At 43.0% G+C, this 967,440-nt stretch overlaps 19 protein-coding genes and 15 long non-coding RNA genes across 77 annotated transcripts; 19 read left to right on the top strand and 15 right to left on the bottom strand.

Moving 5' to 3' along the window:
* Positions 1 to 26,009: 26,009 nt before the first annotated feature.
* Positions 26,010 to 32,445, bottom strand: LOC308477565. The gene is made up of 4 exons (XR_013986637.1): positions 32,029 to 32,445; positions 28,127 to 28,220; positions 26,804 to 27,131; positions 26,010 to 26,127 (listed from the first exon to the last, which is right to left on the bottom strand). It is a non-coding gene; the product is annotated as an uncharacterized lncRNA (long non-coding RNA).
* Positions 32,446 to 33,398: 953 nt separating this feature from the next.
* Positions 33,399 to 36,435, bottom strand: LOC308477551 (uncharacterized protein). The gene is made up of 3 exons (XM_081006280.1): positions 35,670 to 36,435; positions 34,751 to 34,911; positions 33,399 to 34,203 (listed from the first exon to the last, which is right to left on the bottom strand). The coding sequence occupies exons 1-3, from the start codon at positions 35,689 to 35,691 to the stop codon at positions 33,640 to 33,642; spliced, it is 747 nt and encodes a 248-aa protein (XP_080862406.1). The 5' UTR covers positions 35,692 to 36,435; the 3' UTR covers positions 33,399 to 33,639.
* On the top strand, positions 34,199 to 34,578 carry LOC308477568. The gene is made up of 2 exons (XR_013986640.1): positions 34,199 to 34,273; positions 34,314 to 34,578. It is a non-coding gene; the product is annotated as an uncharacterized lncRNA (long non-coding RNA).
* A 3,674-nt stretch (positions 36,436 to 40,109) lies between the features above and the next one.
* Positions 40,110 to 46,227, top strand: LOC308477550 (uncharacterized protein). Of its 2 annotated transcripts, XM_081006278.1 has the most exons (4): positions 40,110 to 40,929; positions 40,983 to 43,693; positions 44,286 to 44,449; positions 45,559 to 46,227. In XM_081006278.1, the coding sequence occupies exons 2-4, from the start codon at positions 43,672 to 43,674 to the stop codon at positions 46,120 to 46,122; spliced, it is 750 nt and encodes a 249-aa protein (XP_080862404.1). In that variant the 5' UTR covers positions 40,110 to 40,929; positions 40,983 to 43,671; the 3' UTR covers positions 46,123 to 46,227. The 2 variants fall into 2 exon arrangements, with proteins under 2 accessions (XP_080862404.1, XP_080862405.1); XM_081006279.1 differs by having other exon boundaries at positions 40,110 to 43,693; positions 44,289 to 44,449.
* An 84-nt stretch (positions 46,228 to 46,311) lies between these two features.
* Positions 46,312 to 48,134, bottom strand: LOC308477563. Its single transcript, XR_013986635.1, has 3 exons — positions 47,948 to 48,134; positions 47,771 to 47,865; positions 46,312 to 46,857 (listed from the first exon to the last, which is right to left on the bottom strand). It is a non-coding gene; the product is annotated as an uncharacterized lncRNA (long non-coding RNA).
* Positions 48,135 to 54,484: 6,350 nt separating this feature from the next.
* BMS1 (BMS1 ribosome biogenesis factor) lies at positions 54,485 to 78,621 on the top strand. 2 transcript variants are annotated; one of them, XM_081004860.1, is made up of 23 exons: positions 54,485 to 54,611; positions 56,059 to 56,271; positions 56,863 to 57,053; positions 57,736 to 57,815; positions 58,286 to 58,474; positions 59,360 to 59,502; positions 59,624 to 59,745; positions 60,443 to 60,639; positions 60,854 to 60,990; positions 61,589 to 62,334; positions 63,152 to 63,253; positions 64,450 to 64,604; positions 65,503 to 65,584; positions 66,175 to 66,251; positions 66,917 to 67,102; positions 67,540 to 67,728; positions 68,700 to 68,880; positions 69,957 to 70,015; positions 70,590 to 70,712; positions 73,945 to 74,092; positions 74,952 to 75,127; positions 76,325 to 76,486; positions 77,950 to 78,621. In XM_081004860.1, exons 2-23 carry the CDS (start codon positions 56,096 to 56,098, stop codon positions 78,178 to 78,180), a joined length of 3,852 nt encoding a protein of 1,283 aa, XP_080860986.1. In that variant the 5' UTR covers positions 54,485 to 54,611; positions 56,059 to 56,095; the 3' UTR covers positions 78,181 to 78,621. The 2 variants fall into 2 exon arrangements, with proteins under 2 accessions (XP_080860986.1, XP_080860985.1); XM_081004859.1 differs by having other exon boundaries at positions 54,601 to 54,737.
* Positions 57,260 to 63,145, bottom strand: LOC308476942. Its single transcript, XR_013986244.1, has 2 exons — positions 62,637 to 63,145; positions 57,260 to 57,481 (listed from the first exon to the last, which is right to left on the bottom strand). It is a non-coding gene; the product is annotated as an uncharacterized lncRNA (long non-coding RNA).
* On the bottom strand, positions 76,746 to 77,943 carry LOC308476995. The gene is made up of 2 exons (XR_013986325.1): positions 77,255 to 77,943; positions 76,746 to 77,211 (listed from the first exon to the last, which is right to left on the bottom strand). It is a non-coding gene; the product is annotated as an uncharacterized lncRNA (long non-coding RNA).
* Positions 78,622 to 80,445: 1,824 nt separating the features above from the next.
* Positions 80,446 to 251,487, top strand: LOC308476882 (heparan-alpha-glucosaminide N-acetyltransferase-like). Of its 2 annotated transcripts, XM_081004994.1 has the most exons (18): positions 80,446 to 80,656; positions 81,319 to 81,413; positions 83,020 to 83,156; positions 87,519 to 87,637; positions 125,213 to 125,282; positions 126,222 to 126,276; positions 143,595 to 143,677; positions 181,730 to 181,806; positions 184,518 to 184,548; positions 187,590 to 187,750; positions 194,344 to 194,456; positions 198,283 to 198,407; positions 204,268 to 204,394; positions 208,094 to 208,180; positions 230,157 to 230,234; positions 244,661 to 244,731; positions 248,082 to 248,194; positions 250,541 to 251,487. In XM_081004994.1, exons 1-18 carry the CDS (start codon positions 80,587 to 80,589, stop codon positions 250,720 to 250,722), a joined length of 1,794 nt encoding a protein of 597 aa, XP_080861120.1. In that variant the 5' UTR covers positions 80,446 to 80,586; the 3' UTR covers positions 250,723 to 251,487. The 2 variants fall into 2 exon arrangements, with proteins under 2 accessions (XP_080861120.1, XP_080861121.1); XM_081004995.1 differs by lacking the exon at positions 83,020 to 83,156 and having other exon boundaries at positions 80,453 to 80,656.
* On the bottom strand, positions 129,709 to 164,505 carry LOC308476988. 2 transcript variants are annotated; one of them, XR_013986316.1, is made up of 5 exons: positions 164,439 to 164,505; positions 163,843 to 163,889; positions 147,109 to 147,435; positions 141,598 to 141,706; positions 129,709 to 130,032 (listed from the first exon to the last, which is right to left on the bottom strand). It is a non-coding gene; the product is annotated as an uncharacterized lncRNA (long non-coding RNA). The 2 variants fall into 2 exon arrangements; XR_013986317.1 differs by lacking the exons at positions 129,709 to 130,032; positions 141,598 to 141,706 and having other exon boundaries at positions 146,995 to 147,435.
* Positions 225,547 to 243,023, bottom strand: LOC308476937. Of its 2 annotated transcripts, XR_013986235.1 has the most exons (4): positions 242,598 to 243,023; positions 241,759 to 241,874; positions 240,864 to 240,980; positions 225,547 to 226,383 (listed from the first exon to the last, which is right to left on the bottom strand). It is a non-coding gene; the product is annotated as an uncharacterized lncRNA (long non-coding RNA). The 2 variants fall into 2 exon arrangements; XR_013986236.1 differs by lacking the exon at positions 225,547 to 226,383 and having other exon boundaries at positions 240,845 to 240,980.
* Positions 251,488 to 253,754: 2,267 nt separating the features above from the next.
* LOC308476977 lies at positions 253,755 to 262,168 on the top strand. Its single transcript, XR_013986304.1, has 3 exons — positions 253,755 to 254,329; positions 257,558 to 257,690; positions 262,126 to 262,168. It is a non-coding gene; the product is annotated as an uncharacterized lncRNA (long non-coding RNA).
* Positions 262,169 to 262,432: 264 nt separating this feature from the next.
* On the top strand, positions 262,433 to 378,225 carry RET (ret proto-oncogene). Of its 6 annotated transcripts, none has more exons than XM_081004869.1 (24): positions 262,433 to 262,447; positions 264,644 to 264,883; positions 278,861 to 279,124; positions 280,612 to 281,240; positions 283,662 to 284,192; positions 332,670 to 332,921; positions 334,185 to 334,475; positions 336,123 to 336,364; positions 338,130 to 338,331; positions 340,595 to 340,794; positions 346,260 to 346,518; positions 346,838 to 346,963; positions 347,890 to 348,000; positions 350,958 to 351,077; positions 352,178 to 352,431; positions 357,797 to 357,944; positions 360,428 to 360,535; positions 363,376 to 363,590; positions 363,679 to 363,801; positions 364,229 to 364,299; positions 368,092 to 368,229; positions 370,060 to 370,159; positions 374,060 to 374,207; positions 376,057 to 378,225. In XM_081004869.1, exons 5-24 carry the CDS (start codon positions 284,123 to 284,125, stop codon positions 376,212 to 376,214), a joined length of 3,336 nt encoding a protein of 1,111 aa, XP_080860995.1. In that variant the 5' UTR covers positions 262,433 to 262,447; positions 264,644 to 264,883; positions 278,861 to 279,124; positions 280,612 to 281,240; positions 283,662 to 284,122; the 3' UTR covers positions 376,215 to 378,225. The 6 variants fall into 6 exon arrangements, with proteins under 6 accessions (XP_080860995.1, XP_080860994.1, XP_080860996.1 ...); XM_081004868.1 differs by lacking the exon at positions 262,433 to 262,447 and adding an exon at positions 263,580 to 263,816; XM_081004870.1 differs by lacking the exon at positions 262,433 to 262,447 and adding an exon at positions 263,669 to 263,816 and having other exon boundaries at positions 280,714 to 281,240.
* Positions 274,735 to 309,863, bottom strand: LOC308476944. 5 transcript variants are annotated; one of them, XR_013986247.1, is made up of 4 exons: positions 309,723 to 309,863; positions 292,458 to 292,590; positions 291,349 to 291,464; positions 289,267 to 289,404 (listed from the first exon to the last, which is right to left on the bottom strand). It is a non-coding gene; the product is annotated as an uncharacterized lncRNA (long non-coding RNA). The 5 variants fall into 5 exon arrangements; XR_013986246.1 differs by lacking the exons at positions 289,267 to 289,404; positions 291,349 to 291,464 and adding an exon at positions 274,735 to 275,182; XR_013986248.1 differs by lacking the exon at positions 291,349 to 291,464 and having other exon boundaries at positions 289,267 to 289,422.
* On the bottom strand, positions 365,164 to 389,370 carry LOC308476931. The gene is made up of 4 exons (XR_013986222.1): positions 389,230 to 389,370; positions 388,492 to 388,603; positions 366,196 to 366,272; positions 365,164 to 365,402 (listed from the first exon to the last, which is right to left on the bottom strand). It is a non-coding gene; the product is annotated as an uncharacterized lncRNA (long non-coding RNA).
* A 65-nt stretch (positions 389,371 to 389,435) lies between these two features.
* On the top strand, positions 389,436 to 422,307 carry CSGALNACT2 (chondroitin sulfate N-acetylgalactosaminyltransferase 2). 3 transcript variants are annotated; one of them, XM_081005008.1, is made up of 8 exons: positions 389,436 to 389,561; positions 401,988 to 403,225; positions 412,300 to 412,516; positions 413,239 to 413,340; positions 414,612 to 414,790; positions 415,957 to 416,051; positions 418,368 to 418,449; positions 420,757 to 422,307. In XM_081005008.1, the coding sequence occupies exons 2-8, from the start codon at positions 402,568 to 402,570 to the stop codon at positions 421,047 to 421,049; spliced, it is 1,626 nt and encodes a 541-aa protein (XP_080861134.1). In that variant the 5' UTR covers positions 389,436 to 389,561; positions 401,988 to 402,567; the 3' UTR covers positions 421,050 to 422,307. The 3 variants fall into 3 exon arrangements, with proteins under 3 accessions (XP_080861134.1, XP_080861133.1, XP_080861135.1); XM_081005007.1 differs by lacking the exon at positions 389,436 to 389,561 and adding an exon at positions 389,808 to 390,095; XM_081005009.1 differs by lacking the exon at positions 389,436 to 389,561 and adding an exon at positions 389,808 to 390,099.
* Positions 398,939 to 427,791, bottom strand: LOC308476946. 4 transcript variants are annotated; one of them, XR_013986252.1, is made up of 5 exons: positions 427,697 to 427,791; positions 415,641 to 415,778; positions 402,937 to 403,078; positions 399,396 to 399,517; positions 398,939 to 399,311 (listed from the first exon to the last, which is right to left on the bottom strand). It is a non-coding gene; the product is annotated as an uncharacterized lncRNA (long non-coding RNA). The 4 variants fall into 4 exon arrangements; XR_013986253.1 differs by lacking the exon at positions 415,641 to 415,778 and having other exon boundaries at positions 398,942 to 399,311; positions 399,390 to 399,517; positions 427,697 to 427,788; XR_013986255.1 differs by lacking the exon at positions 427,697 to 427,791 and having other exon boundaries at positions 398,943 to 399,311; positions 415,641 to 415,948.
* A 1,571-nt stretch (positions 427,792 to 429,362) lies between these two features.
* RASGEF1A (RasGEF domain family member 1A) lies at positions 429,363 to 650,118 on the bottom strand. Of its 6 annotated transcripts, none has more exons than XM_081005025.1 (13): positions 649,950 to 650,118; positions 469,264 to 469,443; positions 456,399 to 456,527; positions 451,089 to 451,226; positions 446,125 to 446,346; positions 444,763 to 444,837; positions 442,678 to 442,770; positions 439,771 to 439,873; positions 438,401 to 438,480; positions 436,615 to 436,806; positions 435,545 to 435,668; positions 434,823 to 434,895; positions 429,363 to 433,744 (listed from the first exon to the last, which is right to left on the bottom strand). In XM_081005025.1, the coding sequence occupies exons 2-13, from the start codon at positions 469,435 to 469,437 to the stop codon at positions 433,720 to 433,722; spliced, it is 1,428 nt and encodes a 475-aa protein (XP_080861151.1). In that variant the 5' UTR covers positions 469,438 to 469,443; positions 649,950 to 650,118; the 3' UTR covers positions 429,363 to 433,719. The 6 variants fall into 6 exon arrangements, with proteins under 6 accessions (XP_080861151.1, XP_080861147.1, XP_080861150.1 ...); XM_081005021.1 differs by lacking the exon at positions 649,950 to 650,118 and adding an exon at positions 523,271 to 523,379; XM_081005024.1 differs by lacking the exon at positions 649,950 to 650,118 and adding an exon at positions 517,232 to 517,368.
* On the bottom strand, positions 457,783 to 460,000 carry LOC308477010. Its single transcript, XR_013986340.1, has 2 exons — positions 459,584 to 460,000; positions 457,783 to 459,545 (listed from the first exon to the last, which is right to left on the bottom strand). It is a non-coding gene; the product is annotated as an uncharacterized lncRNA (long non-coding RNA).
* On the top strand, positions 470,306 to 682,511 carry LOC308476921 (uncharacterized protein). 10 transcript variants are annotated; one of them, XR_013986177.1, is made up of 8 exons: positions 470,306 to 470,721; positions 523,291 to 523,397; positions 561,889 to 561,973; positions 597,515 to 597,594; positions 612,835 to 612,877; positions 663,506 to 663,592; positions 679,969 to 680,077; positions 682,420 to 682,511. XR_013986177.1 is itself a non-coding variant. In XM_081005115.1 (7 exons), the coding sequence occupies exons 2-7, from the start codon at positions 533,238 to 533,240 to the stop codon at positions 682,439 to 682,441; spliced, it is 372 nt and encodes a 123-aa protein (XP_080861241.1). In that variant the 5' UTR covers positions 526,913 to 527,434; positions 533,178 to 533,237; the 3' UTR covers positions 682,442 to 682,511. The 10 variants fall into 10 exon arrangements, 2 of the variants coding, with proteins under 2 accessions (XP_080861241.1, XP_080861242.1); XR_013986178.1 differs by lacking the exons at positions 470,306 to 470,721; positions 597,515 to 597,594 and adding an exon at positions 666,686 to 667,130 and having other exon boundaries at positions 523,308 to 523,397; XM_081005115.1 differs by lacking the exons at positions 470,306 to 470,721; positions 523,291 to 523,397; positions 597,515 to 597,594 and adding exons at positions 526,913 to 527,434; positions 533,178 to 533,263.
* Positions 682,512 to 767,632: 85,121 nt separating this feature from the next.
* On the top strand, positions 767,633 to 772,600 carry LOC308477377 (phospholipase A2 inhibitor alpha-like protein). Its single transcript, XM_081005885.1, has 4 exons — positions 767,633 to 767,776; positions 769,958 to 770,057; positions 770,804 to 770,887; positions 772,045 to 772,600. The coding sequence occupies exons 2-4, from the start codon at positions 769,970 to 769,972 to the stop codon at positions 772,383 to 772,385; spliced, it is 513 nt and encodes a 170-aa protein (XP_080862011.1). The 5' UTR covers positions 767,633 to 767,776; positions 769,958 to 769,969; the 3' UTR covers positions 772,386 to 772,600.
* An 8,640-nt stretch (positions 772,601 to 781,240) lies between these two features.
* Positions 781,241 to 797,149, top strand: LOC308477687 (uncharacterized protein). 2 transcript variants are annotated; one of them, XM_081006471.1, is made up of 8 exons: positions 781,241 to 781,507; positions 784,290 to 784,501; positions 786,427 to 786,543; positions 787,049 to 787,156; positions 788,887 to 789,003; positions 789,853 to 789,969; positions 795,073 to 795,156; positions 796,124 to 797,149. In XM_081006471.1, exons 2-8 carry the CDS (start codon positions 784,306 to 784,308, stop codon positions 796,498 to 796,500), a joined length of 1,116 nt encoding a protein of 371 aa, XP_080862597.1. In that variant the 5' UTR covers positions 781,241 to 781,507; positions 784,290 to 784,305; the 3' UTR covers positions 796,501 to 797,149. The 2 variants fall into 2 exon arrangements, with proteins under 2 accessions (XP_080862597.1, XP_080862596.1); XM_081006470.1 differs by having other exon boundaries at positions 781,452 to 781,511.
* A 7,745-nt stretch (positions 797,150 to 804,894) lies between these two features.
* Positions 804,895 to 819,381, top strand: LOC308476917 (pulmonary surfactant-associated protein D-like). Its single transcript, XM_081005110.1, has 5 exons — positions 804,895 to 805,011; positions 807,198 to 807,356; positions 813,333 to 813,440; positions 815,893 to 815,976; positions 817,661 to 819,381. Exons 2-5 carry the CDS (start codon positions 807,200 to 807,202, stop codon positions 818,035 to 818,037), a joined length of 726 nt encoding a protein of 241 aa, XP_080861236.1. The 5' UTR covers positions 804,895 to 805,011; positions 807,198 to 807,199; the 3' UTR covers positions 818,038 to 819,381.
* Positions 819,382 to 819,616: 235 nt separating this feature from the next.
* On the top strand, positions 819,617 to 828,452 carry LOC308476913 (pulmonary surfactant-associated protein D-like). Of its 2 annotated transcripts, XM_081005096.1 has the most exons (5): positions 819,617 to 819,774; positions 825,526 to 825,743; positions 826,645 to 826,734; positions 827,724 to 827,807; positions 828,022 to 828,452. In XM_081005096.1, exons 2-5 carry the CDS (start codon positions 825,542 to 825,544, stop codon positions 828,399 to 828,401), a joined length of 756 nt encoding a protein of 251 aa, XP_080861222.1. In that variant the 5' UTR covers positions 819,617 to 819,774; positions 825,526 to 825,541; the 3' UTR covers positions 828,402 to 828,452. The 2 variants fall into 2 exon arrangements, with proteins under 2 accessions (XP_080861222.1, XP_080861223.1); XM_081005097.1 differs by lacking the exon at positions 826,645 to 826,734.
* A 5,079-nt stretch (positions 828,453 to 833,531) lies between these two features.
* On the top strand, positions 833,532 to 841,664 carry LOC308478006 (pulmonary surfactant-associated protein D-like). 2 transcript variants are annotated; one of them, XM_081007240.1, is made up of 5 exons: positions 833,532 to 833,755; positions 836,012 to 836,142; positions 837,645 to 837,761; positions 839,844 to 839,927; positions 840,477 to 841,664. In XM_081007240.1, exons 1-5 carry the CDS (start codon positions 833,730 to 833,732, stop codon positions 840,848 to 840,850), a joined length of 732 nt encoding a protein of 243 aa, XP_080863366.1. In that variant the 5' UTR covers positions 833,532 to 833,729; the 3' UTR covers positions 840,851 to 841,664. The 2 variants fall into 2 exon arrangements, with proteins under 2 accessions (XP_080863366.1, XP_080863365.1); XM_081007239.1 differs by having other exon boundaries at positions 833,534 to 833,755; positions 835,961 to 836,142.
* Positions 841,665 to 851,845: 10,181 nt separating this feature from the next.
* On the top strand, positions 851,846 to 857,657 carry LOC308476912 (mannose-binding protein-like). Of its 2 annotated transcripts, none has more exons than XM_081005095.1 (5): positions 851,846 to 851,960; positions 852,900 to 853,074; positions 854,421 to 854,528; positions 856,258 to 856,341; positions 857,256 to 857,657. In XM_081005095.1, the coding sequence occupies exons 2-5, from the start codon at positions 852,909 to 852,911 to the stop codon at positions 857,627 to 857,629; spliced, it is 732 nt and encodes a 243-aa protein (XP_080861221.1). In that variant the 5' UTR covers positions 851,846 to 851,960; positions 852,900 to 852,908; the 3' UTR covers positions 857,630 to 857,657. The 2 variants fall into 2 exon arrangements, with proteins under 2 accessions (XP_080861221.1, XP_080861220.1); XM_081005094.1 differs by having other exon boundaries at positions 851,870 to 851,960; positions 852,887 to 853,074.
* Positions 857,658 to 867,806: 10,149 nt separating this feature from the next.
* LOC308477625 (uncharacterized protein) lies at positions 867,807 to 891,738 on the top strand. Its single transcript, XM_081006353.1, has 11 exons — positions 867,807 to 867,927; positions 868,248 to 868,438; positions 870,825 to 870,935; positions 874,259 to 874,336; positions 876,113 to 876,488; positions 878,103 to 878,107; positions 881,265 to 881,297; positions 882,874 to 882,975; positions 883,665 to 883,748; positions 889,521 to 889,598; positions 890,143 to 891,738. The coding sequence occupies exons 2-11, from the start codon at positions 868,258 to 868,260 to the stop codon at positions 890,517 to 890,519; spliced, it is 1,425 nt and encodes a 474-aa protein (XP_080862479.1). The 5' UTR covers positions 867,807 to 867,927; positions 868,248 to 868,257; the 3' UTR covers positions 890,520 to 891,738.
* Positions 891,739 to 894,531: 2,793 nt separating this feature from the next.
* LOC308477374 lies at positions 894,532 to 906,656 on the top strand. The gene is made up of 2 exons (XR_013986519.1): positions 894,532 to 894,776; positions 904,362 to 906,656. It is a non-coding gene; the product is annotated as an uncharacterized lncRNA (long non-coding RNA).
* A 351-nt stretch (positions 906,657 to 907,007) lies between these two features.
* MAT1A (methionine adenosyltransferase 1A) lies at positions 907,008 to 932,985 on the bottom strand. Its single transcript, XM_081005879.1, has 9 exons — positions 932,614 to 932,985; positions 922,576 to 922,653; positions 921,187 to 921,309; positions 916,922 to 917,034; positions 915,905 to 916,048; positions 915,216 to 915,434; positions 914,088 to 914,270; positions 912,624 to 912,757; positions 907,008 to 910,678 (listed from the first exon to the last, which is right to left on the bottom strand). The coding sequence occupies exons 1-9, from the start codon at positions 932,711 to 932,713 to the stop codon at positions 910,576 to 910,578; spliced, it is 1,197 nt and encodes a 398-aa protein (XP_080862005.1). The 5' UTR covers positions 932,714 to 932,985; the 3' UTR covers positions 907,008 to 910,575.
* LOC308477376 lies at positions 917,041 to 920,174 on the top strand. Its single transcript, XR_013986520.1, has 2 exons — positions 917,041 to 918,093; positions 918,220 to 920,174. It is a non-coding gene; the product is annotated as an uncharacterized lncRNA (long non-coding RNA).
* A 3,680-nt stretch (positions 932,986 to 936,665) lies between the features above and the next one.
* Positions 936,666 to 938,222, bottom strand: LOC308476994. Its single transcript, XR_013986324.1, has 2 exons — positions 938,121 to 938,222; positions 936,666 to 936,826 (listed from the first exon to the last, which is right to left on the bottom strand). It is a non-coding gene; the product is annotated as an uncharacterized lncRNA (long non-coding RNA).
* A 6,168-nt stretch (positions 938,223 to 944,390) lies between these two features.
* DYDC1 (DPY30 domain containing 1) lies at positions 944,391 to 949,868 on the bottom strand. Of its 2 annotated transcripts, none has more exons than XM_081005112.1 (6): positions 949,710 to 949,868; positions 949,022 to 949,213; positions 948,019 to 948,141; positions 946,709 to 946,804; positions 945,901 to 946,017; positions 944,391 to 944,611 (listed from the first exon to the last, which is right to left on the bottom strand). In XM_081005112.1, exons 2-6 carry the CDS (start codon positions 949,166 to 949,168, stop codon positions 944,558 to 944,560), a joined length of 537 nt encoding a protein of 178 aa, XP_080861238.1. In that variant the 5' UTR covers positions 949,169 to 949,213; positions 949,710 to 949,868; the 3' UTR covers positions 944,391 to 944,557. The 2 variants fall into 2 exon arrangements, with proteins under 2 accessions (XP_080861238.1, XP_080861239.1); XM_081005113.1 differs by having other exon boundaries at positions 949,695 to 949,854.
* On the top strand, positions 945,188 to 959,551 carry LOC308476914 (uncharacterized protein). Of its 5 annotated transcripts, XM_081005100.1 has the most exons (6): positions 951,835 to 952,406; positions 954,717 to 954,915; positions 955,665 to 955,828; positions 955,942 to 956,064; positions 956,259 to 956,366; positions 958,904 to 959,551. In XM_081005100.1, the coding sequence occupies exons 3-6, from the start codon at positions 955,676 to 955,678 to the stop codon at positions 959,264 to 959,266; spliced, it is 747 nt and encodes a 248-aa protein (XP_080861226.1). In that variant the 5' UTR covers positions 951,835 to 952,406; positions 954,717 to 954,915; positions 955,665 to 955,675; the 3' UTR covers positions 959,267 to 959,551. The 5 variants fall into 5 exon arrangements, with proteins under 5 accessions (XP_080861227.1, XP_080861226.1, XP_080861228.1 ...); XM_081005101.1 differs by lacking the exons at positions 951,835 to 952,406; positions 954,717 to 954,915 and adding an exon at positions 945,188 to 945,235; XM_081005102.1 differs by lacking the exon at positions 954,717 to 954,915 and having other exon boundaries at positions 951,835 to 952,347.
* Positions 959,552 to 960,863: 1,312 nt separating this feature from the next.
* Positions 960,864 to 965,814, top strand: EXOSC3 (exosome component 3). Of its 2 annotated transcripts, XR_013986169.1 has the most exons (5): positions 960,864 to 961,156; positions 962,354 to 962,503; positions 963,268 to 963,419; positions 964,139 to 964,672; positions 964,739 to 965,814. XR_013986169.1 is itself a non-coding variant. In XM_081005085.1 (4 exons), exons 1-4 carry the CDS (start codon positions 960,899 to 960,901, stop codon positions 964,338 to 964,340), a joined length of 762 nt encoding a protein of 253 aa, XP_080861211.1. In that variant the 5' UTR covers positions 960,864 to 960,898; the 3' UTR covers positions 964,341 to 965,814. The 2 variants fall into 2 exon arrangements, 1 of the variants encoding a protein (XP_080861211.1); XM_081005085.1 differs by having other exon boundaries at positions 964,139 to 965,814.
* The last annotated feature ends 1,626 nt before the right edge of the window (positions 965,815 to 967,440 follow it).

Raw genomic sequence — 967,440 nt, 5'->3', positions numbered from 1 at the left:
AAGGGAAACAAGCAAGCATAGTTGAGGTATCAAATACATAGCTGCGTTTCAACCTATTACTACTTCGTTTATACATTATGTCCCTTTCTCCTCCAAGATTCAAAGATCACAATGTTTCACCGCATAAATTATAATTTGACAAATTTCAAAGCAGAATGTACCACAAAGTAACTTCCTAATATGAACAGTAGCAATGCCAATTTGATATTAGCGCTTTGCTGATGATTGTTTTAATGAACATTTAAATTTCATGGCTACTGAAACACACGGACCAGGAGGTCAGGTTTCTGTTCGGAAATACGTGTTGGAGTGTTGAATTAACACTGGGAGGACGCCTAATAGGGCAGTTTCAATAAGGCTGACCTTCTATTAGGGATTTTGGGTAGGAAACCGAGAGCAACCTAACCCCCAACCTTTGAGCTGCGACAGACTTGCATTGCAGGGCTCTTGTGTCAGTCCCTCAAACCCACGGAGAAGGGATTGCATTGGGATTGCATTCCGTTTCAGATACGAAGTGTGTGCAACCTTGTAAAGGGGGGAGACGTGTTCTTTGGTTGGACCGCAAGTGTGATTTATGTACGATGCAGGTGTGGGACTCGCCACTTTATTCAGTTGTGGCGTAGTTACTTGCACTGACTTGGCAGTTTAAGGTTGGAACCACTGCTTAAAACCAAGGGCTAAGGACGAAATCACAGCCTAAAGTAGGTCAGTCATTTGGTTATTACTGGCAGCCGAAGAGTCAACGGCCAAAGGGGTGGCCAGGGAGGGAGGGAGGGGATTGACTCAGTTTAGCAAAACAACTGAAAGAAAAGGTGACTCCCTCTTATTTAGCAGTCTCTGCTGCGGAATGATGCCCTCTCTTCACCACCACTCAACTCTTTCCCTCTTTCAGAGAGATGGATGTGGGGAAATAAATCCCGCACCTTCCACTCACAGAGACATCACTTTGATGTTTTTGTATGTGTCAGGTGAAGACATTTAGATTTAGTTTCAGCTTTGTATCTTGTTCTTATTGCAGGTTTTATCCTCCAACCCTAGCTTTTTGATCTCAATTGGGAGTTGTTTTAACCTTGCCTTTTATCTATTGTATTACATTTACCTATCTCTCTAAAGCTGTTCTAGCATGTAGATTCTGTCATTTTGCCTATGTTATACACAGAGTAGCTTGGAATCAGGGGCAGATCTCCTACGAAACCAATGAATTTTAAGATTCTGGGCCAAATCCCAGAACATAAGTAAATGAAATGGTAGGGATTGAGAGGGACGTATTTCTGACTATATGGATCTGTCTTGATTTATAATAATTAAAAATCATGATCAACCAAAGATAAAAGAGAACCAAAAACATCTTTTGCAACTCATATGGATGGCATCACAGAGAGTACAAAACACCCAAGCTTCAATAAAGAATTAAACCATGTGGGTGATCCAAAAGGTCTTCACTAGATTATTTAGACAAGATAAAGAAGGCACCAGGAAAGACACTGTTCCAAAGCTGGGGTGCTACTGCCAATAAAGCTCTCTCTCCCTGATCGACACCCACTTCATCTCATTTCCGTTTCAAATATTAACATTATTATATTACTCAAATAAGTCCAATTTGACTGTGGGCAATGTGTTATGCCTGCAGATATCAGAAAAACTGGAGTTGTGTCTTGACATTTCCTTCAAAAGCTCAATGTATATTTTAAAAGAGCAAGCTTCAAATAACCATCTAAGCTCTTTAAATACCCATAACGCTTCAATGCATTAAGACTGCCTAAAGATTCTTTTCACCATAAGTTATTTTACCAGAAATCATACTTCAATGTGGGTGCTCTTTGGAACGATCTGTAATTAATTAATTAATTAATTAATATGTGTGAGTGTGTCAATCTGCAGGTTGTTAGACAGCAACTTTGTGGTTTCTGAAGCCTATTGTGAGTAGGTTGTTTTTCAGAAAGTGTAGCCTTGTTGAAGAAAAGTATAGTGGAAATTTGATTAAACAAAAGAGTGCTGGAACAGAGACATAGCAGACACAGCATTCTTTGAAGGGCTTTATAGTCTAGCTGCAGTTTTCAAACAAATGCCCACCAAAAGTCAGCATTTGGACAGCAGACTAGGCAGGCATTCAGGTCACCTAAATACGGTGAGAAGTATTATATTTCTATTTAAATTACAGTAATTGTTTTTAAGTTGCCTTTGGCCATTTGTTTATTTCATTAAATGTATACACCACTTGATTGTAAAACAAAAAACTGCAACGTGGTTTACCAACAGATAAAATAATAAAATTGTGGAGGGGGGAATCAACCATACTTCTAAACATACAGATGAATATTACCTACATTAGCACAGACCCATTGAATGATATCTGTGTCCTCGTTTTCGACAGGGCTGTGGTGGTCACCATTTACTCTTCCTCCAATGAGTTCTGGGAGGCACCTACTGGGCTATCACTCTAGAAACCCTTTCTCTCACCTAAGGGAATCTAACAGGAGCTGGTAGATGGTTTACTCCCAGGAATGTGCAGAGTGCTCACCCCTCATCATCTGGCAACCGCCCAGGGAATGCTAGTGCTCAGGGCTTTCCTTATGGAGGAGGGAGAAAAACACCAGCCGAATTCCCAGGGGCAGGTTAAGAAAAGGAGGCAAAGATGAAAAAGGGGGCACAGGCTTCAGGGTGAAATCCTTCCTGGGTTGCATTTGCCTGAGCTGACGTCCCAGCCACCTTGGCCAGACTTACTCCTGGAGGAGGGTCAGCAGGGCCGGCCCAAGACATTTGGTCCCCTGAGACGAGTCCCAAAACTGCCCCCCCCCAGGGAAGAATGGAGATTGTTGGGGGATCAAATGGCGAAGAAAGGCGGGAAGAGACCAGTGGCGCCTCCTCTTTGCCCCGAAGCTGCTGTAGAGGCAGATTTGGAGTGGGGTAGAAGTGGAAGTGAGGAAGATCCAGCTCCCAAGCAGAGGCGGATTTAGGGCAGCCCAGCCGGTCCCCCCGCCCCCCCCCCCCGCTGAGCCTGGAGGGGCCACAGGGGAGCAGAAGGATGGAGGAATGAAAGGAGCAGAAGGGAAGGCGAGAGGGGGCAGCCTTCCTCAGAGGCCAGACATGCTAATGCGCTTATCTCGCCTCCTGGGTGGGTCACCCCTGCGGGGTGGGGTGGGGGGCCATTGTGTTAAGAGGGAGCGAAGAGGAGGGGGGGCGGGGGGGAAAGTGGGGAGACCAGGGAGGAGGAGGAGGAGGGCGGCCAAGGCGACGCCGCAGGGGAAGCCGTGGCCAAAGGGCGCGAAGGCAGGACAGGCGGGGGCATGCGCGGGGGCGGTTTGGGCGGGAAATGGCGCGCGGCGTCAACCTGGATTCTATGAGGCGAAGCGAGAGGGAGTGGGGGATGGGCAGCCGTTGGGACCAGAAAGAGGAGCGGGAAGGACACCCCCGCCCCCCCCCCGTTGCCCCAGGAAAACGTTCGTTAAAGCGCTGATGCTGCGGGAACGTAATAAGGGAAGACAATGTCGAGAGGGAAGCCCTTCAGAGTTATCTCGTAGCCGCTCCGCAGGCGCCACCACAGGGCGCGGCTATCTTCCCTCAGGCATATACAGTGGTACCTCTAGTTCACAGGCAACCCTCCCATAAAGCTTCTTTGAAGGCAGTAGACCACAAACCTTGGGGTGGGGGGAATTAACCTGGGGGGGGGGGGGGAAGACCTGACCTTTTATCTCTAGAACCACATGTACCTCACAACTGACTTTTTTCTATGGAAATATTAAGCCCATGTTTATATGCTTGCACACAGGAAAGTGAATGTTTCAGTAAATGGAAAATTAAATCAAGACTCCAGACAAGCTAGTAAAGGAACAAACTTTATTCAAAATATCAAAGTAATACAATAAAAGGCATTAAAAGAGGGAGCTTGTAAAATATGTACAGGATAGCAAGGAAGGAGTTGGGATGCTAATCTGGAACCTGACTTAAAGAGAAAAACTGAGAGTCCGAACCACTTCCATCAACATTCTGCATTTGTCCAGGATTTGTAGCTGAATAATTCCCCGTTGCAGACCAGGGAGTATAACTGCTTGATGCCATGAAGAAGTTCCCAGCTGATGGTGGAGGCTGCCTCACCATCTCCTCGCCGTAATATGGAACTGGGCAGTTGCTCGCCTGGGAAGTCTCACAAAGTCCAGTTCCACAAAAAGCAGCTTGCTGGTAATAAGCAGCGTCAAATTCCAGGGAGCTCTGCTGTTGCGGGGCACACTCTCCTGGTTGCGTGTTGTTGAGAGGTGGCTGCCACAACCCTGCTCCTCTATTGCTTTCAGCATAATGCAAGTTGTGTGGCTGGAAATATTGTTGCGTGTGAATATTTTGCAGGTTTCCTGGACTGCTTCTTGGGCTGCTGTCCAGGCTGCTTCTTGGACGGGTTCTCTCACTGTGGCTATAAGGAGCTGCAGCATGGTTCCCGATCCTTATCCTGGAACCAATCCTCTTTGGTGTTCTGGCCCTTCTGTTTTGAAACCAGATCTGAACAGAAGAAAGGAGAGAACCAAATGCCCATTATTTCCAAACAGGTAGGTCATAATTTCACTTTCAGGTACAACAACCAAGCAAAGATTAGCGTATGACAGTGGGAGAACCTACATTAATTTGTCTTGTGTTGTGCGAAAGGCATATAGGCATTATGTTCTGTGAATATAGAAGACATTGTTACCATAAATATGTCTTTTGGATCCAACAGAGAGAATTACATTTAATAAATTATGCTTATTCCTCTGGGGTTTCTCTTTAGTACTCTGCAGCATTTTTCTACTCTCTTCAGCTCCGCATTCAAATATCCCATGTTCATAATATCCAATTACTGTTAATCATAAAGATTCTAAGTTGGAATGACTAAATACTGCTATTTGGCTGTATTTTGTTCCGCAGTATCAGAAAAAAAACCTTTAAAAGCTGCACAAGTGTACAGTTCCACAAGACTTTCTTTATTGAAGTATAACCTGTGGATGTGAGCTTCATCTGTAAGAAATTGTCAAGCATTTGTTAATGCCAAGTGGATGCCTGCATACAAGACTTAACATCTCTGTGTGCATTTGTGCTGGAAGGCAATTGTTTTAAAAATTCCATAAATATAGTAATAGTAATTTTAAATACCTCACTCAGAAGACCTACCCATTTGTTCTGCCCTGTTTGGGGTCAGAATCTCAGAAAACTCAGAATCTGCATTAAATGAATGTGTGCTGTGCATAAATTTACTGGGAAGGAAATAGAAGCCTTAATCAAGAACCAGGATTTCTGAACAAGTATGGGCACAATTTCTTCCTAAATTTGAAAAGGAGGGAGCACAAAAAGCCTTTACATCCACGATACACCCCCCCCCCCAAAAAAAAGCTGAGAGGCACCCGAGAGAACTAAGGCCTTCGACTACGCAAGGATTATTCTGAGCGTTTCAAATTCTTCCAGTATGTGCGGTTTAGGGAAGTCTTGGGAGCCCCCACCATCCCGATTCTTACGTGCACACGATCTTCTTCGACTCCGATGCACCTCGCCAGCGCCTCCCTGGTCTCGTATCCGGGGTACTGGTTCTCTTCAAACTCCTTCTTTAAAAGCTCGATTTGGGCAGGGGTGAAAACGGTCCTTTTTCTCCTATCTCCTCCGACTTTGGGGTAGCTTCCTCCTGGGAAAAGACAAAGAGGCAAATCTGAAGGAAGCGCTGGGCAAGCTTAAACTGAAGCGACGCTTGCCGATGTTCCTCCCGACATGGAAAGCTCAGGGCTTAATAATCATTTTTTTAAAAGTTTCTCTTACCTTCCTTGTTGGTTGCCATCATGAAAAAAAAACTCCCTCTGGTTCGTTCACTCTGCAGGGGATTCGGTCTGGGCATTTATCTCCGTTGGGCGACCCCACCCTTACTTCTCAACCAATACGAGGGAGTCACCCCACCCTTACTTCTCTACCAATACGAGGTTTCCCGGTTGAGGAATGCCCTCCCAGTCAGCTGCCCCGTCTTCATCATTTTTGCGTTTTACCCTTGCTTCTCAACCAATAGAAACAGTTACATTCCCTTTCAAAAAATCAGTTGCTTTGCCAAACTGGCTCAAACCCCTCCTTCCGTCGACACCCCTTTGGCAATTGACTCTTCATCTGAACGGAAGAGGAGAGAGAGAGAGAGGGAGAGAGGGAGGGGGAGAGAGAGAGAGAGAGAGAGGGAGGCAGAGAGGGAGAGGGGGAGAGGGGGGGGGAGAGATCTTTCGGGCGCCTACTACACCTTTTCTTTGCCAAGCCACACCCGCATTGCACAAAAATGACACTTGCGAGGTCCAACCAAAGAACCCCCCCCACACACACACACTTTAGCACACACTTCGTATCTTAAACGGGTACTCTCCTTTTTAAAAAGGTTTTGTTGTTGTTCTAAAAAGAACCAAGTATAAATTTTTTCATATCGACAAAGAAGCTTGGAATAAATTAATTCCAATACCCCTCATTTCAGCATCTGCCGTCTAAATAAATTAGTACATCGCCTTGGATGGAGGCTCTGGCAACTGCCAGCAATCGTATCAAATGCGAATAGTACGGTATGCATAAGAGCGGCGGCAACCGAAGAAAGAAATCTAAGCTATGTAAGCAAGCTATATTTTATTAACATATGATTAAATTTGCATTCATTTTTCACTAGTTTTGAAGACTTAGGAAACAGCTTAAGTTCTTTTAAAAACGGTGCATTGGATATTCAAGGTCACCCGCCATCTTAGAAGAGGAGTTCCTTGCACCAAGAATGCCTTTTCCAAACTGGTACCTGCAAGTTAGGATTCGTATGTTAATCTTTTATAAACCCAAATAAATAAATAAGACGACAGTGCCGTTGTAGTTGGTTTAATTTGCTTTAATTCAATCTGGACGGCCAGCCCATTTAAAGAGGTTCCCCGGTTGCGGAATGCTCTCTCTAGTGAGCTGCTCCGTCTTCATCATTATTGCGTTTCATTAGGAATTTGAAAATATTCCTGTTTGTTCAGACATTTGGTGGCTGCAGAATAATGTTCCTGACAACCCCGAGATCAGCGGGCAGAAGAATAGTTGAAAAAACAAACCAACAAACCTCCTATAATTACTTTTAGGATTCTTCCTAACTGAAATTGTTTTTAGGTGTTTGCAATTGTTATTTTTTAAATGTTCGAAATGTTTTAGAATGTTTTTGCTTTGTTTTTGTTTTTAAAGTGTGTACTGTTTCTGTTTGCCGATGTGAGCTCCGAAAGGCGTATAAATTCAGTAAATAAAAACCATAAGAACATATAATTGGGTTTATTTGTAGGAGGACGAGGAAAGGAAAACAAGCAAGCATAGTTGAGGTATCAAATACATAGCTGCGTTTCAACCTACTACTAGTTCGTTTATACATTATGTCCCTTTCTCCTCCAGGATTCAAAGATCACAATGTTTCACCGCATAAATTATAATTTGACAAATTTCAAAGCAGAATGTACCACAAAGTAGCTTCCTAATATGAACAGTAGCAATGCCAATTTGATATTAGCGCTTTGCTGATGGTTGTTTTAATGAACATTTAAACTTCATGGCTACTGAAACACACGGACCAGGAGGTCAGGTTTCTGTTCGGAAATACGTGTTGAAGTGTTGAATTAACACTGGGAGGACGCCTAAGGGGGCAGTTTCAATAAGGCTGACCTTTGCTGTAACTCGAGGGGTGTTTCTATTAGGGATTTTGGGTAGGAAACCGAGAGCAACCTAACCCCCAACCTTTGAGCTGCGACAGAATTGCATTGCAGGGCTCTTGTGTCAGTCCCTCAAACCCACGGAGAAGGGATTGCATTGGGATTGCATTCCGTTTCAGATACGAAGGGTGTGCAACCTTGTAAAGGGGGGGCGTGTTCTTTGGTTGGACCGCAAGTGTGATTTATGTACGATGCAGGTGTGGGACACGCCACTTTATTCAGTTGTGGCGTAGTTACTTGCACTGACTTGGCAGTTTAAGGTTGGAACCACTGCTTAAAACCAAGGGCTAAGGACGAAATCACAGACTAAAGTAGGTCAAAGTCAATTGGTTATTACTGGCGGCCGAAGAGTCAACGGCCAAAGGGGTGGCCAGGGAGGGAGGGAGGGGATTGACTCAGTTTAGCAAAACAACTGAAAGAAAAGGTGACTCCCTCTTATTTAGCAGTCTCTGCTGCGGAATGATGCCCTCTCTTCACCACCACTCAACTCTTTCCCTCTTTCAGAGAGATGGATGTGGGGAAATAAATCCCGCACCTTCCACTCACAGAGACATCACTTTGATGTTTTTGTATGTGTCAGCTGAAGACATTTAGATTTAGTTTCAGCTTTGTATCTTGTTCTTATTGCAGGTTTTATCCTCCAACCCTAGCTTTTTGATCTCAATTGGGAGTTGTTTTAACCTTGCCTTTTATGTATTGTATTACATTTATCTATCTCTCTAAAGCTGTTCTAGCATGTAGATTCTGTCATTTTGCCTATGTTATACACAGAGTAGCTTGGAATCAGGGGCAGATCTCCTACGAAACCAATGAATTTTAAGATTCTGGGCGCCAAATCCCAGAACATAAGTAAATGAAATGGTAGGGATTGAGAGGGACGTATTTCTGACTATATGGATCTGTCTTGATTTATAATAATTAAAAATCATGATCAACCAAAGATAAAAGAGAACTAAAAACATCTTTTGCAACTTATATCGATGGCATCACAGAGAGTATAAAACACCCAAGCTTCAATAAAGAATTAAACCATGTGGGTGAACCAAAAGGTCTTCACTAGATGATTTAGAGAAGATAAAGAAGGCACCAGGAAAGACTCACTGTTCCATAGCTGGGGTGCTACTGCCAATAAAGCTCTCTCTCCCTGGTCGACACCCACTTCATCTCATTTCCGTTTCAAATATTAAAATTATTATATTACTCAAATAAGTCCAGTTTGACTGTGGGCAATGTGTTATGCCTGCAGATATCAGAAAAACTGGAGTTGTGTCTTGACATTTCCTTCAAAAGCTCAATGTATATTTTAAAAGAGCAAGCTTCAAATAACCATCTAAGCTCTTTAAATACCCATAACGCTTCCATGCATTAAGATTGCCTAAAGATTCTTTTCACCATAAGTTATTTCACCACAACTTATTTCACCATAAGTTGCGTGGCAAGTCACCTCCCCCAATGAAATGAAGACACGGACACAATGATATAAGGTTAATGGGCGTAAATGGCCACAACTTTATTGATTACGAAAATTGAAGGTATTGGCCTTAGGCATTGGCTCCTATCGACTACCCGGCATGGTGACCGGGAAGGGTTGAACAAGAACCGCGGGAGTCCTGTTGAAGTACGCCAACTAGGATCCCACGGGTGTCACCGCTCGGGGGCGTGCCGGGGGCCCAACCTCGCAAGGCTTCGGACAAGGCCACGCCCCCCGGAGTCCTCTACCGGACTACCCATTCACATTGGGGGAAGGTGATGGCGCTTCCTTCCCCCCCTCCATTTGTCTAACAATTGCCCCATGCCAATGCCTAACCGCCACACGAGCAAAGCTCGCCGCCAATACCTTCAAACCCGTAACCAATCCCTAATACCTGCACTGATGTCCCCCAACCACATGTCATTACCTGCATCTGATAGATGCACGCCATCCCATCTGTAGAGGGCCTCATTGTTGAACTGGATGCCAGGGTGACCTATGACACACCCACCCAGATCCGCCACTCTACGCTCCACAGCCCGCTCCAAGACCTTTCTAGCCTTATTGATTCCCGCGGGGCTCACACAATCCCTCCAAATCCTCCTCTCAAGCAGCGAGGACCACAAGATGGTAATATTTGGGTAAACCGCCTTTCAATGTGCCAAATCATCGAAAATGTTCCATCTCAAATCGATGGCCTTGCGGTATGCCAAGTCATTTTCCCCTAATTGAATTAACAAAGCGTCGGGGGGCCCCTCGGCGGCAGCCCTCTTAAACACCGCCGGTTCAAATTCGCTCCAGCGCATCCCTCTACGCGCAATCCAAGTCAGCTCAACATTTGAAGGCAGGCTCAAATTTTGCCCCAGTCCGGAACTCACAGCACGGTTCTTGGCCCAGTAGACTATACTGTGGCCCACCAACCAGATGCGCACTTTCTTGGCTTCTGCAGGGAAAATAAACGGAAAAAGCAAGGTCAGGACTACCATGGCAAGTTATAGATTCTTTCTCACATAAGTTTTGTATGCATTCGATTTCCACCTCCCCAAGTCCTTGATCCTCTCCGTGGAGAGCCCTAAGTGCACCGCGGTGGTGGCAGCCCCGATACGGAAGGAGTGGGCTGAAAATTCCTCAGGTGGGAAACCACAAGCTGCAAGTGCAGCCCGCAGCACACGCGTGAACTGGTGTCTAGACAAGCATGACCCATCTGCATGTACAAGAAATGGGGCAGGGCCACTGGGTCTCAAATACAGAAAGCGCCGTGTGTCTCTTACGGGACAGGGGCCACTACCCTGCACGGCAGATAGTCGTAGAAGAGCGCCCTTACCGAGCTGGTCTGTCTTAGAACTCCGCACCTGAACGATCAGCTCGGACTCGGACAGGGACAGATCACTTAATAGTAAGCCTCTCTGAGAATGGGCCAACCCGCGCTCACAGACTAGCTCCCCGATGCGCAGGGCACCAAAGAATGCAATGGAATATGCGGCAGAGAACAGGCGCGCCACATACTTTGACCAGCATATAGAGCGTAACTTCTTGTGAATCTGGGTCAAAGCGTCAAAGGTTATAGGCCTCCTCCTGTCTAAGCTGGGAGGGTGCTGCTGACGCCATCCCTCAAGAGTCTTACGGACGATAAAAGCTGAACATGGGTCAGTGGCAAGAAAGGCCTTACAAAAGTATGAAATTCCTGCGGATTGAATATTGAGAGTTTTAGGGGCCCTTCCCAACTCCCTTAGGTGAGCCAAATAGTGGAGAACCTCCCTCGTTGAGGGAATGGAATAAGGCCCCGTGCAGGGCCTGTTGCTGCGGAATTTTAAGAAGTCGGCCCAGGCCTTCTTGTATGATCTCATTGTGGAAGGGGCCACGGCACCGATTAAACCTTTCATCACTTCTTGCTCCCAATGCTCCAGAGATGCTCCGGGAAAGGCATCGATGATTGCTCGGCATCCGGCGCTAACAAGCGGAAGCGCTCCATCTGAAAGCGAGACAAAGCATCCGCGATGTCATTGTTAATGCCGGGTACAAATTTAGCAGAAAAGTATATGTTGTGCTCTAGACAGAAAAGGACAAAAGACCGTAGGAGGTTTCCCACCCTGGATGAACGCGCCGACTGCTTAGAGAGAACCGCTACGACTGCTTGATTATCTGTATTGAAGCACACCCTATGATTGCGGAACTGATCTACCCAAAGATGTACTGCTACCACGATAGGGAAGAATTCCAAGAATGTGAGATCCCGGGTAATGGACTGGCCCAGCCATTCTGGGGGCCACCTTTTGGCGCACCACTGACCCCGGAAATACACCCCAAAGCCCAGCGAACCGGCGGCATCTGACTGTACTTGAAAGTCGGCCGCTAGGGACATGGAATCTTGCCATAGTGATATGCCGTTGTAATTGTCGAGGAATTGCAACCACATGTCCATATCAGCCTTCACTTCCTTGGAAAGCTGGACTCTATGTTGGGGAGCCCTGAGTCCCGCGGCCAATCTAGCTAGACGGCTGCAGAAGGGGCGCCCTGGCGCCACTACCCTACAAGCGAAGTTTAGGTGACCCAACAAGGACTGGATTTGTCTCAGAGTGATTTTCTTTAGGGGCAGAAGCTGCTGAATCAGTGCTTTAAGAGCGGACAGCTTCTCGGCGCGCAGCCGAGAAGTCTGTGCTACTGTATCCAATTCGATGCCTAAATAAACCAAAGAAGTGGTTGGACCCTCTGTTTTCTCAGCTGCCAGGGGAACCCCAAGTTCCTCTGACAGGGCTGTGAAGGCACCCAGGAGGGCGGAGCAGCCCTGCAGACTGTCTGACACCAGGATAAAAACATCGAGGTAATGGGACACGCCCACCGACCTTGATCTGAAGCGGAGGGCCCATTCAAGAAAGGTGCTAAATGACTCGAATGCCGCGCAGGCTACCGAGCAGCCCATAGGCATCGCTTTGTCGACGAAATACTCCCCTTGAAATTTAAAGCCCAACCAGCGGAAGTCCGCTGGGTGCACTGGGAGGAGTCGAAACGCTGACTCGATATCGCATTTGGCTAGCAGCGCACCCCTTCCGAATTGCCGAATCATCTTAACTGCTTGGTCGAAAGAGGCATACTTGACTGTGCAGAATTCCTGGGGAATAGCATCGTTGACAGAGCACCCTTTTGGGTAAGATAGGTTATGGATCATCCGAAACTCACCCGGGGTCTTTTTTGGAACGATGCCCAGTGGGGACAAGTGAAGCCCTTCAAATGGAGGTGAAGGGAAGGGGCCAGCCACCCTCCCAGCTTTAATTTCTTTTTCTATCTTTTTCCTGGCTATATCAGGCCTTTCCCTAACCGACTTTTGATTTTCCGGCTCCCTGGAGGTAGGGGGAACTGCCACGGGGATTCTGAAGCCCTTGGAGAAACCCTCCCAGAGGTATTCCGCAGCTTTTCGGTCTGGATATAAGTCTAGTAGGGTTTTCAGGGGCTGTAGGCGGATAGGGGTATAGGCCAACGGAAGCTTGTGGTTACTGGCGATTACTGGAACCTTGATTAGCGGGACCGGGGGCACCTCTAGCGTTGTTGTGGAAGTACCCCCTGCCCCCACGAAAGGGCTGCTGTTTACTCTTAAAACACGCGGTGGCGGGGTGGTTACCCCAACACCGTTCGCATTCGTGAGAATACTTACAATAGGGGCGGGAACAGACACCCCGATTGAACTCCCAGCACTGGCGGCACCTTTTTGTGTCAGTCTTACCATTTTTGGCCGTGTCCTGACTTTTCTTTTCTATGTAGGGATTGACGTCCACGCCCCAATAATTAGGATCGGTCAGGTCCCAACGGGTGGACGGCAGGAGAGATGCGTTCCTGCGGAAATTCTCATCATACGTTAAGGCTGCGTTTTCTCCGGCGAGAGAGTACGCAGTTCTGACGTGTGTCAGATAGGCAACTAAATCCATCGATCTCCGTGGATAAGCGGCGCAAACCACTCCCATGAAGACTTGATACCCGTCTAACCAATTCTCGAAGGTGCGCTCCGCCCTAGGCGTTCTGTACCTCCTTTTACCGTGGGAGCGCCTCTTTTCGCCCTTTCCCGTTAGCTTGGCCGGGGGAAGAAGAGTGAAGATGTCGACATAGTCCCCGTTGAGGATCTTATTCCTCTTCCTTTGCGACAGATGGTTCCCCACTATGAAATCGGTTGGCTGGTTGGTGGATGCTTTAGCGTCCTCAACCAACGCCCCGTCTTTCCAGTCCAATACCCCTTTGAAAGCTTTTCGGTGGGAGTTGGCCCTCCTTTCGTGTGCCCAAAGGGGAATCCCGTGATTGCTCTCACCTAAAACCCAGTACCCATCCATCTGATCCTCAGAATCTGACCCCGATGAAGACGTACCTGATTCGTCCTCTGTTTCCGATTGCTTGCTCCGTTTCCTCTTGGCCGACGTATGTTTCTTCTTAGCTTTCCTCTTACCCCCTTGTGCCTCACCTGTTGGCGAGCCACCGCTGGCCACCGGCGGGGCACTTGGAGGATCCGGCTGCTCCCCCTCTGAGCCGGAACATGCGCTGTCCTCTGTTGAGCTGTGCTGCGACTGCTGCTCCTGAAAAACACTAGGGATGCCTGCGGCCTGTGAGAGGGTGTTGCCTCTAGCGGCCTTAGTAGGCGCCTTCCCTTTACTGGGACCCTTTGCTGGTGCCTTCCCCTTTCCTAAGCCAAGGCTTACCTTTTTAGAGATAACCATCTGGGCACGCGTATTGGGGCGGGTTGTTACCGAAGGCCCAGGAAGTGCGTTACCCACAGCGTTCGCCTCAGGCCCTTGTTGCCCCTGGTTACTTGGGGGAGTATCAGGGATCATATCTTGAGATGGCTCGGGAGCAGGGAGTGCCGGTGCACTTCCAGACTTGCATTTTTTGTGAAAGGTTTCGAAAGCCATAAAGAATTGGGCAAAAGCCTGAGGGTCACATGGCATGGCCGGTAACTGTGCGCCTCCAGTATTATTGGATGCGGGCTGGGTGCCAGAAGTGGATGGCTGTTGGTCGCCGCCCGAAGCCATTTCTGAAAACAAGGCACAGCCCAGAGACTAGAAGAGAGATCAGTATGGGCTACTCTGCCTGTGTAAATTTTTTTTTTTGGTATTTATTTATTTATTTATTTATTTATTATTTTTATTATTATTATTATTTTATTTATTTATTTATTTATTTATTATTAATTATTTATTTTATTAAGATTTTTTTTTTAATTATCTATCTAATTTCTTTATTTAGTAGTAATAGTTCTTTTACAATGCTTGTAGAAAATAAGGGATCCAAATTATAGAGCTGCAATATGACTCCTGCCATTAGATGGCAGTGTTCGCCGGGAGTTTGCCTAGAATGCCCTACAGGAAAAATTTATTTTAAATTCCCGCAGGTCGACTATTGAATACTGCCAATTACACCTGTTGTCAAATAAAAAAGGGGGGGCGAGGTTACACCTAAATAAAAAATAATCGAATTTAAAAGCTCGCAAGGGGTGTAGTACTACACCTCCCTCCACTAGATGGCGGTGTAAGCCAGGAGTTTACTCAAAACCAACGCAGTTAACTGCTCAGAATTAGGTAGGAGCAGTAAGCAAACATGCAATAACAGATGAAACAAAGGCTGAATATTATAAAATTTTCTGCAAAATCACAACAGCAAAAGGCCAGTATTTAAGACTTCCAAGTTTGCTTGCCAGGCCCTTTCCCTTTAAGGCAATGGCCGCTCCCTGCTTCAGCACGTGGCCTCCCCAAATGGCAGCCGGAAGGTGGCCCAAAGGAAGCCTTCACGCGTACAGCACTTCAAATAAGCCCACACAAGTACCGGACTTCAGACCCCCCAAAACAAAAACAAAAACGGAAAAATAGAACAATGCAAGCACACTTAAAATGGCACGCTCGGGACCCTTAAACATGATGCCCTCAACAAATATGGCGACCACCACGTGGTTACACCAAGATGGCGCCGGCTTACCCTTTTGTATAAGCCCAAAATAAAAATGGCCGCTGCTGCCTCAATCCCCGAGTCAAAAGGGGATAGAAAAAACGGCCGAGGGGCAACCGAACCTTGAAACACACAACAAACAACAAACCAACCAACAAACAAAGCAGACGAAACTAAAAAGCCCCCCGGCAGGCCGCAGTATGGCAAAGGGCTAGCGCCGTCGGTAGATACGCAGCACGCGACACCGCACCCCCAAGCCCCTATTTATTACGTTACCGCTGCCGCCCGTTGAACGTGGAGGTCGCCCCGTATAAGATGCAGTGTAGCCTGATCTGCGTGTTTACTCCCCCTCTTCGCTCAGCCGCGCTGCCGGTCTGTCGTGCTGTCTCCGATGCAAAGAGAGCGCCGCGAGGGAGCCGTCCGCTGGTGGAATAAACCTAGGAGAAAAAGTCCCTCGACCCTGGGCTCCCAGTGATTTGAGCTCGGAAAGGCTTTCCGCTTGAGCGGAGCGCAGGCTCCTTGCGAAGCACCGTGGGGAAAACTGGGGATTCCCCTTCCAGTGATTTCAGCTCCTGCTAAAGATAAGAGGCCACTTCCTCAAAATTCGAGCCTTTGCCTTCACTAAGCTCCCCGCAGCAGGCTACAAACTCCGGCGCGCAACGCGGAAACGAAGAAAAAAAAATCAGATCAGCTGGCTGGCGGACGAAAACCGCTCAACAGCTGGGGCAAGGGGAAAAGAGGGCGGTCCCCGGGCGTGCCTGGCCCTAAATAGCCCGGGCCACGCCTCCCCCGCCCGCCGATTGGCGGGCTGGGTGGCAGACACGCCCGGGGATTCCCCCAAGTCTCGCGGGGGCAAGGGAAGCCCCCGCGGAAGTGGGAGGAGGATCCTGCCCGCAACACCCTCTCCGCTGCAGGGGCGGAAAGGGCTCTCTTTAAATACCCATAACGCTTCCATGCATTAAGATTGCCTAAAGATTCTTTTCACCATAAGTTATTTTACCGGAAATCATACTTCAATGTGGGTGCTCTTTGGAATGATCTGTAATTAATTAATTAATTAATTAATATGTGTGAGTGTGTCAATCTGCAGGTTGTTAGACAGTAACTTTGTGGTTTCTGAAGCCCATTGTGAGTAGGTTGTTTTTCAGAAAGTGTAGCCTTGTTGAAGAAAAGTATCGTGGAAATTTGATTAAACAAAAGAGTGCTGGAACAGAGACATAGCAGACACCCCATTCTTTGAAGGGCTTTATGGTCTAGCTGCAGTTTTCAAACAAATGCCACTAACAGTCAGCATTTGGACAGCAGACTAAGCAGGCATTCAGGTCACCTAAATACGGTGAGAAGTATTATATTTCTATTAAAATTACAGTAATTGTTTTTAAGTTGCCTTTGGCCATTTGTTTATTTCATTAAATGTATACCCCACTTGATAGTAAACCACTTTGCAGTTTTTTGTTTTACTAACAGATAAAATAATAAAATTGAGGGGGGTGGGAATCAACCATACTTCAAAACATACAGATTAATATAACCTTCATTAGCACATACCCATTGAATGATACCTGTGTCCTCGTTTTCGACAGGGCTGTGGTGGTCACCATTTACTCTTCCTCCAATGAGTTCTGGGAGGCACCTACTAGGCTATCACTCTAGAAACCCTTTCTCTCACCTAAGGGAATCTAACAGGAGCTGGTAGATGGTTTACTCCCAGGCATGTGCAGAGTGCTCACCCCTCATCATCTGGCAACCGCCCAGGGAATGCTAGTGCTCAGGGCTTTCCTTATGGAGGAGGGAGAAAAACACCAGCCGAATTCCCAGGGGCAGGTTCAGAAAAGGAGGCAAAGATGAAAAGGGGGCACAGGCTTCAGGGTGAAATCCTCCCTGGGTTGCATTTGCCTGAGCTGACATCCCAGCCACCTTGGCCAGACTTACTCCTGCAGGGGGGTCATTTGGTCCCCTGAGACGAGTCCCAAAACTGCCCCCCCCCCAGGGAAGAATGGAGATTGTTGGGGGATCAAGATCAAATGGCGAAGAAAGGTGGGAAGAGACCGGTGGCGCCTCCTCTTTGCCCCGAAGCTGCTGTAGAGGCAGATTTGGAGTGGGGAAGAAGTGGAAGTGAGGAAGATCCAGCTCCCAAGCAGAGGCGGATTTAGGGCAGCCCAGCCGGTCCCCCCCCCCCCCGCGCTGAGCCTGGAGGGGCCACAGGGGAGCAGAAGGATGGAGGAATGAAAGGAGCAGCATGGAAGGCGAGAGGGGGCAGCCTTCCTCAGAGGCCAGACATGCTAATGCGCTTATCTCGCCTCACGGGTGGGTCACCCCTGCGGGGTGGGGTGGGGGTCATTGTGTTAAGAGGGAGCGAAGAGGAGACCGAGGGGGGGGAAAGCGGGGAGACCAGGGAGGAGGAGGAGGAGGGCGGCCAAGGCGACGCCGCAGGGGAAGCCGTGGCCAAAAGGCGCGAAGGCAGGACAGGCGGGGGCGCATGCGCGGGAGCGGTTTGGGCGGGAAACGGCGCGCGGTGCCAACCTTGAATCTCTGAGGCGAAGCGAGAGGGAGTGGGGGATGGGCGGCCGTTGGGACCAGAAAGAGGAGCGGGAAGGACACCCCCCCCCCGTTGCCCCAGCAAGACGTTCGTTATAGCGCTGGTGCTGAGGGAATGTAATAAGGGAAGACAGTGTCGAGAGGGAAGCCCTTCAGAGTTATCTCGTAGCCGCTCCCCAGGCGCCACCACAGGGCGCGGCTATCTTCCCTCAGGCATATACAGTGGTACCTCTAGTTCACAGGCAACCCTCCCATAAAGCTTCTTTGAAGGCAGTAGACCACAAACCTTGGGGTGGGGGGAATTAACCTGGGGGGGGGGAAGACCTGACCTTTTATCTCTAGAACCACATGTACCTCACAACTGACTTTTTTCTATGGAAAATTAAGCCCATGTTTATATGCTTGCGCACAGGAAAGTGAATGTTTCAGTAAATGGAAAATTAAATCAAGACTCCAGACAAGCTAGTAAAGGAACAAACTTTATTGAAAATATCAAAGTAATACAATAAAAGGCATTAAAAGAGGGAGCTTGTAAAATATGTACAGGATAGCAAGGAAGGAGTTGGGATGCTAATCTGGAACCTGACTTAAAGAGAAAAACTGAGAGTCCGAAGCACTTCCATCAACATTCTGCATTTGTCCAGGATTTGTAGCAGACCAGGGAGTATAAGTGCTTGATGCCATGAAGAAGTTCCCAGCTGATGGTGGAGACTGCTTCACCATCTCCTCACCGTAATATGGAACTGGGAAGTTGCTCGCCTGGGAAGTCTCACAAAGTCCAGTTCCACAAAAAGCAGCTTGCTGGTAATAAGCAGGGTTCAATTCCAGGGAGCTCTGCTGTTGCGGGGCACACTCTCCTGGTTGCGTGCTGTTGAGAGGTGGCTGCCACAACCCTGCTCCTCTATTGCTTTCAGCATAATGCAAGTTCTGTGGCTGGTAATCTTGTTCCATGTGAATATTTTGGCTGTTTCCTGGACTGCTTCTTGAGCTGCTGTCCAGGCTGCTTCTTGGACGGGTTCTCTCACTGTGGCTATAAGGAGCTGCAGCATGGTTCCCGATCCTTATCCTGGAACCTATCCTCTTTGGTGTTCTGGCCCTTCTGTTTTGAAACCAGATCTGAACAGAAGAAAGGAGAGAACCAAATGCCCATTATTTCCAAACAGGTAGGTCATACTTTCACTTTCAGGTACAACAACCAAGCAAAGATTAGCGTATGACAGTGGGAGAACCTACATTAATTTGTCTTGTGTTGTGTGAAAGGCATATATGCATTATGTTCTGTGAATATAGAAGACATTGTTACCATGAATATGTCTTTTTGATCCAACAGAGAGAATTACATTTAATAAATTATGCTTATTCCTCTGGGGTTTCTCTTTAGTACTCTGCAGCATTTTTCTACTCTCTTCAGCTCCGCATTCAAATATCCCATGTTCATAATATCCAGTTACTGTTAATCATAAAGATTCTAAGTTGGAATGACTAAATACTGCTATTTGGCTGTATTTTGTTCTGCAGTATCAGAAAAAACCACCTTTAAAAGCTGCACAAGTGTACAGTCCCACAAGACTTGCTTTATTGAAGTATAACCTGTGGATGTGAGCTTCATCTGTAAGAAATTGTCAAGCATTTGTTAATGCCAAGTAGATGCCTGCATACAAGACTTAACATCTCTGTGTGCATTTGTGCTGGAAGGCAATTGTTTTAAAAATTCCATAAATATAGTAATAGTAATTTTAAATACCTCACTCAGAAGACCTACCCATTTGTTCTGCCCTGTTTGGGGTCAGAATCTCAGAAAACTCAGAATCTGCATTAAATGAATGTGTGCTGTGCAAAAATTTACTGGGAAGGAAATAGAAGCCTTAATCAGGAACCAGGATATCTGAACAAGTATGGGCACAATTTCTTCCTAAATTTGAAAAGGAGGGAGCACAACCCACCCACCCTTTACAAAAAGCCTTTACATCCACGATACACCCCCCCCCCCAAAAAAAGCTGAGAGGCACCCGAGAGAACTAAGACCTGCGACTACGCAAGGATTATTCTGAGCGTTTCAAATTGTTCCAGTATGTGCGGTTTAGCGAAGTCTTGGGAGCCCCCACCATCCCGATTCTTACGTGCACACGATCTTCTTCGACTCCGATGCACCTCGCCAGCGCCTCCCTGGTCTCGTATCCGGGGTACTGGTTCTTTTCAAAGGACTTTTTTAGGAGCTCGACGTGAGATGGGCTAAAAACGGTCCTTTTTCTCCTATCTCCTCCGACTTTGGGGTAGCTTCCTCCTGGGAAAAGACAAAGAGGCAAATCTGAAGGAAGCGCTGGGCAAGCTTAAACTGAAGCGACGCTTGCCGATGTTCCTCCCGACATGGAAAGCTCAGGGCTTAATAATCATTTTTTTAAAAGTTTCTCTTACCTTCCTTGTTGGTTGCCATCATGAAAAGGAAACTCCCTCTGGTTCGTTCACTCTGCAGGGGATTCGGTCTGGGCATTTATCTCCGTTGGGCGACCCCACCCTTACTTCTCAACCAATACGAGGGAGTCACCCCACCCTTACTTCTCTACCAATACGAGGTTTCCCGGTTGAGGAATGCCCTCCCAGTCAGCTGCCCCGTCTTCATCATTTTTGCGTTTCACCCTTGCTTCTCAACCAATAGAAACAGTTACATTCTCTTTCAAAAAATCAGTTGCTTTGCCAAACTGGCTCAAACCCCTCCCTCCGTCGACACCCCTTTGGCAATTGACTCTTCATCTGAACGGAAGAGGAGAGAGAGAGAGAGGGAGAGGGAGAGAGAGAGAGATCTTTCGGGCGCCTACTACACCTTTTCTTTGCCAAGCCACACCCGCATTGCACAAAAATGACACTTGCGAGGTCCAACCAAAGAACCCCCCCCACACACACACACTTTAGCACACACTTCGTATCTTAAAAGGGTACTCTCCTTTTTAAAAAGGTTTTTTTGTTGTTCTAAAAAGAACCAAGTATAAATTTTTTCATATCGACAAAGAAGCTTGGAACAAATTAATTCCAATACCCCTCATTTCAGCATCTGCCGTCTAAATAAATTAGTACATCGCCTTGGATGGAGGCTCTGGCAACTGCCAGCAATCGTATCAAATGCGAATAGTACGGTATGCATAAGAGCGGCGGCAACCGAAGAAAGAAATCTAAGCTATGTAAGCAAGCTATATTTTATTAACATATGATTAAATTTGCATTCATTTTTCACTAGTTTTGAAGACTTAGGAAACAGCTTAAGTTCTTTTAAAAACGGTGCATTGGATATTCAAGGTCACCCGCCATCTTAGAAGAGGAGTTCCTTGCACCAAGAATGCCTTTTCCAAACTGGTACCTGCAAGTTAGGATTCGTATGTTAATCTTTTATAAACCCAAATAAATAAATAAGACGACAGTGCCGTTGTAGTTGGTTTAATTTGCTTTAATTCAATCTGGACGGCCAGCCCATTTAAAGAGGTTCCCCGGTTGCGGAATGCTCTCTCTAGTGAGCTGCCCGTCTTCATCATTATTGTGTTTCATTAGGAATTTGAAAATATTCCCGTTTGTTCAGGCATTTGGTGGCTGCAGAATAATGTTCCTGACAACCCCGAGATCAGCGGGCAGAAGAATAGTTGAAAAAACAAACCAACAAACCTCCTATAATTACTTTTAGGATTCTTCCTAACTGAAATTGTTTTTAGGTGTTTGCAATTGTTATTTTTTAAATGTTCGAAATGTTTTAGAATGTTTTTGCTTTGTTTTTGTTTTTAAAGTGTGTACTGTTTCTGTTTGCCTATGTGAGCTCCGAAAGGCGTATAAATTCAGTAAATAAAAACCATAAGAACATATAATTGGGTTTATTTGCAGGAGGACGAGGAAAGGAAAACAAGCAAGCATAGTTGAGGTATCAAATACATAGCTGCGTTTCAACCTACTACTAGTTCGTTTATACATTATGTCCCTTTCTCCTCCAGGATTCAAAGATCACAATGTTTCACCGCATAAATTATAATTTGACAAATTTCAAAGCAGAATGTACCACAAAGTAGCTTCCTAATATGAACAGTAGCAATGCCAATTTGATATTAGCGCTTTGCTGATGGTTGTTTTAATGAACATTTAAACTTCATGGCTACTGAAACACACGGACCAGGAGGTCAGGTTTCTGTTCGGAAATACGTGTTGAAGTGTTGAATTAACACTGGGAGGACGCCTAAGGGGGCAGTTTCAATAAGGCTGACCTTTGCTGTAACTCGAGGGGTGTTTCTATTAGGGATTTTGGGTAGGAAACCGAGAGCAACCTAACCCCCAACCTTTGAGCTGCGACAGACTTGCATTGCAGGGCTCTTGTGTCAGTCCCTCAAACCCACGGATAAGGGATTGCATTGGGATTGCATTCCGTTTCAGATACGAAGTGTGTGCAACCTTGTAAAGGGGGGGCGTGTTCTTTGGTTGGACCGCAAGTGTGATTTATGTACGATGCAGGTGTGGGACACGCCACTTTATTCAGTTGTGGCGTAGTTACTTGCACTGACTTGGCAGTTTAAGGTTGGAACCACTGCTTAAAACCAAGGGCTAAGGACGAAATCACAGACTAAAGTAGGTCAAAGTCAATTGGTTATTACTGGCGGCCGAAGAGTCAACGGCCAAAGGGGTGCCCAGGGAGGGATGGAGGGGATTGACTCAGTTTAGCAAAACAACTGAAAGAAAAGGTGACTCCCTCTTATTTAGCAGTCTCTGCTGCGGAATGATGCCTTCTCTTCACCACCACTCAACTCTTTCCCTCTTTCAGAGAGATGGATGTGGGGAAATAAATCCCGCACCTTCCACTCACAGAGACATCACTTTGATGTTTTTGTATGTGTCAGCTGAAGACATTTAGATTTAGTTTCAGCTTTGTATCTTGTTCTTATTGCAGGTTTTATCCTCCAACCTTAGCTTTTTGATCTCAATTGGGAGTTGTTTTAACCTTGCCTTTTATGTATTGTATTACATTTATCTATCTCTCTAAAGCTGTTCTAGCATGTAGATTCTGTCATTTTGCCTTTGTTATACACAGAGTAGCTTGGAATCAGGGGCAGATCTCCTACGAAACCAATGAATTTTAAGATTCTGGGCCAAATCCCAGAACATAAGTAAATGAAATGGTAGGGATTGAGAGGGACGTATTTCTGACTATATGGATCTGTCTTGATTTATAATAATTAAAAATCATGATCAACCAAAGATAAAAGAGAACTAAAAACATCTTTTGCAACTTATATCGATGGCATCACAGAGAGTATAAAACACCCAAGCTTCAATAAAGAATTAAACCATGTGGGTGAACCAAAAGGTCTTCACTAGATTATTTAGACAAGATAAAGAAGGCACCAGGAAAGACACTGTTCCATGGCTGGGGTGCTACTGCCAATAAAGCTCTCTCTCCCTGATCGACACCCACTTCATCTCATTTCCGTTTCAAATATTAAAATTATTATATTACTCAAATAAGTCCAATTTGACTGTGGGCAATGTGTTATGCCTGCAGATATCAGAAAAACTGGAGTTGTGTCTTGACATTTCCTTCAAAAGCTCAATGTATATTTTAAAAGAGCAAGCTTCAAATAACCATCTAAGCTCTTTAAATACCCATAACGCTTCCATGCATTAAGATTGCCTAAAGATTCTTTTCACCATAAGTTATTTTACCGGAAATCATACTTCAATGTGGGTGCTCTTTGGAACGATCTGTAATTAATTAATTAATTAATTAATATGTGTGAGTGTGTCAATCTGCAGGTTGTTAGACAGCAACTTTGTGGTTTCTGAAGCCCATTGTGAGTAGGTTGTTTTTCAGAAAGTGTAGCCTTGTTGAAGAAAAGTATCGTGGAAATTTGATTAAACAAAAGAGTGCTGGAACAGAGACATAGCAGACACAGCATTCTTTGAAGGGCTTTATAGTCTAGCTGCAGTTTTCAAACAAATGCCCACCAAAAGTCAGCATTTGGACAGCAGACTAGGCAGGCATTCAGGTCACCTAAATACGGTGAGAAGTATTATATTTCTATTTAAATTACAGTAATTGTTTTTAAGTTGCCTTTGGCCATTTGTTTATTTCATTAAATGTATACACCACTTGATTGTAAAACAAAAAACTGCAACGTGGTTTACTAACAGATAAAATAATAAAATTGAGGGGGCTGGGAATCAACCATACTTCAAAACATACAGATGAATATTACCTTAAATTAGCACAGACCCATTGAATGATATCTGTGTCCTCGTTTTCGACAGGGCTGTGGTGGTCACCATTTACTCTTCCTCCAATGAGTTCTGGGAGGCACCTACTAGGCTATCACTCTAGAAACCCTTTCTCTCACCTAAGGGAATCTAACAGGAGCTGGTAGATGGTTTACTCCGAGGCATGTGCAGAGTGCTCACCCCTCATCATCTGGCAACCGCCCAGGGAATGCTAGTGCTCAGGGCTTTCCTTATGGAGGAGGGAGAAAAACACCAGCCGAATTCCCAGGGGCAGGTTCAGAAAAGGAGGCAAAGATGAAAAAGGGGGCATTTGCCTGAGCTGACGTCCCAGCCACCTTGGCCAGACTTACTCCTGCAGGGGGGTCATTTGGTCCCCTGAGACGAGTCCCAAAACTGTCCCCCCCCCCCCCAGGGAAGAATGGAGATTGTTGGGGGATCAAGATCAAATGGCGAAGAAAGGCGGGAAGAGACCAGTGGCGCCTCCTCTTTGCCCCGAGGCTGCTGTAGGGGCAGATTTGGAGTGGGGTAGAAGTGGAAGTGAGGAAGATCCAGCTCCCAAGCAGAGACGGATTTAGGGCAGCCCAGCCGGTCCCCCCGCCCCCCCCCGCGCTGAGCCTGGAGGGGCCAGAGGGGAGCAGAAGGATGAGGTAATGACAGGAGCAGAATGGGAGGCGAGAGGGGGCAGCCTTCCTCAGAGGCCAGACATGCTAATGCGCTTATCTCGCCTCACGGGTGGGTCCCCCCTGCGGGGTGGGGTGAGGGGGCCATTGTGTTAAGAGGGAGCGAAGAGGAGACCGAGGGGGGGGAGCGGGGAGACCAGGGAGGAGGAGGAGGAGGGCGGCCGGGGTGACGCCGCAGGGGAAGCCGTGGCCAAAAGGCGCGAAGGCAGGACAGGCGGGGGCGCATGCGCGGGAGCGGTTTGGGCGGGAAACGGCGCGCGTCGTCAACCTGGATTCTATGAGGCGAAGCGAGAGGGAGTGGGGGATGGGCAGCCGTTGGGACCAGAAAGAGGAGCGGGAAGGACACCCCCGCCCCCCCCCTTGCCCCGGCAAGACGTTCGTTATAGCGCTGGTGCTGCGGGAACGTAATAAGGGAAGACAGTGTCGAGAGGGAAGCCCTTCAGAGTTATCTCGTAGCCGCTCCCCAGGCGCCACCACAGGGCGCGGCTATCTTCCCTCAGGCATATACAGTGGTACCTCTAGTTCACAGGCAACCCTCCCATAAAGCTTCTTTAAAGGCAGTAGACCACAAACCTTGGGGTGGGGGGAATTAACCTGGGGGGGGGAAGACCTGACCTTTTATCTCTAGAACCACATGTACCTCACAACTGACTTTTTTCTATGGAAAATTAAGCCCATGTTTATATGCTTGCACACAGGAAAGTGAATGTTTCAGTAAATGGAAAATTAAATCAAGACTCCAGACAAGCTAGTAAAGGAACAAACTTTATTCAAAATATCAAAGTAATACAATAAAAGGCATTAAAAGAGGGAGCTTGTAAAATATGTACAGGATAGCAAGGAAGGAGTTGGGATGCTAATCTGGAACCTGACTTAAAGAGAAAAACTGAGAGTCCGAAGCACTTCCATCAACATTCTGCATTTGTCCAGGATTTGTAGCTGAATAATTCCCCGTTGCAGACCAGGGAGTATAACTGCTTGATGCCATGAAGAAGTTCCCAGCTGATGGTGGAGGCTGCCTCACCATCTCCTCACCGTAATATGGAACTGGGCAGTTGCTCGCCTGGGAAGTCTCATAAAGCCCAGTTCCACAAAAAGCAGCTTGCTGGTAATAAGCAGGGTTCAATTCCAGGGAGCTCTGCTGTTGCGGGGCACACTCTCCTGGTTGCGTGTTGTTGAGAGGTGGCTGCCACAACCCTGCTCCTCTATAGCTTTCAGCATAATGCAAGTTCTGTGGCTGGTAATATTGTTCCATGTGAATATTTTGCAGGTTTCCTGGACTGCTTCTTGGGCTGCTGTCCAGGCTGCTTCTTGGACGGGTTCCTTCACTGTGGCTATAAGGAGCTGCAGCATGGTTCCCGATCCTTATCCTGGAACCAATCCTCTTTGGTGTTCTGGCCCTTCTGTTTTGAAACCAGATCTGAACAGAAGAAAGGAGAGAACCAAATGCCCATTATTTCCAAACAGGTAGGTCATAATTTCACTTTCAGGTACAACAACCAAGCAAAGATTAGTATATGACAGTGGGAGAACCTACGTTAACTTGTTTTGTGTTGTGCGAAAGGCATATAGGCATTATGTTCTGTGAATATAGAAGACATTGTTACCATGAATATGTCTTTTTGATCCAACAGAGAGAATTACATTTAATAAATTATGCTTATTCCTCTCGGGTTTCTCTTTAGTTCTCTGCAGCATTTTTCTACTCTCTTCAGCTCCGCATTCAAATATCCCATGTTCATAATCTCCAGTTACTGTTAATCATAAAGATTCTAAGTTGGAATGACTAAATACTGCTATTTGGCTGTATTTTGTTCTGCAGTATCAGAAAAAACCACCTTTAAAAGCTGCACAAGTGTACAGTTCCACAAGACTTTCTTTATTGAAGTATAACCTGTGGATGTGAGCTTCATCTGTAAGAAATTGTCAAGCATTTGTTAATGCCAAGTGGATGCCTGCATACAAGACTTAACATCTCTGTGTGCATTTGTGCTGGAAGGCAATTGTTTTAAAAATTCCATAAATATAGTAATAGTAATTTTAAATACCTCACTCAGAAGACCTACCCATTTGTTCTGCCCTGTTTGGGGTCAGAATCTCAGAAAACTCAGAATCTGCATTAAATGAATGTGTGCTGTGCAAAAATTTACTGGGAAGGAAATAGAAGCCTTAATCAAGAAGCATGATTTCTGAACAAGTATGGGCACAATTTCTTCCTAAATTTGAAAAGGAGGGAGCACAACCCACCCACCCTTTACAAAAAGCCTTTACATCCACGATACACCCCCCCCCCAAAAAAGCTGAGAGGCACCCGGGAGAACTAAGGCCTTCGACTACACAAGGATTATTCTGAGCGTTTCAAATTGTTCCAGTATGTGCGGTTTAGCGAAGTCTTGGGAGCCCCCACCATCCCGATTCTTACGTGCACACGATCTTCTTCGACTCCGATGCACCTCGCCAGCGCCTCCCTGGTCTCGTATCCGGGGTACTGGTTCTTTTCAAAGGACTTTTTTAGGAGCTCGACGTGAGATGGGCTAAAAACGGTCCTTTTTCTCCTATCTCCTCCGACTTTGGGGTGGCTTCCTCCTGGGAAAAGACACAGAGGCAAATCTGAAGGAAGCGCTGGGCAAGCTTAAACTGAAGCGACGCTTGCCGATGTTCCTCCCGACATGGAAAGCTCAGGGCTTAATAATCATTTTTTTAAAATAAAAAAATTCCTTCCTGTAGCACCTTCTCTTACCTTCCTTGTTGGTTGCCATCATGAAAAGGAAACTCCCTCTGGTTCGTTCACTCTGCAGGGGATTCGGTCTGGGCATTTATCTCCGTTGGGCGACCCCACCCTTACTTCTCAACCAATACGAGGGAGTCACCCCACCCTTACTTCTCTACCAATACGAGGTTTCCCGGTTGAGGAATGCCCTCCCAGTCAGCTGCCCCGTCTTCATCATTTTTGCGTTTCACCCTTGCTTCTCAACCAATAGAAACAGTTACATTCTCTTTCAAAAAATCAGTTGCTTTGCCAAACTGGCTCAAACCCCTCCCTCCGTCGACACCCCTTTGGCAATTGACTCTTCATCTGAATGGAAGAAGAGAGAGAGAGAGAGAGAGAGAGAGAGAGAGAGAGATCTTTCGGGCGCCTACTACACCTTTTCTTTGCCAAGCCACACCCGCATTGTACAAAAATAACACTTGCGAGGTCCAACCAAAGAACACCCCCCACACACACACTTTAGCACACACTTCGTATCTTAAACGGGTACTCTCCTTTTTAAAAAGGTTTTTTTGTTGTTCTAAAAAGAACCAAGTATAATTTTTTTCATATCGACAAAGAAGCTTGGAACAAATTAATTCCAATACCCCTCATTTCAGCATCTGCCGTCTAAATAAATTAGTACATCGCCTTGGATGGAGGCTCTGGCAACTGCCAGCAATCGTATCAAATGCGAATAGTACGGTATGCATAAGAGCGGCGGCAACCGAAGAAAGAAATCTAAGCTATGTAAGCAATCTATATTTTATTAACATATGATTAAATTTGCATTCATTTTCCACTAGTTTTGAAGACTTAGGAAACAGCTTACGTTCTTTTAAAAACGGTGCATTGGATATTCAAGGTCACCCGCCATCTTAGAAGAGGAGTTCCTTGCACCAAGAATGCCTTTTCCAAACTGGTACCTGCAAGTTAGGATTCGTATGTTAATCTTTTATATACCCAAATAAATAAATAAGACGACAGTGCCGTTGTAGTTGGTTTAATTTGCTTTAATTCAATCTGGACGGCCAGCCCATTTAAAGAGGTTCCCCGGTTGCGGAATGCTCTCTCTAGTGAGCTGCTCCGTCTTCATCATTATTGTGTTTCATTAGGAATTTGAAAATATTCCTGTTTGTTCAGGCATTTGGTGGCTGCAGAATAATGTTCCTGACAACCCCGAGATCAGCGGGCAGAAGAATAGTTGAAAAAACAAACCAACAAACCTCCTATAATTACTTTTAGGATTCTTCCTAACTGAAATTGTTTTTAGGTGTTTGCAATTGTTATTTTTTAAATGTTCGAAATGTTTTAGAATGTTTTTGCTTTGTTTTTGTTTTTAAATTGTGTACTGTTTCTGTTTGCCGATGTGGGCTCCGAAGGGCGGCGTATAAATTCAGTAAATAAAAACCATAAGAACATATAATTGGGTTTATTTGTAGGAGGACGAGGAAAGGAAAACAAGCAAGCATAGTTGAGGTATCAAATACATAGCTGCGTTTCAACCTACTACTAGTTCGTTTATACATTATGTCCCTTTCTCCTCCAGGATTCAAAGATCACAATGTTTCACCGCATAAATTATAATTTGACAAATTTCAAAGCAGAATGTACCACAAAGTAGCTTCCTAATATGAACAGTAGCAATGCCAATTTGATATTAGCGCTTTGCTGATGGTTGTTTTAATGAACATTTAAACTTCATGGCTACTGAAACACACGGAGCAGGAGGTCAGGTTTCTGTTCAGAAATACGTGTTGAAGTGTTGAATTAACACTGGGAGGACGCCTAAGGGGGCAGTTTCAATAAGGCTGACCTTTGCTGTAACTCGAGGGGTGTTTCTATTAGGGATTTTGGGTAGGAAACCGAGAGCAACCTAACCCCCAACCTTTGAGCTGCGACAGACTTGCATTGCAGGGCTCTTGTGTCAGTCCCTCAAACCCACGGATAAGGGATTGCATTGGGATTGCATTCCGTTTCAGATACGAAGTGTGTGCAACCTTGTAAAGGGGGGGCGTGTTCTTTGGTTGGACCGCAAGTGTGATTTATGTACGATGCAGGTGTGGGACACGCCACTTTATTCAGTTGTGGCGTAGTTACTTGCACTGACTTGGCAGTTTAAGGTTGGAACCACTGCTTAAAACCAAGGGCTAAGGACGAAATCACAGACTAAAGTAGGTCAAAGTCAATTGGTTATTACTGGCGGCCGAAGAGTCAACGGCCAAAGGGGTGCCCAGGGAGGGATGGAGGGGATTGACTCAGTTTAGCAAAACAACTGAAAGAAAAGGTGACTCCCTCTTATTTAGCAGTCTCTGCTGCGGAATGATGCCTTCTCTTCACCACCACTCAACTCTTTCCCTCTTTCAGAGAGATGGATGTGGGGAAATAAATCCCGCACCTTCCACTCACAGAGACATCACTTTGATGTTTTTGTATGTGTCAGCTGAAGACATTTAGATTTAGTTTCAGCTTTGTATCTTGTTCTTATTGCAGGTTTTATCCTCCAACCTTAGCTTTTTGATCTCAATTGGGAGTTGTTTTAATCTTGCCTTTTATGTATTGTATTACATTTATCTATCTCTCTAAAGCTGTTCTAGCATGTAGATTCTGTCAGTTTGCCTATGTTATACACAGAGTAGCTTGGAATCAGGGGCAGATCTCCTAATGAATTTTAAGATTCTGGGCGCCAAATCCCAGAACATAAGTAAATGAAATGGTAGGGATTGAGAGGGACGTATTTCTGACTATATGGATCTGTCTTGATTTATAATAATTAAAAATCATGATCAACCAAAGATAAAAGAGAACCAAAAACATCTTTTGCAACTTATATGGATGGCATCACAGAGAGTATAAAACACCCAAGCTTCAATAAAGAATTAAACCATGTGGGTGAACCAAAAGGTCTTCACTAGATGATTTAGAGAAGATAAAGAAGGCACCAGGACAGACTCACTGTTCCATAGCTGGGGTGCTACTGCCAATAAAGCTCTCTCTCCCTGATCGACACCCACTTCATCTCATTTCCGTTTCAAATATTAAAATTATTATATTACTCAAATAAGTCCAATTTGACTGTGGGCAATGTGTTATGCCTGCAGATAATAATAATAATAATAAATTTTATTTATATCCCGCCCTCCCCAGCCGAAGCCGGGCTCAGGGTGGCTAACAACAATAAAACAGTACAAAAGTACAGCATAAACAACAGTCTAAAATCATTCGTTATAAAATTAATTAATTCAAGCCACTGGCAACCATTGGGCCAGAGCTCCGCGAAGATTGCCGAGGGAGGGAGTCAGGCTGTGCCCTGGCCAAAGGCCTGGTGGAACAGCTCTGTCTTGCAGGCCCTGCGGAAAGATGTCAAGTCCCGCAGGGCCCTGGTCTCTTGTGACAGAGTGTTCCACCAGATCGGAGCCACAGCCGAAAAAGCCCTGGCTCTAGTTGAGGCCAGCCTAACTTCTCTGGGGCCTGGGACCTTCAAGATGTTTTTATTCGAAGACCATAAGTTTCTCTGTGGGGCATACCAGGAGAGGCGGTCCCGTAGGTACGAGGGTCCTAGGCCGTATAGGGCTTTAAAGGTTAAAACCAGCACCTTAAACCTGATCCTGTACTCCACCGGGAGCCAGTGCAGCTGGTATAGCACCGGGTGAATGTGATCTCGCAGCGAAGACCTCGTAAGGAGTCTCGCTGCAGCATTCTGCACCCGCTGGAGTTTCTGGGTCAGTCTCAGGGGCAGCCCCACGTAGAGCGAGTTACAATAATCCAGTCTGGAGGTGACCGTCGCATGGATCACAGTGGCTAGGTCAGGGCGAGAGAGGTAAGGAGCCAACTGCTTAGCTTGGCGGAGATGGAAAAATGCCGCCTTTGTTATAGCTGCAATCTGCGCCTCCATGGAAAGGGAGGTGTCGAAGATTACACCCAAACTCTTAACGGACGGTGCTGGCACTAATTGCGCCCCCGCAAGAGATGGGAGTTGCCCCCCCAATCCCATATCGCCCCGTCCCAGCCACAGGACCTCCCAGCCACAGGCCACAGGATATCAGAAAAACTGGAGTTGTGTCTTGACATTTCCTTCAAAAGCTCAATGTATATTTTAAAAGAGCAAGCTTCAAATAACCATCTAAGCTCTTTAAATACCCATAACGCTTCCATGCATTAAGATTGCCTAAAGATTCTTTTCACCATAAGTTATTTTACCGGAAATCATACTTCAATGTGGGTGCTCTTTGGAATGATCTGTAATTAATTAATTAATTAATTAATATGTGTGAGTGTGTCAATCTGCAGGTTGTTAGACAGTAACTTTGTGGTTTCTGAAGCCCATTGTGAGTAGGTTGTTTTTCAGAAAGTGTAGCCTTGTTGAAGAAAAGTATAGTGGAAATTTGATTAAACAAAAGAGTGCTGGAACAGAGACATAGCAGACACACCATTCTTTGAAGGGCTTTATGGTCTAGCTGCAGTTTTCAAACAAATGCCACTAACAGTCAGCATTTGGACAGCAGACTAAGCAGGCATTCAGGTCACCTAAATACGGTGAGAAGTATTATAGTTCTATTAAAATTACAGTAATTGTTTTTAAGTTGCCTTTGGCCATTTGTTTATTTCATTAAATGTATACCCCACTTGATAGTAAACCACTTTGCAGTTTTTTGTTTTACTAACAGATAAAATAATAAAATTGTGGAGGGGGGATCAACCATACTTCAAAACATACAGATTAATATTACCTACATTAGCACAGACCCATTGAATGATATCTGTGTCCTCGTTTTCGACAGGGCTGTGGTGGTCACCATTTAGTCTTCCTCCAATGAGTTCTGGGAGGCACCTACTAGGCTATCACTCTAGAAACCCTTTCTCTCACCTAAGGGAATCTAACAGGAGCTGGTAGATGGTTTACTCCCAGGCATGTGCAGAGTGCTCACCCCTCATCATCTGGCAACCGCCCAGGGAATGCTAGTGTGAGGGCCCTCAGGGCTTTCCTTATGGAGGAGGGAGAGAAACACCAGCCGAATTCCCAGGGGCAGGTTCAGAAAAGGAGGCAAAGATGAAAAGGGGGCACAGGCTTCAGGGTGAAATCCTCCCTGGGTTGCATTTGCCTGAGCTGACGTCCCAGCCACCTTGGCCAGACTTACTCCTGGAGGAGGGTCAGCAGGGCCGGCCCAAGACATTTGGTCCCCTGAGACGAGTCCCAAAACTATCCCCCCCAGGGAAGAATGGAGATTGTTGGGGGATCAAATGGCGAAGAAAGGCGGGAAGAGACCAGTGGCGCCTCCTCTTCGCTCCGAGGCTGCTGTAGAGGCAGATTTGGAGTGGGGTAGAAGTGGAAGTGAGGAAGATCCAGCTCCCAAGCAGAGGCGGATTTAGGGCAGCCCAGCCGGTCCCCCCCCCCCCGCGCTGAGCCTGGAGGGGCCCCAGGGGAGCAGAAGGATGAAGGAATGAAAGGAGCAGAAGGGAAGGCGAGAGGGGGCAGCCTTCCTCAGAGGCCAGACATGCTAATGCGCTTATCTCGCCTCCTGGGTGGGTCACCCCTGCGGGGTGGGGTGAGGGGGCCATTGTGTTAAGAGGGAGCGAAGAGGAGACCGAGGGGACGGGGGGGGGGGGAAGCGGGGAGACCAGGGAGGAGGAGGAGGAGGGCGGCCGGGGTGACGCCGCAGGGGAAGCCGTGGCCAAAAGGCGCGAAGGCAGGACAGGCGGGGGCGCATGCGCGGGAGCGGTTTGGGCGGGAAACGGCGCGCGTCGTCAACCTGGATTCTATGAGGCGAAGCGAGAGGGAGTGGGGGATGGGCAGCCGTTGGGACCAGAAAGAGGAGCGGGAAGGACACCCCCGCCCCCCCCCTTGCCCCGGCAAGACGTTCGTTAAAGCGCTGATGCTGCGGGAACGTAATAAGGGAAGACAATGTCGAGAGGGAAGCCCTTCAGAGTTATCTCGTAGCCGCTCCCCAGGCGCCACCACAGGGCGCGGCTATCTTCCCTCAGGCATATACAGTGGTACCTCTAGTTCACAGGCAACCCTCCCATAAAGCTTCTTTGAAGGCAGTAGACCACAAACCTTGGGGTGGGGGGAATTAACCTGGGGGGGGGGGAGGGAAGACCTGACCTTTTATCTCTAGAACCACATGTACCTCACAACTGACTTTTTTCTATGGAAATATTAAGCCCATGTTTATATGCTTGAACACAGGAAAGTGAATGTTTCAGTAAATGGAAAAATAAATCAAGACTCCAGACAAGCTTGTAAAGGAACAAACTTTATTGAAAATATCATAGTCATACAATAAAAGGCATTAAAAGAGGGAGCTTGTAAAATATGTACAGGATAGCAAGGAAGGAGTTGGGATGCTAATCTGGAACCTGACTTAAAGAGAAAAACTGAGAGTCCGAAGCACTTCCATCAACATTCTGCATTTGTCCAGGATTTGTAGCTGAATAATTCCCCGTTGCAGACCAGGGAGTATAACTGCTTGATGCCATGAAGAAGTTATCAGATGATGGTGGAGGCTGCCTCACAATCTCCGCACCGTAATATGGAACTGGGCAGTTGCTCGCCTGGGAAGTCTCATAAAGCCCAGTTCCACAAAAAGCAGCTTGCTGGTAATAAGCAGGGTTCAATTCCAGGGAGCTCTGCTGTTGCGGGGCACACTCTCCTGGTTGCGTGTTGTTGAGAGGTGGCTGCCACAACCCTGCTCCTCTATAGCTTTCAGCATAATGCAAGTTCTGTGGCTGGTAATATTGTTCCATGTGAATATTTTGCAGGTTTCCTGGACTGCTTCTTGGGCTGCTGTCCAGGCTGCTTCTTGGACGGGTTCTCTCACTGTGGCTATAAGGAGCTGCAGCATGGTTCCCGATCCTTATCCTGGAACCAATCCTCTTTGGTGTTCTGGCCCTTCTGTTTTGAAACCAGATCTGAACAGAAGAAAGGAGAGAACCAAATGCCCATTATTTCCAAACAGGTAGGTCATAATTTCAGTTTCAGGTATAACAACTAAGCAAAGATTAGTGTATGACAGTGGGAGAACCTACGTTAACTTGTTTTGTGTTGTGCGAAAGGCATATAGGCATTATGTTCTGTGAATATAGAAGACATTGTTACCATGAATATGTCTTTTTGATCCAACAGAGAGAATTACATTTAATAAATTATGCTTATTCCTCTGGGGTTTCTCTTTAGTTCTCTGCAGCATTTTTCTCCTCTCTTCAGCTCCACATTCATATATCCCATGTACATAATCTCCAGTTACTGTTAATTATAAAGCTTTTACATCCACGATACACCCTCCCCCCCAAAAAAACCCAAGAAAGAGGAAGTTGCTCTTGAACAAGGCGCCTTTCGCGATAAGCTGAGAGGCGCACGGGTGAACCAACTACGCAAGGATTATTCTGAGCGTTTCAAATTCTTCCAGTATGTGCGGTTTAGGGAAGTCTTGGGAGCCCCCACCATCCCGATTCTTACGTGCACACGATCTTCTTCCATTCCGATGCACCTCGCCAGCGCCTCCCTGGTCTCGTATCCGGGGTACTGGTTCTTTTCAAACTCCTTCTTTAAAAGCTCGATTTGGGCAGGGGTGAAAACGGTCCTTTTTCTCCTATCTCCTCCGGTTTTGGGGTAGCTTCCTCCTGGGAAAAGACAAAGAGGCAAATCTGAAGGAAGCGCTCGGCTTAAACAGAAGCGACGCTTGCCGATGTTCCTCCCGACATGGAAAGCTCAGGACTGCATCGCCTGCACTTTCCCCCAGAATCGGGCGCTGCCTGAGGTTACACTGCGTAAAACGACCCTCAGCTTCAGTGGCAATTCTTTCAACCGCCCCGCTGACCACCCACGCGGCAGAGCGCAGAAGAGCAAAGCCTTCGCTTTTTACAGGACATTGATTTCCACGCACTTTGTGGCCTTTAAATAAACCTCCGGTTGCTCGGAACAACGCTTGAATGTAAACAAACCATAGAATTTTAGGTAATACGTTTACGCTCTTATTTCTATGCTTGCCATCGTTTTCCGCAGCTGATCCTAACCACGTTTATTAGGAAATTTAATCCCGTTTATGTGAAAGGGATTTAACAATCATAAAGTGTGTGTGTAAATGCTTCATGCAGTAAAATGCACTAAATGCTTCATGCTTACAACTAAAGATGTGCAAACCTATCTTGCGAAATGTTTCCAACCGAAGACATTTGAGCCCCTGTGTAATCCCTCCCCGGCTACCACAAATGGGTCTTTGAAAGCCTTCTCTACACCCTGATCCTGACCCAGAAACAAAAACACCCTTCATTTATAAAAACCGTTGAATTTATAACCCTTAATTTATATCATTCATTTGAGCAATTTTTTAAAGACAAGTGAACTAAAAATCGTTTTAACAATCCTCTATTCTTACCTTGGCTGTTGGTAGTTTTCATCTTGCAAAAGCGCTGCCTCGCTCTCTTCCAATAAAGCTGCTTTTCGCTTCCAAAATTGCCCTTGCTCCTCAAGGCCCGCTCCAGGTTTCGGGAGTTCGGCGCCTTTATAGCCCCTCCTGGCTGCCAATTGGCCGGCGCGTTTTCCTTGGAGAGAAGCGCTCCAATGGGGAGGCGGCTTTTGGGAAGGAGCGAGATTCAAGTTCACTTTTCAAGCGCTGCTTGACCAATCTAGATGGGCTGGAGCGCACCCTTCCCTTAGCATCACCCCTTAGCAAAACTGGAAAATAGCCCCATAGGCGGGGAGAATTACCTCGCACAGTTGAAGAGAAGGGAATTGAGAGGATGGGTTGGGGAGCGAGAGAGCCAGACACAACTGTGGTTTTTTAAAAAAATATATTATAATGAGGCTTTCATTATACAGACAGAGATGCGCCAAGACTTAGGCATGATGAAAGGCTTTGCCCAAGAAGCCTAGATGCAGCAAGTACACTCTGAAACCCCCTGCCTTTTGAGACGAAGCAGGCGCCTTCACTGCACCCTTTTCGGCGCCTGCTATAAACTTTGTTTCCTTTCCTTTACCTGCAAAAAGTTGCTATGCCTTTTAATCGGTGGTTTTTGCTTAACTGTAATTGCATTTTGCGTGTTTTTCACTTTGACTTTTATCGATCATGTTCATGCTTTCGTAAGCCGCTTAGAGGTTTTCGTTAAGGTTAGGCGGTGCAAAAACTTGAAGGGAAGAATGTGAGTAACACGAAGCAAACTCCTCTTGCCAAGAAGTCAGTAGGGATTTCAAGCCCAAGCGGTTGATGTCAGATTCTCGGAGTATTCACAGTCTCAAGGCACTATCGCTTGTAACTGCAACGGGGTTGCATTCTGGGTGAAAGCGAGCTTTCCGTTTCCTAGGCTTGCTTCAGAGGTTGCTGGTGCTTCCTTTCTTTTTCACTTCAACTATTTCTCTTTCTGTCTTTCTATCCCCACAACTTTCACGTGGCATATTCCTCTGCCTTTCAGGGACTTGCGGCATCCAAATAGCCTGCCGCTCCACCCTACACCCGAGGCAAGATAGTTGCCTCCGATCCTCAAAGGAACTGAAAACGTTCTGAAACCTTCCAGCTCATACAATGAATGTTCCCAGTCCCTGGCAGTTTGTTAATCAATAATGGTTCTCTGATGGTACATTCTTTGTTATTTCTGCATAAGATAATTAACACAAGGGACCCTCCCTAAGTGTACCTATAAACCCTAATCATAGGTATGCTGACGCAGAATCGGCAAGGAAACTTTTTTTCGAGTAAGAACTACATTTTTTGTGGTGAGCTATGGGAAATTCAATATATTTTTCAAAATGTTTTTTTTTTAAAAAAAGGATTTGCAGAGTTTTTTTTATGTGTAGATTCCACCCAGGGCAGGCGATAACGCTGCAGTCTTTCCTCATCCACATCAGATGACACACCACCTAGTACCTTTCCTTTCACAAAGATTTAGCAGTCTCTCCTGCGTAATGATGCCCTCTGCTCTCCACCACGCAACTCTTTCCCTCATTCAGAGAGATGGATGTGGGGAAATAAATCCCGCACCTTCCACTCCCAGAGAGGCTTGCCTGGCATCACTTTGATGGTTTTGTATGTGTCAGGTGAAGACATTTAGTTCTAGTTGCAGCTAGTTGTCCTTATTGCAGGTTTTATCCTCCAACCTTAGCTTTTTTTTATCTCAATTGGGAGTTGTTTTAATCTTGCCTTTTATCTATTGTATTACATTTATCTCTCTCTCCAGAGCTGTTCTAGCATCTAGATTATGGCATTTTGCCTATGTTATACAGAGAGCAGCTTTGAATCAGGGGCAGATCTCCTGCGAAACGAATGAATCTTAAGATTCTGGGCACCTAATCTCAGAGGGATTTAGTCCACATGCGTAAACATTTTTATTCACAGCAGTGTCTTTGACACGTGAGACAACCCAGAACAGAAATTCTAATCAAAATCTGATTTTTTAAATGTGGTGATTTGTTGAAGAAGACAACAGTGGTTACCCAGAACTCATTGCTAGTTGTGAAGGGGCCCCCAGAACAGCTCAAGCTACAGGGTCCCTAAAATGTAGGTCTGTCACTGCTTGGGACTGATGTTGGGATAACTGTAACAGATGTTGGGAGAACTGATGTGCATTGCCATTCAAATGGTGTGTATGTGCCGTACCATGTGACAAATTATGTGGGATGGGGCTTTCCTGGGACCCCCCCTATTTTATTCAAGCTGGCACCCCAGATAATGGGTGTCCTCCCCTTGCCTGGCCTCACTTTAATGTTTTTGTATGTGTCAAGTGAAGACATTTAGATTTAGTTTCAGCTTTGGATCTTGTTCTTATTGCAGGTTTTATCCTCCAGTCTTAGCTTTTTTTTATCTCAATTGGGAGTTGTTTTAATCTTGCCTTTTATCTATTGTATTACATTTACCTATCTCTCTAGAGCTGTTCTAGCATCTAGATTCTGGCATTTTGCCTATGTTATACAGAGAGCAGCTTGGAATCAGGGGCAGATCTCCTTGGAAACCAATGAATTTTAAGATTCTGGGCGCCAAATCCCAGAGGGGCCCCAGACCTGAATTTAGTTCACAAGCATAAACATTTTTATTCACACCACTGACTTTGACACATGTGACAACCCAGAACAGAAATTCTTTTTTAAAAATGTGGTAATCTGTCAGGGAACAACCCTATTGAAGAAGACAACAGTTGTTACCCAGAACTCATTGCTTAGTTGTGAAGGGGCCCTTAGAACAGCTCAAGTTCAGGACCCCCAAAATGTAGGTCTGTCACTGCTTGGGACTGATGTTGGGAGAACTGTAATAGTCATCTGCTGTTGGGTTTGAAAACAGCAAACGAGGGGAGGGGAGTAGAGATTCAGAACTATTTGTGGCACTGGGGAAGAGGTGTAAATACCATGCTATTTTACCCATCAGAACTAATATTTGCCCAGTAAGGGGGTTGGAAGTCACAGGCACCATGCAGCAAGAGATTTGCTTCCCTCACTTTAACTAGAACCTAGGATCCAGCAATAAAAAGCTTGGTACAAAAGCCATACACTTAGAATACAAGAATTATGAGCCCAGGAACTTGTTTTGAGAATCAGAATTAATGGGAGCTCACAGGCTTTCCACACGTAAATCTGTTCCTCGTTAACTCAAGTATTCTTCATCTCAGCAGTATAATGTAGAGGGGGAGGAGATTATTTTGCGGTTAATGTATTTATAAACACGGGGAGGTGAGGTCAGCAATCCTTTGTGATCTACTGCAAAACACCCAGCGTTCTTCCCACCACTGCCATGCAAAGGAAACAGCAATTTAGAAAGCAATTAGGACTGGGGAGGGGGAAAGGGAAAGGGATTAATTGCTCCCCCCATCACACCCTATGCATACAAGCAGGTGATGCGTTATCACAGATCTCCAGTTCAGATAATTCAGAAAAGGGCAAGCAGAGTGATCAAGTGGATGAAACAATGAGGAAAGCTTTGAGCATTTTGGTTTAGAGAAAAGTTGGATAAGAGGTGGCATGACAGAAATTTATAAAATTCTCCATTACATGGAGAAAGGGGATAGAGAAAAATCTCCCTCACTAAACTACACTTTTAAAAGCTACAATCCTAAAATCATTGAACTTTTCCCCCTTGCAGTTTGCGTTTGCTGTTTTCTTACATTTTTAATGGATGCTTATTGTTTTGATATATTGATGTAAACCACTTTGTGAGGTTCGTTTCAAAAGCAGTACATGAGTAAATGAAATGGTAGGGATTGAGAGGGACGTATTTCTGAATAAATGGATCTGTCTTGATTTATAATAATTACAAAACATGATCAACCAAAAATAAAAGAGAGAGAAAAAACTTCCAAGCAGAGGCGGATTTAGGGCAGCGCAGCCGGTCCCCCGCCCCCCCCCCGCGCTGAGCCTGGAGGGGCCACAGGGGAGCACAAGGATGAAGGAATGAAAGGAGCAGAAGGGAAGGCGAGAGGGGGCAGCCTTCCTCGGAGGCCAGACATGCTAATGCGCTTATCTCGCCTCACGGGTGGGTCCCCCCTGCGGGGTGGGGTGGGGTGGGGGGGTCTGTGTGAAGAGGGAGCGAAGAGGAGACCGAGGGGGGGGGAGCGGGGAGACCAGGGAGGAGGAGGAGGAGGAGGGCGGCCGGTGTGACGCCGCAGGGGAAGGCGTGGCCAAAGGGCGCGAAGGCAGGACAGGCGGGGGCGCATGCGCGGGGGTGATTTGGGCGGGAAACGGCGCGCGGCGCCAACCTGGATTCTACGCGGCGAAGCGAGAGGGAGTGGGGGATGGGCGGCCGTTGGAACCAGAAAGAGGAGCGGGAAGGACACCCCCGCCCCCCCCGTTGCCCCGGCAAGACGTTCGTTAAAGCGCTGATGCTGCGGGAACGTAATAAGGGAAGACAATGTCGAGAGGGAAGCCCTTCAGAGTTATCTCGTAGCCGTTCCCAGGCGTCAGCATAGGGCGCGGCGGCGCCATCTTCCCTCAGGCATGTATATATTTGGCGGCGTATCTGCGTGTTGGCCTGAGGCAGGCAGGCTTCAAATCCCTGCATACACACACAAAATAACACCACAATCCCTGCACACACACACAAAGTGTGTACTGCCGATCTGGCCTCCGAGTACAAATTCCGTAAATAAAAACCATGAGAACATAGCAACACGGAACACTGAATTGGGTTTATTTGTAGGAGGACGAGGAAAGGAAAACCAGCAAACAAAGTTTAGGTATAAAATACATAGCTGCGTTTCAACCTATTACTACGTAGTTGGTTTATACATTATGCCCCTTTCTCCTCCAAGGTTCAAAGATCACAATGTTTCACCACGTAAATTGTAACTTGGCAACTTTCCAAGCACAATGTACCACAAAGTAACTTCCTAATATGAACAGCAGCAATGTCAATGTGAGATTAGCCCTGTGCTGGTGGTTGTTTTAATGAACAGTTAAACTGCATGGCTACTGAAACACATGGAGCAGGAGGTCAAGTTTCTGCTCGGAAATACGTGTTGAATTAACAGCGCAAACAGTGTTTTGACACGTCAAAGGCTACCAAATTTATTGTGGCATATGGTATCGTGAAAGACGGTCTACTGTATCCGATAAAGTTTCCCAGTTGCTGAGGAAGAGGGCAGTGAGCAGGGGAGATGTGTGTCTCTGATGTTTTTGGGGTGCCAGTGGAAGTCCTCAAGAGCACCATTGCACCCCCAGTCCCCGTTTTGGTAACCCTCTTGGGAAGACCAAATCTTTGTCCCATTTTGAGATACGAAACGAATACTGAGGATGACGTGACTTGGATATCAGCTTGATTGTGAGCTTTTTATTTATTTATTGTGGGAGCCTCACAGGACTGTAAAGTGAGATAGAAGTACGATTCTCAAAAATGGAATATTAATGTCCCTAGCCAAGGCCAAATTGTCTGGAAATTTTTACTATCAAGTATAAATGGTCTGGAATCCACTTCACATACCATCATAAACAGACATACTTGGATTCCAAGGCTGATGAATCAAAAATAAAAGGCTACTTCACAGCTAATACATGCCGCAATCCCTAGATTTTAATGTTACAGGCGCTTCAGGTTATAGACTCCGCTAATGCGAATAAAGTTTTATCTATCTATCAGTCTTGTGAACTGTCCTGAGATACTGTGATGAAGGGTGGAATCTAAATCAAGCAAGCAAGCAAGCAAGCAAGCAAGCAAACAAACAGAAAGTTATATAGCAGACAAATAAGTCTTATACTTTTAACTATAAAAATCACACAACAGTAACCCATGTGGTACAGTTTGCAGCTTTTCACCAGCACAAAATACACAATATTGGGAATGCTGTTAACAGAGCAACCTTAACCATGCCTACTCAGAAGTAGGTCCTAAGTCCCAAGTAAGTTAGGCTAGCACAGCATCCTAAATCTCCTTTCCAAAATAAGAGAATTTTGAAGCAAATTAGTTTGGACACATTTCTATATTCTGGAACGAATAAGACACCCCTTATATTCTAGGTAGATGTTCCACCGCTATGATGAAGAATATATTGACATAGATTGCAACGTATTGTATCCCAAAGGATACAAGTAAATGTTTTCCGGGAAATTCTGCTAGTCCCTACTGTAAGTACCTTACAGGAATACATATTTAAATCAGTTGCCTTCTGCAGAAATATATCGAGCTTCTAAGCGATGATGATGGCAGAAATTAGAGACATTTCATCGTGTCTCTCCCACCCCCATTGTGAGCCCTCTTTTGTTCAGGGATAATCTTTCCTGAGACAGTACTGATATGTTTGCTGAGGTTTCCACATCTTTCTGTAACGCCCCCAACCTTCACGGAAGCTTTTTTTCAGTAGTAAAAAATGTAGTTCTTACTCGAAAAAAAGTTTCATTGCCGATTCTGAGTCAGCATACCTATGAATAGAGTTTATAGGTACACTTAGGGAGGGTCCCTTGTGTTAATTATCTTATGCAAAAATAACAAAGAATGTACCAACAGGGAACCATTCTTGATTAACAAACTGCCAGGGACTGGGAACATGCATTGTATGAGCTGGAAGGTTTCAGAACGTTTTCAGTTCCTCTGAGGATCGGAGGCAACTATCTTGCCTCGGGTGTAGGGTGGAGCGGCAGGCTATTTGGATGCCGCAAGTCCCTGAAAGGCAGAGTAATATGGCCACGTGAAAGTTGTGGGGATAGAAAGACAGAAAGAGAAATAGTGGAAGTGAAAAACAAAGGAAGCACCAGCAACGTTTGAAGCAAGCCCAGGAAACGGAAAGCCCGTTAGGAATACAAGTGAACAGCACAAGCAACGCTGACACCAAACCCTACATAAATTAAGCATAATAGAAACATCGCCACCCACGCCCACCCCCACGCATATCCCCACCCTCCACCCCTTTTTTTCTCCCCCTAATGTCTCAACAAATGAAACGGATTTGTAAAAATGTTACATGTAAAAAATACGAGAGACATTACACATACTTCTGTAAAACAAGAAAATCTTTAATAAAAGAAGAAGAAGGAAGAAAGAGAATGCAACCCCCTTGCAGTTACAAGCGATAGTGCCTTGAGACTGTGTAGATTCAGGATTTGGTTGCGACGTCTGTCCGGGGCTGAATACTCTGAGCATCTAACATCAACCGCTTGGGCTTGAAAGACCTACTGACTTCTTGGCAAGAGGAGTTTGCCTTCCCTTTATTTGCAGTGGTGTTACTCACATTCTTCCCTTCAAGTTTTTGCACCGCCTAACCTTAACGAAAACCTCTAAGCGGCTTACGAAAGCATGAACATGATCGATAAAAGTCAAAGTGAAAAACATGCAAAATGCAATTACAGTTAAGCTAAAACCACCGATTAAAAGACAATGCAACTTTTTGCAGGCAAAGTAAAGGAAACAAAGTTTATAGCAGGCGCCGAGAAGGGTGCAGTGAAGGCGCCTGCTTCGTCTCAAAAGGCAGGGGGTTTCAGAGTGTACTTGCTGCATCTAGGCTTCTTGGGCAAAGCCTTTCAACATGCCTAAGTCTTGGCGCATCTCTTTCTGTAAAATGAAAGCCTCATAATAATATTTTTAAAAAATAAACCACAGTTCTGTCTGGCTCTCTCGCTGCCCAACCCGTCTTCTCAATTCCCTTCTCTTCAACTGTGCGAGGTAATTCTCCCCGCCTATGGGGCTATTTTCCAGTTTTGCTAAGGGGTGATGCTAAGGGAAGGGTGCGCTCCAGCCCATCTAGATTGGTCAAGCAGCGCTTGAAAAGTGAACTTGAAACTCGCTCCTCCCCAAAAGCCGCCTCCCCATTGGAGCGCTTCTCTCCAAGGAAAACGCGCCGGCCAATTGGCAGCCAGGAGGGGCTATAAAGGCGCCGAACTCCAGAAACCTGGAGCGGGCCTTGAGGAGCAAGGGCAATTTTGGAAGCGAAAAGCAGCTTTATTGGAAGAGAGCGAGGCAGCGCTTTTGCAAGATGAAAACTACCAACAGCCAAGGTAAGAATAGAGGATTGTTAAAACGATTTTTAGTTCACTTGTCTTTAAAAAATTGCTCAAATGAATGATATAAATTAAGGGTTATAAATTCAACGGTTTTTATAAATGGAGGGTGTTTTTGTTTCTGGGTCAGGATCAGGGTGTAGAGAAGGCTTTCAAAGACCCATTTGTGGTAGCCGGGGAGGGATTACACAGGGGCTCAAATGTCTTCGGTTGGAAACATTTCGCAAGATTGGTTTGCACATCTTTACTTATAAGCATGAAGCATTTAGTGCATTTTACTGCATGAAGCATTTACACACACACTTTCTGATTGTTAAATCCCTTTCACATAAACGGGATTAAATTTCTCAATAATCGTGGTTAGGATCGGCTACGGAAAACGATGGCAGGCATAGAAATAAGAACGTAAACTTCTTACTTAAAATTCTTTGGTTTGTTTTCATGCAAGCCTTGTTCAGAGCAACCGGAGGTTTATTTAAAATTAGTGTCCATTGTTAAGGCAAAACCAATTCAGGGAGGAAGATCTGCAAGCGTCTCTTCAGTTTATGCCGAGCGCTTCCTTCAGATTTGCCTCTTTGTCTTTTCCCAGGAGGAAGCTACCCCAAAGTCGGAGGAGAAAGGCGAAAAAGGACTGTTTTCAGCCCATCTCACGTCGAGCTCCTAAAAAAGTCCTTTGCAGAGAACCAGTACCCCGGATACGAGACCAGGGAGGCGCTGGCGAGGTGCATCGGAGTCGAAGAAGATCGTGTGCACGTAAGAATCGGGATGGTGGGGGCTCCCAAGACTTCCCTAAACCGCACATACTGGAAGAATTTGAAACGCTCAGAATAATCCTTGCGTAGTCGCAGGCCTTAGTTCAGCCTGGTGCCTCTCAGTTTATCGCGAAAGGCGCCTTGTTCAAGAGCTAACTTCCTCTTTCTTGGTTCTTTTTGGGGGGGGGGCGTATCGTGGGTTCTGGGTTTAAATCATTTTTTAAAAATCTTCAGAGACCCAGTTTAGAAATCTAATTTCTGCAATGGATGGGCTTAGTGCTAAAAGTACATTAAATCTGGTTTTAAAGGCTGCCTTTGCAGCCTGATCCAGTTAACACTAACTCCCAAGGTAATGTGCAGAGGACTGCAGCCATAAGCAGCTTGCACTAGGGAGACTAAAACGAGTTAAGCTACATTGCTTTTTCTGGCAAAAGTTGAGCAAGTACTTAGTTCTCTCCTACAGAGAAATTGGCATTTACAAATATATATATATATATATATATATATATATATATATATATATACCCTTCCCTGCCTAGTCCATTACCCCCAGGACACTTGGGAGGCTGAGGCAGAAGACCCCAAACTGGGCAGGTCTTCTGAGTGAGCCATTTAAAATTAGTGTTACTAAGTTTATTGAATTTTTAAAACAATTGCCAGGCATAAAGTGTTGCCTTCCAGCACAAATGCACACAAAGATGTTAAGTCTTGTATGCAGGCATCCACTTGGCATTAACAAACGCTTGACAATTTATTACAGTTGAAGCTCACATCCACAGGTTATACTTCAATAAAGCAAGTCTTGTGGGACTGTACACTTGTGCAGCTTTTAAAGGTGGCTTTTTCTGATACTGCAGAACAAAATACAGCCAAATAGCAGTATTTAGTCATTCCAACTTAGAAGCTTTATATTTAACAGTAACTGGAGATTATGTACATGGGATATATGAATGTGGAGCTGAAGATAGTAGAAAAATGCTGCAGAGAACTAAAGAGAAACCCCAGAGGAATAAGCATAATTTATTAAATGTAATTCTCTCTGTTGGATCAAAAATACATATTCATGGTAACAATGTCTTCTATACTGGTTCTCTCCTTTCTTCTATTCAGGTCTGGTTTCAAAACAGAAGGGCCAGAACACCAAAGAGGATTGATTCCAGGATAAGGATCGGGAACCATGCTGCAGCTCCTTATAGCCGGAGTGAAAGAACCTGTCCAAGAAGCAGCCTGGACAGCAGCCCAAGAAGCAGTCCAGGAAACAGCCAAAATATTCATATAGAACAATTTTATCAGCCACACAACTTGCATTATGCTGAAAGCAATAGAGGAGCAGGGTTGTGGCAGCCACCTCTCAACAGCACGCAACCAGGAGAGTGTGCCCCGCAACAGCAGAGCTCCCAGGAATTGAACCCTGCTTATTACCAGCAAGCTGCTTTTTGTGGAACTGGGCTTTATGAGACTTCCCAGGCGAGCAACTGCCCAGTTCCATATTACGGTGCGGAGATGGTGAGGCAGCCTCCACCATCAGCTGGGAACTTCTTCATGGCATCAAGCAGTTATACTCCCTGGTCTGCAACGGGGAATTATTCAGCTACAAATCCTGGACAAATGCAGAATGTTGATGGAAGTGCTTCGGACTCTCAGTTTTTCTCATTAAGTCAGGTTCCAGATTAGCATCCCAACTCCTTCCTTGCTATCCTGTACATATTTTCCAAGCTCCCTCTTTTAATGCCTTTTAATGTATGACTTGGATGTTTTGAATAAAGTTTGTTCTTTTAATAGCTTGTCTGGAGTCTTCTTTTAACTTTCCATTTACTGAAACATTCACTTTCCTGTGTGCAAGATTAATTTTCCCATAGAAAAAAGTCAGTTGTGCGGTACATGTGGTTCTAGAGATAAAAGGTCAGGTCTACTAATGGCTGAATATTCCTGAGACACATTTTAATGTACCAATGGCTTTCTGTCCCTTTCCTTTCCTTTTTAAGTCTCTGTATCTGAGGCTAGAGTAGGTGGCAATAAATGTGGTGGGAAGTTGCTGTATTTTCTTTGTATGCAAAAGTATATTTGTAGATCCTGCTATAAGCAGATTTAGTAACACTTTTCTGTGTTAATAAGTTTGGTTTCCATTAATGAGTTCCATTTTTTAAAACGCAGAAGTTTGAGATGGGGATATAAGGTTTAATTGATTTTTCTACCATCAGTGTGTTAAGGTGCTCTCCAAAGCTTTAAAGACATCTAAGTTTAACTTGTATGTGCCTTAGCCTGCAACATGGGCATTTATATCTATTAAAAACTTTGTGGGGGGATATTTTGAACACTTTCTTTCATTTTCTTGCCCTTATTCCCCCCCCCCCCCAGGTTTGTGCTCTACTGCCTTCAATGAAGCTTTATAGGAGGGTTGCCTGTGAACTAGATTGTGTCCAATACAGTTTGCCTTCTGTGCCGTTCAGCCTTGATTCAGCCAGGTTTAGTCATAATAAAATAAGTCAGTTAGTTTTAGATTCTAAATTGGACCCTCTTAGGACAACTAATTTAGAAGTAGTCCCACTGAACTTACTAATACACAACCAAATCAACAACAGCTGCAACATGCTCCCCACCCGCAGCCCAGCAAAAACCCTGAAACAATTGAGCCTAAGAGTATAAATCTAGCAAAGCCTAAGACATCTCCAAATGGTTTTTTCAGGGTTTTTCACAAATAATGCTATATTATTGGCATATCATTATGATCTAAATGGTGCTGCTAATGGGTAAGTGGAAAGTGCGAACAGCAGTGGGGATAGAGGACATCTCTGCTGAGTACCTCTACATAATCTGCATGAGTCTGAATTTACTCCATTCACTGAGATATAGGCTTTAGGCTTGGAATATATTACAAATCCACATCATAAAACCTCACCTGCCCAGTCCACTATATTTCTCAACACTGCACTATGCAATTTAATGGGGCTGGGCGCTAGATTTGGCAGATCAAACTGAATCTAGTGGATTTGTCCTACCCTGCCCTGCCCCTTTAGTCCTACCCTGATATAGGACCAGATCTGGGTTGGGTGTGACCTAGGTTGGGATAGGGCTGATCTGGGTCCACATCTCTCTCTCTCTCTCTCTCTCTCTCTCTCTCTCTCTCTCTCTCTGTGTATGTGTGTAAGCATAGCCCTGGAATTACTCAAGATGTGATTATGGCTGCCAACCTAGATGGCTTTCTCAAGAGATTAGGCAAATTCATGAATGCTAAGACTATCAGTGGCTACTAATCGTTATGGATATATGCTATCAGAGGCATATCAATTGATGGGAAAGAACAAGGCAAAAGGGTACTCACCTGACCTGTGTCCTGCTTTTGGTATTGCATAGTGATATGGTTGGCTACAGTGTAGAGCAGAATGCTTGGAAAACCTGGCATTCTCCTAAACAGACCTCAAATTCAGAAAGGTGGTCACATATGCACAAATTAGATGTGATACAAGAGATCTATGAATAAAATAGCTAACAAACCAACCATATCCTTGCCTTCAGAAGATGCACTCAGTCTATACTGATTCTGTATGTCCCTCATCCCTAAAAAAAAGCAAAAAAAAGCTGCTTTCTCTCTTGGAGATAAAGAGTACTCTATCCATTGTAAATAAGCCCAATTAAAAGCAAAAGTAGGCATGCTGGCCCATTAGAAAACAACAACAACAACAACAACAACAACAACAACAACAACAACAACTCCACAATCCACAGTAGGGTAATGTGTTTATTGAAACCAACAGGAATGCCAAACAAGTATGGCAAGCTCTCCAGAACTCTTCACCAGACAAGGTGTTTCACAAAGCGGGGGTGAGGGAGATCAGAGTTTCTTTCTTAGTTAAGCACAATAAGATGTTGTAATCATGACCTGCAAGATAAAGACCACAGGCTGAGATGCCATTCATTTGAGGCAGTATAATCTAGCACAAAAGTTAGTACCCATTTCACAATGGCTTTTTCAGATCACCATTTCAATCCGTAAGCAATCATTGTAAAATTGGTGCAGGGCGAATCTTTTCAATTCTGCAAAACCAACAGAAGAGTCTTGTAGCACCTGAAAGATTAAAAAAATTATTATGACACACACAATATAATTCACTTCATTGGATGCATAAAGTATTATCCTGAGTTGCAGGGACACAATTGGTGGGGAGCTTGTAAAAAGAGATCAGAGGGAAACTAAATGCTGAATTATACAGTTGAGGACAATGACCTTTTAAACTGCAATGATGCACCAAAAACAGTAGTTGATAACACAGACATCCTTGCACTGGTAAGTCAGTTTTTAGCACATCCAGTGTGGTTTTAAAAAACGTAAACCCAGCACCTATTGTATTGATTCCATCTGCAAATAATAGCACTGGTGCATTGTAATACAATGGTCTCATGGTTTGAGGCCACTTCATTCAATAATGAACACCTTAAGGTCAGTGACAGAGCATCCTGAGAAGCTGAAATGTTCCCTCATTGGCTTTTCTATACTGTCATTTCAGATTTGTGCTCATTCATTCTTTTGCATAGACCAGCTAGAAGGTCATTCTTGGCAACTGATGGCATATATTACTTTGGAAGATGAGCAGGTGAATTAGCCCCTCAGGTTCTATTGACATTCTTAGCTCCTGTAATAATTATGTTAAACTAGATATGGGAATAGAGTTGGTATCTGGCTCTGCCACAGCGTCTGGTCCCTCTTGTCCACGTATCTGCTATATGGCCTGTTACTCATGAAGAGGTATTTTTAGGGTAATGGGCTGTCTGAAATAAAGTACAGCCTGCCACCCAAGGCCTGTGATAGGAAAGTGTCACCAATGCATCTCAGATAGAAGAGAGGCTTTCAGTTCTGTAGTCACTCTTGTTTTATAACAGATTGAACTAAGTAGGTAATTGACCTGATGTGATCAATCCTCTCCTCTGAACAGGTTAACCAAAACTGGATGATTACCAAAGTCTCAGAGCTGTTTGGAGAGTATCTGAAAAGGATAAAATACAACTGAATAAAATAGGCATTCACAGCCACAACTGCAAGGAAAGCTTATTTTTTTATTTCATTTTTTAAATTAAGACTACGATCCTAAACATGCTATGGAGTAAGTCCCATTTAATTCAGTGGATTTTATTTTTGTGGCACACGTATTTAGTCTATGAGAAGCTGACAGTACACAGTTTTTTTTAAAAACCATATAGTGAGAAAATCCCCTTATAGAATATGGGAGAAAATATAAAGAAATACTAGAACCTAAGACCCCCTGGTGGACCTCACCGACAGAAGCCATGGCAGTAAAAAAGAAAAATATGAAAGGAGACTGGCCAATGTATAGAATATTAGAAGAAAACAATAACAAATTGACGCTGAAGAAGTTTGAAGAAATTAGGTTGTGCCTGACGGATTAGTTACAATATTTTCAATTAAATGAAAGATTAAGTATAGATTAAAAAAAGGATTTAAAAATAAGACATCAGATTTGGAAAAAGAACTAATCCAATCCAAAGGAAAATATATTTCAAAATGTACAATCTATATCTTGAGTGCCTGGCATGCTTTGGTCCATGGGGTCCATGGGGTCACGAAGAGTCGGACACGACTACACGACTAAACAACAACAACAACATATCTTGAGTGGGAGGTAAAAGAAAAGGTAAAAGAAAGGGGTGATGGTGCGTTGGGCCCAAGAACCTGGATATAATATTCACATGAACCAATGGGAGAAATTATGGAAGGTGGACATGAAGTTTACAGCGTGCTATAATCTTAGAGAGAACATCATGAAAATGATGTACAGATGGCACCTTACCCCGACCAAATTGTATTAAAATAGAACAGAAGTGTGCTGGAGATGCAAAAAGGGTAAAAGTTCATATATGCATATGTGGTGGGAATGTAAGAGCATAAGAGAGTTTTGGGACATCATATATACAGTAATGAATTAAAAAAGATACTAAAATTCCCATTTACAAAGAGACCAGACCAGAAGCCTTCTTTTTAGGAATAATGTCAACAGAAATTTTAAAAAATAGCAGACCACTCTTCATGTACGCAACAACAGCAGCCAGGATCCTGGTGGCGAAGAATTGGAAAAGTGAAAAGACCCCTCACAAAAACTGAATGGCAGGTTAAAATGATAGAATACTTACAATTGGCAAGGATGACAGGGAGAGTTAGAGGATACCCGATGCAGAAGATCAATAAGGAATGGATAGTATTTAAAGAATATTTAAAAAACTATTGTGATAACAAAAACCTCCTGGCAGATCTTGAGTGACTCTTGTAATATAAAGGTGTAAACAATAGAACTTCTTTGATAAGATTTTGGAAAAGAGAACAACAATAAGGCACTGTGTGATAAATAACAAAATGAGAAATATTACAATGAGAATAATCGGAATTATATTTTAATTACTTTAATTTTTTATCTTTACCTTTTTCTTTATTTTCCTTTTTCCTCTTTCTTTGAAAAGTAGTTGTAGATTGTAAGGATGTAGTGTGTGGTGTAAATCTTGTATTGTTGTGTGCTGTTATGTAAGTTAATGTTGATTGTTTAATAGTTAATAATAATCATAATCATAAGGATTACAATGTAAATTTTAATGATAGGGTTGTCACCTGTTCATGATTTTTATGGGTTGCTCATATTTTGAGACCACAAGGAAATAATATTACAGAGTTCGTTGTTTGTTTGGTTTATTATTCTTGTTGCGTCCCAACAGTCTTCAATTAGTGTGTCTTCATAGTTTTCCAAACTATGCATTTAATGGAGGAAATGGTTTCTGATGGTAGGGTCTTTTTAAACTACCCATTTGTTGTTTGTAGAAAAACAATAGGATTCTAGCATTGTAGGGGCTTGGAAGAGATGACTCTCATGGTACCTTCCAATTTCTACGATTCTATAATACCGGCATTATTTTGGCAGACCTACTTTGAAAAGAAAATTGCTGTGAAGAATATCATGGTGTTATGACCATTAATCAATGATTACCTTTGTTTCTTATTTAAAACAGCTATGACTCAGGAAGTCCATGGTTCAATTCTAACATCTGCTAAAAGCTCACTAATGTCAGAATCCTATGCACACACTGCTCTCAGAGTAAACCCCATAAGACACAGGCTATGTAGACATTAGTGGATTAAAACACATTGAGGTCATGCTCCCCTGCTGTGTTTCACATCATTTTAGCACATTGCTGTACATACCAGATAAAGGGTTTAGGTCTGATGTCTTCATCTGATGTGAATTACCTGTTTGGTTTCCCCTTGCCTGCAACTCTTATCCACAAAGCTGTCATCTGCTCAAGTGCAACAACTGCCTCAAATGCACACACCTCAGCTTAACTGAAAAGTGAATGTGGATTATGTTTTTGACATGGTGGGAAACTGGTTTCAGGGCAAATGTATCAAACAGCAGCATTTCTCAATAAACTTTGAAATAGATATGGATTGTGGGAAGTGTCATGCGTACACGCTTTGGAGCCACAGTAAATGGTAATGTGTACACAGCCAAAGATAAGTCTGGGATGTAAGCTGTAGGTGGCCTTGAGCAAGACCCCCTGCCCCCCGACCTTTGCAGCTGAGATAATGCTGATCTATCTTACAGGGTTGTTTAAGGATTACAGAAAGGTATTTTTGCTCAAATGCATTAAATCAGAATCTTCATAATCATAACCTGGTCGTAATCAGCCTCCTGATGTGAATCCTTGGTGTGCCCACAACTTGTCAAGGTTAAAAAGTGATAACTTTACATTTTGGAAAAGCTTGTACATCAGATTTTAAAACAAAAACCAACTTCTTATAATTGCAACAGTAGATGTTGGCCTTCTCCCAAGCTGGTGCCCTTCAGATGGACTACAACAGGTTTGCTGGCTGCGGCTGATATGAGCTTCAGTCCAAAACATCTGGAGGGCACCAGCTTGGGAAAGCCTGAGACGAGTAGTGACTGCCAACAGAAAGTTGTGGTGTTCCTGTTCAGGGCTCCAGTGAGCCTTAATTAGGAACCACATAGTGGTCTTTGGAGTGCACAGGAGTACAGGGTGGCAGGGTGCACTTTTACCCTCCACTCTTTGAAATAACTATTATTATTTATTGCATTTATATTCCCACAAGTGTCAGTTCCTAGTTTTTAAGGCTTCACTGCCCTGCGGCTCCAGTCAATGCACTTTGCCATAGTTGAAGGACGCTGTTGCAGGATCCCCTATGAGCAGAGAGCTTGCTCATGGGGATGTGGTGTGTCTGAGGGTTTATCCCTCTACAATGCCGGCTCACCCATGAGGTAAGGTGACAGGATTCACCGCCCTATTCCTGATGTAAATCTTCCCGGGGGGGGGGGGGGAGGTGCCATTTTGGGGTCTGCCTCAGGTGCCAAGATGTCTTGGGCTGACCCCGCCTCACTCCTTGCTGGTTTGCCCAATCTATTCAAGGACTCCAGCAGCCTTATTCAATTATTTAAAACTCCCAGCGAGAAGATCGATTGGGTATTCCATTACCTTTTTATTACGGGACAGCCCTCCCAGACACCTCTGAAAAATTGGCCTGTTTTGCCAAAGAGCAGCAACTTTGAGGAGAAATGACTGTGGAGACGGCAAGTTACATTCTCCAGGGAAGCAAACTCTCCGTCTGACCGAACGTTTGGTTTCAATGATTATTTTATCCTTGTAATGTATTTTATTCCGCCTTGATTTTCTCTACTGCGTTTTATGGCTTTGGGCTGAAAAAAATAATAAGTGATGAATAACAAAAACAACAATATAGTCTTGTCCCTGTTCTGACAGGGGAAAGTGGTGCTGGAAGGGGTGTCACCCTTGGGGCCGGATTTAGGTTTGATGAGGCCCTAAGCTACTGAAGGTAATGGGGCCCTTTATATGTCCAGCTGTCCTTTGTCAATAACAAACTGTTGCTCTTTTTGTGTTGAATATATGCTATATGGTAATTTATGGACCTAATAAGAATCTAAAGTCATTTGAACATAACAAAAGATGCAGAATGTAGGCACCCTATATATTGCTGCTGTTGTTGTTTAGTCATTTAGTCGTGTCTGACTCTTCGTGACCCCATGGACCAAAGCACGCCAGGCACTCCTGTCTTCCACTGCCTCCCGCATATTGGTCAAACTCATGCTGGTAGCTTCGAGAACACTTTCCAACCATCTCGTCCTCTGTCGTCCCCTTCTCCTTGTGCCCTCAATCTTTCCCAACATCAGGGTCTTTTCCAGGGAGTCTTCTCTTCTCATGAGGTGGCCAAAGTATTGAAGCCTCAGCTTCACGATCTGTCCTTTCAGTGAGCACTCAGGGTTGATTTCCTTAAGAATGGATAGGTTTGATCTTCTTGCAGTCCATGGGACTCTCAAGAGTCTCCTCCAGCACCATAATTCAAAAGCATCAATTCTTCGGCGATCAGCCTTCTTTATGGTCCAGCTCTCACTTCCGTACATCACTACTGGGAAAACCATGGCTTTAATTATACGGACCTTTGTTGGCAAGGTGATGTCTCTGCTTTTTAAGATGCTGTCTAGGTTTTCCTATACATATATATATATATATAGGACTATATATATAGGACTATATATATATATATATATATATGTAGGACCCTATATATAGAAATGAGCAAACCAGTGATATTTTAGGGAGCAGGCTAGCAGGCGGGGCCCATTACTTACACAACACAAAACACTGTTGCTGTATGTAAGTTTATTTTTATTTTATTTGTTTTTTATCTTATATTTTGGAAATGTACAACCAGTTTTTTCCCCTTTAATTTTTTTGGGGGGCCCGCAAGAGAGTGGAGCCCTAAGCTATAGCTTGTTTAGCTTAAACGTAAATCCGGCACTGAGTCTCCCTATAGCTGCGTCTGAAATGCTTTCTATTGCTCAGGGAAGGGAAGGGCTGAGGCTGCTTTGGACTCATAACACCCCAAAATCCCCTGTGCAAAACACTCCTCGGGGTAACCTGGGCGCCAACCGCCGATCCCGGCTGCTATGGTTTCCGCCCACCTCCCTCCGGTGCCTCCGGCATTGCCTTCCTTTCCTCTCTCCCCCAGCTCCCGGTCCCCCCGGAACAAATGGTCGCGCGCCGTTGTTTCCGGGAGGAGCCAGGAGAAGTGAGCAGCGGCAACCACACGCTTCTTCCGTCTGGGCTGCCCATGAGGAGGAAGGAGTCGTCTGGTAAGCCGAGCTCGGTGGTTTCTGTCCCGGGAGTTATTGCTGTTGTCCGAGAAATCCTGACCCTCCCCCCGCGGTAGAAGCGATTTCTCCGAACCACAAGCCGTAAGAAAAGCGCTTCTAGGAATGGTAGGAGAAATACTAAGGCAGAGTATTTAAAAACGCGGATCATATCCGGGATGGCGAGCAAAGCGCTCATCCACGTGTAAGGCTAAGAAAATCAATGCTGCTCCCGAACGAAGCACCTCTTCCAAGGCTTGCGAGTTTCTGGCCTCTCGCTTCCCCGCACGGTTCATTAATAAAGTGCTGCCCCTATTTTGTCTTCCGGGAAGAGGTGCTGAATCGATGCTGGCTAGAAATCGGACCTGCGTGGTGCTACTCGGTTTGCCATTCTTCAGGTTTCATCTCCGCCTTCCAGCTGGCAAAAGAATAGCTGTTAGTGGGGAACGTTGCTTGAGCACCTAGGGTTCTGTTTACCTGCGATTATTTATTATGCTATTTAATACACACAATCCCTGGTTTACATGAGATGCTTTAACCAAGATACAAGTACTATTCCAATATTTTTTTTTAAAAAAAATTAAAAACAAAACATTGCAGTAAAACTTGATAATCTTGGGGACCCTTGCATAAAAAGGTACGGTTTCCAGAGGTGTCTTAAGTCCTGTTTTCTACTCCCTAATTGCATTTGGGAAGGTGTTCCAGAGGGAGGCTGCCCTCACCCAGAAGGCTTCCTAGATATTATAAAGTGGTAGTCCACTGATTGTAGTACAGTGGTACCTTGGGTTACAGACGCTTCAGGTTACAGACTCCGCCAACCCAGAAATAGTACCTTGGGTTAAGAACTTTGCTTCAAGATGAGAACAGAAATCGCGCGGCAGCGGCAGGCCCCATTAGCTAAAGTGGTACCTCAGGTTAAGAACAGTTTCAGGTTAACAATGGACCTCCAGAACAAATTAAGTTCTTAAACCAAGGTACCACTGTACAGCTAGCAATGCTGCCTCCTGAAGAACTTAATGATTGGTTGGAAGCACAGAAGGGGAGGCAATATAAGGGGAAGCAGACTACTTGTTTCAAGTTATTTAGGGTTTTATATGGCAATAACAAGACCTTGAACATGGGTTTGGAGCTAACCTCCCCTGATGAGTGCAGTGGGATTTAATTCCAAGTAAACATGGGTGGTGGTGTTCAGACTACACTTTGTGTGGAAGCTAGTATTTTACTAGCTAAAGTGAGCAAACATTCTCCTCCACTTTTGTTCCACCCAAGTGGATATACAAAGGGAAAACAGTCAGTTGCCACCTACTGAAAGTTGGGAATTAGGTCATTTTATTTTATCATCTTTGTTTTAGACAGTTGTTGAAGCACCTTCACTTCTCATCCAGTGAATGATGCATATTATACATAGTACATTTGTTTGTTTATCTTAACGTTACATTGGTAAAAACAGGTATTTTGCCCTGAGTGATAGAACACCAAGAAAAGCGATGGAGGAAAACGATAAGAAACATCACCGCAAGAGACACAGTGGGCCAAAGGCTGGCAAGAAAAGGAAGCGTCATTTGAAAGACTTAGGGCTTGAAGATGAGGAGGATGCCCGGAAAAGAAACCCAAAGGCCTTTGCGGTCCAATCTGCAGTCAAGATGGCCAGAACTTTCCACAGGTGTGGAACTGCTAGACTTCGTTAGCATACTGGTTTGCTCCTCCCTGTTAGAATGCTTTATTCTTACATTTAGCGTTTTCAGCTGCAGGTTGTGTTCTTCAGCTTAGAATTTGTAACTGTATAACACTCTGAGCTGTCTTCATATATATTCACATGATAGATCTCTCTCCATTTTGGTATGATGTATTTTTTCTTAATCTATATCCTGTTCTTTAGGGAAACCAGCTTTTTAGCCTCACAATAATCTTATGAGAACGATTACGCTGAGTAACTAGCTGATGACTGTCCACATCTAGGTCCACGAGTTGCAGCCAATCTTTTAGTTCTCATAGTGCTGTATAGGACTCCCAAATCATTTCCATGTAATTTTATGGGACTCAATGCAATCCTGATGTGAATGGATGTAATTAGATGGCATGAGATAATTTCCTTGGATTCTAGGCTGTTGTGGTACATGCAGGGTGGGGGGAGGAATTTGAGGATGGGTGAATCTTTGGTCTGAACAACTGGTGTTATTCTTGTTTTTCTGTGTGGCAGGGCACTTGTCCTGTCTACTTTGTAGCTTACAGTAAACATTATTATTAAAAACAGGACCCAGGATTTGAAGACAAAAAAACATCACATTCCAGTGGTCGACCGCACTCCATTAGATCCTCCTCCTGTGGTTGTGGTTGTGGTTGGCCCTCCGAAAGTTGGAAAGAGCACCTTGATAAAATGTCTTATTAAGAATTTCACCAGGCAGAAGTTAGTTGAAATCCGGGGTCCTGTAACAATTGTGTCAGGTAAGAACTGACCCACATTAACGAAAGCTTATGTACATGTGTGTGTTTGGTTTATGTTTAAAACAATCCTCAGTTCAGACCTACTAACAGTTGGATGTTTTTAAGTACTGTTGATTTTCATGGAAGAAAATGGAAGTGCTTACTGAGTTCTGCTGTTTTGAAATAATTGTGGCTTTAAAGTACATTACTTTGACTGGACCATGCCCTACATAAAAAAATCTATACTTAAAAGCTTGGGAGAATGGTACAGCTTTTATCTAGTGCCTGAAAGTTAGACTAGTTGAGTGTTCTTGGGGAGTGTCCACAAATGGGGTGCCACCGCAGAGAAGGCCCATTGGCCGTTTGCCTCCTGCTGCATTTTGGATGGGAAGAAGTACTTGGAGCCAGGGCATCCAATGATCATGAATAGACAGGTGGTCCATATTTGTCTGAAAAGCAAGAACATAATTAGAGGAGTGAAGTATGCTGTACATAATCATATGTGCTATAAGAAAATTTGAATAAACTAAAATCAGCCAAAATCACTTTAATTTCCCTGCTGGCCTATCTGATTTTGACAGGAAACCAATTATCACAGGGTAGTGTGATCTGATGTTCTCAATCAATGAGCTGAAAAGTATTGTCACACTTTTAATGGTAGTACTAAAATCTGTCATGTTTTGCTCTTCACCTTTGTTTACAGGTAAAAAGCGTAGGCTTACCATAATTGAATGTGGATGTGATATTAATACAATGATTGATCTAGCTAAAGTTGCCGATCTGGTGAGTTGTATCAGTATATGATGAGCTTTTCTTGCTATAAAACAACATATGCTAATTATAAACTTGGGAAAACATCATACACTAATTACAAGATGGATACAAGTCAAGCTGTATATTTCTCTAGAGCTGAGCTCTATAAGTAGTAGTTATATACTGCAATTCTATGTGTGTGCTTAGAAAAAAGACCTATTCAGTGAATAAATTGGACTGATATACTGGATTAAGCATATTTTCTTTGAAAGAAGGAAAATGTTGTTTACTATGCAACATGCACTTTATTTGATTCAGGTGACCCATTGTTGATAGTTGGATCATTATACAAATTCTTTTCTTTATTAAATTCTCAATATATGCTAGTAATGTTCTGAAAAAAGTAAATTGAGAATTTAATTTATACTGAGCATTAACTTTTTCCAGCTCATTGTTGATCTGCATGTTTCCCCCCTGACAGTTTTCTTTCTGTTTCTCAGGTTTTAATGCTCATTGATGCCAGCTTCGGATTTGAAATGGAAACATTTGAATTTTTAAACATTTGCCAGGTACATGGCTTCCCCAAAATTATGGGTGTTCTTACGCACTTGGATACCTTCAAGAATAACAAACAGCTCAAGAAGACTAAAAAGAGATTGAAGCACAGATTCTGGACAGAGGTTTATCAGGTATGATATTGCATCAGTGGCTCACCCTGTGAGTTGAATGTAAAACATTTAGAGTTGTAGGCAGTGAAGCTAGAAGGCTGCATTGTACCTCTTCAGTGTGTTTCTGTTACAATTTCCTTTGGATCCTTCCTGAAAATTTGTCCTTTATATAGTTCCATATCCATTCATGGTTAAAGTCACAAATTTGGATTTGGATTTTAATCTGGAAGATAATTATCTACAGTTTTGTGTAATGAACTTTCCACAGTTCAAATGAGTTTTCAAACCCAGTACAGATTTTGGTACTTGTATGACTTTGCTGTAGGTGCACTCTTTGTATAGCATTTTAGTTTAACCGATAATCTTGATGCAGGACTGCAGTGCACTGAAAAACATGGCAAGATAACGTTTGCTGCAGTTTGTATAAATTGTGCTTTCCAGAGAGTGCAGGCCAAGTGTACGGATCACAGGTGGGGAAACACACAATGTGATATCCAGAAACATTAGGGGGAAGGAGATTGTAATTCAACTTGGGGATGCAGTCCTGGTGGCAACCCTGCTGGTTATAATGGCCATAGGTTAACATAACATGCTTGATATGCAGTTGGGCTTCTCTTTCTCCTCCTGGGGGGACTTCAGAGCTGCATTTTTTTGCTTTAGTTAGCCATTGTTCATTTGGTCATCTGGCATGACAAACTGTGGCCAATACATAGCTCTCCCGGAAATTCTCAGGAAGCTGAATTCCCCCATCAATATACTTGAGGTGCTTTTTCTTCTTATTGTGCAAAACTGCATCATGTACACAACTGTGTTTATTTTCAGAGGAAATCACGCTTATGCTAGAGAAACAGTGTAGTGTCTTGCTTCAGTTGTTCAGTGAATTATTCTCTTAATTTGTCAATTTAGGGTGCCAAATTGTTCTATCTCTCTGGGATGGTACATGGAGAATATCAAAAACAGGAAATCCACAACCTGGGGCGCTTTATTTCCGTAATGAAATTCCGTCCCCTTACGTGGCAGACGTCTCATCCTTACGTACTAGCAGACAGGTAATTCCATACCACACACCTCTCATTTCCCCTGTTTCCCTCCCAGCACTCTGCAGTGTTGTTAGATGACTTTTTATTTATTTATGTGAAAGTACTGTGGATCTTTCCTTATATTCTGTAGGATGGAAGACTTGACAAACCCTGAAGATATCAGAGTTAATCCTAAGTGTGACAGGAAGGTTTCACTTTATGGTTACTTAAGAGGAACGCACTTGAAAAACAAAAGTCAAATACATATGCCAGGTTGGATACCACCACTTATTTCTTATTTTTTATTTCTTGCAGCACTGTGTCTTGTTAACAAAGGACAGCCTTGTATTAAGAAAAATACAATTTGCACATACATTGTTCCAATGAAGTGTACATGGAGCCCTTTTTAAAAGACTATGTTCCTGCAAACAGCTATCTTCCAATCAGCAATATTTTAGGGTTTAAACATTGCCCCCATATTGCAGATTGGAAGGCTGAGGCTGTAATCCTATACACACTTTGCTGGGAATACCTGTTGAACCGGAAGTCAGGTGTTTAGTTTTGCCAGTCCATTGCTGTGAAACTCTTCTCCAGAAGAGATTTGGCAGGCACCCTTGCTTTTGAATTTTAGGTGTTTCTTGAGACTTTTTTTATGCTTACAGGCCTATGCAGTTGTTTAATTTTTTTACTGAGTAGCGTGTTACTTTAATTAATATTCTATATTGCTTTTAAAGTTGTATTGTAACCTGCTATTTAAGTAAATATAGAAAATACAGAAAAGTAAAAAACAAATATGGGAGATATATAATTAAAACTTGGGGTTTGTTCATATAGGCATTTTGCCAGCTGGGCTCATTTTGCCAGTCTCTCTTCATGAGATTCCTGTACCTTAACAAGAAATAAAAAAATGTGGTAGGAGGTCATTTCGCTGCATGCGTGGCTAATTTTTTCTGTGCTTCTTCTCATCCAGGCGTTGGGGATTTCACAGTGAGTGATGTCAGTTTCCTGCCAGATCCCTGTGCGCTCCCTGAACACCAGAAGAAGCGTTCCTTAAATGAGAAGGAGAAGCTTATTTATGCACCACTGTCAGGTGTTGGGGGCTTAGTTTATGATAAAGATGCAGTTTATATCGACCTTGGAGGAAGTCACACACATAAAGAAGAAGAGGTGAGGGTTAATTCTTTAGCAGTTGGTAATGTAGTGTTAATTCTTGTACAGTACTGAAGCCAGTTGTATGTACCCCTGACAGACTTCTCTCCCCAGCCTGCTTATTGAGACGTAATCTCTTGGCATAAGTACCACTATGGTCTCAGCTAATTTACGCAAACAGCAAAATAAGTATATTTAGAAAATAGTTGCTAACAGAATTTTGGTTTGTCAGGAGGAAACAAGACCAAACCATGAACTAGTCCAGAGCCTCATCTCTACGCACTCCACTATTGATGCCAAAATGGCGTCAAGCAAAGTGTCTCTCTTCATGGATTCCCAACCGCTAGAGACTGACATTGACAACCAAGGGTAAGTTGATAACCCTTGATTACCAAGGGGGCAGTTGAGAGAATATTTTACTTTTTAATGTTTGCAGTTTTAGTCAGCCTAGCAAGCAGATTTTGATGTGTCCCAAAAAGTTTTTGGGGGGAGGCGGAGACCATTTATGGCTCCGGAATCAATATCAAAATCCTTTGCATGGGGTCCCCATGCTTAAGAACTACAGCACAAGGGTATTGACAGCCCTTTGTTTTGGAAGTCTCCCCCTATTTCTCCTTTCCACCCCAATGTTGGAGGTGGAGAAATGTCATTTGGGGAGTTTTCAAAGAGCAGCATTCGGAGGAAGAAAGGGTTTCCCTTCCTTGTGCAAGCCACATTTTTACTGCCCACCAGCTGATGGGTGATTGGGGCTCCAGCAGAGAAACAATCAGGAACTTACGTTAAGCTCCCAATTGTTCCTTTGAACAATCTTTACCTGTGCCACCCCCGACAGAGCGGGTGAGTGTGGCTTTCCAAAAACAGCCTCACAAACCAAATTTGACCTATGGCCTGGAAGATCCCCAAATATTCTCTGCAGTATCTTTGTTTTCGAATGGTTCGTGATACTTCATTTTTGCTTCTTTTGAAGTCTGTTTGAGATGCCTAAAGAAGAGAAGGAAACTGACCCACATACTGGGAGGGTACGTCGGAAGGCACTATTTGAAGACGAGGAAAAAGAAGATGGTGGAAGTGATGAAGAGGAAGATGAAGAAATGTCTGAGAGTGGTAGTGATGGTGATGATGAGGATGGGCAACAAAGTGATGAAGATTTCCCAGATCCGGAGCTGGCCCTGAGATCTTCCAAGCGTTTTAAAAAAGAACCCAAACAAGGAACCCTAACAGAACTTCCAGCATTTGCTGATAGCGATGACAATCTTGAGATAAGTTCAGGTGAGGAAGAAGAAATGGGCCTTGATGTGGACGGGGAAGATGGAGAAGGAGATGGACAAGAAAGCGAGGAGGAGAGAGTTGCTGATTCTGAATCTACAGCCGGAAACACAGATTTATTGAATAGGTCTGCATGTGGTGAAATGGACAAAGAGGAGAGAAATAGTAGAAATCTGCGTAAAAAGGTGGCTGCCGCTACAGATTCTGGAAATGGGACAGCAGAAGAAGCATCAGCATCTGAGATGGAAGAATCATCTGCGGAGGACAAAGGAGAATCAATGGAAGATTCTGATACGGAAGAATCAGACGGGGAAGATTCCCAGCCACAGTGTGCTGGAGTTAAAACACAGGAATCAAAGTTTGACAAAAGCGAGGATGATGTTGAAGGTCTGTTGAAAGAGGAAGAGGAGTATAAAGAAGCCTCTGACTTTTCTCTAGATACAGTTGGTATGTACACACCGCTCTCTTGGCATGTTTGGCATGACATTCATTTGAGATTGCCCACCTTCTATGGTGTTGTTCATTTGCTAGTAAAAGGAGCTGTGCTACTTAGTAAAAGGAGCTGTGCTACTTAGGAATTATGAGGTCTGCCAATCATTTCTGTAGCATAAATGTAGTTCAGTTTAATTGCTCTTTTGTATTTTTGTTTTCATATTACCTTGCTGTTTTCTAGTGGAGGAGGATAAAACTGTAGGTCTGTGTGCCCGAGAATAAGTCCCACTGAGCTGAGTAGATATGTATAAGATTACCTTGTGAACCATGGGTTGGATCCAGACCAAGTTACTTGCCCTTAGGTCCCACTGAAATCAATTTGAAAAGTTAGTCATGACTTAATTTAGGCTGCAATCCTAATCCCATTTACTTGGGAGCAAGTCCCATTGAATTAAGTAGGTCTTACTTCTGTGTAGACATGGTTGGGTTTGTGCTATTAGTCTCAATGATCACAATGTGTAGTCTCAATGATCACAATGTGAACTGTGGACAACTAATTTGCATACCTACTTAGTCTTAAGTCCTATTGAATTCAACAAGGCTCACTCCCTGCTAGTGTAGTTAGGACTGAAGTCTCAGTTTGGATCCAGCCCCATGCATATGAGAGGGAATTAAGAAAAAGTGAACTCACATAGGAACTGGAGAAAGTAAATAATCTTTTGGAGATTAATGACAGCAGGGACCATTTATATTAGTGGTAGAATGGACAGTTGCGAATCTGAGCAAGCATTGAATCTGCTCAGTTAAAGAAACCATGTTGTTTCCCCCCCAGGTGCGCTTAAGTGGAAAGAAGGCATTACTCAAAAGGCAGCTGAAGCATTTCTGAGGCAACAACAATCGGCTCCCAATCTTCGCAAACTTATTTATGGAACGGGTATAATAAATACAGTGCATTCCCTTATACAATTTAAGAAAAGGGACTAACAGAATGGGTGGTGGAAGGAGAGGGAAAAAAAACATGTTAATCATTTGTGGTACATTGGCTGCATGAAAGAAGAAAAGGTCCAACTCTTTCCCATCTTATGAAAGCTGCTCTGGTTGGTTCCATAATATTTATTTGCAACTAGGCAACCAAGTGTGGTCCCTGATAGGCTTTTGGGTTTTAATCTGTGTCCTTCAACACAGTTGACCAGCTTCCTAGCAGTTGGCTCAGCCCAAAATCAGATTGTTGGAATCAACTTTCAAGTTCTAAAAGGGTTATTGGCTATTTTGTGGCATATCGACCACGCTGATGATTAAGGGCAAGTTACTTCTTCAGCAAACAATAACACAGATTGAAATTATGAAGTACTTGGCAAGCTATACTTTTGTTATTAAGTTGATCCACCTAAGTTGATCTACCTCACTGGAATATCTTCTGTCTTTTCCAACTTAGGTGGATCAACTTAATAACAAAAGCAAGAAGAGCAACTAAGATGACATTATTAAGTGTTGATTATGATATAATATCGCTATGTTTAGAGGAGAAGAGACTTGGAATTCAAAGAATAAGAGTCAAGATCTTTGTCATACATTTTGTAATAGAGGATACAGTGGTACCTCGGGTTACATACACTTCAGGTTACAGACTCCGCTAACCCAGAAATAGTACCTTGGATTAAGAACTTTCTTCAGGATGAGAACAGAAATTGTGCTCTGGCGGTGCGGCAGCAGCAGGAGGCCCCATTAGCTAAAGTGGTGCTTCAGGTTAAGAACGGACCTCCGGAACGAATTAAGTACTTAACCTGAGGTACCACTGTCTTTATTTTTCACTGCACAAAAACAAAATGCCTTTCTCTCAAGCTCTCTGGCATATGCAGAGGACTGGAAGAGCAATGGGGCTGTTTCTCAGTTGTGCAGACATTTTCACTATGCATCCTAAACCACTGGACAAGTGAGTGGGTGGAGGGAGGGCATGTATGTCAGTGAGCATTTTTCTCACCAGAAGACAAGACCCATTCAGTCCTGGGGAATGGATTTGCGGGTGCTTGCTCCTTAAGCTTGCACTCTAGTAATGAAATATTACAAGATGCAACATTCCCAGGGCTTCCTTTCAAAGTATAACTGTGAAGCACTTCTGTTTTCATTCAGTGGCTGAGGATGAGGGGGAGGAAGATGAAGAAAACAATGAGCTTGGAGGGTTGTTCCGCATCAGCCGTCCCAACGAAGAATCGAAGCGAAAAGCCGATGCCCTTGACTGCTCCAAATTCCCTGTGGAAACCCCACAAGATTGGGACTTAGACGAGGTGCTTACTGTAGATTCTGTATTCTTACTGTAGATTCAGTGCTTACTGTATTCTTAGAGAGGTACGCTGGAGGGATGGTCGGTTGGTGTGCACTTCACACAGTCCGAGCTGTTCAAGAAATTTAATAGAGGGAGAATTAAGAGAAGCAGCTTCTAGGTGGTAGATGCACTGGGAGGACTTATTTGCTAGATTTATATCCCAGATACTGTATTCATAATAAGACAGTGCATATGGTATATGCTCACTTGCTGGTATCAGTGGAGGTTGGGAGGAGTAGAAGTGGTGATGATGGTAGAAACATAATTTATCACTCCCACAGATTTGAGGATCTTTGAGAATTGTGGATTAGACTTGCAAAAAGAGAGGAGCTGGTGTTTGGAAAGGAAAAGAAGCAACAAGCAGTAGGGTGGAGATCAGTAGGGAACTAAACTGGCAATGTTTGGGAAGGGTGGTTAAGGAAGGAGTGGCAGTATTTGAAATGTGCAGGCATTTTGTTTTGTTTTGTTTATGTTTGTCTATGCTGGTCATATGGAAGGGTAATTTTTAGGGCAGGTAGTCTTTTCTGTGTGGAAGGGTGCATAGACTAAGAAAGCCACTTTGAGGCACAATATTTTAGATTATTTGATGCCTCACTTACATGTTGAGTATCCAGTTTTGCTGTACCTGATAGCCCTTCATTCTTGAAAACACAGTGGCCAGATCTTACTTTCATGGCTTCCTTGACAAATGTGTGCGTTGACCGTGTTCAGAAAAAACAATAGATTAGAAATATTAACGAATGTTTTTGTATGGGCGGCTCAGATTGTTGCAACTGGTAAAATAATTGCCGCTGCAGTGGGTCAGTTCTAGAATTAGCATGTGTTTGCAGCAGAAAACAAGTTTGCTACTCTGCCTGCAGGTTATGGACAGTATCAGAGACTGTTTTGTGACTGGAAACTGGGAAGCTGATAAAGATGCTGCAAAACTGTTGAAGGAGGATGGTAAGTTGGAGCCTTTTCGTATGGTTCTCTTAATAGTTGGAAGGAAAAGTCTGAGCAGCTATGGGTGGACCTGCTTCAGGGCCAGCTTTAGTGGGTAAGGGCTGATGAAAATATGGGTTTCAGCAGGGAGGGCAGTTCTGCATGTGGAGACAATGCTGAAAACTGTAAGGAGGGTTTGGGAGGGACACTTTTGTGTGTGTAGAAAAACAGTATCTGGGAGATTGTTTGGGAGACCTGTGGGCAGGAATGGGCTCTGGAAATGGCTGATTTCCTTTATTGGAAGATCTGAGTGCCAGTACACTCATCTCCTTGTTTTAGTGGAAGACTTTGTATAGCCACTGAATGTATGCACACAGAAGACAGAGCACAAAAAAGTCCACACCTCCCACCTGTTAGTTTTTCATGTATTATGAAAATATCACAAATGAAGGGACCATGGGGGCTTGGTGGGGTTGTGTGTGTGTTTGAATGAAAACACATTCAGATGCATGCAGAAAATTTATCAACGATGAACAAGCTGAAAGATTTACTGTATAGGAGAAACTAAGGCAGAAAATATTAATGATTTTGCTGATGTTTACTTTTTATAGAAGAATTATATGGCGATTTTGAAGATCTTGAAACAGGAATTGTACACAAAGGCAAAGCAGCTGATCAAGGAGAGGAAGTAGGTTTGAGAGAATTAACTGTGATTCATTTGTTGAACAGGTGTTCAAAGCTAGGAAGTTACAGATTCTCTTGTCAAGAGAGACCCAAATTCTTCAGCAAATACATGATGCAGATCATGGGAATTTGAAAATATTCAGCATATTTTTTCTCAGTGTTAGCAGATATGTATTTGTTCTTTGTTTGCAGTTTATGAGTGTCATTGCATCTCTTCTGTGTGGGACTCATAATTACCTTTGAACTGTTCAAAGCCCACAACTTTTCCCCTACAACTTTTCCCTTACTTTGTAGGATATCAGCAGCCATTTACTATGTAGTTCATCTTCAGCTCTTTTCAGAACTGCTTAAATTCTCACATAAGACACTTGTCAGGTGGATTACAGTGGCAATTTTTTTAAGGTTTCACAGACACTATAAACCCAATAATGTTTATCTGTTAATGATGCACAGATTGAGTTTGAACATTTTTTTGCCGTTTTGACTCCTTGTTACTGATGATCACTAGTTAATTACTTGAATGGGCAAGTCATAAATTTTGATCTTCCTTAGGCCTTAGGTCTAAGTTGAAAACAAAAAGCTGCAGTATTAAAATGACTTGTAATTTTGTTCCTGAGGACAAAACAAACACACAAAATAAAGCCCTCTTCCCCCCGCCTTCCCCATTAGGCATCAAGCGAAGAAGAGAAAGAGAATAATAATGGGAAACAGGACAAATCTGGTGAAGAGGAAGAGGAAAAGAAGAAGCGCATGGATAAGAAATGCAAGCTGAAGAGGATGTTTGATGCTGTGTATGACGAAGGAGATGCCACCTACTTTGATGACCTAAAAGGGGAGATGCAGAAACAGGCACAGGTATAAATTTCATACCTGATAGGGAACTTTTGTAGCTTAGTGGCTAGAACTGCAAGACTGAATTAGACCGGGCTTCCTTCTGAGTAGACATGGTTAAAAGGTTGAAATATGGTTCGGGATATCTCTGGTTTGAATTTCCCCCTTTTCCCACAATTCTAGGTAACCCCTGCATGTCAGCTTCAATCCTTACTTATCATAAGAATAATAACACAATATATGTGAAATGGTTTGAACTCTCTAACAAGCGCTCTCCAGCTGTAAGGCACTAAGTATTATACAGTTTAATGGCAATGTTGAAAAGAATGTGTACATTTTCCTTCTAGTTCATTAACCTGTACCAGGAGGCTCATAATGCAAATGTTCATTATTGTCATTATTGGTTTACAAGTATTTTTTCTGTCAGTTTAACGGATCTCCGAACTGCTTCTGTTGCACAGCTTAACCGGACTGAATTTGAAGATCAAGACGATGAGACCAGAGTTCAGTATGAGGGATTCCGGCCTGGAATGTATGTACGGATAGAACTGGAGAATGTCCCATGTGAACTGGTGCTGCATTTTGACCCACACTATCCAATTATTCTGGGTGGCCTGGGAAACACCGAAGGAAATGTGGGCTATGTGCAGGTACGCAGTCGCAACACTATGTTCTCCTTTATGGTGCAGAATTCTTTTGTGTCTCAGTTCATCACCTCCTGTGTGACCACATTTTCCCACTCCCATACTTCTGGGTTAGGGTTGCAGCACTTGCTTATCCCACTTTTCAGATAATTATTGTCCTGCAATGCAGCTTTCCTCAGGGAGAGAGGGATGCCATGGTATCAGGCTTATCAACTAAAAAGGCAATATTTGCAAAGGAAAGTGGGTGGAGGGAAGGTAGAGGAGGGAGATTCACCCATCTGGTCAGAACAAAGCATTTATCCCCATTTGGGGCTGGGCTGATCTTTTCTTACTTGCTTATTCAGTGCCAGAGCAATTGAACTGAGTGTGGAAGAAGCTCCATAAAGAGATTCTTTGAGCAATGCTGCTCTTCTTATCTCCATGGAATCATATCCAGCCGTTTCTTCACATGAATGGCATTCCAATTTGCTGCTACATAAAAATCCTTCTTTTTTTGCCATCCTAAATGACTTTCAGTGTGCCTCCAGATTCCTTGCCTGCATCTCCTTTCTGCAGACCCTTGTCAAAGCTGGTTCTAGAACATAATTGTACTGCCAAGGCTGCCAGCCCTTGTGTGGAATGTCTCTTCTGCTCACAGAAGGGCTATCTTACACCTCATGATAAAGATATTCATGAGAGATTATACTCAGCTCACAGCTAGTTCTTAGGCAAGACTTCGCAGAACTTTCATTCCATTCGATGGTTCTTTGTATCAGTCTCTTTGAGGATGAAAGTTGCAAAATATTCTATGTGTTTCCTTGATCCCTGTTATCATTTTCTGTTTCCAACTTCTCAAAACATCAGGCACCAAACCACTCACTGCATTTTATATAGTGCAAGATGGCCTCAGTACTAAGACAGGATAAGGGACTGCTGAAATAATTACTGGCATAAATGTAGGAGTTTGCTTTTGATGAAACATCCTTGGTTTTCCTCAGATGCGCTTGAAGAAGCATCGTTGGTATAAGAAAATACTTAAGACTCGCGATCCTCTCATTTTCTCATTGGGCTGGAGGAGGTTTCAGACGATCCCTATGTACTACATCGAAGACCATAATGGCCGTCACAGGCTGCTCAAGTATACTCCACAGCATATGCACTGTGGCACAACTTTTTGGGGTAAGAGCAAACTCCCTAAAGCAAACTCTGCAACTTCCCAGCCTCAGGAACAGCACTGGTAAAGCCACCTAATGATGATGAGGAATTGTTTGAAGCTTTATGTAAGAGCAGTGGTGGAATTAGAGGGGAAAATGCAAAACCTGCACCTCTGCCTCGTTTATCAAATTTACAGGGCTAGAAGGAGATTGACTGAGCCACAGTCAAGAAAAAGGGTTTACTATTTCAAGGCATGGATTATGTCTTGTTTACCTAGCCAGGGTGTAGGATAAGAAATCATCCCTGGTTCACACAATGGTAAGCCAAGATAAGGGAAACTTGATAAAAACTGAGATAAGTAGATACTGGCAGCCATGCAGGGGGAGGAAGGGGGAGCGTGTGAGTCAAGCTTTGAGCCAAAAACAAATTTAGTTCATAATAATAAGGCTAAGCCATGGCTTAGCATGGTTTTTTCCTGTCCTGGATCCCTATGTATTGTTGGGTTGTAATTCACATAATCTGCAGCCAGCATGGCCAATGATCTGGGCTGATGGGAGCCAGGATTCCAACATTATATGCAAACCCAAAGTTGAGGAAGGCTGGTTTAGTGCTACATGTGAACCTGGCCACTGTGTTAAGAGCCAGGTCCAAGAAAGCTTCATATTTCTTTACCTTAAATCATGCTCCCTTGATTATTACTTGTGCCAGGGGGTTGATATACAGTGGACGCTCGGGTCGCGAACGTGATCTGTGCGGGATGCACGTTCGCAACCCGTGTCTGCGCACGTGCAGGTTGCAATTCAGCGCTTCTGTGCATGTGCAAAGTGCGATTTAGCGCTTCTGCGCATGCACAACCGCCGAAACCCAAAGTAACCCGTTCTGGTACTTCCGGATTTTGGCGGTCTGCAACCTGAAAAAACACAGCTGTAACCCAAGGTATGACTGTATTAAGAACATTACCTCAGTTTTGAAAGGAAGCATTTTGTATTTGCTTTTAACTCCCTAGTTCGCCCTGGGTTTTACTTCTCTCACTACGTTTTTAAGAGAAGATATGCACATTGAACCATACACTGAAGGTTTGGGTCAATCTTGTTTGTTAGGTCCTATCACGCCACAAGGAGCAGGATGTCTGGCAATCCAGTCAGTGAGCGGAGCAACAGTAAGTATTTACCATGGACGGTTTATAGTTGGCCTAGGGTGCATTGCAGGGGGTTGGACTAGATGACCCTCGGGATCCTGTCCAATTCTATGATTCTGTTGGTGGATTTATTTGTGAAGTGTGCAGGACGGCCATATGGATAGATAAGTAATGTAGGAAATAAGATACAGTACTCGGCTTCTGCTTGCTAGGGCAAGTTCCTTGGTGAAATGTTTCCATTAGTCAAGAGAGGGGGAGGAAGGGAGGAGTTTCTCCTGTTGCATTGCTGAGTTTTGGACCAAGCAGAAGCAATGTGTGAGTCTCATTGTATCTGTATGTTGTGTGAAGCCAAGGGCGATGTGAGAGGCCCTCTTCTCCCCCAGCTTCTCTGGTATGCATACACATACAGTAAGCCAAACCAAAATTTATAGACCCAAGAGCAGAATAAATGAGAAATGGAGATAAGCACCCTGAAACCTGCACTTTCCAATGCGTGTGCACGCCCCACCCTGTCTGCCCGCATGTGTGTTCGTACATGGGCGCGCGTGGATAGCTTATAACAAATACAAGCAAGTTTCTGTGCTTTATATTTCAGCCTGATTTTCGGATAGCTGCCACTGGAGTTGTGCTTGACTTAGATAAGTCCATAAGAGTTGTGAAGAAATTAAAGTTAACCGGTTTCCCATTCAAAATTTTCAAGAATACAGCATTTATCAAGGTATGTGTTTGAGCAGTAGGAATGTTGAGGACCCTCTTGGGGGTCAGCAGAGTAGTAGTTACGCCGCCTTCAGAATTTTGGGTCCCACCACCACCAAAAAGCTGCATTTTCTGTGGCAGCCCTTGAGTTGTGGAATTCCCTACCTATAGAAGTGCATCTGGCACGACCAATATGCAGCTTTTGGCAAATGCAGAAGGTGTCAACCTTTGCTTGTTGACACCTGAGATGCGTGTTCTCAGAACTTGCCCTATTCCTGCAGCTTTAATTTGTTGTAGCTGTTTTTAAATATTTAATTATAACCCACCCTGGGAGTTGCTAGTGAAGGGTGGAGAGTACATTTAATTACTGCTGTTGTTATTATTTCCAGAGGCAGCATACCTCTTAATGCCTGTTCAGGGAAGTTTTTAATATTTAACGCTGTATTGTTTTTAAAACTTGATTGGGAGCCGCCCAGAGTGGCTGGGGAAACTCAGCCAGATGGGCGGGGTATAAATAATAAATTATTCTTATTATTACCTAGGCTGCCAGCAATGGTGATGAACTATGGCCCTGTTTCAGCTGCCCCTAAAACATCTGGCTGGCTTCTGTTGTGCACAGGGTGTTATGGATCCTTGGCCTGATCCAGCAAAGCTGTAACTACCAAAAATGGTAGCCAGGATCCTGAATCTTTGTCCCTAACCTTTCCCTACAGCCCTCAACTCCGTTGAAAGAATAGCAAAAGCTTCATGTGCCGGGTGACACCCAATGATCTTGAATGCGTAATGGATATTTTAAACGCCCAATGCATGTTTCCAAAAGCCTTACACAATTTTCCTATTAAGGCAACATCTCCTGTGTTGCCTCCTTGTGCCTCCGATAAGGACCTTATTGAAATGTGTTGGTCATTATAAAATGTGTTTTCCAGGACCATTTTGAAGTTGCTCCCCCACCCCCCACCTTTTTAAAACTTCTTTGTGTTTTAAACTCCTTTGGGAAGGAGCTTTTTTTATCAGTCATGCTCCATTTTGAACTTCAGACCCTATCTTGGAAGTCAGATGGGTGATTCCTGGGTGCTATGACTCACTCAGTGGCTCCATTCTTTGCTGTTATCTCTCTTAGGAGACAGTTTGGAACAGGCACCTCCCACAAAGACAGTATCTTTCCTTTTTGAAATTCAAAGTCTTCACCTAGCTCCCTTTTGTGATGCAAGCGTCTCTTTTCAGTATGTTTTTTGAAGACAGACAAGAAGTCTAGTATGGTTGTTTTGCAGTGCAGGTAGTCCTTCCACATCAAGTAATTCCATTTTTTTTACACCACATCTTCCAATTTTCTTAGTATTTTGATATGGAATGACCCTCCCGTGTGAGCTTCAAAATCAGTTAGGGCCAATAAACTGGGTTTGAACTCTGATGAAATGGAGCCTCCGTAGGTAAGTGGCTCCTGCAGAGTGTTAGAAACTCAGATATATAATCTAATCACCAAATGGCTTCTTAAACCTAGACTATGGTTGCCACAATGGAATGTCTAGGTGCCATCCCCCACCCTCCCCGATGGGATTTTATTAATATTATTACCCATTGCATTACTATATCATTTTATATTTTAAAGACGAAATCTCAAAGCGGTTTACAACACATTCAAACAAACCGGAATAAAACTAATTCAGGTTTCAAGGGAAATATTTCAGATCCTCCTCTAAGTGATATTTTGTGTCCCCCCCCCCCCCCCAGTTGCCAACCTGGTGTCCAGAGATCTCCATGTGATTGCAATTGGACCTGCACCAGTTGCAAAACACACCTGGCGCCTGGTTAATTTTGAGCACTGCTCCTGCGCCAAGAGGATAGGCCAGCAGCCTGTTCTGGACAGGGTTGCATGTCCTCCAAAGGAGTAGATCAGGCATCCCCAACCTGCGGCCCTCCAGATGTTTTGGCCTACAACTCCCATGATCCCCAGCTAACAGGACCAGTGATCAGGGATGATGGGAATTGTAGTCCAAAACATCTGGAGGGCCGAAGGTTGGGGATGCCTGGAGTAGATCCATAGTGTGGGGGTACTCCTGCATACATATTTGTCGTTAGAGGCACAAATGACATATGTGGCTAGGAATTTCTTTGGGACATAGGAAGCTGCCTTATAACACGTCCATTGGCCCATATTGTTCAGTATGGTCCACAGTGATTGGCAGCAGCTTTCCGGAGTTTTAGACATGGACTTTCTCCCAGCCCTACCTGGAGATGTTGGGGATTGAACCCAGGAACTCCTGCTGGCAAAGCACTTCCCCTGCAGGCTTTTACAACCTTTGTCTGGTGTGCCAGCTATGACCATATCTGGACTGGGATAACTTGGGCACTGTAGCCCATGCCTTTGTAACATCAAGGCTGGATTACTGCAGTGCACTCTCCGTAGGGCTGCTCCTCATGCCGAAGCTCCAGCTGGCACAGAACGCAGCAGATGATGGGGGCAACATACTGTACCTCTGTTTAACCATCTGCATTGGCTGCCCACTTGCTCCCCATATCAGGTCCAAGGCTCTTGCATCAGTATAGAAAGCCCTGAACACCTTGGGTGCAGGATCTCTTAAGGCCTGCATGAGCCCTTTTATCTCTGCTCAGTCACTGGGTGAGCGCTGTAAGTTGTGGCTTGTCTTACAGAGGCCTTGCTGTGTTGAGCTCACTGCTTGTCCTATGTGGAGTGGAGCACAGTCCCAGCAGAGATCTGGCAGGCATCCTCACTTTTGATTTTCAAGCGTCTCTTTCAAGCAGGCCTTTGCAGCTGTTGAATTTTTGTGATAAGCCAGTCACTAATGATTGTATGGTTCTAAATCAAAGCTTTGCAAACTTTTCGTGTTAGTGACACACTTTAGACGTGCATCATTTCATGACACGGTAATTCAGTCTTACTATTAAACCAGAGGTTAAACTAACCCCTTTCCAGCCCCAGAAGGAGCATGGGAAGTATTCACACTGCAGCTGACACACTAACATGTCACAACACACAGTTTGGAAAGTTCTGTTCTGAATGGTGCTTCACGTTTTAATGTTGCACACTGCCCCAATATGATATGGTGGTATAAAAATAATTCTGTTAATAAATCAGTAAAGCATACAGGGCAGTCATCTGGCTGTCCTCCTCTGTTCCCCAAGGCCTCACAGAAGCCTACACAGCTTTGGTATAGAAGGGTGCTTTTGGTGATATTGCAATATCAAGCTCAGTATGAAGTTTTTCATTCCTACTTTGTTTCACATCAACATAGGGGATGTTTAACTCCGTACTGGAAGTGGCCAAGTTTGAAGGCGCAGCCATTCGTACTGTGAGCGGCATCCGAGGTCAGATTAAAAAAGCCCTGCGGACACCCGAGGGTGCCTTCCGAGCCACCTTTGAAGATAAGTTGCTAATGAGCGGTAAGTGGCACCTTCCAGTTGCTTTACAGGATGATTCTTTCAGGAGCCTTTCCTTTCAGGAATTGCCAAATGTGAGGGTGCACTCCTGTCATATCTGTGGAATGAATTGCACAGTCATTTCTGAGAGGGCAGGTTTCTCAAACTCTGCTATGCCTCCTTTAATGTAAAAAAGCTCTGCCCTCTAGTGGTGATCAGTGAAGTTGTCACACCAGGCTGGTGTTTCTGATCATAGTTTCAGTGCCCCTATAAAAAAGTCTTGGTAGCAAGGGGTCAGTTTCAGAAATGCTACATGTGTTCCCTAACTGCAATAGTTGCAACAATATCGTTCTGATTTTTACATTTATAGTAAGAGGCAAACTCAATAAAGTTATGTTTCTGCTTTGTGCTCTGGATTGCTGTCGTCTTCATGACCGTCTCAGATATTCCTGTGGTGGCAGTTGGTGTGTTCAGCTTCTGTACAGGGCTACAGTTTTGTATTTTACTGTGTGACAGCAGAACCGGGGTCTTACACATAACAGCAGAGTGAGGTGGTAGAATGGGCTATGCCACCTTCTGCTGGGAAAACCTCTGTGTCCGTAGAAAACTAGTGGTACAGGGCAAAGGTTGAGCCAGAACCTGATGCGCTGGTTTTGTATTGTGTTCTACTTTCACATAAGGGAGATTCAGAAATGACATTCTCCTGCCACTCTTCTCATCTCAGGGCTCCGTTGCCTCACTCTGCTTGCAGGTCTAGGAGGGGAACCCCTTGAGATGCAAAGCTGTCATCCAGATATATGGGCATGGGGGTTCACCTGCAACTCTGCAAAGCTTGCCTGCTTAAAACAGTTTTAAAAGCTTAACCAGTTTCTTCCCTTTCTAGATATTGTTTTCTTGCGGACTTGGTATCCTGTTTCCACCCCAGCCTTCTATAACCCAGTGACTTCCTTGCTAAAGGCTGTGGGTGAAAAAGACTCCTGGGCAGGAATGAAGACAACAGGCCAGCTAAGGCATGAGAAGGGCATCAGACTAAAACAAAATAAAGATTCTCTTTACAAGGTAGGGGGTGTATGTTGTTTCGTGTCAAAATATGCATAGATTTTATCTTGAATTGCCTTTGATCAGCAACACTCAATAGCAGCACTATTAGTGAAATAGTGGAGGCTCTGAAAACATACCGAATGTGCAGTGGCACAGGAAATTAAGCATAGTCCTGACCTTGAAAGCTTCCCCAGTCCACCTTCTTTTTTCCACCTCTGTCATCTTCTCACTCTTTCATTGAAAGACTAAATAGGACAACTCTGCTTTCTCATCTCAGAGTGGGGAGGAAAAGCCCTATTGTGTGCCTCTTTCCTTAGTAGTATAACTTACTCCAGATTCATGAGTTTGGTGCTATGTTTGCAGAGTCGGTGATTCTCATAGAATCAGCGTTGAAAGGGACCCTGAGGGTCATTAGTCCAGCCCCTGCAATGCCGGAATATGCAGCTGTCCCTTATGGGGATCGAACCTGCAACCTTGGCATTCTCAGCACCATGCTCTAACCAGCTGAGTTATCCACCTGGTGATCTTGTGCCTGAGATTCAGGATAACCCTGGGGGAGGACCTTCTGTGATTTCACAGGCCTATGTAAAGCGGGGTTGGGCGACATGTGCCCCTTATTCCAGATGAGGTTGAACTACAGCTCCCACCAGCCCCAGCCATTAGCCCTGCTGGCTGGGTCGGATGAGAGCTGGAGTCCCAACATGTTGAAGTGGAAGGCACAATCTCCCCACTTCCGATTAGTAAAGTATTCCAGCTTTCAATTTATAAAATTGCCTTCAGCCCCCTTGCTAGATATGCGGCAGTACATAGAACAGGATTCTGTCTGTCTGCAACAGTTGTGACATCATTTGATCTGTAAAATGATGATGAAGTCTGTTAACGAGACCCTGTTTTTGAATTACGTTTATGCTAAGGGAGCCACAGCAAGGCAGTTCCCTCCTGCATTGCTCAGATAACATAAATAGAGCTCACCCAGTGACTCTTGCTCTTGTCAGTATAAGCTAGATGTCATCACAGGGAAAAATGACAACATGAACTCCTACATGGCGAAGGATTCAGATATTACATTTCGGTTGGGAAGGAGCTGTGAACATAAGCCAAGAGATTTTATTTGCCTATTTTCCTCATACTTATTATAATGCAGAATGTAATGGGCAAGTTAGAAAGCAAAATGAATGTTGCTGTTCAATTTACATTCACTCTTTTTTATTTTAGCCTATAGTGCGAGAAAAGAAACATTTCAATAAGCTGCATATTCCAAAAGCGCTTCAGAAGGCTTTGCCATTTAAAAGCAAACCTAAGCTTCAGGAAGGAAAAGGAAAAGTCACAAAGGACAAGTGGAGACCAGCTGTTATCAGGGAGCCTCATGAAAAGAAGGTAAGTTGTTTCAGGTTTTGTAATAATCCTTTATTGGGTGCAAGAACCACTTAAAAATAGCAAGTTCTTTCTGACTGCTGACCAATATTGGTGTTTTTAGTCCTCATTATTTTTGCTGTAATTTACAAGGGTTACAAGTTATTCACAACCTGTAACACAGATTTCTCTTAAACGTCAATGATTCCTTCCCATAAAAATCAACAGATTTGTCAGGAATTTCCCTGAGATGTGGATTGCATCGTAAACTTGGACTAGGACAGTGTTTCTCAAACTTGGGTTCGCAGCTGTTGTTGGACTAGAACTCCCATCACGCCTGACCACTGATCCTGCTAGCTTGGGATGATAGGAGTTGTAGTACAACAACCGCTGGAGACCTAAGTTTGAGAAATACTGGACTAGGATCTGGAAGACCAGATTTCAACCCCACACTCAGTCATGCAGCTGAATGACTTTGTCCTGTCCCTCATCCTAACCTACCTCAGGATAAAATGGAGCAGGTGGAATGGCCATGTAAGTTGTCTTTTAAGAAAAATCCATCCATCCAAAATTTCTCAGGCAAATGGGCAGCTGTGGTTGTCTTGCATCCATTTCTATGGCCAAGGGAGTAAAGGGACTTCCAATTTGTTGTAGTCCTCCAACGTAAGGCAACTTGACTTGTAGCTTTCAGGATAGTTAACAAATAAAAATGTACCAACTGGTATATGACTGCCATGAATCTTAAAGGCCTGCTTTATGTAGCACAGTATGACTGCAATGAATCTTAAAGGCCTGCTTTATGTAGCACAGTGGTTCTCAAACTTTTTTTCTCTGGGCCACACTTCCAGAATAAAAATTTGCGGCTCGCACCACACCAATTTTTGTTATTGATAGGAAATACACTGAGAAACAAAATGAAACAATTCCTTGATTTATAACATAGAACACAGCTACTTTCTAAGCTGATCATGGGACATTCACAAAGTACAAAACAATGCAGCTACAGCTACATGAGAACATGAATCATTCCCACAATATAATATTGGCTGTCCTGGAATCTTCCCACCGAACTTGCCATCCTCTCCTGCCACGCCCTTTGAGAACCACTGGTGTAGTGTGTTTGATCCAAGAAACAGTGGATACAGTTATCAAGATACAAATTGTGTTAATTATCCTAGAGGGAGATGGGTGTGATAAATGGAACACAACCAACAGATCTGCTTGATATAAGAATCTGTTTGATAGGAGAGGGGGAAGTTCCTGCTTATGTCATTGCTAAGATTTTGATCTTCCTTCCAGAAGTGCATGTGCTGATTTGCATGGCTGCAGCTCAGTGCTAATGAGTAGCGTTTTAGTGTTGGATCTCCCTTTCTAACAGCAATTAAATCCTGGGAAATCAGCCCTGTAATTTGCCAGTTCTTGCTCCCATTTGTCAGCCCTGAAGTTCAATATGTACATAACACATGTTGTTCATTGTTTTTGTTAAGATTGCAGCACTTCTGTCTGCTTTGGGTACGGTACACAGTTACAAGCTGAAGAAAGCCAAGGTGAAACATCGGCAGCAGCTTAAAGAACGTCTCAAAGGGAGGCAGAAAGAGGAGGAAGAGAAAATAAAGAGGCAGAAAGAAGCAAAGAAGAAGCTCTTTCGCATTATTGGACAAAGGGAGAAAAAGCGGCAGAAATCAAGCCTGAGAGGATCTGCTGAAAGGGATAAGTGAGTTTTCAGCAGCCACCTGAAGGAAGCGAGAAGACATTTTACCCTGGAGTGCCCAGTTAAGAGCAAGACCCAAATATACTGTTAATAAGATTCTGGACTCCAATGAACTTGCCTTGGAGGAGAAAAAACAATGACAATGTCATTTGAAAACATCAGCATCAGATGTAAATTATGGTTTATGGTGTTTACCCCGCAGTATGCTTCAGGAAGAAGTGAAAGTGTCACACACTTTGTGGTCTCTGATCATTCATTGAAGTATTTTACATGTGATTATTTGGATGGGATTCATGTTTGCTGTTAGTAAAAAATGTTTTACTAACAATGTTTACAAACATTTACAGCAATTGTTGTTTGCTGTTAGTAAAAAAATGGATCATGCAGTTGTACATGGTTTTAATACTAATGTTTGAATGAGATAAAAAAATGGGCAGCCCAAGTTGAATCTGTTCATGAGTTATTTCTTACACATTGAAATATTGTGCATTTCTCTAGGAAAAGCCATGCTTCCTAAGAAACGTGAAAGCAAATCTTTCTGCCAAGTAGCTGAACTTAGATCCAGCAAAATTTGTAGTGCACCTTCTGACTACATTTCATCTGTGGAGAGTAGACTGCTCCTTATTTATGCAATTAATTGATCATTGCCAAAACAGAATAATTGATAACTGATGGGGCATCATTTGACCTGCTTGAATCTTGACAAATTGTACACTGATCTCATTTCTGAGGGTGAAACTATGTGTTGTGTTTTATTTATAAAATTGTTATCCTTTCTTTCTGAGGCTTGTACCTTACTCAAGGCAGCTTACATACATAAAAATCACATTCACAAATACAACTTATCAAATACAAAAAATATCAACACAGGACTGCCACCAAAAATGCTGGCTCAGTGTCAAGGGTTGTATTTAAAGGTAAAGGTACCCCTGACTTTTAGGTCCGGTCGCGGACGACTCTGGGGTTGCAGTGCTCATCTCGCTCTATAGGCTGAGGGAGCCAGCATTTTGTCTGCAGACAGCCTCCGGGTCATGTTGCCGCTTCTGGCAAACCAGAGCATCGCATGCAAATGCTGTTTACCTTCCCGCCAGAACGGTACCTATTTATCTACTTGCACTTGACGTGCTTTTGAACTGCTAGGTGGGCAGGAGCAGGGACCGAACAACAGGAGCTCACCCCGTCGCGGGGATTCAAACCACCGACCTTCTGATTGGCAAGCCCTAGGCTATGTGGTTTAGACCACAGCGGCACCCAAGCCCTGTTTGGAAGAGACCCTTTAAAATTAATGAATTTAAGTTAGTCATGGTCATTAATTCAATGAGTCTATTCGTGAGTTACCCACTGCCTTGCAGGACATCATCGGGAGGAAAAAAAGGCTACACAAATCTGAATGGAGTTCCTAAGGTAGTTTGATGATGCTTTGTATACCTCCTTCCGGCAACTGCAGCCAAGTTGTTGCCAAACGTATTGCTCTGTTTTCCTTTGGGCCACATTAGTGAGGCTGAGAGGCAGCCAGGACCTCCATACATGCTGCCCAGGCTTGTGCCCTGGAGAATTCACTTAGGTGCTGCTAACGCAGCAAAAACAATGCAGGAGGCAGTAGTTAGAGCATGGGTAGGCAAACTAAGGCCCGGGGGCCGGAGCCGGCCCAATCATCTTCTAAATCCTGCCCACAGACGGTCTGGGAAGCAGCATGTTTTTACTCGATTAGAATGTGTCCTTTTATTTAAAATTCATCTCTGGGTTATTTGTGGGGCAAAGGAATTCGTTCATTCCACACACCCCCCTCCAAAAAATAGTCCGGCCTCCCACAAGGTCTGAGGGACAGTGGACCGGCCCCCTGCTGAAAAAGTTTGCTGACCCCTGAGTTACCAGTCTCTGCAGCCACAGGCAGGCACTGTGATTCTCCAGTGGTTTGACTTCACTTCCAGAGGCGAACTCTGGTCTCTTGAGATAGACGGATGCTAACAGCAACTATTCTGAACGGACAACCGTTGAACCAGGTTTTCTCCCCACCACATATGTAGTACAGCTACCTTAGTTTCTTGATGTCACACTGATAGTTTCTTGATGTCACTATGATGTTTCCCTATCAATGGCAGCCATTTGAGGGTGAGTTGTGTGTACAGTATGTTACAGAAGTGGCAGAGTTTGTGGTGACCTGTTAGGCATAGTATGTCCTACTTCTCTTAACAATATAATAAATAAATAAATAAATATGGGAGCAGACTCCATATGTGTAATTTGCATTTGCTGAGTTACCAGCTGAGACCTAGACTTCAAATTCCTTTGTTTATCTCATATACACATATGAAAGTAATTAAGCAATTAAGGACCTCTGATCCTTGTGACCTCTGATCCTTATGCAATGAAGCGCATACAGGTTCGCTGGTAAACAGGTTTGCTTAAGAAAATGACGACAAATGCAAAGACTGTCTTTTTGCTTTTCTTAGGAATGAGCTTTGTGCAAAACAGCAATTCAGGTAAGAGAACATGGAAGCCTAGTGTTTTTCAAATAGGTAGCTTACTTTTTTTTTGGCTGTTTGGTTTTATGGATTGTAATTGGTTCTGTTTACAATGGGCAAACACATTACAATCCAAACATTCCTGCCTGTGTTGCAAATATATGTTAAAATGTATTAAAATCATAACAGCAGGATTGCTAGATAATTCACCTGCTGTTCAGTTCTGTATGTCAGGGAGTTTTGCATGGAGTCTCTTAGCAAGTTTTTTTTTTAAAAAATGAATCAGTTAAGGCAGGGAATTGCCCCTCATTATTAATGGAGCATTTATTTCAACAATATTTGGGACATTCAATGTACATCTCTCTCCCAGCCCCCATGTACATGTTTAGCTCTTTAACAATATAAAGCATAAGCTGGTGAGGGGAGGGCTTACATATAGAGAAATTTGAACCTGCACTTCGGCAGAGATGATGCCAAATTTTGTACACAACACTAAATGTGTGTGCAAATGTCCAAGAGCTTAGGAGATGCTACATAATAGCGCATTGTCAAATGCAAAGCTCTTTTTGTATTTTTCTGCTAGTTGACAGCAGCAATACTGTGGCAGAAAGCAATATTTTGCTGGTGGTTTCTAGCATGGCATGTGTTGCTCAGAAAACATTTTCCTTGTGTGCAATTAGATAATGAACTGAAGCTTGACCAGGCCCTGCTCTCTGTCAACAATTACCTTCCTGAACGAATTGCTGCTTTCTATGTCTCTGAAGCCTGCTACAAAGTAAGTAAAAAAAGGGCATCGCTGAGAAAATAAGGGCTGTGCTATCTGTAATAATGTGTGGGGAATCAGCTGAGTTTAGAGGGGTGAGGGTTTGTGGTATTGCAGAATTTGTTATCTGCTTGATCACAGAGCATCTAGTGTTTCTGTGAAGCACTACAAATAACCACAGGCTTGCAGCCCACAGATCAGGCTAGTTATTTCAAATCAATATGGGATTTCTCAACTCCTCACCAGATAGTATAAGAACATAATAAAGACCTTCCTGGATTCAGTTAATAGCTCATTAGCATACCATTTTTCACTCTTTTGTTAAGCAAAACACATGCAAGGTGATAAGCTAACATTTAGTCATTTAGCCAATGTCTCAGGAGGGTGGGAAAAGTGAGAAAGGGGCAGGACTTGTTCATTCCAAAGCCTCTCCCTTCCTTACAAGAAATAATATTTTTTATTTAAAAAAACAACAGATTCCCAGTAGGCAGTTAGTTGTTCTAGCTCCAGAATTTACCCCAAAAGTCAGCACACTTCTGCTACGCATTAAGGACAAACGGATATATTTTCCTCCCTCCTCTTTCCACTTCTAATGTGGGTTAACTGAACCTGGCAATCTTTTTGTCTGCCTCCTGTACCAGCAATAGCTTGAAGCCATCCATTCAGCAGTTTGAATAGACTACTAGAAACTGGATTTGCATGCGTTGACCTTTACACAGTCTGAATCTGAGATGAGGCCAGTATCAGGCTTATACTAAAGTCATGCAAGATTTATCATGATGGAAAATCTCATATCATTTTAAAGTTATGCCAATGATCTACAGAGATAAACCATAGCATAAGATCAGATTCACACATGTCTGCTCGCAAATTGCCTTGAAACTTGAATAAACATATATAAAAGGCAATTCATAAATTAATAAAAATGATAGTAGCAGGGCTTATTTTTCAGCTGTGAACTTTCTGGAACTCACTTCTGGCACAGCTCAGGTGGACTCCATTGCCATTATAAGAGAACAAGGGAGTTCCAGCACCCTTTTTTCAATAGAAAAATGGAGGAGAGAGAGGAAATTAGTCTACTGGAAGGAGGAGGATATTAGGGTTAAAAAGGTTAAAAGGTTAAACAGCCACAAAAATCTCCCTGTTTTAGGCAGGAAGACCTCAGGAGAGAGGAAGGAGACCACATTTTTCTTTTTCTCACCCAGAACTGGTTGCAATTAAGTTATCCAGTTTAGGCCTGGCTGACATCCCTGAAATAAAGCCCTTCCGTTTATATTCTCTCTCTCTCTCTCTCTCTCTCTCTCTCTCTCTCTCTCTCTCTCTCTCTTTCTGTTTCAGGAATGTTGGGAAAGACAAATGTCTCTATCTTATTGTGCCAAGCTAGCTGGAGCCCTGAACACCTGTTAGGTCTGTTAAGGCCTGTGGATACATTGCAACAGTTGGCCTCCTTGTTTTGATAATAAAATAGAGTTCCTCAGATCCACTCTATTCTAGATAGTTTGCTGGCATTCAGATTAATATCCCATCAGCACAGCCTGCTTCCCCTCAGCTAGATTACTATCCCCATCGGGGTCTTAAATCATAAAAGACGTGTCTGTTTATTCCCATGTTTCTTTAGTGTCTGCCTCAGCCTCTCCTCACGGTTTCACCGGCTTCCATGGGAGCTCCTTCAAACACAAGCGTGGCGGTTAGTTCCCGCTTTGCTCTCACAGTCACAATGTTTGCAGAAGCAGATGCAGTTGCCCCTGTTTGCAGGTAAATCGTGCACAGATGCATTTCAGGGGGGCGGTTCGGAGAGAAAATGGTGGGAACTAAAGGCCGCTTCACACACTCAGGGGAGTTATGAGGCGAAACCTTTCCTGTACTGTATAATTTCAGTGTTACTCAAAATGATACTTCATGGCAAAAACCTTACACCCAGAATGATATAATATCGGGGAGAAGTTGTTTATGGGCTTCTGTGAGTCTCCCTGAGAGGATTAGTGTACTTTTCCTTGTATATGACTAGGTGTTTTTTTACTTAAAAATTATGTGAAAAACTGGGGGTTGTCTTATTCATGGATAGTGAATGGTGGGGATTTCTTAAATTGGAGTCCCTAAAAATAGGGGGCATCTTATACATGGAAAAATACAGTATACTCTCTGCTGCTGAGTATACAGAGAAGGGAGTTTTATTTGTTCCTAAGGCAGGCCAGAGGTCTGGGAGAACTTTTGAAATTTGCTTATCCAAAGTCTGGAAATCAAATTCTACTGGGGGTACAACTTGGAAACAGATTGGGTGTTTAGTGGCCATATCTCCAAACCAGAGGTGATTGGACACTCCCTTCAGATTCTTGTAGTTTCTCTCAGTTTTTTTGTCTGTGACTTAGAGATAAGCAGTTGGTTGCATGAACTGGGCCTTTTTGCATTGCAAAAGTCTCTCACATCCTCCCAATCCCCCTTGGCCTATTGTTCCCCATTCTAGGATAATGTGGCATCCAGCCAGATGAGGTGAGAAAAGGCTCACCTATTTGTCTTTATGGCAACAGGAGGTGAACAGTACTTAACTGGCCAGATAAGGCTACAGTCATACCTCGGGATAAATATGCTTCAGGTTGAACGCATTCGGGTTGCGCTCCGCGGCGACCCGGAAGTAATGGAGCGCGTTACTTCTGGGTTTCACTGCTCGTGAAGCATAGACGGTCAAAATGACGTCACGTGCATGCACAGAAGCGGCAAAACGTGACCCGTGCATGCACAGAACAGTCTTACGCTCTGTTCGGGATACGAATGGGGCTCCGAAACGGATCCCGTTCGCATCCCGAGGTACCACCGTATTACCCTACAAATAAACTGGCTGATTGATTCAGGGGGCATCTTCTGCTAGATTCTAAATTCAACTGGATGCAGAATCACAGGCCTGGAAGGAACTCATCCAGACGGACCCCCCCCCCCAAAAAACCCCCACCAAAATCTTTAACAGTACTTTACCTTCATTTTCCGCTTCACACACAGGGGAATCATGAGGCGAAAACTTTCCTGTACTGTATAATTTCAATGTTACTCAAAATGATAATTCATGGCAAAAACCTTACACCCAGAATGATAGCATATTGGGGAGAGGTTGTTTATGGGCTTCTGTGAGTCTTCCTGAGAGGATTACTGTACTTTCCCCTGTATATGACTAGGTTTTTTTTTACTTAAAAATTATGTGAAAAACGGGGGGTTGTCTTATACATGGATAGTGAATGGTGGGGATTTCTTAAATTGGAGTCCCTAAAAATAGGGAGCATCTTATACACGGAAAAATACAGTATACTCTCTGCTGCTGAGTATACAGAGAAGGGTGTTTTATTTGTTCCTAAGGCAGGCCAGAGGTCTGGGAGAACTTTTGAAATTTGCTTATCCAAAGTCTGGAAATCAAATTCTACTGGGGGTACAACTTGGAAACAGATTGGGTGTTTAGTGGCCATATCTCCAAACCAGAGGTGATTGGACACTCCCTTCAGATTCTTGTAGTTTCTCTCAGTTTTTTTGTCTGTGACTTAGAGATAAGCAGTTGGTTGCATGAACTGGGCCTTTTTGCATTGCAATAGTCTCTCACATCCTCCCAATCCCCCTTGGCCTATTGTTCCCCATTCTAGGATAATGTGGCATCCAGCCAGATGAGGTGAGAAAAGGCTCACCCATTTGTCTTTATGGCAGCAGGACTTAACTGGCCAGATAAGGCTATTACCCTACAAATAAACTGGCTGATTGGTTTAGGGGGCATCATCTGCTAGATGCTAAATTCCACTGGATGCAGAATCACAGGCCTGGAAGGAACTTATCCAGACAGACCCCCAACAAAAAGAAATCTTTAACAGTACATTACCTTTATTTTCCTACTTGCAACCTCTAACCCTGCCTTAACACTTATACAACTAACACCACTCCTGACATGCTAGTGTTTTAATTAATATATCAGAGAGAGAGAGAGAGAGAGAGAGAGAGAGATATCAGAAATCTGCTTATACACAATATAGACAAACAGAAATACAAAGGCTAAAACATTTGCAAGGCTCAGTGCCAAAGTTCCAAAACAAGTGTGTTGATGTCTTGGAGTTCACTCTCTGCTCAAGAGAGTGAATTTGGGCTTCATGGTTCAAAACCTTGCTCAAGAAGGTAATTTTGAAATGGTCTGTAGAAGCATTAGCTTTTTCTTTCCAGGGATCACGTGAATTTAAGAGCAACATATCATCTCCAAAATCAATGGTAAAATCCTTTCCTCAGCCCAGGGAACAATTTTAAAGCAAAAGTCCTGTCAGAACTGATCGCATTACCATATACTGTATTTTCCCGTGTATAAGACTATGTCCCCCCCCCCCCCCAATATATATTTTTTAAAGTTGAAAATTGAGGGTTGTCTTATACACGGAATGTTGCAATTAATTATTTCTTAATTTGGGGCTCAAAAAAATACATTTGAGGCCGTCTTATACATGGGGGTGTCTTATACATGGAAAAATACTTTTCATAGTAATCAGTCGGGCCAAATTTAGATTGAGAAATGAAAGACAACTAGGGTAGAGTGTCTGCAGTATAATACTTTTGCAATAACAAATAATAAATTGGTTAGCCTTTTAAAAGTGCTACAAGACTAACATAGCTATCTCTCTGGAAGATTTTGCAGCATCAAGGACTTGGTACTCCTTAGAGCTAAGCAAAATCTGTGAACAGGGATTGAGAGGATTTAGTTGCAGCCTCCTTCCCCAACACCTCCTTTCACTGGGCCTACTGTAAATGGAACCAACTTTGGCTACAATCTGAAGAATAAATTCTGGGGCTAAAGCCATAGGATTTGGGGTTCAGTCTGGTTGCCCCTTTCTGCTTGAATATGGCAGAGTCCCAATAACTATCATGGTCTTCTATAATCAGTACTATAGTCAGCAGTATCAGGGGGTCAGTCCAGTGTCAAAGGATGGAATGAAAAATTGAAGCTGACCCTAGTGTGAAAAATGAAGATTGATATTGGTATCGTGACCTCTGGCATTGCATAATAGGACTTTTATCCCTCCACCTTCTTCCTTCCCCCCCCCCCCTTGCTTGAATGAACTGGGATGATTTACTGATGGTGTCTTAAAATGGGACAGTAGTACCAAGGGAGAAGCTGAATCTCCCTCACCCTCATCTGAAAACCACTGCCCTCCCCGCACCCTTTGGCTGTTCTTTGGTTGAACTTCAGTGCTGTGAGGGTAGTGGCTGGCAGATGGTTCCTAATATAAAATGTGCTGCCTGACATCAGCTCCAAATTTGCGTCGCTGTCAGATTTTTTATGTTCCCTCAAGTTTGTCCTTTCATGTACTTGACTTCCCCCTTGATAAGCAAGAAAATGCATTTCCTGTCCTTTCTGCTATTCTCATATTTTAGTGAATTATATTAATTTTGATCCATTTGTCTTTGGCTTTCTTCTCTCTTTGCTGCACACCATTCTATTTTCACTAATCTGTAAGGTAGATTTGAATCTTCTCTCTCTTTATACATGCATTTAATTATTTTTTTAAGCCAACAGAAATGTACTTGGGGTACATCTGATGGAGTTCTTTGATGCTTGAAGTTAAGCCTGCAAAAATAGTTTAAGATAAGAAAATATACATTTGTGTGTCCTGTTTCCACAGTATTGTGTTTCTGGTTTTTCAGGAGAAATATGTAAGAAGTAAAAGAGCCAGCAGATGTATCACTGAAATGTCATTGGTTTCAAAATATTTTAAATTGTATATATGTATATGTTTTAAGGCTACAATTTGTCCCTTTGTGAATACAATTTCAATAAGGTGTGTTACAGTGGGCCCTCATCAAATTGTATTTCCCAGATATTATCTGGGATATCAACTGTTGAGGCCTACACCTCACAAAGGATATTGTAAAGCTGGAAAAGGTGCAGAAGGGGGCAACCAAAAAAAAGGTGCTGGAGCAACTCTCCTTTATGGAAATGCTTCAAGATTTGGGCCTTTTTAGTTTAGGAAAAAGGCTATCCATCCATGGCCTCTAGCCATCATGGCTATGTTCAACCTCCACCATTAAAAGCAGTGTATGCCTCTGAATAACAGTTGCTCCCCATTTATTCTTTCTGATTTGTTCTTATGCACTTTCGTTCAGTTGGAGAGCTTTATATGGAGAACAAGGCCGGTACTTGCTAACTGTCAAGCCCATCAAGAATACAACTGAAGTCTCTTGTACGTTAAGTGTGGAGAAAGACCCTGAGAATGGTTACATCCGTAAGTATCCAAAACATTGTTAAATCACTTTACATAGGGAAGGGACTGATGTGTTACAAATATGTTTACCGATAAGAGTTTAAATTGAAGTGTATTTCAGTGAAAAGTTCATCTGGGCCTACTGAGCTTCCAAGAGCTTGTTTCAAGTTGTTTTATTCATGTCCTGTAATAAATTCATGTCCAGTGTTTCATTGTGAGTCTAAGGCAGCTAACAATTTCAAATGAATTATCAAAGGCAGTTATTTTTGGTTAGATGTCTGTTCCATTATCTTGGCATGCTGACTTTGGGTTGCATTAGAATTTATAGAGTGTTTTGTTGGTGCTTAATGGCAGATTGTGAGCCAAACCCTCTGCACTGCAGGTTGATCAGCTGTAGCTGAGATCACTTTTAGGGACATCAAACACAACAACCTAACAGTACAGGGCATGAGTCCACACCTCTCTTGTGCTTTGCTGATTGTCAGCCAAGCATGGCTCAGAGCAGGTGAGGCACCATTGCCTTTGCTACAGTTGGCCCTTGTTAGCATCTCTTGGGTACTGCCCATCAAACTAGATTTACTGAAGAGGAACATAATGTCAGTGCTGGATGTTGCCCTGACTTTGCCACCCCTTGTTCGTTCTTCATCTGGCACTCTCTCTCCTCATCGGAGAGTTCTTGTAATGCAAGGCAAGATACACTAAAGTACCACAAGGCAATCCGTTTCCAGAATTTTGTCACTGACAGATGCAGTTGTCATTTTCCCGCTGCAGGACAATCTTTCTTTCCAAACCCATAATTTTGGAAGTGATTGCAGAAAGTTACCAATGTTCCTATCATTCACAGGATTAGAAATGTAAGAACTAAAACCAGGTGATTCCACCCCCATTGAGGAAGTAAGATAATGTATCTTTCCTAAGAGATTGGGGAGTAACAAACCAGTCTGGAGAATGCTTCAGTATGTGTCCAGGTAGTGACTCATCACTGCTTGAAAAACCTCTCTAAATTCTGTTAAGCCAAAATGTGGTGATTTGTGATTGGAAGCAGCATACGGGAAAATTTGCAAAACCATTTAAACATACTAATGCAAAGTTCAGCGTAGTTGATTTGATTGCATAAAAAGAAAACTTAAGTCCTTAATTTAAGGGCAAGGTTATACATGGAGAAATGTTTCATGGTGCCATTCTGATGGCCTAAAGTCAAGAGTTATTGGTGGCGAAATAACCACAGGGATGGTGGATTGAATGGATGAACCACAGGAATGGAGGAGCAACTAATAAGGATGCTGTTTCTTAAAATATGTAATCCCTTATGCTTTTAATTAGGGTCACAACATAGACTGCAATCCTAACCCCCCCTTACCTGGAAATAAGTCCCAGTGAAGTCAGTAGAATTTCCTCCTCTTTAAATAATATATTTTATTGATTTTCAAGAAACATGGAAAAGTACAAACAGGAAAAATAAAAGGAACATGCAGAGAATAATACCCCCAAAGTAGTTCCCCTGCCCCACTTTCCTAGAACAACATGGATTATAAAAAGACCAGGAGTTGCCAAAATATTTTTACTGTTCACAAAATAAAATTGACCAGATATTAGAATTTACTGGTGAGTAGACACAGTTTAGGATTGCAGCCCAAATCCTTACTATAGTTACTCAAGTATAATGTGCCATCAAATCTAATGTACACCTTATTTTTTGCAATGTGCTTTGGCCAAAAAAGGTGAGCATTAAATTTGAGTAAATGCGGTATATGATGATTTAAAAATGGGGCTGTACTACTATACTGTACAACTGTATTGCACGTTACAAGAAATGCAATAACAATATCCAATCCTTTCACAGATCTGCAATTCAAGGGATATCTTAGTGGGCAGGGGGACAGATAAACCATGGCAGATTAAACTGGCTTTAAACTTTAGGTATGCAGTGGAAATATGGTTGTGTTAATGCATGATACTAAATTGCCAATTTGCACCTGTGAAAACTGAGAACAGGAACTAATTAAAGGCCAATTGAGGGGCAATTTATCCATATTGTTATGGCCATTTTAAATAGAAGGAGGCGGCTTCTAATTAAAGGCCCAATGCCCCTGGGCTGGGTGGCAATAGTGATTTAAGTGAGGGGAAATCACTACACGAGGTCTGAAAAAAGGAGTATGGAATAGGGTTAGGGTCAGTGCTTTTTTCCTTGAGAAATAGGTTCCGGTTAGTACTCACTGTGAAGTTGTTACAGTAAGTGCCACACTTTTTAACAACAACAAAAAAGAGATGCCGGTAGTATGTACCTTGGGTACCCCCTGGAAAAAAGCACTGGTTACAATTGCTTAGCAATGACAATGTCTGAATTTACTGTAAAACTGTCCTGCTTTTTTCGCTTTTCTCTTCATTTTCCTGAACTGTCAGTCAGTATTATTTGCCCACTGAGCATGTTAAATTCTCATTCCGCTGCTGCTGTTGTTTTGTTCTTCCCTCTCCCCATTTGTTTTGTGCTACTCGGATTCTCCCAAGCCTACTGTGCACGGATAGTATTGCTTTGCTATATAAGGTCCAGTACCCTTTGAGAATTTAGTTCACTGTTAACTGAATTTTATATTTTTTTATATCATGTGTCAGGAACCTTTGGCCCTCCAGATGTTGCCATCAGCCCCAGTAATCATGGGAGTTGTTGTTTAGCAACATCTGGAGGGCCAAAGGTTCCCCATACATGATTTATATTATTTAGATCAGTGTTTCCCAAACTTAGGTCTCCAGCTGTTTTTGGACTGACTACAACTCCCATCATCCCTAGCTAGCTGGACCAGTGGTCAGGGATGATGAGAACTGTAGTCCAAAAAGAGCTGGAGACCCACGTTTGGGAAACCCTGATTTAGACAGTCACAAGGACATCCCCCACTTATTTTAATTCAGTAAGTAAATATAGGGTTTTGTGCCTATTCATCAGTTAACTCCCCTGGACATATTACAAAAAATTAAACAGCAATGTGTTGTTTTAAACATTTGGGTACAGATAAGGTGACTTCCTGAAAAATGTATGGGTACAATAACTTCCTTTCTTCCTTTATAAAGAACATTCCCATTGATAGCTATTAAAAAAATGAACTTCCTCAAATTCTTTCAAGTTTACTTCTTGCTACCTATGCCGCCCAGTAGAGGGAGCCACACACCTCCAAAAAACAACATGCAGCTCTGGGAAAAGTATCTGTCCTCAGCTGTTGTCCTTTGGGAGCCCCTCACTGCTAAAAGCAGAACTGGGGGAGTTACAATGGCATTCTTCCTAGCATGCTGGTACAATTTGCGTGAAGAATAGAAGAGAGAATGAATTATGATGTAAAAGAGTAATAATTTATATAACGCTTCAGAATGTTTAAGAGCAGGGGTTTCAGGCTTGTCAGATTTGCTAGAACCTAAAGATCTACCTACTTCAGGTGCAAAAAACTTACAGGTAGAATTAATGAAGTACCCTTGAGCATATTCTGAGTCTAGGATTCCAACCCCCCTGCCTGGAGCAGTACTGAACATACCGTATTTCCTCCTGTATAAGAGGCCCCCTATTTTGGGGGACTCAAAAAAAAACACAAATGGGGCCAATGGCCGAGAGTTGTTGAGCTTTTTTGGGGGAGGATTTCCAAAAGTTGTTGAGTGAAAACACCTCGTCTTATGCATGGAAAAGTACGGTTGTTTATTAGTCCTTTCACATGTAACTCCATTGCTGGTTGGCTTTCTTGATTTCAACAGCCTTGTTTAGGTCAAAAGAAAGCTGTTTTGTATTGTTTAAACAACTGGGCTTCAGAAACCCTTGCTGATTTCCTGCAGATCACCAGAGATCTTTCAGTGGATCCCAATCAACCTAGAACTAACTGAGCTCCCCCACCCCACCCATTCTATTTTTATTCCATCTTTCCTCCTCGGAGTTCAAGGTGATTCTGTGAGATAGTCATCAGTTGCTGGACTGATAAAATAGGTATCTTACAAAGGAGGAAAGCTGGTTTATATTTGATATCAAATTTTGCATTGTGATTGGTTCAAGGCAACGGCAGATGTATTGTCTCCTTTGTGGAGATAAACTTATCACAGAGACATGAAAAACATTTCCATTCTGGCAGCTGTAACAGGCAGGAGGTCTCGGGCCATTTTCTTTGTGAACAAGATTATGTGTCATAAAGCTGTCAGGAGCCGGTTCTAATTTGACAGTTTGTTGGCTCTGGAGACTGCAAGACGATGCACATTGGAGATGGGGATATCTTACAGATGCCACAATATCTTTGCGGATGGCACTGATAAAAGGCGGGTGAATTTTATGGGCAAGTGAAATTGTCCTTGCAAAGAAATAAAGCCGTTTTCTGTGCTTTGACAGTAGTATGTCACCTGACACACTGTGGGGCAACAAAGCTGCCTCAGGGTTTAGAGCAGTTTTAATTTCATGTTGGAATCAAGCTATAGATTGTCGGTTCATCGATTCTTTCTGAAAATTAGGGTTGTAAATTTAATCAGTAGATTATAACATGCAGTCCAGCATTTCAGATGGTTTCTCTCTTGTGTAACACCCATGTTCTCTCACCAAGAAATGTGGCTTGAACCCTCTTCTCTGCCTGTTCTGCAATGGTCAGTCCTGAGCTGGTTTCTGAGAGCCAAACTAGCCATGACAAGGGAGATTTGTCACTCAGAAGCAGCTACACCTCCAGTTTCTAGTTTGGATTGAGGTTACAGCACCGGTTGATGGATTCTAATTCCTCCCCCACCCCCTGCCCAATATTTTCCTAACTGTAAATCTCCTTCTCTCAGAACTGGTACTAGCTACTGGGGCAAAAGATGTGAGGAGAGGACAGAGAAAGGATTCCATATCGTAGCAGTCTTTTTACCTCCATGGTAAATAGCAACTTTGGGGAGGAATTGCGGAAATGGTGGAAGTGAAAGGTTTAACAGTGCCACAACCTCAGTCCAAATCTCTCTCTCTCTCTCTCTCTCTCTCTCTCTCTCTCTCTCTCTGTGTGTGTGTGTAGATACTTCCTGTTGAAGAAGTCATAAGATCTGCACAAGATCTATGTTGTGTGTTGTTCAGCCCTGTGGGCTTAATATACTGTCCATAGCGCCAAGGAAATTTTAATTTCACAATTTGATGCAATTTGATTTATTTCTGACTCTATCCCATGGGCTCAAAGTAGCTTATAGCAGTTTTCTTTCCTAAATGTAAATTGTTCTGTGCAAAAGGGCCTCACAATCTAAGTAAATCAAGTTGTTGGGGGATAAAAAAGGCCAATTTTTAAAAAAGAACATTGTCAGCTTAAAATCACATGCTGTAATTTGGCAGCATTTCATATACTGATATGCAGTTATGAGAAAATAGAATAGAAAAAGCAAATAGTACACATTTCTTGTTAATGTGCATGTCTATTGTCAAGATACATAACCCCTTCAGATTTTAAATTACAGACTCTTGGACTGAAATCTGAAGAATGTCAAGTGTAAAAACTCTCACTAGTGCCTTTTCTTTTACTGTATTTTTCGCCCTATAGGATGCACTTTTTCCCCTCCAAAAATGAAGGGGAAATCTGTGTGCGTCCTATGGGGCGAATACAGGCTTTCGCTGAAGATTGGAGAGCGATAGGGGTCGGTGTGCACCGACCCCTCTCGCTCTCCAGGCTTCAGGAAGCTATCAGCAAGCCTGGGGAGCCCGCGGGAGTTCCCGCAGGGCTCCCTAGGCTACGGATAGCAGCCTGCCGCCCGGCGTGCGGGGTGCCCTGAAGCAGAGCGCCCCTCGCGGCGGGCAGACATCGGCCAGCCCCACAAGCTCAGGGGACAGCGGGGAGGCGCAGCGCCGCCATCCCGCTGTTCCCCGACCTGGTTTTTGGGGGGAAATAAAGAAAAAAAACTAGGTGCGTCCTATGGGACGAAAAATACGGTAATTAAAAAAACCAGCTTCTGTCATAAAGGCCATAGAAAGACAAAATTTTGTGTGGAGTACTTTACTATGGATAGGTACTTAAAAATCATGGATAATCACTGGGGAACCAGGAATATATTGTATTAGTTAACTAAAGCTTTAGTTGACTGACTGGCGAGTGCACATTTTAATCAACAGGGTTAAACGTTAGCAGCATGTTCGTTTTGAAGTTATTTTGGTTCTGGTCTGTTACTGTAATAGGGAGTGATAAAAGTATTAAAGATGGTGGTGTAATGGTGAATGGCAGCTTTTGTTTATTACATTGTGTTGGGCATTTTGCCAATGCAAGAACCAATTTAATGAATCCATGTATTGGTTAAAATCCATTAAATCGGTGATCAATGACATATTTGAAATTCAATTTAAGATTTATTTAGATGATTATTCATAGTATCATGCTTCACTCTGTTCTGGCTGAGTTGCCTCCTTCCTTTTTTTTTTTTTGTAATTTCAGATGAATACAGAATAGGAGGGCTAGTCAGAGCAGCCTTTTCCTGCAGAGGGCAGACTGACCATATGAGTCTCCAGGCGGTTGCTAACCAAGAAAAGGCAACATGTACATGCACTCTCTTTCAATTTGGCTCAGAACCGCTTGGGCTAGGCTTCAGGTAAAATAGAGCTGGGGAACCTGTGGCCCTCCAGAGGTGGAAGGACTATACCTCAGACTACACCTGACCATTAGCTGGGCTTCCTGGGCTGATGGGAGATGGAATTCAAAAACATCTGGAGGGCCACTGGTTCCCCACCCCTGATGTGTACAGTATAAACAGAGAAGAGCTGAGAAGTAGGCCCTTGGCTGGTCTTGCAGTCCTGGCAGGTGCCCAGCCTGCCACCCTCTGGAACTGGTCCTGATGTTAGGAGCCAACATGTCCAGGTTTTAACTGAAGGTGGAGCTGCTTGCCTGCTTGTGGGTGTAAACAGTTCTCCCAATATTAAAACCACATAACTCTTAGGCTGAGAGAAATGAGTGCAGGGACAAGGTGTTTGCTGTTTTATTCAGGGTAGCTGCCAGTGGTTGGAATCAGCCTACTCTTGTTCTGCATCCTAAATGATTACATACCCTCCAACATTTCTCTGACGACGATGACGACGACAACAACAATAATTATAATGTAATTATTTATACCCTGTCCATCTTACTGGGTTGCCCCAGCCACTCTGGGCAGCTGCCAACATATATAAAAACATAATGAAACATTAAACATTAGAAGACTTCCCTGTACAGGGCTGCCTTCAGATGCCCTGTAAAGGTTGTATAGTTACTTATCTCCTTGACTTGGGGGGTCCCATAACTCCTTACCCCCCAACATTTCTCTGATGAAAATAGGGACATTCTAAGGAGAAGCAGGACATTCTGGGATCAAATCAGAAACTTGGACAGCTTCTGTAAATATGGGACTGTCCCTGGAAAATAGGGACATTTGGAGGGTTTGCGATTAACTCCAATGTTATTTGTGCAGTGATCAGGCCAATCTGTTCCTCAAGTCAGGAGACTGCCAGGATTATAGCCACTGTTCTCTTTCCCTGCAACAATACAGACAGACACTGTGCTCTGAGCTGCACAGAAGTATTAAAGGCACCTAGCTAAGAAAGCAGGAGACATCTTTTCTCTCCATGTAAATCCTTTTAAACTATGAATTCTGATGCCGTAGAAGAGACCTCTTTGACCCAGTGCCCTACTTATCACATTTACTGGTTAGCTGAGCCCTCCTCCCTTTATAAGAACACTTTAACCCTTATCCATGTAGGTTAACTTAGGCGTCTGCAAGGGGGAGGGGGAGGGGATGTCCATTTATTTAATTATACTTGGCCCATGTGAGGCAACTGGGGTAAGGCGAGTTCATGGCCCTGCTTTGCAGAGGAGTTCATTTTGTTCTCACAACAAGTTTATACTATTAAGCTGGCACATCCGGTCAATATCTAATTTAGCGCAGCAGGCAAAGCTCGCTGACAAGCCTGATGACAAATGTGGTCCTTGCAGGCAAGTAGCAAAAAGAGACAAAAGGCAACAGGGCTGCCAAAGGATTAACTGCTTAAAACCCCATTTGTTTTTTTCTTGAATATTTGTTCAGCTGGTTGACTTGAAAGATAAGGCAACTTTAAGGTCATACTGCAATAAAAAATGTCTAGTAACCACCTGTTACCAACAGTGTGGCATATGTAATGCCATCTCGGACAGAGTAAAATTCAGAGAGAAAATAATAAAGGGAGCATCTGAAACTAAGCAAAAGGTACGTACCAGCCATTGATTTCACTGCTTAACTGACTCTCCATAAGAATCAAAGAACAACAAGCTGGGGATTCCCCACCCACCCAAATTTAATGTTGAAGGTACCAGTTGCAGCATTTTGAGCAATTGCATAAGGTCTTTCATCTGCAAAGCCAGGTTCACACTGCACACCAGGAAATCAAAAATTGGCTTGGCAAGTGAGTCCTATCCTTTTCCTTAAGTGTCAGCCAGCTTAGGCACATAACAGTTCTAGTACATTTATCTTGCTCTCTGCTCTTCCTTTGCCTTACAAAAATATGATAAATATTTTTAAAAACAGTTGCAGAACTGCTCCAGAACTTACGTGTTTGTGTTTGTGTGTGTTGGACAGATAGAAAAACCTTGTCCTGTACTTGTGAGGGGAGTGAATGAGAAGTGCTGAACAATATCTTTCTAGAATTCACACTAGGCTCTGGAACCAAGTTGTGGCTCAAGTTAAGCCTTGTACCACTCCCTATCCCCATGTGTATCCATATGTGTTTGTCTTTGGGATACAGTATTCTCTTTTCACTACCATGCCAACCCTGGGCACCCTCAGTGTATTTTCATTTGCTATAGCTCATGCCCCTTTTCAGTAGCTACCATTGCTTTATGTCTGCTATTTAAAAGGGAGCAATAATGCAGGTGCTGATACATGAATGTGCCATGTCATTCATGCTATTGGCAGGGGGTTGGACTAGATGACCCTTGGGGTGCCTCCCAGCTCTACAATTCTGTGATTCTGTGCTGGATTAGAGCAACAGTAGCCTGTGACCAGGTGCTTCTGAAAAATTGCAGGAAGGGCCTGTGGGTGATGCTTTTCCCCTGTGGTTTTTATCCCTACCACCTGTTGTTTAGAAATACAGTGGATCTCTCTATGGAAATCCTATTCTCAGCTTTCATGATTAATGAATAAATGCATGCTTAATCCTCCAGCAAAAATATACGAATAGCCTCTCTTGCCGAGTCCAAACGTGGCTTTCTTTTTTCATTGGCAGCCTAGCTAGATGAGTGCCAGATCATAAGCAGCACATGAAGGTCATAAGCAGGACATGACCCAGAGAACAGAGGCCAGTCTCTGGCAACTGTTTAGGAAGGTCTCCAGCTTTGACAGTGCACTTGGGGGGGGTGTCTCTCCTCTGTTAGTGGGCTTATCAAGTGGTGATGGTGGGCACAAATGCTCTGAGCAATGATAGGCAGCCTGGTCTAGCCACCATCTAATTTCCCCACAGTGCTCCAGAATGAACTACATTGTGCTAAGTTGGAAACAATAATCTGTAACAGCAGACTTTAGGGTAAGGTTAAACAGGATAGGCTGCCTTCCCTCCACACCAGACAAAGGCCATTTGCATCTTTTACAATAAGTGTGTAATGTAACATATTTTTCAGCTTAGGGCTTTATATTTTGGAATGAGGGTGAAGGTTAGGGATGACCTTCATTACAGTCCTTCCAAGTGTCCCTATTTTCCAGGGACAGTCCCTGGAATGTCCCACTTTTCCTTAGGACGTCCCTATTTTCAATGGAGAAATGTTGGAGGTTATGGAGTTATCCAACCCCTGAGTCATCTGAAGGCAGTCCTGTATAGGGAAGTTTTTAAATGTTTAACCTTTTATTATGTTTTTATATACAGTGGTACCTCGGGTTACATACACTTCAGGTTACATACGCTTCAGGTTACAGACTCCGCTAACCCAGAAATAGTACCTCGGGTTAAGAACTTTGCTTCAGGATGAGAACAGAAATCACGTGGCGGCGGCGCAGCAGCAGCAGGAGGCCCTGTTAGCTAAAGTGGTGCTTCAGGTTAAGAACAGTTTCAGGTCAAGAATGGACCTCCGGAATGAACTAAGTACTTAACCAGAGGTATCACTGTATGTCGGAAGCTGCCCAGAATAGCCGTTGGGGGCTGATTGGGGGCAACCCAATCAGATGGGCAGGATATAAATAATTAAATTATAATTATGGAACAGGACCTTCCTACTTTAATTGGAGAAATGTTGGAGGGTATTTCATTATCATGTTCTTGTTATGTGGTTTTGAGGCTGAGTGTAGGACTAGAGCAATCAAAGCGTTTTGGGGGAAATTATTCTGAACATGTAACGTGTAACTTTTAAGCATAGGGACGCGAGTGGTGCTGTGGGTTAAAGCACAGAGCCTAGGACTTGCTGATCAGAAGGTTGGCGGTTCGAATCCCCACGACAGGGTGAGCTCCCGTTGCTTGGTCCCTGCTCCTACCAACCTAGCAGTTCGAAAGCGCGTCAAAGTGCAAGTAGATAAATAGGTACCGCTCCAGCGGGAAGGTAAACGGCGTTTTCATGTGCTGCTCTGGTTCGCCAGAAGCGGCTTAATCATGCTGGCCACATGACCCGGAAGCTGTACGCCGGCTCCCTCGGCCAATAATGCAAGATGAGCGCCGCAACCCCAGAGTCGGCCATGACTGGACCTTTACCTTTTAAGCATATTCTTTCCTTCACAGAATTCTAGGTGCTGTAGTTGACCTCTCACAGAGATACAACTCCCAGCAGCCCTTAAGAAACTCCAGTATCCAGAATTCCTTGGGGTGTCTATGTATGGAAATGTGTTTCCAATATGCTTTAAAGGTATTGTGTGTGCAGCCTGTGTCTACAATTTTTGGATGGGCTTGCTTTCGATCAAATTTGAAAACACTTCATTTTAACAGAATCATTTAAAGCAAACAAAAATGGCATCGTCAGTGCTACTACTGGCATAATGGCAAAAAGAAGAAGCTCGATTGCTATCTGCTAGTGGGAAAATCTGAAGCTCAAACCATACAGGAAGAAGTTGCAGGCAAGTAGCACACAGCTTAAATGTTTGCTTATTTTCCAGCACCTCCAAGCTCCAAAGTGGGGAAATCAAGGCATGGAATAAACCTGTTCATAAGCTGGTTGCACCATAGTAACTGGTTTTGAAATATTCCTCATAAAAAATGGCCCATTGTTTGGTTATTCAAGTGTCAAGAACATACGAATGGAAACATAGGGCTGTCAATGACTCATTTTTGAAGAGCCGAGTGTGGGGGGGTTGTATTTTGTATGTAAAGAGTGGATGACTCAGGGCTGCTAATCAATGATATTTTGCTATAAGCAGAATTGTAATTGACCAGCCACACTTGGGCCAGGTGGGGCACAGCAGTTTTTAAGCATGTGCCTCTTGCTATGTTCTGTCCACACAATGCATGTGATGTAACCATGTGGGCAGTGTTGTCTTCACCCTTTCCCTGTTTCTGTGTTTCCACACACAGCAACATTTTGAAGAAAGTGGAGTGAGGGCAGCTCAAACCCCAATAGTTAAGGGGTTGGAAAGGGATGTCCCAGTCACGTCAGGCCTTCTTCAGCGCAAAACAAGAAGGAGCAACCATGTAGAAGTGCTTTCCTCCTTTCCCTGAGAGCTTTGCTGGGGAGTTCAAGGTGGGGTACGTAATTCTCCCCCCTCAATGTTATCCTCACAACAACCCTGTGAGGTAGGTTAGACTGAGAGACTGTGAGTGGCCCAAGATGAGTTTCATGGATAAGGCCCTACACACCCACCCACCCACACCCACACCCACACATTCCTTGGTGGCACGTCTCCTTCCTCATTCTCCCATTCTGGCAACAGGACTTAGGTGGGCAATCCTAACGGAGAACTTACAGCTATCTCCAGCTATGGTGCTTCCTGCCAGCCTCTTTGACCTCCTTGATTTGCCTGTCCCACTTGGTTGATGACAGAAATGAGCTGGCAGTAAATCACAACTTCACAAGTTGAGGTTATCTCTTTATTAGCAAAAACAGGATCTGCACAGGCCTAATGAGCACAGCAACTCATCTCCGACTGGTCTGGCCCCCATGAAGCAGTTGCTGAGACTGAAGGTCCTTGCCTCCCCACAGCTGCCTAAGTCCCCTCCTCTCCTAAGCATACTGAGACTGTGCCTGCATGAAGCTAACTTCTCCTCCACCCTCTTCGTGCCTCTCCTGGCTCTGGGAGACCTGTGAGGAGCGGAGTTTGTTGCAGCAGAAGGGGGAGACACCCATGCCTCTTCACCAGCCAGACATCTCTGCCTCTTGGTCTCCCTCCTCTCCTGCGTCTGATTCTGGACTTCTCTCTGCTACAGACACTGCCTGCTAACTAAGCCCTGTTGCCTCTTCAGCTTCCGACACCTCCCCACTCCCAGGCCTTCCCTCTGCTTCTTCTGACCACTCATCATCAACCCACCACCACTCCCCGGGCTCTGAGTCTTCTTCCCTTGGCGGTTCCCCCCACCATTCCTTTTTTTATTTCAGATGGTTGCGGGAACGGAATGGCGGAAAGAGACTCATTCTCCCCACCTCCTTTCCAGGATGGTAAATGGGGTCTCGGAGTGGTGTGGTAGGGGCCTCAAAGAGCACATTGGCCAAGGTCCCGTAAAGCCTGGTTCCAACTCCACCACATCTTGAGGATGCTATGTGTGTCCCTGCTCTGTCCTCCCTGGTGATGTTGTGAACACTTAAACGCCTCAACTATGCCAGTCAAGGAAATTGATAGCGGCCATGGGAGCCCACTAGCGGCCAACCTTGGGCTCTGCACCTAGGGACAAGCCTGTGGGGCAGGGCTAATAGTGTTAGATCTGCAGCTCAGGGTCTCTCTCTCTCTCTCTCTCTCTCTCTCTCTCTCTCTCTCTGTGTGCGTGCGTGTATACAGCAATAAACATTGGTGATTAATGCTTTTGGCAACACTTCACCCGCTCCCTGGCCAAGATGTCAAGACTTCTCAAAACTGATCCTGGGAGCTTCCTATTTTTTATTTTTTAATTAATAATTAGTTGCACTATGGTGCAACTGCAAAAAAATGAAATAAAAAATGTGTGGGAACAAAAGTCTCGCAGACATGCAGGCCTGCACGCATACCACTCTGAGGTAAACTTCATGTTGCAGACTAAGGAGAGATCTGCTCAGAAACTCAGGATCTTGCCACAAAACATCTGAAGAGAGGACTCCCCCCCTTTCCTTTCCCTTGGGGTGAGGTAGTAAGCAAAGCATGGAGACCTCTTTTACGCCTCTTTTACGCCTCAGGCTTCTCAGCTTAGCTAATGAATACTGCCTGATTGATGAGCTGTATCTCTATGTTTCTTCTTATTCATTACAAGCATGAGGAATCAGGGAGAAGGAGGCTTAGTTCTCCTCCACAGCCTTCCTCAGAACACAGATATCACCCAGACCCACCCACACAGAGATATGACCTTTGTGTGTGTGGAGGGGAACTGCCCACTGTGCAGACCGCCCAATCTGCCGTCTGGTGTAGGATGGGGAGGAAACAGATAAACCTTTCCTCCCTGCACACCGGTTTGATTAAAAAAAAGTTATAGCAGATATGAGTGTTTGGCTTTTTGTTTGTTTGGGAGGGGGTTGCCTTGTTCGGAGTAGGGGTGGGGCCTGGGGGAGAGTACTTCTGAGCATCCTGCATTTTTCTTGTGTGAAATGGATATTTCATGCTGCCTGCAATGCTTTTTCTCAGATTTCTGAATATGCACTCAGCCGCCAGAACTTTGGAGACCACTGCTTTAATGGGGGCACAGTTTGTTGGTGAGGGCCTGTTCTTGTAGTTCTCCTTGTGCCTCAATCAGATTGCTTCCCCTCAGAGAATCTTGGGCACTGGAGTTTACCCCCCACAGAGCTACAATTCCCAGCGCAATGTGGATGTGACCTATGGATTATGCCAGTGGCTTTCAGCCAGTGTACCGTGGCACTCTGGGGTGCCTTAAAGGATGGTCAGTGGTGCTACAGGCAACACTGGCCTCCATCCCTTTCTCCCTCCCTCCCTCCTCCCTCCCTCTGATGCCCTCTGTTGTCTCTGCCTCCCAAAGGCTTGCACAGCTGTTTGCTGCAGCAGCCACTGGTGAAAGATGCCTCTAGAGCTGGTTAGGGGGTGCTGGTTGTGAGGAGCTGAGGCATCCTTGGAGTAAGCAAGCAAGCGGGCAAGGGAGCCCATCCAGCTAGTTCACTAGCCCTTGCTGTTGGGAATGGACAGTCCCAGGTTCCGGTGGGACAGTGTGAGGAGGCACCTCTCTTTGGGGCAGTGGGGGCAGCTCAGAGACCAGGGGTGGCAGCAGTAGCTGCCCAGAGGACTCCCAAGGAGAGGGGAGAGGAGAAGAGGCTGAGGGAACACCCCACAAGGGAGGGTGTTTGGAAAAGGGTGAGAGGCTGCTAGCTTTGCAGTCAAGGGATGACATAACTGGGCTCCTGAGCCCCACAGGGGTGTCACAGAAAGAATGTAGTTGGTCAAGGAAGCTGTGGACTAAAAAAGATTGAAAACATCTGGACTATGCATTTATTCCAATGGGAAGTACTAAGCAGCTCCAAGCAAATACATGCAATTAATAATGATAATAGTAATAATGACATAGCTGTATCTCCTCTAATTAAAGAGCTAATTGAAGTGTGAGGATTGAAGAGGTCTAGTTCCAGCCTTCCAGGAAGTATTGAATTAATTGAAAGCCGGTGCTGGAGCTGTTTTAGATCAAGAGAAAGGACCGGAAATGCAGGGCAATAATTAAGAAAGGAGGGGCAACCCCAAACTGTCACCCACCCAGTGACAACTCTCACTGTTCCCCAATCACACATTTTCCTATTCACACTATTGTTCTACTCTACCTCTCTCCCCCCTCAGTAGATTTTTCTGTGGTATGAAAGAAGACAGATGCAACTGTTTAGTGATTTTCAAACTTTGTGCCAAAGGAGAGGCAGAAGTGTGTATTTTAAACCCAAGCATAATGTTGGATGCATCCGTCAGTATGCCTGCCGCACTGGGGAGACCCCATGCAGTATGGATTCCCACCCTCAATGGCACTTTCCTGAGGATTTACTAAATTCCTGGGGTTTACTAATACAACTGATCAGGGGGTGTCAACTTGAATAAAATATTGGGGGGGGGGGCAGGCAAGCCCCTCCTCGCATAATCAATCACATGACAAGGTGCACCCACACCATTTGAATGGCAATGCCCATCAACTTGGGGGGCACCCCTTCAAATATTTTATTGGGGAGCCTGAATGGACCTTGGCCCCTAGGAATTGGCTCCTGTGCAACTGATGGTGATGAAGGAAATCCCAGAAGTATTGACATAGACCAGCAGGCACAGATGGTCCTGTGAAAATATCTAAGTTGTGTTTTGTTGCAGGAACAAAATGCAGTCCGTGCTGAACATTTTCTATTTGGAGTACACCTTGCTATTTTCATGGCTTTCAAACGGCAACTGTGAACAAATGGTTTCATGCTTGGCCTTAATGCTTTGTTCTGCTGGCAAATAATTTTTTTTAAAGCCTTTTGAAAGCCTTTGGTCTCATTTGCCTCCTATATGAGCTAACTTTTAAAGAATGGGCACAAATGCATTTAAGGCTGTTTTGATGCTGTCCTAAAATACAATATTTACTATCCGTGTGGTTAAGGGAAGTTATACTTACTGAATATGTATGATGTGTAACTTTTTGGAACTTGTATGTCTGCTGTAACAGTATGAGTTGCAGTTTTATGGGCTTTATCATCTTTTTAATTTTCTTAAATTTGTAATAAAACATGTAAACATAACAGAGGCACCACAGGATCAACAGTTAATAAACATACAAGCTGTCAAAAGGAATAAAAGGTGATTCTCATTCATGACTGGGTGAATGTAAGATAACATCTCTGGTGTGAAGTGTAGGTATTATTTTTTTTTTTTAATGCAAGAATATCCTTAAAAAACAAAAACAAAAAACCAACAACTTGTGTACACATTTAAGGGTGTATTTATAGGGAGCAGTTTCTCTGGGCCCTTTGCTATCTTCTTTTATCATGTAATCTCAGTAAGCAAACTCAAAGCAGACAAATCCCTGCACTTAAGCCCACAGATTCCGGTCATTTGTGGCAAGATTTGCAGCAGGGTATTAAAGATTTCTTCATAAGCTGTGAAGAATCAGATCATCCAAGTTCACTGTGTTCTCTCCACTCCGTTATTAATCCCCTTTTCCCATTACGTGCGTGTCTGTTTACTTTTGCAGAGGCGCTTTATGTATTCTGAAGGACAGCTTCCTATATCCTACGTAAAACACACCACTGTCTTTCCTGTGACCTTTTCTAAAGGCGTTTGTAAAGCAGGGTCCATTCCCTTAAGAGCAGAGCAAAATCTGCATGCTCTGTGATGCGGTGAAAATAAATGGCTCTGTTTAATAGAAAGTACCGCTTGGAGCTGTTAATTTAGCATTTGGCAGAGTTGCACAAAATGATCCTATGCTGCAATATATATTCAGTCTGGGGGGGGAGGGGGAATAAAGAATACTTCATATGGTGATGCCTATATTGGAAAAATAAGGGTGAATGCATGTGCTGTCATTAAACTGCTGCAAAAGAATATTTGCCTGTGACATCGCTGGTGGCAAGAAGCACAACTCCTCTCTTGCATGTGTCTTCCTACAGATGGGGCTTGTCAATCTAGAAAGGTAGCCCATCTAAAAGAAGGAAAATTCTGGTCCTAAACCTCTGCTGCCTTGCGGGATATCTTCAGGGGAAGAAAAGGCTAAGGAGTAAACCCTACACAAATCTGGAGTGGGGTGCCTAAGGTGGTTGGATGGGGCCTTGTATGCCTCCTGGCAACTCCTGCAGCCAAGCTGGTGCCAAATGTATTGCTCTGCTTTCCTTTGGACCACATTAGAGAAAGCAGAGAGGGGGTCTTGTTGTCTGGGCAGCCCAGGACCTCCATACATGCTGCCCAGGTTTGCATCCTGAGGAGATCACTTCAGTGCTGCTAATGCATCCGTTTGGCTTCAGCAACGTTGTAATGTATATTCATTTTGAATAGCTGCATGGTCCTCATAAAGTTGTGAATCTTGATTACTTTTCCATTTTCAACAAGGGGATTGAGGGCCAAAGTTCATACTGTTCATGAGCTGGTGAGTAGAGTGGCCATATGCCCTGCTTTGCAAAGGTGAAGTTGCCTATCAACAGTTAGTACCTGGACAACAAACTGATCAGGCACACCAGCCACCCAGTCACAGTCTTTAATGCTGTACATTAGAAACAGGAATCATGTAAATTCAGCCCATCTTCATTTTAACTCCAGAGGGAGCCATGCCAGTAAACTTTTCTACGTAACTTTGTATGCAAGTTGGCACTCAGGAGGCCGTTTGAGTGCTCACTTTTTATGCTAATGACAGATTTAGCTCTGAAAATCCATTCCATGTTCATTGCTAGTTTATAGCCAAGAACAAACTATATCAATCTCTCAAATGGTATATGAGACTCTCTTAAAAGCGTTCTTTTTCTGGTGCCAAGGACATGAGGTAAAGGACACTCACAACTTCACAAACATGTGCATCATTGCTTATTTGTTGCTTAGGATCAATGCATCTTCCATCAAGATGCACTCAAACTGCCATATACTGTTGCTGGGTAGATGTCTTTTTTTCTCAGTTAGTGGGCCTATCTGGAATGTGATGATGTGACTGCCCCATGTATCCAGACCCTCCAAGTGTCCCTATTTTCCAGGGACAGTCCTGGATTTACAGAAGCCATCCTGGTTTCTGATTTGATCCCAGAGTGTCCCACTTTTCCTAAGGATGTCCCTATTTTCATCGGAGAAATGTTGGAGGGCATGAAGTTATAACTAACAATACAATCTTTAGAAGACATTCGATGGTAGTCTTGTATAGGGAAGGTTTTTTTAAAATGTTTAATGATTTATTATGTTTCTATATATGTTGGAAGCCAAGCCAGTCAGATGGGCAGGGTATAAATAATAAAATTATGATGATGATGAAATAGGACGTCCATAGTTTCATCGGAGAAATGTTGAAGGGTATGTGTATCTGCCTGCATACAAAAATAAGAGGGGGAAAAGGTCCCTCTACCTGGGAGGGAGCATCTAAGATTCTACCAAAAATTTTGTTACTCTTTACTTTTGGATAAGAGTGTTGAAGTACTCTTGACCTGTTTCTTGTCTGACTAAGCAGAAAGTGGTATAGAAACATATGCAGGAGTGCCTTTGGATCTGAGGGCTGCTGGAGGTCACCGGAGAAGCATAGAAGTTTAGGTCTCTGGGCCAGCAGTTCCTTATCTCTTAATACTCCCTATAGTATTAGTCGATGATGTTATCATATTAGGCAGGGCTGTGAGGTTGACTGATTGTAGTTTGCCTAGCTTGTTCATGGCTGAAGCAAGATTGGAACCTGGGAATTCCTGCTTATAGCTCAAACTCTTAGATGCTGTATTACACCAGTCAAAACTTCTTGTTTTTTAATCACATTTCTTTGAGAACCACATGTCTGCAATTACCTATTTGAAATGCATGTACCAGGCAGCCATTTTTTTAAAAAAACTTTTTTTCTCCTTGCCCCACATAAACTACTATATGGAAGGAAACACAAGGCATAACATGCTGTATAAGAAGATAAAACATAAAGCAATCCTTCTGTTCAATTTCATGCAGTCTTCTCTGTGAGGCAGTGCTTTCAGGCTACATTAATTCTGAACACAATTGAATGGTATCACCTCTGTGCTGTTCCGTTGGAGGGACGTTCTGTGAAAAATAGGAAAGTGTTTCGTTTATAGACTTGGGAGGACAAGGGGATTTTTTTAAAATAAAGAAATAAAGTTAATAATAGCTCATCTTTCATTTCAACAATATGAGTGAACTAATGGGCAGTGGGTAAAATAATGGCGTTTCTTCATAGCTATTCATTGACTTTTGTATGTTGTAGGATCATATATGCCAATATGACATGGGCAATTACACAAACTTGTTATCTCTCTGGGCACATCTGCTTTGGTTTAATAGTAATTTCTTCTCTTATGCAAAACCTGTGGAACTGTAGTGTGTTGTAGTGAACAGAGTATTGGACTTAAACCAGGAAGACCTGAGTTTAAAACCACCTCTATCATCATGACTCCTTAAAGAGCACTGGATTAGCATAGATCAGTTACCAACTCTCAGCCTAACCCATCTTGTAGGGCTATTTTAAATATAAAATAGGGAGGGAGAACACCACCATATACAGCAACTTGAGAACAAGTTGTGTTTAGAAAGTGCATTTTTGAGGGAGGCTTAGGGTATCTCAGCACCCTTAGCAAGCTGCATTTTCCAGGAGCCATTTGAAGGGTACTAGGTTGGGGAAGGCTGTCACAGATAATACAGCCAATAAACTAGCCACCTTTCCATTAGATAATGAGTTCCCAGAAGCTTGGATAGATCGGTGTTAGTCCCAAACCTTGTTGAGTATTTTGCAACTGAATATTTTGAAAGTGTAAATATTGAATAACTCTTAAAAAATATATGATTTGGTGTGCCGGCCAGTACTCACCTCTGTTGTTCAACAATTGCATATATTTAGTTTAGCTGCCCATAACTCACCAATTTTGTTGGTACAAGAGAGTGCAATCATTTGCACACCCCTACAACTCATTAGATTGTAGTGAAATCTCGTATACATGGAGTTGATTGTGCTTTGGGGTATTTTATCTGAGATGTGCAATTCAGTTCAGACATGGAAGCCAGCGCTTAATATTGTCGTCCTCAAGTGGCAAGCATGTAGGCATGGACTAGCCCCCAGTTTGAAGAGGAGGTAGTCCCATTTGGACTTCCTTCATCGCCATTTTCCTTTCATACTGAATGTGGTGACCCTGTTGCTGCTTTGTAAAATATCCAGCACTGAAAGTACTTGGAGTGTAGTCAAATTTTATTTCTTTTGAAGAAAGCTCATCAAGATTAAATAATGCATGGCACATAAAATTTACTTGGCTTGTTTAAGGCAGTGCACGTTAATTAAGCTAACAGGAGTCAAGAGCAGCCAGAATACATGGCAAACCAGTCAATGATTTCTAAAAATAAATATAGCATTATTACACATCCTCTAATGTAATAACGCTATAATATGTAGGTGACGTTTCCAGTGTGTGGAGTGATTTGCACCCCAGAACTCATTGATCCAACATTGTAAGACAGAGCCTGTCATGCCTTTGAACTGTGTCGGGGAGAAAGGTGGGTGCTGAATAACACCCCCAATCTGTGCGGTGTGAGATCCCAGGAGTTCCAGGCGCTTACAGTGTCTGTGTTTCCTTTTGGCAATGAGGCACAGTGGAGGCCATGGTGTTTTCATGATATCTGATTTATTTATGCATATATACAACCTGAGCCTAAGATGGAGGGGTTCAAAGCATTAGCACCCCAAAATGGTCTTGTTTCTCCCATAGCTTGAGCCTTGGATTCAAACGGAAACCAACCAGTACTCTGCCTTTCTGGCTTTCTAGCTTGCTGCTTTGTTTCTCCATCATACCACATTCCCGTTCCCACTGCCCAATCTATGGTTACCTAGAATTGCAACCTTTTGCTCTAGTTTGGTGATCAACACACTGATGGGCAAAACTATCTGTGGACACCTGGTGTGTTTTAAAGGGGCCAGATCCAGCACGTGGACCACCAGTTTTTCACCCTTGATTTACTTCGTTTTAGGTTTCTACTAGAAAACTACTTGTCAGCTTTTATGTGGGTAATGTTCTGGCCTCATCAACACACTCTAGCCAGCTAAACTCACATCTAATCCACACTTCCATTTTATTAATGGCTTGAAATCAATTTTAACAGCAAATAATTTACAAATGCAGATGACCAGGCTGCAACTCAGTGTGGCAGAGAAGGCCAGAGGCGATCAGTTTTAACCAGGCCTAAACTGGATTAGATAAACCTACACAAGAGCAACCAATTGAAGATACTAGATACTAAGGATTGATCAGATGCTGATGGGGTTGCAGAAGGAAAATCGAAAACAGTTCTAAACACACACACTAGGGGGCAACATAACAAACAACACAATACCAATTTGGGGGCAGAACACATTATAAGAGTTTATTTTGAGAGCCATGATGGTGTAGCAACTAGAGTCTGGGGAAGTTCACGTTTAAATCCTCACATACCTTACTTACTGAGTGAGCTTGGACCACTCCCTGTCTCTACCTCACAGGGTTGTTGTAAGGGATAAAGGAAATGAGGGGGGAACATTGCATACACTATCCCTTCCTGAGCTCCTTGGAGAAAGGGTGAGATAAAATGAATGTAGTAATAATGGTATTGATTCTGATATGCTTGTTAATGCCCCCCCCCATTTGCATGACTAAAGGCTACTTCACATATGATGTAGGTGTGTGTTTTATAAATAGATCTACATGCACCAGGGAGCCTCTCTGATGTGTGCATGGTTCCCCCCCCCCCCAACTAGCTTACACAGCTTTCAAATAATGCATTTTTCTCTGCTGTTGGGCTGCAATTCTAAATGACCATAGACTAAGCAGGGGAAGTACATGCACTCAATTGGGTCACGTTTTGGAATTTTTCACTGCACGCTGTTGCCCAACAGAAAGGGCAAGGTGCTTTCCTATATGAAACTGGATAACTGAGCAGTAAAAAACAATCTCAAAGCAATAGGAGAATCTGTGCACAAAGATTAGCTGGGCATAGGCAGGCTATGTACTGTGGGCAAGCCTGAGATTTTTTGCTCTGTCTGTGTGGATTTAAGATTCTGCCAATATACTGAAAGTCAGACACTGGATAAAGCAGTAATTAAAATACTGTGTTAGGATATCAAGAGCAGGAGTCTGTTTTTGTAATCAATAAAAGGTGTCAGACAGCCAAATAGCTGGAAGTTACAATTCCCCAAACTCATGTGCACTGCTATTACACTGCAGCTTCATTGTTAATCAATTGCCTAACATCTGCGAAATGTCTCTTTGGTAAGATGTGGAAAGCTCATCCCCTCCTCTCCATGACCCTAACTAAATTCTGGGATAACAATAAATGCTGTTAATTTCATAGACACATTGGAAAGAGGCAACTGAAAACTGTTTCTCATACCTAATAGAAACTGGGGCTAACCAAATGACTGTATGTGGAAGGTTTCCTTTTTATTTTTTTTCTGCAATGAAGCAGAACCATCCATTTGATTACTGGAAATGACCCAACACCTTCCCCCCTCCCAGAGTGGGCAGGGGGAGGGCAGTGGCTATTTCTTCTAGAGTTTTAAAATGAATTGCCAAATGAAAGCACACTTTGTTCCTCAGAACATTGTGGTAGGCAGAATGTTCATTCACATTGGCTTAAAATACTCCTCCAGGTTGCTGAAAGATTGGGAAGGATGGCTGCTTCTTTGTTATATAGTGTTTCATCAAGTGTTTCACACACATTGACCATGTTTAGACATAACACTGAACCACAGCTTGGTCCTGCATGAATGAGCCAAACCTCTTTCTGGGCTCTTCTTCCCCTCTCTTTATTCTGCACTGCTTGAAGGATGATTTCAGAATTGCTTAGTTTTAAGTCAGCCATGCCTTCTTGAGTCATCTGAATTGAGATTTGTAGTTACCACTAACTATGGTGAGGTTCAAAACAAACTAGTTTAATAAACTGCAGTTTGCAACTGGCTTCTTTCGAAATGGACTACGGTCAGTGCTAAACCACAGTACCGAGTTCAGATGAAACAGGAAGCCATGGATAGCTAAAAATAAGAGGAAAAGCTTTCAAAATCCTCCTGGCTGTACAGGAAGGGAGAGTGTATGTGAGCTGGGGAGGAGGCTAGGCAAATTCATGTAGTGTTTAGTGCTGTGTCCAAACTTGGCCACTGTCTCCGTGGTCCTTACTGGGAATCACTTTAAACACTGATTTTTCAGTTCTTAGTGTTCAGCTTTACAGGGCCAATCATTATCTCTGCAATGGAAGCCAATATTATCATTAAGACATGCTGAAAGGGCAGCACCGAAAACCAGAAAAGGGGTCAGAAATCCAACAGGTGCAGGAGACGAACTTAGTATATTGAGTGCTTTAATCTCTATCCCAACAGGGGACTGTTACTACCATGTTGCAGATGGTGGGCAGAAACTGTGAAAAGTGGTTTGCATAAGGCCATCTGAAACAATTGCTTGGATCCAGTGTCCCCTGTGTGAGACAGTGAGGATTTTCTGATACTGCCAATGTCCCTCTTCTGCTTCTGTCCCCATGTCCTTGTGCATCCATTGTAACTTCCTCTTACCCTTGGAGGAACTTATGCAGAACACTCTGTGATTCTTTGGATCCAAGCCAATCATTATTTGGAAAGAAAGGGGGATTTTAGATGATAATGTCCATGTGCAGAATTGTGGTGATCAGAGTTGAATTCTGGGCGAATTCCCAGCCCTATATTGATGTTGTTTTCTCAGCAAAGTGGAGCAAAGCAAAACAAAACAAAGAAAAAAGGAGAATTTGACAGTTAGGCCAGCTTGAGTTGGAAGGCAGAGGTCTGTTTCAAACTGGGGCAATGGCTGTACTTATGTGAGATGTTATTTCAGTGCCATTTCTTTTCCTATCAGCGGTAGAGCAGTGCTCTTATAGTAGTTACATATTTCCCATTACAACCGATGTCTGCTGACTTGCCTTCTGGTGAGAGAAGTCAAACTGCGCAGGTATTAGGAGGCAAAGGTCAGCTGAAAATATGGTCCAACTGAGGATCAGGTATTCTCAGGCAAATCTGCCACCTTTTCTCCTGCCATGCAGTGCTGCTGGCCACTGGAGTTCTTTGGTTCTGGGCACAAGCTGCGGATACTTGGCGATGCTGAGTGCCACCCTTGGTCTCATTCAGGTACACTCAAGAGCTGGGGTTCACTGCAGCTTCCTAACCAGAGTACAATCAGTGTCAAGCCTCAGTTTGTTGCCACGTTATGTGTGAACACGGCTGATTCCAAAGGGCAGCAAGATGGGCTGTTGCCATGGCTCCTAGACCACTGAAGGGCCCACTTCCCCCAAAGTAGCGCCATTTGTACTTTGACCAGAAAAAAAGGCTTCCTGTAATTATCCATACTGAAAAGAACTAGCAGTAAACAGTGTTGCACTTGATCCCAATGCAAGTCCAACACTTTGGACTGACCTGGCTTGAGATTCCTGCTTAGCAATGAAGCACACCTGGGTGCAACCTTATTATGCAACCTACCCTATTTCAGGTGGTTCCTGTGATGATAAAATGGAGGAAACCACAATGATGGTATCTGAACTTCTTAAAGGACAAGCTGGGATATTAATGAGAAAAAAGAATGGAAAAGCAGAAAGCAGTGGCAGCAAAAGGTGAATGCTTTAGTTACAAATTTCTGTACTAGCAGACTGAACAATTTGGGGAAGGTGGTGAAGAGAGGTGTGATGTGGCAGCTGCTGCCTGCATTCTTGGTGACACAGATTAATTAGATTTCTTCCAATCTGGGAACAACTGGTTTGAACAGAACCAGTAAATGAATAACAAGTTGCTTATAGAATTACAGAATTGTAGAGTGGGAGAGGAAACAATTGGGTCATCTAGTCCAACCCCCTGCAATGCAGGATTTTTTTGCCCAATGTAGGGCTTGAACCCACAACCCTGAGATTTAAGAGTCTCATGCTCTACTTACAGAGCTATCCTGGAGTCTAATTTGTCTTAATAATAACTTGCTAGTTTGCAAATGCCAACTGTTCCTGACTAATTTGTAAAATTTGAGGTGTATTCTACCATAATCACTTTCTGTGCCAGGGTGTGACCCACAGTTTGTATGTTATGACAAGCAGGTGGAAGCAGCGGCCGATGGCTAGCAGGGTGTGATCCTGCTTCCCCATGTGGTTTGTCTATGCGGTTTGGTGAACTTGTGCATAACTTCTCTCAGTGTGGCTGAAGCTCTTTGCAATTCCTTGTTGAAACAGGGCTTACCTTACTTATAACAAACTGGAGTTAGGATTATGGAACCATTTAGCAGGTGACCAGGACTATAACATTTAACCCACTAATGTCACCTTTGGCATTAAATAGCAAGCTCCTTTTGCTTAGGATGTATATTGCTAGAACTGGTGGAATATGCAATTCCATCTGCTTTTATGGAAACAAACTGGGGGAAATGGTCCAGCTGTGTTCAGAAAAGGAAACACAATCAGCAGTGACATCCTTCAAAATCTGATGCACTTATGGTAAAAATGCTTATTTGCAGGAATTTGAAAGCAATTGCTTTGTTTGTTGGAAATGGTTTTAAGAGAATGAAACCTAATTTTACAATTTTTGTATTATATGTGTCCAGCAATTTTTAACACATTAGAGCAGTGGCAGCTATATTTGATATGAACATGAGCTTGCAAAACCTTAATTCTGTTTCTTTTTGAACCATTGGGGGGCGGGGGCGGGTGTGGTGGTTATTCAAGGTCAGCAGCACCTAGAGGCAAAAGTGAGTCTGTCCAAGGCAATATTTATGAATGGGCTTTCATCTGCCTCTAATTGAAATTAGCATTGAGTCATTCTCCCCCCCCTGCCAGTAACTTTCCAAGGAGACAAATTTAACTTGTCAGAGGAATAAAAGGTCTGAACTCAAGCTCTCCAAAAGAGTACAAAATGTGGCCAAGCTCGTAAATCACACAGCTAAATTGTAATGTGTATGCTAATTGGTCTCAAGTTCCATTTTTAACCTTTCCTTTAGCATCATAAGGACAAGAAGGATATTTTAGCATGCAGCAGACAAGAGACAGAGAGAGAGCTTAAAGCAGACTGAGGAAATGGACATTCTGAAGGGCTGCATGACTCTGCCCAGATCTTCTTCATGCTGGACCAAGTAGCTTAGATGGCTAAACTGAAACCTCTTGTTTCAGAGACAGCATAACTCCTGAGTATCAGTGTTGGGAACAAGCAGCAGAAGAGAGTCATCACCTTCATGCTTTGCTTGTGAGCTTCCCAGAGGGATCTAGCAGGCAACTGCTGGAATCAGTATGCTAGGCTAGTTGAACCCTTGGTCTGATCCAGCAGGCCAATGCTTGATTTCTTTTTAATGTTTTTTTTTTTAAATTTCAAGTATTAATTTCAAGTAAGGACTTCAGAGCTTAGGAGCTGTACAGAAACGAAAGATAAATAACAGCTGATGATTGTAGCAATGAGGCCATTCTTATGATCTCCAAAGAAGCGTAGAATCTAGTCAGGTATGAATTAGAGATGAGATAATTCTCTTTTTTTGGCCATATCTCAGAATTAATTATTCAAATGTTGAATGGAATAATTTAAACTTTTAAATTCAAATTCTAAAGTAAAAATTTACCTCAGGATTTGCAGCACAAGGATTTGCTCACCCTCTTGGTGGGGCGTCATTGTGTGTTTTTTAAAAAAATAATATTTATTAAAGGTTTAAAGATTACAGAAGGAAAAAAAGAAAGAAAAAATAAACAATGGAAATCAATACTATGCATAAAAAAAGAAAAAACAAAAGACACAATACATCAAAACAAAAGCAAAAGCAAAAACAATTAAAAACACATCCAATATTTCCATATCTTTGTCTTTCATTAACTTGTTTCATCAACCTCCTCACACCTCCCTTTTTTGTGTTCTAGTTATTAATTGTTTCAGCAAATCCTTTCCATCTTTCACTATTTTCTATCATATAATTATCATAATTTATTTTAACCTTATCTTACCATTAATACCCTGAAACTTATTTGTACTTAACTCCTTATAACACTTCTACTAAAGCCGTGTATTTTCATTCCAACATTTTTCTAACACTCATTAATTTTACAATGTTTCTATAAATAAATTTTTAAAACTTTTTTCCAATCTTCTTCCACCGTCTCTTCTCCCTGGTCTCGGATTCTGCCAGTCCTTTCTATCAATCCATATGGTCCATCAACCTGGTGATCTTCTGTCTGAGGCTCTTAACTCTTTTCCATGTCCCTTCTGCAGATCTTCTTCATATTTATACATACACTTTACTTTATCTTCTGCTGATCTTATTCTTAATTTCCTTCCTTTGACATTGAGGAGTAGATCTAACAATGTCTTTATTCCTTCTCGACTGGTCAGCCCATTCTCCATAATCAAAACTAGAGTCCAAAAGATATTTCAGGACGTGTTTCAATTGGCTTTCTCTAAATTCAAACATAGAAGGCAACAGCTTATATTCATCAAATTGTCTCTGTAAGACTGAGGCTCTCTCCACTTGTATTACTTGAGATTCTAGAATAACTTTTTCCCTCGTCTTCTCCACAATTTGCCATGTTGAAGTAGATTCCTGGATCGGTTCGTGAGTAGTTTCTGTATAGATATTCACTTCTTGTCCCAAATCAGTCATTTTTTGTCCCAAATTATCAATTTTAATAGCCATCACATCCATCTTCTCATGAAGCTGTTCCAATAAAGCACTTGTCTTGCAAAATGCAATCACTAAGGCTTCTTCTGTCGACATTCTTGTCCAAGGTCAATCTCTGATTCTCACGGTCTTTTATCTCTGCAGCTGGAATGCAACAGTTTCAAAAGCTCCCTCTAGAGGAAACAATTTCTATTTGTATCTGTCCTTTTAAATGCAGATCCAGCAGCAAAGTTAGTTTCAATCTTTCAGTTACTTTTGCTCCTTTTTAAGTGCAAAAGGAAGCAATGGAAACAATATATTTCTCTTATTTAACTATCTGTCAACATACGTTTTATTCACAGTCAATTGGACTTTCCCAAAACGTCAAACTTACTGACAGCCCGTTCCCAGGTTCAAAACGGTGGTGATTTGTCTTTCTTCACTCTCTCTCCTGCAGGCTTTGGCAATCTAAAATTTCCCCCCTCTTCTCCTGCTTCCAAGGGGGGTTTAATAATTTTAACTGATGGAAATTTAGTCCTTTACAAAAGGCTCTCCAAGACTTTAGCTTGCAGCGTCTTTGCTCTATCTATTTACAAAAGAGGAAGGCGGACTTCCTGTTTGAAACCTTCTCATTTCGGTGCCGAATTAAGATGTTTAAAGGTCCAATTTTCCGTTCTACTCACGGGTAGTTGTTTAAAGTCCAATTGTCCACAGGAAGAAAGTCAACGCTCTCTGGCAACGGCAATGTGGCTTCACTCCGTGAAAGAAGCAGTCGATTCAAAGCACCGCGCCACTCACCCCACGTCGCTCCAGACCCCCGAAACCGGGTTTCCCCGCGAGTGGGGGGGGCACAAAAGGTGCCAGCCGAATCCCACGTCCACAGGCTTCTCCCGCCTGTGGTTTCTGGTGGGTCTCCGCCTTCGCCGTGGCGGCCAGACCCTGATTTCCACGGAGCGGGTTCCTCCCGATCAGAAGAATTCCGCCATTGCCGGAGGCGCTAACCCGGAAGTCCGGTGGGGCGTCATTGTGGGACAGTGAGGGCTCTCCTAAGGCCCTGACAAGGGAATCACAGCATTGGTGTCCTGTCTGGATAGGTGGTGTAGGTGTAAACCTGTGCCACCTTTCAGGAGCTGGATACTAGCCTGCACCTGGGATTGGTAAATGGGGGTTTAGGCTTAGACATGGGCTGGGCCAGGGCGGAGCCAACGGAGCAGGAAGGCTTCCCTTGGGTCCACACCCTGGCCATTTAAACAGTCCGCACCTGGGGCCCTACCTGCTTTTCCTTCATCTGGAAAAGTGCTTTGATTTTGTTGGTGCCTTCTCTTGGTTGTTTTGATGGGAAGAGACCAAATATTGAATGCTCTCCACTTTCAAATGATACAAAATACCTTTGCAAGTGAACAATCAAATGCTATTCAATATCAACTAGGGGGTAATGTTGAGCATCCTAATAGTCAAATATTCAAATAATTTCCAATATGTATTTGGCAGCAAAATCTGAGGAGGACTTTTGGGGGGGAAATTAATTTCAGTTCCAGAATTCATTCATTCTTTTTTGTGCACATGCATATTTCATTTTTTAAAAAATAACTAGTCGTGATGCATCTCTCTACCCTCTCAGAAAAGCGTGTGACAAATGAGACTCAAGCACATATTATTGATTCTGAATTTCTGCCCTGTCTCCCTTAATGGGCATAGCACAAGGATAGAATATCTGCTTTGTGTGCAGAATATTCCATATTCAGATTCTGGCATCTCCAGGTGTTGCTGGGAGAGGCCTTAGTTTATAATCCTGGAAAGTCACTGCCAGTCAGGGCAGACAATACTGAGCCGGATCGACCAATGGGCTGATTCAGTATAAGCCAGTGTTCATGTTAGTCTCTGTTGCAGAACACTAGCTTCCAACTGCCAAAAAAGCATCTGTGTGGTGCAAACTTGCACTACTGGAATGTGGCCAATACTGAATGCAGTCCATGAAGTAGGATAAAAGTAGTACACATTCCCATTATATTAACAATAGCAAAATGTATTGTGACACCTTAAATGCTAACAAAATTATTTTGGCATAAAGGGTTCATGGACTAAAGTCTACTTCATCATCAGCATTACACTAAGTTATATTCACGCCTTTCAAAATTAGTTCCAGCTGCGTTGCATCAGAAAGCCAGGCTGTTTGTTCAACAAGCAAACCTACCCACTCGACCATTGCCAAATTGCCATCTTGCTTTCTGTTTCAGCACGCCATAACACCAGATTCAAGAGCTTTCTTGGTGGGCCAATCTGTTACTGATTGTGCTAACCTGCGGAAGTATTCCCCAGAGTTACATTGGTTTCCTGTTTTGAGAAATTGCTTCTGCATGACTTCAGAGGCCAGCTTGGTATCTGGGAGCTCTACCAGCAATTCCATCAGCAGTGATACATAACAGCCCACATTTCACTGGCTTCATCCCCATTCTAGCCATTGACTTGTTCGCCTTATTATTGCCTGAGAAGCAAAGACATGGTTAATTGTTTCATATGGACCATGAATTCTAGCGTCTTAAATGAACCGTGACTGTGAGTGAGGCTACGGCTCTTCCAGAACCGATGAACAATTGCTCTCATGCGGTGAGGAACTGACTATTTTTAACAGGCTGTCATCCAAAAACTATGTATTCAAAATGTGGCTTGGAAACTGGCTGGTTTCAAGGGATTACTGCAGACTACTGAGTTCAGGATTCCTGCTTAAGCTGGGGCAAACTGGGAGGTTAGCATCACACTGGACTTTTTTCTTATCAAGCAAAATCATTTCAAGATGTTTAGCTGTAGAAAACGTATTACCCCCCCCCCCAAAAAAAACTAACCAAAAGATTGCAGACTCTTTTAACTGCAGGGTTGTTTTGTGCCCAGATGTATTTTAGGCAACAAAGAGTTGCTTACTAAGAAAGAGGACCTTAGTCAATGCCACACAACCTTAGTCATGCCTCACAGTCACACCTACTGAAATCAGTGTACCTAGTGCAGGTGGCGCTGTAGTCTAAACCTCTGAGCCTCTTGGGCTTGCAGATCATAAGGTCAGCAGTTCGAATCTGTGTAACAGGGTGAGATCCTGTTGCCTTGTCCCAGCTCCTGCCAATCTTGCATTTTGAAAGCATACCAGCACGAGTAGATAAATAGGTACCGCTGCAGTGGGAAGGTAAATGGCATTTTCGTGTGCTCTGGTTTCCTTCACAGTGTCCCGTTGCGCCAGTGGTTTAGTCATGCTGGCCACATGACCTTGAAAGCTGTCTGCAGAAAAACGTTGGCTCCCTCGGCCTGAAAGCGGAGATGAGCACCTTACTCCATAGTCGACTGGACTTAACCGTCCAGTGGTCCTTTACCTTTACTTTTACCTTTACCTGAGTATATTATTTCAAGTATTTATAGACAGCTTTTTTATCAGAAAAGATCACAAAGCAGTCTGAGTCTGGCTTCGGCTGGGGAGGGCGGGATATAAATAAAATTTTATTATTATTATTATTAACCCTAAGGACAGCATGGATTGAACCTGGGGACTTTCTTCATGGACATCATGTGTTCTGTATTGCCCTTCCCTTTCCCCAGCCCAGCCATGTTCGACTGTGGCCAATGTGTTCTTTGTAAAACAGAACTTTGTCTGGAACCATCTAGAAAGTACAATACACATGATATGAACTATAGGCAAGTTTTCAGAAATTAAAGTTTTATGAGCTTCAGAAAATATCATAAATATCATCTGTTAAGCAATCCACTAATCTGAATTCATGCAAGAAATCATGGTTTGCTGGAGTGTTGGTCTGGGGAACCATGGTACACTTTCACTTACCCGTGTGAGCAGTGAAAGGAAGGAGAAATCTACCTTCTTGTGTCAGGTTAGAACCTTGCCTCATTCTCCCTTGCCCCTCTTGTAGTCTTGGCCGAATGACTTAACTCTCTTCCCTCTTTTTCACTGTTTATTGAATGATGTGGAAGCAGCTGGCAATAATGAGCTTTACCACTTGGAGGTGCTACTTTACAAATATATTGAACAAAAGGGCACCAACAGTAATGTCTTGTTTCTAGTGAAACTGCTAATTTCAGACTGTGTTATTTTACCTTCTTACCTTCCTCACTGTCACTTTTCTCCTTGTTGTTATTTCTCTTGCGGTTCAAATTGTGACGAACTTTAATGTTCAAAGGTTATGATTCTCAGCATGCTTGCAGGACAGTAAATTGCAATGAAATCAGGGGGACTTGTGTCCAAGTAATATTTTATTTATGCATTGTGTTGGGCTGCACAATAAAAATTTTTTTATTTATGCATTGTGTTGTGCTGCACAGCTACCTTGCCTTTGGAGTACACTAATTAAAACTTTCCAGAAAATTAAGAGGTAGCATTTCTCATCTTGACGCTGTGGACCAGAAGTGATGAGCAGCTATCCATCCTTTCTTGCTAGATGTGAATGGACCATAGCTGAATGGTAGACCTCATGCTTTGTGTGTGGAAGGTCATTGCTTCAATTCCTGGCTTCTCCTGGCAGGGCTGTAAAGGCGCTCTAGCTGAAACCATGAAGTGCTGCTGCCAGTCAGTGTAGGCACTATTGAGCTAGGTAAATTAATGGTTGGACTTGATATAAGGCAGCTTCTGTGTTTCTGCGCATGCATGTGTGAGCGCGTGCACCCACCCACCTCTTTTGTCATGTAGTTTTGACTTCTTAATCAATGTTCTGCTTTCAGAGGTTTTTGGTGTACATTTACTCTTTTTTTTTGCATTTTACTGACTGGAATTAATTTGTATGGTCTGTGATCTCAGTTATTTGAGATAAAATGAATGAGAATTCCGTGAGGAGAATGATTGTAACTGTGGGTGTCAAGTAACATGGGGATTTGGCATTTTTTCACAATCTGCTGTAGCTATTGATGGTGCTTCTTGGTCAGCAGATAAAGAGCAGTTGATGAACTTTTTAAAAAGCCTACAGCTCTCTATCACAGCAACTCCCCCCCCAACCCCCCCCCACGCCCTAGTACAGAAACTTCCATATTTCATTGGTGAATTTTGAAAACCATTATTTGGGCCTGGAGACCATGCTCTCTCTCTCTCTCTTTTTTAAAGTGATGAATTCAATCTGTTTTCTCTGAGCATTCAAATACCGTATTTTTCGCTCCATTGGACGCACCGGACCATAGGACGCACCGGATCATAGGAGGGGGAGAACAGGGAAAAATTTTTTTTTCTTGTTCTCTCCCTCTAAAACAAGGTGCGTTCAAGGTACCTATTTTTTTGGGGGGGGGAAATAAAGAAAAAAAAATTCCCTCCCCAGGCACGGGGCAGGCGCGGGGGGAGCCCGAGCTTCCCCCGACCCCAGCCTCCAGAACAGCCTGCTATCCGCAAGCCTAGGGAACCGAGCCGGTCTCCCCAGGCTTGTGGAGAGGTGCGCGAAGCCCGGGCGTGCTCTTCAGTGCGCACCAGGCTTCGGAATGCAGGCAGCTCTGCGCTACTCTCCGGAGCCCCGCGCGGCTTCGCGCCGGGATCGGGAGGGTGGCGCGGAGCTGCAGGAAGCCCTGGAGCGCAGGCAGCTCCGCGCCACCCTCCGGAGCCCCGCGCGGGGGTCCGGAGGGTGGCGCGGAGCTGCAAGAAGCCCTGGAGCCAGGCAGCTCCGCGCCACCCTCCGTAGCCCTGCGCGGCTTCGCGCGGGGGTCTGGAGGGTGGCGCGGAGCTGCAAGAAGCCCTGGAGCGCAGACAGCTCCGCGCCACCCTCCGGAGCCCGGTGCGGCTTCGCGCCGGGATCGGGAGGGTGGCGCGGAGCTGCAGGAAGCCCTGGAGCACAGGCAGCTCCGCGCCACCCTCCGTAGCCCCGCGCGGCTTCGCACGGGGGTCTGGAGGGTGGCGCGGAGCTGCAAGAAGCCCTGGAGCCAGGCAGCTCTGCGCCACCCTCCGTAGCCCCGCGCGGCTTCGCGCGGGGGTCTGGAGGGTGGCGCAGAGCTGCAAGAAGCCCTGGAGCCAGGCAGCTCCGCGCCACCCTCCGTAGCCCCGTGCGAAGCCGCGCGGGGCTACGGAGGGTGGCGCGGAGCTGCAAGAAGCCCTGGAGCGCAGACAGCTCCGCGCCACCCTCCGGAGCCCGGTGCGGCTTCGCGCCGGGATCGGGAGGGTGGCGCGGAGCTGCAGGAAGCCCTGGAGCGCAGGCAGCTCCGCGCCACCCTCCATAGCCCCGCGCGGCTTCGCACGGGGGTCTGGAGGGTGGCGCGGAGCTGCAAGAAGCCCTGGAGCGCAGGCAGCTCTGCGCCACCCTCCGGAGCCCCGCGCGGCTTCGCGCCGGGATCCGGAGGGTGGCGTGGAGCTGCAGGAAGCCCGGGAAAGCCTGCATTCGCTCCATAGGACGCACACACATTTCCCCTTCATTTTTGGAGGGAAAAAAGTGCGTCCTATAGAGCGAAAAATACGGTATATTGTTATGTGAAGCAGACTTTTTGATGCTGGCTTGGACCAACTGCCAGAAAGAAGACGCTTGGCTTCTAGAAGTCACCGTTGCTGGGGTGACAATATCAACAGAAGGAGGGGATCACTGGGGAGGAGAGGGCTGCCAGGGAAAAGAGGCAAAGCCTGGTGGGCTTCTCCAACCCTGGCTAGGAAGTCACAGCTAGTGCAACTCTCTTAGAATAAATGTAATGTGCTTTGAAGGAGCTCAACCAGCCAACAGCCTTGCTCCCACATTTTGCACCAACTGTAGCCTCTAAACCTATCCCTCAAGAGCAGCTGTACACAGAGTGCATCACAACAGTCTAGTTGTGAGGTAACCAGTACAGGAGTCAAAGCAGCTAGGCTACCCCTGTCTAGCCTTAGCATCACTGGGCACCTGCCAGGGCAAACATCCCTGCAGGGGACCTACTGACATTCTCTGGAGACTTTTGGTCCTGTTCTCATCCTCTTGGCTATTGCTGCCTGTGTTTGCCTGCTGTCTCTGAGCATGCAAGGAAAGACAAAAGTAAGTTCCAGCAGCACCTTCTACCTGCCTTGGGTCTGGGCTTGGAGCAACCAGCCCAGGCATTCTTAACTGGTTGGTTTACATGGTGGAAAGAAAAGGATGGTGGAAAGAGTTTGTAGCCCTTCCTTCCAAGGTGAGGGGGAGTGGCCTAAGCATGGACTTAACACCTCCATGTATTATCATATTTTTCCGTGTATAAGATGCCCCCATGTATAAGACGCCCACTACTTTTGGGGACCCCAAATTTAGAAAATGAACATATGCACTATCCATGTATAAGACGCCCCCAGATTTTTAACTTTATTTTAAAGTAAAAAAAACCCTAGTCTTATACATGGAAAAGTACAGTAATTAGAGTTAAACGTTGGTTATATGAGGCTGATTTATATGTGTTATATTGCCACGCCTGCCCATAAATACATATTAACACACTTGTGTCAGGCAGCCAGAAAGACAGAGGGCTTAAATAGAGGAAACAAAAGAATCGAAGGTACCTCAATCAATGCTCTGATTTTTTTTTTAAATGGGATATTTTAAGGGGCTATGGGGAAGGTGACCCATGTTACTAATTAATACTGAGAGACAGTTCTTGGGCATTGGTTTGATGTCATTACAATGCATAGTGCAGCCAGATATAGTTATTGAAGTGTTATAATTCCCCTGTCTGAGAAATACGTATGAAAATTCACTCTAGCTGTTGGATGGATGAATATTTAAGAAACTAAATCCATGGAAAATAATTCTGGGATGAGGCGTCTTAGCCTTAGACACACTGGCTAACGAAGTATTCGATTTGTATTATTAGCTCTGCTGGAAATAGTCCAGTAGCATTTTATTTGATTGGGCTTGTATCTTCCATTGTACGCTTGATGAATAGATATTGCTTGCTGGCAGGATTATAAATCCAGTCAGATTTGTCATCAGCTTGCAGTTACAGGAAATAAGTAACATATGGTTTTATAAGGCAGTGGGGGAAAATAGAACCTTCCAGTTAAAAATGAGCGAAGTCTGTGGCATCCACAAACTGAGGCTGAATTTGTCATGTAGTCAAAATGCTCCTTGACTCCATCACTTGAGACTCCGGGGGTGAGATGGGGAGAGTGCCTCTCCATAGAACAACCCCTCTGCACTAGAAAACTAGAAATCAGAGAGGACAAGTATAGCCTGTTCTGACAAGTTTATTCCTTTTCTGCATGCTGGGATTTTGTTTCTCAGTAGAGTATTCAATTATTTATTCAACTATTTTTTAATTAAATTTTTATATAGCTCTTCATTCAAGGCTCACAGGGCAGTTTACAATATCTGACACACACACACACCCCAATTCGCAGTCTAGTGGTACAGTCCAATTTTACAATGTAATCTGGTAGTCTAAATTTGGTTTCAGTCCCACTTCTGTTTTTAGGTTTGTGGTGTGGGAGCTGCTAAAACATGGTACTGTGAACTGAGTGGAACGTTCCACAGATCCAGTTAATTTGTTCAAAAGTACAGTAGTGATCTTTGAGCGGGCCAAAAGCTTCCCCTCTCCAGTTAATTCTAGTTATATACTGATATATTTTTTTAATTATAATTGTTCACATCAATTTCCTCTTTGCTGCCATACTGAGCACCCATTCATTTTATTCCTCTTCAAGTGACCAGAGATTATCACATAGCAAATTTAGGTACTGGATGACATAATTAGGGGCAAATGAAGCTCATTTAAAATGAGAACAATGCTTCCCAGGAAGGCCACTGGTGGGGGGGGGGGCAGCATTCCTCAGGATAGAAACTATTTGTGTGAGGGGGCTCCTTGCTTAGTAAACGCCACCTTGATTTACCCATGGTGGGCTTTAAATGAGCTTTTGCACCTTAAGTGAAAACCAAGATGATCACAGTGCCAAGCTAGAGACTGTGCTTTTGTGGGAAATATAGGTGCTTTGACCCTATAGGTGAGAAAGTGGAGCCCCAAGTGAAACAAACAAACAAATCAAAACAATTCATCTTGTGCAACTTTGCTCCAGGGCACAAAGATCTCTGTGGATCTGTCCTAATTGTTTCCAGTCATACGCTGCAGGTACCCCAATTTCTCCTTCCAATTACAGTGGTACCTTGGGTTACAGACGCTTCAGGTTACAGACTCCGCTAACCCAGAAATAGTACCTCGGGTTAAGAACTTTGCTTCAGGATGAGAATAGAAATCGCGCAGCAGCGGCGCAGGGGCAGCAGGAGGCCCCATTAGCTAAAGTGGTGCTTCAGGTTAAGAACAGTTTCAGGTTAAGAACGGACCTCCGGAACGAATTAAGTACTTAACCTGAGGTACCACTGTATAGCTCCTTCAAGGACACAGAGTGCCATTCAAGGGCAGTCGTGCACTTGGGTGATGTAATGGACTTGCAGGAGGCCTAAACAAAATAAAAAATTCCTTCCAGTAGCACCTTAGAGACCAACTAAGTTTGTTATTGGTATGAGCTTTCGTGTGCATGAACACTTCTTCAGATACCGTGTGCATGCAGGAGGTCTGTGTGACCCCTGGACTTACTGGTCTTAAATCCCCCCCCCCCAATGTTATTACCCTCTAGCAGTCCTCAGAAAATAGGGACATTCTATTCTGCATCAATATCAATGCTAGTTAGTAGTATTTATTGATTTGGGGTTTTCTTTCCCCACTCAGAGCTTTCCTAAACGCAATACATAAATTCCAAGATTTCTGTGCTTTTAAGTACCCCAGTTTTGTGTGTTTCCTCTAATAACTTTTGTACACTTGACCAGGAGGAAATGCTCAAGCAGTAATACTGGCGTAGAAAAGAATGTCCCTGTTTTTGGAGGAATATTGGAGGTATTACGTTCACTTACCTCAGAAGGTAGTAAGCTAGCCCTGCTGTGTTTGGGGGACTCCTCCTGCTCATTCTTCAGATATACATCTGCCCCAAAGTCTTGTCCTGGCGGCACCATATTTCTGACACTTGCAAGTGTGAGGAGACAATTGGGTGCAATTGGGTGACACAGTTTGAAGACCCAAGGGCAGGTGTGGAGGCTAGAAAGTGGACCACATATATGACATATGAACGGATTTGTCAGAAACATTTGCAATAATTCCACTGTATTCCAGTGTCAAGAAAAGTAGTCTGCATTATTTTCTTTATTAAAAGAATCCATGACTGATCACCCCATCACAATGCTTTCTTATCTGCAGCTGGAGGTAGTCATTTTTCTTAATGGGGTGCTTTTTTTGGGGGGGGCAGAATGAAATTGTGAAATTATAGATAAAATATTTAGCGTGGTGTTTGCTAATTGTATGTAGTGAAAGGATGTGGGGTGGAGTGGCGGGGAGAAAGAGAATCTTCTAACTCAACCACAAGTAGCTAAATTGCTATTTTTCTCTTCAGCTTTGTTGGTTGCTTTTGCCTGCATGATTGCCGTGGCCTTCCTGTATTTTCTTGGACTTTATGTCTCCAAGTAAGTCTGTGTAAGTGACATGTGGATCTATATGTTTTTGTGCTATGTTTTAAATCTGCAAGTTATCATTGAATTATTTATTTCTGCATTTATTTATTTTAAAGTATAGACACATAAAGAATTAGAATAAACAGTTTTAGTCCATTTTTATGGGTGTGGGCCTTTAACTGGGTGACAGGAGTGGCCATTTTCCATGTATGTGGCTGGTGAAAACACATTTATGGAGGTATATTGCCAGTCACAAAGTTCAGCTTTGCCCCATTGACCTGGTTCTTGAATATATTTTTAAAGATATCTACAAGGAGCTGCATCCATCCAGGACCACCAATTGTTGCTCATGGCAAGTATGCCCATGCCTAGAATTGGATTTTGGCCTATATCTGTGTGAGATCGTCATACAGGCATCAAATGGCCAATTTCTAACACTTTTAATCTATTGTGTGATTACTCTTGATATTTTTGATTCAGTAAAACTAGATGCACATATGCACCACCAGTGTTGGCAGTTTTCTCTGCAGCCACTGTTGTGGCCGTTTCAGTGCAAAATGTGGCTTGCTTCTTTAACAGAACAAGAAGCCACAGTGCAATGTCAAAGAAACCTCAGGCAACATGCGTGGTTCTTACCGATGTGTGCGGAGTGCTTTGTTGGATCATGGCATTGGACTTCCTGTTCTTTATTTCCTACAAATTTGAATAAACAAATTATTGTGAGCTTCTTCATTGTACATAGGGAATTCAAGAACCCACACCATCTTTTGAAAGTTAGTGGGTAACCTTCTGCACCTTAAATTCCTTCGGTGTTTTTAAGGAGTTTTGTAAATCTATTAAGTTACAGGAGACAAACTCCTCTTTAAACTGTTACTTATATTCAGGTTTTCTAATTCTAGGTAACATTCAAGTCCTAGATTTATAGTCAGGTTACTTTTTGAATTCTTGCAGACTTCACTGTACCCGGGTACACTGCCATTGCCTTCAACACAAACCTACTTCCATTGTAAGTATATGTACCGCTTCACATTCTTTAAACATTTATGGGGGTATTCAACTAAGTTTTACTTACAGTAGATCCATTGAAATGACTAACTCTTGACTAAATTCGGCCAATTAATTTAAATAGGTCTACTCTGACTAAAACTTAATTGAACCACCCTTAATTGTGAAATATGCATGTCTTGTACAGTGGTACCTCGGTTTAAGAACAGGCTTGTTTACGAACTATTCAGTTTACGAACTCCCCAAAACTGGAAGTAGTGTCCTGGTTTGTGAACTCTACCTTGGTGTAAGAACAGAAGCTGAATGGTGGAAGGGCACTGGCGGCGGGAGGCCTCATTAGGGAAAGCAAGCGCATAAATTTCTGCAAATACCTCCTTTGCACATCGAGGTCCCCAAGACACCCCCCCCAAAGAAAAACACAATTGACACTTAATTTTTGTTTAAGGTTTTTGGCATAATTTTGGCCACAACTTTATTCAAATTACAGCAATGTGAGTGGTTGCTTAGGCATTGGTAGCACTAACTGACCCCGCACGGGGACAACTCTGACATTCGCACCCCCCACAAAGTCAGCAAGGGTAAGTCACCTGGGGAGAGAGACGGGACTGGGAACCATGCCTCACCTCTCCCCAGAATGCTCCCAGGGGCTTGCATGGCCCTAGCCCCTTGCCAGGGGGTTTCGGACAAAAGCATGGGGAGCCCCTGGGTTCCTTTAACGGAAAACCCTTGAAGCAGCAGCAGCAGCAGCATTTTGGAGGGGCAGGCACAGCTGAATCCATACCCCTCCACCAACCAATTCCAAGACCAATGCCTAACCGCAAACCTTACAAGTTGTGACGATTTGCTACGCAGTAGGCAAAAACCAAGTGGCACACACTAATCAGCCAAATGGACAAAATTCCTACCGGGCCCCTGCCCCAAAGCAGACGACCCCATGACAGGCATAGCAAGGTCATGCAAACAGCCTAAAATTAGGGAAGGGAGGGCGGGTGATCCGAAGCAAGCAGCGAAAAGAGGAAGTTCTTTGCTGCGAGCATTGTATTTAACAAATAGGGCTGTCAATCAGCAAATGGCAACATCTAGATTTCCCCAGTAACAGCCCGCCCCTGCTTAAAGGATGGCCAAACCATTTGCCTAGTAACAGTGAGGTGTCTTGTCAGCCCCACCCGCAACCTGTGCTCTCCATGAGGGAGAACACACTTTCCCAACCTGGTCATGTTTTAAAGAGCAATCCCTGCTGGAGTGGTGGATTTAGTAATTAAGAGTGCTTATTCTTGAGTTTTGAGTGATAGGCATAAAAGCACCCTCCTTTTTATTAAACAGAGTGCCTTGACCTGCGTGATGTACTATATTTCAGCTTTCTATTTGTAGTGGAAGGATCTTTTACCATTTTGATGCCCTCCCCCCGGGGAGAAAGTGAGTTGTGTCCAAGCACTTGCGAACACAGCTTGAACTTTTCCACACTAATATGTTCCTGGTTGCCACTGCAAAACCACCTCTCACAATGTGGTGATGCTTCCAGGGTTTAAAGGGGGAATTTCTTCACTCCTCTGATCCTAGTATATGCGTTGGTGTTCTTTTTGCAGTGTAGTTTGCCCCTAAGTATGCTGCTTAGAGGAAAGTTCCTTCCTTCTGGCCTTTTTAGGCTGCTTCCAGACCACCTGATTATTGAGCATTCATCATGATTTGTGTCTACCAAGTTTGAAGGCATGCTAGATGACACCAGCTCTTTACTCAGCATTCATTCTGATCTCTTTGCAAGTTCAAACAGCATTACATCAACCAGTGTTGTTTTTACGCTTTGCATTTCCACATCACTTTCCTTATCTCAAAATGTCTGATTTTGGGGAGAAGGAGGTTTGTTGCGCAAGAGCTCTGCATCAAATTTAATTGCGCAACTTGAATTTTCCAGCATGTGATTGAATTTGCCCATCTGTGATACCACCCCAAAACAGCGATAGCCTTGGAAGCACCCTTAGAAGACTGTCTGTTCTTCTCTGATAGCAACCCTACTAAGCAGATAAAATGCTGTGGGGCTCTTGTTTGTGTCCCTGTCTTGCTCAATAGTGCTTGCTGTCAGAGAAGATGCTGGGTGATGTACTTTTCTTTGCTTAATGTGGCAGCTAACTTGACAGTAATGAGAGAATGCCACTGCTGGAGACAGATTTGAACTGCTGTCAAGAGCAGTCAGAGTAGATGGAGGTGTTTAAAAATATACGTGGCAGGTTTGTAGAAGAACCTCAGGGTGTATTCTTCTACAGTAGGTAGTTTTAAGCAGGTTTTTTGCTAGCCTCTGCTTGAGATATTCAGGCTACGAATGGGCACTGTGTTTTGTTAGTGGGCTGTGACCATATGAGGAACAAGTTCTGGAATGTGTGTGTCAAAACTCAAGATCCCTGTAGTCAGGAGCTGGGGCCAGAGCTTCAGCTAGGGCTGGAGCTGACACCTTCATTGTTGACCAGGCAAAGTCAAGAGGCCAGGCAACTAGTACAAATACCCAGAGGCCTCATTCTATTCACCCACCACAGTGGCTGATATAATGCTCCTTTCCTCTGGGCTTACAGTAACGCTATTCCCCACTTTTGCCAAGGCATCTCTCCCAGAAGTTGTTAGCCCTCATACAATGCCCTTTTAGAGTTTGAAAAAAACTTGTACAAACTGAATGAGACTTCCTGATTTAATACTGATTGCTTGTCCACTGGCATTAGCAGTAAATTTGTTTGCAGGAAATAGGCAAATGTTTGTACCCTAGAGCAACTTGTAATCTATCATATATACTCAGAAAATACTGAGTATGAGACCAGCAGGGATAAGAATGTTCTGCTGGTTTCCTTTTTAGGTGGTACAGCTTGTGTGTAGTTCATAAAGTATTTCTCATCCTTCTAAAAGAAAAATGGATCGCAATTATGAGTTGGTTCGGAATGGGCCTCAGTTGGCTAGGTGGATATAATGATATAAAACGGAAATAAAGTAGGTGATGCCATATATCAAGCAAGGAAAAATTGAGTTTGGAGAGATGCAATCTGGCCTCTAGCTCAGGCTTTTAATCTTGAAGGGCATTTTTTAACATGATGTGATTGCTAATAATACTTCACAGCAGGTTTTAGGAAATTAACATTTTTAAAGAGAAAAAGAAGCACGCACACACCAATGACTGGAACATACGATTCCAGAATCTAAAATTCCCAGATGTCTAGATTTTGGCTTGATGTTAGACTTTTAAGGACAACCTATTAATTAATTTAAAACAAATGCTGTGCCCAAATATTTTTAAAACAAATATAAAAATGAATTAAGGATACATCCCGCACAATGATCTGCAGATGTTTGCTTTTCACTTATTTTTGCTTTTAAGTTGCTTTAAACTTTTTATGATTTCATTGTTTGGTTTTACGTTTTTATATTGCTGTAAACTGATGTGATATATTTTTTATGATACAGTAGTATATAAATATTTTTATAAAAATAGTAAAATTAAAATTAAATTAAAACAGCTAAAATATTACCAGTGTTAAAATTCAGCCTCTTCAAAGTTAATGCTGTGTCCACCCTACTCCAGGCAGAAGTAGCTGGAACATACCTAGCAAAGAAATGTCTAGCTGTTCCTTAGATACTCCAATTTGTTGAACAGATTGTTGCTCAGCTACTAGCTGTGGTGGTAGTCTTCTGAATGCCACTTGCTGGAAACTGCAGAAGATGAGAGTGCTCTTGTACTTGCGCTTTGCTTGCAGGTTTTCCACAGGCATCTGGTTGGACACTGTAAGAACAAGATGCTGGACTTAACGGACCATTGGCTTGATTCGGCAGGTTCTTCGTATGTACTTATAACATATAAGAAAAAGAATCAGTCTTGGCATCTGTTCACCTGCTGTTTGTTTGAGGGGACCCTCCAGACTGGTGCATTCTGTAACACGTTCTTGACACATGTGTGTGTATGTGTGTGTGTGAGAGAGAGAGAGAGAGAGACATACACACGTGTTTGTTTGTGTTGGCATCTATCTGTCTTGGGAGACAATGGAAGAGTGCACCTGCACATTTTTGCTAGATTTATTCTGCCTTAATTTGTTCTGTAATACTTCCCCAATGCTACTACATTATTGTTATTTTAAATCTGCCCTTCACCCTAAGGTCCTGGGGCAGCTTGGAATAAACCGCTCTTTCCAACAATATGCACTAAATGGAAAGGAAGCACTGTGAGTGATTTATTTAACTACTCTACACTAGCATGTTGAATGTAAAAACTTGCCTTTAGTGGAGAAAGGGAAGTCCCTTGCCTTGGCACCTACTACAGGCACAACAGCTGGAGAATACTTTTAAACATGTTTGCACACCCCTTCACCTGGAGCTCCTGGCAAGAAGAGCTACCCAGCTGTTCTTCACTTACCATGCACTGGCTCATATTCTTCCCCAATCTGGTGGTGGCTGCTTCCCCCCACCCCCCCACAACCCATCAAATTTATCCTCACCAACAACTTGCCACAAGCTGTCAGGAAGAGGAAAGTCTTGCTCTCCCATTTGCTTAGGTCGGAGTTGTTCAAGCTTTTTGGGTCCACAGCTTCCATGACCAACTACATTCTTTCTGTGGCACCCCTGTGGGGCTCAAGAGTCCAGTTATGCCACCCCTTGCCTGCAGAGCTGGCAGCCTCTCACCCCTTTTCAAACACCTTCCCTTGAGTGTTCCCTCAGCCTCCTCTCCTCTCCCCTCTCCTTGGGAGTCCTTGAGCAGCCGCAGCTGCCACCCCTGGTCTCTGAGCTGCCCCCCTCCCCTAAAGAGAGTTGCCTCCTCATACTGCCCCACAAGGGCCTGGGAGGCACCCCCTGGCCAGCCCCAGAGGAACCATTCACCAGAGGAGCTTGTAGTTAGGGCTGCTGCAACAAAACTCTGCAAGCCTTTGGGAGGCAGAGACATAAGAGGGCGACGGAGGGAGGGAAAGAGGGACACAGGCCAGTGTTGCCTGTGGCACCCCTGACCATCATTCAAGGCACCCCAGGTGCCACGGCACACTGGTTGAAAACCACTGGCTTAGGGGAAGGCCTCCATCACCAGAAGTATGAGGTATATTTGGAGAGCAGACTGCCTGTTGTGGATTTAATTGAGCTGTACTGGCAGTGACTGAAAGAACTCTTGCAGTTGCACTGTACAGAATAATAGAAGGATGAGCATGCTTGGAAGTATTCTTCAGCTGCTTCAGCGGCCATTGGTGGAAAATTGCCTGCTGCCTTCTTTCAGAAGCGAATACAGGCACATGGTGGCTTTGTTACATTGCACCCTTTAAGATAATTGCATGTGAATTGGCTCATAGAAAGGGGAGGAGGTAGATTTTTAGGAATGGCGGGCCCAAGCATTGCATCCAGAAAGACATCTGCTTCTGAGATGTAGAGAATGGAAAACAACTCTGCACTGTGTTCTCTGCTTCCTGAGCTAAGACCAGGAGGAATCCCTATGAATAAGATGTATATTGGGGCCCAAACACAGGATTTGATCTCTTGGAGATTGTTCAAAAAAGCCAAACCAAACCTGAGAACTGATTGATGTCACCACATGGTTTACCTGTTGATTCCCTGGAAAATCTTAACCATGATCAAATCCTAGAAAATGTCCTCTTAGAAATGTTGTCCCAAACAGTGTGGGAATACTACATTTAAGAGTGTGTGCAGTTCCCATTCAAGCCACCTAAACTTTCCTTCATCTGCATTTAGAAGCTTCTCTGTGATAAGGAAACAAATAATCACATGGCAAGGTGGTTCTTGGACTACGTCACAGCAGATGAGGAAATCACATGACAGACTTCTCTCCCATATAAATAACTCTTTGTGTGGAAAGCTGAATGTGAGGAGAAGGGTTCCAGCTTTTTTCTTTCTTTCTGAATGCATAAAATTTCTCCAGGACATACTAGCTTTCAACAGGGTTTTTGTAAGCAGTGGTATTCAATGATGTGATTCCCTGCATGTACAGTTAAAACGGTAAAGGGACCCCTGACCATTAGGTCCAGTCGTGGCCGACTCTGGGGTTGCGGCGCTCATCTCGCTTTTATTGGCTGAGGGAGCCGGCGTACAGCTTCCGGGTCATGACTAAGCTGCTTCTGGCGAACCAGAGCAGTGCACGGAAACACCCTTTACCTTCCCTCCAGAGCGGTACCTATTTATCTACTTGCACTTTGACATGCTTTCAAACTGCTAGGTTGGCAGGAGCAGGGACTGAACAATGGGAGCTCACCCCGTTGCGGGGATTTGAACTGCCGACCTTCTGATCGGCAAGTCCTAGGCTCTGTGGTTTAACCCACAGCGCCACCCGCGTCCCCCCATGTACCTTTAGAGGTGGTTTAATCCTGGAACATCTTTTTAAACACATGATGCTGCTGGTTTTATATATCAGAACACAGGTATGAGCCAAAAGTTGAGGTCAATATACTTTCCAGACAAGAGAGTAAAAATGTGCCGTAGCTTCCAGTTATTGCTTACAAATACAAAAGCCTAGATGAGGCAGCAATTTACTTAAGGAACCATTTCCATTATCAGTGAATCATCTCTCTTTATTAGATGAGAAAGGCAGGAATGCCAAGTCTTTGGGCACAAAATCATAAGTCAAAATGTCTCACAGGAACCTGTACTTTTCCATGGTTATTGCTCGGCTGTCTATATTACCTCTACCCCTTGCCCCTTATTTGTGTGTGTGTGTGTGTTTAGAATTTGATCTGACCCATCTCAAAGGGCTAGAATGGGTAACAGCAGTAGAAAGAAGACAAAAGATCCACCTAGGCTTCTAAGCATTCTAATTTGGGGAGATGCCTTCCCAGTGTTTTGCACAGCCAGTATGGAAATAGTAGATATAGATTAGTACCCAACCTTTTTACTTTGTGAACAGAAGGAGCTTCCATTCAAAGAATGAGAGAACACTTCTTCCATTTACAGAACAAAAACACTGGATTCTACGCACAGTGTTGGACTTGGATGGAGGCATCTGGATTTCAAATAACTCATATTTTACCCCACAGTGGTCTCCTTAAAACAGCATACCCTCCCAACATTTCTCCGATGGAAACAGGGATGTCCTGTTCCATAATAATAATAATTTTATTATTTCTATCCCGCCTATCTGATTGGTGTGCCCCAGCCACTCTGGGTGGCTTTCAACATATGTAAAAGCACAATAAAACATCAAACATTTAAAACTTCCCTATACAGGGCTGCTTTCAAATGGTTTATAATGGTTGCATAGTTACTTATCTCCTTGGCTCAAGGGTCCATACCCTCCAACATTTATCTGATGAAAATAGGGACGTCCTAAGGAAAAGTAGGCCATTCTGGGATCAAATCAGAAATGGGGATGGCTTCTGTATATATGGGACTGTCCGTGGAATATAGGGACACTTGGAAGGTTTGAACCAGGGTTGAGGAACCTCAGGCCCAGGGTCCAAATGCAGGCCTCTTTATCTGATGCACAGAACTCTGTCCAGGCCACACCTCCACTCCTTAAGCCACACCCCTCACTGGCTCTGCTTCACACCTGAAATTTTTTGCCTGACTAGAATGTGCCCACAAGCTTTGAGAATGCCTCTTGCTTGCCTTGATGGAGGACAGAGAGGGGTGTAGAAACTAGCTGGCATGTGGCTCAGAAGAGAATGTAGCCATCAGTCTGAAAATGCATCCCCACCACTGCCTTAGAGGAAGGGTGGGATGCCTGTTGGCATCTTTCTGTCTTGGGAGGCAAGGGAGGAGTGTGCCTTTGGGGGTGAAGTCAAACTGTTGGATGGTTACAGTGCCTGCTGTGGCTGTAGAGACTGATACGGGAGAGAGCTGTTTTGCTGCAGGTGAGACAGATGAAGGTGTCCAGTTGTGCTGGTGCAGCTGCACCATGGTGTTTCCTCTCTCTGTGTTCCTCCTAGTGGTCATTCCTCCTCTGGTCACTGCTATGGATGCGCAACCTGTCTCCAGGCACTGTGATTATCTTCAAGGGATTCCTACACGGTGGGGTTGGCATTCCCAGACTTCATGTCACGCCTGCAGACATCTTTGTATTGCAGAGTTGGTCTGCCGATGGGCCTGGTGCCTGAAGCCAGCTCCCCGCAGAGCACATCCTTGGGGATCCTGACATCTTCCATTCTGTGTTCATGTGAGAGGGATTGTTAAGTTCCTTGGGAGGGAAGCACTGACATAGCAAAATGCTACAGTTCTTTTGGAAATCTTGCTTAGCATATGCTCTTTAGTGTTCCGTGACTGTATTACTGCTATTGAAGTGGGAGCCCCACCGATGAGACAATACCTGGCTTGGCTCCATAATATTTTATGTTTTGTTTAGATACTGTACTTTCAACTTGTTATGTTTGGAATATCAGAAGCGTTTGGCATTGCTTCTTTGGAGTCTAGGAATCTCCCAAATGCATTTGCAATCCCTTCTCAAAATAGGACAGCACTGACTCCAATTTAATTTTCTGGGAAATGCTGAGTTGATTATTGATTTGCTTGACATCCTTGGCTTGGAAGAGGCTCCTAACATCTCCAGTGTGATCTCCAAGTCAGTGTCTGTTAAAAGTCTGCTCTGCACTGCCACTTTCATTTCAGTTTGTTTTTCACTATTCTAGCACAAATATTTTCATTTCCTCCAGCATTAGACCCTGCATGCTGGCACTGCAGGCTCACCCATCCCCAAATCACACCCATACACCTGCAATATATTTATGCAGTTCCCTAGAAAAGAGGGACACTTTGAAAGTGGATGGTCAATTAGTCCAGTTTAGCTTCTGATAAAATTATTTAGCAGAAACAAATCAATAAGGTGTCCAGGAAGAGAAGACAGAACAGGATTTTTCCAGTATTGAAAGTGTGATAAAACTATTGTGTGTGGCATAAGCACTCATATTTTCTTTTGTCCCACTGTAGTCTCTGGTCAAAAAGGTTTTGCAGGTTTTTGAAGCAAAATAAAAGTTTTTAAAACCTGTTTAAACAGGTGCAATACTGGGACAGAAAGAAAATAGTGTGCATCTTAGAGGCAGCAAGGATTCTGTCCTGATACTTTCAACTTTGGGAGCGGAAAGTATAATAATTTTTCTGTTCATACAATAAATGCAGGTTAAAAAAAGAAAAGAATCTGACACTGAAGGAACAAGGGTGGGGCTATGGCCACGAAGGCCAACAGCTTGAGACATCTATCCAAACTGGCTAACATGTACATGCATAATATCTGGCAAAAATCTAGGTTCATACAAACTTTGTAGGTGTCATCTGCACAACTAGAAACCATGCCTAGTCAAAGACAGCTTTGGATTTAGGGTGGTGTGGGCAGTTCCCTTGTATAGGGCACTGAGCTGAGGGGTGCAAAATAATAATAATAATAATAATAATAATAATAATAATAATAATAAAATAAATGATACCACCTTATTTGGGAACCTATTGAAAAGAGCCATTAAAAAGCAACTGTACCAACATGAATTATTGTGAAAATAATAAATACTTGGGGGTGCCAAATGTTGGCTCCCTTCAGGGCACAATGTTACCAAAGTCAAAGGTTCCCTGAATGTGCAATCAAAGCCTTTGTGTGTAAAGTCCTACAGACACTGGGTGAGATCCATTGTTAGTCATATTTAGAGTAGTATGAAATAAATGTGTCTAAGTAACTTCTGTTTATTGTTTTCAGTGGGTCTAATCTAAGAATGAGTTAGTTTGATGGTGAACAAATATGCATACACACATATAGGATGAATGTCTGAATTACGCTTTTGCTGCTCTCTTCATGTGAATAGCAGTAGCAGGGAAAAGTGTCAGCTCAAATATACCTTAAGGTGTAACTGAAGTATTGACTTAATTTAAAAATGCTGATGTTTTAGGGCTGCAACATGCAACAGTGCAATTTACCCATCACTCCTAGGCAAGTGGATTGTAGCCATAACTGATTAGTTTATCAGAAGTTTTTAAAATCAATGTAAAAAGACATCACAGTTAATTAGGCAGCAATTTCCTTTAAATAATTTTTTGATGCAAGTAATTATGAAAATTGCAGTTGGCAACACCATGTTACAAAGGGCATTGCCCATTTTCCTTCAGGAAGGAGGGGAATAACTCTTCTTTTTGATATTTTATTAAAAGTTGATAAAATGAACACATAAAAATGTTTTGTTGTAAACCGCTCTGATATTTTCATAAATAGTGATAAATATTTTTTAATAAATAAATGAGACTGAGAAGTTATGTTTATCTCACAACAACCCTGTATACAACCTGCAAGAGAGGTCTGTTAAACAAGATAAAGCAACTGGAGGAAGATAAATAAAATACTGTAAGCGACTGACAAACACTATAGTTCTTCCATTTGTAAAGTCTCGCAAGAAACAGGATTCCCCATACAGAGCACCAACAAAACAACCTTCTAAACCTGCTGTGACATTTGTCTGGATATGAAAACAATTCCGTAACCAATAGACTACCCCTTTGTTTTTTCTAACTCTAGTCTAAACAATCAATGCACAGTAAAAATTAGCATTCAGGCTTCTTTCGGCTCAAGACTTTCTGTGATAAATGATGATTCTCTTTCTTGGCCTCTCAACTGTGGTGCAAAGTAGTTAGCATAATGACTAATTTCCTGAACAATAAAAGGACCTCTGTCTTTAAGAACAATGTTTTAGAGTTTGTAACACTATTTTATTTAGTAGTACTTTTCAAGAAGATTTAGAAATGAAATTAATCCCGCAGGGACGTCTCTTTTTTTGCATATGTTGCTTGGTAAAGTATCAACTTCACTGAGGATATATAATGAATTTTTGTCCAACTGTGGATCCTTATGATCCTTATCTAGCCAAAATGACACCATTCACATGGAAGAGGCAGGCTTGGAGAAATCTCACCGTTTGCTGAAGTACAAAAAAAAAAAACTTTAGAGAAAAAAAGCCTAAGGGGAAACCCTCAAAAACAAACCAGTGCAAACTGAGCATTCTTAGTGAGCATGGAATACTAACTTACTGGCTGACATCTGGAAGACAAAAAATAGAAACCAGAAAAATGAAGAGGGAGAGTGGAATGTCATATTCTGGAATGCACACAGCTGGCTGGAACCCTGAGTAGAAGCACTCCATATGGCAACATTTTCTTGCAGGTCCTGCTTGCAATGAGAGAGGTGCAGACCCAGAGTTTTATATTCCAAGCAAAGCTAGTTATGTTGTTTTAATTTCTGAGTCCTCCTACCTCTCTAATCAAGCATCCATTTTCCAAGTGGGGCAGAACATCCTGGGCTGAAATATGGCTGGGTTGTCTAATGTACGCTAGATCAGGCCATTGGGTCATCAAGAAGACCAAATCCGTTCCTCTTTCCAAAGCTCCTTCCCAGCTGGCAGCAAAGCTGGGTGAGTGAACTCCTCCCCTCTCACGAACTGGTTGAGAGGTGAATGTCACGGTCTGGTTTACGAAGTCCTGGCGGAGGACATTGCGACCGGGGGCAAGATGGTGGGGTGGGAGCAGGAACAGGAGTCTGGAAGCCAGAAGTCCGGAAGCCAAGGGTCCGAGGCTCAGGAAACGAGGAGTCGAGGAATCAAGGGTTTGAGGATCAGGAAACAAGGAGTCAAGAAGCCAAGGGTCCGAGGATCAGGAAGCAAGGAGTCAAGAATCCAAGCGCAGCAAGGCAGGAAGCGTGTTGCTGTGGCAAAGAGCCAAAGGGAAATGCTGGCCTTATATCCCTTCCCGGCTCTTGCCACCAGGTGCTGTGAGTTACCAATCGACCTCACCTGTGCAGCTGCGTCTTGCCTCTTCAGAACAAACTTCGGAAAGCCCCAGTCCTGCGAAGCCCTTCTGGTCACAGGGCCTGGCTCCTGCACGTACTCCTGATAGTGAGGCATTCTGCAGATCTTTGCCCAGTGGTCCCTCTCTGTCCCTAGAAGCAGGGAAGAAATAAAGCAGCTGGGCCAGTGGAGTGCTGTGCTGCTTCACTGCCACCATAGCCTCCCTTACCTGGGTTGCTTCCTCGGCAGTGTCCGGGTGGAGCACTTTTAGGAGTGCCGCCTCTTCTGTTTCCACTGCCTGAGGCAGCTGCTTCACTCCATGTCAAAGTGGGCTGGCTCAGTGGAGAAGACATTTCTATGTGTTCCATGCACACCAAACAGAAACAGATGTCCTAGTCTGCAAACAAGCAGCCCAATCCCATACAGATCTGTTCACACAAAGATTTCTAACAATGAGGCCCAAGCACTTGCTTCTTTCTGCCAGCCAGAAAATAAAGATATCATGTATTCAGCTTTCAGTATCTCTACTTCTACTTTAACTACAGATGGTAACCAGTCTAACCAAAGAAGTAGAGTAGAGTTTGTTCTGTGGAATAATTAATGGCCTGGCAACTTACATAGTGCTGCATCGTGGGTTTGTGACCTTCTGGTGAAGATTTGCTGACCTTGCTTGCTGTCTGAAGAGTTGGATTAACTAAAAATAGATGAGACTAAATGAAGTTCTCTCTTAAGAACACGTCTTCCAACAAAAGACATAAAACCATTTTGAAGTGACCCCAGTGTAAGGCACTGGAAAGGTCAGGTGCCCATTAATATCCACAGTTGTGACAGACCCATTATAGTTTGCAGTAACAGAAGAGCAAATTCTCGATGTCCAAAGGTGAAAAATGACTTTGAGAGGCCAGTTTTAGCAGAACTTTTGGAATTCACAAGTTGGGGTTTTTAAAAAAAATGTTATCCAATCTCCTCCTCCTCCTCCTCCTCCTCCTCCTCCTCCTCCTCCTCCTCTTCTTCTTCTTCTTCTTCTTCTTCTTCTTCTTCTTCTTCTTCTTCTTCGCTTAATGAATGCATTCACTCATTTAATGCTGCCATTCAATATATATAGTCTTCTTACAGTAGCTTGCAACATATAAAAACAAAAGACATATAAAAATACAACAGTGCACCAATAATAATTGCAGTGGTGAAACATTCTACACTAATCCAATTCTACCAGCCTCATAAAAAAGAACAGAAAAGAACCCTTGGTAAGCCAGTCATGAATACAAATATTTTTCAGGGTTCAAATGTATTTCTTCACTCTAGGTCATCACATCATAGAATAAAATGGGGTGGGGGATAAATACCAGAGCCGTAAGTCATCACACCATAAAATGAGGGGATGGATCTAACACAACAAATGAGATGAAAAAGTTAAATAGAATCAAAAATTAAAATGTTTTTAGAGCCCATTTAAATGAGAACAAAGAGGCGGCTGATTGTATCTCTCAGGAGAGGGAGTTTCACATTCATGGGACCACCCACATAGAGCCACTATCTTTCATGCCCAGTAGCATAAACCTTCTCTGTGGCAGGCAAAGGAGTAGAATCTCTGCCATGGATCTTAAATCTCTTGCAGGTTTGTTTGGGCACAGGCCATTAAGTATGGAATTATCCATACTGTACCTAAGAAGCAAATTCTTTTTCTTTCTACACCAAGTTTTGGAAAGAGCAGAGGAAAGGTAAATGAAGTTAAGCCCAGAGTTTTCCTTGCTCATAATCTCCCTCACTTCAATATTAAATCTGTGCAGAGCTTGAATGAACTATTAAAGGATTTAGACATCATCATCTGTTTCTCCCTTAGCCAACCTGTCCCCCCTGCTTTCCCAGGGATATATCCTGCCATACGGAAATGTATCTTTCAGCTGTGTGTCCTCTCCCCTTACTAATTACTAATCCATGCTAATTTGTTACATGTTGGGGGAGGCATGGAGAAGCTCTGTTCTTGAACCCCTGCCCCACATTCCAGCACATCAGTTTGTCACTGAGCTAGGTAGACCAATGGTATGACTTGGTATCGGGCAACTTTCTATACTCCTAAACATTGTTGTGTGTGGCATTTATATCTATTTCTCCAATTGTTTTCTCAGGCCAAACAAACCTGAAAAACCTGTGTGATCAGAGGCACTAGTTAAGGAAGAAATTAGGGTCATTTTTGTTAAGGGCATGGTGGCACCAATGCATTCCCTTCAGTTCATAAAAACCTAACCTGTTTATAACCTACATAGAACATCTGTAGGTATGTATTGAGAACGGGATGTCACATTAGCACCCAAAGCTGTTGCTGCTGATCTAGCTTGTCCAGTTTAGTTAATCCTAGAAGCAACTTGTTGGAAAATGGGTTGCCATAATTTTTGGAGAAACTGCAGCAATTATTTTACAGCAAGCTAGCAGTCTCTGTGCATATGCTGGGTTACATTAGCGCTTGCTGCTGATAGCCTAGAGCTCTAAAGCACCATTCTTTGCCAAGGAGGCGGCGGCTATCTCCAATCTGGCATCTGAAAATGACAAAGCGATCTATCAAACAGAATTAGGCAGGCAGATCCTTCCTGTTCTGTTTAGCGTTGTAATTCAATATGGCCAAGCCAGAGGCCTAACCAGGAGAGAATCGTCCCTTCAAATCTAATGAAACACGGCTCGCCTTTTGCATCCCACAAGCATTAGCATGTAAGCTTCCTCTATTTTTAAATGGAGATGGGCATACTGTACATGTCAAGCAGAATTTATCAAGGTATTTTGGAGACAATCTACATTGGGCAATAGTTCAGTGGTAAAAACACACTCTGAAATACCAGTTGTTGACTTCTGGATCCTTTGAAAAGAGTGTTTGATGTATGTTTGCACACTTAGGTTTTGATGCATTATTTCCTGTTCTGAGAAATATGAGCAGTGCCACACTGACATCCAGGTCTTAAAGTGGGCAAAAACGTGATTGTAAAAGAGTGGCACACAAATCTCTATCCGTGAGAAGCTGTGCATAAGGCAAGGTTCCAGAAACCATTTTAAAATTAATGGTGTTTTTTTTTAATCATCTGTTTGAAAGGAATGTGTTGCTACGATGCTTCCCAACATAATGCATTCCCAACATAGTGCATCCCAGAAATGTAGAATTCAGTATACCATCAAACTCAGCTTTCTATTAAAATAAGTTAGGAAAAAGCCAATGACTAGACCATATGGCTGCAAAGATTGGATGGAAAATGCAGAGACAACCTCATGATACCTCAGAAGTGTGGATATATAAGGTGGGGAAAATCCTGCTTGGAACTCCACCCTCTGGGCAATACAAAAGAGCCATATTCACAATTCACAGAGAAACAGATTGGAATGATGTAAATTGTAAAACACCCAGAGAAACCACATTTGGGTTCTTGCTTTGGGCCATAAATGGTATTCTGGAAAAAAAGTACCTGAAATGGCAACTTGTGAGCTAGACAAACCAACCAAATTTCTGAGTAGTAATAATAACTGCTAACAAACTGCTTCAATTGTCCATTTAACAGTAATGGAGTAAGGCACCAGAGAGACATAAAACTTCAGTTTGTACCTTCAAAATCCCCGAGGCTGAATCTCACCTCTTTTACACAGAATCTGCCTCTACTAGAATGAGTGCCAGATGAGGAGTGTGACCTTGGGAAGTCATAGGGGCTAGCTCGATAAAGATTTTGACCGAGTGTGCGGCAGCTGTGGGAAAAAAAGAGAATTACATGTTAGGGATCATTAGGCAGTGCCGAAAATAAAACTGCCAATATCATAACACCATTATATAAATCTATGGTGCAACCACAGTTTCAGTCCTTTGTACAGTTAGTGAAATGAGAAGTTTCCCCACCACTCACAACACAATGCCAGAACCTGGGGCATCCAATGAATGAAGCTGAGTGTTATATGATTTGGATAAGGACAAACCACAGAAACTACGTCTTCGCACAACACATAATTAAAGTATGGAATTTGCTCCCACAAGATGAGTGATTGCTACCGACTGGGATGACTTTAAAAAAAGGTTAAATGAGTTCATAGAGGTTAAGGCTTCCAAGATCTGATGGCTCTGTTTTACTTCCACGGTGAGAGGCTGTATGGCACTGGATACCATTAGCAGGGAATACCAAGTGGAGTGACTACTATTGTACTTGGGTCCTGCCTGCTTCTGAGCTTCCCCTAGGCATCTGGTTTGCCACTGTGAGAATCGGGTGATGAACCTTTGGTCCGCAGCAACAAGACTCTTCTTATGTTCTAATGTGTGAATTGGAGTGCTTTGCCTGGCTTGCAAATTGATGTTACAGCCCATACCAGTCACGTGTCACTGGTGAATTTAGTTAGTTTGACTGGCTCAGAAGGAGGCATTCTGGGCTGTTTACACAGAAAATGGTTTTTGTCCTGCAATGCATATTGAAATATGGTATCTGTGGAGGTTTTGTGGCTTACTTCATCGTGCCCATTGGGTCCAATGCGACATTAATTTGGCTGGCTCTGCTGGCTCAGAACATGACATTCCATTTTTTGGAGTAGCGCTTGATGCTTGGAATGAGTATTGGGGCATGGTTTCTGTGGATGAACCGTGGCTCGTTGCATCAATCCAAAATGCTTTTAATGCTTGGAATGGATATTTGACCATGATTTTTGTGGAAGTTTTCTTCAGGATTCCTTTCTAGACTTGTGTGACTGATGAATTTGGTTAACTCAGTTAGCACAGAAGTTGGCATTTTAGGCCATTTTATGGTGGGGAATACCATTTATGGCCCAGAACTGGTATTGGAATGTGGCTTCTGTGGACATTTTGTGGTTTACTCATTCTGACGAATTTGGCTAACTTTGCTAGCTTGGAAGTCTCCATTCTAGGCCTTTCAGTTGTGTTCTGGATGGGTTCTGGCAATGAAGAAGTTAATAAGTGTGTGTGTGTGTGTGTGTGTGTGTGTGTGTGTATGTTCTTAAGTGTCTCTAACACATTGCAGTTTTTGACAGCAGTTTTATGTGTAAGGGGGTCATTCTGGCCCATTCTGCACCAGCTTTGGCACATCCTCCAAATTCTTAATGTGGCAAAATTATTATAATGACCAGCTTGAATGGGAACTGTCTTTTCTAACAGTTCTAAAAGAGGCCAACATATGATGCCCCCCTGCAGCCCTTGTGCTGTTTTCCCAAAACTGCTTAAGCAAAGCACTGGGCTTTGGGAAGGAGGCACGAAGCTCTGACAGGGTCCTAGAGCACTCCACGCCTTCTTCTCAAAGCTGGGAAAGTGCTATCTAGACTTTGGGAAGGAAGTGGGAAGCCTCTAGGAACCTGTCAGAGTCCTCATGCCTCCTTCTCAAAGCCCAACACTTTGTCTACCTGGCTTTTGGAAAGGCATTTGGAGGACTGTGGCGGAGGTCAAATATTCCTGGGGGTTGCCAAAAAAGGCCTTGAGGGACTCATGTTGGACCACTTTGCTCTAAGTAATTAGCAAAACTCTAATCTTACATCAATGCTGACTTCCAGCTTTTTCAGTCTTTGCCATGCTCTGACCCTCCTTGAATGGAGAACTTGACTGTCAACAAAGGTACATCACTCTTTTCTCCACTTTCCCTTTTAGGAACTTAATTCTGCAGAGAGCCCAAGACCGGTGGAGGAGAAACCCAAACGCCGAAGACTCCTTTCCCTGGACACATTTAGAGGGTAAAGTCCTGCACCATGTTGATTTGCCATAGTCTTTAAAATTAATTTTTACAATACAGTGGTACCTCAGGTTACAAACACCTTGGGTTACAAACACTTCGGGTTACAGACTCCACTAACCCAGAAGTAGTACCTCAGGTTAAGAACTTTGCCCCAGGATGAGAACAGAAATCGCGTGGCAGCAGTGGGAGGCCCCATTAGCTAAAGTGGTTCCTCAGGTTGAGAACAGTTTCAGGTTAAGAACGGAGCTCCGGAATGAATTAACTTTGTAACCAGAGGTACCACTGTAGATGAATTTATACAGTTTATCATTTAAACTTGGAGCAGTGTTTATATCGTGCCTTCTTACTGAGGAATGGGGGGTGCAATGGGTTATGCAGCATTCTTAAGCCCCACCTTTTCTGATGGCTGCAAATGCTACTGAGATGTTCATTTTGGGATTTAAGCAGAAACTGCTCACACACCTTCAGACTCATTCACTTAATCATATGGTCTAGAAACTTGGTTTTAAAAAACAAAAACAAAAGAGTTGTTGGCTGGTTTTGAATTCTAGACCCATTCCCCACTCCTGTACTTTCCTTTTAATAGAGAAGAAGACGCATTCTCTTTAGTAGAGAAGGGCGTTTACTCAGCCCTTGGCTAAAGGCTGTGGTGTTTTTCATACAGCAAGTTGTTTTGTTTGTGTTCATGTAACTAAATGAGGAAAACAGTTTTCAGAGCAATACCCTAGATACTACTATAATATAAATAGTAAGAGAGCAGTAATGTTAATGCCATTTTGAGAAAAATGGTGGATTACTCGGATTCATAAAGACATGAGAGATAAGCAGTTGACCAGATCTTTTCCATGTGCTTCTGCAACTTCATTTTCTTATTACTGTAGTTGTTACAATCCCACTGGGAGTAAAAGGTTAACATTGTTAGTGCAGTGGATTTTCCCCGACCCTACTGCCTGATGAGCTAGTAAGTCTCTCTCTCTCTCTCCTTTATTAAAAGATTTTTCTTAGGTAGCAAAGGTACATATGATTCTGTTTTCAAATCACAGAGTCCTTCATACAGGTCAGTTACATTCAGAGCGAGACATTACTGTTATAGGCAATATGTAAACAACAATAGGAAATGGAGCCAAGCCAAGAATCAAACCATTGGCATTTTAGATACAGTGATATTTTCCATTGTGTCTATTCTACACTGCCATTTTTAAAGGACAGAGTTAATGTCTAGTAGCTGGCAGAGGGAGCTTGTGAGTACATTAACTACTTAGCTAGTTATGCTATTAAGAAGGTGCAGAATTCATTAGAGGTACATTGGGTACAGGCAACACCCCCATTTACATGGAGGGATTATATTCTGAGGCATTGTGTGTGTCAGTGAAATCACGTATATTTGAAACACCATTGGAAAAGCCCTTTTGTGATATTTTTGTGACGTTTTCAGGTTACTTCCAGGTTTGGCACAATGCATGCTTGTGTGATCAAGCATATATTGAACGAGCCAGTTCCCAGGATTCCTTTGGGGAAGCCATGACTGTTGAAGCGTGGTAAAAGAGTGCTTTAAATATATGGTAGGGTGAGACTGGTGTTTGTCTAAGGCAATCAAAGAAGTTCATAGCGAGGCAAGATTTGAACCAAGGACTTCAGGCTCACAGTCCACTCTCTTCAACGCCATGCTACCCTACCTCAGTACTAGCAGTGATGGGGACACGGGTGAGGTTGTGATCTACACCACTGAGCCTCTTGGGTTTGGTGACTGGAAGGTTGGCCATTTGAATCTGTGCACATGAGGAGGGGGGAGCTCCCATTGCTCTGTCCCAGCTCTTGCCAACCTAGCAGTTCGAAAGCACACCATGCAAGTAGATAAATAGATACTGCTGCGGCGGGAAGGTAAACAGCATTTCCGTGTGCTCTGGCTTCCGTCACGGTGTTCTGTTGCACCAGAAACAGTTTAGTTATGCTGGATGCTGACCCGGAAAGATGTCTGCGGAAAAACGTTGGCTCCCTCGGCCTGAAGCGAGGTGAGCGCCGCACCCCATAGTCGTCTTTGACTGGACTTAATCGTCCAGGGGTCATTGACCTTTTACCTTTACTAGCAGTGATGTGACATGCTTGTTTTGCTTCTGTTTAGTCTGCATGCATGCAAGCAAATGTACAGTTTCTCCTAGGTGGTTTCCTACTAAGTAGCTGCTAACTGGGATCCTATATAATGAAAAGGCACTGAGGTCATGAACTGGTTAGGAGGCAATTTGGTTCCCTTCCCGCATGCCTGCCAGGTCACCAAAGATATCAGCCTGCTCTGGCTGAGTAGCTACTACAATGAGCTGCTTGTGGATTCTGAAGGAAAAGCCAGCCAATATAGCCCAGTCTGGCTGCCTGAGCGACACTTAATTGCATTTCATGGCATCTGATGCGGCATGCTCTTCCAGGGAGGAGATGGTGCAAAGCTAATGCTGTCACCACCATGTATTGTAATTAAGGTGAGAGATAATGTTATGCCATTTGGAAAACAAGATTTAAGCAAACATGTACTCAGGAAAGAAATGAGGCTTTAGGACATATTTTTCCCAAAGGGATAGCAAAAGGGTCTTATTAATTTATGGCATTTATATCCTGCCCTTTAGCCAAAAAGGCTCTCAGAGCAGCTTACAAAAAATCTGTGCTAAGATGGTCCTTGCCCTCCAGCTCGCAATCTAGACATGGCACACAAGGTAAAAGGAATGGAAGGGAGAAAGGAAAAGCAAGCTACCGTATTTTTCATCCCATAGGACGCTCCGCCCCATAGGATGCACCTAATTTTTTGGGGGGGGGGGAATAAAGGAATTTTTTTCCTTTATTTCCCCCCCAAAACCAGGTCGGGGAACAGCGGGGTGGCGGCGCTGCGCCTCCCTGCTGTCCCCCAAGCTTGTGGGGCTGGCCGATGTCTGCCCGAAACGCGGGGCGCTCTGCTTCAGCACGCCCCGCGCTCCGTGCAGCAGGCTGCTATCCGCAGCGTGGGGAGCCCTGCGGGAATTCCCGCAGGGCTCCCCACGCTGTGGATGTCTGCCCGGCGCGAGGGGTGCCGGGTGGCAGGCTGCTATCCGCAGCCTAGGGAGCCCTGCGGGAACTCCCGCAGGCTCCCCAGGCTTGCTGATAGCTTCTTAAGCCTGGAGAGCGAGAGGGGTTGGTGCGCACCGACCCCTCTCGCTCTCCAAGCTTCAGCGAAATCCTGTATTCGCCCCATAGGACGCACACAGATTTCCCCTTCATTTTTGGAGGGGAAAAAGTGTGTCCTATAGGGCGAAAAATACGGTAAGTTTTTTTTTTTTAAAAGTTACAGTTCTTATAATGCAGTTATACAGATAGTTTATGCAGATTCTGTCTCTACAAGAGCAACAACTCTCTGTCAATGTCAGCGGTGGTTCTGGCTGCCTTGCCATTGATAAAAAGGAGTCTCACCCCAGAAGCAGTCTTTCTCCCAGATCAGCTGCAAAAATGGAGCTGGTGATAATGTCTGCATTATTCCATCAGACGATAGAACTACGTTGATGGCAGTTAGACGCCTTCCAGGTGGGGTATGGATGGAATTAACCTTCTTCCTTGCCCATGTCCATGGCAGTTCTTAAAAAGGCATAACAGTATGTAAAGCAAAGGTGCTCATATTCTTCTTCAGGCAAAGTGAAGCAACTTCCTCTGGTGGTGGATTTTGGGTAAGGGCAGCCGAGTAGAAGACAAATAGATCTTGCCATGTTGTGTGAGTCACCAAGGTCTCTTGCTCAGGCACCACTGAAATGAACAAAAACATAGCAGTTACATATCAATGAGCCTTGAGCTAGAAGAACTTCTGGAGAACTTAAGAGCCCTGTGAATGGATCAGACTGTTGAGATTCCTGCATTGCAGGGGCCCTTCCAACTCTACAATTCTATGATTTGGTGATTCCTCTCTAGTTTAGCATCCTGTTACCCAAAGTGGCCGGCCAACTGCCTTTTGAAAGATTACAAGCAGGGTAAGAAGGCATTAGACTCCTTCTGCTATTGCTCCCCCAGCAGCTGGTATTCAGAGGCATGGTACCTCTGATTGTGTAGGTCATATACTGCCATTGTGACCATGAGTGATCAATAGCTTTATCCTTCATGTGAATATGTCTAATCCCCTTTTAAAACCATCCAAGTTGGCAGCCATCATCACTTCCCGGGGTAGGATATTCCAGTCTAAAGCTACAGAATGTATGAAGAGTTCACATTGCCTGTTCTGAAGCCCCTGCCATTTTGTCATTTTAGATGAGCAAGGGGAAATATTTATCTCTACCCATTTTCTTCACAAAGCATAGTTTTATCAACCTCTTTGTCTTGTCCTTCCTTTCCAGTAGATTCTGCTCCATTTCAGTTAGCATTAGGGAGGTCATTTGAATTTTCCCTTCTGGTATCAAAATATCTTGAGCAGGCCCTGATTTAAAATGATGCAAAAACTGAATCTTCTATAAACGTTTGCTGCATAACTCCCCCCCCCCCTTTGGTATATCAGGCTGCCAAATACTCAACTAGTATATTTGGAATCCAAATATGCAAAAATGCCTTTGGTCAAATCTGAAGCCTATAGGGCATTTCATATAATAATATCCAGGTCTAGCTCCCATTTGGATTTTAATATTACAAGTGGCAGACTTGACCTGATCCCAACCCATAAAATAGAGCAGTATCACCAAAACCTCATGTAAACACAACCAAAAAAAGTAGGCACAATACATACTTTTCTATAATAACCCAAATCCAAAAATATTTGGGGCTTCTCAGCCTTTCTTCAGGGAAATATTTGATGCTCAATGTAGCTGCATTTGAATAGCCTTATAGGTACAACGAGTCAATGTTGAATCAATTCTTCTGTTGCTTGGTTACAAGGCAGATGATTAATCAACTAAAATTATTTAATTAGTGGGCAAATTTATCAGTCATACAAGACTATGGATTGTACTAGCCTGGTTCTTCTTCTAAAACACTTACAAACATATATTTAAAATGCTTTAAATGTGATCCATAAAGATCTTCTTAGGGCAACTGATCTAGTTGAGCACATTGATCAACTAGAGTCTCCCACTCCACTCTATGCATTATGTTGATGAGACAGATGTATAGCTGGCAATCTACAGATATTCCCACTTGCTTAATGAAAATCTGTTTTCTACACTGTCATTGTCTAGGACCGAATATATCTATCATTCTCAACAGGTTCCGGCTTCGTGCTGTACAATGCAGTGATGTGGAACTCTCATGATTGCTAATGCTAAACATGAGTGATGTGTTAATATTCCTTGCTTCACCAAATAATTAGATCTTTCATTTTCTCCCCGAGGCCTTCTTTCCCTCTGGAACCTCTCTCTACTTCTCAACAAATCATTTCCCCTCCCTTTATCTGTTGCCCTTTTTATGGTTCCAAGATTTGTGTAACTGCCATCAGTTCTTTGGCTTGCTTTGCTAAAATGCCAGTAAGTGGCATGCTGCACACTCTGTGATGCTGGCTTCCTTACTGAGCTGCAAACACTGTCCAGTAGAAATGTGAGCTTTCCCCTGATCTTCCCACTTTGCCTTTTGTGTGTGTCTGGGATAATAAAGTTCAGACTAAACCAAGCCACTGGACCTCTGCAAGAGTGAAGGTTCCTACCTTAGAAATGTTGCAGCATCCGAAACCATCTCAGATGGCTTAGGGTGGGGAACTATCTAAGGACCTAATGGAGACCTAAAGGATAGGTTGTGATATTTGGGCCTGGCACTGATGCTTTAGTTCCTAACAGTGACCGTGGATGCTAAGAATATAAATTGCTGTAGGATCATCAGACATTAGAAATGAACATAGCAGCATTGAAAGGCAGGCATGGAAGGTGGGCAGAATTTCTGCATCTCAGCTCCCTCAAATGTTGCCACAAACTCCTCAGTCTGTCCTCCATTTTGAATCATGGAGTTGGAAGGGATCTGAGGATCATCTAGTCCAACACCCTGCAATGCAGAACCATGCAGCTGTCCCTTACTGGGATTGAACCTGCAACCTTGGCATTATGAGCACCACGTTGTCATAAACTGGCAGGACAATGGGGAGGAGGAAGAGGATCCTGGCGACGGGTGTACCTTGTGGTTCAGGACAGACACTCTAACCAACTGAGCTTTCCAGCTCAGTCCAGATGCTGTAGAAGCTCAGGGATGGGGGAACCTTGGGCCTGGGGGCCAAACAGTGTCTAGCCCTGGGGACATTCCTGAGCCACACTGGAATGTGTCCTTGAGCTCTGACAATGCCCCATAGATGGAGGTTAGGGAGGGGGTTGTGAACATCTGCAGAAATCAGCCACTGTGCAGAGGTAAAATTTGCATTTATTACTATGTCTGCTTTTGCCTCTGACCCTGGTCATCTTTGGCATGTGACCCCTAGAAGACTGCCCAGCAAGGAATGCAGCTTTTGGGCAGAAAAAGGGTCCCTAGCCCTGAGCTAGATGGTAAATGTCAAACAGTGTTTCCTCAGAGTGGTCAAAGCAGTCTTGATGGGCTGACTCCTGCTGGTGCGGCTTCCGTGGGAGAAAGAGGCTCAGGTGTCTTTGCAAAGAGAACTGTACATTGAGACACACTGCACCCCCACCCCAGTCCCTGCACTAAACAAGCCTTCCCTTTCCGTGTGCATTGGCTGCTGTTTTGCTAGTGCTGTGCTTATTTATCTCATAAAATGCATACACCGCTTAATTGTAGGGAAAAAGCTCAAAGCAGTATAATCAGCCTTCTCACTGACTTAGGGAGTTGGCAGCCTGTATGCTGACTAGGCAGTTTTAGCCATATGTGTGCCATCTGTGTAACAAATTCAGGCTGAAAAGGGTAACCTGTGCAACTCCTTGCCACTCAGCTCTGATTTAGAGGCTGACTTCCAATGTACTTACAGTTGGGGGTGATTTCATCAACATGAACCCCAGTGGTGAAACAAAAAAACCAAAACCCTGCAGTGCACTGCGTCTATTCAGCCATAGCAAATGGTGCTGCTGGAAAGAGGCAGGTAGTGATAAACTGACTTCCAGCACTGGGCTTGAATGACCCTAAGGACTAGATTGCACCGATGTTATTTAAGCTTCCCAGTATATGAATCTTGGGTTGTTGACATGTCATGTGACATACGTGTCATAATTCATTACTACTTTGACTTTTTCAGCATAGGATGGACTTACAAACATGCGGCTGAAATAGTTGTATTAATCTTTCTTTGTGGGTCAGATGTCATCTGTTTGTGGCGGGTAATGAATCATGAATCAAGGTGCATGACTTGATGTAATGCCTTTTCATATAGCAAAAAGCAGCACTGCGTGTGTGCGCAGCCAGCATGGCATTCTCCTGTGTGCTAGTGTCCTGGCTGTCCTGAATTTTAATACATTCCTCCTCCTGCATCATATAGATGAGGTTAGAGTCCATTGATCTTCTCCTCATTTAATTAACATCTTGATTTTTCCTACAGGTTCAGGATATGCTTTGATCTCTTTTGATCTTGATCTGCATCTAAATAATTGAGGCTTTGGTAGAAATCTTTTATAAATGAGCTAATCATTGTACATTAAAACCTATTAGAGTCAATCTATTTTATTCCCATTGGGGGAGACCAAGTGCAGGAGGAGGTATGGAAATGTACTCAGCTGTGTCAAAAGAAGCAGCTATAGAGGTCTGAGACCAAGCAGCACTCTTCTGCTACTTTCCTGTAATTCCATTAAAAACCCCTGTTATGCAGTGAGGTGAGAATGTTCAGCTGCTAAAATTGGAGGCTAACAGCCATTCTACCTTTAATTCACTTTTTGAATGGGACCTATTAAAATTAGGAAAATACATATAAATATACATAAACAGCTTTATATATGTCAGCAATATTGGCATTGATTTGAGGAATCAGATACTCTATTTTTCAGTTCCAAGAAAATCAAGAGTGGTTTGCAATTAACAAAAAATTAACTCAAACTGCAAAATGCTAAAACGCTACTAAAACATCTCTGGGCTCTTACTCAGGGTTCATATTTCCTTTGGCACGAGATCACAGCGGAGATTGTGGTGTCTATATGATATATGGTTTATTTACACATATATGCAACCTGAGCCAGTGATGAAGGGGTTCACAGCATTAACTTCCCCAAAGGCTCTTGTTTCTCCCATGGTCATGGCCTTGGATTCAAATAGAAATCGAGCATTGCTCTGTCTCTCTGACTCTCAGCTTTGCTGCTGGCTTCTAGCTCACATCATTCAACTCTCAGCTCTGCCTTTGTCTTTCTAACTGCCCACAAATTGAAGGAGGGGACCTCACACATTTTCTACCTTGCACAGAGCCCCTTTCCTTTGTTCTCTTGATGGCTATTCCAGGAATTTGAATCCTTGATTAAATTTTAACACTTGCTGGATTAGAAAGGTCTCAGCATACAGCCTACTCTCCCCCAAACTCATGGGGGGGGGGTTTAACCATATCCCCCTCCCTAACATGGTTGTGACAAAAATTCCCCTCTCGGAAGCTGATGGTGGAAGCCTCCATGGACACTGATGGAGCTTGGCCATCAGGTTAAGTCTTCTGAGCGTTCCATGCATTCCCATTGAATTGAACAGGGAGGGAAGCAGACTGAACTCCACCCCTTTGCTGCTGCAAATTGGGACAGTTTAATCCAGCAGCAAATGTTGGGGAACTGGAAGTGTTAGCACAGCCGAAAGTAACAAGAGATCTGGCAGAAAAGAAGACTTGAGGTTCATTGCAGCTTGAGCATTAAGACTCCAGTCTAAGGATGTAGTAAGGGAACTTGAGAAGTGGCGAGGTAGAAAGGACCAATCAGGAGACTTTACAGTCGCCACGGTTGCTCTTTTGTGCTAGTCTGAGGATTGTTGCTAACCAATGTAACAACTGAGGTTTCAGAAACAATGGGTGCAAGACCTCTTCACAAACTACGTACATGCCAAAAAACTAGGTTTATAACCAGCTGTTTAGCTGACAGGGAAGGGAGCTGTAGCTAATTCTAACTTATTTATTGAGCATTTGTTCTGATGTTTGTGGGGTGGTTGTACAACAACGAGCATTCATCCCGATTTGCTTGTGGGGTGTTCTTCCTGTTTGTCATTTGTTCAGTACATTTCCTTGTCACTTTCCAAACTGCAAAAAATCTGTTTTTTTGTTTTAATAAAGTAGATTTGTTGTGCTAGTGCAACTGAGGGCTTTAATCCACTTTAAATGCACAAACCTAAAGTTTTGATAAACAATTGAGTCACACCGCAAAATCTTGAGAGAGTGTAGCCACTTGATACATGTTTGCGTTTGACTCATTCAAAGTAGGCACACTTTTCCAAAATCCTAAGTTCAGATATAAAAACTCACAAATGTGTGAACTGACGATGGAACTAAGGCTAGAACCTCATTCTGGTATAGGCAGTTATCACCTAGTTTTGTCTAGAAGGCAGCTGCTTTGGTTCATGTTCAAAGGCTCCCACTGGGACTGGATAGTGGATATCAATGACAGCTGGCTTGGTTGATATAAGACTTGTTTAACTGAGGGGTAGAATGGGGAGGGGAGGCTTAAAATGATCAATTTTTATGACTAGCGTGCAAGTTGAGTATTGTGCTTATGTCACTGTGTGAAATACACCCGTGTGTTGGCTGAGATGTACTCCTGCTGTGAAACAATAAGGTCTTGACCTTTTAAAGCAATTAACCACCGCATATGTGTTTAAACTTTTAACTCCAGTGGGATTCCTCAGTTGTTGAGAGTTAAGTATGTGCTCGGATCAAAGGCTGGCTTTTTTCAAGTCTTAACGCCGTAATACTAGCTAGTGATTTTTGGTGCCTGCCTTCAAGCACTTTGCTATGTGAAGGTTAGATCCTTTCAAAGGGTTTCAGGTTGAGCATCAAAATATTTAACTGGGAAAGGAAAATGGAAACCCAAAGGGGGGAAGAGTGAATTGATTTCCTTGCACCTCAACAGGTTATAGTATCCTTGAGCTGGAGGAAGACACAGCTGGTTGGCTGGCTGGCTGGAACATTCCTGTTAGGCTGAAAAAGATCCCCCCCCCCCCATGCTCTACGGGTCACATTCCTTTGTGAGGAGTCTTCTGGGGTGTGGTCAGACTTATACCACTCTCCATCCCCCATTCAGATGAGGAAGGGTATTATCACAGGTCAAGAAGACATTCCAGCCAGGTAAAATTGGTAGACAAAAGCATACAGCTGGGTCAGTGAGGGGTATAGCCTGTACAGAGTCTTGACAACCAGATGCAGAGGTCTGGAGGGCTGCATTTGACCCAAAGGAGGACTGACATTCCCTGCTTCTGTGTTAGGGGGTGAGGATATACAGCAACATTTCTTGCAGGCTCCACTTGTACATATGTTATCATTAGTCACATAGCCTTTCTGAATGTCTTAAGAAAGAAAGATGCTTCAGGACCGTAACTTCCATATATAAGAAGCCTACCAATGGGAGCACTTCAGATATGACATCTACTACATTCAACGTATACACAACATTGGAGGTTTCCTACCCTCCTTTTTATTGCTTTTAAACCTGTGGTTGCACAGGAAGGAAATCATTCACTCTTAGCCCATATGTATTTTAACTTATTGGCAACTGCTAATATTTTATAACTGCCACCACCAAATTTATCCAGGTCAGCTTGGATGTCCAACATAAACTCAAGCTGTAGGGAAGAACGGCTTTAAGGTCTGAGATCCATCTGTCTGTTCCAGCCATAATTTCTGAATCCCTCTTCTCTAATCTGGGCATTAAGTTCTTTCAAAGAAGCGCGTAACCAAACAATCGAAGCAGGATATTTCATAAATCCTGGGCCCAGACTGATAAAACTGTGACACAAAGAGGAAACAGGCAAAAGACAGCTCAAGACAGCAAAATACAAGATTACTTAGGTGGATTGCCCTTCTTCATTATGTGGCTAGGATAGAATTACTAAGCAGGGCCTCAAAACGTCCAGGTTCCATCCTTTGCCTTAAGCCATTTCCAAATGGATTTGGCTGAATGTTCCCTGGAACAGCTCCAGCACAGCATGTTTCTTTTAAGAAGGTATTAGGAGAGTAAATGCCAAGAGAGAGTTCCCCTTCCCCACCTGATTATGAGCCCACCTCCTTCTTAATACTTAAAATGCTTCACAATTGCACAAAGGTTATCCACCCACCCTGTTGATGTAATCTAGCCATTATTTTACAAGTGAGAGGAGAGGCTGCTAGAGAAATGTTTTTGGATAGCCAGGCTGTAAAGCTTAAACCAGGTCTGGTGGAAACTACAACCTTCAAATTGTTACTGGACTACAGCTGTCTTCATCCCCAACCATTGACTTTGCTGACTGGGGCTGATGGGAGTTGAAGTCCAGAAACATTGAGGGGGGGTGCGTTTCACAGGTTTCCCACCCTGGTTTCAACTGATCTCACATTATCACCTCTGGGCAAATCTGGCCTGGAAGAAAAACCTAGGTAAACCTCATGTACTACAGCTGGATAATGTCTGATGCATAACATGCTGATTGAGAGCTGAACCAGAGAGTCAACGAAAGGATAGAATGTCACCCTGACATCTCTGTGGGGGACACGGAACAGGTGTTTCAGAAATTCTCTAGAGCAGTCCCGGTTGCCCAAATTGAAAGTAGATGGAAAGGGGTGGGGTTGGGGATACAGGCTTCTGTAGTCTACATAACAGACGAAGGAATCTATCCAATAACTAGAACAGACACGAGTTGCTGACTCTTCCCCACCATCTCCACCCTGGAGCTTTGCCCTTTTCATAATGGAAGCTATTATGACAAGCTGGGCAAACAATGGAAATTGTGGCGAATATAGGTCAGGTGCATCATAGCCCTATGGACTCTTCCTGCATCTGAGAAGAAACTTCTCGGAACATTGTTGATTGTCTCTTTCTAAACAAAGCAGATATTACGAAGGGACTATAGGTCTGTAGAGCTCTCTCTCATCCAAAGGGAACAAACTCTGTAGCATCTGCTTTGGAACTTCTTGCCATTTGGAATTGGGGAGTGAATAGCATTACATTATTCAGCTATACATGCCCCTGAAGATTTTTTTTAAAAAAATCAAAATGCATTAGGCAAGTGATAAAAAAAAAAGGCAAAGGACCCCTAACAGTTAAGTCCAATTGCAAACGACTTTGGGGTTGCGGCACTCATCTCGCTTTACAGGCCGAGGGAGCCAGTGTTTGTCCACTCTGCAGACAGTTTTTCCGGGTCACGTGGCCAGCATGACTAAGCCGCTTCTGGTGCAATGGAACACTGAAACCAGAGCAGCGCACAGAAATGCCGTTTACCTTCCCGCCAGAGTGGTACCTATTTATCTGCTTGAACTTTTAGGTGTGCTTTCAAACTGCTAGATTGGCAGGAACTGGGACCAAGCAACGGGAGCTCACCCCATTGTGGGGATTCGAACCGCCAACCTTCTGATCGGCAAGCCCAAGAGGCTCAGTGGTTTAGACCACAGCACCACCTGCGTCCCTAGGCAAGTCTTAGGTATTAATAAGTCACTATTTTAAGCATTGCCTCTCCTTTCCCCCCTGATTTCACTCCCAGGCTCCCATTCCCTTTGTTCCCTTGACTGTCTTTGTTCTTGCTGAGTGCTTGTATCCTGTTCCAGCCTCTTCTGGCCACAGTCCTCAGTAGCTTAGGCCAGGGATGGAGAACATGTGGCTGTCCAGTTGTTGCTGTTGGACTCATACTCCCACCAGCTCCATCAGGACCAGTGTTTAGGGATCTGTGGTTTGGCAACATCTAGAGAGCCACAGGTTCACCATGCCTGGGTTAGACCCTGGCCTGTGTTGGTTTTTGCCTCCAGATTTCCTCCCCTTGCTTTGTGACTCTTTTCTCTCCTGCTCCAGCATTCTGCCCCACTTCCTCTTCCAGATCTGCTGGCATTGATACTTTCAACACTGTGTGCACCACTGTCTGTCCATAGCCCAGCAGAGAGGAAAAATAGAGTGTGGGGTTCCTTTATAAAATGGGTATTGGAGGCATCATTGTTGGTGCATATGAGAACTCACATTGTTAATACCTTCCATGCCCCCCAACCTGGCACTGAGCGTTACGTGCTATTCGGGTCATTTGGCCTCTGCTCTAATTTATTACCTATTCATTGCTCTGCAGAGATTACAGGGTACTATGTGAAAGACTTTGACTTATTGTATTTGCAAAAGCCATATGCATTAGTGGGAAATGTGTGCCAAATATGTTCCATGTAAGACTTTGAAATAAATTCAAGCAACCTTCAGCTCCTGCACAATAGTTTGTGAAGTTGCCGAATGAAAAACTTGCGGTTCCCAGCAAAAACACGGGTATGCAGCCATCTTTCCTAGTTTAAACAACCAATAATGCTTCCCTAAGAGTGAAAGAGAACCTGACGCTTTATAGCGTTATGGTCCTGGAAGAAAAAGAATGAGTCTCGCAGGAGCCACAAAAAACAAGCTGTCATCTGTACAGTGAGGCTTTGAAGTATGTAGGGCTATTTGTTTTGCATTTACTGCTCCTCGTTGTCCATGTTCATTCTTCTCTGTGAGCTTCAGCTGCTAAGTGAAGAAAGCAGTCTGTACAAGTGAAAGCTAAAGAGCAGTAGCCAAAGTGCACCTTGTGAATGTGAAATCCAACAAGAAAGGATTGGCTTCTTAATTGTATTATCTTTAAAAACATGACTCGGAGACCGCAATGCATATCCCACCTTGACATTGACCTTCATTCCTCCGTCACTACAGCACTAAGCTGCCTGATGGGATTTTGTCCTGCTCTGCCACTTGTACCTGGAACTTCCTTCCAGAATACCTGTGCAGTTCACCCTTTCTCTTCCTCTTGAAACAAAGTTGAGTATCCATCTGATCAAACTTAATTTCCGGTTTATTTTTGCCTTTCTGTTTCCTCTTTCTCTGTGATTTGATATGCTTCCCTCTCCTCTCACAGTTTAGATTGTAAGCTGCTCAGGGCAGGGGCCTGTCCTCTGTTGTTGTTACTCAGTAAGTTCTATGAATACTGATGCCACTGCACAAATAGAAATAGTATCACAGAATGGTGCTGGATTATCTTTTCCTGTTTATAAACTCCGCCCTTTCCCTATTTATTAACTTGAGTTTTAGCAAAGCTTGTAGCATGCCTGATGGCTTACAGACTGCAGTCGGCGAGCTGCCAAGTGCTTTGGGCACAACCCAGTAATTTTCTTAAGGGTATGCAGAATTTGTGTATTAGTCCTATTAAGAGTTTCAGACCAGTTGCCTTTGACAAGGGCAAACAAGGAGGTTTTCATGTTAGCAGGTTTTACAGCCACCGAGAACTGAAACGCGGAATCAGCAGGTGTCAGATTTGTGGCTGAAGTGACTCACTTCGGGTGGTATGATCCGACAACATATAAAGTAGATGAACTGCGTTGTCATGCCCAGTGGTGCTGCCCACACCACCAAGGGGATTGTGCTGGGTGGCAATGCCCCACACAATTTTGCTAGTCCGTGCATTTGATTACAGTCATACCTCGGGTTACAGCCGCTTCAGGTTGCGTCTTTTCAGGTTGCGGACCGCCGAAACCCAAAAGTACCGGAACGGGTTACTTCCGGGTTTTGGCGGTCACGCATGCGCAGAAGTGCTAAATCGCGCTTTGCGCATGCGCAGAAGCACCGAATCGCAACCCACGTGTGCGCAGACGCGGGTTGCGAACGCTGTGGGTTGCGAACGCGCATCCCGCACAGATCATGTTCGCAACCCGAGCGTCCACTGTATTTATCTCAAGCATTTATTTATTTAATTAATTTACAACATTTATATGCCACCCAATAACGTAAGTCCTTTGGACAGCTTCTAATAAAAATTAAGACAAATATGTATAAAAAGTGATAATTAATACATAACTGCAGTATAAAATCTGACATCAGAAAACCAGCAATAGAAACCAAAACAATGAAGCTCATAGCAGCACTCAGATATCATAGATCTTAAAATGCAAGGAATACCTCAAAGATCTGAAACTCATTAAAATATTGTAAAGCAGGGCTTTCCCCCCAGTTGGCACTCACTCGAACTTTGTTCTGGCAACTCTCAGGTGTGTGCCATTCCTATTATAAGAGAACAAGGCAGGTGTTCATGGTGAGTTCTGGCACCTCTTTTTCTAGAAAAAACCCCACTGTAAGATCAAAAGATTGGGTGCCAGGTGGGCCTCCTTGGAGAGGGCATTCCAGAGTTAGGGTGCCACCACCTTCCAGAAGGCACCTACTGGACCTCACTAGTATTCCCAACTTGTGCTCGAGGTGGTTTGTGGTATGTTTCAAAGTACAATAAAAAAGAGTTACAGGGAGTATCAAAAGAGTTTATAAGCCTCCCCCACTCCCCCACAATCCTTACTTGCGTGTCGAGACCCTGCAGCCACCCCCTCGTTGGAATAATAATAATAATAATAATTTATTATTTATACCCCGCCCATCTGGCTGGGTTTCCCCAGCCACTCTGGGCGGCTTCCAACTGAATATTAAAAACAATACAGCATTAGACATTTAAAACTTCCCTAAAGAGGGCTGTCTTCTAAAAGTAAAATAGTTGTTTATTGCCTTGACATAACTCACACAAGGACACAGATATTAGGTTTATGTTATTGGGCAAATTTTGGCCACAACGTTATTGAAATTACAGAATGTGAGCGGTATTGGCTTAGGCATTGATTGGACCTGACTATATCTGACTCCTGCCCATTGTGCAGGAAGTCCAGTAAGGGTAAGCCACTGGTAGGGTGAGCCCTGTCGATGCGAACCAACTCAAGCTCCCCCTGGTGTTCCCGTCGAGGTCGTGTCAAGGCCCTAGCCCCCAGCTGGGCTTCAGACTAGATCAACACCCCCGGATTCCTTTAACAGAATACCCTTAAGCATGGAGGGGGAGGTGATGGCCACACCTCCCCTCCCCCCCCACAAGGTCAAACAATGCCTAACTGCAACCCTAACAAAGTTGTGATGATTGCTACGAGGTAGGCGAAAACCAAATGGCCAGTGCCAATTTGCCAAGTGGAAAAATTCCTACCAGGCCCCTCTGACAACCAAGGCGACCAACCGAAGTCCATAGCAAGGCCATTGCCTAACCTGCAAAATAGGGAAGGTGATTGAGGAAGCGAGCCAAAGAGGAAGTCCTCTGGCTCTCTCCTCAGTTTAAACAGCCCCGGCCACGCCCCCCCAGCCAGCGGATTGGCTGGCCGGGCTCTGATGTGGCCGGGATCCCCCAGGCAATGGGGGACAAAGTCCCCCGCCCCCGGTGGGGAGTGGGTGGCCACGATCCACCGCAACTCCTCCCCACTGGGAAGTGGAGCGGATTTGTATCAACTGCCACTCTGCTGCTGAATCCATGGGCCACAGTAGGTCTCGGAGGGAATGACCCCAGCTTTAAAATGGCTGCAGGAGCAGCCAGAGATATTACAAGAGTGGCATATTGTGAAGCCATAGGGAAGTCATCACTGCACAGCTAGGGTAATTTGAGATACCTGATTTGAGAATGGAGGAAATATGAGGACGACCTAGGACAACTGGGAGGCTGTATATCCCCTGCTGTCCACAAATGACAACAAGGCAAGTGGGAGACCAACCAGGCCTCATCCATCAGCCAAGAAGGAGTTCAGCTCCAACTGCTAGTTCCCTTGAAAAAGCAGGAGCAAAGGCGGGGGGGGGGGGGAGACTCTGGCCCCACCCACATGCCAATGGAATAAGAGCCTCCAACTGTCCTTCAAGCAAGAATGTAGCAAGGGAAGATCAGCCTCACTGCAGTGGAATATAAACACCCACTTGTAGCGGACCACTTTGTTTTGACCTTGAAGAACTGATCTCCCTCCTCTGCCTCTTTCCTTCCACTCCCCTTCCCTTCTGCCACTTGCCTTTTTACTTTGTAAGCCTGATGGCAGGTTACCTCTTTTTTTTTTTTATGTGAGCCACTTTGGGAGGGAACAATTGCCTTAAAGTAGGGTGAAAATACAGTTAGTAAATAAACAATGATAATTAGGGTGTGTTGAAGAAGGCTGCAGCACAGGAGACATGAGCAGAAAAGGTTTGCTACGACTCTACACCCCGTTTCATCAGTCTCGGTTTAATCTGTACAATGTTGTTGTTGTTTAGTCGTTTAGTCGTGTCCGACTCTTCATGACCCCATGGACCAGAGCACACCAGGCACTCCTGTCTTCCACTGCCTCCCGCAGTTTGGTCAAACTCATGTTTGTAGTTTCGAGACCAGTGTCCAACCATCTTGTCCTCTGTCGTCCCCTTCTCCTTGTGCCCTCAATCTTTCCCAACATCAGGGTCTTTTCCAGGGAGTCTTCTCTTCTCAGTGCCAGTGTGGTGTAGTGGTTAAGAGCGGTAGTCTCGTAATCTGGGGAACCGGGTTTGAGTCTCCGCTCCTCCACATGCAGCTGTTGGGTGACCTTGGGCCAGTCACACTTCTTTGAAGTCTCTCAGCCCCACTTACCTCACAGAGTGTTTGTTGTGGGGGAGGAAGGGAAAGGAGAATGTTAGCCGCTTTGAGACTCCTTAAAGGGAGTGAAAGGCAGGATATCAAATCCAAACTCTTCTTCTTCTTCTTCATGAGGTGGCCAAAGTATTGGAGCCTCAGCTTCACAATCTGTCCTTCCAGTGAGCACTCAGGGCTGATTTCCTTAAGAATGGATAGGTTTGATCTTCTTGCAGTCCATGGGACTCTCAAGAGTCTCCTCCAGCACCATAATTCAAAAGCATCAATTCTTTGGCAATCAGCCTTCTTTATGGTCCAGCTCTCACTTCCATACATCACTACTGGGAAAACCATGGCTTTTACTATACGGACCTTTGTTGGCAAGGTGATGTCTCTGCTTTTTAAAATGTTGTCTAGGTTTGCCATCGCCTTTCTCCCAAGGAGCAGGCGTCTTTTAATTTCGTGACTGCTGTCACCATCTGCAGTGATCATGGAGCCCAAGAAAGTAAAATCTCTCACTGCCTCCATTTCTTCCCCTTCTATTTGCCAGGAGGTGATGGGACCAGTGGCCATTATCTTCGTTTTTTTGATGTTGAGCTTCAGACCATATTTTGCGCTCTCCTCTTTCACCCTCATTAAAAGGTTCTTTAATTCCTCCTCACTTTCTGCCATCAAGGTTGTGTCATCTGCATATCTGAGATTGTTGATATTTCTTCCAGTGATCTTAATTCCGGCTTGGGATTCATCCAGCCCAGCCTTTCGCATGATGAATTCTGCATATAAGTTAAATAAGCAGGGATACAATATACAGCCTTGCCGTACTCCTTTCCCAATTTTAAACCAATCAGTTGTTCCATATCCAGTTCTAACTGTAGCTTCTTGTCCCACATAGAGATTTCTCAGAGACAGATGAGGTGATCAGGTACTCCCATTTCTTTAAGAACTTGCCATAGTTTGCTGTGGTCGACACACTCAAAGGCTTTTGCATAGTCAATGAAGCAGAAGTAGATGTCTTTCTGGAACTCTCTAGCTTTCTCCGTAATCCAGTGCATGTTTGCAATTCGGTCTCTGGTTCCTCTGCCTCTTCTAAATCCAGCTTGCACTTCTGGGAGTTTTCGGTCCACATACTGCTTAAGCCTGCCTTGTAGAATTTTAAGCATAACCTTGCTAGCGTGTGAAATGAGTGCAATTGTGCGGTAGTTTGAGCATTCTTTGGCACTGCCCTTCTTTGGGATTGGGATGTAGACTAATCTTCTCCTCTGGCCACTGCTGAGTTTTCCAAATTTGCTGGCATATTGAGTGTGGCACCTTAACAGCATCATCGTTTAAAATTTTAAATAGTTCAGCTGGAATATCATCACTTCCACTGGCCTTGTTATTAGCAGTGCTTTCTAAGGCCCATTTGACTTCACTCTCCAGGATGTCTGGCTCAAGGTCAGCAACCACACTACCTGGGGTATACGAGACATCCATTTCTTTCTGGTATAGTTCCTCTGTGTATTCTTGCCACCTCTTCTAGATGTCTTCTGCTTCTGTTAGGTCCTTTCCACTATATAATCTGTACAATAGTCTATTCTTATTTTATTTGAGTTTGTATTTCACCCTTTCCTAGAGGATAGGTTATATAACACATTACCTAAGATGAAGAAAGAAGCAAAAAACATGAGGCCCATTTCAGTGGTGAGAACATTCAGGCAGATGCTCCAGTGTTTCCACAAAACTTCACATGTTCAGAAGGCTTCCCTGTCTTCTTTTATGAACCACTGAATGTTTTCCACGTGCAGTGGTTTGCAGCAAATCCCTTGTTTGTGTGGCTTCTTTCTCCAGTCATAGAAGAGAATGTGAGTATTTCTAATTGTACTTTATCAGACCAAGCTAAGACATATAAAATTTTAGAAATTACCTAGAGGTTATTGAAAAATGTTTCTCTGAACCTTGGAATTCTGTTGTGGTGAAAGCCTTTGCGGAACAATGTACATTATATATTTTTCTCTCCCTCTGCTGGACCACTGCATCCAATACACCAGTGAATTTTAATCTTCCTTGGATGAACGAATCCCCAGGTGTCTTGATAATAATTACGACATGTTGTACCATCTGTTGAGATCAAAACTCGCTTAACTCTCCTCATCCTTCTTTAGGACTGTTTAGATTTCTCTGCGATTTGTGTATTGTTTTCTTCTTCTTTTTTGAGAGCTGCTGATGGAAACGTGCTTGACAGATCTCTTACTGTTATCTAGTCTGATGTCTGTGATCTTTGCAAAAGAGAGGGGGAGAGTTTCTGTCTAGGAAATGAATCTTGGGATTAATGCAGCCCCATTGCAGAGGATAAGTTTTCTGGAATTCAGCTACAGGATCTCCATTGTATGGGTAGACAAGATGGATGCGGAGATAGAACAACACATTGTTTTTAAATGGCTGAGGAGAAGTAGCTGGAGACAGGAAAAATGTGATGCCTGTCAGGCTTGTAAGAAGCAAAAGCTTGGGTGTATTAAATGGAATATTATTCTTCAGTGATTGCTTTTTCAAGAACAAATCTTAGGTAATAGGTAGATGTGGTCTGAGTTAAAGGATGTAGGCACTGTCGGAGAAGTCATAGAAAGCAAGGTTCTGCCTCAGCTCATTACATCTCCTCGCTGTCTGCTGATTAAATGAAAGCACGTTTTAGATACAGTAACTTTGGCCTGGGTATTTGTGGCATTGTTGTGCATGTAATGGTTTTAATAAATTTCATTTGCCGAACCAAACAGAGGCACTCACCAGCAGACTGAATGATGGCTGGAGTGTGTTAACTCTTCAGGAATCAACTCTCTGAAACAAGGAAGAGAGAGAGACAGAGTTGTATTAGGATGTGCAGAGTAGAAGTGGTTCCCTCTGCCCTCATATTTGCACAGAATTATGATATGCGCAGTGTGCACTGGGTAACTGAGTAGTAATATTGGCACTGTTAATATGTTAATAAAAAAAAATCTCCAAATTGCATTGATTTAAACATTTTCTTGCCCATTCCCTAGCCACTTAAAGGCATTTTGAACAAAAAGATCTTACATGAAGTAATGGGGGGAAGTGGGTGTGCAGAAAGAGAAAAGAGGTTAGCTCCACCCATTTGAGCTCTGGCCCTGCCCACTTTTGCCTCCGCCTCCACCGGCATGCAGTCCCTGATAGATTACCTCACCCATGCTCTAGGCCAGTCTTATATATTGTGGTGGGACAATGGGGAGGAGTTGATGCTTTAGGTATGCTGGACTCAAGCCATTTAGTGTTTTATAGATAATCATGAGCATCTTAAATTTTGTCCAGAAAACAATAGGGAGCCAAGAGCCAATAACTGCCCAATCTCTATTTTCCATATTCACATGCCATAATTCAATGCTTTCAGTCTTCCAGGACATAATATGGGGAGGGTCTGGACCTTGCACTAGTTTCCAGTAGTCAAGAAAAAGCAGACCAGTTGGTTTCAAAGTGTCAGTGAAACAGTGTGTCCCAGAAGGCCTTGTGACATCATAGAGACTGATGGGTGACACTTCTCAGATGCATGCAAGTGTGTCTGGTCCAAGGGTTAATCCCCATCATCCTTTATGACAGGGATGGGGAACCTGAGGCCCTCCAGATTACAACTCCCATCATCCTGACTATTTGCAATGCTGGCTGGAGTTGATGGGCATTTGAGTCCAGCATCTGGTGAACCATAGGTTCTCCAATCCTACTTCATGACTTGGCAAGGGATTCTGGAAATTAGTTTTTGGTGCTATAGCCATACAAAGAAGCAGAATATTTTGGCCTGGTTCCACCTGCCTGTTGTCTTCCAAAGGAAATGAGGGACAATGGGATGAGGCGCCCACTGGATCAAATAACTTTCTGAACTGGTAGAGTTGTTTTATTAAAATGGGATCCTTAGAGTTTGCACAGCGAGAAGTTTTGATTTTCCTAAAAGGATCAAGTGCTCACTTTAGAGGAGCGGTTGTAATTTTGCAGGAGTTAAATATTTGACCCATAAATTGTTAGCACTGGGTCACAGTTAGTGAACTCCCTTTCAAGAGTTAATTTTATTTCACAGCTCTGGGGAAAAGTACATTTATCTCAGGTTGGTTGGCCTGCTCTGTATCACTGCTTTGTTGCATTTTGCCCTTTGAGGTGAGAACCAAAGTACTTTTCGAATGCTGTGCTGTAATTTTGAATCATATCCCCCCTTGGAATAATTGCAGCATTTATAGCTAAAACCCAAGAGATGTGCTGGAAGGAAATGAACATTTTTCTGTAGAAGAAACTGCTTAAAAGAAATCAGTAGACTATTTGCTCACATTCATAACTTGTTGCCTTTGTTCCTCCTCATTATCAAACTTTACACTGTCAGTCCTTGGGGCCACACTTATGCATCAGGCTAATGGATAGTGCTGCATAAAATCATGAATACCAGTAGTCCAAAATAGTATTTCTGCAGCTCATTCTTTCCATTATTGCAGAAGGATTAACTGATATTACTTCATTTATTTATTCACTTTCTATACCACCCTTCACTCGAAGATCACAGGGCAGTTTACAATACAGGTAATGACCGATTTACATGCATTAGTTCTGTGTGTGACTGCACACACATGCATAACAGTGATCTGGAAGTGGCCAGAAAAGGGGGCAGACTGGGAGTGGGAGCATGGCAGGGGCATAATTTAACCGCTGTGCAAATCAGGGGTTGCCTGTATTAAAAACATAAAAATACGTAACATAGAATCAAACAAAAATAATAAGCTACATACACACTGTATTTTATTTTATTTTATTTTATTTATTTATTTAAAATCATTTGGTGCCAGTCTAAAAGACTCAATTTACCTTAGTGCTATGTCTGTATTGGTATTACCGTAGGTTTGTGCTTGTGTTGGGTGCTATTGAGCCTGATCTGAAAACAGTATTGAGGGATGCTCTAGGAACAGCTTCTTCCTTAGCCTCCTTACTGCGCTACAACAGTAGCCTGCTATGAATTACCATTTCCTCTCTCTCCATGTACAGAAGTGAATGAATGTCCTGTTTTGTTCCATGCTTCCCATTATTCTAATTATTATAAATACTTCCTCTTTCTTGCAGCAGCAGCAGCAGCAGCAGCAGCAGCAGCAATCAGGCATCACTTTTTGCAACTAGTTTCTATCCATTTTCTTTATCTGCGGTCCTTGTTCCTTCCATCCCATCTGCTTTCCCTTGACCATCTGTCAAGGCTGAACATATGATCCTGCCTTGCACTGGGTCAGAATGTTGGCCTACCTAGCTCTCCAAGGGGAGCTCTCCAAGGTCTCAAGCATAGGTCTTTCCAGGCCTGCTATCCAAAGTTCTTTTACCGGAGGTGATGGGGATTGAAACTAAAACCTTATGCATGCGAAGAATATGCTCTGTTACAGAGCTGCAGACCTTTCCCAAGATTCTCTCTTGACACCGTTTTAAAGTGAATCCATATGCCATTTTGGATAGGAATTAAGCTCGCTCTTACATGGATTGCACAAACTGCAGTTCTAAATGAAGCAAAACCAACATCCATAATCAGTATCATACATGAATATAACAAGGGGGAAAGCTGTAATAAGCCAGGAAGAGAGGAGGGAGGAAAGCCTAGAAGATTTCTATATCAAATTACTGTGAATTTTCATGCCAGGATGTGAACTGAGTGCATTCAAAGTGGAGGGGATGTTCAGCTGACCTTTTCAGCTGTTTTGAAATGGACTTCGCCAGTGACAGGGAAGTACTGGAAAAATTAGCTGTGGCAAAGAGGCACACTTTGCCTGTGGGTAGGGTTAATAGGCCAGCAAAGCCAGCCTACTGCCTGTCAGAGTAGATTACACATCAAACTGTGGCTCATGGGTTCTATTTACTTCTTTTAAACCATCATTTATAGCATGCATTTTCTTTGCAGTACAACTCAAGAGTGTGATGGTGCTGTTGGCTGTGGTATTTTTTGACATGGGTTTGGTTGTTGCAAGCTAGAGAAAGTTTGAAAAAGTTTTGTTAGGGTCAGGAGAAAAGAGACAATCACAGGAAAGCAAACAAGATCAACTGTAGTAGATCTGTGACTACTACCCAAACTGTGATATGCACACAAACTTTAATTTGGTGATCTAATCTGGGAGTGAAGTGTCAAAGACTCAAGACCATAACTGAATATAGCCTACTCCTTCCTAAATCAGAACCTGAGACTTTTAGAAATCTCTTCTCCCCTGGAAATCTGTTGCTGCTCAGATCTGTGATGGCTAAGACAGGCCAGCAAAATGTGGAATTCACCAAGCTAAATGTAACTCACTATTCACATATAATGTCCCACCAGGAGATGCATGAATCTGCCTGTGACTGAAAAAAAATAAATGATTTTGTTGTGTGCCTAAACACTGATGCAAAAGTAATGGTGGGGTGCATATGCAAACATGCCATCAACCTGGCAATATTCAGGTTGCTCTATCTGCACTTCCAGCTTTTCATTCCAACCCTCCAGTTTAAAGGCTTTGGCCCTGTATACCTGAAGGAGCATCTCCACCCCCATCATTCAGCCCGGACACTGAGGTCCAGCTCAGAGGGCCTTCTGGCAGTCCCTCATTGCAATAAGTGAGGTTATAGGGAACCAGGCAGTGGGCCTTCACGCCTGCCCTGTGGCCCTCCTGTCAGATGTCAAGGAAAGAAAAAACTATCTGAGGAGGTTTTTAATGTTTGATCTTTTACTGTGGTTTTATAATTTGTTGGAAGCCACCCAGAGTGGCTGGAGCAATTCAGTCAGATGGGTGGCACATAACTAACTAACTAACTAACTAACTAATGTCTCTAGTTATCTCCCTCCGCAACAGCTTCAGTCTTGAACTCTGTCTTCCTTTAATACGCTTTCCCCCGGTGGAGTACACCATCGAACGTGCTTCTGCTCCTGAATGCTCCTGTATTCAAGTCCTGCTTGCAGGATTCCCAAAGGCATCCATTTGGCCAATTTTTAAGAACAGGGTGCTGGACTAGATGGCACATTGGCCTGATCCAACAGGCACTTCTTAGATATGTAATATGTAGGGGGCTGCTCTAACCACTTACCCTTTTCAGTTTACCAAGGTTAGCTTCAGGTAGAGGTGTGCCTGGGCAACTCAATTTTCCTTTTGTAAAGTTCTGGTCCTGGTAGATGAAAAAAGCTATAAAGAAAATTTTTTTTGAGGCAGGCATGTATTAGATTAGTCAGAGGATTGGGTTTGATGGTTGTGTGTGTGCTTCCAGTGTAACATCTGAAGCAAGAACTCATACATCTTTGACAAAATCAGAGGATGCTCACCACTTTTCACCCCCAGATAATGAAACATGTAAACATCAGTGGGTGCATCTCTCCCTGTGAAATTGCCCCATTTGGGGGGGGGGGGAATGAAACAAAATCCCTGCATGTCAAAAATACTACCACATCACAGGGAGAGAGAGGTTTACTGTAGCATTTTCCCCAATTTGCCAGTGTACTTCATCATGGAGCTTTTTATGCGGGAGGAGCAAAATATGGGGGAGCAAAATATCAACTCCTCTGCTTTCTGCATCTTTAAGTTGTACAGTCTAGGATTCTGCTATCACAGTCTACCACCTCATTCTGAATAATGTATAGATTTGGATCTAAATGTTGATTGGGTAAAGTGTCTCCATAAAAGCCATTTGTGTGTTGTCATAGCACAATTGAGAGCATTTGCCCAAACACTAACATAAATGGTCTGGTGTTATAACTGGCACCTCATTGTGGTTAAACTTTAGTTCTTGAGAGCGGTTAAATATTTGGAGTGATATAACTAGGCCTATTAATTTAATGATGCCCTGTGGTACGCCTTGTACAATCATCATTTATAGCAATCAGGAAATGGGTCACTGTGCAATTAGTGACATATATACAGAGACGAGCAATTCTATAAATGAAGCAGAAGTAGTAATTTCCTATCCCGAATGGCTAGGCCTTTTGTCTGACAATTTTCTGTGCAACTGCTTTGCAGCTTATTGATATAGGAATCACTCATTGTTAATGAGAGGAAAACATGTAATTTATATTGAATCCCTGAAGTATATAATCATTAATATCTCCCATTTCTATATTATAGCTTTAGTAGCAGAGCTAAGGCTGCTGCCCGATTATACTTTTGTGGATCACTCATGTTTCGGGAGCTTGGTCTAAAATAAATACAAAGTGTATTTTGAGCAGACGTGGGCATTACAGGCTAGATATAGACACAAGTGGGAGTCCACAGGATCTGGATGGATGTCTGAGGGTGGCACACTCAGGAAGGAGCTGCAGGACCCTGGACAGCTCCAAACAGATAATTTGCTTGGTCTAGAGCTCAACTGAGGCCTTTTATTTCTATCAGTCCAAGCTATCCCACAGAAACTTCATCCTTTTCCTGGAGAGTCTTGAAGGTGTAATCCTCTGGCACATCTCAGCCAGTCCTGACCAGGCTGGGTTCCTCCTCCTCTGTGTCAGAGTCGTGACAGCTGCTCAGGGTCAAGAGCATATATATTCAATTGACGCAAACTTGTGCATCTGCACAAGCAATCAACCCAGTCAGTTTCCCCCCAATATTTGTGTTTGAGGGAAGAAAGAGGGTTTTGGAGGTCATACAAAAGCAGCCACAAACATTGTATTACATATACAGACCATTTTATGGGCAACTGGGCATTTGGGATGTGTTCATTAGCTGAAGGCTGTGTGAATCCTGAAAGGTGCCCTGTAGCGTGGGATGGAGTTGCTGTTGTCTGGTTTAATTTTATTTTTTTGCTGGTCATTTTGGCTTTTCCCTGGCAGGAGCAAGCAGCAGTTCTCCTGGCAAGCAACATTCTGTACTGTACTTTTGTCTGCTGATCATTGTCAAAGGCTTCACTGCTGCAAGTGTAGCACAATATAGATGCCTAAGATTATGGTGCTGCTCCCCTAAAAGCTTCAGTTTTCTTTCCCTCAGTCCCTGTGATCTCTCAGGTTATCCCTTTGATTATTCCTTCTATGCACCAAGTCTTTCCGGTGCACAGATTCTTAAAAGTCATGTCCACACTGCTTATTACTGGAGATAAGCCCTTATTATGGTCCAGTTGATCTTGGTACAAAAACTATACATTATAAAATGTCATTTAAGAGAGAACCCCCCCAAATTCTATTTAAGATAACCAAATTCTATTTATAGTTGGTTATCATTTGGTATTCCTATCACATGCCTTCCAAGCAATCGCTGTTCCTAGGTCTTACGTAATTGTGCTCTAGAAACACTGTGTGCCAATCAAAAGGTTAATAATTCTGCAAGGAGAGAACAAGGACCAATCAAGGAAAGGCTCCAGACGTAGACTATTTTAAGTAATTGTGCTGCAACAGAGATGTAATGAGATGGTGATTATAGAGCTGATCATTCGTAATGGTCTGAAGCTGAAGATTTGGCTGGTTGTTTCAGATCAATATGTGAACTCCAGCCTTCCTCATCACTGCAGCTTCTAGCTGTGTGTGAGAACCTCTACTCTCCAACCATTCTCTCTGCCAGTTTTCCTCCCCCTATCAGAGTCTAACTTCTGGCATTTTCTCCTTTCTGTCATTCATCTGCGCCACTTTTTCTTCCAACCCTCCTTTTCTAGGTTCCATTGCGTTCTTCAGACCTCCCTTTTCACAGACTTCTTCCTTCTCTTTTCCTAGTGTAACAAAAGTTTCTTGGCCTATGTTTTACTTGATAAGAAGTCAATGAGATATAACTTTGTATTCCAAAGAGTTAATTATTAAAAATGCTTTTAAGACTTACTCATTGGAGTTAAACACAAATCAAAAGCTCCCAGTCTATTCGGATGAATAGTTCAGGCACTTTTGGTTTGTGTTTTTGGTTTTGTGAGTTTGATGGTTGAACAAGAGTGGATAATTTATTATGTAATTTATTATTTCTTAATCACAACATGATCAGCAGATATGGCTGCAACTTAGATTGTGATGAAGCCTATTTGCAACAAAAGACACCTATGTGAATGAGTTAAAGGACAGTATGAAATAAGGACAGGTTATTATTTTGAAGGGATCACGCTCTAGCTGAATTTATTTCATCTTCAATGACAGCCAGTATTTCAGCGTGGAATTTCTATATACAGTCAAAAGTGTCTGGCCTGGTGTTAATTGTTCTGTCTGAATTAATATGGCCATGTTATTTATTGGAACAGAGCAATCAGACCCAGCTGCTGACTGTAGCATGGGGGGCCCATTTCAATTAACAGGCCTATCCTCCCAAAGGAGCAATTGCATGAAATGAGCAGCAGGCATACAATGAAAACAGAGGGGGTGGGTGCCTGCCTTTTGGAGAACAAAGATAGTGTTTTGTGCAGGATAGAAGATAATCAAAAACATCCTTTGCTGCACCAGCTTACCTTTTGTCAAACTGGGGATAAATTTCAATTTGAAAACCAAGTATATTTACTAGCTTCATGGCAAATCTGAAATGCTGATGGGACAAAAGTCATCTTCTTTGTCTGAGGTCTGAAATAACTGGCTGGATAACTAACTAAATTGTGAGCATGCTCAAAAGTTATGCTCAAAAATGAATATTATTTTTTTTTGCATAACTTTCACTGCCTTATGCCCTGTGTTTTCTTCTTTAAGGGTCTACCCCTGCCCTTTACTCTGCTGTTTTGTAAATCTGTGTATATTACATATGCCAGGTTTTGCTGGTTCGGTCACATTGGCATATGCCACTGTACTAGTGCTATACTGGGAGGTATGGCTGGCTGACATATTTAGCACCTGAGGTTGTGCCATTGGACTGATTTAACAGTGCTTGTGTAAGATGAAGTTCAATTTTAGAACACCCCATTTGTCTTGGGGAAATGTCTACAGTCCATTAGAAGTGCTCTTGATTCAAAGAAGTAGGCATTATTCACTCCACTATGCCTTTTGTTGTTACTTTGACTCATTGATGATATAAAATTCCCCAGGGAGCTATTAATCCTTCTGCTACTGAAATGTTAGTAAATTTTGGTACATAGGGCATCACCTTCCTGCCTTTTATAGCACTGATAGTTTGTTGTGTCTCATCTCATAGCAGCATATTGCTTTTCTCATTAGGAGCTTCGATGTGGCCAATTTCATTGGCTTTTTCATTTGTGCTTCTTTAAAATCATGTTCTCTGGTGAATTATGAGCCAGTAAAACACCAGCTCTTTGATCAGAGCACATGTGTCTGGGTGGTTGTTCAAGAATACTGCAATATTATATATTCCAAGCAATACAAGCACACTAGGTGTCAAGATGTAATTCAAGTTGTGCCTAATCAAAAGCACTGTACAACTTCATCTCTTGTCAGTTTTGTTTTTATTGGGTTAAATAAACGGGGGTTAAAATACTCAACACAGTACAGGAATAACTAAGGAAACAGGAATAACTAAGCAAAATGGAAGACAGAATGCATTATGAACTTTTTAATGGTTTCAAATATGATGGCCCTGTCTTTCTTAATAGATAGCATTATTTGTTAAGTACTCAAAGAGCTTCACAGACACGATCCCTACAACTACGATGTAATTAAGACTGGTACAATTATCACTACATTAGGGGTTATTTTGTGTTTGCAGGTGTGAGAGAGAGACTGACAGAGAGAGACAGAGACAGAGAGAATGGCTTGCCTAAAGCCATTTAAACTACAAACTTATACTTGCTTTATTGGGGGTATGTCTTATTGAATTAAATGGGACTTACTTCTGAGTACCCATTTATTTATTTCATACAGTGGAAACTTCTACATTCTGAGAACCAACAAGAATTTAAAACTGCAGAAATAAAATAGACTGATTTGGAAGGGCGTGGGAGCAAATAACAGTCTTCAACCAAAAAAACACCCATGTTGGGCCTGCAGAGAACTGGTACCACAGTGCTTTCCCAGAGAAACATATGGCACCATCAACAGATCTTCATCCACAGAACTCAGTGACCAGGAAGGGATGCAGGGGGAGAGATGACTTCTCAGATATTATCCATATCCATTTGATTGCACTGTTGGTGAGTTTGTTGCTAAGATTTGCCATTGTTGCCACTTGCCCAGGTGAAGAGAAACCTTTGCTCTCTTTGGACACTAATATATTGTGTTTCGCATGCCTGATGTTTGGTAGTAATACACTTCCAGTAAAGGGTTGAGGGACACTGTTCTCCTGTGGCTACTGTGAGCTTGGGGAGGCAGCAACAGCAACAATAGTCTGAGGAAGAGGACTGTATTTCCTTACTGTTCCCTCAGTGCTTCCAGCAGTCTCCTGCAGCAAGCAGTTCAGAAGCCAGAAGCTGCTGATTCCATCTGCTCAATGAGACTTGCAAGCCTTTCAAAAGAGTGTAAATGAAGCTGTAATGGAAATTTTAGAATTAAGAGGTTTAAAATGTTATGATAGTTTAGACAATGTCATGGAATTGAGACAACTTCTTGGGGGGAAGAGGAAACAGGGATGATCCAGCTCACCCTATGTGCATAGCTAATATACAATTTAAAAATAATCTCTTCCATAAGTTTAAAAAGACATGAGCAGATTCGATCCATTATAAAATGAGGCAATTGTATATTGAGTTGAATGTCGATAGAATCTAAAATGCAAGTGATTCAGTCAAGCAAATAATCAGGATCAGAAGTAGCATTATATTTAATAGATAAACACACTACTTTTGTGAACAGATTGTATAGTATTCCCCTAATTATATCCCTTTTTAAATTTCAGATATCCAAATGGCTTGCAAATACTGTTGATGTTTTGCTCTGAGACTCAGAAAAGCTTTGTAGTTCCTCTTAATTCCCCACCCCCTTGCTTGTAATATGTACGGTAACTTATGAACTGGACATACTTTGACACTTTCACTTACATTAAATATTCCGGTGATTATCGTTTGCAGTTAGCTGAGGCATGAAAGCTTTTCTTTAGTGGATGTTTTCTTTATATTTTAATTCAATCCTCTTCTCAGTTCGTCATGTTGTAAAATATCATCAACACAGTAATAGCCCTACACTCAGAGCCATCCCATGATATCTCTATCCCTGATACAGATAAAATGTGTGACTTCCTGCTCTTCTGTGAAAGGAATCGGGAATGGGAATCAACTTTGATTTCCTGTCCTTGGTCCCTCTTCTGTCTTCTTCCAGTCAGATGGGCTGGAGACAGAACAGGGGTCAATCCACAACGGTTATCTGAGGTACAGCAATCACTGGCTGAACCACTTTGGGTACCTTTGTTGTCAGAAGTTACACTGATGGAGCAAAGGAGGCGAGAACAGCAAGCATTATCGTTTTCTGCCTTCAACTTGCTAATTGGTGAAAATGAAATCCAACTGATCCTTTCTGAAAATGGTCTGAAATATTTGTCATATGGAAGCATAAGCTCTTGCATACTTTCACAGAAAACATATCAGTAGTTCTGAAACAATTTCAAGCTGAGATTCCAAGTTGAAACTGGGACTTGGTAGCAATTAAAATCCTCTTTGTCGGAGGCTACCTTGAAAATGTATTAATTGGCACATGGCATTAACTGACACCTTGACATTAGAATAAAGTGAATAATTAGGGGACAACTGAATTGCTTATGACCTTATTGTGAAATTACCCAATTGTTTTCTCTCCTCATTGGAGAACTCATAGTTCACTGTACATTGAACCATATCAGTATTTAATTTAATCTTTCCCTTTTCTATCAGAAGTGACCTGCAACAATTAAGCTACTGTGTGCATCTCTGAGGAGGGGACTGATTTAAATATTGTAAATTTGGCCATCTCTGTTTACTTTCTCTGCTGCTACCAGAATGGAAAGGAAGGTGGCAAAAAACCAGCAAGAATTTGGTATAATACCGTTATTTGGGATGTACCGCTTTTCGAAAATGACTTAACCTCTGCCTCTGTTGCTAGGACAACTAATGGATATAATTGGAAAAATCTATGTTAAAGAGACACAGGGTGTGAATGAGTAGAGGAGCTGAAGAATTTCTGAAGTGTTATGGTATAATGATGAAATTAATGGACTGAAATGCTATATGACCAAATTGTATTCCCTCATCACTTCATATTTTAACTCCCAAACTTGCATTCCCCCCTCAAATTGTTGATCCTGTATCTCAAGCTTATAAATACTCCATGAAAAGTTCCTATAAAAACACAGGTTCATTTAACACACCAATGCAATGCTTAATAACCTGCAATATAATCTGAAAATTGCAACACATTCTCCTGGGATTAAAAATAATGTCTCTAATGGCATTTTCACATGGATTCATATTGACCCACAAAAGAGTTAAGAATTAGATCATACCATATAACTCTATCGAATTTTTAGACAGGGTCCACGACAAGCATGCCTTCTTTGACTCTCTGTTCATTATGTTTCAAGATATTTAACTGACCTGAAATCAATGAAGCTGTGTTGGATTTCTTGAAAAGATATAATGGTAAAAAGAGAAAGAAGATCTCAAAAAAAGGTTTTTGGTCTGTTCAGAGATCTAAGGATCCAGTCCCAGTCATGCCAAAATCTGAAATGTTGACTACTCTTAAATAACACTTAAGGAAAAGTGTTTCTTTCTACCCATTTTCACCCCAGCATTAGACTAGCTGTGTTTGTCACTTGGCAGCAGTACCAGGACATGTTTGTGTGTTTCATTTGGGGATCCTAGGATTACTGACCAAACACTTGTATATTTGTGGAGAAATATTTGTACCTGAGTCCAGTGTGACGTGTGAACAGTTCTATTAATGATGACCAGGGCTATCTTTTTGATGGAAGCCTTATTTTGCAATGCTTATTTATGAGTGCTGGCGCTGGCTAGTAGCTTTGAAGTTTTGCTGCAGACTTTTCCCTCACTATATATTGCTGCTTCCTTCAGGATTCAGATAAGGAAAATATCAGTGTCTCTTCTTTCTGTTACCTAGCCTGAGAAATACTTGTATCCGAATGGTTAATAAATCACTTCTTGTACCTGAGCATTAGCGTGGAAAGATAAGTGGTACAAATATTCTTATGTTTTCTGGGCTAGCAAAGACACGCTCCCTAGAAATACAGCTGATAGCAGTGGATCATATGAGATAGCAGGCTAGCACAAAAATAGTCCTTTATAATAAGAATAATAAAAAGCATGTAATGGCTTAGAAAATGAGACAAAAGTGCTAATTTGTTTGCAGAGCAAGCTGAAGCAAAACCCACAAGAGAGAGAGAGGAAACAATGTGAAAAATTAGAATGTAGGAAAAGTAATATTACAAAGTGTGTCAAAGCACCCACAGATACGGTCAGTACAAATGAATAAAAGAGGAAATGAATGGTTTTCTATGTTTGCCATTGGTAGGCAATATGTTTGGTGTGTTGGGTTGTTGCTAGTATGGTTTCATGCTTTAAATCATGTAAGAATCATATCATAAAGCCATTAAAAAAATATATGGTGGCATTGCTCTTGGAGCACTGTGTACAGTTCTGGTTGCTGCCCTTCCAAAGGGTATTAGAGAGCTGAAAATAGTTAAGAAAATGGTTAAGAAATGCTTAAGAAAATGATCATGGGGCTGGAGCAACTCCCTTATAAGGAAAGGCTACATTTTAGTTTAGGGGGAATTGAACGAGAGGGAGATGATGATGATGATGATACTGGCTGGGTTTCCCCAGCCATTCTGGGCGGCTTCCAACAAAATATTAAAATACAATAATTCATCAAATATTAAAAGCTTCCCTAAACAGAGAAGTATAAAATAAAGCACAATGTAGAGACAGTAGTTGGGACGCGGGTGGCGCTGTGGGTAAAAGCCTCAGCGCCTAGGACTTGCCGATCGAAAGGTCGACGGTTCGAATCCCCACGGCAGGGTGCGCTCCCGTCGCTCGGTCCCAGCGCCTGCCAACCTAGCAGTTCGAAAGCACCCCCGGGTGCAAGTAGATAAATAGGGACCGCTTACTAGCGGGAAGGTAAACGACGTTCCATGTGCTGCGCTGGCTCGCCAGATGCAGCTTGTCACGCTGGCCACGTGACCTGGAAGTGTCTGCGGACAGCGCTGGCTCCCGGCCTCTAGAGTGAGATGAGCGCACAACCCTAGAGTCTGTCAAGACTGGCCCGTATGGGCAGGGGTACCTTTACCTTTACCTAGAGACAGTAGTTGGGGAGAGATTTTTTTCTCCCTCTCTCATAATGCTAGCACTTGGGATCATCCACTGAAGCTGAATGGTGTTGGATTCAGGACAGACAGAAGTTCTTTTTCACCCAGTGGACAGTGATGGCTGCTAACTTGGACAGCTTTAGAGGGGAGCCAGACAGCTTCATGGCAGATCAGGCTGCCAGTGGTTTCTAGTCATGATGGCTATGTAATGCTTCTATTATCAGAGGCAATGTGCTTCTGAATACCAATTGCTACAGATCATGAGCTAGAAAGGAATACTGCACACGTGTCCAGTTTGAAGGATTCGCCTAGGTGCGTCTTTGATGCAGCTGGGCTCTTCTTAACGGTTGTGCACTTTGCTATTGGAGTAAACGGACAGTAGCCACGTACCAGGCCACTGTGGTAAATGAGATGAGCAGTAGCAGGCCCATGGCCTGTCAAAAGGCTAAAAACAGAATAGCTTTATTATGAGGAAGTGGGTCCTAACCCACTTCCTCATAATAAAGGTAGGATATACAGTGGTACCTTGGGTTACATACACTTCAGGTTACATACGCTTCAGGTTACAGATTCCACTAACCCAGAAATAGTACCTCGGGTTAAGAACTTTGCTTCAGGATAAGAACAGAAATCGTGCTTCAGTGGCGCGGAGGCAGTGGGAGGCCCCATTAGCTAAAGTGGTGCTTCAGGTTAAGAACAGTTTCAGGTTAAGAACGGACCTCCAGAACGAATTAAGTACTTAACCCACTGTAACAGAGGAAAGAGGATAAATGTAGGAGGCAAGCAGATGAATGGGTAACAATGGTTCTTAACTGGCCCCACACCCGTGGACTACTGTAAGTGATGATGGACCACTTAATAAATTAATTTTCTTCACTGCCAGCATCATTATCAAAAACCAGGGCTATGTTATGAGTATCATGGTCCCTAGGCTACTAAGGCTACTAAGGCAGGTTCCTTTAACTGATTCATTTTTAGGGAATAGATAGTAGATTGCAAAAGCACTGTGTTATTCTGTTAGATAACCCCAGCCCAGTCAAAACAGACTTGATCTTCATTGTCAGAAGAAATAAATCAGGTGCAAATCCCTACTGTTCTGTGGACCACAGTTTGAGGAACATTGTACCCGAGAATCTGCGGAAGTGAAATATACCACTTAAAATGGTAAGTGCCTAAAGACAGGGACCTGTCTTTAGTTTTCGTTGCTCAGTAAAGCACCATATATACACTGAAGGTACAATATAAATAATACTAAATGCTTCTGCAACAACTTGAATGAATGCTCATCTTAATTTCTTCTTGCTGGTATCCTTGACATTTTCAGTTTTCAAAAAAAGATGCACCAAATTTAATTTATATTAATCTGTCCAATGAAGATTTCATGGGAAAGTTTAAACAAGCTTGAGTCAGTGGTGCATTCTGCTATCTGCATCATAGCAACTGCTGATGCTATTTCATTGAGCTAAAGCACACCTGTTGCTCCAGGACTTTTCTTACTGGGTTAAATGACAGCCATCCCTTACTGCCACAACTTACAAGCCACCCCCTACGCAAAGGGTAGGTAAAATACCACAAAGAACCCAATACTGCCTGCAAAGCACCCAAAGAAAGGGCCTATCATTAAGTAATTCAGACTCAGAATAGTCTGGAAAATGAACACCATGTTATAAGAAGCAGCTGGTTACGAGAAGACCAGGTTTTGGCTTAATTCCAGTTCTCAGTATTTGTTGCTTAAGGGTTTCAAGGTTAAATGGGACCAGACAATCAGGAAAACGGTTCCTGAATTTTAATTGGATGGCTACTTCACTCCATAGTTGGCCTGCCATCCAAAAGGAAAAAAGAAATGAATAAAATGAACCTAGTAAGAGATGTACACATGAGATCTACAAGATCTCTGTATAACTGAAAGATATATGTATTACCATATGTCTTACTGTATATGTATGCACCACTGAATACAAAATGAATGTATTACTAAAAAATAAATATCTAGTATGACCACCACTTTCCTTTATTTTGCCTCCCACTAGGTTTTAGTAAAGACTTTGAATAATATTTTAATAAGATTTATAGACCCATTGCAAATGGGACAGGACAAACTGTTAGGAAGTGTTGGACAAATTTAAACTTTACAAGAAGTCTTGCAGGGTTACCTTCTTTTAATAATATGAAGCAGCAATGTTTTCACATGAAATCTTACCAATGGGAAAACAGTTTTGTGTAGATGTCCAAATCCATTGCTAGGTATTAAGCGTTTCCTCTTCTCTTTAAATACAGCTACATCTGTATTGAAAATTTAAGAGGATGGCTGAAGTTGACGATTTTAGCTGTTATTGTACTTCATTTTATTAAAGGAGGTTTTATTATTATAGTATACTTCTGATAGTGCAAGCTGCCCTGAGGGCTTTGTTGAGCAATGTGGCAGAGTTCTTTTTAACAACAAACACAAATATTCATAAAGGCATGTGTTGATGCAGATATTAAAAAAAAAACCATATATGATTAATAAACTGCCATATTGGTCTCCTTTGTTAGGCAAAAATAAGAATAAAATTCCAAATGTATCTAACACTAAACACTGATTTGCTGGATATTTCTGTAAAAACATGGTCTGGCATATTTTCAAATAACTAAAAAAGCAATTTAAGAGGTGCTCTGTTTTGCAAAATGTTGCATATTAGGCAGAAAAATAACAGTATAGAAATGGATAGAATAGTCTAGCCTTCAGAAGTCAGCTGTGGTGGCTGCATGAGGCATCTCTCATAGCTTTTCTAGCAAGTGCAAGAATTAATTAATGCCATCTATCCTTCTGCTTCTGACCTCAGGTTGTCATATTCCGTTTTCCCACTCATTGATCTGTAATATAACCTTCCATTTCCTGCAAGAGCTGTTAAGTAAAAGAAAATGCATAATGGTTGTGCTCCTGAACCACCATAACACCTGCACAGTGCTGGGGGGGGGCACATGGGAAGACTGGAAAGAGCATCAGCAACTTGCACAGTTGAAATGATGCACTGTCATATTTTCGGTTACAATTTCAAATTGAGAAAAATGTGGAATATTTAATAAGCAGCTGTTTGAATAGTATTTTTCCCATTGTTCAAAACCAACACCAAAAAGAGTGTCCCTCTCTACCTTCTTCTTCTTCTTCTTCTTCTTCTTCTTCTTCTTCTTCTTCTTCATAAAATGCTCTCTCTATTAGCACCTAAGTGCATTGTCATCCCAAGGGCAAGCATGAAAAGTATTCATTAAACTGAAACTAATTAATCTCCTCTGTCTCCTTTTTTAAAAAAAAATGATGCCAAAAGCAATATATTTTTGTATGGTTAGGCTAAAACAGCAGCTGCTGATGGCTCCCTACAAAACAAAATGAGCCAAATTATCAATTTCCGTAACTCTCCTTATCTAGGACCAGAGGAAGCTGCTGCTCATTATGACCTGAATGTTTTGTTTATACGAATATTTTGTTACAACAGCCCTTGGTTGCTGTATGATCTGTGTCTTTTTGAAGGTTCAAGAACCTGAAGCTGGCCATGCAACCTCGTGCAGCACCTTCATGAGAGTAATAATGGACGTGCAATTTCACAAACTTGAATGAAGCATAGGTGTCTCTCTAGAAAGCCTGGAAGGCACAAGCAGATTCGGCCCCGGAAGTTGGTCAACAAGACCCAAACATATGGCTCCTAACCGCTACATGGTAGTTTTCTGGAAGAGGGAGCTACCGGCCTCATTATGCACCTCCACTGCGGATGGCCAAAGGGTGATACTACAATTCAGCAGGGATCTGGGGTCAATTGCATTCCACCTGGTCTGATAAAGCTACTGATTCTGCCCTGACATTTTAGTCTCAGCAACTTGTGGTTAAGGTGTGGACAGAAGTATTTTTAAGAGCTGCTCCAGGTGTCCTGTTTGTTGAGTATTCTTCCTGATTTGCTTGGTTTAAATAGAATTTTAAGGTGGACAAATGGTCCATTGCTTAGTTGCAGTTGGGTAGTGAGGTATACACATATTTCTAAGGCAATCTACATATGCAGTGGGTTTATTTATATCCCAGCGAACCTCAGGCAACATACATGTGGTTCCTAGGCACTCACCCATCCAAGCACTGACCAGACCTACAGTACAGACCTGCTTAGATTCAGTAAGGTGGTAACCTCCTGCCAAATGGCAAAATCTTTTCCAGGCTATACCATTTCAGACTGCATTTTTAGGGCTGGACATATGAATGTGCTTCCAACAGAGATATAGGTGGGAGAAGCAACCCTTTCTGCACATAGAAAAATAGCATGCTAAGATTCCTTTGTCTTGCTGTGGTAAAAATATATATAGATTACCTGTTGTTGTTTTCTTTTAATGCATGCTAAGAGTCTTTCTTTAATGTAATGTAAGCTTATGTTCAAATTATTTAACACAAACTTACCCATTTGCAGAGAAGAATGTTATCATTCTAAGTTGTTTAGTCAATCTGATTTTTAGTCTGATTTCCAACCTTTAGGTATGACAGTGTCACTGCCCAAAACCAGCAATTTTTCACCTGGTTTCCTGACCCATTAACTCTTTTCCCCTTTCAGATTTTCTCTCACCATCATGGTTTTTCTGAACTGTGGAGGCGGAGGCTACTGGTTCTTTGAGCACGCTGCGTGGAATGGTAGGGGACAACTTCCCATTGCATTTGCTGCATCCCTAAGCACTTTATACAAATCAGCAAACTCATTATTGATCTCCAAAAGAAACAGGAATTAATATGGCCTACCATATCCTCTGTAGGTAAAGAGTATTTAACAATGAACTCTGCTTAAACTTCATAAAAGCCTCTTCAGCAAATCAGCAGGAAAAAATATTGATCTTAAAATAAGCATGTGAATGCTAATTGTATTTTGCCTTTCCACTGGAGGACCATTACTTTATTTAGCTGGAGTTCATCCTTTAATTTTATTGTCTCAGTGCATTGTCTATGAGGCCATTTTCTTTAGGTTTAAGCAAGGTCTGTAACAGCTCCGTTTTGCTGACCCTTCCTTTTTTGCAAGGAGTATATTGACTTCTGAGAGCTAGAGAAGCTTTTAAGATCATGTTACAGTCGCCCCAATCTGAGTTACATATTGTGTAACAATGGTTTCCTGTTATTGGGCTCTCGGTTAAATGGATTAGCATGATGCCAAGTACAATAATTGCCTCGCTCTGTATTTTAGCTCAGAAATCAATTGGCGGTACTTCTGAACTGCCATCTTCATAACACAGGCTTTAATTACATGCACAGTTTAATCTGGGAAAACCACACGTCTTTTCCAGTCCTGCTTCAGTCACGAGAGTATTGGTTTGGTAGATCTCCTCTTACAACTTGTCAACACTCAACAAATGTTTCTTGAAATATTCCTCTGTCCCTGCCAATTGGCACTGGCCCACTGACTCTGTGAAACAAAGTTAGATATATCTTCATCACTTTTGTGTTGTGAAGTTACTGAACAGGGAAAAGAGCATACTAGAAATGAAGGGTCATTCATTTCATATTATGTTGTCCTCACTTACTAATGTGTATGTGGACTGTTATACAGTGGTACCTCGAGTTACATACGCTTCAGGTTACATACGCTTCAAGTTACAGACTCCGCTAACCCAGAAATATTACCTTGGGTTAAGAACTTTGCTTCAGGATGAGAATAGAAATTGTGCAGCAGCGGCGCAGGGGCAGCAGGAGGCCCCATTAGCTAAAGTGGTGCTTCAGGTTAAGAACAGTTTCAGGTTAAGAACGGACCTCCAGAACAAATTAAGTTCTTAACCCGAGGTACCACTGTATACACTTGCATGGCCGTTCACATGTTACATAAAGTCTGACCAGCTGGAGCTTCCAAGCCAGGCACAATCTACCAGTCATTCATAGTGGCTTGCCAGGTCCTTGACAACTCTTCTGTTTTTGAGGTCCAGGCAGCAAAATTAGAGTTATAAGGCTCTGGATTGCTTGCCATACATTGCTAGTGGGCTGTGTTTGACTTGGTGTGCCATAACCTGGGCAGGGTCTGTGTTTTAAGACATGAGACCCATCTGCACTATACATTTAAAGCAGGATTATATCACTTTGAACAATCACAAGATTCCCCCAAAGACTCTTGGGTTGTTAAGCCTACTGACAGTTGTTAGGAGAACTGCACTTCCCTAAATCCGGTGCTGTTGTGAGGCATTGACCTTCACGGAAATGTTTCATTGCACATTATTTTGAAAAATGATTAGGCAAATTAAAGATATGAGGAGCAAAGGAGGAAGTTACTATGTGCGGGTACAGAACCTGAAGACATACACTTAAAAATAAGCAACCTGTTTTATTAGCTCTGCCTGGTAAATAGTACCTCCTTCTATAGCGGCAATATATCTCTCAATATCACATTCTGCGAACAATAAGAGGGTGGGAATCACATTTGACCTCTGACTGTGAGGTTCTGACTCACATCTACTAGTGGAATGGTCTCCCTTACCAGGTTGTGGACTCTCCTTCCTTGGAGGTTTTTAAGTAGAGGTTGGATGACTATCTGTCATGGATGCTTTAGTTGAGATTTCTGCATTGCAGGGGGGTGGACAAGATGGCCCTTGGGTCCCTCCCAACTCTACAATTCTATTAGAAACAAAATGTTGAGTCAAAAGTACTAAATACGTAAAATAACAGAGTAGATGAACTCTGGTCAGTGAAAGCCCAAAACTTTTTGCTACCTGAATTGGAGACCTTTAAAAACAACAACCAATTTCTGTACCATTTAATCTTATGTCTCTATCTGTCCACCCCCTCATGATGCCTCTTGAAACAGGTCTTCATCATGGCAGATGGCAGGGCTAGCCATGACTGGGGTGTGACCCAGCAAGAAAATTATGCTGCTTTTATCTGGGCATTGATCTTGGTTTTCAGTGCTTTGCCATATCTGAATCTGGGTTATACGAGCCAACTCAGCAACACTCTGCTGTGAAAAATCCCCTTGCCCTTTGAAGTAAGAAAATTCAAATTCGGAACTCAGAACAAATGAAAGAAGTAAAGAAAACTTACACAAATATGCTTACTCTGCATAAAAGGTGTGGCATATTTGCCTTATTCAGAAACCAAAAATAATTTGTGTAAGAGTCAGAATATTTTTCCAAGGGTTATTGTGGTAGCAGGAGGCAATCATAATGACTGGAGGATGTGTAAACTTACAAATGCTGTAGTATTTGCAAACAATTCTAGTATGCTTCCAAATGTATTCATAGGGCCATGAGGAGTAGCAAGATACTGTGTCAGACATCAGATCCATTTTGTTGTTCTTATCTACCACATGAATTGGTAAACTGTATTGTTAAACAATCAGCATTTTAAAATCATTGTTGTGTTTTCATCCATAGGACTGACAGTTGCCGATCTGGTCATGCCCTGGTAAGCTATCAAAAACTGCTCAGCAATATCATTTATTTCTGCTCTGAAAAATTCTTTGAACTTGTTCACACATGCATGGATATCACTTGGTTATTTTAACCTTAATGCCTTGTAGTTAAATATATGAATGGATTTAAATGACTAGCAGGTTATGTGAAAAGGCCAGCTTTCTTACCTTCCTGGTCACCTTATGGGATTTCGCTTTGCTATTTGCTTTAGTCTCACACTTAGGACTTTGCCAAACTGAACAGTAAGCCCATAATTTACCCAGTATGATCCAGGGATCGTGCCTAAAGCCAAAACCACGTACAATCAAAGCCCATTGGGTTCAGTGACAGGTGGGATTGCCAGTCATTTTTCCTGGAACCCTGCCCTCTTTCAACTTCTTAAAATAATAATATTGCCACACAAAAATAAAACTGAATGCATACAACTTAAATGTGCATAAATTACAGACTTACTGTATTGGCAAAACTATAATTTGACACTTATAATCTGCATAGGCCTGACAAGTGATGGAACAGAATCCCTTAACTTCCTCATAGCAGCCATTTTCTTGATCAATAACCCACTCAGACTAGTAGCCTTTTTCTAACATGAAAGTTCCTTTTCAAACTATTTTTTTCCTGTTCAAATCAGCCTTCAAACTTAACGCTGAATAGAATGACGGTATCTTGGTCATGTTTCTTAGGTTAAAGGTCAATGTAACCTTACATAATTTTGCTTTCTATTACAGCCAATGATATATGATGGGCAAATTCTTAATACTTCTGAATTCTGTGATTAATAATAACATATAACGTTAGTCTTTGTTCCAAGATGGGTGCATATAGAGCTTTCTCGGCAACACAGATGCAATTAAAAATTCCAAGCGATGCATTCTGTTCCAAGTCAGAGTCTCTGTGTCCTAAATCCTAGTAACGACATTCGAGATATTTGAGCTTCCTCTGTGCCATATTTTCCCCATCTGTATCAGTTTGTCAAGGCAAAAGCTATCTAAACAGTCATTCTCTCCAACATCTATATATGACTGTCAAAATACCCTAACTCAGCAAGCATCCTATCAGCAGCATATCCCCTTCCCCATTTTGGTCCAGTCACCAGGGGGGTATTCATTTTTGCTTCAGCAATAAAAAAAACAACCAAACCCCAAGAAATGTAATGGAGTTTATTTAGACCCCCTTGCTTTAAGTAAGCAAGTTTTAAATCTATCGTGTGCATTCCTGTAATGTAAGGTTGATGTTAATGGGTTGTAAAGTGGGTAATAATTTTCTTACTGGCCCCTTCAATCAGATTAGATCATGTTATTGACCATGCTGTTCGTTTTATAACCACAATCATATTGTGGAGGAAGATCTTTGGCAAGTTGCACATTTATAAGTGCCCATTAAGGCAAAGAATGACAGATTTGCACATTTGGCATTTTTTAAAAAAATGTCCTTTCCCTGAAGACTGTTTTCCTCTCCACATCCTGAATTAGCATCTTTACATCCGTCTCAGGTTTTCATGCTGTTCAAGCAATAGCTGATTGTTCAGAACACTTATTTTATAAGGCAAAGTTGTTAGTCACATTTTAAAAATATATATCCTCTTTGAGCCATTTTGCTTATGTTCATCTTCTTGCTCTTTATTTCCCCTTTCAGTTGAACTGTGTCTTTACTTTTGTTTAGATAATGCTGCCGTATTTGTTAAAATGTTCTCTTAAAATAGCCCCCCTGCACCCCAAATTATATACAATCCTATTCCCTCTCTGACTTCCCTTTTTCATTATATTGAAAATAGTTACCAATTACTTCATTAATTATTTCCATTTCATGTTCACTTCAAAGTAATGGTGTATTTAATTTAACAGTGTATTTAATTATGCTTTCAACCATGTTTCAATCTCTATATTGAGGTTTTAGTTTAAACTCAAATAAATTCTCCAATAATTTGTCTAATCAACTTTTAAAGCTATGTAAGCCGGTAGTTATCTCCACATCTTGTAGTACTGAATTCTACCAGCTGGTTTATTAGGAATTTTGTGCCTATTAAACTGCCAACTATTTAAAAAAGAACTTTTAGTTGATTAATCTGTGTTTTGACTGAATTAATTGATTAGATGTAAATCAATTTATAGATTATTTACAACATTTCCTCTGTCCTCTGGGCAGTTTACAAAACTCAGTAATAAAAAAAAATGCAAGCAAAATAAATTTAAAAGCAATGAAAAACAATAGTACGTAACCAACAATGTAAAAATAGACACAAAGCTAGCATAAATCAATATGGCAAAGTTACCATTCATTAGAACTAAATGCAACCTTTGTTCTTTGTAGGTGCAAACTTGTATTGGTTTTATAACTATTTTACAATAAAACTATTACCATGCACCAAAACCTGTCCCTTTATTCTGGACACATCAGCTGCTCTCATCTATTCACTCCACAGCTCTCAAAAACAGACTTCTCTTTATACATGATTGGTTTGGACCTAGTCTTTTGCCATCATTTCTGATTTGGCCCTTTGCCATTCCTGATATTAAAAGTAAATTTAAAAGAATGACTCTCCAACTGATGAATGTTGGGTTATTGGTTGCTGAAATGGATATACCCAAAAAAGACTAGTTGGAACAGTTCTTTCACTGAATCATTTGCCCTAATACTGACTTTCTCTTGCATAAAGAGCAGGAGGCTGCTAGCATGTTACTATAGCTCCCAAGCTCTAGGAGACAATCTAAGGGCATTTCCACAAGGGCCATTTCCTCTACCACAGCCCTCTTACCCAACAAGGCAAGCTGCTTTTAAATCTGAGTTGTAGTTTGTCTCATCTACTAGGAAAGGTGATTTCTTTTCTAGAAAATAATTTTATTTACTTCTGGAACACCCATTTTGGAAGTGTGAGATGAAAATATATCCCCAAACAAATGCCCATTCATCCTTACCTTCCTTGTCAATGGAGATTTTACTTAGGTGAATGGAGTCCAATAGATTTGAATCGAAAGGAAAATCAATGAATGTATGGTTGGACTTGGGTTTTTGACAAATCCTTGATGTTTATAGGTTTGTTTTCATCATTGGCACATCAGTAGCACTGGCTTTCCATGCGATGATGAAAAGAGGAGTGAGCCGTATCCAGCTCTTGCGTAAATTGACCTGGAGGACTGTGATCTTACTCTTGATGGGACTCTGCTTCCTTAACTATGGACCAAGAGATGGTCCATGTAAGTATAATTGCCTTTCGGTCATTAGTGTTTTTATCATACAATCACGTACAATATCCACACTTATCTTTCCTCCGTGCTTTCCAGGCATGGCCTGTGCTTTAAATCTCTATGGCCAAGTGCCCCCTGCTCCCCCCTTTTTTGCTGTGGGGCATTGCTGGCCCTGCCCCCAGTGTCTCTGTGCAGTTCTGGGATACTCTGTCCAGTTCTGGTTGCTGCAATTTAAGAAGGATATTGACAAGCTGCAACATGTGCAGAGAGCGACCAAGATGAGTAGAGTCTGGAAACCAAACCTTATAAGGAATGGTTGAGGGAACTGGGTATGTTTAGCCTGGAAAAGAGGAGACTGAGAGGAGATATCCATCTTCAAATATCTGAAGGACTGATACATGGAGGATGGTACATGCTTGATTTCTGCTGCTCCAGAGGGTGGGACCCGAACCAATGGCTTCAAGTTACAAGAAAGAAGATTCCAACTAAACACCAGGAAGACCTTTCTGACAGTAGGTGATGTTTTACAGTGGAACGGACTCCCTCAGGAAGTTTTGGAGACTCTGTTTCATTGGAGGTTTTTAAGCAGAGGTTGGATGGTCATGGATGATTTAGTTGAGATTCCTGCATTCCGGGGTGTGTGTGGACTAAATGACCTCTACAATCCTATGATGCCTGCTCCCTCCCCAATCTTCTTGTGTTTAGAGAGAAGGTCTCTGGGGCCTCGTGAGCACATATGACTGAGTTCCTGATAGCAAGGGGACTTGTAACATGTGTGCAACCCACTTCAGATCGTCCTGCTCAGAAGGGGAAAGTGAAGAGCCTCCATGTGGCCTTTTGAATTCATGAATAGGACTATTATTTTCCCCAATGGTACATTATTATCTCCATCTGCAGACAGAAGATCTAGGCTTTAAAAATAACGAATGGTTAAAACAATTTATTGAGTGGGGGACCCTACTATGCTTTCTAAAAAGAAGTCCCTGGTGATTTATTTTTATTTTTTTGGTCTTTTGAGCAATAGTTGCTATAGTTTTATTTGCTTGTTTTGCTAAATACACAACAGTCTGCAACAGCAAATTACAACTTTGCATTCACCAGCAGAACATATCTAGTTATTGCCTATTAAAGTCCCAGCAGCTGGTGCTGGGCATGTCAACTGTTAACACTTTTCTGCTTTCAGCAAAAATGGCTTGCTAATTTAGTTTGGCAAAACAGAGAGGTACTTTTAGTGACAATAATCTGATCTGGAGACTTTTAGAAACAACAATTACCAGACCGGAGGTGTCTCATTTCTGCTGCCCCCAATGGCAAATCCTGTAAGCACTGGAAGTATTTGGGAAAGGCAGCAACAGTCATGGTGGCATAACACCCTGTGTGGATCATTTATTTATCAGAATGCTTTCTCCTCCCTCTCTCCCTCTCTCTCTCTTTTGGCTGTTACATGCAGCATCCATTTTCCAGCAGAAACCAAAGACAGCTCTTTTTATGCAGCCCAAGGGAAGAGAGAGAAATGAGAAGGAACTAAGAACTTGGCACTTAGATTAGATATGTTTGTGACTTTTTTATTTTTATTTTTTTTGCAAATCTCTGCACTTCAGTACTGCAGGATAGCCAGTTCCAAGTGCTGAGTACTTATGGAGCCATTGTGGTGTCGGCTTTCAAATCCCAATCTCCACCCCCGAAATGCATTATGTTCTTGACAGTTGCCCTTTTAAATCCACAGTGCAGTGCAGTTGGGGTTGCACATATTTCTTCCTAACCACGAGTTTCTGCTTTCTTTAAAGGAAGAGCTTAATAATGGAAGCCTTAATAAAGTTCTGTATCTGCAGGATTCTGAAGCTGGAACCAGGATAGATGTATGGTTTCCTCTGTAGAGGACGGCACTGTGGGTGGGTGGTATTCAGATAGGTTTCTTCAGAGTGTTGGCATCCATCTGTCTTGGGAGGAGTGCGCCTCTGTGCTATAGCAGGGCAGGATGTAAGAGACAATGGCTGTCTTAAAACCCCCAATCCAACTCAAAAGATTCAATTAAATATATTTTCCTTCAGCTTCTAGCATAGATATTTCCTCCATAGCAATGCTAACACTCCTCCTCCTGCATCATCATCATCATCATCATCATCATCATCATCATCCTTGCATTCCTTTTACAGGATTTACAGAGCAATCTCAGGCCTGTTTGCTTAGAAGTACTACTGTGTTTAGAGGACTAGGTTTCCCAAAGGTGTGCAGAAGACTATAAAGAAAGTCACTCCCATTGCTCTAAAAAGCACCCTACATCAATAAGATTATCAACAGCTGACAGTCCTAAACCTAAAAGAAGCTTTAGTCTAGTGAATAAGATTAGGAAAGGGACGTGAATAATTTCTGGCAGAACAAACAATGTTGAACATCACCTTAAGTAGAGTATAAATGGACTGCATTTTTGAAATGTAAAAGTATTTGGGTATACTAGTAGGTCCCAGTGTTAAAAAGAATTCAGCTAACAATGAATTCAGTGTTTGAGAAAGATACTTGGGCCTGGGAAAGTTTTGTATGCTTGCAGTTTTAGCACAGGACACTAATGGGTTTGAGACAGCATTTAAAAGGGTGTTTGGATGAATACCTTGCCTTATGATTTGTGTTGCCAAGGAAACAGGGTGTGGAATTGCCTCCATCAGACCCTAGGCCTTATTCCATCTGAATAGGGCCTAGGGTTTGATGTATCCACATCTCAGTTCCTTACCTGTAAAATTCATGTCATAGTGACTTACTTCAAAGGGATAATGGATTGTATAGCATATCCTCCAAGTGCCCCTATTGTTCAGTCACAGTCCCGGAATCATGAAAACTGTCTTGGCTTCTGATTTGATCCTGAAATGTCCCTATTTCCCCTGCCACTGCTGCTACTGCTGAGGTCGAGGAGGAGGATGAGCTGGCCCTTGTCCCAAGAAACGGTGGTGATGGCAGTGGTGTCTGCTAGGGCGTATCCCATTGCCTCTCCGTGGCTACCACTAACTAGCCTTCTCCCTTGGGCAGTTTGCAGCAATTGCTGGGGAGCAGGCAGGGAGAAAAGGCTGCTGCGACCGAGGCCCAACTCCACATGATACGTTGGCTCTGAGGTGCAGGCAGAGGGCAGGGCTGCCCCAGGTGGGAAGAAAGAGGAAATGGAGCAGAGTGCAAGGAGCCTTTATTTATTTCTTTTTTTAAAAAAAGCTTTGTGCGTCTGTGTCTAATCTTGCCCCTTCTTCTGACAGAAAATGCTCTGTGGGGGACAATGACCAAAAAATTGGGGGGCAGGGGGCGGGCGGTTGATGAAGGCCAGTTGGAGGGGAGTAAGAAATGTCCCTATTTTCATCTGAGGAATGTTGGAGGGTATGCAATAGTACTTAAAAGAATTTGAAAGCAGCGAAAACATTAGTAAAGAAAAACATTTAACAGTTAAGAATTTGCAGGATAAGTTTTATTATATGTTCCAGATATTGCTATTTATGCTAGACAACAAGGCAGCTACCCCTGCAGTAGCATAATTTGGGGAGAGGCCTTCACCTGAGCCAAATTCAGAATTTTAAGCGTGAGCAACAGGAAAATAATCTTAAGTGTAGGAAGTTTCTCTTTTGGAAAGCTTTGCGTCTGAGCCCTACAGGTCTAGAATTATGAATTTTAAGCCTCCAGATTATATTTTATTATCTTCCTGATCCACTACCTCCCTTTTTCATTGGCTTTTGTGCTCAGATGTGTTTTGCACCAAGACTCCAAAAGAAATCTTGGAAATAATTGAACCAATTCATATGGCTGATTGTGTCTCATATTCAAATATGGAATGAAGAGAGGAAATGTAATAAAAGATTATATTTAATACCAGTACCTTAGTCTATGCCTGGCTGATTGGCATGATGCCAATTTTATCATACCTGACTCATTCAGGGTTCTGAAAATACAATAATTTAATAAATAACTAAATGTGATTGAAAATGAGCTAGATGATATATTGCGAATTTGTGACTTGAGTTTTCAGTATCTGCCAGCTGGCTTTGTAGTTTCCCAAGAGTAATGTGAAGGGTTTCTACCATGTATCATATGATCAAAAAACCTAATACTAACCCAATCACACCCCAGTACAATCTAACATTTTTTCGTAATGTGATGGAAAACGGGTAATATTATACCACACTTTTCCATTTATCTGAATCAGAATGGACTTTCTCAGCAACGTTTCAATTCTAGTATTTTTTTACACTCATCCCATTAGTCAAAGGGTTTTTGGTTGCCCACCCCCGTTCATGCCAACATTTGTGTGTTTGAAAGGCAAGGATTATATATTTAGCAACACAGCGATTTCTAATATATATATATATGCAATTTCAGTCCTCTCTGAAATGATTCCACACAAATACCTGTGAGAGCATAAAAGTTAGAAAAAGAATGGTATGTCTGCAACCTAGCTGGCATTGCATGAACATAAGAACACGAGAAAAACTTGCTGGATCAGGCCGATGGCCCATCTGGTCCAGCATCCTGTTCTCACAGTGGCCAACTAGAAGCCTGTGAGAAACCAGCAAGCAGGGTGGGAGCACAAGAGCCCTCTCTCCTTCTGTGGTTTCCAGCAACTGGTATTCAGAACTGTTGCTACCTCCAGCTGTGGCAGCAGAGCATAGACACTGTGGCTAGCGTTCATCAATAGTCGTATCATAGCTAGTAGCCTTTGAAGGAGGGACATCTTCATATCAAAAGGTCAAAATTATAAATCTCCTCATTCCAGCACTAGCAAGCCAAGCTACACCCAGGACAAAATGTCAGGACTGTGGGGACTCTCTTATCTTTTCACAATTGAGTAAGGCTTAGCTGCAGGGCTAGGAGGAGCTGCTAGCAATATTTCGCTAAATTTACAGAATGCCAAGATTTGCTAGTATCTTATAGTGAGCTAGCCTATTGGTCTGTCAGTCCCAATATGGTCTATCCTGAGTGGCAGTATCTCTCCAGAGTTTCAGGCTCAGAGATTTTTTTCCAGCCCCATTGGGGGCAGCCAATGTAAAGCCCTCCAGAAGTTGTTAGACTATAGTTCCCATCATCCCCAGCCAGCCCCATCATCCCGGCTAGTGTTAAGTGATGATGGGTGCAGCAGTCCAGCAACATATGGAAGTCACCACATTGGCAACCCCTGATGTAAATAATCAGATAAGTCTCCAGTGCTTACTCACCACAAGGAAAATGGACTGTAAAATACTGCCCCCTACTCAAAAATATCCTACAGCTTGAAATGGAGAGCATAAAACAAAATGATTGCCTTAGACAAATGACATTCCCATAAAATTTGACTTTAGTTCATTGTCCTTTTATTCAGAATGGCCAAGTTCCGCCTCCATGAGAGCAAATGAGAAAGCCAAGCACTCTTCAGCAGCCTCCTCTTCTGTCTTTGTCCCCTTTGTGCTTGCACAACAAAAGAGCAGTACATTAAGAAATAATGGCAGTAATGGACTGATGGGAATACTTCCCCTTTAAGTGGACAGCACAAGCTGGATGGAGCCCAGAGCTTTAAAAGTATGAAACCTGCTGATTAATCCTCAGATTCACTATTGTAAATGTAAGCACTTTAAGTTGCTGGGTGGCTTTGTGGAAAGGACAGTATTTTAGAATAGAGAACAGACAGCTTGATTGGGAGAAAGTTGAGACATATCTGAAATTGTCAAAATGTCTGGGCACCTCTAAGGAGACTAGCTAACTTTCATCTCTCGGTAGTGGTGGGCTGACAGGGAGGCAAAGACATTGATGCGCACAGGGCGCAATGAAGGTTGCATAGAGGAACTTTCTCCAACTGTTCTGTAGTTCATTGAGCGCATTGTCAGAGTGAGGCTGTTGATGTGGACAGCTATACCCAATTCCAGACCTGAAAGCATTTGGTTTTTTGCAATCCAGGGATTCTGCTGTTCTTGGCTGGAGGTGACACTGGGGAGTTGAGTTGAAGCCTGATGTGCAATAGGCTCAAAGTGCTACTTCAAAGAGTTGGCCTATCAAAGGCAAAAGGTCAGCTCCTAGGATCTATGGTGAATCTAGAATAGCCTTCACCATCCTAGTGCCCTCCGGAAATTTTAAAATGCCACTCCCACTAGCCTCAGTCAACACGATAGCTCAGTTGGTGGAGCATGAGACTCTTAATATCAAGGTTGTGGGTTCAAGCTCACGTTGGGCAAAAGATTCCTGCATTGCAGGGGGTTGGACTAGATGACCCTCGCTGTCCTGTCCAAACCCACAATTCTTTGATTCTATGACTGTGCTGGGACTGATGCGAGTTGTAGTCCAAAACATCTGGAGGGCACCAGGATGGCACATACTGATCTAGAAGTCTCATACTGCCAGTCAACTGCAAAGGCTATTCTTGCACCCATGTATTCCTTACTATGCCTGAAGAGGCTTCTGGGACCTGAATGCACACAATCACTGGACTCCAAGCCTTAGCCCATAAGTTTCTTGGTATTGGAACCAAATCCTTGATGCATCTGATTACTCAGTACTTTTTGGCCAAATATAAAAATATGTAACATGCATGATTGCAGATCATGTACTGGAATTTTCTCTCTCAAATTGGGTCTTATATGTAACATTCAGCTTTGTACCTACAGTGTCATGGAGCTGGGCAAGGATTCCAGGTGTTCTGCAGCGTCTTGGATTTACTTACTTCATTTTGGCTTTGATGGAGACCTTCTTTTGCTTAAAAGACCTTGGCAGATATCAGGTGAGATGCAATGGGACTGATCTTGGAAAAACATACCCTTGCTCACTTTTGAGTACCCAGCAATGTGTGTGGCATCCAGCTAGCCTCATATTATTGATGTCTTATATTTCACCAGTTTCCAGGACTGCTGACTTTCTTACCTATAATCTCACTCTCTGGCACCACTAAATTTCAGTCAGAAATAATCTTGATTGTTCCTTTACCTTGGCTACACTGTAACCAATGCCCTTGCTTACTCTCCTCTTGGTAGTGAGGTATATTATGCTCAAAGGTTTCACAAACTGAATCTCCAGACAAGTTTTACAAGTTAGATAACTAGGTATTATTTACTATATGACTGTACTGAATATCTTTTCCCCCGTTGTTAATAATGAAGAACTCACATGCAATTTTATTTGATCTTCCTTATACAAGCAAAGAGATAAAGCTGCTGAGGTCAACATTTACAGATGATAAAGGCAACCCACCCTTTACATAACTTAGATATTCCTTTATGCAGCTTGATTTTGTTAAATACCATGATCATAATAGCGGAAATTGTTATTATTATTATTATTATTTGGCTTGTTCTCTTGTATATGTCACCCACCCACCCTGCTGAAGCTGTTTTCCGTAGGAAAAACACAGCGAGATTTTATTACATGCACCTTCTATCAAGGTTTTCTTGTGTACATGCTTGGGCTTCACAGGTTGAAGACAGAAGTAACATGCTGAGACAAGTGAGGCCACTTTGAAAGCACCCTCACTATGTTCAGTAGAAACAGACATTTTCTTTCCCGGGATGAGCTCTGCATATTTTCAATGCAGTTCAGTGTGAAGAATTACTAGAAGAAAATGGAAGGAATGTATTGGCTAGCACCTTCTCCATTACCAACTCACACAGCCCAATCCAATAACTGTTTATGCAAATTCTGTTCAATAAAGGTGAATAATGAACATATGACATACATTCGATTATATATATATATATATATATATATATATATATATATATATAATGGCTAGCTTGCCCAGAGACTGAGGGGAGGAGTAAACCAGTGTTTAACTTTCTGGTATTGTGCTTATGTGTATGTAAGGCAAATCAGAAATCTGGAATTGCACTGGGGATGCAGGGCCATTTGTGATGAGTGTTTTATTTCTGTCTTCACCCTCTGAAAAAAGGGGATGCTTCCATTGGCTTCCAGTCTGAGAAGATCAAGACATAAATTAGAGGGAATGTTACAAATAATACTTCTTCATTGGCAAGCAAGTGAACTGAGTGACCTCATTCCTCCCTCCCTCCTTCCATTTCCTTTTATCTCTGACTTGGACGATCCTGTTTTAAATTTGGTTTAAATGCGTATTTATAGACCAGACTCTAGTGTCTTCTCCTAGTGATAATGATCAGCTAATAATGATAAATACTTTGCTGATGAGCTAAGTATGTAATTACACAACAGGCTGCAGTCACTCAATAGAGCTTTTACAAGCTGCTGGATAACTGTCTTTTAATAACTGCCTACATATATGTTTGCATTAGAGATGGCAATGGGTGTCGTGGCACAGGCCCCAAATTAAAATGATGTGTTCATTAATGTGGGGCAGATTTTATCCTTCCTGTTTTAGTTGTTGCTTCTTGGATCAGACGCTTGCACGAGAACCCTCAGGAGCCACCTTTGAAAACCTGGCACCAAAGGCACGCATTTAAAGATGGCTGTTCTCCTGCACATTCATGTTTGAAAAGATGCCTTCCAGTCCCATTTCATGCACAGACCAGACATCTCTCAGCATTTAGCAGGGGAAAGGGCTCCTTGGAAGTCAGCATCAAGGGAACACTTCAGTAGTCCTAGCAGCTCTCCTGCGTGCGCGCGCGCGCGCACACACACACACACACACACACGCATGTGTAGCTAAACCCTTTCCCAATTTATGTTTGCATATCTGTGTCAGGAATGAATTTGGGTGACCACATCAAGCATAAATCCTCAGCTAATAAAGATCCAGTGACAAAGGATGGCATAAAAAAATGAACTGAACCACTAGTTGGCTGGAGAACTGTATTGCAGAAAATCCCCCATCTGTACCCACCATCCTTAGGGCTATATTGTCAGGAGCTGGATCAGGAGAAGGGTCGCTATAAAACACCTGGAGTCAGTAAAGTCAACTCTTTATTCAAAGAAACCAAAACAGTGCAGGCCTAGTTATCCCAGCAACTCTTCCCTTTTTTAAAAAAAATAATAATATTTATTATTTTTCCAAAAACTTAAACACTAAAAAGAAGAAAAACAATACAATGCAACACATCAAATTAACAAAACAAGACAAAGACAATAAGATAAATCAAACAATTTCATTATCCCATCTTTCATTCACTTATTTCCACGACCTCCTCACACCTCCCTTTTTGTATTCCACTTCTGTTAATTATTTCAGCAATTCCTTTCCATCTTCCTCTGTTTTCTATCCTATAATTATCTTAACTCATTCTAACCTTATTTTTTCCTTTAATGCTCTATTAACCTATCTGTACTTAATTCCTTATAATATTTCTACTAAAGCCATATAACTTCATTCCAACTTTTTTCTAGCATTCATTAATTTTACAATATTTCTGTAGATAGTCTTTAAACTTTTTCCAATCTTCTTCCACCGACTCTTCTCCCTGGTCTCGGATTCTGCCAGTCATTTCCGCCAGTTCCATGTAGTCCATCAGCTTCATCTGCCATTCTTCCCAGGTGGGCAAATCTTGTGTCTTCCAATACTTCGCGATGAGTATCCTTGCTGCTGTTGTTGCATACATAAAAAAAGTTCTATCCTTCTTTAACACCAATTGGCCGACCATGCCCACCCAGCAACTCTTCCCAATCAGTCTTTCTTGTCTCTGTGAGGCAGTTGTGAGGACTGAAGGTCCCCAACTTCCCACCACTCTCTAAGACTCCTCCCCTGGTTGCTTCCCTATCAGCCTAAGGCACCTTTGTATTGTGTCTCATTGCTTTGCCCTCTTCATTCCTCTCTGTGTTCTGGGAGACCAGCGGGCAAGGGAGCTGGTCACAGCAGGAGAGGGAGACTCTGGCTTCTTCAGCAGCCTGCCTCCACTCTGCTTCTTGACCCACCTCTGCTTCTGCTTCTGAGCTGCTCTCTACCACAGCCTCTTCCTGCTCACTCAACCCTGTTGCCTCTTCATCTTCCAACACCTCCTCCTCCCAGTCTACTCCCTCTTCTCCCTCTGACCACTCACCATCATGCCCCCCATCACTCCCCTGGCTCTGAGCCTTCATCCTCTGGGAGTTCCTCTGGGGGTTCTCCTGCTGGTGCTTCCCACCACTCGTCTGCATCCAGCCAGTCCATGACACATATTGAGAGCATAGTAGATTGCATTGTCTATTGTCTGCACAACAAACTTTCCCCTGGTTAGCACATGGGAGATGAGATGAATAAAGTTCTCTCTTTTTTTTGAAGGCATATTGCACACAGACTGAACACATGCAAAATCACTGACCTAGTAGCTGGGCAACCGCTTGATAAATATGACCTTATGGCTTTTTATGAGCACTCAGCATGCTCACTCACCCTCCCTCCATAGGTATGCCTAGGATTTGATTTGATGGATTGTCTTCAGGGTGTTTTGCATGTGAATCAAGTGACGGAGACAGGAAGTGGCTAACATTCTAATTGCTGCTTTCACTTTCATGTAGTTAAGAGAGCAATTTCCTATTGATGTATATGAAGGTGAGGGAAGAAAACTTTTGGGGGTTAAAGAGTGGTTCTGACACACATTCTTCTGGAAGTGGCCATATTTATTTTCTTGACCGTATCTCTGATCTTGTGAATTTCCTTCTCTTTGAAGTTTGGTAACTGGTGGGCTCCACTAAGGGATATCGTTCTCTACTGGCCAGAGTGGGTAATCATGGTGATCCTGGAGACCCTTTGGCTGTGCCTCACATTCCTGCTACCTGTCCCTGGATGCCCCAGGTAAGCAAGTCTGAATGCACAGTAGAGTAGAATTTTCTAAAAGTGTATTTGTAAAGGTCTTATTCACTATCATGAAAGGTCATTTCCTAAACAACCTATTGTATGAAGGGTACATAACTTCAAAAAGAGGCCAATGGTTTTACCCATTTCCCAAGTGATAGGATATTCTCTGTGTACTCCCCCCCCCGCCCCCCCCGCAAACAGGATCTTTTTATTTGCAGTGAGAGAGAAAGCACTGGAGGCTCATAGCATCTTTGTAACATCTGTTAATTTGCAAGCACACAATTATAGCTTATTGAAAACAAGCAGATTCAGAGAACGGGCAGCAAGTGCCAATCCTGAATCCCAAAGTGTGACATTTGCATCCTACTTCTGCCAGTGCCAGCCAAAAAACTCCCATCTTTCTGTCTGTCTCAGTTTAAATGGCAACTGCTGTATTTTCTGCCACACACAAACACCACTTGTCAGGTAGATTTTCCGTTAAGGAAATATATTCCAGTTATTATCTTCAACTGAGAAAATATCAGGTGGTTAGCAAGCCCTGACCACTGGTCAGATGACAGAAGGGGGCCAATGGAGTTGCAACTGGTGCTCAAAAGCTTTTAATTCTGAGTGGGCTGCTCAGATTCAGTGCAAACTGCTCCCTGAGTGTCCGCCCTCTGACTATCCATGTTCCTCTTTCCAAGCCCATTTGGTTTCCAGTTTGATTGTTCGGTCAATATCTACTTGAGTTCAGACAGCCAGACCTGGTAGAAACATACCTTTGCATTAGACTTGCTTCCATTTACAATCCATGTTGGAAATAATTGGACCCTAAAGAACCCTCCACTCCCATTCTAAGTGACACCTGCCAGGCAGTCATTTTTAATGCCCTTGTGTATTATTCCCCAGTACACTGAGCCCTTTCCCCAAGTCCAGTTAAAAAACATTTGAGAGCTCTTCTGTCCCAGATTCAAGTCAGAATCTCACCTCTCCCTGTCCTTAGGGTTGTGCTGTCAGTTCTCATTTCTTTGGACAGAAAATTGAAGGGCAGTGTCGGTGGTGTTAAATTTCAAATCCCAATTTTGGAAATGAGTGAATTTAGCCCCCTTAAAACCCTATTCTTTGGGAATTGTAGAAGAGGGAACAGGGCTGGCTTGCTGTGACTGATACATACCTAGTAATATACGCTGTCGGGTGTTTTTGGCTGTGTTTCTCAAGCTCTTTCATGTACCCCAGGACATGCATCCTTCAAAAAGGCACTGGCAAGGCAAGGCTGTCATATGCTATGTGTCCTGCTGTTTTATCATTTAAAATAATGATCTAGCCATCAGCAGACACAGCTTGAGGTGCATGCAAGGGATTGCAGAAGAGCTGTGTGAAATAGATGTATCAGTTTGTGTTTTAGTATGGGATCATTTGCATGTCTTAGTGAATAAGGCAAAGCTATATTGCTACCTCTTAACAATTCCCCCTCCTGTTACTTAAAACGAAGCACAATAATTTTTTCCCCTTGCAGATAAATGCTGCTGTTATCTTAAAACAACAGAAGTGAAAAAGAAGCCAATCTTCTCTTTCGTGGCATGTGAAGAGAGAGAAAAAAACTGTGTAGGAAGAGTTATTTATGGGGAACAATAACGTCCCCCTACCCCATTACTGGTACTATGACAGTAACCTAGATTTTGCACTGGAATCTTACAAGTCTTGCACTAAGGGGAGGTTGAAGGAACTTTGGGTTGTTTCCCTATTTCTTAGTACCACACAAGTCAATGGAATGATAAAGTTGGCTAGATTATGCTAGAAATAATATTAGGTCTCACAAATTTTGCTGTTTTTCTTTTTGGGGGGGGGGGAGGGAAATTATCTAATAGTTCAGAGGCAATGATTTTTTTTAAAAAAAGGTCTACCAGAGCACTTGCAATTATGTGGCTTTGAACCTGCCTGTTTACATAATACAGTGAAATGGTAAAAAAGTGGAATGACAATTAAAAATACATGCAAAACTGCTCCAGGCATAGAGGTGGGGGGGGGGGGGAGGAAGAGGAGAAAGGAAATGAAGAACATGTTATACTAATCATACCAAGGCATACACATGTCTGCAACAATCCCACTTTTTGCATCTGGCATTGAGCTTTCTAAGATGCAACTTGAAACTGATAATTGTGAAAGACCAAAGTCTGCCCCAAGAGGGAAGGAAAGCAATGGTGTGTGCTTTAGGAATCTTACATGGGGGTGGCGGGGGGGGGGCAGCTCCCATATGCCATAGGAACAACTGTAATGAAAAGGTTCTTTCTAATATGCCGATGATACCCAGCTCTACCTCTCTTTTAAATCAGAACCAGTGAAGGCGGTGAAGGTCCTGCGTGAGTGTCTGGAGGCGGTTGGAGGATGGATGGCGGCTAACAGATTGAGGTTGAATCCTGACAAGACAGAAGTACTGTTTTTGGGGGGCAGGAGACGGGCAGGTGTGGAGGATTCCCTGGTCCTGAATGGGGTAACTGTGCCCCTGAAGGATCAGGTACGCAGCCTGGGAGTCATTTTGGACTCACAGCTGTCCATGGAGGCACAGGTCAAATCTGTGTCCAGGGCAGCTGTTTACCAGCTCCATCTGGTACGTAGGCTGAGACCCTATCTGCCTGCGGACTGTCTCGCCAGAGTGGTGCATGCTCTGGTTATCTCCTGCTTGGACTACTGCAATGCACTCTATGTGGGGCTACCTTTGAAGGTGACTCGGAAACTACAACTAATCCAGAATGCGGCAGCTAGACTAGTGACTGGGGGCGGCCGCCGAGACCATATAACACCGGTCTTGAAAGACCTACATTGGCTCCCAGTACGTTTCCGAGCACAATTCAAAGTGTTGGTGCTGACCTTTAAAGCCCTAAACGGCCTCGGTCCAGTATACCTGAAGGAGCGTCTCCACCCCCATCGTTCTGCCCGGACACTGAGGTCTAGCGCCGAGGGCCTTCTGGCGGTTCCCTCATTGCAAGAAGCAAAGCTACAGGGAACCAGGCAGAGGGCCTTCTCGGTAGTTGCGCCCGCCCTGTGGAACGCCCTTCCAGCAGATGTCAAAGCGATAAACAACTACCTGACATTCAGAAGACATCTTAAGGCAGCCCTGTTCAGGGAAGTTTTTAACGTGTGATTTTACTGTATTTTTGGTTTTATGGAAGCCGCCCAGAGTGGCTGGGGAGGCCCAGCCAGATGGGCGGGGTATAAATAATAAATTATTATTATTATTATTATAATACACAGCAAAGGGTCCTGGAGAAATCAATGGCTGGTTGACCAATCCTCTCCATTTGCACTTTCCTCTATTTCCATATTTGGAAACCCTGAGTTAACCACTGCAAACTGGACGATGCTGTAGATTTCAAAATGTTGCCAGATCAACACAGCTCTTTGCCTCCCCATTTGCAAGGAGGCAGGATCACATCCTCACATCGACTGAACTCCCTGCCTGCATATTATGAAAAGTTCCACCCAACTTAACTCATATTTCATCTTTCTCTACTCAACCCCTTCATCTAGTTACCCCATTAGAAAATGAAGTATTTTGAAGCACATTAGATTCTTCGAAACTTTTCTTCTTCTACTGGGTAAACTTTGTAGAGTTTCTCTACTGCTTGCACCTGCATGTTAGCAAAGATTTTTAATATGAGATACAGAGAAAGTCAATAGTTATTTGTTTATACATTTCATTGTACACGCCATACTTCTGCTGCAGAATTGATTTAAAGGTGATTGGTTGTCTATTAATGGTAGAGAGAATTTTTGCAAAATTGCTTGCAACAGGAAGTTAGCGTTCGGGTTCTTCTGATGCACCCGAAGTGCAATAAAAGGGACTTGTGACACCTTGATTTTAGTTGATTGGGAGGAAATGATATGCCACAGAAATACAATAGATAGAAAGAAGTGTTCTTGAAAGTGTAAAAAGATGGATGCAGCTTGTTCCTCCATCTCAGATTGCTCATGACAGAGTGTGATTCTTTAATCTCTTTCACTCCGTGGAAGCTAATATGCGGCCATAAATCACACACATCTTCTCGAGGAATAAAATACTCTTTTTCTCAATGAACATTGGACCACGACCCTGAACTATTTAAGAACAAATGCATGCTTTCATGCACAGAGGTGGAAGCCAGGTTTAACATGGCCACGTTGGCTGTGACCCATTCTTCATTTAAGGCTATGATTCTGACCCATTCTTCATTTTGCATCATTTGTTGAAATGGTGTTCCTGCCGCCTTTTAAAAAGTTAAATTAGGAGAAGCCTAGCTGAATGAATTTTCAATACCCAGAACTCCTATGTTTTCCACTCTAAGCACTGACAATCTGGTACCAATTTCATGCACATATGTGCAGTTGTATTAGTGGAATCAGCTTAGCATAAAGTGAGTGATGGAATATGCATTCTATACGCTCTTAGAAGCTGTGCAGAAACTGCAGCTGGGGAGATGTGTGAAAAACTAGCTCCATGTTTTCAGATTAAGTTTTCTATAGCGCCAGTCATGGGCAAATGGAATTAAGTTGATTTGTTAAGTTTGTAGGATTCTAGGGAGGGTATTCATTCTCACAAGTGTTGGTGAACCACATTAGCGGTTTTTTGGAGCGAGCCTTGAGGAGAGTGGCTCATCCTCCTGACGACTTTATGAAATGCACCTGCAGTTTAGACACAACATGCTGAATATGCAAACATACGAACTACAATTTTTGCTAAGTCTACTGTGTGCCTCAGAAGGCAAGGTCCTGCATTTTCCAAGTAATGCTGGAGACAGATTTGAGTAACTGCTGGTTTGCAGTTTGCTAAGGGTGAGTAACCATTGCCTCTTTGCTCTAGTATTCCTTACTGCAACCCAAGATCGTTCTGCTGCAGGCAGGGTCTAATTTAGTTAAGTGAGCATAAAATCTCCCATTTTCCATTTTAAGAGTGTTAGAAGCAGCAGACTAGGCTTCCCCATTGCCCAGCAACACATTTTTCTTAACTATTTCTTGCATAAGAACCAGCTAGAAGATGGGTTCACATTAGGGTTGCCATATGTCCTCTGCTTCCAGGACACGTCCTCTTTATCATGGGCAGAGTCGTCATCACGATCATAGTTAAAAGTAGAAGTTGGCAAATGTCTCCTCTTTTTTGCTCTTCAAAATATGGCAAACCCAGAGATGAACACAAATGTCTGCTCACTACTATGTGGATTTTAGTTTGTCTTTAAAAATGCTATTATACCTCTATTGCCACCCACAGCTATATTGTGCAGTTGCAGCCCTGCCAACAGGTAAACAATACCTGTTTTCTGCTTGGAAAGCAATATTTGAAATTTGAGGGTTACATTCTGAGTGTATATACTTTCAGAGAGTAAAAGCTAAAATTTTGTTTTGTGGAAAAATGCAGCTTTGTTGGGGATGAATCCACACAGTAAATATTGACACCATAGAACCGGTTTTATATTCTAATCATGATACCATCCTCCAGTGTTTTCAGAGACGGAAAAAGCAAAGGCACATCAAACATTTGAATTAGTAGAGATGTGTTTTGTAGATATTTTGCGGCAGATGGTACATCTCAATTAGGGAAGCATGTTTTCAGATTGCCGTATTCTAATGCATTTTAAAAATTATATCTCATTCTGGGGGAAGATCAGAGAGGCAACAAAAACCGTGATTGCCAGAATTAACAGAGCTTTTTGGCTTTCAGAGATCAAAAGGATCATTACACTTAATGGTGCATGTGTAGTAAATGCTATTCAGGAGTTGAAAATAAGCTCACTAATTCGTTTTCAAATTCTTGTCATATCAGACTGGTCTTGTGACGAAAAATAAAATCAGTTCCGGTGCTTGGAAAACTGACAGCTGCAATTAATATTGTGTGTTCTCTCTGCAGAGGTTACCTGGGCCCTGGGGGGATAGAAGATGATGGAAAATACCCCAACTGTACTGGCGGTGCAGCGGGGTACATTGATAAGTTGGTGCTGGGAGAGGACCACATATATTGCTACCCTACATGTAAGGTAATTGATTATCTGCAGGGCTGGCTTGGTGAAGTGTTTGTAAGTGCTGGGCTTATCTGGCCTTTGGCTTTTATATGATAACATCACTTAGCCATTCCCTTCCTTCTCCTGTCAGACATTAGCCAGGTGCAGCCAAACAAAAGGAACACTTATTGTGGCACCGTTATCATACTGATTTTTTCCCCTCACCCCCAGAGGATGGAAGAAATCTAGTGTGAAAGCAGTGTTAAGGTTTGACAGCCAGGAGTTTCAGAGTCAAGTTCACAAGCAATCTCAGCTCTTTGGGATTTATCTTTGCATATAATAGTATAAGAAACACCACAATTTAGCTGGACAAATGCTCTCCGTCTGTCCTTTCTCTAATCCAGATGTTTCAGGAAGTGTTAATACCTCTGTGTATTAAGAACATTTGACAGAGCATTAATTCCTGGTCTCTAGAAACTGATCTCCTTTTAAATACAGTGGTACCTCAGGTTAAGAACTTAATTCGTTCTGGAGATCCGTTCTTAACCTGATAGTACAACTTTAGCTAATGGGGCCTCCTGCTGCCATTGCGCTGCCACCGCACGGTTTCTGTTCTCATCCTGAAGCAAAGTTCTTAACCCAAGGTACTATTTCTGGGTTAGTGGAGTCTGTAACCTGAAGCGTCTGTAACCCGAGGTACCACTGTATAATTTTCAAGTTGCTGGGTATATAGATCAGGCGTTTCTAATTTCTGTATCCTTGAAGGGCCACTGTAATCTTCAGAGAGTCACCCAGTGTCTAAAAGTGTATTTTGTTGCACGAAGCAACTTACCATACTTAACAGCAGTTCTGTGCTCCATAGTAAGAAGCTGGCATCATCTAGCACCTTCCAGTGTTCAGCATTTTATATACATTTGCACGTGGCATACAAAATCCAAAAGGGAGCTGGGACATTGAAAAGTGGAGCACCTGCCTTGCAAACATTTATCTTTTTCTGAAAAGTGAAGTTGTGCGTGAGCTTTTTGCTTTCCCCCCTTCAGTAATAGAACACCTGCTTTGCATGCAGAAGGTCCTCGATTGAATCCCCGGCATCTCCAGGTGGTGGTGAGAATGCCCTCTGTCTGAACCCTGGATTGCTGCTGCCATTCGATTTAAGTAATGGTGTGCTAGATGGACCCATAGCCTAACTCAGTATAAGACAGTTTCCTATGTCTTGCTTAGAATTTAGGAGGACTGTTAGAGGCCTGTTAAAATCCTCTTGATGGCTGTATGTGGCTTAGCAGGCTACCAGCTGGCCGTTTTTGAATAGACAGAAGAAGAAGAAAGCAAACTAGCTTGTCAAACACAGTGGTGTTTAGATCTTCTGTCATTGGGTGCCTTGTCTACAAACAGAACTACTGGCACTGGCAAGAAAATGCTTTCTATCTGATACTTTGGAGGCCCTAGACAGCAACTAGTTTTCTTAAGAGGGTCAGGGGGCAGGCTAATGAGTTACCAGTTTTCCCATAAAGTGGCTGCAATAAGCCCATCCCTTCATCTGCCGTTCTGATGAGGCAGTTGGCTTCTGGAATGCTGAAGGAACACTGTTGCTGTGGTGATGCTAGGAACAGGAGTGGCAGACCAACAGAAGTAAAGACAGTTGTGGGAAGAAACCAGGCAGTGAAAGGAGGCTGAGTGGCAGTGTGGGACTAAGAGCCTAACCCGAGACAATGCTATGCTGGCAAGTCTCACAAACTACATTGGCTGCTCTCTCCATGTTCCTTTTTAACCTCTGGATTGGCAAGTTAGAGAGGCTAGGTTCACCTCAAGGACAGCTAAGCAACAGTTCTTACTGTCAGAAAATTGTAGATTTTTTAGTTCTGTATACATTTTTTCTCAATTGCTCGGTGGAATGATTTAGATGGCTATGCACTAAAAGGCAGTGCTAAAAGGCAGTGAAGTACAGTAAAATTCTAGGTATACAGTGGTACCTCGGGTTACATACACTTCAGGTTACATACGCTTCAGGTTACAGACTCCGCTAACCCAGAAATAGTGCTTCAGGTTAAGAACTTTGCTTCAGGATGAGAACAGAAATCGTGCTCTGGCGGCGCGGCAGCAGCAGGAGGCCCTATTAGCTAAAGTGGTGCTTCAGGTTAAGAACAGTTTCAGGTTAAGAACGGACCTCCAGAACGAATTAAGTACTTAACCCGAGGTACCACTGTATAAGGATCAGGGAGCAATAGGAAGCTCTGGGAAGTGTGTTGGTCTTGAATCTCTGAGCGGCCTGACTTTTCACAACCCTTTATCAGAACAGTGGCTCATCTAGCTCCGAATATTTATTAATCCTGGCTAGCAGTGGATCCCCAAATTGTCCCCCCTCCCCTGTCTGATATCCTTTAACTGCCAGTGCCACAGAATTGGCCAAGGACCCAATATGAGGCAAGGATGTGCTCCTGGTGAAAATCAATCAGTATTTTAGTGCAAAATTTTTCTCTCTCTTTGCAATTTTGCCCAATATGCAGATTTTTGCAAAGCAATTTCCCCTAATATAGTGCATTCCCCCCTGTTATTTTCACTAATACATGTATCTTATGCACACTTTTCTGGCGTACATGTGTTTTTATACATGTTACTTGTGTATGTGTGCAGTGATTTGAGATCAGTAAAGCTGGAAAGACTTGAGAGGGGACCTCTTTTTCCTCATTCCCTGCTTTTAGTTGACACTTCTCCCTGCCAAAAAACCCCCATAACTGGTATTGTCAAAACTTCTGCAAAAGTAGATACACAATCTTAGTTTGAAATCTTACTGAATTCTGAATATTCATGGCATCTCTACGAGCTGGTGGTCTGTAGTGTCCAGCAATGGCATAAGGCAAATTTTGCTGTGTCCAAGAAAGTTGGCATAGTAGAGTGTTCCCTCATTATGGATGGATGGATGCTGCAGAATGTCAGCTTCCCATATAGCTGCTGTAAACTTCCCAAGAGTTTAAAAACACCTTGTGAATAAAGCTGACTGGTAACCAGCTCATGTCTCAAAACTGTAACTAGACTGCCATTTCTATGGGCAACTTGTTGAGGCTTCTGTGATTATTCTTATTCTTATTATTCACATAATTTCTATACCATTTTATATTTTATGTTCTCAACTACAGTGCTATCAGTGTTACAGATTTATATGACGCCTGCCTATTCCTAATGTTATTGTTTTTGTTATTGCTTCAAAATAAATTGGGGGAGGGGGGATGAAATGAAGCAAAAAGTGATATAACATTTGTATTTGTATAATCGCTTCAGAGAAAAGATTTGGATCAGCAGCGAACATTGGGGTCCCAAATTTCAGGGGTGCACTGTGCCACACCATTTTAAATCCTGGTTGTGGTGTCCCTTGCAGCCCCCCATAAGGGTCAAGGCCCAGTGCAACCAAACTGGTTGCGCTTCCCTAAATCTGCCTCTGTTTGGATGTCTTTGGTATAGAAATGATAATTTATTTTAAAAAGGGAGTTAAATTTTTCTGGCACAGGATAAATGAACAAATGAGCCGGCTGCCTCTGAACTTCTTGCATTAATGACTGTGTTTGATGCAATGAATAAATATACATATTTAAGGAAGTGAGACAATTTGGATGTATGCCACATTGTCTTATGTGGCCAACATTTATTTTGTGACCTGTAATATCATAAATTGAGAGGCTGCCTGCTGTTTTAGATCTTGGGAGTTTTGAGTAACCAAAGCAATGTTTTCTTTCCTGTTAGGAGCTGTACAAAACCACTCAACCTTTTGATCCTGAAGGCATTTTGGGTACAATCAACTCCATTCTGATGGCTTTCTTTGGACTTCAGGTAATTTGGTGTGTTAAAAGTGCTGTGGTCAATGCACTGTACACACAAGGTTCTTTTGGATTCACATGACCAGATTTTCCTCATCTCACACAGTAGCAGCCATGGGCAGTTGGGTTGTGAGAAGGTGCACACTGTAGAATGGATTACTCCCTTAGCTTTGTTGGTGTGTGTGATGGGCAAGGGACAGTAATAGGACCAGTTTGCAGAGCTATTTGAAGCCACCAGATGGTTATGGAATAATGGAGGAAGGGCAGGTACATGGAACAACATTGTTCATCAGAGACAAACTGCACATGATGGATGTGCAGTCATGTGGATGTGACCCCTAGGTTTTTACCCATAGCCACAGTAAAAAGCAGCAGTCTGTTCCAGATGTTCATGCTGAGAAGAAGGGGCTGCTTATCCCGTTACCTGTGGGTGTTTGATCTCATTAAAATTATCCTGTCTTGAACTGTCCGTCCCCCCCACTGGATGGATACTCATCTCTTCCCCGCATGGAGCAAAAGGTAATTCAGATGGGGAAAAGTGCCACCATCCTCCTAGCCCTCCCCATGCATGTACTTCCCACAGCTGCTTCGGGTATTTTAAAAAAAACCTTTGGGAAAAAACATTTACTTGGCTGATCATCATGTGTAGCTTGACGCTTGAAAAGCATATCCCCCAGTGAAGTGATGATGGTACACTCTGTTCCCGCTATTGCATTCCCTGGGAATGAAATCTGTCTTAATGTTGTGTCAGAACCAGACCACAGAGGCCAAAGGGATTTATCTATTAGTCTGATGTAGGAAAATGATTCTGAAAGGGGAACCATGAATTGTCATCCTCAGGCACATCAGTAGAACTTTATGTGGGGGACAGTTATGAAATAATAATAATAATAGTAGTAGTAGTAGTAGTAGTAATAGTAATAGTAATAGTAATAGTAATACCCTACCCATCTAGCTGGGTTGCTCTCGGTGGCTTCCAACACACATAAAAACGTCAAACATTAAAAACTTTCTGATACAGATACCTTCAGATGTATTCAGATGTGTTCTGAAAGTTTTGTAGTTCTTTATCTCCTTGACTTCTGATAGGATGGCAACACCTTTGCTCTATAGGAGTGGTGTTTTTTAATGGACCCTAAATATGTTTCTTTGTTTTTCTGTCCCATCTTTCCTCAAACAAAGAGAGAGCAGCTCCCATGGAATTTCCTAGTAGACCCCCATCTGTATACTACTAGCCAGATTCAGACTTGCGGTGTTGAACTTCAACAATGGAATACCGCATGGTATTCTTTGGGTCCAGAAATGTTGATGTTGAAAGAAAGAGCTGTAGGCAGGAATCTGCAGTTATTTAGTATCCTGCTTTTGAGTCTTTCCTGCATAATCCTTGTGGATTTTTTCACTGTAGGGCAACATTTTCCATATGGCAAAAGCAATCAAGCAATTGTAAAGACCGACAAATTGATGGTGGCATAAGCTTTCCTGGACCAGAGTCCATTTCATCAGATGCCACAATCAATTTGTTCATCTCTAAGGTGCTGCAAGACTCTTGGTTGCTTTTGTTGCGATGGACTAACACAACTAGTCCCTCTAGAAATATTTTATATGTAGAGTTCTCTGTGTAAGAAACAAAGTTGTATCAGAAACAGCTTGTGTGGACCTTTTCACTTTGTGACCCTCCTGTTCCTTAATATTGCCTGTGAAGTGACTTTATGAGAAAAAAGAGGCCCAGCCATTTTGTGCATAAGCCCACAATGGATCAATAACAGAGAGGTTTTTTTTGTTTTATTTTTTTTTTAAAAAGGAGAGCAAGAAATCTTGTTTCCTTTTTAGCATTTTTAAAAAAGATATTAATTTGTTTAACAGATGCTGCACATCATGAGAACATGAAGTAAACCGAGTAAAAAGCACGGCCTCTTTTATATGAAATGTTTAAGAAAATTGGGTGTTTCGTAAATACATGGAAAAGCTGCTTTTTAAAGGCGTCTTTTATGGCTCCCTTGGTCCGAGGATAGTTACCCGTAGAATTTTGAAACCCAAAGCTCATTACAACTTTATGGGACTCTTGTTTCCTAATTTTATGAGCACAGTTAATTCTCAGGCTTGTATGAGGTGTCAGGTCTGTCAGCTGGGAGAAGCAGAGGGAGGATTACCAAACAAGTTTGAGAGACTCGTTCCCCCACAATGTTCCTCACTGGCTCTCAGGACCCTTTCAGCAGAGTCCTCCTTCAGGACAGCTGCTGCCTGACATCATGGTGCAGGCTAGAATTCCCTGCAGATGTTTGCTGTGTAATTTGCTGAGAGTGGTTTTTGAAACCAGCCGGGTATTGAGACTTCGGTCTTAACCAATTATTGCTGTTAAAGGAAGAGCTTTTCAAAGCTGATCAGCTTCCATGAGTCAAGTGAGGGAAAGGTACATATGAGATCTGCAGGAATGAAAAATAGTGACATACACAATGTGGGACCATTTGTCTGTTTTTGGCTCTTCATAATTTCTACTCTGACTGGCAGTGGCTCTTCAGAGTTTGAAGCAGAGTCATTCTGTGGAGTCATTCTGATCCTGCTATGCTTTTGTACAATAGGTTGTGTGCCTGTAGCTCACAGATCATTGTTATGGTGCTGATCAGCTATTCAGGGTTGTAAGTCACTGTGGCTTGACCAGGGCAAGATAAAATGACTAACAAATTTAATAAATAATAATAAAATAATAATTCAGGGAAGGAGTGGGCAGAGTGACAGTAACCAAGCCTCCACTTCCAAACAGCTAATTGGATCTCTCCCCAATTTTCTGGTTAGAGTTGGTTCAGAAAAGAAACCTTACATGTAACTGGTTGCACGCTTCTCCTTATCTGCCTACTTCTGTACAACACACGCCCTATAAATGTCTCTACGTCTGCATGACTGATACAGTGCACATGCTTATTTAGTGCTCCTGAGGAATATTTTTTATCTAATAACGGTGAGACTTTTCCCATTTGGTGGTTGTACTGATTTCTCCTTCTTTCTGAAGGTAATTAGGCCCTTTTTATTCTGCCTGCACTCAGTTCTCTGACTGTTATGGCTGAACTGTTAAGAATGTGCTCTTGATATTTGCAAATCTTGTAGTGCAGCAAATTTCTGCAATCCCTATTCAGTGATAAAGATGGTGAGATGTGTTGAAAACTCTCTAATGGATAGCACTCACTCAGCCAATGCTTGTGGGGTGGCTCAGTGGGACATTTCCCTTATTTAGCCTTTTAAGTTATCTGGGCAGTATTCCATAGTAACGCTTATATTTTTTGTGCTTTGGCTGGGCCTCTATAAAGCATTGTAAAGTGTTAATGGTGAAAACATGTGCATTAAACATCCCAGTTTAGGTGTTTTATTTTTGTTCTCCTACACGTCATGCCTTCTTTCCAATGTTTTAGCTCCTGCTGGAATCAGTAAGGTAAAATAAGCTTCACTTTGACTGCTTAAATCCTCTTATTCCTAAAGAAACAGCTGCACAGTTGGTGATCCTGTCCTGACCTACTGTGGCAGCAAACCTCACTGTTAATGACAGAGACCACCTCCTGGTGATAATCATTACTAGTGCAGCACAGTTATTTGCTCTCTATTCCAGCAGAAGACTGTGGGCAGGCACAGATGTAACATTAGGGCTCTCTTAACAGCTTCCCTGCTGCATTAGAGGGGCGAGATGTGTGCTTTGAATGTTGGTGTTAGTATTCCGTTCCTCTAGCCCCCACCCCAACACTATTCATGTATTGGCGATGCTGTTCTATGGTATCTCCATTGCTACTTGCAGGGTCACCTGCCTCAGCCTCACCTGCCTCAGATGTAATGGAGATATAGAGTTGGGTACCATCTCCATTACATCTGAGGCAGGTGAGGCTGTGCAAGCCCTGGGCCAGAGTCTGGGTGCCATGGTGGGCTGGATGAGGGTGAGTAAATTGAGCTTGAATCCTGGAAAGATGGAGGCCCTGTGGTGGTGGTTCCTATGTCTGGGAAATAGGCTAATTGCTTGCTCTGGATGGGTTGCACTCCCTCTGAAGGAGCAGGTCTTTTGCTTGGGGATGCTCCTTGATCCATCTTTGACAACCAGGGGCCCAAGCGGCCTCTATGAATAGGAGTATAGGTAAAGGTAAAGGTACTCCTGACCATGAGGTCCAGTCGCGGACGACTCTGGGGTTGCACGCTCAACTCGCTCTATAGGCCGAGGGAGCTGGCGTTTGTCCGCAGACAGCTTCCGGGTCATGTGGCCAGCATGACTAAGCCACTTCTGGCGAACCAGAGCAGCGCACGGAAATGCCGTTTACCTTACTGCCGGAGCAGTACCTATTTATCTATTTGCGCTTTTATGTGCTTTCGAACTGCTAGGTGAGCAGGAGCTGGGACTGAACAACAGGAGCTCACCCCATCATGGGGATTTGAACCATGACCTTCCAATCGGCAAGCCCTAGGCTCTGTGGTTTACACCACAGCGCCACCCGTGTGCACCTTCTTTAAAAACCTCACTGGCTGATAGGGAAGTACTTACGGCTTCAGCAGCATTGTGATCATGCAAGTCAACTTTCAGTTCACTACAGCACGCTAGTATTAATTTGATACCTTGTTGTTTCCAGAGAGATGAAATCTCATTTTTTTAAGATTGAGGTTGAATCCTGACAAGACAGAAGTACTGTTTCTGGGGGACAGGAGGCGGGCAGGTGTGGGGGATTCCCTGGTCCTGAATGGGGTAACCGTGCCCCTGAAGGACCAGGTGCGCAGCCTGGGAGTCATTTTGGACTCACAGCTGTCCATGGAGGCACAGGTTAAATCCGTGTCCAGGGCAGCTGTGTACCAGCTCCATCTGGTACGTAGGTTGAGACCCTATCTGCCCGCGGACTGCCTCGCCAGAGTGGTGCATGCTCTGGTTATCTCCCGCTTGGACTACTGCAATGCGCTCTATGTGGGGCTACCTTTGAAGGTGACCCGGAAACTACAACTAATCCAGAATGCAGCAGCCAGACTGGTGACTGGGAACAGCCGCCGAGACCATATAACACCGGTCTTGAAAGACCTACATTGGCTCCCAGTACGTTTCCGAGCACAATTCAAAGTGTTGGTGCTGACCTTTAAAGCCCTAAACGGCCTCGGTCCAGTATACCTGAAGGAGCGTCTCCACCTCCATCGTTCTACCCGGACACTGAGGTCCAGCACCGAGGGCCTTCTGGCGGTTCCCTCACTGCGAGAAGCCAAGTTACAGGGAACCAGGCAGAGGGCCTTCTCGGTAGTGGCGCCCTCCCTGTGGAACGCCCTCCCACCAGATGTCAAAGAGAACAACAACTACCAGACTTTTAGAAGACATCTGAAGGCAGCCCTGTTTAGGGAAGCTTTTAATGTTTGATGTATCATAGTATTTTAATATTCTTTTGGAAGCCGCCCAGAGTGGCTGGGGAAACCCAGCCAGATGGGCGGGGTATAAATAATAAATTATTATTATTATTATTATTATTATAGCTAAATCTGCAGCCTTCAAATCCATTTCTTTTCCAGAGAAGCTGTCCTGATGTCAGTAGGAAATATTCTGGAATAATGAATTGAAGTTGGATGAATTTGTTCCTCTAGGAAATATTTTTTTTTAAATGTATACCCCCATCAGCTGCAGTCAAGTGGCATTTGTTCTGCCAATATTATTTAGATGGTGGTATAATTTTTTGACAACTAAGCAGGCAGAAACTTTCACTCACACTCCCCAAGCATAAAAATTGGGGTTGTTATTAATGCATATGGAAAATTAGTTTTGGAAAGGAGAATTTTCCCACACTTCTGAATAGCTGTTGAGTGAAAACTGCTGATTAACAGAACACAGCCTCATTGCCACTTCAGCTTTGCCAATTGCCATGACTGTAATATTGTCTTCCCACCAACAGTAAAATAAAATTCCCATCAGCTACAGCCAGGGCAATGTTTGGTCCCATATGCTGTGCTCTTCAATAAGCAGAAATCCGCCTTCATAGAAACAGTAAGGCAGTCCAAATCCAGGCCTGGACTTATTTAACATGCACTCAGGACAAAATAGTCAATCTAATCAGTTTTGCCTCTGATACCCAAACTAGTTGAATGATGATTTTCAGTTCTACAAATCCTTAAATATGACTATTTAAGTCATAAATTGTGGGTAAGGCTTTTACTAGTGAGAAACACACTGGGCTGGACAGTGGCGGAGTAAGCTGCATGGGCACCCGGAGTGGCAGCCATGCAGTGCACCCGGGGGAGGGGCGATCCATCGCACAGGGGGTGGGGCAACCCTCCCCTGCAGCGGCGTTTGTGCGATCCTCCGCTTGCAGTGGGATCCTCCACTCGCAGATGCAGCGGTGGCGGGATCCTCCACTCGTGGCGGCGGGATCCTCCGCTCGTGGTGGCGGCGGCAGGATCCTCCACTTGCAGCTGCAGCGGTGGTGGTGGTGGTAGGATCTTCTGCATGCGGTTGTGGCAGTGCGATGGTGGCAGCTAGCACTGCCATGCCCCAGGGTAGCAGGCGAGCCTCCCGCGGGGTGCCTTTTTGTCACCCCCCTCAGAGTTGGCACCCAGGGCAGTCCGCCCCACCGCCCCCTTCCTCCACCAGTGGGGCTGGATGCAGAGGTGCTCATGTGCAACTCTACTTGTACAGTGGGATTTTCCAGACTCCTGACTTCCCTACATACCCTTTCAAAACCCCGAAAAGCTGCTCCTGAGAGTTGATGCACCTTCTGGGGGAAGCTGTAGAGGGATGGGGGATTCAGCAGAGCTATCTTGCACAAGCAGAAATTTCTTTGGATCCAGTCATTTGTGGATCCAAGTCATGGGTTATCCAAGACATCTCAGAGCCTATATTGCCTTTCCTTTTTGTTACAGGAATGATTCACACAAAGCTGATATACTGGGAAAACAAAATGTGAAGGATAGTTCTATCAATAGCTATAAGGAATGTTAGCTAAACTGAGCCTTCGTTTTTCACCTCAGTTTACTAATACATACCAGGTGCTGGGGACAAGCCACAGGTGATAGTCATCGCCTTTATGCCTTGCTTGCAAACTTCAAGGGGCTTCTGGCTGCTTTCAGAGTGACCAGGGAGTCCCAATCTGCTGTGGTGTGTGTTTCTCTTGACTTTGATCAGAATGTTGGATTGGAATATAAGATGTGTGGAACGTGAGGATTAATAAATAGTTAGAGAAGGGTGATGGGAGAAGGAAGTGCAAATGAAGGAATGGATAGAATGTGTAGTTTAACGAAGGGGTTGGAGGTTTGGTTTGGTTTGGTTTGGGGCTCATCCACAGTTGGCCTCATCTCAGCCCACCACTGATATGTGTCCCTTGACAGATTACTGCAGAGGCAATGTGGTCTTTGACATTAAAAAGTTTGCCAACCCCCAGACTGGATGGACATTGGTCTCATCCACCAAAAAAAGCTCATCTTTTCTTAAGTGACTCTATATGCAGAGGTAAAATGAGGGTAATGTGAAGCAGTGTGTGGTTCAGATCTTAACTGTTTTGAAAAAAATATAATATTCCTCAGCAGTGGGTTTAATTCACGATACATGATTTAATGTTTATAACATTTTGTTATAATTGGAAATCAGAAAAGTAATAACTACAGGACCCACCCTTAAGGCATAAGGGAGAATTTTATTGTGAGTGGACTGAAACAACTATGAGGCAATAGGTTTTCAGCTTTGTTTCTTTAAAAAACAGTATTTATGTTTATTTCATGTGTTATAATCTTTAAAACACATGCATAGTAAACAAAGATTATTATTATTATTATTGGTTTTATTTTTATTTATTTTTTTTTTTTAAAGTTTATTGAAAGGCAGTGCCTGACAACATCAGTCCTTTTTTCTTTTCTTTTGCAGAACAATAAAACAAATACACTTCCTAAATTGAGATAAAGCCTTGATGAATTGGGAAGTGGAGATGATAAGCTATGCTTCTTGTAGTCTCTTTAATTGTATTCATTCGAAGTTCTCATTGGCAGGAAATTACATCAACCACTAACTCCTTTTACAGAAGGACTATATCTGATAAAACAGGAGAAGGGGGAAAAAATCTGGCAGGCACCTTTGAAAGTAACTTTACTCCTCTTTCAAAAGCCTTTCAAATGCACTCTGATGGAAAGATAGGCATGTAATTTTATGAAAGAACATTCAGACAGCTGTGAGCCTGAATGCTCACGTGCTTGTCCTCAGAAAATCAGAGGACTTAGTCATGTCCTAAGAATATTCTTTACAATGAGGAAGGAATATTGGTAAAGCCTTCCTTGGAAATTGCTTTAGAATTCATTGCCTTTATGAACATAATTACCACGTGTTCTTGTTCTTACTCAAATTTCTGGTAGGCAAGTTATTGAGTGACCTGACTTGTTCCAATGGGGTGCAGCCCATGAGGCATGCTAGGCAAGGGGACCAACCTGGAATGAAAAGGTGCCCAGTAGTAGCACATGGTAGCAATGAATAGCTGGTATTCGTAAACAAGGTAGCAGGTTGCAAAGAAGTAAGTGATCACAGTGGTCAGGATTAACAGCACCTGGGACAGAGCCAAGATAGTGGCGATATTGCTCCTATAAGGGGCTAAGTTCACCTGAGCTGTTATATCCTGGCACAGGCTTCGTGACGGCCCAGGCCTTGCTGGGAATGGAAAGGAACTCATAGCGCTTATGCTCTGGCAAAGAGCATTACATGTATTTATTTGTTTTTATCTTCTTCTAACTCGGCACAATTGCACATGTAGAGCAAAGCAAAAGTTAACATTGTGCACATTCTTCATAACGTTTATGGTATTTAAGTACAGCATTCATCAGTTGCACTTTTTGCCCCTTGGGGAACTTCAGATGCATCTTTTGGCAGTTCAGGTGGTTGTTTACAGGGATCTCAAGGAGTTCTGAATCAGAAAGCAGTGTTGCCTACCTGAGTAGATCTTCATGAGTCTTCCCCTTCCTGGGGATTCACATGACAGAATGCTCCTCCACAAACAATTTTCGTGTAGACAGAAAATTAGCATGCCAGCGAGAAGGCTAGGCTTCAGTTCTATACCCTGACATCCTAGTTTTCTGTCTACAGGAAATTGTGTGTGTGTGTGTGTGTGTGTGTGTGAGAGAGAGAGAGAGAGAGAGAGAGAGAGAGCGCCCACAGTGGCTGTTTGAAGCAGGCACGGGTTTCCCCGCACAGTGAAAACTAAGCCATTTTCTGTATGGCTCCCAAGGATCAATTTCTGCTTCAGGGGCAATTAAGGAAAGTCATTTCCAAATTAGTAGGTTTATATGCCGAGGGAGGGGTGTCTGGCGGCCCCCCAAATATGGATAGTGTCAGACTGCAATTCAGGATTTAAAAAATGCAGAAAGAGGAATGTGTTGTCCCAAGATAGAATATTTGGGAGCAGTACTTGGACAGTGAAGATATTCTTCCTCTGCCTACCAGTTTGCTTGGACCACTTTACTTCCACCATGAGAATACTAATTTTAAAAATTAATGTTTGAAAAAATGTGAGGAACATGATGTAGAGCTTGGTTGGAAGGAATTATTTCCCATTCCATGTTGGTTGGGCTTATTTATGTATTTAATTGTATAAATGACATGAAATATTGATTCTGCATTTATGTGTTCAAAGCATTCTGCTTTTTCCATCAGAAATTGTGTTTTCTGCTCCCCCGTTTTTAACCTCTCGGATGTTTACACTGAGTTATGTCTCAGTTGAATATTTATGACCCATATTTTACATTTGTTTCTAATTTTCCTCCATCTGGATTTATCCTAACAATGACAGGTATAAAAATCCACGATGCAATATAAGCTATTTACTTAATAATAACAAACCATGCAAATTCAATTGGGATTTCTTGAGGTTCTCCACTTGTATTTTAAGGCGCCCTAGGAGATTATTGTGTTGGTCTTTAAAAAAAATAATTAAGGCATTTTATGAGTTTGGACAACAATTTATATATAACAGGCATGTCCAACAGGTCGATCATGATCCACCGGTCGATTGGGTTGGTGTCTTAGGTCGATTAGCTTTGTGTTCCAACTTTGGGCAATCCCCCCCCCCCAATAGATCACAGCTGGTCTTTTTATACTGTGAGTAAATCGCAGCCTCTTGGGAGTTGGACGTGCCTGATACATAACAATTGTGTAATGCTACTCAGAAGAGCTAGAATCAGAATTGTTGAATTCCAGCATTGTGAGTTCTGAATAACTTTAGACTGCAGAGGAGGACTTATGTGACTGAATGCATGTAATGGAGAAGCTAGCCTTTCACCACGGTGTGCTTATTTTCTATGTACAGGATTTTTTTTGTATGAAGGATCACAAAATCAAGTGAGCCCAATCACCTGCAGTCTGCAGTGGTGCCACTCAGACACAGGTTTGTTAATTTCGGTTCTTTTAGTTTCTTATTTTCCCAATCTTTAATTCAGCTCTCCCAATTTGCAGCAATTCACTTTTAAAAAAAGCAACTCGTGAAATTTTGTCTGGATTTCTCCTAATGAATTTTTATGTGCACTTTTGACCAAAGTACATATTTCTGCAAGCAGTTTTCCAAATATAAATACATTTTAATGTTGTTTTCACAACTATCTTCCTTTTCAATGCACACTTTCCACTAATATATGCATTTTTGTACGCATTGGTTGGGTGGAGAACTGTATCACAGAATTCGGATGTGGATTTTTTAATAAAGGTTGTGTTTTGGTTTGCATATTGTTGCAGAAAGTTCAAATTTGATAGATTTGACTTTAAATGCATATTGAATTTCTTGTATAGCCTTACCCTGAATATCAACCTTTGTAGTTTTGCGGTGCGTACCTAGCAGCCCAGTTAGAAAAACTGCCATATTATTATTCTCCTTTCTCCCGGTCAACAAAATTATGGGCAAGAATTGGGCAGCATCCTCCAAACCAGGGCACCACAAAGTTGGAAGCCATCCTTGCCAGTACTTATTGCCCTGTAGGTTTTCTTCTGTAGCAGCCATCCATTTATTAGACTGAGAAGCAGAAGTGATGACATGTCACTAGGGTGACTCAAGCAGAAGAAAGAAATATTGGAACTCTTACAAAGGCATCTGTTCTCATGAGTTTGATTTCAGATTTGACAGAGAGATGAATTCTGACAAAGCCACAAATGGGAATGATTACTTAGAAGTGGAAGTTAGATACTGAATCTCAAAGGGTTACTTTCCCATAAATCTGTGCTCTCTTGCTGAAGTTTTTAGTGGTAAAGGGTGACAAGAAGTGAATATGCTTAGGACTTAGCAAACTTAATTCAGGAGTCAGACACATTTTATGATACATTCCCACATGGCTTTAGTTACTTTTCTTTCGTTCAGGCAAGAATGCATCGATGTTCTCATTTTCACCCATATTTGCAGATGCCACTTTAGTTTTAAGAATATGTTAGTATGCATTGGAAACATTATTTATTTAGAAAAATGTGTCATATGTTTACAATGCTAAACAAGTGTAGCCGTGACAGACAATCAATTACAATACAAAGTAGAAAACAAGGAAATCGTATTTATTTAGAAAGATAGAAGAGAAGGAGCCAGAAAGGGGCAAAATAATAAGAAAGAAAAGAGGAAAAAAGAGGGAGAGGGAAAATTGTGTGTGTGTGTGTGTGTGTGTGTGTGTACATTCTCTGCATCATGTTTGGTTTGGAGTGGGATGTAATTGGAAATAATGTTTATATAGCGGAACCTCGTTTTTTGAGTGTCTCAGAAGCCGAATGATTCAGAATCCAAATGCCAAAAACCCGGAAGTGAATGCTTCCATTTTTGAACACGCCTCGGAAGTTGAACGGCTTCCAAGGTGCATTTCTCTATTTTCCCCATTGAAATTGCTGACCGCCCATTGCGTCTTGGTTTGATGAACATTTTGGAAGTCGAACGGTCTTCCAGAGCGGATTATGTTTGACAACTGAGATTCCACTGTATTATTAATTCCAATAATCATGTTAGGGTTGTAGCCAACAAAATAACCTGGTTATAGAATGGAAATTCCCCCCATATCTCTTCACATGCCCCACCCGCATCTGCTCTGGAGATTTCAGGGAACCTCTAGAACAGACTTGGGCAGCCCAGAGGAAAGGAGAGGTGGGGGAACTTCCATAGCAGAAGCCCTTGACAAAAAGGATGACTTCACTGAATACAACCTTTGATATCTCTCCACAATCAAATCAAATAAAACATACAACTGTACATTGTCTTGAAATCTTCAGTTCCAATGGTTTATAAATAACCTCTGCCATTCTATGAACCTATAGTAAAATGATAAATGATAAAATAGTACTATTTTACTAAGATGCATAGTAAAAGTATTTAAAGAGATTGTTAACCTCCTTTGGCTCTCCACCAGGTGCTTATGGTTTAAAATAGCTGATTGAGGACTATCATTTTAATTATGCAACATTACACTGTTCCTAGTCATTTCTTGAACCATATTGGTAGTGGCGCCTGCCCTGTGGAATGCCCTCCCATCAGATGTCAAGGCAATAAGCAACTATCTTACTTTTAAAAGACATTTGAAGGCAGCCCTGTTTATGCTGTATTGTGTTTTTAATATTCGGTTGGGAGCCGCTCAGAGTGGCTGGAGAAAGCCAACCAGATGGGCAGGGTATAAATAAAATTATTATTATTATTATTATTATTATTATTATTATTATTATTTTCTTGTATAGCTTCACTTCAGTCTGGCTTGTACAGGAGAACTTCCCAGTGAATATTAGTTAGTACTGATGAGGGTGTTGTTTGGATTTTCTAATTCAAGCATAAAGGCACTATTTAGTAAGCAAAGCCATCAGATCAGCAATGGTTCACCTTCAGCTGCCCAGCTTTTGTGGCCACTGAGTCACTTCTGGGCAACCTATGGGACATTATGGGGTCAGTTCACACATGCATGTTCATCACTTGTGACTTAGCATGGAGTGGACTTTTCAGTCGAACATGCGAACTCCATGTCTCCATGGGAAAATATTGTGTTTTGAATTGACTCTGAGTAATATGAAAACTCTAGTGACAAACATATATGTAAGAACTGCACCTTAGAACTGCAAGACTGCAATCCCAAGCAAATGTAATATATGTAATTTTCACTGAACTAATAGGACCTCCTGTAGTTTGCAGGCCCCTGTGGATATGTTTAGATAAGTAGATGGGTTGTGCATCTTTCACTTAGTTTGTGAATTAAGTCAGGATTGTCTGAAACAAAATGTGTAGAGATAAATCCGTTTCTAAACTTGAGGACAAATAAGATGCTGTGGAGAACTGACAAACTTTCACTGTACTTTGTTTGGAAGCAGCACACCTCTAGAGCAGTAATTTAAGTCTTAGCATCTCTGTGATGTTGAGCTCTTGCTGCGCGCTTGTTTAGGCTTCCATCTTTTTCCTGTCACTGCAGGTGTTCCTTAGCTCTGTTAATACAGCTTTATGCATTAACAACATAAACAACACGGGCCAAATGCCCTCTGGTTAGAGACTGAGTATCATTTCCCCAATTTATAAGAAAGCGAATAGGAATGATCCACAAAACGATTCGCCAATTAGACATCTCCCCAAAGCTACAGTATATGCATGGCATCTCCTTCAAAAATGATCAGACACGTTACAAAGTAACAACGTTATTCTGAGGAGGACACAGAATCATTGATCAATGTTTTACAACCTTACGTTATGATCTCTTGGGGGTGGGGAGAGAAATGCAAAGGATGCGTGCACAAAACATAATCCACAGTATGGGAAAAATCATGGCTGGCACATGCACAGACCATGCATCAATGCCTTACACTCTACTGTAGGAGCAAGTATTGTGCTTATGTGTGCACAGGCTTACACGTGCAGCATTAATGCGCATGCCCAAATGATGGGTAGAATTCAACATTGCACTATTATAAATGTTCCACCTGTGCAAGCATACCAGCTTGCCAGACAGAATAACCCACCTTTCCCTTTGTGCAGTTCTGGGGGTTTTGACCCCCACCCACTTGTGCAATTTTCCTCCTCCATGTGTCCATACTTGGAAAAGGAGGTGGGGTAAAGTTGCATGGCATGGGCAGTTCCTAAGAACAGGCAAGTTATGCATGTGGACTCCATGTCAAATGTTCTGCTCTTTGTGTGCGGGTGTGGATGGAAGTGGAGGAAAGCGTGAACTGGATGCTGCCTCAGACTTTGAACTGGCCATTCAGTTGTTATTGTTTCCCAAAACTTCTGGGTCTTTCTTAATTGCTCTGCCCTGCAATTTTGCATGGCAGCCAAGTGCTAAATGGTACTCCCCCTGGGAACAAGTAATCACATTGCTGTGAAGTCCTTTTGGTGTCAGTACGAGCATCACCTACCAGGTGTTGCCTCAAATTTCTTAGAAGGGCAGGTGGCTAAAATATGTCTCTCAGCACCACTGTATTAAGAAGCCGATTAACAGTGACTCATGGCCGCTCCAGTTTCCTGTTGATGATTTCTTCACAGTCAACAAAACCTCGCCAAACAACCGAGACTGTGTTTTTAAAAGAAAAGGCTAACCTTTAGAAAGACCTGGAGTTGATACGTTCACTCGTGCTGCTGAAGCTGGGGAGAGCAAAGCACAAATCTTTTCTTTAAAAAGACTCTCAAAGCTGGTAGAAAAAATCCTTATACCTTTGTATTTTGCAGTGCAGCCTGTTTCACATAGTAATGATACAGATGGAATGAGACATCTTTTCAATGCACTCTCACCACATTGTTGTTGCTGGGGTTCTACCCTTGTGGGACAGCCCCAGCCAATCAGTTCTCTGTATGGTTATGGCCGCGGGTGATTTAACCGCGGCACAGCCAGCCAGCACCCTGCTTTAATTCCATGGTGTGTGTGTGACAGCAGAATGTGCGTCTGAGTTGACATTCTGTCCCTGGCGGTTGGTCTGTGAGAGCCCATTCACATGTGCAAAGATTCTTCCCTTGAAGCAGCCCATAGCATAGAGTTCTGCCATGCTTCAAGGATACATTCTTTCTTCCATGATCTCCTGTATGCACCGCTGTGGCTGCTGCCAGAGCTGCCCTTGTAAAAAGAACAGGGAAGAGGAAGGAAAGATTTGCATGGGACGGGGAGAACACCCTACAAGTTGAGCATAAACACAGAATGGGAGAAGAACCTTCTGGCATGAGAGCAGAAGGAGAGTCTTTAAACCTCTTTTGTTGACCACCAGCATTACGCTTTCCATTTTTAAGTCGCTTGGGAAGACGATAATCAGGCATAGCTCAGGTCTGTAAAGCTGCTTTCCAGCTGCTTGGAGGGGGTGGTGCAAGGCATCTGGGCATTGGCAATGCTAGCCAAGCCCTGGCTCCATGGCCCACCTAAACAGAGGGAATTATTTTCCTGGGCAGCTAGCAGAACCCCTCTTTGCTGGGCATGGGGCTGCCACATGCCCTGGCCTCCACAGGAGACACACAGTCCCTCTCTGCATCTCCATTCCTTTTCGGCCACCGTCAAACGAGGGCGATGGCCACTGGATTACTGATCCCACACTGAAGAGCTGCCCAACCCAGCTTCAGGTCCCCCACTAAGTGCCCCCCTCCAGAACCCACCGCTCTCAGCCGACTCTCAACTGCTTCCCCCCGAACATTCAAACTCCCTTTTCAAGCCTCTGCTAATCTTCTCCCTCCACCAGAATTCCACTCTCTCTCTTCCCCCCTCCATCCCTGCTTGACTTTCCCTTAGGAATTCTAATAGCATTACCTCAATTACCCTATAACACACAATATTTCTCATAGATTTGTTGGAGGACCCCACTAAACCCTAGAAATTAATAGGTGGTAGGAATTTGGGATTATTTGCCATTGAACTGAAAATGGAACTGGTTCTTTATTCTTCCTCATTTCTTGCTTTCTTCAGTTTCTGTTTCAGCATGTTTCTGTTTCAGCTAAGTTTTCCTTCTCCATGTAGCTGCCTATTGCTCTGCCCTTTCTTCTCCTTCTGACCTCCTTTTCCCATTGTGTAGGCAAGAAATGCTACAACACTGCTGCCGCTGCCACAGATGGCACTTGCACCACCATGTTGGGGATCAGGCAGTTGGAGTACATTACATCTATACTGTACCAGTTGCACTGGTTGCAGGTGTATTTCTGGCCCCAGTGATAATGATAAATCACCTGCACCCCCATCAAACCTGCCCAGCTGCCCACCAACAAACACAATTAGGCTGGTGGGCACACAGAAAAGGGCCTCTGTAGAAGTGGCCTGGCAGTGATAGAATGCCATTCTGCCTGAAGTTAGGTAAGCTCCGAGCCTCAGCATCCCTCAAGGGCAGGCGTCAGTGAAATAGTGGACCTTCTCTGGATGCTGAGGCTAGATCTAGTTATTCTCTCCAGGTTAAAGCAGGAGCCGGACCTGACAGGCAGTGGCTTGCTTAAGACTACTTACTGAGTTCATAGCTAGGGTGAGATTTAAACTCGGAATGATAAGCTGGGCTTGGGCCAAGGCTTTGTTCTGACCCCTTCCTTTTCGAAGAGTGTCTTGGCCTTCCTTTTTGAAGAATACAACCAAATGTTTCTCACAGAACTGAATTCTTTACAACCTGAATTTTCTGGAACTATATTTACAACCCCTGACATTTAATTCTGAGTTGGTTCTCCACAGAGTCCCCCTCTGCACTTGAAAAACAGTATTTTTAAAAATGGGAGCACAAAGAAGTTAGCCTTCGTGGCATGCGTTCAGTTATTAATCACTGTGACAGCCACATTTTCTTTCAGACTGAACGCTACTCGCAAATACCAAGGCATGATATTAGCTTGTGCGAAAGAAGACCAGATATTGAATAAAGGACTCTCTTTTTCTTATTTCTTAAAATATTGGATTGATGGGACCCTGGCAATCAATACTATTCTTTTTCTCATTAAAGGCTCTTGCAAGTATTTTGCTCCAGAGCCTCAAAGAGCACATTTCAGCATGAAGAAATCTGTCAGTTTCTAGTAATGGTACATTAACAAGTTAAGTAAAAATTATGGATGAAATGTTTAAGCCTGATTATGGAGTGCCATTGGTTTTAATGAGTTTTGATAGGAGGTTCAGAGACTCAAAACCACACAGGCCTCATCTTTTCCTTAGTTTAAGACAATGCAATCTCTGTCCTGCACCTTCTACTGCTCCCATAGCAATTCTGAATGTTGTCTATTCCAAGTGTTGTGAGCTCCTATTGGATAGTGCTTGTGACATCAAAGTCCAATGAGGATATTTCCCTTGTCACGCTGCAACGGCCTCTTTGTACATAGAACTCTGCCCCCTCTCCTCCTCTGCATCTCCCTTAAATCTGTTCTGATTCCTCAACCCTCCGGAGAAGATTTGGGGGTACACAGAGTGCACATGGTGGGGGGGGGGGAGGGAAGAGATGTCACAAGCAGGTGTCAGGAGCAGGTCAGCAATAACTCACACAGGATTAGAGAAGTTAACTCTTTAATCAAAGAAACAGGACAGCTCATAAAGCCAAGCCTAGTGAGTTCAACAATGCTTCCCGGTAGATCTTGCCCCTATGAGGCAGTTGTGAGGACTGAAAGTACCCACCTTTTCCTTAAGTTTCCTCCTCCCCCAGGTTCTTCCCAAGCAATCTGAAACTTTGTTGCCTTGCCTGTCTTTTCTCTGCCTTCTTCATACCTCTTCTGGAAGACCAGGAGGGAGGGAAGCTGGTTGCAGCAGGAGGGGGAGACCCCCTGGCTTCTTCAGCAGCCTGACTCATCTCTGCCTCTTGCCCCTTCCTCCTCTCCAGTCACTGATTCTGGACTGCTGTCTGTCACAGACTCTTCCTGCTCATTAAGCCCTGTTACCTCTTCAGCTTCCAACGCCTCTTCTTCCCAGTTTGCTCCCTCTTCTCCCTCTGACCACTCATAGTCATCCTGCCACCCATCCCTTGGCTCTGAACCTTCTTCTCTCGGGGGTTCCCCAGCTGGTACCTCATAGCAGTGCTCTGCATCCAGCCAGTCCATGACAGGAGAGTAGGACAATTCCGTTGCTCAAGCATAAATCCTTGTGCTGACAGGATGCGCTAGTTGGATACCATCTTAAGAGTCCAAGCTTCTGGCTGGAGAGCAGAAACTGAGTGTGAAGATGAACAAGAGTTCTACCCCAAAATCAACTTAATTCACCTTTAGTTTGTCCTGTAGTTATGGGAATGACTTTCGGGTGCTGTTCAGCATTTTTTGAACTAGTTCAGTGAACTTCATTCACTCCACTCAGCTTCACTCCACTGCTTCTTAGTGATGTGATTTTAAGCACTGCTGCTATCTGGAAAGAGATTGTTTTCATATGTTTATTATTATAAGATTCATAGTTGATTTTTGACCTGGTTTATAATGGTTTTATGTTATGAACTGCTTTGAAAAGCTGCTGTTTTGGCTCTGGAAGATGTTATAAAAATATCTGAATAAATAAATAATATTACACGCATTAAAATTGACATCCATACACAAACCAGCTCTAAATATAGGAGCATGCAAGTGTATTAAAAAAGTATCCTCAGTGTGTGTTTTAGTGGCACATTGATGAATTGAAATTTGCAAAATAAGACTCTACACTAAAAGAGGTCCCTATTACCTCCATTCATTTCTGGAATCTTGCAAGTGTTTTTCCTACCTTTGGAACATGGCAGCATTCTGCATGTCTGGCCTTACAGGGAGGTAAATATTCCATTCATCACTACTTTTGCAGGATCAGGACGTTCATACCATTAATTACTAGAAAGAAACAAGTTTCCTTCACAAATAATGGATATTGATGCCTACATTGGCTTAAGGTATTGTTGGTTCTAATGGTCCCAGTTGGAAACTTTTAGCAGGGCTGGCAAAGATTTCTGCTTATCCTCCTGAATGGCTCCCTACTCAAGATGCGTTATGGAAAAATGCCACAGACTCTTTCTGCCTGAGAATTTGATTTCACTTAAAACAAATAATCTTCCTCTGCAAACAGACTTCTCACCACACAACTTAGCCCTGAATCACAAAATCGCTCATAATCTTAGGTGATGACAGTGCAATTTTGACATATGGATGGAGACACTGCCTGATTCAGGAATAGGATCCTGGGAAGAGGTTATAGTGAGAAGAAGTTCAAGAGTTTTTAGATTCCTGCTGCATTTGCACTTTAGAATAAACATATGTCTGGACAAGGAGAGAGCCATAGGGACGTTGGAGGAATCTGTGAAAATGGACTATCAAGCAAATTTCCTTCCTCCACCTATTCAACACCTATTGGACTCTAGCCAGGAAAGCTGCTCTTCTTAGTTCTCTACAGTTAACTTTTTAAATGCATGCACACTTTATACATAGATAGATACATAAATTGTTTTGCAATGTGCATTATTTGCATAGTCGGGGGGGTATACAGCTTCTTCTTTATTTGTTGCTAAAGTGTTGTTTGTTGCCAAAGGCAACCTATGTGCTTCCTAACTTTGTCTTAAAATGCCCACCCTGGTGGTGTTGTTTGTCCCCCCGCAAAAAAAACTCCCTGACATTTGAATACCATCTCTTTCAGAGTTTGGAGCTCCCTCCCCAGGTCTCATGAGGAAGCGTTTAAAGGTCTAGGGAAGAGACAGCAGCCAGGGTAGAACTGGTGCAGTGCAGGCGTTATATGAATTGTGAATATTCCTGACTTAGCCTTAAGAAAAGCCCTGCTGGATCAGACTAAAGTTCCATAGTCCACCACACTTGTTTCCTAAACCAGGGAATCAGATGCCCACAGAATGCCACAAACAGGACATGAGTGCAATAGCCTCCCACTGTTGCGCCCCAGCAGCTGGTATGCCATCTTGGAACAAGCATGTAGCCATCATAACTTGTAGCCTGACTAATATGCAGTAGCCATGTTCAGCAGCTCTTCTGAAGAAGTTTGCAGGGAGCAGCGCCGGGCTGAGTTTATGTTTAGTAATGGCTACTGCCAGAGACGTAGGGACGTGGGTGGCGCTGTGGGTATCAGAGCCTAGGACTTGCCAATCAGAAGGCCGGCGGTTCGAATCCCCGTGATGGGGTGGCTTCCGTTGCTCGGTCCCTGCTCCTGCCAACCTAGCAGTTTGAAAACATGTCAAAGTGCAAGTAGATAAATAGGTACTGCTCTGGTGGGAAGGTAAACAGCGTTTCCGTGCACTGCTCTGGTTTGCCAGAAGCGGCTTAGTCATGCTGGCCACATGACCCAGAAGCTGTACGCCGGCTCCCTCGGCCAATAAAGTGAGATGAGCACCACAACCCCAGAGTCAGACACGACTGGACCTAATGGTCAGGGGTCCCTTTACCATTACCTTTTACTGCCAGAGACATGCTTTCCTTTTCATCAAGCCCACACCCAGTCGGTTTCTCTCCGTTCCTCATTCCCCCTTTCATTCCTCTGTCAGTTCTGCTTCCCTTCTCGATCCTGATCCTCCACTTTACCCATTCCAACTGTGCTGGTCCCGAGGGTTAACCGTGCGGCGAGGACTGAGTCCTGTTCCTGCGTGCACCGTGTCCTACTCTTCTACCAGTATGGTATGGAGCGGTATGGAGGCTGTCCATCAAAGCTGAAGCGGGGTCCAAGGCAGGGAGTCAGGTGAGGTCAGGAACTCTGGCAGAAGAGTAGGACACGGTGCAGGCAGGAACAGGCTACCAACAATGTTGCTCCCACAACCTGGGACTGGGGCTGGCTGGCTTTTATCTGCCCCGAGGCATAGGGCAGCCCCGGTCCACAGGTGACCTGCCTCTCCTGCCCTGGAGGCGAGCACTCCTTCTGCAGGAACTTAGTTCCCTCTGCCTCTCTGCCCTGAGCCTCTGCAGCTCAGGAGAGGCTGAAGTGTTACCGGACCCAGAGGCAACCTCAGCTTCCCCTGAGAGTGGAGCACCTGCAGGCAATGGGTCCGGAGTTCCATCACCTCCGGAGCCAGAGCAGACTCAGCTGGAGCCTGCACCTGAGGATCCAGCACAGGTGAGGACCCTTCAGTCTCAATCCCCAGCCCCGGCTCAGCTGGTTCTGGAGGCGGGAACTCCTGTGCAGGCTGGGATTCCTCAGGTTCAGCCTCTGAGTCTGAATCCCAGGCCATCACACCAACTCTGGGCTGAAAGCTGAAGTGGGTCAGCATTAGTGCTGTGCTGAAACTTGCCCTCCCAATTCCTTGTAAGTTTTATTCTGTGTTGTACAGAGTTTTGAGATTTTTTTCCTTTAAAATATAAAGCAATATAGAAATGTAAGAATAAGAATAAGAATAACGGGACTTCTGTGTATGGGACAGATCAGTCAGTACAGCATGAGACTCTTAATCTCAGGGTAGTGGGTTCAAGTCCCACGTTGGGTGAAAGGGGGTTGGACTTGTGGTCCCTTCCAACTCTACAATTCCTCGGGTCTATGATTCTTCTCTCTCACTCTCAGGGTGCTTTAGAATTTATTCATAATTCTGGTGGGTGCAAGTTTCAACTTAACTTCTCATTGTGAGGTGGCTGAGGCTGGTCTGTCTGGTTTTCATGTCATTAATGTCTCTCCAGTACACTGCATCCTGCCCCCCAACTCCCCACACCTTATTGCTTTGAAAAGGCCCCATAGGAAGAGTTAGATCATGATGCCTTTGCATGCCAGCCAGCACAGTGATTATTTATAGAATGAAATGAAGGCGCAATCACAAAGCATCTTGACCTACCTCAAAAGGAAGGCAAGCATAAGAAAAATCCTGCTCTCTGTCTTGAGGATTTCATTATGATTTTCTCTTCCTTCTGATAATTTATGAATGCTGTTTCTTCTCTCAGTAACTGATGGGGGGTGGTTGGGGGAAAATGTGGGAGCATCAGAGAGCCATGTCTCAGGCACAGAAAACTGACGGTCTGATCTAGAAGCCTTCCCTGCCTTTGTTCAAGTTACATTCCTCTCTGCCAGCTTCTGCCTGTGGCAAAATGTATGTGTTCAAGCTGCCCTTTGCCACCACTTTAGCGAGTTAGCTTGCCTCTTTGAGTACAAGGTGAAAAATAAACCATATTAGCTTACTGAAAATAATCACTGCTTCCCTGATTTTTTTGTTTGTATTTTCATTATGTTTTTCTGATTTGCAGGCGGGGAAGATTATCCTAATGTACCGTCAGCAACCACTGAGCATTTTAAAGAGATTTCTCATCTGGGCTGTTTTGCTGGTGAGTCGCTGAAGCCTGATGTTTTAAAGATAATAGCATTAGCGGTGCTGCCAGGCCCTTGTTATTTTTAATTACAGTAGTTGCTCACAAAATGCAGATAATCTAACAAGAGGGAAATGGTCCAGGGCCCCAAAGTATTGCAGCATGCCATCTTGTTATCTCCAACTGCTCTTCAAAACATCTACTTCTGCTATAAGGTATCTAAACTGGAAGTAATCTGGTATAACCCTTGTTCAGCTCTTCCCTCTTTCTTGGTGGGGTCGGGGCGGTCCATCCTGTTTTGCCACCCGAAGCAAAATGGGTAGGTGCCTCATACCTCATGCCTCACGCCAAAGCCTTGCTTACTGGGTTCACACAACTTCAACTTCTGGCAAGGTCTTGCAAGACGCTTGTTACATCTCTCCAGAAACCAGAAGCCCCAGGCGCTTCTCCTTGCTTCTCTGGCAGGGGCAGTGGTGTGCGAGCGGACAGGATTTTTTAAAAAATCCCCTCAAAATTCAAAGTTCAGTTCCCATTTCCCCCCACATCATTGGAGATTGAATAGTTACCATTAGCCTATTTATCATCATTCTGCTAGCTGGCTTTAATGGAATCAATATTAATTACTGAATATCAAGCGTAGTCCGAAAACAAGACACAGGGCTGTTAATGTCCCTGTAGCTTCCAGAGAGTGAAGAGGGGTTATTGACATGATGTTAGCCGTTTCTAGGACCACCCCTGTTCACCACCTTAAAAAATGATTTCAAGATTTAATGATTTCATAAATTCATGATTTCATGATTTCATTATTCCATGATTTAATTCACGATTTCATGAATTTATGATTTGGTTCATTATTTTTCACGAATTCATGATTCAATTCACAAATTCATGATTTCATGATTTAATTCACGAATTCATGATTTAATTCAGGATTTCATGAATTCATGATTTGATTCAGGATTTCATGATTTCAAGAAAAGATGCCTTGATTCAGCAAAGAGCCACATTCAGCAGAGGAACCCTGGAAACAAGTGGGTGGGTTGCCTGGATTCGCACCACCCTCTGTAGCTGTGCACATGGAACCCTGTCAGAAAACTGGTTTGTGTTTCCTTTTGGGAATAAGGCACAGTGGAGACTGTGGTGTCTTTATGATGTAGGGTTTATTTACATATCCAGGCAACCCCCAATGTGTGTGGGTGTTGTATTCTGGGTCAACACATGCGATTGCAAAGTTCACGGAAGACTGCTACACTACATTTTGCCCCTTTTCCGGCCATAGTCGGATTGCCATGATGTGCGCGTGTACGGTCGCATGTCAGTTGGATGCATGATGGAGGGGTTCACAGCATTAACGCCCCCAAAGGGTCTTCTCCCATAGTCACAGCCTTGGATTCAAACAGACCTCCAATATTGTTCTCTGACCCTCTCTCCAGCTTGCTGCTTTTTTCCTCACACACACTTTCAGCTCTGAACTCACTATCCATGGGTTGAGCGAGGGGGCCCTACCCATTTGCTGTCTGGCACAGAGCTCCCTCTCCTTTGCTTCCAAGGTGCCCCATCACCTTTCTTTTATTCTCTTAATGGCCCATTATTAATGTGATCTCTTAATGTGATCACCTGAACATAGGAAGCTAGCCTGGTTTGATTAGCTTTTAACACTTGCTGGGTTCAGAAATTATGTGTCTTGCACCCAGTTTAACCTACCAAGACTTCATTAAATTCTAACACTTACGGGATCCAGGAATTTAAAGGGGTCTGGCACTCCCAAACTCATAAGAATATTGTCCTTTTCCATATAACAGTTGTCAAGGCTGCCTCAAGTCTCAGCTCACAAAAGACCAACGCCTATCTCTTCTTATATACAAAAGTGTTTATTGCAGTTCATTGTTTGCTTCACATCCGAGGCGCGCAGCCCTACGTCTGCTAGGCTTAGACCGCTGAAGTCCCCTCTGAATCCGTCCCTCCCCTGCACCAGTTTAAGAGGCTTGCGCTGCTCCACCTCTTTCTCTCTTTCCTTTTCCGCAGGGTCTTTCTGCCCGCTGGGGTTTCGCCCCTCCTGGATTCCTCTGACGCGGAATCAGACTGCTCTTGCCCCCTCCTGCGGGCTTTGGGACCTGGCCCCTCCTCCGGGCTCCCTGTACTTCCGCGCGCCTCTACATTTGAACTTGGCGCGCGCGCCCAACCTCTAACATTCCTTTTAACAGCTACACTACTCCCTTCACTACTCCCCTCCCCTTCCGGGAGGGTGACTTGCTCCGACCTCCCTCCTTTCTCTGCTGCCGGAGCCGCTTCCCCTGATACACTGAAACCTCCACCCCCTTCGCTGCACTCTGGCGGGGAGGCTGGTCCTGACGCCCAGCTGCCACTTTGGGATCCCCCGCTGGCCCCCTGCTCCTGACACGTCCCCCCTGGGGCTCCCCTGGCCTTGACCACCGGCGCCCCCTTCTGGGAATCCTCTGATTCGCTGGAAAGACTCATGGAATCTCTTGAGTCATTGTCATCCTCTTCCTCGCTGTCCTGGGATTCATCCCCATCGCTCTCCATCTCCTGCCTACCCTGTGCCTCTGTCCCTGAACCCCTGACAACAGTTCTATAAGTTAATGTATTAAGTCACTTTATTGGGGAAAGGAAAACTCTGTTGTCTGAATTCAAAGGCCAGACTGAGGTATTCACCCAGGAAGGGTAGAGAACACACAGTACTCCTCCTGTTCCTTCCCTTTCTATTTTTGTTTTCGCCTGGCTTGGGGCCCATTGCAACATTTTATTGAAAAAAAAATTATATCAGTTCTCACCATATTTCATTAAAGCACTTAGCTAGAATGCTGAAAATCTCTCCTTCATGTCCTTTCCCTTCCATTCACCTTCTAACTTATGCACATAATTTTTGAGGCCTGCTTCAGGTCCAAAGGCATGGTTTGCCAAGACGCAGACAAGTTTCTATGTGCTCCTCTCAGGAGCTGTAGGCATGCCAAATGTTTAACATCATTGACCGTGAAACACAGGAAAGTCTTTGCGACAGCCAATACCTCTTGCAACAAGCTAGTGATCCACTTTTGATACTATGTTTTTAAGAATGAATGATGTTTTAGGAACTGTGTGCGTGTGTGTTTGCTTTCACTTAGATTTTTACCTAATCTAAACGGTCATAGTAAAGTCATCTGATGATATGCGTCCAAGTGTTAGGGGTTAAAGTTACTGATAATTCAAGAGCTGCCAATGGGCTACATCTCCCAAACAACCAGCAACTTCCCCAGTCTGTAGGTGTGAGGAATAGCAGATAATCAACTGGAACACAAGTGCAGATTAAGACATTTCATTATTTAGCAAGAAAAACTGACAAAACACTCAGAACTATATACTGTATATTTCATGTCTGTGGGTAGGACTCTTCAGTCAGAAGAGAAGACACCTTCCTGAACTGAAGGCATGTCTTTCACAGTTTCAAAACTGATTTAGACTCAGCCTCTATGATGCCAAGCTTTAAAACTTCATGACTGGATAATTCCTATTTATGAAGTTATGTAAGCCCTCCTTTCATGAATGCCTCCTGGAGTCTGATGCTCTGAAACTAGCTAGCATCTCCTGTTTTCATGCCTTACTGTGCCTGTTAACCCCCCTACCTCCATCTGGTAACTCAAAATAAAATTTTCCATGTCCTGTCCAAAAACCACAGCTTTGAATCATCCCCTTCGTGCACCAAATTTCCTGCTAGGCTTTGCATTTACTGGACAATTTCTCAATTCTTCCTGAACATCTGTGATAGTAAAACAATACCATAGATGTCAGCTCTTCATAATTTGGGTAATTTTCCGTTGTCAGCTTATTTCAGCTAAAACTCATTTGGAGTTCAGTCTTCTCCCTTGCATTTTAAAGCTGCAAACATTTATTTATTTATAAAAAATATTTATACACCACTTTTCATTGTAAAAAAAATCTGAGTGGTTTGTAACAATTATATGTAACATTATGCAAGACAACCCATATTGAAATGTTAAAATCAGAAATCAACTATTATGGGAAAACATATTCTTAATTGCCTGCATAAGTCTGGTGGGGTGGTGGTGGTTAGCAGGCAAGTTGAAACCAAAGATGTGCTGAATCTCTGTTGGCAGAGATCATATTGTGCCAATGACATTAATGGCTCTGATTCTTGTTGCTGTCAGATGAGCCTTGCCAACAATACTCCTGCAGTGATTGAGCTGGGATCAGGTGGTCCCAGTGGTATGCTGGAACTAAGTTGTTCAGGGCTTTGTAAATTAATACAGGCACTTTGAACCTGGCTCAGTAGTAGTTGGGCCACCAGTGCAGATGTTTGTAACAATGGAGTCACATGTTCTCAGCCAGAAGCCCCTTTACCACCACCACCAGTCTGACTGCTGCATTCTGCACCAGCTGGTGCTCCCAAACCAGGTTCAAGGGCAGACCCACACAGAGCACATTGCAGTAATCTAGCCTTGGATTACTATAATGAACACACAACTTAAATCTTTCCGTTAATAAAACCATTCACAAAATTGGTTCCCATGTCCAAGAAATGGGTCACCTGCCTACCCTGGATGGGGTTGCACCCTTTCTGAAGGAACAAATTTGCAGCATGGAGGTGCTTCTGAATCCATCTTTGTCACTGGAAGCCCAGGTAGCTTCTGTGACTAGAAGCACCTTTTACCAACTGCAATGGTTACAACAACCATGACCATTTGTTTGGCTGCTGTAGATCATGCATTGGTTAATTCAAGTTTGGATTACTGCAGTACAATGCACTCTATGTGGAACTTCACTCACACTTGTTCTGGAATCTGCAGTTGGTGCAGAATGCTGCAACATGATTTCCCAGAGACCTGCGCTATCAAATATGGACTTAAAGGACCTTGAATGCCTCCAACAGCTAGTCACCTTCTACTCACTGATGCAGAGAAGAACATTGCTTCATGCCCTCTGTATGAGCTGCCAAAGACATCTGGTTGACTGCTGTTGAAAACCGTGCGGCACTAATTGTGTTTCCATGCTCAGATGCAACAAGTTTATATCAAATGACTGCTTCAGCATGTTGCCATCTATAACACAGATTTGATTCCCTTCAGGCTTCCCTGGACTGATAGTTTTGTGACTTGACCTTAAATATCTCTGAAAATCCTAATAAGCCACATTCACCATGTAGTGAAGACTGAGATAGAACCACCAGCAATCGTCCTTCGATTACATCCTGCCCATTCAGCAAGCATTTCTCCATTTTCCAAAGCACAGTGATAAAGATCTTTGCCACTCCCCACTTTTTTGAATGGCAGATCTTGCAGTTCATCTGAAGAGGATGATGGTTCAAGTCTGTCAAGACTGATTATGCCAATCTCAAAGATCCCCAATCTTGACTCCGAGGTGGGAAGAGTACCTCCCTGGTCACTTACTTGAATGAGGACTTGGATGATTGATGCATCAAATTAAGAAAATCAATGGAATGTTCATTTACAAAAAATTAATCAGTTAGCATAGTTCTCAATGCAGTCTTGTTTGCCTCAACATAAAAGGCAAATGCCTGATTAATAGTGACAGCAAATGAGCTAACAAGTGTGCTGAAATGCACTTGGATCAGACATGCTGGAAAAGCTGATTAAGAAGTAAAACAGTTTCTCCTTCTATACCTTTTGGATTCTGGTTTTTTCCCCATTGTTCACCAAAAATATTTCAATTATTTGGAGTAGTGGGTTGAATATTTCACATGTGGTAGTTGTTGTGTGATTTGAATTGCTTATTACTGCTCCTGGGCTACCAGAACTTGACCTGGTGAATGGTCTGAAGGCTGATAGGCCGCCTTAAGCTAATCAGGCCTGGCTCTGTAAACTGCTTTGATGGGAGAAAACTTGGGAATCGGCTGTAATCTGCTCCAAGCTCCTCAGAGGAAGAGTGGACTATCAATTAAACAAATGTCATCCATTTAGTAGGTATATGGGTGGCGCTGTGGTCTAAACCACAAAGCCTAGGGCTTGCAGATCAGAAGGTTAGTGGTTCGAATCCCCGCGACGGGGTGAGCTCCCATTGCTCAGTCCCAGCTTCTGCCAACCTAGCAGTTTGAAAGCATGTCAAAGTGCAAGTAGATAAATAGGTACCACTCTGGCAGGAAGGTAAATGGCATTTCCGTGTGCTGCTCTGGTTCAACAGAAGTGGCTTAGTCATGCTGGCCACATGACCCAGAAGCTGTACGCCGGCTCCCTCGGCCAGTAAAGTGAAATGAGCGCCACAACCCCAGAGTTGTCCGCGACTGGACCTAACGGTCAGGGGTCCTTTTACCCTTATACATATATAAGAGAGGCTTGATGGATGTGGGAGGCTGAAACATATGTTTAAGGGTGCATGCCTGCTGCAAACTCCCTCTTCACACCATGTTACTACATAAAGTGTGTAGCTGCTGTTAAATTGCAGTGTAGATGCCCTTTAGATATTCTCCCAGCCATGTGGCAGCCATTTATTGATGAGCAGCTCTTGCACAGCAGGAGGAAAATTTAACTACCCTGACCGCATAGGTGCCAAGGCTGGCCCTACCATTAGGTAGATTAGAACAAGGTGGATGTCTTGGGGGGCAGGTGGTGCAGGCCAGGGGGCAGCATTGACATTTTGGAGGACAGAACTGTGTGTGCTGCATTGGCTGCCTGGTGCTTTATAGCTGTCCAATCGCCAATAGCGAAGTAAGCTTCAACTGCTAGTTCATTTGGCTTCTGAACATGGAATTGAGGGACATCTTGACATTTCACTTCACAGCAAAACCTCTTAGACCAGTCCTGTTGGGGACCATTAAAGGTAATTGAAATAGCAGATAAAATTATCTGCTACCATGAACTGTAGTGAATTTGCTTCTGTGATCATTTTGATGAGTTCAGTATATGGTTATATTAAATTACAAAACTGAGTCTAGCCATTGGGTCCATTTTGTCCAGTGTTGGCATCTGTGACTAGAACAGGTTCTTGTGGGTCACAGGCAATTGTCTTTTCAAACCATCTCACAAGAAAGCCTTTTAATTGGAAATGGTGGGCCAACTGGGTTATTTTTCTTTTAAAAACTATGTCTTAATCTGTGCAGAATGGGTGCTCCTTGCTTTCTGCCATTCTCTCTCTCTCTCTCTCTCTCTCTCTCTCTCTCTCTCTCTCTCTCTGGCTGTCAGCACAAAATGGTAGGGAATAGAAAGAGACCATTGTAGGTGACAAGTTGGAAATTATGTGTTTGCTCAGCCATGGTATAACAAGCCTGGAAGGCACAATTGACTGCAGCAAGCAGAAATATTTCCAAGCCATTGATCCAGGCTCCACACACCATGCAGGAAACCCAGACTGCAGCTTGTCAGAGGCAGTTAGCAGTGGCTTTTGTAAAGCTGCCTCCTTGAGGATCTGTTCTTGGACCTTGCTCAGCAGGGGGCCTTGATTTCTAAAGATGAGTACCAGTGTTTGGAAACAGGTTTGCTTCATCGGTTCATATGTTGTTTCACAGTTCCTCTAGTTACACGATTGGATCTTCCATGCAGTCCTTAATGGGGTCGATTTCTTATGAGTAGAAATGTAAGGCCTTTCTGTAATAATCCATTTACAACAGACAAGTTGTGTGGGAGAAAGAAGGAAAGCAGTTGCACACATAGATGTTATTCATCTTGAAGCAGCACCAGTTCCATAAGCAGCAGCAATATGTTCAAACTGCTTCTTGCCTGTTCGTCTCCAGATCTAAAACTTCCTTTTCACTAGCTAACATTTGAACTTGCTTTTTACCTTGTAGGTAGATATGGCCTGCATTCCAGCCATAACAAAGGGGCACAACACAGGTTGGGACACAATCCTAACTACTGCATCACATCAGCACAAGGGTTTCCACTTCTGTAATGGGCCTTTTCCTCCTCTCCCACACCCAAGCACACTCCCACACCCTTCCCAAATCTGCTCCAGGTGGTTGGGGGAACCCCTAGAACAGATTTAGAGCATGTGCCGTGAAAATCATTGCACTGGCAAAACGGGTTCCTTAGCTTTGCATTGGATTCCACCTACAGTCCTTGTTAGCCTTGATCTTTGCAACACTGGAAAGTGTTTTGGTTTGCAGAAAATACAGTATAATTAGGTTGAGCATTGGGTTACCAGCAGGCAGCATTTTACTCACCAGTAACCCTCTGTTTTGTTAGGTAGTCAGTATCAAGATCTAAAAAGTCATAAGTTTCTCCCTGACTCTGCTCCTCACCCGACAGGTTCCACACCTTCCCTCTGCCCATGAGCTGCTGTATCACAATAGACTCCATTTTCAGCTATGGCTCTACCTTTCCTGGCTTAAACTAAAACTCCTAAGGGGGGCATTATTCTTGAAATTGAAAGCTGGCCATCATAGCTGAACATGGCATTGCCTTGTTCATGAACTAAAATTTCATGTCAGTATTATTTCTTATGCCTGGTGAAGGGAATGATAGAAATTGAAGATGGGCCATGTCCATGCAAGATTTAACTCTTAATGGCCAACTCTGAAGCGCTCTTCTTATTTACATCTCCTCCTCTGTGTTCTTGCCCTTTGTTCTTGGGGGCAAGTGTTCTTGTCAATTGACAAGTGTTCTTGTCAATCTCAAAGGCTTGACAAAGGCAGCGCACATGACTCATGTCACCTTGAATTTGTCTTTGCATGTGCAGTATGTCCTAGTGTTCATACACAGCACAATCTAGCATGGCTTTTTTAACAGGTCTGATTCTTTCTGGGTGTCACTTACGTTAGCAGTGGTGCAGTTAGCCTTGCCAAACCTTTCAGCTTGGGCACCTATTTTGTGATATTCCTGTTACTCAGCATTTAGGAGACCAAAGTGAATGTTTAATTCCACTAGTAACACAGTTCCACAGAGGGAACTCCATTTAGCGAGGGGGATTTCATGTTTCATGTCACATGTCATTATCCTTTAGAGTCACCTATATTTCCACCCAACTCATTAGTGGTTCCACACATCGAATGGCTATTGTTATAAACATGCAGATCCCTTTGCTTAGCAAAACAGGATAGACTATTTGGTCAGTGTTGGAAACATGGCTGAAATTGCTCTTGAGGTTTTTTTTATTATAAAAAAGTAACCATAACCAATGCTCTTAAAATAGGCAGAGTTTCACAATTTAATCGTGCATGTTTCCAAATGCAGTTCTTGAAATTTTTGCTCCCCTTAACAAAATATGAAATGGTGCCTCTGGTTTTATAGAGCACCTAAGTGAAATTCAGCTTCATGTGCGCTGGGTAACACTTTATTTGCAAAGAGGTCAGAGCTAGTATTGTCTCTTCCTCACACAGCCAGTCAGATTGTGCCTTTGCAATGAATTATGGGTCCGCCATCAGCTATCTGATCTTGCCCTTGCAGACTAGATGGCACTAATGAACATTGCCATGACACAAAATCAAACCTAATTTCATTTTGTGAGGGACAGCTGTGACTTTTGCTGTAAATATGATCCTATTGTGGTTTGGTGTGTGCACGCTGCAGTGATGGATAGCTGCATGTAACGTTAAGAAATGTTGCCATCACTTGTCAGTACAAGCCTATGTGAAATAAGCCCATTTTTTAAAAGGCATTAAAAGAAGCTTGTCGTTTTTCTAAGGCTCAAGGCAGGAAGAAACATTTCCTTATGCTAGTGCTATATAACAATTGCAGACTTAAAGGATGAATGTAAGGCAAGGGTGGGGAGCCTCCATACCATAATTTCTCTTTGCCTCTCTATCCTGCCCTGAGGACTATCTCCAGGACTGCTCCTTCTCTCCTAGGTTGGCCAGTTGAACATTGCCCCCCCCCCCCCCCCGGAGAACATGCTTCATCAAAAAAGAGAGGACCAAAGAGACTTATCATTTGCATAAGATTTGCATATGCTAATTTACATATAGATGCGTATGTAGAAATAATACTGCAATTTAAACAGGAATATAGTAAATCTTGCCAGGATGGGGAACAAGACAGTGGGCAGGTGAGCTGCTTACAGTGCAGGCCAACTCCTCCTCTCCCTTCTTATCATTCTTTATTTTTAAACTACACTTGGACCGGACAACCCTTCAAACAGTGGACTCTCCTGTGTTCAGTAGTGCACATGGCCATTCACCTACAACTCCCATCGGCCCCAGTCATAATGGCCAATGGTCAGGGATGATGGAAATTGTAGTCCAAAACCTTGGAGGGGGCTACGTTGGCTGCACCTGTCTCAGGGAACCACACACACACACTCCATGCCCTTTGGCATTGGTGACACACAAAATATTTACCGGGGGTATTGGCAGGTTCTTTTTTTCTGACATTATCCTGTTATTCAGTTCCTGAATATGCCATAAGCTAAACAGAGGATCTCTCAAGGTCGGGCATGCATATGGAGGAGCTGTGATATAAGTGGGACCGCTGCAATGTAGTCTTCAAAGTACTGTGAGATAGTTCAATATATTGCCCTTTTTTTAAGACAGCCAATGTGCAGTACAAAATCGCACGTCCCAGCTAAGCCACTTTTGACCAGTGAATAACATTTGTGAAACTGGATAACATGTGCTTCAGTGCACATTAGCCAGTTTTGCATGTGTTATTTGTTGCACACATGATATTTCTTTATTTCTTGGACACAAGCAATGGTTGCTGCAATAAGCACTGATCAACACATCTTAATGTGGTTGTGTATTTACACCTTAAATTTTGTGCTTTTAACTGCAGCATGAGGGCTTTTATTATGCATGCTTTTTGGCTCTTTTCTGTTTTCCTCATTGTAAGCCTTTTCAAGGACTACATAGGTTGAAAAGCAGCTCTGCAATAAATAAATAAATAAATAAATAAATAAATAAAATCATGTTTCAGCATTTTTTAATGTACTTTTCTCTGCAGGAGGGATGGGAAGTGAAATTTGCCATTGCATATTTGTGCAGTTTCTGCAAGACCTTGTAAACTAGACCAGAGAGGGGTATAATCTGGGAATGCCAATTCCTCCCCACCCAAACTTCCTGAATTTCAAACATATTTCAGCATCCATTCATGTTTAGAGCCCATACCCAAATTTGCAACATGAGTACATTTCTAACTCATTCTGCGCACACACACACACACACACACACACACACACACACTGCTTTTCTTTTCATGCTAGTAACATGCCATTTCCTCACTCATCTTTCCACCTAAATTGCAGTGCTCTGTTTTGCTGATTTTAAAGCACAGAAACTGAACAAATATAGATTTTGGTGATCTTTATCTAAGTTTTAAATGAGTTTGAGGTGGGCTTGTGTACGTTTGAACACACCACAGTAATATATCTAATCCTGAGATTCTTCCCAACCTTTTATTACAAAAACAACCCACAAAAGATTTTCAAGGACAGTAGCTCAGTGGTAGCACACACGTGATATTTGAGTGCTAGTAAAATGCAATTTCCCTGCAAATAGGGCTGCCTCGCCACCTCCATTTACAGACCACTGTGCCTTCAACAGGAATCAGGCATTCAGAAAATAAGCAGAGGCAAAATCATATGTGAAATCTCCTCTCCCTTTTGCTTATTTTTAAAATTACCAATATTAACACAAACTTGCTACCTTTAATCAGGGTTTGGAAGCAAGCTTCTGGCTCTCATTGCAATGTCTGTTTTGAAGCTAGCAGTGGTTGTCTTTCACATTGGTGCTGGCACAGTTCATCACCAAGAGATTTTTCTCTGCAAAGAGAAAGGACAGGGGAGTTCACACATGCAAAAAGAAAAGAGGAGGAGGCAGTGTGTGAGCCTGCAGAGCACATTCAAATGCTTAACCCGTGGTCAAGGAATAACAATATTATATCTGCACCAAGCCTTTGTTTGGAAAGTCCATAAAAAGTAGTGGACCAACCCTAACTCCCAGCTGAGAGCAGTGGGACTGAACAGAGCATCAGAGCCATTGTCACGTCTGAAGTCTGGTCATTTATGCCAGCCAGAGTAGAAGAAAAAGTGGGTTAGGACTGCTCTGTAAAGGAACTAATTTTCATTTCTGATTATAACCATGCATGAAAGTAGACTATTTTGCCATTGGCTTTTTCAGCTGCTCATTATTGGCTGGTGGGGAAACTATCAAAAACAGTTGTGTATGATCATTTTCTAATTACATAGAAAATCTCTCTTTATTTCCATCTCCTCCTGCCTCCCACTGCCCTGATGTTTGATTTCAAAGCATCTCCATTATTGTGTTACAACATGAAACCTGAAGCATTCGTTAAACCACCTCAAAGCTGATTTAACCACAAATCCATTACACTTTAAGGCAGTTGATACAGCTTGTAAAAGTCCTGAATTTCCCACACACTACAGATTAAATGTTTGGAACTATTTCCATTAAGCTGTATTACCCATAATACTAATATGCAATAGGGAAACTGTTAGCTATTTGTGATAAAATATATGCCTTACCCAAGACTTGAAGATAAATCTTTACATGTCAGGTTGGCAACAGTTGAACAACAAGTATTATTCACACGAATACAATGTGCTTTTCTCTCTTGAGCCCAACAGAGGGTTTAGTCTTTGTTTGTTTTCAAAACTCCTTCATAACAGTGCATAAGTTATTAATCCATAGCTTGCTTAAATCTCACAAAAATCCTCCAGACAGGGTCTGCTTGAAGTCACCACATTTCCACACTCTCAGTCAAAGAATCAACTAACAGAACAACCAGCCAACTGCCAACTGCTAACTGCCACCTCCTTTCCCCAATACCATTTATTCTTTGTGAAACACATTTACAATGCAAATATAATACAAATACTAACAGAAACACCTGCTAGATGAGTCATTTATTGACAGCCAGGGTCAACAAAAGAAAATTTCATGTTTCAGCCTACTTACTGAGTCTGTGTCCATGCGTGCAGGATTAAAGCAGGAATGGGAACTTATGGTCATCCGGATATTGCTGGACTCAAATTATTATATTATATTATACTGGCTGGGACTGCTGTAGCATATGGAGGGTCCCAGGTTCCTGTAGTAAAGTATATGATTCAAAGAGACGCAGCTGTTAGGTCACAATGCTGCACATGGCTGATGGGTAAAGTTTGGTTAGTGGGTCTCATATTGTATAAGACTTCTCTGGTGGTATCACTGCAGTCTCAGCTTAAATGTTCAATTCCAATACAGGGGGTGGAGGGGAACTTGACCGGTATAGTATAAAATTCTGTACTTCTCTCTCTACTGCTTTTTTTTAATTTTTAAAAAAGAAAGGCGTAATGTCCCCCCCTTGGTATGAGGGACAGGGAGGCACCACAAAATGGGGACTTCCACATGTTAATTTCCCTCTCACTTCAAAGCAAAGCAAAGCAAAGCGAACCAAACCAAACCAAACCAGAGCAGCAAATCATTTCTTTTTCTCCCTGCACCCTGGATCTGACTCGCTGCTCCTACGGCCGCTTTGAATTATGACGCACTGTCACATTTATAGGGTGATTTCATCAATTGATTTATTTAATTAATTTAGCGTTTTTAACACCGCACAGAGGGTATGTGACAGAGTGTGGCATTAGCAATTTCCTTCAGCAATAGATTTATTTGAGTTTTGTCTGCCAGGATTTATTTGAAAAAATACCAAAGGCAGCTTTCTGGCCTTGCTGTTCATTGTGGTGCAAACACCAACAGCTTGGTGTCGAAAAAGAAGACAACCAGGCCAAATGTTCCCGAGGCTTAGAGACAGCAAAGCTACTGCAGTGGAGACTTAGCTTGCTTCCTTACCATCTTGTTCAGGATATAGGACTATAGGGAGCCTTTGGGATAAAGACGTCCAGGTCTCCATTTCTCATGAACAGGCCAGTAAAGGGCTTCATTTGAGCCATGGCTTAATTCTAGAATGTGTCTTCAATAATAAGGTCCAAGAAAGAGCAAGTAATGCTGGCTGGCAGCTCATTTAAGTAGCTTGCAGTAAGGGATTCATGTGAACCAGGCCTTGGAATCTATTTCTGGAGGCAGATTTGTCCCAGGGTCCAGCAGTTGCTGGCCACTATAGCAAAGTTTTATGCAAAGAACTTAGTGTAGGCATGATGTTGGAACACAACAGCCTCATCCAAGATGATGCTTAAAAATATTAAGATTGTCTTCTGTTGAGCTGTCATTTGTCAGTACCCTTGACCAATCTCTCCCACCAAACTGTACAAAATAATGTTACTATTGGGCTCAACCTCTCTGGCATCCTTGAGGTTCTTTGACTCAGGCTGATCCAATTTCTGGAAAGGGCTTTGTTTTAGGAAACCTCATACAATAAAATAAAAACAATCACACTTTCAAATCAAGGTCTTCTATTCAGTTCAGTGCATCTCTCTTTGCTCTGCAATGCATCTTTTGATAAGTTAATCAATGGAAACACTTAGAACTTGGCACACAATCTGTTCCTTCCTCTTCCTTTGCCTCCCTTCCCCTCTCTTTTCTGTTTTCCCTGAGTTAGATATGTTATCACTTGCTATTGACCTGTTCTCTTTTCCTTCTTATTAAGGGGATTATCTCTGCCATCCTAACCAAATGTACACAAAACGAAGGATTCATCCCCATCAATAAAAATCTCTGGTAAGTGCTTTCAAGTCTACCTTATAAGTTTGATTGATGCAAGTCACGGCAAAATTTGCTCATAGTTTGCATCATGCCAAGAATAAGATGAAAGATGTGAGATACCAGACACCACTCAGTTTGCCCTATTAAGATGCTTCTATTGTATTGCCCCTGCCTTCGTTGGGTTTACGTTATTCCCTGGTGTGATGTGGGCTGTATTACAAATGCTGATGCTCATCAGCTGATCTCCTGTCATTGAACAATGACTCACTGCTTAAAGATTGGCTCCATTGGAAAGCATTGCTTCAGCAGTTGATCTGTATTGGCTCATTCCCACATGCAAGACTTCATTTGCTGCTACAGGCAACAGCTGCTGAGCATGCATGTAAGAGCCACCCCTCTGAGTGGTCTAACCACCCATTGCAAATGCATGTAACAAAGGAGGGAAGGGTCATAGCATACAAAGGTCCCAAGCTGGACCCCTGGCATCAGTGCAGGAAGGGCTTCTATCTGCATCCATGGAAAGCTACTGTCTGTCCTTGCTCATGTCCAAAACAGAGGCATTTATGAGAAAGTAAAGGAACAAACTTTACTTAATGATGCAGACTCCATGGCTAGGAAAGAGCAGATTCTAGTCTGGGTCCTCTTGCAAGAGAGAGTAGTAGCAGCAATAAATCTTGTCTGACCCAAAGTTGTGGGTTTGAGCCCCGTATAGGGCAAAATATTCCTGAATTGCAGGGGGTGGACTAGATGACCCTGGTGGTCCCTTCCAGCCTCACTTGGTACAGTATAAAGGCATCTTTCTGTAAATCTGACAGCTGCTGTTCCTCTGGAGAAAAGCTGCTCCAAGGGGGTATTTAGAGCAACACCAGTGGTACATGGGAGTCTGTTTAACCTTTTCCTTATCTGCCACTTCTCCACTACAGAGCCCCCTCCCAAAGGGTGTCAGGCATTTGTTAACATGCAATTCTGCTATCAGCTACTGTTTTCATATTTACTGATAGCCATCTGGTTGTGGCATCCATTCAACTGGTAATAATACATGGTTAGAGCTGGTTCTCACTGGGGAAGGTGGGGCTAGGATCCATAGCTGTCAACTTTTCCCTTTTCTTGTGAGGAATCCTATTCGGAATAAAGGAATTTCCCATTAAAAAAGGGAAAAGACAGCTATGATAGGATCACAAATGTGCTATATATTCACACTATCCACCCTTACAATGTAGGCAGACTTTGCACTCATTACCAGGAAACACAGGCTGGCGGCAAGTACCATTCTGCTGCCAGCAATTCAGGAAGCTGGCCTAGACCTCAGATGGTAGAATCAGAGCATTCTCTTTTCTAGTGGGTTAGACTGAAAATTTATGGTACAGTGAGGATCCTCTCATGAAAATCCATATAATAATATTTATCTTAAAAACCAATTCTGTAGTGTGACTTGATACCGCAGCTCTCAAATGCCTTGGTTCCCCCCCCCTTCCTTTTAAATAAGCGCAAGGGAATTGTAGCAAAGACACAGTGCCCGTCTTTCATGTTTTCTAGAAAGCCTGAGAATATGCAGTGACTCCTAATGGAGAGTTAACTAGTTTTGAACACCTATAGGGGTTCAAATGAGTCTGGCCATTATCTCCAGCCCTTTTTATGGTGCTTATCAGAGAGGATGAAACACTTGGATGAAGCACTTGACGGTTTTAAAGGGAAAGTGAAAAATCAATAGCTACTTACAGCCCTTGCAGTATGCAAATGAACAGCCTAGCTGGCTGGGTCTAAGGAAGGGCATGGAAAAAAAAAATCACGTAGGACAATGGACTTCTGAGCCAAGAGGAAAAATATGCTGCCGTAAGTGAACCTATAGCTTTACTGAAGTGAAACTGCTACATCCGCTTGCTGTTTTTGTTTACTACAGTGGCAGCAAAATTAAGAGATTTAATGAAACTTGCACAGAAATTGACATGACATGACCTAACTATAAAAAAATTTTAATGTGATGAATGAGAGTTTTCAGTTTCTGAAGATATCCTGGGGTAGATAATGGCAAAGGACTGTTCTTGTTAAAGTGATGTAGCCTAGTGACTAACAAACATAGTCCATAATAAAAAAAATCCTTCCAGTAGCACCTTTAAGACCAACTAAGTTAGTTCTTGGCATGAGCTTTCGTGTGCAAGCACACTTCTTCAGATACACTGAAACAGAAGTTGCCAGATCCTTCTATATAGTGAGAAGGTGGGGAGGGGTATTACTCAGAAGGGTGGTGGGAATGGGAGATTGGCAGATAGCTGAGATGAGCCTGCTGACGACTCTTAACGACTGTAATAGGTCTTACAGGAAAAGGCAAGGGGTGAGAAGGTGAGAAATGGCTTAGTCATGTATAATGGGATAAGAATCCAATGTCTTTGTTCAATCTCCCATTCCCACCACCCTTCTGAGTAATACCCCTCCCCACCTTCTCACTATATAGAAGGATCTGGCAACTTCTGTTTCAGTGTATCTGAAGAAGTGTGCTTGCACACGAAAGCTCATACCAAGAACTAACTTAGTTGGTCTTAAAGGTGCTACTGGAAGGATTTTTTTTATTTTGACTATGGCAGACCAACACGGCTACCTATCTGTAACTGAAACATAGTCCATGTATGCTTAGTTGGGAGTAAGGCCCACTAAGAATCAGGCATGGCTAACCTGGTTGCATCTGTCTCAGGGAGTGATGATGGCCCTTCATGCATTCTTTGCATGTGTTGACGTATTCCAGCGCAGGAGCGTTACAAATTGTTTGGGGCAGATTCAACAAAATAGCTGCACTAGGGGGAGCCAGTGCTACAAGTCCCGCTAGTGCAACAGGGCTTTCACTCCACTGCTCACCCACTGTACACCTCTAAATCAGCTCAGGGAGATTGGGAGAGTCCCTAGAACAGCACATTGGGCTGGTGAGACCATTACATCTGGCAAGCAAAAATGCTTGCACTGATAGAAGAATTGTATTAACACAACATTGAATTCCACACTCAGTGTCCCTCAATATTTTGTGGTTAAAGCTACAAGACCAGTTAAGATAGACCTGCTAACAATGGTGTTATCTCTCACAGTTGCTCTTGGATTTCTCTCCCATTTATATGAGAGTGGGCTCATTAGCTCATGGCTAGAGAAAGGGAGCAATTTTATTTCATTAATTGACTAACTGAATGAATTTCTAGGCTGCCTTTCAACCAAAGTAGTCTATAACACAGATAAAATTAAGAGCAATTCAAATGGGACCATGATAATCCCTTTTCCTGTGTCTTCTCTTTTCCATAGCACTTGGCTAGGTGGGTTTCATACTCCAGTATAGCCCCACACAGTGAAGTTCTGCTTTTCTGGTTGTTTTTTGTGTTTGCTAGGTCTTTGTCCTTTGTCACCACCCTGAGCTGCTTCTCATTTGTCCTGCTGGGAATCATGTTCTATGTTATCGATGTGAAAAATTGGTGGGGAGGTCAACCTTTCATTTTTCCAGGTAAGTTATTGCAGCTGTGGCCTATTATAACATTTGATTGGGGCAGTAACACCAAGGTAAGTTTCTAACAGTAGCCCTGTGCAGACATTCAATCTACATTGAAAATGACATGGCGTAGGGGGTCAGGGTCACACCCACTGGTCCTGCCCCATCATTGTCCATAGTCTCCATGCATGGAAGAGTCTGTCCCTATAGCGACCTGTCCACATACACTGCTGACATGCAATCTGTGCTTTGTAAAAATGGAGGTTACAGATCTGCACATAAGGAGCTTATGAGTTTTGGCAAGTCCCAACTCTCTTGCATATACACAGGTCTGCACAGATCAAACATCAGCACAGGACTATTGAGGAACCTTTTTCAGTTAGAGTAGCCAAAAGGACAAAACCCTCCTCTGCTTTTGACAGCAAGTGAAATATTTTTCTTTTTTATTTCTCTTATTTTCCAGAGCCTTTCCTGGCTACTGATGTTGCTTTGGCTTTTGACCCAGCAGTGTAGTCTCTGTTTTGATTGTGGCTGTTGTGCATTTTAACGTTTTATTGAGAATCTATTTTATAGATTGTTTTTATGTGGTTGTGGGTTCGCTTTTCTTCTTAACTATTAGATTTTAATAGCTTGTTGAAAGTTGCTTTGCCTGCTTTTTGTAGAAGGGCAGAAAAATGACTAATGAAAGAATTAATACTAATGAAGCTTGGTGGTGGTACACATAGAGACCCCGCAAACCCTTGCCTGAGAATTGCACAGTGTCAATTCCAAAACACATGAAAAGGCTGCTCTGTGATTCATTTAAGTGCTTATTGACATTAACAAGTGATGCTACTTTGATAGTGCAGTGACTGTACCTGGTGGAAGCCAAGGATAAATCATTCTGTATTTTGCTCAGTCTTAAGACTTCCTCTGGAGCCACTTGGCAATCTCTACTTAATTATGTGTTTGTTCAGGAATACAGACTAGTAATTTATGAAGCTGTTATGCCAAATGGCTTATGTCTATCATAGGTCATAACTCAAGTCTCTAAGCAGCTAGACTTTTGCTCTCAGCAGTCCCTCTAATGCTGCTTAGCTATACATTGCTGATCTCATGCTGGACAATGCAAGTTAGATTCAGGTTCTCCCAGTCAATTTCTCACTGCACATACCCTCATTAGAGTGTAGGCTGCAGTTGCCCCCGACAGCTGTCCTTTGTAAAACAGTGTCCCTCTTTTATTTCCATCTTTCCTTTGGAGGCAATGTCATGCATGCTTTTGTAAAACGTTGTTAATGTGAATGGTCAGAGTTGCCACCTTTCAGGTTACAGCCCTCTGTCAAGTAGCGCCTCTAGAATCTAGATCCTAAGGACTTGTCAACACCGGAATTTAATGTTCGTCTCAGATTTCCGCAGTGCCCTGTGTGATGCCAAAGTTTGGTGCTCCCCCACCTCTCACACTCCATTCTAAATCACATTGCAGCACCCCCTGCAGTATCCCCTTTCTGCCTCTATAGGTGCACAACATCAGAATGCTGCAGAAGTGGGCTTAAGCCCTACTCTGTTAGGTGCAGCTTATCTGAAGTGTAGCCCATGTTAGTGTTCGTATCCACTGCTGCTTCATATAGTGTGAATGATGGTAGTCACAATGACTATGCTTCAATTTAAAACTTTAATAATAATAATAATAATAAATCTGCCCCTTTTGCAATTGTTATTGACTGTGGTTCTAATGGTTTTGTTTCTTGTAAGCTGTCTAAAGGGCCCAATAAGGTCAAAAGGCAGGTTTAGAAATTTTAAGACCCATAAAACAAAATATCACCTGACCTGGTGTGGAAGTGGAAGAATAAAGTGGCTCTGTCACATGATCATGTTGGAGGTGGCAAAATGAATCACCGCTAGCATCCTCACCCTTAAACTTTGGGTAAGGCGCAAAGGCCAATTACAATAATGATTCACACCCCACAAGGAAATGTATGGGCAAAATAACTAGCTATCCTTCAGAATTGCAGTGCAGTGATTTTTAATATACAGATTGTCACACAGAGGTTATGCAAGCTACTGTGGTGTAATGGTTAAGAGCGGTAGACTCGTAGTCTGGGGAACTGGGTTTGCGTCTCTGCTCCTCCACATGCAGCTGCTGGGTGACCTTGGGCCAGTCACACTTCTTTGAAGTCTCTCAGCCCCACTCACCTCACAGAGTGTTTGTTGTGGGGGAGGAAGGGAAAGGAGAATGTTAGCCGCTTTGAGACTCCTTCGGGTAGTGATAAAGCAGGATATCAAATCCAAACTCTTCTTCTTCTTCTTCTTCTTCTTCTTCTTCTTCTTCTTCTTCTTCATAATGGTATATCCTAAACTATGTTTCTTCCTATGAATTTACAGGGATGAATTCAATTCTCATCTACGTTGCAAGCTCCCTCCTGAGCACATACTTCCCTTTCAACTGGGAAATGAAGTTTCCGAACTCCCACGCCGAACCCTTGTTTCAGAATCTACTAGGCACTTCACTTTGGGTATTAGTTGCTTATCTCCTCTATAGGAAGAAGTTCTTTTTAAAAATATGACATCCTGGGATTCAGGAACGTAATTTCCTCCCTGCCCCCAGCTCTTGTAATATGATTATGATAACTGACAATCTCAAAACCTGAATCCTACACAGGATATGGTGGTGCTGCCGCTCCATGTCTCTTCTCCATCACTTCTTGCAACATGTGACATAAAAATGTGTGATGCAACAGCACCATCCCTGCATCACAATAATATGAGGCTGGAGTGGGGAGACTTCAGTCACAATGCCATTACATCTCACTTTGTTTAAACATTACAAAGCAAAGATGCAGAATATAGAGAGAGCAGAAGCTCTTTGTCTCATATAGCATCTGGCTCACTCCCAAATCAGTCCCAGGAATCCAGTCTCAGCACCAAGCAGCAAGACAGGTAAGGAAGTATTCTGCCAAAACAGTTTCTCATGGACACCCATTGGAATTGAAAATGAATCCATTCCAAAGATGGGGGATAGGGAACTTGTGGCCCTGTAGGTGTTAGATAAATTCAAACTCCTATCAGCCCCAGCCAACATGGCCAAAGGTTAAGGATGATAGGAGCTGCAGTTCATCAACATCCAGAATCCACATGTTCTCCACATGATGCAAAATGTTGTATTGGAGCTGGCCCCAAATATCAACAATGGTATGAACTTCTGCCATGAACCAAATACGTTGGTACTGAAGTTTAGCTGGTTTCACTGATTAATCCTTGTGTACTTGTTCCCTTTTATCAAATGTGTGTCTCGAAGGTACAAAATAAATAAACAAGCAGCTTAAACTGTTGATTCAAGATGTCGTTTCCCTCATTCACGGATGTACTTTAGAAGCCATATAGTTGCACATTTGCGTTCAGCAAATCTCAAGTCATGTGAAACTTGAGGACATACTTCCCTAGGAAACAGGGTTAATGTAAGGACAGCATGTTGTCACCTCACTCTTCTTAAAAGTGAGGACTCTTCCTTTATGTTGTTGTTACAGTATCAACCAGACCGCGGACGTCTGATATCTGCTACCTTTAGGGCGTGATGCTTTTGATAACTTTTTGTTAATACAGCTTGGGGCTGTAGTATCCCCCACAAGTGTTCTAGTGGTGTTACATTTACTAGTCTAGTGTATCTGGTACTCCAGGCAGAAATCTTTATTCTCCTTGCTACAATCCTATGTCAGCAGCCTACTCCTCTGACCAGAAAACAGAAGCTAATAAACTTTTTATTCATTGGTTACCCAAATCTATCACTGCCTAAAACTGAATCCCCTACCCAGGAAGCCACCATTTTTCTCCACCCATGACAAGAAATAAGTATTATTATTATTAATTAAATTTCTATACCACCCTTTCTCCAATGATCATAGGGCTGTTTACAATATAAAAACACAAAACTGCATACTATAATAACAAACCAAAACAATACCCCCCAACACACATAGAGTTTAAAAGCTCATAGGTTGTTTAATTAGCCAAAGGCCTGGAGAAAAGGAATGTTTTTGTCTGGCAACAAAAGATATGTAACAAAGGCACCAGATAAGCCCTTCTGGGCAGAGTATTCTACATGCGGGGAGCCACCGCAGAAAAGGCCCCGTTGTCATGTTGCCGCCCTCTGGTCCTCTCCCATCACTTGACGTGCTACAGTTCTTTCTATGGTTGAAGGCAGGGCCTTGTTTTTATTTTGCTCTTCAGTTAAGCATGGCTAGCATCACATCACTACATTGATCTCCAGCACTGGTGAGAACCTCATTGCGCTGTCCTTCAACCAGTGCTGAAACTGAAGGATCTTAAGTGCCTCGCATAGGTCAGGGTTATGGCACTCCATGGGATTAATTTAATTTTAAAATTTCCAACCATCTATATTTTATCTGAGCTAGGGAAAATAGTGAGTCACTTTGTTTCAGCATTGTGAGGCCTCCAGAATGTCACCACTACCTAAGACTACAGGGTACTGTTAATATATTTCAAAATAGGGAACTTTGTCTCAGCAGACTTGTTAAGTTATATCTTAATGTTGTCTTGGGGTGTGCATTAATAATAAAAGATAATTAAATGTTATTTTTAAAAAAGAAATTTATGTGCTTATACTAGTGTTTTTCAAGCTATCCAGGAATATTTTCATACGAACCTCTCTACTCAAAACCCCCTGGATATCACTGTATATTGTAGAGGATTGTTGGGGATGTTATGAAGCATATATCTGTCCTTGCCTGATGAGCCTCATCTAACATGAACAGAGAATAAGCTAGTGTGATCTGAGAGTGTATCTTATGCCAAACGTTGTTCATGGCTGCACATTGCAGGGGGAAAATCAGGAGTTACAAGTGAGTTGTATGTCTGCCATTACTGCCTTATAAGCTTCCAAGGAATACCAGGATTCCCTGAAACACTGTTGGAAGACCACTGGGTTAAACCTGTACAGAAGCACATTTTTGTGGAAGTTCTTAGCATGCTTGGCCCCATTACCACACACAAGGACTTGGAAGTACCCGATCCTGCTGTGGCCTTAACATTGTGAATGGGATCGTCCCCTAGCCCCTTATGCTGTTTACTGGAGGATGACTAGGAGAGTATCATCTACAGGAACGAAGGCTGCAGCAGAGTCTTTGGCCCTGGATGACTCTTACATGTACATTGGAATGAACACACAATGGAGGAGAACTCCCATGATTAATCTGCCCACTAGACTTCTTAAGCAGGATCCTAAAGAAGGAATTGTATGTCAAGTATTACTTTTTCAATTAATGGAAAACACTTCTTGTTGTTGATTTTCAAATAAGGGCTTTACCTTTTTATATTCAAAGTTTATACTGGGTTTCTTTTTTATTTGGAGTTCTCAGAGTAAAGGAATACTCAGAGTCCTAGCTCCAAATCCCAAGAGTCGGCGAGTAGCCAATTTCTGTTTGTATTCCAAAGTCATATGAAGAGTACTCTCTGGCAACCCAGCCTGGAAGAGGCTATAATGTGAATATGACAGCTAGGCAATATTTGGTTGGCGATATTAGAGAAGAAGTGTATAAGTGCCGCTGAAGAGGAAATCAGCCAGACTTGACTTTAGGTAAGTGGGATATCAACAATGTTTCCTAAACCCTCCTGTTGCTGCTGTATGGAAGTTTTTGTTTGTTTGTTTAAATTTACATACCACTTAATTGTGACAAAAACATCAAAGTGGTTTACAAAATTGGGATCCTAAATCATATTATTTCCATTTTTTAAAAACTCAGTAAGAGCAAAGGACAGAGAATGGAGAGCACAAATATTTCAAAAACAGCTATTGCGATAAAGATTCCCAGTATTTCTAACATATCTTTCCCCTCCTTTTTCCCTAAGATATCAAAACAGTCAAATAATCAAGGGAAACTTATTTTTTGAGGGAATCTTGTAAAATATTGATTGGGGAGAATTAATACTGAAAGGGAAAATTATTTCTGAGGATCTGGCTTAGAAAGGCATTATTTGTGGGGTAGGGGTATCAGAGGAGAATCTGGCAGGGAAATTAAACTGTGAAAAGAGAAGCTGTTTTCTGTATGTTTCGGTGATAATTGTGTTTGACCACTGCAGCAAAAGTACACCAAATTCATCTGAGTCCAAAAGCAGCGATCCAGATACTTCTGAAAACAAGCAGCGCAGGGCAGGAAGGTATGCCAGATACTACAAATGTATTTCAATTCTTAATGTGTTGGCTTGCTCTGCAAAATCCTAGCAATCTCTCTCTCAGGGGTGGGGAATCTGTGGGACACCAGAGGTTGCTGGATTCCAACTCCAGAATGGCCAGTGATTCGGAACTGGGATCTAAGAACATATCAGGGGTGTCACAGAGTTCCCACCACTGACGTAATATTTCTGTTTGAAAACAACAACTAATATTGTGATGCCCCTTGTATTCCCCACTTATGAAAGACCAGTAGTACACAATCCCCACTCTCTGTAACAGATTATGCCACCTTCACTTAGCCTTATCATTCAGCATGCAATTCAGATTTTAATCTGAATTGATATGCTCCCTTTTAATTGCAGGGAAGAAGCAATCAAGGGCTAAAAACTAAACATTGATCATTCATAGCATGAAACTGGCACTTATAGCATATTCTGCCTGATTTGCCATTAACTTGCTGCCGTGGTCCGCTTTTTCTGCAACTGTTGGCCTGTGAATGGCCATTGAGTTGTTCAGTTCCTGCACTTTGCTGGCCAGACAAGCCACTGATAAAAAGGGACGTTGTGGTTTTGAATTGCAGACAGACCAATCAATCAGGGGACAAAGGATGAAGGCAAGTTATTAAAATTCAAACTGCATCTCAGCTTCCTGTAGAATTTTAAAAATTATTATTACGGCTAACTTCATCAGCAGTCAGAATAGACATGAACTTGCCGGCAACTGACATTTAAAAACTTCTTTTTGTGATTTACTTCTTATTTTTCTATGTCATTATCTTTGCCTGAACAATGGGCCAATATGTGTGACAGGAGATTAAAAGTCCCATGTCCCTTCATACTTTGTTGAAATAAAGTTTAAAATAAATTAAAATTCATTAGATTTTTGCAAAGCATCAGAGCAGATTTTTGGCAACACAATGTTTTTAAATTGCACAACTTTGGGGAAATCTAATATAGACTGGTATAAAAAGTATGTGTGCTTGACCAATGATCAGGGGCAGATATATTATCTGGTTGCCACTAGCCTCCTAAAGTGGGAAATGGCTGTGCTGGATAAAAGACATTAAATGTGTTTTCTGGAGTCTGTTTCTCCATAGACCCACGGCTGAGGTCAATGCAGAGCAGAAATTTTCCATCCCCTGGAGCAGCTTGCCATGAACTTGATTATATGACCATATAAAGGTGTATCAGATGTATCTGTAGGTGTTGGATTAATATGCAAATACTGGAAGATTATGTTATACCTCTTTCGGTCCTATTTGCAGAGCTGGCTGCTTGCTCATTTTACAGTGTTTTTTTTAAAGTCGTTTTATTTTAACGGTTCACAGTTTAGAGGTGGGGAAACCATAAAGGCTATTCCACCTCCCTTTTACAAGCCGAGGCCAGAAAAACACAGCAGAATATTAGAAATACAAATGACAAAGGCAGGAATGAAATCATACGCCTGTGATGGCTTGGGATTCGGACTCAGAGGCTGAACCTGAGGAATCCCAGCCTGCACAGGAGTCCCCGCCTCCAGAACCAGCTGAGCTGGGGCTGGGGCCTGAGCCTGAAGGGTCCTCCCCTGTGTTGGATCCTCAGCTGCAGGCACCAGCTGAGTCTGCTCTAGCCCCAGAGGTGATGGAGGACCCGTTGCCTGCAGGTGCTCCACTCTCAGCCCCGTCAGGGGAAGAGGAGGTTGCCTCTGGGTCCGGTAACCCTCCAGCCTCTCCTGAGCTGCAGAGGCTCAGGGCAGAGAGGCAAAGGGAACTAAGTTCCTGCAGGAGGAGTGCTCGCCTCTGGGCCAGGAGAGGCGAGTCACCTGTGGACCGGGGCCACCCTACGCCTTGGGGCAGATAAAAGCCAATCAGCCCCAGTCCCAGGTTGCGGGAGCAACGTTGTTGCTAGCCTGTCCTTGCCTGCACCCTGTCCTGCTCTTCTGCCAGAGTTCCTGACCCCACCTGACTCCCTGCCTTGGACCCAGCTACAGCCTCCATACCGCACCATCGACCTTGGACTGGACTCGGACCTCGCCTCTTGGTTAGCCCCCGGGACCAGCACAAAGCCAGTCTTCCCATCACACTCTCAGGGTGCTCATGATTCTGGGTGGAGAGGCAGCAGACGGAGAGGCTTCTCTTAGGAAAGGCAGCTACTGACGGATCCAGATTTGGGGGCTGGACAAAGTGCCTGGTGACTTTACAGGGTGACAGGTGACAGTGGTAGTATGGGCATATGCAGTAGCGCTGAAAGGAAAGTTGGGTGACTAGCAAGCAAAAGAGGGAGCCAACATTTTCATCTCTCCTCATTGCTCTCAATGTAGTGTCACAGTGGATTAATGGTGGATTTAAGAGCGTTTTTCAGGCTCCATTCCAGGCAACACTTGGTTTCTCAGAAGCCAATGAAAAAGGTCAGCAATGGCAGGGTGAGACATTAGGGCATAGGTGCCAACTTCCTGGTGCCCTGGGTGCCCAAGCACCCACAAAATTCTTCATGAAGGGACTGGGCACCTGCAAATTTCAGTGTCATACACGCTGTAGGGCACCCACGGTCACAGGGCCAAGTTGACACTCCTGCATTAGTGTCCTCAGTCCTCATCTGACATGCTCAGTACTACACCACAGTGGTCTGTACAAGTTGCATATTCATAGGTTCCACATAGGTATATTTGGCTGAATGGACAAAGGCTGGGAATAGGGTCTGTCACCATGAACACAACTCTCTCCTCCATGTATCCTGCTCATCATCTAGACAAGGCTTGGATCTTAACTCAAGAGCCACATTTCCTCATGGTCAACCATGCCTGTGGTGGTTGGGGCCAGAGGTGAAAGGGGATGGCGCAACGGGTATGACTCCTATATTTGCATGGTAGGTTATATATTCCAGCCAAGCACAAGTTTCTGTAAGCCCAGTTACATTTTCCATACAGACAAGCAAGAGGCATCATCACTGTTCAGTAACACATTTCAGCCACACAGAAACACTCAGGGAAGGTTGTGGAACAGGGCTGGCATGGAAAGTGGGCAAGAGAGAAGGTACAGCCTAGGGAGAGTCCCAAGACCTGATGCTCCCCACCTGTATTCCCCTGTATTGGAACAGGAATAAACAAAGCACTTAGCTTCCTATAAACACAGCCTACTCTAAGCAGTCAAAATGGCGGTCTTGCCAAGTTTCAGTGGGGAGCTTCCAAACTGAATGCACAAATGCAAAGGTCTCACTCTTCCATGTTCTGCATAGGTGGGCTAGGAGAGAGATGCAAAGACGGGTTGAGGGCTGAGGCACAAAACTGGCAGCATCCCTTGGATTTGGCGAAGGAGAGGCTCCAGGTGGAAAGAGGACTGTGGCCAACTTTCCATGGATTTAATGGTTGGTGAGTTTCAATGGTCACTATTTTTGCTTAGTGCATATATTCCTTTATGATGATGCCCCATCTTGATTGATGCAGAACAAAAAGCATACTTTCAAATTCCTGCCTTCAGCAGCAGGAAGCTGATTATCTTCCAAAACTGTCATAACGAAAGGAAGGCAATGACTGCTAAACTGAGCAACTGCTTTTCACTGGACCCTTAGAAATCTTTGACATCCACCTCCTTATGCCATAATGAGTGTGTTAGTCTTTAAGGTACCAGAAGATTATTTTTCAGGAAAAAAAGACCAACAAAGTTGCCCTTATGGAATTTATTTGGAGATTATCAGGGAAAGAAACCAATAGGAGAGTTACAGTACTTAAAAGTTGCCTTGGGCACCTTTGAAATTAAGTTGCTAGCTTTTACCATATTTATTACATTAATATCCAGCCTTTCTTTCCATCATAGCACTCAAGGGAGCATACGCTGAGTTTCCCAGACCAGTCCCAGACCTGCTTAGCTTTAGCAATATGGTTTTTACCCCAGCCGATGAGAAAATATTTTACTGTTTCAATGACTGGTTGGTCATTGATTGACAAGAGAACAGTTTAAATAAAGATTTAAACTGCAGTTACAACTATACCAAGGCTGCAACCCTGTGTAAGCCCTGTTGAACTCAGATTTATTTTCTAAGTAATCATGAATAGCAGATGTGGGGAACCTTATTTTTCTTCCGGAGGGAAAGGTGGGTAGAGGGCAGCTTGCCTTCCGGAAGTGCTGTCCAACACTTCCATTCCACTTGGTCTCCTCAGGAAAGGCAGGATCATGTGCTGAACCCCTCAGGTTGCATTCTACTGTTGCATAGGATGCTGCTGCATGTATTTTTTTTTTTATTGTACTCCTAGCTAAACTGACCATGCCAACTTCAAATCTCACATGAAAGCATATGCCGTCTTGTGAAATCTTAAAAAGTATCTTTGCAGTCAAAACCAAGAGCAAATTCTCACTCCATTGTGTATATTCAGTTGAAACAGAGTATGTTTTCTGTTAATATATAGGAACCCTCAAACTATGCATCGTTTATTCTACCTAATGTGCTTCTTTCAAATTCAAATAACGCAGAAGCATTTGTTGGAAGCAGCCAAGTGTGCTTTCCTTGTCCTCGTATATAAAAGTGCAAATGTTAACCATGAATTTTAAAAAGGTCACTGCAGTTGGTCAATCAGTATAAATTGGATGTAGCTTGTGGGCAGAAATGAATCTAGTCAAGCACTTAGGTCTATGGTTTCCTTGTCTCTTCCATGAGCTCTTCTTAGGCTGTGCTGTTCATCTTCCTGCATAAAGGTCCAGTTCATAGGAATATGGGAAGCTACCTTATACTGAGTCATTGGTCCATTTAGCTCAGTATTGCCTTTCCAGATCTTCAGACAGGACTCTCTCCCAGCCTTCCTTCGAGATGCTGGGGACTGAACTGGAGACAAAGTAGATGCCCTGCCATTAAGCTATGGCCCTCCCCCAATAGATCCTATGGTGGAGCACCACTGGGACTTGTTAGGCGGCCCTTATTCCCCCCGCAGAGCTACAGTTCTCAGAGTGGTTTAACAATCACCCCTCATTCAGGGGAGCTCCGGGAACTGTAGCTCTGTGAGCAGAATCAGGCTATCCTAACAACTCTGCACAACTTGGTTGTGCAAATGAGCCACAAGGGGCAGGCTTGTAGACTTGCTCCCACAGGTGAGCATTTTGCTTTCATTCTACATTTCAGTAAATGTTGAACTCTCCTCTGTACTCAGCAATGCCAGGAGCAGACTGGTAAAACCACTGGGCTTGAACAGAGAGCTGGGGGGGGGGGGAGTATACTTCCAGCAGAATAATAACAGTACAAAATTGATGTTCCTTAGAGCAAAACTTATTCTTTCCATCCTGGATTCCCCTCCACTTTTCCCCCATGCCCATTTATCAATCATGGAACCTTTTTTTTATTTATTGTCAGTATAGATCTTGTCCTCTGTAAACTGTCTGTTTGTGTAATGGATGTATTGGTTCCTGCTTTGCTTCATTCAGATGGAGGGTAAGTTCAGATGCCATATGCCTCAGAGAGAAAGCAAGGCAGAACCAGAGAGGACAGAGGAGGGCTTTAGAGGACCTCTGGCTGCTCTTTTCAGTTTTATTGTTAGATCCATCCACGGGTGACAGTTGTATGTGGTGAGGGTGGATTTAAAAACAACACTACCCTAATTCTGTTTTAGCATGATGGAGAATGAAAAGAAAACATTAATGAAGTGCATGTGTGTTTTGCTACAACAGGCCAAGGCTACTGCTGTCACAAAATTGTACTGATGGTAATTGTACTGATGGCACAATTACATAAGATTTAAATCCTACTGAGATAGATTCATACCTCATAGTTCACACAGGAATTGGGGAACATTTTCTATTAATGTTGGCTGATCCAGTCCCTTTGGTTGGCCACGGTTGCAACTTCCACAGTCGCACTTGGTCATTTGATAATTGGTTTTCAAATAGCCCTTTAAATAAATATCAGAAACTCACTGGTAACTTAAGACCAGGCCTTCCCACTGATTCCCTGGAACCAACTGACCAGTTTGGATCTCTTCTTTCAATAACAGTCTGTCGTTGCCCTGACAACGCTTGGGCCCAGAACTCTGGCTTGCCACTCCAGGTGAAGCTGCTGATGCAGTGAAACAGAGTGTATTAATATGCTCACGATGTCAGTCATTTCCCCCAAATGACTGAACAATTTAGCCATTTTATTAAACCAGTGAGTGAAATAATGATTTTGTGAAGTGATTTAATTTCCGTCATTTCATCAAAAGTATTGGTTTCACAAGGTTACTTTCACGGGGAAGGGCAAAATCCATTCCTCAGTTGTGTGGCCGGCTGCACATGGGAGGGAGCCTTCCCCACACCCACTGTGCACAATGTCCCAAACACCCTTCAGCCCCACCCTCTTTCCCAATGCAAGATGTCGATCCCCATGCAGATCCCTGCTTGGGGATGTGTGATGCCCTACTCTTCTCACCCAAACTTCACCTGTTGAACATACAGTCCATGAAAGATGAACATTCATGCTGCTTACAATATAAAACTTGAATATAAAATTGTAAGACATGCACTGCAACATTTTTACATGCAAATTTGAAATATGTGAGTAGCCCTCCCCACCAGGGTTTGGGTTGTGGAGATGGCTAATATTTACATGTACCCTTGAACCTATCTAAACAATCTTGCAGCATTGCTAGTGCGGGCTGAGGATGCCTGTAACACAGGTTTTAGTCGTGCCAGGAAGTTTCCTTGACTTTTTAAGATAATGTCATGTTGACACACTGGATCAAATCCTTCCAAGGTGGTTTTATGCGATATGGTATGCTGACATTACCCATGCTCCCTTAACTGAGAGCAACTTGTGGGTGTGCAATAGGTTTCCGGCCACATAATCTTCTGAGCAAACATAATGCTCCATCTGCAGGTTAATCTGGGTTTTTTATATATATAAAAGCAGCACAAATGTCAGTGAATCTGAATAAATTACCTGTCGAAGGAAAGAGCCACCACTTCTCGGTTTTATTAATGTTCTTTTAGCACAGAGGCTTTGAACTTTAACAGATATATTGCAAAGCTCAAAGTCCTAACTGCAAACTTGTACAAAATGCAAAAAAGACATTAAAATAATTCCTAATTAAGAAAATCAACCTGCCCAGTTCATGTGTTTTACAAAAGGGAAGAAGAAGACGAAGACAAAGACGAAGACGAAGAAGAAGAAGAAGAAGAAGAAGAAGAAGAAGAAATTTTAATCCCCTAATGATCTTTATGTGGGTCTGGGGCCCTTGATGCCAGCCAGATGTCAAGCGTGGCTGTACATCGTCTGAGGCAGTGTAGGTGGATTCTTTAACCTTCTGGAAATGATCAAGGGAAAGCTGGTGTAACATAATGGCCAAGTTTGAGCCAGGCAGTCCTTGGGTAAAATCTCGGCTGACATGTCCTGTAGCAGACCTTGCCCTCCATTAAAGTGGTAGAATTTTATCCCCCCCTTTTTTTTTTGTGGAGAAATTTTCTACATCAGACCACTGGGTCCCACCAAAGGGGTCAGGATTCCACCCCACGTTTATTCAGTGGTCCTGATTCTGTGTTTTTAAATTTAGCACGTGGAGTTTTCCGCATCGCTCATCTCTCCATGCCAAGGAAATAGCAAACCCACTTTGCCCTCTTTAACTTCTGTTAGGTTTCTGTTAAAGGTGCAGAGCCAATAAAATGAAGGGAAAGTCAAAATGGGTTGCACTGCATTCCTGGTGTGGTGTTTCCTCTGAATATAATATAATATAATATAATATAATATAATATAATAGTGTGTAGATACAGCAATGCATCCTGATTTCTCAAGTCCTTATTTTGTACAATGTTTGAATAGTCTGGGAAATTGTCTTGATTACATTACAGTTCAGACGCTGGGGAGAAATGATGAATTCACTCTCCCTATACAGTGGTACCTCGGGTTAAGTACTTAATTCGTTCCGGAGGTCCGTTCTTAACCTGAAACTGTTCTTAACCTGAAGCACCACTTTAGCTAATGGGGCCTCCTGCTGCTGCTGCCGCGCCGCCGGAGCACGATTTCTGTTCTCATCCTGAAACAAAGTTCTTAACCTGAAGCACTATTTCTGGGTTAGCGGAGTCTGTAACCTGAAGCGTATGTAACCTGAGGTACCACTGTACATTCAGATCAACTTTGGAAGCCCCCATCTGGGAACCTTCACCATTTGAGGTGAGCAAGGGCAACACGAGAAGAGATTCTTATTAGGGGTGGTAACCCTCTTGCAGAATGTTCTCCCCAGGAAGATTTCCATACCTTTTAACCTTTCTATTAGACAAACCCCATTTAATTCTCCCAGGCCTTTTAATTAACTCTTTTTAATCCTTGATGGAATAAAATTTTAATTGAGGCTCTTTTTAATCTCTGTGTATTTTAAATCTTTTGTTAGTGTTAATACTGCTGATCTCTCTTTATTGATTGCATTGGAGGGGGTCGAGCTTTGTAAACCTGCTGGGATGTGTATGTGTTGGAGGCCAGATAAAAATCCACATATGTGTGTTGTAAAACAAGGGGTTTTTTTTGTCCGCTTGGGTATTTATGCCATCTACAACACTTTGTGCTGAGAACAGGAGGAAGCAGGAGCGTGTGGTTTGTTTTTCCACGCGCTACTAAGTTTGTACAATCACAAATGTGATTCCCCCGTTCAAAGGTAATTTCTCTTCTCCTTGTAAAAGCTGAGTGAAGGAGGCAAATTAAGACCTGCAAGGCAAGCTACAGTGCACCTAATGTTTTATTGTGACACAATTGTTTGTTTCTTTGCTTTTGAGTTGAAGATGTAGGGCATAGACTCTTTCCTGCCCCCACCAACTAGCTGAATCCATCAGTGGAGGTATTTTCCTATTCCTTCCAGCTGCCTGGCCTGCTCTATGCCTTTAACAGCTTTTTGATGGGAGGAAATCAGCAGGTGAAGCTCCACAGCTTGGAAATAAACATTAACACCTCCTGATGTCTGCCAAAGAGACAGCTACAGTGCTTTGTAGAAAGTTGGCAGCTGTAGCTGCCACTGACTTTTCCCAAATCTGATCAGATGCCATTAGTGAGGAACAGGAGGAGTAATAAAATCAAAGCAATGTGACCATTGCCTTTTACTTTAGTGAAACTCACAAGTAAGGCTGACTGGTTTACATATATCGAGGATTATTGGGTCTTTGACTGAAGATTCCACTCTGTATAGATTTGCAAAGATTTGACTGTACAGATTTGCATAGATTCTATTCTCAGGTGATAGAAGCAGTTGGTTTTTAAACAGACTGTAGGTTGAGAGAATTCACTGGTACTGGATAGCCTGGCTGTATGTGCTATGGGAGAAGTTTCTGGGAAGGAAAACAACATTTTTCTTTTCTTTTGACAAAAAGAGGAGCTATTTTTTCTTTTTCTTTTTGGTGTGTTTAGGTGGTGGATGGTGGAAGTACAGCCAGCAGGAAGCAGACTTCTGAAAATAACCTTGAAAAGTTGGGATAAGGGCTGCCTGTTCTCCTGGGCAAAAATGATGAATAATAGTTTCATATGAAAATTCCTCTTGATGGAGAATCGTTGGCAGGTAAATTGGTTTCAGTTGAGTAGGCTTCCCAAAATAATTCCCACAATGCATTGCATCATAGGATGCTATTTTTAAAAATTGTATTTCATGAAACATAGCACAAAGAAGAGTGGATATGGTTATATGTCCCATGTTTGCAAGGTCAAGGAAACCAATGGGCATCTTATGATAACTGCTACTCAAATGAAGTCCTGGTAGTTTTTCCCTCCATATGCTCCCAGCAGCACACCAAATATGCACAGGAACATGCCATATGCCAGCACAGTGCCAGGATCTGCCGGATCCCAAAGCCTAAGGTGGATGGGATCTTCTCAGAAGAGGAAGCAGTCCCAGTGCTTGCTCTAGCCCCCAGTCTCTCTAGCCCCCAGTCCCAGTGCTTGCTGGGATTATGATTTCGCATCCCTTAGCAGATATTTTGGAATAGTCATTGCAGAAGAACACATCACCCTTGGGCTCAGCTGGATCTGCTTTCTACAGCTGCATATGAAAGGTTCAAATAAAGCATAAACCCCAATATCTATAATCTCTTTCTCAACTTTCAGTGACTATCGGGTATTTCAGTAATGGGGACCAATGAGGCTCTGAGTCTACTACATTTCCATATGTGGAAAAATATGTTTGGCTCTGAGGTTGGGAAAGAGGAGAACAGAAGGGGCCTAAAACAGAGTGAAACATTCAAATTAGAAATGTTATCTCCATGCTGTCCTCTGAGAACAAACTAAAACCTCTCTTTTTGTATTGGTTTTAGTTACTATATCTGGAAATATGCCACTCCCTTTCATTATATTAAAACAGGCCTGATATAACCTTTCTCTTCTCCTCCCCAGCCCCTCTTTATATATGCTCAGACCCCACCCCCACCATCAGTTTTTGAGGAAGCCTTGCCTGAAAAGCTGACAACTCACAGAGAGACCTATTATAGCTTTAATTACTTGAAGTCAACGCACAGGAGAGGAAGATGTCGTCATTTTAAGACTTTGCATGTCTAAGTGCATTGCCAGGAAGAAGTAGAAGAAATGGAACGAAAAAGCTGCAATGATGATTTATACGTCTTGGCTTAAACTCAGGTAAAAAGACACAACCCAAACTCCATTGATATCCAGCATCTGTTCACGGGAATTCTTTTGTTTCGGATCCAAGTCTGACTTGTTGTATTATCATACTGACTGGTACAGTGCTACAGAAACACAGAAGGTAGATACAGTAGTGATGCTCACAGCACAGCAATTGTTTCCTTGCTGCAGGGTTGTATTGCTGCAGTCTAGGGAAAGAAATAAGAGACAGCTACACCATAGATAATATGTGCAGCTTGACTAAACAATTGGGATAATTACAGTACCAAAACAGTAACCTTCCGGTACTTTTTTTGTTGGCTTATTCATTTCTACCTGGGTCTACTCTGGTAGCCAAGTATCAATAGATGGAATGATATTAGGGCTTTCTCAATATTTTGCAATATTTATGCTTGCAAAATAGAACCTTTTTTTGAGAGCAGGGACCTATACATTTTATGAAACCAATAAGTACAGTGGTACCTCGGGTTACATACGTTTCAGGTTACATACGCTTCAGGTTACAGACTCCGCTAACCCAGAAATAGTATTTCAGGTTAAGAACTTTGCTTCAGGATAAGAACAGAAATCGGGCTCCGGCTGCGCAGCGGCAGCAGGAGGCCCCATTAGCTAAAGTGGTGCTTCAGGTTAAGAACAGTTTCAGGTTAAGAACAGACCTCCGGAACAAATTACTTAACCCGAATACTTAACCCGAGGTACCACTGTACAGTTAATAGATCTAGCATAAGGTTCAGTTGCCCCACTTAATTATTCTGACGTATCCCTGGCAATTTATTATCACCATTTGGGGGGGGGGGTGCTTTTCAAAAATGTTGTAGGTGTGAGTTTCAGGTCTTCAGTTTTTAGCCTTTTCCCCTGATCTAGCCAAGGATGGGGAACTCCCAGCTACTATCAGCCTTAGCTAGCATGGTTCGAGGTGATGGAAATTCTAGTCTAACAGCATCTGAAGGGCCAGAGGATCCCTAATCCTGGTGTAAGCTGAGAGCTCATATGCTGTAGCTCTTGAGGTTTTTTCTTAACTGTTGATGCCCTGTTGTAGGACTGTTATGTTTTGCTGGTTGGTCCTTGACTGAAATGCAGGCTCTTTGCTTATAAAGTAAGCCACAATGGACTATTGCAGAACAAAAACCAGGGCAGCTTTCAGCAAAATATAGGGGGTGGGGGTGGTGGATGACATTAAGGCAGTAGAATTGGGGAAATGTCCTTATTTTTGTCTGCGATATGCAGTAGTGTGTTAGCTTGGTATATATTGCACCAAAGCGTTTTATACAATATTTTATCCAAAGTAGTATGTACAATTCCCCAGTTTCAAATGATTTGATGGCTGTTCCACAGTAGTGGTACATTTATTTACAGGTGTCTATATCCCTAATATGGGACGTGGGTGGCGCTGTGGGTTAAACCACAGAGCCTAGGGCTTGCAGATCAGAAGGTCGACGATTCAAATCCTCGTGACGGGGTGAGCTCCTGTTGCTCAGTCCCTGCTCCTGCCAACCTAGCAGTTCGAAAGCACGTCAAAGTGCAAGTAGATAAATAGGTACCGCTCCGGCAGGAAGGTAAACAGTGTTTCTGTGCGCTGCTCTGGTTCGCCAGAAGCGGCTTAGTCATGCTAGCCACATGACCCGGAAGCTGTACGCCGGCTCCCTCGGCCAATAAAGTGAGATGAGCTTTACTTTATATCCCTAATAAGATGGCTTCTTGAGTGATTGGGTCTCATGTTTTTGCTGAGAGTTGCAGATGTGTACAGTATAAGTTAGGGAAATATTATCAGTGGACCCGTGTGCTGTTTCGCAGATGAGAATAGGGGGTGCAAACCATTCTGCTGGGGCATGAGTGAGAGAGCTTCAGCTGTGTTGCCATACCATCAATCAATGGTTTTAATTACTTACATGATTGAATAATAAAAATCCTCACTGCTGAATTGATTTCTTGGTCTGGCTAATGCCTGCTTTATGCTGAGGCAATTTTTCACTGCAGGGATTGCTTTCATATAAAGACTCAAAAAGGGAGGGAAAATGAGCAACGGGAACTCTGCACCAAACTGATGTGGAAATGGGGTAAGCCCAATACAGACAGTCCCTGACCAAACACAGAGTTTTAACTGCACAGAAGCATCAAAACTGGAAGATTTTCCACATGCTTGGCAGACAGCAAGTGAGTCTGAAAACACCCAGAACTTGCTGAGATGCCTCACAAAGCATGACTAGTGGTGTCATCACAATGAGCATGTGACAATGTTGGCAGATTTGGAGGAAGTCCATTTGTGCAGGGCACAGCTTTTATGTCTAGAGGGACATGGCTAATATATCTGCATGTACAGAGATCAGTTTATCTGCTATTGGCCAATTGACCCAGATGGGAGCCTGTCTTATTTACAAGTATTATTATTTATAAATATTATTGTGTGCCATACTCTCCAACATTCCTCAGATGAAAATAGGGTCATTTTATTCTGCACCAGTGCCCCCTGCCCTGCACCCATATATATATGCACACTGCTGAGGAAAATATGGGAAAAGAGCAGGGTTGGCTGAGCTGCCCCAACAACTGTTACCAAGAGGAGTATGTAACAATGCCATACAGGCAATTGTCTTGGTTATATGCTGAAGCCTTAGATGATATATGTTAACCTGTGAGGCTTGCTTCAGCCTGTTGGAATGTGAATAGATGCTAGGTGAGGGTATATTTATTAGACACTATCCTTCCTTCCTTCCTCTCGTTTGTGAGTTCAGCAGAGTGCCATCCCTTTGCAGCTTAAAAGGTAAGCTTAGATAGGCTAGTCTCAGCCTTTTAGTTTAAGTAATCAAAAAAGTTTTAAGGACGCGGGTGGCACTGTGGGTTAAACCACAGAGCCTAGGGCTTGCCGATCAGAAGGTCGGTGGTTCGAATCCCCGCGACGGGGTGACCTCCTGTTGCTTGGTCCCTGCTCCTGCCAACCTAGCAGTTCGAAAGCATGTCAAAGTGCAAGTAGATAAATAGGTACCGTTCCGGCAGGAAGGTAAACGGCGTTTCCGTGTGCTGCTCTGGTTTGCCAGAAGCGGCTTAGTCATGCTGGCCACATGACCCGGAAGCTGTACACCGGCTCCCTTGGCCAGTAAAGCGAGATGAGCATCGCAACCCCAGAGTTGGCCACGACCGGACCTAATGGTCAGGGGTCCCTTTGCCTTTACCTAATCAAAAAAGTTTTAAGGCAGGCTGAATTATCTTGGTATTTTCCCCTTTTTGCCCCCTTAAAACAATAATCACAGAGTCTTGTAAAAGATAAAAATAACATTTATTCACTCAGAAGACTTGTTGAAGAGTAACAGACACAGCAGCTTTGTTCAGGCAGGCTTAAAATGGTAATTCAGTTACAAAGACATACTTAAGTCTAGCTTAAAATGCAATCTGAGCATTTAGCTCAGACTCAGCAGATATTCTCACATTTCTGGCTTGGTGGAAAGTGACGAAAAAGAGGCAGAGGTTGTGCCCAGGGAAGTAGGAGAATATATAGATAATCATGGGATTATCTAGCACATGGGTAGGCAAACTAAGGCCCGGGGGGCCAGATCCGGCCCAATGGCCTTCTAAATCTGGCCCACGGACGGTCCAGGAATCAGCATGTTTTTACATGAGTAGGATGTGTCCTTTTATTTAAAATGCATCTCTGGGTTATTTGTGGGGCATAGGAATTCATTCATTTTTTCTTCTTCAAAATATAGTCCGGCCCCCCACAAGGTCTGAGGGACAGTGGACCAGCCCCCTGCTGAAAAAGTTTGCTGACCCCTTATCTAGCAAAACATGAATTGTTGGTTTGACTAAATATCTGACACTGCCTACCTTGGGCATCAGAAGAGGCACCTGCGCTGGATGTTTTCAAGGCGGCACTTCCGCATAAGCATAATAGTTTCTATGGTCTGCAGCTATTACTGGCGGAGGGCATCTGTGTTCCTGCGCAAGCCACGCCCCCTTAGGCTGCTCCTGCTGCCGCAATCACTGTAATTGGATGCGTTAAGCAGTACTGGCTGGGGGAGTGCAAGAGTACAGCGGCAGCAGCTGGCGCCCCTCCTCTCCCTACGGGTCCTCCTTCGCAGTCTGCCCGTCCCCACATCCTTTCACCACTTGTGGAATTCTGGACTGTGTATAATGTAGTGAGAAGCCGTGGTGCCTTAAGGGTTTTAGTGATGGTCCTAGCATGTTGGGGGCAGTTGGAGATTATGGTGTGTGTGTACACACATATAGGAATGTTATTGTCTAAATCCAACACAAAATTATGCTTACTTAAACCCATTTGTTTCAATGGGCTTTAATGAAGTGTAGGTCTGTTTTGGATTTGGGTCTGTTATCTTAAAGAAAAAAAGAACCACACAAATAAGGCCTTGCTAGTCATCTTCTTCTTTGCCTCTTAAGTCTAAGATATGACCTGGTTGCAGACAAGTATTCTCTCTTTGTTTTTAATCATCAGAGCACCATATATTTTAACAGGTGCCTTTTAGCATGGTTGTGGATTTTTTAAAGGCAGTCTAATCTTTTATTGATTAAGTTTTTGAAACATATGGTGAAGAATGTAAATCAGCTTCAAGAAATAATAGAACCCATTGCGTGTTAACTTACAGGTTAGTCCCCTATAAGTCCTCAGCCTGATATTTTTATACAAATTCCTATAGTATCAAAATTAAATTTTATTCCAGAAGATGTTATCTTTCCTTTATGAACTTTATGTTCATGGACATAAATAATATTAATGTTAGCTCTGTTCCTCATGGATTTTACCCATTAGTTAGACTGAATTCCTATTTCTGTAAAGGGGAAAAAACACACCCATTTCATGTACAGTCATACCTCGGGTTGAAGTAGCTTTGGGATAAGTATTTTCAGGTTGTGCGCTGCGGCGACCCGGAAGTAACGGAGCGCGTTACTTCAGGGTTTCGCCGCTTGTGCATGCGCAGACGGTCAAAATGACTTCACACACATGCGCGGAAGTGGCGAATTGCGGCACGCGCAGACGTGCGGATGCGGATGCTTTCGCTTCTGGATGCAAACGGGGCTCTGGAACGGATCCCATTCACATCCAGAGGTACCACTGTATATGCAATCATCACTTAATTTCTTCACACTTCATTGCTCTGTGCTTTGGTCACAATTCAACACCAAATTGGAGCTCTTTGGAACTGTTGGCGTGACGAAAGCTAACTGAACTGGATTGTGGCCCACATCACTGAGAGCTTAGGTCATGACTAATTTGTGGCCTAAATTCAGCTGACTTAGTCTGGTTCCTAACCTTCAGTGTGTGAACTACTGTAACTGAAAAGGACTAGATCTAAACTGCCGTCAGTGGATATGAGAGCCAGTGTGGTGTAATGGTTAGAGTACTGGAGTACTGGGAGACCTGGGTTTGAATCTCCACTCAGCCATGAAGCTCACTGGGTGACCTTGGGCCAGTCGCCATCACTTAGCCTAACCTACCTTACAGAATTGTTTTACAATATGTAACATCAATTTCATTTCTATAGATTATTGAATAGATATGTCATATTACTGTATTATCCATAGTTGCTAATAACCTTCTATATGCTGTATAAACTTGTTTCAGATATCAATATATTTATCCAAACAAAGTCTACTTCTACAGTGGTACCTTGGTTGTTGAATGGCTTGGCTCCCGAAAGCCGCAAACCCGGAAGTGTTCTGGTTTGTGAATGTTTTTTGGAAGCCAAATGTCCGACATGGCTTCCACCGCTTCCGGCTGAGTGCAGGAAGCCACGACTTGGTTTTTGAATGGTTCCAGGAGTCGAACGGATTCCTGGAACAGGTAAAGTTTGACAACCAAGGTACCACTGTATAGGCAATCTGTTCATATGTTTGCACTCAAAACACCTTCTAGTTTATACTAGGATTTAAAATATATTGCTTTGAACATCTACCCCACTAACTAGCCTGCTAAGACTCTCAAGGCAGCTTACAACAATAAAAATCATGCCTAAAATATCAGTCAAGACTATAAATACTAAGTCCAATAAAAACTAGGAAATCAATAAAATAAAATAGCAATAAAGGCCTTAAAACATTTACAGTAAAAATAATATATATAGTGGTCTGCTCAGTCATAGGCTTGGCAGAACAATGTAAGTTTACCAGCTTCTTAAAAGGTTCCTAGAGTTTGGGTTTAGCACAGTTACTTTAGTTGCACTTGCCTGTGTCTCTGGATGGCAGTTGTGTGGACACTGCCGATGCCGAACATGGGATGGGGCCAGAAACACACTTTGGCACACTTTCTCTGCGGCCAACCCCTTTTCTCCCCAACAATCACATCAGGAAGGGAGGGCTCATTTAGTGCTGCTGACATGAGTGGGGTGGATGGCAGAGAAGGCATAGTCAGAGCTCCATCCACACCTCCAGTGTTTGATTAGTTGTAGGGAACAGCAAATGAGCAAAGGCATCAAGTTCTTTGGTCTCAATTCCCCTTCCCCAGTTCTGGTCCTTGTGGATTCCCGCTCCTCAGGTTCCTTCCTAATTCCAAACTCTGATGTCCACAAACTTAAGTAGTTTTTGTTAAGGGTGCTGAGAGTTTTAAGGAGCAGGGCTGGCCGAAGACATTTTGGAACCTGAGGAGAACCACAAAATTTTGTGGCCCCCCCCCTTCCTGCCAAGAGCGAAGATCTACATCAGGAACAAGGAGGAAAAAGATCTACATTGCAACAAGGGTGGGAGGCAGGCGTGCCATTGGGGAGGGGCGAGGCCCCCCCAATCATTTTTTTCCTAATTCTGCAGCAGCCTGACATCATGTACACATGCTGAAGTTGCGCTGCCCCAGCCCCCTCAACTGGCGTGTTTGGTGGGAGGACAGCAGCAGTGCTTTCTATTCACCCAAAGGCCACTGTAGAGGCAGCATTAGCAGGCCTCCTGAGGAAACAGCCGATTCATACCATGGTATGTATTCCTTGGAGGCTGGATCTGCTGCCCCTGTGCATCCTGCCGCCCAAGGCAGTCGCCTCACCTTGCCTCATGTGGGTGGGCTGGCCCTGGTAATGAGACGCACATTCCCCTCACAGAGCTACAAATTGCAGAGCGGCTTAATGATCCCTCATTCTTCACAGAGAACCCTGAAAATAGTAGCTCTGTGAGGGGAATGGGAGCCTCTCAACAACTCTCAGCACTCTTAGCAAAATTCGGTTCACTGGATTCTTTGGGGGAAGCCATGATTCTTTAAAGCGGTATGATACTGCTTTAAATGTACAATGCAGATGGGACCTGCCTGTAAAGACTCAAGGGCAAAATCTAATCTGGTATGCCTTGCCCTTAATTCTGTAACCCTCTAGACAGGGGTGGAGAAAGGGGTGTGTGGTGGGGGTGGGTCGCCCCGGGTGTCACCACTGAGGGGGGTGACGAAATGCCGGGTGGCACTCACTGAGGGGCCTGCAGTGTGCCTGAGCCATGCGTCTCTCCTGGGAGTGATGCGGTGGCTTAGGCGCCCGCCGGCTCCATGCTGCCCCAAAGGGTCCACCCGCCACCCCCCTCACCTGTAGGGCAGCTTACTGGGAGGAGGCAGGCAGACTCCTCAGAGGCCCCACGGAGTGCCCTGCCCTGGTTCGCTCCACCCCCATGGGCAGCTGGCCCCACCCCTGGGCACAAGGCACGCGCACCACCCCAGGTGCCCAATTGGCTTGCTCTGCCGCTGCCTCTAGAGAAGCAGAAGATGGGATTTCTCTCTTGTGGTTGCAGAGTTCTTTGTTTTTAGCTGTCACAGTGTACTTAGCACTGCTTGGGTGAGGCATAACTTTACATGTAACATTACCTCATGGAATCCCTAAGTTTTTTTTTTAAAAAATGAGCTCATTACCTAAGTGGTTTAAAAAACAAAACAAAAAACAAAACACGTCACTTAAAGACATTTTAAGCCTCTACCCCACCGTTGGCACGTTTTTAGTCCTCATCCCGCCATTCTTTCCATAGAGCCAAATATATTTGTGAGTGGCTTTTCCACACCTTAACTTCTTCCCCCATACAGAAGTGCGGTGAGGAAACCTAGTCAGTTTGACCAGTACGGATGTCTCTCCTTTTTCACCTGACAGTATCAATTTCACTGAAGAGCACAGTGGTGTCAGTGCTAAAGAGAAGGAATGGTGAAGGAAATTTCATTTGTTTACTTATTCCATTTCTGTCACAATCTTTATCAATTCATAATCCCAGGGTGGGTTTAACATGAAATATAACGGTAATAAAATACCACAAACAATAAAGCTTAGCAACAAAAACAACGTTTTAAAACCTCTTGTTAAAAGAGCAGGGAAACTTGGCAGTGCGTGGGGGAACCCAAAAAAGATACTTGTGGGATTGTATTTGAATCTATAAGGGCTGGAGAAAAGGATGGTGACATTTAAAGTGGGAAAAGAGCACTGTAAATAGCAGTATGTAATGTGCATTGAGTTAAAGGGGAGGAAGATTCCTTAATGATAATTAAAGAGCATATGTGACTTGGTGTGGATGTTGGAGAAGTAACAAGCATGTATTTCAAATAGCTATTAGTAGTGAGTATGAAGCATATGAGCAGAGTGTGTCTATAAAATGGTAGTTTGTGGTGCATTTATGTAATCCAAGTGATGCTTAGGGTTTGTTTGTTTTAGATTATCAAAGGATGCACATTTGAATCCCCACAAGGATTCATCATATGGATGCTCTCTATATTCATCCCTAAATGAGCTAGTGGTGTTTTCTATTCACAGCTACCTCATGCAACTGTTTGGCGGTAGTAATGCTTCCTATGCAATTAGTCTTCATGAGTTCTGGTGTACACAGTGACAATCCCTCTTGCTAGATCAGGATGGATGCATGTTTCTTATGGTCATAAGCTGTGGGAGCCAAAATAGGATTGTTATTCCATAAACATCTAACTGTACAGGTTTCAGGTCAGGTTTATTAGTTCTGCATCAAAAACTTAGAGACAATACAATAACAATAAAGGGATTAACATTTTAATGAGCAACAGCAAATGCTCATAAATGTAAATTATTGGCATTGGATGAACCAATGAAAATTTATTTTGGCAAGGTATTTAAGACAAAACTGAGTACATTATAGCAACGTAAGGAAATTCCTCAGCATGTTGCACTGCAGTTATCACGCTGCACAGCAAAGTCTGTGATCAAAATTAGCAAGCACCCATTAACAGCTTCAGCGTTTAAAACACAGCCTCATACAAGGCAACTTGTGTAATTTTTAAAAACAAAAGTACAATGATTTGATTGATCTGCACTCACAGTGCAGAAATAAATGAGTCCTCAAGTCATTTAACGAACTAGTGTGAATTTTCAAATCCTTATTCATCCATGAAGCTCATAGGCAGACCTTGGGCCAGTCACTATCTTACAGCCCAGCTTACTTCACATTCTTTTTGTGAGAATGGGGAAGAAACCCATACAAGCTATCTGAGCTCCTTGGAGGAAGAGTGAGATACAAGTGTGATTAGTTATAGAAAGCAGCCTACAGAAAAATATCAGATTTCACTCCTGGTTGTTTTTTTTGGGGACGACGACACATTACATTGTTGTAGAATTAAGCAATGGGTTTTGTTCTTACAGATAAAATAAATGAGGGCTGCCATTTCACCATTTTGTGCTGATTTTAAAAATATTTCTTTACAATGCTTCAGTTCAAAGAGTATAACATTTTAAGGACAACCTGAGATGATACTCTTATGGTTCTGAACAATGTACACAAGTTAGAATTGGGAATCCCTATCACCTCATAAAGGGTACCTCCAGATGGCCTGTTTAATGACATTTCATACTGATTTGTTTGTGCAGAGACAAGGTGACAGCTATTTAATGAGCAATCACTTGATTTATATCTGGGGAGGCTAGACGACATCACAGCAAAGCAGGTTTTATTTTCCTTGAATTTCCTCATCACTTTCCTTCAAGCAAAAAGTCCCATCTTCTGGGAAAGTCATGCAATAAACCATAAATTCATAACCCAAATTTGCTGGCATATGATTGAATGCCACCCCAGAATAGCAACAGTCTGGAAGCACTTAAAGTTCTTCTGATTTACTGAGGGTGAAGAAGAGACTCCAAAGATTGTGATGAGATGACAAGGAGGGACTTTGGCTTTGCAATGTCAAAAGGATAGGCTGCTTTCAAGGAAATTGGATGGATTTTGAATGTTTCCTTGCAGTGAGTAGACACCAAAGGAATTGTGCAGGTGTTGTGGTGTAGGAGTGAGGGAGGAGGAGCAACTTGGCTGCATGGGGAATATGGTGGAGCTGGTAGCGCCAAGCCAGGTGGACAGAGACCCACAAAATATTTGCTGTCTCTCCTAAAGGGTGGAAAATAGCAGTTATTCATTTGCACATATGGAATCATTTCAGTGTATGCATACTTAAAACTGTCTGTTTACTGACAGCGAGAATTACTTTAAAATGCTCAGTTAGCCTGACTACTAAGGACATTTTGAATGAAAATAATTCTTCTCGCTAGAATGATTTCCCTTCTACTACAATACATTTCCTTTCATTGTCTTTTTTCCAAGTCTCTGCTGAAAAGATTGAACCCATCTGTTCTATTACTGTTGTCTCATCTTTCCTTAGCAAGATATTATTTATCACAAAACGAGTTACAGTGTGACAAAGAGTTTGTCAAAATTCAATGATGAATCCTAATCAATAGCGCAGCCTTCATATCTCAGAGTAGGGGGAGAAACTCTCCCCTGTGACAAACACTTCAATAATGAAACATTAAAAACTATCCCCTGTTTAGATTCCCTGAGTAATTCCACCGAGTTTTCTGCAATCACCTTTTTTTTTAAAAGCACACTTTTATTCTGTTTTCTTTCTTTCGTGGCTCTCAGGGCAGTGTAGATGGGGGCCCTTACTGGTCCCCCCATGCAAGTACTGTGACCAGATCCAAAACTGCTTGGCATCATGAAAGTTGCTTTGTTGTAGGACTTGCTTAAATTGTGGTCTTGAGGTATAAATTGTAGGGAAATAACTACATAACCATGAGCACAACCATGAACCCCAGATCTGCTAGGCATGAGGATTGGGTGGATATCCCCTTCATTGTTGATGTGATTTTTTTTGTGGCGGCGTAAATGCATGTTGTGGCAAGTTTCCCACCCATTACATCTATGGAAAGCTACAATGGCATAGATCTTGCGGTGTTTTTGCTGGTGGTAGCCAAGGTTTGGCTTGGGAATGGGGTGTTCTGGAAGCAGACGCAGCCTTGGATTTGCTGGATCCAAAGCCTCTTCATTCCCCCAATGGGCCCCCGTGCTGGGTTCATTACCAACTTTAGCCTGGGGCTAGCACAGATGCTCCCCCATTCCCTCTCTCTCAACAGTGAGAAAAAGTTGAAATACAGTGGTACCTTCAGGTTACAGATGCTTCAGGTTACAGACTCCGGTCACCCAGAAATAGTACCTCGGGTTAAGAACTTTGCTTCAGGATGAGAACAGAAATTGCAGCGGGAGGCCCCATTAGCTAAAGTGGTACCTCAGGTTAAGAACAGTTTCAGGTTAAGAACAGACCTCCAGAATGAATTAAGTTCTGAACCCAAGGTACCACTGTATGGGCAAGAAACACTCAAGCCATCCACTATAGTTGGTGTAAGACAGCAGAGCTTTGGGTCATCTGCCACTTCACCAGCCCACTTAGGTTTGCTTTGCACGTCATTTAAACTTCTTCTGGGGGCAATCCAAACTTGAAATAAACATTAGGCATGAGGCCTTATCAGGCTCAGTATAAACTCTGGCATGCTATTTTGCTAAATTGTATTTTCAGACAGCAAAATGTCTTGGGCTGGCCCTGATTATGGTAGTTTAAAAAGTTTTGGGATGAAAAATTCTAGGACCTTTGTCTAGAGCTTAAGACTTGTTGGCACCTGAGGCTAACCACAAAATGGCGCCCCCTCTCCAACCAGGGAAGAAGGGGTAAATGAATAGCTACATCAGGAACAAGTGGGGCGGGGATAAAGATATACACTGGGAACAAGAGTGGGAGGGGACTCATAGTGCCTCCTATTGGCCAAGAGGCCACTGTAGAGGTGGAACTGGAGGGGGGCAGGGAGAGGTCTGATCACCAAGGATTGCACTGCTGCTATTGGTGCATTCATTGGTGGCTAGATCTGCTGCCTCTGTAGAGCCTGTTGCCTGAAGTGGTCTCCTCACCTTGCCTCATGGGTGAACAACCCTGCCTCAGCCCAAATGTATTGGTCCCCATGCCTTTGAAAAGCCCTTTCATTCGTTTCATTCAATTGTTCTTTAGTTTTAGATGACACCCATATTGATTCATTTATGGGTTGATATTCTTAAAAAAAAAATATGATTCAAGAACAAGATCAATTAAGAGTAAAACATTTCTACGCAAACCATTGATTTGAGGCATATTTTGCCTGCGTGTTGTCTTTCCTACATTATTATCCTGATAGAGATTCATTAGTTTCTACCTTTCCTGCTCTGTTAATTTCCAGCTCTCAGACTGTCTCTACAGATTCCCAGCATGCAAAAATAAGCAAGCAAATCTTTCTTGAATGCAAAAAACTATTTTATATGAGCACTTTCAGCATTTGTAAGGATCCTGGGCTTCCTTACCCAAGGGCACAACTTAAACGAAAGCCTTCAAGGTTAATGGTGTGAGTGGCTTTCTTAAGTTCAGTGGGATTTACTCTCAGTATCTATGCACAGGACTGCAGCCTATGTCAACGTTGAAGTAAGTCTCATGAAAGAATATAGAAATGCAGCCTAGAGCATTTGGGCCCTACTGGCATAGTGTATCCAGAAAACATTAGAGGGCATAACCTGGGGAAGGCAGGGATGTTTCTCTGTGGTGGGGCCAGACTGGGGCCTCCAAGGAAGGCAGCTAAGCAGGACTGGGAATGTAGAGAAAGTTCCTTCATGCTGTTCTCATTGTTGATTGGGATATGAAGCCAACACAGCACAGGAAGTCTGTGGGCTTTGTGGGTTATGTCACCTGCCAAACTGCAAACCAATGGGCAAAATTAGCAGCCATTGTTTGCAATAACTTTTATCTTTGTAATTTGGTGGGTGTGATTTTTTTTCTTCTATATAACGTGATGGAAAGAAATAGAGAGAGCTCTGTTTTCTAGAAGTTAGGTGTGAGCAGAGGATGGTGAGCAACAGTGTTTTGTAGATAGTGGGAAGTTTTCCTACATTGTAGAGACAGCGTTGATTAGAAGAGGGAACCTTTCTCGGAAAGCATCAAATAGATAGCTGGAAAGCTGATTTCAAGACAGAGGTGCTGGCCTTCTACTTAACATGCTAGTTTTATTTATGAAGATAAGGTTTTTGAAAGCAGGAACATACAATCATGTGAGCTGCTACCCACATTTCTGAAGTTCTGAACTGTGGCATGGTAGGTTCTGAAATTCAGAGGTATAACCTCCATAAGGACTAGGACTATGCCTCAGCTCAATCATTAACTCACCACCCATATTGGCCTGTAACAGTAAACCAAGAAGCTTGGCTTAAAAAACTGCATGGTGCATGAACTCCTCACTTTGCTTCTCTTTTGGTGCAGGCAGGTAAAGCAGGAAGAGGATAGCTTAGCATTACATCTGAGCCTGGGGTTGTGGTTTGATTTGCCCTAATAAGCCAGGATGCATAAGCCAACAAGAATGGTTTTAGACCAGCAAGCAGTTCTGGCTTGGTTTACAAAGCCATTTTTCTTGGATTATGATTACATGTAAACATAGCCACTCAGTGGCCTTTTATGTGAGCCGCTATATTTGTTCTTCAGCCTGACCCTCCAACTGCTGATCTGTATTGCTAGTTGGTTGTTTTATTTATGAATGAAATAAAGTGAAGCATTTTGGGCACCCCACCCCAATACATTGTTATTCAATGTTATTTTTATTATTAATTAAATTTATATACCACCTTTCATCCGAGGATCACTGTAGTAGTATAAATGAAAAATATTGTGTCCTCCCTCAGAGTTGCTGAGTTCACTTTGGGTTGTTTTTTCTTTTCTTTTTTAAGGAGACTGCGGGAAGCCATTTGTGCAAAATGCGAATGCATGTAAATTCATCGCTCCATGCTGCAGTCACATTGGCTCAAATCCTTGTCACTCCATCATGGTTCCTGGAAGCAAGGCTGTCTCTTCCGGTTATGTGCACTGCACCTTCCACCAGTATAGCTTTATCCTGGATTCAAGAATGCTTCTGTGACCTACAGGGAGCTTCCAATTTCCTTCTGGTGCGCTCCCTCAACCAACCAGCTATCCATTCTCTCTGAGCAGATGAGGTATGCTCTACGTTGGGAAAGTCAATGGGCCTCTTAGTGCCCATCTCTGTGTAGAGCAGAGGTTTTGACCAGATGATGACCTGCAGGCTTTTTAGTACTTTGATTATGACCTATGTTTGACTAGGACTATGATTCAGCAGTGACCTCACTGCTCAATATAGATCATTTATATTTTATGCTTCCAAAGTTTAATGTTTTTGCTACTTAGGTAAGCACTGCAGGATGGACTAATATTTTCTATTGATGGAAATGATGCTTGTTGTTGCTTTTTAAAATAAAATTGAAGGAAGCTGAAACAGGCTTGATTGATTAGGGCTATTTATGAAAGGTATGGCGGGGAGACTTTGCCGCAGGTTAGCTACTTTGCACGGGGTTGTGGATGTGAAGGTAGGCAAATAAAGGTACATTTTCAGCATTACTTGGATGGGGAAATGCAGCAGAAATTGAAATTGCTGGGGAACAAGCCTGAAATCTTCTGAATGCAAAGCAGGCACTCGACCAGTGAGCTACAACCTTTCCCAAACTTCTGTGGTAAACAACAACTAGCCTCTCGGGATGGAGTTGTGGTTCAGGATGAGTTTTCAGTCCTATGTAGAGCCAGAAGAGAACTTGGTGGATCAATGCAGAGCCTAGCACAGTCTGTGGATGTAGGCCGGCGATCCAGAAATGGAGTCAGTAACAAACTTCATTATTTGTTAGGGCAGCTTTGAGGTTTATTGGCTTTTCAGACTGCTTAAGCTCGGTTTAACTGGTCAGACAAATACATCATGGGCACCTGTATAGTCCCCTACCATGCCTCAGTTGCTCAAGCAATGCAGGCATTACTACATGATGAAATTGGCTGAGAATTGACCAACCATGGTAGCCTTTGGATCTGATTAAATGGCACATAAACATGGTAGACTGAAGGCATAGAGGATGATATTAGCAGATACATGGCTGTGATCATTGCAGAAAATGTCTGCACTGCATTCAGATAGTCTGTGATTAGATTTTCTGTTATTCTCCATTTGGTTTTTTAATGTGTCGTGAAGGAAGTCCTCATTTTCTACTGATTTTGTGGTGGGTGGGTGTTTAAGTTGTTTATTTAAAGCATTTTCACCCTGCTCTTTTCCCAAAGAGCTTGCAAAAATCTGTAAAGAGACAGTTCTTGCCTTCAGACTTGCAATGTGAAACACACAACATACATGGGTGGGAAGGAGGAAAGTAGTGCTAAAGTAATCAAAAGGCTCATAAACCCTGATCAATCAATAGGTTCACTAGGTGTTCCTTGAATAAGCGAGTCACTCTAGTCTTTAGATATTTCAAGGAGGGCAAAATTGCCATGGGCTTGGTTGATGAAAACGGCGTAACAGAGAATTGGGGTTGGGGGCAGACTATATGTTGCATACAAAGGAAGCCACAATGGCTGTTCTAAAGAAAACATAAAATCAGCTTTATGAGAGGGTGATTTTGATCAGAAATCTACCCCATTTGCTTTCCCCCAGGTGGGATTCCAAACATGTGCTCACATGGGGAATTACAGAAGCAGCAAACTGCCTACAGCCATAAAGACACCTAGCACAACCTCCTTCATTTATTCCAAGCAGAGAGAAGACTTGGCCAACACAGCAAGTGAAGGAATCACTCTACAACACAGGAGCGATGGCAAAATGAAAGTGAAACCAAAAAGGAAACATTCCAAGGCATACACAGAGAAGGGAGTGATCACAACCCACAGTGTAACAAGGCACAGCAAATGCTCCATTTGTTTTTAAGCAATCAAAAACTCCTGGTAGCTTGGTTTTATTGGAAGAAGAGATAGCTGCTTGGTTATGAGAAAAGACTATTCTACATTTTGTAATCACTGACTCAGGCACAGCAGCATCACCTGATATTGCTCATCTGGCACATGGTGTACCCTATGTGCAATTCCAATGCAGCACTCGAGAACGGTTTCCAAGATAGCTCTGAAAATTGGATAGACTTGTGGTCCAAAAGCAAGAGGAGCTGCTGACAAATAGTGACAGTAAAGTTACTGATGTCATCATTAGGTTTGTTTTGCATCAGCAGTCAGGCCAGCCAGAAAAGTATTTTCCAAACTTGTGATAGTCAAAACATACTTCCTCACCACAAGGCAAGTATACTTTCTTCTTCTTCTTCTTCTTCCCCTTCATCAGTAGATTTCAGGGTGGTGCACAGCATAAAAATACAGTGTGAAAGAGTAAGAATTCCCCACGCTTTGTAAGTTTTGTATGAATCACTGTGCTTCTCATGACTCCAGATTGGAAGGAGACAAGTTCAGGGGAGGTGACTCTTGTAGACTCCCTTAAGGGAAAGAGCAGTTATGGCATATCTGAGGGTGGGGAATTATGGAATTGAACATGATGCAGACATATGGCTCAATTACCCACCTTCCAGGTTCTTGGAGTGGGGTAAGGGACCTCAGAGCATTAAATCCTGCAGAGATGCAGCTTTCAAGCTACTCTGGACCCAATAGTTCCTTATATTTATTTATCATGACAGAGACTTTGTGAATTCCTGGACTGGATACTTGCAGATATGAACATATTCTTACTGGTGTGTGCATTCATTTAGGGCTCCATAATACTGAGTGGTTTTAGTAGCTGCTCTTAGGGTTTCTCGGGAACATAAACATAACATTTGCAGAGTTTTTAAGTAATGCTTCCTGGGCAAGCAATGTATAATGTTATCTGAAACTTCCTGAAGCCAAAAAGCATTCCTATGGATTGATCTTCACCCAAGCGAGTAGAGCCATTTCCCTTGCTACCAACAGCTAAGCTGGGTTTGCTGCTGCATATGCACTCATCTCTGATGAGTGTGCCTGTATGATGTAGGTGTTTTCGAACACCGATTTTTAAATTTTTATTCTTAAGGCTTGTGAAAATCCCCAGTACACTTAACTTGAGAGTAAGCCCTGTCGACCTCTTGCAACATATTAAAAAAAAAAAAGGTACAGGTCTCAGTGTGGAAAGTTCATCCAACTTTTCTCCCCCGAAGAAGAAATTGTACACAGAGGGAACTACAGAGATGGTGTTGGCATTATGCAACAGAAGTGGCTGAGGCACTCAAGTGCTTCCATTCCGCAATACATGCAACGTTTGCTGGGGCTTTTAGCTGAGTATTGATGGCTTGCTGGGAAAGCTAATAGGTTGAGCAAAGTCCCCCCCCCCCCATCTGTGGTTCAAAAGTGGTGTTACACTAATAAGCAGCAGCTGCAGGCATACATTCTAGGCTACTTTGGGCATCTGCCAGGTAGCTTGCCTACCCTTAAGCATCCTCTCACCATCAGACAAAAATATCTGTTTCCCCAACAATTAATTATTCAGCATGTTTAATGTATCCAGGGCGGGGCAAGTTACAATTCTGAAATCGGTACCTTCGTATTAAGATGTAGTTACAGAGGACAGGCTGCTGTTGCTTTATCACCTCTCTTCCCCGCCCCCCTGCTCTGCTCCAGATCTTTTAGTAACTCCTTTCTGCATGTTTGTTTGGATGTCCTCCCTGTTCAACCCCATCCCTACTTTTTGCCTCGATTTTGCAGGCCCAATCTTCCGCACCCAGCTCTGGGCTTGCCCCAACCCCTCCGGCCATTTTTCAAGAGCCAAGCCTTCCACTCTGCTTCTGCTATCTTGCAACCAAGCCCGGGGAAGGGAGCAGATGACGACGTCCCCGGCCGCTGCGCCTGGAAGCTGTATGGATGCCGCCCCATCTCCAAACTGCTGGGTGCTTTCGTTTTTAAAACGTTGCGCAAATTATGCAAGGACCAGTTGCGTTTCCAAATGCTGGTCTTTTGCATTAGGCGCCCTCGCCCAAACTTCCTACACCTGGAGTTTGCAGCAGCAGCACCTGTAGCAAAGCGGTCCTGAGCTTCCCCTTGACTCTGCCCTCCTTTCTTGAGATTTGATCCCTCCCCCGTTTTTCTTTTTCGGCCCCCTTTCAGTGGGTCCCTTCCTGCCTCTGCAGCCAGGCGCCCTGCCCCCTGATCAGTTTCACACTCCTCCCCCCCCCCGCTGCAATTTGTTCGTTAACTTGGGGGGGGGGGAGAAAGAGAGCGGCTTGTCCATTTGCTGCCTGGACCGAGCCATCCGCGCAGCAGCTCCACCGCGAGGAGGGGGAACAGCCCTGCTCGCTCGCTCGCTCTGTGCCTGCCTGCCAGCAGCCTCATTAGGCGCACGGCAGCTCCGCCGCAAGGACCCAGGCAAGTTCCCAGCTGGCCCAGACCACCCCAGGCGGCAGCCAGCAGCACCACCGCCCCTCGCTCAGCACAAAAGCCGAGCTGCTCTTAGATCTTGCGGAGCAGAGCGACTGAACTCCTTCCATTCCCGGCTGGAGGGAGGCGTCGGAGCGGCATCTTTCCCCCTTCGCCTGGGAGGGGGCGCTGCAAAGTGCACTTGGAGAAGATCAATGCAGCCGTGCAGTTCCTGAGCGCGCCAGCCGCCTTGGAAGCAAACGGAGCAGATCTTAATTTCCACTTTTCCCCCCACCACGGTCTGAACCCGCTCCAATCTCTCTCTCCCCCCTCACCCTCTTCCAGATTCAATGAAGAAGCACCCCGTAGACTCCGATGGGCGGCTAAAGACCAACGGGAGTTGAGCCAGTGCTGCCCTAGGCAGGTGGGCTGAATCCGCCTCGTCCCTGCGCGCTTCTGGGTCTCTACCTCTCTTTCGATTTCTGGGGAGAGTAGAGACCTGGGAGGCGCCCCAAGCGCGGCTCTTCGTGACCCAGGCCGGCAGGAGCAGACGGGAACCCCCCCTTTCCAGTCGAGCACCTGCGGGTGGTGTTGGCGTTTGGCAGCCGCTAGTGAGCCGAGGGGGATCTGGAGACCCTTCGGAGGATGGGGCGACCTGACTGAGGAGCGGACTGTTGCATCCCCACCCAAGACCCAGGCGCCTGCTTTGGAGGGAACGCGGAGAACTATCTTATCTCGTGCACGTTTGAACTCCAGAGAGCCTTGCCAAGACTTCTTCCCTGCCGTCGAAGAAGTTAGGAGAGGCGATGGGATTATTGCGAGGGGGAAAGATGCCTTTAGCCCGTTGGGCGTTAAGTGTTGTCGTCCTATGCGAGGGTAAGTAGATCTGATGGGGAAACCCTCTTCGCACTGGTTTAGGGCACGATTCAGCCAAAGTTAACGCATTACAGTAATTGAATATACTCTCAGTGAGATGCGTTTCATTGTAAACGTGCAGCTGGCTCCTCGTTCCGTGGATTTCTGTGCAGAGTGTTGAGCACCTGCTTGGCTTTACTCTGCTGGGATCCGTGGGTGTTGCAGCCCCGTTTTACGCATGTTTACTCGTGTCTCAGGAAGCCAATCTAAGAAGCTCACTTGCTCGGGAGTAAGCCCCATTGAACTAAGTGCTGCTTCCGAAGAAACATAGGATTGAATTGTGCGTCCCAGGGAGTTCAGTGGGGCTTACTCCTGACTGAGTAGGCATAGGACTGCAGACTGTGTGTGTGTTTATTTGGAAATAAGGCCCTCTTTATTGGGGAAGGGGGCTTATGCCTTAGGAAATGTGTTTCGGATTGCAGTCTTAAAATGCTTAACTTTTACTCGGATCACCCTTCCTGGTGATGACAGACTGTGCTCCGAAACGACCCCACCCCTTAATATGCCTGTGATCTTTAGCTCTTGATTTGCTCTTTTATTTCTTTTTCTTTTTACAATCTCATCATTCTTGTGTATAAACCCTGATTTCAAACAAATCAAGATGCAAAAATGGGGAATGACTTTTTTAAAGTTTATGAAAGATCTTTTTAAAAAAATCTTTCTCTCTCCCCGCCATCATCAAATTAAATTGGCTTCAGGTTGATAAATGGAAGAGGCTACAAGATGAAAAGTTATTGGCTCGCCACACAGATGATGCTTCCCGCAGCTGTTTAGTTTCTAAGGCAAACAGAAAAAGCCATTATCTTCCTCCCCTCCATCTGGCCGTGTTTGCCAAAGCGTTTCTGATGTTTACGTGAATAAATCAAAGTTTGTGTGTTGTAAAGAAACTTGTTCGCACTCTCCCGGGGTGAGGGTCCCCTTTAAATCATTCAAAATAACAAAAGCCAAAACAAAGGAATACCTTTTTTCAGGTAAACATCAGTGGCTGATCTAGAGGAGGATCGTTTGCTGAATGCTGGGTCGTGATTAACAATTTTAAACCAGTTCACAGTGGTTTTAAATAGCCATCAGTTAAAAACAGTGGAAAAAGGAGGTTTTGGTTTGAGTCTTGGAAGCACTGATTGACTTACACAAGCCTTTTCTTCTTCTGCCTTACACATTTCTTAAGAATACCTGGGGCCCCTTACCCTATTTCAGATCTTCCTTAAGTCCATCATTCAATCTAAACTTCTGTGCCTCTTCAGTTGGTGTTTGTAGCTTGAAACCATAACATCAAGGTCAAAATTGATAGAATGCAAACATTTTAAAGCCCCTTTTTCTCTTTATACTCAAAAGTGTACTGAATGTTTTCAGAAATGTGTTTAATAGAGATTTTTGCTTAGGCTATGCCTCTTTGTATTATTGTCTAAATAATGCCAGCGGCGGCAAAATAGACAGGTCCCTGCCCATAGGAGCTTCCAATCTAAATATTGATGGTATGGGTAGAAATGGAAGGAGGGGAGAGGGAAGGACAGTATATTATCATTCTCCCAAAATCCTTTCCCCCCCCCCCAGCAGTACAGTGTTGTATTTTTTGAATACACATGTTCATGTTTTGGAAACTGATGTTTCACTGTAAAATGCAGCATCATATTTATCACAAATTAATTTGGAAGCTGCTTTTAGGTCTCCTCCTTTAAACTGAATATCGTTTAGTGCAAATGCTAATCCAGAAACTGAATATGTTTTTCCCTTTAACATTAATTTGCCACCTTCTTTACTTCTTTAATGTTTGTAACCTTTATGCTTTTATGTTCTTAGCATCTGCATACTGGATGAGGAATAGAAACGCATTTTCAAAAATAGTCCATCTTCTATAATTATCAAAGCTTCTTAGATGACAATACTGTGGAATTGACCTGAGATTAAGTCCCATTGAATTCAATGGAACTTGCTTCTTGGCAAATGTACGCAGAATTGGGTTATTGGCTGCAGAATCGGGTTATTGGTTTTAACAAATGGAAAACCGCTAGAAGGGTTGTTTCAGAAGTGAAGCTATGAATGCTTGTGAGTCTGGATTGTGCCACTTGTGAATTGGGGTGTGTGTGTATATGCCAGAACTTTTTTCTCTTTCCGAGCTTGTGTGTCTGAGAAGCAGAAATTTAGCAGCTACAGGTGTGCCCATTGCTGTATTTGTGTACTGGGTAATGCTGCCGCCATGTAACTTAACACCTGTCTAGCAGCATATGCCATGCTGAATGAAGATCTAGATAGAAAGGAAAAGAACGCAGATTTTCCTGTGTGGGGACTGGAATTGCAGGTGTAGGAGATCTGGCGAAAAATACTAATGGTCAATGGCGAAAACTGCAATAAGGGAACAATGCAAGGGAAAGTTCTCCTGTTTAATCAGTATCTAAATGTGCAGGACCTTGCAGCTCCCATTCATTTCAGTAGCTTAATTAACTACAAACCCCAACATATGGGAGGTGGCATTGCACAGGAGAACTCCCCACTACACTGGTTTGTATAGGACCAGAGGTTGTTCTAGAGAACTGCAAGATGCAGCACATTTATATTTGAATGCTTGCCAGTTCTGAACTTCCTTTTAGTGAGCATTTGCAAATGCTGCTCAGTTTCCTCCTTCCTTATTCACCGAAGCTGATTGATCCTTAAATACCAAATACAGGTTGTGGGTCCAACAGGAGGCATAGCTGAGTCTTTTTATCTAACTGTCTTTTCTCCTCCTTATCTTAGTTGAGCTTCATGTGAACTGAAGTCTGCTAATCATTTTATTTATCTCATTGACTAAATATTTATTCTATTCAAAAGCATCATGAACGAGTGTTAAGAGTCAATGTCAGGAGATAACATTCTAAAGTGGGGCCGAAGTCCAATTCCTGCTCTTGTCTCACATGCGAGACTCTTGCCTCCTTCCTCATGAGGCTTGAAAACAAACTTGCCACTGGAAGTACCCCCTTCCTCAGCAAAGTAACAAAGTTAGCTTCCTTAGGTGCACATTTTCCGCTTGTGGACCTCAGTAGATGACTAATGCCATTTTAAATTTTTGAGTCAACATAGCTGCAGATGCTTATTAGCACAACGTTAATTAGGAATGCAGGGTGTCTAGCGCAAAAGGTGCCTATTGTGCGGGAGAAATGAAGTCTGAAAGAGGTGTGACACCAGTTACTGAAATATCCACATAGGTAACAGGAAAGTATTGTAGACTTCTGGATGAATTTTGAAAGCTGCCCAGATTTATTGATCTTTGACCAATTAGGCAGGGCCATTTCCCTTGCTACCCAGTCGCCAAGCTTCATTTGCCTCTGTTCATGCCCCCAATCCCTGTCTCTGAGTGTGCCTGGGTGAGTTCAAACCACCGACCTGTCATATTTGGGTGAGCTTAGATGTACCTCTAAAAAGTAAAAAGTGCTTCTTCCTTAGAACATTACATGTGTACTGTACTTTAGGGCAGTGATTGCCAAACTCCCCTCCCCCCATGGACCGCTTGAGAATTGCTGAGGATCTGTATAGACCCCTTAATGGTGGTTTGTTTGTTTTTTGCCTTCTGTAGCAATTGTAATGTAATGTGCTGTGCTAGGGTGTGTGTCTTTGTTTCTTTTATTTATTATATTGTATTTTATTGTGTTGCGGTTTGGATTCAGCAAATAATAAAATACACGTATGAAAACTAATAGAAGCAGTAAAAATACGATTAAAATCAATGTGAATATTTAATGCACTGCGCCAACTGTTCCCAGCCACTGCTCCTGCTGTTCTTCACAGGCAGACAACAATGGACCACCTGAATGAGGCATGCAGGTGGGCCGCAAACCACAATTTGGAAACCCCTGCTTTACGGAGCATTTCCCCCATATATACCTCTCCAGTCAGCTGCTGAGAGAGCCAGCCCTCCTGTTACATAGAGTGAGGTGGCTGCCTTCAGACAGCTGATTTTGGGAATTGTGAATGGGCAACAAATGGACATTAAATGTATTGTGTTTTTTGTCATGCTTTGTGTCTTGGGTGCTAAAATAACCTGGCCAGCCTTGATACTTAATGCACCCCGATTTGATGGTGCACGCGGCAGGGGGTTTCATTTGCTGTTCTGCCTCAGACACCAGCATGTCTTGGGCTGGCCAGGTCCCCCCCCCCCCTCACATACTCTCTTCGACTGACGTTGGAACAATGAGGGCACAGGGCAATGGTTTCAGAGTTTGGCATGCCCTCCTTATGGAACTCATAAGTACAACAGATTTTTTGTGTGTGCCCTTTTTGTTGGGAAGTTAAAACATTTTTTATTTGAGAAGTACTTCAGAGATGACGGATTCTAAATGGGAATTTTGCTGCTGCAGGCTCTGGGCCACACAGGTTTTAAAATGTTTCGCTTTGATGGATGTTTTCATCATATGCAGAGAAGCATGTAACAAAAAGCAGTTCTGTTGTGTGTGGCTCAGCAGCCAACACACCCAAAGTCCTGTTGACTAGCTGTGCCCTGGGCAGGAGGTGGTGGTGCGGCTGCTGTTCCCATTTCTGTTTCTTTCCCAAAGGGCGATAAGTAGGCCAGTCCCAGGGCTGGCATAGCTTTGATGCCCATTTAGGAGCATGTGGTGGGGGCTTAGAATCCTTGGCATTCATGGACCTTGCCCTGACACCAACAAGGAATGTCCTGTTTTGGCCCACACTGTTGGCAGAGGACATAGGTGGTACCCTGACAGTGGGCCTTCCTCTCCACCGGTGGCAATGGCACTTATGCCACTTGGTAAGCCAGCCAAATGCCAACTGCAGGATTGCACACACGCGCCCCGCCCCCTCCACACACCATGCTTTATAAATAAAATTAATAGTTGACACGGAAAAATGATGGGGAACCTATACGCCTGATTTTTTTTATGTTGTTTTGTTGGGATGTTTTTATTTATTTAATTTATGGACCATCAGGTATTAGTCATGAGCTCATTATTATTTTTATAGAACAATGAAATCTTAGGCTGCTACCAGTAAGACAAAAAGCCTTTATCTCTAATCCATACTGAAGGTTAGAGAAAAGAAATATGGCTTGTGTTCGGATTGTAATGCATCTTTGGTTTATTCGTAGTTGCTAGCATTTCAGGACAGCTTTTCACTTGCCTGGACTGCACCACTATAGACTGCTCTCTGGGCTCCCATGTTTCACTGTTGCTCCTTCCAGAGATTCCTGCCCAGAGAAGGCAAGCTGTGGTGATACAGTGGTACCTCGGGTTACAGACGCTTCAGGTTACAGACTCTGCTAACCAGAAATAGTACCTCGGGTTAAGAACTTTGCTTCAGGATGAGAACAGAAATCGTGTGGCGGCGGCGCAGCAGCAGCAGTGGGAGGCCCCATTAGCTAAAGTGGTACCTCAGGTTAACAACAGTTTCAGGTTAAGAACGGACTTCCAGAATGAATTAAGTTCTGAACCCGAGGTACCACTGTACTTCTTGCTTGCCTTAACAGGATGGAGGGGTATGTGTTGATACTTCTGACTTTTGTGTTGCCTGAATGTAGCCTGTTTTGCAATGGCGGGAGTCACACCTGTTGTCTACTTTTGCCCTTGGCCCTACCTACCTCTGGGATGTGGCCTCTGCACCAGGAAGGTTTCCCATGAGGTTCCCCACCCCTGTAGAATAATTACTATGGGCAGATATTGTTCTACTGTGAATAAGGCTTTTCACCTATGGAGGTGGGAATCAAATGGGGTGGGGGACACAAATATGACTCTTACATTTGTACTTTGTACATTCCAGCACCACAAAAACTAGAGGTTCCTACACACATCATCATCATCCTCCATTCAGGCAACCAGGCGCAGTTCAAGGCATTTGAGGAGGTTGTCAAATAGTACCAGGAAGGGCTGTGGCCTCAGAAGGAGGCGTGGTCTGGGAAGAGTCCCAAGGGCCACAGTGGGAGTTACTGAGGGCCACATTGGGCCAAATTTAGCCCTAGGCTGGAGGTTCCCCACCCCTAATTTAAATTAACCAGTTGGTGGACCAGGAATCATTGGTGTTAAAGTCAACAGCCCACCATTGGGTCAAAACCAAGTTGGGGGGAAAAGCTACCAAAACTGCTTATTAATTGCCTTGTGCTAAATCCTGAGTGAATAATGGCCAATGTTAAATTCAGTTCTCTGAATTTTGCTGCAATTTGTTACTTTTTTTTAGAGATCCCCATCATGGTTTTTTTTTGCATTTTGGTGACTTTCTTTTAACACACATGTTTTATATGTAGTTTTGACTAACACACAGTTTTGCAAGCAGTTTCCACTAATACACATCTGTGTATTAACCTAACCAATATATTTATTTTGTGCACCCTTCCCCTCTTTTAGGCATTTTCCTAAATATTTGGTTGGTGAACAGCACAGCATATATGTGAATTTTGAAGAAAAGCTGTGTTTCAGCTTGTGTATTGTTTCAGGCTGCAGCAACTATAGAAAGGACTCAGGTTCAGACTAAGCTTTCCCATCATAGCTTTAGGTACAAACAAGGCCTATAGCCACTGAGTATTCTGGAGACATGTTTGATTTAGTAATAAAATTTTTCTGCAGTAGGGATTCATAATAACAGCTATTGATCGTATAAAACACACATTGTATAGGTCTTCCTTTGTTAAAGTTGGAAGACAGAAATAGCCATTGTGTGGAATGCTTTTAATTCTTTTTTTTTTTTAATTCTTTGCTTTGTGACGAAAACTAAACTATGTATAACTTCATAAACATGTCAGTGACATATAGTTAAACCTCTGCTGTACTGTAAAATATTGGTTCTTTACTTGCAACTGGAATTCTCCTTACACGGTCATTCCACAAGGCCATGTGTTGCCAGTGGTCACCAGCTATGCTTGCTTTCTGCTACAGAATGCTTTTAATTCATTATACTAGTATGGATTAATTTAGTAAGTATATCTTCTGTTCAATATTGGACTGTATTACTGATGCGGTCATACTGTTCCCCCGCTCCACCCCATTGGCTAAATATCCTAGAAGATTCTGGCAACTTATGGGTTGCATGCAAAGTTTCTCTTAATTTTAACAGGAAAGGAATTCCTCTGGATGAAGGGAATATTTTTTTGTAGTGCAACCTACTATTTATATCTGCTTAGATCTTGATGATCTTGGCTTACATGATCTGATCTGGTCCACATCTATATTCAGCAGTTTGGCATCCAGTGGTTTATTTGCAGACCATTTTGAAAAGTGCCAGGCTGTTTTTACACATGATGCTAAAAAGAAGCATCCCCTGTGAATATTAATGGAGGAGAAAGCCGTTTGTCTGTCAGGGTGACAACCTAGACAACGCATGTTTTCAAACCGCATTACAGAGTGCTGAATGCATGAGTGCCGTGTGTCCTTAGCTTCTTTTAGCTGAACAAATCCCTTTTTAAATGGTCTCTCTCAATGTCGTCTCTCCCCCCCCCCCCCATGCTGAAAGAAAGAAAGAAAGAGCCTAACATATATTATAATCTCCACTTCTGGGAAATGGTAATGAGAACAGACAGTAAAGTCAGTTCACTGGTAAAGTCAAGGGCCAGGTTAAAAGTGGATACAGGGTGGGGGTTTTTTTTGTTTGAGATGTCAGTCTGGTTTGGTAAGAGGAGGCTCATGGAAACGTGTGATTTCCTTTGGAGTTTAAGGTGGAGAACCCTCCAGTGCCCATCAGCCCTCACCAGCGTGACCAGTAGTTGGGGATGATTGGAATTTTAGTCCTGTGATATCTGGAAGGCCACAGGTTCCCCAGTCTTGGTGTAAGTCAATCGTTACTTCACTTTTCCTGCAAGCTGAGGATCAAACTGGCTGCAGTGACGGCATAACTTGATAGGGCTTGCAGTGAATTCTTAAAAACAGGGGCAGGACAGAGGGCAATTAAAAATGCAGCATGAATGGTAGTGAGAGTTGAATTCTTTGCTTGCCTGTGTTCTCTCTTCCCCAAATAGCCACATTTTCCCCTGGCAAAGGCTTCTTCTGTTCTTGGAGCTCCAGTTGGCAAAATGATGGCTGAGCAAAAGCCTACACGGTGGTAGGGACAAGGCTCTCATCCCTTCCCCACGGTGTGCTCTAAATCATCCCTTGTTTTTTATGGTTTTAGTTGGAGGCTTGATTCTAACATGCAGGTCTGGCATTGTCAGGTTTCTTTTGGCTGTGTGGCACACTTTTATTCCTCAGTTAAAATTGGAGGCACGCTTCATGACCTTTACTCCTTTAAACGGCTTAAATGTGTTGGAGTAAGAATTACCTGCCTTCGGATGAGTCCAACCCCAGTGTTTCTGCATGAGTCACTGTTCTTAGAAGGCCAGAACTTGGTCTTGTGCAGAGTTGCAGCAGGCAGCCTCTTCTGTGGGTAGCTGGGTGCCTTGAAGTCACATCATCTGTAAGTGATTAAAATCACTGTTTCAGTACACTTGCATTTCCCTTGTGGCAAACTGTTTTGGAATTTTCACTTGGGTTATGACCTGCACTTTAAAGGCAGAGAAAATAGACTTTGGACACACAGTTGACTTCCTTTAAATGGCATAGATAATGATGGGGATGTTTGTTTCAAGCACTTGTTTCTTGCTTCTCCAAGACTGGAGGCAACTTCTAACAAAGTTAAACAGTAAACCAATACCAGTCATAATATCACAAAATCTAAGATCACAGTCTCATAAACAATGTTCCGTTAAAGAAAAGCGATACTCTTTTCCAGCAACAACAATATGGCAGTAAAGATCTAGAAGCTTGTTCAAGAGCCATAGGCACTTTGGAAGAGGCCGGCTTAGCATCCTTTCTGCAATGCTTAAAAGCACAATAGAGTTCCGAACCATACAAGGTTGGTTGTTCCGTATCCTCAGAGCAATTTGCAGTGAAAACCCTGCTCCTCACCGCAGATGCAGTATCTTTAGCCAACAGGGACACAGGGCCCTTCTCCCAGGACAAAAACCACTTCTATGGGGAAAGGCATATGTGGATCCCTGGTTGTGACAGGGAAGAACCAACCCGCTGTAGGGCACAGAGTGCAGAAACCTGGACAGACCCAAAGAATATAAAAATATCAGATGTTGGATTCATGCTTAGGTTGTCATGCCTCGGGTGGGTCCCGCCACCTCACTTTTAAAAGGCCCTCTTCCCAGTTTAATGGGGGTGGTCTCATGATCTGATTGGGTTCAATTGTTTTAAACAATTTTTCAAGTTTTGTTGTGGTGGGAGAAAATAATGCTCTTGGGCTCTGTTTCCTCCTCAGAATTCCGGCCCCCAATCTTTTATCGCTTACCTATTTTGCTGTATCTCTTAATGAGTTTTGTTATGACCAAAGATCCATTGGATGGCAAGAAATATGAAGATTGAAAAGCCAACACTTTTATGTGAAATACTGAATTCAGTGGGACATGATCGATAGGGCAGACCACTTTATTAAATTAGGTTTGTCACATGGACTGATGGTTCATATTAATCTTGTATCTACATACTAGGTTATGGTAGGATAAGTGGAAACTAGTATTTGTATACCAAACCCTTAGAAGACCTAGTGGACACTGACCTAGCCTGTGGTTACTATTGTTGGGTACAGTTTCTGCTGCAATAAGGGCTGTAGGTTTTAACTGGATATATGATTTACTTTGTATGAGCCAAAAAACACCCTGAAATGTCACATTGTAGAAAGCAAAACTCTTCCAAGTCCATAATAGAATAAATTATGTAGATGCCCAATATTATATAAATTTTTCACTCAAGCACATTTATTTCTCAGCAAGTTGCTATTTGTTTTCATCCATAAACAAATACCACCTTCAAACTTCAATCAGTATCTAGTGATCTAGAATGTAGGAGTAAAGAGATCTGAACTCCAAAGGTTAATGCAGATAATCTGTCTCTTTGATGTTTGTATAAACTTAAATAAATAAGGTATGGACATATATCCAGTCATGAGAAATACTGAATTGTGGCTAAACAGCCTGCATGCTACCCAGCCTGTGTGTATGTAATTTTAAATACAGTGGTATCTCGGGTTAAGTACTTGATTCGTTCCGGAGGTCCGTTCTTAACCTGAAACTGTTCTTAACCTGAAGCACCACTTTAGCTAATGGGGCCTCCCGCTGCTGCCGCGACGCCGGAGCACGATTTCTGTTCTCATCCTGAAGCAAAGTTCTTAACCCGAGGTAATATTTCTGGGTTAGCGGAGTCTGTAACCTGAAGCATAGGTAACCCAAGGTACCACTATACCATATGCACTCCTAGAAGACTGGGTTCAGTTTGTGAATCCAAGAGTCTCAAATTCCAGACCATAGTTTTAAATACTGTTTAAAGATAACATGCCAAAATCAATAGTCATATACTGTACAGAGCTTGGGCATTAGTGTCAGGAAGAAGCAAACTATTTTGGCTGACTTGCCAATTTGAAGCTTGTCTACACATTAGTTGCCTTATACTTGTTTGCACATTAGTTCCCTAACTTCATCCATTCGAGTACCTTAGCACCCTACAGGAACATCGCTATTCTGGACTGTTGTTTGTTTGTTCCAGCAGTGAGCATAGGCAGCTAAAGAGAATATGTTGCAACAGGGCTCAACCAGCTAAGAGTCCCCATAAGTGCAGCCAGATACTATGCACACTGCAGCTTCTCTGCTCCTGGGTTGGTCTCCAGCTCTGCCAGGACTAGGCTCTCCAGCTGGAGAGCCTTCTTCTAGCCTTGTGCTTTTGGCAAGTTGAGATTCCCTGTCACTGCTGCCAGCCACTCACCCTAGCAGCCACCACAGCTTTTCTTTGCCAGAGAAAACAAGGCATTTGCTGTACGAGCTGCTTTGCCTTTTCCTCTCTCTCTCTCTCTGGCTTCATCTGTGATTTTCCCTACTGTTATCTCTTCCAGCTGCAGGCAAGAGCAGTCACTGCCAAAGCAAAATCTGAACACAGCCCATGCAGTGATTTCCTTGATGCTTCCAGCTAGGAAAACCTGGGGCTGCTTGGAGGAGGAGGAGATGCTGCTGAGAGTGCAGGTTGAGTCATGGGGTGGAAGCGTGGAATGTGGCTCCAGATGCCTGTACTGGCTGTTTGAATGCAAGGCTGGTAGAGTTTCCTGGATATGGTTCTGCATTAAGAGGTTAATAAGGGTACCTGCTCTGTCCATCTGGTATTCTATTTCTTTGAATAAAACCTGCACAAGTGCCTTTTGAAAAGCTGATTCATGTTATTGATTGGTTCAAAAATGGTATTTCCCTGTTAATGATCCACTGATGGGAATTTACTTTTAGAGATTCATAATGTATGTTCATGAAGGATGGCAATGATGCCCCAAGCTTCATTAATTTGAAACTGTTATTAATTCAGGCAGTTAGTAGTTGTGATTGCAACCGTATGATCTCCTAATGATATTATGGCATCTGTTGTGTACAAACATTACAGGATGCAGCTTAACAACAAAAAGCCCTTCCAAACAATGTGCTGGAGGTATTAATCACTTTTGATGCTGAAAGTTGCATCCATCTGCACTTTGGGTGCTCAAGCAGAAGCCATGGTAGAATCTAGAAAGGCTACTAGCTATTCCATTCTGTGATCAGAGACTGGGCTGGATTCAGTCTAAGCTAGTCATGCTTTAGTCTCATCAAAACCAACAGGACAAACTGAAGACTAATTTAAGAATAATCCTTGGGCACAGTGAAGAGAAAAACCAAGCAGAAGAACTGCCCAATCCAAGCTCAGGCTGGCAGGGAAGATTTCTTGTTGTCTTTCTGTCTCCCTCTCTCTCCCTCTGCCCCCCCCCCCGACATGTATTTTCCCTTTATATTTTCTCCCACTACTTGCAGTGGCACAACTATGCCAGCTCCAGAGCTGGTCTGCTCCCTTCCCCGCTTTCAGGCAGATGTGGGGGGGAATGGGAGGTTTCACTCCGTAGATGTTACTGCCATTGAAGTGCCAGCAGTGAAGTGGGCAAGGGCAGCAGGATTTTCTACCCCTGTAGAGGGGAGCCTTGAGAGGCTGGATACCTCTGCAGGCAGAGAGGAGATCTGCTGTGTCCTTAGGTCTCAAGGCATCCTTCCATTAACTCTTGTTTTGCGTCCTTAGTCTTGATCCAGCTCATTATTATCTCCTAGAAGTCTTAAAACTGTTACGGCATTTTTAATTTTTATTTTAAAAAAGCTTGTTATTCCAGGATGGAGGGGGAGGACAGGAGGAGGGGATGGGGGAAGAGAATGCATTTTATGCCTTCTGTTTGTCTTAAGAGGCCTGGCAAGTTTGAGGGTTGGTGTGGGAGGAGGTTAGGGAAATATCAGGAAATTGGTCTCCCCCTCTTGCCTCAGTCGTGCTTTCAGAACCCTGCAGAACTTTGGAGGAAGGGTTTAGTAGGAGTGCACGTTGGTATCCGTCCAGACTCTCTAAATCAGTGGTTCTCAGACTTTTTTTCTCTGGGCCACACTTTCATAATAAAAATCTCATGCCACTGCAGGTGTTTTTTATTGATAAGAAATACATTGGAAAACAAAAAGAAGCAACTCCTAGCAGTGCTTGATTTATAACATTGCACGCAATTACTTTATAATACGATCACGGGACATCCAGAAAGTATAAAATAGTGTAGCTACAGGACTCATTCCCAAAGTATAATTTTTAAAAAGCCCCTTGCATGTTTACCTTAACTATGTATGGAAACTCAATGGGAGGTGTGAGCTTGCTTTTGCTGGGTAATTTCATTTATATTAAGTTGGATCCGAGACAGACAAACTCATCTCATCAATTTCTCCCTAGCCTAGCCTAATACTACACTATACCATAACTGCGCTGATATGTTCAAATGTTTATTTGATTGCCCTTGAATCTTTCTGCCACACTTGCCATCTTCTCCTGCCACACCCTTTGAGTACCACTGCTCTAAATACTCCTGATCCGTGTCTTTCTCACCTTGTTCCTACAAAATATGTTTCTGGGTGTTTGCTTTATATTGCTCAAAGAATTTTCTCAACAACTGGACTTTTAAATGAAGTTTCAGAAGAGTCTGTATTTCAGAGACACCATTTTTTTTTTATAAAAAAAGGTCTGAAATGGCATGAATGACCCAGTAGAATTAGAGAAAGCTTTCAGAATAAATGACGCCTTACCACTAGCAGAAATGTTTTTTTATTAAAAAAAAACTTTGTTCAGTTAATCATGATACAAATACACTTATTCAGCCAAATTACCTTTCAGAATCTGTCTAACTAAATCAGTGGTTTCTCTGATTCTGCAAAGGAAGATGGGTACATTATCCCTAATGGTTAGCTAATGGCATATGCATTTAGAAAACTAATTAAACATTATATTTAGCAGATATTAAAAAGTTGCTTCTGTTACTCTAATGGGTTGTTTTTATTTTTTTATTTTCTTTTAAAAAACAACAACATTAAGGAGAAACTTACAAAGGAGATAATAGGAAAGTAGGTGGTTTGGTTTCCAGTCCATCAAAACAGATTTCATAGAATTGTAGAGTTGGAAGGGACTCTGAGCTCTCCCTGCTATGCAGGAATCTCAACTAAACCATCCATGACCATTGTCTATCCAATCTCTGCTTAAAAACTTCAAATGAAGGACAGTCCACCACTTTCAAGGCGGTCCTTTCCACTGTTGAATAGCTCTTACCATCAGAATGTTCTTTCTGATGTTTAGTCGGAATCTCCTTTCTTGTAACTTGAAGCCATTGGTTCTGGTCCTACCCACTGGAACAGGAAAAAACAAGTTTGCTCCAGCTTCCATGTGATATTTGAAGATGGCTATCCTATCTCTTCTCCGTTGCCTCTTATCCAGGCTAAATGTACCCAGTTCTCTCAACCATTCCTCATAAGGCTTAGTTTCCAGACTCTTGATCATCTTGGTCACCCTCTTTGTACACATTCCAGCTTGAAGATTCTTCTTCAAATTTGGTGTCCAGAACTGGACACAGTATTCCCAGTGTGGTCTGACTAAGGCAGAATGGAGCAGTACTATGACTTTCCTTGACCTGGAGACTATACCTCTGTTGATACAGCCTAGAATAGCATGATCTTTGTTTGCTGCTGCGTTACATTGTTGACTCATGTTAAGCTTGTGGTCTAGTAAGACCTCTAGATCCTTTTCACAGGTATTACTGGCAAACTTTTTGGGGGGGGCAGGTGGTTCTTCCTGCCTAAGTGTAGAACCATACATTTGTCCCTATTGAAATTTCATTTTCTTGGTTTTGGCCCAGTTCTTCAATCTGGGAAGGTGGTCCAACTGGCTGTTCCTATCGGGCATCTCCAAGGACACCGGGCATGGGAAGTGTGCACCTTTCATTTCCATAGTGTTGCAGCTAGAGCTAGATTGTGTGCAGGTCTTTGGGAGAGTTTGGGGACTGTTTCTGGCAATCTACATGTTTTGTGATCTACGTCTTTTGCATTCCGTACCTAAGCCAAATTTTGACCAGGCCAGGCAATGGGAAATAGTTGTGGGTCAGTGGTAGAGCACATACTAGCCATGCAGAGGATTCCGGGTTCAGCCCCTGGTATCTCCAGGTAGTCTTGGTAACATCTTAAGTTTTAAACCCTGAATAGCCACTACTAAATGTACCATTTGGAATAAGGCACTTTCTTCGGTTCTGTGCTTTTGTTGTTGCTGCTGCTGGCAATCTTCATTGCCCCATAACTTTCTACCATTGAAATAGCAATGTGATGGCTGTTATCAAATGTGCATATCTATCTATCTATCTATCTATCAATCATCTATCTATCTATCTATCTGCATATCTATCTATCTATCTATCTATCTGCATATCTATCTATCTATCTATCTATCTATCTATCTATCTATCTCATTTCCAAGCTAACTCAGTGATTTTTTAAAAAAAATAATTACTCCCATCATTTGGAACTTTGCCTTTTGTGCCTTCAGTGTAGCTCCCTAAAGCACATTTTTTCCAGCAAGCTTTAACTTTCTTAAGCAGGCCCTGCCCTGGGGGAGCGAGGAGTCTATTTCACAGTCTAATACATTTCGCCATTAAAGAGCTTCCTCTTTTAATTCCAGGATATTCCAGAAGGAAGCACTTAATTTGAACTGCATTGCAATGAGTAGAAAGCTAGCCTTCTGGCATCCAATGCTTCCTAATTATTTGCCCTGGGGAGAAGAGCGGATGGCAGCGGAAGTGGAAGCAGAGGCTCTGGAGAGAAAGGAAAGATGGGAATGCTCCAAATTAAATAAACCATACTGAGAAGGAATTGGAGGTACCACATTCTTCCTTCTGGAGACTCCCTAAAACCTTCATTTATTTTGACTTGCAGCTGAAAGGTTTCACTGTCACCTCTTCATTGTTCTGCAGTAGAACAACAAAAAGCTGTAACCATGTGGAACAAATATTGAGAAGCAAACTGTTTAAGCACATGGTACACTTTGTCGCATGCTTGGGTTTCCAATATTTCAGGTTTTTCTAAAGCGAGACACTTGATTCCTTCCCAACAAAGCCTGAGAAACCAGGAGAAGAGGGGATTGATTTTTTTTTTTTAATGATGGGAAAGACTGGGAGGGAAGTCTAGCCCTGCCTTACCTTACCTTCCTGCAATGCCTAAAACCTGAATAAAAGCATATCAACTAAAAGTTGGCAGTGATGGTAGGACAAGACTTGAATAGTTCCTGGAATGCCTTCTGCTCGGGGGATTATACATGAGGTTCAGCATATAGGCCTAAAGACATCTAGGCAGGAGGCTTCAGGGATGCACCTAAAATGCTCCTATTTGAAGCACTCTCATACCACTTGAACAGTCATGGCCTCTGCCATAAAATCACAGGAACTGTAGTTTATTAAGGGTGCAGAGAAATGTTAGGAGAGCCTGCACACAGTTACCAGCACCCTTAACAAACTAAGTTTCCCGGGGTTCTTTGGGGGAAGCTGTAACTGTTCAAGTGGCGTAAGAATGCTTTAAATGTATGGCGTTGAAGTGACCCGGTAAGAATATGGGAAGCTGCCTTACACTGAGATATTCCTTTGGTTCCTCCAGATCAGTATGATCTTTGTTGACTGGTGGTGGCTTTCCAGAATTCGGGACCAATCTAGGACCATTGAGCTATGGGCTGCCTCAAGCCCAACCTTGGATTAGTGCAAAAATGTGGGTTCTCAAAGGGGAGCTCCCAGCAACTTTGCTCCTTTTTTGCTGCTGTGCTGAGCAAAGCCAAGGTTTGGCTTAGGAGGTTATCTTAACCTGGACCCAGATGAACTGCTTTTCATTCCAGTTCATATATTCACTCCAGTTTTCCTAGTTCCTTATAGTTCTCCTCAACATTTCCATACACTGACTATCTGATACTTCTGAATGCCCACCTTTATGAATGCCCTGTGCTGTGAGTCATCTTTATATTCCCCGTGGCATCCACATTTGGATCGTATTTCAATTTTTCTGGAAATACAAATATAGTTCTATTACATTACCTGATACACCGGCAATTAATAAGCTAGTTGCCAGATATATTCGGAAAACAAGACGGGAATAGGCAGCAGGGACTAGGCGAGCAGAAAAGAGACCATAATCGTCCTTGAGTATTGCTAATCATGAGGTTCGTTTTGCATTATTACGGAATCCTAACTGTTGAGGAAACTCGCCCAGTGGCTTATTTGACAGGAAAAGTGGTGATGAAGTGACTGTTCCTCAGTGTTTGCCAGATACTGGAGTCAGGGGAAGAGGGAAAGCAAGAAAGAAATGAAAGGTGAGAAACTGGCAGTGTCTTTGGTTGAGTCTGGTGATGCTCTTTCAGATAGAAGCATTTTTGGAGTGAGTTCAGTTTGAACACTCATCACTACATGTTTAATGGTTCTGTGCTTAGTCATGCAAAAGGCCTCATGGTATATTTTTCATTAGCCACCTCTCCCAGATTTTTGGAAAGCTGTCATTGCATTTTGCAGTTATAAGCAGCAAAATCTGGTATCCTGAGCTGCCTTCCATCCTGTGCACTTTCAAGTTTAGCAGCTTAATGGAGACCATTCCAAGTTGGCTTGTCTGCTGGGAAACATTGTGTATTGTATAACTCCCATCATCCCCGACCCAGTGACTATGCTGACTAGCTCCCAACAACTAATATGTCATTCAGGGATTTGTGTTATTTTCGTGGGCTTTTTCTATGTGCTTCATTTAACCCCCCCCCCCCCGCAATAGATCAATCATATAAATAAATAAATCTGGAGGGCTACAGATTTTCCAACCTTGTTGTAGTAGATCCTGGATCACGTTCCAAGATTGAACAGTAAATTCTCATGGAGAGCTAGCTAGGCTTATTAGCAATATAATGCTCCCATACAGCTGCTCATTTGCACGGGAAAGGTCATCAGTGGTGGGCAAACTCTTTTCGGGAAATTTGCCGCCACCACTACCTCAGTAAGCTTCTAAGGAAACTCAGGATTCGCCAGAACACAGTTGGAAAGATATTGTGATGCTGTGTGGTTTTCAGAAGGCAACCCCCCTCTGCTGCCCAAGATTCAGTAAAACTACTGATTTGCTCCAATTATGTTTTGGTATACTGGCTTTCCACAAAGGGTGGTTTTAACACAACAAGAATGGACGCTTTTAGATCTCCTTCCATTTCATGCAAAGAGAACGGGGAAACACACAAGTCTAAGGCTCTTGCTGGCTTGTTTGTGTAACAACAACCCATAGTTTGTTGTTACATCTGAACCTGGCCCAGAAAATCCTGCCCCTTTTAAAAACGTATAAATTCTGCGGAACTTTGGGGAAGGTGCTTGAAAAGTGCAAAATCGCATGCCTTCACAACCAACATTTTAAACTTTGCATGGCTCAAAAGCTTTCCTCTGACTCTTGCTGTTGTTTGAGGAATAAAACTGTGTGCTCCTGTGTGGAGGGGGAAAGACTCGAAGCCTAATACATGATCAAACCCCAATTTTGTTTAAAATGCTCTGTTCCCTAGAGCATTGTGTACTTGCTTTACCCGGAGTGTGTGCTTTTTTACCAACCACTCTCCCGGAGGTTTCACATTATCCTGTTACTTAGTTAAGAGGGGCAACTTGCCTTGTGTGGCGACAGTTTGGGAAGAGGCATAAATAAGACACAGTTAATTGAAAGCAGATTCCCACTGTCTACCTCTAAAACCCACCCAGTCCATTAAAGCTCTCATGAATGAATCACTTTTGCGAAGAGAACTCTTTGCTCTTCTTCTGCCTCACTAAACTCTTACCTGGGGGAGGTAGAAGCTCTTGAATTTGGTGACATTGATTACTAGGGAATAAACAACACGTTAAAGTACAGTGTAGCGTTCAGAAGCCAGAAGGACACGGAGATTTAGCCCTTTGAACCTGCTTTGTTTCAATGAGTGGGTACGGTTGGTAATTGATACAGTGATAAGGAAAGGTCTTGACTGCATTACCTGGTGTCAGCTTCCGCTGCGCCCTGAAAGGAGACCACAGACTGTATTTCATTTGAAGTGTGCTCATGCAAGAACAATAGATCACAGATTTAAGATGGGGCCTGGCTACTAAAGCAAGAGAGCCAGGTGGAGCAGTGCGAGAGGTAAATAGCCTTTTGTTTGCCTTTTAAGAAATAATAATCGGGGCAGCTGCTGCTGGAAAAGGATTATTTATAGCAGTAGCAGGTTAGGCAAATCAAGGGCAAAACTTTGCACTGTTGTGTCTTTTAATTTCTGAGTTACGTCTTTGGGAGGGAATATTACAAATACCACATAAACTTACCTTAAGCATCAGCAAGTCATTTTAAGAAGGGGATTTTAAAAAAAAGCAGTAGCAGCATTTTGTCTGCAAGTTAAGCTGTTCCAGTTATCCATTGGTTTTGAGTTTGTGTGTGTGTGTGTGTGTGTGTTAAGATTGTGCAGTTCTCTTTCACTTGGTTCATTCTTAAGTCAGCCTGGGTAGCTCAGTTGGTTCGAGTGTGGTGCTGATAATGCCAAGGTGTCAGGTTTGATTCCTGTATGTATGGGATGGCTGCATGTTCCTGCATGGCAGAGGGTTGGACTAGATGATCCTCAGGATCCCTTCCAACTCCACAATTCTTTGTTTCTACGTTTACAACATTAGGCCCATGTGCCACATTTTGATTACAGTGGTGCCTCGCAAGACGAAATTAATCCGTTCCGTCTCTTCGTCTTGCGGTTTTTTCGTCTTGCGAAGCATGGCTATTAGCGGCTTAGTGGCTATTAGCGGCTTAGCGGCTATTAACGGCTTAGCGCTTAGTGGCTTAGCGGCTATTAACGGCTTAGCGGCTTTAAGAAAAAGGAAACAAACTCGCAAGAACTCGCAAGACGTTTCGTCTTGCGAAGCAAGCCCATAGGGAAATTCGTCTTGCAGAACGACTCAAAAAACGCAAAACCCTTTCGTCTAGCGAGTTTTTCGTCTTGCGAGGCATTCGTCTTGCGGGGCACCACTGTAGATAGGGAAGGACCATAGCTCAGTCGTAGGGCACCAGTTTTGCATGCAGAAGATTCCAGGTTCAATCCCTAGCTTTTTCTTCTTTGGCAATCACTCGTAGCCGAGTAAGATTGTCCTCTATGAACATGGTCTTAACAGTGAGTCCGTAAGTGACTGTGGAGGCAAAACTTTTGCATCATAGTAAAATCTATGATGCATGACTATAGCCTCACTAGACTCCTTGAAAGTTGTTCAGACTGGCTCAGTGTGAGTCCATGTACAGAAAACCCCCAGCAGGGGCAGATCTTGCTCAGCAATGGATTAATATGTCTCGTTAACAATAAGCTTGAAATAATAGTACTGAAAATTCAAACATGAATGAAAGAACATAGCATGGAGAGGAACAAGCTACCATACCTCTGAAATAATTGACCATCACGACAACTAGGTTAAAGGATGTGCTACAGTAGGCTTTCTTGATCAACATCAATAAAACATCTAAAAATAACTACACAGATATAGTCTAAGTTGATTAGCAGTAATTGCCCTGAGTCAGTGTAGTCACTGATGGGTGATGTCATGTGTAATATTCTCTTAAAGTGATTTTAGCAGACGTAGCCTTTTGAAGAGCTCTTATAGTCGGCATAAATATCTTCCTGGTTCCAAGCTGGATGCCAACAGTCAATGACATGTCTAAATATGACATAATACGGTATTAGATTATATTTTTGTGCTTTTCTTGTTATATGTTGCCAAAGAAAAATGACAGCATCTGTCTTTTTAATGCAAAAAGGGAGCCATTAAAATCTTTGAGAAGCAGAACATGGTAGCTGGGAAATCATGTAAGAACAATGAAGGTGAGCTTTCAAATATTTATCTAGGATCTGCAAACCTCTCGGTCACAACATAAGCATTTGACTTTTCTGCTAAGTCTGGAGATGATAACAGTGGAGAGGTTCTTATCCTATGCTCATAAATTGAGGCAGAACTTATGTACATGTATAGAGGAGGGGGCATAGTTGGCTTGCTCCCTAAAAAGGTCTGGGCCTGACTCAGTATGTGTTTGGTTAAAATGTAGTAATAATAATAATAGATGCATGATAGGACTCCCCCCAATATCTATATATCTATATCTATCTATATCTATCTATATCTATCTATATCTATCTATATCTATATCTATATCTATATCTATATCTATATCTATATCTATATCTATATCTATCTATCTATATATATATAACCTATTGCATTGCTATGAGGAACAAAAGGTACTCTTCAGACTGGACCAATAGTATTTTTCTCAGTCCTGGTCAATCCAGAACCCTCCTACTGCTTGCCAAATGCAGGAACTAATGTTGGGCACCTACCTGCATTCTATGCCTGAAAAAGATTCTGAGGCCAACATGATAGCTCAGTTGGTTAGAGCATGCTGCTGATAACCCCAAGGTTGCAGGTTTGGTCCCCGTATGGGACAGCTGCATATTCCTGCATTGCAGGGGCTTGGACAGATGATCCTCAGGATCTCTTCCAACTCTACAATTCAACCTTGTATGCTGGCCTGCCGCTTCCTTCAGTACATCACAGATACCACACTGGACTTGAGGTTGGGGAAGAGCTGCTAGCAGCTGTTGTCCCTCTTATTAATAGACAGAGGCCAGGGACCCCTACTTACTTGTGGTCATAGTGAGCATGGGGAACCATTCCCATCCTCAACACAATAGCAATGCCAGGATCATACAAGCTGCCCACATTAAGTGAAAAGTACAATTTTGTGTTTACAATCTCTTAGTTAAATAAGTATGTAATTTAACTCTGGCTCTAGTTTTTCAAATGTCTCTTCCAAGTCCCGATTCATTAGCTTTGCACTTCACCTCCCTTCTCCAGTTATCAGTCTTTCCCTCTACAAGGGCATTATGAACCAAAAGTTGCACATTTGATTTGGAGGCAGCATCCTCCAGCAAAAGCAACTTTTAAAGAAATAAAATGGAGTGGGAAATGAATGAATGAATGGAGGGATGTATGCATGAATGCCTGTTAGTTGGAAAGACCTTTTTTCTTTTTCTCTTCCGTTCCTTATCAGTTATCTTCCAGAAGGCAAAGAACCTCACCCCCTCCCAAAAAAAATCCCCTTAACTGTCAATACAATCAATTGGGATTTGTCCCCCCGTCAATAATTAACAAAAGCTTTAAATCAATTCAGCTTTGCGGTACTAGTTGTAATACTTAATGTTTAACAAGGAACTGTAATCCTCTTTCACAATTGAAGCATTTGGCTTTGTAGAATGTAAAAGTGATGACTGGATAAGTTAAATAATGGCCAGGATCCAACCTACTCTCTCCAGTGTTTTGAGTGGAAAGTGTTTCCGTTCAAGTGGAAGGGGCTTTATTTCCTGCTGGTGAGAGTCCATTGGGCATCACAGGATGTTGCTTCAGAAGCGTTGTGGGTGGGGGTGGCTTTGTGGGGCAGCAGAGGATGCTGTTGGAAGGGGGTGCTGAAAGGAGATCATCATTCATGGCACTTTAGACCCCACCCATAGCTTGCTTGCAGTTTCACAAGAAAACAGAGCAGGAGCCATATTTAGTTGACGTGCTATGTCTCAGTGTCAGGGTAATATGAGCCATGGCTCATTGGGGCTCAGCCCAAAGCCAGCATTCAGGGAGAAGGATCAGTCGTCTCATAAGAAGAGGATATTTCAGAGAATGGGCAGAGTGCCTTCTAGTACTGGTTGGCAACACTAAACTAAGCTGACAGAGAGAGGGCCACCCGTGGAATGGTTGTAACAATCATGGTGGATGCAGTGATGCAGGCAGGTCCCCTTTCTTCCTAGTGCCATTTGTCACTTCCGCTTACTGAGGAAGGGGGGGATAAGGCAGTGGAGAGTTTGGTGTGGACGTAATGCCAGGAGCTTTGGATTGGTTCTGCCACTGTGCATGCACCGAGCTCCCTGCTTCCTTCTGTGTCCCAAGTAAGGATGCAGGCAGGAGGGAGCTGGCTGAGGGCAGAATGAAGTTGTTGGGGCAGTGCCTCATTTGTCCCCATTGACTAGCTTCCCCTGGTACCTTCTCAGCACTGAGTAATCAAAACCAGCTGATAGGCATCCAGGAGGAGGAGAAAGGCTTTCAAGTTAGTAAATGTGTCTTATTGGTATGCTTGAATTCCTCCACCTCTTAAATTAGAAATGAAATCCTTCAGGGTAGTCACAAATAACTGGCAATTGCCAGATAGCCATTTAAAAGGTTACCATGTGCACATGTAACTTTGTGGGGGAGTCATTTCTCCCTACCATCCTGTTACTTCTCCATTTCTCCCAGATTATTGAGCCTTGGTAACAATGGTAGTTTTACTATGTGGTTAGAGGTTCCAGGCAGCCATCTATCCTGCCATGTGGATACAATTACCATATGCTAAGCTCTAAAGTGATGACTACTTGGCCTGCAAGGATTTATTTTTACAGTCCAAGGTAAAAAAAAATTTTTGATTTTTTTTTAGGAGAATGGCTTTGAGCAATTTTACTTTGGGGTTTTCTCCAATAATGAAGCCTCTGTGGAGAGAAGGAAGTCCAGCAACTTTCTTCTCTGTCTCTGAATATAGCTTCTTCATCTCTGGTGACACCATAATTAGAAACTGTACATCCTTCCTACATATCTGAAGCGTTTTTCTCCCCACTGTGTCAGCATTATATTTTAGTGTTGTGGTCAAGAGCTAAGGCCATAAAGGTATTTTTAAGCTAAAGTTCCTTTAAGCTAGTAAGTTCAGAATCTGTTTTGACTTGTGGCCTTCTTCTAAAAGTCAGTTTACCTTTTGGAACTCCATCTCCACTGAGCTTTTTTTAAAAATGAGTGATATCCCCTATCCATTGTCGGGCTCCAACTCCCCTGTGTTGAGACTTTCTTTTTACAATCAAGTGGTCTTTTAAGTTTTATGAGCTAAATAAATGAACTAGAAGAGAAGCCATGGGAAAATACTAAAATAATATTTAGTGATGGGGGATTGGAGATTGGAAATTGAATTTCATGGTTCTAAAACCCCCGAGCCTGTTTCAATCCAAGTCCATAATGACCTGAACTTTGTTCCTCCCCCTCCCCAGCCTCCCCATCTGTGAGCGTCCCTATTACCCACTTTTTCTAACTTAAACAAGCAAAATGGGTATCAGGCCGGATTTGAGGAGCTACAGTGGTACCTCGGGTTACAGATGCTTCAGGTTACATACGCTTCAGGTTACAGATGCCGCTAACCCAGAAATAGTACCTCAGGTTAAGAACTTTGCTTCAGAATGAGAACAGAAATCGTGCGGTGGTGGCGCAGTGGCAGCGGGAGGCCCCATTAGCTAAAGTGGTGCTTCAAGTTAAGAACAGTTTCAGGTTAAGAACGGACCTCCAGAACGAATTAAGTTCTTAACCCAAGGTACCACTGTATAAAGATCAGAATTGAGTTCTGGGTGCTGCCACAACTATAAGCAACAGCATCTACTGGACAGTGGGAAACATAGAAGCAGGGCTGGGCGCTATCTGGTTTTCAACACCATGATGTACACCAGCTAAATATAACAACATATCACCATATATTGGCAGCAGCGGAGGGCCTTGTTGGGCCTCCCTGCAGTGGCAAGGGGCCCACCATACCTCCCCTCAGTAGCGGAAGGCCTTGACAAGGCTCCCTGCAGCGGTGGAGGGCCTTAAAATGTAAGGAAGAAGTATATTTAATAAAAAATATAAAGTAAACTTCCATATAATATATTTAATGTATTTTCAACTAATTTAAGGGTAGTTTAAGTGATTTACTAGTCAAGTTGCATCTGTTTTCCCACTCAGAGGTCCCACTTAGAGGTTCAATCTAGGCATGCATAAGTCCCACTGAGTTCAACTAAACTTACTTTTACTTTCCAGGGAGTAAGTCTCGGATGATTTGCTTGCACTGCTTACCGACAAATCCCCTCCCCATCATTCTTACATAGTACCCAACCTCCCATTTCAGCTAAACATTCTCCTCTCCATTCAGTCCTCAACAGACACCCCCCTGCAAAAACCCCCATACCATCAATCTCTCCCTTTTAAAAATCTCTCCTCCTTATAAAGGAGGGAAGGAGGGCAAGCAAGCAAAGACTTAATCTCCTTTAAATAAATTTTAGAAACCTTCATTTTTAATATGGAGGAAAACTATTTAGGGGGAACCACCAGAAAACAAAAATAAAAACTCTTCCCACCCTTTTTTTCCGGGGGTGGGGGGTCAGTGTGAGGAAAGAAGTGTTTTCCATTTCTTTGTTTACATTCTCGGTTTATGTTGCCCCTGGATCTTTAATTGTCTAGCCATGGGGGCCCCTCCTGGATTGTTAGCAGGCTCTGCATAATTAGCTGAGTTAAAGATACAGGTGAAGCTGGAAGAGTTTGCTGGTTTGTGTGAGAGCTTATCCTTATTTCTTATTGGCTAGGAGGGAGAGAGCAAACAAAGCCTGCAAAGCATTAGTTTCCCAGCTTCCCTCTGGGAAGCTGTTAAGTCTCCACGTTTTATTCACCAGTATACAGTGGTACCTTGGTTCTCAAACTTAATCCATTCCAGAAATCCGTTCCAAAACCAAAGCGTTCCAAAACCAAGGTGTGCTTTCCCATAGAAAGTAATGAAAAACAGATTAATCTGTTCCAGACTTTTAAAAACAACCCCTAAAACAACAATTTAACATGAATTTTACTATCTAATGAGACCATTGATACATAAAATGAATGTACTGTACTATAAAATAAATAAGACAGTATTGTAGATGATTTAGAATTTTTTCCCCCTTACCTGCACTGATGATAGTCATTGTTTGGATGGGGGGCTTTTATCAATTTCTGCAGTCACACAATCAATCAGTAGCTGAACTGGGTTCCACACAGTCACAAAAACAAATTAACGGAAAAAGCCTCAGAAACACAAAATCAACCGCAAAAACAAAAGTGCCAAACTTAATCTGTTCTGGAAGTCTGTATGACTTCCGAAATGTTCAAAAACCAAGGCGCAGCTTCTGATTGGGGCAGGTGCCCCGGAAACAATAGCCGACAGCCGCATCAGACGTTTGGCTCCTGAAAAAGTTTGAAAACTGGAACACTTACCGGAACGTTTCCAGTCTTTGGGAACCAAGGCGTTTGAGAAGCAAGGTACCACTGTATTGCCTTGTTGAAACACTTAATACGATGTTGTTTTAGTACCTGGCATTCAACGATTTATCACACAGCCTTAGATCGGAGCCACATTTTCTTGGGACTGTGATGATCTGGATGTGCTGGCATGCGCTTGCTTCAGCATCCATTGACCTGGGGAAGCAGTGTATAATGCCTTGAGCATTTCCACCATCTGTTTCCATGGAATGTTTGTGCCACTGTCCATCTCTTTGTGATGTCAACTAATGTTGCAACAAGTATGTGTGGCAATTGCCTCAAGTCAGCCTTCCAGCTCATTGCCTTAGTAAGGTGAATTTGGATAAAAGAGGAAGGGCTGGCTTGGAGGTTAGTAGCAAAGAGATCTCTAGGCCCCATAATGCTCTAGCCTTCTGATAACATCGTCAGGAATGATAGGACTGGGCAGGAAATATGTGGAGAAAGCCTTGTCTCCCACTGTCCTGCCTTGTTTGCGGTTGGATTAGAGGGTGATTTAAATACAGTGGTACCCCGGGTTAAGAACTTAATTCGTTCTGGAGGTCCATTCTTAACCTGAAACTGTTTTTAACCTGAGGTACCACTTTAGCTATGGGGCCTCCCGTTGCCACCACGCCACTGGCCTGTGATTTCTGTTCTCATCCTGAGGTGAAGTTCTTAACCTGAGGTACTACTTCTGGGTTAGCGGAGTCTGTAACCTGAAGCGTCTGTAGCCCGAGGTACCACTGTATATGTGTCCCATGTCTGGGTCAGCGTTTGAAATTCTCCAGGCGCCAGGTGCATTTTACACCTGGCTATCGGCCACTTGAGACCAAGTGAAGATGCCCAGCTGCCAGGATGGTGCCCGACGTCTCCACCACCTGGAGGTGCATGCCTGGGGATCCTTGGATCATTCCTGATTGCATATGCTAGCATCACATCTTGTAGAATTCTATCTGTTATATTTTATCAGCACAATCAGAATGAATTTGAGGAACCAAAAAGTCGTATTGAAAAAATGCGACTTTTGAGCTGTCTGGCCCCTAAATGGCAACTAGGCATTCTGTTTGGGTGACTGCAACCCTGGTTTAAAGAGCCACTTGGTGCCTAGTTATATATCTGAGTTTCTAACACTGGTTTCGGTTGCCGTGTGGCAACCCCAGTTCCCTTTGGAGCCATGTGGGGGACCTTCTGAGTGTTTGTCCTTATCGTGATATTGCTGTAGAAGTGCTAAGCTTTAGATCAGCAGCTTGGAACAGTGATCAATATGATAGCCACTTCATTTGAATGCCTTCCTGACAGGAGATAGACTTTCTTAATTGTTATAAGTGCCAATACAGTTGAGAGTCTGTTGGTATTCATCCAACTTCCATGTGAGTGTTGGCTGTGTCCTAGACTAAGCTTGAGTCCCTACCCACTTTTCAAGGTCTTCAGGTTACCAGTAAATTATATCTATACACTTGGCAATTTCTTTGCAAAATCCTGCAACTAATTGAAATGCCCTATATCAAACAGCAGACCATCAAAATAATTGCAGAAAAAATGGGGGGAAGGCTTCAATTTAAGCTTTGAGGACAAAAGCCTTGATGCAGGGGAAATCAGACAAGGTCCCTCCCCCGCCCCTGCTTATATGGAAGCTTGCCAAAGGTTGCATTTATGTTCATTGAAACTTTAATTCCAAAAACCAGCACTTAAATGCTAATAGGAACTGGGTTTAGAAGCTCAACTGCCCTTCCCCCCCTCTCTCTCTCTGTCTCTCATACACACACACACACCACAAATGTAAGTTAATTCCCCACTCCCAAATCTTGAAAGTTGGCGTGTGTGTTTCTAGTTCGCTGACTTTTCTTTACAGCACAAGGGAGAGAGGAACCTTCCCCTTACTCCTTCCAGTATGTCAGTAGGCAAAGCAGCTACAAATAATTTGTGGGAAAGTACTGTTTGCGTGTCTTTTTTTTGTTGGCATTTCAAATAGGGCTAAGCTGAAATGGCTTATGTTTTAATTTGACTTCCTTTTCCAGTAATTCTTCAACACGCGCTGCTAAAACAATTCAACCATGTTTTGAATGGCATTAATGCTAGAGAACATTCAAGTCACTGTATACACCTTGGGGCTCCTTGGATCAACCGGATATCCAAGGTACAGTCATACCTTGGTTTGCGAACGTGATCCGTGTGGGAGGCACATTTGCAACCTGCAGCGCTGTGTCTGCGCATGCACGTGATGCAATTCGGCTCTTCTGTGCATGTGCATGATGCCATTTTGCCCAGACTTACAAGAAACATTAATAATATGAAATTTTCAAGAATCATAAACTTTCTAGAGTTGGAAGGGACCACGAGGGTCAACTAGTCCAGTCTGTAGCAGTGCAGGAATCTTTTGCCCAATATGGGGCTCGAACCCATGACCTTAAGAGTCTCATGCACTGCTAACTGAGCTATGTGTTTCAGTGAGGCACAAAAACAGTATTTCGGGTGGGCCCTTAGAGGGCAATTGGAATGCTTCTTCTTTTCTGTGCAAACTGTACTCTGTGAGCAGTCATCCTGTTGCTCAAGTGCCACTGCTGCTGAAACAAGAGCATTCAAGTTGCTCCCTAGAGAGCCTGCACTATGGATGTCACCCTTTTGGGTGTTTCTGCATCTGACTGTGTCACCTTATTTTAGACACTGAGAGAAGCAGCAGAAAAGTTGCTAATGGGGAAGGTACAAAACTGTTTTGGCAAAAAAGGGAGTTTTCTAGTGTCTTCTCTTTGGCAAGCAGTTATTTGGTACTTGAAGTACATATTGTGAGACAAAAGTAGAATGTTGCAAATATTTGGATGAGCCTTTACTGTAGATCAGGATGTGGGCTTGATGATCTTCACCTCTTCCTTTTCCCCCAAGGGGAGCAATCACTGTGATACAAGTAGCATATTTGTGTTACACTTTGGAAACCTTGGATAGTCCCTGTTTTGACCGTGGAAGACCCATTGTGACAAACATTGAGAACAGGGTGCTTTCCTGTACCAGTTAGATTTTGTTCTGTATAACAGCTGGAAAGGATAAGGAGTTTGTACATGCGACTGGGGCTAGGGGTGAGGGAGAGACTGAATTCAGTTTGCATTAAAAATTGAACCTACCTAATTTGCACTGCTCAGGACAGTGGGAGAACTAAAACACAGCTGTCCTTCAAAATGTGTACACCTTTGAATCTCGTTGTGATGCAGTTCTCAAACCAAACATTTACAAAAATGTATATATTAGTGGAAACATGCATTACATTAGAGAAAACCACATGCAAAAATGTGTTTATTAGGAGAAAGTCACACTAAAATGCTGATGAATTTTCATGTTACACACACACATTTATACACATGCAATGCAGATGAGGTGCCCACATATATGTGTGCTCAATATAACAAATGGAGAGGGTCACAAATCATACTTTCCCCATGCCCTCCAAGTATATATACATGCCAGACCTTAGGGTAGATTCAGATTAGGGATGTTTGAAGAATATGAACTTTGGGAATTCTATTGCGAAGTGACTTGATCCATGCTTCCTGGACTAATGTGCAGGTTGGAACTTAATTATTTGCCAGTGTTCCCAAATATTGGAACATTTTTAAATAAAAAAATGACACAGGGAACCTTGTCTTTGCATACTGTTTTTAAACTATTTTTGACTCAGAAGAATAATTTTTAAGTGCATTTTAAACCTATTTTGATACATTTCCTTTACTCAATAACAATTTCAGTTTAATGCAGAAATGGCATGGAACAGATTTATAGGTGTGCACATGCAAAAGCAACCAAAAATATACTGATTTGCTTAGCCCAAACACAGATAAGCAAGATTTCCCCCTAAGAAATGCAACTTGTCACATGAAACCCCAAGCTTGAAGCACTATCTTGAAACGCGTTCAGTAGCCCAGATTGCACATCACGACCTTGCGAGGCATATCTGTTTTACTGGTGGTTCAGAGGGCTCAGTTATTAGTTGGTATGGTTGCCAGAGTTCTTTGTGCTGCAGTGTGTCTTCACAGTTAGCTCAAAGGAAAGTACAAAATAATAAAAAAAGGAAGAGGTGAGAGAAATGGGCATGAAGGGACAGGACAGGTGCTAGTATTTTGTGGACATAACAAGGGCTGCTGAACACTGATTTACTAAGTTTCCCTCTACATGATTAGCAGATGGAATTGAATTTCCACTTTGTTTTCCACATATATTATCCATGCGGGAGAACTAAGGGACTCTGTTAAAGTTATCATATAGTAAACACTGTTTGTTGCTTCTCTTCAAAAAATGCTTCCTGGTTGGTCTGGGGGATCAGTTTGCCTTTTTTTTTTTTTTTACAGAAATACTTGAATTGTAACTATTTATTACTTTGTAAAAATCTCTATATAAAACAGCTTCTAGTATATAAAACAGAACACAATCAGAATAAAAACAGGATACTGTCGTTTGTTTCCTGTTCTTGCATTTGTGTCACACCTGCTCACAGTGCTACAGCATCAGGCGCTCACAGATCGTATATCATTAACTCATGTAAATGTTATTAACAAGACTTGAGTCAATACTGCTGCGCATTGTAGAAGCGATAACTCTGTCAGCTTAGGGCAGGTCCACACCTCATATTTAAGAGCACATCCAGTTGAACATTTAAAACTTCTGATTTCCCCCCGAAGAATCCTGGGAACTGTGGCTTGCGACGGGTACTGTGAATCATAGCTCTTTGAGTGGGAAACTGCAGTTCCCAAGATTCTTTGGAGAAGCCATGTGCTTTCAGTGTGCTTTAAATGTATGGTGTGGTTTTGCATTTAGTCCTCCACAGAAAGGGTTACTTTGTTTGTTTGTTTTTTGGTAGATCAGAATATTTTAAAGACTATTATAAAGGCATTGGTGATTCACATTAAGTTTCTTTATGCACTCAAGGGCAGTTCTAAATTCTGGAAGGATGCAGAATTCAGTGGTGGATTTCAGGGCCCACTGGGGATGGGACCTTCTGAAGTATGGGAGGCAGAGGCTCACAGTACATGGGAGAGCTTTATTTGCACTATGCAGTCCATAGCAGTCTCATTGGTCTCTGTAGAGGCCCTGGTGTTTGACCTAGTTGGCCTAGAGGTCTATGCCCTCTTCTCATGGTACTCACTCAGAAAGATAAACAGAACTATGAAGGGAATTTCATAGAATAGTAGAGTTGGAAGGGATCCTGAGGGTCATCTGTCCAACCCCCTGCAATGCAGGAGTAAGCAAGTGTCCCATATGGGGATCGAACCTGCAACCTTGGTGTTATCAGCACCCGCTCTAAACAACTGAGCTATCCAAGTACTGTACATCTTTAGGCCAACACCCTGAGGTAGCACAGTCCATTCCAGCCCCTCATCTTTTGAGAGATAACATACCAAAGGAGACAACCTTTTCTCTACATAGACCAGCGGTTCTCAACCTGTGGGTCCCCAGATGTTGTTGGACTACAACTCCCATCATCCCTGAGTTCTGGCCTTGCTAGCTAGGGGTGATGGGAGTTGTAGTTCAACAACATCTGGGGACCCACAGGTTGAGAAAGTCTGACATAGACTTTCCAATATGCTTTAGGGTTTAGGGTTCTTAATCATCTGGGAAACCTACTCCTCTCTAAATCAACCTGTGAGGGCTGCAAGGAGTAAAACCATCTCCAGGGTTGAGGCTGAATGCACAGCTCCGTTGAATCTGCGTTGCCCTTTCACACGAGTAACATGCAAAGAGGGCTCTTGTGCAACCCGGTGGCAACTGAGTATTCAGCAGGGTTGTTAGGTATCCCATTTGAAATGGAATTTGCTGGGTCTACAAATCATGCCAAGTGATTCATTTCCCCACAAATCCCCACAAGTTTTCAAACCTATCCATTCTTAAGGAAATCAGCCCTGAGTGCTCACTGGAAGGACAGATTGTGAAGCTGAGGCTCCAATACTTTGGCCACCTCCTGAGAAGAGAAGACTCCCTGGAAAAGACCCTGATGCTGGGAAAGATGGAGGGCACAAGGAGAAGGGGACGACAGAGGACAAGATGGTTGGATAGTGTTCTCGAAGCTACCAGCATGAGTTTGACCAAACTGCGGGAGGCAGTGGAAGACAGGAGTGCCTGGCGTGCTCTGGTCCATGGGGTCACGAAGAGTCAGACACAACTGAACGACTAAACAACAACAACATAATTCAAGTATAAATAAGTTACATAAAGACACCCCATCTTGATCCATAGACATTCAACTGAGATTTCAGCTTCCCTTTATGTGAGGCTCTGAGCTATGTCTGATTTGTTCCAAGTTGAGTTGTTGGAGGTCTAGTGATGTTCTTACCATGTGTCTGAAATCAAAGGTGGAAAATTGCAGTACTTTCCTCTTCGGGGATTACATTCCATCATCATTGCCATATCTTAGTAACACCGTCTGCTCTTAACATTACCGTACATTTCCGATGTAGAGTGTTTTTTTGCCAGAGCTGGAGCAGAGCGCATGTTTTCCCTTGTTTTGCTGGAAACTACAGCAGATCAAAGATGCTTCATGTAATGATCATCAGTCTGCGCGGAGTGTCTCTGTGTTACATATTAACCAGCTTTGATGCCTCTTTACATGAGGTCACAGCTTCCCAAATTAATTCTGTCACAGGAGAGGATTCATTAGATTCTTAATTGACTATTTCCTTACAAACAAGCAGGAAGGAACTTCTAGAAAACAAAGTAATTAAACAGTAAGCAATGCACATAAATCATATTTCTGAGCAAATTAATGGAAAAAAAATATAGAATTTGTTGCACTTTATACAAAGGGTGTTTTTGTTTGTTTGTTTGTTTGTTTGTTTGTTTTTTTGGCAAGTATACAAGTGATAACCCAGGGTCCTCAGCCAATGTTTTTGAAGTTCAAGCTTGGTTTTTTAAGACGGGCTGAGTATCAATCCTGGCTGCAACTTCATGGGCATGGGGAATTTGTGCCTTTTTCTACAGAGTTCTTTCCACCATGAATATGTTTGCAGTTGATAAATGTAAAGTTGGATGTCTCATACCAGTTTTAGACCTGTGGCACAAACTGATTGCATCAGTTTACTTTGTGGATTGAAAAATAGAATTGTGCCTTCACAACTCCATTGAATGTTTGAAAAGGGAATAGCAGTTCTTCATAATGAAAGCACTTTCACGTGAGAGGTGCATAGTTATGTTTATCGCTCAGTTCTTTAGCAGTTTTCAGCTGCCAGCAGAGGCTTTCACTGATTTTTTTTTTCATATATAAAAGAGTAACGACATGATACTGTTCCAACTACGTTTTGAAAATAAGGAAAAGATTGAAAAAAGTACCTCCTGTATTGCCAGTTTTGTGTGAGGCAGTGGGATAGTGCAAACACTTTTTATTCCGCGCTTAGAGCTGAGCTGAATTTCCATGAGTTTTGATTTTTGTGTTTGATGGGGAGGAGGAAGTGCTTTTGGTGAAGTGTTACAAAAATTGCGCAACGCTTAAAAGTGTTCCTACGCTTTGTCCAAGTGCTCAACATTAATCACAGCTCCAACAGCTCTCTTCAAACTCCCTGAAAGTCTGAGTTTCACCCAGAAAATATATTTAGTAGGGGCGTCTAACCTGTGGCCTTCCAGATGTTGTTGGACTCTATTACTCTATCAAGCCAACATGACTAATAGCCAGAGATGGGGGGGGAACTGCAGTCCAACAAAATCTGGAGAAGCCACAGGTTAACCGCTTCTGATATTTAGGAATTCTGCCTAAGATTTATCTCATTTGGGTCAGAGAAGTTCCCTGAGTTCAGTCAGTCAAGTTCATGGACTGCACAGTTCTCTTGTTTCTAAGCTCAGATGTTTCCTTGTGCTGTGTTCTGTCAGATAACTACACTCCAGAGACAGTTCCTTGGAACTTAAAAAAAAAAAAAGCTTTTGAAGGCTTTTGAATGCTGACCTCATGGACCTGGCTGCCTGAGACCCCTGGTGCCTTGTTTCACATGGGAGGTAGCTATAATGAAGATGATTCTGAAACCAGTATCACTCCTGGGAGGAGAGGCACAGCGCTGAGGTAATGTGGGAGACAAGGCCCTAAGTACTATCATTTGAGCGTAGCTTATGATATAGGGCACAAACCAGAGACATAGCTGTCAAGCGTCCCTTATTTGGCGGGACAGTCCCTTATCCCAGCGCCATGTCGGGCTGCTGTCCCTTATTGATGATGTCCCTTAAATACGCTACTGAAGGTAATGGGGCCCTTTCTATATCTAGCTGTTCTTTGTCAACAACAAATTGTTGCTTTTTTGTGTTGAATATATGCTATATGGTAATTTATGGACCTAATAGGTATCTAAAGCCATTTGCACACAACAAAATATGTATTTTATCAAAGTAATTGTTGATCCCTTATTTTGGCTGCTGATCCCTTATTTTCGAGGCTGCTGGTCCCTTATTTTCAAATCTGTAAGTTGACAGCTATGGCCAGAGACCATCTTCAGGTAGGAACCATCTTTGGTATATAGACCCGTTTTGTAAAAAATGGCCTAAAGGAGAGTTGGAAATTGAAATAGTTGGAGATCTGGACCACCATATTTGTTCCAGTGGCCTAAGCAGGCTGTATGATGGTGGGAACCTGCAGGCTACAGTGTATTTTGCTCTTTTAGCTCTATCACATCATCTTTAACTCAACTACAAATACCCCACCAACTTTGGATATGCTTTAAAAAAAAATACATAAAAGTTGATAATCAATAGTAGTAGCCTCTGTTCATATAGTGAGTAACTTTCTTGTTGAGTACCTGCAGCCCATCTGAACATATTTAGATTTTTGTTTAAAAAAGGGGTGCCCCATCTCCCTTTACAACAAATCCAATCTAGGTGTTTTTTTTTAGTAAAACTAACAAATGACAGCATATGTGGTGCCTCGCAAGACGAAATTAATTCGTTCCGCGAGTTTTTTTGTCTAGCGAATTTTTCGTCTTGCGAAGCACGAAATCCCATAGGAATGCATTGAAATTCAATTAATGCGTTCCTAAGGTCAAAAAAAGTTCAAACAAAGCCAAATTTGGTACAACAAGAGTTTATTAAGTGCTCTTTAAAGTCACACATACTGTAAAGAGCATTTCAAAAATTGAAGGAACAATAAATTAAGTTTCTAAACATGACAGAAAAACATTTAAAAATCAACAAAGTGTACAGTACATTTTCGAAGACTCTGGGGGACAACTCGAAGAAGGTTCCTCTTCCACTCTTTGCTTCTTGCTGAAGAACCTGTCCATGGTCTGCTGCTTCATCCGCCTTTTCAGCACCTCCCTGAAAGGCGACATGACCCTCGTATCAAAAGTGTTCGCAAGGTCATTTGCCACGTGCTTGTCAGGGTGGTGCCGCTGTGCAAAAGCCTGCACATCCTTCCACTTCAGGCAAATGTCCCTCAGTTCTTTGGAGGACAGCCGTTCCTCAGTTGCTTCCTCCTCTTCCAGCGAGGCCTGCTCCTGCGCAGCCTCTGCCTGCAGTTCGACCAGCTCCTGGGTGGTCAGCTCATGGTCGTGCTCCTCCACCAGCTCGCTGATGTCCTCCTCTGTGACCTCCAGGCCCATGGTCCTCCCCAAGGCAACAATGTCCTGCACCACTGTTGACTCTGGTGCATCAGAGTCACTTGGTGCCACACAGTCTGGCCACAGGCTGCGCCAAGCCCAATTCAAATTTCTCTGGCTGATCCCGTTCCAGGCCATGGTGATCATCTTCAAGCAGGTGATGATGTCGAAGTGGTTCTTTCAGAATTCCCGCAGGGTGATGGTGGTGCAATCAGTCACCTCGAAGCATCGCCTGAAAAGCTCCTTGGTGTAGAGTTTTTTGAAATTGGCGATGACCTCCTGATCCATCGGCTGGAGCAGTGGCGTGGTGTTAGGCGGCAGGAACATGATGCTGATGAAGCTGAACTCCAACAAGTCCTCCTCAAGGCCTTTAGGATGAGCAGGAGCATTGTCCATCAGAAGCAAAGCCTTCAGTGGCAGGTCGTTGTCCAGCAGGTACTGTTTGACAGCAGGGCCAAAAGCAAGATTGACCCAGTCCACAAATAGCAGACGTGTGACCCAAGCCTTACCGTTGGATCGCCACATGACACTCAGCTGCTCCTTGTCGACCTTGTGTTCTCCAAGTGGTACACCAGCAGGGGCTTGATCTTCAGGTCGCCGCTTGCGTTGGCACAGAAGAGCAGGGTCAGACGGTCCTTCATGGGCTTGTGGCCAGGCAACTTGGGATCCTCCTGTGTGATGAAAGTCCTTTTGGGCATCCTCTTCCAAAACAGCCCGGTCTCGTCGCAGTTGAAGACCTGCTGTGGAACATAGTCCTCCGTCTTCACAACCTCCAGGAACTCCGCTGCAAAGTCTTCAGCCGCAGAAACATCAGAACTGGCAGCCTCTCCATGCCTGACCACGCTGTGGATTCCAGATCTTGTCTTGAACCGGTCAAACCAGCCTCGGCTTGCCTTGAAGACTTCTGGCTTGCCTGAGGTTCCTGGCTGTTCCCGGACGAGGTCTGCGTGCAAGGCCTTGGCCTTCTCACAAATCACGGCCTCAGTCACTGTGTCCCCTGCACGCTGCTTCTCTTCTAACCAGATGAGCAGCAACTTCTCCACCTCCTCCAGAACAGCTGGGCGGTTCTTCACGATCCTGGTGACTCCCTTGGCTGCATCAGTCGCAAGGATCTTCTCCCTCATCTTCAGGATGGTCCCGATGGTCGATGGATTCCTCCCGTACTCCCTGGCAAGGTCTGTCACACGCATTCCACCGTCGTGCTTCTGGATGATCTCCTTCTTCATTTCCAGCGTAACCTTCTCCTTCTTCCCCTCGCTGGCCTCTGCAGCAGCAGTCTTCTTGGGTCCCATGGCAGCACAGCTCCTACCTGCGCAACCCCCCCCCCCAAAAAAAATCAGTGCTTCACATCCAAAAAATTCAAAAGCACCCAGCCACCCACCACACAGAAATTCAAACCCAGAACCAAGTCCTTGAATTCCAAACACCCCAACCCAAAATCCAAAACCCCCCAAAAAAGTTTTAAAAGTTTAACTTACCGAATGGCTGCAAAAGAAGTTTTGGAAAAGCTTCAAAAATCACCCAAGTCTTCAAAAACCTCAACTATTCCCCCAGCCACCCACCACACAGAAATTGCAAACCCCTCCCCAACTGTTCCCCCAGTCACCCACCACACAGAAATTCAAACCCAGAATTTTTTTTTTTAAAAAAACAGCAGAGTGACCCAATGGTCACAAAAAATCATAAAAATGCAGAAAAAACCACACAGGCTTCCAGATTCTTGCAAACCCCTCCTCAACTGTTCCCCCAGCCACCCACCACACAGAAATTCAAACCCAGAATTTTTTTTTAAAAAAAACAGCAGAGTGGCCCAATGGTCACAGAAAATCATAAAAATGCAGGAAAAAAAACAAGCTTCCAGATTCTTGCAAACCCCTCCCCAACACCAAGTCCTTGAATTCCAGACACCCCAACCAAAATCCAAAAACCCCAAAAAAAGTTTTAAAAGTTTAACTTACCAAATGGCTGCAAAAGAAGTTTTGGAAAAGCTTCAAAAATCACCAAAGTCTTCAAAAACCTCAAAAAAGGCTACCACACCGCGTGCTATGAGTTGCTCCTCGAAGTCAAGTCGCAAGTGCACCTCTTCAAGCAATGCACCCTGGGTATTAACGGTTTTACGAAAAAGGAAACAAACTTGCAAGACGTTTTCGTCTTGCAAAGCAAGCCCATAGGGAAATTCGTCTTGCGAAGCACCTCAAAAAACAAAAAACCCTTTCGTCTAGTGAGTTTTTCGTCTTGCGAGGCATTCGTCTTGCGGGGCACCACTGTAGCTTGCTGAGATAACTCCCTAACTGCCTTCAGATCTTGGGCTGGTACGACATACCTAACAGCCCCTTCTCAATTTCACCACTGACTTGCTCCTATTAGAACAACATGATCCCGTGCATCATATTTTTGCAGGGACCCCCTTGTTTGATTCCTATGGTCAGCTTATATTTCAAAGTGACCGTGTTGCACTTAGGAAAAGTGCAGTAGCAGCTAATTTGTATGACTTGATGTCTGTTGCTGCTGACTAAGAGAAAGGGACAGGAAGCAGCAGCTTTGGGGGATAAGTATAAGTAGCACTACACTCCAATCTGGCTACCAAGTGATTCAGCTTCATCCCATGGTTTAGCTCAACAGGTAATTCTCTGTGAATTACTGTTAATACAACTTTCACAGACAGTTAGCATTAATATTAAAGAACAAGAAGCAGATAATGCTTGAGAGTGTTTCCGTTTCCTTTTTCGCTAATTGCAGTGTCGTATATTATTTCGTCAGTTACGCACTTAAGAGAGATTCCCTAGCAAGGTATGTGAAGTCTCTGGGGAGATAGTATTGCTGTATTTATTCATGAAGATGCAAATAATCACTTCAGACCGGGGCTGAAATGGTAGAAAGAGAACCCCAACACAGTGCTTCTCAGATCCTCCTTCTTCTCCCCCCCCTTCCTCCTCTTGTTATCCAAAGTCTCACCAGATGTTCATGCATGGTTGTAATGCTTTCAAGGGACCTATACAGAAGCAGAGAAATTCATCCCAACCAGCCCTGTGCCCTTCCCTTGCCTTGCCCCATATATGAAGGTGAGGGTTACCAGTTACATGGAATTGTGACATCGTAATAATGCTGTCTATGTCATCAGTGAACTTGGAGAGAAGTGTATGAAGGTGATGGATCAGTTACTTCATATGTGATTATCATTTGTTGAATGCAGAGTCAACTGGAGACTTTTGTTTGCGTGAATGAGCCCATTAGAGACCAAGCAACACAGATAGAGGACTTCTCTACCCTATGAAAAAGAAAAGAAAAGGTAGCTGTGAATTATGGTAACAGGGAGTAGACAGTGACTTTTCTATTTCTGGGATGCCAAATTGTCATCTTCTGTGAGCACTTATTCTGCCTTTGGATGCCCTGTTCCAAAATGTCGGTGGAAAAGGGTGGTGGTGGGTTGTGCTCATGTTTGAGTGGGCTCAAAGACCAACCTGGCAGTCTGCCCAAATCTTTTTTCAATACTGGTCATCATCACTGGGGGGAGATTTAAACCAAGCCCTCCATTCTGAATCAAGTGCTCTATTCTTACTCTCTCCCCTTGAAGTAGCCTTGAACACAATATTATTAGAGTTGCACACAAGAAGAGCATTCACAGCCACCCACCATTTCGTGTGAGTATTTTCCCCCCTCCTGTTGGATTGGACCATCATTTTTACACCTAAAGTTCTCTCATGAAATTTGGTAACAGGACATGTGCACGTTGTATTCTGATGCCCATTTAAAGGTGACCAGTGGGGGCGGGTGAAATCTTGCTTTCCCACTGTGAATGGGGGGGGGGGGCATGATTAAGTACTTGTAAGGAATAAATCTACACAAATCCAGAGTGGAGTCCCTGCAATGGTTGGATGGCATCTTCTGCCCCTCCTTCCGGCAACTCCTGCAGCCAAGTATTGCTCTGCATTCCTTTGGACCACATCAACAAGGCCGGTGTGTGTGTGTGTGTGTGTGTGTGTGTGTGTGTGTTGTTGTTTGAGCAGCCCAGGAGCTCAATACACACTGCCCAGGCTTGTGCCCTGGGGGATGTCACTTCAGTGCTGCTAACACAGTGGTTTTGACTTCACCCCTGGAGGCATACTCCATTGTCTCTTGAGACAAATGGATGCCAACAGCTTGTAGTATGCTCATAAGAGGCTCCTTAGTTATATGTGTTGAATTATTTCAGTACTGGCAGAATATTGAATAGTAAAGTAAATATATATTCTGTATCTATGTGCAAAGCAGTGTTTTGGAAGATTGAACATCTCTTTGTAGACAAAAAACCCTCTGCTACTCATTTTCTGCATAAGCTCAAGGAAGCAGATAGGAAATCAATTTTGTGGGGGATTCCCTTCAGAGACCGCCAACAGCTCATGCCTGCCCACTTCCATGATTTTATGCTAGGATTGTGAAACATCAAGTAGTTAAATATTTTCAATTGAACAACTGTCAATCATCATTAATAACTGTAGCCATCTTAAGAACTCTCGCTTCCACCACCGCTCTGATTGATTACTGAAATATGATACTTAACCACAAATAGTGGGTTATTAATAGCAAGCATCATGTTTGTCTGGTAACCTCATTATCTTTTCTATGTGTTAAAAAGAGAGACAGCCCCGGCTTCACAATCAGAATAAATAAGGATATAATTAATAATACGACCTGTTATCAATAAGATGTGGTGCAATCCTAGGGATAAGAAATGGAACTTGTTATTCTGTGATAGAAATGCTGTTCTCTGAAAATACAGCAAATGTAGTTTAAATAAATGTCATAAAGAGGCCTTGTTTGCACAGCGTAAAGTATATAGTTAGGGGGAAATCTTTTGCCCTCCTAGTTTGTAACCAAGAATCTCCCCCCCCCACCTCCACCCCAGCAACTGAAACCACTGTAGTTAAGCCTGGTTTTGTGAGCTTGAAAAGTTTTTTGGTGGAAAAAAATTATCAAATGAAAACTGAAGAAAAAAATAAAAGACTAGAAATAACAGAAACAAATCGTAATCAATAAACATTCCTAAAATAAGTTGTCATTTCAGGCCAATATTCACTCAGTGTTCATTTAGACACAAATGATTGAAGAGATCCCTGATAGACTCAGCCAATGAAGGTTTTCTTTCAGCTTCATATTTAATTACCTTCCGTCTCTGTGTGTGTTTATTTATTTATAATATTTCATATTGACAAATGATGCAAATAAATTGTGTACATAAGTACGATAATTTAGTTTGCCCCGCGTAATTAATTTTTCAGAGCACTTGTACCCCGCTCTGCAGCCTGGAAAATTTCACGCACAGCTTACAAATCAATACAAATATCACAAGCCAGCCCTCAGGCTTGGTTTACTCTTGTTTTTTAAATGTTTGTTTTTGTAAGCTGATTTGAATCCATCTTTTTGCAGAGGGACACTCATGGTAAAGACCCATATCTAGATATAAAAAAGTGTGACCAAAAAAAAAAAAAAATTACCATCAGTTGCCCCACCCCCAATGCCCTTCCGCTTCAACCTTACTGACTGCTGTTAGGAGGAGGGTGGAGACTTCATGATGCCCTATTTCAATGAATGCTTATTTCACAGAAAAGAAGTGGGGCTTGATACGGGGTTGCAGTCAGTATACACAGCATAAGGTGCTGGTCAGGAAGTGATTTGGGGATGGAATTGACTTGCAATGTGCCGCAGCGGGGAAAGCAACAGCAGGCCAACGTATTAATTGCTTTTTAAAGCCATAAACCCCACCTTCCTTGTCTTTTGTTAAGACTCCCACTCCAAACAGAATTGTGCACCCAGGCATCTTATTGCTTCTTTGGAATTTAATTTATGGAGCAGGGTAATGATGATTGACGACTGGGGCAAGCAATTGAAGAGGAAATGATTTTGGAGCGGGATCTGGGTGGGCAATTAATCGGGGGTAACTTAATTGGATAGGTCCTTATTAATTTGGGGTTATCTGGGGTGGGGTGTGAATTAATTGAATACTGCAATTGATTTGTGCTGATCTGAATGGAAATTAATCGGCTTGCCTTCTGTGAAATTTAAATTGCGGCAATGGTTTCTAAATTTGCACCTGTACATGTAAAGTAGTGCATGTAAATCTATGTCGTGTTTTGCCCTCTTTTTTGACACCTTGTGAGGAAGAAGGTGGGGGAGAGACAAGGATGCCAAAGGGTGAATGTGGACAAATGCAGCTGCATGCATTTGTCACTTGGTTACAAGCCAGTGGCGGGTGGGGGCCAGAGTCAAAGTGAGTGAAACAATGAATTTACCCTTTTACAGTACGGTAGTCTTTTCACACACTCAAACCTCAAGCATTGTCGTCAGAGTGCAAGGACCCTCAAGGAAGGGTGTGAAGGAAGGGCAATGAGAGGCATGACCTGGGAAGAGGCCCCTTGCAAGAAAGGTAGATTTTGAGGAGAGATCCATGCCATAGGGGTAGCAAAAGAAAATGGGTAGAGCCATACAGTGATACCTCGGGTTACAGACGCTTCAGGTTACAGACTCTGCTAACCCAGAAATAGTACCTTGGGTTAAGAACTTTGCTCCAGGATGAGAACAGAAATTGTGTGGCAGTGGCATGGCGGCAGCAGGAGGCCCCATTAGCTAAAGTGGTACCTCAGGTTAAGAACAGTTTCAGGTTAAGAACAGACCTCCAGAATGAATTAAGAACATCTTATAGGGCTTTTATGAAAACCTACAAGATGGCGGTGAAGGCTGCTAAGAAGTCATACTTCTCGGCCTCCATTGCATCCGCTAGCTCTCGCCCAGCGCAATTATTTAGTATAATCAGGTCTTTAACGTCCCTTGAGGGACAGCCAAATTTAAATAACAATTTGACACACAGCTGTGAGGCATTTGCGAGCTTTTTTGCAGAGAAGGTCTTGTTGCTCCGCCATGACCTCCCTGCCAATTTGGATACAATAAAGGAACTGGAGGCCCCTCGACTGTCCTCGGGTCCAGTATTGGACCACTTCGACCGGATATCCCCAGCCGATGTGGACAGACTCCTCCGAGCTGGAAAGCCCACCACCTGTCCTCTCGACCCGTGCCCCTCTTGGCTGATTAGAGCGTGTCCAGACGAGGTGCGGGCCCTCCTGGGGGATATCATCAATTTGTCCCTTGGCACGGGGACATTCCCAGGGGAACTGAAGGAGGCAGTGGTGCGCCCGCTCTTAAAGAAAACATCATTAGATCCTTTAGATCTATCCAATTACCGCCCGGTTTCGAATCTTCCGTTCCTGGGTAAGGTGATTGAGAGAGCGGTTGCTGAACAGCTTGGTGGGTTTCTGGATGAAACATCGGCTCTGGATCCATTCCAGTCCGGCTTCCGCGCTGGTCATGGGACCGAGACGGCTCTGGTTGCCCTAACAGATGATCTTCGTAGACAGCTGGATCGAGGCGGGTCGGGGCTGCTGATTCTTCTAGATCTGTCAGCAGCTTTTGACATGGTCGATCACGAACTTCTGGACCACCGCCTTGCCGACGTGGGGATCCAGGGCACAGTCCTTCAATGGCTGCGCTCGTTTCTCTCTGGTCGGGGACAGAGGGTGGCGCTTGGGGGGGAATTGTCATCGCGCCACTCCTTGGTGTGTGGAGTACCTAAGGGTGCGATACTCTCCCCGATGCTTTTCAACATCTTTATGCGCCCCCTCGCCCAGCTTGTTCGGAGTTTTGGGCTGGGTTGCCATCAGTATGCCGATGACACCCAACTCTATCTGTTGATGGATGGCCATCCTGACTCGGCCCCAGATACACTGACCAGATGTTTGGAAGCTGTGGCTGGATGGTTACGTGGGAGCCGGTTGAAGCTAAATCCTTCGAAGACAGAGGTCCTGTGGCTGGGACGGGGCGATATGGGATTGGGGAGGCAACTCCCATCTCTTGCGGGGGCGCAATTACTGCCAGCACCGTCCGTTAAGAGTTTGGGTGTAATCTTCGACACCTCCCTTTCTATGGAGGCGCAGATTGCAGCTATAACAAAGGCGGCATTTTTCCATCTCCGCCAAGCTAAGCAGTTGGCTCCTTACCTCTCTCGCCCTGACCTAGCCACTGTGATCCACGCGACGGTCACCTCCAGACTGGATTATTGTAACTTGCTCTACGTGGGGCTGCCCTTGAGACTGACCCAGAAACTCCAGCGGGTGCAGAATGCCACGGCGAGACTCCTTACGAGGTCTTCGCTGCGAGATCACATTCACCCGGTGCTATACCAGCTGCACTGGCTCCCGGTGGAGTACAGGATCAGGTTTAAGGTGCGGGTTTTAACCTTTAAAGCCCTATACGGCCTAGGACCCTCGTACCTACGGGACCGCCTCTCCTGGTATGCCCCACAGAGAAACTTACGGTCTTCAAATAAAAACATCTTGAAGGTCCCAGGCCACAGAGAAGTTAGGCTGGTCTCAACTAGAGCCAGGGCTTTTTCGGCTGTGGCTCCGATCTGGTGGAACACTCTGTCACAAGAGACCAGGGCCCTGCGGGACTTGACATCTTTCCGCAGGGCCTGCAAGACAGAGCTGTTCCACCAGGCCTTTGGCCAGGGCACAGCCTGACTCCCTCCCTCGGCAATCTTCACGGAGCTCTGGCCCAATGGTTGCCAGTGGCTTGAATTAATTAATTTTATAATGAATGATTTTAGAGTGTTGTTTATGCTGTACTTTTGTACTGTTTTATTGTTGTTAGCCGCCCTGAGCCCGGCTTCGGCTGGGGAGGGCGGGATATAAATAAAAAATTTTATTATTATTATTATAACCACTGTACTTGTGATAAGTAAATTAGCATTTGACTATTGCTAGTTGGAAGGGACGCAGGTGGTGCTGTGGGTTAAACCACAGAGCCTACGACTTGCTGATCAGAAGGTCAGTGGTTTCAATCCCTGTGACGGGGTGAGTTCCCGTTGCTCGGTCCCTGTTCCTGCCAACCTAGCAGTTTGAAAGCACATCAAAGTGCAAGTAGATAAATAGGTACCGCTCTGGCAGGAAGGTAAACGGCATTTCCATGTGCTGCTCTGGTTCGCTAGAAGCGGCTTAGTCATGCTGGCCACATGACCCGGAAGCTGTACGCCAGCTCCCTCGGCCAATAAAGCGAGATGAGTGCCGCAACCCCAGAGTCGGCCACGACTGGACCTAATGGTCAGGGGTCCCTTTACCTTTACCTTTATTGCTAGTTGATTAAAGACATGAAAAAATGGGTGCCTTTTAAGTTTGATTCGTGAGAAAAACTCCACAGAGTAGTGAGGTGCAAAATAAAATGGCAGCAATAAATTATTGAAGAAAGGTGGAAAAGAACAAGGGCATTCTCTTAGGAGCTGTTAGTTTTCATTTTGCAACTTGTCGGACCCTTCAGCAAGAAATTATTAATAAATGTTCACCTCCTTTATTACTGTCCTAGATTATCAGTTTAATGTAAGATACATTAGAACAAATCACAAAGGCAGCCGTAAATTGTGCTACAGTGATTCATTGCTAGATCTGGCGGTGGTCTCCTGAATCATGACCATATTTCAAAGGAATTATGTAATGTTTCCAAATAGAAATGCGTACCTGCAATGCACAGCATTCTGTCGGGTCTTGGATTAAGCGAGTCCAACAATAAGAGATAGCTAAAAGTGCAGTCCTGTGTTTGTCTGTTCAGAAGGAAGTGGGTATACACTGTGCTTTGTATGTGGACAAGAGCTGAAGTAGTGGGCTCTAATTTAGGGAATGCTGTGGCTAAAGAAACTTTATCCTGGTTGTTTTTTAGCTGCTTTGGAAAGAGATGCCTATTAGGCAAAAAAGCTGCTGGCTTTTCAATGTACCGCCTCTCTTGGTACCATAGTTAACATTCTATGTATACTAAGGTAAAGGTAAAGGGACCACTGACCATTAGGTCCAGTCGTGGCCGACTCTGGGGTTGTGGCGCTCATCTCGCTTTATTGGCTGAGGGAGCCAGTGTACAGCTTCCGGGTCATGTGGCCAGCATGACTAAGCCGCTTCTGGCAAACCAGAGCAGCGCACGGAAATGCTGTTTACCTTCCCGCCAGAGCGGTACCTATTTACTTGCACTTTGACATGCTTTCAAACTGCTAGGTTGGCAGGAGCAGGGACCGAGCAACGGGCGCTCACCCCGTCACAGGGATTTGAACCGCCAACCTTCTGATTGGCAAGTCCTAGGTTCTGTGGTTTAACCCACAGCGCCACCCACGTCCCAATGTATACTAGGGGTAGGGAATTAATATTTTTAGCCAGAGAGCTTCATTCCTTTCCAGGGGACGGGTGCGGTGGGGGACACAGGCTAGGGCTGGGTGAGGCCAGAGATAAAAGTGAGCAGAACAACTAGCACAAATCTTAGCTTTGAACAGTAGCCTAGTTCTTAACACACTCTCGCACCCCTCTCTGTCCTCCACACAGGCAAGGAAGAGGCATTAGTTCAAGGATGCATTCCAGCCAGGCAAAAACACTCAAACAGGGTCAGTGGAGGTTGCGGACTTGAAAGAGGGCTTATGGATGGGGAGAGTTTAGAGGGTCAGATATAGAGGGGTCTGAGGTTCTGCATGCCTGACATATACTGCAATGTCATAGATGATGTCGCTATTTTCAGGGAGTCTGGGATGTTGAAATTAAGGATGCTCACTAGGAGCAACTCTTAGACTCAGGCATCTCTGGTCACCTTGCATCTAGATTTGTGTTCATTGAAGGGAAAGGGAATTTATGGGGGAAGACAAACAAATACCTCACGATGTTCATATTAGCCTATGGACCTAGGGAGAGAGGTTGCAAAAAACAAAACAAAAAACGAGTTCAATGAGAAAGCACTTAAGATTAGTTAAGAGGGTTCCGGTGCAAATTGTGTGATGTAAATGGTATGGTGTGATCCCAGTGTGGTGTATTGGTTAGAGTGTTGAACTAGGACCTTGGGAGATCAGGGTTGAAATCCCTGCTCAGTCATAAAGCCCACTGGGTGGCCTTGGGCCAGTCAGTCTCTCAGCCTAACTTGCCTCACATGATGGTTGCGAAAATAAAATGGAGAGGCAGGAGAACCATGTGTTGAGCTCCCCCCCAGGTAATGTGTGAGTGAAGAGCACTGATGAGCACAGCAAGTATGGGACTAACAAGAGTCTCTGATGTGGGGCCATAAAGACTTTGCCATGGGTGGGGTGAATCCCAGTACCTGCATTTCTTAGAAAATATGTTTGTGGAGAATATTGTTTTAGCAGTAGAACAAATCTTGCAGGATGCCTCTGCCTTGCTTTCCAAGCATAGGTTTAAATTGCAGTGTTGTTGGCTCAAGTTAGATTGCAGTGCCATTGTTCCTGATGTAACATATTGTTTTATTTCATATTTGTCAGTTTGTTTCCTTTATATGAAGCAGAGAAGCATCTGAGAGTTCAGGTATCAATGCTTTTGATGTCTACACTCCTGGTCCTGGATTCATTCAGACCAAACAAAATAACTGCATAAAGCAAGGCTCCTTTGTTGCATATTTTAACTCTCCATACCTGCCTTTATCAGTGCTCCTTCTTTAACAGTTGTAGACCTGTTCATATTTGTGAACAATGTGGAAAGGCAGCTGTCTGAGAGAAGGAAATATAGAACCACACTTCAGAGCTGCCTGCTGAGAATGAAACTGTAGGAAATGGGTTCTGATTAAGCTCTAATTAAATAAAGTGCTTAGTAGTACCAGGAAGGGAAATAAAAAATGGTACTGAGAGTGATCCGTTGCTTTCAGCATAGACTTGATTAAAAAAACATTTTGACCTTTTCTGTGCAGTTTTATTGCATATGATTTTGAAATTACTGTTAAATCAGTTTAGGTCTATAGTGTAGGTATGTCAAATAGGTCAGTGTTGATTTGATACAGTGTGGGTTCATGCATTAGCCACTGGAAATTGCTTGAAAATTAAGAAAGGTTTAATATAAGGGAGGTGTTTGGGATGGATAAATGACTCCAGAGGGCAAGTGGTCAGTTATGGGCAGCTGAGATTGATCAGCTAATTTGTTCCTCCCCCCCCCTTTCTGTTTTTAAAATGTTATCATTTAGATAGCATGTGCAATTCTGCCCCCATACATTTTTATTAAATTGTCCATTTTAACAATAAAGTACAGGAACTTCAATTAGCAAAGAGAGTGAACCAATATGACCACCAGTGCTTGCTTTCTTATGATATAGATAAACATACTTAACAAAAACATTTGTAGAGGATTAACACAATAAGGGATGTGGGTGGTGCTGTGGTCTAAACCACAGAGCCTAGGGCTTGCCGATCAGAAGGTCGGCGGTTAGAATCCCCGCCATGGGGTGAGCTCCCATTGTTCGGTCCCAGCTCCTGCCAACCTAGCAGTTTGAAAGCATGTCAAGTGCAAGTAGATAAATAGGTACCGCTCCGGCTGGAAGGTAAACGGAATTTCCGTGCACTGCTCTGGTTTTGCCAGAAGCGGCTTAGTCATGCTGGCCACATGACCCGGAAGCTGGCTGCGGACAAACGCCGGCTCCCTCGGCCTATAGAGCTCGATGAGCGCACAACCCCAGAGTCGTCTGCGGCTGGACCTAACGGTCAGGGGTACCTTTACCTTTACCTTTTACCTTTTTAACACAATTCACAAACATAAACATTGCATCAGCTCTAGAAGGGAATGCAATGAGTTGCTGGAGAGCCAAATTCTGTGTGCTACTTGGAATATGGAGGTAACATCCTCTACCTGAGGCTGCAACATGTCTTGGGTTGTCCCCATGCACTGCTGATATCTGACTATTGCACAGTTCAAGATAATAACATATTTAAAACCAGTTATGGTTATAAAATTAAAGAATAAGAACATATCACCACTTTTTAAGTATTAGGCCCATCTAGGCATATGAAGCTAATGTAAACGAAACTGCTCTTTTTTACAAAACCAGTTTGGCAGATCAGTTTCTACACTATTGCTTTCCTTTCGCATTTTATTGAGCAATGGATTGAACCACACGGCAGCTGGTACAGCTTTTTAATTTTTGTTAGGCTTTTAATACCCTGACCTTCAGGATGTTTCCAGAATAGCTCCCAGTGCAAAAATATGACACAACGATGCTGAAATTACGAAGCAAGTTGACCAGATGACATCCAAAATAAAAACAGAGATCGAAAAGACCTGAGAAAATTTTAAAAAGGGTTCACCTGGTGTCAGAAAAGGCAGAAAACCCAGTCACAGCTGAAGCTTCCTGGGGAGCGAGTTCCAAACCTGGAATGTGACTCCATAGAAGGCCCCTGTGTTCGGTCACCACCTGCCAGATGGGGGTGGGATCTGTAAAAACTTCTGAGGCAGATTTCAATATGGAGGCAGGTATTTGAGGGAAGAGGTAGTTAATCTAGCATGATCAACCAAAGAACCAGCTGGATAAATATATCTCTTGAAAGTTACAGAAGGGAAGTGTGTTGCCTTTGCAAAGTGCTTTTTTTTAAAAAAGGCCACCTAGTCATTGTACATATTGCATTCCTTCATTTCTGTATCTTTTCCAGTTGCCTTTGGCCTCTACTTTCCCCGGAGGGAGTATCATGAGAACGTCTACCTTGACCAACCCAGCGGAACCCCCCTGCTGCAGATCCATGCCTTGAAAGATTCGGAGGAGGAGAATACATATTTTTGGCTGTGCCCACAACTCCACATCCCACGAGCTGGAAGTAAAGACAATCTCTGGTTTCAAATCCAAGAGAAAACTGGACTTCTTTTCCTCAATAAGAGTCTAGATAGGGAGGACTTCGATATGCTGTGTAAGTCATGCAGATGAAGCAGATGTCCTCATTGCACTGTGTGTGTGTGTGTGTGTGTGTGTGTGTGTGTGTGTGTGGTATCATGTTTACCTTCATTTGCATCTGGTGGAATTTATCCAGATATTAATTGTTACCAAATCAGTAGAACTTTTCACTGAATGGAAGGTACTCTGGAATCTCTTCCTAAATATTGCACAGACACCAATAAGAAGATGGGTAACCATGTCAGTCAACTGCAAGAACAACAAACAGTCCTGGTGCTACCCCCGAGATCAAGAAATTAATCATCACATTATTCCCTCACCCAGTCAGCCCTTTGCCTATAGAAACATATCATACCACAAATACATTAGTTTTAAAGATTGGCACAAGAAGAGATGCATCAATAATAATGTGATTCTGTTTTGTTTACTTGTGGTTAATGTGTGGAGACAGAGAAGCAGGCCTCAAAGGATGCTCGCAAGTAGCAGTTTATTATATGAAGGTTGCCCAGAGTGTCTTGGCCATTTACCTTCTCATGTGTCCTTCTCTGCTACTTTGGTTCAAGCCACTCACTCAAAGGAGATAACACTTGGATGAATTGTTCTGATTGATTCTTGGAACATGTGACAGATGAGTGAAATAATAACTCTCTGCACTCTAAGGTTATTTTTAACTTACTTGTAAACCCAAAATCCTAGCTCTGAATGAACTGTACAGAAAGAGGAACAAGAACAAACCAGAGATTTAATTGTTTGTTGCAGTTAACAGAAAATTACAATTCTTTATTTAAGATTGGGGGTTTTTTCTACGTCGTTCTTAGGGCCAGTCTCAGAAAGCAGTATACATGGAAATGTTAAAACCCTAATAAAAGAGCAAAGACAGACTGCAAGGGGGGGGGGGAGTTCCATGAAAACCCTTTGAAAGGTCTTCCCTCCCATCAGGGCAAGGTGATTCAGTGGCACTTGGGGGAAGGAGAGGCCAAATAGCTCAAACAGTAGAGCATGAGACTCTTAGTCATGGGTTCATGGGTCATGGTTTCGAGTCCCACATTGGGCAAAAGAGTCCTGCACTGCAGGGGGTTGAACTAGATGGCCCTCAGGATCCCTTCCAACTCTACCATCCTGTGATTCTGTGATCTCAGCTGGAACACTTTAGAGCTACATGGTGGGCAGCTGTTTGGGGTGCTTTGTCTAGGTGGGTATAAAACCATAGATGATGGTGAACTGCTAAAATGAGGGCTCTTTGTAATCTTCCCTGTTTCTCTTGTCTCCTCCCTAATAGTTCCAGGAATTTCGGTATCAAAGCTGATCCTCCAAGTTTTCGTCTCACCCCAACCTTTCCAAGGGAAGGAGTGCCATGAATCTTATACCAAAGTATTGGTGAAGCTTTCTGTTATCAATTCCACCATGCCAGCTTGCAGTTATGGGATGCCAAGCCAGTTGTGTTTTTCCAATATGGACCTTTCTTTTCACATCAAGGAGAACAAACCACCAGGGGTATTCCATCAGCTCCAGTCATATCCTCTGCAAAACCAGTGCCAGAATGCAAGCATTTCCTATGAGGTGATAGCAGGTAAAGCAGCTGCTTGTCCAGTGGGCAGTGGGGACCCTGTTTGCCTTCGCAAATCCTTTTTCATTGGGTTTTCTGCACAGCTTTAGAACATACTTCCAAATATGGCTCCCATGAGCCTCTGGAGGAGCTATTGGAAGCTGGGCAAAAGTTTGCATTGGAAGGCACTTGCATAGGTAGAAGCCACTTATGAAAATACTTGGTCAAAACATTTGGAAACTTGGATTAGGTATAGAAGTTATACCATTTCCCCCCCCCCCTACATGTGCAATGGTTCAGCAAATTCCATAAATTTAAAAAACAAAAACCTTAAGCAACAGATTTCATGGCCTTCATTGTTTAATTAGGAATATTTCACTATTTTCAGAAAAGCATTAAGTAAACACTGTATCAATGATGGTTGAAATTCCATATTAAGAAGAATTATCGATGGGAATTCTGGCTAATACATTATAATGGTCATGAAAGAGAATTTTCACATCCCCACCATTGCGGTAAAAGTCTTGGAACATTTATGTGGCTGTGTATTTGCTGAAGTGTTTAAAGGGATTCTGGAAAGGGTTTCCAGTGATTCAGATTTTAAAAATCCAAGCCAAACCAATGCTAGTTTCCCCCTTCATCTTGATTATGATGTAACTTAAGTTTTGAGCTGCCTTAACCATCTGGGAAAGGCAGGTAAAGAAGTGTTTTAAATAGATAAATAGAATAATGAAGCTTTCCACATTTTCTTTCCTGTAAGGCTGGAGCAGGGGTGTCTCAAAGCAGTGACTCTAGCAACAGGACAAAGGCACTTCCTGCAGTACAGTAGTGTCTTGCCTTGGCTGCGAATTTTTGACCTGCTCTCTGCTGTCCTTCAGCACCACCACTAAGGAGGAAGGAACAGTCCTCTGCCTCAAAAACTACCTGAGCCTGCCTTGTAAATCTCCTTGGATCTTTCTCTTGCTCCCTGAAGTTTCATCTCCCTCATTTCACTCTGTTTCAAGATTTAACGTGCCTGCTTTGATACAGGGTGCAGGTAGTCCCCTCGCCCTTGCTTTTCCACAGAAAAATATTCAAAGTGGGCAAGAAGATCATAGCTAAAAACATTACGCCATCATTAAAGATATATAAGCATAAGGTTAAATATATATAATAGAACAATGAAGCATTAGAAACAACAACTATCCCTTAATTTAACAGAAAAAAAGCAACACCCTTTGAAAGTTTTGTCATGAGCCACAGTTCATCCATTAATAGTTCATTCGCTAGTGTGGCAAAGGCACACTAGACAGTAGGTGTGGTGATTCTTTATCACTCGGGGGTGAGTGGGTCTTGCCTAATGATATGAGGAGGAATGAAATGCTAGACAGAGCAAACCAGAGATACAATAAAGTTATAGAACAGGGGGAATCCTTTCAACCCCTAATTCCAGTCTTTTATATCCAGCAAGATTTCCAGAACTCTATAGAGAGTTCTAAGATTGAAGAATGGTGTAAATAACACATACATGCAAATTGACTGGATTTGAGTTGCAGTTTGGGTGTTGCTGATTGTGAATTGTCTACTTCTGGCATAGGATCCTTTACCCTCCCCCCCCCCCGCCAGGTTGTATCGCAAAGAGCTCCTGCTTTGTTAGTGATGGAATGAGATGGTATTCTTGCTGTGTTCTAGATAAAGGTGTGCCATTTCTTTACAACATGGACACGGCGAGTATCAGCGTGGCACAGCCTCTGGATCGAGAGGAGCGAGAGAAGTATGAGCTGATTGCCAAATGTACTGTGACAGAAGGTTCCCGGGAAACTTTTAAGGAGATGCCATTTCTTGTAGCTGTCTTTGATGAAGATGACATGCCCCCCTTCTTGCCTAATGACACAAACACGGCAGATGCAGTTGTGGAGTTCAGCAGGAAAAAGGTAACGTTCCATGATGGTGCAATGTGCTACTGTGACTTGTTGGTGATTTAAGAGTCCTTTGCAACCTTCCCACTTCCTCCCATGATTTTTGCATGTTTTGAAAGGCTCTATTGAGTACGTCCATGTGGAAATGTTGAGTTGGGGTCCATGTAAAGTTTTCCTGTAGTAGGACCTGGTAGGAAACATGGATCTTGCTTGTCCATCCCAAGAGTTGCATGGATAAATTTTTAGTGAAATGTTTCTTCTTGAGGGTGTTCATGGGAGCCCTTCCAGAAGCAACCCATGAATACAAAACATTCTCCCAGAATATGACGTTAATCATTAATTCCCTCCAGTAGCAAATTTTGGGTTGTCAAATACCAATGAGTCATAATGTAATGCTGTTTACACACTTAGACGACCTCCAAAACATGCAGAAGCATATAAGGTTGTAAACCAATAGAAAATAAATGTTCTAAAGGACCCTGTGAGTTTCCAGGACATACGGAACATTGAGGTCATTGAGATAAGAAAATAGTAGAGTAACTGATCTCATTGTCTGGAGAGGGAACTTCCAGGGTCACATTACATTGAATGCAAATTACAGGAGATCTTGTCCTCCCTGCTGCCTATTGTTTGGTGGTCGAGGAGGAAGATGTAGCCACCAATTACAGCTTTGTTAAAATCCCGGATTTCTCCATTGTTTCTGTTAGCAGCATCATTGTCTGCTCTGGGATTGTGGAAATATGTCTAAAGCAATTGGAAGTCGGGGCAGTGTGTGTGAATCTTCTCAATTAAATCTGTGTTTGGGGGAAGTTGAGCCATTGAATATTGAAGGCGTCAGCTGAAATATCAATGGCAAATGGAAGGAGACGGAGGGAACTATCCTGCTTAGGTCCCACTCAGTCTATAGTCAAGTGATTGTACATCATAAGTTTTAAGGACTCTCGTTCCTGCACTACATTTCCTCTCTCTACCCCAGCTGTATTGCGATAAAGCAGTCAGATGAAATTTGGGGTGTTCAGGATGCTATGGCAGTAGGTTTTCTTCAATAAATAACGCACTCAGGGTCAGAGCTAGTAGGTTGCCCCAATCCTACATAAATGAAGAAATTGAAATGGGGTGGGGTGAAATGGGGTGAAACCCTTTTATATAGGACAATGGGGAAGATTTTAGGAGTGTCCCCTCTCCTACCCCACCCCATTTCAATCTTAAACACTCCAGAGTGCTATTGTGTTGGAGCTCCCTTTAATACAATCTCATATTTTTGTTAAAGAGTTCTAACAGATTTATCTTGAGAAACGTAAGTTTAAAATTATAGGCGCGTTTCTTTCCTGGTCAACTTATTTCTTTGGCTGCTAGATGTTGCTAAGAGGGATTTACCGTTTTTGGATATTTGCTGCCACCAACAGGCCAGAACCATTTCCCCCCATTTTATCCGCCTCAGCTGGCTCTGGAGAGTTAAAATTGAAGTACCACCGTATACTCTGAATGCTGAATGAAAACCAGTATGCTAACTATTCACCAGCAAGCTTAATCATGTATGCAATGTTGGTTTGAGGAAGCATGTCTGAATCTAAAACCAGTAATCCAGATTCCTGCTAATTGAGATCAAGCAGACACCTTTACTGTACTCTTTTCTAATGGGATAATTATCATGACCCTGTAAATCTGTTGCATATTGAAGCACTTTATATTTTTCATCCTAGGATAATGCTTAAATGCCAAGCCAGAAATAATATATTGTGACTGCAAGCAATTTCCTCCCACCTATTCTCTTTTAAAGGGCACCGTCATTGCAGAATTAACTGTCTATGATGCAGACACCACCCCTATTTTCCCTATAGACAGTAGCAGGAAGAAGTACACTGGCACCATAAGTACATCTGATCCATGGGTCAAGGAGACATTTCAAGTGGAGCACAACTTCCATGAGATCTTGTTCAACCCAAATGGCAGCCAAGTGAGGGGAACACGACACGAGTACAGTAAGTTTATGTGGATTATTATTCCCAAAGGAGTAGTAGTATGCTTACAAAGAACTAGTTCCGCATTTTGCTGCCTTATCCAGCTTTTGAATCATAAGCTGGAGATGTGAGATAATAATAGTATCAGACTTCCGGGAAGGCAGGGAATGTCATGAGATAATAATGCATTGTGGTCCAGTGGCCAGTGCTAAAGAGATAATTGTGATGCTGTAGCAATAATCCTTTCAGCCAGTAGGGGCAGTATAGAATAGTCATAAATCAGGGTAGACAACCTAGTAACCTCCAGACATTCTGAACTAAGTCCCATCAGATTCAGCCAGAATGGCCAATGGCCAGGAATTATGGGAGTCATAGTCCAGAACATGTGGAGTGTTCCACATTATCCCTTTCACAGATAACAGACCTGACTAATCACCATTGGTGGAAGTATAATCTCCCATGCTTTGCAACAAACTAGGACCTGTTTGAGCACTGCACTGTAATTATTTATTTATGTTGAGATATACACCAGCAACAGACATGGCCCTCCCTTGTGGAATTGGGGCAACAGTTGGATTTTGCCATGGGAAAGTGTTTCAGTTTTCAGATGTTCAAAGAAACCAAGGTTGCCTTTTATTAACTAAATCCCTTACAATAAACTGCCTTTACTATGGAAGGCAAGAATATGCAAACGCAAGTTCATGGCCAACCATGGGAACTTGCCAGGTATGCTTGAAAATCCTAACCAACAATGAAATATCATTGTGCTCACAGTTCAACGGTTCAGGTTCAGCACCTTCAGTTCAGTTCATTTGTTGGCACAATTCCCAGTTGCGTTAGTGGACTAAAGATATAGATTTGTGTCCTAAAATAAAACCAGTTAACAATTTTAAAGTTCAAGATGGTTTGGACCATTTTCAAATTTTATGAGATGGAATTAACTGGCCTTTTCAATATTTATATGGTGACAAGAAACCAAGAGCTTTTAATTGCAACTGTTGTACAAATGCATATGGTCAGATTACCGTATTTTTTGCTCTATAAGACTCACTTTTTCCCTCCTAAAAAGTAAGGGGAAATGTGTGTGTGTCTTATGGAGTGAATGCAGGATGCACAGCTATCCCAGGAGCCAGAACAGCAAGAGGGATTGCTGCTTTCACTGCACAGTGATCCCTCTTGCTGTTCTGGCTTCTGAGATTCAGAATATTTTTTTTTCTTGTTTTCCTCCTCCAAAAACTAGGTGCGTCTTGTGGTCTGGTGCGTCTTATAGAGCGAAAAATACGGTATATTCCAATCTGTGCAATGAATAGTAATACTGTTTCCTTTATATGAAAGTATAATAACTGTTCTGGTTCAGACACAACAAGCCATGGTTTATCGGATAAAAAATGAGCCTTTCACCTGCATTCTCCTGCAGGTTGTTGTTATTTTAAAATACAATACAGAGGACCCTCCTGATATGAACTTCATTCGTTCAAGGGGTCTGTACGCACCCCAAAAAGTCTGCATCTAGAGGTGCCGCTTCTGCGCATGTGCATGGCCTGATAGAGCATTCTGCACATGTGTGTGCAGCGAAACCTGGAAGTATACACTTCTGGGTTTGCCACGTTCGCAACCCGAAAGTTACGTTACCTGAAGGTAACATAACCCGAGGGTCCGCTGTATTAAAAGCAGTTTAAACTTATTACAATCAAGAGAATGTGGTAGGTCCTAAAATATATATCTCAACTGTCCAAGGCCAGAGGAAAGAAGTATGTCTGATGAAAACTGCATAATGAAGGTGCCAGACACATCTCTGTGACAAGTATGATTGAAAGAAGGCTGAAGAGCCTATGTTGGGTCATGTAACTGTTCCAAATAAGATTGTTTCTTCTGTTTCTCTCTGATGCACATGCATAGTGGGGTTTTTTATTTGTCTTATAGAACAGAGCTCTGCACACCATTATGCCTGTGCCCAATTTTCGCCATGAGCTCTACATTGTAGAGTTTGAGACTCTTAATCTCAAAGTTGTGGGTTTGAGCCCCACTTTGGGCAAAAGATTCCTGCATTGCAGGGGGTTGGCCTAAACGATCCTTGTGGCCCCTTCCAATTCTATGACACTCTGATTCTACAATCTGCTCTTAGAGTGCCTTTTTCACTCCTGCATGCCAAACCAGCCGTTTTTGCCCTGCTTTCTGTGTCCACTGGATGTCTCTCTTGACCACCTTTCTCTTTCCTTGAGAGAATATCCCTGAAGTCTTTATGTATTGCGAACTTAATGAGTCCAGTCTTCTGTTTCTGCAGGACTGGTGCTAGGCAAGAGTATTTCAGTTACTGAAAGCAGCTCCCACCAGGTGGACGTTATTGTGAACGACACAGAATACCAGGGGCCTAACAAATCCCTGATGCTCCACTTCAATGTCACCATTCTTCCAATCAGCATCCAGTTTTCAAACGTGACATATCAGTTCACAGTGAACAGAAATGCTGCCAACTTTTCACAAGTAAGGATTGTGTGCTCTTTTGTTCCATTTGGAAATTCAATTTGGAATTTACAGTGCCGGAAAACGTTTATATAAATGAATATCCTTCAGAGGTTGATTATGTCCTTTGTTGTCTTTCCAACTTTTTTTAAAAAAAAAAAAAAATAGTACAATTTCTTGTGCCAAGGGCGGGCGTGTTTTGCTAAGGAGTGCTTCCTCTCAGGTTGGAAAGAGAGCACAGAGTCCCCTGCCATTTCTGGGGAGTTTCATTCTGGGGAGTTTCATTCCAGAAGGGAGATGTCTCAATGGCTACCCTGGTCCTCTTCTCATACAGCTTCTCAGCTCTGATGGTGCAAGGTGTAGAGTTTCTTCCTTGTTAAAGTCTGTCCACTGCTGCACTTCTAGACTTGTAGAAACCAGTCCCTCCGGTGACCAACCTCTAGGTTGAATATTGTAGTGTGTCAAACTTTGGGTGTGTGGGGTTGTTCTAGGGAGTCTTGAAAAGTGACATCATAGTAGGCAATTTCAGGGCCACTCAAAAGGTATGAAAATGTTCATATTAGGGATTTTGATCTTTTTTTTAAAAAAGTCCAGTTGTTTAGAAATCATCAAAAATTCAGTGCACCTCATGTGAGTCTTGCAGTGATGGCAGCTGGGTTAAGCACTAGGGAACCCTCCCTGCTGACTTCCACTGCTGGGCATATACCACCCATCAGCCTACCCTGTGCTAGATCATACTACTCCCTCATTTCCTACATATTTACCCCGTTATATGTTGTTCGTCTTTCAGTAGATCTAGAATACTAACTGAATGTACATTCTTTTTTTTTTAATGAATGGGCAAGATGAAGTGAAGGGCCCCTTTGTTTCATTCGTTTTTATTAAAGAAACGAATGCACGAGTTCCAAAATGATTCCAAGCATCGTATAAATAATCTGATAATCAAAACTATTTCAGCTTTCATCCCCACCCCCACCCCGCCCCTTATGAGTCAGAATAGGTCAGATGGAGGTTTCAGAGAGAGCAGGGTGTCAGGAGTCTGCCCGGTCTTCAGCTCAAACACATTGTAACCAAAGTGTCCAACACTCTGGTTGGTCTTTCCCCCCATAGAACCTTCCAATCATAGTGCTAAGGAGAGGGAATTGTGAAAGTCTATAAAAGAGAGAGAGAATGCTTGGGTTTTTGTTTTTGTTTTTGCCCCTGCAGATTTTCTCCTCCATTAATGAATATTTGCAGGTCTGTCTTTTGGTTGGTTTGTTCTTTGTCTTTCACAAAAACAGTTCCCACTCAGTCACCCCTTGCAGTTCCTTGAAACATTTTCAATCCACTTCGCACTGTATTACTCCTACCTCTCCCCACTCCCTTGTGTTTACTTACTTAAAGTATTTTCATCTCCCTCATCGCTTGACAAGGCTCCTAGAGTGGCGTATGTTAGATTGATAAAAACAGCAACATATGATTAAGGCAGTAAAAATAGGCTATTTAAAGAGGTGGCACTTACAACAATTTGCTGCTGCTTCCTCTCCTGCTCACAGGACAGTTGGTTTTTAATGGGCACCGGGAGAGGAAGAAGGGACCAGTCTCTCCCGATGAAGTGATTTGCAGTTTATATTTTAGAGAAATACATTAATTAAAAGTTACACAATCTCGGTAAATCGTACTCTAAGTAGATTAATGTTGGATAGCACCCACAGCCTGTGCAAGTGTATGAATTGGGGGAGACTGGGGGAGCAAGTGGCACCCACATAGTTGCAGAGCAATTTAAGCTTCATGGGTCCACAGTGGTTAATGGCTGCTGGTAATTTGTCAACGCAAAAACTGCTACATCCAAAATCCACTTGGCAGTGGCTGAAAGACACTGTGGCAAGCAGAAAACACCCACACCTGGCAGCGGACACAAAGACATAGAATTTCCACTGATGATACCAAATCCTGACGTACCACCCACCCAAAACACACACAACCACCAACACATGCACATAACAAGCACACCCCGGTGCAACACTGGAAACAAATGCATGTGCACACACTGGCACCCCTGAAATGCACAGCAATCACAGCCCCCACATGCTCCCCCACAAATCAAGAAACCATGACAACACAAAGAGAGCAATGCGAAGGAGAACTTTATTGGAGCCATGGAGCCATGGAAGCCCACACAGTCACAGCAGCATGCAGTAATGACAGGCAGACCAAATACCCCTTGCTCCCCTAGGGGACACCCCCTCTCAGGTGTGGCAGGTGGAGGTGAGCAGGCACATCATTAGAGGCGATGACACCACAGCTCACATCCTAACCATAGCTAGATTGATGGCCTTCAGCATTGGATAATGGAGCACCAGTCTCTCCCTGGTGGCCACCCAGGACCCTGGAGGTGGTTGCTGGTATGGCAACAGAGCATAATTCTCCCCCTGCAGCATGGGGGAAGAAGCAGAGCATGTCTGGAGTGGCTGAGCACGTATCATGCGTGCCGCCTATGGTTGATGCCAGGCGCCTCTGCAACCTGCGTGGTTGTGATCTGCAAAACAAAAGTCATACAAGAGTTAGCTTATAGACACAGGTGTCATGTTGGCTAGTGGCTTAGCAATCTTTTACTCCTGTTAGGCACCCACTGCAAAAAGTGTACCTAGTGTGGGGTTGATTTCCCCAGATTGGGCCCAGCCCATTACTTCCTATGTGACTTCAGCTGGCAGGGGTATTTATACTTGTCTGTTTTCCCCTCAACAGTGAAGGTCTCAGGTATGTTGTATCCTAACCTACCCAACACGGCAGACTTGGAGTTCTGATTGCACCTGGTGTGTTTTTGCTGCTCCTATGAGTGTCTTTAGTTGAATTTGCAAAGTTAGTTCTATTTACAGTTAGTTTAGATCACGGTTGGGCTTTGCCTTTTTATTGTCTATAAAATCGGTTCCCTTATTCTTTTCTGTCTAAAATTTCAGATAGGATCCTTTGGAGGAGAATTTCTGAAAGTTTAATGTTAATTGGATCGAGAAAACCCCCCCCAAAAAGTTGCAAAAGCAGCAAAACAGAAACTGGGTATCCTATTGAAGGCAATGGGAGATGAAAACTAAATAATATAAAAAATATATGAATGAAATAACTAAATAAATGAGGTTTTAAAAATAAGACTGAATGGATTAACCAAACTAAACATTCCTCTTCACCCCTATAATTAACTTTACAATGTTTCTCCCCCATTTGTGAACAGCATATAAAAATATACCGTATTTTTCGCTCTATAAGATGCACCAGACCACAAGACACACCTAGTTTTTGGAGGAGGAAAACAAGAAAAAAAATATTCTGAATCTCAGAAGCCAGAACAGCAAGAGGGATTGCTGCGCAGTGAAAGCAGCGATCCCTCTTGCTGTTCTGTCTTCTGGGATAGTTGCGCAGCCTGCATTCGCCCCATAAGACGCACACACATCTCCCCTTACTTTTTAGGAGGGAAAAAGTGAGTCTTATAGAGCAAAAAATACGGTACTTGGAATGCCTCCTCCTGAGTCTTGTAGATTGAATATACATTACAGATGCATTCCATATGTTTGTGCTTCAGGCTTGCTTCAGACTGGCTTTCATTTATCAGCATGTGGAGTTCAGGCATCGACTTATTTACTGTTTTGTCCTGTGGAAACTTTCTAATGCAGATTTTCAGGAAGAGAGGAAATAATCAAAATACTTGGGATCTTGAGCTTACCCTTCCATAAAAAGTGCCATTCAGTCTCTGTTTACAGACACAGGAAATCAGCACCCTCCCTTCTTCGTTCAATTTGAAGGGTGGTAATTGTAGGTAATAATTGTTACTGCCTTCTAAGGGGGGAAATAGCTAGCAAGCTTGCTCTCTCTGCTGTGCAGGTATCATCTCACCTAAGCCAAGTGCCCCATGCAAATGCCCAGTCATGTGCAGCCCCAGTTTGTTTGGTTCTTGCCCCAGGAGGGAAGGAGGCAAGCTTGTGCCTTCACCATATCAGGTTGGTACATAACCCGATGTGCATATGATTTGGGGCATAATATCTTCCCTCCTTCCTCTCAATTTGGATGTCAATTTAAGATCTGTAGCAAGGAATTTGATTCAAGCAGCTCACTCTCTAGAGGGTGGCACTCCACATTCTTGAAGTATTAAGCATAATCTGGAATGATTAGCTAGCACAGGGGGGAGTTCAGGATGAACTAAAGCAAAGGCGAAATGGCCTTTTGCCCCGAGGAGAATATGAGAGTATGAAGAAGCAATTAACCTTTGGGCTGATGCCATTTCTCCATTTTGACAGTCAAGTGAATGAATGAAGAAGCATGAACGTGGCCTGGCAGCAACCTGTCTCACATCAAAAATAGGATTTAACCCCCCCAATGGCTTCAAAAAGGAGGCGCTATCCACTTGTTCTCAGGCAAAATGATCACGTGTGATTTTTTAAGGAGGGAAAGTTGCTGTGAATCTCACAGTACACATACTTTCCATTTGGATTGCAGTTGAGGATAGAGAGACATACAAATGAAATGAGATGCTGTATCTTTTTAAATTTGTGTTTTCTTGTATGGTTGTAGAACAAAACATCTTGGGGCGCTAATTGAGCTCAGTTCATCAGATGTATGCATTGTTACCCTTGGGGTGTATGTGTGTATATGAAAAGAGAGAGATGGGATCTGTAAACTGTGTGCCCCAAAGGCCATTATAAATAGAGATACATAACCCATCTGTGCAAAGGTCAAATGTACATAATAGCATTTACCGTTAACTTTGCATTGAAATGTCACATGCCTTCTATACTGTGTGAAATCCATGGCTTTTGGGATCTGCTGTTTGCAGTGTTATCTTCTGCACTCCTCTCTGTGTGTGCATGTGTGTGACCTATCTACCAGGGAGATCACTCAGTGTGTCTTAGTCCGTGAAAGCTTATGCCACAATAAATCTGTTAGTGTTTGAGTTGTTGAATGTTGGCTACTGTCAGGTTGCCAATCACGAAAGTCCCTTTCAGTTGGCCCCACCTACTCGGTTGCAGTGTTTACATACATGAGAAAGAGCACACCACAAAGCAATTCCACCATGGTTTGATGAGTGTGAGAGGAGGAAAGCAATGCAGGGCCATAGAAAACCATGCTTTCAGCCCAGTCCTATGCAAGTCTGCTTGGAAGTAAGCCCTGCGGAATGCAAGGGATTTATTGACATACAAGTGTGGATAGTATGGCTTCAAATTTGGAAGCCCTGTGTAGATGCTTCTTCACATATTTAAATGTGGTTTCCCCAGCCACATGAGTAAGAAAATTACTGTTTCGCCTGCAAACAAGTATTCGTACCAATCCAGTTGTCATCAGATCCCACAGTGTGTGCAATTGTGTCCAGAGTTGCAGAGGATTAGCATCTCTGAATATATTGTTGCGTCTCTATGACATTAACTGTTGATAACATGCATGAGGCCACCATTAGTGCTGCTTCAGTATATTTGTTGTTGGTGGCATTTTTGATGATTTCCCTTTTTCTTTGAGCCCAGATAGGAAAAATCTGCATTGACAACTGCATGAGGTTTTATGGCGTCAACGTCACCTATAGCTTACAGACCCCCAATGTCAGCTGCTATGCTGTGGAGATTGCTCAGGGCCCTGAAGACCAGTATGGGACCCTCTACGTGAATGATTCTGGTGTGCTACAGAGACCTGACTGTAAAGAAATCCAGTACGCTGTACTAGCTAAAGAAGAGCAGAGCAGGAAGGAAGCGCTCACCCATGTTACCATTGTCCTTGATGGATCACGTAAGTTGTCTCTGGGCTTTGGTCTTGCCGGTGATATGAGCTCTGAATACGCAAAGCCTCCTATACTTGAATATGCAAAATATTTGGTTATTCAGGCCTTTTTATGCAGCAGCCCTTGCATGCATGTGAGATATAGGCCCCAGGGAGCCTGTAACACCCTCCCTTCTCTCACTCTGGACAGCAACACAGAACTGTGTTGTTGGATGAAATCCTTTGAATTCAAAGGAAAGAATGTGCTCTTTGCATTTTGTAAGCATTGGGTAGACTCTTACAGAATTTTCTGGTGGTGGTATAGCCCTTCTCCTCCTCTTCTTTGTAGCTATACATACCGATGATGGTTGCCCAGACTCATGTTCGATGAGCAAGACCCGATCAGAATGTGAAGAGTGTGGTGGCCTCGGAGCGCTAATGGGAAAATGCCAGTGGAGACAGGGAAGTGGTAAAGGTATGTCCAGACATTCAGCAATTGAATGGGAACCTAGAGTAGGGCAGATCTGAAGAGAGCATTGAAGAGCATGGGCAATTCTGTCACTGGGAACCTCAGTCAGATATCGAGGACATTCAGGGCATTCTTTGTAACCCTGAGTTGCAAACATATTAATATTAATTGATCATTTTATTCCTTGAGCAGCCTTTACTGCTGTGTGTGTGTGTGTGTGTGTGTGTGTGTATGTGTATTTTAGAGAGGTGATACTTAAAGATACTGGGAAATCAGATATTGTGATTGCAAACTATAAGAAGTCAAATACATTCTCCATTCCTCTCATCCTTCTCTTAGACAAACACTTTTGTATGAGATTTTGTGCAGGAAAGAAGAATAGCACTATGTCATCTATTACATAATCAGTAGAAATATGTCACTGATAAGATAGCTTTGTTTGGAGTGGCAGCATATGTATTTAAAGGTGAATTCCTTCAGACCAATATAGTAAATTGCCATGGAGACAACGTATATTAGGATCAGTTTGATTCAGTCTTGGAGGTGTACAGCAAGCAGCTGGAACAGTGGCTGTGATAAACCACACACACACACACACACACACACACACACACACACACACACAGAAGAATTACTATGTGCTTCTTCAGGGGGTGTTCCAAGGCCTGAAGGAACCAATTTGCCTTGTAAATGTTTGCTGCTAAAATTTAGCAAAGTCCTAATCAACTTATTTGAAGAGTTGTAGAAAGAGCTTTCAGATTCAGAAAGTCACCTGAACTGAAAAATAAATATAATTACAGTCTTCCCTTTGATGGTTTCATGCAGCATCACTTTAGGAAGAGTAAAGGGTAATTTTTCAGTAGCTCATCTTGCAGTGTAAAGATGCTGAGGCCACAACATGCTAAGTTCCTTCTTTTGTTTCTTGTTCTTAGGAATAACAACAAACTATTCCACCTGCACTCCAAGCATCAAGACCTGCCCGGATGCTATCTGTGACGCTGTTGAGAGCAGAGATAAAAAAATATGCCCTCAAGATTGCACAAGTATGGAATCGACACCTCTCAATTTTCTTTTCTCTTGAGTTTTGCTTTCCTACTTCTGGGTCAAGCTGTTGCTTTATCTTAAATGTGAACCAGGGCCAAAACGTTTACAACTGTCTTCAAGGTTGTGCAAGTTTCTTTTAAGGCAGATAACAGCTGTGTTACTTTTTGCATTCAGACTGATTTATGCAGGGTGCCTGTATAAATATTAGAATGTGCTTATTCTGTATTTTATTTTATTGTTTTTTGAAAATAGCCATGACCCAAAGAACTACTCTAGGAACATAACAAGAGATTTTCTATTTGGTTTTTCTCTGCTAGTTGTTTTATTTTGGTCCAACCACAGCCATTCTGCATTAGTGGCTATTTCTGAAGATGCCCAGAGTTTCAGGGTGGCTATCTCAAAAAAATGAACTGGAATTAAAAACACAACATAGATTCAAAATATTTTTTTAAAAGAAAGGTTATGTCTTGAAGGTACTGGTTTCTATTTTATTTAAATGTGATAATTCTCACATTAGGCTCTGATGTTGCAGCAGAACTGCACTATGAGTTCTAGTTCCATAGTTACTGGGTTGAGTGGTTATATTCAGTAATAGCATACATCCTGCCTGGATAGTTTAATGTTCAGTTAAAGGGTTATATAATGTAGTTATACTTAGCACTTTTGTTGAGTGCCTTGAGCCAGAGTGTCTCTGAGCACTCTGCAAAAGTTGTTAAGTATCTTTATTGCCATTTAAGATGAGGAAATATAATAGGAAAAAAGGCTAAACTGATTCTTCCAAGAAGTGAAAGGGGATATTATTTTCCTGGTTCTCCCATTATCCTCCTCCTGTGCGCTATACTGGGCTGAAGTCCAAATTTAATGTGTGTGTATTTCTTAGTTACCTATGTATTGTAGCTAAGTATGCTCAGGGTAGCATTCTTACGTTGCAGTCCTACATTTGACCCCCTTGGTTAAACTCAGTGGGATTTACTTTGAATAAGCAATGGCAATGGGCTGTAAGGGTTCCCAGCTATTCACCCATTCAGATACTGGCCTGGCATGTTGAGTCTCGGAAGACACAGGTGCACTCGTGTGTGACAGGTACACCTATCACATCATACATTATCTCTTGATACCCAGACCACAAATTAAAGGGGGGTTCATTGTTCTAGGGGCAGCTTGCCCTTGCACAGAACTGTGCAATAGTAGGAAGCAGACTCAGCACTGCGGTATTGTAAGCAAAATACTATGCTTCTCTTATATTCGGGAATGCCTGTGCACTTCTTAATGGATTCTCATCATCAGCTGGCACCGACTGGCTTGCCGAGCCTTGATGAAAAATCTTCTGTTTAAACATATGATTCCCCACATCCCTCTGCGGTAGGAACTTCCACTGGAAACTGCTGCAAGGTTCATTTTCTTATGAGGAGAGAGCACTGGAAACACAAGGCATTTTTGGGGGACATCTGTTTATTTACAAGTATACACACACTGAACATGGGGCAGCAGACAAGCACAGAGAGAAAATGCTCATCTATAAAATACAATCAGTTTTCCCCAAAGCAAACAGCATCCACTTGGACCACCCATCCAGTTTTTCCTGTCAGCTGCAAAACTCAGACCTTTGTCCCACTTACTGCTACATTCCAAAACCAGACTGTTTCTTCCTCGTCACGCATGCATGCATGCATTGGCAAAACATTGCTTTTTACCCCCACCCCCAGTAAGCAAGTATACCCTATATTTTCCCTTGGAAGCAACAATTCATCATTAGAGCACGTTAGAGGAATACATGCAGATGTTAGATGGGCAAAAGCTAATGGATAGTCCATTCTTTTCCTTGACACTCATACAACCCAATAATTTTCCCATTACACCTCCCAGTGGTCTTCCCAAACCCTTCCAGTTGTGTTTTACTACAACTTCCATTCCTGCCCTGACTGTTAGCTACCCTAGCTGGAGCTCATTGGAGTTGTATTCTGGAAGATGCCCGATTGAGGAAGACTGGCCGTTCTCCATTGCTTCCAAATCATCTCCTCCTTTCCATTCCTGTTTCTCTATCCTCCTTTGCTATGCTGTAGCATCAACCTGCCTTGTATTTTATTTGAATCTGTTCTTGAGCACCCAGCTGCGGCCACCACAATGGCACTTGGGGAATAAGTCCGTTCCACCTATTGCTGCAAGAGAAGTGATGCCCATTTCCAAGTGGTGTCCGTCTTTCCCGTTCCACCAGCTTGTGGGGAGGGGAGAAAGAAAGCTATGTTTTGCAAGCAAGAGCAGCAAAGCAGAGACGCTCCACTTGCAAATGCCAGCCTTGTCTCTCCCCTACCAGTCAATGAGAGAGAAATGAGCAGATCACCATGCCTGTGCTCAGTGCTTCGAAGTGTCCCTTGCAGTGTGGTTCCTGCTGCTGTGTTGTCACCAGGGTAGAATGCAGATTGCCACCCCCCTCACTTTGCCACCCAGGACACCAGCAGCGCTCCCCCCCCCACACCCTTAGTCCAGGTCTAGCAACATATTCTGTGCATAGATTGATGCATGCAGTTGCATGTGGATAAGCACCATTGATTTGCTAGGACTCAGTCATGGCATAGTGGGCAGGATTATAGCTTCTAAGACTATTTCCAGTAAAGTAAAGCTAGCAGTGGTGTAGCTGCTTTTGCATGTACAGCAAATCTATACACCATTGTGAATTCCATTTCACGTTTGTCTCTACTGTCATATTTTAAGGCAGGCTGTTTTGTGGCAGCAACTGATAATTATCATAATAGCTACACAAAACAAGGTCTCATGCGATTGCTTCTTAGAGCTAAGCCCCAAAGACAGATGCCACTTTTCGCACCCAGGTTTGTTTCTCCTGTTTTTACAAACGAAATTTCAAATGCTCAACAGAATAAACACGCAGAACATACTGATATGACATATTGAGCCCTGGCTGTGGAATGGTGCATGCTCACATTTGTGTTTAATTTAGGGACCAACATTGTTGGTGGCCACCAGAAAGGCCTGAATGGACTGGGAATCAAGGCAGGACATGGAGTTTGTCACTGCTTTCCAGGAACTAGCTGTTACTGCGAGAAAGATGATATCAGAGGTAAGTCTGAAGTTTATTTACTGACTTTACGCTTGTGCTATTGAATGCTCCAACACTTCCACCTTTGATAGATAAACAATTCTATGTGTGTGCTCTTCCTCTTTCTCTCTCACATGTACATGGGATGGAAGGGTGCATACAGGACACAACTGCAGATGGAAGCTGAAGGATAGTGTGTTTCTTCCTGCAAGGAAACATTCAGTACACGAGATTTTGATGTAGGAGCACATTGAAATGAGTGATCATCCTCATGCCTTCGCTAATGGAAATAAACTTCCACACATAACTGTCACCATCTCCTTACTGACTGCCCTCAGGTCACTGTGTGCTGGTTGTGGATTCTGAGTTCCACATGCCTATGACTTACAGCTGGGATATGTGCTCTCCACAACACCCAAAAGTATCTCCCTGACTATACTGTAAAGCAGCACACATTGCATGAGTTGGGGGCAATGGTGTTGTGAGCTTCCTTGCCCCAAAGCTTTGTCAATGGCAAGCACTCATAAGATGCTGGCTGCAACTCATTTGCTAATAAAATCAGCTTCCGGGGGATGGGAAATTCCCTGTGGCCATGTACACTGATTGCGCTATGGTAATAGTAGTAGTAATACAATATGGGGATAATTATTCTGATGTTTAGATTATCATTTTTAAATAGAGATGGAAATGAAGAAAGAGCAAGCACTTTTAATTTTCCAAGGACTCTCCCCCCCCCCCCCCATTTAATGGCTGACATTATCCTTTAATTAACTCTTGATCAAAAGGAAGATTGAAGAAAATTAAAGATTGAGTGAGATGGGACTAAAAAGAACTAAAGACAGAAGGAGTATCTCAAGCTAAACAGTTGGCTTGATTTGGCAACACTGATCAATGCAGCCTGCTGATTTTAGGGAGCAAGTACAGCAGCTTTTTAGCAACAGTGAAAGCTGCTTTAACATTTGAGAGTATGTTAGGTAGCTGATGTAGGTGTTCCTCTACTTCCCAAGTTGTTTTCTCCTAATACTTGCTTTCAATAGAGATGCTTTAAATGTGATTTTTAATTGGCATGGAAAGGAAAAAATTGTGGCAAGTGCCATGACCAAATTATTCTTTATCCACAGAGCCATTGTGTGATTACATGTGCAAAACTGTGATTGCAGGAGGAGTCCTGCTATCCTTCATTATTTCGGTACTCCTTTCTTCCTACTTCATCCATCGCTATCACAAGAATTCTCCAAAGCCACCTATTGCTTCTGCAGAGATGACCTTCCGCCGCCCTGCCCAGTCATACCCCATAAGCTACTCATCGACAAATGTCCGTCGACCGTCAATGGACTCTGAGAACCAGATGTCAGTAGACACATTTAAAATACCTGTAAGTTTTTCCAGTTTTCAGCTGCTTACCATTCAAGGCATATGGAGAACCAGCTTCTATTTACTACTGCTGATTTACCAAGTGTGAGGAAGAGTTCCTGGTTTACTCCCACCATTGTATTTATTTTTCAAATCCTTCTAACAGCTGCCGCCATGTATCTTTACTATGTCTGCTGTTTACTAGAGCCTTAAATCTACATAGTAGCAGTGGTACTTTCAGTATGGCATAAAACAAGCCAGGTTCACAATATAAGTAAATAAAAGTAACAAGTTGTTCTTTAAAGGGTAAAATAAGGCAAATATTATACCATACCCTCCAACATTTCTTCAAGGAAAATAGGGACATCCCATTCCATAATGATAATTTTACTGTTTATAATCCACACATCTTACTGGGTTGCCCCAGCCACTCCGAGCAGCTCCCAACATATATACCGTAAAAGCATTAATTTTTTTAAAAAAAACTTCCTGATACAGGATTGTCTTCAGTTAGCTCAGGGGTCAGATAACTCCATACCCTCCAACATTTCTCCAGTGAAAATGGGGACATCCTAAAGAAAAGTGGGACATTCCAGGATCAAATAAAAAACTGAGATGGCTTGTCTAAATCAGGGATGTTCTTAGAAAATAGGGACACTTGGAGGGTCTTCTATACTTAAACCAGTTACTGATTCTTGAAGATTTAGGTTTGCTCTAATAAAGGCTACTGTTACTTTAAATGGTAAGGTAAAGGTAAAGGGACCCCTGACCATTAGGTCCAGTTGTGACCGACTCTGGGGTCGCGGTGCTCATCTTGATTTATTGGTCGAGGGAGCCGGTTTACAGCTTCCGGGGCATGTGGCCAGCATGACTAAGCTGCTTCTGGCGAACCAGAGCAGTGCACGGAAACGCCGTTTACCTTCCCGCCGGAGCGGTACCTATTTATCTACTTGCACTTGACGTTCTTTCGAACTGCTAGGTTGGCAGGAGCAGGGACTGAGCAACGGGTGCTCACCCTGTTGTGGGGATTCGAACCGCCGACCTTCTGATTGGCAAGTCCTAGGCTCTGTGGTTTAACCCACAGGGCCACCCACGTCCCTTCACTATAAATGGTAGTCGCTTGTAAATATGGAAACTTGCACAGAAGTGAAGGAGAGGAGGAGGGTGGGAGAGGAAAAACTGGCAGCAGGGAGGGAGGGGGAGCAGAAATGAATGGAAGGAAGAGAGAGGAAAGGCCCCTCTTCAAGAGATCAGTTCAGACCTCTGGCAAGAGTAATCTTGTCCCTTGTCTGATAGTTGATAGCTGTCTTGGGCAGAGAGATATACAGAAGGGGGGCAGAAAGAGTTAAGGGGGGCCCCCACCCACAAGGGACACTGCCCCCACCTACAGCTGGCATGCAGCTACCAACAATTTATCCCTTAGTCAATGCAGGGGGTGGGAATCCTATGCATGATGCTACTTATTAATATAATTCGTTCAGTTTCCTTTCTTCGCGTATGGCCAATATTCATATGGAGTTTGAGATCTTGGAAAACAACTTGCTGCAAGTTTATCTGCCTGAAAATTAGACCCATATGAATAGAAAACGTTCCATTCAATTCTGTGGTTGTTCCACCTAATACAATAGCTTGTTTGTTAGTTGTACGTCCTTTGGTATGGAACCATAAATGACCGCTTGTTCTACTGGAATGAACAATTAGATTACAGTTAACTAGTCCCTCCAGAAGTCTGCAACTAATTATTTTAGCGTTTCCTAGCAACCTGGTTTGGCTGCTCCTCACTGCAGCTGTATCAGCCATACTAGTAAAATACTAAAACCCGTTTGCTTGCTTGAGAAAATTTCAGCTTTTAAAAAGTCAAATGAATAGCAGTCTTTTTAAAAATAAAAAGATAGCTTGCGGTCATCATGGCCACCTGCATTTAACCGGAGCTTTTGTTTTACTATGATTTGAGACTACATGTTTGCATACGAAGTTCTACTGACTAGGTCAGGAATGGCCAAACTTGGGTTTTCCCGGCCCTCTTGCTATCCTTCCTGTGTCATATTAGGAGTCTCACTTGCTATGCATTGCTGCTTCCTACTTGGCAGACAAGCCTTTCGTTTGCCATGGGGAAGAAGGGTGACTGCAGAGAGCCTTACAGCACACAGCCTGACACACACAAGCTGACATAGGGAAGAATCGCAGGGGCCGTGAGAGCCACATGCTGTACCCCCCCCCCCATTTTCTAAAAAGTGACCTCTTATCTCTCGGGGGGGGGGGTCACTTCCGACAACACTGACTTGGCTGAGCACCATGTAAGAGAACCACAGGCTGTTTTTGCACCAATAACAGGCCACCCCTGAGGCCTCTGTGTCATTGCAAAGGCCTCTGAGATGACTTGTGTGTTACTAGCTGGAGGATGAGGTAAGATTTGGCACGTGACATTCTCCAGCCTTGCTTGCACAATGCAGGCTCCCTTTCCAGCCAGGTTCTTGAACCTGGCTAGACTTTTGTAGGTGCAGCCAATATACTGGGGTAGGAGAGCTGAAAATACCGTATTGGCCCAAATATAAGCTGCACCTTTTTAATTGGAAGGGAAAAAAGAAAAAATACCTGAATAGAAGCCGCTCCATTCCTCGCTGCTCCTGGCTGCATACTGGGGGGGGGGGGGGAGCTGCGCTGCTTCGCTGGCAGCCTTTCCCCTTCCCCGCTGTCTCCCTTCCCAACCTCAGGGGAGAGGACGGGGGACTATGTGTGGGGCAGGCGCCGCTTTGCCGCGCTCCTGGCTGTATACCGTAAGGTCGTGAATATAAGCCGCACTTTATCTTTTCACGGTTGGAATTTGGGGGAAAAGTGAGGCATATATTCAGGCCAATACGGTAATAACAATATATTTCACATCTGGCAACCAAGGCACCCCTTTGGTTTCAGATAGTACATGGGTTGTCAAGTCTAAAAAGCCCGGGACACAGAATTTTAGAGGCCTCTAGCAGCCATGGTGGCTCATTCACCAGAAGTAATGCATTTAGCTTTAACTCTGGAAGTGTATACTCGATTCTGACCAAACTAAGCCTACTGATGTATATTTTGCTCTAGGAGGCTTAGTTCGGTCAGAATTGAGTATGCACTTTCAGTGTTAGTGCTAAATACATCACTTCTTGTAAATGAGCCACCATAGCCACTGGCATTTGCCCTGGGCCACTGGAATAGAATGAGGTAAATAAATAAATAAACGGTCACATAAAAATGAAGAGTAGCATTAATAGTGGAAATATTTTTCAGACCCATATGCTACCTTAATTTGCACCAAATAATTTTATGGAATCTAGTTTATGAAATGATCACAGACACAGAGTCACAGGTTACCAACCTTAAAAGTCCCGTTATAAGCTATGTGGCAAAAGCATCCAAATTAATAATGCTCACTTAATGCCTAAGCAAAACAGAATTCTGTTTAAATGGTAATCTGGTGCATATACATGAAAGGACAGAGGGTGAAGGCTCAGTTCCAGGAACATTAAGCTCAATGTGGTTGCTAGTGTCATAACCTTAAAAATCCTTCTCTGCACAACGGGGAATCAATGTTGGAGGCATTTTGGGGAGCTTTTGCCAGTGAAACACTGTCTTTTTGTGCATCTCATTTGTCTCCCTAGGCTATATTTAGATGTTAGGGGATGGTACTTTCATAGAGGCATGTATGCTGTTTGCTTTTGTTTCACTGTTGGTTTATACAGTCATCACTGTTCTGTGACTGTCAGGCTTGATAGGTTCCCGAAACAGAAAGGCAATTGTCTGAGATGAATGGTTGAATTCTAAAACAAGCCTCCCTTCCCCTTCGGTTTCCTCAAGCTTATAAAACGGGGAAATATTTTTACCCAAGAGCATTTACTTCTCATTTCTGGCAACACTGATGGCAGGAGTGCAGATAGTTTTCACCCTAATTGCCACCTATCATATGCATATACTGGCTTCATAGTTTTATAAAAGGCAACTGCACCTGGGAACTTCAGGGTTGGGAACTAGTCCAATAAATTTCCATGGATTCTGTGTGATCATGCCTCAGAACCTTCTTCAGTGCAGAAGGAGTGTGTCACTTCAGCCACTGTGTTTGGCAAGCAGGGGAAAAAAACCATTTGGGTTGGCCTGGTCTGGTATATATTATTGCTCTGCCAAAAGTTATCCTCTGTGGTTTTTTCAACCATTATCCATCAGTTAATAAGAAAAGAAAGTGAAGGTTGTCTCTAGGCCTGGGCAATATATCAATATGAGGAGTACGAGGAGCAGACTGTGTTGTCAGCTTCACTCAGTAGGCAGCACTGGTGAAACTGCCACCACTCCTGAGTCCCTCTGCTAGCAACTTTCTCCAGCGAGTTGTTAGCAGAGGGACTCAGGAGTGGTGATGGCTTCACCAGCGATATATCAGGGAGTGAAATCGCCATCCCACTCTGCCCTCATACTGCACAGAAGGACAAAAAGGCTGCATCTGCATCTTCTAACTGAGGAGTGTTCAGTTACCGCTCCCCTTAACTGAGTAGTTAAAGGCTTCCCCAGCCCAGCGCTGCCTCCCACAAAAGCGGGGAGAGCTCTGGGCATTGGGAGCCCCTCTGGGCATTTACTGGGGATTGGGAGCCCTCTTGTGCCCCAGCTAAGCGCACAAAGAAGCTGCCTTGTCCCAGACTGCTAGGGGCTGGGGTGAAACCACCTCAGCTCCCATGATGAGAGCTGTGGTGATCTCACCAGGTGCCTGGCAGGCTGATGGCAATGCAACTTGTTTTTTCAACAGCACGGTATATTGGCAGGCCACGAAATTTGGCTGGTGATATACCACGATGCTGAAAAGTTTATATCGCCCAGCCCCAGTGGACTCATTTTAAAGATATTGGGGGGCGGGCAGATTAAGGTGAAAGGAAGGGCTTCCTTTAAAACAAAATCAGTGAGTGTATTGCTCTCTGGCTCCTAGTAGCTCAGCATCCCCAGGTCCCTGTGCTTCAATTAAAGCCCAGGTATCTCCTCCCTTAGGGCTTTTTCAGATCAGGAAGCACAAACAGCCAAGGAAAGGGGAGAGTGCTGGAGAAATGTTTAATGGAAAGAAAAACACACATACAACGCTTGGCTAACTTGCAACAACCATAAGATAAGCTCAATCTTACACCCACTGTATTTTTTTTAAAATAATAATCTAAAATTACCTGCTAATGAGGCAGAAAAGCAGAAACTTCTTTTGCAAGGAAATATAACTATTGGCAGATTAAACAAGGTATTGGGGCCTTTCTTCCCCATTTGGCAGAGAGAGAAGGCAGATTGGAAACTGTATCGGATGACCTGCAGTGGAAAGGAGAGGGAAGTGCCCCCATCATATGCTGTTACTCTTCTGTCTCGTGAAATTTACTTTTCCTCTAACACAGGAAGATCCAAAGTGGGAATTTCCTCGGAAGAACCTGGTGCTTGGCAAAACACTTGGAGAAGGAGAATTCGGGAAAGTTGTCAAGGCAACTGCTTTCAGGCTTAAGGGAAAGGCTGGCTATACTACTGTTGCAGTCAAAATGCTAAAAGGTACTTTTTCTGCAAGTGCCTAGAAATATCTACAAATGATTTGGTAACATATGACAGAGGTCCAGCTTGGAAGCAAAAAGCTGCCGGATCCCACATACGTTCCAGCCGGATGTCCTAAAGCATTCTATTTATATTCTGACATTTTCCCCTGTGCTTCATTGATGAGGGCAGTCGCTTCCACGGGGCACAAGGGCAACTTGACTTAGCTTGGCCAATGTAGCTCACTTAAGTTGTCATCTCAACAGAGGCGTTTCAAGAGCATTCTAAAAATGCTGCGCTTTTCAGCTTTAGCTGAACTCTTTCCTACAGATACTTTAGAGCACAGTATAAAAATAGCACCTCATTGTCACACAAAAGATGCGAAAGAGCAACATGCTCACCAGATCTTTCTGTCTAACTATAGCTGCTCTATCGATATACAATGGCCAGATCTAGAGTATTTGGTTTGTCACAGCAGAGTGTGACAGACGCGAAGCAGTAGCTTGGGAGGAAGGCCAGCTTGCCCATGGGTATGCCCATTGTTCCTTTTGCTGTCCTTCACCTGCCTTCCTTTTCCTGCATGCAGAATGGTCGGGAAACTCTTAGCTTAGATATATCCAGAGTGAAGAGAGAAAGCATTTGGCCTGGTGCAATGCCACGTCCCCTTTCCCAAGCACATTGGCATTGGGCTGCAGTATATCAGGGGAAGCAGTGATGGGTGAACCAAGGGAGATGAAAGGCAGTATTACCCATCTCTGCAAAGTAGTAATAACAATTTCAAGTTATGAAATGGTAGGTCTATGAAAAAGCTGAAGATCATCTAGTTGAGATATCTGTACCAGGCAGAATGTTATAAACCTCAAACAGCAGTTAAGGCATTATTAGCCTCTTGTTGGCATCCATCTGTCTTGAGAGACAATGGGGTGTGCCTCCGAGGTGAAGTCAAACTGCTGGAGAATCACTGTGTCTGCTGTGGCTACAGAGATCAGTAACTCATAACTGTTGCCTTGTGTGCTGTGTTTGCTTTGTAAGCAACACCAAAGTGACCTCTCAGGGGCGCAAGCTTGGGCAGTGTGTATGGAGGTCCTGGGCTGCCCAGATGAGAGCCTTGTTGATGTGGTCCAAAGGAAAGCACAGCAATACATTGGGCACCAGCTTGGCTGCCGGAGTTGCTAGGAGATGGTGTACTGGACGCCATCCAACCATCTTAAGGACTCCAAATTTGGGTAGACTTTACTCCTTAGTCTTGTCGTCTCCCAAAGATGTCCTGCAAGGTAGAGGGACATTAACCTGTATCACCCAGTTAATATTGTGACCAAGCAGGAGCCAGCTATCATCATGCCTATAGTGCAAAGAGGAAGCTTAGTAAAGGTAAAGGTACCCCTGCCCATACGGGCCAGTCATGTCTGACTCTAGGGTTGCGTGCTCATCTCGCTCTAGAGGCCATGAGCCGGCGCCGTCCGAAGACACTTCCAGGTCACGTGGCCAGCTTGACGAAGCTGCAGCTGGCGAGCCAGCACCAGCGCAGCAGGCAGAAACGCCGTTTACCTTCCCGCTATAAAGCGGTCCCTATTTATCTACTTGCACTTAAGAGTGCTTTTGAACTGCTAGGTGGGCAGGAGCTGGGACCGAACGACGGGAGCTCACCCCACCGCGGGGATTCGAACCGCCGACCATACGATCAGCAAGTCCTAGGCACTGAGGTTTTACCCAAATTCTCAGCATCTGCTTCCAGGTTCCACTGAGTATGCAGTAACAGTGTCCGTTCGCCTGTCCCCCCCCCCAAGAACAAGGGGATATTAGCAACAGACCTGACTTTTTGGTGCTGAATCATCTGCAAAATATTACTAAAAGAGGAGCAGTTTCAGTTAGATTTCTTCTTTAATGTTCTCAAGTGGTCCTCACTGTTTCCCTTTAGCACCACATCGCAGCAACTTTTTCAGGCAAGATACTCAAAGCCATCAAAGAATACAGGAGCTTGGATAGGAGCAGTTTGGCCTGCATTTGTTCCCTACCTGCTACATCTTCCTTTGCAATAGAATGATTAGAAGGTTAGGGCTGAGACATGAGGGGTTGTTATAGCAACCCAACTGTTAAAGGTGGGTGTCGGTTAGAGAATCTAGTGGAGCAAGAGTTTTCAAGACAATCTAAGATTCTTTCATGAAAATAAACAAGCCTGATTCACTTCATGCCTCTCAGTACCCTCTTCTTTGGCTTGGAGGAGGCTAATTTTTTCCATGTGGGTAGAAATCAAGGAAGCACTTTCAGTCTCTCTATACATTATTCATTTAAGGCATTTTAAACCTGCTCTTCATCTGAAAAAGGCTCCCAGAGTGGTTTACATAAATAATTAAAACAAGGAACACCTTGCCCCTAATTTGTTTAAGATGGTTATTTGCAGCCAGTAAGTGCCAGAGATCCAGGTAGTATGTCAGTATTTCAATATTATGGGAATAGTGCTTGTAATTAATATATGGTATTTCTTCTATTGCTCTGTTCTGCAGAAAATGCTTCCCAAAGCGAGCTGAGAGATCTGCATTCAGAGTTCAATCTTTTGAAACAGGTCAACCATCCACATGTCATTAAACTCTATGGAGCTTGCAGCCAAGATGGTAAGTGAGATTCACACATTATACAAGTGGGGACCATTTTAGGCATGTCCAATTTAGCATGACTGCTGACGCATGGGTCCTTTTGGACCTGGAAGAATGGGGTGGGACAGGGGCAGGGTGGGCTTATGTGCATTCTGTCGATGTGCGCTGTCCAGAGCTGTCGATGTGCACTGTGACCTGGAGCGCAAGCAGCGTGGAAATGAGGGTTGCCTGTATATAAAATAAGAAAGAGACGGTATGTAATCCCCAGAGTGCCACAAGAGAAATACAAGCTTGGCACAGTCAATCAATCAGTTTTTCAGTCCTGTGCCCCAAAGTATCCATCAGCAGAGGAGGCTGCCTTTTATTTCTACTTTCACTGCTCTGGTCATTCCTACTTCCAAACATATTCCACTGGGGGCCTGTTTTTGGGCCCTACCTTCGCATTGGATGCGATTGCTTTTCTGGTGAAAAGATCAACAGAAATCTAGGCTAAGGAGGCGGCTTGCAGAATCACCGGGCTTTATTGGACAAAGGTGCTGCCGGCTTAGATATTGAAATACTCCCATTACATGTGTATTAGTCAGCTAAAATGGTAGTACCTGTGGCCACCTGCTTTGGACATGACAGGGACACTTTCACAGTGATAGGTACAATCCAGCAAAACAAGTAAGAAACACACCTACACCTTACTGATAACTTTATCGGATTTGGTCAATTACTGTATTGGCCCGAAAATAAGCCACACTCGAATATAAGCCGCACCTTTAAAATTGGAGGGGGCACGGGACAAAAGAAATACCTGAATATAAGCTGTTCCCTTCCTTGCTGCTCCTGGCTGCATGCTGGGTGGGTGGGTGGGTGGGAGGTGCACTGCATTGCTGGTGGCCTTTCCTGTTCCTCGCTCTCTCGCTTCCCAGCCTTGGGGGAGAGGACGGGGGGGGGGGGACTACACATGGGGTGGGTGCTGCTTTGCTGTGCTCCTGGCTGCATACCATAAGGTCACGAATATAAGCCACACTTAAACTTTTCATGGTTGGAATTTGGGGGAAAAGTGAGGCTTATATTCAGGTCAATACAGTAAGTGACAGATGCTTAGTTTAGAAATAATATTCCATAGGACGGTGCAATAAAACAGCCGGAGGGGGAATTAGTCTGGTAACTTAGGCATTCGTTTCAATAGATCTGATGGCAACTGTTGTTGCATAGCAACAGTCTCACATTTGAAGGGGAACTGTGCCTTAAGGGACTGGCATGTGATTTGTTATACTGCCATACTGAAGTTGGTTGATTTGTGCAGCCGTATATTCAGCAGCACCCCCAGTTTCTGAACTTGCTAATCAGCCACATTCATTATATGTTTCCATATGGCACAATTTATAAGAATTTCATTTGTGGCTGACAGCATGTGGGGAAGGTTTTTGTCGTCTCCAAAGCCCTGGGAGCAGGGTTCCATTGGAGTCCCTGGGGTCAGAGTTTTAGTGTCCTGCTTAGCATCTTGTCCCTCCTATGGCAAGCACAAGCAAGATATATTACACAAAGTCTATGCAGATGTATTTAATTCGAATAATGTATACAGGCTGCAGCATCCTGCTTTTGTGTATATAAAATTTGGATTCATTTGGCCTGGAATTTCAGGGTGTTGTTATTTTTAAATCGGCGAAGACACAAAGCCCTGCCTAACAAAGATAAATACAGAGCTAGGTTTTAAGGTTGGTGAATGAGTAAAATTGATACAAGCTTCACACGCTCTTGTTAGCCTGGTACAATAGGGGAGAATGCTAGGAATCCTGCTGTTTCTGGTTTGGATGCTTATATTCTCTACATTCTGTTAAAGCTGGGATAGGAGAGCTTTGAACCTCCAGGCCTCTGTGTTCAATATTGTAGCATGGGGGAAAGCATTCATGTGGGTGGCTATGATGAGGCAAAGCTTGCTAATGGACTGAAATGTCAGGATCCTTTCTGCAGGAATCTATACTTGAGAGCTTTAACAAACCACTGTAATTAGTGTGCAGGGAGCACGAGATACTGTGAGGATTACCACAGGCTGCAGAAAATAATGTTCATACCTTAAACTGAGTGCTTTTGATTGGTTTCTCTGCGCAGACCAATTTGCATAGAAATCTTCCTTAAACATTCCATAAAACCAAGGAAACATCACAATTTATCTGTCTGACTTTGGAAGAAGTGCAGCGTAACACCATTGATTGCTTTTCTTAGACAGGATACCCAAAGGCATGTTCCCAGAAATAAGCACTTTTCATTTCAATTGCCTGTCTCCATGGTGGGAGAACACTTCTGAACATAAGAGTTCACCTTATAGCACTGGGTTTTGTTGTGCTCTTTTTCATAGAGAAGTTTATATAATGTTCCTTTGGTGGGGTAGGAGAGCTGGAGGGTGGGGGAAAATCACATCTGGAAACCAGTGTGCCCCTTTGGTTTCAGATAGTACATGGGGTAGATGAGTCTAAAAAGCCCAGGACACAAATTTTCACAGCCCTCCAGCAGCTATGGTAGTACATTTACCAGAAGTATTGTATTTAGCATTAAGTGTATAGTTGATTCTGACCAAACTAAGCCCCGTAGGATTATGTGCAAATAAGCTTTATATTCTGATTTGCTTGATGTGCATAATTTAGGCTGTAGTGCTGCAAGGGAGTAAGACCCGTGGATCTTAGTGGGACTTAAGTCTGAGTAAGCATGCATAGGACTAGACTGTTAAAACAGGTAACAAAATTAAATGGGTTTTTGGGGGTGCAGGTGTTTGTTTGTTTTTAAGTACAAGGTGTATAAATCTTGCTGATATGCTGCTTTACTAATTATTGAGAACAATAATTTTTATGTATCTTTTTATGCCTCAGGGCCTTTGTACTTAATAGTCGAATATGCTAAATATGGCTCCTTGAGGAGTTTTCTGAGGGAAAGCCGAAAAGTTGGGCCCAGCTATATGGGGAGTGATGCCAACAGGAATTCCAGCTACCTGGACAATCCAGACGAGCGAGCCTTAACCATGGGTGACCTGATCTCGTTTGCATGGCAGATATCTCGCGGAATGCAGTACCTTGCTGAAATGAAGGTATGGCGTCCCTCATCTCACCCTCTCTTTGTGGCCTTCCAAGTAAGCATACATGACAGTTAAACGTCTTTCTTTCTTTTCCCCAAAGCTTGTACATCGTGATTTAGCAGCCAGAAATGTTTTAGTAGCCGAAGGGCGTAAGATGAAGATTTCTGACTTCGGTTTGTCAAGAGATGTTTATGAGGAGGACTCTTACGTCAAGAGGAGCAAGGTACAAACACGGTCACTGGCAGCCTGGGATTGATAAGTTGATAAGGAAACTATACACATTAGTAAGAGAACTTCTGGACACAGCACATTGAAACATGTCTAGCAGGACTCATCAGTGCACAAACTTTTGTGTGCCTTGAGATTGTAAAAAGGAACAGCTAATATGGGTTGTGTAAAACCTGTGTAAGTAGCCTTCTGTTTTTGATCTTGTGCAAGCTATTTACTTTCAACCCAAGGGTTTCCCTGGTGCATCCATGTTTTGCTGTAATCCATATGAATGAAATGCACATTTTCTGATAAAAGGCATATGAGACTACTTGACAACATGCATGTTAAATGTGACAAAAGTGAAATGAAAACAAATGTGACATGAGAAGCAGTGCTAAACAGAACTTGCAAGCAGTAATAGTTCTTTATTTTCCTGCCAGGGTCGGATACCTGTGAAGTGGATGGCAATTGAATCTCTCTTTGATCACATCTACACAACACAAAGTGATGTGTAAGTCTATGTATTTATGTTCCCTTTCATGCAACTTTGTCTTTGTACTCATGCTGTGCCAGAACACCTCGGGCTGAAGAGGCCATCTGCTCTATAGCCCTACTGTAGAAAACAGAGTAAGTTGTAGCAGGCTGGATAGTCAGCTTCTCAATCACAAGATACCCAGCATCTCCTGCAAGGAGGAGATTAAACCTTAGCTAGCAGTAACTCAAGGTTTGTTTAACAAGCTTTTACTGGCCAAGGCATTCATGAAGCCTCACTTTCAGCTAGCTTTCTGCAGTCCTTCAAACACATTTGCTGTAACACTGGACAATATAATGTCAAGGCTGAATTTCCCTAGAATCAGAACCCCTCTAACCCAGGGATGGGCAACCTTTTTTCTGTCAAGGGCAGCATTCATAGAATTGTAGAGTTGGAAGGGAGCACCAGGGTCATCTAGTCCAACCCCCTGCAATGCAGGAATCCTTTGCCTAATGTGGGCTCGAACCCATGACCCTGAGATTAAGAATCTCATTCTGTACTGACTGAGCTATCCCATGCTTGAGGGCAATCTGTCAAGGCTGCATGCCCACAGTAGGCAGGGATAGAGCCAAAAGTGGGCACAGCCACCCATTTTCTTTGTCCAGCACCCTGTTTTCTTTCCCCTTCCCCATCAAATGAGCTGCTAGCAGAGGGACAGGTCACTCTTGCCACAACACTGTAATGATGAAGGGGGGGGAGACCTTTAATCACTTGCTGCCACAGCGTCATCCTTAGTCTACATGATAGTTCCATCCTTGAACCTACAGTCCATTGTAGTGCATTGTCTCTGACCCCCAGCTCCCCAACGTGCTATTTTGCCCTGCAAAGAATTCCAGCTCATCAGAAGATTTCACCTCTATCTTTAATGTTTGTATAAAGTGGAGGATATGAGGACATACATAGCTCTTGGTGGGAGAAGCCTGAGCCACTCCACTTTCTCTCTTTTGTGCCGTTATGAAGCACAGAGGCTTTCTTGAATGCAAGCTGGTGAATTTACCCTTCAGAAATCACGGGGGTTTTGTCCGTTTTCCTTTTGCTGGCATTCCTGTTTTCTCTCTCCTTGCCTCAGTAATGTTCTGTATCTGTGAAATAAAATAGACTCCGTCTGAGAAATTGTGGTTTCTTCAGTATGAGGTCACATTCCCAGGATGTTAGGTGTCAGGACTTGTGTGCACAGATGGGGCCCTCGGAATGCAGTTTGAAGAATTGTGCTGGGTTCTGGGCATGAAGAATTCTTTTGTACTTAGCGAGCTTTTTGCTCATATTCCAGTGACCAGCAGAAGTAACCACAGAATGCTGGGGAAAAGCCAGCTTGAACCATACCGGGGGGGGGGGGGGACACACACATTCCACCAGCTAATGAGGGGACCTTACAAATACAATCTGGCTATTTAACATGTATTCTGCTGGTGACATTACTTTGTGCAAGTGTTCATTCAAGTCCATGTCTCTCAGCATGATTCATGCGAAGGAACGGTGTTTTGGCAATGTGCACTGATCAGTTATTTAGAACTATAGGTGGCCAACATTCATTTAGTGCTAAACATCCCTGCAAATCAGTCACCTGAATTTATCAATGTGTTTGTGACCCTTCTGTGGAACCTTCAACTACAGAAGCATGGAAGGGCAGCATCACCTCCATGTGAACTGGCAACTGTGGGAAACAATGCTGGTCTGATAATGGCAATACAGCTCTTGTGTCTCAGTTAACTGATTGAAGTGTGCTATTTAGCAGTGAACTGGTTTAAGGCAAACATAAAGCATGATAAAGCACAAGTTACACAGGGCTGGGGAACCTTTGGCCTTTGGGCCAGATTTGGCCCGCCAGGCCTTCCAGTTTGGTCCACCAGACCATTTCCCCAAACTCACACTTACCTGTCCTACACCTGATGTCCCATGTGAAGTCAGTTGCCGGGAAGGTAAAGATGTGGTTGGATCAGCTGTATGTGCACCTGAAACCAGAAGATAGCAAGAATGAGTCAATGCTACACATCAATCCTGCTTGGTCAATGTCTACCCCCTGCCCCTGGCTAACTTTATCTAGGTGGGTAGGCCATTATGATGTCAGATGATTGACAACTGGGTGATTCTGGGTGACAGCAGCATAAAATGGTGAGGGACATGGGGTGTGGCAGATCTTCAATGAAAAGCAACACAAAATGCAATAAATAAATTGAGCAGGAGCTTGGAATAGGTATAGGTTAGTATACTAACTAACTAACATGACCTATAAGGAACCCTCCAATGCTGTAACTAATTCTGTGGCAAACTGTTTTTACAGAAACAAGGGAGAACCTTAGAAATAAAATCCAAATTACTGTAAACCCTGTTTGGCATCATCATAGAGAGAATGATAAAACTGTGTGGAAGAGGCACAGATTCAAATAAAAGGCATATAAAGGGAACAGATGGACTTCAAAAACTTTGTGAAAGGTTATCTGACTTAATTAAACCAAACGTCAAGGAAGTTGCAGAAAGTTTCTTTCCATGCTAGTAATAATGGTCTGGTTAAGAAAAGAATGTAAAAAAAATCATCATATGACCAAATGAGGCAAGCAGTTCAGTTATGCAACCATTTTTGCAAACCAGTTCCTTACTGAAGTAATTTCTTAAAATTTATGAAGCAGAATGATTGCTGCTCCAAGAGAAAAAGGTTTCAGTTGCCAAAAATTTCAGGAGGAATCCCATCCTAGTGCGTTTAACACAGCTTGTGACTGCAAAGCTGAAAAGTGGTGAAAAAGTCCCAGCCACTTAGAACACATTCAATCTCATACAGCTCATTAGGAAAATGCACTGTTAATCACTTTGGTTACAGGGTAGTGCACATTACAAAAGAAGAAGAAAGTGAGAGAGTACAAGTTTGCCTAAATTTTGCATGTGATAATAGATACATACATCTATCTCTATGTATAGATGCACATTTATAAATAATGCCTATACCTTAAATAGAAATATAGTGGAACCTTGGTTGTCAAACACTTCAGAAGTCAAACATTTCAGCTTTCAAACGCCGACAACCTGGAAGCAAATGCTTCCGAGGCGCAATTCTCCATTTTCTCAATGGATTCTACAGACCGTCCATTGAGCCTTGGTTGTCAAACGTTTCTGAAGTCGAACGGTCTTCCGGAACGGATTACATTTGACAACTGAGGTTCCACTGTACAGTACATCTCACCATTGTGGGGAATACTGTGGCCAAGTGATCTGTGTGCCTGATCTGTTTGCTGCCCAGGTGCTGACTGTTGAGGGACAACTTCAGGGCGCCCACTCTCCTTTCTTATGGTTATCTTTTAATTAGACACAAGCAGGGCAGCCCTTTGAATAGAGGATTGGAGCCACTGATTTAAGGGGAATAGCCATGTCTCCCTTTCTCTGGATAGTGTTTTGTGACTAGGATTGTTGATCCTAGTTATTTGAGAACTAAAATAAAGCTTTTCCTTTTTTAAAGTTAAATGTGCAATTGCACCGTGCAGTTCAGAGAAGTTGCAATAGAACATTGGGTTGTATCCATCATTAGTCATATTTAGAGTAGACCCACTGAAATTAATGCAAATGAATAACTTGGATCTATTCTGAGTAAAACCTAGTTGTATACAACCCCATAGATTATGCAGTGTGAAACCGAATTCTAGAAAACGATCAGCTTCATCAGATATGTAGATTTAGTTTCACCAGTGCACAACTGATGTGCAGTATGGAGGCTGGAGTAAACTTCAGTGTAAGCCCATTACCCTAATGCTTCCAGTAAATATTCCTTTCTTTTCTTCTCAGATGGTCATTTGGAGTTCTGCTGTGGGAGATAGTCACTCTGGGAGGTAACCCCTATCCAGGTATTGCTCCTGAGAGACTGTTTAACCTCTTAAAAACGGGCTATAGAATGGAGAAGCCAGAAAACTGCAGTGAAGAAATGTAAGTAGCATCAAGCTGCCAGCATTGCTAATCAAAGAGATTCCATTAGTTGATTATACCAATAAAATATTATGATCAGCTGCTCTGATTTAGGTCTTTTCCAGACAGAAGGTCTTGAAGATGTAGCTTGATATGTGTTTAGAAAAACAAAGAGGAGGTGTCACACCTTGCCATCATAATGAATTGTGAAGCAATGAACTCAGACATAAAATTGACATATAAATAGACCAAAGATATGAGCTGGAGCTAGGTGAAAAATCTATTCACTGATGTATTTGGGGGAGGCAGGATAATGTACCCATCAGACAATTCAAAACAGAAGTTGAGCATACCCAAAAACTCTTGCCTCAGATCAACACACCCATAGCAGGATAGGCTGTTCATAGGCAACCGTCGTTTTTCCTTGGGGAAATTACAAGGGTGTAATTCTATGGTTAAGACATGGCTGAGTCGTTCAAATGGTACACCAGCCACATAGGAGCTGCTTGTGGAAAGGGCAGCACCCACACCACTATAGAGCATTTAAAGGACACCAATGACTGCTTTTAGGGCTGCAGTAAATTTGTTTCTTCATTCGCTTACACAGTGGCTTAGTTTTCGGCTCAGACAACTTGCAGGCTGAAAGGCATCTTACAAAGGATTTTTTTTTTTAAGCCACCACCAAAAACATTGGATCCAAAAGCAATTTAACTATAAATGGGTTGCTTGTTACAGTGTCTTATCTTCCTGGCTGTTCGAGACAGCCATCTCTCTGTGCAGACTCCTGCTTCTCCCTCAGTCCTGGGGAAAGGCAGTAGGCAGCTTTGCGTGGATTCTTCACTTTTTTAAAACAAAAAACAATGAAGATTGCACAATGATAAAATTGAATTCTGCGGTCTGTATAAATTAGATGTCCCAATAGCACCCAGCCTCTGCCTGCTTGCCACTTCCTTGTTGATCACTACGTGATCTGAGTAGAAGCAACTTGCTTATACAAGTTGGCCAAGGGTTTTGTGTAGAGGAGGAGGATAAGAAACCATTTTAATTTTTTTTGAGCCAGAGAGTCACATTCCCTTGTGTGGCTAACCTTCTGAGCGCTGGGCAACGTCACAGTAGTGGAAACTCACCTGAAATTCTTCCTCCCACACACATGTCTACACACATACAGTGGTGCCTCGCAAGACGAAATTAATCCGTTCCGCGAGTCTCTTCGTCTTGCGGTTTATTCGTCTTGTGAAGCACGGCTATTAGCGGCTTAGCAGCTATTAACGGCTTAGCGGCTTTAAGAAAAAGGAAACAAACTCGCAAGAACTCGCAAGACTGTTTCGTCTTGCGAAGCAAGCCCATAGGGAAATTCGTCTTGCGGAACGACTCAAAAAACGGAAAACTCTTTCGTCTAGCGAGTTTTTCGTCTTGCGGGGCACCACTGTACAGCAATTAGGTATTGGAGGGTTTTTCAAGCTTAATTGCTTAGCGAGGGTATGATCTTAATGGAGAGCACAGTGAGTAGGGAGTGAAGAGTTAATATTTCTCTCCATTGCTGTAGTCTCCATAAAGATACCGTCCCCCTGCAGGGCAGTTAAACTTTTTCAAAACACTTCCATTGTCACCAGTGGTAACTTTTTTTAAAAAAACCAACCTAACTCCTGGATTGAGGTCAGATAAGGAGGGGAGTCCGCACAGGTTGCATTCAGCCCATGGGGTGGAGGTTTCCCCTCCTTGGTGTAGACACTTTGATTACTCTGGCGCTGTTGCCACTGCTAAATGTTTGGGTCCATTTGTGCATGTGAAGCATCTCAACAAAGTATTTGTATTAATCAATATAACATTCTCTTATGTGTCTTCCTGAAGGTACAATCTGATGCTTCGCTGCTGGAAACAAGAACCAGATAAGAGGCCGACATTTGCTGAGATCAGCAAAGAATTAGAGAAAATGATGGTAAAGAGTAGGGTAAGTGCCTTTCAGGCTTTATCACTGTGCATGAAGGAAAGTTGGAAAGATTTTCCAGTGCAAGGATTTACATACCAGTAATTGGTAAGACATTGTCCATTTTTCACCATTCATCTTTGAAAAGAATGAGATCAAATAAGAGTGCAAATGGGGGATATTTGAAATTGGGAAGCCCTACCTAATGAGAGGAGGTTGATGGTTCAGAGGAAGGGATGCAATTGCATATCACAAAAAGCTTTTTCTGGTGGCTGATTACATTTTTTTATATACACCAACAAACTTTAATGTGCGAAAAGGCACTTATATTCACTTGGTAGTCAACTTTTATGTTCCTTTTGACCCTAGACACCACTCACTTACCTGTTTGCAGCAACATATGATTGCAACAAACAGGTGTTTTGAGAACACATGCTGCATTCACCAGAGACAAGATTACCTGTGCCCCCCTCTTAAATGGCCATTTATGTGCTCATAAGTGACTTGGGTCTGTTTCACAAATTATCATGGAAGGAAAATTCTACAACAGTTTTCTTTGTCTAGTTGTAAAAGATAAATAAATAAATAAATGAGTAGCTGAAGATCAAACTCCTGTAAAGAAGTAATTGGCTTATACCAGCATTCAGGTTTCAAGTCACTTGTTTTTCTAAGTGATGTACCCTCATCTGAACAAAGTGTTGGAAGTTTATGGGCTGCGTGAAGGTACCCTTCCCCCAGTTCCTCTGAAAGCTTTGGTGCCTTTAAAACTGTTTCTTCTGGCAGCTGCTGCTCACAGCCAGCTCCAGTTCTTTACAAGGCCCTGTGATCTCTGCCCCCGCCCCCCAATCAGAAGCTGATGTGGGTGGGCTTTGGCTCACTGGTACTCCTTGACAAACAGAGCTAACTGTGAGCAGCAGCTGCTGGAGAAGAGTTTTTCAAGCCACAGAAGCCCCATTAGAAGCTTGGAATTTGACCAAGGAAGAAGAGGAGCAGATTCCTGCCCAACCTCATTTCCTTCTAGTTGAAGGGGGGAAGTGGAAAACTGCATTTGCATGTGAGAAACCTGTGCTGAATTATACCAACCTCATTGACTGCCCCCTCAGATTAGATATATACTTTTATGAAATATATGTTAGTTATTGCTGATCACTGCCCAAAAGTTTTCCTTTAAGGCTCTAGGCATTTGGGGATGTATCATGCTGCAGCCCTAGCTTCACTTAGCTGAGGGAATTGGGCTGTCATTCATTCATGTAAAACCAAAATACCTGTTTCTCATTAAGTAGAGAACAACAGATCATTTAAGTGTAGATCGATGCAAAATGTCAAAATCCAGAGGTAGGTTAGCGCAGCAGAGAAAAAATAGGTTTTGTTGTTCGTATTTTGTTTTTTTTTTTACTGGAATCCCCAAAGTGGCTCACCAAATTAATCAAAAATACTGTTCTGTGAAAAACATTTTTTAAACAAAAGTCTGGATAAAACACAAACTTTCTTCTTAAAAGGGTAGTATAAGAGGCCAAGCACAGCCAGGCTCGGTTACTTGATTTCTATGAGTCCTTTTAAAGCCATTTCCAAAATGGCAATTTATTCAAAATGGCATTGAAAAACAGGTTTAGGAGGACACACCCCTCTTGCCAGCTTGGAGTAGCTTCATCTAGTCCATATGTGCTTTATCCAAGTATTCGCTAAATGAACCTTCCCCTCCCCAAATCCAAACTCTACAGGACTGGCAAAGTGTAAGTATCTCCCTACTCCTTGACCAGTAAACTAATCAAAACTCTGCACGATGGTAAGATGCTGGGCTTGAGAAAAATCGCTCAGGTAAGCTTGTGCTAAAAGGTACTAGCATTTACATGGAAAAATACATGGCCAGAGGAAAAGGTCCGGCAGGTTGCTGTGTATGATGGACAGAGGTACCCATAAAATAGACCCTGCTGACTTTCCAAACTGGAGTTTCAAGCTTTTTAAGATAAAGAAACTAGAATGTCAGGCTGACCAAACCTTAACTATCAGGACATCTGGTTCATCACGCTCTGCAGCAACAAATAGCTATTTGCATACTTGGTAAGTGTAGTTAATGTGCTCATTAACTGCCTCTCAGAACAGTTTATAGTTATAAATAAACACACACTACTCAAAGATGCAGTTTTCCAGGAAGGGCAATACTATGCCGTGAGTAGGGAGTTGGACCTAACAATGCACAGTCCAGATATTCATAAGGAATAAAGGGATTTTAAGAAATCCAAATGATTCAAAAAGCAAAGCTTCACAATGCAAGGAAGTCCATTCCAGAGTAATCAACTCACAAGTAATGTTTGTGGTTTTTTCAATGAAAGGGAAAAGGTGGACAAGGTGCTTGGATCGGTCAGGAAAACCACTTGTGCTGTGGACCCTTGGCCCTTGCTAGCAGGGAGGGGACAGCTGACTGGGCCAGGGAGATGATTAATGCCTTCTTGCAAGAGGGAGTGGTCCTTGCCCGCTTGAAGGGGGCACTGGTAAAACCACTTCTCACTGGCTGCCAATGCAAAGTGTTGATTTTACCTATAAAGCCTTAAACTGCTCAGGACCTCAATACTTCAAAGGCCACCTCTCCCCACATGAACTGACCCAGACCCTGCAGTTATCACCAGAGGCCCTTCTTTGCATGCCTCCACAAGAGGTCCAGAGGGTGGCAACATGAGAATGGGTCTTTTCTGCAGGGGTTCCCCATTTGTAGAATGCTCTCCCCAGGGATGCTTGCCTTGCTCCTTTGTTACGTATTGTTAGGTGCCAGGAAAAAGCATTCCTCTTCTCCCAGGCCTTTGCCTGATTCAACAAACTATAGCTTTGAAACTGGGGTGGGGGTATTGTTTTTGTTTGTTAGAATGTTATATATTTTGTGATTTTATATTGTATACCGCCCTGTGATCCTCAGATGAAAGGTAGTATACAAATTTTATAAATAAGAGGATGATGATGATGATGATGATAAAGTATTCCTCTCCCCAAATATGGTAGTCAGGTAGACCTTGTCTCATGAAGCCATCCAATGGAGCAGACCAAAAGTCTGATTTCAACAGTGGCTAACTGGATTCCTCCTGGAAGCTTATAAGCGTGTAACGAAGGCAACAATCTTCTTTTGTGGTCCTGTTCTAAATAATTACAGTGGTACCTCAGGTTAAGTACTTAATTCGTTCCAGAGGTCCGTACTTAACCTGAAACTGTTCTTAACCTGAAGCACCACTTTAGCTAATGGGGCCTCCTGCTGCTGCCGTGCCACCTGAGCACGATTTCTGTTCTCATCCTGAAGCAAAGTTCTTAACCTGAGGTAATATTTCTGGGTTAGCGGAGTCTGTAACCTGAAGCGTATGTAACCTGAGGTACCACTGTACTATTAGAACTTTACTCTATCACTACACCACCTCACCTAGCATTTTATGTCCAGCTGTGGCTGTTTCTGAAATTTCACAGAAAAGGGGGGCATTACCCTTTCTAGGGGTCTGGAATCTTCCTGATTCCAGCAGTCCCTTCCCCACGTACCAGATTCATCAAATAAATCCATTGCTTCTGAAATGGTTCCCGATTGCTCAGAGGAGCTTCTGTGCCATGCTGATAATCATACTGGGAACGCTTCTGCTATCCTGGAAGAGGCACAACATTCTCCAAGTCTGCCTGCCAGACTCACTATGTTAACTTGCTGGCAAAGGACATCGCTCATGGGGAGCCGTAATTGAGCATATGTCTAAAGAAGCATGTCTAGTGTTAATCCAAACAAATGTGTTGCCAAGGACACCATTCTTGCAGAAAGCAGGTTGGTGATGATCTCATCCATACTGATCCTTTAGTGTTCAGTTTAAATTGTGAGAAATGTGGATAGAAATGATAGCCAAAGAGCTGCACTCTCAACCAACCCTAATCCCTCCTCTCTCTTTTCTTAAATCTGTTTAGGACTACTTAGACCTTGCAGCTTCCACCCCATCCGACTCCTTGCTATATGATGATGGACTCTCAGAAGAGGAGACACCCCTCGTGGATTGTAATAATGCTCCCCTCCCTCGAACCCTCCCTTCCACATGGATTGAAAACAAACTCTATGGTAGAATTTCACATGCATTTACTAGATTCTAGCAACACACACACCCAAAGTGATTTTCTTCTGCACTGTCCTCACACTCTCTGTAATATCCTTTAGAGCGTTATTTGTCTGAATGAAATCAGTCAAAATTTGCTTGGCAAGTCTTTCTTTTCCTTTCATTTGTCACTGTCAAAACTCTGCATTAGGTTCTTTCTTTAGCCGGTTCTGCAGCTGTGTTTAATTTTTTAATTTTTTTTAAAAGAAAAAGGATGTGAAAACGTGCAACTTTACTAAATATATATTGTATAATAAAAGAAAAAAACTAATTCCTAGATCAGGGAAGTACTCTCAGGGGAAGTTTAAAAAAATGCTAGCAAATATTCAATTAAAACTATACTTTTCGGTATCCATGGAATTGAGAGCACTTCAAGTGCATCATTTAATATGGCATCTCTAATTTTAGGTAACTTTTTTTTTTACTACTTGAAGATTTTTATTCCCCCCTTCCCCTCACATTTCACTGTTAAGAGTCCATTGCATAATAGTTCTTGTTTTTATTCTGATGGATTCCTGAATTTCAACTGTTGCCTGTATATTTTAAGTTCCCAGTCAGCCATGGCTGCTTACTAAGTAGTGGAATTTAGGGTGGGGGCAGAGAAGGGAAGTCTAAAAGAGTCAGCTTACAATGCAGAGAAGTCAGAGTAGAGCAAGTACAGCTGTGTATTTCATTGGAAGCTGAATTGGTGAGGACCACATGAAAGCAACCTCTTCTGTTTTCACATGCTTTTGGTTTCTCATGAAAATGTCAACATCTAAGCCATGTTTTGAATGTTGTCGCAAGTGTCTTAAAAGGAATGTGCTTTAATATTGTGGTGGTGAGATGGACAGTAAAGATGGTTCTTGCCAAAACTCCTACATTTTTTTGTCTTGTAATTAAATGCTCTACATGCCATTTAATGCTTTCAAATTGCTATAATTCAAGCCATGTGGCTTTCCCCCTTTGCCCATTCTTTTATTTGTCAGCATTGAGGTACTGATTTGGAGCCTAATACTGAAGCCTCCGTTCTTCAATTCATAGTTAGACTCTTAAATTAATGGGCATGTTTTTAAGATGGCTTATGTACCAGGCTAATCTTTCCGAAGTCAATGAGTTATTTGAATGCCCCTTGAATAGTCTAGAGTAGACCATAGTTGTTATATTCAGGTTCCAAAAGAAATACTTGGAGATTTATTTGTGTCTTAGACTTCAAGGCATCCTTGCAAGGAGTAGTCCTGCCCCAGCCCCCAAACTAAACAGAAACAATTAGGTGATCCAGGAAGAAGAGTGAGAATCAAATCTGACATTCACTGGCCCCTTGGAAGCTGTTCCAGGGCCCATTAAAAATATATATGCTTATGTACATACATCCTATTGACTTCAATGGGATGAATGTTTTTAGGAGTGAAACATGCATGCTAAGTATTTAAATTTGTCAGAATGGAAGACTATGTAGGCTTACTACTGCTTTGAGCACTTTATTTACCACAGGAATACTCCATTGCAATAACCAATCTGCTGTATTCCCATGAAAATACAACATTGTGAGATCCAAAGACCTATCAGGAGCTTGTACTGGGGATATATATCAGGAGAGCACTTTATTTTTCATTGTTTTGGCCTTCACTGCAACCTGTGCTTCAGTGCCTTTCAAACACAGTTATCTGTTTGGTTTTTGTGTGTTTTCTTTTTTCTTTTCTTCTTTTTGTGGTGGTGGGGATATTTTGTAATTTGGCTTGCAATTGTTTAAGGGAGTTTTGCCAAGGGCCTTACTGTCTGCACATGAAGTTTTGGTTCTTCAGTGCAGAAAAAATTATCTGTTTTCATTTTTAGGCATGTCATACCCGAACTGGCCTGAGGAGAGCCCCGTTCCACTCACAAGATGCGATGGCCCTAAGTCTGTGTTTTCAAGATATGCAAATGATAGTGTATATGCTAACTGGATGGTTTCACCCTCAGCGGCAAAATTTATGGACAAGTTTGATAGTTAACAGTTTCTTGGTAAAAAAAAAAAAAAAAAGGTAATGGACTCAGGAGGGGAGCAAATGTCCAAAGAACAGCCTTCCCTTTGGCTCATTCTTTGCATAGTTACAACTGGTTGAAGCTACAGGAACATCTAGAATGGGAAATGTTCCTCTTACTTTTGGGTAGTACCTAAAGTGTCTTCTCTCTCGTGTGATGAATACTATAATTGACTCCCTGCCCCCTTTTAAAGTTGTATCAAACTGGGTCACATGATAGTTTCAATTCCTCCGTTGGTTTTTGCCATTCTCCAAGCAGTCCATTTTGGTAGCTGTGTTTTTACGCAGTAGGACCTTCCTACTTAACAATGTTCAGGGCAAAGACCCAGTTCTGGAATGGATATGAAGAGGGTGGGGGCAGGGGAGGACCACTGTTGTTTCACTATATAAACTGCTATCTCTATGGTCATTGCTAAGAAAAAGCAAACTGATCCAAGCATGAAGCACAAATTATATGATGGGAACAATTTTCTCTTTAAAAAAAATTCCTGAGTTTGCTGTAGCGTTACGTGTTACCATGTTGTTGGCAGTAACAAATCCTGAGTTAATGGGGTTTTGGGACCAAGACATTGAACGATTCTAGTCAGTGCTGAGATTCAACTTTTCAAGTCTTGGAACCCTATAGAAATATATTGTTCCATCTTAATGGGAAAAGAGGTTTTTGTTGAAAAATCAGGGTTAAACTATTCTTAACTTTAGCACAATGGAAAGTTTTTGATATCAGATATACTTTAATAGACTTGACCTACAGAGTGCCCACCTGACACAACTTTTTTCTTTACATCCATTTTACTGATGTCTCAAAATCTGCTCAGGATGTTTTGAAATGAGGTGAAGCCAGGGAACCTGGTTAGCAGTCATGCCCAGAGGGTTTTTGTCCTTTCGGCTCAAAACTCTCTTAATTTCTGCAACCCAATTGCACAACCATATGGGACAATGCAGACACAGCACTGGTTCCCTGTTAAGAATGGTTGATACACTGGGAGTCAGGCTTAGAATTGTGTGCAGCCTCCCTCCCCCTTAATTGCATTTACATGGTTTGGATCACCAATGTTCACCATGGTTAATGTTAAACAGGGTTCCCCATATCCCAGGATTCAAATCCCTCTTCAAACTTCTTTCAGACCATGGTAAAAATGTGAATCCTGGTTAGCCAGAGTTAACGTTGGTGGTGACAAACTGGTTGTGGTGAAGGAGAAACAGCCTGCAAAAGAAAGCACACCTTCCCAAGGCCAGTTCCTTGTTTTTAACAACAGGTAACAGGGACCTCCTCTTGCATTAACCCCTGGAGAACTTTTTATTTACACACTTATTTTCTTGTGAATCATGTGCAGACAAAACTTTTTATTCAATGTAGTCTTTACTCTTTTTTTCTTTTTTCTTTTTTCTGTCCATATGGCTAATATGTCTAAGGGTTTGGGTTTTTGTTTTTTTGAGAGTAAAGCTAATAATTGACGTGATGTTTTAACTTTAGTGTGGTGTTCTGGAAGATAATCTGACTCCTGCAGAGGTTAGATAAAATGATTGATACACACAGCATTATGTTACTGTATTTTGTTATGAAGTTACAATGTTAAGGAAGGGGAATGCTGGAATGTTAACTCAATGTGTTTATCCTTTTTGGATACTCTTGCATAATCAAAAAATTATACCAAAGTATTGCTTCTGTCTCTTGGGTTTCAGCTATGTAGTTCTGTGTGTCTCTTTTACATGTCCCATATTCCAGAAATCAATGAGTCAGATTGCCAAAAACTGTAACCACTCTTTTAATGCAAGAGGTCTGAACACCTCAACAGGATAACATTGTTTCAAAGTAAGCCTGTTCTCAGACAAAGGGACAGGCTAAAGTTATTGTTCTGTAAGCTAACTACTACGCTAGACACTGTGTTTACAATAAAAGATAACTGCCTACAGAGATGTGAAACAGCCCTGATTATACTGTAACAAGCAATCATCTCAAATAATAAAAATGTAAATGTCATAGGCTTGCTACTTCATTATTGTTGAGAGGAATTATTTGTAAGGACTCAAACCCACAGTGGGTACTGCTGGTGTGTGTCAACACCTAACCCAAGTCGAAGGACGGACGGACAGACAGCAAACCAATATATGAGCTTTATAAAAACCTTTTGGATCTAAGCTTGACAACACTTCTGACCAACAAAGAGAGCACTTCCTCCTGCTAAATACAGATCACCTTTGCTTTCCTCCTACTCTGCTTTTGCTGTATCCTGTTCTTGAATACCAAAGAGCTGGATCTGAACTGTACCATCTGTATCTGCCTTTCGTACTAGAATTAAGGAGAAATCATATACATGGGTGGTGCTGTGGTCTAAACCACTGAGCCTCTTGGGCTTGCTGATCGGAAGGTCGGCGGTTCAAATCCCTGCAACAGGGTGCGCTCCTGCTGCTCGGTCCCAGCTCCTGCCAACCTAGCAGTTCGAAAGCACGTCAAAGTGCAAGTAGATAAATAGGTACCGCTCCGGTGGGAAGGTAAACGGCATTTCCGTGCACTGCTCTGGTTTTGCCAGAAGAGGCTGTCATGCTGGCCACATGACCCGGAAAAACTGTCTGCGGACAAACATTGGCTCCCTCGGCCAGTAAAGCGAGATGAGCACCGCAACCCCAGAGTCGTTCGTGACTGGACTTAACTGTCAGGGGTCCTTTACCTTTTCCTTTTAATGCTCACCTTTTTTTGGCCAAATTACGTTGTGAAAATTAAGGTGCACATTAGATTTGAGTAAATACAGTATATTCCCTGGGAATAGTCACAACTATCTGATTTCCCGTGAGTTGAGTATTCCCAGGCATAGCAGCTTCCGAACGGAATACTTGATCCTCATTTTGCAACAATTACAGCATGTGGATAATACCCCGTTTTTCTATTCCAGTATTTTATGGTATGAATGGCTGTCCTATACTCTTGAAGTAAGCAAAGCACTGAATCTGATACATCTTATAGTCAGTAGTTAATCTTTTAGAGGACAGAAGATATTCCATATCATTTGCTATTCATTTTTTGGTCCTTATGCAGCCACTAACCACTCCATTTTGCTGCCCAAGACAAAGATGCACCCCCCTCCACTCCATGTACAGAAGCAAATTAGCATGGCAATTAAATCTTTCTTCATTACTGGTGATGGGACACCATCCTCCCCCATTGAAGGAGATGGGTATGTTTAGCCTGGAAAAGAGGAATGGGAGGAGATCTGATAGCCATCTTCAAATAACTAAAGGGCTGTCACATGGAAGATTGGAGCAAGCTTGTTTTCTCCTCCTCTGGAGGGTAGGACTCAAACAAATGGCTTCAAGTTACAAGAAAGGAGATTCTGGCTAAACATCAGGAAGAACTTTGTGACAGAGCTGTTCAACAGTGGAATGGTCTCCCTCAGGAGGTTGGATTGTCTTTCCTTGGAGGTTTTTAAGCAGAGGTTGGATGGTTGTCTGTCATGGATGATTTTGCTGAGATTCCTGCATAGAAGAGTGTTGGACAAGATGACCCTTGAGCTTTCTTCCAACTCTACAATTCTGTGAATTCTTTGCAGAAGAACCAACAAAGACAAACTCCATGAGGGTAGGTATATATTCCACATTACAAGCAGAGCTACCCTTGCTACCTCCATACAGTTCAAATGAATCAGAGCAACTGGAGTCATGTAGAAGAAGAAATAATGTGCAGCTACTTTGGCTTGCTTCAGCAATGGCCAAAAGTAGCAAACAGCATTTATAAGCAAAATACTACAGAAAATGCTCTTTTCTCAGACACCCCACCCCAAATAACCAAGGTCCTTTGCACTCCCATCTGAAGCAAATTTCAGCTCTGTTGGGGGAGTACCTTGACCAAGGATTGTATACAATGATGAGCTCATAATCTAATTGTGGGTGTTGTTGCAGATTCGCAAAGTTTGTATATGTGCTTCGCTAAAGCATGACTTGGTGACCTCATTTTGTCACAAATGCAACAGTTCTTTCAAGCGTACAAATCACTGTTGTGGAACCTTGCATTTCCTAGCACAACAGCTGAAGTAATGCTTAAAGACTGATGGTGTTATTTTAGTTACTTCCGCCTGACACTCAAAAATATGTTTATAATAATGGCACTCTTTCTGCACGTTCATTTTAAAATCAGGCACTCCACATATTCTATTTCATAGCCATGCATATTAGTTGTTTTTGTTAATATCTAGGGCCGAAAATAGATTTAACTGTAGGAATGGAAGAAGAGGACATAGATGTGGATTCAGAACAGGGAATGTATTAACCATTCACAGTAAAGCAGCTAAGGATTCTTTCTGAGCTGAGAATATTTCTGCAGACTCCTCTTAAACCTTTTCAAATGAGCCAGTTAAATTAAAAGATGGCATACTGCATTCATGGGCTGTAATCCAGAAATTAGGATGGTCAGTTCTGGAAACCAGAGCTATGCACATACGCTGTTCTGTATTTGACAATAGGAAAGCATAATTCACATTTATGATACTCTGTCATGGCTGTCACCTGGCCAGGTGACATGTGGGAAGGACCAAAGTATATATGAACCTTAAAAAAATCTAGAGAAAGCAATAGAAGACCATTGTGGGATTGGCTGAAACGCCAGGAAGGCAGAAAGGGTGTGGTCCCAGAAAAACAGCCATGCCGTGGAGGTAAAAGGGGGAAGCAGCAGAAAAAACGAGACTGTAGGCTAAAGAAATAGGCCGATGCTTTCAGTAGTTAGGCATGTGGAAGAAAAGCACTTAAACTGGGGTAAGTCATCAATTACCTACATCAGTGCTGCCCAAACTTCACAAATATGATCCCTTTTTAACACCAAAAAAATCCACGGACTTGCCCTATGCTAATTTTTGTAATTTTATACTCTGTTTACTATCATTATTTATTGAATTTATATACTGCCCTATACCCAGAGGTTTCAGGGTGGTTCACAGAACAAAATCAAAATATAAAACCACAACAAATATAATCAAAATAAAAATAAACCAATAACTGCCCCCCCAAACCCCCCACATTTTAAAAGGGCATAGGATGTCAGTCAAATCAACCACCTAAGGCGCCAGGTGAACTTCCCTGGGGAGAGCATTCCACAGATGAGCCACTGCAGAGAAGTCCCGTTCTCGTGTTGCCGCCCTCCAGACCTCTAGAGGAGTAGGCACACGAAGAAGCCCCTCAGAAGTTGATCTCAGGTAGGTTCATAGGGAAAGAGCGATCCTTGAAACATTGCGGTCCTGAGCCGTTTAAAGCTTTATAGGTAAAAATCAGCACTTTGAATTGGGCCCGGAAACTAATTGGTAGCCAGTGCAGTTGGACCAGGATCGGTGTAATATGCTCAAACCGTCTTGCTCCGGTGAGCAACCTGGCCGCTGAATTCTGTACTAGCTGAAGTTTCTGAACAGTCTTCAGAGGCAGCCCTACATATAGCACATTGTAGTCATCTAACCTTGAGGTTAGCAGAGCATAGACAACAGTAGTTAGGCTATCCCGAACTACTAGGTGCATAGCTTGGGCCACAAGCTGAAGCTGATGGAAGGAACTCTGGGCCACTTGAGGCCACCTGAGCCTCAAGTGACACCAAAGGATCCAGGAGTACCCCCAAGCTATGAACCTGCTGCTTCAGAGGAGGTTCCCATCAAGAGCAGGCAACCTCCCACCCATCCACACTAACAGTGTCTCAAGTCCTATCTGGATTGAGATTCAGTTTGTTGGGTCTCATCCAGTCCATTACCGAGGCAAGACACTGGTCCAGCACTTCCACTGCCTCACCTGAAGATGTAAAGGAGAAATAGAGCTGAATATCATCAGCATACTACTGACAACATACTCTGAACCTCTAGATAACCACACCCCCAGTGGTTTCATGTAGATGTTAAAAAATGTGGGGGTTAGGATTGATCCCTGTGGAACCCCACATTGAAGGTTCCACGGGGCTGAAAAGCATTCCCCAAGCAATACCCTTTGGGAACGACCATCCAAGTAGGACTGGAACCACCGCAAAGCGGTGCCACCCATGCTTAGTTCAGACAGTCGCTCCAGAAGGATACCATGGTCGATGGTATCAAAAGTCACTGAGAGGTTGAGAAGAATTAGCAGGAACATGTTTCCCTTGTGTGTGTCTCTCGACAGAGGTCATCATACAGAGCAATCAAAGCAGTTTCTGTGCCCAAACCGAGCCTAAACTGCAACTGAAATGGGCCAAGATAGTATTGTTTTCCTCTTTTAAAACCAACCAACAAAAAGAGAGTTTGGGCATTGAAGCTTCAGCCCTGAGAGTTTATTTGGGAGTGAGTTCTATTAAACTGGGCAATTGGGACAGATTAGGGATTCTGCTGGTTTACCGCCCATCTCGCTGTCAAGCAGTCTCCCTGCCTGAGCTGAAAGAGCTGGTCTCAGAGGCGGTGTTGAGGACTCCCAGACTGCTGGTTCTGGGAGACTTCAACTTCCATGCTGAGGCAGCTGGAAGTGGGGTGGCAGAAACAGGTCCTCCTTTCCTTCCACTCTGCAGTTTTAATCTGAAATCTTAAGAACAGTACTAGAGCACCGGAATGCAGAAACAACTCCCATCATTCTTAGCTAACAGGACCAGTGGTCAGGGATGATGGGAACTGTAGTCCAAAAACAGCTGGAGACACCCAAGTTTGTGAAACTCTGGTCTAGACTCTACAGCTTGAAAGGAAAACAAAATCCTAAACTCTGACTGTGTACGGGCATGTGTAAGAGAAAGATCGCTGAGATGGTGTACCTAACCATCAGCAATATAACTATAAATAAAAAAACAGGCAAGTTCCCCCCCCCCCCCCCACATGTGAGACTAGTCTCTTCAAAAGAGGATGAGGAAGTAAATTGAGCCCTTTGATGTAGCACTACCGAATACAAGGCAGGGAGACACCTCCCATTCCATAGAAATATTCCCAGAACATCGTGGAATTGAAATCCAATGATAAGATGAAAGCAGAATAATCAAAGGAGCATAAGAACACAAAATAGTGAAAGTATGGCAAATAAAGAGGTGAATGTGTCAGACAAGCCTCCCTAGTGAGAGAGTGGTGCAAACAGGGCTGCACCGCTGACAAATGACTTCTTTCCAAGGTACTACCAGCCTGAAAATGTTTTATTCATAATAATGGCTCCTTTAAGGGAAGTAGCACTACTGTATTATGTAATGGAAAAGCTAAAAACATCTTCCGTCAGTTGGATGGCACAACTGAACAGGCCTTCTTTCCAGTGACACTTGCCTCATCTTAGGTGGCAGTGGCACATATAGGAGTGCACTAAAAGCGATATGCATGCACAGGTAGGTTGATGTGGAGGAGGAAATCCCCCAGGTATCTTCATCCCAATTTAGACAGCATTAAGCATACACAGTGCAGCAGAATAGCTTTCTAGAGGAAGCATGTTGCAACAGATGACTTACAAACTAGCCCCGTCTGTCTGAGTGCTTATCTGCTCCCTTGTACTCAGCTTTCATATTTGTATATAAAACTTCACAACTGTCCACTACACCTTCATCACAAGGAAGCAGAGCTTGTAAAAAAGTGTCCATGGACATCCAGCTATTCAGGGAAATGGGGAGTGCAAAACAATGCCAAGCCTCATACTACAGGGAAAGGGTGGAGGGAACTAGCACCTCCACCTGGCTTATTTGATATGTGCAGGTGGTGGTGGTGGTGGGGCGCTTCTGATCCTGAAGGATGCAAGCCTTGTGCAGCCTATTTCATTATAATTCTACACGACTTACTAGTCTTCAACAATATTTGTATTTTTAAAAAAATTAAACATGCAGCATCAAATTCCAGATGGGGATTTATGACATAGCAACTCAGGAATTGTAAAGTGTATTGAAACAGATTTCATGAACATCTTCAAAATTATTACTTGCACATTTTGGCTTTGCTGATCATGACTAATTTACAACAATAAAAGCAGCATCACATGGGGATCATTGCTGGAGTTATTCTACCATTAAGGTCTGAACCATGGAATTTTGTAAAAGGCCCCTCTGGCAAATCAGGCTAATGACTTTCTGACAGCTCCCAAAAAGCTGAGCACAATCTATGCTGCCTCGGAAACACTTCTTTACTAAAAGCACTGCTTTTTTAGAGTTGAATCTTCTTCTCCTTCAGTTATTTTTCAGTTTACTACCAGGTATCTGTTCCTACCTCCACTTTGTATTTACAGTGGTACCTTGGGTTACAGACACTTCAGGTTACAGATGCTTCAGGTTACAGACTCCGTTAACCCAGAAATAGTACCTTGGGTTAAGAACTTTGCTTCAGGATGAGAACAGAAATCATGCAGCAGCGGCGCAGCGGCAGCAGCAGGAGGCCCCATTAGCTAAAGTGGTACCTCAGGTTAAAAACAGTTTCAGGTTATGAACGGACCTCTAGAATGAATTAAGTTCTTAACCTGAGGTACCACTGTACTGTTCTCCCATTTGTTATCTTTTAGGATGAAAAAAGCCTTTATTTTAGTAGTGTATCATCATCTCCTTTCTACTCTATCATAAAAACAAAAATGCCAACAGACTGAACTAGTGCACCTCTATTCTGAACACATACCTTTTTCATAGTTCCACTAACAATTCAAAGAGATGGAATCATTTCCATTTTTTAATTAATAAAACAGCTGATCTTAATTGGTAGGGCTCAATACTGGAAGCTGTTACATTTGTAAATAGGAGATCGAGGTGGGGTTCAATGAAGACAACATGGGTGTAAATCACAAAATGTGGCATTGTTCTTACATGGGAAACTTTGCATTTCCTTGGTGTAACAGCATGAGGCAGATCCCACTATCACAGAAACATTTAGCAGCAGCTGCTGTAGCATGATTAGAAATGTGCTTCATGGTATGTAAGTGGATATAAAGACAAGTGTTATATTGCCATCCTTTGATACTACAGACCACTTCTGTGAGGAAGAGAGGGTCTGTAGAGATCTGTGATAACAAGCGTCTCCAGAAACACTGCATTATCCTTCAGCCCTGTCTGGGGGTGAATAATCGCTACCATTCTACATTACAAAATGAAATAATATCACTGGTACCAAACTGCATGGGAAACAGTCCTACTAGAAAAGCTAACCAACAGATTGAAACAAACACAGGGACAAACAAGGATGCCCTCACCCTAGTATGGCTCCCCTTTATTACATATACAGCCCTACAAGACAACAACATAACCCCCACCCCAAGAGCATACAAATTGATATAGCTAATCTGACCCAACAAACATACACACTGGGCCCTTCACACACCAAAAAAAACCTCACTGCAATCAACTAAATGCAACTAATCATGCTCTGGGCGCTCCAACCTCTCCTATTGCCAACAAAAGCAAACAAACAGATAGAGAACCTATCCTCACAATGCTGATACAAAAAACTATGAAAATCTTTTAATAAAAGCAATAAAAATACAATGAATTAACAATAAGCAAACTTTAAAAAGGTACCATCTTGGGGAAAGATGTCTCACTCTGCCCCTAAGGCCAGGGTCCTAAACTCCCAAAGCAAAAAAATCTGGTGTACCTCCACTAATTCACTAACTGCCAAGCCCCCCCCCCGCCCCGCCCTGCCCCAAAGTGCCTGACAGAGAAAATACACAGACGGTGGTCACCCAGCAGCCCTGCAGTGCATAGTTTCAAGCCATGGCTCTGCTTAGCTTACAGGTGAGGGATGGGATAGAGAGCAGACACTTAAGAGCTCTGCTTCATCATTTAGGAGTTAAATGAGGTTCCATTCCAACCACTGACAAAACAATACCCGGGTTGTTGGTTTTTCTGGGGGCTCTCCCAGTTCCCTGCAATGCCCAGACTTACCCTCTACTTGCTGCCTGCTCTCCATTGTCAGCTGATGTTGGGTCCTGCAAGGATTGTTATGTGAGCTTTCATCCTGGTCAGACTACTAGGTTTTGGCTGGAAATAACAGCTGATTTTCATAACCATCCTATAAGCTTCAGCTGTGCTAGCACAAATCTACATAATTCACTGTGATGCACCACAGCTGCCCTAAGGAGCTTGGTTCTTTCTTTACTTGGGGCCTCCAACACTATTACTTTAAACAGGATCAAAAGGGGAAATGGGAGTCTTCCACAGTGCCAAAGTCTCAGCACTGCTGCCACCAATTGCCATCCATGCATCCATCCATCCATCCATCCATCCATAAATAAATAAATAAATAAATGTCCAGTAGCACATGAAAGCTTATACCCAGAACAAACTTAGTTGGTCTCTAAGGTGCTACTAGGGACGCGGGTGGCGCTGTGGGTAAAACCTCAGTGCCTAGGACTTGCCGATTGTATGGTCGGCGGTTCGAATCCCCGCAGCGGGGTGAGCTCCCGTCGTTCGGTCCCAGCTCCTGCCCACCTAGCAGTTCATAAGCACTCTTAAGTGCAAGTAGATAAACAGGGACCGCTTTATAGCGGGAAGGTAAACAGCGCTTCCGTGTGCTGCGCTGGTGCTGGCTCGCCAGCTGCAGCTTCGTCACGCTGGCCACGTGACCCGGAAGTGTCTTCGGACGGCGCCGGCTCATGGCCTCTAGAGCGAGATGAGCACGCAACCCTAGAGTCGGACACGACTGGCCCGTACGGGCAGGGGTACCTTTACCTTTAAGGTGCTACTGGACAATTATTTATTTTATTTATTTTGGCTGCGTCAGACCAACATGGCTACCTACCTGAATCTAGAACCAATTGCCTAGTTATTCACTTTATCTCAAGGCCAGTAGGATCCTGAATTCAGGAGTAACTTATACGAGAAGGAATCTAGTCGTCTGCTGTAGCAGTTCTTCCAAACTTCTATATACATACACACCACTTCAGCACTTACTAGTAACTTTCACCTTTAACAGTCAAGAAGCTTGTGGGTACTACGAGCGTTGCAAGTTATACAAGGCAGGATGTATATTTAGCAATTTAACTAAGAAGAAATTATAGGCTGTCACAAGGAAAGAATAATAAACTGTATAACACTAAAATTAAGCAACGTGTGTCAGAAGTCTTACTCTAGACTGGTGTTACATCAAGAGTGGTTTCTCAAAGCCGTTGGAGTAGTTTTCTCAGTCTCAAATGAACTTTACCTCCAGCAGCCCTAAAGACGTTGCAAAGGAGGCTGAATATGGAGGAATCAGCCACAGTCCTCTTAAATTCCCTTTTATAGGAAGCCTGCCTAGTAACCTGAGAACGACATCATAAACGCTTAACTGTAAGCTAATGGCAGTTGTTCACTAAAGTTCACTAAAGTCCAGTTAGAACAAATATGGCAACTTTTGTCTAAGACAAAAGAAACTTCTGGGTACTATGCGGAAAACAAATGGTCTTGTTCTGAAGACGTAATTAAGAATATTTCCACTGGAGTCTAGACAATGCAATTAGCCGTTCACTATCTTCCCTCAGTCAGTTCCTGTGACAGGAGACAGTCCTCCTGATATCAGATCCTAAACCATTTAAACCAAGAACCAGCACCATGAATTAGACCCCCAAATAAAATGGAACCCAGTGCAGCTAATAAAGTACATATAGGTATAAGAAGGTCAAATGACCATGTTCCCGTCACAGGTCTTTCTACCACGTTTTGTGCCATCAACGAAAGTTTGTGAACACCTTTGTTTTATTGATGTTGGTCTATATAAGCCATCTTTCAAGGATTAGCCCTCCCATAGTGGCTCACAATGTATTTTTTAAAATGATAGCATCTTATAACATAATTACAAAGCCTAAAACCACATTGTAACAGGCAGCCCCATGTAAAATGTATCATAGTACTCTAGGCCATGTGCCTAGCCAGGATTTATGTTGGGAGGGCAGGAGCTTTGTGGGGGGCAGGACCGAGCTATCTGCAACTCAATTGATCAGTTAGTTAAGTATCTTTATTTACTTGATGGGGGGGGGGGCATCTGCCTCACCTGCACCCCCCTGGCTTACGCCCATGGCATGAGCCTATGTCAGGCATAGGCAAACTTGGCCCTCCAGATGTTTTGGGACTACAATTCCCATCATTCCCGACCACTGGTCCTGTTAGATAGGGATCATAGGAGTTGTAGGCCAAAAACACCTGGAGGGTCAAGTTTGCCTATGCCTGGCCTATGTAACAATAGCAAGATCAGCTTCCTCCAAGCAAGACCACATATTGGCCTAGATATCACCTGCTTATCCAGGCAGAAGACAGGATCCATAAATATCCCCAGGCTACATACCTGCTTCTTTAGGGAGAGTAAAGCCCCACCCAAAAACAGGCGAAAGACAGCTTCCTAGGTCATACCTGGCTCCTGTCATCCATTATTCCATTTTGTCTGCCATAAGCTCCAGTTTGTTAGCCCATATCCAATCCTTTCATTGCTTTCAGATGCTGATTCAGAATTCCCACAGCTTCCCTGCAATCAGGTCAAAAGGAGATTCAGAGCTGGGCATTCTTAGCCAGTGGTTTTGTGCAGATACCGAATTAGACAAACCCCTGCAGAACGCCCAAAGCCAGTGGTCACAGGATTGGAAATGTATTGGAGAAAGACAAAGCAGAGAGGAAAAATGGGTAGTTTACTCCGCAACTAAAGAAGTTGCTTATTTGAAGAGATGGTATAGCATGGATGGTGGCCAAGTTAGAGGTGACATCCACATGGCTTCCCTCCAATATTCCTGGGAATCACAGGAGCCAACTCTTAACGGCCAAGGTCCATTTGGCCCCTGCAATAAAATATTTGAGGAAACTGGGCCCACCCAAAGTTGATTGACATTGCCATTCAAATAGTGTGTGTGTGCTGCATCACATGATTGATCATGTGGGTGGGGCTTACATGCCCCACCCCCAATATTTTGTTCAAGTTGGCACGCCTGTTGGGAACTGTAGTTTATTAAGGGTGCTTGGTAGTTCTGTGAGGGTGTAAGCAACACTTCCCAGGATGCTTTGGGGCAAGCCACATGTTGCGAACGCTACCAGAGTACGTATGAGCTGCGGTTCAGTTGCTCCCTTAATTACAAATCCTATCTCAGCCATTTAACTTACCAGATGGCCTCTGACAAGCCACCGTATTTTCTGAGCGTCAGTCACGCATCTCCAATATGGGCGTAACAATGCTGGCCTGCCTTGCAAGGCCCGTTGCGTGGATAAACGGCCGTTATGTGGAACGCTTCCAACACTCGGCGAAGTGCCGCTTGTCGCTATTGCCAAAGAGCAACAGCAGAAGCGAAGTACTTTTTGAAATGGGAGGCGTGAAGAGGCGGAGAAGGGACGGTGCTCCTCTCGAGGCGAGAGTCGCCGCTTCAGCCTGGGCTGGGACGGCGAAAGGGGCGCGCGCCGACGCCTCTCCGCGCAAAGGGACGCGCGCGAATTGTGAGGTAATTTTTGCGTTGTGAGGCGAAGCGCCTTTATGCAGGCGCGCGCGCGCAGGGAGTTGAAAACGCAGCTCCGGGAGGGTTTTGTCCGCGTCAGCCGCTGGGGTCCCCGTAGGGTGGCGTCGAGAGGAGACGAGACCCGTCGCGTGGGGAGGGGGTGGGGGTTAGGGCGCCCGCCCCTGTGGCCGCGGGAGGGCGCCTGGCCTCGCCCTCAGATGGCTCACCCCTCTGCCAGCAGGGCGGGTCGGGTAGCATGGACAGGAGGAAAGCGAAGAAGAAGTGGCAGCGGCGGCGGCGGCAGCAGCCACGCTCCCCTCCCGCCGGTGCCTATCGCTTTAAGGGGCTGCCGCGGCCGGGAGGAGAGTAGTGGCTGAGGCGCGCCGATGCCGCCTCCTCCGCCTCATTTCCTCGCTCGCTCACAGGAAGTGGGGCCGCTGCTGCGCGGCGCAGCCTGCAGTCCAACAGCAGCAGCAGCAGCAAGAGCTGCTAGTTGAGCCGAGGAAGCAGCAGCAGCAGCAGGAGGGGCTCCGTTTTGAGGTGAGTCTTGCGGGGCGCGCGGGCCACGTTCGCCGTTCTCCCCTTCCTCCCCCTCCTATCTCAGCCTCCCCGTGGCTTTGGCGCATCTGCCCCAAGCAGGTTCTCCCACTCCTTTCTTCGCTCCCGGTGCCACGATTGCCGCCCACCGACCCACCCCCACCCCCTCCATGACACCCAAATCTAGGCTCTCCAGAGCAGGTCTAGTCCAAAGTCCTTTGCTCACGTAACGAAAACATCTCGCCCACCTCGGCTCGTTGTTGTGCCCACGCGCCCACCCCCGGGAATGTATGTGTGTGCAGGATGGGTAACAACTCTTGGATACCTACCTACACACCTGCGTGTGTGTGTGTGTTTCTTTTTCTTAAATAAACCCTCCGCCTCGCCGTATCTTAACCCTTTCTTTCCTCCCGCCGCCCCATTACAGAAGAACCTTCTATCCTTCCTTCCTCAAAAATCCTCTCGGGGCTTCAGGACGCCAAGCCGAAGATCTCTGAATGCAAATCGGGTGACGCCTTGTACTCCTCATTCGTGCAGTCTGGTTACAGAGCGGTGGAAGGCAACATCCCTCCCCCCCACTCCACCTTTCCAGAGCTTACATATCTTGGGGAATAGCGTTTCTGTCATAGGAATTACTGGTTTGTCAGTATATACCATCAAAGCTGGTGGTTATTACGAATAAATTGATATAGGTTAGACTAAGTTGAAATGATAGAAGATAGCCTGGATGGCTCAGTTGGTTTAGAGCATGGTGCTCATATTGCCAAGGTTGCAGGTTCAATCCCTGTACAGGGCAGCTGCATGTTCCTGCATTGCAGGGGGTTGAACTAGATGACCCTCAGGGTCCCTTCCAATTTTATGATTCTTTGTGCAGGATTCTTTGGTTGTTACCTTTATTCCTATTAATCACAATTGTATTTTTTATCTGTGCCTTATCTTTCCCAGACACACTTTTCCTAGCCTGTTTTCTTCAAACAATTGCGTAAAATCACACTCCACTCTTGTAAGTTGTCCGATAGCTGCTTCAGTTGCAACCAGATTTTTTCCTCCGTGTGCAAAAGCATGCAGTGGAGGAATAGAAAGCCATCTGTTTCTGTCATAGTAGTTTCATAGGCAAAAGGATAGTTAAAATGTGTCGCAAGACGAGCAGTCCACATGCAATAACTCTGGGCCGTGTACCCTCTATATTTTCTCTCTGTTGCATTGTGCTGTATGTTCTCTTCCTTCCTTCCACCCGTAAATTTATAACTTAGTTCCCTCTATTTTGTGCCTGTTCTTTTCTTCACATATCTCTTCTCACTTAGATACAGAAAGAGAGAAAACTCATTATTTCTTCACATCCCTTACAGAGTAAGCTGTTTTGTAAGCAGTGGTTTATCCCATGCAGACTGGAAGGCTGTGGGTGGTAAATGGATGGTGTGCTACACAGTATTTAGCATGTGTTTCTCTCAAGATGGGGTGCTTTGTTAATGAAGAACTGAGGGCTTTTTTTTTTACTAGCGACAATCGATCACTCATATTTCCTGTCTTTTTAAAAATTGTATAGGACAGGGATTCAGAACTGATAGACCTTTACATGTTGCTGGACTTGAATTTTCATTAGCCCAGCCAGCATGGCCAATGGTCAGGGATGGGAGGCATAGTCCAGCAACATCTTCGAAGGGTTCCCCATTCCTGGTGCAGAGGAGCAAGTAGATAAATTACTCCGATCATTTTATTTTGTTGGATGTTCCTCTTTCAAGTTTGAGAGAAGAACCAGCTGAGGTGTTCCAAACTGTGTTACAGAACTGGTCATGGCTACAAAGCTGAACCATGAATCAGTAAGTCTCTGTTTTGTATTTTGCCTCTGCCATGAACTCTCTAGGTAGCCTCAAGCAAGTCACAGCCAGTTTCCTCTGGAATACAGAGATAGTACTGACCTAATTTTACAGGGTGGTTGCAAGTTTAACATTAAACATGTCGTACTGGGAAAGCACACAGTAAATTGGCAGGATGTTTCGGTATCATGGGAGGTGCGAAGTGCATGGATTGCTGTAGCCTCAAGCAAAGCCAACTTGCATTGTTGTGACACAGTGCAGAAATCATCTAGCACCAGTTGAATTAAACTATATTGGAGTTTGCAGTAGGAATGGTGAGGTGAAGTTACTCACTTGAGATTCAGCCCTTTGGTGCTTTCCCAGATAGATGAATTGGCTTGGGCTTCCCCAAACCCTTATGTAGCATAGCTACTTAAGAGTGCATTCAGATCTTGGTACATGTCATTGGAGTGGGGGCAAATCAGTTCTGGTGTCCCATTGCCCCTGTTTAAATGTAATGATCCCATAGTGACTGTTATGTCTGGATTACGATTGCTCCCCTGACCCATATCTCATCTTTTCTTGGTTCTAGGCAGAAAAAAGTTAAAGCATGTTGATTCATTCTTTTGTAATGTCTATCTCATCCGAGATGGAACTAAACTATAGGAAGTGGGAAGTTGTTATGAAACCAAGGGCATCTATTAGCCCTGCATGAGTCTTGCTGGTCTTATCTGGCACAAACTAAAAGAAAACACCTGATATGAATTGTGGTTCTTGGCTTTAGGCTGCATTCTTTTTCTTCTTCTTTTTTTAAAGTTTAAAATATGCAGAATCATCACGTAACACAGATTTCTGGTGCTTTAGAGTATTCATACCTAGATTCTACACCAGGGGTCCTCAAACTATGGTCCGCGGGCCAGATCCAGTCCACCAGAGTCCTGAACCTGGCCCACCCAGCAACTGCAGAACCCGCCTCGCCCCCCCCATTTTCCTTTTCCCACGGGGAGCTCTAAGCAAACGCTTGGCGCACACAAAAAGGGAAGCAGCAAAAAGTAGCAACAATTCCGTTCCCGGCATTCCGAAAGGGCCCCTCCCCCCCCAACGTTCCAAGGCTTACCTGCACCAGTCGAGGAAGGCTTGGAGGGGAGACCTGCGACACCGCAGGGCTGCTGGGGAAGCAGGATAGGGCTAGCCGAAGGTGCTCCTTTTAATATATGTTGGTGTGGCTGCTTGCTTGATCGCCTCTCCCTCACCGACGGTCACAGTTCCATTGCAAACACAGGAGGGCAATGTAACGGTGGGCGAAGCTCCCTTTCTCTCTGCCTCTCTTAGCTCCCCACCTTTCCCCCTCCCCAAGCCCAGGCCAAGAGACAAGCTCAACAAGTATAGGACCAATTTAATAATAATAAGGTGTTTTGGACAGTACTGCAAGTAATTGGGAGGTGGGCAAAACTCAGTGTTACTCTGCATAGACCCATTGAAATTAATAGACCCAAGTGACTCGTGTTCATTGTTTTCAGTAGATCTACTCTGAGTGATCTAGCAAACTGGCATTGACTACAACCCATAGCATAACATTTTAAGAGCCAGTGTGGTGTAGTGGTTAAGAGTGGTAGACTCGTAATCTGCGGAACCGGGTTCGCGTCTCCGCTCCTCCACATGCAGCTTCTGGGTGACCTTGGGCTAGTCACACTTCTCTGAAGTCTCTCAGCCCCACTCACTTCACAGAGTGTTTGTTGTGGGGGAGGAAGGGAAAGGAGAATGTTAGCTGCTTTGAGACTCCTAAGGGTAGTGATAAAGCGGGATATCAAATCTAATCTCTTCTCCTCTTCTTCTTAAATATTGTATTGTTTTTCCTGTTTTTGCACTACAGATAAAATACAGTGGTACCTCTGGTTGTGGATGGGATCTGTTTCGGAGCTCCGGTCGGATCTTGAGGTTTTTGCAACCGGAGGTGCTTGTTCTGCGCATGCGCGTGGTGCAGTAGAGCACTTCTGTGCGTGCGTGTGTGGTGAAACCCAGAAAATTACTTCTGGGTTTGCCGCATGTGTATCCCAAAGGATACATAACCACAGGTGCGCGTAAGTAGAGGTACCACTGTATGTGCAGTGTGCATAGGAATTTGTTCATATTTTTTTTCAAACTACAGTAGTAACTCAGGTTACATACGCTTCAGGTTACAGACTCGGCTAACCCAGAAATAGTACCATGGGTTAAGAACTTTGCTTCAGGATGAGAACAGAAATCACACAGCAGCGGTGCGGCAGCAGCAGGAGGCCCCATTACCTAAAGTGGTGCTTCAGGTTAAGAACAATTTCAAGTTAAGAACAGACCTTCAGAACGAATTAAGTTCTTAACCCGAGGTACCACTGTATAGTCTGGCACCCAGCAATGTCTGAGGAACAGTGAACTGGCCCCCTGTTTAAAAAGTTTGAGGACCCCAGTTCTACACCATATGAAGCACCATGTCACAACTTTCCTGTTTCTTTTAAAACATATTGGTGATCTCATTTGGTTAAGGAAAACATGTTCATGAAATCATCAGTACAACTGGCAGATGTCTACTCTTAGGGTGGGTTAAATATTTGTTCCCATCTGTCCTTGCTTTGGTTGGAGAAAAAATTACTGAAAAAAAGTTGCATAGAAAAATTGAAAGCTGGTCACTTGAAATCATGTGGGCGTGAAAACTGTTGCTTTGTAAAGAGAGCCAAAATCTTGGCTATCATTCTTTCTCGCATAAAGCCTCTGTTGCACTGATGGAACGGGAAGGAAAGTGCTTAGAGTGATCAGGTATTTGTGTTTGTCTTTTGATTATGCTTAAGGGACTGGATTGTGTGCTTCAAGCCTATGCATGTAAACTATCAGCACCTTTAAAGACCATAGAATCATAGAAATACAGAGCCGGAAGGGATCCCGAGGATCATCTAGTCCAACCCCCTGCAATGCAGGGATCTTGTTCTGGGTCGGCTTGAACCACCAACTTCTGGTTTACAGCCACACACAGTGATTCATTGTGTCACAGAGTTAAAGGGGAGCTCTGGTAACTAAGGTAATCAAATTTCTCGTTGGTTAGGTGTCCTCTTTTTTACACACACACACACACACAATTTTTAATTTCTTTCTTGAGACAGAATAATTTGCCCTGATTGCTGTCCAGCATTTGAAGTAGCCGGGCGCCAGTCACATTTTGCTTCGAGGAACTGAACCATGTTCAGCTATGGTTCACATCAATGCATGTGTGTCCCAAACCATGATTAACAACATCTTTCATGTAAGAGGAACGGAAATTTGTCATTCTGTGCCCCACTTCTGACCCCTCAACCTTGGTTAAAAGCTAAAGAAAGTTGTTCCTATGCCAGCTCCAAGTACGGTATTCATTTGCAAACAGTAGTCAGTAGTTACCTATGTTGCCCATAAATGTGAGAAAATTCAATTTACTGACATGGTGAATAAAATATACTATTTCTGGAGATATATGTGTGGGATTGCACATTGCTGCTTAAAAGAAACTGCATGTACTGTCTATTACTGTATGTTAATTTCACAAAGAATCTTCATGTAATTATGGCAAATATTTTAACTTAAAATATTATTAGTTTTTCTAATTGCTCTTGGGTAATCCAGTACTGACAGTAGAAACACTCCTACTTTTCTTAGTTTAGTTATCATGGATATATTCAAAGAAAAGCCAAGAAAGTTTGCTGCAACAAAGTTTAAGGCTGCTTTATGGCTGCGAATCTAAAAAGACAACTAGGAGAACTAAAGTTTTGTTTTCTAACGAAGTCCATAAATATGTCATATTGTAGGACTGTTGAAGTCTCTGCTGCAACACTCTGTGCAATGCTAGACACTTGCAATGTGAATGAGTTAGATACAATGTTGGAACTATTTGACTAGCTGAATGTTGAGTAATTCAACAGTTCTTGACTGTGGAAATTTTGTTGCATTGACGTGTCCTAATCTCAGTGTAGCTTTTAACTGCACTGCTGTAAAAGAACCTGGAAGTGCTGTTATTTTTTTTGCTACTTTAAAGTCTGCTGATCTTCTAATTGCATTTTGTATTTCTGTCCCGACCCTGAAGGAGTTAGGTGTTCTGGAGATGACTGCTGCAGGGTAATGTCGCAGCACAGATGTCAAATATCATGCTATTGTAGTATATAAAGTAATGACTTTATGTGCAGATAATGATGATGGTGAAGTATTCTTGTGTTTGGTGCTATTTTTAAGAAATTAATTTAATGTAACTGAGTGGTAGGAGTAGCCATTTGTGCAAGGGCTTAATGAGACAGCTGGTGCTCAATGTCTGCAGAAATGTCCTTCGCTCGTACATGTCTTGTTTTGGAAGCAATATGTACATAATACTGAAAAAGTCTTTACAGTCAGTTTATGTGTTGAAAAACTGAGGTCTACAGTCTGACCTCAAATCTTTCATAACTAAACCGATTTCCATCTTATCCACACAGGCTTGGGGCAACTGAGCCTTAACTCTATAAAAAATTATAATAGTGACACAGGTAGTGAAAAAAGTCTACCATCCCATCTGTGATAGGCATAAGGTTGAGAGAGGATTTTAAAACCTGCACTGTTGCAATTTGATTCTGCTCCTTGTCTCACAGGTTTCCCCCTCTTAATGAAGAAGTGAGGGTGACTACAATTGAAGAAGAGAAAAAATGTTCAGTTTCCTTGTAGTTGCAGCTTATTGCCCCACATGCTACTGCCCTGGATGAGAAGAGTGGCTTAGGGGAAGAAGAGTGTTTAAAAATGGTGGCTTCCTGAAAACTCTTTCCTCCCCTAGCTTATAGGCAGAATAGTCCTAAATTCGCGTGATGGGAAGATTGAAGTGACAGATTGTCCATCATTTCCAAAGGATGATGTTTTCCTTTTTTTGAACAGGTGGAATCTATGTCTTCAATATCCTTCAGCTGAAACCAAGCGGGTCCAAGGCTGGCCCCAGAACACCCCATTTCAGGTCCTCCCACCAGCAAACCCACCTGTGCTCACCAAGCTTTCAGTGGGCTTAGTGAGGGCCTCCCTCAGGTGTGTCTTGCTACCAAAACGCATCTCTGTGAGCAGAGGGGCACCTCTACCCTGTTCAATGCCCTCTAGATTATGCCTCATTTATTTGGCAAATATATAGGCAATAGGCATGAGCACTAGGCTCTCAGGCAGGCACACACCTAAATACAATGTGAACAAATGCAGTAAAAATACAGACTAAAACAATGGAATTGGAAAGCAGCAGGCCAAGAGCAGATGATAAAACTCAGCAGAAGGCTGAGAAACAGTGAAATCAGCTGGTTACCATACTGGAATGCCTGGACAAATAACGAAGTATTTCACTGATGTTGGAATCATATTTGGGAACACCCTTCTGATGACAGAGGGGCTTGTAACTGAGCATCTGACAATGACTAATGGTCACACAGGAACATGTGGTTGAAGTCAGCCCCTCTTGTACGTAACAACTTGTGCTTTGAATTGTGCCTGAAAATGGACCGGCAACAAATGTCACTGTTTAACTACGTGGGAGAAACTTTGTAAAGGGTAGTGCCAGTTCAAAATGCAGCTGTCTGGCTATCAACAGGAGCTTCTGTGAAGTCTTCAAAGGCAGCCCATGTAGTTGACCAGTCTAGTCAACTAGTCATCTAGAGGTTGCCATGCCATGGATAATGGTCAACAGGTTTTCTTTCTCTCAGGGGGTGGGGAGTCGCAGCTGATGCACTAATCCATGTGTAGGCAAACTAAGGCCTGGGGGCCGGATTCGGCTCAATCAACTTCAAAATCTGGCCTGCAGACGGTCTGGGAATCAGTGTGTTTTTGCATGAGTAGAATGTGTCCTTTTATTTAAAATGCATCTCTGGGTTATTTGTGGGGCATAGGAATTTGTTCTTTTTCTTTTCTTTTCCAAAATATAGTCCAGCCCCTCACAATGTCTGAGGGACAGTGGACCGGCCCCCTGCTGAAAAAGTTTGCTGACCGCTGCTAATCATAGCCAAATTCTGTTGGAATTGAAAAATAGTGTTTTATGGTCTTCAAATTTTTGCTTCAGATAATAAAATTTAGTGTTTCAAGTAGAGTTATATGGCACTATGGAGTGTGATACAGCCTGACTGCTTATACAATATCTGCTCCCATTGCAGACTGCGTGTGTACTGTCTTGCTATGGCATGAATAAGGTAGGGTTGGCCATTGTGAGCTTGGCATTGGTAACGTCAAGACTGGACTGCTGCAATGTGCTCTATGTGGGGCTTCCCTTGGGCTTTACCTAGAAGATCCAGCTGGTATAGAATGCAACAGCTAGTTTGTTGATCCTATCAACACCAAATAACAGCTTTGCTGGAAAGACTGCACTGGTTGTAGTGCCTCTCTGTTTGTGGAATGCTCTCCCCTGGGAGGTTCGCCTGGTGCCTGCATTATACACCTTTAGGCACCAGGCAAAAGTGTTCCTCCCTAACCAAGCCTTTGGCTGATTGACACCCAGTGCCCTTTCGCTGTGCTCCTCAGATGGGGTACTGCTGGGAGCAACTATATTCCCCCTAGGTGCACTTAGCCTGTCCTGGAAACTGGATTTTCAGTGTTGTAGCTCCAGCCTTCTGGTATTAATTACCAGCCAAAACTACAAAGGCGCCTAGCAAGATGATGCTTAGGTGTCTACTGAAGACGTTTTTGTTCAGGAAGGCTTTCACCGAGGTTTCTCTACTAACAAACTACTTTTCTATGAGTGGAGAGTGTATGTTGGCTTGTTCTTGGGGATAATTCAACATGTAGCTGCCAGCCCCCAAACACCTACATTCTGCGGTGATTCAGTTGATTGTAAAAATGGGCCCAGTGTTGGAGTAGGCAAGATGAAGCTTTTTTGAAACTTCTGATAGCTGAGGCATTATTTTTCTCATGTAAAAATCATTCTGTGATGGTACAAACTCCATGCTGTCTGGGGGCACCCACCCGCTGTGCTTCTGTGTGCATTCCTGACACCTCCTTGGGGTGGCTTATTTTCTGTATCAAGAGTGAATTATTTAGTTTCACTCAATGGCAGAGGCATAACAGAATTACAGGCTCCTAGCAATGGTTGATTAGAAGGGGACAAGGCTAGAGCAGTGGATGAAGCAGTGAAAGCAGCAAACAGCCATTTATGAAGCCAAACATTTTTTTGTGTTCAGCTGAGTCTTAAATTTATTTTTAAGTCTCATGTCATGACCACTATTAGTGGGTCTTGGCAAAGATGTTTACTGTTTACAAAGTTTACTGCAGATTCCTAGTTAATAAAGTGAGGGTTGCTGGAATAGTAGCAGAGATAAGGCATTTGAAAGTTGGTTCAGTCAGTTCAGTAGGGAAGGATGAAGTGATATAGCTTCATTTCAAATTAGGACAGACTCAGTTTAACCTGTGGCCTATTCATTATCTTCATAACCACACTTGCTACCTTTAAAAGAACAAAAATAATGAATTCTATGCTCTGTATCCATTGTTGGAAGCAGTATGATTCCGAATACCAACTCACCCTTACCAGATGACTTTGCAAAATATATGATGAATAAACCAGTGATCTCAAGCCCATAGTGGATTGGGGGAGGAAGTCTGAAAGCTTTTCTAGTAGGTCCCATGAAGATACATGAAGGCTAACATTTCCTGTAAGTAGAATAAGAATTTTGCTTGAAAAAATGTGTCACTTTCCAAATGGCAAAATCAAGGAAAAGTCTGGGAACATTTTTCTCTTGGAGGTAAAATTGCTGATGATCTTAAACTGAGTCAGATAACCACAGAACGATGAAGCCAAAGGACCATTTTGTAGCCTAAAAAAACACCCTTAAGATAGTTTTGGGAAATGAAGTTTGCATATGTATCAGAAGGATATATTCAATCGCACCATTATTATGATAGAAGTGTTTGGTTGTTTAACAGAAGCCATTATTAATTTTGTCTGGCTTACCTTTGCTTTAGAGTATGTGAGATTCTTTTGCAAGAAGTGGTTATCTTAGTCATAAGTAGTTGCCATTTTTTTGTCTTGCATTTTGTGGGAATTGTACTAATAAAATGCCCATAACAGGCCATCAGGGGATGCTGGTTTAAAACTGGGGACATCAAAGAGCTGAGTCTTGTACATAACTGGTGAGCTGTCTGGGTCTTTGTGTGCTTGGAGGTAGAGTAGGTCTCATAAGAAGAATCAGCCTCAACTGAGAGCCTGATAAAAGATCCTTTGGGTACTGGATCTGTCCCTTGAGCTGCTAGGTTTACAATGCATATTGGTTTACAGTGCTATTGCATCTGTGTAATCTGCCAAAGTATTCAGTTTGTTAGATGATGGCTGCCAGCCTTATTCTTTGAGGAAAGGGATACTTGCTTCTCAACTGTGAAGTGTGTTTGGAGGTTGAAGTGACTGGTTAAACAATGCTGTGTTCTTTCGCTGTTCTTATATGTCAATAAGCAGAACGCTGTTGTCAAAAGGATGTTCTCCCATGGTCAAGAAAGCAAACTTATGCTGCGATGGTTTCCCCAGAAACTCAATGGATTGTTTCTATGTTGCTATTGTTAGCCTAGTCTGTGCTTGAGGTTTAAATGGACTGAGCTTTCTTGTTCCTGTTCATTCTACTCAGATATGAATATTTTACAGCCTTCAGTTAACATGGCAATACATACAATTTCTGACTTACATGCCTTAATCAGATTTTGTTCTGGAACAGATTTTTTTTGTCATGAATACTTATGCCTTAGCAGCATTTTGAGTGGACTAGGAATGTTTTGAACAGAAAACGTTTTTTTTAAATATTTGAAAGTGGGTTTAAGGCCTGCTGCTGCATTCCCTTCTCCAAAATTTGGAATTTCTCTACACGACCCCTAAATCTGCTCTGTTTTCCTTCACCCCCCCCTTAAACTTGTTATAATAAATACTTTTTAAAGTCCTTGCACTAGCAGAACTGATTAGTTAGATACAGCCCATAGAGATTGGAAGCTGGGTGTTGTTTTTTTGTCTCATACTTATCTCCTAGTTTGGTACATAATGATGCGTTTTGTTTCTTGCATCTTGATTCACCACATCTGGACTCTAGTCAGTGACTTGAAGATACACCTGGTGTTAGTTGCTTCAGTATGCATGTAGATAGTAATTTATAATTTTATCTGACTCTTCCCTACGCCCAAAACACTATTCCTAGTGGAAAGGCCTTAATACTCTGACAGGTCTTCAGAGATAGGTGTTTGTCAATTGCGAAGGAGCTATTGTTAGTACATCTCTACAGTGCTTTTAGCACTTTGCATAGGGGTAGTTTTGTTAAGAGGTTCTGCTGAGACTGTTTTAGGATTGTGGGAGGGTTGGTCTTTACCTACCTGCAGTTATGTAAGTCATGCAAGTTGGAAGGCAACCCCCATAGTTTGTTGTTTTAGAACCATAAAGCCCCTCTCAAAATACAAGCGCACATTCTAATATTTTTGGAATTCTAAACCTCATATTTGGCCATCCATTTTTTTACCTGAAGAAACTACAGGTTTCCTGTGTACCCTTTTCAGAAGAAGGTAGATGTTCCTGCATGGTGACAGAAAATATACCGTATTTTTTGCACCATAACACTCACTTTTTTCCTCCTAAAAAGTAAGGGGAAATGTCTGTGCGTGTTATGGAGGGAATGCCTACGGGTGGCATGCCTACGGATTTTCCTCCTCTAAAAACTACGTGCGTGTTATGGTCGGGTGCGTGTTATGGAGCGAAAAATGCGGTAATTGGAAGTAAGAGTTAAATTCACTAACTTCTTAATACATTGCCATTTAAATAAAAAATTGGTTATGATGCATTCCAGAAATGACAAAAATAGCAGGGGAAAGAATTCTGACAACCACTTATGTAGCTGGAAAAAAAGCTGTTTTTTAGTAGTCTGTTGGATGAGTTTGTTTCAGACATTTCCACAAGAAGGAAATCACTGGTGTGTAACCCAGTAGAAAGAATTGAAGGTTTACAACCCGCCCCTGTCATGGGCCATCACAGAAAAATAAATTTTGTGATTCATCATGTCTACATTTTTAGGATATTAAAACTTGCCTTCATGTGTTTTCCAGATGTTTGCCTGTTTTGTAATTCTAACTGAGTGTACTTTTCATTTAATTCTAGGCCCTCCCTTAATTTTGCTGACTCAGATTACAGATTTCCAAGACGGAGGAAAGAGAAGCATAAGCACCAGAGGAAAATATCCTGCAGACTGCCCATGAAAACTACTATTGCGCAGATATTTATGGCTCTTATGGGGATGCGCAGATAGTGAGAAAAAATATTTTTAAAATGCCCCCACGGCTATAAATTGCAAGATTCTTTTGCTTTATATTTATCAGAATTCGATACGTTTTCAACTTGTCTTTGGAATACAGAAGCATAGCAAATTCATTACACCTCCAAAAACGTATGTTTAGACAAATTGCCCTGAAAGTAATGGGGGCTGTGTCTGACTGTTTAGACTGTAAATGCTTGCAATAATGGAAGTTGTAGCAATACTGGGATTTGCGATCTCTGCAGTATTGCTTGAGCAAGACAACAGTTGCAAGTTTCCCCCCTTATTTGCCTCACACAAATGGATGTATCAGTAGAAATAGTTTTGGTTCAGCTTACAAACAATTGCTCCTTTCAGAAAATGCTAGCAAGACATGACCAAAAACATCAGCTGTTTTAGTTGGAATACAACTTAAGTGCCGTAAGAATGCCTAGAAGAGGCATAATATTTCAAGCCAGAACTCGGTGGCTGTTGGTCGGTCTTGCCTTGCTGTTGAGTTTGTTGCTGTTTATGTACCTCCTTGAATGTGCTCCACAAACGGATGGCAATGGATCACTTCCTGGCATTGTAGGGGAGAATTTTGGCAAGGAACACTACCAAGCCCTCCTGCAGGAGCAAGAAGAACATTACCAAACCAGAGCTATGAGCCTCAAGCGCCAAATTGCTCAGTTAAAGCAGGAGCTTCAGGAAATGAGTGACAAGTTAAAATTGTTACAGGAGAAGAAAACCCCAAGAGTCAACAGCATGGGCTATCAAGGCACCAAAGAACAAGCACCCAATGATCTCCTGGAATACCTGCATTCTCAAATAGACAAAGCTGAAGTGAGCATGGGGGCCAAGCTGCCTAGTGAATATGGAGTCGTTCCTTTTGAAAGCTTTACTTCCATGAAGGTGTTCCAGCTGGAAATGGGGCTAACGCGACACCCAGAGGAGAAACCTGTCAGGAAAGATAAGCGAGATGAATTGGTGGAAGTAATTGAGGCTGGCCTCGAAGTAATCAATAATCCAGATGAAGAAGATGGTCAAGATGAAGATGACGGAATAGGGGAGAGACAGCTTTACAATGAAAACGATTTTATAGAAGGTACTTTATGCATTTTTGAATTCTAGTTCATAATATGGTAGTCTACACCAAATGGCAGAATTTCTGAGACAGAAGACCGGCTTTCCCCAACCAGGTAGTCTGTAGATTCTTTGGACTACAATTCCTTTCTGCATATGACCAGGGATGGCAGGAGTTGTAGTCTGAAACATCTGGAGGGTGTAGATGGTTGCAGTAGGTCATTAAATAACAGGTTTGGGGGATGGCACCATAAAAACCAGGGAGAATTGTCCAGCAGCTGGTGGGTTGCATCTTCTCTGGTGTGCAGGGCTGCCAGTTATTGCATATGTATATAATATATTGCTTACTCATTCAGTATTTTGGCATCTGATTTATAGGAGGCCACTTCATACCATGTCAGAGCATTGATCCATCTAGCTTAGCACTGTGTGCTCCAGAAGTGGGGGAACCTTTTTCAGCCAGGGGGAAACAATCCCTTCTTGGCAACCTAATGATCTGTAGGATGAAAGGGAAGACGTTCACACAAAAAAAGCCCATTCAGTGTCCTTGGCCACCTTGCAACGATGAGACAAACTCAAAACCCTGCCCATAGCAAACTTCTAAAGGAATTATCAAGTGCCCTGGGAATGAAGCAGGAAAAAAAAAGAAGTATTTTCTCAGAGGAAGAAAACCTTTGAGAAATTGGGAGGACAGGTTTCAGCATAGAACTAAAACCAGGTAAATATTGAAGTAATGTACAGGGGTTAAATATCCCCCTCACCCCCATAGACAGCAGCTCCATACTCCTGCCTTCTTCCCCAACCCCTGCCCACTTTCCACCAGTCCAGTAACAGATGGCATATTTTTTAAATCACAAGTTGGCAGTAGTACTTCAGTATGTCTCAGGCTGTGGTATAGTCCTGTAATGGGGTAATAAGTTACATGCAGTACTCAGCATTTTTAGAGTAGTCTGGTGGAACACATATTAGCGATCCCAGACTGGGTGTACTTGAAACTTCTCAGCTGAGTTTTCAAACCAGTACACCGTGTGCCCCAAAACGTAGAAAACTGCTGTGACCACCCTTGACTGGCGCACGAATATATTCACTTGTTTAGGAATCTTTGCAGTTCATTATTCTTAGGCTCTAAGAAACTTAACAATGATGGTTTCACTTCATTGCTAATTCTTCAAGCAGAAAAAAGGTTTTTCTTTTTCTTTTGGATGCTGTGTCATTGTTTCCAAAATGTGGTCAAAAATATGGCAATGATTTCTAAGACTTATTGAAAATGTTCATGTCTAAGATTGCCTTGAGACTGTCATTTTCAAGAAATTGCACCACAGTGGTAAGTACTGCTCTTTTTTTATGCACCTGCTTTGTCTCGTCTCTGTCATCATGTGTACTTGTGCAGTTTTGTGAATTGCTATCTCAATCTTCAGGTCTTGATAATTTGTTTGCTCCATGAAGGCGCCCATGTTGGCATATTGTTGAATTATACATAATGTATGTGAAGTGCTTTGAATACCCACAAAGCACTCTGTAAATACCAAGACTTTTACATATGCATTTCCCTTAGGAGCAATGCCTTCAGAACAAAGTGCGCATGTTCTCTTCATGGCCACGTCTCTTCATTGTTGGGTTATAGTTGCTGTTGAATCATTCTGCAACACTTAAAGGAAAATCACTCTGGGCAGTAAATCATTAGAGTAGGTTAGTAGCTGGCCTCAGTAATGCTGCATCGCCTCTTTTCGGTACGTTTCTTCTTTTTTTTAAGGCAGTTAGTCTGCAGTTTATAAGATGAGGAAATAGCATTGACTAAACTTTTTCTGGCAAGCCAACAGAAGACTTTTTTTGGTCAGAACTGAGCAACTATGGCAACCAATGACTAAATCTTCCCCTCTTAATATTTTGTTCCCTTTGGTGGTTTCAGTATCTTGTATTTCTGCTCACTTCTTAAAAATTGTTGCCTGGTTAGCTTGCATCAACAAATGAAGTAGTTTTCCAGACAAATTCAACTGCTTCACTCAATATTCTTGCCTTGTTACTTTTTTTAAAAAAATGAATTTTAAATAAGAGTTGTTCAGCACTGGAACAACTATAATTCTATGATTCTATACTTAAAAGCACTTTTAGGGGTTAATCACAAATATTTAACTCTTAAGAACTGTGCACATTACAAACACACATCACAACGGCAAGTAACAGTAACCTAAAGCATATATTTTTTTAAAATCGAAATTGGCATCTTTATCAGAATATTTAGGTTTTCAAATTTTCAGTAAGCAGGCAGTTGCAGTTGTTAAAATACCCATGCACAATTAAAATTATTATCACTTAACTGTGACTCTGTCTAATGATATGGAGAAACCGAATTCAGGTTAAACCATGAGATCTCAACAGAATTTGGGTTTGAAGTTCTTTGGGAGTTGTAACTGTAAATGCAGTGATGCCAGTATGTATAGCACGATAGCAGCAGGTAGGCTAACCTGTGTCCACTCAAACAACTCAACAAGAAAAACAAAACACCTCCGAGAATTTGGCTAGATGTACCCAGACTCCAGTCAAGAACTAATTGCTATGGATTTTCCCCATCACCACCAGCAGAATGCAATATTTCTGATTTTTAAACTTATAAGCAGGTTTTAGTTGCGTTGTCAAATAATTTGTTTCACTCAGCCACAGAATAGTTGTTTCTAATTTGGCCATTACAACTCCTGAAGTTCCCAGCCATTTCACAATAATGGCTTGTGGCATTCTTTAAGTCATACGATAAAGACAGAAAATTGCAGAGTTCACTCTATGCCCATCCAAAAATGCCTCATTTATTTTTTTAAAAAAGCAAAACAAAACACTGAAGAAATGAGAATAATCAGCAAGGGGAAGGAGGACAGAATCACAGAATCATAGAGTTGGAAGAGACCACAAGGGCCATCGAGTCCAACCCCCTGCCAAGCAGGAAACACCATCAGAGCACTCCTGACATATGGTTGTCAAGCCTCTGCTTAAAGACCTCCAAAGAAGGAGACTCCACCACACTCCTTGGCAGCAAATTCCACTGTCGAACAGCTCTTACTGTCAGGAAGTTCTTCCTAATGTTTAGGTGGAATCTTCTTTCTTGTAGTTTGGATCCATTGCTCCGTGTCCGCTTCTCTGGAGCAGCAGAAAACAACCTTTCTCCCTCCTCTATGTGACATCCTTTTATATATTTGAACATGGCTATCATATCACCCCTTAACCTCCTCTTCTCCAGGCTAAACATGCCCAGCTCCCTTAGCCGTTCCTCATAAGGCATCATTTCCAGGCCTTTGACCATTTTGGTTGCCCTCCTCTGGACACGTTCCAGTTTGTCAGTGTCCTTCTTGAACTGTGGTGCCCAGAACTGGACACAGTACTCCAGGTGAGGTCTGACCAGAGCAGAATACAGTGGCACTATTACTTCCCTTGATCTAGATGCTATACTCCTATTGATGCAGCCCAGAATTGCATTGGCTTTTTTAGCTGCCGTGTCACACTGTTGGCTCATGTCAAGTTTGTGGTCAACCAAGACTCCTAGATCCTTTTCACATGTACTGCTCTCAAGCCAGGTGTCCCCCATCTTGTATTTGTGCCTCTCATTTTTTTTGCCCAAGTGCAATACTTTACATTTCTCCCTGTTAAAATTCATCTTGTTTGTTTTGGCCCAGTTCTCTAATCTGTCAAGGTCGTTTTGAAGTGTGATCCTGTCCTCTGGGGTGTTAGCCACCCCCCCCCCAGTTTGGTGTCATCTGCAAATTTGATCAGGATGCCCTTGAGTCCATCATCCAAGTCGTTGATAAAGATGTTGAATAAGACCGGGCCCAAGACAGAACCCTGTGGCACCCCACTAGTCACTCTTCTAACAGGAATCATTTGAGCAGTGGAAAGGCCTCAGTAATTCCAGTAGTACAGACAGAATGTGCGGCAAAACATAGACTGCCACTTGAGCAGGCGAGCAAACATTGGGATGAGGTATTTGTGCTTTTCCCTGTTAGCTACCAAACCAGATAAAATGAGTGCAATGTATGATGGAAATAATCATAGATAGGGAAGCTGTTGGTTTTTCCAAAACTCATTTCCCTGTGTAGTTGTATCCTTCATGGAAAAATAGCCTAGGGATTAGTCAGTGAACCACTCTGTTGCAAAGAGTGTTGGGTGATGTTTTTGTTTTTTTCCAGAAATGTTTGCAATCTCTCTGGCAAATTTGTTTATAAACTCTTGGGTTTAAAATATTTTAAGAGTTCATTGCTCACTTGGACCCATTCAGTTTTAACAGCCATTTAGCATTGCCATTTCCCCTGATGAATACTCTTGATTACCAAGACTACCATATACTTGGTGTGGGTTCAAAAATGATATACAGTGGTGCCCCGCAAGACGAATGCCTCGCAAGACGAAAAACCCGCTAGACGAAAGGGTTTTCCGTTTTTCGATGCGCTTTGCAAGACGAATTTCCCTATGGGCTTGCTTCGCTAGACGAAAAAGTCTTGCGAGTCTTGCGATTTTTTCCACTCCCCCCCCCTTTTTCTAATCCGTTAAGCCGCTAATAGCCTTTTAGCCGCTAAGCCGCTAAGCCTTTAATAGCCGCTAAACCGCTAATAGCACTAATCCGCTAAGCCACTAATAGGGTTGCTTCGCAAGACAAAAAAACCACTAGACGAAGAGACTCGCGGAACGGATTATTTTCGTCTTGCAAGGCACCACTGTACCAGTTGATAAGTTTGCAGCTTGCCTGGTTGAAGCCGGAAACCATTACATCCAGAAAATGTATCAGTTTTATTTTATTTGCTGTTTCAGCCATTCTGTCATAACAAGTTTACTGTACAAGGAGTTTGATATAAATATTGCAGTTGTTAATCTTGAGAAATAAACATGGAAATAAATGGACTGCTGATAGTTTTCAATGCATACCAGTAGTCTTTTGCCTGCTTTTAAATTTCCAATGTGTTTTGAGCAGGGCCGCCTTTACCCGGGGGTGCAAGGGGTGTGGGGCAGTCGGGCGCTGAATTCTGGGGGGTGCCAGGCTCCCACCACTGAAGCCGCCTATATAATAATAATAATAATAATAATAATAATAATAATTTATTTATTATTTATACCCCGCCCATCTGGCTGAGTTTCCCCAGCAACCCTGGGCAGCTTCCAATCAAGTGTTAAAAACAATACAGCATTAAATATTAAAAACTTCCCTAAACAGGGCTGCCTTCAGATGTCTTTTAAAAAGAAGATAACTGCTTATTTCCTTCACATCTGAAGGGAGGGCGTTCCACAGGGTGGGCACCACTACCGAGAAGGCCTTCTGTCTGGTTCCCTGTAACCTCACTTCTCGCAATGAGGGAACCGCCAGAAGGCCCTCGGTGCTGGATCTCAGTGTCCGGGCTGAACGATGAGGGTGGAGACGCTCCTTCAGGTATATAGGACCTAAGTGTATTGTATTGAGCTGCTATGCGGCAGCAGGGTCAGCGACACCTTTGACACGACTGATCTCGCGCCGCCTGCCTGGCAGCAGCAGGCAGACAGACAGGCGTCGCGAGATCAGTCATGTCAAACTCGTATATGCGCGCTTGCAAGTGCCCTTCCAGCTCCTCTAGAAATAAGGGTGCTCCCACAATGAAAGGCTGCCCGAGATGGCTCTCCCACACATGCACACAATGCCTGCCCGTCTCATCTTTCAGACACCTTCCTACGACCTTAAGTACATGCACATTGATAGCATTGTACATATTCTACAGGAAACTGGATATACACATTTAAAATTTGTCCATTCAGATTATGTAGAAAAATTAATATTCCTTAAATGTCAGTGAATGAATTAGTATAGTATATTGCAGCAGAACCGAGCATACATTGTGGAGGTAAATTGTGGCCATTTTTAATTAGGCGATCTTGGCAATTGCACAAGTTATTTGTGTTTGGGGCGGGCTGATAAGTTTCTAAGAAACATTAGGAGCAGAAACAAAGTCTTCATACTGTTAGAATAGCTGATTTGAGTCTGTTAGTGAAAGGAACACATAACGGACTCTTAAGATGAACCCTGGTTCAGGTGATGTCAGCTAATCATGAGCTTTGCCAAACTGCAAGCTCAAACATAGGAGATGGGATGTAGTTTTGAATGATAGTTTGCAACATAGCAGTTTCTGGATTTTTCTTCACAAATGCCATTTCAGCATAAAAGCAAGAGATAGAAATCCAGAAGTTATTTTTTCAGAAACGTCTGTTAAGAGGTCTGAATGCAGCCTATTTTCAGACTCTTAAATTATTTTTGGTAGGGGCATGGTGACCTAGTCCTCAGTGGACTGAGTAGCTGAGCAGAGCTTTGACATCATTAGTCTTGACGGGATCTGTAGAAATCCACGTAGGACTGGTGATTAATTCTCTAGCAGCTATGCATGATAACTCTGTTTGCTCATAGAGAATTATAATCTTCTGACAATCTCTGCAAACTCTGGGTGTTTCTCCCCACCTTCAACCCTATGCTATGCATATTTACTTGACAGCTGTGCATTGGACTTTTGTGGGACTTAGTCCAGGGGATACTTGTATAGTATTGCAGCCTTCAGGTATCTTAACACTTTCAAACTACCAGTACAGAAAGACAGGTGTTGTCTTTATTCTTATTCCTTTTGCGTTTTTAATCATTAATGTTGTACAGTCATACCTTGGGTTAAATATGCTTCAGGTTGAGCGCTTTCGGGTTGCGCTCTGGGGTGACCCGGAAGTAACGGAATGCGTTACTTCCGGGTTTCACCGCTCGCACATGCGCAGACGGTCAAAATGACGTCACGCGCATGCGTGGATTGTGTTTGCTTCAGGATGCAAACGGGGATCCGGAATGGATCCCGTTCGTATCCAGAGGTACCACTGTATAGTGTTGGCTGCATTATTGTTATATGTTTGCTATTAACTAGAAATTGTGTGTGTGTGGAGGGGTGTTAAGTGGAATGTAAGTTGAGCAGTAGGCCTGGGCGATACATTGATACATTGCCTGGAAACCTGTTTAAAGTTAAGATTGCATGAGCGATTCCAGAATTTTGGAGCAGGAATCCCCGTGTTTGCATTTGCAGTGTCACACGGTGCCCTGGCTGAAGTGCTCCACTCAGAACAACGCTACCTGCCTGGCCTTGTTGCCAGGAAGCAGCAGGAGCTATGCACAGTGAGGCTGATCATCTGCATGGCTGGCAACTGCCTCCTACTTCCCCGCCTCCTTTCCAACATCATAATATATCGGGATATCACAAGTTTTAGCTGGCGATATATTTCAAAAGCAAATTTTCCTAGCCCTGTCAAACAGTTAATGTGCATGACAGCTAGTCATTGCGCACATTCACTTGGCTTCATGGGGAATGTGCATATAATGCTTCCATGAAGAAGGAATAGTGCACATTTCCTGGTCAATATGCATAATCTTCAACAGGCCTTGGAGAATGTGTGCATATTGACTGCTTGCGTGTTTCCCACAGGCATTTGGTTGGTCACTGTGAGAACAGGATGCTGGACTGAATGGGCCATTGACCTGACCTAGCATTATTCTTATTAGGTTTTTTTCCCCTTTCTTGCTTTTATTGTGTATTTTGTGTTTTTATCTTGTATTTTTAATTTGTGAACTGCGCTGAACTCTGTGGATGTAGGGTGGTATACAATAAATAAATAAAATAAAACAAAACCTTTTTTCTTCCAGTAGTTCTCTGGAAAATATTTGGCAAAACTGGCACCCTAGCTTCACCGCTGATAAATACGATATAGATTTTAGAGAGGCTGTTTTTGCACAGCTCTATGAAAAACTGTTCCCTTAAACTTACCCTTTTGATCCTTTCCAGTTAAGCAAATATTTAACTCAAAATTTTCACTTTGAGCAGCATTTATAAAAAATTCTGCAAATGACAATAGTGTTTGTTTTAATTAGATCTACCACAGTTCATTTTCTATCAAGGAAACTGATGGAGAGAAAATTATTTACCTCCTGCAATGGGCATTTTTTGAGTCCAGCTATGGAAATAGTTTGCTATTTGGTTTCTGTAATGCATATTTGCTCTTTGGAGACAATACAAGTTTATTGTCAGTGTTTGCCAAATTTGTCATCCTTTAGTGCAGGACTTCTAAATGCTCGCAGATTACATTAAGGATACGGGAACTATTTCGAGGAAAAAAATGATAATGCTTTCTAGTACTTGTTCCTTTGCACCTTCTGCTTCTCCCTCTCCCCCAAAAACCCTGGTTGAATTATGTACACTTAGCCTTTGATAAGCCTAAAGAAGTAGCATCTTTTTTCTTTTTCAAAGAGAAATTGGGAATGGTCGTTTCAATTGCTAAATCAAAGATTACCAATGGATACTTTTATAAAAACTGTATTTGGTAGTAATTATAATGAAAGCTTTCTTGAGAGCCTGATGTTGCCAAGAAGCAGGTTAGACTTAAATGAGTACAAATTTGTTCTATGAAAGTCAGCCAGCTGATTTTAAAGTATTGATCTTCTTGAAGAAGGATCAGTCGCAGCTTAACACTGTCAAGCCAAGTCATCTGCTGCTTAGTGTAGGACTTGACCTACTAAGCATCTTAATCTGTCAATAAAATTCTACAATAGATAATGAAGGCTGGAGTCTGATTTTCATTTTGAATATTGGTTACTGCAGTCTCTCTCTCTCTCTCTCTCTCTCTGCCCCCTCTCCCTGCAAGAGTGCAATTTACAACTTGGCTAGCATTTTGAGAATAGGAGACACACTTGGGTTGGTGCTTTTGTTGCAGAAATGGTTAAGGAACTGCATTGTAAAATCAGATCATTGTTCCATCTGCTGTGACTCGCAGCAGCTTGTCTAGCATTTGGCTAAGGTCTTTTCCTCATCTTGGTACTTGAAATACTTTAAGTGGAATTACGAGGGGTTGAATCTGGGTTTTATATATGAGAAGATTGTGCTCTGGAGTTCCTTTCACATTTTCAATCTTGACAGCTGAGTTTGTTTTTCTACATAATAATGTACCTGGCTGAGCACCATCCTGAATATTGACACTCTCCTCACAATGTATAGTAATTCCTGAAGCAGTGGAATTTGTCACCGAGTTTAAAGTCTGTGACTGAATCAGTTCCTCCTGTAAATTGTTCCTAAGGTTATTACCGTACTGAGAGAGACAAAGGGACACAATATGAACTGTTCTACAAGAAGGCAGATGATATGGAGTACAGGCATGTCACACTGTTTCGTCCATTTGGGCCCCTTATGAAAGTGAAGAGTGAAACTGTTGACATCTCCAGGTCAATAATAAACATTATTGTTCCCCTTGCTGGAAGGACGGAGGTTTTTGCACAGTTCATGCAAAACTTCAGGTAAGTGCCTCAGAAACTGGGCCCTATACCAATCCTATGTAGTCATTTTCTACAGTAGAAGGCAAATACAGTGAATCTTCCAATCAGCTATAACACTTAGTGGTATTGTAGAACACTGGTAGTTCCAATTTGGAGAAGCATCTTCTCAGTTTAAAATCTGAGATGCTTTTTTGCCTCTGAAATATAGGCTAGTGTGCAAAATGGGACCATAGATTGCTGGAGCATTTGGTACCTGATGTGCTATGGATTAAACACGAGGCACATCTCAAGAAGCACTAATGGGAAGAAGGCACAAAGGATGAGTGAACTGCACCCGTTTGTCATTCATTTATAATGGACATCACACCTATAAGCCTGGTATATTCCCGACAGTGCAGTGACTAATAATAATAATAATAATAATAATAATAATAATAAATTTATTATTTGTACCCCGCCCATCTGGCTGGGTTTCCCCAGCCACTCTGGGCGGCTTCCATAGAAACCAAAAATACACTAAAATATCACAGATTAAAAACTTCCCTGAACAGGGCTGCCTTAAGATCTCTTCTGAATGTGATTAGTGATTACTTAGTGATTAATTTGGTCAGATTGGTTTCTAGGATGCAATAGGTAAATGTATTTGTAAATAGAACAAATCCAGTATGCGATATTTGCTATTTTAAATTACAAAACCCCTTGTTAAGCTATTGCAATACCAAATACTTGTTTTGCTTCTCCAGGGAAGTGTGCATTAACCAGGACAAGCGGATTCACCTCACAGTTGTATATTTTGGACATGAGGGGCTTTCTGACGTCAAGAGCATCTTAGAATCAGTTGCTAGGTGAGTTGAAAAAGTTCAAACTTTTGATTAGGTAAAAAACAAAGCAGCAATTAGCTGTTTAAATTTGTCTTAATGAGGTGCTGGTATAATGCTTCCCCCAGATAAGGCACAGGGTTTTGATGACTGGCTGGGGTGAGTAGAAAACCTTCAGAGAAGCCCATGCAATGTTATCACTTTGCATTTCAGTGAGTGAGTTTCAAAGTTTTAATTTTTCTGAATTTATTTTTTAGCAAAATCAATATTCTACTGTTCCTTTACAAGAAAACACATTGCAACAAACCACAACAAACACAAATCAATGCAAAAACCTCACATAAGAATAAACAGCCTTTGTTTAAAAAAGCAGCAAGAAGAGGGGAAAAAAACCCCAAACTCGGCAGCAGCAGAAATAATAAAATCAGCCATTACCAAAAGCTTCCCAAAACAGCTGTTTCTTTATTTCATATAGCTGTATGCTCCTTAATACCAGAGCAGTCTCTAAGCAGTTTCTAAAAAGATGTCACTGCTGGTAGTGTTGAGGCCAGGTTGGCATTTCTGGGGGAAACAGTTCATAATGACTGTATCGGGGACATCTTTGTTCTCTATATTCGCTGAATTCATGTAACTATTAGATAGCTTTTTTGAACAAAAATCTGTGGTAGCTCTAAGATTTGCTGATGTGGCAATTTTTTCTAAAGCATAAAAATATCCTATGCCATTAGGAGATTTTAAATGACAAAATAGAGGATGCTGATAAGCACTCAGAGACTTCCATATGTGATTATGGTTCTGTGTTCAAAATACATCTACATTGGTAAACTGGGTTTTTTTGGTGAGGGAGCAGTAATTTACAGCAAACTTATTGCAGGCAAGGTGTTTCAAGTTTTTCTTGAAACTATTTAATTTAGTGGTAGAAGTGAAATCTTGCTACCATCTTGATCCTATATATTTCTGTTTCATATCTGGGAGAAACTCTTTTTACCTGGAGCAGAATATAGAAACTAAAGATAAAAATGTATTGACTTGCAAAGAAAGCATCAAGAGTTCTAGAGTTCAAGTGTCACTACAGATAACACTCTAATTTGTCACCTAGTTGCCCTTGCTTCTGACAGAATCCAACAGAAACATATCCCAATTGGCATCATCCATAAGTGCAAAACCTGTTCCATAAAAGAGATTGAGCCCAGGCTGTATATGAAACACAGTTTGCCAAGCTGAAGCTGACATGTCATGAACTAAACATTTTAACATCACTCTTTTCCTATATCCCCACCCCTCTCTTTTTTTCTTAGGGAGGCTAACTTTCATAATTACACCCTGGTTTCTTTGAATGAGGAATTCAATCGTGGTCGGGGACTAGATGTGGGTGCCAGAGCCTGGGAAAAAGGCGAGGTCTTGATGTTCTTCTGCGATGTTGATATTTATTTCACAGCCGAGTTCTTAAATAGCTGCCGCTTGAATGCTGAGCCAGGTATGTTCACACTAGGTTCCTAAAGTCAGCAGAGGCAGCCAAGGCTTCTGGAAAGTGGGAGGGTTGCAAGTCCCACCAGCTCTACTCAATACTGCTTCTCAGTGCTCTTCCCATAGAAGTCTTTGCTATCATCCATGATAGTTAAATGGAATGAAATGCCTCAGAGGCAGGATTCCTCCACATACCAGATCCTGGGGACAAATAGGAATATTGTCTCTATGCATCACATGCATAGTTCCCACTGGCCACCATGAAAAGCATAACACCGGGATAGGTGTGGGCAGATAATTTGTTAGGGACTGGAAACTTGAGTATAAAACAAAGATGGGAACTGAGCTTCAAACAGTGGAGTGGCATAGGCCACCTGGTAGAGCATTCAGCGCTGCATGCAGAAGACCCCCAAAGTCAACTCACAGCATCTTTCATTAGCACTGGAATGTCTCCTGTCCGAAACCAGAAAGCTGCTGCCACTCACATAAACAGTTATGAGCTAGATGGACCAATGTTCTCACTTGGATTAAGCAGTTTTCTATGTTCCTGTCACCTATCTTCTCTTGCCCAGCACCCCCACAGGCAGGGGACAACTCCACTGTACATTTTTAAACTGGCACAGGTACCTCTTCATTAGATCCTACATAATAAAACAATTAAATCTTTGTCTCCCCAAGATGTGACACTCTAATCACTATCCAACACCCTTGGCAAGAGCCACATCTGGAATTGGGCCAAAATTTACAGCAATGGCAAATACTATACCTTTTATTTTAGAGGGATGTTGAGGTTAGGAGTCATGTGTCTTTCACATACTGGTGCTTTACCCTTTTCGAAAGTTTTATTTATAGTTAGTTACCTTCATCAGAATGATCTCCTCCAGTCAGGAATAGTTTTGAACACTGTTGCTTTTAACTCCTCAGGTTATTTGATGCTCTCGTTCCAGACCCAAATATAATATTTGGCTTTGCATGCTTGGTTCCATTCCCCCTTTGTGCTGTGATTGAAGCATAACATGGGTTTTTTGAGCAAAAGTCTTAAGAGGCAGACCTTTTTCTTTTCTTTTGCTTGTTAGATGGATTACTGTTTAATAAAAAAATAGAGGAAACGTGCAGCTTCTTTTTTCTGCCCAAAGATGTCCCATAAGGAGTAACAAATCTCTCCTGTCTCTGTAGGGAAGAAAGTTTTCTATCCTGTGGTATTCAGCCTTTATAATCCTGCCATTGTCTATGCTAATCAAGATGTGCCACCCCCTGTGGAGCAGCAGTTGGTAAGTGACTGGAGTTTAAAGAAGCTTAAAAACCTTGTTCTCCATATTAACCAGTAGCAGCTTCAATGCAGTGTTTGATGGAAGAACTGTTTATCGTGGAAAGTAGGTCCTTTAAATTTAGCTCTGTTGAGCCTTCTCCATTAAGCAGAGAGGACAAGAGTCAGATCAAAAGGAAAAGAAATTTGAAATATTTAAAACACTGCATGGGATGATGAAAACTTATAAATTCAACACTCACTGAAACATAAAACAAATGTGTAAATGAGCACATTCATTTACATGCCAAGGAGCATGTAAATCATTAAATGCTAGGTAGGGAAAATTCAAATGTGAAATAAATAGAGCGAATAAAGATTTCAGAAATTTACTCAAGAACAATCAACTTAGAAGAATTTGGAAATAAAAATAATTAACCAAACAGATACTAGTAAGCCTTAAATTGCATACTCCTTAAATGTTCCATAGTCCAAAAAGCTTCCTAAATTCCCAACTATTCATCTGGTTAACCTAAAGATAAAAAATGGAGAAGGAAGATTATAGCTTTATCCACATATAGACTGGTGCTAATGCCAGTTATCCTCTCCATCATCACCATCATCTTCATCATAAAATTTTATTTGTATCCCACCCTCCCTGGCCAAAGCCGAGCTCATAGTGGCTAACAAGTAAAAATAGCACAGTGTACAAAAAATCACAGTCAATTAATTAAAATACATTCTAAAATCAATTCAGAATCAAATTAATGGCAACCATTGGGCTAGAGTTCTATGGGGATTACAGAAAGAGAGAGGGGGTCAGACTGTGCCTTGGCCAAAGGCCTGGTGGAACCGCTCTGTCTTGCAGGCCTTGCGGAAAGATGTCAAGTCCCACAGGGCCCTAGTCTCTTGTGGCAGAGTGTTCCACCAGATTGGGGCCACAGCCAAAAAAGCCCTGGCTCTGGTCGAGGCCAACCTAACCTCCCTGTGGCCCGGGATCTCCAAGATGTTTTTATTTGAAGACTGTAAGGTCCTCCGTGGGACATACCAGGAGAGGTGGTCCCGTAGGTACAAGGGTCCTAGGCCGTATAGCACTTTAAAGGTTAAAACCAGCACCTTAAACCTGATCCTGTACTCCAGAATTTACCCCATACTCTTCTGTAAAAATGGCAATAATTCAGCAGCATCTATGAATGATGCATACAAACATCTTGCAAAGCTTGCAGAGTTTTGTGTTCAGTTCTTTTAAAAAAAGTATCAGAGAGTCTGTCGTCAAAGGTGAACGATTCTACCACACCATTTGCGGAAAAATAAAATGGCATGTTCCTAACGATACATGGTGTTTGCTTCATTAAACAAGAAAACTGAGAAACATTAGATGAGGGAAACTGGAAATCTGTTACTGTGTAATGTGTAGCACACTGGCTGGAGTACGAGGTAGGCTAAGGTCCTCTTCATGCTGCGTGTAAAGCTGTAAAGTAGGGAGCCTCCACAGCAGAAGGCCAATGTGGTCAAGGAAGCCTGCTAAAGCTGGGGATCACACAGGAAGTTCATAGAAGGCCAGGGAGATAGAAGAAGAGGAATTACGGTGTGTGTTTCTTTACACAGGGTGATTTGATTACTTTGCACCTACTTCTGCCTGCCAAATGTGCCTATGGAAGTGCTGCCAGCAGCATCCCAGAAGCATAAAGCCTTCAAACTGAGCTTGTGGGGCTGAGCCAACCCAGGATCCATTCAATCCTGTGTTATTTCTGCTGCTGCATCAGGTGTGACCTGCAGCAGCTCCAGGCTGGCGTTGCAGTCGTTCTGCCACTGCTGCTTTATGAAGTCAGGCTGTGGGTGGGGTGAGTTAGGATTGCTTCCTTAGTCTCACTTCAACTTGAACTTGATGGGACAACAAACATGGAAATCCCAGCAAAAACACATTCAGGGCACATTACGACCGTATGTTCTTATAGAGAAGCGGGTAGTCTACATGCCATTTTTTGAAATAAACTTGTGTTGCCTGTTATGCCTAGTTTTGCCTTGATGCCGTTGTTTCCTTTTGGCACTGCAAATTTTTGTATGATTTCACTAACACATGCATTTTATGGACACTTTACCCCAGCGTATGCATTTTTGTACATGCTACTTGGCTAGACAACTGCAAAATTTGAAGGACAGCTGTGCTTTGGTTCTCAGATTGTTTTGGAAACTGCCAATTATGTACCTTTAAATGCAAATCGAATTGAAATTCTCCCCCATCCCTAGTGGGTGGTGAGTGAATTGTTTACTGGGATAATTAATTTCAGATCCTGTTTCTTCTTGAAATGCCTAAATATGCATACTTTTATAATTGTAGGTGCACAAAAAGGATTCTGGCTTTTGGAGGGATTTTGGTTTTGGGATGACTTGTCAGTATCGAACAGATTTCTTGGCTGTCGGTAAGATGCTTTGCTTTATGATTTTTGTCTTGGATTTTGTCAGATATCCTCTGTTTACTGATTGACATGGGAATGTTGCTTCTTGCTGGATATTCTGCACAAATACCCAGCTCAAGTGACTCTTGCTCTCACTAAGGAAGAGAAATGATTTATTCCAGGAAACTATTACTTTACATTATTTCTGTCCGGCCTTTCAGTCTAAAGACACCCAGGGCATACTTAATTAAATCATGGTTCTTGAACTTTGTAGAAAAAAAATGTGTGAGTTATTCACCCATGCGGTTTCTTACTTGACCATTTAAAAAGCTAGCACAAGCCTCACAGCTTAGTTTTGTCTGTATATGTTGGCACCACCTTGTGGTTTAACTGAGTTTTGATATTGTGTAATAGCTTTATGTTTTATTTTAGTTACTGTACAATATTAATGCTGCTTTTAAAAAATGCAGTAGCACTGCACCAATATTTTTTTTGGTCTTGTCTCTCTTCATATTTTTAATTAAGGCAAATTACTATTTACTTCCTGTTTGTCTGTGGGCAGCCCAAGCCTAAGTATGTGTGACTCTAGATTTTTTTTGTTCCTTGTCCATGAAAGATGAGTATGTCCATAGTGCCTTGGGTTAGGATATCTAAAGAAGAGGAACAATTCCTAGGGAAGGGATAACTGGAGGAGACAAATAAAGCCAATTCAGTGGAACAAGAGTTTTGGTAGGCAGATCAGAAACAATTCCAAAGAAAAAGAGAAAGGAATAACCACTTTTGCTATACAATTCATCAGTCTTGGTAATTTTGTGTGTTCCCACTGATTGTTGTTTGGCTTTGGGACCTTAACTAACTCTTGCTTATTTTTAAAGGAAACCTTTTATTACAAAATTTGACTATTGCTGACAAGGAATTGCTCTTTTGCCGTGTCCATATTACACATTTTTTTGCTTTTAAACAGCTCGTGTTTTTCTATAATCTGGACTTCTCAGTTTATTACTTGTATTTTGTTGTACACCTGTGCTAATTATTTTAGTATTTTTTTCTGCCAGAAAGGGTGCATTTTATGCTACTTCTGTTCTTTGTGAAGTATTGTGTTTAATACTGAATTTTATTCTTTTAATGCTTTTAATAAATAAAATAAATGATAAATTGCAATGACTAATATTTCTTTGCTTTATTGCTTGCTTTAACTGCAGTTGAGAGTAGAGGAGATTGTTGAATGGGAAAGTGTATGTATGAATGGCAGTGCTTTCTTGTAAAAAATGCACAAATGTGTCCATAGCTTCCCTTAATGAATCTGGTTTTTTTAAAAAAAGTTTTTTTTATTCAAAATTAAAACAAGACATATTATCCAAAAATATATCATCCTTGTTTTCCCCCCATTTTTCCTCCCTCCCCCCACTGCCCCACACAAAACCCACCCGTCCCCACCCCCCGACTTCCCTGAGTTCCAGTCTTTGGTTTCTCTGAGACTTCTGTTTTCAGCATGTTACAAAGTTGTATAGATCCTCAAACTGTTTAGCTGATTATTATCAATAAAAAGTTTGTGAATATTTATTCAAAACCTGCCAAGGAGTCCCTTAATGAATCTGGAAACTAATTCCTCCCTTTCAGGAATAAGATTTTATATGACATCAGGACCTAGCATGTGTGTAGCTACAGCTTTTTTGCAGAGCTTATAGGCAATTGTTTATATCAGGGATGGGGAATATGTGGACCTCAAGAGATTGTTGGACTCCATTCCTTTAATCCCTTACCATTGGCTGAGGTTGGTGGGAACTGGAGTTGAACAAACTTTGGAGGGTTATGGGTTCTCCATTTTTGGCTTTCACCTATCTTTCAGTTACAAGAGTTCTCGGACTTCATTTTTTGCCATCTTCATGTTTTAAAAATGGCGATTAACTGCTAAAGAATTAGCAGCAAGATGGCTGCACTCATTGTGCAGATTTTTCATGATTTCTGATGGCTCTAGGTTCTGGAAGCTGTTCACAACTGAGGACAACAGTTAAATAATTCCAACTAAAATATAAGATGTGATCATCTTTGTAAAACAGGTTCCCCGTCTCTGTTAGTGATTACATACATAAAATTTTGTTGACTCCTTGGTGATTAGAATCTGAAGCTCTTCTGACAAGGACTTGCCCTTTATTACCTAACTAGCAACTTGAGATCTCTACTTTCAATTATCTTTTAACCTTGTGAGTCCTGCTGGTTTATCTTGCTTGGAGATATAGGATCTTGAAAAGGAATGTATCTTCTCTACACCTCTGCTTGTGAAGTTATTTGATTACAGCATTTCTGATTTCTGTCTTTGATTTATTGCAGGGGGCTTTGACTTGGAAGTCAAAGGCTGGGGTGGAGAAGATGTCCACCTTTATCGAAAGTACTTGCATGGCGATCTCATTGTGGCCAGGACCCCAGTCCCTGGCCTCTTTCATCTCTGGCATGAGAAGCATTGTGCCGATGAACTGACTCCGGAGCAATATCGCATGTGCATCCAGTCTAAAGCCATGAATGAGGCCTCTCACTCTCACCTTGGGATGCTGGTGTTCAGAGAGGAGATTGAGACCCACCTGCGTAAGCAGGCGTACAGGACTAACAGTGAAGCAATAGGTTAAAATGATCCTCAGTGCAATCCTAAGACTCTCGAGCTGCTATGAACCAGCATCGTTCTGAAGCCTTAATTATAACTCAGCTAAAAAAAACAACGCAGTGCCTCTCTCTTGCTGAAGATGATTTCAAAGATCTTTCTCTGGCCAGCTGTTACCTACACATTGCACCAGATCAGGCACTTGAGCGAAAGGAAGCATTTCAGTTTGTTTTTAACATGTCTAACTGCATGGGGGGTTGTAGGCAAGGGAACAAGAACAGAGTATATTAACTTTTCTGCATCTAGATTTTTCTTTTAACATTCTCATTTTTCAGATTTGCATTATGTGGGAATAAGAGTCACAACTGAATGAAAAACTGCCTTCTCCACTGCCTATCATTATTCTGTGCTGCTTGCTTCACTGTAGTTTTTTTAGAAAGGGACACTATAAGTACGTATGCATTCCGTGGGAAGAATAAGGCCCTGAGGCAAGAGCCCGTGGAGAATTATATGCAAAAAACCCCACCATGGTATGTTGTGCAGCCAGAATCACTGAATTCGCCTTATTAACCATCAGGTACATAAATCAACTTGCAAAAATATGTATTTAAGGTATTTAAAAGAAAGGATGTTGAACAGTTTACAATAATATTGCATTGCTGTTCTTTATTGGATTGTAAATGAATTGAGCTTGTATGCTGTCTGCTTATCCTAGCTACTGGCCAAATAATTTTTTTTTTTGCATGTTTTGGGATGTAGAAAGAAATGCTGTCTTGAACATAAGCAGTTCATTTCACTGCCTCATTATTACACTTCTGATATCCTTTGTTCTTCAGGTGAGTGTTGAAGTCTCTGTCACTTGGGAGAGGGGATAGGAGAAAAGACGGCAATCGCTTGCTAACTTGGGGCTGTTTTATTTTACTTTTGGCACTGGGCACAATAATGTCTCCTGCTTAGGCCCCATTGAAACGAACAAGAGTTGCAGAAAAGCAGAGTTGTGCTTTTGTGCAGTCTCTTATCCGTTTCGAATGGGGTCTGCGACAGGAACACTGGGAGCATTGTGCCAATTGAATTTGTGGGCAATGAAAATAATACGGCTTTTAGCTCTGAAAGACTATGTACTGTTTGAAAATAGTTCTGGACACTGATCTTTTTTAAAAACATGTAATTTGCCTTTATAACATTGTGAAGAACAATGTAACTTGTCTGAAGTGGAGAGAATGTAATGCAAGTTGGCTTGCTGTTGTCTTCTCTTTATAATTAAATTGAATACTACTGTGTTTTAATATAGGACTGGTTTCTTGTTTTGAGGTCATGAAGAAATGTGGTACAGCCCTAAAATGCGTTGTGAATGCATATAGTGTAGTGTGGCCAGCAAAAAAGAAAGCAAATGTTGTGTACTTCCAAAGTTACAAGTTATGACTGTAGATTGAGGATGATGGCATATTTTCTGTGAGGAATCGGATGCATAGAAATCCAATTGCATGAGAAATCAGGGAAGCTGCAAAGAACAGCCACAACAGGGTTTGTTTGTTTTTAAAAACCAAAGTGGCATCTGATATAGGTGCTGTTTTTCCTGCCCATTTCAAATAAAGAAAAATAATGGATTGAAGATGGAGTTGGGAAGCCACCCTTCTTGGTTAACTATCTACACCTTGCTCCTGCTATAGCTGAACTGATTTCATTCTTCTGTACCTTCACAGGCTGATACCATATCTGTCTTTACGGACAAAGGTAAAGAGCTATATCAATGCTATGAGTTCCTGGTTTTGTTTTCCAGGAATGTCCCCACATTCCAACAACATTTCATCAGCGTAATAGCAGTACTCTTTCTTTGCTTTTAATTTCACATTTTGTAATGTTCAGTGTGTCATTCTGGTAGTGGAATAAGAAATCCTCAACCAAATGAACTTTCAGTCACACAAGTGCCAATCCGTAGAAGAATTTTCTCAACACCAGATTCTTTAATCGGTTAGAGAACTGCCTTGTGATTCAGTATCTGGGAAAATTGCCAGCAAGACAGAAGATGGAAGATGAACTGCTTTAAGGACATAAGAGACCAGCTGGATCAGACCAATAACATGTTTGCTCCAGAACAAATGACGTTAGTAAAATAATGGAGGAGGTGGCTTTTCAGCATAGGAACTGCACTGAGAATCTTGGGCAGTAAGCCCAAATTGAAAAATCTACAATAGGGGCAGGGGTCCCTGTAGCAGAAAGCATCCAGGCCCTGTTATTGTCTCTGTATGTCTCCCTTGCAGCTAATAGTTTGGGAGCCATGGGGGAGGGGGCTCTTGCACTGATGAATTGATGTGGGGCTAATGTATGCACCTAACTTTTTATTTAAGGAAAAAAGAAAAACATTGGGAGAGTCAACTGCAGAACTCCCACATAACTTGCTGTTTGATCCCTTTGACAAGGATCCATATTTAGGCTCATGTATGGGATTTGCGATAGCCTGGTGGGATTTGACTTTTGCTTGGCTGACCCCCCACCCTCATGCTGTGTCATAAACTGCTTTTGAAACTTCCCTTCCTTTGCTGTGCAGCATTTAGCAAGAATAAGAGACTAACAAGTGTAAAATATCCCAGGGCACCCAAACTGATTCCACAGTTAATCTGGATTTAACCAGTTGTCTACAGTCAGAATATTTGTCCCAGGCCACTTTGTAGGTCCTGTGAAGTTGGCCATATTCACAAGCTTATTATTCTGCTTGTGGGGTACCTGGTGTTCCCTTCACTATACCAAAGTAAGGGAAATTTAAATAATATATTGTAATTTTTTGAATAATATTTTATCCCACTTAGGTTTTTTTTGGGATTTCCTTCTGTCATCTGTTTTAAAACTATTATTTCTGTGGCAGAGTGAATTTTATTTACACATTTGTACACCACCCAGAATAGTTTTAATGAAGGGTGTCTAAGTAATAACTTCACAAATCTCATTATAGGGTTGAGGACATAGCAGCCTACATAATACATCAATTTGATCTTGACTGTTCAGCAGTTCTCAGAGTCCAGCACTGAATGTGTGGAGCAAACCTGATTATCTTGGGGAGTTTTTTGTGTCAGCTACCAAAGGCCCACAATCTGCTTCCATGGAAGTAAAATTGTAATGCTTGACCTTGTATTTGCTGTGCGTTTTTTTTGGTGTTGCTCATACCTGTCCTTTTGGTTTCACGCTGGACATGTTGTGAATTGTTAATCTCCTATGAGAGAGATTAGGATTCCTAAGTGAATTCAGTTTCCTTTAACAAATGCAACTCCAAGCAAACACTCTTTAAATAAAGCTTTTCCTAGGGAAGAACTCTTATCACCCAGGCTGTGTTTTATTGTGGGATTAATTACGGCTTTTATGAGAAGGCGTCTTGACCTGTCTCTGCTCACTGAGAAATAGAACAAGACCCTGTTTGTTCAGTGTTAATCAAAAGTATATTGCATGGTATGCAAGGATCAAACTGTCTTCTTTCTGTCACTGTTCATCAGCAAATAAATGCCCAATGTTTAAATTCCCCTTTCTTTTTGTCAAATTGTGAAGCATCAACACAGCCTGTCTGGTTTGTTCTGACGTTACCTAGTAAGACAATTGAAAGCATATATTCACATCTTTCTATAAGTGGGAAACAATGACTTCCCAGAGAAGACAGTATAGAGGAGTTGGTCAAAGCTGTAGTATCCTAAATGATGTCATTCTACAGATTTAGTTGCCAAGATTGAATCTTCTCCTTTTATTTTCACTCCACTTCTTAGGGCAAACTGTTCTGTGAATAAGTCCTCCTGGACCATGAATAACTGAGGGTGATTTTCCTGAAGTGAACTAGATTCCTATTCTGACTCCTAGACAAAAAAGCAGCTGTTCAGCGGAGCTGTCTAGAAACTAGCAAATTTACTGAAATACACAAGAGCGCAACTTGCAGTCATGGTCTAGTTATCAGAGTGCTCTCATAAGGAAGGAACCAACAGAGTTGCTTTCTTTTTCCCAGGGAAGAAACATTTAAAAGAAAATGAAAGTAGCAATTTGATTAGGTTACTGTAGTCTGTCCCAAAGAAGAGAGCTGTAGAGGGAAGTGAGAGGTGATATTATGACAAGTCAGAAAGAGGCTACATGTTGGCAGGGGGGAAGGGTGGGGGTTGCAGCCGTGGAAGCTGGCAGGAGATACAGTTGTACCATTCCTTTCTTAAGTTTTGTCTGAAACACAGGAAGGGGCAGCAAAGCTGCTTACCATCAGGTTAAATCGAAAGAGCAGGACACTTTCTGTAGCCTTGGAAAGACTTTATGAGGTCGATGCCAAGGTTGCCCAAACCCAGGAAGTAAGGAATCTTGTTTGGACTAAGCGGCAACAAAAATCCAACCTGAGTCCACCACCAACCAGACCTTGCAAAAATAATAAGCTGCCGCTACTCCCTGTTGTCCCCTAGCCTGGGTTAGGAGTTCCCCCAGACCTTACTGGATGCCCCTGCAGATAACTCATACTTCTAGAGCAGGGATTCCCAAATTTGGGTTTTCAGCTGTTGCTAGACTACAACTCCCATCATCCCTAGCTAGCAGGACCCAGTGCTCAGGGATGATGGGAATTGTTATCCCAAAACACCTGGAGTCCCAAGTTTGGGAAACCCTGTTCTAGAGAATGACCTAAGAATTGCATCAGAATTTCCCAACCAACTAGAAGCTCAGCTGACACTAACTTTCCAGGATTTCAGTCAGTGCATTCTCACAGATCCACAGTTGCTGTTAATCAAGCAGGCAGCCAAACTGACCTTGAACTCACAGCCATCACTAAAGAACACAGGTGCACTCAATCCATGATCTCATCCTTATTAGTAAGAGCTTCCTTTCTCACCAGAACTCAATTATCTGGTTACTCAGAAGCCTATAGAAACAAAAGTTTGGTGAAGCAGAAGAAAGGCTTTTCTTGACAGCAGAGACCACTAGATGTGGAAGTACAGAAAAAGAGCACTCAAAGCCAGGCTTCCAGAGTCAATCAGACTACGCTTATCCCAGAAATGCTGCCTCTTGAATCACCATTGCCTGAAACAGGTAGGCAACCTTTTCTCTGGTGAGAGCTGCATCCTTTGAGGGTAATCTGATGGGGGAACACCCCTTCTCCCTGCCTTTTGCCCTCTTTGCCACCCACAAAATTAGGCCATGGGTCACAGGCTACCTATCCTGACCTAAAAGTTCAGGGATTCAGAGGTATAATTCCCTGGGTTCATTCCCCAGAATGAACACTTGAAAAATTAGTGGGTGAATAAGGCTGCAGTCCTGGGACCACTTACCTGAGAGTAAGCCCAACTGAATTCAATAGGACTGACTTCTGAGTAGATACAGCTCAGTTTATGCTCCATGGGACCAAGCAGAAATGCTTTTGCAAAAGTTACTTTAAGTGTTCATATTATTGCATATGTAGGCAGGCGAACTACTACTACTTTTTTGTGGGCTAGTCTCTTTTGTAGATTAACTAATTAGTGATTTATTGGCATACTACATTTCTGCCCTGCAGGTGTGTTCACTGAAGAACTCTGATTCTGCGTTTGATGGAGTCACCTGCAAGGTTTGTGGCTAGTTTTCTTAGCTTGCTATGTGGTAGATCATTGCTCTGTCAGTTTTGCTCAGGTGCTAAACTGCCTCTAGCTGAATGCCTCAGTGTATAATAATAATATGTTAAAGTTTTACAGATAAATTACATCTGTCTCACATTTACTGTGCATGGTGACTTACCCCTAGGCAATACAAATAATAGCTAAATAATATAACCAAGTATTTCTGGGTCCTGAAGCAGTGCAGCATGATAGACTAGACTAATTGCAAGGTGCCTTCTAGCCCCTGAATTCTATATGTCTATGGCTCAGGTTTTATTTTCCTCCTGTGATAGGCGTAGCTTAAAATATTAAGACTCATTGACATACAACTTCTATATACCTTTATCAGTTTACTTTTTGTGTCCACCTGGTGGCATGTGAGATCTTCAGCTTTTTATGTAGGATTTTGTTCTACTGGATGCTTAAAACTTGTCTTGTGAAATTAAAATCCATTTTCTGGAGATGTAGATTCAGTCCAGTTTGTTCCCGCTACAATCAATGATGGGAGTTTTTGAGTACCATTTTATGAATGTAACAAGAAACTCTTTCACACATAATGTAACCTGGATTTGTCACCAATTGTACGCTCAGTAGGAAGCCACTCATATCTAATCCAGACTCTTGAATGAATACACCAGTAGGACACAGGTGTTCTCAAATACCTGTTCATTGCATTTGCACTATATTTTAGTTGCACACTTAAAAGCCAACAACTAAGGTTAAACACATTCCATATGAAGAGGTTCTGTGACTAAGCCAAAGTCTCTGGCATACTTTTGTGTCCTGAGCCTATGGCAAGCAGTCAATTCCTTACTGGAAATGACTGGATCCTTTCCCAAGTGACTGTTGGCTTCCCAAAATTCTAGTAGTAATAATAATAATAATAATAATTTATTATTTATACCCCGCCCATCTGGCTGGGCTTCCCCAGCCACTCTGGGGGCAAAGAAGGCTGGCACATGTGCTCTGACTTATTGCCTCACAATCTGCCTTGCATATAAAAGACGCCCTTCCCTTTGTGCTATACACAAACTATTCGCCCTCTTGTAAGGAAGAGGTTTCCCTTGTCATCGACTTGTCCTATAGCAGAACTCACCTGGCACTCGGTCACCTCCTGCTTCTTAGCTCCTGCTTGCAGGGGGTTGACTAGCTTAGATGATCCTTCTGGTCTTTTCCAACTGTATGATTCTATGACTCTTGACTGTGGAATCCTGGGGGGGTTGAATAGAAACAGTGTTGCTAGGCAACCAACTGCCGAAGACACAAGAGGGCAGGTGCCTTTCAACAGCAATCTTCTCCTCACAAAGTAAAGGGATACTTGTGGTTTCCCTTGTGAAGAGCCTAGGTAAGTCCGCTCACCTTCCTGGGTGGGTGATGCTGTGGCCAGGCCCCGAAATGTGCAAGTGATCTGACCAATGACAGACCAAATCACACAGCTATTGGCCAAGGCCAGCAACCCTTGTTTGAGTGTTCCCCTGGGAGCAGGCCCAACCAGCCAATGGGGACACTCCCAGGGACTGTTAAATTGCAATGTGCCCAGCAGTCATTCCTGGGCACGTTGGATTGTCTTCCTGAGTTGAGCTGCATCGTAAGGTGAATGAGGTGCCTAAATTTTAAAATGTCCATTTGGAGACTCTGTTGCCTTTGTGTTGCTGGGGGCAACAGGAGTTGCCCATTTGTGTGTAAGCGACATTTTGCGGCCCATTATAAACGCCCCTTCACACTTCACTTGGGCTCTTCTCTGTCAGAAATCCTGGCCTCCGCAGCCTTGTATTATCATCTTCTGGTGCTTTTTTATTTTGGTACGCTTTATACTGACGATTTTTAGAGTCTATTTTCTATTTATACCATCCCCTGCTTATTTCAACAATAATCAGTTTAGAAATAAGCCTAAATAAATAAATAGAGGGGCCCCAGCTTGTAAGGTAATTCTAAATCTTTAATTTTGTTGGCCTGCAGCCATAGATTTCTATGCTGGGTTATAACCAACTTTGTTTGACTATGTTGGAAGGAAAGTTTGCTTTCCTAATGCTTCTTGGGACCTATTTTTGATACCTAGTGTACAGTTACTATATAGGGGATTTGGATGGTGTAGGGCAGAGCTGGGGGACCTGTGTCACTCCAGATATTGTCGAACTGACAACTATAACCACCAGCCCTAATCAGATGGCCAGCAGTTAGGAATTATGGGAGTTGTAGTCCAACAATATCTGGAGGGTCACAGGTCCCCATCCAGGTTGTGTCCTGATTTTCATGTGGGGCAGTGGAGGGTATGGAAGTGGCTATTGGTAAAACATTAGCATTATATCATGACCCCATCACACCAGGACAGAAACTGAAATGTCTCCTTAGCTAGGATGTTTGTTGACATAGCAGGCTAAGAGTACTGTTTCGTTAGGCTAGCTTTAAAAATAAATAAATAAATAAAGGAGACACTTAAGTGCTTAAAGGCTGAATGGATGTTAGTAATCATTACAACAATCTTATAATGTTGGCCAGTATTATCTTTGTCAGAGGCTGGGAATGGGTGTGCGCTGAGGGTAAGAGGCTTGTCTCTTTCCCAGATTGATGTCTGAACTGGAAACTTCAGCTAACACGATGCTGTGATGCTATCAGTCCTCTTTTGGTTCAACCCTGTGGGTTTCCCCTAGGATCTCTTAATTCGCCTCATCCAGTTTGCTGCTTTACACATTGAAAAATGGCCTAGGAACCTCTGAATTCCTACTTTTTGGGAGCAGAAAAAGTGACAATGATCCATGCTGCCTGGTTGAAGCAATTCTGATTTTATTAATGCAAGCACATCTAGTCAAACACAGAATATCCTGCTTTATGGTACAGCTTTATATGTAGCAATTCAGCTCAGAATAACAAAAACACGGATGGCGAAGGAATGTATCAAACCAAAGGAAAAGAATATAATAATAATAATAATAATAATAATAGAAAGCCATATAGAAATGGCACTTTTTCAAGTATATATACTAGAACCAATTGACCACTGGAGTGCACATTCATGTAAAAGCTTTTTCTGTCTTCTTAAATATGTATACACAAAGTGTCCCAGAACTGCATTTCAAATATATATCTCTGAAATTTAAAGCATCCTTTTGTAAATTTCAAATACATTAACAAAGCTGATATACAATCCCTTTCATAGTTTTTGACAATGTTGCTAGCTAGGACATCTCCAAAAGTGCAAAAAACCCACTGTAATAATACAGTATAAATATTCTCTTACCTCTAGGGCTGAAGATCAATACTTCAGCATTGGGGGGTGGGGGGGATAGCAGCAGGTCACAAATAATCAAAGCCACTAATTCTGTTTCTGTCTTTGTGGGGCCATCATTCTGTTAATACATAATATTCTGCTTCCTCTTTTGACGTGTATAAGTATGTTCCATTGCTTCTATTTAGCTAATTTGTTTTGCCTTATTCGCTGAACAATTTTTGTGGTGGCAGTGAAATGCTTTGGCAAATCATATTTGTTTTTTCAATAAAACTGAGTTTTCTTCCCAGAGAAACATGTATTAACTTGAAAACAGGGGTAGGGTGGAATAGTAAGATCTTTTCACACATTTATGTTTTTAGGTGTTGCAAATATGGTATATTAATTGGCCCACTATGGGTTCTTAGTTTAATTGTTCTCGAGAAGGTAGTAGGTACATGATAATATATAATTATCACTTAATTAAAACAAGTATTTTTAATCCAGTGCTTGGTGTTTGTTTTTTGTCTAATTGAAAAATTAATTAGGAAAAAGCTGGATAGTAACAAGATTTTTAAGCAACTGAGAAATCTGAAGCCTAATGATTCTTATCAGTGAATTAGCCACATACTCAAGAACAATTAAAAATAAGTTAAATTAGGCTAGCTTAATTGGTTTTGGAATATGCTCCTAAACTTGGTCTGTAGGGATTTGTTCCAAATGGGGTGGTTTTGCTCTTACGGGCTGGTTCGCATATGGATGTTCGGCACTTGAAAAGTGAAACATCAAATCATGATTTTGCATGTAAGTGAGCACCTCAAATGTAATACTCTTCTATTGGAGTCAGTTCACACATTCAGCTGCCGCCTGAGTAATCAAGTGATGTGGCTTGTGTGTGAGGACAGCTTGAAGTCTTTCAAAGGAGCAGGGAAAAAAGTGTAGCTCTGAGAAATGAAAATATCAAAATAGCATGATAGGAGATTTATAATGAGTAGGAAACGTTTCCTCAAAGCAATATAATAAATTAAGGGAGGCATTGCAATGCTTATAAATTTGAAATTGTGCCTTGCACAGCTGTGATTGCACCAGAATGTGGTGGATTGTCTAGACAACCTCTTACAAGTTCCACTGTCACCAATAATTATACAACAAGCTCCATCATCCCAGGAGGAGTTAGGTATCAAAAGGTGACTTTGTGTTACATATATTGGGTTGTCTCCAGCATCAGTCTGAGTAGACCCACTGAAGTGGATGGAGCCAAATTAGTCATATCCATTGATTTCAGTGGGCCTACTCTGAGCATGACTGTATATATTATAAACAGTTATAACTACAAAAGTTACTTAATCGGGTAAATTGCTCTTACATGTTATCATAAGGTCAGGGGACATGAGCTAATATCGATAGTCAATTGGCCTACCAATAGGAGCAATGCATGGCAGCAGCAAACTGTTCTCAAATTCACTGCAGGATGTTTTAACCCAGGAATAACCAATGTGGTCCTCTAAAAGTTGCTCCCATTATCCCTGATCATTGGCTTTGTCAGCTGAGGCTGCTGGGAGGTGCAATATATCAACTTCCAGAGGACACCACACTGGCTACCAATGGCTTTAATATTTTACCTGATCTTTGAGCTCACCTTAACTTAGCAAAGCTTTTTTATAAAGTCCACCTTGAACCTTGTGTTGCAATACTCTGGTTGACCTCCTCCGACTAATTTAAGGATTTGTTCGTCAGAGGCTAGTTTGTAAAAGACAACACATCATTGGCAGTTAATCTTTTGCTGAGACTGTGACAACTGTACTCTCCCTCTCTTAAAATCCCTGATAAACAAACACACAAATGTAAACTAAAGACTTCTTGGGTCTAGTAAAGGAGGGGTAGGGGAGGAGGAAAGATGAAGGAGGATCTAGCAATTATCCTATTTTACCTTGTCAAACCTTGTAACAAAAATAAGTTCTGCTGCACCATTACTGTAGGTATACTCTAGTTCATGTGCCATATCTTCCAGTTTATTTACAAAGCTGTAGCTGGTTTTTTTAAAAATTATTAAAGACATCCATATTTTTATTTTGCTTGCTTCCAACCCGAGTTGCAGAAGAAGGTACGCTAAACATTTTCAGTACCTTGTAAGGCACTATTCTCTGATGTAAGAGGGGAGCAGCCATGCTGCTACAGTGGTTTTTAAGGCCAGACTAAAGGAGACAGTCTTTGTGCTGAACCGCAGAGGCTCCCACACTGTTTCCTTGCAGTCTATTTACACCAGGGGTGGGGGGAACCTTTTCGGCCTCGTGGGCCAGATCTTTCTCCGCCCTGCCCCCAACTCCATCGGCCAACTCTGACAGGTGGGCAGGACTACCGGCCTGTCTGCCAATCATACCAAACTTTACAAAACTGGCAGAATTAAATGGTGAAGCTGGACCTGATCTGGACCACTACAGGTGGGGGTGGATAGGCTTTTGTGTGCTCTCCAGAAAAAACAAAAGAATTGGCTTGGATCCTAAGAGAGGTTTACTTATGGAAGTTCATGGAAAGAAAGTTTCCCACCGTTCCCCCTGCTCCGCGGCAATCTTGGCCTCTTAAAAACAAAAGACACTTCTCTGGATGATTGGGAGCCTTCCTAAATTATTTGGGATGGGTTGCAGGGAGCTGTTGGGAGAGGATGAGACAGGAAATTTTTATTCCATGAACTTAAGTAAACTCCAAGTCCAATTTGGGAGGCTGCTGTAGCCCATCCCACATTGTTCAGGAGGGAGCCCTGATCCTTCAAAGAAGCAGGGGGAGGAGAAGGAACACTTGACTTCCATGAACTCCCTTACATTAGTGTATCTTACGATCCAAGGCACTGTATGTAGAAATCGAGCATATTGGGTAGAAAAATCTTCTCCAAGGTATGTTTCTTTTATTTGAACATTCACACATGCAAGCAACACCACCCCTCTGTCTATAGCAGTACACTCCAGGCAAAGCTTTACTGCTTGACTCTGTTGACTGTATAAATTGGCCCCAAGAGCACAATTTTCTAGTGCTCCACAAAGTAAATGAGGCCAGGAAAGCAGCATAAAGACAAAAACAAAAGGGGAAACCCAGAACATTGAGAAGAAATTCCAGAAGTGTAGCAGTGTAGAATCCATTGCAATAGAAGCAACAAAGAAACGTGTGGCACATTGGAAACTCATAGATCTGTTGCGGTGTGAGCTTTCATAGGCAAAGGCCTACTTCACTAGATGGAAAAGGGGGAGCAACAAGGTGTGGCTTGGAAGCTGCTTTTTGCCTTCTGTTTTCTGTGATGCAGCAGGAGAAGCAAGCTCTTCAAAAATATCAGATGCCCCAAATGAGGGTTATAGTTCAACCAAGGGGTCTGTGCTTATACCGTCCTTAGTCAATCTGCACCTGTTCTGGGAAATGCTCTTGTCCCTCTTTAGGTCTGTGGAAGCCTTGCTGATTTCAAACGCATCGGCCCCACATGACAACATTTATTTTCAGGAAGCGTTGGGTGGATCAAGGCATAGCGGAAACCAAACCTGCAAAATGTTGAGCCCGTCTGAAACTGTGCGTGTGTTAGGTGGAAGAAACCGAACATGAAAATAAAGATCTGGATGTCATCACAATAAGACACCACCATAGATACCACTCCCCACAATCCATTTCATCTCTGAGAACAGGGCCCGGCCCTTGATTTTTCTTCTTCTTTTTATAGTTAAAAAACAAAATCCTTCATTTTTTTAAGTGCCTTAAGGTTGATGTGAAATATTTAGCACATTTTTTCCTTCTGTAATTCATAAAAGGCATTGTATCTACAAAACAGACCCCAACCAGTGAGGCCTTCCTTTTTCAAATCACGTCTTCGAGGATTTAAAAACAATGTTTTTTTTTAGTGTGTGCTTTAGAATCCAGAGCAGAAGTCCAAAATCTCAGGCTCTGTTGAGCAGAGTTGTCCTAAAAATGAAGAGATAAAAATGAAAAGATAACGTCAGCAAATCGTCTTAAATGTTATCACCTTAAGTTACATTAAGCGAAACAGATGCAACTGCGAATATACTTGAGATCAGCTCAGATTACTGGCTGGTATAAGTTCCCAGCTATTAGTGTCTGGCTGCCCCATTAAGCTTGGCTTCAGATCTCCAACTGCCTAGCTGGATGATTAGGTTTCTAGTTTTCTCTGTTACCTGTGTACTTAGTTTACCCCAGTATTCTCAGTCATTTGATAATGACTTGCCAGTCCTCAACCATGTATTGAAAACTGACTACAGATCAGGTTTCTGGCCCTTGATATTGGAACTGGTGTTCCCTGGTTTGTTTGTTTTTTATATTAAAAAAATCTAGACTAATACTAGCTACTACACCTACACTGTATTTCTCAACCAAAAAGTGATTTTGGATCCAGCCTTTGTCCAGGAAGGCCTTGACTGCTGTGCATTTCAGAGCTGTTCTACTGTGTTGGATTTAAATTTGCAGCAAAATGAAGTGAAAATAAGATTGCAGAATGTTGATGGGCTGTAGTGCCTCAGGTAACAGGTGGGAAATATCACTTCTCAATACTATCCAAGTTAAATATTAAAAACCCACACAAAACATCCTGCAAAAAGGAAACTAGTAGACCAGGGAGAAGTCCTTTGCTGGTTGTGTTGGCTTTCTATTTTTCAACAAAGATGAGCATTGTACAATGTCATCCCCCCCTTCACATACCGTACAATCATGTCATGCATGGGGGGTTATGTTCCCCTGGGTGGTCTGGGTATTTGGCTCTCAGTGTAGTCCTTCAAAGCAGAAATAGACCAAGAAGTCTTGTGTGGCTTTGATTTTAATTTGAGCTAGAGAAGAATTAATGGCCTTCTAATTCTCGCCTCTCAATTGAGGCAAGCACCATGGAGTCCATGAGCATGGCAAACTTTGGCGGCACCTCTTCTTTACCTCATGTGTAGCTCCCATGCCAAATTTCTGAAGGCTCAAAAAGGCCTGTAGCGTAGGTTGCATTTCTCAGTATGAGAAAGAACCAAGGAACTGGTTTCATTACCTGAGTGTCTTCCAGCTGTCTTTCTCCATATGATTTTCTGGACCTTCACTTTCAAATGATGCAATAAACAAAGCTGAGGGTTGGGAAGGTGGGGCAGAGAAGGACGGGAAGTCAGTCAGAACATGTAACAGGATTTTAATCACATAGGAACAGAGGAAGTGGCCTTATATGTAGTAAGAACATTGCCCAACCTAGCTCAGTACTGCTTTGACTGGCAGTGTCTTTCCACAACTTGGGACAGGGAACATTCCCACCCCTGTCTGTTCCTTCCGCAACTCAAGCAGAGCTACAGCCCTTCTCCTTTTATAGCCATAATGATGTCAAACGATAGCATTTTAGGAGACATAAAAGATAGAATATATTTTCCCCCTCTTATCTCCGTGGTATTCTGTAAAGCATGGGTAGTTATAACTACACCTGCCGCCTTGGACCCTAAGCCTATAAAACATTGTGGTTGCATTACTGTCAGCAGCCTTGCAAGTATGTATCCTTTCAAACGGAGCCCTAACAGCCAAAGGAATCCTGTAATGGATTCTTAGAATACTGCCATGTGGTTTATGCTTGTCGGTTGCAGAGTTTATATCTCTTCCTCTTCCTCTTCAGCACCAACAACATCCATAGCTGTTGGCAAATTTGCCCGTTTTCACTTTCACCGTTGAGCCTCTTGCACATGTTGTTTGTGGAAACGAGCAAATTTTGCGTGAGCTGCCGAAGAATCTTACCTTCTTCACTATAAATAGGTGCTGTGAGCAGGTAGCTCTGGATTTTCTTGTCCTTCTCAAAAGGACACTCCACCTGCTTCCATGTGATAAAGTCGTGGATTTGCCTTGAAACTTCCCAGAACTTCTGTGTGAGATAAAATTATTCCAATCAGCATTTCATTATTGTTTATTTCATGCCACCTTCTGAACTTTGGTTAAGCCTGTAGTTCAACAGTTAGAGATGACAGTGTGCAGCCCCCCCCGCCCCCCCCCCAGGAAACAGGGCCATCAAAAGGCTTGTCAACTGTATGGGCTGCATCCAGTGCTGCGCAAAACACAACTTTCTCTTCCTTTGCCCATGCACCCTTCCTTCCCCAAAGTGCTCCAGAGTCCCCCAAACCCTCCAGAGCTGGTTTGAGGTATGTGCAGGAAGAGCCAAGGAGTTTGGTTGCACAAGCACTAGGACAGAACTGGATGCATCCCTATGGATTTGCAGTCACCTTCATTGGCACAGCTGCAATCGGCCTTTTTAGAGCTGCTGCAATCGTGCACATGGCAGCAGCCACCTCACTCCCTCCTCCCATGTAGAAGCACCGGATCATGCAACCAGCCCCTCTGTGCAATCCTGGCATCACCAGCTTTGTGGCCAAGCAGGGATTTGAACCCAAGCCTCCCAGGTCCTGTTCTGGCACTCTAACCACTAGGTAAAATAGTTTCATCCCCTGCCCATTATGCAGTCAGCACTTCCATCTTCTACAGATGGGGACATAGGAGACGGAGGTTCTGTGTTCAGTGTTGTGATAGCAAGTAACCCAAATTTTTGTTGTTGCCGAGATGCACTCACTTCAAATGCAATTCCCCCCCACCCTGCCCCTGATTGGTTAATTGCTCTTGCTTGAACGTGAGGCTGTGAGCAAGCTGTGACAAACCTATTCTGAAGGAAGAGAATGCAAACAGATCAGTATAAAAATGGCCAAGTGGCAAGCCTCACTGACTACATATGGCGTTCTGTTCTTTTGCATGGATGTTTTGTCTGCCTGCAGCACTCACTGTGCAACTGCTTCATTCACTGCCTGCAAAACAAGCTGTACCTTGAAGTTGATCTGTCCGTTGGGCAAGTGGTTGGTGTGTATTTTATGCAGAAAGTAGATATCTTTAATGAAGAGGTTGAAAACGGGGATGACTATTTTCTCCCTGCTGCTGTGTGCTGTCTGCGATCTCTGTGCTGCTCCTTGAAGGGCTGTTCGGTAATTGCAAAAGTTGCTGGATGGGTCCATGTGATGCTGTTTGGATCAAAAAGAGAATTTGTTAGAATTCCTCTGAGTACAAAGGCTTACAAAATTTGCTTTATAGTGATCAGGATGGGGGTAAGTGAGTTGTTCCTTCTCCTTCAGGATCGGTTCCCCCCCCCCTATAAAAGACTTTAAAAAAAGATTTAGACATATTCCTATTGCTTACAGCATCTGATAATTACAAACATCCTCCCCACAGAACCTTCTTGAGACTGGAGGAAGTGCTATTTCATTCCTTTAGACAGGTTGCATTCTGAGGAACCAAAGGAGTATGGAGAGTTCTGTATGAGATGGGTGCTTGCCTATACGCTGCATGGGCAGGTTTGGATTTGACCTGGGAGTTGTGATCCAGAGATTTTCAGGGTTGGTTCACACATCCATGTACATCACTTGATTACCTGACACCTGAAGACCTACAGCTGCACATATGAACTCTGCCCACTGGAAAGCCTTGTGCTGGAGTGATGGGAAAGATACTGCCTATGATTTGTTGGGTGCACACATATAAGTCATCAGGCATTACTAAATATTGCCTTTGGAGAGAAACATCATGTGTTCAATTTTTGTTCCCGCTTTGATATTTTATTGTTTGAAAGTGGGATCTGCTTCTTTCACCAACTGGTTTTTGTTGCAAGGGTCTACTTAGGGCCAGAGTGGCAGAATATTAGTGAAATTTCCAGTGATTCAGGACAAGCCCCCAACAATATCTTTCAAATATTCCAAACCATTTCGCCCTCCTTGCTTTCTCTCTTCCCAAGCTGTGCTTGTTTTCAAATTATTTAAAAATTAACGAGAGGTTTGTGGCAGGGATTACTCTGGTTAAATATTGATCATCACTCTCCACCAGATGGCAGACTTAAATTGGAGATGAATATACATCATGAAGGCAAAAGGAGAATCACTTGGGTTTAAACAGGGCTGATACCACAGGGACTGAGGTGGAGGAGGGGGTACTGGCCACAATTAGGGATATTTCAGGTCCTTTCTCTGAAAGTTCAGCTCCCGTTTTTAAGAAGGATCTTTTACTTATGGACTAAAGATGCACAGGCACTATTCTGCCCAATTGCTCAGTAAGATGAACCAATGTATTCCTTCTCTGCAGTGTTCCAGCCAGATGTGGGCAAAGCTGCAGATGTCTGATGAGCACTGGGGAACTTTTAAATATTATTTTCTATTGAAACTGAATTAAAGTTTGTGAAGAAATTCAATGGCTTTTGACAGATCATGCTATCTTTGTTGTTTCTCACTCAGCTTCTTATAGTGTACCTTTTGAGCTTCATTCATACTATCTGGCTATGGGCAGAGAACAATTACTAAACACAGTTTTAAATACTTTTTTAAAAGGAAGAAATACATGGCATGTTGTAGCTGTACATTTCTGGCAGTACATGGCAAAGCATGAACCATTTATGGTGCTATAATGTTAGGAAAATCCAAACCATTCATTTTGATAATACTATCATGCTTTAAAATCAATTGTTCTGGGCTGTTCTAATAATGCAATGATGCAGATTTTTGCTGTTGTGTTGTGAACTACTTGGGACACGTGGAAAAAGCAGTGTATAAATGATGATGATGTAATTACCTCTAACACATCAAATTTGGCTGTTTTGACTTTGGACCAAGTTTTCTTTAGCCGGGCAACAGGACTCAAGTTCATACCCGCTAAATAGAGAAAGAAAAAAACAAATGGAAAATTTTCAGCAAATCATTGAAAACATCCCTGCATGTCTGTCAGGATGCTTCCAGCAGTATTGTTGGTGCAATGTACTGCAAATCACTACTTCTGCAGGCAGTTGTGTCAAAGGAGTGTAGTGCAGATGTAACAAAGATCAGAAACAGGCCATGGGATCACATGCTCCTTCTCACTCGTTCCTCTCCTCTCCAGACTGCATCCCTCCTTAGCCACCCAGTCTATGGTTAAGCACTGCACTGGCACCAGCACTGACCTGGCATCCCACTTAACCAGGATTCTTAAGCCCCCTTCCCTGAAGAGGGAACATCTGTAAGTTGGGGTTGCAGCTCTCTTAACTGGGGCTGCCAGCCCATTTGCATGTTTAAAGTGTACTTCTGCAGTGGGTGGAAACCCCGATCTTCCAAAAGCCTAACTCACACAGGGAACCTCCATGAATACAGAAGGCTGCTGGCTGCAAAAGTGCACTTTAAAGCAAGGTGGGGCTGGAGCAGTCATGTGACACCTGCCAATGGGGCTGACAATGTGTCCCTACAGCCTTCATCTATGTGTGTTTCCTCTTCAAGTGACAATGCCAGTTTTGAGTCTAGGACAGGAATTCTTCTTAGCTTAATCCCAATTAAGACGGCTGTTGCGTACCTTAAGCATGTTTTAACGCAGGATGGAGGGAAATTTTGCTATTGAGAAAACAATTCTGTGTCTACTTTTGGTCACTTTTGTTACATCTGTGCCAAAGTTTTGAAGCTGGGAGAAGTTTGCATTTTCAGGATTTGGATAATCTCTGATTATCCCCCCCCAAAGTGTCCTTTAATGTAATCAGGACAATTTATACATTAGGCATACACCTCAAATATTCTAAGTGTGCACTAGATTACGTAGACAAGAAGAGGCACACTTGTCTTGTGCAAACATGCACTGACTCACTCGCACCAGGGAGCCAGGATTGGTTGTACCTCTCCGTCAAATATGCTTTGAACATCAAACTCTGATTTGCCATTCTGCAACGCACGAAAAGGTCTTGTGTGGCTCGTCTCTTTGGCAAGCGCAGACTACTTTTACCTGTCTTTCCCCTGTCTCTTCTTTTGATCTCCCACCGCTTACCAGTTAATTATTTGGAGACACTCACTTGGTAATATCTTTGATGCCCATTTGTCATCCAGAGTGCAGCACTCTCAGCGGGACGCTGCATCTACTCAAACACCCTCATTCTACTGACGCTGTCACACACACTGCCCACAGGTGCCTTGCGGAAGAGTACTCACAGATAATGGCCATCATGGAATTAAAGTTTCCAATGTTGAAGCACTCTCTTGCCACATCAATGAAAAATTCCACTATTCTTGTCCGCTGCTTTTTCTTCACAACCTGAAATTTTAAATGCAAACCTTGAATGGGAGAAGTGGGGTAGCATTTACTCAATGGAGTCATGGCAATCCCGCAAGCAAACAACATTTTTTTTTAAAAAAAAAGGCTTCGAGGAAGAGTATTTCAGTGGAAAAGGTGTTGATGCTTCTATCCTGATTTGAGTCACCTCCCCCCCTTTTTTAGAGTAAGCCTTTGTGATAGTGATCTAAGATCCCTGTTTTGTTTAAAGAGCCATTATCTTTGGAAGATCATGAAAACTTTGTATGTCCATGGATGCTGGAATCCTGTAGGAAGAAACTAGGCATTGGGGAAATTTTGTCAAGCAAAGAAAGAATGTTTTGGTGACTGGAATACCAAATACATTTAAAACATCCTGTCCTCAAATGTAGAAAATAGGAAATATTCCATCCAGGGGAGGTGTGCTTCGGTAGGGTGGAAGCAGGGGGTTTGCTTCACTATAGCACTGAGGATTTATAATCCAGCTTTTTTTAACGTTACTGTTGATAAGATATCCTGAGGTAAAGCACTAAGCTCACTTCAAATCTGCAGGGAAATGAGACTAATCAACAGCATTTGCAGAATTATTAAGGCAGAGCAAGAAAACGGTCTCAGACAAGGCAGCGAAAAATTGCCGGCCCCTCACCCCCGCTCACCTCATTATTGGCTGCTAGTCCTGATGCTACCACCTAGCAAAGTGAACATGTCTTCCACCCCATGCACCTTCTTCTCCTTCACTGCAAGGAAGGTCCAAGGTGTCCCCCCCCCCCCCCCGAGTGAAGCATTTTCCCAGGAGAATCCTGGTGCCACCACTGCAGTTTGCCACAGTGGGAAAAAATATCTTTACATTTTTCATTTAAAGTGGGAGACTTAGGCATGCACTTAAATCTCTCCCCCTGAAAACAAAGGGTTTTAAAATTCTTAGCTTTGTCCAAATGACTGCCCCATGTTTTTTAAAAAACACATTTGCTTCCCACATGACGTGTTGCTGAGTTGCATTTTTGCCTATGCTGTTTGTAATTAGCTTCTGAGAATTAATGGGTTTGGTACAATTATCAGTCACTGTTCACTAGCCTTGTTGATAGTGGATCAATGCTCGCTTTGTGCATTATTTTTTCAAGTTTTGTTTCCGAGGGCTAACAAATGTTTTTCTTGTAGGGAATCACATGTAGGGAGAGGCTATGCTAGAACCTTTCTCCCAGCATGCAAGATTTTACATGCAGAAAATTAACTGACATGGTGGAGCATCCAAAAATCTCATTGCCTATCTGCAATCTAAAGTGATATAATCCAGGAAGGATGCTACCACATGATTATGTCACATGACTCTAAGAATTTTGGAAAAATGCACTCCAAAATTTATCACTGTAAGTTTTTCACTACCATACTGATTTCGTACGTCTGGAAGATGATGTTTTGGGATACATTTCCATCTTCCGGTCAGACTCTGACATGTTACGAATCCTATGTGCGGTTGGTGTCCACCTGTTTGCATACAGAGAAGACACTTCTGTTGAGGTAAGCCTACATATTCTCTATATTGGGTTTTCACAAACTCTAAGAAAGTGATTCAGCTCTCAGTCACTAATGGTTGTTCTAAGTACCTCTAGATACTTTCATGTCACAGGCACACAATTCTCCCTTCCTTTTTATTATATGGAGTTTGAGAAAGAGGCACATGCTGTATGTTTTAGTTTGGCACTGTAAGCAGATCAAGCGAAGCTTGCATCTTGGAAGCCACAAAGACTATTGCATCTCCACACCTACACACTGTTCATTCTAAAGCGAAGAGGTACTGTTTGTTACAAGGCATGATGTAAAAGGTAAAAAGGTAAAGGTAAAGGACCCCTGGACGGTTAAGCTCAGTCAAAGGTGATTATGGGGTTGCGGCACTCATCTCACTTTCAGGCTGAGGAAGCCAGCGTTTTTCCACAGACAGCTTTCCGGGTCATGTGGCCAGCATGACTAAACCGCTTCTGGCGCAACGGAACACCGTGACAGAAGCCAGAGCGCACGGAAACACTGTTTACCTTCCCATCACAGCGGTACCTATTTATCTACTTGCACTGGCATGCTTTCAAACTGCTAGGTTGGCAGAAGCTGGGACAGAGCAATGGGAGCTCACTCTGTTGCAGGGATTCGAACTATCGACCTTCTGCAGGGCAAGCCCAAGAGGCTCAGTGGTTTAGACAACAGTGCCACCCGCGTCACAAGGCATGATGTGTGTTCATATGACCAAACCCATTCCTGTTCCCTCGCTGTGGTTCAGTTCATACATTTCCAGAGCAACATGGTTGCTGTTTCCCACAGCCCCCATCCCATAAAGTTCCAGAAATATATGACACACTGAATTGTGTTGGAGGCAAAAGTCACAGGGGACTTTGCAGTGCCACATCTGCTAGAACTCAAGGGGAAGTACAGTGATGAAGGAGCCTCCTGGGATATCACTACATCCTACAGTATTAGCGTCGCATGGGATGGAGCCAGGTGAAGCAGCAGTAATGCTGCTTGGGGAATGTATGAATTGGGCTTTTGCTACGCAGCGTGAGTCAAATCAGAACAGGATGAGAATGGGTGCAAAAAATACAAATGGAAGCTGACTTCAAGTGCCAGCAAATATTCTGTAAAGGATTGCATTTTTGCATGGGCGGGTGCATTCATATGCATCCTGAGCCAGAGGAGATGTTACTTGGTGGGAGGTGGCCAAGATACACAGAGTTTCAGCCAAGGCAGTTTGGAATGAGTTGGGCCAAAAACTGCGAGAGTGAAGGAAGAGTAGCTGGCACATTTCCCTTGTCAGTACTTGCCTTGCAAATCTCCGTCGCCACCAACATGCTGAGGCAATTAAACCAGTTGTCGTATGCCTCCAGAGTGTAAGTCTTAGTAACGTCGCCTCGGCACTGCAAAAGAAAGGTTGTAAATTATGCCTGTACAGAGCGCTTGCAAAAAAATGGTTGTTTCCAGTGACACCCATGCATCTCCACACAAGTGACTTCAGCTTGCATGCTTCAAAGACAGACACACTCTCCAGGCTGCGATTCAACGGCGACATGGGGCAAACAAACTCCCCCATCCCATGTGGTATCCATGTGGTGTTGGATATGTAATGAGGGTGCCAGGCGAGACTTCCTGGGGAGAACATTCCACAAGTGGGCAGCCACATTGTACAAATGTGTGAGATGCACAGTCTGGGCAATAACAACACCCCCTAAGGAAGGGGTGAGGCCATGAAGCATGGCCCTGTTGTTTCCTCCCTTGCACAATTATAATTGTGGAAGGGGAACACCCCAAATATGGCCAACTGTTTTGGCTATAAGTGCACCATTAAAAATAAGAATTTTGGTTCTCTTTTATATTCTGAATTTTTGGTCTGGACAGCTGTCTGGGAAACCACTTAGAGCATTCAGAGAGAAAGGGGTGTATATTTCTCGTGCTTTCCTCCTGGGGTGTTTGTGAAAATAGTAAGGATTTGCATATTGTCTTCAATAAGTGTTTAGAAATGACAAGCGGGGGGAAAAATACACTGTCCAAACCCATTTTGTCATATTTAAGAGATGACTGCATGTTCAGTAACATTATATGCTAGTAGGGAACAATAGCTAAGGTGGGCATACTCAACTCACTGTATGTAACTGAGAAACTTCAAATTGCTTTTAACCTTGAAGGAAGGTTGAAAAAATAACAACAACATATGACACTTTGCTACCTGGGGACTTTAAGGAAAGAGGCTCAAAATAATAAGTACTAGTGTGAATTATGATATTTAATCTTTTCTTGTTGTTGTGTCTAGACAGATCCCAGTCTTGTACAATATCCCTGCAGACTTCCTTGATCTCTGAATTCCATAATTGCTAACTTGCAGAAAAGAACTGCTACATAAGGTGCTCTTTACATGTTCTCCCAGCTGTGTAGGTGGCAGCTCACAAATAGGGATCTCTCTCCCTCCTACCCGAATAAAATCCACAGGGCACCTAAGAGACAAAGGGGTTGGGGGCAGTGATAGGGGCTATTGTCTTATCCAGCAATTTGTTTGTTTATCCTCAATGCTTAAGTCTCATAAAGCATGAACAAAAAAGGCCTCCTTCGTCTGTCATGCTATATGTATGCACAATATATTAAAATGTACTGAAAGCCTCAGCTAGCAAAGAAATCAGTGCAGTCAGCTTATTTAACAGGAGCTGTCCTATTAGAGCAGAGCTAGCCATATGGTCCTTACAGATGATATTGGACTTCAGCTCTCACAATCCCTGAACATTTACCAAGCTTGCTGAGAGTTGAGAGTTCAGCAACATCTGAATGGCACCACATTGGCTATCCCTCTCTTAGAGTACACCCCTCTTTATTCTCCCATATCCAAGTGCAGCTTGATGGTTTGATAGTTCAAGAAACTAGCTAAATACTGAAGGTGATAATTTTCCTATTTCTTCACATTCGATTCTCGGGTGTACAAAAACTTGGTATGTGCCATAGGAACATAGGGAGCTATTGATGGAATGTCTACACCAGTTGTTGTGTACCAAAACTCGTGTCAGCTCCAGTCACCACAGGACTGTGATTGATGGGAGTTGCGGTCCAAAATATCTGGAGGGCACCGTGCTATGGATTTAGTCTGCTGTAACAGTCATCCTCTTTCTTGAGGAAATCCTGGAAACTGTAGTTCTGGGTGGGAGATAGTAGACTAGGGATTTCTGGCCAAGGATCTTAATCCTAACCCATACCGTGCCCTTACCAAGCTACAATGCTCAAGATTCTTTGGGGAAAACTATAACACTTAAACTGTTACAGAAACAAGCTAAGTTTGCCTTTAATTTTAAACACCTTTATAAGCCATGCACACAATGTTACCTGTAGCCCTGTTTCAAATTGCCACTGCGTTCACACTTTGTACGCACCTTGTGATTATCCAGGGAGTCCACGTGGCTGACTATTTGCATGAGGTCCTCGGGGTAAATGTTGCTCACCCTCTCCTAGATACAGCAAGATAGCAAAGGCCGTCAATTTTGCAAGCACACATATGAGGAACAGAGAGCTGTGGATTGACAGCCAGCCAGCCCTGTCGGGCCAGATCTTAATTGACATCTGTTTAACAGAATAGGCTTTGAGTCCTGTAAAAGACACACCTTTATGCTGCTTCACAGAGTCGCACGCATACTTAAGAGTTTGCTTTCTCTCTTGCTACCCCTTTCTTTGTCTAGATTTTTCAGCACTGCCTGACCAGATTCTAGTTGTGCCTAAGGCTGTGAATATCCATTTAAAGCACACTGCTTGCCCTCCAAAGACCCCAGGATCTGTAGTTTGGCCCTCACAGAACTACCATTCCCAGCACCTTTAAATGACTGTTCTCAGGATTCCTTTTGGGGGACCACAAGCTTTAAATGCATTGTGCGTATGCAGTGTACGTTGGTGCTTATGGAAAGTGCAGGAATGAATTTTTGAAATGCATCAGCTTGGATTGCTTGTTGCTAACCAGGAGGTTCTGTAAGGGCGTAGAGCAGTGAGAAGACATGTGGCAGAGTGTCTTCCCACCCTGCTGCTCCATTGGTCCTTTCTCCACCCTTTTTTCCTTCTCTGCTCTAGCAAGCAGATTCTAGCTGCCCAGTACAGCAGAGAGGAGTGATGGTGGGCAAAATAACCATTGATGTAGTGGGGCAGGTGGTTTCACAGCTGCATATTCACCAGCAGAGCTTCCAGGTTAATATTTGGCATCCCTTACTCCAGGTCAGGGAACCAGGGAACAGTAATGCAGATATGTGGTTGGACCTTTAAGAGAGGTGGTCCTTGGGAAAGATTTCTGCTTTCATTTGTCTCTCCCAGGCTCTGGGTGTGTTAGCCTTGCTCTGAGATGACATTTGAAACCAGTCCTGGTGGCATGTAGGGATGGATTGAGTGGCTGAAGTACTCATTTGAACAATTTAGAAGACGGTGAGCTTCTGACGTTGACTGTGGTTCCTCTTCCCCCTCCCTTTTCCCCCTTGAGATATTCCAAGTCAGGAACAAGAGTTTGATAATGCAATGAATCTCCTAAAAGAGGTTGCAGGAGTGAGAAAGTGATCAGTCGCAAGTGGTCTTTTCTCTCTCCAACTCTAGTGAGTTCATTGTCTCTGTAATTGCCAGGCTCCCTTCTTCCTTCAGTCTCTCTTATATCTAGAAGCCACTTTTCTCAAACCTTCAAGCTGTAACTCAGAGCTCGGCTGGAGAACAGCTTGCCCTGGCCCTGCTAAACCTTCAAGTAGATGGAAGATAAAGGAACTCACCAGCTCAATGTGTGTGAGTTGCTGCGCAAGGACAAGTGGGTCACAGCAAACACTCAGTATGTCCTTCTGTGACGACTGAGGCTTTGTTTTAAGGATTGTGCCTTTGTCAGTCACGGGTTGGCGGAACTTCTCTCTGATCTCCTGGTACTGATTGCGTGCCGCAAGAGTCATCAGTAGATTCTGCGTCATCTGGCTGATGATCTTCTTCACAGTTCCATTTTCCTAATCAATAAAACAGACTGTTGTTAATTATTCCTGGCTGAGGAAATTCTAGATTGCCTCTTTGTTAATCAGAATTACGCTGGAAAGATTTCTGACTGGGATACTAGAATTCAGCATCAAGTCAGTTCATGTGCTGAATAAGCCCTCAGGAGGATTGGAGAGCTTTTTGCAGATGAATTGTATCATCATTCCGATTTGTGTAGGATTGCCAGGTGATTTGAGATACCAGCCAAAACAGGGAGGATGCTAAGTACTTAAATGACTTGAGTCAACAATGCCCCGAATGGAAGCTACAACTGCCAATCCATTCTAGTCATATAGAACTACTAGAACAGCTTACAGTTTATAGTCTTAGGCAGCCAGCCAGCCAGCCAACCAGCAATTAGCCTAGGATAGCTCAGTTGGGTAGAGTGTGGTGCTGATAATGCCAAGGTTGCAGGTTTGATCCCTACATGGGACAGCTGCATATTCCTGCAGTTGGACTACATGAGCCTCAGGATTCTAACTATACAACTCTATGCTTCTAGTTCAGTTAACAGTTGGACAGTTTTGTTTCAAATCACATGGGAGCTAACAATCAAGGAAAGAGCCAGCTCAGTGACTCCTAGCCCAAAGCACAGTTCAACATCAGCTGCAACATCAGGAATGCAGGAGAATATGAGGGGAAGTGAGTATATTAAGATGCTCCACCTTTCCTTGATAGAGGCATCTAGTCAAGAATATTCAGGCTGCTTTCCATGTTATCTGTGTAATGTATAGCCTTGCTAAAGTCCTGCGGAAGAGGAACAATAACCTCTCACCTTAGAAACAAGCTCTAGTTACATATATAAGCAGGGACAACGTTGCCACAACTGACTGAGTCTGCATAAACTCTCCTTGCTGACGTCTGTGTTAATTTGGCTTGTTGCTCAATTGTGACCTCAAGCACATGGCCATGAACCTTGATAAATGTTGTCATCCTGCTTGCATAGGCATGTAGGCTGCTTGATCTTCCTTTAGTATTCCTTACTGCACCGAGACTTTAAAAAACTGCCTACGCAATACACTTGGGCCCTGCTCATGTCTGAAATCCTTGGTATGTCTTGCATCCTTGCTTACTCAGGCAGCAAAAGCAGCCTGTCTGTGTCATCCTTGAGTCTCCACGGCAAGCGACATTGCCAATGTCAGCATGTTTATTTTATGGCTGTTACCTGACTGCTATGTTACCACAGCATATGAATATAAGCACAAAAGTCTGACAAGTAGAACCATGTCCCTAGGATGCCCTAGACATCAGAAACATTGGCTGAGAGAGTTACCTTGGCTAGCCTAAACCTACAGCAGAGGTTAATCTCACTGGGCCTCCTCGCAGAGTGTCACATGTGTGATGTCATGCACACGCAAAGGGCCTCCTCCCCAAAGTCGGGCAGAGCTTGGCGCCTCTGGCATGCACCAACCTCCCCTTTGTTTCCACAGATACTTCAGATATTGCATTTTGGGGATATATTGACAAGAGTGAGTATGCAATCTTCAGATCAGCAAGATCTGATTTTTCAAATGGTGATTTGATGTTCCCACATTGTTACCACTTAAATGTGAAGGATTGCACATGGCTCTCAACTGAAAAGACATATGTCTAGGTCAGGCTGATATCCTAGGTACACTTAAAGGTAAAGGTAAAGGGACCCCTGACCATTAGGCCCAGTCGTGGCTGACTCTGGGGTTGCGGTGCTCATCTCGCTTTATTGGCCGAGGGAGCCGGCGTACAGCTTCCGGGTCATGTGGCCAGCATGACTAAGCCACTTCTGGCGAACCAGAACGGTGCACGGAAACGCCGTTTACCTTCCCGCCAGAGTGGTACCTATTTATCTACTTGCACTTTGACATGCTTTCGAACTGCTAGGTTGGCAGGAGCAGGGACCGAGCAAAGGGAGCTCACCCCGTCGCGGGGATTTGAACCGGCAAATCCTAGGCTCTGTGGTTTAACCCACAGCGCCACCCGCGTCCCTTAGGTACATTTACCTGAGTGTAAATCACACTGAAGCCAGTGGGGCTTACTTTTGAGTAGACATATACAGAAATTGTACATCATAAGCAGGTGGCCTTATAGCATTTTATTGTTCTTTTGCATAGGTATGCAAACACATATACACAACTCTCCCTGTCCCCATTTTATTGGCTCGCATGCTATTGTTGATCTTTTTGGATATTTGTAGGCATGCTTTACAGCCTGAGAAGCATAGGCCTTTACCAAGATGAATTATTTTTACAACTTATTATTCTTGATTCAGGTATAGCCTCGCTGATGAATGGGAGACAAGGAGGAGACAGGAGTGTTTCCTCCAATTTTAAAAATGACTCAGTTAATGAAAACTGAACATAAAACAAAATATAATTGTTTTCCTTTAGTGTAAGATTGTACGAGTGTTTTTGCGCACACCGTTTAAAAACCCAGCACATAGCCTTAATCATTTCCTCTTGCCTTCAGGTTGTGACAGCTTAATAAAATGCGGGTAAACAACATTGCTGACATCCTGAAACTTGTCATGCTACTCTTGACAACACCTTTAATATCAAAGCATCACCTCCAATCATCATGCATTGCTGCCAAAGTTGTTGCACCACTCTAGTCTTTTTGGCCATTAACATTTTAAACAGACACATGCCTGTCACTCTTAAACCTCTGGGGCCAATCTCAAATATATATTTGGAACGGTCATTTCAAAAAGACAGCATTCTTCTCGCTCTACCCTTTATAGTACTTAGGCAACATGCCTAAACAGACATAGACTCAGGAAGCAAATACCACTGAACTCAGCTAGACTTTGGAGTAAACAACTTTAGGATTATGCTGTAAGGATCTAGTTAGAGCCTTTTATCCCCTCCTCCCTGTGTGTTTTCAGAATGTATTTGATTTATCAACATAAACTAAGATGAAATTGGCAGCTTTTAATCACAAGGCCATGTGTGAATTTTGTACCTTGGCACCACTTGGTAGGCTGTGCCTTGATGCACAGACAATTCATATAGAATCAGAACTGTAGAGTTGGAAGGGACCCCAAGGGTCATCTAGTCCAACCCTCTGCAATGCAAGAAACTCAGCTAAAGCAGATGGCCATCAACCTATCTGAGAAGCCCTTTCTACTTTTACAGTGAGATACGGAAATTCTAATGGAATATGTTGACATCACACCAGCAGTAAGAAAAAATAATAGGCCAGTTGCCTTACAGGAATATGGTGAACATCCAAGCACTATCCAATAGTATGCCACACAAGGGGAGCCTGCAATAAAATGTTGCAGTGTACCCTCCCTCCCTAGAAGGAGTGCTTCTATTCAGGGTTTTAGGCAGCCGTTCCTTCCACACATTACATTCCACTCTCCTCCAACTGTTGTTTTTCTATTCCAATTGATTCTTAGTGTCCTTGACTACTGAGTGCACTCAGTTTTCATTTAGCTGTATTTTCTTTTTCTTTTCTTTTTTTAAGAATATTTATTCCAATTTTAGAAATTACAGAAAAAGAAAAAAGTAGAAAAAGAAAAACAAATCACATACTTCTTATACAAAAAACAAACAATACAAAAGAAAAATACAAAAGACAGAAAATCACCATAAAAAGGTAACAAAAAATCAAATTAAACCTTTAAAACCGTTTTCCCATTTACTTATTTCCGTGACTTCCTCTCACCTCTCTGCTTTGTATTCTAGTTTAAATCGTATCTCCAGCAAATCCTTCTAACCTTCTTTTCATTTACTTATTTTAACATTCGAAAGTATTTAATTCTCCTCTATCTTTATTTTACACTTCATATTTACTTATTCCATTATACTCTGTCTGCCAATACGGTCTAATATTCTTCTCCAACCTTTTCTAACATTCTTTTATATTACAGTATTTCTGAAGATATATTTTAAATTTTTTCCAATCTTCTTCCATCGACCCTTCTTCCTGATCTCGAATTCTGCCGGTCATCTCAGCCAGTTCCATATTTAGCTGTATTTTCTGGTGTAGCAGAGGACTACCCACTTAGACCTGTTTTTGTTTTAATTTAAAAAAACACAACATTTTGCTCTTCTGCAAACCTCAGGGCTTCCCTAAGCAGTAGCGGAGCTAGCTACTCGGGCACCTGGAGCGGCACATATGTCGTGCACCTGGGGGTGGGTTGATTCGCCCAGGGGGGCCGATTGGCAAAGTGGTGATCCACCTGGGGGGGCTGATCGGTGTGGCGGTGATCCACCCGGGGGGCCAATCAGTGTGGCGATGATCCGCTGGGGTTTTTTTTGTTACCCCCCTGGAATGACACGTGGGGCGGGCCACCCCCACCGCCCCATGCCCCATGCCAACTTGATGCCTCCCTCTCCCCCAACCCTAGTGGCCTTTCTGGGCTCATGAGCTCACCACTTGAGATTAGGGGAAGCAAGGGAAACACAGATATAGTGGTTTGGGCTCTCTCATTGCTAGGATTACATTAAGACTTGGTCCCATATGGGGGTTGCAACGGTAGCAAGTACCATGAGTTACTAAATAGTGGTGGTGTGGTCAGTTGTACATAAAATTTGAGGAGTAAGAGGTCCCTGAAAAGGTGGAAGGGGCCAACTCCTCTGATCTTGTTAATACCATTTAGGCAAGTCATGGTCAGCAGTTGTGGAGCCTCAATGCATCTAGCAAATATTTGCAACCTGTCAAGACAAATTATAGGTTGGGACAGGTTCTGGTAGTGTCTGTTCCACCTGCATGTGTGTGTGTTCGTTTCCCCCCTTACCTCATCACACTGTGTGATCCTGTGAGCAATTTCCTTCAGCTCTTTCATAGATTTTTCATCCTGGAAGTCATAGGGGAAGGTTTCAGTCCATTCTTTCAGGAGCTGAATGATCTTGGCAGCAAAGGACTTAAGCTTTGCCTAGGAAAGAATGCAGAGTGGTTAATCAAACGAGCCAAGGAGACTTTCCTTGACGGTGACTTCTGGGTAACCAGATGGCACCCCAAGTGCCAAATCTTTGAATCATTAACAGTGGCATATGAAAACAAAAGGAAAAATAAGTTGTGTTAGGCTAAAGTCTCAGCTGGTCTTACAAATCCCTTTCTGTCTTTCTTCCAAATAGAGAGCATTAAAAAGAGAGAGCAGGTGTGTCTAATGCTTAGCTCAGCATCCTCAAGGCTTTGCATCAGTGTGGTGTGTGTTTGGGGGGGGGGCAGCTTGGTTCTTTCAGCTGTCTCAAGTGCATACACAACAGCCATAAAAGAAAGGAAAAATTAAGGGATACCTTTGATGCAAAGTTTTAGCGGCTTGCTCTACGGCTTTAAAGCACATTTTGTCAGAGAGCTCTGTCTCCAGCTTCTTCCATACAGACAATGCATCCCTTGGGTTTATTTTGTTTTAGACATTAGCCAGTCAAAGTTAAGCACGTTGATTTAAGCGTATGCTTAGCTTCCTCGTTAAAAACAACAGGAAGCGAAGGCGCTTTTAACTGTGGCTGGATTGTGGCATTTATTTATGCGTCCCGCAGCGCTGCAAGTCCTCATAGCAGCTTACAAAATATCAACATAAAAATAAATGTGGTTTCATGCCAATTTGATGCATGATATTTAAAATGCATAGTAAACCGCCCCACAAACACACACAGACAAGCAGGCATGGTGAAGGAAAGGCACTGTCTTCTCTGGCAGCTCAAAAGCTGTTTTTTTCCTTAAAACAAAAAACAAAAGAAGGTTTTGCCAGGTGGGTTTCTCAGGGAGAGTTACAATGAGAAAGCACTCCAGGTTTGCAAAGATTGTCCTAAGCAGAGCTGCTTCTGAATATCATAACGGATATGAAGGAATAAAGTGCTGAGGTGCTCCTTCAGATACTGAGAGCCCAGGGCTTTTGGGGTTCTGAAAATGAAAACCAGCACTTTGAACAAGCTTGCAAAGTGGGAAGGGACATAGGTCAGTGGCAGAACGTATTCGTGACATGTAAAAGATCTTGGGTTCAACCTGGTATCTCCAGGTAGGGCTTATGAAAGACTTTTGCCTAAGACCTTCTGCCAGTTACTGAGCCGCATAGACCAACGGTCTAACTCGTTCCTAAATCCAATGTAAATATTTCAGATAGGTGGTGATTCCTGCAGCAAATGCCCATTGGGCACTTTGAATTGGACCAAGTGTCATTTCCAGCACTTCCCAAAATCCAGTGCATTTACTATACAAGGAATATGCACATCTTTCTACGTTGTAATCGGGTGTCATGAGGCAAGATCATTCTTCTAGTTTCATTACATATTGGTTGGCGTCTAGTATCAGCAGATTCCAATGGAGCCTTTTTTGGAGGGAGATGGAAATTTAGATTTCCTTCATTACTGAGTCATTTGAGCTTCATCCAGGCTTTGGAGGGTGGGGACTTCCTAAATACTCCTTGGTCACAGGGCATCTTATTCATTTCTCCTAATAGCTCTGTTGTTGTACCTTTTCTTCACCCTGCTTGGGTATATTAGCTAATGACATTTAATTAAAGTTCTCAGCGAGAGAAAATGATTTAAGTTTTGCTGTGAGAAGGAGCAGAAATAATGCTCTCAGCAAAGTTTGGGGGAGCAACCATTTCCTTTCTTTGTCATTCCAGCCAGTTGCTTCAAGTTTCTCCCCACCCACAGCCACTTCAAGCAAGCAAGGGAAGGGTTATTCCTTCCGTGATTTCCACCCTTGCCTGGGAATTTACAGAGCTCTAGGGGATGTCAAGCAGACAGGTTCCCTTTTCGGAGAAAGAAGAAAATGCCTTGCGATTGCCTAACTTAAAGAAAGTGATCCTTAGGCTCCAGTATTTCAGGCTTTGGTTTTTTTTGTTCTTTGTTTTAAGAAAAATAACCCAGCAGCTCTTTATTGATTCTTAACAACTCACCAAAGACAATCTGCTGGAGACTTAGCCACTTGCTTGCGATATTAACGTCTAACCAGATTACATAGGAATTCTAGAAAAGGATTGTTTAAGAACTGCAAGGAATAACTGTTCTACCACCCAGCAGATGCAGCATCTAGGGCAGAAAATGGAAACTGGCAGTTCCTGGGCTAGACTCTGTGTTTTAACATTTGTCCCCAAGATTAACAAGGAAAGAGTGATGTGTGGAAGGAGAAACAGAAGACTTAAGCAGCAGTCTCTGAAGGGTTGGTAGCAGGATAATGGCCAATCACCCTCCCTGCCTACTTCTAAAATTCCAAAGACCAGGTTCACATGTGAATATATATCCTTTAATTTCACTGTGCTTGATTACTGTGCACTTGATGATTGAACAAAAACTAGAACTGAGCCAAAATTTCTCAGAATACATATTTTTCTAAGAAAATGGTCAAGATATTTCCCCCCCCCAAAGTAGTCCATTTTGCAGAATTCTGTGCCATTTATCATGTTGACCACCATTTTCCCCTCCAACCACCCTTGAGCGGTGCTGGACTTTGGGTGGGATGCAAATTGATGGCCAAGCTGCCAGCACAGTTGCTACATCTGCAGCATCAGCAACAAAAAATATTCAGGGGGGAAGAGACAAAGAAGCTATGCTAATGATGAGCCACACCCACAAGGAATAGTTGGAGAACTCCTCCTCCTCCTGAAAGAAATCTGTTGAAATGGTTTCCCCAATTCCTCTCCCTACCAGGGTGGAGAAATTCAAGATACAGTGAAGCGTTTAGTGAATGGGAACATGTGGACTTCCAGACATTGCTGGACTCTCATCTCCCATCATCTCCAACCAGCAGGGCCCATAATGGCCAGGGGTGATGGCAGCTGTAGATGGGATCTGAAAAGTCACAGCCCCCCCCCCCATTTTAGGCAATTAGTTCTTCTGGGAAAGTATCAGTCCTCCCCATTGAGATGCTTGTTAGTTTCACAATAAATCAGTGTTTCCCAAACTTTGGGTCTCCAGCTGTTTTTGGACTACAACTCCTATCATCCCTAGCCAGCAGGACCACAGTGGTCAGTGATGATGGGAACTGTAGTTTATAAACAGCTGGAGACCCAAGTTCGAGAAACACTGCAATAAATCAAACTGAACTGTTCAAAGACAAGAGAGTGGGTTTTTAAAAAAACAATAATAATAACAAATATTTTTGCTATTTTGACACATACCCAGTGGAAAATTTTGGCAGTGGAAAACTTAAAGAAATGAAACAGCAGTCCTTTGCTTTACTGGTGGGGGGTGGACAGTGTTGACAGCTATCATGCACGCAGGTCCTAAATAGTTCTACCTTTTCAGCAATTTTCTGGATTCTAGCTACAAATTACATTCTGGCAGTTCCCTAAGGAGGGCAATATCTGATTTCCCCCCCTTTTCCCTATTATATAGCCTTGTAAAGTTAACTTGCTACTTTCTGGCAGGGTTAACAGCCCTCTGACATATTTATGAAAACGTGGTATTTTAAAACACCGAGACCCTCTCCCTTGTCAAATAAAGCAGCAAAAGCCTCCCAAGTGGATCTGAGCAGGGCTAAAGTTTGTGTTTAATCTGTCAGCTTGTGTCTTGGAACATTTTCTGTGAGATTTTGCTAGTGGCTGGTGATGTCATTAATAAAGGAATGATAAGTATAAGCACATAACCACAAAGCCTGGCTTCTTGCCAGGGTTTCTGCTCACACGCCACCCAACCGGTATTTGATTTAATAGTTTGTTTATACAGGTACCTTATCACAGTGCATCAGAGCTCTGTTTGTGTGTTTCATCTATTTTGCACAGTAGTAAGCTTTGACTGGCAGCACTATGACTTTTCAGAACTCACGATTCCTTAGCAGATCATGGACAAAATTAAAACAAGAACTGTTCTGCTGAAGAAAACTCAACAGACGCAATAAACAATGCAGTCTCCTCCAACATTTGAGAAGAGGAAACCAGAATCTTGATACATAACCATTTCCTCTTACTATGTAAGAGTTAATGTCTCTGGAATATGACAGTGTGACACAAGAAAGACTTCAAATACTGTCCTGAAAATAAATATTTGCAAGCTTTTGAAAGGACAGAGGAGATAGGACTCCTAGAGTCTAGACTCCAGTGCATCACTCTTCTATCCTTAGCCATTCTCTTCTGGTGGGGATGCCCAGAAGCATGGAGAAACCAAGGGACTGATTCATTTTACATGGTTTAATGAGGATCAATTCCAATGTATATGTATGCTGGGCTTGTTAAAGCAACTTATTTGTTTAGGGACTGTGGTGCCCATGGGCTTGGTGAGGGGTGAGGCAGGACAGTGAATGGTAAGTGGAACCGGGAGTTATAATAGGTTGAATCAATGCTAGTTCATAGAATCAGAAAATTGTAGAGGTGGAAGGGACCACGAGGGTTCATGTACTCTAACCCACTGCAATATGGGAATATTCTGCCCAATGTGGGGCTCGAACCCACGAGCCTGAGATTAAGAGTCTCATGCTCTACTGACTGAGCTATCCCAGTCTAGCAACTCTCCCAACCCCCCGTCCATTTTTCTAACAGGTCCCACTCCTTTAGCAACAGTCTGACATAAATTAATGGCTGTTGCTAGGTATAAATTGCAGTGTGTTTCCTACACGTGTAGCATTAGCATGCCCAGAATCTATTGCCTGAGATTGCTGCATTTGTAGGCACCTTGCACGTGATGCTGTCCCTGTAAAGTCTCACACAGATAATGTTTTGTTTGTTTTAACATTTGACTCAGATGATGCCTAAGTACGTTCAGTAATGGCTGCTAAGGTGAAATTTACAGGTGTTTGTTTCAAGGAAGACTTACACAGCCGTGCTTATCACGATGTAAATGCAATTACCCTGGCAGCATTGCTGTGCAAAACAGCCAACGTGGTTGCTCAGCGCACGAAAACAGCTATGAGATTCAGTTCTCCTACCCACAGCAATAACACTGTGCCAGTTCCAGTAAGTACAACTGGCAGTAAAGTTCGTATTACTGAGTATATACAGCACGTGCAAAAACGAATAGGTTAGCAAAAGGGTACAGCTGGTGACTAGGAGATTGTATCTGTTAGTTGGAAGAACCTGTTTGACAAGAGGATGTAGAGATTTCAGGGAGAGAAGAAGAAAAATACATTGCTTCTAAACCAGTGAGAAGCTTTGAATTCCACATACCTTGTCTGCATCGACTCCAGTCTCCAGTTGCTGCTTCTGTTTAAGGCAGATTTGCCCCACTTTAGCTAGGAGTTCATGGGGGTGAATGAAGACTCGGGAACTCAATAGGAAGGTAAAGATATATGTCCTCTGCGTTGGAAAGACAAGGAAAAGAATAAAAAAAGGGCGTGTGAATGTCTTATTCTCAGGGTTAGAATCTAATCATCAGATAACTGGTATCATTTTGACAACCACCAGCCAAAATAGACTAAGCTTTTGAGTTTCATACTAACATATAACTATGTTCTCAGAAATTCATACCAGCAGATCTTAACCACAGTTTACTTGGAAGTAAGGCCTGCACCACTTATTTACATACACAGATAACTACATTTTTCTACAGATGGTGTGATTTTTCTTGGTTGCAGGCCGTGTAAGACTTGAGTCCTGGTCTGGGCAAAAGGCGATATATAAATAATGATGACAATAATAACTACAAGGTGTTCAAAGCAGGTACAATGATTGCACAGTAGTAGTGGCACTGCCATAACCTGTGTCTCATTAGACCCTCCTGCATGCTTGGCCCCTTCTGTATGTGTTCATTGTACACATTTTTAACGCCTGAGGAGGCCTGCAAATGTAAATAATTTTCTGCTTCTGTCTGTAGTGTTAGATCACTCCACTTCCATATGCAAGCCCTTACATGTGTCAGCCATCACATAGTAACCATGCATGTGTGAACCAAGCTTGATGTAAGTAAGACAAAACTTCTAGTTTAGAGCTGCAGTCTTTGTTCTGTGTAATAATTTGTGTTTACAGTTCCCTCTTAGTCTGCACAGAGTTAGAGTAAGGAGTATGGACTTCCTTCTAAGAGAAATATGGATCCTTGTTCCTGGAATCTTTGTGAAAATGTTAAGAATCAATGGAACTTAATTCTAAGCAGGCATAGGATTCCCAGAGTAATCCCTTCCCCCCAAGTAACTTCCCATGTAGTTAGTACCAATGCAGTTTAAGCTGGTCAACTCAGAAGTCCTATTGAATTCAATGGGGTTTATAAATGGGCTTAGAAGTGCAGACATAGGCTGGAAGGATCTGGCGTACACCCTCAACTCTGAGTTTAATCTGAACATTTCATCGTACAGACAACATACCAGTACATAGCACAGCTTGCCAACAGTACAGTAGACATGTATAATTCGTGAACAATCTCTACCAAATTGCCTAGCACTGTGTACAGTACCATTGCTTGACAAGGTCAAATACTCTCCATTCTCCAGACCCCTCATCCTCTATGCTTCCCTTGACTCTCCATCTGTCAGTGAATGAGGATTTCTTTCTCTCCCTGCTTGTCCTATGGTCAAAGCCACAAGACCACCAAGGGAAATTTTATTTTTACTGACTGTGATTCATTCTCTCAAAGTTGTTGTAGTGCCAGAAAGCAGAAGATAACTGAATTTATTGTGCAAAGACTTTAATATAATTATTGTACGCAAGAGGTTTCTGTTTTCATATTTTTGCCCTTGGACTGCAGTGGGAAAATCCAAGCTGTCCAAGAAAAATATGCATGAAAATACATAGTGTGTCAGTAGATCATTTCTAACTGCCTTGCCTCAACATCACCTTCTTGTTTGAGATGTAATATCTAAGGTAGGGTTGCCATACATCTGGGCAGTGAAGTAGCTGAAAGCTCAACAACTTTTGTGTCCGGATTTTCACCTTTTTAAATATGGCAACCTTATCTAAGACCCCTTATAGATGACTTGCTTATTCAGAATTCATCCTGATTTGTTTGTGAAGAGGTTAGATGACTTCACATCAAGCAAGTTTTATCCCACACTTTCCAATATTTATTTCCCCATCATTCTCCTTATTGCAAAAAGTCCAATCTTTGTGGAAAGCAGTTTTGTCACACAAAATCTCCATGTCAGCTTTAACTGTGCAACCTGAATGTGCCAGTATGCTATTGAATACCACCTGAAAACAGCAGCCTTTGGAAGTGCCCTACCTGTCAATTAAATCACTAGAGACAATGTGCATGGGTCTGATAATACGCAAATAAATCCTGTAGGGTTTTTTGTTTTTTTCCCTTCAAGGCTATGGTGGTCAAGCCAATTATTTGGGTGGTGGCTGCAGGATCCATGATTCATACAAGTGTGCATTTGTGATTAGGCCACAGCCTTTGAAGATAGTTAAGGTAATGTTGAAATGTTCCCTTTGAAAATCCTACATATTTTATGTATCAGCCCACATAGTGTGTACCAGTCACATAGTGTATTTTTCTCCCACCTCTTTTAACAGCAGCTGAGTACTAGAACAGAAGTAGATGAATCTCCTTAAATCTGCAGAACTGAATATAACACTTCTCTTCCCCTCTCTCCATCTTATTGCCAGAGATGAGCAGCTAACATTTGCAAAATATATGACCATTTATTTTTATAGAAAACCCCATCATACATTACATTTTAATGCCTAGCTAAGTGAATCCATCATGTTAATGCAGAACTTATGATCTATGGAAGAATTACTAAGATCTTAAACTCGCTTGAGGACAGATGAATTATCAATAGCTGGGGCAACATATGTTCAGAGGTCTGGAACTCATCACAGTAGAAGGGAGTGGAGCACGAAGGAAGCATGACTGATAGAACATTAATATGAGGTTGGAGAAGGCTATGTGCACTGGGTTTCATGATGTTCAGTATGCCTGTTTAGTTTGGGAGACAAATGACGTATGTGCAGTTATGCTATGACTTTAACCTTAAGAAAACAACAGACTGGTATAGTTCCTCACCCCCTTGATTTAGGCCTAGTTTATATACGCCCTTGCAGCTTCTATGTGGCCAGTAACCCACAACTGTTCCCAAGTGGAAGCAGAAGTGGTATGGGATATAATCACATCATCTTGCTTCTCTAAATGTTCTCTGCAGATGTTCCCACTTCTGTGTGGGATTCTGCCATTTAGAGAGGGTAAGTGTGGGCTGTTGCCTGTCTCACATGTGTATTTTGGCTCACGTGATTGCTCCTTAGGAACATCTATATCTCAAGTTCTTCGCTACAGTCACTGCTGTTTTCTTATGCTTGTTGCTGACTTGTGGGGGGGGGGGATGTTTCTATACTATTTGGAAATCTTAATTTTATGTTTGAAGTGACGGCTCAGGACCGCAATACCTGAAGGACCGCCTCTCCCCATGTAAACTGCCCCAGACTCTGTGTCCATCATCTGAGGCCCTTCCACGTGTGGTCTGGAGGGTGGCAACATGAGAATGGGCCTTCTCTGTAATGGCTCCCCATTTGTGGAATGCTCTCCCCAGGGAGGTTCGCCTGGCTCCTTCATTATATATTTTTAGGTGCCAGGCGAAAATGTTCCCCTTCAACTAGGCCTTTGGCTGATTAATATTCTACAGCCATGTAAATGTGTCTGCGGGAAGGGGGAGTTATTGTCTTGCTGTTTTGTTTTCACTTATTTACTTGTTTTTATCCTATATTTTATTCTGTGAATCGTCCTGAGATCTTATGATATAAATAATAATAAAGAAATGTCATTGATTTCCTTTGCTGATATTTGAGAACCACCTGTAAAATGGAGCTAAGCTTGTTAAGCAAGTTTGGTATCTTTTTTGGGGGGGGGGGGTTAGCAGCTGACATCTGTTTCTTTGGTGGAAGGTTATCAATTCATTCTTGTTATTTAATGCACAGTTTCAAGTTCTGATAAGTCAAAAACCTTTGACCAAAGCAGGAAAAAAGACTCATTCTCCAATCTGTCTGCTCACACAAAGATAGCCAAGCTTGCTGTGACAAATTATTGACTCAGCTGACAGTGACAGGACAAGAGGGTACAGTTGCGTGTTTGCAAGTGATAAACGCTTCACATATTTTCCTGTTCCCCTGTTCTCCTTCCTTTGCCGGCAAGCTGTACTAAGTGCAGAACTGGATGTAATATACAAAGAAGATGGTCCTGCACTTTGAATTGTGTCCCCCAAGCTTCTAGCTCAAGTGAACACCTACCCTGACATTACAACGAGCATTCCCCCCACCACACTTTATATAATTGCTTGGTGGGACAAAAACACACACATTGTAATGATGTCAGGACACAATGTAAATTGAAGCAAACATTACAGAACATGAACTTGAAGATAGCACCCCCATGTTGAGTTCTTGTTCCATGTTCTCTGCAACCAAGTTGCTGGACTTCATCACCCCAGCCAGAGTGTCCAGAGATCAAGGATGAGGCAGCTAAAAGTCCAGCAACATCAAAGAGGGCCAGAGGTTCCCTGTTTCTCTTGTATAGAGTAGATTTACTTTATCTGTGATGGCATAGGATTCCAACAAGCATTTATCAGAGATGATATCTGTGTTATGGTTGTCATTGGTAAAACATTGGGTTGGAACGCACACTAAGTTAGTCAAACTTAGTTCCCACTGAAACCAATGGGCCTCGCGTCTTGTCTAATCTGTCCCAGTGAGGCCTAGGTTCAACTAACAGTCTGGAACCAACCCATAGTCCGCAATTGCCTTTGAGGGAGCTGCTGGGGGTGCTTATTTAAAACGTTGTTACTCGCGTACATATATGTTGACTGGAGTTCCTTGCCTTTCATCCCTCTGTCTCCCACCCTGCTCCTGGGCACCTGCAACTTAAACCCAAACTGAATATTTCACAAGAGTATTGTGAGCAGTTTGCTGACTTTTAATGCAAAACTGAAGAGCAGCTGTTTGAGAGGAAAGGCTGGAGCAGGGGTACTTAATCCTTTCCCCTCCTGCTGCTGGTTGCTTAGAAATAACCTCCCTGGACTGTTTTATTTTCTGCAGAGGAAAAGATGTGGGGACTCCATATATTTCCCCCTGGGAGCAAGACAACAACTTGGTGTGGGACTGATTTTGAGCAGGAAAGGTTAAGCTGCCCCCTCTTCAGCTCACAACTGCAGCTTCCAAGGCTGCTTCTCCGTAAACAGCAACAAACGATCAGGAGGCTGTTTATATCTCCCATGTTTTGCCCTTGAAACCCTGAGGTGGCGCTGGGAAGAGCTTGGGCAGATACATTTTGATTCTAGAGCACATGTTTGCAACCGCACATACATGGGCCTCAGTTATTTCCACTCCCATCTCCTGTCTCCAAACCAACATATTATGATACTGAAAGATCAACATCTTTCCTCTTGCTGCTATTATGCAATGAGCACAACCAGTTTCGCTGAGCAATTAAACATTCTCACGTTTGTTTGTTTTTAAGAGGAAATTGTTGTAGTTGGTTAGCTATAGAGTAGCAGGGAAACTCAGCCAGATAGGCGGGGTATAAACAATAAATTATTATTATTATATCCTGCTTCTGAAGCCAGGGCAAGACAGGCAGGCTGCTATGGAGTTAATGGATGCAACATTGTGATGGAAAGTCTTCGGCAAAATCTGAGTGGGGGAAAGAGCCTTAGGCTCTTCCTTGATCTGCAAATAAGGGTGCCGCAAGACTGTTCCTCGTTTCCATCTGTCAAACGTTGGAGGGAATGAAAGGGAAAATGGACAGGTGTGGCTATAGTCCTTCATGGTAGCGTGCCAATTGCCTGCTGCTTTGTGCCACCTGTATTCCAGCTCTTGAAGTTAGGAAGAACTGAAAGAGGTTTATCTTGGAAAACTGAAAAAATCCCCCCCCCCACTCTACTGGAGAAAACTGGTAACAGTGGTGTTGGCATATTTCATGCAGAAGTTTTTGCTACATGTGTCAGTGCAAAGAATCTGACATGTAAGCAGCTCTGCCCTGTCAGTGACCCTTCTTCCAACAAGCTAGGCCACATTCTTCTGAGGACAGCATGTTATAATTCAGTCCCCTGCACTAATTCTAGTTTGGGACTCTATTCTGAACAGTCTGCATAAAGCAGGAAATTGCTGTATAAAGCTGAGATAACTCCAGTCCGAATACTGGCTTTTCAAAGGCTGTGGGATGGGAGCCATGAATAACAAAGGCTCTCAATACAGACAGGGCCACCAATTTCTCCATTTATCACAGTCAAGAAGGTTGTCTAAGGCATCAGACTCCCAGGTTCACTAGGGAATCATGACAATATTTTAATACCTTTACATTTTAAAAATTTGTTTATATTATTAGCCAACTTGTTTGCAGAGAAAGATCAGATTGTGTGTGGGTTTTTTAATTTGTTTTTTACACTGTACATTCAGAAGACATAAATCCCAAACAAACACAACTAGGTTTGGAAGGAATATTCCATTCTAAGAAATGCAAGGGGCCTCCGTTGATATAAAAGACTCCTTCTTGCAGAGAGTTACCTTCCACAAGTTGTTAGGTGAGAAAAATGGTCAAAGCGGGTACGCTGTTCTAATATACTTCCACCTGCTGCTCTCCTGCCATATGTTTGCACTGTTTTCTTCATAATGCCGCAAGAGATCTTGCACATCTGGGAGAATGATTCTAGCCTAGCCTTTGCTTCTACAGGTTAGTGTCTAGTGTGCAGTGTGAGTGTATGTGTGTTGTGGGAGAAACCATTCAAACATACTCCGTCCCTTATTATCACCTGCAGTCTAAAATAGCACAAGTCTAGTCTAGTAACAATTTTTCAGCCTCAATTACTGTTTGTGTAGGCCAGAGGTTTCACTGTCTCTGGGAGTGGTTCTGCATTTGAAACCAACGTGTTTTGTTTCTCGTGGACAAAAGGTTTGCAAAACAAGAAGCTACAGAGGCCTATGTGGCATTTCTCTAGTGTTCAGAAGATGGGGAAATACCTGGGGAAAACCAGGACTAAACACTTCTGCGGGGGGGGGGGGGGGGACAGCCTCCATGCAAATAGTCACAAGTTTATGAGCTAGAATGTCGGGCTAGATACAAGAAACTCAGGTTCAAATTCCCATTTGGCTCTGAAACTTGTGGGGTTGTGCAGGGGCAAGTCCAATATCTCTTAGCGAAACCTTCCTGGCACTGTTGTTGTGAAGCAGAAATTCCGCACTGAGCTCCTTGAAAGAAAGTCAATTATACCAAATATAAATTGGGTGCAATCTGTTCCTGGAGTTGCGCCTGCTCAGAATGCTTGGTAGGGAGCAATGCCTGGAAAGCACCCCAAAATTCAATGTCTTTTCCTTAATGTGTTAACTTTCAATGTGCAGAGAGGCTTTTATGCAGGGAATACTTTACAGCTGAGCCCTCCCACACACAGTCTGGAGCGAGACACTTCTCTGAAAAGGTTGGCACACGCAGAGTCCCGAACGTTTTGAATAGGTTTCCATATGTTAAAAGGAAACCAGGGAAACCATTTAAGACACTGAGGGGTGGGTGGGTCTAGCTTTCACAACATCTTTGATTGTATTCATGTGGGAGTGTGTCCAAACCTGTGCCTACCTGACCCCAATCTCATATACTGCCATGTGTAGGCAGGCAACAGTGTCTGGGAAGGTGATTTGAGACGTTCTGTACCAGAGCCCTGTAAAATAAGAAAATCAGCCCACTTGCAATCCCGGTAATGGCTTTTAAATGTCTACAGTGAGGTGGCCCCAAATACACTATCACTCATTATGCCAATGATGCACACAGACATGCTGGAAGTGTGGGTAATAAGGGTGTGGAGGGTACTTTGCCCTTAGATAATCCAGTATTCCTTTACAGGGGGGTTAGGCAACTGGGGGCCCAAACCAACATCTGAATCCCCCAGTCTGCACCCAACAGAAGCCCTGATCCCAAAGACCCCCCCGCCACACCCTTGTTAAAATGTGTTTATAGGAGAAGAGGTACTCAGGAGTGGCAGATGCTTCACCCACAAAATACCACCGGGTGAAGCAGCCATCGTGCTCTGGCCCTCATACTGGTCCAGGGTGATGTATTGATACATCAGCCAAGCCTAGAGTGGACCCTGCAAACTAGGAATGTGACCAGATTTGGTTAAATCCCAGTGGGCAGAGGGCTCAGTCCTGCTGGCTGTGGGGGTCTCCTTCACCAGTATGTTCCCTGCAGGGAATGTGCTGGCAAACAACATCCCAACAGCCTGCAGTGGGGTCGGAGGGAGAGGGGGCAGACAAAGTGCCTCCTTTCTCCCTTGCCCCCTTTTGGTTAGGGTTTAAAACTTTAACAAAACATTAGGGCTTTCTTCCCCCACCCCACAATTGGTTTGGGGACCAGATCCATTTCAGAATGGAGGCGCGTGTGCCCAGCCCTACTGCCAACTCCATTTTTGTGAGAGTGGTTCAGGAGTGAACAATTTGTTCTGGATAGAAGTCTGCACACAGTGAGTTGGAGGGAAGCAGCTGATGAGCTTATTTTAGTGGCCTGTGATTAATGTAATTTGAATGTCATTTTTTTAAAACACTGCAAAATGCATATTACAGCAAGAGAACACTTAACGTACTGCATTCCTCTGCGTGTGCTTTCCTTAAAAACGACAGACTCAAGCCAGCTCTTGAGTAATGATGTATGAACTTAGAAAGGGTGAGAGCTGAAAAACAAGTTGGGTTCTCTTCTAAAAACAACCTACACTGATTTGATTCTTAGGATGGGAAAAAATGAGGGAAGCGATTAAGTTTGCAAGTGAATTTGCAGCTGAAAGTGTCCCGTCCCCCCTCAAAACTGCTTATGTTGCATCAAGAAGCAGTTTCCTTTTTAAATAGATTCATAGACTTCTAGAAAGACGAGGACTGAAATGAAAGTTGGATCCAGATGACCTGTTCATTATTGAGCATTCATCCTGATTTGTTTGCACAAGGTTTGCAGTCATGTTAGACGTTGGCTGTTTATGGAGCATTTATTCTGATTTGTTTGTGAAGAGGTTAAGCAAAGCAAATCTTATTCCAACTTTCCAGTGCTTCTTGCCACTTTCCTTATCATTAAAATCCAATCGGTGGGGTGGGGACAGAGGTTTGTTGCACAGGAGCCCCAAGTCAACATTAATAGTGTAACCTGAATCCCACCCAAATATAGGAACAGTGTTGAAGCACGCTAAATGAGGCTTTACAAAGGTTGCAGGTCCCAGGCTGTAAGGCAGAATTGTTGTCTCGTATGAAAAGCCAAAAAACCCATGCATGCATGCAGAAATGCTGAAAGTCAGAGAGATAGCTCAACTTCCCCACCCTGCCCCGCCAAAAAGGCTTGTTTTCTATGTGCGGGGAGTTTTACACAGATGAAACCATTCCAAACATCCACCAACCACTGACAACTATCAGTGTCAACCAAAACATCATCCTGGGCAGATGCTGGACAAATGCTCCAATTTTTAGACACAGGACCCAATTAATGCTAGATGGTAGCACCAGCCACTCCTCTAAGGGACTATTCAGATGCATCACCAACATGCATGGAGGCCACATGCAACTATCATGATATTTTTTCTGTACCACCATGGTTGTGCAAACAAAATGAGGCTGTGGAATCTTTGGGGTTGAAAATTACACACCATTTAGTTTCCAGCAGCTGGGGAGAATTTGGGAGAAGGGAAAAACCCCATGAACCCTTGGCCCAATTTAAGATGATACAAAAGAAGGATTGGGGCCTTGAAACTGAAAAGGTCGAAGTGGATTCCTATAGCTCCTAAACTTGTTGCTAAGAGACACGCTTAATTGAAGGAGGGGTGGAGGAGAACAGGAAGAGAACATGTAAAAGGGAAGACTAAAATAGTAACTGTTACTTAAGGACCAAGAATGCAGTGATAACTTCTGAGGAAGAAGAAGAAAAATATTTTCCCCTTCAGCTCATTCTGTTCAATCCAGAATGTTTTGTCTGAATATTTTTCTGAAATGTTTGCTTGCAAGGGGCATCAAGGGTTGCAGCTAAGGACATTCCATTCCTAACCTCCAGAAAGCTGAAGTCTTGCGAGTACGCATATTTTCCCGGGTACTAGGCAAATGAAGCCCTATATGCACAGAATCCTCTATGGAACTGTGTGTACCTCTTCTCTCCCCCCCCCCCAACCACCCTTGCAGTTTTCTTGTTACCCTCCAGCATGGCCAGAAGAAGATGGGGAAAAAACTTGTTATGCTCCAAATGATCTTTTTGTGCCTTTCTGGAATTTGTATCCAGTTGGAGACATGGGCGTGGGACAATTTCTGCTTGGGAATGGTGAGGAAGTAGCTGGTCGTTATAACGGTGTGCTAACATGGCCCCAGAATTTAATCTGCGCAAAGACTGCATAAAAACAACTTTTGTTTCCATTGTTAATTATGTCAGTAGTGTAAGGAGACAGCTGGATAGCTCCCTTGGTTAGAGTGTGGTGCTAATAATGTCAAGGTTGCAGTGTGGTGCTAATAATGCCAAGGTTCGATCCCCGTAAGCGACAGCTGCCTATTCTCGCATTACAGGGGGCTGGACTAGAGGATCCTCAGTGTCATTTCTAACTCCATGATTCTATGAAATGGGGCAAGAATGGCACACCAATCTTGGCTATAACCTGGATAATGGCACCGAAAGGCAAGGATCATGTAATATATGGGCCACTATTGAAATATTGTATTTTCTTGTTGCACATTGTGCAATTCCCCCTTCTTCTTGAATTGATTTGAAAGATAAAACTGCAAATCTCACAGTCCTTGGCAGGAAATGATAGCCAAAGACCACGGTGATTATGCTTTTCTCTGTCTCCTGATTCAATTCAGGAGGCATAGAAAACTCCTACATATACTCGGGTGGGAGGGCATAGTTTCCAGCTAAGGACAGACCACACATCTGGTTATCCCTTCTCTTCCCCAAAATAACTATTACTTTTTGTTTGGAAAAAGGGGAAACCAGCAGGGGAGGGCTGGCTAGTGCCAGGAGCAGGAGACAAATGCAGTTTCAAGCTGGTCCCAATTTAAATGTGACAAGTTTTTGGTTTGTTTGTTTTTAAGCTGGTGTTAGTATTTGGAACCCTTCAACCTTCAGAGTTTGCCCCTAATACATAGATACCTAGAAGTATAAATATGCCCCCCCCCCCAGCATCATAAAGAAAAGATCAAACATGCATGTTGTGCTGTAGGCATTTAAAAGGTCAGGAAAGAATAGAGCAAACTATTTAGAAGCAACCTTCCAGGGTTTACACATACATGGGAACTGCCTGTCTACTAGGTGCAATGCAATTACAGGTCAGCATAACTGGTTTAATAGGCTGGCAGGACTCAATAACTTTTTATCATGTGACTAAAGTTGAGTATAGGGACACGGGTGGTGCTGTGGGTTAAATCACAGAGCCTAGGACTTGCTGATCAGAAGGTCGGCAGTTCGAATCCCCGCGACAGGGTGAGCTCCCATAGCTCGGTCCCTGCTCCTGCCAACCTAGCAGTTCGAAAGTACGTCAAAGTGCAAGTAGATAAATAGGTACCGCTCTGGCAGGAAGGTAAACGGCGTTTCCGTGCACTGCTCTGGTTTGCCATGCTGGCCATGCTGGCCACATGACTCGGAAGCTGTATGCCGGCTCCCTCAGCCAATAAAGCGAGATGAGTGCCACAACCCCAGAGTCGGTCATGACTGGACCTAATGGTCAGGGGTCCCTTTACCTTTACCTAAAGTTGAGTATATCAGACATTATCCTCCTTCAAGAGGTACATGGATTGGCAGATTTGATTGTGGGAGCAGGAAGAGGAGAATGAACTATGAAGAGATTGTTTTAAAGGGTGATGATGCAGCTTGCCCCTGAAATCAGGGGCCTCTGAGATATAAGATTACTCATGTTACTTGACATTTCATTTTGTCCCACTCTCAGCATGCATGTACAGTCATACCTTGGTTCTCGAATGGAATCTGTTCCGGAAGTTTGTTCAACTTCCGAAAACGTTCGAAAACCCAAGGTGCAGCTTCTGATTGGCTGCAGGAGCTTCCCGCACTCAATCAAAAGCCACGGAAGCCACGGCGGACATTCGGCTTCCAAAAAAAAGTTTGCATACCGGAACACTCACTTCTGGGTTTGCGGTGTTTGGGAGCCAAAACATTCGAGTCACAAGGCGTTTGAAAACCAATTTATGACTGTACTTAAATACTCAACAGTCACAGCAGTATGCAAACCAAGAGGTTTAAGCCACTGCCAAATGTCATCCCAGTTTAAGGGTGGATACTTTCTAACACACCTCAGATGAAAATTTATTCACTTAATTTTTGTGGGAGATAAGCCCCTCATTGTTGAAATGGCATGATCAAATCATTTCCCTGAGGTCTGGCAATCAGCATGCTGTCTTAAGGAATTTACGAAGGTGTATACTCAGAAAGTGCATTTTTAAAACACTGGATGCAGCAAATCTGCATCTGTTTTGCTATTTATATTTAGTTTCATGAATTTCTTCTAATCCAAGTAACTCAGGTTGGTATAGTTTCTCCTCAAAATAACCCTACAAAGCCGGTTAACAAAGAGAGAGTGACTAGCCTAAGGCTACCAAGTGAGCTTTGAGCCGAGGTCTCCCCAGTCCAAATCCAAATAATAAAAGCTTGAAAATTCAAAATGCAGTGTATACTAACAAAGATCTGACCAGCAAAGTGAGAAAGCTGGCTGTTCAACAACCAAACAAAAGTATCTAGGCCATATCTGCACAGCAAAGTTCTACTGATTTTATACAAGAAGTTCTTCTTTTTTTTACATGGCTTTCTCCACCAGGATCCTTAGCTGGATAATGCTGAGAACAGCCTCTGGTCAGAGGGAGGAGATTCCCCCCTCCCCCCTCCCCCCAAACTACAGATCACAAAGCTCCTTAGGGAAAGAAAATAACTTTTTAAGAAATTTAACTGTATTGTGCAAATACGCTCATCATGTTTCCATGGGAAAAGCTGCTTCAACCAACCAACCAACCAACCAATTGCTAACTAAAAATCCTAGGAAAGTGTTATAAACTTATAAACACCAAGGATGAATTGAGTTCTCCTCCAGCAGCTCTGCATACCCTCAAGTCCCCAGGCCATGAAAACGGTGACAAAAAATAAGGAAAACTCCAACCGTTTACTTACATCTGGATAATAGTCTGTGGTGGGTACTAGGCGCTCAATCAGGGCCTCTAGTGATCCAGAGATGAGACTCCCATCTTGATAAACAGGATCTCCACTCCTCTCTCCTGTATCTGGCTGCACCTGCCCACTACATCCGGAACCAAGCATGCTGGAAAATATTGGTGTCTGGGGCATAGTTTCCTGCAAAAGTGGAGGGAGAAAATGGAAGCGATGTGAGCCATATACAGCGGCTTTTTCATATGTCTCATTGGTGCTTTCCCATGTTTTGAATAAATATTAGCCTGATCCTGTGCAACATTAGGCATGCTTAAGTCCACTACAATTATTCGGCTTAGACCTCTGGCCAACTCTTCATAGGGTCAGACTGCTTTTTTGTACTGCACATAACATAGCATGAACTTTGGAAGAGGAATTTGCAGTCCCAACATGCCCAAGTGTGCACGAAGCCTTTTGTCTGGCTTTGTTGTTAAATTAAATACGCATTGATAGGTCTACATTGTGCACTGGCTAGCAGGATGACATTTATGTCTCACAATAAGAGTGTTTGAAGACAACCTCGAGGACACATTCTTACAAAGGAGTAAACCAAACAATCAGTCTCAAAAATTGTTCATAAGGATTCTTATGAAAACAAGTAACTATTAAAAGAGAAGCTTAAGATTCACAATTAAAACATTCCAATGAAAAACCCACAAACTGAACACATGGTGGAAGTGAGTTGCCTTACAACAGGAGTTGGGGACCTGTACCCTTCCAAGGGTTGTTCAACTTAATCCTCAATAGCCTCAGCCCAAGTGATCAGTGGTCATGGTTGGTGGGCTCTTCGTCCAGCAAATCTGGAAGCTCCTCACTCCTGGGTTTAAGCTTTGTAAGTAAAGACTTCAAACAGTGTGCCTCACTTGGGGGGAGAATTCTCAAGAGAAATGACACTGCTCTTCCAAGTCCATTGATGTTCAAGCATCCCAAGGACAGGGCATGTGTAGTGAAGTCTCTTCAGGACAGGGCAGGAAATATCCACATGACATGAGGAGCTTCCCAAGGTGAAACAAAGCAATTCTGCCTGACCCGTTTAGATGGCTACTTAGCAGAAAACCGATTCAAGCATGGCTGTTCTGCTTGATCTGGTTTAGATCTTGACAGCAGTTCATCTCATTTGCCCTGCCCTCTCATACACAAACACTTCTAGAAGTGTCTGAAGATGTGTCTGCTGACACAACATCTGCCAAAGAGCAGGCAATCTGGGGAGGCAGTTGGCTTCTGGAACACTGAAGAACGCGTTGCTGGGGTGATGCTTTCAGAGGTGTGTGGGCTATAGGGACAGTTGGGAAAGGGAGCAGTTGGTTAAACCGAGTCTCTGAGTCTGGCAGCTTTCTTTAAGCATGGTCAGAGGGAGGTGGCAGGAACCAGGTCTTATCCTGGGACAGAAACAGACTGCCTGCTTGGCTTAGCAACATACTGGTGAGTGCAAACACAACCAGACAGAGTCTTGTGTTTCTGTCTTGCTTCAGGGAAAAATAGTATACCTGCTATCCTCGGTTATTGGCAGAGATCAGAGCTCCCCCACATCCAGCTCTTCTCCTATCAGACTGAAGTATGCGATAGTCAACAACTACAAATATGTGTGGCTGCAAAGCAAATTTACATGGGAGGCGAAAACAATCAGGTTGCCATGGTGTGCTTAGATCATGAAACGTGAATGTCAGAGTGATTATGCATCAGCCCTCCATATGCTTTCTCAGTATCTCGTGTTTACTAGCCTGAATTTTCAAGGTTGCTAAGCTATATCAGGAGTAGCTGCTAAGAGAAATCCTCAATAGTGGCTCAGGTGACATTGCTCTGCTTCCTTCGTGCCATGGATATTGGGATGGCTTTGTAAACATTTCATGGCTAGTATGTATGGTATCATGTCTACGAGACTGTATTATTGCCACGAGCAAGAGATCTAGTAGAAAATTAGTTTCCTGAAATATGTGAATACTCGATGCCTATAGCCAGAGATAGGGCTCTTTATTGCTAGTTAATATGCAATTCTTCACCTTTGCATTTCCTGGTCATGAGCAATTTTGCCATTTCAGTTTTCTTTTCTTTGCAGTCTCTCCCCCCCCCCCCATGCCCCAGCCTTTGCTTTCCGTCCATTCTCTGGACCCTACTTTCTTTGATGGATTGGCACTGCTTTCTCAGGTCCTTTCCTTTCCAAACCCCCCGTTTCTTCCGTATCGCCTTTCCTGCTGCCTGCCATGCTTGTTTCTGAGCTCTGAGCTGCTGAGCCAATGGCAGTCAGAGACATTTCTGCTTTCTGTGACATTAGAGCAACTAAACCAGTCACTGCCAGGCACATCATAAACCACAAAGTCTCCCTTAATTGCACTAAAATGTAGATATCCTGCAATATTTGGGGATTCATTAACTAAGTTATAACACATCACTGTTAAGTACTGCTAGAGCTCCTGTATGCCATCACTCAGAATTCTACCATGCATATGTAATGTCTATATGGCACATGAAAAATTCCACCAGCCATGGAGCTTCAGCAAACTTTGTAATGGGCATGCATGACTCCTTACTGCCCTTTGATGCATATGCAAGCAAACAGTTCATGAATCTCCCACTACCTGATGAAAATTCATGGATGTTCATTGCAAGGTCCAAGGTGATGAGTCAACCTCACTTCATCATTAATACTAACACTAAAATAATTGTTGCTTTCTACTGTTAACCCTCTTCCACTCCCCGCATTCCTGGCAGCTCAACACAATATGAAGGACATGCAGCTGCCTGGCTTATCCAAATCTAGGGGGCTACTGTGAAACCCAAAACAAACCCTGAATGGTGTAACACAAATGCCTCACACCTCTTAGGACAATAGGGGCTAGAACAAGGGTATTGCAACTCTCATAACTGCTCCCATTTCAGGTCCTTCCCTTCATACAATTTACTTATATAAAAAAGAGGGGGATGGGACTACTTTTGGGACAACCCTGAGGAGGCAATACCACAACATGATGTGAGCTGGGGGAGCAACATTAAATTTCATATGGGACATTAATTCAGTGTGAGCCAGCTCTGCTATATAAAGCATCAGCCAAATATTATGTTCCCTTTTAAGGAAGCTTTCCCCCTCCTCCCCCCAAAAAAGCAATATTTAGCAAGCCAGTTGGGGACTTGTCTAAGTTAATTCCAACATCACCCTGACACCAAGAAAGAAGAAAACTCCTGCCAGCTCATATGCTAGGACAGAATCCTGCACAGCTGTTTACGACTTAGAAGGCGGAATGTCCCTAATAGTAAACAGCAGCATATCCCTCCCACAGTTCAGGCCAGTGTTTGTCATTTAAATGTTTGAAGTGACTCATGTGAATGGGGACGAGAGACAAAATGTACAGCATCTAATTGACATATAATTGAGAAATGAGACACGGCAATTCTATGCACAAGTGCTTTCTTGGTAATGTTCTGTGGTATTTCACAAATTTAGTCACAAGGCATCCTTGTAGGCTCACATGACAGCTTGACAAATGGGATGTTTCTTTGGGAGGAAGGGAGGGACGTGGAAGGCAGCTCGACTCTGTTTATTATGCGAGTTGCCTGTGAGTTTACTCCTTCCTTTTAAGGGATATGGCAGTGGTTTTTAATGAGCTACTCATGTACAGTGTGCACTGTCAGGCTATTTCATCTAGATGCATGCCCAAACTGCAGATTATGGAATAGGAGGGAACATGCTTCTTTCATAGTATTAAAACTCAGGGTCAGGCAATGAAATTGATTCATTGGCAGGGTTAACACAGGCAAAAGGAGGTATTCCTTCACAAAGTGAATAATTAACATAAGATTCACAGCAACAAGATGCAGGGATGGCCATCTGCTTAGACCAGTGGGGCCTGCAACAAAATGTTGTCATGTAGTGCACTTCTTTTCAAGGTTAGAGTCTGCCAGCCAAGCCCTCTTCCAGGAACACCATTCCATACTGCTCCCAGTTGCCATTCCACCAATGGACATTCAGCATCCTGAGGCCACCGACTATGGACAGTACTAACTAGATGGTTTTGGTAGTGGTGGGGTTTTCCTTTTAAGATTTTCCCCTAGGGAAATCTTTTTGTACTTTTGCAAACCTTGGGTTTGCTTCCAAGCCTGCTGCTCCCTCCCTCTTGTTCATCAGTGGCCCCATTTAGGATACAATCCTGATAATAATGAAAATGTTATTATTTATACACCAGCCACTCTGGACAGCTTCCAACACATAAAAAATAATAATAAAATGTCAAACATTAAAAACTTCCCAATACAGCGCTGCCTTCAGATGTCTTATAAAAGTTGTGTAGTTCTTATTTCTTATCAGTTGAGGAAGACAGGTGTATCAACAACTCTCAGCTGTGATAGTTGAAAGTTACCATGTTAAGAGGCAGTAGACCTCTGAACACCAGATGTGGAGGGCGGACAACATGGGAGGGCTGTTGCCTTCATGCCCTTTCTCATCATCTGGCCAGCTGTTGATGTAAACAAAATGCTGGACAAAACGAACCTTTGGCCTGATCCAGAAGGACTACTCTTGTGTTCTTAGGCACCTAGATTTGAATATGAAGAGTAGAATCCTTGGCCACGCATGACGATGTTCCAAATCCATGAAATGACATGTTAGCACATCTACACTAAACAACCCCCTCCTCACATGATGAATAAACTTGAGTAGAGGCTTGCACCTGCTGGCAACTTTGCTAGTATTGGTGCACACACTACCCATGCTCCCTGGCACCCACATGTTTAGAATGAGTGTAAAAGCAGAATGTGTGCAAACTGCTGTACATGTGTACAGCTTGGTTTGTGGGGCAATTGGGAATTTTGTGAAGGAGCCCCATGTGTATTTGGCTCTGGGCAAGGAGGCCACTTTCACACTCACCCTGAACATGCAGAGTTTAAGAAGCAATGATAGCAGGCATTCTGCTCCTGTTCCTCACCCACCACCCCCAGAATGTACAGCTAGAGGGAACATATGCACACCTGGGGGGGGGGGGAGGTCAATGCAAACAAATGGTGACTGTACATTGCATTTCAGCTAAACCTACCCAGGATCCATTTCTTTACACCCTTAGATATTCTGTGGCAACAAAACCTACTTCCATTTCCCCCACTGGAAAAACCAGGAAGAAGTCTTAAGGGGAGGGAAAGAATGAAATTGGGGTTTTTCCCTGATTCTTTTCTTGTCTTTTTGACAGCGCCTTCACATCTCTAGAGAGGACTGGCATATCTCAAATAAGTTGCTTGCCTGTGGATTTCCTTTAAAATACCCCATTTTCTTTTCACAATGACCTTCTGAGGTTGGCATAACAGGGACTTACTGAAGGCTACCCCAAAAACATGACTGAATAGATGTTTGAACCTGGATTTTCCCAGCCCAGGGAAATGCCACCCCCCTGTACCACATTGACTACCAAGACAATGGATTCAATGGTTTTGAGACTTGTAGTTGCATGACATGTTTCCCTTATGTGGTATATTATAGAATAATACAAGCGAAAAGCAAAACCTCTCCGTGCCCCAAGGAACACAAAAATCTAAAATAACATAACATTCTGCCATGTGTTCCCTCTCTTATCATTGATCGTGGTGTCAGAAAAATGAAACGGGTGATGACATCACATTGTGCATTGTAGAATGCTATAGGTTGCCATGAGGAGTACAAAATATACACAAAGTAGTGCGTCTAGCAACATCTAGTTCCACTCCAAGAAAAGAGAGCAATAACCAAACAAGTTAAAAGCTAACTGAGAGAGAGAGAGAGAGAGAAGAAAGGAGGGGAGGGGAGAAAGAGAGGGAAATAATATATTTGCTTTGGCATGTTAAGAATGCGGAGCTGGGATGTTTAAGATCTTTATGTTCGCCCATGCCGAGGCTAAAAGTCACCTACTCTTGTTATGTCTGTCAGTAAACACTGGAATAGAGCTCAAAGAATTCCTTATTTCTAGATAAAACAATGTAAAACGCATACTGTACTTTCGCCAGCAGTCTCTGGAGCACAAGTGCTCTGAAGCTGGCCCAATTATATTTATACAACAGCAGCCAAACGCGAAACCAAACCGCAATGTGCATTTTGGATCTGTAAGCAAAAATGCACTTTGACAGGATCCCATAAAGAGAAAAAGAGACACCCCTCCAGTTCTTTTAACGTGGGAGCCGTTCTTTTCCCCACAACACAGCAAAGCCATTTAACAATATCCACATACGCACTACTTTTAAACCTTGGCTGTAGTGCATGCGACACGACTCCAGTTTAGCAGAGAAGCCAAAGCTTCACCTGGGGGGACTGAGTCCCGAATGTCGTTTACTGCTCTTTCGGGAGGAGGGGGAAAGAAGTATTAGAACAACAAAACAAAACATCCCCAGGAAATTCCGTAAAAGAGAAATAAAGAAAGAATGGGGAATTGTTTTTTCTTACCCTCATTGTTTTCTGTAATATGTACATAAGCTTGTAGTGTTATGTTGATCCCGGTGGCTTTCTAAAAGAGGTAACCCTTAGCCGAGCATCGCAGTTCGAGCCTGAGACGAGAAAACGAGAAAGCTCTCTGGCTTCAGCTGCCCTTCCCGCCAGCTCAGATCTCAAAAACAGCTCCAGTTCATCTGAGCAAAAGCAGCAAGCCTGCAAGCTTCCCAGACGAGCTCTGACGTCAGCAGCTGGCTTGGCTTGCCGTTGGCTGAGAGGAAGCTTGTCTGATTCAAAAGGAGTGGAGTTTACTACTACAGCTGCCTTTTGTGCGCTGAGAGTGCCAGCTTTGAAAGGAAAAGCCCACCCTCTGCTTCCCTTTATGAAAAGCTTTCCAACAGGTTGGGTCGCATGGTAATACTATTCCCCATTCACCCTTCAGCTCTGCTTTCTCGGAGATCGAAAGGGCTGGGCAGCAAAGATGAGGAACTTACTGAATGGCTTGGAGTTTTTATTTTGAAAAAATAAAACACCCAAGATCGTGTGTGGAGCAGTCAGGGTATTTCTAGCCAGTTTCACAGAACCGACTCTGTTTCTCTAAATAGTTCCTCGTTGTTTCGAACAACGGCTTTTTGAGTTATTTCTTGTCAGAAGGGGAATTCTGACAGATAGTAACGGTAGACACTGACAAACAGACCCTTTGCATGAGTGCCAAATCGTGGATTGTGTACTTGTGATTTGGATGACTATTATTATTCATTTATGTAGCATTATCAGGGCACATGGCTCCTTACAAAGTTCTACAAGCAACATATAGTATGATCTTCCAGCAATCCAAACAGACTGAATTAACAGATACACAGCACACTCTACATTGCCATCAACTTCACATTACTTCAATATGACGCTAGCAGCTGTGGAAAAATTCCCCAGATCCTAATAATTAAAACAGTGCTCTCATCCCCAGCTAAAACCTAACAAACTTTTGCTTACATTCATCCTGTTTCCTTTGCCTCCCTTCCTTCCCTTTGTTGTCTTCCGCATTGTGTATATTTAGAATGTGAGCTTCTTGGGGTGGAGACTCACCCTTCCCCACTTGCTAATATGCTGCTACTCCTACTCTTATAACAATGGTCATAATTAGTAAATAATACTAAAATAATAATAAAACAATTACTGTATATCATGTTAGTGTGCTTACAATAGCCCTTTATTGTCCGACACGTTTTGCCCAGCTAATAGGGTTAACTGCTGTCCTGTCCTGTCCTGGAATAATTTATGGGTTAAAGGGCAGGTACTGTATCCCTCTGATTTTTTTCGCAAGTAGCCAAGTCTTTTGGTATTCATTTGTTACCTCTTTTTCCAGTATTTAGACATATCAAATATAGAAGAGGCTTATTTTAAAAACCGAATGAATGTTCTAGCTCATTTAGGTTTCATTATTTGTGTTCAAGTGTAGGAAATGCAAAAGACAATTTAAAAGCTGATTGCAAAAACAGTTCTTAGATGCAGCACTCCCTGCCCCCATGACCCTTCCCCCCCCCCCGGCCCTTCATTGCTGTGTTGAAATATGCACGAGATTACTCACATGGTTAATTGTTAAATGCAACACAGTCACATCTGACTTCAAAAGAGGAAATTTCCCCAAAATGAAGTTGAAAGAGAAAGTTAAGAAGGGTCAGATGTCTCCAGAATGCTTCAGGGTTATTGAAAATTACAATATTAGAAGTTCAGTTAGAATGGTTACCACCGATCAAGAAAGGAACCATCAGAACCAAGGGGATGTGGTTTGCAAGCAGAGTGAAGGAAAATGGAAGAAGCAAAGAAGGCTTCCTTCAGAAAGTCTTGTCCAAATGAGGAAACACATAGTTATGAACAAGCAAACATAAAGACCAACAACAAAAAATCATTATATACATTAGTAGCAGGAGATAAGCTAGGGAGGTGCTTCAGCCTTTAGATGACAAGTAGGTCGAATGTATATTGAAGGAAGAAAAGAAGATTGCAGAGAAGCTGGGTGAATACTTCTACAATGGACAATATAGTTCAGATCCCTGTGCCTGAACTAACTTTCGCAGGAAGGAGAATATGAAGAATTGTGGTGATAAGAGAAAGTGTTCTAGGCCTTAGTGGCAAAATAAAAACGGAAAATCACCAGGTTCAGATAGCATTTGCCAAAGTGTTCTTAAGAGTATCAGCAATTTCACATTTGAGTTACTTAACAAAAAGATTTAATGTGTCTCTAAGATTGGCCTCTATACAGGAAAGTGGCCATGGGGATGCCAGTTTTTTAAAAGCGATCTGGGGGAATCCAAGAAATAACATCCAGTTAGTTTCATGTGTCTTCCAGGAAAGCAGGTGGAAAGCATATGAAGAAAAGGTCTTGCTGAAGCAGAAGCAGCATGGCTTTTGCAAGTGTAAGCCCTGTTTCACTAACCTCTTAGGGTGCTTTGAGAGTATTAACAAGCATATAGATAGAGGTGATCCAGTTGATATCTTGTACTTGGACTTTCAAAAAGCTTTTGACGAAGTACCTCACTGAAGAATTTTGGAGAAATTCTAATAATTTATTTATCTACTTGTTCTGGAGGATCAGCAAGAATGAATTAAATATGCATTTCTGGCAACCCCCCCCTTAAGTATTATGATTGTATTATTTATATTGCATTATGAAAGAAGAGAAAAGAATACGGTATTACCTAAATTGCTTGGGACCCATATACCTCAAAGAGCATCTTCTTCCATAAGTTCCTCTTTACATGCTCCATTCATCACCTGAGGAATTACCTGAATCCTAGGGGGTGGCAAAATGGAGCAGAGTCCTTTTTGTGGCATGCACCTTGTGGAAAGTCCCCTTGGCTTAGATTTGCCAAGCCCGAACACTTTGTGGGCTAAAGCCTGGTTTAGGATGGAAAACCTCCATCCTCTCCTTCCTATTAATATTTTAAGACTGTTTTCCTTTATAGCTTCACTCAGTTTGGGGAGCTTTATGAATGGATGTTTTTTGCTGATTTTTTGTTTTTTAAAAATTAAGGTTTTTATTATGTTGTTTGTGGTTTATTTGTCAATTTGGTTTGTGTGTATAGTTTATTGTTATTAGCAGCTTTGAATTTCTTTTTGCGGGGGAAGGGAGAAGGATATAAATTTGTGAAATAGACACCAATCATTTAGCTATACAGTGGTACCTCGGGTTACATACACAGTGCAGCAGAATAGCTTTCTAGTGGAAGCATGTTGCAACAGATGACTTACAAACTAGCCCCGTCTGTCTGAGTGCTTATCTGCTCCCTTGTACAGTGGTACCTCAGGTTACATACACTTCAGGTTACATACGCTTCAGGTTACAGACTCCGCTAACCCAGAAATAGTGCTTCAGGTTAAGAACTTTGCTTCAGGATGAGAACAGAAATCGTGCAGCAGTGGCGCAGCGGCAGCAGGAGGCCCCATTAGCTAAAGTGGTGCTTCAGGTTAAGAACAGTTTCAGGTTAAGAACGGACCTCCGGAACAAATTAAGTACTTAACCCGAGGTACCACTGTATTTGGTTTAAAGACAAGTATGACTAAGATTTTTTAAAATTTTTATTTTTTTTAATCATAATTCCCGTTGCGAAAACTGGGCTACTCTGGACATCACTCCAATTTTGTAACCTGGTTGTAGCAACCCATCACTTCCCACTTTGCTTGTAATAATGTATATATTTCAATGTATTTAGAAACACTTGCATTTTGGCCTCCACTGCTCTACACTTAGTGCCTGCCTTGTGCCTCTTGAAAGCAGCTGTGTATAATAACAATGGCGAACATGCCTAATAAGAATGACTAACCTACTGCTTAGGCCCTTTTCTAAACAAACCTTGGAAAGAACTCATTTCTACGAGCTTTTCATCTTGAATGTTGATGGGTGGTTATGGACAAGGTTGTGTGTTGCTCTTTCCACACTCTGTTACAAAGGTCATGGCAGTTCATCTCCCTCCCAAGAACCTCTGTCAACATTTGAGGCTTTCCTTGCGTGGTGATAAGAGCGTTTCTGTCAAGGTAGCTGAGGAAACAGCGGGCTTTTCCCTCACAAGCACATTTCCAGTATCTTATCCCTGGTGTTTTCTGTGTGTGGCTAGGAGTAGTCAAAGTGTTACCTTCCAGATGTTGTTGACTTATAACTCCCCATCAGTCAGCACAGCCAAAGTCAGGGGTGATGGGCAGAGGTGTATCTAGGGTCCCTTATGCAGTTGACAAGGATCTGTATTGCCCCCCCCGCCCCCCCCCCCGCAAATCACTTTACCATAGTAGCCACATTAGAAATCACTACATTTTATGTGACCCAAGTAGTCAAAGTGTCTGGAGTGAGGGTGAGGTGAGGAGGAATGGCAAGAAAGACAGGAAGAATCTCCTGCGTTTGATCTTACTGCAACAGCAGTGGCATGTTGCTAAACACATATACATCATAGATGCCATAGTCTCCAGCGGTCTACCTTCATACCGCCTCGCCATTTCTCCTACTGCTCAGTTTCCAGCTCTGCTCTAAACTCATGACCTGACACAGATAACTGGAGGCAGATTTCTGGGGTGATTTTTGTGTTCCCCCAGGGCCTGCACCCCCAGAGAGTGCCGGCTTCTCCAACCCCTAGGTACACCTCTGGTGATGGGAATTGTAGTCCAACAACTTTAGTGCATTTAATATGTGTGTATTGTCTGCAAGAAGAAGTACAAGTCTGACTTTGGCTTAGATTGTGGATTGATAAAATATTTGACCCAAACCTCTGTATTTTAAAGAAAAGTGTAACGGAAACAAATAACCAAGCATGGCTTGGGTGAAAGGTTGGTAAAGCTCCCCTTAGATACCTAGATTTTACATGGCTTTACTTAGAAGTGTCTGGAAATGTGTAAAGGAAGCACACAATAAAAGCTATCACCGTCAATTGACCGTAAACCAGTTTGCCCCCCAGCCAAGATGGGGTACATTTCAAAGTTGTGTGAAATTACAGGAAAGAACATGACTTCAGTTTGGTTTGAGAGGAGTATTACAAATCTCTCCTTTTGCTGCTTGCCTTGAACTGCCAAAGCAGGGAGGTTTTTATGCACCTGGCTGGCTGGTAGGCTTGCCAAACAACCAGCAGGAAACTGGCCTGGCCAGATGTTATCTGTGTTGTTTTTACTAGCAGGCCAGTTGGTTTGTAGCTGTGCACGTTGGGGTTTTCCAGGGTTTTGCTGCTGTTCTCCTTTGCAAGCCATTCTCTGTTTTGTCTTGGTAAAATGCAAATAATATTTCAGTTATAGGTTAGACGGTGATGCTTATACTATGGTAAAGGCTGCCATTCAGGTTGCATTCTTCCAACTGCTGAGAATATTTTACAGTTCCTATTTCCTTTATCTACTCCAAACCCTTCCAAAAATGACAGTGTGTGAAACTGAAACTGATTCATTCAAAGTCGCTAATGACAGAGTTTATCACAGCTGGCCAAAAAGTGTGACCCTATCCATATTTATCCATAAAGCTAAAATCACATATAGTCAAAACACAGGGGGTTCAATGGTGGGTGGGATTACCAGTCTTTTTTCCTGGATGCCCACCCCCTTTTCACCCCCTTTTAATTCTCTCCCCGCCCCAGCCAGCACATAAAGATGAACATGCACAAGTTAAAGGCATGTAAATTGTGGGCATACTGTATTAAAAAATAAGTCTCGTGATGTTTAATGTGTCTTAAGCATAATCCTATATGCACTTACTTAGAAGTAAGATCCACTGAACGATGTGGTACTTATTTCTGAGTAAACAGGCATAAGAATTACAGCTCAGACACAAGACCAATGCGCTCCATTTGCACTGCAGTATGTGTTATGTACACATAGCTCTATAAATAGCACTCAGTTTGACACATAAAATTTTTGGGAAGAGAAACTGTTCAAAAGTATTTTATCCTACTCAACAAGTCTGAGCGTGGCTTCCTTCTTTCTTAAGACTAAGCACTTTTACATAAAATTGTGAAGGCGGGGGTCAAAGGGAACCGTGATAATTTAAAGAGTCAAAAACAAACGAAGAACTGGATTACAGTGCGCTGCAACCGATTTACTTAAAGACACTTGGATAAATTGCATACCCGATTCCTACAGGACAGCAACAAGTAATTACAAAGGCACCAATTTACATTCTTCTGAATCATGTTAATTACAAGGGAAGTAGCTTTGACATATGCCATTTACATCCTCTTAGTAAGTTCTTTCAGTAATGTTTAGGTTCATTACATGTACATTGCTCTTTAAGAAGAGTTCGCAGAACATCATGCATGCTACAACCACTTGAAGAATTCACATTTTTTTGGATTCCTATATGAAACGACCTGATGCACACATCTCAGACCAATGCGTGCATTGGAACTTAAGTTATCCACCATATTTCACATTTCTCCAAGTGTAATGACATTGTTCTGGAAAGTATAAAAATATGGATTTTGAGAGCAAAGGCCCATTTTAATGCATATTCTCGGAGAAAAATACACCACATGCCAACCCTTGACACCACCCCTGATTTTGAGAAGGGTTTGTTGTTGTTTTTTAAATGCAGATTAATGCGGAAATTGAAATAAATTATGGGTGAAAACTTGTGACGTGGTCTAGAAACATAGAGATTCATCCTTCCCTAATACATGTGCAATGAAATGCTGTTCTGAAAAAGAAGTTTGGTGTGGAAGGAGTGAGGAAATGGGGAAGGAATAATGAGGGCAGGCCACGGAAAAGACATGATCTTTCTCACTCTGTAAATAGCAAATAATGAGACTTCTAGCTTACTAGTGATTTAAGTCACTCATGTACAGTAGCAAAAAGGTTGGGGAGCATCTAAGGAAAAACAGTCTTCTTATCACAGAGGATCTTTCACCTCAGATTTGTACAGGAGGAACACATTGCTGGAAACATTGCTTGGAAACATTGCTGAAAGTGCCTTATCGGAATGCAGTGATATGGTAAACCAGTGGAGGGGATGACATGCTGGATTGCCTTTCTTTCTTATGTAACAGCACAACCTGTACACAAAGGGAGGTATTCTTGGAATGTTCATACTCAGCATGCTTTATGAGCTTAGTATTACCTCGGGCCTCCCAGTTAGAAGGTGTGGTACAGAGGCGTGAAGCAGAAACCCTCAGTTAATTTCAACATATTAGATACTCCATTGCAAACCAGATTGGCCACAACTGTGGTGCAGGCAACTTCTGCAACAAGTGCTTAAAAGCAGTTTACTGAATCTTCAGTCAGGCTACAGCCAATACCTTCCTAGGCATCTTTGGATCTAGTTGCAATAGTTTTCAAGCTTCCCTCCTTGTAGAGAGCCTTTCAAGTCGGTTTCGTTTGTCATGAAAACCCAAAACCCTGCAGAACATTGTGGGCTGCATTCTAATGTCACCCTCAGCTTATGTGGGGCATTGAAAGTGTCTTGTTTATGAAACTGGGTTCTACAATGTGCAAATTGAGAGGGTACTCTGGAATTGCAAAGGAAGGCTAATAGGAGCATGCCATCTTGCTTTTAGGAAAGCTTGCTTGCCATTACTCACAAGGAACCCCTGAAAAGTGTCTGAAAATCAAAGGGTTTCTACAACAAAATTTGAAAATCATTGGAGCAGTATAAAATGGGCCCAGCATCTTTATTGTAGAAACTGAGCTTTTATCTCATGATGTTACATATTTTGCTATAAACTAAGCTGGAAATAGGGACGCGGGTGGCGCCGTGGGTTAAACCACAAAGCCTAGGACTTGCCGATCAGAAGGTTGGCGGTTCAAATCTCCACGATGGGGTGAGCTCCTGTTGCTTGGTCCCTGCTCCTGCCAACCTAGCAGTTTGAAAGCACGTCAAAGTGCAAGTAGATAAATAGGTACCGCTCTGGCGCGAAGGTAAACGGTGTTTCCGTGCACTGCTCTGGTTCGCCAGAAGTGGCTTAGTCATTCTGGCCACATGACCCGGAAGCTGTACGCCAGCTCCATCGGCCAATAAAGCGAGATGAGCGCCGCAACCCCAGAGTCGGTCACGACTGGACCTAATGGTCAGGGGTCCCTTTACCCTTTACCTTTAAGCTGGAAATAATAATAATGACAATAATTTCTCGTTTGTTTTATTGTACTGTTTGAAATCAGGCCCACAGCCAGAGGTTTTGTAATGGGGATGGCATAGTGCTAACTGTTGAGAGTCATCCTGGAAAGAGTGAGATTGGAGTGGGCATTGTTTTTTTAAATAAGAAATAACAAAGCCCAAATACATGTAGTCCAGTTTAAGTCAATAAAATACAACTTTGAATCCTCCTAAGGATAGATCATTATTCCCCAGTGCTTTTGCAATAACTAACCAGAATGCTAGAAACAAGGAGCAAATTTACTTCATTGTTCCTGAGAGAAAAATAATTTTGCTGATGTTTGAATCTGGGTAGAGAATGCTCTTTAATATTGTGGTGTTCATATAATCACTTAAGAGTGCAATCCTATGTAGCCATAGGGCAGACTGGATCTTCACCTTGGATGTTGAAGACCAAACTTCAGTGTTGAAACCTACTTCTTCACAACCACCAGCATCCCCCTGAAGTTCTGGCCCAACTGACATCACACTTCTGGCATCAGTAGGGTCAGAAAAGGGACATTCTGGGGACATTCTGGATCCCACAACTGGAGGAAGGTTTAGACACCTCTGAGCATCTCTAAACCTCTCCCCCGCCCCTTTCCCCTCCTGCTGGAAATAATGGGATGGAAACAGACAACCCTCACACCCAAAATTAATACTTTAAGGCCCAGAAACAACTGAGGTATGCAGACTGTTCTTCCATCCTCACTTCCACTCTGCTGGCTTGAGACCAGAAGGGGCTTGCATTAGGTGGTAGAACTGCCTTCAAATTTATGCCTCCCCTCTGACACATTGGTATTACACCCTCAAAAAATGGATTATAAATTTTGAGTATGGCAACTGAAACTATGCTACAAACTATCCTCTCAACTGTAAATTGTATGCTTGTTATTTTACTGATGATACTAAACGCTTCCTTTCTTTAGAAACCTCAGAGTTGTTTACATGGGGTATATGTCATCTTCCATCTAGGCATTGACCAGGTTCCATACTCATTGAGTGCTTCCACATACGTAGTGTTGTATGTACAACATAGTGTTGTATTGCTACACTTCAAACACTGTGCACTGGTTTATTGTGAGATCCACAGCTCTTATTTGATACTGCACCACATCAAACAAGCATACTATATGGGGAGGTGATGCAGAAGTTTTGGAATTTGCAAAAGGGGGTGGTTGTTCACTTTGCCTGTTATCTCTACGCAGCAAAGTAACAAAGCCATTTAATGCAGCAAACACATCTTTAAAAAATTCATTTTTTTATGCATTCAAACGGAGCACGTGACACTTCGTGAGAATGTTTTTATGTGAGTGAATTTTATTGAGTCTATTACGAGTTTAAATGCTGCAAGCTCTGTGCTGGTTTGTGACCTTGTCATGTGCGAGTGCAATGGTAAACAAGCTTATTCAAAACTGGGCTGGATTAAGTTTAGGGTATCAGTTCTTAGTGTTCTTGTTTATCGCTACTGGGTTGCTTTGGCAGGGCGGGGCTCTTTAGAGTTGGCAAACAAAGCCTGACACAAACAAGAGAGGCACGCAGGGTGAGGTGGCAGCATGGAACGTGCAGGAAATGCCCTCCAGGAGCAATTAGCAGCAGGTAGCTAAGTATGCAGCCTCAGAGGGCACCTAGGGGAGATACCTCTGTATATTATAAAGTTTCATGACATTATTAGTATTTGAATCTGAATTATGTATAATGATAATGCAGTCCTATGTATATTTACCAGTGAGGGGGAACTCCCACTGAATTTGAGCTTCCTCCTAAGTAAAAAATACATTTAATTGGCCGGTGCAAAACAAACAGTGTGAATAAAGGATGTGTCTTTTAACAATAGGAATTGAGGGCACATTCGCTTGACAAATGGAAAGATGGTTTTCAAAGCTGCCAAGGACCTCAAGCAGGGAATCCTGGGAACTGTAGTTCTGTGAAACAGCTCGGGGTCACTCCTAATCATAACTAGTTCCAAGTTCGTTTACATTTTCAGTGCAAAAGATACTTTTATTTTAAAGGAAAAGCCTTCATTTTAAAAATTTAACCTCCCAGTTCCTTTAAAAAAATAAAAAAATTGTTACCCGTCTGTTACTTTAAATGTTCTGTTTTTAATGTAGTAAAAGGTACATTATATGTAGATTTTTAAAAAAAAATAAATTTTAGAAAAGAATTCACTGTGGATTTTGTATAATAAATGTTAAGATTTAGTATAATAAGCTGCAATAATGGTCTCAATGAGGCAGTAACTTAATTTAGCTCTTCTCAGTCAGCTGTGAATATGAGAGCTATCAGTAAAAATCAGGTTTGTGGGTTCTGTGGCCATATCAACAGAGTTTAGTCAGTTTAGCAGTCATTCCTTCTTCCCCTTGGGATCCAGGCACCAGAGGTTCTGTGAGGGGATCTCTTAAAGACTGTCAATACCCTCACTAAACTCAATTTCCCAGGATTCTGTGGGGGAAGCCATTGATTGTTAAACTGACTGGGGCTTTTTTATAGTATAGGATGATATGCCCTTACAGTGTGAGCCAATCAATGGCTAGTCAGAAGTGAATATACATATGTGAATGTTCTGTATTCACTGGAGCATGCACTCAAGGCAGTGTAAACAGGACTGTGAGCCACGTAAGACTGTAATCCAACTCCCTGGCTGGCAGCAGCAGAACTCTGATAGAGCAACATAACCGCTACCATACCCTCCAAGTATCCCGATTTTCTAGGGACAGTCCTGAAATTACAGAAACCATCCCAGCTTCTGATTTGATCCTGGAATGTCTCCATTTCCCCTGCCAGTGCTGTTGTCAAGCTAGGTGAGGAAGATGAGCCAGCGCTTGTCCCTAGATGTAGCAGTGGTGGCAGTAGCACAAGGGAGCACCCTGTTGCTTCTCCACGGCTGCCACTGCTGGCCTGCTCCCTTGAACCAAAAACAAACCCCTGTGTTGCAATAAGAACCAGTCACAACAATACAAACCTAAGACATAGGCTAATAGTAGAGAATATATAATAGAATAATGATATCATTCAAATTATAGGAATAAGCCAATCAGAGTTCATATGTACAATATAACAGAGTGGTAGCGAGGACCGTCAAGCTGTGTGTTCAAAACAGATGTCTAAGGACAGTCTCACAATAGTCTTTCAAAAGTTTCAACAGAAGACGTCTCAAGTTTCAAAAGTAAAGTCTCTCAATAGTCTTTCAAAAGTTTCAACGGAAGATGTCTCAAAAGCCTCAAAAGAACAGTGTCTCCGGAATGATACAGTGGTACCTCTGGTTACGTACTTAATTCGTTCTGGAGGTCCGTTCTTAACCTGAAACTGTTCTTAACCTGAAGCACCACTTTAGCTAATGGGGCCTCCCGCCACCGCTGCGCCACTGCCACACGATTTCTGTTCTCATCCTGAAGCAAAGTTCTTAACCCGAGGTACAATTGCTGGGTTAGCAGAGTCTGCAACCTGAAGCGTCTGTAACCTGAAGCATATGTAACCCGAGGTACCACTGTACTACTGTTTCATAATAGTCTTCATCAGCCGATATTTTTTAACAGAATATGTAAGTAAGATTCATGCTAAGGATCAGTGCACACTAGATAGTGTAGCTGCTGATCAACTATTAACTATGAGGAAGAAGAAGAAGAAGAAGAAGAAGAAGAAGAAGAAGAGGAGGAGGAGGAGTTTGGATTTGATATCCCACTTTATCACTACCCGAAGGAGTCTCAAAGCGGCTAACATTCTCCTTTCCCTTCCTCCCCCACAACAAACACTCTGTGAGGTGAGTGGGGCTGAGAGACTTCAGAGAAGTGTGACTGGCCCAAGGTCACCCAGCAGCTGCATGTGGAGGAGCGGAGACGCAAACCCGGTTCCCCAGATTACGAGACTACCACTCTTAACAACTACACCACACTGGCCTACGTGTTGTGACTGGCCTCCTCCCTTGGGCAGCTGGAGAGTGGGCGAGGAGGAGGAGAGGCCGTGGCCCCCCAGACAGACATGACGTGCTGGCTCTGAGAGGCAGGTAGAGGGCAGGGTTGCCCTGGGCAGGAAGAAAGGGGGAGCAGAAGGAGTCTTGATTTTTTTTTTTTTTATAAAAGAAAATGCTTTGTGCGTCCATGTCAAATCTTGCCCCTTTCTAAAATTTATTCATTGGTGTGTGTTTTTCTTTTTGCAAATCTACCAAAGAATAAAATAAAATAAAATCGGGATCATTGAGTTTTCTCAGGACGATGTCTGCTGTGTCCCATTGGTGTAGTGGGGTGGCACTCTCACTACTTGCGACAGGAAATGCTGTACAGGTAGCGGTGGCTGTGAATGCTCTCAGTAGCACATTTCCCCCCACATGGGACTGGAGTATGAATTATTAGTCCCTGCATCCTTAGTTGGAAAGTGATGCTATCCCATTCCTGCTTGGGAGGAGGCTTTGTGAATAGTATCTGAGACATCACTTCTCCACCAAGGATGCTGGGATATAATTCTAGTCCCAGTTCTGGGGGCAGGAGGGGGAGGAAAGGAAGAGATGGTTTTCAGGGACAAATGCAACCTCTGCTTTCTCTTCACTTCCTACATTTTTTCCATGGTGGGGCAGGGAGCTTGGGAGGCAATGGCTCGCAGACTGAACACAGTTCTGCTTGCATCAGGCTGCAAGCCATCCTATGTTCCCCTTGTTCCTTCTTGTGAACATTTGTGGAGGGGTGTGTGTGTGTTTGGCTCTCCTCAAATGCGTGTGACTTTCCTACTAAAATTGTACCAGCGTAGCTGAATGTGCAAAACCCCTTATGTCAAGATGCAAGCACATGAATGTTTCAGCAAATCGGCAGAGACAACACAAATGTCTGCTGATGTCAGTCTTTAAAGTGGTATTTTGGGATGTTTATAAGCTTCCTCTTATTTAACAACAACATTCCCTTTGAAAGCTTTTCAAGCCACAAGACATCAGAAGCAGCAATGTGTTAAAGAAAACTAAAAACAACAAGGCTAGCAAGTCAGTTTAATAGTTCTGGCACGCAACAGCAAAGCAACTTTCTTTATTTTCCCAGGTTAGATTTAAGCTGTTGCTTTCTTGTATAATTTTGAAGGATCCCATGTGTGAAAGTGACCATGAGACAGGCACAAACTGATAAAACTTAGGCACATGAGCCTTACGTTTACTAATACAACAATTTCAGAGCAAACCTCAGCCATGAAAGTTTCCAAAACACTGATCTGAGTCATTGCTTAACTCCATTTGCAGAAAATCCCCATAGAGGTGAGATTCTCTTGCTCTGAAAGGATCAAATGCATTTATAAAACTCATATTTTGCAATGGATCCCTGGCTTGATTGGCCATATTCACAAAGTTCTGGAAACAGCTTTGCCTTTTCTGGATATGTGTTCCAGCGATATACAGTATTAAAATCTTAGCAAATAATGCTTTTAAAATAGCAACAACTTTTTGCATCTCTGCTCTCTTTCTGGCGATAGTGCTAAATACTTACACCATGTCTTCTAAGGTATCCTGCCTGAAAGACATGCAAATCAGCCATCCTTTCCAACTGCTTCTACTGTATGCTGCCCATTTTGTTAGATGCAATGTCTTGTGATCTTTGCAAACAGTTTATTTTAAAATGTTTTCAGAGCAGCCTGCCAGTTTGGCATATATACTAAGAAACACAAGGCTAGCTCTGACTTTCCAAACAAGAGGTAATCCAATAAACAGATTATAGCATCCTGATTATTGTATTCTTGTCTATTTCCAGAACTCCTTACCCATGTCCAATTCCAGTGCATACAATACAAGCATCCCTTTGCAATAGTGTACAAGCAACAGTTGCCACCAGTGGCTTGATGCACCTTGTGATGTTTCCATGGGATGACAGTGCCATAAACAATCTTCTTACAACTAATTTTGACTATTAAACAGCAGAGACTACCCAGTTTGCAAATAGTGGCTGATGGCTGCTACAAAAGTTGGCTGCCTTCCCCTCTCTCTGCCCAATGGTGGAAAGAACCATGGAGTTCCAGGCACTCACCCAGGGTCTGTGGTCCTTTAGGGAATTGAGATATGGCAGAGACTGTCATAGTTTTAAGAAATATGGTTGATTCACCTATTTACACCTTCAGTCTGCATAGAGGGAGTCCAGATCTTACAGCATGGTGATTTCAAGAGGGACTTGTATCCCACAGCAGTGCAGCCATGGAGTCCAAGGCATCTCTCCTAGCCTACCTGCAGCCAACCTGCCCAACATGGATCCCAGTCCTTCTTCCTTTTCCTTCTTCCAAGCAACCCTTGCTAAAGACTCTTCCTATCACCTCATACCCAATAACCCTGGCAACCTTCCAAACCCCTGTCTCTGGGCAGGGGGAAAGACATTTTTCTTGCCTTACCAATAGCCCTCAGTGGCCCTATATTGTTTCTTAATGGCCCTAGCTTGGCCAGGTCATTTTGCATAGGCTTGCCCAGGAATTACTCTGCAGTTTGTATTTCTCCCTTCACATCCCAAATAATCAAAATCCTGCCATTTATTAATTTATTGGGGTTTGGGGTGGGGGACGGGTCCCTCTTCCAAATCTATAACATGGCTAACATTGATCAGTGACCAATAGCTTCTCCTGTAACACAAAAGAGAGCTGTGTGGATGAAAAGTTTTTTTCCTTTCCAAGATCTGAATGGCTGATGCTGCTGGTAAACTTCCATAGATATTATCTGTGCGACAATGATGATCATACATTTCTCAACAGCCTTTGATGGCTTATGCAGGAAACCTTCCTTTGCATGGCGCACTGTGATAATGACCCGTGGACATAAGGGATGGATAATGACTGAGCAGAGCTCTTGAGCCAGGGCTCAGATAAAAAGTTGAAGGAAATCTTATCCAGATGCATCCTTTTACAGTTACAATCAATCTGAACCACCTTCCTGTCTCGGTCCCAGCCCTTTTCACAAAATATACACGGTTCCTCCAACCCAAATAATACATGAGACTAATGTTCTTTTCACATGTAGCTACAGCTACAGACATGTTATCCAAATGTGTCTTGAAATACGGACATCTGCAGACAAAATTATTATTCTGCTGAACATCAAACATCTCATTTAGAGGGAGAGGAGAGTGGGGATTTCTCACCCAGCCGCCTTTGACACCACATATTATGATTCCTCAGAGTCAGGAGTACATATACTGCTGATGGCAACTTTTCACACCACATAATCACAAGAAAATCCCCCCCCCATGGAGCACATTGCATGTTTGCAATTTAATCTTGAATATACCCAAGAGTGTATCGTCAAACCTTTATAGAAATCCCACTCATTAACAGAATGCGCACTGCTCCTCTGCCACCATAGAGACATGAAATTATACCTCTGCACAGTGTTCAACAATGGTCATCAAATATATGTAGAGCTACTTTCAAGGGCAGGCCTCCATAGTATACTTATCACAGGTATTAATGTCCCCCACATCTTCTATGTAATTAATAGCACCTGTAAATATATACGATGCCCTCTGATAGGGTCTCCATGATGCCGGCATCACCACCCTGTAAGGAACATGAGTTCTGCCATGGAGATGCCCCATGACTCAAATAAGTGGGCATAATTATTATTGTTATCTACCCAGAGGCAATGGAGGCAAGTTCTCCTGTGAAGGTGTAATGTATATTTGTAGCAGACTATCCCTCTAGCAGGAATTGCTGACCACTGTCCCATGTGAAAAAGGACCCAATGGCATCCTTTCTGTGAAGAACATTCCAAGTTCTGGACTTGGCCTATTCACTGGACTACTGGCTGCTTCTGGGCAGGAAGTTGTATATGAAAGCTTCCTGTGTCAACTCACTGGTGCTTTGCTTCATCAGAAGGATCTACCTGAGCTCTTGTGTTCCTGGTCTTGCCTTCAGTACTGCCTGGTAGCTCACTCTCTGATCCTGATTGCCCTTCCTTTCCTGTCTTCAGACACCTTCCCATGGTCCAGCCCTGATTCCTAGAAAATGTCAAGACCAAATCTTACCCCAAAATGCACCAGCTATAAATTAGAACCCATTTTTTTTACCTGTTTCAAAGCTGCCTGTTGACATGTGTTTGTTAATTGAAGCAGTGTTGAGATATCAAGAGATAGAAATGTGGCATATGTCTGTTTAAACAAATTACTCATCTCCCACGTATACAGAAGCCCCCCTTCCAAACTTTCTTTCATATTTGTTCTGCTCGGCACTGATGTTTCTGCAAAAAAGCTAATCCATTATTCATCAACACCTCTGATTTTGGCCTAAAATCTGAATTAGAGATAATTGGAATCTCTTCCATTGTTTATGTTCACACATCAAGGATCATCTAGTCAGTGCTGTTATGCTTCATGTACTGAAGCTAATCTAATTTTTTGAAAAACGGTTTCCATAATGGAATTGTTGCATTTAGGCTTGCATCTGTCACCAAACGAAATTTAGAATTTGAATCGGTGAAGATGGTGGAAATAATCTCATTGGCGTTAATGGGATTTGCATCAGCATCATGACTGGATCAGTGCAGGAGGCTATAAAAAGACAACAAATATTATGGCACCCGAGTGCCTAAGCTTTTGTAGGCTACTACTTGTTTGATCAAGTGTATAAAGTGGACCGGGATTGTTATGCGTGTTTATTTTATTATGTGCATCCTTTCTCTCCAGGGAGCATAGAGCAACATATCCAGGGGTTATCCCACTTTTATGCCCAGTGAAGTAAGGGAAGCCACCCACATTGGTTCATGGCTGACCATCTCTCAGGTCTATCTATAATACCAGAGATGTTCAGACTTCATCCCTGCCAAGGAAACCCTGCACATCTGCTACACAACCTGTGTGAGGTACAGAGAATTATGGGGGAAGAGGTTATGTGTTTTGTGCATTCTGTCAATGCCAATTGCGGGCCAGATGTGTTGGGACTCAGTGGTGCTACATGATAAGTACATGAGCTGATAAATGCATGCAACACAAGGGATGGAACCTGTGGTCCTCCAGATGTTGTTGGACCACATTTCCCATCAACCCTACTCACCGGCCATGCTGATGAAAGTTTTAATCAAAACCATTGGGAGGGCCACCATTTCCCCATCCCTGCTGTAGGAGAAGACCAGTAGTATTTGAGAAACTGCCTTTCAGTAAAGTTTGTTCACCATTACTGATCTTGATCAGCTACTGAGAAAACTCAGGGTGCCCTATAATACAGCTTGAAAACCACTTCACCCCACAAAGCTGGCTCTCTGTATCTTGCACATACACACTGTAGACAAAAGGGTGGAATGACTAGCAAGGTGAGAACTACAGAGAGCAGAATCCACTCTGATTAGCAGGGTGCTAAAGGGTTACAAAACTGGAGTGATCCTGAGCACATGATCCTGTAAGCTGTTGCCCTACGACCTTTTCGTTTTAGTTGTGGGCTATCATTTGCATCTCGAGCTAAGTATGTTGATGGCTTGCACAACAGCACTTCACTCAGAATCAGCTCAGTGAACGGTATCCATACCAACCAAGACCAAATGCCCGTAAGTTATACCAGCAAAGCTGCACCCTCCCCCCTTCCAACTCCATACACACATATGTGCCATTCCAGGAATCTTAAGATTTGACAATAAAAGGCTATTACCTTTCTCCAAGAACGTATTATTTGAAGAGACAAGGCAAATGCCTCTGTCGCCCACTCAAAACTTCAATTCCTGCTATTACAAAAGAGAATCACCTCTCTCACCTCTTGTTCTCTCTAGTTTCTCTGGTTAGACAACTGAAAAGGGGATAGCCATTAGAATTTTATTGATTCACTATTTCTGTATGGGTACACATAGCCTTTCTGTGCATGGTCCTTTTCAGATAACTTTTAAAGGAGAAGAAATAAAGAAAACTTCTTAGAACAAGTCACAAAGACAGAAAACTCATTCTCCTATTTTCCAGACTCAATCTCTTCCTCTAAAAGAAATACTTTACTTCTATTGGATTTTCTTCTGCTATTTTCTTCTGCTAATGTTAAATGTGCACATTGTATGATTGTGTGATATTTGGAGCTGGCATTGCACCATTTCTCTGTTTTTACACCGGTGCAAGCATCCTTGATTGCAGCAAAGTTGTTGGCACCTGTCTATCTTGAGACACAATGGAGTACATCTCTGGGGGTGAAGTCAAAACTGCTGTGTTAAGAGCACCAAAGTGACCTCCCCGGGGTGCAAGCCTGGGAAGTGTGCATGGAGGTCCTGGGCTGCCCAGATGGCAAGACTCTTGGCAGAGCAATTCATTTGGCACCAGCATGGCTGCATGGCCGCTGGAATGAGGTGTATAATGTGCCATCCATCCATCTTAGGGCCTCCATTCCAGATTTGGTAGGGTTTGCTCCTTAGCCTTTTCTTCTCCCAAAGATGTCCCTCAAGGCTGTGGAGGTTTAGGGTCAGTTTTCCTTCTCCTAAGTGGGCTGCTTTCCCAGGCTGACAAGTCTCATCAAACTAAAGGAGAAGAATATAGGATGCAACAGTTCATGGGGGTACACTAGGCAGTTTCTGCTATTGGACTAAGTACTTCCTCTGAATAGAGAAGCAGCTGCACTATTGCTCAATAGTCTGGTTCTTAAGTTATGCAAGCGGTGTGATTACTGCTCCCCATAACTGCTTTCCACCCTGCTCCTGTAATGGATGAAGGGGATGTTTATGCAGCTAAAAGCTCATCAGCATCACCTTCTTAACTCAGCCTTTGTTGCTGGTGTGGTTCTTCTCATGTGATCCTGCATCTCTTTGTGGTTCATCCATTCCTACATTACTGGAGTGATGTGGGACCTAGGACCTGGTTTTCTGTACCAACTGGTTCATCTTGTTGTTTCCAACAGTGGCTAGTCTGGTACCTCCCCTGTTGATTGTCTCGATATGGAATACAGAGGTATAGCACTTCTGAATTTTGAAGCATCCATAGCTAAAAACAGTTGATAGACCTTTCTCCATGATTACTCCTTTAAAATGTCATTGAGGACGGCACTCATTGCCACATCATGTGGCAGTGAATTCTATAAGTTAAGTATACATTTGGGAAGGGGGAATTTTTTTTATAAAAAAAATGATATTTATTCCAAGTTTAGGATTACAAAAAAGAGAGAAGAGCAGTACAAAATATATAAAAGAAAAAAAAAATACAAAGAAAAAAATTTTTTTCCATAACAGAGCAAAGTATAAAGAGAAAAGAGAACGATAAGCAAGACAAAAAATATAAAAATACATTAAGTTAAATTAAAACAAAAGCAAATTAAACCTTTACATAACTTTTTCCCTTTACTTATTTCCTTGACCTCCTCTCACCTCCCAGTTTTGTATTCTAGTTCAGATCATTTTTTCCAGCAAATCCTTCCAACCTTATTTTCATTTACGTATTTTAATTTAAAATATTATAATTAAACATCCTCTATTTCTTCAATTTCCTCAACTCATTTTTGCCTAATCCTTTATATCATATCTACCAAAACTGCCTGAATTTTCTTTTTCCGACATCTTTTTAACAGTCTTTAATATTACAATATTTTTGAAGATATATTTTAAATTTTTTCCAGTCTTCTTCCACCGACCCCTCTCCCTGGTCTCGGATTCTGCCAGTCATCTCAGCCAACTCCATATAGTCCATCACTTTCATCTGCCATTCTTCTCGGTTGGGTAATTCTTGTGTCTTCCAGTACTTTCCGATAAGTATTCTTGCTGCTGTTGTAGCGTACATAAAGAAGGTTCTATCCTCTCTTCGCACCAATTGGCCGACCATGCCCAGGAGGAAGGCCTCTGGTTTCTTCTGGAAGGTATATTTGAATACCCTTTTCATTTCATTATAGATCATCTCCCAGAAGGCCTTGATCCTTGGGCATGTCCACCAAAGGTGAAAAAATGTGCCCTCAATCTCTTTACATTTCCAACATTTATTATCTGGCAAATGATAGATTTTTGCAAGCTTGACTGGGGTTAAGTACCACCTGTAGATCATTTTCATTATATTTTCTCTTAAGGCATTACAAGCCGTAAACTTCATACCTGTGGTCCATAACTGTTGGGAAGGGGGAATTAAGCATGCAAGGCCAGACTACACATTGATGTAAAATATAGTTTGATCCTTGTTTGCCGACACTATTGCAGAATAGGGCTCTAAGCTGCTTTTGGTAGGTTGACCCCCAAATATTTTATTACCTGACCTCTATGCATACTCCCACACACTTCATTTCCAGCAGATCTAGGGAAAAACATTAAACATTAAAATCTCAAACAGGATGCTGACCACCTAGGCTGTTGACATTCTTAGATAACCCCTCTCTCGCTAACTAGACTTAATCTAAGAATGTCAGCTGCCTAGATGGTGAGCTTCCTGTCTGAGAGATTGACTAGAGCTTCAACAGGAAGGCTTGTCAAGTCTGCTGAAAAGTCAGTCTCCATGGACAGACTGAAGACCTATTGGATTCATCGACCTCTGGGGAAGCACCATCCTGGCAGATCCCTCACCCTGTGAGACTCGGACAAATGGGACTTAGGCATGACTAAGTTTTGCTGAAAATACAGTGGTGCCTCGCAAGACGAAATTAATCCGTTCCGCGAGCGTCTTCGTCTAGCGGTTTTTTCGTCTTGCGAAGCAACCCTATTAGCTGCTTAACGGATTAGCGCTATTAGCGGTTTAGCGGCTATTAAAGGCTTAAAGGCTTAGCGGATTAGCTGCTAAAAGGCTATTAAAGGCTATTAAAGGCTTAGCAGGTTAGATAAAGGGGGCGAAAAGCGAAAAAAAAATCTCAAGACTTGCAAGACATTTTCGTCTTGCGAAGCAAGCCCATAGGGAAATTCGTCCTGCGAAGCAACTCAAAAACGGAAAACCCTTTCGTCTAGCGGGTTTTCCGTCTTGAGAGGCATTCGTCTTGCGGGGCACCACTGTATAGCCAATTTCAACTGACTAATGTTTATGTAATTTCTGCTGATGAAATTATCTGAGGGGGAAAACTATTTCTATATGTATCACCACTTTCCTCTCAAATCTCCCTTGAGGTTCTGCCACCACCAGATGCCAGGGAAAAAAAGGGGGGCGCCTGTTGCAGCATGTCTCTAAAATCTAACATTTTTCAATGCTCCTGTTAAAATAAGTATTTAGGCTATTTGTTCTCTTGAAGGCATTAATGCTCATTGCCAAGATTACAGAAAATATAATAGACATCAGTGCTTCTGCATCCCTTTAAGGGGCTGGTATGTGATGCTGTATTACAATGGATTTGCAAATGCAGAGCAGTGCCTATAAACACTTACTCAAGGGACTATTCATGTCTCAGCCCATCTGAAACTGGCGCACTCAGAGAATGTGGGTTTTATATAAACAAGCTATATATAGATAAATGCAGCTTGTCCTTTACTCTTCTCCTTTCTCCTGTGAGGTTTTTGGAAAACCAAGAGTATCTTCTTGCCGTCTGTGTAGTATGTACACCCTTCAGGATTGCATGTAAGCTTTGGCACTGAGAGATGTGAGCACTGTGCTCATGTAGTAGTAGTAGTAACAATAATTTTATTATTTATATGCAGCCCATCTGGTTGGGTTGCCCCAGCCTCTCTGGGCAGCTTCCAGCACACACAAAAACATAATAAAATATCAAACACTAAAAGCAATGCAAGTAAACCCGTTATACTTTCTGGGTTCAGAAAGTAGCATTTTTGGTGTTTAAAGCACTCTCTCAATTCGGATTTTGAAGCACTTTTAAGGGTATTGCTCCTTAATTTAGTGCCAGTTTTAAGGCAGTGCAGGTGCCCCCACACACGGCACTGAGCCAAGGGGGCACAAACTTGAGAAGATCCATAATTGAGAAGATCCACTTTTGGCCTCACACAGGGTGTTAAAGATTGCCAAAGTCTGCCCCTGCCTTAACCTCTCCCTGTTAAGTTGCAAACTCTGGAATCTGCACCAGTTCCCTGACTTTCCCCTTTGGCTAATGGCAGGTCCCATTTGGATCGGGGCAGTGGTATGGGATCCTAGGGTTAGATTCCCCTACTCCCTGCCCACAGTAGCTCCAATCCAAATCAGGAGCCCCTGCAGCTGCTTTTTCTACAATAAAAATACAGCAAGCATTCCAATCACATATATAGTGTGCTCTCAGACTTCCATTCATTACATACCAGCAAACAGAGGTTTGCCAGTTAATACACATTAATCTGTGTACTCACTCTGGTTTATTTTGCACCCAGCGTGCTCCACCACTGATTTGGAAATTGTGTACACACAATGTTAACTACAATCCACATCTACCTTTTTGTTTTTTGTTTTAAATGAAATACTATGCTTTGATGCATGTTACCCCAAGCCAGTGCCAATACAAATTGGAAAAAAAAGTTATGTTTGAAGTGGCCCTTAGACCTGCCCCAACTGATACAGGAATACAGTGGTACCTCTGGTTAAGAACTTAATTCGTTCTGGAGGTCTGTTCTTAACCTGAAACTGTTCTTAACCTGAGGTACCACTTTAGCTAACGGGTCCTCCCACTGCTGCTGTGCCGCTGGCACACGATTTCTGTTCTCATCCTGAAGCAAAGTTCTTAACCCAAGGTACTATTTCTGGGTTAGCGGAGTCTGTAACCCAAAGAGTATGTAACCCGAGGTACCACTGTAATAACACCAGTCTATTTTTTGTGGGCTGTTTTAAGAATTATTGCGTAATGAGCTTAAAACACTCTGAACACTTGAAATGTGCCGCATAAACATTAATAATAATAATAATAAAATTTTTTATTTATATCCCGCCCTCCCCAGCTGAAGCCGGGCTCAGGGCGGCTAACAACAAAATGGTATTATTTTCAATGTGCAGTTTACCAAGGCTTCCTTCTTAGCTATTGCCATGGGTGATGTCAGAGGGTGGGAGGGCAAGCGCCCCCCAAAGGAGCTCCCCACACTTGCCTCCTCCATTTTTGGACTCCTGTCATCAACATATACTACTATTTTACTTCCAGAGACCTTAACATGTAGTAGCAGGACACAACTCCCTCACTTCTGTGTCCCCCGAAAATTTCTTTCTTTTGCTGCCACCAGCTATCATAAAAGCTCTTGGCATTAATATGCTCATTACCTTTAACAGTGATACTGTTTTAGTTGCTGGGGGGGGCGGGGCGGCGGGGAATAACATTCACAAATCTAGAAGGAAGAGTCTTCCTGGCTTTTGTCCTGAGGAATCCCAGTGTGCCATAGTTAGAGCAGTAACTAGAGGGTGGTGGGGAAGTTTAAATCTTGGAAATCCCCCCAGAAACCTGGCACGAGCACACAGCAAGACAGGCTCCCATTTAGTCTGATTCTTTAGCCTCAAGCAAAACTACGTACAGAACAACCGTTCAAAACAGAGACAAATAACTGCTTACCTTTCTGGCTACCTCCTCCAGCCAAATATCTGTCCTACAGATTATCTGGGACCACCCGGCGAAGTTTTTCTGCAGCCCATCCTTCCTGCCAACCTGCTAGCAACTTCAGGTTCTTGTTTTGCAAAAAGGAGCAGGCAAGCAGCGGGCTCTAAGCCAAGCCAGGGAGCTGAACGGCTTTTCCTGCTGGCATGTGTTCAGTGGATCTGAAGTCATTAACGAGAGAGGAATCTGTCCACCTTCTGAAATCTCCTGAGGCTTCTTGCCCAGGCGCACTATCTGCAAATTTCTCTGGTTCTCTCCCCCCCCCCCCCGCTGTAATTTTACACAGTTTTCCTCCGCCCCTGCCAAATCAAACGCGACGAAATGGCAATTTTCCTTGCTTACTCCACTTGTTGATTCAGGAATGTTGTCTTTTGTTGCCACTTTTTTCTCCCTCAAAGAAGGAAAATGTCTTGCATTGTGGGAGAAGCTTGGGAAAGGAAAAAAAAAAGGGCTGAAAATAACGCTCTACAGGGCCACCCTATGCACGTTTACTCAGATGTAAGTTCCACGGATTTCCATAGGATTTACTCTCTAGAGTATGGGGTTGCAGCCTAAAACCATGAGCAAGAGTATTTGTATAACATGGTTACGTGGGGAAAAGGGCATATTCTAAGATTTTATTCGTGCTTTGGGCTTCTGATATTCCCTCAAAGTTAAGCTACTGCAACAGCTTTTATGATGCAAATGTAGCAAGCGAAGACAGCGTCATAGGAACAGAAGAGAAGAAATTGGGATTTTGATGGTTAACCTATTGAGTAGGTAATAAGTAAACAGGGCTTCCCCCATCTGGAAGCATTTCTCCCCATTTCCTAATTTTTAAGACCTGCCTATCAAAGGTAGACAAGCTACTGTATATCCTTTGGGTGGCGAGCTATATACTTCTGTGATAAATATACAAGCGGATAGTTTTAAAAAATTGATCCTCCTGTCAGAATTTCTCATTGATCCTTCAAGAGGGAAATCTGTTTGATGTAAGGTTCGGGAGTGTGGGTTAGTTCCCAGGCAGTGCAATCCTCGGCTTACACAGTCTCGCTTACTCCGAATCCAGCGTGCTCCCACCACTGGTGTTTGAAGCCAAATACGCACGATGTTAGCCACAATCAATCCGTCTCTTGCAGCTTCTTGTTTGATGTGCTTTCTCTCAGAGCAGCTTGTGTCTGATTAGAAAATGGAAGCCTTGGTTAAGCTGAGGTGTGTACAGTCCAGGCAGCCATTGCACACGTGCGGATGATACCACACGACAGAAGGAAGCTTCAGTGAATTAGAACTGGGTGTGGGGAAACCAATCATGTAATGGGCATAGAGGGGAAATATCCTTGTCCCCTTTTAAGCACATAACCCGCCCCCCAACCGCATTTATTCAGAAATAAATTCCACTTTTTTCTTCCTCCACACCTTTTGATTTCCCTTTTGATTTAAGCTTCTTGCTGTATGTGTTTTGAGTTTTGCTTGTCTCAAGGGATTTTTACTTACTTCATTTATCAGCCATAGCCTGCCTTATCAATTATTACTTTATAAGAGTCATTTTGTGTGGCTGTTTCATATACAATACTGTCTAGTTAGTGTACACACCAACCCATTTGTAGCGCAAAAATGTGCTGTTGTTTTCTGAATAAGGACTTGCTCATTCTTGTCCTCATGAAGCATGCTGCTTTTGTTCTAGAGCGATTCCAGATGGTGGCATCAACATGGGTGGATGTGGTTACTTGATGCACATTTGACACCCCCCCTTTATTAGATTATCCGCACCTTCCCCTCCCTGCACGTGCCCCAGGTGAATGAAGAAAGAAGAGGTGATTGTGACTTTACTGTGGGCCCCCACACAATAGCATTGGGCAGGTGTGGAACCCCCCCCCATATTGTTGGGACGACCCCCCCCATCTGTTTTCAAATGCGGGGTAATACAAAATCAATTTGCAACGAACTTTTGTTTTTTGGAATGAAACCAGTTTCTCAACAATATATTTTCAGGAGCAAAAAATATGCAGATTGTGTGTGGATGACAGACAAAAATCAGTCTCTATTGATTCTAGAATAAAATGGTGGGTGTATACTAGGGATGGGTGATAAATCAATATATTGTCCCAAAATGGATTGAAGTCCATACTGTCATATTGGTTTCATAATGTTTGACCTGCTTACTTTATTGGGGCTCAATAAAGCACACTCATTGTTGCAACCCTTACAGACGGGGGGTGCTCTGATGTGCACAATAATTTACAATGTAAAATTTAGAACAAACAAAACCAAAGAGAGGAAACTAGATCCTTTTTAGTTCTTATTTCCCATCCCTGCAAACCAACTTTAAAGATGCCTAGCATAAAAACCTCTGGACCTATTTCTAATTTGTCAGGTTTCCTTCCCATGTTTATTTCCCAATAACAATGTGTTATGGGAAGTTTTGTTTTTTGACTTGGTTTTGGCCTCAAACCCCAAGCCAAATCAGGCAGCCTTCAGATCAAGGCATGCTGTTTTCTAAAGTGCCACATCAAGTCTGAACCAAATCTTGAGGCCATTGCATACCTGCTACTTGTAGAAATCCCCTTGTAATGAAAGGTGAGCTGTCAGGAAGCAGAATTGTGTGCCCAGTACTGCACATTTGTTCCCCAGAGCCCTGGAGAATTGTGGTATAGACATATCCTGAGTTACATCTTGCTTAACTCAGCAATTTAACAATTCATAACATTTCCCCCCTAGGTTTATGTGGTCTGTTTGTTTTCACAATGGGAAGAATGTAAGAAACAGCTTCATTTTCTGGTGGGGGTACCATGCATTAACTGAGTTTGTTTTCTTCCATGGCTCCAAGTAGGCTCAAAATGTCATCTATAACTGTGCATAATGTGCCATTTTCTTACTGCTAAAACTAGTACTGTGTCCTTCCCACAACATTTACTTAGTGCTAAGAAAATAACACATTTACACATGCTGAGATGAAATTTCGGCCAGACACTTTTGCATTGTGTCTCTGTACCCTTTCTGTAAAAATTAAGCAACATCTTCAGCTTATTAACAGTGGTTTCTGGTGAAGGCCCTCATTCTAATAAGTGGAAGAATGTCCTTGAAAATTTGAGTGCAATGGGCCCACAGTCTAGATCAATTCAATCTGGAGTGTGGCCACTTTGTTTGTTTTATGTAGGAGACTATCCAGAGATTAAACAGCTCTCCCTGGCATCTAAAATTTTATTTCGACTTTTGGGGGAAAATGCTGTTAATTGATTGGGGCCCCATTTCATATCTACACTTAATGACATATAAAGTATGCCAGGTTTGTATATCAAATAAGCAGTTATCATGCCTGTTCCAGGGGTTGTTTTCGAGTGCAGCCGTAGCTCTTTAGGAACCAAAGACAGCTGACAACAGCTATGTCTTTTCAATGAAATATCCCATCCTTCAGTGAACCATGGACTATTTTTTTGTTGAATGTACACAAACAATGTGAAAAGGCTAAAGCAGAAGGCAACCATTTCTTTGTTTTAGTCTTAGCCCATAATAAAAATGGCATTAAAACAAGGTAATAACAGGAGCTAATAAAAGTACTAAGCGTATTTCTAATACAACAAGCCCTTAAATCAAACTCTGTTATGTATTGACCAGAGCCAAGGGAAGGGACGTCATTTGGCTGGAGCTGGTGGGAGTCAAAGTCTAAAACATCTGTGATCTTTCAAAAATATAGCTAAAACATTTTATGGACATTCAGAATGATAGGGTAGTGAAACCGCATGGGTAGCCAATGTGGTACCCTAGAGGTTGTTGGACTCCCATCATCCCTCACCACTGGCCATGCTGACTAGGACTGATTTGGAGTCCAGCAGCATCTAGATTGTGTCATGTTGGCTTCCCGCTGTTATAGTACTTTTCCTATTTATACTCTGCCCATCTGACTGGGTTGCTCTGGGTGGCTTTAAGCATATATAAAGACACAATAAAACATTAAACATTAATAAAATTTCCCTATACAGGGCTGCCTTCAGACAGCTTAGGGGTCAGATAACACCATACCTTCCAACATTTATCTGATGAAAATAGGGATGTCCTAAGGAAAAGTGGGACATTTCAGGACCCAATCAGAAACCGGGATGGCTTCTGTAAATCCAGGACTGTCCCTGGAAAATAGGGACACTTGGAGGGTCTGCTAAGGTAGGTGAAGACATTGCTCAATAGATTGCTAGCAATGTGAGACAGCTTTCACTCCCATGTTGGTACATAAACACAGCGTACTATGTTTACTTTGGAATTTGCCAGAGGGGCCAAATCTTTTTGGACGTGTACATTATCCTCCTTTTAAATTCAAGTTTTGCGGTAACTGCCCTAAAGCCAGTAAAATAATCTAGCGAGAAGCCATGCAATTAGACCATCTGCCAAGCCCTCTGCAGCCACGATATGTAAATTGACAAGCTAAATTGGCTTTGCTCCAATAAACAAAATTTTGGAAGCTTAAACCAAGAAAAGCAATAGCATTCTGTGGCTTTAATTATACGGTGTGTAACATCTCCCTGGTGGACTTAAGGCCTCTGTCCAAGACCATCAGCTGGGGGTGGTTGTTTTGTGTGCTGAGCTGCTAGCAGCAGTTCCTGCATCCAAACTTGCCAGTTCAAAATCCAAAATATAAAATGCAAGTCTAACAGCTCAATTATGACGCCTACATTAACAAATTTGGGCAAATTCCTAAACCTCATCTAGGACAAGATGAACGCAAACTAAGATTGTAGATATGCTGAAGATGCTTTCAGGTAATTAATCACCCTTAGTGTTTTAAAGTCTCTATGATATGGACCTTGTCTGATCTGTCTATCCTTCCTTGTACACATCTGAAAATGTTGGTGTCTAGAGTTTTGCTTCTTCTGAATCATACCAGCTCTTATATTCTAGCTACATGGAAGTCAGGGTGTAGGGATTTTCTCCTACCGTGGAGTACTTGACTAAGGAAGTATCTTATTCTATTAACTTCCTAAAGACCATAGTTGGTAACCTCCTCCTCTGTCTCTTTGTAAATTTAAAACAATAGACAAGAAGACTAGCAAGTAATTTTTAAAAGGGGGGGATATGAATTTGATACCACGTTATTAGACTAAATAAAATTGTCAATATGGTCTCCCATTTTCTAAAGAACCGTTTTAACAGGGGTGGGTGGAAATCCCCCCCCCCCAAAAAAAAAACCCCAATGAAAGTGACATTTTAGTTGCTATCAAGCTGTTATGGCTGAACTTCAATTCTCAGCTCAGACCTACATCGTTGTGGTGGGAAGTCTATAATCCAAAGCCAGTGCTAGACTTAATAACGACAATACTTAGCGTTTACTTCAGGCTTCCCCATGTGATGCTCCCCAGATGTTTTGGAGTACAACTCTCATTATTCCTGACACTGGCCATTGTAATACGAAACATCTGCAGAGCACCAAGCTGCAGAAGACTGATTTCCATTGTGCTTTTGGACTGATCAAAGCACTCTGCGTGCATCAGATGTGGGGAACGTTTGTCAGCCTGAGGCCTGTAGGCCCTTGAGGGGAACCTTCTAAGGACTTCATGACATTGGTGTCTGGGGCCAAAGTCAAGAGCGGCTGAAGCAATCACACATTTCAGCTACCCCAAACCAGAGGTTTCTACAGACACACACATTTATGTCTCTGTCCTCCATCTAAGCAAGCAAGCAGACATTCCAGCTAGGCAAGAGCACTCGAGGTGGAACTGGAGAAGAAAGGGGTGGCCTGAGGGGGCCATGGTGTAGGGAGAGTCCCAAAGGCAGCCACACAGAGAGCCCTGGGAGATCACATTCTCTGGTCCTGACATTGAGGGAACCCTGTTAGGCAAGACAGTATCGCCTCCATAACGCAGATGGCACTTTCATAGGTTTTTTTAAAAAATATAGTTTTTATGAACGATTTTCTTGGGTTACAAAAGTACATACATTGTCTCTATTTTCAGATCATAACGACCTTTCTACAGATCAGTTATATTCAATGTGAGACATTAATGTTGTATGCAGTAGGAAGTTGGGGAGAAGAGAGGCAGGGAGAGAAACCGGGGGAGAGGGGGTAGTAAACTTTCATCGTTTTACATAGTGTATGTGCAAAGTTATTGTGTCAGCGTCACGTGGGTAGGTTCTCTTTCTATTCACTTATTAGTTGTCATTGGCAGAGGCACAGAGGGGCACAGAGCATGGTTGGTTGCCTTCAGTTGACTAAATTTTGTTTGCGTGCGTGTGTGGGTAGATGGGCGTTGGGTGAAGTTAGCCATATCAGTTCATATGCTGTCAGTGGCTTATTGTTGTTTTCTTGTTGGGCTGTGTGTGTAACAAAGGGGAGCCACACAGGGGTGAAGACGTCCTCTTCTATGTCTCCCTGTGTTCGTCTCGGTTTGTTGGTTAGCTTTTCTAGTAAGGCAGTTTCCCATACAGTTTGGTACCAGTGGTCCATGTTCACTCCTGAGCGCTCCCTCCAGTGTCTAGCTATGATGCTGTGGGCTGCTAAGAGTAGGTGGCTTATAGTTGAGTGTGAAATATGAACTTTAGGTGCTACACTACCTTGCCCGTATGCTACTGAAACCGGTGAGAGCTGGATTCTGATTCTCTTGGCCTGCATGAAGCTCATTGGGTGGCTTTGCCCAAGCCACTGTCTGTCAGGCTAACTTACCTCACAAGGGTGTGTTGCATTCAAACAGGCCACCTTGAGCTCCTTTGAGGAAAGGTGCAATACAAATGTGATAAATATAAAATAAACACGGCATAGGCAACAATATTAAAGAAAGCAATAAATGCTAGTCCAGGAGGGTACTTGATGTGAAATGTTTTATGTGGTTTCTATGGTGACTGATTAGACTGCCTGGCGACTAACAGCATGAAATAGTGCTGCTGACTGAGAATAGTTGATTCCCATGGATTCTGGGCATTGCATGCCGACTAGGTATTTGTTATCTAGAGTGATGTGTTTGCGTGTGTTAGTTCAGCCTGTGGGTACCTACCTACATGCTTACCTAGTTTAGTTTGAGCTTGAAATAGGAATGCTTCTAGGACCAAAGTCTCCTACATTTTCTAAATTACACAGACACACACACACACAAACACACAATGCTGTAACCTAATTCTCCCCTTTGTATTCCACAACATGTTTTGGAGAAACCCAAAATTAGATATAAAAGTTACCTTAAGGCTGTGATATGTAATCTCAGTTGAAAACCACGGGGTTGATATCCTGATCATAAGGACGCTTTATGCTTTCTGACCTCAGACCTCCACTTTGCAGCCTGCTTGACCAAATCCTGCGCTGAACATAAGGTTCACACTGCAAATACACAGGTCCTGGAGTGGAGCCATAGTGCTCTCCTCTTTTTCACCTGGCTGCCCCAGTAAGGGCACTTGTAGGTATCTATCCAGCTTGCTTTCATACACATTTTGTCTCTTTCCCCTTGAGGAAACTTGACTTTCAAGCTTCTGCTTTATTTCTCCTTAGCTTTCTCAGCTAGGCCCACTGTGAAGAGCAACTCTAAGAGGCATATCAAAAGCCCCTGAGGATGAGTGAGTTTGCGCTGAATTCAAAACAGAATCTCCCTGTACTGTTTCAAAGCCAAGTTGCGTGCTTGAACAGGTCTGTGCAGCAGGTGGATGCAGTGGGGAAATGTATTTCAGACCCGCATTTCTGATTTCATTTTCCACGAGCAGGAGGAAAAGTTTGGTTTTTTGGGCCAAGTCTGTGGGTTGCAGGAGTGCAGTCATCTTTATTTGCATCTCTGTTTAGCATATGTGATCCTACATGTTTATAAGGGCTCATCCAGTTTTCCACTCGTTCCCCTGGGAAAACCCCATTTTTACTACTGAATTGGAGCAAATGTCAATGGGATTTTTTGCGGACTAATATTTACACTAAAGGGTGGTTTTTCCCTGGGAAAGTAGTGGGGCAAACAGAAAACCATTTGAACCCATGCCCAGAAAGCACGGGACAAACAAAATACCATTCAGACTTACGTTTTCTAGGCATGGAACAAGCGGAAGTATGGATGAATACTTCGGAGAGGTTTTTTTCTGTTTCGCAGGTGAGCAGGGGTTCAAAATTGTGCTGCATCTGAGAAATACAGCCTGTTCCCCTAACCAGCAGAAGTAAGAAGTCTCAGTGATATTATTATAAAGAATAAAAATACGGACTTGATGACCCTCGAGGTCCCTTCCAACTCTACAGTTCTATGATTTAATTTTATGATATCTTGCCTTTCAGCCTCCAAAGGCAACCATTTTAATTAATAGCACGGTGCACCCTGATGTGGTGAGGGTTGGTCACTAGGTTTCATGGGTCTACCCCACCAAATGCTGGAGTCTGTTTTGATGCCATATGAATCTAATCCAGTTGGCTACACCTCCCCCTCAAGTCTCCCCCCCTTTTTGTCTCCTATATTTCCCATGGGTCTTGGCAGCCCATGATAACTGCCGCAATGCTCCCATCAGCACCTTGAATCAAAGTGATGAGATCCACTTTCCTTAATAATACCTGGTCCTTTGAGCTCTAATCTTCAACAACTCTGGGAAAGGGAGAATCATAAAATCGTAGAATTGCAGAGTTGGAAGGGACCACTAGTCCAACCCCAAACAATGCAATAATCTTTCGTCCAAGGCGGGGCTCGAACCTACAACCCCAAGATTAAGAGTCTCATGCTCTACTGACTGAGCTAGAAGGGAAGATGTGTGTGTGTATTGCTCCTGGACTTTGTTATCTGGTGTTCTGCGGGGACATCCTTCATTCACACATGGCAATCTGTCATCTTTCACTCCTTGTCAGTGAACTGCTCAGGTGAGACATCTGAAAGAATCCATAGCATGTCCTTTTTGGTCATATCTGAGCTGGCAGGGTTAGAAGGGAAGCATCTATCATCCCTCCCTTCCTCCCATCCCACACAACCTCCAATTTCTCTTAATATGCCTGCACAGGAAAGGCCAATTTGAAGTGTGATTGCTGTGAGCGTTTGCCTTATGGTTTGTTATTCCGCAGGTCAAAGGTGAAGGGTTGGGGCATTAATCAGCAAGCACAATGCAGAACAGAGATGCTAATTGTGTCTAAAAAAAAGGAGCCCGCTGTCATGGGAACAACAGATGAAAGAGAAGCCTTTTCAAGGATAACATTCACAAATGAGACAGCATACCTCAAATGTGCCTTTCAAGACATGTGCGCGCATGTATGTGTATAATTGTTAATGCTTTATAAAGAATTGGGAGCCCATCCTTTCAATCAGTTTCTACATCTTGCTGCCTGAGGTGAAGCAACAAATGGTTATTACCCCGCTCTCCATCTTCCCGCAAGCCAAGGTGCAAAGTACCAAAGACTAATTATTTTAGCATCCAGGACACAAGTACCCCTCTCACTCCCTGCAAATGCGACTACAGTGGTACCTCGGGTTACAGATGCTTCAGGTTACAGATGCTTCAGGTTACAGATGCTTCAGGTTACAGACTCTGCTAACCCAGAAATAGTACCTCGGGAACTTTGCTTCAGGATGAGAACAGAAATTGTGTGCTGGTGGCACAGCAGCAGCGGGAGGACCCATTAGCTAATAATAGTAATAATAATAATTATATATATATATATATATATATATATATATATTATTTATATCCCGCCCTCCCCAGTCGAAGCCGGGCTCAGGGCGGCTAACAACAATAAAATAATACAACATTCTAAAATCATTTCATTATAAAATTAATTCAAATCAAATTGATGGCAACCATTGGGCTTGGGCTAGAGTTCTGTGAAGATTGCCAAAGGAGGGAGTCAGACTGTGCCCTGACCAAAGGCCTGGTGGAACAGCTCTGTCTTGCAGGCCCTGCAGAAAAATGTCAAGTCCCGCAGGGCCCTAGTCTCTTGTGACAGAGCGTTCCACCAGGTTAAGAACAGTTTCAGGTTAAGAATGGACCTACACAACAAATTAAGTTCTTAACCCGAGGTACCACTGTACTCCTACTCCCACTATTTGCTTCCCTCTCATGGCACCCCAGATCAGCTGCAGGAGGCATATTCTCCACTCTGCCTAATGGTAGGGCCAGCCCTGAGTGCAGAACCTAACAAATATGCAATAATACATGATTGGGCTGTACCACTTGAAACCATTATCTGCACACAGACAATTTGGTTTCTGCATCTTATGATGATTCACTTTATATTCCTTTAACTAGAAATAAAAGCTTATTTGCCACACTTGGAGAAGGAACACCCATACTCTTCTCCTTTTTTCCCTCCCCACCTTATGTGAACAAGAAGCAAAACTCAAGATGGAGTTAAGTAGATAGGAGCAGGCTTGGATCGCAAGAGTGACCCAGAGTGCAAAGGAAGTGTATAATTGCCACTGAAGCTTCTGGAAGGAAAGAGTTGCCCTTGAGGATGTTGAAGTAGTGGTTAAACTTGCCTTTCTTGTGGCCCGAAAGGGGGGGCGGGCTGCAAATTGCCTCCTGAGATTCAGGGATGCCCTGTACCTGCCTCTTTTGGAGTCCTTGTAGTAGCCAAGACACCCTCACACACCACGATGATAAACATTTTGTTATTCTCAAATTATAAAGCTAAGGGAGCAATCCTAGTCCCTGGCTGTGGAGCAGTAGGGCTGGATGAAGCGGCAGAGATGCTCAATCGGTAGAGCCTGAGGCTCTTAATCTCAGGGTCGTGGGTTCGAGCTCCACAGTGAGCAAAAGATTCTTGCATTGCAGGGGGTTAGACTAGATGACCCTCATGGTCCCTTTCAACTCAAAATTCTATGATTCTACCTCATCCATAGTCCTTCCACATGCACAGGAAAGGGTGTGGGGGTATTTTACCTATTTATTTACTTGCAGTATTTATAGCCCATTCTTCCTTGAATATTTTCAATCCCGGAGTGGGGAACAAAGTGATAAAATAAACGGAGAAAAACAACACACAAAAATTATAAACTCACATAAAGAAGTTCAATAAACACAAATTTAACAGTTCTGTCGCAAAACCACAATAACAAGAATTTAAAATTCCAATTTAACAAAATGCCTAGGTAAAAGCAAACACGAGACATCCAAAGAGATTTAAACAGATGATAAAAACCAATGGTTCCAGTGCATTGGTTCCCACCCTGGTTTTTTTACTTAGGGCAGCCCATTCCCTCCTCCTCTGCCTTTCACACGAAGATGACCTACTCTGTGCCTACAGACTCTCTGTGTCTTCTGAGTAACTTAACACCTTTTGCCCCACCATCCAGCCTCTCAGCCTGAGTGGTATGAATTGTTGCCACAAGCATCCACGAAAAAAAACACCCACCACCCACAGCACAAACAGAGGGGAAAGAAACACACACACAAAAGGAAGAGGGGGATGGCAATAAGCCACAGCTGATGTTTCTCTCTCCTTTTCCATTCCTGAGGAAATTCAGAGGCCTCAATGCCAGTCAGGCTGCCAGATAGAGATGTGTAGATGGATTTGCAGGTCTCCCCCCTCTCATCTTTCTTTACTAGCTGGTACAAACAGTGTCCAAGGTCTTCCCAAGTCTAATTCATGCTCTGCAAGCTCCAGGAAACACCATCAATGGTAGCCTGCCAGTGGGCGCTCGGAGCTGGACCTCAGTGTCTGGGCTGAATGATGTGGGTGGAGATGCTCCATCAGATATACTAGTCCAAGGTCATTTAGGACTTTAAAGGTCAGCACCAACAGTTTGAATTGTGATTGGAAATGTAAAGGTAGAGGTACCCCTGACTGTTAGGTCCAGTCGCAGAAGACTCTGGGGTTGTGCACTCCTCTTGCTCTATAGTCTGAGGGAGCCGGCATTTGTCTGCATACAGCTTCCGGGTCATGTGGCCAGCATGGCTAAGCCACTTCTGGCGAACCAGAGCAGCACATGGAAATGCCGTTTACCTTCCCGCTGGAGCGGTACCTATTTATCTAGTTGCACGTTGACGTGCTTTCGAACTGCTAGGTGGGCAGGAGCTGGGACCGAACAATGGGAGCTTACCCCGTCGCGGGGATTCGAACCGCTGACCTTCTGATCGGCAAGCCTTAGGCTCTGTGGTTTAACCCACAGCTGGGAGCCAAACCAAACCAAACCAAAACCAAACCAGGCTTGCAAATCACCACTGATGCTTTCAAAAATGCTCTAGAGACTCTCCCTTCTGCCTCCCCTAAATGCGTGGGACTTGGCCTTTTCCCTTTCTCACCTTCTTAATCTCTCAGCCGCTGGAAAGAAAGGGGGCAGTGGGGAAAGACCAGGGCACAACACCACAAGCAGGACCTCTGCTTTCCAAAATAACTTGTGCTCCATTTATCCTTCTCAGTTGGTTGACTGGCCAACTCATATCTAGTCAGAAGTAATTCCCAAAGAGTTCTTTGGGGTTTGCAGGCTGTAGCCGTAGTTGTGCAAAATTCAAGTAAAAGCAAAAATGTGACATCACTCTATGCTTCTGCGTTGCTTACTGAGAGCTGGTATAACGTCGTGGCAGAACTGTGATCACTCAAGTCTTGCCTTTGACGTGAATTTGCTTAGTGGCCTTGGGCAGGCCATTCTCTCTCAGAATGCTGATCAGTCTACAGAATCATTCTGAGGACAAGGCAAGGCGGCATGGGAGAGATTTGCAATTGGATCTCTCGACATCTTTGTATTGGTTAAAAGCAGCCAACAGGGCTCCTGGTTGAGATTGGAGTCATGACACGAAAGGCTAAACCTGTCCTGCTTCTCTCTGTTTCCCTGACTTAAATTTTTCCCTTCTACCTTGGTTGGGGCGGGGGGAGACAGATGGACCATGGGGGTGTACCAGAAGGAGACAATGCAGCCACATAAAAGTCATAAGGTTTCTGCACCCTCCCCCACATCTCTCCATCCTCTACAAAGGCAAGCAAGAGGCATTAGCACAGAGACATTCAAGCCAGACAAAATATCTAGAGGAGGGAGCTGGGCTGGTGAAGGTTGAGAGAGTGTGGCCCCAGGAAAGTCCCATGGGCCAGCTTGAGGCTGCATTTGGCAAGAGGGCTGGAGGTTCCCTGTGCTTGCTTTTAATTAAGGGGGGGGGGGGAGATGTTGGGAAAATGCACTATATAAATGCTAAGTTTGTATCAATGCCTTTTGGGTTTCGATTCACTCAGGCTTGCTGATTTATTGACTGTTTCCGTAGTCTGCTGCCATTGCCTGTTTCGCTGAAGTCGGAATATTGTAAAATTGGGTTTTATTATATAGTGTTTTATCCCTGCTGTGTATTTCTACCCTGGGATCTTTCAATGAAGGGGGAACTATAAATAAGATAGATAGATAAGTACATTTCTTATTTGGGCCAGGGGAATCAACTTTTTGCAAGATAAAGCATTTTATTTTATTTTATGAACCCATAAGCTGGCACATTTCTATGCCAGTCACTTGTAGCTGGTGAACTTCGTGTCTGTAATGCTTCCCATTTTCCTGCTTGGAGGCCATTTTCGTTCCCCGCAAGTGAGCCAGATCTTACAAGCCTGAGATAACAAGCCTCAGCTGTGACTGGAAGTCTTTTCCTTGGAGGTTTTGAAGCAGAGCTTGGATGGCCATCGCCATGGATGTTTTACTGGAGATCCGTACATTGCAGGGGGTTGGACTAGATGACCCTCGGGACCCCTGACAACTCCATCATTCTATGATATACAAGTCCTTGGACTGTGTCTCCCAGCAGTGCTGCCTTTAGCATATGCGCCTCTGGGTACAAAGATCCGCCCAGCGCCCCCAAATTTAGTTTAGCCCCCAAATTAACACCACCACACTTATAAGTATACTTATAAGTATGCAAAGGTGCCGCTGACCCAGCTGCCACACAGCAGCTCAATACAATACGTAACATAATACTTTGATGTAAGAGTTAATTTCGCGTGCACGGCGCCGTTGAGAATGACAAGCGCAGTCATTGAGTCTGACAAGCACCGCCGTTGTGAATGACAAGTGCCGCTGCTGGCGCCGCGCGTCTTTGGTAAATAAGCTCACAAAGTCGAAAGTCCTTTAGTGAAACAGTAGGTATACATTTTGGTAATACCTAGGTATATATGTATTTTGTTTTTCTAGCTTGATCAAAATTATTTATTATTTCATAACAGGTAGATAGTTAAGAGCTTAGGTGGCTTCAGCGGCGGGTGCCTGGCACTCCCCAGAATTTGGCGCCCGGGTGCCCCGCACCCCTTGCATCTCCGGGGAAAGACAGTCCTGTCTCCCAGTTCTGTGTCCAAGTGATACATACAAGCGCTGGCCTGGATAAGGCTCTTAAAGATTTAGATTCCTATAAGCTTCCTGTAGCCTGCTATTGTCTGCTGGATGAATGGATGGATAGATGGCAGCCACGAAGATATTTATACCTTGTGCCTAAACAAGAAAGTCAGTCCCCGTGATAGTCACAAAACTTGCTTTCACATAAAGTACGGTATATTTCTGATTCAGAAGACGGTTTAATCAGTGCAAGATGAAACAGACTTATTAAACTTTTAAAAATCATTTCATAAAATCTCTTTTCAAGGGATACTTACATGAATACAAAGCTATTTGAACTATGTTTCTTACCAAATTGTTAATCAAGCCATTTGGGGGGAGGGGCACAAGAAATGTATATAGTTTTACAAATACACACAGGTCCCATCCCGCTTTATGAACACAGTGCATTTCCTGGTAATCTTTTATCAGGCAAGTGTTTGTTTCATGAGTTGATGATTTCTATTGATTCCTATGAGGAATTTTCTAATGCATTTCCAACCATGTATACCTACTGTATATAGCGAGGTTTAGGGACGAATTTTCACATAGTGAGGACCTGCATAAAGTGGGACCTGCATGTATAAGAAATACTGGAAATTTACATCTGGAAGATGTAAAGTCTTTGCACTAGTTATTATATATGTATACGTATATCATATACAGTAATGCATCTGCATTTGAGTATTGCATCTGAATGCTTGATTTGCCTCTACCGAAAAACCTGCTTTGCACAGTGATTTGAAAGTTCCCTCTCTCTGATATTATTTCTGTGATGGGTCATACACAAACATGAGCCCTCACTGGACATTCTTCATTGGATGATTATATTGTGAAGAAGGGATGTGCATAGACCCCTGATTCACGCTGTGGTACCACTCTAACGGGCTTTGAAGATGCTCGAACTCAAGACGAAAGGGAGAAACGTGCTAAGAGGAAGGCATGCTTGACAAACCCTCACCATTATCAACTCCCGCCTGGAAACCTATGTCCCCACGGTGGAAGGATGTGTGGGTCCAGAATTGGCCTCCACAGTCACTTATGGACTCACTGTTAAAACCATGTTTTTGGAAGACAATCTTACTCAGCTACGAATGATCACCAAAGAAGAAGAAGACCACTCTATGGCTCCCAGATCAGGGCAATTTGCCCTGTGTTGTCCCACCCATCCCAGATTCATCCCCCAAACAATTCAGGGATGGGGCTAAGAATTTTCAAAAGCCGTTGCAAATGTTCTGTGAATGTGTGTGCACAGCATTGTGCAGGATCAGAGCCTCCCACTCAGCTAAAAGGCTGCACAAAAGGAGAGTTGCGACCAACACAGTGTAGGATCAAATTGGATCCTGTGTGGACGCAGCCAGTTGAACCCCACAGGATTGATCCAGTCCAAGAATTGGGGGTTATTTTGGTCACATGTGCTGCATCAAGAAGATTTTGGGCATCACATGGCAGGACAGAGTCTCAAACAAAGGTGTGCTCTCTCAACGTTTCCAGCACGTTCACATTCCTGTTTCAGCAAAACGTCTATGGCTGGCTTAGTCATGTTCACAGAATGGAAGATGGCAGGATTCCTAAGGATCTCTATGCGGAGCTGGCTTCAGGTACCAGGCCCATCGACAGACCAACTCTGCAGTAGAAAGATGTCTGCAAATGTGACATAAAAGCTAGCAACATCAACTCTGTTATATGGGAATCCCTTGCAGATGACCGCAGTGCCTGCAGACAGATAGACAGGTAGTGCATCCATAGCAGTGAGCAGAGGAGGAACGACCGCTGGTAGAAATGCAGAGGGAAGAAATGCCATGGTGCATCTGCAGCAGCACAACCAAATACCTTCATCTGCCCCAGCTTCAACAAAACATGTTTCTCCTGTATCAATCACTACAGCCACAGCAGGCACTGTAACTCCCCAACAGTTTGAATTCACCTCGCAAGCTGCACTCTTCCATCGTATCACAAGACGCAAGGGTGCCAACAACTAGGGCTAAGTCTAGAGAAAAATGTGAAGTAGGTATTTCTGAATGCACAGTGAATACATTTCCCCACTGACTTACTGTCATCTGTCCCTACTCACTTAGGACTTAAAGGCAGGTTCTTCCAGGGCAGATGAGCTCCAGTACCTTTCTTGTTAGAAATTAAGTATTGGGGCAAAATAAACAACCCTTTGCTTCTTCTCCTGCTACCATTAGCTGCATACTTCTCATCCTTCCGAGAGTTAGAGGCAGGAAGGGGGACCTGCATCACACCATGTTTAGCTTTGTGCAACTACGAAGGAACACATGGAATTGCTGTTTCATTTCATGTTTCTTTAGCCTTTGATGTGGGAAGCAGAGAAACCTGGGGACTGGAGCCTTGTGGTTCCCACGTTGCCACTTAGAACGCTATCTCGTCACAGACAGCGCCGCGGAGCATAGCAAATGCATTGCAGTTTGCTCTGCGCAGATACTAACTGCTTAGCAATTTCTTTCCTTTTTTCTTTTTTTGCCGTGCTCCACCAAGTGAAAAAGAAAGGGGAAATTACACAGAGGAACAAAACCAACACCAGCTTCTCGTGATGTCAGATGAGTGGCTGTGATGTGTGGGTGGGTGAGGTGGGAGCTGGAGGGGGAGGGTGACACTCTTGAAGGCTTTGCCAGCGCTTCCTTCTGTGTTACAGCTTGTGCCCACTCGCTGCATCTCATTACCAAGTAGGGCCTGGGATAAACGGGGGAGGGAAATGAACTTTGGCTCGACGGGGGAAACAAGTAGAAGGAATTTCAGTTCTCTAAACTGTGAAAACCACCGTGTTAAATGAACAGTCAAACGTGCCCTTGTTCTATAGCTTCCTACCTTGGAAAACCCTTTCCACATCAGTTTGTCTGCTGATTACCTGACACGGAATTTCCACTGGACAGCAAGTGGGTCTGGGCATATTCTGTGCGCAAACACAGTATAATGAGGATGCTGGTAGCCCAGGCAGTCAGAATTTGCTATTGATTTGCAAATTCAGCATGGTTATCAGCCAGGGGATGGTCACTGTTGTTGATTTAATAATAATAATAATAATAATAATAATAATAATAATAAAATTTTATTTATATCCTGCCCTCCTCAGCTGAAGCCGGGCTCAGGGCAGCTAACAACAATAAAATAGTACAATATTCTAAAATCATTTCATTATAAAATTAATTCAACTCAAATTGATGGCAACCATTAGGCTAAAGTTCTGTGAAGATTGCTGAGGGAGGGAGTCAGGCTGTGCCCTGGCCAAAGGCCTGGTGGAACAGCTCTGTTTTGCAGGCCCTGCAGAAAGATGTCAAGTCCCGCAGGGCCCTAGTCTCTTGTGACAGAGCGTTCCACCAGATTGGAGCCACAGCCGAAAAAGCCCTGGCTCCGGAAGGCTGCAGGCTCCCCATACCTCGTGCAGACAGTCTTGAACTGGACAGGCCAATGATCTGACTCCATATAAGGCAGGCAGCTTCCAATGTTACAATCAGTTGGCAGCACCACCCTCTTGCGGGCAAATTTCCAAGCCGGTGCGTTTCTTTCAAAGGGCTGCATGGGTTCCATGGAGAAATAGACACGGCAAGTTTCAATTGGGGGGGGGGGGACAACCATATAGATTTTGCAGTAAATATCTCTAAGCAACGTGCTTCCCAACTGCAGCTTGAGGCGTTCCGGTGTAATGCAGCTGCTCAAAGCCTGTTTTGGGAAGTCCCCGCTTCAAATTACCACCTTGGCTAAGAACTCACTAGGTGGCTGTAGGCCACCTCTTCCTCTGCAATATGAAGATAGTAATAGAGGGTTGTCACACTGACAGCTGAAGTATGTGAAATGTGAATACTCAAGAAAAGTGCTTTAAGCCACAGCAGACATTTCAGGTGGCCCCTGTACTTTATCAATCACAACCACCACAATCAAACTCCTCCGCATAGCCTCTCCTACCTGCCAGCTTCTCTTAGCCACATTCCACTGTTTCTTTTTCCAGGTCCCATTCTTCCTTCAGTCTCGCCTCCTTTTCTCCCTTTCCTTATCAGATTTCCTTCCACTCCACTCTTTCCTCAGGGTCCTGCCATCCTACTGCCTATTCTGTTCCCTGAGCTATCCCGACTGTGCCATCACAGTTGCTCAGCCTTTGTGATGTCAGCATTGCCAGCAGCTTCACTGACGTCACAAATCCTTACTGCACAAAATGATTAGTGATTTTCTTCTCAAAATCAATGTGTTGTTTTTTTTCCTATCCTGACGTAACACTTTCCACAAAAATTCCTTCTTGAGAGCCAGTGTGTAGAAATTGTATTTGATTTCTACATTATATTGTACCACGTTTTGTGAATTATGAGCACTGCAGCACTGTCAGGATTCGGATTGGGTTGGCAGGCTCTGATGGAGGAGGAGGAAATGGAGGACTGAATTGGGTGAATCTTGACTGAAATCCGTTTGTAAGGGGGAGAAGGGATGTCAGCTCTCCCCTCTGTCCTTCCTGCTGAGCGGCAGTCTTCAGTGGAGGCTGGGGAGGGCTTGGAGGGAGGGGAGGTTGAAGAGGAGGTGGCAGTGATCGAATAGGAGTCTGAGCAGGAGGGTACAGTCTTGTCATCTAGAACCAGGCCACCACCTCTGCAATTCAGAGCAGACCCATTAGCACTGACAGAGTGTGCACTTGCCACACCGATATTCCCACTAGGTGGAAAGACGCCATGCATTGTTTTTAAAAGCTTAGTGGGAAGGGTGGGGGAACTTGTTGGGACACTTTGTCACTTTGTTGGGACATCTTTGTCCCTTCTGTCCAGTCCTTGAACTCCTGAATTGTGTCTCCTGAGCAACGTCTCTGCTGTTGAGCCTGTATCACTCCTTGCCTGCATAAAATTTTCTTCCTTACTTCTGAGTAAGAGCCTTTGTCTGTGTGTGTTGGGTGGGAGCCAGAATCTTTCTGAGAACTGGAGTCATGGCTAGATGGCACACTTGCCTGAACCAACAGGCTACTTTTTAAATATTTCTTTTTAAATTAAATTTTACATAGCATATTTCCATTTAAACATATCAATCACCTTTTCATTTAGGAGTCTCAGAATCCCTTGACTTCCCTCTCTGCCCTTTTCTGGTTTCCATTGGCCATCCCTTTTTGTTCAGCTTATCCCCCTCCCCCCAATTTAATATATCTATTATTTACTTTTTCATTATAACAGGCTACTCTTATGTACATAGGCCCATAGGAGCTGAGTGTATGTATTGTTGTACAACTGGGATTGCAAAAACAGTTTTCCCACCTATGCATACAGAGGCACCAGCTTCTTCAGAGGATTGGGGCCCCTCGTGTGACATCATGTGACATCCTCTGAATATTGAGGGCGGCCCGGCACCCTCAAAAAATATTCAGGGAGCCAAAACTGCCTTAGCTCCTAGGTGTCATGATAGAAATCCTGATCTACAACCAGATGAATAAGAGTGGTTTTGTGCGCCTTGTTTGGGTGCCACCACACCACACCTTTACTAGTAAAAAATGAGAGGGGCCTTCAGATGGCCGCTGGGGCAATTGCCTTTTTTAATTTTTTTTTATTCAAAATTATAACAAGACATATTATCCAAAAACATTTGAAGTTTTCAAATGCTTCTTCTAAATGTCATTTTTTAATTGGTGGGGTTTTCTCCACAAAGATTCCCCTAGAGCAAAGTTTTTGTATGCTTCATGTTAATCCTGCCCAACCTCTGGGGACTTGCTGCTTGCCTTAATTTGGGGGGTAAAGTCACTTCCTTTGTTATCATTAAAAAAAGGAAAGAGTGTAAACATATTGGTGAAGACTAGATAACTTGAAACTCATGAGTGGCTTTGTATTCAGTGCACCTAAAAGGCGTGACAGAGTTAAAACGCATATCCTTGTCACAGGCAAAGGACAACAGGTTAAACTGAGAGCTTGGCTTCTTTGCTCAGTCTCAATGCAAATTCTCTAATCCCCTGCTAATCAGTGTATATTTTTCTATTTTTATACCAGTGGTTGTCTATTCCCACAGCTATCTTTACTGACTAAAATATTTGCTTTGGCAACCAACTTTGCTCTACACATATTTGCGATTTGGGTTGTTTTTTCTCATTCTGTTCGATAATAAAAGTTGTGTGTAATTTTCAGGTTTGCTTACGTTTCTATGTTTGCTTATGTTTCTTTTTGATTCTGTATAGTAGAATCTACTACACAGCATATCTTAAAAGTGCATATACTCCCCTCATTGGCTAACATCAGATTTGAGGGGTACGTTGGAGTGCTTTCTTCATTGAGGAAATGACTCAAGATGGAATGAGTTAAACACCCTTCCACAGTGCCATTGCTAGAATCAAATTTGGGATACTTGGTGTCTGTTTTTAAAGTAAACAAACATACAGAAAACCCAAGGAAAAAACAATTGCTCTATCAGATTATGGATCTCCAACTTCTTGTCTGGCCTCTAGCAGCTGATAAACAGAGCCCAATTGAAAACAGGCCTGTGGAGCCAAATGAAAAACAGATCTGAAACGCCTTCCCATTTTTTAAAAATCAGGTTTGTGCTTTGGATTTGTATACACATTTTGTCTCCAGTTATTGGTAAGCCCCACACCAAAATGTTTACAATCATGTACTAATCAAGTACATAATTGAAAGGATAGCATTACAATAGCAGCACCATTTTTTTCTGTTTAGGGTCTTCTGCACCATAAATTTAAACCACTTTGATACCGCTTTAAAATGGGTTTAACTGGCACGGTTTGCCCCCAGCAACTAGCAATGCTAGTTTTGGCACTGGGGGTGAAATCCTTTTCTTTTATGCCCCTTTATAGTACCACATTTCCCAGGTTATCTTGGTTGGGCACCAACCACGTTGGAAAATAGTTTAAATTTGTAGTCACGAATATGTTCTCTGTGTTTAAACTTACCTCAAAGGGATATAAGTACAAATTAAATTGGGACTTATAAGTATGTGTATTTACCTCACAGAAAGTGTCTTAATAAATTCAAAGGAGACATTTGTGTTTTTAATTTCATGTCTGTTCCTTTTAGCTGTTATTAGGCCACAGTACCATTTAGGTCCCATCGTTATGGTTTTGTTTATTTATACTGCTGAGAATGTATTGCAGCATGGGCAATGCATGGGAGGAAACCATGACACCCACAGGTTTCCACTACGTGGGATCACATGCTGCAACTTGTGGTTAACCGGAGGAGCTCTGGACTTGCAAAGCGAAACAAAACTTGCGTGCTAATCCTTTCCCTTTGTGGCTAAGTAGGCGTGTTGGGGACTCTAGGACTTGAAACCGGAACATCTTAGTTGGAACGTACAACAGCTCTCTCTCTCTCTCTCTCTCTCTGTTTCCAAACCTTAGAGCCTTCTCCAGACACAAAAGACAATCAGGCAGTAAAAACAACAGTCTCTGCAGGATGTATGACACCACTAGAATGACCAGATCTAGGCTGTGCACACCTAATTGGCTTGAAATACAACTCTTTTTCTCAATTCAGATTAAAGCTAGTAAGGGGCAAATGCATCAAAATCCAGTGCTTCATAAGACATTACACAGTGGATACAGGATAGATATGGATTGTGGCTAGTTCAGAATATATACCGTTTCTCAAGATCAGAACAGATGTGATCTCCATCTTCTCCTTTTTATTATTAGTTTTTGTTGACTGTTGTTTAAACCAGGGACTAATACGGTGCTTTTAGCAGTAAATGTACTAATACCCACCCACTTTTACAGTTCATCCCCTACACATTAAGCATCCTATTGTATTTATATCAATATATACCTGGTTTTATCTCAATAAAGATAAATTTCAGATATCTTAGGATCTATGAAAAGACTAACATCAAACTTTGAGCAAGAGCTTCCCAGAACACAGCCCACACGATATGGTAGGATTAGTTTATCAATAAAGATTTAGCAGATACAGGACTAGCCTTATGAATATCATATCCTTTTCCTGATACAGGAAAGATCTCTTTTATGCATGTTCAATAAAATTGAATGACCCGCATCTTACTCCACTTACATTTTTATTTCCTGGTATGTACACCTGGATTACTGTCTTGCTGTCCTCCATATTTCTATGTAAGTGTGCAGGAATATAGCCTTAGCAGGATGTGACACTAAACACATTGATAAAAAGGTGTGGGGAGAAGGTAATGCTTTGCTCTCCAGCCACAAGCCTGATCATTCAGTCCAGATACTGAAATCCTGCTCCGAGTGCCTTCTGGTGGTTCCCTCATTGTGTGAAGTGAGGTAACAGGGAACCAGGCAGAGGGCCTTCTCGGTAGTGGCGCCTGCCCTGTGGAACGCCCTCCCATCAGATGTTAAACAGATAAACAATTATCTGATATTTAGAAGACATCTGAAGGCAGCCTTGTTTCAGGAAGTTTTTAATGTTTGATGTCTTAACTGTGTTTTAGTTTGTTGGAAGTTTCGCAGAGTGGCTGGGGCAACCCAGACAGATGTGTGGCATATAAATAAATTATGGTGATGATGATGATGATGGTGATGATGCAGGAATGCTTCGGTATTATCTAGAAATATCCTATTACTAGGATCAGAGAATAAGGACAGTACAATAAACCAAAAGGTCCCTATTTTTATCTGTGATGTGCTGAAATGTTACTAAAGTTTACTAGATGGGGCAAATCAAATATAGGCAATTAAATATCTCAGTAATAATAATAAAAAGTAAGAGGGGCTAAAGAGAGAACAAAGGAAGCAGGAGAAGCAGGAAAGAAAAGTGCACATGGAACAGTCTAAAAAACAAAGACAAAAACAAGCTTCAAAGCTAGAGCAAATAAAGCTGCATGACCATTTATGTTTTAAGAAAAGCAAGAAATCGAAGAGAAATTTGACCAATGCAACAGCAATGATTAAAGGGTTGGAACTCATGAGAAAAATTGCTTGGTGTGTCTGGGTGTGTTTAATATAGAGAGAGGAAATTTAAGGGGAGCCATAATAGCAGTTTTCAAGAGTCTAAAAGGCTGCCTTGAAGAAGAGGTTGAACAAATGTTTCTTGGGCTCATTCCCTGGCATTATTACAGAAAAGCAGATCTAGGTCTAGAAACTCTCCATGAATCGATAAAGTGCACTCTTAGTCTATAAGGTTCCACAAGAACCTTTGCTGTTTTTTCCACCTTTTAAATATCACTGGACTTTTTTTTTTAACAGACGTTTACATCTCCCCACCAATATGTCCCGCATTGACACCTCCAGAAAACATATTTAATGCTTCTAATGAGGACTACAAGTTTTAATCAGTTTACCGGTAATTGCTTGATGACACAACTCAGACTTCAGACAACTATTCAATAGGGGTTATTTTAATTGGTGGGGATGACTTTAAATTAGTTGTACAGCAAATTAAATATTTCTTTGTCACTTCGAGGCTATAATAGTTTTAATGTATTAGGGGAAGGAATTAAAAATAATAATACCCAGAATGGCCTTTCTAAGAACAAATGCTACTTTTTTGTTTCTTGCATAAGGAAATGTAAGATTACCACTTATGGAAGTGAAGTGGTGCAGCTGTGGATTCTAATTCCCCTCCTTGAGACTGTACCCCTGGTTTTGAGAGGCGAATCAGCCTTAGTCCTCTTCTTTGTGTGGCCTACTGTTGGATTGGACACTGGGTCACTTTGGAGTTGGTGGTACTCCTAAGGTAGACTGTGAATGTCCCACATCTGTGATTTTTGTTCCTCTGAATCCCTGTGCAACATATCTGGGACTGGATCATGACATGCACAACACTATCAAATGTCAGTGCTACCTATGTGTTTACTGAATGGAAAGCTGGCCCTTCAAACATTCGCGAAGCATTCACAGTTGATGAGCAAAACTTTGAACGTTGGGAAGTTTCAAATCTGAGTGGTTTTTGCTTTTAGCATCAGTCACAGTTGCCGGCCATGCACCCATTTTGAAATAAAACCAAATGCTTGAAAACAAAACCTATAAATATAAGATGGATAACAGAAAACAGAACTTACTTTACATTTCTTTACAGCAGCATTGCACGGTGGTTCTGCCATCCAGACCTTTCTAGGAGGTGGACTTGGAGCTATTTCCCTCTGCAGTTTTTGTCATTGATCTTGCCACCTTCTCCTTTAAAATAAGGTGAGTACCAAATTAGTGTTTGGGTTCTTCCGACATGTTTCTCCAAACCTAGATAAATACTGTCTTCTGTCTAGTTTTGTTTGAAGAGAGATGCTTGTAGTATTTTCCAGTCAGTTTTTGGAAACTGCCATTTTATTGTGTTGCTGAAGTTAGATGTTACATTGTTCAAACACTGTTGTCATGGTGGATGAGTTTTGAGAACTCTCGGTGGATGATGATGATCATGGTGATTTAATAAATTTATATATTTAAATTATGGAATGTCACAAACCCAAACCAAGTAAGAGAGCTCTTGGATAGTTTTGTTTTATTTTTATTTTTTTTAAAAAAATCAGTTACATAGGGTGCTCATGAGTTGCAAACAGGTCAACTGGCATCCTTAGGGGTGGTGACTATTGATGTGGGAAGTTTATAGCTAGAATTCTATCTTCTTCTTCTTTATCCCCAAGCAGCAAATTTCCACAGAAAACCCCAGTGACTACAGTGGTACCTCGGGTTAAGTACTTAATTCGTTCCAGAGGTCCGTTCTTAACCTGAAACTGTTCTTAACCTGAAGCACCACTTTAGCTAATGGGGTCTCCCGCTACCACCACGCCGCCAGAGCATGATTTCTGTTCTTATCCTGAAGCAAAGTTCTTAACCCGAGGTACTATTTATGGGTTAGCGGAGTCTGTAACCTGAAGCATATGTAACCTGAAGCATATGTAACCCAAGGTACCACTGTATTTCTATTGGGTTATTTTGGCACTGCCATCCCTACAATAATCTCAGGTGGCTATTTCAGTTAGCCCCTCAATGTTTTTGTATTTTGCTTTAGGTCTCATTGTATAACGGGTTGGCCATCTTAAACTGTGATTTACTCTAAGTATTATCTGATGTTGTTTGGTTCTATTACTCCTTTACTTGAGATGGGTGAGTAGCAGACTAGGTGCAGGAGTGCTAAAATGTAGCAAGGATGGTGATATTGCAAGAATGCACGCCGTTCTTCGAAGCAAATATATCAACAAGACTAAGAAAACACAAACACGTCAACAAGACTAACTCTGGAAACTCAAAGGCAGCCATTTTCTCCCTTTAAGAGAACTTTTTCCCAATAGTACAATGACAAAAACAGGCCACTGTGGTTTTCAGCAGGGAGGGGGAAACCTTGTGTTTTATGAAGCAGAACAAATAGCAGCTAATAAAATGAAATGGTGCTTATTTTGAATAAGTGGGAAGTTATAGTAGGAACATAAATTGCTGGTGGTTTTGACACCTTTCATTCACTTTGTGATTCCAAGTTAGTCTGTGGTTTCAGATCTTTTGAACACCCACACTATCCTTTGCTCCCTGATAGGGACTAAATGCAGCTTACAGATAAAAAAGCCCTCCAAACTTAAGTTTCATTTTCTTTCCTGGAAACTGGGTATGTAGCTGCTCTAGTAATTTTTTGGATTTATCTATTTACCCTTCTTCCGGGTGCTGTGAGCAATTCACACTCTGGATCTTGGGAGACAGAGGGGAGATATCCAGTTACTGTGCGCCTTCCAGCAGCAGCCACAACACACCACTGTGTCCATTTTGCTCGCACACCCAGTTCTCCACTAGCTGCCACCCTGTTCCCTTCCTTCAGGGAACAAGGGCGCCTTGGTACACTGAGCATCTTTGCTATCGCTTATCATGGGATTGAACTACAAATGACACTTTACCACTGAGAATTGTGTTTGATTCACACTAATTTTCCTCTATGCTTTTTAGGCTTCCACTGGACCCTCTGAATGTTCTTTTTGGTCACTTGTAAACCTCTTGAAGGTTTTGCGAACAGGAGTCCTCAAAGGGCCTGGTTGATTTCCCTGGGTGAGCACCAGGTTGCTCACCCATCCTTAACTGCAGTTGATGAGCCTAAAGTAAGGCAGTTTTATAGGTTCAGGTACTTGAAGAGTCCCAGGGCTTGTGACCCCACCCCTAGGGCCCACTTCCCAGATCATGAGCCTAGTGTGTAACTTTTAAAGCACATTCCTCCAAAAAGTAGATATTTATGAGCATATGATAATAACCTCTGCCACAATGTGGTGTTAATGGCAATCTGTGATGACCACAGGAGGCATGAACTGCAACCTTACAATGACTCTTTAGATGTATTTTCCTATCAAAAGATTTCACAATACATTTCTGGGTTTTTGTAGGGATGTGCATTGACAGGCATTATTAGCTTGAAAGAGGTAATTACAGTAGCGTTGCCTCTGCCTTGGTCCAAACATAAAATTAATGATGCACAATACAGCCTTATATATGCCTCGTGTACTGTTGGGAGTAGATAGTTAATGGTTTTTAAAATATATAAACACATATCCCAAAACCGTTCTCTGATACTGAGGAGCTACATGTGGCAGAGCTTTAAGACAGGCATAGGCAAACTCGGCCCTCCAGATGTTTTGAGACTACAATTCCTATCATCCCTGACCACTGGTCTTGTTAGCTAGGGATGATGGGAGTTGTAGTCCCAAAACATCTGGAGGGCCGAGTTTGCCTATGCCTGCTTTAAGATAAAGAGCTGAACTTCTCAGGACATGCAATCAACTCAAAGATTCCACATGCAACAGCACACAGGAGTGAAGATCTGCACACTGTCCCATGTCGCACATGATCCTTGCATGCGCAAGTGCCTACACAAGAAAGCCCATCTATTGTGAAAAGGGGTTGATGTGATGTTGGGAGCAGAAGCTACTAATCAAAGTATTTATGTGCTAGCATTAAAGGTTATGCTTGTGGTGGGGGGAGAGGGTACAATCCCTAGCTTGTTCCTGTGCCCTGCCATATAATAACTTTAATGTCTGAACTATGTGAAGAGTAAGTTCACACTCTTCCATGTTTGCTTCGTTCCTCTCTGTATCTCTCTTTTTTTTACATGTCAGTAGCTACGCACTCCAGTTTTCACTCAGTATTGCCTAGCAATTTCAACTCACATGGTTGTGTTTTTTTGTATTTTTTTTAAAATATAAATCTGTCTTCATATTTGCAATATGCTGGTGTACACTTCAGAGTTGCCATGGGAATGGTGCTGAAAATAGCTTCCCATATCAAGCGATCCCTGCCTGGTCTGTAACATTTAGAAGCACTTGCCAGCAGCCAGAAATGTGGAGTCGATTTGTGATGTCCAATCCCTATACAATGCTCAATAGCTTTTTATATTTGTGAAGGATATGCCACTATGGGGGAGGCTGTTTCAGCGGCATTCCCATGATGACTGTGATACTCACTCTGACACTTCAAACTCTGACACCTAGATGTACAAGGGAAGGCCCAAGAATATATGGTTTGACAGTCAAATATGTGTCGAATATTTTATTCGCAATATCAGGCAATTTCTTTTGTTGTTGTTGTTGTATGCTCAACCCCACTCCCTGAGACTTGTGCTCAGATAGAGAGAAGTGAGTCAGATCTAGTGAACACTTGGATACCAAGGGAGTGGTTTCCCTAGCAACAGTAACAATGTGAAGTGCTCTTTAGAACTTCCCCTCTGTGTTCATGCCGGCTTTCTCATGTGACATTTGCTGCAATGCTGCAGAGAGCTTGTTTGTCGAAGTTACGGATTCTTCTAAATAAGACTTTCCACATTTCGCTTCTCTGTTTCCACCCCCTCCCCGCCAATGACTTGCTTTTCAGTGACTGACAAGCTTCCTCTGCTTCCAGAGGACTTGCTTTTCCAGTGGACGAATGGAGCATTTGTGCTGCTAGGAGGAAGCAGAAGATTCTCAAATGGAAAAGGAAAGAATGAAGGGGGGGGGGCAAGGAGCCCGAGAAGGAGGTGAAAGTGGATCACACAGGTGACAGGACATCCTGACACTTGACCAACTGCCATAGTCAGTAGATTTAAGAAACCATTACTACATCTGGGATGGCAGATATCTAGCATAATTCTGTTTGGTGAATTTGGCTCTCAGTAAGGTCTGCTGTAATTGGCAGAAATCTTTCTCAGCCTTACCTGAAGATACTGAAGATTACACCTGAGACCTTTTACATGCAGATGAGCTCATGGGAAGGGAAGCTCAGAAGGGGTATGGAAAACTACTCCTCATCTTCCTTTTGAGGTTATTTTAGGTAATGCAGCCAGGAATGTTGTATCTAGTCCCACAAATATTAACTACAGTGGTACCTCGGGTTACAGATGCTTCAGGTTACAGACGCTTCAGGTTACAGACTCCGCTAACCCAGAAATAGTACCTCGGGTTAAGAACTTTGCTTCAGGATAAGAACAGAAATCGCGCAGGGGCAGCGGGAGGCCCCATTAGCTAAAGTGGTACTTCAGGTTAAGAACAGTTTGAGGTTAAGAATGAACCTCCAGAACGAATTAAGTTCTTAACCCGAGGTACCACTGTAGTTGCTTTTCTCTCTCTCCATGTTAATGTCTCTGGAGCAAGGTATCAAATAGATAAAGTTAACCTGAACTGGGTTGTGAAAGCCAGTGTGGTGTAGTATCTAAAGTCTTGGGCTAGGACCTGAGAGACCAGGGTTCAAATCCCCACTCAGCCATGAAAATCACTGAGCAACCTTGGACCAGTTCCTGCCTCTCAGCCTAACCTACCCAGTGAGAATAAAATGAATAGTGAGAGAACCATATACACCACCTTGAGCTCCTTGGAGGAAAAGTGGCATATAGATGTAATAAAAACAAATAAAATATATGTAGTTACAGGCCACAGTGACCAATAATGATGTCTTGTGGGGGTACAGCTCCGTTTACATTGGCATTTCTTAATTGCAAACTTTGGAATGGTCACAAGGGGGGGAATTAGTGACTGCTTTGCATGTGTGAAAATGGGCTTTTAGCCTTTTACTCACGTGAACAGTTAATTTACTAGGACAATTTTATGAGGAGTTGTTGAACAACTATTATTCCCTCTTGCACTCTGCATCGTCTGTCTGACCTCTCACCAATCCTTCGCAAGTATGTCCCATTGCCCTCTTTATAATGCAGATTCTTCTGTACAGCTCAGTGCTAAGTTTATCAAGTCACTTCGAGTGCCTCTTAGTTTTTCACAGCGCTGAAAGGAAACTTTCTAATAAGAGCCTTTGCAAAGCCTGCTCCTAATTAATCAAAGCTGTTTGGAAGGGAAGCTTATTTGCCAGCGGTTAACACAGAGACATGAGCTATTGTGGGAACCTTGCTGATCCTCTGTTTTAACAAGGCAGATGCAGCTTAACATTGCTGTTGAACTGATGACCTATGGCTACGATGCCAAAGGAAACTGGGGAAAGCAAACAGGCAAGCCATTGGTCTGGAATTGCCTGCTCCTTTGCTGTTGTTTTCAACAATGAAGATTAGTGACACCTATGGGTAGCATAGGAGAGCAGCTGGGGGTTTTCTTAACTAAGGCTTGCCTTCAGATGCATATTTTTAGATTTTAGCTAAAGCCAGTGGTTCCGTTTCAGTGCACTAATGGTGTATGTCTGAATTGAGCATAGATAACAGACTCCAAAACACCAAACTATAGCTGTAGACACAACTTTCCAGGGACATGGAACAGAATCAAAGCAACACAGAAGAAGGATTGATCCACAAATCATCTACAGTCCCAAAGCCCCTGCTTTTTCTTCACTGCACACAAAAGAACGTGCTCATATGTTTTCAGGAAATCACACAACAAAAATAAATAAACCCATTTCTTCTTCTTAGCCTAGTATTATTGCCCATGAGCTGGGTCCCAGAAAGGGGCTTTGCAGGTCAAAAGGGTTAGGGAATGCATGTAGAAGTGGTCTGAATTCTCAATATCTTCCATTAATGGTCACATTATTATAGTCTGTATTGGATATTCTATCGATTTTAAAAAGAACAGGTTCTGACTGATAAAATGAATTCACTGTGGTTGTTGCAAAGTAGATATGAACAGGGCAAATCAGATTTCCCCCAAGACTCTGAGGGTCAACAGAGGTAGGGCGAGCCCCCAAGTCAATTGTGTTTCAGAGTAAAGTCCTTCTTTTCTCCCATATATGTAAACATCTACCATTCACTCATGGAGGAAAAGGGCACAATTTATGTCAGGACAAAATGTGCTCTTTAGTTTGGTCGATAGGGTGCATCCTGACACCCTACTTTGTGTGTGCATGTCTCTCTGTGTGGCACCCTAACAGAGATACCAATGTGTTTGTGTGTGTAAAGAGCATCATTTCCACACACTCACAGTTTCTGTGCTATGTGGGTTCCTTCTTACCTATGTGATTGGAACAAAGGATGTTTAGGAGATAGAAATGAACAATGTTTGGCTCACAAGACCAAGTTAGGATTATGCTAATTCCTTGCATGAAGAAAACAAGTCAAGACCTGTTGATTTTGTCAGGCCTACAGGAAAGGGGATGTTGCCAAGGTCTTTCTTTTTTGCTGAAAGCCATTTTGTGAGCCCATTGGGTGGAAACATGAACAGGGTTGAAAACTGGAAATGAATAAATAGGTCACATAATGGAGTGGTATCTTTATAGTTTAAGCGTCAGAAGAACTGATGTAATCAAATGAGAGAACAGGTGTGATTTGACCCAATAAAGTATAAATTATCTTGACATGGCAGTTCTGTGAATGGGTTGATGATTTCCAAGTCCACTATCTGAGCCAAGTGGCCGGTTTAATAATAACCTACTTTAGCTTACAAACCACTCTTGTTGTGTGTACTGCATGTTTTCAACTGAACTTAGCACATGACTGCCTTGTAGCTAGGTACATTTTCCAGGCTTGAGTTCTAATTGACTTACTATGAGCTTTGGGCTCAGTAAGTGTTTTGTTGATCTATCCCAAGATACTTAGGTTGTTTCTGAAATTATTAATCGGAGTGTCTTGTTTTCAGTCACGCCACATGAAAATGCTTTAGTGCCGGTTCTTGCTCAATGTTGGGTCAATGGGTTCACATACATTGTGAAGTCACTCTGTTCAATGTTCTGACTTGACTCAATGTCAAGAAATGTACCAATACCTATGTTGGAGGAATGTCAGGCACGGTAACTACTCTCTGATGAAGTAACAACTCGGATATGATGAAAAGGAAGTTAGATGATCGTGCACCAATGATTTCTGGTTTCTTAAACTCTGCCCTACTCATTATAAAACAAGAAGCTTAAAAGAAATTAGGGAAATTCTCTTGCTGTTATTTTTGAGTGCTCAGACTTCCCTTTAGTGGTTTATGGAGTCACAAACTGGCTGGCTGTCAAACTTGGTGCCCTACTGATAGCTTATAGAATAGACTAGGTTACTCCCACCACCCCCGCCCTAAGGGGATGATGCCATTAATACTAAGAGGAAGCATTTTGTGGGGAAACTGATAAATGAATAAAAAGGAGAATTGCGATTGTAATATGAGCAGTTTTCTTATTCCTTAGTCCCTTAGTCTTTTTTTTTTTTTTTACACTACAAGGGAATTATTCAACCAAATTTTGCTCAGAGTAGACTAAGTTAGGTCCATTAATTTCAGTGGGCCTACTTCGAGTACAACTTAGTTGAATACTGCTCCCAAACCTCACTGCATTTTATCGCTAGGAATGTGCTAGCTGTGTAGCAGTGCTGCAAGCCCGTTTTTAAGATTTCATGGCTTCAAAGAGATTTTATAGATTAGTTTCTCTGTGCAAGTGGGTATTTGTTGCCATGGATTGCAGTGTGAGCGATGGCAGAAACCCTCAATTCTTCACCAGTGTTCATTAATAGCATCCTGTTTCGCACTGATACAGTTTTTCTATTCCCATATAGGCTTTCATTTTATCTTATGAGATTTAGATTATGATAAATAGGCCCCCTCTGGCTATATTGGTTGCAGTAACATTATTAAGATAAAGGACTGTAAACCTTTGTTGGCTAGAATTTGCTGATGGTAGTAACTAAGTATGAGTCACTTTGTGTCAAATCCAATTTAGACCGTAATGGGCAGACAACAATTATCAGTTTTATTGCTAATATTACCAGTGCTTCGTAGAAAGAAAAAAAGAAAGATAGACAGAAGAAACAGCTGCATGTTTGTTCTGTATTACTACTACTACCTTTCTTTCTGAAGATTATTTAGTAGCACTCTATGAAGGAGAAGCATTCCGGGGTCATTGTCTAGATGAATGCATTTCTATTTTACTCAGTGTGTATACAGGGCCGGCTTACCCATAGGCGGTAGGGGTGCGGGGCACCCAGGCGCCGGGCTCTCAGGGGCGCCAGGCCGAGAGTCCAGGGCTGAGATTTGGAGTCCGGGGATTGAAGAGCCAGGCCAGCCAGGCCAGCCAACAGCCACTGCCGAGCAGAGCAGAGCCTGTTGGAGCGCTGCAGGCTTTTCTGCGGGCGCTGAGGCAGCCAGCCAACTCCGCCCTCCTGCACGCCTGGGATTGGCGGGCTGTCGAGAGGCCCACCCAGCGCACACATGCTGCTCACACGAGGCGCACAGCTTCCCTCCCAGGGTGCGCAGCTTCCCTCCCAAGCCTCTGTGGGGATTGCTCTCCTCCCTCCACTTGCAGCGGCATGGGAGAGAGTTGCGTGCCCCCCCCAAAAGCTCAACAACTTTGCCCATTAACCATTAACCTAATATGCTGTATCCTAGTGTCTTTATTCATCACGGGGGGAGGCCTAGGGGTATCAATGCGCAAAAACCAATACCATGCAGTGATCTGTTTTTTTGAAGGCTTCATCAGTGGGTGTTTGGTTGGCTCAGGGCCCTGTTATCGATCCCACCTTGGTACTCACCGGAGATTGCCATGACCATGGCTAGTCTACGTTGATGAGGCACAAGGTGGAAGGTTATGCTGGGGTGGAAAAGCCCTCTCAACCAACTTCTGGTGAAGTAGCTATGGTAACATGGTATAAAAAGGTAAAGGGACCCCTGACCATTAGGTCCAGTCATGACCGACTCTGGGGTTGCGGTGCTCATCTTGCTTTATTGGCTGAGGGAGCCGGCATACAGCTTCCAGGTCATGTGGCCAGCATGACTAAGCCGCTTCTGGGGAACCAGAGCAGTGCATGGAAACGCCGTTTACCTTCCCGCTGGAGCGGTACCTATTTATCTACTTGCACTTTGACGTGCTTTCGAACTGCTAAGTTGGCAGGAGCAGGGACTGAGTAATGGGAGCTCACTCCATCGTGGGGATTTGAACCACCAACCTTCTGATCAGCAAGTCCTAGGCTCTGTGGTTTAACCTACAGCGCCACCCGGTATAACCGAAAGCTATTGTTAAGGCATGTGCACTGCCTTGCCCCCATGACTGAGGGGGCCATGGCCGTGCAACGTCAATACTTCATGCACGCATGCCCTGTGGTGTGTGCGCATGGTGTCAGCATGCAATAAAGCCTGTGAACATGATGTCAGCATGCCCTGCAGCATGCTTGCACCATCACTCGTGCATGCCATGACATCACTCACATTTGCCATGGGGCATGCTGACATGCCGTGTGAATGCCCCCAACCTGTGTGTGTGATGTGAACACACCCTGTGGCATGCGTGCATGGCCACCACAAAACTTTGAGAGGGCCCAGCTGCTTCACTGAATTATTATTTTTTGGGTCTGCCCCCCCCCCTACTTGGTGTGCCTATGGTACGGTATGTTTTTGAAGTGTATGTGTGTGATAGATGTATATTAATATCAGTATTGCAGGCACAACAGTTCCATTTTTTAGGAAGCAGAGAGCTGTAGTTGAAGGAGAATGTTCACATAATGGGCATTGATTTGTTGGAAGAAAGTGAAAGGCCAACAAATTGTTAATAATTCATGTTAATGCATTGGAAATAGAGTCACAGAAAGGGTCACCGAAAGTTCATTATACTGCCTATTTTCTTTTTGATTATTAGTGCCCTGTTTCAGCAAAAAGAAGAATTCAGAGGCCTCGTAATGCTTACTTTTTGTGAAATATGGGTACTCTTGGACGGTATGCAGGGTGAGTATTCAATCATATGATTTTTGCACTGTGCAGCTGCATAGTAGCGCTGGAACTTCACCGCATACCTCTGCTGATCATGCAGTTCAGCTGTGAGACAGAAGGAAGTGGAAGCTTCCTGGAGAAGCAATGATTTGGTATTAGAAAGGCTCAGCATCAGCTTCATTGCATTGCCACTTGCGCCTTCTCATCAGCCAGCTACCCTCATTAAGGGTGCTGCTGGAAACCGGTTCACCTTGAACTTAAAAGACCTCTGGAGCACAGATTTGGCATGAAAATGAGTTTCTCTTTGCGAAGGGGTAAGAACACTGAAGAGCAGAATTAGTATCTGTAGAAGACTTCATATAGGGAATGGCTCAACTTTAAGGGCCGAATTCCTATGGGTTGAATTACTACTTGCAGAAAGCCACCTAGGAGGGAAAGGTGAGGTTTATGTAAAGCCTGGCTTAGCAATTCCTATTGGTTGGGCGCTGCTGCCACCTGCTAGAATCGCCTCCAGTGGCAGCTGCTGCTTTTCTGCTGCCAACTGCTGTTTGGAGTTCCTTACTGCAGTGCTCTCAAAATTCTGCCTCCTGCTCATCAGTTGCAATCCTGAACCAACTGTAAGACCTAAAGGCACATACTTCATTTGCTATAGCTGGGCCTCAGGAGGAGGTGGGACATTCTAGATTTAGATACATGTTTGTGCTACTCTCTGTACTGTTGTCTCATGTATTATTATTTAAACACACAATCCAAACAGGGCTAGACAAATTCATATACTATAGGCCTCACAATGGCCATTAGCTATACTGTAATGGCTAAGTGGAACCTCCATCGTGAGATTGTCTCTAAATGTTTACCTCTGGTTACCAGCTACTGGGAAGGAAGGAAGCAACATGCACCTTCATGTCCAATTTTGTGAGATTCCCGGGGCATCTGTTTAGCCGCAGACTAAGTGCTGGGCTCAATAGATGGGTAGCCCAATCCAGCTTAGGCTGTTCTTGTGCTTCCTGATTTCCTGCACGATGAAGGATAGAAATCTGCATTCTTGTTTTGTTCTGCGGGAAGGAGACACTGCTCATTGCATACACTCGGCAAATCAATACCAACAAGCCAACCCTATATTCTCTCAGGTTGTAGCCGGGTGTGTGTGTGTGCCAGGACAGCCATAGCCTCGGACGCACAATTTTTAGGGGTGGTGGTGAGCCAAGCACCCCTCAACACGGATCCCTGTTCCATCCTGCCCGTTGCTGGGGGATCTCTTGGCCCTGGCCTCACCACCGCATCCCTAGCCCCCTTGCTGAATGGCCGCATGGCCAGTGTAAGGGGGGATTTCCCTGCCAAGGGCTGCGTCAGCCAGCCACTCCTCCCTGCATGGGTGGCAGGGGTGCATCATGGCTCCGGGGGCTAAGGCTGAGATGATGTGTGGGTTCTGTGAACCCTCTGTGCCCTGTGCACATCTGCTCGGTATGAGGGTTGGCCTGGCACTGTGGCTTCTGTTGACCCTCCGCGCCCCACCCCTGCCCAGCATGCGCACACATACCCTGGGCACCAGTAAAGGACATAACACCACTGATTTGAAGGGTAACATCCTGTGGACTGTGCAAATCAAAGTGAACACAAACAGCCACAAACCCACAGCAGGCTCCAGTGTGGCAAAGCACACACTTTTCAAGTTGAACTGGTGGTGATGTTAAAACGGAGTGTGTGTGCATGAGTGTGGTTGCGCATGGATGTGTGGGGTGCTTATGGCAGCTTCTCCAGTTTTAAATGTGCTTTCAGGCCCCAAATGATTGGCAGCCCTGATGGAAGCTAACCCAATGTCAGTGGTCATTTCCTGTGATTCATCTCCTAGCATCTGGTACCCGATGGACACGTTGGCTCTGAATATGAAACACATGCTAGTGTGATTGTAGGTTTATTCAGGTGTTCAAAGCATACATGAGGGGATGAAGTGTAGAGGGGGCACATGGTGTATGCACCACTCCTGCCAACAAACCTTCCTGCTCTACCCCAACTTTCACATATTGAGGCTGTAGACCTGTAGGGAGATTCTGTGTTCTGCCAAACATTCAAAGCATCACCCTTCAGACTGCCTCTCTCAATGTATGAAAATCAAGGATGGAGCTGGTAGGGTCAGGAACATGTGGTCTTCCTCCCATAATTTCTTCCCCCAGCTTTTATTTGAACATGCAAATAAGGCTGTAATTGCTGGGCAACCTGGAATAAAAATCGTGAAGAAATGAAATTCAGGATTCTTTCTAAGGATTCATTCTAATTTAACTGATTGCTGTCAATATAGTCATCACATGTTGCTGGAGAGTAGGACTTTAGTCTTCGGACCAATTTAATCACCTGTAGTGTTAGTGCTGTGCTTTTTGCTGAAAAATACCCACCCACTAGATTGAAAATGGTGTTTTGGTAACATATGGAAGTTTTGGTGATGTGTGTTGCCAGTGTGGTTTCTGAATTTTTTAAATACCACAGTTTGCACTGGCATGGGTAGCAAACAGGTTTTTAGCATCTGTTGCAGCACTTTCACTAATGTGGACAGAATGATCTCAAGTCTATCAACTAGGCTTTGGGAATGTGTGTGTGTGTGTGTGTAACACACTATTTCGGTAACATGCCAACAGTGCCTTGTTCAAATAACAACAGAAACAGAATTATAACATCGCATTCGTTTCTAAATTAACAAATTTGATATATGACGGAAGACAATAGATTGAGACTGATGGAAAACCAATAGCTCATTACAAAAATATTTGAAGCAAGAAATAACTGGCCAGTTCTGACCCTTTCTCACACTTTGCTGTATGGAAAGTATCTAGTAAAGAAAGCTGAACTTTAGTCTGTTTTCATACTGATTATGGATTCATATTCGTTTTTGGTAGATCAAATGTAAATCAAAATCCCTGTGCAGAGTAGCAGTGATGTTCTCTGAAGGTAAAAGTGATTACCACATAAATGGATTTTAATGCTTCTTTTGATTAGGTTCTATACGCTTTTTATTTAGCTCATCATGAGCATGTTAGTTCTGTTCCACTGAAATAGCCATTCTCAATCATACAGAGTAAATGTTGTTGCTTTTATGATGACAATAACTTGGTGTGATGAACAAGAAACCTGAAGCAAAACAAGATTGCTACAATAATGTCTACTTGAGAACGAAGTGAGTTTGCTGATTTAATATTGATTAATTTAACAGTAGCGTTTAAGTATGTGCTTAGGAGCATAGCTGGGCAGAGAGATGCTAAAACCATGGGTTTGCACTGATAGCATCAGTTTTGAAAATCAAGTCATAGATGAACCAAAAGAAGCATCCTGCAATTGGTCAATCACCTGAATACAGAAGCCCCATTTTTAAGAATGATGTCGGGCCACTGTGAAACTGATTGTGTCTACAATATCTTTTGTTGAGATCAAAGTTACACGTGTTTCATAGCATAGAATACTGTTGTGATCTCAACCTCATATTTCTGTTATAGAATTCACTATATATCCTACTAAATGCAAGATTTGGGTTTCGTGGATACATAATATTTTCTGCTCTTCTAGCTATGGTTAGAGACCCACACCTTGGGGCTTCCACCTCCGCCTTGCAATCAACTCTCCCTTTTTTCATTCATTATCCTGATACAGCATTATCTCTGCACCACAGCTTAACTCTGGGTACCTTTGAACAGTGCTTGCAAAACCAATTTCAAGTGTTGAAGTTGCTGAGGTCTGTAGTTATTAATTGGCAGTGGGTTCTAGCATCCATCAGCAACAATGCATGCTTTTCTATGCATTTCTACACAAAACATACACTTTTGTAACCCCCAAATGTGCATTTTTGTACCTTTTTTATTAAACTGGATCTCAAAATTTGGAGAAGTACACAATCTGATGGTTAATTATGTTCCGATCTGCTCATAAGTCCAGGAGCTGCACATTAGGTCTGTGGGGCAGACTGAACAAAATTCTCCTCTATCCCTAGTTGAAATAAGGACAGAAATTTGCACCCCTTCCTGGGCTTCAGATGATTCTCTTTACCTTGAACTTCCCATGCTACTGAGATCCAACCTGTTTGCTTGTATTTCAAGGGCTTGTACCAGAACTAACTGTTGCAATGGATTTCCCTGTTAAATGTGTGGTTTGAATGAGCAACTGTAAATTTTTGGATTTATTATAATATATTTAAAAAAACCCATCTCACTAGCATTTAACAATGTCTTCAGGCTCGTTTGTCTCAGATTACGTTGTTTCAACATCTGGTGCAATCTGAATGTTATATGGAAACCTAGATAATGAATACTGATCTCTCCAATTCTGTCCTAATGCTCCGTTCAGCTGTTAATCCTTTACGTTTTTCCTCCTGGGTGCACCCATTTGCACCAATTCATTTCATGGAAATGTGGGATAATCCAGTTGGTTTACTGAGCCATCTTTAAGCATTATTGCTCTTGATCACTTACACTATTAATGTTTTACACTGAAGAGGCTAATTGATTTCCTAACTTGTTAAAGAGTTACCACTGTTTCCCTCCTAGTCCTATTCCGGTGGTGTTAAAAACTGTATAACATGCAGAACTGTAGCAACGGCCACACACCCTCAGTTTTGGATGTAACTTGGCACCTCTGTCCAAGACAAACCTTTGGAGGAGAGGAGGGAATGGACTACATTTCACTTGACTTTCCTATAGTACTTTTTGTGTACAAAGTTCTGTACAAACCCTTATTTTATCACAATGTTCCCCTGAAGGCAAGGCTTGGAGTGTTAAACCTATTGACGTTTGCAAAAATCAGTAGGATTAACAGTGCAATCCTATGCATGTCAATTCAAAGTTCAATGGGGATTACTTCCAGGTAAATGTGTACAGAATTGCAGCCTTAGATAAACTGCCAGTAGGCATCAGTTCAGTTAAGCAACTTGGCCATCGCTGCACTGCCTTTAATCTTTGGGTATAAAAAACATGGTTTGGAATTGTACTTAGAAGCTGTTCTTTCTTCCACCTTAGTCCATTATGTTTTAAACAAAGAGTAGTTTAGAAAGTGGCTTTCCATTTTTTGGCTAGCATTAAATGTCCGCTGTAGAAATAAAATGAGATGCAAGTGAGTGGTGTCTGTGACGAGAGCTGGAATGAACAAAGATATGGATGCTCTTCCATCCAAAAGAGGTGAATTCTCTTAACAAAGAGTAGAAGATGCCAGTCTGTTAAGTGTGAAGAGTGATCTGTCTAGCTGTCTGTCTTTTAGATAAACAGATGACTTCATTAGCCAACACTGTCATTTCTAGCATTTCAGGGAGCTATTAAAAATCCACTTTAAAGTTTAGTAGGAGGGAAAAAAAATTCTCATTATCTCTGAAAAATCCAGACATCACACAAAAACACAAGATTAACCTTACATACCCTGCCCTTATTTAAGCATGTAGCAAGATCATTATATGACACTTTCTATGTACTTACATTTTAATGAGAATTTTGGAATAATACTAGCTTAATGCAAAATGGTTTCTGTCAGGGATTTACAGCATGCATAATTTTGCGATGTTTGTGAATCTGCTACAGCAATAATGATCCTTTGCAAATCCCTGGAATTCACTTACAGACCGAAAGGAGAGGCGGCCAAACTACAAGCATTATCCTTATTACTGGGATGTGTGAAGGGTAGCTAACCAGCTGGAAAATTACCAACTTGGAAGGTTCAAGGCTCTATGTTCCGCTTTGCCATGACTGAGCGATGTGGATGAAAGGATCTTTCCCCCAAGCATTTCCAAGCACCTCATGTTTTTAATATATGATTCTGTATGTGTGCAGAATCCATAGGTATGTAAACTGGGGGTGGGGAGAGAAACCCGGAAGCGCGTGTATATCTGTGGTGCTGAGAGAATTTCAAATTTCTGCCATGCCTGGTCTACTTTTTCAATGTGAGTGGCAGGCCACAGAGTGGTATAGTGGTTAGAGTATCGGTTTAGGATCTGGAGATAAGGTTCTAATCCCCACTCAGCCATGAAACTTTGTCCACCCAGTCTCCTTCAGCCTAACCTACCTCACAGGGCTGTTATGAATATAAAATGGGGGAGGACCATGGCAAGCAAAGCTATAAGATACAGTGGTACCTCGGGTTAAGTACTTAATTCGTTCTGGAGGTCCGTACTTAACCTGAAACTGTTCTTAACCTGAAGCACCACTTTAGCTAATGGGGCCTCCTGCTGCCGCTGCGCTGAGCTGCCGGAGCACAATTTCTGTTCTCATCCTGAAGCAAAGTACTTAACCTGAAGCACTATTTCTGGGTTAGCGGAGTCTGTAACCTGAAGCGTATGTAACCTGAAGTGTACGTAACCTGAGGTACCACTGTAATTCCAAATATGTTAGCTTGTCAAAAATTGCACATTTGCAGATACCTGTCCCAAGCTCTTGGTAGTAGTTGTTGAGGCAGAAATATTTGCAGAAATAATTGGGTCTGGTGTGGGTGGTGATAATGTAAGATGAATAATGTTGCATGCAATGAATTCATGGTGAACAGAAATCTGTGCCTACTTAACACTCCTATTTGGGATGCTTTCCTGGAACTGCAAATCTCTGCTTTTTCCTTTGGGGAAATGGAAATCATGGGTATTTGTTGCATCTCTATACTTCCTATTGCTCATAATTACTGAAATTAATATATTTCCCCCATCATGATCCAACTCAATCCCTTATCCACCAAAGTTGTGATGGTTACTATGAGGAAAGCGAAAACCCGCAAGCTGGCCAATTTGCTTGCAGGAGAAAATTCCTCCCTGGCTTTGAATACAGTGGCCAAGTAAACCATAGGAAGGTGCATATGCCAATTGTCCGCCCCCCCCAAGGGGCCCCTAGCAGACTGGGGGAGTAGGTGGAAAATCCAATGATGAACAGCCAAGAAGATGGTTTGCACCAGGCCAGGGGTGAGCTGGGTACAGCCCCCAAGCCCTGCCACTGATCAGCCCTGCCTGCCCTCACCTGAGAGGCTGTTGCGGCTGGAGGTGGGTGGAGGCAGGTGACAATCTCCTCTCCTTGCAGCGCTGGAAGACAGCAGCCTCCCCGGACCCACTGTGGCTGAGCCATGTGGCAAATGTCACCCACAGGGAAGCCTGGGTGAGCGGTTATTCTCTGTTCACCTTTCGCCTTTCTGTTTCAGTTCTTTTCTTGGGCTCTTTCCTTCAGTTTTCTCTCTCTCATTTCACGCCATGGACCTCATCCTGTTCCAGCCAACCCACCTTTTCTAGACTGCTTTCCTTCTCCAGATCTGCTGCCTCTTTAGGTGCTTTCCTCTTCCTTTCCAAGGTCCTTCTACTTGCTCTGATCCTCTCTGGGATCTAATTAGCTCATCAGCGTGGTGAAAGACCTTTGACCTGCTGCATCCTTCTATAACGTTTAGGGCAGTGCAACCAATCACTGCCTGCAGCTTGACCACCAATACCACAGTATCTTAGCACAATACAATATAGATAGAAGGGGCAAAGAAACACCCACAGCATCCATAACTGAATCCCCCCCTTCTTAAATGCTCTGATTGGAAATCTTGCCCATTGACTCATTAAATTTCACAACCATATGGCAGTGATAAAGCATAACAAATAGCCTAGAAATGAACACATACAAAAGCAGTAATTCAAATAAGGAGATAGTGCTGAAGTCATAAATTGTAATAGCAGAAAACATCAACAAAGCTGCCATGGTGAATTACCGACTTGTGTTTCCCTTTCAGTATGTTGTTGACATGCATATATATATATATATATATATCCAATTTATTCTATTGAGGGTATGGGGGAAATGGGAATGCATTTTATATATGTTAAACATATTATAGTTGTGCAGGGAAACATGTACAATCCGAGTAAAAGCAGATGTTCTTGGAAACTGATTTGCTGTGCCAAGAGGAATCATTAAAAAAAGTTGCTGTATGCTAAGTTAGCAGTGATAATATGCAGAACATTTTACATTCTGTGGGATCTAACAAAAGCTGACACAGAAGAATTCAGTGGGGGTGTAGGATCAATGCATACAAAATGTATCCACATTGAAGCAATTGTTTTGACCTGTTCTGTGTTAATGAGTCTAGCACAGAAACGACAACAGGTGTGTGTGTGTGTGTGTCTAACTAGCCCTAAATGCTTCCCATATGCCCCCCCTCCAAATGAAGGTTTTGATGCGAACGGCCCCCTTTACCTACACATCAGCAACTTTCTCTTGCAAGGCACAGTCAAAGGGCTCTTTAACTCCCTTCTGTGTACATTGGCAGATTTCACAGAGCCTTGCCTTTATTATGTTTTTGTGACACTCACTTCAACGTATAGGCAACATGTGTAACCCACTTGCCCCTTGGGATCATCCTCTCCTGTTAAAGTCACATTTTGGTAGAACACGAGGCTGTGGCCTTCCTAAAGTCAGAAAACGTAGGTCTATGCATTTTCCTTCTTATTTTCCGTCCTATGCATTTTCCTTCTTGTGGCAGTCTGCGCTGCTACAGAATTCCACAAGTTAGTTTCACTTTTGGAAGGTTGATTTCAGCAAAGCTCGGAAGTGCAATCCCAGCATTCTGAAACTGAAAGAGAATAATCTCCACAAAGATGAATAGGTTTTCGATGTCACCAAAATTCATACAGCATAATCCATCTTCTCTCTGAGTGTGTGTGTGTTGCCTGAATATAGCAAGGCTGTATCACACCCTGCTTGCCTTGCAGTCTTCAGAAGATGGAAACTCTGCAGGCATATTATGAACACCTTGCTTTTAAAAATAGCCACAAAGCTAATATTGACGTACTTTCTGCTTTACAGAATAAATTCAGTTCTCAACATTCCGTCACTCTCTAGTGTGATTAAGAAAGAGTTTGCAAAAGAGTTTCATCACAGCCTGATTTCTTCATACCGTGAGAAGGTCAAATCCTTCTTGCTGCCTCATAGAAGAGTCATATAGTTCTTATTTTCCTGCCAACTCAACTAGATTCAGACATTCTTCATATCTATATATCTAGCTATATCATGGGTGCCAACTTGAATAAAGTATTGGGGGCCCCAGGTAAGCCCCACCCTACATAATTGATCACAAGGCATGATGTACACACAGCATTTGAATGGCAGTGGCTATCTACTTTGGGGGCCCCTGGCCCCTCAACTATTTTAGGGGGACTGAAGTGTCTTTGGCCCCTTGGAGTGGGTTCCTATGATCTGTATCTATATGTTTTGTAACTGTGAACAGCTATCAGGATCATGGTAGAAAATCTCCTTGGTTTCCACACTTACAAGGAAGTGCAGCCAAGGCGGTCATGGCGTTTTCAGAAAGTATGGACACCCTGAAAGGTTGCAAAATGCTGACAGATGGATAGATGAGTTGTTGAATGAAAGGGCAAACCACCTGCCCATCTCCAAAGGTAAATGCAACAATGCCCCCTGCATCCCAGCCCTGAGAATTGCAGCCAAAATTTCTCCCCTATTTGGTAATTTTTGAATGTATTTTCTTTGCTCATTAATTGATGGAAACTTGTAAAAACCCAGGAGAAGTGTTGAGCACAGAACTACCTCTACCTTTTCTTCTTCTTCTTCTAGCGCAGGCTTCCTCAACCTCGGCCCTCCAGACGTTTTGAGACTACAATTCCCATCATCCCTGACCACTGGTCCTGCTAGCTAGGGATCATGGGAGTTGTGGGCCAAAAACATCTGGAGGGCCGAGGTAGAGGAAGCCTGATCTTGTGCCTGTGAGCTACCTTTGAACAGCTCAAGGCTTGCAGGTGGTTCCTCAGTCACAGGGTAATGCTCCACCGCCTCTGAGAATGTAAATTAAAGTGGAAACCTGAAACCACTTACTGTGTGATAGCTGCTTAAAATGGCCCACTCAGTATTTTTGGATGACACATAAATGATTTGTTTTTTGAAGTATCTCATGTGTATAATAACTAACTAAAGGGAAGAAGTGGTTGCCTGTAGACGTTGGCCACTGTGATGTCATGAACTGACACGACAATGGAGAGGAGGAAGACCAATCACCAGAGCAGCAGGACCCATCACCAGAGCCAGAAGGGCCCGGGTCTCCACAAACACAGTGGGCTCAGATATGTAGGGAACAGTGGGAGGGGTGCTCTAGGTGGCTGAGGCAGACAAGGGCCCACAGCCCAGCTCCCTAGCTGGCCAGGTGGGGCTTGCTAGCTGTGGGAGAAGGTATGTGATTCCTCAGGTGGAGTAGGCTTGGAACAGGTGAGGGTCACATGCCTCATCAAGCCCAGATTCTGCAGTATAAAAAGGCAGCAGAGCTGAGGTGCTGTGTTTGCTCAACTGCCCATGTTGATGGACCTTGACTTGGAGGCTGCTGGACCACTACGCAACTGTGCTTCATTTTTGGACTTTGAACATGGGGAATTGACCCTGGACTATAGACTTGACATACTGACTTGCCACCAGGTAGGCCAGGGGTGCAGGACATGTAATGACCCTTGGGTGTGGTTCATATGGGTGTGTGGCATACCTGACAAGTGCCTTGAAAGAAACAGCACGTGCTGGGTTTTTTTGTGGCAGATTGTGGTGGCCGTTTTGGGTGCTGTGATCTCTCGCACTGCACTCTTGACACACACACACCAAGGTGCTTTTTTGGTGGCGCACAAGATGTTGCCCTGAAAAAGAGCTTGTTTGTGGCGAGAGTGGAGTGTTGGTCACATGATTTGCCTGGGAGCACTTCCTGGAAGATGTTTTAGGTCTGAAAAAGTTGGATGGTATGGTGTGGTTGCTCCATGACATAGTCCTTAAAATTTGCAGGCCTTCTCAATTTAGCCACACAGTGTGTGAGAGAGATGGGTGTGGATGATGGGTGTGACATGCTACAATCCAGTCAGAAGGAAAGCTACCGGTAACTTCTGGGCAGCCTGTACCATTTATACAAATGAAGCAGATTGATACCATTTCTGACACTTTGCATAAGTTATTTGCTTCTGCTAATCATTCAAAAAGCTGAAGGCCTGGGCCTTGACAACTGGGAATCCCTTCATTTATTTGTTTAAGAAATGTATGCCTGCTTCTAACTATATGTCTCAATGTAGCCTATGAAAAAAATCAAATGTATAACACAGACATAATGTAAAATGTAGATTAAAACATCAGAAAACAGTACATTAGAACATTATTTATGGCATAAAGGCAACTCCAACCATATGGGTTAGATTTTTTAAAGAATGCAATTCTCAGGAAGCTGAGTTTTTCAGCCTGCACACACCTATGTAATTCTGGCACATTCATACATAACTATGGTTACCACGCACCCTCCTGAAAGTGTTCAGCCTTGGAAATCTGCATTTGGTGACGAGGGCATGATAATAGCTAGCTCAGTGTGTAACTGGAGATTGCAGATAATGTTCCTGACTCCATGCAGTCAGAGCTACTGTCTTACAGTCAAAGTAGAAGGGAGATCTGTGGACTTGACATTCTCATCATTTATATCCATGCATTTATATGAATGTGGTGTACAGGGGGAAGGGGAGAGCAGTCACTACCCCCAAACAGACTTTTAATTATGAGGAATGAACCATTTTAAGACACCCCTGATATCTCCCCCCAAAAGCAATATAGGGAGATTGAAAATAGGGACAACTGGAGTGTATGCAGCAGTGAAATAATTTTTGTTTGTTTCCTGTAGGTTTCTGTCTGTTTTTAAAAATAAATTTGTTTAGGGTTTTGGTCCTGTCTGCTTATAAGAGTCGGTTGCGTGGTGTTCCCTCCCCCCACCTTCTGTTAAAGCAGATTGTGTTGCTGCATAGATTTCAACACCCCTCCCCAATCCTGCTTTGCTAAAGAGCTTTTAAAAATGCTTCATTCAGTTTACAGCAGGGGGAGAAAAACACAGAAAGAAGTGAAGTGTGCGCTAAACATTATTTTATAAACTGCGAGGCATTGTCTTAGTCTGAAAGGCTTGGGTATCTTCCGAGTTGCCATGGTGAGAGAGAGAAATGGCTCAAACAAATTCCTGTGGAGAACACCTTTTTTATAAAGTGAAAATCATCGTTCAATAGGCCCCTGTGCTTAATAACTCATGAAAACATTTGTGGGCATTTTCAAAGGCTGGGGTGATGTTTTCACAATGGTTTGTCTTATTCCATTGAACTGGTTGCACAGCTGAAAAGCAGCAGCTGTAATAATTTGATTTCCTCCCTCTGTGTGAATGTGGGTGAGGGCACTGGACCTTGGTAAGTTTGGATCCTCATGGGGGGGAGGGGCCATCGTTCAGTGACTGAGCGCATGTTTTGCATACCGAAAGTCCCCTATTCAACCCACAGCACTGAAAGGACTATAGGGAGCAGGCCTCATGAGAATCTTTGCCTGAGATCTTGGAAGACTCACTGTCAGCCAGCTAGTGTAGAACACACCATTATGGGCAGCCCCAAAGTCTGACCTGCAGTAGGAAACCATGTTTGTGGCTACATAGTTATTGAAGAAACAATAGGATGTTCCAGGTTGCACAAAATTCCACACAAAACTTTGGACTCCCATATCCTGCAACCTTTAGCACAATGGGTCAGTGTGTCTGGCTGTTGACCAGTAGGTTGGTCCTTTTAGCCCACCCAGGGATGGCTGTGGGCAGGGGCTGGACTAGATGACCCATGGGGTACCTCCCAACTCTACAGCACAGGTGGTGCTGTGGTCTAAACCACCGAGCCTCTTGGGCTTGCTAATCAGAAGGTTAACGGTTCGAATCCCCATGACGGGGTGAGCTCCCATTGCTCTGTCCCAGCTCCTGCCAACCTAGCAGTTTGAAAGCATGCCAGTGCAAGTAGGTAAATAGGTACCGCTGTGGCAGGAAGGTAAACGGTGTTTCTGTGCGCTCTGGCTTCTGTCACGGTGTTCCGTTGTGCCAGAAGCGGTTTAGTCATGTTGGCCACATGACCCAGAAAGCTGTCTGTGGACAAACACCAGCTCCCTTGGCCTGAAAGCAAGATGAGCACTGCAACCCCATACTCACCTTTGACTGGACTTAACCACCCCAACTCTACAATTCTATGATTCTGTGATTTCTGAGGTAAAAACAAAGACATCTTTGTGTGGAGATTCTTGAAGAATTTATGGGGTGGGGGCGGTCTGCATTCTGGTGTGAACTTGGCTTCCAGATTAATGTACAGACTTCTCTGAAGTAAAGCTCTGGAATTCTACAAAGTAAACGGTTTGCAATTTCATTTGCAATACTAGCTCCTCGGAGCAGCTGGAAAGCACAGCAAGTGGACCCATGGGGACTTACATAAATCTTCTCTTTTTGCCATGTCATTTCCCTGAATGGATTTATTTATTATTTATTCTTATTTATTATTGAATGTATATCCCAATATTTTTGAATTATGGTGCTGGAGGAGACTCTTGAGAGTCCCATGGACTGCAAGAAGATCAAACCTCTCCATTCTGAAGGAAATCAGCCCTGAGTGCTCACTCGAAGGACAGATCGTGAAGCTGAGGCTCCAATACTTTGGCCACCTCATGAGAAGAGAAGACTCCCTGGAAAAGACCCTGATGTTGGGAAATATGGAGGGCACAAGGAGAAGGGGACGACAGAGGACGAGATGGCTGGACAGTGTTCTCGAAGCTACAAACATGAGTTTCACCAAACTGCAGGAGGCAGCGGAAGACAGAAGTGCCTGGTGTGCTCTGGTCCATGGGGTCACGAAGAGTTGGACACGACTAAACGACTAAACAACGACAACAACAACATATCCCAACATTCCTCCCAAAGGAACCCAGGGCAGCAAACAACAAGTGATAAAACAATGAAAAACATCTTTAGAACAATTCCAGTGCAGATGTAGTCCAGGGGAGATCTCAACTTAAAAGTCTTGTTGGAAGAACTCCCTCACGCTGCACATGGTCCACTCCCCCAGGATACCGTGATGACCATCAACTTGAATGGCTTTAAATAGAGGATGAGACAAATGCATGGAGGAGAGGGCTATTAATGGCTGCTGACTATGATGACTATGCTCTACCTCCACAGTTGGAGATAGCAATGCTCCCAGGGAGGGGAGAGTGCTCTTGTGCTTTTGTTCTTTGTGCTGGTTTTCCACAGGCATCTGGTTGGCTACTGTGAGAACAGGTTGCTGGACTAGATGGGTCAGGCTGTTCATATGGTCTTATGTTAAGAGGAAGGTCTTCAGTAGGCAACAGAGTTAGCAGAGATGGTGCCTCTCATGTTTAAGGGGAAGGAATCCCAAAGGGTAGGTGGCACAACCCTAAAGGCTAATTCCTGCATAGTAGGGAATGGATATCCTGATGAGATGGTATCTGCAGGAGGTCTTCGCCTACAGCATGTAGTGGTTGATTAGGTTATATAAGGGGGTGAAATGATATTTCACGTATCCTGGTCCCAGGCTGTATAGGATTTTAGACACCAACGCCAGTACCTTGAACCTTGCTCACTAGCTAAGTTGGCATGTCATCATGCACTATTTCCTTCAGGGACGTTTTTTGATACATTTTCAATGTCTGTAGCTGATATTTGACTTTGGAACTATTTCCCTTAAAAGAAATGGATGAAGGAAGCCGTTGAACACTTTGTAAACTTGTACGTACTTTTGTGTACATAAAATTTTGTGTGTTTTTTTAAAAGACCACACCACATATGTGAAAATAGAATGGAACACACTTTCTGTTGGTTGCTTTAAACATCACCACAAACTGAATTAAGATTGATTTGTGCATTGTTTTATGTCCTTGTGTTACCCTAATTCTCACATCAAAAATCTCTTCCCAAGCGTGTTACCAAACGCTAAGAGTTCTGCTAGACTTTTGCCCTGCTTGCCTATTAGTCAGTACAAAAGAAATGTTCTTCATTGGTCTCCGTGAAACGTTGTCACACTGATTATGAAAAAAGAAAAGAGGATGCTCAGCCTAGCCACAATTTGTGGGCCCCTGGGCTGACTTGCACACTACTTTTAAAATTGTTTTTTATGGAAACAGCTCCAACGTTTCCTTAGAAGGTGGAATGGGGGCATGACATTCCAAGGACTGTTGTCAGAAAATCAGGACTGCTTCTGGTAAATCAGGACAACTGGAGCACATGCAGAGCTCAAGTGTGTTTGCTTATTCAGATGATTTGGTGAAAGCATTTGAGAATGAGAGAGTGGGATTCTGTTATCTTGGATGGTTTATCTAAGCATCATGCTTTCCTTTATAGGGTGTTAGAGCTAAGAGGGTGATAACTTCTAGATCTCCATTGATAGGCACCAGTGCCTGCAGTCATGACACTTTGATGCAGCACCATCTTGTGAACACCATCTGCTGCAATTTGATAAATTTAGAAAGGAATTTTTCTTAGCAGGCAGAACTTGGCAGAACTCTCTCCCCCTAATCCTACAGACTGAACAGCCTCTGCCTAGCTGCTTCCTAATATGATGGTACATTGGTACCTTGGTTCTCAAACTTAATCAGTTTCAGGAGTCTATTCGACTCCCGAAACCATTTGAAAACCAAGGCATGGCTTTCCAATTGGCTGCAGGAGCTTCCTGCAGTCAAGCAGAAGCCGCGTCAGACATTCGGTTTCCAAAAAAGTTAGCAAATCAGAACGCTTACTTCTGGGTTTGCGCCATTCGAGAGCCAAAATATATAAGTACTGTACCAAGGTGTTTGAGAACCAAGGTGCAACTGTACTTGGGATGGGGCAAGGTTCCAGGCATGTAGGAATTTGATATGGAATTAGGAATGTGCGGGTTTTCCGTCTTACTGGTTTATGTGACATTAATTTGCTCTGCCCTGCATCCTGAATTCCATTTTAACTAAGTATCCACACTTCTTTTTGGTTCCCTGACTTCATTTGTACCTTTCCCTCTGCTCCACTACAGATGCACATGTGTAACTTGGTTAAATCACTGTAAAAACGATAAATGGTAATGCGACTGAGTGCATCCAGGTGCTTTTCTTCCTGTGGTATTTTACTGATGCGCAGCTGCACATTGGTAAAATCTGATAAGAAACAATCTTAAGACATTCATATGTTCAATCACATCAAGTCTGAGCTTTTCATCTTTATCATTGCATTAAACTGTTGCAAACTGTGTGCAGTTCTGTACAGCACTCAGTAGATATTTGTAATTATTTTTAAAAAGGTGTAATGCAGTATCTCCAGTTAGTTCCATGGAAACAAGGCCAGGTACTTCAGAACTTCAGCCTGGCCAAAGAAAGAACAGTTGCAGAGAACTTGCTTCTTTTCCCCCTCCCTTCCAGAAAGAACTCTCTGCTTCAACTGCCAGTGGGACAGCAGAACCACAGAGGGAAGCACATTCTGAGCCCACTGAGTAGCCAAGGGAAGACAGGCTGTGGGGTCAAGTGGAACATCTATGCTGTGACGGCAGAACTGAAGGCAAGCTGCCGCCTCTCACTTAATGAGGCTGTGCCCCCTGAGCCGCTACATCACAGAAACCAGGTGTTTCACCCCGCGAATGCCAAGCCGCCCAGATTGGATGAGAAATGACACTGCAGCCTCCTGATTGGCTGGAGGGCAAGGAGGGAAGGTGCTGGAAGGTGGAGGCCTCTTCCCACCCACCCTACCCCCTCCCCACCAAGCCCACACACTCATCCATGGCTTCCCCTACTGCATTCCACACAGCAGGAAAGGTTTGCCTTCATGGTGAGTACCGGCACCATTTTTTCCTAGAAAAAAAAACTGGTTCTGACTATACACAATTTTGGCTTTATGCGCAATCCTCAGAACCTAATCCAGGTTTCCTCAACCTCGGCCCTCCAAATGTTTTTGGCCTACAACTCCCATGATCCCTAGCTAGCAGGACCAGTGGTCAGGGATGATGGGAATTGTAGTCTCAAATAAGAGTAATAATTTATTATTTATCCCCCCCCCCAATCTGGCTGAGTTTCCCCAGCCACTCTGGGCGGCTTCCAATCTAGTGTTAAAAACAATATAGCATCAGACATTAAAAACTTCCCTAAAGAGGGCTGCCTTCAGTTGTCTTTTAAAAGTAAAATAGTTGTTTATTGCCTTGACATCTGCTGGGAGGGCGTTCCACAGGGCAGGCGCCACTACCGAAAAGGCCCTCTGCCTGGTTCCCTGTAACCTCACTTCTGGCAATGAGGGAACCGCCAGAAGGCCCTCGGCGCTGGATCTCAGTGTCCGGGCTGAACAGATGGGGGTGGAGACATTCCTTCAGGTATACAGGACCAAGGCCATTTAGGGCTTTAAAGGTCAGCACCAACACTTTGAATTGTGCTCGGAAACGTACTGGGAGCCAATGCAGTTCTCTCAGGAGCGGTGTTATGTGGTCCTGGCGGCCACTCTCAGTCACCAGTCTAGCTGCTGCATTCTGGATTAATCACAGTTTCCGGGTCACCTTCAAAGGTAGCCCCACGTAGAGCGCATTGCAGTAGTCCAAGCGAGAGATAACTAGATAACAAAACACCTGGAGGGCCGAGGTTGAGGAAGCCCGACCTAACTCCTGCACAAGTTGCGAATCAACTGTGTTTCTCAAGCACAGTCAACAGAACACAGGGCACATTACGTATTTTTGCAGGCAAACTCCCCCCAAACCAGGTCCTACACACCAAGGAGCTTCCAGTCTAAATCTTGACAGTGGGGAAATGATGAAGGGAAGAGGAGGAGAGACAAGAAGTGCATGACTAAGTAAATGCTGTGATACATAATGAGGCCTGGGGAGTACCTGTGTGCTACGCAATAACATGTGTAAGACTCCACCACAAATGCTTCCCCTCCTCACCGTAAAGCAAAGCTGCGTTGGGAGAAGGGAATTTAGAGTGGAATAGGAGAAGCCGTATTTAAAGCTACCCCTGACCGTGGTTTCCCTGCTCCAAATTGCCCCCCTGGCTTTCCCCTGCAGAGTTCAAAACACATGTTTGTGAAAGTAAATGTGTTCATCGGGATTTGGCATAATAAAACTGATATGTCTGTAGCGGAGATGCGCCTTTTAGACCATATGGAATACTTTTATACAACTGGAGTATTTGTCAGGGTTAATTTCATTCTCTGATCATGGCTTATTAACAGACATTCATATTGCTGGCTATCATTAAACAGTAGCTTAGGGAAATTAAGAGAGTTTCCTCAGTAAGTAATTAAAAATGGGCAGACTTTTAAATATACGCTTTATGTAGGCTCTCTCTATAGGGAGAGTTTTATCCTTTCTGAAGCACCCAGTCAGAGCCCCTTAAATATTTCCTCTTCTCTATGCTCTGTTTCATCAGTTTCATTTTGCTGATACAATCACACTTTTGCTTTCCCAATTATGCATGTTATGCACCGAAGCATAATATGTGGGCAAAATCCATACAAAATGAAGCAAAAGTTCATTTGGTTTCAATGGTTAAGTATGTATTTACATTTGTTCAATAAAATCAATTGAGTTTAGGCTTACTAGGGAATAAGCACCACTGAACACGATGGGGGGGTGGGTAGAAAGCTGCCTCAGGTCTAGAGCAGCAATGCCTATGAGGAATAATGGCAGAAGTTCTCCAGACTGAACCTGGAATTTTACCACAAAGCTATAGACTTTCCACTAGAGACTTACTTTTGAGTAAACATACTTACGATCATCTTTTGCTTAAGGGGCACCACTATGCCCCCCCCCAATAGCATAATGGTTATGCATGCCATCTTAGAAAAACACTTTGTTATAACAGAGTGAACATTAGGTACCATCAGACTCTCCAAATGCCCCTATTTTCTAGGGACAGTCCTGGATCTACAAAACCATCTCTGAATGTCCTACTTTTCATTAGGAGGTCCCTATTTTCAACAGAGAAATGTTGGATGGTATGGATGGTATGGAGTTAAGTCCCAAGCCAAGGAGATAAATAGCACTGCAACCTTAAGAAGATATCTGAAGGCAGCCATGTATAGGGAAGTTTTAAAATGTTTCATTATGGGTTTTTTTATATGGTGGAAGCTGCTCAGAGTGGCTGGGGCAACCCAGTCAAATGGGCAGGATGATGATGATGATGATGATGATAGAATAGGATAGGACACCCATATTTTCAATGGAGATATGTTGGAAGGTATTACCCCGCTTCATATTCAGTTTATATACTCCTTCCCCATGTAGGAGGATTATCCCTGTTACTGCTGGCAAGGATTCTTCCTGTGGGATCCCAATACAGTGGTACCTCTGGTTAAGAACTTAATTTGTTCTGAAGGTCCGTTTTTAACCTGAAACTGTTCTTAACCTGAAGACCACTTTAGCTAATGGAGCCTCCCGCTGCCGCGCGCTGCCACCGCGTGATTTCTGTTCTCATCCTGAAGCAAAGTTCTTAACCCGAGGTACTATTTCTGGGTTAGCGGAGTCTGTAACCTGAAGTGTCTGTAACCCGAGGTACCACTGTAATAGTATCCCCATTTCAATAAATGTATTATCTTTTGCCTACCTTCTTTTACCCAAATAAAGATTGACAGTTTGTACATAGCCGCTTCAGTGCCATTACCCCAATCAATGATTTTCCTAACTTGGAACTATTTTTACGTCAACATGCTGTGGAACACTTGTGTATCTGTTGCACATCCCCTAGGCATAGCAAAAGGTTTTGGAATACATCATAGGATGTACTGTCAACATGGTATGTTGCCCTTAGGCCTATGGGGCTTTGCTATTCCTCTGCATGATCTGAGAGGGCAGCCTAGAATTTCTGCAAGGGCAGAAAAAAATTCCTCCTCCTACATAGACACTTAATGGCACAGGAGCCCTTTCCTTCTTTAGTAAGGCTCATCCTAATTAATAGCAGAGTTGGGAAAACCTACTACCACAGAATAAAATTTCCCACTGGATTTTTGTAGCCAATTGTTTCATGGAATTTTGTGGATTGATTCTAGTGGAAAAGGGTTCTTGGCTACACTAGAACAACCAAAAGGCCTCTAGGCCTTGGTACAACACCTGGATGCTGTCATACATCGTACAATCCTTGATGAATCTTGGGAAGTGACTCTGCAGAGGTGATACAAAAGACTTCATATGCTGATGAATGCAACTGGGGATGCAAAGGATGGAAAGGATCCAGATTGGAGTCTGCTGTGGGCTTCCGTAAATCCAACCCTGAACCTCAACATCCACTGTTGAATTCTGATTCTCTCCTCCCTCTCTCCCTGAGTATGGAGGCAACCTGCATTAATAGCATGCAATTTGGAAGGTTTTATGTTGGATACTACACAACATGGACTAACAAATTACGGCCTCGTAGTTCAGAGTCTATAGTTTACAACTCCCACTGCAGAAGCATTTTAGTATTAAAGCTTCTTAAATGGAAAAGCAGCAAGCCCCATATTTTTTAAAACGGCAACATTGACAGCTAGACAGAGTAATATGTTGGTGCCATATAGCTTTTACAAGCGGCTCACAAATACAGGAGGGAAGGTGCTGAAAACATAAACTTGGTGGTGCTGGGGAGGGAGGGATTGGAGCTTCCTTCTCCCTAAAGGTTTGTGCCACTTAAGACAAATCCCTCTTGCCTGGAGTTGGCCTGAAAGTATAAATATTTAGAAGGTATCACTCCAAAGCGAGGGTGGCTGGGATGCCTCTGGAAACTTGAGCAAAAAGCAAGTTCAGTCTTAGAGATTGGGCTGTTCTTCACCTGCAGCATATATTACAGAACCTTACTTTCCTGACTTCCTGTGAACATAACAAAACTAAAATCATCTTAAACTACTTTAATGTCAGTAATCACCACCAACCTCAATATAATCTGAGTATGTGTTACTGCAATTGCTCTTGTACATTCCTCCTTCTTACCCTGCTTCTCACCTCTTTTTTTGCCTGATTGTCAGTCCATAGAATATTGTAAACTCCTTGGGGCATATATAGATACTTTTGATTTTGCTTGCACCTAATAATAATAATAAAATTATTATTATTATTACCCCACCCATCTTACTGGGTTTCCCCTCAGAACCCATGAGTTCTGAGCCAAGCTCTGAAGTAGGAAATAAGCCATGCTGAAGGAAAATTGTGGTGGGGGGCACTTGCAAGGAAGGGTGAAGCACCCCTTCACATCTTTCTTCTCTACAAGCACCGGCTCACCCCTGTATTCACATTATCTCAGCAAACCTCTGTTTGGAAGCCCATGTTTGCCAACACAATGTTTGCCACCCTGCAACATATTGCCCAAGATGCGGATAGCTCAGCTGGTAGAGCATGAGACTCTTAATCTCAAGGTTGTGAGTTTGAAACCCACATTGGGCAAAAGATTCCTGCATTGCTGGGGGTTGGACTAGATGACCCTCGTGGTCCCTTCCAACTCTGCAAGTCTATGATTCTATGCTGTAATGGTCAAGCTGGCCCTGGTGGGTATTGATAGCTGCTAATGCAGGTTGAGCAAACACACATTAGTTCTTGTATTGCAGTAAACTGCTTCAGTCTGATGGCAGATTTATAATAAGGAATTCCCTTTCCAATTTGCATTGTAGAACGGACTGCAAAGGCTTTGCCACTAGAAATACATGGCTATAGCCTCTATTCAGTGAAATCAGAAGTGACATGCTACAAATGGTTTCTAGCTTCAAATTACAAGTCCCCATTACTGTCATCTATGCAAATGTTTTTCGACAGCTGCTCTTAGTAAATCATAAAAGGACGTGAAATCTTCAAGACGGTTTTCATCATTTGTCTATTTTCTTTTCTTCTTTTTAAAATGTTTATAGTCATCGTGGCTTTTCTTTCCCATTTGTCTTGTTGCACTCTGTGAGCACGGTTCAACCTGGAAGGCTAAATTTATTGGTCTGGAAAATGCTCGTCAGAGAGAAATTTGTCACAGCTTAGCCTAAACATTTTGCTTGATGAGTTTTCTCGCAGAAATTGTTGTGGCTTGATGTTTCCTTACGTTCCGTTTAGACGAGAACTGTGCGCTTAAGACAAAGCTGAAACACATGATCGACAGTCTCGCTGGATGTGCTTTTCTTATGCTGAGCCATGCCATCTCAGAATGCAGGTGGCAGCTTGTGTGTCTGGATGCTGCCCACCCCTAGGTTAGCCTTTAGCTGTGGTGGAAGAACCTATACTGCTGATCCGCCCTCCAAAACTCTGACTGGTGCTCAGGGCTGTCCCCACACATCATCACACCTTCACACCAAACATACCTCATGGATGGAGAATAGAGAGGTGTACATGAGTGTCTACTGTACAAAGTCCAAACCTGCATGTGTTGTTCTGCCCCCTTCTGCCTCCAACCCTAACCATCATTGGCATTTGGCGCGTGAAAGGTTTCAGCTATTGGATTGAAGGAAATGAGGCCCTTGGGATGAACAGTGTTTGCCCCCCCCCCCCCGCTGTTGACAATATCATAGTATAATTTGGTTACCACTGTGATTGGCTTTTGTATATGTACAGTGGTACAGCGGGTTAAGAACTTAATTCATTCCGGAGTTCTATTCTTAACCTGAAACTGTTCTTAACCTGAGATACCACTTTAGCTAATGGGGCCTCCTGCCGCTGCTGTGCCGCCACTGCACAGTTTCTGTTCTCACCCTGAAGCAAAGTTCTTAACCCGAGGTACTATTTCTGGCTTAGCGGAGTCTGTAACCTGAAGCGTCTGTAACCTGAGGTACCACTGTATCAGGGTGGGAGGGTCATTGTGTTGTCCTTAGTGTTAGGCAACAAAATGTCTTGAGATGACCCTGGGACAGGCACACCAACTGTATAGGGCTGAGGTGTCTTTGTTTGACCCTCTCAGTATTTGTTGGCAGGGGCTGCGGACCCTCAGTGTTGAAGGGGTGGAGGAGGCTGAGCATGGAGCCGAGTGCAGCACAGGCTCCTCGTGAACATGAGAGGAGCCACCACTGGCCACTGAAGGCACACCATGCTGGGCTCCATGCTTGGTCTCCTCCTGATGATGCGTGCGCTGGGTTCATGACATCAGGCACATGACCTGACACCAGGTCCACTCAATCTGGGGTGCAATTCAGTACCTCTGCCCTGGGATCAGGTTGAAGGAGCCAGCCAAGTGCTTTCAGTAATTCCCTCTTTCTGTGCTTGCGCACCAATTATGACGCACTAATTTCATGAGAGTTGTGCTTGCATTGAGAAAATGAGGAGGAGGCAAGAAACCTCACCATCAGTTTGTTAATTAGGAGTTTGCTCAGTTCACGTCTGAGGTGGCGGCTTTGAACCTATGATAAGCTTAGCAAGTAATGTACTAAAGTTAAGTGCATTGCCATACAGGAAACCCCCTTAAGTATCTGCTTGTACCCTTGTTAACTGACAGCTCAGACTCGAGAAAGCCAGCATTGTGGCAAAAGCACCAATAATAGCACTGGGATAACCTTCTAATCCCTCTGCACATTTCTAGAAACAATGCTTTAGAAGACTCCAGCTGTCAGTCTAGGTCTGTCAACGTAAGATGCCAAGACAGAGAAGGTTAGACGTGTGGTAATTTATTTATTTTTGAGGAGGAGAGGAGGGTGAGGAATAACAGAAACCTACCAATTATTCAATGTCTTACTATAGGCTGAATTTGACATTAGCAACCAGCGTCAAACTGCACGTTGCAGCTTTGGTTATTTAACCAGCCCAGCTTAACTTGGTGTGTTTAATCAGTTAATATATCCCCCCTTTTGTAAACAATTTACATCCATAGCAGCTTCCATTTAATAAAATGAAATAACACCAATCACTAAATAATTTTAAATGAATAAAAACGCCATTCAAAACTTTTGCAGTTGTAACTGCAAACTATAAGAGCAACATATAAAACCATTTCAAAGAGTGGTAAAGCCCTTAAATAAGTGAGTAACCATTGTGCAATGGATCAGACCAATTAAAATTCATAAAAGTCTATTAATTACAACAGGCTTTCTCCAGAGTAGGGCCATGCAAGCACGTTGTCTAAATCCTGAATCAAATTGGGCTGATTTGTACCAAATCTGAATCACATCAAAGCAGATACAGTAGCTACATACCAGGCTCAGTGGACCCACCAGATACATACAGTGGTACCCCGCAAGACGAACGCCTCGCGAGACGAAAAACTCGCAAAACGAAAGGTTTTTTCGTTTTCGAGTTGCCTCGCAAGACGAATTTCCCTATGGGCTTGCTTCGCAAAACAAAGCTTGCCCCGGGGACAGCGGGTCTTCTCTTTTGAAGCAAGGGGCGGCGATCTTCTCCCCGCAGCCCCAGGTCCGGGGACAGCGGGAAGCGCTTCCCGCTGCCCCCGGACCTCTTTTGAAGCAACCTTCAATACCTGAAGGCGGTTTCCCTAGGAACGCATTAATTGATTTTCAATGCATTCCTATGGGAAACCGTGCATCGCAAGACGAAAAACTCGCAAGACGAAGAGACTTGCGGAACGAATTAATTTCGTCTTGCGAGGCACCACTGTATTAGGCTCGGTGCCGATATCTAGACCTCAAAACAATCTCTGAAAAGGTCAGCCAGATGTCTCCAAAGTGTTATTAATGACAATACCAGGGTATGGGGAGGTGGAAAGCTGGATTTCACTAATTGGGAGGTGCTGCACAGTTGGGTGGGATGTTGCTCCTGGCTGCACTGTGTCTCCCATCAGGAGAGGTTGCCCGGACCAACACAGCCTGGTGGGCAAATGTTGCATTGGGAGGACGACGATGCAACAGTTGTCGCACGTGCAATGCACTCACTGCGTGCATGGCACCAGCCCCTCCCCCAATGTTAGGTGCAACTCGGCACCTATGGGCATAATAAAATCACCAAATTAGAAGGCAGGGGGAAATGCAAAAGGGAATGCCTTCTGGTATGAATGGAAAAGACAAATGTTGTTAATCGTAAATCCAAATAAATGCAGATGTAAACTTCTCTGGTTTAATTCAAATGGGGAGGGGAGGTGGATTGACAGCTAAATTCTGCTCAAATGTGGATAAGCCTTCAAAATGAGAAATCTAGTTCTTGCGGAGGTGGTAAACCTATGTCTTGATAGTAACCACTTCAGAGAACAGGTATGGGTTTACATGATAGAATTCTCCCTCACACAAACCAAGATTCCTGAACATGGAAAAGTAGCATGTTTATTCTGCTGATCATCTCAGAAAAACATCTCTGTGGCTCTACTTTGGTTTCACTTCTTCCCATTATAACTTTTGCAGTTGATTTTTTGGCAGCGGGTTATAGGCATTTGCAGGCAATCTGCAGCTCCTCTGAACCACATAGACGGACACACAGCTGTGATTCAGCAAGCCATAGTCTTTGAATTGGAACACTACTAGGGGACTTTTTTTTCAAAAGCCTTGCCAAGGTTTCTGTCTGCCCTGCTGTGCCAATGCTGGTTAGTGGCCTAGCTAGAACTACCTTAGGGTATCTTTTGTTTGCATGGCCGTATTTTCCATACATCCCCAACAGGAACTATGATTGCTGCTCTTTTCATCTGGCTGTCAAATGTTTGCATCCTGCAGTTACCTTGAATATCCCCTCATTATTTCCCAGCCATGCGTACAGTTCAACATTGAGCCACATATTTTTGTCTCAAATGTATGCATTGTGTTTTGTAGTTGCTCTCCCTCTTGAAAACTGATGCATATTTAGAAAAACACATTGTGTTTATAAAAATACTCAAAGCAATTGGCAATGAAAATTAAAAATTAAAAGCTAAGATCAACAATGAAATGTGCATACCATAAATATTTAAGTTAAACCACCATTACAACCAATAACTAAGGAACTTGACAGCAATAGCTGGGGAAAGCTCTTAAGAACAAAAAGTCTTCATGTGTTGTTGAGAAGAACATACGGAAGTAGTTTGCTGAAATGCCCTTTTTAGAACGTTGTGCGAAACTTCCTACGTACCTTTGTATTTTCTGCTGTGACAAATTGAGTTTTACTGAAACTAAGGGTCGTTTGAAACAAGACAACTTCAAACCATGGTTCATGAAGATGTTTTGCTTAAACCAAATTCAGATTCATCTAAGAAAATAAAGTGGTATTTGGGTGCTTTTGGCCTCTAAAATAAGTTTATGGTATGCTTTTGTAGGCAAAGATCGAACCAATCCATTGTAAACTGCCTAGTAAACTATTAATAGAAGATTGGTACTTGTGTTTTTTTTGGTTGGGGGGGAATGGCAAAGCAGTGGCAGGCAAAATAAAATAAAATAAATGTACGAAGATGTGGGTTTCATTTGTTTCTGGGAAAAGGAAGATGGGGAAAGGTGCATTCTGGTGAATGTGATTAAGTTCTTGCCCCCCTCTGAACTCTGTAAAATACATCACAAAAGATGTCTCTGCAGAAGTCAGTCGGTTCACTGCACGAGAACAATGCATAATGATTGCTTTTCTGCTATTATTGTTAACATCAACATTCATTTATGCACAGTGCTTTGTCAATAGAATGCTTTTCGGAATCAACTGACAAACTAGAGCTGGTCAAATTGGTGCTGCTGTTACTGGTTTGGCACACGTCTCCCTCACCACCCCCGGTGTACGTTCAATAGGGAAATAATAGTCTCCTCTCAGGTTGCTACCTAATTTCAGCAAAAGCAAAATTCACAGGGAATTTGGGAGGTTCTGTTTTGGCAAAGCACCTGTCATTTTCATTTGAAGCTGAAACTTTCAGATCATTGAAATTGTTCCCGAGCAGTGCTCTTTTTCCAGAAAAAGAGATGCCAGAATTCACCATTAACACTTTCCTTGTTCTCTTATAATGGCAATGGCGCCCACCTGAGGGGTGCCAGAGCTGAGTTCTAGCAAGTTCCAGCTGGAAAAAAGCCCTGTCCCCAAAGATTTCTGCAGCTTGACCCTCCCACCAAATTTCTCCTGTGGTGCAATTCAGTACAAAGTCAGCTCTGCTGCCCGAAGCGATGGCTTCACCTTGCCTAATGCCTGGGCTGCCCCTGCTGGAGATACACTGGATATATCAAATGATGCCTCCACCTGGTGTCAGGTATGAGTGTGGCTGCTATTATTGTGTGCTGGCCATGCATGTGGCTTTGACATGGAGGCGCTAGCTCACACATCTGATGCTTCCATGCAATTTCAGCCTGGTCTTAAAGTTGCCAATGTTGTTGTTGTTTAGTCATGTTCGACTCTTCATGGCCCCATGGACCAGAGCACGCCAGGCACTCCTGTCTTCCACTGCCTCCTGCAGTTTGGTCAAACTCATGCTGGTAGCTTCGAGAACAATGTCCAGCCATCTTGTCCTCTGTCGTCCCCTTCTGCTTGTGCCCTCCATCTTTCCCAGCATCAGGGTCTTTTCCAGGGAATCTTCTCTTCTCATGTGGCCAAAGTATTGGAGCCTCAGCTTCAGGATCTGTCCTTCCAGTCTCCTCCAACACCATAATTCAAAAGCATCAATTCTTCGGTGATCAGCCTTCTTTATGGTCCAGCTCTCACTACCATACATCACTACTGGGAAAACCAGGTTGCCAATAACCCCATGCAATTCCAGGGAAGCTACAAACCATTTGAAGTGTCCCTGTGCCAGTTTATTTACATGCTCCCACGAGTGACCTTATCATAGTCATTAGTGTTGTTTATTTTGTTATTTAGGGTTTTAACTCGATCCATCCAGGAAGTTACAAGTGGTAATAATATTTTTAAAGGAGAGGGCTGGCACTTGTGTCTGAAATGTTGGAGAGCCACTGCCAATCAGTGTAAACATGACCAAACTAGATGGCCCATTGGTCTGACTCAGTGTAAGGCAGTTTAATATGTTCCCATGGAAGGAGTGGCTTATAATAGCATTTAGGACCTTGTCTATTGAACCCAGAACTTTGCATTCTGCCTGAAACCCCAAGCAAGGTGTATTCACTTAGGAAGTCGGAATTCAGGGACTTAGTGCTGCAAAAAGTGCAGCAGCCTCCAAACCGTCTTCAAAGTTAATCATGAATATAGTATCACAGGAAACTTATCCATGAGATTATGGATTATTTATTTAGTCATCATTTATTTATTTCATAAAATTTATATACTGCTGGATTGTTAAAAAAAAACCTTCAAAGTGGTTATGTTTGCCTGTTTCTCATTCCTGGCCACTATTGTAACCTGCAATTCTAAATGCAATGTTGCAGTAAGAGGAAAAGCTTTCTGATCCTACCTCTTTGCCAATGGTGGTTATTTCAATTCTCCTAAAATTCATTAATTCATTAATTCACCTGGATTTGGCTTTAATTTGGTTGCCCTCATCCAGGCCCCTGCAGTTTTCAGATATGCAATCATCTTTCCATAAAAGAAAGATTAGTGCGTGTTTTGAGTGTGAGCAGCTGCTGTCTAGCACCCTTTCCTTTGGAGTAAAGGTGTTGATAACGCCAGGTGTCAAAAGACCAAGCTTCTCCTGGCTGGTTTTCAGCAGCCAGAATTGGGCCTGGGTCCAATTTGCATGTAGTCAGACTGACTGAGTTCACTGTTCGCTTGAACTTATCCTCCCAGTGCTCTATTAATAGCTGATTTCCAATAAAATATTCACAGAAAGGAAAATCCTAAGCTTGTGAAAACTGAGGAGGAATTCTAAAAAATATCTTAACAAATATTCATGACAAATTGTTCACATTCTTTGCTTAGCTCCATAGAATTAGTGTGGTTGCTTTGCAACTTCTCACTGGTACTGTATGATTTCAATGCTTGCTAAATATGTTTTGTCTTCTGCTAATCCACCCACCATTTTGTGTGAATAGACTTCTAAATAGGTTGAAGTAAGATAACCTACATTGTTTGAATAAGAAAATGTTTTCTTACATTTGTTCTATTTAAGAGGCTTTCGTGATGTTTCTCACAGGTTCTTCAAAAGTAGAAAGGAATCAATGGGCAGATGTGATGCTTGCAGAGACAATATGTTGCAGAATATAGATGTCTTGGAGAAAGTAAGTGGAAACTGTTGAACAAAGGCTTTCCCTAATGAAGAGCTGATATCATTCACACAATTATTGCCATCACAGTTGTGCCTTAGGTGAAATTAGAAGTAAGCCTATTGGCTGCTCCTCAGGAGAAGCATCTGAGGAATCTGAGTTTTGATAAAATGAATGCAATTTCTGAGAGGGGTTTTGCACATCCCTGGTCAAAATGTGTTGCCACGTACTGTCTATTCTTTAATATATTTATGAGAATCTATTTGGTTATTTACAGCTTGTGGCCAAGGTTGCCATCCATCAGCATGTAACACTAGCGCTGAGGGAAATGCGCCGGCTGCCAATATGCTACTGAGCCAAATTTAAGGTCTTACTATTATATAATTAAATAACTTAGGGCCAGATCATCTGAGACCTCTCCTTATCCCATACATACTTGCCTGCTCACTGTGATCAACTACAGAGGCTCTTTTTGCCGTTCTGCCGGTACAGGAGGTTCATTGTAATGCTCTATCCGACTTCCAAGACCTGAAACACCTGAACTGGTTTTCACGTTGTTGAAAGCCAAATAGAGCTATGCTTTCCATTCCAAAGAAGCATTTACACTGCTGAGCTGTATCTCATTGGGGGAGTTGAAACATCTTGTACTTATGAGGTCCCTAGCTAGATGCTGATATGTGTTGAAGGATTTCTGTTAGAGAGGCGGAGAAAGGCCTCTGGAAATTCAATGGTCATTCGTTCATTCTGGATTGACAGTACTTGGCTTGATGGGCCATTGCCCTAGCTTTTCATATGGCCCTTCTTTATAGCCCCAGATACACTGCAGTGGCAGGGAGTTTTGTCTTGTGGATCAGGCCACTCATTTTGTATTGAACAGCACTCTGCAGTTCCAGAAAGTGGTCAGAGGCTAGAAAACTCCCTTGTCATCATCCCCCACTTTAATGTTGAGAGAACAAGACTAAGAAGTAACTCAGAATTGTCCCTTGGATGTGTTTGACCTCTGAGGCCTCTGCTTGGCTCAGCCTGCCCCAAGGTTGCCCCTATCTGTTTTGATAAGTTTTTATTCTTTTGTTGAAACCCTTACTTCAGGACCAGGGACAGTTCTAGCTTCTTTATCACTGATGTCAGTGGTATTTTCAGGGACAGGCTATTCACTGACCTTGGTTTTATGTAACTGGAAGATGGAAAATCGGAAGACCTTGTTCTTTATTTTTTCTTGTTTATTTTCCTTTCCTTTTTTCCTTTCTCTTTCTTCTTCTTGCTTCTCTTTCTCTCTTCCTTTTCTTTTCTCTCCCCCCCCCTTTCTTTCTTCATTGATGTCCTCTACTTGGGGCCTTTATTAGGGTCCAGGGATTGTACACTCATGGGGGTGGTAGATGGTTGATGGAGGGCCTGGGGTAGAAGGCAGAGAAACATTGGTCTCCCAGGGTGGGGGGCTGGGAAAGATTCCAGATAAGACCTGGGAGGGACTGTTACCTTCTGTGGGTTGTAAGGGTTAAGAACAACCTTTAAAAGAGGACTCCATATTCTAGTTTTGCATTTTGTAGCTGTTTTTGTTTATTTACATCTTTTTTTCCATAATGTATCATGAATAAATAAATAAATAAATAAATAAAATCTTAACACCAAAAAAAGGGGGTTCATTGCCCTTGGTTGGCTTTGAGACTTTAATACAAATTGGAACCTCTATCACTAGTTTCTGGACATTTCTTGTAGATGGGAGTTCTGCACTTTTAAATGGAAAATAGTCTCTCTAAATGTAAATTAGTTTTTTGTATTCTGTTTGCATTCTTGGTTTTATCGTTAGACAACTCTTATCTTCATTAAGGAGTTGTTTATTTTTGTGTATTAATTAAAAAGGCATTAATATGCATATGGATATAAAAACACTTGGTGAATGATAGCAAAAGTTCTCATATTCCCCTTGGAGTATACATTATAAGCACAATTCTTTTAAATGTTTCTTAGTCAGGCATTATTTATTACCCTAAACTTCAGACAAAGGGAGAGTGCTAAGGCTGATTATCGCTTGGGTGTTCTTCAGTGCTAATTGAGTTATTTAACTCAATTGCTATATGTCATCTTTTTAATAACTTAAAAACCAACTCCTGTAGATATTCTATTTTTTTTTAACAGTCTAAACATATGGTCTTTTAAAAATCTGGCTCTTTGCTATACAAATTTTAACACAATAATTAACTAGCTGACGCACAAACACACTCTCTTAGGCTTTGCCTCATCTATTCTGTATGTGTGCCTTGCTTTTCTTTTCATCATGTCCTCCCTAAAAGAGGGCATGTGTTGTGGTGAGACCTGGAGACCAACCTCCTGTGTTGTGGGTGGGTAAGATTGGATAGCCTCAACACCCGATTGGTAGGTCCCTCGATGTTGGGTTTAATCTGGCCAATAGGGCGCAGTCCAAACGGATCAAGAGACCTATTTAAACCCATGCACGTGACCCAGAGCTTCCTCCTTTGGCTCATGCATTCGGAACACCCACCCACCTCTGCCTACTTTTAGGGCATTTTCTGCGCTTGACCTTGTTATGCCGTCGTGTGTCGTTGGGACAGGGGCACAGCAGGAATTTCCCCACTTGGCTGATTGGCTGTTGCCATTTAGGTTTCGCCTGCCGCGTAGCAAATTGTCACAACTTGTAAGGTTGCAGTTAGGCACTGGTTCATGTGATAGGGGATGGGAGAATAGTCTTGCCATCCCTATGTGAAAGATATTCCATTAAAGGAATCCAGGGACTCAACTGGTTTGGTCAACCCCCGAGAGGGGGTTGTGCCCATGTCTGAGTCCGGGGGAGCATCGGGGAGTGGGCATAGTCTGTTCCCGGCTTTTCACCTATCCAGGTGTTCACCCTTGGCTGACCTATGCGGGTGCCCTGGGTCAGCGCTGCCTGCAAGGGTTCAGGGAGCTAGTCACACCAGAGCCTATGCAACCACTCACTTTTCTGTAATCAATAAAGTTGTGGCCTAAATTCTGCCAAAAACCAAAATAAAAATTTGAGGCAAATGTGTCTTTATTTAGCGGGGAGGTCTCTGGGTCTGAACACGCAACAGCAGGAAAAAAACTTCAAAGGATACACATTACAAGTAAATTTCCATTGTCCTTTCCCATCCCTCTCTGCTCCTTCCACCCCATTTGAATGGATCAAATCATGGTTTGGGGTGGAGATTTAACCATAGTTTCCCAATCAACAAACCCTGGAAGTTCTGCATTACAGCACATGGGGTAAGGACTGAGAAGAAGGAAGTATACTAGTGAAATCTCATCCTTGACCCAGTAAAGCATGTTTTGTTGGGCTGAGTTTCCTATGTCTTAGCTGAGCATTTATAGATATATTCCCAGTTATACCATTCCGTGAGCCAACCCATTTTATACATACCGTTTGTTAGCCGCTGTCTCTTTACTGGCTAAATGAAATATAACAATGCATCTGCCCATATTACTATTTATTGCCTTGATAGCATGTAAGACCCAGCACATAAGAGCACTCTGTGCAAAGGCTTCCAGGTGCAAATTTGATTGAATACAAATAACCTCTAAATGGGAAGAACTGTGATTAGCCTGAACTTTGATTGCTAATATATTCCAACATCACCGTTTCCTACAAAAACGATGAAGAAACTAATCAGGTTTGAATTACTTCTGCTTTACAAACAAAAAACAAAAAACCCTGTAAAAAAACCAAACCCTGTTACAATTGGGAGAGTAGATGAAATATGTGTGCCACAAATCACTTAAGCCAGAGGTTTTGCACTCAACTTAATTCATTTAAGGTTTGCTCTCTGGCAGCCTGGTTATATGAGGGCAAGCTACTCAGCATTCCAGTATATCTTCATATTCTGTGGTTCATATTATCCCATTGTTTGCTTGCTGAGCTCTATCTCCAGTAAGCTGCTGCGGTCCCAGCAATGTGGTATATCTTTCTCTCTCTCAAAATAATTTTATCCAAATCAGTTTAGAAGGAGAAATATCATATGTATAATAACAGAAAATTAAAAACGAGACACAAAACAAAAAAGAAGTCCATCTGCTATGTTCTGCCCCAGATCAACTTTCCAAAACCCTTTCAAGGGCAGCCCCCTCACCCCAAATACATTGCTGTAGTTTAATAATGAGGTGGCAGAAGTATGAATGACAGCTGCCAGGTCCTAATTGCTGTGAAACATAGCACTATCACTTTGATGTCTGTTGGTGCTCTGTGGGGGCTGTTTGAACTACAGTTGTTGGTGCTCATATTTTGGATGAGTGTTTGTGGTTTTTTAGTTGCAGTGTCTCCTCAGGGCATTGGGAACACTTGTTCCTGTGGAAGCCGCCCAGAGTGGCTGGGGAAATAATAAATTATTATTATTAGGTAGGATACCATGCTGTCCATAGCATGACTTTTCCCTGTCCTTCTTGGGATGGCTTTCCAGATCTGCTTGAAAGTGTGTTTTGTAGACTCTGAATAAACTGCTTCTAGTTCGTGAGAAAATCAGGGCTTGAACTGCCCCCTCTAGGTGTCCTTGGAAGAAAGCTGGGTATGCACATAGAGAGCTATGTTGTGATAGTTCAGTTGGCAAGAGCATGAGGCTCTTAATCTCAGGGCTGTGGGTTTGAGCCCCATATTGGGCAAATGATTCCTGCATTGCAGGGCGTTGGACTTAGATGACCCTTATGGTCCCTTCCAGCTCTATGATTCTGTGAAATGGAGCTACCTTATTGTTGAGTTCCATCAGCACCAGCCAACATGACCAATGATCACGGATGATCAGAGCTGTAGTCCAAAAATGTGGATGGCACCAGACTAGTCTCATCTAACTGGAAATACCTGTTCAGGGTCTCAAGAAGGGGTCTTAATAGCTCTGCTGAGACCTTTTTGTTGGAGCTGGCAGGGATAGAACATGTGAGATTCTGCTTACAAAGTATCTGCTCTGTCCCTGAGCTGTGGTGCCTTGGGATGAATTGCCTTATATTTTGTGAAGCTTTTTTTCTTTTAATAGAATTTATTTATTTGTCCTATAGGCTGAAATCACCGATAGTAAAGGGCCACACTGAGACAACATAGAGCATAAATCAACAGATGATAACTCACTTATTGATTGTTGCTTTGCTGCACAGAGTTGCTTGAATTGATTTGTTGTTCAAGTTGACTTTTCAGAACTGGCCCTATCATTAAGCAAAGTGAGGCGACTGCCTCAGGCAGTAATGCTGAGTGGCAGTAGGATATTTTCCCCGAGCCCCCTTGCAGTACCTTTCTATTGGAGGACAGGGCTGTGTGTGCCATGCAACCTGTAATGCACCCTGTAACTAGTCTCTTTTCTCATGTGCCCCTATAGAAGTAAGATTCAGCTGTCAGTCCAGTTGGCTTCTGTATGCTGAATGTATGTATGTACCATCATGTCCTTCACCCCAACAGCTAAATGTCATGGGCAAACCCTAGACCAATCTGTCAAGCTGTTTCTTGCCTCACCCCAGTGGTGGACCTACATTTTTGGGCCCTGAAACTGTAACTGTTATGGGGGCTCCTCAGCAACCAGCAATAAGGTCTGGGTAACCACTGTTATCTTTTTCAATGGGGTTGTTCCATGACAGATCACTTGTTAAAAAAATAATAACTACTACATCTCATATTTTGATTAAAAGTGCTGCACTGGATTATCTCACGTGTCAAAGTCACTGATGTGAATAAAATTTTCCTGTGCCTTATAGTTTTCACATTAGTGCAACATTCTACCTGTAAAGTATCTGTGCTACTGACTCTCAAATTTTGGGATTGTTGAAATATATACAACAATAATGTAATCAATTTGCATTGCGCAACTCAAGTTGGGTCTACTAGACCCAAAGCTTTTAATCAATGTGGACTAAATGAGATTCTTGAGCCCTTCTGGGATTAGGAGCCCTGAAATCTAGGCTTCATTAGTATCATACTAGATCTGCCCCTATCATGGAGCTTTTCTAAAGATACCTAGACATGTGTCCACACACTATAGGAACATTTATAAATAACTGCATCACATCATAAAATATGCCCAACGTTTTCCTTGAAATTTACTGCATGGGAATTCTAGGAATCCCAGATAGACTGCAATCTATTGTGGCAGCTCTCCCATCTATCAGCCGTTGCACTGACTGCTGCTCCAGAGTGACTTTGAAAAGTAAATATCTTGAATTCATCAAGAGGTTTCTTTCGCTGCCACCTTCTCTACTATTACAGCTTTGATAGAACAGCATCCCTAGAGATCTGTAAAAGGCACTAAGTTTCCGGGATGATGAATTGAACAAGGCAAAAGTACATCAAAACCACAGCACTGTGAGGGGAGTGTGCTGAGAAGGGATGGGGTGGAATAGAATGCTGGTGGGAGCAATGAAAGAATATTTTTATGGTCTTTTTGAGTTGCTTATTGTTTCTGTACTGAATAATAAAAAGGATAAAATTGATCAAAATAAATGAAGGTGAGCAAAAAATAATGGTAGATTTTGCTTGGCATCCATGGCCTGTTCTCTGGTTGTGGCTGATTCCATTCCACTCTCTAGCTTCTTCCATGGGTGGGACTGGGGAGGCAGTATCTTTTAAATAAAAATGTGGAAGCCAGTTATCATTATGTTCAGCTGTTGTTGTTGTTTTAAAAAATAAATGCTTTTGACTGAGGATGGAGTTATGCAACCCAGTTGTTCAGCCTAAGTTAACATTTTCAGGCAAACTAAGGTCTTGTGAATGGTCCAGCCTATGTCCAGATTATAGCAGTAACCTATGTTCTATTTGCACATGGCTGGGCAAAGGTCTGAGTAATCAATCCTCCAGGAAGTTTCTTTAATTTTTTCAGAGATTGGAGTGTAACCCTGAAAATTGCCTTTGAGAATTTTCATGGTTTAGCCCTCTTCATTGTCGCCTTTCTCCATATTATTTTAACATTAGCATTTACCAAGGCAACGGGGAGACCACTTGACAAGAAGCCGACTACTCTGGCATACTGTATACCTCATCAAAAGTATTTGTGCCTGTTACCTAAAGCCATGACTCACCTAGCAACAAGCTTGTTATGCAGCTTTCACAAACCCCGGGAAAGCTGTGGAGGGGGGAAAAAACCCCCACATACTTATTTTGGAAGAGGCCCATTTTCACAATTTGCAGAGATTTATTATTATTATATGTGAATTATTTCATTCCTGATTGAAAAGCGTGGTTCTCTGCCCCCCCCCCCCGCCCCAGGTTGCTTGGCAACTAACTGAAGGCAAGTGGGATTGAAATTGGAGTTTGAACATATTATAGTCCTTTTGGTTTCCCTTTCAAGTGGTAAGCAGAGCAGTGAATTCTGAATCCCTGGCTAATTAGTACCTCTCTATGTAAAATGGGCCAGTGTATTGCCAACTGGATTATCATGGGGAGTGAGGATGTTACCTCTGGGTAACTATTCAGGTGAGGCGATGACAGCAAATTGTGAAGGCTGGCTGGCTGGCTAGGAGAGAGCGTCCCACATGCATACACAGACGGACTCTGCCAGTGAAATTCCTTATTTTCAACTCCCCTGCTGTTCTGCTTCTCAGTCTTCCTAAGCAGTCTGCTTATCATCTTGAGCTGGGTGGTAGGAGAAAACTGCCAAGCACATTTCTGAAAGCACCAGTGTAGAACCACCCTCTCGGGTTATGTCACATCTGAATAAATTGTGACCCACCAAACAAATGCAACCTCCCAAAACAGTATTTACTGAGGTCCTGATAGGCTGCAAAATGGTGTTATTTTTTGGGATGGGGTTTCCCTAAACCCTAGTAATTAATAATTGGAAGGATTTTGATTAGCTGGGATGTGAAGGGAGAAATACAAACTGCATAGAATTCCTGAGCTGGCATACACAAATTGACCTGCTCAAGCTTAGGACTATTATGAAACAATACAAAGCCATTGGCAATACAAGAGAATTGTCCTTCCCCCTTGCCCTGAGGTGTGAACGGAAACTGGAGATTTGGAAGGCTGCCAGGGTAATTGGGTGCGAGGTGACAGCAAAAGAGAGTCTGTTTGCAAGGTGTGCTGGGTAGAAGAAGGGAAGACTAGGATCCATCTTGGGCAGGATGGCTGAAGGCTGGCTGGGACAAATGCCTTGGACTCCATGGCTGCACTGCTGTGTGGGACAAGCCCTTCTTGAAATGATCCTGCTGTAAGATCTGGACTCCCTCCATGGAGACTGAAGGTGTAAATAGGTGAATAAACCATATTTCTTAAAGCTACAACAGTATCTCAATTCTCCAAAGGAACACAGACCCTGGGGAGCACCTGGAACCCCCTGGAGTCTTGCAGAGAGTGGGGGTGGCATCTGACTTTTGTAACAATATGGAGAGTGCAGCCTTTCAGGGATTTGGTAGATAATGTTTCTATTAACTGCTTCGGACTGAAAAGACAAGAGGGTTTCCAGGGTCTAGCAGCCCACAGCATCCCACTGCTGCTTGGCCTGAAAGCAGTTGAGCCTTTGTGAGCAGTTCAACTGCGTGTTTGCGCAAAGGCACGAGGGTTTTGCAAGCATTCAGTTCAGGAGCTCACAAAAGCTTGAAAGCAGCTGCTTTCCCCATATTGGATTCCTACATAGGGCTATGTTCTGCAGGGAAGGGATTAAATCTCAGGATGAGGAGTCAGAAGCAAGGAAGACAGCTATTTTCCATGGAGGCCAGCCCTGACCTTCTCTCCACAGTCTAAACTGCCCTGCCATTTTAAAACATGGTTAAGTGGACCAGTCCTTGGTGAGAACAGCACTGAGAGCATTTTAAGAGTTTGTTTCAAATGAGGCAACAATTCATATGGAGACTGTTACATTTTACATGAAATCCAATTGATAAATTTCAGCTGAAGCTCTTTTGAGCATCCCTCAAAATCTCTCGTGTTTTGCTGAGCAAGAACCAGCAGGTTCACCTCAAACTTTGTTTTAGGCAGCATTCAGTGACAAACTAAAGATGTGCAAAATGCCCTGGAGGAAGTTTCCTTAGCCTTGTTGAAATCAATTCTGGCTTCCCTCAGAATTCCGCAGATCTCTTCTTGCCCCAGCAGGAAGCTGCAAACGCATCACAATGTTTTGCTTCAAATGAGTTTGAGTGGCTCAAACTCTATCATAATGCCTTGCAAATCTTTGACCCTTTCGTTTGTGGTTCATAAGAGCAACTTTGGCCATAATCCATTTGCCCATTACTGTAACGATTTTCACCCATTCCCCCCTAGTTAGTTGGTATAAGGAAATCTGTTTGGGGTCAGCAAAAGATTTGGCCCAATACAGTGGAGTATGATGCCATTAAGTCTTGCTCCTAAACACTGCCAGCAAGAAGAATTGCCTCAGGGAACCTAGTGATAACACGGTTCATTGCTTATCTGATGCTATGTTGTCTCCCTACAGTCCTTCTCGCTGTGCAGAACAAGAGCTATGCTTAATTTGCCTGACATGTCTCCTCAACTGGGGCCAGGCGCAAGCAAGTGAGCAACAGCCATGTTGCATCCCTGCACTTGGAACCTGTAATTTCCTAGCCTTGAGACTTCACTTCACTTTGTGAATAAGTGACTTTGCTCCCTTTAGAAGCTTTTGGCTAATTAATCATGGTTGCAGAGTGCTGTTGCAGGCAGCTTGTTATAACATTTGATTAATAGCAAGTGCTGATTTGGGAATTGTGGTACAGTGAGCAAGATCACATCTGGCAAGGCATGACAGTTACTTACTCCTTCACAATATGAGCTTTTTTTTGTGTCCCTGAGTGTTTTGCTCTGCGCTGCTAAGACTCAGAATGAAGATGCTAACCCATTTTCCCAGGAGGTGTTGAGTTCAAAAGTTTTCTGGGGTTGTTGTGCATAAAATACATTTATAACACTTATTAAACTGCAAAGCCAATCGGATTTGGCTATGTGTTGATGCCATTTAGGTTAAAAAATGATGGCAGTGCAAATGAAGAAGCAAACATCTTTGCAAGGAGTACTGAAATTATGACCAACAATTGCATTTTTCAGCATCACTGAAAATATTTAGAAAAAAAGTAAGTTGTTTCAATCTGGCACTCGTCTTAGGAAGCTGAAGATCATGAGCACGTAACCTGTGTGTAGGAAGTTCCATTTAACCCATATATAAATGCACACTATTTCTGTGGTCTTTACTAAAATGACCTGAAATGAATCAGAACAGTAGTAATAAAATCAAACATCATTCCATTACAAAAATATTGGCAACTGATACTCTCCGGCCTTTACATACCTCCTAGCTTTGGTCTCCAGTAATTAACTCCATCTGCAACCACTTTTCATCTAATAAACATTTGGAAATTTCACCCCAGGCCTGAAAAATATGGCATACCACAGACAGAATTCTGCCTTTCAGGGTTTCAATTCTGTATCTTCCCAGCTAGCTCTAGGGTTGAACTTGGAAGATCAACTACACACAGGCAAGCGGCCATAGCTCAGTGGTACAGCACACACTCTGCATTTAAGATAACCCAAATTCAATTCTTGGCATCAACACCTGAGGTAGGAAGGCACTTCTGCTTAAGTAGGGATGCCAAACCATTGGTCCATAGGCCAGTTGTGGTCCTCCAAGCTTTTTATTTTATTTTTTATTTTTTACCCCCAAGACCACCTACCAATTTTACATGTGGCAGGATAGCAGCATCTGTAGGAACAGTGAAAATGATACCCAAATCAGAACCATGTGTAAGCAGGCATGCCAGGGGATCTGTGGGGTGGTGGTGATGGCAGCATCTGTTTGGGAGAGTTTAAGACAGTATTGGGGAAAGTTTGGGGCAGGTCTTGGCAGCCACTTCTGCCTGCCACCCTCTTTCCCACTCTGATCTGCACTTCTAGAAGTCCTCACTTCTAGAAATATCTCACAGTGCTCAGGTGAGACTATGTCCATTCGTCTGCTCTTCTTGCTTACAACTTGCTTGACTGTGCTGAGCTTGCTGAATGTCCTAACGACTGGTAGATCTCTCAGTGAGCATCCTCACATTGGCACACATGTCAAAGGGGGACAAGTAATAATGGTCTTCTGATTATTAAGAGACTAGTCACTTGTGACTAGAGCTGAGCAGAGATGACATGTGTGAAATACCTGCTGCGGTTTTACTGTTTGCTTAAAAATGTGAAGCGTGATTGTGACAACCATTTATTTTTTAAGAGCAGGGATGGGGAACCTGAGATCTGTACGCCAAAAGTGGTCCTCCAAGCTTCTGTATCAGGCCTTCAAAATTCTTTTCAAGCCACACTTGCTTTCCACAGGCCACACCTCTGCATTGTACCCCAGGCGTCTTTGCCTTGCTGCTGTGGCCATTGCCCCCACCTTCTGCCATGGCCAAAAGGAGCTGAAATCTGCCATGCCACATCTCCCCGGCTCCTCTTAGGATAGCTCTGTAAGATTATCTTTATCCCACTTATTTGACCTGAGTCTCCCAAACGGCGAATTGCATTCTTAAAGTGCAATTCTAGTACCAAACCTGGGGATCTAAAAACTAAATCCTGGTAAACATGTGTATCACACAGGGAGCTGTGATTAGATACTGCTCCCTGTTGAGCGTTCACTTCATAGCAAGTTTCTGAATAATGGCCAAAGCTTTCCTGTTGTGGCAAAATCATTGCTGGGAGAGGATTCGTTTTGGAAGGTTTCCATTGGAGCTTGTGTCTGCTCTCATGCTGCTGTTTGATTTCTTTAAGGGGATTGTTTAGTTTGTAATGGCTGTAAGCTGCCCTGAGCAATGTATATGCATTGGAAGGGAGGGGTTTAAGTTTTACAAGTAACTAAATACATTGCATATGATGGGCTCATTATAGTTGACAGCATATATGTGTGCGAAAGCACTAGGACAAACACAGCCAGAATTAGGAAGCAGGATTTAGACTCAGTATTGTACATTTTCTGAAGTGAACCAAGGAACTTCTTCTGCATTATCTCCCATTATAAACATGATTTATAAGCCCTGGCAGATGCTGCCTGGGTTTTGCTGTGCTTGTTATGCTAATACACCATAGTTTGCAGGAAAACCGGCATTTGTCAAACGGTTTTCCCTTGTTCAACATACATTGAATTATTGTTTCACTTGCTTTAGTTCTTCTTCTCCCCCTTTATAATTAACTTTCAAATCTGCTCAGGGAACATAAAGAGCAAACAAATTCATTTTGCAATAACCTGTAAATAAAAGGGTTTCCAGATCACAGCTGACAGCTAATAGTGAGCAAGTCTGCTGCTGCTTGAGAGGCTGGTGAAATGAATGACTCAGAGGTGTGAAATATCGACGATTAATTCACATTTCTTGGCTTTAGTCTTTTAGCACATAATGATCACATAGATTTTTAGAGGTGGTACAAAGTGGAAGGAGCAGATCTTTGGGCACTGATCATATTTCCACCTTCAAGCAAGTGGAGGCCGTGCAAATCTTGCTATCAGCTTATAAAAAGAGCCAATATAACACAGTGCTAAAATTTTATGTAGAGCTAAGAACGGAACTTTTAAACTAGCAGTTATCAGTGAAGTCTCTATAGCCTTCCTTTTCTAGGAAAATGAATAACCGTCCTTTTCCCCTGCCAGGCAAAAGATGCTTAGGTAGCACATAACAGCTAAGTCTATAGACAAGCTATAACTCTTGCAACAGAGACACATATCTGAAGGTGTGACATTGGGGCCCCCAATGGAGATGTGTTCCTTGACCTTTATCAGCCTCAGAGTGTTTGTATGTCTGTGATCACATCCATTGACTTATATGCCTATTGCCAAGGTGAATGTATTGCCACAGTTCTGTAGGAGCACAGCAATCCACAGAATGCAGCACTGAGCACAGAATCCAGCTTCTTCTAAGATATGGTCTGAAGTGTAAGGGTAATGTTTTACAAAATATCAGAGCAGCTGCACATTTCTTTGCTCCACTCACTAACAATGCCAGAATAAATTATTTTAAAAAAGAGAAAACATGCAAATTTGCACAATGTGTTACAGAATCGAGCTTTTCTTGCTGCAGAATTTGAATAATCTTGACACAGAATACCTATTTTGTTTTTATTTTTCACATCTGCTTATGCTTGACAACCACCATATTTGGTTATGTCTTTTGGAAAAGATTAAAATACACAGTCTACAGCAGTGGTCACCAGCCAGTTTGGACCAATTGGCACATTTCAGATTTTGAGAAAGTTCTCTCAGCGCCATGCACAGCACCATGGTATAAATAATAAATTATTATTATTATTATTATTATTATTATTATTATTATGCACAAAAGGGTTGACATGGCAGGGGGTATGGCATAACATAAAAATAGAGAGTGTAGTTATTCCTGCTCTCCCCCACGCCAAAAAAAGCATGCTTCTTCTGAGAAGTTACCTATGCACAGATGGTCCTAATAGTGTTCACAAATTACTGATTACCTGCCTCCAGCAACAAGGGTGCTGCTGTCTGATAACAAGGAACAATCCCCAGTGCCAGAAAAAACACAAGTCTCTCTCTCTCTCTCTCTCTCTCTCTCTCATTCTCTCTCACTCACACACACACTCACACACACCACACCACACCACACCACACCACACTTTGCTCCCCTTCTCTCTGTCCAAATGCATCTTTCCCTACACATACACACAGACCAAACAAACACTGCCCCCTCTCATTGGCCAAGTGCACCTCTCTCTCTCTCTCTCTCTCTCACTCACACACACACACACACACACACACACCACACACCACACCACACTTTGCTCCCCTTCTCTCTGTCCAAATGCATCTTTCCCTACACATACACACAGACCAAACAAACACTGCCCCCTCTCATTGGCCAAGTGCACCTCTCTCTCTCTCTCTCTCTCTCTCTCTCTCTCTCTCTCTCTCACACACACACACACACACACCCTACACCACACCACACCACACCTTGCTCCCCTTCTCTCTGTCCAAATGCATCTTTCCCTACACATACACACAGACCAAACAAACACTGCCCCCTCTCATTGGCCAAGTGCACCTCTCTCTCTCTCTCTCACTCACACACACACACACACACACACACACCACACACCACACCACACCACACCACACTTTGCTCCCCTTCTCTCTGTCCAAATGCATCTTTCCCTACACATACACACAGACCAAACAAACACTGCCCCCTCTCATTGGCCAAGTGCACCTCTCTCTCTCTCTCTCTCTCTCTCTCTCTCTCTCTCTCACACACACACACACACACACACACACACCCCCTACACCACACCACACCACACCTTGCTCCCCTTCTCTCTGTCCAAATGCATCTTTCCCTCCATCTCACTTACTACACATACACACAGACCAAACAAACACTGCCCTCTCTCTCTCTCTCTCTCTCTCTCTCTCTCTCTCTCTCTCTCTCTCACACACACACACACACACACACACACACAGAGAACCATACATTCAGAAAACGCCCTCCATGGGTGAAAGAAGTGTCTGCTGTTTCTAAAAATGCACACCCACCCAAAAAACAACCCCAAGCACACAAGGGCCAATAGCCTGGTGCCCATGAGTGCCAGTTTGGCCATCTCTGGTCCATGGGTTGTATCAGATGCAGTGCCAGCAGGGTTCCACTGGAGCAACAGGGCTTCCATTTTCTGCCTATCCCCATCCGTGCAGGACCAAATTTTTGTATGGCCTCCAACACTTCAGAGACGATTCTGAGGCTCAGGGGGTGCAGGAAGGGCCAGAAGGGGAAGAGGAAGTTTCATTGCACGTCTAGAAGTCCCTTCACCTGCGGAGCTGTACCACTGGATACAGACCTAAAGAATTCTACAGACATCTCAGTTCATTGCAGGCTCGCCAAATTTGTGACTCAGTAAGTTGAATGTAGGCCACTTCCTGTTCCCTGTGGACTCCTAGGTGTTTGACACCCACCCTCTCTCCCCGCCCCCCATTACAGGGACGTGATAGTGTGCCTTTCGTGTGTTAGGTTCCAAATACAACCCTCAGTATCTCTAATTAAAATCTGCTTGATCAAGACCCTGGCAGGCCACAAAGCATAGCTGGGGGAGGGTCCGCAATAAGCTTGATGGGTCAGAAGTTGTGCAGGCCTGATTTATTGAAAAACAGTAAAAATGAAATCTGTGAAGAGTAGCAGTGCACCCACTCAGACACTCATACTTATTGACAGGTGCTGTATAAATAAAACCAGTCTTTGTTAAATGTCAGGTCAATCTCCGTGTATGTTTATAGTGACTAGCTGTAAAGGAGTTGAGGTCTCCAACATCATTAATAGCTGTGTGGCAAGAGGGAATTTCAGCAGGTATAGATTTTCTTACCACCACCAAAATTCTTCCTTCTGCACAACTATTTAGGACAGTCTCTTTTCAATGTTGTTTAACGGCGGTCCCTTTGAGGTTTGCATTTGGACTAATGGAGAATCATTAGCAGGAGGGAGTGATGGCTGTGATGCAAGGAACAGTGGGGCATGCTGTTCCTTTTCTTTCTCTTTTTCTTCTTTTGAGATTAGCCTTTCTAGTGGGAGGATTATTGGCTTAGCACTTTCTATCTTCTTAGTGGCAGGCTGGCCTTTCTCGTTCCAAGGCGCTTTTCACTTTAATCTGATTGGCAAGTGAATCAAGGGTGCTGCTGGCTTAAATTGGGCTGGTTACCTCTTTTTGGTTTTTACTAATGCTAATCCTTTTGTTTAGGGACATGAAGAAGTCCCATCAGATGCTGTTTTGGGGTACTCTGGTAATCTGCTAGTTACTGCCGTAGGGGTAGGCAAGTGATGTTTGGTAGGCCCTGTTGTGTCTTTCTGTTTATCTCTCAGCAAAACTCCTGTTACTAAGGTTTTCCTTACTCTCATATTATGCTAGTCTCACTTTATGTATGAATTGGTAGCGGAGTTGCTTCTGTATTATATTCCTTTTTCCTCTGTTTTTCCCCCTTTTGTATCAGGTCTACTAGTGCCTCAAGTGCATTGGCAGAAAGGTAAATGTAATATTTAAAAAAAATGTAAAAGAGTGAACATTGGCAGAAGCTTTGGTAAAGCCCTCCCTTATTGTTGGACCTGTTTCCAGTACAGGTGTGGCAAAGACCATCCATACTTAGTAAAATTGTGTCCCTGCATTGTACAGTTCAGCAAGCCAACCTGATCTGAAAGCTCAAGGGTCAAGAGCAGGCATAGGCAAACTCAGCCGTCCAGATGTTTTGGGACTACAACTCCCATCATCTCTAGCTAACAGGATCAGTGGTCAGGGATGATGGGAATTGTAGTCTCAAAACATCTGGAGGGCTGAGTTTGCCTATGCCTGGTCAAGAGTATCACATAATCGGCTCTTGCCTGTTGGTGCAAGGAAGGAGACATGGGACTCAGTTACATTAGTAAAGAAAAAGTGCTTTATATGAGTTATAACACTGACACCAGATGGCACTGCGAAGTCTCATCTTTCACCAATGGGATTTCCCATTATGAAGTTTACAATGCATTTAGCTGAATCACTTTGTTGATGTGTCTAGATCCAGTCATGTTCTAGGCAGGTGTCCCTGTGGATCCCTTTATTTATCCAGATCTCTGGTGGTGGTGTGGTGTCACTTGATGAAATCCTGCCTGACACCCCTCCATTGACCTGTTCAAGATAATCTGTGAGGCGTTTTGATGCTTTCATGTGCCTCAACTGTTCAGTTCCTTCAGTACTGCATAGTTCTCTGCTGCATTCCTGCAGTCTACAAGGCATCTCATTGTTTTATTTTTGGAATCGTGGAAGAATAGGGTATGGAATTAGGGCCTGCAGTTGGTAAGAAGGAACCGAGACTATGGTTTGTAGAGTGAATATATATATCTCCGCTCCCAGTGATTTGAAGCCCTATTCTGTTTCCTGACATTTCAGAGCTTTGGAAGCTGCTAGAATTCATTATGGCTAGAAATTTGCTCATTTTACAATGAAAGATGAAGATTTCTGAAGTCTGATTGGCCAAATTAAATCCTGGAACTAGATTCTGTGATCTGCACCATGGTTTGAGTTGCAAAATAACCAGGCATCATTAGCTTTTGGGCAGGAGCTCTTATCTTTTCTCATATATGCAGTTTTGGTCTATCACATTTAGGTTTTCAGTCTGACTTGGGAGTGATTATAGCAGCTTGTTTTATTTCCTTGTTTCCAATCTACTGAAGCATGTCTATTAAATATATGCAAGTTGTCTGCATCACCCAGTACAATGCTGATTATCTCATGCTCTCCCAGATTGTGCTTCCATTTGTGATTATTATTAAGACCATTTTCTTCAGCAACCTTGACTTCTAAAGCTCTGCAATTTGTTGCCTCCAGAATAGTGATGAGTTATCAACAAGCAATTTGCTGTAAATTTGGTGACTGAAGACTGTGCAGATTTGCATTGCTTCGCCTTATTTCTGTTCCTAGCAGACAAAGTGACTCAAACACACGGCTGATTTCCTACAAAAATGCTGGCAAGAAACCTGGTTAAGGATTACCAAGCAAGCATACCAAAATGTGTACTTTTATAAATCCCTTTGAGATGCAATGCGGTCCCAGTAACTGGGCAAGGGTCTCTGCTGACAACAGGGCAACTGTACCAAAATGAATTGCTGTGAAAATAAGAGGACAGGGTTGTCTTCACTCAAGGTGCCATATTGTCTGAAATGACAACCGTTCAAATCTTCTGGAAGAAATAATACCACCACCCGAAGTAAAACTGTGTATGATATGATATTTAATGCTCCAGCTGGATGGACTTAATGCATAATAAACACAATATGTTTAGAATTCAGTGTATGAAAGAAGGGTGGGGGAGCGCAACCCCTTCCACACCCCCAGAATTTATGACCCATGCTAAGAACATTTGTCAGAAGTTAGTAGGTATCCAGCAGTTAGAAAAAATGGGATTTCTGCTTGTGCAGTCATTAAGGCAGACTAATGAATGACAAAATATAATAGCATATGTTATCTTTCCCAACCCTAGGACAGAAGGAGGCTGATGAAGTAATTTAAACCTCATCATTTAGGTCTCTTTCTCTCTCTCTCTCTCTCTTTCTCCCCTCTAGTAAAAAAGACTGTGCAGATTTGCAGAGCTCTCCTGAGAAATGTTGTTAGTTTCATCAAAATGCTTCTCTCGCCCCTTGAAACTGCTCAGGTGGTTTTGCCAAGGAGGAATCTGCAAACATTTTGAGTTAGACAAAGCCCAGTGGCAACTGAAGCCTAGCACCAACTACCTTTGGCCTTTTGCTGGCAGTTTCTTTACCAGCTGCCGATAAACATAGAAAGTTCTGGTGAGAGGTCGATGGTAAAGCTTCCATGTTATTTATTTCCTGTGGGTTCTTCAAGTACAGGATATCTTAGAAATTTTGTCAGTCTTATTGAAGGTAATTTTTATTCTCTCAAAATTTTGCCTGAGGAGGAACCTCCACCTCAAAACTCTGCTTTCTGTGGAATTTACTGGCCAGTCTAGCCGTATTTATTCAGTGTACATTTTCCTTCCATAAGTGTGTTTATTTCCCCTTCTGCTGAAGCTAATGGAACTTTGCATGCCTGCTGAGGAGATAATATATACATTGCGTCCTTCAGCTTTGAGGTATTTGTCAAAATGGCAGTAGCGAGAAAATGAATTATAAGCAGGTAACACTGTTGTTATGCTGAGGAGCTGACAGTTTCAAATTTTAGCTGGGGAGTGACGATCTGATAAGACAACAACCCGCTGGGAATGAAGCAGGTTTTGGACATTACTGGGTGATCACATGACTCATGGAGCAAGGAAAACTGTTCAGAGAATCTTTATGCTCTGAGTAGAATATATAAAGCTTGGTTTCCACAATTTCTTCCAGTGTGAGGCAAAACAATGATAAAGCCATTTTCTTTCATTCATTTAATACATTTTCCCCACACTGTCACAGAGATGTTGTTGTTTTTTTACTCCTGATATGCTTTATTTCCCTAAGAAAATATCTGAATAATGACTGTTTTATGTATAATTCCAGAAGGTTGGTATCTGCTGTGATAACTGAGGGCTCCATTGTGATAACACAGATTTTAAACTGTTTGAAATTCATCAAGTGGCCACTGGTTCCCTAAAAAGAAAACAACCTGTGGGGACTGGAAATTATTTGTCGGAGATCTCCAGCCCTTTCTACAACTGCTATTCTCAGCATCATGGCAGTTTGACAGGTTTGAAAGTGGTTTACACTACAATTCTACACTATTCAAAAATAGTATCATTGAATTTAATGAGGCTGTCTAGGAAATTTGGTATAGGACTGCAGCCTTGAGTATGCAATATGGACATGCCTTTTAATACTTGGGTAGTACAATGCCATGGGCCAGCTGAGATGTAATTAGAGTCAGAGTCCAACCCCCTGCAATGCAAGAACCTTTTTGACCGATGTGGGGCTCGAACCCATGACTCAGAGATTAAGAATTTCATGCTTTACCAGCTGAGCTATAGTAATAGGACTGTGCACTGGATTTGGCCAAAAGCCCACATTCCAGGCTGGGTTTAGGAGGCCTGGGCTTTGGCTGAGTCAGGGCAAAGATTGGGGAAACAGATCCTCACCAGCTGGTGAATGGGGATTCAATTCTACAGGCCACAGGACGCTCCTTTCCATGGCCCCCAGGGGAAAGGTGATTGCAAAGCAGGGCCCTGCAAGATGGAATCCACCAGCTAGTTAGTGGAAGATTCAATCCTGCGGTCTGCAGTGTTCTCCTTCACAAGTGCCTTCAGCAAAGCAGCATCCAGCAGAACTGAGTCCTCCTGCTCTTGGTCAGGGAGGGGGAAGAAACACAGGACTCTTTCTTTTCCCCTGGCTGCATGTAGGTATTTTGAAAAACCCAATCAAACATTAGCAACCCCTGCCCCCAATTGATTCAGGGTGGAACCTGGGCTGGGTCTTGTCCACAGCAGGTGAGCTGGGATCCTGCGCTCCCTTAGCAGCCCCAAAGCAGCTATAGGGAATACATGAAGCCAATAGCAATGACATCCATTAAAGCATTGTATTGTTAAATCGATTTTTCAAATATATGTGATTGTTATCATGGTATTTTTTGTTACTTAGTTGTACAGTACAGTGGTACCTCAGGTTAAGTACTTAATTCATTCTGGAGGTCCGTACTTAACCTGAAACTGTTCTTAACCTGAAGCACCACTTTAGCTAATGGGGCCTCCTACTGCCGCCGTGCCACTGGAGCACAATTTCTGTTCCCATCCTGAAGCAGAGTTCTTAACCTGAAGCACTATTTCTGGGTTAGCGGAGTCTGTAACCTGAAGCGTATGTAACCTGAAGCGTATGTAACCCGAGGTACCACTGTAAATACGGTACTTTTGGAATTTTAAAAGTGAGATGCAGTGAATGTTTAATAAACCCAACCTGGCCTTAATCAACACCCACCAATCAAACTGTTGCTCACTGCCCCCACCATGCCAGTCATGCATGGAAGACCCTGGGCATCATGTGGTGAAGGTGGGCATCTCATGACAACATCACAGAACTCGTTCCATATCCCTGTCCACAAACATGCCAGCAGAAAGAACTCACTGAAATGCCAGGAATAACTCATAGAAGTCTTTACTCTACTTAGCAACAAAATATTGTACTGATAACTAAAAGAAAAGAGGATGGGTTCAGTTGCAACTGAATGTTAATCCCAACTCTCAGCCTGCTTTCATTTCTTTACCAAACTCCTAGCCTGGGCTAGGATTTGAAGTCCAGGTATAAGAAGGTTCTGGCTGAACAGTGTTTTTTTTCCTGCTGTTGCTGATCAGCATACATTCTGGCCTTTGTACTGCTTTTCTTTAGAAGTCACTTCACTTTTCCCTTTCTCTCTTCTTCCCCTCACCTTTATGCCTTGGAGCATAAAACGCAAGTCTAGTCTTGTGCTCCTGAGACCAAGGATGCCACACTTCTTATATATAGGAGCAATCTTTCAATTTCAAGACAGGAAGGGACAAGTGAGTTCAGAAAAGAAAATAACCCTCTGATCATCTTTGGATGGCTTCGAAATGTGTTGCTGACATTTCTCACACTTTATTATGTAGGCTCTAAGAGCCCTAGATGTTGCAGCATTACTTGAGGCTATGTTGGGTGAATTTGGCATGGGAGGGAAACAGAAAACATTCAGTATAAGGGCAAGATAAAAAAATAAAAATTCTCATGAGATTTCCTGCCAAAATTGCAGACATAAATGAAAAATGAGACCTTTTTAAAAACCCCAAAACCAACAACTTATTGAGTCAATATAGAATTCACAACCTTTTTGATATTATCCTGTGGAGGTTTTTGTGTCAAAGCACATAAAATTTCTCTACTTATTCCATGCCAGATTTTTTTTAAAAAAAAACAACCCACACAAAGCCACTGGGGTTGAAAAGTAACATTTAAGATTGAGTTTCAGAATCTCAGAAACAGCATTTCATGGGTCTGAGCTGGTGCACATGGTACTACCAGATTTCAGGTTGCCAAATACTGCTATACAATCATAAGATTGTAGAGATGAAGGGATCCCAATAGGCATTTAATCCTGCAATGCAAGACCCACAGCTAAATAATCCCTGACAGATGGCCATTCAACCTCTGTTTAAAATGAAAGAGTCCACCCCTTTTTGAGGCTGTCCATTCCACTATCAAGCAATTTACTATCAGAAAGTTCTTCCCAGCGCTTTTCTTGCAATTGGTTTGGGTTCTACCCTCTGGAGCAGCAATAAACAAGTTTCCTTCATCTTCCATGTGACAGCTCTTCACCTCTCAGTCTTCCAGGCTAAACACACCCCACTCTTTCAACCAGTCCTCATAATGCTTGGTTTCCAGAACTGTTATCATTTTGGTTACCTTCTGCTGTACATGTTCCATCTGGTCAATATTCTTGCATAATTGTGGTCCCCAGAACTGGACACGGTAATTGCAGTGTGTGACGGGCGTGACGGTACTTTTTCCACTCATGCCATTGGGCCTGCTCTCACTTAGATAAATTGCTCCCCACCTCACTGAACAACCCTTTACCTGAAGGTTTCTTTTCCTTTCCTCTTAAAATTCTAACCCAGATGATCCTGCGGGGGACCTTTATGAGGGGATATTTAGTAAGTTGTAGTCTCAGACAGGCTTTCTTTAACTAAACAATAAAGATTTATTTAAGGCAAGATAGTGTATAACACAAATGGATTCAATTTAGGTTACTTCAGGAATACAGTACGATTTCACTTTAAATTTGTCCTCAGTTGTTTTTGCATTATTGGTTTGGTTCCTTGATACTTTCTTTCCGTTATCCACCCCCTTTAACAATCCTGCTCCTGAGGTACTTTAAGTAAATAGACCACAGGGCTCTCCACATCCCCTCCCTTCACTGGGTCTGGGAGTTTCTTCTTTTCCTTAGAAGAATCTCTCCCCTCCAGACTAGATTTGAGTCCCAAGTAGGCTGTTCCTTTCCAGCTCCTATTCTCCTGGCTCAACCTCTGCCTCCCAGTAAAATTCCGGTCTATTCCTCCTACAGGACACCACACTCTGTCCTTCACAATACACTAAGAGTGTAAGTTGTTTTTCCAGAACCAACTCTTTCTCCCATTCACTGTTTATACCTCAACCTGTCTCGTAACCTGTCTCACGACCTACCTCTCAACCTCTATTCCAATCCCTCCTCAACCAACCCTCTCCTCAACTACCTGTCTCTCTTCAAATCCTCTCCTTTTAAACTCTCCCTCCTGGAAACACTACCAATTAGAGGCTGCCGTTCGTTAACCATATGTTGGCAGGGAAAGAAAGAAAGAAAAGAAACACTTGTTAAACCAACCTGTCCAGCAAAACCAACTTTTCGTCACACGGTAGAGGTCTGACCAAGGCAGAATAGAGTGGTACTATTATTTCCTTTGGTCTAGATACTATGCTTCTGTTGATGTAGCCTAGGATTGTATCAGCTACTGCATCAATCTGTTGACTCACGTTAAGCTTGCGGTCTACTAAGACTCCAGGATCATTTCATATGTACTGCTGTCAAGCCAGGTGTCCCCCATCCTATATCTGTTCACCTGATTATTGCTGCCTAAGTGCAGAACCTTACATTTGTCCCTGTTGAAATTCATTCAGTTTGGTCCAGTTCTCCAATCTGTCAAGGTCATTTGAATCCTGCTACCACTCCCAGTTTCATGGCATCTGCAAATTTGATGAACGTCCTCTCAATTCCTCCATCTAAATCACTTATGAAGATGTTGAACCACACCAGGCCCAGGAAAGAATTGCACTCAAGTGCAATTACCAAAGCTCTTGGCATTAATTTTAGGTGTTTAAGGTCAAGAATCAGCCCCCTCAAAGCATGAAATGGGCTGGGAAACCAAGAGATATGAACATCAAATAAATATGGAATTTTAGCTATTAATTTTTTTTCAATTACACTTCCAAGTTGTTTTGAGACGTGAGGACTAGAAATTTTATTTAAATTGAAAGGACTCCCAGAATTCTGATATTATCCATGTGTTAACCTGAATTGATAGGCAGGAAAATTGCCAGAGGGGCCTGTAAAAGACTAATAGATAAATTAATATGGGATCTTTCACACTCTTGATCTCAGATTGAAAGCCTACTTTGCTTCTGCCCAGCTTTCCATTTTTGCTGGTCTGACGCAGTTTAGCTAACCTGTGGTACAAGGGCCGTAACTTGTACCTAGAGGTCACACTTTCAAAGAATAAAAGCGAACACGGTATCTCTAACAGCTGCGTAACCTTGTAGAAATCTTGATAATCAGCTGTGTAGAATTTGGTGTGGAATTAGAAAAAAATGTGCCCTAACTTTACAAATGATTGCTCTGCTCTGAAGTCTCTCTTACTTTCCCTCTGCAGCTGCTCTCCTCCCCAGATAAAAACCACAACTTCTTAATGTTGAGAGATAAATATTGGCAGCCCTTGGCTTTGCTTTTCATCGCCTGCCTGATGGGAAAATGCCAGGAACTTTGCATGCTTTTCCAAGCAAGTCTGTAGAGGTTTCTTTGACCAGATTTTGAATTTGGCACGCAGTTCCCAACTTCTCTAGATAAAAACGGTAGAATTCATTTGGATCCCATGTTCAGTGAACCATTGCTCAAATTTAGCATGTAATAAAAGCCTATCCTTTAAAATAAAAAGCTTTTCTGTCTCATAATAACATGGCTATTAAAAATAAATGGTTAAAGGCAGTCCTCTTTAATGTTGCCATGTAAATAAAACATGCCTTTCATATTGAAAAGCTTTATCTTTTGGAGCACATACAACAATATGGCTGATAGCTTCCTACCAATGGCCACATAACTTGGACTCTAAAGTGCTTTGGAATGGATGTGGATATTATTGCTGATCCTACGCACAGCCCTATTTTGCTGATTCACTCCCTCATCCAAACAGTGTGGGAACTCTTTCTCCTATCTTCTGTTTATATAAAAGCCGGCTCCTAACATATTATGGTAACCTAGAAATAGCACAGGATTCAGCTTTGTGGATAGCAGCACAGTTAATTCTTATGGACCAGTGCCACCAGGATCATGCAGCAAGGCAACTAGAGCCTTGAATGCTAAATTTGCTTGAATATGTCAATTTGGAAAAGCCGATTAAGACACGCAAACCACACAGAACATGGCAACAAAGCTAGGCTTGAGTTGCAGTCACTTCCGTGTCTCTGACTGTACTTATATAATACATTTTTCCAACCGTGGATGCTATCAAGCCAAACAATTGTGCTAAGCATAATTCTGCTAAGCTGCATAATGGAATTTCCCCACCCTCTCCCTGCACGATCCCAAAATATGTTCTGCAGGTTCTGCCAACCTTCTGGAGCAGATTTATGGGGGATGCAGCAAGAGGGGGATGAGGCTGCATTGTGCAGCTAAAAGTCCTTGCATTAGTAAACTGGTTAGCTGGATAGCATCCTGTGAGTTGGTCTCATTCACACAGACCAAGTGCACACTTTAAAACGTAATGTTATGTGACACATATATTGCAATTTGGTGCCATCTGGACTTTGTTAGACTCCAGTTCCCACAGGCCTCAGTTACCACATTCACAGTAACATTCTTCTAGTTAACTTACAGTTAGTTTTGATTCTGCCTGGAAAGCAAAGGCTGGATTCTCAGTTTGGTGAAACTCATAATCAACAATCTATAAAACTAATTACTTAATTAAATGAGAGAATAAAAGTAGAAGACGTGAAGACTTAGCTACCCTCTTTGTACATATATTTTCTCTTATGCTGTCAAAACCATATAGCTTCCAAATTCAATTTTTGATTTTAGTGCCTAAATATAATTTATTACCTTAAATGTCACATAAATATTTTACTGTTTTGAGATAAAGCTATAGGCTTCTCACTGCCACCATGATCCTTAATAAATGAGCCATACTCTACCCACAAAATAAGTGATCTTGAGCAGTCTTGTGACCTTCCCATAAGCATCTGGTGGTCTGCTGTGAACAGAATGCTGGACTAGACTGACCTTTTGTCTGATCCAGTGGCGCTCTTCTTTTGTTATGTTCTGTTGTAGGCTATAATTTGCAGTGCGCACTGTACTAAATTTATCTTGTTTCGGTTAATGTCAAGTTCCCTTTTTAAAAGTGTAGCTCTGAAGTCAATGGTTACAACTACTAGGTTCATAGAACTACTAGGCACATGTGCAAACACATTTGTCTGTATCCAAAAAGAAACACAATAGACTGTTATTTCATAATGTTGATCTAATTTGCTCACAGCAGTTGATCTCAAGCAATAGAAGAGAACATTAATTCCACTGGATAATTCTAGCTTGCATCATCAGTGAAGTCATAAAGAAAATGGGTGCAACCATCATTAATGATGGTGCCTAATAATAATAATAATAATAATAATAATAATAATAACAACAACAACAATTTATTTATACCCTGCCCATCTGTCTGGGTTTCCCCAGCCACTCTAGGCGGCTTCCAACTGAATATTAAAAACAATACAGCATCAGACATTAAAAACTTCCCTAACTACCCAAACGGCTGTTAAGCAATGTATTTGAGGCACATTTGTGCCCAGTTTACTGTAGGGTGGCCAGCTGTTTTGGGACTACAAGTCCCATCATCCCTAGCTAGCAGGAACCCAGTGGTCAGGGATGATGGGAATCCAAAAACAGCTGGAGACCCAGGTTTGGGAAACGCTGCTGTAGAGTAATGGTCCGGCACCTGCTTCTACCAAAGGTCTGGTTTTCACAGAAGTGGTAAACCTGTACATCTGGACTGCACCACTTGGATTCACCTGACTGCAGGTTGATTGACACAACTGAATGCTCCTCCATTTGAAGAAGAAGAAGAAAAGCTTCCTTGCCTAGAGAAATCTGGCATGTTAGTTTCAAATATGACAGGATGGTTTTTGTATGGGGGAGCGTTCGATTAAGTGAGTCCCCCACATGCAGCTAGAGTGGTTCAACCCAGACACACTTCAGTGAGACCTAGGCTAAAGAACGGATCTTCTGAGGGAACCTTCTGGAACACTGAAGGTTTTGTTGCTATCAACGGAACGAGCTGATCCATAGGGAGAAAAGAGCAGGAAGATAAAGGTCTGACAGCTTTCTCTGGGTCTTATTAGGAGGGATAAATGGGAAGCAAAGGCCAACCTTTGGATCACCTCGCCAGTTTTCAGAAGGAGCGGAAAGATGGCTTTTCAGTAAGTAAATGAGAAGGATGGTTTGTTTCCCAGATACCGATTAAGCACAACTTGCCTTTGCAGCTAATTTAACCTCAGATGTTAGTGACAAATCAATAGCGGTTGGAGTAACTGACACAGATACATGGCTTAATGTCAGTAAGAGCACAATATTAAGCCCACGTGTCTCGTTTCAAGCAGCAAAAGCAGAAGCAAGTGAATTTTTTTAAAAAACCCTAGTTATGTAAGTGGGTGGAAACTTGTTTCTTTTCCCTCCTAATACAGATTTGGAGGAGGGAAAACTTAAACTTTTCCATTTTGGAAGGCAAAGAGAACTTATAAAAGATGGCTCAGCTGGTATTGTGTTTGTTTTCTTTTATTCTATGTGGGACTTGTCTGACTTTAGCCACGGTCTGAATGGAGCAGGTGATGGAAGTGATGGGAAAAGCTCCACCTTTCTGTAAACATGCCAGGAAATAGGCTGCTAGCCAGCTGTTAGCAGCACAGAATCCCGGCTAGTTTTAAAGGGGGTTCAAGGTGATGGCCATCACACTTGCCTGGAATTGAAGATGGCCTTGGTTGATTCTCTCCCTGCCCCATTATTTCGTGTTTCATTTCTGGATTATTGTGCAAATAACAGCCTTTGTTGTGGAAAGGGAAATCAAAGCTCTTTTATTTCTCTCATGCTCTTTGCTTTAATGCTTTGGAAAGAACCCAGCCAAATATCACCTTTGTTTTCCAAGGAATAGATTTGTTACAGTTGCCATTGGGAGCCTTGGTTTTATTTGGGGAGAGAATCTGTCCACCGGACCTTAATTTAGATATCCACTGATGAAATAACAAACCCCAAAATTGTGGCTTTCAAGGTGGTGAGCTCATTTCGTATACGATTATCTGAACAGCATATTTTTTATGGACAAGGTAGGAAACTTGATGATTTGTTTTCTGTCCTGGGCTCCTTTGGGAGGAAGGGCAGAACACAAATTTGAGAAATAATAGCAAGCTTGGATTGAAGACTTGACATCACAACATCAAGCCCTCAAGTTACCTTTCTATTTCCTTTGTTCAATCCATTCTTCTCAACTTTGGTAAATCTATGAATATGCTAACTATCAGTTCGCGTAGGAATGATTTTGAAGTACTGGAGAACATATGTTGATATGTTTTATTGTTGCTATGGCCATTGGCTAATGCGAATAAAGTTTTATCCATCTATGTTGAAAGTAGATTTATGAAAAATGTTGCCACCAAGCATATCAGTATTATTATTGGGGGTTGTTTTGTGGATTTTCTATGAATTTCATGTGTTTTTATTATGTGTTGGATGCTGTTTTTGTGTAACAAGTGATGAACAAGTTAAATAATCAATATTCAAAGTACATCTATGAAGTGCAAGGCTTAACTTGTCAAGCTTAAAATAATACTAAGTTTATCTCACAAGGTACTGGCAAGGGAGTCTGGATAAAGTAAATCTATATACCAACAGGGCTGATTGTTGAGGTAAATACAGACTTGCCATGCAGAAAGACAAAGGGTGTGTGTGTGTGTGTGTGTGTGTGTGCACCCACACCCTGTTTATCCTAGCTTTTATGTTGTATTAACTTTCTGATTTCCTTAAAGTTGATTGGTGCTGAGCGACCTCTAGTTGCTTTTATAAAATGAATTTACTCAGTGCTACATGCAATAGATCACCTAGAAATAAATTCACAATATGAATGTACGCTGCAAAATGCACTGTCAAGATGAGAATCGAAAGCTGGCATAAAACCTCCGCTATGATAGTAGTAAAAATACTACAGTATGAAATCTATCACAGTCACCACCGCTTACCAAAAGCCACATTAGGTATGCATAGTGGTAATAACCCAGGTTGTATACTCTGAGGAGGTTTGGAAAAGTAGAACATAAATTCTAGACTGATTTAGGTATTGAATTTGCACCAAGTTCTGCCCTTAATTAAAGGATGGGGACTGATCTTGTATTGGCTGTCACACCTTTTTTTTATTCCTTGTTACTTAACTTTACATATGCATGGAATTCATATGAATTGCATGAGTCTCTCTTCTGTCTATAAATGCTTTCATCCATAAATAAATAACACATCCACATGGCTCCCGCCGAATCCCCTGAACTATTTTACACATGTTGCCTTGTGGCGCTTACCATTTGCATAGTTGGGTGCAACCAATTTGTTTGGTAACTTGTTGCTTAGACAGTTGGTTGGTTCAGGCAAGATCCCAGCATGTTTTGGTCTAGAAGAAATTCCTTTGCTTGCTGGCATGGGAAAGGAAGCTCTATATATAGCTCAGTAGAAGACCACATGCTTTGTACACATAATTTCGAATCGATGCCATCTCTAGTTAAAGCATCTAAGATAGGGATGCTGAGAACTTCTCCTTGAGGAGCTGCTGTTAACTTAAATGAAGAAATGAACTTACTCTGTGTAGGACAGTTTCTTGTACCCTGAAATCAAGCATTTTTCCTACAGTTTCATAGGATATGATGAGAGAATCCCAGTTGTCTTGAGAGCCAGGTTGCCAGCATGAACACACTCTCCAATTTTCTCTGCCATAGCAGTAGCATTAAATGGCTGAATGTGCTTTACTATGTTGGGTGGCAGATACAGAGCCAAGGAGGTGTGATAGTGGTATACCTCTGCCTAGCCTGGTGCTCTTGCTAAGCCTTAGAGCATTCAGGTATTTGGCTTTCCTCCACCAAACTAACTATATTCTATGTTTAAAACTATATACAATTTAATACTATGACCTTTGCCCAAGGAGGAACTCCTGCTGATGACCTGCTCATTGAGAATTCAACCTGATAGGCTTGCACAAAGCTCATGTGGAGGTTAAGATTATGCCTGGTCTTTATCTATCCATCTGGTTTGTTTGTGGGGAGGTTATATAACAATGAGCATTTATTCTGTTTGCTTGTGGGGTTTTTATATGTTGTTCCATTAATCGTGCATCACAGTGTTCCAGTGCATTTCCTTGCCACTTTCCTAAACTAAAAAAATAAAAAATAAAAATAAAAATAAAAAACAACAAACAACAGTGGATTTGTTATGCTAGCATGACAGTTTTAATGCACTTTAACTGTGCAAACGTACGTTTCTGGTATATGTTGGATTCCTCCTGCAAAATACTGACAGTCTGGAGTTGACCTTGCATTTCAGTCCAGGGTGCACCCAGTTTAGATTCTCCTGTTGCTACACTATTGTCATGTTGCATTAGGAATAGGGACTTGGGAGTTCCTCATGCGGGGACAAAAAGGCAAATAATCTGCTTTATTTGCCTTACAAATTCCTATTTCAATTGTGTGGATATGCTGTGAATTTGTGGTTTGAACAGTGAGAGAGCTGTTTCCCCAAGGTGTTTTGTTTTTGTTTTAAAAGTGTTATAGTGCAGAAAACAAAGTTGCAATGGAGAACTGGCATTAGCTACGCTGGCTAAGGCTGATGGGAGTTGTCATTCAATCCCTGGCAGGCCACAGTTTCCCCATCCCTGTTGTTGCGATTAAAGGCTTAATGTGTAAAGGGAATATATCAGCTCAGAGAAATTAGTGAAATTGCTTGAGCCATAGCTCAGAGGTGGTTGTGCACATGTTTTGAGGAAGGGAGACATTTCTACAGGCTCACATAGCTAAGGCTAAGGATCACCTGGCTTTGTAGCCAAAAGATTCCACTTGAACCCCTTGCATTTCCTGTTAAAAGATTCCCCATTACCAGAGCAAGGAGAGGCTTCACTGCCTGAGATCCTGAAGAACAGCTCTGGAAACAATACGGACTAGGGAAACACATAGATAGTGTTTCAGTTGTATGACTATTTTTATTGAAAGCTTTTAAAAGTAGCCACTGCAAAGAGGACAGGAGCTGAATTCATAAGAGACTTGAAATTACGTGCTGGCAGCTTGCCGCTTCTTTGATATCCTGTGCTTGGCTTATTACAGTGACCTTTCTGGGACTGTCACTATTGTTATGCCATTCCTTGGCTGTAGATACTACAGTGCGGAAAAGCTAACAGACGAACACTTCGTGCAATGCTAACAATGCTGATGGTGTCATCGCTATGGGCTTATATTCAGCTCATCCATCTCCGAACTGCCTACTCTTTAAAATTGCATCTCCTGTTGAGGTCTAGATTTTGTTATTAGATTTTTTAAATTCTACCCCCCCCCCCGGAATGATTAGCAATTCATAGATCAAAGGATATGCAGTGATATTGAGCATATCTTGAGGACAGAAAGTGGCAGGGGAGGAGGAAGCATTAATGGGTTCAATTTCCATTTCAAGATGCAACGGGAATCTCTACATTTCATTTGCATGTGGTGAGTGGTGTGTTTGTATGTCTGGGGCAGGGCATGAGAGAGAACAAAATTGGAAGACTTGGAACCTATGACTATTCATGTACTGTTCACATGGCTATGCTTCAAGTTTGTATGATGTAGAATATAAATATAATGAATAGAAAAACGTAATGAGTAAAAAATGCTTGTGTGTGTACCTGCATCATGTTACCTGGTTATGTGCAGGAAGCAATCACCTAGATACTCTATCCTGTAAATATATGAAACAGCCCAGCTGTCTTAACTACAACTAGAGAAGGTATAATTGGTAATAATAGCTTGATGGAAATTTAGCGTTTCTTCCAGGATCCAGGGCCATTGTAATTGAATTCAGATCCAACAATTTTTTAAAAAATACAGTGGTACCTCAGGTTACATATGCTTCAGGTTACATACACTTCAGGTTACAGACTCCGCTAACCCAGAAATATTACCTCGGGTTAAGAACTTTGCTTCAGGATGAGAACAGAAATCGTGCTCCGGCGGCACGATGGACCCATTAGCTAAAGTGGTGCTTCAGGTTAAGAACACTTTCAGGTTAAGAACAGACCTCCGGAATGAATTAAGTACTTAAACTGAGGTACCACTGTAAATAAATTTGCCTTACGGGCAAATTGGTTTCTAATATGTAAAACCCCCACAATGGGTGATCAATGGATTATGAAGGAACAAGCCAATAAAAGCAAAATAGAACAGTATAATCTAGTCAATGAAACAGTCTCACACTTTTGCAGTGCCACCTGTGTCACAGTGCTTCCAGTATCATTTATAAAAAGAAATCCATACAAAACAATTTTAGTGAAGAGTCTTGTTGCACTTCTTGCAAGCCCATTACCAGGAAGTAAGAAAACTGGGGCTAAATTGTCTGTCATGGTTGGGGACGTTTGGGCAAATTTATTTCTCTGTAAGCTAACAGATGAAGCTTGTGAGAATTACTGTAGCCAATTGGAAACAATGTCTGAACAAAAGAAGGAGCATGCTGAACCAGGTAGTTGCTGTGTGTGTGTGTGTGTGTGTGTGTGTGAGAGAGAGAGAGAGAGAGAGAGAGAGAGAGAGACAGACAGACAGACACACACACACACACACACACACACACACAGAGAAAGAGAACACTCAAAGCACATTTTCCTCCTCAAAGAATTATGGGCACTATAGTTTAAGTGGTGCTGGGAATTGTAAGGGTGCATTCAGACATGGGGAATATTTTGTTAGTTTTCCTGATTATAATGTAAGCTGGGGTTTTTTTTAAAAACCAGAACTTGCCGGAACTCAGTTCCGGCACCTCTCAGGTGGGCACCATTGGCATTCTAAGAGAACTCATGTTGAGTTCTGGCACATTTTTTTCTAGAAAAATAACACTGTTCCTTTCTTACTGCAATACCGGTTGTTATGGAACTTGTGGCTTTTTGACTGATATACCGGTATGCCACACTAAATTTCATTCAACCAGTGGGTGTGGTGTGACACAACAACTAATGTCATTTGGCAATGTCACTACTGCCCGACCCTGATGTTTCCTCATGATTCTCCTATGAAAATGTCAGGAAAGAAAGGGTGCCAGTAAGCTGCCCCAAATTTCATCACTTTACTCCCACAATTTTCCAGGTTAAGAGGTTTCTAATGGATCCCACCCCACCCGCAGAAAAAAGCACTAAACATGCACTACTTTCCATTATTTTACATCATGCGAAAGCTCAAATGTATTGTGGAAATTGACCATTAGGGAAGTGTTTGGAAAGAGGGATAAACTACTGTGTGAATCCAGTTTAACTCTTTGTGGGGGTAGGCTACAGTGGCCAGAATTCTTTGAGGGGGGAAATGTTCTTTCAAGTTATAGTCAGGGTTGACCCAAGATATTTTGGCACATGAGGCGAACCACAAAATGGCGCCCCCTCTCCACCAGGGTAGAAGTGGTGAGTGAAGATCTATATGAACAACTAGGGGGAAGAATAAAGATTTTCACTGGGATCTGCTGTCCCTGCGGATCTTACTGCCTGAGGCAGTCACCTCACCTTGCCTTATGAATGGGGCAACCCTAGGTATAGTATGATTACAGCCAGAGAGAGCAAGAGAGCCATACTTGTGTGGGAAACTAAAAATATTTACGTATACACTTGAAATATGTGAAGTAATCTTTAAAAAGAAAACACTAGATGAAAATGGAAAGAAAAGGACAATTAGAACCATCCACAGGTTTGTTTCATAAATAAATATTTAAGCTGTTGGGGCTTTTTTGTCTTAGGAAAATGACAATTGTGGGGAAATATGGATGCCTTGTTGTTTGAAATGTAGTTATTTCTCTTTTTGTAGCTGCATTCTTCATTTTCACTCACTCTGGGTAATGTTTCTAGTCTTTCCTCTCCCTAAGTTTTATTTGACTATTTGATTCAAGCATGTGCAAAAGCCTACTACTTTCAGCTTTAAAATATCGGTAAAATTGATTATTTTTGCCTCTGCCTACTGACAACAGATTGTCTCATTATTTTCCAGCTTCTATGTTTCTTTTCTTTCCAGTTTGCTTCTTTCCCATTTCTTTCCTCTCCTTTTAAGAATGTATTTTTAATGCTATGTTGCCCATTTGCAATTTGTCTTCTTATGCTTCATGTTTTGCCCATGGCTGTTAATTCAGAAAGACAGCCAAACTTTTGTTGTGACAAAGCTGATTGCCTATCTGTGAACACACTTGCAGGTGAATTGTTTAGCCTCTATTTATGTAACCATTGCAACTGGTTTTAATAGCCAGGCTACCTTCCTGATGAGGTGATAGCTTGGGTGATGGGCCATTACGGGAAAGAAAGGAAGTGGCTCTGTGCCAGAGGACAAATGGGTGGGGCCCCTCCCTTAACTAACTGTCTGGTAGTTAGAAGAACAAAAGCCAGAGTTGAGGTGTGTAAGCTAGAAGTTAGAAGCAGGCCACAGGCTAGGGCTGTTGACAGACAGAGCCATGCCTGATTTCTCCTGGGATCCAAGGTTGTGCCTATGGGAGAAGCAAGACCTTCTTGACGAGTTAATGCTGTGAGCCCCTCCATCATTGGCTCTGGCTGTACATATGTGTAAATAAGCCATATTTCATAAAAATGTCTCTGCTGTGCCTCATTCTGAAGGAAACATGATCCCTGGGTAAGTGCCTGGTGTGTGTGTGTGTGTGTGTGTGTGTGTGTGTGAATGGGGGAAGGGAGAGGATGTTGAATGCTTATAAAATTTAAAACATTTATATACCACCTTTCAAACGAATCCCGGAGAAGTTTGTAGCCTTAAAACAATACAACAGCTGTAATTTAATTCCAATAAATGCACATTATGATACCGGTAAATACAAATTAAAATGCAACCATAAATTCAGTAACCATAGCAGCTCCTAGTGCCCCCACTGCAGTGTAGCTGGTTCAGCAAGATAACATGTCAGTAGTACTAGAAGCCACTGGGAGATCAAGTAAAAGCAACAAGACAGTGCTACTCTCTCCCTCCTTCCCCTGATAAAGAAAATTCATCAGGGCAATCAGTGCTGATTCAGAGCTGAACCCAGATTGGAAAAGTTCCAGAAAAATGGAATCGCCAAGACCTGTCCTATTTAAATGTAATGACATAAAAAAAATTGGGTAGCTGGTACGTGGGAGGGAGAAATGAGCTTATGCCAAGTGGCAGACACCTCTGAGCTCTTAACGGCAGCAAGCAGCTCCATGAATTTGTTAATGTACCCAGGTCTGTAGTAAAATAAGATTACACAATAAGTAACTTGCTGTTAAACATTTCTGTTGTTTATCACTGCCATCTGCTAGCATAGATCATAGCCATTAGACACCTGTGCATTTGGTGATGTTGGGTGCCCATCTGTTTGAACTGTGGTTATGACTGTGTTCAAAGCACTTGACATGTCTTTCCTGCCTGGGAGATAACCAGAGTGGAGAGAGAATCAGACTCCTGCCAGGGAGGAGAAAATGTTTTTCATTCTGGTGTTGTTTTAGTCATTCATGTCTCAGAATTCATACAGGCAGTTTTTAAAAAATATATCTTTATAACACCTGCTTAATCAGTAGTAATCTGCTATTGACCTCAGTTTGCCGCCTTCACTTGAGAATTAATCTCAGTGCAACACATTAAAACCTGCATGTGTGTGTACATGTACGTAATATGTGGAACTATTTTGTTCAGCCTGTCTCTTCAGGTTGAGGAGTGGAAAGGACTGTACAGGGACTGTACAGTGGTGTTGTGCTCATTTTGGCTGAACTGCTGGCATGGTGGCTTGGAATATGTATCTGCTGGGGGTGGGGTGGAGGAAGCAGTTTGCAGATTAGCTTCTGCAAGGGGAGGAAGAAGTGTCCACTTGGCTGTGATTAAAACCTATTGTTGTATTTATTTATGCCTTTCCCCCTGATGGGACTCTTAGAGAGGTCAGCTGAGCATTCAGGGAGTGGAGCTCTAGTCACAGGGAACTCATAGCCAGGGAGGCTGTGCTGCTTGGCAACAAATGGAAATAGTGGGATCTTCAGGAAGAGTGTTGGAGGAGGCAGTTAGTGGAAGGGGGCAGAGAAGAGGAGCCACAAAAAAAGAGTGAGGCCTCTGAAGGAGCTTCACAGTAGCGCCATTCAGACACTATTTCCTGTTAAGTTGTGGGTGAACATATCAGACGACACAGCGATTCTTCAAACAGCTCTTGTTTATTCACAGGCCAGAACAGAACTGAACTGAAGGGTTCAGCCAGCCTACTTATGTAGAGCTCCACTAGAATGCAACAGTAACCATTTTCTGTAAGTATCCAATCACTGAACGTCACTTTCGATCCCTTATTTGCATATGTGGACCTGAACTATCTACAGTATCCCCCTGCTTGCACAGGGTGAGAACTTCAGTACATAACAGTTCCCCCTCCCCCCAAAAATGTAAAATATAATAATATTAATAATAGACTTAACAATGAAAATATTTTTAGGAACATTATTTCACCTTCAGAAACACATTAGAAGCACAAAAGCACCCAGGGATGAGGAAGAGCATCTAGACAGTAAGCAAGTGTAACGTTAATCTTTGTTCAGCAGCACAAACATCTGCACCTAGAGTGCTAGATCTGATCACAGTCCTGTGCATTGACTAGAGGGGGAGTGATAATCTATACATGTCGAGAACCATCATATGTGAGAAATGTGGTACATGTCCATGTCTTGAAAAGGAGCATGCTATTACCTTTTAAAGGGCACTCTTGGTTTTTCTTAATATTGCAAAAACCCTTTGAAGGTGTTATAGATTGCAGCTGCTGCCAACCTGTCATCAAGACCATGGTGATTAAATCAATTCAGTAATTTTAAAGAGATGCTTCCATTTTATGATCAGAACAGGGAAAATACAACAGTCGATAGGAATGACATTTTCCTAAGCACTGGGGATTTTCTACCTGTTTTATTGTAAGGACAGGAGGGGAAATTCTTCAGTGAAGACCTTTTTTTAATTATGGCAGGTTGCCATGCAGTTAAATATCTGTCTTCCTACCCCATTGCCCCAAGAGTTTAATTTACTTTATCTGGAAGACACTTGATAAGAAATCTGAGAAGGGATTTTTGTCTGCATCTGAGTTTGTAAAGGATTCTCTGGGAGACTATTTCCTAAGAAGGTTCAGTTTTCCGGTGGATTTCCACATCCAACAAAACCCGTGGGGGCCATGAAGAAGGGCAGTCCATAATTCTTTGCACAGTATCCCCTCCTCCTCTTCCTGTGTGCACCCAGATTTGCTCTGGAGGGTTGGGTCAAGCACCAGAACCAATTTAAGAGGTACTCAGCAGAAAGAGAGAGGGGAAAGTTCCATTGTGGAAGGAGAAATCCTTGTGGTAATGGAACAAAATATTTAGCACTACGTTTGGATACAACATCATACAACCCTTGGTTTACGTAACACACAGTATTATCCTATGCATGAAGTATTCAGATCTCATGGAGTTCAATAGGACTTGCACACAAGTAAGTGTTTGTAGTATTGCAGCCTAATTTTTCTGCTAGTCCTGAGCAGAAGCAAAAAGGCCAAGCCTCCTGTCCACCACGAACCCTATGGAGTTCCTCCTGATTTCAGATCTAGTGAGAGCCAGTGTGGTGTAGTGGTTAAGAGCAGTAGTCTCGTAATCTGGGGAACCAGGTTCGCGTCTCCTCTCCTCCACATGCAGCTGCTGGGTGACCTTGGGCCAGTCACACTTCTTTGAAGTCTCTCAGCCCCACTCACCTCACAGAGTGTTTGTTGTGGGGGAGGAAGGGAAAGGACAATGTTAGCCGCTTTGAGATTCCTTAAAGGGAGTGAAAGGTGGGATATCAAATCCAAACTCATTTTTTTACTGGACCTCACCCACTAATGATGTTGCCAAAGTTTGTAATTGCTTGGTTTGTCTACCCTGCAATGTTCTTCTTCTCTATAATGAATCAAGTGGCACTTCCACCAAGAGTTCTTCTCTAGCTTGGCATATCAAAACAGATTCTAAACAAACACATTCAGCTGACCAGATACATCCAAACCAGGTATAAGCACACAAACATAAGTTCATGAATTTTAGATTTCCTTAATACTTGGTGAAATTCTGGCTGATAGGTGTAAGATGCAGTCTCAAGCAGACTTTTTTGTCTGGGGAATAATATATGAGTAAACCATCTCAAGTTGTTTCCTGTAAATGTTTAGGTGGGTACACTGGATAGCTCAGTCAATAGAACATAAGACTCTTAAACTCAGGGTTGTGGATTTGAGCCCCATGTTGGGTAAAAGATTCATGTGTGGCAGGACTTTGGACTAGATGACCCTTGTTGTCCCTTCCAGCTCTACAATTCTGGGATGCTATGATAATAAGCCAACTCAGACGTTGAAGGGAGGAAACTAAGCTCCTCTTGTGATGTTTTCTGAGGATGGTGGTAATTGCCGATACAGTTCTGAATAGCTTTCCCTTGTCATTACTGCCCATGTACTTTAGTGACTGTTTTCACAGTCATCAAAGCTAGAAAGATAAAAGCTGGTGATGTTGAATTCCACATTCATTGCTATTTCCTTGGCTTTGGGGGAGGGCATTCAGAACATGTACAGACCAACTCCTGGCCTTTATTGTAGTTTAGGAAATCAGAGAATATGTACTATTGAGCTCCAGCTCATTTTGGAAGACTGTTTCCAAGGTGCTTTTTGTCTATTTGAATGTGTCTACCAAATGCCCTGTAAGCCCTGATCTCAGCGAGAGATCCTGGATTTGGCAAGACAAATAACATCTGTTGAAAAATCTTCACACATAAGATTTGCAGGTGCAGAGCCCTAGGCAGCTCTGAGCCTTTGAATCTCTCGTTTGACAGCCTCAGACTCCACTGCCCAACATTTAACATCTTGAATTTTTCTGCATAGTTTGGTTCTGTGTGCTGTTGCCAGATATGCAAATGAGTTTAATGAAGTGCTAAGAGTCAAAAGCCTGCAGACTAAAAATAAATAATTCCTTGCCAAATGTATCCAACATAGCTGGTCAGAAAATAAATGAAATTTTTGTGTGTGCATGTGGTCCATTTTTAAAAAGCAAACAGTCCTTGAGACTGCATTCCCCATTAGCTTTTAAACCAAGCTGATGTGTTTTATGATGGGTACTACAATATATTAAATGCGTTGCTCCTCAATTTCCTGGCTGGCCAGTATGGGAAGCGTCTTGAATAAAGGCAGTCACTATTTCCCCCTGGGAGAACCTACTGAGCTTTTGCGAGAGTTGAAGAGCAACGACTAACGCATTGCTTTCAGATACTGTATATTTAAAAGCTTTCCCCAGCACCTTACTTGATACCCACACCTTTGTATATTTTCATTGGCATCTCTCACAGGAATCTCTGTGAACCAGCCCTAAAGGGATATAATACTACTACTACTACTACTACTACTAATAATAATTTATTTATACCCCACCCATCTGGCTGCCATTCCCCAGCCACTCTGGGTGGCTTCCAACAAAATATTAAAATACAGTAATGCTTCAAACATTAAAAGCTTCCCTAAACAGGGCTGCCTTCAGATGTCTTCTAAAAGTCTGGTAGTTGTTGTTTTTCTCTTTGATATCTGGTGGGAGGGTGTTCCACAGGGCGGGTGCCACTATTGAGAAGGCCTTCTGCCTTGTTCCCTGTAACTTGGCTTCTCGCAGCGAGGGAACCACCAGAAGGCCCTTGGAGCTGGACCTCAGAGTCCAGCCTGAATGATGGGCGTGGAGATGCTCCTTCAGATGGGATGCTTCTTCCTCAGTCTTGACCTGAGGGACTCATGTAGTCCTTTGGCTAATCTAAAAGGTCCAAGCCTGAGGATGATCCTCAGAAGAGAAGAATCCCTGCCCCCTCCAATTTTTTCTAGCTTTATCAAATCCGTTCTGTCATTTGTTGTATTACCTGAAGAAGGAAGGAACTCCACATTTGCTTCAAGTTTGAGGCTACACATTCCTGGCAGTCCCCCCTTTTCCACCATGAAGGAGGTATATAGTCTTTGAACTGGTCAGGCTTGGGGCATTTCCCTGGGGATTGGTTTCTGGGGCTTTCTGAGGGACTGCAGAACTGCTGCACGAGAGGAATTCAGTTTTTACCCTGAAATAAATTTTGCCCCCAGTAGACTCCCCCCCTTTTAAAATAGCCAATTTCCAATGAAAAAAATGGAAACCCACCTAAATACTCCCAGTCATAATGTACTTTAAGCCACATTAGAATACCGAATGCTTCTGTTGCTGGGAAAACCCTCTTGAAGACTGGCCTTGGGCTTTGTGATAACCAATGTTTCATAACATATTTGTGGCTGATCTCTTTAATTTCTACAGAGAGCTTTTAAGCACTTCACTTGCCTCATTTACATTTGAGATATGTGATACTCTTTGCAAAAAAGGCCTATGCTTCACTGGGGCTTGGGATGGGATCATGCCCTGTTTAAAAGTGTTAAGTTGTCATTTAAAAATTGGTTGTGACTGGCTACAAACTTGATGTGTCTGCTTAGTTTGTTGTTCAGTATAAATATTTCTCAAGATAGAAAAGTAATGGAATGATGGTGAGATATGGAGGCAGTTAACTATACAAAAGAGAGCAAATATCTCTTGAATCACCATTTAATAGGCCTGTGTTTTGAGGTTGAGCTATGAAGTAAGGATGGCTTGGAATAGCAAGACGATTTGTTTTTCTTTTATTAAGATTTGCAGTCTTGATTCTTGAGTACACACATGAAACTATCTGCCTCTGCTGAAAGGGAATAATTCTGTCTTCCTTTTGAAGCCTGTTAAACTTTCTGATCAGATAACAGAGAGATCCTGAATGTATTCCAACTCCTTTTATATTGCCATATAACTTGAATAAAACTAGCAGCAGAGGACCATGCAGAGCTTCTCCTGTCACCACTATAAAGTGTTTAATTGCTGGGTTTTCCTTTTTTGCTAGTTTTTCTCTTATTTATACCTCTTCTACACACTTCTAATGAATATAACTATGTAGTCAGCTTGTTTAGACTGCAATTCCAATTTAGATCCATTTGCCATATCTTATGTTCCCCCTGATCCTGGGCTCATCCAGGTGTGCTGGTATAACCTATGGAGGAAGTCAGCATGGACAAAATCTCCCAACATCCTATGAAGGTAGAGAATGCAATTTGTTCCATTTTGATCAAGCCCACACTGAAGATGAACATTGATCTGTTGGTTCTTGCACAGCAGTGGATTTTAAAGAACTTTTTCTTTCTTTCAAGGAAGACTTTTCTGAGCCAAATGGTGGTGTGTTCTGGTACTGTTCTTGTTGTAGTTTAGCATTTTTGGTATGGTTTGGGTTGTTCTGGCTTAAATTTCAAACCCGGAAGCCACAGCACCATCTTCTGTGCCAATTCTGCATGGAATGTTGCTTTCCGGGCTTGGTTTTTACAGCACTCGGCAAACACATTCTGTACTCAGGCTCAGGCGAAATCAGATCTCTTTGTCAGCTCCTGTCCTGCTGATTGTTTAGTGCCACTGAGATTCTTCTCCATGTTTTGTGTGCATGTGCTGTTTCTAGGAGTATGGCTGTTGGAAGAGTTAACTCTAACTGCTGTTCTAAAGGTCATGCTTCCAAGGCATCATATCATCATTTCCATGCTGATCTTCAAGAGTTTGCACCGTATTCCATTCTTTTCCCAATGGGACATTAAGACAAAATGGAATCTCCCAGTTATATTTGATCTCACTTTCTCTCAAACATATTGTCAAAAAATTGAAATCTTTCTTTCCCCCCTTAATATCACTAGATACAGGTTTGCCAAAATTTCTGTTTTTGTATCCTTCTCTTTTGGTGGCACCTCAGTCTACACTTTCCTTTTTACTTTAAAGCAACTAAATCATATAATATAGTCTCTGGGTTGTTTATTCCCTTTTGCACATATTACATTTACCCTAAGAGCGTCCTTGATACCAATTAAACCTTCCTGGACCATCTGTGAACAAACTCTGAATGTTTCTTCTCCTTCTATGTTTTGTATTTAAGCAAGTTTTATTTCCAAACTACTTATAAATATCACTTTATGATTATTAGTTTAACCACCCTCAGTTTGCAAAACCACATGTGAGATGGGAATCTATTTCTTTGCATCCAGTTTTGCTTTGTGAGACATTTTTACCCCACACAGAGACATGGCAGTGCCATCTATTTGCAGGCCAGTGCTGTGAGAAGCCATATGCTTTGATGGGTTTGATTTCAAAGTCTCTAAGCAAAGGTCTTGATAGCAAATTACATGGAATAATGATATCAGTCACTTTGGTATTGTGGATCAGATCACAGATGGGAATGGTTAAAGATGCGTTTGAGTGCCTGCCAGTCTTTCATGAAAGAGGGGATCAAGTGAAATTTTCTATGTGAAGAGCAGAGCTCTCACTTTCCACTGATATTCTTTTTCTCTGTGGAGTTACAAACATGGATACTGGGCTTGCACAGAGCCTTGCTTTGGAACATTCCAGAACTAGGCTCGCGGGTTGGTCGGCAGCCTGCCACCAGCTTAGTTGTGCCACATTCAAGGCTGTGTGGCTCCTGCCTTCCATTTCAGCTTCTTTTGACTGCCACAGTAGTGACCAGAAAGCAAAAATGCTTAGGGTAACCTTGTTAACTATTCAGCATCTGTCAGTATGAGTGAAGGAAACAAAGGTCTGCATTGCCCTGATGCTAGAAATAAGACCATTTTCCATCCCAAGAGCTCAGTGGAATGATGGACAAGTGCTTCTCTGCTCAATTTGGAATTACCTCAAAATGTTCTTAGAGAACTCACTCTGTCTGTCTCTCAAAACAAAATAAGACACACATTCCCCACCCCCCGGTATTTCCCTGGGCCTCATAATACTGACAAAACTTTTTTCAGGGGTCTCTAGTGTGTTGCCTTCAGAAATTGGACTACAACAGCTGAGGGCACCAAAATCCTCCTAACTTTGTCGTAGTCCTAGAGAAAGGTTTCCAAGCTGCCCTCCTCAAGCTGTAGGGAACATCCTGTGACTTTGGAATAAGGGGGCTGTGAAAATAGTCTGCAATAAGAATGGTTGCTCATTTATGTGCAGGGTGGGAGAGGATTTGTGAATCTGAGGCACACTTCCTTACCTCATGTGAGCCAGTCCTATGAGTATGGAGCATCTAAGATCAACTTATAATATGCGTTGTCTAGTGCATTGAGTGAGGTATAGCAGAAGAATTGCTGGCTATATACAGTGGTACCTCGGGTTAACTTAATTCGTTCTGGAGGTCTGTTCTTAACCTGAAACTGTTCTTAACCTGAGGTACCACTTTAGCTAATGGGGCCTCCAGCTGCCACCGCTGCGCAATTTCTGTTCTCAGCCTGAAGCAAAGTTCTTAACCCGAGGTACTATTTCTGGGTTAGCGGAGTCTGTAACCTGAAGTGTATGTAACCTGAAGTGTATGTAACCTGAGGTACCACTGTACTATAAATAATCTCATCTTTGAAACTATTAAAAAGAAACAGAAGCATTTCCAATAATAAATACCTTTTTCAGGGTTGATTAGTACAGGGAGAGAACACACCAGGTACAGTGGTACCTCGGGTTACAGATGCTTCAGGTTACAGACACTTCGGGTTACAGACTCTGCTAACCCAGAACTAGTACCTTGGGTTAAGAACTGTACTTCAGGATGAGAACAGAAATTGCGTGCCAGCGGTGCAGCGGCAGTGGGAGGTCCCATTAGCTAAAGTGGTACTTCAGGTTAAGAACAGTTTCAGGTTAAGAACAGACTTCCGGAACGAATTAAGTTCTTAACCCGAGGTACCACTGTATTTCTCTACTTTTGCAATAAACTTGGTTTAGAAGATCAGCTAGAACAGAAGTGATTTTTGAGCTGCGGCTCTTTTGAGGTTAACTTTGTCCCCTATTGGCGAACCAGATCCTGTATTTAGTGTGAAGTGTGCAATTCCTGAGTCATGAGTTCTTCATAAATCTGAAGTGTAAAAAACCTGGCCCAGTTGTCGCTAAATAGAGGTGTAAAAGCTTGAACAGAAATGAGCTATGGGGGTGTCAGTTGCAAGAAACATTATTATTTATTTTTTAAAAGCTGTTTTGGAGAATATTTAAAAAAAGAAGTTAAGAAAAAGAAGTTCAATAATGTGATATTTGTTTATAAATAGTGTTTAGAAAACTTTGGACAAATATCTGCTCACATAAAAGGCAACATGTGCCTAACAGCTATATTAGTAAAGCCCTTTTGGACATTCTGCCTTGCGTTCATAGGCACAGTGAGCTTGTCGGAGGAGTGGGGGCCAAGGTGGAGAGAGTGATATAACACAAGACAACCTCTTGGGATTGAAATAGGCCACAACTTTTGTTGATTACAGATGTCAGTAGGCTTTGACAAAGGCATTGGCTATGTATCCAGAATAATCTAAACCGCCTGCTGATCGATTGTACGTTAGGGTCACAGGGTTAAGGATCACCTTATGATGTATATCAGAGAGGTATTGGCACTATGGGGACTGGAGCACCTCCCCCTGCACCCACTTTCCTGGGGGTAACTTAAGCCTGCCCATCTCCACCTTGACTAAGGCTCCAACTCAATGCCTTATTCACCAAGTTGTGGCAGTTGCTATGTGTTAGGTGAAAAAACCCCAGACAGGCCCAATTTGTCTGGAGGGGAAATTCCTGCCTGGCCCCGAAAATGGCAGCAGGGATTTCCATAGCAACCTTATACCCCTGACCTGCCCGCTTACCTTTGGGCAGGGCTCAACATTCTGCACAGGGAGGAAGAGTGGGAAATCTGGCTCAGACTTAGCTGCCAGGTCTGGGCACAGTCCTCTTAAATGTCCAAGGAGTGGACCTAAGTGAAGGCAGGAGGGGGAAGTCCTCACTCCAGTCCTCTGCTTGAGACCTATCTGCTGGCCCACCCATGATTGGCTGGATCCATGGGCAGGTTCCCATCAGTCTCATTGACCAGCAGAGGCGGCCATGACACCCCCTGCCGGCCATCTGGTGATTGCCCGGCTTAGTCATGGGCCGTGACATGCCACGGCCGCCACTGCTTCCCACATAGGAGGTAAGCGGACTTCTGTGCTGGTCAGCATAGAAGCAGGACTGCACTGCGTAGCTCTGCCCATAGGCTTCACACAAAGTACCACCATCTATAGTGATGGAGCCTTCATGTATACATAAACATGACGCCTCCATCACAATAGTCAGGCTCTTAATGTGACTGCTAGGGGGCAGAAATACTGCGTGTGTCCCCACTTCTGTCTCGACCAACACAGGAGCAAAAACGCCAGCTTAAATGTATTTCATAGGGAATCTGAACCATTTTAGTAATCTGATGAAGACTTGGGGGCTGGCTTAGATGGAGTAAGGACTCTTTTGGGAGATTCTGTAGGAGAGCACCGTTCTGTGCCTAAGTTTCCTTGATGGGTGAAGACCCAGAAAAAAGATCCATTCCAAATTAAGTGCATGTTTAAATGTTTGATTTGTCAGATACAGGCAATGAATGACAAATCATGGTTCAGTTACATCTAGCAGTCTTTTGGTTCATAATGTTTGAGCTAGACATGGGGTAGCTGTCTAGATCTGCGATGGACAACTGGTGGCTTGTGAGCTGGGTGGAGCTGAACAAAATTGTACTGGGCTCTTAATCTTTAATCAGGGTGGGTTAAAAAGATTGCCTGTTGGCTCACCTGAAAGGAAAATAAAAAAATTCCCAGCCATTTGTTACTTCTGTCTCCGATTGATGGGGAAATCTGCAGAAAGAGCTAAATACTATTTTGGGAACTACTAGATGAACTAGGTGCTACACTTATGATATGGGATAGTTCCAACATTCTTGCTGATAATTGCTGGCAACTGCTAAGGATGGAAGGAACTGTGTACTATTTAATGAGTATCTGCTAGTGATTAAAAACTATTCTCCTTGAGTTTTAACAGCTCCTGCAATGATTCCATACACACACACTCTGTAAATAATTGTAGCTTAGTTTTCGAATCGAATAACCTATTTAATAGTCTTTCAAGAAATATACCCAGCTTCTAAAGATAATTAGCCACCAATTTATTAAATTTACTAACCATGTAATACGCCAACATCTTCTTAATTAGCCAGTCTTGCAAAATGCCAATAAATGTGTTTAATGATAATTTGCAATAGCACAGGGTTGCATCCTTAATGAATCTAAAGCATAGACTTTTTGTTCAGCCACCTAAAATAGCTAATAGCAGTAAGTGTCCTAACCTTTTAAAAACTATGTTAGAGTACAGCCTCCACTGTCCCTAAACCCCTCACTTTGTAGCATTATTGCTTTATATATCTGAGATGGCTGCTGAGGAATTGATTTATAGAGTGGGCCTGGTCTTTTTATATTATTATTATTGTTATTATTATTATTGTGTGTTCAACTTGTGTGTTTTTGTAGTCTTTTAATGTATTTGTCTCTGGAGAAGGATCTAACATGTTTACAGTGCATTTCCCTGAATATCCTATTCCCGGTCTGCCATCAAAAACTGAATAAACAGAAAAATTAATGAAAGCAAATAGGACCCTTGTTTTAGTAGGGGTGGTTCAAAATTCCCCCATACTGATAAACTGATACTAGTGCTAATTGCAGGCCCAGGGACAGTACCCCAACTTCACCAGGTGCAGATGTGTTGTAGGTAAAAATGAATTCAGGACAGTTTATTGGGATTGAAATAACCACAAGAATTGATTACATACCCTTCAAGTGTCCTGATTTTCCAGGGACAGTTCTGGAATTATGAAAGCCATCCCGGCTTTTGATTTGATCCTGGAATGTCCCTATTTCCCTTGCCAGTGCTCCCATTGCTGAGCTCGTGAAGGAAGATGAGCCGGTGTTTGTCTCAGACATGCCTTTAAGAGACGATTGTGTGTTTTCTTTTGTTTCTGTTTTTATTTAGACTAGCTTCTTTTATCTTATTGCATTATGAAAAAAAACTTTAATAAACTCCTATTTAAAAGGAGCAAATTAAAATAGAACTTTTTCTTCTGATCCCCTGCTGAGCAAAATATCACCAAATGCATATTTGAAACGAATGTATTGAAGTCCTGTATTCTATTGGATTACTGAGATAATGTATGTAAGGTGCCTTAAATACTTGGAATGTGCTAAATGGGTATTGTTTGCTACTACTATCAGGTCACATACATTGCCAAACCAGTGCTCTCAAAACCTTGTTTTCCATTCCAATATACTTTTTTTTTAAATTATCCCCTGCTCCCCCTGACACACACACATCCCTCACAGAAATAGCCAGTTTTGCCTATATTTAAATACCGTATAAAGATATATATATATATATATATATATATATATATATATATATATATCTCATGCAGAGATTAATATATCCTGTAGTTGCACACATGAGAGGCAGAGCTGTAATGGAGAGTAAGAGAATCAGCCTTAAAATAACTTATAAGTAACATTTTAAGGCATGGAAAACCTTGACCCTGAGCGTCTTTCTTCCTTTCCAAGCTGTTTTGGGAAGCAATCAAGCTATTACTTACTTAGCTTGTGCTCTACATTTTTCACTAATGTGGGAGCTGCTGCTAGTTTTTTTGTACATTTTTGTAATGTTGTCGATATTGCAATGCAAGGCTGGTTCTCGCACACACTTGCATACTTGTTCATTGGGCATGTGTGAAGGAGCCATCACTGAATTAATGCCACAGATGGAACTTTCATATGGCTTCACAACTCTGCAAACAAAATGCTTTTCAACGGACTTGGCTCCCATTTGGCTACAAGTCAAGTGCTGAGTCATTTGCCCAGTTAATGCATCTGGTGTTCCCCCAGAAGGCAGGATTAATGTGCAAGCATCAATTATATTCACGTCTGTGTCCACCAGAAGTTGTGCACATGGGGCCTCTGCACATGAACTGAATCATTACATGAGCGTACATGTGAGATGTCCCATCGATGGTGATGTAGATCAAAGCATCCAAAGGCTGCCCAATTTGCTAGTTCTTAACCTACTTGGATAGGAAATGGGACTAATTCATAACAATACAGATCTTTCATTTAATTAGATACGTTCTAAAGAGACTGGGCAGACCTCTCAGTTGTGATACTGTGCATCATCTTCACATTTTGCAATACAGTTCTTGGCTCAAAAACATACTAACACCCACATAAAAATGCACATTTTAGGCTATTTTAAACAAGAAGTGAATTTTGTACAGTTTTAAAAAAGTTGTAGATTGCAGATAGAGGATAGAACAGACTCATAAATGAATATGTTCAAAACTGAGATGGAAAACTTATTTCCATCTCTAGGTGAGGACAGTACTATGATTAGTTGAATTTGTCAAAGGTTTTTCTCAGTTTGGGTCCAACCCATAATTTTCACATTTTTTTTGCTGTTGAGGCTCAAATCCATATTTGAGGGCTTTCACAGAGCCGAGAAAAGGCTTAGATGAAAAATAAAATGTGGAGGGAACTTTTGAAAGCAAATTTTAAAACAGTTATGGGTGGCTTGTTTTTTAATAGTGGCAGCTGACCGTAATTTATCATCTTGGCCAAGAAAGTAATGCCATTCAGTTTCTACAGCCTGTGATTTATAGGGAGATGTTTTCATGAGAAAAAGAATAATTAGATTAATGCATGGAGAAGAAAAGGTAAATACACTTCTTTGACTCCAAGTTTCTCAAGGCTGGTGCCCTCCAGATGTTCTGGTCCAGGGGTGCCAACCTGAATAAAATATTAGGGGAAGGGCAGGTAAGCCCCACCCTGCATAATTAGTCACATGATGCAACACATTCACACTGTTTGAATGACAATGCCCATCAACTTGGGGGGGGGCACACCCACAAATATATTTTGGACTACAGTTCCCATGCGCCTCAGCCAGTACAGCTGGTGACCAGGAAATTATGGAAGTTGTAGTTCAAAGCAGCAGGAGAGCACCAGGCTGGGTGTAAACAGAGAAGTTATAGATATTACTTTTGAAAGATGAAAGTATTCCTGATGCCTGATACTAACATGCCTTTCAAGTAAGAATGGTGAAGGTTTGACAGGAATAGTGTAAATTTATTCCTCAATATATTTGCTCATCAGGAAGGCACGGGTTTCCTATTCTTGAACTCTCATGTGCTCTCTTATGATTACTAAATTCTGAACTGATGTTTTATATCATGCACCCCCAGCCTTCGGCCCTCCAGATGTTTTGGACTACAATTCCCATCACCCCTGACCACTGGTCCTGTTAGCTAGGGATCATGGGAGTTGTAGGCCAAAACATCTGGAGGGCCGCAGGCTGGGGATGCCTGTTTTATATTTTAACATTTAAAAGAATGAGAATAGGTCTTTTGCAGTTCCTACATGGTCTTTGCTTTATTGAAGAAAACCTGAAATTGTGTACACAGTAGTTGACTATTGCGGCCAGACCAAAGGCCTGGAAGTGAGGCATAAAGTTGAAAGGTGATGCTATCTAGGAGGGTAGGGCAGAGACTTGTGTGTGACATCTTGTGCTAGGATGCAGATGAGCAGCGGTAGTTGGGGAGCGGGAAAGAAGCAAAGCAGGCAAACCTCTCAATCCAAGCAAAAAACAAATCCCCTGCCAGAAAGTATGGGAAAGAGGACGTGCTGCTGATGCCCTCCACCAGGGGCAGACTTTGGTAATCTTTCATAATATGGCACCCTCTGTGAGCCCGAACCTTTGTGTCCCCAAATAGATCTTCTCAGTTACGGATCTTCTCAATTTTGTGGCCTTTTGGCTCGGGGGAAATCCAGCACTTTCCTTTTGCTGGTGCCAGACTCTGCTACGGGAGAGATAAGAGTGTGAAAGACTCTCTTCCCCCACTGAATTGTATTTAGATGACTATGGCCTCTTAGGGTGCAGCAAGGCTAGAGCTAGGAATGCAGCTTCCTGGCATTTTTATGTGTTTATTTTTGGTCTGTTGGTTTTGATGTAACTCTGTACTTGTTAGTTCAGATTATTTTCTTGGAACTACTGAATTTATACTATGCTTATTTGAATTGTAGCAAGTTGTCTTTTCAAATGCAATGTTTTGAACATTTCCTGTGGACCACTTTGGGGACAGCATTACAGTGGTACCTCGGGTTAAGTACTTAATTCGTTCCGGAGGTCCGTACTTAACCTGAAACTGTTCTTAACCTGAAGCACCACTTTAGCTAATGGGGCCTCCTGCTGCTGCTGCGCTGCTAGAGCACAATTTCTGTTCTCATCCTGAAGCAAAGTTATTAACTTGAGGTAATATTTCTGGGTTAGCGGAGTCTGTAACCTGAAGCGTATGTAACCTGAAGCGTATGTAACCCGAGGTACCACTGTACTGTGGAAAAGGCATATATAAACTATACTGAACTGGAGAACTGGAGAAGAAGGATGGAAACTTAGAATCCAGCAACACAAACTTGAAAAGGAGATGTGGCGAGGAGAGAGGATGCGCTTTCCTATCACAAAGCACGAGGGAGAAAGTGATTAATACTACTTGCCAAATGGAGATATTTTTAAACTGGGGGTGAGTCACAAGACTGCCATCCATGGTTCGCATTGAGCCAACAGTCTGCACAAGACCAAGAGAAATGAAACAGAACAGAAAATAGCTAATGGTCTCTAGATAAAGGGAAAATGATTGCCCCATGACTGCCCTCACCCCAGTTCTAGTTCTTGACTTTTTTCTTTTTGGTGATACAGGGGATTTTTTATTTAATTAATTTTTTTGCAAGAAGCAGGCATGCAGCTTCAGAAGGATGAGAGTCTACATGAGATTATTCCTCAGGTGGCCTTGTGTGTCTGATTTTATTATGAGATTTAAAAATAACTACAACACATGTTCACATAGTGTTTTTTACACAAGAGAGGCTTAGCTGTTGGCCATTCAGTAGAGAACAAGTTCCATGCCATAGGGTACTTAGGGAGGCAAAATGTCCCATGAGCCTCTGAGTGCTTGCTACTTTTGTCACTATGCACTTATGTTTGCATCCTAGATTATAACTATACTGGATTATAACTATACAATCCCCCTCCTCTTCAAAGAACTCCTCACCGTTTTAGGGATGAGGTGTGATACTGTCAATGCAAAGCAAAGGAATTGTCCTTTGCATGGTAAAATCTCATTGGCTGCATAACAGTTTCACTATTTCCAAGGTTATCTCCATAAACATGCACTGGGTATAATTAAGCTTTGGTGATGCCACAATTAATTTTATTCTCCATGTGCACCTCAACAAGTGATTGAATAAGGCCTCTTATTAGATCTGTGGGGGAAAAGATGCAACTGGTTCAACATGCAATCCACACAATGATTGAGAATTGCACTATATGATTTACAGTATGCATGTTTACTCAGGGATGTGTGAGGAATTCAATACTGGTGATTTCTGGTGCGAACCGGCCTGATCTTTCCCTCTTGGACTAATGTGCAAATCAGAACTTAATTATCCAACAGTTTTCACACTTCCTCAGCAGCTTAAACATATGAAAATATGTTTAGAAATACTGTTTTGAGTGCCAATATATTTACAAAATGCACATTTTAATATGATTGTTTTCTGGGGGGTTTTTTGGCAGATAAATATAGAAACGGGACAGAATGGATGGAAAAGAAACACAGGTAAGAAATAGATTAATAAATCACCCATCTTGACTTGGAAGTAAGTCTCACTGTGGGTCTTAACTCGCTAGGATTGCGAGCCATAGGGAAATTGTTCTTTGAATAGGGAACATGATGTGCGATTTGTCCAACTGTGTGCATAATGTGTAATGATTTTTACATTGTCTTTCAATAAAAAGTGCTAGATGTGACGCCAGTACAGTGGTACCTCGGGATACAGACGCTTTGGGTTACAGGCTCCGCTAACCCAGAAATAGTACCTCGGGTTAAGAACTTTGCTTCAGGATGAGAACAGAAATCGTGCGGTAGCGGTACGGCGGCAGCAGGAGGCCCCATTAACTAAAGTGGTACCTCAGGTTAAGAACAGTTTCAGCTTAAGAACGGACCTCCAGAACGAATTAAGTTCTTAACCCAAGGTACCACTGTATAGGAAGGCAGATATTTTCATGAAAGTTGCTGGAAAGGATTTGCATTTCTGTTTGCCTGCACCTTGAAATCTTGCCATATTTATGATTTAAGGTGGAGGTGTGATTTAATACACACACACAAACACACACACACACACACACACACACACACACACGATCCCAGTGGCATTCCCCCCCTAGATCATGGCTCTCTGTTTAAATAATGAAAAGGGGCAGAATAGCTCATGAGGTTAGTAATTACTTAGGGATTTTTTTAAAATTTTGTTTTACCTCTACTTGGAAAAAGCAATTTGTTTTCACCTGACAGCTGTTTAGCATGTTGTGTCTTCAATGGCTTGATGGTTTCTGGCAAGTTTCTAGTGGGCAGCTGTCCATGCCACACAGTTGGTGCTCGTGTTGACAATCTAGCTCCCATTGTGAAAGGAATGAATTGGGTGTGGGGACTGAACAGCTCTTCCCTTTACCCCAGTGTTACCATGTAGATTGAATTTGGCAGTAAGAGCATAGGAGGCGGATTGTGTTCCTTCTGTCCATGTTGTACATAAATCTAGTTGCAGTGAAAGAAGTCAGTCTCCAGAGCTATATCAATTCAAGCATCTTCCTTTGCACAATAATATTGCCTTGAATATTTATTTAATTATATCTGAGATATAATACGGCATTCTCTCGCAAAACAGCTTTCCTGTAGAAGCTATTTGCCTAATCGTACCAGCGCTTTTATTTATTTACGCTACCTTTTCTCCAATGAGCTCAGGATTAGAAATCATAGAATTCCAGAGTTGGAAGGGACTGTGAGGATCATCTGGTCCAGCATTGCTGGAATCTTTTGCCCAATATGGGGCATGAACCCATGATCCTGAAATTAAGAGTCTCAGGCTCTACTGACTGAGGATGGTGCACAAGGTTTTACTACCTCCCCCCTCCCAATGCCTCCCCACTTCATGGTTATTATCTTGAAGATAGTGACTGACCCAGTGAGTCTTACTGCCAAACAAGAATTTTAACAAAGGATTCCCTAATCCTTTGGCTGCATTATATCTTTAAAGCACATTCAAAACACACTTTCCCTCTTAAAAGGTCCTGGACACCATACTTTGTTAAGGATTGCTGGGAACAGGGTTGGATTTAGGTTTGACGAGGCCCTAAGCTACTGAAGGTGATGGGGCCCTTTATATGTCCAGCTGTCCTTTGTCAACAACAAATTGTCGCTGTTTTTTGTGTTGCATATACAGTGGTACCTCAGGTTACAAACGCTTCGGATTACAAACGCTTCAGGTTACAGACTCCGCTAACCCAGAAACAGTACCTTGGCTTAAGAACTTTACCTCAGGATGAGAACAGAAATCATGCGGTGGCGGTGGCGTGGCGGCAGCGGGAGACTCCATTAGCTAAAGTGGTACCTCAGGTTAAGAAAAGTTTCAGGTTAAGAATGGGCCCCTGGAACGAATTAAGTTCTTAACCAGAGGTACCACTTTATGCTATATGGTAATTTATGGACCTAATAGGTATCTAAAGCCATTTGCACATGTTGCCATGCAACCAGTCCATGCAGACTGTAGGCAGCCTATATATAGAAATGAGCAAACCAGTGATATTTTAGGGAGCAGGCTAGCAGGCTTACATCATAGGAACTTACATCATAGGAACCTACACAACACAAAACACTGTTGCTGTATGTAGGCTTTATTTTACTTGATTTTTTTATCTTATATTTTGGAAATGCACATCCAGGGTTTTTTCCCTTTAAATTTTTTGGGGCCTCCAAGAGCTTGTTTAGCTTATTCGCAAATCCAGCACTTGCTGGGAATTATAACTTATTGAGGGGTAAACAACAGCAACCAGAACTCTTTGAGGTGGGAAATGAGCTTTAAAAGTACGGGGTGGAATTCAACATGGCACCCTTCCAGTCACTCCATTTGTGGAAGCATTCCTGCTTGCCAGATGGAATGATCACATCCATTTGCTGTGTTCTGAGGGTTCTCCTGACATCCCCCTCCAAGCTGAATTGGGGGGGCACATAGGAGAGGAGAGGGGGAGAAAGCCCCATTATGTAAGCAGAAGTCCTTCATCAGGCTTTCACTTACAGCAAGATAGCAAGAGAAGCAGGTGGGGGAGGTAGTGGTTAACGTGAACCTAGATATATTCACTTTTCTCTCTAACAAAGTATGTCCTTATTTATTTTTGTCGTATCTACCTAAGACCAAAACAAACCAACATAATACATTGTCTGTTGGGAATAAAGGTAACTAAGTCAATTGCACATGTCACAGGCAACAATGAGACCTATTTTATGCTGCTTAGAAACAATGCGATTTTAAGTAGGGAACAGAATGCATAATCTAACTCTACACATGATGTGCAACTGCGATCTGGAAAGTTTGAAAGTGGCATCGCCAAATTCTCAGCCCATACTCCTCCTACCTTGGGATACTTGAGGAATCTAGTTATTGCAGATTCCTGTGCAAAATGTAGGGATGGATGGACCGGCTCATTCCTGTTCTGTATCAGTTTTGCATATGCTCAATGTATCCTGCTTTTTGTGAATTTTTCAAAGCACATGAAACTTTCATATATAAATAGTTCCCATTTTAGCATATTTCCCAGTGTGCTTCCCCCTAAAACAGCACATTTTTTTGCATTTTAAAACTGTACTTGTACCACAGAATTTGTATAAGTCTGTCATCAAGTTGACAGGTGTATTCTGATCTGCATATAAATCCAGAGCCAGCAAATTAGGTAGGTTTAGAATATGGACCATACAAATTTCTTCTCCATCCTTAGCTAAATAACCCAATACTTATACAGGTAAGATAGGAATTTAGCTACCCTTTTCTTAATCCCACCAATATTTGAGGGTAATCGCCATTCAGAATACAGGCAAGTGTAACAAATCTCATTGCTTTTTCAATTGTTAGGCTATTCTTTTTAATATGTAAGCCATTTTTTGGAACAGTTCAAAGTGGTATGTAAAATATTCTAAACAAACAGAAACAGTCCATTATGAATCTGACATGTCTACAGTGAATGCCCGCCTGTGGAAGCAAAGGACCATTTTTAAAAGCTAAACCATTAAAACAAGAATACTACTTGCTTAGACAACACCATTCTGTTCAGCTGCACAGCATGACCCAGCAAAAGAACCATCAACAATTGGTATTTGGCCTGCCAAGGAGAAAGAATCACCAGGAACCAAATGTTTGACCCTTTAGGCATGGCTTGGAAGAATTATGAACTAGGAACAAAGCAAAATCTGCTCACAATATTCAAAGATAATACCCTATTTAATTGAGCAACGGGCCACCAGCAGGTGGGGAAACCCAAATTTTAATGCTCCTTTTCAAAGCCTAGTTTTTAGATGGCAACTCTCACTGTGCAGCTCACACCAGGTGTTGCTGTTATCTTATTTTTAAAAATGCTTCAGTACCACTGCAGTATAGATGTTAGAACAAGGCTAAGCTAGAGAAAAGGCACACAAACAGATGGGCTGCAATTTGCGCAGGGTTTTTTTTGGAAAGCCACGGCAAGAAAGGGGAATGGCTTTTGTGTGTGTGTGCAGCTGAAACAGAGGGATGAAAGATGATGGTTCCTTTAAGCATCTAGACTAATTTGAATAGGGCTTGTGTTGCTGGCACACTGGTTTAGTAGGTCAGGTAGAAGACGGGAGCTCAGTGGGAGATCACATTATTTGCATGCTTAGTGACTGAGGTTCCATTCTTTACATTTCCGCTTTAAAGAAGGATCCTAGTGACAATCATCAACATCATGATTCATGACTCAAACCTGAGAAGCCTGGAGTTATTAATACAATTTAAGAGATCAGGGCTAGCAAAGAACTTTCCTGAACCCCTGGGAGGCCTACGTAGGCAATACTTGACTAGATGGACCAGTGGTTTGAGCCTTTAGGAGGCAACTTTGTATGCTTGCATAGGTGGTGCCATGTGTGTTGGAAAGAATTAGCTCATGTTTCAAGACAGGTGATTATTCACAGACTCTCCAGTTGTCCATATTTTTCAGGGACAGTCCTGGTTTCTGATTCGATCTTGGAATGTCCCGCTTTTCCTTAGGACGTCCCCAGTGCTTTTTTTGTGGAGGGAAGCAGGGGGATGCATATCCCTAAACATTTTGTGAATCTAAGTTTGTCCTCATTGAGGGGCAGTATTTCAATATGAGTAGGAAAATGAGAGTACCCCTAAACATGATTTTTTAAAAAGAAAAATAGCACTGGATGTCCCTATTTTCATCTGAGAGATGTTGGAGGGTATGGAGTTATGGAGCCAAGAAGATAAGGATTTAGACAACCTTCAGAAAACATCTGAAGGCAGCCCCGTATAGGGAAGTTTTTTAATGTTTAATGTTTCATTATGTTTTCAATATATGTTGGAAGCCACTCAGAGTGGCTGGGGCAACCCTGTCAGATGGGTGGGATATAAAGAATAAAATTATTATTATTGTGTAATAGGACATCCCTATTTTCATTGGAGAAATGTTGGAGGGTATGTATTCAGCAGGAACTCTTGTCTGTAGTCAGTTTATTAGTTCTCTGCACAACAGTCCTATATAATAAACAAAATGGACGTAGGTTTTCTAGAAATGTGGGACCTAGTTCTTCATAAACATGCACAAAACTGAGCTGTACATGCCTCTGCACTTGCTGGCATTTGTTTTTCAGTAAATGGTTTTTGGATTAGGCTGCAAGGTACTGCAAGCTGTGACTTTATGGGAAGAACAAACAATCTGTGTGTTATTTCTCATTTCATTTGGGTAATTGGTCCCTCCACTGAGCTTGAGGCCACACAACATTTTGGAACAACTGTTGTATACTGTAAAACCACATGCTGGCATAAGAACATGTGTTCAGCATACCTAGAACAAGCCAAGTTAAAATGTCATGAATACTTGAAACCAGTGTTTCCCAAACTTGGGTCTCCAGCTGTTTTTGGACTACAGTTCCTATCATCTCTGACCACTGGTCCTGCTAGGTAGGGATGTTGGGAGTTGTAGTCCAAAAACAGGGGAAACACTGCTTTAAACTATATATGAGTATTCAGAATGATAGTGAACCAGAATGAAGCAATTCACAAAGAAAAGAACTTCAAACTGTTACGGACAAGGTTCCAATGAAGTGTCAACAAACAATGAATGAACAGATATAATATATAGAACCACATATTTAGTCAAGACAGAAAAAGGGTTTTAGAGGGATTTTAAAAAACAAACTTTGTAAAAAAAATTAAAAGTCTATGGAGAAATGGAAAGTGAATCTTGACTTGTGGAGAATTAAATACACCCTTCTATTTCCATAGGAAATACCTATTACTGTGTGTTTAAAAGAGACTTTATGTGTGCGAAGACTAGGGCATGTGATTTTGTGCTGATCAGGCCCCACCTGCTATGGGAATCCAGCCCCCAAGAAGTTTCCACTGGGTTAATGTGATCCTCAGCCCCAAAAGCAGCACTTTTTTTCTGGAAAAAGAGGTGCCGGAACTCACCACAAACACCTCCCTTGTTCTCTTAGAATGGCAATGGCGCCCACCTGTGAGTTCCAGCTGAAAGAAAAGCCTTACCCAAAAGGTTCCTCATCCCCAAATAGAACTTGGGCTGGATCTAGACGCATCAAAGAAGCAATTCATTTAAACGCATTGCAGACTCATACAGGGAAATCCGGAAGGGAAAGACGGGACTCCACAATGCCATCTGATGTCAGTGTTACATCACATATACAACACATATGAAACACTTTGTCTTTACCAATCTAGCTGAGTCCAGACTGTAACCCAGGAAGGAAATTCTTATGGCAAACACTGTAGTTGCTTTTGGAGCGCATGTGTATTAGTATGCCACAGTTGTTGCTGCTGTTTGTTGCAGCTGTGTGGCAGCGATGGCCTTCCCTAAACTCCCAACAGCCCTTTTCTGTAGGGGGCACCCAGCTGTACACCCCTTTCCTGTGGAAGACTGATACAATAGCTTGTCACAATTGCCTTGTCAAATGTTTTAGACACTCAGTGTGATAGTGACATTGTGACTGACTCTGTATAATCAGTGTGGCGGGAGCTGCCTGCAGCTAAACCACCCCTCAGGGGATGATCTTGTGCTTTCTCACTGTGTGAGCACTGTCTAAATATCTAGGAAGAGAGAGAGAAGGGCTCCTAAGGAAAGAATGAGGAGTCTCTCTTTTGGATGTGTGGTGGGACTGAACATCAGAAAACCTGTTTGTTTAATTTAGTTTCTCACCTTGGTGTAATGTTTAGACTGAAGGCAGTGTAAGGAACCACATGCACATTTTGCGGGGCGGGGAGGTAGATGAATGAAAGTTCAGGTTTCCTCAGCTAGTAGCTAAAATGTGAGACTGTTTGTGATCATGTGAAGAAAACAAGAATCACCCTGACTACTGTTACCTTTCTTCTAGAGTAGTCACATTTACCCTCTTGAATTGGATGCCATTCCATATGAGCATGCTCTGTTTGACCAAGACACCCTTTGTGACCAGCTTGTTCCTCGACTGCATGAAAATTATATCGCGATATCTAATGACTTCATTGCAATTTGCCATAAAAACAGGAGCAGCTCAGATGGTGGGATGGTGCCAAACCACCACCCTCCTGACACAGCCCACCCAAAATGGCTGCTGAGATCTCGCACGAAAAAACGAGATTTCCCATTTTCCCCCAGGGTGCTTGGAAGATATGCAATGTGCCATTGTGTGATATTACGGATCATAGGAACAGTTCTTGTGGTTTCAGATAAACTGGACAATGGTGTGCCCACGGCTAAAGCAGCCCCTAAAGCCAAAACAAGGTCCATTTGGGGGTTGCTGCAACCACGAAGCAGAAAGGGGCATGGGAATAAAATAGTTCTGTGGCAAGAGGCCTCTAGGACTTTACTGTGCTCTGATGACAATTAGACGAATTAATTTGCTCACAGTCCAAATCAGACTCAGAGCAACTCTCTTAAATGGGACCCATTTGAAAGCAAGCCAGTATTCCAAAGGACCAGAAAAGATTTTGTATGGAACAACTGTCGCCCGGATGTTACTAGCCCAGAGATGGAAAGAAGACAAGGTCCCTACAAGAGAGGAATGGCAAACCAAGCTGATAGACTATGCCGAAATGGCAAAGCTGACTGGAAAACTCATGAACCAGAACTTAACTTATAAATTTCCCCCGTTCTTTTGTAATCTGAGAGACCACTGTAAGCAGATGGAAGCACTGGCAGGATTTTGATTTGCGTGGACAGGCGGAGTCCCCAGATCGCAAGCGGTCCCCCCCCCCGTCATGTGGAATAACGACTCAAGACAACGTGCTATGGGATTAAATTGGCCACAACTTTATTAAATTTCAAATGTGGGTAGACCTTGGCTCAGGCATTGGGTGTTCTCCCTCCCCAGTCCCCAGCCGGGGACCTAGGGAGCATCAGGGTTATCCAGTGTTTGTGTGGGGGATGGGCCAGCTCTGGAGAACATATGTTCAAGCAGAGATAGCCGCCCCCGTTACGCCGCAATGACAACCTTTCGGCGTACGGTCAAAGCCTCCCTTCAGAAACCCCTTTAACGGGGAACCCTGGTGTCGCCGCCGCAAAGAGGAAGATGGACTAAAGGATTCCGCCCAAGGCCTGATACCGCCAAAGTTGTGACGTTTTGCTACGGGAAAGGCGAAACCTGCCAATGCAGGGAAATTCCTTTCCGGCCCTTTAACAGCGACCTTAACGTAGCAGCGCCCGCATACCTGTGAAGAAAAGTTAACCTGCAAAACCTATGAAGAAAAGTTAACCTGCAAAAGAAGACATTAACTGAGGGTGGGTAGGGTGGGAGAAGCTCTGGAGCCAAGTGAGGATTCCCAGGTAAGATCCTCTCTCTATTGTGTGGGCAGGTATTCCCTCCTCTACCTGGCCTGTTCTCCTTGGCAACACTTCCCCCAGGTGGGATTGGGCAACTGACTGAGGTAGGCGGAGACCTCCAGGTATCCCACCTGAGGGAAGGCAAAGCCAAGCTTATGGTGATGGGGCCGCTCCAGATCTAGGGCTGCGCGCGTCCACGCAAAGGGCGCCCCCCGTTTTAAGCGGGGAGCAGTCATTCACTTACAGTGTAACAATTACCATGGACAATATGAACTGATATAAAAGTTAGAGGTCCTGAGATTTGGAGAAATCTCTGTATATGGATATAGATTTGGTTTTTTATAACTCCATATTGTTAAAATCAAAGAAAAAGGATTTTTAAAAATGAAATCAAGTCAATGGTATCTTCTCTTGTGCAAGTTGAAATGCAAACTCTGATCACTACATTGGAAGGAGAATAATTCCTAAATGAACCATCTTCTAGGAAGACTTTCCAATAATTTAAATTAACTATGAAATTTAAATGTAAAAAAAGAAGAAGAAATGCTGCATTTCTATATTTCTGTGTGGAAGCGTCTGTATACAAATGCATTAAACTAATGTGGCAGAAACTCTGAACTTTGCTAATAAAAGGTCTCTTAGAATATTTCAGTAACCCAAGCAGTGTTATCTCCAGTGATGTAAGCTGCAGTTTGTTAATAGAGTTGCTATGGCGACTAAATCATGAGAACCACAAGTGTCAACTTCACCCAGTGCTAGCCCATGCCATTTTGCTGCCTGAGGCGGACCAGCAAATCTGCACCACCTTCTGCTATTCCGTACTTGGTGACATGGAGCCAGCCACTACCTGTCAGCCCGACCTACACCACAGGGCTGTTTTTAGGATAAATGTGGGGAGACCATATACACCAGCTTTGGCTTCAGAAAGAAAGACTAATGTAAAAGTATAAAATAATATATATTTACCACTGTTGTGTTGCTCTGCTTTCCACTCCCACTCTACCCTGCACATATAAACTCGCCTATCTTAAGTGCTTTGAAATCCCCACAAGGCCCTACTTTGTCATTGATCTGTACAATTCCCCGTCACCTCTGCAATATTTCACGAGGGGTATCTTGCCTTTCAGTGGAAGCTTCACCCTCCCTGAAATGGCAACTTTCATCCCCAAAATCAGCCCTGCTGTCCTTTATTTATTCAATTTTTATATACCATTCAAAAATCCAAAGAAATCTCTTAAGTGGTTTTCATAAAAAATAAAATTGATACAACTTCATATAAGAATACAGCAACAACACTCTCATAAAACTTTTTAAAGGCTAAATAAAAACAGTATAAAACTCTATACCATGGGTATAAATGGGCATTGCACAGTTTAAGAAAGTTAATGTACTAGGAATCTGAGTTCAGGAAAGCTTGGGTAAACATGTAGTGTTTTTAAGAGGTGTTTAATGATGGTTATTGCCTCTGCCTCTTAAACTACCTGGGGTGGGGAAACCGTTCTAAATGGTGGATGCTCCCACCAACAGAGTCTGATTCCTTGTTTTCCTCAGTGAAATACACTGGGTTTTCCTCAGAAGATTTTAAGGCTGGGCTTGGTCTGCACTGGAAGAGGTAGTCTGCTTGGTATCCTGGTCCCAAGTCATTGAGGGCTTTCAGTGTCAAGAGAACCTTGAATTTGGTGCGGTAACTGATACCGGTTCAGATCTTTCAACACCAGTGTACAGTGGTACCTCGGGTTACATACACTTCAGGTTACATACGCTTCAGGTTACAGACTCCGCTAACCCAGAAATAGTACCTCAGGTTAAGAACTTTGTTTCAGGAGAACAGAAATCGTGCTCCAGCGGCGCGGCAGCAGCAGGAGGCCCCATTAGCTAAAGTGGTGCTTCAGGTTAAGAACAGTTTCAGGTTAAGAATGGGCCTCCGGAACGAATTAAGTACTTAACCTGAGGTACCACTGTAATGTGTGCAAAGCTGGGTGTCTCACTGAGCAACCTAGCAGCTGTGTTTTGCACTGCCGCAGCTTCCATACCAGGCACAATGATAGCAGTGCACTAAAGCAATCTTCCTTAAACCTCATTCTCCGCATACCTCTCCTTCCATCAGCCATCCTGTCTCTGTGCATCTCTGATGCTTGAGCTGTCTTATCTCTTGGGATCTCCTTGTTTCTCACCTGTCTCTATGTGAGCTTTTGTTGTTGTTGTTTAGTCATGTCTGACTCTTCGTGACCCCATGGACCAGAGCACGCCAGGCACTCCTGTCTTCTACTGCCCCCCACAGTTTGGTCAAACTCATGCTGGTAGCTTCGAGAACACTGTCCAACCATATCGTCCTCTGTCGTCCCCTTCTCCTTGTATCCTCAATCTTTCCCAACATCAGGGTCTTTTCCAGGGAGTCTTCTCCTCTCATGAGGTGGCCAAAGTATTGGAGCCTCAGCTTCACGATCTGTCCTTCCAGTGAGCACTCAGGGCTGATTTCCTTAAGAATGGATAGATTTGATCTTCTTGCAGTCCATGGGACTCTCAAGAGTCTCCTCCAGCATCATAATTCAAAAGCATCAATGTGAGCTTTTAATCCCAGCCAAACTGAAAACCCTCCCTTCCCTCACAGAAAATGGACTGCAAATGTCTTTGCTTCTTGAGCGACCGAACATTCCAGGCCACCAGCTGGGCTCAACCAGTCACGGTCAAAGCCTATACCTGGACAGTTCTTTGAAAGCATGCAAGGTGAGCATATGGGGAACTGATGTGATCCCTCTCCCCACATGTTTACTGACCACACAAATATATACATATAAACCTCTTGGAAACATCTACTTGGCTTATCGCGCCCATGCATGTGTTTGGGGGATTCAAGAGAAAACTGGGAACTTCGCGTTATGCTGATAACTTGATCTCGCCTGCTGAGATGCTTAATTAAACAGGCAAGACTGCACAGCTTTTATGTGAAAACACTTGAACAAAGTCTTCCCATTCTGCTTTGAAGAGAGGTATATTGTAAAAGAAGTCCAGCCTTCAGCTACTGTGAAATATAAATATCATGTAAGGCTGGAACTAGACATGAACAAATCTGTCTATTTCGGCTACTCTGTTCCTCGTTTTTCCAGTGCAGTTCACCATGTTTCTGCTGCGGTTTGTGTGTTTTGTTTAAATCATCACAAAAATACTGATAGCATTGTAGTGTGCATTTCTCCCTATATATATATATTCTTCTCCCAGTGCAGATAATTAGTACGCAGCTTCCCCTAATATAATGCATATTTGTATGTTTGCATATTTATGAACACTTTCCCCTAATGTATACATTTTTATACACATTTTTTGTTTGGTGAACTGCGTCGCACGATTCAGTAAAGTGTGAATTTGGAAGGGTAGCTGTATTTTAGTTTCCTTATTGCTTTGGGGAGTGCAAAATGGGGAGATTCGCATTCGGATGTCAACCGAACTAAAATTCTCCTTCATCCCTAGCTGAAACCAGCCATCTTGGGAGATGCTGTGTCTCGTTGCTACTGACAACTGCAGCTCTGCCTCTCCTTTTCCTGTCTTCCTTGGTAACACCAAGAAATAAAAAATGACCGAGGTTAATTTATTTATTTGGCATATAATGAGGTTTTATATGTAGATTCTAATGGCTGATGGAATGTTACCTCAGAATAAGTTTGCACATCTAAGCAGCCAATGAAAGAGTGAGTATTTGGGGGGGGGGGGAAGCTTGTTGCATGCTGTTTTGAATTCATACAAAGTCCTAGTAGGACTTGTGCAGCAATATGAATGTTCTTGATTAGAGTTCCAGCCAGCCAGCCAGGCCCTCATCCAGGATATCCCATTTCCTTTCTGCTTGCCAATTTTTCTTCTCCAACTGACATACAATCGTCTGTGGCCACTGAGCATGATCAGTCCTCATTGGTCTGTTTGGGGAGCTTTTGCTTCCTTAAGTTTTTAATGTGCTTCTGTGAACCTCAGGGTTCCTCTGAGCACACTGCTAACCTCCTCTGTGCTTCTCAGTGGTGCTGTTTTGGCTCCCATCCTATCAGTACAGCCCAACCTGAAATTGCTTTCAGTAGGAGTGATGTAACATCACTTTCACCAACAAATACAGCAGGGAGAGGAGAGTTGGAGCTGCTGTTCTTGACAGCAGCCGAAACTCTTGTAACTTTGAATTCTGGCCTCCAACCCAGGCAACTAACATGGTGTGAAAGTCCATGAGAAATTACATGTCTTAGGGAAGTTCATATATTGTACCACCTCTCAAAATTTCTGTACATGTTTTGCCTGAGCAAGAGCTGTTTATTGTATGGTATTGTGAGATAGTTGTATCTCCAGTAGGGATGCATGTAGCAATAGGTCTCTCACTCAACTCCCCTGCCTCCCGCCTGCTGGTAATAGTATTAGTATTAGTACTACTACTACTAGTAGTAGTAATAATTGTTGTTACTATTATTATAATGTATTATTTTATTTATACCCTACCCAACTGACTGGGTTCCCCAGCTACTCTGCGTGGCTTCCAACAACTATAAAAGCAGATCAGAGCATAGCAGATAATATTTGCAGTGCATGGTTCAGTCCTGAAAATGTGAAGTAATAGTCTCTGTTCATGTGCAGAGTACATGTGAGTAATCATAATCATCCTCTTATGCCTGAGACTAAGGAGAATATTTGTCAGGTCTGGGGGATGATGCACATCCAGACATGCATGGAACATAAACTTTTCATTTCTGAAATTTTAGAAATTCACTGACAAACTCACAAAACGGCAGCAGCAGCAATTCCCACCATTCATCTGCAGTCATCCTATTTTGAATTTAAGCTCGGGGAGGAGCTTGTTGGAAGCAGATCCATGCACGTTTTCTGGAAAATACTCTGGAACTGTGATTCAGATCAGTCTGCCTTGTCTCACCCAGTAGCTGGTATAGCTTTTAGTGAGTGAATGCAGGAAAATAGTTAATACAAGGCACCCACCATTTCTTTCCCTAATCCAAACAAACAAACAAACAAACAAATGTGAAATAATTAAGTAAAAAATATACATACATTGTAGAAAAAGACTCAGAATGTCACTTGCTTGCCTGCTTCCCACTCCCACTCTCTCTAGCAAAGCCAGAAAATTCTAAGCAAAAAGTGCAATGCTGCTGAAACATTTCCTGACTACTAAAATATCCTAAGAGTTGTAAGGAGATGTGGCCTTCAAGGAAACAGCTCGGAGCATGTTCAGAACAGATGCTAGTGAATCTGCCACATCAGCAGACCACCTACTGTTATATCCTGTGTCTGGATTGACCTCATGACTACAGGAAGGAGCGAGAACCTGCACAATTAGCAAACAGTCCTAGTAACACTTTTAGAATGGAACTGTCTGAGTGGTACAGAGAGCTGGTTGGCCAGAGAACAGGAGATTGACAGAAATGTCTCTAAGAGAGAGTTGCCATATTTAAATTCCTCGATAAACACACAAAACGTAACCGGCTGTACTTTTGAATAAATAAGGTATACTATTCATTGTATCAATTTGTAGATTTCAACAGAAGTCTCATAAAGTTCAATGAAAAAGGCAGAAGACCCAGTGGATCATCTAGTCAGTTCATGCATAAGGTCCATACATGTATAAGTATCTATTCCACCTGTCTTGTTCAAAGAGTCCAATAATCCACATGAAGGGTTGTTACAGTTCCACAGAATCCTTTCACAGAGTCTAAGGCAAGGCTTTCCAGAATATTAGCCTTGTTTCGCCATCCTAGACTTCAACAGTAGAACAGTCTCATATGTAATATTACAGGATAGTGGATCTTATAGCATAGTAATGGTTGCAGTCTGTAACAACCCTTCATGTGGATTATTGGACTCTTTGAACAAGACAGGTGGAATAGATACTTATACATGTATGGACCTTATGCATGAACTGACTAGAGAATGAACTGATCCACTGGGTCTTCTGCTTTTTTCGTTGAACTTTATGAGACTTCTGTTGAAATCTACAAATTGATACAATGAATAGTATACCTTATTTATTCAAAAGTACAGCCGGTTACGTTTTGTGTGTTTATTGAGTATGTTCCACGTAACCATAGGTTTGTTGTTGTTGTTTTGCGAATATTTAAATTACTGACGCCTGCAACATTGTTGAGCTTTACTGGGGATACCTCCCCCCCCAAATAGTGGTTTTGACCTTTTCTGGAGCTGTTTCCACTGCTTTTCCCATGTTTGACATTCTCCTCGGCAGGTTTGTGCCCCAGTGCAAGAGCCTCCATTGGGGGATATTTGAACCAGGGGTTCAAGCGATGTTAGTTCCTGAGTATTTTCAAATGTCTGTGTCAAGGCATGCTGCCAAACTCCATGTAAACAGCATTTGGCTTCTCCACCATCACACTATTAACTCTTAATACATTATGATAAAACAAGTGTCTTGATTTTTCTCTATGATTTGTTATGGGGTACGTTAGTCTTTCTGGTTATTCTTTACAGATTAATTCCTACTTAAGCAAGGCTTCTTCCTCTCCTTCCTAATTTTGAGATGATCTCTACAAATGCTAATTTCTAACGCTGTGAAGTAGATGTCTGTAAGATTTAGCTTTTTCCACTTGGCAGCTGCCTTGGACGTTTATTGAAAGTAATTAAATTAGCCACTGCTTAATGCAACTGAATATAACAAATGGCTTTCTATCATATTGAGTGCCCGGAGGTGAAGACTAGTTGGTCTAAACTGTCCTGCAAAAGGTCTTGCTTATTAGCATTGCAAATCATGTAAAATATGAGAGTACTCCTTAATAGGGATGCCATGCATATACATAATTTTTTAATCGTATTGTAAAAGTGCGTACTTGCTGTTAAGGTATAAGTTTCCTACATAGATAGTGGCATTAAGTATATTGTTTTGAGATCTTAAATAAATATATATGGGTGCGAACATGCGGTTGTTTGAATCTGCCTTTTTGCTGATACTGCTAAGTGCTCTGAAAAAGGCAAATACAGTGGTACCTCGAGATGTGAACGAGATCCGTCCCAGAGCCCTGTTCGCATCCCAAACAGAACGCAAGATGCGACAGCGCGTCTGCGCATGCGTGGGTCACGTTTCGCTGCTTCCGCGCATGCGCGTGACGTCATTTTGAGCGTCTGCACATGCGCGAGTGGTGAAACCCGGAAGTAATGCGCTCCGTTACTTCCAGGTTGCTGCAGAGTGCAATTCAAACACGCTCAATCCGAAGCACATTCAACTTGAGGTATGGCTGTATTGGATTTTTACAAAAGGATGTACAACATGATGCACAACACTGAATCAGACCCAGAGCTGGCACTACCGTGAAGCACACTGAGACGATTGCCTCAGGCGACGGGCTCTCACCGACATCCAGAAGTGGCAGATCCCACATCTGTTATTGTCTGCTGCCAAGCCCACCCCCTGCCATCTTTACAGAGCTCTCATTGCTACTCCTGCTTTTCCTCACTTCTCCAGTGATGGAGGGGGAGGGGTGCCTGCAGTGACACCAGAATTCAGTGGGCACCTCCTGCCCCCCCCCCACCAGAGGAGAGATTGAGGCGGCCAGGGGCAGAGCTAGCTGCTCCAGCACCTGGAGTGGCACACATGCTGTGCACCTGGGGCTGAGGCCATGGGGGCAGGGTGAGCATCCCAGGGGGCGAGCCACCCATGGGGGCCTGCTTCCTGGGCGGGGGGGGGGGAGGGAGCTGCACCACTTTGCCAGCAACCTTCCTCCCTTCCCTCTTCCTTTAGACAGCTTAGGGGAGGCTTTCCCCCACCCCCAGAGAGCAGCCCGGGAGTGAGAGGCAACGGCACGCCGCCCGTGACTCCCAAGCCTCCCCATAGCTGTCAAAACAAAGAGGGAAGGGGAAAAGCCCCCGGCAAGGTGACAGAGCTCCACCCCTTCCCCCGACAGCTCGGGGTAGGCTTGGGAGTTGCGGGCGGGTGGCCGCCACTGCCCCAAAGGAATAGGCAATCCTTGATTTTTCAACCTAATAAAATATGTCTAGCCATTTTTTCCCGTGACGCCCCCAGACTTAGGTGGAATAAACTGAGGATGGCTAAAGGGTACCTACGTGATTTGTTAAATATTCCTTTTTTCCAGATAGATCTTATATCTGTAGTACCCCTAAATGCCACGCCCTGGCCAAGGAAATTTATGCTCTCCTTCCAGTCTGCAAGGATCCCACATCTCCTTGCAAGACAGAAAGATCGGCTGGCACCCTGGGAGATTGTAACAACAAGAGTCTTTAAGGACACGAGTGTTAAACCTCTTTTTGCCAACATCTTAACCGGCAATGAACGCTCGTTTCCTCCTTCTGTTCCTATAATAAAGGGGAAAACACCTAGCCGGGTACCCCCTGTTCCATCTGCGACCTCAAGTGCCCATCTAGCTACACTGAGGAATGATCCAATTGTAAGCGGAGATTGGAATATCCCTGAAGAGAGAAATCTTATCTTCTCTTATGGAAAACTCCCTTCAGAAGAACAGCAGGCTATTCTCGATAGATTGGATCTACTCAAACAAAGACTCCTATCGCAAGGGGACCCCTCTATGCCGATGAGAGAGGAGAGCATGCGCTCCACGTCCCACAAGGCGTCTCCATCAAATGCCCTGATAATCTCTCAACCTGCTACTTTGTTACCCCCTACTGATCTGAATCAGCAATCACCTGTTGACCAACAGCTCCAACAGCACCATTCTACCGTGGAGGAAGTCGATAAACTCAATACTCCTGTCTTAGACCTTATGTCCAATCAAAATATGGAAGTTGATGATTCCTTTGCCTCAATGCCTGAGCTAGAATCTACCCTGTCTGAAGATCACCAGGAAATGACTATGCATGTACCATCCCCACGTTTGCGTCTTTCTATACATCTGCGTGATAATTCTTCTCCAGCTGCGCAGCAACTACAAGTGATGACTGGAACACCTCTTAGCGCTACCCTGGTTAAGACTGATAACTCTGACGGATCTACTAGTATAGCCCATCAAAGACTTGCTACTACTCACCTCAATGAACAGCATCCGACCTCACCAACTTTGCCTAATTCTTCCTCCCCGGCAAAGCCCTTCCTGCCTGTTAATGTTACCAAATCACGGATTCAATCAACACAGAAGAAGACTTTATCCGCACAAACTAAAATTACTGATTTCCTTATGGGTCCTCGTTCTACCTCCAAGAACCCATTAAACAACTCAAAGTGACAATTACCGGGACAGCACAAGGACCCGACATTATCAATACTTAGCTGGAACATTGCTGGTTGGAGAACCAAAAAATCAGACCCCGAATTCAGGAAATACATAAATTCATTTAACATCATCCTATTCCAAGAAACATGGGATGAGGAAGAGATTACCATAGACGGCTTTGATCTTCTAACACTTCCGGCCTCCCCTTCCTTGAAAGGTGGTCGCCCCAAAGGGGGTCTTTTGATTGGGATCTCACTCCAACTTCGCGCCAAATTCACTCTGGTACGGGCTTCCCCGCCTTTTGCTCTTTCTGGACTGATCGCAGAAGGGAAGTCCTCATTACTAATTACTAATGTTTATCTCCCCCCCCCCCCGAAGGCTCAGCACCTGATCTTGATTGGAGATGGGAATCATTTGAAAATCACCTATTGTCATGTCATACCAAATGCCCTAACTCGTACTCCTTAATTGGGGGAGACTTTAATGCTCGAATTGCCACAAATTGGGACCTACTAACCAAGTCCAAATGGTGGACTCCCCCATGTTTGGACAACTTTGACTTGGAACATGCTATAATTAGAACTTCAAAGGACAACAGAGTAAACAAAGCTGGAGTGACCCTTTACCAAATGGCCATTCGCCTGAATCTAGTATTCTTGAACGGCACCTTCCCCCCCGATATACCGGGGGAGTTCACTCACCTGGGACCAGCATCTAACAGTGTTATCGATTACTTCTTGATCTCTGCAAATTTGGCCGTCAATGTACTTTCCTTCCAAGTTGAAAACCAACATTTCAGTGATCACCTCCCAATAGTGACCACTTTGTCATTGTTCCGGTACCAGAAGGACTATAAACACTCAGTCCCTCTGGAAACCTCATCAGCGACCAAAATAAGAGGGATCAAATGGTCGGAGGCTGTGGCCCAAAAATACCAGGATTTTTTCCATAGGGAAATCACTGCCTATCTATCTCAAATAACTACTGATTTACAAGATTCCAATTCGGTTTTGAAACTTTTTAACCTTCTTACAACAAACCTTACCACTTTTTTTACATTACCTCCTCAAAAGGCGAAAGTGGCGCATTGCAGTGCTGGGGCCCCTTGGTTTAACACCTCTTGCAAACAAGCAAGATCCCTTCTTCGTTCCATCTATAATGAATACAAAAACTCTAATGCCCAGGCTCTACCATCCTCCTATTTACAAGCCAAAAGAGCATACAAACAGACTTTAAAACTGGCCAAACGTGAGTGGTATCTAAAGCGTTGGCAAGCCTTGATTGCGGCCTCTAGATCCCGCAGACCACAGAAATTTTGGGCTTTGATAAACAAAAGAGGAAGGAAGTACCCACTGACGATTATCCCTGCGCCCACATGGGAACAATTCTTGAGTAAATATTTCTCCTTGGCAGAGGAATCCAACTCATCCACTGAATTCCGAGCCGACCATCTACCTTTGTGGCCCTCTACCGACCCAGACCTGATAATGGACTTGATATTAGATCTGAAAACGGGCAAAGCCCCCGGGCCGGATCTAGTCCCTGCTGAGGCTATTGTTGCGCAACCGAGGTGGTGGGCTGAAATCCTGGCCAAAGTCTTTGATGCAATTAATTCTACGGGGCTTATCCCTAGGTCATGGAAGGAGGCCGTGATCGTGCCAGTCCATAAAAAGGGTCCCCCTGCTGACCCGGAGAATTATCGGAACATCAGCCTTTTGTCTATCATCGGGAAAATCTATGCAAAATTTTTGCTGTCTAAGCTGTCCCATTGGGCAAACGACTCAAATTTGATTGGCCACGAGCAAGCGGGCTTTAGGAACAATTATTCGACCACTGACCATATGGTAATCATGTATCATCTTGCCAGAAAATATTCTGCCCCGAGTCGGGGGCGCCTATGTGTCGCTTTCATAGACCTAAAGGCCGCCTTCGACAGTATCCCAAGAAACTGTCTATGGAAGAAATTAGAGAGATGGGGCATAGATAGAAGGCTGTTATGGCTTATAACCCAATTACACCATGGGTCGTCGGCTAGAGTGAGACTCACACCGGCGGGAAACCTATCCAACGAGGTCCCAATAAACAGAGGTGTGCGCCAAGGCTGCATTTTGGCCCCACTCCTCTTCAACTTATTAGCGATATGAAGCTCTTTCTGAATGAGTCTCAAGCCAACATTCATGCCCCCCGCCTAGCTGATTTTCGCTGCCCTCTGCTCCTATATGCCGACGATGCAGCGATCCTTTCCTACTCTAGAGTCGGTTTATGCAGAGCTCTAAAGATTTTTGCGGCTTATTGCAAACTCAACCATCTGACAATTAATCATGGGAAATCTAAAGTCCTGGTCTTTACCAGGTCTCGGAAAACTTACAGCTGGAAGTTAGATGGAGTCCAATTAGAACAGGTTTTCAAATTTAAATACCTGGGAGTCTTTTTTCACTACAACCTAAGCTGGAAGCCACAGATACAGTATTTACTAAACAAAGGGAAAACAATACTTTATACTCTACTCCAATTTTTTGCGGCCGACGGAGCCTCCCACATCCCTTCTGCATTGAAGGTGTACCATGCAAAAGTGGTTTCCACCCTCTGTTATGCTGCCCCGCTCTGGGCCCCAGGGTCCAATTTAACATCGTTGGGGACATTGCAGAATCAGTTTCTCCGTCGCCTCCTGAAACTCCCCATGTGTGTGAGCAACGCAGCCATACGTCTGGAGTTAAGGATTGCATCATTGGAGACTGTCATCTGGAAGCGAGTCTTTGGTTATTGGCTGTCCAGCTGGCATAGGCTTCCCGACCATTACCTTTTTCAGTGCCTCTGGCGGGACGACTTTGTCAATCCGTGGGTAGGAAAAATCCATACCAAACTTCTGAGCATCGGAATTTCCCCAGCAGACTCCTTAAAGATGAACTTACGCTCAGCCAAAAGCCTTATTGAGCAAAGATTAGCAGACATTGAAAATCAACACAACCTCGCCGGGGGTGGGGGTGTCTGCTCCCCCAGGTATCACGGAATAACCCCACCACTTGGCCTTCCATCATACATGTCATCTCTTTCATCTGTACCACACCGACTTGCATTTATTTGTGCAAGGTTCAATGTCCTTCCATCGAACCTGCTGAGCCACAGATTTTCCAAGGGTTTGGTGTCTCCGCTATGCATGTGTGACAGGAAAACTGTTGATTCTCTCCCACATATAATGTTCAACTGTCCCCTACATAGCATAGCCAGGACTAAATTCCTGGGTCCTGCTTTACTGCGCTTGGTTGGCAGGCCTGTTGAGTCACATGCCGCACTACTTTTGCAGGATACAGATCCTTCTGTAACTCTGCAGGTGGCGAGATTCCTGAATGCGGTTATCTCACACACAAAAACCACCAAAAACAACAACAACATCAAAACCTAATCGGACAGTTTTGAAGAGAGTGCATGTCGGATCTTGTCTTCAGTTTTCCTTTTTCTGGGATCCGTCCCTTGGAGCTCTCCGGGCCCCAAGCTATTATCTGGCTCTGCTCAATGACCCACCCCTGCATCATGGTGTTCACCTTCTGGTGCCGAATATATCGGCCTTTATGCCTCTGTGCTTTTATGTTTGTACATCCTTTATGGGCTAATAGCCGTAAATAAATAAATAATAATAAAAAAATCACCCCCCTCAGTGATGACACCTGGGGCGGACCGCCCCCCCTTCCTCCGCCCCTGGAAGTGGCAAGACCCTGGCTTTGGCGGTAGTGGGGGGAGGTGGCAACTTCCTGTTTTGCCTCAGGTGGTGAAATGGGATGGTCTGCCCCTGATCGGAGCTTTCTTAGAATGAGAGTGCACTTTTGAGAACATGATGCATATATGCAACAAAGATTCCAATTTTAATAATAAAAAACGAGCCTAAGTATTCCACATGTTTCATTCTCATACATGGGAAGGCAGAAATCGCCTGGTTGCTGTCTGTGACTAATTTGTCCAGCTGCGATTAAGGAACTGAGAACATTTGTTTCATGTGGCAAGATGCCTGACCTACATATGAGCAATTTAAGCAAAGGACATCAGTACAGTGCAGAATTCTAGATTAGTAGAACCTGCCCCCTCCCTCCCTCCCTCCCTCCCTCCCTCCCTCTTTCGGCTTGATCAGCAGAACTTTGTATCAGTCTTTGCATCTCTGTTGACCTAATTCTGGCAAGCTTAATGCCTGCAGTGTCTAAACTATTCTCTGCCCCTAGTATAGTTGTTGTGAGTAACTTTGTGTTGTGTCTTGAAAATGGTAGTAACTGATATTTTGCCTCTCTTTGAAACTTACGACTCAGAGCTGGGAAAGGAACTTGCTATTCTAAAGCTGCTTGTGTTTAAAAAAGTTTTATATATAACTGTTAAAAAAGTACTACACTATAGAAGATAGATAAATACAGCAAAAAATACAATACAGAAAAAAATTACCTCAAATATAATGCAGAAAAAGAACACTTCAAAAATCTTGATTGACAGTTTAACTGGTTCTGTGGTTTGAAAAGAAGTCAAATTTTAAGGGGGGGGGGTGGACTGTCAGATGCTGTACCGTCATGTAGCCTGACCAGTTTAATCAATTATGTGACATTCCAGATTTTCAAATAATATCTGCTTTTGGTGCCATTTTTCTGTTTCATAGCAGTTTCCACAATGTAACCATTAATTTATTTGTGGGCATTTCAGTATTGTTTACTTCAGCTAGGTCATGCAAATAACTTAAACATACCACCTTGAGTTTAGTAAAGTCATCTGACCACTTGGACTCTCCAAGAAAAAGTCATCCTGTCACATGACCAATAACTTCTATCATTTTTGGTGAAAGCTCATATTATTTCCTTCTCTCTCTCTCTCTCTCTCTCTCTCTCTCTCACACACACACACACACACACTGGGCAGAAGTCTTCATTCAGCATCCCACACATCCAACATTTAACATTAATGTGTTAAATACAGTTGGTTTTAGAAGAGCAGCTGCGATGATTTTCAACTACTTTTCGCACAGCTACCAAGGAAAGCAAAATAGAGTCTACTTGTTAGATTTAAAATAACTGGCTCACCACCTGGACTGTTGGCTCCCAGTGGAGAATGAACAATTAGTGGTACAAATATTTGGTAAAACAAGACCTCCAATTCAGTTTCACTGGAAATCCAGGAAGAATTTGCTTGGAATTGGCTTGTGGAATGCAAGGAAGCTTGAATCTCATTTGTAGCTTAAGGCTTTTCTACAACGTGGATGTTGTGTAATTCTTTAGACAGTGAGCTGGGAAATCTATTTCACATCTGGAAGGTAGAGGCACTTCAGGTTTACCTCTTCATTGTAATATGGAGATGTGGCTGGCCCACCTTAAAGAGCCATTATTGGAGATTTATTTCCATGATATTAGCTTGCTCAGGATAAAGGCTTGGGGCATGTGGTTAACTTGGGATACTTCCAAGCAAGTTTATTGGGTGGCGCAGAGCCACTGCTCTTATCCTTCTAGCAGGTGGGTCTTTTTTGCTTTCAGAAGGGAGAAAGGGAGGGGCAAAGTGGCAGGAAGGTTGATGCAGTGCAAGCACATGGCAAGGAGCATTGGAATGGCTCCGCCAGTGCTTTTGCACTGCACTGGCCTCCCAGCTGGCTGTCTTTCCTGGTAAGCAACAGCAAATCTATCTGACGGAAAACTAGTATAGAAGCTCTGTTCTACCCAGCAAGTTGCTTTCTCTTCTAAGTCTGCCAACAACAACAAAAAGGTCACCCTGTTACAATAGTTGTCACTTCCAGCTGACCTAGCAGAAACCTAGAGAAGCCAGCGGCTGTAAAACAGGCTTGTGAGGGGATCCCAGCTGTGCAAGAATGAGGGGACCCCCAGCAGATGAAGCAGTAAGATAAATAACTAAGGAGATAGGCAAGTTAAGCAGCTCTCCAAGTTTAGCCACAGGGAGGGCAGTTAAACTCCCACACCCATAACTTTCCAAGTAAGCAAGTGCAATAAACAAAAATAGTTATGAAGGTAAAAAACCAGAAAGGTGTGTATACAGTGTATTGCACAGAGTGCCACACGAAATACTATTTACCACTGGGCAGAAAATATGGGTGGGAATGAAGTGAAATGAGCTCTTGCTCCCTGGAGAACAAGTTCCTTCCCTTGAGGCCACAGGAGCTAATCTGGAGAGACAGAGTAGCTTGTGGATGAGGCCTTCAGGAATGCAATAGCAGCATCCTGCTCCCAGCATGAAGAGTTCCTCTGCTGTCATGAAGGATGCAGGTCCCAGGGAAGGAAGGTGCCAGTTTGCAAAAGAGGGAAATGAACCCTTAAAAGACGCACATTCCTTGGGGATCAGACTGATACCCTGTTGCATTAAGGATATGCCTCCAAAGGATAGGGGCTTGCAGTCATGGAAGATTCAATAAACACAGAGACCTGGGCTCCTGGCGGGCATCTGAACCACTTGATAAATTGTTATCTTGGTGTGAAGGCTGTGGATGTCACACTTCATCTAGATTGACTGCTAGATTGTGCTGTCGGGAGAGTCAGCTGTCTAGATGAATGTAGAAAATGTAGTTGCACAGTTTTGGAAGCATAATGTAGGTTGCTGGTTAGAAAACTGAAATCCAGGACTTTTAAGGTAGTTTTCTCAGAATTGCTACTTGTTCCAAGTCCAGGGCCAGCTAGACAGCGCAAATAAGATCTCAGTCTTGGGAAGAGATGTCTGTATTTGTGAGATGCTAGGAACCATTTTGGGACAAGACAGGCCCATACAGTGCAGTTTCAACTGCAGAATACTTAGTTCTGCCACAATGACACGAGAAAACAATTTTGGCACCGTGTTCTTCAATCATCCCTCTGCAGGCACGAGCCTTCAGACACATTAGTTATCCAAGTGTGAAAGTTTGTGTGAGTGCCGTAGTTCAATTGCTCCATTCATGTTGGATTTGCTCTGTCCTGAGACAGAGTTGTGTCACCCAAACACTTCTCCGTAGCAAAACTGACATGCAAATCACTTCTTATTCAAATGTGACATTGGCATGGATCTTAAGACCCCCTGAAGCAATTCTTATTAGCTGGTGGCAATCTTGCAAACTTTTACTTACGCTTGCCCAATGTTTTACTCATGGGGCAAAGGAAATTGTTCGCAGAAATAGTGTGTTTGAGAGAGATTCAGCACTTCAATGCTCCATCTTTTTTTGGACTAAGGAACACTTGAGCTCATGTGCTTATCATGCTATGTATCAATACATAGCTTCATATTTAGTGCTACAGATCAAGCAATTGAGTAAAATGTGCTTTGCTCTGCACATTATTTCTTTATTTACTGTTTTTCTCTTAGCTCCCCTTTTTGCCCTCACACTAAGAACACAAGAAGAGCCCCTTGGGATTGGACCAAAAGCCCATATAACCCAGCATCCCATTCCCAAATTGGGCAAACAAGGCATATTCTTTCTTCTCCTCTGCTTCCCAAATCAGTTCTTCTCTTGTGATCATTTTGGGATAAATCAATGGGAAAAGAAATGCTGCAGATTGCGGAATACAGTGGCGAGGAAGACAGAGAAAGAAACAGGTCTTGCCCCCTCCCCCTCCCCAGCCATGAACTGTAAATCCTTCAACAGGGTTTCACTTGGGTATTATCCTCTCTGGATCCCTCTGTTTCATAAGACAGCTTTTCATTTGCAGAGTCCTGTACAGTGTGCAGGCGTCGTATGAGGCCCCAGGGAACCTCACACACTCTTCCTGGGAAGATGGTTCTGAAAGCAGATTTTTAAAATTTACATTTGGAGGAGTAGCATGCCGAAGCTTTTGCTTAATGTGAAAGCTTAAAGGTATATATACACCCCCAAGTTACTGTGTTGGTGCACCTTTTTCTAAAGAAGAATAAATAGTAAGTCACTCAAATAATTGCACGTTAATGATGCAGGCAGGAATTCCTGGTTTATTTTATTACAGAAGGCGATGGTAGCATCGAACATTGAGTCTCAGTGCCTCTGTAAGTCACTGATTTAAAGTAACTCATAACTTTCTCAACAAATACATTTTGGGTTGCGATTTTCCATGCTTGGCTAGGGCGAATGAATTGGAAAGCCTGAGCAAAATCAATTTCACTGTGTTAAGGTCCGGAGCATAGAGTGCTCTTCACACACTCACACTCACACACACACACAGAGAGAGAGAGAGAGAGAGAGAGAGACCCTGCGTGTGTTCTGATGAGAAACTGTAATTCATAAATCTAAGTTCTGAATATATATATATGGAATGCATCGTGCTTTAAAAAAATCAGTATTTTTTGTTCATTTGAATATCAAACTTAATCAGCTTTAAAAATCCATTTATTCTACACTTCACAAGATTTCAAAAGAATAGAACAGTAGTGAAGACAAATAATTGACAATTAAGTAATGAAAAGCAACCTGTGATTGTAATAGTAGGAGAAGATAATGTGAGACAATGCAGAAAACCTGAACAAAACCCACAAAGGCATGGATAACGTTAGTGGGTGGGAGATGGTTCAGAGAAAGGTAAGTGATGCTCTTATGATGAAGTTTCAAAGTAGAATGAATCCTTTTAATTAACTTTCTTTAAATGAATTGATTTCCCTTCTTTCTGGTTAATTTGCTAGTTTTACATTTGCAGTCGTTCTAGTGGGGGAGCTTTTTTATTTCCATTTTCAAAGATACTGTTTAATGTGTGCCATGTCATTGTTTCTACAGAATCCAAATAGGCAAATTCTGCAAACCTGGATGCTGCCAGGCTAAAATGAAAGAGGGAGGGTGCCAAGAGTTGGAGAAGGATAGTGGCTACGTTGACTGAGAGCTGGGAAGTGCCTGATGCACACCTCCCTGTGGTCACGAACGCATTCTCACAAAGGTGCGAAACAATTTGAGCACCCCTGGAAAGTGTTGTACAAATGAGAATCATCACTTGACTGGCTAGCAGAATTATTAAAAAATGGAAGCTGGAACTAAGACGGCAATTCTGCATCAAATGCTGCTTGAAAAGTTCTGGTACAGAAACAGCCTGCCTGCTGTGGCAGAGCCACAATTCTAACCTCCCAGAAGTAGCAGCGTGACTGCCACTTACCAAGAATGGGAGGGACAAGGCATCAATTGGAGAAGTTGAAGTTATGCAGATACGTTGGCAGGAGTGTTGGATCGGCTCTGCCCATGCATGCACTACTGCCAGAGGACTGATGTTACGGGAAAGCCACTTCTGCTCTAGTGTATTTCTTTGCTGTTTACCCTAGGCTTCACTGGGAGCAGTGGAGAACCTTGGGGTCTCACATTGCAATGGCACCCTGTGCAATGCCAAAATTTGACACCCCTCCGACCTCTTGCACTCCATTCTAAATCATAGTAGCTGTGTTCCCTGTGGCGCCCCCGAGACTCTGCAACCAGTGCGACCAAACTGGGTTGTGCTCCCCTCAATCTGCCTCTGCTGGAAGGAAATGTGGGGTCAAAAATTTGTAAATAAAAGGTGGGCATCTTGAAGTTTGCCATGCTTTTGACAAATCCTGACTCTGGGATTTAATCTGTCACATTATACAGCTGTGCAGTTACCTTCTTTCATTAGTTCAACCCTAACCGACTTCCTCGTACACCCTGGCGGAAGCAAGTGTCCCACTTGAACATCCTGAGACACATGCCTCCTCACAGTCTGGAGTACCTGAGTGAGCGGAGAAAGGAGGGAGTGATGACTTCTGAGCCCATCAAGTTCCTTGCCTGCCCCTCTCAGAGTTCTGTCTTGAGGTCAGATGATACTTGGGCGTTAGAGACCCGTTTCGTTCTAGCGTTTCTGGTCAACAAAGGAACAACAGCACATGACAACATCGGTGCTTTAATGATCAACATCCAGGAATTGAGTGGCTCCTGAAAAGGAAGTACATGGGTGGGATTGCCAGCCAATCATCCTGGCAGGCCTCCCATGTCTTGGACACGTGTCTTGATAGGCAACAGTTGCAGTGTTGCTCATGGGTCCATCTCCATGGTGGGAACCTCTTCAACTGTTGCACAGCGGTCATGAAGCTTGCAAGGATGGCGGAGCTGGTCTGGAGCCAAGTAGGTTACCAACCGCATGGAGGAACAGCTGGGGTCATTCTGGTCACTCCTGCTGGTAGTAGGAGAGGTCTCTCTCCTGACTAGAATAGAATAAGCCATGAGGTGGATCCTGTACCTGTGAGAAATCGACCTATGAAGAGCAAGGACAGACAGAGTGTATGAAATAAGCAGCAGCCTGGAGCACATAGTCCCTGAATAGCTTTTGCTTTTTTTAAGTATACGCAACATTTCCATATAAATTAAACTCCCGAGAGGTAGTAAATATTAGAAACAGAAGAAGAAATTGTGCCATATGAGTGCTTTAGTCAGTTCTCAGGCCTCAGCCTCCCTTGGAGGGAAGGGGAACTGACTGTGAACATTCTCCCCATTTGGGGAATGTAGCAAAATACTGTGCATTAGGTAACAGCTTGTTCTGCTGCATGCATCCAGGCTGTGATTCTGCATGCTCATAACTATTTGACCAGCAGTGGCAGGGGTTGGAACAGAGGCGACCAGTTCGGTTCGGTCGCATTGGGCATGGAGCCACAACTATGATATAGAATGGAAGATGAGAGGTGGAGGGTACTGCTGAAATTTGAGACCTCAAGGGTCCACCACCGGTTGGAAAGAGGTATCCAGCAACCGTCAGCAAAGAACCACAGAGACGTCACCTGTGTTTGGCATACACTACTGCACACTGTGGTGGTAAAGTGTGCTTTCACAATTTCCATGCATACTTCTATGTACTGTATGCATGTACTGGTTGGAGAACTCCATTTCAAAATTCAGATATGGACAAATTTTGAAAGATGCCTGTTTCAGTTCTCATATTTTTTTTTTCAGAAAGTGCAAAATTGATAGGTTTGCCTTTGAATACAAAACTGAATCAAATTTCTCCTCCATCCCTAGTTCAGACAAAACATGATTTTCACATGTAACAAAGGAGGTGGGAAATAAACCAATTGCAGCAGTTAACTACATTACAGAATATGCCCCTTTGTCCATTGTTTACCTCTGTATGGTGCTCTGTCCTGGTGTTGCCTGTTGGTGAAGTGGGCTTCAGGTTGTTGGGTCCTGAGGCAAGATACCTGTCAGAGTTCTAAACAGAAAAGTTTTAGCAATGTGCTCAAGTTCCCCTGTGTCTTCCCATGACAGACTGTTTGTGCAAAGTTCTTTCTTTGTGTGCAAAATGACTTTTCTCCATAGTTTCCCATCGGCCGCTATGAACTCTGATTGAATTTGACATGAGGCCAGAGAGGGAGAGAGATCCATGCTGTGTGCTCTGTCATCTGCGTCATGTACCTATCAAGCTGTGTTTGTTGTTATACAGGTGGTGGTCTGCTGTGTTTTCTTGATGGAGGATCTCCTCTGATGTCACAGTGGCCCCTTAACTATGTCACCATCCTTCTGTTTGACATTGGCTTACCTGTGCTGAGGAAAGGACTTTGAAATGTTGAGATGTCTAAGGTCTGTGGGCAACCAATCATAGAATTGTAGAGTTGGAAGGGACCCTGAGGATCATGTAGTCCAGGGTTTCCCAAACTTGAGTCTCCAGCAGTTTTTGAGCTACAATTCCCATCATCCCTGACCACTGGTCTTGTAGCTAGGGATGATGGGAGTTGTAGTCCAGCAACAGCTGGAGACCCAAGTTTGGGAAACTCTGACCTAGTCCAACCACATACAATGTGGGAATATGCAGCTGTCAAACCCTCTTATCTGTCCCAGGATCCTGTGGGCTTTTGAATGGCACATGGATGATGCCATATTTGTTAAACAACCTCAAAGTGAATTAGGCTCACTTTATACATATGTCTGGCAAGGCCATATTGCTGACTTATTGTCCACTGCTCTTCTGAGACAAATGGAGCTGAAGAGTGGCATGAAATGGAGATACAGAGGTGTCAAAGTTAACTTTAGAATTCAGAGCCAAAGTGGAGAAGAACATTTCTGGGAGCATTGAAAAGATGACTTTAAGTGATTGACATGAAAGGCTCAGCAGTATTTGCCAATTCAGGAAGCACTTCCCTCACTCTGAACTGCCTTCAGCCGTCCTTAGCAGTATCATCGCATAGCCAAAGCTGATTTACACAGAGTTGTGACATCATTTTCTTTCGCTGCATAACTGGTGGTTTACACATGATTTCTAAATACTGTTGGATTTCTCTTTCTGGATCATAAAATTGTCCTCTGTTTCACCCAGATACTTCTTGGATGATGGATGCTTAAGCTATATTTGCTACCCAACAGATGCTTGATTAATAAAGCACCCTTGAGAAAGACCCTTGCTAATAATTAAAAGGAATGTGTGATGGATGCTAGATACTATTTGCATATTTGCTTGATGAACATAATCTCTGTACTTGTCCAAGATCAGATTTAATTCAATTACAATTGTACTGTTTGGTGCATCTTCAATCAGAGTGGAGGACAAATTGATGGGGAAGTTTATAAACTCTTTGGAATTTATTCATCTTCCTATGTAAATTATTCAAAATTTTAAGCTGTGCCTTCTTGGATAATAGCTGAATGTAGAGAACCAGGGGTTTAGAATTCTGAACATATTTAGCTTAACTTCTAAGAAGTGAACAAATACAATGTTTTAGAATGCAATGATGTTTCTGAGATTTGTCACAAGGGAGCACAAAAAAAGGGGGCTTCAACTGTTCTGAATTTTGGATTATTCCTGTTTGCTTCATTTTCTCAGTTCACGGTTATGCACCAAATACTAGAGAAAATGGAATGGATATACAACCAATAGCACACAGTCATTTTCCACTGAATTAAATAGTATTGGCCAATTTGGGGAAGGAATGGAGGCATACTGAATACAGAACTGATAGTTCTGGAAGGAAGGAAGGGTCTGAAATGACTGCATACTTCCTTTGCGGTGAGCAGTGGTTGCTGCCCAACGCAGCGCCTCCTCCACCAGCCCAGACCTGACACCCCACTTTGTCTGTGCGCACCCCCCTCAGCTGCCATGGAGGTTCATGAGTTCCTGCCAAACCTGTTTCAAATTGGGCCAATCTGTAGCAGCCTGGGGGCAGCATGGCTGGGCGTGTGGACCTGAGTAAGGCAGGCTTCACTCAGGTCTGCCTGTCTGCTATATATCTTGGCCAACACTGTGCTCCTCATCCAGTCAGCCAGGAGCATCAACCACCCTTTCCCTCCCTGCTTTAATTTCTTAATGTCTTGCTGCTTTAACCATTTTTTTTCCTTTTCAGCTAGTAGGGCTTTGCTTTGGTCTGGTGACGGTTGCTGTATTCGGGGCTGGGAAGGATTTTCCCCTGCTCTGCAGGTTTTGCCTTTCCCTTAGCAAGGGGAAGGCAAGGGCTACCACAAATGTGTGGATTTACTGTTTGCTGTTTAATTACTACATTAACATCACATAATTAGTAATTGCACAGCTATTTACCGGAACACACAAACATTTTATGTATACTTCTAAAACTTGGCAGGGATGACTTGGCAGGGATGGGGATTAAAAGCCAACAGTGCAATCCAATACATGCCTACTCAGAAGTAAGCCCCATTCAGGTTCAATGGGTTTATCCCCAAGTAAACTGTAGCTTGAGTTTCTTTAGGCTTTTCTAGTAGGGAACATCCTCCAAAAACCAAGTCCAAAATTATTTTAGCTGCCAGTTTCTGTATTTGTAGTTCTATAAGATGTTTCTAAGCTGCACCAACCAAAACTCAGTTGCATTCCTAATGTAGCCACGTCACAGATTTCTTTGGTGAGATTAAGCCACTTTCTGTCTTTATTTCCAACCTTTCTCCTACTATATCCTACAGATGAGCCCCACTCCCCCTTTTTACTTTAGGACACATATCTGACATTATTAGTGAGTTTTCCATCATGACCCAAAGATCTCTTTTTCTGGTAGGCAGAGCAGTGGTGTAGCGCGAGTTGCCAGTGGCCGGGGCTGCACAGAGGGGTGGGAGGAAGGGAAATGGACACAGTACGCATGCACATTCAACTGCCTCTCTTCTACCTTGCCTCCGCCCCCCAGGCCACTAGCTGGGAAGCCCAGTCAACAATGCATCCCCACCTGTATTGCCCTGCCGGCCACTACTGCATTTAAGTACCTGGCTAAGCTTCATACTTTGCCAAATCAGCTTCTTGCTACTTGGGGAAGGGCTTTAGCTCAGTGGTAGAGCATCTGCCTTGCAAGCAGGAGGTCCTGGGTTCAATCCCCGGTATCTCCAGGTAGGGTTGGGAGAGACCTTTAATTTGTATACTGCCTTTCTATACTACTATACACAAGGTGGTTGACAGCAACAAAATATGCAACAAAGGACATGCACCTTACCATAATCTGATCCAATACAAAAAGTCATAATAAAACGTAACTTTAAAATGGAACGACTTATATCGGATAAAGTAATATTCAAGAATCTATTAGGATATAATAGTACACAATAAAAGGTAACTCTCGAAACATCAGCAAATAATAAACAAATTCTCTCTTAACAATTGCAGTAAAGAATTACTAAACTATGATCAATAAAAATAGCTGCAAGTCTCAATTCATAAAATACTGCAATATATGCAAAGCCATGTAAAAGGATCAATTTGAGAAACACAGACACACAACTTATAAGATTATTATTTTTTTTAAAAACCCCCTGCTTCTGCTGTTCTTAAAGTCATGGCCTGGGAGAGGCTAATTGCTCAGACCTCATGCAGCACTCAGATTGGCTGGACTGGGACAGCCCCCCTCTGTCGTCAGGACTAATGAGTATTGTAGAGACAGGTTGCTTCTGTTTCTATCTCTCAAACTTTCTTGCACTGTTTTTCTAGTTCTACAGTTCCTCTCTTTCCAGCCACTACTTTTACATTATTTACCAAGGTGAATGAGGAGAAAAATGGGAAAGTGGCCCAGACCGTTGTGTGGGAGAATGGAGCCCTTCACAAGCCTCTTGCAAAGAGAAGCTCTTCTTTTACATACCCTTCTCAAAATGTTTCTCGATGCATAATATCAAATAAGGTTTGACAACAACAGTTTATCCATCTTGACAAAGAGAAAACAAATCCTCCAGTTTGGTAGCACTTAAGGCTAGATGCTGTGCTATCTCTAGTTAGAAGTAATAGCTGGCATTGTCTCTTTCTGTTATAGATCTATCACTTGCAGAGTGTAACAGTACAACCCTATGCATGTCTACTCAGAACTAACTCCCATTGAGTTCAATGGGACTTGCTTGCAGGTTAATTGAATAGGATTGCTGCCTTAGCATGGTAGCTTTTTTTTTCTAGGGTTCATCTCCTTGGGAACAGGGCAACACAAACATAGGATTGCACGAGTGATGTCTTATTGGAACATGATTTCTTCCCTTGGTTGCCAAGTTACAAATGAACTGTTATCTCATTGAATCACATACATTTCAATAGACCCTGTTTTTCCAGCTAAAGAGAAGCACGGGGAGAACAGCTGATAGCACACAGATAAGTATCAAACTCATTTATGAATGGGTTTTATATTGTATTCACTGGCAAACAGGATCAGACACTGCAATTTACACTGAAGACTTGTTCAAACCATCAAAATGGAACTGAAGCAATTGATGGAACTCTTGCAAGCTATAATTTGCTCCCCACATTTTTTAAGGACAAAAATAAAACAAAACCAACCAGCCTAGATATTAATAGGTGCTTCAGAGCAACGCATCATCAAACTGTAATCTTCCTTGTCAAACCAAACCTCTGCATATACATTTCTTATTGATCCTGTTGAATATGGAAAATAGTGATGGCAATTGGAGGTGTGACATTTATCAGATGAATGCTTCCAATGACAAAACACAGTTATGAACCAATACTTTCACTGTGGGAGGGGAAAATACAGAACAGGAAACTCAAATTTGGAGAATGTTCTGAGTACAATGCTGTTACAGCTATGTGGGTCTCTTTCTGATCAGTGCCTGGATAGGAGACTTGCAAGGAGCCATGTCAAAGCTGTTGGGAGTTTCCTAAACTGACAGCAGGAGATATATAAATATGAAATAAACAGCTGTTTTTCTCTAAAACATCTACAGTTACTACATAAGTCCTTTCTTCTGTAGCGTGTATTGCCTATAAATCCTATTTCTGGACTTCTCTGAGATATCCTGTTGGATACTGTGGGCAGTAAGATGCTGGATTAATTGAAACCTTGGCGAGCCCATTTTTAAACCTCTGTGACTTGGGGTCTGCATGTCCATTTAAGGCCTAAGTTCTGGTCTCATCTGGAAGGATGAATGATCCTTATGTAGGATCCTATGTAATTAGGATGCATATGCTTTTTGTGTTTTTTCTTGGCAATTGACATCACATCACTGGCTGCTGTGGGTATCAGCAAGGGAACACACAATGTAATGAGAGCACAACATGGAATGAAGGTTCCTGCATAGCAAAGGCAGTAGAGAGAACTTGATGCAGGCATGCTGCTTTCTGTTGCAGCCCATGCTTCTCATAAGACCATTCACCCTTCTTGGTGGGTGCTGTTGTGAGCCAATGTTCCCTCTGCGATCAGATGGGGGAGGCCCCTTGAGCTGCTTTCCAAGCAGCAAAGGAGGTCCCTGGGCCAAGCTTGCTGCCTGGGAAAAGGATCCAGCCCACTCACTCAATTGGCCAATCACAAGGGAACAAAGGGGGTGGTTGTGGGCCACTCTCCAGGCATTTAAGGAGGACCCATGGTTTGCCTTGGCAGCCACTCCTTTGCTGGATCTGCCAGTCCTGGGATCTCTTTGTTGGATTGTCAGTCTTGTCATTGGACCTTGACACAAACACTAGATGTCATGTCTAATTATTCATGGAATTTGGGCAGTCCATAGGGTGGGAGTGCAACATGTACTTCTGTCTTAGAGCTGAATCTACTAGACAAGACTGAAGCAATGTGCTTGGGAGAAGATGAAGAGAGAAGGCCACATGCTGCTGGTTTGGTTTCAGCTGTTCCTGCTCACTCAGGTCTCCAGCCTTGGGGCTCTTCTGGACACATTGCTCTGCCTAGAACCCCAGGTTTCTGCAGGGGGCAAGCAAGCATTTCCCTGATGTAATCTGGTTATGGAGATTATGCCTCTTTTTATAAGAATTTATTATAACCTTGAAACTATATACTACTGTAATATACTCCATGTGTTTTCTTCTTCTTGAGGACTTCAAGAGATCCTTCATCCACTTTGGAGTTCTACGGTGTCTCTCTTAACGAGGTTGGATTGTTTTTTAAATAAAATACCACAAACTTCTCCTCTGGCTTCCTGCAGCCTAGCGGGCACAATTCAATGCCTAGTATTCACTTCTAGAGCTCTAAGAATATTGGCTATAATATCATGAAGAGACTGCCTCATCCCGATAACCCATTTTAACCCATTGTCAATAGAGAATGTACTTTTGGGAATAGAGTCTGCACGGCATGCTAGCATGCAAGCTTTCTTTTTGATTGTTCTGTAAATTGTAGAATTTTCTTCCCTTGGGGTGTCATCCCAGCTTGGAATACAGTGGTGCCTTGCAAGACGAAATTAATTCGTTCTGCGAGTTTTGTCGTCTTGCGATTTTTTTCGTCTTGCGAAGCACGGTGTCGGGAAAGTTTTGGAAAAGCTTAAAAAATCACCAAAGTCTTTAAAAACCTCAAAAAAGGCTACCACACCGCGTTCTATGAGTTGCTCCTCGAAGTCAAGTCGCAACTGTATTAACGGTGTTAAGAAAAAGGAAACAAACTTGCAAGACGTTTCCGTCTTGCGAAGCAAACCCATAGGGAAAATCGTCTTGCGAAGCAGCTCAAAAAACCCTTTCGTCTAGCGAGTTTCTTGTCTTGCGAGGCCTTCGTCTTGCGAGGTACCACTGTACTTTCTTGAAAGTTTTAGAAAACTTAAAAAAACAAAGAAAAACAAAGCTGGCTTGGGTGGATGGAGCAAGGCAAGTTAGAATCGAGCATGAGATCTATTATAGCACATTTTCAATACATGTTTCAGTGCAGATGGCTTAACTACTATTAGCCACTAATGAGACTATGAAATAAGGTGGGCTTCACATTTAAATTTTTTTGAGGTAGATGTAATTAAACTTCTTGAATAGCAATATCATTTTCTAAGAACACACAAAGCATTGGATCATTAAAAAAATAAACACAGTTTAAGCAATTAAATATAATGCGTTACAGATGAGTTTCAGTCGCAGTGTTTATGAGTCTTCTCTAGGACTCAGAAGTGTGGGTGTGTTGCTATGCCTGCGGGCACAAGGGATGTGTTACTGCCATCTTTACCCCTAGTGAAGGATGCAACTGTTCAGATCAGAAATGCACTCAATACAGCAGCAATCAGCAGGTTTACTTGCTACACCAATAACCACATTTAGGCACCACAGCTCTTCATGTACCAGTTCGTGCAGAAATAGTGGAAACAATCAGCATAATAAACTGTGGCCAATCTCTATACACAACCCCACAGCATTAGTTATTGCATGAGCAGCCTCTTGTCTGACCCTTTAATTGCATAAAAGCCATCAACTCATTACAAAGTATTTCCCATCCATAGTGGGTCCAGGTGAACCAAGCGCGATGTAAAGGACAAACAATAAAACACTTCCATTTACAGCACACAAAATTAAACCCAGCAGAGAAAAGAGCACTGCATGCATTATTATTACAGTTAGAGAAAGTTATTTGGTGCTTTTGGTCCAAAACAGACATCAAGGAGCACAGCTCATAAAAATTGTTTGAGGTCCCTGCTCAGCTTCTCTTCCATGTATTAAATGCACTTCAGGAAAGGTTTATTTAATGGAACCACTTCCGAGATAAACTGGCTGGTTCCTAGAACATTAGCTCGACAGAGAGCGCACACAAGCAAGATGGATATTTCAATTAGAAATCAAAGATAAAATGCAAGCAGTAGCATTAGGACTAGACACCAGATTCAGACAACTAATAGAAGAAAACTGTACCCAGGAACATAAAATGGTTCCCTATGGCTCAAAGCAACGAGTTGCTAGCCATCCACACAAATGTCAGGGTGCTCCCACATGCACGTTTGTGGGTTTTGTTTATCAAAACGTAGTGCCAGGCTTTTTATCAGTATCAGCGCAGCACAGAACAGTTGATAGTCCCTGGGTGGGCTTTTTTCAGATAGCTTGAGTGAGTGCGGTGGCTTTCAAAACACTCAGCATAAATTAAGGAGATGTATTTGTGCCTGGGAGGCTCTGAATTGCTAGGGATATCTTGGGGGGTGGGGTGGGCAATGGATAGAGCAAAGTGCTTCTTTGAACTACGGAACCTGAGCTCAATTTTGCAAGTGAGGAAAGCTGCAAGGCTGCATTTCTAATAGACCCCTGGTCTTCCCTAAAATTGATCCCTGTGGGTACCTCCTAAGAGGAGAGTTTAGGAATGTTGAGCATCTTTTTATATCTTGCCGGAGCTTGGGAGCAATGCCCTCATTAAGAAAAGTTGCACTTGAGAAAGAAAAGCAATCTATGTGGCTGGCTTCAATCTGTCTGTTGTGATCAAGGACTACAGCTCTAGAACAGCACCCCAGAGGCTAAGACCAGGAAGGAATTACTAGTGACATGCCATGCCAGGTGTAGAGTACCAGTGTCAGCCATCCATCAAAGCCTCAGAGGTGTATTGCTTTAATATATCTAGAAAGAGAGAAAGAGAGAAGCAATCTTCCAGCCTTACCTTGATCTAGTCCAGTGTAGCTTTTTGGCTGTGCTCCGTCCACTACAAGAAAGAGAGGGATTAATGCCAATTCCCTGTGAGTCATCCTAAATGACAGAGTAGGTTCACTCTTTGCTCAGGCTGCTTGCTGCCTCCGCTATGTGACAGCTGCCGGCTGGCTTTGGAACAAGAGTGTCCCATTCTGCAGCTTACTGCAGGGGGAGTGTTAGGTGGATACGCGCAGGCAGCAAGAGAAAGCAGAAAAGCAGGAGGGTGTGGGAGAAAGCGAGACTGAAATAGGAATATACCATCTGAGTCGGCATTGCCTCTGTCTCCCTGCCTCCTCGTGTTGGATGGTTTTAAAAGTTTCTTCTCAATAATGAGGCATGGATGCTTTTAAAGAACTTAGGGACAGAATTGCCTGTATCTAGCATTGCCATCCCAAAGAACTATTTTGAGATCACAGCTTCTCTGAACAGTTTGCTTGTTGAGAAATGTTTTAGCTGCTGCTGGTGCAATACAAGATAATGTTTCCCTGGGTTGTGACTGGCTTGGGTGTTCATTTGACGAATCCATGGTGCCACTGTGGCACTGTAGAAAGAGTCTTGGGTCAAAGAGACCAGGATTCAAGTGAGCTGTGTGCCGGATATTCACTGGTTTTGATATCTTCTTTGAAATGGTCATATTTTGCAGCTGAATTAATTCCTGAGTGGGGAAGGAGTGGAAGTAACCTTGCTGGCTTTGTTTATGAGTGCCTGTGTGACATCACGTCGTACGCGCCATTGTGATGTGGCTGGCAGACTCCTCCGGGTTGCCATAGGCAATTAGATTAAATGGCAGCGAGGGCAAAGGAGCAGAGGAACAAAGTAGGCTGCCAAACCACAAGCAGCCAGGAGGACAAAAAGGTGCCAGGCTGCATCAAAGCAACAGGAAGAGGTTTGCAACAAGTATCTGAAATTGCCACAGACGGGAGGGGCTTTCAGGCATTCACAAGAACAAACCACTTCAATTCAAATCTCCCGAGCTCCAAGGAAACTGGCTGGGTTGCCTCAGACAAGTCAGTGTTGCTTAGCATCATCTACCTCAGAGGGTGGTTTGAGGATAAAAATAAGGAAATTCCATGTATGGTGCCCTGAGTAGGATTCAACACTGCTTGATAAATGTAGGGCCCCCTGCAGAGGGGACCACAAAAAACTGTTGGGTTTTCTAGCTATTCTTTGGGTAGGCCCCAAAGCACTTCTGTTCGGTTCCAAAATATCGGATATAATAGTAATAATAAATGGAAGGTTCACCCTGACAAGATGGAGAGCCTGTGAATAGAAAGTATTGAACAAATTCTGGGTGGAGTTGCACTCCGCCTGATGAAACAGGTTCAAAATGTAGCTATGCTCTTTACTCTAACCATGGCTTAACAGGCTAAGCCAGTGCAGGGCTTCTTTGCCCAAGCTGGAGCCTCTCCTGAACAGAGGTAACCTGTCCGTGGTTATCTATACTCTGCTAACAACCTGTCTGGATTTCTGCAATGTGCTGTACATAGGGTTACCTCTGAAAATGGTTTGGAAGCTTTGGCTGCTGTAAAATGTATCCACTGACTGGCAGTGATATCTCATCAGTCTTAGAAAAACTTTATGGGCTCCATTTTTTGCTTCTGGACCTAATTCAAATGGCTGGTGTTCACCTCTAAGGCCATAAAAGGTTTGGAAACTTGAAAGAGTGCCATTTTCCATGCCAATTTATCTGTACACTACGGTAGTAAGCCGATGATTTATTGCTCAGAGCTGAGATTAGTTGTAACACTATTCCCCCCCCCCCTGTAGTGGTACCTTAGCTACAGAATGTCCTCTTCAGCAAGGTATACCTGGTGCCACCTTTGCTTACTTTTAGGCACCAGACAAAAAACACTTTTTAAAAATATAAGTAGCATACTACCCTCCAACATTCCTCAGATGGAAATAGGGACATTTCCTACTCCTCTTCACTGACCCTCCTTGACCCACCATTTTTGGTCCCCCACCCCCGCCCCGCAGAACATTTCTGCCACCACTATACCAACAGGGCAGAACACATACATCCTGAACAGTCCTGATGAAACCTCTTAATCCTGATTTTTATTTTATTTATTTCACAAAAAGAAAAACACGCACCAATCAATAAATCTTAGAAAGGGGCAAGATTAGACATGGATACACATGGATGTTTAGGGAAGTTTTTAATGTTTGAAGTTTTATTCTGCTTTTAATCTTCTGTTGAAAGCCGCCCAGAGTGGCTGGGGAAACCCAACCAGATGGGCAGGGTAGAAATAATTATAATTAATTATTATTTATAATAATAATAAGAAGAATAATAAGAATAATAAGAATAAGAATAAATTATTGAAGCATTTAAAAAAAATCAAAACTCCTTATACTCATCTCCTCTCCCCCTTTCCTCCCACCCAGGATGGCCCTGCCCTCTGCCTGCCTCTAAGAACCTGTGCCTTGACGGAGGTGGCCGCTCCTCCTCTTCCTCAGCCACTCTCCAGCAGCAACTATGAGCTGCCAGAGGAGGAGGCTGGCAGCAATGGCAAAGAGAGGCCGTGGGATGCTTGCAGTTGTGACAGTGGCCATAGCCATTGCTCAGCACAAGCGCCAGCTCCTCTTCGCGGAGCGCAGCAGCGGTGGCACTTGCAGAGGAAACTGGGACATTCTGGGATCAAAACAAAAGCTGGGATGGCTTTTGCAATTCCAGGACTGCCTTTGGAAAATAGGGACATTTGGAGGGTATGAAGGAGGCATTTTAAAATACATCTGCCATCTTAAGTGTTCTAATTCTTGACTTTCAGCTGCATTTTAGCTCCTATTTCTTATATGTATCCATTGTTGTTTTACTTAAATGTTTGCAAAGTGCCTTGAGAATGTTGATGAAAGGAGGTGCATATGTGTTTTAATTAAACCGTTGTGGTTTTTTTGTCTGTGTCTCTCAACTTGGCCTGGAACCAAATAAATGCACAACCAACTCCCTGTGCCCAAGGGAGCTCTGGGCTTTCACTGCATAAACAGCGCTCCCTTGCTCAACGCCATGTGGCTAATCCCTTTTGGAGTTTTGCAGAAGCAGCTGTAAAATGCCTTGGAATATTTGTGTGTGTGTCTGCCATTCAAAGGAAAATAACCAGAACCCCCACTGGCCATGCCATCGTTCTTGGCTGTACCTCAAAATAAGTCTTTGGAGTCCAACTTTTGTTTTTAACCTAGAACTGGCACATGAGAAAAATATCTGATGTTACCAAATGCCTTTTGAGGCTAGTAATGTGTCACACAAATTTAGGTGTGGGTGTGTGGAGCAGCTTTTGTTCAGTTTTCTGCCTAGTATTCTAAACAATGCATATTCTTTATTTATGCAAACTGCTGGCTATTTTACAGGTTAAAAAAAAAAAAAAAGCTGAATACCTAGTAGATCCTTTCTGGTGGTGAAGAAAATGAAGCTTGTGGGACATAATCAATTGCTTTCATTTTCCAGCAATTAAGGGGACTGTAATTGAGATTCATGTTGCATGGAAAACCACAGATTCAGTAGATTATTTTGTAGTACAATGCTGCTCATGTTGAAAGAGCTGTCACCACATTGCCGACTCATGTTGGCATCAATGATACATTAATATATCAACTTGAAAATGAAAAATGTCTTTATAATCAAGAAGAAGGGGCAGCTTAAAAACTTCACTGTGGCCTGATTCTGAAATCTATCAAGGTAATTTATTGGTATTTTGCAAAATACCAGTCTCTAGTGAAGTCTGACTCCAATGCAAAAAAATAACCCACACATCAACAATAATTAATGGAGAATGATTTGCCTTTAATTGACAGATACCTTAGTGTAGATTATTGTTCCTGTGTTGATCCTGAGATGCAGCACTGATAAAGTGGTATCTATCATTGGGCCAATTATCCATTCAGCATCAAAACGCTACATGCCTATTTCTGCAAGGCCTGTCATCCAAATAACCAACTAGCCGTTAATTGATTGATCATGTTTACATCACTTTATATTAATTAAATGAAACCGGTTTCTCTTTGGAGAAAAGTGTTTCTAAAAATTCCATTAAATTAAAATTTACAAATTCTACCCGTATCTATTCATAAGATATTTTTTTTCTGTGTTCAGTGGAGCTTACTGTCAGCAAAGTAGGTAGACAATTGCAGCCTGAAGCAAGCACTCATTTTTATTAGGAGTGGCCGTCTTAATGGCAATCTTTATCATCAACGTTCCCTACTGCAGTATTTCGCCTGTAAAACAGATTAAAACCAAGTAAAGCCAAATAATATTATTTGCAGACCCAGGTGCGGTGAAGCTGAGGGAAGGGGTGCATGAGGCAAATGAAGACGAGGAGACAGATGTTGGACTATATATAATTAGGCCACAACTTCATTGATTGCAGATGCATAGGTTTGGCGTGGGGCCCCAGGGGTTCCCAAACTTCTTTCAAAGAGGGCCAGATTTGATGAAGTGAACATGTGTGAGGGCTGAGCTTTGCTGAGCTTTTTTTAGGGTTTTACCTCAGGACATATACTGCCACAGAGGCCGGATTAAATTGATTAGCTGGCCGGATTAAGCCCCCTAAATGGACTTTGCCAAAATGGACTTTGGGCATGCTATCCTATTGTCTAGTGATGTATAGAAGTGAGAGCTGGACCATGAAGAAGGCTGGTCGCTGAAGAATTGATGCTTTTGAATTATGGTGCTGGAGGAGACTCTTGAGAGTCCCATGGACTGCAAGAAGATCAAACCTATCCATTCTGAAGGAAATCAGCCCTGAGTGCTCACTGGAAGGACAGATCCTGAAGCTGAGGCTCCAATACTTTGGCCACCTCACGAGAAGAGAAGACTCCCTGGAAAAGACCCTGATGCTGGGAAAGATGGAGAAGGGAAAGATGGACAAGGAGAAGGGGATGACAGAGGACGAGATGGTTCTTGAAGCTACCAGCATGAGTTTGCCCAAACTGTGGGAGGCAGTGGAAGACAGGAGTGCCTGGCGTGCTCTGGTCCATGGGGTCACGAAGAGTCGGACACGACTAAACAGCAACAGTCCTATTGTCTGTTCCACACGATACAGCAATCAGGCCTCTAGTGTGGTGGCACTTACCTTTGGAAAGCGCTTCCATTACATATTGCATAGGTGTCATCTCTGTTGTCATTTTGGTGCCTTCTGAAGACCGTCCCCTTTCAAGAAGCCTTTAAGCGGAGATATGTATCCCAGTCTCCATCTGTAGTGGAACAACTTTTAACTGTTATCATACGTGGAATTGTTTTTCACTAATGGTATTGTGTTTATATATGGAATTGTTTTATATTTTGAACTGTTTGCAGTTGTTTTTTTACATTTGCTTTATACTTATGACTTTTATCTGTTATATATTTGTGTATTTTATCATTGTATCTTGCTCTGGGACCTTGTGGTGAAGGGCAGGTAAGAAATCTAATGAATAAATAGTTTATTTGACATTGTTATTCTTTTGAAATGATCCTTATGAAGTGAAACTGCTCGTGAAATGGGAGAGCCATTATTGGCTCTCCAAATAGCCTCTGCCCACCCCAGCGTTATTATTCCACCCGCCATTTTGCTGCCACTGACAAAAATAGTGGGGTCTGGCTGGAGGGGAGGAGGAGAGAAACATTTGCTTGGGGGCCCCAGATGAGGCCCCTCAAACTGGGGTTTCACTACCCATAATAGACGCCAACTCTTTTTTCTTTTCTTTTCAGAATTAATCAGGCTCAAGAATGAAGGAAGGAACTGGCTGCACTTTGTGGCACTTTATTTATGTTCAAACAACATGCTAGGAAAGCAACGCACCTATGCAGCTTGACAGATGTCTCAAGATGCACAAAGGGAGGGAAGAAAGGAAAATATAGTGTGTGTGTGTGTGTGTGTGTGTGTGTGTGTGTGTGTGTGTTTATGTAGTGGAAAATGGTTTTATGCTTGTAGTTCTGGAAAATTGTGTTGACATTTCTCTTGTGTTTGGAGACAAATGACGGGGAGTTAGTGTCAATCTGACACGTTGTGTGAAGTCTTCTGCATGACGACTAAAGTTGCCTGATTTGGAGTGATTGGCAGGCTCGACTCCCCTTGAGGAATGTAGGTCAGCAGCATTTGAGGGGCTGTGTGAAGGGGGCTGTGTGCAGAAGTTCTTTGGACAATGTGCGCACCTCCACTGTTTGCCTGGCAGGTCAGGGGTGCCATCAAATCCTTTTCTTATGGGATTATAAAATGTACTTTAGTAAATGAAACACTAAATGCATTATGTGCAGCTCTTAATCTTTCTTCGCTTGTGGAAGCCAGCAAAAGCACGGTGTGTGCATTAAGGCTTTGCGCTTCAGTTCCAGAATACAAATAGGAATAGCTTGGTTGAAAGCAGGTAAACTTGCTTTTGGTATATTGCATTCAGCCTGACCCGTGAGTCACCTAATGATTAGCAACCATTGTTAACATTAATTCTTACAGCTGCCAAATACAGGCTTGGATCCAAAATAACAGATAGTGTTTACCAGGCACAATTCCTGATCCTTTTCCTCTGCAGCCCCTCATGCTCTCTGACCCCTTGCCCACAAATGGAGGGTGATACAATGTGGAGGGAGGTGCAGCTTGAGATGGTGAAGGAATTGTTGGAAATTAGTGACTCCATTATGCACAAAGGGATATGTCTTCCATTTACACAAGCTGATCTTTGGACCCAAGCCATAGAGGTGAAACCATCTTTGTGGACCATGGTATCTGATATTCTCTGAGTATTTACCAAGGGTCGTATCTCTCTACACAAAGTAGACCCACAGAAACATTGTGGAGGCATTACAAGTCAAGGGAGTGCTGTCAGGCAAAGACCCCTCTGACTCTGTGAGGGAGTGTGGGCTGTTTCTAAAGTTTGAAGTAGGAATGGGGCAGAAATCTGACAACATTTAAAGCTGAAACTGCTTAATTCGCGCACTCTGACACAATCCACTGTATCACCACCTTCTTTAGAAATTTAGAAATCCACAAAAATCGTTAGGTTAGGAAAAATTGCTTTGCAGAAATGTGTATGGAGTTTTGCAAATTTGCAAATTTACAAATGTGTATATTAGGTGAAAGTCACACTAAAACGCAGATGAATTTTCATGTGCACCTTTTTTTTTTAAGCAAACTAAAGTGGAAATGTGAGTGGGGTATAAATAATAAAATTATTACTACTATTATTAAGAGTGAAAGAAGTGAGAAACCGAGAGAACATAAGATTACATGTTGCCCACCCCTTGCTTTAAGAGCATATTTTTTTAGTTCTTAAAATGCTAGAAAAGGCCTGTGCTCATTCTCAGTTGACAAGATTTCAGCAGTGCTGCAGGATCACATGGTTACTTCAGGAAGCCCTGTCTGCCTGGAATCTGGTTAGCAAAGAACCCAGCGCTGCTCTGAGCAAGCATGGGGCTTTATTACAATGTTGGAACTAAATGAAAGATCCTACATTCAATTTCTTTGGTAAGCAAACCTGCACAGCTCTGCCCCTTTTGTGACATTTTGATCAGTCAAATAAAGGCATTGCCCTGATGTGGATTTCTGAATTGATTTCCAGACTGGTTTTTCATGGGAGATTGCCAACCCAAATGAATTTGTGCTTCCTGGAAGTATTTGATGAATCATAAATGGAAAAGTTGCTTTTGGTCTTCTACACCTTCTGAAAGAAGATTATCTGTCTATCTATCTATCTCTCTATCTATCTAATCATCGTGCCACTAAGCTGACACTAGCAGCTAAATCGGTTGCTGGCTTTTTGCCAGCTTCCTTCAGCTTGGAAAAAGCCGCCGTCTCACTTGGCGCAGCCGTGATGTTGTGTGCCCTGAAAGTGAGGGCCAGAGTGTATGAAGGATGATTTTGGCTTTCCAGTTTTGACAGCCTGTGCATCCTGGATATTTAATTACCAATTAATGAATGCTTTTTGTATTATTAACTCTGTGAAATGGCCTGTGATTAGAAGATGGTCCCAATTAGCCTATGGCACTCACTCTTTCCAGTCTGTCATATGCGTGTCAGCATTAAGGAATTTAATCAACCCAATGTTTAAATATGGAACTGTATTACTGTATTATTATTGTTATTATTATTATTAAAAAAGAGGTGCCAGAACTCACCATGAACACCTCTGTTGTTCTCTCAGAATGGCAAAAAGGTCCCACCTGAGAGGTGCTGGAACTGAGTTCCAGAGAGTTCTGGCTGGGAAAAAAGCCCTGGTTGTTTTGTTAGAATGAGAATTAGAATTAGAATTAGAATTACATAGACTGTAATAATGGTGCAGAAGAAAAAAAACAGAGTCTCTGTTCGGTAATGTTGTGGAATCTGTTGGGAGAGATGGTCCAAAAACTCCCTAGCATCTGTGGATGTTGTTGGGTTATATCCTCCATCCTCACTATTCTGCCTGTTGGGAGTTGGCGTCCAACAAGAACAGGACATTTTAGCTATGCATGGTAAGAATCAGACACACATGCTCCCCTTCCCCTCTCTTCCACACGTCTGTTTGTCCTGTTGCTTCTCCTCGGGGAAACTCACTGTTTACCACTCAATCGGAACAAATGTCAATGGAGTTTTCTTTGCGGATTGATGTTTGCTCTGATTTGGCGGCAAAGAGCAAATATTCCCGAGGAAAGTGGCAGGGTAAATGGAAAACCTCTCGGACCCTGTGCCTAGAAAATATGGGACAAACAGTAAAGCTATCAGACTCATGCTTTCTAGGCACAGGACAAGCCCTTACTTTGAATATAGTGGTACCTTGGTTCTCAAACGCCTTAGTACTCAAACAACTTGGAACCCAAACACTGAAAACCTGGAAGTAAGTGTTCCGGTTTGCAAACTTTTTTTCAGAAGCCGAACAAGCTCCATTTTGAGTGTTACACTTCTGATTTGAGTGCCACACTTCTGTTTGGAGTGTTACACTTCCAATTTGAGTGCCATACTCTGGTTTTCCATGCTTCCGTTTGGAGTGTTACGCTGAAGTCTGTCTGTTTTTGCTATTTATTTTGCATTTTTGTGGCTCCCTTTTTTTCTTTTTGTGTCTGTGTGGAACCCAGTTCAGCTACTGATTGTTTGATTGTGTGACTGCAGTTTATTGCTTTCATTTTATGGATCGATGGTCTCGTTAGATACTAAAATTCATCTTAAATTGCTGTTTTAGGGGTTGTTTTTAAAAGTCTGGAACGTATTAATCCATTTTGCAACGCTTTGGTTTTGGAACAGACTTCCAGAACAGATTAAGTGTGAGAACCAAGGTACCACTGTACAAGCTTCCCTTTCCTCTTACAAAAAACAAACCAGAGTTTATTAACTCTTGGGGCTAAGGCGAAGGGGGGAAGGATGATTATTTTAAATAAATAAATAATCCTTAGGATAAATATTCCCACTCGAGGCAGAGCGTGAGAGTTGCATTGTGAACATAATTCAACAATTATTAGAAAAATGCAGGTGCATTAAGGTTCTCAATATAGATTTATGACCAGGTAAGAAGAGTTCACCTGGTTTTCAGCAAAGGTCTAGGAATGTATAGATGTTTATAATGCATTTTCATGAGTTGCCTTGAAATAAGAAATAGCAAGTTGGGTAGCAGTATCAGTCTTCCCATGGGTTACAAAGCTGTATGGGTGTATAATTGTACAGTGGTACCTCGGGTTACAAACGCTTCGGGTTCGAACTCCGCTAACCTGGAAGTAGTTACCTCAGGTTGCAAACTTTGCCCCAGGATGAAAACGGAAATCGCGTGCTGGCAGTACGGTGGCAGTGGGAGACTCCATTAGCAAAAGCACGCCTCAGGTTAAGACTGATTTCAGGTTAAGAACAGACCTCCAGAACGAATTAAGTTTGTAACCCGAGGTACCACTGTAGCTTTAAATATTGAAGTCAGGTTTCAAAACTGCTTCAGTGGGTGTACTGATACAGCATTTTCTCCTCTGAAAACCAGTCAAATTAAGAGACTATCCTGTGTATGCTGAACTTCATTTGTCTATTAGAGATGGTGTTTGGAGGAGGGAGGTTCCAGGGTAAAATAACAATATTTTCTGTTGTTTTTTTTAAAGGATAGCATATCCATTGTATTCTTTCTCCTCATCTCTTTTTGTGTAACTTCCATTATGACATCAATCTTTTGGGAGCAAAATCTGTCAAAGACGAGCTTTCAAAAGCACCACAGGAAGAAAACATCCACAGGTTTTGTTCAAAACATCTTGTTTCTTGTGGCTCATGAGAGAATTGTCAAACGGTTCTGCAACAGTCTGACAATATCAAGAAAGAAGTATTTAATCAGAAAACCAGCTGATGAGACTCTACAGGATTTCTGAAAGCTTCAGTGATTTGTTATGTCTTTGCTTGAGGGTGGGGGTCTCAGTTTGACAGTAGCACTGCTGTATTACAGAATAACTCAAATTGTGTTGCAAACTGGGTTGTTAGAACAAGTTCAATGTCTTGTGCTCCTAAGGCCTCTCTCTCTTTCTCTCTCATAATGGAGTGGTGGTAAATTTTGAAGCACAGAAGTTCACAATGACAGCCACCCTTGCCCCAAGGAAAGCTAAAAAATGAAGCTGTCATACCCAGCTGATTGGGGTATGCAGGTAAAGGATGTTGTAGGGGTTAACGTGTTGGCATTTAGCTATAGGGACCTAGGTTCATGTCTCTAATGAGCTGTGTGGCATGACCACAATCACCATCATCATCATCAAACCTTTTATTGGCATCACATACAAACATCCAAAACAAATCAATACAGAATTGCCACTTCCCCAGTGGCACAAAACATTTGCTAAAAGAAAGCAGGCAGAGCAGTCTAGGCCACAATCTTATGGATAGCTGGCTGGTAGTAAACTGCATGGAATGCTTGCTTCTGACTGCATGGGTTCAACTTTAAAATCACATTGGGCTTTGGCACTGTGTTGAAATGCAAAGTTTAGGTTTTAATTAGAAATGCAAACCATCTTGCACACACGTGTCGCTATTCAAGCTGCAAGCATGAAGCCGAACCCCATCAAAGGAAATAACTATCCAATTGCTGCTTGATTTCATTTTCTGCAACTCCCTCCATGTTAATATGTCACAAATGATTGTAAAACTTGAAAGCCTTGTTTTCACCTCATTCACTTGTTGGACCACAGAGGTATGTCAGATGATGTAATTGCTGGTGATGCACCAGCAGATGATGTGATCTTGTTTCTGTCTCCCCCTTTCTGCTCTACTATACCACTGTGTGTATCATTCGTTTGTTCATTCATTCATTTGTTCTGTCTGCCTGTCTGTCTGTCGGTCTGTCTGTTTGTTTCTCTCTCTCTCTCTCTCTCTCTCTCTTACACACACACACACACACGAATGAGAGTGCTGCATTAGAGTTGCTTTCTGTTGGTGTCTCACTTGGCTGCCCTGTAGTTATGTGTGAACATGGTACCCACATGGATGGGGCTAATCATGTGGGGCTTCCCCCAATCAGCTCATAGCTTAATTTGCAGGGGGCCCGTTGGACAGAAAAGATCTACGTGACTTGTCCTTGTCCATGTGGCTTTTGTGTTGATGTTCTTGTTTCAGCTTGCGTTTGATTGTAATTTTTGGGGGTTTTCTTTCCCTCTTGTTTTGCAAGACACTTCAAAGGCTTTATTTGTTTTGTTTTTATAACTGCAAATTTATTTGACTGGGAATATAAATGTAAGTAGTTGATAATTCATACCTGGTTGATAATTAATATGGTTGACACACTGTCGCCTATTTCAGAATTCCCCTCATTATTCCTTCTATTTTGAGTGTTGAGGTTGTGAGTGCTGTCATGTGTCAGCCCAAAATGGCACCAGCCATACACAAGAGTGAGGAATCGGGAGAAGGGATGGAACAAACAAACAAAGAGAGACAGAAACAGGGAGACAAGGGGAGTCAGAAGTTCGTTCTCTTCTCTTTATGGCAGGGACAAGTGAACTAATAGCTGTTGTTGTTGTTTAGTCGTTTAGTCGTGTCCGACTCTTCATGACCCCATGGACCAGAGCATGCCAGGCACTCCTGTCTTCCACTGCCTCCCGCAGTTTGGTCAGACTCATGTTTGTAGCTTTGAGAACACTGTTCAACCATCTCATCCTCTGTCATCCCCTTCTCCTTGTGCCCTCAATCTTTCCCAACATCAAGGTCTTTTCCAGGGAGGTAACAAATAGATGAGGATATAGTGCAAGGATGTGGCCATCTAGCTATTGTAGTACTGAAGGGACATTACATGTCCAGAATCTGGGATCTTGTGGCATGATCATTGTTGTTTATCTGGCAACCATTTTGTACAATTTGCTCCATTGGTTTTCAGTGGACAATCCACCAGAAGTGAAACTCTCTTCTCTGTAAGAAATCATGGTATCTGTTTACACTTAGCAGTTCTACGCCACCCACTTTAAAAAAAAAATTTTTTTTTGCCTCGGTGATAGAAACATCATGTGCTCTGACAGCTTTTTCGCAGCTGTGGGAATAGAATTCACAGTTGACTGCAAGCATTTCATTTCATAAAAAGAGTTAATTAAGCAACTTGCATGGGTGACCCTTTCATTATCAGCTTGTGTCGTTATCGTGCCTCTCCTGGAGGATCCTTCAGTTTTTCATCAACAAATTGAGACTCCTACCCTTCTGCACTGCAAATATTTTTGTCGTTTCTGAAGACAAGTTTTCTAATATGATTTGTCAGTCATTCCAAAATTATTGATCAATTTTTATTCAGCAACTTGATGGTAACTGTTTTTCATCAAGCTGTTTATATGTATATATTTGAACAGACTGATTCTTTAAAAATAGTGTTGCTGTTTTCTGCTGTCTTCTGACCTGATGTCTGTAATATGACTTAATTTAATTGTCACTTATATGAATCTTGGGGGGGGGGGTAGTTTGCTATATATCAGGCCACAAGAGAGAGATATTTAGAAAATATTCATTCCATGAATTTTTAGGTCTGGAGTTGGGAACATCTGGCTGTTGGCCTAAATAATAATAATAATAATAATAATAATAATAATAATAAATTTATTGTTTATTGGCTGGACTTCCCCAGCCACTCTGGGTGGCTTCCAACAAAGTATTAAAATACAGTAATGCATCAAACATTAAAAGCTTCCCTAAATAGGACTGCCTTCAGATGTCTTCTAAAAGTCTGGTAGTTATTGTTCTCTTTGACATCTGGTGGGAGGGCATTCCACAGGGCGGGTGCCACTACCGAGAAGGCCCTCTGCCTGGTTCCCTGTAACTTGACTTCTCGTTGGAACGATGGGGGTGGAGACGCTCCTTCGGGTATACTGGGCCTGGCCAGGCATCGCCATTTGGCCTGCAAGGCCATTTCAAGCTAAGCCATGCCCACCTGCTCGAAATCCTGGCTCAGCTCAAATGGAGTTTGCAGGCACCACCAGCCAACTGACTGTGTAAAGTGCTTTCCAGTGGGCTTTGCAACATCTGCCCAATAGCTGATGGTTGGGTCCTGTGAAGCCCTTTGCAGAGCATCCGACAAGATCCAACAGTCTAGATTTTAGACCATAAACATGTAGATTAAGCATGCCAATTCAGCATGTTTCACTTGTGTGGTTTCTTTCAGGTGCATCAACCTTCCCCCAACCCAGAGATAGCAAGGGGATGTTAAGAGTCTTGTCTTCCAACCTGCCAAGAGAAACGGCGTTGCCAGGTAAGCCTCACTTCCCTTGTCCAAGAGCAGACGTGTGTTGCAAAATAAGCATTTGGTCTCCCACGTGCAGCTGCTTAAGTAATGCCAGTCCTACCATTGCCACAGAATTACAGATGCTAAAGTCAAATGACAACCACTGTGGTGGTTATTCAACGAGCCGCTCTAGGCATGCCCAGTGCTTTTCTCTTTTGATTCTTTAAACCAGCAGACCTGTTTATTATGTCAGAAACTTCTTTTTAAATTAGTTTTAAAAAGCTGTTTGTCATGTAGCATGGGCGGCTTCTCAAGAAACACAAGGAAGGGTGAAGAGAAGCTCTCCCAAATGCTCAGATTTAAATCAACAGGGTAGCCTGCTTCTGCCGCCTCCAGTTCTCAAAAGACAGCCAACCCCTCCCAGTCTCGGCCCCCCGCCACACTATCCTTTCCCATTCCTTCCCTTAAGTTGGTGATATGAACAGCAGCAAAAGTGTGTAAGGGAAATAGAAGAGAGACTTTCCACCCGCCTTCCTTTCTGTCACATCACCATGTAGGCACATAGGGTTGAATCTGACAGCCATTGTACAAGTGGAACAACTTCTGCTCATGAAATAGAATGTCCCATGCCTCTTCTCCCTCTGTGTGCCCCCTTCACCTCACATCGGATCCTGAGGGTTGGCGGAACCTCCAAACAGTTGGGGGAGGGCTATGTGGGGAACAAGACGGGTTAAATTCCATTGCGTAAGTGGATGTTTCTCTACTTGTTCAATGACTTCATAGGATACAGCTATTAGTATTTGTAAAGTCCTGGTCTTGAGGGGCTGACCATCTAAAAAAATCCTTTTCAATTCCTTACATATTCAGACATGAGGAGTTAATGTATTATACATAGTATTTTGGGGCATTAGTATATTTGGCGCTTTTTTCAGTAAGAAGAATGGAGCACGATTTAAGTTTGCATACCAGCACTTTCTTCTCTCTCTGCAGTCATGCAGAGTTACCTTGCCATTTTGGAAGGGTGTTGAAGCGTGCCTAATTTCACAGATTGTGCCCCTAGGCCCGTAGCATCCCTGTGTCTAACAAACATAATTTATGTGGAATTGATTTAGCTTGACCTGTTTTGAGATGCAAATGCGCTTGTACCTAATTTCCTAAGATGTCTGTTTTGTGCACTGTTGTGAAAGATGTAAACATTCAGCACATATATGTATGAGACAAGAAATTAAATGGGATGAAATACTAGAATTGTTAGCAAAAAAAGAGAGAGGGGTGGGGCTCCATTTTTAATGCAGTGTTTTCTGTAAAGCATAAATGTAGAGAGAGGGTAATTAAGATTATCAGTCATGAGTGCATTCATGAAAATCTTGCAGTATCCATAAACAGCAATTTTTCATTTAAGTCTTTAATTTGGGACTGGTTTCAAGTCCATATTGTGCTATCAATTTCATAATTTTTTACCTTGCTATATTTTGCGAATCATGATGTGTGCTGGGGATGGGCAATAAATTGTCCACAACTAGTTTCAAGTCCATATCGTGAAATCAGTTTCATAGTTTTTGAAGTGTGTGTGTTTGTGTGTGTGCATACGCACGCAAGCACGCACACGCTATGTAAAAATATTTTTACATAGGTTTTTGCTTTGCTTTGTGTTAATTGGAAAAGCTTTCAAGGTGGTAGGTGGTGTTGTTATTTTTCCAGTTTTTAGTCGCTTGCCACAGAAGGAGTCTCCAGGTGACATACAAAATCCTTTGAGTGTGACACATAACAAAACCAGCCAAAAGAATAATACCTTACACTTAAAGCCATTTAAAACTTATAAAGCAGACTCCATAAAACAGCAGCAAAAACTTTAGCATAATATAAGCTTTTTCACAAGCACCGTAAGGTCACAAGGCAGCATCATTTGAGATTCCTCTTGTAGCCTAACATGTTAAAGCACATTCTGCCACTAAAGAGGGTTGGTGAGGGAAGCCCTGTTCTGTGCCAAATAAGCACGGGACGCCTTTGCCCGGTGGCACTGTGCCCATAGATTTTAGCAAAATACTGGGTATGGTTTTGCCCAGTATCTTCTCTGTGTGATGGGCTCATGGGAAAAAACTGCCTCATGAGCCCTTGCTGAAGAGGGGAGAGGAAAGGCTATACAGTGGTACCTCTAGTTGCGAACTTAATTTGTTCCGGAGGTCCCTTCTTAACCTGAAACTGTTCTTAAGTAGAGGCGTGCTTTCGCTAATGGGGCCTCTTGCTGCCACTGTGCCACCGGCACACGATTTCCGTTCTCATCCTGGGGCAAAATTCTCAATTCGAGGTAACTCTTCCAGGTTAGTGGAGTTTGTAACCTGAAGTGTTTGTAACCTAAGGCGTTTGTAACTCAAGGTACCACTGTATAAGGCTACTTCCCCTGGAGCTCACAGCCATTTTGCTTTGAGAGCTTCCTGCCTGCTCACCCTTGGGTTAGAGCCCTCACTGAGCAATTTTGGGTCACTGGTTGACAGGGTCGGAAAGGATTCTCTCTCTCTCTCTCTCTCTCTCTCTCTCTCTCTCTCTCTGATTAGCACTTGGTTGGGTTGTCCCCTCCCCCCAGCCTTTCCCTCAGTGAAATTATGGCTTTCCTTTATTAGGCGGAAGAACATTGTGGAAATGGCATTGGACAGGATCAACATAGTGTTGGGGTGGCATAAGGGGCCTGAGGGGAGCATTGACCGCACCAAAACCTAAGCATGGGTTTGGTATCTGCCTGGTTGCAAACTGCCCCCTGGTCCCCCAGTGAGACCTTGCTTGCTGGTACTGCAAGGTTCAACACTGGCTGACTCCTGTCATACAGGTTTGGAGCGATCCAAACCCAGCAGATCCATTCCATCAACATGGGGCTTGTGGAATGATGAACTGATCCTGGGACCCAGTGCCATGCCAACCCTTGCCCTGCCCACTGCTGTCAATAAGGATTTGGCCTGATTTTATCCCATGGCCATTGTACAGTCTGGTTATTTTGCTGCTCTCATGGGTCACATAATGTGCCTGCCTGGGCAAAGAGAAAATCAGAAGCAGGCTATCGATTGGGCTTCATCCAGCCTATTGCTGACTTCTAGATACAGGCTCATCATTTCTACCTCTTTCCAGGCAGCTGGCAAAGAGGCATTAATCGCCCTTGCTCCCAGAAGGTCCACCCCACTGAGCTAGATGCTATCAGCCATGAAGGGCTGAGCAAACATTCGATCGGTCATTCCCCTCCAGAAGCTTCATCCACACATTCAAGCTGTGATACCCAAAACTTGTCCTGCAAGACAGGACCAGATGGTGCTCCAGACACACTCATTGACTGAAATAAAATTGGCATCATCCAAGGCAAGGTGGACGAAACTGGTTTTATTCTCTGAATGTCTTGAGAACACATCACGGCATGCTTCTGAGAGCTCTCATACCACCCCCACCCCTTTGGCCAGCCCCAGCTGGAATAGGCCCTGCTCTGCTGGCTGGAGCTTCTAAAGATGCAATGGTAGTGAAGAAGTATCCTTTCTTTGTTGCCGTCAATGACAAGGAATAGGCATGATATTGTGGGAGTCTGGTGAGTCACAGGTTTGCTATCTCCCCCTCAGGTTTACCTGTTCTGAGGATATTTGTGTAATTGTATTCAGCGCTTGATTGTACTTTTTCCACGGCAGGCCTGAAAAATCAGGGCAGTTAGAGTTTTTAATGACAAGGTGATGACTAAAATTTACTGTATTACAAACAACAAAAAGTCTTGTTGCACCTGAAAGACTAAGAAATTGATTATGACTTAAGCTCTCATGAACTACAGTCTATTTCATCAGATGCGTGAAAAGGTTATGAATTGGACTGTAGTTCAGGAAAGCTTGTACCATAATAAATTTGATCTTTTAAGGTGCCACAATACTTTTTTTGCTGTTTCTTATATAATGTATTTTAGTGGACACCTGTTGCAGCAAACACAGCTACCCCCTCTGGTCATTTTATTATGTACATTGGTATGAAAACTAAATATTAAAGCAATAACATTTCAAGCAGCTTACTCAAAATGCAGAATTATCATAATTCCCCTTCAGCAATGTGACATAGCTCTGTCAATAAAATATGACACATTAGAATGGCTGTCACTGAATTTGAAAGGCAAGGCTGGTTTGAAGGTTTGCAATTCGGGAATTGCATTGTCTGTCCCCCAGCCCTCCCTCAGACAAGCTGTAAAACTCTTTTTTTCTTGAGGAAATGACCAAACTACCATACTTTGAAACTGCCCTACAAACTCACACTGGTAATTCCAGTCCATTTAATTATAATATAATAATAATAATTTATTATTTATACCCTGTCCATCTGGCTGGGTTTCCCCAGCCACTCTGGGCGGCTTCCAACAAAATATTAAAATACAATAGTCTGTCAAACATTAAATGCTTCCCTAAACAGGGCTGCCTTCAGATGTCTTCTAAAGGTCTGGTAGTTGTTTTTGTTTGGTTCATTTCCCTCATGCATGCATTATGGGGAATTTTTTTTAGTTTTTATTTAATGTACTGTACTGTAATCTCATTTCTTCCTTTTCTGCTCTATGTGGCCAAGCTGAACAAAGAATAATTCAGACCTTCCAAGTGTCCCTATTTTCCAGGGACAGTCCTGGATTTACAGAAGCCATCCCGGTTTTTCTTAGGACGTCAGAGAAATGTTGAAGGGTATGGTAGGACATCCCTATTTTCAGTGAAGAAATGTTGGAAGGTATGGAGTTATGCAACCCCCAAGCCAAGGAAATAAGTAATGACAGAACTTTTAGAAGACATCTGAGGTCAGTCCTGTATAGGGAAGTTTTTTTTTTTAATGTTTAATGTTTTGTTATGTTTTTATGTATATGTTGAAAGTTGTCCAGAGTGACGGGGCAACCCAGTCCGATGGACGGGGTATAAATAATAAAGAAGTTGTTGTTGTTGTTGTTGTGGAATAGGACATCCCTATTTTCATAGGAGAAATATTGGAAGGTATGGTAATCTCATACGATGGAAGACTAGGAGAATACTGGGTCCTTCAGGCTATCCTATGCACCATATCCCACTGTAGGCTACTAGATAAATGGGTAAAGGTAAAGGGACCCCTGACCGTTAGGTCCAGTCGCGGAAGACTCTGGGGTTGCGGTGCTCATCTTGCTTTACTGGCCAAGGAAGCCAGGTGTACAGTTTCCGGGTCATATGGCCAGCATGACTAAGTCGCTTCTGGCAAACCAGAGCAGCACACGGAAACACCATTTACCTTCCCGCCAGAGCGGTACCTATTTATCTACTTACACTTTTACGTTCTTTTGAACTGCTAGGTTGGCAGGAGCTGGGACCGAGCAATGGGAGCTCACCCCGTCGTGGGGATTCGAACTGCTGACCTGATCGGCAAGCCCTAGGCTCTGTGGTTTAGACCACAGCGCCACCCGTGTCCCTAGATAAATGGGTACCATTTTCCAAAGCCTGTTTCAACTGCCATCTCCATCAATCTTTATTTCTCTACCAAGCCACAACATCATTCCCTCTGGACACCCTGTTCTTCTTTCCAACAGACTCTGCATTAAGTTCTGTTACCTTTCTGCTTAGCTCTCTGTTGACAGCATCACCAATAGCAACACGACCAGCAGTATTCTAGAAGCCAGGAGACTTAACTGACTCCTACCTTTGGCACTTTTGGCACGCAGGTGGTGCTGTGGGTAAAACCTCAGCGCCTAGGACTTGCCGATCACATGATCGGCGGTTCGAATCCCCGCGGTGGGGTGAGCTCCCATCATTCGGTCCCAGCTCCTGCCCACCTAGCAGTTCGAAAGCACCCTTAAGTGCAAGTAGATAAATAGGTACAGCTTTATAGCAGGAAGGTAAACGGCGTTTCCGTGTGCTGCTCTGGTGCCGGTTCGCTAGAGCAGCTTCGTCACGCTGGCCACATGACCCGGAAGTGTCTGCGGACAGCGCTGGCTCCCGGCCTCTAGAGTGAGACGAGCGCACAACCCTAGAGTCTGTCAAGACTGGCCCGTACGGGCAGGGGTACCTTTACCTTTACCTTACCTTTGGCACTAGTGATGGCAGGGCTATTTTGAGATGGTGGAGACTGGGGCATGAGATGCTTGACTGATCAGCTTGCTGCAACAACTCTGATTAACCCCTGAGAACAAATGTGTGACTGTGAAGGTGCTGCTTTTAGTATCCGTTTTTTAAAAAAACAATCAGCCATGTTGCTTACATTTGATAGGGCATAATCTTTCCTGGAGGGGCTTATAATTTACCATGTTCTAAGATTAACCTGTTGCTAATTATCAAAGGCAGTGCTTTTTTTCTGGGGGGACGCAGGGGTACCCATACCCCTAAACAGTTTGTGAATCTAAGTTTGGCCTCATTGAGGGGCAGTATTTCAATATGAGTAGGAAAATGAGAGCATCCCAAAACATTTCTTTTTTAGAAAAAAAAAGCACTGATTAAAGGTATTTGTCATAGTTCTGCGAGTGCTCATTCAGGTAGAGAATTTGCACCCCAAGGGTCTTTCTGTATGAAATCTCCTGTAACTTAGGGATTTTCTGATATAACAAGTTGGAAGAAAGGCAGCTGTTTTGCATTGTTTTTCTGGCCCATATTTGTTTCACATGGGCCCATGTCTCATCCTGCTTCCACGTTAATTTGTCATTCTCTCCCCCAAAAAATAATTTTTAAAAAATCATATTAAACATGTATTTTTTCACAAAACATTCATTTCTAAAATTATGTTCCCCCAAATGTGCATTTCTACTATTCCCCCCCCCCATGTATGTGTCCTAAAGTACATATTTTTATACAAAGTTTGGTATGTTTTTTTAGCCAAGAACTGCAACCCAAAAATTAGAGAAGCAGAACATCTAATGAACTTCTGCCTTCCAATCTGCACTTTGCTCCAGGAGGTGCAGGTCAGATCAGCCTTGACCAGAATATGCAAAGAACAAATTCCTCATGTGTTTCTGGTGTGACTTTTTTCCATGTTAACTTTCTCAGCTTCTTCTCATTCTTCATTTCAGGTTAACTCCCATAGCTGATTACTGAAAGGGAATATGATCATTTTCTTATCTTTCTATGATCGTTCTACTCCCATGGCTACATTCATTTTTTAAAAAATCAAATTATTAGTTGCTTCAGAGAGATTTGTGAGAGATTTCAGTATCTTTAACAACAGTTTTGTTCTCTTAATTCCATAGTATTGCATCTGGTCTATTGTATCATATTGTTTTTATCAGTTTACAGCAGAATTATCCCAAGCATAAGGTGTAATTGCTCTTCCCAAGAACTGGGTAGGGACTGACTTGATTTGTAGAAAGGCAGCAGTTCTCAAATGATTAGTTGATGCAGCCTACCCAGCTCTTAGCGAAACATTTTTGCAGACTGATTGCCTTTGGCAAAATGTTCTGTATTGGATAGGACAGAGAAGCTGGTGATTACATGTTCTATTGTTTCTGATTTGTCATTGCGTTTTCTACAACCATCTGTATCTGTGGTCTTTTTTTTCTTTTCTTTTTTTCCTTACTAACAAAATGCAGCGCTAACAAGTGAGTGTGCCTGTGGTGGGAGATTGCAAGAGGCCTGGGTGTGTTTCATTTATGCACGCATGCATGTGTAGTGCTTCTCTGTGTGATTTATGTCTGGTTATAATAGTACCCTGTTCGAGAAAATGTGTTTTGTTACAATGAGACAGTTCCAGCCTGGCGTTCCTGGCTTATTAAAGCCTTAAGCCTGGAATGAATGTCAGCCCCACATGCTCCCTCCTTGCCCTCCTCTCTCCCATTTGCTTTAGCACTTCAGTCTGGGTCATGTTGCACAAAACATGGAACTGTGGGAGCCAGTGTGGTGTAGTGGTTAAGAGCGGCAGTCTTGTAATCTGGGGAACCGGGTTCGCGTCTCTGCTCCTCCACATGCAGCTGCTGGGTGACCTTGGGCTAGTCACACTTCTCTGAAGTCTCTCAGCCCCACTCACCTCACAGAGTGTTTGTTGTGGGAGAGGAAGGGAAAGGAGAATGTTAGCCGCTTTGAGACTCCTTAGGTAGTGCTAAAGTGGGATATCAAATCCAAACTCTTCTTCTTCTTCTGACCACAGTTATCCTGAGTAGTTTTGATGGGGGTTGTAGTCTGCCTTCTTTAAATGAAAAGTGGCTGTCTCTCATGGACTATTAAAAAATAAAACAAAATATTACAGTCAAATGAAATCCCAGGTAGGATTCGAGATAAAAGCAGCAGCAGAAAAATAATAAAATAATTGTAACAGAGAAACTTTTTGCAATAGATAAAGAAAGGCATTTTTCAGCAGGAACTCACAGGAACTCAGTTCCGCACCTCACAGGTGGGCACCACTGCCATTCTAAGAGAATGAGGGAGGCGTTCATCGTGAGTTCCAGCACCTCCTGTTCTAGAAAAATAGCGCTGGGTAAATGTATAACATAATAGGAAAGGTTTGAGTAAAAACACTTTGTAGGTGAGGGTGGGCAGTCAATTTATGAAACAATGTAATTGTGTGATTTGAAGTTTATTGTGGGAATGTTTGATAATTTTAATAAAAAATTATATACAAAAAGTGGTATATAAATTCTAATCCTCCTCTTCATCATCCTCCAACAACAACATTTGGAGAGTCACAGGTTTCCTCATCCTTGCTACAGAGGATATGTCTGAACTTCTGCATAAGCCATTGGTGTTTATCTCACTCTGATATGCTATATGGATTTCCTTTGCTATAGAGCAGCCTTTCTCAACCTGTGGGTCCCCAGATGTTGTTGAACTACAGCTCCCCTAGCTAGCAAGGCCAGAGCTCAGGGATGATGGGAGTTGTAGTCCAACAACATCTGGGGACCCACAGGTTGAGAACCGTTGCTATAGAGTGTTTGTGAAATTCAGCATAATGATTTTTCTTTCATAACTTCTACACACAGTGCCAAAGCTGCAGATTGCTGAGGTCATTATCTCAACTTTCATTTCACAATCTGCTGGTCTCCTCACTGTTCTTATGCAATGGTATTTGTCTATTTCTTACATTTATTTTTGTGGATGTAATGCATATTCTTACATTCTGATGGGTTTTCACTTGTATTTGTCATTGAACTTATTGAAGAACTTTGTGCATATCTATGGCTCCTTGTAGCATTTAATACAGGATTTTGATGTGCTCTGTTCTGGAATCTACTATTTTTACCACCCGGCTCTGTTCAATTCTTCTTTCAAAATGCCATGTTCACAAGTACCCGCCATTTTGGATCATTTGGCAACAAAAATTTTGGTGTCTCTGTAGATTCCTGCTTCCATCATGCTTGCTCATACATCACATTCTTTGTTGGTTCAAAATGCATTTTGTTTTATTTCTAATAATTAGGAGGGATCTTCCATTTCTTGTATCTCAGGTAGCAGCAGTGTTGCAGTACTTACTTATTTTTGTTCTTCTTCATTCAATTCTGTGGCAATTTTAAAAGTTTCCCATTGTCCCCTTTATTGTATGCCAGAAGCCTAAGAAATGGAATCTGTCTGGTTCCCATTGCAAACTATTTGCTTCACTTGACATTGATGCTGCTTTGATCCTTTGTCTTCAGAATTACACTTTCTTTCTGGCACCATGTTTAAATAGTGCCTTCATTATTCAAGAGAACACAGAGACTTTGTTACACTGATTCACATCTGTATTGAATATGCAACAGAAAATGTTTTCTGGGTAGTGGGCTACTGCTTTGACTCCTTCAGTTGTCTGACATATGACCTCTTTGAGTACATACAGGTCAGGTAAGATCTTTGCTGAAGCTCATATGGTTGATCATATGAGTACACTGTGGTCATCAGTAGGATCTGGGGTGAAGGTTTATAAGGAAGATTGGAAAGTATTTGTAGATTATTTTAAAAGTCAGTGTAAACAGGTAAATATGTTAGCAAGTTTAGAGTAGATTCAGCAGTATATGGTAAACTGAGGCAAAAAGAAGAAGAGGGGGAAAGTTATGGAATATTTAGAATATGTGGAGTAGAGGGGAAACTGAAGAAACCATGGAAGGAGGGGAAGGGAAGTTGAGACTATTGAATTGTTTGGATGGTTATTGTGTAAACATGAAATATGTAACAGAAAGGCTAATAAAATTATATATATAGGATCTGGGATGAAGGGTAGATTTTACCTTTTCTGTGAGAGTATCACCAAGTGTAAAATTCTGCTTTCTCTGTGATGTGAATGCTCACTATTTACTTCTTACAGAGGTGCATTCTGGGCACCGTTGAAGGAAAAAGACTGGGCAGGTTTAGCCCCTTCACACTTGTATCTCAAGTTGCAGCCTGTTTCCTTTGCCCCATAGAGTCTGATCTTCATAGCCTTGCTCTCTTTTGTAACTAACCCTATATTTAGAGTGTGGTTAATGCTATTGTGCAACTAATAGAACAATGAAACTTGTTAGAGCAAGATACACACAAAGGTGCATATCAGCAGTAGGCAAGGTGGTGCCAACCAGATGTTGCTAGACTGCAACTCCCATAATCCCTGACCATTGTCCCTGCTGACCAGGGCTGATGGAACCCGTGGTCTACAACATTTGGAGGGCACCATGTTGGAAACTTCTACTGAATATTGACTTATTTTATAATTATTGGTAGCAGTTAACAGGGCCTTGGATAGCACTGATAAAACCTTTGGTTTCTGCTTTGAGGAGAAAGGTTTTTATCTCTTAACCAGTTTATGGCTAATGAGTTGTTTTGAAAGAAGCAAGAGATTCTAATCTGCAAAAGTGAGGATTCTGAGGAATGGTTTAGTAGTTGTGTTGAAGGCCGTGTTTATCTGTTAATAGAGTTGGGTCCAGAGTGTCAGGGAGAAAATTCACACACTGAATCTTTCCTTTTATCAGGGAGCAATGTTGGGGATGAAGATTACAAATGAAGCAGGAAGCAAACAGGACTGTCATTACTAAAACTCTTTTAATTACCTTCATTTCAAGTCTTACTTGTACCAAGATTTAAACTCGTTTATCTCTGACGATAGCAATTGCCATAAGATACAATATGGAGAAAATAGAGGGAGAAACCTTCTTGCCTTTTCATTTTGTTTTAATTGAAAGGGAAAAGGCAAGTGCTTTCAGCACTGCCTCTTGCGCTGCCACCGCTCTGCTGTTTCTTGTTTCTCCACACTGCCATTTTGAAATTACTCACTACTGGCTCTGGCCTGGGGTCATTATAAAAGACCCTACTCCCACATAAATTCGGGTACAAAGTTGTAACAACTGCAGGGACTCCTGGTATGAGCTCTTGAATTCTACAACACAGCTGCTTTGGACAACAAGCTGTGTTTTGCCAGCCCTGTTTGTTGAGTCATCCAAATCCAACACACACACAAATATGCAGACTGCAATGTTGTATTGCAGCTGCAGCTTGCATAAGGATTTGGTGTGTTTTTTTCTAATTAATGCCATTAGTATGTGTTAGAGTTCTCAAGTGAAAAATATGTTAAAATAACCTTGAATAATGAAGGCTTTAAAAATAGATTCAGCTAGGACAGGCAAAAAGTGAGATTTCAGCACAAGTTGATTTTTTCCTTGATATTGGTTTTAAGTCTCTCTGGAGCTTTAGGAAATCTTTTGCAAATATTAACAACTTACTTCAAAATCTTAGTGTGACATTTTCTTTCAGATTACCTGATTCATTCCTTATGAATATCTGCTCAGAATTCCAATCTCCTCTCACACTGATAGCGTTGCCTTACATTGCAGCTCAGGTACAGAAGAACAGAAATGCAAGAAGCCCTAAAGATAACCTCCATGTATTTGGCATTCTGTAGTTTTAAAAAAATATTTTATTGAATTTTCAAATCAACATCCAGTAGAACGTAACCATAAATGAAACATGACTTTGCACTAATCATTTCAGCATAAGAAATATATCAACTGGGGAGATAAGACTGGTGAAAAAACACTATGTAATGACGAGGGTAATTTAATGGAGGAATGTGTAGGGTGACTGTTTCATGTTTGTTGTTGTTTGGTCGTTTAGTCGTTTAGTCGTGTCCGACTCTTCGTGACCCCATGGACCAGAGCACACCAGGCACTCCTGTCTTCCACTGCCTCCGGCAGTTTGGTCAAACTCATGCTGGTAGCTTCGAGAACACTGTCCAGCCATCTCGTCCTCTGTCGTCCCCTTCTCCTTGTGCCCTCAGTCTTTCCCAACATCAGGGTCTTTTCCAGGAAGTCTTCTCTTCTCATGAGGTGACCAAAGTACTGGAGCCTCAGCTTCAGGATCTGTCCTTCCAGTGCGCACTCAGGGCTGATTTCCTTCAGAATGGATAGGTTTGATCTTCTTCTCAAGAGTCTCCTCCAGCACCATAATTCAAAAGCAGCAGTTTCATGTTAGCTTACTGTAATCCAAAACTTTGAGGGGATGTAATGCAAGTGACTTGTGAACACATCTGTGGAATTTCATATATTGCTCATATGATTGATAAATTGCCAGGGAAGAAATTCAGTTCAGTTCACCTTTTAATGTGAACCTATGTAATTCGCAGTTCCCGAAACAATATACAAACTGAAATGCAGCTGTCTTTTGAAATTTGCATGGTGTCTGAATTTTGTGGTGCAGTTCTCCAACCCAAAAATGTGTACAAGGATGCACATATTAGGGGAAAGTATGCATAAAAAAAAATACATAGATAAGTGAAAACAGCATACAAAAGTGAATTATATTAGGGAAAATGGCTTGCAAGAATACTGTATGTATATTAGGAAAATTGCATAGAAAAATGTGTATATTAGGAGAAATGCACAATAAAGTCCTAACAAGGAAGAGACAGACAGACAGACACACACACAGAGAGAGAGAGAGAGAGAGAGAGAGAGAGAGAAAGCGCTGATATGGAAATGTGCATAATTGAATTTAAGATTTAAAAAAAGAAGGAATGGAGAGAAACCAAAAATTGTCCACTCCTAGTGGTGTGGGAATCACTTCAGAAATGTAACATCTTGTGCTATTTTGGTAACATCAGCAGAAATAAACCACATGTGTCCAATGAATGACATGACTCCTTGCTATTCTGGGCAAACTTTGGCATGACAAAAATGGACCTGTTGGAACAGAACAACTTTGGTAGCATCTGGAAGAGTTTGCACTCTGCATGATGTGACAAGAAAGTGAACCTGTACACCCTCCCTCATGGCACGTAGAAACTGGGTATACACTCATGACCTGTAAGGATAGGGAGCTCAAGCCATTGGCTCCTGACAGAATCATCAACAGCCTGAGAGAACTTCTATGGCAGCCCCTCCATCATCTTGCCTGGGGCTGCTTCTGACCTTTATGACCTGAGCAAAGACAGAAGCGAGGGGACCCAGGCCAGAGAGCTTGTGCCATCAGCTCCCACCAGCCTTAAGAGGACTTTGTCACTCAACATGTGGTATCATTTATTTAGTTTAGTACAGTGGTACCTTGGGTTATGAACTTAATTCGTTCCGGAGATCTGTTCTTAACCTGAAACTGTTCTTAACCTGAAGCACCACTTTTGCGTGATTTCTGTTCTCATCCTGAAGCAAAGTTCTTAACCCGAGGTACTATTTCTGGGTTAGTGGAGTCTGTAACCTGAAGCATATGTAACCCGAGGTACCACTGTATTGTGAAGGCAGGATGAAAATGCCACAAATACGGTAAATAAATTCCAATGTGATCAGGCCTCTCTTGTGTGACGCTTTCTTCTGTGAAGAGATGTATGGTTCAAGTAAATGAAATTTGCGCACATAGGCATTTATTCACAGGGTTTGTTCTTAACAAGGAAATGTATACATGGCCCCAAAGCGTATGCAAACGAAGGCATGAAATTCATTTCATGTATGTCTTCCATGTTCTGGCCATGTGCGGACCATCCCTCATTAGCTGAAGGAACTTCAAATGTTCTCTTGGGAAAACCACACTGTGAGAATGTGCCGTCTCATGTGTCATGATTTTGACCCCTCCCCCTTTAATGTCTCTCTCTTCCCTTGCTTAGTATTGTTCAAACACACGCTTTTCATTCATCAGTTTTGTAATGAGTGTTTGGATCTGTGAATTACAGCTCGCTTTTCAATTGCCGCTGATGCATTTTTGCCCTTTTGCACTGATGAAGGATTTCATTTAGTTGTGTGGAGCAGATTGAAAGCGGCTGCTTTGATTTTCTTTCTTTCTTTCATGTTTTCAGGGCTGGGAAATAATTCCATGCCTTTTTCAGAGCTCTGCCGGCCACATTTTAAGAATGATATGGTTTGCCGTAGCGCTAATTAGCACCAATAATAGCTTGACTGTCTTGCATTGTGTTTAGCCTTAGAATTCTTGACTGTTTTGCATGTGTGTGTGTGTGTGTGTGTGTGTGATGTACATTTGTTCAGAGTGACCATTTGGCCCGAAAAACTGAAACTTGGCTGAAAATGGATCCAGCTGAACTTTACAACAGAGTTGCTGGGAAGTTGGTTGTAATACATAGTTCATGCTTTTTATTACTAGGACCTAATTCATGCTGTTTTGAGAATTATAAGTTCTAAGGTATAAAATCAATGTTCAGGCAAACTCATACTTAAATATATAAACCACATGTCTGAAAACAGTACAGGAAAACAGTCCTAAAGCTCTTTCAGTGACCTCAAATATTCCTCTGCAGTTTGGATGGAAATGGGAAAAGCCTCCCCAATGTCTCTGTGCTCACAAATCCTGCCTTAAGGGCACATTTGTGTATGAATAGGGTGAGTCTGTGACCTGGACTCAGGAATTAAATATTTATCATCACAAAAGAATGGCCGGGCTGTCCAGGTAAACCCATTAACAGGTTTCCTGCCAGACAGGATTCTGCTGTAGACCGCCCCTTCTGTGATGTGTGTATGATGTATTGAGGGGTGGTCTTGAGCTACAGGATGGCAATTTCAAAAGTCTATATAAGGGCTTGCACACCATTGTTCTGGGTTCCTCCTCCCTTCTGCGTGGGGTGTGTGTGTGTGTGTGTGTGTGTGTGAGCACCCTGTTGCAACAGTTTAATAAAGATCATGCTTACTAGCTGTTTTGCTTCTCAATATTCTCTGGTTGGCCTCTGTTATTTTCTCCTACCAATAGAGAACCTACGTACAGGCTCTTGGGTACCCCATAAGGGAAAAGGAGAAGTTTTTTCTTATAACAATGCTTACTGCTGTCTCCCTGCAAAGTACAGGCTGAAAAGCAGCATCAAGGCTTAGGAATGTGCTCTCTCTTCTCTCTTCACATTGACTTTAACCATGATTGGTGGAACATTGCCATGATTCTTGGTCGCTCAGATGCTCAGCTCTAAATACAGTGGTACCTCTGGATGCGAACGGGATCTGTTCCGGAGCCCTGTTCACATCCTGAAGAGAACGCAACCCGCGCCTGCGCCTGCGTGGGTCGCAATTTGCCGCTTCTGCACATGCGCGTGACATCATTTTGAACGTCTGCGCATGCGCGAGTGGCGAAACCCGGAAGTAACGCATTCTGTTACTTCCAGGTCGCCGTGGAGCGCAACCTGAAAACTCTCAACCTGAAGCAACTTTAACCTGAGGTATGACTGTATTTGCAAGGTCCAGCCTTCTACAGCTTAGGAGGTAGCAAGTGCCTGAAGCAGAAGAAACATTTGGTAGAATAGGGCTGCCATTTATTGAAAATTATTGCTGATTGATCATATAAGATCTATCCATAATTGTCGGCATCTTTCTGTCTTGGAAGACAATGAAGGAGTGTGCCTTAATAAACACTATTATAAATACAGACAGTAAGATTACAATATGCCATCTCAGTGAAGCCTTGAGGAATATCTTGTGTTTCAGGACATCCCTAATTCTGACGTGCTTCCAAAGCATAACTATGTTGGCCCTACAGATCCTTCAATATGTTTTAAGTACCAAATAAGGTGAAGCAAATATTGAAAGCTCACAAAAAAATTAAGATTTTTTCCTGAGTTCAAAGTGAGTGCTTTTGACTTCTCTGAGAGCCAGTGTGGTATAGTGGTTAAGAGCAGCAGACTTGTAATCTGGTGAACCGGGTTTGCGTCTCTGCTCCTCCACATGCAGGGTGACCTTGGGCTAGTCACACTTCTCTGAAGTCTCTCAGCCTCACTCACCTCACAGAGTGTTTGTTGTGGGGGAGGAAGGAAAAGAAGAATGTTAGCCGCTTTGAGACTCCTTAGGGTAGTGATAAAGCGGGATATCAAATCCAAACTCTTCTTCTCTTGCTGATTTTGATTTTAGGATGCATCAAATCCCAAACAGCATAAGGGTTAATCTGTCAAAAACGGCAGCATCTTACCTAACAAATGCTCTCAGACACAAAATATTGTCGCATGCAACCCATCATGCAGTACTACAGAGGATGTCAAATACAGACATCAAAGATTCACCAAGATATGCGTGAGAGGTTTTCTTGAGGTATGTTTTATTTGTTCTATTGCAGCAGGGTCCAGTCTCCTCACTGGCCAGAGTCACGATATGATGCAACTGGGACCCAGAAAGTTACTGTGTCAGCACCACAAACCGGATAAGGAAAAGGAAAAGGCATTAGGGTAAATAAACATTTAATGATTTATTTGTTGTGGGTGGATCTCCTTTAAGCATAATGCTTGTTAAGTCTGCTCGATGTTGTGCTACTATTGCCCATTTAGGTCTCTTTCTCCTGCTTTTGCCCTACTGTCCCCCATTGCATTATTTGTGTTCTGGATTATATTTCCCTAGATGGCTTTTTGTGTCTTCCGCCCTCTCTCTTTAAATTGAATCTCATGTTGCTGTCTTCTGCCTATTAATCTTTTTTGGTTCTCTTTGTGTTTCTGCCTACTGAATGGATGGTCACAACTTCTCCTAATTTATTATCCTCTACAAATTTCATTAATGTAGTAAATTATTAGGAAGATATTAAATAAAAAAACAGACCTCATTACAGTATCCTGGTAACTACCTCAACCTGTGTTATTGAATTTTTTGCCACCAGGGTACAATAACAGACCTGCAGTTTAAAACAAGCCGAGCACAAAGTGAATTCCCCATATTTTGCTTTCCTTCTTTCACAGCAGTGAAATTATCCAGTGGAGATTTGGTACTGGAGGGTACACTGTATCCATATCTTTCTATCACCTATCTATGAACTGTATCTCTAATATTGTATCTCTGGTATCCTATATATTTTCCATTCACTCTGATTACCAGTACTGTTGGATTTGTAATTTCTTGTCAGAAGAACCCCCAAAGCTTAATGGTCGAACTTAATATGCCAAAGGTCCCTAGTTCATCTCCAGATAGCAGATCTTGGGTTGCAAGTCTCGGAAAGACCTCTATCTTCTTTAGCTTCTGCTAGTCAGAGAACAGTATTAGACTAGGATGGACCAGTGGTCTTGATGTTATAAGGTGAACCATTGATGCATTTCTTAGTGCAGATAGTATTGATCTGATGTGTAGAAATCTTTCCTATTCTACTTAATTCAAGAGGGCCCAAGAAGCTTTTGCAAACCTCTCTGTGTGAAAGAAGCAAGCAGAAGGTTTATGATGTTTGGGTTATTCCTTCAGAGAAGCTGAGTACAGCTGGTTTAAACTGGTTCTGTTAATCTCTTTCTGTCAAGGTCATGCTAAGTATAATAGTAGGGCCAGAAGGAGCATGAGTTCCTCACTTTCTCTTTCTATCTCATTTCCGTCTGGTGTGGTGGTCTGTATGCTATAGTCTTAAGTTTTAGACTTATTATAAGTTATTGTACATTTTAAGTCTGCTGCAACTGGATTTCTTATGGACAGTGCCAGTCCTGAATATATTAGAATTGTGACCATTATGTTCACTTGCCTTCAGTAGCAGTAAAGCTCTGCTAGATGAAATATAATTGCCTCTGGTCTATTTTTGGGGAATCTTGCAGCGTGTTTAAGTTTTTACTCTGCTAACTATACATTGGAATCTGCTTTGGATCAATACTAAGTAGACTTTCACTGGCAATGTGAGGGGAAGTGAGAGGTACACAGATGGTTCAGTCAAAGAAGATGAAAGGCCTTTGAGTAGCTTCTCCATGGAAACCAATGGCATTGCACAGAGATAGGTTGATGGTTGTATGGTCATGTACCAAGACATAATTTACCAGACTATCTAGTCAGTCACCATTACTGCCCTGCTAAGTGAGGCAATATGGTTCTCCATCTGGTCCCAATCCAAGGAAGCAGAGGTGCAGTAAGATCACTAAACAGGATCACTAAACAGGATCATTACTGATGATCAGCTCACTGAAGGCATCAACGTATCAATGCCCTATATGTGGATTATTATTATTGCATTATTTGTTGCATTTGTATCCCACTTTTTTCTTCAAGGAGCTCGAGGTGGTGTACCCCCTCCTCATTTAATCCCCACAACAACCCTGTGGGGAGGTGGATTAGCCTGAGAGGCAGTCACTGGCCCAAAGTCACCCAGTGAGCTTCATGGCCAACCACTGCATTCATGGGTGGATGGAACTTGCAGACAAACCCTGCTCCCAATTTCCCCATGCATGCCACCCCATCTGCTGTGTCCATTACTTTCCTCATGTTGATTGGGGAAGGTCTGTGGGGAACTTTTACTTGGGTTTGCTCAAATGCAAGAAGAAAATTCCATGCAGTCGGCGATGCTACTTTGTCCATGATCACATGGAGGATTCTACCTCTGTATAAGTGATTGCAAGTAGAAACCCCCTGCAGATCTTCCCCTCTTAAGGAGGCCAGTGTCACTGAGCAAGAGAACCTGGGGGGCGGGGGGCGAGTTAGGGCATGTGAGCACACCCTACCAGCTGTCCCCAGACATATTGCTTATGTGTTCCATATGCAATGACTTCTAGCAGTGCGATTTTTCCTGAAAAAGAGGTGCCAGAACTCACCATGAACACCTCCTTCATTCCCTTAGAATGGCAGTGGTGCCCACCTGAGAGGTGATGGAACTGAGTTCCAACAAGTTCTGGCTGAAAAAAGCCCTTTTCTCTAAGAAGTTATCACATGGTAAGTTGTCATCTCTGCTTCTTCTGTTGCCTGGAGATATTGCACGCTAAAGCCTCTCTTTTGTGACTTCTCTATGACTTGCTTTGTCATAACTAGCATGGTTGAGAAACAAAAATAATCCTACATGGAATTAATTAATAACAACATAATTTTTAGTGGTGTGGCAGTAATATTGCTGCATGGTCCTCTTTAGGATCAACAATTGTCCTGAAGAAGTTGTCACAAGGAAGCTATGTTTGGAATGTGTTGTTATCAACCTAATTATGGCAGCTAATTTGCATAGCATAATCCCATGTGCTGAAGCAGTGGAATAATGCAGCAATGGCATCTTAGGGTATGGATTGTCAGTTCTGTTCAGAAATTGAGGGAAAATTTTCCCAGTGTGTTTTGACAGCATCTTTAACAAGGGTAGTTATTCATGTTATTCCTTCCTTTTTAAAAATAAAAATAAAGGGGGGGGGAGAGATACATACTACAGTAATTTCATACATATATTTTTGAGATTTCCTCAGTCTGTAGCTTTTCGTTGTGCAGGTTCCATGATAGACTGAACTGAATATTTCCCCTCTTAATAAAGACAGAGTTGAATGCGTTAGGAACTTTCCACTTCTTGCAGCTGACTTTTGCGTATGTGCTTGTGTGGTGCATTAGAGCTATTTTTATCTCCCTCTTTTTAATCTCTTTTTCCTTTGTGCTGGATCCCTTTCTGGTGAAGTGCTCAAGGTTACAGAGTTGAGAGGGAAAATCTCATCCAGTATTTATCAGAAGAGATTTTTTTTGACAATTTTTGAATGTGGTTCCCCCCCCCCCTTCGACTATTTCCCTGGAGAATATTTGGCAAGGTGGTCTCCCTGCTCTTGCCATCCACGAGAAGCTGAGAGCTTTTTACCAACCTCCCATGTTGCATCATTCTGTTTTATTCCACACCCCTCTCCCTACATGTATTCACATGCCTGCAACATGCCCTGCCTAGATTTAGGGTTATGATTCTGTCCTCCCTGCTTCTCTCTGCTGGCAACTCTGCTAGGGGAGTGTTTTCTGCTCCTCCTCCTCCAGTCCACTTTCTTTTTCCGCCCTCCCTTCTTTTCCTTGGCTCAGTTCAAACCCTCGAATACACTTGCCCCCTATTGCTGGCAGTTTTGCCCTTGGCTGGGGCTGGCAGTCTGGCTCCCATCCCTGATGAAGAGATATGATGGTTCCTGATGGTTCCTGAGAGAAAACAAAGCAGAAAGCTACTGTAAGCACTTATAAATTGTTTAAAGGACTGTAGGGCATTTGGGCACCACTAGCAGAGCAGGGACATGGGTGGCGCTGTGGGTTAAACCACAGAGCCTAGGACTTGGTGATCAGAAGGTTGGCGGTTTGAATCCCCACGATGGGGTGAGCTTCCGTTGCTCAGTCCCTGCTCCTGCCAACCTAGCAGTTCGAAAGCACCTCAAAATGCAAGTAGATAAATAGGTACCGCTCCAGTGGAAAGGTAAACGGTGTTTCCGTGCGCTGCTCTGGTTCACCAGAAGCAGCTTAGTCATGCTGGCCACATGACCCGGAAGCTGTATGCTGGCTCCCTCGGCCAGTAAAGCGAGATGAGCGCCACAACCCTAGAGTCGGTCACGACTGGACCTAATGGTCAGGGGTTCCTTTACCTTTACCTTAAGGTAGTCTCTATGGGAGTATATTGTATTTAATTATGGGGTATCAAAATTTTTAGGGGGCTAACCAGGCTGGGATAGCAGGCTTGTTGGTTTCTGAATGTCTGATGTAGATTTTCAATTTCGTTGAAAAGGTCCCTTTACCTTTACCTAGCAGAGCAGTTAGATATGACAGTGGGGAAAAGATAATGATTAAAAAGTTATTTTACAGCAAACAAACAAAACATGCATGGGGAGGGCTTTGGGGTGACCCAATTAACCCTCTGGGGGTTGGGTGTGCCCTCTTGGCCATTAGTTGGCCAGTGTGGTCTACATCTTTGATCAGCTTTCTTTAACCAGAATTTTGGACCGAGATTCTGGTGCCCTGAGTCTGGGTTAAGCCTCCTGTGCTGTATTTATATGGATCTGTTAAATCTGTCACCTAAAAATGAGATGAAGCTGAAGGATGTTCTTTGGATTTTTAGTGTTCTTTTTATGGTAATTGAAGAACAAAAGTTCAGTACACTGGTAAAGCTTTTACTGGACTGATCTAGTGGTTGAACAGTCCTCCATGGGGAAAAAATATATCTGAATGTAGAAAGCTAGTGTGACCTAGGAGGTGGATTCAATCTCACCTTCTCCCTGCCATCTTTCCATCTATCTAAATTTTCATGGAGGAGCATCCCCTCACGCACACCTGAACCCGTACAGCCTCAGAAAAGCTTTACCAGTTGCTTCTGGTCTTCAGTCAGGAACGTGTATGCTGGGCCAGTCCTACCTTGAGGCAGAGTGTGGTAGCTGCCTCAGATGGCAAATTCTGAGGGGTGGAAAGTGGCCACAAAGGTGTGGCATGTGGTTTGCCCTGTGGCCCCTAAGCTAGCTTTCTGCCCCAGCATGGCTAGCATACCAGTGAGGCAACCTGAGATGATTAGCCTTCGGTGGCATGAATCTCCCACTCCACCAGGGCATGTGTCTGGTTCAGGAAAGGGGAAGCATTGGTCTCATCTCTGACACCAGAAGGTCTTGGGCCGGCCCTGGGTATATGGGATAAATTTGCAGCAGGCATCCTGATTTTGCTGAGAAACGATCACAATGCATATGGCAACAATGCTGAAATAAAACCGCTAAGCTGGGCTGGGGGGTTGATCTGTTTACTTGTGTGCAAAGAGCCAGATCCCAGTAGCCAAAAGAAATTGGATGAGCCTTTAAGCCTTTTCTGTTGACTGCATTCTATTTATATTATTTTTTTAATGAGAATATCATCTGTAGAGTTAAAATAAAAAGAGCCTATCCTTGGAGGAGCTGGAGGAATCTTCATGTAGGGATATTGATTTTTGTGAGACGGAGATTTTAAGCAGAGATTTTAAAGAAGCTCAGGTGTTTTTGTTTTTGAGCAAACATAGATTGCTGTTTGTCACTAATTTCATGGTTGACTTCAGGGTTTTAAATTTTTTATCTCAGGTGTGATAGAGCATATAAAATGTTTGCTTCCATCCCCCTGCTTCCTCCTTTGCTTGGTGTGTGTTTTTTCAAGGAAATCTACAGACTGAAGTCTGAATTACAGCCTTTATTTATTCTTTTAGAAAAATAAAAATGTATCAACCACTTGTTTAAAAACCATATTTTCTTTTTCTTTGGTGATCACTCATAGCTGAGTAAGATGGTCTTCCATGAACATGGTCTTAACTGTGAGTCCATAAGTGACTGTGGAGGTCAATTCTGGATCCACATGTCCTTCCACAGTAGGTTTCCAGGTGGGAGCTGATCACGGTGAGGGTTTGCCAAACGTGCCTTCCTCTTTGCACATTTCTCCCTTTTGTCCTGAGTTTGAGTGTCTTCAAAGTCCATGATACCTTTGCTAAAGGCTGTTCTCCAATTGGAGCAATCACAGGCCAGTGTTTCCCAGTTGTCAGTGTTTACACTACATTTTGAAAGATTTGTCTTGAGAGAGTCTTTAAACCTCTTTTGTTGACCACCAGCATTATGCTTTCCATTTTAAGCTCCTTTGGAAGACAATAATCAGGCATCTGAACAACATGACCAGTCCAATGAAGTTGATGTTGAAAAATCATTGATTCGACACTGGTAATATTTGCTTCTTCCACAACGCAGAGTAAAGGTAAAAGGTAAAGGTACCCCTGCCCGTACGGGCCAGTCTTGACAGACTCTAGGGTTGTGCGCTCATCTCACTCTAGAGTGTCTGGAGACACTTCCAGGTCGTGTGGCCAGCGTGACAAGCTGCATCTGGCGAGCCAGCGCAGCACATGGAACGCCGTTTACCTTCCCGCTCCTAAGCGGTCCCTATTTATCTACTTGCACCCGGGGGTGCTTTCGAACTGCTAGGTTGGCAGGCGCTGGGACCAAACGACGGGAGCGCACCCCGCCGCGGGGATTCGAACCGCCGACCATGCGATTGGCAAGTCCTAGGCGCTGAGGTTTTACCCACAGCGCCACCCGCGTCCCTTACAATGCAGAGTACTAACTACTATACGATTACGGCTTCTTCCAGTACACTGGCATTAGTTTGCCTGTTTTCCCAATGTAATTTTTTTTTTTTTTTTGGAAACACCGTTGATGGAATCTTTTGAGGCGTTTGGGATGGCGTTTATAAGTGGTCCATGTTTCAGAAGCAGTAGTAAGGTTGGTAGTACAATAGCTTTGTAAACAAGCGTTTTGTTTTCCCTGTGAATGTCCCGGTCCTCAAACACTCTGCACTTCAGTTGGAAGAAAGCTGCACTTGCAGAGCTCAGGCGATGCTGGATTTTGGCATCAATGTTGGCCCTCGTGGAAAGATAACTGCCCAAGTAGGAGAAATGATGGACACTTTCCAACGTTACACCATTGAGTTGGGTTTGCCCAAGCTCCTAACGCTATGCCTCAGTTTTGAGTTATACCTGCATGAGGTTGCTGTGTTAATAGCAAGAATGCATAATAAGGTGAGCCACATGTAAGCACAGATATATTAGGATTGAGTGTAGGAATACCTCAGTTTTCCTGTTTTCCTGTATGTAGGGTATATATTGGAAGAGTGAAGAGACTTCCTAGTTTGAAATAAAGAGGAAGTGCCAATTGTATGTGCAATTTTGAATAAGGTAGCATATTCTAATAATTGCCATGGGGATGTACCGTATTTTTTGCTCTATAAGGTGCACCAGACCATAAGACGCACCTAGTTTTTGGAGGAGGAAAACAAGAAAAAATAATATTCTGAATCTCAGAAGCCAGAACAGCAAGAGGGATCTCTGCGCAGTAATCCCTCTTGCTGTTCTGGCTTTTGGGATAGCTGCGCAGCCTGTATTCGCTCCATAAGACACACACACATTTCCCCTTACTTTTTGGGAGGGAAAAAGTGAGTCTTATAGAGCAAAAAATATGGTAATTGCAGTCTTGCTAATTCAAAATGTTGTGCACAGTCTAAAAGTAAGGGATGCTCAGCTGATGACCTCCGATTCTCCTAGCTCTAGGCATTCTTCCTTCTCTCTCACAAGCAGCATGGCCACAGTCCCATACTGAAAGAGGCAAAGGCAGGGGAAGACCACAGGGGCTACGAAAATGCTGCCCCTGCTCCAGATGGCATGCTACAGTAGTGATGAAGCTGGCACAGCACCATAGTTTGTTGCAGCCTCGGGTTGAAGAAGCGGATGATGGAAAGGATCCAGGTGGTGGAGCAAAGGCAGCTGTGAGAAAGTGCCAGCAAGTGGCCCAAGATGCAAACCGACTTCAGCAAGATGGAGCAGGCTTTTAGAGGAGATCTCTCTGGAACAGCAAACACGGAGAGCTTAATTGCTTTTAGAAATGCTCCAACAGGAAATGACTCTCTTTGGCAGAATGTAGGAAAGGAGGCACTGACACTTGGAGCCATAAGGGGTTGTTTAAAATAGAACGCATTGGGGCTTATCTTGAGAGCAAACCTAAATAACTTTTAACGTGCCATCCCCCCAAATGCAGGACCCAGCCCTAGACAAAGGAGAGGTGGTTGCAGTACTTAGATAAGCAGATGGTGTCAACCAAGTGGCAGCTGTTCAGCCTTCTTGCCATGCCAGAAAACTGGTTGCAAATAGGTTGGTAGATACTGACAATATACATAAGGAAAAGGTAAAGAGTGGCATTGAGGGGGGACCCACAGGGGTGGTTGCCCCATGCGCAAAATGATTAGGGGCACAAAATTTCACCACCCAGAGCTGCCTCAATACAGCTGTGCGCTTCCTTTGCTGGGCTCCATTGAAAACAGCTTCTCCATGCAAACCAGGAGGTGACCTCTCCAGGCAACAGAACGACTCTTCTTTTCTCTGTGGCTGTGATCTCCTGGGTGACGCGGATGCTGTTAGGCAGTTGAATGTGCATGTGTACTCCATCCGTTTCCCTCCTATCCAGCCCTCCATGCAGCCCTGGGCACTGGCAACCCATGTTACACCACTGGAGGCAAAGTAACCTGAATAGCTTCTGAGTGGGTGGCAGGGTGATGATGGGATTTCCCCTCCCCCCAATATTCAGAAAAGGTGCTGCACCAAAAAGAGGAAAAAATCAGAACTGTCAAAATACATTTGCTGTAATGCTGATTTTACTTCACTGCTTTGCATCAGAACAGTGTGTTTTGAGCTTTCAAATGGCCTTTCAAAATTCTCCACTGTAATTGTGAGCAGATGAATTGGAGGAGACCACCTTGCCAAATTTCTCCAGTGAGAGAGTAAATTCTCCAGCAATTTCTTGGGGTGGAGCTCACCATTTGCAAGGACAGTAGCACAGGTTCTTTGGTTTCCCCTACGGCTTTTTTTTATTTTTGCTGCTGCACGTAACAACAGCAACCATCACAATGTTCTGGATGTAAATCAGAGAAAACTCTGCAAAGTGCCATTCCCATCCACCTCTAGAGGACTTAGTCCAGTACTCCTAGTTCAGCATTCTAGCCTCTACACCGTTCTGGCTTTCCCTGGATGCATTCCAGGCAGGAAGAAGCATTTGGGTAGGGCATGGAGCAAGGCCAGTGAGGGATGTAGCCTGGGGAGGGTCCTGAGGGCCTAGTTTAAAGGAATGGGGGGCCACATTCCACTCTGTTTTTAGCCCATTACCTAAAATGGTTGCTGTGGTGGTAAAATGGGCTAACTTCCCCTCAGCTCATGGAGGAAGGATGAGAAGAATAAATAACATTTAGTGAAGAAGTTTCTTGTTGACATAAATGGCCCTTAGGATATTCCAGGCGCTGAATTGATGTTGCTTTGGAATGTCTGTTGTGTTTGTTCATTCTTTCTGTCTGAGCATCCTTTACATTTGTAATGTATAAGAATCTTATGACAGAAGGCAGTATTAAGTCCCTGGTGTGCTCTGTTCCGTAAAAGGCTCTCTCTTGAATGTCTTACAATTCACAAAAAAATGGGGAACAGGAAAACACTGTAGTTTTAAGTATGGAATGATATTTGGAATTTTGACCAAGATCTGTAATGCTAGATTTGCCCCAAGGGGAGAAAAAGTCCAACCATTCATATACCGGGCAAAGGGAAATTGAGGAGGAAGCAAAGAAACATTGTCAAACCTTTTGATGGCGCAAAGCTTTCTCTCCCTTCGTATATTCTTTTTTGTTTTCAACTTTTGAAGTACCATGTTTCTGTGTCCTCTTTCTCTACCAGCTGAGGTTAGGGTCACAGCCAGCAACAGCATGAGGTCATCCTCACTATAGACTGAGTATTGAGCCACTGAAGGAGAATTTGACAATTCCCTGACCCACTTTAATCTCTTTCTCTGTTCTCACCGGCGACAAGGAAGAGTAGGAACAGCTGTCTCGCTAGGTGTTTCAGAGCTGCTTGACAAAATGGTTGCTATTTAGTTTGGTCACCTTGACTTTTCTAAAAAAAAAACACCTGCTTATTTATTGCAGGTAAATATAATGTTCTTCAGGGGTAACTTCTAACTCTGTTTCTTTAATTTTTATGCAGCAGTTAAAGTATGCAAGAGAAGTATGTTGCCAAATTGTACAAAAAAATTAAAATAAATACAGTAATAGTTCCACTAGCCAAACTCATAAAGGTGCAAGTCCAGTTTAGTTATAAATCCCAGCAGCTTTATCACAAACTCTTGCAGTACTTTGTCATAATTTCATGTAACAGGGAACTTAATGGCCCCATGCCATCCAGTAGGGGAGTGAAACTGAGCCACCCATTGCCACTGCCCCACACCAGGATCCCTCAGAGAATCCTGCCTTTGAAGAAATCCTATGGTGCGCAAACATATTTGCTCAGCTCGGTAGGTTTAGACTGCACTAATGGTTTCCTGCATTTCTTATCTCAGCCCAAGTGATGTACCCCATTAGGCTCCATAGTGGAGATCAACTGAACTGAGAAGTGCAAAGCATAGATCATGGAGAAAGCAGTTTCTCAATTACCTGCTGCTTAGACACATGACAAAGAGAGGGAAGGGGTGTGGGGAGAGGAGGGGCAAAGGAAGAAATTTATTCTCCCTCAGTGATTTGATGGTCCCTTTTAATTTGTCACATTTGTATCCCACCCTTCCTTCAGTGAACTCTGGGCAATGTAGATAAGGGCTCCCATATATCTCCCCATTTGGAAAATGAAGGGAGGGAAGAACCTGCCAGTTCTGGTTGCCTCAGTTTCTCACCTTTCCAATCTCAAATTCAGTTCTCTGCATTTCTACTGCAATCTACTTTTTAAAAAAAATCCTCATGAAAATTCATCAGCATTTCAAGATGAATTTATCCCAATAAACACATTTTTTTATGCAGATGTAGTTTTTGCTTCGTGCACATTTGTGAAAGCAATCTTTCAGAATAAGATGTGTTTCTGCATGTTATTTTCACTAGTATGTTATTTTTTATTGCAGCCTTTCCCCTAATAAATGCATTTTTGCAAACATTGTTTGGTTGGAGGATTGCATCACAAAATGTGGATAACTGTAAATTTCAAAGGATGGCTGTGTTTTGGTTCTCATATTGTTTTGGAAAGTGGGAATTTGATACATTTGCCTTTAAATGTGAACAGAATGTCCTTTCATGATGAAGAAAGAAAGTATGGAAGCTCTTAGCATAAGCCACAATCAAGGTGAGCCCTGTGTTTACTGTGAACCTTAAAAGCTGTAGGAAACTGAAGGTAATAATCTGATCTTAAGGAGCTTCATAACTCCACCATATTAAATTGTGCAATGCAACAAGAAGTGGCACTTTGACCTTTTGATCGGCTAGTACATACTAGTATTATTAGTTAATGCTGACATGGCTTTTCTGTATCATATACCTTTAAATGTCAAGAGTACCAAGATGAAAGTGAAGTGACCTATTGAGCAAAGATTAGCGAAGGGTTTCCAAAAGGCAGAGCCTGCTTTATTTCATGGATGTCCTGAATATTGGTTGCAAGACTCATTTTATTTCCAAATAATGAATGCCAGTGTGGTGTAGTGGTTAAGAGCGGTAGACTCGTAATCTGGGGAACCGGGTTCGCATCTCCGCTCCTCCACATGCAGCTGCTGGGTGACCTTGGGCCAGTCACACTTCTTTGAAGTCTCTCAGCCCCACTCACCTCACAGAGTGGTTGTTGTGGGGGAGGAAGGGAAAGGAGAATGTTAGCCGCTTTGAGACTCCTTCAGGTAGTGATAAAGCGGGATATCAAATCCAAACTCTTCTTCTTCATCATCATCTGAACATTGCAGAGATTGTCACTGCGATTCAGTTTTGCACTTGCTAATATCCTAATTGAGAAGCTCTAACATCCTGCATGTGGCGTGCTCCCATGAACACCAGAACCCATTTCCCAGCAGCAATATATGTGGCCTGTGAGGAATTGGTTGACATATTCACCATCTACCAGAATTCCTAGTGTTTATGCCTGAGTTTATGCTATATTTTTGAGCAATGAATCCTGTTTTCATTAACAGGCAGTGCAGGGCAGGGAAAAGAGAATTTGGATCAGTCCCTGGAAAACTCTTCCTAACAGTTCTGCCATCTTTGCCATATGTGTCTTGCTACAGCCTTGGATTTCTCTTTGATCACTTTGCAAGGGAGAAAACAGCAAAGACCTGATGAAGAGAGCACAGCAGAGGTTATATTTTCTGAGAATCCTCTGGAAAAATAATCTCTCAAAGGACCTATTGATGGCATTTTACCATTGCACTGTTGAGGGTGTATTAACTCTCTGTGTGTGGTTTGGGAGCTGCACAGTCAGGGGAAAAACAATGCTGTCCAGGGTAGTAAAGATTGTGGAGAGAATAATTAGGTGCACTCTTCCCACCTTGGATCAAATCTATGCTTCCAGGTGCCATAAGAAAGCTGCAGAGATAGTGCAGGATAGTGGGCACCCTGGAAATTATCTCTTTCAGCTTCTGCCTTCTGGAAGAAGGTACAGAGTTATAAAGACTAGGACTAGCCGCCTGAGAAACAAGTTTCTATCCAAATGTGATTTTGGTTTTAACGCAGTGTAAGGTAGTCTCTATGGGAGTATATTGTATTTAATGATGGGGTATCAAAGTTTTTAGGGGGCTAACCAGGCTGGGATAGCTGGGATAGCAGGCTTGTTGCTTTCTGAATGTCTGATGTAGATTTTCAATTTCGTTGTTCTGCATGGAACAATGACAATAAAGATTATTGTATCATAGTGAGTGTTTTGTCCTTTCAGCTCTCTTAATCTAAGTGAGGAAAAACAACTTTATGCCACAAAACTATTCTGTTAATTTAACGGATACACCAGCTGCCTAAGAAAAGCCATTATAATTCTTTACTTGTGTTAAGGAGATGGCAAGGGGAGGAGGTACAGTGGAGCAAACCATTATAGGCGGATGCATTCTTCTGGTTTGTAGCTTTAGTTGCTACAGAGCATGCAACATTGGGCAGAATTGTCCTAAAGAACTCAAGCGTTGCATAATGGAAGCTGCGCCTGCATTTCTGTTTGCATTCATAATAACATGTTATCTTGTGGAATAGGAAAGTTAAACAGGATTGTTTGGCTTAAGAGAGTTACATGTTTAAAAACCAGAGCTCATTGTTTGCTGTCAAGGTGTAAATGGGCTTTTTATCAGGGTTACAAGCTGCCCTCAACAGTGCTCTGCAAGTAAATGCTTTAGGGGAACAGCCAGTTAATTATATTTATGAGAAATCCAAATCAGCTTTATAACATTTGGATTCTCTAACCCTTAATAAAATATCCACCCTGGCCAACTGGCAGTGTTTTATCACCGGGCTCTAAGATGTCTGGGAGTTCATAAAGACTCTATCAATTGTAATTCAAAAAAGCTCAAAAGATGTGATTTATTACCATGTTGCAACACAAATTCCTTTGTGATATGAAAATTCCTTGTCCTATAGAAGGTCATAATTTAATTATCATCCTCTTATTCACATTCCTAATAATTAAATATTGTACTTTCCTCTTCAAATATGCATATTGCTTTTGGGGGAGGTATCTCATTGTGAACAGAATTGGTGTGTGCCGGTTAAGAGAATGCAGCAAGCTTTGTCAAAAGACAAGTCTGAAGGAAATGAGTCTGGTTGAATGGTGGACATCCACTATGAACTGAGCTAACAACTTGTCCTATGGTTCAGATTAATTTCTTGCAGATATGTATATTGTGTTGACGAAAATGCAAAAGCAGTTTTTCCAAAAGCCCTCAGCTCCTGGTTATTCAAACAAGGATGTGAGAGAGCTTGAAAAAAATGAGTCCAAAATCTCTTCCAGCTTAAAGGTATTGACTCCCTAATTCTCTCTCTAGCCTCATTAAACTGAGGCAGGTGACTTTGTCACAAGCAAGAACTCATATAAAAGGCAGAATAGTTTGCAGTGACTTTACAAAGCAATAAAAATGCATTTCAGGTACATGCAGAATGTTTGCTGCTGTTTTCATTAGTGGAGCTTACCTTTCCCTTGGTGGGCACCCTTTTCCCCATGCAGCTGCTGTCTCTTTCTTCCATCTCTGCAGCATCTCCACTCAGGTACGGGGTGGGAGGCTCCCCTTAGAAATGGTAGGGTGCGCACTTGGAGCCACCGATGCCGACCGAGCTGTTCGCTTTGCAGTGATGCCTCGGACCTTCGTCCTTGTCCTCGGAGAACGCGGATTCCCGGGTCAACTGCTTGGAAGGCAGCTATGCTAACCACTATACCACCAACGATCTATAGCTTGGCAGTATATGTAATCAAAACCAAAACATGGCATGAGGGACCACTAGGGGCGCATCGGAAGTTGGCTGACAATAACATCTCTCCGACCCACACGAGGTAATTAGGAGGCTGTGATGGGAGTAAATAGCCTCCCTACCCCCCCCCAAGGTTGTGGGGGGGCTGCCCTTGCCTGCTGTGCCCTATACCACCCCCGAATTTGTGGGGATGGGGGCACTAGGCAGAATGCCCTCCTGTGGATCTCGGCGCTCCTGGACGCTGTCTCTGATTTGCGCCGCTAGCTGCAAGAACTTCAAAAGAAACAATTAGGAGGAAGCGAATGCACGTATTTCAAGGAAGGAGGGGGAGTAAAGACTGCTAACTGAAGAGATCTCTGATAAACAAGACGGGTCGGAGGAACAAGATAAATCATGAGAAGAAATGCCAAGGCTCGGTACGGCAAAGGGCTGGAGGGGGGAGGGGGGAAACTTTCCTTTTTTCTCCTCTATGTGATTAACCAAGAATCCCTCCCCCCCCCACAAGTCAGAAATGTCGTTTTAATGACTTAAGCTGTGGATTTATGACTGTGTGGAGATAAATTTTCTAACCAAAGCATGTTTTAAGAAGATCGTGCAAAGTATAAGAGCTTTGGAATGACGCAGTTAAAAATGCCGTCGCCATGTTGGCAAGTTCTGTCGGAGGACTTGGGTCTGGGAGGAGAAATAGAGCTGCTTTTATATTGTGGATGTGACTCCTCAGAGGGATTTAAGAGCGACAGTTTTGCAAGATTAATGATGGAAAGAGCGATGTTATTTATGAAAGTGATGATATATGGAAACCATCTTGATATGAGGATTGGACGAACAGAAAAATTCACACAGGATTATAATTGGTGTTTATCTGCTTAAGGAGATTATCAGAAGAGATCATAAAGAAAAAAGAAAAAAAATATACGAACAAGATGAAATGTGGAAACAGCAAGATAAGACTGGATAGAATTATGAACTTTATGAACTTTATTTGGACTGATTTGGATATTAACGCAGTAGCAAGAAGATGATCGGAATCCCCCTTCAGAACTTGAAATATAGGTCCCCTCAACAAAAATTTAAAATTCGGCTTTGTAATTCGGAATTTATGTGATGTGATTTAATTTGATTTGATTGGTCGGTTAATAAAAATTATTTTAAAAAAACACACCAAAACATGGCCTGTTTGCATGTTTACAACATAAAAATACAAGGTAAGAAATGGAAGCCTATTGGAGTTGGAATGTGGAGAAGGGGTTAAAGCAAAAAGTTCTCAAAGTGGTACTCAGATGGATAATTAAGAGTGTTCCTTTCGTACATTTATGCATTTATAAGAAAATGGATAAACCAATGAATTGCTACCCAAGTGCTGAACAATGAACCAATGAATTGCTACCCAGGTGCTGAACAAAAATTTACAGAAATATATAACAACTACACTACAAACATTTTTAGGACAACAGATAAAAAGCTCCTGCATTATATATATATAGTGTCAGCTGCGGGCAATTCCGTAAGCAATTTGTGAAGTTCGGAGTATTGAGACAATAGTTTTAAACCAAAACCTTTATGTCATATCAATTATGATGGTTGATTATTATTAATTTGTTGCCATGTATCATTGTGGTTTCAAGGTGACTTATGAGGAACACAAAGTAAAATATTTTCAAAGTGACATACAATAAACTGCAATGAAAAGATAAAAGTGATCATACACTCTCAATAATTGAACCCTCCCTGCCCATCCCGCTTCATTACCAATGAGTATTCTCTGGACATTGCAACTATTAAACCCATTTATTAAGGCGATTACCCTGAGGTCAGTAGTGGATAACTTGGAAATGGAGGCTATTTTCCAGGAAACTTCACATAGTAGGTATTTGGACCAGCTTTGCATACTACAGCAATAATACCTCACAGTGCATCTCAGGAGGTCTCATGAACTGTGCATGTTAATAGCAAGTTACGCTATTGTTGCATTAAAAAGAGGCATTTGGTTCATGGTGGCCCATATTTGACTCTGTTTTGTCCCATTATCTGGCGATAATAGAGAGAAGCCAACCTTGTCAAAGTATACATTCAATTACTTGGCTTGCAATGTGTATTGTAAATTGGTTTTACATGTTGTGCTTGTTAGATTTATAGGGCAACCAGGCAATAAAGAATGATGAGCACTGAATATTTTGGGCATAATAGAATTTTATCACAAGCCATCTGATATTTGACAGATAGAAATGGCTGGAAGCTCCTGGTGTCTTTGTGGCTGTGGAGCTATAACTGGGATCGAGGACTGAACGCATTATGATGGCCTCTCACCCTGTGCCAACCACAAACCCAACTATCACACTAAGGGAGGGCACCTGTTAGTTTAACTTACAACTTATATTACTGGGATCAAGTGGTTTCTTTTCTTTCTCTTCCTTACTTTCTTTTTGCAATTTTAACCAGTCACTTTAGGGATTTGTTTTTATGCATCCTTTTATAATTTAATGCAACCTGCATTGAGTTCTTATTTAAATACGGTGAGGTACATTTTAAAAATAAATTACATTTCAGGAGATAGGATTTAATAATATTAACAACAGAGCATAGAGGCAGCCAATGTGATGTTCTTTGAGAAGTTGCTAGATTCCAGCCTCCATCAGCTCCAGGCAGCCCAGTGATTATGGGAGTCTAAGAACTCAGTATTTCAATTAGCATTTTTAAATAACATTTAGATTAAAAGAACTGGAAAAGCCAGTTTGTTATCTGCTAGACACAGACATTATGTTTACACAAGAAAATTTGACCACACTTCTGCACATAATCAGACAAATAGGCAGTGGGTACAATTCAGTTCATAACTGGACAGGACAATGTAGATCATTACAGACCATAGTTATTGTCAGTGTTATATGGTAAGTACGGTAATTTCTTGGTAAATGGTCATCTTTATTCACCCCAGATTTGCCTGCACACTGATGACTTCAGTAGTACTCTAATGAGAACTGTTCCCCAAGTTATTTGATGCTTTCTTCTTCCACAAAGTGGGCTTCCATTCTGTCTAATTCAAAGGGTGCGTTCAGGGCTGTCTTAAGCATATGCAGTGCCAGGGTGCAAAGATTTGCCCAGTGCCCCCCCCCCAGGTTGCCCAGTCCCAGGCACACAGGAGGGCGGAGCCAGCCAGCCACCTCAGTGTCTCACTGGCTTGGTCACCCCCAAACTCATGGCACAGAGCCGCCCGCAGCAGAAGAGCCTGCTGTGGTGCTCCGACCAATGGGCAGGCTCTTCCCCAGACTCAACTCTCAGGCCCCAGACTCTTGGCCTGGTGCCCCTGAGAGCCAGGTGCCTGGGTGCCCTGCACCCCTAGTGCCTATGGGTAAGACGGCCCTGGGTACATTACAATTCCTTTATCATTTTTTAAGGTGCATAGTTCAGGTTTTTGTTGTGAGGTAGTCAATATTTCATTACCATTAAATATTTCCCCAGCACTCTGCAGCCTTCCTGGTTGTCCTCACTCCCTGATCTAAAAAGGCCTCATAGGAAGATAGGCTCACAATGGCCTTTAATTGAAACATGGGAAGCCAGGGGGACTGGCTAGCAAGCACCAAGATTGGTGAGCTTGCTGATTTTGTTTTTAAGGCAATGTCTTCCTTTCACCTTTTTCTGGAAAGACCAGCCATGGACATATTGCAGTTTGCAGGGAGCATGGGCATCTAGGAAAGCTTGAAAAATGCATACCACCAAAGATATAGCTTGTATTATTTTATTTATTTTAATTCATAAAATTTATACCCCACTTGATTGTAAAAGAAACCCTCAAAGCACTTTACAAAAAGCTAAAACAATCAAATCAAGAAAAAATTGCAACCATACTTTAAAAAGATACAATGTAGAATGAAAAGACATTCATTTCTCAAGCATCTTGAAAGTAAGAACCGTAACAAAGATCCACTCCAACCTATGGGGACTTCATTGATTTTTTCTTTCCCATTTGATAATTTTTGGTGGATAATTAATTGATACAGGATGGTCAGGGGGGGGGAAAGAAAGAAATCTTTAGCATAGGACAAAATTTCAAGGTGCACCATGCATGTTCCCTTCTTTCCAACTTTATTTTCTTTTGTTTCTTTTTAATATACATCTTTTGCATAATCCAGGACATGCAGCTGAATTCCCTTGGCTTTTTTTTTCTTTGCAGAGAAATGAAGGTGGCAGCATAGTTTATTGATTTGGATCACGTCCCAGCTTTCAGGTTAAATGGGGATACTTTGCTCACAGGCTTCTTTGTGAAGAACTGTTAGTGCTGACAATAATGTCATTGCCTGATTTCTAAGAAATTCTGCCAAAGCAATTATGCTCAGGAATGAAAAATGGCTTATTAGCCAGACCAAAATGACAGGTTGTAAGTGCTTTATATGGTAATGATGAGAAGTTGGTTCCGCCTTCTTGTGCTGGGTGCACTGGTGTAAAGTAGATCTGATCTGAAACAGTCCCTTCAGTTTTGATTCTCATATTTGGGAACATCACCTTCAGATGGGCTCCTTGAAATTTTGTCTATTGTTTTCCAATTCTTGGACTGTAGGGGAAGTCTGCAAAGCTCTCAAAAAACTGATCTTATGGCTCTGGGAAGTTGTGCAGCCCAGCACAAGGAACAAAATGGTGAAAGACTCGTGATAGTGAGCGGATTAACTAAACTTGTGTTAAGGATAACTTCAATTTCCTGAAATGGGAGTGTTTGCTTATGTGGAATTGCTGTGTATTTTTAGCATTGGTTTTTTTCCTTTGGCAATAGCTCTCATGTGATTGGCTGACTGTCAGTCACAGGAGAGAGGCATTCCATTCTGTTGTGACTGTTATTCAAGGAACTGTTGTTTTTAACTTTTTTTCTGGCTGCTGAGAGAGACTTCTCGGGATGCTGCTGAGGACAGTGTGTGTTAGTGTGATCTGCCTGAAGTGAAACAAAGGAGATCCCTAAACGTTAATAGCAATCTGAGCATGATATTGTAAATATATTCTTCTAAGTTATATGTTTATTAAAGTAAAGGTTTTAACCTGGCCATCTTTTCCTCCGCTGCCCTCACCTTACCATTGTGTAGATGATTGTCATTGAGTATATCCTGTACTTGACAAATATATATGCATATGTTAATCTATAAGTCAGATGTGGGTGAACTCCGGATATGCCTAAATGGCGTTTCGGGGGAAGTTGGAATCAGGCTTGTTCTAGGGTCCCATGTTCCAGCTCATCACAGAGGATCTCCTATCATATTAGAGTTATGTTAATCTTATACATGCCATGAGCTACAGAGATACACCATATCATAAGTTCAGATTCATATACATCTCTTCACAATCTCGAGGGGTGAGTGGGATCAGGTTGGGGAAGGCTGATATAGGAGCATTCTTCATAACTGTGGTGCCTCGGTGTGTAGAACCAGAGAGACAGTTAGAGAAAAAAGTGCCCCAGAGGGACAATCATATCATCTGAAACATCTATTGTGGTACTCATATGACACTGGTCTCATGACATGGCAGAACGAGTGCTTGTGTGGATAGCTACCCCTTCAAAGAAAGCCCCAAAGTCACCAGCTTGATGTTCCTCCAGATGTTTCCAGAAAACACAGCTGCTTCTCACATGTTCGTGTTTCTTATTCTTTGGCAAGCAGGCAGCACTTTAAAGACTAGTTATCCCATCAGAAGGAGAGAAGGCACTGAACCGTATGAAAATCATTTCAAGGAAGGGTGCTATTCTATTTGGTGGGTTGTGTAAATTATAGATGAAATTTCCCCTTTAAAAGTAAAGAGTTCTGCTGCAAGGGTGAGGTGGGGTGGGGAGTAGGCTATAATTTTCCTTCTCACTTTTCCCCTTCCAGCAACTGATGTATTCTGGGAGGGAGGAAGCCCAGGCTACTTGATTTGAGAATACACAGAAAATGGACCTTGTCTTAGACCATTGCAGGAAGGAAAACAAATCAAAGTTTATATCAACCATATAAATGACTCAGAGTAGAAGGGCTGTTTTTTTTCTCCTGCTTTTTTGTGGCAGCAATCCTTTTTACACAGAGTGACTCAATTCAAATGATGCTCCAAGGCCAAACAGCGGTTTGGAGTACCAGAAACCAGATTGGGCTCTGTCCTCCCTGTTTCATGCACCTTTCTCTCTCAATTTCATGTTTGAAATTAAGCATAAATCACTTGCATTTAGCAGTGCAATTATTACTAGTTTAGCACAGGAGCATTTCAGGTTTGTTTTGCTGTTCTCACAACAGAAAGCTTCTCCTGCATGGGAAGAACAGAATCGTCATTGGAGAAAGCCTCTCCTCCTTACAGAGGGGAGGAGTTGTGAGCGGGAGCCGTTTCCTGTGTTGGCAGGGGGTGTTTAGGCCCCTGCCCAGCTGGCCCGGCTGCCGCGCCACACCCCCAGGTAGCCAACTAGTCGGGCGGAGGCTTGGGGGCGGGGTTTAGCTGCTCAAATGCGGCCACGGCAGTGCTTCCCTTTCATTCCGCTGCTGGTTTTCATCAGATCACCCACCCACCCTCCCTTTAGTTCATTGCTTGGTTCTTGACATTGCTATGGACCTGCCGTTGGTCGTCTTGGTTGTCCAAGGGGCCTGGTAGGAATTTTTATCCAACTGGCAAATTGGCACTTGGTTTTTCACCTACCTCGTAGCAAATCGTCACAACTTTTTGGGTATTGGCGGTTAGGCATTGGAATATGTTTGTGTATTGGAGGGAAGGGTGTGGCCATTGCCTACCCCTCCACTTTATGGGTAAAGGAATCCGGCGGTCGTGGATCCTGTCCGACGCCCTTTCTGGTGGCTAGGGCCATGGCACGACCCCCGGTGACATCAAGGGGAGCTTTCAGTTGTATTTGCATCAACAGGCTCCTCTCACTGGTGGTTAACCCTTGATAGACTCACCCCTCCCTGAGGGGGTGGAGTCACTCACTGTGGTTTATCTAGTGCCTAAGCCAATACCTCTCACATGCTGTAATCAATAAAGTTGTGGCCTTTTTTAGCCCATTAACCTTATATACCATGCCCATGTGTCTTTCTTATCCTCAAGCGGGTGGTGGGTCCTCGAATCACAAAAGAAACCTATTGTCTCTTGATCATGCTCAGCCTTACTTATCAGTATATACATTACATTGAAACAAAGGGATTTGGTATCAGTTTACACATGAATATTACAATTTATTACTTGGGCACAATGCTATATGACCATTTCTGTTTGTAAATGGGGCCATGCAACAAAATGTCGCAGTGTGAAGTGCTTCACTTCAAGGTACCAGGCTTTCCATTCCATCCTCCCTGTAAAAGTTGGTCAGTATTCTGTTCAGCTTGTATACCTGAAGGAGTGTCTCCACCTCCATCATTCAGCCTGGACACTGAGATGATGATGATGATGATTCCTATTGAACATGTTCAGTCTTCATGGGCTGTTTTGTGCACAGAGTGAGAAACACTAGTATTCAATCCTAGCTACATGAAAACCCTGAGTTTCCCCACTGGTTTCTATGGAGAGCTCTTATTTCCATCACTGAAGACACTAAAAATAGCTTTTTATTTTGATCCAGGAAATGACCTATCAAGACAATGAGATGGTTCTCTCTCTCTCTTTCTCTCTCTCTCTTTCTCCCCCCATCCTCCTCTTCCTGTCCTCCTTTGACAGCTTCTCTGTTCCATTCCCTCTCCCACCCAGATTTGTTTTTCCAACATCAGGGAGACACCTACCTGTTGCAGCCTGGAGGTTAGAGCTGCTTCATTGTTCGTGTAGGAAAATTTGTTTTGGTGTCAGTAGTTCACCTTTCCATGTTGTGCTGCACAACAAGATGCTTTGGTCTCAATTCTATGATGTCCAGTTCAGGTGTTAGTGTTGCCCTGTAGTTACCTATCTGCATGTGTTCATACCTGCATGTCTGTGTCCACGCACACACAAATGAAATAGCTTTTTATAGGTAAAATAACAAAGGAATCATTTTGTTTCAGGTTGCTTGGTTGTACATAATTGGTTTTTTCTTGCGTATATATTAAAATACATATTTTAGCAAATGAATTGTTACTGCATGGGAAGCATCAAAATTCTTTTTGTGCACTTGGTTAGCTTTAGTGAAATATTCTTATTCTTGAAAACTCTGGCAATATAGGTGGATGCCATGCTTTCTGAAGCCTTTTCCTTCTTTCAACTGAATGGGCTATGATTTCATATAATATTATAGTCAGTTAGCATTTATAGGTTCTCGAGATACAAACTCCCTAGTGCTTCATTAGATCACGTATTGCAGAGCCAGTTGATATAGTATCTTTGGAATGAAATGGGACATAAGAAGCTTCCTGTGCTGAGTCAGATCATTGGTCCAGCTCACTGCTGTCTGCTAGCTGACAGTGCCTCTCTGGGGCTTTAAACAGGGGTCTTTCTGCCTGAGATCATTTAGACTGGAGTATGCCAGTGGTATAATCTAAGACGTTTTATAAATGCAAAGCCGCGTGTTCTATTGCTATGTGCCCCTCATCTCACAAAGCTACATCACCACTACATGCATGGGAATTTTCCTTTACTGCATTCCAAAAAGTCACCATGGCACCTTTTGTGGACAACAGCCTACTTTGTCAGGTGCACAAATTAGATAGCGGCAAACTGACAATGTGGGATGTGAATGTTCTCGCAGAGTTAGCTATGTAATTAAATTAGCCGGCAAAAGGGATGAGCTGTTATGTAGTTTGATAAATCAGTCCAACCCTTGCAGTGATCGTTTATACCCTTTCCCATTATTAGCAATTTAGCAATTTAGAAAACCTCTGGAAGAAAATGAAGATGTCATAGGGTTTGACATGAACATAAAGGTGGATAAAGATTCCAAAGCAGCATTGTTTTAGATCTGCCCAATGAAAATACTTGAGTCCTTTAGTCCATATTAAGCTGTTTTAGATGTAATTGTTATTATTTTTTGCTGCATTCTTTTAATGCCAATGCGTTTGCTGCCCTGAGTTCCTTTGGGAGGAATGGTGAGATATAAATTTAACAAATAAAATTAAATAAAAATATTGGAAAGTTTGGACATGGAAAGCACTTGCAAGTAGGAAATGCCATGCATCCTGCATGTGGATTGCTACATATTTATTTATTCGTGTATTATTATTTTTATCTTATAGTCTATTCTTCCAATAGAAAGCTTGCAGACAGTTAGGGGAGGATCATGATTTTCTCTCATCTGGGCACTGATTGAGTCCCCAAATCCTAAACTTCACCAGTGGTAAAGGAGTAAGCGAATAATCACGTTCATTGCACATGACTTGCATGTTATTTCTGTTACAGGAGTGCCTTGTGCCTAGTGTTTAATGAATGTGTTGGTGCTATCTTAAAAAGAAAAGAAAAGAGAGTCAGCAAGTCAGCATTGCTTTCATCTGTTCTGCCGTGTGTTAAAATATCTCCAAAGATGCATTTTAATTAACTGCACGGGTGTTGGGCCCGAGGCAGGCTGTGTGGAGAAGAGTAAATCCCTCTGCTCTCTGGTGATAGCAATGTCCCCAGTTGCAGCTGCACATGGAAGAATGTGGGGTGTCCGATTCAGAGACATGGGAAGCCCCTGTGCAAAACTAGCTGCTCTTGGTGCTCGGAACCAAATTGGTGCATGTTAGATAGCAGTTCACTTGAGATATTCAATCAGCAAATCTTTCCCAAAGTGAAATGGAATCCTTTTTCATGCCACATTTCCTTCCCCTTTGGACCTGCCAAGACCCCACATGATCCCTAAATTATTAAATTAGGGCTTTCATGATCATCCGAAGGTCATGGTGCCTAATGTGTGCTAATGTGATGGAAGTGTCAGATACAATTATCTTTGGCAGTAAAACATGGTTTTATAGCCCTAAATACAATAAATTAGAGTGGGCTGCTCAGACTGCTGTCGTCAGGGATATTTCTGCACCATTAAGGTCTGATGAGGAAGTCAGGTCTTTGCTTGGATGCTGGGGAGAAGCAGAAAGAAGGGAATTGGTTTGTTTCACTTTCTGTCATTGCTGCTGCTGCTGTTTGATGGATTAAATATCAGAGTGATTTTCAAATTCCTCATCTTGTCTTGGGGGCAAAAATCCAAGCGGATCCACATTATGATGATTCTAGTGTTTCCTTTGCAGCTGTCACTCTCCGATGTATTTCCTTTGCTTCCCTTTGTGAAAGGCTCAATCTTTAAATCCTCGGCTATCTCTTTGGGCACAGCCAAGCAAACTGTAACTGATTTATCATAGCTTGTCTACACATCTTCTTGCTCCAGGGACAACCAGGTAATGAACCACCATGCCTAGGATGTAAAAAAATACAACTGTTTAATTTTGTTTTGCACTCGTATCTGTGAATAACTTAATTATGGCAGTTTCCAGGTGGGTTCTAGTTTGGCTGACGAAGTTGCTCCCTTTGAAGGTGCAAGCCCAGCCAATCAGCTGCTTAGCACCGAAAGCTCATCTTCCAATGAGGTTTCTGTAACTGCTAATCAGCTGATCGGTGGTTACAGCAACCGTCTTTTAGCTTTGACAGGTGTCAATAATGTGATGCTTTTATGCCAGTTGATTGGCAGGTGGTTGGTACTGCCCACCTGCCAAAGTTGGCCCATTCTTGTCTCTTGGCACCAACATGTTGAATTACTAGTTGGGCCAATCAAGTATCACTTTCATATGTGATTTACTTTACAAAAGATCTGAAACCGCACCTTTTCTATGCTCTTCTAAAAGGATGTGTAATTCATGGGGAAGGGAGGGGAAATTATTCTGCTTGACATCGATCTGTTGTCATATTAGTTAATTCTGGAACGTCAAGCTCTTCCTCACCTTCCAAAGCACATGTCTGAATAGATAAGGAAGACAAAGCCAGGTAACCCAGCTGGGAGTAATAAAACAGGGTAAATTACCATTGTCTATAATCTGTCTTAATAGAGTCGGATGCTACAATTAACTGCTACTATATCTCTTTGCTGCCTGTAAGCAAAAAACCCCATACAGATAGCAGGCGATAGGAGGGACGGAAGGGAGAAGGGATCAATTTTAATTGAAAATTCTTGTAGCTTTGCTGTTGAAAGGCATAAGAGACAGTGCCAGATTGTGAAAGGCTTGTCTCAGATAGCTGAAGGGTATTAAGAGAGAAGGGAAAAGTTCACTCTTCACAGAATAAAGTCCAACACATTTGTGAACCTGAACTATTAAAAATGAAACCGAAACTTCAGTCCTTTGGCTTAAGTAATTGCAGAATGGGTATCAGAAAACTTTGGGGAAGGATTTTGCTGTCTAAAGTAATCCCGTATGTTTAACACTAGCATATTCTTTGGGCGGGGGGGTTGACTTTTTTCCACTGGGTGGAAATATCATTGTCATGCCAAACTTGAGTTGCTGAGTTTACAAACTTGGAGAACTCCCCGGCAGGTACCCTGCCCAGGCCCTTTGCGGCTTTTGAGGCACCCAATGCTCTCTCTTCCCTTGTGTCAAAGTATGGGCTATGCTGGCTGCTTTCTGCTTTCCAACGGGATTATAATAATTATTATTATTTTGCCTGTCAATCTGATTTGCCTTGCTTTCAGGGATTTTCACCTGCTCCTGCTTGGAAAGAGCAAGTCATTTAGGTGGCTGTTAGTGCTGTTGGCTTCTATTAACTAGGTTGAGAGTTGGTCACACTGGGAAGGAGAGTGCCAAAAGAACAAGAACAGGCAAGAATCTGGTGAAGAACCAGAGGTGACTTTTAAAGTCACTGGGGACTCCCAAGACTTGACACTCAGAGCTGTGGGATCTTTGGGGTGAGGTCAGTGTGAGTGTGTGTCTGGGAAAAGCTGGTCCTGCTCTCTTGGGTAAGCAACACTTTGTGTGAACCAGCCCTAGAGGGACAAAAATGCAACCATTTTGACTTAACAAATTTGTGGCTCTGACTAACTGTGGGCTGCTTCAGAGCTCACTGTTGTTAACCTAGTTGTACAAATGGGGATTGCACAGCTCACATTTTCTGATGACACACAGCTTAGGTGAAACATCTAACTCCGAGAAAAGCAGAGATAAAACTCAACAGATTCTAGGGAAGCTAGAGACGGGCGAAGAAAAAAAATCAATAGAATGAGGTTTAATCAGGATAAATGTGGAAATGGTTCCTTTGGGAAAGAATAAATTGGTATGTAAGGATAATCCAGGGGAAAAAAATGTCAGCTAGGAAGCCACACTGAAGGGGAAGATTCTAAACTGGAAATAACAGGGTGTGGGAGATTAAATTTGGATGTACATCTTGATGAAGCGAAATGTTCTGTGAAGTATGTTGTTTATACAGAATGAAGACAGTGATCCTGGCTTTACAGCAGCACTGCGTAAGCCACTGACTTTAAACTGTGTGTTTCTCTCTTTGTTATCTATATTATTATGTGCTACTGGGGAATGCATACTTTTTAATAGCACCATCTTACGCATATTTTCTCAGAAGTAATTCTCGCTGAGTTTGTTTTGACTTACTCCCTGTTTCTCTGACTGCACAGAGAAAACAGCATGAACCATGACTGGCCCTAACATGGAGCTGTTGTCAAAAAGTGAATCCTTCTGATAATTTCTATAGGTATATGTCTTCCAATGATGTGTGAACTCTGCTTGGGGCTCCTCTAGAGTTGGTTGCACTACTGCACTGGAAGCTTCATGGCGAATATTTCCTATGTTTCCTGATTAAGGATTTTTTTGCTCAATTACCTTTTGAATTAATGGAGTCATTGGGGTGTTTACATGTCACATTCAGTGAGTGCGCAATCTATGCACCTGTGTACCCAAAAAGGTTGGGTGATGTGTGGTGAAGTACATCTGGAAAGGGACACGGGTTGTGGCAGGAAAACAAAAAGCCCTTAGAGGTTCACTCTTTGCAGGTTGGAAGAGGTCCATGCTGGCTGTGACTTGACCAGTCACTCCCTGAACTGAAAGCAAACCCCAGAGTCCCCCTCTGCTGTAACGGTGGTGAGAGAGTGGCGAGTTCTGATGAGCTCCAAGGGCAAATTTTGCAGCTTAGCAAACCCTTTACAACTGCTACCTTTGCTTTATAATTCCCAAGTTCTGCAGTCTACAATTTTCCAGAAGCTCAGTTCAGATGCGGTGATAGCTTGTTCACCTGCATTCCATACATTTATTGACTGTTTCTTTGTAACCTGAAATCTTTAGTTGTTAATATTCATATTACAATTTGATTCAGCCCTTCAAAACCTGTCTTCTCAGCTTTGGGATTTTGAGTATATGTTCATATTGATTACAATTATTTGATTTTTAAAAACCAGAATAGCAAAAAGGTCACTTATAAAGGCAAGCTCAGGCTCTGTTCATTACCTTTCCATATTATTTCTCTCTCTCTCTCTCTCTCTCTCTCTCTCTCTCACACACACACACACACACACACTTTTCAAGATGAATCTTTTCTGTCTCCCTCCTCTGAGAAACACAAGTTGGTAAAGATTGCTTCAGCAAACGGGAGAGTTCCCCCAGGCATAATTGTCTTGTAAGTCGACTTCTGTTTTTAATTAATTAATTGCCTTGGTTCTCCAGCTTTTGCTATACATCTTTTCTTTTCTCTCTGCGATAGAAGGATTTAATTCCGGAGCTCCCAGCAACATCACATCTTATTATAAGCACTTTCATTATAACAATGCATCTTAATTATACTTGAAATGCTTTGAACTTGAGAATTCTGCTTTAATGAGTGTGCTCTGTGCATTGTACTGTCTTCTCAGAGGTGTTTAACTGAAGATGTGAGGTCTTCATTGGATCCTGTAGCCTGGTTCAGTTACTGACTGGCCTGGTGCGCCAGTTCATTCATGTGATGGAAGACTAGGCATGTGCCACTCTCTTCCCCATGCACCTGAAGTAGTTTGCAAGGTGTGCAGGAGAGCTGAGCTGAAACCGTCCTATTTTCCATTTCCAGGAAAGCACTGTTTTTCTGTGTGCTGACAAACACCCTCCATGTAATTTTGACCCTGGTCCTTTGAAGGATATCTGCAGATGCTCCAAAGGCTGCTTTAGAAGGCTCAAGGCAACTGGCCTACCCTTTTCTACCAAGCGCAGAGAAGTCCCCTAACCCAACTGAGCCAGGGGAAAGGAACCTGTTGTTGGACTCCAACTCCCATCAGCCACAGCCAGCATGGCTAATGGTTACAGATGATAGGAACAGAAGTCCAACAACATCTGAAGAGCCACAGGTTCCCAACTTCTGGTTTACATTGAGTCCTTTTATGTACGGTGGCCGCACAACTCATACTCACTTTACATACGTGATAACAACCTTACATGGGTGGTGTGGGGATAAATAAGTAAATAAATGGAAATCAGAGGGAACCCACCATTCCTCACTTTTCATTTATTTCTTTTTTACCCACTCACACACCCAGCAGGTTTTCCTTGCTTACCAGGCTCTGCTAAGGTTGCAGGATAGTACCCCAAAATTTCCCAGAGTATCATTCCCAGAGGCTGGAAAAAAGCCCTCCACCATGTTTACCAACCTCAGGGGAGGAGAGGTGAGAGGTCTGGGAGCATCCCAGAGGTCAGTAAGGAAAGTGCCACCATACTTGCTAGGGTCTGGGATGGTTGCGGGAGGGCTCTTAAAGTGACCATCCCCAAACCTGGTAAGCAACCTTCCACCTCACAGAGTGGAGCGGGGTGGGGGGGGTGGCAATTCTGGGGTTTCCTGACTTTGATTTTGCCTTTGCATGCAGACCCTAAGAACTGAACCCACACTTAAGTGGTTGGCCAACTAAATTCTCTTGTAAGCCCTCCCCTAAGGCCATGTGATTGTACATAACCCCACTCCAGCTCTGATGTCAGGCCTTCATGTGAGTGATGAGGAAGGAAAAACTCACAGAGGGTATCTATAATTTTTTGGGTTTTTTTACTTATGAAATTGTATACTGCCCCTCATCTGAAGATCACAGGGTGGCGCACAACATGAAAATACAAAGTGAGAACACAAAATACATAATAAAGACAAGAACGAGAACAGAGCAATAACCTCACTCCCACAAACACATTTTAAAGGGCATAGACTGTCAAAGGGCTGGTTAAAGAGAGACCTTTTCACCTGGCACCTAAAGATATGCAATGAAGGCACCAGGCGAGCCTCCCTGGAGGAAACATTCCACAAGTGGAGAGACCATTCCACAGAAAAAGGTGCATTCCAGTGTTGCCACCCCCCAGACCTCTCCTGGAGGAGGCACATGAAGAAGGCCCTCAGATGATGATTTCAGGGTCTGTGTGTTGGCATGCAACCGAGGAAATTGGCAGGCCCCCAGCTGGCTCCAGCCCACCGGCCGGTGTGCCGGGCGAACTCCAGTCCTTGGTGCAGCATGAATCTGCGACCCGAGCTTCAGAAGCTAGGGAACACTACTCAGCAGAATAAAGGCTGTGCAAACAGAAGTGGCAGGAGAGGCTGTATGAGCATATTTACAAGCAGTTTATTCAAAAAACATCAGGACGAAAGGAAACATATCTGATCTCCTTCGTGTCCAAAGCAAAGCGGCAAAAACAAAAACTATACACAAACGGAAGTTCCCAGCATACTGTGCTGGAGTGTAAACAGACATATGGCACACAACAATCATGCCTGTTCCTTAAGGTGGAACGGAATATCCCAACATCCTCCCTCTTTCCGTGTAACCTGTGTCGCAGTATTTCAATCCAACTGCAACCGCTGTACATAAACCTTAAGCTGTTCTCTGTTAACAACCGTAGACAACAGATCTGTAGGAATTTCATTTCCTGGCATGTAGGACACCTGAATGAGTCTTTTCTGGATACACTCTCGTGCACGAGGTAATTTATCTGCAAGTAAAGGTAAAGGGACCCCTGACCATTAGGTCCAGTCGTGGCCGACTCTGGGGTTGCGGCGCTCATCTTGCTTTATTGGCCAAGGGAGCCGGCGTACAGCTTCCGGGGCATGTGGCCAGCATGACTAAGCCGCTTCTGGTGAACCAGAGCGGTGCATGGAAACGCCGTTTACCTTCCCGCCGGAGCGGTACCTATTTATCTACTTGCACTTTGACGTGCTTTCGAACTGCTAGGTTGGCAGGAGCAGGGACCGAGCAACGGAAGCTCACCCCGTCGCAGGGATTCGAACCGCCAAGCTTCTGATTGGCAAGCCCTAGGCTCTGTGGTTTAACCCACGGTTCATATAAAAGGACTCTCCCTCAGCTTTTGCTGAGTTGGGTCAGAACACTTCATGTGACAGTGCTAGGCTGTGGCTGCAGCACTTCTGGCAAGAACATAACAGCATGCTGGATCAGGCCAATGGCCCACCTAGTCCCACAGAGGCCAACCAAGTGACTGTAGGAATCCCACAAGCGGGACCTGAGCCACAAGAGCTCTCTCCCCTCCTGTGGCTTCCAGCCCCTGGTATTCAGAAGCATTACTGCCTTTGACTGTGGAGACAGATCATAGCCATCATGGCTAGTAGCCATCAATACACAAAAGTGTCCTTGTAAGACCAGGGATGGGGACTCTGCAATGCCTCTTTCCCACCACATTCTTTAAGAGGGCTGTAGAAGTTTGGACGTGCCCTCTGGGCTGCCTTCTTGTTCACCCTGTTCTAATGCATGCTTCTATAAATTTCTTTTATTTTTTAAAGACACCAGAATCCTAGAGTGTTCTTTAATGAGCGCCGGACGGACAAAGTAGCTTGCACTGCTCCTTATTCTGGCTTGGAAATGGGAGGCCTGACCTCAGATTGCTTCCTTAATAGGCCAGGATTGGCACTTGCTGACTGCCTTCCTCATCCCCCATTAGGAGAACTGTCAGGGAAGTTTAAGTGTGGCAAACTCACGGTTCTCGACGCAAGCTCTATGAGAGTGCATGGTGGGTTAATTGCCTTGAGGCATGTGACAAGGAATCCTAACTTGTGGAACAGCGACTTGTCGGCAAGGAATCACACGTGATGTGGAGCTCTGGACGCAGAGTCTTCGTCACCGTGGTAACCATTTGCAACTGCGAATGGAGGAGTGAGTCACAGGGCTGAGAGTCGGCATTCTTTTTATGGAACATCGGAAGCTATTCATAGTCAAGCTCTTGTATAGAGTAGAAAATCCCCCCTGTTTTTAACACCGCAGATGCCTCTTGAGAGAGAGAGAGAGAGAGAGAGAGAGAGAGAGAAGGAGAAAAAACTGAACATCATTTAATCATAAGTGCAGAAGTACTGTCTTGATGGATCAACCTAAGATCCAATTCAGTGCTATTGCTTATCTCCACTTGATGAGCTTCCTGTTGTTCAAGGTGCTAGCCTCTCGCTCAGTTCCCCATTCCAAGGGCTGACCAGTTTAGTTCTGTGAATAGTGACCAGCTATTGCTAATCCAGACCTTCCAAGTGTTCCTATCTTCCAGGGACAGTCCTGGATTTACAGAAGCCATCCTAGTTTCTGATTTGATCCTAGAATGCCCCACTTTTCCTTAAAGGTAAAGGGACCCCTGACCATTAGGTCCAGTTGTGACCGACTCTGGGGTTGCGGCGCTCATCTTGCTTTATTGGCCGAGGGAGCCGGCATACAGCTTCCGGGTCATGTGGCCAGCATTACTAAGCCGCTTCTGGCGAACCAGAGCAGTGCACAGAAACACCGTTTACCTTTCCGCCGGAGCGGTACCTATTTATCTACTTGCACTTTGACGTGCTTTCGAACTGCTAGGTTGGCAGGAGCAGGGACCGAACAACAGGAGCTCACCCCGTCGCGGGGATTCGAACCGCCGACCTTCTGATCGGCAAGTCCTAGGCTCTGTGGTTTAACCCACAGCGCCACCCGTGTCCCACTTTTCCTTAGGATGTCCCTATTTTCATAATAGAAATGTAGGAGGATATGGAAGGACCAGGGATTTTTTCAGCAGAAACTCAATGGAAGTCCATACTGGCACCTCTCAGGTGGGCGCCATTGCCATTATAAGATATCAAGGGAGGCATTCATGATGATTTCCAGAACCTCTTTTTCTAGAAAAATAGCACAGGGTAGGACATCCCTATTTTCATTGGAGAAATGTTCGAGGGTATCCTAATCTCTGTATCTCGTTCAAATGAAGGCTAGTGTATACATTGCTGGACAGTTTCATTTCTTTCCCCATTCTGTGCAGTTGGATAATTGTGAAGCACAATTAATGGCAATTTGTATACACAAATTGTATGTACAAATTTTCCAAAAAACCCACTGCACTTTCCTGCAGTGAAGAATCAATTTTTGTGCCCGGAAATAAAAATAATGGAAATTTTGTTTCATTCCTTTAACAGAGTATGGATATATCGGCAATTGTCCACTCATAGGCAATCTGGGGATACATAGTTTTTAAATATATATTCAGAGTCAGGCACGTACTGGAGGCCGATCATTATGTAGTGTCATAGCTGCTAATTTAAAACTGGAGTGATGCGTTGGAAGACTAGCGTTGTTTTTATCCTCCAGATCTAATCTGTTTAGGATCAGTTCATTTTCTTAGTTACCGCTGTATTTTAAGAAGGCAATTTTTCAGTTCTGTGCTAACATCATTTATCACCTCTGTACAAGGCTCTGACAAGACACTTGCCTTGTGATTATGCATAATAACAGCTGCCCTTTTCTGAACCTCCAAAGTTTGCACTCTGCTATCTCTGTGCAGCAAAAGTATTGGTGTAACTTCTTTGAGCGCCCAGTTCCTTCCCCCTGCTTGGTGCTGCTGTAACAAAGCCAAAGGGTTAGTTAATTTCTCATCCTGTCCTGTAACAGGCAAGATGTACTCTTGGTGCTAAGTGTAGTGGAGAGGGGAAAGGGGCCAGGGCTGCTGTCCAGTTGTTTTATCTTCTCAAGGAGGAAATAGCAAATCTGACCTCTTAGCTGCCGAACGTCACTCAATTAATGTCTCGGCAAAGGGCAAGAGCAATGTCTCAATTCCATTAGGGATTAGGTGGAACAAAAGGGATGGTGCGAGAGCACCATGTTGGTAATCAATTCTCTGATTAACAAGACCAACCTTCTAGTAACCCCAAGAAACTTAATTAACGCAGAGCCTCTTCGGTCTCTCTTGCTCAGCGCATAGAAAGGAGCTCTTCATTCCCTAATGAATTCTCTCTCTTTTTTATATAATTTTTTATTAAAGTTTTAAACAACAAAAGAAAAAAAAAACAACACACAAAAAAAACAGTACAAAACTCAACAGTAAAAAACACAAAGCATAACAATTAAAAACAAACTCTCTTTTCCATTTCCAATTTTAAAATACTTATTTTCTAGACTTCCTCATACCTCCCTCTTTTGTGTTCCAATCTACATTATTTGTCCAGCAGTTTCTTTTCCACTTTTTTAATCCCAATCTTTAACTTAATAAAATGTTAAAATATATAACTTCAACTTTTTTAAACCTAATCCTTGATCTTAATGTCATATAACTTTAAAATTTTCCCTTTTAATATCAAATTTCCATTTCTTTAAACATCTTTAATCTTGATCTTTAATCTTAATCTATCATTAACTTTAACCTGTGCAGCTGGAAACCATTTACTTTCAGTCCAACATCCCTTTAACATTCCTTAATTTTGCAATGTTTCTGAAGGTAGTCTTTGAATTTCTTCCAGTCTTCCTCCATCGACTCTTCTCCCTGGTCACGGATTCTACCAGTCATTTCCGCCAATTCCATATAGTCCATAAGTTTCATCTGCCATTCCTCCAGCGTAGGAAGTTCTTGTGTCTTCCAATACTTTGCGATGAGTATTCTTGCTGCTGTTGTTGCATACATAAAGAAAGTTCTATCCTTTTTTAACACCATTTGGCCGACTATGCCCAGGAGAAAGGCCTCTGGTTTCTTAGGGAAGGTATACTTAAATACCTTTTTTAATTCATTATATATCATTTCCCAGTGAATTCTCATCTAGTTCTCAGGGTCCATATTGTGACAGCATCCAATAACGTCATCCGGACAGACAGACAACTGAAATTGCCACAAAACCTCTCCTAAGCAATGACCGCCACATGTTTGAAGGCCCATTCACTGCCATGTGCTTCTATAAGGAGACTCATTGGAATAGGAGAAAGTTTTTTTTAAAAAAAAATATGCATGTGTAAGGACTGCCGCTGTAGATTTCATCTGGTTGCTTTTAATGCTACCATAACTATTTGGACCAAGGGAAGGACTGTGACAGTGGTAGAGCACATGTTTAGCAGGTTCAATCCCCAGCATCTCCAGGTATCGCTCCCTGAAAATATGGAGAGCTATTGCTAGCCAGTGGAGACTTGGGATGGAGAACCACTAGCCCTCCAGATATTGCTGGACTCCCAACTCCCATCAGCCCCGGCCAGCATGACCAATGAACAGGGATAATCTATACCACAAGTCTAGTGCAGGGTCAGCAAACTTGTTCAGCAGGGGGCCGGTCCACTGTCCCTCAGACCTTGTGGGGGGCCGGACTATATTTTGGAGAGAAAAAATGAATGAATTCCTATGCCCCACAAATAACCCAGAGATGCATTTTAACTAAAAGGACACATTCTACTCATGTAAAAACATGCTGATTCTCCGACCGTCCGTGGGCCAGATTTAGAAGGCGATTGGGCCGGCCCCGGCCTTGGGCCTTAGTTTGCCTACCCATGCACTGGTGTATGTAGAACTAGATGGATCAGTAATCTGATCGTATAAGGTAGCTTCCTACATTTATATTGTTGCTGTTTGCAACTGGTGGTGCTTAGTGTCCTTACTTTGGAGTTTTTGTTTTCATTATTTATTTCATAACATTTGTACGCTGTTGATTGTAAACAAACAATAACCCTCAAAGTGGTTTACAAAAAAGATATTGGTTTAAATACTGTATTTAAGTACAGTCAATCTTTGGTTCCCAAACGCCTCCATTTGGGAACATTTTGACTCCCGAACACTGAAAACCCAGAAGTAAGTGTTCTGGTTTCCGAACATTTTTTGGAAGCCGAACGTCCCACGTGGCTTCCACTTGAGTGCAGGAAGCTCCTGCAGCCAATCGGAAGCCACGCCTCAACAACCGAGGTCTGACTGTATTATGCTTGTATCCAGTGCTTTTTTCCTGGGGGGAAGCAGGTGTACGCATACCCTTAAACATTTTGTGAATCTAAGTTTGGCCTCCTTGAGGGGCAGTATTTCAATATGAGTAGGAAAATGAAAGTACCCCTAAACATTTTTAAAGAAAAAAGCACTGCTTGTTTCCTTTCCTTCCTTTAGCTAGCGCTCATAGTGGTGTTCATGGGTATTATTTCATTTTATCCTCGCAACAAACCTGTGAGGTAGGCTGAGGTTGGCCCAAGATTACTGAGTGAGCTCCATGGCTGGCTGGAGCCTGAAACAAGGCTTTGCTAATCCAAGTTCTGTATCATCCACTTGCCGCACAGGCTCTCAAAAGTGGCTCTTTATATCAGCCTTTCCTAACCGGGTGTTTTCCAGAAGTTTTGGATTATAATTCCTATCATCCCTGACCATTGACCTGGCTGGCTAAGACTTATGGGAGTTGTAGTCCAAAACATATGAAGGGCACCAGGTCAGGGAAGGGTGCTTCATAACATATTTGTTGAGCAAAGCACCTCAGGAATTCTTATGGGAGGTTGAGATGTGCAATATATATATATATATATGGAACCAAGAAAGGAATTAAAAGCAGAGAGCAGCAGCATTCATAACCTACACTTAAATGGATATCAGATTTCCCCTGCACAGGTTCTGGTGCTGTATGAACAATGGGCCACATTTCAGTTGCTACAAATATATTGTGGCATTAATAAAAGGAGGGATATATCTACATTTATTTCTACACTGACAAACAAATTAAAATGGAAACAGGATTGCTGTGGACTTTAGCACTGAAAATAATAATTGCAGCTCTATTGGATTTTTACCATCTCCAATATGTGTGTGATTTGCAACCTCTCTCCTTATCGGCTAAAAACAAGGTCCTTGTGTCAGAGTTCCAGAAATAACTGCATCCTCATCATGAATTTGAATATCCAGCTGGGATTTCAAATTGCAGCCCCAGAGAGCAAAGGCTAATGCATTAAAGCAAATTCCTCATTAGCGCCTTGAGCTTCTATATTGGGCTGTGCTACATATAAAAGGTTTGTGCTGCATAGATCAGTACAGAGAGGAAGGGATGGGGGGGGGGAGAGATGATCTGAGGCTGTAATATGTTGTTTTTCCTTTGAGAATATCAACCTCATCTTGGTGGTTTTGTTGGGGATAATGATGATACCATATACTCAATCAGGATTTATAGCTGGTTTCACTTTAATCAAATGAGGCTAAAATCATCCTGGTGACCCTGTAACCTTGACCCCTTTGACCGGGAGAGGTTTGTGACATGAATACATAAGAAGCACTTAAGCCTTGAGAGACCACCTACTCTGATCAAAGCTTCCCTTTCTTTTTCTTGCACTGTCGGTAAAGAATGCTGACTGAAACCAGCATGGTACGGAATCGGTCTCTCCCTATTAATGGGGATTCCGTATTGTGTGGAAACATGGCAAGGGAAGGTGAGAAGACTGGCCTATAATTGTCCTCCGTCTGTGAAAGTCCATCAGAGAAAGAACCATGAACTAACTGAGGGGTACTCTCTGTCATACTGAGCCCTGATTCAACCCTAGACAGCTCACCCTTTGATGAGGAACCAGACTTCCTGGACTCTGGAGATGTGGGGGAACAGATAGAGTACCCCAATTACACAATGGATTGAAAAGTTCTCTAGGTCCAGAGAGAGAGATCTCACCAGGACGGATGTGTGGTAGAAGAGCCCCATGTCTGAGCTGGAGCAGGAGGCTCTTGGAAGCATTGCTGCAAAAAGACCCAAGCTCAGGCAGCTGGTTGGCCAAAAATGACTCCCCTGGAAGCCCTATATATTTGTGCTACTTGTGAGTAAAAGGCTCCTTGACAGTACCCACACTTCTCAGTAGTAAAGTGTTCCTGGTGAGCAGGCTTCAGCACCTGTAGATGATTTTGGGTGGTTCTCAAGATGCCAGGCTGTATAAGCCTTCTTTTGAGATCTGCTGGTTGCAGGAGCAACAGATTACTTTCAGCTCTTTCCCCTGCAATTTGATTTCCCTGCCTTTGTAATGCCTTCTGACAGGTCTGTCTAGCTGCCAGCTTCTGCCTTTGCATCCCACTTGACTCAGGACTGCTTTCTTGTGCTTTGCCCGTGCTTCACATTGGCTTTGCTTTTGGACCCCACTTGCTACTGTTTTATGGCTGCTCTGGTTTGGAGCTCAGCTTTCAACGGATGCAGTAATGCATTCTTGTCCCCAGCCAAGCTCAGGGGCTAACCCAACCAGATTAGGACCACTTGTATTTGTCTGTGTGGTTTCTGTCCCTGATCTCTGGTGAATGTATGAATTGCTGCACTTTCTGCTTGTTTTGCATTTCTGGTGAAATTCTCCAACCTCCCTACTCTTGTGTTGCAGGGGCTATTCAGTTTGCTCAGACATCTTCCTTATGTGTTACCCTTGTGGGCTTGCTCAGGTAGATAATTTTGTTTTAAAAGAATCAGGGCAGAATCATGAAAAAGACACACACAACAATAATTGGAAGTATATTCTTGTCTAAGTAAAACTAAATTGGTGGTTTTTAGCTCTACTAACTTTGGAATCCAAATTAACTTGCAGTTAACTCAATCATAATTTTCAGGCTCATACTCAGAAAGCAAACATTGTATTGATTTTTTTTGAAAAAAATAAAAATAAAAGTCTGATGAGAGCCAGTGAACCTGACTATTTTTAGAACCAATTACTGCTTTATTTGGATAATTTTGTATGTGTATTTGTATGTAAACCACACAATTCTCTTACCAGTTGGATATGCATAGCAGCTTGGGGCTGTTTCTTCATTTTTATTTCGCAGCATTTATTTTTAAACCAAAGACAACACCCAGTGAGTGATCTCATTATGGCTACGATGTTCAGTGGGCCTCTTGGGAACTGGTTTCCCATTTTAGATTAATTTAACATCTCCCACCTCTCGTTCAAAAAAGAGGGAGCGAAATGTGTTAGACTTGTTTTGCATGGCTAAACATTGATGACATTTTGCTGTGCTGATTGGGAGGGAATGGATCGAGCATTATAGAATCCGGTAACAGGGAAAGTGCCAAAGAAATCAAAGGCGATAGCCAGTCATGTAAGGAAAAGCATGCATTGATTTGGCGTTTTGCTCTGGACAATAAGGTGTTGATGGGCCATGGGATTTTATTACAGTGCCAAGATTAAGCCATAGACTAGGAATGAAGAATGTGTGGCCCTGTTGATGTTATTGGACGCCAACTCCCATCAACCCCGGCCGCTATCAGCTGTAGACAGCATGGTTAGTGGTCAGGGATGATGGGAGTTACAGTCCAAAAAGCACCTGGAGGGCCACTGGTTCCCCATAGGTAGTGGTCCAAGATGAGCTAAGAGCAGGAGTTTTGAGATGAGGCACAACAACAGGTGAGGGGAGAGAGACTTTGCAATGGCTTTTTCCACCTACCTTGCGCCTCTCTCCAGCTCCAGGAGCTTTTCCCAGACCATGACTTCAAGAACAGCAGAAGCAGCTGGGAAGAGAGAAGAGTTCAGGGATATTAAAATAATAATTTTATAGGTTGTATTTCCTTGATTCTCAATTTGATCCCTTTACATATTTTTAATGCCTTGTGACCAGCCATTATTTTTATTGATTATAGTTTAGTAAAGTGTAAACTGTTTAATTATTATTTGCTGATATTTAATTTTACTGTTTTACTATTATTTTCTAGTGGGTTATTGAATGGAAGGCAGGGATGGGCTTAAATTTGCCAGCCAGCGGATATGTATCAGGACCTAAACAGTTTCCTGTTTCAGCATCTCTCCTGTAGATGGAAAGTGGCAACTGTAGGTAACAGCTTTCAAAACACTGCTGATTTCATAGTTGTGGAATTAAATTTAGTTCATTGCATTTTGCTTCTTCCTACTATGTAGTAGTGTTTCCCAAAAGATTTTATGGTATGGCGCACTTCCTGACTTAATGCATGATCAGAAGAAATGTACAAAGCTACAGAAGTTGTTTCCCCCAGAATTTCACCAGTTCTCCCTGTCATGTAGTCAAATAGCTGCCATTATAGCCATGTTCGGGTGTTCTAATGAATGTTCTAGCTTTGCCTCCCTGTTGGCATCATCCTCCATGGATTTGTGTTGTGTGAAGGGTAGTTCATGGGTATATTTTTATATTTTTCCTGTTTTACAATATACCTGCTATGTGGAGTCTTGGAATAATCTCTCTCCCCTTGAGGGACCTTTCTGGGCTCATCTGGCAAAGGTGTGAAGCAATTCTTGTGCTTTATCTTTACTCCTGTTTGCAGCCATCAAATTTTATGACAGTTTGTTGTTTATGTAAATATACTGCAGACAAGGAAGGAGGCAGGGCAGTGCAGAGATTAGGTTTGATGGTACAATGAGCAGAGTAGGTTCAGCATCTCAGTGAAATTAATAACAACCAGAGACGAAGTCCTGTTTTTATCTGCATTGAACACATTTCATCCAAGTGTGTTAATATATTAAATAATGTGCCACATCTTTGTGAATCTGTTTGTCTGCCTTCACCTTCTCAATTCTTTTGCTGGTGCAGATAGGACAGGTACTGGCTGAAAGCTGAGAAAGAGGGGAAGGCAATGGCTTTCTGTTGAGATAGCCCCACCAACATCCTTTTCCCACCTAGTACTGCTTTCCTTTGGCGTGAAAACAGTCCATTTGTAGCATTGTTGGCTATTTCTCCAATTGCCCCCCTTACCTCAGTCCTATTTTCATGGCTAGCAACTAACACATTTCAGACAACGCTTCTCAGACTGAGGAAAATGGTGAAGACTGTCATAGTTAAAAGGCCTTGGAAGCAAGGGAATGAGAATAAAGGGGGCATACTGTGGTGGTGAGCTCAACAGCCCATCTTTGTGGAAATATAACTGCGTGACTGTTCTGCCAATCATAGTTGTTCAATAAGCATGCTTTGGAGTGAAGATCTCACATAATTTCCCATATGTTCATAACAGTCCCACACCATGTTGCATTTATCTGCAATTTTTAAAAATTGTGTGTGAAAATATGGGTGTGTGTTTAAAGACATGCTCTAAAGCATTTTCCGGCAAAATAAAATATTTCTAAATGTATTATATCTCAAAATACATTTTAAAGCTAAGAACTGCATTGCAATACAGTATTCATAGAAGTTTGAAATCTGACGGAAAGCTATGTTCTGATCTGTAGTCAATTTTTAGCTCTCTGAAAACTATTGTCTCTTTCCAGGTTTGCATTTTTCTGCTCCCCTCAGTATCCCACCAGTTATTGTCGCTGAGCTAACATGACAGGCTTTACTCAAACACCTGCTGGGCTTTCTTTATATGACAATTTTTCCATCTGTTTGTTCCCCAGGAAGGGCTTAAACATTCCTCCACAGAAAGGAAGCTGGCTTAGAAGCAAAGTCTGACAAACTCTCTAGAGTTCTGAGTCTAGGGAAAGCATAATTACTATTAATGAAAATTATGAATCATTGAAAAATGCTCCGATGTATTGCAGTGGTTCTGTGCTCCTCTGAGTCCTCCTACTTTTTTCCTGGTACATCTGGGAATGCAGTGCTTTATAAAAATGCAAAATCATCAGACCCGGAGGCTGCAACAGCTACAGACTTAGGAGCAATCTTGAAAATTCTGGTGTGTCCAATATTATGAATTAATTCGTAGAAGAAATATAGCCCTCTGGTTCTGTTTTCATAATCACTTAGTCAGTTTATAGACTTTAGATTTATTTTCTCTTTTTTTAACAGTATGCTACATTATCATTTCATCTAGGCATTGAAAATACTACAGGCAATAGCTTAGGGCAGTTTCACACCTTAATGGATTTACCAATTCTGGGACTGTCACAGCAGTATCAGGGCAGTTGAGAGGTATGAGATAGCATGGGAAGCTCTGGTGCACATAAATCTTTGAATGTGAACTGAGGCTGTTACGGGTGACTACATACCCTCCAACATTTCTCCAATGAAAATAGGGACCTTGTATTCCATTAAAAACAATTTTACTATTCATACCCTTCCCATCTGACTGGGTTGCCCCAACCACTCTGGCGGCTTCCAACATAAAAAAATAATAATAAACCATTAAGGATTTTAAAAGTTCCGTATGCAGGGCTGCCTTCAGATGTGGATAACTCCACACCCTCCAACATTTCTCTGATAAAAATAGGGACATCCTAAGGGAAAGCAGGACATTCCAGGATCAAATCAGAAACCGGGATAGCTTCTGTAAATAGGGACACTTGGAGGGTCTGTGACTAGGAGTTATCTGTCATAATAATAATAGTTTTCAGGTTTTACATTTCCACATTAACATCTTTAATTATACCCATACATTCAACGACTTCCCTCCTTCCCCTTCCAAGGTTCTTTTAATTTACCTGTAATTCCTGCATATTCTTGTATCTGTCTCTATACTACCTTTTCCAAAGAAGATGTAAAGGTGTAGGAGTTTCTGCAAGTATCCTGTACGCATGGTTGCAAGCCCAGTTGTTCCAACATTGGCCTAGCTGAGCACCTTCTCTGTTGCCTTCTCCATGATAGCTTCACCTTTGGGGTCAGGCTACATTCACCATCCCCTTTAGAACAAGGAAACTCTTTCCTTTCTCATCTGTATGGCTAGGAAGCTCCTTCTACTAGGAAATGGTCCCAGTCCTTGCACTCCTGGCATGACACTCAGTATCTAGTTCAGGCATCCCCAACCTGCAGCCCTCCAGATGTTTTGGCCTACAACTCCCATGATCCCTAGCTAAATGGACCAGTGGTCAGGGATGATGGGAATTGTAGTCCAAAACATGTGGAGGGCCGAAGGTTGGGGGTGCTTGGTCTAGTTGCAGTGGGGTGCTGGGAGTCGGAGTTGAATAACATCTAGATGGTGTCATGTTATCTCTCCCCCATCTAGCTAAATCATTGCCTTTACATATATTTTCAGTTGCATGATAAGTGAACACACTGATTACATGAACTAGGATTACTTGTGTCAGATCCAGGTCACGTGTGATGAAGGATGGCATATAAACTGAAATTATGTAGTTTACACACATTCAGGTGTTGTTGTTTGCAATATTACTCTCCCAAAAATAATGTGTGGCATGGTTTGAGGCTGCCTAGGCAAATTCTAGAGCAAAGGATATAATGGAAATATTTTTATAGTTTTTTTAAAAAATATAATTACCATTGTATTGTATAACGTTCAACCATTTTTAGTAGGTACACTGGAACTCTATAACAGCCTGTTATAATTTAACAGAACTTTTTTTAACACTGTAGAATGTTCTAGAAGTTAATCTGTACTCAGTTTTGAAAGTGAGCATAAAATAACATTACTATATTTGTATTTGCTTGCTGCGCTTGAAGACAGGCTAGTGGCCTAAGTTAATCCACTTTTAAATCCACTTAGAACCCGACTTCCACAGTAAATTAGTATTTGATTAGGTTTTTTTTAATAGTCACACCATTTCATGCAAATATTCAATGGAAATATTCACATTATTTTACTTCAGAGTCATTACTGTGGCATAAATGCCATGCAGGGTTACCTCCACCCTCTGAGTTTGTTGTCACAATCATTCACATGGATTTGAAATGCCACTCTAATTTATTTATTTTTAAATCCAAGTTGAGACAAAAACTGTCCAGTTTTGTTTGGGTTTGGGTTTTGGAGACTAGGGCCTAACAATTTAAAAGAGTAAACGTTTTCCTGGAAGTTTTCTTTGAGCTGTTTGAACCGTTGCAAAGGTTGTGAGGAAAAAAATGTTTGGCCTAACCCTGGGCTGGGGTGGAGGGGAGAACTTAGATTTTACAAATAGTGGTTTGGATCTAAATGACCTCTTCCATGCACTGAAGGGCTTTCGCTGAGTTAGCAGCAAGATCCTTGTGTGATAAAGGAGATACCTCAGGATGCATGCATGCAGTAAGTCAGTGGTGTACAAAGTCTTATGATAGCTCTTCTACAACTGGGTGCAGAATAGTGTCACTGCAAGAACTTCTTCCATTATCTTTCTGCATCCAACCTAAATTTTGTGTGTGTGTGTGTGTGTGTGTGTGTGTGTGTGTGTGTAAATATTCTGCTTGATATCATGGCTTCCTCGGCTTGATTCTTAGGCACCATTTCCTTCCCTTCTTTTTTTTTTATCCCTCCTGCATTAGTGGCCTTGCAAAATGGGTATGTGATGGTATCACCAAGGGCAAAGTAAATTTACAAGCAGTTTTTATCAGAAATGTCGAGGAACAGAAAGTGAGGCTGAGATTTTTTGCACAGTCCTTTGTAGACATAAGAAAGGCATAAGGAATGGGCACAGTTAATGTTCTCTGTTACTGATAGGTCTGTCAACTGATTTAAAGTTTGTTTGTTTTTTAGTTGTTCAAGGAGTTCTTTTTTAATCAACCAGTGGGTTAAAGTTTAAACAAATGTGCATATTACCAAGAATTCAATACTGACGCCATTTTGATATATCAAAGGCAATATGAGACAGTTTAACAAAAGGAAAGGGGGCCTGATGACATTTTAGTTTTCATTCCCTGTAGCAGAAATACACCACTTCAAAAAAGCCCACATTAAAATTGTCCCCCAACAACTAATCGGCTGAAGGTTTGGTTGATTAATTTAGGGATTCAAGCTTACTGCCATACTTCTGCATCCACTTTGGCATGTGAATGACAAGGAAATTACAGTGGGGTGTATGAGAATCTTGTGCTGGTGCAGTACCTCTATTAATGCAAATAGTACATCTCCCACTGACCTTTCTCTCCTATTAGCCTGCTGGCCAGAGAAGATAGGAGTCTACTCGGTCTGGGCTTAGGGTGCTACAAGTCTTGAAGAAATCTAGTGTGCTGAATTCTAATCTAATTCCGCCCTCCCCAAACAATCCTGTTATGTACCTCAAATAGGCATATGAAGTAGTAAACCTACAGCAATGCCAAGCCCTAAGTTTTCATGTAGTGACATTTATTAAACATAATATTAAGGGGAAAGGGTGCTGAAGAGAGTGACCTCAATGATGGAAAATCAATTCAGCAGGGAAGAACAGATGCTACCAGACAAGTTGAACTTATTGTCAAATCCAGGAGCTCAAGGTCATGAACTGCAGCTAATGGAGGATCAAATCCTGTCGGAATATTGATGGAATTCCTTTACCTTGACAGACAGTAGTTAAGAAAAGGAATCGACAAGGGTGGAGGCAAAAAATAATGTAAGAATAGGTTCAAGAGTTCTTCTTGTTGTTTATTCAAAACAGATTTATAGAAAGTTTGGCTTTTATTGTGTTCTATGTTGAAAAATTTCAATAAAAATGCTTACAAAAGGCATGCGGGGGTGGGCGGGCGGAATCAGCTTACAATGGTTCCCTTCCACCCTTCCTCCAAGAGCTCAGATTTTAACTATCCTACTAGTCAGGTGTTTCCCCCCCTCCCCCCTCACAACACCCCTGTGTGATAGATTAGACTGAAATAGAGTGACTGGTCCAACATCTAACAACATTATCCCTCCTCCCCACCCCACCCCCCACCCCCCAGATGGAAGCCTTTTGTAACAGAAGGGTAAATCTGAAGAGTGATTGACAACAGAGAACTTGGAATGGAAGAAGGAGTGAGTGACAGGGAGAAGAACGTCAGTTAAGAATGAGTAGTTGGAGGAGGAGAGGAGGGAGAGAGATACTGAGAGGAATCAGAGAAGAAAGAAAAGGAAGTTTATTCCTTTTCAACTCTGGCTCTCAAAAAAAGCTCAACTATCACTGCCAGTTTTTTTATACTGTGAGTAGATCGCAGTTGGACATCCCTGTTTTAGATTAATCAGATTTAACTGTAAGGACTTTGTATATTGGACCACTACCTGTTCTGAATGCTATGGCCCTTACTTAAATTCAGGTTTAACAATCTGTTTTCTGTTTTGGGTAGTTTAGCAGGCATATTTATCTCACCCAACATGTGAAATCTGACTGGTCCATGTCAGTTGGCAAAGGGAGACTTCTCTGCAAGTCAGTAGGTGGTGGCAACCAGTATTTAAGGAAAGTCTGAGCTCTGCATATTTCAAATCTAACTGTCACACAGACCATTGAGGGAGGGGGGAGACGCAATTCTCCAATTTCAAAAGAATTGTATCTCACTCTTACCTTTAACACAAAAAAGTTAGATGCACCAGTTCCATGGAAAAATAAAGCAGGATAATCTAATGTTGACTTCAGTTGGTCCTGGAAATATACAGGGGATTTATGCCTCTTAAATGGGATTGGGACCAGAATCTGGCTTGTCTTGAACAGCACTGCAAAGGTGTAAGAGCAATGTTGAAGTGATCTATTTTTGATGAGAGCTGAAATATTTATAGATAGCAGTAGCTGAGCCAGCCATAGAAGGGGAGAGTTCAAAGGAGCTGCTTCAAACTTAGTAGATGAACAGATAAAAGCTATTACTATTCTGGCAGTTCATCATGTATGTAATGATGGATCTTAGTTAAAATCCAGAGACAAATAGGATCTAACTTAAGAAGGGAGAGTTCTCTTGTGATTTCAGTTGCCTACTCAAGCATCAGTTCATATGGGGAAATAGTTCTTAGGTTATACTACGGCAGGTATGTGGGGGGAATCATGTGATCAAATTCATCCAATTGTGCATATGTCACAGAGAAGGGGTTCGACCATAGTTTTCTCCCTAGCCATACTTGTTTTCTTTGTGTGGGGATTTTGTGGAGAAGCATTCAAAGTTATACTCCCTTAGCAAAAGGTTGTGATCTGTTGTTTTGTTTTTGTGTTTTTGTCTGCACTGGCCACAAACCACAATTTGATAAAGCCAGTGTACATAGATTTAAGCTATTGAATCCTGAATCCAGTAAATCCAAGTGATCTACTGGAAGTGATTTGTGGAGCCAATATGGCAAAATACTCTTAAATCCACGAGTTCTTGTTTAACTGCACAGCTTCCATGGTTCTTCTTTTGCATAAAATGACATGAGAAAGTTGGGCCATATATTGCTGTTCAGTCGCTTCTGCTGCTAAGGCAATCTTGGATTTTCTTTGTGACCTTTTCCATAAGGTGAAGATTGCCGGTGGGGACGAACAGATAGATACGTTCTGAGTGTTTGAAAATAAATTGATTTACTTTGGAGAGTGAGTAGGTTATGTCCTTACATGCCTGATACAGCTATTTTGTAACTGGAACTTGAGTTGAGTGTGTGTGCACTCATCCTTCTTCAGATTATTTCCTACACATCTGGAATTTGTCCTAGATGCATTCAAAATAGGGCTTCAGAGGTGGGGTCATGTGATGCGTTGTGGCCATATATCAAATGCTGCCCTGTGCATGATGATAGAATCTGAATAGTAGTTGCAGTGATGTTTGGTGATATTTGTAGCTTATGTGAAATCTCCAGATGGGTAAGTGAAACAAAAAAAAAGTGTTACACCTTCAGATACATCCAAATTTTAACTAATTCATTTTTCAGATATGTCACATTCAAACACTCATTTGTTCAAATGGCTTTGAGCTCAGGATGACTTGGTTTTGAGTGGTGGAAATCAGAAGAGGGAACCATATTTTAATGTCCAAACGTCATATTTCCTGATGAGAATTATGTGGTGGCAATTTCAAAATACACTTTTCCCATACCTTCATGCTAAAGAATTTAAACTAAATAAGGAGGGTTCCCCCCCCCCCATAGCTAAATAGATACCTTTTTTCTCACTGTGGAGCTTCACTGTAGCAGCTCATTGTTTGCACACTGCTCACATATGGAACATGTATGTATTTCTTAAAAATCAGATTAATGTACAAACGTGATGCAATGAAATATGAACATGTGAAATTGACACTGAATGGAAATATACTGATCCATCCCTTATATAGCCAGTGAATGTTATGTGCATATTTACAAATATAGACTCAGAGAAGCACATCACTTGTTGTGTTCTATAGACTTTGTGCTGTGTTCTCATGAGACATTAAAACAGAGTACCAATATTGTCACAGTAGTTAATGAAGTAATGTACCATGAAAGCTAACACTGGCAGTGTTTGAACTGAATATTTCTCACACAGGGTTTAGGTTTTGCTTTTAATAAAAAGAGTGCATGTACAGAATGGCTCCTTAAATGTGCTTATTAAACAACAGCTGCTTGCTGTATATGATTAAGGTTTTGTTTTTAAAAATCCAATAGGCTAATCAGTAAACATACAAACTGCGTTGGTTTTCAAATATTCCTTAGTGTTTGTTAACATATGCATTTGCCTTACTCTCCTGAAGATTTAATAAGATGTTTGTTTAAGAAATGAAGAAGTAGACAGATATGAACTGTAAAGACAGAAGAACTTGAGCCCAAATTAGTAATGCAGAATAATGTTAATCACAGCTGCCATTCATAACCAAGAAGAACATTTTGAGTGTCTCTGTGTTGCCACTTGTTAATGACAGATGAAGCAGTCATCACATAAATTCAAATTATAAAGTGTAAGTACAGATTGTAACTTGGCACATGGCACCAATAATGTCAGGAAGTATGGAAAGAATTTATTTGAAGAGCTTGTCAGCAAAAAACAACAGTACAATAAAAGAGAAGGTATCAGCAGATAACCATTGTAATACAAATTAATTGCTATTTGATGTAGTAAAACCAAGGTTTAAGAGGAGAGTATTTTCAACTGATAACATACTCTAATTACTATTAGAAATAGATCACAGTAATCCCAACTACAGAAAAATTGAATTGCCACTTTGGGTGGTTGAAAACTTGAGTGCAAATCCTTTGAAAGGTCCTGGTATTTCTAGCTCTGAAGATAAGCTATACTTATCATACGAACATCTGAACAGGCTAGGGCACTGTGACACAGAGGGGGAAAATGAATTTGGAAGGCTTTTGATACTGTCTCCACTCAGAAAAATGGAGCCCACTGAGTGACTTTGAGGCAGTTACTTTCTCCTAACCTAATCATCTTCATCAGGTTGTTGTGAAAGAGAAAAGCAAATAGTCCCAGGTACAACTGGAACATGCAACAAATTTATTGTAGTGTGGAACGCTCTTTTTCCAAGTTTCAGTCAGCCAACCATCCCTTCCTCCCCAATACAGCAAATCCTCTCACCTGGTTTTCCACTCACCCACAGCATACACTCAGCATTTTGTGGCCACTTAGCATGCTCACTACTCATTGGGCTGTATGTGATGTTCCCTTGCCTTTGTTCTGTAAATATTTTGTGTACTTCGGCAAAACCTGCTTGTGCATGGGTAATGCTGTTTTGACTATATAAACAACTGCACTCATGCCTGAATATCAGGAATGATGTTCCCCTGAGGATCTAGGGAGTATAGCAGGTTACATATGTAATAAATAAATATTCTAAAGCATCTGACAGCTAGTCACAGTATCCAAACATGCAGCCCTTTAAAGTGCCCAGTCCTAGCTAAAATAAGCCCAGGTGAAATATAAAGGAAGCAGGTCAGGGAGAGGGATAAAGCACATAGCTGGGGCAGCGAAGGAGTTTGTATGCACTTTAAGATTGCAGATAGTAAAGCAAGAGTGGAGGGGGAGGAGGGAGAGAGAAAAGACCTTCAGTACCTTGGACAGCTCCCCAAGAAGAGACAGCACGTTCTGACAAATGCCGGATTCTAACTGAACTCTTGCATATACCTAACAACCTCGTCTTTCCCTAATAATAATAATAATATATTTGTACCCCAGCCACTCTAGGCGGCTTCCAACAAAGATTACATCAAAATGTCACACATTAAAAACTTCCCTGAACAGGGCTGCCTTCAGATGTCTTCTAAATGTCAGGTAGTTGTTTATCTCTTTGACATCTGATGGAAGGGCATTCCACAGGGCGGGCGCCACTACCGAGAAGACCCTCTGCCTGGTTCCCTGTAGCTTTGCTTTTGGTAGTAAGGGAACCACCAGAAGGCCCTCGGAGCTGGACCTCAGCATCCGAGCAGAACAATGGGGGTGGAGATGCTCCTTCAGGTATACTGGACTGAGGCCGTTTAGGGCTTTAAAGATCAACACCAACACCCCTTGCTGCAGAATGAAGACCTTTAACTTTCACTTTTGGGGAAAGGGCTGTACCAAATAGTCTGGGTGACCATGATGTCCATTTCAACCCCACCCCTTATAGTGAAGGCTATAGGGGAATGTGGGAAGGAGCTCCCTCTCATTTCTTCACAGGCAAAATGAGAAGGTTCACACTTACATCCAGATAACTTAGGGGACAGATCATGTCCCAGAAGGCTTGAGATGTAATCTTTATTTTATGAAATTCCTATGGAATTTTGTAGATAGTATACCATAGCTATAGCATAGCATCTCATGAGGATGCTATTAAGGCAGGAGCAGAAAACCTGTGGTCATCCAGATGTTTCTGAACTATAACTCTCACCACACCTGACCATTGGTCATGCTGCCTGGGGCTATTGGGAGTTTGAGTCCAACAATACACCTTCCCTGTACAAGTGCATAGTAGTGTGGGCTCTCTGACACAGCGAAGTAAGTGTGCATGGCTTCAGAAATCAATGTGCTTTTAAGAAAGGTAGTGTGCATGAGGTTTTTTTTGTAGGTCTCTCTAAAAAGCCTTAAAATGCCCTCTTCCTTTAATGGAAGAAACCGCTATCAAGAATAATGGTAATAAAGTCATGTAGAACAAGTAGAAATTGTTGGATGGAAAAATTCCTCTCATCTCAGAGAAATTCAGATTAAGAAATTTAACAGGAAATGAGAGGATGCATTAAGGCATGATCCCATCAATGTTCTATATGCATATAAAATTATAAATGCTGTCGTGATTATTTATTAGTTCAAAGAATGAGGTTTTTTTCACCATTTCAAAAAAATAAAAGAATGTGCAACAGAATATAAAATCACCATGCACACCTTTTAATGCCATTTTCGTGTGAAATATGTTTAGCATATGCTAAACCTTCTCTTCGTTTTGAATTCCAATACCTAAAACTTTTGTGTCCCACAGATATCTCTCTTAGCTAAGGCATGTTAGGCATCTGGTTAATGGGGGAACCTTTTGGTGTTCCAGGCATGTGGGAACTGATATGCTGAATCTCTTCAGCTGCTTCTAACCTTGCAGTTAGCTTTCTGCCAAGTTTCCACCCCCTTTCAGTTCTTATTTAGCACTGCACAACAACGAATTGTACATTATATTCTAACAGCACAATACAAACCCAAAATCCACCAGGACAAGAGAGTTTGGATTCAGTGGTTCTTGAGTTCTCCTCATCCGAGGTCAGTCGGGGCATAGCTAGCCTGGCCAGACCCATTTGGTGGAACTGAAGTTTCTATACACAACTATCATTCCATTCTCCATCCAGGCAAGGCAGGGGCATTGTGACAATTCGGTGTCACCTTCCTGCCAGGCAAAGGTGCTTGAGAGGGGTTGTGGTCTAGAGAGACCTAGAGGGCTGTCTTTGGCCCCCAGGCCTGTGGTTCACCACCTATGGTGTAGGTTCTTTCTACATTCAAGAACTGCTTCTGCTGTCCTGACTTGTTGACCATTGGAACTCAGTAGCTCCTGCTATCTTGACAACCTGCAATGGAGTTTGTGGGTATTGTTTTGGCAGAACATAGAAAGCTGCCTCATACTGTGACAGATCAAAGAAACCTAGTATTTTCCATGCCAGTGATGGGATGTTTTGCCTGCCAGATGTTGTTGGAGTCCAGATCCCAGCAGGCCCTTCCAGCATGGCAAGTGACCAGGGCTGGTGGGAGTTGCTGTCTAACAACATCCAAGGTTCCCTGATCTACATTGCCTGACAGTGATTCTTCAGGATTTCAAAACGAAGCCATTCCCAGTCCTATTTGGGGATGCCTAGCAGAGAACCTGGGACCATTTGCATGCGAACTGTGTGTTCCACCACTACAATATCAGCTCTTCCCTAGAGGGAAATGAGGGGATAATAGTAGAATGAATCACGAAGTAGAATGGATCATGAAGCCGTGGAAGGGAAATAGATATCTTGGCCACGTTGTGCTTTCTTTCTGGATACATTTTTAAAATTACACCTCTGCTACTTTCCCCATCAAGATTATGAACTCTGTGACACTATATTTTCCAAAGAAATCTTTTGCTGCTTCAGATTTTAATGTTAGAGTGAGCTATATGGGTTTTAAAGTGCCTTTTTACGTAGCACAGCAGTGCAGTGCGGGCTGCTTTCCCAAAAGTTTATCCCATGGCACCATTTGTAAATCTTTTGGCTACAATCCTGTGCATTGTTTCCTAGAAGTAAACCCCACTGAACTCAATGGGACTTACTTCTGAGCAGACATGCATAGCCATACAGTGTTTAAGGGTCATTTCCTTGGTAGGGTATGTGTTTCATGGGGGAAGATACTGGTGGACCTTTAAATGTTAAAATACCCCCATGGAATAAACCCACAGCAAAGCAACCTCCATAATGCTGCTGGATATATTTAATGGGCATCTAATATCAATGTAATTGATTGCACTTGGGTGTCCCTTCACATATTTAGTGAATACAACCTATTCTTTGTAAACCGCTTAGAGGTTTTATTTACAGTTAAGCTGTATGCAAATGCTGTTAGATAAAACAAATCAACTGAGCTTTTTGTGTGAGTTGAGCTTTTAAAGCTGGGCCCTATGGATGTTTAAATGCATCTAGGGCAGGCACAGGCATACTCGGCCTTCCAGATGTTTTGGGACTACAACTCCCACCATCCCTAGCTAACAGGACCAGTGGTCAGGGATGATGGGGATTGTAGTCCCAAAACATCTGGAGGGCCGAGTTTGCCTATGCCTGATCTAGGGTTTTCCATCAGTTTACTCTTCAGCAATCTTCCATAGTAAATTTCCACCAACCCAGCAATTCTGGAGAGTGCCTTGTGATTTAGGGGGTTGCTGCAGAGAAAATGCCACAGAGTAGCCTAGTGTGAGAATACAATTTCTTGTGTGTGTGTTATTAATTCTCCCTAGATCTTCATCTTTATAAAGAGCAATCATTTTTAGCCAATGCTACTGGTTAAAAAATATATATTCTGAGCTTGTGCAAGTGTTTGGCTGGGTTGCAGTTTAAATACCTGTAAACAAACAGCCAAGCAGGCAGGATGAGGAGGAGCTGTAAATCAAAACAGAACTCTTCAACTCCATTTTCAATTTCTTATATTTTCCAGTCATGCACACACACACACAAACACACTCACTCTTCCTGCCCATCCACCCACAATACCTGCTTCCTCTATTTGATATGTTCCACTGTGGGATTCATTAATATGGAAATGATTAACTTAATGTTCTACAAGTAGAAAAATATAGATTACTGAGGAAATTGAGTTGCTTGTTGCTACTCCTCAAATGCCTGAATTGTGCTAGGATGACTCATAAGCAAAGATTTTCTCTCTCTCCACCCATTATTATTTCAGCATCTCTTTGCTTTCAGCATGAAAATATAATTGCTGTCATTTTGTTTGTGAATTCAGGGAAACGTTTCGGGAGGCTCAAAATTTGTGCTGTGCTGTTTTGTTTTTGTACTTTATTGGCAGAAAGTGTGTGTAGAAAACCACCAAACCCAACCCCTGGTGGGATACTTGTTTGTGTGTATCACTCTTGCGGGTTGAAATGAGATTGTCTCACATCAGATGCAGGTGTGTGGCAAAAGCAGTCTGGTAAAATAGAGGTAAAATAGTTGGGTGTTTGAGTGTCTGATTTGAAATGCATCTCAGCAGGGTGTCAGCGTTGTTTACAGTTTTTGTGCATTTTACTGAGCAATTTCGGGAAACCATGGTGAGCTCCCACATCTGTAGTGACGAGGGACATAAAAAGGAAAGACCAGCAGTGGTGATGCCACTGGAGCCCTCAAGTGGTTTAATTGGCTCAAATACTGTAATACTATGTGACATGAGAACCAGCATGGTTAAGCAGTAGTGACAGGTCAGTGGTTTATCTGCTGCGATAAGTAATAGTGTAATATGACAATTTCCTAATGACACATTGTTAACCCTTACATTGAGAAGATTCCAAACTTTTATTTGAGATGTGAATAACATAATACATTACCTGTGCACCCTTGAAGACTACCTGGAAGCTCCTGCAAGTCCACAAGGCAGCTTTTCACCCATAGGAACAGCTTGTAGTGCACAGATCCTGCATTTTCTCATTGTGTCATCCTAGCACAACTGAAGATGCTTATTAAGGCATGCAAAGCCCTAAGGGATGCCTACCCTAACGTGGACCAAGAATGCCGTCTTAACCATACAGCTCCAGCACTATTCATGCTCCACCATATTGTGGAATTCCTTCAGCACAGAGGTGCATCCGGAACCTTCACTACATAGCCTTTAGCAAGTGCTAAAGACTTGCCTCTTTTTCCTGATCTTTGACACCTGAGAGGAGTATTTTTAGAATTCACCCTCTTCCCCTGACTGTGATTTGTCTTACCTATTTTTAATACGTAATTTTTAATCGTTGTAACCCATGTTGGGGCCTGCTGGTGTAGAGTGAGATAATAATAATAATAATAATAATAATAATAATAATAATAATACTTTTGAACTATTTTCTACAGCAGTTTAGGACCGCCCTGTACAGGCAGTCCCTTGTTTACATGGGGGTTACGTTCTGAGGCACTGTGTGCGTTGGTTAATTTGCATATAATTGAAACCCATTGAAAATGCCTGCAAACATCCCATTCCTCCCCTATTCCACCCTTTTAGTGACATTTCAGTGACATCTTTATGACCTTTCTGGGTCACTTCCAGGTTCGGTGTGATACACATGTACACAGTTGCACACATATTGAACGTGCATAAATGGGGGGCTGCCTTTACATCTTCCAGATTAGTAGGTGTTTCTGAACACAAAAACTCGGTATTCATGAATTGTGGGGTATGGGCTAGGGTGCACACTCAAGCCTCACTCCAACATAGTTGTGCCTGTTGCATGCTTGGTGCTCAACCATCTCCGTGTTGAGTGTGGAAGATCTGCAGGGGGGAGGGTCTTCTACTCATGTTGGCTTGAGCTTTGAGGAAAACCCTCCATATGATTGAGGACCCTGAATAAAGCAGAGGCCCTCATCTCATGAACTGTTTTCTTCATATTCAAGTCAACACATGGGAGCCCCCTGCAAATCTTTCCTGCATGATGTACTTTGCACATAATTTTTTCTGTGTGTCAGGGTGGCACAGAAATAAAGGAATGATGATGCAGAGATAGTCAGGGTCTGGTGGGTGGATGCACTGGTGGAGGAAGAGGAGTGCGGGGGGGAGCGCATCACCCCCAGCACCGCAATCCCATGGGGTGCCATCGCAGCTGCTCCCCTGCCAGTGCTGGGCACCACGCCCCCACAGGCGGTGTACCCCACCCCCAGGACGCACACCAGCCCTGCCCCCGCCAGCTCTCCACCCCCCGGTGCAGGAGCATGTGGGTGGGTGCCACAATGAGCACAGTCAGGGTGGGGCTTGCTTGTGTGCCTGCACCCAGAGGTTGAGCGTTTGCATGTTCAGGTGAATGCCCTTTAAACCTTTTTGGTAGAGCTGATATTTTGTAGCCCTTATTAAGCAGGTAGACAGTTATTTCAATGTACTCCTGTCAAATCTTCTCATGCTTTCCCCCTTTGGCACAGTCCATACACAGCTCAGGTGTCTTTGGTCTATCTATGAAGGGATGCAGGGACAAGCAGCAGAAAATGTGCTGGTCTCCACCAAAGAACACACACACACACACACACACACACACACACACACACACTTAAAGGGGCAGTTCACAGAAGACAGATTGCCTGTTGCAACAAAGTAAAATTTGGTCCTGTAACTCCTAGGATCAGAAAACATCCTAGGTGCCTTTTGAAGCCTCTTCTAGACCTGATGCATAGTTTCCAAAATTTCCATCTTCTTCTAGCTGATTTGCTCACTGAAATTTCTAATAAGTACAAATGCAAGCAATTTGGCAAGATAAGCTGGTATATTGTTTTGCTATCTAAAATGGAAGGTGTTGCCTTAGGTATACACTTGGGATATTTCAAAATCCCATTTTTGCAAGTGTCTTTCATTTCTGACCCCAGGCAAACCAGGCAGCTTGACTTAAAGATATCTGAAATCCTGTATAATGTGCTGCACTTTCCTGCCATCCCATGGATACCAATTATGGCACATTTAAGTTTTATTTGGAAAGAATTCACATTTGAGGGTCATCTAGTAAATTACTGTGGTGCTCCTATTGGCTCTTGGGAAATGAGGCTGAAAATTCTCAATTGGCCTTCAAGAAGCTTGAGACATGTCAGTTGGAGCGGTAGTTAGAGAGACCCATGAGAGATGTGGAATCACCTGTTTCTACTCAGGCTGGGAATGCAGCCAAAATGGCCTTGCTGTTCTATTCAACACATCCATTTAGGGCCCCAGTTTGGAGCCAGAAAGTGCATCAGCTGAATTAAGATGAAAAGAAGAACAACCCCCTACTACTCCCTATGAAATGTGAGTTTGGAGGCGTGCGGGGAACAGGTGGGTGGGGGAGAGAGAAGCTGGTTTTGAGCAGACTTTAGATTTTTCTGTACACATTCTTAATAGCTTGTCCTCAGACCTACCATGTATTGTTGGGTCATTTAATTTTCTGGCAGAGCAGTGGGATATTTTATACCAGCATTTCCCAATGGCTGGGATTTTGACAGAGAAATACTAGCTGGAAATCTTGGAGGAAATCTTGTTACTCCTTTCTTTAGCATCGATACGAGAGTAAATATCCTATATGCAGTGCGTGTGTGGAGGGTGCTCTGCTTTCCCATACTTTTAGCAATTGGGCTCAAGAGCATTTCAGCTGCCACACTTATCAGACTGAGAGACATCTGAAAGGGAGAAGTCAGATCTAGTTTGGAAAGGCAGCAGTGATGTTGCCAGGTGTTGCGATTGCCTGGTTCAGAATATGAATCTGGCACACTTTTAATACACACCTGTATTGCAAGCCAGGGTCATTTCTTTTCCACTCATCATACTCCAACTCAGATTATAAAACATGTCTGAACAAGACTTGCCATTTACATTTACTTGGGTACTGCAGCAGGAGAATAGGAGCCCCCTACCCCCACAAAAAAGGGACTGAAGCGTGAGCTGCTTAGTTTGGATCCAGTCCATTTGTTTTTGATTCATGCATGCAAGTGTTTTGCACCCTGGGCAGCTGGGAAAGTGTCCCCCAGCTCTGTTTGTAAATGCACACACACACCATTTCGGCTGGATTGCAGGGCTGAGAGTGGAGGTGGAAGCAGGAGTGGTTACATTCATCTGCAGCTGTTAGTATTTAAAAGTGGTGGGGCCAAGAATGAGGTTGCTATAGCAGCAATAGCTGAGCAGATAACCTGAACCCAATGTGCTAGGGATCCCAGTGCTGGGTTAACAAGAGCAGGCAGCCACCAGTAGCAGCCAGGTGGAGTATATATTTGGGGTGGAGATGAGGGTGTGATGTGTGTACTACTGGTAAATGTTTTCTAGATGCTTAATGGATTGATCCTGTGTCCATTGTGACTTAACCTTTAACTAAGTTTGCTCCTTTTCTCGATCAGTTTGGCCTGGGTTTTCAGGTTTCTTCCATAGATTCACTGGTGGTGTTTCATGCTGGGGACGCTCAGTCTTGGGTAAAGCATTTACGGAATGTTTAATTTATGATTAATGCTTAATATAGGCACCCTGTTATTACACACAGTCTGTGGGTGGGCTCACATGCTTGAGTTAATGTTTTGTACTTCTGTTGTAGCTGGAATCTGGATGATGTTAGGTTGATATGTGGAGATGGTATTGGTTATTGGTAAGGGGCTTGTTAGCAAGAATTGTATCCCATGCATGAACAGAATCTATGTACTACTGAACTATGTGCTCACATGTTGTGTCCTTTTTTACTGCTCAATTGTGGCTCCGGGTGTTCATATCCCACTCTTAACCTTCCTGGGCAACACCCCTTGACTCATCTGGGTTCTGACCACATGGCAGAATTTTGTTTTTCAGGAGTTGCCAACCCTAACAATTGTCAACCTTTCAGTTGCCCTTTTTACACCATCAGACATCTTGTAGTGACTGAGACAGTCCTTGGCTATAATGGTGTAAAGAAATGAATGCACGGGCATGTGTGAGATGGAGAAAAGCAGGAAAGGGAGTAGAATGTGCAGCTCACCCCATATGATGGTTTGGAAGTAAGCAGGGCATTTTTCAGCTGAACTCGCCAGAACTCAGCTCCAGCACCTCTCATGTGGGCTCCATTGCCATTATAAGAGAACGAGGGAGGTGTTCATTGTGAGTTCTGGCACCTCTTTTTCTAGAAAAATATCACTGGAAGTAAGTCCCACTGTGTTCAAACTAGTAAGTGTGTAGTCCAATTTAATTCCATTATGTTGTTTAAAGTGGTTTGTGGAATAGACTGGGAATTTCTAGTTAGTGCCAACATTGAAGTTGCTATGTACATGTTAATGTTTCCTGGTGTAAGTTGCAGGATATAAGAGGGCATTTCTTCGGGCAATTACATTCCCTCAAAATAATTGTTTTTAGCTGCTAACCTTTGTGTAGTTCAAAGCTCTCATTTCTTTCTCAGTACCCATTCTGATGAGCATAGTTCAGAATACATTGCCTATCATCCATAAAATGCTCTGGGGCAAATTTCTCATTAATGGCATTATTAATAATTGTCACAGAAAAGGCCCTAATAGCATCAGACGTAATCCTGGTCATATGACTCGATCTTTATTATCAAGAGAGGGGGATGCATCATTAAGTCCCACCGACCATTTTCACGGAGCTGTACAAAGTGAAGCCCTTGCTCTCAGAAGCATGAAGTCTGGTGGAAATTAAAAGCTGTTCATTATAAATTCAGGATTCAAAAGTCTTGTTTTCAATTAATAAGGAGTGAAGAAGGACTGGGTTCATAACTTCTTTTAAGTTGGTATCATTCCCTAGTTACTGAACTCATTAAGAGATTCAAGCCTTCTGCTCATCTAATGCACTGAATTTATGCTGAGTTAAGATAACCCTCCCAAACTCTTGGCACAATAGCCTATCCTATCAGGGCCCTGATGTGCATATTTAGCAAACTAAACAACGTCAATATGCAATAGGACGATAGGGTTGCATCCATCTGAGCATCCTTTGGCCCCTCTTCGTCCACCATTGGCTTCTGCATCAATATGATACATTTTTCCCCGTAGACTTGAGTCCTAAGTGTGCATATCCAACATATAGGAGACCTGATCAAGTCCAAGCTAAGCATGTTTACATTCTATTTGTTTAAATGGAAGAGTTAAGCATGCTCCTAAATGTATCCTGTGGACAGGTGCTTAACTTTGAGTTGGATTATTCCCAAGAACATCTCCTTGTACCTCTGATTTAAAGCTTATTTCTCATTGAGACAAATGGCCTATATGCAGATGACATTGTGTCTGCCTGTCTATTTTATTCATTTAAGAAGGTTCATAAACTGCTTACTCGAAAGATATCTAAGCAGTGTACATAAAACAGTAAGATGATTATCACTATTATGCAGATAAAATCGGTGGGATTTAAAAACCAAGTATACATAACTAAATTATGTCTTCAGATAGGCTTGCTGAAATAAAAAGAAAGCTTTTTAGCAGGAGTATTAAATCTGTCTAATGTTAATAAGCGGGGAGCTCCAAAGTATAGGTGCTGCCACACTGAAAGGCTGAAATACACATGCAGAATCAACATTATGAAGTGCTTGTAAATGTTCAGGTTCCATAGATTGAAGTGGCTGAGCACAGAATATGCCTGAGACCATCATTAGAGAGATTTTGGGACTTTTCAGATATTCAGCTAGGGTAGAAGGTATTAAAAGGAAGTGGAATTGCAATTGCAGGTTCTGCCTCCCAATTATAATTGGTGGTTTGAAGATCGAAGAGTGTCTCTTACAGATACAGATGATAAGGCAGGGTTTCTGATCATGCAGAGAGGTCTCTCTTCTATCTGTGGAACAAATGAGGCTGTTCATAACACACATTGTGCATGTTCCATCTACCCTAATTGAACATCTGAAAAACCCTACTGGGGTAGTGTGTCAAAGGGAGCAGTTGAGCTTAAAAACCTCCAAAGAGTGAGAGTTCACAACCTCCCAAGGGGGGCTGTTCCACTGTTGAATAGCTCTTACTGTCAGAAAGTTTTTCCTGATGTTTAGTCGGAATCTCCTTTATTGTAACTTGAAGCCATTGGTTTGAGTTCTACCCTCTAGAGCAGGAGAAAACAAGCTTGCTCTATCTTCCATGTGACAGCCTTTGAGATATTTGAAGATGGCTATCATATCTCCTCTCAGTCTCCTGTCATAGTGATGGGATAGACAAGAGATGGAAAAAATGGAAATTTTAACTACATGAGGGTTTGTTTTCTGTAAGCCGGTTCCTCAAACTTCCATCTGTCTGGTTTTAAGGTGAAAGCCTTGAGACCGTCACAAAGAATGATAGGCTTTGTTAGAGAAGGGAACTTAATCAGCCCACCTCATAGGATATTTAAAAGGAAAGCCACAATCCATCCAAAATAAACTTTTAAAGTCTGTGTTAGCAGGATCTCCCGCTGCTTCTATGAGAACAGAGGAAGGCAAACAAGCTTTTTGAGGAAATTGCTGAATAAAACCCAGATCAACTGCCTTGATGCTGGCTTTAAAACTATGAGAGATTTTTCCCTGAAGGAAGTTCATAGCCCTCGTCAGGTGTTCTAATGTCAGGGTCTGAAAACAGACAAGATGGGTCTGTGGGAAAGAATACAGTGGTACCTCGGGTTAAGAACTTAATTTGTTCTGGACGTCCGTTCTTAACCTGAAACTGTTCTTAACCTGAGGTACCACTTTAGCTAATGGGGCCTCCTGCAGCCTCCATGCCGCTGCCCCGTGATTTCTGTTCTCATTCTGAAGCAAAGTTCTTAACCCGAGGTACTATTTCTGGGTTAGCGGGGTCTGTAACCTGAAGCGTCTGTAACCCGAGGTACCATTGTGCACTAGCTCTACCCTACTCCATGAGATGGAAGGCAACTGCCCAGAGTGGGACGACTTCTCTGCTTCTGGAGCCCCCCCCCCCATCTGCTTTAGAAACCCCAAACCACTGAAGCACAGTGCTCCAACCCCTAGCTCCCTGAGCCATTCCAGAAGGACACTGCAGTCAACAGTATTGATTTGGGCTTCTTAGCTGAGTTTTTGCTGCCCTTACTTCAACACCCCTCCTCCAAGGAAGCATTAATTACTCACTGGATCCATGCAAGCAATTCTATTTGGCAAACTCTAAGAAGCCAAGATGGGTCAGCGTCAAAAGGCAGGTGATCAGCCACACTTCCCCAAGCAATTGGTCCACATCCCTAGGTGACAATAATTGAAACAGATCCAGCATCACGAGCTGCAAAGTGTTGATGTACAATCTGTTGGGGTTTGTGTTTGTGTGCGTGCATGTGTGTGTGTGTGATGACTAAATGTTTGGTTAACGATAGCACTTGATTCTGCGTGCATTTGCATAGTATTTATAGGCCACCTTTCCCATGGGAAATTGCTCAAGACAGCATACGTGCGGAAAATAATAATCAATTACAGTGAAAACAATACAACATAAAAGCAGGCATAAATACGAGGTATGAAAACAGCAACAGGCAATTCAAATCAATTAACACCTTTTGGTAAATACAAAAGATATTTTTAGCAGCCTTCTGATGAAGGGGTTTGAAGCCCTTCATCAAAAACCACAAACCTTTTGACACTTTTCTTTCTACATTAACCCTTTTAAAATCGTGTGCTCCAGATTCACCACTTGGCAAAACCTTGCCTGACTTCCAAAACTGGAGAGATTAAAGGAATATAATAAAAGATTGCAAACTTTAGCATAAATTATCTGGGAAGTGCTGCCTGTGCAAGCTCTCCTGAAATCAGCCAGCCAGCTAAACACATTTTGTCCCATTGATAGCAATGGGAGACTCAAGCATGTATAGTAGTATTTTCCATTGAACTCAGTGGTAATCTACAAATGCTAAACTTGGGCTGCAGCAGTGCCATTTTTTAGGGATCTCCGTTTGGTATGACATGGGGCTGCTGATGAAAACGGCATCCCTGAGCTACATTCTAAAATATGTGTTGCTCCTGTGACCCTGCTCCATATCAGCCAATGAGAGAAGTCTTTTTTCTTCAATTATATTTTATTAAATTTCAACATTTTTAGCATATATAATCAAAACACAGTTACGTCTTTTTTCTTATTTTTGTCAACTTCCCAACCCATTTTCCGTGGAGTTGTTGTTTCTCCCCTTCTTCTATCTATTAAATCACAACCAGAGTATAATAATCTAATTACTTCTATGGCTCATAGCTCAAATCCTGCTCACGAGTTCATCATACTATAGTATTTCTTTAAGTAGTCTGAAAAAAGCATTCATTCCTCATCATTAGATTATCTTACTTTTGCTGTTATTTTTGCCAGTTCTGCATACAGTAGTTCATTATCTTACTTATCCATTCTTCTTTGGTTGGAACTTCTTCCTTCCATTTCTGCACATAAAGAATTCTAGCTGCTGCTGTTGCATACATGAACAACTGCAACAGTTCTGGAGTGGGGGATTTCTACCCCTGTAATACCTAACAAAAACACTTCAGGGTTTTGCTTGTTTGTTTGTTATACTCATTTTAAACTTCTTTTTTATCTTGTTGGGTATAATTTCCCAAAATACCCTCACTTTTTTAGAAGTCCTCCATGTATGAAAGAAAGATTCAGCTACCTGTTTACACTTCCAGCAATTGTCAGAAGCCAATGAGAGAAGTCTTTCTGCATGTTATGGAGAATGCAACATGGGTGCCATTTTTGGAGGATGGAGCCTGTTGCAGTTACCTCGCATTCTGCATGCGACAGTTCCATTCTAGGTTTCCAGCGCTAATATTACGACCAGCACGCTGTCATTCCATCAGCCCTGGAGTACAGTTTGTGACACACATTGCCAATTCTCAGCTCTCGAGGCTCCTCATTGGTATGCGGTGCAAGCACAGCACCTCTCTATAACCTTGATAAATTAAAAATTGACTTATCAATATTCAATCATGCCACCTCATTTGTCCATTCCTTTTCTGTCTGGCATTTCTAAGTTGAAATTGGCACTGGCCTAAGTAAATGGAATTAAAATTGCATATTCCCCCTTTAAAACTGAAATTAAATCAGTCTGCTACTAATGTCATCCTAAAACACCATAGTTTAGCTGAGGTGATATAATGTATAGTGGCAGATGTAATATTAACAAGTGTTCCTTTTCATTACAGCACTGGTCTTCTGGCATTTTATCAAGCATCTGATTTAATATTTCACTGGGAAAGTGAAGCAATGGCAGGTGCAGGCTGTCCAGTGTATTTTGGTATTAAAATTAAATTTGCAGACTTCTTGGTAGCTTTTATTTATGAGGCTCTATCACACAGAGAAAGGAGACTTTCAAGTTTTTGCATGCTGGCTGGTTGGTGATTTCTCACATCTGCCTCTCGCTTACCTTTTGCTTCAGCTTCTCTCTATTTTAGAATCCATCAAGTCAATGTGTCTCCATTCTAAAATCTATTTATTTTAAAGTGATTCGCTTTCTGAATACAACTGTGGCGTAGTTTGCTAGTGTGGAGTCATTCCCAGTTAACAATATTGGCTAAAGAGACTTAAAACATGAAGCCTGACTTGGTTTCCTCCCGTTGTGGTTTGGAACGTAAAATTATTGCATCAAGACATCTAACCATTTAAGCATCATGCTGAAGTATCTGAGCATGAAGTATCTGAGGCATGCGACTTTCAGAGCTGTCATATTTCACTTTTAAGCTCAGGCATGAAAATTATTGGAATTTGAATGGCACAATAAACATGTGGCATTATCAATGGTAAACAGTGTGCATGCATTTAAAGAGCAGAGTTTCTCTGCATTATACAAATGGGCATGATGATTCTTATTCTTTTATTTATATAGGCCATCTATCACTTTGCAATGTTACTTGAGCAAAGAACAAGCCCCTGTTGTGCAGTGCTTTCAGTCTAAGTTGAGACTATGGGCGAGGATAAGGAAGAGTAACAGATCAGAAGAGAGCAATAGGGAGGGGGGACTGGGTAACATGGGGTCTGAATGTCAGCAAATGCAGTTATATGTATTTAACCTTAATTATGGTTGAGAACAGAGGGGTAAATCTGAAGGCTTTGTGGAAGAAGCAAACATTGTGTTGCGGGTGGGGGAATCAATCTATTTCAGGCCTGGGTCACTTTTGCTTGTGCCAAATTCTGCATTGATCTGACATGTTTTTGATCTTCGTGAAAACTCACATTTAAATACAATTTTCTCTCAGTTGATGCACTTCTGAACTTTGTTTTCTCCTCACAATATGCACTTCTAAATGTATTTTGATAATTTTGAGTAGAGAACAACAGAGTGGCGCAGCTCCCCCCCTTACCCTGACCGCTTGGGGTAGCCTTAGGAGTCACGGGCAGGTGGCACGCCAAATGTCACCCCCCTCAGTGAGGGCACCCGGGGCGGTCTGCCCCCACTGCTCCCCTTTCCTACACCCCTGATCACTATCTCCCTGCAGTTTGAGGGAGGAGAGAGACCATGCACCTCACAAAGTTGTTCTGTGGGAAAGGGCATACAGAGGTCATGATGGAGAAAGGACCAGGTCTTCACTTCTGTGCACAGCACAAAGGAATTGGATAATTTTATATAGATGTTCCATTCATAATTCATTGCATCAAATTTGTACCATGTCGTCTCAACTCAAGCTACATTTTGCATGCAAGTTTAAAAACTGAAACAAGAATCTGTTTTGATAGGGGAGCTAACCATTCTGCAACTCCTCCTTGTAGTCTAGTTTATGCTCTCATTGCAATTTAGCAAGGAAAAAAATTGCTAAATTGTTGTTAATTTTGTTAGTGCATCCAGATTTTATGGTTTGGGGATTACATTAAGTATTGTTTTATTGTTCCTTTTAAAAATTAAATTTGATTATCTTTGGTTCTTATTAGTTTTACCCTCCCGGGTTCATCTATAGCAGAAATGTTCAATCTACTCAGTCAGCACTTTGATGCTCTATAGGCAGTTCCATAGACAAGTCCTTTTCACTTTATGTATTCTGAATGTATTTATTAGGGGTTGTGCATCAGCTCTGTTGCTTTCCGAATTATGAGTCAGATGGGAACAATTCAGGCAAGTTTATCACATTCCTAAGTCAAATGGCATCATTTAAAAGGTGTCTCAAAAGTCCTGAGTCACTCTGTGGACTTGGGTGCCCCCAAAACACTGTGCTTTTAAAAAGCAAAACAAATTAAGCTGTCCCAGAGAATGCTCTGAGCATGAGTGAGAAGGGGCAGAAGAGGTGAGGGAAAATCTTTCATTTTGATGAACAGATCTAGGTTTTTTAATCAAAGTAAATCATTTCTCCAGAGCACTCCAATCACAGTTATTTTTGGGGGTGGGGAAACGGTGAAACTTTGTTTTTTTTACATGCATCTAGGCTGATTCAAGGCCCCCACGCCCCATCAGCAAAAACCTTCTAGTTTATTATTTGCAAATTTAGAGAGGAATATTCTTTAGATATTGCAGAATATTTGTTCCCATTTATGAGTGATAAATAATTAGGCTGCTGTCAATAGATCAATAATCATTTCCTGATCACCAGGGGGGTTTAACATATTTACATAGCCAAAAATAATTGTTAGAGGGTCCATAATGATTTATTTTTCTTTTTATGCAGGTTTCCTATATAAATTATGCTCAAAGCAGTTCAGAGTCTGTAAACCCAAACATCAAAAGGTCAGTTCTGCAACAATTGTAAATGTGAATATGCCAAATATGTAAATACACCAAATAAATCAAAACATTGCCTAAGGCTACAATTCTAGCCCCATTTGCTTGGGAGTAAGGCACACTGAATTCAGTAAGACTAACTTCTGGATAGACCTAATTAGAACTGCACTTATAATTGGTAGTAGCTAACAAAATGACAACATTCAGTCAAGTAACAGGTTGAATGTCTCAGATCTACACAGAAGTAAATCTCATTAAGTTTAATGGGAGTCACTCCCAGGGAAATCCTAAATTTCCCTAAGCATATCACACTCAAAACATGCTTTGATAAATGAGAATGATGATCACAAAAGCAAACATGTTTAGCTAGCCAACAAATACAGTGGTACCTCGGGTTAAGCGCTTAATTCGTTTCAGAGGTCCATTCTTAACCTGAAACTGTTCTTAACCTGAAGCACCACTTTAGCTAATGGGGCCTCCTGCTGCCGCTACGCCGCTGGAGCACGATTTCTGTTCTCATCTTGAAGCAAAGTTCTTAACCTGAGGTACTATTTCTGGGTTAGCGGAGTCTGTAACCTGAAGCGTATGTAACCTGAAGCATATGTAACCCGAGGTACCACTGTATTTCTCAAACTAATCTATACCAATAAAATATCAGCAGGAAAAAAAGTGAAGATCAAATTGTACTATGATTAACACAAGTTATGTGCTTCAAAATCTGTCAAACAGGTGGAATTATGATAAGGCAGTGGAAAGTACATGCATCTCAAAGAGCATCAGAGAACACCAGAAAACCTCTCTCTAATTATTTGTCCCTTTAACCACACCCCTAGCCTCTCCCAAGAGAGTTCACCAAGACTCACCAACAATGCAGTGGTAGAGTTTGACAGTCAACAGCGTTTGAGATCCTACGCCAACCAAAAGCATTACTGTCAAGACCTCAATTCATATGTTTCCCACCAGAAAACAAAACTTCATGGGATGGAAAGGGATGGGCTTCTGAAAGACCCTAAAGCACATCTGAAGCAGGGCCTCTGCGCAGAGCTTCCTATGCACTGCCACATGATTCATCACCTAAAAAGAAGAAGAGTGGAAATAGAATAAATTAGGGTATATCTGCTGGAGTCTTACATTACTTTCTCCTAGATGGTAAGGAGGGACAATTGCCCATTCCTGCACTATGCAGAGAGAAAATCTACAGCAGACAATGTACAAATCTGGGAATAGAAGATCCCTTTCCTGCATCCTCATTTTTGTCTTGGAGAATGAAGCGCATTCTTTCATTTTGTCTCTTGTTTTTAAATAACGAATCATTTCACAAGAGAGCTCCAAATCCATAATCTGTTCTTTTAAAGATGGGATGTTTTAATGTGTTTTTGCAGCTTACCCAGACCTTGTGCATATTTGCTCTGTGCAGTAAATATTACCACTGGCTTCGCTCCTGAAGTGCCTATTGCTAGCAATTACTTCCCAGGAAAAATTCGGTGTAATATAAATGAATAGTATAGATATAGTTTTTTTATCTGCTGGAAACAGAGCCATGTTTCATTTTCTCATTCTCTCCCAAGTACTGCCTGGGAACTGATGGGTTTGGTCGGTATTTACTGATATATGAAAAATTAACTTTCTATTCACTGGCTGGAATTTGCTCTGCCGCCAGGGATGGGAGATTGATGTTGGGGGAGAGTGATTAGTGTTCTGACAGTAAGACAATGGTTGCTCCTGACCCTTGCCTGGCCTTTCTTACACCTCATTGCATCCTGATCCATAGAAGGAGCTGAGCTGACTTTTTCTCACTTTGTGTGGGTGCCACAGAGAGAGAGGCTGCCTGTGAGTTAGTCACCAAAGACCCTAGAACGTTCCTTCTGAAAAGAGCCACCCAAGGAATGGCTATTCAGTCTGAAGTCAGACAGGCCTTTGAAAATTGGGATTAAAGGATGTTCTAACTTATCTTGAGAGTCCCATGGACTGCAAGAAGATCAAACCTATCCATTATTAAGGAAATCAGCCCTGAGTGCTCACAAGAAGGACAGATCCTGAAGCTGAGGCTCCAATACTTTGGCCACCTCATGAGAAGAGAAGACTCCCTGGAAAAGACCCTGATGTTGGGAAAGATGGAGGGCACAAGGAGAAGGGGACGACAGAAGATGAGATGGTTGGACAGTGTTCTCGAAGCTATCAGCATGAGTTTGACTAAACTGCGGGAGGCAGTGGAAGACAGAAGTGCCTGGTGTGCTCTGTTCCATGGGGTCACGAAGAGTCAGACACGACTAAACGACTAAACAACAACAACTTATCTTTGCAGCAACCAACTTCTCAGAGGTAGTCAATGAAGCAACCAAGTGGTAGAAAAGAATTTAAGTAGAGGAAAACACTTTGGAGCACAGGAGCCAACTCCTAGGGGCCATGGGGGCTTAGACCCCCCCCCCACAATAAAACATTTGAGGGGGCTGGGCCCCCACAAAGTTGATGAGTATTCCCATTCAAATGGTGTGTATGCACTGCATCATGCCATCGATTATGAGGAGTGGGGCTTACCTGGGCCTCCACCATATTTTATTTGTTGGCACACCTGCCTTGGAGGGTGTATTGGGATGGAGGAGGAAGTTGTTAGTTTGTATTTTTAGGCCAACCTACCTAATCCACACTTCCCCAAACAATATGTGAACTGAAACTGTGCTCTCTCTACATTTCTCTGAATTTTGTGGTGCAGTTCTCTAGCAAAAAATTGTGTGCAAAAATGTGTATATTTAGGAGAAAGTGTGCCCAGAAATGCACATAATTGTGAACGTAACATACAAATATGTGTTAATGTTACACAAAGTTACATACAAAAGATGTATGTGTTGGGAGAAATGAGCACTTAAATGTGGGAAATTTTTCATGAGGACTTCAAAAAAGTGGTTCAGAAATGTGGCGAATTGAACTTCAGAGAGGAAGAATGGGAAACTGAGAGAAACCGAAATTGGCAGATCTTTCCATCCCTAAGTATGAGAAGCTGAGCACACAGCACCATTAACTTGTTTTCAGATGTCCTAGCCATCATTGTAATGTTTTGGAGACTGAAGAAAGCAGGTATTAAACAAGTGTGAAGTGAGGAGACAGGCTCTGGGCAGCATATTCTGTGGGCTTAATGGCAGAGATAAATGTATCCCCCCCATAAGATTTTATTAAAGCTTTTTCATAATATAATAAAAGAAAAGAAACTAAATAAAAACAAAAACAGAGAAAGGAAGAGAAAAGAAAATGTAGACTCCTCTCTCAAAGGTAGCTCTTAATTTACAGAAAGTGGTGGACCCGCCCAGTTCTCACCTGGGAACTTTCCTTCCTTCTCCCAGACTTTCACCATGGGAGATCTTCACTTTCTTACTTCAGGGTCTTTCCACCAACTATCCACCACCTTCCTGTGGGCCACAATAATGGCCCAGAGCAGAGGACACCAAAGAAGAAAAAAGGAAAGGAAAGGGGAGAGAAAGACAAAAAAATGAAAAGGACTTCCAATTTTCTGTCCATCAGTTAGATAAAATAAATTATTCAAAACATTTGCTCTAGGATGACATCCAACTATTCTGTTTTACACGTGAATGAGGCAGACACCTATGTAAACAAGTGTGGCTGTTGCCATCATGCCTAGTTTGATCCTAACATATATATTTTTCTTTGGGGAGTTGTAGTTATCAGCACTTTCAAAGAGTGTTGGGGAGATGTTGGCTTATTCAAGGGACTTCCAAGCAATCTCTCAAACCGAAGTCTCGTTATCTTGGTAGGGAAAACCAGTAGGTGCTGATGGCGGCCAGCTTTCTTTCTTTTCTGAGATGCTCAGCAGCTCTCGGAAAATTAAGCTTGTTATCATAATTGATCCTGGGGAGAAGGTGTCGACACGTTCATTCATTTCCATGCCGGCATACTGTGAGATGACAAACACAGAATTATGACCTTGCACCTGGCTCGAGCAGGAGAAGAAACTGGACCCCAGGGATCTTTGCATTTTCATGCAAATACAAAAAAAAAAAAATCTAACAGGGGGAGATCTTAAAAAGTGATTGCCCAAGTTTAATTTTCTTTCTGAATAAATAACCTCTTCTCTCCAAATGTGGTTCCAGGGTGCAAGATCTCATTTAATTGCATCTAGCCATGATATAATTTGTAGCGAAAGTAAAAAGGCATAAAATGCCACCCCCAACAGAATTCCTATCTTATATGAGGCTCTGCAGGTGTCAAATATGAAGCTCTTAAAGAACAAAAAGGAACCAGTAGCAATTATTCCATTTCCACACTGGTGGGATGTTGCCAGAATCCAATAATATTTGAAGGAGCCGGTACCTTTTAGGGGATATAAAATGTGGGTCTGTACTATCGTCTGCTGAATCGCAGTAGATAACCATTGTCAGCCAGTTTCCTGGGTTGCTGAAATTATTATTTTAAACCATCACAGATCTGACCTTCAGCTTTTAAAACAAATTTGTATGTTGGTGTTGGCTAGCGCTAGAAGTTTTGCTTGTTTGTTTTGCTTATCCTTCGCCGAACTTCCGTATTTCTGACTGGTACTGCATAGCAACCCCAGTCCAGCTAAAAGCAGCCATGACTAAGCCCAATCCAAAGCCTTGGGATATTTGAGTTGCACCTAATTTCTTGTGTTGGTTTCAGTGTGACTTGGTCACAAAGATCAGTTATCATGAGTGTGCACATACAGCGATTACATTGATAGATGTACCCCTGAAGCTTTGGACATCATATCCCAACAGTTTCATGCAGAACAGAGATCGGGGTCCCTTTTCAGCCTGAGGGCAGCCTTCCAGGGACCACATGCCTGATGCTGGATGAGACCAGAGCAAAAAGTAGGCGGAGCAATAGGTTTGACTCTTACCTTTCCACAGCAGGCTGCATTTCAGCTATGGAAAGGCCAGAGTTTTCTACATACCCATGCTCCATCCAGGCTAACGAAAGGCATTATCATGGTTTAGTGACACATTCCAGTCAAGGCAAAGCACTTGGGGAGGGTGCGGAACAGAGCCGAGGAAGAGTGTGGCATGGGGATATTCCCAAGGGTCAGGTGGAGACATTTCACACCCCTCACCCAAGCCAGAGGTTTCCCACCCCGGTGTCGATGCTTAAACAGCATGGGGGGACAACATGGAACCCTGCAGAACCCCATAAGTCATATGTCACAAGGATGAGCCACTGTCTGTCAATGGCACTTCTTCAAACCTACTGATCAGGAAGAATCAGAATCGCTATAAAAGAGTGATATGTGGCTTAGAAGGATATCGGTTGTCGGTTTTATCAGAAGCCATTGAGAAGTCCAGGATAACCAATAGGAACACACTCCCCTTGTGGCAAGGCCAAGTCTCTGAAACAAAGGGAGGTAGCCAGCATATCACATGAAGCTGATAAAAAGCTTTCCTGGCTAATGCCACCACTTGGTTATCCAACAAAACAGGACGCCAGAAGGATGCCCAAGAAGTGCCCCTGATGCAGTAACATATATGCAATCCAGTAGAGATGCCAGGGGACCTATTTGGTCAGAGAATTTTAAGAAAACTGACCAGATTCATGCTTCCCAGGCTACTGTGTGGATCAGAATGCAGTTACCCTTTATTTTTCACTCTTCTCTGAATTTTGTGATATATTTCGTGTGTGTGTGTGTGTGTGTGTGTGTGTGTGTTTAATTTACCAAAATACACATGTAAATGCTTGCATATACAAGCAAAATTTGGTTTTTGGTTAAAATGTGTGCAAAACCCCATTTTTAAAAACATCAAATCGATATGGAAATGGGACATAACATGCAAAACTGAAATGGACCAAAAAATAAATAAACTGATCCATCCAAATCTATACTCCAGCCAATATTGCTTCTGTTCTCCATTCTGGGTTCCATTTCAACTTCTCATCCACCCTCATCCACATTGGCCGCAGCTTCCAGACATCCATTCAGAACCATGACAACTGGTCCTGGTTGCTTAGTTAAAGTAATACTGTATAGAGCTAGGTGGTATCAGCATGCCAGAGACGTCCAGCCACAAAGCTCTGGACAATCTCTCCTCCTGCCTGAAGGGCCCCGATTGTGTGAACAAGCCTTCAATTGTTGTAACATGCTGTGGAATTGCTTTTTTCCTTTTCTCTCTGGTTGTGAGATGCATTCCCTTGATGCCACTGAAACTGTTGGAGTGACAGATGATTGGAGAGATGTGCGTGTTGGGCCAGTGAAGCATTTAACTGCATTGCTGTCAAGGGATTCCTTTGTTCAATCACACACATTTTCTGCCCCATGGAGATGGAAGTTCCATAATCACCATACATGGGAATGGCACTCACACAAAAGCACCACTTTTGATGCTTATTACATATCTCAAGAAAGGCATTGCTGTGTCCATGTTGCCTTATTTCTGAAAGGAGCCATGAAGATCAAAATCCCCTACTTTCCTAGATATTCTAATTCTACATCAATCACGTTCAATCTTCACTGTAGCCATTCTCTTCCATAATTTCATTTTTGGGCATTTCTTTCTCTTTTGCTGCATCTTTCTTGGAGGGAAAGCATGGGTCTAATGAGACCTATAGCAAACATCTGACACCATGTTTGCCATTTCTCCCAAAGCTTGGGGAAAGTTAATTATGAATACATCCAAGGGTGAATCTTGCTGTGAATTTTGCCATCTCTACCAAAGTCTTTACTCTCCCTTACCAAAATCTCTGGGTAGAGCCTGACAGCAAAGTGTTTGAAATATGGACAGTTAGAACCTTTTTCTCTATTTTAGCTAGTGTGAGTTGGTGCGGTGTAATGGCTCGGAGATGGAACTGTGAAACTGAAACTCCCAAATTTGAATCTGGGTGCATTGGCATTGCTTTGAAAAATAATTTGTGCTTTATAAATGCAAAATATTAATAACGGCAGCTGCTAAACATAACCCAAGGAGGCCTGATCCTGTACTTTGCTTTATTGATGGATATGTGTATGTTTATGTAAACAGTGTATATTTGATAGAGGCTCAACCTGGACACTGCTTCCCAATTGGGGGAAGGGGGTTTCCCTTTACAAAGGAACAATAGCAAGTCAGAGAAAGAGTTTAGCCTTCTCCCAGATGTGGTAGTGTTATGTATACAAGTGAATCTAAGGCTAAACACTTCTCAATTTTAATGAACATTTTTCTATTGTTTTTGACACTTTTGAGAGACTGTCTGCCTATTCGTTTCCATTGAGCTGTATTTCTATTCAAATTGACTTAATGTATTCTAGTGATATCATCATGTAGTAGCCAAATCCTGATAGGCTTTGTGTTGTTGTGATGTTATCAATTCACTGTTTGATCCTTGATTGAGTGGGATCAGTCATGTGACTATCTCAGGAAGCACTGCCTTTGATGGTGTTCTTACATAGCCAAACTTGAAACGGTACTGTTGTGTTATCTTCCCATTTACTGTATTATCCTTGATTGTTTAGGATTATCCATGTGATTAATCCAAGAAGGAGAAAGAAACAGCAGGCAGGATAAAACAGTGCTGAGAAGTAGCAGCAGCAGAAAGTTATTTTTAGAAAATGTTTCACAGAAATCATGACTCCCCCCTCCAAACTGAAATTGGAGAATATTTGGCAGTGTTTTACTCCTATGGGAGCATCCCTATATGTAGCTCTCCTCCTCTTGCAGTTTGAGATGGTCCAGTCCTGGAAAAAGTTAAAAACCGGTTTGGTGGATTTAATTTAAATTCCCCTTTTCAGATCCAAAGATTCTCATCCCCCCCCCCCATGGTGCACAACGATATAAACAACAATTAAAACCATAAAGAATTCCACTGAGTTTATAAACTGGCCCCTAGTCATATATGTCAGCCTCTATTTAAGAACAATGATTTAGCTAAATATGCATAACAGCTGCCCGGGTTCTATACTAGCCTGCATATTTCCAAGTTCAACTTGATGATGGATATTTGGGGACTCTGATGGGGCTGCACTCCTCAAAATCACAGAGCTTTCTTTGCAATATTAGAAATGCGAAGCTGCAGCACTGACTCCCCTGAAGGAACAGATATTCTGAGTTTGTCTGAGTCCCGTATTAGATACAGACTGCTGTCATGGACACACACCAAAGCAAGAGCAAATACCCTCAGAAAAGAAGTTATGCTAAATAAAAAATGGGAGCTATTTTAATGCTCTTATTTTTAATACCTGTCCATATTTATTCATGGGGCTGCTGCTTCCTAGGTAACATTGTGGCCTCACAGGCCAACCATTTGTTGTTTAGAATTCAGAGTTTTTTCATAGCTTTATGAAAGGACATTGTTTCCCTACCACACTTACATTGCTGTGCTAAAAAGTCGACGGTCCTTGGGGTTTGATGCTGTTCTAAAGATCTTCTCTTGATGCCATGTAAGGCATCGTACTTGGGTCAGCAAACCACAATGTCTGTACCCTTTGTCAGTGGCTGATTTTCTAGCAGCCTGTCAAGTTAAACTGTTCAGATTCAGCATGAATACTCTCCTCTCCGAATGCACATGCAGGTAGTGCTGTCTCAGTGAGCAATATACACAAAGCACATGTTTAAACAAGCATGCCAGTGGTTCCTGCATAGAAACCCTTGTGCAAAGAAGGCACATAATACTTGGCTTCTTGGTTTCTATTTTTTTGCCTGTCCTTGTTTCAAAGAGGAAGCTCATCTAACTAAAGGAGATGCCTCCGGAAGGAGATATACAGCTGTGTCTGGCCAGTTGTGTTTTTCTACCACTTAAGTACCACATTGGGGGAGGGAAGGAAGGAAGGAAGGAAGGAAGGAAGGAAGGAAGGAAGGAAGGAAGGTTTGCCTTGTCAGTCCACATTTGGCACCACTAAGCACAGCCATATGATTATGATTCTCCTATTTTTGATAGCTTAATGGTTGCCTTTCCAGGGAGGGGGGTATTTTTACTCTTTTTAGATAGATATTAACAAATGTTTAGAGAATACAGTTGTAGATACTGAGAAACATTTTGAGAAGTTACACAATTTGTTTATCATATATGTATCTCCATTTATTTATTTTTGATTTAAAAATAGAATTTAGAATTTTCATTAAGTTTTCATTAGGTTCTGAAGCACATCCTGTTAAAACCTGGAAGCCCTAAGCACTAGCTAGCCTTTCCACATCCATGCTTACAACCTTCTTAGTAGGAGTTAGAAGCCAATTTCCCTCTCAGACCGAGCACTTACAGGCACGTTTGACAGATTCCCTCCCTCACCCAAGTCTTTTTGCTCACAACTCCTTGGAAAGCAGGGGCATTTCCCTTGTCCTTTAAGCATCTAGCAATGCCCCCTCCAGTAAGGCGGATTAAGGTGGGAGGAAGTGACTAGCCCAGGAGCTTCATGGCTGAATGAGGGTTTGAATCCAGACTTTGCCTATTGCAGTCTGGCATCTATCCACTTCAGCGCACTTACTGTGCAGGTTTACCTAAGCATATCATAATTACCTATGAATGTAATTATGGATTAACTGTGGAAATTGCCCGTTGGCTTTAGGGAGGTTTTCTAAGAGTGTTGTGTTTTTTTAGGAGGCCATTTACCCAGCATGCTCCCCTCCTGTAACAATTTCTATTAGAAATTCCTCTATAAACAGCACAGAACACAGCCAGGAAGCTTCCATTCCTGGGCCATTATCATGCAATTGTTCAGACTGACACAATTCACAAACAATAATGTATAAGAGAGTGGTATGAGGCATCATTGAAAGTTATGTGATAAAGGCGCTGTTGCGCAGGTGGCGCTGTAGTCTAAACCACAGAGCCTAGGGCTTGCCGATCAAAAGGTTGACAGTTCGAATCCCTGTGACAGGGTGAGCTCCCATTGCTCGGTCCCTGCTCCTGCCAACCTAGCAGTTCAAAAGCACGTCAAAGTGCAAGTAGATAAATAGGTACCACTCCGGCAGGAAGATAAACGGCGTTTCTGTGCACTGCTCTGGTTCGCCAGAAGCGGCTTAGTCATGCTGGCCACATGACCCGGAAGCTGTATACGGACAAACGCCGGCTCCCTCGGCCTATAGAGCGAGATGAGCACACAACCCCAGAGTCGTCTGTGACTGGACCATAGCTGTCAACCGTCCCTTATTTGGCGGGAAAGTCCCTTATCCCAGCGCTGTGTCCCGCTGCTGTCCCTTATTGATGATGTCCCTTAAATTTCCCGGGTTTCAAAGGAAACAGCTCCTCTCCCTCCCTGCCTGCCAGCCAGGGAGGAGGGAGGCTCCAACTGTGTTGCTTGGCTGCGTTGCTCACCCAATAAGGAGTCTAAGAACGACTGGGGGGTGGAGCTTGCATGCCTTGTGCTGATCAAATCGGCTGCGTTGCCTGGGGACTCGCCTTTGCTCAGCGCTTCTCAGCGGAGAGGTGACAGTGGTTTTCCTTGCTGCATCCCCTTTGCCGGGTTGCTGCGCTGTGGGAACCACCGCTTGAGGCTTCATTTGGCTGCTGGCTGGGCTTTCTGCCTTTGGCTCAGAGGGGCTCAGAAGTTGAACATACCTGTGTTTGGAAAATCCCTTATTTTGGCTGCTGATCCCTTATTTTCGAGGCTGCTGGTCCCTTATTTTCAAATCTGTAAGTTGACAGCTATGGACTGGACCTGACGGTCAGGGGTACCTTTACCTTTTTACATACACATATGCTTTTGTCACACTGTTGTCTCTGGTCAAACAGGCTTTGAAATATCCCCCAAACCTGCAACACCTATTTCCCCAGAGGTAATAATGGAGTGAGAATACTCACCATGGACAACATCTATCTTTCATACCACCTTCAAGACTCAGAAAAAAAATTTCATATGCAAGATGGAGGGCAAGTGGAAGAAATGGGTGGATGTTGTGTGAAGCAAGAAGTTTGGAATGATGAGTAGGGTATAACCTAGAATATATATCACTAACGCTGAGGAAAAAAGATGTGCAATTCACCTGTTTCTTGTCCAGCGCCAGCGAGAAATAAGCCATGTCCTCCTTGCACTGAGGCTCACGGGACTGTAGGTAACAGCTGGCGTTTCTTCAGCTGACTTCATTCTAATATTTCTTCATCTATATTTTAAAGCACTTCGCCACTCATGAATTTTAGGTAGCGTCTTATTACTCCTTAGTTCCTCTTGAAATAATAATTTACTGGGGACAAAGTCCAACTAAAATACTGCTACGTTTGGGCTCATCCTGATAAAATGAAAATGAAACACTTTTGAAAGCTACAGTTACCATGCTGAAAATTGATTTTTATTATTATTATTTTTGTTAAATCACAAAAACCTGCAAACTGGCCAATTTGCTTGCAGGAGAAACTTCCTTGCCCTCAATATGGCGACTGAGTGAATCATAGCAAGGTACATACACAAACTCTTCCGCTCCCTCACTGGGCGAGCCCTAACAGACTGGGTGGGTGGGAAATCCCACGAAGAAAGTAGCTTACATGATGTTGCCCTGTTAAAAATGGCAGGGGCAGGCCTGGTTCTGACCCACCCACCCCCTGTGGCTGATGGACCTGATGATTAGGCCATCCCTGTAGGTCTGGCACAGCTGGGAAGGGGTGGCACCTGATATCCCACCCACCCACGGCTGCGTGGGAATAAGTAGAGCCCCTTGAGACCAGGCCACAGCCAGCCACAGTCATAGAGAGGAGCGTCTCCTTGGCCAAAAGGCAGCACAAATTTTTCAAATAGACAAATAAGTAAATAATATGGTTAGGGAAGACTGAGCTCTAAAGAAAGCAATTAAGTGGGCTGCTCTGAGGTCTGCATTTTTTTATTTTTTTTTACAAATCAATAAAAATCAAAAGCAAAAAGCAAAACCAAAACACATAACACATCAGAATCAAAAAACAAAAGTAAACCACAAAAATTTAAAAACAGATCCAATATTCTCAAATCCTTAACTGTCATTACCTTATTTCATCGACCTCCTCACACCTCCCTTTTTTGTATTCTAGTTATTAATTATAACAGCAAATCCTTCCCATTTTTCATAATATTCTGTCATTAAATTACCTTAATCTATTTTAACCTTATCTTACTATAAAAAACCCTAAAACTTAGAACTTAAATCTTATTTATACCAATTTCTCATAACCATAACATATTCTTGCATAGTTCTTTTTAACATTTCTGCTAAAGCCAAATAATTTCGTTCCAACATTTTTCTAATACTCATTAATTTTACAAAACAATCCTAAATAAAAAATTTTTTAAAACTTTCTTCCAATCTTCATCCAACGTCTCTTCCTCCTGGTCCCGGGTTTTGTCAGTCCTTTCTATCCCATCCATCTAGTTCATTAACCTGGTAATCTTATGTCCAAGGCCCTTAAGTCTCTTCCATGTCCCTTCCGCAGATCTTCTTCATATTTATACCTGTACTTTACTTTGTCTCCTGGTCCTTTCACTCGTGGAAACTCCAATTTGACAGTATTTTTGTCCCTTCTCGACAGATCAGCCCCTTTTCCATAGTCCACACTGAACTCCATGTGGTATTTAAAAGCATGTTTCAAGGTCCCTCCAGAGTTGAGGACCCCCACAACCCCAAACTCCTCACGGCCCATTGCCAGACTTGAAAAGTCAAAACATCCCTGCATAGGGGGGTCTATCCAGCCCCCCATCTCCAAGCCAAACAAAACTCTATCTCTCCAAATCTGGCTTTTTCCAAGTTCATTTGTCAGATCCAACAACTCATGTTCCTGCTGGGCCACAGCTCTGAGGTCTGCATTTTTCATTCTTTTTGAGAATGGAGCCAAAGCATGGACCAGCATTGGTTAATTTGATGGATGGGTGGATAATTCCACACTCCATTTCATTTCCTTCTGGTTTGTCAAACTCGCCTCCTCACCCTCTACCCACCCACCTCTGGCAGATTGGCAAGTGGGATTATCAAAGGTTTAACTATTGTGATTTCCCAAGGAGGTGACCTCTTGAGTGGTGCAAAAAGTTCACCCTACCTGGAATGAGGTGGAAGATGGTTAGCTGGGAAATTGCAATGACTGGGAAAGTGGCTCAGTCCCATGGTAAAACGGATGCGGAAAACATCAGCCTACCATCAATGTGCCATTGTAACATGGATTTGCCACTGGAAAATGGTTGAGAGCTTTGCTCTCACTCCCATCCAGGATGGAAGCTTTTGGACACTATACTACCCCAGACAATGCATGGCTTATGTGTTGGGTGGCTCTGGGTGTCTCCCAACATATAGAAAAAGATAATAAAACATTAAACATTAAAAAAAAAATCTTTCCTATACAGGGCTTCCTTTGGATGTCTTCTAAAGGTTGTATGGTTACTTATGTCCTTGGCTCGGGGGTTGCATAACTCCATACCCTCCAACATTTCTCTGATGAAAATAGGAACATCCTAAGGAAAAGTGGGACGTTCTGGGATCAGATCAGAAACCAAGATGGCTTCTGTAAAACCAGGCTGTCCATGGAAAATAGGGACACTTGGGCAGTCTGAGGTTGTTTGGCTGAGACTATCTATTCAAGTGTGTGTGTGTGTGTGTGTGTGTGTGTGTCTGAGAGAGAGAGAGAGAGAGAGAATAAGATGAGGGCTCCCCCTGCCTTTTTTTAAAAAAATAAAATCTTTCTTAGCCACCACTTCTCTAGAATATAATCTCCAGACTCCATTGTTCACTTAGCAAAGGTGACATGGAGGGTTCTTTTTGCTCCTTCAAAAATCCTTCCCTACCTTCCCTTTCCTTTTAAGTTAACTTCCCCCACAAGCAAGCAAAAATAAATTAATTAATAAAGCTAACTAGCTAGCTAAGGGAACCATTTTCCTGTGTTTCGAAAAGATTGGTTTTGGTGAAGGCATTTAGCTGAGAGAGATGTGGACTGATAGCAGAGCAAGGCCTTTAAAAAGCACTGTTGGGATAACAAAGAAAGTGCAATCAGCTTGTCAATAGAAGCTGGATTCGGATTCAGCCAGGTGACAGAAATGGATAATAGACAAGTGCTCCGCAGTTGAAATCCCATGAAATATTTGGTTTAAAGTGCCCCCTAGTGGTTTCATTAATTTCCAGTTGTCTAATTGCAACATTACTGGAATTGCAATTTTTGCGCTGCTCTCTCTTGCTCAGCACAAAATGTCAAATTTATTTCAGAAGCAAAGGATTGCAGCTGTTCTACATTATGAGCTTTTCAGGTAACTCCCTCCCCTTTTGCCCATTTTCATCAGCAGTGGCAGTGAGAAGTATACAGAAAACTGTGTTATTTAAGTGCTGTCTCAGTAAAGGTTCCGTTCTATAAGTAGCTGAATTACTCAGCCATGCTTGCAGCTCTTCTTCTCCTTGCTTAATAAATTGTTATTTTGAGTTGCCTCTTCCTCCTTCCTATGCTTTACTGTAAAATGGTTCTTGTACCATAGGCACATTTATGTGGGTTGTTTTTAATCTGTTTTCATGGTATCTGTGTGTGACCATGTCAAGTCCTAGTGATAATCTCTGCTTGTCTTCTCTGGTGAATGTATTTTATATAAGTCATTTCCTTCAAAGTAGGCCATTTTAAAAAGGGGAATCGCCTTTGGGTCAATTTTAAGCGGATAACACGATCTAGGCAGACATTTCACATGAAGTATCCTAAGACTACAGTTGTTCATCCAGTTCTCTGAAGGGAGTTATTTGCTTGTTAAGTACATGATACTTAACAGAGTTATATGAAAAAGATAGGTCTCTGCCCCACGGAGTTTACACATCAAATCAGTGTCCAGTGTTTCCATTGCAGAAGAGGCAGCATCTTTTTCAAAGGACCACATCCTTTAAAAAGTATTTCATTTAAGCCAGAAACCCTTCCTGCTTACCAAGACTCTTAAGTAAGTCTTGCAGAATTCTTCATGACTTACTCACAAGCAAGTTAACATGAGACTGCAGCCTTTGATCCATTTAGACAGAGGCAAATTTAGGGGAGTGTGACTGGTTTGATCGCACTCAGCACAGGGGACATTGCAAGTATGATGTAGAATGGAGTGCAGGAGGCAGAGGGGTGGCGAATTTTGGCATTGCACAGGGGCTCTGCTGAAATTTGAGACCAGTTAGATCAACAGGCCTGAAGTGTTTAAACGCTGCCTGTATTTTCCAGGGCAGCCTGCTGTCTTTTTCTAGGCAGGAACATTTGGATCCTTAAGTAAGAACATAATCACTATAGAAACTGCAGCAGAAACTCTGATTTATACACAGTGCTGTTCTAGGAGGAAATGCTAGCTTAGGAATATACAAAAATAAAGCCCCTATTAAAAGAGGATAATATTTGAAAGGAAACACCCGTTATTTGGGGGCTTTTGATATGTCAGTTCCTCTTTCCTATGAAGGCAGCATACATACATACATACATACATACAGTCTGCAACATCTGCATGAATCATTGTGGGCCATCATTCTGCTTCGGAAAGGGAACTTTCTTCTCCCCACTCCTTTTTTACTACTGCAATCCACACATAAAAAAAAAATTTGTTCTGACTAAAATATTGATGTATTCTAGCCATTTTGAAGTTCAGTGGTGGGCAGATCCTTGTGTGCCCGTCGGTGGTTCGAATCCCCACAACAGGGTGAGCTCCTGTTGCTCAGTCCCTGCTCCTGCCAACCTAGCAATTCGAAAGCACATCAAAGTGCAAGTAGATAAATAGGTACCACTCCAGCGGAAAGGTAAACAGTGTTTCCGTGTACTGCTCTGGTTCACCAGAAGCAGCTTAGTCATGGTGGCCACATGACCCGGAAGTTGTACGCCAGCTCCCTCGGCCAATAAAGCGAGATGAGCGCCGCAACCCCAGAGTCGGCCACGACTGGACCTAATGGTCAGGGGTCCCTTTATCTTTACCTTTAGGCCACCTTTTGACTCCTCCATTTCGAGATAAGCCCAACAACTGTGAAGGACAAGGAGGTCTCAAGCACCCTAAGAGATAACCAACACAGTTTAACCTAACTGTTAACATGCACGTATTAAAATGGGGCAAACCTTGGTTACAGCTCCTGTTTGTTTGAAGAGTGCTGAACCACAAACCCAGGTTCAGACAACATGCCCTTTGTTTCTGGATGTAGGCATCCAGCTCATTCTTTTATTAATTGCCCCACGCAGGTGAGCTATAGCAATGAAAACATTGTGGTGGGGCAGGAGAAGGGTGGATATACATGCCTCTGACCCATGAAGTGAATAACTGGCAGGGTAAATGTATGTACCGGTCCTAGTTCCTTGCAGAGTGATTATTTTTGTTTCAATCTCTTTGCTTTAGTTCTATTTGTCATATATTTTTGTGCTGACTTCAGATTAGTAATTTGATTGTCAGTGGACTGGGGCTTCTCATGGGCTTTTTCATTTCAAAAAGAACATTAACTTTAAACATTTTGAATAGCTTTCAAATCTCCCAGGAGCAGTATTGTTCTCGGCACAGAGGGTTCATTTACTTTGTTGTGGAGTTAAAACCTTCCTGTAACTGACAGTCCTAAGAAATTTCTGTAATCTTGCCAAGTTAGCCTGGTGGAACTACATTAAGCACTCCTGTCAATTGCCTTGTCTATAGATGTTCTCCTTTCACGGCCATTTTGCACAATATAAAATAGCAAGCTCAGGTTGGCTGAGCTTCAGATGTTCACTTGAAAAGAAGCCAGAGCCAATTCTGACTTCTCAATGAGCATACCTATGTGGTCTGGGTGGGTGGGTGCATGTGCTTGTTGCATTCATACTTTAGATAGACTTAAAACTTAGATGTACACCTACAATAAAATCACAGGTGAGGTCTACCTTCAACATTCTTCACAATCTTGGGGTACACACCTGTAACCAAATACTCCTGGCAGTCTCAATATAATTGCTTGACGCTCAAATGACAACAAACAATGTAAGTAGTTGATAGGCACAAACACCACCCAGAATACAGAGCAGCATTTGATTTAACCGGAGAAATGCTTTATGCATTTGAGGCAAACTGAACAGCTGTCTGCATTCAAAGGAATTAATTGTATTAAATGTTCACATGGATTACGTGTGCTTTGAATATAGGGAGCATTTTGAAAAGGCTTCTTTGGTGCTTATACATTAAGTCTGGCAACCTAGTAATTGATTAATCAAATAGATGCATTAAATGAATGGACGGCATCCACGTAAATATGTCTGTTGCTAACTATATTAGTTCATTTATACGAGAGTGGGCAAAAGCTACCACTTACCCTTGCAAGGAGAGATTGTATTTAGAATTTTATTTTCATTCCAACGTTACTTAGTCATTATTGAATCATAGAATTTTAAAGCTTGAAGGGACCATGAGGTTCATTCAATCCAACCCCCTGCAATGCAATAATTTTTTTGCCAAATGTGGGGCTTGAACCCACAACCCTGAGATTAAGAGTCTTTTGCCCCACCGACTGAGCTACTGTTTTAGCTCAAGAGTTGCAGACCTTTCACCCTTGCTCAATCCTCCAGGGGCTGCATAACAGCAGTGGGTGTGGCTACCCCAAACTTATACAGTGGACGCTCGGGTTGCGAATGTGATCCGTGTGGGAGGCACGTTTGCAACCTGCAGTGCCATGTCTGCACGGGCTGCGATTCGGTGCTTCTGTGCATGCGCGAGCACTGAAACCCGGAAGTAACCTGTTCTGGTACTCCCTGATTTGGCGCGGTGCACAACCCAAAAACGCGCAACTTGAAGCATCTGTAACCCGGGATATAACTGTACACCCACAGACACATAGCCCTCCCTCATCTGATATATGTCATTTAGCTAAAGAGAGGGCTATGCCCCACCCTGCTCATGAAATGATTGATCTGATGACTGGGAAAGGGGTGATTTGCATCAGGGTGGTTGCTGGACTGAGAAGTTTACAGTTCTTCACCCACCTCAGTGCATAATTTTATTAACTTTTTATCATTCCTCCAGCAATCTTTCCCTCCTGTCCTGTTAATCAAAACTTAAAATCCCCAGTTGCTTTGGCATTTCCTCTTAGGGATCATTTTTGTTGTCTTTTTGGGCACCTTTTTCAGCACTGTGATATCTTTTTGAGATGGGGTGACCAGAATCTTGCGTGGTATTCATATGCACAATGCTCTGTATAATAATAGTTGAAAACCCAGAAGCTCAGGTCCGCAGCAAGTATTGAAAGCTGCAGTCTTGTGCTGGTGTGTATGTATATAGCTCTCAAATAAAAAGCTTTAATTCTCTGTTTGTCACCCGCAGAGCATAACTGCGGTTCAAATTCTGAAAAGGTTCAGCCATGGGTGTGATCTTCCCATACATCAGGTTCCTTTGGGAGAAACTCTATTCCACTTTCAGTAATCCACACGCAGAGACTGGCCCTGGATGTGGAAGAAGCAGGTCTCTTGTTGCTTTGCTGACATTTCTTTCGCTGAAATTCTTTGTAGGGCCAGAAAGTACATGACTAGCCCAAGTGAGAACACATGCACACACACACTCTTAAAAAATTCCTGTGTTTCACAATTTGTGTTGACATTATGGGGACACACAGTCACCGCTTTGTTCAGTATCTTGCATCATCTAGGAACATTAATGTGGAGGGACTGCTTAACAGCATGAGAACAGTGGGAGGGAAATACGTTTTTAAGAAGAGCGAGCAAAAGTTCAGGTCTTCTGAAAAGGAACAAGGTAGAACTTTATAATGAGCATGGAAAAAGACATGATTAATGAAACCAAAGAATCAAAGAAAAAAAAAGCACATAAAAGGAAAAATGGGGGGGGGGAATGTGATAATGGGGTGCTTAGTACTAAAAGAGAGCACCGGTGTAATGGGGATGTTAGGAACCTGATGGAATAGTGAGAATCAGTGGGACAACAGCTCTTTATGAAGATTAAATCTATGAAAAAGATGGGGAATAGTGTGTTGAGATGGGTCTTGCTATAAATATCAAGTAGAACATAAATTTTAGATACCAAAATTGGCTCTCTTTGCCAGCCATCTCTTAGCAACTTTCATGGAAGACTTAGAGGCCACACCAGTCAGGAGTCTAGACGAGAACTTGTTTGTATCTCTTCATCACAAAACAGCAATAGGATATCAGATACCACTAAGTACAGTGCTACCCAGTGATTAAATTATATAATGACACTATCCATGTTGCTAGCCAAAAACACAACTCAAATGTCTGGTAAAGTATTTGAATAGTAAACTGTGCCATGCAGATTATTCACAATGAAAGTATCCCTGCCAATGTGTTTGATTTGTGTGTAGATTACAAAATCCTCATTTCACATATATTGGTTTACCTTGTTGCAGACTTGGAGCTTATGGGGGGTGGGTTGCACATGCAAATAAGTGTCTTAAATCACCCCATCTAGCCTATTGGTTGGAAGCGGCTTACAAGACACATCAAGAATACAGTGGCATCAAGCAAACAATTAAGCAATCTGAGAGCACAAAACTTGAAATTTCCTTTTGGCTCAAGGGATTTTGGTTCCTGCGCTGGAGTAGCAAAAGCTGCCGCCTTTGCTCAAGCTACAAAACTTGAAGGACTGCTCAAGTTATCTTGCCAGCTGGGGCCCGAATTCCTATAAGTACCTCTCCCTGGCAGTAAAAGTACATTAAATTAAATAGCCATCAATTTGCCGCTGCCCTTACATGATACTCCAAAATCAGCTGTCTAAGTTAGCTGCCTCAATCTGCCTAACAGTAGGGTTGGCCCCAACTGGGGAAGCATCCCTGTTTGTGGAGAGAGATAGTATTTATCAATGTATATTTCAAGAGAATACCCATAAAATGTACTTTCCCAGACTGTGTTCAGATTTTGCTAGGGGTTTTTAAGCAGAAGCTGGCAGGACATCTGTCAGGGATGCTTTAGTTGAGATTCCTCCATTGCAGGGGGTTGGACTAGATGACCCTCCGTGCCCCTTCCAACTCTGCAATTCTGTGATTCTATGTGCCCATGTGAAGATGGTAATGCTTAAACAGAAATGTGCATAAAGAGCTCATCACTCTCTTTTTATCATCTCATCCAGGGCATCCCACTGATTACAGTGATGCCTCGCAAGACAAAATTAATCCGTTCCACGAGTCTCTTCGTCTTGCGGTTTTTTCGTCTTGCGAAGCACGGCTATTAGCGGCTTAGCGGCTATTAGCGGCTTAGCAGCTATTAACGGCTTAGCGGCTTTAAGAAAAAGGAAACAAACTCGCAAGACGAAACGTCTTGCGAAGCAAACCCATAGGGAAATTCGTCTTGCGGAACGACTCAAAAAACGGAAAACTCTTTCGTCTAGCGAGTTTTTTGTCTTGCGAGGCATTCGTCTTGCGGGGCACCACTGTATTATGTGACTATTCTCCTTACAGATTAAGATAGGGTGGTGATAGCCAAGACTGGCAAACATATGTTAGCTGCTATTATAATAAGGACCACAGTGCTTCTTTCTGAGTTTTTTAAAGCATACATAATTTTTGCTTTACTTTTGCAATTTGATCTGCTTAGCTATATCTATATGTGTTTGTGTTTTGCACACAAATTGCAATGGCTGGTGGCTAGAGCCAGGTGGCAAGATCCACAGGGGCAGAAGATCCCAATATAGGATCTTTATTCCACGTTTTCTCCTCCTTGTTCCCTGATGGTGATGGGGGCATTTTGTTGTTTGCCTCAGGTGCCAAAATATCTTGAGCCGGCCCTGTTGGTGGTTGATGTAAATAAACGTGCAATCCCCGAAAAATGCAGCTTCCCATGGAAGTCTGCCAAGCCTCAAATGGCCAGCCCTCTTGCCCAAATGCTCACAGACACTGCTCAAATGTTTGTGTCCAAAGAACGAGGCAGAAATATCTCAGTTCAGTGTTAAGCAAGGTGTGAAATCCTGTGGACATTGCTTTGGGGAAGTATCTCCTATAACTAGGGAATTTTTTAGACATACGTTCCCAGAAAAGAAGAATCATTAATCCTTAGTAAATAGTTTCCTGGTTCATGCCGTTCAGCTTTTGACTAAAACAAATGTTTAATAAGCCACGTTATGTAATGTCTCTTCCTTGGCTCAGTTCAAAGCCTAAAGCAGCCTTTTTCACTCTTGGGTCCTCAGATGTTGCTAGACTACAACTCTCATCATCCCTAGCCAGCAAGTGATCAGGGATAATGAGAGTTGTAGTCCAACAATATTTGGGGACCCAAGGCTGGCCTACGGTAATGAATAAATCAGATTAGATTTATAACGAGCAAGTTACCCTTGCCTTAACTGTGTTTATGTGCTCCAAAGAACGCATGAGGGTGCAAAGTTCGTATGGGGTGCGTGTGCAGTTGTCCCCTCCACAATATCTCCATGCACACGGACACACCAATGCCCCTTTCACTCTCTGCCCACTACACAAACGTGTGAAGGGAAATCCTAAGGACGTCCAGCTGATTTTGGTAGAATTCACCTTGAGGCCTTGGGAAAATGAATGGAACATTGCAGGGGGTTGGACTAGATGACCCCTGTGGTCCCTTCCAACTGCACAATTCTGTTCCTTAAAAAAGAAAAGTATGCTAGTGCCCGGAGTCCCTTCTGTAATAAGCCCTTCTGCTTAACTTGTAGCTTCTAAATTAAAAATCAGATTAATCCTGGCCCCAAACATTTGATTTTGATTTCCATGTATTGTGAGTGGGGGTTAAACTATTGTGGTCAGTTTACTAGCACACTGAGCTTCAGTCTCTCTCGGGATAAAAGAACAGGGCATACGTCACAAGAAGCACCTTCAGGTGTGCAGGAGGGGTGGATACGCTTTTTGCCTTGAGGACTGAATCCACTTAGGGTCACAAACCAGTGAACCACCAAACATACACAGGCACAGAGCCTCTCCCCCCCCCCCAGCTGATCCATGAAGATCAACAGAAGAGGGGAGTTATGTACCCTTCCCCACTCCTCAGACAATCTATTCTGATGGAGAAGGAACAATTCACATCCTAGTCAAGACATGGGACTGCATTTCTCTTCCCTCTGCCGTGCTGTGTCTGCTTTAAGGCTCTGATTGGTTAAACACCTCACTGGCCCATTTCACACATAACACTAAGCCATAGTTTAGGAAACCAAGGTTTAACATTATGCATGAACCCACCCCAACAGTTTAACTGTGGTTTCAGCTCACTCATTAACCAAGATTTGGACTTGTTTTCTAAACCTTGGTTTAGCATTTTGTAGAAATCCGTATTTTATCACTGCAAATGAAAATAGGTGGGTGGGGGGAATCAAAGTGCTCTGAATAATCAGCTGTTTCACTGGTGCTTTTAACTGTTTTGTGACATGATAAACCCAAGCTTCAGGTGATCATTTGTCAGGCACCTCAGCTTTAACTATGGTTTATTAACTGTGATTAACTTCAACCATGGTTTAGTGTTACGTTGGAACCAGACTGGAATAAGCACTGCTCTGAAACTACCAGACGCTGTAGGTTAGCCTTCCTCAACCAGGCACCCTACAAATGTTTTGGGGGGCAGCTCCCATCAGCCTCAGCTTGGATAGCCAATAGTTGGGGATGGTGGGAGAAATATTCCAAAACACCTGGAAGACCGCAGATTGGAGAAGTCTGCCCTAGACACATTTTCAGAGCAACTCCTGCCTGTCTGTCCCAATGGCATTAGTCTGCCACCCAGATTGTGTAACTCTGGATTTATTGTCTCTGAGATGGGTTCTGCTTCTGTGCCAATAAAAAAAAGCCTACATTCCACTGCATTGAGAAATCTTCAGGTAAATTCACATTTGTTTCCTCGTGCTTTGCGTCTGTGGCTGTCAGGAGATTTTTGCAATGCTCGTTGATTTTGAAAGATCAAACTGTTCTTAAACCAAAAACGTTACCAGAAGGACCTCCTTTGAGCAATCAGTTTGCTCAGCCCCCACATTGCTCAATCAGCAGGTTATTTTAAATATAAAATGACTGCTGTGTGATGGAAACATTATTCTCAGTGAACCTCCATCCAGAGCATCAGATATCTCAGAGTAAGTTGGGAATTGTAATCTTATGGTATTTTCGTTTTTCTGCTGTTTTGATCAGGAATTGTAGGTTTCTAATAAGCATCCTAACTGAAATTTCCTTTCAGTAAGGAATTGCTCAGTTTTATGAATGAGGTAGAGTGCATGATTTATGTAGTATCTATTTTATTTAGTGCCCTGTGAAACGGCACCTATTATTTTTAGTTTGACTGGTCCTACATACACTAATAGATTGAAGACGCCTTGCAAACCATGGTTTGGGTACGTACTATGCATTCAAACCAGGCTGTGCAACTATGGTTTGAAGACAGGTTGCAAACCATAATATGTTCAAGTGTTATAGATGCACTGAGCAAACCGTGGTTATGTAACTTTTCTTACCTCTCCAAACTCTCCTTCTAAGGAGCCAAGCTGGTCTTCCTGATGTATCCTTATACACAACCTTAGAGAGTGGGGGAGGCTCAGCCTGATAAGTTAACCCCCTATTTTCATAATGTATCTGGTTAAACCAATTTTAAGGCAGCAAACGATAATTATTGCTAACCCTGGTTAAGTATTATGTCTGCACTGTCATTGTTTCTGCCATGTTGGACAGATTAATACAAATAATCACAATGTGAATAGTTTTCCAGGTTTGGCTTGTACATTTTGAATTAGAAATTTGCATGCTTTGCAGAGTCATCCTTTTTGTACACTGCCTGGAAGTAAGTCCATTGTGTTCAGTGGGGTTTCCTCCAAGTAAGTGTGCAGAGGATTGCATTTTTCGTGTTGTTGACATCTCTTGATTGTTTTGATGTTGGGCAGTCTTCCAATATTTAACCTTACAAGCTGTCAGCTGTCAAATATTAATTACCCTTGGATGTGATCTATTGAATGCAGTAAGATACTATTTAATGCTGTTGAATGTTCTTAAAAATAGTGCCTGCTACAAAGGGAACATTGGCAAATACTATACACCAGTGGTATGTTCTACAGCAACAAGGTAGTACTGTAGTGAACAAACATGAAAGACCTAGGTTCAAATCTCCACTCACTCATGAAATGCATGATATTAAGTCCAGTTGCTAATTCTCAGGCCAATTTACACATCTCTGGATTGTTGTGAAGATAAAATGGCATAAAACAAATCCCAGGCACATCATTCTGATGGAAGGTCTGGATTGCAAAAGTGGTAAAGATGGATTTGATACACTTGTGGTGGTGGTGTTTTTAAATCACAATCATTATTTTATTATTACCACCTGCAGCAGCAACATCCCATACTTTTAAAAAGAGCACACAGAGAGAGAGATAAAAATATGACAAAACAGCAATGTTTTGAACACTGAGATACTAAAAAGCAGAAAAGGCCTTGGAGCACATAGAGCACAACTACACAAAATTCAAGCACTATTTAATCCCATTGGTTTCAAAGGAGGGGTAAGTTTGTGCTTCACTTGCTTCTGTTGTGATCAGTGAGGATTTAATAGTGCTTAGCTTTGGATTGATTGTGCTTAAATTATGTGAACACTAAAAGTTAGACTCTAAAGTTGACTATTAGCCCTAGTCAGCACAGCTAAGCACCCAGGCCTGGCTAAAAGCATTTGTACTCATCTCTATTAATCACTGTTATGTTATTTATACACTGCCTGTGTAACTGGGCTGCCCCAGCCACTCTGGGCAGCTCGCAACAAAATATTGAAAGCACAATAATATATCAACCATTAAAAATTTCCCTTCAGATGTCTTCTAAAAGTCAAATAGTTGTTTATCTGATGGGAAGGGCGTTCCACAGGGCGGGCACCACTACCGAGAAGCCCCTCTGCCTGGTTCCCTGTAACCTCACTTCTTGCAGTAAGGGAATCGCCAGAAGAACCTCGGAAGTGGACCTCAGTGTCCAGGCTGGACGTTGGAGGTGGAGATGTTCCTTCAGGTCTACACTATAGTGAAGCCGCAAGTGTTTTGCAACAGGTTTGGAGAATGAATGGACGTTTAGAAACCCTTTAAAACAAAACAAAAAATACTATTTGTGGAGCAGCATAATACTCTCTAGCTGTAGCTGCAGACCAAATTCAAGGTCAAGAACACAGGACAATAATCAAATGGAAACTTGGTAGGCTGCTACTGCCACCTTACGTCATCAGGGACACCAGCTCACACTCTCACTGTCTGTCTGTCTTTCTCTCTCTCTCTTTTTATATATTTCAGACAGTCTGAAAGATGCGTCTGTTTCTAGCATTCAGTGTTCTTCTTCTGGGAACATCTTTGACCAGCTCACATCCAACCCCAGACGAAGATTTGAACAAAAGTACGTTCGTATAATAAGCACGTGGATCAGACATAGCTCAGGGGTACAACACAGGCTTTCGATGTAAAAACTTTGGTTCTTGACATCTCCAATCAAAAAGGGATCTTAGGCAGTAGAGATGGCAAAGACTTCTGCCTGAGATCTAGTTCTCAAAAGCTGCTGGTGGGGTGGTTAACCTGTGTTTGGACTGTACCATCTCAGAAACAGTAGAATGGGACTCAGGTGTTGATCTACTATTTAAAAAATGAACAAATCACAGCACACAGAAGGCAACAAATCAAGGCTGGGCCTTGCCTTATAGCTTTCTGTGTGCAAGGAATGTTTCTTTTTGGATAAGCACTCAGATGTGTGGGACCTTACCTAAAGTGGGACAATCCAGAAATAAGGTTAACTAGCACTTACTGTTTATAAGAGTTAGACCAGAGCCACTGTCAGTTAACATAGCTAATACACGAAATGGGGCAATTGTCTGGTTTTGCGTAAGCCAGATCCATATATTCTTTAGACATATGTTGAACTTAGGGGATCCAATTGAAGAATGAAAAGTGTATATTCAGAGTTTTTAAAGTAAATGCCATACCCAAAGAGAATAGGTATAATGCATGCATAATAGCTAATGGGATTTCTTCAGATGGATAGAAATCCATTGAAAGAAAAGATAGCAAGCCCAAGGAATATTAAATGTTCCTGGATATTTGTCTTGGAGAGTTAAGTCCCAGTGAAAGTGATACTGTTTTTCCTTTCAGGAGTACACCATTTGGAAGAAACTATGAACCATTTGAAAATAAAATTGGACGCACTAGACAATGCTTTCTATACAGTCCATAAAGGTAAGACAGCTGGAAGTATGTTATTTCCCTCAAAGCATTCCCAGAATCCTAGATTCTTTTCAATGTGGATTTCCATTAAGTGGTCCACTTTAGAATTACACTCAGTATGTTATGTTTGCTGCCAGCTTTTTAAGATATATATATTTTTTTTAAGTATTTAGGATTTGGGAGTTATCACAATATTGAAATGTTGATAAAATAATTCCTGGTCTTGGCTAGTGATTTTCACACTTTGATGAGGAAACAAGTGTCCCAAGGTACAATGTCTATGCTGCGGAAACATTGTGTCCAGACGTCCCTATTTTCCAGGACAGTCCCAGATTTACAGAAGCCATTCAGCTTTCTGATTAGATTCCAGAATGTTCCGCTTTTCCTTAGAATGTCCCTATTTCATTGGAGAAATGTTGGGAGGTATGTGTGTCTTGCCAGAGATTCTGGGTTATGCTCTCAGGTTTGAATGGGTCAGAGACTGTCAACATAGTGCCCCCCAGGTGTTGATAGACTAGGGCTCCCATCAGCCCCAGCCAGCGTAGCCAATGGTCAGGAATTATGGGAGAAATTTAATAACTAAAAATAAACAGCATCTGAAGGAGACACCAATGGCAATCCCTAGACTGTGGCTCAAAGCATAGCTCTTTACAAAGTAAGAATGTCCTCCCCCAGGTACCTAAACCTCTCCTGCAGCTACAGATTGAGTGCTTAACCAATGCTTCCTCAGCAATCTTGCCTGCCATTACTGAGTTCCTGTTCATTTCCAACATAACACAGGATTCCGTGTTTACAAATTGCTGAAAATAGACTCATAGCATATTAGAACATTGCTAGTTTTAATTTTTGAGTTTGACCAAACGGTGGGAGGCAGTGGAAGACAGGAGTGCCTGGCGTGCTCTGGTCCATGGGGTCACAAAGAGTCGGACATGACTAAACGACTAAACAACAACAACAGTTTTAATTTTTAACCTCCTACTCTTTAAATAAGGTGCATTGCCCTTTGCTTCTCCATTGCCGTCCTCCACATCTGATCTCAGATCGTAAGCTCCTTGGGTCTTTCACTTAAGTTGCTCCATAGTGCATCGTGAATATTGGGGTCTATATCAACCAACTTGTAGTAGCGGAGCATTTGAAATTATTGGAATGATTGTCTCCTGTATTTCCAGCTCGCAGTTTTGGAAGTGGCAGTGAAAGGTTATACACCACAAATCTTGGTGAAGGGGACTTCGAAACGCTCAGTGCCACCTGTCTCACCGCTGGCGGTCATGTTCCTTCTCCGAAGAAGGAGGCTGAGAACAACGCTTTGCAGAGTGTGTTGAAGAGGCATGAGAAATCGGCCTATGTTACAGGCCACAATTTTGACGCATACACAAACTGGGCATTTGGGGAACCAAGCAACTCTGATGGAAGTAAGAACTGTACAAAAGCTGCCAAAGATGGAAAGTGGCACTCTACATCATGCGAAGAGAAGCTCCTCACTGTTTGTGAATTTTCCTTTATCCCCTAAATTCAGAATCAGTGTGGTGTTAATTGGAAAGAGTGGTGGACAAGGAGGACCTAGGTTCAAAGTCTCACCCTCTGGGTGACTCTCAGCCTAACCTACCTTGCTGTGTTGTGAGGATAACATTGGGAAGTCCCCATGTATACTTCCTTGAGCTTCTTGGAGGAAGGATGGGAAGTAAATGATTGTGATAAATAAATAAAAGGCACTGCTTGAGCTTCTCTGGTACGCTTGATATGTGTTTTGTCGATCATGTATGAAGCTTATGCCTAGGAAAGATAAACCTACTCCATATTACCCACCCCAGTTTCTGTTAAGCCAGGCCAGCAAGATGAACCTACCTAAGTCACACATTCTGAAACAATACATGAACTAAAATGCAAACATCTTTTGAAACTCACACTTTCTCTTCCCGGTCAAAACCAGACTTCCTTAGCGTATATACTTAACAGCATTCATGTTGCATCAGTTAGTCGTTTTTCCCAGAGTCATCATGCTTCAAAGTGTCATCAACCACCCATTTGTTCATTTTATATTTACCAACCACTCCTCCAAGAAAACACAATCAAAGCAGGTACAATTAAAATATATAAAGGCAACCAACTCATACTATTCAGTAGGCACATTTGCATCTTATTCTGAACATTGTCTCCAAAGGCTGTGTGTGTTGTATACAATAATTTCTTAAAGAGTGTCAAGCATGCCATTCAGGGGTGCCAACTTGGATAAAATATGGGGGGGGCAGGTAAGGCCCGCCCCACATAACTGATTACATGACACAGCGCACACATTCCATTTGAATAGCAATGCATATCAACTTGGGGGGGGGGGTCTGGCCCACTCAAAAATTTATGGGGGAGTGAAGGGACCTCAGCCCCTAGGAGTTGGCTCCTATGATGCCATTTTTTGAACTGCATATCAGCTTTGGAAAACAGCCGTACCTTGGTTGCAAAACGCCTTGGAACTCGTACGTTTCGAATCCTGAACAATCGAAAACCAGAAGCGAGTGTTTTCGAAAGCTGAACATCCGGCGCAGCTTCTGATTGGCTGCAGGTTGTTCCTGCAGCCAATCAGAAGCCGTGTCTTGGTTTTGAACAGTTCCGGAAGTCGAACGGACTTCCCGAACGCATTCTGTTCGAGAACCAAGGTACAAATGTATATTTATTTCAGCACGAAGACTTCCAACAAACCAAAAGAAAACCCCAAAGCACTGCTCTCCTTTCAGTTTTGTGACATGTTTGAAGGAGATATAAGCAATACGCTGTTTGCTATTTTATTACCCTTATTTGAAGTGGTATCTCCCATGGAGAAAACCTTACGGCGTGTGAAAAATCACCTACAACCATTTTCTGAATCAGAGTACAACATATCAAGAAACACATCCTATTTCCAATTAAGATCTTTGAATAAGAGATAGTGACAGAATCCAGTAAAATGAAAAGGAAAAAAAAGTCATCCCCAGGGAATGCGTAAGTTTGTTTTCTTACACTCTCCCATATACATTATTAAAGTTTTCAATCCATTGCCTCTGTGACTGCCAGGAGGCTCTTTGTTTGCTTGTCAGCTCAAGCAAGTATTGAACGAGTCTTCATTTATTCATAGCAAAAATAAAGATTTACAAAACACTCCGTTTTACTGTCAAATTGCAATGTTCAGCAAATAGCTGGCAAGCACAGCTCAAGACTCCATGGGACAATGAAAAATATTTTAAAGACACCATCATTTCTTTGGGGTAATGATTTGAAGGAGCAGAAGTGAAGGGGTTTAGGAATGTGATTTAGCATTTGTTAGGGTTTCAACCAGGGCTTTGTTTTTCTTCAGCTGGCACTTCCCAGGTGGGCGCCATTGCCATGCTAAGAGAATGAGAGAGGTGTTCATGGTGAGTTCCGTGAAAAATAGCACTGGTTTCAACCAAAACAAAAATCAGGTCTGGGGTGGATTGAAGTGTCTTGTGGTTCATTCTGGCATTCGGAAGAGGTTTCTGAGAAGGCATGCGGCTAACCCCACTTGCTAAATGCTGCTGCATGTACCAGTCACACCTCCGGATGATGTGCAAGCGGCATCAGGTTGACGGGGACCTGTGCATGTGCAGCCCCTTCCTTCCATGGCGATTGGAAGACTGGTCAATAATAATAATAATAAATTAAAAATTATTTATTTATACCCCGCCCATCTTGACATCCTACAGAGAGAGCTGTACATGCACACACTATTACAGTGGTACCTTGGGTTACAGACACTTCAGGTTACAGACGCTTCAGGTTACAGACTCCGCTAACCCAGAAATAGTACCTTGGGTTAAGAACTTTGCTTCAGGTGAAGAACAGAAATTGTGTGGCAGCGGCACAGCGGCAGTAGGAGGCCCCATTAGCTAAAGTGGTACCTCAGGTTAAGAACAGTTTCAGGTTAAGAACGGAGCTCCAGAACGAATTAAGTTCTTAACCTGAGGTACCGCTGTAATTTGCTATTTGCTTACTTACTGGATTTCTTACCCATCCTTATCATCATAGCATTTTCTCTCCCCCCCCCCTTTTGTTTTTGTTTTGTTTTTTTAGGAGTCTGGGCCCCCTCAGTGTTCAGAGGGCATTCAGTTCCCCCCCGGCTCCTCGCAATGTTGCACGCGCAACGTCGGAACATCATGTGACATTGCACATGCGATATCAGGATGATGAGCTGGGCCCCCTCAATCACCCTAAGCAGCTGTCACTTCTGCTTACTGTAATGACTCAGGGTGGGTTACAACAATCAAATATACAATTATAAAACAAATGAAAAGGTCACAACCATAAAACCAGAAAAGTGTAAAAAAATAAAATAAAAACAGTGGAAAATAGCTGCAATGCAGAAAGGCTAGTTGGAAGAGGAAAATCTTCATGAAGTATATATCCATGTAGGAAGGTCCCCTTCAGTGTTACAGAAAGTGTTCATTGGCAGAGGGAGGGAGGGCTACCGGAGCGCCACCCACGTTACCTAATTGTACACATCTACAGGGGATGCGGGTGGCGCTGTAGTCTAAACCACAGAGCCCACGGCTTGCTGATCAGAAGGTCAGCGGTTCGAAACCCCATGACGGGGTGAGCTCCCATTGCTCGGTCCCAGCTCCTGCCAACCTAGCAGTTCAAAAGCACACCAAAAAGTACAAGTAGATAAATAGGTACCACTCTGGCGGGAAGGTAAACGGCATTTCCGTGCGCTGCTGTGGTTCACCAGAAGCAGCTTAGTCATGCTGGCCACATGACCCGGAAGCTGTACACCGGCTCCCTCGGCCAATAAAGCAAGATGAGCGCTGCAACCTCAGAGTCGCCCACGACTGGACCTAATGGTCAGGGATCCCTTTACCTTTACACATCTACAGACACACACTGCTCTGTTCCTGCTGCTGGGTGGCCTGACTATGTTACCCTTATACCACTCATGTTATGAAGGTGCTGTCAATTGAACCTGAGATCAAAGAAACAGAATAGACCCTCCTTTCTCTCACACACACTTTTTGCATTTGGGAAGCTCCCCCATAAATGGTACAATGGGATCTCCAGTTTGGTTGGGGTTCTCTGATTTAATTCACATGCAGGTAAATTGAGCCGTGCTTTTCTCCTAACACTAAATCTCGCAAAGGTATTAATTTCCTCAGAGAAGAACTGCTCTGTTCTCTCAGGAACATTGTGTCACTGCCAGCTGTAGAGAGGCAGACTGTGCCTCCACCAATAGCAAAGGTTGGTATGTGTGTGGGGGGAATGCTCCCCCTACGAAGGTCTGTGTTAGGATTTCTTTATTTTTAATTTGTCATTTCTCCTGCCTACGCATTGAGACAATCATAACATGCTTTATATAAGACATTGCATGTGTTTAAGGCACTTTGGGCAGATCCTATGTAGTTGAGGGCAGGCTGAGATGAATGAAGATTGTCAGGAAGGCAAAGGCAATCTGCTGCATGGCAGGGTCATCTCCGAATAGCAAGCAAGGTGGATCCCAGTGGATTTTTTTAAATACAAGGAAGCTTCCTTGGCTGGTCTCCCTACAGTTTCTCCTTTAGGTAGACCCGGGTGATAACCAAGGCCAGCCTATTACTATGAAGCGTGCAGAAACTGCCTTAGGGGGCAGATATTGCCAGCAGGGTGTGAGCAATGACCTGCAGCCTCCCAGTCATGCCCCCCTATTATATAGGGCAGAGTTCTGTGTCCAACGTTGCCAGTCCTCCACCCCCTAAACTAGACTGCTGCCCTCAAGTACCATGAAGAATTCCCCCATTGCCAGCATTGGAAGAAGAAGAAAAAACCAACTGACATTCCAGTTGGTTTCTGGGTGAGGCTATTTTGTTCTTTGCCTCGGCTAGCACATCATCTTAGGCTGGCCCTGCTGAAGGCACATTGGCTGGATCCACCTGACATCCTGTCACGGGTTCAAGACACATTATGGGTTCACAAGCTTTTGGCTTGGAATCAACTTGATCCCCTCCCCCTCTTTCCTTTTCCCTTTCTCCTTCTGTGATGGAACTCCTATTTGGGGACTTCCCTGGCTTTTTTCTGGCCCACGTAGGACCAGTCTGGATAGTTGGCCTTGGTGAAGATTTGACGTTTTCATCCCCAAAAAGTTTTTGATTTGAGTTTCTACTGAAATGAGGCTACATTTTAATGTTGTATTTTAATCTTGTTTTTAAGTTGTATTTTAATCAATTGTTTTTATACCTGGTGTTAGCTGCCCTGAGCACGGTCTTGGCTGCGGAGGGTGGGGTATAAATAAAATAATAATAATAATAATAATGTACAAGTGGGAAATCTTATTGAGTCAGAATTTGTACCAGAAGTGTAAGGTAATAAGGGAGGGAGGGAGGGAGGAAGAAATGTTAGCTGCATCCTCCCCCACTCATTTGTGCTTGCCTGAAAGTACCCACCATAACAGTCCAGGGAACTATGGGAAATTTAAAATGGTGGCTCACATGCCTGGCCTCCCAACATGCCATACTCTCAGTGACAGTGAGTTCTGCTTTTGTATGGAGGTCTTAGCAGCTGCCTGTGGATGCCAACAGCTGGCGCCAGTGCTGGCAAGGCCCTTCCTCATACTACGACCGGACTTCCCCCACCCTGCAAAGCTATTAATATCAGTGGGGGAAGAGGAGATTGAAAATTTCTAGACAAATAACAAGGATAATCCTTACTGCACAGCAGTTGTTTTGAACTGGTGAAGCCCATTAAACTCTGTTGACACAGTGTTGGGGAAAGACTCAAGTAAACAAGGAAGGCATGAAACCATGTAATTATAAAATACTTATCTCCTTATTTCCTTACTTCCATTGCCTGCCCCCCTGCTCAGATGCACACACCACTTGCCATTCTTCATCATATTATATCTATAATAGCTGTCTAATTCTGCAACTGGATCAGGAGGGGCGGAATGCTTGTGCCTATATAACAACGCCCTCCCTGGCTTTGCCCACATGGATTTATTTGCAGAAACGATTCCTTTATCTCGGAGAGTTCCTCCAGTTTCAGACTGTTTTCCTTTGAACTTGTTCCATATGCCAAGAACGACTTTTAAATTAAAACATCATCACAGCAGGTCATTGTCAGCCAGAGATATAAGACATGTGGAAGACAAAGAGTACCTTATTGGCAAAAGTGGTATTAGTGGTAAAACCATTTCCCGGATTACTGGTAGGTTTAATAGTTATGTGAGCTCATAATGCACCTCATAATGGAATGTCATTCATCCCTTTTAGATGCTGGCCCTACTCAAACCTTACCTGAGATTTTTCCTGACTAGGGCTCAAATGAACCAAACCTTACTTGCCCACAAAAGTTCAGACTAGCCTGCTTGCCTAGACATAACATGCAATTGAAATTTATGCCTCAACAGCTCAACATGGAGAAGAGGAAAGAATTGGACAAGAGGCCTTTAGTGCATCTCCCCTTTGGAATTCCCTCCCAGGATGTATTAGACTGGTGCTGTTCCTGTTGGGAGATTTAGGATAGAAAAAAGAAAGTACTTCTACCTACAGTGCATAGTCAAACCATGGAATATGCTCCCCCAAGCAGCAGTGACAGCCACAAACTTGGATGGCTTCAAAAGACAAATTTATGGAGGGGAAGGTTATCAATAGTAACTAGCTATAATGGTCATGGTTCTGCCTCCATCGTTGCTGGAAACCACGGGAGGGGAGATTGCTGTCATGTTCATCTTCTGCTTCCTGGCTTCCCACAGGCATCTGGTTGACCACTGTGGGAACAGGATGCTGGACTAGATGGGCCATTGGCAATGCAATGTCCATTCTCTCTTACACACACACAACTTCTCATTCAGTATGCTGGCATTGCTTTCTAAAGTGTTTGCAATATTTTGTTGGAAGCTGTCCAGAGTAGCTGGGGCACTTTGGTGCTACTGAATCAAACCAAAGGCCCCATCTAGCAGTCTGTTCCCACAGTGGCCAATCCGATAGCTGGAGGAAGCGCTCAATCAGGACATGAATTCACTTTTATTTCATGTAGTCATAGAACTGTAGAGTTGGAAGGGACACTGAGGGTCGTCTTGTCCAGCCCCCTGTAATGTAGAAATATGCAACTGTCCCATATGGGGACTGAACCTGTGACCATGGCCTTATCAGCACCATGCTCTAACCAACCGAGCTATCCAAGCTCAACCACTCAGCCCCATCCCATTCATGATTCCCAGCAACTGCTATGCAGAGAGGCATACTAGTAGCCATTGATAACCTTCATGACTATTTCTAACCCCCTTTTAAAGCTATCCATGTTAGGGGCCATCACCACATCTCGTGGTAGCAAATGCCATGATTTAAGTATGGAATCGCAGGAAGGAAATTACAGGGTGGTCCTGGGGCTCTGAGAAGCACTATTGTGACTGTTGAAATGAGCAGTTAAGGAGGTTCCATTTACTTTGCTGAAACGTTTTCACAAGAGACAGAAATGTGCTGAAAAAGTACTATACAGAGTACTAAGCTATGGATTTTGCAAACAATGCATAAGCACATGCCAGGTACTTAATATACTGCTGTTTCAGAAAGCACCATTTTAACCACTGATTTTTAAAGCTGGAGACTCAGAGCTCAGGGAGAGGAGGGGTCAGAAAGCTTATGGAAATGGATCAGCTTTAGAATGCCTGGTGAAATACTGTTGTTGAAGAAAATCTTTGTGTGAAAAAACCGTGTGTGTCTCTCTCTTTCAAAGGGGCGTTGGCAGGATTACCCATGGGTGATTATAACATATTTGGAGTTCCTTAAGCACTCCCAAAAGTACATGATGTTGCACAACAATTTGGTAAGGTGGAGCTGGTTATTCAGCTATGCCATGCTTTTTACGGGGAGGAGTTGGGAGTGAGCCAAAATCTTGCACAACTGGATGCGAGAAAAACAGCTTTTTAAAAAGTCGTTCATGGCAATCGCATGTTACATAAAGTGCCAATTTGCATGTCTGAATGAGGTATCATAGATCAAACACCACAGAAAAGGTCACTCTTTCATGTGCATAATGGCGAGGAGGAGTCATAGCACAAGGGTGATGTAGATGCTATTCACAGATAAGTATGGTAGCTACCCCTGGTACCATACATAGTTAGAAATGCTTTCCCCAAGATGTCCCCAAAAGTTGTTGGATCACACATTCCACCATCCTTGACTATTAGCTGAGTTGGCTGGGGATGATGGGAATTGTAATCTGAGAACATTTGGGGACCCAAGATTGGGGAAGGTGAGTTAGACAATTTCTAGTACGGTGGTACCTCAGGTTACAGACAATTCAGGTTACAGACTCCGCTAACCCAGAAATAGTACCTCAGGTTAAGAACTTTGCTTCAGGATGAGAACAGAAATCATGCAGCAGCGGCACGGTGGCAGTGGGAGGCCCCATTAGCTAAAGTGGTACCTCAGGTTAAGAACAGTTTCAGGTTAAGAACGGACCTCCAGAACAAATTAAGTTCTTAACCAGAGGTACCACTGTAGTAGAGCTGGAATAAACTCTGCTTGAGACCTGGATCAGCTATTGCCATTGAGAGTAGACAGTACAGCATAAAACAGGTGGATGGTCAGGTTTAGAATAAGGCCACTTTACATCTTAGAGCACTTATTGATGGGCAGGCTAACATGTGGCCTGACTCCAATGAGCAACGTTGTGTATGAGACCATCTATGATGGTCCATTCACATGAGGAGAGCACTATTGCATTCAAGCCTCATTTCTGGGCCTCCCATGAGCATCTGGGGTTGCCAAACTAGATAGCCACATGGTCTAAGATGGGTAGTCAACGTGGTGCCCTCTAGATGCTTTAGACTACAACACCCATCATACCTGGCTATTGGCCATGCTGACTGAGGTTGATGGGAGCTGCGGTCTATAACATCTGCAGGCTACCTATGCTCTGAGAGCATGAGGATATAAAAAACCTGCTGTATCAGACCAATGTCCTCTCTAGCCTAGCATCCTGCTTCCCAAAGGAGCCAGCCAACCAGACTCTAGGAGCAGGACATGACACTTGTTCTTTTCTGATGCTGCAGTCATCAAAGCTTGAACATGCTTGAACCAGTTCCAAGTTTTCATATCACTGGGCAATGCCTCAAATGCAATGCTTTTCCATGGAGTCTGTTCACATACTCAGCTACGAGTCAACCACTCAACCATCACTTACCCTATCATTCTTTGGGCAAAAGATTCCTGCATTGCAGTGGGTTGGACCAGATGACCCTCGTGGTCCCTTCCAACTCTACAATTCTATGGTTCTTTGGTTCCAGTGGGGTCATTAGCCACATCTGGGGAAACCCTGACCATTGAGTCCTGTTACTGGCAAGACGTGCTGCTCAATGTTCTGCATAGTAAAAATGTTCTAGCATATCATTCATGCATATTTGAGCCCCCAGCCCTTTTGCTCCAAAAGACAAATTCCTTACATTTTGCAAGCCATGGGAAATCCCATCCTTTGTTCTGTGCATGTCTTATCAGCTACACAACGTTGAAAGAGGCCAACAGCTCCCGAAGTGTTATAAATTGGCTATAAGTTTCCTGTGAGGTCACATGATTGAGAAACCAAAGCCTGTGTTACTTAACTCGTAGCCTATAAAAGGAAGGCTGAACTCCTAACGGATGATTCCTGTCCGGGCCTTTGTAGAGCACTAGAAACGTCAAAGTGAGTGAGTAGATTTTTAATTTGTCCTTCCTTAATGATGGCTATGCGATTGAAATACATGCGATATTGAAGACTGCTGCCAGTTCCTTGTTCAAACTGGTCAGATTGCATTGTGCTCCATGGATTTGATTAATTTCAACCAGAGCTAGATCTGCCGCCTTAACTCTCTCTTCATTGATAATCCATCCTTTGATTATTAAGTGCTTTTCGTATCAGCCTTTCACATCTGCCTGCGCTTATCTAATAATTAGCTCCAGATTTAACGACGAGTTGATTTTGTGTCCAACAGCAATGTAATTTGTTAGTATCTTGATCCATTTTGCTTAACACCCTGATTTAAACGCAGTTGGCAAATTGTCCTTTTGAATGTATTGTTCAGAAGGAGGCATTCCATTGCAAAGGAAGAAGGCATTTCTATTCCTTTTATAATTATGCAGGGAAAATGGTATTTTGGCCAAGTACAGCTTGCCCTACCCAGGTGATAAAAGTTCCACTGGCTGAGATACCCTCTTAGTTAGAGCTGGGAACTGACTGCTTTGCATATAGTCACCTGGTGTCAGCATCCTCTTCATAACCTTCTGGCTTCATGTTTTCGATCAACTCAATTTAGCCCAGAGATGCTGCTGAAGCATAATAGGGGAAGGGCCATAGATCAGTGGTACAGCCCATGCTTTGTATGGGAAAGTCCCAGGTTCAGTTGTGGGCATCTCCAGCTACAGAGGTCAACGTCTATTGAATCAGATCAGTCCATCTAGCAACTTTCCAGGATTTAAGATGCTGGAGATTGAACCTGGAACTGGAGACGATTCCCCCACACGGTGTGCAGGGCCAGGAAGGCACCTTCCTACCTCCTTCCCAAAGCCTAGTAAACGCTTGCTTCAGGAAGGAGGTGTGAGGGCCCTGACAGGGTCCTAGAGTCCTCCCTCCTCCTTTCCAAAACCTAGTTAGTGCCTGCTAACCCTATGCAGTACAAAGGTACCTCAGAAGTAAGACAAATTCAATGGAATAGTCCAATATACAGTTGTACCTTGGTTGTCGAACGGAATCTGTTCCGGAGGTCCATTCGACTTCCAAAAATGTTCAGCAACCAAGGTGCGGCTTCCAATTGGCTGCAGGAAGCTTCTGCAGCCAATCATAAGCCGCGGAAGTCGCGTCGGACGTTTGGGTTCCAAAGAATGTTCACAAATCGGAACACTCAGTTCCAGGTTTTGGGCGTTTGGGAGCCAAAACGTTCAACTCGCAAGGGGTTTGGGATCCAAGGTACGACTGTACTATCTTTCTGCATGTATTACAAAGATTACTACATGCATATTTTTAATACAGTTACATGCATTCCTTTATGGATCTCTTTATGTGCTTGCTACTTTAGGAAACACGGAATGTATATGCAAATAACAATTGGTATTTAACCAAGTTTTACTCAGAGCACACCTGCTGAAATTAGGGAACATGACTAATTTAGTTCCACTACTTAGTCTCCAAGTAAAACTTGGTTGAATAGCACATAATACATGTGTAATATGATACGCATGCATTTAATATGTGTGAGTCTTATTTGTATTTTTAGCAGAACCAGTAAAAATAAATAAATAGCCCACTTCTCATCAAGATCAAGGAGTGATGTAGGAGGAGTGGGGGGTTTGGGGGGGGGAACCATGCAGATAAGCTTGACACTGCGATTTGCAGAAAATCCCATCCCTAGTAGAGTACAGAATCTTATTCTTTCCAAATTGGAATCTAATACGGCACGCTTGAAATGTGACTTATGTGGAGAGGTGTGTCTGGAACTTTCGCTATACAGTTTATGTTGAATGCTAAATACACGTCTCTATACCCTGCCCTTTGACACCTGAGATATGTGGTTTCAGGACACCCACACCCCATACCTGAGATTGTAACTTGCTTTAACTGACCTATCCCCTCCCCAACCACTTACAAACCAATATGGCTAACCTGACACAACAACAAAAAAACCTGCACACTAACATGCAAATAAACCACACTGCAACCAACCAAACGCAGCCAACCAAACCTTAGACCCTCCAGTCTCTCACAATGCCAATAAAAACAAATAACTATATAAATAAAGGACCTACTCATGAGACGCTGACACAAAAACCCTGCAGAAACACTATGCAATAGAATGAAAAGCTCCTCACCCCACAACCCTCTCTCTCCCCTCTATTTTCCCCCAAAGTCTCATACTGAATGTAAACAAACTATGAAAAAAAACTCTATGAATTGAAAGCAGAGACGCTATATGTACTTTTCCTTGTTTGTTTGTTTGTTTTGTATCACAAAATATTTATTTGTTTATTTTTTTATTAAAAAACCTGTTTATAATACTGAATTTAAAGCGCACCCTGGGACCTGCTGGCAAAGGGTTGGTTATATTATTATTATTAGTGACAATAATAATAGTAATAATATAGGTGCTAGCTATTATGATAGGCATGAGGCCTCTTCTGGGTGCTCTTGGGCTCCAACTTGCATCAGCCCAAGTCAGCATGGCCAATGGGTTCTCCTACCTTGCATAAAAACTTTCTTGTTGTGTGTAACTGTTCAAGAGATGAGGAAACAAAAGAAAATTAAAAGAGTGTTGGAAATGGTGCATAATCCCCTACTTCAATCTATTAAACAACACTTTACCCACAATATTTTAAATCCTTGTTCATATAGCCGGCCTTCATTTCATTGCAGTGCATTATAATCGGTACGGTTGGGTTTGGGTTAATTATTTTCTCCTATCTCTACCTCTTTAATTTTAATTTTTCCCCCCCAGGTCAAACCACTGAACAATGCTGGTGCTTCTAACACTCTCTGTGTTGATTTCGCAATTTTCACCAGCATCGTTCCAGGGCTCACCGCAAGTTATACAGAACTTGGATCGGAATGCCTGCTCACTGGTTGTATGTGGACCAGCTGAGAAAGGGTTACCAGGGATAAATGGGAGAGATGGAGTCCAAGGACCAAAAGGGGACAAGGGAGAGCAAGGTATGGAAAAGGTGACTTCCTAAGAGTTCCCATTCTTTGAGAATCAGCTTTTGATTCACACACCGGAGAGAAAAAAGACAGGAAATCATGCAGTCCCACATAATTTAAGCAAAAGTGGCTTTTGATACAACTTCATGATGACCCCCAATTACATTGCCTTGTGATAAATATCACTGAGTTTTCAATATTAAGACAACCTCTTCTCTGACCATAACTTAGGCTTATCCAATGCCTAAACCACCACCTGAGGGTAAAAGCCTTAGTCTTGTTTGGAGGAGAGGTTGTAAGCCTCTTGCTGCCCTTCCGAGGGAAAGGGGTATCCTGTTAAAAACATCCTGGAGGAGATGCTTCTATCCAGATTCCCAGGTGGGGGCTAGAGCCATAGTGCCCTTCAAGGTGGAGATCCTGGCATAGATATACCTATCTGATGTAAGTCATAGGACCTCCTTGCCTCAGGGTAGACCCCATGGAGAAGATACTTCCAGCAGGCGGGTTGGTTGTGATAGGATATACCCAATGCCTATGACAAACCTCTTATATCTGCAACCAATAAAGCTGTGCTCTTATTCAACTCAAAAGAATGTGTCTTGACTGGTTTTTCTCCACTGGTTAGGGGCAGCAGAGTCACGGCGCCTGGACATGCAAACAGCGTAAAAATTCTACCAAGACAACATAAAAGCAAAGTAGCATGACATCAATATAAAAATGAATCTTAAGTTTTCAAATTGATACTATAAAGACTGTGTAGGTCCATCAACAGTGAGGGCTAGAAGTGCAAGACCGCATGATGTTCTGCATTTCTCCTCCTCTCACTGGATTAAGAGGGACATGATGCCAAACAGAGAAGGAAAAGGCAGAAGAGGAGAAAGCAAATATAGGGAGGGGATGGGAATGTCATCTGGTGGATGTATGGCAACAGCCACAGCCACCTTGAATGTAGCTGCCTTGGCTAACTTTAGGATTGTCATACATCCAGAATTTCCCAGACATACCTGGAATACTGTAGTCGGAAGCAGTGTCTGGGTGGAAATCGGCTAAATGTCAAGGAAGACATATGGCAACCGATGTCAGCAGTGTCATTTTTGCAACTACAGTGGTACCTCGGGTTACAGACGCTTCAGGTTACAGACTCCGCTAACCCAGAAATAGTATCTTGGGTTAAGAACTTTGCTTCAGGGTGAGAACAGAAATTGGGTGGTGGCGATGGCAGCAGGAGGCCCCATTAGCTAAAGTGGTACCTCAGGTTAAGAACAGTTTCAGGTTAAGAACGGACCTCCGGAACAAATTAAGTTCTTAACCCGAGGTACCACTGTATGGCCAAAAAAGCTCAACAACTTCTCCATCCAGATTTTCACTTTTTGAAATATGGCAACCCTAGATAACTTAGCAATGATGATGACCCAAGACTGGAATCTATGCATTGCTTCTTGTGCATCTTTAAACTGAAACTGGCATGAGATCGTTTCATTTAACTGATTTGCCAGTAATTTATCAGCCTTGTGTTCATCACAAGTGCCTCTTGTTCACCCACTTAGTAAACCACTTCCCCCCTCTTTTTAAAGATTTTAATATGATATTATAACAATATATAGCCAAAACCATTAAGCTGTATATCAAACATGTTTGCTTCCTATGCAGAAAAAAAGAAAAAGAAAGAAAGAAAGAAAGAAAGAAAGAAAGAAAGAAAGAAAGAAAGAAAGAAAGAAAGACATATGAAGGGGGAAAGGGACAACATAACAAAGACCCTATAGTATCGTGCATAAGTTAAAAGGGGAAATATCATTTCCACTGTTATTCCAGAAAAGTAAAAACAAGGCCCACCTCTCAATAAACTTCTCCCTTGGGTTATTATGTATTGCATTCCTCACATATGTAAGCTTTATCATTAAGATAACCCCACTTTTCATTCTTCCACTTAATGCCAGGGTTGGCAGGACCAAGAGGAATTCTTGGTCCTCCTGGAAAAATGGGACCAGCTGGACCACAAGGAGAAAAGGGGACCCAAGGAGAGCAAGGACCCAAAGGAGATGCTGGATCAATGGGTAAGGAGTGTTGTTGACTAAATGGAATTGTATTGCATCGAATTCAACAAAAGCTAGATATTATTAGAAGAAATCAAACTTCTTTTTTAATATTTTTATCCACATCTGTCTCTAAGTCTTGTTAGAGGGCCATCCTGCCGATTGGTGGCATCAAACATTTTCCCTGGACGAGAGTACAAACCCACCAAGGTGCTCTTCCCTTGCTCCCAGTACAGAACTGGCCCAAGACATTTTGCTACCTGAGATTAAAGACAAGAGGGTGCCCACACCCCAGTCCATGTACAGAACCTCACCAGACTTCCAGTTGAAACATTTCAACACTAGTGTTAGGACAGCGTCCTCCACCACTCTGAAGGCATACCAGATTGGGACAATGGCATGCACATTTCTATGGTTCCCAGTTCTAAGGCCCAGGAGCTCCTGATGCACTACAACTCATCACAAGAGACCTTCCCCCTTTGGTGTATATCTCTGCCTGCTCAAAAAACCTCTTTCTTTTGAGTAGGACCGCGTGGAATCCGAGGTTTGCAGGGTCCTCCAGGAAGCGTTGGCCCCTCTGGAGCACAAGGCAACAATGGCCCACAAGGTGAAAAAGGCATCAAGGGAGAAACAGGTAATCCTAAGTGATAAATAGTTGGATTTCTGCTAGAGGGTTCAATATACCACAGTGGCCAGGATCCAAAGGAGCATACAACTACTTCTGCACACCCAGTGGGGTTGGGGGCTTCTGCTTCTCAAACAGCCATTTGTGATATCCCTGGAGTCCTACCATCCAGCAAAAGAAGTAAAAAGACCTAAATGTCAGTCCAAGTCCTTAAGCATGCCTAAGTAGATTTTTTGGATCCCAGTCACAGATTTTAAAAGAATACACTGAAAATGTTCACATCCACCCAGTTGTCCAGATTCTTAGTATGGTACAGTTTCCAAGTTATAAATGCTATGTGAATGGAGAAAGCAACCATAAAATGCCCATACCTCTGATGTTTCCCTCTATATATACAGTGGTACCTCGGGTTACATACGCTTCAGGTTACAGACTCCGCTAACCCAGAAATATTACCTCGGGTTAAGAACTTTGCTTAAGGATGAGAACAGAAATCGTGTGGCAGCGGCAGCTGGAGACCCCATTAGCTAAAGTGGTGCTTCAGGTTAAGAACAGTTTCAGGTTAAGAACAGACCTCCAGAACAAATTAAGTTCTTAACCCGAGGTACCACTGTACATCCATCGTGGATGCAAATGAAAGAACAAGCAAATACATCATAGGCTTACAGCTCTCAAGCTTGACTCCCATTGTGAGGCAATTGGCTGAGGTCACAAAAAGATTGTGATCTGTGACAGCCAGCTTCTGAAGTCATGTTCTGGCAACATGCAAGTTATAAAATGTAGTGATAAAGGCCACTTCATTAAATGCATCTGACACTAGTCCAAAAAAGCTTGTGCTATGATATATTTGCTAGTTTCTAAGGCAGGGGTAGTCAACATGGGAGGTTGTTGGAACCCATCAGCCCCATTCAGCAAAACCAATGGCAAGAATGGTGTAAGTTGTAGCTCACCTTGGGAGGGAACCATATTGCCTCCCCCTGCTCTGCAATACCATAGCCTCATCATTGTTTGTTTTGGTATAACAGACTAACAGGACTACCCCCTAGACGTAAAATTGTGACTATCATATCCTCAGTATAAACCAAAGTTAGTATATAAACACTGGAGCTATCATTTCTGTGAGAATGTCCAACCTAAGATGTAGGCCGCCTCTTCCCATATGAGCTGAGCCAGACAGTACAATCATCATCTGAGGCCTTCTTCATGTGCCTCCTCTACAAGAAGCCCAGAGGACAACATGAGACCAGGCTCCCTGTTTGTGGAATGCCCTCCCCAGAGAGGCCCGCCTGGCACCTTTGTTACATATCTTAGGCAAAAGCATTCCTCTTCTCCCATCCTTTGGCTAATTAAACCATCTATGACATGCATAGGCAAACTCAGCTCTCCAGATGTTTTGGACTACAACTCCCATCATCCCTGCCCACTGGTCCTGTTAGCTAAGGATGATGGGAGTTGTAGTCCCAAAACATCTGGAGAGCCGAGTTTGCCTGTGTCTAGTCTATGACCTTTTAAACCGGACAGGTGGGCTGGTATTTTGTTACTATTGTGTGTATTTTTGTGCTTTTATATTGTAAACTTCCCTGTGATCTTTGGATGAAGGGCAGCATAGGAACAACAACAACAACAGACAGACAAACTAGGGCTGAGCTGAAACTATTTACCTACTTTTGCATTTGTGATAATTACAAAGTACCTTCCATTTTTTTTGATTCTCCCCTCCCCATTCAATATTTCTGTAGGTTCAAAAGGAGCTACTGGTGCCCAAGGTCCCAAAGGTGACACAGGTGTGGCTGGGCCCAAAGGCGACAGAGGCCCAGTGGGCGAAAAGGGAGCGAAAGGAGATGTGGGAGAAAGAGGTAAGTGGTGTGGGCGAAAAGGTGCATCTGAACAAACATTTTGATGGCATGAGAAAGGTTCCGAAGAGACAACAGAAATAACTTCTTGATGTAGTGCATAGTTAGTTTGAGGGATTTTTAGCTGGCCACTAACTTAGATGACTTTAAAAAAAAAAAAAGTATAAAACTGGCACTCCCCAGATTCAGCTCTGAATTTGAGGAGGACCTCAGCATAGTGCCCTGGGATGAATGCCCTCCTACCTGCAATGAAAAAACTATCGTTTTAAATTCCCCACAATACCCCTAATAAAGCAGCACTCCAGGGCATACTGAGCATTGAAAATGTCTGTACTCACTCCCCCCCCCCCCGCCCCCGGGACTGCTGTTTTAATACTCCGCGAGGCTCCAGAGCTTTCCATGTCCCTGTAGGGAATTTAAAATGGTAACTCGCCTTACCAGTGCCCAAGGGCACTGCCCCAGGGGTGCCAAGGTATAATGCCAAGCCCTTGCTCATCTTCTGCTCAATGTCAACCTCTGATACTCCTTTCCAGTTAATGAAAAGAAAAGATTTGTGATTTGTTCACACTGCTCCTGCATACAACCTTTTAAACCAATTGGCTATGGCTGTTTATCAGATGTTAACATGCATAGGAAAACAGAAGCCACCTACCAACTAATTTGCTAGGGTGTAGTTGTTTTTTTAAAAAAATCCTGTATCAATAAGTTTTTAATGTTAGACATCTTATTATGTTTTCATATGTGCTGGAAGCTGATCCGAGTGACTGTGGAACCCCAGCCAGATGGGCAGGGTATAAATAATAAAAATTATTATTATTATTATTATTATTATTATTATTATTCTCTCCATAGGATTACAAGGAGCGACCGGTACCCAAGGGCCAGTGGGGAAACCAGGATCTCCTGGATCCAAAGGAGATAAAGGATCTGTAGGTGACAAAGGGACCAAGGGTGACAGCGGTCTCTCAGGTAAGGAGGGTAGCCTTTCGTTGTTGATGTTAAAAGTGATGCATTAAAAGTGTTAGAGCAAAATTTGTCTTTTAAGTTGCTGTGCCCTTTTTAGTTGGTGCAATCCATGTGAATTTTGTAACTCTGATTATTGAGAGAAAGTTTAAGTGAGCAATCAGGGTGGAGCTAACTTTTTTTAAAAAATCACACAACTCGATTGAGAGTGTATTTAATTCCAGACCATTCTGGGGGGTGGGGTGGGAATATTTATTCTAGTTTGGGCCTTAACAGGAAGGTCTGAAAGAGGGATCAAGCGATGGATACATGTATCTGTATAAACAAAGGCTTCTTTCAAAAAAGGGCAAACGTTTACCGTTGATGGACATTAATACCACTGAACCAGTAATGGTATAATTAATTCATACCATTAATACACACATGCATACACCAACACACAAGCAAAACACAAGTAAGAGATCACCACCCAATATTCACTAATGTACAAATTCATTTCCAGTTGATTCTACACTGAGATTATGTTTCTTTGTGGCTGATTAGCTGCTCTCCCTGTGCAAAGGTCAGAGGGGGCAGGGTTTCTGTTGAGGCAGGTGATTAGCTGTGGGAGGAGCTTATCAGAGCTTGCAGGGCAGCGGCGCGCGCAGTTTGATCCATCTTTTAGATTTAGGGGAGCTAGTCTCAAACGTTTGTTGGGGGAGACCTAAGTTTTTTTGGGGGGGAGTTATTTGTCCTGTCTTCACACTTTTTATGATGGAGGACCGCTGTAGCCACCCCCAACGACACATTCTCAAGATGGATGGGGAGGGAATAGCTGCAGTCGCCTGCGGTTCCTGCGCAATGTTTGCCATCTTGCCAAAGGTTGCAGGCAGCTTTACCTGCAGCAATTGCATGTTGCTTGCCCTCTTAGAAGACAAAGTCCAGCAACTGGAGGAACGTGTAGCTACGCTCCAAAGAATTAGAGAGCTGGAGCTCTTCTTGGAAGCAACAGAGCACACCGTCTCCACCAAGGAGGAGACAGGGGACTCCCCTGAGAAGGAGGCTAGTTCACCAACACAGGAGCCAGATATATGGAGAAACGTGACTCAAAGAAGTAGGAGGCCCAGGATTCGCTCTGATTGTTTAGAAATACACAATCGCTTTGAGGTCCTCTACCCTAGCATGGAAGACAAAGAGCAGACTCCATTTGAGGATCTCTCTCTCATTACAGTCGATCAGGTATATGAAGACGAGAAGCAAAGTCAGTCCTCAGGGAATGTGCAGGTGACCTTGGAACGGACAGCTCATGGAAGAACCCCGACCAAACCTAAGAGGAGGCGTGTAGTGGTGATAGGGGATTCCCTACTGAGGGGAACAGAAGCAGTGATCTGTGGGCCTGACAAGATGTCTCGGGAAGTGTGCTGTCTCCCCGGGGCTAAGATCCAAGATGAAACTGAACGACTGCAAGGAATCGTAAAACCCACTGACAAATACCCCTTCCTCTTGGTTCATGTGGGAACCAATGACACTGCAAGCAATAGCCTCCAGAAGATCAAAAGAGACTACGAGGCTCTGGGCAGGAAATTGAAGCAATTAAATGCACAAATTGTCATCTCATCTGTCCTCCCAGTTGAACGACGTGGCCCAGGGAGAGAGGGAAAAATAGTGGAAGTGAACAGCTGGCTTCACAAATGGTGTAAACAGGAACGGTTTGGATTCTTAGATCACGGACTGCAGTTTCTTGAAGATGGACTTCTGGCAAACGATGGACTGCACCTCACAACGGTTGGGAGGAATGTTTTTGCCAAAAATCTCAGAAACCTCATCAGGAGGGCTTTAAACTGACTAATGTGGGGGAGGGAGACAGTGCTCCTGAAGGTAGGAGTCTATCAATTGATGAAGATGATCATCCAAATGTCATAGACCAAATGGAGCAAACAGCACGCAGACCTAGTGGTGGGAGGAAAAAATCCTTAAATAAGAGAGACGGGGGAATGATTAATGGACTTCAATGTCTGTACACTAATGCGCAAAGCATGGGAAATAAACAAGATGAGCTTGAGCTCTTGGTACAGCAAACTAAATATGACATAATAGGCATCACTGAAACCTGGTGGGATAAGTCCCACGATTGGAATGTAATAATGGAGGGATACAATCTATTTCAGAGAAACAGACCAGACAAGAAAGGAGGAGGAGTGGCGTTATATGTCAGGGATGTGTATACCTGTGAAGAGATCCAAGATTTAGAACCTCAAAGCCAAAGTGAGAGCATTTGGGTCAAAATTAAGGGAGAGAAGAATAACAGTGACCTCATTGTGGGAGTTTACTATAGATCCCCAAGCCAAACAGAGGACATAAATGATGCCTTCCTGGAACAGATGGCCAAGCATGCAAAAGGAAGGGAGATAGTAGTAATGGGGGACTTCAATTACCCAGATATTTGTTGGATGTCAAACTCAGCCAAGAGCATAAGGTCAAACAGATTCCTCACTAGCCTTGCAGACAACTTCATTGTCCAGAAAGTGGGAGAAGCAACAAGAGGAACAGCCATTTTAGATCTGGTCCTAACCAATGTTGATGACCTGGTTAGTGGGGTAGAAGTGCAAGGATCATTAGGCGCGAGTGATCATGCTCTTCTGAAGTTTACTATACAGCGGAAAGGAGCAGCCAAGCATACTAGGACTCAATTTCTTGACTTTAAGAAAGCCGACTTCATAAAACTTAGGGAAGTGCTGGGTGAGATCCCATGGACAGTAATGCTAAAAGGAAAGGGAGTTCCTGATGGCTGGGAGTTTGTTAAGAGGGAGATAGTAAAAGCACAACTTCAGGCAATACCAATGAGACGGAAACATGGAAGGTGCCTAAAGAAGCCAGGGTGGCTATCTAAAGAACTTTTAACTGAGTTAAGATTTAAAAAAGGATGTGTACAAAAAATGGAAAAGGGGGGAAACCACCAAAGAGGAATTCAAACAAATAGCCAGCACGTGTAGACACAAAGTCAGAAAAGCTAAAGCACAGAATGAACTCAGGCTTGCTAGAGAGGTTAAAAGCAACAAAAAAGGCTTTTATGGGTATGTCCGTAGCAAAAGGAAGAACAAAGAAACAGTGGGGTCACTCAGAGGAGAAGATGGTGAAATGCAAACAGGGGACACAGAAAGGGCTGAACTCCTCAATGCCTTCTTTGCCTCAGTCTTCTCCGAAAAAGAAAACAATGCCCGACCTGAAGAATTTGGAGCAAATGATTCAGCAGAGGAAACACAGCCCAGAATAACTAAGGAGATAGTACAAGAATACTTGGCTAGTTTAGATGTATTCAAGTCTCCAGGGCCAGATGAACTGCATCCAAGAGTATTAAAAGAACTGGCAGATGTGATCTCAGAACCACTGGCAGTCATCTTTGAGAATTCCTGGAGAACAGGCGAAGTCCCGGCAGACTGGAGGAGGGCAAATGTTGTCCCTATTTTCAAAAAGGGGAAAAGAGAGGACCCAAATAATTACCGCCCAGTCAGTCTGACATCAATACCAGGGAAGATTCTGGAGCAGATCATTAAGCAAACAGTCTGTGAGCACCTAGAAAGGAATGCTGTGATCACCAATAGTCAGCATGGATTTCTGAAAAATAAGTCATGTCAGACTAACCTGATCTCGTTTTTTGACAGAATTACAAGCCTGGTAGATGAAGGGAACGCAGTGGATGTAGCCTACCTTGATTTCAGCAAGGCATTTGACAAGGTGCCCCATGATATTCTTGTAAAGAAGCTGGTAATATGCGGTCTTGACTATGCTACCACTCAGTGGATTTGTAACTGGCTGACTGACCGAGCCCAAAGGGTGCTCATCAATGGTTCCTCTTCATCCTGGAGAAGAGTGACTAGTGGGGTGCCACAGGGTTCTGTCTTGGGCCCGGTCTTATTCAACATCTTTATCAACGACTTGGATGATGGACTCAAGGGCATCCTGATCAAATTTGCAGATGACACCAAACTGGGAGGGGTGGCTAACACCCCAGAGGACAGGATCACACTTCAAAACGACCTTGACAGATTAGAGAACTGGGCAAAAACAAACAAGATGAATTTTAACAGGGAGAAATGTAAAGTATTGCACTTGGGCAAAAAAAAATGAGAGGCACAAATACAAGATGGGTGACACCTGGCTTGAGAGCAGTACATGTGAAAAGGATCTAGGAGTCTTGGTTGACCACAAACTTGACATGAGCCAACAGTGTGACGCGGCAGCTAAAAAAGCCAATGCAATTCTGGGCTGCATCAATAGGAGTATAGATCAAGGGAAGTAATAGTGGCACTGTATTCTGCTCTGGTCAGACCTCACCTGGAGTACTGTGTCCAGTTCTGGGCACCACAGTTCAAGAAGGACACTGACAAACTGGAACGTGTCCAGAGGAGGGCAACCAAAATGGTCAAAGGCCTGGAAATGATGCCTTATGAGGAACGGCTAAGGGAGCTGGGCATGTTTAGCCTGGAGAAGAGGAGGTTAAGGGGTGATATGATAGCCATGTTCAAATATATAAAAGGATGTCACATAGAGGAGGGAGAAAGGTTGTTTTCTGCTGCTCCAGAGAAGCGGACACGGAGCAATAGATCCAAACTACAAGAAAGAAGATTCCACCTAAACATTAGGAAGAACTTCCTGACAGTAAGAGCTGTTCAACAGTGGAATTTGCTGCCAAAGAGTGTGGTGGAGTCTCCTTCTTTGGAGGTCTTTAAGCAGAGGCTTGACAACCATATGTCAGGAGTGCTCTGATGGTGTTTCCTGCTTGGCAGGGGGTTGGACTCGATGGCCCTTGTGGTCTCTTCCAACTCTATGATTCTATGATTCTATGATTTAATATAGCATAATATTATTTAAATTTCCATAGAATTAATGAATGATGAATTAATTAATTATGGCAGCAATTGATTGATTGTGACAACAACATGTTTATTGTGTTGTGCCATTTGTATTGTCTGGCAATTTTTACAGTTCCTGGGTGGGTGGAAGTTGGAGAGAGAGGTGGCATTTGGTTTAACAAAATGTTTCACATCCACACTGTGTGCAATATATTGTTTACCGCATATTACCACAGTACTGAATCTTGCAGATGATGATCATTTTATTATTTCTCAGAGGTCAACCTTATGAAAAAACAAGTCAGTGACCTAGAGGGGCAGCTAAGAGCCTTGCAAGCCAGTTTCTCCAAATATCAAAAAGGTAAATGTTGCATGTAACAGAAACATTGTGAACCGTCTTTTGCAATCTTCCTTGGTCCGTTTGGCCCCTTAACAGAGAACCAGTACCAACATACAGGTCTATGGGCGCATTATATGTGATAGCACAGGGATGTTCATCGTAACCCTTAGGTTCCAGCACATGCATGCATCATCCCCCTGTTGTAGCATTAGAGAACCAGCAACAACATTGTCTTTGCAAGATTATGACTGCAGCACAAGCTCAGTAAGCACTGGGATAAATTGTGTAGGTTATCCCTAGTCTTTTGCAGCGTTATCCGAACCCGCTTTTTAAAGATCCGTTTTCCTTTCCTGCAAAATAATTGCAACATTTTGAAAATTCAGTGAAGAAAATGTTCTTTTGAATGTGCTGTAGCCTGGCCAGAGCCAGGTGCACCATCAATTTTCAATTGTCACCTTTGTGGCCACAGCTAAGGTGCTATGAGGGTTCTCTTGATTCTACATAAAGGTAAAGGGACCCCTGACCATTAGGTCCAGTCGTGGCTGACTCCGGGATTGCAGTGCTCATCTCGCTTTATTGGCCGAGGGAGCCGGCGTACAGCTTCCGGGTCATGTGGCCAGCATGACTAAGCCGCTTCTGGCGAACCAGAGCAGCGAACGGAAACGCCATTTACCTTCCCGCCGGAGTGGTACCTATTTATCTACTTGCACTTTGACGTGCTTTCGAACTGCTAGGTTGGCAGGCGCAGGGACCAAGCAACGGGAGCTCACCCCGTCGCAGGGATTCGAACCGGCGACCTTCTGATCAGCAAGCCGTAGTCTCTGTGGTTTCTACATAGGATGGCATTAATCATCTTGTTGCTAAAAGCATTATCCAAATCCAAGATTTCTATGGGTTACAAATAGCAGAGGTTGCCATCCATTTATTGGCTTCGCAAAACACAGTGGCTGACTATCAACCTGACGCCCACTCCCTTTGTTTGTTTTAGTTGCAGCATTCCCGGGAGGGCGAATTGTCGGTAACAAAGTATTCGTAACCAGCGGCTACGAAGGCACCTTTGATGACCTGAAGCAAAAGTGTCTGCAAGCTGGGGGCCAGCTGGCTGCCCCCAAAAATGCTGCGGAGAACACAGCCGTCCAACAGATAGTTGTTCAGCATAACAAGTCGGTCTTTCTTGGGGTAACTGATATCCAGACGGAGGGGAAATTTAGGTACCTGAATGGCGATGCCATCGTTTACTCCAACTGGCTACAGGGAGAACCCAATAACGAAAAGGGCAGGGAGAACTGTGTAGAGGTTTATGTGAATGGAAAGTGGAACGACCGGGCCTGTGGGGAAAAGAGGCTAATACTCTGTGAATTTTAGGCCATCTGTTCCAAAAAAGAAAAAAGAAAAAGCTCGACCCAGCCACAAGCTTCAATACTGTGTTTGCTTTTTATCTGTAGACATTAATCATTATTTTTTCAATCCTTTTTTGTTTTAGTCTATTGACATATGTGCACACATAACATAGCCATTGGGCCAGGGCAGACCTGACAGGTTTTATAAGGACTGCTGCTGCTGCTGCTGCTGCTCAGCAGAGAGGGCTTCTTTTAAATTGCTTTTAATTATTTTTTTTAAAAAATCCTTTTTGATTTTTTTTTAGTGTTTCAACTGTTTTTAACTGAGTTGTAAGGGCATTTTGTGGGATTTGCCTGGGAGGAGAGGAGCGGGAAAGGAAGCTCCTTCAGGCAGGACCTTTCTTCTTGCTTGTGTTACTGTATAAAGTACTATGTAGATTGATGGGTTTATATCAATAAATCATGATCCATTTTCCGCTGAAGACGCACATTCAGAATGAAATGTAAGGTCTTGTAAATCTGAAGTTGAAAATGGTTTGTGGGTGTTTTGTTTTTTCCTAAGTGGGGTGCATTGATTTTGATGCGGGTGGGGGGATTTTTACATGCACAGGATATTTTTATATTTATATTTTCAAAACTGTTTATTAAAAGAGATTTTCTTGGAGCAAACAGAAGTATTTTCATCATATGAGTAAGCATTCCTAGGAGCATTTATCTGAGGTAGAGATAGATTAGAAAGTACTGAATCGTTTAATTAACGAGGGCTGGCCAGAACCTGCTTTCCATTGTTCTGCCTCATGGTCTACCACTTGTGCAAATCAGATCCTCATTGACATTCACACCCAAATATGGAAACTGACCAGCTATGCCATTGCTTCCAATAGGATGTACACCAGAATGCAGGGTGCTGCCTTTCTATTCCATTGTGTGATGCACATTTGGGCAAACACTGGAAAGACATACACATATTAAATAGCACAATGGTTCATCATTGTGATGGGACGATGAGCTGCTTGTGTGTAAAATCCTAGTCCCTCAGAGTTTGGTCAAGTTTGCAAACCTCTGTCTGTAACGGAGCCCCTTAAACATGGCTCCGTCAGTCGCTGGCAGATTCCGACAGTGGTTGCTTTCGGAATCGCTTCCAACATAAAAGCTCCTTAACGGAAACACGTCTTCTGGACTCTCTGCGTGACAGTTTCCGGCGAGGAGTGGGTGTCCCTACAGGAGGTCCTGAAACCTCCCCACTGTTTTCGCTGGAAGTGTCTCTGAGCCATCCCTCCAGCTCCCTTTCCCTCAGCTCAGCTCCTCTCCCCCTACTGGTTCCCTCTTCAGCTGCTGAGTCTCTCCCAACCTGTGTGAGCCCTTTCACTTCCCTTCCTTCCGATGGCAGTTCCCTGACATCCACCTCCCCTCCAGGGCCCCCTTCATCCCCTCTCGCCCCCTCCTCTACGGGCGGTGAGGAGGCAAAACCCCGGAATGAACTTCCTTCATCTTCCGATGTCCCGAACACTTCTCTCCACCTGTTGCGGTTCCTGGTCTCGAAGTACTCCTCCTCCTCAGAGTCCATCTCCCCTTCCCCTTCCGATTCCGAGAATCCTTCCAACTCCTCCTCCTCATCGGTGGTCCCAAAGTATTCCCTCCGGAACCTCTCCACAGGCTGAGGTTTCCTTGGGAACCTTTGATGGAACGTTTCTATCAATACCTCGTCATTGATATCTTCTGCCATTACCCAAGTGTTTTCTGACTCCGGTTCTCCTTCCCACGCTACCAAATACTCCACCTGATCCCCCTTCCATCTGGCGTCGAGGATTTCTGCCACATGGCTGCTGCATTCCCTTTCTTCTATGACCGGTCCCCGAGTGGCCATCCCTTCTCGTCCCCCTTCATACGGTGACAGTAACGACCTGTGAAATACTGGGTGCAGTTTCATGTGGTTGGGTAACCGGAGCCTGAAAGCCACTGGGTTGACCTGTTGAATGACCTCAAAGGGACCCAATCTCCTGGGTCTTAATTTCTTACAACCTCCTTTGAACGGCAACCCTTGGGTTGACAGCCACACCCTATCTCCCACCCTTATGGTTTCACCTTCCCTTCGGTTCTTGTCTGCCTGCCTCTTGTATTCTTCCTTCGCCCTTTCTAAGTTGAGTTGGAGCTGACGATGGATTGCTTCCATTTCTTCTACAAAATGCTCGGCTGCCGGGACACCCCATCTCTCCCCTTCTCCCCCTGGGAAAGCCCTGGGATGACACCCATAATTAGCCAAGAAGGGGCTCATCCCTGTGGACACATTCTCGGCATTGTTGTAGGCAAATTCCGCCAGCGCCAACTTTTCTACCCAGTCATTCTCTCTGTCATTGACATAACACCTCAGGTATTGCTGGAGGACCCCGTTTGCTCTTTCCGCCTGCCCGTTGGTTTCAGGGTGCCGGGCAGTCGAAAAGTTGACCTCCACCTGCAGTAAGCTCATGAGCTTCCTCCAGAACCTGGAAGTAAATTGTTTTCCTCGGTCTGAGACCACCCTCAATGGCACTCCGTGCAACCTAAAAATGTGTTCTACAAATAACTTCGCTGTCTCTTCCGCCGTGACTGCATGCGAGCAGGCTACAAAGTGGCACATCTTTGTTAGTAGGTCTACCACCACCATGATGGCTGTTTTCCCCTTGGACTTCGGCAGATCAGTCATAAAATCTATCGACACTGCCTCCCAAGGTCGTTCTGGGGTTGGTAAGGGTTCTAATAGCCCCGCCGGTGCCCGCCTCTCCCCTTTGGCTCGCTGGCATTGCTCACACCCTCTTACATACTCCCGTACATCTTCCCTCACCTTAGGCCACCAAAATTCCCTGGTGACCAACCACATGGTTTTGTGTTGTCCAAAATGCCCCGCCGTGGGGCTGTCGTGCAACTGCTTGAGTACCCTCCCCCTTAAGTCTCCTTCAGGGATATACAGTGCCCCTTTGTAATACAAAGCTCCATTTCTTTCCTCGAAACCCCCTGGTTCCTCTCCCTCACCCCTAAGACCTCTGAGCTTATTCTGGGCGTATTCATCATTCTCTGTTTCCTCTACCAGTTCTCTTTGTCCCACCAATGCCGCCCCACACACCCAGCGGTCCTCTGGAATGACATGTCTCTCTTCGGGTGCTCCCTCCCCCTCCAAATATTCAGGTTTGCGTGAGAGAGCGTCCGCCCTAATGTTCTCTGGGCCTGGCACGTAACAAATCTCAAAGTTAAATTTGGAGAACTCCTGGGCCCATCTCACTTGCCGTTGGTTGAGCACTCGTGCCGTCCTCCAATACTCTAGGTTCTTGTGGTCAGTGCACACTTGCACCTTATGTTGTGCGCCAATTAGCAGGTGCCTCCATCTCCGGAACGCCTCATGAATGGCTAGTAGTTCTCGGTCATACACCGTGTAGTTCCTCTCGGATTTGTTCAGCTTTCGCGAAAAAAAGGCACACGGTCTCCACTCTGACTCCTCCTTCCCTGGCTGCAGAAGCACCGCCCCAATAGCTCTGTCTGATGCGTCAGTTTCCACTCTCATCGGTTTTTGTAAATCCACATGCAGGAGTTGTTGTTCCGAGGCGAAGGCCCTTTTTAGTTCCTCAAATGCTCGCTCCGCCTCCTCAGTCCAAACGAACTTCTTCTTACTGCTGAGACAGTCCGTAATGGGCGCCGTCAGGTGGGCAAAGTTTCGGATGAACTTACGATAGAAGTTCCCAAATCCTAGGAACCTCTGCACATCCTTCCTTGTTTTGGGTGTTTTCCATTCCAGCACCGCCTGGACCTTGCCGGGATCCATGGCCAATCCCTTGTCTGACAGGCGATACCCCAGGAATTCCACCTCCTTGGTATGAAACTGACACTTCTCCAGTTTCACCCACAGCTGGTTGGCTTGCAGCCTGCTCAACACTTCTCTGACGTCTCTCACATGCTGCTCCTCATTCTCAGAATACACCAACACGTCGTCTAAGAAGGCCACACAATTCTTGTAAAGCAAAGGCCCCAGGACATGGTTCATAAACGATTGAAAGCACGCGGAGCCTCCTTGTAGGCCGAAGGGCATAACTAAATATTCAAATGCCCCCAAAGGGGTGAACATGGTGGTTTTCCATTCATCCCCCTTCCTTATTCGTATCAGGTTGTACGCCCCCCTTAGGTCCAGTTTAGTAAAAATCTTTCCCTTCCTGACCCTTGTCAAAATGTCGTCAATCCTGGGCATAGGGAAAGCCACTGGTTCTGACACTGCATTTAAGGCCCTGAAGTCACACACAAGCCTCGGCTTGTTCGTGTTTTTTTTATCCACAAAAAACACTGGGCTGCCCCCCACCGCCCTGGACTCTCTGATGAACCCTCTCTTCAGGTTCTTGTCAATGAACTTTCTTAGCTCCTGCATCTCTCTGTCTGACATGGCGTACAGCTTGCCTACAGGGAGCTGTGCCCCAGGGAGTAAATTGATTTGACAGTCAAAGGGTCTATGCGGGGGTAGTTGGTCAGCTTCCCTTTCGCTGAAGACGTCGCGGAGATCTGCGTATTGTCGTGGTACCTTCACGTTCTCCGTTACTTCAGTCCCTGCTAGGGTGGCTTGGCCCCCTGCCAAACCCTTTCCCTCTTTGCAGTGTTCTAAGCAATGTGCTGAACCAAAAGAAACCACTCTCTGATGCCAGCCCACCAGCGGATCATGTAACGCTAGCCAGCTCATCCCCAATATAATGGGAGCTCCTCCCAAGGTGGCCACATTAAACGCTATCAGTTCGGTGTGCCTTGCCACCTTCATTATCATTGGGACGGTCTGCAAGCTGACTTCTCCTCCCAACAGCTCCCTGCCATCGATCGTGGTCACCTGCAGGGGGTTGCTTAAAGGGATCGTCTGTATCTGGTGTTCAGCTGCAAACTCTTTGCTCATGAAATTGCAGGAGCTGCCTGAGTCCAACAGCGCCTTTATCTTTAGAGGGTGTCCGTTTGGCAGCTCTAGCGCCACTTCTATCACTAGGGTGGGTTTAGGAGGTTCTGGCGTGGGCACTTTCACTGCTCTTTGGCCTGGCTGCTGTGCCCCGACGGTGGCAGCCAGGCGTTGGCTTTTACTTGCTTCGGTATTTCTTCCTCTCTTCCCTCCACAGCTCCTACCATCCCTTGCCATTCCTTCCTCTGGGGGCAGACTCTGGCAAAGTGACCTGGCTGTTGGCAGAGATAGCATTTCCGGGCGCCTTTTCCCTCCTTCTTTCCCCCCTCACTGGGCTTTGAAACTGCGCGCGCGCGCGCTGTTCCGATTTCCATCGGCTCTGCCGGCGGGAAAGTTGGCTCTGGAATGTCTGGAATGCGGAACTCCTTCCAACGTTCCCCCTTCCCTTCCCGCCTCTCCAATGCTCTCGCCTCCTGGCGCGCTCCTATGGTCAGCGCTGATTTGGTCAGCTGGTCCATAGACTCCGCCCTGGGCGCCCGGGAAAGTTCGTCTTTCACAGCCGAAGAAAGCCCTTCTTCAAAGAGCATTTGAATGGGTTCCGCCGATAGATCCCACCCCAATTTATGGATCAACATGGTGAACTCAGTCCAGTACTCACGGACAGATCGGCTCCCCTGTTTGCAAGCCATTAACTGTCTGCGGACCACTCCCTGTTCAATATCGCTGGAAAACATCAGATCCATGGCGCGAAAGAACTTCATCGTGTCCTTTAGGACGTCACTATTCGCTGCCATCAGGGGTCTAACCCAGTCTCTCGCCCCCTTTTCAAGATGCCCAATCACGAAAGCCACTCGTGATTCCTCGTCAGGGAATTCATCAAACTGCAGATTGAAGGCATATTGCATCTCTGTCCGAAAGCCATGATAGTCTTTGGGCTCCCCCCCAAACTTCTGCACCAATCCTGGTACCTTTCTGACGAGCTGGGTGTCTTTCCACTTTTTGTCTGCATCCTGAGCCCTCCTCTCCTCAAGCCTCGCCGTCTGCAGCGCTAGCTGGACCTCCAACACCCGGTACCTTTCTTCCAGGCTTGGACCTGCTCCAGCTCCTGCTTCTCCGGTTCCGGCTGGGTTGCTCATGATGCCTTCTCCTGCACAAGCTGCTCACGAAGACTGTCGGAATGCTGTGATGGGACGATGAGCTGCTTGTGTGTAAAATCCTAGTCCCTCAGAGTTTGGTCAAGTTTGCAAACCTCTGTCTGTAACGGAGCCCCTTAAACATGGCTCCGTCAGTCGCTGGCAGATTCCGACAGTGGTTGCTTTCGGAATCGCTTCCAACATAAAAGCTCCTTAACGGAAACACGTCTTCTGGACTCTCTGCGTGACAGTTTCCGGCGAGGAGTGGGTGTCCCTACAGGAGGTCCTGAAACCTCCCCACTGTTTTCGCTGGAAGTGTCTCTGAGCCATCCCTCCAGCTCCCTTTCCCTCAGCTCAGCTCCTCTCCCCCTACTGGTTCCCTCTTCAGCTGCTGAGTCTCTCCCAACCTGTGTGAGCCCTTTCACTTCCCTTCCTTCCGATGGCAGTTCCCTGACAATCATTTCCCCCAAAACTTGCACAACATTCTCTGCATCCAGAGAGATTTCACTTTCTGACTCGCTTGCACTATAATTCATGCTGATTATATTTCTGCTGATGAAAAATAAACTGGGTGGAATTGGACATAACAAGGATTTGTGCTAATGGTTCATACTCAGCCAAACGACAATGGCCGGGGTTGGAAATTTTGGGTAGTAGTGTACCAAGTTTTGCTTAGTTAATAGAGGATATCATCTTACCTCCCCGCAAACAAATCAGGATGAATGCTCAATATGTAGGTAATTTGGAAATGACCTCAGTTGAGAAAGTATTTTGCAACTATAGGCTGTAGTATTAGGGCATCGTTAGTAAGTTATACATGTATGAGTACAAGGCGAAAGCTGCACAGCCTTGAGCACAGTAAATCAAACATCTCTCACTGTGTTTCTAGAGGGTGTTTTAAGATAAGCTAACTTGCCCTTCTCCAAAACAAATATTGACTAGAAATGTAGTTCAAATACTGAACAAAATTTATTCTGCTTTAGCAATCTGGCCAATATGACATTTTTTTTTACGATTTATTCACCTTTCCTAAAGTGGTGGTGGTGGTGGTTCCTTCTTAACAAAATAAATTACACTACCTGTGTGCTTTCTGGCAGCTTGTACTGTTTTCTTTGCAAAAGAGCATTTTTAGTTGGGGAGCATCATGTGCTATTCCCCCTTCACGTGGACTGAAATGGTAGAGTCAAGCAAAAGTTGCATCAAGTGATTTTCTTGAAATTTGCTTTCAATTCTTAAACCTCCTTCACTAGGGCTGCCATCAAAACTTTGAGCTGCTTGGTGACCAGTTGTGTCAGATTCTGTGGTCTGGAGCAAATATGGATCAAGTAATTTCAACAAAGCCAATGAATTTCCCACCCACCCAAAGCCTACCCTCCATACACAAGAGGTGGGTGGAAGATGGCTTGGCATAAATGCGAGAGACAACAGCCATCATCTGGCAGCACGGGGATGAGCCGAGCAGTGGAAAATCTGCCATGCCAGGTGGAAGCCACCAGAGAAGGTTCTAGATCAAGTCCCTGGGATGACCATTAGGTCACTTGTCCACCTCAAGGCAAGAGCGGGGGGCCTCACTTCCTGAGGCACTCCAGCATAAGCACTCAGAGCAAAATGAAGACCTGTGGCAGGGAACAACATGGATGGTGCTGTAGGTGGGGATGAAAATACATGGCCAAGCTTCAGATGAGTCCTCTGAAGCCCCATTCCCATAGTGCATTTTAAAAAGGTGCTTGGGGGTTCACTGATGTGAGAAAGGCACTCATCACTCTCAGAGGCAATATTTACTGGCACACTACTAAAATAATAGCTGATCCTGTGAATGTAATCAAAAGAACTATATGCAACAATGGTTGAGGAACAGCAGGTCGTGAACCATGCTGGCTACCAATACAGTAGTACCTCGGGTTACATAAGCTTCAGGTTACAGACTCCGCTAACCCAGAAATAGTACCTCGGGTTAAGAACTTTGCTTCAGGATGAGAACAAAAATCGTGCTCCAGCAATGCGGCGGCGGCAGCAGGAGGCCCATTAGCAAAAGTGGTGCTTCGGAACAAATTAAGTACTTAACCTGAGGTACCACTGTATGTGATCCAGCCCACCTCCACACTTGCTGCCTTTGTTCCGCTCATCTATGAACTTGTCCCTTTTTCAATGCTGAGGTGGGCCCCGCCCCAAAGTCTATACTAGGCTACACTACACTACTGTAATCATCTTATTGATTTATGGAATGATATGTGAATTGTATGTGTGTTTTTTAACAAAACGCCACTGCAAAATGTATTCTCAAAGGTCAACAACTTGGGAGAGGGACGACCCAAAACCCACCGTATCTTACATTGTGGAAGCTCCAGACTGTTTGTTCTCTGGGGTGGGTGGGGACTTGAGCTTTGCTCCATGGAATTTCAACACAGTGGGTAGAAGAAGAAAAAAGAGAGAATATTCTCACTTGAGAGATAAACACAGAGGACGCCGGGGTGCTTCCAATATTGAAACAAATTTGGATTTGAAGAAGGTAAGTGTGATCCTGAAAACAGGAACCTTTTCTGTGCCTGTACATGAGAGAGAGAGAGAGAGAGAGAGAGAGAGAGAGAGAGAGAGCATTCTTCATTTTAAAAGAACTCCCATGTAATTTTGCTTCGGCCAGATTCCAGCCACAAAGAGATTGCCAGTAAACAAAGCACATGGAGGAAGTAGATATCTATGCCACATGAAAATACAATCTCTCTCTGTGTGTGCATAGATAAATAGATAAATAAGATATATTTGCAAGGGTTTTAGTCTTGAGTGTTTAACCTGCTCCGCTGTGAGTTGTTTTTAGCAGCCTTAAGCTGCTTGAAAATTCTAGTGCTACTATATCTTTGTGTTTTCCTTGTTGTTCCACGTCCTTGTCTCCATATGGATGAAAGGCAGGATTTTAAATACTTTACATAAAATATTATTTGCATGTGTACTGGGGCTGCAACATTTACACTGCAACCCTACTCAGAATTCAGCCTCATTCATTTCAATTGGATTTATTCCCAAGTAACTGGTATAGGAGTACAGCCTTAGTTGGTTAATTGGTTAGATTAAAATATTTTTCAAGACCTTTTAAACGTCAAGGATGATTAATACAAGCACTTATAAAAATTGTGACCACTAAACCTATCCTGAGAAAACTCTCACACAGGAGGGATGCCTCTTCTAAAAATAATAATAAATTCATTTGAAGATGGGTTTTCTATGACTTGCCTAGAAGAAATCTTGCAGTGTCCTTCCTGGCAGCTATTGCGCCATCTTCCCTCTGTTAACAGAACCTATAACATCTTCTTAATACGGTTTTGAACCAATGCGCTCCCTCATCATTTATATATCTTGTTATTTTCATTTTCTAATTTTATTTTCAGAGAAGGTTGAGGTTTTTCTGACCACAATTAGTTTCATAATCCCACCTCAAAATCCCCCAATTGTCATCTTCCCTATGACATTTTAAAGCCATTTTGTATATAAGCACATTAGGTTTATAAGTACAGGTTCAGACCACAGCACCTTCAGTTATAGGTATCGGGGCAACCTCTAGGACAGCCCTTCTCAACTTTGGGTTGGTCCCTAGATGTTGTTGGACTACAACTCCCATCATTCCTAGTTGGCACGGCCAGTGGTCAGAGAGTGTGGGAGTTACACTTCCAGAACACCTGGCAACCCAGGTTTGAGAAGGGCTGCTTACAATCTCAGCAAGCAGAGCAAGGGGGTTTCTGTCTTAAACTGTTTCAGACTGCTGCAAATCAGAATGTAGGTAGGTGAAACACTATTCACAAATGTGAATGGCTTCCTAAACCAAATAATTTCAGGGAAGGTTTCGGATCACAAGCTGGTTAGGGGGGCTTTAGCCTTTAAGAGGGGCCCGCTATGGTCCCCATCCAAATCAGAGGTTTGTGCTTGCTGTTTGCACTAGAAAAGCCCCTGTTCGCACCAATATAGGCTTTCCTTTCAATACAAATGACAGCTGTGAGAGGATCCAAACTGGTAACGTATTTGGGGGCAAAGGGTTAAAGCCCCAGTTAGCCCCCCCCCCCTTGAGATTTGCTGTTATCGTGCATGGTTATATAGTTCAGATGCATTTGTGATGTAAATGTTATTTTGGAATATTACTTATTTCTTATAATAAGTTTTGCTTAATTTCCCCCCCACAATGGATTATAAAACACCTATTTTAGCATAAAATGCAACTACAAATCCATATGTTGAGGTGAAGGAAGTATTTAAAAATGTTTTGTGTGTGTTTGCAGATCTCTTTTTTAGAAAGTCACATCTTAAAGTAGAAATGGCATGGAACAGATTTATGAATGAACACATGCAGAATTGGCCATCCCTAGTTGAAACTTTCCATGTTGTGCATCATGTGTGCAAAACTTACAGGGAGGCTATGCCATGTTGAGCATTCAGTGTACAAAACCTCCTGTTGGTGCTATTGATACACGTTTCCTGAGCTTTTATTCAAATAGGCTCAGTTACTACTCTTTATGTGCATTTGCCAATCGACTCAAATGTACCTGAAATTATATCTTACATATAAGATTTTTTTCCATTCAAAACTAACAAAATCATTATTTCACACAACTGTTCTACTGGAATCACTTTAGAACTGTTCTCTGTAAAAACGGCAATAGATTATGCTGAAAAGGCTATACATGCATTCTTCTAAAATCAACTTTCTAGGCATGGGATTCCTTTGGATTTTTGGCTTCCTTATCTTGCCGGCGGCATTCTCACAAAGCACAGTCCCCACTGCAGGCAAGGACAACACGTGCCCTTTCATTCTTGGAATGCCTGGGAGCAATGGATTGCCGGGTCCAGCAGGAGAGAAGGGTGATCAAGGTACAGTTACTGTTATGTACTGAGTTGAATAGGATCCAAACTGTAGCAGTCTGATTGGTCCTAGAACAATAGGATCCAAAAGGCAGCAGTCTGATTGGTCCTAGAACAATAGGATTCAGAATGCAGCAGTCTGATTGGTCCTAGAACAATGCAGCAGTATGATTGGTTGGCAGGAACCACCCAATCCTGCTCCAGATAGAAGTGAATCCACAACCTGATTGGCTTACAGTAGAATTCCAGAATTAGCCAATCATGTGCAGCCCATTGTGTAAATAATGTATATAAAGCAGATACTGTGAGGGGACATTTATTCATTCCTCCTCACCACTATGAGCTGAATAAAGAGCATGAAATCACTTTGCGACTCTGAGTATATTTCACTGGCGACGAGGATGGGATCCCGCTGAGCTGACTGCCACACACAGCACCGCAGCACCGCCAACTGCCGCACCGCTGCCTCGCACCGTGTATCCAGGCTTCAGCTCCGGGGCACAAGGAACTCAGAATGGCAGCCAACAGCAGCTTCTCGCCATTCAACCCAGCATCTGGAGACTGGGAAGCGTACGCCTCCCGTTTCACCTTCCTCCTAGAAGCCAAAGGGGTCACCGACGAAGAAGACGCCAAGAAGAGGGCGATATTCTTCAGCGTCTGCGGAGAGGAGACGTTTGAAATCGCCCGGGCTCTCCTTGCGCCTGAAGACGTCGCTACTGTTCCATACAAAACAATAATGGAACAGCTGAAGGGGCACTTTTCGCCGCAGCCCTCAGTGGTGGCTCGTCGAAATGCCTTCTACGCAAAGCGGCAAGCCCCTGGGGAAACCATAACTGGGTTTGTGACCTCTCTCCGCCAAGCCGCCCGGTTCTGCAACTTCTCAGAGCTGGAGAACATGCTTCGTGACCGCCTCGTCGGTGGCCTGAAGGATGAGAAGCTGCAACAGCGCCTCTACGCTAAGAAGGACCTAACGTTCCAGGTCGCTCTGGAGGAGGCCCTGGCAACAGAAGCTGCCGAGAGGTCGACCCAAGAGGCACGGCCGAGCCTGCCATCCCAACCGAGGGTCCACCATGAAGACCTCACCGACGACTCAGGATCCGACAGGGAGGAGGTGCACCGAGTACAGCAGCGCACTCAAGCAGCGCACAGACCACAGCTGCCTCGACGAGAAGGAGGGAACTGCGCAAGCTGCGGGGAGAGTCACGAGAGGAGGACCTGCCGTTTCCGCAACGCAGAGTGCAGGCAGTGCAGAAAATCGGGACACATCGCCCGGGTGTGTCGGGCTCGGCCCACCCGACACCAGGCATCAGATGACCAATCCAAGAGCCCCAGGTCCCGGGGCCCAACGCACCAAGGCAACTCGACGGAGCTCACGGACTTCCAGGTATACCAGTTGCCCCACCCCAACGTAGAGAAAATTTATGTAGAGGTACAGATAGAGGGGGCCCCATGCCGCATGGAGCTTGACACGGGTTCAACTCTATCCATAATCTCGGCAAGGACCTTAAGGAAACTGTGTCCCACTGGGGGTCCCAAACTCAGGCCGGCCCCATTCACCCTCCGGGACTTCCAGAAACGTAAGGTCCCCACAATGGGGGTGGGGACCTTCAGGGTGCAATACCGAGGGCGGACGCGGCAACTGGACTTGCTTGTGGTCAAGGGCCCCTACATTAGCTTACTGGGATTGGCATGGTTTGGACCACTGGGGCTAGCTGTCACCGGGGTGAACCACACTAGCTTACAAGTGGACGTGGACGCCATATGCAAGGAATTTCCAGGGGTTTTCGATGGGAAATTGGGACAGTATACGGGCCCCCCCATTGCGCTACAGCTTGACCCCGCAGTACGACCGGTCAGGCTCAAGGCCCGCCGGGTCCCGTTCGCCTTGAAACCCCGTATAGACGAGGAATTGGACCGACTCGTAGAGCAAGGAGTGCTGGAGCCGGTGCCTAATGCTCCCTGGGAAACCCCAATCGTCACACCCGTCAAGCCTAATGGTTCGGTCCGCATCTGCGCAGACTACAAATGTACCATAAACAAGGCCCTCACGGCCCACGCATACCCAGTGCCAGTGGTCAGCCATGTCCTTGCCACCCTGGCTGGGTCGAAAATTTTTGGCAAGCTGGACTTGGCCCAAGCATATCAACAGCTGCCAGTAGATGAGGCCACAGCAGAGGCACAGACGATTGTGACGCACAGAGGAGCGTTCAGGGTAAAGCGGCTGCAATTCGGTGTCAGCGTGGCACCAGGCATATTCCAGAATATAATGGACTCTCTCCTTAAAGGGATTCCTGGCGTCACCCCCTTCTTCGATGATGTGTTGATTGCCGGCCCCACACCAGAGGAGTTTGAGGACCGCCTCCGCACCGTTCTGCACCGTTTCCAGACGGCGGGTCTCAAGGTGAAGCGGGAAAAATGTCTACTAGGAGTGCCTCAGGTGGACTTTCTGGGATTTATGGTGGACGCAGAAGGGGTCCACCCGACTGGGGACAAGGTACGGGCCATTTGTGATGCCCCAGCGCCCAAGAGCAAGACTGAACTTCAGGCCTTCTTGGGACTATTGAACTTTTACCATTCCTTCCTTCCCCACAAGGCGGCGGTAGCGGAGCCCCTACACAGACTCCTGGACAAGCGGGCCCCTTGGGTGTGGGGCCAGCGCCAGGAGGCCGCATTCCAGGCAGTCAAGGACTTGCTTGTCTCAAACTCGGTCTTGGCACACTTCGACGAGAGGCTGCCGGTGGTGCTAGCATGCGACGCCTCACCCTATGGCATTGGAGCTGTCCTGGGGCACCAACTCCCGGATGGAAGAGAGGTACCGGTGGCGTACTTTTCCCAGACACTCAACACAACCGAGCGGAACTACTCGCAAATCGACAAGGAGGGTCTGGCAATCGTAAAGGGAGTAAAAAAATTCCATGATTTCTTGTACGGGCGGCCCTTCACCGTGGTGACTGACCACAAGCCGTTGCTTGGCTTGTTTGCCCCCGAAAAGCAGACCCCCCAAGTGCTGTCTCCTCGCGTCCTCAGGTGGTCAATTTTCCTTGCCAGCTACCAGTATGCACTGATTCACCGACCTGGGAAGGCGATGGGCCATGCGGACGCCCTCAGCAGGCTACCACTACCGGAAACAGGCCCTGACCCAGCACCTGCACAAGAGGTTATGAGCCTGGAGCTGCTTCCCGACCGCCCCATTCAGGCACAAGAAGTTGCACACCATTCCAAGAAAGATAGGGTCATCTCCCGGGTCCTGGACTGGGTGTGGAGGGGATGGCCCAGCAGCAGCCCCGGGCCAGAATTCGCCGGCTACACAACCCGCAAACATGAACTGTCGGCCCACAAGGGGTGCCTGTTATGGGGAAGCAGAGTCGTTGTTCCCCAGCCCCTCTGCAAAAGGGTCCTCACAGCCCTACACGAGACACATCCAGGGGTAGTAAGAATGAAGGCCCTTGCCAGGAGTTATGTGTGGTGGCCGGGGATCGATGGAGAGATAGAGGCCTGGGTCAAACACTGCCAGGCCTGCCAAGAATCCCGCCCAGATCCCCCAAGGGCCCCAGTCCAGTCCTGGGAGTCCGCCCGAGCACCATGGTCACGCCTGCATGTGGATTTCGCTGGCCCCTTTCAGGGGAAAACATTCTTCATAGTGGTGGACTCCTACACCAAATGGCTGGAAGTCGCACTGGTACCGTCCACTTCCACGTCCGCAGCCATCCGGGTACTACGCAGGCTGTTTGCAACCCACGGGCTCCCTGACACTCTCGTCTCAGACAACGGGACTGCATTTACGTCAGGAGAATTCCAAACCTTCACAGCGCAGAACGCCATCCGCCACATCCGTTCGGCGCCGTTCCACCCTGCCACCAATGGCCAAGCAGAACGCATGGTGCGGACCACCAAGGACACCCTTCGCCGCATGACGCAAGGGGACTGGGAGTACCGCCTTGCCACATTCCTTCTAGCACAGCACAGCACCCCCAGCTCAACGACTGGCCGGAGCCCCGCTGAACTACTAATGGGTCGGCGCCTTGCAATCAGATTGGACCGCCTTCACCCCGATAGAGCTCAGGATGAGGTAGTGGTGGGGGAAGGCAGGAACCCCCGGACCTTCGAGGCCCAGGACCCAGTGTACGCAAAGAATTTTGGGGCAGGCCCAGCATGGGTACCCGCCACAATCACCAGGGTCACTGGCCCCGTGTCGTACGAGGTGCTAACGGATGGGGGGCAATGCTGGCGCCGCCACTGCGACCAGATACGGCGACGATTCCCGGGAGAAAACCAGGAGGAGGACAGGTCAGAGGAGTCCCAAGGGAACAGCGGGGCAGTGAGGCCCATAGAGCAGGAGGGGCCAGCAGGAGAGGCAGAATCAGTAAATACAGAGAGGACCCGTGAGGCCGAAAGGACACCGGAACCAGAACCACGACTGAGCGAGCCGGTTGCACCAGACCAAACAGCCGCATCACAGCCAGCATCCTTGGAACACGAGCCAGAACCCGGAGCCCGGACCAGGGAACACCCCAGGCCACAACGCACACGTAGGCCGCCGGCATACCTTGAGGACTATGAATGCGACCTCCCGGGCAGGACTGGAACTTAGAGGGGAGGGGTGTTATGTACTGAGTTGAATAGGATCCAAACTGTAGCAGTCTGATTGGTCCTAGAACAATAGGATCCAAAAGGCAGCAGTCTGATTGGTCCTAGAACAATAGGATTCAGAATGCAGCAGTCTGATTGGTCCTAGAACAATGCAGCAGTATGATTGGTTGGCAGGAACCACCCAATCCTGCTCCAGATAGAAGTGAATCCACAACCTGATTGGCTTACAGTAGAATTCCAGAATTAGCCAATCATGTGCAGCCCATTGTGTAAATAATGTATATAAAGCAGATACTGTGAGGGGACATTTATTCATTCCTCCTCACCACTATGAGCTGAATAAAGAGCATGAAATCACTTTGCGACTCTGAGTATATTTCAGTTACAAAGACTTGTCAGGGATGGGCTTAGTGCAGGTATGTCCAAAGTCTGTTTTAAGGGCCTAAACCTGGTTTAATCTGGCCCCTGTGGCAGTTTATTTCCTGGGGTAAAATCCTAAAAAAAACTCAACAACTTCAATCCTTAAAAAATGACTGTTGTGTAGTAAGGACCTTGGACAGCAATGGCTGCTCATCGCCTTCTTGGGGGCGACGTTTGTGGCCCCTTGCATTCCAGCCTCTTTACCGCACACACTGACCAGCCATTGCAGGGAATTCCCTATGCCCTGGGGATGGGGGCAGATACCCATTGAAGACCGTGGCAGCCCAGCCAGCGGCTGCGTCGCCAGGGCAGAAACTTGCTGGCTATCCGGACATTGGCCCCTGCCCTGCCCAACCAGGCAGCACTGCTTTAAAAGGCCCATTGCCTGGTGGAGCTCTACAGCGCTGTCGGCCATTTTAAATTCCAGATCATTGCCTGCCTGCGTTTGTACTCTCCCACTTCACCTTAGAATGGGAGCAAGAGGGGAGGGACCACAACTGGGAAACCATCTGAGGAGGGAGCGAAGTGACCAGCATTGGGATGCTACCACTATGTGTGTGTCTCCAAACTGGACCACTGTCATTTCTGCCGCCCCTGACACTATCCTAATTGTCACTATTGGGGGATACCCCTCTTGGCTTTGGTTTGGTATCTAGGGGGCCAATGGTAGCCCTGATGGGATGGGATACGGCTGCCGATTCTTACAATAAGGCAATCTGAGGTGAGCTTCGTGGCTCAGTGTAAAAGAAGCCACTAGCCATTAGTCAGAACTTTCCAAAACAAGTATTTCTGTATTTGATGCCGAAGTATGAGCGCATCACCACCAGAATTGGACCGGCCGCTCAAGGTTTGATCGGCATCTAAAAGTTTGTCCATGCAACGGATGTTCTTGTAGAACTTGACCATGGATTCGTATTTCTTACTTCCTGTTATTCCTCGTGTTTCTTGCTGTTCATTTAATTCTTTGATTTCCAGGACCCCAAGGAATTCAGGGACCTCCAGGAAAAGCTGGGCCTCAAGGCGATAAAGGAGATCGGGGTCTAGTAGGTGAAAGAGGACCAAAGGGAGACCATGGAGCAAGAGGTAGGAGCCTATTCATAGATTAGCTACCTGCTAATCTGCCATCTTTCTTCTCTGGTGGACAAGTCATTCTGGGCACTGAAGAGACAACCACTGAATGCAACCTGCTTTCATGTAAGAGTATTTGCAAAGTACAAGGCATCATCTCAATGGTTTCACTTTCCTTCACCAGGTTAGTAGTAAAGTTACAGCCACCTGAAATCAAGATATAATTTCACCTAAAGCAAACAAACATTGCCTTTTCTGTGGCTGTATCTGCACTGTGAGGGAGTACGTTTATTCTGACAAATAATTACAGAGAAAGATCTCACCTTGTGGCGACATTTCCTTGTGACAACTGATGAGAAAATCCATCACTTCTAAACTAACTGCACATTTATTTTGGTTCTATCTTTATTATACCACAAGAGGGCGCATTTAAACCAACTAGTAACAAATGACCAAAGAACAAAAACAACCCAAAAGGGGAAATGCCACTTCCTGATGACTCTTCAAAAAACCTGACTCTGGAAAACCTGATCTGATAAACTTATAATAGAATTGTAGAGTTGGAAGGGTCCCACAGGTCATCTAGTCCAACCCCCTGCAATACAGTGGTACCTCGGGTTAAGTACTTAATTCGTTCCGGAGGTCCGTTCTTAACCTGAAACTGTTCTTATCCTGAAGCACCACTTTAGCTAATGGGGCCTCCTGCTGTCGCGCCACTGGAGCATGATTTCTGTTCACATCCTGAAGCAAAGTTCTTAACCTGAAGCACTATTTCTGGTTACAGATAGGTAGCCGTGTTGGTCTGCCATAGTCAAAATAAAAAAAATCCTTCCAGTAGCACCTTTAAGACCAACTAAGTTAGTTCTTGGTATGAGCTTTCGTGTGCAAGAAGAAGTGTGCTTGCACACGAAAGCTCATACCAAGAACTAACTTAGTTGGTCTTAAAGGTGCTACTGGAAGGATTTTTTTTATTTTCACTATTTCTGGGTTAGCAGAGTCTGTAACCTGAAGCGTATGTAACCTGAAGCATATGTAACCCGAGGTACCACTGTGCAGGGATCCTACCCACAGCAATCCCTGAGTGGGCTCGAACCACCAACCTTCCCAGTGAACAGCCAGACGCACTGACGCATTGCACTACAGAAAGCATCCGTCACTGAAAGAAGATGGTTGTCAGTACAAAGACCTAGGTAGACCAGGGTTATCTGGTTGTTTCAGTTTCAAAAAATTCTAAGTGTACACATTTTGTAAACCTATAAAAGGAGCATTCCCATGGTCAGGGGCTCCAAGACTTGCCCACACTGTATTTCCCCAGCTATCACCAAGAAATGCCCACAATAGGCTTTATGCCAGTCAGTTTGGAATAACGGTTGGCTTTTTTGCTCATTATATAACAATAATGTCAGTAGTTTAAGACTCCCCTCTCTATAGGTACTCAGTTGCTGATGCAGTTTGTCCTACACCTGTAAGGAAGTCTGCCTAAATGCCTCCATCTATGTCATTCCTATAATAGCATACCTGGTGGATATAGTACAGGCATAGGCAAACTCGGCCCTCCAGTTGTTTTGGGAATACAATTCCCATCCATGACCACTGGTCCTATTAGCTAGGGATGATGGGAGTTGTAGTCCCAAAACATCTGGAGGGCCGAGTTTGCCTATGCCTGATATAGTATCATGTTTCCATCATGATCTGCTAAGAGTGCTGTTAGAGAAACCACACTGGCAAAATCCTTTACCTGCGCCGCAATCAGGGTGAGAACAATCACATCTCAAACAAGATATGTGGGTCCAAGTTCCTAATAGGTGGTGGTGGTGATTTGCAGCATTTGCACAGAGCAACCGGGATTGCATTTGCATAGTCCTTTTAAAAACAAACAAACACAAACAAACAAACAGGAATCTATTTATTGAGCTGACTTAAGCCTGATAATACTTACCCATTTTGCTTTAATTTTGATCTACTGTTTCTCCAATTTGTGTTTTTGGAAAAGTTTACTAAAGAAATAGAATAAAGAGAAACCAGAATCCTGCTGAGAACAAACTATTTAGTGGAGAAAAATAAATGGAGGTGGCCTCAATCACCAGCTCTGGGACAGCTGATTGATAGGATTCCAGTTTTGGTTAGTGTGTGGTTTTTGGAGATGTTAATCAGGTAGGCTTGCATGAAAATGTGAAGCAAACAATTTCTTCCCCTGCCCAGCTGAATCTAGGCAAAAATAGTTTCGTTAGACAACTGGGGTCATCGACTTGTTTTTAAATCAGCAGCTTTGACTTCTGAACTGCATTACTTGCTGGGTTTATTAAAGTACTTTTTCAAAAGCTGAGAATCAGAGGCGGAGAATCCAGAGGTTTTTGACGTTGCACTTGTGGCTTATCACAGAGGTGGTTCCTCTCGTCATGCTTTTCTCAGTATATGCTTTGCATCTCAATATTAAGAATTTTGTCTTTATTGTTACATCATTTAGAACTTCAGCAACTGGAATCTGAAGTGGCCCATTTGAAAGAACAAGTGGAGGCTCTGAGAAACGCTATGCTCAGGAACCAAAATGGTGAGAAAATGGAGTGGACTGGCGAGAATGTGGATATCAGATATCATTTTCTGTGAAATGCATGAAGTTATCTATCAAGTGTCCTGCAGAGGGATCTACATGTTGATTTTAATATGATGCAGCCTAAATCCAGCTGCTCTGGCTCTTGGAGTTAAAGCTCTGAGAGATAATTTATAAAATCAACAGATTGTAAGCTTTCTCAGGACTGTACCACTTCAAGTGGCAAGGGCAGGGTTGCCTGTCTGAAGGTTCCCCAACCAAAAGGGCAAAACAATCTCCTTCTGTATAGATTAGTTTGTTAGGAAGGAAGCTCAGCTGATCCTACTCAGTGCCGGATTTAAGTATAAGCTAAACAAGCTATAGCTTAGGACCCCACTCTCTTGGGGGTCCCCCAAAAAATTAAAGGGGGAAAAACTGGATGTACATTTTGCAAATGTAAGATAAACTTCTTAATTGTATTTCAGTTCAACAATTACTTTGATAAAATACATATTTTGTTATGTGCAAATGGCTTTAGATACCTATTAGGTCCATAAATTACACTTTTAGTGTATTTTTGGTCTTCGTTGGGAGCCGCCCAGAGTGGCTGGGGAAGATAATAATAATAATAATAATAATAATAATAATAATAATATAACATATATTCAACACAAAAAAGTGACAATTTGTTGTTGATAAAGGACAGCTGGACATATAAAGGGTCCCATTACCTTCAATAGCTTAGGGCCTCATCAAACCTAAATCCGGCCCTGCTACTGACTGTATCTAAAACAGCCCTGAAGGTGGGTTTGGGCAGTTGAATGCACTGTCTGTCATGCCACAACAAACACACAGCTGCTAACAAATTCTTCACTGTGGTGTTACTTTATTTGAAAGTTGAACTGCCAACTGAGGGAGGGCCCCTACTGTCTAAAATGGTAACTGTGTTGGCTTTACATTGCTAATAAGGTCATTAGTTCTGATTTGCTATCATTGAGTTAAACCTGATTCTGACTTTGGACGTGGGGATTAGACATGGGAAGAACTGCTAAGCTTCTTATGACCAAAGCATTAATTGTATGATTTATGACAAACCTGATTCCCATTCATATTTGTACATAATTATATAGTTAAAGTCCCAGCAGGTTTAGCAGCTGTTCTAACAACAGTGGTTTACATTTCCCAAGGGCATTTCAAACCAGCAGAGAGACAGTGCACTTTGATAAGTCCCCACACTAAAGATTACTCAAATATCAATGTGAACTCGTAAGGTTCAAACTAAAAGACACTACCCAAACTTCATCTTAATAAACTAAGCATCAGCATGAATCAACAAAAGTGGCAGAGAGTGCTGTGCCACCCATTAGCTAGCTAAAATGTAAGCTCAAAATACATTTTCCATCAAGTTCAGTGATTCTTTCAACTTGCAAGATGCAAGTTGGTGTGGAAGAAAGATGTGTTTAATCCTTTTCCAGTAAAGGGATCAGACCATACCTTCTTATTGCTTCTCATTGCAGAAGACCCCAAGTGCAATCCCTGCTATATCCTCTTAAAAGGATCAGGGATCATAGCATCTTTTGCTCAACCTAGAGCTTCCGTTTGTACAACCTTCCCAGACTGCCTTGCACTATTAGAATAACTAATCAAGTACCATTCAATGAAGCCAAAACTTAATGCAGCTGTAACTGATTCTCTATTCCTCTAGCTCATTTATTCCCAAATGGCCGAAGTGTTGGTGAGAAGCTATTCAAAACCGACGGCTCCCAAGGCAGCTTTGAGGCAGCCAAAGCGACCTGCTTCCAGGCCGGTGGTCTGCTTGCCTCTCCGAGGTATTCTGCTGAGAATGCAGCCATCCAGCAAATAGTTGCTCGTCACAACAAGGCAGCTTATCTGGGGATGAACGACTTGCAGTCAGAAGGCACGTTTGCCCACCTGAACGGCAATGAAGTCAATTACACCAACTGGGCAAGCGAAGAGCCAAACAATGCTGGCGGGAAGGAGGACTGCATTGAAATATTTCAGGATGGCAAGTGGAATGACAAGTCCTGCACAGAAAGACGGTTAATAGTGTGCGAGTTTTAATCTTGGCTGCCAACTTCTGCCCAGTTGCAAGATATGCAAGATCTCCAATCGTATTTGGGAATATCCAATGCGAACCCTGTTAGAGAATAGGGACTATCCACTGGCCCCCAGTTCCTGTACAAAGCAAGAAACCATCTCCTCCACTCTGTCTGTATTTTGACATAGTCCTCTTTTTACGCAACTCAGGCATCCATTTCAAGAGACACAACACACAATAGCCTGTTTGCTCATTACGGTACCATCTTGCTCACTCTGAAGCCACACAACGCAATAGCAAACACATGCATTCCCACTTGCTCATTCCACCTGCGATTTCCACTTGTTTATTCCAGTATTTATGGAATAATAACCTGATTTATGACATCTGAACACCGGGAGTGACTTAACCTGCAGAATCAGTTGGGAAATCTTTCTGTCCCTCCTCCATTTTTGGCATTGATTTCCACCATTTCCTGGCCTTTCACTTTCTGAAATCTCAGATACTTCACCAACTACCCCCTCCCCCCCCCTTATTGTTCCAGTTGTTATGGAACAACATTTTTCTTTTGCATTTCCCCCAGGGATATTTCAAACGTGCACTTATGCAGGTGTGTACAATACAGCGTCCTACACGCACAGAGCCGCGCACCTCTGCTTCTTCTCATTTTATTTTTGTTACTTTAAATATGTGGCACAAATAGCCACACAGGCAGTAGCAGAAAACCTGACACTGGGGGAGCTGGTGTCACTGTGTTCACTGTTACAGAAATCCTTCCCCGACCTTCAAAGGCTACATACCTTTCAACATTATTCCAGTGAAAATAGGGAAGTCCTAAGGAGAAGCAGGACATTCTGGGATCAAATCAGAAACCGGGACAGCTTCTGTAAATCTGGGACTGTCCCTGGAAAATAGGGGCACTTGAGACTACCAGTTGGCAAAAATGCATCTATACATCCTCATAAATGGGTCTCACAATATTGCAAAAACTGCTGAGCAGGTACCACCCATTTTGCCTTCTCCCTAATGGTCTCGTTTTCTACTTGTATGGATTTTTAAAAAGAAAGGATGGAGGATTTTTTTTTTAATGACCCCATGAAGTGGTAACTATTTTACTACTTCAGACGCAGGGAAAGGACGTTTGCCAACTTCGTGCTCAAATTCTACCAAAATTGAGTGGTTGCAGAATAAAACTTGCAAACTAAGGACTCAGCTAGATTGGTAAAAAGCGTTTTATATGCGTTTTATATGTGATATAACACTGTGACACCAGATGGCGCTGTGGAGTCCCATCTTTCCCAACCGGATTTCCCTGTATGAGTTAACAAAACAGTGTGCAAGATTAAAATAAAAGATATACAGAAATACCTTTGGTTTGCTTGATTTAGTTCTGAATCCAACTTTCCCTCAAGTGAAATTTGTCTTTTTAGTAGCAGCCAAAGCCATATTATGTTGCAACACTGTTGTGTAATGCTGTGCTTTAAAAACGAGGGGGGGAAAATATTTGCTTTGACAAATAGCAACTTCAATGATATATTGGCAGTTTCCCCAGATAGTTCTTGCTTCATCTGGACTTTTCTTCACCTGAGAGCCATTGCTACATATTTTGTACATGGGGGTAGGATCATGAGATGCGATTCCCACACGAAGGTAGAGAGTGGGTGGATCCAACAGGCCGTAAACCACTTTTAAGTGATATGGGGCTGGGAGGTACTATAATCAGATTTTGCTAGGTCATACTTGGAGTGGATCTGCAGAAGGTAAGCTAGTAATTTTTTCTTCACTGTTGTATAAATCGTGACTTTTCACAAACTAACCTGCAATGTTAATACCCTGTTAATCTGCTGTGTTGCTGCTGTGCCAAAATCTTAATCACTTTTGGCAGAGTTAAAAGAGGGATCGCAGGGAAAGAAGAGGTTCGTATTTCAAGGTTGGCCGTATTCCCTGGTGAATGAATAGTGGGGCCTTGAGCCATGCCATAGACTTTGAGCCCAGGGCATGGCCTGGGGGAACATGATGCAGCTAAGCAAGTCTGAGTTTGATCAGCAGCAGTTTTGGAGACTACCTAGGAACCCCATGTACTACAACAGCTTACCTTTCCTGGTGCAGAACAAGCCAATCTTTAAGATCTTCCAAAGAGACCCTAGTGGTCATTTCATGACCAGCAGACAGTTATCACATGGTGACAAAAGGGTCTTCTCAGTGGTAGTACCCACCACTGGGATGTCCTTCCTCAAGTCATTTGTGATTGCATGTCTGACTGCACTCAACCTTCCCTTGTCTCTGTATTCTAAAACTCAAGAGGACAATATAAACTTCCTCCCATGGCTCCCAGTACTTCCGCTGTGTCAATCAGTTGGTGAGGACCAGGTCCAAGATAGATTGTATTATGGGGGGGGCAGTATCTGCCAACTATTGGCTAAAAGTTATTTATTTTGCTATCTGGTGGTGTGAGTGGTCACTTACTAATTTTCTTAAGCAGTTAAATACATACGGGACACTTCTTTTCGTATAGATACGCTGCTATTTATACAGACTGATATATCATGTTATCTAAGTTTGAACTTGCCGAAACTACCAATACCCCCAAGGATTAAATCTGACATGTTTTCATTTTATTTCACTCCTATAAAATCCAGCTTGACCAAGCTTATTACCCCTACTCCTGAGTTATGCACCCAAACAGGCAACAAAATAAGCTACAGCAGGATTTTGAAACTTGACACTGGAAGTCTGCATCAATACCTGGCATGGGTATAAAGGAATAACAAGGAACAAAGCAATCATGTTTCAAGAAATAAATAACTCTGCTGGATGGATGAGAGTGAGGGTGGGAAAATGAAGTTGAGCATCTTGGCTTCAGCTCTGCAAACGCATTATACATATAGAGAGCAAACAAGTCAGGATTAACACTGACTGATTTGGGTCAATTGGCAATCGGTTCTTAGAAAAGCCGCTTCCTTACAACCCAGCATGACCAAGAAGCCAAAATCAGTGTCAGGAGTGGCATTCAGCAGGGTGAAGGAAGCAGCCTTAATTTGGGGTGGGTCGGTGAGGGTAGGGGGAGAGCAGTGGAAAAATGGGACTGGTGTCTGAATGGTGCAATAAGATCTGTAACCGTGCTGGCCCTTGGGATGGGCTCCACTTTAGGCAATGGTATGACTTGGGCCAGTGATCAGCATGAAGCCATTCATATGAAAAGGTGGCACTACACCAGGCATAGGCAAACTCGGCCCTCCAGATGTTTTGGGACTACAATTCCCATCATCCCTGACCACTAGTCCTGTTAGCTAGGAATGATGGGAGTTGTAGTCCCAAAACATCTGGAGGGCAGAGTTTGCCTATGCCTGCACTACACTATGTAGATAGGAACAAACCTGGCACTGAAGATCTGGGGTCAACAAAGGCAGTGAGCATGTTTAACCCCAACCCCAATGGAGTCTATGGATGCATTTGATGGGGAACCAGTGGCCATCCAAATGTTGTTGAGCTCCCAACTCTCATCATCATGCTGGCTGGGAGTTGAAGTCCAACAACATCTGGATGGCCTCAGGTCTCCCATCCCTGCCATAGCGAAGAATAAATTGTCACATGGGGGGACACTGCTGTTATGAGAATAAGTCCTGAAGAGACCAACTTGGCTGTGAGTCCTGGAAGATCTATTCCCTGCCTTGTAGGCATTTTCCACCTGGCCTGGGAAGGTGCAGTTCGGACTGACTCCAGCTGCAGAAGCTGAGGCTACTGAACCGATTCTTGGGCTGGGTACTGTTTTTGTTGGGGTGTGGGTTGTTGCTGCTAATTTGTTTGTATCTTTCTTTTAGATCTTGTGATTTATGTGGAAATGGTTTAGTTTGGCTGTGTGCTTTTTAACTTTATTTATTGTCTAGGACTACTGTTGTTATGTTGCAGATTTATGATTTTTTTTATGTTGTAATCTGCCTTGAGCATGGTTTGAACTGTGGAAATGTGGCATACAATATGGAAGGTGGATGCCTGACACATTTGAGTCTGAATGGTCCAGGCCTGACAGACCCCACAGCAGGGTGCACTGTGACTTTGTACAGGGACAGACAAGGTCCCTGGGGATGCCACAGTGTGTAAACCCTCCCTTCACCCCCACCTCAACTAGCATGATGGGAGCCATTTTGCTACTACAGTGGTACCTCGGGTTACATACGCTTCAGGTTACATACGCTTCAGGTTACAGACTCCGCTAACCCAGAAATAGTGCTTCAGCTTAGGAACTTTGCTTCAGGATGAGAACAGAAATCGTGCTCCAGCGGCGCGGCGGCAGCAGGAGGCCCCATTAGCTAAAGTGGTGCTTCAGGATAAGAACAGTTTCAGGTTAAGAACGGACCTCCGGAATGAATTAAGTACTTAACCCGAGGTACCACTGTAATAGTATAAACCAGTGTTTCCCAAACTTGGGTCTCCAGCTGTTTTTCAGACTACAACTCCCATCATCCCTACCTAGCAAGAATAGTGGTCAGGGATTATGGGAATTGTAGCCCAAAAACAGCTGGAGATCCAAATTTTTTTTTGGGGGGGGAATGCTGATATAAACTGGGACATAGCGGGGGGGAGGGGGCTGTGTGCCTGTTCTCCCCTACACAGTTTGAGACTTCACCTGTTCAAATGAAAGCCTGGAGATAGCTCAGGCTTCCTCAGACTCGGCCCTACAGATGTTTTGAGACTACAATTCCAATCATCCCTGACCACTGGTCCTGCTAGCTAAGGATCATAGGAGTTGTAGGCCAAAAACATCTGAAGGGCTGAGTTTAAGGAAGCCTGAGGTAGCTAAATTCACACATAAATAGGTCCAGCAGTTGGTATTAGCCGTGTCATGCCGTAATTGAAGCCGTATAACCTCTGGTTGCTATATCCTGAGGACTAACAACAGGGCATTGCTATTATACAAGCCCCCATTGGTAAACACTCGGCAAAATCTGGCTTGCCACCCTAGATGGATTTCCCATAAGGGTCACACACCTCCTGTTCTCGTGTACTTTATCTGAATCAACTAAGCTGCTGGCATTGGCAGATGTCAGAACTCTGGATTTCCCAGAATATACTCCAACCCACTTCACAGTGGCCTTTAAAAAACTAATTTCCTTATTTACAGGAACAGGGTGAGCAGTTTAACACACATGTATCATCAGATTAGCCGACCTTTCCCACATGGATAAATGTCACGTCAAACATTGGGCAATAAAGAGACTAGAGTGACCTGCCTAATAATCCCATGAGTTAAGGTCTCAAATTCAAACCTATCAAGATTTCTGCTTGACTCTGTCACCATGATTGTAACATAGGTAGAGTTGTCCTCATAGGTATCCATTTCTTTTACTCTTGTGCAGGGATAAAATAATCAAAAACGGTGTTTCTCAAATCCCCCCCCCCATATACTAAAGGGGCAGTCAGTCACCCGTAGGGTGTCCTGAAGCCCTGGCCTACCTGGTGGCAAGTCACTGTGCCACGTCCAAAGCTCAAAGTCCAAGGGTCAATCCAAACAAGTGAAGTCCAAAGTCTGAAGGTCAGGAAATGAGGTTCAGTGTCCATCCAAGTAACCAAGTCTAAAGTCCAGCAATCATGGTACAGTCCAGAGTCAAACCCAAATCACAGTCCTGTAGAAATCCAGGAGCATCCAAGTCAAGGACCCTCAACATAGGCAGTTGAGCAGACACAGCACCTCAGTTCTGCTTACCTTTGGTGCCTTGCATACTGATTGCAGCACCTGGACTTGATGAGCAATATGACCCTCACCTGTTCTAAGCCTACTCCAGCAGAGGAATCACAAACATTCTCCCAGAGCTAGCGAGCCCCACCTGGCCAGCTTGGGAACTGGGCTGTGGGCCCTTGCCTGCCTCAGCCTCCTAGAGCACATCTCCCACTGTTCCCAATGTCTCAGACTCATTGAGTTCATGGAGACAGGGGCCCCTCTGGCTCTGGTGACGGGTCCTCCTGCTTTGGTTCCTGTGCACTGACCCCCACCCTGTAAGGCCTTACACCAACCTCTCCATCCCCATCCCCTGCTTGCCCCAATTTGTCCCAGTCCCAGCTACACCCCTCAGCAGGAGCCCCTTCCTCCTCCCTGTTGTCCTGCCAGTTCATGGCATCTGTCCACAGGTAGTTGGACTCCAGCTCTCATCATCCCCAAACAGCATAGCCAATGATCAGGGAGCATGGGAACTGAAGTCCAGCAACTCCTGGAGGGTCACAGGTCAATTGCCCTCGCCTATGGTGAACATCTAGCAAACTTTCGATTTTGTGGGGTAAACCACTCCAAACCGTTTCCAGGAATGAAACTGATGATTAACTGGTTTTGCAACTGCTGACCTAGTTTGTTATACACATACATCTCCACCTCTGTAATGAATCTGTTGCAATGGAAAGAGCAAGCAGATTTCTACTTCTTGCTAGCAGGGATCAGCGAGTGCTTCCTGCTAACAGGCATTGGCTGCATACACACTGGACTTTTCAAGCACATGATTTCACCCAAAGAATCCTGGAAATTTTAGTTCACCTTCAAAGAGCTACAGTTCCCAGCACCCCTTAATAAACTACAGTTCCCATGCGTCTTTGGGGCAAGTTATGTGCTTTAGATACATGGTGTGTACCCGGCCATTGAATGGCTTGCTAGTATGTCAGTACTGTGTGGGAGCCTACACAGAGAGAGCAGGCTCAACCACTGCAGTCTTCCAGCAGTGGAGGAAGACCAGTGGCCCACTTTCTCCTGCACACATTTGACACTAATTGCCTGAAGAGGACTAATGTCTCCTGAGCACTGTAGGTCATGCTAGGACCTGCTGCCACATTTCTGCTACTCCCCCCCCCCCCACCGCACAAAAAAAACCCCTCATGCTCACTCTGATTTGGGGTGGGGCAGTGGGAGTAAATAGCGATGTGCTCTTTGCACGAATTGAAACCTATACCACGGGTGAAGTCAGGTTTACCCTTCTCTTGCTATTTATTATTTTAAAAAACCATTCATACAAGCAATAAAGCACTGGATAACATGCCATCTAGTTTGACCCTAACTGTGGCAAATAAGCCTGAGAAATCTGAAGATCCTAATCTATGTTTTAAGTATTTGCCTTGCAGAACTTGAAACCTGTGACCACCGCTGTAAGATCTTGTTTCCACTTTAGCTTAGGATAACAATGGCCCAGTTATGAGGTGGCAAAATCTGAGTCAGACCAAACCAAACTAGACTGCAAGTGGGTGATAGAATTTGCCCCTGAGAAAAAAAGATTCCTATACACAAATTCCTGGTGTGTGAGAGAAGACTACTGAGGACCTTTTTTGGCTGTGTGTGTGGAACTCTCTGTAGGGAAGAGGATTCAGTTATGTAAAGGTAAAGGGACCCCTGACCATTAGGTCCAGTCGTGAACGACTCTGGGGTTGCGGCGCTCATCTCGCTTTATGTAAGCTCAGATGTACTATCTGGCATGGCCCCAGGCAGAGATGTCGCCTTCAACTAACTATACAAATACTGTTGTGCTTTGCCTTAGATCTCATCATTGAGAAATGCAACACCATGTCCTCTGCATTCTTGTGCTGGGAGTGTCATCGGTGAGAATGTCAGATCACGAGCAATGCAACTGTGAAGAGAAAGTGCCAGCCTGCACGGTTATTCCTGGAAGCAATGGATTGCCAGGCATCCCTGGGAGCAATGGACTGCCAGGAAGAGATGGGAAGGAAGGTCCTCAAGGTGAAAAAGGAGAGCAAGGTATGGCATAAGGAATTTCCAAGAGCTATCCAATGGTAGTCATAAAATCATAGAATTGTAAAGTTGGTAGGAACCTTGAGGGCTATATATTCAACTCCCTGCAATGCAAAGATCTCAACTAAAGCCATTTATGACCCTAGGGAGGAGGTGGGGTTGCGGGCTTCCCGCCCCCAACTCCCGCACGGAGGCTGGCTCTCAGCCTCACGCGTACAGAGGGCTGGCTCAGGGGGTGTGGCTTGCCGCTCTTAAGGCGGTAATCTTAATGACAGATTACCATCCAATGAAGGAGAGACCACATCCTCCCTCGGGATTCCATTCTACTGTTGAACAACTCTTACTGTCAGAAAGTTCCTCCTGATGTTTAGCCGGAATCTCCTTTCTTGTAACTTGAAGCCATTGGTTTGAGTCCTACCCTCCAGAGCAGGAGAAAACAAGCTTGCTCCAACTTCCATGTGACCTCCCTTTAGATATTTGAAGATGGCTACCATATATCCTCCCATTCCTCTTTCCCAGGCTAAACATACCCATCCCCCTCAATTGTTCCTTATAAGGCTTGGTTTCCAGACCCTTGGTTGCTTTCTCAGTATTAGGAGGAAATCATAGCTCAGTGACAAAGCACATACCTGGCATGGAGAAGGCCCCATGTTCCACCTGTGGCTTCTCCACGCAAAAGGGATCTCAAATAACACGACTAGAAAAGACTGCTGGTCCCTCTCCTCCAAAGAGGTGGAACATAGAGCACACTTGGGCAACAATGAAGACCCCCAGTTTGCCGCAGAATGTCCTTTCAAATAACTATTTGTTGGTGTAGTCATATGTTTAACTATAACCCAAGAATGCCCATGCATTATGTTGCTCATTTGTTCATCTTTTTCTGTTTATCCATTGGATTAAATGACAGGTTTACGAGGAATGCAGGGACCCCCAGGAAAAGCAGGGCCTCCTGGCCTTAAAGGGGAAAGTGGTCAGAAAGGTGACTGTGGAGGAAAAGGTAAGGGATGTGGACAACTGCAGACACACACAAGCCAAGAGATTTTACTGAAATTTGTCTGGGTTCCATACACAAGGCTAATAAGAATCTAAACTTTGTGGTTCCATACGAAAAGTAAAACATTCCAAACGATGGGAGAGGATATGTCTTTATTGAAATATAAGTGTATTAAAGTCTAGAGTTGCTTTAGATATCTGTCTTAATTAAAATGGCCAATTGATTACAGCTGCAAAATCAGTCTGGTTAAACTGAGGCTTTGTACTCCCATGATTCTTTAGAACTGCTACTTCAATCAACAACAGAAATGTTTCATTTATTGATTCAAGCAGATTCTAGTTGATGGAAGCAAACAGTCTCATATAAAGTCCCATGTGACACTACCAATTCATACACATACACATGAGCTGGGATAGCTCAGCCTGTAGAACATGAGACTCTTAAATCTGAGGGTTGTGGGGCTGAGTCCCACCTTGGACAAAAGATTCCTGCATTGCAGGGGGTTGGACTAGATGACTCTTGTGGTCTCTTCAACTTTACAGTTCTATGATTCGATGAGCAAGGAAGTATGGTGCCATTTTTTTCAGCCTGCTATGATTCTGGCCTCAACATCACTATGGTTAGGTAAGGGAGGTGGGTGGAGTCTCTGAACCAGACCTGACCTGATTTGTTATAGTTTGAAAATAGCTTCCTTGTTCCTTGATGGATGGTTCATTGTGTACACTATCAACTTTATGCATCTGATGAGGTGAGCTCTTCTGAACCACAAAAATGCATGCGACATTACATTTGCTAGTCTTTAAGTTCTGCCAAGACACTGCTGATTTTGCTGCAAAGACTAACACTCTTCTGGAATTAAGACAATGAGAAACTGAATGGGGCAGGGAGAAGGTCATTGGTGGATTTGAGATTTGTCACTTCTGAAGCAGATTCTTCCTTTGTAATCTTTGTGTTAAACAGAACAAGAAAAATACTGTCCTTTTGCCTTTTAGAACTTGAGCTGCTCAAAACTCAAATCAGTGATTTACAAGGAGAGCTGAAGGCTTTGCAGCTGACTGCAAGCAAAACCCAGAAAGGTAAGCTAGTTGTTTGTGTATCTTGATGAAAGATGTACGGGTTGCCATTAATATCATCCTCTGACATTACACAGTCCTTAATGCAACCAAACCACTCATTTGAGCAACTAAATGTACAGCAGTTGCTGTATGGATCAGGCCCAGGTCCTAAATTTGGGCTATTAATGACGAAAGCACATTTGAAATAATTAATTTTGATTGTATTGTCTGTTAGCCATTCTAGGTTACATTTTCTCAAACAGCACAAGAGTAGGAGGGAAACTATTTGTGACTAATGGAGATGACGGCGATTATGAGACTTCAAAAGCGACGTGTAACCATTTTGGTGGCCAGGTTGCTTCTCCAAGGAATGAAAATGAAAACAACGCTGCACTGAAACTCTCTGCAAAAACGGGAAGAAAAGTATTTTTTGGAATGAATGACCAGGAGACAGAAGGCATCTTCAAGCATCTTAATGGTGAAACAATGGAATATTCAAACTGGGCACCAAAAGAACCCAATGGGGTGGAAGAGGACTGCATAGAATTGTATCCAGATGGCAAATGGAATGACATCTCATGCAGTGTGGCTCGGTTAATAATGTGCGAATTTTGATCTGACTGTCTTTATGGGTGTTTATAGATATATTAAAGCAGAATTCAAAAATCTGTTTATTTTTTATTTTTATTTTTGCTTTTAATTTTTTATTGAATTTACTTGATAACATAACATTATTATATATGGTCTTTTGAAAAAACAAAAATTACAAAACAATGCCAGTTCAAAATATAATACAATTCACCATACACTCCTACATTTATACACCTAAGATTTCCCACCCCACCCCCCAATGCCTTTACCTTTTCTATTTTCCTGTTGTACAAAACTTGACATTAAACTAATTATACTATCTTATAATTTCTTACTAATTTTTAGAACCTTTTCATTCATATATACAGAAATCATTCAAAAATCTGTTTAATTGACCGAATCACCTAGAGAACTTCGGGCACATTGTGTACCAAATTCCAAAGAGTAATAGGATTGCTGATAGTATAGAAGCCAAGAAGCTAATAATACAGTCGTACCTTGGATCCCAAACGCCTTGTGACTCAAACATTTTCGCTCCCGAACGCTGCAAGTGTTCCAGTTTGCGAACGTTCTTTGGAACCCAAACATCTGACGCAGCTTCCGATTGGCTGCAGGAGCTTCCTGCAGCCAATCAGAAGCCGCTCCTTGGTTGTCAAACATTTTCGGAAGTCGAAGAGACTTCCAGAATGGATTCCGTTTGACAACCAAGGTACGACCGTATATTGGACTGTTCCATTGAATTTGTAGGTTCGCTACATTTGGAATAATACGCTGTTCCATTACTGTTTCTATACTTTCCATACTGTATTTTATCTTGAAGTTACTGTTTTAGAGTGATAATGATACAACATTTACCTATGTGTTTAGCTAATGACATGTGGGCATATTTGACCATTATTGAAACAGTTTTTACTGCCCCGGTTCATTATCATTACATGCCTCTCCACCACCTGACACACATCTTGCTCCTTATCTATTCATAGAATTGCAGAATGGAAGGGGCCACAAGGGTCATCCAGTCCAGCCCCTTGCAATGCAGCCCCCAAAGAGGGGCTCAGACTCAAGACCCTGAGAATAAGAGTCTTATGTCCTACTGACTGAGCTATCCCAGCTCCGTTGCTTTTACAACAATCTTGAGCGGCCACTCTCTTGATATGATTTGGGACCATCCTTTTTCACTCAAAAGAAGCAAACTGTTCCATTTTGAGCAATTTTGTTGGGTGGTTCTTGGTAGAGGTCTAGGCTTCAGCAAACAGAGCAAAACTTGGGGAGCTGGGACAAGGTCTAGGCTGAGGTAAGGCAACAGTTGCAAGATTATATGGCACTGCTTCACCCTGGGATCAGGTTAAAGGGTGCACAAAGACAGAGTTTCAAATATTGCTTCAGCAGCAATAATCCTCTAACTGAGGTTTGAGCAGGACCTACCTTCTGTGAGAGACGCGGGTGGCGCTGTGGGTTAAACCACAGAGCCTAGGACTTGCCGATCAGAAGGTCGGCGGTTTGAATCCCCCCGACGGGGTGAGCTCCCGTTGCTCGGTCCCTGCTCCTGCCAACCTAGCAGTGCATCAAAGTGCAAGTAGATAAATAGGTACCGCTCCGGCAGGAAGGTAAACAGCATTTCGGTGCACTGCTCTGGTTCTCCAGAAGCGGCTTAGTCATGCTGGCCACATGACCCGGAAGCTGTACGCCGGCTCCCTCGGCCAATAAAGCAAGATGAGCGTCGCAACCCCAGAGTCGTCTACGACTGGACCTAATGATCAGGGGTCCCTTTACCTTTACCTTCTGTGAGAGGATCCAAAAGAAAGCCACCCATTGAAGCCTGCACTTTCGCAATGCCGTTCTCTGGCCATGTAATGTGTGCAAAAATGGATATACTAAGGTAAAGCGGCCATAGAAATGCTTGTCAGTGGAAAATAACATACAAATGTGCATTATATTAGGCACCAGCCCAGCCCTCACCACTGATGCTGTCTGCTAGGCACGGGACATGGAGTGTTCACGGGGCTGCACTGCGCTGCTTGCCTGCCCACACAGCTGGAGCCTGGCCGGCCAAGACAACCCTTGGTGGATGCATCACCTTAACACTGGCCGGGCAGCCATTCAGCGAGGAGGCCAAGGTTGTGGTGGCAAGGCCAGGCTGGGCTCCAGGGCCCAGAGACCCCTGGTGGCAGGCAAGGCAGAATGGGGATCTCTGCATTGGGCATCTGCTTCACATGCCTCAGAATCATGCACCCAGGGCTACGCTCCCCCCATGTCCCCCAGGCTACAGCCCTGACTGGGATTCTGGTGTTTGTAGGGAACACATTTAAACCCACAACTCAAGGAAATTAATCTGCAAATATCAACCAAACCATCAGATCATATACATACACTTAATCTGAGGGGTTGTTACTTTATGACAAACACAATGATCCAACTTAAGTATAATGCATAGCAATATCAGCATTTTCCCTTTTCATCCTCATGTGGCCTGTAAGACACCTGAGCATGATTATGAACCATTGATAGGAATATCATTTACGTTGAAAAAGAAGCAACTAGGAAGAAGCAACAAGCAACTTTTTCTTTCTTGTTTCCCTTTGGAGCAGAAAGCTGCAACCACTGAAGAACATCAGTCTTTTCAGTTTGCAGGTATAAAAGAAAATTCATGTAACTCCCAGGAAAAGAGTCAGAGGACCATGAGTAGGACATGTTCGGCTCTTCTATTTCCTAAAAACAAAATGATAGAAATAGTTTTCCTTTTAAGATATGGGAAAGGGGCATTAATGAGGAACCAATAAGCATAGAAAAATCCGCAGAAATAAAAAAATTACCCCCCCCCCAATAGTTTGGCACATAGAACGGTACAATATCACAGGGTATAAATAATGATAAACAATTCTCCAGCCAGAATGTAGCCATGGATAAGATTATCAATTTACAAAATCAAATAATGGTTAAAGAAAGGAATACTGTATTAAGATCAGGATAAGGCATGGCAGTTGGTTCTGGAAGGAAACACACCTGTATAAAGGCACCTTGTTTGTTACTTTTACAAGAGCTATTCATATACAAATCAGGGTGAAGGGGGAAAATAAGGAAAAGAATATCCACTAAAGTCCCATGGAGTTCACTTTCGGAGGTGGGTGTTCAATAATAAACTAATACAGTGGTACCTTGGGTTACAGACCCTTCAGGTTACAGGCGCTACAGACTCCACTAACTCAGAAATAGCACCTCGGGTTAAGAACTTTGCTTCAGGATGAGAACATAAATCGTGCAGCAGCAACAGCAGGAGGCCCTATTAGCTAAAATAGTACCTCAGGTTAAGAACAGTTTCAGGTTGAGAATAGACCTCCAGAACGAATTAAGTTCTTAACCCAAGGTACAGCAAACAATGGTTACAGCAGGGAAACCTCCCAACACAGACACGAAGAGAACAGCATTTCTTATTGATCGCAAAATAATAATAATATTCTGGGCGCTCAACCCTCTTTCTGCTCTTTCAACTTTTCAGCTTAACAGCTTATAAATGATTTTTAAGAGAACATATATGCCCTTAGCCAGCACTGGGAAAAGAGATTTTCCAGCTTTTATCGGATCACAATGAATTTAAACCTTTTGTAAATTTTCAGAATTGCTACATGCAGAATACTTTCCCATGAATTTTTGGAATTTTGACTCTCAGAATGCATTTTGCGGTATTTTCAGAATTCCAACCCTCAGATCATTTTTATTTATTTTTTAGCATTTTCAGATTAATTGAAACATGTTTTCAGCATTTTTCAGAATTCCAGCTGTCATACCTTTTTTGGAATTTTTATCCCTGGAACAAGTGTTCAGGAATTTTTGGAACTCTGAACCTTGGAACAATTCCCCCCACACACACAGACACTTTTTGGAATTCCAACCCTCAGAAAGCATTTTGAAGGATTTTCAGATTTCAAGTCTTGAACATCCTGGCATTGTCCCTCATTTGGAGTTCTGTGTTCCATGGTAGGTATTGAGAAATATTAGAGAGAGCTACAAGCATGAGGTGTATGAAAAGGAGCCAAAGACTTGAGTAAGTTTAAACAAGAGAATAGATTAACAGCGTACATATTGTGCATATTCACATATTTTAGATGATATTAGAAAGGGGAGGGGTACAATTGTTCACTTTATACAGTAAAGCTCTTAGAGATCTTGAATTTTTTGTTTCAAAAAGTGCAAAATGTTAGGAAACAGTAAGCATGGCATAAAATAATCAAAACATTCCAAAGATCACATTGGGAGAGAGGAAATACATGTGAACTGTGCATCCTCATTACAAACTTTTGAAAGAATGTTATCTACAAAAGCCAAGCATATAGTATTGATTATGACAACAGACTTATAAAATTAGCACAACCTTTAAACTTTAGAAAGAGTCAGTCTAAACAAAGAAAATCTGGAATATCAAGATGTTTGGTCTAACATACCTGTCCAAAAAGTACAGTAAACAGAAGGTAATCTAGGTTCTTTGGACGAGGAATTAATGAAAGAAATGGAGACCAGTTATCATAAAAACCATATTTGGTAATGTCACCTCTGACTACTATAGCACTGTTGTGTTAGTTTGCCTACAAGTGCAAATGCTATCCAAATGCTATCATACCAGTTTTACACAGTTAACAATCTCTTCTCCATAAGAATGTGATCAGTATCTGGGCCGCTCCCAGGAAATGGATTTTAATTAATCACTTAAATAAAATATATTTATTTGCTCCTCAAAATAATGATAACAAGGTCAAGCCTGGGTCTTTAACCACTGTAAAATTCAGAATTTTAGAAATCACACGGAATACATCATCTCAATACTTGCTTACTGCCTGACACTCCCACTATAAGTGACTATAAGTCCCATTAGTGGAACACCCCCAAGACAGAAAACCAAACCACAAATATTATGTGCTTGCTACCACCAGTGGATTGATTTAAGTAATTGCTCCTTAACAAGTACTGTAAATTGTTCAGTAATGAGTTAACAATTTGTTTTGAATTGTTTACTTTGAAGTGGCAAGCTCCATTGTTCTCTGCATGTATTTTACCACCACTGGACAATACTTCCTTTGTGTTTCGCTTTCTTGGATTAACAGCGTCTATAGCAGGAACCCGGAAACCATGCTCTTGAGAAGTCCCACTTGAAAGCAACAGACCTGCTTTGATAGTTTGACGATCGTGAAGCAAAATATTTATGGTTAAAATGCTTTGCGTAAGAAACATGAGCTCTTGTTACATAACCCTTGGTCTATAAATGGAATCCTGAATGCCTCCTAAATTAGTCTTGCTAAGACTTTTGTGGAACAAAACGGAAATTACAAAGGGACTGGACTTTTGATATGAACTCCAAACATGGACCAAACAAAGAATCCTAACAGGTATAAATGATTGTATATTATTCTTTCAGTGTGCTAAACTCAACAGGGACTTATTGGACCGAAATACTCTAAATGCATTTGATTACTGTATAGATTAGCAAAATGCTTGTGATTATAACGGGAGTGAAGGGAAGGTGGAAACAGGTACCACATATTGCAGGGCCCCCAGGAGGCTGTGCTATATTTCTTGGTACTCTTTCTGTACAAGGAGGGTCCTACTGTGCTCAGTGGAACATAGTCCCATGCAAGCATGCATAGGAGTTGCAGCCAGGCCCCAGATAGGGCAGCATTTCACCATCACTTCAGCAATTCCCCGAGATGCAGAAGTTAGGCTTTTTTGCATAGGAAGGAATCACACCCATTCACTTGGATTGGAGAAAGTATACATCTGTATTCTGTAGGGTGGCCAGATGCAACAGATGACAGGGCTTCCTCACCTTTGTGTTGCTGATGTTGTTGTTTAGTCATTTAGTTGTGTCCGACTCTTCGTGACCCCATGGACCAGAGCACGCCAGGCACTCCTGTCTTCCACTGCCTCCCGCACTTTGGTCAAACTCATGCTGGTAGCTTCAAGAACACTATCCAACCATCTCGTCCTCTGTTGTCCCCTTCTCCTTGTGCCCTCCATCTTTCCCAACATCAGGGTCTTTTCCAGGGAGTCTTCTCTGAGGTGGCTAAAGTATTGGAGTCTCAGCTTCACAATCTGTCCTTCCAGTGAGCACTCAGGGCTGATTTCCTTCAGAATGGAGAGGTTTGATCTTCTTGCAGTCCATGGGACTCTCAAGAGTCTCCTCCAGCACCATTATTCAAAAGCATCAATTCTTTGGCGACCAGCCTTCTTTATGGTCCAGCTCTCACTTCCATACATCACTACTGGGAAAACCATAGCTTTAACTATACGGACCTTTGTTGGCAAGGTGATGTCTCTGCTTTTTAAGATGCTGTCTAGGTTTGTCATTGCTTTTCTCCCAAGAAGCAGGCGTCTTTTAATTTCGTGGTTGCTGTCACCATCTGCAGTGATCATGGAGCCCAAGAAAGTAAAATCTCTCACTGCCTCCATTTCTTCCCCTTCTATTTGCCAGGAGGTGATGGGACCAGTGATCTTCGTTTTTTTGATGTTGAGCTTCAAACCATATTTTGCACTTTCCTCTTTCACCCTCATTAAAAGGTTCTTTAATTCCTCCTCACTTTCTGCCATCAAGGTTGTGTCATCTGCATACCTGAGGTTGTTGATAGCTGATAGGGGCATGCAATTTACACTTGCTGAAATCCCCACTTTTGCATGACTATTAAAACTACAGGAGCCCAGCCCTCTTTTGCAGCTGACTATGCTAGCACTCAGGGACAAGAATGGGGTAGGAAGTAAACCCTTATTGCTAGTGATAATAGTTTCTTGTAGGACAGCATGATTTGTCTGGGGGCGGGGGGGGGGGGGTGGGAATCACAGCCTGTTTGCTTTGACACACAGAACTCAAAGGATGAAATTGGGAGATTTCAGGATCCAAAACTTGGGCATCGCTGACGAAAGCAGCGATGCATATTACAGATACTTAGAATTTTATTTTCTTTATCCAAACCTTACCATGTAAAGGCTGTAGAAAACAGGCGGCACAAGTTATAACATGACTGGCACAACAGGCTGGTGTACTATGGTGCTGAAACTGCACACCTCGCCTGACTCAGCAATGAATTAATTCTTTGCGGTACTTCCTGTTTGTGCCACACGTAAGGACCTTTGGGCTCTTGTTCTAATCTTTGGGTCACCAACTTGCTCTTTTGTAAGGTCCCAGTTTCCCCTAGTTCTCCCCTTTCAACAGGGCATCAAGCAATGTTTGCTGAACCTTGTCTTTCCAGATCAGAACCTGAAATCACAATCCTGAAAATCCATATCTGTTCCGATTCTCTGTCAAATATTGTCCATCTCCTTCTTAAAATCAGAAGCTGCTAATTAGGATAAAGGTCACACCCACACCATAAATTTAAAGCACATTTAGAGCACACGTCTCTAAAAAAGAATTGTGGGAACTGTAGTTTCTTAACAGTGTTGGGAACTGTTGCTCTGTGGGTGACAGTCTACTGTTTCCAGGATTCTTTGCGGGAAACCATGTGCTGGAAATGTGCTTTCAGTGTATGGTATGCATGTGACCAGAGTTTAAGTTGTCTTCTTTTCTAATGACGTTGTGCTTGTTTCTGTCCCCACTTTAGACCATACATCCAGACAATGCTCATACTTCTAATACTTTCTCCATTGGTAAGGGGAGCATCTCTGCAGAGAACCACCAGCTCTGCTCCAAGGCTTTTTCTGCCAGGATGGGTTCCTAATGCTTGTACATTAGTTATATGTGCATCTGCTGAGACCAGACCAAAAGGAGAAGAGGGAGATCAAGGTACCAGAACATTTATGGGGAGGGTGCACTCTCTTTTTGTCCACTTTGGGGTAAATATGGGGTAAATAACTTCTATATAAGCTTGATCCACTCTGTTCTCATATACAAGCTTGGAGCAAGTATGTGTGGGCTCTTTTTTTAGCTAACAACAAAGCCCCTGTGACAGGAAATGGGGGACAGGACAGCTTCCTGTTCCTTATAGCAGCAATGTCAGGAAGAACTATTTTATGGTAATATAGTATTTCATAAGGCTATAATATCTAACTACTGTAATTTAGGTAAACCACAGGCTACTTCATCACATGCACTAAAATAAAACAAAGACACATAAAGGTAAAGGTAAAGGGACCCCTGACCATTAGGTCCAGTCGCGGACAACTCTGGGGTTGCGGCGGTCATCTCACTTTATTGGCCGAGGGAGCAGGCGTACAGCTTCCGGGTCATGTGGCCAGCATGACTAAGCCACTTCTGGCGAACCAGAGCAGTGTACGGAAACGCCATTTACCTTCCCGTCGGAGCGGTACCTATTTATCTACTTGCACTTTGACATGCTTTCGAACTCCTAGGTTGGCAGAAGCAGGGACCGAGCAACGGGAGCTCACCCCGTCGTGGGGATTCGAACTGCTGACCTTCTGATCGGCAAGCCCTAGGCTCTGTGGTGTAGTGCTACTGTAATTTAGGTAAACCACGGGCTACTTCATCACATGCACTAAAATCAGACAAAGACACATATAGCAGATCAAATAAGCGAAAAGCTCCTGCCACAATGCTCAAGCTGGTGTTTAACATGCTACAGAAGGGTTGAGGTACTTGCAGCCCACTGATTAAATGCAACCCACCAGTCTTCTCAGTCCACCTTGCCAGGCCCTACCCAGGTCCTGCCCCTCGCCGTATTCTGTGCACTCGAGTGTCCTTTGCTCAGGCTAGCAAAGGGTACCAGGCTTCCGATATTGGACTAGGGAAGCCAAGGGATAGCTGGATAGTTGGTAGCTATCCCAACTGATGGATTGCTCCATTGGTTAGAGCATGGTGCTGATAACGCCAGCTTTGCAAGTTTGATCCCCAATATGAGACAGCTGCATATTCCTGCATTGCAGGGGGTTGGTCCTCAGGGTCCCTTCCAACTCTTCTGTGATCTATGAACACTGCACCAATCTGCTTTCTTGGTGGCTGGTACTGGAGCCAATCAGACTGGCAAAGCAAGAAGAGGCTGGTCTGCTTCACAGCTCCCTACATCTCTGTGGCCCTTCCACAGATAGAACTAATAAATGCCTGAATATGGAAGACTATGGTATCAGCACTTAACTAACGGACAATAGTATAGGAGCCAAAGAACTCTGAGGCACAATTCTCAAGTAAAATCTCATTGGAGACAAGGTGACTGTTCTGACAAAAGAGTGTGGAATACTGTCTACGTAACCTCAAATGATAGGCACTATAAAACAGAGTTGTTGTTGTTTTTAAGTCGCATATCAGTTAACTGATTTGGGCCTCCGTTATAGGATTACCAAGACCTCAAGGACTACAGGGTCCAGCAGGACCAACTGGCATTCCTGGTTCAGAAGGAGATAAAGGCTCTATAGGTGGAAAGGAATCAAGTGGAAACAGTAATCTTCCAGGTAAAAGCTGTTGTTGTCAATTATTATTATTATTTTCAGCAGCAGCAGCAACAGGAACACAGCTAGGCACTGTACAAAAATAAAAAATTATATGGGCCCTACCAGAGATTTATAATCTAAAGGGGGGGGTCAACTTTTTTTTTCCCTCAATGTGCAAAGTACCAGGAGGACAAAGATTATGACAACGATTCATTCTGACTGCTCTTTTTCAGTATACAAAGCATTTGACACCATTTTGTTCATTTATTATCAGAATAACCCGGTGAGGTAGGCAAGGGTGAGAGCTAGTAGTTCATCCGATATCAATTGCATTGTTTGACATCCTAATGTTTTTATTTGGTCAAAGTGAAATGTGTCACTGTATAACACATAACTGGCACATAATCAGAAAGAAAAGTATTAACATAATTACAATTGCTCCAATCAAATAGATTGGAAGAAAGTGTTTTCTTCTACAATGTGCAAGTATATTGAGGATCAAATTTCAAAACCGCCTCATATTGAGATTAGCAAAAAAGTGATACAAAGACTTGAAGTTTAGGCCAAAAGACCACAGACACTTCTCAAAGTCAAGAAGTGAGGAAGAAATATATCCCTTTGGTTTCTGGGCCAGTCATAACTCCATGAGGGACAAAGATGCTCTCTGCTTCTGAATCAACTCTCTTCCTCTAAAAAATAAAATGCCTCTGTATGGTTTCTACCAGTGCTATTTTTCTTGAAAAAGAAGTGTCAGAACTCACCATGAACGCCTCCCTTGTTCTCTTATATTGGCAATGGCACCCACCTGAGGTGTTGGAACTGAGTTCCCGCAAGTTCCGGCAAGTTCCAGCTGGGGGGGGGGGAGCCCTGATTACTACTAATCTGGTGTGCACATGTGGACATTTCTCACTTAGGGGTTCTGGAGGGCAGTTGTCAGCTTTCTTCCCCCGATGTGGTGATGTCAGTGTGTGCAAAAAGAGAAGCCACATCCAAATACTGACCACCCCTGTTGTTCTGCCCAGACACTGAGGTCCAGTGCCGAGGGCCTTCTGGCAGTTCCCTCGCTGCGAGAAGCCAAGTTACAGGGAACCAGGCAGAGGGCCTTCTTGGTAGTGGCGCCTTCCCTGTGGAACGACCTCCCACCAGATGTCAAAGAGAACAACAACTACCAGACTTTTAGATGCCATCTGTTTAGGGAAGCTTTTAATGTTTAATAGACTATTTTTTAAAATATTCTGTTGGAAGCTGCCCAGAGTGGCTGGGGAAACCCAGCCAGATGGGTGAGGTATAAATAAACTATTATTATTATTATTATTATTATTATTAGTGCAATCTTAAGAGCCAACACACAGGGCTACTGGTCCTTAGACAGTAGCACTTTCTGAGCTCTGGCAGAAAAGAAAATCTACAGCAGACACTGTCCCAATCCTAAGAGGAAAACCTCTTGGCAGTTTTTCTGAGTCCTCTCCCTTCCCCTTTCCCCAGAGGGCTTCAGCTGGACCTACTATTGTCCTGTTGCAAGGCAAAAACTTGCATAGCCTCTCCACAAAAACCTCTTTCTCTTCCCAAAGTTGGCCGCACAAATCTGTCACTTGCAATTATTAACATGAGGTTATTTTAATTCCATCTCCAAACAAGAGGGCATTTAGTTCAACTCGCCATCCAGGAAGTTAACAAAATTTGCACCTGAAGAAAAATTTCCAAGTGAACCAGCCAAGATGAGTGAGCTCAAAAACTATTTGTATTACATTTCCTTCCTACAGAAGGCAGAACAGGAGAGAAATACTGAACATTGGAAAACAGAATAGCTATTGTTTCTGTTGGCAAACGCCCTTCGACTTCTTTAAAGAGGAGGAAGTTTATTCTGCTTCTTGTGTACAGTAAAAAAATATTTGAATAACCTAAAAGAATGAGCAACTGAGGACCACTTGGCACATTATAGTTTTACAGTAGGTGCACTGTTCTCAAATGAGGGACTCTGCGCCAGCTCTGTAGCTACATGAAAGCTTGGCCATAGATTGTTATCCATACATATTTTGAAAAAGTTCACTTCCGGAATTTGCAGTTGATCAGGAAATCTAATGCAACTATTTTCTCATTCAGAGCTGGAAAGCCTTAAAACACAAATAAGAGGCTTGGAAACAGAGTTGGAGGGTTTGAAATCTGCCATCACCAAAACTCAAAAAGGTAAGAAAAGGAAATTATTGTTTGCTTTTGTTCAAATAGGCTGATATAGCTTCAAGTTGACTATTTCCCCCAAAAATATTTTATTAAAGTTTTCACGATACAGTAAAATAATGCCTAGAACAAATAGGATCAGAAAGACAAAATTAAAAGAGAAAAGAACAAGAAAAGTTAAAGGGAAAAAGCGGAACCAGATAGATAAGGAACATTAATAATTTCAATAATCATAATCGTAATAAAAAATAAAATTATATATATCTAGCCCTCTGTCATAATTATACCTTAATCTTCACCTACAAAGAATGAGTCTTCTCACCTCTTGCCGTCTCAAGTTTACCGTTGATGAAATTTGAGTTCACAAAAGTGATGGGGAACCCGTGGCCGATGGCTACCAATATGTTGTGCAACCACTACTCCCATCCTCTCCTCTGCTTTAAACCAGGCTGAGAACCTTTCTCCTTCCACTGAAATATAAAATGCTGCCCGCACCATCAATGCACCTGGCGTTTTACAGTATTAGATTGAAAGCCTTGCAATCTTGTCTCTTTCTAGTTCTCCTTGCCCCCAACGGCGTGATGGTTGGCGAGAAGGTATTCAAAACAGATGGATCCAGAGGTGATTATGATGCTGCACGTGAGACCTGCTTGCGCATGGGTGGCACACTTGCCTCCCCAAGGAATGTGGCAGAGAACAGCGCCCTGCAAAAAATAGTGACCTGGTATAACAGAAGAGCAGTCCTTGGGATCAATGACATGGCGACAGAAGGCAGGTTTGAGTACCTGAATGGCGACGTCATTGGGTACTCTAACTGGGCCCCAGGAGAACCAAATAATCTTGGCAACGAGGACTGTGTAGAAATGCATCAAGATGGCAAATGGCATGACAGAGGCTGCATACTTGAGTGGTTAGTCATATGTGAATTCTAAAATCAGGAGGTGCAGGGGTGGCCATGTTTCTGAGGTGAAGGAATAGTTTGTTCTAATTCTTTCAAAATTCAGTACCCCTCTAGCTTGAACAGTAAGTTGCGCAAGTGATATTCAAGATGCTACTTTCCTTTACCTGACTGTGTGCAGAAAGAATATGGCAAATTTAATGTGAGGCTTGTGATTTCTAGTAAAGCATGTCCAAGAATAAAAAATACATGCTATGAGTACACAGACATTCAGGCAACATCCATCCCCATGGTAACAACAAGGAAACTACACTGGAACGCCCACATGCCTTTTCAACCAGTCCCAAAAATGCAAAACTGCCATTTTCTTCTCTATAGCCCAATTCAAGGAATTGTTCCTCACCTGCACAAGAACATATAACAAAGGCTACTCCAGCTCAGACCATGGCGTAACTTCATAAGGCGCTCAAGGAATCATACCAGTGATTCTAGCATTCAGATTCAGGAACGTTGCTCTCTGAACCAGCACAGGAGCTTGCTGAAGAAAGAAATAGCAGAGCAACAACACTCACCATCATTTCAGGTGGTCAGCGGTAATTGTAGCTACCAACGCAAGAGGCCAAAAGACTTCCAGTTGATCCCATAAGGCTACTTACTCTGACATTTATTCCAGGTTTGTGCTATTTGTTTCTCGGACATAGGTTGGGTTGTTCAAGAACTAGCTATCTCTTGTTGTCTTTCTTTCTTTCTTTCTTTCTTTCTTTCTTTCTTTCTTTCTTTCTTTCAAATAATTTTTATTGGAATTTTATTTACAATATAACATAACCCCCCCACCCCCCAATACACAATCCACCCTCTTTAAACGTCAACATAACATACAGTGAGCATAACATACAATACAAACAACGAAATAAAAGACTTCCTTTATCCTGTACCTGGCCTCCTTATTTACTTCTTATAAACTGTTTCCTTTATGAATAATTATTAAGATTTTTCTAATTATAACTTAAATATCCACAAAGTCTCCTGCAGACATTAATGGAAACAAGTCCAGGTATGTATTTTGGGGCACTGTTTTGTGAAGTATTCTCTGCATTTCCCCCATCTTTTTTGAAACTCTTATCTAGTGTGATCTCTAATTGCCTCTGTTAATCTAGCCAGTTCAATATACCCTAACAGTTTGTCTTGCCATTCTTTTTTTGTTGACACAGTTTCTTTTTTCCAGTTTTTAGCAATTAGGATCCTTGCCGCTCCTGTGGCATAGAGGAATATTTTCTGATTCTTGTTGTCTCCTTTCAACCAGGCCAACAGCCCTGCTAAACTTCTGACCATCAGAAGCAGGACCTTATTGCTCACCAGTTTGGGGATACAGAAAAACCTAGGAAAAGTGGGCTACTTTTGCATAGCAGAATATCTATCCTTCTTTGTATTCCTGTGACAACTTGCATTGTCAAAGTATGCTGCATAAGGCAGAGAGGAAAAAATCCATGCTTTTAAACTGCCTTCTAGCTGTAATCCCAAATGTTTTGTATTATTACCAGACATTAGGTCAATGGAGATGTCTTTATAAACCACAGACCTTGCAAGGAAAAGGATATTGGATCCCTGAGGGTACTATGATTGTGAAAAGAACCTGTTGCCAAGATATGGAGACTCGCAAGTAATCTTGTCAATGGAGGCATAGTTCACTGGGTTACATTGCCAGCTCTAAAATGTGGATATAGTACAGATTAGTCATTCCACACCTGTCTAATCTATACAGCCTGGTGCAGCCCATCTCATCCCTCTTGCCTGAACCGTCTTCTCCTACACTTACTCCAGTGATGAGTAAGAGCTAAAGTGCAGCCATAATGAACGAATCAAACATGGTTCTATACAGTGCTATTTTTCTAGAAAGAGATTTCGCAGAACTCACCATGAACTCACTTTGTTCTCTTACAATGGCAACAATGCCCACCTGAGAGGTACCAGAACTGAGTTTTAGCTAGTTTTGGCTGAAAAAAAGCCCTGGTACTTTATGATGCCACCTTCAGAGTCACATTATGAGTCAGTCAGCTGTATCAGTCTTTCAGATCTTCCCTCTGACTGAACAATACTATAAGTTAAAGCCCTAAATACTCACCCTATCTTGCTGAGGAGCATTGCACTTTCATCAGCAAACACATGTTCCCTGTAAAGCCAACTTCAGGTAAGGACAACCCTAGGTTATCTCAAGGTCATCTTTGTTATCTCTGTCATCTCATGACATCCTCAGAAAAACACTCCATTGAGAGTGCCAGTCTTTTCCTCTCTCTGAGTTGCAAGGTTTAACAAATATACAACAGAAGCAAAACAAAACCACTCCAATGTCCAGCATCTGACAGATCAAACAAAAACACAAGAAGAGTTGCTGGATCAGGTCAACGGCCCATCTAGGATTAAATTCTACAATTAAACAAATTAATGCCTTAGATCCACCTGAAACTTCAAATCTAAAGTGCATTTCAGAACCTGATATTTTCTCGATACTACACAATGGAGTGGTAGGTCTCTGAAAGAAGGAACTTGCCCTCTGTTCTTGAGCAACTAACATGTTTTGATTTAAGGAACAGTCATTAAAATAATAGATTTCTGGCAGTTGGAACCTCAAGATGGACTGGTTGATGCATGCATGTGTAAGAATGGTTATCATGCATTTATTTTACTCCCCCCCCCCACTTCTTTCCATGTGATGTGTGTCATGGCAATGACAATGGATTATATTTGTCACTAACAAACATGGGCCAAGGTCCAAAGAGCTTGAGCAGATTCTCTGCAAACATCACAAGCTACCTTAGAAAGCCTTCTTGGTTTCAAAGGTGGTTTGCTATTTCAAAGGTGGTTTGCTATGAAGAGCTGCTGTTTGAGAAGCTCAAGGCCCAAACCCCTGTTGAGACTATGGTGGCCCATCATGTAACATGAATATTGAAATGGGAGGAGAAAAGGTTGTTGCTAAACATTCTGAGCTTTGTGGGACAGCGTCCCAAGATGTTCTTGTCTCCATTCCAAGCCTCTGTTGCCTAATGTGCATGCGTGTGAATAATCCTTAGATCTGACTGTATAAACCATTACTTTTCTTCTCTTATGCTGCCTTCGCTTTGACAGGAGTGGTAAATAAAGTTGGAGACAAAATATTTATTGCCAGTGGGAAGGAAGCCTTTGTATTATTGCCAGTTAGTGCAGTTATACCTGAAAACTCTTGAGTTAGCTTAGTCGGTAGAGCATGAGATTCTTAATCTCAGGGTCATGGGTTTGAGCCTCATGCTGGGCAAAAGATTCCTGCACTCCAGGAGGAGATAACCATCGTGGTCCCTTCTAACTCTGCAATTCTATTAATCTGTTACCCTGTGATATACTTTGTTGTCCCCTCCACATTCATGAAAGTCCCTCAGCTGGGGTAGCCATGTACATGTCATCAAAAAAAGAGTACAAAAGATGACACACATTTGCATAAAACTTGCAATAATTGGGATATAAACAGAGCACACCTCACCATGGTGGGCTTGTGGGGAAGACTGATCAGGTGAGCTGTGTCAGTCTGCTGCTCAGGGTGCCGCTAACTGTTCATGGGTCCCTGCTCTCCATCCTTATGGTGATTTATACTTTAATCAGGCTACCTTTCCAAAAGAGGACCCTTTCCAATAAGTAGGACCCACAGCCACCCTACTTCTAGGCAGTGCTTGATCCTATGATGTTCCTGCTCAATGAAGAATAATGGGATTTGTTTTACTTTGCTTGGATCTACAAGAGACATGTTTAACTTTATTAGAATGATATATTTACTATCTAATAATATCTTATTTAGAATGATATATTAGAGATATCATTCTAAAATGTTACAGGGCAGACTTGTAGATTAAAAGCGTTTCTTACCTTGTTTTGTCCATCAAAACGTCATTTCACTATTGCTGGTTCCTGGTTGCTCTGCAGAGCCCTCTGGCGTCTCATTTTAATAACGCATTATGAACATTAAAAGCGGAATACAATGTGTCCATCTACGTTGTGAAAACCATTTCTTAACCCTTCCTTAACATTATAAACCATGAGTGTAGATCCACCCTTCTTCTTTCTCAGGTGTGGCCATCCACTCTACCTGAACTTGCTCTTTTTGATTTTGTGTTTTTCCCTTAGGTTCCAAAACACTTCTCAGGGTGGAAAGAAAGAAAAGAAAAAAAAAAAATAGACTTCCGGGGGCGGCGCGAACGGCAATGGCGGTCCTCTTCTGAACGGGAGAGGAGGCTCCGCAGGCAACGGGTCGTCCGCTACGGCGAAGCGGAGACCCACTCTGGAAAACCCCAGGCGGCAAGAGCCTGGGGTCTTGAGGCTCGGTGGGCGCCTTGAGCGACCCTCCAAGTGCAGAAGGAACCCCGTAAGGGGCTCCGGAGCGCGGAGGGGGGTTGCGGCGCTGAGAGCTGTTTCACAGCCTGAGGAGCGAAGCCGCGCTGCTACTGTCGGTGAGCGCTGATCCCTTTTCCTGCTAAATTATGGATTCGGACGAAAAAGCAACTAACTTGTGAGTAAAAGACTGAGTCACTTGAATTTGAGACTTTAAAGGGAAAATTTAAATTGGCTTGAACTTGGCTGAAAGCGGAGAGACGTGGAAGCAGGAAGTCCGTCTTCCGCAGCCATTGAACTTGAAAAAAGCAATTAGCTGGAGGAGTGGAGGCTGAAAAAAAGAGATTCTAAGTTTTACAGATCTAAGCATCTATTGAACTTGCATCTTAAAGTAAAGACTTTAAGCTAAAGATTTGGGATTTTTACTTGCACTTGACTTTCCTCCTTTTATTGGATTACAAATTAGAAGGTGAAACCCAGAGTCAGGAGCTGCCTGAGCACTAAGGGAGCTGTCAGCACTGCAGATTTGGATACTGTATATTGGAACTTGAAACAATCTGAGGGTATTGAGACCTTTTAAATTTGAAACATTCTTTTTGGGGATAAATAAGCACTGTCTGCAACAAAGTGACTATTTACAAACTCTGCTAAATATTTGTACTTGAAGGTTCTTGGACATTAAATTAGACTCTGAAAGACAGATTAAGCTCCCTCTAGAGGATTGGACTAAAACAGTGACTTTACACGCACTTTTTACTTTCGATTCCCTTCCTGTTTGCTTGCTCTGGACCTTTCCATTCCCATGGGAATAACTCAGTGTGACCTTGACTGACAGATAACGTTGGAATGAGTGGCACAAGAAAAAGAGGGAGAGCTAAACAAACAACTTTAACAACTCTAACCTCAGCCTCACAGACACGTAGATCATCTGTGCCTACTTTGCCCTCAGAAGTGGAGGGAGAGGGCGAAGCAGAGCAGTTACAATTGGAAGATATGGCCTCAGGAGCATCTGTTTCTGTTCTAGATAAAATTTTTGAAAAATTGGAAGCTTTGGACAAGAAAGTAGATGCGCAATCAGCAAAGATTGACAAAAACACAGAATGTCTAAATAAATTAACCACACAAGTGGCACAGAATGCACAAGCAATTGGACAGTTAACGGAGGCCTCAGCAGAAAATCGGAAATTGACTGAGGACACTAGACAAAAATTAGAAAATTTAGAGCAAGAGGTAAGACCACTCACTAAACAAGTTGGGGAACATCAGATTTATCTCTCTATGATAGAACTGCGAAACCGTGAGAGCAACTTAAGGATTAGATCACTACAAGAGGCAGAAGAAGGACATCTAACTGAGTTTTTGACCAAAGAATTCTCCAAGTTCTGGAACTTGGAAGAAAAGGACTTTAAAATCGTGTCAGCTTTCAGACTTGGAAGATTCATAAAGAAGGAGAGGCCCAGAGACTGTTTGATAACATTGAGATCAAAGGAGGAAAGGGATAAGATTTTGGGACTACATTTTGTAAAATCACTGGAGGTCTTGGATAGAAGAATTGAAATTTATAAAGATATCCCAAGACTACTGCTTGATCTTAGAGCCGCCTATTCTGAACTTGTTAAACTACTAAGGAGCAACGCAATTCCATTCAGGTGGGAATTTCCCCAAGGAATATCTTTTACCTTTAGAGGGAGAAAGGTCAAAGTAAGAACACTGGAAGAGAGAGACAAATTCCTGTCTACATACGGAGAGGACCTTCAAAAAGGAATTGAACTACCTTCTGGGCCTGAAGCAACGCCAGTACCAACATCAGCATCTGTGGAACCTGAAGATCCTGAGAAGATACCACCCCTTGAAAAATAACCAGATAGTTCAGGATGTCTCTGCAACTGTTGAGCTGGAATATTAATGGTTGTAACATTCCGGAAAAAAGGAAGAAAATATTTCATATATTAAAAAAAGAACAATTGGACATTATTTGTTTACAAGAAACACATGTGACGAGGCTCCACAGAAAAGTGTTAATAAACAAAAGATTGGGCCAGGAATTTGTATCGTCCGACAAAGTTAAGAAGAGAGGTGTGGTGATATATGCAAAAGAGAGCCTGTCACCTAAATTCCTATTTAAAGATGAACATGGAAGAATTTTGGCTATTGAGATACAATATCAAGGAGAGAAACTGCTGATATTAGGAATCTATGCACCTAATGAAGGGAAATCGGAATTTTACAAGAAGTTGCAGGAGACAATGCTGGACTATCTAGACTATAACAACATCATAATGATGGGAGATATGAATGGGGTCGTATCAACTAACATGGACAAGTCACAAAGTCAAAATGTTACAAAAGACGGCAGACTACCTAAAACCTTTTTTGAAATGACTGACAATATGGATTTGATTGACATTTGGAGGACAAAGAACCCACTAGGAAGAGAGGGAACATTCTTTTCTGAAGCCCAACTGACCTGGACAAGAATCGACCAAATATGGATTTCTAGAGGCCTGGCACCTAAGGTCAGAAAAGTGGAAATCTGCCCAAAGACCTGCTCCGACCACAATGCAGTAAAGATGGATATGACACTATTACCAACTGGATCCTTTAGATGGAAGATGAATGACAATTTGTTTAGAGATCAGGAAATTACCAAGAAGGCCCAAAAAGTCTTGAAGGACTATTTTGAGATAAATATGAATAATATGGTGGAAAAAAGAATAATCTGGGACGCAAGCAAAGCTGTAATGAGGGGATTCTTGATACAACAGAATGCAGTAAAGAAAAGAACACAAAATGAGAAAAAAGATAAGATTTTGGATAAAATAAAAGAATTAGAGAAAAAACTAAGAGTGAATCCGAAGTCACAGCCAACTCTGAGAGAAATTAAACTTTATCAAACACAATATTCTAAATTGATAAATCAGGAAATTGAATGGAAGGTTAAATTAATGAAACAAAAAACGTTTGAGTCGGCGAATAAATGTGGAAAACTGCTAGCTTGGCAGCTGAAGAGAAGACAAAGATTAAATATTGTTACAAACTTAGAGGTTGATGGAAAAAACATTCAGAATCCAGTGGACATCAGAAAGTGTTTCCAGAGATATTTCAAAAAATTATACACCCAAGGGCCGCAAGATGATGCTGAGATTAAACAATTTTTGGTAAAAAACGGACTATCTAAATTGTCACAAGAAAATAGGACAATCCTGAATTCTAAAATAACACGACAGGAGATCGAACAAGCCATCCAGAACATGCAACTTGGCAAATCTCCAGGACCAGATGGGCTGACCTCCAAGTACTATAAGACATTAAAAGACTATTTGATACAACCTTTGATGGAGGTCAGCAATGAAATTATGGAGGGGAGGAGGGCACCGGAGTCGTGGAAGGAAGCGTTTATCACATTAATACCAAAGTCGGAAGCTGAAAAGACACAACTTAAGAACTACCGTCCCATCTCTCTTTTAAATGTGGATTACAAAATATTTGCAGACATTTTGGCAAATAGATTTAAAAAAGTTTTAAATGAAGTAATTCATAAGGACCAGGCCGGCTTTCTCCCAGGAAGACATCTGTTTGCTAATACAAGGAACATTATTGACATTTTGGAACTTTTGCAAACAGATATAAATACAAAAGCAGTTTTAATCTTTATAGACGCGGAGAAGGCCTTTGACAATATCTCCTGGAAATTTATGATGGGAAATTTAAAAGAGATGGGAGTGGGACGGGGTTTTGAGAATGGGATCGGGGCGTTATACTCAGAACAGAAAGCTAAACTGATAGTTAATAATGTGGTTACAGAAGAGTTTAAAATTGAAAAAGGGACACGACAAGGTTGCCCTATTTCCCCTTTGTTATTTATTTCGGTTCTGGAAGTGCTATTGAACATGATTAGAGAGGATCGGTTGGTGGAAGGAATTCAGGTCGGTCAGAAACAATATAAATTAAAAGCTTTTGCAGATGACCTGGTTTTGACCTTGCAGAAGCCAGAGCCCAGTACGAAAAGAGTATTACAACTGATTAATGACTTTGGTCGGGTGGCTGGATTTAAACTAAATAAACAGAAAACTAAGGTTTTGGGGAAAAACTTGACTGATACAGAGTCAGAACGGTTTCAGAATGAGACGGAACTTAATGTGGTTAAAAAAGTAAAATACCTAGGGGTAAACATAACAGCAAAAAATCTAAGTCTATTTAAGGACAATTATGAAAAATGCTGGACAGAAATTAAGAGAGACTTAGATAGTTGGTCAAAATTGAAACTTTCTTTGTTAGGCCGAATTGCTGCTATCAAGATGAATGTATTGCCAAGGATGTTGTTTTTATTTCAAACACTTCAGGTCTTGGACAAAACGGGGTGCTTTCAGAAGTGGCAGAGAGACATTTCTAAGTTTGTCTGGCAGGGCAAAAAGCCCAGAATTAAGTTTAAGATATTAACCGATGCAAAACAAAGAGGGGGCTTTGCCCTGCCAGACTTAAAGTTGTATTATGAAGCCGCAGCGTTCTGCTGGCTAAAAGACTGGCTACTTCTTGAAGACACTGACGTGCTAGATCTGGAAGGGTTTAACAATGCTTTTGGATGGCATGCATATTTATGGTATGACAAGGTTAAAGCAAATAAGGCCTTTAAGAACCATATTGTCAGAAAATCATTGTTTAATGTCTGGATAAAATATAAAGACTTGCTGGAAAATAAGACACCAAGGTGGCTTTCACCTTTGGAAGCCAAGGCCCGAAAAAGACCCAATATGGAGGCTAAATGGCCAAAATATTGGGAAATACTAGAAAAGGATGGAGACAATTGGAAATTGCAGAGTTTGGAGAAAATGAAAGACAAAGTGCGAGATTGGTTACATTACGCTCAGATTAAAGAAGTTTTTAAAAATGATAAAAAACTAGGGTTCCAGGTGGAGAAATCGAAATTAGAAACAGAATTGTTAGAACCAAAGATTAAGGTACTTTCAAGGATGTATAACTTGCTGTTGAAATGGAATACACAAGATGAAACGGTTAAATCGGCTATGATAAGGTGGGCACAGGACATTGGGCATAATATCATGTTTGAGGACTGGGAGAGGTTGTGGAACAATGGATTGAAATTTACTGCATGTAACGCTCTGAAAGAAAATGTAATGAAAATGATTTATAGATGGTATATGACCCCAGTCAAACTTGCCAAAATTTACCACCTGTCTGATAATAAGTGTTGGAAATGCAAAGAGTGTGAGGGAACGTTCTTCCACCTCTGGTGGACTTGCCCTAAAGTGAAGGCGTTCTGGGAAATGATTTATAATGAACTGAAAAAGGTATTTAAATATACCTTCACTAAGAAACCAGAGGCCTTCCTTTTGGGTATTGTCGGCCAAGGGGTGGCAAAGAAGGACCAGACATTTTTTATGTATGCAACAACAGCAGCAAGGATACTTCTCGCAAAACATTGGAAAACTCAAGATCTACCCACACTGGAAGAATGGCAGATACAACTGATAGACTACATGGAACTGGCTGAAATGACTGGCAGAATCCGCGACCTGGGAGAAGAGAGGATTGAGGAGGACTGGAAGAAATTTAAGAACTATTTACAAAAGTATTGTAATTTGAGTGAATGCTAAACAAGACGCTAGATCAAAATAACTGAGCACCACTAAATTTAGAAGTTTTTAAGAAAATAAGTAAGATTGTGAAACTTAGCTCCTTTTGAGAACTATAAGATTATGAAATATAAGGGATATAAGAATTTTAAATAAGATGATAAATTGCTGACAAAACGCTATAACGATGAAAATGGGAGCGGGAGATGTGAGGAAGTCTAAAGAAAATGTGAAAATATGTTAAGATCAACGTTACATTGTTTACTATGTTTATTTTTATTGTAAAACTTAATAAATTGCTTTAAAAAAAAAAAAGGAAAGAAAGAAAAAAATACTTCCCAGGTTCCAATTTAGATTCTGGTGTAACAGCTGGGATGGCATCAGCCACATCCAGCCTTTCTGAATAGGGAATATCCTCTGTGACTGGAAACAGGGCCTGGTGTTGAAACATGGATAGATAACTGTTCACCACCCACCCTCTTTTGCCTCAGTTTCGACTGGCTTTAAAGCTACTGTTCACTGCTAGCTTAATCTTTTGCAAAGAGCTTTATGGCCTCTCCAGATATTCTGGAACTCTGCTTAACTGCATGGAGAGGTCATATGCGGATTTAATCATCATTACTTTTGGGAAAGTTGGATGGTTTTAACAAAAACATGTTTACTTCCCTTTGGTTTCACCTATCTTACTTATCTGAGAGCTTACAAGGAAGGTTACTCTGAACAAACTCATCAGAAGGTTCAAAAATGGTTATAGATTGACAGCCCAACCTTTCTGATAATGCTGCAAAAAGTATAAAGCATTTTAGATTTCTGTATCTCTATAATGCATAATATAACAGATTTCTGTATCACAGTTCTATAAGATGTCTGTAGATCTATTTGCTGGAAGAAGCACTTCCATTGATTATACGAAAGGGCAAGTTCTAGAATTTGTCCCTGTTTTCCAGTAAATTGACTGGTGGGGAAAGGTTATGCTGAAACACCTCATGCAGTCGTGCCAGTAAGTGCTGGTGTATAAAGTACAATTTTGCAATCCACAGAGATAAAATAAAACATACTTATCTATGGGATTTTTCTACTGATTTCCCCCCCACCATTCTAAGCAAAACAGAAATCCTCCCCTTTCTTGGCTAGCCTTCATCTCTCTTCAAATCAGCTGAGCTGCTTCATTTGATCAAGGAAACATATGAGGAACCGGTAAGTAATGCTGCTTCAGATTAATGCTGGATGAAAACTTTGCTTGTTAAACTCCTCCAGTTCTACAAAATAGTTTAATCCATCTGCTGTTTCCCCATTCTCAAAATAAGCCTGAATGTAATGCTAACCCCATTTACCTGGGAGTGAAAAAGTTTGAATTCAATAGAACTTATCTTGGAATAGACAGAGATAGGAGTGTGCTGTTAGTTGATTTACCAGTCCACTTTAAATTGCTTTAATTTGTGGGACTGAATTAGAGGCATGCTTTTTTGGATGTTTGCCTCTGACAGGGAATGCAAATAAAATATTAAATGTCTTCCTTACAATATGCAACAGGCTTTATTTTGTTGGCGAAGAAGAGTTGGTAATATGGGCATTTATTTAAATTTATTTGATTAAACCATGGATTGGTTCAAAGGCAGACAATTAATCAGATAAACTTGTCTAATTGACACATCTGTTTTAGTATGACAGCTGAAATACTATTTATAGTAGTGGGGGTAGGAGAGCTGGGAGGGAGAAATCACATCTGGCAACCAATGTGCCCCTTTGGTTTCAGATAGTACATGGGTAGATGAGTCTGAAAAGCTGGGGCACAAATTTTTATGGTCCTCAAGCAGCCACAGTGGCTCATTTACCAGAACTGTAGTTCTGTGCAGAACCTAGAATTCTCCAACCAACGGCATTTGCAGTTGCATCACACAGCTATAACATCAAGATCATTTGGGTAAAGTAACAATTGTTCAGAATTCAAATTGACCAATGTCCTTCAATGGCACAAAACACACTGACAGGTGGGCTGATGGCTTTCTGAGAGTCTCATCTTAAGAGGCCAAAACAGAGTCCTCCCTCACTGGCAGAGAAAGAACAGCAGAGTGGCCATAGGCAACCTCTAAAAGATCTCAAAATAATTTCCTCTTAACTAGTTATCTGTCTAAGGTATCAGCAATGTATCTTCGAATTTTCATCGCCCTGATGCTGGGAACATCGCTGGCGTTGGCCACTGATTCTGAAACAAACACTTGCACAGTAATGGCATGTGGCAACCCAGGAATCCCCGGTTTACCAGGAAGAGATGGGAGAGATGGTCCCAAAGGAGAGAAGGGAGACCAAGGTATCTCCATATAGTTATATGGTAATCTTTGGCACCTTATGATAGCTCATCTATATCTCAGCTGGGTTTCTCATGTATGTGTGTGACTTGGCAGGGTGGTTACACATTGCTATGCATTTAACCCTTCTCTCTCTCTCCCCCCTTCCTCTATTTGCTTACATTGACGTCATAATGTTTTCCAAGGTCCCAAAAGGCATGGGGACAGGGTGCAGACTGTCTCCATGATTCTGAAAAGCAAGCCCTGGATGTTTTTGCTTTGAGTGGTGGCTGGGTACTTCATAGCACTTTTCCAAGCTCTTTTCTTTGAGCATTGGAGATGGAAGAGAGAAGTGACTAAATAGCTTTCCTTGTCCCTGTTGGTGGCAAGGGAAAAATAGGTCTAAAAAGGGAGGATTCCTGGATGCCAAGATCCCAGTTTGGGGCTGATACTCTTTGTTGAGCAAACCCTAGCAGATATTTTAAATCGCAACATATGCAGGAAAGTAAAGCATGTAAATATAGGCTGTTAGACTTTTGAAATATCCCCTTGTGAGTTCCAAAACTCCTCTCTTCCCTTAACATAGAAAAGACCACATGCTTGGTGAGTTAAAAGTGGCTTACTTGCAAACTCTCCAAAGGTTGGGTTCATGTGCTTTCCATACATCAGTCGGAACACACAGGCAATAAAACTTGGATTAACTACACTAGTGAAAGTTCCTATATTATTAGTATAGGAACACAAGAAAGGCTTGTTAGAGCCATGCGGTCTGAGCTTGGAGCAACCAGTTCTAAACCTATTTACACACTGAGCTTCTCAGACAGCTTGAAGGCGGATTTGTAGTGCAGAGATCCTCTTGGGAAGAGAGAGAAGGATCTATGTGATGGGGGGAGTGATGCACTTGGGGGGGGAGAGAGAGCGCATTGTCTGGGGAAGGGAGAGAGGCAGAAGGTATAATTGTATGTGAAGCTGTGTATATGTGAAATGTGCGAGAGAGACAAAGGAGGCAGGAGAGGGAGATATGCCTGGTCTGTATTTATGTGCTGAGTGCATGTATGCACTGTGTAGTGGAAGAGAGATTGTGGAGCAAAGCAAATCTAGGCAGAGCTGGTGGGGAGTCAGGGAACAGAGTGAGCAGGGTAAATATATAGGAACCAGGACGATAATGAACAACTGTGATGATTTGCAGTGGTATCAGAACAGAATCACAATTGTCAGCTGAGTACAAGGTGAGCTCTAGTAACATCTTGTCATGAAGGCTGCCATCAGGAGTGTGAATGTGTATTATTTAAAGTGACCTTTTTTCCTTGTTGGCTGTTTGTTACGGGGGAATAGTATCCAAAAGCTGTTTCTTTTTCTCAAACACAAGGAGTCCAAGTGAGGGGCCAACAAGGTTTTCCTGGGAAGGCAGGGCCTCCTGGATTGCCTGGAATTGCAGGGCCCCCAGGCCAGAAAGGACAAAAGGGAGAAATGGCAGGTAAGAAATCAACTTTCTGGTGCTTAATTTTGCTTTCAGGAAGACATGAATGTGCACTTCAAGACCAACATAACCTCTTCCTTGTGAATGCCAGTGAATGGTTTGCATGATAATTATTCTTCAGTGAAAGCTTTGCTTAGAATATCATAGGGCCAAAATGTATCCTGTGGCCCCCAAGCCATTGCATCTGAGAATACATCAGTGGGTTCATGTAGAAGCACCATTTATGTCAACCAGTGTCACAATGGGGTTAGGGCATTCAGAGCCATCCTGTTCCCCATTATTCAAGTGGCACCTTTTAAAGATGCCATCGTCATTTAAACAGGAGTGGCTTGTGGATAAACTAATGTGGAGGGGGCAATTCATACAATGATGTCTTCGTATCATCACAGCATGAACCTGGCTGCAGCAGACCCACACAGAGCAAGCACTTTGAGCCTGCTGGATGTATAAACTGAACCACAGAAATCTGAAAGTACTCCATGGATAATCTACTGTAAATCAGGAATAATAATTATTATTAATAATGTTATTATTTATACCCCAGCCCAACCAGCATCCAGCACATATGGAAACATAATAAAACATGAAACATTAAAAACTTCCCGATACAGGGCTGCCTTCAGATATCTTCTAAAAGTTACTTATCTCCTTGATATCTGGTGGGAGGGCGTTCCACAGGGAGGGCAACACTACCAAGAAGGCCCTCTGCCTGGTTCCCTGTAACTTCACTTCTTGCAGTGAAGGAACCAGCAGAAGACCCTTGAAGGAGGACCTCAGTGTCCAGGCTGAACTATGGGCGTGGAGACGCTCCTTCAGGTATACAGGGCTAAGGCCGTTTAGGGCTTTAAAGGTCAGCACCAACACTTTGAATTCTGCTTGGAAACATACCAGAAACCAATGTAGATCCTTTAGGACTGTGATGGCCAAACTTGGCCCTCCAGCTGCTTTGGAACTACAATTCCCATCATCCTTGGTCCACTGGTCCTGTTAGCTAGGGGTGATGGGAGTTGTAGTCCCAAAACAGCTGGAGGGCCAGGTTTGGCCATCACTGCTTTAGGACCGCAACAGGAGCCCAAGAGAAATGCTTCCAAGAAAGTCACAGACCTCTCTATGCAGCTTAATCTGTTGCTGAACTGGTCCTATAATTGGATTAAACATTAGTAAAACAAAAACAAAAAAACCCTCCTTTCCTGTAGTTCAGCCTTCACCTGCCTGGTGCCTTCCAGATGTGTTGGACTACAATTCCTATCAGCCACAACCAGCACTGATAGTTGTAGTCCAAAACATCATGAGAACACCAGTTTGGCAAGTGCATGCCTGATGCTTCTTGCTTCTACCCCCAGTGAACAAGCGGTCCCTATGTCCCTTCTTCCTTCACTCTATTTTGCATCTCTCTTTGAGCCAGAAGGGCTTCTGCGTTTGTGAATGTGAGCATTTATGCCCCAAGGAATGGGCTGAAGGCACATAATGCAGGAACATTGGCTGAAGCTAAGTAGGACTGGATCTAGTCAGTCCCTGACTAGGGCACCTGGGACCCTCAATGCCTTCAGCTATATTATGGAAGAAAGGCAGGATATAAATGTCATATAAAAATAATTGATACACGGGTGACAAAGGACAGCAGGTAGTACAGAGTCAGGAATTGTTAATGGTCTGGGTGGCAACTTTCCAATATAAATCATTTGTGCTTAACCATATGAACCATATCTTCATTTTCTCACCTTAGCCATTACTTCTACTCAACAACAATTAACTGCTTTGGAAAAGAAAATCCAAACTCTTCAAGCTGACCTTACCAAGTATAAAAAGAGTAAGATGGAATATGCATTTTCAATGCTTGTTCTTATATTTGTTTTTAAATGGTTGCTTGTGTTGTGTGTGTGAGTGCGAGTGCAAAAACAACAAGCTAATAGCGAGGTATGCATGGACTCTTTGGGAGAAGCCCTAACTGTTTAAATGGTATGATACAACTTTCACTGTATAGTACAGATGGGCCTAACTAAGATTTGCCCATATAAAGGAGTCAGTCTGTGTTGTCAATAGCTCATATGTTGCAAACTTTCTACTATCGTCTCATCTCTTTATATTACTTAGAGCCAGGTTATGCTGTCCACGCTAAAAGTGAGGTGATCATGTCATCCCATGCAGATTTTACAACCAACAAAATTGATTCTTTTTTAATCAGCTTGTTCAACATTCTGTATGTGTGAAAAAACAAAATTTGGGTTGAGTGGGTGCTAATCTGTTTTGCTTTTGAGGTGGGACAATGGGACTCAAAGCCCTGATTATTGTGGGTGGGGTGTGGAGGAAAATGACAGATTTTCCTCAGTGTGTTGGATATTGATGAACCTAAAGAGCAGCCTCCTACAGCCTGGAACCTTCCAGATATTGTTGGACTACAACTCCCATCATCCTTAGCAACAGGCCATGCTACCTGGGGCTGATGGGACTTGTGGCTGCAGTCCAAAACATCTGGAGGGCAGCAAGTTGGGGGAGGTTTATAAAGGGCACGGCTTATCCAGAATGAATTGCCTTTATATCCCATTTATTTCATTGGGAAGCATATAGTCAACTGTCTACCATTCAAATTGGTAGTAGTTTAAAGTGCTTGACTCTGGATGGATTGTGCCCATGTGGGTAAGTGTGGAACAGTTAATATTCAGGTTGCCAGCAATTATTTCTCATGTGCTTCTCACTGTGCTTTGCTTTTCTCTCTGTGTCTAGTTGTGATGTTGCAGCAGGTGAAAGTCGGAGAGAAATTTTTTGTTTCAACTGGTCAAGAACTAACTTACTCCAATGGAAAAAGACTGTGTGAAAATGGAGGTGCAGCTCTTGCCACCCCGAAGAACGCAGCAGAAAATGCAGCCTTGGCGGAAATAGTAAAGAGGAATTCGAAGATTGTTTTTCTCGGTATCAACGATATCCAAACTGAAGGGAGATTCGTGTATGTAAATGGGGCACCCCTAAGTTACACAAATTGGAAACAAGGAGAGCCCAATAACTCTGGTAATAAAGAGGACTGTGTTACAATAGTTGAGGATGGACAGTGGAACGATTTGGATTGTGAACGGAAGACACTGACTGTTTGTGAACTGTAACTTCTCCACCCCCACCCCCAAAAGATGCTTAACCCTTTTTCAGCTTCTTGAAATGTTACAAAAAGCTGCAAAACATAGTTAGCCGAATGATAGAGAGGGCAACAATGCTTCTATTGCACCACTTTCCACCTGGGGAAAGGGGCTCCTGTCAGTCTGCCAACCTCAATGACGGATGTGCCATTTTAGGCTTAAGAGTGCCATATGCAAAACCACCACCCACAAACCCTATTAGTCTAATTTGCAGAATATTCAAATATATTATTAATTGTGGAAAACCATTTAACCTCATCAGCATGCCTCAGCTATGTCTAGATGTGCACCTGGAAAGGCTGGAGATCTGCCCTTCTGTTTTATTGTTGTCGTTTTCACAAATTTAAAGCTGTGTTTTTCATGAATCTCTTTCATGTACTAGATTCTGTTCTGGTGTAATTGCAGCCATGTGATGAATAAGTAAAACAGTCCATATGTTTTAGGAGTAGCAAGAGTATACTTGTGTCTAGAGTGCTACATGCAGTGTGTGAAATGTATATTAATTGATTTCTAAGTACAGGTACACTGAGAGTACATGCTGCAAAGGACTCTGGTTGGTTCTGGATTCTTGCAACATGAGTTAGGTATTAAAAGAGATGAGCCAGTGTGGTGCAGTGGTTAGAGTATTGGACTAGGGCCTGGGAGACCAGGGTTCAAATCCCCACTTGGGCATGAAGCTCACTGGGTGACCCTGGGCCAGTTACTGCCTTCTCAGCCCTAGCCTGCCTCACAAGGTTGTTGGGATTAAATGAGGGAGGGGAGGTCTGTGTATGCCAGCACAACACTAAAGTCAATAGAACAAAGCAACCCAAAATCAGAACCAAGAGTAAACGAAATGATGCCCACTATCACCTGCATTAATCATACTGAGAACTAGAACAAATCTCATAGGGCAAAACACAACCACCATAAAAGCAGAGACTGACATATTTCAGGTGATGGTTTTTTAAGGCTCAGATCACAAGGAAATTAGCATACCTAGCAAGCAAGCCTGCCTAGGCAACAACCCTCCCGCTCCCTTTTGGCCATCTCCTGTGGTTCAGACAGAAAGGTCACATAGAGGTGGGCCTCCATATATGTTCTAGGGGCTTATGTATATTGAAAGAGGTCTCAAGCTATGTAGGACTCTATAGGTCAATTTGATTTTAGCAAATCCAAGTCTGAAACTAATTTAGTGGGTCCTAGAGTAGAAAATCCCTACAGGCATTCTCTACAGAATTCCTTTCAGATTGGCACATTTTCTCAATTTGGGGGAAGGATTATATCTCTCTAGCATGCATGTTGCCCAGGTTTGGCACCCAAGTGGTTGGTTTTTCACAGGAATGGGGAACCCTAGACACATGTGGCATTTAGAGGCTATTAACAAATATATAAGTAGGGCAAAGGCAGAGACAAACATTGTAAAGCAAGTCTTTAGCAAATCCACTGCCTCACATCAAACTGAGGGGGGTGGAATACTTATAAACCAAAGAGGTCTTTCAGCCTGCAGCTCCTGGCTCCTGTCTTTCTGCTCCTCTCTGCGTTTCTCACTCTCTGTTTCCAAAACATTCCTATAATTCTCTTCATAAGCAAATCTAATTTGGTCCCTCCTTCAGCTGGAGGGGCAGGTGAGTCATTTCCCCATCTCAGTTCTGGAATTGTCTAGAATGGAAATTGCCTAGATCAAATGTGAATGAGTTTCACAATTTGGACAATCTTCCAACAATTTGTTCCCATAAAGAGATGTTCACTGCACATCTAAACAATTTGCCTGCCAAAAGGTATGGCCTGCATAACTCTCACCACTTGTCCAGCATTCATAATAATGTGAAGAAGGAACTTGTACAGAACTTAAAAGAACAGATTAACTCAAAAATTGTTAACAAGGAGAAAATTCAAAGTAGGGTAATTTGTAGCCTGTCACAGTTTGACTTAAATGTGTATATGTGTGAAATCAAACCCTTTTCATTTTGGTGGAATGCTCTAGAAATATTGGAAATACTATCTTCAATTTATTTCAATACCTCTGTCTCATAATCATATCTACCCATAATCCCTGTAGGCCAATCCTCATCAGCTTGTTTTATTACTACATTAGCATGAGAAGATATTTCTGCTCAGATTAAGCCAATTTCTTCTTAACACTCAATGCCCCTTGAACATACTCCCAGCACTGTGTGAAAGTCTTTATATGTGGGCAGCTCCTGCATGCCTGGGAGAATGTTTAAATGGCACAACCAAATGGTCCAGGGTTGATTGATTCTCACAAAATTGTCACTGTGCTGGGAGCAGTGATGTTGATTGTATAGGAAAAGACTCATGCATTCAGGCATTGTCCATGCGGCTGAGTTGTTTTCAGCATCCTTCCAGGCAGCCATCTAAAAAGCTGTCTAAAGACAAGCTGTGCTAAATAAATACATTTGAACAACATTATGGTGAACTACTATTTCTTTATTTTTAAAGGACACATTGCATGCATATGCAGAACATCTTTGTGTCCATGTCCATGTTCTTTCTTTGGGGACAGTCTGAACATTCTCTGATCCAGTAGAGCATGGGTAGGCAAACTAAGGCCTGGGGGCCGGATCTGGCCCAATCACCTTCTAAATCCAGCCCATGGATGGTCCAGGAATCAGCATGTTTTTACATGAGTAGAATGTGTGCTTTTATTTAAAATGCATCTCTGGGTTATTTGTGGGGCATAGGAATTCGTTCATTTTTTTCTCTCCAAAATATAGTCCGGCCCCCCACAAGGTCTGAGGGACAGTGGACTGGCCCCCTGATGAAAACATTTGCTGAACCCTGCAGTAGAGTGTTTGCAGGGCAGCCATAGCTATGTAAGCATAGTCCTGAAAAGAAGAAGTTGTTTGATGAGGAAGCTGGGGAGGGGGGTTAATCCTGCACTCTGTGTCACTTCCAGAAGCACTGATTGGCTGGATTTCACCGTTGTTAAAATGGATATACTGTACATGCTGATCCCTGCCCGTTGGGCAGGGAAGTGTGAAGTTCACACAGTCAAGTTCACACACTCTTCATTTATATCTGAAATCCTCTATTTAGCAAGGGATAGAAGCCTGATCTCTATATGATCAGATGACCTGGGGAAGTTGTGATCAACCTCACTAGCCTTCCCCCCCCCCCACCTGTGACCCTGCTTTAGTTGTTCCTTGTTAAATCAGTTTTGTTTTTGTTTGCTTGCTTTTGCTTTCATGGTTTTTGAATGGCAAGCTCCATTTATATAAAGAACGTCGCAGTCATTTAACTTTATAGTGTATTATATCATTTCATAGAAGTTGCTTCCCCAGTGAAGAGCTGTGTTTTACCCAAAGGGGAACATGTGAGCGTAATTTTGTCTTTCCTTGTGAATTTTGCAATCCATCGCATAATTTTTTTATTAAAGTTTTCACAATACCATAAAATTATATCTAGAACAAATGAAATAAAAAAGAAAGAACGAAGGAGAAATAACAAAAGAAAAGAGAGGAAGGCAAAGGAATAAGAAAAGAGAGGAGAAAGACAACAGAAATAATCACACACACACACACACACACACACCTCTGTTCTAATTATACCATAATCTTCTGTCCACATACAAAGAAGTGAATCTCCCCAGCTCCCATCTGGGAAGTTTCCCTCTTTCCTCTGCCTCACACCCTGAGAAAAACCCACTCTTGCCTGCCTCCCACACAGCCCCCTCACTTCTAAACATCACCTTTCTGAATTTTGCAATCCAGAAGGCGAGCAACATAATGAGCATGGACCATGTGCTGCAAAGGCGTCTGGTGGGGAGGTGCACATCAAACTTCAGGTGCCTTACAGCGACTTCTTGTAAGTTGTCTGGTTTCTTTATAAAGAGAAATATAATCAAAAGTGGTGAAACTGCTAATTGCTCATTGTTGGCAAGCTGTTCTTTCAAGAAGGTGCCAAAGCATCTCGGAGAGGGGATAATAGAGGGCACCTGATTCGCTTCATGATGTGCTACTTCTCGGAAAATGCTATCAGCATGACTCAGATGTGTACTGAACACTTTGCTGCCTGAACGAACAGCTCTTATTCTTTTCTTTTCTTTAAATGCAACTTAAATAACACAAAGGCTGGATGTTGCTTACTCTTCCAAGCTGTTAGGCTTTCTGGAAAGTCCCTGCTGGTCATTTAATTTCGCATTTAATTATACATTTGTTGTATTAGCACTTATCTGAGCCTGTTCATATGGTGCTAATGGAACTCTTGCAGGAATTCCGATTAGTTAGTTTTTCAAAAGGGTTTTGTGTGTGTGTGTGTGTGTGTGTGTGTGTGTGTAAGGAGCTTCAGTGTGTGTGTCTCAGATAAAGATGAGCCATAGGCAAGCTTGAAGAGCTGTCATTTCTTGAGTGATTATGAAAATTCAAAAAGCCGTTTTTTCTATGTTGCTAGTTACAACCAGGAAATGGGAAATTGCCATAATCCTCACAGTATGGTTTAAGGATTTGCCCAAACAATCCATCAAATCTGCATTGTGCTCTTTGTTAAAGGGATCCAGGTGGGGCTAGAGCCATAGTGCTCCTTGAGTAGGCGATCCTGGAGAGGTGGAGCCTGTTTGATGTTTGTCATAGGCCTCTTATGTGCTGACAGACAGTTGCTTGCCTAAACACTAGTCAGCAAAACCCACTGCTTATGAGATGAGATCTGATGTTTGGTAAGCATCATAGTACCCTCATTCTATATCCATTGGAAAGATTCATTCTTCCAGGCTTATGGTCATCTAAAACTTACAAAGTGCACAACAAAAACCACCACTGACTTACAGCAAATGTATCAGTCCTGAAAAGCATATGGGACATAGAGACAGGACCAGGGGCAGAGGAAGGGGGTGGGGGTGGGCCATCCCAGGTGTCACCACTGAGGGGGGTGACAAAATGCCGGGAGGCACTCACTGCAGGGCCTGCAGCGCACCCGAGCCACGCGTCCCTCCTAGCAGGTGGCTTGGGCACCCGCAGGCTCCATGCTGCCCCAAACGGTCTGCCCACCGCCTCCCCCTCAACTGTAGGGTGGCTGAGTGGGAGGAGGCAGGCAGACTCCTCAGAGGCCCTGTGGAGCATCCTGCCCCAGATGGCTCTGCCCCTGCAGGCAGCTGGCCCCACCCCTGGGCGCAGGGCACACATATTATTCCCCAGGCGCCCAATTGGCTTGCTCCGCCACTGGAAAGGACAAGGAGGACCTGCAACATAGTGTTGCAGGGTGGAGTGCTCCTTTTTGCTGTCCGTGTGTTCGAGTCATTTAGCCCACACCCTCTTTCACAATACAGGCATCTCTCCACTTACACACATTTGACTCGCACACGACTGTGTGCACGTGGTGCCATGAAATAATTAAACAAATTGATATAAAGTGCAAAAGGGGGCAAAAAGTGCAAAAAAAAAATACCCCAAAAGAGCAGGAAAACTGCAAAAATGGCACAAAAACCCAAATGGCTAGCAATCCCAGGAGCCTTTGCAACTGCAATCCCAGGAGCCTTTGCATCACCCCCTTGTCGTTTCCACACTGTCCCCAAGCAATGAGGAAGACTGAGAGCCACCATTGCCACCATTCATGCCAATCTGGTAAGTGCTGCTGGCTGGGTTTTTTAAAGGGTTTTTCAAGGGTTTCCAGAGGTTTAGAGGGTGTTTACAGGCTTTTTAGATGGTGTTCTTCACTATACACTATTTCACATATACACCTGGTACCTGGGAATGTAACCCCCACATAAGTGAGGAGACGCCTGTACAACATTCCTCCTCTCCAGAGTCTTCCATTTCCCCAACAGCAATCAGTTGGCATGCTCAGTTCTCTAAGTGGGCTGTTTTGAGAGTTGCCCCCCCCCCCCAGCCCTTCACGGGTTTCCCCCCTAAATATTTTCTGCACTTCAGTGACCATTGAGTACTCTGAGCCTGCTAATATCTCCCTCAGGCTGCATGTATGGTGCCCTCTGGGTACATCAGGACCATCCTCTGAACTTTGGAAATAGAGGGGATGACTCTATCTAAAACCACCCACCTTATCAAAGTTCCTAAAAATTCTCATCCATAAAAAACAAGCCTAAAAACAAAGCTGGTTTGCACCAATGGACTAATATCCTTCTTCTGTGAAAAACTTTCTTTCAATTAGCAGATTATATTAAAGCCTGGAAGGCAGAATTATGAATTACACAGACTGCAAGAACTTATCCATTATAGGGACCCCCAGGCGTTAGAACAAGGCAACTAATAATAGCCAGTTAGTCAAAAAGATGGATTATTATTCAAAAATGACCTGATAATGGAAGAAAAGGCATAGTGAAGAAATTGAGCATCATTGTTAAATGGAAAAGGATATCTTATTTAACATATTGGTATTATATGTATCTTTTAGATTTTTTTGTTACATGAACAGGTAGAGCAGAATGATATTTATTTTAACATGGATACCTCATCTACAGAGTATTCCCTATTCACCTCATGGAGTGGGTCAGCTGTGCTGCAGAAAAGAAAGGGGTGCACGGAGCTTGCCCTCACCCCCTGATGAAGTAAGCAACAGTACATCTGAAAAATGTTCAGACTTCACCTTGGGTAGTTCTCCAGTGGGTAGGCTTTGCTGTCCCTTCTCTTGGAAAGACCCCACCCTAATCTTCTGTCTGGCTCAAACTGGGCTTTGCGAAGGAAGATTGAGGCTCCGGCAGGGTCCTAGAGCCCCCTTCCCCAAACCTGGTAAGTGTTTTCCTGGTTTTATGTGGTGGACTTGTGACAAGGTAAAAGCATTTTGGGAATTGATCTACAATGAACTAAAAAAGATGTTAAAATATACTTTCGCAAAAAACTCTGAAGCATTTCTGCTTGGGCTGATGGGAGAAGAAATTGCAAAAGTAGACCAAAGATTATTTATGTATGCCAAAATGGCAGCAAGAACTTTGTTAGCCCAAAGGTGGAAGACAAAAGAATTACCAACGATTGAGGAGTGGCTAATAAAGATGAGGGACTATGCAGAGTTAGCCAAACTGACTATTAGGTTCCGGAACCAAGGCGACCAGAAATTCCAAAGAGATTGGAGTAAATTTATTGAGTATTTGAAAGATTATTGCACAAATGTGAAGACACTAGCAGGACTGAAATAAATCTTGAAACGTAATGTAAAAATAGTATCTGACCATGGACAAAAAGGGACTTGATATATACTGAAGGACAGAAACTGGCAGTTGAAATGTGCATACAATTTATTAGAAATGGGAAAACCAGTTGAAGGGAAGGAAGGAAGTCACATGCTTGGCGGAGCAAAAGTATTTGATATGTATTTGAAAGGCTGTTATATTTCGTGTTTTTGAAAAAAGAAAAACAATAAAAAGTGTGTGTGTGTGTGTGTGTGTGTGTGTGTGTGTTTTCCTGGTTTTGGGAAGGAGACAAGAGGACTCTAGGAGCCTGTCAGAGCCCTCATGCCTCCTTCCCGTAGCCAGGCAAGCCAAGCATTTACAGGGCTTTGAGAAAGTGCCCTCCTCGGCTGCACACCCAATGTGGCTGCATCACTCTCACTGCTCTAAATCTGCTTCTGCGACAGCTGATGAGAATGCCCAGCATTTTATCAGCGGTTCACATTCCAGGGATTCAGAGGCAAAAGGAAATATCATAGTATCACAGGGCCCAGCCAGTTAGCGCTATCCATGAAACAGCATTGAGGGAGAGGAACAGGTAGCTTGAACTGAACAGCAGTGTGGCTGCTTCCGGAGCAGCTCCATCTCTCCAGAAAGGTGATTCTGCTTTCACTGTTTGTTGAGAGAAATAAGAATGAGATGCAGCTGCATCTCAAGATCTTTCCCATGTTGTGTACAAAGCAGATTTTTATTTGTTTCTGTTTGGCTCTTTTATGGTCTTGGGACGCATGAGTACTTCTAACAAGGACACTTGAGTTTCTTCTCATATTTTGCAACTCACAAAGTGGTTTCAGAAGAACACAGCAGGGGAGGATTCTGAGATATAAATGCATTTTCTGCGTTCCATTCAACCTTCTCTGCTAGGAGAACGTGAGCTTCAACAGCCTCAACAGCTAAAGGTCAGCCAGCAGTGTCCTCTTTCTGCTTGAATCATCAAGAGCAGTACACAGTGAACACTGTGTCCTTTTTGTTCACAGTCAAGTTGAGAGTATTGTTTCCCAGAAAACTGATGGCACACTTGAACTTTATGTCTTCTCCCTATGTGAGACATTTTTAAATGTTAATTGCCCTTTGTGGCACATGGTTACACTAATTACCACAGGGAAAGATGTGTAGATACAGAAGTCAGTACAAAACTGACCCCTTTGGATTCCCATAACCATCATGTTAATCCACTTGTCCTGAGGACCACAAACAGTCCAGTTTATTTCAGCATTATGGAAGCTGCTAAAGTATATCAGAAGATGCCTACCAGATCAGACCAAAGGCCACCTTGAGATTGCTTACACTAAATCTTTCAAATAAATAACTAGTAGGCAAGAGGAAGTCAGAATCAAAGAGTATTGCTTTGGGGCAATTCAGATTTTGGCCAAGATTTATCCAAAGTTGCCCAAAGTGAATTAGGCTACCACCAAAGTCTAATTCCAGAGGGAGTCAGTAAATGCCAACAAACAGGCAGTCTCCAAATATCTGTTAAAATTGGTTGCATTTTACAATCAAGCTTTCCATACAAGGTAAATGGCAGGTGGGGAGAGGGGCAAAACTGGCCACCTCATTGCTCACCCCAACTCTAGGTCATTTATGAACAGTCAAAAAACATTAATCCCAGGAAAAATCCTTGAAGGAGCTAGCTCACTGTGACATCCGTCCATTTATTTTCAATCATTTGTCAGCCATAAGGGGACCCTTTCTTTTATCCCATAGCTATCACATTTACTCAATAGCTTTTGGTGAAGAACCATGTTAAAAGCTTTCTGAAAATTTAAATGCATCATGCCATCTGAATCATTGTTATCTGTATGCTTGATGACAATCTCAACCTTCAGCGAGGCAAGGGGAACCTTTGCAGAAGCCATGCTGATTTCTTATCAGTGGGACTTGTTCTTCTATAGGATTGATAATTTTATCTCTAATAATATTTTCCACCAATGTACCTGGAACTGTTATTAAGCTAACTGGCCTAAAATTTCCTGGCTCTCCCCTTCCTCCCTTTTTAAATCTGTACATTGGCCACTTTCAAGTCCTCAGGTACAAAGGCCAACATAAGGGATATGTTCCATATTTTTGTTAGATGACTGGAAATTTTGCATTTGAGTTCCATAAGATGTTTTTGGTGGACTCCACCTAGACCCAGTGAGTTGTTAATTTCTAATCTGTCAATGAAACTTTAACTTCCTTCTCTTGTCTCTTTTAAACCACTTGTATCCTTTGAATAAGGGATGCAGGTGACACTGTGGGTTAAACCAGAGCCTAGGACATGCCAATCAGAAGGCCGGCGGTTCGAATCCCCGCGACAGGGTGAGTTCCTTTTGCTCGGCCCCAGCTCCTGCCAACCTAGCAGTTCGAAAGCACGTCAAAGTGCAAGTGGATAAATAGGTACCGCTCCGGCAGGAAGGTAAAGGGTGTTTCCGTGCGCTGCTCTGGTTCGCCAGAAGTGGCTTAGTCATGCTGGTCACATGACCCGGAAGCTGTACGCTGGCTCCCTCGGCCAATAAAGCGAGATGAGTGCTGCAACCCCAGAGTTGGCCACGACTGGACCTAATGGTCAGGGGTCCCTTTACCTTTATCCTTTGAATAAGGAGCTGGTTCTTTGGAATCTCTTTTGTGGAATCTCTTCTATATGTTTGACAAACCCTTATGTTAAGGTTACCTCCCCTGTAGAACGTCAGGACAGGGTCCTTCACTCCATGTTCCTGCAGTGTGTTGCAGGAAACTAGTTCCAAAGGATGAAAAGCATGATGTGTTAACTGCAAAGGGACTGAGTTTCATGTAAGTCCTTCAATTTTTTGAATGGTGTTCCCCCTCCCTCAATGTGTAAATCTTTATATCTTTTTATTGAGCTTTCGGTTTGGAATCATCCTCTTTATTCCTGCAGATTTTCCTCCACGTTTAGCTAAACAAAACTTTAGGTGTTTCCACTCCAGTTTTCAAGGGAAATGTCATCACTGGGTCCTTCATAATATCTGAAGTATTTGCCAAGCAAATGGAGTGCATTAATAAAACAAGGACTCCTTCAAACCCACCCTTACCAAACTTCCATCTACGTCCACAAGTGTATATCAAATTTCTACTTGAGTATGAAGCCAGCTGTGCAGCTGCACTGTATAAATTGCATGGTCTGAAACCTTCTTTCCTATCCAGGTGAAACACAAGGGTAAGTTGACTCCAGTTAGCATTTAGTGGTCAAGATTACTGGCTGAAACATCATCACCATCATCACTTGGAAATATTTCATCGCAATATCTTGTATCATCATTATTTCCTTTTGTAATATTGACCTTTGTCTGTCTTTGTTCGGGATGAGCATTGGGGGGGGGGGGCACCTCGAATGACCGAAACAAAAATTATTTAACATTTGAAGTTTCACAGTTTAGAACTAATGGCTTTGACTATTTTTTAAATGAATAATATGACTGAGCTCATTCTGAGAGAAATGCTGTGCTATTTTAAATGTATGCTCTATCTTTTTTACAGCTGGTCAGAAATGAAAGTCTTGTCCCAGTTCCTTCATGCGGCAGTAGTAGTCGCCATTTTTACTCTTCCGTGTCTTGGACAGGCAGGAGACAAATGTGCAGGCGTTCCAGGCATCCCAGGGACTCCGGGGTCAAGTGGGGTGCCTGGGAGAGATGGGCGTGATGGGATGAAAGGCGACCCAGGACCACCAGGTATCTCAACTTGTTGTTATTATAATACAAAGCCTAGTATTTAAAATTGCTGGTAATGAACTAGTATTGCATCTTACAGACACCTGACTGTAGACCAATTCATATCAGTGTTCAAATAACAGAGTGTCAAAAAAGGCCCAGCTCCTTTACCTTTTGTGATATCCCCCTTAATTACCGTCTTCAGAGAGCTATGGGGAGGGAACATGATTTGGGTAAAACTGGGGTGGGGATCAGGGACCATTAAGGATCCCACAAACAAGGTGCCCCATGATATTCTTGTAAAGAAGCTGGTAAAATGTGGTCTTGACTATGCTACCACTCAGTGGATTTGTAACTGGCTGACTGACTGAACCCAAAGGGTGCTCATCAATGGTTCCTCTTCATCCTGGAGAAGAGTGACTAGTGGGGTGCCACAGGGTTCTGTCTTGGGCCCGGTCTTATTCAACATCTTTATCAACGACTTGGATGATGGACTCAAGGGCATCCTGATCAAATTTGCAGATGACACCAAACTGGGAGGGGTGGCTAACACCCCAGAGGACAGGATCACACTTCAAAATGACCTTGACAGATTAGAGAACTGGGCAAAAACAAAAAGATGAATTTTAACAGGGAGAAATGTAAAGTATTGCACTTGGGCAAAAAAAATGAGAGGCACAAATACAAGATGGGGGACACCTGGCTTGAGAGCAGTACATGTGAAAAGGATCTAGGAGTCTTGGTTGACCACAAACTTGACATGAGCCAACAGTGTGACGCGGCAGCTAAAAAAGCCAATGCAATTCTGGGCTGCATCAATAGGAGTATAGCATCTAGATCAAGGGAAGTAATAGTGCCACTGTATTCTGCTCTGGTCAGACCTCACCTGGAGTACTGTGTCCACTTCTGGGCACCACAGTTCAAGAAGGACACTGACAAACTGGAACGTGTCCAGAGGAGGGCAACCAAAATGGTCAAAGGCCTGGAAACGATGCCTTATGAGGAACGGCTAAGGGAGCTGGGCATGTTTAGCCTGGAGAAGAGGTGGTTAAGGGGTGATATGATAGCCATGTTCAAATATATAAAAGGATGTCACATAGAGGAGGGAGAAAGGTTGTTTTCTGCTGCTCCAGAGAAGCGGACACGGAGCAATGGATCCAAACTACAAGAAAGAAGATTCCACCTAAACATTAGGAAGAACTTCCTCACAGTAAGAGCTGTTCGACAGTGGAATTTGCTGCCAAGGAGTGTGGTGGAGTCTCCTTCTTTGGAGGTCTTTAAGCAGAGGCTTGACAACCATATGTCAGGAGTGCTCTGATGGTGTTTCCTGCTTGGCAGGGGGTTGGACTCGATGGCCCTTGTGGTCTATTCCAACTCTATGATTCTATGATTCTAAGATTCTAGACACACACACACATTCATCAATTTGATCATGAGAGCTCCTTTCCACATAAAGTGGGCCTAAAAAGATTGATGAGGGCATTCTCAGGATACTGCCAAAGAGAACAGCTGGCTGTGAATTACAAGAAAACTGAAGTCATGGTGTTTTCAAGAAACTATGGTCCCACTGGTCTCTAGTAATGTTCAGATTAGGTCTGCATAACTTGTGACCCGCCAAAAAGAATTGAAAACTGACTCACCAGAGGTTTGCAGGACACAACTACAACATCTCTAACCGATGGCTGTCCAGCACCCTCTGCTCAAATACATTCAGTGAAGAAGACCCACTACATCCCAAGGCAGATTGTTGCACTGCCGTTTGGAAGTGCCTCCTAGTATTTCATTTCTCCTAATGCTTTAGGACAGAGAATAAGCCTACCCCATCTTCTGTGTGGTAGCCCTTCCGATATTTGAAGACTGTCTTCAGGTCTCTCCTTATGCTTGGTCACAAATAAAATTGGATTGAGTAATTCAATTTATCAAGCAAATAAAAAATGTTAACTTTGTGAATTATCAGGCAATGCATTCAAGAAAGGAGATTTCTTAGTTTGGTTCTACTTTTGTACTGGAAGGATGATTTCCTGAATCTTTCCAAAAAAATACTTTGGGAAAGAAAAAATAACTAAATTGTTCCTTTTTTATGTGATCAAAATATTCAGTGAGCAGCTAAGAGGTATTCAGTGATTTGTGTGCACACACTAAAAAGGTTAGCTGATGTGTCATCATATTTCATTGCCCATGAAATACGGTTTTTATATCTTCAGGGACAAGAGATACTATAGTAAGATTTTGGTTTCTGAGTCATCATTCCAAGGAGATTGGACTATGGTATTGAGTTACGCAGACTGTAATGCAATCTGCTTCCTTGAAGGGCACCTGCAGCCTTGAAATTATTCTTTAGTCTCCACTTCTATAGTGTACCATTGAGGAGTGCCTTGCATATCTTTGTTCTTGTGTTTCCTTCTAGGTCCAATGGGCCCTCCTAATGGTCTGCCAGGTGCTACTGGAAGAGATGGACTTCCTGGTCCACCAGGGCCAAGAGGTGAACAAGGAGAAAAGGGAGAGAGAGGCCCAGAAGGTAAAAAGGAATTGCATAACCTATAATATAATATAATAGCCAGGAAAACTGTTGTGACAAGCTTCCCTGTACACTTAGGCGATACTATTATTAATTACTTTTGGGGATGAGGAATAAATTTGATCCATTTCACATTACAACATGTGAACTGAAACACAGTCATCTTTTGACATTCACTCTTCCCCGAATTTTGTAATATAAGTCTAGCCAAGTAATGTACTGTGTACAAAATGCATATACTAGGGTAAAGTGTATATAAAGATGTATATATTCATGAATATGCTTGCAAATATACATTATATTAAACATTGCTTCACAAAGATGTGTATATTAGGCAATCCATATACAGACAAAATACGTATCTTAGGATAAATTTGCACCAAAATCCTGGTGAATTTTCGTGAGGATTTTTTTTAAAAAAAGATAAATAAATTACAAACTGATGTAAAAAATGTGCAGAACTGAAACTGAGTTTGGAAAAATCAGAAACTGAAAGGAACCAAAATTGAAACCATCCCTAATTGCCTCAAAGCTAATGTTGAATCGACTCAGATAAATGAATACCCCAAGCATAATAAAACACAATTCATGCTATTATAAAGGTAAGGGACTACGCCTCTTTATCCCTGTATGGCCTTATACAAATACTGGTCTGTGCCTAAGACATCTACAAGATCAAGTAAACACAGTGCGGACAAGGGCTTTCAATCTGTTGGTGAAATATCTGGCTCACTGCACAGACACAGATTAATTTGTCAATTACACTTTGGTACAATGTCTCTTGAGGTTAAGCATATGCCTTATGTATCATGCTTCAGAGACTGATTTTCAAAATGATACCAAACTGTTTGATTGATCATATAAGATTTACCCCAATGTCCTTTTGAAAGGTTCATGCTTTGCTTGGAATTACTTTTGATTGAGTTAGCTCCACCCTCACACTGGTCTACAACAAATTTGTTGTCTGCGTTTTTTCAGTTGATTTAGGACGAATCTGATGCGCTGAATCCAAAAATCACATTGGTTTTGCTCAATCAGGTCAAGTTTTTGAGCTATAGCCACATGTCATTTTTTTACGTTTTTGTTCACATGTACGCTTGTGTGGAGCATTTTAGAAGAAGTTGGTGGGGGTAAAATGCCATGTCGAATAATTGTTTTGATTGGAAATGATTATTTTAATGACAAGAAGTATTCAGGTCCGATAGTTCTAGGTGATTATGTCGAAAAGAGATCAGTTTGAAGTCATAAAACCTCAAGATCTTCCATAAATTGGTGCGGCAAAGCAAAAAGTTGGGGGATCAAAACTAAGTTAATGGGGCAGCGGCCCCACGAAGTATCCTGATCTTCAATCAGCACGTCGTCCTGTAGCTCATTGTGATGAAATTCCAGTGCCTATCTTCGGAGAACTTCCTGACATTAGTGACGAAGATGCCTCCAGTGTTGAAGGACATGAAGAAGAAGAAGTGGTTCCTGAAGATGATGCTCCACATCCATTTTCCCAAAAGGAGTTGAATGATCTAGTTCGCAACCTCAGCTTGTCAAAGGACTCTGCCGAACTGTTGGCATCCAGATTGAAGGGGAAAAAACCTCCTCTCTGACAGTGCTCGCATCAGCTTCTTCCGCAACAGGCATCAAGAGTACCTCCGTTTTTTCTCGGAAGAGAAGGACTTGGTGTACTGTGCAGATATTGCGCAGCTTCTGCTCAAGCTTGGAGTGCCACAGTATGAACCCAAAGATTGGAGACTGTTCATTGACAGCAGCAAGCGATCACTGAAATGTGTTCTGCTACACAACGGCAACCAGTTTGCCTCTATACCCCTGGCTCACTCGAGTACACTGACGGAGAACTATGAAGTGGTGAAGTATGTGCTGGAGAAAATTGGTTATGATCAGCATAAGTGGTTTATTTGTGTTGACCTGAAGATGGTGAACTTTTTGTTGGGACAACAGTCTGGCTTCACCAAGTACCCATGTTTTCTGTGCATGTGGGATAGTAGGGACCATGCTCAGCATTACACGAAGAAGGACTGGCCTGTGCGGGAGGAATTGGTGCCTTGCAAAGAAACGAACGTCATCAACGACCCTCTGGTGGACAGAGACAGAATACTCTTCCCACCGCTGCACATCAAGCTCAGCTTAATCAAGCAGTTCACCAAGGCTCTGGACAAGGATGGTGACTGCTTCACTTACTTGTGCCAGGCTTTTCCAGGATTGACCATGAAGAAGTTGAAAGCTGGCATCTTTGACGGTCCTCAGATCCATCAGCTCATCAGAGATCCAGAGTTCGGAAACTCAATGAACGAAGTGGAACTGGAAGCGTGGAAGGCATTTGTTCTGGTAGTGAAGAACTTTCTTGGCAACAATAAGGCCAGAAACTACGCAGAAGTTGTCAACAACATGCTGACTGCTTTCAGAAACCTGGGCTGCAACATAAGCGTCAAGATGCACTACCTATTTTGACATATGGACCGGTTTCCTGAGAACCTGGGTTCAATGAGTGACGAGCAGGGGGAGAGATTCCATCAGGACATGAAAGAGATGGAGACCAGGTATCAGGGTCGCTGGGACGCAGTCATGATGGCTGACTACTGTTGGACTCTGAAGAGAGACCTCCCTGCCGCTGAGCATTCCAGGAGTTCCAAGAAACGGAAGTTCAAGCCCTGAAGTTTGAAAAATGGTGAAGCAACATGCAATTTACGTGTACTTACCTTTATCAATGCCCACCATTCAGTTTACAGTAAACCTGACCTGATGGAGAGAAACGGATGCCATTTCCTGATTCAGCAGTGCAAAAATACCCTAAATCAGTTGTAGAAATCTAGACAACATTCAAAAAGTAAAAAATTATTGCCCAGTGAATAGACAGCTAATTTAGGACTTAAAAGAAAGAAAAAAATGAGTAGTGCATAGCATGCACCACAATTAGATTAGGCTTGTTTGAATCAATGACTTTGAAAGTGGATTAGAATTCATGCAAGATACCTGCTACAGATGTTACACTCTCATTTGTGTTCAATTCATTGACTCACCTAACATTGGACAAAATAAAATGCATTAACCGTTTTATAGGTTTTTATTCTCTAGCTTAAAACTAAATGGTGAAAGGGAGATTTCTGTCTTTGATATGCTAGGAATAAATCTTACTCCAGAAGGGATTTTTCGGTGGTCGTTGATAAATTCAAGATCAACAAATGGGCTGAATTATTCCTCGCTGAAAATGAAACACATGTCCTTCAAACATGATTTACAGCAAGAACACTGGATTTGCTGTAGTCAATGAAGCACAGTTCAACTCAGTTTTTTCTTCTTATTTTAATTGACAGGCCGTCCTGCTTCTCTTGATCCAGAAGTACAGGAAGTCCTCAGAAGTCTGAATCAAAAAATATTGAGGCTTGAAGGAGGTAACCTCTTTGTTTTTACCCTTCCCAAGACTGCTGAAAACCAATGTTAAGAATAACACGGGAGATCCTGACTTATTTTCTTTTGTGTAACTTCAAGCGACAGCTTCAAGAGAGTTAAAAGTGGTTTGAGAGAAGCTCACTTCCCTATTGCATTCACACATTTATTTTTTCTCTCTGCTGCCTCTAAAAGAACAAACAAACAAACAAACAACCCCTACCCTGTTTACCAAATGTGAACATAAGGTGAGCGTCCACACCAGAAGGAGCAATCCCTCTTTCAAACTATCTTGGCAAGGGGTAGGGAGAGAGAAATTCTATTGCCTATCACCAATCAAAATTTAACATAACACCAGTCTTGAAAAACCTACATTGGCTCCCAGTACGTTTCTGAGCACAATTCAAAGTGTTGGTGCTGAGCTTTAAAGCCCTAAATGGCCTCGGCCCAGTATACCTGAAGGAGCATCTCCACTCCATTCGTTCAGCCTGGTCACTGAGATCCAGCGCTGAGGGCCTTCTGGTGGTTCCCTCCCTGCGAGAAGCAAAGTTACAGGGAACTAGGCAGAGGGCTTTCTCGGTAGTGGCGCCCACTCTGTGGAACGTCTTCCCATCAGATGTCAAAGAAATAAACAACTATCTGACGTTTAGAAGACATCTGAAGGCAGCCCTGTTTAGGGAAGTTTTTAATGACTGATGTTTTAATGTACTTTTAATCTTTTGTTGGAAGTCGCCCAGAGTGGCTGGGGAAACCCAGCCAGATGGGGAAACCCAGCCAAATTGTTGTTGTTGTTGTTGTTGTTGTTAAAGCTGAAGATTGTTATACCCCCCCCCCTGAAAAAAACTCCTGCAATAATATGAGAGCTGGTTTTAGGAAGTGGCCTGAGCCACACTTTTCGGATTAACATGCAGATTAGAACCTAGCTGCCCATCTGCTTTTGCACTTCCATAATATGTCAACACAGTATTTGGCTCAAAAATAATCATACGAAAATCAGTTTGTTTGTTTGTTTTTAATGTCCATTTTGAGTTGAAATACATCTAGGCTGCAAACTTAAGTCACTGGGGAGGGGTGGAGCACTGAAGGGGGTTGATCTGCAACATTCAATGCCAATTGGGCTCTCACTGAGCCAGGAGTGATCTTGTACTTCTTCTCCCTTCTCCAATTCCCTCCCCCTGCCCCCCACCCACCCCGTCACGACACCATTGCCTGGGTTGGTGTAGCTTGCTTTCTGGTTTGGGGGCGAGTCAGGCGACTGAGAAAGCATTTGGTTCCTCAGATCCAAGTCTTCTTTTTGGCCCCTTCTGGCTCTATTGATATTGGTGCTCTGATGTTCATAGAGTAAGGGCCATGGGAGTTTCTGCAGTAGCAGAAATGAGGAATCGGACATTGAACCTCGCTCTTTGAGGTTGGAGCTCTGTCCATCTTTACAAAGGGAGATCTGGTGCTTTCTACGGGGCTTCAGGACATCCTCCCTCAATTTGCATTTAGAGAAAGAAAGCATTTTTAAATATAGATTTTAAAATGTATTTAAATGCACATTTTGTGCATTTATATGTTTTTTAGAAAAAATGGAAATGCACAGTAATGTGGATGATGTGAGATTGAGACAACACACAAAAAAGTAATATGGCCTGGAGAAAGATTGATTCACCCATTCCTAGTTTATACCTGCATGTTCTTCACTTGATGCTATAAAATGTAGCAGTGGCTTGCATGCATCAATTTTTGTTGCAATATAGTACAAAATGGATCACCATGATTTTTCTTCTCTGTTGCAGTGCTTCTTCTCAAAGGAATGATAAACAAAGCAGGAGATAAAATATTTGCCACCAATGCAAAGGTAGTTGATTTCGAAACCATACTTCAAACATGCCAGAATTCTGGGGGTTCTGTTGCCAAACCCATGAATGAAAAGGAGAATGATGCTATTTTGGAAATTGTGAAAGAGAAAAACCAATATGCCTACCTGGGAATTAAGGAGAGCCCTATTCCGAGAGAATTTGAATATTTAGATGGAATGGCTGTCAATTATACAAACTGGCGTCGATATGAACCAAATGGCAAGGGAGCTGAAAACTGTGTTGAGATGCAAACAGATGGATCCTGGAATGACAAAAAATGCAACCAGTATCGTCTCACTGTCTGTGAATTCTAGTCAGATTCCTCCACCTACATTACAAACCTAAACCAACAAAACAGCCTTGGCTTCTGGGAATTGTGGTTCTGCAGATAAAAATCAGATTTTATTTTTTTTACCCACATCTGCCACATAGAATCAAGAAAATTAGGATTTCCATGCTTAGGAACATTTACAAAGATTTTTTTTTTTTTAAGATTTATCTATTAGATCTAAAGCAAAGCAGAATCATTGATGTTCAAATGCATATTCAAATATATTGAAAATGCGTGTGAAGTTATGTGTTGTCTTTCATGATTTTTGCATGGATTTTTGGCTTTCAAGGCACAGGTGTAGCTGGCAATACTCCACCATCAGTCACAAAGAAATAGATCTCAGCATAATTTCCTAGTATTTCATAAAACATCTAATTGGTATTTAGTAAATATAAGACGTGGTATATTTATCCCAACTAGACAAATGAATAATGGAACATGAACCACAATTCTCCTCATGTGCGATTCTGATGCTTCTCAGTTAGTCAATATCCTAGTGGTGCAGGGATAAAACTGCTATCACATTTGCAAAGCTAAGCAGGGTCCAGTATGGTTTCAAATTGAATGGGGAACCTCTTGTTGAGCTTCCTGCATTGCAGGGGGTTGGACTAGATGATGCTCAGCATCCTTTCCAACTCTACAATTTTCTGATTCTACTATGAGAGTGATGACAGTGATTCCCAATTCCAGTCACAATAGCCCTCAGTCAGGAAATAGGACCTTTACACCATTGTGAGGCAGGACAAGGGCAACAGTCATGTGACTCCCCACCCCCAATATTCTGAAATGGTGCAGTCCAGGAAAAGCTTGTTTTCCTGTGATTCTGCTATTTGGATTAACCAGCCCTGAGCCTATTTGGAACAGAGGTTTAAACACACTTCTTTAGCACTTGCACATATGAGTGTCTAGAGCAGCAGCTGATAACAGCAGATGTGTGACCCAATATGTTATTTCATTATGTTTACAATGGCCAGTTAATGGACAGCTTAGCCTGAAGGAAGGGTGTACTTGGAGGACTTGCCTGTCAATCATTAATAAAATGTATTGAAGTAGCAAGGATGAGACTACTATACTACATTGCACAACCTTTAAACAGCCTGCAAATGTTGAAGGGCTCGCTCCTTCAGAATGTTGAATGTTGCATTCTGATATATCAAATATTGCTGTGCTTTTGATGATGATGATTAGTCTCCTTTTTGTTCTATTTACACTATTTCAACTCAAAATTAAAATTAAAAAAACAGACCAAAGGAAGAACACCCCCAAGAGCTGATGTGAATTCTTGCCTGGCAAAGTCAAAGCAGCAGCTTATGCTACCAGGATATTTCTTGCATAGTCAGCAATCTGAGTTCAGTATTTCTTCAGGGACACTTGTTTTAGTATCGACCTAAAACAGCAATAGATTTTGATTTCCCGTTACCTTGGGAAGATATGCTGCTTTCTTTTTTACTTTTTTTTAAGGAGCCTTTTATAGGCCAGAAAGTTTCGATTTCATCTTTAGGAGAAAGAGAGGAAGGACGGAAGGAAGACAGACAGACAAAAATTGACAGGAAATATTGGATTAAAAAAATGAAGTGTTCTATACATCTGTCTCAGCAATTGTAAATAGTTGTGCTGAAGATATGTTATTGCTGTACCTGCAGTGCTATTTTACTAGAAGAAGAGGTGCCCAAACTCATGATGAACACCTCCCTTGTTCTCTTAGAATGGCAATAGTGCCCACCTGAGAGATGCTGGAACAGAGTTCTGGAGTGTTCTGGAGAGTTCCGGTTGAGAAAAAGCCCTGTGCACCTACCTGGAGTTCTGTTGCAGCAGCTATGGAGATGTGTTAACCATAACCACTCTAGGTGACGTGTAAACAGGGCATTAGTGACCTTTTGGCTCTTCAGGAACAACAGAGACATAGGTAGGCAGCCAGAGGTTTTAAAGGGCATCACAATTCCTGCATGCATGACTCCCATGACCCTACTCAGTGAACACATGAATAGTGAACATATGATGGAGGAGAGAGAGCACGCCTGCTGTTTCCACCCACAAAACTGAGCCAACCTACTGGCCCTCCTCCAAAGTCTGCGCATTAGAAAAAGCTAATTAAATATTACATGTATAATCGGTAAACAGTATTTGCCGAGAGGAATAATTTCCAGTGGAATGTTTGAGAAACAGGATGTTCGCTGCATTGAAGAGTGCTTGGGAACTTGTCCAAGTACTGTTGCTTTTAATGAGAGGAATTCTATTATGAGACATTATTTGTAAAAGGCTTAATTCCACACTGTAGAGAGAGCAGAGCTTTGTTTACAAGGTGCCTCAATACAGAGAGCTCTGTACTTGGAGAACTTATATATGAGGGCTTTCTGCCTAGCCACATATGACTCAATTGAGTAATCTAAAATTGTTTCTGAAACCAGATCCCAACAGATACGGGCTGAGAAGTGGAGGCTGCAATCCTATATGCGGTTTACCTGGGAGTAGGGATGGGGTTCATTGCTTTTCTCAGTCTGCTTTTGTGGCTTTGTCATGGTTGCTTGGTCCATGACCACAATGAACTGCTCATCCAGTGCTGGCTTATTCCACAGCCTGAATGCTGACATTGAACTTGGTTCTGATGTCGATCTTTACCATTTTGGCCGAAAAATTGTTAATACAAATCATCTGCCCCCAGGGCGCACAAAGATGGCCCTTGTGCTTTGAGCCACCTCATAGCAGAGTCCTGTCTTAGTCTCACAGTGGGATCCTGTCTTTGGACACAAGTGCCACTGAACTCAGTGAAACTTACCCCTGAGTAAACATGCAAAGATTGTGCTTTGACTCTTTGATCCTTTGGGGCAGTTGCTGTTTTGCTTTCTCTGGGGGTTCCCAGTGTTTCTTAAAGCAATAGTAAATTCTTATAACTTGGAGTTTCTCCAAACTTCTGATTCTGCTTCCCCTTTCTAAATCTAAATGAATCTTACTGGCACTCCTCCGCTCAGTACAACTCTTCTGCAAACATGTACAAAATTAAAATGCTGGGGTCATAAAATACTATATCAAGCAGTATTTCAGAAGAGAGGTGCAGCCCCTTTCCTCTGCCCTAAAATAACAAATATTTTTGCTTGTGTTAGTGTGTGTGTGTGTGTGTGTGTGTGTGTGTGTGAACAACATTTGTATCCCACTGTTCCTTATATGGTGGGAGGCTGTGGTGGCACTATCTATAAGCAGCAGCTCACATCAATATTTGAAATATAGGTACATTGTCTTAACAAAGCAATTTAAAAGATGCTAGAGATTGTCTTAGTCATTTAAAACCACTAAAATCTATAGGATCAACACCTACCATTTCAAAGCAGGTAAACTCAAAGCTTGCTTTAAATGCAAAGATGGCAGAAGACAGGCAGAGAGAGAGTCAATTGGGCATCCATTGGAAGAAAATCCCATACAGTGGTACCTCGGGTTAAGAACTTAATTTGTTCCGGAGGTCCGTTCTTAACCTGAAACTGTTCTTAACCTGAGGTACCACTTTAGCTAATGGGGCCTCCTGCTGCCGCTGCGCTGCCGCCGCACGATTTCTGTTCTCATCCTGAAGCAAAGTTCTTAACCCGAGGTACTATTTCTGGGTTAGCGGAGTCTGTAACCTGAAGTGTCTGTAACCCAAGGTACCACTGTTGTTTCTGCATGCAGCCACAGAGCTGGCTCTTTCTCTCGTGCATCCGGACTTACCCAGCCATAGTCAGGAAACAGGGAAGAACCTTCCCTTCAGATAACGGTAACCTATGATAAAGGGTCTTCATATACAGTGGTACCTCGGGTTACATACGCTTCAGGTTACATACGCTTCAGGTTACACACTCCGCTAACCCAGAAATAGTGCTTCAGGTTAAGAACTTTGCTTCAGGATAAGAACAGAAATTGGGTTCCGGCGGCGTGGCAGCAGCAGGAGGCCCCATTAGCTAAAGTGGTGCTTCAGGTTAAGAACAGTTTCAGGTTAAGAATGGACCTCCGGAACGAATTCAGTACTTAACCCGAGGTACCACTGTAAATGTTTCTGTTTCTGTAATCTTACCCCTATACACACACTTTTTTGTTTTTGACTGGGAAGAGTGGCAAATCTCCCAAGTCAGTTTTTTTGTTATGGCTTGTGTGTGTGTCTAGGGGCGAGGTCTGTGCCATGTCTGAACTAAAACCCGGTTGGACATAGTATAATACCCCTTAATTCCAGAGAAGAACATAACGGTGGTGGGTTATTGGTTGACATTGTCTGAATGTCAAGGTGGAAAACAGAGCGTTTGACCTAGAGGAGCTGTATGTCTCCCTGTGTTGAATGTTCTAGGTCAGGTGTGTCAGATTACTAAAAACCTTTTCATAGGTGTAGATTCTACATCATGTGGGGAAATAATATATACAAAGGTTGTGTGTTTTTATAGAGATCTACTGAGAACAGCTTGTAGCTTATGTGCACTATGTCATGATTTGTCCTCCCCCCTTTCCGAAAATAGCACTGGATATATCATTATTTATTAATTATATTAAGTTGTATGGAAACCCTATATTTTGCAAACAATCCTCAGCAGAAATATTTTTCAAAGGTTCATTGTCCTGCTCATTATGTTAGATCTTATTTCAAAAAGTTAGGGAATCAATATGGGCTGTTGACCATTCCGTCTTTTATGTAATGAAGCAACTATGCAAATAAAATGGAGGGGGATAAATCAAGTTAAGCCAACCGCTATCTAACATGAACATATATATCAAATAACACATACTATAAATGGACCCTTTTAGCGCTTCTGCAGTATTCGGTGTTGGAAGAAGAAGGTAAGTCAAACTGCTCTGTTTTAGGCTGAAATCCTATATAAGCCCCATTTAACTTCATGAAACTTCATGAAATATGTGGATTGTGTTGTTAGTGTAGCATTAACATTTCTCAGGTTGCATGCTTACTTTGGAGTAAGGTCACTGGACTCGGTTAAATTTACTTCTGGGTAAAGATGAATAAAATTAGAGTGCTCTTTTAGATTTTCCCTCTTCTTTCAATTCATTCCAATCAATTTTTATTGAGAATATCTATTTATTTTTGAAAGCATTTATATACAGTGGTGCCCCGCAAGACGAATGCCTCACAAGACGAAAAACCCGCTAGACGAAAGGGTTTTCCGTTTTTCGATGCGCTTCGCAAGACGAATTTCCCTATGGGCTTGCTTCGCAAAACGAAAAAGTCTTGCGAGTCTTGCGATTTTTTTTCGCTCCCCCCCCTTTTTCTAAGCCGCTAAGCCGCTAAGCCTTTAATAGCCGCTAAACCGCTAATAGCGCTAATCCACTAAGCCGCTAATAGGGTTGCTTCGCAAGACGAAAAAACTGCTAGACGAAGAGACTCGCGGAACGGATTAATTTCGTCTTGCGAGGCACCACTGTATAATGTTTTTAAAAGCTCTAAGAGCATCATAACAACAATCAGTAGAGAAATCCTATATAAAGAAGACAGCTGCAGGCGGGAAGGGCATCAATTCATCTTCAAGAAAAATACCATAATAAATGGATCCTTACGGGCACTTACTTCTGAGTTGTGCCACCATATTCTCACAAGGAAGTTAGTTTATTAATGTAAATTTTACAAAGATGAGCAGAACCAAGAGCATATAACAAGTGCATACTCCATTGGGGGCAGTGGCTAGGTTTGCCTTTTACGAACTCCATGTCACCTAGCAGCCAGTAACACTCAATAGAATGAGTCGGAGATGAAGGGTGGGAGCAAGCAAAGCTGGGCCGGCTTCTCAAGGCACTAAAGTAATGCAATACAAAGTTGTGACTAGCATCATCATTGTTTAGCTTCCCTGGCCATAGATAGGTGATAGATAGATAGATAGATAGATAGATAGATAGATAGATAGATGAGAGAGAGAGAGAGAGAGAGAGAGAGAGAGAGATGATGGATGATAGATGATAGATGATAGATGATAGATGATAGATGATAGATGATAGATGATAGATGATAGATGATAGATGATAGATGATAGATGATAGATGATAGATAGATAGATAGATGACAGATAGATAGATAGATAGATGACAGATAGATAGATAGATAGATAGATGATAGATAGATGATAGATAGATAGATAGATAGATAGATAGATAGATAGATAGAGATAGATATGGTTCCACATTATTCTTTTGATTGTAATTTTTTTCCATTGATTTTAATATTGTCATTTTATATTGTTGTAACTAGGGATGGGGGGAAATACAATTCAGTTTAAAGGCAAACCTACCCAATTCACACTATCCAGAAGCAAAACGGTGAAAAAGGAAATAACAGAATAAAATTATTGTGATGCACCTACACCTGATAAATCTCTCTCCCCACCCCACCCCCACCCCACTTCATTTAGCTGATCGAAAAGGATGCCTTCATCCCAGTTGGTTCATATCCTCGTGGCAACGGCTGCTCTCCTTGTAACCAGTGATGCTCAGGAAACATGTCCACAACTTATAGGTAAGCTTGGATATAATCAAGGGCCTGGGAGATGTGAGCAGGAGGATGTGAAGTGTCTGCATTTCACAACTGAATTTAACAGGAATATGTTCAAGAGAAAATGATTTCCACATTCTTAAAATCCAAATACTTGCTTCATATGGAGTAAAACTGGAAGGTTACTGATTGATTACATGGTCATATCAAAAGACACATGAATCTGGACCATGTGGAAAGCTCATGGTCTGTACCATTTGGACCTGTGCTTTTTTGGATTCCCTCCCTGCTCCCCTGGTAACAGCTTCCCTAGATTGCTTCTGCATCCTATTCTTGTAGTTAGAGTTTGCCTACAGGACAAACTAATCCACATCTGTTATGGATGTGGAGCCAAACCAAATACTACAGACAAGTAACCTGCTAATCCTTTCCCAGCATTTCTCCAAAATGTACAAACTTTCTTTTTAACTAAAAGGCAATTGACATTATACAGAGGGATAAGATTCTAGTGTGCTTCTGCAGACCACCTTTAAGGTGTTGTGCTTGTAATGCAAATGTTTGAAACCCCTCAAAAGAGAATTCCTTCTTTGTTGCATTTTGGTCAGTTCTAATTTGTGGGGAACTTTTAAGTAGTTCTAAAGATGAATGTGAAATAAATGCAGACGGTCTTTAACGTGTGTGCCAGGTTTTCATCCTTCTATTTTTCACTTCAGCAGGTCCTCCAGGTCCTCCTGGACACCCTGGACCACAAGGGTTAAAGGGCAGACAAGGCGAGAAGGGAGATCATGGGATACCAGGTGACTATGGGTATCATCTTTAAAATAGCATTTTAGTCCAAGTGTTTGCCTTCAGGTAGATTTTACATGCATGGAGGTTGAACAAGGAACTGTGTGCCACTTGGCCCTGTCTCTTGCATCGTATGTCCTACCAGCTCTTTCCACAACATATGCACATTTAGTGCAACGTCTAAAAAGATAAACCTACAAACTGTACGCACCTGGTCTCTTGTATGACTGGAAATCCTAGTCACACAAATTTATGTTTGTAGGCTCCCTTTTTCAGAGGTCACACTAAATGCTTGGATGTTGGAGTGGAAGTGATGAGCTGTATGGAATCGGGGTGGAGCCAACAGACATAGTCCTACTCTCCCTAGCATGTGCTTCTTCCAGTCCTAGGATAAGGCTTGGAGATACTTGGAGCTGCCACCTTGCTGAAGCTAAGCAGGCCAAGGTCTGCTCACTGCTTGGATGGGTGACCACTTGGCAACCTCATGGATGCCACAATGGTTTCAGTGATGGTGGAATAAGGGCAGGATATAACTGAAAGAAAATAAAAATAAATTTGCTATGTGCATGGAGGCAAAAGTCTGATTCAGATCTTTGTGCTTGTCTAAGGTTGAGATTAGAGATGTTGGAAAATTTCACAGTAATTGAACTTGAATGCGAGTTTTGCCATGTTCACTCTTTGCCAGTGTGGTATAGTGGTTAAGAGTGGTAGTCTCGTAATCTGGGGAACCGGGTTCGCGTCTCCGCTCCTCCACATGCAGCTGCTGGGTGACCTTGGGCCAGTCACACTTCTCTGAAGTCTCTCAGCCCCACTCACCTCACAGAGTGTTTGTTGTGGGGGAGGAAGGAAAAGCAGATTGTTAGCCGCTTTGAGGCTCCTTAGGGTAGTGATTAAGTGTGATATCAAATCCAAACTCTTCTCTTCTTTGCCAATTGTCCAAGCCACTCAGGTTTCATGCAAGTGCTAACAATATTTTATGGTACTAGATTTAAATAATAATAATAATCATGAATTTAACGACAATGATTTTGAACCCTGGCTATTATGCTAATGGTGCTCTGTTTGGTGTTTGGAGTTACTGTCCGAGCTGATGTGATGAAATGTATATTCCATTGAACTCTGTGTTATTGAGGTTTGATGGTAGCCATTAATATTCATATTAATATTCTGTCTCTCTGCATATATTATATGATTGGGATGAGGGGATAAGGTAGTAAAGCTTAATAGTACTAGTCTGTGCTTTTTTCCTAGAAAAACCATGAAGTTGTTACAGTAAGTGACACACTTTACAACAACAAAAGAGGTGCAGGTACTGAGTACCCCCCTGAGTACCTCCTTAAAAAAACCACTGGCACTAGTACATAAAGGAATTTGTGTGTGTGTGTGTGTTTTTAAAGAAATAATGGTTCTCTGATCATCTCCCAGAAGTAGCTGAGGTAATCCTACCAATGAAATGGCTCGCTAATCTGCAAAATCATAATTGCTTAGACATTAATGCCCCAAGGAACAAAAGTATCATAACCAGATGGAGGAGCCTGGAGGAGAGATGGCAGTGGATGGAAGCAAAAATATGTCCTATACTGTAAATTACTACACTGGGTGTTGCATCCAGCATAGTTCACAGTCACAATATGAAGTTACCATAAGGACACATTATAAGTACGGGAGAAGAGAGCACAGCACTACAAGGCTTAAAGCATGGGTAGGCAAACTAAGGCCCAGGGGCTGGATCCAGCCCAATCGCCTTCTAAATCCAGCCTGTGGACGGTCCGTGAATCAGCGTGTTTTTACATGAGTAGAATGTGTCCTTTTATTTAAAATGCGTCTCTGGGTTATTTGTCGGGCCTGCTTGGTGTTTTTACATGAGTAGAATGTGTGCTTTTATTTAAAATGCATCTCTGGGTTATTTGTGGGGCAAAGGAATTCATTCATTTCCCCCCTCAAAATATAGTCCTGCCCCCCACAAGGTCTGAGGGACAGTGGACTGGCCCCCTGCTTAAGAAGTTTGCTGACCCGTGGCTTAAAGTAAAACTACATAGACAGGGCACAACAACACAATTGAAGACTGAGCAAACTTTAAAACTGGCAAATAGTAAAACAAAGTGTTTTGTTCAGTTGCAAACACAAACCCCATTAGATTCCAAAAATATAGAAAGAGGTATGTCAGAATAAATGGGACACTGCAAGACAAACAAATCACAATACTCCTGGGGCATCCACCTGGTTACTTGTTGATGGGCAATGAATAACAGAAGCAGTACAGTAAATAGTGATACCCATTACATAAGCAACGCTCACAACACTGTCAGGAGAGCTGGAAACAATAATGTTATTTTCGCAAAACACCAGGTCAGGCCAAGATCATACAAATTTAACAAAATGCAAACCACAGCCGACTGAGTCTGAGTTAGAATAAAATGATGAAATGACAGAACATCAAACCCCATGCCTAGTGGGGATGGTCACCTCTGGTTTTCACTAAGCACTTTGCCCCTTAACTAAATCCAGTGATAGGTGATCAGTCTCAATAATAAGGTGGGCACAGACCAGCAGCACATTATTATGAGATCATCAATTTCAAGGGGGAGACATCATGTGCTTTTCTTTACAAATCGCTGAGGCAGCTGCTGGACATTCAAAGCACATCTCCCCTCCCTAAAGGACCCTGGGAAATGTTGTTTGGCCCTCACAGAGCTACAACTCAAAGCACTCTTAACAAACTACCATTCCCAGGATACCTGGGCAGTGCATTTTTCTGGGGGGATGCAGGGGTACGAACACCCCAAAACATTTCGTGAATCTAAGTTTGGCCTCATTGAGAGGCAGTATTTCAATATAGGTAGGAAAATGAGAGTACCCCTAAACATTTTTTTAGAAAAAAAAGCACTGTACCTGGGTGGGTGGGTGCTTTAAATATGTGGCTTTGTATACAGCCTAAGTCAGGGGTCAGCAACCTAAGGCCCATGGGCCAAAAGCGGCCCGCGGAGGTTGTTTGACCGGCCCACAAGCCGCCCCTGAACTGAGCCTCCTGCTCTCACGCTACACTAAACTGATGCAGTGCGACAGAGGGACTCGCTTCTGTGGGGCCGAAAATCGCGTCTGTGCAGACGCCGAAAATCACACGTGCGATCCAGCCCATGGAGGGATCTCTGCGGGACCGATCTGACCCAGGCAAGATAAACCTTGCTGACCTAAGTGCTGCAGAAGTCTTTCTCCCAGCCACATGGAAAGATAAAAGAGCAAGGAACATGAGACCTGTGGGTGTAGGGTGGCATATAAATTTGATTAAAATAAAATAAATACTTGTGCTTCTTCTAGCTTGCAAACATAGCACTAAACTATGGCCTAGTGTGAACTGACATGTGGGTCCCGGTCCCCCCTTCACTTTTATTCATTTGTTATTTTCTGCACTCACAAAACCCTCTCCCCATTTTCTCACCTTCTGGTGGATGCACTCCTTAATTTTTTAACTCCTTTCAGTACTGTTGAAGTTTATAAAATTATTATTTTTTAAATTGCCCTTGGCTTCAGCACACCTAAGCCACACAGTGTTCCTTAGGCTGTGGTCCAAACCCCTGGCTGGAAGTGGCAGGGCTTAAGGGAGTGGCATAGGCACCGCCACATCCACAGCCCCATCACCCAGGGCGGAAGGAGCAGGGAAGAAGCCCAGATTGGGTCTGTTGCTACATTCCCTGCCCCAAAATGCTTGTTTCAGGGCTGATTTGGGGTGTTCCTCACCAGCAAGGGAGACAGGCAGGGCTGACGGGCACTTTCACCTCCTCCAGTTCAGCTGTTTAGTGCTCTGAAAATGTAACGAATGTTTCCAGAGAGAGTTTGAGAATCACAGCTGAGCTAAATGAGTTTATGGGAAAGTTACAGGGGGAAATCACATATAATCCCAATGAATAAGGCCATAAATGTGAAACCATAAACCTGCTATCATCAATCAGTCTAAAAGCACCAAATATTAATTCTTCTTTTCATTGCCCCGCAAGAATCTTGGTGAACTAGAAAAGTAATTCCAGCTCTGTTCGTTAGTTCTGTGCAAATGCATATTCTCAGCATCAAATTCCCACTGGACTCGATAATATATAGCCAGGCCACTAGAGGGAAGCATAAGCTTTAAAACTATCCTCTTGCAAAAGTCATTCTGCAAAAATCGTTCCGCAAGAATATTCAGGGTTCAAAGCTGACAGTAATTGAACAAAATGAATTTTCCTGACCGAATCAGGTCAACACTCCAGACACAACATTCTTTGGTTTTAAAATCTCAGTCCATCAGCCGGTTGTTATCCCCTCCAGGCTTCCCCTTTGATCAGTGAACTGATAGAGAAGAAGAAGAGTTTTCAAACTATCTACCAAGGAAACCTTGTCTTCTCAGGAACACCTGAGGATTTGCAGAGAACAAGTTATTTATATTATCATCAATATCATCAGTGATGATGGTGCCGTGTGGAGTGCTCCTCAGTTGCTAGAGCATGAGACTCTAAATCTCAGGGCCATTGGTCCGAGCCCCACGTTGGAGAAAAGATTCCTACATTGCAGGGTTGGACTAGATGACCCTCGTGGTCCCTTCCACCTCGACAATTCTATGATTCTATGTTCAGTGTGCAATGTCAGCCATATCTTATTTCAGGATATTCCCTCCCACCAACCCCCACACTCCCCAGTTCCCCCCATCCATGAGCCATGAGGCATTCTGTACCCACTGAGCATGCTCAGTCCACATCAGGCTATGGGGCTGGGTTACCTCTCAGGCATCCTCCCCCCCCCCCCCAAAAAAAATATTTTTTCTACATCTGCAAACTTTGGGATACACCCAAATATACTGATGATTCCCTCTTGGTTCTCTGTAACCCTGTTTTGGCTGCCATAGCTACCCTAACCCAGCCCTTGAGTACAAAATTATATATTCTAGGAGGAGCACAGAGAGTTAAGAAACACCATAGTGTACCAGTAGCAGCAAAAATGGACACCTTCATTTGACCCACCAGCAATAAAACATATCTCTCCCCTATCAGTCTCTACAGCCACAGCAGGCGCTGTAACTCTCCAATTGTTAAACTTTGCCCCTGAAGACACACTCTTCCGTTGTCTCCTGAGACAGTCGGATGCCAACAACAACAAAGATGTGCTTACATAATGATTCTGGAGAACATCCTAGGACAGACATGTTACACAGAGCAGCGGACTTCTGAGGTCTCTATGTGGCCCCACATTAACTGAATGAATGCAGCAGTCCATACTAGAACCTCTACAATACACATCACAGTTATGTTGGGCAATCTGTCTTTTAAAGACGCTCCTCTGTCATCATTGGTGTTAAAAAGATCTGATAAAGATACTAGGTGTGCAGTCTGAAAACTCCTGGATTTTATTGGCAAGTGCAAACTAGGCATGTTTACTCAGAACTGTAAATCCCAGTATATTAGGGCTTACTCCTAGGTAAGCATGCATAGGAATGCAGCCTGAATAGATAGTCAGACAAAATCAGCATTTTCTTTCCAATGTATAAGAAACATTTCTCACCAGTTCATAATCTGGATAACAAATATATCACAAGTCCATTTACTGCAGCAAAATGTGTTTATTTCAGATGAAAAACAAAACCAATATGCTTGTTGCACTTTTTTTAAAAAAAATGATTTAACACCACTTTTATATAATCCATTCCTATTCAAGGCAGCTGTTAAGAAAAAACTGTTATCTCGTCTTGTGAATTTCAAACTACCAAACAAACAGATAAAACAAAATAAATTAATAATTGTCACTTTTGTTCACAGGTCTGTCTGCATCGGAGGATCCTAAACTGCAAGATGACCTTAAGGAAATCAAATACAGAATCACCATAATAGAAAGAGGTACCTTTTTTTTATTTAAATCATTGCTTCCTTCCATAAGGTGAGGGGGGACAGGGCTTAGTGAACTGGGAGAGTCTGTGGCAGAGGGGAGTCCAGAATGAGAGGCAGAAACTGAAGCAGGAGAATGGGAGGAGGGAGGCCAAGAGGCAGAGATGAGTCAGGCTGGTGAACAGTCAAGGGCATTATCCCCTCTTGCTGCAACCAACTCCTCTCTCCCTGGTCTCCCAGAACCAGAAGAGGCATGAAGCAGGAGGAGCAAAGACAAGCATGCAGATGCAGTCTCTGATTGCTGGGAGGGTGGGGTGGACTCTGGAGAGCAAGATGGCTTTGGGGAGGTGGGAATCTTTAGACTTAGTAACTGATACATGGGGCAAGAACTACTGAGAATCACTTCCTGTGCTTGTTAAACCAGACTCTCCACCAAGCCTGTGCAGATCCTGTTCTTGGTAATAAAGAGTTAACTTCAACATGCACAGGGGGATTTACTGCTGGATCTCTCCTGTCATCTAATAGGACTAACCGGGTCTTTCATTTTGTTTTTCAGCCTTGGCTTTGAGTGGAAAGATTGTAACAGTTGGCAGTAAAGTGTTTGCCAGCACTGAAAAAACGGCTGATTTTAACAATTCAGTAAGAATCTGCAAAGCAGCCCATGGCACCATTGCTTCTCCGACGAACAAGAAGGAAAATGATGCTATTATGAGCTTTGTTAAATCCTTTAACACATATGTTTACCTGGGCATTACTGAGGGGCATGTTCCTGGGGAATTTCAGTACCTGAACGGGGAGTCCCTGAATTATACAAACTGGTATGAAAATGAGCCCACAGGGAAAGGGGCAGAAAAATGTGTTGAAATGTACAGTGATGGCACTTGGAATGATAAACGGTGCGATGTGTACCGCCTCACCGTCTGTGAGTTTTAAACTGAACTGTCACAGATCTTAATAAAGGGTGTTGGGTGTTCTTTTTAGGTTCTATGTAATTGTGGGTTATAGCAACTAATCAGATATGTAACTTGATAAGTTATGATTTTTCTGTGTTCAGAAAGGGAAATCAATAAAAGCACAATGCATTGCTTTCCTTTATGTTTTCTGAGTGCAAAGGATGAGCTAAACTAACTGGGTCAATGTCAGCTTTGTTTAGATGCAGAATTGGAATGTCTGAGACATGACTGAAAACGTGATAATAAATAGGATGATCAGTTAAGAATTAGAATTTGTTGATAATGTCGTTACTGAGGGGGAAAATCTGACTAAGACATAAATGTGTGTCCATGGGGTATGTAGGGGGAGATCTGAGCTGATCTGAGCAGATGCTAATGCTGTGGTGAGGTTCCTTTTTTGTTCAATTCGCAAACCTACTTCAAAATGAACATTATAAAAATGGTGGCAATGACCGCTCCCCACATCAAATGGGGGGTGCCTTTTGTGTGGTTGCGTGCAGCCCCCCGGATCCCAGTGCAGCTCCTGGTAGTTCATCCTCCCCAGGCTGGATACCTGGAGGTCTCCGCCTACCTCAGCCAATCGCCCAATCCCGCCTGGGGAGGCGTTGCCAGGGGATCGGCCAGGTAGGGGGAGGGACTGCCCTGCCTTTCCAGACAACAGAAGGTGAATCTTACCTGCGAAGTGTCAGTTGGCTCCAGAGCTTCTCCCTCCCTCAGTTAAGTCTTCTCCACAGGTACGCAGGCACTGCTATGTCATGGTTGCTGTTGAAGGGCTGGAAATGAATTTTCCTGCATTGGCAGGTTTTGTCTTTCCTGTAGCAAAACGTCACAACTTTGGCAGTTTCAGGCCTTGGGCGGAATCCTTTAGTCTATCTTCCTAAATGGGGGGGGGGGTGAAGCAGTGATCCACGCCCCCCTTGCGGCAGTGATCCTAGGGTTCCCCGTTAAAGGGGTCTTGAGGGGAGGCCACACACCAAGAAGTTGTCATTGCTCTCTCCTGCAACGGCAGTGAAACGGGGGGTGGGCTCTCTGCTTGAACATATGTTTTCCAGAGCCAGCCCAATCCCCACAGATTCTGGATAACCCTGATGTCTTCCAGATCCCCAGCTGGGGACTGGGAAGGATAAACGCCCAATGCCTGAGCCAAGGCCTCCCAACACCTGAAACTTAATAAAGTTGTGGCCAATTTTAATCCCATAGCATGTTGTCTTGAGTCATTATTCCACTCAGGGGTCGCCTGGGTTGGGGGGACTCTGCCTGTCCCCGCAATGCTTTGCACGGTTCATGCCTGCTAAAAGCACAGGTGCGGGCCTGACTATATATATTTTTGTTCAGTTGGCAAACCTACTTCAAAATGAACATTTTAAAAATAGTGAAACAGCTTTGCGGGGCAGAAGCGCACTTCAAAGATAATATATCAGAGCTACAGGTGAGTCAAGGTGAGGGGAAAGAGGACGTGATGGAAAACATTATCTTAATATCATTTGTTTCTCTACAAGCCAAATAGCAGGTGTTTTCCACCTGTTCAGTCTGTGCCAGGGCAAAGCATTTCTGTTATGGGTGATTCAACACTGCTTTCATTTCGTGGCACATAAATCATCCTCCCCCTTCCATTTTGTTGATGCCTGAATTGTTTACTCAGCCTGGGATTTACAACTGTTTGTTCAAGGTAGTTGCTGTGTTATTGAATAGCACACTTCCCCGACTGGACACGCTGGCACCTGTGTTGGTATTTGCACAGATATTCAGATTATTAATTTTGGCAACGCTGTGCATATATCCCCCCTTTTCTTGCCCCTACAAAATTGTTTTACATTCTATGTAACTAAGAATGGGCACCAAGGACATTGATTCCTGCAAAGGCCAAGAGGACAACCAGACTCTTACAGACTTTCCAAGGCTGGATCTACACTGACCTGTTTAACATTATTAGAACAATATTAGATATGTCGTTCTAAAATGTCACATACTCGTTAATTAAAACTTGTTTACTTTAGTTTTTTTCCCGTCAAAATACTGTTTCCCTGCTGCTGGTTGCTATGCTGCATTTTAATAACACATTACAAATGTTAAAATAGGATGTCGTGTCCATATATGTTATCAAAACCATTCCTTAACCCTTCCTTAATATTAAAAGCCATGAGTGTAGATCTGCCCCAAGGGTCCCTATTTTCCAAGGATTTACAGAAGCCATCCCAGTTTCTGAGTCGATTCCAGAATATTTCGCTTTTCTGTAGGACATCCCTATTTTCATCAGAGAAATGTTGCAGGGTATGGAGTTATGCAACCTCTGAACCAAGGAAATAAGTAACGATACAACCTTTAGAGGACATCTGAAAGCAGCCCTGTATAGTTTTATTGAGTTTTTATATATGATGGAAGCGACCCAGAGGGCTGGGGCAACCTAGTCAGGCGGGGTATAAACGATTCATCATCATCGTCACCATCATCTTCCTAGCTTATTTCTCACAGCGTTAGCCACTACATTGCTAAATTAGGAAATGTGGTAGGGTGGGGGTTTTTTTGCTTCATGGACATAATCAATACCGTAACCATTCGGTAAGAGCGACAGATGGGAGGATAATTTAGGCAGGTTGACTATTAATGATACTATTTAAAAACGTCTATTATTGTTTATTATAATACAGCAGGGGTTGGTGCAGTGCATCTCTGTAACAGAACTAGAATCTTAAATACATAGGCACCTCCTCTGAGTCAGACGATAAGAACCCTACAAAGGAGGTTTTCCTTCCCTCCCTGCCTCATTCTAGGAATTCCATCTGAAGCAGGCTTATCAGGCAGTTAAGTCCTTTTGAACTATGTGGAGAACTACTTTCACACAGCCATCTCTAAATATAAAAGCATCCCGTCAAATCCTAGGATTACCAAAGAGCCCATTAGGTATGACAGCAGCAGGGTGGGGAGTGCTTTTATGTGGGCTCCTCCAGAGACATGGCCACACTGGGGGTGAAGCCAAACTCCTGGAGAATCACAGCGCCTGCTGTGGCTGCAGAGACTGGCAACTCATAACTGCTGCCCCCTGCATTGTTTTTGCTGCGTTAGCTGCACTGAAGTGACTTCCCCGGGGTACAAGCCTGGGCAGTATGTATGGAGGTCCTCGGCTGCGCAGACAAGAAGACCCCACTCTTGGCCTCGCTGATGTGGTCCAAAGGAAAACAGAGCAATACGTTTGGCACCAGCTTGGCTGCAGGAGTTGCCAGAAGGAGGCATGCAAAGCACCATCCAACCATCTTAGGGACTCTACTCCGAATTTGTGTAGGGTTTGCTCCTTAGCCTTTTCTTCTCCTAAAGATGTCCTTCAAAGCAGCGAATAGATTGAATTTCCACATCAGCCAAATTAATATGCAGATTAACTGAACGACTAGTGCTTGATCTCGTACCCTTAGGAGCAGTATGGTGTACAGGCGAAGCTTTTCCCAACACAATAATAAACATGATCACCAGCTAAATGTCTACATTTCAAGATGCAGTTATAGACTGGACTTTGGCAAGCTTAAATAGACTGATCCGTGCCAGAGGGAGTAGGGGAGTAAATTGGGATTTTGTTTTTGTATCTCCCTCCTATGTAATACTGGAAATCAATAAAACAGTAATCAGTTGGAAAGTTGGCAACGCTAAAGATGCGTGCAATTTTCAGTTAGAAATCTGAAACCGAATCACAGGCAAATCCAGAGTCCAGCAAATTCAGCAGTTGTCTTTACAGCTCCTGAAAAGTAATTGGCTCGGCGTACACAGCACGACATTAATTATAGCAGCATCCCCGCCACCTCCAATGTAAATGGCTTTAACGAGAATGTACCAATGACTCATTTGTCCTTCTCGTAAAACCTCTGAGGGGTGCAAAGCCACCTTGTCCAGTTTGTATTTCGCCCAAACTGTGGGAAACAAACAGAGCAGGAGCAGATGGAAAGCTGCGTGGAAATTTCCCTAAATGGACGGTGTTGCTTTAAGAGCAAGCAGGTGGGAGGTGATACAGGCACCCTACTCCAAATAGTTGTCTATTTCTACTGTAATACCAGCTATTGCCTGATCCCTGGTGTCCTAGAGATTGCTAGTCTCCTTTGCTTTTTGACAGCTTCATTAAACAGCTGGAAGCTTTTGCGGGAAGAAAATGTGCTTTACTTCAGTTTGGCAACCCTGAATAAAAACCTACAACAAAGAGCAACTTGAGTCGAGATCAAAGGCACGTGGAGGCAAAAATATTTTATAAAAGCAGGTAAGACCGGAAAGACCAGACCTCTAAATTATACTGTGTGTGTGTGTTGTGTGTGGTAAACTGTCTCTCTAGACTACAATAAATGCAGCCTAGTGTACTGTGATGGAAGCCTTGCTTTTCCTAAAAGGTTAGGTTTAAAATAAACGTTTGGTGACCTATTCTGATAGAATCCTCCTCACATTTGCCTGAAAATATTATTATCCTGAGAAAACAGGGGCTGATATTTCTGGTGTTTTTTCTTGAAGAAGAGAATCATCTGAAATTTTGAGGAGGGAATTGTTGCCTAACCAGAGTGGGCTTCTGACCAAAATATGCCTAGTGGGAAGCTGTGGAAAGACCCTTGTGAAAAGACCCTGCTTCTTTTGGCCACACTTCCCAGAATGCCTTGGGAGGGATGCGACATGATGCAGTGTTGCTCTCAAGGCAATTTCAGAGAAACTTCTACCCACAAAAAAATACTCTTCAGGAGGTAAAGGGTAAAGGGACCCCTGGCCGTTAGGTCCAGTCGCAGATGACTCTGGGGTTGTGGCGCTCATTTCGCTTTACTGGCCGAGGGAGTCTGCATACAGCTTCTGGGTCATGTGGCCAGCATGACTAAGCCGCTTCTGGCGAACCAAAGCAGTGCACAGAAATGCCATTTACCTTCCCCCCAGAGCAGTACCTACTATCTACTTGCACTTTGACGTGCCTTCGAACTGCTAGGTTGGCAGGAGCAGGGACCGAACAACAGGAGCTCACCCCGTCGCGGGGATTCGAACCGCCGACCTTCTGATTGGCAAGTGCTAAGCTCTGTGGTTTAACCCACAGCGTCACCCACATCCCACACTTCAGGAGAGCTTGGTTTTAATTCTACACAACAAATGGCCCCAAAGAAAAATGATCAGCACAGCTCAAGGTAGGATTCCAATGTTTTTAACAGTGGTGCAGAATATGCAGTTTGGGTAGGTTCAACTTTGCATGCAAAGCTGACCAGCATTGTTCTGTCTGCACAGCTGTTAATATAACTGGATCTGTCTTCTCCTTTGAATCTGGTCATCTTAATGGCACATGAACAATTCACGGTTTTAAATAGTATCATTAATAGTCAACCTGCCAAAATTATCCTCCCATCTGTCATTCTTGTAGGATGGTTATGGTATTGATTATGTCTATGAAGCAAAACACACACACACATAAAAACAAACCTAGTGCATTTCCTAATGCAGCATCATAAAACGATTAATTTAGCGCAATGGAGTGGCTAACCGAGTGAGAAATGAGCCAGGAAGATTATCATCTCTGGTATGCATTTTGCTTTCCCATCCACGCAACAGAATTTCCTCATGAGACCTAGAGTTTTCTCAGCCTTTGTCTGCAACATTTGGATAAATGTGTGTACCTACCTCACAGGGCTGTTCTAAGGATAGGGCAAAGTACTTTGTTGCAGTGGAATGGTAAGCGTGAAGTGGTTTTGAATATAGTGATACCTTGGTTTACAACCATAATCCGTTCCGGAGGTCCAGCTGTAAACCAAAACAGGTTGTAACCCAAGTCGTGCTTTCGCCAATAGAGCCTCCAAAAAAATTTTGGTTGTAATTAAAATAAAAAATGGGTTGTAATCCAAAAAAGGGGGCACACACTTCAGGGTTTGATGTGTTTGTAATCCAAAACAGTTGCAAACCAAGGTACCACTGTATTTGAAATTCGCCATTGCTTAAAATGCCCTGTAGCACCCCTACACACCACACACTGCCCTAAATCTGCCTCTGACCCACCGTTCACTAAAATAATTGTCCAACACCTGCTTCCTGAAATTTGGAAGGTCTCAACCAATGAGAGAACCTTTCTGCGTTGGCCTTTCCCCACCAGAATGCCCTCCTCTGAGATGCTTATCAGGCATCTACATTGATGTAGGTATTTGACTGACAATATTATATTTCAATCTGTGAATTCCTTTACCTTTTTACTTCCTGTCACAGTGGTTTGGGGAGGGATGCAGAAAGACTGACTTTGGAACAAAATGAGTGGTGTTTTGGGTTTTTTTGTTTGTTTTTTTTTTAAGTACTGAATCCTGTTCTATTTATTTATTTATTTTGTCTATGGCTTCTTAACCCTTGCACCTACCCTCCTTACTGAAAGCATAAACCACACGGAAGGTCCTTAAACCTTTTTATTAAAAAAAAAAGTATTTTAACTGTGTGTAGCCAAGGACCCCTGAGCCTATTTGCACTGAAACGGAACATTTTTAACCTCTCAGAAAAGGCTACTTTGATGGCAAACTTGACCCACTTATGCCAAAAAAATTAAAAGTCTATAAGCAGGGCTTTTTTCAGCTGGAATTTGTCAGAACTCAGTTCCAGCACTTCTCAGGTAAGCAACATTGCCATCGTAAGAGAGCAAGGGAGGTGTTCATGGTGAGTTCCAGCACCTCTTTTTCTAGAAAAATGACATTGGTTATAGGCATCTATATATAGTTCCATTGTAGTCAATTTCAGACTTTGGAAAGCAAGGCAATGAATCATATGCCATGGATACGAGGTGAAATGTGAGGTCGATCTGAGCAGCTAAGCTGAGGCAATGTCCTGTTTGAGACAGCGAGGTAGATTCTCAGGCTAATGTTTTTCTTCGCACAGCTATAATAATTGTTAATGAATATGTTAAACCCATGAGTACTCTTGGGTACTCAATCTGTATTTCTGCCTCTTTGTACTATTTTTATCTAAGCACATTAACCATGGAAATACAGAGGGGGTTTTCTGCTTCTTTGTACCATTTTTATCTTCTCACATTCACAAAGGAAATATAGACGAGGCATTGTTTCTCCTTGCCGAGATGAATAGCTATTCAAACGAAAAGAGGAAAACAAAATGTAGCACACAAAATGGTTTCTGATTGAAATAGATAACAGCGTTCTGCAAGGCCCCCTCAAAAGAGCAATGAACGAATGCATTCTGGAAACCAGCCTGCCATATTGACAATGGGCACAATGATTCTGGGCAGAAGTCAGTGCTTCTGCACTTTGGTCCTATCTGCCTAGGTGGAAGTTGCTCTCATTTCAGTGGGGATTACTCCCAAGGAAGGGTCTAGCTCAGGGAAAGCAAACAATGTGCTTTCTCGGTGTAGTTGGACGCCAGCTCCCATCATCCCCAGTCAGAATGTTCAATGACTGGGGGAATGATGGGAGTTGTAGTCCAACAGCTTCTGACTGGAGGGCACCATCTTAGCTACATTTAATTTAAGTGCTGCAGGGATTTATTTAACAGAAATGTGTGGGGCCAAGCTTGATATGGTTTGTGCAATCTGTCTGGAATGTACCCTTCCCCGTTGCCACGAAATTAATAGAAGGGGCTAGTTAAGTCAGCAAAACAACTGACTTAACGCCACCCCACGTACAATGGCATACCCTCCAACATTCCTTGAATGAAAGTTGGTACATTCTATTCTACATCAGTATCTCTGCTGAGGGGAGCTTTTAATTTTAATTTTCTGATTTATTCATTTTTTTGCATGTTAATATCGTTATTAAAGTTTTCCATGATACAAACCACCACCACCTGAAGCCCAGCTAGCTCCTGTCCCCACTCTTGGCCCCTATAACCCAATTGCCTCCCCACACCCCTCAAACTCCAGCCCCCCACAGGCTTGCCTGCACCCCACCCACCAGAACCTTCCCCATCACCCCACGACCCCCAGGACCTGCTGCTGCCCAGGGTCTCCTCCAGTCATCACCTTCTTTTCAGGCCTGACCTGGCTCTCTTTCTCCTTTTTATTTGTCCAGCTGTATGGGTGGTTACGGGACGTGGGTGGCACTGTGGGTTAAACCACAGAGCCTAGGATTTGCCGATCAGAAGGTCGGTGGTTCGAATCCCCACGACGGGGTGAGCTCCCGTTGCTCGGTCCCAGCTCCTGCCCACCTAGCAGTTCGAAAGCACATCAAAGTGCAAGTAGATAAATAGGTACCGCTCCGGCGGGAAGGTAAACGGCATTTCCGTGCGCTGCTCTGGTTCGCTAGAAGCAGCTTAGTCATGCTGGCCACATGACCCGGAAGCTGTCTGCGGACAAACACCAGCTCCCTCAGCCAATAAAGCGAGATGAGCACCGCAACCCCAGAGTCAGTCACGACTGGACCTAATGGTCAGGGGTCCCTTTACCTTTACCTTTATGGGTGGTTATGGGGCCTGCCAGGCTGGAGAGTTGTAGCCTCCCACAGCGGGGAAGGTGGCGGGATCCCCGTTGCCTCGCGCTTCCTTCCTGCTCCCCTTCCCGCTACTGCTGCTATTCCACAGGTCAGCCTGGTCCCTCTCTCGGATCCAGCAAAAGTCTCTCCCCACCTCACCTTCTCTGACTCCCAGGAGCGGTGGCAAGGGAGGTGATATTGGTGGAGGGGGAGGCCTCAGTTGGCAATCTTCTCTTCCTACTGCTTCCCCCAGTGTGAAGCCATTTCTGGTTAGCATACCTCAACAATGATGGGAACTTGGGACTCCGCATGACATAGGGAGAAGCCGTGATGGCTTAATGGTTTTCGTGACGGTCCCGGCATTTTCAGGACAGTTGAAGATCATGCAATGGCCATGAACCAAATCAGCCCACTACCCCAAGAGCTGTTTTTAGTGAAATACAAAGATATCAGGAGATCCATTCAGGGCTCTCACTGTCATAGTCTTTGGCCCTTAGCTGACAAGCCACTTCGGAAATTGGGGGAATTCTCAGCAGAGAAGTAGCAGACAGAAGGGAGATGCCTAGCTCTTTTTCTCCCCCCATCACTTGTCACCTGAAAAATATTTCCATTGGAATCTGGAATCCTTCAAGGGTAAAGCAATTGTGCTCCAGCAAAAAAAAAAAAAAAAAAAAAAAGAGAGAGAGAGAGAGAGAGAGAGAGAGAGAGAGAGAAACACCCAAAAAACAACAACCAGAAAACTTAAACAAGGAACTGAAACTCTTTGTTTGCCATGAAAGTAAGAAAGAACTGTGTTATGTTTTACAGACGGTTGACTTTTAAGCTCAGCTTTTCAGCTATTGTTAAACACTACATATTTAGTTTGCTAATAAGGATGTCCAAGAGAGTGATCCTACAAAGGTCTTTTTTCCCTAAAACAGATTCTGTAAGTCATACATGTTTATGATTATAATATAATATGATCATGAAAATCATCAGTTCATCAAACATATTTTACAAGAGGATCTATGAGAGCCTTCTGCCTTGTGCCCAGCTCAAGGCTATCATAGTCAATAGCAAAGTGAACCAAGTGACCTTTAGACGACTCCAAAAATAGTCCTTTGAAGTTTAACAATGGATTACGAAACAAGTTGCATAAATACGGAGTGATTGGGCAAAAGCATACATTTATAGAATATTACAGCCTCTTTTAAAAAACCAGTTTAGGGATATATATTTTTCATTGCTGGAAATGAAAGGGCAAATGAAGGGCAAAAGCCTCAATTTTCTCAGAGTCCACAAGATGTTGCATGGTGTCTGCTCCCTTTGCACAATGGGGGCAACCAAATTTCATCTTTGCCCAGCATTTCTACAGCAATCTGATTCTCTGAATGGTACTTCCAAGCACCAGAAGGAGGTTTTAGATATACCTGTGTCTTATCTATATCTATATCTGTATCCCTAAAGGGGAGGAAACCCAAAACAGCTCAGTGAGAACTAAGCATTATCAGTGGGATGAGATTGTTAGGGGGTGGGAGAATGAAATAGAATGGAATATATCATTGCAGATCTGGAAGGGATCCTGAGAGTCATCTAGCCCAGGCCCTTGCAGTGCAGGAATCTCAACTAAAGCATTCAAGACAGATGGCCATCCAAGCTCTGCTTACAAACCTCCCAGGAAGGAGAGTCCACCACCTTCTGAGGGAGTCTGTTCCACTGTCAAACAGCTCTAACTGTCAGAAAGTTCTTCCTGATGTTCAGTCGGAATCTCCTTTCTTGTAACTTGGATCCATTGGTTTGAGTTCTAGCCTCCAGAGCACGAGAAACGAGCTTGCTTCACCTTCCATGTGACAGCTCTTCAGATATTTGAAGATTGCTAGCATTTCTCCTCTCAGTCTCCTCTTTCCAGGATAAACATACCCAACTCCCTCAACAGTTCCTCATAGGGCTTGGGTTGCAGACCCTTGATCATCTTGGTTGCCCTCCTCTGCACACATTCCAGCTTGTCATTATCCTTCTTAAATTTTGGTGCCGAGAACTGGACACAGTACTCCAGGTGTGGTCTGACCAAGGCAGAATAGAGCGGTACTATGACTTCTCTTGATCAGAACATGATGCTTCTTTGATTCAGCCTAGAATAGCATTACCATTTTTTGCTGCTGCATCACACTGTTGAGTTTGTGGTCCACTAAGACCCCTAGATCTTTTTCACGTGTACTACTGACAAGGCAGGTGTCCCCTGTCTTATATTTGTACAACTGCTTCTTCCTATCTAAGTTCAGAACCTGGCGTTTCCTTGTCCACAGTTACATCAGCACATAACCAGTTCTAATTGGCTGTGTACTGTTGTGACATCTTCTCAATCATGACACGCTCACCAATTGACTGGCATCATTCATGTGACTACACTCTGAAAGATTAAGGCCCTGGGAAGGAAAATGGTGCCACCATCGTAGCAGGGCGTACAAATTAGGCCAGCAGTCTCAACCACTGAGCTACACAATTAAAAGATTTCATGTGATTTAAAAGTTATATAATGATGGTGTGGTGCAGAAAAAGAAAACCCACATTGACTAGCTGCATTCCAAAGCCATAGAATTAATTATGCCTGCATACTTAGCAACGTATCATTTGCATGTATGTTCCAAGTGCAAATTGATCTCCAGGAAGGACTTTTTCCCGTCTCAAGCATAATCTTGCACAATTTGCCAATGGGGACACTTAGCAGGTACAACAATAAGGAAGGGGAGGTTTCTGAGGGCAGTGTGCACAAAGAAACAGATCTTCAAGTGGAAAGCAAACAGGATCTGTTTTTATGGACCACAGAAACATGGTGGTATCAGAATTCTCTACACAAAAGTCATTAATGAGAAGGAATGGATCATTCTATTTACACATTGAGCAAGATTCATAGTTTATCCATTTTGAAAACAATTCTTTTGCTTCTTGTTTTCTGGCTGAAAGCTCTGAGAGAGCATCTAAGTTGCCCTGCTCCCTAAATCCTGTCAATGTTTCTTAGGTAACCAAGAAAGTTGCTTAAAAAAAAAAAAAAAGCTCACACAGCAACCTTTCCTGCCAAGAGACTTTTTTCTTAATGTTCTGGTGTTCTCTTTCCTTCACATATCGCCCCAACTTTTTGTGTTGAGCCACCATTTTTAGTTGACAGAAGAATGAACTTGTTTTCTTCCACTATATAGTTCTCTTTGGCTTTGGTTGTCATGCCTCAGTGTTTTAAAAATCTCTATCCAAGGACACTTCCTCATGCTTATTCCAGGGTAGGGAGTCCTAAAAGCACTAGCTGATTAATAGGTTGCCATTTTTTAATTGATGGGGTTGAGAGTTAAGGGCATTTTTGTGTGTGTAGCTATTTTGGTTTGCCTGTAATCCAATGTAACAGAGAATGAGGGGAAATATTAAAAATTGCCTTTCCCTTCAAGAGAACATGGTAATCTTAATTTTGACTACCCTGTATGATGACCTCCATTGGGAGAGAAACAGGTAAATGCATTCCTGTTTATTCTCCTCAACCTCTTGGCAGCTATTGATACCATCAACCATGGAATCCTTCTGGAGAGGCTGTCCAAGATAGGGGTGGGTGGTACCGCTTTGTGATGGTTCTGATCCTACTGGGACGGACCTTTTCAGCGAGTAATGCTTGGAGAGTGCTTATCAGCCCCATAGAGCCTTCAATGTAGGGTTCATCAGGGTTCAGTTTTATCCCTCATTCTGTTCAACATCTACATGAAACCACTGAGCAGGGTCATCTGGAAGTTTGGAGTGCGTTGTCAGCAATCTGCTGATGACACACAGCTCTGCTTCTCCTTTACATCTGCAGGTGTGCAGGGGGTGAGCTGGATTGTTGTCTTGCCTCAGTAATGGACTGGATGAGAGCCAAGAAACTGAAGCTTGATCGAGGTAAAACTGAGTCACCCTTAGTGAGTGGTTCCCTAGGCCAGATGGATGGGGTTACACTCCCTCTGAAGGAGCGGATATGCAGCTTGGGGGATCTTTGGTTCCTTTGCTGTCACTGGAGGCACTAGACGAAGAAGAAGAAGAAGAAGAAGAAGAAGAAGAAGAAGAAGAAGAAGAAGAAGAAGAAGAAGAAGAAGAACTCTTCAAGCAACACCAAAATTGAGGCCTTGGCAATGCATGTTTTATCTGAATATAATCAAGTGGTTCATTGGTCATGAAAAAGTCATTGTTGTTGTTGTTTAGTGTTTAGTAATGTCCGACTCTGACCCCATGGACCAGAGCACGCCAGGCACTCCTGTCTTCCACTGCCTCCCACAGTTTGGTCAAACTCATGCTGGTAGCTTCAAGAACACTGTCCAACCATCTCGTCCTCTGTCGTCTCCTTCTGCTTGTGCCCTCCATCTTTCTCAACATCAGAGTCTTTTCCAGGGAGTCTTCTCTTCTCATGAGGTGGCCAAAGTATTGGAGCCTCAGCTTCACGATCTGTCCTTCCAGTGAGCACTCAGGGCTGATTTCCTTCAGAATGGATAGGTTTGATCTTCTTGCAGTCCACAAAAAAACATGGGAGGGATACAGCTTTCAACAGAGTCCTCTTCTTTCGTCCTTTCTTCTGGCCATCAGACCATTACGAAGGAGTGTGAAACCTCACACGCAGAGACCAAAGGCCTCTTCAGGCCTCTCAGTCTGATCCAGGGCCAGCGTGTCACATTTTGTTGCTTGAAGTGAAACACAAAGTGCCGCCCCCACCTCCACGGCACCCATGGAGAAGTGGCTCAGGTATCAGCACCCATTTCTGGCGAGATCTTGCCAGAAATCGGCAGCAGGGTGGGCAGGGAGCCCACAAGGGTGCCGACTTGGCTGCTTCACTCTGCCTCATGCGTGGGCTGGTCCTAGTCTGACCCATGGGACTCTCCCCAAGCTAGACTGCTTCCCTAGCCACACACCTCCCCAGGTGACAGCCCTCATTGGCCTTGCTTAAACAACACCCTCCTTGAATAATTTTGCCTGGCTGGAATGTTGCCCTTGGATTCTGATCATGCCTTTTGCTCGACTGGATGGAGGATAAGAGGAGGGTGTGTGAGTGTGTGCAGAAAGGCAAAATGTACATTGTCTCTGCTCCACCCACATTTGGTTGTGGCCCTCGGGTTGCACAAGGCTCCTCATCCCTGTCCTCAGGCAAGCACAGGTCACAGAAACTACTATTCACAACGTGAGGCTGGTGCATGGATAGTGATCTACTCCTTCCTCTGCTCCCCAGATCTGCAAATTCCTCCTGTTGTGGGCTGGCTAGGGCTTCTTTTATAGATCACGCCATAGGCGAATTGGCAGGTCAACAGGCAACCTTTTGAAAACGCTCAATTCAGACTTATTTCTTTTTCACGTCATTTTTGGAGGTGTTAGCCGGTATTGCTGCTGGAGCTGTCTTGAAAACTCATGTGAGGTGTGTGGTTGTTTTGTTCTTTCCCTCTCTCCCTTAGGTACGTGTTTGAGCCAAGACGGCTGAGTAGAAAGCCATGGTGGAAACCATCTTGGCACCTTGGACAATTGTCTTGGTCATCTTTGCCACAGTGTTCGTGATGAGCTTTCTGATGTTCCTCCCTCCGGCTGTCGTGTTGATCTGCAGGAGGAAGTCCTTGTCGCAGATCTCTTTGGAGGGAGCTGTTTAGCCGGCCTCGTTGAAGATGACTGCATGAGCACGGGGACTTGACGATGCTTGAGAAGCGCCATCGTAAATGTGGAGCAGGCTTTGCCTCCTCTGATATATGCAAAGCGACGGATGCTGATATTCAGGATCCTGGATATAAAACAACATCTGAGACTTTTGATGCCCAATTAACTATCCTCTCTGCTTTGTTCCATTTTCTCTTTGAGAATATCAGTGGATGAAAAGATACAGAGGGAAAGAATAGGCATATGGTCCCTGTTAACTCTGCACATATAATGCCTTTATTGCTCATGGTACTTTGCTTGCAAACAGTATTGAAAAAGAGAATTGTTACATTTAACTTATTAATGGTGGCGAGGCACTATACTGAAATCAGATATTCATAGTTCTTGTATTCATGTCGTACAAATGTGCATTTGGAATATGAGTCAATGTTTGACAGTTCAATGAAGCCAATGGCCAATCTTATTTTCTTAATTATTTATTCAATATTTGCCAGTTTCTAGTTTTGTTACGTTTTCTAACTTTGAATGTCAGTCTTCTGTGATACTCTTACAGAATGCAGCATAGATTTTCACTTCCCAGAAAATGAAACCAGGTGTTCTCCCGCAGTTAATCTCCATTCTGACACCACATAGGATTCAAAGAGAGACATGGGACATCGTGTTGGGAGAGGCAAAACTTCATTTCCCTACTTGCAACTTCTAACCCTCTTTCACACCGCCACCTACTGGTCCTTGTGCATATGCAGCTAACATCACGCTGTTAATTTCAATTTGTAAAGCAGGTGAATGGAAAGCATTAATGTTGATTTTGCAGGGGTCGCTTTCATAAGATGGCTCTAGTCAGCTGCCTGTCCCCTCTTGCTACTGCAGTGTGTACGTGTTCGTATTAGCTCAAATTTGACAGGAAATTACATATAAAAATGGAGAGAGAAAATGTGTATCGAGGAATATTGCATACAAAAATGTGTCTGGGGAAAATGCATGCTGAAGCGCTGACCAATTTTTGTGAGGACTTTTTTTAAAAAATGCAAACTGATGAATGATTGTGAACGGAACTTAAACAGGTAAACTGAGAAACCAAAACTGACAGAACACCAAATAACTGAGTGGCAGGTTCTGTAGCTGTATTTACTCAGCCTCCACTATTTCAATGCTGTGAAAGAAATATAATTGATTTTATCAGCATCTGCTTGATATAAGCTAACAGAAGCGTAAAGCACACAGTTGGCCTTCTACCCGACGTGTGGTCTGGCAAACAGTGTATTTAACTAGGTATACGCTCCAGAAAGACTTCAGAAAGGAAAGACTGGTGATGCAAACAAATAGGGTATAGAATTTGTTTTTTAAAGAAAGTTTTGGCCACATTGCTGCTGGTGCAATGTGTCAGGCTGACAGTTGAGCATCCTACCCAAAATCCCTTTATTTACTCTGGGAGCTGCAAGGCTGGGAAGGTTCTGAAGCCTTAGCCAGATCTGAGCTGCAAAACTTGATTGACAGTTGCAACTCCTTATCCAGTGCTTGTATCCTGCCTTATTCGGTTCAGGAGGAGGGAAGTTTGTGTTCCCCCGCTTGCAGGCTTCGCATGGGGATCTGGTCAACCCCCATGAGAATCTGATGCTGGACTAGATGGGCCACTGGTTTGATCCAGCAGGTCTCTCCTTATGTTCATTTTGACATAGCATGCGTTCCTATTTGTTGAGCACACCACAGGTGCCGCAATGGGGGGGGGGGCTGGTGGGAAAAGGAGCGGTCCTCCTGAACAGAGAAGAAAATTGAAGGAAAAATGAAGCAGACTGTGTGAATCTAAGGAAGATTAGTGAACAGAAACAGGGCTGGTGGGTAACTTTTTTATTTGGAGAAGGGAAAACAGGGGGCAATTAAGGATTTTTTGGAGAGAGAAATCCTTTGGAAGGGTGCAGATAGAAAATAAGGGTTGAAAATATAGATTTCTGGGGTCTGGTTCGAAACTTAATGTTGTAGGACTGAATGGGATTTGGATGCTTTGGGGGAAAATTAACTGAATGAGAAATTATGGAGGGACCTAACCCCTCACCTGTTTTTTGAATCCAGTTTGTGGTCTCTGGTCAGCTGCCAATTTGTCATTTGCAAAACGGATGTTACAGTGCAGTAACAAATACTAGGGAGAAAGAAGTGGCCTGGGTTTGGGGGCTCAGGCCCCATCCATCCTTTGTATTTACCTTTGGGCAAGTCACGTGTCTCTCAGAGCATTTGGTTTCCAATTGTGCTCAACCAAGTGCCTCTGCAAAGCTTCAAAGTAGGGCATGAGATTAACAGATTCCTTGGGTGTCCCCATCAACCAGCATTCAAAGATATACTGCCTGTGACCATAGGTGTTCTATTTAGCTCTCATGGCTGGTAGCAGGGACTTCTATGAATGGAGTATGCGCAGAGCGGGTAGAAGCTTTGGGTGGGGGGAACCAAAAGAATATATGTAGAGGAGTTAAGAGGACTTTTATTCTTCTCCCTCTTTTTGAAAGGCACAAGCTCCCTCTGCAGTTTGCAAAGGGAAGTGACGATACTTTCTTAAAACAAGGTGATAATTTCTTAAACCAAGCAGTGATGCTAGCAAGATTCTGCCTAAACGTTTGCAGTGTTTTTTGAGTTGCTGAGCTTTGGCAGAATCAAGATACTTCACAGTTCTGGAAAGCGGCTATTTGATATTTCCTCCTGAGTTCTTTCTCTTACCACCCCCTTCCTTGATCCCCTTGCATTCAGCACATTGCATAAAACACAGAAGAGGCATTAAGTACAAACACTTCTGCAAATTCAACATTTGTTTTGCTTTCTCCCCGAGGACGATCCTCGTGGGTATAGGGAAGATTATATTTGGATCACCAAGTGGCTGGAAAGGAAATATGCGGAAATGAAAGAAAAATGTGTCTTAAATAGAGAGCCAGTGTGGTTTAGTGGTTAAGAGCGATAGACTCGTAATCTGGGGAACCGGGTTCGCCTCTCTGCTCTTCCACATGCAGCTGCTGGGTGACCTTGGGCTAGTCACACTTCTCTGAAGTCTCTCAGCCCCACTCATCTCACAGAGTGTTTGCTGTCGGGGAGGAAGGGAAAGGAGAATGTTAGCCGCTTTGAGACTCCTTCAGGTAATGATAAAGCGGGATATCAAATCCAAACTCTTCTTAAACGCGTTGGCAAGCACTAGCCTCCTAGAATGAATCTTGAGGACCGTATCCACACTGCAAGTCTGCAATGCAATGCAAGGCCTATCTACTCAGAAGCACACCTTGCTGAAAACAATGGTTTATACTGTGAGCAGGGTTGTAGTCCCACAAATGTTTACTCAAAAGTCCCACTGTGTTTGGGGAGTTTGCTCCCAGGTAAGTGGGCTGAGGATAGCAGTCTTAAGACTGTCTTCTAGGGAACCGGGAAATTGGCTTTGTGGGTGGGAAGAAGGGACTAGGGATTTGCAATGGAGTATTCCCAGTACTGAGCTAAGTGAACCAAACACCTGACTGTAAGGGGCGGCTTCCTAGGTTCAACTAAACTACAATTCTTTGTGGAGACATGCGATGATGGCTAAAGGAGCACAGAACCGAGGTGTGGAGAGTTGGTTGGGCCAAAACTGCTTTTGTTTGTATAATTGCCATGGCAGCTTCCTCAACTCCCACCTCCAAGAAGCCTTGCTGAGGGTGCCGACAGTTTTGTTTAAGAGATTGCTTGCTCCTTCGTAGTCTAAAGTACATTTCCCCCAGGAGAAGAGATCACAATGAAACCAATTTCAAGCTGCAGCCTGAAGGCGTGCTTTCCTCTTTCTCTGTTGACAAGAGGGTTGCCCTGTGGGGCCCGAATAATAAGCTTTCCAAAATCTTGTTGCCAGATCTGAAAACTAAAGCTTTTCCTTCTTCTAGGAAAGAATAGCAATTTCTGCCAGTTGAGGTGTGTGAAAAATAGTGAGGCGCATGGTGATAAATTTACCTCAGCTGGAAAACCTCTATCTTTTCTTTAAAAGCAGCGTTCTACTTAAGGCTCATTATTCTGCTATTGCTGACAGACTAAAGAATCCGCCTTTTGCAAAACGTGCTGCCTTGTTGTCATTTTAAGCTGCTGGTGTTTCTTAACATTGCCAATTATGAAGAGGAAACAATCCACCATTGAACTGGGTTGTTCTGCAGAATGTGATGCATCTAATATAGGTTACAATGCCATCTAGTGGGTGTCTCAACCATTGCCTCCACACTGGGGTTGCAGTTTCTCCTCAGAACTTCTCAAAACACTTTGAAAAAATTAGGATTAAGTCCATCTGCCTGTTTCGTATCCAAACTATGATGACCCAGTGTCTGTTATTGCGCTCAAATGTTCTTCAAGCCTACAGTGGTAAGGGGCAGAACGCTTTAATGCCTTTCATTTTGACATACAAATTGTTGCGGCTATTGCTTGGGAGAGGGAAAGTGTATATATTGGGGGGAAGAACAACTCAAATTGGATGTAAAGAGAGGCCTGTACAAAGGCACAGATAGGATATCAAGTTTTTCCAATGTTGACAAAAACAGCATTTCTAGAAAACTGTGCACATGAGGATGCTGAGATCGGGTTAAGTGCCAGCCATTAATTATTATTAAATTACAGTTATAATTAATTTTATATAGCACCATCAGTGTACATGATGCTTTACACAGTGAAATACTGAGATTAAGATCCTGAACTGCTGATGCATGAGGTGCCAGATCCCATTCCAGAGAGGGCTGCTGTTCCGTCAAGAATCCGGACAGAAGGCTATTCTAGTACAATTGGATAACGCTGAGATGCGGGGGGGAGGGGGGACTGCACTTCTGACCCTCCTTCTTTCAATGGCACCATGAAAGGCAAAACTATGGGCATCCAGCCTGGATGATTGGTTCTTATCAATGCTAAATTCAGCCCCACCACTTGCCCGCCCACCTCACTCGATACGTAGCTTTCTAAAACCCAAAGCATTCTTGCTTATCTGTTGCACTTCCTCAACTGAGGTCTTACTCCATCTTCCATTCAGTGCTAGACATTTTTCTGCCTGAAGAGGATCCCAAATCTATACTGCCTGGCCAACGACTCTTGTCTTCATTTACACCTTTCCACACAGTGGAAGTTCCTTTTTGGTCTAGGGTACTCTCTTGCTGCTAAAGGCTTGCTTTCATCCTCATAACATCCTTCTAGCAGTTGGAGAGTTTTTGAAAAAGGCTTGCTGACCTAGTATTCCTTATTTTAGTCAGCTGTCTTCCATCTGGAACTCCTTCCCGCTTGGCTTTTGCATCCCATCTTAGCCAAATGTTCCTCCCCTGACCTGCTAAAGCATTCCCTGAAATCACAGCAGCTCAGCCAATGGGGTGAGGCGTGGGGCTTGTAAGCAACAGTCTAACATTTTGCATATAAAACAGCCCTGCCTAGAATGGGCTGAGGCAACTTTACCAATATGTAAGCTCATAGATAAACAGCATTGGCCATGTACCCATCTAAAATGTTTTGTCACAAGGCTGTTATAAAAGAGAAAAGAGTTTCCTTTTTTAAAAACAAAGAAGAAAAAGAAAGAGAATAGCAGATACATGAAAGAAAAGCTGACAGAACCCTTTTGGGTAATATGTGTCGAATATAGGCCCCAAAATCCTCTTCCACACCAAGAGTCCAGGGAATATTTGCAGTACCAAATATTTGCAGAAAGGAAATTAGACCCCATAATTTCTAATTGTCCAGTTGTAGTAAGGAAGCTTATGGAACCTGAGGGAATCTTTTCTTCCCATTTGAACAGAAGAACGGAGAGAAGTTGGGCTGAAGGTTGGTATTCCATCGTTTTGATTGTGGGTCGAAGTCCTATGTTGTGCCTTTTCTAAGTGGAACGAAACAAAAATAGCAGCAATAGGAAACATCTTTTGTATGTGCGTGTGGTGAGATGTCGAGAGTACAAACAGCGTCGATTTCCATGAAAACAACTTTTTTCTATTTTCGAGGATGGTCAGTGGAAGCACCTTTCATAATAGAGTCCTCTCCCCTTAAGCTCAGGGGTTGGGACCGTGATTGTTAAAAGGCCAGTTTCTTAGGTACTTCCCAAGAGAATTCGCTCCTCCCAAAGTGGCCGTAACAGGCGGTCCTCTGATAGATGGGCTTCTTCAAATCCAGATCCCTGGTTTATTCAAAGAGAGAAAGAAGAAGTCATTAAGTACAGCTGGATAACGGGCGCGCTAATTTTTCCCGCATGGAACAGAGGCTGCCCAAAATACCAGAGACGCGTGTTGGTAATAGCAGCTGCAAAGAACAACTGTTTTAAAAGCCTAGGATGCCTATTTAGTGAACTACGGGCCACATATGTGTTGGGCAGAGCAGCTGCCATGGATATGGTGTGAATTTGTGTGTGCCCGTTCACACACACACACACACACACACACACACACACACAGAGGTCCCCCCCCCCTTTCTCTCTGGTTACATTAGCATCTGTTTACTTTCTGTGATGTATCCTAGATACACCTAGTGTCATTCACTTCATGGCCCATTTTGGCTTTTTTGAAGGAACTGGGCCTCTTTAAAGAGGAGCCGTAGCTGACAGGAGTGGGCCAGCAGCAAATCACACAAAGTAAGTTAAGTCTAGAAAAACCAGGATCTGCACAGGAGTGTCCAGGCCTAATGAGCACAGCAACTCATCTCTGGTAAGCCTCGCCCCTGTGAAGCAGCTGCTGAGACTGAAGGTCCCTGCCTTCTGTTCTTTCCCCAAGCAATCTGAGACACTGCTGGCATGCCTGCCTTGGCTCCTCCCGCTTCACACCCCTCCTGGTCCTGGGAGACCAGCAGGGAGGGGAGCTTGTCACAGCAGGAGGGGGAGACATCCATGCCTCTTCACCAGCCAGACTCAGTGCACTAAGCCCTGTTACCTCTTCAGCTTCTGACACCTCCTTCTCCTCCCAGTCTTCTCCCTCTGACCACCCATCACCAGTCCCTGGACTCTGAGCCTTCTTCCCTTGAGGGCTCCACAGATGGTGCCTACCTTCACTCCTCTACATCCAGCCAGTTTATGACAGTAGCTGAGTGGTAGACAACATACCTCCTGTTCAATCCCCTGCATCTCCATCTAGGGATGAGAAGGACTCCTGCCCGAAGCACCTAAAAGCCCTGCCAGTCAGCGATGGCAATACTGGGATTCTCTAACATCTGAAGCCAGGTCTCCCTTCCCTGGCTGGAAGAACTGCACAGCCCACAGCAAACCTTTCAGCAAAGGAAGAGCCTAGAGCAGTGCTTCCCAAACTTGGGTGTCCAGCTGTTTTTGGACTACAACTCCCATCATCCCTAGCTAGCAGGACCAGTGGTCAGGGATGATGGGAATTATAGTCCACAAACAGCTAGAGACCCAAGTTTGGGAAACACGGAGCTAGAGCCTTCCCAGGCAGCAAATATAAGGTCCCATTTGCATCATACATTTAAAGCAGGTATCATACCACTTTAAACAGCCACGGCTTCCCCCAAGGAATCTTGGGAACTGTAGTTTGTTCAGGGTGCTCTGAGTTGTAAGGAGACCCCTGTTCTCCTCCCAGAACTACAGTTCATCCCTTGAACCGCCCTGAGATCTTGTGATGATGGCCATATATAAATAAAATAAAAAATTCTCAGCGTGGTTTGACAGTCAAGCCCTGCTCCCAGGGAACTCTGGGAATTGTAGCGCTGCAAATAACAACTCTCAGCATCCTTAGCAAACTACAGTTACCAAGGTGCTTTGGAGAAGCCATGACTGCTTAAAATGCTATGATACTGCCTTGGACTGCATAACTCATTTGTTGTCTTGCTGCTGTTCTTTGGGTGTGCAACTCTGAGCCCATTAAGAGCAGCAGCTGAACCCTCATAAATAAGGAGAACTAGATCCCTACTGGAATATTGCACTATCCTGGAACAGGATTTAGTTGGAAGCAACCAGAGTGGAGAAAGCTGATACACCTGAGAAAGTGCATTTGCTATTTTGTTTTCTTGGCGTTTGAAATTCAGTAGTCAGTACTTCTGGTTGCTTTATATCTTCAGTGTGGCGGGGGCACTGCAGTAAATTTGTTCCTTCAACAGGGAAAGCCCCTTGTAAAAGTGCTTACTTCACGATAGCGCCTGGCCGGAGGTCGAAATTCTGGTGTACGATGTTTAGCAGCTCTTGTTCGGGCTTTGTGGAGGTACCATACGTGAACAGCGAGATGGAGAGTGGCTCAGCCACGCCAATGGCATACGCAACCTATAGATGAAAAGAAACAACAATTAGACCTCTCTGTGTGTATGTGGCAATTGTTGACTGAAGCAATGGGCAAAGACTTGTTTGGAGAAATCCATTCTTGCAAAGGCACAACAACATGAGGCGGTGACAGACTTACACATATAAAATATAAAACTGCATCAGTTGTGTAGAGCAGTGTTTCCCAGCTGCTGGGCCCCAACTGTCGATGGACTACAGCCCCCATCATCCCAGACCACCGGTCCTGCTAGCTAAGGATAATGGGAGCTGCTGTAGTAAAACAACAACAGCCGAGGAGCCATGTTTGAGAAACACTGGTGCGCAGGGCGCATGCGTCTGGTTTTAAAAGCAGCAGTACCGCAGGACCACACTGTAGAGCAGTGAACCACACTACACATTGCCATCTGATGAATGGATTGCCTATGAGAGCTTTAAGCCCAGAGCAAGCCCACCCTAAGGGCACTGGAAGAAAGGCTACAAGTCAACAGCAGAGCATCTGCTAAACAGGCAGAGGCTCCTGGGTTCAATCACCAGCATCTCTAGGTAAGGCTGGGGAAGATTCCTACCTGAAATTCCTGGAAAGCCACTGCCAATCAGTGTAGATGCTACTAAGCTAGACAGACTAATTGCTTGACTTGGTGTAAGGCAACTTCCCACGTTCCATTAAGTCCAGACTCTAAATGGCATTTCTCCAACCTGGGTCCCTGGCTATTGTTGGACTACAACTCCCATCATCCTTGAGCACTGGTCCTGCTAGCTAGGGATGATGGGAATTGTAGTCCAGCAACAGCTGGAAACCCAAATTGGAGGGGAGCTGAACCTCAAGAATGCAGTACTGAACTTCCCTATAGAATTGTTTCAAAGACTGCTAAGATAACTGTTACAATCTCTATGCTTAAAAGAATTCAGCTAAGAAAAGGAATTCAGGTAAGTAGAGGGCTAGAGGGGCTACCGACCTGCCTCTGTATACAGCCGCTTCTTATATACTGAACCTATCGGATACAACTGCCTCAATGATATCCTTAATATAGCAGTTCCCCACAGGAAGCCACGTCTCTCAAGCAGGAAGTAGCTGTTGCAGGGCTACAACTACCCCCAGAAACAACAGCCACACACTTTGCTTCCGCTCTCTGCCTGGTAACATTTAGCCGTGATGCGGTGCAGTTTGTACTTCAGACCCTGCAGCAGGAGGAATGGAGGAGGAGGAGGAGAAGGAGGAAATGTGGGCTTGATGGCTTCAGCAGCAGGCAGCCACGAATCTGCCACAACGCTTCATTTCCGTTGACAGCTGCTAGGTGAGAAAAGGGCGGAAGAGGACAAAACCAGAACTTACCTGGACCAAGACACGGCGGCAAAGCCCAGCTTTCACCAAGGATTTGGCAACCCACCGGGCTGCGTATGCTGCCGACCGATCCACCTTTGTGTAGTCTTTGCCCGAAAAAGCCCCACCCCCATGGGCTCCCCATCCGCCGTAAGTATCCACAATGATCTTCCGTCCAGTAACTCCAGCGTCCCCCTGCAATATTGCAATGGCAAGCATCACTTCTAAATCTTAATGAGATGGAAAGGCGGAAAATGCTACAAAATGGATAACAACAACAACAACCTATCAAGAGGTCTCAGAAGAAGATGCCCCAGAAAACTGCCACATATTTCCTCTCTTTAGCCCTGTGTTTCTCAAACTCGGGTCCCCAGCTGTTGTTGGACAACAATTCCCATCATCCTTGACCACTGGTCCTGCTAGCTAGGGATGATGGGAGTTGTAGTTCAACAGCAGCAGGGGAACCCAAGTTTGAGAAACACTTCATCTTAGGACTTAAGATCCTGCCTACTACGGTGAACTATGTGTAAAGGTAAAGGGACCCCTGACCATTAGGTCCAGTCGTGACCGACTGGTCATCTTGCTTTACTGGCTGAGGGAGTCGGCGTACAGCTTCCGGGTCATGTGGCCAGCATGACTAAGCCGCTTCTGGCGAACCAGAGCAGCACACGGAAACGCCATTTACCATCCCGTCGGAGCGGTACCTATTTATCTACTTGCACTTTGACGTGCTTTCGAACTGCTAGGTTGGCAGGAGGAACTATGTGTAGCCCTAAGTAAATATACGTGAAAATAAATGATATAAAATAATTGCAAGTTTACACTGTATATGTATCCTTAAAAGCACCCTCAGAATTCTCCGCAACACACAAGGGTCCCATGGCAGACATGCAAGTTTTTCCTCAATGGCTAAGATAATGTGAAATGGTACCCTGAAATGATAAAGCTTGAAAACCGCTGTGATGGAGGGAATTTTTTATTTGTTTTCTTTGGGACCTGTACCTTTTGAGGGTATGCCTCCAGATCTGATTTGGGGGGGGAAGTACCAGTCATAACATAAATATGTGTTTCAGGAGAACCTAAGAGGAGCAATAATAGATTTCCTCATATTTACCCACATATCAGTGAACACATGCTTACCTGCGGTCCTCCAATAACAAACCGGCCACTGGGCTGAAGATGGTAGACCGTATTGTCATCTAAGTATCTGGGTGGAACCACAGCCTTGATGACATGCTCCTGGAGGGCCTTGCGCATGGCATCCAGCGAGATGCTCTCGTCGTGCTGCACCGAGATGACAATGGTATGGACACGCACTGGGATGACGACGCCATCTTTCTGGACGTACTGAACTGTGATCTGGGAACGAAGGAAGCAGTTGTGAACTGTAGGGTGGTGGCGAGAGAAAACGCACACCCCAAAACTGGCAAACCAACCCCAAAACAACAACTGTGCCCCCATTTGGGGCTTGGCCCGACTTTGAGTGGCTTCCCTACAAAAAAAATGGACAACTCTGCTTGCACCAAGGGGTCTCTGCCCATTGGGGGGCCACATCCTCTTCCCACAGCAGCACCCCCATAGCCCAGCCCATACCATTTAAGAGGGTCCCCAAGTCCTCCAGAGAGGCTTTTAGAGAAGTTTGCTGGGTAAAGGAGGGAACTTCATTACATTTACAGATCTCGCGTTCCTCCAACCCATGGTTCTCACAGAAGAGCAAGAATCACTTCCAAAAACGTAACATGCACAGGCCTCCTGACGCCAAAGAATGGTCAAATGGATAGGCCCTATGAGCAGAAGAGAAATAATCTGGGCTAAACCCACGAAAGTACCTGGGTTTTGGAGTCCGGCCTAAGCCAAGGGAGGACCCCGTTGCGCCTCAGCTCAGCCATTTTGGCATTCAGTTTGTGAGCAAGCATGATGGTCAGGGGCATACATTCTTCTGTTTCGTCGGTGGCATAGCCAAACATTAGGCCCTGCAGTGGGAAAGGAGCCATTATTTTCCATCAGCAAAAAGAAGACAACAACAAGGACTACTTTTCATGTATTAGCATTTTAAGAATTCGCTTCACAAGATTCTTTCTCCTTTTTCATTCTAGAATCAGCTTCCTTTTTCCTCCTTGATACAGCTCCTCCCTTTAGTGTTTCATTTTTATAAATGCTATTTTGTATTCCCTCAAGTGGTAGGGAGTCCTGAGAAAGAAATCTACATGTTCTCTTTCCTTGTGAGGAGAGAGAGTGAATACTGGAGACTTACGGTGGTCATAATCATAATCCGAAACGTTCAAAAACTGGGGAGCTGCTTCTCATTGGTTGCAAGAGTTTCTTGCACTCAGCGGAAGCTGCATCGCACTTTTGGGTTCTTAAAAGCGTTTGAAAACAGAAGCATTTACTTCCAGGTTTTTGGCATTCGAGAACCGAAACATACGACAACGGAGGCGTTCAGGAACCAAGATTCCACTATAATTAGAAATTATTAGTTATAATTAGTAATTAGCCAGTATTAGCCAAGGTTTGTTGCTCGGGCAACATGATCAACCACCGTTCGTGGCTAAGTGAGGACCTGACCTCCATCTTCCCAGCCCTAGCTCAATACTTTCATCATCAGTTCTGTGCTCCTAATTCTTGCATCAGACTTGAGAGGTGGTAGCATTAAGTGGGGGCAGACTTGGCCTTGAGTCTTGTATGTGCTGATGCCTGCAATAATTGCTTTCATAATCCTGGTGACTGAATCCTGAAATGCAAGGTGCAAATCAACCCCCAGCTGCTTACTGGCACTTTTCACCAAGATGAATACTTCTGGCGAATATAAAGATGGAATATTTTTTTAATGTTCTCGCAATGATTACCTGGTCCCCAGCGCCAACCTCTTCTTCTGACCTGTGCAGATGCACGCCCTGCGCAATATCGGGCGACTGTTGCTCCAATGCAACAAGAACGTTACAAGTCTTGTAGTCAAAGCCTGCAGAGGAGAAATGGAAGCTGTGAATTGCCTTTCTCTTCCGTCCTTCGAAGCCATGTCCCACAAGACCGCTGGGAACGTTTTTACTAGGTTGCAAACATCCTTCCCCAGCAGGGCTGACAGGTTCTAGTTCTACGGAGGGTGTGGCCTTCCAGGAAGGGAAGACTAAAGAATTCTCAGAAGGAGCAATGTTAAAAATGGTGATATTTCATTCCATCTTTTTTTAAAAAGTTTTTATTGGTTTTACAAATACAAAGTACAAATAAACAAAGAATAAGAAAAAATATCTCCAAATCTCAGGACTTCCCCCCTTCCCCTTCATGGGGTCTCGTTTTAAATATCTACTACTGCATATTCAATTTTTATAGCGAACCATATTATCCATGGTAATTTTTACACTACAAGTGAAATCAAAACCCTGCTTTTGTTTCCATCTGCTTACAGTGGTCTCCTAAAAATAACTTATAAGGGACACGGGTGGCGCTGTGGTCTAAACCACAGAGCTTAGGGCTTGCCAATCAGAAGGTTGGCGGTTCGAATCCCCGCGACGGGGTGAGTTCCCGTTGTTCGGTCCCTGCTCCTGCCCACCTAGCAGTTCAAAAGCACGTCAAAGTGCAAGTAGATAAATAGGTACCACTCCAGCGGGAAGGTAAAGGGCGTTTCCGTGTGCTGCTCTGGTTTGCCGGAAGCGGCTTAGTCATGCTGGCCACATGACCCAGAAGCTGTCTGCGGACAAACACCGGCTTCCTCAGCCAGTAAAGCGAGATGAGCGCCACAACCCCAGAGTCATTCACGACTGGACCTAATGGTCAGGGGTCCTTTACCTTTACCTTTAAGTAACTTATACATTTCCCTCATTCTTTTATAAAGTTTTTATCCTCTTGGTTTTTGAGTTTTCCAGTCAGTTTTGCCATCTCGGCATAGTCCATCAGCTAGGTTTGCCAAACGCAGAGAGGTTGTTTAATAGGTTTGCTAACTGGGGGATTACCCAGCCAAGGAGAATCATCAAAGTCCCATGCCTTGAGCTCTCTAGGACTGAGCTGGATCAAAAACATCAGAGTCATTTTATGTAGTCCTGCAGACAGCATATACAGGAGAATAGGGTTTTAGGAGAGAGGTGAGGGAAGACAGCAGAGAGAGTTCTGTCCTCTCACCGGCACAGCCAAGTTGCTATAAAAGATTTAGGCCCCCAAGGTCCACTTTACTTGTGGGTGGGGCAGAAATACGATGCCCCCGCCACATCTCATTTAGCTCTTGCAGAGTACATTGAGGCCAAATTTCTGCAACAAATTTCATGGGACCGCCACAATGGCTCTCCTGGCTTTAAACAAAAAGCAAAAGAACCACACCCCAAAATTCAGCCTTGGGGAACTGCCAACTCATTAAGAGCAGCAGAAGTTGCGGCGGTGGCCCTTAACACTGACCAGTAGGATGCTGTCTTACACTAAGTCACATCATTGGTCCTGTCTAGCTCAGTACAGTCTGCACTGACTGGAAGCAACATCACAGGGCGGCTTCTTCTCCCCATCTCATCAGCTCAAAACTAAACAGCAGCCTTCTTTGGGTATCAGTTAAAAAAAAACAACTTGGGAAATCAATCACAAATCCCCTGGATAAGAGATAATTTAATCCTTAAGGAGCAAGTTCTACTACATGAGAGCAGCCATGCAGATTGCAGAAACCCTCTTCATATATTAAAATGTTGGGTGTTTTTATCATTAAAGTGATCTACAGTGCTGTTAAAAACTCTGAAGCTTGCTTTCCCTTCATTAGTGGGACCAAAGAGAGCAGCGTTTCAAAAATGATACCAATGGGTGCGGCAAGGATATTTTATGAAGTACAAAAGGGGAGCCCCCTCCCCAATTTGTTCTGAAACTCCAGCCGGGGAACAAATGGTCAAGTCTCCCTTTTTCTTAGCTGCTTTCTCATAAGCCATCCCCCTACAAGGTATAATTTTTCCTCTTAGAATAAATGTTCTTTTACTAAGTGCAGGGCTCCTAAGGTTTAATGTGTGCCTATGCGTTCTTTTCCAGGAATGGGAAACTGACCGTCTTCGTTCCTGGCATGTAGAAGGACAGCAGAGTCGTCCATGAGTAAGGAACCCAGCGTGCCAGATGAGCTGACAGGCCTGGGTTCTTCAGTCCAGAGAAGATCTGGCTGCAACACGTCCCCTTTGGACACTTGAAACTCAGCCGTGTCCCCAGCCACACTACTGCACCCCTTCGTGGGGCAGAGAGATGCCCCGGCCAGCTGCTTGGGGAATGGAGCCTTTCCAAGGCAGCTGATTGGCTGCATTTGTGGGGAATGCTCACAAGTAGATCTTCTGCCTGGGAGGCCCATCATTCCCCGCACACCCTGTAAGGGATACTGCTGCTGACTTGTACATTGCAGCCAACATCCCAGGGAAGCAAGCTCTCCCTTCATCACAGAATTGAAGAGTTGTTGTTTAGTCGTTTAGTCGTGTCCGACTCTTCGTGACCCCATGGACCAGAGCATGCCAGGCACTCCTGTCTTCCACTGCTTCCCGCAGTTTGGTCAAACTCATGCTGGTAGCTTCGAGAACACTGTCCAACCATCTCGTCCTCTGTCGTCCCCTTCTCCTTGTGCCCTCCATCTTTCCCAACATCAGGGTCTTTTCCAGGGAGTCTTCTCTTCTCATGAGGTGGCCAAAGTATTGGAGCCTCAGCTTCAGGATTTGTCCTTCCCGTGAACACTCAGGGCAGATTTCCTTAAGAATGGAGAGGTTTGATCTTCTTGCAGTCCATGGTACTCTCAAGAGTCTCCTCCAGCACCAAGTGTCATTTAGTCCAACCCCCTGCAATGCAGGGAATCTTTTGTCCAATGTGGGATTCAAACCCACGACCCTGAGATTAAGAGTCTCATCCTCTACCAACTGAGCCATCCCAGCCAGTGTGGTTTAGTGGTTAGTGTGTCGGACAGATATCTGGGAGACCACAGTTTAAATTCCCATGACTCCAAATCTCGCTGGGTGACCTTGGTCCAGTCGCTGCCTCTCAGCTTAATCTACTCCACAAAGTTGTTGTGGGGATTAAAGGAGGAGAGGGAGAACCTTGTATGCCACCCTGAGCTCCTTGGAGAAAAAGGTGGGAAATAACTGCAATAAATAAATGAATGCCTTACTCATGCAATATTTCATCCTTCCCACTTCAGTTTCAGTGGGAGTCTGATTTGTTTCCTTAAGAAGCTACTCTCTTGCATGTGACCAAAGCAGCAAACTGACCATATAAAACAGAGGTGCTAGTGGTTTAAATGAATTACTACAATAAATAATTTCTGCGTGTGAACCCTACCAGCTCAATCCAAGGTAATGACTAGTTCAAACATACACCCATGCTAAAAACAAACAAACACAGAGGTCTACATTTTTTGGCTTAAGGAAGTCTACTTTCCTATAGGTGCCTGTGTATTCTGGGCTTTGCTGCTCTATTGGTGCCCTGTTCATTTCAGATTTACATTGTTTCGTCTTTGCTTTGTTTGCATGCGTAAATTGACTGCAATGCATTCTGATGCACTGGGAACAAGCCATGGGCAAAATGACATGCAATGCTAAATGTGTGGTTGGCACCAAAACTGCCAACTGTGCATTTATTTCCCCCCCTCCCCTCCATAATAACTTTTAAGCGTCCACACTTCGCACATGGAACTCACTTCCAAGTGAACTATGGCAATCCTCCACATCAGCTATATTTAAGCAACAGGTAAAAATTGAGAATAATATTACCAGCTGCCACCAGCTAGCACACTTCCTGATGAATTGCACTGCATGAGTTGATGTAAAAATATAATCTTGGCCTCAGTAAAAAGTCTTAAAGCCTGTTTAAGGCCTGACAACTTTGTGGGCTCAAGAAGTCAAGTATGCCATGAATAGCAGGAATGCTACAAAGTGGCCCAGTGCAAAGGACACCCACGACTTCAACCCTGAGATAACCTTTAACCTCCCAGTAAATAGTTTTTCCTGTTCCTTATTAAAGGAGCTGGGAACTTGTCTCCTGGTGGCAGCTAAGCAATCCACAGCACCAATTGCATCAGGCTCTTCCTTGTCCTGGGTAAGCAGGCAAGCAGAGAGGGACTAGTTCTACAGCTTTTTGGCCAAGCAGTGACCCAGCATCATTCCATTGTTTTAGCACCAACCTTTAGCTGAATCATCATAGCCTATGTTCATAATTGTGTCTCGGACGATCTGCTGGTAATCCACCACCGCTCTGGATGTGATCTCCCCGCAGAGCAGCACCATCCCTGTTTTGCACACACTCTCTGCGGGGGAAGGAAAAACAAGGGGGAAACTCTGTTAGGTTGGCTCGAATATTCATTTACAGTAAGCATTTTATTTGCTCTTGGGTACCTATCACTATCTAGCATGTATATACAGTGGTACCTTGGTTCACGAACACCTTGAAACTCGAAAATTTTGGCTCCCAAACGCCGCAAACCCAGAAGTGAGTGTTCCGGTTTGCAAACATTTTTGGGAAGCCAAACGTCCAATGCGGCTTCTGATTGAGGGCAGGAAGCTCCTGCAGCCAATCAGAAGCCACACCTTGGTTTTCCAACATTTTCAGAAGTCGAACGACTTCTGGAACGGATTCCGTTCGAGAACCAAGGTACGGCTGTATACACACTGAGAATAACTCACTTCCCATTTTGTGCCTGCTCATCATACTGCAGTGACTTGCCCCTCTCATGAGATTGCTCCAGGGACCGAAGGTATATAGGTATACAGTGGTACCTCGGTTTTTGAGCATCTCAGAAGCCAAACATTTTGGTTTTTGGATGCCGAAAACCCAGAAGCAAGTGCTTTCATTTTCAAACGTGCCTCGGAAGTCAAACAGCTTCCGCTGCGTGTTTTTCCATTTTCTCCATTGACTTTGCCAACCGCCCTTTGCGCCTCGGTTGTCAAACATTTCAGAAGTCAAACGGTCTTCCAGAATGGATTGCGTTCAACAACCAAGGTACCACTGTACAACTCATTCAATAGTAATTAGACCAGTATCACCCAGCAAAAAACAAAGCAACAGATATGCTCCCCAAGCTTTCTATCCACCCAAGCGGGTAGAGAAAGCTTCTCAAGTGAGAACCTCATTGTTCATCTTCAGCCTTTATTGGCATAATTTAAACAACAAAAACCAAAGTGAGTGAGAACTTAAAGTCATAGGGGTAGAAATGAAAGCAAAATTGGGTGTGAGGAACCTCATTCTCTGGCCCCACCCCAAAATATTTCTTTGTAGAGATCTACTTTTATATGCATTTTTGCCAGTTTCTGGGTTCCATTTTTGTCACACTCTGGTGTGACCAAGGAATGGAATGCAGGGTATGGATTTTGCAGGCACCCCTTGAGTTCTGTTGGGACAATAGGGAGACAGATACAATCTGGGAAACAGTTTGGAGGGGCTACGCAAAACTGCTTTTGACACTTCTGCTAGTGGTCCTTGCAATATATGGGTTCCCCACGCCACCTACTACCTATGGCAATTATGTTTGGCTGGTAAGTGCAGGGCAGCCATCATTTCAGACACAGTCTCTTACCACAAGCAACCTTGGCATTTGGATCTTGCCTCAGGTGGGCATCAAGCACGGCATCGCTGATCTGATCACATATCTTATCTGAAAGAGATCAGTTGGGCAACTGAGAGAAGAAACCAGAAACATGCGCTACTTTCGACACATGGGATTGACAAGCGGAAAGTTTTGTTTAGATACTCTGCATTTTATAGCTCTATCATATGCATGCCACTTGCCCTCACCTAAGAAAAAATCAACAAATTGAATCCATTAAAAAGCCAAGCCGTGTGCTACAATTTGCCCCCAAAAGCTACTAATCATATGTCTGTTATAGAGCATACAGAGATGGTGAACAACCCAATTCTCATTTTGCGTCTTTTCATAATATTGGGACGAGCTACCCTGCCCATGAGATTGTCCCAGCTCTAAGGCTTTAAAGGAGCAAAGACAGATCGGAGTAGAATTCAGTTCCACCGGTGACCAGACCAGCACGGCCGAGACAAAAATGAAACAAGATACAGAGGGAATGTGCCTGCAAAGATCAGATACTGCTAAGGCCACAGCTGCCGGCAGAGCAAGTCTCAAATGAATTCCACCACCACCACCCCAGACTGAGATCCTCTAGTCCTCCCAATTCACAGTGGGAAGTCATCTGAAGTATGCAGGGGAAGAGTAAAGTGAGCAGGGATGGGAAACCTCTGGCCTTCCAGGTGTTGCTGGACTCAATCTATCTGACCGTTGGGTCATGTTGCATGGGGCTGGTGGCAGTTGGAGTCCAAGAACATCTGGAGGGCCAGATTCCCCATTCTTGGGGCAGAGCTCACTTACCCTAAAGGACCTGTTTCTGAGGTTGCACCTCAGCCCAGCAAAGCAGAAGGAAATGTGGCTCAAGAAAGCCGGCCTCTGGCCTCTCAGAAACAGAGGCCAACCGGTCTTCTGCTCCATTTCCCTGGACCCTAAATGGGAAGACATCCATTGTGGTGGTGGACAGCCAAGCTTGGGGAGTGGAACATTTGTCTTGCAGCTGGGCTACGTGCAGCTTTTAAGGCTTAAACAACACCAGTCTTTCGACTCTGGGAAGGGCCCATAAATCAGCGGTGCAGCACATACGAATGGTCCCATGCTCAATCTCCAGGGAGGCCTAGGAAGGACCTCTGCCTGGTTCTCTGGAGAGCCTCTGCCAGTGGTCTGGCTTGGTATAAAGCAAGACCCTCACACATATAAGACTTTAAAGTTTCTTAAAACAACTGCTAGTCAAAAAGGCTCAAGAAGTGCCCCATCTTTCCCAGTAATGCTATATAATGAATTGAAAAGGATATTTAGACTAACATTTGTTTAAAAAAAACCCCACAAAAAACCCCAGAAGCACTTTTTTGGGGGGGATTAGAACTACCTAAACTGTATAGAAACTTATTCATGTATGCTACAGCAGCAAGAATGTTACTTGCCCCACAGTGGAAAGAAGCAGAAGTCCAAGCAAAGGAAGAATGGATACAAAAGCTTATGGAATATGCAGAAATGGTGAAACATACCGGAAGAATAAGAAATCAAGATAACAAACTTTTTATAAAAGAATGGAAAGGGTTTATGGAATATTTGCAGAAAATTTGTAAACAGATAAGAACATTGGCAGGATTACTGTAATAACCTGCAGTTTTATATCTTTAAAGTAGATGAATAAATTAGCAATTAAATTAATCTGGAAATGCAGAAGATATTAAAAATAAAATTAAGGAACCGCAGAAAGATGGGGAAAGGAAGTCAAGCTTTGAAATGTTAAAATGATTGTCGAATTAGTGAAATGTATGAACCTGAAAAACATAGATAAAAAAAGAGAGAGAGAAGTGCCTCCTCTTTCTGCCCTGTTGCCAACCTGGGACACCAGATATTCATCAACATATTGTAGAAGGTGTTACTTGAGAGGGTTGGCCAATATTAACTGACTAGCAACTTCTCAGAATCCTGACTTCATAGCTGGAAACAGGGAAGACTTACTGCATGATATCCCAGCTTGGATCACAGTACCAGCATGCTGCTTGATACTGGACTGATTAATTCCAAGCATGACAATATCTGATTTAACTTGGGCTAACTCAATGCTTCTTTAATATTTTTATTATTGTTGTTAATTAATTAAATTTCTATACTGCCCTTCATCTGAGGATCACAGGGTGGTTTACAATATAAAAACACAAGAATACAGTGGTACCTCGGTTTATGAACTTAATCCGTTCCTGAAGTCCGTTCTTATACTGAATCCATTCTTAAACAGAGGCATGCTTTCCCTAATGAGGCCTTTCGCCGCCGGTGCCCTTCCACCATTCAGTTTCTGCTTGAAGACTGAGGTAAAGTTCACAAACTGGGACACTACTTCTGGTTTTGCGGAGTTCATTAACCGAATAGTTCGTAAACAGGGCTGTTCGTAAACCGAGGTACCACTGTACATACTATTGTAACAAACAAAAACCATTCTCCTCGCACACACAGTTTAAAAGGCCATAAGGTAAAGGTAAAGGGACCCCTGACCATTAAGTCCAGTCATGAACCACTCTGGGGTTGCACGCTCATCTCGCTCTATAGTCTGAGGGAGCCGGAGTTTGTCCACAGACGGCTTCCAGGTCATGTGGTCAGCATGACTAAGCCGCTTCTGGAAAACCAGAGCAGCGCATGGAAACGCCGTTTACCTTCCCGCCAGAGTGGCACCTATTTATCTACTTGCACTTTGACATGCTTTTGAACTGCCAGGTGGGCAGGAGCAGGGACTGAACAAAGGGAGCTCACTCCATCGTGGGGATTCGAACCGCCAGCCTTCTGATCGGCAAGCCCTAGGCTTAGTGGTTTAGACCACAGCGCCACCTGCATCCCTTCCTTAAAAGGCCATAGATTGTTCAATGAGGCAAAGGCCAGGGAAAAGAAGAATGTTTTTGCCTGGCACTGAAAGATATGTAATGAAGGTGCCAGGTGAGGCTCTCAGGGGAGAGCATTCCAGAAGTGAGGAGCCGCCACAGAAAAGGCCCATTCTCGTGTTGGTGCCCTCCAGACCTCTCATGGAGAAGACACATGAAGAAGGGCCTCAGAGGATGATTGCAGGGTCCGGGTTGGAAGAAATGACATGATCTACAACATGCACATCCAACTCATAAGAGATTGTGATCTACTCACAGTATAAAAAAAACTGGCAGTGATCTACCCATTGTCATTGGAGGATGGACCAGAATTGTTCAACTTTTTTTTAGGGAGCCAGAGGATTGACCAGCAACGCCCCACAATCGACCAGTGGGTCGCGATCAACCTGTTGGACATGCCTGATCTACAAAATCGACAGACCTGCTAAGGAGACCGGAGAGGAAGCTGGCTAGAAGGTAGGATGTAAACTTTCACTGGAGAAGAAGCTCTAGACTTGCCTGGCGGGGGGGGGGGGGAACAGAAGCGGAATTTGATATTTTGATAACAGCAAATCCATGTGGATCAGAAAAAAGCCAGATTGGATCATGTTGAAAAGAGACACTCAGCAGTGTGTGGGCAAGCAGGCTGGCAGGCAAGCTGGCAGAGGGGTAGGTACAAGGATTCTCTGCCCCGTCAGTGGCATCAAAGTCCTTGGTGGTGCAGCTAAAACTCTTTGTGTGTGTTTTTCGGATCAGTTCTGTACACAAAGACAAAGGCTGCGATCTTAACCCTGCTTATCTGGGAGGAGGCCCCAGTGAATTAAACAGGAGTTGTTTCTGAGCAGACGTGGTTTAGGACTGCACTTTACATAGCCTTTCAGACATTTTGTGCCCATGTCTGGTTAACATCAGTGTGGTGAGGACGCTTTTGTAATGCACGTGAGCCTTCTGGCCGGTCCAGCTAGTACTTTTTGCTGTTCAGGTATGCATGGTGAAGTTCCCCTCCTGGTATGTGCCGGCCATGCTCCAATATCTAAGGAAAAGGCCCTACTAGCAGTGTATTTCCTTAACCAAAGTATGTGCCATGGCGACTTGAGGTGGGGCTTTCTCAATCATGGCTCCCTCCTGTTGGATATATGCTTATTGATGCTTGTTGACATCATTTTTCATCATCTATGGAAAAAACATCTGTTCCATTCAGCGCATGAGGGTAAACAAACACTGTGTATTGTTTTGGGATTATACACCGTGCATATTATGATTGTGGTTATTTTGTAGTTTTATTGCCGAAGTTTTTACTTTGTATTATTATCAGTTGTCCCGTTCCCTGATAACTTTTGTTGAGGGACAGTTAATAAGAATTAAAAATAAGAGTAATATTAATGTGAAGTGTTCAAAGCAAGCGCTGCTTACAGCTTGAACCCTTAGATGTTTCCCGCAACGGTAAATCTGAAATACTTCTCCTTCCTTTTCATGCCAGTATCCTGACTGTCCTCACCCCAAATAGTGGGGGACAACCCTATTTTAACCTAAAATCCCTACAAGTAGATTAGGGAGAAAGTGACGTATGTAGCAGAGGGCACCCAGTGTGCTTTGTGGCTAAAGACCAAAGCACTTGGGATCCGGGGGAACTGTGATTAGACCTTCAGCCCTTTTACTTCCCTTTTAAAACTTCTTGAATTCAGCAATGGACGGCTGACTAGGATAAGGGATATGGGGAGAGGAGTAAATTCCTTTCCCGGTTAAAAATCACTCCCCCTACAAGATGCTAGACTATATCCACATCCTCCTTCAATTCGCCAGCAGCTGCTTTTAATGTTAATTTTAAAAAGCCCAATTTGGCTCTGAACTCTGCTTTCCTCGGCCCGAGTTCAACTTGGGTAGTCAGCTTACAAACTGGCCCTGTCAACTTTGCCTTTAACAGCAACGAGATCTGCATCAGCTAAAGAGGTGATCATGTTCAGCTCCATGCCATGAAGAAGTCCATGTGTGGGTTATGCCTAAGCTCTGCTAAAGGCACAGGAACACACCAAGCTGGCTTTGCAGTTGTTCTTCCTGGCCAGTTGGCAACCTTACGTCTAAGTGACCTTCCATCACATTGGCCCATTTAATCTAGAAGCGATTTGAGTGATGATTGCATCAGGCTTTATTTGGGTGGACGTGAACGCTCAGTCTTTCAACTTCTAAACGGGTCCACAGCGATAATGAACTTCCCAAAGCCATGTACCACTTCCTCACAGGATTAATGATTAACCAGTGTTTGCACAGTAGGCAGGGATTCTGGAATGGCTGCCAAGTGGGGTGGGGGAAGAGGAGGAGGGGTTAGAGGCCAATCTCTGATTGGCTGGGAGGGCAAGCCACCCCATCTCCAGGGATGGCCAAAAGAAACCAAACACAAAAAACCCCGCTGATATCACCAAGGCTAACTGATAATGGACAGGGAGGGGTGCAATTTCAGGACCCTGCAGTGCCGTAATAGCTGTATCTTGGGAACAGAGTTTAGGTGTGGAGAGAGAAGGTGATCAATAGCATGGAGAGGGGGAGACCGAGTTGAGATTGAGAGAACTTTGAGTTTTTCTGCTATTTTGTAATACTTAAGAACTGTGCCTTTTCAAAAGATCCATCTTTAATACTTGACCCTCCCCCCTTAAAAGCAATCCTGGGATCCCCAACAATAGACAAAACCACTGTGTTGAACTGTTCCATCCTTAAATCATGAGAAAGGGTCTTGTTCTTTGTTCTTCTCCTTACACAACTCCTTCAGGACAAGGGACGCCACCTTCTCGGTGGTGGCCCCAGAGAATGGAAGTCCATCCCTATAGAAACCCACCTGGCATCTCTCTCCCTTTCCTACCGTAGGGGAGGTTAGCAAAGACATTCTTATTCTAAGTGTGTGTTTGCGGCAACTGTTTTCTGATTCTGCCACTGTATTTCACACTGATCAGTTTGGGGTTCATAACATTTGTCATGGAAACTATTCTACAGCTTCAGTTAAATGGACTGAAATGCATGGCATCGTATTTTTGTTCTAGATTAGGAAGGAAACTTGGAATATTTCGGATGAAATTCAAACAGACGTTAAACTCTGGAAGGAGGGGCGGTGTGTTTACATTGAAACATTAACAGCGCCGATATTTTTATGTGACAACCTGATATTGTCAGAGCCAACTGAGATGACACTGACTAGTCATTTGTCCTAGCTGCCATGTTTGTCCAAACTTGCTGTGTGCTTTTCTCTGATGTTGCGTCACTGGGACACATGCGCTACACTGCTACAAAAAGGGCCTTCCAAGGTTGACACTGCACTTCTCAGAAATCTGTTGCAATAACTAAAACCCCAAACCTGGGTGATTATTTACCTCATCTGACAGCTGTGAAATTTTGCATAACGAAGCTGTACCCTGGTCCCAAGTGTGGGTAAAACATACTTACTTGCCTGGGGAAAGTGATATGTAAAGACTAGGCCACAATTTAGCAAGTAATTAATCAAGAGGATTTAACAGCACATTCCTAAGCATGTCTTCTCAGAACTCCCAGAGTTCAGTTGGACTTAATCCCAGACATGCATTTAAGAACTGCAGTCTTAATTGTGGCTCACGCTATGCTGGGTTGCAGTTTGTTTCATCCAGTTTCGCTTTTTCGCTATATAATATTGTTCCCCAATTGTACAGACGACCTAAATGTATTCCCCACCCCCAACAAAGGCATGTCTTCACTTCTAGGAACTTTCATCCGGTTTTGCTTGCAGAATGGGTCAGTTTATATATCTGGAAGAAGCAAGTGGTAGACATTTTTCAGTCTTACCCAGGAGAAACTGGACTATCCAGTGGGATGCCTGTCTTTGGTTTGCATCATTCACCTGGTCACTCACTATCAACCCTCCCCCCCCTTAAGGAAGGCAGATAACCACTAGAGGAAAAATATACAATTGCACATTCCTTCTGTTGACTGCTGTTTGCTCATTTCTCGTTAAGGAAAATACTGTAGATTTTGCACAACTCTACTTGACTCACACACACACCACGGATCAGTGACAGGGGGCCCCAGGGCCAAATCCTGCCCTCTGAGGTGTACAAGCTGGTCCAGATACAGGAGACATGTGTGACAGGTTAAAGGAGGGTAGTCATGGACCTTGCAAAACTGTGGCTATCCAGACACATAGACTGTACAGGGGAATTAGTGTATGTGGGGAACACCAGACAGATAACAAACTCTACTGTGTTATTTTGATTATATTGATGGAACTGTGGTTTGCGTCTTTTTATGCTTTGTTATTGTTGTGAGTCACAGAGCTCAGCTTTCTTGTTGGGAAAAGCAGCATACAAATATCAAATAAACTTGTAGCTCTTGCATATCCCAAACCAGTGTTACCCAGCTGTTGTTGGACTACAATCCCCATCATCCCCAACCACTGGTCCTGCTAGCTAGGGATGATGGGAGTTGTAGTCCAGCAACAGCTGGAGACCCAGATTTGGGAAACCCTGTCCTAAACCTACTCTTACAGCCAAATTACAGTATACCTTCTTTGGCTTTCTGGAGCATCAATGTTCTCCCTAGAGCATTACAGTCTTTCATGAACACATCACTCAGGATCTGAAATGGGGTTGTGACCAGAAGGCCAAATAATCCCATTGAACTCCAGTTATCAGAAGATCCACTGACAATCTTGGAAGCCTCCACGAATCTAGACAAAGCTTCTTCTTTTTTAAAAAAAACAACTCAGCCTAAGCTGTAAACTTTAAATAATCCTGTTTATTTCAGTGGGAGAGAACTGGGCATATGTTTAACTTCCCTATCTAAACATGCTTTAATTTGAGAGTTCAAGGGTTGGACGTACCGTTAAGCAGAGAAAGACAGCTTGGGGATTCTAGAGAGGGAATTGGATCTCAAAACAGACCAGTGCACTCTGGCAAAAGGGAACAAAAACCTGGCCTTTCAAATAGAAGAATAGGTCCAGTTGTGGCCGACTCTGGGGTTGCGGCGCTCATCTCGCTTTATTGGCCAAGGGAGCCGGCGTGTAGCTTCCGGGTCATGTGGCCAGCATGACTAAGCCGCTTCTGGTGAACCAGAGCAGTGCATGGAAATGCCATTTACCTTTCCGCTGGAGCGGTACCTATTTATCTACTTGCACTTTGATGTGCTTTTGAACTGCTAGGTTGGCAGGAGCAGGGACCGAGCAACGGGAGCTCACCCCGTTGCGGGGATTCGAACCGCTGACCTTCTGATCGGCAAGTCCTAGGCTCTGTGGTTTAACCCACAGCGCCATCCGTGTCCCTTATCATACATTTCATAGTCATCACTTTTTGACTTACATGTGTGAATGGACCTTCACAAATCTGAGACCACTGATACCACAGAAACCTTTGTCAAGTTTTCTAGTCAGTATGGCCAGCAGTCAGGGATGATGGGGAACTGTAGTCTACCAAGATCTGAAGGGCTACAGGTTCCCCTCCCTTAACGTAAAAGTTCAAATGTCAATCTTAGTGTCTATAAATATAATGTAAGAAACAGGATCAGCCAGCGTCTTGGCATCACTGCCACTTAAGAAAAAAACTGATGGAAGCCTAAGGTGCTGGCAGCCCCATTAACTGGACAAAAAATGTCTCCTCGATGTTGTGGAGTGGCAGAATTCTCCCGCAGTCGCCAGAGGTTGTTACGTGCCAGATAAGAAGTTGGCACAAGATATCCAGTTAATGCATCGAGAGGGGGTGCAAACTCTGGTGCGACCTCTCCCCCATCCAACTGAATGCTAATAACTGAACAAGTTCTTCTGTTTTGTTTTAATTCTGCTGACTGTTACATAATCAGAAGGAAAGGCCTGAATCATGCTGAAAGATATACAGTGCCAAATACACCTCTGAGTACCTCAAACAGCTCTAATACGCACGCATGCATGCACACATATACCCCGGCCTTGTCCGAAAGATCATTTATCTGTTTGCATCGGCTGCAAGCACGTCGCAAGTCTCAGACTTGCCAGATAAAACAAACTTGAGCTGGAATGTTGGCACAGATGATGTCTATTCCCTTTTCTTTAAAAAAAAAAGTTTCAATTTGCCTTGCTTTTACAATAATTAAGAAAGAGGTGTGAGGAACCGGTCGCTTTGAGTAGAGAGAGGACGAGGCCAGATAATATGTCCTGCCATCATGCCCAGCTGCTATGGGGAATGATTTACAGTTTAATGATATAGCAAGCATGTGGGAGAATTCCACAAGGTCCACTGAAATATCAGATTAATGCAGCCCCCAGCTAAAGAGACCAAGTTCTATCGGTGTAGGAACATACAGATCTATTTATTTTTAATAGTTACACAGAAGTTTTAACTGGGAGGGTGAATCATTTGGCTTACGAGCTCTTCTGCATAACTCCAAAATATGTACACACGAACCAAGAGGAACGGCCTAATAAAATACACTATCTTAACAATTTTTTTAAAGTGTGTGCACACCCAACTCTTGTTCTCTGGGAGTCTCACTGCAACAGACGCAGACATTCAGTATTTTAAATCCCATTGATTTCAAACTGGCTGCAATCTTATGTCCCTTTACTTGGAAGTAGGCTTGGCAGAACTCGCCAGGATTTGCATCCTAGAAAACTGCACAGAATACACTGCGTGCCATTAACACCAGCGAGCCTTTAGAAGCATGTAACTTTGGCTGGATCATGTCCATCAGTGCCAAATCTGGCGCTATCAAAGCTGTGGCATGGACATTCCTGATGGGATTGTTCTGAAAGGTGCACGGTCAAATCGCAAGACAGAAAGAACTGCAGTGGCTAGCAGTGGTTTTCGAAGCTATGCCCCCTGGGGAATGAATCAGGGTCTGCAATGGCATCCCCGGAGAGGCTGCTTTTAGCTCTCACATGAGTCAATAGCAGGTGAAAAGAAGCCCAAAACTTCGTCTGCGTGCACGCCATCAATTTAAAGCACGTTTAAAGCACTTCCTCCGCCCCACAGAACGCTGGGAATAGTAGTTTGTTGCGGGTGCTAAGAACTGTAGCTCGGCGTGAACTACAGTTCCCAGATTTTGGGGGGTGAGGGGGACATACGTTAAATGTGCTTTATAGACACACGCACGCGGTATGCCTCCCCGCCCCCGCGCGCTAAAAAAATAAATGCTACAGGATCTCCTTGCAACCTTTCAAAACGAGCTGCAATCGCCTGCGCCAAATCCTTACCTGGGTGTCCTTCCCCTACGGATTCCGATGTAAACATGAACGTCCCTTCGTCTTCATTCAGTGTGTGGTCGCACAGGCTATCCAGCGTCCCATTCATCATTTTTGCTCTCTTTTCTCCCTCCTTCCTGTTAACGCTTTCCTCTGCGTAGGGAAGAAGAAATCTCCTCGGAAAAGAGCAGCGCAAGAGATCTGACGTTGGCAACCTCTCCCTTGGTAAAAGGCAGCAAGGCTGCGCTTTATTTAAACCGGCGGCTTCGGATTACACCTCCCCGTGCGTAAAGCGCAGGCTCCCCGAGGGCGCGCCGGAGACGCACACGCGACGGAAACGGCGGGTCTCCCCCTGGCTAGAGCTGTCACTCCGCCCGCCTCCAATATATGGAAAAGCGAAAGTGCCTCAGTGATCATGTGAGCACATCGGGAGAGCCCATTTCCTCGCAGGGGAGAGGGGGAAAAGCACGCTCCAAAAAGAGGGGGGAAAGTGTGCGCGCGCAGGGAAGATCTCTCGCACGGATTAGGAGAATGCCTTTGTCTGCGCCCCCCGGCGGATCTCAGCAGCTCCTGAAAGGGCTGCTCTTTCTTTCTCTCGCTCTCTTTCTCTCTCTCTCCCCCCACCCTCATTTTCTTTCGGGGGGAGGAATGCAGAGGAAAGTTTCCCGAAGTTTGCGCGCTTCGCGGTTGCGTAACAGAAATGGCAACGGTCGGGGAAACTGGCTTGGCTCTTTGCAGGAAGCGATGGGAGATGGATTGCTCTGAGATGATGCAATATTCGGAGCGGTTGTGCCCAGTTATGTAACTTTCCTTTCTCCCTCTTCGACGATTCCCCTTCTGTCTCCTGAAATTATAATCTTCCATCTCGGGGGCATTTTTACCCCAGTGGAAAGGAGGAGAAAGAGGGTTTTTTGTGTGTGTTTTCAAGACACCCTGAAATTTTGGGCAACTTCGAACTATAGCGTCACTATAGTGTGGTGTTAGGGCCCCAAACCCAGACTTCAGCTGGCACTGGACTGCGATGCTGGCATCAGGTCTTGTAATATGTGTGGATGAAAAAGAACCAAAACATTGCTCTGGAGCTGGTTCACAAGGACTGTCCTGTTCTCACTGTGTTCAGCCAGATAACTTAGGAGCTGGATATGAGCACAACAGCAATTTCTGAGTCATCTCATTTTCTCCAGCATCTAGTATCCAGAGGCACAAGGAGGCCAACTTGAATAAAATGTTGTTGGGGGGGGCAGGTAAGCCCCTTTCCACAAAATTGATCACAAGATATGGCAAACGTGCACCATTTGAATGGCAATACCCTTCGACTTGGTGGGGAGAAGCAACCCCCTAAAATATTTCGGGGGGGGAGGAATTTCAGTCCCCAGAAGTTGGCTGCTATGCAGAAGCATATTGCTTCTGATAGTGGATGTGACATAGCTGCCACTGAAAGCTTTATCCTCCATGAATTTGTCTAATATCCTCCTTTATCAAGTTGGTGGCCATCAACAAATTCCATAGTTTAACTATGCGCTTGTGAATAAGTACTTCCTTTTGTCTGTCACAAACCTTTCACCATTCGTTGGGTGGCTTTGTGCTTTTGAATTAAAGAGAAAATACTTTCCACTATAGAAAAGTCATCAGCTATGCTTGTTCTCTGAATTTCAGTTGCATAACCATGTTACTGTGTTGCAACAAGGATAACAAAGAGTGTTGCAGCACCTTGAAAGCTAACAAATGTTATGGCGTGGCACAATTCGCAGCCCTAGCTAGGAGAAAATGTTGGGGTAAAAAATGGGCCACATTTTAAAAAAATATTACAGGAGAACAGGTTTAAGTGTCCTTCCTCATATATCTCACAAATGAATATGTTTTGAGACCTTTTAGTACCTGGAGATATATGATGGAATTTGACTTGGGGTAGGAAAATGTCCCCCAACTGTATGTGAGTTAAGAAATTTGTTTTGTTTTTCAGTTTAGGAAGGCCACTGTTCTGCACCGAATACAACTTCTGAACATTTCCCCAAGCCAGCTCTATACAGGGTATATTTCTGAACTCTAATCTGGAGGTGACTGAAGTGGCCAAAAACTATTTCTGAGATGAGGATGTAGTTGATAAACCAGCTGTGTGGCTGAAATGCTTATGTTCCTGGGCAATTTCACACGACCTGCTTATTGAGTATTCCTTCTGACATGTCTGTGGGGAGGTTAGATGAAGCTGCATCAAAGCAAGCTTTCAAGTTCATTTTCCCATTACTGTACTTTCCTTATCACTAAAAGCGATAGTTGGGGGAAGCAGGTTTGTTACGCAGGTTCTGATCAACTATAATTGTGTGATGTACATTTGCTAGTCTGTGATTGAATTCCACTCAAAATTAGCAACCGTCTGGAAGCACCTGCTACCCTCCTCCCCCCCCCACCCGGTTCTTCCTTCACATCTGCATGACTGGAGCAGCGTTGAGAGAAACTACAGAGTACAAAACGCTCCTCTGCTACTGCCAGTAAATGCGACTCAGCCCTTAGGCCTGCACTGAAAGGAACGCACATGAATGCAGCCAGAATTAATTAAATGTGTGCCTAATTGCCATTCTACTTTTTCAGGTTCTCCAGGTTTTCCCTCTGTCTTTGATCATTAAAGCAGATCTCACAGTTTCTGTGCCTCCTGCACTGTTCCCCCCAAAAGCGGGTAGATGTGAATTGACACTAGTAATTTTTTTGTGTGTGTGATAAGTATCTGGGAAATGTTACCATTCTTCTAAAAAGGACCTAGACCGCCTCTAAGAAATCTTTGCGGGTCAAGCCTTGGACTGCTCTGGAATGCAGTCAGACCAAACCTGTCAGGGAATTGTAGGGGGATAACAAGATTGGTGGGCCTAACTAAGGGCCCATCTACATAGATTCACAAAATCCAGATTTTCAGTATTCTGTCATCTATAAGTCTATACCTGAACGCCTTGTATTCTGATTGTACACTGAAAACCTGTTTGAATAATCCAGCATTTCTGGATCTACTCTCCACCTTTCCAGAATCTGCAGTGACCACATGCTGGTTGGTTGGGTGGAGATGTGTACAGGGTACCACTCTGTTTTGCTGTTGATCCACCTGTAGCTTGGATGGGTCCCTCTAAATGCCGCTTGTTGGAAATGGTGGCTATCAAATGAGAGCCCTCTGAAGATGGGTAATTAACATAGATGGCTAGACCATGCTTGTTTAATGTAAGGTTACCAGATTTTTTTCAATGGATCTGGGGACACTTTTCAACTTCAGCCAGAATGAATGGATTTTGTCAGGGGCTGATTTGTAAATCTGGGGACTGTGCCCGGGAAACAAAGACGTCTGGTAACTTTAGCTTAATGAGTATTGATGGCTGGTGGCTGCCATTTATTTCTCATATTCCATCTGCTTGGGTCTGGTTAGGTTAAGGACAGCTTGGTTGTCCTGAAAGAGCTTGAAGACTTCACAGCTGGCAAAAAGCAGCTACTCTGGGAGGGTTTGGTTAATGCATGCTCATCCTGTTTAATGATTAGCAATGTGCCTGGTTGCTAGCCTATTCCTCTGTGCTCAACTTGTAAACAGACCTGTATTACATAAGCACCAGGTGTCCATTGAATGACCATGCAAAAAGCTGACCCTGCAACTTCCGTTGAAACATTACCAAGTAAGATACCATGGAGGATGCTGTTCTGACTATGGACACTTATCAAAGGCCACCTCCAGATTGTCAGAATTCTGTGGGAGGGATTCAGGTAGCTACGCGAAATTTAGATTTGCATTAAAGCGCTCTGTTGCAGCAAATACGCTGCAATCCACCTCCCCATCAACAAATTGGAACAAATGTGCAATAAAAAAACAAAGTCTAACCTCCTGTGTCAGCTTTTTGCAAGCAAATCAGGATGAATGCTTGCTAAGCACTGGAGGAACCCCAAGCCCATGAAGGACCTCCAGAGATACCATGTATCCAACTATGCTCTTTTGGATGTATAAGAGAGCAGCTTATGATGCCATCATACAGAGCTGCATATCCATATGGGCCATTAACAGCAGCAGAATTGCAGTAACACACCTGAGAAGCATCTTAGTGTGACTTTCTCCTGATATACGGTACACATCTTTGTATGCAATTCTTCCTAACAGTGCATGACTACAACCCTCTGCCCACCACCCAAATATATTTATTTTGTAACTACTTCCAAGGAGCCAACTTGTTTCAACTTTCTTTTGAAGCAGTTCCACCACCTGGTAACAAAGACAGAAATTTAAAACATTAGAAGAAGGAGAAAGCCGTTTGTCAAACCGATCAAAACAGTTTACGGGAGTTGAGGGACTTTAGACATTTACTTTGCTCAAATGACCTGTGCAACTTGTTCTGGACAAGATGAACTTTAGAGGGGCTGGTGTGCAAATGAAGTAAAAACAAGGAAGGATCCTACATCTGGCAGATGTTCGCTGTTGCTTTTATATTGATAATATTGCTATTATTGACCATGTCGCTTGCTGACAGGGAGTCCTTGGAATTGAATGTAGGGGCATTGAACTCAACAGTGACTGTGCAAACATTAAAGCAAAACACTGCTCTCTGATCCCAGCACATGCCTGGAAGCCAGAGGTGTTTGGCCCCCAGAGCCAAAGGACACACACCTTCCAGACCCTCCAAGTGTCCCTATTTTCCAAGGACAGTCCCAGATGTACAAAAGCTGTCCCGGTTTCTGACTTGATCCCAGAATTTCCAGCTTTTCCTTAGGACGTCCCTGTTTTCATCAGAGCAATGTTGGAGGGTATGGCGTTATGTAACCCTTAAGCCTTTAGAAGAAATCTGAAGGCAGCCCTGTATAGGGAGGTTTTTTAATGTTTAATTATGTTTAAATATATATTAGAAGTGGGTGGGGCATTATTATTATTACTGAATAGGGCATCCCTATTTTCATCGGAGAAACGTTGGAGGGTATGCCCTTCCCAGTCTGCATTCCCTGTCCTCAGGCCACAACCCTCAAAGGCCCTGATCTGTGCTCTCAGGTGGGTTTGCCTGGCTCTTGCCTGCCTGGATGGATGGAGGATACAGAAATGTGAGGTGGGGTTGTGTGTGGAAACCTATGTGCTCAGTCATGTTGCTCCACTCACTTTTGCTCCAGGCCCCACCTGCCACAGGTATACAGCACACCCACCCACCCAAGGTTGTCTGTGAGGGAATTTGGTAATTTGCTGCTTACCATGTTTCACTCTGTTCCTACTAACACCTGAACAGCCTTGCCCTCCTCTGAAATACTTTTAAGTGTGCACACACTCCTGTTTTTCTCCTGCCACCTGGGCCAGAGAGTATTTCCCCTTATTCTTTCTGATAATGGGATTGTTGGTTCACTGCTCTGCCATTTTGATACTGATGTTTTATTATGAAACTGATTTGAATTATTTCTTCTATAGATAAGGTTGCATTGGTTTCCCCGAAACATGCTTTCTTGCAAGCCTTTTGGAAAGCCATAGCCCGAGTGCCTCTCCCTCGCTGTATCTTTTATTTTGATCCTCGTTCAGTTACCTTGAAAACCAGGTGACATATAATGTAAATCAACATAGGTGGAATGGGTGTGCCAGCTCTGCTGCTCACTGAACTGCACGAAAGTGCTGAGGATATGGGTACTGAAAAGAGGATATGGATACTGAAAAGAGAGGGACCATAAACAGAGAACAAAATGAGCAACTTTTGTCCATTTGTATGATGCAACTTAAAAAGAAAAAGTTCAGGTCACGAAGATCAGCAGCAGTGAAAGAGGTAAAATGGAAGACTTTGAAGAGGTGACATAATGGTATTACTTTGCCCTGCTGTATTGGGAACCACCATAGCTCATTGGTGGGTTCTCTGCTTTGAGTACAGAAGGTCCTTGGTTCAATTCTCGGCTGTCACAGAGCATGCTGGTCAGCAGTCATACTGTTCAAAGTTGGAGTTAATGTTTTATTAGCAAAAACACAATCTCCACAGACTTGGTTGAGTGTCTGGCCTAATGAGCAGAGCAGCTCATTCCTGGTGGTCTTACTCCATGAAAATCAGTTGCTGAAACTGATAGTCCCTGCCTCCTTACGGCCATCTAAGTCCCCTTCTCATCAGGACTTTCCCCAAGCAACCCGAGACTGCATCTGTGCATTGTCAATATCTCCTTCAATGCTTCCGTGCCTCTTCTGGTTCTGGGAGACCAGGGAGGGTTGGAGCTTGTCGCAGCAAGAGACAGAGACACCCATGATCTTCACCAACCTGACTCATCTCTGCCTCTTGGCCTCTCTCCTCCCACCCACCTGCTTCAGCTTCTGCCTCTGATTCTGGACTTTCCTCTGTCACAACTCTCCCCACTCACTAAACCCTGTTACATCTTCAGCTTCTGACACCTCCTCCTCCTCCAAGTCTTTTCTCTCTTCTCCCTCTGATCATCGTCCCACCAGCACTTCCCAAGCTCTGAGCATTCTTCCCTTGGTGGTTCCCCAGCTGGTTCTTCCCACCATTCCTCTGTGTCCAACCAGTCCATGACATCAGCATCTCCAGGGAGAACTTTATTTTTAAAAAGTCTAGTACATTTGGGCAAATGTTGTATTTGTATCTGTCAGCACAACCCAGCTGTGTGTGGATGAGTGAAGCCGCAAACTGTGGAGTCAGCAAAGTGGAGGTCCAGCTCACAGTCATTCCCAAAGTGATCATAGGGGGCTGTGGCTGAGCTGGGCTCAGGGGAAGAGTGTATCCTACCAGGGCTTTCACCCACTAAACCTCATGCAAGCCCCTGTGATTGACTTTGTTGGGGCTGGAGATCTGATAAAGCTCCGGCTGTGCCAACCTACACAGATGGCAGAAGATGTTCCTTCCCCAAACCATATGGCCTGTATCTCTTAAAAGACAGGGGAGAGGGAGGAAGAGCAAGAGTTAGGATACATCCTATTGCTTTGCCCCTTTGCAAGAAATGTGGGAGATATGGGGGTGCAGGAAGAAGAAGCCTTCTTCCTTCTCTTGGGTATCCCTTTCCCACCATGATGAGTTGTGGACCCTATTAAATATTTGGCCTGGGAAGGGGAGGTGTCCAATATTCCAAATGTTTCAATATTCCAATATTCCAAAATAAGGAGCGTTAACAAAGCAAGTTTCACCAACTGCATCAGTACTCACTTCCAAGTGCTGTTAAATTTAATTGAATTCCTTCCATTTTACTTCCATGTTTGCTGTTACAAATGAACGCTCTGCAAAGCACGCTATGCTCATAACCGGTCACCAGTGCTGGTTTCTTCACAAGTTTACACTTATTGGCTAAATAAATAAATCCGTCCACTTCCTACCCCCTTTTTTGCCTCTGTCTCTCTTTCTGATCCATGTACAAATAGCAAAAACAACATTGTTTGAGATAATAATGAACCAAGAGGTGTGCTGCAATGCAGCCAATAGCCAGTGTTCAAGAGCCTGTTTGGGAGGTGGGGTGAAAACACAGAGGAACGATTGGTCGGTTTCTTCCCACACACCCAGAAACTCATCTGAGACACAGCTGCAGGGAACTGGAGTTGTTTGGTGTCACAGAATGTGATTTATTTCTGTGATCTGGGTCTGGGTTTGCTACTTGACTCCTCTCACTTTCATCCTGCGGTTTCTTCCCCTGCAGATCCTTTATCAATCAAACCTCTTGCATTTAACCACAAACACACTGCCTAGTGAAGGACTGAAGAAGTGCATTTTATCTGACAAAGCAAAATCTTTTCCCACAATCGGATAAGATTATCATGGGAGTGTACAAACAGCTTCCCAGGTCATGCACAAATCCAGTGTCTAATATATACCTATATATGGTTAGTGAGGCATGGGAGTCAATGAACTTTAAAGGTAAAGGGACCCCTGACCATTAGGTCTGGTCGTGGCCGACTCTGGGGTTGCGGCACTCATCTCGCTTTATTGGCTGAGGGAGCCGGCGTATAGCTTCCGGGTCATGTGGCCAGCATGACTAAGCCGCTTCTGGTGAACCAGAGCAGAGCACGGAAACGCCGTTTACCTTCCCGCCGGAGCGGTACCTATTTATCTACTTGCACTTTGACGTGCTTTTGAACTGCAAGGTGGGCAGGAGCAGGGACCGAGCAACGGGAGCTCACCCCATCGCGGGGATTCGAACCTGCTACAAAATATTGAATGTGAATTGAAGTTTATGAGCTTAAATGCCTGTGAGATGCACATATCCACCCTAGCTATTTGTCCATCATCAAAACAAGGTGGATGGATCATTTGAACAGTGTGGCTTGCAGTAAACTTTTTAGCAGCAGTGGGCAAGCGCATACAAACCTCTAGCAATATTTCTATACATGGGTGCATGGACACCCTACAGACACAGTGTATGAACCGGCCTGTTCCCTGAAGTTGTATGATGAACTCACAATGGCTCTTAGATCATTATGAGCCAGTTGTCAAGTGTTGGTTGCCCAGCACAGGAAACCCACATTCAAGTTCCTGCCATATTCACGTCACAGATACATCATACGGCCTTGGGCAAATCTATGGAAGCGCAATGATACTGGTGCATTTCTTCATTTTTCTGACAGCAGGTAACAGGCTTCCTTTAACAAGTACTCCAAAATAGTTGTTAAGTGACACCTTGTAATCTACTAATGCTCGCATGGAAATTTGCGTCACGCCTTACAAGAAGCGACGGGTCACTGCATTTGTACAGGATGTTGCCCACAGCTTCTGTGAAGTGTTTCAAAAGGCAAGGTCCATAGGGAAAGATGTGGAGGAAACAAACCTTGGAGCCTCAGTGAATTATTAGTCCCGGGGTATGCGTGTGTAGGGTTGCCAGCAAGTCCACACTTTTCTGGGCCAGCCATTAAGGGTTCTGGGCCAGCTAACTGGAACAGGAGAAGTCTGGAAAATGAGTAAACTGGGATTCTGCAACAAGCGTGCCTAACTCTGGTCCATGGCTTGCCTAATTATGCTGGGTTCCGCTCAGTCAGTAGAGCATGAGACTCTTCATTGCAGGGTCAAGGGTTCGATCCCCACATTGGGTAACAATATGCCTGCATTGTAGGGGGTTGGATGAGATGGCGCTTGTGGTCTCTTCCAATGCTACAATTCTATGATTGTCCAATGCACCAGAACCCATCCTGCCTCCACCCCGACTTGCCAGACTCAGCCGTGCATTGGCTCTGCCCCATCAGGTTCTGTCCTGGCTTTGCCTGTTCTGCCCCAGGCCCAAATCTTTTTAAGTCAAAAGTTGGTAACTCTGGACTCTCCATCGAACATTATGAAAAATACACAATTGGAGCCATTGTGTAGATGTAGCAACGAGATCTTTTTTCCATCTACATTATCCAGATTTCTCTATACAGTGGTACCTCAGGTTACAGACGCTTCAGGTTACATGTGCTTCAGGTTACAGACTCCGCTAACCCAGAAATAGTACTCCGGGTTAAGAACTTTGCTTCAGGATGAGAACAGAAATCGTGCTCCGGCGGCGCAGCAGCAGCAGGAGGAGGCCCCATTAGCTAAAGTGGTGCTTCAGGTTAAGAACAGTTTCAGGTTAAGAACTGACCTCTGGAACGAATTAAGTACTTAACCCGAGGTACCACTGTATTGACATATTAGGAAGTTTAATTAAAAATGGCACCGATCCCGAAAAACACATTTGGTTCATCGTTTCCTTGCGCAGATAAACTAGGAAGTACTTGTTCTACATCTACAGCTGTTTGATTAGGTTAGTTTGTATTGCTCCGCGCAATGTTTTATGAATAGATTTTTGTTGCACTCACTGGTATGATGATTATGAATATGTGAGCTATTTGGGCATAATATAATGGACGCGGGTGGTGCTGTGGGTTAAACCACAGAGCCTAGGACTTCCCGATCAGAAGGTCGGCGGTTCAAATCCCCGCGATGGGGTGAGCTCCAATTGCTTGGTCCCTGCTCCTGCCAACCTAGCAGTTCGAAAGCATCGAAAGTGCAAGTAGATTAATAGGTACCGCTCCAGCGGGAAGGTAAACGGCGTTTCCGTGTGCTGCTCTGGTTCGCCAGAAGTAGCTTAGTCATGCTGGCCACATGACCTGGAAACTGTACGCCAAGATCTCCTTTGGCCAATAAAGCGAGATGAGCGCCGCAACCCCAGAGCCGGCCATGACTGGACCTAATGGTCAGGGGTCCCCTTTACCCTTTTACCTATAATGGAAATATGACATACAAATAAACATAATAGGATTCTGATCTCTAAAATCTGTGTTGATGCAATATTTGGTTAGCCAACTGCATTTGGATATTCTCAGGCCATTTGCTTCATTGTGGTTGTACTGTAGCTCTTTGCACATCTCTGCAAAGTGGGTATAAGTGTGGCACTAAGGGGCAGCTGAATCCTGTCTGCCTGTTTTGCTTTGGGGCATGCCTGCCTCACTCCCTAGGTTTACCTCACCTCCATGGGTCAGACAGAACATCTAACTTAAATGTAGGTTTATAAAGCCCAATATGCACTTGCCCATAACATGAAACATGGTAAATTTCCCATGCCTGGTATTACATGTAGCATCCAATATATGGATGTGAGCTGGGCACAGGGCTAACCTCACTACCCCACTCTGCGTTGATAGCAGCCACTTACCCAAGGTAGGAAAAGTGGCCTATTATTTAACTGTGGTGCAAATAATATCCTAAGTGTTCAACACATGGGAAAGAAAGTTACAACTGTGTTGGCTAAGGTTTGCTCAATACACATAAGCTTCTGCAATGCAGGCTCTTAATAAAGAACAAGTTTATGTGTAACTTCCATTTAGCGTGTGGATATGCACACAGAGAATTCCAGCTTTGAGAGGAGCCCATCTAGTTACACTGCTTAATTCAGTTTGACCTTATTTTGGGCCTCATATCTGTTTTCATCCTTACTAGTAGGATGGCAACAGCTGTGAGGAGCATATTACTATCAACGCATTCTTTTCAGTGTCTGCGTAAGGGGTCTCAGGTTTAGCTAAATAAACCTGCAAGAACCATTTGAGGGGGAGGGGGAGGGAGAAATCCACATATCTGGAGATATTTTTCAAACAGCAACACCACTTCATCCAAATATAATCATATAATCCTAAAATAAAAATAAAAACCATACTCCACCTATTTTGTTACTAATATAAAAGGGGCGACTCTTCTGTTTTTGGTGTCTTCTGTGTACATGTGTCTTGTTTTATTTCAGAATTTCACAGCAAAGAAAGCCAACTGGAGTCCCATTAGGGAATGCAAATTCCCCATGTGCACACCTGAAATGTCGGGGTCCAAATGGCACAAAATATGATAAAAACATGGCTTTATGCTGATGCCTGTGTTAAGAGATGAATTTCAGAGTATCTCTAGTAAACGTTTGTTGTTATTGATTCCACCCACAAACCTGTCTTGTTCCACCCATGAGTGACCATGTGGAATTCAGGCACCCCCAAACTCAGCCCTCCAGATGTTTTTGCGACTACAATTCCCATCATCCCTAGCTAACAGGACCAGTGGTCAGGGATGATGGGAAATGTAGTCCCAACACATTTGGAGGGCCGAGTTTGGGGGTGCCTGATGTAGATTCTGTCAATGCCAGTCATGACTCCTGACCTGTTAGAATCCGCTCTGCTTCTGCTCTCTCTGGTCTTCCCCAGAGAGGCAGTGATTTGAAGTCTATGACATGGCAACCTTGGGCACAACCTCAGTGCCAATACAACAGAGAGGACCATCCTAACTTGAACCAGGTCTTGCTGTTGGGCTCTTAGTTCTGTTTATTCCCAACTAGTGATTGGGTTATATTGTACATGAAGGCACCGCCTCATCCAGTAAGTAAATAGGGACTACCTTATACAACTTGCTTTTATTTTATATCTTGGTGGTAGGAGTTTGCTCTTTAGCTGCATTAATTCATTGTATCAGTAGCCCTAAAACAGATACCAACCATCCACATCTCTGTAGCAGCCCTTGAAGTTTCTGGAATAAACAACTGCAGGTGGGAAAGATATCTCTCAAACAGGCGACTCTTCTCCTTCCTCTGTCTCAGCTACCGTAGTCAGTGCATGCTAGAAGTCAAGAAAAAAGAGAGGAGGAGAAAGAGAGAAAGTTATCGTTTATTGGAACTCTTAAGATGATCTGTGAAAAAGCAAAAGAAAAAAAGAAAAAAAGGGTTTAAATGGCTGTCAGACTACTCAGTGAACAAAAACTCAACCCAAACATTTCAGGGGGTGTTTCTTAGAATTTATCAGATGACACCCGGGGTCCCTCCCAGTTCCACAATTCTGCAATTCCATTATTTTAATATCAGAAATGAGTTCAACTGGGAAAAAGTTGCCTAGAGAGATAGTTGCAGGGAATGTTATGTAGTAAGTTTGGATCCTAGAACAATAGGCAGGTAGGATCCTAGAATGCAACAACTGATTGGCTTGCAAGAGAAGACCAATCAGGCTCTAGGAGGAAGTTAATCAGCATATTAGGCTGGTAGGATCGGAGAATGCAACAACTGATTGGCCTGCAGGAAAAGACCAATCAGGCTCCAGGAAGGAAGCAGAATCAGCCAATCAGATGGGACTCATTGCGAAAATAATGTATATAAAAGCCTGAGGTTTGGGGGGCAATTCAATCACTGTTTTACAAGCTGCGATAAAGAGCATGAAACCACTGCAGGACTCTGTGTATATTTCAGGGAGGTAAGCATCCGATTGGGGGAGATCTCTCTCTCTATATTTTATTCAGCCACTCCCTTTATTATCAAAACTAGATAAAACCCCTTGCTTTTTTCTTGTGTTTGTGGCAGATTTTCTGCCATCATATCTAGTTTGGCCCTATAATAACCCGGGCACCAGAGAGTATTCTTTCATTACTGGATCCTTGCATTTTGCCACTTCAGGAGGGATGGGACTGAGGTTATCTCCTCCCTCCACTCACCCAGACCATGTGCAAGTATCGGTCCTCCGGAGGCAAAATGCTTGAAAATCACTGCCCCAGAAGAAGAGCAGAGGTGAGCAGCACCGCTCTCCTTGCTTTCTGCCCACACTCTAATATTCCAGAAACCCTGGCATGAGTGTCACACCAGTAGCTCACGCTCTCAATGGAATCACGCACTGGAAATGAGAACTAACTTCCAGAGGACATGGCGATGGTGGTCACTGCTTAAGTAGCTGTAAAAGGGGATTAGGAAAATTCATGGAGGATAATAAGACTGTTGGTCATATGAAACCAACAACGCCAAGGGATTTCTATAATCAGAGGCAAAATGTCAATGAAAACCAGTTGATGGAGAGGAGCAACAGGAAACGGCTCCTGCCTTCGTGTCCCGCTAGTGGCCTTCTTAGAGGAATCTGGCCGTACTTACGTCAGATTGTTCAATTTCATCTATCTCATCAACTCTGCTCAGATGAGGAGCCCCATATTTGTCAGTCAGCTCAGCTAAGGTTTTCGACGGTGTCTCTTTCTCAGCAGCTGCCTTTGCCTACAATTCAAATTCCATTTTTAATACCATGGCGAATCCATGCAATTTTACGATGTATTCAGCTGAACAAAGCGGTAAATATGCAAGCACACGAAAATCAAGGTGCGAGCCATTCCCCAGCTCCTTTCTCAGACCATTGAGCTGAATGGGCAGTATCTCCTGTGCACAAAAATTTCATTGAAACAATGACCTGTTTGAGACACACAGCAGCACTTGAGACCCACTGAATTTCTCCCTCTATTCTCTGAGCAATGTGACTAAGACAAGGAGCCACCACAGTCAGCAGAGGCCAATTCTGACTGATTAGATGGTTGCTTGTTTTTCAACGAAAGCCTAAAAATGTCTTCTTCGGGAATAATTTAAATAAATTGGCGACATGTAACTTCCCCCTGCTCCACTGCCCAGCAGCTATTGGCCCTTATTGTTATTGCACATGTCCTGTTTTAAAGGATGGGAAAATAACTACGGCTTGGCTTTATGTGCAAACTCATCCTTGACCATGGTTTGCTTGGCTCTCCTAACCTAGATGCTCACCAAACTTCAAATGCAGGAGGCAAGAACACTTGGGGGGGGACCCAGATCACAGGAGAAACAAGCCATTCAAAGCTGCTGGAACATAATTTGGGAGACGGCTATTTGATGAGTGTTGGCATGCAAAATAGAAATGATCATCAATGACATTTTAGCCTACCTCCAACTCTGCTTGTAGTTTCTGCTCCAATAGAAGCTCTTCTTCTCTTTCTCTCTCTAATCTCTCTTGTTCTTCCCGTTCTCGTTCCATTTGTGCCTGCAGCCATATCATGCAAAAGTGCAAGTTGGTGAAAAGGAATTTCTCCCTTGATGTGCTAGTCTTTTTCTTTCTTCTTGATTTGCAGGGAGTTTTTGCACGGCAGGTAGGGGGGGGGGGTGGCATTAAAAAAAATGAGACCCACCAGCCGACTTAGCATTGTGTGCAAACTGAGCCAACTTCTCTGGTGTTCAGTTTAGATTGGTCAATGAAAGTAGAAATCATATAATTTTGCACTTCCTTGCTTTAGGGTCACTGAAAAATTTAAAATCTTATGCCTTCGTTCCATGTTTAATCAAGGGTGTTCCCCCCCACCTATGTATGAATAAATAGTTTATATCATTTAAAAAGGACCAGTTGGCTTTGATTTATGAATTGTGGGTTGGGATTAGAGATCAGCCAAGGAAAAATATCTGCCCATCCACACATGGGGCACACAAAGGCTGCAATCCTATACACAGGTACAGTGGTGCCTCGCAAGACGAAATTAATTCGTTCCGCGAGTTTTGTCGTCTTGCGATTTTTTTCGTCTTGCGAAGCACGGTGTCGGGAAAGTTTTGGAAAAGCTTCAAAAATCACCAAAGTCTTTAAAAACCTCAAAAAAGGCTACCACACCGCGTTCTATGAGTTGCTCCTCGAAGTCAAGTTGCAACTGTATTAACGGTGTTAAGAAAAAGGAAACAAATTTGCAAGACGTTTCCGTCTTGCGAAGCAAGCCCATAGGGAAAATCGTCTTGCGAAGCAGCTCAAAAAACAAAAAACCCTTTCGTCTAGCGAGTTTTTCGTCTTGCGAGGCATTCGTCTTGCGGGGCACCACTGTACCTCGAAGTAAAGCCTACCGAACTCAGCCAGATTTACTTCTCAGCAGACTTGTACAGGTGTATTAAATGAAATTGCATTAGCTAGCGCAAAAGTACATTTCTGCCCAAACATTACAAACCCTGCCAGTGTCTTTTAATTCATCTCTGAGATATGAGTTCTCAAAAATTATCAATGTATAACCTCAGAACATTCAGAAGAATCCCTTGTTGCAGGCACAATGCTCTTCTGTTCATAAAATGGAAGGCTCCGGTTAACCCCTGGTCCTCAGGAATGTGTGGATGCTAGCCACAAAGGGGGGGAAATCAGATCTTTATAATAATGCCCCCTTCTGGAAGCACTCACACGCAGCTTGGGCTTTTTGACTGTTTCTCTGTTTGGTTGCTCTGCCCTACCTGCCTCTCTTCTTCAAGCTTCTGCTGAAACAAAAGTTCTTCTTCCTTCATTCTTTCGATCATTTCCAGTTCTCTTTTGGCCTCCTCACGCTCTTGCTCCAGATCTTCCCTTTCCAGTTTCCTCTGGAAATGATTGTTTTTTTAAAAAGTCAGCATAAGAGAAAACAGAAAAGGAGATACAGAGTTTCACATCTCTGAGTAGCAAAAAGTTCAGGCGACAGAAAATGAGAGGCTCAGATCTATTGCTAAGCAAAAGTATCTGGACTTTACAGTAATATCTTGTCTGCTTACAAATATGCAAGCAGAGCAAGCAGGAGGGCAGTTCCCAGCCTAACAATAATATTAATAAATTAAAATTTAAAAAATTGAAAATTTTGCTTGTTTAGGACTCTCTCTAGCTGCAGAAAGGGGCATAGCTTAGCCTTGACATCTCGATGGTGTAAAGCTCTGCTCAAGCGTTATTAACAATGGCAGTAGTGAACACCTTTAATTTAATAACAGGAATGCCAGGACAGGGAATGGGAACGAAGTAATTTTAGCTCCTGCCCTGAAAGTACCGTATTTTTTGCTCTATAAGACTCACTTTTTCCCTCCTAAAAAGTAAGGGGAAATGTGTGTGCGTCTTATGGAGCGAATACAGTCTGCGCAGCTATCACAGAAGCCAGAACAGCAAGAGCGATTGCTGCTTTCACTGTGCAGCGTTCCCTCTTGCTGTTCTGGCTTCTGAGATTCAGAATATATTTTTTTCTTGTTTTCCTCCTCCAAAAACTAGGTGCGTCTTGTGGTCTGGTGCGTCTTATAGAGTGAAAAATACGGGTATGTGTTATCTCATTCATGGCTCTAGGATTATCAACTGGCCATTCAGCAAGCATCAAATGATGCAAAGCCGATACTTGTGTTTTCACTCAACACACACAAGACTGTTCCCCTAATATAATAACCAGCATTAGCATTTAATATTTGAAGAGCCTGACAATATTAAGTGTAGAAGCAGAGGACTCACGTGAAGTGCATCATCCATATTTTTTCGATATTTATAAATCCACCATGCCAAGTACAGGATTGGGTCTGCTGGCCGACGTTCTGCCACCTCGGCAAGGCCCTCTGCCAAGCATCTGCCTAGGCATTTTTTGAGATATGCAGTCTCCATTTTCAGTTCTCCAAGTGTCTGTGGCAGCGATTAGTCCTTTTGGATCTAAAAATGGTGGCAAGCAGTGGGAGGAGGAAGAAAACATTTTGAATAATAGATGTACATTACAATAATTTAACAAATGGAAATATAAGCTGCTTTGACAACCTTTACCAGTTTAAAAAGTTGCCAAGATATTTAAAGAAACCAATAAATTAATAGCTAGCTTTGACCTGGGTGGAAATCTGTGATTAAAGGCTTGCTCTGTGGAACTTAAAGGCTGCAATTCCTAAGAGTTTGTTTCAGGTTAGTGCTATCCACCTCTGAAATCCTTCTGCATAAGCCCCGTGAAAATGGACAGGAGCCACAGAACAGAAGCCAGACTTTGGGATGGATCAGGCCCATGGTGGGTAATCCAACCACATTGATGTGTAAACTGACCTTCGGTTGAATTAGCTCAATGCAGATTCCAGACCCTATTCAAACTAAGTAGGTACTAAACTGCCATTTGATATCTACTACTTAAGAACATGGAAAGAGTACTTACTAAAAGACAACTCACACTCATATGAAGAGGAGAACTTTGTTCCTGATGCAAGGGTGACCAAACCCTTACTGGTATTTTCTTCACTCTTGTCTAGAAGAATAAGCTCTGTGTGTATCCAAAGATGGAAACAGTTAAGTCTGGATGCTGCTGTTTGGTATCCTAGCAACGGACCAGTGTTCTAGCCCTATGCTGCTATCTCCCTGAAGATTCTGTATCTCCTTCCTTCTTGGATAGATAGTATTTCTTTGTGTTTTTTATTGTTATCAATTGGAAGAAGGAATATATGAAGTTGAAATGTTTACACTGCATTACTTTATATTTGGATATCTGTATTAATGTGGGTAATTTATAAGCTTGAACATTACTGTATTCAGAAAAGGAATGCTTTTAAAAACAAACCTCCACCTTTGAAAGATAGGTTAAAAACCCCTTTTATTCCTTTCCTTTCCACTAAGGTAAACACATCAGTATTCCACTTGCAACAAGAAATGACAGGTACTTGTTTTGACCCACATTATACAAGCATCTATCAAGAAATTAATTCTAATTTCAGCCTCCAGTATATACAGCTAAGTGGTTCCCTTAGCCAATTAGCAGCTTCAACCAAAAGGTAGGAATCATACACACTGTTTAGGCTGTTAAACTGGGTGCCAGACCCTGGATCCAGCAAGTGTTAGAATTTAATCAAGGCTTCCAATTCATGGAATAGCCAAGCTAGCCTCCTAGTGAGGGTGATAGCTTGTGTGACAAGCCATTAAGGGGGATTAAGGGGTTTGGTGCGAGACAGCAGGTGGGTGGGGGTCCTTCCTTCAACAGATAAAGCCAGGATTTAGAGTAGAAAGATTCAGAGCAGTGATAGGACCTAGAAGTAAAGTAGCAAGGTGGAGAAAGTGTCAGAGAGCACTGTTTGATGTCTGTTTGAGTCCAAGGCTGCAGTTATGGGAGAAAAAAGGGTGATGAGGCTGGGATTGTAGGCTCAGTGTGAAAAACCCATATATCATAAAGACACCATAGTCTCCGCTGTGCTTCATTCCAAAAGGAAACATGAACCCCGGGGGAACACCTGTTATCTTGCACTGCTCGTAGATTGGAGTGACATGCAACAACACCAAAGAAGGAAGGGGACACATACAGAAGTGATACAACTTCTGTTGGGCACACCAAGTGTTCACAAATACAGATGTTCAGAAATAGCTGGTGGACTTCCACAGCAATCTGTGAGGAGTGTTCTACCACCACATTTCTTTCTCATGCAAGTTTGTGCAGGCTTTTGTACTGCACTCTTCTTTACAAATCCTAGAATAGTGATTACTCTCAAGTGGAGCTGGGCCAAATGCTTTTAATCACTATTTTGCGTTAGATGTCCCTGGCCTCAAATGTTACAGTCCAATCCTATGCATGGTTACTGAACAATAAACACAACTTTATCCAATGCTGCTTACAGTTGCAGGTTTAACATACCATGTAGTAAGCCCCAATTGGATACATTGGGACTCAGTTCAGGGTAACTGCATATTGTATTTAGTCAGTGGTTTTTTTCCTTAAAAAAATGTTTAGGGGTACTCTCATTTTCCTACTTATATTGAAATACTCCCCCTCAATGAAGCCAAACTTAGATTCACAAAATGTTTAGGGGTATGCGTCCCCCTGTGTCCCCCAAGAAAAAAAGCACTGGATTTAGCTGTTAGTTACTTTTAAATCCAGGTTCTCAATGTGTAAATCAGCTGGTTAGAGCATGGTGCTGATAACGCCAAGGTTGCAGGTTCGATCCTTCTATGGCACAGCTGCATATTCCTGCATAGCAGGGGGTTGGACTAGATGATCCTCAGGGTCCCTTCCGACTCTACAATTCTGATTCTAATACGTAAAAGCTATAGACTGAAATAGTACACGGACAATGCCTTCTGGCTTACAACCCAGGCATCTGGGAATGGGTGAGGTGTATTGCGCATTTGAATTTCTGCTGCGGGTGCTGGTTTTATTTGTAACTGAAGTCTATATTTTGTTTTAAGTTTTTGGCTGTGTTTTATATATATATATGTATATAAAAGGTCAAATTTTGGTTTACACTGTGTACATTTCCACCCTGGCACTTTTGAATGAAGAGCGGGTCATAAATACTTTCAATAAGCAAAAATGTTGTTAAAAAATTAACCATTTCAAAAATCGTGCTGCGCAGTTGGGTTCAAGCTCGAACTCTTCTTGCACAGCAGCGCCTTCCAGTCCTGGAGAATTGGGCTCTGCTATCTCCTCCTATGTCCATCTCATGTACAACCAGCTAGTGTGCTTCTCTGTTTCCACGGTAATAATACACAAAACAGGATATCCCGACGAGAGCAGCAAGGGATTCTCTCTCTCTCTCTCCTTTCCTATCTCTCTGCCGCAGACAGGGAGACGGAACGGTACCCTGAAGACGACAGCAGCAGGGCTTCTCTTCTTTTTAACCTCCCTTTCCTATCTCTTGTGATGCCAGGAGACGGAAACAGTAGGCGTGCGGCGATTAAGCCAATGAGACGGCAGCAGCAGCACGTGCGCGCGCAGCCGAGACGCTTGTGGATGTACTGCACCGCCTCGTGGGCGGGGCTGTGCTGAGTAAGGCGTCCCGGTTGCTAGGCGACGGAGAACCCGAACCCCCGCGATCAGGCCCCATAAGGTAGAGTGCAGTCCGGCGAAACTTAAGCGGATTCTCAGGGGGCGCTTGGCTGACTAGTGGTACGGTGCAGATTTATTTATTTACTTTGGAGGGGTAGTAGCATTAATGTCATTTATAAAGCTACCTAAAGAAAAAATTCTGTGCCTGGGACACATTTCTTTTCTTTTTTCTGAATTAATTTTTAAGTAGACTTTTAATAAAATAATAATAATAATAATAATAATAATTTTTATTTATACCCCGCCCTCCCCAGCCAAGGCTGGGCTCAGGGCAGCTAACAAGCAATAATAAAAAGTTGAATGAATACAACTTAAAAACAAGATTAAAATACAACAGTTAAAATATTGAAACATTATTAAAATGCAGCCTCATCACAGGAGGAGAATGGAAAAAGAAAGAGGGGGAGGGAATCAAATTAGCTCCAAGCCAAAGGCCAGGCGGAACAACTCTGTCTTACAGGCCCTGCGGAAAGAAATCAGATCCCGCAGGGCCCTGGTCTCATGAGGCAGAGCGTTCCACCAGGCTGGAGCCAGAGTTGAAAAAGCCCTGGCTCTGGTTGAAGCTAATCTAACTTCCTTAGGGCCCAGGACTACTAGGGTGTTGCTATTTATGGACCTTGAGGCTCTCCGTGGGGCATACCGGGAAAGGCTGTCCCGTAGGTACGAGGGTCCTAAAGGGTTTATTTAATTGGCTGGGTTGCAAAAGGCTTCTTTGCAAAGTTTTAAAACTTTTGCTCACTTTGGTCCCGTAAAAGGTAAGGCTTTGTTCGGCGTTCCCCAATCTTTGGGGCACCCACCGGCTAGCGATCGCTGTTTATTTTTTCTTTTTTAAATAATATTTATTAAAGTTTCAAAAGAGGAAAAATCACATTAATAAAAAAAAAAATTACAATAAAAAAGAAAAATACAAAGTAGAAAAAAGAAAAAACAGTTAAAAACAATTCCATCTTTTCATCACTTCTTTTACGTTTACTTGTTTCCTGGACCTCCTCATACCTCCCTCTTTTGTATTCCAATTCAATTTGTTAATCCAACAATTCCTTTCCCTCCTTTTTAATCCTAATCTTTAATCTTGATATATTATAACATTAGATTTTTACATATTAAAAACCAATTTTTCCATATTTGTACCTATACAGCTAGAAACCACTTAACTTCAATCCAACATCATTCTAACATTCATTAATTTTGCAATATTTCTGTAAATAGTCTTTAAATTTCTTCCAGTCTTCTTCCACCGACTCTTCTCCCTGGTCACGGATTCTGCCAGTCATTTCCGCCAATTCCATATAGTCCATCAATTTCATCTGCCATTCCTCCAGTGTGGGTAGATCTTGTGTCTTCCAATGCTTTGCAATGAGTATTCTTGCTGCTGTTGTAGCATACATAAAGAAAGTTCTGTCCTTTTTTAACACCGATTGGCCGACTATGCCCAGGAGAAAGGCCTCTGGTTTCTTCAAGAAGGTATATTTAAATACCTTTTTTAGTTCATTATAAATCATCTCCCAGAAAGCCTTAATCTTTGGGCACGTCCACCAAAGGTGAAAAAATGTACCTTCAGTTTCTTTACATTTCCAACATTTATTATCAGGCACATGATAGATTTTAGCAAGCTTGACTGGGGTTATGTACCACCTGTATATCATTTTCATAATATTTTCTCTTAAGGCATTACATGCCGTAAATTTCATACCTGTGGTCCACAACTGTTCCCAGTCAGCAAACATAATATTATGTCCAACATCTTGTGCCCATTTAATCATAGCGGACTTCACCGTTTCATCCTGAGTATTCCATTTCAACAGCAAGTTATACATTCTTGACAAATTCTTAGTTTTGGGTTCTAACAGTTCTGTTTCTAATTTTGATTTTTCCACCTGGAAGCCGATTTTCTTGTCCAAATTGTATGCCTCCATTATCTGATAATAATGAAGCCAGTCTCGCACTTTGTTTTTTAGTTTTTCAAAACTCTGCAGTTTCAATCTATCTCCATCTTGTTCCAAAATTTCCCAATATTTCGGCCATTTGACCTCCACATTGAGCTTTTTCAGAGCTTTCGCTTCCATCGGTGACAGCCGAGTCTTTGGAAAAGGAATGATCAGGGGTGTTAATAGAATCACAGACGCAATCATGGAGTTGGAAGGGGCCCCGAGGGTCATCTAATCCAACCCCTTCAATGCAGGAATCTTTTGCCCAAGGTGGGGTTTGAACCCACAGCCCTGAGATTAAGAGTCGCATGTTCCACCAAATGAGTGTAGCCACAGTTCCTGTGAAGGGCTGTCAGGATCGCCAAGATGACGTGATCATTGTGCTATGCAAATATTAAGTAACTGGTCTTTTCTCTTTTTCCTGCTTCCTTTGCATATACAGTGGTACCTCGGGTTACATGCACTTCAGGTTACAGACTCCGCTAACCCAGAAATAGTACCTCAGGTTGGATGAGAACAGAAATCATGCTCCGGCGGCGCGTCGGCAGCAGGAGGCCCCATTAGCTAAAGTGGTGCTTCAGGTTAAGAACAGTTTCAGGTTAAGAACAGATGTCCAGATCGAATTAAGTACTTAACCCAAGGTACCACTGTATTTATCTCCCATTGGATTTGTGGGAGGCCCCTTCCGGCATCCCTCCTGTGCATGCAGAGGTGCATCAGCAGGGCAGCTGCTTGTGCCTAATGGTGTATGTAAATGATCCATCTGGTTTAGCTCCGGTAACTATCTATAAAGGTAAAGGGACCCCTGACCATTAGGTCCAGTCGTGGCCGACTTTGGGGTTGTGACGCTCAGCTTGCTTTATTGGCCAAGGGAGCCGGTGTACAGTTCTGGGTCATGTGGCCAGCATTACTAAGCCGCTTCTGGCGAACCAGAGCAGCGCACGGAAACGCTGTTTACCTTCCCGCCGGAGCAGTACCTATTTATCTACTTGCACTTTGACGTGCTTTCGAACTGCTAGGTTGGCAGGAGCAGGGACCGAGCAACAGGAGCTCACCCCGTCGCGGGGAATCGAACCGCCGACTTTCTGATTGGCGAGTCCTACGCTCTGTGGTTTAACCCACAGCGCCACCCGCGTCCCTACTAACTATCTATACCCATATATATTACAAATTTAATAAATAATAAAAATGTTTTCATTCGCTGCAAAAAGCAAAGTATGCTTTGAAAATACAGCTGAGATGTATGAAAGTGCAGGGAGGACGGAAGGTAAAGAAACCTGATTAGAGTGCAGGATCTTGGGAATTATTTCCAGAACATTGATTTTATTAACTTGGAAGGAAGGGATGTGATCTGGCAAGAGTTCACCCAATGTACCATATCCATGCAAAGCTTGGCACAAGATGGGGATGGATGTCAAATACCTCAAGGAACGCATAGGAAGATGTTTGGCTGAGGGACTTGCAGAAGCGGCGGACCGTCGGCCTGTGGACCCAATCAATTTCCTGGCACACTTTATTTACAACTACAAGAACAGATTAAATGAAGAAGAAAAGGTAATGCATCTCTTCTTAATTTAAAAGCAAACACTGAAGAAAGCTAGCATCAAGGAGACAGGGTTTTCCATTAATCCTTTGTGAATTTCCCCAATCCTTTGTGCTTTTTTTAGAGGAGGGTAGAGAGGGCCGAGCTGGAACGTGAGCATGAAGAAGCCCTTGCAGAAGCGAAGAGGATAGAAAAGCTGAAAGCAGAAGAGCTCCTGGTTGCCAAGAAATTTGAAAAACAGCAGCAGGTCTGAAACCCTTTCCTAAGCAATATTAAATTTACCATATGAATAGGTGAGATGATCTGTAATGACAGCAGAGGGCCCAAAATAAGCCAGTAATACTATTGTAGTGAATGGCTATTGGGTTTTAAATGATGAGTGGCTGAGACACCATCAATCATTTGTTTTAGTTAGCTAAATCACATTTTTATTTTATAAAGATCATTAAAGAGCAGCAATCCAAGAAGACAATTGCAGAGTTATCTGGGAAGGATGGAGTACCAATTCTGCAGAGTATTGAAGAAACTGACAAAAATCATATAAATGAAGTGAGTAACAACATGTATGTGGGTTTATTGTCTCAGAATTCCCTTTTAATAATGAAATTGGGTGGTTGAGTTTTTCAGTCTGAGAGTAAAATGAGGCCACCAAAAAATAAGGGAGTAGTTTCTATATACCCAGGTATGCAGAAGTATAAAAGTGTGTAAATGAAAAAGCTTTCTTTTTAAATAAAACAACTGCTCTATGACCTTCCACGAACTGTGACCTTCCAAGAATGTGGGCACCGAGATAAGAAAACAGAGTAACTAATTGTTTGGTGAATGAATTTCTGGATTCTCAATGAACACTTTAGACGGGAGCTCCTTTGTCTTTCCTATCTCTATTGCTTGGAGTCAGGTGTGTGTAGCTGGCCAGTTATAGCTCTAATGAAATCCTCAATTTCTCCATTATTTTTTATGGACATTTCTCACTTCCATCTGGGAACCTTAGGACAAAGGGAAGAAGCTGAGCAGATTCTATGAGTCTAAAATCTAAGTCTCTAGTCAATGCATGGAATCAGATGAATAAAATAAATTGAAAGAGAGAGGGAATTAAATGGTGTGTCAAGATCCTAAAAGCTTATAATATTATAATGAATAACATTAGTTTTGGATGAGGAGAGATGTAGGTCATGAGATTAAAGTCTCCTCCTCAGACTATACACCACTCGCCTCTCTTCTTCACCCTGAAGGAGAGAGAAAAGCCACTGTGACCTCATTATGATGCTGTCTCCCTAAAGAGAGAGGCTGTCCACTGTGATCTCATGATGATGTTGCCTCCTTGAAGGAAAGAGTCTGGCCACTGTAACCTCATGATGATGCTGCCTCCATAAGGGAGAGAAAAAAGCCACTGTGACCTCATGATGATGATGCCTGCCTGAACGAGGGTGGCTGGCCACTGTGACCTCATGAGTTTATGTTGGGATACTGCCAGGGAGACATCAGCCATCAAGGCCCCACGCCGATGCCGGACGATCCATCGATCTCCCGTAGATACAGTATCAGTCAATTAGCGACACGAGCTTCCAGAAATAGCTTGCCACATTCCAGAGCTGGTGCACGCTCTTATCAGCAGAGTTCGCACAGCGAAAGATGCACTCAGAAGAGCATTATTTATAACTTTATTCAGCGTTGGTCAGAACAAAGTGAAAACATGACTGCCTGCTTCGATGTCTCAGACACAGAGAGAAAACGAAAGCAATAGACAAACATAAACTTCCTGTGAACAGGAACTAAGCAGACTCTGTGACTCACAAAGCCTGCTCCCTTTTAAGGTGGAACGGAAATATCCTAACAGTTTATGCCTCCCGGAAGGAGAGAGGCTGGCCACTGTGACCTCATGATGATGATGCCTCCTTGAAGGAGAGAGGCTGGCCATTGTGACCTCATGATGATGCTGCCTCCTGGAAGGAGGGTGACTGGCCACTGTGACCTCATGATGATGCTGCCTTGAGGAAGGAGGGTGGCTGGCCACTGTGACTTCATGATGATGATGCTTTGCGGAAGGAGAGAGGCTGGCCATTGTGACCTCATGATCATGTTGCCTTCCTAAAGAAGAGAAAAAAGCCACTGTGACCTCATGATTATGCCTACCTAAAGGAGAGAAAAAAGCCACTGTGACCTCATGATGTTGCTTCCCTAAAGGAGAGTTTACCACTGTATATACCACTGTATATAAGAAGCACCGTGCACACACACAAAAAATGAATATTCTCCCCAATTTTGTAGTCTTGGACATGCAAAGAGGGTAATTTTATTAGAAACATTCAAACATGCAGTGTTACTAACTAGTCTGAAGAGGTACAGTTCAGGAGGGAAAAATAACCAAAGCTCTCATCTAGTGTACTTTTGTTTTTGCAGATAGGCTGTTCCATTCTGGGTTAGGTCCGACACTGGGGGTTGGAAAGGCAAGGTTGAAAGGCCACTTCCTGTAAAGTGGGAGTAGCTACCTATCGCTCTCCAACTTAACTTAAAAATGGAAACATCTGCAACATACACAGAAATGCAACAACACTGTTGGATCACCCTGAAACAGGAAAAACAAAAACAAATGGAAACTATAAGTGTGAAATAAATCATCAGTAGGAGAACAACCAATATAAGGAGAGAGGAAGTGAACATTTGAGACAGTGGGTGGGTGGAATGCCTGTATTCATAAGAACAAAAGGTTCACTAGATAAGAACGTTGTTTTCTTACTTTATTTATAAGGGAGTATTCTTTATTGGGTTGTAAAAAAGTACTGCCTCTCTGGGTGGGCATTCTTCCTTGCCACGCTGGCTTGAGGACTCAGTGAAGATCCTTATGGCCAAAGACTACCTTGGCTGAGGTTGAGTTATTATGAACATTTAATTATTTATTAAATATTTTTGTTACAAAATAATTGTATTTTTAATATTTTCTTGGAAGTCGCCCAGAGTGGCTAGGGAAACCCAGCCAGATGGGCGGGGTATAAATGATAAATTATTATAACTGATTTCAAAAGGAGAATTTTCATGGTGGTGTATGTCCCTGTGCTCATGTATATGATGTTGATTTGTATTAACAGAAGAGAACAGAAGAGAAGGATGTGAGGATTCCAGAAAAACATGAAACTACTTCTGAGTCAAAGAAAGAAACCTTAGAAGACAAATTGGATCAAGGTTACATCAGTGTTATAAAGGCTGAATTGGGTGAGACACCTGGAGAGGAGAATATCAGCACAACTCTCCAGGAAGGCTTGACAGAGATAACCATGGATGAAGATTTTAATCGGATTCTGCAGGAGACGGTGGATGATGGAGGTGAAAGCCGGTTGGAACATGAAGTAAATCAGAATGAACATGATACAGAAACAGAAGATGACACGGAAGATGAAGAAGCCACTCCAGATGAGGAATCCAAATCCAGTCAAGAGCTGAATTTGGAGTAACAGTGCAATCCTAACCATGTTTACTCAGAATTAAGTCCCATTGAGTTCAGCAGGACTTTCTCACAAGATGTTGTGCATAGGACTGTGACCCAAAAATGAAAGCAGCAGCTTCTGAGTTGGTTTAGATTCTTCCCTTTCTCTAACTTGCAGTGTTCTGGGGTGGATGATCAAGGTGTTTCTACTACAGTTGTTGATTTCAGTAGAACTAAACCGCAAGACTCCTTTTAACTTTGACATTTTCATATTAGGGAAAAGGTCATGCAAATAAACTTCAGGACTAGATTTGTCAGTTTTCATTACACTTTTTCAAGACTTTATTACTTTTGAGATGTGCATGATAGTGTTCTTCTTAAAAACTCAATGGCGGTTGTCACATATCTTTGTGTCTCCACTAACTACCAGATGGTGTCGCCATAGCTTTGGAAACCAGGAGATGAATCATTGTGGTCTTTTATCTCATTCCCTGTTAAATTAGAAAGTTGAAGCTAGAAAGGAATATTTACAGAGGTAATTAAAATATCTGAGACAAGATCAGTGATAAACTAAAACTAGATTAAAACACACACCAATATTCTACATACAGGGGATGCTTGTCTAAACAAAACATTTTTAGGAGGTGTTCAAAAGGGTAGTGAAGGTGCCTGCCTGGTGTCAATAGGCAGTGAGTTCCATAGCATAGGTGCTGCCATATTAGAAGATGGATTTCTTACCAGTGCAGAGTGGGTATTATGTGGCACCACCTGTAGCAGTGCCAGTTCTGCAGACTGAAGCGGTTGAGTGAGTGTACGACTATCTCGCAGCTAAACCGATCCCAAACAAACCAAACCCTTCCAGTAGCACCTTAGAGACCAACGACGTTTGTTATTGGTATGAGTTTTCGTGGACATGCACACTTCTTCAGATTGGTATCTGAAGGCGGAATACTGGAAGGAATTTTTATTTTTATTTTGTTTTGACTAAGGCAGACCAACACGGCTCTGCCTGTAACTGATCCCAAGTTGTTAAGGGCTTTGCATGCTAACAGCAGCACCTTGAACGGGGCTTGATAGCAAATCAGCAACTGTTGTGCCTAACAGACATCCCACACACAAATACCACCCCCCAGTTTTGCTCCTTTTGCATGCATGCATGCAGTCACATGGCGCTTTCACTCCTCCTACACTGCAAAACGACCATCTGCCCTTGATGCTTCCGTTGAAATCCCTGCATTGCAGCGGGGTTGGACTAGATGACCCTGGGAGGGTCCCTTCCCAATCAACAAAGGAGATACAGTAGCTCAGTTCTGTAGATGACCTTCGGGGTCCCTTCCAACTCTACAGTTCTGTGACAACCGGGTGGCCACCTGCCATGAATGCTTTAGTTGAGATTCCTGCATTGCAGGGGGTTCGACTGGATGACCAGTGGGGGTCCCTTCCAAGTCTAAAATTCTACGATACCGTGGGAAAGGATGCCAGGAAGCGAGTGCCTCTCTAGCCTATTCTATCTCTATAGTGGCAGGAGTCCATCGGCGATCCTGGCAAAGGACGAAGGGCAGAGAGAGACGGCGGAGGGAATCGCCTGCGCATGCGCGAGAAGGCCCTTGTTCCCGCATGCGCAGTAAAAACAGGAGCAAGCGTGCTGTTTTGTGGCGTCATGGCGCGCTCGGCTGAGGAGCTTGTAGGGCAGGTGGTGCTGCCGGGGGACGCCCTGTTTCTGCCGGGCCACGCCGAGGCGGACAGCGAGAGGCTGTGCTTGGCCACTGGAGGCCCTCAGAAAGGGCGGCTGGTTTGCGGGCCCGGGCTGAGGCGCGGCGGGGACGGGCTGCTGGTCGCCAAGTGCGGGCTGCTGCGCTACCGCGGCGGCGGAAGTGGCTCCGGGGGAACCTATTGGGTGGACTCTCAGCAGAGGCGGGTAAGGCGAGGCGGGGCGACGGAAGTGGCGGGCTGGGAAACAGCGCATGCGTGGCAGGGTGGCGGTTGGCGGGCGCCTCGTCGGGGATTCCGCACCGTTATTTCACAGGGAGGAGGCAGGGAGGCGAGCTTTTTCTGGCCACGTTTTCATTTATTTATTCTGTAGAATGATTCTCTTTTTTTAAGCAACAACGAGTGGGTTACCCAAAAAAAAGGTGTTTTGTATACTACTGGAATTTTTAGGTTTTAAAAATTTAAATTAAAAACAGTGCCTCATCTAGTCGCACTGCAAACAGGATTCTAGACAGTCATTAATGTCTTGAACCGCCCTGAGATCTACGGGTGAAGGACGGTATGCCAAATAAATACATTCCCAATTATTATTAAGGAAGGTGGGGAGGAGGACTGGTTTCATAACAGCCGCGTTATTAGTTTCATAAGAATTGTAAAATTGCAATAACAGTCAAAGCAGTTTACAAAAAAAGGTGCTGTTGTTTTGTACAGCGCTGCTTGTTTTATTTTTTTGATTTTTATATTAAAAATGTTAACCTCATCCAGTAACACCTCAGGTAGGAGATCTGTATAATCTTGATACCCCGCAACTTGGAGAATAACTTCTTTGAACCCCTTTTCAGCTAGAACAGATATTAAGCACTTTCTGGAAGTGGTTTTCTGTAAGAACCCACTTTGGCTACAGTGTCCTTTGATTCATGTCAGAGTAGCCCAAGAGAGTGTGAAACCAAGCATTTTGCTGTGTTTTTATTTAATCATGATGTTAGTCACTATGTATAATAAACACGATTTTAGCGATTAACTGTACTCTACCAGGATGCAGAGTGAAATTGGATGAAGTGTAGTATGAACCTTTTAAGAATACCCTATACACCTTATGACAACACTGTAAGGTCTTATGCCCAAATTTTGTATGTGTGTATATATGGGCAGAATGGTTTGGCTCACATGCTGCACCAAGGTAAACCATAGTTTAGCACAAACATACGGGCTCCTGCAGAGAACAGTGTGTCCACTTTGCCCATTCTTGGTCATTCTGCTGCTACGCTAAGTGGATTGTGATGATGGATTGTGTTTGAGGAGCATACTGTGTAATACTGACATTCTTGCTTGTTTTGAAGGCTAAAGCAATCTGCATATTTAAAATTACTTTCCTCCCTTGCTCCCAAATTCTTTTCATGACTAGTATGTTCCAGTCAAGGGAGACCATGTGATTGGCATAGTGACCACCAAAGCTGGGGACATATTCAAAGTGGATGTTGGGGGAAGTGAGCAAGCATCTCTATCCTACTTGGCATTTGAAGGCGCAACCAAAAGAAACAGGCCAAACGTGCAGGTGAGGAGTCTGAACATGACTGACAGCATTGATTCTCTAAAGCTACATTCTATACACAATTTCGTGAGAGCCTCATTGAGTTCAGTGTGATTTACTGCAACAGACAGGATTATGTTGTTAAGCTTGTGCTAATTATTCACAATGGTAATATTGAGTCAATACTTCTCCTTTAGTCACAATGTTTTATCAGTACATCTCTTGTGTGAACATGTTGAAGGAGATCACGTACACCATGAGCAAAGAGTTTAAATTCCTTTGCATGTTGCTCCTCCATCTGTCAATTTATGACAAGAGCTCCTGATCTTTGGAATATGCATGTGGTAACAAATTACTCATTGTCATGCTTAGATAGCCAAGAATAATAGGAAGAGGCTTTGCCTGTTTGGGTTCCTTTTAAAATCAGTGTTGGACAGTTAAGAGTCTGATGTTGGATTTTCCTTTTACTGCTGGACTATTGACACTTAAGCTCGGATGTCTTTTGTTGTTCAACAATATTTTATGTCAGTTGACTGACGTGCCAACACTACATCTCACAGATTTTTGTTGCCCTGTTTAATGAGAACAGCAAGCAACCACATCCCTGACAAAATGATTTCTCAATAAAACTCTTCATTTGCAATGTAACATACCCTCCCACATTTCAGATGAATATAGAAACATTCTTGTGTGATGAAGCTAAATGTATTAAAGTTGAACATGATACCTTTCATAAGAGTTACACATTCAGAACCGTTTCATCTATTTATGTATATTTTTTTCCTTAGGTGGGAGACCTTATTTATGGACAGTTCATTGTTGCCAATAAAGATATGGAACCTGAGATGGTCTGTATTGACAGCAGTGGCCGAGCAAATGGAATGGGAATCATTGGACAAGATGGTTTCTTATTCAAGGTGTCATTAGGCCTAATAAGAAAGTAAGTGCGACAGATTTCTAACCAAGTATTTTGAGCTTGGAAGTTCTAGCTTAGATTGCAAAAGCAAATTACATGCTTGGCAGTGCAACTGTTATATGCGAACTAGGATTAATATCACTTTGGCATTTTAATTGCATGCCAAAATTGACGTAACTAAAAAAAAGGATGTAGTAACTGAAGACTACTAATCAGTACAGACTTCTGTCAGGGTAACTGACACAAACTCTTCCAGGACTTTAGTACTTGAGATGTGAGAGGTTATGTTTTTCTTGAAGATTCTTTGCATATACAAAACTAAAATGTTTGGGAAGAAAGCCAAGGAAGAACTATTCTCCCTGGCATGTTTTTGTTGCACAAATAATATGTTAATTTATCAGTCAGTCATGCAGTTTCTCACTCTGCCCCTAGCCCTCTTGACCAGCAATCTAAAGAGTGGCAGTCCCATGAAAATGTTTTATACCACCTCATCTTAGTGGGATGTAACCTGATAATGGGCATCTCCCAAGTCCCAAAATGAGTGGGGCTGTGAAATTGCAGGTTACTTTATCAGCAAAATCCTTTTCTTAAAAAGGCATCCCAACACCTGCTCTGATTTGGGTAGGTCCTAAAGAAAAAAATGTAGCTTTGTAAGAATTGAGGTCTTAATCGTTAGAAGTATGAACAGTTTACCAGAGCCATATATTGACTTTTCTTCCCTTCACATTTTATTTTGACTGCAGACTCTTAGCTCCGGAGTGTGAAATAATCCAAGATTTGGGACAACTTTATCCATTTGAACTGGTTTTAGGAATGAATGGGAGAATTTGGGTGAAAGCCAAAACAATTCAACAGACTTTAATTGTGGCAAATGTCTTAGAAGCCTGTGAACACATGACTGCAGAACAGAGGAAACAAGCCGTTTCCAAGTTGTTAGACAACTGATGGGAAGGAATTTTATATAGATACTCTTACGTGGAAATGATGACCCAGAAATGCATTTTTAAATATTTTTATATTTGAGGCAATAAATGTTACAGTTCAAATACTTTTATTTTTTCATTCTGCCTCTTTTGCTCTTGAGTTCGTTTTGTGACAAATTATGTCTGCTTGTTGTTCCCAGTGGCAGACTGTGACTTGTAGTGCACTTTTGGTAAAAGTATGCACACTTCGGACTTTTATAACTAAGTCAGTGGTATTTGCAAAACAAAGGGAGCCTCCCTTTGGTCTGTTATTTTTATTCTCATTGTATTTTTAGTGACTTGCAGCTTGATTACGTGTGTGTTTATTCAGAATTAAGTTGTGAATTCAGTGGGGTTTTACACCCATGCGAGTGGGCATAGACTTGCAATTACTTTTTGCCAGCTGTACTTGATGAAGCTGTGAAAAATAAAGAAAAAGGTTTGTATCAATGAAAGAAGTGGCTTATGCCTTGAATCCTTGTTTACAGAAAGAACTGATTTTGTTGCACTTTCCATGAGAAATGTATGTGTTTTTTAAATTTTAAACACCAGGGGTGGCCAACTCCCAAGAGACTGCGATCTACTCACAGAGTTAAAACTGGCAGTGAGTTGTTGAGCTTTTTTTTTAGGAAGGAGGAAGGCCCATGGGGGGGGGCGGGTTGGGTCAGGGTTGCTGGATTTTTCAGGGAGGAGATAAAATGTTGATTGCAGAAAAAGCCTTCAAAGCATTTGCAAAAAAGATAAAACAATATGATTATCACTAAAAAAAATACAACCATGATTTAAAACATAAAGAAAGTTAAAACCACAATAGACTAGACTAAAACAAATTGAAACGTATTAAAATTTTCTAAATGTTTGGGTAGGCTTATCTAAATAAGAATGTATTTAGCATGCACGGAAAAGAATACCCCCTTGCCCCAGTAAAATTAGGTAGTCAGCTACTAGATAGGGGTGTGTGTGTCAAACTTGGATTTGCTGCTGTGCAATGGGTGTAACAGCCCTGAGTTAGAACTTGGGTATCCATGCATGTTGCTGCTACTTGTACCTTCTCTCTCTCTAAAATCCATACTTTATTGAAATTCATAGATAACAAAAACAATCAAATAAAAAAGACAATCTTGTGTAAGTAATCTTATATAAATTTACAAATATAAATTAATTCAGACTTATACAGTCTCTTTCACTCTACATTCTTACAAAAGTATGATTGACTTCCCATCATCTCCCAATGTATTTAACATTTCTAAGGCTGAATGTACTTAAAATTGTTACCTTAATCTTTCAATATTTTCTAATACTTTCTTACAACATATTGTACCAGTTTTCCTTATTTCTTTGTAGTTAATTTACACAGTGGTCATTCAAACGCTGTCAAAGATGTCATACTGCTACTTTGTTATTGTAAATATCTCTTAAACATATCCCATTTTTGAATAAATAATTGTTTTGTATTACCTCTCAGCCAGTTGTGCCATTTTGTATTACCTCTCAGTCAGTTGTGCCATTTCTGCATATTCTAGTAATTTATTCTGCCATTCCAAGAGGGTTGGAACCTTTTCCCCTTTCCAGTTCATTGCAATTAACATTCGGGCGGCGGCCATTGCATGTAAGAAAATTTCTTTTACATTTTTCGGTACAGTATATCTCTACCTAGAATTCCAAGCAGGAAAGCTGGATATTTTTTAAGAATGTTAATTTAAAGATCTTTTTCATCTCACTGTAAATGAGATTCCAAAACTCTTTACTTTTCCTGCATGTCCACCACATATGATACATACTTCCTTCACTTTCCCCGCACCACCAGCATATGTTCGAGACATTTTTGTACATCTTCAAAAGCTATGATGGAGTAAGATATCACCTAAACTGCCTCTTTATTAGGTTTTCTTTGATGGTATAGCATGCTGTAAAATTCATATTTGTTTTCCAAAGGGTTTTCCACTCACTCATCGGAATGGTATGTCCGATGTCCTGCGCCCATTTAATCATCACTCCCTTCACCTCCTCCTCCTTGACTTCCCAGTTAAGGAGGAGTCGGTACATTTTTGAAATTATCTTAGTTTTATTATTTAATAATTTTCTTTCCAATTTAGAGGGCTCAGTGGTGAAACTGTTTTTTTTATCTTATTTAAATGTCTCAAAGAGATGATGATACTCTAGCTATTTGTACCTTTTCTGATTTGATAGGCTCTGCCTAAGATATGTATGCCTATTGGAAATGCCTTTGGGACTCTTAGAAATCCCATTTGTGCTGTTCATGTTACACCTTTGAGCTTCACTTGAATTACTTGAAGTGAAAGTATGTCAGCGGATAAGACTTGCCTTGCTAGATCCAATCGAAAGACCTATCTAGTGCATCCTTCTGTCTTGCCAGCCAGATGTCCTCTGGGAAACAAACAGGCATGAAGGAAATGCTCCTCTCTTGTTTTGCCCCAATGTATGGTTTGCTGGTTACGAATATCCAAACCTGATCCGAAGGGGAGGCTGTTTTCCTTGCCTTACTCCTTGCTTAACAGTTTTGAAACTAATCTTTAATATAACCAATAATACATGTAAGGTATCTAAATACTATAGTCTATAATTTAACAATCACATATTTTTCCAGAAAGTTGCCTGATTGCATCTCCACCGAAACGTAAGTCCATATTATCAACTGACATCACCAGAATTTAAAGAATCTGTGACAGGGAAGTGGGGAAGAGTGACCAATAAATACCTGGGCCCGCAATAAACACACTTTTAAAATGCTGAGTATGATTCTGGCATCCAGTTTAGGCTCTACCCAGGTACTGCCTGAAATGCTTTAGAGACCTGTAAAACTAGTTTGACAGGCCCCTAGTTTGACAGGGGCTTCAAGTAAATCTAAAGATGGGTAAATCTTACAGTACAGTGTGAACGTGGATAGGAATGTCCTCTCCAACTGCTTGTCCTATTTTGATGTCTGGCTTTCAGGTTACTCAGCCTGTTGTAGACCAGTTGCTTGGAGTTTCATGGCCATCCATGTGTTGAGTTGACGCTTGACCATCCTGGCTCCTAAAAGCAGCCAGAGGAAGCTTGGCTAGAGGAGGTGGTGGTTGTGA

The sequence above is a fragment of the Podarcis pityusensis genome (assembly GCF_964106645.2).
Source record: "Podarcis pityusensis genome assembly, chromosome: 5".
NCBI lineage: Eukaryota > Metazoa > Chordata > Lepidosauria > Squamata > Lacertidae > Podarcis > Podarcis pityusensis.
This window is presented reverse-complemented; position numbering and strand designations above follow the sequence as displayed.

What these genes read in the sequence shown, in the direction of transcription:
- LOC308477377 (XM_081005885.1), top strand. Translation starts at nt 769,970, where the DNA reads ATGCGTCTGTTTCTAGCATTCAGTGTTCTTCTTCTGGGAACATCTTTG. An exon ending in AGACGAAGATTTGAACAAAA is followed by an intron (nt 770,058 to 770,803) that starts GTACGTTCGTAT and finishes TTTTCCTTTCAG; the next exon opens with GAGTACACCATTTGGAAGAA. An exon ending in TTTCTATACAGTCCATAAAG is followed by an intron (nt 770,888 to 772,044) that starts GTAAGACAGCTG and finishes CTGTATTTCCAG; the next exon opens with CTCGCAGTTTTGGAAGTGGC.
- MAT1A (XM_081005879.1), bottom strand. Translation starts at nt 932,713, where the DNA reads ATGATGAATGGGACGCTGGATAGCCTGTGCGACCACACACTGAATGAA. An exon ending in CGTAGGGGAAGGACACCCAG is followed by an intron (nt 922,654 to 932,613) that starts GTAAGGATTTGG and finishes GATCTCTTTCAG; the next exon opens with ATAAGATATGTGATCAGATC. An exon ending in GGCCGGACTCCAAAACCCAG is followed by an intron (nt 915,435 to 915,904) that starts GTACTTTCGTGG and finishes CTTCGTTCCCAG; the next exon opens with ATCACAGTTCAGTACGTCCA.
- LOC308478006 (XM_081007239.1), top strand. Translation starts at nt 833,730, where the DNA reads ATGGACCAAACAAAGAATCCTAACAG. An exon ending in CAAACAAAGAATCCTAACAG is followed by an intron (nt 833,756 to 835,960) that starts GTATAAATGATT and finishes TCCCCACTTTAG; the next exon opens with ACCATACATCCAGACAATGC. An exon ending in AGGAGAAGAGGGAGATCAAG is followed by an intron (nt 836,143 to 837,644) that starts GTACCAGAACAT and finishes CCTCCGTTATAG; the next exon opens with GATTACCAAGACCTCAAGGA.
- LOC308476913 (XM_081005096.1), top strand. Translation starts at nt 825,542, where the DNA reads ATGCAACACCATGTCCTCTGCATTCTTGTGCTGGGAGTGTCATCGGTG. An exon ending in AGGTGAAAAAGGAGAGCAAG is followed by an intron (nt 825,744 to 826,644) that starts GTATGGCATAAG and finishes ATTAAATGACAG; the next exon opens with GTTTACGAGGAATGCAGGGA. An exon ending in AGGTGACTGTGGAGGAAAAG is followed by an intron (nt 826,735 to 827,723) that starts GTAAGGGATGTG and finishes TTTGCCTTTTAG; the next exon opens with AACTTGAGCTGCTCAAAACT.
- LOC308477550 (XM_081006278.1), top strand. Translation starts at nt 43,672, where the DNA reads ATGAAAACTACCAACAGCCAAG. An exon ending in GAAAACTACCAACAGCCAAG is followed by an intron (nt 43,694 to 44,285) that starts GTAAGAATAGAG and finishes GTCTTTTCCCAG; the next exon opens with GAGGAAGCTACCCCAAAGTC. An exon ending in TCGAAGAAGATCGTGTGCAC is followed by an intron (nt 44,450 to 45,558) that starts GTAAGAATCGGG and finishes TCTTCTATTCAG; the next exon opens with GTCTGGTTTCAAAACAGAAG.
- BMS1 (XM_081004860.1), top strand. Translation starts at nt 56,096, where the DNA reads ATGGAGGAAAACGATAAGAAACATCACCGCAAGAGACACAGTGGGCCA. An exon ending in TCCTGTAACAATTGTGTCAG is followed by an intron (nt 57,054 to 57,735) that starts GTAAGAACTGAC and finishes CTTTGTTTACAG; the next exon opens with GTAAAAAGCGTAGGCTTACC. An exon ending in AGATAAGTTGCTAATGAGCG is followed by an intron (nt 74,093 to 74,951) that starts GTAAGTGGCACC and finishes TTCCCTTTCTAG; the next exon opens with ATATTGTTTTCTTGCGGACT.
- DYDC1 (XM_081005112.1), bottom strand. Translation starts at nt 949,168, where the DNA reads ATGGAGACTGCATATCTCAAAAAATGCCTAGGCAGATGCTTGGCAGAG. An exon ending in ATATGGATGATGCACTTCAC is followed by an intron (nt 948,142 to 949,021) that starts GTGAGTCCTCTG and finishes AATCATTTCCAG; the next exon opens with AGGAAACTGGAAAGGGAAGA. An exon ending in ATGAAATTGAACAATCTGAC is followed by an intron (nt 944,612 to 945,900) that starts GTAAGTACGGCC and finishes CTTGACTTCTAG; the next exon opens with CATGCACTGACTACGGTAGC.
- EXOSC3 (XM_081005085.1), top strand. Translation starts at nt 960,899, where the DNA reads ATGGCGCGCTCGGCTGAGGAGCTTGTAGGGCAGGTGGTGCTGCCGGGG. An exon ending in GAAACAGGCCAAACGTGCAG is followed by an intron (nt 962,504 to 963,267) that starts GTGAGGAGTCTG and finishes TTTTTTCCTTAG; the next exon opens with GTGGGAGACCTTATTTATGG. An exon ending in TCATTAGGCCTAATAAGAAA is followed by an intron (nt 963,420 to 964,138) that starts GTAAGTGCGACA and finishes TTTTGACTGCAG; the next exon opens with ACTCTTAGCTCCGGAGTGTG.
- LOC308476917 (XM_081005110.1), top strand. Translation starts at nt 807,200, where the DNA reads ATGGGATTCCTTTGGATTTTTGGCTTCCTTATCTTGCCGGCGGCATTC. An exon ending in GGGAGACCATGGAGCAAGAG is followed by an intron (nt 813,441 to 815,892) that starts GTAGGAGCCTAT and finishes TACATCATTTAG; the next exon opens with AACTTCAGCAACTGGAATCT. An exon ending in TATGCTCAGGAACCAAAATG is followed by an intron (nt 815,977 to 817,660) that starts GTGAGAAAATGG and finishes CTATTCCTCTAG; the next exon opens with CTCATTTATTCCCAAATGGC.
- CSGALNACT2 (XM_081005008.1), top strand. Translation starts at nt 402,568, where the DNA reads ATGCCTAGAAGAGGCATAATATTTCAAGCCAGAACTCGGTGGCTGTTG. An exon ending in TGAAAACGATTTTATAGAAG is followed by an intron (nt 403,226 to 412,299) that starts GTACTTTATGCA and finishes ATTGTTCCTAAG; the next exon opens with GTTATTACCGTACTGAGAGA. An exon ending in ATCTTAGAATCAGTTGCTAG is followed by an intron (nt 413,341 to 414,611) that starts GTGAGTTGAAAA and finishes TTTTTTTCTTAG; the next exon opens with GGAGGCTAACTTTCATAATT.
- LOC308476912 (XM_081005094.1), top strand. An exon ending in AGGAGAGAAGGGAGACCAAG is followed by an intron (nt 853,075 to 854,420) that starts GTATCTCCATAT and finishes CTCAAACACAAG; the next exon opens with GAGTCCAAGTGAGGGGCCAA. An exon ending in ACAAAAGGGAGAAATGGCAG is followed by an intron (nt 854,529 to 856,257) that starts GTAAGAAATCAA and finishes TTCTCACCTTAG; the next exon opens with CCATTACTTCTACTCAACAA.
- RET (XM_081004869.1), top strand. Translation starts at nt 284,123, where the DNA reads ATGGGATTATTGCGAGGGGGAAAGATGCCTTTAGCCCGTTGGGCGTTA. An exon ending in GGAGGACTTCGATATGCTGT is followed by an intron (nt 332,922 to 334,184) that starts GTAAGTCATGCA and finishes CCTCCCTAATAG; the next exon opens with TTCCAGGAATTTCGGTATCA. An exon ending in TGCAGTCAAAATGCTAAAAG is followed by an intron (nt 357,945 to 360,427) that starts GTACTTTTTCTG and finishes TCTGTTCTGCAG; the next exon opens with AAAATGCTTCCCAAAGCGAG.
- LOC308477687 (XM_081006471.1), top strand. Translation starts at nt 784,306, where the DNA reads ATGCTGGTGCTTCTAACACTCTCTGTGTTGATTTCGCAATTTTCACCA. An exon ending in AGGCATCAAGGGAGAAACAG is followed by an intron (nt 787,157 to 788,886) that starts GTAATCCTAAGT and finishes ATATTTCTGTAG; the next exon opens with GTTCAAAAGGAGCTACTGGT. An exon ending in AGGAGATGTGGGAGAAAGAG is followed by an intron (nt 789,004 to 789,852) that starts GTAAGTGGTGTG and finishes TTCTCTCCATAG; the next exon opens with GATTACAAGGAGCGACCGGT.
- LOC308476921 (XM_081005115.1), top strand. Translation starts at nt 533,238, where the DNA reads ATGGGTACTCTTGGACGGTATGCAGG. An exon ending in ATATAGATGTCTTGGAGAAA is followed by an intron (nt 561,974 to 612,834) that starts GTAAGTGGAAAC and finishes GTTTTTTGGCAG; the next exon opens with ATAAATATAGAAACGGGACA. An exon ending in TGGATGGAAAAGAAACACAG is followed by an intron (nt 612,878 to 663,505) that starts GTAAGAAATAGA and finishes GGTTTCTTTCAG; the next exon opens with GTGCATCAACCTTCCCCCAA.
- LOC308477551 (XM_081006280.1), bottom strand. Translation starts at nt 35,691, where the DNA reads ATGAAAACTACCAACAGCCAAG. An exon ending in GAAAACTACCAACAGCCAAG is followed by an intron (nt 34,912 to 35,669) that starts GTAAGAATAGAG and finishes TTTTCCCAGGAG; the next exon opens with GAAGCTACCCCAAAACCGGA. An exon ending in TGGAAGAAGATCGTGTGCAC is followed by an intron (nt 34,204 to 34,750) that starts GTAAGAATCGGG and finishes TCTTCTGTTCAG; the next exon opens with ATCTGGTTTCAAAACAGAAG.
- RASGEF1A (XM_081005021.1), bottom strand. Translation starts at nt 523,312, where the DNA reads ATGGCAGAACCACCGTGCAATGCTGCTGTAAAGAAATGTAAA. An exon ending in CCACAGACTATTATCCAGAT is followed by an intron (nt 456,528 to 469,263) that starts GTAAGTAAACGG and finishes TTTCCAACGCAG; the next exon opens with AGGACATATATCTTTACCTT. An exon ending in CTGGAGTCGATGCAGACAAG is followed by an intron (nt 451,227 to 456,398) that starts GTATGTGGAATT and finishes ATTCTTTCCTAG; the next exon opens with GCAAAGCTTAAGTCCTTTGC.
- LOC308476914 (XM_081005101.1), top strand. Translation starts at nt 955,676, where the DNA reads ATGGGGATGGATGTCAAATACCTCAAGGAACGCATAGGAAGATGTTTG. An exon ending in GATTAAATGAAGAAGAAAAG is followed by an intron (nt 955,829 to 955,941) that starts GTAATGCATCTC and finishes TGCTTTTTTTAG; the next exon opens with AGGAGGGTAGAGAGGGCCGA. An exon ending in AATTTGAAAAACAGCAGCAG is followed by an intron (nt 956,065 to 956,258) that starts GTCTGAAACCCT and finishes TATTTTATAAAG; the next exon opens with ATCATTAAAGAGCAGCAATC.
- LOC308477625 (XM_081006353.1), top strand. Translation starts at nt 868,258, where the DNA reads ATGAAAGTCTTGTCCCAGTTCCTTCATGCGGCAGTAGTAGTCGCCATT. An exon ending in AGGCGACCCAGGACCACCAG is followed by an intron (nt 868,439 to 870,824) that starts GTATCTCAACTT and finishes GTTTCCTTCTAG; the next exon opens with GTCCAATGGGCCCTCCTAAT. An exon ending in GGGAGATCATGGGATACCAG is followed by an intron (nt 883,749 to 889,520) that starts GTGACTATGGGT and finishes TTTTGTTCACAG; the next exon opens with GTCTGTCTGCATCGGAGGAT.
- LOC308476882 (XM_081004994.1), top strand. Translation starts at nt 80,587, where the DNA reads ATGACGACAAATGCAAAGACTGTCTTTTTGCTTTTCTTAGGAATGAGC. An exon ending in TGTGCAAAACAGCAATTCAG is followed by an intron (nt 80,657 to 81,318) that starts GTAAGAGAACAT and finishes GTGTGCAATTAG; the next exon opens with ATAATGAACTGAAGCTTGAC. An exon ending in CCCTGAGAATGGTTACATCC is followed by an intron (nt 87,638 to 125,212) that starts GTAAGTATCCAA and finishes TTTTCTCTTCAG; the next exon opens with CTTTGTTGGTTGCTTTTGCC.